The following is a 1,115,810-nucleotide window of genomic DNA, read 5'->3' on the forward strand; positions in this document are numbered from 1 at the left end:
ATTTCATCATCAAAAATCGATTATTTAGATTATTTTGAATAATTTTGGTTGAATCTGGTTTCAGTATTAGTTTAAGGTGAAAATTCGACTATTTTAAGTTTTCGGAGGTAAATACAGATCAAGAATTTTCTATTACTTATCAATTAGAATTAAAAATGTTATTATCAGAAAGTAGAAGTGGCTTTCCACTAGGTCGTAATTGGAGCATGAATAAAAACATATATTCGAGTAACAAACATTTATTTTATGAAAATGAAACAGGTTATAATATAGAACAGTTAGTACACTAATAAAAACAATACAAAATACATAATTTTAAATATTCAGTTATTCAGATTCATATAATAATTATTCAATAGAGCGCGCACAGTCAATCTCTCACTTCTCATTGGTTTTTTTTAATACGTTTTCAGTCTTTTGAGGGTAGAATAAGTTTTTTTCGGCGTGGCCGTCGACACTGATGAAGTACAAAATATTTTGCGCTGTACCGGGTTTTTCACCATAACTTGACCCCCCCCTTCAACTTTGTTATTGAGAAAAGTACAACAAAATTTTTCTACTAAAGTTTCACGAAATCGACTAGTGCTTTTCAAAATTATTTCACAAAATGAAATATATACAGAGTGGGCAACATATTGATTGCAACTTCATTTTTTCAAATGGAACACCCTGTATATTTGTCTATATTTGACTAGCTCTTTTTCCCCTGAATTCGAATATATAACATCTGTTTGGCCTCTTATTCTAAGTTTTCAAGTGAAAGGCTGCGATAATTCAAAATTTGAAACTCTGTGGTACTCAGAATAAGAGAGATAGACCAAACATTTGTTATATATTCGAAATCAGGGAAAAAGAGCTAGTTAAATATAGGAAAATGTACAGGGTGTTCCATTTGAAAAAATGAAGTTGCAATCAATATGCTGTCCTCTGTATATATTTCGTTTTGAGAAATCATTTTGAAAAACACTAGTCGATTTCGTGAAACTTTTATAGAAAACATTTTTTTGTTCCTCTTTCAGTAACAAAGTTAAAGGGGGGGTCAAATTATGGTGGAAAACCCGGTACACTCACCGGCAAAAAACTCGGCCACCTGAAATTTTGCTGAAGTTCGTTGACCAAGAACTTTCGTAATTTTTCACCGATTTGAATTGTTTCTACACCAAATTGAAGATAATCTCATTGGTATTGAAACAAAACCCAAAAATGGTGAAAGTTTATTTATATAGGGTGAAAAAAAAACATGTATTTGTAGTCCAATTTCCTAAGTGTAATGTTCTGTGGAACAGTTCGGGAAATTTGTAAAGTTAACGCTCAGTTTATTATAAAGACTATACTTTCAATTTTTATTTCACCTTGATACCTTGATTTCTTTTGAAGATACACGTATTCAAATAAAAACTTCAAGATATCAAGGTGAAATAAAACTGAAAGATGGCGAAATGGATGGTATTCGTATTGAACTAAGCAACTCTACAAATTTCCTGAGCTGTTTCACAGAGTGTTAAGAAATTGGATTACAAATACATGTTGTTTTTCAACCCTGAATAAAAAAGCTATCAACATTTTTGGAAAACTTTTCTGGAGTTCGTTTTAATACCAAAGAATTAATTTTCAAGTTGTTCTTGGACAACGAACTTAAGCAAATTTTAGGTGGTCAAGTTTTTTTGCCGGTGAGTGTAGATACTTTAGGAAATAACTGGACATCATATTCAGAAAGTACCGATATTGCACTAAGTTTTGAATAGGAAATTCTCGATAATTACTTCTTCCACATCTTGAATTCACATTCGAGGTTCATTTCGTTGGTTGTTTCTAGATCCATTTCATATAATTCTGTTAATTTTTTTTTAAAGGTCGAATAGTCATTACTTCGATCGAACACGTGAATGATGATAACACAAATTGATGTTTGAGAAATCTGTTACTAAATCGGAAGCTGCAGTCCCAAAGCCCTCCCTTTCTAGCTGTGCTAGTACCTAAGGCAGTCACCATGCTCCATTATGAAGATGGAAGGTGAATTTGGCAGGGATCACTGAGTGCCAAACTGACGATTCCATCAGTCATCCCTGGATGAAACACAGCTCGAGAACACCTCGCCTGACAATAATTTAGAGCTGAAAGTATTTACCTAAACAATCAGGATAATAGAGGTTTAATAAAAATGCTTTGGTAATAAGTAATTTATTTTAGGCAGTGTATATCGTCCATAACACTATATTTACAAGTACCTATCTGACTCTTTAGAAAATGACGTATTTCTTTATATAATTTCAAAATTTGTTTTACGTATCTCCTCCAAATTTAGTACTCGCCCACAATTTCAGCCTTCTCACAAATTGTTGTTCTTATTCATACGTTATGATTTGATGCAGAGGCACCAGTGGAAAAGTACGAAATTTTAGAAAATCATAACAATGAGCAATTGTCGAAAATAAAAAGGTACAGTGCTTGTGCTTAAAATCAACATTTTGGTGCTTTAATAACTTTGTTTGTCTAGTTAGGTGTCAAGGACTTAATCTGATTGAAGAATAGGTAAACTGTTTATTTTAAATAGGGTCCAATTGTTGCACCTCAAAGGAATACACACCAAGGTTTGATCAATTTTCGTTTGATATTTTTGAAAGGAATTTTTGCTCAGTTCTAAAGGACTCTGAGAATTATTCGAGAATAAAACTTGTAAAAATAAAAATGTGCTTTAGCGTGCGAAACTAAATTCCAACCTCACCTTTGTAGTCATCTCCATAGAACTTGAAGTGTCCTTCCCAAATCACGTATTAAGACCATATAATTCAAAAGAAATTTTAATAACCCCTCAATATATGAAATGAAAAGATATACAATTGAGGGATTTGATTATAGTGATCCACCAAACTTAAAACGTTTTTAATTTAATTTAATTTGATTTGAAATTTCAAGATATAAATTGAGATAATTTTCGAATAGGTATAATGTTTGATGATATAATCTGTGAATGAAAGTATAAGAAGAGTAATCGAATTCAGTTTGATGTGTATTTCTTTTCTATTTTCGTTCGATCATCACAAAAAAGACTACAGCAAATTAATTTATAAGTAGGATATTTCACCGATGGTACTTTGTCAAATGTCCGAGTCGTAATTGACATTTATTTACTTATAACACAAATTGGAAATTATTGAAAATTCAATTTCGGTTTATAAATAAAGTCAGATCTTTGAAGATTTGTGAATCAGCAGAGAATTCTCAACTGTTCTTTTTCCTTATATCCCCTGATTATCGACCAAATTATATTGCATGTCTTTGTTAAACATAGTTCGAAGTAATTATTTTTACATAAATTAAAGAACTAGCTGTTTTTTTGTTGAAAATTTTGTCCGAAAAAGACAGTTGGGAATTCCTTGGTGAATCTTAAATCATGTTTCTATATGTTTTGGTATCATAAGTATCCACACACCTTTATATACACATACACACTACTTACGCTTGGACTAATTCATATGTCTTTTTAAAATTCTGTATAACTTTCTACATGAGCATTTAGAATTGTCTTAGTCCTTCTGAGAATCAGATGCACCCTTCGATTAAGTTAGTAGGTACTGAAGTAGTCATAAAACAATGAGTTTTCAACAATCGAATAATTAATACATACTTATATTATCAACATTATCAAATCTCGAGTGATTTTAACTGAAATTTAATTTATGCGGCAGATGGAAATCATTGATTTGTTTTCACTAAACTTCTTTACTTAATCGTAAGAGCAAATTCTCATGGAGAACGGTCCTGAATGGTTCCTCAGAACCGTTTTCAGTTAAACTACATATTATGTTTCGAACAGATTATAATGGAAATTTTGCTGTACAAATATTTCTTGATGCTGATGGACATAGAATTAAGTATTTTATATATAATATATAACAGTTCAATATTACAACAAATTTCGAACAATGACCTTCATGACGCTCACTGTAACTCTATTTATACCTACATATTTTCTTCACATTCTTGAAAGCTTTAGCGTCGACAGATTCACTGTCACAAAAGTTTCACATGTACATGAAATCAATCCCTCAAAAACAGGAAATGACAACAAAACCTCCTATTCTTAAAATGCAATTTAAATCTGATGTAACATACTCTGAGATATATAGGGTGTTTGGTGAAGAATTTTTTTTTTCTTGAAAGTTCAAAAAAACGTCACAACTGAAAAATACCAATGTTTCGAAATTTTCACGATTTGATTCGTCATTCAATGGGGTGCAAATCGAAAACCCTTCAAGGTAAAAGGGAAAAAAATCGTTTTCTGAAATATCATCACATTTCGAAGGAGAAATGTCTTTCGAATTTTTCTCAAAGCTGGTAATTTTCTAGTGAAAAAATTTGATGACCATATTATGAATTTTATTGAAATAATACTTTAACAAATAAGTGGAGAATAATTTCAGTAATTTTAGCAGATACCCCTCCTATAATTTTTTTCAGAATGGACACCCTTTCAGAGTTACATCCATAGAAAATGCGAATAATTATTAGTTATTTTTGAAGGCGAATTCGAAAAAATGTTATTGAAATGAGAGATCTTAGTTTTAATCAAGGAGACAATCATCTATGTACTCCATTTTTGACATATATTTAGGTACTAAACACCTTATATACCTACATACCAAATTGTAAAAGAAAAGTTGAATGAGTCTGATCAAATTAGTTTTATTTTATTTTGAAATGAGGAAGATATGTTGCTCAACCAGGTTCTCTTTAACTCTGTTGGAGTTCTCCTTACAGGGCGATTGAATATTTATAACAGCGTAGAGCGTATGTAACCAATGTTCAACTAGGTTTGATGTTAAATTTTATTGCAGCATCATAGATTATTTAGAAAAAAAGTTTCATTTAAGTAGAACAATTCAGAGAATTATTTTTTGAAATAACTTTGTACAAGACTTTTCTCAAAGCAACTTCCTGAATATTCAAATTTAAGGTTTGCATAGATTTGCAAACAGATTGAAAGAATATTGTTTTAAAACATGATTAGTCATCAAAAAAATTATAGTTGAAGAATTTCTCGCCAATTAATGATTTACCCTATGTACATTTGAAGCTTTCATAACAGTGATTCTGTGTGGTGTACCAATCTAACTTTTACGTACTCTCACTACCATGGCTTAAATACCTGAGCAAATTTCAACGTCTATACAATGACAGAGATTTATTATTTATACCCTGTTTTTGGTTTGCCTTCAATTATTTCCGAATCAATATACAAAGCAGTATAAATAGAATTACTCGAAATAATATTAATTCATTTCTAACTTAGGCCAGAGAATTGTATTAGCTACCTTACAATTTAATGCAAAATAATAATGTATCATGTACCAGCACGATGTTGCCATTTGAGAAGTGTTTTAGCCCACATCTTCTGTTCGGGTTCTTACGCTTAGCTGAACTACCTTATGGTTATCTGTATAAAATGGCACCATTGTGTTTAGCCAACACCGTCTATACAATAGGGCCTAGCAACTCCAATAGCAATTTCTCAGACGTCACCACCAAATGGTAGGTATAGCTTTATAGGTGCCTACTTATATACCAGTGATCTAAGACTGTCGTTTCATCACTGTCGATTTGCTAATGACACAAACATTGAATGCGCCACACACCATGCGATTCAATCGAACGGCTACACTTGAAGACCGAGATCTAACGATCTTAAAATCTACAAATTTAAAAATATCGCTAAATAGAAGACGTAGAATGTCTGCTTCAATAATGCCATTATGGCTTAATAATGAATGAAAGAATAATGTTTTTTTGTTGAAAGAAAGTTGCTCAAACAAGATTAACTTTCCTACATGATTTTAATCAATCTCAACTTTCAATAATCCCCCCTATTCATATACAAACTTTCTATTGTTGATAATTCAAACTCAAAACTGTCGATTAGAACGGACAGCCTTCGCCTACCCATCTAGTCTAGGGAGAACTGTCAGTTATGATTGACAGGTCACTTATACACCAAAACAATATAATGAAGTATATGTATCTGGTAAAAATTTATAAATATTTTGTTAAAATTATTATTAATCAGAGACATGAGGATTATAAGACCAAAATATTTAAAAATATTCGTGATGACATATGTCATCATGTTTAATTTTTTGCGTTCAAAAGGTTTTACCAGGTTATGTTGAGGTCTTGACTAAGAGCTACTGCCTGGTTGTATAGATGGCGCTGGTTTAGCAGACTTAACATGCAGGCAGATGTCACTTATGAGAGCTCAAGGGAAATTTCGGCATAATCGAAAAGTGAAAAAATGCAAGCTTCTATCGATTAATCTCAAAATACTGCCCCTATCACAATGGTGATTGATTCCATCGATTGGGGCTGTTGTCGAATGGGACTTGAAGGGCTTCTGATTTCTCTTTTCCAATCGGCTCCTAAGCGAGTGCTGCCCACAACTAAGGCAAAATCTGAACTCCTCGCACACTACAGGTTTAGAATTACGCATGCGCGACATAGCGCATATAGTCAATTTGTTCTTGTAATAATTGTCAACAACTATAAAAGTCAGTCGGTACGACGGCTGTAACACTTAACACATTTGCTTCATTTTCCTATTTTTTTTTAAGTCGATTGTACGTACCATACACTCACCGGATCCTATATATTCGTCGATTAAGAAACATTATCACCTAACCTTTGTTCGTTCGATTGGTGCTAGGTGTTGACGATGCTGACGCTTGAAAAACAGTTAACATTTTCGATGCACTTTTATTTACATGTATGTGTGGCTTAATTCTCTGAACATGCATTTCAACCATTTTAATGAATAATCTCAAGGGATTGCCCTTTCGTTGATATAGATTTCAGCCTTTTGCCAGTATCTTTCTCGTGGAACGAAATGGCAAATTGTATTTTGAATTGATCGAGTCGAACTTAGCTATATCGAACTGAAAAATAGGTGATCTCAAGACCATATCACACTAGGCCTTTTTTGTTTCTATTTCTGAACCTCGTATTAAAACTAAAAGGAAATTCAACTGAATTTTTCTCTGAGAAGTCAAAATACACTGATAAGATTTTGTTTAAGATAATTCTGGTGACTGGGAACGACATGGGTCCCTTTTCCTTTTTTTTCCTTAAGGTGGCGCTATACAAAGAATTAACCAACCAATGGCATCATTTCAAAATTTTCATTTGAACTGTCAAAAGTAGTTTATTACAGATTTAACCTCAAAACGGCATTGACAGAAGGACGACGTGAGCGCCGCCATAAGAAATGATGCGGAAATCAAGTGAAAAAGGAAAAATACCATTAAAATCCAAATCTCTACAAAAGTCGCCACTTTTGAGACATCTTAAGGTCGACCTGTATCTATTTGACGTGACATGATTCGAATTAAAAACAACAGTAACAAGAAGGTTATGCCTTTAACTTCATGTTTTCTTGTCTGCATTAAAAAAGAAAATTTGATATCAATCTATCAGAAATTTATGAATGAAACTTGAGCATAACCTCGAGAATAGCTCCAAAGGTTTGGTGCTCTGTATTTAGCTTTGAAACAACAGTTAAGAAGAGCATAATTAAAATAATGCCAGATATTTGTTGAAAAAGCTTAGCAATAGACATGAAAGAGGCCTAGTGTAATAATGTGGTAATTTATTCTTCTTATTCTTCTTCTACGTATTGTAGTTTATGGGACTGTATTTTTCAACTCTCCTGAGACCACGAATGGTAATTTTTTGAATGTTAGTATTCGTAATTTTAGTTTTAGTTTGCGTTCTTTATTGTTATTGTTGTATTTTCTTCATCATATTAGAAAAAATGAAGATAATAAAACCAAAAATCTTTATGTATTACAATCCTTCGAGTGAAATATCGAAGCAAAAACCAAAACATAAACAATTTCGATGAATTGATTATTCCCTTTCCTAATTTGTCTGATTATGGCTCTGTTTACCAGCTGAAATTCTCTGAAACGATCAATATCTTGTTATTTATATCCAAAGTGTACAAACTAATGTGAATACGAATGACTCAACAAATTCAATTTAATGAAATCCATAATCAGAATATAGTAGTCCGATAACTAAGTTCGACTAAATTTATTGTGGTTCATCTCTTACGTTTTCTAGTTAAACCTAGAGTAGTTTTATTCTTCTGGAAATCAGTTGAAGCTCTATTTAACGGCACAACCAAGAGAACTCTTCTATGTCATTGACTGGACTTGGCCTTCGAATGAGTAAAATCTCGTGAATAATTATGAATTTCAGAACATGTACCTAGTTAATGGTGTTTTGTAGGACGTCTTGTCGACTATTATTATCCCCTTTTTTATGTACAGCTATATAATATATACAAATATGTAAAACAACAGAGATTGCGAGCATTCGTCAACACCTGCATGTCATTCGTAGACGTTTTTTCTGTTAATAGTCACTAAATTGTTCGTTTGCCACTGTTAATTCCTTGTTATCCTGATAACGCGTTCTTTGGTAGAGACCAGGGTTCGCTGTCGCTGACGATGCGGCGTCACCCTGTAATAAAAATGATCGTTTAATGGTTATACACATAGAGGTGGAAATAATTCTTTACTGAAGCGTGCATCATTAAGATTTGAATTTATCTATATTTGCTGTCATAATAAAATATTTATTATAGTGATTCAGAATGAAAGGTGATTTATGGAAGTTGGCAATCATGGAGTATTTAAGAATAAATGAAATATTCAATGGATTTAGTTATTTTGTTTTATTTTATTATGAGAGAACACCACGACATGGTTACACGATTCAAAACGAAATTAGGGATATTTCTGTAGGCTTGGTTAATCGATCGTCTAGAGGTATGATTCGATTACCTGGCCTTTCGTCTTTTTCTCCGTGACTTTGTTGGATTTGTAATAATGAAACTCTTTTGAATTATTTACATCTATTTACAAAGCCACAATTATACAGTGAAAACTCAGTATTGAGAAGATCCCAATAACGTCCTAATAACAAGTTTCTCACTACTATACGGTATACGGTACTGAATTTCGTCTTTAACTCTCGTTTAATTGATTACTCGAAACGTCTTCGTCGTACTTCAAGTTTTCGGTCGTCTCGTCTATAACTTGTTCGCGACTCGTCTTAATCTAGTCCGCGAAACGTATTTTCGTCTTACGTCTTAAGTTGACCGCCCGAACTTGACTCGTCTTCGACTTAAGTTAAACTGTACCCCCTGTACCCGTCTTCGGTTTGATCTGAACTGTGCTCTCTGTCGATTTGAATTACCCTGTCTCGAATATCCCTTCCTTTCGTTTTGGCCACACCCTTAGGGGAAAGTACCTACCATCTCCTAGTCCAATGAAATCTTTTGCCGTACCGCCCCAAAGATCTTCGCGGATTCCTGGGAATCGAATATTCTAGAAGGTCTAGAGCCTGAGAAAACATATGTAACCCATCTGGCATAATCGTCTTGTTCTGAAACTTTTCCCAACCCCATAAATCCCTTAAGTTTTACAATCGACATAACACATTCTTCGACACCCCGAAGAATAACACATCCGTTTCGCATTATGTACAATAACAATTCGTTCCCTGTAAACTCATTGAATTTGTCATGCCCTTGGCACTTGAAGAGACTAATATGTCTCCAAGCATCCGGTTGACCATCTCAATTATTTACAGGGAACAATAGACTGGATCCTACATTTCTTCTTACAAATCACCGATTTTATGGGGTTTTCACATAATTTCCTTAAAAAATAATCTACATGGAAGTAAATATTTTCAATTTGCGAATGAAAACAAAAAAAAATTTCAGTAATTTTTCGTTTTTCGCAAAAAAATTGATGATAAGTACTTTGTACAGAGTACTCATATATTTTTAAAATATTCGTGAAAAAAACCTATCAGAAATCATTACAAAAGAGGTAAAATTATGATATCGTGAAAGTCGTAGTACAATGTTGCCCTCTATTTATTTGCTTCGAAAAAAGAAAGAAGATAAAGTGAATGTACAACTTCGTACACCGTAAAAAGTTTGGTCATCGCAAGAGCGCCAGAGGGGAAATAAATGGGTACCAAAGTTTGACTGATACGCGAAAAACCACGTGGTGGTAATCCCTCTTGAATAAAATAAGCTCAGTCAAAGTGAGATCAGTAGCTTTTTAGCGCATGTTCATCCATGCAGCAAATGTAAAAAGTTTGGTCATCGCAAGAGCGCCAGAGGGAAAATGTATGGGTACCAAAGTTTGACAGCAATTGTGCCTTTGAATACCACACAACTGTGCCTCCAATAAGGATGTAATTGACGCAAATGTGAAGTTTCTGACTCCACGTCAGTGTTGTACTCATTTTTTTAGATTGAAGTCTCAACTTTCCAAAATGTAAGGAAAAATAGAAAAATTTTTGCCAGAGCAATTCCAAAGGCTTATCATCCGAGATAATACAGTAGAATATATGAGATGTTCCTAAATTGGAGATATAAGGGAAAATGAGATTGCTTGAATAATTTATTATATTATTTTATTATATTTATTAAAATCAAATACCTTGTACCTCGAAAACAAAACGTTAGTTGCCCCATGTTTAAAGGACTTATTTTCTTAAAATGATCCGAGGAATCGTCATTTTCATTTGTACCTTCAATTTAGGAATACCCTGTATAAAAATGGAACTTTCTGGTGATTCATTCCGTATTCAGAATTAATTCATTAATGATTCCAAATTCTCTTCCATGGAACATCCTATATACTTCCACAAATTCCTATCGATGATTTGCGTCATATGACAGAAAAAAATACCGATTTCTGTGAGTCAAATGACAAAAAGGAATTCTAATAGCGTATTCGACTGGCTGCACCAATGCGAATTAATTCGAATTTCTGTAGAGCTAAATGACATAATTAGCTCGAATTAATTCGAACTGGTGCAGCCAGTCGAATACACTATTACTGAGAACTCAGTATTGAGGTTCAACGTTTGAAGTTTTTCAATATAAATATCAGATAGCAATCTTTTATATCAAAGTAGATTTTTATTGACGTCGTAAAACCGTTAATCCGTAAACAACCAAAAATGATTGCAATGAGCAAATATGTATATTGTTACATACATAACATTTTCACGTGAATTTTACTAAGAATAAATTATGACTATGCATTTTCGAATCTTATCTCATCAATTCTCTGGAGTTTTCCTTGAACCTCAACGTTCAAAAGTAACGGATGTGCCAAATTCGTTGTCTAGTGAGAGAATCTCAGAATACCTTTTGAGCTAGAAAAAAATGAATGGCATATTTTCGGGCTCGATTTTTGAGAAAATCAATTTGGTGAAACCGCAAACTTATAAATTCAAATATTTTCAAGAATAAAAAGAAATTGGAAAATGGTGTAAAATGAAAAGTTCTCATAACTTCTCCATCACTGGTGCTATAAGCATAAAACAAAAACACTTTACCGGAACTTTTTCCAGTGAAATCTATTGATGTAATCATTCATTTTTTATTGCCCTTGATTTCGAAGTTATAATACAAAAAATTGCTTTTTTTTCCACTTTCAAAAATATCTAACATGATATATAAATTTCTTATCGAACTAAAAAAATCATCATCATCATTTCTTAGTTTTTATATACTGACCAACTTATATTTCTGAAAATATCTATGTATTGATGAAAGCATGATCATTTTTGGAAACTAAGTATTTTTTCAACTTGATAGTCCAATCGTGGTGATATAGCTTGATATCCTAATGATCTCAGAAACAGTTATTGAAAACCAAATGGTGATCCATTCTAGAACAACGACTCTTCAGGATAAAGTTTCCCTAGAACAATTTACTAGCTGAATTCTTGACACTAGAACATATTAGCTAAAGTGGCAAATCTAACACCTCTTATATAATATTGAAACGTGAACAAAATGAATGAGAAACTGAAAGAACGATAATCCAGAAATACCACTTCAACAATTCCAAATTCATTTGACGTTCTCAGGAGAATAGGCATCCTTACAAAATACAAGATATTGTTTTCAAGAAACATCTTTGATATAGGCATTAAGCCGTATGTCTGCAGTTATGGGACTTAGGAGTGTTGCATAGATGTATAAGTACTTCCATATTTGAAAGCTTTAGTTTTCTAGCTCAGATCAAACTACCACCATCTATCCTATGGATGAAATGGAAATCAATTCTCTTGAATGCTTCACATATTGAATCCTTACTCCTTGGACATCATTTGAACTCTTGATATTCTGAGATGTTCCTACTTATACTTCCATTTTATAGTGAAGCTTATAAGCTTCTGTTTGCCTTGGGATTCCTACGTCTAGCCAAACTATACATTCCTCTTTCAATAGTATCAACTGGTTCTAACTACAGTGATATCTCTTATAGTTGAATCATCACTATTACTCCCCAACACTTTGTGAGAAAACATTTATTGTATCAATGTCAGTTGTGAGTGGCCGAGTGGTAAATTCAGCTGTTATTTTTCTTCGAGATTCTTAGTCATACTTCTACAAAAGAGGTACATACCTGATTCAGCCACTATCAGTGCTTATATTCAGGATATCTCTTAGGTCGGTGGATGGTAGCGTGTTCAGGATGAGGTGGACCGGTTGGTACACCAGGTGTAGGAACAGGTGCTCTAGCGATACTCGGTGGCTCCTCGCTAGTAGAACTGCTAGGCGATGGGAAATATTCCCTAGGTACGCCGCCAACACTTCCACTAGGACCTGGTTGACCCATTCCATCTTCGCTGGCCCACCTGGCTAACTGTTGCTGCGCTTGCATGAATTCATCACTATTAAGAAATAACAATCGTGGAGAATTTCGAAGAGTAACTGAAGGACACCAATACAACTACCGCTATAACATAGCAATCACCGTCTTATACTTACTAATCCTGGTGGTCGTCATGGTTCTCAAAGAGTCACCTTTGGAAGCCGAGAAGGCTATCGAAGCGTGGATACAGGAATCGTTAAAGAAATGGAAGTTTCAAGATGACTTCGGAATACAGAACATGAAATATTCGATAGCAAATTTGTAAGATAAGTTCGATAACAGAGGAGTATCAATTGGTTTTATGGACTTAATGATGGTTTATCTGGAAGATCTTTTAGTTTGATCTTTTTGGAGCTACGGTAACATCTAAGGAGAAATCACTTTATGGTAAGAAAAAAATTACATATCAATTAGAACATGCAAATCACCAATAATTGAACTATCAAGGTTTTTGTGCCATAATCTTTACTTTAAAATATTTCAATCTGTTGCTATGAATTCTAGAATAAATCTTTCTTTTATTTCCAAAACATTGAAGGCGTAATATAAGAAGGAATTGATCATTATATTCACTAGCAATTTTAAATGAGTAAAAATGAGACTAACGGTTAAAAATACATTACACAATATTAAAAACAAAGGAAAAGTATAACGACACATCCCTCAAGCAGAGGATGTGCTTTTGAACAATTTCCCTAATTATTTTTTCTACATATCGAAAACGAAATGAAAGTGAAACCTGAACAATTATTTTACTTGTAATATAAAAAGCAGGTGCATCCCTACATATCATGAACTAGGGCTATCCGATGTGAATCAAAATTCAGATTAGGACGATTGAAATAAAAAATAGCTAGATTTCAACATAGTGGTCTACTTTAAATTCATTCAGCTCTGATTTTATGTGTCCAAAGATGAAATAGAGTGTTGGGATATTCTTTACGTAATAAGCAAAAGTGACAGAGCCGTTTGAAAGGTGACAGCTAGACGTGTTGCACTCTATATACAGGGTGATTCCGGAGAAGACCGTCAGATTTTAGTAGAAGTTAACAGTAGTGAGACAGTTTCGAAACAATGTTTGGTTTATGGTTTGGGGCCTCAATTGAGTCTCTACAGGGTGATTAGACGACGGATTATACTTTGATTGATAACTTTGGTAGGGCTGATTCAACCTTGATGAAATTTTCTGTGTAGTACAATATCAATGAGCACCTTAAATAATTCTAATACTTTCTTCAAAATGCAAGGTTGTTCCTGTGGAAATTTCAGGTTAATTGTGTCGGTTGAAAAAACATCCTGTACACCTTGTACAACTTCACTATCCGTTCAGATTTTAGGTGTTTTTAATTTTTTTGGCTCACCTCCGTTTTTCCGAGAAAGTTAATTAATTAATAACATAATATTAATTTCGTTTCAAAGCAGTGAGAATGCTCTGAACTAGGTAGTATAGCTTTATAGGCCAAGAATGGAAAGCGGTTTCTAAGTTCTAAAACAGTCTTTCTGAATTTGTAATTAATTTTTAACACTACAGTTATTACTCAGAGTAAATAGGCCAAAAAAAGCAGATCACCCTGTAGTCAAAGATTCTCAATTGAAACCCCCAACCATAAATCAAATATCATTTCCAAACTGTCATAACTAGTCTCAACTTCTCATTAAATCTGATGGTCTCCTCAGGAATCACCCTGTATGAATAAAACTCACTTAGAAGAAATTTGGAGCATTCTCAAGTCTCTAAAAAAATGGACCAAAGGGCGCCTTGTGAGATATGTGAGCGTTAAGGTCTTGGAATAGAAAAATACTCAATCAATCAATTGATTTTGTAGGTAAAAGTTGATGTAATCGTATGGTGGATTAGAATGTAGTCCTATCTTAAAATTCTCCACGCTTTCAAGAACTAGAAAAGTGGAGAACTTATTTACAAGAAAGCAAAATGAAATATGAAGACATAGTTGAAGAATGTCTAGGCTTTAACAGCCAACTTAAAGGTTGAATCTTGGGACCATCTCAGCTGCTGGATGCCATTAGAATTAAGATCCAGAAAGGGGTTGGAATCTTAGCCTTACCTAGGCCAGCTCAAACAGAGCATATACCTTACCCTAAACTCTAACACCAACAGAAAATTCAACCCTACCGAGCTCGACAGAAACTCATGCAATAGTCAACATTCCAGCCCGGAAGCTCTTTCTAAATCATCACCTTTCGCTATCTGGTGTCTCCCCGCAAGGCTCCCCTCTGTCGTGGTCGGCACTTTCGTAGATGCTCTCTTCCTCAGCGGGGTGCATGTGGTGGGAGGGGTAAGGCATCCTGCCTGAGGGTTGGCGGTAACGGCCGTAAACGAAACGGGTGTCCCTGTGGCTCTGGTGGCTGCTCTCGCTACAGGCGGACGACGATTCCTGCCTGTAGTGCCGATCTGCCTCGGTCTCCGACATCCTGATGTCCTCCGATCCGCTGGGACTCATATGGCGGGAATGGTGTTCTAGCTGACGGATGAGGTCTTCAAGGTTACGAATTCGGATAGGTCCGCATGGCGGTACTTCGTCCTCTTCTTCGTCTTCTGCTTCCAATACGGTCTGGAGAAAGAAAGCAGATAATTTCAGTGCAGTAAAAAGGGTAATTTGAGTTTAAGTTGAAGCTAGGTACTTTCTTCTCTGGCTGAAAGAGCAGGCGCCTTTGGTATGAAAAATGGTTACTGGTTAATTTAAAATGTTGGTATTGCCTTTATGCCCTCAATTGAAAAAAAGTTTTGACCAAAAGAAGCCTCTGGTCAATGCTGGTTCTCAAGTTATAGTGTGTTCAAAGTAGAAATAGCGATAAACGCTACAAATGTAATATTATCATAACTTTTGAACCAGAGAACATATTTGAATCGTTTTTTCGCTACGTCGCAGTTCAAAGGGCAATTTTTCATTGATCGCTAAGATTTTTCACTGTTTTAGGGGTATTTATCGTCTTTACTTATGAGTTACATGACTTGGCGGAAAATGTAAATGTTTAGCTGTTTCGCACATATTATTAGGTGTACAACTTTGCTTCTGACGTTTTGCAATAAATGGCTGTAGCGGTAAGTGGTAGTCGAAATAAAATAGATCGTAGATGTCAAACAATAAGTTTAGGTATTTGTAAACATAACGCCATCGAAATATTAGTCGATTTGTGTCTGCATCATAAAGTTATTCTCGATTAAACATGCCAGCTTACGAGCCAAATTCTCGTAATTCACGGGAGGTTTTAATTTTATGATTTAATATGGGGAAATCTGCGGCTGAGGCTCATCGAATGCTCTCATATACCTATAGTGAGGCCATTATTAGTGAAAGAACGTGCCGAGAATGGTTTCAACGCTTCAAGAACGATGGTTTTGACGTCGAAGTCCAGCATAGCGATGGAAGAGAGAAGGTTTCCGAAGATGTAGAATGGGATGCGTTAATTGATCAAAACTCGTGTCAAACGCAACAAGAATTGGCAGGATCATTGAGAGTGACGCAACAAGCCATTTCAAAATGCCTGAAAGTCATGGGAATGATTCAGCACAAGAAAATTGGGTACCGTACGAGTTGTAGCGGAGAGATGTTGAACGGCGTTTGTTTGCTTGTGAACAGCTGATTGCAAGGCATAAACGGAAGGGATTTCTGCATCGCATTGTGACTGGAGATGAAAAATTGGTTCATTACGATAATCCCAAGCGCAGAAAATCATGGGGATATCTCGGCCATGCCTCTACGTCGACGGCCAAACCGAATTTCACGGTTCCAAGGTCATTCTCAGTATTTGGTGGGACCAGCTCGGCGTAAAGTATTATGAGTTGTTAAAACCAATTAAGACAATCACACAGGCGAACGTTAACGAACGCAATTAATGCGTTTCAGCTGAGAATTGAAAGAAAAACGGCCGCAATACAACAAGAGACATGATAAAGTGATTTCACAGGATGACAATGCTCGACCCCATGTTGCGAAAGTGGTCAAGACTTATTTGGAAACGTTGAAATGGGAAATCTTGAACATTTTCCAGCAAAACGATGATAGGGTACTCGGGTTCAGTTGGTGATGTGCGTATTCCAGAACCATCAAATGCTTGCGATATGAGAAAAGTTTTGCTGATAAGGTCCAATATGTCCCCTTCCGAAATACAATGCAAGACCTTCAAGTTGATGACAATAATAAATGATCAAAAAGGCACTTAGTTAATCATATCTACTTTGTAGCCGACGATACTGGCTGAATCCCGTTTCAGAACAGATTAACTTGTTGGATAGTAGCCATTCATGAATGCTGCTAATATATTACTTTGCTTTTACTATTTCAATGAAAATAGTGAAATTACAAACGAATAATAAAAATAAAACATTTTATGAGCAAAAGAGCTAAGCAGTTATGTTTTCCAACCTTATTGACAATGAAGAATAGCTTTTTCAGCTGCAAAGAAATGAAAAAACTGTTCAAATATGTTTCTTGGTTATGATAATATTTCATTTGCAGCTTTATCGCTATGTTTACTTTGAACACCTTATAACTTTGGAACCGGCATTGACCAGAGTCTTCTGATCAGCTTTTCTCGTTGCCTTTCATAAAGGTCTACAAAAACCATACAGGGTCTAAGTTTGTGATAAGTTAGGTCAAGTCTGAGTACAAAAAGGTTGTGAATCTATTGAATAATAAGTCGTTTCTCTGGTACACAGATTAACGAAACCAGAAGTGGACACTGGTAATGTATTGAACCCCACATATTTCAGGCAGAAATATTAGCTAGCTGGAAGTAAAATGAATATAGGAATGAAAAGACATCTTTGATTATCTCGTAAAATAATTGCTTTACAAATTTCAATATAGATGTGAATTTAACAATATCGTAAGTTGAACATGTTTGTCATACTATCATTGCAAATTCTCTTTGTAGGTATATTCGAATATACATGGTGTCCCAAGTTCGAGTACCTGGAAAAAAAGCTCAGTTTCCAGAAACGTTTGATAGACAGTCAAACCTGTGACACCTGTATATTTAAATGTTACTCACTTGCGCTTCGCATATCTTCTCACTACTAGCAGACCGCGACCTACTCTTGTACTGTCCATAATTCTCAGTGCACTGCTCCAAGCTACGCCTCAGTCTTTCCTCACTCAACTCCGTGGTGCTGCCAGAAGGCAACGAGGAGCTCCCTCTATGAGAAGCTGCGTTCCTCAGAGCCTTGATGATATCCTCGTGGTATCCATTCAGGGTCTTCAACGTTCTCTCGACATCGGAAGCACCGGCGTTACTCATCAGTTGCGCTATGTTTGCTTCCGCCTGCATCATTAGCTCTTCGTTTTGGATATCCTCGCTCCAGTTGCCTTTGCCGTCAGCCAACATCATCCCGTAGTCGTGTTTCTTCAGGATTCCCTTCTTTTCCGGCATTTTCAAGTTGTTGTGCTGGAGGTCTATGAAGGAGACCGTTTCTTCTTCAACTGGAATAACTCGATGAAGTTTACATTGTGAATAAGATGAACAGTAATAGGAGGGTTATACCCAGCATGTTTAAACCATACAAATATAAGGAGAAAAAAAAAACAATAAAATCTTGAAAATGGATCAAGAGCTTCAATGAACGAAAACAGTAAGCACTCCTCTGGTAGAGTGGGTTTGGAAGCTTATGTGTAGATCTTAATGTATAGATTGTCGGTCATACAGTAAAGATATTGTGACCTCTCAAATATTAACCTAAAAAATACCAACCTTGATCATCATTCTTGGCAGCTCCAACTCCCATTCGCTTCAACTGTTGTATCTTAATATCCCTGTAAGCAATCGTGATTTTATTATTGGATTTAAATAATCCCCTTTGTAATTGTTTTGTGCAAATTGAGCTACTAACTGAAATTGTTGTTGCGCCTGTCCTGGGCCCATATGATTGGCTGATCGAAAAAGAACCCTTTGGGAATCCGCACGGCTGAAAAAAGTAACACACTCAAAACGCATCATTACATGATGAACCTCCAGCAATTTGCTAGTTTTGCACTCATAAAAAATTTAAAGTATCATAAGTGATAACTCGAACTCATTTTATAGACATCATAGACCTGATGGAACAAAAGATCATAAATTAACCCAACAGGGGATGAATTTGATTGTATTCCATTTTCTTGAAGGCTGAAAGTCTTTGATAAATTTTGGAAATAATGGTCACCAGCAAATTGCTGGAATGCTGGTATTGGTATCTTGCATTTCCATGCCATTTGTGAGGTCATCTTTAAGAGATCGCTAACAGTCAGCGGTAACTATAATCATAATGCAGAAAGCACTATATAACCAATTTTTCACACATTCATCCTGAGTTGACGAGATATGATGATAAAATGAGTTTTGTGAAGTGTGTCTCTTAAACAGCGAATTCGATTTTCGATGGTAAATGAAGATGTGAAGATGTGACTTACCCTAAAGTTTGTCCACTGAGATTGATCATCTTGTTAGAGCCATCTTGGGCATGATTTCCGGCCAGCACGTAATTTTTGGTCATGGGTTTTTTGTAAGCACGTTCGTATTTGCTAACAGTTGTCCTCCTTTTCCATCGCGATTATAAAAGAAAACACCGCACGAAAGCAAAGCTAATTATTAGGTGTTTATCAAGGGTTTTGAAAGGTTTATTCATGTCCCAGGGAATTGATCCAACGAGTTTCAGGTGGGTAACGTGAGTTACCCTTTTTGCAGACACGAATAAAGCTTCTGGACATCAAACACTTTTTCACAATCAGATGGTGGATGAAAAAGTTCACCAAGTCATGCCCATCTAAGTATAATTTGAATACAGCAGTACAGCTTTGCAGAAACATTCATTTTGCGAATCTTAGCCGGCGAGCCAATGAATTACAGACCTTCCTGGTGTTATTTTTAGGACGATTTTATCAGGATGTACACTGCTCATTCAGATTTGGGATCACTTCAGAATATTACAAGTTTCATTGGAGCTGAATGAGTTATCACCAACACCTACCTGGAAACTGGGTTGGACATATGAGGATATTGAATCAACTAGATTCAAACCTCTTGGCAAAACCATCGGATGTTATGCCAACCATCTTCAATTTTGAGAAGCCCTTTGAAACGGTCATGACTGACCGTCCTAGTGCAATAGGTTTCATAAATCGTTTAGACAAAAAGTCATCCATATAGTTCACCGATGGATCAAAATCAGAGAGAAGTACTGGCATTGGGGAATATGGACCTAAACTGAGGATCCCTAAAGCCTTGGAAAGTGAGCCCTCTATTTTACAGACCGACATACTAGCTGTTTACGTATGCGCTCAGGAGTGTCTTGAAATGAACCTCAAGGTGCGCATGTCTACATCACCACAGACAGCCAAACCACGCTGAGATCCCTGGAATCGTACTGCCAGGGTTCTATGTTGACCTGGGAGTGCCGTAACACCATAAAGCAACTGGCTAGAGGCAATAAAGTGACTCTACTATGGGTACCAGGACACTGTGGTGTTGAAGGAAACAAAAAAGCCGATGAACTTGCAAAAAGTGTATCAAGGTTAACACCTGCTGGACCTGAGCCTTTCTGTGGGCTAGGAATAGACCAATATAAGGCAGCGGTACAGCAATGGGACTTGAATAACAGGATAACCCACTGGACAAACACTCCTAGACTTACCCAGGCCAAGAAATTCGTGATGATTTCACCCACCTACGCCAGAAAGCTCTTGAAGCTGTCACGAGCCGAGCTTCGGGTTATGGTGGGACTGCTGACGGGTTTCTGTCGGTACAATCATTATTTGTACCGTATGAGAAAGTCTGCAGATGAGATTTGCAGGCTCTGTGGATCAGAAGCAAAAACAGCTGAACACATGGTATGCAAGTGTCCAGAGCTGGCTGGCCTAAGAACAATTCATATGGAAACCGGTCCTGGATACCCGAGAGGTGACGGCTAAGGCTCCTAAGGAGGTTGTCAGTTTTATCAACGCCATTAACGACCTCCGTGGGTTTCATTGAATGAGTAGGGTAGAGAACAAAAGATCTACATGGTCGCAGTAAATCTGTCTTCAAAAGACATCTCTATCAGGATGCTGTATGTGCTTTCTACAATGTTCATAAAAACACTGTGTCGTCTTTTGTATATCTTGCTTAACTTTCATTGAGTAGTTATTGTAGCACTGCTGATGTGGCACTGCCAGTATAAATACTTTCTGTATGGATCTACCAGTAGATGAATTTTGCAGATTCTGAGGATTTGATATACAAATACCTTTGTAGACCAACCCAAAAATCGGGTTCACCTAATGTGAATATTTGAGTGATCCCTAGTCTTTGTGAGCAGTGTACCTGCATCAGTTCCTAAATATTCACTTTTTTGATATCGAAAAACTACGTTTTTTTTGAATAAATATTTGATTATTGGTGTAACACGTGACATAGCCTGAGGATTTAACTGGATAAAGGATGACCGATAATGGATATGTCCATCTGCATTTGCTGCTTGATTATTCAAAGGAAGTTGAGCTCAGTTATTGATTGGCATCCCATATTTGATTTAAAGTGTGCTACTGATTCGTGCTCCACTCTAATGTGTTAAGGTAGTGGACTGAGTTAGTGGTTGTTTATGTACAATCAGTGCATGTATTACGTGGAAATTGTCTTGGAGCACACGTAACTAATCATATACACATCTAAAAGCACAACCTGCGATGATGCATCTATACGGGGAATCTCCCCAGTACAGTCAGTACAGTAAGTACAGTCAGGTTGCACGCTGGTTCATACGAGTGAGATGAGGCAGAAGAAAAAAAATAGTTTTTGGAAACATTTTACTGTGGAAACCACTTCACTAGTACAAATATTGTTATAATGATTAAAAAATTACGACATTCAGTATAAAAAAATTTGACAATTTGAATTTGACAATTTCTTTTTGATACTAGGACTATGTACCCTAGAATTCCATCGAAAGCATCTAAATTTCAAGCCAAACACAATGTTAGTTTAATTAGGTAGACGATCACAATTTCAAAACCTTCAATTCGTTTTACTCACACCATATCTCATTTGATTTATATTACTTTTTAGTTTTTTTTTTTTCGAGGCAGATTCTTGTATAAATGCACAATCCACACAATGACACATTTAACTAACAATTATTACTAGTACATGCTTAGAATCCAGACATGCCCATGCTTGAGAAAGTGGGGTATTTTTTTTAATATTACCGTAGCATCCCAGTATTCGTTAACGGTGGGAGGGGGTTTTGATTATAATCTATTTCTTTTTTAATTGTGACCCAAATGATAGATTGTGTTGTTCCCATTATCATGCGATCTCAAATTCATGCCGTTATCGATTTTTTTGTTAAAACCGGTATCCTGTTTCATTAATAGTTTTACTGTTCTTTTTACTTGTTCTTTGAACCGCCAGGTCTATGTAGCAGTAACTCTACTGATGATATCGAAGCTGTAGAAACTTTTTAAGAAAAATACAGTATTTGGAAGATATCTGAGATTGTGTTCAATTTCAAAAGCAATCTTGACTTTGGTTTTGCCACACGTAAACTTCAGTAGTTAGGTAAGGAATGTATATGGTTTTTTACAGCAATCTCCTATATTGTTTCAGATGCATTTGAATAAAATGGAGAAAGATAATATGCTTATGGAGTTTTGGAGTTATAGAGAAATATTTTTCTGAAAGAACTGTTGTTCGACAAAGGTATGGACAGTGTAGGAGAAAACAACAAGAATATGAATGAGATGAATTTGGTTTGAAGGTTAGGGACCAAGTTTTGAATATTAAAATCTAATCTATAGCATTCAGTTATTTGTATAATGTAATCCATAAAATACTAAAAGAATCTAATGCACACTTTCTGGTTTTTCTCGTTTGATTTTATCCATTTGAAAAAACTGAATGAAACACAACCATTAGAACAAAAAATTTTGAGTAGCGGAAAGAAAACAGTAGATATCTTCGAAAAGAGAACAGAGACATTGTTGAAGAAAAATAATAAACTTTGAAAAACTTCGGGATCTGTTTAATCCTCCTTGCATTTGATTAGGGATCAACTCAAAGCTTCCAAATTTATGGGTCATATCGAAAAAGAAAACAGGCTTAACCAAATGGCTAGATTTCCAATAAAATGATGTTGCTTATACCCGAAAAAAAAACTAGTTTTCCTCGAATATATAACGAACTGACATCAAAACAGTCCCCGTAGGTTTTCCACTTCTGCTATAACGGTTTAACGGAGAAAAAATCTGTTTTTTCGCCCTGCTACATTCCAGCAACCAAAACCCTTCAGCAACTATTAAATTTGTTCGCCCGAAGAGAGCAGTCTGAATCGAGAGAACCAGAGAGACGAAAAAAAAATTGAATTCACCATCGCGTGTGAAATTTGAGTTCGCATTTTATAAGGGAACGTGCACAGTGCGATAATAATGAGTTCGTAAGGCCTATTGTGGATCTTTGATGTGTTCAACCACGGTATACGAAAGAGAGGGGAGAGGAAAAAAGGTCCGTACGGAGGGTGGCAACTTCTTTAATCATTATCCAACTCGCTCTGAGCCTCTGTGTACATATTTCGATTTGCGACAATAAGAAATGCAACGTTTCATTTCGATTCGGTTGATATGTCCTTGAGATCTGAAAATTTTGGGTAACTCATTTCAGGCCATCATACAGAAGAAAATCTCGGATTCTATGACTGTTAGCTTTCTATTTGACCATAGAAGAATATCAACTTGTCAATCATTTTATATCTCTTTCTAAATTGTTTCGATTGAGTCTTGGTAAAGGTCTATGGATTCTTATGAGTGCCTATGAGGCCTCTGAACAATTGTAACACGTGTGAGCAATGTTCTTTATTAATTTCGAGCTTTGAGGCCTTGTTTGTTACTTGAGTAAGAAGCTGAGTTTTTGATTCATAAATTTTTGTTATCACATCATAGTGGATGTTGTGGCAAATTGTAAACAAATGGGCTGTAAATAATCGAAACTGTATTTTTTGGTATAAGATAATTGAAACGATAAAGACTAGAGATAAGTGACAAAAATTTTCAGTTTTCAAGAATATATTCCTTCATCTTTCGCTTGAGTTTCATACCTTCAAAGGAGTCATTATCGTATCGGAAAAAGTGTTGTAACATCGTCGATGGTAAACTTTTGTAGCCAATATTTGCTATGTTCTAAGTTAGGGTTGAGGACGTGAATAATTAGTTATCACTATAAACTCTATAGGAAATGGGGTAAATCTTTCTTTAACGTTGAATATCTGTTCATTGTATTCTTCTCATCTCAAGATGTCATCCTGTCGGATATCGATCATTATCAATAATCGAACTACTTTCAGAACCTCTAGAGGTATTTACTTACCATTCGACCGTGACACCTTCAACTTAAAAACTATCAAAATCATTCTCCAAGAAAAACAATCTAAGTAAATCAATGTTCAGGTTGGATAAAGCAAACTAAGTTCACGAAAAATAAAACTGTTTCATGTTTGGGGAAATATGTGAGGTCGAACGTATAGAATCATGAAAGGGACATGTTTTGGGTTGTAGATGGTGATTATTCAGTGATTTGCAGGTAGCATGGAGGTTGTTGAATATCAGCTTCAGCGTTGGAACGAATGGGTGAAGGTTAAACTTTCCTCTTCATGCACGATATCTATTGTGAGATTGAAAGCAAACATTGGCTACAGTTTCTAAAAAAGAGAAGAGAAAGGCAAAACATGTAAAGCTTCATCACGAACTACCCCAAAACAAGCGGCAATTCACCAGTCTACTGAGAAACTCGACCAGACTTCAAAAACACGACCCTTGTGAAATGAATTTAAGATTTAGGTTTTTGTATATATCGATAAGTGTTCTCCATATGACGATAAGATGATATTGGCCAGAAAATTTTTCAAAGTTCCATGAATGATTAGGAATGAAATTGTATCAATTGGCAGCAAGTCCCAAATAAGAATCTGATGATTCTAACAGTTCAATCCAGTTTCTGATCTTCCAATGTGACATCGAACGAAGTTGACATTGAGGTTTTCTTTTGATTCATATGTATATATGAACCCAAAATGAGGAAAAAAGGTTCTTTGTCAATAAGAACCATCCACCTGTTGTCAATATTGAAATTCGTAGATTGACAAACTTAGCTATTGCCCCAATCTATCAATAGTTGAAGATATTGCCACCAAGCCTCAAATAACCTTCTAACCTGGATCTTTCATTGTGGCTTTGAATGATTCTGGTTCCTATGTTTCGAAGGAACAGTAAATGATGAGGAAGTTTTTTTCCAATTCAAGGATCTCCTATCTGTTGTTCAATTGGTAGCGTTTTCCAAAAAGGAAGTTTTGAAATTGACACATTCAGCTTTTGACCATTTTGGGGATTTCATCTTTATTCTTCAGCTGTGATGGAACTATTTGGATTGAATTGATTGGCTATATATTGAGCTTGCAGCGAGGTTCTGTCTGAAATCTATACAGGGCGATTCACCGCGATGACCTATCAAGAGGTTATGGAAAACTGACAATTTTGTGCTGAAAATTTGCTTGTTGGGGTTTGAGACAATGATCTTCCTCCTTAAAATATTTTCAGATTTCTACAACTTCCGGTTATACTGGAAACAGAATACTACTTCCTTATTTCAAATGGCACATCCAGTATATTATTGCATCATTAGATAGCTTTTTTATGACAATTTCAGTTTAATGCTATACAAAAAATCAACGGTTCATGAGTTAAACGGATTCTTATGAAAAAATGGTGGCGATGGGGACTCACGTTTTTTAGAATATTTCTACAGAAAAAGTTTTTTCGAAAAAACCTTCATAATTTTCGATTCTGCAAATACGTAGTATTATAAACCTGTTCGCGTTTTGGAAGAAGAATGTAGTGGGTGTTTATCAAAAGATCATAAAGTTGGACAACTCAAATTTATCAAAACTCAAGATTTTCAAATTAGAACCTTTATTTTTATTATTTCAGTCGATTCTACATATAAAAAGTGTAACTCAAACTAACCTTATACCTGAAATGAGTACTTTGAGAGTTATCAAGAAAGAATTTCAAATGAAGAAAACCGCAATTTATAACTGTGTGAGGTAGTCTGCGACTTCCGGAAAACACAGGAAGAAATTAAAATTCGATGTTTCGATAACCAAATTTTTCGATTCAAACTGCAAACAGTTCTATAATACTACGTATTTGCAGAATCGAAAATGAAAAAGGGTTTTTTAAAAAAAAAATTTCTGCCGAAATATTAAAAAAAATTTGAGTCCCCATCGAAACCATAAGAATCCCATTAACTCATGAACCGTTGAGTTTTTACCCAAGGTAAAGCATATTCCTGAAATTTTTATCAAGAAAGCTATCTAATGATGCAAGAATTTACTTGGTGACCCATTTGAAATAAGGAAGTAGTAGTCTGTTTCCGGTATAACCGGAAGTTGAAGAGATCTGAAAATATTTCAGGGAGAAAGATCATTGCCTCAAACCCCAAACATGCACATTTTCAGCACAAAATTATGATTAGTTTTCCATAAACGTCTAATAGGCCATCGCGGTGAATCACTCTATATATGGGTTTAATCTTCTTGAGATAGTGTTTTAATAATCCTGATAACTTCACTCCAGCTAACTAGCTCCAGCTTCAATGGTTTTTAGTGTCCACTTAGAGGTCCTTAGAATTTTTGAAGTCTGCGAGTTCTCTGGTCTTGACGGCAGATGGCGCAGGTGTTGGGGCGCGAACAATACCAAGTCATCAGTCGTAAAAAAGGTAAAAGATCGCACCAAAATCGAAAAGCACGAGCGGATGCTGAATACGTGGGTCGCTACCTGATTGAGGTCTGCTCGATCACTAACCTGAGACAGAGCGAGAAGTTTTTGTGTACTACGACTGACCTGTAGCATAGGGCCATAGTTGCGAACACAATGAACACACCCCCTACCACCGACATGAGTGTACCAACGAGAAATACCGTGTTGGAACCGTGATAGCTCTCTGCGGTCAGTCCAACAGCATTGTAGGATGTGGGAAGCGACGGCACCGTGACGTCATCATGCATCAACAGCAATACACAGGCGAAAAGAGAGAAGGAAAGCACCAATGAGACAATATTACAATATCGAAATAAATGTTAGTATGTACAGTACACAAATTACGTTACATCAGAACCTAACCGGCAACATACAACTTGCAATATAGGCCGTACTCATTTATTCACATCATGAATTATATCGAGACGATTGTGATATTTGTTCCGAAGATGCTTTATGATTTCACATTTCCTCGTGCTTCAGATCGTCTGTCCACTATGCGGCTAGCGTCGCTGCTTTCGTTCAGCTGAACACGGTTGCAATCGCAACCGCAATCACATGAAGTCGCCGTGATATTAAGTTCGAGAGACTTATTCCCACGATTTTATGAATTCTATGGAAAATCAAAATACTTTATGGATTCACGATTAATTTTTTACATCGGAGTGCATCACAGTGTGAAAAGAACGCTCAGATGCATGGATAACCGTGCGATTAGCCGCATAGTGTGTGAGCACCTTTACTTAACCATTGGAATTTCCACTTTTTTCATAATATAACTTCTTTAGGTGAGGATGGAAGGCGAATATCAGAATGTAATCCTGAATACTAGCTAGCTCAATATCGTTATAGGTATTTATTATTTAATTTATCTAAATCTTGTCTAATATCTTCTGCTATTTCATGTATTAGTTCTAATTGATATCCAATTTTTTTAGGTTGCTAGCAGCTTCATATGGAACTTTATAAATTTGCTATATTATTCGAAATTTTCTAGTACTACTTCTTTGACTTTTAAATTATCGTGTATTGAGGATTTCATTGTATTGTATGTAGAGTTAAGTTAAAGATAAATATAGATTAATATAGATCCATTTGACTGTCAGAAGAAATTGAAGTACTTCACTTTCTTCAAATCATTATCAAAATATTCTTGGTTTGGCAAAATCCTCCTCGTGATAACTTTCCCATCATTTTGAGAGTAAGATTGCACCACAATGTTTACTTTCTGTTATGCAAAATAGAGGCGTAGAATTTTATTTGTTTTTCTCATCTCCAGAACAAATATCACAATAACTTCAATTTGATCATCAATTTGATCAAATGTTATTCATTTTTGATTTGTGTTTATCACAATAACCTCACTGACACGAAGAAGAGGGCAGTGTCATCTCCACCACGTATGAGAAGCGAGAAACAACAGATATACAGTTAGAACAACAGAATACATGCTGCACAACGATCTTAACCGTGGCACCATTGCTAGCTGATTAGAAGAAACTTGTTCATTTGATCTATTTCGTTGATTGTTGAACAATTTCTGAATGAAATTGTTTCAGTTGGCTTTTGCTTCAGTCTCATGGCTCCCATTGAATAAAAGATTGATTACAATTACAAAACTCTTTTTAGTAAAATTTTAACAGCAACTGACCAAGACAATGAAGCTGGTCATTCTCCAGAGTTTGGGGCTATGCTTATTGAATATACTTGAGTATACTTGTTAAAAATGGAAGCTTAAGATGACTATGAGACAATATAAATATTTTGGACAATTAGTTTATTTGCATAGAAGAATCCCAGGATTGTCAAAGGAAGAAATATGAAGTGTGATACCTTGACCATCAAGCTCCATATTCCTCATTTGATAATCCTTGAAGTTCTACTGTGCACTATTGTATTTTGAAGTATTATTGTCAATTTTTAGTGGAGTATAAAACTCGATTTATGAAGAATGGAAAAATAGCTAGAAACATAGGTGTTTAGCGTGCACATTGAAGCAGATATTACTTTGACAGAGAAAAATGATCACAGATGCATGCAAGAGATGAGTCGTTAGCTTAGTGCCTCTCTTAGCCAGTAATCATATGGAAGACAAAGTTGCAAGTGGTCTATTGCTGGCAGATTAAGTTCTGAGGTACTTAAGGGCATAACATCATACGAGATTCACGGTCAATACGAATTACGAAAGCCTATTTACAGGACAATGCGACACATTTACGTCCATTTAAAACACGACCACGATGGTTTACTTTCTACCTGTAGCAAACTGCCATAAAAGTAAAACAAATGAAGACACCGAGGACCGCGCCTACCAAGATGAATACCAGGGATAAGGTGCTTAAGTTATCAATGTTCTTGTCTCCTGGAAATTAGGTTTGTATACCCTTCGGTTACTTTTGTTCTGTGTACGTACATTCAATAGTGTTGCAAACAATATCGATCATTTCAAGTCCGCTTTTAATTCTGCATCCTCATGAACTAACTGTTCAATTATTTATTTAAGTTTGTACTTTTCAAAATTTTATTTTAAATCTTGTTGTTATATTTTTTTTACAGCATTCAAGTTAAAAGCGTATGTGAGTCGAACTTAGCCACGTAATCATCCTTTATTTGTTATTCATTGCAAATCTTTCACAAATTTAATTTATGTTTAATTTTAGTTCATATTTTGAGTTACATTGAGATAAGTGTGAAGAGAGAATCTGTCACTTTTGCTGGTATATGGCTTTTCTAGAAAATCGATTTAGATTTCTGTTGGCAATTAGGCTTGATATTCAAGCTTGGCTTGGCTTGATATTCAAGCTACTTGGCTCAAGCTCAAGCTCAAGTAGCTTGAGCTTGACTTGGAATCAACTCAAGTTCAAGTCAAGTAGTAGTTTTTCAATGTTAAGTCAAGTACTTAATAAATAAATACTTGAAGTACATTGAAATAACTACTACTTGACTTCAACTTGAGTTGATTTCAAGTCAAGCTCAAGCTACTTGAGCTTGAGCTTGAAGCAAGTAGTTTTAATATCAAACCAAGCCGTGAATCTCCACGCGGTAGCTTGCTTAACCAAATGTTCAAGCTTCTTGTTGCTGTTTCAACATTATCCGGTGGTCATTAAAATAAATTGTTGGTCGTATAATTATGATACAAGCTAAATTATTATCATGAGCATTATAATTAGTTTGTTAGCCATTATATGTTTTGGGTTTTATTTATTTTATCACCCCTGTATTACTATTATCTTTACATTATTTAGTGTTTTAGTTAGTTCTCTAATATTTCATCAGGAATTTAGAACATAAATACAAAAATATGTTCTTTTTTTGGTACTATCATCCATTACTAGACTAATGTTTGCATATGGATATGATGAATAAAAAGATTACCTCATAAAATGAGGAATATAACTTCGCATAATCCATAATTCTATAAACTATAGATAAATAACCGCGTTATCCAATTACAGTAATTGAAACTGATCAGAATTTTACGCAAAGCCTGAATGTAAGTATTATCCCATAAAAATATAAAAATTTTATTTTTCATAACCCGCTGATGCATATAGGAACTAGCAAACCGTAAAATATTCACTATAAAACAAGGGAACCTCCATATTTAATGCTCACTTATTGGAAGTTCATTTATATTTTACTCCAACCCGTTTTATTGATTGTTATGTATGTTGAAGCTTGCATATGTGTTTTGTGACTTTGGATGATGGATATGAAGCAAAATCGAAGATCGTAAAGTTTTTTTTGAAATCTGAAATACTCAACCTTCTGAAATTGTGAGTTACTGTTTCAGCAGTGCATTATTTGAAGTTGTCCAAAACAAATGTCTCTTATATATTCAGCAGAAGCGGTATATTCTCATTTGAAATAGTTCTTATGTATACGGTTCATTGAGTAGGAGTGAGAATTCGATAGCTCTATTAATAAACTTAGGAATATCGCCTGATACCTTCAGAATATTCGATACCTTTCCAACAAGGTTGTGTAAATAAGATTCTTCCATGTCAGATATGATTACATCTCATTAAGAAGAACGTAAATAATGGAAGCTGTTTTGTGTTTGGTAAGATATTTCATCTTTTTTCGAGGATTATTTAAATAACAAAAAGATTCAGTTTCGACCAATATTTGGAAGACGGCCTAATTCTCGAAATTGTTTGACCAAAAAAATCTCTTTGAATTCGTGTTTAACTCTACACAGATGATTCTTGGCGAGTTCATCTTACTCCTTGGAAATGATCAATATTGGTTGCAATTATAAAATTCTTTGATAGAGATGTATACAAAGAATTGCATGATTATTAAACATTTTCCAGATACCTACCGTAGGGGGTTTCTTTCTTTTTCATAACGCTGGATAAATTCGTACTTTTTCTCTCCAACGATGGCCTCGTAGGGAGAGGTGGGGATGGAATAATTTCATCTTCTATTGAACAATCAGAACCAGTCCATCCGGGGTTGCAATAGCAACGATTGGTATTGGTACAGTACTGAAAAGCAATTGATTATATTGATGCGAATAAAATATTCGATATTGAAGAACTGAACCCTGGGGAATCCCCAGTTGAAGTTGGAACAATTTTTATTATTTGAGCTATTTTATATTGAGTGAAATATCTTCTCGATTATCTCAAACAAGCATAATTCAGCCATGTTTAAAGCAATTTTTGTGAATAATAAATGAAAAACATTTAGGAGTTTGCATGCAGGAATTTTTCAACTCACCCCTCTCCCAGAACACTCTTGGTTAATTTTGTTAGTAGGGCACTTGAGCTGATCGATATACGGAAAAATACTAGTGCACGTTTGGTTAAGGCATATGAGGTTATCTCCACAGGGTGTTCCGTCGCGTACAAGTCCATGTTGTGGCAGATCATTTTTCTCCCCATTTCCCGTCGTTGTTCTGTAAACAAGTCTACTTCTTATAACTATTTGAGGAGTCTCTACGTCTTACACCAACACATCGATAGTAACAGAAGGGAATGAAAACTGTGGTAGGAGATAATGTTTTTACGATTTCAGTTTCCAATTTCAAATCATCCTCTTAGAGAACAAGAAGAAGAATAAGATTTAAATTTCAAAGAAAAAACATTATTTTGAACAAATCAAATCGAAAGTATAATTCTTCTTCACGGTCATCCAGGGATTAACGACTTGGCTTGATTTTCAAGCTTTTTGGCTTGAGCTTGACTTCATTTCAAATCGAACTCAAGTCAAGTAGTAGTTTTTCAATCTCAGGTCAGGTATTTATTTATCAAGTACTCGAATCATATCAAGCTACTTGATTTTAAGCAGTTTTATTGTGTAGTGTCACTTCAATAAAAAAATGATGAATTGGAAAAAAACCTATCAAAAACACTCTTATTTATCAAACTTATTGTATGAAAGAACCGAAAATATCAACTTTTTTGAAATAGAAACATGAATTAAATCACTATAAATCATAACGAAATAAAAAATAATGAAAAAATTGAGTTTCTCAATATTGAGAAACCTCCAGACTTTGTTTGATTTCATAATTTTCAATTAAGGATCTAAGACACATGAGGCATTTCATAGATTTGTCGCCTAACCTATTTCGGGTTTTTGTAACTGTAAGAGCAGCTCTGGAAAATTATCTTTCAACAGGATCTGCAGATGCTGGCGTTGATAAAAATCCTTGGCCATTTTGGCCAAGTTTATAAAGATATTTCTGAAACTACCAAAATCTACCAATAGATTTCATAGAAATGTGAGGAAACTACTAATAAAGTCACACTGGCGAATGCTTCAGTCTCTCGGTGCTCGAGGAATCCCCTTATTCAGTCTGAGCGCGCACGAGATTGCAGAAATATAAGCCGTGCGATGCGTGCACATCAAGTTCAAGTAATATCGAGTAGCTTGATATCAAGTCGAGAAGTAAATATCTAAAATCAAGTCAAGTCAAACTCAAGAATGTAATTTTTCACGAGCTTGATTTTCAAGTCAAGTAGTTGATTAAAATGTCAAGCTACTTGGATTGATGAATCCCTACGTTCATCCGATATTCAATTTAATTCAAATTATTCAGAGTGGTTTTGATGTTATGATTTTTCGCATTTGAGATTCAATGGTAGATGAAATGAAACTTGAAAACAATGTAAGATGAAAATTAGAAAATGAAGGATTGTGGGTGAAGTAAAAAGAGCTACAAACAACATTCAGAGATATTTCGAAATGTGATACTTACTTGCATTCGTATTCTACACCCTTGATCGATATAATCGTCCTAGAAAAAAGTTGATCTAGTCCTTTTATCACAGGAGATCGTGCTCCCAATTGACACTGCAACGAGCCGCACTTCAAGTTTTCTGGAGCACACTTGATGAATCTTCCACTGGAGTCACTACCGCAGTGGCCATTGATGGAACCTTTCGAGTTGAACTGTTCGAAGCATTGGTTGTCTGCAGCTTTTCCACCTGAAAAACGTCATCTCAATCAGAGGAGGGTGAATTTTCAAATTATTCTGTTTCAAAATTGTTCCAAATATCTTGATGATGATAAAAATTCTCTAAATATCGAGCAAAATTCAAAGATATAAGGGACAGTTCATATACTAGGTCAAGAATCCATTTTATATTGGAAACAGTTATCGTTATTTCTCTCCTTGAAAATACAACAACGATGACCAAGTTTTCTCAAGTGTTTTTTTGTGCGTCAGTTCTATCGCTCTATCATTTCGTTTTAATAACTGTAATTTTCGAATTCTTAGTCGAGATTCAAAAACTGGACGCAACAGCCTTAAAATTTGACAGCTTTAGAGTAGTTTCGAAATTTGGATCTCTTGCTAAATTTGCATTTGGAAATAGGAGAGAAAAATTGAAGCTTCGTTCAAAATTTCATATTTTCATGTATACCTATAACTTAGCTGTAATTCATTATTTCAAAATATATTTTTTCACTCTCATTTAGAGTGAATATGTCACTGCTTGGATCAGTTAGAAGGATCTTCAATATCAAAGTTCATTTATGATTTTAAATAGAAACTTTGTGATCTATTCTGAAAGAGCTAACTTCATTACATGGCCTAATGGCTATTATAACCTTTGATGCCAATAGAGGATTCAATGAACTATCCTTCAGTTCTATGTCTATAAATTAACTTTGAGTCATTCTTTCAAGATCGTCCAATTTTTCATCGTCAGCGGGAGTGAATGTGTCACTGCTTGAATCAGCTAGAAGGATCTTCAATATCAAAGTTTATTTAAGATTTTTCATAGAAAATCTACTCAAAAAGAGGTAACTTCATTAACTGGCCTAATGAATATTAAAACCTTTGATGCCAATCCATGACTCAATAAAGTATCCTTTAGTTCTATGTCTATAACTTGACGTTCATTCATTCTTTCAAGATCTTCCAATTTTTCACTCTCACCAAGAGTGAATGTGTCACTGCTTGGAAAGCAGTAACTACATTAACTGGCCTACTGGCTAATACAACCTTTGATGGCAATAGATGATTTGAAGGAGAAACATTTAGTTCTATGTCTATAACTTAACTTAATTCATTCTTTCAAGATCTTCCAATTTTTCTCTCTCAGCGAGAGTGAATATGTCACTGCTTGAATCGGCTAGAAGGATCTTTAATATCAAAGTTTATTTATAATTTTTATAGGAACTCTGCGATTAAATCTACCCTGAAAGAGGTGACTTCATTAACTGGCCTACTTGCTAATATAACCTTTGATGTCAAACGATGATTTGAAGGAGATTCATTTAGTTATATGTCTATAACTTGACTGTAATTCATTTTTTCAAGATCTTCCAATTTTTCTCTCTTACCGAGAGTGAATGTGTCACTGCTTGGATCAGCTAGAAGGATCTTCAATATCAAAGTTAATTTATGATTTTTTATAGGAACTTTGCGATTAAATCTACCCAGAAAGAGGTAACTACATTAACTGGCCTACTGGCTATTACAACCTCTGTCAATAGATGATTCGGAGGAGTATCCTTTAGTTCTAAGTTTATAACTTAACTGTAATTCATTCTTTCAAGATCTTTCAATTTCTCTCTCACTGTAAGTGAATGTGTCACTGCTCGGATCAGCTAGAAAGATCTTCAATATCAAAGTTAATTTATGATTTTTTATGGAAACTCTGCGATTGAATCTTCCCAGAGTCTTCTGGGTATTACAACTTTAGAAGTCGATAGATGATTTTATAGAGTATCCTTTAGTTCTATTTCTATAAGTGAACTCTAAATTATTCTTTCAGGATCATCCAGTTTCTCATCATCACCAGGAGTGAATGTTTCACTACTTGGATCAGCTAGAAAGATCCATCAATGGACTAGTTTAGTGATGTTGATAATACTATATTTGACACTATAGAATTAAAATATAGAGCAAAACTGATAAATCAGTGAAAAAATGTTGAAAATCCATCAATAAATGACTGAGAAATAGATCATTTAAATTTACGTATTTTAGCGCGGAACGTCTTTGGTCTGTGACGTCACGGCACTTGCCTGTGATCGCTACACCATAAATTACGTTTAAATACTTAGCCGCGCCAAGGCTCTCGCGCCGTTTGTAGGTGTACAGTGTAGTTTTAACTCGAGTTTTGTTTTTATGTCACCATAATGGAAGAAGGTTTCGTGAAAGGAAAAAGTGACAATTTGCCTAAAATAGATTTATTCGCAGTGATGGAGTTTTTTCTTCAAATCCATCTTATGTCAGTGTGCAAATAAAAGGAGTTAAACTTTCCAAGTAAGTATCTACTTTTGAGTTTGCTTCATCATGGTTCAACTTATAACGATGATTTATTTAAAAAACGTTTCATAAACAGTTTGTAGTTGAGTACTGGTTGTTGAAGTCTATCAATGGCAAAACATATTTATGTGAGGAGTAAAAAGTAAAAAGAGAAAAAAGTAATTTATATGTATGTATATAGTAAGTTATTTCAGCCATCGTGTAACGAACAAAACACGACACGAACGGCACAAGTGATTGTACACCAATGAATTCGTAAGCACTCTGTGAATACCAGTCGTCTAGTGTGTGACGTCACGCCACTTACACGTACTATGAAATTATTCTTCCAAGCGCAACTTCAAAGTCCCATAACTTTTTCATTTCTAGAGATATTTCAATGATTCTTCCACATTTTTGTTTCATTTCACTTAAATTTTTAGAACTAATCCTTAACAAAAAAATGAAAACTAGTCCATTAGAATGATCAAATTGAATGTTTCGACTCACCGTATCCCCAAATCTTCTCACACTGTTGCGACACCGTGTTGCAGAAGCCGTTGAAACAGTGGCCCGAATTGTCGCCGCAGGGGCTGCCGTTCTTCTTGTACAAATCGTTGGGACAATCTCCCGTCTCCCCGGTACAATGTTCAGGAAGATCGCATTCGTTCGCCGATTCCCTGCACACCATCCCCTTCTCCTTCAGTCTGCAATCATCACAGCACGGTCCAGAAGCGCACTCAGCCTCCGTTGTCAGTTTGCAGGTGAATGGGTCGCAACAGGGGTCTATCTTTGGGCACTCCTCGAAGGTTCCGCAATCGCAGTCTTCGCCGTCCTCCACTATGCGGTTGCCGCACTTCTTGCGTACCTTGAAAAGAAAACAAATTAGGTTAGATTTGGATGATTTGATAGTGAATGATGATGATCAATCGCACCTTTGAAGGTATAGTCCATTCATGAATTATTGACATCCCGGGTGGCTGTGGAAAATCGAAATTGAGTTGTTTGTGTTATCAGTTTTGATCCAAGAAATTTTGAAACTAAAAAGTTGTATCAATTTCAAAAACACAATTGATGTAGGCTTGGTTAATCGATCGTCTAGAGGTATGATTCGATTACCTGGCCTTTCGTCTTTTTCTCCGTGACTTTGTTGGATTTGTAATAATTAAACTCTTTTGAATTATTTACAAATTTATTGTATTTACAAAGCCACAATTACACAGTACAAACTCAGTATTGAGAAGATCTTAAATACGTCTTAATTACAAGTTTCTCACTACGGTACTGAATTTCGTTTTTAACTCTAGTTTTAATTACTCGAAACGTCTTCGATAATAACGTCTTTGTCGTACTTCAAGTTTTCGGTCGTCTCGTCTTTGATTTGTTCGTGACTCGTTTTAATCTAGTCCGCGAACCGTCTTTTCGTCTTACGTCTTAAGTTGGCCGACCGAACTTGACTCGTCTTCGGCTTAAGTTAAACTGTCCCATCTGTACCTGTCTTCGGTTTAATCTGAACTGTGCTCTCTCCCGATTGGAACTACCCTGTCATGAATATCCCTTCTTATGTCTTGGCCACACCTTTAGGGAAAGTACCATCCCCATGTCGTCCAATAAGAGCTTTGCCGTACCGCCCACAAAGATCTTCTCGGATTCCTGAAAATCGAATATTCTAGAAGAACTAGAACCTGAGAAACAGATGTAACACATCTGGCATAACCGTCTTGTTCTGGAATTTTCCCAACCCCAGTAAATCCCTTAAGTTTTACAACCGACATGACACATTCTTCGACACCCCGAAGAATAACACTTCCTTTTTCATTATGTACAATAACAATTCGTTCCCTGTAAATCGATTGAAACTGTCATGCCTTCGACACTAAAAGAAACTAATAGGTCTCCAAGCATCCGGTTGACCATCTCAATTCGTTACAGGGAATAATAACTGGATCCTACATTGATTAATATATTTGAATATTTATCACAGTACTGTTTGAAAAAAGAAGAAGGCAAGTCATTACACCTGTGCAATACGATTTCAAAGAATCATTGAATGATTTGATTGTCACCAGAAGCAACCAATATATCAGTCTGGATAAAATTCGAGCAAAAAGCATCTGGATTTGAATCAATCGAAGACAACATTACATAAAATTAATTGGTTACAAGTTCAAAACAGTTAATGAAAGGAAAATGCTTATTGATAAACAGAAAAATATAAGTTGAATACAATTTTATGGTGAATACAGAGAATATATTTGCAACAAAATGTGAAATTCATTTATCTGGAGGGAACTTGGTTATTGAAAATGGCAGTCTTATTCAACAGTAAACTCTAGAAAGAAAACGAAAAGTCTTTCAAGTATATTCAAGGGTAAAATTAGGAGGAGCACTATTTTGAATGCTGGATTTTTACCTAAATATTTTGTTTTGATAGTGGTGATCATTAGGATTATATAAATCTATATGAAAAAGACCTGTGAACAAAGTCTTGGCATTGCATCTACAGTTTATTTATATTCTATTTTGAAATCTGTTTTTTGTTCTTCAATGAGTAATCCAAAAATCTAATAAATTCTAATTGCTTTATAGAATTTTTACTGAGTATTTAATCGAAAAATATATTCAGAAGAGTATATTTAAGAATTTCTTCACCTTTTAACCTCTCAAAGATAAAAACAGAATGCAATAAAATGTTAAAATTCACAATTCAAAAATAATTTCATGCAAAAAAGCTTTTAGTGAGTGAATAAAAGCTGTTATGAGCAGAATACTTTTTGCAATTTGATAGTAAATAGCACGAAAGCATTTCAATAAAAAATAGAAAACTTAAGTGTACAAATAATATCTACATTTTTTATACAACTTGAATCAATCATTCAGGTCATGAACAGTTTCAATATAAAGTGTAAGTTACACATCGGCTGATAAATTGGTTCCAATTTTAAAAGTTACAGTAGAACTGTGATGCTGAAATTCTTCATATACTAAAAGGATTCTTTGAATTTTATTTCTCTCTCATTAGATATGGCTCTTCCATTCACTAAGCTACACTATTTAAATTTATCAACCAGTTTCTTTCTGTTTTCTTCACCAGTTAAGACACCACAGTTAAAATGAACCATAAGAGTTATATGATTAGAATTTTGCAAGCAGGTTTGTATACAGTGCCCATCAAGAATGCAACAATTATTGAAGAGCCTTTGGTGGAAAGGAATATGCATATTTTAATGATATTCAATGGGATCTTCCATTGGCGATTCTTCAAGGAATTGATAACTCTTCATTGGATTTCCTTGAAATGTGATAGCATTCCACTATATTTTGACATTATAGAACCTGAATTCAATTTTATGAAATCATGACTGTAAGCGTCTCTTCGTAATTTAGAATATTTGGGATCTTTTGAATACAAAAATTATGAAAATAATATAAACTGATCATTTCTATGATGGATTAATGGATCATAGCAATTTTTAGTGATATTTTTGTAACTAGAAATAAAGCCGCGACTAGACGTTCAAGACCTACTTCGATGTCAATAATTCCTGAATGGACTATACACCGTTACTAAAGGAAATTATCCTTGATGTTATTGAGTTATTAAGAGGGGTTTATACCACATGAAAGAATTCAAACTACGTTTTCAAATCTTCATTTTTAGTTTTAGAGAAACCGTTTTTTCAGCTTTTGACAAGACTTTATGTATGATATTTATGCGTGAATTCATAAACAAATAAATGTTTCTTCGAAAGATATATCATGCATATATTTGTTCCTCAATAAAAAGTACATCTACATGGGTGTACAACTTTGCTTCCGCCGTATTTATAATAATAATAATAAGGTGGCTACTATTTCGTTTGTTTGTCATCTTGGATTGAGTTATGCGGTACTGATGATCCCTAACAAGGGTGAAATCGGTATATCGCTACTCTCCCTTGATGACATGCATTCTCCTTAGATTACTTTCGATTGTGATTCCTACGTTATGTCGTGGAAATCTTCTGTTTGGCAATGGTTATGTTGATGGCATTTTTGCTGATAAATTAACCAGATAGATAATTAATATCGAATGATATTATTACATACTTGAAATTGTACTTCTTTTTCTTTTTGTATTATCTTGATCCATTACCAAGTATCAGCCATTTTGTTTATTACCTAATCTTTTTGTATGACATCTACGCTACGATCTATTTATTTGGACTACCACCAAACGCTACTGCTATATATTGCAAAATGGCGGAAGCAAAGTTGTACACCTAATAAAAATCTTGAAATTGATCGAAATCAACTCAGGATCATGTGTGATTACTGCCTTGATCTATAAGGACTAATGATAAAGATGACTAGGCAAATAGAACGAAAACAAGCGTTCAAAAGCACCTAACATCACATCAGTAGTTTCCAGATTTTTTTTATTCTGCTTGAATTTCTAATGGTTCTGATGATGTTATTTATCAATATGAAATTCACACAATGCATGACATTTCAATTGATATATAGACGCAAAATGTTATTCTATTCTCACGGAAATATTGGCTTCAAGTGGTGAACCATTCTCTATGAAAATAAAATGGAATAACAAGTGAAAAAGATTTCTGGCCAACACATTTTTTTAACCTTATCGCTACAGCTTTCAACCACATAATTCCGAATATCCTGAGAAATGAAATTGTTTTTCTTCAAACCGAAAACAACTTTTCTACCCATTCACAAAAAAAAAACGAACTCCAGACGTGTAGGAGGTTGTTATTGGAAGTTCAGATGATTCAAATTGTTCGAACATGTTTCCCAAACTACGTTATATGATGTGAAGCTGTTGGTAAATCATTCTGTAGTGAAGTTCTCCCCAGCTGAGCCCGTGGATCCAATTTTTTCTCCTAAGGCATTCCAAATACAGCCAGAAAATATATCGTCATAATATTGATGAGGGGTTTCTGCCAAGAACGTGTCGAAATTGATTGAATTTGAGGCATTTCATGATGAAATTGATATAAAAGCGAATGGAAACCGTAATTCGCATCCTACGTTCAGCGTAGGAAAAAATTAATTGATTTTCGTGACGGTCTTAAATGAACTGGAAGATGAGGATATTTGGGAGCTCTGATGAGAAATAGAAATGTTTACCTTGCTCGAGGATGAAAAGTATAACCATTATTAGGCGGCCGAAATTTCCCCACGAAAAAACTCATTACTTATTACAATCATGTTTTGGAAATGTTTCTAACGTTTTTCACTTCTTTTGGGAATGCTTTCAAATCAATTCAAAACTATGTTTTCAAACATTCCATAGATTGAATTGGTAGTTATTGTTATCTCTCCTAAAATATTTTCGTGAAAAGCAAATATATATTTTCAATTTTAAGTAAACATTACTGTGATAGTTATTTTGAATCTACATTGTTCTTTATTGTTTGCTATTGTATTTTTCCAGTTCATGGAAAATTATTCAAGTTTATTTTCATTCGAAACGAATGAATTTCTCACATTGGCTGATTATATCAAAGAAGGAACGAGTAATATTCAATATCAAAGATATACAATGTTCTATATTAAAAATGAATAGAACACAAAGAACTCATCAAAGTAGAGTATTTATATAAATGACTCATCACTTATTAAAGAATTTCGTAGGAGTGCTTTTTCAATAACTCCACTTGATTTTCTTAATATCGTAATCGAATACAATAAGTCAAACTAAAAAAAAATTTTAAAGGATTTTAAAACGGAAATACCGCAATAACTCTCTCATTGACCTGATGATCGCCACAGAGTGAACATTCTAGGTAAAACTGAAATTCTGCAGATCGACAAGACAGAGTAGGGTATTTAATTTTTATACTGAAGGCTATTCATTGTAAATATCAAACGACGTGACACCTAGAGAGATTTCAATACCAACCAAAAACTTCATGTTATTGGTGGAAGGGTTCATAAACCTGGGGATATTTGCTCGCCATACTTTTGCCATGGTAAGATGATATACTTGTTGCTGATTTCATGGTAAAACTAGGACAAAATCCACAGTATCGCCACGATCTCAAAAACCTCCTATGACATCATGACACAGCTAAGGAGAACACACTATACCTACATACTAAACTTACCATAAGTTCGTTGGGCTTGTTCAACAGACACAGCGCCTTGCCAGTCCTCAACTTATCAATATAGTCCTTCTGGCTGCACTCCGAGAACTCGTAAGGCTGCACGTTGTCCAAGCCAACAATCGACTGGGCCATGATACAACCATGCCAGTTCCTACAGGAGCACTCCTCTCTCCCATCGTCATGACCCATACCGATATTATGTCCGATCATGTGGGCCATCGTACCCGCTACCAAGTGAGGCTCGTACGTGTTGATATCTACACTAATACCCACAGCTTTATTCGTACAAACCGTGGCCGGAACCGCCATACCAGCCTCTCCACCCATGAACATCTCACCCGTCAACAACTGAGTAGTGTCCCTATCCACCTTGAAGAGGTTACGCGAAGTGTAATCGTTAAAATTAGTTAAGGCCTTCCCGATGTCCTGTTTACGGTCTATTTGAGCTTGGTTGCCGCCCTGCCACGTCTCGATGTACACTACCGACACCCTAGTGTTCAAGGTCCTGAAGTACAGGTCGGCTATGTTGGCCACCTGGATGGCGTCGTGCACCACGTCGATCCTGGTGCTACCGTTCCGACGCTCGAACATCGCCTTGTCGATCACCAGGGCCGTCTCGATGTACTTGGTGGCCTCACGGACGTCTCGTCTGGACCTGGTGGGCAGGAAGCCCGTGTGGGTGTTGTGCCTCCACTCCATGTTGCCGGAGTTGGCGCATCCTCTGTTGGCCTTGGTACGGGCTTCAAATATCACGTGAGGATGCTTCTGCTGAAAAGACGAAAGCTGTGCAGTCAATTTTGATTGGGTTTGAGGTGAATGGGAGGGTGATGGTGGATTGGTGGGTGATGATGATTGGAAATAATCGTTTTTGAGTCTACTGGGTCAAGAATCTGATCGATGAAAATTTGAGGTATAAAAATTCAAGAGAAACCAATGTTGGAGCAATACTACTACCCATTTGAAGAAAATACTGTTAGTCCTTCAAATTTGCTCGTTTTATAGTTGCATTGAAATAAAATAGGAAAAAATTGAGGAATTTGAACTGTAGCAATGGCTAACACAAGGTGATAGCTTGGAATGAATGAATGATGATCAACCTGAAAAATAGAAATCAGTTGCAAGTTGTATAATAGTGAAGTAAGTATTCATGCCAAATTTTATGAGGATTGCATCAATGAAAAAATAACAAAAAGTGTTATCTCAGAATTTTTCCATTATAACGCGTCACTCTATAAGACCCGGGCCTGGCTCACAGATGGCACTGTCAATGTCATCCCACTTTTTTTCACGTAAGTACCAAGCTTCAAATGATTCGTGTCGAAATTTCAGAACATTGCGTTGAGCCTGGATCGAGATGATGCAGTTTAAGTGACACTACAATTGCTTTTGCTTGAAAAATGGATAAAAACGAGGTTCGCCTATTGATGAACACTGTTTTTTGATGGAAAAATACTGTGCCATCAAAGCGATGATGATAAGATTTAGATTCTGCTCCATCCACGAGAATGGTTAAAAGGTGGTATGTCGACTTTAAATGTGGTGAGATAGCATGTGAGTTTAACATTTGTCCATGATAAAACTTTGCTCAAAATGTGTGCCACGTTTACACCCCGCTGATCAAAAGCAACAACGCATTGTCAATTCTGAATACTGCTTGGTGCTGTTTAAGCGGAATAAACAGATTTTTTTTGCGTCAATATGTGACATGGATTATCACTACACTCCTGAGTCAAAGAGAGCATCAGTTGAGTTAAAAGCAGTAGGCAAAAGCTGTCCAAAAGACCAAAATCTCAGATATCAGCTGGCATCAGGTTATGGCATCTGTATTTGTTTATGTTTTTCATCATTGTGCGAGTTAAAAGAACAGGTTGTGTCCTTTACAGGCTTTGTTACTGTGTTTGATCCTCCCCATTTCGGCATAGGAATAAACGGTTTACCTACTGGCCGACTATCTTGAAAAAGATAAAAACCATCAATGATGAATAACTTTTTTGGATCTTTGACTGATGAGTTGTTAGGAGAACAAGGCCATCCTGTAACTGTCCGAAAGGCTTACGACCGGATAAGGTCTTTTGGACTGCAGCATTATCGACCCCATCTTGTGTTACCTCTGACGATTGAGCATCGACGGCAACGATTACAGTACAGAGAACGTCAACATTGGAATGTGGAATGGCATCAGGTCGTCTCTTCTGATGAATCTCGATTCTCTGTGGTTGCACATGATGGCTGAATAAGGGTTAGACGACGTCGGGGATAAGACGTGAACCTCAGTTTGAAGTTGAGCATTATGTACACCGGACAGTAGGCGTTATAGTATGGAGTGCCATTGCACATGCAAATAAGTCACCTTTAGTCTTTATTCGAGATAACATGACAGCGTTGAGTTACCTTCAAGGAATAGTGGAGCCATATGTTCTCCCTTACCTTAACCGGCTGGAGAATCCCATATCCCCCGATTTTTCGCTCAAAGAGCATGTTTGGAACATCATGGGTAAAAGACTTGGAAATTTACCACAACCCACACAGACTTTGGCGGCTTTGAGACTTGAAGTACAGGTAGCTCGGAATAGTATCCCTCAAGAAGAAATAGTCCATCTTTTGGCATCAATGCCGATACGTGTTGGGCGATGTATAGATAATCGCGGTGAACAAACACATTATCAACAAATTTATTGAAAAAAATTTTTAACCCCTTCGTTTCTTCCTTCGAATTTCAATCATTCATTTCTTGCTATACTTTCTGTTCCACCAAAAAAATTTGAAATTTAAACAGCTCCTTCTGGGTGTTGCTGTTTCTTTATCAGTTAGTGTTTTATCAATATTTCGAAAGCAGAATTGAATCTTTATACAGAAAAGGTATTGAGGAGCGTTGTAGTTAATGTATCTCTATCATTGACTATGTCGATGAATAAAGTCGAATTGAAAAAAAAAGTGCTTAGGCCAGGTACTTATTAAGAAGGGTGTGTTATCACCTTCATGAGAAATTATTTTGTTGGTCCCCCTATCAGCTGCTAACCTAGATAAACCATATCGCGCCGACAGTGCTCCATACCGATAATCCACAGTGTGAAGATATTCACAATTTTTGTCCGTAATAAACCCGCTTTGCATAACGCCCGCTGGTTATCCGGAGCACAAGCCGACAAAGCCATTAGTCCGCAATTAACGTAAAGCTGTTGCAATGGAATAGAGTAAGAATTGGATTTCTCTCCCGGAATCCGACCGACAGAAATGGCCGTTGCACAGGTTCATTATTGGATTATGCCCCGACTATGTTTCGACACAAACAATTTACGCGCGCGCATATCTGACGAATATACTCGGCGGTCATCCTCAGAATCGACCTACTATCCGTCCAGATTAATTAAAATTAATTGGAATAAGTTTTAATGAACACGTGACGCGGCTACATACGTCGCCGCCGCTGTGACGGTTGACAGCCAATTAACGGGACATCGGTGCGCTTCACCTCCCCCCCTCCAGATCCCTTCGTCCACCCACTCTTATTCTCTGTCGATAACAAGCCCGGATTAGACCGCCGCGACGACATCACAAGCCTTCGACCGAATCCTATGCGAATTTCTTGTCTCGGTTCATCTCTGGTAATTTGTGATGTTGCACAATATTTCATTGATCGATGATGCGGAATTTCGATTTCATTTGTGTTATACGACAATAATCAATCGTTAATACTTTGAGACATTCAACAATGTGTAGGACAAGTAAGAGATAAAAAGAACTATACATACTACATAGGCGTACAACTTTCACCGTTTTTTTCGAAATTCGAGGCTTTGTTGTGAAAACGACATTATACATTAATGATTCAAAGTATTGTCCATCGCTGGCCACTACTTTTTCCCATCTTTCCGGCAGTGTGGAAATCCTCCGTTGAAAAAACTGGTCATCTTTTGAAGCGATCCACGAATCGATCTAATTTCTTCATAAGACCGAAAGTACTGGTTAGCCAGGACGTGTGCCATTGATAGAAAGAAATGATAGTTCGAGGGAGCAACGTCTATAAAATACGATGGGTGATGGGTGGTGTAAGAATTCCCTTTTCAACATTGTATTGTGGCCGTTTGTCTTTCAGTGCTCGGATCAAATGCATTAATTACGTTCAATAACGATTGCCTGTGATTGTTTCAGTCAGTTTTAACAACTAATAATACACTACGCCAAGCTGGTCCCACCAAATACTGAGCATCATCTCTGAACGGCGAATATTCGGTTTGGCGTTCGACGTGGAAGAATGGCCGGAATATCCCGATGATTTTATGCATTTGGGATTATCGTAATGAACCCATTTTTCGTCTCCAATCACAATACAATGCAGAAATCCCTTTCGTCTTTGCCTTGCAAGCATCTGTTTACAAGCAAACAAACGCCGTTCAACTTCTCTCGGCTTCACTCGTACGGCACCCAATTTTCTTGTATCTGAATCATTCCTAAGAGTTTCAGGTGGTTTGAAATAGCTTGTAGCGTCACTCACAATGATCCTTCTAATTCTTGTTGCGTTTGACACATGTCTCGATCAAGTAATGCCAATTCTGCATCTTCCAAAACCTTTTCTCTTTCACCACCACCTGGTCTACGACGACAAAATCACCGTTTTTGAAGAGTTGAAACCACTCTCGGCACGTTCTTTCACTAAAAGCGGCCTCACCATAGGTATTCGATGAGCCTTAGCAGCAGATTTTTTCATATTGAAGCAGAAAATTGAAACTTCCCGCGAATGACGAGAATTTGGCAAGTAAGCTGACATGTTTAAATGATGAATAAATGATTAGCAGTTTGATATGAACAAACATGGGAACCTCATTATATTTAAGGAAGAATGGACGACAATTTGATGATTTGAGTTTTAGCCAAACTCACAACCACAGTGTTACGACTGTACCAGCCTATAAAACACTGAAGGTTTTTTTGATATTGAAAAAAAAGATGATATTTTAAGAGAAATCAATGGATGTCTATTCTAATGTAAAGAGAAAGGTATGTTGATGTAAAAATGCAAGACAACAACAACCAAATGGCAGCCACAGCAATGGTTGCATCATTTCCTTTTCATTGAATTTTGCATGGCCAATTTGCACATTTGCGGCTGTATCTCCTTGATAACTTCACGAATTCCATCTTCGAGGCCTTGAATTGATTTTGCATCATTGGCATAGAACTTATCCTTCACGTGACCCTAAAAATCCTGAATCCCAAGATCTTCGATGCTACTGAACACCTCTTCGAGAAATGATACGACCATGTAAAATTTTCTTGCAAAATTGCTATTGTTTCGTTGCTTGTGAGTCTTGTTGAAAATTAACGTCGTCCACCTGAATATATTCCAATTCCGATCAAGAAAAACATGATGTGAATCCTCACTTGCCTTATTTTCGAATAAGTAAAGTCCAATCACACCACACGCCCAAAAACCGCACCAAACAGTGACACATTGAGGATAGAGAGGCTCTTCAACAATAATTCTTGGATTTTCCGAGCCTCAAATGTGACTAGTCTGCTCATCAACATAGCCTCCAAGGCCAAAAAAAGATCATTTTTTTTATGATAATCCGGATCATTTAGATACATTTCAAGGACCCAATCAGCGGAGATACGACGTTGTGGTGATCGACAGGCTTGAGTTCTTGTCTTAACTGAACTTCAAAAGCTTTAAGACCTGAGTCTTCAAGCAGAATAGGGTGTAACGACGAATGTCGTTTGTGGAATGCCTAATTTCCAAGATCGACGAGGAATACACAACACACAGGCTAAGAACATCAACACTCTCAGTTGTTGACGAGCGGTTTCGATTCTTCACATCTCTTCTTTAGTTATGCGAACTGTAAAATTTCCAACATTTTCATAATGAATTTTGAGAATTTCAGTTCGTTGTTGAAGCGTGTATGGTTTCATTTTTGTCGAATGTGTAAAGATGACAGCTTCAGAAGCTCTTGAAAATTAAACTCTTATTGAAAAACTCTATCATTACTAGTCCTTATTCATCGGTACGCTGCTCTCGCGGTATATTGAATACTCAAATAATTTTAAACGATGTTTTATGTGGGCCATCTGGTAGAGTCATGATATAATAAGCCCAACAACAGAGCACAGTTGCCCTTCATACTCGAGAGAGGAAATCGACTGAAACATAATATTTTTTATTCAGCAACGTTGATTATTCACTCCGTTGGGTTTGATTCGATGCTGATTAATGCAAATGATTTTCCGATATTCAGCCTACGGGTGGCAACCGCGCAAGCTACATGTAAAATTCTTCGTGATTAAATAATGATCAACAAAGTGCCTAATTGATACTTCGATCTAACAATCCACCTAATTCTCTCGATTCGATTTCCAAGCTGGATCTGATGAATTCGATCAATTCAAACATGACTGACATGATTAATTGGATGAATAACGAATGCTGGATTTTCCCGATTCCACTAGAATGAAATCGAGTTTGTTTAATTTTGCGCTGGACAGTCAATTATTAATATTTCTGGATTCATTCACGGTTCAGGAGAATATCGGGAATTGATGGAATGCTGATGAATATATGTATTCGATTACATTATCCAGAAATTGAATGAAAAGTGCTCGCTATCGAAAATGCCTATGGAAATTTTTGGGCACCTTCAAATGGAGAAATTTCCATTTTTGTGTGTCAGGTATATGCTATTCACGAATATCCATTATTGGTCAGAACGATTAGTTTTATTTTTATTCACCGATGAAAATGTCAATTTCAGTATCAATATCCCCAGACAATCACAATAAATAAATAAAATTATTTTTCTATTTCAGTATCATAATGAGTTCATTACAGTTCTAAAAACAGTGCTATAATGAATTCATTACAGCATCGTTTTCAGTTATATTTTTCGTTTAGTGGTTGTCTATACTGACATCCTATCAAATTTCAACAAACGTCAATAATTGTAAATAAAATAAAATTTGGATATAGTGAAATGATTTGTACATTATTCGCAATTTTTTTGATTCTGGTGGAGTTAAATCAATTTCGTCAGACATAATTCACGAATTTAATGCATAATTGTAAATTATTCCAAAATTCTAAACATACGATTCATATTCCAATTCCGTAATCTGTCAATTTTTTAACAATAACTTCAACTGCCAAGATACTATAAAAAAGTCACAATGATATATATAATCTGAATTTTTCATTGAATTTCTTCAATATTTTACAAAACCTGACTGAAATAGGGAAAATATCGTCTAATATTCGTTGCAGAAGGCAATTCCAACACTCTTGCGTTCGAAAACTCGCTCCTTCGTCGCTCGTTTTCGAATTTCGCATTCGTGTTGGTATATAAGCCCATTCTGCAACTTGTGTTAGAATATACTATTGATGGTTTGAAAATTATCGATTGAGTAGGTAGTTGAGTGGAGTTTGTCAATAGCGATGAGCGATTTTTTTGGCTTATAAGTGTTATTTAGACTCTGCTTCTTCGACAACAACGGGAGTGATAGCTTAACTCTGACCACCAACTATGCTGAACACTCTGGTCACCCAAATTCGGCATATATTTTTGCAATCCCGTGGGCGCTTTGACTAAATAAGAGGATTCCTCGAGCGCCGAGAGACTGAAGCATTCGCCAGTGTGACTTTATCATTAGTTCTCTTCAATTTCTATTAAATCTATTGGTAGATTTTGGTAGTTTCAGAAATATCTTTCCAAACTTGGCCAAATGGCCAAGGATTTTTTATCACCGCCAGCATCTTCAGCTCCTGTTGAAAGACAATTTTCAGAGCTGATCTTACAGTAACAAACACCCGCAATAGGTTAGGCGACAAATCTATCAGATGCGTGATGTGTCTTAGATCCTGGATGGAAAATTATGAAATCAACCAAAGCCTGGAGGTTTCTCAATATTGAGAAATATTATTTTTTCATTATGTTTTTATTTTGTTGTGATTCATAGTGATTTAATTTATGTTTCCATTCCAAAGAAGTTGATATTTTCGGTTCTTTCATACAATGAGTTTAATAAATAAAAATGCATTATGTAAGTTTTTTTTTCATTTTAGCATTTTTCTATTGATGTGACACAGCACAATAAAACTGCTTAAAATCGAGTAACTTGATATGATTCAAGTACTTGATTAATAAATACTTGAATTGAGATTGAAAAATTACTACTTGAATAGAGCTTGCCAAGTAGCTTGAAAATCAAGCCCAGCCGTGAATCCCTAACAATAATGCTCCAGTAATTGTAGCTTATTTTGAAAGGAAAGTAGAATATTTCTACAAAAAAGGTATAAAAAAGTTAGAGGAGCGTTGAAGCAGATATATCACTCTTGAAGTTGACTATGTGTTTTTACTAGTGAGGCTCGAGACTTATTGAGTGCAATGTTAATTCCCTTACTGCCCATTTGATAATACAATCATTTTCTACCTTCAAATCGAGCAACCAATCCCAAACTTAATATCTGCAAATGTAGTCTATCAACATCAAACTAAAATTACGAAATCTGCAAGTTTAAATGTATACAAATAATCTTCCACGCTCAAACCGCAGCCTATCTGTCAAATTCCTACTCCAATATATCATCATTTCCCTGGATATTCCAACCACTAGGTGCATCAAAAATGGGGAGCTTAATTAAAGCTACTGGAAGGAACAGCGTCTATTTTGTGCATTTAATCATGACTGCTACGTCTGGTTTTATCGACCTACCGAGCCCGTAACAGCTGCTCTTTTTCTTCGGACAGGCTGTTATTACCCAGGGGATATGCTGAGATGAATTTGCTGGATGGAGTCATCAGGATCACTAATGACAGTTACTCCAGTGAGCTCATTCTCGAGTATCTGGCTGGAAACGTCGAAAATATCGTTTGTTTTCCACAATCAGAGGAGGGACGCCATGAAGTAATGATTTCATTTCGTTCTATCCTGATTTTGATTAGTTTAAAAATCCTTGTGAATAGAGTTATTTACAGGGTGGACCACGGTCGATGGTGAGAAGGACGGAACCTACGTTTTTATTAAAATAACTATATCTTAGATGAGAACCACTGCTCTATTGATTTACATAGTTCATTTCGAGCTCTCAGTGTTGCTGCTCATATATAAATGTAGGCTTGGTTAATCGATCGTCTAGAGGTATGATTCGATTACCTGGCCTTTTGTCTTTTTTTCCGTGACTTTGTTGGATTTGTAATAATTAAACTCTTTTCAATTATTTACATCTATTTACAAAGCCACACTTATACAGTACAAACTCAGTATTGAGAAGATCCTAATTACGTCTTAATTACAAGTTTCTTACTACGGTACTGAATTTCTTTAACTCGTTTGTTGATTACTCGAAACGTCTTCGTTTATCACGTCTTCGTCGTACTTCAAGTTTTCGGTCGTTTCGTCTTTGATTTGTTCGCGACTCGTCTTAATCTAGTCTGCGAACCGTCTTTACGTCGTACGTCTTAAGTTGACCGACCGAACTTGTTCTGTCTCCCGTCTTAGAATTAACTTCAACTTTACCCGTCTTCAGCTTAATTTGAACTGTGCTCTCTGTCGATTGGAACTTACCCTGTCTCGAATATCGACCTCCCTCCTTTCGGCTCGACCACACCCTTAGGGAAAGTACCATCCCCTAGTCCAATAAGAATTTTGCCGTACCGCCCACAAAGATCTTCGCGGATTCCTGGAAATCGAATATACTCGAAGGACTAGTACCTGATACACAGATGTAACACATCTGGTACAACCGTCTTGTTCTCGAACTTTCCTCACCCCAGTAAATCTCTTAAGTTTTACAACCGACATGACACATCTTCGACACCCCGACGAATTACACATCCTTTTCACATTATATGTACAATAACAATTCGTTCCCTGTGAGTTCATTGAAATTGTCATGCCCTTGACACTTGAAAAAACTAATAGGTCTACAAGCATCCGGTTGACCATCGCAATTATTTACAGGGAACAATAACTGGATCCTACATAAAAGAACTAACAACTTCGTTGTTTGAAATGGAACAGGTTATACAGGGTGATTCACCGAGATAGCTTATTAGAGGTTTATGGAAAACTAATCATAATCTTGAGCTGAAAATTTGCATATTGGGGTTTGAGACAATTATATTTCTCCCTAAAATATTTTCAGATATCTACTTCCTTATTTCAAGTGTATTATTACATCATTTGCTAGCTTCTTTGATGACACTTCCGGCAATATCCCATACTTTCGGTAAAAACTCAACGGTTTGATAGTTGATGGGATTTTTATGAAAAAATGGTGGCGATGAGGACTCACATTTTTTTGAATTTTTCGGCAAAAAAGCTCTTTTTGAAATTTTTCATTCTGCAAATACGTATCATTATAAAACTGTTTGCGGTTTGGACCAAAATGTACAGGGTGTTTATCAGCATCTTCACTGATGTGCTTTCATTGGATTCGGCTCAGTTGAAAGGCACCATACCTGAGCTTGTCAATTGATATAATTATAATCACTGATATGTCATGTTATTTTATTAGCGATTAGTTCATCAGAAATTATAGATACCAATTCTCTGGAAAAATAATATTCTTCTTATTCCTCTTATTTTGTGCCACAGTTGAAAAATAACAAATTTTTACACAAACCGGAGATCTCTCGTATCTGAATAGAAGGCGATATATATATCGAATGTCCCAGTTTTATGCAAGGCTGACTATCTCTTCAGCGCCCTCAATTATCTTCCATGCCGGCCTCTTTCACGATAAAACTTTTATCGGGACCCGTTCTTTCGCCACTAAAGCTCTCAAACCCCCAAAGAGGGATTTCCAGATGTTCGCAGATATCCGAATCTACGCAGTCAATTACAAGAGGGGGGTAATTGAAAATAACAGTCCATTTATACAGTGGACCATGTGGAATTTCCGATGTTGTCGGCAGCTCTCGGATGTGGAACATACAGGGTTATCACAAAAAATATTTAGTATCTGAGAGTACTAGATTCTGATTTACGAATTTGACAGACTTTTCAATGGAGCAAGCTCCAACGAGATTCAATGAAATTGCAGCTTAACATGCACAAGACTGCATTCCAAGAATTTGAATAGTTCTACGAAGTTAAAAGTTGAAGTTAATCCTTTCCATATTTGCATAAACTTCAGGATTAATTACTTGGTACTCAATTTACGAAATAAGTTAGTAGTATATTTTCAGAATAGTTCCTAGTGTTTTTCCACTGCATCAAGAATTAGTTGCCCTTGTTTCCTCAACAATTCTGTCATCAAGATGTCAATTTGTTAACTAATTCTACGCCCTGACAATCACAGACCTAAGAACCATAGAAATGTAGTTCTATGTTTTTCAAAATTTACTTTGAAGGTTTTTCTTATATTTTCTCGATCTCATTGTTTGAATTTGGCTCATGAAATGAAATTGTGTAACAGTCAGTTTCTTGACAATAAGTCTGAGAATATGCACCATACCACATTCTACTATGGGCTCAATGACGCTATCAGAATGAAATATTAGTTTACCCTTTTTTATGTGATATTTGATGATAATAAAGCGATTCTTTCTCGCCAATCTACCAATAACAAAAGATAATATGAACTCTTTCATTGAATGGCTGCCAGATCCCATCAAAACAAAATTTCATCTGAGAAGCTCTTAAGAGAGTAGTACCATATGGGACTCTCCAGCATTGTCAAGCATTCAAATCCTGGTTTGGTTTGTTCAAATATTAGACAGAGTAATATCAAGATGTTCGCGCATCGAATGAAGGATCTTTGAATAGAGAGAAGTTCTGTTGGTCCGGAGTTGAAGTAAAGATGATTCACACCATATTACAATTTGATGTACTGCATATTAATCTAATAATGAAATATACAAAACATCTCAACATGAAATATGTTTTTACATATAATGTAATGAGTTGACGGAGATTCTTCATTCATGTGAATATCAACATGATAAAATATTTAATGTAAAAAACCGAACAATGACAATGACATGGACAAAATTAAGAGAAAAATTGAATCGAAAGAATATTACACAATCTGAAACATCAATAGAAATGAAAATTAAATATATGAAATAATGTGAAGAATGATAAAATAATTATTCCGAGGGTTTTGCTTTCGTCTCCGACACAATCACATTCTCAATGATCGACTTCATAATGCAATGAAATCGCCACGTGTTTTTTCAACCATTATACTTTCGTCGTTTCATAATTATTTGTAAAAGTTGAATGCCACGATAACCCAGATAAGACCAGATGAAAAAATCTCACTTGAGAAGATAGTAGTACCATAGGGGACTCTCCAGCCTTGTCAAGTACTCTCATTTTAGTTCATCTACGCCTAAATGATGCTAATGTTTGATTTTCAACCTCTTAAAAAGAGGAAAAATTTGATATTGTCAATACCAATCTTGATTTTGAAGACTTGGGATGGAAACTAAAGTGTACCAATCACGGTCCTATTTCAATGTATTTTTTTTCACAAATGCAATTAGAATTCTGCAGCAATTATCAATGCAATATTGTGCTTCATACTAGTAATAACAGAAATACAATTCTACATTTTTCTGAATTTTTTATATATTCTTTTAAAATATGATATTTTTTCAATTCCGTCGAATAATTGAGGAATTGAAGTGTCCCACTATAGAAAGTCTGTGAAATCTCTCGAAATTCGATTCTTCTATGTTCTTTATCAGAAGAAAATTACATTATGCCCCTTTTCACATTTTAACACTGAATATTTCTCAAAAATAATAGGGAACGAAACAATTTCTATGGAGTTCCACACTTAAAACGTGTCAGTGTCAAATTATCGGTTGATGTAGTTGTATGAGGATATTCTCTAGTAGGTCTGCAATAAATGTACATCACTTTGAATAACAGCTTTGGTCCCCTTTGACCCCGCTTCTTTCACGTCCGTGTTTGCATTAAAATGTCACGCCAGACAAGCAACGAACTTATCGTACGACTTCTCCGCGTCGCCTACCTGCCCTTCGGATTTGTTGTGAATAAATTGTGCCACAGATAAAGCTCCCTCTTGTCCCATGTTTTATATAATGTCCAACTATCGCGCTGCGAGACGCGTTGCAAAAATTTAAATGAAATTTATATTTCCCCGGCGGGTTACGATAAAAATCGCAAACTGACAACGACGCAACGGATGGAAAGTGCGTCGGATAGGGTCGGAATATGAATCCGGAATTTATTTCGGTCTATTTTTCTTGTTGGGGTGAGATTATTCGTTGCACCAATTGTTCGAAATACACTAGCCGACATGACAAATTCCTGGAATAGCAGTGGTGTCAAGTTTACACTCAAAATCTAACCTGAAAATGGCCCTTTGAAAGGCTCAAACAACAATAAATCATTTAACCTTCAATATGTGGATCCAGACTCAACTCTATATTTCGAAATTTTGACAAGTAACTTTTGCAGCTTGGTACTGAAAAGAAATGTGTTAGAATATAGTTATATAATTTTATTTTTGTCCTTGTTAATCATAATTGTTGATTTCAGTTGAAGATTTAAGGATATATTATTATATTGTAGCTAAAGCGTAGGAGTAGCGTAGACTGAATTTTAGCCCAATAAGGATGTTTATTATTGAGACTTTTTCCAACATTTGTGGCCGTATATCGGCAATAACACGGCGAATGTTGTCTTCCAAATGGTCAAGGGTTTTCCGCATAGACCAATGACTTTACATAGCCCCACAGAAAGTAGTCTAGCGGTGTTAAATTACAATATCTTGGAGGCCAATTCACAGGTCCAAAACGTGAAATTAGGCGGTCACCAAACGTGTCTTTCAATAAATCGATTGTGGCACGAACTGTGTGACATGTTGCGCCACAGCTCCTGGTTGGAACCACAGCTCCTGGACATCATGGTTGTTCAATTCAGGAATGAAAAAGTTAGAAATCATGGCTCTATACCGATCACTATTGACTGTAACGTTCTGGCCATCATCGTTTTTGAAGAAGTACGGACCAATGATTCCACCAGCCCATGAAGCGCACCAAACAGTCAGTTTTCTGGATGTAACGGTGTTTCGACATTTACTTGAGGATTGGCTTCACCCCAAATGCGGCAGTTTTGTTTGTTGACGTAGCCATTCAACCAGAAGTGCGCTTCATCGCTCAACAAAATAAAATGGACGTAGTGCGCGATACGTAATCCGCACAGAACCATTATTTTCGAAATAAAATTGCACTATTTGCAAGCGTTGTTCAGGCGTGAGTCAGTTCATGATGAATTGCCAAACCAAACTGATAAATCACTTGACAGCTGTTAAATCGGTCGCTATCTTGAACAGTTATGCCAACTTAAAGTTATATACCTTGAAAAAAAAACACCCTATATTATGGAAATCTTTTATTTAGTTTTTTGTTGAAAAAGCGCCTTCATTATTGCCTCACAACTAGGTGCATGTATTTCACCTCCTTTTCCAAAAAAGAGCTATCAGTAACCACAAAGCTGACATTTTTTCTCAAGAGCTCTAAATTCATCTTCCATAATTATAACGTCACCAAATTTTCCCCATGAAACCCTTTCAAATCCCATCTCATCAAAAACAAAATGAATGGTCTCGCTTCGACCGAGATTGATGATGTTTGTAATTTTCCCGGAACCAAAACCGAATCTGACCCATGGGAATTCACGTCGGAACGCCACTGACTGAACCTCTCATTTCGAAAATTAATTTTATAGGAGGATACGAAAAGTAAACTCTACACATAACTGCAGGGGATAGACAGAGTGATTATCTGATGTTTGAGTACAAAATGAAAGAAGACCGTAAACTTGGAGAGATTGGAAATGTTGGAGGTTCTGGATCAGATGTGAAGCAGAAAAGGTCCGAAACTCACAAGGCGATTCTGGAAGGTCATAATTTTATCACTCCTCGGCTTCTTTTACTGGATGTATCTGGTCGGATGATATTTTATTATCGTTTTTACGCTATCGTTGTCTGAACAACCGAGTATGTAGTGTTTTATAATTTTCAATTGAATTTATTTCTTTAGAAATTCACCCCTTCTACTCTCGAATTCTCTTGATTTTAAAGAAATACAGGGTGTGCCACGTTTCTAATAATCACAGTGGAGCAAAGCTTGGTCCCATGAAGCTGGGATTAGTCTAGTTTGAACGAGTGGACAGTGTAGTTTTCAGTCCTCATCATAACATGACAAGACATTCTACAAAGAAACAAGACAATATGACAATGATGCTGATTTTGCATACTGTCCTCAAGATGCACAGATATGTTCGGCCAGGAGTGGCGAGTATTGACTATTCCAGGTGATTCTTCAGAAACTTACCACAACTATGATTTTGAAGCTCACTTACATCTTTCAGCAAACTAACAATCCTCAAGAGATTCACCGAAAGAACATGTTCTTAGCCAAAAAGTTACTGTTTGGTGTAATGGAAGGCCTACAGGCATCATCAGAGACTACTCTCGCCGGTACTTTGACATGCTGTTTATGTTTAAAAGCCAAGGAATTTGGTGAAAAGGATAATGCAGTAAGATGACGTTACAGCACACAGAGCTCATTGTCCACAACAGCCAGGAGATGTTCTCGGTAAGGCGATTTCTTTGCACCAGCAGCTTCAGTGGACACGTGTTCTCAAGATTTGAGCCAATGTGATTATTATCTGATGGTTCTTCTCAAAGTAGAGTTATTCAAACATCGTCCAAGGACCTGAGGCTTGCAATTGAGGTAAAAATCGTTAAAATATAACACCTGCCACTTTCAAGAGAAGACATGCGAAACTCAACGAAAGTCTCAGAACATGTTTCGTCGCCGATATATTTATTTCGATTGTTATTCTCAAAAATTGCTTCAACAAAACTATATTATACAGGGTGGTTTGAATTTGATGTCTAATGATGGGATCTCCGGAATTAAAACAGTAAGACAAGTTTTTGAGTTACAATACAATGCTACTATTTTTCTAATGAGAATCTATTATTTTGATATTGTATTGAATATCGACATGTTTCTTTCGTTTCTCGAAATATGATCTAGAAGTATCAATTTATCTCTGACTGTGGAACCTTCCTAGCAAATACAGTTTTTTTTATTATGTCTTATATTTCTTTAAGAGCGCTTTGAAATTTGGGTTAGAGTCTTGGGTCACCCTGTATTTGCATATAAATAAAATCAGAATTAATTATCTCGAAATTGTGAAGACGTAATGAAGTAACTGAAATTATGCAGTGATATGATTCTAAATCAATATTCTCGAATGTTATAATTTTACTGACCGAAAGATCTCCTCCGTAGAAAGGATGTAGGACAAATGTTTCATTCCCAACATGGATGACGCCACTGACCCCGTTACAGGTATGAAAGGCAGCAGTTCCTCCAGGGTAATCTTGCACCGTGCCGTGGTAGTAGCAGTGCTCGATGTCCTGTAAAAAAATTAAAATTGTGACCAACCATTTTTTTCACAGAAAAAACATTATACATATAACTATAATAACTTTAAAATATTGCGGGTTTAACAGAACTTCAATCGATCGATACACTCGTTGATTTCAGTTCTATGATAGCACTGAGAATATTATACTGGAATTGAGGAAAGAAATTTTTTTAGTTTTGATAATAACACCACATCAAGTTTCGTGAAAACTGCAAATGTCATAATTATTAGAAGTTATGAATTGGTAGGTTGAAGGAAATACATCGATGTGAAGAGATACGGAATCGATGATACATTTACTCAGATATATATTTTTGAATGTTTTTCCTATAACTTTTCAATAATCACAATCAAGTTTACATTTACCTCCATAAACATTGCACCTGTATTTGCGTAATTCCTGATATATTAGGATCCAGAATGGAGTTGATATTTCAGTCATTGTTATATTTCATTTTATTATCCTATCATGATTTTTTGATATAGGTAGTGTACTCGTATTATATCGGTTTGATTCAATATTTCCACAGCTGAAACTATGAATTCCCTAGATTCATTATATGTAACTGAATAAATAAAAGGAATGATAAATATACAATTGGCAATTTAATATGATATGAGTTTGATACTTCATTATGCATATAATTTATTCAGGTCACTTGGTTGACTGGATATTAACTCGTCAATAGTTATTTAGAATACGAAGAGTAATCAACACACATCAGTATCAAATGGAACGATGGATATATATCAACCATATTTTAATTTAAGTTTTGAAATCAGTGAACCCTTTTACTACTGTATATTGCAGCAGATTCATCCAATATTCTCTTTCAAACTCTTATTCTGCGAATTGAGATGATGGAACGATAGTAAAGTAACGTAGCATTTATGATTGACTCATTTTAGGATATTTTGTCAAATGTCATTTTTGACGAAATAAAAAGCAATGTCTCTGCTTCCTTCAAAATTAATCGTTTTTTTCTTGACATATTTCGTCTATTCAAGTGGTAGGAAATTATTTCCTTTTATTAGTGAATTTCCGATCTTAAATTTTTTTTTGCAGCATCTGTATCTCAATTCATAAGATTTTCTTTGTATACTGCTGAACATGCTGATATTGCTTTAACGCTGAGACTTGGTGCATACACTCATGAACTCTATCGTTTGGATAGGTCAACACAATTATTTGTAATCGTCCATGGTTGGTTGCAATCCAGTAATGACCTTTATGTGAGTTATATAAGATATCTAACATTTCGTTCTGTGAAGAAGAATGCTATAATCCTAACAGTGGATTGGACCAAACTTGCTAGGAATGAATATGAAGTAGCTAAGAAATATAACTCGGCTGTGGGTGAGTTTATGACTTCATACAATTAACCAGATTACTTATATCTAGTGGTCGCAAATAGACCAACAATGAACTTCGATATTATTTGTTATATGTTTTATTTATTCATTCGAAAATGTTCTAAGGTGCAGTTTCAACCTAAATAGAGTGTTATGTTCATCTAATCTTCTGAATCTTTCCCAGCAAATATCACAACCGAAGTCCTCACAAGCTTTCTGGGACCAAGAAAAATCAAATTCCAAAATGCCCATATAATTTGCCACTGTATGGGTTGTCATATAGCTGCTATGGCGTGCAAGAATATTTGGAGATTCAGCAAGAAAAAAATTGATAGAATAACAGCATTAGATCCGGCTGGTCCTGGTTATTATAGCAAAATGTCTGAGAGACTTGGTCCAAACGATGCTGATGTGGTTTTTGTAGTTCATACCGATGCCTTCAGATTCGGATACGGCAGTAAATGTGGCAACATCGATTTTTATCCCAATGGCGGGAAGCATCCTCAACCTGGTTGCCTTAACTTCAGTGGGATAGTTGACTATAGTGAGTAATTTTATGAGATATTGAGTTCATTGTAGTTTTTCTCAGCCATGAACTATTTCACAGTCTAGTAGCCTTTTTTTATAAAAAATTTTTCAAAGTCTTCTTTTGCAGAATTTTAGGTCTTGTTTTGAATGTTTGCGGTAATTAGTTCTAAATTTCCACTAAAATATGAACAGATAATGTAGGCATAATTTGGTTTTCCGAATTAAGATGAGTTTTTCCTACGGTGTTCTAACCTTGATCAAGCATAAACATTTCAAAGTTAGTGAAGTAACTGATTACGACCATTATGCACTCACATATGGATAGAGGCAGTATAGTCTTTATATATTATCATACTTAGGACAGAATACCACCACGTGATTGAGCGCCAGAGGGGAAATGAATGGGTAACTAATGTTTGACTCATACGCGGAAATCCCTCTTAAAGATGTCTCTACAAGACTTTATTTTCGTTTGAGGACAGTTCTCGAACGTTTTTTCGTAAGATGAAGACTCTTTCAGCATCAACAGAATTCGTCCAGAAAAATATTCCATACCTGAGTCTGGAGTGTCCGTATGCATGAAATGCAAATGGAAAGCATCTGACCAAATTATTCTTGTTAAGATCCTCAAAGGCTTGTTATATATTCAATGCGTGGTCGCCATTTTAAACCTCGATATAAATGGATTTCCAAGAATGGTAGAGTACCTTCAGCTCTTATGTTCTCACCATGATGAATTAAGTTGATGGCATGTTGATTCTTCCTTTCCGAATAATATCAATTTGGTCTGGATGATGTCAATTGTGAGATTATTCTTTCCGAACATTTTCTAGGTTTTCCAAATCTCTTTCAACTTCAGTTTTAAATTCATAAACTTGTCGCCATTTTGAAGGTGTTATCATCATGCCTTCCTCATAGAAGCTCTCGTCTAAAGCCAAAAAATGTAGACAGTCGATTCTCATAAGCCTTTGTTGAAGGGAATTTTCACCAGCAACATTGTTCACCATGGAAAGGAACAGATGGAAATCACTTGTTGCCAGGTTCTTACCATGCAAGTGGATGAATGAAAGCCTTCCAACCAAGCTCCCGGAGCTTCTGGAGAGTAAATATCGATGTCTGTGGCCTGGCGTTGTCCTGATGGAACACAATTCCTTCCCTATTGACCAAAGCTGGCCGCTTCTGAGCGATTGCATTCTTTAGACGGTCCAATTGTTGACAGTACAATAGAGTTCAGAGTTAACAGTTGTGTCGTAGGGGAGCAGCTCATAGTAGATAATTCCCTGCCAATCCCACCAAAACACAGCAAAACCTTCCTAGCCGTCAATTCTAGCTTGGCCACTGTTTCCGCCGGCTCATTTCCACCACGACCGTTTTCACTTGACGTAGCCGTAAATGATTCACTTTCTATGACCAGTCACCAAACACTTCAAAAATGAGTCGATTTTGTTGCGATTCAGCAACGATTTGCAGATGGAAATTCGGTTTTTTGCTTTAACTTGAGCTTTTTCTTAATTCTAGCTTTATGCAAATGGTTCAAAATAGTTTTTTATGAAATCTTAAGATCTTGGGTAATCGAAATAGTGCTTACATGACGGTCGGACTCGACAATGTCCATGATTTTATCGTCATTTGACATCGAAATTACCGGAATTGAATCCACGAAACCAACATTTCTCGTGATTGGTTGTTACATTATCAGGACCATGAACACTATTTACATTTTCAGATGACTGTCTTACATTTCCGCCTTTATCGTAGAAAAACTGTATAATATACAGGGTGTTTCCTAAACATGCGGCAAAAATTCAGGGGGTTGTTCCTTGGACTATTTTAAGCATGTTTTGTCCTTGGATGATTTTTGAAAAACCTCTTTGTTTCGAAGATACAGGGCGAACAACATTTTTCATATTTTTAAAATTAATAATAGTTTAAATAAAAATGCGTACCGCACTGTGTTCACTAAGTGGGTACAATTTATTTTTAAATTTGTTTAACAACATTCCAATTACTAAAAACGGACAGTTTTTTGACTAAAAATTGATAAGTGCAGATGGTAAAGGAATACAGATTAAACACGGTTTTCATTTGAATTCGTTTTGTGATGTATTAGCAATTAACATTTTATCTTTGACTATTATGAATCGCTATACAAACAATGCTTGTATGCTGGCTAGAGGTGGTCATTTTCAACAGTTTTTGTAGGTTGAGTTGAATTTTCATGTAATTTTTCATAATAAAATGTTATTATCTGAAATTTTGTTTCCCCTATATCTTCGAAACAAATAGGTTTTTCAAAAATCATCAAAGGACAAAATATTCTTAGAATAGTCCAAGGAACAACCCCCTGAATTTTTGCCGCATGTTTAGGAAACACCCTGTATAGCGTGCTTTCACATTGCTAGCGTCTATCTTTGACGCGAGTCCACTAATCACAAAACTGTCAAGAAAGTTTTTGTAGTACGAAATCTTATCTTTCTAACGCCATCTAGTAGAACCCGATCGGACTCATATAACGCGAGATACAGATAACTAAAGCCATTTATTGGAAAAATAATGGAATTTTTTTTTGCAACTTATATGCGATTCTTCTCAAAAAAAACTTTATTACACTATGAAAAATTATTCTTTCAAGTATTTTATTAACATTTAATTTATTCCACTTCCACTTGAATATCCGAATCCTAAAGTATTCACAACAAATGAGCGAAAACACGGAATTATAACAAATACACGAATGATTCTAATCCGAAGCGGTCAATTTGGGAATTGGGTAACATGCGACCGAAGAAAAGAGCAAGGGAGACAGCAGAAAGCTCCCTTCGTTTCCATAGCACGTACCGTAACAAAACGAAGCCAAAAATCGCCGGCGATTATCTCGGCCTTATTCCGTGAAGATAAATGCGTCAGACTCCGTAAACAGCATCAATCATCATAGCGAGGTCCGCCATGGCTTACCCCACTTGAATGTAGATCGTGTTAGTGAGGTTAGGCGGCAATTTCGTAGCACGATCTATCTGTAGATCGGACCACTGAATTTTGTATAGAATGGAAAATTACGCGGATCTCTTGCTTGCATTTAACAGGCCAATTGAAAAGTCCCCGGTCTACCATAGTAAACACATTTTTTCGGCAAAATTCGATTTTATCATTCAACATAGATGCCTTCGAGGACGATACAGCGATTATAGCGATCTTCCAACTTTTCGAAACCATTTTTGTAGTACGATTTGTCTTTCGCTTCGAAACAGGCCTCAGTTTCGGCGATAACTTCTTCATTGGCGCTAAATTTCTTTCCAGGTAGTTCTTTTGAGGTCTGAGAACAGGAAAAAGTCGCTGAGGGCCAGATCTGGCGAATACCGTCGAAGCGGAAGCAATTCGAAGCCCAATTCATGCAATTTTGCCATTTTTTAATCGATTTGTGACACGACACATTTTCTTGATGAAACAGCGCCTTTTTTAAAGATTTCATCCTTTAAACGATCCAATAACGCTATATCATAATCGCTGTTGATGGTCTGACACTTTTGGAGGTAATCAATGGATATTAACCTTGCGCATCCCAGAATACTGATGCCATAACCTTGCCAGCTGACTGTTGTGTTTTCCTTGCTTTGGATTCGGTTCATCGTGTGCAGTCCTCTCAGCTGACTTTCGATTGGACTCCGGAGTAAAATGATGGAGCCATGTTTCATCCATTGTCACATATCGATGCAAAAATTCAGGTTTATTGCACTTAAACAGCTTAAAACACTGCTCAGAATCATCAACACGTTGTTGCTTTTGATCGATTGTGAGCTCGCGCGGCACCCATTTTGCACACAGCTTTCTCATGTACAAATATTCGTGAATGATATGATATACACGTTTAGATGATATCTTCACAAAGTCTGCTATCTCGATTAACTTCACTTTACGGTCATTCAAAATTATTTTGTGAACTTTTTTGATTTTTCCGTCGGTGACAGCCTCTTTTAGGCGTCCTCTGCATTCGGTGCTAATTTCACCACATTTAAAATGAACTGCAGACCCCAAAAACTCTCCATTAAGCGAAGATTTTGCTTCAACTGTATTTTTCACTTCAAAAAGCAATATTTTATCAGCACACTAAATTCTTTTTTTTCCATCTATTTTCAAATAATAAAAGCAGCTATACTCACAACACAATATCTCACAAACTAATGGTCGGACTGGTGTCAAATTTTGACTCGTATCGTTTGAAGGTTGGTACTAACTAAAAATCATATGGATGTAATACTAGCATCGCCATTTGTGCATCAGACCGGGGACTTTTCGATAAGCCTAATAATTGCTTCAGGTAATATTCGTAACTAGGGATGTTACGGAGCTTCGATTACGATTCTGATTAGTCAGAACTTTCGAACCCGAGGTTGAGAATGTTGAGATAATGAAGTACTGAGTTAGAGCGATTTGGATCGACAGGCAAAGCAGTAAAACAGGACTTGGATCAGTGGCGTACGTAGTATTTACATAGAAACCAACTCTCATCACCTACTTACGAAAGTTCCATAAAACGCGTGTTTACAGATGGCGCAACCTATCCATGAATAATGAGTCGAACTGCCGGGACCCACTTCAAGATACGGTCAGTTTGTTCGAGCCCGAGTCGAGTAATTTCGTTTTCGCGAGCGCGCGCGCCATTCGTCTCGGCAAAGAACAAAGGGAATCCGAGATGAAAATGTATCGCGGAAGATCCGAAGGCGCATCGTTATCGGAAATATTCCTTTTGATCTCCGGATCGGCGGGCGAGACGTCCCTCAGCGGGGGCGGCGCACCTGGGGGGCCTCCGCTTATTAGTGCCGTTCTCGACAGGGGGCGCCACCGGAGCGGAAGGTTGCTACGTAAATATTTATTTTTTTTTCGCGAAAAATCGCTAATTGGGATTTAGCGACGGGTAAATGAAGTGTTTATGTTGATTCAGATGAAAGGCCGGTTTGATTCCAGTTGAGAAAGTGCTCCCGGATTCGCGTATTAATTCAGAAAAGGACCGAAAACGGTTCTGCAGTGTTTTTGAATGGACCCCGGCGGCAGGGTGTATTGAAATTTACGGAGATTGTCTGTGAATGAAATGAGTCTAATTAGAATTTTCGATGAAAGGGATGATTATTCATCTATGACCTTCTCACGGTATTTCAGGGTTCCGTTCATAATATTTAACAATTTTTCCCTTTCTTTTATCCCTTTTGCTTCTAACTCCAGTGAAAAATACAGGTAGATGTCGCTAGTGGTTACATGAAGCAAGATGTTCCTCACTTATGTTTTCTATGAACATTCATTCAAAATAAAAACACTTTATGTTTCATACAAATTTTCATCATGTCTTTCAATCTGACAAAATATTCGACTTTTAAAACGTCATAATATTATCGGATTCCAATCTATAGAAATTCAGTTAGACCATATTGTCGGTATTTTTTCAGTCGATAAGTTGGTAACTCTATTTCCACGCATCTGCAATTTAATTTGATTCAATGAAAGGATTAAATATCGAACAAGGAATCTGTCTATTTGCATTACAAATGAAATTTCCTATTCAAATGCGCCATTAATATTATACCCTCAGTGTCTCCCACATGTACCACAGAATTTACCCGAAATTCATCGCCGAAATCATTAAAAACTTTTCTTATTTTCTCGGTGACTATAGAAGGCTTCATCATCGTTGTTCGATTGAATTTTCTTAAACGGCTCCTAATAACTCCCCAAACCAGTTCTACTGATGAGATGTGGAAGATGGGCACATCTCCCACCAATAAGAGCGAACACATTTCCACATGACAACACGTATAATACTTAGAGCAATGAAAGTGACCAAATCGACATATATTATTTTGACATCAACTAGCATACTGGGATTAAGATAATAAAATCTCTGCTCTCAAATAAATTTATGGGAACTTGGAAAACTGTATATAGAAATGTTCTGGCCTACTCCAGTCTTCAATATACGAATATACTTTACTGTTATGTAATTAAATTCTTGGTGGAAACTTGGACCATCTTGTATAACCGAAATATTATGGCTTCCTCCAAGTGACTTTGGATGTACTACGTATACTATGATTTAGTTAGCAATAACGATTTTCTGGCTTGAAACTCAACGAACATTATATAACTATAATTTTTCATGATTTGTTCTGTTCAATTATCCTATTTTTCAAAAATTCAACTAACCAATTTGAAACAACCGTATGCAGTCGATAGAGAATATAAACTTCCGCTATTTTTGTAGTATGTTTCGAAAACTGCGCATCTGGATTTGAACCTAATGCATTCAAACAGATTATTTCTGAAATATTTTTATTATTATATTTTTCAGATCTGTGTAGCCATCAGAGAAGCATTGAACTCTATATTGAATCTCTCGATGACCCTGTCTTTTATGGAATTAAATGTCCAAGATACAGAGATTACAGAAAAGGTTTATGCAGTTCAAATGCAAAATTGAATTTCGCCAAAAAGTTACGCAAGGAATACCAAGGAACTTACTTTTATATGACAAATCCTTACAGACCATTTCTACGCAAAAAATAAACATTTTATAAACTGTATTGAGTTTTTATATATTTTCAAGCATTTGTTTCCCGAAGGAAGCATAATAGATCAATTTGGTATAATAACTGTAATTTTAGAATTTTGAGCAGGAAATCACAAACGATAAGGTTCAATACAGACGAATACGTGGAGAAATTCAAGAATGAGCTCCGAGTCGTAAGCACGATAATTCTAGAACGGAACTGTAATCAGTGGGGGTCAGATCTGGAGAATAAAGTGGGTGATCAAGCAGTTGAAAGCACAATTCGGTCAATTTGACCATGGTTTTTTTCGATTCGTCACAAGGAGCAACATTTGATGTTTGAAGAATATCAAATGCATAATTTTACTTACAATATCTCGTACCAGACTCAACTGTATGTTCCGAAATTTTGACACGCATTTTTTGGCACTGGTGGTACCATGTGTGCACTAGGCCTGATATTCATTCATTCAATAAACGGTACAAAAACTTTTTACAAGAAAAATTATTATTAAATCATCAATTTTACAAGTACAAAAGAAATTACAGTGTTATAAGACGTTTCAAATCTTCCCTCAATTCCGAGACAGAAGGTGACACCCAAAGAATCAACGACGAGTACTTCGTTCTTGATAAAGCAGGCCTGGACAAATCGAATTTCCTGACAAATCTTGAGGGAGCAGATAACTTGAACTGGGATACAGTTCAGGAGAATCAAAAGTTCTTGAAAGAGTTTAGAGACGAACATGACATCCGTATAAAATCTTCTTGATCTCAAGGAAGGCAGTCCAAGCTGGAACTGCAACCGAATCACAGAGAAAGAATCAAAAGGAAAAAACCACTTCTAATTGAAACATATGTGAGGAATCCATTTTGCATTTTCTCAAGGAGAAGGCTGTCCACGGATGTGTAAGGTGACCAAACGACGGATGAGAACTCCAAACATTGGTCTCACCAGAGCGCCATAGAGGTACTGTGGTGTTTCCTCACTGAAATATCTAGTGCTTCTCAGAGTCCTCAGAGATGTCGCAGAAATATACCGAATATGCGGTCTGAAAGATAACTCACTGTCATATGAAATATTCCAAGTCCTTGACAACAAATGCTCTATTAATAGTTCTACCCCAATGGAATAGTGAACTGTTATAGAAAATTCTAAACGGGAAATAGTCACGAACTGACATTTATTGATGTTAATTGTTAAATAATTGGTTGCACACCACTTTTCAACAGCTTGCAGATCCGATTCCAGTCCCGCAGCTTCATCCAACGACTTAACTGAAGTGAAAAGCTTCAGATCATCCGCAAATAGTAGAAATCGGACAAAGGGGAATACGAGCCTTATATTATTGATGAAAATCAAGAACAACAATGACCCCAGGTGACTTCCCTGAGGAACGCCTTATTGAGTGACGCGATAGAATGATAATTTGAAACATGATGCCAGATTTTATGTGAATTATGTCACCAGAACCATAGCAAATTCGAAAAGTATATCGGAAAAAATATATGTATGCATAAGTGGTAATCTTGTTGAGATTTTGGATGGATAATATCAATTTCAATGTTGATCCACATTGTGCGTGCATTGATATTTATACATATGAAAATGAAGAGTAGAATCGAGAATGTTTTGCAAGCCTTTTTCTCTTTCTTTATTGTTCATTATTTCGTTGATAATAATAATGAATGTTTCTACATCGCCGCTCACGGGACTCGGTTTATAGCAATTACTCGGGAATAAAAGCCATCATTATTCACTCATGGTGTAATCTTTTATTAATCACTAGTTCTGCTTTCGACTGCTATCGTTGTGTCTGCATAAAATATTCACAGTGGTATCGAAGGAACAAAGGTTAACTGCTGCAATGTCCATCAACCAACATATCCTCATCAAAAGGCAAAACACACACGTTCGCGCTCTTCACATGACAAACCTTTGTAATTAAACCTTGATTAAATAATCGATTTGGACAGACGAATCGGCGAAAACTGATGCGAAATTCGATCAACTGGTTTGTATGAATTCGATAACGCCATTTGGAGAATAACGTTCGATCTCTGATGGGCAACTGTTTTGTGTAGGCCACATGATCGCAATCCATTCAGATCTCGTAGTTCTCTCGTTTTGTTCATTAGCAATACGCTAAAATGCAATGGCCGATGGAATAAGCCTAGTTGAAATTATTTAATTATAGGCCAGACTATACAGGGATTGTTTCGATCATTATTTGGGGTTTTATGGGTACTGAAGATCAAAAGGGATGTTTGGTCGAGAGGTAGTGTTATCCGGAATGGTCATCAGACTGTGATAGGTTCAGGATCAAGTAACGCTTACTATACATTCATTTTACCCCAGTTTGGTTAATAGAGGTTGATTATCATTGCATTGGAACCGAAATTATTCTAGAAAAGAAGCGTCATCCTAACCATAGAAAATTGACTTTTTGATGATGAACTTCAAAATAAATTCATAACTGCGCGTTTACAGAATGTAATCCTCATATTGTTGATATCATGTTTATGGTAGTAAAAAGTATAGAAAGTATAAAACTTAATCATGATCACCTACCAATTACTGAGGGTTAAAACAGCTCAAACTCTGCTTGAGCTTGAGTTATTATTGATATTCATCTATTTACCACGCCCACAATAAGAATTTTTTGATCGTGGTGAGGAGATGAATATCCACTATTCTGTGTGAAGAAAATCAGTCATATTTTCCAATGGTTTTATCGATGAAAAATTATTGATTATGGACATTTAGCGTGCGTGGTCATCTTTTGTGCTAGCTCTAACAAGATAACAACAAAAAATTGAAATATTACAAATCTGAATTTGATCAATCGTGAAGCTCTTTATGATTGGATATTAAAGTAATTGAATTACATTAAATTGTTCATCCATCAGAATGTTACAAAAAATACAACTTTCTTCCAAAATAAAGGTTACGACGTGACCAGAGCATAAGCTCGTATATTAAAGTAATCCTCTTGAAAATCATGAATTTATCTGTTGAATCAAAATATTTCGAACGAATTTTGTAATTCATTCCATGTGCAGATAAAGACTTTATCATTATTACTTTTAGGCTAATAAACTGAATTTTAATGAAACAGATTTGATAAAAAAGTAAATGTAAAATGAGCCGATGAAATTTTTTGTGGTATCCATCGACAGTGAGCTTCTTCTTGAGACCAACCTCATCCAAATGGTTCCAAATGGTTTTTTGTGCAATCTTCAGCTCTTGGACAATCGAAACAGTGTTTAGATGATGATCGGACTCGACAATGTCCTTGATTTCATCGAATTTTTTAACAATTGCCCAATTAACGGAACTGGACCGACGAAACCAAAGTTGCGCCTGATTGGCTGTAGCAGTATCAGGACCATATACACTATTTACATTTTCAGTCGCCTGGATTGCATTTTCGCCTTCATCAAAGAAAAACTGTGAAATTTAGCGTATTTTCTCTCTGCTACTGCTGAAACTGAACTGAGTCAACTAATCACAAGACTATCAGAAAAGTTTTTGTAGAACTAAATCTCATCTTTCAAAAGAGATCGGACTCATACAACGCGAGATACATATGACTAAAGCCATCCTTTGGAAAAATAATAGATTTCTTGTTACTACACCTAATACATAGTCTTAATTTTATCGAATTGGTAAATTCGAGTCAGTGAACAAATATCAGATAGTTAAAAATCCGAAACCATTGAGCCAATTTGACTCATAATAGTATACTCTAAGTTGCAGAATGGGCTCCTATTCCAACACTCATGCGTGTTGACTTCGGCAACGAGTATTAGACGATATTTTCTCTATTTCAGTCAAGTTTTGTGGAATATTGTCGAAATTCAATGAAAAATTCAGATTAAACATTCTAGTGACATTTGTATTGTATGTTGGCACTTGGTGTGACTGTTACGAAAATTGACAGATTACGGAATTTGAATTCGAATCGTACGTTTCGAATTTTTGAATAATTTATAATTACGCATTCGTGTCTGGTTAAATTGATTCAACACTAACAAAATCAGGAGAAATTACGAATAATGTCGCGAATCATTTCACTAAATCCAAATTATTTCATCTAGACACTTGACGTGTGTTGAATTTTGATAGGTTTGGAAGTCAGTCTAGACAACCACAAAACAAAAAATATAACTGAAAACAATGCTGTAATGAGTTCATTACAGAACTGTTCTCAGAACTTTAATGAAGTCATTAATATACTGAAATAGAGAAAATAATATTTCAAGTAACTAGGCACCTCCTTTCGAAAGTTTTCATGTTCACAGCTACAGAATACTAAAATAAGGACAAAATGATAGTCGCTTAGGACACAAAGCACACAAAAACTACCGTTCAGTGGAACAGGTCCGAATATCGAGTTCCAGAAATCTTAATACTTGTTGGAGTGCCGAGTGGAACTCCATTGGGGTGTTAATTCAGTTTCCGGTGTGCTTATTGCTCTGAAGTAGTGGCTGATTGCATTTAGATCGTCGGGTTTGCTCTTTTGTGGTATACTAGCGTTATTGCACGAACTGGCCAGACTTCCTCATGAATTTAAGATGAGCTCTGAAAGACCGGCATCCACGGTCAGATTAAATGTATTTCATTGAAAATTATACAATATAGAATTACGAGAGACAGAGATGGGAGAAAAGATAACTGGAAAAAACCGTTGAAATTAGCATGCTAGATGGGTATTTTTCCAGCGGAGTCTGATTTTTCGAGAGAGACTGAAAGAAAATGGATTAGATAGATATTTATTGTTGCATTATAAATGAAATTGTTTTCACAAGTCGAGAAATTTGAACACTAAAGGGTTTACAATAGGTGGTTCCATTTTTATATTGAAAAAACGGGAATATTCTAAAAGAAATCAATGGATGTTTATTTCATTGTGAAAAGGAAGGTATAGGCCATTGATGATGGAAAATGATATCAGCTAATTGGCCGTCCGTATGTCCACGATATTTCACAAATTTATTCTTTAAGGTATTGAATAGATTTTAAAGCATTGACATATACAGGGTGGCCATTTGAAAACGAAACAGACGAGATTACAGACGAAATAAAGTTTTTCGATAGAAATGCTCGGACAGGTCGATTTCTGTTTCGAGGGGGACAACCTAAGATGTAGGTTACGGACGCATAGCGCTTCAACCTTTGCTGCTACAACCCCCACCCCCAATTTTTGAATAGGGAAGATGGGGTGAGTGATACCTCAATTTAAAGGTATTTTTATACTGATTTCAGTACAGTAATTGTTTTTTCATTTTATGCATTAGTTCTCGAAATATTCATGCGTTAGTTAGTTAGGAAGGAAGCCACAGTCATGGTTGTTTTGAAGCTCAAAATGTCGATTTTTCACAAAACACTACAAGTGCCATGAAAACACCACTTCATTTTCAAATACTTAGTTAAGAATATTTCGAGAACTAATGCATAAAATGAAAAAACAATTACTGTGCTGAAATCAGTATAAAAATACCTTTCAAATGAGGTATCACTCACCCCATCTTCCCTATTCAAAATTTGGGGGTGAGGGTTGTAGTAGCAAGGGTTGAAGCGCTATGCATCCGTAACCTACATCTTAAGTTGTCCCCCTCGAAACAGAAATCGACCTGTCCGAGCATTTCTATCGAAAAACTTTATTTCGTCGGTAATCTCGTCTGTTTCGTTTTCAAATGGCCACCCTGTATAAGATGCAAAAGCGAGCAATTCGCACGATTATGAGAATGACGAATAGAGAGACATGCAGAGGAGTATTCCTGAAAAATGGATTACTTACGGCAACTGCCATACACATCCAGGAGTGTATGATATTCCTCTTCAAGAATAAGAACAACTTTGAAACCAAAACCCCCACCACATATAACACAAGAACAGTAGAATTAAAATTTCCAAAACATCGGCTCACACTAACAGAGAGAGGTTCTGAGTATAGATGTATGAAGTATTATAATAAGATGGCAAACTTCATAAAAGATTCATCAAACCTTAAGTTATTCAAAAGGCAAATGCTGCAAATTGAACCATACACAATAGAAGAATTTTTGAATTATGATATCAAAAATAGAAACAAATATAATTAATGGGCGTTGAACCCAGTGACACTATTTCAATTCAGGTGAATAATGTGACATTGTAACATTGTATCTTCTTTATTTGAAATTATGTTTGTTTATTACTATTATACCTTAGTTCTCACGTAGCCAAAAAGAAAAAAGTCTAAAGGTGTTAGATAACAAAATTTTGGTGGCCAGTTGTGATCACCCTTTCGAGAAAAACACGGCTAGGAAACTTTTCTTGCAAAATTGCGATGGTTTTTCTGCTTGTATGGTTTGTTGAAAATAAACGTCGTCCATTTCAATACCTCCCAATTTCTACCATAAAAAACAATAAGCATAGCTTGGTAGCGCAGCGCAATCCATTCACCATTATAGTTGCACTAGTCTAATTTTCGAATAAATATGGTCCAATCACACACTAGGCCAAAAACCTCACCAAACAGTGATACGTTGAGGATGGAGAGGCTTTTTAACAATCATTTTCCCTCAAATGAATATTAACATTTTCAAATAGGCTTCATCATCAAAGTTGATTTTCTATGAAAATCTGGATCATTTTTATTCATTTGAAGGGCCCAATCATCGAAAATACGATGTTGCTGATGATCTGACAGTTTCAGTTCTTGTGTTAACTGAATTTCAAAAGCCTTTAGACTATGCAAAATGTTGTTTGAGGAATAATTAAATCTCAAGATTGACGAGGAATCGAGACACCTGGTTTTTAGTCTACACCACTATAGTTTTGCGAACAGTGACTGCAAAATTTCCACCATTTTGTAGCGAATTTCAACCATTTCAAATCGTATATCGCTCCAATTTTTGTAATGGTGTAGTTTGTAATTGCCAAAAGATAATAGCATCAAAAGTGACAGCTGTCCATGAGAGCTCAAGCCATACAGTTTTTATGGAACTTCGACGGATGAATATTAATACTTAATTTCACCAGAATCTTACCAGTGAAACATTTGATATTGAGATACCAGGATTTCTCACGAATCCGTATGCATAAAGAGCATTTTCTGAAGGAGCAGAAATACATATTGGCCAACCACAGCCTAAATACGAGTAGCAACGATACCAAATTTCATAAAATTCGATAATAATTGTAGATGTTAAGGCAGTTACAAAAATGAGCGGACCCAGGGATCAATTCAATAAATAATCTGACAAATATGAAACCAAAATTGTTCAGAATGAACTGATTTAATTAAATCAATAAGTTTGTGAATGAAAACTTTGAAATCGGTTGAATTGATCAATTTGCATTTATTAAAATCTTGAAAGAATTCTGGGAAATGGTCAAAGAAGCACAAAATATGTTTTATTCGGGAAAATATCAACTAATGATTCAATAATGGGAACATTTTCCAAATGCATTCATTGAAATCGATTGAACTATTCTCAAAGTGCAAGTCTATTAGAAGAAGAGTTTTTCAATAAAATCATAATAAAACTAAGAAATCATTCCCACAATTTTTCTGAGCAGTCATTCTCAAGGAATGAACTTTTCTGACAGAATTTATGTCTTCAGATAGGAAATTTCTTCAATTGAATACATAGATTAAGAGGAATTTATTTATACACAAGCTTCTGAATACAGAATGTTTATCTAAATGAAATATGTAATTCCTTCCTTCTTCTCTAGAGGAAGAACGTAAATTGTTGAACAATGTGTTCACCTTAAAGCATTCTTCATTATTAAATACTAATAAATATCTTCTTGTCTGCTAGATTCACTCCAGAAATGGTGGTTTCGGCCTTGTCTTTACATAGTAAACTCCTCTAGCATCCGGAGAGATCACATCCACAAAATTCAGTTCTTCATTTCCCGCACATTGACCCTCTTCAAACTTGTCATAAGTTTCGCATTTGGTACCTATAAATCTGTTATTGTTGACTCCCTCAATCAAATATCTGAATGCTCTGAAGTGACTGCAATACTCTGTAAAGACAGAACATGATACAGTGCTCCATTCTACCATATTACCTTCTCAACTTACTCAACTCGATGAGGTCGATTTCATCAGGACAACCTGGTTGGACATGAACCCTGCCATTAACGAACAAATCAACGGTACCACAGGAGTCGTTGAAGCCAATGTTGGTAGGGTCTGTATGAATTACAGCTACAACCTCTGCATCTTCTAGATTTAGCCTTTCTTCAGCTGGTCTACCATTGTAACTCCTTCCAGAAGGATCTAAAGCTGTAATACGTCCAATTTTTTGGTTTGTGAGTTCTTTAACAGTTTTTGCTGCGAAGCCAGATACCTGACCACCCATTGAGAAACCGATCACGTGGATTTGAGAGTGAGACAACAGATTGTGGATAATCAGATTACTTATGAAGGTTCCTATAATTATCCCTGAAATGAAGTTTTATTAAGAGGCATGGAAAACTATAGATCTGAACACTTGAATGAGATCTGAAGATATGGAGATCTACCTGTAGGTTTATTATTTTTAACAGCAGCATCTCTTTGCATCCTAGAACCTCTAGACCAGTCAACTTGGAAGATAATGTTGTTCTCATTTTGTCTTAAAAGTGCTTCTGTTAACTGTTTATACCACGTGACATTGCCATGTTCCATCCAACCATGAATGATGAATATAATTTGGTTCGATTCGTTGGCTATCAAAGAGTAATAATCAGAATCAAACTCAACATGTTGATCAGGATGGCCGTTTCGGATAACAACACCAGAGACATCTGATGGCTGGATAGCTGAAACACGAGGTCATCAAAGTGGGTGAATGACAAAATGGAACTGTTATTATACATTATATATTTTGAAGGCGGATCTTCCAGGTTTGATTTAATATTTATGAAGCATAATTATTTGAAATTCTACAGTCTACTCCATTCAACAAATTATTACTTTTTGTAACATTGAATCAAGGTAGTTATTTCCTTTATAAAACTGAAAAAAATATCTTTCAGTCCACTCCAGAAGAATATCTACATTATTAATGTGAAATGAAATTACACCGCATGTGAAACAGCGTGGAGAAATTGAATATTCGAAAACTAGAGAAAATTCTGGAATAAGTTATATTCTTTATGTTCGATAAAAGCTATGGTTTTTGAAAACTTCAAATAAATATTATACCAGTCTTCTAGTAATAGCTCTGTGAAGTCTTCATTAGAGAAAAACTTTCCTCTTTTTATTCGGTAAAGAGGAAGAAGGAATAATTGAATTTCCTTTTTGGAGCACGAATTGATTTTCATCTCGTAAAGAGAATCTTCAATTACAGTATTCTTAAATTAGAACTACTGGTAAAAATATAATCATAATCCAAATGAGGAAGTTCAAGACTGGATATTCCGGAATTTCATTCATGTAATTCAAGATGAAAGTATAAAATTATTTTTGTAATTGTGCATTTATAAACATCAACGGAATTATAAGAACATGTTATTAGGTTTCTGACATTCAGAAGTGAGAATCGACTTTGCATAACTCAAAGATAGTAGATACCTTACATGGAAACACTTTTTAGATTTGACTGCATAGAGCTTTTTGGTGGTATCTTCATGGATAAAAGGTATTGACATATAGTGAATTTGTTTCAACTACATAACACAAACAACTTTTTTAACGAGTATTATTCAAAGAATTCAGAAAATACTTCAGGCGATTTAGTTTTACTAAAAATTAAATGACAGTTATTCTATTTCCACTTTTTTATTATACAATTTTTTTGGAATCAATTGTTATTTGTACAAAATGACAATTTTTTCGAACCAATTGTTATTTGAACAGTGTGTAACATGAATGGTTGGCTATTGCTTGGTGGTGAATGTAAGTCTTTCATGACTTTCAGAAAAGTAGCTTCTTTGTGAATTTTTTCGAGAAAATAATTGTTGACTCTTATTTTTGCTGTAAAGCAAATATACACTCACAGTTTTTATTTTTCAAGATGTGTTACGTAATTTTTTTAAATTTAAATTCTAGTTTCCTAGTTTCTAGTTTCACAGTTTCAACAAGCATACTTTTAATTAATATTTGAGTGCTACAACACTCAGAAGGTGCTAAGGGTTTATTATGATAGAGAGAGAGTAAGAGAGATTTGAACAGATATCTAGAATATCCAAAATCTCAAATATAACATCAAATATCATCACGAAAAAAATTAAAACAGGACGATAATTTAAAAAAGTAGAAAAGAAATATGAATTCTTTCGTTTGATACTATTTTAAAAAAAAAGTGTGTCATTCAAAGCAAAAATTGAATTCATTTCACTGAATTATTTATTCTTCCATGCCAATAATGATATTTTTACAGAACGTTTGAAAATTATAGATAACGGAAGAAAAAATTCAATAATTTGAGTACTTCCCTGGATATATTGAAATTACATTAAAAGTTTTGAAGGTTCCAAAAAGTGAATAAACCCACAAAATTCAAATGAAATCGGAATATTGATTCCCAAGTTCTGGAGATTAGAAATATAAGCCAACATTCATGAATCACCTTGATTCTCCAAAACTAACAGTTTTTAAGATACAAAATAAGCTTTTTTGAAATGCCCGATTGACCTGCATTCTTCACTGAGCTAAGGCCAAGCACTCATCCCATTTAATTCAAAAATAGAAATAGAATAACTGTCATTTAATTTCGATTCGAATGAAATTCCATCAAGTAAAGAGCGGGTCAATCCAATATTAATTTCACGTTTGAGAGGAACATTTTACTGAAATAGTATCTTCAGAAATTGAATTCTGTCTGAATGAATTTGCAAATTGCTTGTAGAGCATTTCTCGTTCAAGGTTCCTTAAATTGGCTAGTCGTTATAAATTAATGAATAAACACCTACATGATTCATAACTTCGATTATGTTCCGAGATGATCAATATTTTTAAGTGGAATATAACAACAAAGTTAATAATTTTTAAGGAATATAGTTTGAATCGAAAGCATGATTATCAAATTATTCAGTACATTTCCATTCAACGGTGTTCAAGGATAACATCAAAATCAATATTTCGGATGTGAATGGATATAATTTGACCTATTGACTTGACGAAGTGATGTTGTTACAAAAACAATTTTTTACTTACCGTGTTCGCCAAATAAATAAGCTGACAGTATATGGAAATACGCGCCGATATTCATATTTGCACACTATATTAAATCAAATTGCAAACTATACGCACATAGTTGTTCACTTCTTCGTATGCAATGGATCCAAAGTAGTAGATGTTCACGACCTTGTCTTTGGGAAAGACCCAGTTGATTCTTTATGAACTTTCTGAATGCTACTCTCAAGACAGCAATCCACACTACAAGAAAAATCCAGACGGAAAACTACCTGAGTAACTTTGGCGCGAGACTTCAATATATTCCCCATTTTATCTACGACAATTAAGTACTATTCGGTGTAGAAAGTCCATTGATAATTAGGTTCATAGATAGATGGGATGCACACTAAGCTCTAAATCGAATTATTCGAACAGACACCTGGTATGAATTAATTGACTAATTTTTAGGTCATTGGTATGTGAATATGATTGACCAAATCACTTTTAATGTTTGGCTTTGTGCTAGTTCAATAACCGTTCAATAGTGCTGATACTTAAATATGCAATTCAAATTCAATATCAATGAATGACGTGTAGATGCGATAATCATGATTGAACTTATCGCTAGTACCTATATTGATACAGGCGCAGAATTGACTTGAGAGCAGTAGTACACGAAATCACCAAAAAATTATAACAAACGATCAGTTTGAGGAGGGACCAAGGTTCAGCTAAAATTATTTGCATATGAGTGAAAATTATTCACCTTGACTAAACAAACCGTTTAGGAAAATTGGATATAGGAAATGAAAATAATAAGCTAGTAATGCTTCAGTTGAATTTAGAAGTCTGTTTATCGAAGGAAAATATTTTCCGAGGTAATTTTATATAATTGACATGTAAACAAACTGTACTTAGCAATTTACCTTCAGACTTTGACTTGAAAAAATTAAGGTTTTTGAAATATGAGTCTTTTGTTAGGCTATTATATACAGTGTGTATCATAAGTAATTGGAAATATGTATATCATCTATGGAATCTTGGGCCCATAATATCAAAATTCAACATAGTCACGGACAGAGAATTATGTTATGTAATTATCTCTGCTATTTTTATGTTTATGTGAATGTGAATAAACATTACATATATCTAAATCTGAATGTTTCTCCTATTTGAGATACAGGGTGTTTTATTTCAAAATTGGGAAACTCACAGGATTTCGACCATTATCTGTGATGAAGCACACGTTTGTTCCACTTAATTAGAAGCTAATATATTTTGCGGTGTATAAAGAGTAAATTTTATGTTTATTACTGTGCACAGTTTATATTTTTATAAAACTCTACAGTATTATAGAGTTCATTGAATGTATTTTCATGAATAAACTCTCTTATTATTATTATTATTTGTGCCCCGTACACTAAAAGTATTCTTCTTATAATCGGCAGGAAGTGTAGGTACCAGATACTATAATCTCTACTAACTTATGCTAAATGAACATTTCTGGCTACCACAAGAGACATACGTCGAAGGGCTCAAATGGTTTGTTGATACTCCCCAAATTCTACGTCACTGAAATATGAGATGCACAATTATTTTGATGTTGATGTACAGTAATTATCTCGGTCCTTTAGATTATTACATTAAAGAGCGTAGATAGTTTTTTTTTCTTGAAAGGATAATCGAAAAGAAATTTCGTCAATTGCCTATATTATGATTTCTCTGTCTTGGCGATAATTTTGAATATTCATATTTAGAAGGTCATGTGAGGGGTAATTACCATTTGTACCCTCCATATACCGTACCCTCCATTGTACCATATATAGGCCCTTGATTAGATTTCAGTTATTACACAAATTGAACTTAATAGCTACCCATGGAAAGTATCATATCAAAGTGAATTCAAGAACCGAAAAGTTGCGATTAGGCCAGTGAGGTTGAATTTAAGAGGAGAATAAACCAGTTGCTTGTCTCTGTCGTACGCCTCTGGTGGTAGCCAGAATCGTTTATTTCTCACAATATAGTAGGACTTAAAATAACTACACTTCCTGCCAAAATATGCAAATAATACATCAAATAGTTTCACTGTACCTATAGAAACAATCAGTTTATAAATTTTGAAATGAAACTCCGAATCTAAGAAGAAACATTTTATCTAGTCGAAATATTTCCCATAATTAATGATGCACCCTGTTTATGATAGCCTAAGAAAAAACTCTAAACGAAAAAATAACTCAGTTTTCCAAATAATTTCAAATTTTGTAATGAAACAATCTTAGATAGAAAAGTCATTTCATCCAGTTGATTTGTGATAAAACTTCATATTTGAGTATCCGTTAGAATATTCTCAATTACTTATGATACATCCTGTATAATGAATTTGGAGAGTTACATTTGAAGCGGTGTAAGGGAATCGAAGTAAAAAAAATCATTGAATTGAGTTTTGACTAATAATCTTATCAGTTTAAGAAGGAGAAACTGAATTTTTGCATACTAACTTGAACCACATGGACTAATGACCTAGTTAGTTCAATATTAATTCTACCTCTGAAGAGGAAAATATCACTGAAGTAGTATCTTTAGAAATCGAATTCTGCCTGAATGAAATTATTTGTAGTGCATTTCTCGTTCAAGGTTCTTTCAATTGGCTAGTCGTTATAAATAAATGAAAAAATACCTAAATCATTCATAACTCTGATTCTGTTCCTAATTAATCAATAACATCGGTGAGAGGTAACAACAAAGTTAAAATTTTTCATAAAATATACTTGGAATCAAAGCAAAAAACCGGTTGAATTGATTCGTCTAAAAATACATTTGGAGTAACTCAATCTGTGTTGTGATATTCGCGTCAGCTTGAGAAGATTTTATCGCAATTTTTTCATACTACCTTGAAATACAACTTCAATGGGTGTTTTTTTTTAAGAGCTGGGAACTTTAAATCATATAACAAGACAGAAATACGGAATGAATTTTTCATTATTATGATATGGTAGATGATTTCATGGCATTTATTTCTTGAATATGATTTCCGGTACGAGTTACATCTTTCATTCGATCAGTGAAATTTTTCAATACTATTTCTAATAAATCTGGCCGTATGTCGTCAATGGTGGTCCAAATATTGGCTTCCAATGCTTCAAGAGTGGCTGGATTGCCGGCATAAACCAACATCTTAACATAAGGCCCCCTGAAAAATAATCGAGGGGCATAAGGTCGCACGAACGAGGGGGCCAATTAACAGGATTACTTCTGCAATGGCGAGGCCAGCATTAAAGAAAAGGGTGGCAAGACGTAGCCTCAGCCAGTGGCACTAGCGAAGTCACTGCACTTCTAGAAATAAAGTTGTCACCTAATTGATTTTGCAATGAATTGATGGTTGTGCGCTGTATGGAAAGTTGCACCATCTTGTTGGAACCAAATGTCGTCCAGGTTTAGCTGATTAGCCAATATGACGTAAACGATGGTCATTTGGCTTTAATTCTTGAGCCAGTTTCATGTTATAGGCATGTAAGACAAGATTCTTACGTAAAATTGCCCACGTAGTCGAAAAACAAAGGCCAACAAGTTGAGAACGGTAACAATGGGACATTTCGGTGCCTTCTTAAACATTTTCCGCTACAGCAGCAAAATTTTCTTCGGTACGCATATTTTTCATCTTGTTAATGGTTTTAAATCGAGAAGATTGAACATCGAACAGATTTAATTCTTTCAAAGTAAATTTATCTAACTTTTAAGGGTTGTTATGACGTTAAACGTTCCATGATGAATTACCAAACCTTACCGAACACAAATGTCAACACAGTTTGACATTCTCAACTGTCAAACCATAGACAACAACCATCGAAACTTCTCATGCAGCTAAAAGTACCTAACCGTTACAAATGACGGTTGAAGTTCGTTGAAAAGGTGTTTGGTTGAAAGAACGCCCTCCAATAGATTGATGCACGTTATCCGATCATTTTTCCACGGGCTTAGCGCACGGAAGAAATTGGAGGTGAAGTGTCGACGTTATTAAACTGCCTAACCCTCTTGAGAGCGAATTTATTAATTCGGTTTTTACGAGGAGGGCTTATATCGACGGGAATATCGCTTTATAAGTTGAATTTTATGGGAAATTGTCCCCAAGGACGCCCGTTCGTAATGTATTCCGAACCTTATTATCTTTCGTCCCTGTGAAACTTCTCGCACCGGTAATTATTTAGTAGTCCTGAAATTGTTTTTTCAAGTTGCTTACCTGCTTCGATACTTGTTCGGCTCCGTTGGCAAGAAAGTGCTTCTGCATAATATTCGGCGCTATGAGTTGCCTGCAAAAGACAAAAAGTGTTATAGATGTGGAGAAGGTAATTATTTTTTCAAGAGAAAAAGGTTGATTGGATGATATTGAGTTTAGCAGGAGAAGCATTTTTTATAAGCTGCTTACTCTTTTGGAGAAAAAAAACGGTAACAAAATTCTGGTGTAACAGTGAAGCAACTGTATCAGCCTCGTTTATTTAAGTAGCAGCAATTTTACCTAGTTTGCTGACTGCCTTTTCATATTTCATCCTTGATTCTTAAAACCGTATAATGCTGCTCCGCTACCCTGCAATAAAAATCTTCAAATCGCCTTTGCTATGCCGCCTGTATGATGAATAACTCATGGCAGCCCAAATCAATATTAACAGAATTCCCTATTACCTTCATTGAAAGAGGGATAAAATTATTATGTATGTAGGGTTTTTATATCGTTGTCTAGGGGTTCATATAAGAAGGCCGCCGGTACTTAACTATTGTTTATTTACACTATGTACAATTCAACGTCAATTGAATGTACAGCCACTGAACTTTCGTCTATTGTCTGACTATTCGAGTAGATCCGTCTATATCTAACGTCGAATTATCTAACTAGTTGCGTCTAATATATTTTACGTCGAATCATATGCGTCTATCACGTCGAATTCTCACTATATCCGTCTATTCTCTAACGTCGAATTCTTTAACCTCTTCCGTCTAATCTGTAACGTCGAATCCTAACTATGTCCGTCTATTCTCTAACGTCGAATTCCACCCTCGTTCCTATATTGTATCGTACTCCAGTCTCAAGTCTCAAGTACTTCTTCCCCTTACGTCTCCCTATATCGATAAGAACTGCATGGTCCACCGTTTTAGGCGTAGTTTTCGTCTCGTAAAGTCAGTAGCGTATCATTCAGTTGGGTATTAAGAATTTGGATCCCAGATGTATTTCACAAAGACGAAAAACAACACTACGTTCGCCTTTGAAATATTTGGAAGCCGATGTTTACACATTCAAAATATGGAAAATTCCTATAATTTTGCATCTGAAACTAGTTAAATACTGTTGAATGCCCCAAGAGTGTCTCAAAAGAAACCTCAAAGGGGTGCGTAATTACATAACTATGGACAGACAGGTCACGGTGAGATCCCTGGAAGCATATAGCCAGGGGTCTCTACTGACATGGCAGTGCCGTAATACCATAAAGCAACAGGCCAGAGGAAATAAAGTAACTCTACTATGGGTACCGGTGCATTGTGGTATTGAAAGGAACGAAAAAGCCGATGCACTTGCAAAAAAATTATCAAGGTTAACACCTGTTGGTCCTCAGCCCTTATGTAGGCTTGGAAAAGACCAATAGAAGGCAGCGGTCCAACAATACGAGTGAGACAATAGAAGAACTCCCTGTAGAAACACTCCAGGTCTTGTTCAGGCAAAGAAATTCGTGGTCCTTTTACCGACCTATACCAGGAAGTTTCTGAAGGTACCATGAGCTGAGCTTTGGGTAATGGTGAGACTGTTGACAGGTCACTGTCGGTGCAAATACCTTTTGTTGTTTGCAAGATTTTTCATCGGACGAAAAAATTCTGTATTATCATCGGAGCAGGAGCTATTCTTTTTTTGAGTTAGGTCAAGAGTATATTGATGCTTTTACAGCAGGGGCACAATAATTTACCACAGGCGCCAAAAAACTCGCGCCGACCCTGTCTGTTCATATGACGGTATGCTCTTGTAGGACGTCTTGGATAGTCTAATTGAAATATAAGACCAAGAGTATAACTGGGAAGGATTTGAACCGAGAACAACATGGATTTAACTCAACGTATAAGGATCATAATAACTCAAAATCTGATCTATACATCCCACAGATCTACCTATACTACAGATCTACCTACTACTCGGATCTAGCTAGCAGCTTTGCCACTGAAAAATAGCAAATCATCACCAAACACCCCTTCAAACCTTCTATACATTTTCCACTCTCGCATGACTACCTAGAAAGAAGCTGTTACAGCAGTAGATGGTTCAGCCGTTAGAACTTCCTTTAAGGAAATTCTCATTAAAATAACAACTTGAAGGCGACTGCTGAACTCATATCAATAAGATTAGTTATTGAAGATGCTGAAAATAGGGTAGTATATGAGAACAGATCCGACTGTCATTTATAAAGATAATATTCAAAGAAGAGCTTGAAATAAAGAAATTACTATTATAAAATTTACTGGACTCAGATTCTACAATAGACTTGATGAAGTGCCTGAAACCTAAAATGAAAAAGAGAAGAGAATGATGGAAGTAAATTTTTCCGACACAATTTGATATTTGTGTACATTTACAAATAAATATACTTTTCGTAGTCTGGCGTTATTCCGATTGTAGTTCTTATAAATCTATCCATCTATAAACAGAACCCTTCATCTTGATAAACTAACTGACACCAGGGTCCTTCTAATAGAACACATGTCAAAAGCTCCTGACTTGAAGTTTGTACTCTTCTCTGATTACAATGCTTCTTTCACCGGCAAATTCAGAAAATTTGCACTGTTTTCATATCTGGTGCAAATCGATACCATAGATGCCCCCTGGTCAACGCTGGCTTTAGTCACGTGGTGCGAAATCGAACCCACGTTTTCAATAGGCCACCTCCAATCGATTATTATTGTCGTCGAAGTTTGAATTGATATAGCTGTCTACAAGTGGTTTGCCGAAACTGTAATCACCAATAATTGCGCCACGAGCCATGAACACGCTAGATAATTAATTGCTCATGCATCGTTGCCACTTCTCATGCGTGATTCTGCTGTACGAGGTGTTTACGTCGTCACTAAGGACGGTTTTCGCTATGTTCTGGTAATAGACGCGTACATGTCTCAATTATGTTGAGCATGAGAGAAATTTTCATTAAATTTTACACAGGATCGTTCTAGCAAGAATTCCAGATTTGGGTCACATCAAAAAGGTCCTATTAAGCGTGCAATATTTTAATTGTGTGTTAATTTGACAGTCATAATGACACTTTGATTTTGTCATAACAAGTGGATTAGTAGTACAAGAAGGTAAGCAAAATTAGGAAAGCACTGACGTGAAGTTAGGAGCTATTGAGCTGTACCCTTGAATATCACATATCTTAATAAAGATGGTCCCCAAGGACGCATTCAACGAATTGCGTTCTTCTGATGGAGATGTTCTCAACTCGAGATTTTTTTTTAATTTCGGCATCGACTGCTGCGGCCATTAGCTGTTTATGATTGATATACAGGGTGAGTCTTTGATTTGTACATATATTTCAATCAAAGGTTACTCAGGTCAAAAGAAACTCTTTTTTCCTTCACTATTTTTTCCGATTAGATTTTTTTTTCACTTAGTATAGCGGGCATTTTGAAGTTGACCGGACATTGACGGAATTTCCTTCGATTCCATTCCATTTGCGAGATATTACTAAAAAACAGCGTGTATCTTTTCAACTGAAGAATTAAAGTGTTTCCTTTGAGCTAAGGAATCTTCAGTTGAAATATTTGTACTAGTCGATATGCGTACAAGTAAACATGTGAAATGTAGAAAAACATAGACGAAACTACAAAAATATGAATGAAACAATACAAAATAAGATGAAATTGTAGGAATATAAATGAAAATATGAAATATATAGATGAAATTGTAACAAATATGTTGTACATAGATAAAACAATGTAAATGAAATGTGGTAATATGCATGAAACATTGAATAAACAACAACATTTTTCGATATTGTCTGTCCAAAATCCATTGTTTCTTCTAATTTCGGAATTACACAGCATAAAGTATGATATGATATAAGTATGATCATCCATGACGATGACTTTGTTATTTGCAAAATGAATGCTCCTTTGAGCACGCCAACAAATCGGTATTTGAGCTAATTGATTTGGAGTATATTTTGGACATTTCTTTCTTTTACGAAATTCTACATCTCATTCGACTACTCCTACAACAGCTTCAGTACTTCTCTCGGTAGAGATCAGAAATGACAACTGATGAGATACTTATTGCTACAGCTGTTGCATTATATGCGAAATCAAAATTCAACAAACAATAACGGTGGACAAAAGATTGGTTACAGAAAAGTATTCACAGATTAATTCATAAGAAGAATTGCCACTGGAATCCTGCGATTGGCTGAAGAAATGACATCAATTAAATAAAAGACACTGTAATGAGGGCTGTAAGTTCTCCTCTCGAAAGATTAACTACTACTCTTCGATTTCTGGAAGGAATTTCCAAGACATGAAGTAGATCCCGATAACCTCCTTCAAAAAATCTATTGATAAACGTCTAAAATCAGTTATTTTCACAGTCACAAGTCAACAAAAAACACTGATTCGATTCTGCCGACAAGTCTGTACGCAATAGGTTTTGTCCCAATTCCTTCAAGCCCAACTTCTAGCCCAGCTCAAGCTCCGCTATACACTTTCAAGCAAGTCTCTCAATTTAGTCTGTTCAAGCAAAATTGGCTGACTTACATACATGTATGTGGCAGGCTTATGCCATTAAGACGCAACCAATTTTTGAACTGACCAGTCCTTAAAATGAGTGCCCTTTTGAAAGCTGACTCAAATTTGGGAATTTTCAACACTTTTTCATTCAGTTGAAATTGGGGCCAAAAATTTTGGGATTCACGGCTCGACTTGATATTCATGCTACTTGACTTGGACTTGACTTGAAAACAACTCAAGTTCAAGTCAAGTAGTAGTTTTTCAAAGTTAAGTCAAGTACTTGATGAATAAATCACAAAGTTGAGTCAGCTTTTAAAAGGGCAGTAATTTTGAGGACTGCTCAAGTCAAGTAGCTTGAATGTCAAGTCAAGTCGTGAATCCCTAATTATGAAATGAGTAGATATTCCTGGCCTTCTTCGGATTTGTTTGCAATCCGCAGCTTTCACATAACCGGCCAAAATTAATTGCACCCTCTATAAAAATACCGCAAACAAGAATCCCGTTCCTGCTCCGGGACTTCCGGTTCCCGTCCCCCCTATGGATTTATCACTTTACAGGACAATGCCGACTCTGGTTAGAGTGACTAGCCATATCGCCGTCAGGGGCGCCGTTCAGCCTGTGCTATTAATTTTGAGGGGGGCATTTCAAATTCAGAACGCCGTGACAAATGGAATATTTCAATTTCGTGATGGGTTGATTGATGGTGGTCAGGAGAGGGGGGTTAGAGGCATAAAAAATCGCCCCCATCACTTCGGCTGATTTTCATCGCAGTGAGAAATGGGCATCTGTTGCTATGCGTTATCAGGAATATATTATGTCAAGGGGAGGTATAAATAATGGGGGTTTTAAGAGCCGATAGTACGAGATGTTTCTTGTGAGAAATCGATCTTTTAGACAGCTTGTTGTTTCTTGTTAGGATCTGAAAACAACCTCAAAATTTTACGCAAAATTTCATTATGAATCCATTGAAGAATGGATACCTTTTAGGTTTATTTAATTCAGCTCGATTACTCCAAGAGCAAAATATTTTTCACTAGCTATATTATTTTCGTATTCTCAATCAGCTTCCTAATATCCACTTCTGAATGTGAGTTCCTTCCATCTCCCATCTCTGTCTGTCTTTGTCTTGTTGTTACCAGTTTCTACCCGTTATTTTCCTAATATCATTTACCCATCTGTGTTGTGGTTAGCCTCGGCTTTTTTTAGTTTTCTCGTGATTTCTATTGCATATTTCTCTAGGTTCTGTCTAGCTATATGATCTGCCCATCTCCACTTGAGTGAGGCCGGATACATAACATCTCTCAATCTGGTTCGTTTCCTCTCTTCTTCATTGAAATGCTGTACATTACACGTTCCATTGGTCTTTATGCTACTTTTAACCAATTTGCGTTGAGACAGGTGAAATACAGGAGTTATAAGTTTTTCTTTTCAGGATTTTGACAAGAAATATAAACATAATAGATATATAGATATGTCAGTTTGATTCAGGAGATGTTAAGATCATCAATCGCAATTGATATTGGTACCCCCAAAATATCTGAAAATGAATGAAATTCTACCAGCCAATTTCTTGGAAATCAATGAAGAACTTGATATTTTTCGACTCATCCTGTAGATCTTCTGTGCATTTTTTTCTATAGTGGACTTAAATCAGTTGTATGATCAAATTGAATTTTTGAAAAAAAATATTTTTAGCACTCTGAATAATCTAAACGGTAGAATTTAGAGCGGTGATACAAGGAAGACATTTCATCAGCATCTCGAGTTCTATGACAAATCATAAAACCTAGCAAATTCAACCGAAAGCCAATTTCCCTTTGATGTGGTGCTTAGTGATGAGCAATATCATGATTTTAAAATCACTTGGTGAATCGTGAATGTAATTTTTGAAATCAGTGATTTTAAAGCGTGATGTGATCACGGTTTCAAAATAATTTCTGATACATCTACCTACGGTTTTGGTTTCAGGAGTTGATGAAAATCGAAAAAATTCTTGGTTAGTTTATATTTGTATCGATTATATATGTAAATACGAATGAATGAGTTCAAAAGTTCGCTAGTTTTGTGCCTATTCATAATACCAAAAGCGTATTAGAGCAAGACCATTACTGACTATGTCAATAAGGTGCGAAGACTCGAATTGCACATGTTATTCTTAGGGTAATATAGGAACATCGCCCTTATTGGTTCGTACGTCTCGCGTTCACAATTTGATGGAACTGTGAGTAAGACAAGATATCACAGCTGTAAACTGTGATCACAATTCACGTTCTTTTCACAGGCGAAGAACTGTGACTACCTGTGATTTGGAGATATCAGTGATTGATTCGCTAGCGGTGTTTTTTTTTTCAATATCAAATCAAATTTTCGTGCTCCATGAGACAAATAAAATTTTCCTTACTTACTTATATTGTTTTCATATGATCTTTTCTTAATTGATTAATTTTATTCTATTGAAACGGTGTGAAAGAAAACGTTATATGAATACCATCAAAATCTTGACATCACATCAATGTTTTCCAAATATTTTTCACTCAACAAGTTACAAAATGATGAGAATGATTCATAAAACAAAAAACCCGCAAGAACCCCTGAAAAAAACCCATCTCAAACCTCCCCAAATCGTTCGAAATCTTACAGTGTCACTCGGAAGACATCGCTTTCTCTCCGAAAAAAAACCTCTGTTCAATATTCGGGTAATTCGGACGGTGGGAGAACCGCCAGGCTATCTAGCCAAGGACAACGGGGGTAAAAAAAGATCACGAAGCGGGTAGAGCAACGTCAGTCTGACGGGCCAGACAGTGATTGATCATGAGTTCTTCCTCGTTATCCTCTTTAATACATGAATATTTTGCTGGCCACTTTCTCCGAGTGCTTTTTGTTTTATCATTCTCTATAATAAACCTTTGGAATCGTTCCGGAAAAAAAACAGCTATCCTGAAATTGGTATAGTTCACGTTTTGAAACATGAATAATCCAAAAATCGAATCTTATTCCCTCAGGAACAATAATAGTGTAGGGAATCTATCGATTCCTTCGAAAATATTCCAAGTCCGAGAACTGAAGTATTCAGTGTACAAACTTAGGATTATCAAAGCCACTTCCTAAGGGATCCGTAGAAAGGCTTTGCTATCGGTCGAATGGAAAGCAGCCTGAATGCCCATAAAACTCGGCATTTCGGGGCGAATAATTCAATTGAGTTCAGACCAGTCTACAACTACAACATATGTTCAACACTTGCACCGACAACGAGAAGATTAAAGATTTTCACATCTGTTCCCGACACCAACGAAAAAGTACCTGCAACGACCAGCGATCCTGAGAATCGATTAGACAAATTATCATCTTCTTCAAACTCTTTAAGTGGGTTGGAAATGAATTGAATAAGTGTTTTTATCCCGTTCTTTTATCTCCCTACATTGTCCTTGACCGTGAACTACTTTAGTCACAGTATAAGGACCACAACCCACAATAGTTTTTTGAGTTTTTTGATTTGTACATAATTGAAAGGTGCTCCATAGTTTGTGTATGTCAAATAAAAACTGGAAGGTTTTTGTCGAATTTCGAGAGAATCTCAACATAAGGACTTCTCGATAATAATCAATCAATCATTATTATAATGAATCAAATGCCAAATTAACCTATATCTAGTTCTCTGGTCTCTTGAACAAGCGATTAAAATTTTATACTTCACGCCAGTGCTGTTTTCATTTTCTTATAATTTTTTTTTTGATAATAAGAGATATGCTACGAGGAAATAATAAACTCTAGCGTAAAATTTGCAGTGTTTCTCTTCTTATTGGAGTGTTTATCCGGACCACGACATCTTTTGTTCAACGCTGTTCTGCACCCCACCTCCCATGAATGAGATCTGGAGATAGTAAAATATAAAAACGATCCACTAGAGTGTGCCACTTCCTGAGTATTTTCTTGGTTTCTGAATATGAGATGAGGCCAGGGACGTTCATCAATTTTTCATTTCTTCCGATTGCTCTTGAACCTGGGGAGAAGGAAGCTCCAAAACACTGTGAATTTATGTCTGAACGTGGGGTGGTTTCGGGATTGCTACATATATGTTTGTAGCTATATGGTTTTGTGATTCTTATCCACCAAATTTCGTTTTGCATCTGACAACGATGTTGTTACATATAAAAAGTGAAGTTCACATTCAAGGCTCGACTTGATATTCAAATTATTTGACTTGGGCTTGACTTGAAATCAACTAAAGTTCAAGTCAAGTAGTAGTTTTTCAATGTCAAGTACTCAATAAATGAATACTTGATTTGACGTTGAAAAAATACTACTTGATTTGGAGTTGAGTTGATTTCAAGTTGAGCTCAAGTTGAGTTTAACATTTTATACAGCATAGTTTTGCTTATTTCATACATATTGCAACGATTTTGCACGCTTCAATTCATGTTACGCTACAGGAATTTTCAAAGACGCGGTACTTTGTCAATTCATCGTATGCCATTGGTCAGGATGCGGATGCGCGTATTCAGAGAAGCAAACAGAGGGAATTTTCTGAAAGATTTTCAATAATTGTCGAGACTTCGGGAAGGATGCGTAGCTTGTTTTAGATTTCAGCCTTTGCTAATTCAATTTGAGATTTAGAATTTAATTTATCGGCGAGAATTGTGTCGGGATTCTCGGTGAATGTTTACATGAATATTTCCATCAACAAGTAATAATCTCACCAGGATGAATTGATTATTTTGAAACAGTAGTTTTTTTTTCAGAGTCATCCATCTTGTAAAAACGTATTTCAGGTTTGGTAGGATTTTTTTTTTCAGAAACCTCTCTTGGGATTGAAAAATATCATGAAGTACTTCCTTGAGATATAGAAGTTGGAATAGTAGGTACGTTGAACCATTTTAGTCCCTGAAACTCAGAGAATACCTGCGTAATACCTGGCGTTATTACATCAACTTCGCTGAGTAGGAATTAGAGTACTATAGCTTCCTGCTGAGATCTGGTGTTTGGAAGGCTGAAAGTTATCTACAAAAGAAGTTCCATCCTAATAACACAGTAATTCGTTGAAAACCGATTTAAGTTGAGTTATTATTTCAATATTATTTTATTAGAGTGAAAAGGATCGATCTTTGTATATTTTAATTTTATTAAATTTGTAAACACCTGGGTAGGAGTTTTGTTGCCGAATAGGCCAAACCACCCCTAGAAATCAGTCTTTAGAGTCTAATGGGCAATTGTAACGTTACAATATCATATACGAGAGTTTATTATTTCCTCGTAGCATATCTCTTATTATCAAAAAAAAAATTATAAGAAAATGAAAACAGCACTGGCGTGAAGTATAAAATTTTTATCGCTTGTTCAAGAGACCAGAGAACTAGATATAGGTTAATGTGGCATTTGATTCATAAAAATAATAATTGATTAATTATTATCGAAAAGTCCTTATGTTAAGATTCTTTTGAAATTTGACATACACCTTCCAGTTTTTATTTGACATACACAAACTATGGAGCACCTTTCAATTATGTACAAATCAAAAACTCAAAAAACTATTGTGGGTTGTGGTCCTTATACTGTGACTAAAGTAGTTCACTGCCAAGGACAATGTAAGGAAATAAAAGAACGGGATAAAAACACTTATTCAATTTATTTCCAACCCACTTAAAGAGTTTGAAGAAGATGATAATTTGTCTAATCGATTCTTAGGGTTGCTGATCACTTGGGTCGTTTCAGGTACTTTTTCGTCGGTCTCGGGATCAGATGTGAAAATCTTTTATCTTCTCGTTGTCGGTGCAAGTGTTGAACATATGTTGTAGTTGTAGACTGGTCTGAACTAATTTGAATTATTCGCCCTGAAATGCCGAGTTTTATGGCATTCAGAATGTTTTCCATTCGACCGTTAGCAAAGCCTTTCTACGGATCCCTTATTGGTGTGGCTTTGATAATCCTAAGTTTGTGCACTGAATTCTTCAGTTCTCGGACTTCGAATATTTTCGAAGGAATCGATAGATTCCCTACACTTTTATTGTTCCTGACGGTATAAGATTCGATCTTTGTATATTTTAATTTTATTAGATTCGTAAACACCTGGGTAGGCGTTTTGTTGCCAAATAAGCCAAACCACCCCTAGAAATCAGTCTTTAGAGTCTCATGGGCAATTGTAACGTTACAATATCATATACTTTTCTGATGAAAATGATCCAAAATTTAAATCGAACTTCATCAACGTCGAAAATATTGACGAAAAATTAAGTAAGGTGAGAACTCAAATATCTCGGAAACTGTTGATTTTCGGTCTTCAATAAATATGGCTGAATCGACAGCAAATGAATTATACTAACACCTTCTTCGAAGTTCACATCTAATTTAGTTCATGTGCATGCAAACCTGCACAAATTTGCACTCGAGAAAAGGATCAGCTAGTTCCACCTAAACATAGAATCAGCAAGACACAAAACAACTATAACTACTTGGGAGTGAGAATGTACAAAATTGAAGAAATGGAATCAAGAGGTATTCAAGAAGAAGGTGAAGTCCATTTTACTAGAGAATCTGTGTTATTCAACCGAATAATTCTTTGAAATATTTATGTAGGTTCTTCAGCCATGTTGTCAGGAATATTTAACATGTGTGTAAATGTATGTCGATATTTTTGTAGATGTTTCTTTTGAATTGTTAACTTTGATTTTTTTTCATTGACATGTTCCGTAAAATTTTGAGGCGAAATAAATATTATTATTATTAATTTCAAAGCACCCTGTATAAATTGTCTATAATTCGTCGTCAATAACCAACAAGTCTGACATCATAACGATGAAGATTCCCTCATCAATGTTATCTGGCAGGAAAGTCCCCAAACGCTGACATTTATTGGATCGCACCGATCGGTCTGGTCCATAATCCTGTGAAGGACCGTCAGCCCCAGCCTGCTTCGATCCGGCGCAATTCCGAAGGAATAATCCGGAATCTAGTGGCCGCAAGAACCACTTGAGCGGAACAAGCTGTAAACATCGATGACTACGGTGCGTTAACGTATCCAAGCTACGCGTATCCTCGTAACGGACCATCAATAACGGAATTATCACCCTGGGAATATGGATTTTATTTAATGTCGCAGATTAGGTCTCATAAATCTAAAATTGATGTTTATACAGCTGCGGAATTAGTTTGGCCTGGAATTGGTTCGCTCATTTCATAATTATCAATTCCCGAATTATACACAGTAATTTCAGGCCTCAATTGGACGTTCGCAGATGCGCCGATGAGTTAACTGCTGATTGCATTCGCCATGGACTGGAATCGGCCAAATCAGGCGTTAAATTGTTGTTGATTTTTGCTGGGAGTTGGTTTGCAAATTGGCGGATTCGCCAGTAGTTTTGTCTCGCTGAGAAAGAGTGATTTATTTTATTGAGTGTATTGATCAGGTTTGCAATATTTGGACGAGCAAATGAAAACTCAATTCGTCTATTTTTGTTGCTGGTGATGAATTCTACAAAGCGCTCACACGACGTTCCAATATTCATATATCTTCATATGAAGTTTTCTTGGAAAATGGTGAATGCGCTACTATTTCCCTAACATTTGTCAAATCTTTCATTGTACTCACAGCAAAATGGGGTATATATCAATAACACTTACTATAATAAGTTTAAAAATATAAGAAAGAATCAAATCGTAGTGCACAATGAAAGTTTTGGTTCAGGTACCATATTTAATTTCTGATTCAGTATTTTATTTTTTTGCAATATTTTTAAATTCATCAGCACGATTGCTTCACATTTTCCTGGAAAGGCAATTCTGATTTTATGCTTTCAATGATTCTGCATAAATATTAGAAGACTGTGCTTTCAACAAGAAGAAGAAAAATGATGAACAAATCTGTATGGAACATCATCACAGATGATTCGAGAAAAATTTTGAAGCATATACCTATAATAGAAGGATCTATCCATTCCAAGGCTCAACTTTCAATTCAGTTCGTATGGCTAAGGGTTCAAAGCGCAAAAGGTTGTAAACTTTACCAGTAAAAAGAAAATCAAGTTCTAGAGCTATATTCTTCATCAGCCATGGCGAAATATGATTGAGAGAGCTAAACCAAGGAAGGAAGAGAAATTGGACGTGCGCGGATGCGTTGAGAGTTAACTGCTGATTTCATTCGCCATGGACTGGAATCGGGCAAATCAGGTGTTAAATTGTTGACTTTTGCTGGAAGTTGGTTTGCAAATTGGCGAATGCGCGAGCAGTTTTGTCTCGCAGAGAAAGGGTGATTTATTTTATTCAGTGTATTGATCCGGTTTGCAATATTTGGACAAACAAATGAGAACTCCATCCGTTTATTTTTGTTGTTTCTGGTGATGAATTTTACAACGCGGCCTATGTCTACGACGTTTCAATATTCATTCACTTCTATTTGAAGTTTTCTTGGAAAATGGTAAATGCGCCTCTTTTTTTATACATATGTAAAATCTTTGATTAAACTCGCAGCGAAGTGGAGTATATCAATAACACTTACTATAATTTGTGTGATTGATACAGTATTTTATCTTTTCGCATTATTATTAAATTCATCAGCATAATTGCTCTAAATTTTCCTGCCAAGGTATTACCTACTGATTTTATGCTTTTAATGATTCTGCAGAAATATTAGGATTCGGCGCTTCAACATGAATACGGTGAATGGCGAAGATGATGATAAAATCTTTATGGAACACCATTGCACAGATGATTCGAGAAAAGTTTTCATAGCATATAATAGAATGATCGATTCGTTCCAAGGCTTAATTTTCAATTCAGCTCATATGGCTGAGGGTTCAAAGCGCAAAAAGTTGTAAACTTTTCCAGAAAAAAGAAAATCAAGCTCTAGAGCCATATTCTTGATCAGCCATGAAGAAATATGATAGAGAGAGATCAAACAAAAATGGAAGAGACATTGATTGTGGCATTGCATCGTTATCCATCTCTCTTTTTGGACTTTTATCTATTTTACGTCAACACTGCCCTTTTCTGCTTCTTCATTGGTTTATATACTACTGGCATCTCTCTCTCTAGCAGGGACTTGATCTTTCTAGCGACTTTTAATTAGTATTGAAAGTTAACTTCAGAAAGCGATACTGGAATTCCCAAAAAGAGAAATTCAGTTGAACTAGGTATCAGAATATTCTTTGCCAGATTTTGCTCCTTTCAAATAGTTTCAGTTGAAACAATTTTATTCTTTGGAACGGTGTGAAAGAAAACGTTACATGAATACCCGCAAAACCCTGACTCCGCCAGATCTTGCTCCTTCCAAATAGTTTCAGTTGAAACAATTTAAAATTGAAAATCCTACAACCTCTCTCTGAATTTATTGAATTATTGTACAACTATGTATTATCCGAAACAAGTACGGAAGTAAACTAATTGAATAAAAACAATTTTTATCTAGCTGAACAAAAAATTCCCACCCAGATATGAGAAACAATTCAGGTCATAAACCGAAATGACTAATTTACAACAACTCCTGAGCTTCAATACAAAGAATACCGAAACTGATCCCGCTGATGTCCCAATATGCGAACGTGAACGCGACGTATTTAATACCCAAGTGCAGTATCTATTTAGCAGTATCTGGCATCAGGGTTGCATTACAATATGCGCCAGGGCTGAGACCTACTTCAGGTCATCAATCGAAATGACTAATTCACAACAACCTGTTTAATTCATATTAAACATATTGGAATACTTGGTAGAAATTCCATCGCAAATCTATTGAATGGAAAACTACAGGAAATTAACAATGCCTATGTACAACCGGATGTCCTCGCGCCATTCTGGAACAATCGATATGACAAATTCACATATTTCAGCAAACTTCAGGTGAACGACTACGTTCAGTAACTTCTAGGTGAATAACCCATGATGAAACTCTGAGTTAGTATATCAAAAATTATATAAGCTGCACTGATTTCCGCAAGGTGATTCATTCACATGATAATCCTTGTGTTGTACCCAATAAAATATATTCAAACACCACCGCGAGTTTCACTTCGATTGTAGTGAATTTCTGATCCTCTGCAATCCAGTATCGTCTTCAATTCAGAAGCTTCACAAACTACTGAAATCTGCACTGCTACTTCTACGGATTTACGACCCATCGAAGAAAGCAGAAACGTCTTTGGGAACTTAATATCAAAAGATACATGGTCCTTCGAGCCGGATAACTATACAATACATGTAGGCTTGGTTAATCGATCGTCTAGAGGTATGATTCGATTACCTGGCCTTTCGTCTTTTTCTCCGTGACTTTGTTGGATTTGTAATAATTCAACTCTTTTGAATTATTTACATCTATTTACAAAGCCACAGTTATACAGTACAAACTCAGTATTGAGAAGATCCTTATAACGTCTTGATTACAAGTTTCTCACTACGGTACTGAATTTCGTCTTTAACTCTAGTTTTAATTACTCGAAACGTCTTCGATTATCACGTCTTTGTCGTACTTCAAGTTTTCGGTCGTCTCGTCTTTGATTTGTTCGCGACTCTTCTTAATCTAGTCCGCGAACCGTCTTTTCGTCTTACGTCTTAAGTTTCAACCGACAGAACTTACTCTTACTTCGACTTAGACCGAACTTTACTCGTCTTCGTCTTAACTTGAACTGTCTCTGTCGATTGGAACTACCCTGTCTCGAATATCGACCTCCCTTATTTCGGCTTGGCCAAATCCTTAGGGAAAGTACCATCCCCTAGAGCTTTGCCGTACCGCCCACAAAGATCTTCGCGGATTCCTGGAAATCGAATATTCTCGAAGGACTAGAACCTGATACACAGATGTGACACATCTGGTACGACCGTATTGTCTTCGAACTTTCACAACCCCCCAGTAAATCTCTTCAAGATTTACAACTCCATGACTTATCTTCGACACCTCGAAGAATAACACATCCTTTTTACATTATATGTACAATAACAATTCGTTCCCTGTAAATTCATTGAAACTGTCATGCCCTCGACATTAGGAGAAACTAATAGGTCTCCAAGCATCCGGTTGACCATCGCAATTATTCACAGGGAACAATAACTGGATCCTACATATATTCAAACACCACCGCGAGTTTCACTTCGATTGTGGTGAATTTCTGATCCTCTGCAATTCAGAAGCCTCACAAACTACTGAAATCTGCACTGCTAATTCTACGGATTGACAACCCATTGGAGAAAGCAGAAACTGGGAACTTAATCTCAAAAGATACATGGTCCTTCGAGCCGGATAACTATACAATGCATGGTCCTTCGAGCCCATCGGGGCTGCGTCTCAATATGCGCCCGGGCTAATTCCACCAATTCCACCCTCCAAACATATCAAAAAAACACGTCAAATAATCGCATGTTCACCGACATAAATAATAAATTACACCAATTACAGGCGATCAAATTCATCGCCGTCGTTCTGGAGAGGCCTTCAAATCCAATTAGTCAATCATGTTAACGTCATGCCGTGCGTGATTTTTCGCCCGCAAAACGTTGCGCGTACGGTCGCCAGTTGGACCTTTAATTGATCCGATGGGTGCGTGCCGAAATAATTGACATACTCGCTTGCCACGCGATCGAATCGGTCGCCTCGTCTACGCCGGAAACGGGATTATCGCGAATCCTTTAATTCGGTCTCGGCCGAAATGGAATATGATGGGATCTGATTACTAATACCACGTCTCCGATACGATGGAAACGCGTATATACGCTTACGGGCGAATTTACATCGTAATCAGTTTAAAATTCGCGAATCGGCGATATACAGAGTGAGTTTTAGGTAGGGAACGCCTCAATTTACTTGGGAACAGATGGCATGATTTTTGTAGATTTTGCTTGTGGTATTGACATTTGTGGCGGCTTCTCATAAAGCTCCTCATAGCAACAATAAACACAGCACTCGGTGGCCTAGAGGGTAAGAGTGTAGGCTCACTCACCGAGATGCGACAAGGTGCCGGGTTCGAGTCCCGGCGGCTCCCGATAATAATAAATTCTCCAAGCGTCTGTGACACGGCACACACACATATACCAAAGTCACACTGATGAGTCCGGTGTGTGTGTGCCAGGAACGAAACGCATATGTGGAATCCTACACATTGTTGTCAGATATTTCCTTTGTCCGGAATACTAATGAAATTTCTAAAATAAAAAGAGCTTTGAGGCAGTGCAACACTCTCTCATCGAAACTCTTCACATTGGTATTATTATTATTATTTGAACTGGGGTCGTTGTGGCTCGGTAAGTGTTCCGGGAACTGCGACCATGTAGGTCTTTTGTTCTCTATCCTACTCATTCATGGAAACCCTAGGAGATTGTCAATGACAATGATGAAACTGACTCACCTCCTTAGGGGCCTTGGCCGTTACCTCTCGGGTATCCAGGACCGACTTCCTGGTTGGATGTTTCTTAGGCCAGCCATCTCTAAGAACTTGCATACCATGTGTTCGGCTGTTTCTGCTGCTGATCCACAAAGCCTGCAAATCTCTTCTGCTGACTTTCTCATACGGTACAAATGACGTTTGTACCGACAGTGTCCCGTCAGCAGTCCCACCATCACCCGAAGCTCGGCTCGTGACAGCTTCAAGAGCTTTCTGGCGTAGGTAGCTGAAATCATCACGAATTTCTTGACCTGAGTAAGTCGAGGAGCAACATCCATTGCTGGACCGCTGCCTCATATTGTTCTTTTCCTAGCTCACAGAAAGGCTCAGGTCCAGCAGATGTTAACTTGATGAACTTTTTGCAAGTTAATCGACTTTTTCATTTCCTTCAACGCCACAGTGCCCTGGTACTCATGGTAGAGTCACTTTATTGCTTCTGTTCACATTGGCACTTGAAGATGTATTTTTTTCTTCTTCTTAGTGTACTTCCCATTTCCTGAATGGCGTTTTTTCCTGCTCTCGCCATGGTTTCAACGTTCCAAGTAGATATTATAATTGAACTGGGTTGCATTTTTACATTCGGTATTTGTCGTTCCTCAGGATAAGGCCCAAATATGCTGCTTTGCTGATCTTTATGAGTTTTAGTAGCCCCACCCTGTTTTCAACCTACGCACGACTTCTTCGACCGTTGTGTGAGACGTCCATGATATTTTCAGTATTCTATGATAGGTCTACATCTTTAAAGCATCCAACTTGATGATGGTAATTGCTTTGAGTGTCCACGTTTCAGCACCATACAAGAGAGTTGATAAGATATAGCATTTTGAGAGGCTCAAACGCAGACTGATTCGGGAATCGGAGAGGAGTTTCTCAAGTTGTACAAATCAGTTCCTGATTTGTTCTATTCCTCTTCAAGTTGCAGTTCTGAAATCGAGCTTTTTTTGCATTCTCGTAATCCTTGAGTTCGAAAATGGTCAATTTATATGCTCTCAGATGAGTGTAAACTTTAAAATCTGATTGACAGAGTAATATGTTGAATGCCTTTTCTCAATTGAGGATAACAATCGCCGAATGATTTCCAACGTCAGCATTATGGCCAAATAGTCCAGTTAGTATCGGCATGGTTTACTATTTATTCAGTCCAAAGGCTACGTCATTCAATCAAAAGCTTCAGCAGCTGAATTCGTTACGTTACATTGAACCAAATTCATCCACCAAAGAATAAGCACCGAATATCAATCAATGAACTCTACAAGCAATTATTATAGTTCATGATGGCTACGTTTGCCATTGCTTGGTTCAAGGTTTTGTTGTCGAAATTCAAAGCCCTCGTTTTGGCCTAGCAAATATGGCAATTTATGGCTGTACAATGCGTAGAAATGAGTCAATTGGAGAAAGCCTAACCATTGGTGTGTAAATCACTTGTTCATAAATTTGTATAGTGGGCAATTGATTGAAATCTTAGAATGCAGGTTATTCCTGACGTTATTCTGCAGCAAAATCAAGAATCAAGTAAATTGTTTGTCTTTTACTAACAGGCCAATTGAAAAGTCCCCGGTCTACCATAGTGAAACACATTTTTTTGGCAAAATTCGATTTTATTATTCAACATAGTTGCCTTCGAGGGCGATATAGCGATTATAGCGATCTTCCAACTTTTCGATACCATTTTTAGTACGATTTGTCTTTCTCTTCAAAATAGGTCCCATTTTCGGCGATTACTTCTTCATTGGCGCTAAATTTCTTTCCAGTGAGCATTCTTTCAAGGTCTGAGAACAGGAAAAAGTTGCTGGGGGGCAGATCTGGCGAATACGGTGGATGCAGAAACAGTTCGAAGCCTAATTCATGCAATTTTGCCATTGTTTTCATTGATTTGTGACACGGTGCATTGTCTTGATGAAACAGCACCTTTTTTTCGTCAAATGGGTTGTTTTTAACGATTTCATCCTTTGAAAGATCCAATAACGCCATATAATAATCGATGTTGATGGTCTGACCTTTTTGGAGGTAATCAATGTATCAATAGCGCATCCCAGAACACAGATGCCATAACCTTGTCAGCTGACTGTTGAGTTTTCCTCGCTTTGGATTCGGTTTATCGTGTGCAGTCCACTCAGCTGACTGCCGATTGGACAGGTTTATTGCTCTTAAACAGCTTCAAACACTGCTCACAATCATTAACACGTTGTTGCTTTTGATCGATTGGCACCCATTTTGCACACAGCTTTCTCATGTACGAATATTTGTGAATGATATGATGTACGCGTTCAGATGATATCTTCACAATGTCTGCTATCTCAATCAACTTCACATTACGGCCATTCAAAATTATTTTGTGAATTTTTTTTGAATTTTGCTTCTTTTGGGCGTCCACTGCGTTCGCTGTTTTCGGTGCTCAATTCATCACGTTTAAACTTAGCATGGTTGATTATCCTGGTGCAGACTCAGGAAACTCTTCATCAAGCCAGGATTTTGCTTCAACTGTATTTTTTCCTTCAAAAAACGATATTTTATCAGCACATGAAATTCTTTTTTTCCTTCTTTTCTCAAATAACAAAAGTAGCTACACTCATAACGCAATATCTCACAAACTAATGGTCGGACTCTTGTCAAATTTTGACACGTATCGTTTGAAGGTTGGTACTAACTGAAAATCGCACAGATTTAATACTAGGAAACATTATCTGGGAAGTAGACTACTCAATATTAGGCCAATTCTGATGCACAGATTGGGTTCTTTTCAATTGGCCTAATATTTTGTAGTCTACTTCCCGGATAATGTTTCAGCGCACATTGGATCCAAACTGAACAAGTGTAAGTGTGCACCTTAAAAAATATAATAAATCTGAAATCTGACCAATTACAATGAAATATCTCAACGTATCATCATTTGACTAGTTTTCTGAAAGAGCTCCTCAAATTTTTTGAATATATCGGTTTCCAATTCAATAATACCACTCATATTCCCTTGAAAAATTCTTCTTTTGATGAATTGAATACCCCTAAAATAAGATGGAAACACGAAACCCATTCGCCTCACGAAAATATCTCGAAATTACAAATGAAGTGTTGCCTGCCCTTTAGGTTCAAACTCGATTCTAATGACGGTTACGAATGGAATCGAGTTACACATGGAGAACACGACGCGAGCTCATATCTGCTTTCAGGGAAGTTTACAACGTAATTACATTTCTCAATTTAGTGTAGAGCCTAACCCACAAAGGAATACGCACCTTTGCTTGGGACTGTGCTTTCGGATCGGGAAAATTTGTACGCTTGTTGCCTGAAATGGAAAACAGAAATGTTGTCGTATTGGGAATAAGGCCAGGGAAAGGCTCGATGATTTTTTCATTAAGTGCTGCGTTGGAGGATGAGGATTCGAATCAAGAATTCATTTGAATTGGTTTTGATACTAACTCGATGTGATACGTAAGCGAGGTTTGTAGTTAGAGGATGTTCTTCAGATAAGGATTGGGTAAATCATGGATGGAGCATTATACGGTATAGATTACAGATGTAGCATAGATGCCAAAGCTTGGGTTTCAGCTGGAATATTCAAGAATAAGCAAATATTCTTTTCACAATAATTTTGAAATTGAAAGAGAATATCGAATCCAAATTATTCAAATATTTGTTTTCAATTGAGAAAGTTTCAGATAATCAAATTATGGACACTTAAAAATTGTCTATGTTGATAACTCTGAGGCTGATATAGATTAATTGTGTAGTTTGAGTTTTATTATTATTATAGTGAAGACCTGTTAAACCATTGCTCTTTCTAGTTGTGCTCAGTAAAAAATATGAAACATATAAAAGTTCATACCAACTGATTTTGATGGTAGAATATGAAAGATTGAATATAAACTAGCAATATTGCAATTCAAAAAAGTAATAGCCATTACTCTTAATGACCTTTATCAAAATGACTCTGAATTTGTGGACGATGGAGCTGTAAAATCAACTGAACGATGCATTGAAAATTTTGATAGCCTATTCTTCATACAGATGTGGAAAGATATTTGAGACCTTAACCACTCAGCCAGGAGAATATCTAAGATCTGGAAGATAGATATATCCAGCTACTAGATCTACCTGTCTGGTATATCTACAAGGCTGATTTTAGAACTAAATAGTCAGTAAATCAAAACCTGGAAGACCTACGAAAACGTAAGAACAATGCCTTGAAGATTCCCACAGTAGATAGATCGAATGTTAACAGATAGATAAATAGATCTGAATGGATAATGGATAAAAACGAGCTTTTTGTATAGATGAAACACTGTGTACTGATGAAACGAATACTATGCAAGCAAAGTGAACTCGTTCAAGTCAAGATACGATGGATGGTGTACTCGGCGGTGACTTTGTATATTTACCTTTGTACTCTTTGAATTTGATTTTTTCATTTCTGAGCTTTTATAGGTTCCAAACCTCAGCTCTTATTTCATGTAATAATAATAATAATAATAAAGCAATGGCTGAATAAGTGTTATCTGATCCATCAACAACAACGGTTGAAAGATGGTATGCTGAGTTAAACGTGGTGGAAGAACCACCGATGATGCTGAGTGCTGTGATCGCCTGAATTCGACAGTTCTTTCAGGAAACATCGAAAAAGTTCATGAAATGGTTTGAGTGAAGAAATTGAGGAAAAAATTCTCTTTCAACAAGACGATGCGAATTGTCACAAATGATGAAAACCATTGTCAACTGCTTAGCCACCCAGCTTCTCCCAAGATCTGGCCACTAGTTAATATTGGTTTATTGCAGATCTCAGAAGAATGCTCATTTCGAAAGGAAAGGCTAATCTTCCTACATATGAGATATTGAAAAGTGAGAGGTGCGTTGGAGTATATGTATCACTCTTGAAGATGACTATGTTGAAGAATAATGACAAAAAAATTTGTTTTCATTTTTTACGCTCGGTACTCATTGATTGCAGTCAATCAACCGATCTGTCAGGAAATAATTATTGACATCCATATAAATGGCATATATCTCAACTCTGACACACTCATAAATAAAACCTAGATTTGTAAAGAGTTTACGGGAGTCTCACTCTAGACACGTCAACAAGTCCAAACAGGATCACAGTTTGTAACTGTTCCTTGATGCATTAACATGATCTAATGAAGAAATTATTGCTCTGGTCTATTTCGAAAGCAAATGGTATTGTCAACCTCAGTGAAACTGAATTGAGGGACTTCGAATTCAATTAATTGATCCACTTGACATGTCAACAACTCGACACAGGATAACAGTTTGTAACTGTCCATCGATGAATTACGTGATCTAATGAAGAAATTATTGATCTGGTATATTTTGAAAGAAAATAAAGTTCCAACAGAAAATTTAGAGGAGCATTGAAGTAATTATACCACTCTTGAAAGAGGACAATGATCCTTGTCACAAATCAATGAAAACCATGGTCAAATCACGCTTTCAACTGCTTGACCACCCAGCTTAATCTCCAGATCTGGCCTTCAGTGTTTATAGACAGGCCTCGAAAGAATGCACTAGAGAAAGAAATTTGGGTCTAATGAAGAATTGATTATCCAGGTTGAAGCCTATTTCGAAAGTAGAGAAGAATCTATTTAAAGAGAAGATATTGAAAAGTTAGAGGAGTGTTGGAGTAGATGTATTACTTTTGAAGTCACCTTCAATGTTGACTAATAAAGTCGAATAAAAAAAATTGTTTTTTTTTAACTGGTTAGGCCAGGGACTTAGTGAGTGGATAAATTGTTCTATCAGAAAATTGAACTATTTTTTTATTATAACCAAATGTTGGCATAGAATCCAACTCAGCAATACTCATTGATTTACAGTTTATTTCTCAGTTCATGGCAGTCCCACACCCGACATGTCAACAAGTCGAAACCGACTTACATTTTGTAACTATTCCTCGATACATTAACGTGAAGATTCACGTTCAGCGCAGCTCTCTTACCCTAATGAAACGACTAGAGATCCTTACGTCACCCTTTAAGACCCCCTGTCTCCTAGCGGAACAGATTAGCCATGGCCGGAGTCATAGGACTGCTATACGTCTCAGGAGTGGAAGGGTTTAATGAATACAAAGTCTGTTTTACTTACGTGTTAAGCTCTAGATCGAGACGGAACTTGTGGTTGAAAGCCTTGATGAGCAACGAGGTTCGGTGGAAGTGTTTGCCGGTCTGAAAAGATAACACATCTGGTTAGAGTTTTAATTATCGGCGTCAAACGTGACTAGTGTTTTTATTAGGTCGAACTTGACGAATTGCGGAAAGCTCTGACTTAATTGCGTTTCGGAAGGCATCGAGTGAATGGGAGATGAGGCAAGGCCTAATTTGAGGTTAGGAAATTGATCGGATGATGGTGGAGTATTGAGATGTTGAAAAAACTGTGGTAGAATGGAATAGATTAGTTTTTTCATTTTGAAAGACATTTCACAATGTATAGGACATGTCAGAAATAGGTTAAGCCAGATGATATTATTCAAATATTTTTTCACACTATAATAACAATTATTCTTATTCGGTAACTTATTATAGAGCTATGTATATATGTAGGCTTGGTTAATCGATCGTCTAGAGGTATGATTCGATTACCTGGCCTTTCGTCTTTTTCTCCGTGACTTTGTTGGATTTGTAATAATTAAACTCTTTTGAATTATTGACATCTATTTACAAAGCCACAATTATACAGTACAAACTCAGTATTGAGGAGATCCTAATAACGTCCTTATTATAAGTTTCTCACTACGGTACTGAATTTCGTCTTTAACTCTAGTTTTAATTACTCGAAACGTCTTCGATTATCACGTCTTTGTCGTACTTCAAGTTTTCGGTCGTCTCGTCTTTGATTTGTTCGCGACTCTTCTTAATCTAGTCCGCGAACCGTCTTTTCGTCTTACGTCTTAAGTTTCAACCGACAGAACTTACTCTTACTTCGACTTAGACCGAACTTTACTCGTCTTCGTCTTAACTTGAACTGTACTCGTCTTTGACTTAACTTCAACTGTCCTCTCTGCCGATTGGAACTTACCCTGTCTCGAGTATCGACCTCCCTTTTTTCGGCTTGACCACACCCTTAGGGAAAGTACCATCCCCTAGTCCAATAAGAATTTTGCCGTACCGCCCACAAAGATCTTCGCGGATTCCTGGAAATCGAATATTCTCGAAGGACTAGAACCTGATACACAGATGTGACACATCTGGTACGACCGTATTGTCTTCGAACTTTCACAACCCCCAGTAAATCTCTTCAAGATTTAGAACTCTTGACATATCTTCGACACCTCGAAGAATAACACATCCTTTTCACATTATATAATAATAATAATAATAATAATAATATTTATTTGCCAAAAATTTGAAATTAAGTATACAATATATATAATATAACAAATGGTGAATAAATATAAGAAGACCCACAAAAGTAAAACTTGTGCGTGGGTAGAAAAGTAAATTATAAGTATAACAACAATTGAAAAAACTGATCTCCACAGAATTTCAGGAACAACGATGATGACGTAAATGAAGAAAACACCTAATTTAGACAATACAATATCAACAACATAATATAACACCAACAATATTCATTGCTCCTGCATCATATTAACGAATATCAGCATCATAAAATGATTTTCACGAATAAACAGGTGGACCCACAGAAACCTAGGTTGTGCGTTGGGTCCTTCCTGTCCACTCATAAATTTTGCTGCCTGGTGATATGATGAGATCACACATTCAATACCGGACTCAACAGGGGGGCAATAACCCAGTAATTTTCAACCAACTGTCCTGTACTCATAATATATCGTGAATTATTTTTCTGTCCAAACCCAATGTATACGATTTTAGCTTTTTTCTAATTAAAGTGATAGAGTTGGTGCGAATGATGAATTCCTTCATACTTATATGTAAGAAGTTGAAGAGTCGAGGTGCGAGGTAAGTATAACATCGCTGTCCTACCGCTTTTTTTGAGGACTTCGTACGAATATCAAAATTGGTTTTCTGTCTTGTTGTGTACTTGTGCTCTATTGTTTTCAGTTTGTGTCTGTTTCTGTATAGGTTAATTAGGATACAATAAAAAAATGATTGTTTCAGATCGAAGCATTTCGCTTCTCTATATAGTTCGTCTGTTGGATACCTATACGGTTTCTTGAATATTATCTTCAGGAATCTTTTTTGCAAAATTTCAATCTTTTTTTGGTGGATATCAACTACGCCTCCCCACCCTAGAATCCCATATTGTAATCTGGATTCTATTAATGCGTGATATAGGACCTTCATATGGTGAGTATTCAATACCTTTCCCAAATATTTGAATCTCGGGAGCATGTACCTTAGAGTATTAACGACATTCTGAGCGTGCACATCCCATCTCAAGTGTCGATCTAATGTTACTCCCAAATATTTTATACTAATTGTGGAATGTATAAGCTCAACTGTATCATTTTTTTGAATTGAAATCATTTCATACCGAGGTAAATTATTTTTGTAGATGACAAATGGCATAAACTTGGTTTTATCGTAGTTTACTGTGAGGTATTTCTGGTCGAACCATTTCAAAACATTTCCAAAACCCATCTCGATTTTATTTTTCAGGTTACCCCATGAGTCATCCTTGTATAATACAACTGTATCATCAGCAAAGCTAAAGATTTCCCCTCCACATTTCAGGGTAAGTAGTTTATTTATGTAAATGGTGAAAAGAATGGGTCCTAAGACGGTGCCTTGTGGTACACCACAGCTGATTGTCTGCCTAGTGCTTATTTTGTCTCTAATTTGTACTGATTGTTTTCTATTTGATAAGTAATTTCTGAATAATTTTAGCACCGTGCCCCTGAATCCCAACTCCTCCAAGGCCCCCAGAAGCAGCTCATGATTAACTGTATCGAACGCCCTGGAGAGATCGAGGAATATACCAATTGTCATCAAACCGTCTTCCATACCTTCATATATTCTTGATGTTATATTCGCGATTGCATCCTGGGTAGACTTCCCCCGTCTAAAGCCATATTGCCTATCCGAGATCATCTGATATTTATCTAGATATTGTGTCATTCGACCTTTGATTATTTTTTCAAAAATTTTTGTTATATTCGTTATGAGTGACACGGGTCTATAATTTTCCGGTTTTGTCCTCTCTCCTTTTTTAAAGAGGGGCTTTACAATGCTCATTTTGAATTGTGAAGGACAAAATCCAGTAGAGAATATTCTATTTATCAGATGTGCCAAGGGGATTGAAATTTCTTCTGATATTTCCTTGAGCATTTCGGCGGTGATCGAATCGTATCCGGGTGCTTTCCCATTTTTTAGTGAATCAATCGTTGTCCTGATTTCTTGTTCCGTAGTGGGTGTCAGGAAAAACGAGTTTGGGACTGGTTCTCCCTCAGGTGTGGCTTCAAGTGAGGGGGCTATATTTTCTGCTAGTGTTTTCCCCACATTTATGAAATAGTTGTTAAAGATTTCAGTCATCTCCTGTTCATCTTCGACTAAAATGTTATTTTTTGATTCAATTTTTGATATCTCTTGTTTTCGGGGGGGGTTGTGTAGAGTTTCCACAGTGTTCCATAGTGCTTTCGTGTTACTTCTATTTTTTTCTATACTTCTGACATAGTAGTTTTTTTTTGTAATTTCTATCAGCCTGGTCAACTGATTTTTATATGTTACATATTCTCTTTTGTATAGTTCAGGATTTTTAATATATTTTTTATACAGTTCTTCTTTGGTATTAATGGATTTCACCAAGCCATCTGTTATCCAAACTTTCCTCTTGATTGATTTCCTCTTAATTTTTATCATCCTAGTGTGTTTTCCGACTGTACCAATCAATTTTTCGGTGAAAGCTTCCATCGCATCTTCAATCCTTGTTTCATCACATATAATTGACCAGTTAGTTTCTCCCAGTTCCGATTTCAATTTATGATAATCTATGTATTTCTTATAAGCAACGCTTTGCTTTTTTCCCGTTACTTTGAAAACCATCACCAATAATGTAATAAAATGATCGGTGATGCCTGATTTAATTATAACTGGTAAGCTCTCTTCTCTAACGTACTCTGACTCTGTTCTCAAAAAAATATGATCTAAACAACTTGATGAATTATTTTGTACCCTTGTAGCTTTGTTTATCATTGAGACGTAGTTATATTCAGATAGTACATTTAGATAATCGCTAGATATTTCCTGATCTTCCACCAGTATGTCAATATTAAAGTCACCTATCAAAATGTGATGCTGGAATTCATTATTTTTTATTTTTTCTAGGTATCCTGACCAGCTCTGGACGAATGATTCCAAGGAAGTTGATGGGGGTCTGTATACAGCTGTTATGAGGACATTCTCATTTTTTGACATCTTTATCTCTATCTCGACAACACTCCACACCCCCAAAGACACTATATTCGATTTATATTTAAGACTGTTCAGCAGGAATACAATAACACCATCGTTTTTGTTAATTCCGCCATTACTATAAATTAAATCATATCCACTCCTGCAGAACAATCCTGGATCGCTTATTTGAAACGTCTCAGTCAAAACTATACACTCAAAATGCGTGTTGATTTGACCGAGATATACATCCATTTCATCAATATTTTTTGAAATACTTCTAATATTCTGGTGAAGAATTTTAAACATTGTCTTGTGTTCTGTATTACACATTACTTGATTGAACTGTACAGCGTTGTCAACTTCTAAAGTATCCATTTTTGAGAAATTGACATCTCTTATGAAAGGATCCATCGATTTAAGTTTATGAGAGCACGCATGAAGATGAAACCTTTTATGTAGGCATTAAACGAAAAAAGACAATAAACAAACAATTAAACAATTGAAACGTACCCACCCTCAAATTTTTCAGCCCAACTAAAGATAATCAGCGTATGAGCAACAAAACGGTGAAAGAATATTGAGCTGAGCTAAACCATTACCATCTACTTATTTGATCTAAGTCTATCTCGAACTGTTTCCTTGGTTAATGGCGCAATAGCTGGTTTAGTGGTTTTCCTTATGGTACCTGTTTTTGGGGTGTTAGAATGTTGCTGTAGGCTCGATGGTTTTTGCTTTTCTACAAGTTGATTTTTTTGCCCCTCTCCAGTGTTTGTTCGAATTTGCTCTAAGGTAGGTGCTTTGGTGTTTTCTTCTTGATTCGATGCTGGTTTGGATGTTATATTGGGAGTAGGTGGCGAACTATAACTTCTTGGTTCTGGTTCCGTCTCGTACTTTAGATCCTCAACAGTATATGCGACGTTATTAACATATAATTTGTTTCCTTTAATATAGCAGCTGTTTTCAGTATCCTCTCTTGCCCGACTGAGGTGCTCTCTCAAAATCTTATATTCACCCCTCTGTTCCTCAGTAAGGTCGTTGGCTATGTAGATTTTTGATCCCTTCAATTTACGGCAGTTTAGCAGGATTTCCCGTTTTTTCAACATAGACACCAATTCAAGTTTAATTGGGCTATTTTCAGCATTTCCTAGTTTGTATAGGTTATTGATGTTGGATTCGTCCAGTTGCACATCCAGCAATTGTTTTATTTGGCTGCTGATAAAATCAACAGATACTTCTCTGGGAACACTATTTAGTCCGAAAATTACCAGATTATTCCTTCTACTCTCTCTATCTAAAATTTCTACTTTATTTTTCAGTTGACGATTTTCTTTTTCCAAAGTTCTTATCCTGCCGTTCAGGGATTCGATTTTCAGTAGTACCCGCACCTCACTAGCCTCAATGGAGCCTCTCAATTCATTCCTGCTTTTCACGATCTCCTCATAAATTTGTTTGGTGGTTATTTCCACTTCATCATTATTCATTTTATTGGAACTCTGCGGGTGCGATCACCTTAACTGATATTTATATTTATCGACCGTGATATGAGAAAGGAGGATACAAATAGGACTCTTCACTTTCTTGGGCCTATAAGAAAGTCTTACACAGACGTTGGAGGGCCACGGAGGGAAAGTGAGATAGAATGGATCAAGGATCACCGTAACACACCGTGTAGGAACCGTCGGTCAAGCCTAGCGTTGCGCTCGGAGCGCTGCGCCGAATGAACCGCTTCACACACGCTGACAATCGGCGAATGTAAACAAAAACAAAAGAAAAACAACTGAGGAAAATTATCCTAAGGAATCAACAAAACTCGGTTATTCGGATTGGAAATGTAAACAGAATCAAAAGATAACTAATTCTTTACCTGCTCACACACTAAAGTAAGAACAATACCAGGGAAATAAAAGAACTCGAGGAGCACAATAGTTCACGTCTGTATTCTACAATTCTTCAATGAAGAAATATGTACAATAACAATTCGTTCCCTGTAAATTCATTGAAAGTGTCATGCCCTCGACACTTGAAGAAACTAATAGGTCTCTAAGCATCCGGTTGACCATCTCAATTATTTACAGGGAACAATAACTGGATCCTACATATACACTGGTAGATGGCAAATTCCTCAAAATTGATGATATTATAATTGGGTATCGACAAAATGCCCTCATTTCTTGAACTATAGTTATGACAACCAGACAATCTGGCAATAGTCAGTTGATTTTCCTCAGAATAGACTAGAGTTTTATCTTCTTCACACGTTAGGACTTAGTCCTTTGTTTTGCTGCTCATTTTTGGGATGATGAAGTCCCCCCAGTTTTTGTACCAGTGCTTTGGTGGTCTTCCTGGTAGTCTCGAGATGTTGGGCTTTTCTGTTTGTGGTAGTTTGGGTAGTCGGTTATCGGGCATCTCATATCTTCGGCTATGGCCCACTCCATTGTCTTCATCTTGTTTTAGACTATCTTACCATGTCTTGTAGCCCGCAGGTCTCTCTAATTTCCTCATTTCTTTTAAAGTCTTGTAATGTATATCTTATTTTAATAATAATAATATTGACATATCTGTTTTTCTTAGTTCGTTAGTTGGTTGCGGCATTTTCTGCTCTTATTTCAAAGGATATGTTCTGATTGGCCTAATACACGTTTACCAAATTCAGACCTTGCTAGATGTGCTCAAGCGGTTGTTCCTCCATATTGAGTCACGTAGGTATCTTGATATCAATGAAGCTTTTTTTATTTGGCTCTAAATTCTGTTACTTGATATGTTGAAGTCAAAGAATTTGTATGTAAGTAGGGTCTCACAGATATCTCAGAGATCATAGAAAACAGACCTAGAATTTAGATCTAACATCATCATCGTAGAATATGTTTTTGTGCAATAAAATCCTATGTAAATCGATAGTAGCACCCCAGATCTCAATATAAGGTAACTCATAAAATACACATATCAAGAGAAAGCGAACTTCCATGTCTGTCACTAGCTTAGTAGGAAGCAGATATTCTTTCAATTGAATAATAAATATGGCCCATCCAAACTTATATGCTGTTAAGTATCTGCTTTAGAGTCAAGAATGTTTATATCATAGCTAAGAGTTAAATGAAAGCTTTGTCTTAATTCAAATTTGGTATATTTTTAAGACAAATTTATTCGCATGACACCAGGACTTAAAATTTCAGAGATCAACGAGGTCGCCTACACTCTTTGCTTTCTCATCTACAAATATCATAATTTTATATGTTAAGGTAGATCATTTATATACAATATATAAATTAATGTACTCAGAACAGAACCTTGAGCTACTTCAAGGAACAATTCGAAGTGAGAATAGTCAGTATTTTCAACCTTCACTGATATAACTAACTTTACACCACAAAAATACTCTCCGGATAACCCAAATGTAAACCTCAATCTGAATGATGATGGCAAAGGATCATGATAATTGGAAGAAAATACCACCAGTAACATATTTTTCGTCTCATGACGAATAAACATACTGAATCAAATCGACCGCTGCTATTTCAGTTGAAAGTCTGCGTCTGAAACCATGTTCACTCTTGTTAATTGAATTAAAATCATCCGGAAAACATTTAAAATTGAAATTTGAAGTTAATTAGAGAATTCCTAAACTTCAATTTGTTTTAAATGGGATGTATCTCAGTATGTTTAAGTATATTTGGAAAATTCCAGAGGATATTGATTTATTGATAAGGTGAGCTAGAAACTCTGATAAATTTTATGACACAAATTTCAAAATGCTAACTGAAACAGGACTATTCTTGTTCTTCAGTTGAAATTTAAAATTGCGAAATCCTAGGGTTTATAGTTTTGGGGTTATAGATTTCTGAAAAAACGATTTAATGAAATTTTCATATTGATATTTAATACTTATATGTGTACGCATCTCGAAAGTTTGCATTTGGAGTTGAATTTCCTTATAATGAAGTGAAAAACTAAAACCCACTCTATGATTTCCATATTTGTTGGAAAAGTGAAGTGAATACTAAGACTGGAAAATTAAATATGAAAATATTTGGATTATTATATTGGACGATAAACAATATCAATAATACAAGGAAAAAAGAATGAGGACATACCCTCAAAGAAAAGTGTTAACCGTAAACACGTGTTTCGGGCTTCGGTCCTCATCAGTGGGATCAGTAGGATGAGCAACACTTGAAGGAAACAACAAACAAATGGAGTCAACAACAGAAGCCATTTGTAGTTTTAGCAGAAAGACCCAATGGGTTTTCGGGCATCAACCGACCTCACCACGTGGAAAGCTATAGCTACCTGCGTAACATCCGAGTCCAGGAGCAATAATCTTTTTTCTTGGTTTTGTGAACAATCCCCTCGTTACTTTTTCCACATGAATATCAATAATATTTCACAAAATGTCATGAAAATTCCTGTCGTTTTGGCTATTGTTAACCTCAAATGAATTGAGAGACTTGTAATTCGATGAATTAAACCAAAAGAAATCTGAATCTTCCTCAGATTTGAAACTCTACCTGTTCTTAGCTGAACTAACCGAATCTAATGTAATATTATCGTATAAAAACTGGAGAATTCGATAAATAAAACAATAGGTTAGCAGGTATGATGATTACGAACTGAAACGTCAACTGTCAAAAATATGCAAATTTCCCGAGCATCCACAGGAACAGGTATACAAATCAATCGGTGTAGCGCATGACATCCAAAGTTACCCCAAACGTGAATCCCAAATGAAACATCCAACACCTTTGTCGCTCTCCATCGGACTGCAATGAGTTCCAGAAACGATATAACATCTACAATAGAAACTTCGCACTGACTAAGAAACATCCTTCATTCTGCATCGGAACATTTAAACACCCCCTGCCACCCCTCACCCCACCATTCGGAAGACTGCCACGTCCCCAAGATCCGAAACTTGGCATTGTACTCCCCTAATGAAAGGCTTAAACCTTCAACTTAATCCCTCAATAAGGAAAAGACCTGCCCAAATGAAACTGAAGCGATTTATCAGCGTTACTGCGGTTTCCTCACGTCGAATTTTTAATGGAGACCGGGTCACACCGTGAGATCTGTTAATTGGCTTTTGGTTTATCTTGACTTCCTTCAACCGGAGCCAGCTTGATCGGATTTCTTGTCTCAGGGCTCAATGCGCTGAGTCTGTATCCCCCCTCGTGATAGCCCAAGATTTGTGTCATGTCTTCGGATATAAGTTCCATTTCGGAGTTTTTGGTTGGATGGAGGTTTGAAATTGTCTGGAATAACATTAAGGGTGGAGTCGAGGTTTTCATGTACTAGACAGGATAATCGAAACAGTGAAAATTGAATCAATATGACAATTATTTTTCGTTTCAAATCAAATTTATTACATTTATTAACCTTCTTAGTTCGACTCTTGAGTAATTAACTATATCAAAATGCAAGAATTGAAAAGATGATCATTTTTTTCGACACAAATTTTAAATATTTATGGAAATATTAGATTAGATTGAATGTAAGGGTCGATTGGCTGAAATCGGCAACTGAGAACTGCGAGAAGTTTGATCTGTTGTTATACCCTTCTTAACATAGATACTTGCAATATAATGATGTGTAGAAATTAACGTAGCAAGAAATTATCAGAAATGTGATATAGCCATATATTCTGATAGTCAGGCTGCAATTGAAGCACTCAGCGCACATAGGTATCATCGATTCTAAGATGGTATTGGAGTGGCGAAGAAAACTGAATGAAATAGATAAGAATCTCAAGGTCTTTTCAGTCTGAGTTCCTGGCCACTCAGGAATTAGAGGGAATGAAGAGGTCAACATACTTTCTCAGAATTCATCGGCTCGAAAACCTTATGTTGTATAGGCAAATATACCTACAAGAAAGAGTTTCAGGAGAAGGAAAAAACCGAAAGAGAAAATCCTCTTGTTAAATCTTCCTGGGTTGGATCATTCCAAAAAGTTTCTTGGAAACTTCAACAGTGGGAAATCCAAGAAGTATCTTTACAAGACTATACTACACCTCCTCACTGAATTCCTCACAGGGCATTGTCGCCTCAGGAAACCTTATGAGAATGGGTTTAGCAGAAAATGACGAGTGCAGAATCTGTGGGGAGGAGGAAGGAACTCCAGATCACCTGGTGATGGAATGCCTCGCCATCACTAGTGAACGCAGAAACTGCTTTGGACAAGAAACTTGTAGAAGTGAGGAATTAGCCTCCTTGAAGCCATCCCAGATACTGGAGTTCATTGGAACTCTGGAACTGGAAGGCGAGATGTAGATCACGTTATGGAGAGAATAACTTTGATGAGGGGCACCATAAGTCGTAGTGAGATGAAACCTCCTTAATTAAATCTTAATTTTACCCTTTTTAACAATCTTCAATGAGATCGTCAACCACAGTGGCATATCTGACGAGGTCCATGAGAGCCTTGGCTATTAATTTGTAGGAATTTAGAAGTGCTCTATCAATAAGTGTGATTTTAAGGCTGGCCAATTTTCATATTACGGACTAAGCTGTTTCTATATTCTGCAATTTCATTTGCCAATAGATCCATAAAATAAATAGGAAACTTATACCAATAGTGTTTCGCCAACCGATTCACAATAATTTGAAGATCAGCTGACAACAATTGCATGAGCTTCTTATAGGACGAAGAAAATTCAACAAATATTCTCGTTAACACAAGTCTGGGCTTACTTATCCATGGGAATCTTATGTACTGTTCTTTTTGGAGTTTATAAAAGGTTTCATATACAAAAAGTGTTACTTTACATGTTTTCTGGGTAGTTTATCGAATTGTTCACTTCAAAAACCCTGTGGCTCAGTGACCATATTAGAATGGAGATGCCTAAAAAACTAATTCAAAACCCGGAGAACAAAAATCTATCAAGATGATCTTATATTTTTATTTTCAATTTATGATCTAAGAGCCGTAGATGCCAGATTCGCGTCATATTATAAAAGGTGGCTTTGGCAGGTAGGAAGAATGTAAAAGAAATATCTACAATTATGACCTAATTACATCATAAGTATAAAAACTGAAATTTATACATGTTATTTGAAGAACTACCAAAATATGTTAACAGACTTAACTGTTAACAGAACTTTCCATAATGGAATAAAGTGGCCTATAATTACTAACAGTCATTGATTGTAGTTTAAAATCTATGATGAATCCGAAAATAAACTGAAATTGAACACATAAATGCTTCGATAGTTGGTACTAATATATTTCAAATATGACGTGAGTAAACTTGAAATTTTTTTATTTTTAGAGATGATTGCCGAAGGGTTTTCACTATGCAAAGCGCCTTTCACACTTATGACGTAATTTGACTCTGGAATTTGTCAACTTATGAGGGTGTCTGGAGGGTGGTTTCCACTATGCTGATTATCTGTCATTTAGGAAAACATCTTCTGTTAGTTATCCAAACAATAATTAAAAATTTCAGTTTTATACTTTATGCACATGTAACGTCCACTTCCTGTCGAAGCCATCATGATCTAGATTTATTGCTATTGCTACTTCACCCAATTGGGAACATCACGTACAGAAACTTTCAGCTTTCATAATACGAAGTGAGTCTGGCTTCCACGAACTACCTACGTCATCGGAACAAGAAATGAATTTGATTTTTTTTTAATATAAGATAAGCTTGACAGAGTTTCTCTCCAAGTTCAGAATTGGCTTTCTAGGTAGCTAGGCAACCTACAGAGCTCGAACAGTTCGAATCGAACCAAAACATTAATTTCTCTCTCAGATGTAACGGAAAAAAGTTGGAAACATTGGAGAGAGCGTGCACTCATAACAGCGATTGTTCCTAGAAAACTCGAGTAATCAACTAATTGGATCTCGTACACTGCGAATTAAACTACCTCCGACTTTTGGTCCCGGTATAAATATAACGGACATCAAAGGATTATCAAGTGCATCGGTGGTCGCTTTGGCAACTGCCAGCTTTCAGGTTTTTTCGAAGCAGAACCAGTAGCGAGAATGACTCGTATATGGTTCAAAGAGAGTGGCAATGTCAATATGTTGTGTAAATGTCATGGAAGACAAAACATCAGGGCGTCACTTTTTTTCGCGAAATACCTGGGGTGAAACTCAGAGAGGTTTGTAATATTTGCTCCGTGACAAATGTCAGAGAAATTAGGGGTTAGGTACTACTTTATGGAATTGGTTTGATGTTGCTGAAGGTATTTATTATATTCGAATGATTTTTGGTCGTTTTGTGATGAAGTGCAACAGAATGATTCAGGCATAGATGCTTTTCAGTCAAAAACTCAGTTTGCCCTCAAAGGTGATGTTGCTTTCAGGCTGGTGAAAAGTTCAGAGTGAATTGCAATTTGCAATAACAAATTTTTGGATGCTAGATTTTTGATTCTCTACTTCCGATAATAATCCTTCAGAATAGTCATTCATGGAGTCTGTGAGTTGATGGTTTGAAGATGTTTAATTTTGAAATTGAATTGTATAATTTTTCTAAATGGTCCCAAAGCAACTTAGTTATGCTTTTGTATAAAACTATCCGTATCAGCCAACTCAGTAATACTACAACATGAGAGTAATTGAAAAATTGAACTAAAAATTCAACACTCTACTTATGAATAATAAAAATAAATATATTCAAATCATAAAGATTTAGTGAATCTACATGATGAAGGATATTTAAATATATTCAAGACAAGAAAGCCTAAAACATTCATCCAATAACTAACTTCCCGATGTGTTTGGTTCCACTTTTGTTAACTAGAGGAGATTATTGGATGGATTATGTAGAAGGTTCTTTTTTGACGTTGTAATAATTATCCTTACCGATGAGGTTTCAGCCACATTTATTATCTTCCATAGGGATTCTTTTCAGTCTTTTCAGTAAAAGCTGTTTTCATGTCAATAGCTTGGTTCATATATGTTGGACATTTGAAAAGTTTAGTTCTTTATGGTGAAGTTTCAGGCTTGCTTTGGATTACCAGGTATTTTGTAGATGGGGAAGGCTCAACTTTTTCATGGTTTATGGAAATAAATGGAAAATTTCCATTGAGGGTGGATTGAATATTAGAAGTAGTGATTTCGCTCGGTTAACTGTGAGTCGCCAATTAGCTATCCATGATTTTATGTCATTCACGTGAATTTGCAGGTTTTCCATACAGCATTGAAGTGTTTCTCATACGAAATAATTATTATTCATCATCTGTATATTGTTGGTGTTGGTCCAATGTATCTACAATATATGTTGAAGAGGATTGGAGACAATGTTGCATGGAAGTGTAACATTCATTTTTACTCTTAGTTTTCAGTCTTCTCACTAAGATTTAATGAGGTGGACAAGATAAGTTGGGGATGCCAGAGTGTTTTATTGTAGAATTTGTGAAGTGAGGATAATAAATGATAATTTTTATCTCTACCATGAATATACATATAAGTACAATAAGTATGAAAATAGATGGAAATGTGAGTATTTCAAGTTTCTTCAAAACCTGTTGGCAACATTCTCTATATCCTATTCCCCCAGAATCCTAACTGCACGTCTCTGTAGTCTCTCAAGACGAATATATTTCTGCTGAGAGACGATATCAGCTCTTCCACGAGAGCATTCCGTGTACGATCAGAAACTTCACTATGTTAGTGTTATCTCTACCGTTCTCTAAACTCTCAATATCCCCTGACATCTCAACAGTTATGTCATCAACAAATTGTGTGGTCTTAACTTCAGGAACATAATCAGGCAGATCGTTATTGAAAATAAAGCAGGCCCAAGATTGGAGCCTTGTGTAAGTCCAATGGTCAAGTCTCTCATACCCGAATTATTCTCAACAGCAAAAACCGTCTGCCTTCTATCGCTAAGATATAAATCGATGAGTTTTATCGCTGAAGAATCGAATACATATCTTTTTATTTTATGAAGTAGCTTGTCTGCGGTAAATTTGAGGGAATGTAAATATTTATTTTTCTCGAATGATTTTCAAAGTCAACTATTGAAAATAATGAACCCAAAATCTCAATTATTAACCAATATTGTAGTATGTATTTATAATTATCGACTGATTCGTATTCCGTACACTTCCTTCTTTTTCCTCGCCCTAATAACTACACCAGGCAACCGAGATACTGATAGAGAACAAAGGTGATCGATTTTTTCACTCCCTTAGTTCACACCAAATGAATCTGCCCATCTCAAAGGGCAGTCATCCTCTTGTTGTATCCAAGACGGCATCTCTGATCCTCCCGAATCAATTCCGGGAATCGGAACCGGACATGCTGATTTCGTTTGCGTCATTCGTCCGTTCCCGAAAGCGGGTTCAATAAATCCGAAGGACCAGTATCCACGACGGCCGAAAGGTCGGCTCGGTGACCTGGGGGCACAAAATACACCCGTTCATGCATAATGAAAGGAATTCTCTGCGACGTCTGCGAGCGGAATGCAGAATCTGCAGAGATAAAATATCGCATCTTCACGTGTGGACACACCTTTAGACGGGAAATTTTTGCGTGGGATTTTCGGGGATTTTTCACCTGGATTTCTTCCGCCGGCTTTTGTCATGCTGTCGTCTATGATTCGGTGGGGATTTCCGGTTGAATTATTCTGTGATTGGATTTTCTTTTTGTAGAGAGGTATCTGCGCAATTTTTTTTGTGCGATAAGGTGCGAGGGTCTAGAAGTATTTCGAAAATTTGTATACAAATTTCATTTCTCTCAGTTCAAGAATTCAAGAAACGAATAGCAATTCAGTTTTTATGGATCGAATTTTCAATGCAGGGTATCTGGCGAAGAGTGGAAAACGCTCACCCGAAGATACTAAATGTGTGAGATTGAAAACTACTTCTGAAGTCACTTTAGGTCTTGATTATCGAGATACAGGTTATTGTTCTTGAAAATTGGGTTCAATTCTAAACGGCTCTAACTTTCCAAATAGTCAACAGATTTTGGTGATTTTTTGAGGAAATTTGAGAGAGTCGAGCTCATGACAGAAATTTCTGTTCGAAATTCTAGGTTCGGAATCAGCAATTTTATATTTTTTGAAGCAAAAAACCAACACTTTGTATTAATATAATAGCATAATATTTGATGGCTAACAGATAATTTCCTTTTAATTCCGGAAAAAGTACCTCCTCGATCGGGACTCTAACGTACAACCTTCAGCTAGGAAATCCAGCGATCTCTGTCTAAGATATCCTCATACCATCGTGGAGAGGTAACTCTGCTGCAACGCGGCGACCCTCATAAACCCGACGGGGCCAAAGTAGAGTATGGCGCGACGCCCATAACACCACCTCTCGGGTAGATGGAGCCACTGCAAACGTTATATCATATTCGTTGTAGATGGTTTTTCCTTTGTCAGGATGGTTACTACAAAATTCCATGAACGTCCCAAAACGAGTTGCCTTCACCTTGCCAGGTGATATGTGAGGATTTGGTCACTTTCGATGACTTCCAGCGACTGCTTTCCACTCAGCTGCAGCTCTTTTTGGCACAGAAAAGTAGTAATGAATACATGTTTGATCCATTTTTACATATCGATGTGAAAAATCCCCTTGAACAGCTCTAAACAATATTCGGAATCGACGTTGTTGGACTTCAGTTCAGCATGTATGGTGATTCTTCAACCACGTTCAACAAAGTCAGCATATCAATTGTTATTATCGATGGAGCATAGTCTGAATAACATTTATTCAGTAACAACAAATGTAGTGTCACTAAATCTCCAACGTCTCTATCGAAATTTTGACGCGTATCTTTTGAAGGTTGGAACTGACGAAGAAAAAAGTATTATGGTATTGACGGTGCCATCTGTGCGCCAGACCTGAGACTTCTTGAGTGACGTGGTGCGTTCACGGTATAACGATATACTCTAGGGGAGAGAAAGGCATATTCAGGAAAGACAGGCTTTCGAGCATTGCGTCGCTGATGCTCATTTATCTAGGAGGAAAAGAGCATCGATACCTCAAAGCCTAACTGTTTGCCTTGTTAAAATTCTAACTCGCTCGATCCCACTACCACTCCGTGTTGGAAATGTTGCTGTGTCACGAACTCGAAAAAGATTGAAGCAAATAACAGGAATCTGGAAATGGAGTTCTTTTTTTTAGACACGGGGCGATCGATATCGGAGCACTTGCGAAGTAATTGTTCAAGATAGACTAGGGCAGAGAGGGAAAATCATTGTTCTCAGACGCTTTTCCAGGAAAAGGAGAAATGTCGAATTCGGATTGAAGGGCGCATCTGCTTTCATTCCGAATTTCGTTCCGAGTAAAAAGCGGGGCAGTGTAATCAAATCACATGGTGTACGATTCTCCGTTTGCTCATTCGTCACTGAATTGCATTATACATTCAGTAGTTCAGATGACATGGCACGTCATCGGTAGGTATCTTGACATCGACGATTACAGTTTTCTGTGATTGACGTTCGGGGATTTTCTATCAGGGTTAACGATAGCATTCCTGCTTCATTTGCTCAATATTTGGATAAATGCTTAGTCTTTAATTCTGTGGACCTCAACATACACTCAGTTTTTCATGTTTACACTATATTGTAATGAAATTTTTTCCTTGTTTGACATTTTCATCCAAAAAACCTTAAGATGACAAACTAATTGACAAATGATGCTCAAAGACCCCCTATGTATAGAAGACAGTTGTGCAAACTCAAAGACACAAATTCAAATAATTTTATGAAGCAGACCTCTCAAAAAATTTTTGTTAGGAAGATGGCGCTATACTATGCAGTGTCCATTCTAAATTCAGTTAGAGACAACACAAAAATTAGCTAAAAATTAGATGCGTTCAAATGCAGAACACAATAATGATATAATAAGCTTGATTGAATCAGTGTTATTTCAATAAACTAGTCAAAATTGAACCAGTGGAGGAGAGTAGTTCATTCGAGAATCGAACCTACCCCAAATATTTCCAGTTTCTAGCTTTTTTCGTTCGGGAGTTAACGTCTTTACGTCCGGGCGAGCGGAATCACATAATTTCTTTATTTGATCCTTCATGCACATACCAATTAGGTGTAGATCATGTCAAAACAATACATACATCGTCACGATTAGTCCAGGAAATGACCGCTTAAAAATCAGTAATTATATCGTAGCTATAATTGAAATTGGATTATAAGCTTTGTGCACATTTTATCCAACTTCTTAACTCGAAGAAACGTGCTCCGTATATTTTATATCATTAATATCACGAAGTTCTATGTATTGAGAGATGATTCTGAAAATTCAAACCTAACCTAGATCATGATCGTTGTCGAAAGCATGCCATCATATGGGCGTGGCGCGATGGTTCTTGTTATTGATTCGTCATCAGGTTGGTTTTCAATTAAGACCAAGTGGTTGCCAGGGAGACGAGCGATGCTGGAAGCGCGGGAACGGTGCTGCTGACTGGCGGTTAGCGCTTGAAGCTCCGGCATGCTTTGCATACCTCTTTCGCGTTACGTCAATTTTATTGCCACTAGAGTATCGAATTCTTTCGCGGGATTTTTATTGATATCGATGGGAATTTTCTGAGGGGAAATAACGAAGCACCTCGACTAAGAATGAACCATCATGGGAGAATGATGTATCAAAGTAAACATTATGTTATTCACTTGAAGAAAACTGTTAAATTTGTGGGGAAACTATGTGAAATTGAGTATCATAAAATTTGGTTTTCATTCCGTTGGCATCATTGATTTTCACAATATGGAATCAATGTAATCATTTCAAATATATTTCTAATCGACTTCTATAATTTCCTACTTTTGCTTATTTCAACTTGATGAGATATCTATTTTCAGTTGAAATTTCACTTATATTGAAGTTTGATACATGCAAATTCTGAATGTGGATATCCTTGAATTTAATATCAGCATTGCAATTTCCACCTATTCTCAAATGCTGAAGAATCTTTCGGTACCTTTATAGGTACTTGATCTGCCCACAACGTAATCTCTGTTGAACTCTCATCAACATATTTTCTGTAATTTATATACAGTGCGGTTCACAATGAAATCCAGTATTTGCGAGGTTTATAACATTTGATAGGAAAGGCATAGAGTGCTCAAACCTTATGCATGATATTCTTCATGTCCGTAAGTCTTTTTTGGGATAAGATATAAGCCTTATCTGATGAGGAAATGGATATATGGAGTATCGCTTTTTCGTGGGGATCACTAAACACTGAGGGACGACAGACGAGAACTTTATCGTGGTACAGCACTTTGAAACATCCTTGAACACTTTACTAACTCAACTGGTCATAACTTCGTAACTCTCCTTTTCCCAGTTTTAATCCTGGGTTAAAAACATAAAATCATATTGTACACCGTGAATTTCTTCTTCCTTTTCTTATTCTCTAAGTTGTATGCTCGTTGTATGAATATAAATTTTTGTGGTGTATTTTTTAGATGTTTTATATTTTTTTGATATTCGCGATGGACAAAATTCAACAAGAACTATGATGAACCATAGATATCGTTCAGGGAAAAAATAAATCGATATTCAGTTTCTGGTCTATAGAGTTTCGAAATGAAGAAAAATTGTCATTTTGTTGGTAGCGACAACTTTTTTATAAATTCTTCTTCGAAGGTATTCTGAAAAATACTCACAATCCTTCTGTTATAAAATGGCGCAATTCAGGACACACAGAAAATTTTCATCGCATTTCTCCATTTGGACGTAATCATTATGCATACAGTGTGAGAATAATTCAAGAACTTTTCGTGTGTTTTTAAGATGAAAATTGAGTCGGACATTGAAAATGCAAATGAAATGCAGTTCAGAATCTTGTACAGTAAAAAGTTCGAGGTGAGCGTGGTATAATATCCTGAAGTTTCGTAACCGCAATAGAATAAGCTGCAAAATTCATGCGGTTAAGTTTCCGAATATACCACCAACTTTTTTCGATTCTGCTTTTTACAAGTATGATTTGTAGATGAGACTGGTGGGAATAATCTAAAAGAATATCCGGTATAGAAACATTCTCCACTTTGAAATTTTAAGTGGGTACAAGTAGGTATAGGATGTCTCAAATTCGTTGAATAGTGAGGGGTTTCCAGTACCTCTTTGAGATAGAAAAAAAAATGAATGGCACATTTTTGGGCTGGATTTTCAAGAAAATCAATTTGATGAAAACCGCATCCTCATAAATTCAACATCAGTGGACTACTGAAAAAAGTGCCTGTTGGTTGTTTTTATTTCATGTTGATAGCACCAATAATAAAGAAGTTAGGAGAACTTTTCATTTCTCGCATTTTCCAATTTTCTCTGAAACTTTGAGAAAGTTGATACATACATGATGATACATTAGGTAAAATCTGTTCGTACTGAATAGTTCGTTCCTAAGAAATAGAAATCATTTTTTTCAGATACAAAAACAAAATAATACAAAAAAACTTCAAATTTTGCACTATATGGTTCATTAATTTCTAATATGGTATCTCAAATAATTGTAAAAAAACGTTTATAAAATGGAAAAATATTCTCGTCATGATAACCACGTCAGTTAAATATTTAGTTTTTAGTTCTGTGTGGGGATTACAGATTCCTGCGTTACCATCATGGTGGCGCGGCCAACCAGGTTAACGCTTCCCCCAACAGAGGGCGCAACAATCTATTTAAGCCTCGAAGTACACATCTTAAACGGAGATAAGCCAAAGATTCCCAGTCAAATATCATCCTACTTCATGTAGCACTTGTGTCGTATATTATATCTGTTTATATATTTTTTATTTTACTGTTTTATTTTTATTTTTTCCCCGCTAACTAGGAGTAGGCAGATAGAGGCCTAGTTAGCACATGTCCTGTTACAGTTGTCCCGAGGTTAATCAGATTGAGGCCTGATTAAACCCCAGCATCGACCAAGTCGTCACGCTGTCCCAAAACTGGTGACCCCGACGTGATGGCGGAAACTGCGGCGTTGGAGCGCAGAGGCGACTCACTGCCCCGCTCAACGTTACGGCTACTGGGGTGTCCATCGGACACTAGAGCCGATGGCACGCCGGGCCTCGTGTTTTCGTCATCACAGCACGCAAGCGCACTCTCCCCCCTGGGACCACCTGCGTACCTCCTCCCCAGGAGGGTCGTCCTTACTGGTGAGGGGGTGTGTAGTGACTCGGTTTGCTCAGAGATGGCGCCATGGTGGTAATGCGCCACACAACTTCGGCCCCGGCGTATTTAAAGGGGTCGACGCGAAGCAACCGATTCACTTCTCACCCGATGGTGTGGGAAGGTGTGTCTTAGGCAGAGATCGCTGGATAGCCTAACCGATGAGTCCACCAGCGATCTCGGGACGAAACACAATACCCCCGGGAGAGGGCGCACCTAAATATTGGCTCGAGACAGACTCGCCAAATCTGAAACCATAAATACAAGAAATTTGTGGTGAAAAATGATTTCTCCACTATTAATTTCATGATTATGTGTTCCCGAAAAATGAAATGGGACTTTTTTTGGCAATTTATGGATTGTGATTACGAACTAATATAGGAGGATTTGAGTTGAGTGCCAATTGATTTTAGCACCAAATTTCATGTTTCTTTACCTGAAAAATTTACTAGACGACTGAAAATTTCAGGGAGAGATTGAAATTATTTTCCTCTTCGAATTTGAAAGTTTTATCATCAGAAAAAATAAACCGAAAGCTCGAAAGTTATCATATGATTATTATGAGATTTCTCTTCCTTATTTTCTTTTTCTTCAAAAACACGAGGACTCTCAATGAAAATCAGCAAGGTTTATACTTTATTCTCTGAAGAATATTTCGAAATTCATGAAACAATTAAAGGATATCAAACTGCAAAGGTTGAATCAGTTTGAAGAATGTTGCTCTCAGAAGACAATCAAAAACTGCGTATTTGAGGTGACCGCAATGTTGCATTTATCTATTTCTTTTGGATAACATTTCCCTAGCCTCAAATCTTATTGTATCCACTAAAATTGGATCGACTGGGTCTTTACTTGATGGAAATAAATTTTATATCGAAAATAAAATGACAGTTTTTATATTTCAACTTTTTGATTCTGAAAATTACAACTTTTTTGCTACACTGCTACACACTAGCATCTTCAGATTCAAATTTTTAATAACTGTTCAGTAATTAAAAATGAACTAGTGATACAGGTGAGATTTGAAGGTATTATTCAAGTTCTAAGTATCTAAATTCAAATTCTTCATTGATTGGTTCACTGCAGAAAACTAAGTTATAATGAACCTTTTAATTTTTAACAACAAAACGCAGGTAATAAATAATATTGAATTATCTTTCAGATCGACAGAAATTACATCCCTTTTCAGTTCTAATCCTTATATTCATTTTCTCCTAAAAATATTCCTATTCAAAACCTCTAGCTTACTATCAAAAGGGCCATTCCACTCAAAGAAGAAGAAGAGCACAGAGAGCATAATCCTTCATTTTCTCAGACGGGTCTGTAGGAGAACAATCCTGGATCGGGTAATCTCGAGGAAAACATCTCTCAGCAACGCAGCCATAGACTCGTCTAATGAAAAATGATTCGAATTCCATTTTGAGCTGACGGAGAAAAGTAACCGTATAATTGGGAAAAATATAAATGTTTTCCGTTTTTCGCACGATAAATCTTGGATTTTCATTATTCCCGACTGGCGTCAACTCCCCCATACTCGGAATTAATGATCTGACTTCAGGTCGACTCATTAAACTCGAGTATCCATTAAAAACAGGCGATCGACGTAACCACCCCCCCCCCCACTCTTTGATTTGATTCTGAAGGGTGGACCGGCATTGTCGTTGCTCAATGTGCGCGTGAAAATGCATGTGAGAAAAATAACCATTTTCCGACAACTGCTATGAAAAGTAGCGTATTCTTCATAGCTTACTCAATTTCGAAACTTTGTATTGCTCATACTGTGGGAAATATTATTTCCAATGAAATTAGGTTCTTGAGTCGTTTTTATGGAAACGCAATAAATTAGCACATACTGTCAACGAAGGTCATTTCGATTTGAATCAAGTCCATTACTTGAATTATTGAAATTTTTGCAGTTGTAGAAAATGTATAGTGTGCATTGGACTTTCCCCACTTGTTGCACAATATACTATTTCGTACATGTCTCGATTGAGTGGTTATATTATGGTGAGTTCTTGATGCATCCATATGTTTTGAACTATTATTTCTATTCCATCTATCGACTTTTACAACTTGCTTCGACGTCTTCCAATACCTAGTCTCCATTGGGCACTGTCAATCCATTGATTCTCTTCCAGTCCTCTTTCCTGCATTTCTTTGTTGATGCCTTCCCTCTAACTTTTCTCCGGTCTTCCTCCCCTCCTTCTTTCCGCTGGTACCCAGTCCAATATCTGTTATGGAAGTTGTAACTATTAGATGTAGAACATCCATACATAAATTGGACTGTAAGGTACTGGGTTATGAAGTTCGAAGGACCATAAGATTTTCCACACTATTTATTGAAGTAGGTCTATATATACAATTACACAATGTACACTTCACAAGATTCGCTTAACTAGTTATTGAAAACTATGAATCAGTTCCACGCACTTATCCAATTACAATTTACCGACTTGGGTACTAACGAATATTTTGGTAACTGCGACCGATGACCGACTGTAGGGTCTTATCTAACCACGTGGCGACAAGGCCAATATTTAACTAACTTGAAATGTACAAGCTGAACACTGTGTCTCAAGGGGCGAGAGCAACTACGAACTATAATATACTGTACTTGACTTGTACTTACTAGACTGTGTGTTGAATTTACTGAACTTTACTATTCGATCTATTACCCCACCTGGACACCGATCCACTTTTTGGTCGAACCATAGAAAAAGGTTAGGAATATAGAAGTGCTACAGATAAAACCGACATAGTTAAAGTACCATTATAGCCAGCCGTCATTATAAGAACGACTGGGCGCAACGATCTCATAAAGTGCGCAGAATTATCTGTAACTAACTTCAGGGGTGAATCTTTGGAAAATGGCAGCGCTCAGTTCTACGAACTCTGATCAAAACTTAACAGATGTCTTTCTGGTGCCATTGTTTGGACGTGCCCATACCATTTCAGCTGCCCCATTCTCACTTCTTCGACTATAGTTTGTTATACACCCATAATTTCTCGGATTCTCCCGTTTCTGACTCTTTCCAGCCTAGATCTTTCCGCCGCTCGTCTCCAGTAGTCCATTTCTGTTGTTTCTAGAGATCATCTAGAAATCATGCTTTCAGAAAGGCATCGGACTAACTCTTAGATACTCGGAAAAAGAAACTATTGTTGACAAACCTAGTCAACAGCGTCGGAACATTGGATTGAACAATTATTTTTGATTCAAACTCAACTCCGCTTCGCTTCGTTCCCTCAACTGCAGTCTCTTGCGGAACAGTATCACTTTCCACACTCGTTAGGAAAATAACTATTTCCAACTCAAATATTGTAGTCGGTTTTTGCATGTTTTTTGAATTTTACAAAAAACCAGCTGTTCGAGGAGATCCAAAGTCGATGTTTAGTTGTTGTTAAAATGCCTAGAGCACATGTAGGTGGAATTTATCGCCAGCTAAGTGAATTTGGAAGAAGTCGAATTATTGGTCTTCGGAAGGCGGTGTTATCATTTCGAGAAATCGCTAACCGTACGAACAGAAATCCAACTAATGTTATGAGATGTTGTCGAGCGTGATTAGATAATGCCCAAAATCGAAGAAGAGTAGGCACCGGACGTCGAAGGGGCACAAATGAAGTTCAAGATCGACGTCTAAAACTTAGGGCCATTAGAGACCGATTTGCGACAACTCGATCTTTGGCTGAAGAATGGTCAGAAGAACAATGCCATCCTGTAACCGTCCGAACGATTTACCACCGGATAAGGTCTTTTGAACTGCATCATTATCGACCTCATCTTGTGTTACCTCTGGCGGTTAAATATCGCCGGCAACGATTACAGTGGTGCAGAGAACGTCAACATTGGAATGTGGAATGGTATCATGTCGTCTATTATGATGAATCTCGATTCTCCTTGGGTGCACATGATGGCTGAAGAATGGTTGGACGACGTCAAGGAGAAAGACGTGAACCTCAGTTTGATGTTGAGCCTCATGTACACCAGAGAGCAGGCGTTATGGTTTGGGGTGTTATTGGACATACAAGTAGGTCACCTTACGTCTTAATTCGAAGTTACATGACAGCGCTGCCTTACCTTCAATAAATAGTGGAGACATATGTTCTCCCATAACTTAACCGGCTCGAGAATCCAATATTTCAGCAAGATAATGTCCGTCCTCATGTTACCAGATTTAGTTTAAACTTTTTCGAAACGACTGGGTGTGTAGTTTCTTCTCCGGACAGCAATAATGTGAATGTGCCTAAGCGTAGTGATGAGCACTGCTCACGAACTACATTTTGCACTGCTGAGTTTCTTTGTCAGTTAATATTATTCAATCATCGAAGATAAAAAGTTGCCATTGTGGGGTTAGCCTTTCGGTTAGCCTAAGAGATGCCAATTAGTAATAACTTAAGATTTCATTTAGAAGATAAAAATGTTGTAAAGAACTGTTTGAAGTACCATAGATATTACATGCGAACGATTTTGAATAATGGGATCTAAGCTCTTGACTTCAAGCCAATGCTTTCCTAATTCTGTTCAAAATTTCAACCCTAAAGCACTTATTCATTACCATTTGGTATCAACTCAACCAAAATTTATCGAGCAATATAAAGAGTTCTCCTTGATTGAAATTCCGGCTGTATAACTTTTCATTTGAACACTGAAAACTACAGATCGAGTGAAAATATTGCGAATATTCCGAAATAACGACAAATGAAAAAGTTCCTACCGTCCGAAAGTTATAATACCATAAAGGCTAGGTCCGGCCATTACTTTCCTCTGTTCTGCCGTGCGATATTTCATTTATACGACAAAAATAGTTAATGAAGCTCAGTAATAGAAAATGAATTATTCCTTTATTACAGTCCAGCATGGGTAATGGAAGAAGATATATGGGGAAGAATTCCAACCCATTTGGCTATTAATATAATATAATGCATTTTCTCGGACACGTTCTATTCATGTAAAATGAGAGATAGGGGAATTATTTTTCGGTTGGCATTGTTCGCTGGAATGGATGGTCCAACTATTTGACTTTTGTAATGAAGTTTTTCGCCTAGACCAACGGTTCCACTGAATTCCTAACTTCCGAAACTTGCCTTGCGTATCATTGTTGATATTTTCTGTTCCAAAGCTCAACTCGAGACTAATCGTAGATCTTCTTGGAGGTTTTTGAATAAGAACTTGTTCAGACCTGTTCAAATGATCCTATCTACGAAACATTTGAGATAAGCATAGAGGTGAAGTCGAGAACTTGTACTTCATAGTAATCTATATTTTTTAGAGTTTGATTGAGATTCAAGTGCTCCCACCTGGTCTTCCGATGTTTCTTTCTACTTTCCACAGAATCTGCACCTGTCGTTTTCTGCTGGACTCATTTTCATGAGGTGCTTCCTGAGGCGCCAATGCACTTTTAAGAATCCAATGATGATGTGCAGCATATTTTTGCTAAGATCTATATACTTCTTAGACCAAAGTTGGAATAATCCAACCCAAGAAGAATTTTTCTCTTTCGGTTTTTTCTTCTCCTGAAACTCTTTCTTTTAGGTACATTTACCTATACAACCGAAATGTATAGGTAAATGTACCAATGAAAAGAGTTCGTGCTCTTTTTCTGGTGAGTGTGTTGGCCTTTTCATTTCCCAGACTAAACGGACCTTGTAGTTTTTGCCGATTTCATGTTTCCTGCAGCATCTCGATCAACTCCACTTTGAGGTCATTCAATTTTCCCGGTGCAGACCCCGGAAACTCTTCATCAAGCCAAGTTTTTGCTTCAACTATATTTTTTCCCTTCAAAAAGCAATATTGCATCAGCACACGATTTTTTTTCCTTTTTTTTTCAAATAAAAAAAGGAGTTACACTCACAACGCAAAATCTCACAAACTAATGGTCGAATTGCTGTCAAATTTTGACACGTATCGTTTGAAAGTGGGTCCTAAATACAAATCATATGGATTTAATACTAGCACCGCCCCACCGTCAACTGTGTATCAGATCGGGGACTTTTCAATTGGCCTAATATGCAATTCCAATCCTAACATACTCTTATGTTTCATGGAGTAAAACAGATAGAGAAAATCTGTAACACAAAATGAGAACTCTGATGACAAGAGCACACAAGCACAATCCGAAAAGTAGCCTTGAGATGACGACAGTACCGAGGAATAAAGGAGGCAGAGGTCTGCTAGATATCATTGGCGAATAGAATGCCTACGAAAACACTTCATAGACAAAGCAAGTACGTACGAGGTCTACCTAACAATGTATGAAGCAGACGAACAACACTTTTACTGGAGAAAGTTTTATACAACCACCAGACAATTCCAGAAAAACTGCAGAGATGAAGAGAGCAGCCTCTACATGGACAACAAGTTGAACTAAGATCATGTCGACACTGAAGCGTTGTACTATTGGCTCAAATCAGGTGTGATGTAACCAGAAATGGATTGTTTTCTTTTAACCATACAAGATCATGGGATCCAAACGAGAAATTACTACAAGCATATCATGAAGGATCCATTACTGACGATCGAAGCCGATAAAGGTGTACAACGAATGCTATAATCATATCACGAATTCTCATTAAATTTTTGCTGGTTATGAATACAAAGAGATGCACGATGTAGGAAGGAAGATACTCCACCAAGAATTGGCTACAATTTTAGAACTATATTAGAAAAGTACCAATTCTTTCCCTTTTTGCATTCTTCGCAAGATTTCCACATTCGCTACTCTATTTGTCTACGATACTCTCAGTATCCTACGGTACATCCACATCTCAAATGCTTCTATCCCTCTGGTATCAATCTTCTTCAATGTCCATGGTACTGACTATTAAAAAGCGCAAACCGCAATACCTAGGATATATTATGGGCAAAAGATCGATAGGAAGAAGAAGAAACTCATGGTTGAAGAACTTGGGCAAATGGTACAATTGCAACAACTGCCAATTGTTTAGATCTGCAGAGAATAGGCATAGCTTTGACGATAGCCAAACTTCGGAACGAAGACGGCAACTGAAGAAGAAAAAGACTGGAAAAGTACCGTTTCATAGTTGAAGTGTGATCCCCCATCTTTGTTTACAGTAATAAATGTTGAAGAACTGAGAACATAAGGGAGATCAGCATTGTTTCCAGTTCCATAAGAAACGCATCGGGAATTCAGAGGTAGGGTTCAAGAATGTTTCCTCACTTCGAATCAACCTTCACCATAGACTTTAACTGTTTATAATATTACTTCCGTGAATACGAATTTACCTTTGTTACCCTAAGCTTCCAAGCCGTCCAACCTTTTAACCCAATTAAACCAACCCAGTCCATTCAAATCCGGAACCGATCTTCGAGCGAGTGAAGTTTTAATGGAAATTCGCGACCCAACCCTGCACGCCATCCGCACAGTTAAAATCTACCACATCCTCATCTCCCCACTACAAAATTCGTCGGGCCAGATCTCCTCATTCGCATTCTTCCACTTAAATATTTATCGCATGTCCTGGAAGGATCAGGTAATTCCGTATTCCCCAACGGATCAAACCGATCCGGATCTAGACTCGCGATTCCGACATTACGAGTATTCCGTGAGCGTTGCGAATCTAGCCGACCTACCCTCCATCTGCCCAAAACAGGTGGCTACATTTTATCTGTCGGGGTACACACGGTGGGGTCCCCCAGGGTCCTGGAATTTACACAAATAACCGATCGGCCGTTCTTGGTACACTCGGAGGTCCAGCAGGAATTTATCTGTTCGGTCTGGGTTTTTTCGTATGGGTTCTAGGGTATTTTATGCGAGGCATTGAAAGGACGTGTCTTGTCTGATTGGGAATGACTTTGGGACGATCTTGGATGGGAGTTTAATGTCGAAAAGGGTGCTCTGGAAGAGAAGGATCGAATTTGAATTTTTAGGACGGAATGTAACAGGCCAATTGAAAAGTCCCCGGTCTACCATAGTAAAACACATTTTTTTTTGGCAAAATTCGATTTTATTATTCAACATAGTTGTCTTTGAGGGCGATTATAATAGCGATCTTCCAACTTTTCGATGCCATTTTTGTAGTACGATTTGTCTTTCGCTTTAAAATAGGCTACAGTTTCGGCGATTACTTCTTCACTGGCGCTAAATTTCTTTCCAGCGAGCATTCTTTTGAGGTCTGAGAACACGGGGGCCAGATCTTCGAATACGGTGGATGTAGAAGTAATTTGAAGCCCAATTCATGCAATTTGGCCATTGTTTCATAGATTTGTGACACGGCGCATTGTCTTGATGAAACAGCATTCTTTTTTGGAAATGGGATCGTTTTCTAACGATTTCATCCTTCAAACGATACGATAACGCTATATAATAATCGTTGTTGATGGTCTGGACCTTTTGGTGGTAATCAATGAATATTATACTGTGCGCTTCCCAGAATACTGATACCATAACCTTGCCAGCTTACTGTTGTGTTTTTCCTAGCTTTGTATTCGGTTCATCGTGTGCAGTTCACTCAGCTGACTGTATATTGGACTCCGGAGTGAAATAATGGAACCATGTTTCATCCATTGACACATATCGACGCAAAAATTCAGGTTTATTGCACTTAAACAGCTTCAAACACTGCTCAGAATCATTAACACGTTGTTGCTTTTGATCGAGTGTGAGTTCGGGCGGTACCCATTTTGCACACAGCTTTCTCATGTACAAATATTCGTGAATGATATGATGTACACGTTCAGATGATATCTTGACAATGTCTGCTATCTCAATCAACTTCACTTTATGGTCATTCGAAATTATTTAGTGAACATTTTCGAATTTTTCGTTTGTGACAGCCTTTTTGGGCGTCCACTGCGTTCGCCGTTTTCGGTTCTCATTTCACCACATTCAAACTTAGCATACCAATCAATGATGGTCAATTTTCCTGGTGTAGAATCCGAAAACTCTTCATAAGCCAAGATTTTGCTTCAACTATATTATTTCCCTTCGAAAAGTAATATTTTATCAGCACACGAAATCCTTTTTTTTCCATCTTTTTTTAAATAACCAAAGTAGCTACACTCACAACGCAATATCTCACAGACTAATTATCGGACTGCTGTCAAATTTTGACACGTATCGTTTGAAGGTTGGTTCTAACTAAAAATCATATGGATTTAATTCTTGCACCGTCATCTGTGCATCAGACCCGGGACTTTTCAATTAGCCTAATATACACGTTTTCAATACTCACTCGGAAAAAGGTTCTGTCTAGGTAATCATTTCAATTGTACTCTCTCAGGCATAATGACAGTGAATTGTAGAGATTAATTATGAAATTCAGTTACCATCGGAGAGCTCTATATATATCTAATTACAGTAGATACATATTGACATTTCTCCATTCTGAAGACTGGAATCCGAGAATAGAACATCTGAATATTAAAGAAACCCATACCCTCCCGATGTATTAATTAATTACGTAGATAGATTGAAAATGTCCGCTGATGAATTTACTTTTTGACTCACTACTATTTTATTTCTACTACATCAACGTTGAGAGTGACTTCGCTGATATACATATAAACCATAGTATTGTAATGAATTAAGAAATATTGGGACCACCATTTTTTCAGCTTGGTTGCCTATTCACAAAAATGAAGTTGTTACATTTTCAGGGATTGAGGTTATGGCATCTGTATATAATAAGATATAATAAGATCTTTATTTTCAACAGGTAAACACCCAATTACAGAAAATAATTAACCAAGTAATAAAAAAACCAAGCTACAGTGCAAAATGAGATAAAAAAAAAAAAAACTGTATTTTGAGACGTGTAATGTATATTATTGTTCATTGAGTATCTGAACTGAGGTAAAAACATCAACACCAAAATAAATAAACAAGCGGACTTGTCCCATCCCATCCCAAAGTTTTCAAGTATTTTTTGAGCTGGTGACGAAATTTTTTACCACCAGCAGCAAATATACATTCTGGTATGGTGTTGAACGTCCGTAAGCTCGCATATAATTTTTGAGCCAATAGTGTCCTGGAGTTATCATACATGTTAAATTATCTGAAGTTTCTAATGTAAGAAATAATACCTAGGATTCAGAGTTTATTATAACAAACACAGCTGAACTAACTTACTATACAAGATCTAAGTCGAAGTGTTACCAGTGAGGGCCGGATCGAAAGTGTCCTCATTAGAGCGACAGTACCTCGGAATCTGATCTGTAGATTGGGTTCGATCATAGAGACTCATGCGCGTGATTGATTCTGACAATAATGACCTGAGCAGGATGTCCTTAGGATTCCATTATCTCACTATTACATCGGCTTTGTATTAAATTATGAATTGCTAACATATATAGAAGTTGATAACGAATAAAAATGATGAAATATTCTTCAATTGAGTTGGCTCCAGAGGAGTAAAGACTCGCACTCTACCCCCACTTTTGAGGTAATAAAATACCTTTTTCTATATGGGTCGTGCAAAAACATATAAATCATACTCAATCAACAATTAATCTCAGCCAAGCCTAATTGAATCGTGTTCTCGCGATGGTTCCGCCCATTAGGTATTACCGTATCTGCAACCTTTTCGCGTAATGTAAATCATTTTCCGGTTGAAAAACCAGCGTTACCGCTCCAGCGCCTCTATTCGTCGTCACCAGGATGGCCAACATTAGCCGTGTCGCAGTGGCCACTGGGGAGATTACTGCGTGACGAAATTTATAACATCGGCATCGGGACAGGGCATCAGCGAAATCCACTTTTGATGGTGGGACACATCCAACTGTCCGAACTTAAGCGTGACCGCGAGGATTTCAGGACCTCCTCGTTTTACATGTGTCCTCATTAGGTTGGTACATTACGTGAAATCCTTCCACTGAACTGGGGGATGTGGGGTGAAGAGACAGCTTAGAACTGGAAAGGCTCCGGGGTTCAAATCTCTTGGTGTGGGATTGAATTTTATCGGCAATTTGAGTCGTCCTGAAATTTATGATGTTTTTGGTGCGTGGGATATGTGTGACCTTGAGTTTTTGGATGTGAATGATTTTTTTTTTTACTTCAATTATATAATTAAAGATGACTGACCAGGCAGACGTTGAAATGAAAAGTAGTCTCAAATAGTTTTGTAACCTACCTAAATGTAGGCTTGGTTATCGATCGCCTAGAGGTTTGATTCGATTACCTGGCCTTTCGTCTTTTTCTCCGCGACTTTGTTCGTGTTTGTGATAATTAAACTCTTTTTAATTATATACAGAGAGGGCCATTGAAAACGAAACAGCGGCTCTATAAGTCGGCAGAACCGAGTTATATAAAAACGCTCGGACACGTCAACAACATTTTCGAGGGGGACATCGTTCGCGATGAAATTCACCCGAAATACATTCCATCCCTCGGAGCTGTGACCGCCACCCCTCAATTTTTAAATGGCACCATATGGCAAGTGATACCTCATTTGAAAGGTAGTTTCCTTCTTAATATCAAACAACAAAAATAAATTAATTCTATCGATTGGTTTTCGAGATATAAGAACTTGAAGTTGGGAAATAAGATAAACTTGTTGCTAGAAAATACGTTCTAGAATTACTGCAAAAATTTCGTCAAACTGGATCAGTAGCCAACAAGAAACGAGACCCAGAACGTGAATTTCCGGTGAGAAATGAACCTGTTGAAGTTGCACTTTTAGGACAAGTTCATGCAGACCCAACATTGAGCACAAGGAAATTGGCTAGTGCTACCAATATCAGTAGAACCAGTATCCGCCGAATCCTGAAACATCATAAATTCTACCCCTACAAAATACATTTGGTACACCAATTGAATGAAGATGATTTTGATAGGCGACAGGAATTTTGTGAATGAGAATTTCCTTTTCAACATCTGCTTTTCTGATGAGTCTACATTCTTTTTGAATTCGACTGTGAATCGTCATAATTGTCGTTATTGGTCAGATGCTAATACACATGTTTTCCACGAAGTCCATACTCAATCTCCCCAAAAACTCAATGTCTGGGCCGGTATTTTTGGGGACCGTTTGATTGGACCAGTATTTCTCGACGGTAACCTGACAGGAGAAACTTATTTGGAATTATTGAATCAATTTGTTTATCCACAATTAGTAGACATCATTGAAAATGACGATCGTTACCATGAAGACCACTTGAAATTTCAACAAGACGGGGCATCTCCACATTATGCACAGCCTGTTAGGGCGTTTTTAGATAGAATGTTTCCTGGAAGTTGGATTGGAAGAAGAGGCGCTATAGAGTGGCCAGCCAGATCTCCAGATTCAACCCCACTCGACTTTTTCCTGTGGAGTCACTTGAAAAACAAAATCTATGCAACCGAACCAGAATTTCTGGAAGATTTACGACGTAGAATTATTGAAGAATGCCGTCGAATAACGCCGGAAATGCTACGAAATGTGAGGTCTCATTTTGAACAGAACTTGTACTATTGTATGCAAATGGGTGGTAGACAGTTTGAACATTTAATCCATTGACAATGATAATTATCTTTAAACAGTTGCAATGTTAGATCTTATTTTTATTGATTGAGTGAATAAAAAGTCATTTCCCATCTTCAAGTTCCTATATCTCGAAAACCAATCGATAAAATTAATTTATTTTTGTTGTTTGATATTTAGAAGGAAACTACCTTTCAAATGAGGTATCACTTGCCATATGATGCCATTTAAAAATTTAGGGGTGGCGGTCACAGCTCCGAGGGATGGAATGTATTTCCTGTGAATTTCATCGCGAACGATGTCCCCCTCCAAAATGTTGTTGACGTATCCGAGCGTTTTCATATAACTCGGTTCTGCCGACCTACAGAGCCGCTGTTTCGTTTTCAATGGCCCACTCTGTACATATATTCACAAAGCCACACTTCAGTACAAACACAGTAGATAAGGTACTGAATTTCGTCTTACTTGAGTGTTAATTACGAAACGTCTTCGAATATCACGTCTTCGTCTTTAATTCAAGTTTCGATCGTCTCGTCTTTGATTCGTTCGCGACTCGTCTCAATCTAGTCCGCGAACCGTCTTCACGTTGTACGTTTTAAGTTGACCGACCGAACTTGCTATTAACTCGTCTAAGACTCAACTTGAACTCTCTACCGGCTGGAACTTACTGACCTCCCCTGAATATCGACTTCCCTTCTTTCGGCCTGACCACACCCTTAGCACCACTCCGATATCGGGGGAAATTACCAAGTACCACCCCTAGTCCAATAAGAGTTTTGCCGTACCGCACACAAAGCTTTTCGCGGATTCCTGGAAATCGAATATTCTCGAAGGACCAGCACTCGATACTCAGATGTGACATCCGGTACCCAACCCCCAGTAAATCTCTTAAGATTTACAGCCGACATGACACATCTTCGACACCTCGAAGAATTAACATTTCCTTTCTAAGTTATATACAAAAGCAATTCTTTCCCTGTAAATTCATTGAAACTGTCATGCCCTCGACACTTGAGTAATTATTATTTACAATTATTTACAGGGAACAATGACTGGATCCTACATAAATATGACTGTCGTCTAGTCTTCAATAAAGTATATAAAACGTATGGATTACACAAGATATCAGGATATTCCATGCTGGAGGTTCAAATAACGTTTGAAGGTAAAAAACGATATTATTCAACTCATAAGAAGAACGATAACATCACGTTTATCCAATCAATGAAATGAAATGCTTGCAATTAACTCTCAGAATTTAGAACACATCTCCTCATTATGAAACCTTCATCACTAAATATTGATTATCTGGAGCGAGATCTGAAAAGCACTCCAACTCTTGTGAATATCTTTCACTCCTTTGATATGAATCCTCCAGAATATTGTTTCAAAACGGGCAGTGGTTCTAATTTTTTTAGAGTTGTGAATAATAAGACCATAAATGAATATAATCCCGAATGATTTTTCTGTTGATTCATATGGATTTCTTATTATTTCTCTGAGTAGAAAAGGACATATTTCTTCTTATATAATGTTTTTTCATTGGTATAACAGTTTCTAAAGCAGTATTCACTTCTTCTATGAACAATGACCTCGTCGTTTTTGAAATTCGTTCGGAATTTCTTCGAAGTCTAGCGAAATGTTATAATTGATTTCATTTCATAGAACACATCCTTTTCTGAAAAATCTTTGTTGGGGTACCATTTATAAATGTTTGTTCGTTCGAAGAAATTAAACTTTCTTCTTGATCTAGACGAATAGTCCCAGAAGTGAATCATCTGTGGAACTGCATATGTTCTTTTACTTTAGATGAAAAGAAGCTGATAATTGTAGAATCTATAATCTGCGACCCTTTTCAAGTCTAGCTACCAGATTATTCTACCAATTCTGGAGAAAAAAAAATTTTTAGAACCCAAACAAATTCCAAATCGGCAAGCTATGCCAAATAAAGACAGATATATTTTCTCAAATGACGCCCCAGAGGAGAATTGAAGATATTCATTGTATTTATTCAATCTGATCAATTGGAGTCATTCCTTATAAAACCATAAACTAGAGAGAGTATAACAAATATAATTATTAGATAATAAGTCGAGATAATGAAAACTGATCAAGATGAATAGCCTCAGAAGAGAAACATCTGTGGTTAGAATTTGATCTGATGATCTTCAATTTTGATGGAAAAAATCTATGTGCTTTAGTTGAAGTCCATCTGAGAAGGATCAAATATATAAAATCAAACAGTTGTTCAACCCAACATCTCCTAATCTTCAAGGATCTGGGTACCAGATTTTTCCACCAATATTGAAGAAGAAACAATTCATTTTCAGAGCCCAAACAAATTTGCAATCGGCAGCACATCCTCTCAGATAAAGAGAGAGAGAGAGACCTCAAGTGATGCTCTAAAGCAGCGTTGAAGACGGCACAGTTTTTATGTCCCCACGTTAAATATAATGTCATTTCGAATCAAGCCTCTCCTGATTACATCATTCTCTTTCAAGCAAGCACTTGACGACGAATTTGGCAATCGGACAACAATAGGAAGTTGTTGGGAACGTCCCTTTCATGCGAATAATAGATAAGGAAGGCTGTTGAACATATTTGGAGCGTAATGTACAAGAACGATCCACGAGTGTACCTCTCCAGTGGGGATACGGGAAAGTTTGTATTCGAAAAGTTCCAAATGAAGGGTTTTGAGGTTGTACGTGACAGGGAGGTTATTATGGAAATGTTATTTTGTATTAATTGGTTTTCAACTGTATGTTTTGTGAAGTCAAGTTTTGTAATATTATTTGACGATAGATTTCGTCTGGACTTTCCTAGCCTCTCTCAGAACTATTGAGCACTATTATTGGGCGGAAGTAATCATCGGTACTGAAATCAAACAGGTAGAGATAAATGCTATAATCAATAAATTCAAAAAAATATTTGGATTGTATCGATTTTGATCAGGATTAGCTAATTGGTATAGTGAAAAAATTAATGAATATTCTGAAGAAAAGATATTTCGACTTTCTCTGGCAAAGTAATCTTTGGTACTGAAATGAAAAATATTTGCATTTTTTTTTCCATATCTTTCTTAACTTCCACACATTCGATTGGTTTTATTTCTTAGATTCTTCTAGTAAAGAATCTATCAAGTGAAATTCATAATCCAATGAAATCAATTGAATATGTTGTATGTAGGAATTCATCAAGCCAAGTAGCTTGACATTTCAACCAACTACTTGACTTGAAAATCAAGCTCGTGAAAAAGTATATACTTGAGCTTGACTTGACTTGATTTTAGATATTTATTGCTTGACTTGATATCGAGCTATTTGATATCAATTGAGATTTATATGCACGCTTCGCACGGCATATATTTCTGCAATCTCGTGAGCACTTAGACTAAATAAGGGGATTTCTCGAGCACCGAGAGACTGAAGCATTCGCCAGTATGACTTTATTAGTAGTTTTCTCACATTTCTATGAAATCTATTGGTAGATTTTGGAAGTTTCAAAAATATCTTTCCAAACTTGCCCAAAATGGCTAAAGGTTTTTTTCAACGCCAGCATCTTCAGCTCCTGTTGAAAGACAATTTTCCAGACCTGCTCTTACAGTTACAAAAACCCGCAATAGGTTAGGCGACAAATCTACAAGATGCCTCATGTGTCTCAGATCCTGGATGGAAAATTACGAAATCAAACAGAGCCTGGAGGTTTCTCAATATTAAGAAACTTAATTGTTTTATTATTTTTCATTTTGTTATGATTTATAGTGATTCAATGTATGTTTCTATTCCAAAGAAGTTGACATTTTCGGTTGTATTATACAATGCGTTTGATAAATGAAAGTGTTTTCTGCAAGGTTCCTTCTCATTTCATCATTTTTTCTATTGATTCGACTCTACACAATAAAACTGCTAAAAATCAAATAGTTTGATATGATTTAAGTATTGATGAATAAATACATGACTTGACTTGAGATTGAAAAACTACTACTTGACTTGAGCTCATGGGCGCCCGCAGAAATTTTTCTCAGGGGGGGCAAAATGGAAATTATTGAAAAACGATAACGCATTATCGTAGACGATATTAGTATTCCGTTTCTTTCTATTTCTGTATTTAAATTCAAAAGTGGGGGGAAGACTATGCAAAATAAAAATTATGAAGTTTTCCACCTCAACATTTTTTTTAAAACATCAATAACATAGGGTGATGTAAAATAATACGGTAACTCTTTTCAAAACGAGTAACATTCAATGAAACGATTCACAAAAAATATTAAAATAAATAATATAATAAAAAATATTAAATACATAAATTGCAAAAAACAACTCATAAAAACAATATTGATTCTGAAGACGAAATACTTAATCGCTATACAACAGAGTAGGCATATTTTATTATAAACTGAAATTTAATTCTGCGCAAAGTGCTGAAACTATGCTCTATAGTACAAGTAGTACATAAAAATGGAAGGAGAAGAATAAGGCATTCTTTGACAGCAGGAGAAAATTTACATTGTCCGATAAGATCTCCAATTTTTATGTTTTCATCCATTTGTGATTTAGATGAATACTCATTCCAAATGTTCAATTCACTTTCTAAATTTTCAATGTTATACATATTGCCGACCTTAGATGCGAAAGATTCAATATCTAGTAATTTTGAATTCTTTGGCAAAAAATTTAACAAAGAAAAAAGCATTACATGTTCTTTCGAGAATCTCGTTTCAAGGGATGAAATCGAATGATCTAAACATGGGATGAATATAGATTTTTTGAAGTAATCTTCAGCTGAATCTGCTTCATAATTAGATCTGTACATTTGTCTACCGCAAATTCGTGGTTTTCCAATCTCTATATTGAGACCCTGAGCAATAGATGATGCTTTGGAAAAAATTTCTGCGAAGCATGCATCATCTGAGCGATGTTTTCCACATATTTCTATAATTAAATTTATATGACGGTGAAAATCTACCAAATAGAAACACCTTGTAGTATATTTGCTATTTGTTACAATATATTTGAATATTTACTTGCTACCGTCAAACAAATTACAAAAGTGAAAGAGTTTGTTGCAGCCCATAACTGAGCAACTCTTTTTGTTGTTGAAGAATTCATTGAAATTTCTCCAGATTTTATAGCAAAGAGAGTTTTGAATATAGTATTGAAGTTTTCAGTGAAAACTCACAAAGATTTATATTTAGCTGACCAATGAGTTTCATAAAACAAAGGAATATTTGGAATCAGATTTCTTCTTGAGGTACTCTTTCCAAAAAAGGGCTAGAATGTCAACGGTGCCACTGCTATTACGAATTTCAGTTATTTTACTGATGTCATTTATTACTAAATTGAACCTATGGAAGGCACAATGGAAATAAATTGCTTTCTTGTACTTATCTCTTATGATATTTTGAACCCTGAGAATTTCACCAGCTATTGTTGAGCATCCATCATAACCTTGTGCTACAAGTTTGTCCAAATTCAAACCAGCTGCGTTGAATAAATGAAATCTCTAAATCTTTATATCCAGCGTCCATGAATTGCAAAAGATCACTATAATTTCAAGAGTTCTTGTTGCTCTCTCGTATAGGCATATCGTGGGTGAGTTCCGCAAAAAACTATTGTTTTTATAATCTGTAAATTTTTTTTTCTATTTTCTGCAACACTTTTTTTTTACCTTTATCTATTAAAGACAATAGGAGAGTATATATAAGATGGATTTTAAAAAAAATTGACACGCATGGATTGCGTTCGGTTCCAGAATTTTTCTTCACCCAAGAAGTGCTCAACACGCCTAAAAAAGTTTTCAATTCAAAAATACCTCTGCCGATTTTGGATATGTGTATAGTATATTATGGAAATATGTATAGTAATTCCATTGAAAACCCGGAAATTGTTGTGAATCCATTACTTTCCTTTTTTCCTTGCCCTTTGGATTGAGAAAGTAATATTGAGGGTGTTGTCCTGAAAAATGAGACAATCAAAATCTCAGGGGGGGCAATGGCCCCCCCTGGCCCCCCCCTGCGGGCGCCCATGCTTGAGCTTGACAAGTAGCTTGAAAATCAAGCCAAGCCGTGAATCCCTAGTTGTAGGTATGTATATTTCAAGTTCACCGAGAGTTTGATATTTCCCAGGAATGAATCTTTCTATGCTATGTTTAACTAATCTTTCTTAAGTATTGTGGTGTGATAGTATTGGTTCTAGAAATCTACTGACCTTTTCAGCAAAGGTAAAACGTGAGATAAGTTAGTTAGATTTAGGAAGCCGTGGTTATAAATTAGTATGAAAATTGATGGTAATTGTAGAGTGCTTTCACATAGATTTTAACGTTCATGCAAACAATTTAAACGAATAATGAAATAATTATCGCGATAATGACGACGTTTATTACACCATGACTAAAGGCCTGATCACACGGTCAGATAACCACGACCCATAACCGTCACACGGCTTCACCAGTTGCACCGCTGGAACGTGAACTATTTCGGAATCGAATTAAGTTCGCGTGATTGACTTATTCAACGCCTCCCGCGCGTCTGGAGCGCCGCCCCCGTTCAACTATCGTCATTAATCACTTAAATCCGGGACTGGAAGTGTTTCCATGATAAATGGAATTTTTAGCGCCACCTGTTGGGAGCAATTACAGACGTCGCCCTGCTGTAAGGTGGATGCCAATTTCGCAAATGAACCGGGACACGCAATCCAATATGGAATCGAGGGGGTGGGGGTATTATACGGACCGGCGAGAACAGACCCAGATTATCAATGAGACCGTGAGCCGAATAAACAAACAACCAATCAAGTGAAACGGATTTTTATTGAGACGTTCCGAGGGAACGGCTCTGATTAAAAATGGGGAAGAAGGGTCCTGGTTTCGCGAGAAGACTGGCAGTTAGTTAATTTGAATCTGTGGGGCGAGATGCACAAGGCCCGGGCACCGGGGGTTTTTGGCTGCAGGCGATGCTTTCTTCATCTCGGAGATGTAAGGCTGATTTGGAAGGTTTCATTTGGACACGAGGGTAAATTAGATCGTATTCAACGGTTTTAATTTTCTTATGTTTGGTAAGGCAGGATTTGGAGGGCCACAAGGGATGTCGACGTGTGTGGTATGCTTTAGATCTTTATCTGTCTATACTTCAACTGGAAAGAATCAGGAGCATTTGGATGTTTTCGAACTCTACAAAATATGCTCTTAGAACTTTCGGTCGTTGTTAAAAAACAGACTGCATTTGAATTCGTGTAGATTAACAGTTTTGGAAAGTATTTGGTGAATTTCTTCGAACTGAATAATTTGGGTATTTGAAGCTTGAAAATATTCAGATATTCCTGCAGATAGTCTCTGTATAAATATTCGGATAGACAAACATAACAATATGATAATACTATCCTACACAACTCAAATACACCCAACACAGGCATTCGCTAAGGTGACAGCCTTGGCCCTCAACTTTTCAACGCAATTATGGATGAATTGATTATAACTGTATATAGAACTAAGAGACTAGGATATCGTGTGGGAAGAAACAAAATAAGCATATTATGCTTTGGCGACGAAGCAGTACTCATTTTAGAATCAGAAGATGACCTCCAAAGACTATTACAGTATTCTATAAAAGGGCAGAACAACTGAACATGAAAATCTCTAAGCAAAAGACCCAATGCATGACCATAGCAAGAGAACCAGTACAATACAAGCCTGTACTGGAGAACAGCATAATTGAACAAACTATGTCAATTGAATACCTTGGATGCAAAATCACACGCTTAGGTTTCTTGGAGGATGAAGTGAAAAAACAGACCAACAAACCCGCTACCATCGTAGGACATCTGAAATATCCAATCTGGGAGAACCAACATCTGAGTACAGAATGTAAGTCAAGGATATAAAAAACATGGTAGACAAGTTATGACATATGGCGTCGAAACAAGAGCTGAAAAATAGGTGATAAAGAGCAACCGAGATTAAGACCCTGAGGACAATCACACGATATACACTAAACGATAGAAGGAGGAATACAACCATAAGAGAAAAGTACCAAACAGGTGTTGTGAGGCGGATAAAAGGTAGAATTGGGCAACGGAACCAGCACATAGTTAGAATGAGTCCTGACAGGATGGCCAAGAATGCAAGAGACAACATACCTCACGGATGAAGACCATTGGGAAGCCCACCAAAACGATGGCGAGATAGCAGGCAAACTACATCCCAGGAAACCAATACTTGAGGAAAATAAACCGAAATCAAACAGGTGATGTGCCTTTTAAAAGAAGAAGAAGAAGATGAAACATAATTGAATTTTAGTATATAATGCCAGGATTAAATATTGATAGCTGATATTCCCGAGTACCAATTCAAGGTTAAAATGGGCATTATTGCAGAAATATTCTCTAATTCATTCAAGACTGGCTTATTAATTCGAGAATTGATGATAGAACAATCAATAAATTAATCTTCAGTTGGATTTCGATGATGTTGCAGCAGCTGGTGTTAAAATTTTTGAAGATTTACATAAAAAGAACCTATATCCTTAGTGATAACTTGTTTGTATCCATTAATAACTTTATTCACGAGTGGCTTCAATTTATACCGTTGCTTGTTTCCTCTGAGTAATCTTGATAAAGTCTAAATAATTCAACTAATTACATTTTGATCGAAATGAGCGTGTACAGAATGAGTCTCTCTACATTTTCTTCAGTCCTTCTCGAACCTTGCACCCTTATTTCAATACCAAATAAAAAAAACTCCATTTCAATGAATTTTAAGATATCATTTCTCCCTGCATCTACTGACAAAGTTGCAAATGAAGTACGAAACTTCCACTTATTTACATTTTTCCTCATTTTCTCAGAGTGAGAAGAGGGCTGTAAGAATCCGGTTCGAGATGAAAACTCCACGAAAACTCACCCCCCCTCCACCTCCATTTCGCACTCTTTCATTACTTTTTACGGCGCCATCCAGAAACCAATTCAAAGAAAAGTCAATGGTCCGAATCTTCAGACAATGGAACCTCATGATAACTTAATTCGTCTAATTACATTCGTTTCATCTCTGTCGACCAAGGGAATTTTCTGGAGGGGGGAATTTCACGTCGAGTGTCATATTTATGCAAATTTTTAGGGGGTTTTCTGAAATTAAGATTATTTTATATACGCGTAACGTTGCTTTGTCTCTGTAATAAAAGAATTAATTGGTCGTGGTCTTCCCTATCTCCTGGTTTTACAATTGAGCATAATTTTGCCTGGAGATTTAGTACTCGGGGCATATAATTTGAGGTTTTTTAGGGTTGATTTTTTCAGGTTCAGGGTTGGGTTTTAAATCATTGGGGTATGGCAGTTTCAGGTTGGGAATTCTTTCATTTGTTGCACATAATGATAGCTTTGTATGAAGACTACATGGTGGGACAATCGCAATAAAATAGTTTCTTGAACTAGATGACGCTGTCTAAAATCACATAGAATAAAATTTCAGGCCTAGTCGGGTAACTTTTGTTATATAATCCCTACACTTTCACAAGTGGTCCACAAAATGTATGTATTATCAATTGTCCAAAAGCAAATAGTTTTCAGCAAAAAGTTTTCAAAAAGTCTGACAATTCCAGAAACCAGAGATATATCGATATCTCAGGGTCTTCGATATCTTCTATCAAGTTAAATGAATGCAAAGAACGGGATGATATGACAATCGGTATAGCAAGGCTTTTCTGCATTCGAAATGATTTTGATTTGAATTTCTATAATTAAAATTTGATCATTAAAAGTTACATCAATTAGAATCTGATAAATGAACGTGATTTCAATTGTTAATGAGCAAATATATAAATTTGTTCGAATTGCAAATGTAATTATAGTAGTCCATTGGAAATGAATTCACTATATGCAATTGTGCCACTGACACGAAAACTGAATATCTAACAGAAAAAAACATTTATTGTATACACTAGTTTTTGATTGCAAACAAAATTGAACGATTTTGAAAGAGAAAAATTTCTATTTTCGAAGAAAGCAGTTCATTATCAGGTATTCCTTTCAATTTCCGTTTGAAATCAACTGGAAGAATAATAGCTCTAACAGGATGGTATTTCTGGGTTATTTTGGAAGGTGAGATTATGAGTTTGAACTGCAAAACTTCTAATTATGTGGTTGTTTGAATTTTAAACCTATATTTATACTCCAATAATTCAGTATGTATTTGAAAAACGAGCTGAGAGGAGTTATTCGTGAGATGCAGGCTTTAGCGACATTAAAATGTTACCGGGTGCACTATTGCTAATGGAATCATCATCCAGAAAGAAACAACAATGAATGGTTCACCCTTAAGTATCTTCAAAAAATTAATTCTCCAGTGAGTTTGACCCCGTTTTTAGGAATTTATACTATCAGACAGATGTGATTGTTAATCCTGGAAGATACGAACAGTCCGCCACTAGAGTTACAGAGTATAAGAATATCAGACTGATAGTAATCGAGAACCAAATAGAGGGAAACGTGCTTTAATCAAAATTGAGTAGAGATAGACTGATTTTGGAGTTTTCTTCAATTAGTATCGCACAACCCAAAATCGATGAAAAGCAAATGAAAATGGAATCTATTCAATTGAAAGCCAGGTAGAATCGGCTAGTATAGGTGTGGTAAATACATTCGGAAAAATAGGATATTCAACGTTATTCCAGACAATAATTTTGGTCGAATGGAACAGTGAAATACTTAAAATATTTCCGTGATAAGATATGGAATAAACAAGTATTCTCTTTCAATGGCTGAGTGGGGTTAGTAATAGTTGCCGCCTGCTCTAGTGCAGTCACTTGAATATTAGTAGCTCTCCAATTGTGGGATGGGTTACGACAATTTAATTCCAATGTACGAGAGGAATTTAGTTGCAACAATGAATGACACATATAATTTCCTCAATGAAAAAAAGTAGTTACGTTCTTTTAAGTCTTACAGATTCAAAAGTGAAATAAATTCTACGAAAGTAAGGAATATAATGGAATATAATTCAGGAATAATGTGGAATTTCCCCTGATTCCGAAAATATTTATCATACCTGTATATTTGCGCTGATGTGATACCAAAATATTATTTTTACTAATGGGATCACTTTTTATCAAGATCCATACAGGGATTTGCGATGAATTTATTTTAAAACGTTTTTTTTCGGGCCACGGCACTCAAACAAAACAGGCTAAGTTTTCCCCAGTCTATTAATGCAAAAAGAAACAATCTCATTCCTTTTTCATGGGCACTAAAAATCTGAAATGCCATAAATCCGCGTCTTAAAAGCCGTAGATCCCGGCCTACTTCAAACCAAACAAACTGCCAGACAGTATCTCCAAATAATGAATTCTCCGGTGAGTTTGACCCCGTTTTTGGAAACTTCTGCTTTCAAACGGAAGTGGCTGTTAATTCTGGAAGATGCGCCATGGAGGGAGGGCGTGTGTAAACTATATAACTTTCCGGGGATGGGAAAAAAACCCGGGAATAAGCAGGAGTACAGCGGCAAACCGGGACCCATTCCGCCATTAGAGTGACAGAGTGCCGTTGGCGCTCTTAGTATAAATGTTTTCACTTATTATCTTGACGCTCTCTCGTCCATTCAAGCCAAATCCGCCCTTTATAGGGATGGGAAAAACAGGTGATGCTTGGTTCGGAGAGGAAGATCCATCTTGCGAGAATGTGCGAAATGAAATGAAAACAAATACTCCAAGGAGCAGCTTGACGATATTTCATAACCAACGACGCGCACGTCACGGTTGAAAGCGAAATGGGGTGATGAATTCGATAGCATTTTTCATCAAATTTTTGGCAAGGGGGGTGGGAGAAAGCTGGTGTTGGACGGACAATTTCACGACTTTGTAGGGGAGATGTGTGAGATGTGAGATTAATGTGATAAGAATCGTTTCTGTCAGAACCTAGCTATTTTTAAATCAATGAAGCCTACAGAATCATATCGTCTCAATAGGTTATGGACCCGTAAGTAACTTAATTTATGTTTCCATATAGGCCAATCAGTTTCCCCATTCAAATGTTCAATGTAGCGAATAAGATCTATTTCTTACACTTTTAATCAACTCACCATCTACAGACTATTGAATTCAAAATAGCTAGGTTCTCACAGGAAAGATTCTAATCACATTAATTAATTTGACAGAACTGTAGTCGATTAGTTTTGTTCGAAAGTTTGCTATATGTATCTGTTAAACTATATCTTCAACGGAGATATCTTATATCTGTGAGAGCTGAGTGAATGGGAGTTAGTTAAGGTTGCAAGAGGAGCTCTAGAAAAAAAATTTGACGAGAAAAATTCTAGAAGATTCACATGGGAGAAGTTTCATGATTAATTTTGCTGGTGGAATAATATCCTGGGATCCTCATAGACAGAGTATTGTTGCTACTTCAACTACTGAAGCGGAACTTGTTGCTGCGAATGAAGCCACAAAAAAAATTATATGGTTGAATAGACTATTCTCAGCTATTATCAAACTAGATCATATTCCAGTACTGCAAATAGATAACTCTGCAGCAGTAAGAGTAGCTCAAAATCCAGAGTTTCATCACAGACCAAAAACATTTTTTAATAGGAGAAAAAGTTTCGGAAGAGAAGTTAGCTGATCAGCAGATAAGTTCTCAAGAACAAGTTCTTACTAAACCTTTGCCCCGAACAAGATTGTTAATAATATGTTCAAGGATAGGAGTTTTTTAATTTTTATTTTGTCAGTTATATAAACAATTCTAACAAGGAAAAGTGTTGAAGATGTTATAAAGTGTTTGATATAGTTTATCACATATAGTAAAGTTTGGAATATACCTATTTGACTAAAAGTCTGTCCAATGTCCAAATGTGATTTGAATCTTTTCTGTCAGAACCTATTTTTTTTAATTCAATGAATCCTACAGAATTACATCATCCCAATAATCTCCACGAGCATTGAATGGAAATGTTGCTAGCCATTGTACAGGCATTGATTTTTGAGGTTGACATTAAAATAACAAAAGCTTACCCATAGCTTCAATTCCGAAGGGAATCGTGGAAAAATTTATACAAGACCATCCAACAAAATTAGTCATGCGGCACTCTCTCTTGATAAGGTCAAGATCTACCACCGAAGCACTGTGATAAATAGATCTGATGGTGGGGTAGCTTCGTATCTTCCATCAATTCGCTCAATCTATTAAATTCATCAATTTCGGAAGAGAACTAATCGTTGTCGAAACGGCCTCAAACGAAAATGAAATTTTACTGGCAAGAGTGTTTTCATTTTCACTTCAGCTTTTGACAAATGGATCACCGTTACCTATTAGTGAACTCTCTGCCTACATGTACAGGGAGAATTTGTAACCGTCAAGTTGCATGTTAACAGAAAGCGATGTAACGTTGGGGATTAATTACTGCAAAACGGATAGGATTGATGGAGAAACGGATTCGATGGACCCCAAGATTAATTGGATGCTGAAACAAATAAGATGAAATCATTCCTCAAATCGGAATTCGCTTCAGTTATGTCGCGCCTATTGCTATCGCTTGGATATTTGTCTAGGAAGAACCAGATTTATTCTAGTGATTTCAGGAGTTGTAGGAATACTGGAAAGGTCCAAGTTAAGTATGCTTTAAGAGATTATGTGAATTGGACCAACTCACAACTCACTAAGTCTAATTGGATTCTAGTACTTAAGCGAAAAAGAATCCTCAAGAAATGAATATACATGTTTGCAATTCATAATATCCTAACTTTTGTAAACCTCCAACATATAATACAAAGACCATATAATACTCAGACCATACAATACTGAGACCATATAATACTGTGATACTGACAACTTGTAATGGCAGTGCCATCTGTTCGGCAGGACCTGGACTTATTTGTTGATGTGGTATGTTCAGGGTGCGGCAGAGCCGATTGACGAGTTTTGACAGACCATTGCTCGGGATGTGTGTGGGGGGCAGGTAGGTGCGAAAGGGGTCTTTGTGTTCCTTAGAGTCAGTAGTTTTTAGTCTGCACCATGATTTGGACAGGAGTGCATCGAGGTTTTGCCGTTCGCACGTTTCACGAAAATAACCGTTCTGCGATCACGAACCTGCGGGCATTTCGGCATTTCTGTCAACGATTCAGTCCCCTCAGCAAACACAAGCTGAAGTTGGGCTCGTCAACTTGAGGAAACAGGAAGAACATTACCAGGACGAGAACATGAACGACTGAGAAGAGTAAGAACACCGGAAAATATACAGGCTGTTTGAGTAGCAGTCGAACATTCACCAAGACGCTTTGCACGGGGGCATGCGATAGCTTTGGGAATGTCAGGCAGATCTTTGAGAAGGATTCTTCATGAGGATTTATCATTTCACCCGTATAAAATTATCCTTGTTCAAGAGTCGAATGCTGCTGATTAAATGAACCGCGAAAATCGTTGTGAGGAAATGGTTCAGCGTATCTCCCCATTAGCAACTTCATTCAGTAGTGATGAGGTACATTTTTACTTTTCCGGAACAATGAATAAGAAAAATTCTGGTACTGGGCTGCATGTAATCCTCTTCAACTCCATGAAAGACCACTCCATTCACCTAAAGTCACAGTTTGGTGTGATAAGTCTCAATTAGGATTGCTAGGGCCTAATTTTTTCGAAGAGGAAAATGGCACAGTCACAGTAACTTCCCAGCGTTATGTGACAATGTTGAAAATATTCCTGCAGTCTGAATTGGAAGAACTTGCCGAAGAACACGATCTAGATGACATTTAGTTCCAGCAGGATGACGTTACAGCCCAAACAGCTTGAACTCCATTAGCTGTTTTGAGATAGATGTTCCCAGAGAGACTGGTCTCACTGAGAGGGAACGTGGATTGGTCAGCGCGCTCACCAGATTTCAGTATCTGCGACGTTTTAATTTATAACCACCTTGAAGATAAGGTCTTCAAATATCGTCCCTACACCCTGCCAAAACTCAAGCAGCGAATAACCGAAGAAATCCGGGCCATACCGATCGAGATAGCCCGAACAGCGGTCGAAAACTTCCAAAATCGACGACTTCAGTATGTCACTGCCGACGGCCGCCATCTTAGTGATATCGTTTCCAACACTTGAGCAACAAACTATATTACTTACTGCTTCGAATGAAGGAAACCGTTTTTCTCCAATTTTCACAATTTTTTTTATAGCCCTTTGAAACTCGTCAGTCGGCTCTGCCGCACTCTGTATCTAATCTGGAGAGTTTTTTTATTGCAGGAGTAGCATAGAATATTCCACATATTGAAATCATAATAACTGTAGAAATATTCACTTCACTTGTATATATCCGCGATATTTATGTCCAAAAGTAGCAAATTACTCAGTAAAAAACCTTCTTTTTTCTTCCTCCCCCTCTTTAATTTCATTTCCTTTCGTCTTGCTGTAGAATGCCTGAATAATGTACGCCTGAATGAACGTCAAACGTTCGTATTCATTAACGATATTTTCTACTATACAGTTTCCTCAGCAAATAACATCCATGTACCTCACAATTTCAAATATATACTAGCCAACTGTCACATCGGGCGATATTGTCCCTTTTTATGTTGACTACGTAATAAGCACGAGATGACTAAAGGAACGTTCCGAAATTAAGGATTAATTGGAATGTTCGAACGAAGCGAGTTCATCTCGAGAGGAAATTATCATTCATTTCCTTCTATTCAGTTATTCCGTCATTCGGGAAAATTCATTTCTTTCATATTGACAATGCTACAAAACGAAAAGGCGGACCAAATAGCTGCGAGGGAATAATTAGTCACGTGAATAGACACCTGAATTTTAACGTCGGAAGGTAGACAACGATATGAAGCTGTATTTTGCTTGTGAAAGGGTTTCTGGAAAAAGGTCAGGGCCTTATTTTGTCTCCTGAGTTACAGGAAAAATGAGAGAATCATTGAGGTGGAGCCAGGAGCTTAAATCAACTTTCAAAACGTTATTTCATAATCAAATTCAATAATTTGAAATCAAAACTTTCTGGTTTGTTTTAGAATTCAAATATTTCCCCAAATATTTGTAAAAATCCTCATGAAATATTTTGGTGAGTCGTTCTTAGACAATTTCGAAGGTGCATCCTCTCCCAAGAGCTTGTAGTGACTCTGTCTGCCCGAGAGGTGGCGTTATGGGTGTTGCGCCATACTCTAGTTCGGCCTCGGTGGGTTTTTGGGAGTCGCTGCGTTGCAGCAGAGTCACCTCTCCACGATGGTGTAAGAGGACGTCTTAGGCAGGGATCGCTGGATTGCCTAACTGAAAGGTCCACCAGCGATCTCGGGATGAAACACTGCAATACCTGAAAAGAGGGTGATATTCGGCTCGATAAAAACTCGCCAAAAGCTGTTTCATGGAAGGATCACCAATGGAATCATCGCTAATATTTGAGAGCCAGAAAATTTTCGTAGACAATGGTATTCAATTGATGGTAATCAAGAAATCTTGGGATATATTTAATTTCTACACGAATTTATTTTCAATTGTATTTCTCCTACCAGATACTAGAACTGCCAGTTCAAAATTACGTAAACCTTTATGGATTAATACCTTCTTTCAATTTAATGAAAGTGACAAGTAAATTCGGCGTTCGGAATGGAATTCTTGTGATATCTTCAGCAAGTCTAAAAATCCTTAGGGTTTCAATCCACTAAGGAAAATTTGGTGTGTTTTGAATCGACTTAGGACTAGTTATGGTAGTTGCAATAGTATATGCTCTTCAAATGGCATTCTATTGAAAGCTCACCATGTGTGGCGTAGAAGAAACTATTGACCACTTGGTGAATAATTGTTCAATTCATGAATTTCATGGTGACTTTCAAGTTTCCATTCAGTTTCAGATTCTTCTTTTAGAATGGGTTGCTGACTTTAAATCAATGTAATAGAAACTATAATATTTATTACACCTTTGTGATTCTTTTTTATTCGGTTTTCAGATTTAATTGAAATATATGTGTCGTCAACTTTTGGTGGGAAGGAAAGATGGAAAATATCAGAAAGAACAAAAATCATACTTCCTCCGTTACATATAAAGTTTGTTCAATGAAGCAATTTGTGAAGGGTCTTGATAAGAATTGGTCATGTTTTGCATATATAGAGGTAAAAATGCATCAGTTGAGCACAAAAAACTCAAATCTGGGATATTTGACGGCCCACACATAAATAATCAAGAATCCTCCCTTCCATTCAATGAATCAAGTTGAACGAGAAGTTCGGATATCATTTGTTGCAGTAGTAGAAAATCTTCTAGGCAATCATAAGGCTAAAAACTATGTTGAATAAAATAATAGTTTGAAATCCTGACGGTGGAATCTCAGTATAAAAATATACTATTTACACAGACATTTAAACGTTATCCAGAAAAATTAGGGGGCATGAGTGAAGAACAAGGTGAAAGATTTTACCAAGATATTAAAGTTATGGAGGACCGCTACCAAGGAAGATGGGATATGCACATTATGGCAGATTACTTCTGGAGTTGACTGTTCTAAGAAACATTCAAGAATGTCGCGGAAAAGAAGCTTTCGAAGTGTTGAGTGACTATTTGATTTCTTCAATGTTTTTTTTATTTGCAAGTACAATATAATATTGTATTTTGTATAACTGAAATAAAAATTTCGTTTCTATTTTTGTTTACCACACTTACGGATTTGAGTTGAAATAATGTTACTTATATCTATTTGAAATTGTATATCTCAAGAATTTGAGCTCCTACATAAAAATGAATATGTTATTTGAATTCAGGACACCAAATTGATATAGGATAGAATCAGCTCAAAAGACCTCAAAAACAGCTGTTCCTCTGCAATAATCAGACAGTAAGTTGTTCAGTCTTTAATCTGTAGTCTTGCTTCAAACCATTCACCCCCGTGAATAAATCATATTTTAGAGAGTTGATCTTCAGCATAATTATATACCTATAAACTATACTGTGAATGAACGATATCTTAAAACCTCTCGACTCCACATCAGTGCTCTCTTAATTTTATACCTTCACACAATCTTACCGCCCCAATATTTTTCTAATATCGAATTCCACATACGAAATCTAACACCCCCTCTCCTCCACACCCAATCGTCGGCCACTTCGGCCATATTAAACGATACAAAACCCCTCCAGGAAACGAGAATCCATTTGGGAAAATTGATATTCGCCGGGTATTCCGTAGGGTGATAATTTTTTCCGGGACAGCTCTATCTGCATCGAATTCCATATTTAGATGCATGTGGAGTCCTAATATAAGCAAATAGATGCGGTTGCAGACGACGTCGGCCGAATTGGCGTCTCTGCCCCCTCCCTCGGAATATTTCCACATGTAAATTGCTCGCATTGAAGTGGACCCAGGGTGGCAAACCGAACAACGGTCCGTTTTAGGGAGCCGTTTCAGTTTGTTTATGCCATAAGGTTTTTCGTCTATTTTTCCGGAGATGGCTAAGTGGGGACGTATTCGGATAAAATTTTAGGGGGGGATGCTGGGATGATGTGGATACGAGGTCTGGTTGGAATACTAAGGTGTGGTATGAAGTTGGCGTCGGCATCAGAGACTTTTAATGTTATGAGGTTGGTGGCATTGGTTTGCGCTGAAATCGACTTGTAGCAAGGTGTTGGATTGTTAGCGTTTCGTTTCATTTACAAGTACTATAACAATAAATACTAATTTATTGTTATAGTCGCAAATAAAGTATAGTATTCAACTCGCGCTAATGATCATAACACACTTGATGAATTACAGCACGCGCCTGCGGCTCGTGCTGAAAACTTCATCTGCGTGAGTTATGATACATTACCGCTCGTCGAATAATAAACTATTATCATACAAGTGAGATAAAGGCATCAGTACTACAAAAGTGTGTAGATAGCAAACGAGTGCGTAGTACGAGTTATTCAAGAACACGAATATATATTACTGTTCCATTATCACACATGTGTAGAAAAATGTTTACCTATGACTGCCTATAATGATAAAACACACGTTGTAATTGAATTTTGTGGAATAATTCTGATTATTTTTTTCACATGTCAAAATCTGACATTTTGGTGATTTCAACTAATAGCAATGCATTATTCCAGCCAATCATCCGGGATTATACTGATAATACTACTTCCTCATCGATAATATCTTGTTTACATTGAAACGTCAAAATTTTACTTTGAATTCGTCATTATTGACAGCTCAAAATGCATTATTAAGAAATGAACACAAACCAATTCAGTGCCATACTCGTCCTAACGGACTCGTGATTTTAGCAATCGGTTGGTTTTCATGTTTTTGCCGAAAAATAAAGTTTTCGTGGAAAAGAAAAGATTATCGCTAATATTTGAAGTACTCGTGGTATTAAATTAAATTTTTCGACAGTTCCAACAACCAATCAAATTTGCTATTTCGTATCAAATGGAACAATTTCACCCAATCATTTTAACTTAACACCCATAATTGCATTCAGCGCAATTATCAATCACTATGACAACACGATTGAGTTTGAAAACTTCATTCCAAATAAATTTCACAACGTCACGTTTTGGCAATGCGTACCTATAGTCAAAGTATAACACAAAGTATAAATGGGCTAATCAAAGGAAAATCCCCAGAAATACAACATACAGTCACAATTATATTTGGGGAATATTTATAAATTTTTGCTGCGCACGAGAATATGAATTGAACGAATATAGGAGCTTAGAAGAATTGACGTTGATATTAAAAGATCAATATCAATTATTATTATTATTATTATTATTATTATTAAAACATTAATATGAGAAAGAAAGACGGGACTGAATATAAAGAAGCAACGGTGAAGGCAATGTGGAACGTTTTGTGCCAATTCTTGTGAAAAAACTATAATAACTAAGTATAATATTATGATTGAACCATTTAACACTATAATATTCAAATCAGTCCGAGATACCCACGATGCAATGGTAATAGATCATTTATTTTAACAGAGAACAGCAACGAATCTCATTTTCAGTTAAATTTGAATAAAGTTAGAATATATTCGTCAAAAAATTTTCGGCCGAATTTCCCTCGGGCATTGATAAATGCCTCATAATTTTAAGACAAATATCTCAAGCTACTAATGACAATCTTCTGATGTCTATCAAGTTTGTAACCAATGCCTGTCAAGTGAAATTTTCGGCTGTTTGTTGATGTAGCTGATTTCAATATTGGATAAGTGTATTATTAATCGACTTGACCAAATCATTTCAAAGGCGGTAAACGAATTTGAATTGAAAATATATATCTATTTTGTGTTTCATTGTCTAATTCCAGGATAGTTTTTGAAAATAAATTATATACTCTCCAAGAAGGCCATTCATCCTTTCTCCCGGATGTTATCCTAGATAATAACAACGCTGATGTCGCTGATACGTTGATAGTCTCAAGATATTTCAAGACGAAAAAGGATGATGCGCAGCATTCTTTCAGACGTTCATATTCACAACGTACGTACGTCTCTCATTTCGCCAGAATGGAGTCATCCTAAGCAGGATGGATATATTTCCGTGGACTGACGATAAGGATGCTATTTAGCCTCAACTTCCATTCTTCGCTGATGCTACCTTATGAAAAATAAGGCCATTCATTCTATTCTGCATATATTTCATACTCTGTATATATGTGGACGTATGTATATAGAGGGTATGGCTGCTTCCATAGGGATAAATAATAGATGGATGGGGTTTTATTTCTGAATAGGGAATGTGAAGCTGATGTTGCTGTATTTGAATGGATGTACATTCATTCAGATGATAGAGGTGGGATTTGGATGACGCAAATTCTGGAAAATACTTTTTTTTCGAAGGAGAGAATGAGCGGTGGGAAGTTTCATGATGGCTTTTCACACTACGAGGAGATATTGTATCGATACACTTTTCTTCCATCATTTCTGTTTCATTTTTTCTTTTCATCTTGGTCGCACAGTGAATCAACGTTTTATATTACCTCAAAATATATTGAAATAAATACCTCAATATATCAGAAATTCAGAAAACAAACTTCAAGCGCGCCAAACGAAGTGAAACAACCGATGACACTAGGAGAGCAAAAGTTGCCAAACCTTGGATTTCAGCAGGTAGATACAGAAAATAATAAATATTCTGCATACTATAAATTTGACAATTAGAAGAAATATCGGATTCAAATTTGCATATTTAATCGGGAATAATTCAAATAAATATATTTCATTCAATATAATATACAGTCATAACGATATAGTATAATTGTTGATTTGAAAATATATCACAATCCGACAACGTAATTTAACCATGTTGGGGACATGTAAAAATTGCGTATACTTCCTCTATCTACGTTTATTACTCTATGAATAATACTTATCTCATTCTCAGGTACCTACAGAAAACAAAAGAGCATTCACCCTTCCACTCAGCTAATCAATTTGAAAACAGGGCAGCATGTAGTCACAGATATTCCCATTAATCCTTATTACAATGGTACGAGCCGAACCTTTTCTAACCATCTATCAATTTTATGTGAGGTTTTCTCCCCATTCCCAACAAGATTCATTTATATTTCACGTAATGTATCTTTTTTCACGACGTCCTATGAATATTGTACACTGATGCTTCATTTTACCGAGCTAACTTCTGGGGAATAGTCGAGTATCGGACATGCTGTTAATAATGATTTAGGGTATTGAATTTCGAGGATAAAAATCACCTTTACGGGGCATTTATTACAACACTCAAGTCGAATTGGGTGTTTCCTGGAAGGAATACAAATAATTGGAATGTTTCCATCGGTTGATAGTGAAAGCAATCGCGAAATAAATTTGAAAATTTTAGGAGCCCAATTCATTCAATTTTGTCATTGTTTTCATTGATATGTGGTACGACGCATTGTCTTGATGAAACAGCACCTTTTTCTTCAAATGGGGCCGTTATTTAGCGATTTCATTCTTTAAACGATCCAATAACACTATATAATAATCTCTGTTGATGGTCTGTTCCTTTTGGAGGTTTTCAATGAATATTATAACTTGCGCATCCCAGAATACTGATGCCATAACCCTGCCAGCAGACTTTTGTGTTTTTCCTCGCTTTGGATTAGGTTCATCGTGTGCAGTCCACTCAGCTGACTGTCGGTTGGACTCCGGAGTGAAATAATGGAGCCATGTCTCATCCATTGACACATATCAACGCAAAAATTCAGGTTTATTGCAATAAAACAGCTTCAAACATTGCTTGGAATCATTAACACGTTGTTGCTTTTGATCGATTGTGAGCTCGCACGGCACCCATTTTGCACACAGCTTTTTCATGTACAAATATTCGGATGTACACGTTCAGATGATATCCTCACAATGCCTGCTATCTCGATCAACTTCACTTTACGGTCATACAAAATTATTTTGAGAAGTTTTTTGGTTCTTTCTTCGGTAGCAGTCTATTTTGGGTCTTCACTGCGTTCGCCGCCTTCGGTGCTCATTTCACCACTTGAACTTAGTATACCAATCAAAGATGGTTGATTTTCCTGGTGCAAAACTCGGAAATTGAAGAGTTTACAAAATCTTGGCTGGATGAAGATCAAGCCAAGATTTTGCTTCAAATGTATTTTTCCTCTTCGAAAAGCAATAATTATCAGCACAAGAAATTCTTTTTTTTCATATTTTTTTCAAATAACAACAGTAGCTACACTCACAACGCGATATCTCACGAACTAATGGTCGGACTGCTATCAAATTTTGACACGTATCGTTTGAAGGTTTTGGTACTAACTGAAAATCATACGGATTCAATACTAGCACCACCATCTGTGAATCAGACCGGGGGCTTGTCAATTGGCCTAATAAAGGACAAAATAGAAGCGGAACAAAGACCAGGGATGAAACAACACTCCTGGATGAAGTATTTAAGAGTCACGAATTTGCCATGGTTGTAGCCAATTTCCACTAGAAGAGGCTCTAAAAGAAGAAGACGTCATTTGCGAAAATGATCTAATCAGAGACGAGTGATTTTCAAATGAGACTAGATAATGCGAATTTCTTCCAGTCCATCCAAATTTATTATGATCTGGTTCTGATGGTTTTGCCCCAAAAAATAACGAATGCATCGAAAACTTCTATCATCTGGGAAAAGTTCAAGGCACTTCATATTCAGCTATAAACTTTTTTTTTTTGAGTTGAAATATTTTCTATTCTCATAAATTCTGGGCGACTCGTACGCCAAGAGAAATGGAAGTCTGCTGAGGGTTACGGTTCGCGTCCCCTATGAACATGAGATGGGGTAATCAAAATACAGCCAGACTACCCTTCGGTCTACAACCAATCTAAATTTATACATAACGGTATTGACATGTAAATTTGATTCCCATCGTCGACGAAATGACGTAATATGTATCTACGGTTTCGTATCTGAGAAGCCCCAATATCGAATACGTATGCATATAAAATCATTTTCAGACCGAGAAAGCAGATAATAATATTCTTGATAAAAGTATTTCGGTCCCCTTTCTCTTCTCGAACGAACTGAACTCCGATACTTTGCCCTAGAAACAATTCATTCAATTTATTGCCTAAGGTTGCCTTCTTTCAGAAAGGTTTATTTCAGGTTAGTTAGATGTTAGTTAGGAATTGGGTTTTTGATCAGGTTACAAGTACTCCCCCTTCAGATAAATACCATATTAGGCACTGCATTCTTCAAGATATGACGTTCAGGGTGTGATCATGAATATGCAGTCATAGGACGAATTCAAATTATTTAGCGATTAAATTCGGTGTTTCCACGTACCTGGAGTTCAAAGTACATGATGTGAAATCAGGCGAATAATTTGGATAAGCTAACGTTTTTATTCAGAGTTTATCAAGCCAAGTTCATTTAGTTAAAATGATGATTTGTTTGGGTATATAATTGATAAAATCCAAAGAATTCAAAATCATTTTCAGACCGAGGAAGCAGATAATAATATTCTTGATAAAAGTATTTCGGTCCCCTTTCTCTTCTCGAACGAACTGAACTCCGATACTTTGCCCTAGAAACAATTCATTCAATTTATTGCCTAAGGTTGCCTTCTTTCAGAAAGGTTTATTTCAGGTTAGTTAGATGTTAGTTAGGAATTGGGTTTTTGATCAGGTTACAAGTACTCCCCCTTCAGATAAATACCATACTATGCACTGCATTCTTCAAGATATGACGTTCAGGGTGTGATCATAAATATGCAGTCATAGGACGAATTCAAGTTATTAAGCGATTAAATTTGGTGTTTCCACGTCCCCGAAGTTCAAATTACATGGTGCGAAATCAGACGATCAATTTGGATGAGCTAACGTTGTTATTCAGAGTTTATCAAGGCAAGTTCATTCAGTTAAAATGATGATTTGTTTGTGTATATAATTGATAAGATCCAAAAAATTGATAAAATCCAAAAAATATAAAATCATTTTCAGACCGAGAAAGCAGATAATGATATTCTTGATAAAAGTATTTCGGTCCCCTTTCTCTTCTCGAACGAACTGAACTCCGGTACTTTGCCCTAGAAACAATTCATTCAATTTATTGCCTAAGGTTGCCTTCTTTCAGAAAGGTTTATTTCAGGTTACTTAGATGTTAGTTAGGAATTGGGTTTTCGATCAGGTTACAAGTTTTCCCCCTTCAGATAAATACCATACTATGCACTGCATTCTTAAAGATATGACGTTCAGGGTGTGATCATAAATATGCAGTCATAGGACGAATTCAAGTTATTAAGCGATTAAATTTGGTGTTTCCACGTCCCCGAAGTTCAAATTACATGGTGCGAAATCAGGCGATCAATTCGGATAAGCTAACGTATATATAAGACTTTATCAAGGTAAGTTCATTGAGTTAGAATGATGATTTGTTTGGGTATACAAAATATTGAAAAATAACAACCTGTAAAATGAATAAAGTCTGAGAAAGAATGACTTACATATTGAAAATTATAATAAAATTTCGAAGTAACTGTCAAATCATTCAAAAGTGAGCTCTGATATTCATTGAAATTGCATATACACATAATAAAGTCTATTATAAAATTGCATCCATTCTCAAAACGAACTCATTCAATTAGTTTGTTCTGTCAGTGAATTTTATAATAGACTTCTCAATGTGTATATCATTCTTTCTTAGATTTTATTCATTTGACAAAGTGTTAATGTTGAGTTACAATAGTCTCTGTTGTCTGTAGCCACCTTATCTTTATTTGATGAAATTACTTTGATGAAGTCTGAATATTTAGATGAAAGGTTGGCTTAGTCAAATCTTTCGATTGATTTCAACCCTGTAATTTGAATTTCATCTTATTCAGTTATGTTTATAGATGCGATATTTCTTAAGAGAAGAACAATCAATGAATTAAATTCAAAGAGGCTGCCATAATCCAATTCTGTGAAACGTAACAACAGTTATGTTACTTGACAGTATAAATGATCGAGTGTCACCTACGAAAGCGTTTGTTTTCATAAAGGATTTAACCCTTTTTGTCATTATTCAATAGTATTTTATTGTAAAGGAAACTTTGCCTCCTCCTTTTTTTCAATAGCAATCTGATTGAGGTTAGAATTCAATGTTGTTTCGAATATTTAAGTTGTCAATGACCTTTCTATAGGTAAAATTAATCTTCTCTGACTAGAAGTAACTAACATATGTCATTTTAGAAAATTTTCTACCGACAGCTCAAAAAAAAAAAAAATTTCGGTTCTCTATTTCAAAACAGTATACTCACTTTGGCTGGGCGGGTCCGTCCTGGTGCGAAACCTCCTTCCCCCTGACCCCTCTGAAAGAAGAATTTCAATCAAAATTGGATTTAGCTTTGGTCTTGGAAATCATGCATGTGCAGTAGTATGTTGGCAAGTGATTTGTATGAATTATTGTGAAATGTTTATATATAAGTTGAATCTATTTCACTTTGTTCTTGTATAAGTTCAGTAAATTAATTGAATTAAATTAAATTAAATTGAATTATATTGGAATACATCAAATTGAATTGAATCAATGAATTGAAGTATCATTTTCTGAATCTGTTTACCACAATTAACACTAACATTCCTGCTAGGTAAAGTCTGATGTTTCAAGTAATTATTTAAAAAGAGTGAAATTGTATAGGCAATAACACAAAACATACAGTTCCGAAATAAATAACATTTTCAATGGAATGTAGAAATTTTTCTTGAAAACAATTCGAAATAGGATCATGGAAATTTACTATATCAACTAGAGTGGAATTATTACAAGTGTCTCATTCAGAAGATATAAATTCTGCAATTTGCTTTCACAACGAATTTGATTTGAATATAGGTTGTCATTTTGGTACCAACAATCAAATTGATAAAATGAATATAATAATAATAATTTTATGGCATTTATTTTTCGAGTATGATTATCCGGCATATGTCCGACATATGTCAGATTAGTCCAATTTTTCAGTACTTTCTTCAGTGAATCAATGGAAGCTTAAATATTGGCTTTCAATGCTTCAAGAGTTGCTGGTTTGTTGGCATAAATCAATGACTCAATATAGCTCCATAATCGAAGGGCTTTAAGTCGAACGAACGAGGAGGCCAGTTAACAGATCCACTTCTGGAAATAAAGTGGTCGCCAAATTGATTTTGCAATAAACTGATGCTTAAGCTTTGCATAGAGTCGTGCGCTGGCTTGTTGAAACCAAATATCGTCGATGTTTAGCTGATTATATTTGAAAACAAAGAATCAGTCAGCATGGTTCGATAGCGCTTGCTATTCAGCCTAACCACAGAGCTTCCAGCGTGTAAACCGCACCAAATGGTCAATTTTAATGCATGTAATGGGGACTTTTTGATGGCTTGAGGATTGTTTTTGCTCCATATACGGTAATTTTGCTTGATGACGAAGCCATTTATCCAGAAGTCAGCCACAATTCTTCAGTAAAAATGGCAAATTAGCCCAATCAGCAAAAATGCGACGTAAACGATGATCATTTGAATTTAATTCTTGCACGTAAGCATAAATCCTATTTTTCACGTTGTCGAAGAAAAATGCCAACAAGTTGAGAATGGCGACGTATGGACATTTCAGTTTCTTCTTCAACACTTCGAGATAGCTCGAAGTGTTGAAGAAGACACAGCTATAGAGCAGCAATATTGTGATAGGCACGCATATTGCTCCGACTAGATGATTGTCTTGTATCGAAAAGAGTAACATTAGTGCGAAAATTATCAATGACGATATTTTTGCTCACTAGGCCGATCATGTTGACCGTAAAATAGACGAATTGGTCTCTCAATTTCTCGAACAGATTTCTTTCAGAGTAAATTTCCACAGTTTTGAAGCGTTATTCTGGCGTTTAATCATTCATGATCAATTGTCAATCATAACTGTCAAAAATGTCAACATAGTTTGACATTATCACCTGTCAAAACGTGGACAGCAACCATCGATACTTCTCATGCACCTGAAAAAATACCATTTATTCATAGGCATGCTCCTATTCGGGGTACGGATAATGATAATTATTAGTAACTAACCTCATGTTTCTGAAAGACTGATCAAATCATTCAGCTTAACAGCGATGTCAAATCCATTTGGGTTGAAATTGAAATGTTGTAGAGTGTAAAAGTAACTAATCTTCATTCTCTGGAGCTTTTGAATTGAAAATAAAAATTGAACTGCTTCTCACAAACCCAAAATGACGCTTGACGTACAATCAACGTGTAATATTTGACCACTGTGTTGAATGTTCAATCAAACGAAATTAACCTTACTTTCAGCAACCCAAATGACGCTTGACAATGAAATTGACAGCTGTTAAGTTGAATTTTACGTTGATTGGCCTCTCAGAAACAGGCCGTAAGTCGTTCACATGTATAGATTGATTTATTTTCGCATTGTTACTCTACTCAAATTTCTACAATTCACAAAACCCGGAAGATGATAATCACTTAATTCAAACATTGAATATCACATATCGCTATTGTTATTGATGAACAAACACACGATGCAATCTAAAAAAAAATTTAAAAACTTTTTGCTCTAATTGAAACCTTGTTTGTTGTTCGAATGAACACCGGTGTTACCAACCAATTGAGCGGAAACAATCAATCTATTCACTTGTGAAACGCACAAGTAAGCGGGAGAAAATAACCGAAATTAATTCAAAAGGAGAGGAAAAAGTGTTTACCAACACTAATTCTCTGGTTGATAGTGAATAATATATAATAATTGGTCGGCTTTCTGTGTACATACTCCTAACTCAATTAATACAGGTCCCGCTACACTTCATTAGTGTTCAGTTGTTCCTAAAACAAGCTAAAACATGTTTTCATTAACCCAGTTACGCCAGAACCAGGAATACGCTTATTTAAAAATACGTCTCAATTAAGTTTCGAATTTGAGAATTCGCCAGGATTCGTTTAGTCGTCTCTTCTTGTTTCTGGACCGTAATGGAGTTCGATCGCAACTTATGAATTGAGTATTGATTGCTCAAATTGCTTTTGTTAGAGGGAATCGGGCAGCTTGTAGCAGAAAATTATTGGTAAATATTAGGATTTATTTCACTTCCGAGTTGTTTTCATTATTTTTCGATTAAATTTCCATTAAATTTTTATTGAGTTTCCAATGGAGACTACAAAGTAGGATAAACGCAATTTTGCGAAAATGGTTTCTGAACTAGATAGTGCTGGTGTTGAATGATGCAAGCACAATAAGGTCGAAAATCGTTTGTCAGAGCCCCTGTTCTCTTTTAATTTGTTCATAAATTCTGTATGAATTTCTTGATGAATTCTGGAATCCTTTCTTCATGTCATTGACCAACCCATCATTATGTTATACGGTTTTGATATCAAAGAAATTATATTTGACTACTTCATTCTTGAAAATGATCATTTAAAAAGCACGATGAAAAATTGGAGATTTATTTTGTCAATATATATTCTTTTGAAATAAAACAATACAAAATATTAACTACTTCAAACATAAAGTATTTATAGATAAAATCTCAGTATTAGTAGAGGAAATTCAACGTATGATACAAGATAACAGATAAAAACCTCAGTAAAAACTCTGTCTCCCCGTATAAGTGCAAAATCTTCTACATCGTTTGTCTTCACCAACAGTGATGACTATAATTTAATCTGAAAACAAAAAAAAGAGAACCAGAAAGGAGTAATAAATGTTAGTTCACATTATATTGATTAGAAGTAAGCGACCCATACTAAAAAAGAATCTGAATGGATAGCTTGGGAACCACCATGAAATTTATAAATTGAACAAGTATTCATCAAGTGGTCAATGGTTTCTTCTACACCACGCTCACATACCGGGATTTCAATAGAATGCCATTTGAAGAGCATACTAAACGACTATGACCAGTCCTAAGTCGATTTAAAATACACCAAATTTTCCTAGGAAGTTTGAAACCTGGAACTTTCTCAGAAGGATCAACGATTAGGCTTTTGTTGAAGACATTACAAGATCTCAGTACCGAACGCCAAATTTCGTTATCACATTCATTAGATTGAAGAATGGTTTTCATCCATAAAGGTTTGCGTGACTTTAATCTAGCAGTTCTAGTATCTGGGAGGTAAGATACAATTGGAAATAAGTTCAGGTAGAAATGAAAGTTCGCAACATTTATTCATTTAATGACTGCAACCTGTTTACGTATATGAGGCAGAACTATATGTGACATCACCGGTAACCAATGTAAAGGTGTAGATCTAATAGTGCCACTGATGATTTTCGTAGAAACGTAAAGCAGTGCATCAATTTTATGGACATGAGCACTATTGAACCAAACAAAAAAACAGTATTCAGCAGCAGAAAAAACTAAGGCCTAATCGTACGAAGAGTGCTGGTATCACCAGCCCATGATGAACCAGTTATTTTTTTGTCAATGAGTTAGCCAAATTGTGTCTTTACTCACGCATGCATGAGTATACCAGTGCATGAAAGCTCTCAATTTCATGTCAGTGCTTTCCTCATTTTTTGAAATGAACATTATTTCTAGATAGTTACAACTCATTAACTGTGTATAGTTAGTGATTCAGATGCATTAGTGGACCAAAGTTAATATACAATTTTATTGGTAGGTACCAAATAATAGCGGTTGAAATTGTAATATTAATATTAATATTTACGAACATAAGAGCCAAAAAATGACAATTCCAAGACAAAAATATAACCATGCTCAAGTGGAAAACTCTTCAAATTTCGACCGAAAATTTCACAAACTAACTTCAACGCCACAAAATCCACCGAATTCAATAATAAGCTGAGAATCAAATGAAAGATTCGAGTTCAATCGAACGAACGTCGATTCTTTCTCCTCCATTGTCAGTAAGAATAACCAATCTCCCATTTCTGATGAAAAATATTCGGTTCTGCAATGATTCGACCCGTCAACAGACGAGGCAGATGAACCCAAGATTACCTGGCAAACTCGAGATGGCATTGTTGTTTTCTAATTTCGACCCTATATACGATCATCGCTCCGAAGGCTGCGGCTCTAGGAAGATCGACATCAAACAGATAAAAATTGATGGAAAGTAAACCTTCCCCGCTAGAAGACAAGTGCGACACCAAATATCTGATGCGAAGGAGTGAGATTGTGTCGTAGAAACAACGGAATCTGAAAACAATAGGTTCCTGTGCGTCCATTGTCATCAACAGAGATCTATATACTGCCTTTGAATCCTCCCATTGTTCCAACTTTTAGTTTCATGCTTCTTTCCACCTCGATGCACGAAATCATAAAGTCCCACTATATAACGGCATAAGTCACTTATCAGGAAAGTTTTGACGAACTGTAATTTGTTTTTTTTTCTGATGGAATTCGCGAAACTTGATGATTCTAGTGGGTTTCTTTATGGTATGGGTGAGAGAATGGATCGGTCTTGAAGAATGAAGTTCTTTTTTTATCAAGTTGACACTGATGGTCGAGAGTATGATTTATGTTCAGAGTTGCTAATGGTTTTGGTGTTTCAACAATGTCAAGTTGTTTGTATTTTCAATGCAATATCAGATTCGGAGCGAGAAATTAGTCCATGGAAGAGTTGGAAATGTTGTATTCATCACATGAAGTGTCCATTTGAGTTAAAAACATTTCAGAGAACTAATGTTGCCAAGTTAGAAGCTTCTGAATACTGGTTTAGGGATTGAATTGGAAACTTGAAGAATACGATGATCCTCTGAATTTAGGGTTTTCAAAAGATACGGTTACTCCGAAACTATTGAGTTAATTTGACTTATCGATGAATTCAAACGGTTCGTATAGATCTCATACGAAGTTTGGTTACAGGGCGTTTCTGAGAAATGACTTTTTTTTAAATATTCAGTCATTTCTTTGGTTTCTGTCCGGGATATATCCGAGAAAAATTTCAGAACGTCTTCTTCAGTAATTTTTATGGTTCATAGATACTTTTTCAAGAAGCGCCCTGTGACTCCAGAATGAATCAAGATATCTATGGGGTGCTCTTTGATATCTAATTATTTCGAGGAAAGAAATCGGGGGTCCTAGAAGATTTTTTTCGGAGTCTTATAGTTATTGAGATGCTCTAGGTAAGCATCGAATTTGGGATAACCTGTGCAATGTATTTCATGGTACAATGACAAAATAACAATAAGTACACGCCAACGTGTCTCTTACCAATACTTTGTATGAAATTTAATTGCATATTATTTTTTGACAATTTTTGTCATAATTGTCTCCCCCTCAATGTATTACCCAGTGTATCTCAAAAACTAGTCATATCAAAGTCAATACTGCTTGACATTATAATAGTGTACTCGACAAAGAGTGATGAAAAAAAATTGGAAAATTCCATGAACGACTTTTTCAATTCAGTATAATTATGTACTGAATTAATTCTGACTCACCACGTACCTAATAGTTATTTCTATCAAAAACCAGTCTAGAATTGATACCTTATGGATGAGCGATATTTGTCGGGTGAAAGAGTTTCATTCAAGATGTTTTCTCACGAGAAATGATACTTTAAAAAAATGCCATTTTCCAACTTCGACACCCTGTATCTTAAAAACTTGTCATAGGATTGAGGTGAGCCCATAGGCTTTCCTATTTGGGAGGTCACGTCACATTCTACAACATCCGAAAGATTCAGAAAAATTAAACTATGTCCCTTATTCCATTTGACTGCTGCCTGATTCTTCTTCTTATTTTCGCTTCCCTGCGAAAACTAGATAGTATATACACGTATAATATACTACTATGAATGAGGTACCGCTGCGGCTCCGAGTGTCACCGTAACAGCTTTCATCAAACGGTCCCTCTCAGAAACCTCATAATTATTAACCTCAAAACTCAGAATTCCTCCTATTTCTGCATCCTTAAGAATACCAAATCGTATATACACGTATATACTCCTATAAATGGAGTATATATCCCGAAGGTTTTCGGCTCCGAGTGTGTCCGCTTCCATCAAACGGTCAGATTTGGATCATCTCCAAAACTCAGAATTTGCCTCCTTCATGAATTTACTCATATTTCCGCGTCCTTAAAACTACCAAATCGTATATACACGTATATACTCCTATGAATGGCGTATACATCCTGAAGAAGGCCGTTTACGCGGTTTTCGGAGCCGCTTCCATCAAACGGTCCCTCTCAAAAACCTTATATATTGATCAACCTCAAACTCAGAATTTGCCTCCTTCACAGATTTCTCCTATCTCTGCGACCTTAAGAATACCAAATCGTATATACACGTATATACTCTTATGAATGGCGTATATACATCCTGAAGAAGACGCTTATACGCGGTTTTCGGCTCCGAGTGTCTCCGTAGCCGCTTTCATCAAACGGCCCGTCTCAAAAACAAGCTCCAACCCGCGCGCACCTTTGTGAGTAAATACCTGGAGTGATACAGGCAGAATTCCTCATGCAAATACGACGGGAACGTAACCGTGAGCGAAAACCTCTATCGGCTGCGCCATTCTCTCTAATGCAAATTAAATATACACACTCAGGTAATTTCGTACCGAATATTCGCAGAACCCTAAAGGTTCCATACACGCGAGAATTCGCCATTACTTGCTCTTGGAGGAGGCAGATCAGAGGGGGTGGGGGGGTTCTAATTCCGGTTGGGCGAAAAAGTGCCGGATCGATGCGAAATTTATGGGAGTGTGTCGAGTTCGGATGAGGAGGATTCGGCCGTTTTATTAGAATGTCTCAATCAGTTCGTTGGGGATTGTTTACGGTTTGTAGGTTCGGAACGCTGGCGGTTCTCGAGGTTTGGTGGCTGTATTCGGTTATTCGCATTCGGTTATTGTTGAGTGGGAGTCGTTTCATCAGGTCTTCTGATCGTTATGAGAATCGTCGAATCAGAACAGAAATTTATATCGTTTTGTTGGATGTTGTATTGTGTGGCATCCTTTAGATTGCATGTAAAAAAATGAGTGAATTTATTATTTCAATTGAGTCGTTCTTGTTGACGGTTATTTATTTGATACTGAAATCACCGAAAACCTCAGAAAAGTCTTATAGGCTCTACAAATACACATATTCGGCAAAGTATTTTCGGAACATAGTATATACACATAATGCGTAGAGGAGATTTGTCATCAGTTTCTGAAAGAACAAAGTATCATATCTCCTATTTCAAATTATCTAGACCAAAATGCATTTCGAATCGTTCTGAACAATTTTGGTTTCAACTATGTTTCTGGGAATTCCTGTGATAACCTCAATTTCTTAAGGGTTTACCAATGAGATAATTTCATTTCGAAAAGCCCACTATCTTGGCAGCTGTATATATTAAAGCTATCATCTTTGGACATTTGACATGGAACGATACACGCTTCAAAAAGGCATTGACATTGTGAGAATTCTCAACAAAAATGATTCGAATTTTGCAGACATAGTTCACAAAACTAAAGTACTTTTGGGTCGTCTTGAAGCACCTTCTCGGCCAGCGACAATAGTAAAACGGGTGGAAAATTTGAGCTGTTGAGGCAAGTTAGTGATGATAAGAATCTAAACTCTGCGTTGCTCCAGATACCTCTAGCTATTATTGACGCTTTTAATGGACGGAATTCAAAGATATCAATGTGGATGACGTTCATTTTCAACAAAACTCCATACAATCCACAAAACAATCGCAATTTTGCAAAAAAAAAAATTCTCGAAGAGGTGATTACAATTGGCCACCGAGATCTTGTGATTTAACACCTTCAGACTTTTTTCTTTGGATCACTTGAAAGATAAGGTCTATACAATTACTTTACAATCACTTCAAGAGAAAATGGAATTCGGGAAGTGATCGAAGACATACAGCTGCGAATGTAGAATTGGTGATTGAAAATTTCATAAAAGGGATATGGTACTCAACCGTAGTCGTGGTGGCCATTTGACTTATATCGTTTTCCATCGTCAATGGCATACCTTCCTCTTTTGAATGAAATGAACATCCTTTCGAAGCTAAATTCGATGGAATCTCTAATGGAATAGAATTATGACCTGGAGCTTGTAACGAGTATAATTCTTCTTAAAAAAAAATGCTCCTTCACTTCTTTATCTTATTTTACTTCTGTAGCTCTATAACCCTTTATCTCATATATTGAAGAAGACGTTATAGGTTTATGTACTATTAGGTATATAACATGCAGCGCTATCTGTTCAACAAATATTTCCCTCATACATACATTTTTTCTAGGCAGTGATGCAATTATTCCGATAAAAGCAGTGAACAGCAAACATTGCATCCTTAAAACACCCCGTTGCTAATTACATCGAAAATAAAGTTAAGAATGAATCAAAAGAATCAAATCTAAGAGACAGTATATAAGCGTTCATGAATTTTTGTAGGACCGAAGGAATTTTGCAAGACAAAGAGGAAGACATTTTCATAATAGTATATTACAAGAATTGTAAAAAGCATATTACGCACTACTAGAAAAAGTTATGCAGTCTCCGCTTCGCGTTCGTAGTTCTAGGAGTTTGAAGTAATTATATCTCATTTGAATTGATCAGAAGATTAATTGATAAGAGTTGTTTTTCCTCCACGACCTCGTGCCAGCAAGTCTAGGAGTTCATAATTGTCTTACAACTCGAGTTGTGTATCATACTTTTTCTTAGACCACAATCATTTCCATAAGAAATTAGAAAAATCCGAAAACTGATGACAAATCGCGACACAATTACGAAACATCAAAAGGTTATGGTCTACGCGGGCTGTAAATTCGTTTGCGTGGCAACTACTGGAGGTTTTATGTTATTGGTTATACGCCGTGCTATTCACTTCACAGATGCTACCGTATTGGTTGTTGGTAGTGCTTTCTGTTTATGGTGAAGTAAATCGCACAGTTTTACCTTGCAAAGAGGCAGCTTTATAGTTGGTGAGATGTACGAATTTCGTCAATTTCTGTAAGGGTAGTAGAAAAAATATTAAAATATTCTTATACAATTTTTAGAAAACATGCTTTCATGCAAAATTTACCCTTTTGTGTGATTGTAAACGAAAACACAACCTTTGAGAAATAGACGAATAGAGTCGACGAATATCGATATAGATAGAGCATTCTGTCCTCCAATTCTTAGATAAACTGCTCCTACTTAGATAAATTGTCCGCATAAATGCCAGAGTTCTGCAACGTTCGTAATCATTGCTAGTCGTCTCAGCTCGTTCTCATAACGACCGTCACTCGAACTTTAATAGCTGTAATTCACACCAGTAAAACTGAGACGCGATAAAAACATGACGAAAATTCTTGCCCGATAAATCAAGTAATTAGAGGATCTTTAACTCCAGGTTCATACCCCAGTTGATAACCTGAACTTTGTCTTCAATTATGCAATCTTCAGCGTCGGTTCAAGCCGCAGGACTCACATGGCTTGGCTCGATTCCAGTTTGGTTAGGAGGAGCACAGAAATTATCGTATTCTAAGTGAAGAGGACCACATTTAATGGCCTCAGTGTCCTTGGCTGGGAATTATTTCGTCACGGAGCGTTCTCTCCTATTGTTCTGCACTTCCAGCAGGAGAGAAATGTGAGAAGGGTTTCGGACATCACTGAGATGGGGTTTTTGAATGGGGGGAGGGAGAGAGAGAGCTCTTAATGTCGTCTACTCGATAGCGTTTTATGTGAAAAATGAGGATGAGGTTTTCGCTACTCTTCTACATTCAGGAGGACGTTGTGCATTGTCATTTTGCTGCAGCGTGTTGCAATGAATGGGATAGATACTAGCGGAATGATCGATTTCTTTCGGCATTGTTAGCGTATATTTAGCTATGAAAATTGAAGGAGTAGTTCTTGGCTTACTTTGGAATTTTTTTCAATATGATGAAGAATTGGAAGGAATATTATTTTGATCTTTTCCAGCATTATTATTAGGTGTACAACTGTTCTTCCGCCGTTTTGCAATAGATGGCTGTATCGGTAAGTGGTAGACGAAGTCAATAGATCGTAGATATCATGTAATAAGCTTAGGTATTTTTAAACATAACGCAATCGAAATATTAGTAGATTTGTATCTGCATCATAAAGTCATTCTCGATTAAACATGTCAGCTTACGGGACAAATTCACGTCCTTTGCGGTAGGTTTTAATTTTCTGCTTTGATAGGATGAAATCTGCGGTTGAGATTCATCGAATGTTTGAGGCCTCTATTAGTGAAAGTACGTGCTGAGGTTTCAACGCTTCAAAAACGGTAATTTTGAGGTTAAAGACCAGAATGGCGGTGGAAGAGAGAAGGTTTTCGAAGATGCATACTTGAAGTTGATCAAGACTCGTGTCAAACGCAACAAGAATTGGCAGGATCATTGGAAGTGACGCAACAAGTAATTTCAAAACTCAGAAACAAGGAAATTGGGTGCCGTACAAGTTGAAGCCGAGAGATATTGAACGGCGTTCGTTTGCTTGAGGAAAGCTGCTTACAAGGCAGAGACAAAAGGGATTTCTGCACCGCATTGTGACTGAAGACGAAAAATGGGTTAATTACGACAATTTCAAGTGCAAAAAATCATGAGGATATTCCGGTCATTCTTCCACTCCGACGGCCAAACCGAGTATATCCACTGCTCCATGCTCACTATTTGGTTGGACCAGCTCGACGTTGTGTATTATGAGTTGTTAAAACTGACTGAAACAATCCCAGGCGATCGTTATCGAACTCAATTAAGGCGTTTGAGCCAGGCATTGAAAGACAAACATTCGCAAAACCCCGAGAAACAAGCTAAAGTGATTTTACAGCATGACAATGCTCGACCTCATCTTGCGAAAGTGGTCAAAATATACTTGGAAACGTTAAAATAGCAAGTCCTACCCCAGCCGCCGTATTCTCCAGACGTTGCTCCCTCGGACTATCACTTGTTTCGATCAATGACACACGGCCTGGCTGACCATCAGTTCCGGTCTTATGAAGAAGTGAAAAATTGGATCGATTGGTGGGTCGCTTCAAGAGATGATCAGTTTTTTCAACGCGGTATTCGTACGCTGTCTGAAAGATGGGAGAAAGAAGTGGCCAGCGATGGACAAAATCATAAATGTATAACCAGTTTTTTACAATAAAGCCTCGAATTTCGGAAAGAAACGGCGGAAGCAACGTTGTACGACTATGTACGTATTTCGTTCAGTTTTAACATGTTTCTCATCGATTTGTAGCAAAGGTGCATAGTCTTGGCGAACTGTAATTTTTTCTTCTGAATCCATGCTATATCGTTGAATAACAACAGGGAGAGACAGATGGCAATAGTTCTGAAAAGATAAATCGGAACACTACTCGGAACATTAAAAAACCGTGAAGTGTTAAGTACCACATAACCTCACAAGGAAGAAAAGAATCTAAACATAATCAATGAAATAACACGAAGTGAGCAATCGAAAGAAACGAATACAGAATACACAGAAGTAAACCGTCGAATTATTATTATTATTATTATAAGTTTATTGACCAAAATTAAAACAGTCTCCTGGGACCGTATTCTCGACAAGTGATCTTTCAAAATGTATACGTTCTTTCAGTGCTCTGAACACTGAATGAACGTATACGTTTTGAAAGATCACTTGTCGAGAATACGGTCCCAGGGTACACTTTCTTACACCAAACATATTCAAGTACAATTCAATCTAAATATGGATACAAAGGTAAATCAATAAACTATTCATTACCTCGAAAGTAAATATCAGCTTAGTACAAAATTTGGAAGGATTCTCGGGATAAGAGAAAAAGTTATCGCTTTAAAGACACAGAGTAATGAGGAACACAACAGAGATAATGATAGAAGAACACCTTCACTTACATCATCGATGTTGAGTTTCTGTTGAGAATACAACATATTCATTATTCAATGTTCAAATAACCAATTATTTGATTTCAATTTTCGGTGATTCTCATTAGTGTTGCGGAGTTTTCGATTGATAAAGTCGATTCACCGTAAATCGTATGAAACATTTTCAGTATTCATCATAATAAACGCAATCTGCAATATATCATCATTTCCAGTTCTGCTTAGTTGAAGTGCAATAACTGTAGGAAAATATATAAAAAAATGATGAAATACTAATCAAATAACAATCAAAATTATTGCAGAATATCGTCCGATCGCTATCCCAAACAACCACAACAATTTCCATGCGATGGATAACACATGATTGGGCTCATTTCGATACACTCAAAGCCTTGAATTAATTCTGCCATATGCATTAACAAACACTGCGTTAAAACTAATGAACACAATAATTCCAGAAGTCGGTGGAATTCGAAATGGTTCTGCGTATATTGTGGAAGCATTAAACAACACTAGACATGGGCGTTTATTAATAATCGTGGATGTTACTATTGTAAACTCAAACATCACATGAGCAGATGTTCAGTGTATGCAAATTGAATGACGATTCACCAAGAGGTATTCAATTTGCATATTGGCCTGCCAAAAATACATTATTATGTTTGAAGTTGAGATTGTTCTTGTTAGAGAGATATGTACTCGGGTGTCTGTTGCATTTTGGTTTCAACGTTAACCTTGCGATCTTATGGAAATGCAGACTCACGGGTGAATGTATAATGAATATTCCAAGACAGGTGTTGTTTTGGAGATCCTTCCTGCAAGATCTTACTCAAGTCAGTTAACAAGTCCATCATTCCGAAGTAGAATCGATCAAATAGAAAATAGCAATAAATAAAAATAATACTGTACTCAATAGGTCCCGGGCCTAAGCGATAAAATTTTTCTACTTCATTCGTTCACAGGTCTTCAAGATCGAAATTCACTTCTTCATTAAAAAAAATTCCTTTCTGTGGAGCATTATTAGAGGTCTACAGATGGTGCATTTTGAACAACATATTAAGTGACGATGTATGTTATTGTAACTCTTATTTCAGTACCAATAATCCATATACTGGAATTCATTAGAACTCTGGAACTGGTAGGAAACCTAAAGATGGTGCATTTTTAACTACAGATCTTAAGGTGGAGATGCGATGTAACTCTTCACACAGTGTTCAGTATCAAGAATCTTTCTGCAGAATTTATTAAATTTGGTTGAAACACTAATAATGCCACTTAATATATTAATGAACGATTCCAGTCGATACATCTACAGCGCCACCGACGTCACTTGCAGAAGGCTCAGTTCCAATATGGCAAACACAAAGCGGTCGAAATCCCCGCAAAGTCAAACAAGCCATGGGTGTCAAACTGAAACAAAGACACCATCCGTCCGTCACTCATAAAACAGGCAGGTCATTAATCTAGCGAATATCATAAGCCGTGCAAGATTTATTATGTGTACGGAACGAATTCAATTAGTCGTTAATAACTCGATCAAGCCACACAGCATAATATGAGTCCCATGTTTCAATGATTCAGGCTGGGCAGATCCTCCCCAGTAGTTTGATCAATGTTGCCAATGTTTCGGCTACAAATGCAGAGATCTCTTCTTTGGAGCCGGCATCTTGAGCTCATTTCGATTCAACTAGAAATGTCATCTCTTTTAATACTACATAAATGTGTCAGAAATTGAAGTAGTAGAATGAATAGTATTCGTAGAAAGTTTAGTTTCAAAATAATAAAGATTCTGTACCATTGAAGGCAGGGTATCTATATGTATTTTATAGTTCTGAGGTACAATTGCCTTTTCAATTTGTTTTGTTTGAGCTGAAATATTTTTTGTATTGAGGAGGATATTTAAAGTTATTCCTTGAAGAACTGTTACCAAGACATTGTTCTGTTGGAATACCTTGGTGGTACAGTACAATTCTCAATAGGAATTCTATGGCTCATCCGCTAAAATCAAATATGTGGTTGATATATCTATGAAGTAGTGCTGATTTTGTTGATAAATTATCTTGTTCCCCTTAGAGTTGAATTTGAAATCCACTCCAAACCAGTATCAATTAAGAAAAACCACTTATGAGGGAGATCATCTATGATAAATGTAACTTAATAGTAAAGGTAATGTCAGTATAACACTTGTCGTTATGTAACTTTATGACTTCATGTATTCTCTGAGGGAATTATAACAAAGTTTCTGGAATGTCATGAAAGTATCAGTGACAAAAGAATAGAGAATATATTTGTGTGAAGATGAAAATAAAAAACTACTTCACTAGTACCAAATTTTTCATTCCTTTTCGACATGAATTTGCCTGTATTTCATCAATTGTACGTTCAATGTTGGTTTTCAATTGCTCAGTTGTAGGATTATCAGCATAAATTTGTGACCTAACATATCCCCAAAGAAAAGAAATCACAAGAAGTTGAACCATACGATCTGTTAGTATTATTAACTGGACTTTTTTAAGGTGTTTGTGTTGCAGATTGCACCGTCTTGTGGAAACCACATACACTCCAGATAATTCTTAATACCAGTAGGAAACAATAATCTATTTATTGTTCTGTATTGATCTCCATTGAAAGGGACCGTATTCTCGACAAGTGATCTTTCAAAACGTATACGCACATTCAATGAGCAGAGCACTGAAAGAACGTATACGTTTTGAAAGATCACTTGTCGAGAATAGGGTCCCTGGTACTATCCACTTTCTTCAAATAAATATGGAATTACTTCGCCAGCAACAGTTACACACCACACAGTGACTTCATCCAGATGTTATGGTGTCTCAACAGTTTAGTGTGGATCATCTATCACAAAACATCTGAAATTATTTTTATTATATCAGTAACCATTTTACCAAAAATAGATTTCATCACTGAATAAAATTTTTCAATAAAATTGAGAGATAGGAAGAGAAACACAGCCATACAAAAGGAATGCCAGACTCAGAACATAGTTAAATGGGGAAGAAAACGACGATGATATTGGAACGACCACGTCAGCAGCAGAATTGCTAGGATAGCCCGAGACGGAGTCCCAGGTACCAGAAGACCAGTCGGCAGACCCCCTAAACGCTGGAAAGACTCCTGGATATCTACGTGCACCGAGGGCTAAAGGGGAGTTTAAAAGCCCTAAGCTTAAATAAGGAGGAAGAAGAAGATAAAATTGTTCCTCACTTTCAAATTGTTCAGAAGCAACGTATATGATGATCTAATGGCTTCAGCTATTTTATTAGGATGTGAACCGAAATCTTTTTCAATTCTCCATGTTGTCATTTTTTTCTTCTTCTTCAGGTTCTGTTTTCGTTACAAAGTTTGGCTATCATCAAAGCTATGCCTATTTTCGATACTGTAGATTTAAAAAATTGGCAGATTTTGCAATGGTATAATTCTGTCAAGTTCTCCAACCATGAGTTTCTTCTTCTTCCATTTGATCTTTCGCCCTTTATTTTTCCCTGGACAATGAGCTCTAGCAACTGGTACCTATCTAACCTCATAATATGTCCCAGGCATTGCAGTTTGCGATTTTTAATAGTACCAATTCTTTCTTTCTCTGCATTCTTCACAAAATCCCCACATGCAACATGTTGTTAATTGATTTAATTATTGAGAAGGACGTGGAATCAATAAATTCAAATTTTTTTCTGATCTTGCTGCTACCAAATTAATATTTTCTTATGTGCTTGCATTTAGTTGTCTCACTGATACTTTTGTATCGTGTAAAGAAAATTCGCTTTCAAATTTGTCTAGATTACGCTGAATAGTGAGTCGCTTCTCAAGTTTCTCACAGAATTCACAAATGAGCACTGATTTTATAAACCAATTCAACAATTTCTAATCGTTGTTGGAGCCTGTTTCTTTCCATGAATGTCAAATAATGATTCGAAGTGTTGCCATTGTAACCTTAAATTGTGACACTGCTATCGTAGAAAACCTGTTACTACTAATTGATTGTGATGGACGTACAAGATAAATTTACTGTGAGTTATAACCCATAGCTCCTAATCAGTTCTTCACACAACATCAAAAATTACTTTGTGGCAAAAATACGAATCACTGGAACCCTTTCCGATAGTGTCCCCAGTGAATTCGAAGTATGGACCAAATAATCCTACATTCTCGGAAAAACCAGTAGCTGCGGCACCACGGGGCGGATCAATCGAAGGAAAGCCTTCAGCCCTTGGCAGAGATGACACTCCCCAGCCCGCTATTCAAAATAAGCGGACGGGTACATAGGGTATCATCCACTTCCGTTGCCTAATGTACGGGCATCCTTTCATCTTCACGACTGTAAATTATGACTCCCCCCTCTTTCTCTATCACGTTGGCCTGGCGTCCGCCTGCCGTTCCGAAAATGTTTTGATTTATGCGGTCCCAAAACTCCGATACTGAGTGGTTAACAGGGACGCCTCGTGAAGAGTTATTGATGAAAAATTATTCGGATATTTTTCGATTTCGATCGCGAGTTTGAATTATGCCAGAAAATCCCCAGGGTGCGATCGGATTCGGTGGCGGTTCATAATGGATTAAAGTTTTTTTTTATTACGGCCTTTTTAGCATTCGGGGGGAATGCGATGATATTTTTTTTTTGCGTTCGGTTAATGGCAGGGGCAGCAGTTGAGTTTTACAACATGCGGAGTGTATGGAATGGATTCTGTGACTTATATTTATTGACCGAGAAGTGAATATTTAGCAGGTCTTTTTTTATTCTGGCCGTTTTGAAGGAGAAATCGGCTTACATCGATAACGTCAGTTCCTTTAGGAGCCTCAACGCTCAATGATCAACTATTAACTGATTCATCCAGCGATGACTTTGAGCGAGATTCAAAGAAAAATGAAAGATTCCTTGGATAACTTCGATAAAAGAAAGTTCTATAAACATTGTAGTCCAGTAGATAAATACATTTTACCCAGAAAAAATTTAGAACTTAATGGGACTTCTACAGGTTATTTGGGGGTGCTGTGGGATGACTCTGTCAAGTTATACAACTCGAGGACCCTGCACTAACTTGAGAAGTGGCCAAGAACCTCAATATTTTCGGACTTTTTGCGATTTTTCGCTCATAACTTCTAAACTAAGAATTTTTCGATCGAAACGTTGATTTTCAAAGTTGTAGAACATTAAATTCTCTATAATTTTGTTTCATGAACTTTTTCCTCAGCCTAATATTAACCGAGATACAGTGATAGTAATCACTCATCAATATCGGCATACTGAAACATAGGGTGGGGGAGGTAGCTCTGACTAAGAGCCAATTTTTGTGAAGTGTGCTCATTTCAATCCATAACTATTTGCACAAAAATAAGCAGATCAGCTCGTTGAAATAATAAAAATTATAACCAAGAATTAATTGAAGAATATAATTGTAATGAGAATGAGTTTTAGAGCTTTAAATTGGCTATAGTATACATAAACTTTTTCCTAAACCGAGATAAACCCGATCAAAATCAGAGGAATTTTCTCAAGATAGCAAAAACCGGCAGAAAACGAAGCTGCACGATGCATTCCTACTCATCGCCGGTAAAATAGACTTTGGTGCCAAAAATGCAATATAAAGCTACATAGAATGAACTACGTCAAGTGAAGCAACATTCTAGGTAGTCTGCCAAAACTACTTGGTCTATATATCGAAAGGCATTTTGGGAGCAATACCACAGTGGTTTTTGATTATTATCCTAGTGACCTAGTGGGATAAGCTACTGAAGCACCAAGGCAGTAGAACGTTAGGCGTTTCTTGCTCAACCCCTCTACTAAGTTTGCGCTTTCCAAGACAGCCTTAGTCAGCACCATCACACAGGCAAAATTTCTCTCCAACGACACAAACAAAATGACTTTGATAACTATGCTGAAGGGTGAACTGGAAACCAAGAAGATCCAAGTCAAGCAGGCGGTAGAAGCAGTGATGTTTTGAATACGACAGTGTTGTCATTACGGGAGAAGATATTGACCTTCTAGTGCTGCTGAATGCTTTGGAGTTGTCAAAGAAAAAAGTCTACTTCCAAAAAAGAGGAAACGGTAAACCCTAAATCATCCTTTATTTTTCTCACACTTTCAAACACGTGTCCCAAGACATACTTTTCCTGCACACTATAAGTGGGTGCGACACCACCTCAGCATTCTTTAGTTTTGGGAAGAAGAGGGTTTTGTTGATGTGCCTACCAATCATTCAGGACTTTCCAATAACTCTCGGATGGGAAGTCAAGAGGTATAAGAAAAGCTGCCACCAAACAAGGTGGATATGACTATACTCACTCTGGTAGCAAAATCGCCGGTGTTAACTGAGTGATTCATATGATTGTAGGAATGTTTCCCATCACCGCAATAATGGATGCTGCTTCAGAACAGCTAATTACTATTATCACCATGAAACCAATGGTAATTGATAGTTAGAGGGCCAAAACCTTCGAGTTTTGCCATTTCGAGAAAATTCTTCTGATTTTGATTGGCTGTATCTTGGTCGTTATTGAGCTTAGCAAAAGATTTATTCATACGAAATTGTAGGTAATTTAATGCTCTTCTACTTTGAAAATAAATGTTTTGTTCGAAAACTACTTAGTTTAGAAATTATGAGTAAAAAACTGGGAAGAGTCCAAAAATGTTGGAGTTCCTCGGCTCTCCTCAAGTAAGCACAAGGTCCTCGTGTTGGATAACTTGACAGAGTCATCCCACAGCACTCCCTAACACCCTGTAGAAGTTTCATTAGGTTCGGAATTTTTTCCAGCAGACCCCACTTTTTTTGCTCTACTAGACTATTGGGCCACAAACGCGTTGTTTTCGAGATGCATGGTATTTCTTGTATTCTTCTTCTGAACTAGTTTGAGTAAGAAATATCAAAAAATAATACACAATGTTACCATTATTACCTTTTTGAATTTTATCATTTTTATTGGGAACCCCTATATTACAGTGTACCTAAGTGGATGGAAAACGGATTTGGATGAACCCTGATTAAATAAAAACATTCACATCTAGAAAACTCTGTTTCTGTCAGTCCAAATCCTTTTTTCCGATTTCCATAAAGGGCTTTATAATTTACGATGCTCTCTGGATGATGAAAATCCCGACAACTACGTCAAAATTAAAAACAATTTTAATTTATTCTGGCTTTCATTTCAATTCGCCAGAATTGAAAGTTGAACTTCAGAACTTTTTTTAGTGGCTGAATCTGAGAGGTTAACCGGATTTAAATGAGGTAATTCGAAAAAAGATGACAATGGAATGAGTTAATGGATTCAACAGCAAGATATCCTCTTCGTCAACGCAGAATGAAATATGTACTTGGGAAGTCTTAGACTTTTATATTGGAATTATAAATCAACTTGAATCGTTGAAACTCACGCAATTAATAATAGGATAATATTTCAAATTATTCTTAATACATTTCAGACTTTTAAATTAATTCAAAAAGTTTGCTTGAATATTTTTATGTTTTCATATATACAACGTTAGAATTGGACATACATAGATAGATATATTTAGATAGAGATATTTTGAAATGAAATGGATATGGTATTTATTATCTGGAATTTATGTAATCTCTGGAAACATAGTGGTAATAGGAGATTCATAAAAATCATGAGTGCAGGGAGCATTCAACATAATCCGATTTTTTTTTTCATTCTGCGTTCACTCAGAGGATCTGGTGATTATGAGGTGAGAAGATGTGCAGTGACATACCGAACTCCGCTTTGTGCGTACCTTAGACGACCCTATCTCCCGTGTAGAGATGCCCATCTTCTTGTGCTGGCGTAGTTGAACAGGATAGATGATCTGGTAGTAGTGGGAGCCAATATTCCTGACCAGATCTTGGTTTTGGGTGTATTCTCGGAGGAGCCTCTCCACTTCGCCTGGAAAAAAATTGTTCTTTGATTAAATGGAACTTTTTATTTATTATTATTTATGTTCAAGGTCAATTGGAGCTCAATCTGTAATTGAAATCGAATAAATGCATATTGATTCACACATAGGTATTTAATACGAATTCATTCAGATCAACACTACGAGCATGCTCCGTCAAGAAAGTGTGGAGGTATATAAGACAAGTACCGATAAATACTTTGGCTAATGATCCCATCAGCGCTACCGCCTTGCTTATCTGATTCCCCCTTCCCCTCGACCACACTCTTAATGGGAAAAGTACCAAGTATTACACTTCTCCAATAAAAAACTTCAACAATCGCGCCCACAAAATACTTGTGGTTTCTAGAAATTTAGGTGGTTTTTAACAATATTCTCGATTTTAGGGTGTCTTGCACGTGGTACTTTAATGGTAGACATGTGGTGCTCATCATGCTCGTTTTTGAGCATTCTCAACTCTTTTTAAACCTCTTGAGGTTTACAAAAAAATAAATAAAAATGGCTGACACTTGGTGATGAATGAAGAAGAGAAAAAGAAAAAAAAATACCATTTCCAAGTGTGTAAATATCTATCTGGTTATTGTTTCGGCAAAATGCCATCCACATAACCATCTTGGTTGAGTTATGCGGTACTGATGATCCCTAACAAGGGTGAAACCGGTAAATCGCTACTCTCCTTCGATGGCGTGCATTCTACTTGGGTGGCTTTCGATTTTGATTCCTACGTAATGGTGTGGAAATTTTCTGTTTGACAATGGTTATGTGGATGGCATTTTGCCGAAACATTAACCAGAAAGATAAGATATTCACACACTTGGGAATGGTACTTCTTTTTCTTTTCTTTGTTTACAACAGAAATTGGTTTCATTGTGAATCGGTTTGAAAATGACATGGCTTCGACATTCTGAAAAACTTATGAATTTCCAATCATCATTAGGATCCTACAGATTTACAATAGAATTTTGTTCCGTTGTGAATCAGTTGAAATCGTCATGCCCTCGACGCTTTAAGGAACCAATAAATTTCCAAGCATATTGGTGATCATATGGGATCCTACTTAATATTTGAAAAAGCTGAACTTCCTAATGGAGTATCTGTGGTAGATGGAACAAGAAGAATACTTCAATCTAGACTGATATGAATGGAATGTTGATCTCCTTTGTAGACATTTTCTGTGAAAAACTACCAACGAATATTCTCTTCAATATCATTGTAGACCTGCTTGGTTTTGGAGAGCTTCTATTGGTAATTTTATTAACGATGAACCATTGTGCTCAATTTTCAGCTACTGAAGATTTAAAGCAATTCACCGCATTCCCAAGTATTTCCCTGGACGAATCTGGCACCCTATCAATGTTTCATATAAAAAACACCCGCACAGAGTTCTAAACCTACCCCATCCAATTACCCATACGGCAAAACGAGAACTTACAAATTATCTCGCAACACTGGAGCCGAGCCGAGAAGAAAACTAGAAATACAAACGAGATACGTAGCGTTTTCAGCATCGATAAACAAGGAAAAGCTTTCACGCCATCTATTAGCTTATATCCCGCCCTTAACGTACTCAGATTTGAGAACCTGGAGCAGCGCTTCTGAATGCATCCTAATCTCCCGTATATTTGTCTTCCCGGGAACAACGCAAGTAACACAATTTGACAGCGTAAACTGGTGGTCTGGCTTGCAAACTACACTGACCGAGCAGGAGTAATAAGGCCTCACAGATGCCTATGTTCTAGGTGATATTAGTCCGTTGTCATTGTCTGCTACCATGGGAGGGTATCAGTCTCGTTTGTTTGGCCTTTTAGGTGGTTGGATGTTGATCCGGTATTAGTTGAAGGAACGTTTTGGTAGATGGCATCTTTGTTTCGTCATTTCTTTCAATGTTGTACTGGAATTTGCTTCAAAAACTATATAAGTATCGCCGTTAGTGATGAAGTCACTGCTAAAGACTTGTCACCTTATCAGATTCGTAGTTTGCATCAATTGTTGTTTTGCTTATAACCAACAAATTATAGTTTCGAAACTATTTATCTTTCAAAAGCTATATGGTTATCCAATGAAAAGTTTCATTTTGATAAACCAGTTGTTATATGATATTAGTGTCACGTTTTTGGTAGATGACATCTTAAAACCATGACACCAAATTGTAACGGATAACTCTCTTATAGCATATCGAAATTCACTACATATACAAATGGTGGCAATTTATAAGTTACAAGAGCATGTGGAAATGTTATGGATCACAACCTTTTTTGACTTCATTGATGATCTGGAGCCCATTGAACATTGGAAATATGTGGTATCAGCACGATGATGCATGACCACACAGAGGGAGACAAGTAGCTGCTTGGTTGAATGATAATTTCCCAAATGAATGGATAGGCCGACGAGGACTGATGCTATGGCTACCCTACACCCTTCATCAGATCTCAGATTTTAATTATAGGGACATACATAGGTTATCTATCATGTAGAAATCACATCTCATCAAGAATTACTTGAAGGAATTCAAGATGCACAAGTCAAAAAAGAAACGACCCAGATTAGATGTGTGAAGTGGGTAACAAAATCTTCAGTTTATTGATGTGAGGTTTGCTCTCAAGCCGAAGGTGGACATTTTGAAAAGTCTTCATTTCTTTTTTTTTTTTGTTTGGGAAGGTCGAATCACTGTTTGAAGCTCATATATAATTCTGACGTTATTTCTTCTTGAATTCTTGTTCTGAACAAAAAGAATCGGATTTATGTTCATAGGAAAAAAAATTTCAGAATGAGTATATAGTTATCATCTGTGAAAGTTTGTCATAGTGCTTGTAGCTGCAATGAGCTATCAAATATTGACAAAATCGACCAAATCAAAAATATGAATTCTTCTTCATATCAAGTAAGAATGTATGATGTTGAAAAAACAACAGTAAAAAAACATAATAACAAATTTTTTTTACTGCAACAAAAACTCAACCTACAATCAATTCTTAAGTCATTTGTGCAAGTGAATACATCAGAAATTATTGATTTGGAAAGCATTTCGGTCCCGATAATATCCTGAAAAAAAATTAGTCTGAGCTACTAAAACAGAAAGTTTAAAATAGAAAAGCTAATAAACAAAGTAAAATAGAACTGCTAAAAAAACCTAATAAACAAAATATTTCGTATTTATGGAGAAAACGTTAGTCACTTCCTCAATTCCTCTGAAAGCAAAACCCCACCATTTTCATCGAGAACCCCTAAAGGTCCCCACACACACACAACGACACAAACCGTCGAAAATGCTCGACGTGTAAACAGACGACTTTCGGACCCCTCATCCTGAATATCCAGGACACAATTTCCGTTTGTGAGGAAGGAAACGGAACGTTGCACGTAACGGCAGCTCTCTCCATATGGCACATTGTTTTATCCATCGGCGATTTCATTAGCGACTGCATCGACGCCATCTGAGGTTCCCAAAGGTCCTGTTTGCTTTGTTCTCGGTCTGTGTACGAGCGCTCTAACGATCAACAACTTGCGTCCTCGTCGTTATTTTTTGTTTTGGACCGCGTTTAACTGTGAAAGTTATATATTTCTTTCGGTTGTTACAATGCTGTTAGGAGAGGAAAGTTGGTAGAGGTGTATGGCTTGTTCTGTAGAATTGTGGATGGGTGATGGTGTTGAATTTGTCGCTTCTGAGTTTCTTGATTGGGTTTTTCTTATTTTTGATCATATAATTGTGCTGGTGTTTCTGCAAGTTCCACTGAACTTATCGTTTGGAGATTTTTTTCAATGAAATCATAAACACATTCAATTTTCTTGTGAACCCATCATAAAAATCGAACTTAATGAACCAGTTAATCGTTTCATCAAAGTTTCAACAAAAGCACTATGAGACAGAAATGAATAACTACTATATTTTTCAATTGAAGGGCAGTTTTTGGTTTGAGAAGAAAACGCGTTCAATTCTTTTTTTCAATAGAGCAAGGTTTGCCATTATTAAGAAATAATGAGAAAAACCCTAACAAGAAGTCAAGAGCTCTAGAGCAATCGTTATTTCATGCGCCAATTACGTCCTTGGAGGCCGCAGAACAAGATGTAGGTATAGGTGGATCACAAAAGTGCAATTGGTGCATCAATAAACAAGCACCCAAACCTACTGAATTGACTTCAGTGTTTCCTCATTGTTTTTCGAAGTATTACTTGAAAATATATGTTATTGTTTATGTTATTGACACAAAATTTCACTTGAAGCTTGGAAATGCCACTCGGTCTAATATGTTACAATTGACTCATTGAATTTTAGTTTTTCGAAATTCTTCTAGATTTTTCTGTGGTTTCGATGATGCTACAACAAAGAATTTCACCTGAAGCTTGAAATGGTTATTTTAAATCTAATCTGTGGTAATAAAAAAAAACTTTATTATACCCAACAAGAGAGTTCCCAACTAGAGTTTCAATAAGCAAACATTCCATAAACAAGAAAAAGACATCCTAGAAATCAAAAACCCAAAATTTTCTACAACTATAAGAATTAATATAATACCAAGCTTATTGGCACTCTTACAAAACCGATACATAGGTGCCCTCCGAAGTGTGTTGGTCCGAGGTGTAGGCTGGCCAAAAGCCAGCGGACGCCTGGTCACCATTCTTGGCACCAGGGCGTTGACTCGGGAGAGCAGGAAAGGGCAGTCTATTCTTACGTTAAGGAGCTTCTGCGAATTTTGCGCACTGCAGGGTCTGAGGTGTAGGAAAAGTTGAAATTTCCATTTCCTCCATGATACCCGAAAGATCAGCACCACGTTCAGGATACTTCTCTGTCCTTCTGAATATGACATACTGTATAAACTTCCTCTGGATTCGTTCAACCGGAGTTAGATGAGATGCATATATTGAAAACGTTATCATATTAGCATATTCCAACTAACTAACAATAAAAGAGAAGAAAACGCTCCTGAGAGCTGACAAATCATCAAATTACCTAAAGCTTCTGAAGAGGAATTCCGGTGATCTACAGGAAGAGGCACATATTTCTTCAACGTGTAGGACGAAACTCAAATCAATGTTAAATAGGACTTTCAGGCCACGAAAGCGGTTTCCTGCAGTAATCAGGTGGTCTCAAATATGATCAATGAAAGTGAGTGGCAGCGTTTTACAGCTCAAGATCAGGTTGTTGAAATGTTACGTATTCCCTGTGCTCCTCTATGGAATGGAAGCTTGGACAATAAAACAAGATATTAGTAATCGCCTGGAGGCCTTCGAAATGTGGACATACAGCAGAATACTCAAGATAAGGTGGATAGACAAAGTACCAAATACAGAAGTGCCCAAAAGAATGGGTAAAAAGAGGGGAAATACTGAACAATAACAATAACAATAACAATAACATTTATTGATCTCTTAAGACATTATAAAATGTATGAGATAAGTCACATCATAGAGAAAGAAGAAAAGAAAAATAAACAAATGAATTACAATTCAGTATAATATATCAAGTATATATATATCAAGTATATATTAGTAATCGCCTGGAGGCCTTCGAAATGTGGACATACAGCAGAATACTCAAGATAAGGTGGATAGACAAAGTACCAAATACAGAAGTGCCCAAAAGAATGGGTAAAGTATATCAGTATAATATATCAAGTATATATTAGTAATCGCCTGGAGGCCTTCGAAATGTGGACATACAGCAGAATACTCAAGATAAGGTGGATAGACAAAGTACCAAATACAGAAGTGCCCAAAAGAATGGGTAAAAAGAGGGGAAATACTGAACAATAACAATAACAATAACAATAACAATAACATTTATTGATCTCTTAAGACATTATAAAATGTATGAGATAAGTCACATCATAGAGAAAGAAGAAAAGAAAAATAAACAAATGAATTACAATTCAGTATAATATAACAAGGTAAAATTGGAAAGTTGCAGTATCTGGGTCATGTGCTGAGAGGAGAGAAATATACCTTATTGCAGATAGTGATACAGGGAAAGATACAAGGAAGAAGGAACATAAGAAGAAGGAGAATCTCCTGGTTAAACAACTTGAGATAATGGTACAAGTGCAGGTCTGTTGATTTGTTTAGGGCTGCAGTGTCAAAGATGAACCTTCAGAGAGGAGATGGCATCTGAAGAAGAAGAGGGTTGCGTTTTCCTCTTGAAGCACCACTTCAAATTCAAAATGATACCATTTCGTAAGCACAATCCGTGGACAAACTCCAGACTCGATTGAAGACGCATAACATCAGCAGTTCCACATAAGCATTCCCAAATAAAGCTTCAAATCATCCGCTTAGGCCAAAACTTTGCAACTAAGAGAGCAAAGATAGTCGTTTATACATATGACGAACAATAATGGCCCAAGATTAGATACTTGGGGAACGTCAGTTTTGAGATAATAGTCGTACGATTTGAAGCCATTTTAAAATACATAATTCATCTTCTCCTTCAAATAAGAACGCATTAGAATCAGAGAAGAAGGAGCTGAGCCTGTGATCATGGAAACATTAGATATTTATTTTCCAATGAGAAGTGAAAACTACCAGTTCCTACAGTTCTTTTCAAATCACAGGAATCTGGAAACCTGATTCAGTCAATCACCTAAAGCTTCCCATACCCACCCATCCACATCTAAAGTCTCCACACACGTCATCGAACATAATCAACTTCCAAACCGATGATAGAGTTCATCGCACCCAACAGCGTAACGGGATCACTAAACCTTCGAAAGAAAACGATTGCATCCTCCAAAAATTGCGAACAACATCCTTCCACCAGATAAAATTGTCCTACATTCATTCACGCCCAGTTAACTCCCTGCACCCCATTCTGGGTCGCGGCGTTTACTGTGACGTAACAGTATACAATGGGCCAATGCACAATTGCACAGTTTTCTATTTTGGACGCTGCCGTTCGGGCGTGTAGATCGGCGATAGCCCTGGAAATTGGATCGCTGTGCAAAGCCATTATGATGAGATCCGATTTATGCCTGTTTCGGCATTGCCGATATTCATATGCGATGCGTTTTTCGGGATCGGTCGTATCGGGTCAGGATGCGGTTTGTTTGTTGGTGGGCTCGCCGATAGATGGGGTGTATTTCACAGACAAGGGAGGTCAATGGCCGTGGAGTTATCTGCGGAAAGATTCATTTTGACGTGTATATTTCATACGGGTATCTTTGGAATGGCAATAAATGTGTTGGGTTTTAGTCAGTTTGTAACCGTCTGAGTTTTAAAATGAGAGATCAAGGTTTCAACGTAAATCAATTCCATTGACAGTTATTTATGTACCGTAACAATGAGAATATTCAGGGTGTTTCTAAATTGGAGATAGGTACAAAGGAAAATGAGAGATTCTCTAGATAATTAAAACCAACTCTGAAAATGTGCCCGCAAACGCTTCATTTTCGGGATACAGGGTGTTTCTTGCAGTCTCACTAATTTGTAATGATAATATGTACTAGTTCATTGGATCTTCATCAATCTTTGCTACAAATTGGGTAAATAAGTACCAACACTTATTATTTATTTATTCATTACAGGTCACTAACTGGTTCTTCAAAATAATTTGGATTATTCTGAGGAATACTAGGAATTGTCTGAATACGACAAAACTACAAGAAATAAAATAGTGTTTACTGGACTGAAGCTTCTATTTACATTTTTTCACACTACCAGCAGTCCACCAAAAAAAGGTCTGGGAAAATGAAGGAAAAATTATCAAATCACACAAATTTAGAATAGGAATATCCATGTGAAACTTGAGCTACTTATCTTGTGAAGGCAAGGTACCTTGAGAAAAAAATCTAACTTTAACACCCTGTATATCGAAAGAAAAGCATTTGCGGTCTCATGTTGATGGGATTTTTTTTTCTCAAAATGATCTGGGGGATCTCTCATTTATGTTTTTACTTCGAACGTAGGAGCACTGTGTATTTATGCTCTAGAGGCAACAACTCGAATACCCAAAGAAGTAGAAAATATAGTAGAAAACTTATTTTCAAAAAGCTCGAGAGACTCTTTCGTAGGGAGAATTAGTACTCTTTGTTATAGGAGTTCCTTGACCAACATTTTGTGGAATGGATGGTTGAAAACTGTGTATGATGTATTATTGAAACTATATGGCTGGGAGATTCTGGCAATCTGTCTGAAATTTTTTTTTTCTATTCAATAGTAAAGAAGACTTTGATGGTAAATAAATGTCGTAGTTGCGCCCTCTATCAAGTCCATTCCGCGCCCCTTTAAATCGGCCGGGGTCGAAGTAGTGTGGAGTGAACACCCATAGCGCTATCTGTGCTCAGACAGAGTAACTACAAGAGAAGATACATAAGGCACCACCAAATGGAACGTTTTCAATGCACAGAGTTGCATTTATATTCAATTGTATTTGGACATGCTAACGGCTAAGAGCTTATGAATATGCTAGCTAAAAATGAGGTCCCTTTGGTTAATTTACCAGAAACAAAAAAAGCGCGTTTTCGCAATTGTTAAAGAAGACGAAATGAATAGTTAAAAGCTGTTTGAAGAAAACATGTATTTCCACTCAAGGGTTTGTCCAGAAAAAAAGGATTTTCTTACCTATATTGAAGAGACCATTGCGTACTATACAACCAACCAGTTTGAGAATATTATGCACAATCCATGTATAAATTCGGAATATCTAGGTTTGTGCGTCCCCGAAAAATATCATCAGCAACTCTTGTTTGTTGCAGACAATTTAAATTGGAAATGGAATATGGAATTGCTCATTCCATACATATTAATTCTAATGAAAAATGTTCATAATTTCGTCAATGAAATTAAATGAATAAACATAACCTTATTTCTCCGTTTTACAAGGATCATTAAGTGAATGGATTATTTCCAAGGGTTTAATGTTCTCAATATGACCTTGGTATCTGAGCAATGAAATTAGAATAACAAACTGGTATGAGATAACCGACATTTTAAAGGGTGCTTTAGATAATCTGCATTTACGATGCAGCTTTAGCCATTCTAGAATTTTTCGCCATAATATTTTTCGGTTTCAAGCTGAAGAAGCGAAGTTATATAATAATTCATTCAAAGTTATATGGATTTTTGATTCGAATGTCTTGTTTATTTCGAGCTTAAAAACTCATATTTTCCATCAAAATGAGATATTTTATCTGCAAAGTAATAACTATCCGAATACCACGTTGAAGTGTATTTATTGTTTAACATTCATCTTATGTATCCTCAAATTCAAATCATCCCTCTTCAATAGTACTTCATCCCATTAAAAAACCTTTCCGTTCAGCTTGTTGACAGCAACGCCCGTTGAAAATACATAATTTTCCTCATGATGTGATTCCTAAAAGGTCCTCAAGGTACAAAAATGAACGGGATCCGTTTTGACATTGATAAATTGATGCGATATTCACGAGATGTGATTATGGGTAAACTTCGATGACGAGGGACGATTATTGGAGGCATTTTACGTGTAATCTGCTGCCATCTTTCGGAAGTGTATCACGAAAATTTTGAAGTCGCTTCAGAAGGGCAGCGTTGGGCAGAATTAGTATATGGATGGATGACAGCATAGTTTTCATATGTTTTTCATTTATTTACGTTTTTTCTATAATTCAGTTATTTCAACATTTTTTATGGTAATTTTCTTATTTTTTCATTTTGTGATCACGATATTTTAATACTCAACTGAATGAGTCCAAGGAATACAGTAAAACACATTTTTTCTTAAACAATCAACTATTCGTCAACATAGTCACCTTCGAGAGTGATATAATGTACTTCCATGCTCCTCTAACTTTTCAACTTATTTTCCGTAGAAAGATTAATTTTTCTATGCTTTCCAAATAGGTTTCATCCTTGACAATCAACTCCTGATTACAGCCAAATTTTTTTCCTGCAGCATTCTTTTGAGGGGTTGAGTTCAACTCCTTGATTATGAATAGGGATGACAGGTGTTACAATAGGTACTTCATCTTGAAGATCTTATCGAGTACTATTTGTTCCTGGAATTTCGCTCCAAAATTCCCATCGATAACGAAATGACAGGTGGAAGAGTACTCAATTTTGTGATTAGATCAATGAATGCTGAAAATGGGCAACATTCAGAAAACGTTCACGTATGTTACTCGAGATTTCTGGTTTAATTTGACGGCATTCATTAATGATCCGAGTTCGCAAATCATCCAGTGACTTAGGCTGAGCAGCGTAAATCTCGGAATTCAGGTGATCCCGTAGAAAAAATCCAGTGGAGTCAGATCAGGTCAACTAGGTTGGTCACCTAGTTGGCTCAATATGTCCCCTTTTTTCAGGAGTGAGGAAAATTTTCATCTAAGAACTGGCGCATCGGTTAAACGCCATCTATTTGGACGATGATCGTTTGATGATCTTCTGCATTATCCAATACTTGCATGAGAGTTGGATGGATAGCGTTTTCCAATAGATCTAAATAAATTTGGCCAGTGAGATTACCGGTCATAAAAAAGGACAGTTATGCGATTTCCAAAAATCTCCGCCCAAACATTTGTTTTTTGGGGACGCTGAGTATGCACCTTACGAAATAATTTCGGATTTTCATCTGACCAATGCGGACAGTTATACCGCTTTACAATGCTGTTAAGGTAAAAGTCGTCCGAAAATAGATATCGAATATGAAGTTCTGATTACCGTTAATCATTTCAATGACAACTTCACAGAAATGGAGTCGGAGATCGGGATCATCCTTATTCGGTTCCTGAACCAATCGTATCTTAAAAGGAAGGTATTCACATTATTCCAGGATTATCTTAATTGTTTTGTGTGAAACACCAGATACATCAGACAATTTTGTAGGACTCAAGGTCGGATCCATTGATGACATCAAACAGCCACGTCCCTCGCTTCTTCTCTTTCATGCACCCTCTTTTTGTTTCCGACTGAACCAGTAGCGTCAAATTTGGCAACTACTTAGTTGCACAACGTAAGTTTTCTTCTAGGGAATACACCATTTCAATTCTGCTACAAATTGACAATCGCTTTGACACACTTGTAACATGCTTAAAAATTAAGGATAGACTAAGATAAATCTTGGACAAAAGATTAATATGTTTTTGTACAAAAAATTAACAACATAACTACTGAATACTTCTGAAATATTTCGGATACGATTGATATTCTCGAGATAAATTCCACATTGCCTTTTTCACTCTTTTTGCTTTTATTTCATTATTGATGGATATTTGAAGCGACATTTTAGGGTCAGATAGTACTCAATATGATCTTCAAAATTAGTCATCTCTTCTCCTAATCCAGAGATTGTGCTCATCCCTGTTAGGTGGTTGAAGTTACGGAAAAGTTGTTGTCGAATGTTTTATTTACATTGAGAATCATCATTTTGCTGCCTACGCAGGAAGTCGTTACCTTGCTGCCTAGACAGGAGAAGTAATACTTCGCTGATTGATATGTGTCTGCAAAATTAATATTAGCTGTCTATCGGAGAAAATACCTTTTTTCTAGACAATTCCTCTGGTCTTCAACAATTGTGAAAACCCGCTTTTTAAAAGATATTTGTCTCTGGAGAATGAACCAAAGAAACTTACTTTTTAGCTAGCATATCCTTAAGCTCTTGCCGTTGGCATCTACCAAACACACTGAATATGAATGCAACTTTGTGCATTGAGAACGTTCCATTTGGTGCCTTATGTATCTTCGCCGGTCAGAACTTCGAACTTTTTTGGCTGATGTCCTTCCGATCCTATTGTCGATGTTGATATTCTTATTTACCATCAAACTCTTTTCTAAAGGGTGTTTTTTTAGAGCTATAGAACTTTAAATTGCAATAAAACAACGATGGATTATTCGATTGACATGAATTTTATTTATCTGCAAGATAATCTTGTGGCACTACATTTTGAATATAATTTCTGGCATATGACCGTCACGGCTGGCTCGGATGTAGTCCAATCTGGACGTCCAATTTTCGATGACTTTTTCCAACATTAGTGGCTGTATATCGGCAATAACACGGCGAATGTTGTCTTCCATTTGGAAGACAAACCCTTGACCATTTGGTCAAGGGTTTGTGGCTTATCCGCATAGACTAATGACTTTATATAGCCCCACAGAAAGTAGTCTAGCGTTAAAGATAAATCACAAGATCTTGGAGGCCAATTCACAGGTCCAAAACGTGAAATGAGGCGGTCACGAGCTGTGTGACATGTTGCGTCGTCTTGTTGGAACCACAGTTCCTGGACATCATGGTTGTTCAATTCAGGAATGAAAAAGTTAGTAATCACGGCTCTATACCGATCACCATTGACTGTTACGTTCTGGCCATCATCGTTTATGAAGAAGTACGAACCAATGATTCCACCAGCCCATAAAGCGCACCAAACAGTCAGTTTTTCTGGATGTAACGGTGTTTCGACATTCACTTGAGGATTAGCTTCATTCCAAATGCGGCAGTTTTGTTTGTTGACGTAGCCAACCAGAAGTGCGCTTCATCGCTAAACAAAATTCGCTTATGAAAATCGGGAACAACGGACATCTCATTTTGGGCCCATTCGACGAATCTACGCCTTACTCGATGATCGTTTGGCTTCAATTCTTGCACGAGTTGGATTTTGTAAGCACACAAACCAAGATCCTTCCGCAAAATCTTCCATAAACTGGATGGACACAGATCCAATTCCTGTGCTCGATGGCGGATAGACTCATTCGGGTCTTCCTCAATGCTACGCTCTACAGCAGCAATACCTTCTTCTGTACGCACCGTACGGCGTCTCCGGGGATGCGAGTTATCAATAAGAGTAAACGTGGTTCGAAAACGTTCCATGGTTAATCGAATTAACTGCTCTGATGGACGATTTTCTCAACGATAAAATGGACGTAGTGCGCGATACGTATTCCGCGCAGAACCATTATTTTCGAAATTAAATTGCACTATTTGTAAGTGTAGTTCAGGCGTCAGTCTATTCATTATGAATTGCCAAACCAAACTGAGGCCAAATCACTTGACAGCTGTTAAATCGGTCGCCATCTTGAACAGTTATGCCAACTCAAAGTTATATACCTCGAAAAAAACACCCGTTACTTTTAAAAAAAAAAATCAGAAATTGACGGGTCGGAGCGATTCTCTACATTTTCATTTTAAAGCCGGTAAATCGAGGTTATAAGTTCTCGTTGAACTACATTGTATAATGAAATCGAATATATCCTCATCTAATAAAGTTTCACACTAAATTGTCAATATATCGATACCTACACCTGACTGAATATATAGAATGTAATCCGGGGGGGAGACTCACGTAGTGAATCTAGTGAAATATCTTTATTTATGACTCGTGAGGTATCCGGCAGGACGGAATAAATTTAAATTGTCCTTATCCCTATGCCGGATCCATTAAGGACGACGTATGCGTGGATTTGTTGAATAAAGAAGGACCGCTAAGTTTATGCGAGTTGAAATTGGGTGCAGAGGTAATGGGGTTTATTGTGATCGATGATATTGGAGGATCAGTAAAAGCTTTCGTTTGGTTGCCCCTCGAGTGTATAATATACTCGAGAAGTATTCATGAAATTTAAAATTATTGATTGTTTGGGTTTTTCGTTTTCTCTTAGATTAGCGATTAGCAGTATTTTATTTGTTTTGTCAATTCTTACAGTTGTGATATAGTTTGCATGTTTGTAACATCTTCATATCACACTCGATTCTGTATTTGTGAAATAATTCACTTCTAAACCTTTTCCAATTATTATCTACTCTCAATGCGTAAAACATAATTGCGAAAAGCGAATTGAATTCCAGAACATGGAAATTGTTATTCAGAATAGGGAATTCGAAATTCAGAGAAAGAACTTTATATTTAGAAACGGTAATATTATTTCAGAATAGCAATATGTGATTCAGAAATGGAAAATTTGATTTGAAAAAATATGAATTGGAATTGGGATTTGCTGATTTTGAATTCAGAAACAGGAAATTATAATTCAGAATTAGTAACATGTACTTCAGATTAAATGATATAAATGAATAGCCTTATATCAAAGTAACAAGTAATTCGAAGCGTAGGTATACAATTACTATGTCATAGATACCTGTGTTGCATATTGTAGAGGTACTTCACATTCGGTACTGTTCTTAATTAAATATTAAACATTACCTGAAATTGGATTGATAACCTTTAACCCAAACTTTCTATTTTGAATATAAATTATAAATTGAATATACATTTTTCTGAAATTGAATTATTCTAATCTATTCTAATTGAACTACTTAAATCCATGTTCTGTTTTCTGAAATTGAACTTTGATTTTCTGAACTACAAATGGAATAGCTGTAGTTTTGTCTGGATAATTCTTGTCTTTTACTGTTTCCATTATAATTTTAAGTTATCGTGCTTTACCGTATGTTTTCTTTTGTCTGCATTATATTTTTGATCCTGGACAACATTTTCTGTTCGTCATTTTATCTGTATTTATAGTTTAAATGATTTTTTAGGGTAACTTTAGGGATATTTAGTTATTTCTTTAGTTTTGGTGAATTTGTTAGGTCACATTTTGATTTCATTATTAGAATAATGTTCTGTTCTTATTCGATTGTTTAATTTGACTACTCCCTATACAATGCTCTCTAATATTGTCACTGAGGAAAATTAAGATTATTATTATCTTTATATTCTTTTCACCTAAAATTATGGAACTGAAATTGTCTATTTCTTTGGGAAAACTGACGAGAGCTTTGGCTATCACTTATCTTGCAAAATTGAGATGATTTTGATGCTTTTATAGAAGGTGGTACCGTCTTGTTGAAGATAAACGTCGTCCACAGCAATATACTACAATTTTCGCCATGAAATATTGATGATAGCTCGGTAAAGCAATCCATTCACCGTAGCAGTTGTACCAGCCTCATTCTTGAATAACTAAGGCCCAATCACGTTGAGGATGAAGAGACTTTTCTTCAATAATTCTTGGCTTGGCTTGGGTTTCAACAGAAGATGATTTTTCGATGGAAATCCGGATTATTTTGATGCATTTCAAGAATCCAATCAGCGAAAATACGACGTTGCTGATGATCGATCGTTTTGGGGTCTTTTGTTAACTGAACTGTTGAAGCCTTCAAGTCTTTATCCAAAATACGGCGAAATATCGTTTGTGTAATTTCCAAGATCGACGAGGAATCGACAAACCTGGGTTTTCGTCAACACTACGGGATATAACAGCAATATTCTCAGTTGTTCTTGAGTTACGCATATGTTTTTGATTATTCACATCACTCACATGCTGAAATTCTACCAGTTTCATTAATGCCGTCCAAAAATATGCTTCACGACGACCTAAAAGTGCTTTGATTTTGCGAACATTAACTGAAAAATTTTCACCAGTTTTCTAGTGAGTTTTTACAATCTCAATGAGTTGTTGAAGATGACAGTTTCAGAAATGACTTTCGTCCAGAGAGCTAACTATTCAAAATGAAACCTCTTATTGGAACAATCTGTAGTATATTTTATTAAGCCCATTGAACGGTTAAGAACTGTGGGTGTTATTCTTGATGTCATTATTGCACTTTATAACCTTGCTTTTTATCCCACCTTGTGGCCTCTAGCTATATGTTTAAGGCATTTTGGTACTCCCAAGTCACCAGCTCTGAAATTGGTATAATGAGTTATTACTGTTAATAGTAATGTATACATTTGTGCACCACTTGGAGGTTTCTTTCAAGATACTCTTGAGAACCAATATAGCTTTCTTTCTGTAAGACAGAGAATTCTTGATCCAGGGCAATGGATTTTGGACAGCCTCAATTATATCCTTATGCCAGTGCCCGTCTATCAATGTACCAAATGAATGAATTATTTACTAGATGAATGACGGAATTAATAGCTCTTTTATGATTTCGAATGACCGTTGTGTAGAGTGATTTGAAATCAAATATTGTCAGCATTATACCTGAAGGTGTTTGCCATGAAGTTTGTTGATACTGAATTGAATACAAGCTAAGAAATTTGAAATAAATAACTGCGAATTTTGGAATGGAGAATATTCGTATAGAATACACAGTGCTATCTTGATAGAAATATACTATTATTCAAATTATAATTCTTGCTACTATCATAGAGAATTTCAATTCTCTCTATTCCATCAGAATTATCGACCTTCCTTGTTCCATTTGGATTACAATGGATCACACCACGATCAAAGTGCTCCGAAATTGGGTCCTTTCACGCAGCTAGTAATAATTCAGATCCTAATTTCACTTCTTTTGTGATGTGCGCTTTTCCAGAAGGCCAAAGCCACAGTTCACAGTATTTTATCGCGTAATCGTCTAACCGAATCATAAATTCCATCCAATTCAATTTTCAACTTTTCTCACAAACACCGACGCCATCTATTCAGGAAAACCTATCAATGGAGATTTATACCTGGACCTTCATAATCGAAAAGGATAACATACTGGGTCGTCGATAATCATATATGGGTTATGGGTCATCATGCTCTATCAGCAGGTCGGCACACAGGCATTTGAGCTTTGACGTTCACCGCAACCCTTGTAATCTTCGGTGCTTTGTACTACGTTGAATTCATTTCCAAAACCTATCAGATGGCATTAAATTGAGCCTTTCTGCAATGCCTAACACTTTGTCGAGATCGATAGGTTGCAAAGTCCGTTGAATAAAATATAAACTAGTCTACTATTTTATTCAGAGAGGGAGCTTGTATCTACTCGTATCAGTTGTTGATCAACGCGTTAAGGTTCAACACGAAATCATTTTCATTGTGTTGCATGACTAGCTTATTGAAGTTTTCTAGTTTCAGTCACACGACCAGCAGAAGCACACATTCATTATTAAGGAAGTGTAGGAAGAAGTTTTGTCAACCCAGATTAATCTTAAGGGTTCACCTTAAAAGGTTTGAATCAATCATGACATTCTGTAGCATTGAAATATTTATTCGGTTAATGAGTAGACATTTGAGAATTATGTAAGTAACTTTCCATCTGATAAAAATGACTTCTGATACTTTACTGGCATAAATATGGAAATTATTTTGCATCCTGTTTTTTCTATGATGAAGAGGTGAAATTTGGCTTATAATGCTTTGCTATCTGAAGCTTTTCGGCTTTAAATTCCAAAGGTATCAAATATTATTACCAAAAATAGAACTAAATCCTCCAATTGAAGTACCTATACAATCGAACGACGATTTAGAACCTAATGCATACACCATGACATGTTTTGAATGCATTGCATAAACCGTTCTTGGATCTTTTTGATCCCAAATCTTTGATTTCGATTTTATTAATTATGTAACACTCAATATTTATATACTCTCATACATATCTTATCATTTAATTGAAAAGGTGTGCCGTTCAAATATGGTACCCTCATTGATAGAATTCACTACGGAGTTGATCTGTGGATCTTTTATTCACTCTTTCTAGTTTGTTCTTACATATTTCAACTGGTGAAGATAAACCATGTTAGATTAGTACGAGGCTCATCGGGTGAAAATAATATAATGTCAAAGACGAAGACTTTCGTTCAGATTTAATAGTTTTTGTTTTGACGATTAAGAAGCAGATATTGGCAAGAAAATAGTGTTTCTAAGTATTTCAATCACCAAATTAGCACTGGACAAAGATCTTATAGGACAGAAGATCGAATATTTCATTTCTTAGAGAAAGCATCTCAGTGAGTGTCTCAAGTAATCCAAATTAATTGTGAGCTTTTCGTCAGACAACACAACAATATATGATTATTTGTCTGAAGGTTACCAATAATGTTCCTCAAATGCATTTGAGGAGCATTATTGGCCATTTATCGGTATCTTCAACATAATATGTAACTTAATAAGTCACGGACCTAGTGCGAATATAGAAAAAAGCGAATTTTGTGTGTTACCTGATAAAACACTGTTTCTTGTCGGGTAAAATACTGGTCAAGCAAATTAATGGCGTGATGAGTGTTATTCAGACTCTTTTCCATAAACAACAATGCTTAAAAAGTGGTATGTTGAATTTACCACAATGCTGTATAGTATCGAATCATATCATATGCATAGCACATATGCCTGCAATTCATGTGTATAGCATAATACGCAAGAATCCGTTGCATTGTTTATCCGAATGTTGAATAAACTCAAAAAAAATTCGAGGTATATCATTGAACAAACAATTGAATTGCCTACGAAAAAATTATATTTTCAGCTGCACTATCCAAACCTGGTTTTCCCAAGGTATATTCAATATTTTGTGTCAACATTTGTCCATGAAAAGGCTTCGCTCGAAATTTTTCACCGTTGATCAAAGTAACAACGAATCGTCGATTCCGAATGCTCTATTGAGCTATTCAAGCGAAATAAACGAAATGTTTTCCATCGAAATGTAAAAAATTTGGGGAAGAAAGTTCATAAACCCAATTCTCATAAAGAATACCATCAAATGGTACACAGATGGATCCAAAACTACGACTGGGACTGGCGCTAGAGTATTCGGAACCGGTACCAAATGCTCAATATCGTTAGGCCGCTGTTTGAGTGTATTTCAGGAAGAGATACTTGCAATAGAAATAAGTGTAGAAATTAACTTAGGAAGAAACTACCAGAAATGTGATATCACTATATTGGAGTATTGGAGTGCCGAAGAACACTCAATGAATTATAGGCAAGAATGATAAGGTCTTCTTAGTCTGGGTTCCCGGCCACTCGGAAATTAAGGGGAATGAAGAGGCCAACACACTTGCCAGAAAAGGAGCATAATCATTCCATCGGCCCGAACCTTTCCGTAGTATAGGCAATTAGGCAAATGTACCAACGAAAAAGAGGTTCAGGAGAAGGAAAAAACCGAAAGGGAAACACTCTCTCAAGAAATTTCTTCGAAACTTTGACACTGCGAGATCCAAGAAGTATCTGGATCTCAGCAAGAATGTTCTACACCTCCTAACTGGATTCCTCACAGAGCATGGCTGCCTTAGGAAACACCTCATGAGAATGGGTCTAGCAGAAAATGACGAGTGCAGATTCTGTGGAGAGGAGGAAGCAACTCCGGATCACTTGGTGGCGGAATGCCTCGCCATCAATAGCCAACGCAAAATCTACTTTGGACAAAAAACTTTCAGAAGAGAGAAATTAGCCTCCTTGAAGTCATCCCAGATACTAGAGTTTATTGAAACTCTGGAACTGGAAGGTGAGCTGTAGATCACGTTATGGAGAGAATAGCTCTGATGGGAGCACATTAGGTCGCCATAAAACGAGACGTCCTTATTCAAATCTTAATCCTAATTTTCATCGAAATGTGACACTTGATCGAACATGATTCATCACCACACTCCTGAGTATAAGAGAAGGTAAGACGAGTGGAAAGCCGCCAGTGAAAGTCGTATAAAGTATTCAAAATCTCAAACAGTATTTTGGAATGTGCTTGATATATTGACTTTCTTGACAAGAGTGAATTCATCAATAGCGAATATAACATAATGTACTTAGATCTATTAAATGCAGAAATTGAGAAAAAACAACCTCAAATGCAAACAAAACGAAATTCACTCTCACACCAAAACAATGATACTTGTCCAATCGAATGAATTGCTCTTTCAACTGCTTGGAAACTCAGCTTCTTCTCCAGATCTGGCCTCCAGTGATAACTTGGGACCTCAAAAGAATGCTTCAACAAAAAAATTGGGCTCAGATGAAGAAGTGATTACCAAGGTCGGAGTGAAGACCAAATATTGGAAAATGAGAGAAACCTTGGAGTACACACGTCACACTATTGACGAATGCAGTCGAATTTTAAAGGAAAATGTGTTTGTACTGGATACTGACATTCTTCATGGTCTTGCAAAGCGTCTAACCTGGCATCAGTAAAGATATCTTTCCATTGGATATTACTTGTTATGGGTGCATGTTATGTTATGAGTAAATGAGAATATAATTCATCAGTATCTCTCCCAATAAGGGCCGACTTCATCGTTGAATATACCTACTCAATAAGACCAAACACCAGCTTTCAACAACCCTCTCCAAACCACCAAATCACCAACCAGCCACCGCATGCGCAAGATCCTGAGCCCATTCAGCAGCCTCCTCCGATTTAATTAATCTCCCTCTTCATCAAAACACTATCGACGTGGTATAAACCCGATATCTCATCCTGCGTAACCAAACTGGACCCTGAGCGGAAACGTCGCGTTTCAATCACAGACATTGAACGAGTCGTCGATACTCTAACGGCACATCGTTATCCCGGCCCATTGTCCCAGCCGGGATTACACGTTCTGGCCTGTTTGTGTGCCGGCCAGAATGAGATGCGTTCCTGTAGAGGGCGCCGTTCGGTCATTTAGCGATATCTATCGGAGAAACTGTACCAGCCAGAGGCTGGGAATCAATTTAGATTGTCGGATTTCTGGGCTGAAAGCATTGTAGGAGGGTTTAGGGGACAATGGACGGATAAGGAGTCGGCTAGAGCTTGTAGATGGACAATAAGTTACGTTATGATTAATGATTGGGGGTAGATTAATGGAGGCGTGCATTTGGTGAATATTTCTTCCGTCAGTTTAACAATAGGCGGGGTTGGGGGAACTTGGGATGTGTCAAGAGTGCGATGCTAAGAGGTTCCGATCGGGGTCTCTGTTTGAGATGTAGATGGACGGGGAATTCTTTGATGTCGTTTGTATACGCGAGAAGACAGGGGAATTAAAACACCATGGAGGAGTTTTCTTTTTAAGATTTTGGTATGCACTTGTTAGTGAGTGCAGCTTTATTAGCCCACTATCATTTCGACATTTCAAATTTTATAATTTCGAGCCAAGAGTCAAGATTGGGCTCGATTCACTACTGATATTTTCATTCCCTCGCGGTTTATGTCAAATTTAAATTTGCTTACTGAAAATGACATATGCTGCTGCTATTTATGTTTATCTCTCTGAGATTAGGTCATTTATGTTCAATGGATTATGTCATTCACTCTTGGTAAGATTCACTCTTCAACAAGCTTTAGATATTGTTAAATGGGGACTGATTTCGATAAAACAATTTCTAAATGTTTTTGAATCGTTTGCATCTTTCCATGATTGATTGGCACAACCTACTGATTATTGAATACAAATGATAAAATGTTGAAAAGTATTAAGTGAACAGTAAAAATAATATCATATGCATTTGCATATGAAATCGACCTATTATGTGTTGTAAAGTCTAATTTGCTGTATCTCTGCCACATTTCAGTTGAATATCTTTTAAGATGGTGATGCTTTCAGAAAAACTCAAAACGTAACTCCCTGTATTTCGAAAACAGAATATTTGTGGGCCATGTACAAAGAAATTTTTGTCTTGAAATCATCTTTCATTTTTAATTGTACCTTGTTCAATTCAGGAACATACAAGCTAAATCTGATTTGAACTCTATCATATCTGAAATGAAAGAAATGTTAGACATTTCTTTTCCAATATTCTACTTGAATTCAATAGGGTTTGAATGTCATCAATTGTTAATTCATAAAAAAACCTAAAATCACAACTCCTCTAATTTTGGTCGATATTCTTCCCGAATCAATATACATCATTTTGGTTTTGTGAGTAACAAAGTATTTAGTACGGAGAATGTAATTCTCATTTCACACCAAAAAACAATTCATCTCGATTAAGACCTTAGAATTAAAACCATACATAGAGGGAGCATATGCCGTTTTCAGTAAGCAAATTTTGTCCCCAACATGAATTATCAGATTTGGCAAGAAGCGCGCGGAAATGAAAATATATCAGTGATACGATATTTGACTCAATTCGCGACTTTCTCTATGAAGAAAGCACTTCTTATGTCCCATAGCGAGTTAACGTTTTATAGTATCAAATATATTGAGAGGAATACCTAAATATATCAGAAATTCAGAAAACAAACTTCAAGCGCGCCAAACGACGTGAAACAACCGACAACACTAAGAGAGCAAAAGTTGCCAAACCTTGGAATTCATCTGGTAGATACAGAAAATAATGGATATTCTACTTATTGTGAATTCGACAATTAGCAAAAATATCGGATTCCAAATATTCAAATTTGCATATTCTATCGGGAATCACTCAAATAAATATTTTTGTTAGTCAATACACCAAAAGTTATAATAAACTTCGATTGAGATTTAAAATTGACAGCAAAACCAAATCTCAAACAGTCATATTCAGGAATGAACAAATAATAAACTTAACTGCGGCATTCCAGATCTGAATCTACCATCAAAATTTCAAGTTTCCATCTATTTTTCTTCTGAAGTTATTTACGTCTGGATGGCACTGAAATCATTCACGAATATGTCATCAGCAAGTCAAACCTCATCTTTTGATACTATTTTTCAGCTCAAAACTCAAAAAATTACAATTTTTTTGTCGACATTATAGGGCAATGTGTTCATTCAAAGAAGGCCTAATAACCATCAACCAAAAAATAAAAAAACTCAACTACCAAATCTCGAAACATCGATACAAACCGCCCCCTGCGGAACACCATCATAAAACTCGGAACGCGGCTCATTCCCGCGCCACAAAGGACGCGGGAAAGCCCCGGAAAAATTGGAAACTCTAGTCGACGGTGTTCGCGCCAACTGCGCCGCGACGTCTCTGAAACTGATTAGACGGAAACTTGGGCTTTATGCAAACAACAAAGAAGTCCTATCTTCTGTTTATTACGTAAGGTGAACTTCGACCCGACAACTTCATTATTGCGAAGGCGTCGGCAATCCGTCGTTCAAAGGACGCCCCGTAAAAATTTCCGCCATTATAGATTCGTCTGGAGGGTTTTGCCGGGGTGGGTTGTCGTCTTTCTGAGGGCTAATTAAGACGTGGAGTGCAGAAAGAGAAAATGTCAAACACCTTGTTAAAAGGTTGCTAAAACGTAACGAGGAGTCGGCCGCGTCGAATGTTGGGAGGAGGGAGGTGGAAACGTTTTTCGAGTGGGTTATTTTCAATTAGTATGACTATTATGGGAATTGGAAGCGATGGAAATGGCTGACAAATAAAACTACGAGAATCATACAATGTTTTGTACTATTAGGTATAAGGAGAATAATATAACGGCATAAAGATTATTTTCCAATTCTGAAAGAAGAATCTCCTTGAGCGGGACTCGAACCCGCAACCTCCAAATCACTAGTCCAGTGCTCCACCAACGAAGGTACCGAGGAAGTTCCAACCGCATACGACGAACCGCGTCACGATGCGATGGAGAAAAACCTTTTTTTTGCAGCTGAAGAAGTTGTTCACAGGCGAAAAAACGACATTCAACGTCCTTGGACTTCAATTCCTAAGGAACCCAAATTCCCTGTTTTTGAATCATTCCAAATGCATGGAGTCACTTGGAAATGGGTTGGCTGTTAACTCCTAATGCTGAAGAATGCGCTTTTTACATTTGGCAAAGATCCTCATCGAGCAATATCTCCAATTCAGCGTTTACGAAGGTTTTTGGCCTGATTTGCAGTCAGGAGCTTTTGGGTGCTCGCTTGCAAATGTATTAGGTGTACAACTCTGCTTCTGCCATTTTGGAATAGATGGCTGTAGCGGTAAGTGGTATTCAAGATAATTACATCGTAGATGTCATACAGTAGACTTCGGTATTTGTGAACATAACGTCATCGAAATAGTTGATTTATGTCTGCATCATGAAGTTATACTCGATTGAACATCTCTGCTTACGAGTCAAATTCTGGTCATTTGCGGGAGGTTTTAATTTTCTGCCAAGACTCATGTCGCAATAGGAATTGGCAGTATCATTGGAAGTGACAATAGCCAATTGAAAACCTCTGAAACTCATGGGAATGATTCAAAAACAATAAAATTGGGTGCCGTACGAGTTGAAGACGAGAGATGTTATAATAATAATAATAATAATAATAATTTATTCATCCATAGCGACATATTACAAATACGTATTGGATAAGTCAATAAAACAACAATAGAATGAAAAATTTCACATACTAGCCATTATTTAAAACATATTAAGTATATCAACTTCCTAACATGATATGCTTACAACAATCATAATATTCAGTTAGGGTATAGAAACATTGAGACATTAAGAAATCATTAACTGCCCTTCTGAAACTTTGTACACTCTCAATATCCCTATAGCTCTTTGGAAGGGAATTGAACAACTTAATTCCCATATATCTGGGAGACCTCTCATATCCCACCAGAGTGTGACGTGGTATGATCAGTAGCGAAGAGTGTGTTGTAGAGTAAGTATGATTGTAATTCATACGCAGAAATGAACCGTCATTAGTTTTTACATATGTTACAATTTCCAAGATGAACTGAGATACCACTGGCAAAACACCGAATTTTTTGAAAAGCCCTCTACATGATGTTCTCATAGGAACTCCAGCCATATTTCGTAATGCTCTCTTTTGAAGAAGAAAGACTCGATTTAGTGCGTGAGAAGTCCCCCAGAATACAAGGCCATAAACTATCCTTGACTTGAATTGAGCATTGTAATAAGCCATGCAAATTTCCATATTGGTTATAGTTTTTAACCTATAAAGAGCATAACAAACAGAAGACAACTTTTTACATAAACATTCAATATGCTGATACCAGTTGAGGCTGTCATCAATGATTATACCTAAAAATTTTGTGATGGTAGCATGCTCAATTGACCTATGTTTCACCCTTAACAGAAAACTCTTATTTTTATGTTCTAAGTAGTTCTTAAGCCTAAAACAAACAAAAAGCGTTTTAGAAGTATTTAGAAACAACTTGTTTGATTCAAACCAATCACAAAATAAATTTATGTGTCTCTGTGCTTTACATAAAACGTCAGTGAGCGAGGTTCCCGAGCATAAGTATGTAATGTCATCTGCGAACAATGTTAGATCCTCAGCATTCTCAACAATATCTGGCAAGTCGTTGATATATAATAAAAAAAGCAAGGGTCCAAGCACGGAACCTTGGGGAACACCCGAGGAAATGTTCAATATGGACGACTTACAACCATTGACCTCCACTAATTGCATTCTATTGCTTAGGTAAGATTTCAAAAGTTGGTTTATTTTACCGCGAAGACCTAATCTATCCACTTTTTCAAGAAGCAAGTCATGTGATACAACATCAAATGCTTTACTCAAATCCATGTATAATGCTATGTTCCATTTACCTTCATTTATATTATCATAGAGTTTATTGATGAAACTGAATATCGCTGTTTGGGTTGACCGACCTTTTCTGAAACCATGTTGACACGATGACAAGATTTCAAAACGATTTAAAAATTTATTGATTTTTTCACATATTACTCGCTCAAGAATTTTTGACAAAGTCGACAAAAGTGAAATTGGGCGATAATTTTCAATTACTTTAGGATCACCCTTCTTATGTATCATTATGACACGTGCCAGTTTGAGGATATCAGGAAATATTCCATCGAGCAGTGATTTATTTATTAAATAAGTCAATATGGGAGTTATTATCAAAGCCATGTTCTTGAGTATATTAGATGTTATGTTATCATTACCATGTGAATTTGAGTTTCGAAGACTATGAATCAAATTAAAAATCTCTGTTTCCGTAACTGATGTTATAAACATGGTATTCACATTTTTAATCAAGTTGGGAGTTTTATGGTTAACCAAGATCTGTGTTATTCCATTATGCAATTTCAGAGGTTGTTCTATAAGAAATTCGTTAAAATAACGCGAGATCTCCAATGGATCATCAACTAATTTGTTATCTATTAAAATTTCTTGTGTTTTGCTAACCATGTTTGATCCTATATTATCATTGATAAGGGTCCAGACTGCTTTTGATTTGTTATCAGCTCTATTATAAATATCATTGTTGTAATGTCTTTTTGCAGCTAGAATTAACTTCCTGTAGATTTTTTGATACTTTTTATGAAAACTAACTGCATTAGGATGTTGTGTGGCTTTAGCTAGAGCATATAGATGTTTTAACATTATAGATGACACTTTAATACCTTTAGTTATCCATGGTTTCTTACGTTCTTTATTATTTAATATTTGTCGAATTAAAGGAAATGATATGTCTATATAATATGACAGACTGTGAATAAAATTTTCAAATGAATCATGAATGGATTTTGACTTATATTCCGCTTGCCAAGTTTCCTTTGAAAGATGAAATGAAAGGGTTTCATAATTTTCTGTGCTATATATTCTAGAATATTTATAATTTTTCATTTTAGAATCATGGTTCAATTTAATTGTCAGCAATTGAGAAGTATGATCAGAGATTCCGCTATCAATAACAACAGACTCAACTAGATCAGCATTCTCGATGTTCGTGCATATGTAATCAATGGAACTATTTTTTGTTTTACCAAATCTTGTAGGTCCATCAACTACTACTTCAATATTATGAGACGTTAATATGTCTTTAAGTTCTAATTTGAACACACTGGTATCATCAGAATAATCAATATTGAAATCACCACATAAAACTACAGTACATTTTTCTGAACATAATTTATCCAAAACAATATCCAATTCCTCTAAAAAATAAGTAATGTTATTCACTATTGGAGACCTATATAAAGTGACAATTTTGAGTTTTGCCCCATTCTTGTAACTTAATTGCGTCCCACATATTTCAAAGTCTTTTTCTCGAGACTTACTTTCGAGGAACAAGATATTGGCGATTTTAACATTTAATTTATTTCTAATAAATACGCCAACGCCGCCATTTTTGAAGTTTTTTCTACAGAATATAGAACACAAATGATAATTCCTTATTTGAATTGTACTATACTCATCTTCCTTGAGCCAGTGCTCAGAAAAACAAGCTATATCAATACCTTGTGCATCCAATAAGAGTTCAATTTCTTCTATTTTATTCCTGAGACACTGAATGTTTTGGTGAAATATTCTCACACAATTTTCTGATTGATTATCGTTAACACTGGAATCAATAATTTTGCAACGATGAATACTGTTTTCCTCAATAATGTCTAGACAGTATCCTTTTGATTCACTTTCGGAGCTTGGCCTAAAAAATCAATATTTTTTGCCTCCATATCCCGTTTCATCCAAAAATTGTAACGTCTGACAACTACGCCGTTAGGCCAGTAATTAGGATCCCCAATTTTTTCCAGTTTATCATAAGGTATTCCCAACATGAAAGATGAATAAGGACCTTTACTTTCTAGTTTCTCAATTTTTATCTGGTCACCATGTATATTTTCAGTACTTATATATTCTTTGATCATATCTGAGGTTGCTTCTTTATTCTTTATTTTACCGATATATAACCAAGCCATTTTAGGCTTTGCACTACCTATCAATAAGCCCTTCGATCTATCAATTGTGGATTTACTAACAATAGGCTTATATATGGAATTTTTATCAACATTTGGTCGTTTTTTCCGTGAAGACTGCGTACTCTTAAAACTCGAGCCGCCGGGATCCTTAGTTGCAGAAGATTTAATTGAAGTAAGATCACTTACTACACCTTCTGTTACCGCTGCATATGTTTTTGGAGATTTCTTGCGCTCTTTTATTGTTACAGGCTGTTCATTACTATTAATCATCTGTGTATTTACATTTTTTGAGGATCGATTATCTTTCACTCGTGAAACTTCATGATTTTCATTTCTTAACATTGATATTTCAGTTTTTAATGCCATAACTTCATCTTTTAGTTTTATGATTTCATTATTGGCAATTTCAAGTTTATTACATACCTCTGTCTTTAGTAGTTCACCCACATTCGCAATGACTAATTGTGACAGCAATGTATGAATTTCCTTATTACTTAATACATCACTCAGAATGGCTTTTAGGTCCGAGGAACTTCTTGTTTTGGTTCCCATCACTGCTGAGTGATATCAGCAGGATGTTACACACAATAGTTTTTAATAAGAATTTCGTTCTCACAAGGAAATTATTCAATCTTTACGCACGATTCAATAACGCGTCTAACTCAAGCGACGACTATACATACTTGTTTGTGAACACCTGCTTGCAAGGCAAACACGGACTTGCAAGGCAAAGACGAAAGATTGGTTCATTACTATAATCCCAAGCGCAGAAAATCATGGGGATATTACGGCCCTGATTCCACGTCGACGGCCAAACCGAATATTCACATTTCTAAGGTCATGCGCAGTATTTGGTGGGACCAGCTTGGCGAAGTAAATGAGTTATTGAAACTGACTGTAACAATCACAGGTGATCGTTATCGAACGCAATTAATGCGTTTGAGCCGATCATTGAAAAACAAACGGCCGCAATACAATAAGAGGGATGATAAAGTGATTTTACAGCATAACAATTATCGACTCCATGTTGCTCAAGTAGTCAAGACATACTTGAAAATGTTGAAATGGAAAGACGTTGCTCCCTCGGACTATCCCTTGTTTCGATCAATGGCACACGGCCTGACTTACTAGCATTTCCGGTCTCAGGAAGAAGTTAAAAATTGGATTGATTCGTGGATCGCTTCAAAAGATGAACAGTTATTTCAACGCAGTATTTGTACGATGCCCTAAAGATGGGACAAAGTAGTGGCCAGCGATGGACAATACTCTGAATCATGAATGTATAACTTGTGTTCTACAATAAAGCCACGAATTTCGGAAAAAAATGGCGGAAGCAAAGTTGTACGTCAATGCATTCAATTCACAATTTTTTCGTATTTGAATGAGGTATTTGAAGGGTACTCACTTACTCAGTTGCAATATTTCCAAAATTCCCCCAGAAAATTGATGGATTTCAACAAGCTGAGAGGTACCAGTATCTCAAGCAATATATTGAATTATCAGTCTCAGTCGTTCGCTTATAACATGAATAACAAAATCAGTTTTCAGTTTCTCATTACGCTAAAAGCAAGTATACAATGGACGAATTTGATCTACCATATTCCCCGAAGGAAAAAGTGCACATATCGAAATAACGATATGGTCTTCAGCATCGTTATATTTCCATACCTGGATGTTATGAAACCTCTCAGCAGAAAGTTATTGCACATATCAAGGAATAGCCACTTATATTAGTCGTGAGCAAGAAGGCACATATTGGATGTTCCAGGTTATTAAGGATCAAAGGAAATTACGAGTCCGTGGAAATGCTAGACTCTCGTGAAGTTGAAAACCAATATCTCCAAAATAACTCGGAGCTATTTGGATAACTTAGCTCCGCTGTTGGACGAGTTATGTTTCGAAGGGGAGAGCTTTGATGTTTGCCCTATCGAATTATCAGAGTAGAATATTCTGACTCCGCCGTCCTCTAGTTTATTTCCCTGATTTTTTTTTAATCGATAGCTTGTAATTATGACCCTTACCGACGAAGAGTATGTGATGCTGATGAAAGACAGGACGAAGTTGAGCAAATTCAATAGAAAACATAGGAAATGATCACCAGGGCCGGCGTTAGGGGTGAAACAGTGAAGCGACTGTTTCAATAAATAACCCAACCAATATAGGCAGCATTGCCTATTACTCTAATTGAATGGGAAATGGAAAGTATTTCACAAAGACAAAAAACAACACTTCGAATTACGTGGAAGTTGTTTACACATTCAACATATGGAAAACTCCTATGATTCTGAATTTGAAGCTAGGTACTGATAAATGCTTAATGTTTTCCAGCGGAACATATTTTTTTCATCTCATCTAGTTCTAGAAGCTTTGCATGCCCTACCGCCTTTGTATCTTGTGGTGTGATAGGTCATTTTTCATCGATCATATGTGATCGATTGTGAATGTGAGAATCAGATATTACTTACGCATTGTTGCTCGGTGTCTAAGAAATCCAGGAATTTATTGTAGGTAAAATATCCGTGTGGAAATGACTTTAGAAAGAAACGATTAGCAAAATCGCTAGAGAAATCAAAAATGGCGAATTATCATCGAGGCAGGTGATGTTTTTTGTTGGGGGGGGTTTTTCATACTTTTACAGCAGGGGCGCCAAAAAATTATTTGCTTCAGGTGCTGAAATTGTTTGCGCCGGTCTTGATGGTCACCCAAATTTAGGGAATCTCGGCTTGGCTTGATATTCAAGCTATTCGACTGAAGCCCAAGTGGCTTAAGCTTGACTTGAAATCAACCCAAGTTCGAGTCGAGCAGTAGTTTTTCGAAGTACTTAATAAAAAATACTTGACATTGAAAAACTACCACTTGACTTGAAGGCGTTCCAATGAATTTTGATGGTGAATAAACATTTTCTGTACTATTGAGCTCCTCTCGGAACGTTTTCGACGCAGCTGCATTTCACTCAGTCACCCTCCACTACATCTATCTCACGTCATCATTCAAACCGAGAAAAAAATCCCCCCCTTCGCCATTTTCCAATCTTACAAAGTGATAACACACTTCAATTAGCCCCGAAATTCAGGTCGTTCGGAACACAAGAATGAAAATTTTCATTATAGCCACAATAACATCTCGCACAAAGGGCGACCGGAGAGAAAAAAAGGATTTTCAGTAATGAAAGAAAAACTATTTCCCGGAATAAAGGCCTGTGATAGATTACCAGACAATGCGGCCGATCGTGTCGTCGCGATGAGCTTGATAGAAACATATTTCACTGCAAATTGAATGAAAGGCCTATTTCTGATGATGTTCCTGGGGGTTAGGAGGATTCGGAGCACAGCCACTGATTGAGATTTAATGAGTGTTCGGTGGGGAGGGGGGGGGCGTTATGAATGATTTTCCACGAATTGCAATTCGACACAAGGGGTTGATGTTCTGGTTGATTGTAGACAGGCGGAAGATGTGTTGCTTTTATCTAGTGGAGAAACGAGTAATTTGGTGTTATATATCCTATACCTATATCCGAAGCTACTTGGAGGAAGCCTAGAATGTTTTGATTTTACAAGGGTTGTACAACTGTCCAGCAATTTATTAGGAACCATGGTATTCATTGCCTAACAATACTTTCAACTGAACCCTGATAATAAAGCGGATAGTATCTAGAATCAGAATGTGCATATTTGATTGTTTCTATTGGCTAATATATTCCACGTTACACCGCAAGCCGATTTGGTTACTTGCATTGGCTGTACTTATTATTTCTTTATTTTTCTAGTGATATGCATACACCCGTGCGGTCCGTAAGTGGATTAATAAAACGAGGGTTTTTCCTCGGTTAAATAGACAAGAATATTTATAATATTCAAGGTTTTTTCAAGTTACCGGAAATTTAATAGGGAGCCAGGTTCGTATAGGGCCTCTATTGTTTTAACAGTCCTTTTGAATAGATCCCATTATTCTTGTTGACCATCATATGAAATAGTATGTGTCGATTTGGTAACTTTCATTGTCCGAAAGAGGACACGTGCTGTCTCGTAGCAATTTTTTCTACATATCATCATTAGAACTGTATTGGGGAGTTACTGAATTCAATCAAACATCGACAAAGGATACTACAGACATCGAGAAGAAATTAGAAAGTTTGCATAATGCTTTCGATGATGTTTGGCTAAATTCTGTGACACATGTTGAAAAATTGAAGATGAATATTTCTCGATCAAATCTATTTCTCCGGTACTTTCGATATCAGTTTTGCTACGTCAAGTCATCAAGAAAATGATTTCGCAAGACTGGAAGACTGGAAGAACTGTTTCCTGCGGTTTTTGGACTGGTGGTGTGATAGGACCTTATATTCGAAAATGAGGCTGGTGCAACTGTTTCAGTGAATGGGCTTCGCTACCGAGATATGATTGATGATTGTCTATGGCTGGAATTGAAAGTTCTTGATATGTTCATTTTCAATTACGTGACACACAAGCAACGAAACAATCGCAATTTTGCGAGAAAATTTTTTTCTTGAAGAAATGATCACAATCAACCACTGAAATCTTGTGATATCACACCGTTAGACTTTGAAGACCTTGAAGATGAAATTTTTGAAGTAGTCGAGGAAATACAGCCAAAATTGTACAGCGAATTGGTCATGGAAAATTTTTGTGCAGGATATGGTGCTGCACCCTCAGCCGTGGCGGTCATTTCCATGCAGTTGAATTTTTCTGAAATTTTGAACAATCATTAATCTAACCCTGAGATACATAAAGATTGAATAAACTTAATTCGAACATTGTTTAACTTCCTTCCGAGGCCTCCTCATACTTGAGACCCCCGATGGTTGCTAACATCAGTGAAGCTCATCATGCCATAATTTTCGAACATAATTCCAAAATAAACACAACAGAATAATCCGCCGAATATAAGTGCCAAAAACAAATTGAAACAATTCAACCTTCGGCAAGTTGTTTACCGAAGGAAATAGTGTTCTTGAAGGCTTTATAGCCTAGATAAAGTGCCACATCTGATATCTCTTCCCAGGAAGGCGACCCAGCAAATAATCAGCACTCCCGCAAACTCCTTGCGTCTTAGGTAAGCGAAGTAAATATAAAAATAACCCCATCGATCAGAATTATGCTGTTACCGCATTCCACGATCCCGTAAACCCATATTTCACCACTAGAATAGGTTCTCCGGCAGCTCTACGTCGGACAATCGCGAACTCTCAGATAAAATACGTTCAGATTCTTTTCTCGATAGTAGAGAAATGCAGCCGTGAATCAAAATTGCGCAAAAAGAACATAGTTGCTTTTCCCCGAAGTCGAACATATGATTTATGCCGAATCCGACATATAAATGCTCGATCAGGCACGCCGAAGTGAACCTGGAATTTTATTGCGCCACATGTACAGGGTGGTCCAAATGGGTGGTTTACGAACTGAAACTTTTTAACTCCAAGAGAGAGTGGAAATGCATGGCATATTGCATCTTTCTTTTAAGAACTTAACTCTTCATTCGATACGTACCCCACTTTACCAGTACAAACACATTTTCTCTTAAAAAAATTGACTTTACTCGTCAACATAGCCTTCAAAAATGATACTCGTACTCCAACGCTTCTCTCACTTTTTCCTACATTTTCTGTAAAGAAAATTCGTCTTTGCCTACATCAAAGCAAAATTTCTACCCTGGAGCAGTACTCTCAAATAAACCCCGGTATTTAGCGGATCGTGGTATCCACATCAAAGGGACATCTGGCCAAACGTTTTTATGGACTAGTTCAAGTAACTTTGGATATACTATACAACGTCAAGTCCATTGCATTCATGGTGTAGTGACTATTTGCATGTCCGAGAGATGGCTCTATGTACTTCGCATCATACCTTAATGCGACACCGGTGGGTATATAAAACCCACCGCTCTACGTGAGAGTTACCCCACCACGATGGACAGGGAAGGTGTGCCAAACTGAAGATTTGATCAGTGATCTTGGGATGAAACACCGCAATCCTCAGAAAGAGGTTCTCTTTGTTTGTTTTCCTCTTGTTTTCCTTCTCCGTATTCCTACTTTCCTATAATTGTATCGTATCATAGTAAATACCTATCTGGAATATAATTATTGTAGTTCGGATCGGCATATCAATCCCAGATCATTAGGGGTATTATGATGGCGACAAACAGGATAACCCTCATTAAAACAAGGGCGTATTCCTTCGGGAACGTAGCTCATTATATCGGCATAAAAAAAGTAGAAATGCAGGCTCAGACAATTCGCTTCATGAATAGTTATTTCCTCGTTCGACCTACGAATAGATGAGAATTTCCTTTTCTTTTCTGGCATCGAATAGCGTGTGTTCGTATTCTGAAGATTTTTATATTTCGTCAGAAGAAGCATCAAAAAATTTGTTCAACGGAATTGAATGCAATGTGTGTATGTCAAATCCATTAGGATGGTGACGTCTATAGCTATATAGTCATGGGTGCTGCGCGAACTCACAATCGATCAAAATCAACAACGTGTTGAAGATTCTGAGCAGTGTTTGAAGCTGTTCAAGCGCAATAAACCTGAATTTTACCTCCGAAAGGGCCAGTGCATTAACAGCGATTTTTTCCCGTTCTCAAACTTCAGAAGAATGCTCGCTGAAAAGAAATTCAGTGCCAATAAAGATGTAATAGCCGAAACCTCGGCCGAAACTGAGGCCTATTTTGAAGCGAAAGACAAATCATACTACAAAAATGTTACCCAAAAGTTGGAAGATCGCTATAATCGCTGTATCGCCCTCGAAGGCAATTATGTTGATTAATAAAATCGAATTTCGCCAAAAAAAATGTGTTTTACTATGGTAGACTCTTTTTACCGAATAAAATATTTGATATTTTTATATTTCACAATGGAAGTAGAACAAAAATCATTAAAAAAACGTAACCGTGGTCATAATAAGCGAATTTGTTTTAACGAAGAGACAGTAACCAGAAGTACAGCTGAATCACTTTTATCACAGGAACAAAAAGAAATAAAAATAGATGCTTCCACTGTTTTAAAAAAAATTGAGAATGAAGAAATCGGCATAAGACGTCAACCCGAGAAGCCTAAGCAAAAGGATTCGATTAAGTATGATCAAGTGAAGAGTGATGATATTATCGAACCAAAGAAAAGAAAACGAAATGAACTAAGCAAGGAAAAATTGAATGAAAAATCTAAGGATGAAGATGGAAGTGTAACTGAAAAACCCGAAAATTCTGTTTCAAAACGAAGTTTGAAACGTTTGAAGAAACATCAAATGGAGAAAGCAAAAAAAATTGAATCGGATATCGATTGCCAGAAAAAAGCTTTGAACTATTTATCAAATCGGAAATATAATAAATCTGAATGGAAATTTGAAAAATTGAGGCAGATTTGGTTGGTCCAAAATTTATACAATGCCAAATATTGGGATACACTTTTAGAATATTTCACCAACTCACAGGGTAAAGTACATCAAAAGTTACTTGATGAGGCAGTCAAAATAGTAGAAAATGATGAAGATCAATTGAATGAAGACGTGAAACTCAATAGAGCAAGGGATATTGATCAAAACTTGTGAGGAGATATTTGAATGAACTAAGCAATATTAGTTGATTGTTATTAAAATCTGTATAGAATATTACCAATTTTTATATCCCTGGCTGTATTTTACTAGATCCGTTCGCGCAAACAGTTCAGACAAGTTTGGATCGCTGCCTGAAGAATAACCTTATTTTGAGGGTAAAAATATTCTATAAATTTGTCATTTATAAGAACTCAAATGACTTCTTGTTATCTATCGATTTATAATTCATGGTTGAACTAATGAAAATAAAGAATGTTTCATATTAAAAAAAAAAAAGACCGGGGACTTTTCAATTGGCCTGTTAAGAGCTGATAAGAACCGACGCATCCGCCAATTTGTTCCATATACAGATATTGGAATGGACTTCTTAAACTTTTTAAATACCTTCCATTGGTACCTAAACTCCTCTCGATCTCTGTCATACGATATCGCATAATCACGTGTCCCGCACGCATAAGATAAGAAACGCTGATTAACTCATCGAATCCGGATTTTATAGCCCTGGATAGGACGAATCCACCCATTCGTCCTTAAGTGAGGATAACAACCTGCGAATAAATTTTACGGTATCCACATAAAGGATTGGATTTGAAGCCCCTGCTCCTTCGTTTATCTTGCAGATGTCGGCTATTCTTCCGTTTGTCCCAGGACATTAAATGAAGAATTTTAATTTCGACTGCGGAACGCGCCTCCCCATACCTCTGGGATCGAGTGGTTATACTCGTAAATTTGTTATATTGTGTCATAAATTTCGGACGGTTTCGAAACGGTTCAAAGGCCTATGGCAATGATGGCTCCCATTCCGATGATGAATGCCTTCCTGCAGGATGTGGGATGGGTCCCCATTGTACTTTCGACTGGGAAAGTGATCTCCTAGTTTTCATTGTTGGGTATTCAGATTATCCGCGCCATATTCATAAAACGTCGGATGTCACCTCTTGTGATATATATGAACGCGATTTTTGGTTTATTATTTTCGTTTGTGGATCTGTGCTGCGGTTGAAGAGGATTGAAAGCTCGGAGCCCGTTTTTGGTAGTGTTTAAGAATGCTTATTTATCTATTTACATTTTTATATACACTATGTGAAAATGAAAAAATTCTATCTTATGAAAAAGATATTATTAAGGGAGTCCCACAGGGCACTACTCTGGGTCCTATTCTTTTTATAGTATACAAAGATGCTTTGCCGGATGATATCCAGAATGAGAAACCAATCATTATTGAGGAAACGAAACAATGGCAGAGTTATCGTATACCATTGAATTAACGGAAGAGGCATATCTGATAGTTCAGGACCAATTCGGAGATGATATTAACACCCATTCGTATACAGATGACAACAATATTCACATAACGTCCAAAAATGTTGACTTAGTGACTAATCACCTAAAAGCAACAATGTCAAAAGTTGCAGTCTGCTGTAACAGGAGTGAGCTCAGATTGAAGACCAATATCATATTGTATTTATCCAGCACAAAGTCGTACACAATCTTTCCAAAGAATATCAACATCGATGAGAGAGAAATCGAAATAAGCACAAATATATTTTTTTTAGGGATTACTATTGATGTAGGACCGTTGGTGAAATGTCACCAATGCTCCGAGACCTATTAGTTTCTTCAAGCATCGAGGGCATAACAGTTTCAATGAATTTACAGGGAACGAATTTCTGTTGTAAATGATGTGTACAGAAAGTGTTGATTCTTCGAGGTGTCGAAAGCTCGAAAACGAGCACAGTGGTACCAGATGTCACATCTGCGTATTACGTGCTGGTGCTTCGAGCTGAGATCTCCAGTAATCCGCGAAGAGTTTTATGGGCGGTACGGCAAAACTCTTACCGGACTAGGGGTGGTACTTGGTACTTTCCCCCGATATCAAGGTGATGCTAGGGAAGTGGCCAAGTTGGAAGAGGGACAGTTGATAGCCAGAGGAGATCAGGCAGTTGAGACTAAGTTCGGTCTAAGCCGGGTCAGAGTCTAAGTTAAGAGTCGAAGTCGAGTTCGGAGGGGTCAGAGTTAGTTATCGGTCCGTCGAGGCTCAAGAAGTAAGACGAAAAGACGAAAGACAGTTCGTGGACTAGATAGATGAATTGAGAATTAGTTAAAGACGAGACGACCGAAACTTAGAGTAAGACGAAGACGCGATATTCCAAGGCATTTAGAGTAATTAACATTCAACGAGTTTGAGACGAAATTCAGTACCGTTTTGGTAAATTGTGATTAAGACAGTAATTGAGATCTTCTAAATACTGTGTTTGAACTGTAAGTGTGACTTTGTTAATATATTTATATAATTAAAAGTGTTTAATTTTTACAAACCCGAGCAAAGTAACGGAGAAGAACACGAAAGCCCAGGTAATCAAATCATACCTCTAGGTCATCGATTAACCAAGCCTTCATTGATAGGAATTTCAACTGGAGATCAACTAATTTACAGATATCTGGAGTAATATTTGAACTAATTTCCTTCATGGAGATGATATTTTAGTTCTGGTAACAAAGAAGAAATTGAAAAGTCCTGTTTATTTCGGTTAAACAGCTCCAAACAGCTTTTGAAATCCAAGACGCATTATTGCTTTTGACCAGCGTTGAACTGTAGCTCCACTTAACCTCAAATCAATCATAAAGAAATACAGATGATATTATTGAAGATAAGTTATTGCTATTGGTCTGCTCAAGTTTGAGGAAATATATGAGGTTTTCCACATAACGTTGCTTACTAGATCTTCTCTACAAACGTAGCGAATCGTCCAAAGAAATGTCATAACTCCAAAGGACCCACGTCAAGCTTCTTTGTTTACAACTCAATTCCAGAATACACTGAGGAAAACCGGGAAGAATTCCCAGAATCCGCTCGCATTATGCACCGTAGCGACATCCAAGAATGCCGGATAAGAGTGGCGTCCATTCAGATGAAATCATTTGCCGTTTGTCGCCGCTGAAGGGTATTATTTACGTACGCCATTATTTTATACCATTTTCATGTTAATTGGAGACCCCGGTAGTTTATTGTCTTGATCTGCTAACTCAATTTAAATTGTATGGAGCGAGAAGGGCCGCCAAATTCGGTCCCGTTGTCGGCCAATGGCGCTTTTCAGGCGCCCGTAATTTCGTGCTCCCGACTGTGTTAGTTATAAAGCAATTACTCGGTAATGCATTTTTGAGCCGGGTCAAGATATTAATTCTAGTAGTCTCAGTGTGTGTTGGCAGACGTCTTGTTCGGACTGCTAATATGGAAGTTGTTCTTGTCGGGCGGTTGAGTATGTGTAATGTGATTTTGTGCCTCAATTAAGTCTACGGTCGGATTAAGCTAGGGCTGACGACTATTGTTGTCGCGCTACGGATGCCTTGATTGAGTTTCTTGTTTGCATGATGGAAAGGCAGAATGATGATTCAATTTGAAGAGAGGGGAGGCAGTTTTCAACGGTTCATTTCTAGAGAGTTTTTCAGGAATTGAATTGAGGAAAGCCTTCGAAATGAGAAAGGACTTAATGAAGGATTCATAATTTTTTTACGTAAGTATTACTTCAATATTTCCTATATTTGAGTAGGATCCAGTTATTGTTTCCTGTAAATAATTGAGATGGTCAACAGGATGCTTCAAGACCTATTAGTTTCTTCAAATGTCGAGGGCATGACAGTTTCAATGAATTTACAGGGAACGAATTGTTATTGTATAATGTAAAAAGGATGTGTAATTCTTTGGGGTGTCGAAGATGTGTCATGTCGGTTGTAAATCTTAAGAGACTTACTGGGGTTGAGAAAGTTCGAGAACAAGACGGTTGTACCAGATGTGTCACATCTGTGTATCAGGTTCTAGTCCTTCGAGAATATTCGATTTCCAGGAATCCGCGAGGATCTTTGTGGGTGGTACGGCAAAACTCATTGGACTAAGGGATGGTACTTTCCCTAAGGGTGTGGTCAAGCCGGAAGGAGGGAAGGATATTCAAAGTGGACGGGGTAAGTTGCGGTCAGGGGACGAAGAAAGTGCGGGTCGAGAGTCAGTTCAAGGCAAGTCTAAGACGAGTCAAGTTCGGTCGGTCAACTTAAGAGTACGAGGTAAAGACGGTTCGCGGACTAGATTAAGACGAGTCGCGAACAAGTTAGAGACGAGACGACCGAAAACTTGAAGTACGACGAAGACGTGATAATCGAAGACGTTTCGAGTAATTAATACTCGAGTTAAAGACGAAATTCAGTACCGTAGTGAGAAACTTGTAATGAAGACGTAATTAAGATCTTCTCAATACTTAGTTTGTACTGTATAAGTGTGGCTTTGTAAATAAATGTAAATAATTCAAAAGAGTTTGATCATTACAAATCCGACAAAGTCACGGAGGAAAAGCGAAAGGCCAGGTAATCGAATCATACCTCTAGACGATCGATTAACCAAGCCTACATTTATGCAGACAATTGTTTCGCACTGAGACCCTTTATTTCTATAAATTTCTCTGATCACTCTGCCATTGGATGATGGCACAATGCTCATTAGTTTTTTCAGTAATATGAAGGAATAATGATATGACATTTTTGACAGCATAAAATTCTTTAAAATTATGATATTCATATTCTATTTTCCTCTAAGGGATAAGTGTACAATCCGAAGAGGCATCAATGAACACACTAATCCCATTAACGTCATCCATATCCCCAAAAATTTTATACCCTCTGCATCTCCTTGGTGCACCATATGAGATAATTTATCCAACATTATTCTACTCGACTTGCAATCCACCACTACATCTAGAATTTACTGTTCAACGAACTTCATATAGTGGAGCCTGTTGTCGGCAGAGCTCGCAAGTCTTATTTTGTGTGCCGAAGCGGCAGCACGAAATCAAGATGCAGTTTCGCGAACGAAACTTCCCCGTACACCGGTGTTTTCATGCAGAAATTCCATGGTTCTGTATTAAGTCAAACGAGCTCGCATTTGATATTACTCAGAATTGTTCGAATCACTTGTTCCCTTCAATTTCACTGACTTGGTCTGACAGTTGAGATTACATACAGGGTGACGGTATACTGTTTTCGTTCCATCTCAACGAGATGGGTGTTGAGATGCTGCCAGATGACTCAGGAAACTCAGGTGTACAACTTTGCGTCCGCCATTTTGCAATAGATGGCTGTAACGATTTGTGTCATCTTAAAGTTATTGTCGATTAAACATGTCAGCTTACGATCCAAATTCTCTCTCTTTTGATTTTCAGCTTCAATATGAAGAAATCTACGGCTGATGCTCATCAAATGCTCTCAAATACTTATGGTGAGGCCGCTATTAGTAGAAAAGCGTGCCGAGAGCGTTTTCAACGCTTCAAAACGCTGATATTGACGTCAAAGACTAGGTGGAAGAGAGAAGGTTTCCGAAAATGTGGAATTGGAGGCATCACTTGATTGAGACTCGCGTTAAACGCTACAATAATTGGCAGGATCATTGGGAGTGACGCAACAAGGCATTTCAAAACGCCTGAAAGTCATGGGAATGATTCAGAAATAAACAAATAGGGCGCCGTACGAGTTGAAGCCAAGAGATGTTGAACGGTGTTCGTGTGCTCGTGAACCGCTGCTTGCAATAAGGCAAAGACGGAAGGGCTTTCTGCATCGCATTGTGACTGAAGACGAAAAATGGGTTCATTAAGATCATCCCAAGCCTAGAAAATCATGAAGATATACCGACCATGCTTCCACGTCGACGGTTAAACCGAATATTCGGGGTTCCAAGGTCAATGCTCAGAAGTGTTGGGACCAGCTCGGCGTAGTGTGTTATGAGTTGTTGGAACTGACTGAATCAATCACAGGCAATCGTTATCGAACGCAATTAATGCGTTTGAGACGAGCATTGAAAGCCAACGGCCGAAATACAACGAGAACCATGATAAAGTGATTTTACAGCATGACAATGATCGATCCCATGTTGTGAAAGTGGTCAAGTCACACTTGGAATCGTTGAAATGAAAAGTGCTACCCCACCCGCCGTATTCTCCAGACGTTACTCCCTCGGATTATCACTTGTTTCGATGAATGGCACAAGGCCTGGCTGACCAGCACTTTCCGGTCTTATGAATAAGTAAAAAATTGGATCGATTCGTGGACCGCTTCAAAGGATTACCAGTTTTTTCAACGCGGGATTCGTACGCTGCCCGAAAGATTGGATAAAGGAGTGGCCAGCAATGTACAATACTTCAAACTATAAATGTATAATCAGTTTTTCACAATAAAGCCTCGAATTTGGGAAACAAACGGCGGAAGCAAAGTTGTACGTAGTGTGTATGTAGTTGATAAACTTTATTGACGAAAGAAGTTATTATTCCATTGCGTTTCGAGGAACAAAACGCAATATCCCTGAAACGAGGGTACAAGAAGAAAACAACTCAGTCAAGTTCCTCCAAATTGGTAGATCATCCCAGCCACTCACCTACAAACCACCACCCCCTTAAGAAAAACACATGTGCGTCATAACAAGCGGCCCGAAAGATAAATCATTCGATACGTCATATTTGACGTTCTATTAGTACACACGCAATTGAGGCGTGGACACTGTTACATCATTCCCCTTCCAGAATCGAGGACAATCTGGAAAAACACGAAGGCGGTGACCCCGTCTTACTCGTGCGAGTTTTTCAAATCGCCATCTTATTGTCCGGACGCTCTGTTCCATTAGTCAAACTGTCATCTGTTACCGGGTAGAATTCGTCCAAGAAAAGCGCTGTATTATTCCGGGCTAAACAACCATCTTTCGGACAGTCCCGCGGGAATCGAATATACTGTCCCGGAGAGGGGCATTGCAGGATCGTAACGGGGATTTGGGATTACTCCCTTGAAAGTTTCTTGGGGGATATTGAAGGATATATGATGTTTTCAGATGAATTTAGAAGAGGGACCACCACCACGTGGTTGCTCAGTTCAAAACGAAATAAGAGATATTTCTTCTTACAGATCACCGATTTTTATGGGGTTTCCATAATTTGAACAATAATCCACATCGAAGAAAGTAAATATTCTTGATTTGCGGAAAAAAATATTTTTGGTAACTTTCCATTTTTCGCAAATAAATCAATGATACTTTGTACAAAACACTGATATGTTGAAATATTCCTGAGAAAAAACTCACTAAAATCATCACACAAGAGGTCAAATCATAATTTGGTGAAAAAAATAATCGACCGTCGTATAGTGCTGCCCTCTACTTATCTGCTTCGAAAAAATAAAAGAAGTAAATGTACAACTTTGTACATCGTTCAAAGTTTGGTCATTGCAGGAGCGCCAAAATTTAACTGATAGGTGAAAAGCCACATGGTGGTAATCCCTCTTTAGAGGGGTCTATACCGTTTCAATGGTCAAATCAAAAATAGGTATGATATGTTTCACTCAAAAGATTTATATAAGGTTTTCATTGAATTTCTTTTCAAAGAATTCGTCACTGCGGAAAGCCTTTTTTTATCTATCTGATCTCCATTTATTTAGGCTACGTAAATCAACAGTGTTGTCGCATTTGTGGCTCGGAAAATCCAAGAATGAATGTTGGAAAGCCTGTCGAGTCACTTTTGTCGAGGTTTTTGGGCTGGTGATGACATTGGACCTAACTTATTCGAAAATGAGGCTGATGCAACGGTCACGTTGAAATAATTGAGCTACCTAGCTATGATTAATGATTTTTATGGCCGGAAATGAAATATATTGATGGGAGACGACGTTCATTTTCAACAAGATGGCGCCACTTGCCACAAAAGTAACGGAACGATCGCAATTTTGAAAGAACAGTTGATCACAATTGGCCACTAAGATCTTGAGATTCAACACCTTTAGACTTTCTTTCAGGGCTACGTGAAAGATAAGTTCTATGCAAATTCCCTGAAATCACTTCAAGACCTGAAAGATGGTATTCGTGAAGTTATTGAGGACATACAGCTGCAAATCTGCAAATCGGTCATGGGAAATTTCTTGACATGAATATAATACTTGAGACTGCAACAACTCTTCCATCGTTAATTGGATACTGTTCTCATACCAACAAAATGAATTTTTGAATTGTTCTCAAGAGATGTTCTCAAATCATATTCACTTTTGAGATATGGAAAAAAAATTCCACATATATCTTCAAAATGAATACGATTTGAGAATTTCTAAGTTGAGGTACGTCTCTGTCCATATCGACCAGTGCATTTCAAAAATATATTACCTGATACTGAAAGACACTTATTTTCTGTCCAATTCAATTTGAAATTCCTTCTTTTTCAATCTGTTTTCTCCGATTTGCCCCGTAAAGATGTTATATTCTTTATAATCTTTGACGTGTTGCATCCAGCTCAAATATGAATGTTGACTTTTATTGTTTGTAGAGTTGCAGTTAATTAATGATGGTCAGCAAGAGGATACTTTAATGTGAGTAATTTTTTTCCGAACAGGTGTTTTTTCGTCAAGCATATGTTTTTTATAAAATGAAGCAAAGGAATTTAACAGGATATCAACGCGTTTGAAATTATTCCTATTTGGTGATCAAATTATTATTTCGTAGAAAACTGGATGATAAATCACAATCCAATAAAATTGTTTCATACATATTTCTACTCAGTCTAGATGGTGTTTGACTCGTACGTTTACTTTAATTCTTTCGTAATCGTCGATCTCTATTGGATATTTTGTAGTAAGCATTCGAATACTATAGCAAGTTTTCACGATAAATAAACAGTAGTATGAAATCTGAATTGTTTTATTTAAAAAATAACTTCAATCCTTAGTGAACACCCAAAATATTTTGCCAGTTTCGTTTGAAATAGTTCAATAGAACCTAATTCGCGTGTTTTTATCTATTATCTTTTTGTGGATGTGTATGAGATGAATCTGTTGAGGACAGGATAAATCAGTACAAACAAATTTTCTAAGGGTCAACTTGGTCATTATCATACTATCTTGCCGACAAAATGCTATCATCATTAGAAAAAATACTTACCGGCTGGAGTTTCGTCAATCCAGAATGAATCGTCGAGTGTGTAGTCAGTTTCTGAAAAAAAAAAACTAAAATTAGTATATGAAAAAAAAATTTTTTCTCAATAATAAATGCATAATGTTTTTTGTATTCACACACATCATCAAAAATCTTGGCCATTCCTAGGTTTCCAAAGAAATAAACAATCCATATTCTGGAAATGAGATGAATATTTTTCTCTAATTCAACTGCATTATATCTGGTAGAAAATCTCTGTTTGTTACTCTTTGTTTTATGCAGGATGAGACAAAATTGAAGAAATGATAAAACATCTAAAATTATCGATTAATTATTTCCGATTAATTTTAGTTAATCCACAACTGAATCCAAATTCAATAGTCCGTATTACCACCTCTTCTTTCAATCAACTGCCCAATACGCCTAGGCATCTCACGAATCAAGTCATTGATGAAATTTTCAGGCATATCGTTCCATTCTTCCTGAAGGGCTAAACTCAATTCTGGAAAAGTTGACAGTGAATTTTTGTGATAGGATATTGCTCTCCCTAAGTGATCCCATACGTGCTCAATTGGATTAATGTCTGGTGAGTTTGACGGCCAGTTCATTCTCTGGATATTGTTCTTTTGAAGAATGTTTTGAAACCTCCGTGTGCGGTGTGGTGGGGCGTTATCATCCGGATAAAAGAAATTATCCCCCAATATATTGCGCAGAGGAACAATGATTGTTTCAATAATATTTTCTACGTAGATGGCACCAGTCATTGTACGTTCAACGATGACGGGTAGCTCTATGTCCGGGTGATAGCCGAGATACTCTTAAAAAAGGTCTTCTTGCTCTTAAATTTGAGAAATGCAACCGTCTTCTTATGGTACTCCTTGAGACTACCCTTATATAGGTCCTCAAAAAATGAATTCGAAGGGCTGTTACAGATACCATTCGATTCCTTCGAGTAAAACTTGCGATATAATGGTCTTTCCATGCAGATGTTACTCTGGGTCGACCAGGCACCGGTCTTCCGAAAATTCTGCCGGTTTCCAGGAAAAGGGCAACTATGCGCCTCACTGAAGTCCGTGGAATATTCAAACGTTGCGAAATCTGGAGGTTCAACAACGCTTCTTCATCTTAAACTACCATTCTCGCCCAGTCAAACTGAGAAATTGGATATTCAGCATTTTCCGCAGAATATTTTCAGAATTACAACTTTCGTTATTCGCTGAAAACTGATTAACTTCGAATACATCATCTGTACTCTCCCGAACAAGAAACATTTTTTGTTGTTTATTGTTTTCATTTAAATGATAAAATAGTGAAAATTCCACACACAAACAATTTTTATGTTACATTAAACTGGTTGAGAGTTGATAGGGGGGCCAAGACTTTTGACGATGTGTGTATATCAATGAAGCTACTTCTATTCGGTTCTACCTAGAACTATTCCGTTCTCTTTCTTTTAAGCAAGTAAATATTTCTATAATTTGTTAGTTGTATTTTTCCATTTGAAGGATTCTTTTTCATCTAGAATATTTGAATGCAATCAGTTTTTTACATATCGAATCATTCGTTATCTGGACAAGTTGATAAGTGAGAGCTGAACTTCACACTATTGAAAGGAATAAATTAATAATTCAAAATATCGACTCCAATTGAATTATTTGTTAGGTTTGTAGAATATCTACAAAGTATTTCAAATGAGACTAGCACATTATAAATAAACTTCAAAGAAAATGAAGTTTGTACTCATCCAATAAGAAAGATCTTCTCATCCCACACATTATTTGTCATTTAATCCAAAGTACATTCCTCCAACGCGCTCCCCAATCCTCCATCTCAGAAATACCGATCTGTATATTTCCAATTCGAGTCACAATACAAAACGACACATTTCTACGATCTCTCAGATACCACGTCTCTTGTTTGAATTCCATTAGGAAGTCTTGAATACTTAACGTATAACAAAGCGAACACACTTTGAATGAAAATGTACCCCAACAAACTTCCTCAATTCGAAATATCCGTCACAGCATCGCTTTGCACATCTAAGTGCCTCAATTCCTCTCCTCATTTTGCCTAACTCGAGCTCTAATAGTGTACGTCGTCTTCTATGTGAGAGTGAAACTCATTCATGATACGTGCCGAAATTCGGAAAATGACTGTATTTTTTCATTCACTCGTTCTCTTTTGGTCTGAAGTTTTTCGACCGGGTTATAATCTTGTCACGTGTGGGTCATAACAGAGGCTATGGCCTCTTGAATGAATCCATTGCTCTTGATGGCCACTACTCCATTCCAGAAGATTGGACTGAAAGGGTTCTTGGAAATTTGATGTCGTCATGATAAGGCTTTGCAATAATGAACTTGTTTTTGTTGAGGATGGTTGGATAGGATGTCAGATTTGTGGATTAGTTTCGTGAGTTTAAATCCTATTGTTTATATGAATTCCCAATACATAAAATCTATGACCAATAACAACTCTGTGTAAGGTTTATCTAGCAGATGAAAAACTTTCTTGAAACAAAACCTTCAATTGCTCATACAATATCAAAGCATTCTACAGTCTTATCGTTTTTTCGGACAGATTCTAGCATGACACTTTACCCAATAAATCTCATGCCTAACCAGTGTTCCTTTTACTTTCTTTACCTTTGCTGTAGAAAGATTCGTCATTGTTTTCAGAATAAGATTCAACATCGGCAAGCCCTTCGTCGATCATGTTTGAAGTCAGCATATCACCTATCAACTGTTGTTATCGATGGATCAAAGTCTAAATCAAGCCATTTAATTGCTAGTACAATTTTACACAAAACATCCAATATCTCTATCTAGAATAAATTCAATATTTGAGAATTTTGAGAGGCAATTGAGTTGCTTCGTTGTATTTCGAAAAAATGTCTAATTCGTCTAGAAAATTTTATTTGGGCCACCCTGTATAGAATACAAAGTCTCCTTTGCGAAATCCATTTGTGATACGTGTCGAAAATTCAAAACTCAATATAGTTTTTCATTACCATTGCCCCTTTCCTTCTACACTTTTTTGGCTTAGTTAAAATCAAGTCACGTGGAGGTTATAGGCAGATACGATGGTCCCTTGAATGAACCCGTAGTTCTTGAGAGCTTTTAGTCCATTTCAGAAAATTGGACTGAAGGGTTTCTAGGAAATTTGAGGTCAACATGATAAAGCTTTCAGCAATAATGAAGGCATTGGATTTGGATCACTTGATTTATTGTGTTTTAGGTCAATTTGACTGGTAGATGGGGTATCAGTTTGAAGGAATAGGCCTCTTTATTGATTGAAACTTAGGGATTTTATGTTCCATTTTCGATGTGAATTACATTCTGGTGAATTCTGCTATTCTTAGTTATTTCACCTTAGCTGAATCAAAATATTTGCTTGAAACAAGCAGATGATGAAAAGTTACATATCTATTCATATGATAGCTCTGGAGATTTTTTTTCGAAGGAATTTCGGTATCATTGACTCATAGTTTGAAAATAGCCAGAAAGATCCCATACATTTCAAAGAGTTATGCATTGAGATATTTGATATTCAGTCATAAAATCGCAAAACAACGTGAAATCATATTGGTTCACCTCACAGTTCAACATTGATACTAGTTGCATGAAATACAATTATCAATATTGCTGAAAATCCGGAACTATTCAATTTTTCGATGAATACCACTCCTCTTCAATCTTCAACATTTTCAGCTGTGTGATAATCTAGTCACTTGGTGAAATGATATGGAAGGGCTCTAGGAAATTTGATGTAAACATGATAAAGCTTTCAAATGCGCTGAATTGTGATTTATTATATTTTTTCCCGATATTCCTGGCAGATATGATTCATAATTATCTTAGAAATGTGCTCTTTCATTCTATGAATGTAGCCTTTCTCCAGCTCACTATTTCTTTCAGAATAATACTCATACGAGGCTCAGGTGGTTTTTTGTCAGCTCCTTCATCGATTCACACATTCTATGAACTGATAAAATAAAGAGTATTTAAAAAAAGTATTCATACTTTACCTCTATGATGGTTCAGAAAGGTAAGAGGAAATATAGTTGGAATTTTTCGAGATAGTTCAAGATTTATCAGTTCAACACGGTACCAACAGATAAAATAGTTAAACCATGCAGGTTTAGCATGAGTATAACATGATGATGTTATAACTAAAATTTATTCTTTTCACCTTTATGTATTGTTGTCATAATTACAGATAGCAGCTGGCAGCTAATTCAAATTGACAATGACAATTATTGAATATTTAAAGATATATACGAAATGAGATATTGTATCTGTGTTAACAAGTGTATATGAAGCGAAATGCATTGTTAAAGAAAAATAGCAAGGTTATTGATAAATTTGTACAAAATAGGAGTCATTATCTTCTGATCCTCCTCATTCTCCAAATCGTAATGAAAAAACTGCAAACTCACTCAGGCCAACACTGGAATCAATTGAGAGCCAATAAGCACTCGAAAATCTTTCCATTGATCGTCCGCTTATAGCTCCTAATTTATATCCGCTATCAAATTGAATTCCGCTACCGAACAGGTTCTAACATGATTCTGTAAAAGCCCCAACATTCAATAGAATGTGCTGCGGAGATATTAAGGTCAGGGTAAGAGAACTTTTCATTCTCGATTTTATTTAGTATCGGGAGAATTGCAGCTGATGGAGGGATCGATAAGTATCTTCAGAATTGGGTAAGATATATTATTTTTCTTGTCAGATTGGATAGATTGTTTATTTTGTTTGAAAATGGATTATTCGTAAGTTTTCTATCGGCTGACGATGCTACCTTTGATTTTATGTCAAATATAAATCAAGATATTTGATATATTAGTCAGATAATAATGCAAATTTCAATCTTAATACTCATTTATGATATACTAACTGATAAACAAACTGGAGTCTCCAGAAGGAGCTGTTTAAATTATTATTTTTTTTTTGGTAGAATATAGATAGTAGAGCAAGGAGTGAATGAATTTGGAGAAGAAAATCAGGAAGGTTGTTCTACGTGAACGCGGAATTTTCCGCCAGCTAAGTGAGTTTGAGAGAGATCGAATTTTTGGTCTATGGGAGGCGGGGTAGTTATTTCGAGAAATCGCAAACCGTACTAACAGAAATCCCACTACTATTATGAGATGTTGTCAAGCGTGGTTTGATAATGCCTAAAATCGAAGAAGAGTAGGCACCGGACGTCGAAGGGGCACAAATGAAGTTCAAGATCAACGTCTAAGACTTATGGCCAGTAGAGGCCGATTTGCGACAACTAGATCTTTGGCTGATAAGTGGGTGCGAGAATAAGGCCATCCTGTAACCATCCGAACGGTTTACCGCTGGATAAGATTTTTTGGACTGTAGCATTATCGACCCCATTACCACTGACGGTTGAGCATCGACGGCAACGATTACAGTGGTGCATAGAACGCCAACATTGGAATGTGGAATGGCATCAGGTCATCTTTTCTGATGAATCTCGATTCTCCTTAGGTGCAAATGATGGCTGAAGAAGGGTCAGATGACGTCGGGGAGAAAGACGTGAACCTCAGTTTAATGTTGAGCGTCATGTACACCGGACACTAGGCGTTATGGAATGGGGTGCTATTGCACATGCAAGTAGGTCATCTTTAGTCTTCATTCGAGGTAACATGACAGCTCTGCATCACCTTGAAAAAATAATGGAGCCACATGTTCTCCCTTACCTTAACCGACTCAGGAATCCAATATTTCAATAAGATAAAACCCGAATTCAAGTTGCCAGAGTTAGTTTAAACTTGTTGGAAGCGACCCATGTGAATCTTTTGTTATCCGCACAGATTCACCGATCTTTCTCTCAGAGAGCATGCTTGGTACATCATGGGCTTAAAAATTCACCCTAGCCCCCACGGACTTTGGCAGCTCTGAGACATGCAGTGCAGGTAGCTTGCTATTGTATCCCTCAAGAAGAAATAGACGATCTCATTGCATCAATGCCGAGGCGTGTATAGATAACCGCGGTGGACAAACACATTATTAACAAATTCATTGAAAAAACATTGTAAACCCTTCGTTTTTTTTTATCAAATTCCAATAGTTTACTAATTGCTATACCATCTATGAGTCAGCAACAAAAATTGAACAGCTCCTTCTGGGTGTTGCAGTTTCTTTGTCAGTATAGTTGATTTGATCTTTAGAATTATTACTTTGGTCCTGATTGTTGAAAAATATCTCAAAACAGTATTGAACGTCCTTCTAACCTTCCACCAACGATAAAATCCAGTGGAGTACATAGTCGACGTCAGTTAATCACTGAATTTTTCACGAAGGAAATAACTCATTGGCGGAGGCAGATCCACCATTAGATGCAATTTGTCTGCTAGCCTAAAGACCGTTTACTGTGAAATTGAAATTTACGTTCCGTATATTCCTAAAGTAGCCATGAAATGAATCCTTAATACTAAATACTTGAATTTGTCTTCCGCTTTTACGGCATTAACGCCAATAGACCTGATTCGAGTTGAAAATCCAGTTGAGCAGAAATATCCAATTATACGGAACTTGGTGCAGATGGAGAATTTTCAGAGGTCTGAAATTATGATGGATCTCTCCGAATGCCATTATTGCCGCTTATGATATTAAACTCAGTTGATTTCGTTTTGAAGAGTTTTTTTTTGGGTAATTAAGCAACAAGAATTTGCTTCGACTCGTTTTTTCATCATGAAAAATAAATATTTTCCATCTCGTCTCATTCTTCGAAGATTTCTTCTTTACAAATAATAAATTAATGAATATCATTGTGATAACTTTTGGAATGAATATTACTGATTTATATCAATTCACAAATAGATATCATGGATACTGCAAAACGATGTGAGAATCGTTTCACTAGAGATTACATTTTTTTTCAGTTTGATATCCCAGAAATCATCAGTCACGTTCTAATCCAATGTTTGTATGAACATATGCATAGGGCCTCGAAAAACTGGACTGAAATATTGCTATCACTGATTTTCTGGTTCTTTTTGTCGAATCAAACTAGTCGTTAAGGGGATTCTTGATTTCTGAAATTGCATATTTTACCTATAATTCAAACATTTATTTGTCATTACATGAACTAATATAGATTTCTATAAGATCTTCTGACTCATCGTGAAGCAAGTTTCTCTAAATTTTAATCATTTTTTATCCATGGGTGTCAGCAATGCATATTTTAATGAATTTCTCTTCAGTTTAAATTTTGTTTTCACCAAGATCAAACGGTTCTATGAACTTGAAAACAAAATTCTCAATATGCTAAGATAGGTTCATCCAAGAGCACCTGTGATGCTTCAGGCTAATGAACACAAGTGCTAGTTGCTAATTTCTTTAATGATAAGCAAAGTGTAATACAATAATATTAGTGGTACGGTAATCTGCCACAATTATGGTTTAGGATTAAGTTTTTTTTTTCAATTGAGTTATGAGGAGGTGGAGATTTCACACATATAAAATTGTCATGTTACATTCAACAAGTTGAGAGGGGGGACAAGACTTTTGAAGAAGTGTGTACTTCAGAAGATAATTATTGGCTTTCTTCGAAGAAAAATACGAATTAATTCAAAAACTTTCACTTCTGACGAGCAGCTTATGTTATTTCAAACTCATTTTTGTCATAATAACTCTTAATACCTCATGTCATCTGACAATTAAAGCTGAATCTATATTCAGGTAGTTAGAGCTGTAAAAACAATGAATCTCAGTTAATTGGAAGTATCTAAATAACTATGTCTTAATTCCTCTAATTTTTGAGAAGTAGCAACGAATATCTGATAACTGTTGAAAGAAAAATATCTCAGAGATCAAAGAGTATTTTTGATACTGATAAGGATCTGATATATCTTTCAAAAAGTATCTAACATGTTATAACAATACTTAAATCGAACAATAATTAAAAATGTTTCTAATAGTGCACCTAAAAATAACTCAAGTTTTCGAGATTGATTAGATGCTAGAAAAAACTCTAAATACACTTTCAGAAACTAATTCATCATGTAACTGGATACTTCTAAAAAGTATCTTTGACATCTCTGCAGGAATTATTCCTAATAAGAACCTGCCCTATTCAGAGAACTCCCAACCACAATCCATCCGGCATAATCTCTAATCTACTTTTAAACACCCTGTACTTAGAAAGTTCCATAGATTCATGATCGTCCTTGGAAATTAAACGCATTTTGAACGGATCGTAGTTTGTGCACTGTAATTAGGTTGTTGGTGCTGGTTTGGGGGTTTGGCTCAACGGTTAGCTTCCCCCTACCCCTAAATTTGCCTGTTAAATGATGGGGTACCATTAACTCCCTCTCTTCAAGAGACCGCAGGCCACAATGCTGACGGTTGCTTTACTTGGCAGATGGGAACGTAGGCTGATTACGTCAATACACGTAAAGGTTTGCCAACATCTGAGCATGAAGTTCTTGTAACAACTTAACTACAGTGTACGTTACTGCGTGACATTAATGAATCTATAGAGGAATTGAGAATTGATTGCTAAGGGAAGGGGGATGTTTTCATTGAAATCGTACTTTGTGCCATGCACGTTTGTATTGATTGTGGTCATTTGGCATTCCAGATTAGGAATGTCGTTAATGAAGGGAATGGATAAGAGAATTCCAATATTTATCATATTCACAAATAAGGTGAAAAAGGTTTTTCTTTAATACGAATCTCCTTCCAAAAAAGCATATAAGATAATAAAAGGAGAATGTGATTAGTTTTTGGAAAAAAGTATTGCTTAGCTTTTATTACTCATGGTTGAATTTGCCCTTCTTAATGAAGATTTTAAAGTTAATTTTTTTCTGTAATTTTCATCTGATATAAAAAATTATGAATTGAATAGTAACTACAAAACCATTTAATAGTAATGAAAAAATTATTCTCCATTTCAGAGACAGTATTTATTTTTGTTATCTTATCTGGTAAAGTAGGCTCATTATAAAATTAGGCAGAATCAAAAATGTTTACACTTAGGTTGGAAGAAAACATTAATTATGATATTGATGAAAGGATAACTCACTTTTTTTTATTTGAATACTGAAAACATCAACGTTGTATACATTATTAATTATCATTATCTACATTGTCACACAACTTTGCTTCCGCCGTTTTTTTCCGAAATTCGAGGCTTCATTGTAAAAACTGGTTATACTTTTATGACTCAAAGTATTGTCCATCACTGGCAACTACTTTCTCCTATCTTTCGGGTAGCGTACGAATCTCGCGTTGAAAAAACTGATCGCATCTTCTGAAGCGATCCAGGAATCAATCCAATTTTTACTTCTTCATAAGAGCGGAAGTGCTAGTCATCTGAGCACCGTCTGGAGAATACGGCAGGTGGGGTAGGACTTTCCATTTCAACGTTTGCAAGTATGTCTTGACCACTTTCGCAACATGGGGTCGAGCATTGTCATGCTGTAAAAACACTTTATCATGTCTCTCGTTGTATTGCGGCCGTTTGTCTTTCAATGCTCGGCTCGAACGCATTAATTGCGTTAAAAAATAATCGCCTCTGATTGTTTCAGTAGGTTTCAACAATTCATTATACACTACGCCGAACTGGTCCCACCAAATATTGAGCATGACCTTAGAACCATGCACATTCGGTTTGGCCGTTGACGTGGAAGCATGGCAGGGATATCTCTATGATTTTCAGCGTTTGGCATTATAGAAATGAACCCATTTTCCGTCTCCAGTAACAATGCGATGCAGAAATCCCTTCCGTCTTTTCCTTGCAAGCAGTTGTTCACAAGCAAAGAAACGCCGTTCTCTCGGCACCCAATTTATTTGTTTCTGTATCATTTCCCTGACTTTCAGGCGTTTTGAAATGGCTTGTTACGTCACTCCCAATGATCCTACCAATTATTGTTACGTTTGACACGAGTCTTGATCAAGTAATGTCTCCATTTCTGCATCTTCGAAAACCTTCTCTGGTCTAGACGTCAAAATCACCATTCTTGAAGCGTTGAAACACTCGGCATGTTCTTTCACTAATATTGGCCTCACCACTGTCATTTGAGAGCAATTTATGAGCCTCAGCAGCAGATTTCTTCATATCAAAGCAGAAAACTCAAACATCCCGTAAATTATGAGAATTTGGAGAATTTGACTCGTGAGCTGACGTGTTTAATCGAGAATAACTTTATGATACAGACACAAATCGACTTATATTTCGATGGCATTATGTTCACAAATACCTAAGCTTATTGTATGACATCTACGATCTATTTATTTCGACTACCGCTACGAACATCTATTGAAAAACGGCGGAAGCAAAGTAAGTGGTACATATAGCATTGAATAGAACACAAAAATGGTAATCACCACAATAAAAGTTTTTTGAGAGACAGTTTACGAAAAAGTAGTTTCGTATCAGTGGTAACACTAAAGGGGGCCAAAGGGAGGTTGTCCCTCTTAAATTATTGCTGCCTCCTCCTGAAACATCGAATGATAAAAAAAATACAACATGAATTTATTGTAAACTGGATGGACTTCTTAGCCTTCCTTAAAAAATCCTTGCCCCCTTCTTGCTCCACACTTTGCTTGAAAGCTGGCTTTGTCACCGATCCGTATCCAGTTAAAATGTGTAAGAATCAGTTGCATATGGTCGACCTTCTTCTTGTTGTTGCAGTTACCGAGTAGCAGGATTCAGAATCCAAACGCTTTGCCAGTAGGTGAACGGTAAAGCGTAGGAATTCTAAACCCAACCACACTGTATATCTTGTAGCGATCGGGGCAGGACCATCAAGAGTTTCTGATGAGAATTTGGTAGTGATTACATGTAGATCTGGCCACGGGACCAACTTCGAACATTCAAACAAGGTGCAAACTTCCCCGGCAAACTCCGGTTTCCACAGCATTACCGCTCTGGGATTCGCACTTATAGCTGTTGAAATCTGCCTGCGAAACTTGATTAAGTTCTCCCAAACTCAGGAACGTTTGTTATGTTATGATGGATGCGGAACTTACCTCAGCAAGGGATACGGGTTGAGAGTGTCATCTATTTACAGAGATATCATTACGTTGTTATTGTGTTTCCGAACAGTTTATTGTTGTTTTTCTTATATGGTATGTTGAGTTTGTTATTCAATATGGTAATCATACAATACTCTTGCGTCTCTGAAGAGGAAGGTTGGGATATTCCAACAAAAACACTTTTTAAAAAGTTCCATTTCAATAAAATCATCTTAAAGGATCTACATCAAAGATATACAAAAAAAAAAATAAAATTTTATTTCTATAAGTCTAAAAAAACTGAAAAGTTGATAATGTCATTACATTACTAATGCACAAAACTAAAATTACATTTCACTTTGAGGCGAAAACAATCTTCATCTAAGATAGAAGAATGAACATAATATACAGGGTGATTCAAAATTCAGTTTAAGATTTCAGAAGTGTATTTTTCAGGTCGAAATAAGAATCTTTTTTCATAAATACTTACTAAACTTCAGAGCGTTGAGAGTTCAACTTTTTTTTCAATAGCTCCTTCAGTTTTTGATATATTAAGATCAACTTTGAAATGTTTGAATTAATAATAATTGAATCAATTATAATTCAGATCACAAACCAAATCGGTAGAATTTTTTGTTTTCATGGTGAAATAGGTTCCAGCTCTTCGTTAAAAATTTTAATTAAATGAAGCGATTTGCAGAAAATGATTACGTATACCTTTTTCTCGATAACGATTGCAGATGAGTGAAATTACAAGGGAAAAACAAAATTTATTTACAAAATATAGAATTCATTTTATATGTTAGAAACCATCAGAGGCATACTACAAAAAAGTTTATGGGTCGAGAAAGGGCTTGACCCCTGTAAAAATATTTCCTTGTAGCTCAGCATACTGGATGATGCAAATCATAAAACTTAACATTCATTTGAAATTTACTCTTAATATCTCCAAAACTGAAGAGCGATGACGAAAAAACTAAAAAATCTTGCTCTGTAGTTGAGTAACGCAGCGTTTACGGACACATGTTCATAAAAAAAAGTATTATTTTGACCTGAAAACTACGCCCTTGAAATCTTTCAAGACAACATATTTTCAATTACAATAATAAAAATAAATTTTTATTAGAGTAAGATAGCAATTTCAAAAAGATTTCTGGTGAATAAATTACAGTCTCAGAGTGGTTTTGAATCACAGCATGACAGTCTGAGCAACAAATAACCTTCAGACCACAGTAGACAAAATCAGAAAGTGACTTACAGGCTAATGTTACATCCTAAGTTTCAACTTCGCCTCTCCAGGGTTTATCTAATCTAGTCTATAAAGACGTCGTTAATGAATAAATAAATAATATGTCATATACTGAAATATATGACATCGATAACCCTCTTTGAAATCCAGTTGATATTCAAGTTTCATCTTTTGAATAATTAACATGGAAGTATTGACGTTTTCAGTATATTTTCATTTATTAATTGATTTTTCATCTTATTCAATTGAGATCAATACGTGTTTTTGCTACTGCGGTGATGTTTTACAATTTCTCTTTAAGAGGATTAAGACTACTTAGGGATTCTCTTTGATGTTCAGAGATTCTTCGGTCTTAGATTGACAATGACTTGTTTGTTTTTCTATATAACTTGAATGACAATATTTTGACACAATTGAGAGTAGGTATTCACGGCAATTCGATAAAATTTTACCCAAATCATATTCAAAGGAATAAAAAATATTTTTTGCCGTTTTATTGTTGTTATTCGAAATCATGATGATATTTCCATGGAATCAAAAAATGAAGTGGCTTTCAATGAAAAATTGAAGCGTTCCAACTTTGTGTGAAACATAAATGAATAAGTTCTGAGTTAGGTTGGATCGAGATATGAAGTTTAAGTAACGCTAAAGTTGTTGTTTCAAAAATGGAAAAATACGTGCTTCGTGTTTTGATAAAACACTGTTTTTTGATGGGAAAAAATTATGTACAAGCAAAGCAATGTCTTGATGATTGATATTCAGTTTCTGCTCCAGCGACAAAAGGGAAATGAAATTTTGCTCTAATACAGGAAAGTTAAAGAAGCGTTGGAGTATATAGTGGGTCAATTTGAAGAAGTATCGCTCTTAATATCTGAGCTCTCATGCAAAATCAAAAGGAGGTAAAATTTAGGGGGCATTTTATACGATTGGTTCCAATCAGAGACCGCTTCTTCTTCTCAAGGTACCATCTCCACTCAATGAAAGTTGGACACAATCTCAGCAAATCTGTCTCCGTCTTAAGCAGAGACTGCTACTCTAAGAAATTAGATAAGTAGTCCGTGGTTCCGATCAATTTGTATGAACCCAGTGAGCCTGATAAAGGCAACTCCCAAAATCTTTAATTGAAAGGAGTGTTGAATGGTTTTTAATATATAATCTCTAGTTTTAATCATAATATCCATGAAATTTGTTGAAAAGTACCAAAGATGAATGATGACAAGTGGGGTATTTCCAAATCAGAATTTCATTTCATTCATCGTGTTTCACCACTTTTGGACCAGCCTTCAGAGTAAAAAATATTTCAAGCATATACATTGAGCACTATCGATTCCATAAAAATTTGAATGACTCTCCTAGTATAAATAAATCTTATAAGTATTTATAGCCCAATACTTACAAGATTCATTAACCGATCGAGCACTATTGACTCACCCTGTATAGAGAGTTTTTCAGGTAAATTATGCCATATTGACAACAAACTATATACAGGGTGGCCATTTGAAAACGAAACAGACGAGATTACAGACGAAATAAAGTTTTTCGATAGAAATGCTCGGACAGGTCGATTTCTGTTTCGAGGGGGACAACTTAAGATGTAGGTTACGGACGCATAGCGCTTCAACCCTTGCTACTACAACCCTCACCCCCAAATTTTGAATAGAGAAGATGGGGTGAGTGATACCTCATTTGAAAGGGATTTTTATACTGATTTCAGCACAGTAATTGTTTTTTCATTTTATGCATTAGTTCCCGAAATATTCTTAACTAAGTATTTGAAAATGAAGTGGTGTTTTCATGTCACTTGTAGTGTTTTGTGAAAAATCGACATTTTGAGCTTCAAAACAACCATGACTGTGGCTTCCTTCCTAACTAACTAACGCATGAATATTTCGAGAACTAATGCATAAAATGAAAAAACAATTACTGTGCTGAAATCAGTATAAAAATACTTTTCAAATGAGGTATCACTCACCCCATCTTCCCTATTCAAACATTGGGGGTGGGTGTTGTAGCAGCAAGGGTTGAAGCGCTATGCGTCCGTAACCTACATCTTAAGTTGTCTCCCTCGAAACAGAAATCGACCTATCCGAGCATTTCTATCGAAAAACTTTATTTCGTCTGTAATCTCGTCTGTTTCGTTTTCAAATGGCCACCCTGTATAACATTTCTCTGCAAGTATGAGACCTAATCATAGGTCTCATCATAATTTATCTTAGAGTTACTCTCATTTATAACCAACCATATTAAATCGACTACTACAATTAGGGTTTCGACTTCAAATCATATTAATAAATAAACAATTTATGAGATGTCACACAATATGTAGAAAGGTCAGTGACATCCTGTTTTCTCCATAAACCCCACAATACTCTCAAAACTCCCCCTCCCGAATGCAATCTCTTCGAACACTTACACTTCGACCAAAATTTCTACAAACGCAGAACGGGGTAAATTACAGCTTCACCCGTTTTCCTGGATTTCCCAGGGGTTGGACCACTACGCGCGAGGTTTCAGATTACATGCACAGAAATCACGGCGATCAGGACGATACAGCGCCACGAAATGGGAGGCTGAAGGAACAAACAGCGGAAAATTAGGAAGATCTGGCCGATTAGAGATATTACAGGTAAATATTATACGTCGGCCTATTAAAATCTGATGAGCCGAATGGGGTTTCGTAATATTGGCGGGGTTATATCTTGATTTGTGCCCGGGCACAGAGTGAGATCGTCGGTCGAGTCGCTTCAGGAAATGAATTTAGGGAAGGGAGATGGCAGTCGTTAAGATAGTGGGAACGGCGGGCGCTGTTAACAACTGGATGATCAGGGGAAGTCTTTGTTAACTGGAAGGATATTTTCGCTGTTGATATTCTTTTGAAACGATTTTTTCTTGAAGAATAGTATACTTACATTATGTCGATATAGATTCGACGCTTTCACAGTTTGAGATTCAAATTACAGGCTTAGGATCATTGGAATTAGAGGCCAATTTGATCAACGCCAAAGTTTCGTCTTATATTTAGACTTTATAAGTTGAAGTGATCAATATGTGTGAATATGAAGTAACAAAGTAAAAGTTCAATATCCACGGCATTACAATCTTCTTCTTTAGGTGCCTTCTTTATTACTGAAGGTTGGCGACAGGTGTGGGTGTCCAACCCACACACACACACCTTATCGAGGAAAGCTTTAAATAGGAAGGAGTTTGCTGGAATTGTCGCCATCTTTCAGTAATGAAGAAGAAGATTGTAATGCCGTTGAAATTGAACTTTTACTTTGTTGCTTTATATTCACACTCTCTAACATTTTAAAGCCACGGCATTTCCGTCATCCAGGGACTCTTCGGTCTCTATTTTCCCCTCCATGAGCAGTCTCAAAAGAGACTGCTCATGGCATTACAATAAGAGGTTTTATTTTGAATAGCTGGATATCTGAGTATCTGTCACTCTTGAAGCTATCATTTTCTGACATTTGATAATTGAAAACTACGTCATTACTGAAAATGGAACCATACACGCTTCAACAGCGCACATAAATTGCTAAAATTCACTTTAAAAATGGTGAAAATGTTCTATTGAGTGTTCGCAAAAGTAAGGCATTTTTAGGTCGTTGTGAAGCCGGCAATAGTGGAACTGGTCGAGAAGTTTGAGCTGTTGGGACCAGTTAGTGATGTAAAGAAGCGAAACAATATTGCTGATGTCTGCCTTAGTGTTGAAGAAAATCTAGGTTCATCGATTCCGACATTGCACCGTATTCTGCACAAATACTTAGATCTTCAGTCTGTTAGAGTTTAGTTAATACAAGACCTCAAGCTGGTCGATCACCAGGAACTTCTTCGCTAATTGAGCCGTTGAAATGAATCAAAATGATCCGGATTTTCATCAAAAATCATCTTCAGTGATAAGGTTTATTTTCACCTTGGAGGCTATGTTAATAAGCAGAATTGATGCATTTGGTACATAAAAAATCCAAGAAAGAATATTGAAAAGCCTCTCCATCTTCAATGTGTCACTGTTTGGTGTGGTTTTTGTGTTCGTATTATGATTGGACGTTACTTATTCGAAAATTAAGCTGGCGCATTTGTTACGGTGAGTAAATTGAGTCACCAAGATATGATTTCTGATTTTTCATAGCTGTAATTGGAAGATTTTTTTTGTTTGGAGTTTTTTGGCTCATCTTCCGATATCAGTCATCTGGTTAATTTTAGATATGGATTTTCTTCAATATTTTGGGATAGACAGGGACACAGTAGGAGTATATAATAATGTGGACGACGCTTATTTTCAACAAGACAGCGCCATGTGCCACTCTAAAAGCGAATTTTTCGCTATTTCACAAGAAAAGTGACTTGGCCGAGGTGATCACAATTGGTCACCGAAATCTTGTGATTTAACAACTTTGAAATTTTTTTAGGGTCTATGCTAATGCTTCACCTTCGATTCAAGACCTTGAAGATGGCATTCGTGAAATTATCGAGGACATACAGCCGCATATGTGTCAACAATATACCCGCCGGGGACGTATTAGAGTGTGACGCTAAGCCCATAACGCCATCTATCGGTCATGCAAAAACAGAGTCACTACAATGGCATACCTTCTCCTTTTGCAAAAAAATCCATTGCTGTCTCCCAAAATATACCCTTTTTATGTGAAAATAGAACCTCGTATTCGAAAAATCTTAGTAGAACCGCAAATTATTGGGGTTCCGAAAATCTCACGAGCAAAATTATGATTCGAAGCTGCGAATCGAATATTCAAGATGATAATCAACGAAAAACTTCTTCTAAATGTTTTCACTATGGCGAGAAACCTTGTAAGCGCAATCTTTCTCTTAATTGTTGCTTATGGCAAAACGCTACTTCATAACTGTCAAAGTTCAAAGTGAGCGCCCGTTGTCCTGACCCCCCACTAAACAGAGGGCGAAACACAGAAACCTATTTAAATTTCGGATGAACACCCTGCAACTGTTGGCCAACATGCGATAAATTAGCAGATTACAGAATGTTATATTAATTCATCCACTAGAATCTGTGTCCGAATTTATGAAGAATACCTCGTTGTACACATTTTCCACGTTCCGACCATCTGGTTTAATCACGAGAGCAACAGTCGTTAATTTCGCAAAAAACAGGGGTCGGCCGTCGCCCAAAATAACATATATTTGAATAACGGTTTCGGTTTTCGCCGTAACAGCTGCCCCACCTGCGCCGTTCTCGGCCAGTTCCGGTTATTTACGATCGCGAAATAATTCAGAATTGATTCTGTGCATCGGGTGCATCGTTCATTTTTTATCGACGTAGGTTCGGTCGGCGTGCATGCGAACTGTCATGTTCTGCGGGTGTTTGGAGGATCTACAAACCGACTGCCGCCATGTTGCGAACTGACGCTGTTGCTGATGGTTCCTGCATTTGGGATTTAAATGTTGTAGGGGGCGAAACATATTATTCTGTTGTTATTGACTCTATGGATCGATTGTTACGGCTCGTTATTACTTTATTAATATGAATATTTTAGAAGCAGTGATTCATTCAAAGTTCACACTCATCTAAATCCTCATTTTAAAAAGCAACAGTCACAACTGTTTCAGTAGCAACTCTTACTGTTGTTTATATTGCAGTTGTTATTGCAGTAGCAATAACTGTAGCAGCTGTTATTTTGGCAGTTATATCTAGAGCAACTGCTATCAAAACAGCAATAAAAACAGAGCAGCAGCAACAGCTGAAGTAATTGTAACCACAACAACTGTAGAAGCTATTGATGTTTCTGTAATTGTAACTCCTTCTGATGGTCAGGCTGCAATCAAAGCATTCAGCTCACATATTATCCATTTTAAGATGGTATTGGAGAGCCGAAGAAAATTCAATGGAATAGGCAAAAATAACAAGGTCTTTTTAATCTGGGTTCTCGGCCACTCGGGAATTAGAGGAAATGAAGAGGCCAACACATTTGCCAGAAAATCAGCACAAACTCTTTCCATCGGCCCGGAGCCTTTCTGTGGTATAGGGAAATGTACCTTCAAGACAGAGTTTCAGGAGAAGGAAGACTGAAAACGAAATACTCTGGCGGAATCTTTCTGGTTTGGATCACTTCAAAAAGTTTCTTATTCTATGACTCTACGAGATCCAAGAAGTATCTGGATCTTAGCAAAAATATGCTACACATCCTCATTGGATTCCTCATAGGGCATTTTCGCCTTAGGAAAGACCTCATGGGAATGGGTCTAACTCTGGATCACCTGGTGATGGAATGCCTAGCCATCGCTAGTCAATGCAAAACCTGCTTTGGATACGAAATTTGTAGAAGTGAGGAATTACCCCCCTTGAAGTCATTCCAGATATTGGAGTTTATTAGAAATCTGGAACTGGAAGGCGAGCTGTAGATCACGTTACAAAGAGAATAGCTCTGATGGGGCACAATAGACCATTGGGCCGCAGTGGAACGAAACCTCTCAATTAAATAAATCTTCTCGCACTGTGAAGCGTGAAAAGAAAAGATGAAACGGGTAACCTTGAACGAGAATTCACCAAATCCGGTGAAATCGACCTTAGATTTCCCAATAAGGATTACCATGGGTTTGGTCCATAAACTATGAATGAATCAGAGCTGCTAATCCTTATATGAAAAAATGAATTACTAACCGTGAAAATTGAACTATAAAGTCAATAACGAAAAACTATGTTTTACAACTAAAGTACACTAGAGGAAATGAAGATTCCATTTTGTTACATCAACCTTGGAAAGTATGAAAAACTAAATTCAAAGATCCTCTAGACTAGATTATCTTTGAGCTCAACTCGTTTACCTTTTCGCTCCCCCGGAACGAACAAAGATAGATCTACAAATATGATAGACCAACATAGCTAGTACATCTGAAAGATAAACAGAGCTAGTAGATCTAATAGATCAGCAGAGCTAGTAGATTCATAGAGCTTATACTCTAATCTAGTCTCGAATCAACAATTTTGCCATTATCAGTTAATATAAAATTGATCAAATCATTCATTTATAAAACGAATTACTTCCGGATCATTGTATTGTGAACCAGCCATTCCCAAAATCTCTAAGATTATCGTTGAGCACAACTCGTTTAACTATTTGCTCTCCCGGAACGAACAAAGATAGAACTATAGATCTGATAGATTAACAGAGCTAGTAGTTTTGATAGATCAACAGAGCTAGTTGATTCATAGAGCTGATACCCTGATATAGTTTTCCTACAACTGCTATGGAAAGTAGCGTATTCTTCACAGCTTACTCAATTTCAAAACTATGTATTATTGCTCATACTGTGGGAAATATGATTCCCTACGGCACTTTGCCCACACCTCGCTTGGTAGACCAATGAAATTGAGCTTTTGAGTCGTTTCTATGCAAACGCCATAAATTAGCACATACTGTCAACGAAGTCCATTTTGATTTGAATCAAGTCCATTACTTGAATTATTGAAATTTGTGCAGTTTTAGGAAAAGTATAATGTGCAACATGTGGAGAAAGTACTTTTCTCGCTCGTGTGTTTGCGGAACTCGCCTTTCAGGCTCGTGCCACAAACTTCCAAGTTGGACTTTCCCCACTTGTTGCACAATATACTATTCTAATTAACATTTTTGGTTATTATCAGTTTATATGAAATTTTCTCAGATCAACCTTCAGTTTCTGGAGAAAACCATCACTTTACGGAAATGATCTTTAGTTTCCGATGAAGATAATTTATTTGTCGAAACTGAAACTGAAGACAATAAATATTCCATTTAGTTACTTCAACCTCAGAAGGTAAAGAGCCTTAAACCTAGAAAGAAAAACTGTATGAAAGGAAGTGATGTGAATTGAGTTTCAGTCCAGTTGTCGATCAAATCGTCCATTCATAAAACGAAAAACTTCCGTATCATTTTATTGTGAACCAGTCATTCCCAAAATCCTCTGGATTATCGTTGAGCTCAACTCGTTTACCTTTCTGTTTCCCCCGAAACGAACAAAAATACCCATATATGACAGACAAAACCCCCAAACAATCCACCATAATGATCTGCACAGAATGAAAACAACCATGGCCGTAACGACTCCACAACAGTCAATTCGCCAAAATTTTCCTCCATTCAGACCGCCACGGAATTACAGGGTATTCACATTTCAAACCGACAACAAAGCCTTCGAAATAATGCATTGTGCCTGGACAAAATTGGAATTAACTGTCTCCCCTCATTCCATACCTGCGTCACGGTATAATTGTTTTCGAACTTTCGAGATTATGCAAAGTATAATGGCGGGGACTGTGGTAGAGGAGTCTGCTCCAAGTTTTTCACATGTTGCTCTTCATAAACATGAACTCATACTGACTTTTGGAGTTAACCAAAACAGATTGTGTGAGATATAAAAATTTGAAACATCTACGCAAAGTAATCAACTTCCATCATTATTCAGACAACAATGAGCATAGAATATAGGATTTAACCATGAGTAATAAACATAGATAGACTGAGTATACTCAATTTTTACATGTCCCCAACATAGTTAGATTACGTTGTCGGATTGTGATATATTTTCAAATTCACAATTTTACTATATCGCTATGAATGTTCATTGTATTGAATATAATATATTTATTTGAGTGATTCCCGATTCAATATGCAAATTTAAATATTTGGAATCCGATATTTTTCCTAATTGTTGAATTTATAATGAGCAGAATATTCATTATTTTCTGTATCTACCTGCTGAAATCCAAGGTCTGACTACTTTTGCTCTCCTAGTGTCATCGGTTGTTTCACGTCGTTTGGCGTGCTTGAAGTTTGTTTTCTGGATTTCTGATAAATTTAGGTATTCAATTCAAGATATTTTGAGTTGATATGAAGCGTTCATTCACAATGGGACATAAGATTTGCGTTCAATATCAACTTTTTTGAAATGGAAACTCAAATTAAATCACTATAAACCATAAAAAAATTAAGTTTTCTGATTATTGAGAAACCTCCAGGCTTTGTTTGATTTCATAATTTTTAATCCAGGATCTAAGACACATAAGGCATCTTATATATTTGTCGCCTAACCTATTGCGAGTTTCTGTAACTGTAAGAGCAGGTCTGGAAAATTGTCTTCCAACAGGAGCTGAAGATTTTGGCGTTGATGAAAAATCCATGGCCATTTTGGCCAAGTTTGGAAAGATATTCCCTAAACTACCGAAATCTACCAATCGATCTCATCGAAATGAGACAAAACTACTAATAAAGTCACACTGGCGAATGCTTCAGTCTCTCGGCGCTCGAGGAATCCCCTAATTTAGTATAAGCGCGCACGAGATTGCAGAAATATATGCCGTGCGACGCGTGCATATCAAGCTCAAGTTACATCAAGTAGCTTGATATCAAGTCAAGCAATAAATGTCTAAAATCGAGTCAAGTCATGCACGAGTATGTAATTATTCACGAGCTTGATTTTCAAGTCAAGTAGTTGGTTAAAATGTCAAGCTACTTGGCTTGATGAATCCCTATATGTATATGTCTCACCATTCAATTCATCAAGAATGAATATGTCAATGATTTGTTCTGTTAGAACCACTGTATTCTGTTTTATCTTGATTTGGGCCTATTTTTATTTCTGCCTCTAATTTATTCCATTTATTGGGTTCGGTACCCAAGGTTAATATTTTTCATTCTACTAGGAAGTCATGAGCAAATGAAAATGGGAATAGAATGTGAGTGAGACCCTCTATTTCAGCAAAACTAATTTGAGTGACTCTGATTCACAATATATCAGATGGATAACACGAAATTCTACTCGTATTTTCAATCTAGATACTAGAAACTCATTTCTACCGCTGTCGAGGGAATTTCACTTTCGCGATATGCGCTACCCTAATTTTTTCCTCGTTGCTTCTAGTTTTTGCTGTTGGCCTGGTGGGAATCGAAAAAATTATGTTTTCACGCCATATCCACTTATGCTTTGTAGCGAACAGGTTTCACCTGTCAACCTGTGAACCGGTGGAAAGCTTTGATTGACGGAAACATGGGAATGATCGTTTCAGCTGCTGCACTTGTGCTTTTATCGAAAGCTTTATACTATTTTTAGAATTTTATTTTCGATGGGATCAATCATACGTCGATGTTATTTTCACCATTTGATAGAGTGAGATATTTCAGAGCAAAAAAAAATTGAATCGAATGATCAACACTCGGCCATAGGTTGTTTCATATACAGGATGGCTTACTCGAATATTTTGATTATGAGTTTTTTCCGAAAATGCCGTGACAGGTCTATTAAAAAAGTGGTTCTTGTTGAAGCAAGTTCAGGAGTTTTAAATGGGAGGGGGATAGTAGAAATTTCATTCCTGTACAAGGAGGTGATGAGTGAATCACTTAGTACCAAAGCTTCTTTCGTTTCTCAAGGAGGTAAAAATTTCGAAAGCATATTGGCGCCATATGTTTCATTACAGTCGAGATTAGAGTAGCATGGTGAGTCTTTGACTCTTACATTATTTTGACTTTTTAGCAGTACATTCTTGACTTCGAAACAAGAACTTTTTCTCTTTATCATTATTTTCTATTCGTCCTAGATGAGAAGAGATTTAGCTATCTTAAATTCACATGATGACCTATGCCAACCCTGGAAACCTGAACAATCAAGTTTTCCGAAGCATAAGATAATATACAAATTCAATTCTGAAAATGAAGCCCTATATTAGAAAAACTCACTTAACCTTAGTTTTTCTATAACATTTGGTAAACAAATGTAGAATTTATAATGCAATAAATGAGTAAATATTGAATATTCTTCTCTTGACTTCGACTTAAAATTTGATAATAATAATAATAACGAATATAGTGTGCACACAGGAGTTACCCATTTAACTATTTATTTTCATTTGAATAAATGAATGATTTTCAACAGTAAACTCTCAAACTACGAATGTTGACAAATTGACAAACACAAACCAGCAGAATACTATAATAATAAAAAAAATTTTTTTCAGAATAACAAGGTGAATCTAAATGTAACGCATCTCAAGTACATCAAAAGTGGTATGATAGTTTGCTTGAACAGATGAGGATTCAAATTTTAGGAGGAGGGGAGCTTCTTCAACTAACTCATTTTTAAACCAAGTGCGCTAGTTCCCTCACATATCATTCCAAATAAAAAAATCCTGTGTTTTAATTTCAAATTTTAAACGTAACCCACTTCTGTGGGTGTTTCCGACAGAGTTGCATTCAGCCAAAGTACCTATTTTTTTAATAATAGCGATTTTCAACTTAGTCGAAAACGACGCATCTCTGGATATAATATGAGAGATATTCTCATTTCTAAAGATGAAAAATCTTCATTATTGAGCATTTATGCAATTCTCTTTCCACGAATTCCTGCTATTTTCATGGAATGGAATGGTCATAATGACAAAACTGGAAGATGTGGATGGAATTTTGTGTTAGTAGAATATTCACCACAACAATGAGGAAATATATTTTAAAAAACAATTCTTTTGATGAATCAAAAATATAAATAATAAAATACTCTGATTCTACATATATTCGAGTTTTATGCAGACGTGGGCCTTAGCAGATTCGAGTGGTCCAATTACGCGATCGTTTGCCAGCGCCACTTGAACAACTCCGAAACGAAAAAGTAGCACAATAAGTACCTACAAAGCAGCGGCAATATTCCGTTCTCTTCGGATTTTTCAATCGTTAAGTTATTTACGGACACCAAGCCCTGGGATTTATAATTCGATACTTTGAATTTGAAAGTATAATGAAATTCGAGTTATGTGAAGAACCGACTTTTCGAGATGGCGGACCGGAATAATTAAAATTTGTTTTTGATTTTCTGTTGTCCTTTGCCCGCTCTAATTGGACGGATTTGAATTCTTCTTACCTCTTGTCCTTGCCGAGGCACACTCGAAGTTTTGGTCTTCTCGTTTATTAGAGGGGATAAGATTGTTTTCGGGATGTACCACTCGAATTATTTTCTTTCATTCGTTTCGAATTCGTTTATTCTATTTTTGCTTGTTTCGAGGGAGCAACGGGGATGTTTTCAAATGTGTGCTATTCTCGAATTGTATAATTCGAGGTGAAAATTGATTCTGTACATCTGTACAGCCGTGGATATGATACCTATCGAATGAAATGTGTAGGAGATTGTTTGGGTAGGTTCAGAATTCGAAAAACTTGATTGTGTTCGATCAATAGTACCGAATAATTCGAGGAATCTGCGAAACACCCAATTTCTAATTACACTGTTCAAATACAACAAGAACAAAACTGGACCTAGGCCCGTACCATGTGGAACACCAATAGTTAAAGAACTAAATATGCTTAAGTTATAAAGGGTTATTTTTTTTGTGGTTCCGAAAGTCAACGAAAATAAAACATACTTTCATTCAAAATAGGTCTCTATCAAATTTTCATTCCCCTATAATGCATGGATCTTACCGTTATGGTCACCAGAATGCTTGGAGAACTATATTAGTTACTTAATGCGTCGAAGGCATGTCGTTTCCAATTGAGTTACAATGGAACCAAATTTCTATTGTTAATTTTAAGAGATTCTCTTAGAACGCTCGAAAACGAACATGTTGCGTACCATATCTCTACTATAGAAGCAACACGTGCAAAACACCCTTGCTTCGAGAATATTCCATGTCAAAAATCCACCTGAATTTCTGGGAACCACCAAGTATTTTGTGGGCCCTACGGCTGAAGTCTTTTATTGAAAAATGAATGGTACTTAGAACTTTCCTCAATACCGGGGATATGGTAAGGATGTGGCACAGATGATGGGGGAAAAATAAATATCCATGGTAGAATGAGACGAGAGGGCTCTTGTAAAATGTCAGTCAGTAGAGTAGTAGTAGAAGAGAGTAAAGTAGAAGACAGTACTGAGAAGACGTGATATTCAACCATATTGAGATATTATAATTCAAACGGAAATATCTTTCTAATTTGATGCCAAAAATCTTCATCCAAACGGTTGTTTTAGCTCTCAATCGGCATATGTTCAACGCATTCGGTGTGTCAACGGAACCTTATAAGAATGGAGATGCAAATCTAGTGGCAAAATTAGCAGTAGCGTGCCGTGAGAGAGGCCCAAATTTTATGCAAGCCAAGGAATGAATAAATTTAGATTTTCTTTGAGACTTTTATTTAACAGCAGCAATATTTTCGTTCGTGTAATTATGTCGATGATGATATTTACAGAATCAATATTTTTGAGGTAAGTTTTCACAATTATCACACAGTTCAGCAGTAGATGAACGATCCATTTTAGTAAAAAGGTAACCTTCAACTAAACATGAGGATTCGGATGACATTTCTGTGTTTGACTTATGTCGTTGAAAAAGGACTGGGAAATCAGTACCACGAAATGATAAACCTGGTATGCATTCATTTGATGTTCGACATTATTTCGTCCAGTTACAGAACCGGAAGCATAGGAAAAACGAGATCTAAATTATAGTTTGGAGTGAAAAAACGAAAACAAAATTACGAAAAGTCAGCTCAAATAAAAAGATCTGATAGTTGAAATGAATCAATTGAAATGATTTGAGAATAAGTGAGGACTCGAAGAGAAACAGGCATCAGACAATAATTAAAAGAGGTGTATCCTTCAATGTACATACTGGCTCTATAACTATGATAGGTAACAAGAAATTAATTTCATTTCTACCTACTCTAAATGAATTACTGATTGCGTGTTTCCAGAAAAGCCAGCTACCTCAGGAAACTGAATTCAACCCCTGTTATTCTATAATATCCTGTCCAGGGTCTGTTGTTACCAGCAATTATCATCCGCTGCGTTATTTAGGCTCAAATTTCGATATTCTCACCTCGGCTTCGTGCCGAAAACACGCGTTCGAAACCTTCGGGAATAAACCGAGATACCCTGACGTTGGCTGCCCTGCAAGCCGCAGCCCTAACGCTACAGCCGTCCCCGGGGGTACCGAACCCCCCCACTTTGGCGAATCAGGTCTGACTGATTGCTTTCCTCGATTTGATCCGCAACATATCTGATGGATAAATAGAAACCTTTTATCGAAAATTGCTCAATATGGGGGGACGAAGAATATCCGACAGCGGAGCACCTACTCGTATTTTCAATCTAGATATCAGGAACTCATTACTGACGTTTTCGGGTAGAGTTGGGATACGAGCTGGTTAGCTAACTAGTTCCTTCATATTACAGTCTGTTGGTTGGCGAATTAGTTTGAGATCTTGGGGTGGGGACTGACCTTTAGTCAGATTGTCATTTATATGTCAAAATCGATGAAAAAATCCAAAAAGATATTTTTATGCGTTCTGGAATAGTACCCATCTCTTTCATTGGATTTGAATCGGTATTAAAAGACATATATTCTATATTCACTCTCCAATTGTAAAAAAATAACTTTTTTCTAGTAATAACAGCAATAAACGGTTCACACAAAGCTATTGAAAAGCGGTGAGTTGTTACTTCCACTTGGTTGTTAAATAATATTCCAATTTCATTGTGTCTATTCATTTCTTGAACTTGTAAGAATTTTAAGTATCTAATAACTTGAACCTAGCACGAAACTATCAGAAATGTAATATAGCGATACAATCTGATAGTCAGGCTGCAATCAAAGCACTGAGCTCACATATCATCGATTCTAAGATATTGGAGTGCCGAAGAAAACTCAATGGAATTGGCAAGAATAACAAGTTCTTTTTAGTCAGGTTTTCTGGCCTCTCGGGAATTTGAGGGAATGAAGCGACCAGCACACTTGCCAGAAAAGTAGTACAAACTCCTTTCATCGGCCCGAACCTTTCTGTATAATAGGCAAATGTACCTACAAGAAAGAGTTTTAGGAGAGGAAAAAAACCGAAAGCGAAACACTGACGAAATCTTCTTGGTTTGGATTATTCCAAAAAGTTTCTTCGACACTGCGAGATCCAAGTAGTATCTAGATCTTAACAAGAATATACTACAGCTCCTCACTGGATTTCTCACAGGGCATTGTCGCCTTAGAAAACACCTCATGACAATGGGTCAGCGGTAAATAACGAGTACAGATTATGTAGGGAGGAGAAAGAAACTCCAGATTACCTGGTGACGGAATGCCTCATTATCATTAGCCAATACAAAATCAGCTTAGAACAAGAAACATATAGTAGTGATGAATTAGTCTCCTTAAAGCCATTCCAGATATTGGAGTTCATTAAAACTTTGGAACTGGAAGGCGAGCTGTAGATCACGCCATAGAGAGAATAGCTCTGATGGGAGGCACAATAGACCATCAGATCGCAGTGAAACGAAACCTCCTTAAAAAAATCTTTATCTTAAAAGCAATGACTTAAATTTATGATATGTAGAATTTCAAAATCAAAGATTTCCTTCATTCAAAATATGGAATATAAAGAAATTACTGGGTAGGGAAACAATTTTCATTTATATAATTGAAAAATGAAAATGAAATAACTTTCATTGAATCTTCAAAAACTCAATTGAATCATCATTCGTTTGTTTATAAGGTTCGATGAATCTTTATGTCATTTAAAACAATATGAATAGTAATTGATAAGAGTCAATTAACATTATTATATTATCTGGATTCACACATGCTGATAGGCCTTGTGAAAAAACTGATGTGATAAGTATCAAAAAGCAAGGAGGTTGAAGCAAACTCTGTTTATAGTAACTGAAAACGATATTTCGTGTTCTAATAATCCTCAATATTATTCTTCTTCTTTTTCTTCTTCCCTAGCTTCTAGATATCCACTCCTAGACATAGGCCTCTTCCAAAGACTTCCATGTCAACCTTATTATTATATTGCACAATTTTAATTGCGATGTTATAATGAGAGTCAAATTTCTTTGGAAAAAGTTGAAAAAATAAAGCCGTCGGTCACGAAAGATCTGATAATTTCAATATCAAGAAAAGCCATAATGAAACACAGATGAGCAAGAAACCTACAGCAGAGAATATATGAGAATTCAATATTTATAGGAACAAACCTAATCACGAAATTTGTTGGAGCGAAAAATTTTCAAAATCGATTCAGAAAACTATCGAAATTTTTACAATTTGAGAAAAGTGAATATGCAAGTAAGCATTTTTTGCATCATCAATAACAATTATCAGATATCTCCAGATGATTTTTGTCCGTATATTCATCCATCCCTGTTTATTCTGCATAAGAAGCACAGAACGGAGAAGTATCAGAAGGAAAACTTGGAAAATTTCCACTGTGACATACTTCCCCCAACTGATATCCTGAATGAATGACATGCCATTCTGGAGAACGTAATTCCGAAAGTCTTATTCTTGCGGGGATCAAAGGTGTTCTGCCCCTTTTCAATCGGAGAAATCAATCCGTAATATTGTTCGCATGAGTAAAAGTTCGCTTTGGCAATCTTCGGATTTTCAATCGAAATGCTACCTAGGGTGAAATAAGGGAAGCACAGAATAAAATTGTATATAACTCCAGGTTGGAACGATGGAGAGGTTTATTGGCTTCGGTACGTGAGCTGGTGATATTAATTTTTTACCCCACATAATGGAAAAAAAAAAGATATTTCTCAGATGTTAGTGATTTACCTACAGACAGATGCAAAGAAACTTGATCAACGTTGAATGGATAATTTGCAATATCGATCACCTTCAAAAAACTGAAATATCTTCACGAAAATTCGGTACTTACTTCTATACTACTTCCACAACAATTTTTCGTGCTCGATATCATATTGAATTCTGGTCAAAAATCTTTGTCATTCTTCATTTATCTTCAAAACTTGCGAATCTTTCCCTATTTGTGTGAAATCAGGAAATAAATGTACTTACTGCCAAGATTCTTTTTTTTGTGCGGTTAAACATTCAATTTTTCATTAATTTGAAATGTTTTTAAGGTCAAGGAAGTAGTTTTTAAACGACCGTCTCAAGCCATAGATTATACCCTTAGGTGTCACAACATTCCTTGAATGCATAAATTCCTGTTCCGAGTTTCTGGATAAAGCCTGTCCATTTGACGTTGCTTATCTGGATTCTTCTCGGGCATTTGACCGTGTCATGATCTTTTCCTACATAAAATCCAACATCTTGGGATTCGCGGCCGCTAGCTTTCTTGGATTGAAGCATTTCTTACCGATCGAACCTTCCAGGTTTGGGTCGATAGATCTTTCTCTTCGAGATCTGTTGGCAGTGGAGTTCCACAGGATTCTGTTTTGGGCACACCTCTTTTTTCCTCTACATCTCTGATTTATTCAAGATCTTCTGGGTGTTCCTTATTTGCCGACGATACCAAATTTTTCGGTAACCTCAACGTGGCAGCTTATCTGATTCAAGAAGACCTGGAGAAATTGAACCGTTGGTGCCGGGAGTGGAAGTTGCCTCTCAATTATGAGAATTGTTCTGCACTAGGGTGCTCGCAATCCCCGTCGTCAGTACTTCCTGAACAACAATCCCATCGCTACTTGTAGTAGTCATGCTGATCTTACTGTGACAGAGAACCTAAGCTGGTCCGAGTTCAATTTTCAAACGGTAAACAAGGCCAAAAAAACCTTATTCATGGTTCAGAAAGCTTTTGGTGGATGTGATCCCTCTACCTGTGCATCCCTTTATAAGTTATACGTGAAACTCTTATTGGAGTTTGCTGGCCCTGTGTGGGGTCCATAATTGAGAAGAGACTCAGCATTGATGGATAGCGTCCAGCGACGGACAACTCGTCTACCCTACGGCATCTTACCTCCCAGTTATGGTAAAAGACTGTTCATCATGAATTTGTCCATGTTTGATGACAGGAGGCTGCATGTGATTCAAGAAATCCACTGATATCTCTGATCTTTCGTATGCGCTTTAAAAAGTACCACATATCATATTCTTGAGATTAAGATTGAAGGTGAAACCCACTTTCAAGAGAAGACAAAGAAAAACAGGAGGTTTTTATTGAATCATAAAGAAAGGTTGATTCTGGTATTGAAAATATCATCGAACTCTTTCAAAGAGCATTCTTCCTAAGTTCCCAATTTCGAGCCAAAAATCTCATAGCTATTACGTTTGGTTCAGTTACAATCATCGATGAAATCAATGCAGTTGAGTTTGATTCTGTCTAGACCTTCAAGTACTTCAGATGTTACTTAGGAAATTTTTGAGAAAACAGAAATCTAGACATTCGTCGGTTGCCATGCATTTCCTACATTATATTACAGGCTGCTTTGATACCTTATTGACTAAGTGATTAATTTTGCCGGACTGGTAAACAGCGCAGGGATGCACTTTATGTCAAGGTGCTTGCGAGGTCGGATGATCTTTCGCCCCTTCTCTATTCTAATCTGATCTAGTGATTACTTCCAGATTTCCTAATTAGTTTTGTATTTCAAAAAAGACCGAAGAGTATGTTCATTCCAAACCCCGGACAAGAAATCGAAGATCACATATAAAAACATAAAGCGCCGACCACACACATATGCATGCCGAATTCTAATTCTGACGCGACCAGCGTTAATACGAGACCTTCGACCCCGTAATTCCTCCATTTGAGTCGAGGCCAGCACCAAAGGGACTCAGACATGAAATATGTGAAAAGCGAAGATTATCCTGCGCTCAGTTATTCTAGTCACACGTACTGGTATCCGATAGAAGCCCGCAAATTCTCTTAAGCGTTTTCATTTCGCGTTCAAATTCGGAAAAGATAGTTGATAATCCGGGTACGAGACCCAAAAACCATCCATTAATTCTTGGCGCAACGTAATTGCGGTTTATATCATAAGCTCGACGAATTATGCCCGGGCATGACCCTTGCCAAGAACCTTTCAATATTCGAAAATGTTCGGCTTCGCTAATGGCCCCGTGGATCAGGCTCCAGATAGAGATGTTTCCCAAGGTGAGTGTGCCATCAAAAACCGAATGCATTATAGTGGAGGACGACCAGGAATACTAATGCATTTTCTTCGAACAAACGGTGATTTTGGGCGATAAATACGTTTTATTTCTTGTGTAGAAAGGATGGTTTGAAGGTTGTAGTTGGCTTATCTTGCTGGAAATGTTTGTTTTCTTGATGAGGATGGCGATTTCAGAATGATACGTGGATCAGTTTAGGAATCAAATCTTCTGATATAGTTCTAGTCTTCGTCCAAGTTTTAATTTTGAGAGGATTTTCCCAAATTATTCGTTGAATCCCTATTTGAATAAAACTTGTTCGAGAAGCTACTGTGATATTGCATTGATATTCAAAGCTCTTTTTCATCAGTTTTGAATCAAGAAAAAAGGTATTAAATAAAATGTAGTTACTGCCAAGTCTCTAATTCCTATTTTTAATGTTTGTGATTGGTTCGGTGATTGGAGACAAATTAAATTTGTCTGCAATCAATAAGGTTTCCGAGGTCATGAAAATAGTAGTTCTTCTGTCATTGATTTCACCCTCGAAGTGTAACAACATGTGTATTGAATGGCTTTCAGATGCATGTAGGATCCCAATTATTATTTCCTCTGAGTAGTTGACATTATGGTCATCAGTATGTTTGAAAATTTGCAAGTTCTTTGAAGTGTTGAGGGCAATCAATTTATTTGTAGGGAACCAATTATCTGTTGTTATCTTAAGTTCAAAACGAACATGATTCGAACCACATGTTAACCATAAAAGTAACACCCTTGGTTGAGAATATTCCATGGCGAAAAACCACCTAAATTTCTAGGAATATTTTGTGGGCCAATGTTTTTTATTGTACAGGGTGGGCAAATAAGCGAGGTAAGCGGCTATATGTCAGGATCCACTCCTCGTAGAGACTTGCGGTAAAAATTTTTATCCCTAAAGTGTACAAGAAAACATACTGGAAATTGTTTTCAAGTTCATACCTCTACCGCTAGGGGGCGTAATAGTAAATAATGATATTTTTCTTCAACTTCATAATAAACATTTTCGAGTAAAATTCATTTTTCTACTCGACGGTAGCTATTACGCCCCCTAGCGGTAGAGGTATGAACTTGAAAACAATTTCCAGTGTGTTTTCTTCTACACTTTAGTGTAGAGTCTCTACGATCCTGAGATATAGCCGCTTACCTCGCTTATTTGCCCACCCTGTACAAGGAGTAATACTTAGTATTTCTCCCAATATCGGGGGGATGATGAGGATGTGGTCCAGATGGAGGGGGAAATTGACATAAGTATGGTAGATAGACTCAAAGTCAGACGGGTCGCGAACTAGAAATCAGACGAATCTCCAATTAAGTAAGACGTGACGACAAAATCAAAAGTTAGACATAGGCGATGGTACTCAGAAGACACGATATTTGACGACGGCTTGGTTTATTGAAGAATTAAAAAGTGAGTCTTTAAATTTTTTGAACAGTGTTTCGCACCAATTGACACAAGATTCTTCATGAACGATTGTCAAATTATGAGGGATCCAACACTGGCAAAGTATTCTTGAGGCCAAATTTTCATGTGAAATATCGAATACGTGCTGATGAAACTTACGTGAAAAAGTGACTGTCTCACGCTATATTACATGACTTTCTTGCATAATCTCTTTTCGCATCATCGATGTTTTATAGAACAACAACTGATTTTGGACCACCACGAATGAATTTACTTTACCGGCGAAAAAAAAGTGGCTTTGGTTGGTGTTTCATCTCCAAAAGTCGAATTTTGTTCTCTCATGCATTGTTGAGTTACTCCACGTCGAAAGTTAAAAGAAGTTATTGCACGAACATGTTTACGAGTAGATCCTTTATTGTAATTTGAGTTCGAATGTTAAAACGTTCTGAGTACGTTTATGCTAAAACCTACTCAACGATGGGAATAAAATGCATAGAAACCCAAGTGTGTCTAATTATACCTGTTAAACTTTCAGACAAAACTGGGGATTTTTCAAAATTATGCCTACTTGATTTTGAGAGATCATGACAGTTTCAGATGGCGCAAAGAGCGTTTATGTTTCATATTTCTCACGCTTCTCGACTCTCATGACCTTTGAATAATAATATTTTATATTCATCCTATCCTACTTATCGGTACTTAACGTCGCTTTTGAAGTTTAGTCTTTAGGGTTGTTAATTCACAAAATATAAAAGGCAATCTCTCCTACTCCTACAATGAATGATTGTCGGTAGGTCCTATTGAAAAATGAGGACTTTCCCTAGTATTGCATAGTTGTATAAAAAAGATTACTATATTATTCAGTCTCTGCATAAAATTGTAGAGTTATCAGCTAGTTCTGCCTCCATATTAATGTAGGCTAGGTTAATCGATCGTCTAGAGGTATGATTCGATTACCTGGCCTTTCGTCTTTTTCTCCGTGACTTTGTTGGATTTGTAATAATTAAACTCTTTTAAATTATTTACATCTATTTACAAAGCCACAATTATACAGTACAAACTCAGTATTGAGAAGATCTTAATTACAAGTTTCTCACTACGGTACTGAATTTCGTCTTTAACTCGTTTGTTGATTACTCGAAACGTCTTCATTTATCACGTCTTCGTCGTTAATTCAAGTTTTCCGTCGTCTCGTCTTTAACTTGTTCGCGACTCGTCTTAATCTAGTCCGCGAAACGTCTTTTCGTCTTACGTCTTAAGTTGACCGACCGAACTTGCCTCGTCTTCGGCTTAAGTTAAACTGTACCGTCTGTACCCGTCTTCGGTTTAATTTGAACTGTACCGTCTGTACCCGTCTTCGGTTTAATTTGAACTCTCTGCCGATTGGAACTACCCTGTCTCGAACATCGACCTCCCTTCTTCTCGTTTTGGCCACACCCTTAGGGGAAAGTACCATCTCCTAGTCCAATAAGAGCCCCCAAAGATCTTCGCGGATTCCTGGCAATCGAATATTCTAGAAGGACTAGAACCTGATAAACAGATGTAACCATCTGGCACGACCGTGTTGTCTTCGAACCTTATCAACCCCCCAATAAATATCTTCAAGATTTACAACTCTTGACATATCTTCGACACGTCGAAGAATAACACATCCTTTTTACATTATGTACAATAACAATTCGTTCCCTGTTAATCAATTGAAACTGTCATGCCCTCGACACTAAAAGAAACTAATAGGTCTCCAAGCATCCGGTTGATCATCGCAATTATTTACAGGGAAACAATAAGTAACTGGATCCTACATTAATTTGAAATAAGTCCTCGTTTGAATGACAACTCAACCTAACCTAAACTAGTAATTTGAAAGACACCATGCGAACAAATCCGTGAGAAGATTAAGACCCACAAATTGAACCCTACTCCGATTTTTCTGCAGCTGACTTCACGGGCTCACCTTCGCCAAAATCCAATTCGAAATCACCTCCAGCACCCTCACTGGAAATTAAGTGGAATACACGAACAGGAACTTTCTGTCCGACCCCCCTGGAAACACGATCGGAGATCTCTTTGTCCCGTTCTGACATTCGTGACATTTGTTTGCCCTAAACAAATTAAGATTTTAATTGGCTCCGCTCCTTCATCAATATTGTTCCAAATTATTCAAGTTTTAATTGAATTTTTCGGCACGGAGAGCGAAATTCGTTAGCCGTTGCAGAAAATGTTATTGGTTGTAGATTGTTTGGGCACGGTTCGGAACTGCAACGGAATTGAAGAAGTGATCAATTATATTTGTTCAGTTGGCCGACGACGGAAATTTATTTGGAGATGGAAAATTCTGTTTCATTTATTCCTTATTCGAATTGTTACTTACTATTCGTTTGTGAGTACCATTGAAGTCGTTTATTGAATATAGTTTTCGATAATGTTCTAAATTCTTAATTGAGGTATTTTGAAATGAATCAATTGAAAATGCAATTTTTTTTTATAATTGTACAAGTGCTAAAAAATTTGCGATAATTTCGCAAGTTTGCTTGTTTTATTTATATTCCATCAGTTTATTCCCGTATTTCGTCGAAAAAATCCTCCTTCTTCATACTACGACACTTTTATAACTCTATTATAACTCATTATAAATCAAATAAAAACGAAGTCATTGCCACAAATATTTTATTGTCTTCGACTGTTCCACCACTAGTTATTTCAGCTGATAAATTTCAGATTGTTTTTACTGTGAAAATATTCCTTTTTCTCTGATTGCATATATTGAATATCCAGTTGATATTCCCTCCAGAACGCTTATGGACGTTTCTTGGTTTAGGAAATATACTTTGACCTCACAAAAATCTATATACACCATTTGTTACTTTTTGCTTCATACAGGATGAGACTAAAATAGTAAAAATGGGAAAAAATTTAAATCAATCGAATATTTATTTTTGATTAACTATAATTATTCCACAACTCAATCCAAATTCAATAGTCCGTATTACCACCTCTTCTTTCAATGAACTGCCGAATAAGCCTAGGCATCCCACGAATCAAGTCTCAATAACATTTTCATATTGTTTCATTCTTCCTGAAGGCCAAAACTCAATTCCTAAGAAGTTGAAGGTGAAATTGAGTCGCTCTGTCCAAACCCTTTCTCGTCGACTATCAATTATTTGTAAACCGAATTGTGACTCGTCGGAAAAAAAGACATAGCGCCATTTTGGTAAAATCCAGTATTGGTGGTGTACTGTTAATGGACTAGTTTTCATTTTTTTGTTAAGGATTAATTCTAGAAATTTAAGTAAAATGAAACAAAAATGTGGAAGAATCATTGAAATATCTCTAGAAATGAAAAAGTTATGGAACTTTGAAGTTGCGCTTGGAAGAATAATTTCATAGTACGTGTAAGTGGCGTGACGTCACACACTAGACGACAGATATTCGCAGAGTTTTCACGAATTCATTGGTGTACAATCACTTGTGCCGTTCGTGTCGTGTTTTGTTCGTTACACGATGGCTGAAATAACTTACTTTATACATACATATAAATTACTTTTTTCTCTTTTTACTTTTTACTCCTCCATTAATATGTTCTGCCATTGATAGAATTCAACAACCAGTACTCAACTACAAACTGTTTATGAAACGTTTTTTAAATAAATCATCGTTATAAGTTGAACCATGATGAAGCAAACTCAAAAGTAGATACTTACTTGAAAAGTTTAACTCCTTTTATTTCAGCACTGACATAAGATGGATTTGAAGAAAAAAACACCATCACTGCGAATATATCTATTTTAGGCAAATTGTCACTTTGTCCTTTCACGAAGCCTTCTTCCGTTATGGTGACATAAAAACAAAACTCGAGTTAAAACTACTGTACAAACGGTGCGAGAACCTTGACGCGGCTAAGTATTTAAACGTTATTTATGGTGTAGCGATCACAGGCAAGTGCCGTGACGTCACAGACCAAAGACGTTCCGCGCTAAAATACGTAAATTTAAATAATCTATTTCTCAGTCATTTATTGATGGATTTTCAAAATTTTTTCACTGATTTATCAGTTTTGCTCTATATTTTAATTCTATCGTGTCGAATATAGTATTATCAACATCACTAAACTAGTCCATTGCTGACTGGTAGCTCTATGTCGATGTACTCCTAAAGGTCTTTTTGTCCTTGAATTCGAGGAATGCAACCTTCTCCTCATGGTACTGGTTGAGACTTCTCGTCTATAGGTCGTCAAAAAATGAGTTAGAAGGGCTGTTACAGATATTTTTGGATTCCTTCGAGTAAAATTTGCGATATTATGGTCTTCCCTTGCAGATGTTACTCTGGGTCGATCAGGCAACGATCTCTGGGCAACGCTGCCGGTTTCCAGGATAAGGGCCACTATGCGCCTTGCTGAAGTTCGTGGAGTATTCAAACGTTGCGCAATCACGTGGTTCGGCAAAGTTTATTGATGTAGGACTACCATTTTTGCCCGGTCAAACTGAGAAATGGGATGACCCGGCATTTTCCACGGAACATTCTCCATATCACAACTCTCGTTATCAGCTGAAAACTGATTAACTTCGAATATTCCTGTATTTTCCCAAACAAGAAACATTTTTTGCTGGTTTACTGTATCCATTTGAGTAATAAGATAATGAAGATTCAACATACAAAAAATTATCATGTTACATTCAACAAGTTGAGAGTTGATAGGGGGGGTGTAGACTTTCGACGATGTGTGTAGGTATACTGTCTTTTGGATTTAATATTTTTTGGTTAACTATATTTTCTTGATCAACTGTAGTGAGCATTCACAAAAAGGTCATATTTTTTTACTCTTCTGACCCTTCTCAGTATTGTTTGTGGCAACGGGATGTTGTCGTGATGCAATATTTGCCTAGTGGGGCCATTTTTCGATATTTACTTTCCTGCCATGAGAAATTCTATATAAAAAGGAAATATTCATATTTACTGAAAGTGCGATTTCATTTTGATATATGTATACATGTATTGTTCACATATATTAGCTCGTAGGTTGTATAGGTCTTGTAGATGTACTGAGCCCAAAGATCTATCCAGCTAACAGATCTATATAGTCATCAGATCAGTCTAGCACGAATCTGCATAAATTGAATTAAGTTCATTAAGAAATTTCAACGTTCGAGCTAATCTCAGAACGTTCTTCAACATTGGATATTGTGAATTCTTCAGAATTTTATGGCATACAATGTTAGATAATGGAGCAATATTCAATACCAGAAAGTCTAAAATTTTATAGATGTTAAATTCCACATTGCTCTGGACATAATAAATCTCCCTATAAAATTCTGAAAATTCCGCTATAGGCGAATTATCAGTGTCATGGACAACACTGTCAGACTGATAAAACCCTTCGTTATATCTCCCGATGATCGTCTGAAAAATATAAGCAACCAAGAATTTAATATCTCGCACTCAAATCCGATAAAAATAGCCGGAAACGAACCCCGCCATCTTCTCTACAATGCAAGTAAGGGTTAAAAAGAGCGTGGATCTGGGATCCAACCATTAATTAAATCCATCGATGGGGCCGACCCTGAAGGAGGAAGAAGGAATTCTCATTATCCGTTCTAACAGGAAAAGAGGAGAGAATTCAATCGGTAGGAAAAATATGGGCAAACAGTATGATTGTTTGGCTAGAGACTTAATTGGAAACTGAGAACGGAAGTCGATCCGATCCAGTATAATTATCATAGTTCCTTATTATTCCGGCTGGAGTTAACAGAAACAACAGAATGTTTCGGCGATTGCAATTTCTGACGGAATTGAGAACGGATCGATTTACCACACAATATTACGAAGTTGAGAAGTAGATGGAGTGGAATTCAATCGAGATAGTTTGATATGGTATTGAAATAGGAGTCGGTCTGAAGTTGAGTGTTGGGTTTTGATATCAAGTCAGAAACTAGCTGATGAACTGTTTTTTTTTTGTGGAAATGAGGCTGTAGTATGTATTTTGCACGATTTGCAATTTATAACTTATATGTTGCTAGGATGTCTTGTTCATAGGCTGTCGGCCTGGACACGTCGGTTACCTACCCACGTCTCTAATCAATACATGTAGGATCCAGTTATTGTTCCCTGTAACTAATTGAGATGGTCAACCGGATGCTTGGAGACCTATTAATTTCTTCAAGTGTCGAGGGCATGACACTTTCAATGAATTTACAGGGAACGAATTGTTATTGTACATAATGTAAAAAGGATGTGTTATTCTTCGAGGTGTCGAAGATATGTCAAGAGTTGTAAATCTTGAAGAGATTTATTGGGGGGTTGATAAAGTTCGAAGAAAACACGGTCGTACCAGATGTGTCACATCTGTGTATCAGGTTCTAGTCCTTCTAGAATATTCGATTTCCAGGAATCCGCGAAGATCTTTGTGGTTGGTACGGCCAAATTCTTATTGGACTGGGGGATGATACTTTCCCTAAGGGTGTGGTCAATCCGAAAGAAGGGGGGTCGATATTCGAGACAGGGTAAGTTCCAATCGGCAGAGAGCACAGTTTAACTTAAGCCGAAGACGAGTCAAGTTCGGTCGGTCAACTTAAGACGTAAGACGAAAAGACGGTTCGCGGACTAAATTAAGACGAGTTAGAGACGAGACGGCCGAAAACTTGAAGTACGACGAAGACGTGATAAACTAAGACGTTTCGAGTAATCAACAAACGAGTTAAAGACGAAATTCAGTACCGTAGTGAGAAACTTGTAATTAAGACGTAATTAGGATCTTCTCAATACTGAGTTTGTACTGTATAAGTGTGGCTTTGTAAATAGATGTAAATGATTGAAATGAGTTTAATTATTACAAATCCAAAAAAGTCACGGAGAAAAAGACGAAAGGCCAGGTAATCGGATCATACCTCTAGTCGATCGATTAACCAAGCCTACATATATTCAATCTCACAATGATTGAGAATAGAAAATTAGATGTTTTCAACAATAGATGTACTCAGAAAAATCAAAGATAAACGTATAATTAGTACAATTATGAAGGCTGAATATTATCAGGCAATGGAGAGGAATGAAGACCATTCAAATGTTCAGATCTGCTTTCAGTTAAACCATATGGACCAACGTGATTACCAATATCCACAGAGAATAAGCAATAGAAGAGGAATCAGAAGAAGAATAACTTATGAGAGGATGGAAATGGTATTTGCTGAAACTGATGTAGTAGAAATATAATATAAATAACAATTGACCTAAGTTCAGCATCTCAATAAGTTCAAATTGCAGGCATCAGGTTTCAAAAAACACATGTTTATAATGGCTAAACTTGATAGATTCAGTGTTTTTCTAGCGGAGTACAGGTAGGAAATTTCCTATGTGGCTGACACAAGAACCTCTTCTGCATCTTTCAATCTCTTCCTGAAGAGATTTAGCTTTTCGATGCGTTCTGTGATTGGTTTCATTTGCGACAACTTGTAGGGGACAGAATTGGATAGATTATAGTATAGGCAGAGTCTGGGGTTTCTTGACGTTCTAATATCCTCAGCGATGAGGTTTCAGCCATTTTCATTATATTCCAAAATGATTCTTTGCAGTTTGCATAAAGGGGATGACCATAATCAATTATTGGCCTTTTTTATAGATTTTTATTACTATTTTCATATCAATACCTTTTCTTTATATGACAGACTTTTGAAATTATTAGTTCTTCTGATGTATTTTTTCCTGATGATGTTGGTGTTGAGTTTCGGTGTTTTTTGTTATTTCAAGATTTTTATTGATGGGGAAGTTTTAACTTTTTTATGATTTATTGAAATAGATGGAGGATTTTCATTTATTTTGTATTTAATATTATAAGTTGTGATTTCGCTGGGTTAACTTTAAGGTTTTATCTAGCCAACCGTGCTTTCAGGTAATTTTTATGAATTTTCAGGTTTTCCATGGAGCCTTTAGCTGTTTTTTGCTTAAAAGCACTTGTGTCATTAACATACCGTAGAGTATATTTCAGAAATATATCTTTTATATAAACTTCCCTTATGAATTTTCAATGATAAGGAATTAGTTCATTCAAGTCAAGGAAAGAAAGAATAGAAAACGTGTATCATGAACGTTAAGAATTACCGGTTTCAGAGAATTTTCTTTGATCGGTAAAAAATGTCGAACCAACCTTGATACTATTGGCAATTGGGTGTCCATTCATTTTCCATCAGACGGTAGAGATTTATTCTGACACCAGCTATCTTGAAAATTTTGTATATCGAACCATTGTGTCTGTAGGATTCAGAAAAGAGTGAACATATAAAATAACGAATTATGCATGTGAATTCAAACATGTGTCAGCAAAGCCGTAGAGGTCGCTTACCAGATGTGATTCAAATATCACTTTCAAATATTCACTTCATAACCCTTTAACTTATTATTGAAATTCTTTTCTACAGTGAACCATGATATATTCTGATAGTCAGGATGAAACTGAAGCATTGAGCTCACATATATTCCATGAAAACTCAACGAAATAGGCAAGATAAACAAGGTTTCTTTAGTATGGGTTCCCGGTCACTCTGCAATTGGAGGAAATGAAGAGACCAACACTTTCACCAGAAAAGGACCACAAACTCCTTTAATTGGTCCGGAATCTTTCTGTGGTATAGGAAAATGCACCTGCAAGAAAGAGTTTCAGGAAAAAATCGAAAAAGAAATACTCTGGCGAAATCTTTCTGCTTTGGATCATTTCAAACAGTTTCTTTGAAACTTTGACATTGCAAGATCTGGATCTTAGCAAGCATATAACACACCTCGTCACTGGATTCCTTACAGGTCATTTTCGTCTCAGGAAGCACTTTATGAAAATGGGTCCAGCAGAAAACTACGATTGCTTCGACATCACTAGCCAACACAAAATATGCTTTGGACAAGAAACTGGTAGAAGTGAGGAAGTAGCCTTCAGATGCTGGATTTCATTAGAACTCTGGAACTGGAAGGCGAGGTCTAGAGTCAGTGGTTAGAATGCTGAGGTAATAATTTTGAGTCTTCTATCATCTATTTCATCTACCATTCTATCTATTCTTATCCTATCGTTGGTTGGTATAGTTTCCCCTTTCTATGAGATTATAAATTGTTGGTCCCTAATTTTTTATTGATAGATAAATCTCAATTGATCTCCTCTTGTAGAACCTATTCAATATTCAACTTCTGTCTTTTTTCATTTATACATATCGTTGAAATGATCACAGTTGACAAATTCTGAAATGAATTTAATATAAGAATTTCTGTACCTTCATTCAATAAAAATACAACCTTCACTATAAGCTGTGTCCTCAAGGAATAAGATCAATGTAGTTCAACCCCAAAATGAGTAGGTATATCACCCCCTTTCATAAGCATCATTCAGGAAAATCCACACCACTCCGATACCCTCATTCACCTCAAATTTCCAACTTTATTCCAGCACCCTCATCCTGTTTACGTTGCAAGTTAAAAGTGTGTTAATTTCAGCACAAAACGAACGATTTGTCTGACCTGGCGTCCAACCCCGAAAGAAATCATCCAGAGTATACTGATGCGGTTCGGATATTAACCGCTTTCGAATGGCCTGTATAATAACACTTTCGGGGAAACTTGCTTCACACATCATTTAGCCCGCCTATGACGAAATGTTTAGATACGGAGCAATCTACCGGAAACCTGAATGAAATTACGTCCTTTCAGTCGGTGTCTGCTACAGACGGTTACATCTGTATGAACGTTTTCTATAAGACAGGCTCTGATTTTCGGAGTTAGTTGACGAAATTGATTTTTCTTTTCGGAATTGAAGTTTTTCTCGTTTATGCTTTCAGTGCAGTCTTCTTTCAACTTGAGTCATGTACAAGGTCTATAGATTTAGACAAGTTGTCTCGTAACTTTCAACCAATAAGGATCAGCCATTCGTGACGTCACTCGGTTCACACATTCAAATAAATAACATTTGATTGCAATGGAACGTGGGTTTTCACGGATTTTCTTATTAGTTTGATCGCGTATATCCTAAATAGTCTTTTATATCTTCAATCATAAAATAGCTATGATAAAATGTCTGTCACTAATGGCCAATGGCGATACGGACACTCTATAGACCTTGACAGACACCGGATGACGCGTTACCCCACTCTCCAACCTAAGTTACGAGACAACCTGTGTAATCTACAGACCTTGAGTCATGTACTAGGTGGGCAAATTTCGATGTTTTAGCATTTGAACTTTTGAATCAGAGGAGAAAGACAAAATCTTATACACCATTCACGTTCAATTTTTCTGAGAAACTATTGTTAGTTTCTCAAAAAAAGAGAACGAGAATGGTGTATCCGATTTTGTCTTTCTCCTCTGATCTTATGATCAGTATTCATCTTTTGCCACCTTCTTTTGTTTGTTATAAGCAAAAATTGGAAAAATGGCGATATCGAAAAAAAATTATATTTCTGCTAAAACTGATGATAGGCATCTGAAATTAAAATAGTATGCAGGCACATCTCAAAATGGATTAGGAAATAACGAAAAGATCCACATGATCGAGTGGATAAGGAAGGTCCTGCAAATCCTCATATCCAAAAATTGGCAAGCTATATTTCATGATCTAGATATCATAGGCCTATTTCAAATACTCTTCGAGGTATAAATTGTTTAATTATGAAATTCAAATTACGAGGTTAGGGCCATTGAAATCAGGATTGGAACATGCCAATATGTCGTCTATATATTGGGACTTTATCATGATTCATTTAGTCGATTCAATATGAATGATTTAGGGTAGAGGGAATATTGGAAATTAACAGTTTGATAAATGAATTCAATATAAGAATGAACGGAATACACATTGAAAATTCAATTTTCATAATTGCCATCACAGTCAAATTAAACTGTTGAACTGTATTAGATATATTTGCTAGGAATAAATTCCAATTGGAATCACTATAACTATGTAATATCAAATATTTCGAGTGACTAATATTGAAGACAAATCAGTCATGCTGAATATCTCGAAACCAATTATATTTTTATGTGGAAACCGAAAAAAATGTATGCACTGTGTTACCAAAAATACAGAATGTCTCATTCAAAAGTGACCATCCTCAATAACTCAACAGCGAATCAGAATTTGTGAAAATCTCAGACTGGTCGATTTTTTATGACGGTGAACATGATCTGGGATGCAAAGCTTGTTTTTATTAACAACCCCCTGGATATGTTTGAAACCCCATCAGGAATTTGAATAGGAAAAGTGGGTAGTTTTGTAGCACAAATGTATGCATAGATTTAAATTTGTATGAACCTGCAGTTTGTGTTCTATAAAGTGAATATTCACAAAGTTACAAGGTGTTCTTTATGGAAGTATGGTACCGATAAAACAAACAATAAGGTGATTAAAAAATGTTAAATGCATTTTTTTCTCTTCACACTTATTAGAATCTGCATTGCCAGGTGGAGGCAATACGCAAAGAGATTATTGCTTTCAGAAAATTTCGTTTCAGTATTCTGTATTGCAGAATTATTTGAGGTACGTTTTATCAGTTCTTAATAGAAATTACAAAATGGTTTACACGTTGGAGGAGAGAAAGGAAATGTTGAAAATTTATTTTCAGAACAATGATTGTGCTAGGGCCACTGCGAGGATTGCTATCAATGTCAGAGATTAAACTGTTGAACTGTTTAATATTTGCCACAAATAGATTCCAATAAGAATCACTGTAACTGTGTAATAGCAAATTTTACGAGTGACTTATATTGAAAACAAGTTAGTCATGCTCAATATTTCTAAAACCATCAACATTTTTTATGTGGAAGTAGGTATCTTTTATCGTCTATTTGGACCTCGTAATATTTTGTATCTGCTTTTTTAGTTTTTTTATACCTTTGACATTTCTTTGACATAAGATGAATTCTAATTGTGTCGCTAGATAATAGCTCCATGCATTTTCTGATTTCATATCAACTTCCATGAACTCTTAATTTAATTGGTTAGTCTAGTGATCATAATATATAACATAGCAAGAGTTGTCAAAAGAATATTACGCACGACTAGAAAAAGCGATTACGTAGATCTTGGAGTGCTTACAACTCGAGTTGTATAACATACTTTTTCTACGACCACAATCATTTCCATTAAAACTTAGGCAAATCCAAAAACTGGTGGCAGATTGCGATACAATTACGAAACGTCAAAAAGTTATCGGCTACGCGGCCTGTTTGGTTTGTTATTCGTTTCCGTGACAACTACTGAAGGTTTATCTTATTGGTTATTCGCCGTGCGATTTACTTAACAGATGCTACCGTATTGGTTGTTGATCGTGTCTTATGTTTACGGTAAAGTAAATCGCATAGCTTTACGTTGCACAGTGCTCAAAATAGGCAGTTACATAGTTGGAGAATTGTACCGTTTTGGTCTTTTTCTGTAGGGGGAGTAGAAAAGCAATATTAAGCTTATAGCTCATAACATTTTTTAAACATTCTGTAATTATTATTTTTCTCATTGTATCTCACCTAAGAAATAACGTTTTACTTCTGATACGATAATATAAAATTTTTTCTTCGAAAAACATCAACCTAACATAAAGTAACTCAAACGACCCTGAAAGAAAAACATTCCATAAAAGATTATAAAAAAATTTTTCAATTAAAACGTAGACGAACGAATCATATCCTCCCAAAATTGTAAATCTGAATTCTGCAATTTCCGCCGTTTCCATTATTAAAACGTACTAGATCATCTGAATGAAATTCGTAATTCACGACCGCTATGTCAATTCTCCTACTCATAAAATTAATTATTCTCCGGAATTGCCGAATTGAAATTCAAACAATCGTCTCGCACATGCTTGGAAACGGCGTAAATGTAGAAAATCAGGATTCATGTTACGAAACATACATTCTTCATTATGTGGAGTGTTTGACTATTGAATTAAATCAACGTCCTGTATTCCGTTTTAATTATGAGTAACAGCGATGTTTAGTCATTACGGGAATACATCCGAGTTCCTCGTTAAATTCCCCACTTTCGCTAATGTCCATTTTACGAATGTTATTCGTCTGATTCAATTCATGGGTGGGGGCATGGCTCAAGTGAATTATTGGTGTTTAGTACTCTGATTTGTTACCTATATGTAGAACGCAATGATGTGAGATTCGTTACACCAGTAATTTGTCTAGGAATATGTAGAAGAGTCGAATAGTTTGAGGATGCATCGAACAGATGGCGTTCAGTGTTACTATTTACTATGAACTTCGTGAGCTGTTTCATCATTAATGAAATATTGGGTAGTTCGACTTCATAATTCTTCTGTAAGTTTGTTTGGTTCTGATTATGATTATCGACTAAACAATGGTTTCTTCTGCACCACACTCAGTTAGTGTGCTTTCACTCGAATGTCATTCGAAGAGCATACTACCGCAACGACCGTGACCAGTTCTAAGTCGATTTAAAATACAAAAAATTTTCCCAGGGAGATTGAAACCTGAAACTTTCTCTGAAAGAATAACCATTAGGCTTTCCTTGTCATTAGATTGAAAAAAAGTATGAATCCATAAAGGTTTACTTGAATCTAATCTGGGAGTCTTGTATCTGGGAGGTAAGGTAGAATTCAAAATAAGTTCGGGTAGTATTAAAAGAAACGTTAAGCTGTTCATCAGTAGCAAAAAAAAACAAAGCCAAAGCTGCGTACGAAGATTGCTGGCATCAGCACTCCATGAAGAACCATCTAATTCTTCCTCGACTTCGATCCATATGCAAAATCTCCAAGAGGACCTTGAAATTCAAAGGTGAATCAAGTCAAGTCCTTGGTTACTTCTCAACTGGATGGTCAAACCACCATTTCTATATTCTTTTGAAGAGACTAGCAATACAAAAACTTGTTGACTTCAAACGATAAAGCATTTGTTGTTGAATATCAGTATCAGCAGAAAAGTGTGAATGGGGGATAAAACATTAGAACGTATGATACAAGAGCACACGTAGAAACCTCAACAAGAATTCTGTTTTCCTGTATAGGTGCAGATATTGATTTGTGTATTTGCTTAAAGAATAAGCTGACATATTACATCGAAGGATTTCTTCTTCACCTAAAGTTGGCGACGCATACACTATAATTATAATTATCTGCAAACAAAAAAGGAAAGGACCAGAAATGAGTATTAAATATGTTGAATTTTTCATTATATTCTTTTGAATTCAGCAATCAATTCTAAAAATTAATCTGAAACTGAATGGATAGCTTGGAAACCACTGTAGGGAATCTATCGATTCGAACGAAAATCCTATTAACGGAAGAATTCGGTGTACAAACTTAGAATTATCAAAACCACACCCTTAAGGGATCTGTAGAAAGGCTTTGCTAACGGTCGAATCGAAAACGGCCTGAATGCCCATAAAATTCGGCATTTCAGGGTGAAAAATTCAATCGAGTTCTGTCCAGTCTCCGAGAATCTACAACATATGTGCAACACTTGCACCGAAATACCTCTGACAACTAAAAGAGCTAAGATTTCCACAGTGTTCCCGAGACCTACGAAAAGTACCTGCAATCGAGCCGCAACAACCCATGTGACCAGCGACCCTTGAAAACGATAAGTCCAAATTATCATCTTCTTCATACATTTTTAGTGGGTTGAAATAAATTGAATTATTGTTATTCCTTTCTTTTATTTCCCTTTTTAGGCTTTGACCGTGAATTACTTGTTAGTCAGAGTAAAAGAACCACAACCCCCAACACCATGAAATTTATAAATTAGACAAGTATTCACCAAGTGGTCAATGGTTTCTCCTACACCACTCTGACAAAGTGGGTTTTCAATAAAATGCCATTTGAAGAGCATATTACTATTGCTGAGACCATGACCAGTCCTATGTCGATTTAAAATACATCAAATTGAGATTGAAGCCTGAATTTTTCTCTGAGGGATCAACAATTAGACTTTTATTGAAAATATTACAAGAACTCCATTTCGAACGCCATTAGATAGAAGTAAAGTATTAATCCATTGAATGACTATAATATGGCAGTTTTAGTATCTGGAAGGTAAGATACAATTGGAAATTCGGGTAGAAATGAAATTTATCCCAAGATTTCTTGTCTGCAACCTGTCTACGAATATGAGGCGGAAGTATATGTGATAGCACTGGTAAACAGTGTAAAGGTGTAGTATCACTGATAATTCTCTTAAAAACTTTAAGGTCAGCATAAATCTTATGAATATGAGCAGAATACAACCAAGCAGAACAACAGTATTCAGCAGCAGAAGGAACCAAAGCCATAGCTGCCATACGAAGAGTGCTGGCATCAGCACCCCATCAAGAACCAGCAATTTTTGAAGAATATTCTTACTCGACCATAAGCAAACTATCCGAGTGGACTTTGAAATTCAAAGAACAGTCAAGTATATGATGATAGTTCAATATTACAATCATTGGTAACTCAAATCTTAATTTCTATGTTCTACAAATAACGAAATAAACTTTCCCACAGTGGCAACCTTGGTTTGTGAAATTTATAGGCGCAATACATTTCTTTATATAGCCCAGATTAATGCCGCCCCAAAATTTGGATGGAGGCTAGATATGCGAGGACCATTCCACATCTGAAACATTCATAATTCCAACACTCAGATTAGAAAAGTTCCGACTAATAGGAAAAGTTAGCCGGAATCGCTGAAACCTCATTTTTTTTTTGCGGCCCCTTAAATGTGTTTTCAGGTTGGTTGGCCGTGAAATATGCCCGACAGGCCCATATTTTCGCCCTTTTCGTATGAAGAATCGCTTCTCTCATGATGTCGGTTACTTTCGTCTGACTGAATAGTGCGTCCGTGGATTTGTTTGCCAAAATGGTAGTCCCCAGCCCACGCTAAACAAAAAATCAATTTCACGCCGTTTTCCATTGTTTTTCCGAGGCGCTGCTCTATTATAATCGGTTGGAGCCCCCCGTCGCGTACTTCACTGGTTCGTGCGGAACGAATCAGTGGAGAGATTTATTGAGTTTTTGCTGGATCTTTTGGATTTGTCGACGATTGTTCGAATGCAGTGGTTGGTTTTTCTGGATATTGGCTGTGGGTGTTGATTGTAAATTATTTCTCCACAATTTTTTTGCAGGCTTTATTTTCATTTTATTCGATAGAATTTTTCATATTGTTTATTTTTTGCGTATTCTGGCTGTTATTATTCATGAGTTTTAACATTTGCAATTGTTTGTTGGTTCAAATCCGTTTCCAAGCAAATAATGAATTCTGATTTTCGCAATTTTCACATGTCACCAACATGGTTAGATTACGTTGTCGGATTGTGATATATTTTCAAATCCACAATATTACTATATCATTATGAATCTATATTATATTGAATTAAATATATTTATTTGAGTGATTCCCAATTAAATATGCAAATTTGAATATTTGGAATCCGATATTTTTCCTAATTGTCGAATTTATAATAAGCAGAATATTTATAATTTTCTGTATCTACCTGCTGAAATCCAAGGTTTGGAAACTTTTGCTCTCCTAGTGCCATCGGTTGTTTCACGTCGTTTGGCGCGCTTGAAGTTTGTTTTCTGAATTTCTGATATATTTAGGTATTTATTTCATTACATTTTGAGTTGATATGAAACGTTGATTCACTATGGTACTTAAGAAGTACGTTATTTGTGGAGAAACTCGCGAATTGAGTGAAATATCGTATCACTGATATGTTTTTAATTCCGCGGGCTACATGTCAAATTTTATAGTTCATGTTGGGGAAAAAATTTGCTTACTGAAAATGACTTATGTTCCTCCTACTATGTTTATTACTCTGAGCTTCAATACAATATCTCTTAGTGAAAACAAATGGACATTGATTTTGATGAAGGAATTCAAGAGTTTCTAAGCGTTGTTGAAGCATCTTTCCATGATTAAAATCAAATTTTGTTTTGGAAACTTGTTGGCATTCAAATATCAAAAATGTCTGCTTCAAATGTTCGATTTTTTTCCATAAGATATTAAATATTGAAATATTGACATTATATATTCGGTTCAAAACTTGTCTCTTCAGAATGTAACCAATCTTTTTATATAAATTTACAAATATCAAAGCGATAAAATCTAAAACTTCTGAACACGACATATTTGGACATCATAATAGCATGCTGTTTCTCTGCAAAAAAAATCGTGCAAAGATAACGTGTGATACCAAGCAATGATAATCTTCGTAGGTTTCTTTCGTATAACTTTTTTGTCTTCTGAATTCCCCTAACGCATCTGAGATCCCTAACAGTCATACCTCTGCCCGATACAGAACATATTCGGCTGAATTTATTGGCTGTAATATTTACTAATGGTTTTCCTTGCCCAGTATTTCATCTTATCTGTTGTGTGTCAGTGGGGTTTGAATCTGCGGAGGGTGAAAATAAATTGTTGCCGAACAATCTACGAATGAAGTATACGATGTGAGGATAAATAATGATTATTGCCTCAATTAATTATCAAGATGTGTTGAGCTTCAGTGACACGCGCTTTGTGATGGGATATCTGCCCTGTTACGAGAAACAGATATACAAGATCCTTCTTGAATACAGAACTATGTTAATATAAACTCTGAATGAAGAATCAGGAGCTGTTGTCTCGATATTCTTGATAATATGTTATAGATTTTCTTCTCTAGTCTAGTGGCGCGATCATCATCCCAGATTGTAATTGAAAATCAAGTATTTCTGTTACATTACTATTTTTTTTTAATACAAATTAATCGGAACGTGGTTATCGAAACACAACCTCAGTAGTAATATTTTCCATTGAATCAATAGGAGTTTTCACTAGGCGACTTCACTTTGAATAGCACGCTATCTGGACAGCTGTCACCTTTGAAGCTTTTGAAGTTTGATGAATAAAGAATGTGATACATGTTTCCCGAAGTGGTGAAAATTTTGCAGTTACAGCTCGCAAAACTAAAACACATTAGGATAGTCGCGAAGCACCTTCTTGTTCAGAAATAGTGGAACTGGTGGAGAAATTTGAGCTGTGGAGACAAATAATTGATGTTGAGAATAATGCTGCGGTAACCCGTATAGTGTTGAAGAAAACCCTGGTTTTTCGATTCTTCGTCAATCTTGGGAATTAGGCAATCTGCAAATGACATTAGGTTCACAGCATTTTGCATGAAGATTTAGATCATAATGTTCTTGAAGTTCAGTTAACACAAGAACTCAAACCGGTCGATCACCAGCAACGTCGTATCTTGGCTGATTGGGTCCTTGAGATGCATTTAAAATGGAAAAATTATCTTCAGTGATGAGGATCATTTTCATCTCAGGGGCTACATTAATAAGAGGCTCGGATAATCCAACCATGACTATTGAGAAGCCTCTCCATTCTCGATGTGTGGTGTGATAAGACCCTACTTATTCGAAAATGAGCCTGGTAAAATTATAAAGGTGAATGGATTGTGCTTCTGAGTTGCGATAAATGATTGTTTGATTCCGGAATTTAAGATTTTAATCTGGACGACTTTCATTTTGAACAAAACGCCATTGCCTGTCACACAAGCAACGAAACGTTATTTAAGAGTTAACTTTGCAAGAAAAGTAGCCTTCTTGTTATTTCACGAAGAGGTGATCACAATGGGCTACCAAGATCTTGTGTTTTAACACCTTCAGACTTTTTTTTTTGTTGCCATGTGAAAGATGAAGTCTATGTTGATGCTGCTCAATCAATTCAAGATCACAGAGATGCCTTATATTTAAAAAAAAGAGCAATCTACAGAAGAAAGCAAGGGTTCGTGCATACAGAAACTACAGTGAAGAAAACATGTAAGGTACTATAACTGACGTAAAATCTACTAAATTATCGCAAAACGCAGCATCTGAAGAGTACACTAACTGACAAATTAAATGCACCTAGAAGGAGATGTTTGAATTTCAAATTTTTTTTGGTGAGACATAGATAGTATAGCAAGGAGTAAATGAATGAAATTTGGAGAGAGAAACGAAGGTTTATTTTTTTTTTTTGATAAATTTGTTAAGAATATGTTTGTCTACCGTGATTATTCATAAACTCCCCAATACGTCTCGGCATTGATGCAATAAGATGGTCTATTTCTTCTTGAGAGATACAATCCCAAGCTACCTGTACTTCATGTCTCAGAGCCGCCAAAGTCCATGGGGGCTGGGGTCAATTTCTAAGCATTCTATCCATGATGTCCCAAATATTCTCTATGAGTGAAAGATCGGGGAATCTGGGCGGCCATGGCAAAAGATTCACATGGGTCGCTTCGAAAAAGTTTAACTCTAGCAACATGAGGTCGGGCATTATTTTGCTGAAATATTGGATTCTCGAGCCGGTTAAGGTAAGGGAGAACTTATGGCTAAACTATTCCTTGAAGTTAACGCAGCGCTGTCATATTACCTCGAATAAAGACTAAAGGTGACATACTTGCATATGCAATAAGATCCCATACCATAACGCCTACTGTCCTGTGACATGACGCTCAACATCAAACTGAGGTTCACGTCTTTCTCCCTGTAGTCGTCTTACCCTTCTTCGGCCATAATGGCTCCCAAGAAGAATCAACATTCATCAGAAAAGACGACCTTATGCCATTCCACATTCCAATTTTGACGTTTTCTGCACTACTCTAATCGTTACCCGCAATGCTCAACCGTCAGAGGTAATACAAGATGGGGTCGATAATGCTGCAGTCCAAAAGACTATATCCGGCGGCTTTTCTAAATTCAAAGGCGATGGTTCACGACTAGTTGCTGGATTAGATGAAGATACCTCATCTTCATCAGCATAAGTGAAATGGTCTTCGTTTTGGGATTGTATTTTGTCTTCTAAAGACGTCTCTATATATGCAACCTATCAGTCTAACTGTTGATTTTATTTTGTAATGTTGATTTGCTATGAGGCACAAAGCCATTTGTAGATATTGACTGTTATCCCACAATGATTAATGACGGCGCTCTTTTATCCTAGAAAATGAAACTTAAACCATTTCTTTACTCAATGTCGAGTTATATTGACTTTCCAATATGCTGATCATGAAACGTTGCGTAGTTTAAGCAGTGTTGCATCTTCGTCCGTAACTCGCAACTTTTCTGCAATTTCAGTATTTGATCCTGCAGATCCCGCATGGAAAATCACGCAGTATCGCATTTGCGTGATCCAGCATTTGGAGGATTGGATTCCCTATGCAGAACCTCTCAATTTCCCAAATGCCAAATAGCATTTCCCGATAAAACCCTCAATTTACGTCATCGGAAGCAACGAACAAAACAATTCCTTCACACGGTATTTACTGAAACTCACATTTTTGACGATATTTTCCGTTTCGCAATTCCCCTTTGACAAGGACCGCCGACTCCGACACACGTAGAGATGGGCCCATAGTCACTTGAGTAATTGCTACGATCAGGTACAGTGATCGAATCGACAACTTCCATTTCCCCGTTCCTTTTCAGCGGTTATATTGAAATGTCAGTTAGAGCCCTTATATGGTTTCCAATAACTCGGGGTAGGATCCTCCAGATTGAACAAGGCGCGTCCCAGACGACACAAAATAATTCCGGGCCGAATTGAAACTTAAGCCCGACCTTATCCGACACGGGATCGATAAATCCCGGAGAACGATTCTTCCATATCGACAGACTTGGATTCCGGAGCAAGACAAATAAGATTATATCCGGTGGAACCGGGTGAAAGTGTCATTTTGTGGATGAGGTGTGTTAGGGGGGTGAAGGTGGATTGTTGGTGTATGCCTCCGGGGGTATTGAGGTTATAGGGTATGTGGATGGCATGGGCACTCATAGGATTGGGAATGTTTTATGAGGTAGCTATTGGTATCTGAGATTGTCTTATAATCCACGTTTTATATCTGTATGAGAATCTTGGGGTATTCACTGGGCATTCGAAGATAATGGTGGCCTGTGCTACAAAGGGGATGAGGCATGCCTAACGCGCTTCCTTGTCTTGCCGTGTTATCTTATTGGCGTAGCGAGAAATCGAGAATATTCCTACGCCTTCGAAGGCGTCTTCTGAAAACAGATTTGAGGCATGCCGATTCTACAAGGCGAACTGCAATTATTCCACACTATTCGGGAAGCGGGAAATCGGGTTAGTTTTTGCTTTGTTGTGATTTGCTGTGCCACGACTGTCTCGTGTAAGTTTGTCCCCGTGTTTGTGTGACTTTATCATTTTGTTAATCGACTTAAATAGTAGCAGAAGCCGGGGACGAGCACCATTTACTGGCTCGTAATCTTACTTCACTTCGTGGGTGTAACCAGCACACATTTCTTCTTGAAAATTTCACTTCAACATAGTCACCTTTAAAAGTTATACATGTACTCCAATTCTTATCTAATTTTTCAATGCTTTTTATGTAGAAAGATTCGTCTTTGACTTCTCTTCCTCGCAAGATGCCATCTTCTTATAGAAGATTGGCTGCACTTTCGGCAGATCGTTCAGGACCTTGTGTCACCTCAGAAATGCTTCTGACCAGTCCAATATCTCAAATTTTCAAACCATGAACACTCTTTCCTACTGGGCCCTCTGTTGCCCTCAATTTTGCCTTCCATTATCAAAGTCTATCAATATTTTCGGCCTCTATATACATCTCCCAAATGGCTTGTCATTCGCCTACAGGATTTCTCTGTATAGATTCATTTCTCTCTAGACAGTTACATCAGATATGTCAGCTGTGTCCTTGGGTTTCTTCTGCTGCTGAATACTGCAGTTCTGTTTGGTTCAATAGTGCTCATGTTCATAAAATTAATGCATACCTTAAAGTTTCTATGGGAATTATTAGTGGTGCTGTTAGATCTACACCTTTACATTGGTTACGAATGCTATCACATATACTTCCACCTCATTTTTGTAGTCAGGTCTCAGTCAATAAATCTTGTGAAAACTTTCATTTCTACTCGAACTTATTTCCAATTATATTTAACCTCCTAGATACAAGAACTGCAAACCTTTATGGATGGACTTTTCTTTGATCTAATGTAAGTGACAAGGGAATTTGGCGTTCAGAAAGGAGTTCTTGTGATGTCTTCAGCAAAAGTCTAATCGTTCTATATTTCATTCTTCCAAGGAAAATTTGGAGAAAGTAAATCAACTTAGCACTGGTCATGCTCGTTGCAATAGTATGCTCTTCAAATGGCATTCTATTGAAAGCCCACTACGTGAGTGTGGTGTTGAATGACCACTTGGTGAATTCTTATCCAGTTTATACATTTCATGGTGGTTTCCAAGCTATCCATTCAGTTTCACGTGAACCGTCATGTATATAGATATACCTATCAAACCATTTGACCAATTTTGCTCATTTTCTATTCGAATGAATTTTCAGACTACTTTATGTTTCATACAAAACATGAGAACACCTAGTCTACTTCAAGAATCAACCGATAATAAAAAATGATCAAAAATTTTTTTTTACATATGCGAGGTAAATTGAAAATTTCACAGATATGTGAAAATAAGTTACAATCAATTCCAACCTCAACTCCCAAACAGCCCAATCTCCAACTACAAGAAATAGTGCCTTGATTCATTTCAATTATGAGCATCAAACCATCAGGTGTCTGTAGAAAAGTCCCGAACTTATTATAGGTTCTACTATTTTCCCCACCGTAAGATCACGGCTTCAGCCCTTATAAATTTAATGGTCTTAATTACCAAGTAATAAACTGAAAGGTTGTTAGTGCAATTACTTGTCTTCAATTTGAAGCAATATAATACATTTTAACTCTTACAGCACGTTAATTGTTTGAAGTACTAATTACTCTTACGACACTCTCTTTGATGGCGTTCATATTTCGAAACGATTCTCACCAAATTAGACTGCCTGGAAATTGTTATTAGGTATTGAACAGGGAAAAGTCTAAATTTAATGACGACTCTCACAAAGGAGGAGTTTGTTGTTTGACATTAAACAGCAGTGGGAAGTTTCTTGATTGATACGAGAACAGAATAATGAGGAATTCTCTTTAGAATTCCACGGTTATAAAAGACGCAGATATTTCCTTATCTAGCGAGAAAGTTTCCGAGACGATGAGGAGTCAGGAAATTCCATTCATTGACTTGGCACGAATTTCAATAATTATGCAAGTTCTTCTTTACGTCAAGGTGTTGGAGTTTATACTTCATACTGAATCTTGGCACTGAGATGAAAGTTGAGACAATAAAGCGAAAATGATTGACTCCTGCATATTCATAAATTAATAATCCAGATTTAAACAATGAATATTCACGATGAAGAATAGAGTATATAGAGATTCATTTACCTACTGATGTAGGTACATATTCCCCTTTAATCTACTTAATTTCGATTGACTAATAAATGATTAGCATGAATACGAGGAAAATATATAACTAAATTGCAACATGACAATCAACATTCATTTCATTGTCATTGCAAAGAAAATTGAGTCATTGATTGTAATTCGTGGATCAGAGCTTTCCTATCTATCGAACCTTCCACGTGATAGTGGCGGGCGATCATTCATCTGCGGATAATTTTATGTCCACTGGCGTCCCGCAGGGATCAGTCCTGGGTCCCTTTTTTTTTGTTTTATACATCTGAACGAACGAGGCTTCGAATGTGAGGACCCTTCAGGATGATTTGTGAACTGTTGAGGATTGGTGTCGAAAATGGTTGTTGCCATCAAATGCCACGTTTTAGAACTAGGTAGACACAACCCCAAGTATCAAGCCACTGCTTGAATTTCAGCAGAGCACAGATAGATGACATACATGATTCAGATATCGTTAAGGACCTGACAACGTATCGAGCACTATATTGGAGCTATTTGTGTCCTTTGATGGAATATGACGACAAGTGTGGTGCCCTTCTCTTAGGAGCGATCAACATCTCCTCGAGTCTGTACAGCTTTGGAACACTAGGATGCCCTTTGGGAGGATAAGACCAGACTATCACGCTCGTTTGAGCTAGTTTGAGATTATTGAATTTGCAACCTGTAAGGGCATTTTGCATTAATAACTAACACGAGGTTTGAAATAAATGTATTCTCCAAAGTCTTACATTAAAATAAAGGGTTAGTGCGGTTTTACAAAATAAAATAAAAAGGTATGCGGAATGTACATGAGAGTCTATTTGAGGTGGCATTAAAGCGTACGTGAAGGACATCCGGCATAAGCCCTAGTTGTCGAAGACGAAAAACACTTGGAGAACCTAACGTACTAGGTCTGCACGATGGCGATAGCTACGGCGACGTGTTTCAAGAGTTACTCTGGGGATGCACTTGATGACGAACTTTGGACTCGGACCTAACGCACTAGGTCTGTACGATGGCGATGGCGACGTTTTTCAAGAGTTCCACTGGAGATGCACTTGATAACGGACTTTAGACTCGGACCTAAAGCACTAGGTTTGTACGATGGCGATGGTAACGTGTTTCAAGAGTTCCACTGAGGATGCACTTGATGACGAAAAATTAATTGTATTACCAGATAGCTCTAGAGGTTTCCGTTGGAGGATGCCTCTGTGTTACAAAAGTTCCCTGGGGATGCAATTGTTGTAGGAGAATCTAAGTAAATAATTAAATTCTGTATATGAGATGTTAGATTGATATCTGTTCATCTTGCCACTTATCACTAACTCACTGGCTATATGCGATTTGGTCGCGAATTATCGAGTGATATACAAACACTGCAGTCGGGGTAGTCCTACGGATGGCGCTGTGTGGGTTGTATCGTGGGTTGCTGTACGTGTTTGTAGCGTTTGCTGCGTCGTACGGTTGAGATTGGTGTTACAAACCTTTGGGGATCGGCGAGATAGAGGTAATCTTATTGTGACGTATTGGGCTTTGTATGGGTTCTTTGGTGTGAATCTGGATCACCTCTACATGAGAAGCAGCACCCAACTACGCAGCCATGCCATCAAACTGGCAAAGAAGAATTTCAGGACCACACAACGTCAAACTTTTCTTTTCAATAGAGTTTTCGGTTAATGGAATGGGTTGTCAAATGTTGGTGCAAAATCGGTGAATTCCTTCAAATTCGTTTCGACCAGTTCATTTGAGACCAGAATCGCCTCTTACTTAATTGAGTAACTGTTAGTTTGACATTAACTCAGTTAAGTGGCTTTGAATATGTGCAGGTTTCTTTATTATTTTAACAGTTTATGAATTCCATTCAGTTTATGTAATTTTGAGTTTATGGATTGAAACCCCTACTCTTTTCTTCAGTTGATAATAATAATTCTGTTAATATTTATTAGTGATGGCCAAAATCACAGATCAATACCTTTTACCGTAACAGAGGATTGTAACTTCAGAGCGTGTGACATTCATTGATAATATTTAGAACTCAAAATCTGAAGAGTAGATGGTCTGTTGCGTTCATCTATGAAAAATGCATTGCCCAATATCCATATAGGCTGTAATACCATTGGTGGAATATTGGAAAGAATTGTAAAATATTCAAACCTTCAACGTCAGCAATCATGTTGGTGGAAAATGAAGGAGATTTGCTCTCCTCAAGAGACATGAAAAATGCTGAAGAATCGATCAACAGGAATTTAGAAGTCTTCAATAAACTTTTTGGTCAATTAACCATCCAAAACGGTCTGGGAAATTCCACTAAGAATATATACCAGTGTTGCTGAAGAATTGGTCAATCGCGCAAGGGCAAAGCTAATTTTCAGGATTGGTAATGAAATATACTCTATTGAGCATTATCATTAGATTCCAATGAGATTTCCACTTGTTCAATAGTCATAGCATCAGGAAAGTTGAAGTTATGATGGTCTGATAACAATGGAAAAATACAATTATCATTCATATGATCCATCTTCAATAATTTTCCTTTAACTTCTGTAGTTCTAGAAAACACATTATAAGACAACTAAAGTAAACCATCCTGTATCTACACATATATACAGTTCGGAGGTCTTACAGTGTCAAGACCGCAAATACAGGAACAGTAATAAACTACCATATATCGGAAAATCTAGATAGCTTCATATACAGCATCCCGCTACGAATTCCAATTTTTCATTAGCGGAAAATATTTTTCTCCCAGTCTCTGAGGGAAGCTAGCCTGACACCCGTGTAACATCTATGTGTTGCATGTAAAGCAGGGATATGCAGAGGCAGTGGCATGTTTGCATATCAGATGGGGCTATCTGTAGCATGTGCTCAGAGTATAACTTATCTCTATGTCCAAAGCCACCCGACAAATTCGAATAGGTTATCTATCAAGCTCAACAGTATATTGGTTTTATCGGCTCTTTATGCGATTATTTATTGACGCCATTATTCAACGTCTACGGCGTTTTACAATAAAGCCATCAAGAAGAGGAAACGATCCAAATTTTTCTCGGTGAGTATTTAGCCTCTTCTTTGTAAAATGGAAGAGCTAACTTCTTGATATGTTGGAATGACACAAAATTGCTGAGCTCAATTTTGTTGAACTCATAAAAATTTCATTTTATTGCTGAAGATATACAGGTAGTTATTTGCTTTTATAGTTATCTACAATTCGACAAGTAGCTTGAGGAGAGGTTAGACGTTAATTCTAGATATTTCTTCGAATGTTTTTCTAGATAATGTGTATACATACTGAACACTTTCAGGAGATACTTCAGAAATGAAGTATATGTCGAATTTTGAAATAAAATCACTAGGGAATAAGAAAGGTTGCCATATAATATTCCCTCAAAAATTATTATACAATCACAAACTCACTTAAATCAATTATATCAATGAAACCATATGAACTTACTCAAAGGTTGTTGTAAATATATTCTATGAGTCTGCTCATGTATGGTTGACTTTGGTATAGAATGAAGCTTATCGAGATTTGCATATGTGCAAAAGAGGTGATAAAAAGGATCAAATAAAACATTTCATCTAGAAACGTAGTTTGAATTCACGCAAGTTCTTACAAAATTATAAGTTATATTATAAAACAAAGGTTTTTCTTGGAGATGAATGAAACTTGAAAGTGTTTTTCTTGAATATTGAACTAGCTGCAGCAACAACATCTACCTCGATACCACAAAATTATCTTGAAATCCTTTCATAATTAAACGTAATTTTTGTGGAATTGCATCATTGTATTATAGCAACCCAAATTCTTTTTTCAAGAATTTTCTTCTGGTCCATTTTACTGACTTGTGTGCTTGATATTGTTGAGAAAACCATCTCAAATCTAGAAAGACGTTCAAACATTAATGATATTCTGAGGTTTTAGGGACATTTGTGTGGCGTCAAAGTAAGAAAAGTAATTGAATCCTTCAGGCACAAAACAATTTTTCTCGAAAAAGCAATGGACATGACAATCTAGCATCACTAAACCTTCATTATCTTGATCCAGATTGAACTTTATGTTTTGACACGCATCTTTAGAAGATAAGTCCTAACTAGGAAAAAAGTGGTATGATACTGGCGGTTCACTACAAAATGGTGAGAATGTTGTTGTCACAGTTCACAAAACTGAAGCATATTTGAGTCTTCGTGCAGCACCTTCTCAGCCGGCATTAGTGACACTGGTGCAAAAAATTTGAGCTGTTGGACAAGTTAAAACAACTGAAAATATTGCTGTTGTAGTCCATAGTGTTAAAGAAAACTCGAGTTTGTCAATTCCTCGTCGATCTTGGGAATTATACTATAATTGATGACTTTTTATAGCCAGAAATTGAAAGATTGGAAGGCCTTTATTTTCACAGAAAACTAATGATTCAACACCTTCAGACCGACTGTGACCACAATTCATTCAAACCCTTAAAGATGGAATTAGTGAAGTTATCAAGGACATACAGCCACAAATGTGCAAATCGATCATGGAAAATTTCATGACAATGATATGATGCTGCAACGTTCTCCATTTTTAATAGCATACCTTCCTCTTTGATTTGAAATGAACTTGATTTCGCTTGAAATTTAGTATATTTATCTACTCATATTGAATTTTATATTCATTTTTCTACTGCTTTTGAGCAATTAATAGTATCTATCAACAAACAGCGTGAGTTATAATAACTCACTGCTATATCTTACTATACAATAAATCGGAAAAGATGGCTCTGTGCTTCTATTCGGTTGGCCGAAAAGGAACATTCCATTATTGTTTTTGAGGACAGGAAGGTCACATTGATAATTTTGACGTTTATAGGTAACTTTTGGGGTTTGTCAATAAAGTTAATTATCTATTCTTGTATTTCAGTATTTATTGGTATAGTCGTAGATGAAGTATAGTATTCAACCTGCGGTAATGGTCATAACTCACTTGATGAATTACAGCACTCGCCTGCGGCTCGTGCTGCAAACTTCATCTGCGTGAGTTATAACCTACATTACCGCTCGTTGAATAATGTATTATTTTTCAATATCAATATGAAACCTTATTGGAAAACTCCTTATGTGGGACTTATTCAGAGACGTAGTATAGAATAATTCATTAATAATAATATAAAACGAAAAAAAATGTTTAGAAAACATTTTTTGATTGTCAAAACCTACTTTTATATGACCATTCAAATTGTAGTGCATGCTGTATAATTTAAATGAACCTACAGTTCGAAAAACCTAACCGCAAAGGCCCCAAGCCTACCAATCGGCTGTCTGTGAATCCCCGAATCTTTGCACGACCAACCAATTAAATTAACTCCTTCGAATTCTCCTAACCTAATTGAAATAGTTGAAAATCTCACAAATGTCGACGAATGAAAAGGAACGGGTCAAAGTTTACATTTCTGGATAGCAGCGACGGAGTAATCAGCTTAATGAAAATTTCTGATGTTTTCTGCACATGGAGAATTTGCTATTGAGAAACTTCCGGGTCGTGGTTTCGGTTCTGGAGAAGGTACTTTATCGTTGTCTCTATAGGAGGGGAGTGTTGAAAGTTAGTTAGTAAAAGTCGAGAGTTCGATTGTGGAGTCGGTGATGAAGAAGAGATTTCACGCTGGCGCTGGAACGAACGGAGAAGGTTCAAAGTGAGGTGGAGAGTGAAGCATTTGACGCATTTCGTCTTCAATAAAGTCGGAGGTGGAGTGGTGTTGATTACGACATACGTTTCGGTAATTTCCAAGGCAATGATCTTCCGTGTGTTCATTGCTACTATTTCATGCAAATTTTATCCAACGTTTCACCCTATTCGCAGATTTCGGTATTTCGTAGAAGCAAAATGATTAATTCATCAGTGTTATCATTCAATATGATAAACATTGTAGGATGTAGAGGTTGTATAGGTTTGAAAATATTTTAGGGAGAGAGATCATTATCTCAGACCCCAATATATAAGTTTTCACACAAAGTTATGATTAGTTTTATGTTAACGGTCATCACAGTGAATCAACTTGTATGGGTAAGTATATTTCAAGAAATGGATATTCAAAGTGAATACGACGAAGAAAATTGCAATCTACTTCGGAGGAAAAACGTCAGAACAGAGGTTGGCGCCTATGGTATATAAGCAACCAACAAATCAGAGAAGTATTGAACTATTGAGAAAATAGTAAACAAACAAATAGAGAAGACAATAGAGACAAGAGAGAATTAAGAAAGATAATACAATTTTCAACAAGAAAGACCAGAGGAAATATCTCTCTCAAAAAATCAAATAGAGGAAACTAGTTTCATGTAAAAGAGAAAAACTCTCCTAAATGGACAATAAGAAATTATAGTCGAGGCGTGGGGAATGAAATTTCAATCTTATACTAAAAGAATACCTGTGTTATGAAACAGTGCTTTCCTAATTTTTTCAGAAGAGTCATTTCTATCCTGAAAATTTTTTTTCAAGGAATAACCTTGAAATATCTCTTTCATCAAGACAATGCTACAAATAATCCTTTTATTGTGACAGGCATCGTCAATTCAGAACGTTGTTTGGAGTTGTCCAAACGGAATAAGAATAAATTTTTTAATCAATATGTGACACTGGGTGACACGTGGATTCATAAGTATATTCCTTAGCTAAAGAGAGCATGGTCAAATTGAACGATTTGCGCTTTCAACTGCTCGACCATCAAGCTTATTCTCCAGATCTGGCCCCCACTGATTATTGGCCTTTTGCAGACCTCAAAAAAAAAAGCTTCAGGAAAAAAATCCAGTAATGGTTTGACCTTTTCAAGATCCGTTTATACTCTACTACCATCTCAAGTATAATCTGATTAATTCAGACTGAACATGAGGCCCCATTATAACCAAAATCCGATCCTGACCTCCTAGATTCAATATGAGACTAAAACACACTGGCAAACGTTCCAAAATAGTTCACCAAGTTTAACAGAACCAAGTTCATGCTGTTGGTTCACGAGCCAAAATTAACTTAATTTGCTCGGTCTAATTGTTAATAAAAGTCAATTAAGGTGTAGTTACCCACTCGCTTTGTATCGCGGAAGTTTGTTCAATATTCATTTATTCTGAGATGCTGCTGCCACCATACGTCGGTCGAAGTAAGACACAACAGACACCACATCCAGCTTGATGGAGTTTTGGAAGTTGAGCTTGATGAGTGCTATCAGAGACCTGCAGTTCCGTTTTATTGTGATCAGAAAAGTTGCTTTATAACGATATGATGAGCGGGATGGGAACTTAACACGCTTCCGACCGTTTTCCCTATCTATTTTATAGTACATTAAGTGGTAGTGGTTTTTACTTAATGTATCATGATGGCGATACAAACTCTATAAATGATATGCTGTTTTTGGAAAAAATATTTAGGATTTTTCATCAAGCTGTTGACTATTTTTGTTTCAATTGTTGTTAATTGATTATTTTATTCTGAAATTTTTAACCTTGAAATTTAACTTAGATAATGTGGTTTTCATTTGGGATTGAGTGAATAGTATTTCTTATACTCTTGTCCTATTATGTCCAATGTGAATCGATAAACTTTTTGAGGGTAATACATATTTGGTACTTTGTTACATTTACAGGATACGCAAAGTCAAATGACCATAAGAAATTATAGTAGCAACCGAGATTACTGAAGAATTCAAAGAAAATTAGAACAATGGAAGGAATATTGTACTTGATTTTCACAGAATTTTAGGAAAGTGGGTTATACAAAACTAAATCCAACGACAAAATTCTCCTAATTGATGTTTATTTCTGTTTCAATTTGCTCAACAAGCTCATATTGAGATTATTTATGTGGAAAACATAAGTTTCAACTTTCGTAAGGTTTTACGAGTTAATTGGTAGTGTTTTAGTCAATTCCATAATAAGATGAATATAAAAAAAATCGAATTATGAATTTTAATATGTATTCAGATCAATAAATTTTTATAATCTTTTATTGTATAAGTGTGTTTAGAATTTGTTTCGAAGCAGTTTGAGAAATTGATAATTCAATGTTAACTGAACAAATAATTGTACATTATTTAATCTTCGTAAATTTATCTCTTGTAGCCCTGAAGAAGTGGAAATATATCCGCGAAACGTTGGCATTAGTTGCATTTTGTTTTATATAACCCACTTTCCTAAAATCCTGTGAAAATCAAGTACAATATGACCTCACAAGGAAATGAATCTTCAGACCAATGGAAGGAATATACTTTTACTAATTTTTAGTCAAGTGGACATGAAATGTTTTGGGTCCAAATTATAATACATTGAAAGAAGAAGAATACTTGAGTGAGATAATATTGAAAACTAAATCTGGAACTTTTTATATTTTACTAACTAGATCTTCTTATAACAAAAACACATAAATTAAATCTTCCAAACCTTTCGAGTTCCTCAAATAGTAGTTATGATGCCTTCGAATTTCATCTGCCTTGATTATGTTGTCTTTTTTATACTGATTGAGTTGTTTCTCACCTGTAAAAAATAAATGAATTGAAAATTATTTTAGGAAATGAAGAAGGCATATGCAAGTTTTCAATATAATTTTTTCATACATAAATTGTGGAATTCGACAATTGTAGGCAAATTTATATTAGAAATTTACGGTTATTCTCTTAATATACCAACTTTCAAATCATACTTATTCTCATTCATTATCTAATGCAGCACAGTTTTGCTTTTTTCATAAACATCATATTCTTCTTCAATGAAAACAATACAAAATTCAAATCAAACTTGGCCAACGTAGAAAAAATTAACGAAAAATGAGAACTCAAATATCTATATACTAATACTTGTATAGACAAACATACTGAAATGTGAAATTAATTACTAAGGGTTCATTAGAACTTGTGATTCATAAATTCTTCCACTGAAAAGAAAACCTTTCACCAGAATTTTTTATCTCTTCTTGAAGCCTGCACAGGATAGCGTTTTAAAATGCTTGGGTAATCTGCTGAACATTTTGTGTCCGTTGAACATGTGCATATTCAGGGTTTTCTTCAGACGAATAAATGGTGGGACAATAATATGGCCAGTCTTTTTCAATAATGTTCTATCATCGGCAAAGAAGATTTTAGCATTCGCCACAAAGTTAAACATACAATCGTCAATATAAATTAAAAATGAAAAAGGTCCCATCACCGATCCTTGAGTAACACACAAGGTCGATTACAATCTAGTAGATGAGACTTGAATGGTGGAGTAGTGATTATTGTTACTTCAAGCTGCTCCATCCTCCTCTTCATCAAGAACTAGTAAATCCTGGCTATATTACATTGAGAATCGATAGTTGGTATTATTCCAACCGAGTAAGCCGAAAATCACAAGAGGAATAATGTTGTTCAGACTCCCATCCATTATGTTCTGATATAATTTGAATTAATACAAAACAAACAGGCGTTTCCTGCAGGGAACCGTCCCAGATTCAATATAACTCATCTAAACGTCGTCTTTTATCCATCAATTAAACCAAATTTGGATCTTTCAGTCGGGGCGTCTCCCGATCTCCAATTTATCACCTATTGTTATTTCGGTAAACTCAATTTTCTTTTTTATTCTCTCGATTACAATTAGTGTCAGCCTTGTTCGAAAATGTTCTAAAATCGGCAAATATGATTTGATTATTCGCGACAAAGTTAAACATCCACGTGTTAATATAAATAAAAAATAAAGAAGGTCCCATCACCGATCCTTGAGGAACACCTAAGGTGGTTCTGTTTTTTGCTGATCTTTTTTCTTTAGAATATACAATTTGGTTACTATCTTGTAGATGAGACTAGAAAGTAGAAGTATTGATTATTGTCACTTCAAACTACTCCATTCTGCTCTTCATCAATAATTAGTAAATCCTTGCTATATTATATTAAGAATCGATATATACTAATGATATTATTTCAACTAAGTAAGCCGGAAATCAAAGAGGATGAATGTTGTTTAAACTCCAATCCATACTGTTCTGATATAATTTGAATTAATACAAAATAAACTGGATCCCTTATGGAATATTATATAATCCAATATTAGTGCCAGCCTTGTTCGAAAAAGTTCTATTACTGGCAAATAAGATTTGATCATTCACGACAAAGTTAAACATTCAGTCGTCAACATAAATTAAAAATAAAAAGGTCCCATCACCGATCCTTGAGGAACACCCAAAGTGGTTCTGTATTTTGCTGATCGTCTTTCTTTAGAATATACAATTCGGTTATGATCTTGCATATAAGACTTGAAAGGTGGAGTAGTGTTCATTGTTACTTCAAGCTACTCCATCCTATTTTTCATCAAAAACTAGTAAATCCTTGCTATATAACATTGAGAATCGATAGACATTAATGATATTATTCCAACCGAGTAAGCCGAAAATCACAAGAGAATGAATGTTGTTCAGACTCCTATCTATTATGTTCTGATATAATTTGAATTAATACATCCAAACGTCGTCTTTTATCCATCAATTAAACCAAATTTGGATCTTTCAGTCTGGGCGTCTGCCGATCTCCAATTTATCACCTATTGTTATTTCGGGAAACTCAATTTTCTGTTTCCGCTCTCCAAGGTGCCCTCAAACTGAATTAGCATCTCTGCCCGGCCGTCATTAAATCAACGGCAAGTGCGAAACTTTTTAATCGAATAGGAATCCGGGAAGTTTTTCGGGATATCGGGACTTTTCAAAAACTTCCCCGAGACGATTTAACACCCCTTATCTGCTAAACGGCGAATATTGATCGAGGGAGGTGGGGGTGTAGAGGGATAGGGGGGTTGGAAGCATGTTAACTCCCGGATCTGCATAAAATATGGGCATAGCAATTAAGTATTGGATCTTTGATTCGGGATTTTCAATGTGCTTTGATTTCTTTATCTGTCTTGGAAGTTTCTTCGTCTCGATTACTTTCGGATAACCACCCCTTTTTAATTGGGTGGAAAATTGAATCGATGCGACAAAATACAGGATGTCCTTAGTTTGAGATCCTATAAGACGTTGCTGGAGAAATAGATTCATTTGAATTCTGAAAATTGGGATTATTATCTATAATATTATTATATTATTATCGATATTTTCTATTGAGGTAAAATATTTTTTCTACTTCCCCTACAGAAAGTGATGAAATTTGTACATCTTACCAAATATGTAAATCATATATGATATAATAAAAAAAAATAATATACTTATAATAATATGAATCATAAATGTTTTACTCATTTCTTACAATTAAGCCTCGAATTTCGAAAAAAAACCAGCGGTAAAGTTATACGTCTATGTGATTTTTCTAGAATTTTTCTCTCATTTTTTCATCTCTGATGAAAATAATTCTTCACTTCTCAACTACTTTATTCTAACTGTAGTATTATTTCAGATAGTTTTCAACATATTGGTAAAAAAAAAGAAATTTGTGTTGTCATAGTAGTTTTCACACTGTAAACAGTTCTGTGTCTCTCCAATTTGATATTATTTTCAGCCTTTCAGGAAAGGAAAAACATACAAAGTAATATTTTATTCGACACCCATTTGTGTCTCTCTATATAGGTATTTGTACTCTTTTACTCATTCTTCACACCAATTCATGTAATGTCGATAATTTCATCTCGTTACAACTCCATTGTAACCTTCTTCGCGAAATGTTTGTCCCAATCAAATATTTCCTCTATTCTTCAACTACACCAAAAACATAGCCAAGGATTCTAATGAAAACACGTCCATACTGTTGGAGATAAAAGCCTTCCCCTACAGAATAATAATTTCACAAAATAAACAAGTGCTTTGTGCAATGCTCATAAAGTAGAAAACAATCTGGAGGCGTGTTCCATAACATGGTCCTTTCAAACGTTTGTTTCCATTTACCGTGCGCTGAAATAATATTGAAAGACTCATGAATATTTAGGAAATTGAGCGAGCTGCTTCCACCACAGAGGATTTGTAGGAAGAATACTAGGAAATGTTTGTTTATCTTATAGAGCTCAATGTTATGAATTCAGAATGAAATTTTACATTTCCACGTGGAAATAATTTACAAAATTTTTCGGGGTATTTCTTCTATTAGGTGAAGTAAAAAGAAATCCATTATTTTACTAAAATATGGCTTTAGATATCTGTATCTCGAGTTGTACAAGTTTGATCGGGCTCCACTAGATGCAGTTATAATGATGAGATTTCGTAGGTACTACAAAAACTTTTCTGATAATTTTGTGATTAGGTGACTCAGATTCTAGCGAAGAAACAATAAGATTCATTTTACTGTTGTGAATAGAATTTATAGACTATAACAATCACACGCAAGTTTGTTCTCGTCAATTACGTTCCGATAATTTGAATGTCAAAGATGCACCACGTACTGGAAGGCTAATCTTTTCAGGGTAGGTATGGATCTTGACTGCAGCAGTTAGATTTTGGGTCAAAAGTAAGACTGAAGTTTTTTGTTTATTTCAAAAATGCATATTCGATCGACATGAAAATTCTCTTTATGATATGGAATAATAATTCGAAGCTTCGTGCAAGATTTCGAGTTGATGGAATTATTATAACCATAAAAAAGCTGCAATAGTCTTTTAGAAATCTGGATTCAGCAATTCACCTTGCAGGACATCTTACGTGTAATTACGTTTCAGTATTTTCAGTTCCAAATTGACCCAATGAAAAACAAATATAAAATAAAATGAGAACAAAAAATAAAAAATTAATAGACATATAGAGAACATCGACCAACGACGAAATACTCATCTTTCAAACCCTGGCTGGTTTATTTCAGGCAATTTTTGAATTTTCAATTTTTTGGGTGACTCTTTGCTATCTCAAGAGATGACGTTGAAAGCTGCGGAATTCTCGGAAGAACGGCACCGCATGGAACTTAAATCCAACCTACTAGTCACTACTTTCCGCTATGGAGTTGAGAGGGGTATGAAACATGGATCGCGGGATTAGCACACTGCTTATTCTATCAATAGTCCAGGATGATACCGCAATCCTTTAAGGCAGGGGCACACCATAACAGTTGGTTGAGAACGCCTCGTCAAAGTTTCCAATTCCTTAAGTGGTTAGTATGTAACAATCTGAGAATACTCTGAAGATTGAAGAAAGTCGAGACCAAAACATCCCTTCAATATCACCAATTAACAATCACCTAAGTAAGTGAACCCCACCCTTTCCAATCTTCATAAACACGTCCTGAAGGCACCAGCTGCACCCCCTAGAATAAGAAACTGCAAATTGGGACATGAGCGTTCCTGCTTAGGCCGGTTAACAAGATAGTCGGCATGGAGCGTGACGATTAACCCCCTCCCTTATTAAAATAATTGTGGCATTTCGTTATTAGACGTCTGCGTGCTGAAGCTGCGGAAAATTAACGCACTACACGTGGGGGCATTTAGGAGCATAATCCTCCAAGTTTACCCTGCGAGAACTGCCGTTAAAATGTTATTAACATTACTGGGAGATTTATGAGGCGAATTTGCCTCAATTCAATGCGAGCCGCCTGGTGTCTCTTCTGCAGTGAGTGTTCAATGGAAAATGGGCCATACTTGGGTTATCATACAGTCGGATAATTAGGTGAACGTTATACTTTATCTGTAGGTTTATGAGGAATGATATTAAATGTAACGCGACGGGTTTAATCAACTGCAAGACGACCCTGTCTGGAGCTGCTTTGAAGGGTTATCAGGTAGTTATACTGACGATTCGATATCTTCCATGACTCTACTATGGATTCCAGGGCACTGTGGTGTTGAAGGAATTGAAAAAGTCGATGAACTTGCAAAAATTGCATCAAGGTTGACACCTGCTGAACCTGATCCTTTCTGTGGGCTAGGAAAAGACCAATATAAAGCTGCGGTCCGGCAATGGGAGTTGAATAACAGGATAACCCACTGGACAAACACTCCTGGACTTACTCAGTTCCAGAAATTCGTAACGACTCACCTACCTACCCAGAAAGCTCTTGAAGCTGTCACGAGCTGAGTTTCAGGTGATAGTGGGACTGCTGACGGGGCACTGTCGGTACACACATCATTTGTTGAATGGGAAAGTCAGCAGATGAGATTTGCAGGCTCTGTGGGTTAGAAGCAGAAAGAGCCGAACACATGGTATGCAAGTGTTCAGAGCTGGCTGGCCTAAGAACCATTCGTATGGAGAAGCCGGTCCTAGATACCCGAAAGATAGCCCCTAAGGAGGTTGTCAGTTTCATCAACGTCATTGATCACCTCCTTGGATTTGCATGAATGAGTAAGGTAGGGAACAAAAGATATTCATGGTCGCAGTTCCTGGAAGGCTTATCGAGTCACAACGACCCCAGTTCAAATAATAATAATAATAATAACCTAATGATGAGATTTATGAGGCGAATTTGCCTCAATCCAATGCAAGCCGCCTGGTGTCTCTTCTGCAGTGAGTGTTTAATGGAAAATGGGCCACTCTTGGATTATCATAGAGTCGGATAATTAGGTGAACGTTATACTTTATCTGTCGCTCTATGAGGAATGATATTAAACGTAACGCGACGGGTTTCTTGTAATCAACTACAAGACGACCCTGTCTGGAGCTGCTTTGAAGGGTTATCAGGTCGTTATACTGACGATTTGATATCTTCTATGACTCTACTATGGATACCAGGGCACTGTGGTGTTGAATGAATTGAAAAAATCGATGAACTTGCAAAAAGTGCATCAAGGTTGACACCTGCTGGACCTGAGGCTTTCTGTGGGCTGGGAAAAGACCAATATAAAGCTGCGGTCGAGCAATGGGAGTTGAATAACAGGATAATCCACTGGACAAACACTCCTAGGTCAAGAAATGACTCACCTAACTACCCAGAAAGCTCTTGAAGCTGTCACGAGCCGAGTTTCAGGTGAAAGTGGGACTGCTAACAGGGAACTGTCGGTACACACATCATTTGTTGAATGGAAAAGTCAGCAGATGAGATTTGCAGGCTCTGTGGATCAGAAGCAGAAAGAGCCGAACACATGGTATGTAAGTGTCCAGAGCTGGCTTGCCCAAGAACCATTCATATGGAGAAGCCGGTCCTAGTTACCCGAAGATGGCCCCTAAGGAGATTGTCAGTTTTATCAACGTCATTGATCACCTCCTTGGATTTGCATGAATAAGTAAGGTAGAGAACAAAAGATCTTCATGGTCGCAGTTCCTGGAAGGATTATCCAGCCACAACGACCCCAGTTCAAATAATAATAATAACATAATGGTGGGACTTATGAGGCGAATTTGCCTCAATCCAATGCGAGCCGCCTGATGCCTCTTCTGCAATGAGTGTTCAATGGAAAATGGGCCATTCTTGGGTTATCATACAGTCGGATAATTAGGTGAACGTTATACTTTATCTGTCCCTTTATGAGGAATGATATTAAATGTAACGCGACGGGTATCTTGTAATCAACTGCGAGATGATCCTGTCTGGAGCTGCTATTCAGGGTTATCAGGTCGTTATACTGACGATTTGATATCTTCTTATGTAATTAGTTCGACCTTGGATTGGGTGTAAGGTCGGGGTGATCTGTGGTCGACAGTTGTAATAAACTCGAACGAGCTACATAAATGTCATAGATATGAATGATATGTACCTTGTTATGGCTGTATAATGTGCTAAGGAAACGCTAAGGAAGTTGGAATTATATTGCCAAAGTTCTCTGCTGATCTGTTATTGTCGCATTATCATAAAACATTTGATAGAATTATTCTGATGATAACATACGACTCAATAGGTCTAGGCCAGATAGCGCATAAAGAGAGAGAAATGGACTCTAACAGAAAGGTGCGACGCATGATGATTACACCTCGTGACCCAAGGCCCAATTAATCGATGTTCAAAAAATCTTTGTCCCATCCCTAGTGATCACATGATCACTTTTTCTCTCTGATGTTTCAGTCAGTGCTGAGCACTGCCATCTATAGATTATTAGATCATTATATCCAAGGCCAGTTCGATACAATGTTTTTCTGTTTAGTACCAAGCTTCAACAGATGCATTTCAAGATTTCGAAACAAAGAGTCGAGTCTGGATTGAGAAATTGAGGGTCAAGAGAAGCCAAATTTATTGTTTTTTGAAGAACTCTAGGATATCCAACCGCTAGCTTTGCAGATTGACTTCGAGTCTTAGATTATTTTATAAGTCCTACGTTCAACATGGAACGACATACATATATTGTCACTTTATCTTTTACAGAGACTGTCCATCTTTCTTAGTTCGAATAATAAGGTAGGTGGAGGCCAGACCACGCTGAGATACCTGGAATAATATAGCCAGAGATATCTACCGACATTGGAGTGCCCTAATATCATAAAGCAACTGGCTAGAGGCAATAGTGTAACTCTTCAATGGTTACCGAGCCATTGTGGTTTTGAAGGATGAAAAAGTCGATGAGCTTGAAAAAAGGGCATCGAGTTTAACACCTGTTGGTTCTGGGCCCTACTGTGGGCTTGAAAAATACTAATACAAGGCAGCGGTCTAACAATAGGAAAACCCTCTGGAGGAATACTTTCGCGCAGGCGAAGAAAATTGTAATTCTTTCACCGACCTACAGCAGAAAGCTCCTGAAGCTACCATGAGCTGAGCTTCGGGTAATAGTAGAACTGCTGACAGGACACTGTCAGTGCAAATACCTTTGGTACCGCATGGGTAAGTCAGCAGATGAGATGTGCAGACACTGTGGAAAGGAAGAAGACACAGTAGAATACATAGGGTGCGAATTCCCGGTGCTGACTGGCATAAGAACCACTCACGTGGGCCAGTTCTGGATACTCACGAATTAATAATATGAATATGTAGGGTTAATAACAAAACAAAAAAATTGTCGCAGTTCTCGGTAGGCTTACAGAACCGTAACGACTCCGATTCGGTGAAATAATAATAATGATAATAGGTGGACGTAATGACTTATGAAATAAAAGACAAAGTGGTTCACTTCAAAGCACGAAATCTAATAAAATTCTTCCAGTTCGTGAAAAAATCAATTAAGAATATTCGAACCGCATTGCTATTCCATCGCGCGGCCAATTCCGAATTATAAAACGAATTGACATTCAGAGATCGTATTGAACTGTCGGTCCGGTGCAGTCTTTGCATTAGTCCGGTCGACTGCCGACCATCGCAATCATCGGCCAATTAGCAATGGTCTAATTGGGGAACTCCTCTCCTGGAAATTCATTGTCGATTTGCACACCTCGGCGCGCAAATTCGTTATGATTTAATGTTGTTCGAACATAACGAAATATCTACTGCGAGGTCCAAAAACTCAATAACGGACGAATTTATGATGGTAATGATGACTGTTTTGGTTTCGTGTGATTTCCGAGGATAAGCAAGTTCTAATTTAGTTGGGCTGTTCATTTGAATGTTTCATGATGATGAACGTTAAATTTTCAACGAATTGCAGTTGATGCCAACATTTCGAGAATGTGATTTTAGTTCTATAGGATTACAGAGTTTTCAATAATTCAATTTGGCTTTTAATCTCAGATTATGCTCTCAGTGGAATCAAAAGATTTACAGAAGAATTAAATTTGACTACAAATCCTTCATCATAGTTTCAGGGGTTCTATTTCAGATAAGAAACTTGGAAAATCAATCACTTTGATAGTATTATAACACCCTGTTTCTCATTTCTACGCCATATTTTGTATATCTTTTTTTAGAAAATTTTCTCGTGGAAACGAAAGAGCATAATCTTTAACCATAAAAAATTAATGCAGGATAAAGAAAAAAAAATATAGTCCTGATGAGACGATTGACGTGAAACTTGAGAATTGATATCAAAGCTCAATATTTAGACGCAACTGTAGCAAAGATATTAAGTATTTTTCATCTTCTATTCTGAACAATGTTTGAGCTGTCTAATGTTTGACAATAGATTGCTGGCTTTTTGCAGACCTCAAAAGAATTCTCCAGGTAAAGAAATTTGACTGTAATGAAGAAGTTATTTCCGAGGTTGAAGTCTATTTCGAAAGCAAAGACTAATTTTTCAACAGATGATGTATTAAACTTATCAAGTCAAGTAGCTTGATATGTTAACCAACTTCTCGACTTGGAGAATCACATACTTGAACTTGGTTCGATTTCAGTTATTTATTACTTGACTTGACTCATGCGAGTTTACACTAAATAATCATCTTCAAATGATAAACAGGTGAGTTGACATCGAGCTCCATACAACACAACAAAACTGCTAAGAATCAAGTGGCTTGATAGAAAGTTCTTGATTTTTCAAGTATTGACAAATAAATACTTGACATTGAAAAAATACTACTTGACTTAAACTTGACTTGATTTCAAGCCAAGTCAATTAGCTCGAATATCAAGTCAATGTGTGAATCTCCAATGGAGAAGGAGCGTTGAAGTTATAATGTATCACTTTTGTACGAAATTTCTGACGAATTTTTAAATATTCAAAAAAAATTGTTTTTACTGGTTAAGCCCGAAACTTGTTGAAGTAATACTTGAGTAGTATATTGACCTCCAGATTGATTGAATATAATTCAATTAGTGTGAGAGAAACAAATAAGGATTTTGAAACATAAATCAATGATAGTAAATGCCACCAATGGATCCACAAGAATATTCGTCAATAGGTATTCCACAACAATAATTCTAAAATAACTCAAACCGGAGAGCAAGTGTTTTCCTTGGAATTCTCATTCAAAGTTAGCAGATTTAATGTTGACAAGGCAGCGAAACATAAAACAGAAATGGAATTTCAAATCCATCACATCCATTTTGCTCCTTCTTCAGCGATTTTGCCACTTCCCTCTCCGAAATTATTCCACTGATGAATAAGACAATGTGAATAATTCACAAGTCCGTAGCACTTATTCAAAGAGCCCAGTCAAAACAGGTTTCAACTTCGGCTTCAGCATATTTCTTCGACTGGGCCGTATCTGCTAACTTCCATGGAAATTTTATGGCTTGTTAATATTTTATTTGAGAAATATTCTCTATATTACAGGCATCACAATTTCGGTAATGGCGTCCATAAAGTATTCAGAATTTATGCTCAGCATTCGCAGATATTAAAGGAAACGGGAAAGTGGTAAAAACACGAAAACTTTTTGACTTGTTAGCCATGCTACTCATTCATCACAGTTTAACGCTTTATCTGAAACTTCAAAGTTTCGGGGAACTTCCCAGATATATATAATTCGGCATCGTTTATTTATTCTTGCATCGCATCGTTCAATTCTGAACGCGCTACGCCGAGAACAAGGGGGTTCCGCACTCTCCAATTAGGAGAACAATATTTCAAGCTTCCAATGAAAAATGAAATGGGGAGCAACAAGGCATCTGCTGTTCTTGTTCGATTCGAGAAGACTCAAATCGTTTCGTTCCTCAGAAACGACGAATTATTTCATAATTGATGCGGGTGTTTTTTGCTATCCGCATTTTTCGGAGTTTAATTTAATCTTTTCCTGTATTTCGTTTTGTGGAGTATGAAAAAACTCATTTGTTTCCTAAATAAGAGAGTGAATTTAAGAATACCTTCGAGTTGAATTTGGTTGAAGGTAGTCTTACTTCTCTCGGTTGCCTAGAATTCGACAAAAATTAATGAGGATATTTTGTGGAAATACTTGCTATGTGTATAATATAATAATGAAAAAATCTTTCGAAAATGATTTTTGTGAGCTCATTTTAAGGCAACAACTGGTTATTATCTCACCGAAATGACAGTTATTTTCGAATTTCGAGCAGAGCTTTTGTTCCGGAGTTATACTCATATGCAATTTTTGTTGTTGTCCATAATCGTGGAAGTACTTATTCCATCGAACAGAAATATGGAAATAGTAGTGAAAGAGTGAAACGAATATTCATTCAAAATTTCATGAAAATCATATCTTCAGAAAATCCGATGAACCTCTGAACTGAACAATATCTTTCAGACAATTTGATTATTCATTTCGAATATTTTCGGTAACTTGCAGGGTTGGCCGATCAAAATCAAAAAAAATACCAAAAAGACGCAATATTCATAGAAAACCGAGTATTGATGCACCATTAGTTTTTGAAAAATTTGTAAAATTCATTGAAATGAAAGATTTCATCCGAAAAAGAGATATTTATATAATTTTTTGAGCATTCCCTGTGCAGATACAGACCCCCTAAATGTGGCCCAATTTTAAATTTTTTCGTCAAACGTCAAGCAAATGACAAAATTGAAACTGAGTGAGTTGTATTGTAGGAATAGGTCGGAATTATTTTCATACCAGATGTATTCAGGTTGCAGAATAATAACACCCTGTAAAATGGCATAGATCCAAATGGGAAAATCGAACCTTCCAAGCATCCCTAAATTTTTTATACGCTGCTTCCTCTGCTCGCACAAATCATTTTTGAATTTCTTTCAATATTCACGAATGAGCACTAAATCTGATGAATTAATTCAGCAAATTCTAAAAGTTTCGAAGCGTATTTATTTCTGTGATTAAACCACATACCACAAATGGCATAACTGCATAAGATGCCTAGAAACCCTGGTGTGTCTACTTATACCTATAAAACATTCAGACGAAACATGAGACTTTTCAGATTTATTCCTACTTGATTTTGAGACATCATGGCAGTTTCAGATGGCGCATACAGCGTTTATAGTATTTTATATTCTATGCTCGTGACAATCTTTGAATAGAACAATACAGAATAGATAATACTCTGAATAGACCAAATGCTGTCTGTCCTTATATTCCATTTATTTCATTAAAAATTTCAAATGAACTGAATTGTGATTTCTTGTGAAAGTTTGCAGTGTCTCAAATCATTATTTCCTTCCAAATGCCTGTGAACAAATAGCGGAAATTCTAACCATTCTGAAAAGCGCCACCTCACAGAATTCTGGTAGGTTTTCCTCAAACCAACACGTGGACTATCAAAAAGTCAAGAACAAAATCGAATCAGTGCAAACACCAGGGTTCCTATCGTTGTTGGCATAACCTTAGATGCATAGATTTTCTGGTGTGTGTACGTATTCGATTTTGTTTCAGACTTTTTGGGATATTTCACCTGTTGCTTTGGTGTTCAGCTCACAAGAGTTTTTTGAGGTGACGCTCTTCAGAATTGTTCGAATTCCCGCTATCTGTCTGGCGCCGTTTAAAAAAGAAATAATGATTTGAGACACTGCAGAGTTTCACAATAGATTACAATTCAGTTCATGACAGACGGCTATTGGCCTATTCAGAGTATAGAAGATGGCCACGAGAGTAGAGAATCGCGAGAAATGTCAAATAAAAACGCTGTATACGCCATCTGAAACAGACGCGATCTCTCGAATTCAAGTGGGTATAAATCTGAAAAATCTTAATTTTTTTTTAAAGTTTTACAGGTATAAGTAGACACAGCAGGTTTTCTAAGCATCTTTGCATAATGAACATATTTGACATAAGAAATGTCGACAAATAATTCCGACCATTGCCATTTGAACCAATTCAAATGGAATCATTGCTATTAGAAAACAATAGCTTCATTCAATATTATAATGAGGAACTTCCAAATTGAAGAATATCCCAGATAATAGAAACTCAGATTCATTAGACACCCTCTGGGAAAACAGATTTCCAGTTGACGTTTTCCCGATGATGGACCAACACACGATCAATAAATAACAGGTTCGGCAACTTGAGAGCGTGATACAACCAGATCCAGCTTGCCATCTCCCTAAAGGTTCTTCATTTCGTAATACCCAGTAGTTCTCAGAAAACATCTACTGGTGCTTGAAACTTTCTACACTATTTCCACCTCCTCGTGAATGCAGAATCGGAAGTTTCATGAAATTCCAACGTCACGAAACCAACTTCAACTTTCTCACACAAATACTCAACTATCATAGCGCACTAGCTAAATATTTCACGAGTCCATGTGTATATTCAGCTCCGTCCCAACAACTTCTTCACCATCCAGCTTGATGAATAGCCTCACGCTAGAACTTGCGGGGAACTGCGACATTGCTGAAGTTTTTCAGGTGAAATAAATAGTTTTTTACGTGAATTGCGAATTTTGGGGAGGTTATATATGGAAGGAGGTTAATGAGGTGAAAGTCCATAAAACTTGTGGTGTTTTGATATTTTTGATACATGATGACACTGTCTAACAAAACAATAAAGTTTTTCATCCTTTATGATTCGATTCTCTTGCTGATTCTGAGATGGGAAAAAAATAGGACCAGGATAAATTGTTGTTAAAAATTTTTTCGCCCGATTACGTTATTGTCATACGAAATATGTAGGGTTTTGTTGTAATTCATTGATTGAGAATCACATAATTACTTATGATGACTCTTAGGATAAGTCGAAAAGACAATAGATAAAATACTAACTTATACAAAAATATTAACTACTTGAATACAATACTGAAATATCCTTGGACAATCTAATAAGAACTATCAATTATCAATATCGACTTTCAATATGAATTTTTGAATTTTATAAGGTTCATTTATTTGAGTTTATAATTCAGGTAATTTTACTCCAATAAAGGTTCCTAGATGTTGACTAGTACTTAACTGTATCTTCTTCGTCTCCTTCCCCTATTCAATAGTAATGTGTCCTGTTATTTTAATGTCTCTTGTGATCTGGAACTTCAGCCTTACTTCCATTTCTTTGGAGGGCACCCTAATGGTCTACGTCATTTGGAATCTGTGTTTCCACCCAATTGCCTAGTTTTTCTGCTAGCATCCTCTCCACATGGTATCTCCAGCTCCTTTCTTATATCTTTACTCCTCACATGACTTCTGAGATACTGTTACTTCTTGACACTTGTTCTATTTTTTCATTGTTGATTACTATCTTACATCGAATAGGCTCTTTAACGTTGTACATTATTTTAGATTTCTCACAGCTCATACTCTTGTTCAAGTATTCTGCTATTTTGGACTCATATACGAGGCATTGTAGGTTATCTTCGTCCTCTGCTACTAGAACGTCCTCATCTGTATGACACCTAATCTTCAGAGAGCGATATCACATCTGATAGCCTGCTCTGATTTGGTTTCATAATAATTGTGAAAACCAGAAGATTCCCTCAGGATATGCTTATTCTGGTGAATATGTGATGAACAGTTGAAAACTAAAATGCATTGAAATATCAAAATCATAGATTTCTTGAAAAGCGGACGGCATAAATTTGGAAGTTTCAGGGCGAGACATAAATCTCAAAATCTTTTTGACAATTCATTAACAAAGATCAGAATCAATGAGAGCCTCAAGGCTGAATCATGAGGCACTACATGTAGTTGAATAATAGAACAATAACGAAATAATAGAGCGACATGTTCTAGAAAACTAACGCTCAAAAAGACAGATAAAGTTCAAACTGGCATAAGTAATAACCAATAAAAATATTCTCGTCAATAACCAGAGGCATAATGAATATTCCTCCAACCTGACCCATTTCCTAATTGATCAATTAATTGATTATTCATCGAATCTTATTGAAAATGCTTTAGGGATTGAACAAATTCGGACACATTTTCGATTTGTCTCTGCAGCGGCGATACAAAAGAAGAACACATAAATATAAAAACGATATTCTCAAATTCCCAACCACTTTCTCAGTCACTTTTGTCACATCTTTCAATATTAGTAGGGAGACTGCTCGTAAATCAAATATTTATCTATGCCTCCCTTTTTCCAGTGAGTTTAAAACGTTTCAACAATGGCGTCTCCTTCCTCTCTCATCTGATATCAAGTGACGAGAAAGTTATTGCTGTTTTCCTTCACGAAGTTGGAGAATATTTCAATTCAGCAGCGAATTTCTAGCTGATATGAAGCGAAATATACAGAATATTTGTTCGGCTGGAAAAACATAAATTTGATCCTAAGTGAGTCGTGTAGCTGAAATTCATACAATGAATTTGGCGTAAAAGGGAAATATCCATCAAAGAATTGGGTGAATTCACAAAGAATCAGGAAATTAGATCTTCACTCGGATCTTCATTACTATAAAAAAAGTGATTTTAATTTGCGTAATTACAATTTGGAATTAGCAATAGTAAAATGGTTAATTGGAAAGATATGAATGTAGACTCAACTGATTTTGAGGGAGAAAATATCCTTACAATTATTCATCGCAAAGAGTTTTTTCATGATCGTTCGTCAAACATTTGAATAAATAAATGAAAATTATTCAGTACTCATTGTGCCCTTGGCGAGCAAATTTACCTATACAGGGTGATTCACTGGGATGGCTTATTAGATGTTTATGGACAACTAATCATAATTTTGAGCTGAAAGTTTGCATATTGGATTTTGAGACAATGTTTTTCCTCTCTTAATTATTTTCAGATCTTTACAACTTCCGGTTATACCGGAAACAGACTACTACTCCCTAATTTTAAATGGTATACCCATTATATTATTGCATCATTCGATACCTTTTTTGATGAAAATTTCAGCAATATGTCATACCTTGGGTAAAAAATTAGAGGTTAATGAGTTACTGGGATTTTTATGGAAAAAATGGTGTTGTTGAGGAATCAATTTTTTTTAAATATTTTGGCAGAAAAAGCTCTTCTCGAATTTTTTATTCTCTAACCGATTCTTCAAATACGTAGTATTATAAGACTGGTTTGATCCGAAAATGAACAGGGGGTTTATAAGAAGATTATGAACTTGGACAGCTCAAAATAATCAAAACTCAAGATTTTCAAATTAGAACATTCATTTTTCATTATTCCAGTCGATTCTACGTACGAAAATAGTGAGGGTTAGTTGAGCAAGCCCTGTACCTAAAATAAATACTTTGAGAGTTATCAAGCAAGAATTTCAAATGAGGACACATCTGAATTTCTAGCTGTGTGGAGTAGTTTATGACCGAAAAACACAGAAAGAAACTGAAATGCGATATTTCCAGAACTGAATTCAACAGTTCATGGTGACTTTTTCTTCAAGATACTAGAAGTCCAAAAAATTAAAATCGGTACTTTAACCTTCAGTTAACACAATTTGTCTGACGGTGTGAACTCAGCTCCCAGTTGGCAGCTGCTAGAATTACTCGAGTGCTTGAGTTTTATTATTTCAGCTCTTCTGCAAAGTTCCATTCAGATATTTCTGAAGGCATTACCCCATTTTCAAAGGTGTTACTCAACCATTTATATCCTAATGAGAACAACAGTCCTAGTATCCGAATATTCCATCTCAGCCCCCTCGCAATGAGCGATCTCACCCCAGGGAGAGCCCAAATGATGACATGGCATAAACTTCGAGTTAACTAATCCCGAATTAGTTTCGTTTATTCCCAAAGAAGGTCGGACCGAATATCTGCCGCATTACGGATGTAATTTCTGTTATTGTTATGGATTGATCTGTGGACTCGGAAACCGTAGTTCCAATCCAGCTATGTAAAACTTCATCTCGGCTGAGACCCTCACCAGCGATTTGATTTATCCTAAAACCCCCCCGTTCTAGAGCTGGGGAAATGGGTTCGCAAATCGAATTCGACAAGTTATTACACCTCGAGTTATTAGCGAACTAGTCGACATTCCCAGTTTTGTGTCAGCGTTTTGGTTTGGGTAAGTTCAAGGGGTAACGGAGTTTGGGATGTATTATGTAGATGTGGTTGGGATAGGCGATTGTATCTGGACAAATTGGGGGCGTATATAGTGGAGGATTTCGGGGATCTTTGGAAGACATTTCGGTTAGTTGAGGTGTCTTTGAGGGTAAGACTTTCAATGTGAAAGATCAGGTAGTTATCACTCAAAAATTTAGGAATATTTCCATAAATGATACCTAACACTTAATTTAGGAAAAAGACCTTTTCTTAAATTGGCTGAATTTTTGATATGTTATAGTCCAAGCCATTTCGAATAAAAAGTACAACTGGCAACATTTTTCTATACACTAGTTTTGAGCTAGAGTAAACTCTCATTTGTTCTCCATTGTAAAATAATACTGAACGTTATCCTGGATAATCATCAATATCTGAGTAATCAAGATGTAACTATTATTATGAGATTTTGAAAGCATTGTTCTTTGGTTTTGTCAAATTTGGTCCATTATACAGTGTGTTCCACCTACTTATAATTTTTTGGGTTCAATTATTCCAAAATGGTTAGAAATCGCCTTAGCGATCTGAAATCAACAAATGTTCATGAAGCTTTTATACACCTTAGCGAAGTTATGATCGAAATATTTTTCAGAACGGAACATTTCGATTATAACTTTTGGTTTCTTTTGAAACGAACACCTCTCAATTTTTTTCGAATTTTATGTAAAATGTGATAAAGAATAATATTCATGAATATTTTTTGTTTGTAAATTGCTAAGGTGATTTGTTACTATTTTCGGATAATAGAACTTCAAAAATGTAAGTAGCTGTAATACACTGTATAATTGGCCAAAGATTGATAACATCAAAGAACAATGCTTCCGAAAGTATCGCATATTAATGAATACTTCAATCTTGATTACTCCGAATTGTGATGATAATTGATAGTTGATTTTTATGATTGAATTGAGATTTTATATATATTGAGAACATGAATCATTTTAAAAATTACTAACTCTAGGAACTAAGGACTTGTGAATAGAGCATTCAGGGTAACATCTTTTGGCCTTGAGTATATTTGTGGGCTTGGAAAAGACCAACATAAGACAGTGTTTCTAAAATGAGAGTTGATTTACATCCCTCAAACTCACATCTGAGAAAATGTGGCTTGATGAAAGCAATAAGAAATCTACGTCAAGGAAACTGGAGTGGACAGATGGGGATATTGAATCAATTAGATTCAAACCACTTGGGAAAACCCTCGAATGTGATTCCAACTGTTATTGATGACCGTCTCAGTGCAATGAACTTCGTTAATCGCTTGGACAAAAAGTCCTCCATTTGGGATACCGATGAATCAAAATCAGAAAAAGACACAGGTATTGTGGTATATAGACCTGAAACGAGGATTCTAGATCCCTAGGAAAAGAGCCCTCTATCTTGCAAATCGAGACACTAGCTGTCTATACCCAACCTCAAAGAGGCGCGTATCTACATCAGTACGGACATCCAGGCTACGCTGAGATCCTTGGAATCATATAGCCAGGAGTCTCTACTGACATGAGAGAGCCGTAATACCATAAATCAACTGGCCAGATGAAATGAAGTAACTCTACTATGGGTACAGGGGCATTGTGTTATTGAAGAAAACGAAAAATCCGATGAACTTGCAAAAAAGGCATCAATGGTGGGCTTGGAAAATACCAAATATAATGCAGCGGTCCAACAATGGAAGTGGGATAATAGAAAAACTCTCTGGAGAAACACCCCAGGTCTTGATCAGTCAAAGAAATTTGTGGTGCTTTATTCGACCTATACCAGAAAGCTCTTGAGGCTACCATGAGCTTAGCTTCGAGTAATTGTGTGGGACTACTGACAGGTCACTGTCGCGTCAGTGCAAATACCTCTTGTACAGCATGAAAAAGTCAGTAGATAATATTTGCAGGCTCTGTGAAATGGATGTAGCATCAGCTAAACACATAATGTGTAAATGTTCCGGGTTGACTGGCCTAAGAACCACTCATTTGGGAAAGTGTGTCCTGGACACTCACGAGGTAACAGCAGATGCTCCTTAGTATGTCGTCAGTTTTGTTGACAGTATCAACGGCCTCTTTGGGTTCGTATGAATGGGTAGGGTTAAAACCAAAGGTCCATGTGGTCGCAGTTCCCGAAAAGCTGCAACGACCATGACTCAAAAAATAATATAAATAACACTCACTAACAGTTCAATTTATTAGTTGAACTCATTATTTGAATTTGATGGTGATTATAATATAAAAAAAATGTACTGATATCATCTCGTGAGTAGAACATCACAACTGAAGAAGGAAGAAATATGAATGGGCTCTTAAGAATGAAAAAATTGTACTAACCGGGATTCGAGCGTTACATCCCCTTCAACAATCTAACACAAAATACCGAACATTTCGAATCCAATCCAAAACCTTCACCTTAAGCTCCACCAATACCAAGTTATATCCCAGAAAGAGATTGAATTCGCCTCCATTAAAAAATATCGTGCATTTCGTTCCATTTTTAAATATGCCCGCTTTCCTTCGATAGAATTTCATCCGGAATAAGCATCGACTTTACGTCGAACGTGTTCACTCTGTGCTCCTCCTCCTCTTCCTCTTCCCCATATGACCGAGATTGCTTTTTTTCGATACAAACACCATGTTAACAATACGGCTCTCGGGCTGAGCGTCGAAATTGTTGGATCGGCATCGGTGCTACGACAAGGCGTCTTTGGGATCCCGGTCGGATTATGCAAAAAGGAGACGCCTGACACTGTCAAACTTTGGGAAAACATAACGCAATATACTGCGCTCTATATGATATTTTCGTAACGGTCTCTTCTGATGAAATAAGTTTTGGGACGGATGGATTCTGAGTGGATTGTTAAGAATGCGGTATGGAAGGAGGAGTTTTCCTGAAGGGACTGATATTAGATGCCTTAAGATGACGAAATTTGGGTTATGTTGGGATAACCTCTCATATCATGTTGCGCGAAAGATTCACCATACTTAACATATACATGTAGGATCCAGTCATTGTTCCCTGTAAATAATTGACATGGTCAACAGGACGCTTGGAGACCTATTAGTTTCTTCAGGTGTTGAGGGCATGACAGTTTCGATGAATTTACAGGGAACGAATGGCTTTTGTATATAACATAGAAAGGAAGTGTTAATTCTTCGGGGTGTCGATGATGTGTCATGTCAGTCTTAAGAGATTTACTGGGGGTTGGGAAAGCTTGAAAACGAGACGGTGGTACCGGATTTCACATCTGCGTATAGAGTGCTGGTCCTTCGAGAATATTCCATGATCCATGGCTGATGAGATTTCCAGAAATCCGCGAAGAGCTTTGTGTGGGTGGAACGACAAAACTCTTATTGGACTAGGGGTGGTACTTGGTACTTCCCCTGATATCGGAGTGGTGCTAAAAGGGTGTGGGCCAGCCGGAAGAGGGGAAGTCAGTTAATCCAAAAATGTGACAAACTACAGGGTGTTACATTCAAACCAATTGCCACTAGACAATAAGTATTTTTGATAATATTGATAATTCAACTAACAAAGAATGTAACGCGTTACTTTATGAGCACACACAAAACTATTGTATTTTTGTCCACCCTGTACCAATTAGAATTAACATGTGATACATTTTTGGAATCAGCTCAGCTAGAGTAATCGGAAAATTGAGACAAATTGGGGGTGTTCCATTTGAAAAAATGACGGTGACGTCATTATTCGAAAGTAATTTACCCTGTAAATTAGATTATTATTTTAAAATACGGTAAATTAAAATAAAAAATCGACGTGTTTCAGGATTATTTCTCAAAATGGTCTGTTCAGCTAAAAATGAATGTGTTCCATACTTTACGGACACAGTGTATACATTTAAAATTTCAATTCCGACGCATCTGCAGTTTTTGAATTATCAGGAAAACAACAACGTACATATTAACCGAACTCCTAGTCGGATTTTTCTCTCGAAAGGACTCAACCGTGGCATTTGAGATATGAAAATTTCGTGTTTTCCGAATTTTTTTTAGTTTCTCTTCCAAATCAAGAGGCCATTAGGTAAACAATTGTGTTTAATTGTGAATTTTTGTTTCCTCATAACATAAGATCGCCACACGTCATTGGCATGTCTGCATATCAAGGGTATGCAATCAAACAGGATGAATAGGAGAATATGATGGATATATCCTGATAATATCTCTAAATCTATCTAAGCTGCATGATTGGAACTAGATATGAGGATGTTCAACTAGTTCAGGGCAGGAGATCAGCCAAACAGTACACTAGATAGCGTGGGTTTCGAATTCCAATCATTAAAAATGTTATTAGCATTTATGATTTCAACTGATGATATCATTTGATATCTGAACAATAGTATATTGGGTATGCAAATGTAATTATATGTATTGTAATTTTGATTACCGACGAAATAACAGGCATGATATTGCATGCAGAAAGAGATAAATGGCAGATATAGTTCCAACATTCAATAACTATGTCAGCCCAGGGTGTGCATCTTATTTCAGTCATTGCCAGGTTGGGACTGAAATATTGGAATTTGAAATATTCAATATTTGAACCAACATAATATTCGATTAAGTATTATAATGTGTACATCTCTGATCTCGCCGTTTCTTCCGAAATTCGAGGCTTCATTGTAAAAAACTGGTTATAAATTTACATATGATTCAAAGTATTTTCTATCGCTGGCCACAATTTTCTTCCATCTTTCAGGCAGCGTACGAATCCCGCGTTGAAAAAACTGGGCATCTTTTGAAGCGATTCACGAATCGATCCAATTTTTCACTTCTTCATAAGGCCGCGTACCATTGATCGAAGCAAGTGATAGTCCGAGGGAGCAACGTCTGAAGGATACTGCTGGTGGAGTAGGACTTTCAACGTTTCCAAGTATGTCTTGACTACTTTCGCAACATGGGGTTGAGCATTGTTATACCGTTAAACTTTCAAAGTGAAAATCTCAAAAGTTTCATTGACTATTAGGAAATGTGATCACCAGTTTTCAAGACATTATTAGCAACAGCAGACTCAACGACAATATCCTTCTTCTTTTTTCTCTAGATGATAATGAAAACACTATTGATCGAATAAGGATGAATGGAATAACAAACTCGATGTGTGCTTCACTAAGTTAACCAACGTTTATAAACCACAAATGTGCTCTTGTCCATGGTAAGTATGAATTCAATCCTTACCTAGGCAACAATAAACAATGATTAAATGACCTAAATTCCATTGTCAGTTCCTGCTTCTCGTATTTCCTGATTACCTCTAGATGAAGCGGTAAACTAATTTGGAAACAGCAATGCCAAGCGTCCCATTTTCATTTCTGCATACCGCCATATTATCTGTCACAGAACCATTCGCATATCTGATGTTCGCCTAGACAGATGTCCATTAGAATATGAATAGATTCGTGCCGCTTGAACGTGAAATCTCGAACTAATCGGCTCCCAAGACCGACTTCATAAAAGTTAATTAAGCCATTGTTGCAGAAGATGAGGAACCAAAAAGCTATGTTTAAATTAATGCTAGGTATTTAAGAGCAGACGCGACGGTATAGACTATAAAGCGTTTAGTTCAGTAAAGAGGTTCTGCAGTTTTTGATTACTTATCCTTACTCTCTTTATACTCATACTAATAATTGTCTATTTCAAATCCATTACTATTTCTTTGAAGAGATATCATTCGATTCATCCGCCATTTGGTAACATCTACACATTGTGATACAAGGTGTACAACTTTACTTCCTCCGTTTTGCAATACGTGGCTCAAGCGGTAAGTGGTAGTCGAAATAAATAGATGTAGATGTCATACAATAAGCTTAGGCATTTGTAAACATAACGCCATCGAAATATTAGTTGATTTGTGTCTGCATCATAAAGTTATTCTCGATGAAACATGTCTGCTTACGAGGCAAATTCTCATCATTTGCTGGAGATTCTGATTTTCTGCTTCAATATGAAGAAATCTGCGTCTGAGGCCTATCGAATGCTATCAAGTACCTATGGTGAGGTCGTTATTAGTGAAAGAACTTGCCGAGAGTGGTATCAACGATCCAAGAACGGTTATTTTGACGTCGAAGACCAGCATGGTGGAAGAGAGAAGGTTTTCGAAGATGCAGAATTGGAGGCATTTCTTGATCAAGAATTGGCAGGATCATTGAGAGTGATGCCAATTCAAAACGCCTGAACGTCATGGGAATGATTCAGAAACAAGGAAATTGGGTGCCGTACGAGGTGAAGCTGAGAGATGTTGAACGATGTTTGTTTGCTTGTGAACATCTGCTTGCAAGGCAAGGACGGAAGGGTTTTCTGCATCGCATTGTGACTGAAGACAAAAAATGGGTTCATTATGAGTATCTCCAGCGCAAAAATTTATGGGGATATCCTGGCCATGCTTTCACGTTGACGGCCAAACCTAATATTCACGGCCAAACCTAATATTCACACTTTCAAGGTCATGCTCAGTATTTAGTGCAACCAGCTCGGCGTAGTGTATTAAGAGTTGTTCAAACCGACTAAAACAAACGATTATTGTCGAACGCAATCAATGCGTTTGAGCCGAGCATTGAAAGACAAACGGCCACAATTCAACGAGAGCTGAAGTGTTTTACAGCATGACAATGCTCGACTCCATGTTGCCAAAGTGGTAAAGACTGAGAAATACTGGGAAACGTTGAAATAGGAAGTTCTACCCTAACCGCTGTGTTGTCCAGGCATTACTCACTCGGACTATCACTTGTTTCGATAAATGGCATACGGCCTGGCTAACCAGCACTTCTGGTCTCATGAAGAAGTAAGAAATTGGATCGATTCGTGTATCGCTTCAAAAGATGACTAGTTTTTTCAAAGCGGGATTCGTGTGCTGCTCGAAAGAAGGGAGAAAGTAGTGGCCAGCGATGGACAATACCTTCAGTCATAAATGTAAAACCAGTTTTTCACAATGAAACCACGAATCTCGGAAAAAAAAACGGCGAAAGCAAAGTTTTACGCCTTTGTAATATACAGTGTTGCCATTATGACCATTTTAAATTGTGCCATTCGTATTAGAAAACCCTGCATATAATTTAGTGTACGACCAAAAACGTATTCTGATTATGAAGCGAATAACATAATACGCTGATATTTCATCAATCATTTTCCTGTGCAACTCATACCCTCACAATCCCCCAACTGCACTACATGATTGCAAACTCGACTGAATCCAGTTTTGACAGTTCCCATAGACTACCAGACCAGAACGTCCATTCGGACCGTCAGTGTGTGGGCCCCTAACTGTCAGGCCTATTCGCAGTTTAAAAAAGGACCAAATTGGACGTGTCAGCAAACCGGCATCAAAGGCGACAAAAGAGCCTTCCCAGAATTATGTCATTAATTCTCATTCAGCCACAGGTTCCGTAGAATCACGAAATACGGACCTCTCCTGGATGAAACTGCGTCCAATTAAGGCCATTCTGGCTGCTCGTTAGTTCCAGCCCGAACTGCATTAATCCGTGTCCTCGTTTTCACACGTGATTATGAAAAATGCCAGAATATGAAAACGAATTGACGTGCGAAGTAAGAGACCACTCGAGAACGGATCCGACGGTTTTGGCTCGCGGAGACTGAATGGAATTCGCTGCGCGCCATTGAGGTATTGATGCGGACCAGTGGCGTAGGCGGTTTTTCCGTTCAATATGAGGTCAATCGGGAAATTTTTGAGGTTTTTAACATTTTGTTGGAGGAGTATCTTAGTTCATTATAATTGACATATCGAATCAATAATAAGGAATTTTAAATAGGTGTTGAGTAATATTTTCCGTACAACTTTGCTTCTGCAGTTTTTTTCCGGAATTTAAGGCTTTATTGTAAAAAACCCTTATGATTCGAAGTATTGTCTATCGCTGGCCACAACTTCCTCCCATCTTTCGGGCAGCAAGCGAATCCTGCGATGAAAAAACTGGTCATCTTTTGGAGCGATCCACGAATCGATCCAATTTTTTTCTTCTTCATAAGCCCGGAAGTGCTGGTCAGTCAGACCTTGTGCCATTGATCGAAATGAGTGGTAGGCCGAGGGAGCAACGTCTGAGAAAACGGCGGATGGGGTAGGACTTCACATTTCATCGTTTCCGAGTATGTCTTGACCACTTTCGCAACATGGGGTCGAGCGTTGTCATGCTATAAAATAACTTCATCATTTCCCTCGCTGTATTGCGTTCGATAACGATCGCCTGTGATTGTTTCAGTCGGTTTTAACAACTCATAATACACTACACCGAGCTGGTCCCAAAAAATACTGAGCATGACCTTGAAACTGTAAATATTCGGTTTGGCCATCGACGTGAAAACATGGCCGGGATAACCTCATGATTTTGTGCTCTTCGGATTATCGCCAGTCATAATGCGATGCAGAAATCCTTTCCGTCTTTGCCTTGCAACTAGCCTTTGACAAGCAAACAATCGACGTTCGACATCTCTCGGCTTCAACTCGTATTGAGGCCCTTCATTCTCAAAAAGTTGGAATTAGGTGGGCTATGAGTCAGAGGCAAATTATTGGCCCAATTTTCTTCAATGGAACATTAACAGCAGACCGCTATAGAAAAGAAATTCTGGTACTAGTCATTGGTGAATTGAATTTTGAGGAATCGACTGAAATCTTCTTTCAACCAGAGTATGTGCAAGAGCACACACGGCTTCAGAAACTGTAGCCCTATCGAGGAATATTTTTCCAAATCGGCTGCTGGACAGGATATGGCATCCTTGTTTAGGGATATGCAGGGTGTATTCTTCAATGACTTTTTCCTTGACGAATATAAAATTGTCAACAGTGAATCGTGGAATTCAAACCCTCATTCGACAGGGAATGTCTCTGAAACAGCAAGAAAAGAAACTGAAAAACTAAAGAAGCTTCGAAGTAAGTTTCAAGTCAATGATCTTTTCATTGATGCAGCTGTACTACAAAAAATTAATCTCCCTCCATCAAAACAAAACATCGCTTGCATGAATACAAGCTACTTATTTCTTGGTGTTGTTGATCTACGTAGCAAAAAAAAACTGCCGGAAAAAAAGGCTATAATATGCGACGCCGCCACTACTTCAGAGCACGATGTAACGTAATATTACGAAATATAAGTTAGGGCAGCAGTAGAAGACATCCGTCCCACCCTGCAGGCATGGTTTAATATAACAGTCTAGTAGCGTTTTCAGCGAATCAACTTCAACATCATTTTACTACGAAAGTATGGACAAGAGATCAATCAGATTGTGAGTCGATACACAAGACCCTGAAGAATAAAGTTCAATGTCGTTAGCGTTAGAAAAAATGTTGCAAACACTCAGTTTGCTGCTTACAAAAAAAATTCTAATTTCATTTCGATCAGGGTCATTCACTTACCTTGGAGGCAATATGAAAAAGGTATGTTGATGAGAAGAAAATTTGAACAGCGCTGCGTCGCCAAGTATCTCAATTTTTTTCGCCGACTTCTACATCCATCTTGTACAAAACGCCGTTTTCGGGGTAAAGTACGGTATGCAAGATGAGTGAATCACCCTGTATACTGGAAGAATATTTTAGATGAATGCTGACAAAATGAGTATAGCAGATACATAATCAGAATATGTTCACTCAAAATTGGCACATTCAATGAAAAAACGCCGTTTTCAGAGTGAATTTCAGATAAATGCTGAGAAACATGAGTATAGCAGATGAATATTAAATCTAAATCAACCTTATTCAATTCTGATTACGAAAGAAAAAAATATACATAATCAGAATAGGTATATCAGCAACATGGCGAAGGGTTGGAACACAAACTCATGAACTCAAAAAAAGGATATTCAATGAAAAAATTTGTCCTTCACGAAATTTCATGGAGCTCTTCATAAACTTTATAAGTCGAATAAATTAACATTCTAGCTGAATGAATCAAAATATCGTCGTTGTGAAATGAACGTATATTAACCTCATGAGACCTTCTTAATTTCAGAATGAAAATATTAAATGGAAGATTTGAAGATTTAAAAAAAAAATTTTTTTTGAAGTGTCCGGTCAATTTTTTCCATATTTCCTTTGAAACACAATTTCTAGTGGTGTGGACACAATAGACAATATGGTCATAGTGCAATGAAACCCCCTTTAAATCTAGCAGCTTGGATCGATTGATTGATGAGATTAGAGCCTTTCAGAACTGCGACCAATTCGATCATTATTATCACCAATTTGGTATCATTTAGCAAATTGAATCAATACTTTTTCATTAAGCAAAGCCTTGTCAAATAAAAGATGCGATGTCTAGTTTTTCGATTTTGGGTGCCAATTAATCATGAACAAATGAAATGTTTTTTCATTTATATTCTATGAAAAAAAAAAACTGGGAATTTCTATTCAAAATCTGACACCTTCTCATGGAGATTCTGGAGAAAATAATTTTTCCTATCTGGCAACACTGTCGCAGCAATAAATCCGTGACGTAATCAGCTCCGTTCAAGCAACAGAAACATAGAAGCAATTTGTCTCTTCCTCTGGAGAAATCGCGAATGGAATTCTCCCAATGTGCAACGTCGCCACATACCCGTAACTATGCCTTTGCAAATGGAATTCTTCATATTCCGACTGACACCGTTTTATGCAATGACGTCACTCTCTCTATCTCTGTCTCGCCAGCTCTCTGTTCCAGTCTGGCCGACCCAGTCAACGCTCATTGTGCCACAAAGTGTTGCATCTAGAATGGTTTCCCTTTGTATCCTACGTGCGAACTATTATTGGAATAGAAAGCTTTGATGCTTATGCCCGAAATGGAATGAAATGGATCTTGGATTTCCCGGGCTTGGGATGGAAATATCAGACACTTTTCCGAGAACGTGCGACGTTGCGGGGTCCTTCGCGGAGATTGTTCTAGTTTACGGGCTGAGTTTTAAGGAAAACCTGACTTTTAAGACGTAAGAGGAGGACTGATTCATGTAGGATTTCAATTATTGTTTCCTGTGAATCCTTGACATATTATGATCTCCAGAATGCTTGGAGATCTATTAGTTCCTTAATGCGTCGAGAGTATGACGTTACCAATTGATTTAAAGGAAACTAATTCCTATCTTACCCAAATCGTAAGAGATGTTTCGTTAGTTGGAGAGCATAACGTTTCTGATTGATTTACAGTGGAACCCACTTATGTTGTAAATCTTACGACAATGGACTAGTTTAGTAATGTTGATAATACTATATTTGACACGATAGAATTAAAATATAGAGCAAAACTGATAAATCAGTGAAAACATTTTGAAAATCCATCAATAAATGACTGAGAAATAGATTATTTAAATTTACGTATTTTAGCGCGGAACGTCTTTGGTCTGTGACGTCACGGCACTTGCTTGTGATCGCTACACCATAAATTCTGTTTGAATACTTAGCCGGGTCAAGGCTTTCGCGCCGTTTGTAGTTGTACAGTGTAGTTTTAACTCGAGTTTTGTTTTTATGTCACCATAATGCAAGAAGGCTTCGTGAAAGGACAAAGTGACAATTTGCCTGAAATAGATATATTCGCAGTGATGGAGTTTTTTTCTTCGAATCCATCTTATGTCAGTGCTGAAATAAAAGGAGTTAAACTTTTCAACTAAGTATCTACTGTTGAGTTTGCTTCATCATGGTTCAACTTATAACGATGATTTATTTAAAAAACGTTTCATAAACAGTTTGTAGTTGAGTACTGGTTGTTGAAGTCTATCAATGACAAAACATATTTATGTGAGGAGTAAAAAGTAAAAAGAGAAGAAAGTAATTTATTTGTATGTATATAGTAAGTTATTTCAGCCATCGTGTAACGAACAAAAAACGACACGAACGGCACAAGTGATTGTACACCAATGAATTCATGAGCACTCTGCGAATACCAGTCGTCTAGTGTGTGACGTCACGCCACTTACGCGTACTATGAAATTATTCTTCCAAGCGCAACTTCAACTTTTAAATATGATTTCTGGCATATGACCGCCGCCACGGCTGGCTCGGATGTGGTCCAATCTGGACGTTCAATTTTCGATGACTTTTTCCAACATTTGTGGTCGTATATCGGCAATAACACGGCTAATATTGTCTTCGAAATGGTCAAGGGTTTGTGGCTTATCCGCATAGATCAATGACTTTACATAGCCCCACAGAAAGTAGTCTAGCGGTGTTAAATCACAAGATCTTGGAGGCCAATCCACAGGTCCAAAACGTGAAATTAGGCGGTCACCAAACGTGTCCTTCAATAAATCGATTAAGGCTCGAGCTGTGTGACATGTTGCGACGTCTTGTTGGAACCACAGCTCCTGAACATCATGGTTGTTCAATTCAGGAATGAAAAAGTTAGTAATCATGGCTCTATACCGATAACCATTGACTGTAACGTTCTGGTCATCATCGTTTTTGAAGAAGTACGGACCAATGATTCCACCAGCCCATAAAGCCCACCAAACAGTCAAATTTTCTGGATGTAACGGTGTTTCGACATACACTTGAGGATTAGCTTCACTCCAAATGCGGCAGTTTTGTTTGTTGACGTAGCCATTCAACCAGAAGTGCGCTAAACAAAATAAAATGGACGTGTGCGCGATACGTATTTCGCACAGAACCATCATTCTCGAAATGAAATTGCACTATTTGCAAGCGTTGTTCAAGCGTGATTCTATTCATGATAAATTTCCAAACCAAACTGAGAATAACTCCCTTGACAGCTGTTGAATCGGTTGCCATCTTGAACAGTAATGCCAACTGAAAGTTATATACCTCGAAAAAAAACACCCGTTATATGCCGTGCGACGCGTGCATATCAAGCTCAAGTAATATCAAGTAGCTTGATATCAAGACAAGCAATAAATATCCAAAATCTTGTCAAGTCAAGCTCAAGTATGTAAATTTTCAAGAGTTTGATTTTTCAAGTCAAGTAGTTGATTAAAATGTCAAGCTACTTGCCTTTATGAATCCCTAGACAAAACTCCCATAGATCAACTACTCAATTGAATAAACCAAAAAAAAAAGCAATTGGCCCGTCAAATCACGTCCACACCAAAAACCGCCAATCTCAAAAACCACGTGGGCAATTAATTCCCAATTAGGCGCGTCAGTTGACTGCGACAAGTTCGAGAGACCGACGGAAAATTCGCCACAATAAACCCAAATCGAATTTCCGATAACGCGCCAAAAAAAAAAAGCATCTCCGCCGATTTCCATGCGAAAGGAAGGGGACGAAAAAGGTCGAAACGTGTTTATTATTCGAACGTCACGCGATTTGGACAAGTTTCGATAATAAAGAGGGCCATGAAAATTCAAATTCAGTATGAAAGGCGGCAGATCTGCGGTGAATATTGAAATGTATTGTTAGTGGACAGCACCTGCAATCTTCTGGGGTGGGGGTATTGCGGGTTCGAAAAGAAATGGATGGAAGGAGGAGCGATTGAATTGGGTACAAATGGGTAAGTTGTAGAAGGTATAATAACTCAGAAATTATATGACAAAGAGTGTGGGTTGGACATGAATTTAAAGAAAATCAAGATTCTCATCTTCACGAAAGAACCAACACGCTGCACTAAAATTAGAAAAGTCAATAAATATAAGAACTTAACGATTTGGATCAACAATTATACTGATCCAACAATTGAACTAAAATCAACAATTGAAAATCAAGATTTTCCTTTATAAAGATGAAGCAATTTTTTGGCTTCAGAAGACTAAGTAACGAAATAAAGATCTGCAGGCTAAGGTGTTCCGTGTTTTCTATTCTACTATATGGTAGAGTTGACCAAGGTCAAGAAAATCGAGGAGTTTGAGGTGTGGCTCTACCGAAACATTCTCAACGTGTCGACACACTAACCAAAAAACAAAATTTCATGAAGACTCTTGAAACCAGCGGTATCAAATGAAGTAATAACATCAAGAAAGCTTCAGTTCCTGGGACATTTTATGCGAGGGGAGAAATACCAGCTGCTCCAGTCAATACTGGGAAAAATAATGGGCAAAAGACAAACGAAGCATAGGTCGCAGACTCCTGTCATGGTTCCGAAGTCTAAGAGTATGGTTCAACTCATAATCAACTCAACTCCTAAGAACCACAATGAATGAAGATAATCGTGATGATCGTCAACCTTTGAAAGAAGGCGGCCATTAAGAAGAAGAAGTTTTGAAGGAAAGCAGAGGAAATCCACTAGATTTGAATGGATTATTTTCGGGTTTCATTGGCTAGAGCTCAGCCCTTTATAACTGTGACCATTGGTGGAGTCAGAAAAAGTAGAATGCAGCTTGCCAAACTGTCCTAGAACCAACATGCTAGTTCCTAACAAGTAGATCTTGTATAAGACTCTTGTCTATTCTTGTGTTAGTTTCTTTATCACCATTGAAGAAATATCTTCATGAAATCACTCTCAAAACTCTTGGGGAAGCTTAAATATACCCCAACGTAGTCAGCGAATCACTAGACTCTGACGAATCTTCCATCATATACAAGCGTCCCAAACTCCAAATTGAATCTTCCGATGATGGTCAGTGAACTACTCAATGTACCCCCAAAAAAGCTTGTTCTACCAATTCATCATTTCCACAAAAAGTGACAGGCAATCCCATTTATCGACATTTAACCCCTCTCAGATCAAGATAAAGGAGGCTATGACAAATGAGTTCAACAAATTTTTTGCCAACATCGGAGAAGAAACAGCAAGAAGTTGCAACAGAAGTAATACAACACCAGAAGAACTTCTGAGAAAATGCAGCAAACAACCGAGTAATTCTATTTACATGCAAGACATAACATCGGAGGAAATAGAAAGAATTACAAGACGGATGAAAGTTAAGAACACAAGAGACATTTATGGACTATCTACTAAAGTTTTAAAAGAGATCATTTCTACAATCGCCTTCATTTTGAGTGGAATATTCTCAAGATGTTTATCTGAGGGACACTTTCCCGATCAACTAAAAAGGAGCCGAGTCATTCCGATTCACAAACAGGGCGACCCAGGAGAGATGAGTAACTTCCGGCCGATAACCATACAACCAGCAATGGCAAAAATTTTAGAGAGTGCGATAAAGGATAGATTCACTAGCTTCTTTAAAAAACAAGACATCTGGAGCCGACAACAACATGGCTACCTGAAGGGCAAATCTACCACAACAGCATTAGCTGAAATCCTACGAAAGATCGCTGACGCCATTGATGCAGGAAGGAAATGTGAATTATCCTCATGTGATCTTAGCAAAGCTTTTGACAGTATGGATCACTCACTCCTGCTAAAGAAGTTGAGTTTCTATGGAATAAGGGGAGTTGCTATGAAGTTGATGACCAGCTACCTAGAAAAAAGGTACCAACAAGTACAAATAGGTGAAGAATACTCTAACTGGGAACTGGTTGAAAGTGGAGTTCCACAGGGATCAATCTTTGGACCAATTCTTTTTCTGGTATACGTTAATGATCTGCCCGCGAATATAGAACAGGTGGATGTGGTTATGTTTGTGGATGACACCAGCTTCCTCCATTCGGCCCTCAACCAACAGGAACTAGATGATAGCAAAAGAAAGACATTGGCGGATGCTCAACAATGGTTTAATGCTAATAGAATGAGGATGAACCCGGAAAAGACACAATCATTGTGCTTCACACCTAGAGACTCTGAGACAAACTGCCTCAAATTCCTTGGAATTCAAATCCAGTCAGATCTAAAGTTCTCATACCACATAAATGAACTTGTTAAGAGTCTTTCTAGAGCAATCTTCGTCATAAGAAGAATGAAGCAGTTGGCCGGCCAACAGGCAGCGAAGGTGGCTTATTTTGGCTTTTTTCACTCGGCTATTTCGTACGGAGTACTTGCTTGGGGAAACATGCCAGGAAGGGAGCGCATATTCGTCAAGCAAAAAATGGCTTTACGAATAATATGCAATGCAGATAAAACATCGAGCTGTAGACATTTATTCAGGCAGGAAAACATCCTTACTTTGACATCCTTATTTATACTCGCCTGTGTCGCCTATATCCATGACCATAAACATAGTTTACAGCTCAATAACTTCAACCATGAGTACAACACCAGAAATGCAAGTAAGCTCATCATCACCCACCACAGACTGGCCACGACCCAACTAAGTATAAACCACCAAGCGGTAAAAATATATAACAGCCTGCCGGAAAGATATAAGGAACTGAGCAACAAAAAATTACGGAAGGTACTCAAGACAGAACTGGTGCGGAAAGCCTACTACAGATTGGAAGAGTACTTCACAGATCCTATAAAGTGAAAAAATGTATGTTACTCGTGTAAAAATGTCCATTGTTTTATATTACCTTTACTAGTAACGTTATTTGACTGCTTTATATAATTTTAATAATATTTATGTATATTCATATGCCTGTAATTTGTGTATATTCATATGCCTGTATATACCATTGTATTTATGACTCCCCATGTAATTTTGATGGGTTAAAATGGTAGGATCTTTGTAAATTTACATTGATTACTATACAAATAAACAAATAAACAAATATATTCCAAACAGCAGGTAAAAGTTTACTCTGTTCGAACTTTCATAAGTCCATGAATATTTCCCCTGCTTAACAGAAAAAATCTTTGGTTATGTCTTGCTATGGCTTCAGTTCTGAAGGTCAGCACATCCTTGTAACATCTTTGACTTCTACAATTCCTGTCAGATGTTTATGAGATTTGGTATGCGGATTCAGTTTAAACCATAGATGATAATTCCATAGAAAATTCAGCGTTTCCAGATTGATGGAGCTCATTGAGCATGCGCAGTTGAAATTGCAGATATCCTTATCCTGCTTTCACATAGTTCGATCTTAATGAGAATTGGTATGAATTTTCGAATCTGGTGCTAAATAAATTTGAGCTTTTTCAGGATATCGCTATATCGCATTCTAGTAGTCAGATTTTGATTATGGACATTGAAGACTCCACAAAAACATGAGCTTCCGATTGAAATTCCTATATCGCGAAAGTACTGACTTTCTTGAGAGCGAAGAAAAGGAAAACACCGCTCCACAAGAATTGGAAATTTTGTTGTTGATATTCTAAACATAAATTACAGCATGAAACTTCTCTATAAATGAATGCAAATTTTCACATTGTTGGCATCAGTAGTTTTGAAATGACCAAGAAAACAAAATTACGAAGGCTCATTTACGGAACCCTGAGTCAAATTTTTCCATTAACCAATTTAACGACATTCGAGATCCAAACCCAAAAATCCCTTTGAGAATTATATATAATTCTCAAACGTGAAATTATAATTGCACGAATGAACAGACAATTGAATTTGAAAACGGATCATTTGATACCATTTTTGGCTCAAAATTAGAAATAGATCATGGTGAATCGAGGAACAAGAATCAAGAACTCCATCTTCAATCAACTGAGAAAAAAATCATGCCAAGTCCATTGGCGTAACACAAAACTGCTCCAGAAGTCATCCGAAACAACGCAGATGCTCTCCCAAACGGCTCATGCAGATTCTATTAAGCGAATATATTCATCAGTGCGACAAATCGCAAAACACTACGTTGAACTCCAGAGCCCGAGAGTCCCGAACAAACATATCCAACGGCATCCCACATGACGTAACCCAGGGAGGAAAACCGCTACCGGTCCCACTGCATCCTAATGACGTCATCTGTGGAAAGCTCGCACATCTCCTTGGCAACGGCATAAACGTGAATGCCTCCTTGTAAATACAAGCCAGCCCAGAGTGTTATTAATTATACCGAAGCTCTCCTGAACTCCCTGAAAATACGAGGCAGGAATAATATTTGCTCCTGCTTTTCAAAATCCACGCCAGTATATAGATTTGTCTGTCCGTATATTTCGATCCTTGTGTAAACCGTTCTGTAATTTCGCATCTGAAACTTATCGTTTGGGGTGAGTAATGTTGGTATTGTTGGTTTTTCGCCGGATGTATCGGGGATGGGTCTTGATTAATATTGATATGGTTGGTGGGTTTCTGAGGTTTTTAATTTGAAGGGAGATCCTGGAAAAAAGCGTATGATTGGATTTTATAATCGTGCGTGGATTGATAGATGTGGTTTTTATTTGATCAGATAACGAACGTTTAGTCAAACATTGGATTGATAGTATAATTTTGCCTAAAGCAATTTTTAAATTTTTTCAAAATACTTGTCTATCAAGTTCATTTAGTCGAATAATGAATATGTCATATGAATGTTAAATTATTTAAAGTTTTCAATAAAAGAAATAATACTATTACCTTGGATGCAGTGTTTATTATAACACAGTAGAACTAACTTACTATACAGGACCTAAGTCGAAGTGATACCAGTGACGGCCATATCGAAAGAGTGTGTTAGAGTACCATGGTACCAGCCCTGCGGATTGGTTTCGATCATAGTGACTCAGCATGATGTGCTTAGGCTTCTATGGTCTCAGTATTACATCGGCTTAGTAATAAATTATGAATTGCTAACACGAATGAAATATAATATACTCATTACAAGGGGTCTTATAAAATAACAATCACTATGAGAACAAACTGATGAATGGGTGATATCTTGATTTCCATACAGATGTGTAAAAATATTTTTGAGTTGTGGAATTCCTGAAAACTGTCTTATGAATTAGCATTCATTTGACGTCGATCTTGTTTATGGGTCCTGCAATTGAGGGTCTCATTCAGTTTTATGAAAATATCGAAAATCATTTCGCTGATGTTCCTTTTATTTCCATTTCTTTCGATATCCACTATCTTCGTATTGTCGGAGACGAACGTATGACCTGCAGTAAAATGAAGTGCTACAGAGGAGGTATTATTTGCCCCATCCCTGAATTACTAATCGCAATCTTATTTGTATTCTATCATATTTGATCATCTCTAGGACCAGAATGTGTCGATTTGGTTGTTTCTATTGGCTAAAATATTCCACTTTTCACCTCATGCTGATTTGGTTACTGCCATTGACTTTAGCTACCCATACCTACCACTTTTTTTTTATATTTCTTCACATAGATCCGTGCCGTTCGTTGGTGGGGACTGTTTTTTTTTCATTTAAATAAGGCGTATAATATTTCAAACACATTTGAAATAGGCAAGAATATTTCTGATTCTCAAGATTTTTCCGAGTTCCTAGAAATTTATTCGGAGCAGGGTCAGTAGGAAATTTATTGTCTTAACAGTCCTTTCGAATAGATCTCAGTATGCTAGTTGATTGTCATATGAAATGGTATATCGTCTGCTAAGAGTGTAAATCTGCTTTGTCCATAATGAACAATTTTACAGGAGACCAAAAAAACCATACAGTAAGGGTTATAATAATAATAATAAGAGAGTTTATTCATGAAAATACATTCAATAGAGTTTATTGAATGTATTTCTGTAATTAACCGTAATTACTGTACGGTTTTTTTGGTCTTCTGTAAAATTGTTCATTATGGACAGAGCAGATTTACACTGTTAGCCGACGATATGTCGATTTGGTCACTTTCATTGCCCGAAATAGTCCATCTACTGTCGCGTGGCAATTTGATTGCATTTATTGTATGAAGTTGTGCTCATTTTTCAGATCTTATCAATATAACTAATTTGGGGAGTTTTCAAGAGGTTTCAAGAAAATTTATTCAAACACCGACGAAGGATTATACAATCATCGAGAAAATGACACAGATATTCAATGACTTCGACGATTTTATGTTTTATTTTTATTATGATTTCACTGAATCGGGGTCGTTACGGACGACATCCTTAGGAGCCTTGGCTATTACTTCGTGAGTATCCAGAACTGACATATGAGTGGTTCTTAGGCCAGTCAGCTCCGAGCATTTGCGCACTATGTGTTCGGTTTTTTCTACCTCCTTTCCACAAAGTCTGCAGCTATCATCTGCTGACTTACCCATGTGGTACAAAAAGTATTTGCACCGACAGTGTTCTGTCAGCATTACCTTCATTACCCGAAGCTCAGCTCGTGTTACCTTCAGGAGCAAGACCCGGAGTATTCCTCCAGAGGGTTTTCCTATTGTTTCTCTCTTATTGTTGGACCGCTGTCTTATATTGTTATTTTTCCACAGAAGGGCTCAGGACTAAGAGATGTCATTTCCTTCAATACGACAATGCCTCGGTAACCATAATAGAGTTACTTTATTTCCTCTGGCAAGTTACTTTATGGTATTACGAAATTCCCCCTTTGAGGTTTCTTTTGAGATACTCTTGGGCGCAAGTGTAGACAGCCTCGGTTTTCATGATAGAGGGCTCACTTCCCAAGGATCTAGAGGAGTTTCTTTGTGTAATTGTTCGACAAAATCATTATATTCTATCGTTCTATCTAGGTTTCAGTGTTATCATACATACAGAAGATGGAAATGACACCATGTCTTTCATGAATAGACATGATACTTGAGGTTTACTCAAAGCCCATTACACTATCTTTAAAAAGATAGACATATGGTAGTAGTTAGATTAGTATATTATTATTTAGCTTTGCTATGGAATTTTATGGGCAAGAGCAGTATATTGTCTGAAGAAGGAGAAGCAATCAACGACCTCTTGTATAATTTCAGAATTGATTTAATGAAATAACCCAAACTCTTCGAATAAAAATATAATACTCGAAATGGTTTGTCAATCGACCCTTGTTTCCGTCATTGTAACCATAACATTCAAACGAATCCTCACAGCACGAACGAAATCATTTTCGGATTTGCCTACAACATCCAATAAAGCTGCAAAACAGGCCTCAGGCTGTCGTGCCGTCGAAGAACGGTCGCCTTCATCGTTAAATTCGGCAAGCGTTAAATATTTATGTAAAGCAGGCTTCAGATTAATGTCAACGGGCTCAGCGGGCAATATTTCAGCCATAACATGACAGAAGATGGTGAATTTGTCAACGCCTCCCTGCCGCTGCCTATTGGACAATACGCAGAAAATGTTTATGGAGCTATTACCTCCCGGGCCAGAAGGGAAAACTGATGTCTTAAGGCTGAGCGGCGTTGTACGCTACTTAATGGGGATGTTGGAGGGTGGTTATTTATATCTTCTCAACGCGACGAGTGGCGCTTTATTACGGCAGCTCAGGAACTGGTGCTCGGGTTGATTTGTATCGACTAATAAGGTAGTGCGCTCGTTCAACTTGTCCGTTTTCTGTTCGTCTTGGAAATACTGCTTGAAGGAAGGGGTTTTCGATTTGTTCTGACGCCTGAATGCTCAGGATGATGTGATTTATTTTCGTGTAAGTTGTACTCTGTTATTTTCGACTGTAACACTGGAATGAGGACTCATCTAAATTTAAACGAAATGAAGAAACTCGAGAGTATTACTGATATCAGTTAGATGTTTTTGTATGCCTCTGGAGGAATACTCCGGGTCTTGCTAAGAGAAAGAAATAAGTGGTTCTTTCACCGATCATACTAGAAGCCTGAAGCAACCACAATCTGAGCTTCTGGTAATGGTGAGACTGCTTACCATATGGGTAAGTCAGCAGATCTGGATCTGCAGGCTCTGTGGAAAAGAGGTAGAAACCGGCAAACACATGTACAAATGCCTGAGTTTGACTGTCTCAAGAACTACTCACATGCAAAAGTCAATTCTGGATACTCACTAAGTAATAATTCAATTCTGGATACTCACTAAGTAATTCCTAACGATGAAAACGGTTTCATTAACAGCATCGACGGCCTCCCTGGGATTGTATGAATAGGAAGGATGAAGAAAAAAAATTCAATTTGGTCGCGGTTCTCAGTAGGCTAACAGAGCCATTATGGCCCCGATTCAGTGAAATAATAATAATAATTCCTATAACTAGATATATAATAATTCCCATCTGTCTGAAGGTATTGTCGAAATTGATTTTCTCGCAAAGTTTGCTCTAGTGTTTATAAAATTTGTCTTTCACTGATAACTTCACATTAGACTTATTTTTTTTTACGATCTATGCGATATTGAATACGAGCCATATCGTTTTGTAGTTTAATACTTCATCTTCATCTCCGGACTTGGGAACTGGCTCTATGATGCCAACTCTAAAAATTCTTGGGTATTCAGAAGTCTGAAAATATATTGGAATTTACTACAGTATCGTTAATTGTCACCTCAACTATGGTGTCATATTGTGGGGTGCGTCCTCAGATATTAGACTTGCTTTCATCGGAGAAAAAAAACATTCGCCTGATATTTGGCATAAAATCTCAACAGCCTTTTTGACTTTCATCAATAACACAGTCGACAGTAGTATTATATGCTTACCACTACACAAAATGAGTGAATCTGAAATATTACCTACTTTTGCTGGTAATCATTTGCTCAATGATTGATTGATTGATGACTTTTTTTTAAGAAGAAGATCAGATTAATGTCAATTAAAAAATGCTTTTTAGCAATGGGGACTTTTTCTCTGACATGAGTAAATTCTTCATTAATTATTGTTTCGTTTCTTTTATTGTTTGAATTATTCAAATTTAATTCTTCTAGTAATATGATTTTCCTTTCAATTGAAATTATTCTGATGTTAACATCAAACTATATCTCTAGAGAGAAATAAAAATTAATTGATTGATTAGCATCAATCAGTGGCCTGTTCTAGTTTCATTATGTCTATGTCTATATCTCCTTCAAAACTATCAACCATTTGGAAACTAAGGCACGTGGATAAAAAACAGTTATACACAGTCACATACAGCAGGTAATCAGTGGAGCACACTCGAAAAGTCCCAAATTCCATTAAGGCAAGTTTTTCGGAAAACGAGATTGTATTTAGTTCAATCCAGGTATCATATGTTTGAAATTTGAGTGGCTTGTGGAGTCAAATTATGGAAATATTGCAAAATTTGAGGTATTCAAATTTCAGGTTCGTTGATTATTTTTTTAACGATGGAAAAAGTCAATCAAATTGGCCTTTGAAATAGACTTAATGAAGTATTGTCTCTGAAAATAGGCATTAAGTTTCGAATTGATGTATAGTGCTCCAAAATATCGCACAGTAACGATCACACTAAACAAATCTTCATGAAAAACATGAAGTGATGATGAGTAAAACCTCATGAGCAAATTATGAATGAGATCACGTGTAGAAGAGTTGATTCAAACACACTCTAAGAAGCGAATAGTGGCGACACTTTCATCAAGACACAATCATCGAATCTAAATTGAAGAGATGACCTAGAACCGGTTATTTATAGAACCTGAAGAACTGCAAAAACTATTCATAGTTATCACTAGCAAGAGTCAGTTGACAGACTTAGCTGATATGCAAGGCGTAGCCTCTAAGAAATGGTGGTGAATATAATTTAAGATTTCAGACTTTGTAGAGAGGCATCACTATACTCTAAACACTGCACTGAAAGTGGAAAAATGCAACGAAGAAATCTATTTTCAAATAAAATAAGAAAATGTCAAAAACAATTCCTTCGACTCGGGGAACTTCCAGGAAAAGTCTTCACATGCCTCACATAACAATGAGAAACGTCCGAGATTCTCAGATAAATATCTGGCATGTTAACTGATTGAAAATCATCTGGTATATGAAATTCTTCCGAGAGAAAACGCTTGTTCCCGGATAAGCTCCCTCCGGAGGTGCGGGGGCGATATCCTCCTTTCTCCCTCTACCGATTCAAATCGTCCGTGACGAATAGATGAAATTCATTGAAGTAAAAACTGACTCATATTTATTGCCTCCAACATCTGCCTCCAAATTCAGCGAAAACTTTCTCCTCCAGTCACGCCTCGTAGGACACCAGGAGCAGAATGCTGCTTGTGTTAGTTTTATTTGGGGGAGTTGTTGATAATGGCCACCTCGATAGCAGCGGCGGCTCGTCAAGGGTGGAAGAGTTTAGGTCCTAAAATATTACACAGTTTCTTGAAATGGAGGTTCATAACCTTCAGGTTTATCTACTCTTTCGCCTGCAACACCTGGTTCAGAACCTCCTTTACCACTGTCTCCATGGAGGTCTAACAATTTGGAAAGATCAAATCTGGGCTTTTTCAACACCTTTACCTTACGTATAAATACATACCCTGGCACATCTTTTCAATATCTTTGGCGATTGAATCGGGTAGCAATTTGTTTACTACTTCTTTCAAATCACTGTATCCTATATCACGGTTGATGATTTCAATCATCTTCTTGCGGATGGCTTCAACCTGAGTATGTTGTGCATAACAGGTTCTTCTTGTAGATGCAGGGTCTCTGCTAGTGAATCCAATACAGAAAACTCTCAATAAATACCCATCAGTGGTTTTCACATCGGCAGATGCTTCAATAAGTGTTTGCCATTTTTTCACCATTGATCTGAGTTTATCTGTAGTTGAATCCATTCCATGGAAGTTGGTAAGAACATTACGTCCTTGAACATCTTCAGCAATGAGCTTGAATTTCCCGAAAGACCTATCAGCGTCATTGTCATTTTGAAGATCAGCTAAAGATACTTCAAAGACTGGTCCTTTAAGACCTTCAGATGCAATTCTGGTACCTTGAATACGGTTGACAAGTGTTTTACCAACTTGTCTGGAAGTAAACATAGACGGTGCTTTGACATCGTACCAATCTATACGGGTAAAGGGATCAACTACCTTCTTCTCAACTCCCTTCTTGCCACTTTTCGACAACCCCTTATTTTTACCGACTGCCATGTTTGCAAGGTAGATGTAGATGTACAAAAAGTTGAAACCATTGACTACAGAAAATATAAGCCAGCAGTATACTGTCGGTAACACATTCATTACAATATTTCTTCTTAGGTTACTTCTCCATATACGAAATGTAATTTCCTCAAACATTTTGCTGCTGCGTTTAAGGAAGATAGAAATACTGATCACTCTTTGAATGAAAAAAAGAATTTGGTCTCCAATTCTGAAATTCTGAACTGCAATTATTCCTAATCTCTCTGCTCTTCGTACAATAATGATTCCATTTTTCTTTGATTTCAATAGTTAGATTAGTTCGTAGATGGCGCAATACTAATTTCTGCTTTTACAGGTTCAGAGTTTGCGTTGACCATGTGCAAACATGAAATTCCAGTGTTCTTGTGTTCTACTTCTCTGATTTTGATGAACGCCTATGGGTATTCGGATAGGATCGCAAAGATAGGATTGAACTTTTGAGGATATACGGTATGCTCTGCTCATGCGAAAATTTTATTCGGTTTTCCAATTTTGCGGTCAACTATTCCAATATTGGTGAAATTTAGCGTGGGAATGAATGTAGGTTTATGAAAATTTGGGCAGGATTTGCTGAAATGTCCTATATACTACGCATTCGGCCAGCTTGATATTGATGAAAGTCGGTTTGGTTACTCGGAATGAAAAATCTATCGCTGCATGGAAATTTCAGCTTTTTTTCATAACACGTGAAAACAAAAACCTGAAGAAAAATTACTTTCTAGGAGCAAAGCAGAAAATTTTGTGTTTATTTCACCAATACCTAACTTGTGTTTTCCGGTATTTTTTTATAGTAATCTCAAAAAAGTACCTTACCATTACAGCAAGCAGTACTTACATTGCTTACTGACTCTTAGCTTAGGGATTATTCTTATACATTTCAACAGTTTTCGTGCAATCTTTTTCAATCGGCAGATATGAATACATCGGGGGACTCCAATTATGTTATATAGGGAATATGTTACAAGTTAACATAGTAGGATTTGATAAATCTTATACAAAAACATCAAAGGAGTCTCTGACTGCAAATTGGTGAGGTTTCGATTCTGAATCGACCTCCACGTTGCCTTTGAGATATATTCCAATATAAACTACTATATATAGGAGAAACCACTTTGGTCGATAGCGAAGTTCTGTTCCCTTTTTAACAATACACGGATTATATTGACAAAAGAAACTCAGACAGGAGTTCAAGAAGCAAAATCTCCAGGAAAATGATGTCAGTTGATTCCCAAAAGCGTCATATTGCGAGGTATTGACAACTATTCTTCGCCATTATTCAGAATTTGTTTTGACTATCCCTTTTTTTGCTTTTCTGTTTATTTCGTACCGAAAATGTTTAGATTACTGTCACTGTTTATGTTGGATAGATGATATGGAAGCACTGTGACCTCATTCAAAGAGCAGTTGTGTTTTGTTATGTAGATCCGAATATTTCAGATATCAGTTCAATATTATGTTTGTGTGGATTGATTGGCTTTCTACGATTGTGGATTCAAAAATATATGGAAAAATAGAGTAAAACCATGGAATCCAACTTGTATGAATCGATATCGATGATGGGAATACGTCCACTTGGAATATGAATTACTACAGGTAGGAAAGGATTCTTAGCACAAAAACATTGTCTGGTTTCCTTTTCAAATCAAGAACTCAGGAAAGGGGTTTCAAAAGCTAAATACCCAATAAATTTTAGCCGGCTGTATCAAAAAGTGTCATACTGCACAAGCTGTTTTTTTTTTGTCTACCTTTTTTTGTTTTTCTAATCATTTGGTATAGATAATGATTGCTAATTATGTCTCTATCTTCGTGGGAGGAATGATATGGTAACACTGCGTCCTCATTCAAAGAGCAGTTATGTTTTGCTATGCATATCCCAATATTTCAGATACTGGTTCAATATTATGTTTGTCTAGATTAATCGGCTTTGCCGGATTATGGAGTCGAAAATATATGGGTGAATGAAATTGAACCATGCAGTCCAACGTTTATGAATGTAAATATTTCAACAGATATCGAATTCCCAATTGGAATTTAAATGACGATGTGGTTCCTAAACTAATACATGTATACTGTTCCGTTTGGTTAAATAGTGCTTATGTTCATAAAAGTGATGCACAGCTTAACGTTTCTATAAGAATTATTATCAGTGGAACTATTAAATCCACACCTTTACATTGGTTACCAGTGCTATCATACATACTTCCACTTCATATTCGTAGACAGGTCTCAGTCAATCTAGAGAACTTATTTACAATTATATCTCACCTCCCAGTTACTAGAACTGCTAAATTAAAGTCACGCAAAACTGGATTGATACCTTTTTTCAATCAAATGAAAGTGACAAGGAAATTTGGCGTTCGGAATGGAGTTCTTGCACTGTCTTCAACAAAAGTATAATCGTTGATCCTCTAGAGAAACTTCTAGGTTGCAATCTTCTAAGGAATACTTGATGTATTTTAAATAGACTTAGAAATGGTCATGGTTGTTGAAATAGTATGTTTTTCAATTGCATTCTATTAAAAGCCCAGTGCGGTTAAGAAGAAACCATTGACCACTTGTTGAATACTTATCCAATTCATAAATTTTATGGTGGTTTCCAAACTATCCATTCAGTTTCAGATTCTTCTCAGAATATGGGTCGCTTACTTCGAATCAATATAATGAAAACTAACATTTATGACTGCTTTCTGGTTCTTTTTTTTTTCAGATTCAATTATCAAATCGTCAACCGTGAAGAGAAACTATCGGGATGATTTTGTTTGGATGAGGAAGAATCCCTTCAATATCAATAAGTCAGCTTATTCTGTAAACAAAGAGGAACCAGGCACTGCAGCTATACTTAGAGACAGAGTTTTTGCTGAGGTTTTATCTGTGCTCTTGTATCATACGTTGGAATGTATGATGCCTCGTTTACATTTCTTCTGCTAATACTGAGATTACATCTACACAAGCTTTGTCGTTTGAAGTTGATAATTTTTTTGTATTGTTCTGTCTCAATAAAAGTATATACAGGTATCACAGGCTACTTTGTACGATAACATAGTTCATCTTTTTTTCAACCATACGTGGATAACACTGACGAAAAAAACTCACCCGAGGGTTTTATGAGTCGAATCTCTAAGAAAATTGAAACAGCTGAATCATAGCAGCGTCATATTGATCTCTTTGTCAAAACGAAATCCACTCCAATGGGCGAAATCACCCAATGAGTCCCATTACAGAATCCTACACAGATTATAATCAAATCTTGCGCCGTTGCCCACCAACCGTCCAGAATAAGTTGCGTTAATATTCCACATTTTGCCTCCACATTTTTGGCCGAATTCCCGGCCCGAAAGCCGGCAAACGTACGCCGGCATAATCCGCTTTGTTAATCAAGTGTATACAACGTTTCGAATCCGAACATTGCGCATCATTATGCCGCATTCCAAAACGGCCGTTCATTCATATTCATGACCACGAAGCGTCGGTTTTGCGTCGGACGTCGTCGCCCGTAACCTGTTATGAGCCGATAGAAATGATGTCATAAAATCAATCGTATAGAACCCCAATCAACCTCCCCCTCGTCGACTCTATTAAGAATTTAATTGCATTAAACAGCAGACTTGGCTGTCACCTCCAAAAGCAGAGCGTCATATCGTAAACAGGCGTGAAAGTTCGGGAGCTGTTCAACTAGATGGAGTGCTGTGTCAGGTTCCGAACTCTCTTGATACTTCGGCATTCAGAGAAGTGTTCGATGGTGAAAATTGTGATCTCGTTAATGGCAACAGATCTGTAGGTGCGAAAGGGAAATATACGGCCTCCCTTACAAGGGAAATGCATTAAATAAAGTGTTCAATGGAGAATATTGAATGGAGTCATATACTTTTGATTTTATTGGCCTATATTTAGGTGAGCTTTCATTCATTAGATGATAGCACATTATGCAAATCATTCAACCGGAAAATATGTACATTTTGGAAATGGAACGAAGGCAATTTTAACCAGTTATTAATGAAAAGTTCGTTCAGAAACTGGACCATTTAATAATCTAGATGCCTAATCCAACGTGTTTTTAAGACTAAAACAGATTTTTCCAACAAATTCATAATGAGAATTATAAAACTTTGAAAACCTCTATTGCAGTTTAAGATTATTGAACCCTGAATTTGCGATCACAATATGTCTTTCTCCAAATGAAAATTCACCTATCTTGACGTTACCAGGAAAAAATCAGAAATATACAGCTGGACTGTTTTATGTTGGCCTATAGATGTAATGTAAACGGTGCATTATACATTTTAACCTATTAAGTTTGAAGTAATCATAATTCATTTAAATTAATTTGAAGATTAATTGATAAGAGTAGTTTTTTCTCCACGATTTCGTGCCAATTGATATGATACAAGAGCACAGATAAAATCTTCAGCAGAAACTATGTCTCCTCGTATAAGAGCAGTGACTGGTTTGTGTATTTGTTTACAGAATAAGCTGACATATAAATATTGAAGGGCTTCCTCTTCATTCCAAAACAATCTTTTTCATCCTTTCTCTTCACTAACGGTTATCGACTTTATAATTTAATCTGAAAACAAAGGAGAAAAGAACCAGAAAGGAGTAATAAATATAAGTTTCCAATATTTTGATTTGATGTTAGCCTCCCGCATTCTAAAAAAGAATTTGAAACTCAATGGATAGCTAAGAAACCACCATGGAATTTATACATTGAACAAGTATTCACCTAGTGGTCAATGATTTCTTCCACCCCACACTCACATTGTAGGCTAACAATAGAATGCCATTTGAAGAGCATGAGCGCCTCACTAAGAAAAAGAGGAGATTTGAAGAGAATACTATTTCAACGATGATGACCACTTCAAAGTTGATTCGAAATTTACTAAATTTTCCTAGGAAGATTGAAACATAGAACTTTCTCTGAAGGATTAACGATTAGACTTTTGTTGAAGACATTGCAAGAACTCCATTCCGAACGCCAAATTTCTTTGTCACTTTCATTCACATTAGATTGAAGGAAGGTATTAATCCACAAAGGTTAGCGTGACTTTAATCTGGAAGATCTAGTATCTGGGAGGTAAGATAAAATTGGAAATAAGTTCGGGTAGAAATGAAATTTTTGTCAAGATTTCTTGACTGAGACCTGTCTACGAATATGAGGCAGAAGTATATGTGATAGATCTAATAGTTCCACTGAAAATTCTCATAGAAACGTTAAGCTGTCCATCAATTCTTTGAACATGAGCACTATTGAACCAAACAGAACAACAGTATTCAGCAGCAGAAAAAACCAAGAGAAAAAACCAAGATCAGAGCTGGCGTACGCAGAGTGGCCGTATCCAGAAAAATATTTCGGGAATGTTCCAGACAGTGAGGAATATTGAATATGCAATACCCTCCTGTAAAACACCCCAAAAATTGAACCTTAAATGAAAAGAGTTCGGAGGCCAAAAAACTATAGTTTGACTTTAGACTGTTCACTGAAACTTAACTGATGACGTAAGACCTCAGGATCAGGGAAAATTTCCCGATCACATTCGCTTAAGGCCCCAATATACAATAGCAATATCACAAGAAGGTTTGTCTTGTTCAAATATCCATTCCCAAAACAATTTCTACAAGAGTACTTGCTGGATATTAGCTTTAAATCAACCATATTTTTATATAGTTTCAACATCTATTGGCTCAGTTGTTGAGATTGGTATGAACCATTGAAGTATTCCCAGAATCTCTTTGTGATCGCTGATTTTGTATCCGAGCTTATTTATAAGATGATCTATAATACCACCGATATTCTAAAATAAGTTTGGGGATCATCTTCAGTAGAGTAGTTTCATCTATGACGTTGGCGAGGAAGAAGTCTTGGTAAATGATTTATTGAGGTTTCTGCTGTTAAGAAAATCCTGAAAAACTTAAGATCGATTGTTATTCGAATGATTTCGAAGTTGACTACAATATTTCATATTAATGTGGTTAACTGCAGATAAAGGTCAAAAGCATACTTCACTAGTAAGCATGGACTTTAAGGACTATGATGCTTTAGAAGATGTCTTGATACCGGGAGGCCCTATTAGGCTTGCTGTTTTTACAGATGTTTCTTGTGGTGCATCATTTCCAATTTCTATTAACTTGTTATAGGTTTGTAGGTAGATCTGGCAGATCCATAGAGCCGATGAATAACGATAATGATGAAATAAACTGAATGTAATTTTCATTTGACTAACAGCAAGTAGTTGTTTAGACCAGATTCTCATTTACTGAGACCGATACAAAATAATCTCATGAGAGTTATCAATCATTCTTGAAAAACTCCTAAATCAACACATTTTGAATATTTTCGGATTATTGTAAGGGAGAATCGAAATGAATGACATTATTTAACCCCCAAATAGTTTAACGCATTCAACCAACCCTCATCCCGTTCCAAAGATCTTATTGATCGGACTCATGATTTAAATATTTCGCTCCATTGTACGATTCAATCTCGCCCACCCTAGTCCGCAATTTTCATGGCGTCTTCTACGCGTGAAACCTGTCACGTTGGGGGTAAATTTAAGCTGATAATAATCGATAGTGGACCGTTTTGGGTCTGCGATTGAATTTTCGGAGCCCCAGGCCATTCTGCGGATAAACCTGAGGTCTTTTCCGAGAGGAAACATCTTCTTAGACTACGAGGAGGGTCGAGGGGGTCTTGTAGGTTATCTATTTTCTTGGTAAAATGTATATTTCGCACCTAGGAGACGGAACCTGAGGGGTATTTTGGATTTTTTACTTGTTTGGGGTGTAGGGATGAGTAAACAACAAGTTTTTTTTGTTCTTTCAACTCGAAAGAATCACATGGATGTTTGAATCGTTGTATTTTGAGAATAAAATGCGTTCATTTCCTTATTTGAAAGAACATAATAGATATGTATCCGAGGTCATAGTGAATTTATATTTCATAAAATATTCATATTCAGGATAGCCTTCATAATATTGATGTATTGATGCCCCATGGGAAAATTATTCAGTACTAAGGGTGTTTTTTAAGAGCTATAGAACTTTAAATTGCAATAAAGCAACGATGGATTATTCCATTGACATGAATTTTATTTATCCGCAAGATAATCTTGTGGCATTACTTTTTAAATGTGATTTCTGTTATATGACCGCCACGGCTGGCTCGGATGTAGTCCAATCTGGACGTCCAATTTTCGATGACTTTTTCCCACATTTGTGGCCGTATATCGGCAATAACACGGCGAATGTTGTCTCCCAAATGGTCAAGGGTTTGTGGCTTATCCGCATAGACCAATGACTTCACAAAGCCCCACAGAAAGTGGTCTAGCGGTGTTAAATCACAAGATCTTGGAGGCCAATTCACTGGTCCAAAACGTGAAATTAGGCGGTCACCAGACTTGTTTTTCAATAAATCGATTGTGGCTCGAACTGTGTGACATGTTGCGCCACCTTGTTGGAACCACAGCTCCTGGACATCTTGGTTGTTCAATTCAGGAATGAAAAAATTAGTTATCATGGCTCTATACCGATCACCATTGACTGTAACTTTCTGGCCATCATTGTTTTTGAAGAAGTACGGACCAATGATTCCACCAGCCCTAAAGCGCACCAAACAGTGAGTTATTCTGGATGTAACGGTGTTTCGACATACACTTGAAGATTAGCTTCACTCCAAATGCGGCAGTTTTGTTTGTTGACGTAGCCATTCAACCAGAAGTGCGCTTCATCGCTAAACAAAATAAAATGGACGTAGTGCGCGATACGTATTCCGCACAGAACCATTATTTTCGAAATAAAATTGCACTATTTGAAAGCGTTATTCCGGCGTGAGTTTATTCATGATGAATTGCCAAACCAAATTGAGAATGAATCATTTGACAGCTGTTAAATTGGTCGCCATCTTGAACAGTAATGCCAACTTAACCTCGAAATAAAACACACGCTATTGACAACTATTCTAAGCATTAATTTAGATTTTGGTTTGACTATATCTTTTTTCGCATTGCTATTTATTTCGTACCGAAAATGTTTAGATTACTATTTTTGTCACTGTATTTGTTGGACAGACGATATGAGAACTCTGCGTTCAAAATGCAGTTGTGTTTTGCTATGTAAATCCGAATATTTCAGATACTGGTTCAATATTATGTTATGTGTGGATTAATTGGCTTTTCCGGATTGTGAAATCGAAAATATATGGGGAAATGCAGTTAAACCATGCAATCCAACGTATGTCAATATTTCAACAGGTATGGACGATGGGAATATTCCCACTTGGAATTTAAATGACGAAATGAATCGGCTAGTTCTAATATCTACTCATGGAGCTCATGGAAATTTTTATTTACGCCTTTTTCAATTAGCCACCTTCTCTAAGTGTTTCCAATACAGAAAGTGGCAATAATTGTTCTCCTCAGGCTAATGACCATAGCAGTCTATGCCTTCATTCAAATAAAAAAAAAATAAATTGTTCTACTGTTAATTGTTACAAGACGATCTCACCAGCAGAGTCGAGCCTTATCCTTTGGGACCATTTCCCTCATAAAATTCGAAAATTACAGACATTGTGAGGAACTGATAAAACCTTCTGCTAGGTCAGCGAACGTCCAAAAATTTCGCCAATTAGTGTTCACTTCAGATTCTTCCAATAATTCAAATAATAAATGAAATAGAATATATACAGGATAATCCCAGAATTGAACGAGTATTCGCTATAACAATTTGCTATATCATGCAACCCCAAAACCTCAAATTACATGTGAACAAAACAACAATATGACCAAATTAAATATCAATTATTCCGAAATCAACAATAATACAACAAGAGAATAAAGCCACAACTGATCCACTGAACCATTAGATATTAATGTATATTATATTCTAATAATAGTCCATCGGTGGAGTTATTGATATTATATTGGATGAAATATTTTTATTTGAGTGATTTTCAATTAAATATGCAAATTGGAATATTTGGAATCCGATAGTTTTCCTAATTGTCGAATTTATAATAAGCAGAATATTTATCATTTTTTCTGTCTACCTGATGAATTCCAAGGTTTGGCAACTATTGCTCTCCTAGTGTCATCCGTTGTTCACGTCGTTTGGTACACTTGAAGTTTGTTCTCCGAATTTCTGATATATTTAGGAATTTATCTCAATATATTTTGAGTTAATATGAAACGTTGATTCACTATGGGACATAAGAAGTGCGTTCTTTTTGGAGATACTCGCGAATTGAGTAAAATATCTTATAACTATTATGTTTTAATTTCCGCGCGCTTCTTGTCAAATTTGATAGTTCATGTTGGGGAGAAAATTTGTTTACTGAAAATGACATATGCTCCCTCTATCTATGTTTATTACTCTGAGACTATTTGGATAAGAAATAAGGAATCATCTACATCCTTGAACTACAGTGTCGAATAGAAGAACCGTCCTATTCAGACATTCAACTTCCGAAATAACGAACCGTAAAAGAATCCTGCAGGGCCACATCGCTCACGTCCGGTCCGATATAAATTCCGCGCAGGAATTAGCAGGACCGGGACAATGGCATTACAGGAGAACGCATTAGTTTGGCCGTTGAAGCGTTTCCGCTCTGCGCCAAATCAAATTCTGAATTTTCACAACGCGATACGTGACGCCACCGATGTGCATGGCGGCCGGCGTAGCAGGATAACCAGCAGGAAAAGGGGTCCTGCAGTGGGAGCTCTCTCCCTCCGTTAATGACATTGCCGATCGGACCGTGACAGGAAAGATGGAAAAACCCGCAGCACGAACGTAATCGTGTTTTTCCTGCGGCGTTTCATACCTTAGTACGGGCGGTCCAATTGTGGGAATTGATGAGAGGTTGCTTTACTTTTCCAAAATCGGGACTTGGTATTCGGAGAGGTGCTATGTTGAATATGAACACGTCGAGGATAGACACACATATGTCAGATGTAAGGAGATTCTTTGCCATAGCAAGGACCACCTCTCTCGGCTTCTGAAGAGCTTACTAAGCTGTAATAAATATTGAGCAACGATGACATGAGAAACAAGTGTCTTTTTCTACTTATAGCGAAAAATGAACTTTTGCATCTACCACAGACCAAATCATTGTGACCATCTTAAACCTTCATCCAGAGAAATTCCCAGAAATGTTACACAATCTTTAGATGTAGTTACAGTATCTAAATGGTGAAGAACAAGTTTCTTACCATATGTACCCAATGAAAAATGAATACATTCAGTCTATTCAATATTAATTACAAGATTATTTTTATACAAAACAATCAAGTAGAAACTCGCACAATATTTGGAGCTCTTCGAAAGAAGAAGCCCTAACAGCAAACGATGTGTTGTCAGCAAACAAAATAATTAAACACATCTTCGAGAATGATGGTAACTCGTTTTGGGAATAAAATCTAAATAAGGAAGGTTTTCATTTTCCTATAACTGAGCGGAATATGCAACTGTTATGGCGTTTATTTTTCGAAATACCAATATGCAAATATTCTTCAAAATAAAAATGTAACTATGAGAAAAAATAAGAAATTACTGCATTGCAATTTATTGTGGCATGTTTAACTTCGAGACCAGATACTACATTTTATTTCGAGGAACTCAACTTAATTTTCTGCCCACTAATAAATATGTGTAGGACTGTGAAGAATCTCAGGAATGCTGTTTTTTTTTTGTCATTATCTCAGTTCAGGAAATCATTGAGAAACTGTGAAAGAAATGATTTTTTTTCTTGATTCATTTATCATTTCTTCTAATCTCAATTATATGTACCTGTTTTTGGCGTTTAACCTGTTGGATATATTTTCAATGAAACAATAAATAAGCATAATACTTCTGATGAATACAAAGTTCTGAATTTTGAATAGCCCGCTATCTGGGCAGCTGTCACTTATGAAGTTGTCATTTAGAGACATTTGACTAGTAAAACTACGCCATTACTGAAAATGAAACGTTTAAACAACGCATTCACTATAAAAATAATGAAAATTTTGTAGTCACAGTTGGCAAAACTAAAGCACTTTTGGGTCGTCGTGAAGCACCTTCTCATCCGGAATAAATGAAACTAGTATATAACTTCAATCTGTGATTGTGGACAAATTAGTGATGTGAAAAATCAAAATCATGTTTTTGACTCCAGAACTACTGAGAATTTAGCTGCTGTATAGTTCGTGCCGGTAGTGTGATAAGACCTCACTCTTTCGAAAATGAGGCTGGTGAAATAGTTACGGTGAATGGATTGCGCTACCCAGCTATGATCAATGGTTTTCATTACAATAACTGAAAGATATTCCTGTGGACGATGTTTATTGATGCTTTGTGTCATACAAGCAACGAAACTATCGATATTTTGCAAGAAAAGTTTCTTGGTCGTATTATTTCGCGCAGAGGTGATCTCAATTGTCTACCAAAATCTTGTTATTCAACACTTTCAAAATTTTTCATTGGGGTCCCGGGGAAGATAAAATCTATGCTAATGCTCCACAATCGATTCAAGACCTCGAAGATGGAATTCGTGAAGTTATCGAGGATATAGAATCGAAAATGTTAGAATTGGTCATAAAAAATTTCATGAAGGGGATATAGTGCGGCAACCATAGTCGTGGCAGCCATTTGGCTGATATAATTTTCCATCGTTTATGGCATACCTTCCTCTTCACGATGAATTAAGCATTCATTGATTTCTCTTAATTGGAAAATCCTTTACATGCTCTCAATATTATCGGAATCAGTTACGTCTAAACTGAAATGAAAGCTAAATTTCCTGCAGAACAATTTCTGCCGAGTCCTTCAATATCCAATAATGTGCAATGCATCAAAGTTATATTTCACTTCAAAGCTATAAAAGACCGTTTGGTTAACTCCCACCCCACATCTCCCCTTCCAGCTCCCTTCTAAATATCCAGGACCAAAAATTTGCATATTCCTCATATCCAAATAAACTCAGGGTGACATTCGCAAAACACCGCGTTGAGAGCTCCGATGCCCCTCTCCATCAACGCCATCTCACCTACGCTATTTTCACACCGAAAACACCATCCCCGAGCAGTGATTCATCATATTCAAATACCGAATAAAAATGGCTTATTTTAACCTTTCAGCGGTGCCCATTCTTCACGGTGTGCTAGGTCGGCAGGTCGCTTAGGTGGGTGCTAACACGTTTGCTGCTCGTTGCGTTACGGAAGCACCAGCCACTTTACTACCTACACGGGGACGTTTTCTGCGACACGCAGAAATCTGCGACTCGCAGAATTGTCACGTGAGGGTCCGGGGTGTAAACATAGCGGTCGAGGGTGGATATTTGTATTCGCATATTCGGGGTTTTTTTTCGGATGATGTGTGCAAGTGGTGGGATCAGGAGTGAAATATTGGGGGGAATACAGATGATGTAGAGGGGAGATAAGTGTTGGGATGCTTTTACTGAGTTTTTTTGGTTTTTTTCTAGAAGTTGCGTTCGGGATATGAACTTGGGTGACCTTTTGGGAGGCTGAGAGGTTTTTGTGGATATTGTCGAAAGGGAATGGAAGGGAAAAACAATACTGAAATGACTTCCTGAATGTTAAATAGACTCTCACTAGAATTCGTCTGGAATCTTCATTAAGGTTTCTTGGAGTTGGATGGCAACCGTCTCAGATTCTTCAAACTGAAACTAAATACTTGTACAAGGATTTCCTTTTATAATCAGAGAATTGGCAACCCTGATAAACGTCGAAAGCCACGTAGCCATCGTGTAGTATGACATTTTTACCATAAAAGTAGGGTACTCAAAACGTTTCAACATTCGGGCACAAATGTTTTGTTCGCTGTGAAAAATTCGAGGATATTGAACTAACTCTTGAACATTATTTTTAACTCAATAACAACACATCGATTAACTCAATTCAACCTTTGGGGTTTAAGTATCAACCAAAACCTCAGTTCATCACTAGTAGAGTGAGTTCCATATGTTGAATCAAGGACAAATTTTGTCCAGAATCAGTTGTTGTGGCAGAGAATATTGATGCTCTGTAGAAATTGATAATGCAAGATCGTTATGTAACAAACCGTGAGATAGAAACATGATTGCATTTTGGTTTCACCAGCATACATTGGTACTAAGAAATTCTCAGAAATTTCGATAGAGGTGCTTCAAAAGACATTCATAAGGTGATGACTGCTGATGAATCTTGGATTTATGCATATGAACCCAGAACTGAACAGCAGTCGACCTATAGGTCATGAAATTCCACAAAAGTTTTTCGTACTCGAAGCACTCAAGAGCGCATGGTCGCCTCTTTCTTCCCAATAACCAGACATGTGGCTACTTTATCTTTAGAGAAGTGTAGAACAGTCATTTCTGAGTGGTACACGATCATTTATTCACCTGAAGCTTCAAAGGAGAAAAAAATTGCGCAGAAGAATCATTTTTCATCATAACAACAGTAGCTCTCTCACTTCGACTTGAACCAGTGAATTTTGAGTTGTCAAAACGTCGAATTGATGAGCGATAGGCGATGATGATATATAAATGGCGTTTTTTAACTCTCAAAGAGAATGCTTATGCCTTCAAAATGCATGTTTTAGAGTTACCTGATCCGTAGTGAAAAAATTGTTTTGTAAATTGGTTGAAATGTATAGTAAAGCGTGTTGATCTTCATGGAGAATGGTTCAGAAGCAAAAAGCCCTTCAATTGTTATCAGCTTGGTGTTTTCCCACCCAGTTCTGAAATAAAAAAACTCTCTCATACCCAACAACAAACAAACTGTCTTTCTAGTGTTTTTTGTTGAGATATATTGATATTGCGTTCGTGAGAAGTTTTTAGCGTAACTGCTTGCTACTCGAGTTTAGTGAATACATTAGCAGAAGTTTTGGTTTCAGGAACATTCAGAAACGGAAAGAATTCTTTCAGACAAACATTTTTTCTGTCAATCTGAACGACCTGAAATTATAAATCAAAGATTGAGTGGAGAGATCGTTTGGCTCAAAACCCTCTTCAAAACGGTGACCATGCCAACCAATTCCAAAAGGGACCATCTACCATATTAGCAAATCTGACAACATCTTTAGAACCGTTGGCTATGACTTCGGATTTAGAACTGGCATGCCTAGAGGTTCTTGCGGTTTCAATGGTATTCATTCCGACATAGCGCTTTGAGTAGGCTCACAATCATTTGGAGCTCAGCTTGTGGAAGCTACATGCCTTTTTTGAGTAGGATGTAGAAGAATCGTTCAGAGGGATTTCTCATTTCTGATCTCACATTTATGAACTGATGGCATGTTCTTTTCTGGATCCTCATAAGGGTTCGGTTCTTGCATGTGTTACTTTTGTGTTTTGCAAGTTGATAGTCTTGTTCGTTATCTTCAAAGTCACTTTATTGTCCATGCTAGATATAACTATTTCATCACAAAATAGCTTTGACTCTGTTACTACAAGTTGGTGTATTCCAACTTCCTTGAAAAATATTTCATGCTTCCATATTATGAGCTAACCCTTTTAAAATCTCAGCAGATTGAAAACAAACTTGCACAATCTCATTAGACTATTATTCAAGGAAACGTCGTTGATAATGAGATAAATTAACGAAGCTCAAATAGAATTCCAAATTCGCTGCCTCGCCCACTTCTATCAGAAAGAACAACATCAACACCAAACAACGTTATGCCACTTTGAAAGTCCCGATAATCACATAATCAAACTCAGGGCCCCGTTGCCGGATCAGCCCAAGTTCATCCCACGGTTAATATAAACGGATCTCTTCTGCCGTCTGCAAATACCGATATTAAGTCGAAACTCTAACAAAATAAGTAAAGTTTGACGTAGTTGCATGCACTTGGTATCACACAAAGCTGCCAGCGCATGCAAGTTGGCAGTCCTGCGTCCCACACTGAATCATTAAACTGCACGAACAAGCCTCACGGACCGGAAAGTTGGGAGTGCCAATCCCGTAAAATTAAATAGTCACCTACTCCACGCCATTTGTGACATTTGGCTCCAATTATGTCATCCGGTTTAGTGCCAGTTTTAGTTCTGATGTAATTTTAAAATCGTAAAGCTCAGGTAGGATCAGTAGCTGCCGTTCCAGTTACTGCGTTTATGATACGGCAGGTTCTAGCGAATGGAGGATTCCGAGGCTAATTGTTTAGAAAATCTAGGGAATTAAATATCTGGAGTTACAGAAACGTCATTCTCAATGCTGTGCGAGTCGGTTGAGATAGAACGGGATTCTCGTTATGGAATTTACAGGCGAATTTATATGTAGGGGATCTTGTTGGATGAACAATGAACAAAGTTGCCTAGAACGGGTTAACATGGAGGTGTTTGTGAAGTGAATAGTTTAATATTTGCATATTGTGTCTATGTTCGAGGAGATAATATGATTAGGAATAAAATGGATGAATCATTCAACTCTTGTCGTTTGAAATTTAAGATTTATTTGGGGAGGTTTCTCCTGCGACTTGATGGTCTATTGTGCCCCCTCAAAGCTAATCTCGCAATATCGAAATCTATAACTCGCCCTTCAATTCCAGAGTTCTAATGAACTCCAATATCTGTGATGGCTTCAAGGAGGTTACTTCCTCACTTCTACAAGTTTCTTGTCCAAAGCAGATTTTGAGTTGGCTAGTGTTGGTGAGGCATTCCAGCACTCCTCATTTTCTGATAGACCCACATGAGGTGTTTCCTAAAGCGACGTGACCTGTGAAGAATTCAGTGAGGATGTGTAGTCTTTTCTTGAAAATCCAGATACTTTTTGGATGTCGCAGTGTCAAAGTTCCAAAAAAACTATTTCCACTAATTTTTTGCTTGGATTTGGGTTGATTTCTCTGAGGGATCTATAATACCTGAGCTATCATTGCTGACCTGCTATACTATGGTGCTCTTCCTCAATCACACAGAAGAGATCAGGCCAAGTGGAAGATACTCTTGCTTCTATACCGCTGTGACCTATAACAGAGAGGCTTTGTTTCTCATGGCCAGATGTTTATTGTTATTATGGCAGTAGAGAGTTTTGCTTGTTATTCCTCATCGTAACTTATCTATTATCTATCTCTTTTATACATGGTCTTTCGAGATTACACTTAACACATCTAGACATCCAAAGTTTCAGCTTGCAAGACATAGAAACCCTCAGTTCAGGTGGTAAATCTGATCTTGATTCATCAGAGTACTGTACTGAAGACTTATGTTACAGTTCATGGTCGTTTCAAAATAAAAAATTGACGGCATGACTATCAATAGATCATCCCTTAGAATTGATTCAGTAGATTCAGTATCTTCATCTGATTAACCCAGTCACTAAGCAAGGTCTTCTTATGACATTTATTTATGACAATCTTCAAAATCTACAGGATAACTCAAGACTCTCAGAGTTCAAGGCATGAAAAAGGGAATCTATTATCCCCATATAAGCAGCAGGTGTTTCAACCAAATCCTACATCGAACATAAAACTGCTACCCTACATTCCATTCAAAATTTAGACGCTTTCCCTTTCACCTTCGATGAATTTTCAGGACCATCAGAGTTGGCGAGTGTCGCTTCGTCTTTCACACCTCGACATCGATCTCACCTACATAAGCCTTCGTTTCCCTTCCTCCACGTCCCTCCTACCCCTTCATACCTCTCCCCCTTTCCGTTTCCATATCGCCGAGAGATTAATAATTCCCAATCGCAAGATACAATTTCTCAACACTTGAGTGTTCCCTAGCAGCCCGGGATCGATGGGATATATATCACAGAAATGGGGATCCTTCGTTAGATTAGCAGGATAGAATAGATTACGTGCAAAGACTGTATGAGAGATAGTTAGGTGCTCCGCGCGTTCCACGAACAAAGCTCGATTTTATTTATCACGTAACGGCATTAATCGCATCGTGCCCACTTAGTTTTTCCTGTTATCCTTCGCTCTATTCGCGGTGTTAAATACGGGTGGATCTCTAACGGGTTTTGGCCTCTGCTAGGTTGAAGAGGAGCTGGTCTGTTGGTTTATAATTTTCAATAATCAGGTATTGGAGTGAGACGAATCTAAAAATTCAATTAATGAAATCTCGAGAACTAAAACAGCTTTTTCCATGAAATTTGGAGAATGGTATCAATGCCGTGCTTTTTTCGATGATGCCATTTTTAAAAGGAAATCTTGTTTAGAATGAAAATAAATGTAGGATCCAGTCATTGTTTCCTGTGAATAATTGACATGGTCAACAGGATGTTTGGAGATCATTAGTTTCTGCAAGTGTCGAGGGCATGACAGTTTCAATGAATTTACAGGAAACGAATTGCTTTTGTATATAACTTAGAAAAGAAGTGTTATTTTTTCGATGTGTCATGTCGATTGTAAACCTTAAGAGATTTACTGGGGGTTGGGTACCGGATGTCACATCTGAGTATCGAGTGCTGGCCCTTCGAGAATTTTCGATTTCCAGGAATCCGCGAAGAGCTTTGTGGGCGGTACGGCAAAACTCTTATTGCACTGGGGGTGGTACTTGGTATTTTCCCCCGATATCGGAGTGGGGCTAAGGGTGTGGCCAAGCCGGAAGAAGGGAAGTCGATAGCCAGGGAAGGTCAGTAAGTTCCATTCGGTGTACAGTTCAAGTTAAGTCTAAGACGAGTTAAGAGCAAATTCGGTCGGTCAACTCAAGACGTACAACGTGAAGACGGTTCGCGGACTAGATTAAGACGAGTCGCGAACGAGTGAAAGACGAGACGACCGAAACTAGAATCAAAGACGAAGACGTGATATTCGAAGACGTTTCGAGTAAGTAACACTCGAGTTAAATACGAAATTCGGTACCGTATCTACTGTGTTTTTACTGAAGTGTGACTTTGTAAATATATGTATACATATAATTAATAAGAGTTTAAATATTACAAACCCGAACAAAGTCACGGAGAAGAAGTGGAAAGGCCAGGTAATCGAATCATACCTCTAGACGATCGATTAACCGAGCCTACATACATATAGATTCACGTTATTTCATCATAAACTGGACAAACAAATGGCTTCAATAGAAAATTCGAATTGCGAAATTGAATTGTGTATAAAAAGAGCTTTTATGCAAGACGTAAGGCTGGTATTTGCATGGTTTGATATTCTAGATCTGGTCTCGAAGGAGAACTACTCTGGGAAGTATAGAACAGAAACTTTGGTTAGATAGGCAGAAATGCTTCCAATCTGATCTTTTTCCCTTTTCTTCTAAGTGCTCCTTCTAGTGAAGATTGGCAGCAACCATGGCAAATTCGGTGCTGTGATCCAAGGTTTGGACATTCATTCCTGTCCAGTCTTTTATATTCTTCAACCAAGAGTGTTTTCTCTTTCCTTCCCTTGTTTTCCTTTTATTTTGCCCTTTATGATCAATTGGATCAATTCATACTGACCACCCCTGAATATAATATACACTCTTCGTCATAAGTCTTGACACCCCTTAGTTTCTCAAGAAATAAACAATCTATGTACTGGAAATAAGATGAATATTTTCCTCAATTAAAACAGCAATATATTCTATCAAAAATCTTTGTTTGTTACTCTCTGCCTTATGCAGGATGAGAGAAAAAAGGAAAAAATCCAAATTTATTGAATATTTATTTTTGATTAATTATAATTATTCAACAACTGAATCCAAATTCCATATTGCCACACGCCTAGGCATCTCACGAATCAAGTCATTAATGAAATTTCTAGGCATATCGTTTCATTCTCCGTGAAGGGCTAAACTCATTTCCTGAAAAGTTGAAGGTGGGTTTTGGCGATTAGATATTGGATATGTCTGGTGAGTTTGCTGACCAAGTAATTCTTTGGATATTGTTCTCTTGAAGAATGTTTTGAACCCTTCGTATGCGGTGTGGTGGGGAGGTATCATTCTGATAAATGAAATTATCCCCAAATTCGTTGCGCAGAGGATTAATAATTAATTCAATGATGTTTTTCACGTAGGTAGCACCAGTCATTGTTCGTTCAATGATAATAACAGGGGTACTTTGCGTCATTGTGGTGAAAGCCAGTCTTGGTGGTGTTCTGCCCATAGCCGATGGGTAGCTCTATGTCCAGGTGATAGCAGAGGTACTCTCAAAGGTCTTCTTGCCCTTGAATTTGAGGAATGCAACCCTCCTTATGGTACTGGTTGAGACTACAAGTTTATAGGTAGCTGTAAAGTTCTGCCGCAGGTTAAAAAAACCGCTGACAGGTGCTTTTCCTTCTGGAAACCATTTGTTATTCAAAATTGCGCGTTAGGGATTGGTGTAAATTAAGACGAGAGAAATAGTCCCTGTTTAACAAGCGTCGCTATGGGAACTTTCTCACTAATGATGTAATGAGTGACAAGGTAAGTACCAATTTTATCGTTGAAATTACTTTTCTGAGAATGCCTGAATGCCTCTGGTCCTGAGATAAGTCTCCTAGCTAGAGAATGATTGTAATTTCACTGAAATGGTTTATAAATTTAGTGGTATTATGAAACCAGCTATTTGCGATTTTCATTCAATTTCATAATTTTACTCTACCCAAAATATTCCACATTTTCCTCGATTCTTATGGTAGGTAGCCTTAGAAATATTATTTTCCGAGCAATATCCCTTGAATTTGTGGAAGGATACGGCCCATAAATCCAGTTCCTATTCGTTATTAAACAAGCATCCGGAGAATTCGTAATGACCTCATTGATTAAAACCTGTTGAGCGAGTCAAAACGATCCATATTAAGGGTGCAGCAATGAAAGTTTTATTCGAGCCGGGACTTGCTCTAAATACCCACCCCTCTGAGCGAAACTTAGGCAATTCTTAACGTATTTGAACGAACGCACCCCATCAGAGCAGGTGAAATTCAATTTCCCAAATTCATGGGGGAATAATAAATTTAATCAATTAATCAATCTATGAACCAACAATAAATTATTCAACTTTCAGGAAGGGATCTTCACACCGTGGACTTCAATGGGATTAGCTTATCTAAACTGAGGTCTGACAGAGGCCTTGGAGACTAGGAAAGTTGGGATAAAAAACAAGAATTCATAGATTGAAAACGGTAAGGAAAATAGGAAACTTAAGACCTATATTGAGACGGGTATATAAACCCGGCCATGCGTCCTTGTCGACGACCAAACGGAATATTTACGGTTCCAAGGTCATGATCAGAATTTAGTGGGACCAGCTCGGCGTAGTGTATTATAAGTTATTGAAACCCACTGAAACAATCGAAGGCGATCGTTATAGAACGCAATTAATGTGTTTGACCTCAGCATTGAAAGACAAATGGCCGCAATACAACGAGAGGCATGATAAGTGATTTGACTGCAAGACAATGCTCGACCCCATGTTGCGAAAGTGGTCAAAACATACTGGGAAACGTTGTAATGGGATGTCCTACCCCACCCGCCGTATTCTTCAGAAGTTGCTCCCTCGGACTATCAATTGTTTCGATCAATAGCACAAAGAATTGGATCGAATCGTGGATCGCTTCAAAATATGACCAGTTTTCTCCATGCGGGATTCGTACGCTGCCCGAAAGATGAAAGAAAGTAGTGGCCAGCGATGGACAATACATTGAATCATAAATATATAACCAGTTTTTACTCTAAAACCTCGAATTTCGAAAAAAAAACGGCGGAAACGAAATTGTGTTTTGCCCATAAACAAATATCACTTAACTCAATGAGTTCCGGGCCACACGATGAAAACCGATTTTTTCTTAGATATTCGACTTAATTCGCCAGCATAGTCACCTCCTTAAATGATACATGTACGCCAACGCTCCTCTATGTCCACTTTTCTTCTCAATGACTTTTCTGTATAAAGAACAAATGTTGCAGCACTTAACTCAAGTACTCGATCTATAATCTTATATTCAAGAGTTTTTGCACGAGATTTTATAATCTTAATACTACCGAGAATAAAGTGATATATCACTGGTGGTGCCACCTGTGCGTCAGGCCCGGGACTTATTTAGTGACCTGTTATTTTATCCGACATAATTCCGTAAACTTCTGTAGGAACTTCACCGAAGTTTGCGAATCGATTCAACTCCAGAGGGAATAAACACGATTTTCCATATATGTCAGTGGGACGGCTGAAAAACTCCTCAGGAAAAAAACGTGACTATTCGAAGACGGCGAAAACGGGGGCAGTTTCTCTATTTAAGCGAAAGTGAAGCGGAAGTTGACAGTCCACTCGGGAAGATGTACTGCCAACATGGCCAGAAAAGTGCTACACCCACAAAAACTGCTAGGTCTGACTTATACGACCAGTTGCAATCCTGTTTTACGATTGAAACTTTGCGCTCGTTTTCTTTCCCTGCAGAAAACAACCCCTCACGATCAGCTGAAATGGATCCGTGGATTTATAACTAAGAGTGTACACTCTCATCCTCACGTTAAAGTAGATTGAGGAGTTTGGAAAGACACGTACACCAGTAATTGCATTTCTCGATAGAATTGTTGGAGTATTTCAAGGTAGATAACGAGGAATTTGAGTACGATAGAATTCACTACAGATTAATGAATATCTTCAATGAAAATATTTATGTTTCTCCACGATTATAATAATGATTATATATTTTACTCACCTAGTATGTATCAAACATAGCGACTATTTTCAAAAGATCCACTCAAAACTCCTTCAGAATAGCCTTGACCAAAAATGTTTCAAATGAGAGTTGCTTAGTCTTCAAGGGACATCAAATGCATACATTCAATGTGATCTTAAAGTTTTATATCAAGGTCATTTCGCAGTCAAGTAGATTTTTGAGTTGGAAATATACATTTCCTTCTCTTTTTCTACACACAAAGTACTCAACATATTTGAAGAAGTGAGTTCTAATAAAGAGACAAAAAATAAATTTTCTCATTGAAAGCTACAAATAAAAATTGAATTAATTGTACATTTCACATAATTAAATGTTCGAAAATTGGCCATAATTACCAATGCCTAGTTCAAAGCTTCATAAAATAGATAAAAGCATCAAACGAGGAAAAAATAACAAGAAGGAATAAATTAATGAAAATTGTGAAAGTGAGATCTTATTCTGTGTGCAGTTGGAATGTTTCAATGTTTTTACGGAATACAAAAACAAATCATTTTATGAAAAATAACTGAAATATCTACTTTATCATGATCATTTCCAAAATGAAACAATTTATATATCCAGAGGAATTCATTTTGTGCAAAAAAAACTCAGAAGACGAAATGTTTTTAGGAGATTAATATTCTGCAAATAGAATTGTATATTCCTCATTCAAAAAATGCACTCACCTCGACATAAAATTCTAAGGTCATATTGAATGTCTGCATTAGATGTCACCCTGAAGACTAAGAAACTTCAATCATTTGAAACATTTTTTGGTGCAGATTCATTCCAAGGAGTCATTTCAGTCGATCTTTTTAAATGGGTTACCCTGTATATCATTCTCATCCACATTAGATGGGTAGACTCACCTGAAAAAAATAATTGTCATTAGTACTCCAAAAAGTCGAGTTTGATATGCATAAAGAATTAATAATTGAATTGCAAATTATATAAATTTGTCCTTATTAGGTGAGACACTCAAAAAATATCTTTTTGAACAACAAATAACATCTTTTCAATTTCATGCTTTCATGTTATTTTTTACAATATCTGCGCTATTATTTTTCAGGTTCATTCATGACTCAATAATTTTTCAAAGGGTCCAGCTGATCAAAAAAATACCTTTAGGTAGTAGGAAGCCAAAGGATTGTTCGAAAATAATGAAATTCTAAAGAGGTCTAGATGAGTGTCTCTAATTGAGTTATTTTTATTGATCGCTTTAATTTTATTCTCATGAATGATGAATTATGATGAACACATGAATATTTAAAAAAAACACTCACGAATATACAGAACAAAGTTTTATCTACTTTTTGGTGGATTGTGTGGACGATCTGACAAAACTAAATGCACGGTAATAAGTAAAGAACCAGTTCGATGCAAATAAGAACTAAATGAACTTCAAATATCTCATAGTTGAAAAAACTAGTCACAGAGATAGACAAATCAGCAAGTCAATAAGAGTAGTATTAAGTATACAGGATATTGTCAATTGCAGATAGAATTGCATACTTGTGCAAAAAAAACGACATAATCAAAGAAGAAAACCTGGACGACCACCGAAGAAATGAAGACAAAGTTGGTTCTCCACATCTACTGAATAGAAGCCAAGGATTAGCAAAAAAGAAGATTTCCCTAGCTAAAGGAAGGAGAAGAACCTTTTCAAGTTTTCTGCTGGTCGAAATGAGTGATTCAAAAAGATTTCTATTATAGAAGGAGTATTGCCAATTAAAAGTTAAGTATAAGTTTTTTTAGTGTCTGAATTGTAGTTTAATGAAATTTGAGTTGTGTAATGAACTCGAAATGAATCAGACGTAGATAACAGTAAATAATTTATATAGATTCATAGTAAAGCTAAAAATAGATTTGTGAGGTCGAACTTGTGGTTCGTGCTTTGAAAGTTAACTTATCTTTCCCTTATGAGGAAGTAGTCAACTAAGTTCAACAACACGAACTAAATCATTTATTACTCTTGTAAATGGCCTGGTAGATGATGTTTGGAAAAAATTTAATAAATAAATGAATGAATAGAATGATTTTATATCCTGGTAGGGTCTAAACCCTTTTTCTTCTAGAGATAACACCAACCAAAAATCATCACAAAATGAGATGAAATTGTGATTGATAGCCCACAACCCCACTCCCATTTTGAATTATTAAGTTATCCAAACAAAGAACACGCTACTCAGGACCCCAGTGTACACAGCCGTATTATTCCTCATTTTTCAGTTTCTTCGCCTTCCTGAAAACCAAAGAAACCGCCTTCACGTGCATTACTGTTACATATTTCCTCGGAAATCTGTCCGACGGACTGAGTTATAAACGCAGTTAGCTGCAGGCACGAAATAATATGGAGAGGGGATGAAACAAAATGTAAGGAAAGGTGGAAGCAGGGAGTAAATTTACTTTATGGAAAAGGAAATTGTTCATCTGCGGGTAAACTTGATCTATACGTCCCCCATAAAGAAGCTACAACCCTGCGGGTTCTTCCTGGAATTCCCCACTCTCACTTGTTCCTTGTTTCGAGCAGTCCTTTGAGGTCTTATCATGGGATGTCTGTGCTGGAAAAAGCCGATGTCCAGTTTGGTAATGTTTCGTTACTGTTGAAGTGACAATTAAAAAGGAACCTTTGTATATTCAGTTGTCTAAATTGAGTAGTGTAAATTATGGTCTGGATTTAGCGGGATAATTGCTACAGTGATTTATGGTTCCCACATTAAATTAATGGTGATTAATTCATACATTAAAGAATAATCTACACTAATACACCTATTATGCAGCATTAGTCACAATTTGGTAGAGGTTGATTGTTTTCATTGTATCATGGATTGTAGCATGCTACATTGCAAATTTAATTTATTCAACAAAACTGGAAAGTTGATAAAAATCTGGGCGTACGGCAATGCATATCTTCGTGCATATGTACCCGAACTGTGTAATCATTTTTTTTTCTGGTTTTTTGAATGTATCTCGATAATTATCGCAGCGAAATTATTATAATTGTTTTCCTCTATTTTAATCATAACACCCTGAAAAAGCGTTTTTTTTGTTGCTATATTTTCTTTATTGAATTCCTGATTTGTGTTCCTGATAAACGCTGAAAGTTTGATGATTACATTGAGAGTCCTTCGTCAAAAGACAGCCCATCATTGTCAATTGTCAGCTTACAAGCCGAAGTATTTACTCTCCTTACAATTGAAGAACTGTCAGACCTAAGTTCTTATCAACTTCGGTGGAGGAAGATTGGCTCAGTATAGAGCTAGGACTTTTACCTCTTCAGTGAAGTAATTTGTGAATTTGGAAAATTTCAATCTTAATTTTTGTACATTTATAAATTTCGGATTCACTTATATATATTTTCATTTTGTAGAATATTGTATGTCAATTTTTCTGGTACCAGATATTTTAAAGATTCGGATTGTGAAATACTTGTGTAAATATAAAAGGTGTTTGATCGACCTGGATTTTTGTTCCTTCCATTTGGTGAATTCAGAGATCAGAACCACGACTCAAATCAAACGACTGTTCTCGAGCATTTTCAGTTGTAACAAAGAGGTAACACATAATTTTGGCGCCCAACGTGGGGCACGAACCCATGACCCTGAGATTAAGGGTCTCATGCTCTTTGTTATTAACATTGAAACATTTTTTGACATCTTATTTCAATGAATAGTATTCGATGGAAGTATTGATGATGAAATCCCAGAGAGATGGAGTTCTCTATCTATAGAATTTGCATACTGCTTACTAGCATTTCTTGTCTTGGAAACTTCAATCCCTAGAGAAATCTAAGCTAAACGGGCTGCTGTGTTCTATCGATCGCAATATTCTCAAATAAAAAACTTGTTCGTTAATTTATGGTACAAGCAGCTCATTAATTAAAATTCCCAAATTGAAGATTATCAATCGGTTTACGAGCTAGTTCGGTTTTTCTTTCTGGTGACAATAATTAATTACCTATAAAAAGAACTAAAATGTATTTTCTTGCATACTGTTTTGTTTTATTCTAGTTTATACATACATGCTTAGTCATCTACGAAGAGCAGTTCGATAAAGTTACTCTAAACTATCAGAATACCATAGCAAAAATGGTTTATAAAAATCTACCCAAAAAAGACAAAGGTTATGGTATATCGAAGGTCAATAATATAATAGCCAACATGGTTCTAAAAACGTTGAACAAAATCAAGTACCTACTTGGGATGCTAGATAAATCAAGCGAATGAAAAGATTTCTGAGTAACTTCCTTTGACATAAAACTACTTGATTGAATTGTTGAATACTTCGAATACTCTATCCTTTTGCATGAGATGGACGATTGAAAATTGAAGTTGGCAACTCTAAGGAAAAACATAGCATTTGAAATGTGCGTCTTTCGTGAAATGCTCAAGATTTTCAGCACAAATAAAGCGATGACTGAGAGCCTGCTAGATTGTAATGAAGATAGAGAGCTACTAACAACTTTAAGGCAGAAAATGTCATACTTTGGACACGTGTTGAAGTGTGATCTGTATCAATTGTTCCAGTTGATCCTAAAGGGTAAAATGGGGGAAAAACGAAGAACAGTAAGAAGAAGAACATGTCTGGATGAAGAATATGAGAGATTGGACAGGGATGAATGTCCAAATTGCTTCAATCTCCACTAGAAGAGGCACTAAAAGAAGAAAAATAAAATAAAAAGAATTCGTCAATAAATTAAATCTGCAATTTGAATATATCGCCCTTGATGAAAAGAAAAATGTTGATTGATCATAGTTATTTTCGAATCTCTGTGACAAAAAAGTAAGTATGTATGCTCAGTATTTGGTGGGACCAGCTCGGTGTAGTGTATTATGAGTTGTTGAAACCGAATGCAACAACCACAGGCAATCGTTATCGAACGCAAATAATGCGTTTAAGTTGAGCATTGAAAGACAGACGGCCGCAATATAACGAGAGACATGATGAAGTGATTTTACAGCATGACAGTGCTCGACCCCATGTGGAAACGTTGAAATGGGAAGTCCTACCCCACCCGCCGTATTCTCAGACGTTGCTGCCTCGGACAATCAATTGTTTCGTTTGATGGCACACGGCCTGGCTGACCAGCACTTCTGGTCTTATGAAGAAGTGAAAAATATGATCGATTCAAAATATGACCAGTTTCTTCAACGCGAGTTCAGTACGCTGCTGGAAAGATAGGAGAAATTAGTGACCATTGATGGGCAATACCTTGAAACATAAATGTGAAACCAGTTTTTCACAATAAAGACTCGAATTTCAAGAAAAACGGTGGAAGCAAAGTTTTACGTTTATGTATTTATTCAATATATTCATTCACTGTAATAAAAATTGATGCTGAATGGAGCTATGAATTCACAAAAGTATAGAAAACAGTTATGCCAACTTAGCAGCAATCAGTAACCTGACAATCTCTCTAATTGATTTCTGTCACTGATCAATTTCCTTTTTGTATTTTCTTGTATCTATTTTCCCCCTAGCATTTCTTCGAATGAAATTAAAACAAATGAGGTTGAAGAAACATTATGTGGTCGTTTAGAAATAGCACTAAATACTAGAAAGTCCAACAGAAAAAGCTATTGAAATTTATTGGGGATTTCAATGAAGGAGATGCAATTAAAAAGGATGAGTGCATTGCTTTCTGTATGTCTCTTTTACCCACTTTTCTGAATAGTTTATCTAGAGTTTGCTTTATCTCTACACCTCAAGGCAACACTGATAGAAACGCAGCTTCCATCAGCGTTTTACGTAAATACTCCCATTCATGCCCATTCCAACATAATCCGAAATCTATCTCTCAAAGAACAAATTGAGTAATCACCAGACATCTCATCAACGCCCTCCTCACCCTAGATGAATTTCAATTATTTCGCCGGCTTTCAGATCAAAGCACGTATCCAGCGCGATCTGCAGACACCGTCACCATAGACGGATGTAACGCCAGCAACGTCATCCCATCCAGGAGAGAGACGTATACGGGTAGATTCGATAAGTCGGCTGATCTTCCGAAGTGATAAACTCAGCCATATACGAACAAATTATCCCACACCTAGACTCGTTGCACAACCGATTCCACTCCAATCGTGGGTGGCTGCGTTGAATTTCTAGCGGTTGAACGAATGGCATCGATCGATTTCACAGCTGTCGTTTATATCATACGTAATTGTTTTACATCTGTCAAATTACGCGGAGAGTAATGGCTTTCTGGATTTCCATTATGCGAATACCCCCGGTTATATTATCTGGAAATGAGGCTGTTTAATTATATATTGTATCTCGTCAGTATAAATTACTTATTGTTCGTGTTTTCATCGGAAGGGTTGGCTGATGTTGAGCACTGGTTTCGGTTATCGATTTGGGTAACGGTTGCACTTTTGATGCACTGTATTTTGAATGACATGGTTACACTTAAAACGACATAGAACATGGATAAGCAGAATGATATATTGGTTTTTTTGCTTAACATACCAAATTTGGGGGTTTTCCATAATTATCCATACCATCTGCAATGGTAATGACACAAACCCAAAATTTCTGTTTGATACTCAAGAGTCTCACATAGTTCATTATTTCAATCAGGCTAGGATCGTCTTTGCTTGGTCAACCTTCTGGGAACTACGACCAGTTGGAGATTTCGTTCTTAAACACTTCTTATTTATTTAAACCCAAGAAGGCCGTCGATGGCAAACCTCGCTGTTAGCAACCTTGGCTGTTACCTCGTGATTATTCAGGACTGACTTACCCATATGAGAGGTTATTTTGACAGTAAGACATTTGCGAGCTCTTTGTGCGACAGAGCCGGCAAGTCTAATCAACTGACTTACCCATATGCGATAAAAAATATATATGCACCGACAATCTCCTGTCAGTATTCCTACCATCACTTGAAGCTCGTGGCAGCTTCCTACTATAGGTCGGTGAAAACACCACAAATTTCTTTGCCTGAGCAAAACCAGGAGCGTTCTTCCAGTGAGTTATTTCATTATCCCAATGTCATTGTTGGATCACATTTATAGATAGTTTCATTAGAATCACATCATGATTAAATGAAATTACAAGAAAAAGAAACAAATGAATATACTCATTCGAATATGCTCACAATTTCACAATGAAATAGTTTTGGAAATATTGAATTTCATTTGGTTGTATGGTGGATTCTGCTGTAAGAATTTTGTAATTTTTTTTCAAGCACTTCCTTCAGCTTCCTACATGCTAGCGAAAGTTCATTGTATAGTATTTGTCTGGTATAGTATTTGTCTAGTAATTTTCTGGTAGAAATTTCAAGTCGAGCTCTTTTTCTATTGAGGTCTCCTTCGGATCTTATATTATATGAATTGGTCTCATTACATGTACTCTTCTCTTTTCAGCAATTTCAATTCCTAATTATGTAATGAGTTCCACATCCATAAGCAGGATTTCATATTCGATGAAAATTGTTTCACAGGAAGTTCTAAAAATCACGCTACATATTGCTCTATCAGGTTCTTTTTGGATTGAACACTACAACAGAAAGTCAGGTCAAGAAGAGGAAGTTGGAATCATCTGGCATTAGCTCTTCTGCTAACATGGGAATGCCGTTACTCCCTAAACTATCTAAATAGAGGTTGCAAAATAACTCAACTATAGGTTTCAGAGCATAGCGGTATCGAAGACAATGAATAAACCGATGCACTTGTAAAGAGGGCATAGATGAAATACCTGGTGGACTTGAACCCTTATGTGGGCTCGAAATAAACCTAAATGACAGAAATAAGGGTCATACACATGGACTTTCGAAAACGAGAAGTTGTATGGAAATTTCTGCACCTCATTAAAAGAAGCTGATGCAGCTGCTATAAGCTAAGGTTCGTATCATTGATTATTTTAAACAGCCTGTAAAATGTCCAATTTTCAGACTTCATGAACTTTCTGGACAAGCATGGTCAACATAATCACCAGGTGATAGCTAAGGCATTACTGGATGTTGTCGGATCTAACAATATGGTAGAGATTGCCTGGAATATTTTCGAAAAGGGTTTAGAAAAAAAAAAGGCGCAACTTGCCGCAGCTGTGACAGCTTGCTTTTCAGCCAATAATTCCCTTCATTCATTTCATTTATCAAATAATGGAATAAAAAGCAAGCAATTTTGAAGATTTACTCATACGTAACCTCCATTCATAATTCTTTTTTTTTTCTATAGAAGCTGAAAGAATAATTCACTTTGCAGATTTTTGAAGATTCATTATTGCAACTGCATTTTGAAGTTCAATAATCATCGGCTAGCCAGAAAATTGCAATTTGCAAGAATTATCTATGTAGATTAGACAATATTCACTAAGATATTAGGAAAAACTTTATTAATCCTAAATATTCAATTACAAGGTAAGTTATATATCAAGCTATTCTGCCAATGATGAATCACCCGATGGTTTAAAATTCTCCAAATCAGGAAAATCCCATCTGTACAAACTTCCCAGTCTTTAATCCCGCTGATAGCACAATATATCAAACTTTTTCACTCGACCGTCAACGGTACAATACGCCTTTTTGGCACATTCACCTCACATTGAAATTAATTAATCTAATCCCTTTGTTATCCGCTTCTCCCTAACCTCAAAACAACGCGCCATCGAACCAATCCAATTCGTCCAGTCCATTAATGATTCATTCGGCAGATTCGCCTTCCAAATCGATTGGAATTTTTTTTCAGCCTTCTTCAGTTTTGTGCGGAATCATCAGTTCGGGCCATTACTGAGGACCGGCCATTTCATATCGAACATGGAAATTGCATTTACAAATTACCAGCCAAATCCATTTTGTTATCGAAAACGGTCGCAACGTGCCATGAAAACGATTTCCGCCGTTTTCAGCCAGAAAATCGATCCAGTATCTCGGATATGGAATGGCTAAGGAGGCCTTTTTCATTCACAAATTGGAATATATACCTTTAAAAAACATAGAAAGGTGCTTTTTTCGTTCACCTACATCTGTTACGGGAATTTTCGAGCAATTTATTTTTACGATTTTATAGTCTCCGAAAGAGGAATATTGTTTCACACATATACCGAGATCTAGCCTACTAAACAGATATGCCAGTTAGGTGGATCTTTTGGTTAAGTAGATCTGCTGGTTGAATAGATCTGCAGGTGTTGTAGATCTCACCTTGTGAGGAGTTTTGAATGAAAATAATTATAAAAAAGACCAAAGTTATGGTCATTCAAAGATCTCAAAATGTCCCGCGACCGGTTCAGATAGACGAACAAGTTCTGGAGCAGGTAGATAGGTTTTGGTACCTAGGGTGCTGGGTAGATTGCAAACTGGATCCAGACATGGAAGTTAGATAAAGAATAGAACAAGCCAGAAACTGCTTTGTGCGACTTATGAAGATTCTCTTGGACTCGTGAATCGGCTTCGGTCTGCGTTTGAGACAATCGAATTGCTACGTTTGGTCTACCCTATTGTATGGAGCCGAAACATGGACGCTCAAAGCGAATACCATCAATGAATCAGAAGCTTTAAAGATGTGGACATATCATAGAATCCCTAAGATATCATGGACTTCACACACAACAAATGAAGAAGTATTGTGCAGGTTGGGTACTGAACGTGAGCTATTCGAGCTTATAAAGATCCGTAAAACATCTTATTTGGGCCACATCTTGAGAAACGACAAATACCGATACGCTCAACTCATTATAAAGTGAAGATTTGGGGGAAGGCGCGGGCTAGGAAGAAAGAAACTGTCATGGTTGAGAAATATACGATAGTGGATTGGTCTAAATTTCGAGCAACTCTTAAGAACCGCCGAAAGCAGAGAAGAATATGCCATGGTGATATCCAAACTTCATTGACGGAGAAGGCACACTAAAGAGAAGAAGCTTCCCTATGGACAAACGCTTCATTTTGCCTTTTACTACGAACAACTCGACCAAATGAGGCTGGCGATCAAAAAAAAGGGGCCAGCATTAGAGAGTAGAAGAGGAATCATGTTTTATCTAAACAACGTTAGCTGGCACCAAGTGACTAACAACTGCTCCTTTCTATGGCCAACGCACTTCAAAGTTGGCCTCAGTAGAGGCCTTTGAAAATTGGCGATCCGTGTGTTTTGTCAATAAGACAAGAGCTTCTACAACAGGAAAATTAGGAAGTTGAATTCTCCTCGACAACAAGTTTTCGAACTAAACAAGACAAATTTGACTTGAATTGGATGATTGTAATCCTTTTTATGAAGCATTGAAATGAAGCGAAATGAATTTCTTTCTGAATTATTCAATGAAAACATATACGATCGAATCAAGACTAGTTAATTCAATTGCCACAATTACTAATACAAAATTTTGATCGTGGACGTAGCATCAAATTCCTGTTTTCCTAGAAGAGACATCAGCTGGAACCCTATAACACCTCAAACACCATTCTCCACCAGTAATCACGAGAAATCACATCGGATATTTTTCAGGCTCCCACGTTTAGTTCTTCTTGATGTCGGACACCAATTTGACTGACACATGGGTGGTCCCCGACCTCAGATTAATGTGTTTGGCGTGGGTTTACCGAATTTACCACCGTTACAACGAACTCTCGCTCTGTTCGAGCGTTCACAACTTTTTATGCGGGACCGTTTTATCATCCAGAGGCGATCTGAGATATTTATTCGGAGCTCTGAAAACAGACACGTTTATGTCTGATCGCTCGAATAACTCCTGACGAATGTTTTTGGGGCTTGTTTTTCCGTAAACGTACAGGAGCTGGATTGGGAACTCAGAAAGTTCGGCCTGATGGGTGATTTGCAGTTTTACATGGAACTTAGATCGGGGATGTTATGGGATGTTCTTCGAATGAGTGGTATCTTTTGTGGAGTTTGATGTGAGGCTGAAAAAAGTTTGTTGGAAAATAATAATATCATAATAATAACATTTATTATCATCACATCATGTATAGCATCTCGTATCTACAAACATTGCGAGACCAATAATATAATGACAGTACAGCAAATGTTCCAAGAATGCACTAGGATCGAAGGAACTGCTGATAATAGATTCCATCATATGCAACCAAGCCTTCAAAAAACACAGAAATCTTTTAATGACATATTCTGATTATAAGAAGGCCTTCGACTCTATTTCACATGGGTGGCTGACAAAAATTTTGGAAATATACAAGATCGATCCAATTACAATAAACTTTCTGAAGTATGCAATGTACAACTGGAGAACGAATATCGAACTCTCTACGGCGAACATAACTACTAAAGAGATTCCAATAAAAAAGGGAATTTTCCAAGGAGATTCATTGAGTCCCTTATGGTTCTACTTGGCGCTGAACCCCCTTTCTAAACAACTGAATGATACTGAAAAAGGTTTCAATGTCAAAGGAAACAGAAATACTATTGCACTCAATCATTTGCTATACATGGATGATCATAAACTTATAACAGGAAACAAAAACCACTTGCAAATTATGGTCAAACTGGTGAAAAATTTTTCGAAAGACGTGGGGATGAAATTTGGATTGGACAAGTGTCGTACTATTAGCGTAGTGCGCGGAAAAATCCAAGATGAACCGATAGCTCTCTCCAATGGACAGGAGATAGAAGCAATGAAATCGGACGATCTTTATAAATACCTAGGAATGAAACAAAACCGACGAATAAACCATCAAAGAATGAAGGAAGACTTAACAACTGAGTTCATTAGGATAATCAAAAAAAATTTAAAAACAAACCTCAACAGCAAGAACATGACGAGAGCTATCAGTACATATATATGTTCATTTCTTACATACTCTTTCGGTATCATTCCATGGACCAAAACAGATATAGAAAACCTGCAACGCAAGATGAGAACCTTGATGACGAAAGTGCACAGCACCATCCGAAAAGTAGCATTGAGAGGATGACACTGCCGAGGAATAAAGGAGGCACAGATCTGCTAGACATCATGAAACTTGCCCATGGGCAAATTGAATGCCTACGAACATACTTCAAAGACAAATCAGGCACGTCAGAGATCTACAAAGTACTGTGTGAAGCAGACGAATCAACACCTTTACAACTGCACAAGGAGCACTTGTCATACAACCAACAGACAATCCAAGAAAAACTGCAAAGATGGAGAGAAAAGCCCCTACATGGACGACATTTCAACGAGGTGAACCAGGATCATGTCGACATTGAAGCGTCGAACTATTGGCTCACGTCAGCTGCGATGTACCCAGAAACGGAAGGATTTCTTTTAGCCATCCAAGATCAAGTGATCTCAACAAGAAATTACTGCAAGCATATCATAAAGGATCGAACTATTACGATATAATGAATGAGACAATCCAACATATCACGGGAGGATGTCAAATTTTTGCAGGAAATGAATATAAAGAGAGACACGATGCAGTAGGAAGGATGCTGCACCAAGAAATGGCAACTTAATTAACACTAATTCATTCTGAAATAGTGCCATACTACAAGTACCGACCGGAAACCATCCTGGAAAACGAACGCTATAAACTGTACTGGGATCGTACAGTCTTAACTGATAAAACAGTCCCTCACAACAGGCCAGATATATCGCTAGTTGATAAACATCAAAAGGCAGCAATACTCATCGTGGGTAATTATATCAACGAGAACTATTCCAATTATCATCTCAACAACAGGAATAGTACCCAAAAATCTCAAGAGAAATATTAAGCAACTAGGACTTAGTGAGTATATATGTTATATAATGCAAATAGCTGTTCTCTTAGGTACTGCAAGGACGGTGAGAAAATTCCTAGGAAGCGAAAAACAGGTCCAAGGATCACGTGTAAGAGGACCAGAAGTTCGACGAGAACCAGGGGGACCACAAGGACCGTACACGACCGAGCTCTACCCTTCTGATATTTTAAATATCTGGAATTTAGTGGATGTTTCTCTTAGCCAGGAGTGTATATTATAGACTTAACTAGGGGATTAACATTTATTCAGCAGAATAGCTATCAAAACTGGAAAATCAAAGATATCGCATTGACAATTTGATCTAAATGCCCTCCATAAAGAAGCTGCAACCTTCCGAATTCATGCTGGAATTTCCTCTACTCTAGCTTGTTCCTTGCTTCTAGAAGACCTTTGAGGTTCTTGAGTGGGATATCTGTTTTGAAAAAAGTCGATGTACATTTGGAAAATGTTTTATTACAGTCGAGGTGATAGTTAAAGAGGAACCTCTGTATCTTTAGCTGCATGAATGGATTACTGTAAGTTACGATCTGGATTTTACAGGGTAATTGCTGCAGAGATTTATGGTGTCTGCACATTTAATTTATGGTCATTAATTATACATAGTCTACAGTATTACCTCGATTATGCTGAGCAAGCGCCGATTTGCAGAGGTTAAGAGTTTTCTTTTCGCATCTATTAAAGAAAAGAACTCAGGCATATTTTGACCAGATATCTTACTGAATTGTAATCGATCAAATCATTATTATTATATCACAATGAGGTGTACTTCCCTAACTGCAGAATTTGCATACTGCTTACCAGCATATTTTGTCTTGGCAACTTCCATCCCTAGTAAATCCAAGTTATACCGGCTACTATGTTCGATCGATTGCAATATTCTTGAGTGAAAAACTCATTGAAGTTCGTTAATTTATGATAACAGCAACTAATCAATTTTAAAATTATAGATTACAAATCAGTTCACAATCTAGTTATCAGATTCTTTGATAACGAACGAAGTAACACTTTCTTCAAGTTCCGGGTAGCCAGTAAAAACAAATTTTTTCCTTGAAAATTCGATTTTATTCGTCATTATCATCTTGAAAAGAGATACATATATTCCAACGCTCTTTCAAAATTTTCAATACCACTTTATTAGTATGTGTATCCACAAAAAAGCTCAGGAAATTTTTTAAGAAAAATCATAGGGGGTTGTTATTTTCCAACCATTTTATTGATGAAGTTATGGTTTCGAAAGAAATTGTGTGAGAAACATCTACCTCATATTTTTTGAAGTTTTATGAGTCAGTTTTTTTAAGAACCCGTTGAATAAGTCAAAAACTGTCAATTCTAGGGATTCATCAAGCCAAGTAGCTTGACATTTTAACCAACTACCTGACTTCAAAATCAAGCTTACATACTTGAGCATGTCTTGACTTGATTTTGGATATTTATTGCTTGACTTGATATCAATCTACTTGATATTACTTTAGCTTGATGTGCACTAGTCGCACGGCATATATTTCTGCAATCTCGTGAGCGCTTAGACTAAATAAGAGGATTCCTCGAGCGCCGGGAGACTGAAGCATTTGCCAGTGTGACTTTATTAGTAGTTTTCACACATTCCTATAGAATCTATCAATAGATTTTGGTGATTTTAGAAAAATCTTTCCAAACTTGGCTAAAATAGTCAAGGATTTTTTATCAACGCCAGCAACTTCAGCTCCTGTTGAAAGACAATTTTTCAGAGCTGTTCTTACAGTTACAAAAACTCGCAATAGGTTAGGCGACAAATCTATGAGATGCTTCATGGGTCTTAGATCCCGGATGGAAAATTGAGAAATCAAACAAAGCCTAGAGGTTTCTCAATATTAGGAAACTTTTTCTTTTTATCAATTTTTATTTTGTTATGATTTATAGTTATTGGATATTTGGGTTTAAATACAGAGTATTCACTAATACACAGATGATGATTTTAATCGTTTATTCTCAAAACACTCTCGTAAATCTCACTCTATCTCTAAGCAAGTTCTAGAAAGGCTGAACGGAAGGAAGCCCAACCCAGAAGGGAGCTCAACCCAGTTCAGCTGTCTGAACGGAAGGGAGTTCAACCCAGAAGGGGGCTCAACCAAGTTCAGCTGTCTGAACGGAAGGGAGCTCATCCCAGAAGGGGGCTCAACCCAGTTCAGATATCAGAACAGCAGACTTGACAGAAGGACTAAAACACTCAGGTTATGTCCCTGACGTTTGCTCTCGATCATCGAAGATCTATTCTTGTTTTCTCTCTCGATGGCCTCGCCACGTGCAGACCCGCAGCGCCACCGTACGACGTTGAAGTAAAACTTCAAGTGTAGGGTTGGTTGTCTCTCTCGAAATTTGTTCGGATGAAGTAATATTCTAACAATAGTGATATATTTCATGTTTCTCTTTCAAAGAAGTTGATATTTTCGGTTCTTTTATAGAATGATTTCAATAAGTGAATGTGTTTTTTGCAAGGTTCATTCTCATTCCATCATTTTTTTATTGATGTGACATCATTTCATCATTTTTTTATTGATGTGACACTACACAATAAAACTGCTAAAAATCAAGTAGTTTGATGTGATTCAAGTACTTGATGAATAAATACTTGACTTGATTCGAGATTGACAACTACTACTTTACTTGAGCTTGACTTGAAATCAAATCACGGCTTGGCTTGATGTTCAAGCTTGGCTTGAAATCAAGTCAAGCTCAAGCCAAGAAGCTTGAACATCAAGTCAAGCCGTGAATTCCGAGTCGATTCTTCAACGTCTTCTAAAGGCTGTATCTTGGAAGGGAGGTCTCTATGTTAAAAAAAAAATTATATGAACTACATCTGCTAATTTAAATCGAGGAATCATGTCTTCGCATTTTTTATTCACAGATACCCTGTATATCCTTGCAAACAATCGCAACGTCTTCTGAAGGCTGTATCTTGGAAAAGAGGTCTCTATGTTGAAAAAAAAAATTATATGAACTACACCTGCTAATTTAAATCGAGGATTTATGTCTTCGCATTTTTTATTCACAGATACCCTGTATATTCCTTCCAAACAATCGCATCTGCAATCAATAAATAAAACGGGGTTGATTCGTACCTCATTCAGAACAAAAGAACGTCCCGTCTGAATTGTTTTCAATTAGCCCTCCTCCCCCTTCCATAACCTCCATCTGCGATAACCCCCACCCCTCCCAAAATACGCCAAATGGTCCAAACACCTCACGTATACGCGATCGCTTGAATAACTTCTGACGAACGGCTAAATTCGATAGAATCGTTCCGTCGGATAAATGCAATAATTCCCGCGATACGGGGGGGAGTAATTGCTTATACGTCTGCAATTATTTATAAATTCGAGTGGATACTGGCGAAGAATTGATTTCCGACACGACTTCGAACTCGTGACTTAGTGGTTGGACGGAAAGTTGGTACGGTCGCGACACAGTTTTGGAATTAATGTTTCGAACATGCAAATTGTATGGAGTATTCATTTGGATTTCTACACCTCGTTTTGTGCTTTTCGATAATAAGTTCTCTCGCATTCTGTGGATATCGCACCTTTAATCAATTGATGAATTTCAATGGCAAGTCATTTCTATTGTTATAATCAATTAATATTAGGTGTAATAGGAAGAAATTCATTATTTTTCAAATAGATGGCATGAATTATCGGTATAAGTCCGATCAAGTTCCGTGTCTTTTGAAAGATGAAATTTCGTACTACAAAAACTTTTGTGATAGTTTTGTGATTAGTTTATGCAGTTAAGTATGAGCGCGTGTCAAAGGTGGCCACAAGCAAAGAGAAAATACGCTATATTTTTCAGTTTTTCTTCGATAAAGCCGAAAATTCAAGCCAGGCTGAAAATGTAAGGAGTGTTCATGGTCCTGATACTGTAACAGCCAGTCAGGCGCATTTTTGTTTTCGTCGATGTCCAAGATGCACCTCGCACTGGAAGGCCATTTGTCGAAAATGTCGTAGCAATCTTGGGCATTGCCAAGTCCGACCAAGTTAGCACAGTTCCGATTGGCCAAGAGCTGAGGATTGCCGAAAAAACAGTTGAAACCATTTCTATGAGGTTAGTGTCAACAAGAAGCTCGATTTAAGGTCTCCAGCGTCGGCCTAACAAGCGTCACAAAAAGATACCTAAATGTCTCCTTCGACTGATTTTCCTGCGTATGTCTGATAATGAATCAACATGAGGTTTGAAACTCATGTTACAGTCATATAGTAAATCCAATCTTTGATTTGATCTACTCTTTCAAGGGAATGGTTAGACAATGAAACTCGGGGGCTACCGCGACAGATTGTTAGGTAACTACTTGTCGACATTAAGATGCAGTCTATTATATTCACACCATTTCACCAATCTGTCGAGATCAACCTGGATATTGCGAGCGTTCTCTATATTGTCAATTGCAAGAAACATTTTGAGATCATCGACAAATATCAGGAAAAAATAATGCCAAAAACAACTGGATCTATCATTTAGAAAAATCAGGAATAGTAAAGGACCCAAGTGGCTGCCCTGAGGAACACCAGAAGTTGCCAGAATTGCGTCAGATAATGCATCCTCAATCTTAACAGATTGAATCCTAAACTTAATGTAGGACAACAGACATCTGAGACGAGCACCCCATATTTCAAAAATTGGATAAGTTTAGATTCAAAAATTGAGTGGTCGACATAGTCAAACGCCTATGTATATATATGACCTCAATCTGACGCCCACTCTACAATGGAGGGTATCAATGGAGTACTGCGTGAAAAATATCAAATTAGTTTCGATACTTTAACCTCTCAAGAAACCAGGTTGTCGAGGAGATACACCAGGAAAAATCTTCTCATAGATTCAATCACCAAGAGTTCAAACAACTTAGGTATGGCACTTATGATGGAAATAGGGCGATAGTTACTAACTAATAACTGACATTCAGTTCCTGATTTATGACAAAGGTTTGACAAAGCTTTCCTTCCACTTAGATGGGAAGGTACCGGATTGAGGAGATCTTTTTAGAACTATTTGAAGAGGTAAAGCCAAGGATGAAGAACATCTGCGTGAAAAAATTGTGAGAATCTGATCCGGAGCAGGCGCAGGAAATCGCAACAGAATCGACCCATTTTTGCAGCGGTTGGTGACTGACGATGAAAGTGGATCATTTGCGACTACGTCAAGCAAAAACGGTCATGGTCGAAACGGCGACCTAGCTTGATTGACGGCCAGGAAAGTTTTGCTATATGTTTGGTGGGCTTGGTAAGGCCTTATCTACTATGAGCTGCTTCCCTACGGCATAACTGTTAGGTCGAAAAGTGTCGGGTCACTTGAAAACGTTTCAGCATTTCAAATTGCATATGGTATTTTAGCTCATAAGAATTGATTATTAAGTTAATTATACAGTTGAATGAACCTCGGTTTTCAGGTTAAATATTGTAAAGTTCTAAATTCGTTATAATTTCAGATTATTTTTTTCTGTTGATGTGATATGTTATGTAACTCAAATGAGAAATACTATTCAGTTTGTCACAAAAAGTGGATACTGTTTAAGACTATCTCTGTTTATATCCTTGTATTCTGGATGAATATTTCACTCTAAAAGTGGAACACCAATTAGATTGAATCCTGAAGCCAAAAATGAAAGATTCTTAGCAGAAATAATTTATAGAATATTTCATCAGCTTGCGACTGCTCTCTTAGCAATATGCTCGTAATCCTATCATCCCAGGTTTCCTAACTCTAAGTATATCTTCTTATATAGTGATGATTCCTCAAACATTCATGCGATCTTGAATTAATAACGATATTGGCTTGATGCATCCCTCTTTGTAATAAGCAAAGCTAGACTTTCAACCTTGAAATGTCCTCTGCATGATTTACTTAGCGTCAAGACGCGAGGTCTAAACTCAATTCAACGAATAAGGTGCACTGGGAAAACAGGATGATGTCATTTTCATACAAATGCCCTCCTGAAGGAGCGAAATCGTCTGCCCCGGTTTACTTCCAACCATAATTTCTAGGAATTCCCAAGGTTATTATTTGCGAAACCACTTCATTGCGATACTGAAATCCAACTCTGGGGTGAAATTAAACGAACAGGTTTATAGTTTTACTAATGTTTTGGCTGCCGTAATGAATTTTCCCGACATTCTCATTAAGCGAAATGGTTTCGTTTCGTGAAGATCATTGTCAAATCTGGCATCAGTCAAGTGACGTTATAGATTTCAACTCTAGCTGATTTGTATTAACCTAAGGTGAGTAACATAAATGGAACAAGAAATGGTTATAAACAGAGAGTGTCAGGATAAGTGGTCAATAATTCACCACCATATTCTTCAATGAAAAAAAAAACAAACTGTCAAAAAAACTAACCCCTCAAAATTCATGAAATCGGGCTCAACTCTTGTTACTTAGGAGCTTTAACTACTTCTCTAAACATAATATGAAAATTTCAAACAAGTGCATCTCAAGACTTCTTTTGGAATAGCAAAGGCAAAATAATATAATAACAAATTCTTGAATGGCACACTATCTAGCAAGTTTCATCAACTAGAATTGCACCTGCTTTCATATCGCAAACATTTTATATTTTCTGAAATACGCGTCATCAACTGAAGACGAAGTACCTTGTACAGCTTCGATGGAAAATGGCACCTTCGGAGGACGGAGTGTTCCTTTCGAAATTTTGGAAAGGTTGATTCTATTCAGGATTGAACCATATGTTGAAGATGATCTCTCAAGCAGGTTTTAGAAAAAAAAAGAAATTGTTCTGATCAGGTTTTCAATCCTACTATTCTCAATGAATCAGGTTTCAATTATAAGTAAGTGAGTATAATAAGTAATATTAAGAAAATAGGAGATGCCTTCGTAGATTTATCTGCAGCTCACGATACAGTGTGGAAGAATGATTAGATTTATAAACTACATAATCATTTGAAGTGCGGAAAAATGATTCGTATGTTATCTGATAGCAGACTTCGTGTTTTTGTTGATGACGAAAGAGTACTTTCAAAACGTTGAATAATGGTCTTCCGCAGGGATCTGTTTTGTCTCTCATACTTTTCAATTGCTATTTGTGTGACTTCCCTGTTACCTTATCTGAAAAATTAATTTATGCCGATGATATCATTGCTCTCATTTTTCTTCATACTGATTTCGGAATCATTGCAAATACTTCAAATGAATATCTAAAAATTATGGAAAATTATTTGCCCTAATCCAAATAGAACAGAAATTATCTGTTTTCACTTGAATAATCAACCAAATATAGAAAATTTAAAGTAACTTCCAATAATTCCGTCTTGAATCATAATTATACTCCCATATAATTTGGAGTTAAACTTGATTCTTCCTTGAATTTCAAGGTCCAGTTGATGCACAACTTTACATTTCTATGAGAATTATCAGATGGAACTATTCTATCTACATCTTTACATTGGCTACCAGTGCTATCACATATACTTTTGTCTTATATTCGTAGACAGGTCTCAGTCAAGAAATCTTGGAAACCCGAACTTATTTTCAATTGTATCTCACCTCCCATATACTAGAACTGCCAGATTAAAGTCACGCAAACTTTTATGGATAAATACTTTCTCTCAATCTAATGAAAGTGATAAGGAAATTTGGCTTTCGGAATTAGGTTATTGTAATGTCTTCAACAAAAGTCTAATCGTTGATCCTTCAGACTTAGGACTGTTCATGTTCGTTGCAATAGTATGATCTTCAAATGGCATTCAATTCAAAGCCCACTATGTGAATGTGGTGTAGAAGAAACCATAGACCACTTGGTGAATACTTGTCCAATTTTTAAATTCCATGGTGGTTTCAAGCTATCCATTCAGTTTCAGATTTTTTTTTGAATGAGTCGCTAACTTGAACTTTGAACACCCTTTCACTTGAGAACTAGCGTTGACCAGAGTCTTCTGAAAAGCTTTTTTGTCAACTCATAAAGCTCTACAAAAGACAATACTATCTTCAGAAATTGGCAGGTAACCAGGTGACTGGTATTTAAACGATCTTCTGGAAGTTTGAATCGAAAACTTAAACATAATATTAAGCTTCGAATAGTAAAGAAATAATTGAGTTGAACAGATAGATGATAAAAAATATTCAAGTTCCTGGCTCGGAATAAGGATCCAGAACTTTTCCAAAGTCTCCACGAACTCTCCTTCACTATTCCTTTTATACTTCATACCTCATGAAACGAAACTCAAACGTTTCCAGATTACTCCAGGCTTAACCGCAAAGTTAAATTGACAATTTACATTAGAATGGCCCGATGAAAAAAAGCTCCCTCTTCCAAGTTGGAAATATGGAGCCCGGCTGTTAATACAGTGCCGGGTAAGAACAACCTCCTATCCGTTTTATTAAGTAAAAAGGTATGCTGGCTTTTGATAACCTCCTATAAATCCCTGGAAAGTCAGTAAGCCACCGGGATTTTGATAATTTATTGATGGCTCCACATTCTGCATTCCTTATCACCTTGAGCTGAGAGCGCAGGGGCACTTCCAACATTGTTCGAGAGCTTTGCTGCGAGATTAGTGCGGATGTCCCTATTGATTCAGGATAGCAGTGAATCAGTGTGTTAATTTCATAAAGGGGTAACTGATTTTTAGTTTTTGAGACTTGATTGAAATCTAGCGAGTCATTTAACCGAAAGGATTCGAAAACTCAGCAATGGAAAGGTACAAGCCTCAACGACGTTTATAACTTTGAATAATTACATAAGCGTACAACTATGCTTCCACCTTTTTTTTCCGATATTCGAGGCTTTATTGTAAAAAAACTGGTTATACATTTATGATCCAAAGTATTGTGCATCGCTTGCCACCACTTTATCCAATCTTTCGGGCAGCGTACGAATCCAGCGTTGAAAAAACTGTTTAAACTCTTCAAGCGATCCACGAATCGATTTCACAACAAATAATGGTCAAATTACATTTTGACTTCTTCAGGTGAGTATGGCAACTAAATTGAGATGAATTTCCGTAGATACCGAAACAATCAAGTACTTCTTCATAAGACCGGAAGTGCTGGTCAGCTAGACCGTGTGCCATTGTTCGAAACAAGTGATTGTCCGAGGGAGCAACGTATGGGGAAAACAGCGGGTGGGGTAGGACTTCCCATTTCAACGTTAACAAGTATGTCTGTACCACTTTCGCAACATGGGGTCGAGCATTGTCATTCTGTAAAATCACTTTATCATGTCTATCATTGTATTGTTGCAATTTGTCTTTCAATGTTCAGATCAAACGCATTAATCGCGTTCAATAACGATCGCCTGTGATTGTTTCAGTCGGTCTTAACAACTCTTTATACACTACGCCAAGCTGGTTACACCAAATACTCAGCATAACCTTGGAACCGTGAATATTCGGTTTGGCCGTCAACTTGGAAGCATGGCTGGGAATCCCTATGATTTTCTGCACTTGGAATTATCGTAATGAACCTATTTTTTGTCCCCAAATACAATGTGACGCAGAAATCCCTTCCGTCTTTGCCTTGCAAGCAGCTGTCCACAAGCAAACAAATTCCGTTCAAAATCTTTAGGCTGCAACTTGTACGGAATCCAATTTTGGTTTTAAATCATTTCCATGACTTTCAGACGTTTTGAAATGGCTTGTTGCGTCACTCCCAATGATTCTGTCAATTCTTGTTGCGTTTGACACGAGTCTCCATCAAGTAATGTAATTCTGCATCACCGAAAACCTTGTCTCTTCCACCGCCATGCTGGACATCAAAATCACCATTCTTGAAACCACTCTCGACATGTTCTTTAACTGTCCATGGGTGTTTTAGAGCATTCGATGAGCCTCAGGTGCAGATTTTTCCATATAAAAGCCGAAAATTAAGACCTCCCGCAGAATACAAGAATTTGGCTCGTAAGCTGACATGTTTAATCGAGATTAACTTTATGATGCTGATACAAATCGACTAATATTTCGATGGCCTTATGTTCACAAATACCTAAGCTTATTGTATTACATCTACTATCTATTTATTTCGACTACCCCATCCGCTACATAGTAATAAATATTGGGAATTCGGAAAAGCGTTGGAGTGGATCTATCACTCTAGGTGACTCTGTTGACGAATATAGTCGAAGTTTTAACAAAAAATGAATGTTTACTGGTTAGGATCAGGACTTATTGAGTGACTCGTTTTAGCCTGTTGTTTCCCTGGAACAGCTAACCATAAGTTTTTGTTGAATACGGAAGAATACGGAAGTGAACTTGAAATCTTTTTGATTGGACTATAAACTCAAAGTTCATCCTACACAACAGTGTATTGCATTGGGAATTCACTCCACATCCTCTCAATCTAAGTATTCAAATCACCTATCGGCATTCCGTTCGGTGATGAGCAACATCTCTCGGTGCGCAAACTGAAATCCGTCGGATTCTCCGTAAAAACTTCAATATCCCGAGTTTCCTGGCTGGAAACAGTCGGACCGTAGAAATATGCAAATGCGGTGGTTTTTTTTTTTCGCGCCTCGCAAGAAGTATATTCTGGAAAGCTGCCCATTCGATAAACTCCTACTTTTCTTCCTGTCGTCGGGGCATATGTCGAAGTTATATGTGATTTTGCAACCGTGATTCGAATCCGAATTGGAATAATACAGTTGGAGCACGAGGGAAATCTGGGGAGTTGAATGAGGCCATTCTGGATGCAAATGGAAGTATCCTGGAGAATTATGCTCCAACAATATGCTAGATGGGTTTCCTATTGACACTCGCGATATTTCATATTCCGAATGCATGACCCCTTTCTGGCCGAAAACCTGCTTTGGATGTCCCAGGTTTTGTTGGGACTAAGTGCTGTTGGGGAGCAGTTTGGAAAATACGTTATTTCGGTGTGGTTACATGGTTGTTACAAGTTTCGTGGGTTACGTGAAGTTAACTGATTTATCGATTTTATATCCAGTTGAGATTATATAATTTCGTCTCATACTGAGGTACAATTATAGGGATTCAGGATGACGTTTGAAACCTTGTAGCCTTTGAGCGCTCCTTCATATATTAGATCTAATTGATCACTAATAATAACATTTATTGATCCTTTAGAACAAACAAGTGTAGGACGGGTCATAATAAAGCAAAAGAAAGAAAATTCAAAAAGATTGAACTAAACAAAATTTGCAATTGACTGTTACTCGTATAGTCTCATTCGTATACTCATATAGTCATTGTCCTCTAAATATTCTCTTACAGAGTAGTAACATTTATTCAGTAACAGATTCTTAACTAATTTTTTGAAATAGTACATATTTCTACTTCTTATAGAGACTGGTAAATTATTGAACAGAACAATCCCCTGATTGTTGGGAGATTGTTCGTATTTTGATGTTCTGTGCACAGGAATTACTAGGATATCACCGCTCCTTGTTGAGTATGAATGGTAACTTGATAGCTTAGTAAGATTTTTTTGCATTCTTTTTAGTATGAAGGAAACATTTAAACAAGTGAATACCCGCTACTGTTAATATTTCATTGTCACAAAAATAAGGTCTATAAGATGTGCTTGTATGGATATTAAATATCAGTCTTATAATTTTCTTCTGATAAACGAGAACTCTATTCAGTTCAGACGTACCGCCCCATATGAGTATGTTATATGCTATATGCGGATAGCATAAACAGTAATAGGTTTCTATAATTGATTTTAGGGATAATAAGTCTTATTTTTATTGATGGCAAAAAAAGAGCAATTCAGCCGTTTACATACCGCATCTATATGATCTCTCCACTGCAAACCATCGTCAATATGTACACCCAAAAACTTATACCTTACTGGCAGTTGGTCCAATTGGATGATCCGAAAAGAATTTTTCTGGTTATGTGGGACAGTGCTATGCCTGAAGAGGCAGTTACAAAGCCTATACAAATGATTCTCCTAACTTGCACAAGCTCTAAGCCCCTCAGCTTCAGAGAGGTTTCACAGAGGCCTAGGAGAGTCAGGATAGAACATAAAAAAACATTCGATATATGAAAAAATTCTGCTCAAAAGCTACTGATTCCATGTTAGTACTTTTCTCATTTTTTAGAACTAAGTATTTCGAAAATTTCGTAGGAGTCTCAGATGACATTCTGGAGATGTGAGGATTCTTGGACGATGTTGGAACTGCTCGGCTCCTAGGTGAACCTACGATTAGAATCCGAAGGGTTTGAACCATGAGATTGAAGAGGACACTTAAGCTTCTCTTACTAAAATATAATCTAGCTGCGGAATATCTTCTGGATACGCTACAGCACCAGCTTGGTGGAAAAGAAAGTGCACTTGATCTGCTCCCTACCAAATTCGATTTTTAGGTGTGAAAATTTTGATAGCATGTTCAGTGTGATGCAACGTCATACACTTCACAAAATGTAATGCTCAATAACGACTCTGGACCTGATAGAACACCCAAGTGTAACTTTTGGGCTATGTAGAGCTCTTTGAGGAATATGAAGAGGGTGGTATCCAATAATGACAATGCAGCCTACTAACACACCCTTAAAGATTGAGTAAGCTTCATTGGTCTTCCAAAAAATCGCAACCGAAGAAATTTGATCTCTGATCATCTGCAACAGACGATCTGGTATGAGTGCATTCTGGGGTCATTTTGCAAAATCCGCCAGTTTCTGAGGTTCTGAAGGCAGGAGAAAGATTCTTCGTTGTTTAATTCATTCGAGCAAATATTTCTTCAAATTTTTGCACTCAATATGAAATTGTCCCTCTTCAATAAGAGACAGACTCACGCGGCTCTGCAGATCTATATCAAAAGAACTGAAAACTAACCTATTCACTTCTTCATTGTATCAGAGTGTTTCATTGTTACCTGGGATTTTCTGTTGTACCTCAGCGTAACACTTTTAGGTTACTTTTGGGGATATCTCGAATCAAATATCAGAGGAAACACCCAAATAATGGTTCTAGAATTTGAAATTTTCGTACTTTATTGCAGAAAACACCATGCTAATTATTAGCCAGGAATGTTCAATTTGAATTCAAACTATTAATTCGGCCGAAGGGATTGTTAATGCCGTTGACAGTTTTATTATCAGGAAATGTAGAAAAGCATAATAAAATTCCAGCCATAATTTGCAAATCCCAGCTTGCTCTGACCTCGTTTTCATTTCATCTAGCGCTCGAAAAAAAGAGGATAAATCAGGTATTTCTCCCTCTGAGCCAATAAAATCCCAATTATCGATCCTCTCTGGAAAGGAAAACGAATTCAGCGTAATTCAAATTCACGTCCCCGTTATAACGGAAAAAATTAATGATTTCCATGTAAATGAATTCTTATACAACTCCACAAGGCCATGAAGTGAGAGAATGGAAAGAAACTCCGAGGTAACGACTTCGAATTACCCCATCATTCTATTCATAGAAGTCGATGGCCAATTCATAAAGGCATTTAGGATGCCATTTTCGAAGCCTTCCGGCCTACTCTGAAGAAATAACATTGTTGTTGACCCCATTCCTCCCAGAGGACTATTATGGAAACAGTTTTTCATGAACTTTGAATTCGTTTTTCTTAGTTTTGTTTTCGAGCGCTTGTTCTCCGAACATAGAGCTATATATCATTACAAAAGCTGTATTTTTCGGATCCGATATTGGTCTTACTATAGCGTTTACTCATTGCTATTCACCTTTTCTACCTATTCACCTATTGCTTTCAAGTAATGCGTGCAGTTCAATTCAACAAGTTTTTTCTTAACTCTTTCAGGATTTTCATCATATAATCATCATTAAGTACTAGTCATGAAAATTTTTATAATTTGTGCAATTAAATTATTATGCTATGTATTATGCAATTGACAAAGTGAAGTTAACGAGATAAACTTTTTCCGTAAGCTTAAAATATATATGTGCGTAAAATAATAATTATTTTATTTCCAATGTTTAGATTTTCCTACTTATTCTGGCATGAACCCTGCAGTATCAACTATTGGACCACCACTTGCAGTATCCCGATCAATGACCCAAACCCCTTGTTTATCGAGTAATAAAGAGAGTTAGCTTTCTCTCCAGTGTGTCAACTTTCTTTTCCGAACGTCCGGACAGCATTCAAATTACTCTTTTCCCATTTTCTTTTCCCTGTTTTGTTTTCGATGTCGTTTTTCGCCGGAAACGATTGATAGGGTGGAAGATCATGTGTATTGTGTCAAAAGTTTTTTCATGAGGTCGTTCGATACTGTTTTCAGGGATAACAGGATATTTTGAAACAAGAACCATAATAATATTAGTTCAACGCCACTTTTCAATGTTCAGTAAAAAAAACTCAATTAGGTTTTTTTTATTTTTGTATTAATAATTTTCACATGTCTCCAACTTGGTTAGATTACGCTGTCGGATTGTGATATATTTTCAAATCCACAATTTTACTATATCGTTATGAATTTATATTATATTGAATGAAATATATTCATTTGAATGATTCTCGATTAAATATGCAAATTTGAATATTTGGAATCCGATATTTTTTCAACTCTTTAATTTATAATATGCAGAATATTTATTATTTTCTGTATCTATCTGCTGAAAGCCAAGGTTTGGCAACTTTTCCTCTCCTAGTGTCATCGATTATTTCATGACGTTTGACTCACTTGAAGTTTGTTTTCTGAATTTCTGATATATTTAGGTATTTCTTCAATATATTTTTAGTTAATATGAAACGTTGATTCACTATGGGACATAAGAAGTACGTTCTTTGTTGAGAAACTCGTGAATTGAGTGAAATATCCTTTCACTGATATGTTTTCATTTCCGCGCGCTTCATGTCAAGTTTGATAGTTCATATTAGGGACAAATATTGCTCACTGAAATTGACAAATGCTACCCCCTTATGTTTATTACTCTGAGGTTGTAACGCAAACTCATGATATATATTTTTTAACAATCTTCTTATGTTTTTCTATGATTCTGAGGATATGATCAGCTTCAAATTTGGCATGCAAATAGTTTCTTCATATTATCACCTCATATCTAAACACCACCAGTGTTTTGGTCACAGACATATTGGATAATTGTTTCCAGATATTCTTCCGGAATTTTTAATGAAAGTGGCTGATCAATCAACAGGAAATGTCACACGAAACTTGAAATTATTATTTTAATCCCAAACGCGAATTTTGAATAGCCATATTCATGGAATGTCTAGTCAGATTATGGCCATTTACCTAATCGTCAGAGTAACATAAACTATCAAATTTGACATGATGCGCGAGGAAATTAAAACATATCCACAAAGAACGCACTTCTCATGTCCCATAGTGAATCAACATTTCATATTAACTCAAAATATATTGAAATAAATACCAAAATATATCAGAAATTCAGAAAACAAACTTCAAGCGCCAAACGACGTGCAACAACCGATGACACTAGGAGAGCAAAAGTTGCCAAACTTTGGATTTCAGTAGGTAGATACAGAAAGTAATAAATATTCTGCTCATTATAAATTCGACAATTAGGAAAGTTATCGGATTCCAAATATTCAAATTTGGATATTTAATCGGGAATCACTTAAATAAATATATTTCATTCAATATAACATACATTCATAAGGATATAGTAAAATTGTGGATTTGAAAATATATCACAATCCGACAACGTAATCTAACCATGTTGGGAACATGTAAAAATTGCGTTTACTTCCTCTATCTATGTTTATCACAGTATGACCTACTCTAAAAGTTTCTAGGTTTTTCTATTCGAGAATTATAGTGTTCACAGCCGGACGGATATACCTTTATTTGACCATGCATTTCATCAATGAGTCGATCATTATCGGTCGAGACCATTCCCGGCTCGAAATTCGAAAATTACAGACATTGTGACGACGAAACGAGCGCACAAACAAAAATGCGGTGGAACGAAATTAAGCGTAAAAAATCCCGCACTCAGCAAACGGAGTGAAAATCGCTGTTAGTCTTCTGAAACCCGCGATTACACATTAATTATGGCAACCTGGAACGTGTTCACTTTACCTGTTCACGTGTCAACGAACACAGAATCGATAAAAACGTTTAATTGGTATTTTCTGGAACCAGGCTGACGGAAAATGAAGAATGGAAAGGCATAACAATCAGATTTTAATCGGGAATGGACTGAATGCGCTGCCATCGATCCCTCTGTGTACGTGGGGATGAGGTGCCTCTAGTGGAAAATTGGAAATGAACGTCATTCGATTCGGAACGTGAAACAGGAATACGGCAATCCAGGTCGGTTTTTTCGGTTGAGGAAATGGCCGATGCAATTTTGGGATATTGTGTGGGGTTTTTGCCAGCTCCATATCGCATTCAAATAACGGTTAATCGTCATAAAATACACCGCGAAGGGGGTATTTCAATTGAAATTGATTTTTCGGCAAGAATTCAAACCAGAATGCCACTGTTGGTCGAGTATCAAATACTCTACTCTTATGGTACTGAAATCCGTTACACATTTTTGAATTTCGTTATTACCATCAATAGAGTTGAAAAATTTGTAACGGATTTTAGTATCATAGAAGTAGGGTCGATAACTTATACTGAACTCCATTATCACCATTACTAGAGTTGGAAAATTTGTAACGGATTTCAGTATCGGTCTACTATAGAAGTAGAGTCGGTAGAGTATCAAATACCTTACTAACTACTTCTAAAGTAATAAAATCCGTTATGAATTTGTAACGGATTTTAGTATCATAGAAGTAGAGTTAGTAAGGTATTTCATATTCTATCGACTCTAATACTAAAATATTAAAATCTGCTACAGGGTCGATAACATACTAAACTCCATTATCACCATCAACAGATTCAAAAAAAATTTGTAACGGATTTTAGTACTATAGAAGTAGGGTCGGTAGAGTACCTTACCAACTCTTTTTCTATGGTACTAAAATCCGTTATAAATTTGTAACGGATTTTAGTATAATAGAAGTAGAGTTAGTAAGTCATTTAATACTTTACCGACTCTACTTCTAAAGTAAGTACTAACATCCGTTACAAATTTCTCTAGTGATGGGGATAATGAAGTTCAGTAACATATGATAGAGAAACCTGGTGCAAGTTCCAAGTTATTTAACTGCTTATTATTATTTCAGCTGGGGTCGTTGTGGCTCAATAAGCCTTCCGGGAACTGCGACCATGTATTTTTTCTGTTCTCTACCCTACTCATTCAAACCCAAGGAGGTCGTCAATGGCGTTAATAAAACTGAAAACCTCCTTAGGAGCCTTGGCCGTTACCTCACGGTTATCCAGGACCGGCTTCCCCATATGGATGGTTTTTAGGCCAGCCAGCTCTAGACACTTGCATACCATGCGTTTCTGTTTCTGATCCACAGAGCCTGTAAATCTCATCTGCTGACTTTACCATACAAATGGTGTTTGTACCGACAGTGCCCCGTCAGCAGTCCCACCATCACCCGAAGTTCAGCTCGTGACAGCTTCAAGAGCTTTCTGGCATAGGTAGATGAAATCATCACGAATTTATTGGCCTGAGTAAGTCCAGGAGTGTTTGTCCAGTGGTTTTTTGTTATTCAACACCCTGGACTGCTCCTTTTATTGGTACTAAAATCCGTTACAAATTTTTTATTTTTTACCATAGTAGTAGAGTTGGTAAGGCATTTGATACTCTACTGACTCTACTTCTATAAATCCGTTACAAATTTTCTAACTCTAGTGATGGTCATAATGGAATTAAGTAACATACCATAGAGAAATCTGGTACGAATTCCAAGTAATATAACTGCTACACAATTTGGTTTTTCGCAGTGCATCAGTTGAAGAATATCTTCTTTCGGCCATAACTTCAGAACGCCTGAAATTATCGCTTTGTGACCTTGAGGTTTTTTCATGCAAATTCAGTGAAATTTTTGTTTCTGTTAAGAAAATCCTATCATTACATTTGAAATTTCAGAGAAAAATGAACAAAACAATGAACTTCTGACTTAGCGCCCCCTATCGGAAGCAGCTGAATCAAATTCATCATGAGTATATTTTTTCCTTAATCAACAAGATGTTGTCTCTCAAATAAGATCTAATTTGCTCAAAAATGTTGAGCCAAACTGAAGTTACAGACATTTCAATCAGTCAGATTTCTATCTTTCCTCCACCCTTATTTGATGTCGCAAAATCGAAAGTGACAATTCAAACAGATAGAGAATTTTCCAAGGTTTACAGTGATGATATTTTTTTTCCAACTTAATATGAAAATTTTTCGAGTAAAATGCATTTTTCAACTCGACGATAGCTATTTCGCCCCCTAGCGGTGGAGGTATGAACTTCAAAATAATTTCCAGTGTTTTCTTTTGTTTACTTTAGTGGTAAAATTTTTTACCGCAAGTCTCTACGATGAGTGGTTCCTGAGATATAGCCGCTTACCTCGCTTATTTGCCCACCCTGTACATATGTACAAGGATTACCAGAACTATACACTAGCCGGAAGTGATTGTGTCAGTGGCATAATCAGAGAAAGTATATATTAGTTTTTTCTTTCATCGGTAACAAGACCCTCCAGTTTCTACAAATACAAAAGGATATGTTGAGATGCTATAGAATCAGAGACATATTGAAAGCAGTAAACTTGTGGATATTGTGTGGATTTTTGAAAACCAACAGACGGAAAATAAACAGATACACCACGTAGCTAAGGCAAGCAGAAGAACAAACCAGCCTAGAACCAGCCATTTCTAGAGTGTCAAGAACTTAGTGCAGATACTTACAGCTGCAACAATCAAGAGGCAGAAAATCTTAGCAACAACGTAAATGTGTTCAGCACTATGATGATTTCAAAGAACCAAATTGCAAGCAGATACTAGAGTAACCTGCCCTCTCTTCGAGAATGACTACTTGTTTTTGTATCGGTTTGAGTCAAAATTCGTCAAAAAATTGAAACTACTGTCTTAAACGCACTGTGAAAATTGTATCAATCGAGAAATAATTCACCTCGTAATTCACAATACAATGCTAAATTTGGTGAACATCTTTCGATAGTTGTTTTAGAAATTCTAGAAGTGTTTTATATCCTCCAAGAGAGGAGGATATTTAATAGAGATCAAATATCACAGAACCTACGTCATCTGCAGTCATAGCTACCACATAAGCAGTTTCAATAACATCCACCAAATAAAATTCCAATTCGCAGAACTTATCCGAAGTGTATTCAACGTAACGGAAACGAGGAAGATTAAAAATGATTTTCAACCGTGTTGATCTCGTAATATTTCACATCTCAAATTGGATTACATGGAGGAACTCAATATAGTAACGACGGTAACGGAATTATTAGATACAGCTTGTTGGATACGGAACAAAACGTGCCTTGATTTGAATCCAGTGCATCCCTCGTTTGCTAGACAGGAAATAATTTCTTGGGCAATTCCTGACTGCACCGATTATGCTCGTTTCCATCAAGCTGCGTTTTTAAAAGATACTTCAATGAATATGCTAAATTGTAAGCTTCATATTTATGAATAATATAGAGAGTGTCCCAGAATGAGGACCAATAATTTATCATTGGATTCTTTCCCCCCCTATCAACTACCAACTATCAACTATTAACTTGTTGAATGTAACATGACAATTTTTTGTGTGTGGAATCTTCACTATCTTATTACTTAAATGAAAACAATAAACCATCAAAAAATGTTTCTTGTTTGAGAAAATACAGGTGTATAGGAAGTTAATCAGATTTCAGTGAATAACGAGAGTTGTAAATTTGAGAATATTCCGTAGAAAATGCCGGGACAACCAATTTCTCAGATTGACCAAGGCAAGAATAGTTACCCTACATCAATAAGCTTTGTCGAACCACCAGATTGCGCAACGTTTGAATATTCCACGGACTCCAGTAAGGTGCATAGTGGCCTTTTTCCTGGAAACTGATAGCGTTGCCCGGAGACTGGTGTCTGGTCTACCCAGAGTAACATTTTTAAGAGAAGACCATTATATCGCAAATTTTACTCGAAGGAATCGAACGGTATCTGTAACAGCCCTTTGAAGTCATTTTTTGAAGTCCTATAAACAAGTAGTCTCAACCAGTACCATAAGAAAACGGTTGCATTCTTCAAATTTGGGGCAAGAAGACCTCTGAGAGTACCTTGGCTATCACCTGGACATAGAGCTTCCCGTCGACAATAGGCAGAAAACCACCAAGACTGGTTTTTACCACAATGGCTCAACGTACTTTTTGTCGGACTAGTCACGATTTGGTTTACGAAGTGATAGTCGACGAGAAGAGTTTGAAGAGGTCTAGGACGACTCAATTTTGCCCAAGAAGTGGTGCCCTTCAAACGCTGATCAATTATGTGCTGGGGTCGCCGTATCCCTCCTATTATAGTTGAACGAACAATGACTGGTGCCATCTACTTAGAAAACATCATTGTACCAATCATTGTTCCTCTGCGCAACGAATTTGGGGATAATTAAATTTATCAGGATGATAACGCCCCACACGAAGGGTTCGAACATTCTTCAAGAGAACAATATCCAGAGTGAAATAGTGTTTTTCTTCTCGACTATCAAGGAAACTATCAGAAAATACCTTGAGAGTGGAAGCTTCAATAACTAATTCAACAACGAATTGTTCGTACCTAATTATTTTGACATTCTGAGACTACATTTCGATAACTCAGTGTTTTTTACTGAAGAAACATTTTCTTCTCTTGTTTTCAAAGTTTGGGAATATTGAGTATTTTGACAGGAGCTAGGATAGGTGGTGAAGAACAAGACTGAGTTGAACTGAATGCCGACCTGATTCTTACTTCATTTGGAAATACTGCTTCTGGGAAATCTATAATGGGAAAAGTCTCATTAAGTTGAAAAAATGTACAAGGATCACCAGACTTATAAACTCACCAGAAGTGATTGCGTCAGTGGTAAAATCAGAGAAAAAATTTATTTTTGCCTTCTTTCAACAATATTATATACGATACGACGTTTTCTCTACAACATTTATGAGAGCAGTACTGACGACAGAAGAACAAGGCAGCCTAGGAACCGACATTTAAAGGGCGTCAAAAACAATCAGATACTTGAAGTTGAAATAATTATCAAGCAACAGACAAACTCAACTACCACGACAAAGCGTTGACAATGATATTTGAGAACCAAAATGGAAAAAAATGTCCAAAGTTTTATTAATGAAAACAATAAACAGCAGCGTAGTAACCAGCACTCAAACAGTTTAGTCTGAACCCTAGAGTCAAGACAGAGAATCGATACAGACCGACACGTGTAAGTAACCAAATCGATAAATATTACATGAAGATCACATCCGTCTACAGTTTGCCAACGTGGGAATTCCAAGCCCGTATCGGATTCCTCAGGCATGGTTTTCTTCGCTCGTTGACATCCTCTTCGGATTCTGCTATTCCATTTTTAGAGGAAGGGATGAAAACAAGGGACGAAGGTTTGGCGGAGTGGATGTCATTCAATATTTCGATAACGGAGGTGGGTTGGGCCGTCTATTTTTGGCTTTCTGGTCTTTTGTCGTGAGCTGAAATTCTGCCCGGTTTGGCCGCTTAGTTCCTTGGAAAATGGGGCAGTTTTTATTCAGGAGAGGTGTGGATTTCGTTGGAATATCATTCGGGAAAAATTTTGGCTTTTATCGTTGTTATTCAAATAGAAATTTAAGGAATGAAAACTTGGGTTTCAATGGAAAATATGTGCAATTAAATGATACATGTAGACCTTGGTTTGAAGCCTGTTTGGAAAAAATATATCAATATGCGATTTTCAATATAACTTCATGATATTAGACTTAAAATGATTGAATCATCAGAAAAATATCAACATAATCTCTTATGCAGATTGCTTTGTTTATCCTACCGGAAATATGGCTACCAACATAATTAAAGGCTTCACTTTCTACCGATGATGATCGCTAGAGTTCGTCATCTACTTGTTTACATCAATGGGTATCATCTCGATTATTAGGTTATAAAAATATATCACAGATATCTATCGTCTTGATATTGACATAATTGAAAACATAAAACATCTCTTCTTTGTACAACGCCCTTCCTTCTCAACTTAAAATATCATACCTCAAAAAATTCAAATGCAGTATCTTTTCCCATTACCAACTTGAGCAGAATAGAATTACAAGACTGAATTGTGTATTTAAATAGTCCTAACGACGAAACTTCAACACGATGCAACTTGATAGTTCAGAAGTTTAAAACATAGGTTTATTACTTTTTCCTCAAAATTAACTGGGCTTTCAGAACCTTGGGGATCAGCAAATTATTCTCGTTCAATTTGAATATTTTATTTTTCTACATTTATGCAAAAAGCAAAACTTCATTGAAATATATTTAGTGAAAAAAGGAGTTCTTTATTGCACTAGTGCAATAAAGTTTTTATTGCACTCATCTGTCATTCTACTTCAACGTGCTGTCATCATGACAAACAAATATTTCAGCCTGAAGGAAATAACGATATACAGTTACCAAGTACTAGTACGTTTAGAGCAGTAACAAATCAAGAAGTGGATTTAAAAAGTACTTCACTACGAAATATCCATATTGAAAATTGCACCAATTGTTCATTCACTTTCACCATCGAGGGTAAAAATAAAGTTTGAGTTTAATTGTTCGTAACGTATTAGTTCCTGTTTCAATGCAAATCGATATTAATAATAAAGTATTCAAGTTGCGCTTTTCATTTTCCTACACCAAGTGCCGCACCTCAATAAATCATTTTTTGCTTTTTGCATGAACGTAGAAAAAATGTTGTATGCAACTCGTGCAAAAATTTTTTATTGCACTCGACGTGTTGTCCAACTCGGCCTAACGGCCTCGCAATTTCACGTCGAGTGCAATAAACATTCACTTTTTGCACTTGTTGCATAAATAACTATTTTGAGTTTCTTTTTCGATGCCATCTGATATTCTTTGGAGAATAAGTAATTAATGTCCTCGGAACTGCCTACCACAAGTCCTGTCATTGAAAAACAAAATTCTTCTTTGATCTTCAAATCAATAAATTGGGTTAAGACACAGAGGGGTATATTTCTATTGTTACCCTTAAATCCCACTCCCTGTGGATTCACAATGGGCGAAATATCCTTTCCATTGATTAGGTCATCAACTCCAGGATGAAAAAATTATACCCATTTATGTTTCCATACGTATTGAACCAATTGATATTCCTCCTTCTACATGAGCCGACCGATGTTACGCCTTGCTTTCACAAAGGAAATAATAGACTCACAAATGGATCGAAGCCCAATGCATTGCGGAAATGCTATTTGTAACATCAAACGTTGATAACTGAGTTAGAGTTAATTGAGTCAATGGTATGCGGACGTTTTCCTTTGGGGTAACATTGGAACAACGATGTATCGATGCGTTTGAGACAATGGAACAATATGGCGTCTATTCTGCAAACTATTTTCGTTTAATGCACTAATACGATTCACAGTTATTGAGATGCAAACTAAATGAGGCAAGTGTTGTCAAGTTACAATTAAGTAACATTTCAGAAAATGTATATGCATGGTGTTGTCTCAATTAAATCCGGCCCTGAAACAGCTGAACTTCAGAAAAAAATAATTATAGTAACTGACCAAGAAACTGCAACACTCAGAAGGAGCTGTTTAAATTTTGAGGTTTTTTCGGTAAAACATACCTAGATAGTTCAGCAAGGAGTAAATGATTGAATTTAGAGAAAAAAGTCGTGAAGGTTTTTTCATGTGAACAATTTTTGTTACTTGAATATTGTAGTTGTTTTTTGCAAGTTTTTTAAATTTCACAAGAAACCAGCTATTCGAGGAGATCCGAAGTTGTTGTTTAGTTGTTGTTAAAATGCCTAGAGCACGTGTACGCGTAATTTATCGCCAGCTAAGTGAATTTGGAAGAGGTCGAATTATTGGTCTACGGGAGGCGCAGTTGTCATTCCGAGAAATCGCTAACCGTACGAACATAAATCCAACCACTGTTATGAGATGTTGTCAAGTGTGGTTTGATAATGCCCAAAATCGAAGAAGAGTGGGCACCAGACGTCAAAAAAAAAAAAGTTCAAGATCGACGTCTAATCCATATGGTCATTAAAGACCGATTTGCGACAACTCGATCTTTGGCTAATGAGGAGAAGAAGGCTATCCTGTAACTGTTCGAACGGTTTTTTTTTAAACTACCGCCGAAAAAGGTCTTTTGGACTGCAGCATTATCGACCGCATCTTGTGTTACCTCTGACGGTTGAGCATCGCCGGCAACGATTACAATGGTGCAGAGAATGTCAACACTCGAATGTGGAATGGCATCAGGTCGTATTTTCTGATGAATCTCGATTATCCTTGGGTGCACATGATGGACGAAGAAGGGTTAAACGACGTCAGTTAGAAAGAAGTGACCCTCAGTTTGATGTTGAGCGTCATGTACACCAGACAGTAGGCGTTGCGTATGGGGTGCTATTGCGCATGCAAGTAAGTCAACTTTAGTCTTTATTCGAGGTAACATGACAGGGCTACGTTACCTTCAAGGAAAAGTGGAGCCATATGTACTCATTCTCCTTAACCGGCTTGAGAATCCAATTTTTCGGCAAGATTATACCCGACCCCATGTAGCCAGAGTTAGTTTAAACTTTTCCGAAGCGACCCATGTGAATCTTTTGCCATGGCCGCCCAGATCCCCGATCTTTCGCCCATAAAGCATGATTGGGACATCATGGATGAAAGGCATGCGAATTTACCCCAGCCCCAACGGACTTTGGCGGTTCTGAGACATGAAGTACAGATAGCTTGGGATAGTATCCCTCAAGAAGCAGTAGACCATCTCATTGCATCAATGCCGGGATGTGTTGGGGAGTGTATAGATAATCGAGGTAGACAAACACATTATTATTAACTTCATTAAAAAAAATGTGAACCCTTGGATTTTGTATCCAAATTTCAATCATTTACTCCTTGCTAAACTATCAATGTTCTACCAAAAATAATTTGATATTTAAACAGCTTTTTCTGGGCAGTTTCTTTGTCAGTACACAAATTGAATGAAATGGGGTGGTCACAACATCACTCCATTGCTAATCTTTCCATGAAATAAATATAATCAAAAGCGGTACTCGTGGATGAGGAAATTTTTTATCAATACCTATTCACTTCAAGAATCAAGGACAGCAAAGTAATTAACTGAGATGAAGGATTCAATTGTGGTTATTAGAGATTTCGTGTCGATAACTCAAAATAATTGCTCATCATCTCCACGCAATATATTCAAATTCAATCGTTCCAAGAGAAATAAACTCCATATCTAAGACAGGTATCAATGAATTCCTCAATTAAATCACTTATGATTCTGATATGAACAATAACATTAACACGTCCCTAAAATCAACACCTCAGTAAAACTTCACATTACCGAAGACTCACTCAAATCATCATCCGTTGAATTCTACAAGCACCGTAAGCTCTGCGTGAAAATGTAATACAACCAGAAAGAGGCCGAAAAGAAACGTTGAAATTAGAGGAGTATGGATAACTAATCAGGAAATGTCGTTAATCCTCCCAAGAAAATTGAGAAGCGGCTCGTATTTTCCATTTGCACTTCAAAAGGACGCCCTCAATCGCAGAAAACCAGAAATTCATCGGCAGGATGCTTCGCAGAACGACTAAAAATGTCATTAAGCTTCACACGAGCGAAAAGTGTCAATAGATGTTGGAGAGGGGGACGGATGAGACGAGGCTGCTCGGAAGTAATAAAATGATGAGGGCATCTTGCAGAGGGCGCTCGATGCGATAATAGGGTCCCTTCCGAAAAGAAAATAACGAAACGAATTTCGGTTTACGATATTCATAACCGTTCAATATGGACGGTAGCTACGGAAGTTACGGTTAGAAGGATGCTGAAATATGCATAGAGGAAGAGTTTCTAGGCAAACTGTCCGTGGTAATGTAGGAAATAAAACTCGAATATGAAAGTCCTACTCCATAAACGTAAGCTGTTAACCCTTTTTATTTCAATATAATTGTATCAACTAAAATTCATAGGTCTTTTATTGCCCACCTATCCTCTCAAGCAAACCAACAAATTTTTGCCTGTATTCTTCTCAGCATCAGATATAATCAACAACCATATGATTAGACTCACGTTTTTCTTGTAGCTTTTTTCAGATTCTAAATATTTGTTAATTCCTAACTGGCACTCTCTCCAAACTTTTCAATTCCTACTTGAGAGACATCTCTGTTACTTTACTTGAAGAATTCGTCAATGCTGATGAATATATTCAGCATTGATGCTCTTGTATTTCATTATTCTGGTTTCGGACTTCGAATGAAAATTCAAAAATTATGGAAAATTATTTTTTTGAGTGGCCTTCAAGCCCTACTACGAATAGATGTTTCCTGTTTTTATCTGTTCAGATCTCGAATATAATAGAAACTATAAAATTGATTTCACCTATCTGATTATTTTCTTCTTTGTTTTCAGATTTGATTATAATACATACTCCGTCAATTTTTGATAAAAATAAGGACCGAAAGGTTTTTGGGATTGGGAAGAACCCGTTCATCATATCTCAGCTTTTTCTGTGAACCAATACAAAAACCAATCACTACAGCAATACGAGGAGACATAGTTTCTGCTGAGGTACAAGAGTATATGGTAAAGCCATAACGGTAATTCAAGTAAGTCTCAAGAGTATATATGAATATATTTCTTGGAGAAAGAGCAATACAACAATTAATAACTTCAAACAATAAAGCATAATATTGTGCAGATAAATCTCAGTATAAGCAGAGAAATTGTGACAAACCATCATACATTTCAACGTCTGATGCTCGTTTCTCTGGTTTGATTTGCATCTTGAATCCTGGTTAGTTCATTCTGATTCTTTCTGATATGTTTACAATTTAAAAAGTTAGTAATCATGGCTCTATACCGATCACCATTGACTGTAACGTTCTGGCCATCATCGTTTTTGAAGAAGTACAGACCAATTATTCCACCAGCCCATAAAGCGCACCAAACAGTCAGTTTTTCTGGATGTAACAGTGTTTCGACATACACTTGAGGATTAGCTTCACTCCAAATGCGGCAGTTTTGTTTGTTGACGTAGCCATTCAACCAGAAGTGCGCTTCGTAGCTAAACAAAATAAAATGAAAGTAGTGCGCGATACGTATTCCATTATTTTCGAAATAAAATTGCATTATTTGCAAGCGTTGTTTAGGCGTGAATCTATTCATGATGAATTGCAAAACCAAACTGAGAACAAATCACTTGACAGCTGTTAAATCGGTTGCTATTTTGAACAGTAATGCCAACTTGAAGTTATATACCTCGAAAAAAAGAATCCCGTTATATCTTGAAATGACAAAGATTATGCAGACGATATCATTTCTTCACATGCATTTCTCGGCTTGAATATATTCCCTAATTATTCACAATGCCTCAGTGTGGCTTATTGACCTTGAACCTACGATCTCCAGACAGAAAACCTCAAAGCCCCTTCTTCGAACACAAACCTGCAACTTTCCCGATGAATACCCCTCATTTCCCTCATAATCATCCGAACCGCTCCGGAGAGGATCCATTCGAATTAATAATCTGATTTCTCTCCATTCATTAAAACCGTATAATTCTCAAACAATCAAGACCCCGTCCAACCGGGCAAAATGAAATTCCGCGTCCCTCTCTCTCCCAATGAATAATCTCTTCATGTTTGACCATCGTTACTTTGGAGGGGTGCCCTCCTCGGAGCTACTCGCTTCGTCGTTAGCCACGTCGTTCGGTTTCCATAACAATCAGCCGGGTGGGGGGTTAATTAGACCACCTGGTGGGGGAAGGTATCCTCCTGATTGACCCCACGCAAATCGCACAGTGCATAGTTCAGCATCTTGTTCGAGACGGCATCTCATTAAGGAGACGGGAAAGGATTGGGATTGGGGCGAGGCATGCAAGAATTCCTAGCGGGAGGAAGTTTGTTTTAATGACGGCGAATGCACGAACATGGGTTGAGGATGGAGGAATAAGAGGAAGAGTTGAGGTGATTATGTTGTGGATGCAGTATTGTATGTAATGTAATGATTGATTATTATTGTTTTCGGGTGGTAATTCTCCCATTCTTCGAGTTGAGAATATTCCTTTACTTGTACCATCATCAGTCTCCTAAACTATTCAGAATATATCTGAAGGAAGCCCTTCGACAATGGAAATCTTACAGGTGAATGAAAATACAACTTACCAAAGCCCAAGAAAAAGAACATTCACAATTTATGTCAACTCTTGGTCGAATATGAAAACTATGGATAGTAAGGCAATAAATCAAAGACCAAATATTGGTGTGAAGGTCAGGTAGTGGATAGCTTATACTTGGAGAACAACTCGGATAGAGAAACATGCGGAAAAACTACCTTGGAACTCAGCTGGATAATACCGGCCGAACAGAAGCTGAAATCGTGCAAAGAATACTGGAAGGTAGAAGGGTTGTCTGAGCTCATTCTTCTTCGTCTTCTGAAGCTATACAACCCTAGGTGGCTTTTGGCTGACCGAACTACTGCTTATTATTGTTGCCTGAAAATATCTCACGTGGAAACCAAACATCAGATATATAATTCCTTCCATCTTCAAAAGTGTAGAACTACATATATGTCCGGGAAGGATTATGATAGGGGTAAGGCATGCAAGAATTCCAACCTGGAGAAACTTTGTTTTAATGACGGCGAATGCACGAACATGGGTTTAGGAAGGAGGAATAAGAGGAAGAGTTGAGGTGATTATGTTGTGGATGCATTATTGTATGTAATGATTGATTATTATTGTTTTTGAGTGGAAATTCTCTCATTCTTCGAGTTTAGAATGTTCCTTTACCTGTACTATTACCAGTCTCTAACACTTTTCAGAATATATCTGAAAGAAGCCCTTGACAATGAAGATCTTGCAGGTGAATGGAAAAACAAAGCCCAAGAAAGAGAAGATTCATAATTTATGTCAACTCTTGGTCGAATATGAAAACTATGGATTGTAAGGCAATAAATCAAAGACCGAATATTTGTGTGAAGGTCAGGAAGTGGATAGCTTACACTTGGAGAACAACTTGGATAGAGAAACATGCGAAAAAACTACCTTGGAACTCAGCTGGATAATACCGGCCGAACAGAAGCTGAAATCGTACAAAGAATATTGAAAGGTAGAAGGGTTATCTAAGCTCATTCTTCTTCGTCTTCTGAAGCTCTACAACCCTGGGTGGCTTTTGGCTGACCAAACTACTGCTTATTATTGTTGTCTGAAAATATCTCACGTGAAAACCAAACATCAGATATATAATTCCTTCCATCTTCAAAAGTATAGAACTACATATATGTCCGGTAAGGATTATGTTAGGGGTTAGCCATGCAAGAATTCCAACCTGGAAAAACTTTGTTTTAATGACGGCGAATGCATGAACATAGGTTCAGGATGGAGGAAGAAGAAGAAGAAGAGTTGAGGTGATTATGTTGTGGATGCAGTATTGTATGTAATGATTATTTATAATTGTTTTCTGGTGGGAATTCTCACATTTTTCAAGTTTAAAATGATGATGGAACAGGTAAAGTAACACCTGTTCCATCATCAGTTTCTAATACTATTCAGAATATATCTGAACGAAGTACGTTGAAAATGGAGAAGATCTTACGGGGCAATAGGAGTACAATTTACCTTCGAGAAAATTTTCTACACTGCCAATTTTTCAGACGGTGAAGTGGTAGTAGCCCAAGATCAGAAGATTTGTAGTTTAAGCCAACAAGGCTTTTGGTCGAATATGAAAACTTAAAGACCAAATATTTGTATGAAGATCAGAAAACGAATAGCTTAGACAGGGAGGACAACGTGGATATATGAACATGCAATGAAAGGACGTTCCTTGGAACTCAAAAAGGCAATACCGAACGAACAGAAATTGAGCAAAGAATACTGAAAGGTAGAAGGGTTGTCTGAGCACATTAGTGTTGTTATCATCCTCCGGTTTCATAAATACTGATCAAATCTTTGTTCAACTAATACAACATTCAACTTAACTGCGATCTCAAATCCATTTGGGTTTCTGAAGTGTTGTACAGTTTAAAATTAATCAATCTATATTATCCGGAGCTTTTAACTTGAGAAGAAAAATTAAAATGCGTTTCAGAAACCCAAAATGGCTGGAGATTGATAACCGAAAGGCGTAGGACGCCAGAATATATTATATCATCGAAAATGATGATGAAAATCCTTGACACTTCGAATAGTGTATTAATCAGAGTGCTAGATTTGAGTTGAGCTGAATTATAACTCTTACACATGGATTAGCACTTCATCAATCACTGAGCCTAACCAGACAACACACTTAGTTCTAATTCCTCAACAGAGAACTTTTTCTAGTCTTGCGTGATATGCTTCTTACAACTCTTATTATGTAATATACTATTCCCTCAGTAACATATATGCAATTCAGCTTTTATATTCACCATAAGGAAAGTAAAATTGTAATTATAAAAGTTTGAGGGTGAGTGACAAGGGGTAGCAACCATCATAAGTTTCCGGCAATAGATTACAAGTTTTCTCAAATTATGTAAAAAAAAATAAAAAAATGAAGCTTCATACTTCAATGAGTTTAAAGTACTATTTTATACACCTTCACAGCCTATTACCTGCCAAAGTAACCATAACTCAAACTCTATAGTCGCTGGCCGTCTTCACCTGTGTAGGGGACATGCACAAAAATACTTTCATCTTTTGTAAATTGACGAATGACTGGCCTCTTGCTCTTAAGGCAGGTGGATTCGATTTTATTGTATTCTCATGCTAAAAATTGGGCAAATGATTGAATCATCCCAAATATTTTTGTTTCCCAGCAAACTGCATCATATTGTAGGGTGAATGGGCTAATAAAGTCTTCATGAGACTATTATTCCCTTGGTAGATACAGGATACGAGTAGATATAGTTTTCCCAAAAGCGGAATAAACTTAGAACTTCAATAGCCTACCTATAAGCTCATATAAGCTTGTTATCTAATTATGATACATTCAGGCTGGTATTCACATTATAGGAGATAATTAAAATTTGAGCACCCTTATCGGACAGGTGTTGTAGGTGAATTGATTAGCTATTATCATGCATTTCTAATCTATTGACACAGCTATGGGATATGAAGATATGAACCTATAATTTTAGTAGCGGTACTCTCCTGATATGTTGGAAAAATTTTTGTTCTGTGGCGAAGTATAGATATATTCATTGGCATTTTTCAATACAAAAATGACAGTGATAAGATGACACTTATCCACTTAGTGAATTGAAATATTCACTCATCACCCAACTCTTAGAATAACCTCTATCTATAAGTTCTGCTCACATGGAGCGTTATTTGAAAGAAACTCCAAAATAGGAAAGGATCGATAAATAGGACCGAGATATTGAAATTTAAGTGACGCAACATTTGTTGTTATTTGAAAAATGAATAAAACTGTGTATGCAAGCTAACCAATGTGTTATTCGGGCTCTGCTCTATCCACGACAAAGGCTGAAAGTAATGATGCTGACTTTAAACCAGGCAGAAGAACCAATGACGATGCTGAACCCTCTGCTCGCTTGAATTCGACAGTTGTTCTAGAAAATGAAAAAAAGTCCACGAAATGGTTTTAAGTGATCGTAATTTCGAGTTGCTTGAGCGGATGAGTTGATAGCGGTAGAGTTATAGATATCAGAAAGCAGTTTATTCACTATTTCACCACTGGTCGAAAGCAACAACATATTGTCGATTCTTAACGATTATTGGTGCTGTTTGAACAGAATAAATAGTAATTTACGTAACAAGTCCGGAAAATAGGGTTTTTTTGGACGAATAGACAAAATTCCAGGACTCGCTTACGCTCGTCCTGGAAGTCTGTGAGTCCAAAAAAACCATTTTCGGGCGTGTTGCGTACAATAGTTTTTCGGCAACCTTGTAAAATAACACTATCGCGGCTGCTTTCCATATTTTATTGCGATTGCGATCAAAAAACATGCAAATTTTTGACAACTAATTTCATATGAACTGTCAGCCGTTATCTCGGTTGCTATGGATTCTATGATTCTTTTCCGGCCTAGTCCGGGAAGTACGTACTTTCCGGACTAGGCCGGGAAATGCTACTTTCTCAGAGAAAAAGCGTCCGGGAAGTGAGCACTTCCCGGACGGTTGCCGAAAATAGCATTTTTTGCGTCGATATTATGACAGTGTACATAACTCGGACAAATCACTACAATCCTGAGTCAAAGAGAGCTTCAGTTAAGTTGGAAGCATTCGTTGAAATCTCAAACATCAGCTGGCTAGATTATGGAATTTGTGGATTCTTCTTGACCACTCAGCTTATTCCCTATATCCTAAGTCCTGACTGCGCGTCAGTTCTTTCCTCAATTCAAAACTCTTAATCAATGCATGATGTCTACTTTTATAGAAACAGAAATCAATCATGAAATGAGCGATATCTGAGACTGAATTCAGGTAGATGAAGAATCTATGTAGGATCCAGTTACTTATTGTTTCCCTGTAAGTAATTGCGATGGTCAACCGGATGCTTGGAGACCTATTAGTTTCTTTTAGTGTCGAGGGCATGACAGTTTCAATTGATTTACAGGGAACGAATTGTTATTGTACATAATGTAAAAAGGATGTGTTATTCTTCGAGGTGTCGAATATACGTCAAGAGTTGTAAATCTTGAAGATAGTTATTGGGGTTGATAAGGTTCGAAGACAACACGGTCGTGCCAGATGGTTACATCTGTTTATCAGGTTCTAGTCCTTCTAGAATATTCGATTGCCAGGAATCCGCGAAGATCTTGGTGAGCGGTACGGCAAAAGCTCTTATTGGACTAGGAGATGGTACTTTCCCCTAAGGGTGTGGCCAAAACGAAAAGAAGGGAGGTCGATGTTCGAGACAGGGTAGTTCCAATCGGCAGAGACACAGTTGAAATTACACCGAAGACGGGTACAGACGGTACAGTTTAACTTAAGTCGAAGACGAGTCGAGTTCGGTCGGTCAACTGAAGACGTAAGACGAAAAGACGGTTCGCGGACTAGATTAAGACGAGTCGCGAACAAGTTAGAGACGAGACGACCGAAAACTTGAAGTACGACGAAGACGTGATAAACGAAGACGTTTCGAGTAATCAACAAACGAGTTAAAGACGAAATTCAGTACCGTAGTGAGAAACTTGTAATTAAGACGTAATTAGGACCGTCTCAATACTGAGTTTGTACTGTATAAGTGTGGCTTTGTAAATAGATGTGAATAATTGAAAAGAGTTTAATTACTACAAATTCAACAAAGTCACGGAGAAAAAGACGAAAGGCCAGGTAATCGAATCATACCTCTAGACGATCGATTAACCAAGCCTACATCTATGTTATTTTTTTCAGTGGTCATGCAGTGGGCCTAATAAAATCGAGAATTCCAACCGATCGAAACTTTCTCCACCACTACATTTCCACCTCATTTGACGGAGGGGCAACTCAAGACGTTGACGAAATCGGGAATTAGATTCCCCCCCTACTCTTCTAATAGAGTGGCTCTGGAGATTACTCCGGGCACGTGATGAAACCGCCGTCTTCCCAGAGCCAACCCGATCTGTCGGAAAGGAAATATTGTTTCATTCGACGGACGGGGGGGACATAAGGTTTCCGGGTGCTCTTGGGAGACCGGAATTAAGACGAAAGAAAAGTTCATACGGTATTCTCGGAAGATCTATAACTCGGGCGATACTTCAGAGACGGTGAGGCAGAATTTTTACTCTTCTAGATACTCCCGATACTCGGAAAAGTTGAGAAACTTCTATTTTCGTGGAGGGTTAACGAGGTGAGCTGTGACAGGAGATATATTGCTCGGTATGACGGATTTTCGGGCTATCTTTTCTGATATTCAATCATGTGGAAAGAGAAATCGGGAATCGAAGCGCTTCTGAAATAATTTTTATTGCTGGCGCATTCGCCTTTTTGAAATAATAGTGTCCTGGCTCCTTCGCCATTTTGCACTTACGAACTAATTTTCGGAATGCTGGCTTTGTTTCTTATATTTTTTTCAGTAGCGATAATTTGTTGGAAATGAAGAACTATACAGCCTCATTGTACCTTGCAAACACAGCCCAAAATGAGATGTTCTCTCGTTGATGTTCTAAATATTTTATTTTATAATATTGTTTTTGTGGCGTGGAGATACTGCTCCTACAAAATGTTTGTTGAAAAAAATGAGTATGCCACTGTCTTCTTCCAAATTTAAATTGATTGCTAAATTCTTCTGAATTTAAATGAAAAAATGCTTATTTTCTGAAATGTAGCAATTCTCAATAAAAATTGAAAACCGTTTGATATTCCAAAATAAACAATTAAGTATCGAACAATGAATTTTCAACTTCTCAACTGACTTGAATCATTAAAAATGATATCTTCTTTCAGCTTGAATTCAAGAATTCAATATTCTCTCATGGATTGCCGTTGAAGCCGTTTCGCAAATATCAAAAATATTATTCATTTGGAGAACCTGTAACGCCCTGCATCTTGGATACGAAGTATTTCCGAACAAAGGCCTACAGTACTTTTTCGAGTTCAAATAACTCCGAAATTAATATCTCGAATTTGTTCGCGATGTTTATGGAACACTCTGTAATTTTTTTTCGTCAAATGTACAATAACGCGTCATGTTTCGACGGACTAGATCACCAAAAAGTTTTTTCATTGCTAACAATGATAACTATTATACTTAATTTCTGTCAATGGTTATTTTTGTACTTAGGGCAAAAAAGTGTCTATTATAGTCGAGTCTGAAAATTGAAAGCTGAGGCGGAGCGAGGCTAGTGAGCAAGATAGACATTAGACAGTTTTTCGCCGAGGTGCATATTACATTTTTTCGTCGACCTCTACATACTTTTTATGGTAGTAGGCACTCACCAATTTGTTGGTCTCATTAAATGCTGAATCAAGTATGAAGTATATTGACGATAGCGTTGATGACTAATAATTATAGCTCTTATAGAAAAATAGGCCAAAAGAACATTTTCTGAGAGATTCTCGACATTATGTTCCTGATTTCAGTTTTTTAACGTGTTGTATTGCTTCTCGTATAAAATTTGTGATTTCTGAGGTAGTAAATCTAACGTGGCGATAGTTGTCAATTCCCGCAGCTTCCGGAGAAGTGTTATTGATTTCCATATCGCCATCACTATCCATTCCAGTCCCCATTGAGTCTTATGAACTCGAATCACAGTACAGTCCAATTCAAACGAGAAGTCTGGAGAATTTCGTGAATTATTAATTTAACAACAGCAAATGATGAACCATTTCATTGTGATTAGCGTGATACGATGTTGCCATATCAAATAACTACAGTTATTGGGATACAGTGGTACTATTCTTATTCGATTTATTATTCATCGATTTCATTATTGTATACACCTGTTTTTGGTCCTCGGCCTATTCGATATATTTTGAATAAATGAATGAATTCAAAATGAACAGTGAAATCAGTTTAATCGCCGTAAGCGGATATGATAAATACTCAGAGTAATAAGCATAGATCGGGGGAGCATACGTCCTTTTCAGTAAGCAAATTTGACATCAAGCGCGCGGAAATTAAAACATATCAATGATACGATATTTCACTCAATTCGCAAGTTTCTCCACAAAGAACGCACTTCTTATGTCCCATAGTGAATCAACGTTTCATATTAACTCAAAATATATTAAATAATAATGAATAATAAATACCTAAATATATCAGAATTCAGAAAACAACCTTCAAGCGCACCAAACGACGTGGAATAACCGATGACACTAGGAGAGCAAAAGTTGCCAAATCTTGATTTTCATTAGGTAGATACAGAAAATAATTGATATTCTGCTTATAATAAATTCGACAATTAGGAAAAATATCGGATTCCAAATATTCAAATTTGCATATTTGATCGAGAATCACTCAAATAAATATATTTCATTCAATACAATGAACATTCATAACGATATAATAAAATTGTGGATTTGAAAATATATCACAATCCGACAACGTAATCTAACCATGTTGGGGACACGTATAAATTGCGTTTACTCCCTCCATCTATGTTTATTATCTATGAATGAATGTGAGAGGAAAACACAACTCGAGAATACCTAACATAACCCTCTAACTACGCAAAAACTTCCCACTTGATCCCTTGATAACGAGGATATTTCCTTTATCATTTTCCACTTGCCCTTTTTATCGAAAAATCTAACACAAGCGAGAGCGCGAAAATCACCGAGTTCCACGCAATCCTGCAGTTGAAACGGGAGTAAAAACCGCCTAATGAATTTTTTCGCGCCTGAATACTCCCGCGCCTGCATTAAAAAAAAAATGAACGAATTAATTAATTATCAGGCGCATCCCGAAAAAATAAGTGAGGATAACGATGGCGCTATGATATCCTTTTGATAACGACTCGTGCCACGTTATTACATAATTCGGGCTTATATATCATCGTTAGAAAAAACGAACATGCCCTTGTTGCGCCCTTAATAGAACCCATTTGGGCATTTCTCCGCACTTTTTCGCACATTTCATAATTAGTCGGGGCGCACGGTTAATCTTCAACTAAAGCGGTCACGTGCAAAGCCGAGGCAATTTTTATTTAATTAAAAACTTCTAATGAATCTTCGTGGCAACGGGAACAGTTGTCCGGATGAGGTTATGCGAAATTTTAAATTCGGGAAGTTTGGATTTTGGTTTCGTGGTCTTCATCAGCGATCGGGACTGAAGACTGTTGAAATCTCAGTATTCAACGGCTAGGTTTTATAATTTTTGAACAGGCGGACGCGGGGATAATGTAATATGAAAGTTCAAACTCATATACCTACTGTAGATTTGAGAGAATATATCGTATCAATTTTCAAACTGTTTTCTCTGAGCCTTGTAGTAGATTTCAGCTGGATCTTGTTAACGATTTGATATTTACGTTCATAAGAAATTTAATTGATGAACTTTTCAAGTTGTGTCCTTCAAACACTAGTCTAAATTTGCTAGTCTTTTAATTTTCATGATATGTGCCTCTAAGTTCAATCAACTTTGAACACAATTATTTCATTACAATTATCAAGGCACAAACCATGAAAAAATAGAATTAGCATATCTTTTTTCAACACATTATCATTCAACACTTCGTTCGAAGAAATATCGTTGAGGAAACGAAAAAACCTTTAGAAATAATTTCAAAGTGCTCCGGTACGTTAATATAACGTTGTGGAATAGTTGGGTAACCAACCGTTAATCATCAGAAAAATGTCTTGGGAAATGACATTTATTTTCTAGAAGTATTTTATTGATATTGAACGTTATTTTCTAACGTACAAATACAAATGTATTTTTTTATCAACAGAAACATTGATCAAACTCTTGAATGCATGAACAATTGTTCATATATCTAGGAATTTCATATAACAAAAAAAAGACACGTATGAATTATTCTGGTAATATTTCTAGTACATTCTGACTATTGAAATAAACTTGAGTTCCTAAGAGTTCACCCATGCCAGCCGTAACTGCGCTCGGTGCTGCTTAACTTGTAACGTGAATTGACAATTTCAGCGTGTTATGGGTGACTTTGCTGGACTAGCAAAGAGTCACTACGAATGTATATAATGTACTAAAAACCGCAAATGTAGATGTGTAGAAGTTTGTAATTATAATAAATATCATTCTTCCACTCAAAATAGATCTATGTATTATAGATCAGCTTCCTATTCAATAAATACAAAAGAACTTCAAATTTTGAACAAGGTGGTTTACGTAAGAGGATCACTGAAATTCGTGATTGATTCTTTGGATGGAATTGAAGAGTGATTCTTCACGGGCTATACAAATGAGTTATCTCACACGATCATGGAAAGTAATTGAGAAAAATCCATTTCTTCAAAAATAATTATTTTTGCAGATTCGACGGGTTTTCGAAATCAAATTATTATGGGTCAATTTCTGACCAGTTTTTATTTTTTCATTTTAACTTCATATTGAGTTTTGATGAGTTTTGAGACAATGGAGAAATATCGTTGCTTGATAAAGTACAAATGAGGATAATGGCGTATATATTAACGTAATATAGTAACATGACTAAATCGTTGTTTCATCATGGATTTGAAACGGATAGTTTATTATCACTATCAACCATTTGGGTGAAAAAAATGTTGATATTTTGTATGATTTTTTTTTTGAGGGTATTTTGAAATCCATAAAAGCTTTGTAGGGACACCATATGATCAATTCTCTCGTGAAGAACGAAAAGTTTTCAATATTATTATTTTTTCATCAGCAAATTGAAAATACTGACATACTTCAATGTAGCTTATTGTTCAAAGAAATTGAGTGGAAACCTAATAATAATAGGTGATTTCTAAGGATATCTGATTCAATTTTGAACTAAACGATCTCGTGGTGGCGTTCCTCCTCAAACATTGTATCAGTGGATTGAACCCAATGATTCAAAACCAAACTTGGCTCCAAATTCTAAAATCACAGACATTCGTACAAATGAATCAAACGCGAAAGGATCCAGTGAAGTCCGAGGTATCTCAACCTCAAAACCAGTTATCTCGTTAGTAAATTCTGCAAACCGACGGTCCAACAGCATCAAACGTGAGGGACGCCACGCAGTTATTTATAACGCTAAGATTTCACGGTAGCCATTAGCTCGAGCAAACATCCCATTTGTCCGTTGACAAAAGTCATCGCATTGACCACGGTAGCCCACTCCCTGTTCAATTTGCGATTTCGTTATTAGAAAGGGAAGCCTCTACGGCTTGCGTACAGCCCGCGGGCTCTATCTCGACATGAAAGGATACGGCTACGTCGCGTGGAAATACATGGAAAACCCACGCCAACAGATGGCTTTTCAGCCGACGGTATATCCGTTCATTGTGAAGATCGTAGCCATAGTAATAAATAGGGAGTTTTAAAGGCTATTCTCTTCGATTGAAATTGGGGATTTTATTTTGTATTGCTGGAAGAGTATGACCAGTTTGAGTTCATTGATTTCGAAGGATTTCGTTTTTGAAGTTGTAGTTCAATGTCAGCACAATCAGCATTTGACGCACTTTTCGACAAACTCAGAAATTGCAGGTTACTTCTACTTCTTCCAGTGCCTACTCTGGTGAAGATTGGTGTCGGCCATGCAATTCTAACTATCTTTTGGGCGCAACGTGGAGCAACGTTTGAATATTCATTCCTATTTAGTCTTCCATATCCTTCATTTAGGAGTGTTCTCTCTTTCCTGGTCCCCATTTTCCTCCTATTTTAACCTTCATGGTCAACAGGAGTTAATCTCCTCTCAACACACTTTTCAAGTAGGCCGTTTTCCACCTTTCTATAGATTAGCTCTAAGCTAATTGACACCTTATTTATCCAAGAAATCTTGAGCTTTCTGCGAAACACTCATATTTCTAATGCTTTGATTTGTGTTAGAGTTTCCAACTTGAGTGTCCAGGCTTCTATCCCATATAAAAAAAAATTACGTCTGGGTCTGGACTGTCGGTTATCCAACATTTCAAGTACTTAATTTTATTGGCTGTTGTATTATCGGTCTTCAAAATCACATGCGAAATGGTTATTCTAATTCAGACAGTTATTCAAATTCAGACAGTCCAGATCACGTGATTTTCTAATGGTTGGTTCAACATAAAATATATCCCTTATACTGAGCACAACAGCTTGCAATCATTATTCGTCATAAGAACATCATTTGTGTTTGGTAATTGGTAAGTTAACAACTGAATTTTTAATAAATTTTTCGTTTTACGATGTTTGGTGAAATATAAAACTAACTTTGCCATGACGAAATCCAGAGCCAAGTATTCGTCATTGACATTTTTGTTCAGTTTCAGCTCGAATCATTATTCATAGTTGAAAAAACAATTGAATATACAGAGGAAATCCTAAAACAAACAATAATACCACTATGTATTATCACAAAAAACAACATGCCAATATTCGCAACACAGATATTACTTTTGATAAATCTCTGGATTGCCTAGTTGGATACGAACTGAATCCCTTCAATTGAGCGATTGAAAATATTGTGTTATTCATTTGCCCAACAGCACACTGAATAGTCTCCAAATGAAAAAATGTGAATGTTGAAAAAATGTTTCATTCATTGAATTGAATCTGCTGGAATATACATTGTGGTCCATCGGAAACTCGATTTTCCGTCAATTTCTGAATCGAGGGGGAACAACTTTTCCGCTCTTCGCATCCCTGTGATTGCAACCCCCTAATAGGAGTGTGTACAACCCCTTAATTTTGAATAGAAATTAGGGGTGTTGCGATACCTCATTTTGAAGATCTTATCGAGTACTATCTGATCCTGAAATTTCGCTCCAAAATTTCCATCGATAACGAAATAACAAGAGAAACAGTGGAAGAGTAGTTACTACTAAATACCTCTGAAAAGTGATGGATACGGATAATATTCTCTAGATAAAATCAACATTGCCTCTTGCACTATTTTCCCTGTTATTTCATTATCGATAGATATTTTGAAGCGAAATTTTAGGATCAGAAAGTACTCAATACTATCTTCAAAATCAGTTATCGCAACATCCCTCATTCCTATTGAAAATTAAGGGGTTTTGCTCACTTTGAAGTTACGGGGATTAAAAAAGCGGAAAAGTTGTTCCCCCCCGAATCAGAAATTGACTAATTCGAGCGATTTTCCACATTTTCATTTCAAAGTCGGAAAATTGAGAAGTAAAGTTTTCGTTAAACCACCCTGTATGTAATAGTATCAGCAGCTCTTTAAAAAATCTGGACAATTGAAATTTCACAAAAATTATCTTAGGTATATATGGAATTAAACTTTTACATTGCGAGAATATTCACAAGGGAAAGAAAACTAGGAATATTTCCACTAGAAAAAATGTGTCTACTGGTTATATGAGGAATAATTATTTAGATAAATCCGTTATCGGACATGCATATCGATTGAACAAATCTGTTTGAAAAAATAGTACTCAAAATACGCTTCGTTGCAGTAAAGTAAGCTAAGTCCTTCCATTCCTTCATCATTCAATTTTAGAAAAAAGGACGAGAAGACCATTTGGTCCCGAGTTCAAACAAGTGGAAGTAGCATGTGGAAACTAAAATCTTACCAGTCCAAGCAGTTCCTTCAAAATTATCCCATTCATTCTGTTACCCTTGCATATTCATCTTACCTGGAAAGAAAAAAACAATATAAGTACATCAATATTTCATGAACCCATCCAAACAATTAAGTTAAAAATTCCTAGCGTCCCCAATCAGAATATACGAAAAGTAACCTCAAACTTTGCTGCAGTCGAAATTGCCTAACTGGATTACTGTCTCTGCAACAGAAATGCAAAATATCCATATATAAAACCAGACACCTGAACAAACTCCAAGACAAAGCCGAGTTACTTGTTTGATTTAAGCTCAAAGTTTTCCCGGATGTATGCAAAAGTCGTCTGGATTAATTGCCTTCGAGGTTAAGTAGGTTAGCAGGCGGCACTATTATTTCCTATTATACAAGGAAGCCCTTGCAGATACGTCCGAAGGGATTAACTGCAGAAATCTGTAATGGATGAGGCAATATTTGGAAACTACGTCAATCGATAGATCGCAGCCCATTTCAAAATCGATTCATTTGTGGACATTGCGATCTTCAAACTGTTATGTAAATTTGAGATTCGAAATTAGAGGTTATGTCGAAATAGTTTTTCTGGGGGCGAACTCTTGACATATTTCGATGTAAACAAATAATTATTGTGAAAACTGTAACCAACCTACAGATCATTTCTCATTTGAAGAGCACATCCCAGAAATGCAACAATTCTATTAACTGCAAGTATTGCGTTGCATAACAGCTATTGAGAGAAAATTTCTGAAAAAGACACAATTACTTTTAACGGAGGAAGAGTAGGTTTTTCAAACATCCCTTTGATAAAAGTTCTTTGATTTGATGAAATAATCTTCACTTGTCAATTCCAACGACTCATCCACAAGAAAAAAATGACAAACAGATTTATTTTTACGTATAGCTTAATGCATTTGCAAAATTCTGAAAATTATGTATCAGTCTACTCCTATTGGCATTAAAAATTCATGAAAGGGTGGCTACCCAGCTTAAAGAATGATTGTGTTTGTTGTGGTCCTTATACTGTAACTAAAGTAGTCCACGGTCAAAGTAGGACAAAATTAGGGAAATAAAAGAACGGGATAAAAGCACTTATTCAATTTATTTCCAACCCACAAAAAATGTGTGATGAAGATGATATTTAGATCTTATCGTTTTCTAGGGGTCGCTGGACACATGGGTCGTTGCGGCTCGGTCGCAGATACTTTTTCGCCGGTCTGGGGAACAGTTGTTGGTGCAAGTGTTGCACATATGTTGTAGTTGTAGACTGAACTGAACTCAATTGAATCATTCGCCCTGAAATGCCGAGTTTTATGGGCATTCAGGCTGTTTTCCATTAGATCGTTAGCAAAGCCTTTCTACGGATCCCTTAGGGGTGTGGCTTTGATAACCCTAAGTTTGTACACCGAATTCTTCAGTTCTTGGACTTTTTCGAAGGAATCGATAGATTCCCTACAATTGTATAACCACAAATATGCAATCACAAGATGCTTCTCCCCAAAAAAAATTCACTTTTTTTGGCCCACAAGGAAACTGTTCAATATGGACCACCCCGTATGAATGTCATTGAAAACATTACAATATGAAATGACAAGACATTTTTTATACATATAATTATTCCAAAATCAGCAATGTCTGTCTCATTAAATATCAGAGTATTTTGGATTGCATAATATTGTAAAAACTAAATAATACAGTAACGAATGGGTATCAGAAGGTTTATGATCAATAACTTAATGTAACAAGAACGCATCACTCAAAAGTATCGTGACATGTATCAAATTAATGTTGAAGTTATTAAGATCACATGATAATAAGAAACAAACGCAGTCGTATCTCATCATTATCAAACATGGAGAAACTTGACATCGCCGAACAATCTTGATTGTGTTTGCCGCCAACTTCTTGGTGTTGCTGAATATTAAGCAAGAATACAAAAGTTGGATTGAAGGGAAACTTATCAAAAGTCGAGCATCTCTAGGTTGATCCCCACGTAGAAGATTCATTGCCGAACTGAACCCGGCTAATTCACATTCTGGGGAGATTCATGTCGAGGGAAATGGCACTAACAGAGTCATTGCTCTGCATAATATTCAGCAAATGCGCGGTTACAAGACCGACCCAAATCGTAAATGCCTGTAGCCCAAAGTAATGAAATAATAGTAACTAGACAGTGGATATCCAAGGCTTCATTAGCACTAAACATAAAATTTGATATAGTGGAAACACGGCTACAACACAACGTCTGCTTGTGCCAATCTCCAGGGTCTTAACCTGATGAATTTAGAGGCGTGATCCATCCGTCTGGTCCATTCGAATCGTCAGGAGGTTAGGTCACTTTCAAATTAGGAAAGTGTGATGAAGTGGGATTTTGTCAATGTGATAGGAATGCAATTATTAATATGAAATATGAGCAAATTCGTGCTCTAGGGTTTTGAAGTAGTATGAATATAGACAACATTTGTTAAATGAGACGAATGAATCATTTGGCAGTTTTGCAAGTTAGATTATTATGGAATAACCTGGAACATTTGTCAGAACAACAACGTACAGCAATCATAAATTTTATTAGGTGTAGTAAAAAGAAATCCATTATGTTTTCAAAAGATAGATGTATCTCTCGTTTTATGAGTCCTTGATGGTGTAGAAGGGATTTCGTACAACAGAAACCTTTCTGACACTTTTGTCATTAGTTGATTCAGTTTAGTTTGAGGGCCGCTCAAAGATTGACACTGGCAAAAAGAAAATACGCTATATTTAATAGTTTTTCTCATATAAAGGTGAAAATGAAAGCCAGGTGGCTGAAAATCTGAATAGAGTTTATGATTCTAATACTTCAACAGCCAATCACGCGCAATTTTAGTTTCGTCGATTCCGCTCTGGTATTTTCGATGTCAAAGATACAACACGCATTGGAAGGCCCATTGTTCGAAAACAAAAAGCTGAAGATTGTACAAGAAACCGTTTGGAATCATTTGCATAAGACTGGTCTCAAAAAGAAGCTCGATGTGTGGGTACCACACGAGTAAAAGCAAAAAAAACTGGACTAAATATTCATCTCCGACGCGCTGCTGAGTCACCATAGAATCGACCCATTTTTGAAGCTGTTGGTGACTGGTGATGAAAAGTGGATCACTTACGACAACGTCAAGCGAAAACGGTCGTGGTCGAAACGCGGTGAGCCGGTGGAAACGGTGTCCAAGCAAGGATTGATGGTCAGATAGATTTTGCAGTGTGTTTGGTGTTTTAGTATTCATTTATGCACTAAATGCACCGTTGGAGACCATTTAACTGTATATAGCTATAGATGTGTGGTCTCGGAGGGTGAAATTGGCGCATAAATGACGAGTACTCAAACACGCCTGACTTCACGTAGTACTTTTTTCTCTTTTTTATATTTTGCTTGGAGCTTTCATAGTTCTGATGACGATATCACATATTGCACGGTTCTTGAAATTGTTATTCTACATACATATACACGCAAAATGTCACATATCTATCACTATCTCAGAAATATTGGGTATTTATTTTCGCGTATGTTTCTTGAAGTTTCTAGGTCTTTCTATTCGAGAGATATAAGTCGAAATAGATGTTGACCTTGAATTCTTCATCAGTGAACATAATTATTCTAGACCGTTGGACGAAATGATATTCCGATGTTCTTCCAGAACAAGCGAGCAAAAACAGGATCACATCCTATATTGAAATCCTAGGATAACTCATCAAGACTCATTCTGAATTCTCAAATGGATTCACTCTGATTCGGTTCTTCTTTCAGATCCCATGAAGAGCACCACCAATCTTAAATAATGGCAGACCATCCTCACCTAAATACCCGGGCTAAGTAAAACGCTGCATCGTCCAGAAAGGCAGAAATTGCCTATTCTTGATTCTCTCCTCAATCGTTCCAACATAAACGTTATTGAGCGGCAGAGTACAAGGATGTACAGAATGATGAGAAACTCTTGAAAACTGCCCTAATCAGAGTTGATGGCATCTTTTGCATTCCAACTACTACTTAAGCTTGGTTGCCAGGGTGACGTTGTTAACTTGGTTTGAATGCAAGACGGTTGTCCATTGATTCCCAAGTGGGAGTAGTCATGGAAGTACCCAATTAGTTGTTTTAACCCATTCACAAGATTGCTAATTGGATTTGGATTCTTCCCGAAGGTGTAGAGGGAATATCTTGGGGATATTTTCGAGCAGTCAAACAAAACTTGTACGTGGATGCGGAAAAGTTACAGACTAATTAGGTGAGTTGAATTTCATTAGCTCATATTCAGAATTTGTAAATGTTTGAAATTTCGTTCATGATGTTCCCTCTTATAAACAAATTCTTCGTCACATTTTCTTATTCTAATCCTTTGTATTTTGTTTGTAATTTCAGAATTTAAGTCTTCAAGAATATATGGTGATCTCACTGATTACTAATCCAAGGTATAATTCAAATCAATTCTGGCCACCGTGTATATGATAACTCTCTAACTGAATGTAACGGGTGTTTTCTTCGAGGTATATAACTTTAAGTTGGCATTTCTGTTCAAGATGACGACCGATTTAATAGCTGTCGAGTGATTTATTCTCAGTTTGGTTTGGCAATTCATCATGCATAGACTCACGCCTGAAAAACGCTTGCAAATAGTGCAATTTCATTTCGACAATAATGGTTCTGTGCAGAATACGTATCGCGCACTACGTCCATTAGCGATGAAGCGCATTTCTGGTTGAATGGCTACGTCAACAAACAAAACTGCCACATCTGGAGTGAAGCTAATCTTCAAGTGTATGTCGAAACACCGTTACATCCAGAAAGACTGACTGTTTGGTGCGCTTTATGGGCTGGTGGAATCATTGGTCTGTACTTCTTCAAAAACGATGATGGCCACAACGTTACAGTCAATGGTGATCGGTATAGAGCCATGATTACTAACTTTCTCATTCCTGAATTGAACAACCATGATGTCCAGGAGCTGTGGTTCCAACAAGACGGCGCAACATGTCACACAGCTCGTGCCACTATCGATTTATTGAAAGACGTTTGGTGACTGCCTAATTCCACGTTTTGGACCTGTGAATTGGCCTCCAAGATCTTGTGATTTAACAACGCTAGACTAATTTCTGTGGGGCTATGTAAAGTCATTGGTCTATGCGGATAAGCCACAAACCCTTGACCATTTGGAAGACAACATTCGCCGTGTTATTGCCGATATACGGGCACAAATGTTGAAAATAGTCATCGAAAATTGGACGTCCAGATTGGACTACATCCGAGCCAGCCGTGGCGGCCATATGTCAGAAATCATATTTAAAATGTAATTACATAAGATTATCTTGCGGATAAATAAAATTCATGTCAATCGAATAATCCATCGTTGTTTTATTGCAATTTAGAATTTTATAGCTTTAAAAAAACACCCTTTATGTATGTATTAAAGATTGATCAAACGTATAGAATTTAGAATCACCAATGGTGATCGACAACTGACATGTCAATCGAATAATCCATCGTTGTTTTATTGCAATTTAAAGTTCTATAGCTCTTAAAACAACATCCTTTTCTACAAAGAGTCTGAATATCTCGGTTAAAATTTTTCAATATTAAAAAAAATACCCATACAAATTACTGAATTTTGAAAATCGGTAGCTAAATAGAGAAATCAATGTTCATATGGAATTTCCTGAGAATCTTATCGATAGATGAAAAGTTTTACAGAGAAGTGGGATTTCGAAAAATTCAGCTTTCACACGGAAAAACATTATCGAGTTTTTCTGGTCTGACAAACCTGTCCCCCACAATCAGAGAATTCTTCAATTCTAAAAGAATTTACAAAAATGTCAACCAAATTCAAAGATTGAAAGTTGAAATTAATCATTCTGAACTTCTAATATTTCCGATATGGTACACTGGCTATATATTATCAATAATCTATTGGAAGTATAATATAAAACGAAAGTTTTGGATCCACACAGACCTGTCTCGATTACATAGCAGAGGTAATGAAATTTGCATATTGATCAGTGAGTACATAATTGAATATAAGATAAGTATGCAATATCTATGCAGTTCACGGGGTTCCAGCCAGTAACTCTTCGAGTCAATTTCCTCTTTTCCTCTACGTCCATTAAAAATCCTAACATAAGGTACTCTGCATAATTAAGCCTTGCTTCCGATTATACCGAACAAAATATGCCTACGCCTGATGAATATTTCAGGACAATAGCCTGCACTTGGTCGCCCATAGATGAACCCTTGACCCCTTGCCACTGATTGTTTTCACTTTCACCTGGGTCATCTGGGGTAACAGGGTCATTCAGGTTCAGACCTGCGGAGATGAAGATACCAGTGGATCATCAAAAACAATCGTAACCCAAATTTTTCCATCCATTTTTGTTGGGAATAACCTAATTCATCATCACCGATGGCGTCACTGATGACGTCATCGATGACGATGATCTAACCCCAGATTTGAAAGTGACTAACACCGAATATCTTCTTATAAATGTGATTGAAGAATGGTGCACCAATTCCCCAAATAGAGTGCTTCGTCACAATGTTTCATATATATCCCTATTTTGTTTTGTAGACCTCAAAGAGCTAATATCATAAAAGAACGAACGGTTAGAAAACTCCTGACGCTAAGTCAATGCTTCTCTGAATTCTTTTTATTGTACAGTTCAATAAAATTTCTGAGAGGAAATCTCAAATTCCGACAAGATACTAGGTATTACTCTATATTCTTGAATAACCGTTCAAACACCATATAAGTGAAATAGGTGAGAATCCTGACAAATCGTGTTCCTAGATAACACTCTAAATCTCTCTAAAGATCATCTGGGGATTGAATACATGGCGATAGTAAACATAAATGAGAATTTTCCACGTCATTTACTTCATTAATTGCCTCATATCTCGTTGGTGCTCCAGTAGAATAGCCCCTAGTGACGGCTTTCTATATACTTCCGTGTATATAATCCAATAACAGTTTGTTTGCTTTGCGAAAATATGAGAGAGGGATGAAAGTATCTATCGTATCTTTCGAGCGTGGATGAGAAAACTAATAATGGAGTAACTCAGAAATTAGTATCGGTTTATTCAGCTTCAAATTATTTCGTAGTTACAGATAAAATCTTTCGTTAAATTATGTTGAGCAGCAGTAAGTTATGAATCCAAAAAAAATCGAAAATATAATGAATAAGTTTTCCTCTTGTGCAAAAAGTAATAAAGGAAAATCGAAGCTGTAATCAAGTTATAACAGCGATGTCCTCCAAGGACATCGAATTCTTATAAAGATTAGATGTAAGATTCGATTGGCTAAAAGTCATGCTACAAGAAGTGTAACAAGTATTCATTGATTGTTTTATACCCTGCTCAGCAAATGTTACAGAAGATTGTGTTCCATATCGGCACATCTGACAAGAATGATCTTTTTAGGCTGTCTAGCTATAAATATTCGTATAGTATATGTACAGCTGTTTCGGTATACAGTTCTCAAAGTCTACGAGTTGCATATGTCCTGTCAGAAATCTCATAATAACTTGGAGCTTAGTTTGTGGCAGTCGCATGAACTTCGTCTTGAAGGATAGTAAAAATTCCACGAAGCTTTTTACTTGCTATTCTATATTCACTCTACCAGAAGGATTTCCTATTTCTAAGCCTACAATGCTGAATTGCTACCCTTCATTGTTCTTTTTCAAGCTCACAGCAAAGTTCAGATTCAGCTGATATAATCATTGCTGCCTTCTTTTCAAGTGCATGGCTTGTTCAATGCAACTTTGCCTGCTACCCTAAACAGAGTCACCGTTTACATGTAGCCAACTATTGAAAGATATAGTGAAACTCCCAGATGAGCAAAGAGCTCTTCCTTTGTGATTTCAATTTTGTGCCAAGCTTCATTAGTCCAAATATTTCCATGAAAAGCTTATTGAATACCGTTGATGAAATTATGGCTCTACATCTAGTGCATGTGGCATGAGTCTACCTTATTGCCGATATTAACCGCAAATATTCACATTGGTATTTAATTCACGAACCCGATCAAAGAGGACGCTAAACGAACAATACGACAACTATTCGTACAACTATGCCCCAACGAATTAATTAACTGCGTTAGATCATTAGCTGATAATTAAGTGCTAGCTCGCTGCGTAGAGACCACAAGACACCAGTTATTGACTGTAGAGAGGAATGTGACCTCCTATTCTGGTAGGATGAATAGGCTTCACCCTACAAACCGGAACGTTCGGGGTTCAAATCCAGTTTCCTATGGAATGGAGATGATCAAATATTTGATTATTGATGCGGGAATCTTCGCTGATGATGGGAATATAGCCGCCACGTGCTGACCGTCTTTGAAAGTTGGTAGTATTGGGAGGAGTGAAAAATATAATAGTTGATCCTATTTCGGAATCAATATTAGGGTTAATTCATCCACTGGTCATGTTCATAATTTTTTTTTCAAAAAGATATCAATCGCCCTTTTTTTGGTATTTGATATTACATATTATGATGTTACAAAATCCAACAATATTATACAATTTGAATAAGTAGAAATTGATATAAACGTATATCCTCTTGGGACAAAAGTAATTAGATTGTAATAGCAAATTCTCTATCTATATGAAAGATGTTTTTAAATTAAACGAGAACCTTAGAGGGCGTGTTGGTATGACTGATTTGCTTTCGTTTTTGCCATATTTAGTGCGCGAGATATTTGAGTTCTTTTGATTCTTGAAAGATTTCTCACCATACTTTATTCTTCTTCAATAGAAATAGAGGAAAACATGTCTGAAGTATAATGAGGGGATTATTCCAAAAGCAAAGAAAAAGATAATGAATATTCTTCAAGGATGAGTGCCAACAGTAGACACGTGTTTCGAGCTTTTGACCATCATCAGTATGGTGAGAAACTGTTAGGATGGGCAACACTTGAAGGAAAACAACAAACAGAGTCAAATGGGCGGCTGGCTCCTGTTGTTGACTCTGTTTGTATCTTGTTTTCCTCCAAGTGTTGTTCATAAAAACACTTTTTCACCGTACTGACCAGGGCCGAAAGCCCGAAACACGTGTCTATGGTTAGCACTTTTCCTTGAAGGGTGTCCATTATCTCTTTTGTTGTTTATAGAGGAAAACGATGGACCAGCATAGACAGAGTTTTCGACAACACTGGACAACCCAAAATGAGCTTTTTTTTTAATTACATAAACATTACAAGCAGAAATTGCAACAGAGTCACTTCCTCATATTATTTTCTATCAAATTATAAAGTAGATGATTATTTTCTTCATCGAATTATCTCTTTCCTTTTACGAGCCACTAAGGCGAGATTCACCCAAGAATCATTCAACTGTGAAGTAAATTTTTGGATGAAAATGGTCGGAATAGAGACATCAAGTTCACACGTGTTCCCGTTTTGTTACACTGTAAATTTGAAGCGACGAATCGGTGAGATCAAAGATTAATTCTGAAAACAAGGAATAATTTAAACTGAATTTTGCTGGAAAACTCAAACCACCATTTTGAACTACATATAGTAATCAACGGAATGAATTAATACAATGGATTTATCCACCTCTACAGATCATCGATGGAAATTCAGCGAACCCCGAACCTCGGGCCTGAACATAAGCATTGGCGCACTGTTTGAACGATATTTTATCTCGGTAGTCAAACAAGCTAAATGCATTAAAAATTCGAATATAAATATTTGCCCTGCACTCCCAGTCAACGGAACACAGTTAAAAATACTCTGCTCCGTAATTTTGAACACAAAAGCTTGCTCCGAAATCCCTGTGTACAGACAGAGACGAAATCGAACATGCCGACATGTTGAATATTGAAAATCAATGAATTTCAATCTGGATTGCAATTTATCGGTGATTGGATGTCACGATAGTGTGCGAATGGGCTTACGATGGGAATTGTGAATGGGATTCCTAGAAAAACCGTTGATGGAAAGGGAATATCCTATTTTCATATAAATATTCATTCCGCGAATGATGCGAGTTTAATTCGATGTCGGATTATGCGCAGATCACGATTCATGGGAAACGTGGATAAGTATCATCGTGTGTGATACCTTTATCTGCTTACGGTTTTATGGAAATTTTTCGGTTGTCGTTCAGCCATGATTGATTTTCCGTTCGCTGAAGTTATATTTTTAGAAGAGCTGTTGGAAAATAGTATCTTTGTTAGTTGTTAGTTTAATGTTATTCAGCTACTTCTAATATTTTTTTAGCAACGTTTCAACATAAGTTGAAACGTTGTTTTAGCAACTCTTCTGAGTAGAAAATGTATCACTTTAATCCGCTTTAACCGCAACGGTAGATGAAAGAACACTTGAACAGCAAGGGTAGATGAAAAGTTTCAACATTTTTTATTTCCTCTCATACATCATCCTACACTTTCGAGACAACTTTCTGCTGCCAGATCTTCTACATCTGATGACAGATTTTATTCTTGTGTTAATTTTTTTTCCCTACATTTCGTATTTACTTAGTACCCCAAAAGCAAAAGTACTGAACACTTCGAAAATGAATTGTACTACTTAGAAAGTTTCACAGATGCCGAAAAGTACGTTAGATAGCAAAAAATATTTAAGATACCGAGTGAAAATCATCTTAGATATTTCGAGTGGAATAAATTTATTTCCACATAATTCATTCATAACGATTAACTATTGATTTCTTAAATGGTAACAAAATCATAGTTAACATCCATTCCCTTGAATACAGAAAAAAAAGATAATTATGGAAATTGAGAAATTCTAGCTATTCAAGAGATTCTGAAAAAAAGTTACAAAGAAACAGCACCACAAATAAGTATTACTTGGGAAAAAAAAATCAAATGATATTTTAGGGAAAAACTATTTTGTAACAATATACTTCTTCAAAGTCTCTGTGAGTAATAAACCTTTTTCCATGAGTTTATTGACTCATGGAAAATTGTTCATTAAGATATGAAATTAAAAACATTTCTGTTTGAAAATCTTCAGCCAGTATGTGCCTAGGTGGTCAAGAGTCCTTGAGAGTCCCTTCTCAATTGGTATTTCAAGAGGACTTCTGAGTTATGGCTTAGGGAGTTCAGGTGTAAAAAATTTATCACAATTTAACTTTTGATATTTAACTAAAATTAGGTCATGAACACGTTCAGTCAACTCTCATATGTCTTCTTGAAAATCCAAATCCCTCAATACACTAGGCTTTTTCTATCCATTACTTGACACTGTTACACTATGTCTTCTCTTCGCTTGTTATGGTCCAAGAACAGTGCTGCAATTGACCATGGAAAAAGTCATACGTTTGTCCCAAAAGTTTTGGCACAAATTTGTATTGCCATTCAAAAAATTATAATGTCGACTCGGCTTTGAAAATAACAGTTATTCAATGATTTCTTAATGTAATGGCACTTAGAGACGAGTTGAAGGCGAATCTGAGGACAGTCAAACTTTATATATTCACAACTGCTTAACAGAATTGGTTAATTTCATCCACCAGAATCATGCTCAAGATGATGTTATTTTTTTGCCGGACTTGACTTGTATGAAGGAATTTGTGTCCAAATTTTTGAGAGATACTTCAGTGCATCAAAGGGTTGCTTTCAACACTTTGCTACAGTGAATCATATTATATTGCACCTCAGAGGCTCTCAGAATCAGAATCGATAACACTCCAATCAAAATTAACACACATGTTTTTCACACTTAATATTCTTTAAGATTCGTGTTTGTCGAAACTCTCTCGAGTCTTCTTCAAACAATTGAATTCGGATAACGAATAAATCGTACGTCGAGAAAATAACGGCAAATTCTCCCCCTGTAGCTCAGATCTAGCCCAAGCGTGTATTCGTAGTCGATATAATTAATGGAATTGGATAATTAAATTTCTCCAGAAAGTAACAACGAAGCAGCTGACTTCGAAACTTTTTTGACTCTTCTTGCCAATTCTAGAACACTCCTAAGAAATGCCACTGGAGTGCCAAATCAAATTATTTACTAATTAGAATGGGGAGACGTGACACTTTTATGCCTCTCTCCCTCCTTGGATATGGAAGGGGGGAGCTGTTGTTGAACTCTGAAGGTGAAAGAGCTTACTTTTCGATTCGTGACAACGCACAAATTTGAATTCTTCGAATAATTTGGCTAATTAAACGTTTGCCTGTGATATGCTTTGTGGGGCTTCACAGCAAAGTAAACGTGAGTTGCAATATTTCTGCATCCACAGCAGAAAGATGCCTCCATCTCTTGAGGAATAGCTGCAAACAGAACGTTAAAGATTTCATATTTCACTGAACGACTTGCGAATACAACAACAAGAGAACAATTCAAGAAACGTTTTGACGTGCAGCCATATGTTTTTACATTCAAACAGTATCCAAAAACTACCTAAGGAATAACGGAATAAGGAATAAGGGGCGACACTAATAGTCCATCCTTCTTGAAAATATATGTGTAACGAAGTTGATGAGTCTGGATCCTTTTGTGATGACATCATCCTTACTAATTCTCAGATGGAATGTTTTAAAAGGTACCGCTAGAAAGCAATGTTAAATTTGCGAATATAGTCTGTTCAAATTATACGTCCTATATTACTGATCGTTAAATATCATAGTGAATTATTGACCACCCTGGGACATTCATCAGGTACTTATAACTGAACCCTTTAGGTCTAATTCCATATTAAATTAATTATATGTAGATTTGAATATTGTATCTAACATGTAATTTTCGTATTTGTTTGTTTAGTTCATAAGTAAATAACATGTATAATTAAGATTTTATTTGTAGCTGAGTGAACACTGCCTCTGGGACTTTGTCCTGTTTGTGTTCCAGTGGAAAATAAATAAATAAATATTCAATTCTTCACTCGAAAAAAGGTTCATTCAGTTCTTTCCTGAACTGAACATTTTCTGGTTTGTTGAAAATTGCTTGATAAGCAACATTAACTAATAAATCTATTAAGGAATAGTTTCTCACCATTGAGCCCTACAAGTTTATTCAAGACCTGGATCAGTAAAACATTGATCTTAATTTTATTAGTTCCAAAACCAAACGCCGCCACTTTGCACAAATCCATTCATCTTCTCCATCTTTTAAACCCCGCAGTATACTAACGTTAAGATTTAATCCCAATAGAGGCAACTTCAACTTCAAGCTGATCTTCTAGTGACCAATAGCCCAACCTTTAACAAGGGGACCTTCGTTGAATGTGTTTGCATTATTTGGAGGCCATTAGACCATCCTCGATGGGTTTTCAGGCAGTTGCGTGAGATCAGATATTTTATTGTCGAGTGCAGTTTCATCAGCGATTAAGTTTAATTTCTACCGCTATTGTCTGCGTTTACTTCTTATCAATTCTTTCGCGGAGAGAACAAGACTGGGAGAATTAGGTTTTCATTTTTTATGATGTTGCTCCTCCGGCGTCAATAAATCTCTTTGTTTTCTCCCTTTCTATTTGATTGTGCCGATAAAACATCGAGCCTGTGAAACTGGGTAGAAATTAAGCAAGGTTTTCGATTCGGGGTTGCAGGTGAAGTAAGAAAGATCGAGAATAACTATTGGTGTACAACTTTGCTTTCGTCGTTCTGCAATAGACGGTAAGTGGTAGTCGAAAATTAATAGATCGTAGATGTCATACAAAAAACTTTGCTATTCGTGAACATAACGCCATCCAAATATTAGTCGATTTCTGTCTGAATCATAAAATTTTCGATTAAACATGTCAGCTTACGAGCCAACTTCTCGTAATTTGCGGGAGGTTTTAATTTTCTGCTTTGATATAGAGAAATATGCTTATGACACTCATCGAATGCTCTCGAATACCTATGGTGAGGCCGCTATTAGTGTAAGAACGTGCCGAGAGTGGTTTCTATGCTCCAAGAACGGTGATTTTGATGTCGAAGACCATCATGGCCGAGGAAGAGAGAAGGTTTTCGAAGATGCAGAATTGGAGGCATTACTTGATCAAGATTCGTGTCAAACGCGACAAAAATTGGCAGGATCATTGGAAGTGACGCAACAAGCCATTTCAAAACGCCTGAAAGTTATGGGAATGATTCGGAAACAAGGAAATTGGATGCCGTCGAACGTCGTTTGTTTGCTTGTGAACAGCTGCTTGCAAGGTAAAGACGGAAGGAATTTCTGCATCGCATTGTGACTGGAGATGAAAAATGGGTTTAATACGATAACCCAAGCGCATAATCATGGGGATATCCCGGCTATGCTTCCACATCGACGGACAAACCAAATATTCACGGTTCCAAGGTCATGCTCAGTATTTGGTGAGGCCAGCTCGGCGTAGTGTATTATTAGTTGTTGAAACCGACTGATACAATCACAGGCGCTCGTTGTCGAACGCAATTAATACGTTTGAGCCGAGCATTGTAAGATAAACGGCCGCAATACAACGAGTGGCATGATAAAGTGATTTTGCAGCATGAAAAAGCTTGACCCCATGTTGCAAAAGTGGTTAAGACATACATGGAAATATTGAAATGGCAAGTCCTACCCCTCCCACCGTATTCTCCAGACGTTGCTTCGTCGGACTACTCATCACATGTTTCGATAAATTGCTTACTACTATTTATACGCTTTAGTATAAGCAGCTTCAGATTTCGCAGTCATAATAATGGCATAGTAGTCAGAAATGAAGGAAATAAACGCTTTTTTATCTCTAGTTACTAGAGATATTCACCTTTGAATTTTTTTTTTCTTTAGTTATGTTATTATGGATACTGCTTCTTCAAACTCAAGTCTAAAATTGAAAATCAACTGCTCCAGATTGAAAGTAAATGTCACTTTCTGCCCAATCAATTATTCAAACCAACTATTTCCCCAGTTTCAACTGACCACAATGGAAAAAAAATTAGATACTAAGCCTAGAACTCCCTAGGATAGTCTATTGATTCTTAAATACCGAAGACGAGATAACCTCGCAGTTCGAGATTGCATATTTCAGTCCACAAAAAAAAAATCCTTAAAAAACAGACATTCATGAGGGATTCACCTGGCCCCCATGTAATATCTTACGCTTTGTAGACCCCAACGAAAAGCTTCGAGAATATTAATTAGTTGAGTATGTATTATGGCTTGGCGAAAGCACTCATAGCAGATATAAAATATGGGATTCAAGAGGGAGAATGAAAATGGAATATATTAAAGTGAACTCTCCAGCACTCGCTAGAGGATTCTCTCTATAGAATCTGCCACGTCTGATTTGGCTCGGAGTGAACAAACTTTTGTGATTTTTCGTATTGACAGTAAAAACTACCCCATTACTAAAAATAGAATGATACACTCTTCAACAACACAGTGAAATTGTTAAAATTTGAATTTGAGCTGATGGGCCCAAGTAAATAATGTGAAGATTCGAAATCTTATGCGTCGTTTCAAAATAATTGAGAGTATTGCTACTGAAGCTCTTAGTGTTTACGAAAACCCAGGTTTTTCGATTCTCCGTCGATTATAGAAATTGGGCTGTGATAAATGACACGAAAGAGAAAAATATTACTATGGACGAAGTAAATTTTCAAAAAAAGCCACACAAGCAACAAAACCCCAATTTTGTAAAAAAAATTTCTTGTGTTATTTCTCGAAGAGGTGATCTCCTTCAGGCTGTTTGGAGCCAAATGGAAGATATCATGTACGCAATCATCACTCTTGTAAATGACTTTGTTGACATATTAAGTCGAATTTGTAAAGAAATATGTTTTAACTGGTTAGGCCCTGGACTTATATAGAGTATTATATTATGAAATTAATTTCAAAATAAATAATGTGAGGTGAAAGCCCATCATTTTCAATAATTTTGAATTTCAATCATTCAAAAAATGGGAGAATCAAGAAATCGGTATTCATAGTAAACTATTGGATATTATAAATTTAAACTTGTTAGTTCCGAACTCTCCTTCTCAATATAACTAATCCCTCACATCATTTGCTGAGTTTAATTTCCTAGCAAAATAGCTTCCCCACAAAAAAACCTATTCAGGTTTGTGGTGGAAAATTGAATTCGGTAAAGAAATCCATTACGCTCCTAAATGTAGAAAAGAAAAGCTCGTCATTGATAACAACAATTCGTCTTGCCTAGAATATAGAGCATCTTACAGTCAATGAAAAATTATCCAATCACATCTACATCATGCTATCGATTTCATGTTTTTTTTTCTTATCGATTCTTATTAAATTTCGACAAGAATGAATGGATTCTTCAGCTAGGGATTCACTATCGTTATAGGAGGATGAATTGGAGTGGTTATTCCACAAGATTTGTTACAGAGAATGATATCATGTCAGTTTCACGTATATTGATGGTATGAAATGATATCAGCGAATGCTTGTCGATTCAATTGGGTTCTGCCTAGAGTTTAAAGATAAGTATGCTTCAAACGTATATCGCACACCTGGCCATAATCTGCTTTGCAATCATTTCCTGTTCTATTTTCCTATATTATTGAGGTTCACAAGGTGATATTAATTCGTCTTTAACAAAATGTATATGATATTTCCATAGGAATTATACAGGGTTAGAACTATTTAGAGGGGCACTACTGGGATTTCGAAAACCGTTAGAGATACAGGGTGGCTTAAATAACAAAAAGGGGCGTTATTTAGGGATGAGTGTGTTGTTGTGAACAAATCTGAAATATCTCCAATGATTCCCGAGATATTTTGGAGAAACTCAAAAACGAGATTTTCTTTTTTTTGTATAACTTGTTTGTGTCTGGAGATAACATCAACTCCAAATTTCAAATCAGTTCTTTTCTCGTTTTTTTGATGGGGGATATATATTATATTTATTTGCAATTTACAATCAGAAGATATTTCAGTTTTGTTCATACAAATTAAGCTTCTCAAACACTAATATAAAACACTGAAAATGTGATAAAAGAAAAAAAAGGACTGAGTTCTTTCAATCGCTATCATTGATACCTATCTTCAACAAAACACAACTCACAGTTAAGAATAATCCATTCTGAGGAAGAATCGAGCTTTACAAAGGCACATAAATATTTGAACGGTGAACTTTTATAGCACGAAAGGGAAATTCATTTTCAATAAAGGGAAACATACAGCCTAAGACAAAAGGGTCCTCCCCTCTAATTTATATCCAAGGGGATAGATTTCAACGAGCCAATGGATTCCTTCCAGTCATTTTATGTGAATGGCATGTAAATCAGTGAAGCTGCTTCTGAAGCGACAGAAATTCTTCCTGCCAGAATTACGTATAGCAAAAAAATTAATGACGGTCCCTTCACAGCGTTGAGGTAATATTTCACTGATGGAAATCTTTTTATGTGGAAGGAGGGGGCTATCGAAAATACTGCCGATCCATTTTCTACGTTAAACTCTCGATAAAAAGTGCCCTTCCAAAATCAGAACAAAGATTCACCTGATCGGAAGAAGTGATTTATTCCGAAGGCTGTGTTTCGAAGCGGGCTCTGCATTTTTGAGTGAATCTACGGGTCTTGCAGGTATATATGTTCTTGCCAACGCTTCGATTAACATCTGAGGTTCAAGAGATGTGAGATAATATTATGACTTACAATAGAAAGATTTGTGAAAATTAACCTAGCAAGAAACTTTGGGGTATCGCGTTTTCGTTGAGATCATTAAAACACTGATGGGCGACAATTAAGAACTTTATTATGGTACAGCACTTGGAAACATCCTTCCACACTCTACTTACTCAACTGGTCATCATCTCATAACTTACTCCACTGAACGCTCCTTTTTTCTGTTTGATACCTCGGTTACAAACATAAAATCAAATTGTACACCGTGAATTTCTTCTTCCTTTCCTTATTCTCTAAGTTGTATGCCTGCGCAATGGTATCATGGTGCCTGCACTAATTAGGGTAGGGAATAGTTATTTATAATACAAGTGCAGAAGGCATTGATATTCTTCCACGAGTTCAAAATTCAAAAACGAGCCACGAAGTGGCGAGTTTTGGAATGAACGAGTGGTAGAATGAGCCTTCTGTACGAGTATTATACATTATTTTCTCTAATTCATTGCATTTTCATTGAAATTAATGAAATATTTCCATAAATATATTTTAGTGATTTTTGCATTGAAAAATGTTGGTTGACAGAACTGATTTCTTTAAGGCAAATTGATGAATTGACAGATGAAGCCGTGGCGGAAAGTTCGGAGTACCAACATAGAATAATAAAATAAAACCATGAAAACTGTGCGTTTCTGATATATTCTCGCACGATTTTGTTCTACAAGATGTGGAAGAATGAACGGAATAACCACAGAATTAGAGAAAAGATATTCTCTATCGTATCTTTCTGAGAACCTCATGAATGAGAAAGTTGTATGCACAAGTACCACGAAAGACCATTGCTACACTTATGCAGGTACAATTATATCAAGTATTTTGACGACACAGACATTATGTCTAAGTACTTTTTGTCACCACAAAACTGTCAGAAATGTGATATAGCGATACATTCTGATGTTCAGGCGGCAATAAAAGCACTGAGCTCACATATCATCGATTCTTAGATGGTAATGCCGAAGAAAACTTAATGAAATAGGCAAGAATAACAAGGTCTTTTCAGTGTGGGTTCCCGACCACTCAATGAGTGATGTGTTTGATTTCTTGAACTTTGAGACATGAAGTTTGTCCAAAATGAATATACTGAAAAAAAATGGATGATTGGAAATAACTCGAAAAAGATTTACCCGATTCTATAGAGTAATAAACATCGATAGAGGAAGTATACGCAATTTTTACAATTCCCCAATATGGTTAGATTACGTTGTCGAATTATGATATATTTTCAAATCCGTAATTTGACTACAGTCCATTCAGGAATTATTGACATCGAAGTAGGCCATGAACGTCTAGTCGCGGCTTTATTTCTGGTTACAAAAATATCACTAAAAATTGCTATGGTTCATCATAGAAATGACCAGTTTAAATTATTTTCATAATTTTTGTATCCGAAAGATCCTGAATTTTCGAAATTACGATTATTACGAAGGGACGCATACAGTCATGATTTCATAAATTGAAATTCAGATTATACATATAACGTAAAAATATAGTGAAATGCTATCTCATTTCAAGGAAATCCAATGAAGAGATATCTATTCATTTAAGAGTCGCTCATGAAAGATCCCATTGAAGATCATTAAAATATGCATATTCCTTTTCACCAAAGGCTCTTCAAAAATTGTTGCATTACTGATGGACACTGGATACCAACCTGCTTGCAAAATTCTTATGGATCATTTCAACTGTGGTGTCTAAACTAGTGAAGAAAACAGAAAAAACTGGTTGATAAATTTAAATAGTGTAGCTTAGTGAATGGAAGAGCCATATCATAATAAGACAGAAATAAAATTCAAAGAATCCATTTAGTATATGAAAAATTTTGACATCACAGTTGTACTCTTAACTTTCAAAATTGGAACCAATTTATCAGCCGATGTGTGAATTACTTTCTAAAGTCACTATTTATTGAAACTGTTAATGACATGAATGATTGATTAAACTTGTATGAAAAATATAGGTACTATCTGAACTTGAGTTTTCTGTTTTTTATTGAAATGCTTTTATACTAGTTTCTATTGAATTACATAAATTATTTTTGCCAATAATAGCTTTAACTCACTCACTAAAAGCATTTTTGCATGAAATTATTTTTAATTTGTGAATTTTAAAATTTTATTGCATTCTATTATTATCTTCAAGGGGGTAAGAGGTGAAGAAATTCTTGAAGTTACTCTTCTGAATATATTTTTCGATTAAATACTCAGTAAAAATTCTATAAAGCAATTGGAATTTATTAGATTTTTGGATTACTCATTGAAGAACAAAAAACAGGTATAACAATACTTAATTTCAATATAGAATATAAATAAACTATAGATGCAATGCTAAGACTTTGTTTAGCAATCCAATCATAAAATAATTCTCTCTTCATAGATTTATATAATCCCCATGATCACCACTGTCAAAACAAAACATCCAGGTAAAAATCCAAATATCCAGCATTCAAAATAGTGCTCCTTCTACTTTTACCCTTGAATATACTTGAAAAACATTTTGTTTTCTTTCTAGAGTCCACTGTTGAATAATGCTGGCATTTTCAAATAACCAAGTTTTCCTCCAGATAACATTTTGTCGCAAATATTCTCTGTATTCACCATAAAATCGTACTCAACTTATTATATTTTTCTGTTTATCAATAAGAATTTTCCTTTTATTAACTGTTTTGAACTTGTAACCAATTAAGTTTATGTAAAGTTGTCTTTGATTGATTAAAATCCAGATGATTTTTGGTCAAATTTCATCCAGGCTGATATATTGGTTGCTTTTGGCTCGGCTTTTGGTAACAATCAAATCATTCAATGATTCTTTGAAGGTGAAATCGTATTGCACAGGTTGTCTTCCACTAATAATCCAGGTTGTAATGACTTGCCTTCTTCTTTTTTCAAACAGTACTGTGAGAAATATTCAAATAAACTAATCAATGTGTGTTTGAAATTGAAACAACTTTTAAGTTTCAAAATTTCTTCGATCAAAACCAATAACACAAACAAACTGAAATCTAACCTCCAGTCAATGACATTTCCAATGCCAACCCGAAATCTGCAATTCAAAATGTTACTGAATGAGCCAGTACCAACTTAATTTCGATTTTCCAAAGCCACCCGGGATGTCAATAATTCCTGAATGGACTGTATATCATTAAGAATGTATATTATATTGAATGAAATCTAATTATTTGAGTGATTACCATTCAATATGCAAATTTGAATATTTGGACTACGAAATTTCTGCTAATTGTCGAATTTATAATAAGCAGAATATTTATTAATTTCTGTATCTAACTGCTGAAATCCAAGGTTTGGCAACTTTTGCTCTTCTAGTGTCATCTGTTGTTTCATGTCGTTTAGCGCGCGCTTGAAGTCTGTTTTCTGATATATGTAGGTATTTATTTCAATATATTTCGAGTTAATATGAAACATTCATTCACTATGGGACATAAGAAGTGTGTTGTTTGTTGAGAAACTCGCGAATTGAGTGAAATATCGTATCACTGATATATTTTCATTTCCGTGCGCTTCATGTCAACTTTAATAGTTCATACTGGGGACAAAATTTGCTTAATGAAAATGACATATGCTCCCCCTATCTAAGTTTATTACTCTGAGCCCGATTCCAACCAATTTAAAATACCATAAACAGAGATATGCCCATGTCAGTTTTTTTCTGGCGGAATCTGCGTCCACTGGGGAGGAATTTTCAATAAAAATTTTTTATAAATGATCTCCTCATGCACTCATTCAGAAAAATAAAACGGCCCAATCAATCGAACCATCCAATCACGCCAAAATCAATGCCACGCGACTTTTTCCTATCCGGATCGAAGGGACCAAATCGCGCGAATGTTCCGCATTCCTCGGCGGAATTTCATTATTGTAATTTCCCGTAATACGGAAGCGATGTAGACGCGAGCCTGCAGGCGCACAAAGGAAGGAAAGAGCGACACGAGTGTATCTTTGAGAGCGTCTTCATTACGGGGGACCCGATTAAAGCATGCCGGTAACTTCTATATCTTGCAGGTGACAGGTTCGTTAGGCACACACTGCTCAGCTCGCTCTCCCAAAATCCCCGATAAAGAAAGAACGAACGTCCCAATAAAAAGTGTTGTGACAGTCGGAAATTACGTTTTATCTTTGGTTTGGAGAAGATAATGAACTCGGATCGTGGCTACCAATGGCGTTTTTCCCATGGAAGGAGGAAAGGCACAGCTTACCTAACAATTTCGTTAGAACCAAATGCAATCAAATTCTGTAACATGAAGAATACAAGTGGGGCGACAAAAAGCAGATAGACGTTATGTCTGTGTCTTTCTGTATTTGACGTCACAATACTCAATATAAATGTAACTGCATTAGTGTAACAATGGTGTTGCGTGGTACTTGTGCATACAACTATCTCATTCATAAGGTTCTCAGAAAGATACAATAGAGAATATATTTATCCTTCCCTAATTAGTGTGAGGTACCATGATACCACTGCACAGGTACACAACTTAGAGAATAAGAAAAGGAAGAAGAAATTCACGGTGTACAATATGATTTTATGTTTGTAACCCAGGTTAAAACTGGGAAAAGGGGAGTTCCGTAGAAGAAGTTACGAGGTGATGACCAGTTGAGTTGGTAGAGTGTCTAAGGATGTTTCCAAGGGCTGTAGCTTAATGAATTTCTCGTCTGTCGTCCATCAGTGTTTTAATAATCCCCACGAGAACGCGATACCCCAAACAAGGTTTTGGAAAATAAATAGGTAAAATTTCCAATAGAGTAATTATATCATACGATATTAACTATTTATCTGGTCAATGTATCAGCAATTGCATATCGCTGATACATTGACCAGATAAATAGTTAATATCGTATGATATAATTACTCTATTGGAAATTTTACCTATTTATTTTCATCAAGTATTTCCAAATATTAGCCGTTTTATTTATTATAAGGTTTTGGAAGTTTTCTGAGCTTGGCAACCCTGTACAATCGTTGGGAATTTCACACCAGAATATCAATAAAGAAGAAACGGACTCACCCTGAACTTCCAGAAACGGTAATAAATTCGAGCAGACCCAGTTACAGGATGATTACAGTACAAGCCTATACCCCGAATCCACCCTGTCAAGGTACCGCATTAAAATTCATTCCATCGAGTACACCAGCCAGATATCCTGTCGAAGACACTTCAATTACACCCTCCGCAATAACCCTCTAAGAAACACCGAAATCATCTCCTGTCCCCCCCCCCCTGAAATTCAATTTGGATCAGAACTTTTTCGCGAATAAAAGGGAAAGCCGAAAATTATGTAAGTTGGATATATTTATCTTGCCAGAAAGCCGGCTCTCTCGTCCGAGGCACAGCCTTTATCTCAATCTACTAGATGTATAATAATGAAGTCCTGCCCCAGTTCTGTACAAGCTCGAAATCTAATTTAAAATCCATTTAGGGTTTACTGAATAACCCCTTCGACTCCGTATTATTGATAATTATATGCATTCCTCTTTCATGCTTCCATTTTGGGGATATTAGAGTGGAGGCATTTCATCATCGGATATGGGGAATGGCGGGGAAAATTCGGATGGAAATGATGAACTTCAACAAGTTCGTATTCATCCGGTTGAATAGGATTAGTTTTGTTTTAATACGTTTCGACTCATTTCATCACCTCGTGTGTGTATATGTGATATTTTGAAGAGGAAAGTTTTCACATTGAATAATGAATATTGAGTTTTTTGTTGGCAAATAATCTGGTATCACGTCACAAAAATAGAAAAGCACTGTTGTTTTAGCCCTTTTTTGAATTATTATGATGTTTAGTTTTGGCAACGTCGCGTATTCTGGGAATATCGAGACGTATGTTTTGTTAGATTATGAATGAGATGTATTGTTATCGGAAAGAACAGTTGAAGTTTGATAGAATAAAGTTTTCGGTGTTTAATATAACGGTTTTGCTTTCATTCACGGACATTTTGAATATATTAAAATTACAGTTCATTAGAAGGACAGTTTGCATGTTATAAGTCCCATTTTGTTCCATTTCAATCCTTCACCCTGTTCCCTTACATCCTTATACAGTGCGGTGCTGTGTGGAAGCAGAGAGCAGTTTGTATTGGTAAGACTATTATAACATCATTTAATTGGTGCGAATAGGATAAATGCAACAACTGTACTGAAGTCAGGAATTTTTGCATATTCGTGTAATTTTTCACGGAATTTTGTCTGAATTTCATCTAACAATGAAGAAAAACATCTTTCCAATCTTGATGGAAGTTTGTGTTCTACGAATATTCACACAGTTACAGGGTGTTTTTTATGGCATTATGGTACCGATATGACTGAACGAAACAGAGATGTTCTAAAGGAAAATGATCGTATAATTTCTATCGAAAAAAAAAAATTAACAAACAGTATTAGTGAAAATTGACCATAAATTCTCATATTTTTTAGCATTCGATTGCAGCGATAAAACTGTGTTTCTTGTTCGAAGACGAAGCAAAAACCAATGATGAGGTGATTAAAAAGTGATGAATGACTTTCTCACTTCATGCTCATCAGAATCTGCACTGCCAGGTGTAGGCAATTGGCAAAAAGATTATTGCTTTCAGAAAACTTCATTTCAGTATTCTGTATTGCAGAAATGTTAGAAGTGCGTTTCATCAGTTCTTAATAAAAATTACAAAATGGTTTACACGTTGGAGGAGGCAAAGAAAACGTAGAGAATTTTTTTATCGCTGCATGTAATCTAATGGTGAGAAATTTGAGTATTTGCTGTGAATTTTTACTAATACTGTTTGTTAAAAGTTTTCTTTCAATAGAAATTATACGATTAGCATAATCCCATAAAAAACACCCAACAATTTTGTGAATATTCATTTTATAGAACACTAACTACAGGTTCATACAAATTTGAATCCATGCACACATTTGTGCTACAAAACTACCCTCTTTCCCTATTCAAATTCTTGATATTCTTGATGGGGTTGCAACCCTCTCCAGGGGTTGCTAGTAGAAACAACCTTTGTATCGCAGATCATGTCCCCCTCCCATCAAAAATCGACCTGTATAAGTGTTTTCACAAATTCTGATTGGTTGTTGAGTTATTGAGGGTGGACACTTTTAAATGAGACAACCTGTATAATTTTTTAATATCAAAATGAAACCTCTTGTTGTAAAACCTTTTATATATCTCGCGATGAATGAGAATTTAGATGTTGATTACAAATAGTGTGTTGGTTACGTTGTGGTAATGGAAGATCGAAAAATTATGTCCTTCAAATTTCATTATTATGAATTTATATATGAAATATAAAATGACGAAAACAAAATTCTTAAAAATTAAATTGATCCAAGAAGAGGAGTTCAAATGTACATGGTAATTTTGATTAGCGCTGTCTTAACAGGCGAAGATATATATTTTTTTGAGATAGGGCAATAAAAAAATTATTAACTTCAAATAATGATGGGTGAATACATTTTGATCAGTAGTATTTGAGAGATTAACATCATGTTTTCTGTAACATAAAGCAACAGAATGTTGAATCACAAAAAAAAATCCTGTAATTGTTAAAGATAAGTACATTATTTTTTCATTTGAATTATTTCACGTCCAATCGAAGGCCTGCACATTTAAAGCTCCAACCATCAGGCTGAAAAATAGACACGAAAAATCCCTTGTTCAATATAAAGTTCAAGTGCTCGTTGGAAATCCTTCTGGCGAACTTCTAGATTTTGCAACGTTCCGATCCAATATTCGCAGATTTTCATTTCCAATTTCCTCCACTTTCTTCAGCAACAGCCTTAACGCGTTATTGAAATATATGTTGTTATTATGAAGTTGTCAAGAACACCGATGAAAGTCTTCCCGTCCCCTCAATTGGTTACATTTGCAAACAAGTTTTCGCAACTCTGTTCCAATTCAAGAACGGAACTTTGTCACAATCATGCGAATACGCAGCTTCCTATTGATTTTATATCCAACGAAAATGTTTTGGGTGAATGACCGTTCCCGAAACGTTGTTACGAGAAAGGGTGCTTCTGCCATGTGCCTGCAAGGAGGAGAGGGATGATTAATGGGAGCCGAGGAGGAAACTTCCCCATCTGAGATAAGAAGAAATTCCATTGCAATTCCATGCTTGATCCGTCCAGCAATTATAAAATTGGATGGAGTTGAATAGTGCAAGTTTTGCAGTGGAACTGCACTTATGGATGCAATTTGAACTATTTGAGAAATACTTGAAGAACATAGATTACTGTAAGGTATATCTGATTGCTTGCTAAAATATACAAAGAGGAAAACGAGTCTTATATGATCAGCAGTGTGACCATTCCTTGAGAAGAAGGTACTCCATCCTCTCTTCCGTTTCTCCAAATATTTTAAAGATCATTTGTTGAGTTTTGTTTAAAATTCAAACTCAATATAGAAGAATAGTTCATGTTTGTCAAGATGGCGCTCTACATCTTTCTTTCTTTTAAGCATCTTACCATTCTTCTTCATGATGTTTTGTGAAGCAAAGTTTTGATTCTGGTTTCTTTTTTATTGTAGTCTATAGATGAGATTCGCTATTACTTACCATATCTCACCATGAATTCATGTAGATCTTTCAGATCAGAAGAACCATTTTCATTGCAGGAACTATTTCCACTCTACAATAAAATACAACGCCCATAAAATAAGTATGACTTTTGGTCAGTCAGTGAACCACTATCATTTATCATCCTTTCCTTTATAACATGGACCAACATTAAATTTTTTTATCTGTGATTCTTTCAAAGCGGTAGTCAGTCTGCATATTCCCAAGAAAGCGTTGAAATTTCTCGACCAAACTTGGTAGAAATGTTTAACATGTTGAAGATCATTGGAATCATTTGAAATAATCCAATAGCCATTGATAATTTACAAGACTATGACAAATAGCCGACTATTATTCGAGAGCTTAAGGTCAAGGTAGTTATTCTTTGATTTTTAATGCTCATATGGTCGAATTTGTCTTGAAGTATAAGTTTCTCGATTCAATTTAGCGAAAATAATGGTCGGCTATTTGTCATAATTGAGTGACATTCAGGAATATTATTTCCCGAACACGTCAAAATCATCGTTGGGATCATCATCATCATCGCTCAGCTCTCTATGTCTACTGCTGGACATAAGCCTCCCCCATTCCTGCCCATTCCTTCCTGTCTTGGGATAGTACCTCGAAATTCCTAATTTTTCAACCGACAAAAACACATAAATAATTGTCTCCATACATACTTCTTACTTTTTTCGGTGTTTTCTTGAAATTGGAAAAGACACATTCATTCTGAGTGAATGTAGAATTTTGCCTATTATGTGACTAAATTCGTGACATTATATAGGCGGTGCCATGTGCGAATGAAATAATCTGATTTATTTTTTGAATGATTTAGTCGATTTGGTTATTTTTCTGGTTGCAATTGATTTGTCTTTGTGTTCTCCTTTCGATCATAATTACATAAATTGTTTTTCAGAGTGGTTTCATTTTGATACTAAAGAAAAACGAGTTTATTTCGAGAGGAATGAATGAATGTTTATTTCATTGTGATGAAGATGGTGCGTCATCAATGACGTCATCCAAATGGCATCTAAGACAACGGTTGCAGCACCATATTCTTTTCATGAAAATATCCATAACCAATTCGTATATTTGCAGTTGTACGTTCTTGATAACTTTGAGGTCTTGAATCGATTGTGGAGCATTGGCATAGGCCTTATATTCCAAGTGACCCCCAATAAAGAAGTCTAAAGATGTTAACTCACTAGATCCCGGTAGCCAATTGTGATAACTCGGGGTTAGCTGCAGCAATTTTAGTTGTTCTGGAGTGACGCACACTATTTCGAATCTTAACATTACTTACTCATCGCAACAGCACAAATTCTCTCATCAGTTTCACTATTACTGGCCGAAGAGTGCTCCACCAAGTGCTTCAGTTTTGTGACTGCAAAATTTCCATCATTTTGTAGCGAATTTCAATGCCTTGTTGAAGCCTATCTCGTTCTATTTTTAGTAATGTCGTAGTTTTTACTAGTCAAAATATGACAGCTTCGAAAGTGACAGCTGCCCAAATAGCGGGATACTCAGAATGTCTAACCGAAAAGCCGTTCACAAGATATTGTGAGGCATATTGTACACAGGCGTACAACTTTGCTGCCTTCGTTTTCTTCCGAAATTCGGGGCTTTTTTGTGAAAAACATGTTAAACATTCATGATTCATAGTATTTTCCACTACGTTCTTCCATCTTTCGGGCAGCGTTTGAATCCCGCGTTGTCTGGACCACTTTAGCATCATGGGATCGAGCATTGTCATGCTGTAACATCTTTATCATGTCTTCCGTTGTATTTCGGCCGTTTGTCTTTTTCGGTCAGTCGGCTTCAACAACTCATGATACACTACGCCGAGCTGGTCCCATCAAATACTGAGCATGACCTTGGACCAGCAAATATTCGGTTTGGCTATCGACATGGAAGCATGGCCGAGATATCATCATGATTTTCTGCACTTGTGATTATCGTAATGTACTCATTTTTCTTCTTCAGTAACAAAGTGATACAGAAATTCCTTTCGTCTTTGCCTTGCAAGCAGCTGTTCAGAAACAAACATGAACCGTTCAACATATCTCGGCTTCAACTCGCACGGCACCCAATTTCCATGTTTTCTGAATCATTTCTATGAATTTCAGGCGTGCGTTTTGAAAAGGCGTCATTCCCATGATCCTGTCCATTCTAGTTGCGTTTGACACTAGTCTTGATCAAATAATGCCTCCAATTCTGCATCTTCTAGAACCTTCTCTCTTCCACCGCCATGCTGGTCTTCGACGTCAAAATCACTATTCTTGAAACGTTTAAATCATTCCTGGCATGTTCTTTCACTAAAAGCGGTCCCACCATAGGTATTTGTGAGCATTTGATGAGCTTCAGCTACAGATTTCTTCATATTAAAGCTGAAAATTAAAAGCTCCCTAGCATGGTTTGACAGTTGGTATATTCTCTGTTTCATTAGAAAATGAAATGACTTTTTTATGAGTATTTGAAAACTTGAGAATCACATTCATTCTCTGAACAGATTGCTGTTTAATTTCCCACAAAGTTATTATTTATTTGAGTGTAGGGGTGTCTGACATGCAGTAGCAACGGTCATATGTAAGTATCTGGCAGTGTATGACAAGTTTTCTTAGGTTATCCGAAGATAATATAACAAATTGAGCTCCTCACTTTAACGAATTTGAGGTACTATTGCATTAACCTCTACTAACTGTTTTCTGTCAAAGTAACCACAATCTAAACTTTAGAATTGATGGACGTCTTCACCTGAGTAGGGGACATGCACAGGAAAACCTCCAGCTTCTATAAAATATAGAAGGTCTGGCCGTTGTGGATTATTACTCTTCAATATTATTGTGCCCGAAAAATTTTTGTCTTTAATGGCTTCAGAAAAATACCCCAACTGATGGTAGGAAACGAAACAATCTTTCCACGCAATCTAGAAAAAAATCCTTATGAATACACCCCCTTGGAATTGAAATACTCCAACTCCAATCTAGAATGGTTTTTTCTATATATCCGCCCCTATACAAAGGGTACCCCAGAAATAACCGCCATTCAGTTTTTCCTACATATATAGAGCCAAAATCCCCGAAGTCCCAAAGGGCCGGAATTTTCAGGTGGTGAAATAGTGATGAGATAAATCCGGAACAAACGAGATTTCCTACAATGCAAGCATCTCGAGGGTGCACAGCCCCCACTGACAGAGATATTAAAGTTATCTTTATATATCCGTTTCCCCGAATAAGCCTCCTCAGACCGGCAGAAATTCGACAGACAATGCCACGCTTATTACTTCTTCTATGCACGGAGAATCTATCTGACTCTGGCCGGACATCACAATGGCCGGGTTTAAAAATTTGCTGGCTGCAACAAATCTTCCCATCGACCTTCGCTCATCCGCTTTGCGGGACTCGGATCCGATTCCCGGACTCTTTTTATTCTTTTACCAGGCGAATCTTCATATAAATTATGTTCACTTTGTAGTTGGCCGTTCGACTATTCCTAGAATTCTTGAGTTGGAAATTGCCGCTGAGTAGTATTGTTCGGTGTGGGAGATTTTGGTGGAAAGGGAGGTCTTCTTTCATCTTTCATGAGTTGTATTTGTACTGAATTTTGTGTGGATATGGTTTTGAGTCGAATCCGATTATTATCATTATTCAATCAATCGATTGCATCAAATTTATAGGTGTTCATGTTGGATCCAGTTATTGTTCCTTGTGAATAATTGACATGATCAGCAGAATGCTAAGAAACTAAGTTTCTTCAAGCGTCGAAGGCATGATAGTTTCAATGGATTTGCAGGGAACGAATTGCTCGTGTAGATAATGTGTGAAGGAAGTGATCATTCTCCGTCGATAGTAAATCTTAAGAGATTTACTGGGGGTTGAGAAAGCTCGAAAACAAGCACGGTGGTACCGGATGTCACATCTGCGTATCACGTGCTGGTCCTTCGAGAATATTCCACGGCTGAGATTTCCAGTTCTCCGCGAAGAGTTTTGTAGGCGGTACGGCTAAACTCTTATTGGACTAGGAGTGGTACTTGGTACTTTCCATTGATATCGGGGTGATGCTAAGGGCCGTTACTCTATCCCTCAACTTATTATCCAGGGTAAAATAGAGGGAAGGAGAGGCCCCGGAAGAAAACAACACTCTTGGCTGCGAAATATTAGAGATTGGTGTGGAGTGCAGGATGCATAGACGTTATTCCGAATGGCGGAGAACAACATGCTAACTTTGGCAGCCATTAATTGAAGAGATGGGACATTGACCCCAACGTACAAGTTGTATATGGGACCGGAAGAAGAAGAAGCTAAGGGTGTGGCCAGGTTGGAGAAGGGAAGTCGAAAGCCAGAGGAGGTCAGTAAGTTCAGAGGAAGTCAAGAGTCTATGTTAGGGCCTATGTTTTCCTAAAGTTTAAGTCAGAGTTAGTTATCGGTCCGTCGAAGCTCAAGAAGTAAGACGTAAAGACGGTTCGCGGACTAGAATTAGACGAGTTTGAGACGAAATTCAGTACCGTAGTGAGAAAATGTAATTAAGACGGTAATTAAGATTTTCTCAATACTGTGTTTGTACTGTAAGTGTGACTTTGTAAATATATGTATATAATCAAAAGTGTTTAATTATTACAAGAGAACACGGAGGAGAAGGCCAGGTAATCGAATCATACCTCTAGGCGATCGATTAACCGAGCCTACATTCATATTGACCGACATTCTGAACTCAAATACCCAAATTCATGGATCATGCAAAAAGCTCAACAGTTCATCAAGTTCATGTTTCAAAAGTTTTCACAAATTTCAACTGAATGAAAAAATTTCAATGATTCAAAATATCGAGTTAGCTTTGAAAATAACAATCAATGATCTGCATTTTAATGACAGTTCAGTTAACGAAATGGCATAATTGAAGCTTAGAAATAATTATTGTTTTACTAGGCAGCAAAGTAGTAGATTGACCACCGCGGCTGATACGCTCGGCTAGGAATTCAGCGAAGGCAGTCAATATACTTTGCCGCCGAGTTAAACATATAATTTTTTCTTGGATTGTTCATAAGACATGAAGAATATGTTTTTGCCAATTATTAAAATTCTCTTATTCTTGTTATTTCTTTTGTAGTCATAAATTGAAACTAAATTTGATAGAAATCGCAATTGTTGGAATGGTTGGTTGCTATGTATGTCCATAATAATTACAGTTTGACAATTTATTGAATACCTGACAGTATTTTGGAAAAATATCGCATATATTTATATCATGGACAATGATAGTGACTAAGAAGTCCTTACTCCTCCAGAAATAAGGGAAGTGGCAAATAATATTGATTGTCAGATATTGTCGAATGTTTTTTTCGAATTGAGAATAATCATTCTGCTTCCTAGGCAGGAAAGTAGTTACTTTGCTGCCTAGACAGAAAAAGTAATATTTTGCTGATTTGTAGGTGTCTGCAAAATCAATATTTGCTGTCAATCGGAGAAAAAAGTGTTGAGCAGATGACTAAAAATCGAATATTTGTTTTTTATTTTTTTAATCTAAATGTTTCACAAACAATGGAATAATATTCAGTAGCAAAATGTGAGGAAGCTCAACAATGCCTAAATTTTTTGAAAAGTATCTTTCAATGGTTGGTAAAAAAATTAATAGAGCTATGTATTAAAGTGTGATCTTCAACTACCTAGATTCCTTACAACAATCGACGTGGAAATAGAAGCCTTTGTTTGAATTTTCTAGAATTTCCCTCGATTCGGACCAATAGCCGAATCGTTCATCTCAAAATTTCCGTATTCCATGGAAGTGATTAATTTCCCCAGGCAGAAATGAAAGCTCATTAAAGTTTGCCAAACTTGATCCTGTGAATAGTTTGTACCCGACAGGCGCAATTGCAGAGAATCGTTGCTAGTTTCCAGAGTTCAATTTGAGTCCCGTACGAAGAAGAATCCTCTCTTTGAAATTAATTTCGGGAAGAAAGTGGAGGTAAGATCCTGGGATCTGCAGAGAATGCCTCGGGCCAAGTATCTCGATTAAGGTCTTGTTCTAAACTGCTACAGAAGTCTTTGTTCCGATGAAACATTCTGCAGTCAATGGCTTGTTTGAATGAGTATGTTTTTTCGAATTATAGTATTGTATTACCATATGACCATGTAACCTTACAACTTGACTTGCATTTAAAGCATTACTTATCCAAGTTGAATTCATATCTTTTTCCCCCGAGATGAAATCAAGCAATATGAGAGTGAGGTTATTCAAAATTATATTATCTTTGTTCTAACATAATATGAAAAGTTATAATTATAATTATATTCACAAAAGTTTCACAGTAGTGAGTTTCATAAAACTTCTATCGTGGTGATTTACTCGATCAAATCATTTCTGTGTTCAATTTCAGTTAATTTTTGACACTTCCATAGATTTCAAACTGCAATAAACGAGTTGATAGATCAATAAAAGTTTGATGAAACCCGTCGTTCGACTTTACAGAATGATTAATAACTTGTTGAAAATGGAAAGGTCAATATTATACTCGTTACTGCTATTCATATTCCTCGATATCTATAAGAACTGTAATTATTTACCTATAATGCTGTCATTGATGATCTTCAACTTCAGATACTTCTTATGATATAAATGAAAACAAAAAAGCACATATATTTGAATAGATTTGGTTGGTTGATCAATTGGTGATTCTTTCATCAAGTACTGAAAAATTAAATTTGGTATCCAATGAAAATATTTGTTTGCTAAGTATTCATTACTGATGGTTAAATCCATATAATTGTGAAATTTCATCATTACAATACTTTTTTGAATTATTTTTGGATTTTTGTTATAATGGCATTATGATTTTATCACCTTCTATGTGAAAACTCACCTTATTAAGCTAAACATTTAGAGTCAACACAGTTTTCAGACAAATAATTTCGATTTTTGTTTCTTTTTTCTTGAAATCACCTTGAGCTCTGTGGTTGCCCAAACACGGAAAAACCTTTTCAATTGTGATGAATCCTAACGAGGAGTGTGGACAACCAGAATAAATCGTTTCCAACTACAGTTATTCAACCGAAAACTTGATTCAATCAAAGGTTATCTGCACAACATATTGGTATCATACCTAACCAACGGATGTCAAACAGTGAAATAGGACACAGCTGTAAAAAATTTTAACTGGCATTCCCCAAGGTTCTGTCCAAGTGCCTCTGCTTTTTATAATTCATATTAATGATATTTTAGACCACATTACTGGGATGAATCAAATATTTATGCTGTCGGTTCCAGTTTGTCTAGTAGTTGTCACAAATAGTGATAAGGTCAAAGGCAACAGAACTCTATTGAATAAGCAGAAAACGCGGATGATAATTTCTCCGACAAGAAGTGATTTTGTGTGTACCTCGATCAGTTTTCTAGTTCTCTATCAGCTGGGGTATCGAAATAGATCAACTCTGCACAAAGCTAGCATGTTCAAGATCAAATGAAGCTTATCTGCTTTCCACAGTGTGATGGAGTGAGTAGTATTGTGTGGGGACAATCTAGAAAACTACGAAATGTTCTTTTATAACAAAAAAGTTTTAAAACCATGTTTGGTCAACATTCCAAGAAAAACACTCTGATGCAAATTGATTGATCGATTGATACTGCGAGATCTAAGAAGTGTCTGAATCTAGAAGAAAATATGCTACACCTACACCTACTCACTAGATTCCTAACAGGGCATTACCACCTCAGGAAGAACCTCATGAGAATGAATGCAGCACAAAACGACGAATGCAGATTCTGTGGGGAATAGAAAGAAACTGCGAATTAGGTACCTGATGACGAAGTGCCTTGCCATCGCTACACAATTCAAAAAATTTTAAAGACAAGAGAATTGTGGAAGTAACTTCCTTGAAGCCATCCTATAGATACTGGAGTTCATGAGAACTCTGAAACTTGAGGGCGAGCTGTAGACGACCACTGACGAGAACAGGTCTGATGGGGCTACATTCCACAGAAAGTTATAAAGGAGAATTCTTGCAAGGATTTCCCTCTTTATTTTACATGTAATAAATAGTTTCATGAGCACAAGAACAAATTCTTCACCAACTCGTTGTTCCTACAATGCTCGTGACAAAGCAAACTTCAGCATTCTGTGTGCATGCAGAGCCAAATCATACCTTGCCCAATCTATACAACAAGTTTCCTGACAGCATGCAAAAATAATGCTTACTACTGGAGAAAACTCCCTTCGGACTGGATGATTTTCTGGTCTACTAAATTAATCCTAAAATGTTTGGAATTAATTGGTTTTATGCATATATGAATATCAATTGTAAAAATCAAGTTGCTGAAGAGTTAATTATGGCAGTTTTCAACGACCTTTCAATTTCGCGAGCTCCCAATGGACTCGCAAACACCACAGAAACAGTTGTAAATAATCTCAGGCAAATTTATTCGGCGGCCCTCAGCTTCCGTTATTGCAGACTTCCTGCACATTCCCCGCTCGCGGCGTCAATGCAAATGTATTGCAAATCTGACAGTCTGTTGGATTTGTAAGAGGGACGACGCTCTGAAGTGTCGAGGATTCGGGAAAGAGAGAGGCAGAAGCGAGCTCAGCAGATGAGCGCGATTAAGTTTCCGCAAATATGGATTCTCGCGGGATTAGATCCGATGTATCTGGATGCTGCGAGGCTGTTTCAAAACCTGATAGCGGCAGGGTGAAGGTTAGTCGTTTTATGATTGGATGAAATCAGTTCGATGATGAGAATTGGGATATTTGAGGAGTGTCTGATCGATTATCACGTGTACAGTGTGGTTTGAGAGGTTTTCCTGTACTACTGTTGAAAAGTGTTAATACATTGCATTCCCTGAAAATATTAATATCGTGAGCACCTCTCCATTTCTGTATGGTTTGATTCAACAGAAAGTGAAGGTGGTTGAGGACCTGGGAATATATCTGGATTTGAAGTAATCATTTGAACACCACATGGATAATGTTGATTCCTGAGAAAGTTTTTGATTGGCTTATACCTAGTAATTTCTTGGACGAATCCAACAAACGAAATAAAATTTCTCTATTTCAGTATCGTAATGAGTTCATTACAGTACTAAAACAATGCTGTAATGAACTCATTAAAGCACCGTTTTTAGTTATGTTTTTCGTTTAGTAAATAATAATAATAATAATAATAATAATAATAATAATATGGTTTATTCTGTAAGCTACAGGGTATAAACATATAATCACAGAGGCGTGAGCCTGTACGTGACTTCTAAATAAACAAAATATAATACAGTAGCCGGTATTCAAATAATTCCACAAATCAAAATCAATTTCTAATAACATATTTGAACTAAAAGATGAAAAAATCAACAAAAACTTAAGAGTACATCATCCACAGTACTGATCACTGATGAGTGCAAATCTTTTCTCACATACAATATATCACTAACACAAGTTCATTCCTTACTGCATGTCACGTCAATATATTTACATGGAGGAAGGTTGCCTTCGGTAAGTAAGTTATCCTTTTATCTTCTTCAGTAAAAATCATTGAATATGTTGTGAATTATTGGGGATTTATTATCGAATTGAAATATTTTTAACCCTTATCAATTACCCAATTTTTTAATTTTTTTCTCCTTTTAATAAGTTCTCCGATATTTTTCAGGTCCTTTGGAACAGCGGCATATATTCTTGGGGCTAGGTAGGCAAAGCATCTCTGGCCTATTCGTTTTTCTGCTCTTGGGGTGAGGTATTGATTTGTTTTGTTTCGTGTTTCATATTCACACTCAGTTAGTTGGAGTTGAATTTTTTGTTCACTTATGCCAATTAAAATCTGCAGAACAAATAATTGGTGAGGATTCATGACCCTGGAAACAGCAAACAATTCGTCTGATGGATATAGAAGAGGCTTTCCGTAGATGATTCGAAGCAACCATTTCTGGACCACCTCCACCCTCCTTACATGACAAGTATATGCTCCGCCCCAACCTATTATCCCATATCCTATTTGGGACTGACATAAAGCTGAGTATATCATCATTAAGCTCTTTGTATCCAAATACTTTTTCAGATATCTAAACTTGGTAAGTAAACATCTTAATTTGATCACCAAGATATCAATATGTTTACTCCATTTTAGATGTCGATCAATTGTAACTCCTAGATATTTTATGTTTTCAGCTTCGGGAATTGATGTTTCATTGTCAACTTCTAAATTGCCCATATGTGGAAGTCCTGATTGGTAAGCAGCAAATGGTAAGTATTTTGTTTTCTGCAAATTTACCGTTAATTTATTCTCTCTGAACCATTGCTTTATAATTGAAAGATCTCCTTCTGCTACTTGTTTCAGTCCTTTCCAAGTACTATTTTCGTACATTATGACAGTGTCATCTGCGAAACTGATAATCTCTCCTTTCCTTTTCATTAGTAATAGACTGTTCATATAAATAATGAACAAAATTGGTCCCAACACTGTCCCCTGTGGTACTCCATATTCAAAAGTTTTCCCTTCAATCGAATGTTGACCTATCTTCACAAATTGGGTTCTGTTTGACAAATAGCTCTTCATTAATTTATGTGCCTTACCCCGAAAGCCATTGAGATAGAGTTTTCGTAATAGTTTTTTGTGCGATATGGTGTCGAAGGCCTTTGCGAGGTCGACAAACACGCACAGACCCATCTTGTTTCCATCCAACCATTGGTAAATTTTCTCTACTACTTTTTTTATAGCATCCTGTGTAGATTTGCCTTTCCTGAAACCGTATTGATTATCAGACAAAATTCTATTCTTCTCCAAAAAATTAACAATACGCACTTTCAATAATTTTTCCAATATTTTAGACAAATTAGATGTTAAACAGATTGGTCTGTAATTTGATATAATGGTTTTATCTCCCGACTTGAACAATGGCTTGATCACACCCACCTTGAAAATGTTCGGAAATTCAGCCGTCTCAAAACATAGATTTGAAAGCAACACCATAGGTTCTACTATTTCATCTTGGATATTTTTTATGAGTTCAGTTCTAATACCGTCATTTCCCGGTGATCCACCATTTTTTAATTCTCTTATCATTTCTCTCACTTCATCTTTAGAAGTTGGAAACAGAAAAAGTGTGTTATCACAATAACGTTCTCCTTCTTCTCTTTCTAGAACTTCATCTATGTTTTCCGCTAGTCTTTTTCCTATTTCACTGAAATATGTTCCGAATTCCTCCACCATTTTTTCCTTTGATGTTAGTACTTGTCCATCAGAAGCTTTAACCGAAATTATTTCTGTTGCAGGCCTAGTTTTTCCGCAGAGATCATCTACATATAACCATAGAGATCTCGCCTTTGAAGTGTTCTCTGTTACGAAGCTATTCATATAATCTTTTTTTGCGGTTTTTATCAATTTCTGTAAAACATTTCGATACCTTGAATATTGAATCTTCAACCTCCCATTAAGTGGGTCTTTGATGGTTTTCTTATATAATCTATTTTTTTCATTTATTGCCTTCAAAAGACCTGGTGTAATCCAGTCCTTCTTAACTAATTTTTTACATGAAAATTTAATGCTTGTTGTATTTTTTTCTGTATAATAAGTTAATGAATCAATAAAAGCTTCTGCAAAAGAGTTTACATCTTTATTTTCAATCATTTTATCCCAATTTATTCTTCCAAGATCCTCTTTCAATCTGCCATAATCAACATAACTTTTATATTTTTGAGCTTTTTCTCCTTGGATTTTTTCAATATCTAGGCACAATAATATCGCACAGTGATCGGTAATATCTGAACGAAGAATGAATGCACTATTTTTATCTCCAGTGGGATCACGACGACCAAGAAAGATATGATCCAAACAACTACCACTGGAAGGTCTGGTTACATCATTAATATAAGAACATCATTACATCATTAATATAAGAAGAAGAAGTGGTTATCTACACTGACTTCCGATCCTAGAAAATTTCAACAAACGTCAATTATCGTAAGTAATTGCACAAGTGCATCAAAATAACCGATAATTTTGCATGACAGCGTGTTGTCATAAAAATTGCATGAGTTCATGAGCCCTCCACCTTCGGTGTCGGGCTCTTTCTCCAAAAATGAAAATGACCGAATGCAGTTTTTCAAAGAAAACACGCTGCAATGCGAAATTATCCGGTTATTTTGATGCACGAGTGTAATTCGGGGGAATATTTCCCGAATAAACTGTTACATTACTTGTCAAACTGATTTAGAACGGAATTGCCATAGATTCGAACTGTGTAAGTTGCATGGAAATTATGCATCTATGAACAGAACAATTATCGCAGTGCACTTTCGCTTTCTACAATGCAATTATCGCTGTAATTTTCGATAATTGTTCTCCATATACATAGAATTTTCGACAGGAGGGAAATATTCAATATTTCAATTTGGTTATAATAAAATGATTTGCAATATTATTCTCAATTTCTCTTAATTCTGGTGGTGTTGAATCGATTTCGTCAGACATAATTCACGAATATAATGTAACAGTCACACCAATTGCCAATATACAATACAAAAGTCACTAGGATGTGAAATCTGAATTTCTCATTGTATTTCGACAATATTTCAAGAAACTTTACTTCTTTGTCGCTTGTTTTCGAATTTCGAATTCATGTTGGAATAGAATCCCATTCTGTAACTTGTTTCAGAATATACTATTAGCACCCCGAATCAAACACAGATTGAACCCAGTCTTAATGGATTAATTATCTCTCTATATTTAACTAGAAGAGATTTCGATCACGTTACACAACCCAAGCCCAGCTCAGGTGTGTGATACAAATTTGCATTTTTATTTTGTGTGGGACTGAATATATATCTAGAAAACTCAGTTCTGTATATATACGAGTCAACAGCCAAGGGTACGAAAAATGTTGTCGGTTTTGTTAACATTATCGACGGCCTGCTTGGGTTACTATTGATGTGTAGGGTTAAGAACAGAAGATCCATGTAGTCACAGTTCCCGGAAGGCTGACCACGCCGCAACGACCCCGATTCAATCAATAATCTATCTATATATCTATTCCAATAACTAAAATCACCTTATCACAGCCACTCAACCGTCAAAGCTTCAATATATCATCACGGACGCCAAAAAGTATGTAATATATACGGACGCGGCAATACCGGAACCGAACAAACTCTTCCCCGATTATTCACTTGTGTCTGTCCCGTCGGTAAGCTCGCGGGGGTGGCAGAGGCAGGCCAGATCGTATCGATTCGTCCGCTCCTCCACCGGCGGTGTCATTCGCAGGTGTTTCGGCTTAATTCCAGAAATAACATTCGCGAAACAAATCCAGGTCGTGAGGCAAGCGGGAAGAGTTGCCAGGGCCGTTCCCCCAACATCTAGCAAACTAGGAACAAACTTATAACTTGTACCCCCGGTAAATTTTCTGATGACTGCCACTGAAATGGCGCCGTGGGCGGAAACGGGCGTCTTTTATCGGATTACGGCAAGTTGGAGAATGCACTTGACGATTAACTCGTACTTTCTAGTGTCTGAATATACGCGATACCCGCCTATCCTATTGTTAGATTAAATTCAAGATCGTTGTAGGTGAAATTGTAGCAGGAAGTCATAGAGGCACGGCTAACAAAAACTGCAAGTTCTGAAATTATAAACTGACTAACAGAGAAACTGGAACATCCGGAAGGATCTGTTTAAATTTAATTTTGTTTTTCAATAAAACATATCAAGAAGTAAATGATTCAAATTCGGAAAATTCGGAAATTTTTTGATAAATTTGTTAATAAAGTGTTTGTTCATTGCAATTGTCTATACACTCCCCAACACGTCTAGGCATTGATGCAATAAGATGGTCTATTTCTTCTTGAGGGATGCTATTCCAAGCTACCTGTACTTCATGTCTTCTCTTCTTCTTCTTCTTCTTCCTCTTTTATTTAGGTCGTAACCTGTTCTTCTTCACGGTGTCTCTACCGAGGTGGATACCCAGCTCTCCAGCAACCTTTTTCTCGGTCTTCCTATGTCTCTCCTTCCAGTGCTATCTTTATTAGTCTTTCATAGCCCGCTCTACCAATATGATCATTTCATTCTCTGCGTCTCTTCCTGACGAATTTCCCGATGTCCACCACTCCACATTCTTCCCTTATCGCCGAGTTCCTTCTGCGATCTGTTCTGGTTTTCTCAACTATATTCCTCAGTGTGCTCATTTTGGCCGTACGTAATAGTTGTATAGTCAGTCCTACTCGTGTCAGCTCGTATCTCCGCAGCGTAAGTCGATACGGGCCTTACCATCTTTTTATAGATCTTAACTTAACTCTCTGTCCTAAGGTATTTATTTTTCCATGTTACGTCTCTCAGATATCCAGATATGCGTGCTCCCTTCATAACCTTTTGCCTGACTTCTTTATAGTTATTTCCATCGCTCGTTATTTCTACACCTAGGTACTTGATGTTCATTACCTGCTCTATGATCTTATCGTCCACCACCAACTTAAACCTAATGGGATCTTTCGATATCACCAAAGATTTTGTTTTTTCCGTTCATGTCTCAGAGCCGCCAAAGTCCGTAGGGGCTGAGGTGAATTTCCAAGTCTTCCACCCATGATATCCCAAACATGCTTTCTGGGCGGAGGATCGGAAGATCTGGGCGGCCATTGCAAAAGAATCACATGGGTGGTTTAGAAAAAGTTCAAACTAACTCTGGCAACATGAGGTCGGGCATTATCTTGCTGAAATATAGGATTCTTGAGCCATTTAAGTTAAGGGAGAACTTATGGCACCACTATTTTTGTAGGTCACGCAGCGCTGTCATGTTACCTCACATAAAGACTAAAGGTGACCTACTTGCTTGTGCAATAGCAACCCATACCATAACGTCTACTGTCCGGTGTACATAATGCTCAACATCAAATTGAGGTTCACGTCTTTATCCCCGACGTCGTCTAACCCTTCTCCGGCCACTATGTGCACCCAAGGAGAATCGAAATTCATCAGAAAAGACGACCTGATGCCATTTCACATTCCAATATTGACGTTCTCTGCAAGACTGTAATAGTTGCGTGCGATGCTCAACCGTCAGAGGTAACACAAGATGGGGTCGATAATACTGCAGTCCAAAAGACCTCATCTGACTGTAAACCATTCGGACAGTTACAGGATGGCCTTGTTGTCCTAACCACTCATCAGCCAAAGATTGAGTTGGCGAAAATCGATCTCTAATGGCCATAGGTCTTAGATGTCGATCAAGAACTTCATTTATGCCCCTTCGACGTCCACTGCCTACTCTTCTTAGATATTGGGCATTATCAAACCACGCTTAACAACATCTCATAACAGTAGTTGGATTTCTGTTCGAACGGTTAGCGATTTCTCGAAATGACAATCTCGATTCCCGTAAACCAATAGCTTGACCTCTTTTAAATTCACTTTGCTGGCGATAAATTCCGCGTGACTATAAGGTCACGTTGCAAGGAAACCCGTCTTAAATCTTCTCGGAAGTTTTTGAAGAAGAGAAGAAAAATGAAATTGTTTCAATACTTGCAACTTTCAACTAGCGCAGTATCCGTATATTCACTTTGCAATCTACAAATATTAACCTGAACAATTCAGTTGATTGAATTAGCTAATACCTTTTGCTGAATGCAAAAAAAACTCTTGATTGCTAAAATAAAAAAATATATATTTCCAACATGAAAAAGCTATTTTCAAACTGAACGTTTGGAAATATATATAATACATTTCCACAATACATCTCCACAATTCATTGGCACATCTTGGAACCGATACGCCCAATCACACCCTGGAAGATCGAATCTAGAAAACATTCTCAAGCATCCGAAGAGACAAAGCCGGTAAAATGCAAAAGTGCTATAGATAAGGATCCGAATTTACATCACCTGCCCCCAGATGCTCTGGAGAATACAAACAGAGCTATATTCGGCACAGAAGATGAATGAGTTCAAGAACTTCCAAATAATCAAATAAGAGCTGATTTATATCTTTCTCTGCCGAAGGATTCCCTAGCGGAAAACAGATGTCGCTCCAGGAGAAAGTAGTACGGATCGAGTTGGCTTTGATTAGGGTTATTGTTGTAACTTGTCGCAGTTCTGCGAAACAGCACAGAGACCTCTGTCGGTTCCAAAATTCATGAGAATGGAGATTGAAACGCAGTATGAATAGAGATACCGCAGTAGAGAGGCTGTATTATGAATAAATCAGGTGTTTATTTGGGATTTTCGTGGTTTGGCGATAGAACGTTTAGTCCTTTCATGCAGCAGACTGTCAATTTGGGAAATGAGTCCTTATTGCCGTTTATTTGTGTTTCGTGGAATGTGGAAGTTTCCATCTGAATATTAAAATGTTTTCGTCCATTCAGGGTGGAGTACAGACGAATTCACTCCAGCAGTTTTGTTGAAGTTGTTCCTTACTGCAAGGAAACCAACGTTAACGTTGAGTATTTCTATTAATTTTCACTTCGTTGAAATAATTCTCACTTATAATTAGACGAAAGTTTTTTTTGTTGAATTGAATCACTGCAATTAGAATTTTGTAACCTAACAAGACGAAAAAAATTAGTCCTGACAAAATAAAGAGCCTCTAAGTATGACGAGTGATTTTTGTCTAGTAGAATTTGTGAGTTACGTTACCACAACACTCGAATTAAAAAGGCAAATTTTTTTATTGCAAAAAATATTGAATATGATTTGGTGCGACAATTTAGTGAAACCGACGATGCAGACCTACTAGAGTGAGATGCATTTTAATGTTACGTTCTGTTTTGTCTCATGTACTACCACTAGAGACAAATTTCACCAACTTAAATACCATTTCCAGTAGTAGTCGACATGACAAGATCAAGATAAAGTTAGTCGAAAAGTTAGATGAAAACGACAATGCTAGGGAAAAATAAGTTTTGAAGTATTATATTCAAATAAAGGATATATTAAGATTACTTTGCAATGTAAAAATTAAAATTTTTGTAGTGAATTATCACTCTCGAGAACACCATAAGGAAATTGGAAATCGATCTGATCCAGATTATATTTTTGAGAATTTTGATAGGTAGAAAATATATGAATATCCTTTCAAATATTTTGAATTAGTTTTAAATTACGTTCTGCACATATTTTTTTTTCCATTTCGATATGTAGTCAAAAAAAGGATCGTCAGTTACATTTGGATTTGCTTATCTTTTCTCCATGATTTCAAGGTAAAATCAAACGAGATATAAATCTTTATTTCCTTTATTTTTCAACAAACATTTATTATTCCATAATTTTTTCAAACAACCTCAAGAAATGTTGGAGAATATTGTCAAGAACCGACAGCAGATATGTACTTACTGTGTTTAAATGAAGCATAATTATTGTTTTATGAAGTAAAGAGTTGTAAAAGTAGATGTATGAGATTAAGATAGCGTTAGTATAGTCAGATAGGTAGAAATTGGTAGAGTTAAGGTAGTTACTTTTAATATAGGAATAGATAGGATTGAATATTCAGCTGTAGAAGTACACATTCATATAGGGTTGAGTTGAATTTTCTTAATAACGTCCTCCTTTCCTTGGTTCATAATAATTAGCAGACAAAAAACAAGTCACTATATTAAGTAATTTAGTATATTTAGTAATTCAAATAATAAGTTTATAAGGCTATCAAATTACCAAGCGTTCTTGTTAGTTCTTCTGTGGATAACAAGAATCTACCCCTTGAAGCTAGATGGTCAAGATTCGTCAACCGGATTTATATGATCATCAAATTTTCTCATTCCACTCGTAAACTGCAATTATGCATCATAACTTTCCATTCGTGATCTGCAACAGTAACTCTCATTTCTCATTTCAGAGACCATTATCCAACTCTTATTCGTTTTATGCTTGTAGATGTGTAAATTCCGTCCATTGTTGTCGGATCGGGATCTGAAGTGTTGAAACCTCCCTTCCATTATTGGTTCCAGCAAGGATTTCACCATAATGGAACGCAGTGTTCCCAAAATCGAAAACGTCGAGGAGGCAGAGGTCGCTTCTATTGTAAACTTGTGTACGGATGTCATTTTCGGTTATTGTTCCTAACAGGATGGAATGATGAGCCCTGGTTTGGTTCTCATTATCATCTAAGTGCTACCTTATTCCCTCCTCTCTGTCTCTCACTCATAATGGGGGTATTGTAGGGTTTCTCTTCCGAAGCTCGTTATCTGAGAAAGAATCCGGCCACCAGGTCCTGGAGTGAAATATTCGAGAAGATGAGGAGATTTGTATTCGTCGTGTATATTCAATTATGGAAGGATAGGAAGAAATGGCTAAATATTTACATTGGTTCCAAGACGAACTCAATAACTCTTTTTAGACTGAATGAAATTCAAGTTTGTGACTTGTGAACTTGTTCATTTCAGCAGAATGCAAGGTATAATGATTTTATCGTATCATTTATTATTATGTTTCTACTTCATTCATAAATATGAGGAACATAATATTGAAGAGAACGAAAAAATTCTTCAGTTTCTAATGATCAATTCGTTACCAATTCATAATACTATAGTTTACAACGTATAAATGCGGATTATTTTTTATTATTACCAAGAATTTCAATCTATTGTCCATTCATACCTTTGTAATTCACTCACCATCCGTGACTTCCAAGCTGGAACTCTCCACGTGATTCTTCAAATTATCTGATGATTGATCTTGTTTCAACACACTAGTCTTAGGAAAATTTCTTATCGAAACTTCTTCTATCTGGATTTTCTGCGCATTCACAATTTTTTCGTAAGATTTTTTTCTAGATATCCTTTGGCAACCTAACTTGAGTCCCATCCTCTCAGCTCTTGCAGATCTATAGTATCTCCATCAGCGCGGTCAAAAAAATATCGCTGACTATCTTCTTGTTAAGGGTGTTTTTTTAGAGCTATAGAACTTTAAATTGCAATAAAACAATAGCCCCACAGAAAGTAGTCTAGCGGTGTTAAATCACAAGATCTTCGAGGCCAATTCACAGGTCCAAAACGTGAAATTAGGCGGTCACCAAACGTGTCATTAGGCGGTCACCAAACGTGTCTTTCAATAAATCGATTGTGGCACGAACTGTGTAACATGTTGCGCCGTCTTGTTGAAACCACAGCTCCTGGACATCATGGTTGTTCAATTCAGAATGAAAAATCATGGCTCTATACCGATCACCATTGACTGTTATGTTCTGGCCATCATCGTTTTTGAAGAAGTACGGACCAATGATTCCACCAGCCCATAAAGCGCACCAAACAGTCAGTTTTTCTGGATGTAACGGTGTTTCGACATACACTTGAGGATTAGCTTCACTCCAAATGCGGCAGTTTTGTTTGTTGACGTAGCCATTCAACCAGAAGTGCGCTTCATCGCTAATGGACGTAGTGCGCGATACGTATTCCGTACAGAACCATTATTTTCGAAATAAAATTGCACTATTTGCAAGCGTTGTTCAGGCGTGAGTCTATTCACGATGAATTGCCAAACCAAACTGAGAATAAATCACTCAACAGGTGTTGAATCGGTCGCCATCTTGAACAGTCATGCCAACTTAAAGTTATATAGCTCGAAAAAAAACACCCGTTACAATAGCCGGTGTAGAAGTTTCGATTTTTGTCAATTGAAATAGCTAGCAATATTCTCAGGTAATTTAGAAAAACCTTTTATCTAGGATACACACTATAGCCTCAGCGTGGGAGAGAAATACCCTATAATAGTTTTATATGGTCTCCAAGGGTTTAATTGGCGCATGAACGAATTAACGCTCAAAATTACCTCATTTTTACGACATTCTGCTTGATTTTTCTATAGTTCTGGTTACGCTATACAGTATCCATTTTTCACAGAGCTTGGAATACTTATTGAATACATACGCGCAAAATCTCAAAACGATCGAAATATTCATTATTTATTTTTCAATGTTCTGTTAACAATCACATAATTCCTATAATTCGAAAATTATCAAGGTGAGTTGTTGTGTTTTGAGATTTCGATAGAACATCAAATCGCATTTCAGAAGAAAACATCATCAATCCCATACGAAACTGAAAATACAAAATCGAGCACAAACAAGAACATGTTTTTTTTTAACGTATTGTTTTCTCTTGAAACTATCGCAAAACCAATTTCATCGATAAGAATAACACGAAATAGCGTGTTCAGGATCAGACCTACATAGTTATGTTCTCCTTCGGGCGATTTATAAAATAGAAAGATAACCGAGCAAACTGAAACCAGCTTCCACTCTTTTTTTCTCTCAATCCCATCTTGAAACACTGAAAATAAACCTGGGATAAATCAACAAAGTGAGCATCTGATCACATAGTTCCCAGAGAGAAGACATTCCTTCATATTTTCGTTTCTTCTTTTCGAGCCTATTCCATCCAGGAGGAATAAAAAGCGTTCAACTATAATGGAATTCTAGTTGGTTTCACGCAACACTATTCATCTTGACAGAAATGAAGAGTTGAACCTGATCTGGAAATTTTTATTGGCAGAAGTGAAGAGTTGAATCTGCTCTGTGAATTCCCTTTATTGGGTAATTTCTTTTTGGATTTTTTAGGGTAGTTATTACACAATCAACATGAAATTTTGTAGTAGGTAGGCTTTGAATTATCATTTTACATCTGAAAGCAAATTTTAGTTTTGATTGAACCTGCAGTTTGGAATTAATAGAAACATAGAATTCCCCAAGGGCTGTATTTACAAAACACCTTGTCGGATTTTGCCCATTAACGAACTCAACTGCAGCATTTGATTTCCAAACCTACGCTGAAAATTCAAAAATTCTAGGTCTTGCGGATCCGCGGGATTGATAATTTTCATCCTGCGGATTTGCGGGACTGATATTTTGGAGCGGAATTGGATTCCCTAATCGCGACGAAATGATCGGTTCAGAGAACGAGCGCTCAAAAACACACAAAAGTTCCATAATTCCAACACAGACCGATGCTAACGTGAAAATTACAATACTTTGTGAATTCACGCTATAATGATAAAAAGGGAACGCTCAAAATGAGATACTAATGGGATATTTTACATGTGGCCATGTGGAATTTCTATTCTGTACGTATGATCACAGCGTTTTATTCATAAACCTATCAGAGCATTCACCAGTCGCTAGTTGGCGCCAATTTAGTGGCCATTTCAAGCTGCATGAAAAAGCAAGGATTGTGCGCCCAATTATTCCTAGAGGCCAATTTCGGTCTGCAATCATGTGGGGGCGAATTTTGCAGCGCTCTCTTTCTGGTAGTGGCCGGAAATATGAAGAAGAATCTGCTGCAGGCCTCAGCAATGCCGTTGGTCACATTACTAACAAAGCTAACATTTGCATGACATTAAAATAAGTTGCTTTGAGGTTCTGGTTATTATGGGGCTGCAGCGGTGATGGGCTGCATTAGCCTTATGAACGTTCAAATTGGCGATAACGAAGTCTTGGCGCATTTACCGTTATGGCTGCGTTGGAACGGCTGGTTGACTCATCGATTACGGTGTTCCATTTTGAGAGATGTTATAAAGAATTAGATTGAACGTTCTATCTTTTGTTCTCTTCCAGCTGAAATTAATGCCACAGCTCAGTCTTAAACAACTCTACTTTTCCTGCAACTCTTGTTGACTACGCCACTCTATAAACTATAACTTCGATCATTTTTATTTGTTTTTCACGACCTAAAGCAACTTAGTTGTGTTGTTCCTCATCAGAATGATCAGTAATTCGTATCGATCTTCATGGCATGAAGAGATTTTTCAGTGACCAGGTAATATAAGATATTAGGAGAAAAATAACAAGAGATACTTGACTCACAAAGCTATCATCAGCTCCTGGTTAGATTATCGGGGTTTAAATTATATTTACATCATAACTCAAATAGAAATGCTAGAAATTAATTTTGGAACCGAATTATGTTTCTCTCATTTTTTATTTTCAAGCTTGCTCTGCAGTTCATTTGATTGATAATTTTGAATGTAAATCAAGAAGAACATAGATACAACATACAAATTGGTAGAGGATGTTAAATCAAAATAAATGAATAAAAAGTTTAGAAATGCGTAATACAAAAAGCTGATGCTCAAGTAATTGAACTTTTCGATGGTATAAGCAAATGTACCTACAAGAAAGTTTCAGGAGATGGAAAAAACCGAAATAAATACACTCTGGTGCAATCTTCCTGGTTCGGATCATTCCAAAAAGTTTCTTAGGCACTTTGACAATGCGAGATCTAAGAAGTAGAAGCAAGAATATGTTACACCTCCTTGCTGGATACCTTACAGATCATTGTCGTCTATGGAAGCATCTCATGAGAAGGGGTCTAGCAGAAAACTACGAACGCAGATTCTGTGAGGAGGAACAAGAAAGTCGAGATCATCTATTGGCGAAATGCTTCGCTATCACTTGCCGCAGAATATGTTTCGGACAAGATATTTTTAGTATTGAGGAAGTAGCCTCCTTGTGGCTATTGCAGATACACGAGGTTCATAAGACCTCTGGAACTGAAAGCCGAGGTGTAGATCATCTTATAGCAAGAAGAGCTCTGATGAAGAGCTTAATAGACCATTAGGTTGCAGAAATTTATGGAGTCGATTGGTTTTATAAAAATTGAAATTATAGATTTCAGCATCAGGCACAACGACATCAAGATCGAAGAATTGGATCTTTTATCACTGACGAGATAATGCTTGTAGAACTTTATAAAAGTTTACACCATAGTCATCATAGTTCCATTGAATATAGTTAAAACTGGATATTTGTTCCCAATCAAAATCTTTAAACATACAGAGCTCAACCTCATTCCTACAGATTTTTCGATATGATTTGAAGATTTGTAATGTAGTAATACTGACAATCAAGTTGTGCTGATTCAATAACAAAACATACGCAGTACAACGACCCACCCAACTAGGACAAGCTCTGTTCTAATGGGATTCAACACAACCTTCAATAGTAGGCATAAAAAGTACAAATACACCATCTGAACCTGCCTCCAGGATGTCCTCCGTTGGAAGGCTCATGTTCTCGCTTTCCTCTTCTGCCGATGATCGATGCAAAGATCGTGACGGGAGGCTGTAACATGCAGCAGACCGCGTTGCACAACAACTCCCAGGGAACGGGGACGAGAGGAGCAAATGAAAAAAGCGGGCAAAAAGGGTTTCGAACATTATCATCGGCATGGGAAATATTTTTTCGGTATTCTTTTCATACGGCCTTCCGTGTGCTCGACGTGTAGGAACCTATCGCGATGGAAACGCAAAAACCGGAAACAGCGAGGAGTATGCGGATTGCGGAAATGTCGTGTTTGTTTTCACACGAGAGGGCGACGCCGTTTTTTGGGCGCTCATTCTCCGACCGGATCGTTCTACCGTTTCGTCACAATCTATAAATTTCAAGCCGAAGACTCAAGGTTTAACTCAATAATCCGTTCCCGAATTAAATTGTGCCTTCCTGCCGTCTCAATATTCGATATCTCGTCTCAGTATTCAATATATCGTCTAAATATTCAATATCTCGACCCAGCCTTAATTCTATATTCTTTAATTTTGACAGGCATCTTTTGAAGCTTGGAACTTACGAAAAAAATTGATCTGGCACTGGCAGTGCCATCTGTTAGCCAGGCCTGTGACTCATTTACGAAGATCACGTCATCAGAATCATATAAAATTCGAGCGGAAGAAAATAAAATAGATGAATTTTTTCAAGTACATGTCTTTTTGGGGTTTCGCGTTTTCGTGGGGATTTGTTAAACACAGATAGACGAAAGGCGAAAACTTTATTGCGGTACAACACTTATTATTATTATTATTTGAACTGGGGTCGTTGTGGCTCGGTAAGGCTTCCGGGAACTGCGACCACGTAGATCTTTTGTTCTCTAACCTACTCAAACATGGAAACCCAAGGAGGTCGTCAATGACGTTGATATAACTGACAACCTCCTTAGGGGCCTCGGCTGATAGCTTTTGGGTATCTAGGACCATCTTCCCCATATGAATGGTTCTTAGGCCAGCCAGCTCCGGACACTTGCATACCATGTGTTCAGCTGTTTCTGTTTCTGATCCACAGAGCCTGCAAATCTCATCTGCTGATCTTTCCATACGATACAAATGATGTTTGTTCCGATAGTGCCCGTTAGCAGTCCCACCATCACCCGAAGCTCGGCTCGTGACAGCTTCAAGAGCTTTCTGGCATATTTAGGTGAAATCATCGCGAATTTCTTGGGCTGAGTAAGTCCAGGAGTGATTGTCCAGTGGGTTATCCTGTTATTCAACTTTCATTGCTGGACCGCTGGCTTATATTGGTCTTTTTTTCTAGCCCACAGAAAGGGTCAGGTCCAGCAGGTGTTAACTTTGATGCAATTTTTGCAAGTTCATCGGCTTTTTCACTTCCTTCACCAACACAGTACCCTGGTACCCATAGTAGAGTCACTTTATTGCCTCTAGCCAGTTGTTATCGTGTTACGGCTCTTCCAAGTCAACATAGACCCCTGGCAGTATGGTACAGCAATTGCAAACATCCTTGAACACTCTACTAACTCAACTGGTCATCACCTTGTAACTTCCTCTACTCACTGAACTCCCCTTTTCCCAGTTTCATACCTGGGTTACAAACAAAATCATATTGTACACCGTGAATATTCTTCCTTTTCTCATTCTCTGAGTTGTATGCCTGCACAATAGTATTATGGTAACTATACACTAATTAAGGTAGGGGAAAGATATTCTTTATTATATAAATATATCTGAAAACCCTATGAATGAGAAAGTTGTATGCACAAGTACCACGAAAGACCATTGTTACAGTATTGCAGGTACATTTATATTTAAGTATTGTGACGACAAATTTTACTGGACACAGACATCTTATAATAATTTCAAGCTTGACACGAAATCCTATGTTGATCGCTCTACCAGAACCATAGATAATCGAAGCACAATATCGAACTCTGCGCTCTTCCCGAAATTTTTTTCGATTCCCCCACCCCAAACCATGGCAACTATTCCACTAACTATCCATTCAAATCCGAACCACAGATTGCAACTGAAGCATATCGCACACTACAAAACAATACCGACGATTGATATCCACCGCTCACTCCGCCAGATAATCGACGTCTATTGTTCGACGCCATTCAATCATCCGCGCCAGGAAGCTCGCCAAATTCCCAAACGTTCGATATTCCAAACGGAGGAATATCTCAATACAACGTCGTCCCGGATCATCACGACTCCTGACGCGTCTCCCCGATACTCCTCCAATCCTCGCTGTTATCAAATCATCCTCCAGGGCTGCATAATTAGTGCCTCACCTAACCTAACCTCCCGAGACATGAATAATAGCACGCAACACACATTAAACATAAGCTTATTAGATGTCACATATTGCAGGGAGACGTGTAAATTCCCACGTTATCTACTCGCTAGGCCCTTCTCCCAGGCTCAAGATGAGGGGGTGCACGGGGCAAAAAAGGGGTATTGCGTATTTCCGGGGTCCTTGGGGTGTTTTTGCTTGAAGCACATCTCAAGTCGATACCCTCACTGTCTTGGAGTTACTCTGAAATTATATATTTCCCAAAAGACGAGTCATCGAAGGAGTACCACAGGGAACGGTACTGGGTCCAGTGCAATTTCTTAATCGACGATGTTAAGTGGCATATACGTTTCGTGTATCGCAAATGATCCTGGCTTGTTCATTTTGTTGAAGAGTTAACAGCTTAGACCCAAAATTTTCAATATCATTCGATTTCAGTTCAAATATTTCACCTTGATACTTTCTCCGGAAGCACCAAAAACAATATGAAAGTAAACCCAACATAAATATCTAGGTAACTTTGAAATTGTACGAAAGGGTGCTCGGATGATAATTGATTGATGCCTTGATTCGTTCATCTAGCAATTTTTTTTCCGTTCATATTTTGTCTATTGATATTCAATTGTTTCAAAAATCCACGTTATTTGGAATATTTCGAAATAGCAACAGTAGCTTTCAGCATTGAGTGATTTGACCATAATGTAGATACTGCGGACCTCGTAGGCAACCAAAACATTTCAGATTTAGAGGTCTTTTTTTCTTCTTACTTTAAAGATTAGAATTTTAACAGCATTAACCAACTTTGGAGATTTCCTGAACATTTGAACACCATCAACACTCAAAATTTCAAATATTTTCAGAAATTAAGCAGAAATAAGTAATGATTATCTGACTTCACTCACAACGAATCGATTGCTTATTTGGAAAAAAGTTTACTAGATGTCACAAATTGCTGCAAATAACATCTCACTTTGATGCACTCACCTATCTTGGACAAATTGAAGGCGTTAGTGAAGGCACTATGAAATTATTTTTCAATGGATTACGTGGCGAGTCATTGAAGGTGTACCACAGGGGACGGTATTGATACCAGCCATGTTTCTTGTATTTATGAACTAGCTGATTTATGGTTTAGACTTGGATTTGGTCGCCTATGCTTATGGCTATGTAAAGATAAATAATGTAAAAATATGAGCAGAACCTCACGAAAGGCGAGCATGGGAACAATTCAGAGACGAAAAACTAAGGAAAACACAAACGTGAAATTAGGATCTTATGGGCGCTCGTTCAAACATTTGACAATTGATGACGACATAACTTTATGCAGAACCCCATAAGTATCTCTTGGCAATTTCTCCCAATGAAAAACCACCCTTATGTATAGGCAAATAATGCAACCTCTGTCAAATTCACTGAGTTGATAATTTTTACGTTGTCGTACCTTAGGCATAATCGCAGCCTCAAAACGCAAAGAAGAACATGAAAACAAAAAACTGAAACCACAAACAATATCGAAATCGACTCAATCTTTCATGAAATATACCAAATAATTTCGATTGTATATCAACAAGTAAAACCTCGAAATCATTTTGTAGGAAATTCTTATCAATCACAACCTTTCACAATTAAATATATCTGCTGAGTTCAATCAAGAATTGTTCTTCATTTCTTATATCACAGAATATAACAATTTTCTTACTGTTTTTATTATTTTTATTCTTGTTTGGAGAAACTGCAGTTTTGAAAGTTCATATACTTAAGAGAAATCCAATAGATGGCGCCAGTCATATACAGGGGGAAATCCCATAGGTGGCGCCAGCGTCGGTTCTCTTTTATATATTTGATTTAATTCAATTTCTAATTTATATTCTCTATTATATTTCTTCCTCTGGTGAGGTTTTCTAATGTAAATAACATAGTTTGTGTTTATTGGTTTAATTTTAGATAAGTTTACTTCATTGTATATATTCATGAATTCTGTGCGTTACATTATATGGTTGAAGTCCATGTTCTGGACGCATGAGAAAATTCTAACCCTCTTTCTCGTTAACTCTCTCTTGTTAACACGCTCTCGTTTAGTTCTATCTGTTGTGCTAGTTGTAAAACAACATAACTTACTCGGGGTTATGTTTTTAATAGTGTTCAAATAAACCGTTTAACCAGTACACGACTTATTATTTTATACAGTCCATTATATCGAAAATATTTCCATGGTCCTTGGAACCGTATAATTCCAAGGTACTACCTGTACCGCATTCTGGTTAGTGTGAAATCGTTACATCGAAAGACTAGTGACCTTTCTGTTCCTGTTTTAAGAAGACATCATTGGAAACCAAGAAAGTGCCAGAGGAAAAGTCCATCTTTCAAGTTGAAGTCAAGTTCTTTTGAACAAGAAAACTAGTGACCTTTCTGTTTCCAAGCGTTGGAAATCAAGAAATTGCTAGGAAGTCTCCAGAAGAATATTGTTTTCGTGTGAGAAAGAGCCAAAGGAATTCATCTGTTAAGTATTCTTTGTTTTACCTGCCAATACTGTTGGAGTCAACAAATTCATTCCACTCATATAGTTAGTATATTTATTAGTTTATATATATTCAGTAGGTATATTAGTATAATTCATTATGGATAGAATGCTTGTTGAAAAACGTGCTAGTGTAGAAGGAAGGTTCACAATAATTGCAGAGAAATTGGAACCTTTCATTGCGAAATTTGAAAGTGATTCATCTTCTTTGAGTAAAGAAGATTTTGGTATTATTAGCGATTTGAAAGTAAATTAACGTCAATTGATGAATGCTTCAATGATGTTCAGTCAGAAATTGAAATATCTTGTGAAGACGATCAATTTGATATTCAAATGGGTTTAAGAGAGGAATTTTCCGACAAGATGCATAGATGTGTAATGAAAAGTACGTTTATGTTGAGCAAGAGAAATGTTCTCAATAATTATGTCAAATATGAGGTAAATTCAAAGGTACAATTGCCAGTCATAGATTCACCTGAGTTCAATGGCACATTAGATGGATGGTTGAGTTTTAAAGATATTTTTAATTCTCTCGTTCATTCAAATCAATCGATTACTTTTCTTTTTTTCTTTCAGAAATGCTAAAAAACATATTGGCATTCTCAAAAATCATCTCCACCCCTATCCACCCTGTATAAATAGAATTCAAATTGGAATACTATCCATTCCTAGTCAACGGTATAGGGTGATAAAATAACCATAAGGTCCCCGAGGTCTGATTTCCATACGGAATATTTTATTTTTATCGTTATTGCGATCTTCCGTTATGAAATAAGGAGCACGACCTTTTGTTTACACTTTGGCGATGAGGGTCATTATTAAATAAACCAACAAAAGGTTTAATGACTCTCCGACTTTGATCCTCACCCTAAGATTAGCCTCTCAGACCCTCACCCTGCTTGTTTTAGCCGAGTTATGTGTATATTCCGTAAATAGCAATTCATCGGAAATATCCACCCCTCGTATTAAAGACAACCTCAGCTTTTATGGGTCTGTTAGCCATCTCTGCGGCATTTTCGCATGGATGATAAAATTTGATTTATGAAATGATACAAATTCTGGGGAATTATTTCGTGTTTCATCAAATGAAAAGAATTCTGAATGTTTTTTGTTCAATTCAATAATTCAATAATCGAAGTTTTTGAATTGGATAATTTTAGATTTCATGGGATGAATTAGGTTTAATTCAATTTCTTCGCTCAACGCCACTGTTTTTACGTAATTACTTCAAGATAGAATAACATTCAGGGCTAGAACCACTGAAGACATCCATAAAGAAGAAGAAGAAAAAAGCTCATCTGCAAATCGACTTCTATAGAAAAGTAGACCTGAAAAGTTGATTCTTTGAGCTCGTCGGCCATCAGATTCTATCTCTTGTGACCCAGACAATTTATGGAAGCGAGCCCGTCTGATCGTGCAGGAATGAAATACATGTAGGCCTTACCACCAAAAATTCAATTGTATTTAAAAAAAATCCGGATATATGTAAAATTCCTCTGCATCGACCATGAATGAAGCTGACTTTTCGTCAACACTGGAGAAAATTTTTTCACATCCTCATGACTTCACATTCTCGGCAGTGTTTTTCTCAAACTAGCATTTCTTTTTTCGATTCGAGATTTCCACATCTCCGAGTACATAGTAAAGCGACATTTGCATTACCGAAAATACTGACACGACAGTTCTAATGGCGTAGAAGTGATAAGAATGTCAAAGGATTCTTCAGCTGTAGGTCGGTTTCATCTGCGATAAACCTAATGATGATTTGATGTCTCTGAGGTTTTCACGTAATTACTTCAACATAGAATAACATTCAGGGCTAGAACCACAGAAGACATCCATAAAGAAGAAGAAGAAAAAAGCTCATCTGCAAATCGACTTCTATAGAAAAGTAGACCTGAAAAGTTGATTCTTTGAGCTCGTCGGCCATCAGATTCTATCTCTTGTGACCCAGACAATATGGAAGCGAGCCCGTCTGATCGTGTAGGAATGAAATACATGTAGACCTTACCACCAAAAAGTCAAATGTATTCACAAAAATCTAGACATATGTAGAATTCTCCTGCATCGAACCTGAATGAAGCTGACTTTTAGTCAACACTGGAGAAAAACTTTTTTACATCCTCATGACTTCACATTCTCGGCAGTGTTTTTCTCAAACTTGCATTTCTTTTGTCGAGATTTCCACATCACCGAGTACATCGTAAAGCGACATTTACATTACCGAGAATACTAACGTGATAGTTCTAATGGCGTATCAGTGATAAGAATGTCGACTTTCCGAAGACAGGATTCTTTAGATGTAGGCCGTTTTCGTCTTCTGAGCGATAAACCTAATGGTGATTTGATGTCTCGAAGGTTTTCACGTAATTACTTCAACCTAGAATAACATTCAGGGCTAGAACCACCGAAGACATCCGGAAATAAGAAGAAGAAAAAAGCTCATCTGCAAATGGGCTTCTATAGAAAGATTGACCAGAAAAGTTGATTCTGCGAGCTTGTCGGCCATCAGATTATATCTTTTGTGGCCCAGACAATACGGAAGCTAGTCCATCTGATCGTGTAGGAATGAAATACATGTAGGCCTCACCACCAAAAAGTCGAATGTATTTAAAAAAATCTAGATATATGTAGGATTCAGTTATTGTTCCCTGTAAATAATTGCGATGGTCAACTGGATGCTTGGACACCTATCAGTTTTTTCAAGTGTCAAGGGCATGACAGTTTCAATGAATTTACAGGGAACGAATTGTTATTGTACATGTAATGTAAAAAGGTTGTGTAATTCTTCGAGGTGTCGAAGATATGTCATGAAATTGTAAATCTTGAAGAGATTTATTGGGGGGTTGAGAAAGTTCGAAGACAACACGGTCGTACCAGATGTGTCACATCTGTGTATCAGGTTCTTGTCCTTCGAGAATATTCGATTTCCAGGAATCCGCGAAGATCTTTGTGGGCGGTACGGCAAAATTCTTATTGGACTAGGGGATGGTACTTTCCCTAAGGGTGTGGTTAAGCCAAAAGAAGGGAGGTCGATATTCGAGACAGGTTAGTTTCAATCGTCGGAGAGACAGTTCAAATTAAGCCGAAGACGGGTAAAGTTCAAGGCAAGTCTAAGACGAGTCAAGTTCGGTCGGTCAAATTAAGACATAAGACGAAAAGACGTTTCGCGGACTAGATTAAGACGAGTCGCGAACAAGTTAACGACGAGACGACCGAAAACTTGAAGTACGACGAAGACGTGATAATCCAAGACGTTTCGAGTAATCAAAACTAGAGTTAAACACGAAATTCAGTACCGTAGTGAGAAACTTGTAATTAGGACGTTATTAGGATCATCTCAATACTGAGTTTGTACTGTATAATTGTGGCTTTGTAAATAGATGTAAATGATTCAAAAGAGTTTAATTATTGCAAATCCAACAAAGTCGCGGTGAAAAAGACGACAGGCCAGGTAATCGAATCATACCTCTAGACGATCGATTAACCAAGCCTACATATATGTGAAATTCTTCTGCATCGAACCTGAATGAAGCTGACTTTCAGTCAACACTAGAGAAAAACTTTTTTACATCCTCATGACTTCACATTTTCCGCAGTGTTTTTCTCAAACTTGCATTTCTTTCGTCAAGATTTCCACATCACCGAGTACATAGTGAAGCGACATTTGCATTACCGAAAATACTGACGTGGTAGTTCTAATGGCGTATCAGTGATAAGAATGTCGACTTCCCGAAGACATGATTCTTCAGCTTTAGGTCGGTTTCGTCTGCGATAAGCCTAATGGTGATTTGATGTCTCGGAGGTTTTCACGTAATTACTTCAACATAGAATAACATTCAGGGCTAGAACCACCGAAGACATCCGGAAAGAAGAAGAAGAAAAAAGCTCATCTGCAAATCGACTTCTATAGAAAGGTAGACCTGGAAAGTTGATTCTTTGAGCTTGTCGGCCATCAGATTCTATCTCTTGTGGCCCAGACAATACGGAAGCGAGTCCGTCCGATCGTGTCGGAATGAAATACATTTTCCAGAAATCGGAAATTGGATTAAATCCGCATTGATGAATGGCTCGGCCGACGAGTCTGCGATAAGTAATTAACTCGTCAATTTGTTCCAATTTTGGGGTTCCTAATTGAATAGCCCTGCCGCAGATTGAAAACCCAGAGAAGTCCGGGACCGGCATACAAAAACGCACGCTCTGGATGAGCTGGCGACGCGATTGGTTTTTGGCAATGATCTAATTTGCCAACCGAACGCCGGGACAGTCTGGCCCAGATCAGTCGCGCCTTATCGGCAAACCGTCGAATGTTTTGTGTTTCATAATTGCAGTGAAGGTTTTACGACTGGACCGATGGAATTCTGTAGATTACGAAGTGATTCTGTCGGTTTCTTCCGCGATAGAATCGTCTTTGAATACGACAATAAATTTCATAGTTAATTATCTGACTCGTCAGAAATTGATATAATTTCTAAAAAAAAAAGAAATGAGGAGAACTCGTTATAAAAACATTGATTCACATCGTTACACTTGACGTCCTTGAGTGAACATGTTGAAGTTCAAATAACAGGGTGAAGAACATTGAAATCAGGCAACTAGCAACTAATTCAAACCAAGAAAACGTTCTATATATTTAGCGTTTATCAAGGTAATGAAAGATTAAGGGATAAGAAAAATATAACCGCTCTAGAAGTATATTATTTTGAGGAAGATCATACGTTCAACTTCGACTACACAAAGATAGTGGATAACGAAACAAATGGAAAGAAAAAGAACCCAAGCAAAATTATTTTCATGAAACTGAATGAGACCATCAATTACGGGACTGATACAGAAAAACTGAGTAAAGTTCATACTTATTGTTTTAAACTGATTTCAGGAATTCTTCGATCCAAAAATATGTCAATACATGATCTGAATGAAAATCACAATAATACTTTGTCAATTTGTTTTGAGAGTGATTGCAATTTCATAATGAACTTTTCTATGTTTATGTCGTTCTGTCTTGTATTTTATTCAATTGAATTAGTGTTAGTGTTATGTTAATACCCAAAAATGTCAATTTCAGTAGACTGAATCCTTCAACTACTATCTTTTGGACTATTTTTTTGCCGTTTGGGTGATTTGTTTCTTTAAAATGATATCAATCACCGTGTGACATTATGATAAAATGTATTTATCTGAGCCCCTATAGGCAGTAGCCTTGGCTCCTATCAATTTGATAATAAAAATAATAATACTACATATTTTGTTTGTTTCCTCTGTCTGAATATATAGACGAAACGTTGGCTTTGTCTTTAGTCCAACAAGCTCTAACCCTGTAGTTTGAACTTCAACACAAGTCTTTCAGATTTATATGGCATATTTTTTGGAAGCATGGCCAGGATATCCCTATGATTTACTGTGCTTCAGATTATCGATCTAGAAGAAGAAAGTGATTATCGTAATGAAACCATTTTTCGTCTCCAGGCACAATGCAACGCAGAAATCTCTGACGTCTTTGCCTTGCAAGCAGCCGTTCACAAGCAAACAAACAATATCTCTCGTACGGTACCCAATTTCCTCGTTTCTGAATCATTACCAGGACTTTCAGGCGTTTTGAAATGGCTTGTTACGTCACTCCCAATGGTCTTGCTTATTCCAATGATGATGTTCACGAATACCTAAGCTTTTTGTATGACATTTACCATCTATTTATTTCGACTACCACTTACCTTTACAGCCATCTATTGCAAAACGTCGAAAGCAAGGTTGTTCACCTATGTATTTTATTTCAACATCATCCTTCTGATAATAAAAGTTTAATGAGTCTTCTTGATGAAGGATATTTAATATAAATCAAATAATTTGACAACTTTGTGTCTAATCCTTCACAATAATATATCTGTATGATATATTCAGTTTATATAAACTGAATATATCATACAGATATATTATTGTGAAGGATTAGACACAAAGTTGTCAAATTATTTGATTTATATCATCCTTCTGTATTAACACTCCGTTTCAATGAAACAAAGCTTGCCAAAAACAGAGAATTTTATAGGCTTGGATATTTTTGATTCTGGAAATCATCTAGTCTAATTCAAATCAAATTTAACCTTACCTCTTTAATTATTAGATTTAGCCCGGCTGTGGTCACCTTTTATTATCTGCAGTTCAGTCCAAATCGGTGACGTTGAAGGGCTAGTTCATGACGTCAAGTGATAAAACCAACAATGACCACAAGCGTTGCGTTAGTTATTGTTGGTAATCAACAATGTTAACCAGGTTATTCGCTTGAATTCGCTTTGTGAACTTCAGGTCTGAAGGCTACCCCATTAGAAATGTAAGCTGAAATCTTTTTTTTTGTTGAGATAACCCCGAAAGAAGCAGGTCATATGTAATCTCCTACGCTAGAGTCTTTGCTTATTTTGAAGAAACAAACTCTCAAGTTCCGAGAAAGAACCGTTATCAAAACTCCATTAATTAAACAGAGTTATTCGAAGAAAAAGGTTAAACATCCCCCATTAGCCGCGCCCCTGTGCCCCTCTCGAAAAATGAATCGCACGGCATGAATTTATTCAGCAGTCAGTGAGAAAAATGGGTCTCGCCTTACCCACCGGGATTTCCAATTCCGATCGAACATTATGCTGCGTCTTACCTGTAACAACAAAGTTGCATTAATATTTTATGAGGATTATGGAATGGGTTCATTTTCTATTCACATCGCAATCAATTTGAATTTTAGGAGCAACGTAGCGCACCGACCCGACGCGCCAGAAAGCGAATTTGCATGAGGGCGAAAATTTTTAAATCAGAGCCTGAGAAATGTTGAACTACGAACGGTGGAGAGCGAGGTGATATAAAGAACCAAGGAGATTGGGACAATCATTTGTTCTTTCAATTATCGTTTCCATAGGTATTTAGAGTATACAGGATGAGAAGAGTTGGTTGTATTTGAACAGCAATTTTTTATCGCAAATAGATCTTTTCTGAGAAACTCATTCCTATACTTTGTTTCATTTTCTTATTATATAAAGACAATTGGTTATTATCTCCGTTTCTGTTTATTCTACTATGATGAAATAAAAACATTGAGCAAACATACGACTAACATTTGATTCCGGGAAAAGTGGTTCCTCGTATGTGATTGAGACTTTCAACTTCTTGGTAGCTTAGTGTTAGAGCACTGGACTAGTGATTCGGAGGGGGCGAGTTCGAGTCCCGCTCAAGATTTGTCTATTAGCCATCAAATATTGTACTATTCAGTTTTTTTTAAAGCGTATACTTGCTGACCTCCAATATAATATTGTGTGTATTTTTATAAAAACAATGGTTTATAATTCATTTTCCATTTCAACAATATATAACATATCCCCCTTATCAATTTAGCTTTACATAATTCATTATAATTTTGAACATAGATGCATCATTCTCTAAACAGTATTAGAAGTCAGTCTAGGACAACTTACATACAGATGATAAAACAATAGAGCAGAATATTAAGTTTTTCAGGATAATGCCGAAGCAATTTTCATTCGGAGGCTTGCATCTTTTGTTGCTGGTATTTTTTTCAACAGGTGGCGGGTGTTTGCTGTAATGCCCTTTCTATTCATTGAAAAAATTCAAATAAAATTGTTTTTTACTCAGACCATTCAGGGAATATCTCTGATGGGGGCACAATAGTCCATTAGGTCGCAGTGAAACGAAACCTCCTTAATTAAATCTGATCTAATCTACTCAAACCGAGTGATTTGTTACAGAAAAACTTTTGGCTTTTTAACTTTTTTATATGAAAGTAACGCAACTCGGGAGGATTTTGACTCCAATGAAATTACTTCAAATTTTTAGATATCATAGTGGACATGCAAGCTTGAGCATTTTAGGAACAGATGACATTTTTTTGCGGGGATTCGCGCTTTTCTTCAGGGAAGGAGTTCTGTTTCTCTGTAAGGCTGCCTAACAGTTTATCTTCGCCTAGACCTGTGACCCGTGGTATGCCTCAGGGGACAGTTCTGAGTCCTCTCCTCTTCTTGGTCTACACTGCAGATTTACCCCGAAGATGGAGGTCGCCTTGCTTACAATTTTCGGACGACACGAAGCTTTTAAACACCCCTATTTTTAATTATGGACTGCTCCAGGCAAACCTGCGTCAGTGTCAGAGAAATCGAAAAATATAATCTGCAGTCTGAATGGATGAAATAAAGGGCTAAATTCAGCTGACCTTTTTCCAGAATGAACTGATCCTTCAGAGAAAGTTCTATGTTCTCAATCAACTTTTTAAAAACAAGAAACTGGTAAGAATTTCGAAACATATAGTTGAATTGTTTGAAAAACGGATAAAAACTAGTAGGAATTCACGGCTTGACTTGTTATTCAAGCTTCTTGACTTGGTTTGACTCGAAATCCAATCAATTTCACGTCAAGAAGTAGTTTCTCAATGTCAAGTTAAGTATTTTTTCATCAAGTACTGGATATGACATTGAAAAACTACTACTCAACTTGAACTTCAGTTGATTTCAAGTCAATCGAAGTCAAGTAGCTTGAAAATCAAGTCAAGTCATGAATCCCCAAATATAAGCTTTGTGTATTAGTGAAACACTAGTTTTTATGGGAAAAATAATACGAGCAAAACAATGGGTTGATTGTGTTATTCAGACTGATCCATCGACAACAACTGTTAAAAGACGGTATGCTGAATTTAAATTTGCCCCTTATGAAAAAGTGTTCGATAAATCTGAAGCCTATTTCAAAAACAAATACGAATTTTTCAACACAAAAGAAAATGAACAGTTATAGGAACATCTTGAAATGACTCTTTTAACGAATGATGACAAATTATTGGATGGAAAAACACTTTCCACTGATTAGGGCCGGGATTCATTGAGTGAATTATTGAACAAAAATTTTGATTAATTGTTCTTCATAGTAGGACGAGAAGTGTAGAGTTAATACTAGTAGAAAAAAGCATCAAATCAATATTCTGAAAACTTTAAAAATTCAATCCCTAATGAGTTCATATTTTCATGAAAACTAATGACTTTTTCCATGAATGAGTAGCTAAAAAATATTTCCAACAAAAGGGAAGTGAGAAAGTCTAAAATTTTCTTCATTAGTTGACGAAGTAAAGAAGTAGATCAATTTCCACTTAGATGACAAGCAAAACTTCTCATTCCCCATTGTTTCCAAGGTTCACATTGTTTGAATAAAATGCAGAAATGATAGGTCCCCATTGTACCTCTCAAAATTGCCTCAAATGGATGTAAGCTAGGGTTCAATAGATCGATATCTGCTTCCCTTTTATCAGGACAAAGCGTAAACGAGGATTCTACTCAGAAGCCATAATGTCTTAAGTTTCGACGTTTGACGAAAATGAACCCAAGAAAATTATATATTAAACTTCCTGATTCCTAATTCCCATAATCCCTCCAAGATCTGCATTAGTAGATTAAATGTATTCATGTTTTTGATAGGGTTTCTTAATATAGGTACCCAACCCCTGGGAACTTCGCGAGTTGAAAAGATTTTCAAAAGCGAGATATGGAAGTTTATCTGAAACTTCTGTGATACTCTGAGTTCTCATAATGGAATTGGATGGATATAAAGGTGGAATCGAAAGATTTATGTTATTTTATCGTTTCTCATCGCAGACTTATATTGTCATTGGATCCAGGAAGTCTAGAGAAGTTTCGGATATTTGATACTTAGTCGAGAAGTATAATTTTCGTTTACCTTCAGCATCTACCATTCTGATACAATATATTCAGTATATATCAGAAGAATTTAAAAAATGGAGCGTGTGTGGATGAATCTCAGTATTAGGAGAGGAATTGTAAACAGGACACAACACATTTCAACGTATAACGCAGAAATACAGATGAAAACCTTAGCAAATACTCTTTCTCTTCATTTAGGTGTAGTGATTGATTTGTGTATTTGTTTACAAAATAAGCTGACATATTTATATTATAGGGCTTCTTCATCCCAACAAAACCCTTTCAGCCTTCCTTTTCACGTCAACTCAAGTTCAAGGCAATTAGTAGTTTTTCAATGTTAAGTCAAGTACTTAATAAATAATTACTTCACTTGACATTGAAAAACCACTACTCGGATTGAACTTGAGTTGATTTCAAGTCAAGCTCAAGCCAAGTAGCGTGAATATCAAGCCAAGCCGTGAATCCTTTGTTCTTTGGTTTCCAAGAGAGCTATAGATGCTTCACTCCAATTTCTTTATAGTCGAATGATATAAAACTTGATCTTTTAATAACACAAAACTTCAAGGACTGCAGGGCCAAAGGTAATAAAATTTATTGATATGACAAGAAGAGGTGAAAGTATTCCATTTAAGGGTATTCAGTAAAGCTCTCTCTCAATTTTATCGTTGCCCGAATATTTCAACATTAAGTTTTGCTTTATTATTCATGAAATGAAGATTTTATTGAAATCGTGAACGATAAGGTTTATGGGCGAAGTAGCAGCTGAGGGATCACATAAATTTCTTCACGTTCACATGTCGCTATCTTCGAGGTTACGTGTGCCCATTTAGTTTCATATCATTCCCTTTTTTCAATTAACTTTGTCACCATTCTTCTGGAATATCATCATACATTATATCACAAAACCAACCAATTTAATCCTTTGAATTATCAAATTGTTTCGAGAATGGCTTCGCTTGAAAATTATTTGATTACAAACTGAGGTTTGAAAATGTTTCCTTTCTTTTCCTAGAAGCAAAATCATTGAACAATTTTATCTGTGTGAAGAATTCAGTTATCCATTAATTTTATTTATTCAACATCAACTGGAATTCCAGTGGAAATGATTCAGTTACAAGGATTCACACACAAAAAGAAACGAAGAAGATATTTACAGTTGATCATGAACATAAACTATCAGATATAAGCTGTTAAATATCAACAATAACAAAAACAGTAATTAAGTAATTTCTACCCAGATACAGGTAGGTATCACCTTTTTCTGGACAAAACCAGGTAAATGTTGAAGGTATCAATTGAAGAAAGTGCAAGTTATAAAACTGCGTGATTTTCAATAATCTTCGACGATGCTAAAAAAGTAAGTATTGAAATACATTGCACTGGTGGAGGGAAAATCGAAGAGACTTTTCATCATTCGATACAAGAAAGTTTGATCGAATATAGCACTTATTTGCTTTTGGTTTCGTCCATTCTGTTCCGGTAAATTCGATGTCGCACTGGAAGGCGTATTGTCGAAAATTTTGATAAAATCATGGACATTGTCGATTCCGACTTTTTGATTATCCAAGAGCTAGTGATTACACAGAAAACCATTAGGAACTTTTGGCAAAAGACTGGTCTCAAATAGGTGCTGAATGTATGGGTACCACACGAGTTAATGCAAACAATCTTATGAACCGAATTCCCATCTGCGAATCGCTGCTGCACCGCAACATTCTTGAAGAGGTTAGTGACTGGCGATGAAGAGTGGATCACTTACGACAACGTCAAGCGAAAACGGTCGTGGTCGAAACGCGGTGAGCAGTCAGAAACTGTGGCAACGCTAGGATTTGTGGTCATACAGGTTTTGCTGTGTATTTGGTGGGATTGGCAGGAAATTATCTACTATGAACTGCTCTCCTACGGCACAACTGTTTACTTGAAAGAATACTGTCAACAATTGGACCATCTGAAGGAAGCAATGGACCAGAAGCGGCCAGATTTGGCCAATAGGAGAGGAATTGTGTTCTATCAGGACGACACCAAGCCACACACATCGATAGTGACTTGCCAGAAACTCTGGGAGCTTGGTTGGGAGGTTCTTATGCTTTATAGTCCGGACCTGGCACCAAGTGATCAACCATATTTTCCAGTCAATGGCGAACTTTCTTGCTGGTGAAAAATTCGCTTCAACAGACGCTTGTGCAAATAGAACGTCCCAATTTTTTGCCAGTACGGACGAGGGCTTCTATGAGAGAGGCAAAATGATATTACCTTCAAAATTGCAACAAGTTATCGAACAAAACGACCCATATTTGACCTGAATCGGATCCTAACTATGTTAACATAATTGAAGCCTTGTTTTCAATTCAGAAATAATGGATTTCATTTTACTACACCTCATACATAAAATTCCCCACACTTTCACAAAATTCACTTCAACCTCAATAATTTCTCCCGGATCCCAATTCCCCCCCCTCATTCTAACCTGCATCTCTCCCCCTTTCTCGACAAATACCCTAAAATTCCCCGTGTTGTTTTCACGGCGCAACATTTTCATCCCGATGCAGAATTAAGTATGAATACACAATAGAATCGGGAAGGTAAAACTTTTTGGAATTATTGCTCGAGCGGCAAGGGGAGAACGCTACAACGTCGAAAATTATGCCGAAACCTCTGGGAGAATGTGATATAACACGACCGTTCTGAATATTTAACGCGCGGTACAAATGTACCGCAAATTCTGAAAAAGTTCTAATCATTTGGCGAGTCTGATATAGGTTGCTCCCTGAAAATTTGATGAGCGAAGTTGAATGGTTTGAATTGACTCTGCGGATTTGGACGAATGATCCTGTCATGAGGTGTAAATGAGCAGAATCCAGTTTCATTTTTGGTATAAAAACTTTTCCTAAATTTTCCTAATTATACAAGAATTATTTTTTAATTGAGTTTATTGAATTTGAATTCATGTTCATTGATATCTGCCTATCAGATGCATGCACCTTCGGTAAAAGGTATTATTTCTTTCTCTACATTATTATTTCAAAAAATCATTATCATTAATGATGAATCCATTAATTTCATCGGAATAAAACAGGATGTTCCTGAATTGAAGGTACTTATAAGAATGGAAGATTTCTCGGATCATTAAAAAAAGTCCTATAAGAATGGTCGCACAAATGTTTTTTTTTCGAAATACAGGGTGTCGAAGTTCATTTTTTTTTCATAGCACTACGCTTCACAAGATATTCAACTTCAAATTGGTATACTTATTCCAATTTCAAGTTCTCATCATGTGATATGCTAATCTACAGGCGATGTTTTTTCTACGCAAGGGCGTAGATCTTTTTTTGACGACAACGTTAACTCACATCTGTAACGTGAGAAAAAGAAATTTGATAACAAAATTTGAACCAAATCACTCGAAATTATTTTTTTCATTACCAAATCGTTTGTTCTTATCTTATACTGGATGTTCCTAAATACGAGTTACAGAGGAAAATGAGAGATTCCTTGGATAATTTTAAGAATAAAAAGTCCTATGAATATGAGCCCGCAAACTCTTTGTTTTCGAGATACAGGGTGTTTCTAGTGTGTCGTTCTTTTCTGTGGTGCTTATATCAGTTTATTAAATCTTTATTTATCTTCGCTAAAGAGTGGGTAAATAAGTACCAAAACTTATAATTTATTCATTCATTATAGTTGATTAGCTGGATCTTTATAATAATTTGAATTTTCCTGAGATTCACTGTTGAAAATGTTTTTCAGAATCAGGCACCCTTCCAGAAAGAGTATCACCCTGTGGATTTGTATTCAAAATTAGCATATTACATGATGAAACTTCAAATTGGGATATCTATGGCCAATTCAAATTGATTACTTTGTGAGGGAAAGGTTCTATGCATTTCAAAATACTAATCTCGAAAACAAAGCGTTTGCGGGCCCATGTTTATAAAACTTTTTTTTCTTGAAAACATTTGAGGAATCTCTCCTTTTCCTTCGTATCTCCAATTCAAAAACATCCTATATTAAGAGAATTCATTCAAGAAATATTTCGCTTCCTTACTAGGCGACATCTTTCTTCTGAATTCAAGAAAATGAATTCGAGGATAGCACTGACTTGGTTTCAGGAGCTTTTGAATGCTCTGTCATTCATGGGAGGTAACAGCACTTCAATGACTTCATCAGTATCGAATTACCAGAAGCTATTTCATTCAAAGTCTGTAGTAGCAAAAGCGTTTCATGCGCTAGTGCGCCATATGGCGTTCAACCACTTAAGCTTTCTCCTTAATGATAACTAATTGTCATTGCTCCGATAACTAGATTTCCGCTTTCGAATAATAATCGATAGAAATCTTTAAAAATGGGTTTAACTAGAGGAAATATAGAAGAATTGAAAGGAATCGTTGAAGAGACAGTAGTGGCCGTACTGGATTGCTATTTAGATACCATTACTGAGAAAATAATGCTCAAGATTAAGGACAGAATGGAAGAGAAGTTTAAACGGCTGAATTTTCGATTGCAAGATGATGAGTTTCCTTCGACCGATCGAAATTTGGAAGAACTGAAATCAAGGCTTCACAAGACCGAGTCTAATTTGGAACATTTACAACAGGAAAATAAAAGAAACAATGTTATTGTTTTTGGAATTCCGGAATCTGATAATTCGGATCTGAAGAAGAAACTTATAGCCATGTGTCAAGATAAAATGGTAAACATTGATGCACGATTTATAAAATCCTGCTACCGTTTAGGAAAAGCAGTTAAAAAGAAAACACGTCCGATTATTGTCAAATTTTCAGATGAATCATATCGTAGTGAATTTTACTCATCAAGAAAACTTTTTGTGGGATCAAAAGTCTTTGTGAAAGAAGATCTAACCAGAAAAAGAATCGATATATTCAAGTATGCCATAGCGAAATTTCCCAAGAATGTGTGGACTGTTGATGGTATAATTAAGGTTAGAACTGAAAAAGGTGTAATTTCAGGACGTAGATTCCTTAGAGTAAATGAGTTGATAATGATTGAATTGAATTGTATTATTATGTTGTATGATGTAGGTGATTTCTATATAGGTTTAGTTCTTATACGCTTATCGGGGTAGTTTCACTGTACATACTGCCTACAATTGTTGTAGAGTTTGATTGTGGAATTTTTTTTTTACTATATTTTTACTATTCTTTTGCTATTGTAGTTGTATAATGGATTGCTTCGAATCAGAATTAGATGACACAGAGAACAAATATTTTAGTGTTGATGATGCTAGAAAGGAGATTGAATTCGATATGTCTATCGAATATTAATATGGTACATTTCAATATACGTAGTGAAAAAATTGTGATGATTTGATGTTATACTTAAATGCCTTGGAGTTTAATAAAAAAAAATTTTATAACCTCCTCTCCCAAGAACTTGAATCAACAACCAATGTAAAAAGTAAAATTTTCAGATATCATCTCCGAATTTATGTAATTGTTAATTCTGATAGGTTCGAAGCCATCCTATCGGTATAATTTTTTGTTTTCTGTTTTTTTTTTGCATTTCTTTGGCTTGTTATGCCTTTCAATTGGTAATCTACATTTTTGTTGTTTCTTTTTCAACAAATGTATTGATTTTTTGTATAACTGGGGAGAATGTTCATCAGTTGTAGAAGCAGATAATGACAGCATACAAGCTTGCTTAGGCTGTATATTTCTGCAAGTGAAGTTTTTGTCTGATGTATATTTTTACCTACTGATGAATAAATTGAATTGGATTGAATTATTAGATAGGTGCATACATTCTTTTTTCCTTAGCGCTTTGTTGCTACCACTCGTTGTGTGAGTATTGCACCCTCACTGTATATTTACAGAAACTTCCAAAGAATAAGCCAATGATGAAATCGTGATGCTCCAAAAAAAAAATCGGACTAACTGACATCGAGGTTGAGAGTGTACCAAAATGATTAGTGCTGCTATCGAAGATAAGAAGCGATCGACAGTTTTGGTTTTTTAGCAAAAAAAAAAAAATAAACTGAAACCGGTCTTTCGCTACTGACCTTAGACGGCTGCACTTTTCTTCATGGTCTGATTTTTCAGATAATTCTTATGTTTGCAAACTAACGAACTGATTTGTAAAAGAGAGGGTACAGAACTAGATGAGATTATTGTATTAACTGGGACTCTGCTTTTCAGTACTGCAAGCATTTCGATCATTTGTTCTAATAATCTGCTCAATCAGTTTTGACGAGATAATTGTGTTGATGACATCCTTGAAAGCCAGAGCTTTTACATCGAGGAGGGTTAGTAACTGACCTGGCTAGATGTGTGTTCTCTAGACCAGTTCCTGTTTCTTAAATCGATTCGTAGAGTCTACAGAAAGATGAAAAATTATTCTACAATCCAAGAACTTTCAATTTTAATTAAGTATCCCAACTTTCCTGGACCCAAGAAACAAATGAATGTTGTTACCATACAATATGTCAACTCGAGAACCAATGATAATAACAACATGGACCAACACTTCAGATCCTTCTGAAACGGAATCTACTGGCCACCTCATCAGGAGCTGACATCTCGTTAAGATAAAATCATCATATTACCAGCCCTCGTTCTGCGAAAATAACAAAACGCTCACTCCCAAACATGTTATTCATGTCGAGACAGGTCATCCAAATGTAGATGGAGTTGCGCCCACTATATTAAATTTGTGCAGTCCTTTGTGAGAATCTGAATTAGTCAACGTATACGCGTGTTAACTGTATGCCGACCTTTTTTGTGAAGCGGGTAACAAACGAGGAACCAGTAGAAAGTGGGTTGTTATGAAAATCCATTCTGGTGAATGTGGGTGAGGACACCGGTTTGTTAGGTGTCATCATTTATACGGATTGTAAACGTGTGGACTTAGGGTGGGGGTTAGCAGTATGAAGTGAATGCAAAAATGAAGTTGATTAATAGGTTCTTTCCGGTATTAGTCTCCACGAGTATGCTGCGATGATAGCTTTGTATTATGCAGGTCTCAGTATAACTTCCGGTTTCAACTACTTACCTACATTCAATATTAGGTTGCTTGCACAAGAGAAGGCAATACAAATTGTCTTCCTATTCTACTCAAAATTGATTTTGGCATGTCAGTTTCTCTATATTTCCGTAGTCTCGAGTTTCTTTCATTTTGTACTATTATTGTTAGTATCATGTGGTTTCATCTATGAATACGAAGAATAAACTTAGGGACTTGCAATGTTCGAAGTTCACTTCAGTTTCACATAAGCCACCAAATCTGATATTTTGAACTGTTGAAAAAATTCGTTGTAATGAATTACTCGGTCTGTAAAACAATTTGATAGATTTTTTAAATTGTGAGTTTAATCTTATGGTTTTTTACTAATTTAAAATTAAATTCGAAAATAACAATCCCTGGGTCACACCAAAGGACTCTCATTTTTCAATGTTAAAAGAGAACAATTTTTTTGTGGAAAGATTATTTGCGAAATTTCTATCACCTATGCGGTTATTTCTACAGCCATCTGCAATCGTTTTTGCTTGTATTATCATGTTGATGTCAGTGCATTTGTAGTGTGGATTGTTGAACTGGTGTTTACCACTGGTGTAACAGTGCTTGTCCTATAAAATATCATATCTTCCCTTATAACTAGGGATTCATCAAGCCAAGTAGCTTGACATTTTAACCAACTTCTTGACTTGAAAATCAAGCTTGTGAAAACATACATACTTGAAGCTTGATTTGATTTTAGATATTTATTGCTCGACTTGGTATCAAGCTACTTGATATTACTTGAGCTTGATATGAACGCGACGCACGGCATATATTTCAGCACATTCATGCGCTTTCATACTAAATAAGAGGATTCTTCGAGCGCCAAGAGACTGAAGCATTCGCTTGTGCGACTTTATTAGTAGTTTTCCCATATTTCTATGAAATCTATTGGAAGATTTTGGTGGTTTCAGGAATATCTTTCCAAACTTGGCCAAAACGTCCGAGGATTTTTCATCAACGCCAGCATATTCAGCTCCTGTTGAAACACCATTTTCCAGAGCTGCTCTTACAGTTACAAAAATCTGCAATATGTTAAGTGACAAACCGATACGATGCCTCATATGTCTTAGAATTATGGAATCAAACTAAGCCTGGAGGTTTCTCAATATTAAGAAACTTTATTTTTTATTTTGTGTGTGTAAAAATCAAGTTGCTTGATATGATTCAAGTACTTGAAAAAAACAACTACTTGACTTGAGCTTGACTTGATTTCAAGCCAAGTAGCTTTAAAATCAAGCCAAGCCGTGTATCCCACATTCTTACTCTTGAAGGGAGTTTGATTCTAAGGTTACGATTTCTGGCAAGGTGAAAAAAAGAAATTGTTTCTTTGGGGAGTTAATTGAAATGTTCTGATCTTTTAATCATGATGGTTTCCAACCTTCGATAGGAAGATAGAAGAAGAAGAAGATCTTTTGATCTAATTTAGGTGCATACGGAATCATCAATATTGTTAACCTGATATTTTTGGTAGCTACTCAAATAGTCGTTCCACAAATTATCCTTTTTCTTTTATCAAATGCAGGATGTGCACTGCGTTACATTTTCATTTCAAATTTGGAACCTTCGAGGTGTCTGCTGATGTACCAGTGATTTTTAGTTCAGAACTGTCGATTTTCTGATAATCAGTGTTTCCTGCACAAGCTGGGGCTATCGTCAGGTCCAGATCTTTTACTAAACACGCTTAAGTGGGAAAAAACCGTACCATCTCAACGTTATATTGAAAATCTAATAACAAAGGTCGACTTTATAATTGCAATATAGAGGAATTTATCTTGTGTATAGAAAATCGAAAATGAAAAGTGGATAAATGAAAGAAAAGAATAAAGATTGAGATTCATTGAATTTATATGAATTTATATACAGGGTGGCCATTTGAAAACGAAACAGACGAGATTACAGACGAAATAAAGTTTTTCGATAAAAATGCTCGGACAGGTCGATTTCTGTTTCGAGGGGGACAACTTAAGATGTAGGTTACGGACCCATAGCGCTTCAACCCTTGCTGCTGAACCCCCACCCCCAATTTTTGAATAGGGAAGATGGGGTGAGTGATACCTCAATTTAAAGGTATTTTTATACTGATTTCAGCACAGTAATTGTTTTTTTATTTTATGCATTAGTTCTCGAAATATTCATGCGTTAGTTAGTTAGGAAGGAAGCCACAGTCATGGTTGTTTTGAAGCTCAAAATGTCGATTTTTCACAAAACACTACAAGTGCCATGAAAACACCACTTCATTTTCAAATACTTAGTTAAGAATATTTCGAGAACTAATGCATAAAATGAAAAAACAATTACTGTGCTGAAATCAGTATAAAAATACCTTTCAAATGAGGTATCACTCACCCCATCTTCCCAATTCAAAATTTGGGGGTGAGGGTTGTAGTAGCAAGGGTTGAAGCGCTATGCGTCCGTAACCTACATCTTAAGTTGTCCCCCTCGAAACAGAAATCGACCTGTCCGAGCATTTCTATCGAAATACTTTATTTCGTCTGTAATCTCGTCTGTTTCGTTTTCAAATGGCCACCCTGTATATGGATTTTAACTCGAAACATTCATTCTTCCTTCCATCAAAAAGAAGTAATAGCATTATTGTAGTACGAAGTTTGATTCGTGGATTTCACTGCACACTTTCAAATCTGGGTCTTGAGTTTCAATCTTATCGTATGTAGATGTAGATGTTCCTATATGTAGATTTTCATCATCATCAGATCTAATCAACAGTTCTGGAACGGACAGTATGCTGGTTCTTCTTATCTTTCAACAAGAAGGACCAGAAAAATTTCTTTCCTAGCACCAGGGGTTTAATTCTACGGTTTAAGAGTGCGGGGTTTTTACTACCAACTTGTATGCAAAAACGAGCACTTTAAAAAAGTTTCAATAATTTCAAGGAGCATTCCACTCGGAACTGCCACAACTAATCTTGAAATAAGCCACGTGAACCCCAAGAATCACGTCGGTTATGAATCAAACTACCCTGCTCTCTCTCGAATTGCCCTATGCAGAGCAGAAACTTATCCCGTAAAGAAAAAACTTTCGGGGGAGATGAGTTATGACCGAACGTTGCGCAATCGCACAAAGCGGCCAGGGTTGAATTAGCTAATGTTCCGGCAGACGTACCGACAGAGAGTTCGTAAAAAACATAATTTTGGCGGATAGGGGATGAACCCCTGTGTTCGTAAAAATCCTTCCACTATCGCTTTTATTACCAGTCAACCGCCCTGTGTTCTTCCTACCACCTTATTTTTATACTCTCGAGTTGCGTCATTCCCCGCTTTTTACTGTTCGCTGTCCATCAAAATATGACACCATTGCAGTGATTCCTCAGGAGGGGGGCCTAGAGTTTGATGTTTACGACCTAGCAAATGCTGCGATTTGTTTGATTTCCGATGTTTATGGAACGTGGCTGTCAGGGCTGGGTATGTGAGGGGAGAACGGGGAGACAATGATGCCTTCAGGAATATTTATGGTACGTTTGGTGATTTCTGTTAGAGGATAACAAAAAGTTTCGGAACTTCTGAGAGAGACTCTATTATAGCGAAAATGCAATCTCAAAGAAATCATAGTTTCAGTTCGAAAGGAATCGAGTAGGTACTTAGTGTCATTTTTACAACTGTTACATAAGTGTCAACTTTTATCTTCGATGAAATTTGGCGAATACTTCACCCCTATATGAGTTTTTGAGGTATTGGTTTATGAAAGCTTAATAGTTGCAGCTTTTACAGTTATTTCGAGAATTTAATGGTAAAAATCATTGGAAATTTTCAAATATTCTCAACAACTTTTGTCAAAGTTTGGATTCAAAACCTAGGCCGAGACGGAAAGTTTTTATTCCTTGCCGATTAAGTTTGTTTCGAGCAAATAATAATCGAACGTAAAAGTGCTGTGTCTGAATTAGCGATGGAAAAGTAGATCATTAACGACAACGTCAAGCGAAAACGGTCGAGGTCGAAACGCGGTTAGCAAGCGGAAACGGTAGCCAAGCTAGGATTGGCGGCCAGGAAGGTTTTGCTGTGTGTTTGGTGGGATTGTCAGGGAATTATCTACTATGAGCTGCTTCCCTAAGGCTCAACTGTTAACTCGGAACTGACCTGTCAACAATTGGACTGTCTGAAGGAAGCAACAGCCCAGAAGTGGTCAGCTTTGGCCAAAGGGAGAGGAATTGTGTTCAATTAAAACAACGCCAGGCCACACAGGTTCATAATGATTCTCTAGAATCTCCGAAAGTCTTGTTGGGAGGTTCTTATGCATCCACCCTCCGGTCTGGACCATCTATTCCTGCCTATGGCGATACATTTCGCCAATAGGGATGAGGGCTTTCAAGAGATATGCAAAATTATATTATCCTCAAAATGGCAACAAGTTATCGAACAAAACGGAGCATCTTCAACCTGAATCTGATCATTCTAACTATGGTAATTAAAGCTTCGTTTTCATTGCAAATTATTATATATAAATAATATATATTCGGTATGGAGATTAATTAAAATGATAGAGAGGAGTGACATTCAGTGACATGAACCATGTCTTCGGGCAAGGGACTCTCTGTTTTGCTGGTAAAAAGCCTAACTGTTTGTATGTGTACCTAATTTTTGTTGAGGAGCCTCAAAGCAATGAGAGACCATTTGCACTCAAACGGAAAGACAAATTTTCCTTAAGCAAAGGGGCTAAGGTAACATGGCAGAATATTAGTGAAAGAAATGAGCAAGCTAATGATTTGGCGAAAAGAGCTTAAAGGGAATCGCGAGTGATAACTGAACCTCTCAGTGGGTTTGAGAGACAATACTATAGGGTAGCAATTCAATGTTTGAAGTTTAGCAATGAAAGATACTTCTGGAGGGCACTAGTTAAGCTTCAGTGTGAGTACTTTTTAAATCTCATGAGCCTATTGACAGGCTGCAAATTTGATACGGAAACAGTTCAACCCTTACTCTACGAATGTCCATAACTTGCTGAGCTTGGAATGAACCTTGTTTAAATCATAAGATTAAATTTGATAAGCAGGGTATACAACAAAATATCAAACATCTCGCAGCTTAAACGTTGCTGTCTGACCAATCGAACCCTTCATCCAATCTAAAGTATATCCCTCCTACCCAAAAGACATCAAATGAATACAACCGACAAATAGCCCGAATTGCAGATATGATTGATAGCATCATCCACCCCCCAAATCCGACATAACCATACTGCCCGGCTCAATGAAATCGCAAAGAAGGTCAGATTTTGTCCGATAGGCCTCGACGTCCATCATCCGACGCGTCGAATTCACAAATCAATCATGCATTGGTACCTCAACATATACAAAGCGCCATATACGCGTCCGTATATTTCCAATTACGAACGAATGAAGATATTAATGACGCACAAAGCAGTGCTTACCTATCCCACCGTTTGATCAGCGTCCCTGTGACGCAACGACGACCGACGCGTATGACATATTAATCCGTATATCCGGCGTCGCCGGTTTCCGGGTACCGATGTAGAAAAAAACTGGGACTGGAGATTATCTTGGCAAATGAATTTGAGGACCGGATATATAATAATTAGAGCTCTGAGAGGATTGCAGCGTAGGTAACCCGGGAGACGCAATCCGAGGGGATTTCTGTTATGAGATTGGGGTCTGGCCGATGTTTCTACGGACGGATGGCGTTTTCCTGGAGAGGGAGGAGGGGGAGGAGGATGAAGAAAGCCTCGTTACTGGTTGTTTTTCATTTGGTATTACCGCGAATATGATTATCTGCAGGAGACGTTGATTACTCTCGCTGTTTCGTTGGTTTTCTTCCGGTTTCGGTTTTTTTGAACCTCATTGGGATATGAGGCTTTGAAATCATTGAGACAATTCCCAGAAAAGCAATGATCTGGATAGAAATGTTTCTAGGAAACGAAAAAACTTTATATTTTTATTGTAATGTTTTTCACTTTATTTACGTTTTAGAAGTCTGAAGTTGCTTGCTCACCATTTCTATGGTAACATGGGACGCGATAAGCCTCGGGCTTTCTTCGAAGAAGAGATCATCTACAGGGGGTCCCAATAAAAAGAAGCCACCCCTGATATTCCTCATAATAAAATAAATAGCGGAATTCAGATGAATAAAATTCTAATAATAAAAGGTGAAACTAGTAGACTCAATTTCATATTGTGTATGGAATTTTTGTTGAAACCTTACAATCCCATTCTTTTTGAGTGACGAACACGAACAGAGAGCTGTATAATTTTATCAGGATGTTTGTGTTTTTCCAATTTGCAACAGAAAATGTTTCAAAAGGTAAAGAACGACTCGCTAATGTTGAATCCTCGATTGAATTCCAGCCGAAAATTAAATACCTATTATTTCAGTGACAACAGATTTTTCCGAACCTAATTAATCTAACCTATTATTTCAGTGACAACCTCAGAGTAATAAACATAGATAGTGAGAGCATACGTCATTTTCAGAAGGCAAATTTTGTTCTCAACATGAACTATCAAATTTGACATGAGGTACGCGGAAATGAAAGCATATCAGTGTTAAGATATTTCATTCAATTCGTGAGTTTCTCCACAAAGAACGCACCTTTTTATGTCTCATAGTGAATCAACGTTTCATATCAACTCAAAATATATTGAAATAAATACCTAAATATATCAGAAATTGAGAAAACAAACTTCAAGCACGCCAAACGACGTGAAACAACTGATGACACTAGGAGAGCAAAAGTTGCCAAACCTTGGATTTCAGCAGGTAGATACAGAAAATAATAAATATTCTGCTTATTATAAATTCGATAATTAGGAAAAATATCGGATTCCAAATATTCAAATTTACATATTTAATCGGGAATGACTCAAATGAATATATTTCATGCAACATAATATCCATTCAACATGATATAGTAAAATTGTGGATTTGAAAATATATCACAACCTGACAACGTAATCTAACCATGTTGGGGACATGTAAAAATTTGCTTATACTTCCTTTATCTATGTTTTTCACAACAGATCCTTTGGAGTGAATTCTGCAAGTTGATGCATATTTAACAATTAGAAATTTCAAACAAAATTCAATGCTAATCGCCTCATCTGAAACATAGATATTTCAAAAATTAAATCGAAGGAAATGCCATGACAACAGTTCGACTAAGTTGAAATTCAGTTCGTTCATCTCAATTCAGCACTTAGACTGTCAGTAATGTATCATCACAATTCCTCATATAGATGAAATAACCGACAGCAATAACCTCGTTATGGATCACATCTTATAAATACAATCCCATATAAAGTTATGTGGTCTCCAGTGGCGTAACAATCTCTTGAAAAGTTCTCTCTTATTTTTCAAATATCTATCATCTCTTTTAATATTTTTTTCGATGCCCTGTATGTTGAATCAATATTTTGGCTGTATGTTTCCAATTATTTTAAATACAACCTTCAATAATGATGACAACTACACAGTTTCAATCATTAGAGTGATATCTGAGTTTTAAATGAGAAAATAATTGATATCTCAGAAATTCTGAAATTGAATTCTATCCTGATATACAACAAACATATTTTCTCAGCGAAAATGCAATAAATTAGAGAAAAGCTGACACTATCTTCACGAACTGAATCTCCACAGTGAAAATATTATGTGATCGAACACTCGACAAAAATCCAATCTTGTGAATAATTCATAGAACAGTAAAGTTGGCGATTGAAAAATTGAACTTGAAAACTAGAACGCCACCACCAAAATATGTCCTCAGCACAAGTTTCCCAAAATTGCGACGCTCTCCTGAATAAATTGCCATATTTCATTGTCGCTTCAAAACTAGGTGCAACATTACCATGATAAGGTGAAATATACTATCAATAAATTCCCATATCGCTTGCCGCGGGATTTATGGTCGAAATTTGGCATGTTTATGTAAATTCGAGCGAAAAAAGAAGGTTTTTTGTGACCGAAGATACATTTCCGTTTATACTTCAATACAAGGTTGGTACTTAGGGTATAGCGTCGCAGATGTATGTGCTCAAAACGAAATAATAAGAAAACGAATCAGGCGAAATGTATTGCTAATGTGTGTATGAAAAAAAAACTGACTCACAAATACTGAAATTTTAATGGAAAAAGCACGAGCATATTTGAAAGCGTACATATACTCATTGACAATAAACTGCAATACCCGGAAGGAGCTGTTTGAATTTCAATATTTTTTTGGTAAGACATAGATAGTATAGCAAGGAGTTGATGATTGAATTTGGAGCAAAAACTCGCGAAGGTTTTTTTATGTGAACAATTTTTGTAACTTAAATATTGTAGTCGTTTTTTGCAACATTTTTCAAATTTTACAACAAACCAGCTGTTCGAGAAGATCCAAAGTCGATGTTTAGTTGTTGTTAGAATGCGTAGAGCACATGTACGCGGAATTTATCGCCAGCTAAGTGAATTTGGAAGAGGTCGAATTATTGGTCTACGGGAGGTGGGGTTGTCATTTCGAGAAATCGCTAACCGTTCGAACAAAAATCCAACTTCTGTTAGGAGATGTTGTCAAGCGCAGTTTGATAATGCCCAAAATCGAAGAAGAGTTGGCTGGACGTTGAAAGGGCACAAATGAAGTTCAAGATCGAAGTCTAAGACTTATGGCCATAAGAGACCGATTTGCGAGAACTCGATCTTTGGCTGATGAGTGGTAAGGAAAACAAGGCCATCCTGTAACTGACCGAACGGTTCAGCGCTGGATAAAGTCTTTTGGACCTTATCTTGTGTTATTTCTGACGGTTGAGTATCGCCGAAAACGATAACAGTAGAGCAGAGAACGTCAACATTGGAATGTGGAATGGCATCAGGTGGTCTTTTTTGATGAATTTTGATTCTCCTTGGATGCACATAATGGCGGAAGAAGGGTTAGACGACGTCGGAGGGAAGACGTGAAAGCTTGATGCTGAGCCATGTACACCGAACATTTAGGGTTACGGTATGGGGTGCTACTGCACATGCAAGTAGAAGTAGGTTACCTTCAGTTTTTAGTCGATGTAAAATAACAGCGCTGCATTACCTTCAAGAAAAAGTGGAGTTATATGTTCTCCTTAACCTTAACCGGTTCGAGAATCCAATATTACAGCAAGATAATGCGACCGCATGTTGCCAGAGTTAATTTAAATTTTTTGAAGCGACCCATGTGAAATTTTTGCCATGGCCGCCCAGATCCCCGGATCTTTCTCCCATAGAGCATGTTTGGGACATCATGGGTAGAAGGCTTCGAATTTTGCCCCAACCCCGCGGACTTCGATGGCTCTGAGACATGTAGTACAGGTAGCTTGGTATAGTATCCCTCAAAAAGAAATAGACCATCTTATTGCATCAATGCCGAGAAGTATTTAGGAGTGTATAGATAATCGCGGTGGACAAACACTTTATTAACAAATTTACTGAAAAAAATTGTAAACCCTTCGTTTTCTTCTCCAAATTTGAAATTTAATCAGCTCCTTCTGGGTGTTCAAGTTTCTTTGTCAGTTAGTATATTTAAGGTAATATCATGTAACAAGAAGATTCCTTAGTGCTTTCAACAATCTGAATTATGGATATTCCGATATATCGTATTGTAAATTAAATAGCTGAAAATAATAGTCGAAATTTCTGAATATATGAATTTTCGTGAAGCATATAAACAATGAGTTCTAATGTTCTCGGATGAAAGCTCTAAAACTCGGATGAACGAACTTTTTCATTAGATTTTTGGTAATCCATTGGAAATGAAGCACAAACATCGATGGGACCAGTTGGGCTCAATAGCATCGTGATGAGTATTTGGCATTTTTACCACTTTGTCATGGATGATTGATGAATATGAATCCGAAAGAATAGAGATTAACGTCGAAATATCTCTGGAAACAATTTTCAATATGCTGTATCCCAGTGAATTCTATGGCTACATGTTTGCTGAAAAATTACAATCCATCCCATATTCGTCGTGCAGTTTCATTTTCAGACCGATGATTTTTTCATTAATATCGGAATTTTCGTGTAATAACCTGAATTGTTTTGTGTGTGACGGTCATGTTATGCATATAGTTTGCATATGAAGGTAATCAAAAAATATGAGGTTTTGAAATTAATGTTACAAACCTAACAACTGTGTTTTGATGACCAACACGGAGAAGTAATTCAAACTCTACTGATTCATTTGATTTGATATTTACCACTTGTTCGCATAATTATCGTATAGAATATAATATGGAAACCAATTTCAACATAATGTACAGGCTCTTGGAAGCTGTATTAATTATTTGATTGGCGATGATATTTTTTTTATCAGTAAAAAAAAATAATGCCAGAAAGCTCATTTAATGTAGCTTCTTCAATGCTATGGAAAAACTGAACTTAAGGAAATGAAAACTGTCTTATATAAACCATCCTGTATCTACTAGAATTCACTGAAATAAGAAACATATTATATATATGGTAGAGTAGATTGAAGAATTTTCCAGGAAATTCATCTGAATTTCTTCATTTTTCCAAACTATGAATTTTAAATCTGATACAGGGACACTAGTGATTCACATGTTCTATTAATCATACCAACAATGAAAACCATAGGAGTTATCGAGAAAAAACTCAAACTAAGGATATAATTCAAGTTTCAACTGAGTGGAGTAGTCAGTGACTTCCTGAAAACATAGAAGTCGATGTTTCGATAATTAAATTTAACATTGCATGAATTGTAATTGATCATTCGTAATTGAAAATTTTATTGGTTTATGGATTCCCTACAATCCCAACGAGAAATTAATTACAATTCATGAAATGTTAAATTTAGTTATCGAAATATCGACTTTTCGTTAATTTCTGTTTTCCGGAACTCGCAGACTATTCGACTCAGTTAGAACTTGCGGTTTTTCCTCAATTCAAGTTTTATTTATCGATGACTCTTGAAATTTTCGTTTGATATATAGGGTTTTCTTGAATAACTCATTTTTTTATACGTAGAATTAGGTAACTGAAAGAATAAAAAAATATACGTTGTAGTTCGAAAATCTTGAGTTTTGATGAATTTAAGTTGTCCAAGTTCATGATCTTCTCATAAACACCCTGTACATTTTTTGGTCCAAACCACTAAGGGTCTAATACTACGCATTGGTAGGATAGAAAACAAACTTTTTTGGCAAAAATATTTGTTGAAAGTGAGAGCCCGCCGCAACCATTTTTCTCATAGAAATCTCATCAACTCTTGAACCGTTGAGTTTAAACACAAGGGATGACTGAAATTGTCATCAAATGAGCTTTCTAATGATGCAATAATATACTGGATGTACCATTCGAAATAGGAAAGTAGTAGTGTGTTGCCGGTATAACCGGAAGTTGTAGAAGTCAGAAAATAATTCAGAGAGGAAGATCATTGTCTCAAAACCCCGATATGCAAATTTGCAGCACAAACCTATTAGGTGTACAACTTTGTTTCCGCCGTTTTGAAATAGATGGCTGTAGCGGTAAGTGGTTATCGAAATTAAAAGATCGTAGATGTCATACAATTAGCTTGAATGGCTTTAATTTTCTGCTTTTATATGGAGAAAGCTGCGGCTGAGGCTAATCGAATGCTCTCAAATACCTATGACGACGCAGCTATTGGTGAAAGAACGTACCGAGAGTGGTTTCAACGCTTCCAGAACGGTGATTTTGAAGTCGAAGCATGGAGGTGGAAGAAAGAAGGTTTTCGTAGATACAGAATTGGAGGTATTACTTGATCAAGACTCGTGTTAAACGCAACAATAATTGGCAGAATCATTGAGAGTGGCGCAACAAGCCATTTCACTTAAAGTCATGGGAATGGTTCAGAAACATGAAAATTGGGTGCTGTACGGGTAGAAGCCGAGAGATATTGAACAGCATGTGTTTACTTATGAACAGCTGCTTGCAAGGCAGAGACGAAAGGAATTTCGCCATCGCATTGTGACTGAAGACAAAAAATGGGTTCATTACGATAATTCCAAGCGTATAGAATCATGCGGATATCCAGGCCATGCTTCCACGTCGACAGCCAAACCGAATATTCACGGTTCCAAGGTCATGCTTCCACGTCGACAGCCAAACCGAATATTCACGGTTCCAATGTCATGCTCAGTATTTGGTGGGACCAGCTCGGCGTAGTGTATTATGAGTTGTTGAAACCAAGTGAAACAATCACAGGCGATTGTTTTTGAACGCAATTAATGCGTTCGAGTCGAGCATTGAAAGACAAGAACGGCTGCAATACAACGAGAGACATAATGAAGTGATTTCAAAGCATGACAATGCTCGACCCAATGTTGCGAAAGTGGTCAAGACATACTTGGAAACGTTGAAACGGAAAATCCTACCCTACCCACCTTATTCTCCAGACGTTGCTACCTCGGACTTTCACTTGTTTCGATCAATGGTACCCGGCTTGGCTGAAAAGCACTTCCGGTCTTATGAAGAAGTAAAAAATTGGATCGATTCGTGGATCGCTTTAAAAGATTACCAGTTTTTTCAACGCGTGATTCGTACGCTGCCCTAAAGATGGAAGAAAGTAGTGACCAGCTATGGACAATACTTTGAATCATAAATGTATAACCAGTTTTTTACAATAAAGCCGCGAATTTCGGAAAAAAAGGCGAAAGCAAAGTTGTACGCTTATGCATGAGAAATACATCACAGATTAGTTTTCCATAAACATCTAATAGGTCATTGCGGTAAATCACCCGGTATATCAAAAAAGACGGAATTTAAATAGTACGTTTCAAATTTTGAAATACTTTATAATTATTATGTATACCACCCTTATTTGGGTAAATTGCGAATAATGTTCACTATATTCAAATTATATTATTTGACAATTAAAATGTCTTGGAATTTGATAGGATCCGAAGTCAGTGTAGACAACCACAAAACGAAAAATATAACTGAAAACAATGCTGTAATGAAATCATTAGAGCATTGTTTTTACTACTGTTATCAACTCATTACATTACTGGAATAGAGAAACTAATTTCCACATATTCCCAGCATAGTTTCAGCAATTCCTCATTGACGTCATCACTAGCGCTGTAAAACGGTCACACCGCATCGAGCCGTGAACAGAGAACCTCCAGAAACTTTAAGGACTTTCCCTCCTGAACGGAGGCCAAACTGTTGAAAGCCCTCGAACCGAGACTGATATATTATCGGAAGGCGAAATTTTTTTCCACCCAAAACCGTCTATTATATAAATCGCATCATCCGAATGGGTCTTAATTCCATGAGGCTCCTAATGGACCCTAACAAAAACCGGAATCATTAATTTGGGCGTCAATTCTGATGGGATAAAATGGAAGAAATAATTGGTTTCCCTCCTAGATCGCCAAGTCATCGGTTGGATCTCGGATGGAGGAATGCGGAGGGTTTGGGGGGAGAGAGGCCATTCGCATAATTTACCGCTCGAAATGATGCCACTGTATCGCTCGTGTATCTTAGTAGGGACTTCTATTGCCATAGTCTTGAAATTGAGTTTTCTCATTCGGTCTAATCGGTTAGAAAGGACTAAAACGCATCGATTTTGCTTGACAGAATTTCATTTCCGAATACCAAGTCGAAGAAAATCAGATGAGAAAATATAAAGATAGCAAAGAATACTACAATGCTACAAACAATACAAAATATTAATTTCAAACAATCAATCATATGTGTCGATGAATCTCAGTATTAGCAGAGGAAATGTAACGGGGCATCATACATTTCAACGTATGATACAAGAGAACAGATAAAAACCACAGCAAAAACTCCGTCTCCCCGTATCGGTGTAGTGACTGGTTTGTGTAAACGTTTACAGAATAAGCTGACATAATTTATATTGAAGGACTTCCTCTTCAACCAAAACAAAATTTTCTTCATCCTCTCTTTTCGGTTGACGACTCTATAATTTCCAATTGGATCCTAAAACAAAAAAAAAGAAGCAGAAAGGAGTACTAAATATTAGTTTTCATTATATCGATTTGAAGTTAACTACCCATTCTAACAAAGAATCTGAAACTGAATGGATAGCTTGGGAACCATTATGAAATTTATAAATCGGACAATCATTCACCAAGTGGTCAATGGTCCCTTCTACACCACACTCACATATTGGGCTATCAATAGAATGCCATTTGAAGAGGGTACTATTACAACAACTATTCTACTAATTCACTACTATTCTAAGTCGATTCAAAATACACCAAATTTTCCTAGGAAGATTAAAGCCTAGAACTTTTTCTGAGGGATCAACGATAAGACTTTTGTTGAAGACGTTAGAAGAAGTCCATCCCGAACGCCAAATTACCTTGTCGCTTTCATTGGATTCAAGGAAGGTATTAGTCCATAAAGGTTTGCGTGATTTCCATCTAGCAGTTCTAGAATCTGGGAAATAGGATACAATTGGAAATGAGTTCGGGTAGAAATGTAATTTATCGCAAGATTTCTTGACTGCAACCTGTCTACGAATATGAGGCGGACGTATATGTGATAGCACTAACCAATCAAAAGGTGTAGATCTAATAGTCCCACTAATAATTCCCATAGAAACGTTAAGCTGTGCATCAATTTTATGAACATGAGCACTATTAAACCAAACAGAACAACAGTATTCAGCAGCAAACAATAACCAAAACATATGATTACTACATAAAGTCAATACATACGCCAAAGAAATGGAGATTTGGCAGTAATAAGAAATAGTAGAATACTACAGAAATCAACCAATACCTATTGTTAGTACATAAGGTATCCTGGATCATCCTTGGTTGCATTTGATTTATCTATTTCTCCTCCTTCTTCTTCCAATATATTTCCCCAGGTTCAAATACGGATGATAGTTGGATAGCGAGAGTTCTGGACTTAGAATAGATAAGAACCTAACTGCTGGAAAATTGTAGGCAGCCTATACTTCCTAACTGAAATAAGGCTTCGCAAGGTATCAAGAGATCAAACTCATAAGAAGAATACATTTTCTCTGTACTGACAAAAATCTGTCTTCGAATTGTTAACCTCATTCTGATTCATCACAATAATTGTACTCTCTCCGACTTTTAGTTCTTACTTTCTTAGCTATTCCTTCCTCTACTTTTTTTCAATACAAAATCCCATAATAGAGTAGAGAAAAGTTATCGACTGTAGGATTGAGACTATAAAAACCTAACCTGACTAATTTGTTCACCACTTGATTTGAGTTAATTTCTCTTTTTCGAGAGTTTATGGTTTATGGTCAAAGATTAGTTGAATCTGAAATTCACTAGAAAATCTCAAAGCAGAAATTTTGTGTCAGTTAACCTTGTTCACTTCATAAGAAGTGACTTTCGCACCGTAGATCGAGTTGAATTATTGAAAGCTCTTTGCAAACATATTCAAATTTAAAATTTCAACTATTTACTCAGTTTTTGATCTCCCAAACAAGCAAGATATCCTAAATTTGGTCATTGAAGAAATACAGTCCACTTATTGAAACATCATAGGTAGTATGATCGGTTTGAATTACTTTTAAAAAAATATATTAGATTATCCCATCACTTAACACTAACAAAACTGCCTATTTATCTCATGTGCAACGGTCGTTTGTATCATACATAACGTTACACTTACAACTTACACTTATATTGAAGTAAACTGAGTAGCATCCAAACCATACATATATCTAATAGCATACAAGTAGTTGACACAAACGGAAAGGAAAAATCAACTACATACAAGGTTATATTGCTCTATAAGAGCTTAAAGAGTATATTTATAACACAATGTCAATAAGGCAACTTGATTTCTATGGAATACATTTCTCATAATAAGTTCATTTTCCAAATCTCATAACTATTATAAAATTCATCCGCATCTGTATCGTCCAGATTCTTCTTCTATAGTGATTGGCCATATCCAACGCTGGGCAACACAAGATTTTCCAGTTCGAACGAAAATGACATCCCCTTCTATAACAAAGATGTGAATTCCGTTCTAACTAGAATATCGTGTATTATAAATAAAAAAGTTTGAATCTACATCAGGCTTCAGATCTCGTGTAGTCCAGTAGAAGTGTTCTCCTGAAAATATATCTTGATCAACTCTCATATCCAGAGCTTCACATATTCTTCTGATACCAAATTATTTTTATTCTTCTTCTTTCATTGGCTCCCTCAATGGAAATTTGCGACAACCATAGCAAATTAGTCTCTTTTTTTGGACTGTGTGAACTAACGTTTGGATATTCATCACTGTCCAGTCTGTTATATTCTCCATCCAGGTATGTTGACTGCTTCCTAGTCCTCGTTTTCTCTTTATTTTGGATCAACTGGATATGATCGATTCTATTTTGATATTTCTTTTCACTAGCTTTCATTTTTCTTTGAAGTATCCATCCGTTTTTAGTTCCTTCTGAAAAGTTCCTAATTTTTGCAATCACAATTTTTTGTGACCATAGTTTCTTTAAGTAACCAGTTCCTTTTCTCTGGATTCCTTCAGCTTACTTCATTACTGGCTGAAGTCAGTGAAGTGTTAAAGAGTATTGCTCTGCTTTATCTTTAACAGTTTAAAAAATATGCAGATTATGGAGAAGCTTTTTACTGAACTTTGAATTTCGTCTCTATATCACTTAGTATTATAATATTTCTCCACTTGTATGACAATCCCAAAATAGTTAACTCCTCACATCCTGTTTGCCATCCAATTGCTTCCAAACCCAGAAAAACCGCGCCAGCTATCGACAACTTCGTGAAATAACCCCTCTTGAAATAAAGAGAGTACCGAGTGAATTATGGACCAGTATTAGGAGGAAGTTCACATCCAAGAGCCTCCTCTACAATTTATGGCACATTTTCCCGTTCGATCCGACTGTTTTCGCTGAAAGGATATTGTGACGTTAAATATTTTCTGGATTTATACACTATTTCTCAGAGAGAGGGCGCTGCCATGATTGCACCGGCAGACTGTTGGACGAAGGGAAGTAATAAAGGAGAACGAATAAAATGTATATTGCATAGCCACCTCGTGGGAAAAATCACCAGCCATCTTTCTCCTGGCTATCATTTATCAGGGAGGAGCAGGCTCCCGCTCCATATTGGTTCTCGAATTCTGGTTACACCTCAGATTCGATGAAGTGCCCGTAACCTTTCATTTTTGGGCGTAAATTCTTCTCTATTTTATTTACGATTCAATAATTCCTTTTTGGGGTCGATTTATGAATTTTGGTCGACGTGGGTCATGCCTCAGGATGAGGTAGTTGCCCTGAAGCTTCTCACGTTTCGATAATTCATCGAAGCAGTTTTTATGGCCTGGTGAAATTCTTCCTTCAGGGTACGAAGTCTATACAGAAATTGATGAAAACATTCCTGACGAATCATATTGTTCTTTTAACAACTAGAAATCTATTTTATTCACTTCGCAGTCCGGAAGTGGATAATAATGCCTTGGCTTCTTCTCGAGATTTCAAAAATTTTTGTGTTACAACGTGAATCTTATATTTTTATCTACGCAATTCATTTCGATTTTCTTTTTATGACAATTTATCATTCCAATTTTTTATTCTTGTGTTTTGCATTTCTTCCTGTTGAATTCATCAATTAACTGAATCTTCAATTAGCTTACCTACATTTTGAGTGTTTCATTCTCACCCGGAAGAGGTCAGTCAGCTAGAAGCCAAAAATTCTTGCAGTATTCATTCAAAGCTGTATATTCTGTTTCCTTTATATTTCGCTTCAATTATCAATATAATGGTAAATTATCATTCATTTAATTCCATGATTTCATGATTCTGGAGCGTATATTGTACTGCCATTATATTTCATCTTTATTTCATTCAACCATCTCCAAAATGACCAATTATGTTGGTAGCCGTTATGAGATTCTAGGAACAGAGACGAATACATGGCATATGTATAAGAATCAACATATTACTCATTAAACAGTTTTGTCTGGTAGTGATTGCAATTTCATAATAGACTTTTCAATGTGTGTTTGTTGTTCTTCCGTGAATTTTATCAATTGAACAGTGTTACAATCAATTTACAATATTCTCTTATCAATACCTTATAATCTAATGAACTCTGTTACCTTTTTTTATTGATATTTATTTTCCAATAAGAGGTTTCATTTTGAATAGCCAGCTATCTGGGCATTAGCAACTTTTGAAGCTGTAAAAGTACGCCATTACTAATAGAACGTTATACGATTCAACAGTGCGTTGAAATTGTTAATATTCGCTACAAAAACGGTGAAAATTTGTATCCTATCAGGGGCGGCTCCTTTTCATTGGGACAACCTGATGAAACATTCGTTTAGTCCAAATTGGTCACCTGATTTTAATGATCTAAACCCTGTAATTTAAACATCAACACTTTCAGTAAGGTGTATTCATAGAGACTCGGCTCACATAATCATCGATTCTAAGATGGTATTGGCGTCCTGAAGAGAACTCAAGGAAATAGGCAAAAATAACAAGGTCTCTTTAGTGTGAGTTCCCTGCAGAATTAGAGGAAATGAAGAGGCCAACATATTTTCCAGAAAAGGAGCACTGACTCCTTCCGTTGGCCCGAAACCTTTCTGTGGTATAGGCAAATGTACCTACAAGAAAGAGTTTCAGGAGAAGAAAAAAACCGAAAAAGAAACACCCTGGCGGAATCTTTCCGGTTTGGATCTTTGCAAAGATTTTCTTCGAAACTTTGACAATGCGAGATCCAAGAAGTATTTGGATCTTAGCAAGAATATGCTACACCCCCTCACTGGATTCTTCACAAGCCATTGCCCATGAAAGTGGGTCTAGCTGAAAAGGACGAGTATATATTCTGTGGGGAAGAGAAAGAAACTCCGGATCATCAGGTGACGGAACGACTCACTATCACTAGCAAACGCAAAATCTGCATTGGACAAGAAACTTGCAGAAGAAAGGAAGTAGCATAATTAAAGCCACCCCAGATACTAGAGTAACTGGAAGGCGAGAAAAGCTCTAATAAGGGGCACAATAGACCATTAGGTCGCAGTGCAAACCCCTCTTAATCAAATCTTATCTAATGGGTGTTGATAATTCTACTTCACCTTCTAGAAATTCTTATCAAAATGCAACGTTTCGAGATGTGGCTTATTGTCTACTCTACCCGTATACATCTCATCATTCCCAATACTCCAACGATCAAAAGCCAAAGCCAATATCCATCCGCCCGAATCTACAATAGCGAACCTAGAACCTCTCCGATCGAACGCATCCGAAAACCTCCAATAAGTTATCCCATCTTTCACCTTTGTAAGACGTCAGTCTCTGTCACATCGGGAACGGATAGGGTCATCCCAACCAACGCTCCTTCAAGACGCTCGGTCCCATTCACAGCCTACACAGAATAAATGGACTCCGAATCCCATCAGAGGGGGCTTTCACGTAATATATGCGCATCAAATCTTCCGTAATCATTACCGGAGCCTAGGTTTTGATAATTTGTCAAGCCAACAAGCCGATATTGGCAACGGACCGCACAAATGAAGTGAACCGCATTCAGACAGGACAGATGAGCATCACGTAGAAGAGAGGCTATTGATCGGAGTTGGCCGCTTCACTTTGTCCTACGTTCGGGGGCCGCCACCGCTCACTTGATGAAATGGGGTTTCCGTAAGACACTTCAGGCTTATAACACTTGAGGTTGCTTATAAAAGGGATGCTTGAAATTTCCGCAGTCGGTTCATTTTTATTTTATGCGAGCGGACCGTGATCGAGATGACAGGTAGGTGGAAGAATGTCGGATCTCGAGATTTCCGCGGTTTTGGCGTGGCCGTGGGCGGCGGGACATTGCGGTGCATAATTTCGGAAGGTGATAACGTCGACTTTGGAGATTTATGAGTGTTGTCTCAATAATACGGCGGTTTTGGCGTTGAAAATGAATGATCAAATGATATCGTACGTAGAGTCACTTTCGTTTTAAGGTCCTAGCTCTGGACGCAGAAGATCTACAGCCCCTATGGCGCTAGAGGAAAATTCAGTTCAACTTTTGACATTTATTTGACTTAAATAATTCAAGCTACTTGCATTCGCTCGCATTTACTTCAACAGTAAAAAGATTTTGCGGAAATCGATCAAGGATGCTTACTCTTCCAGACAAATAGTAGAATACTTGTAACTTCACAATGGACTAGTTTAGTGATGTTGATAATACTATATTTGACACGATAGAATTAAAATATAGAGCAAAACTGATAAATCAGTGAAAACATTTTGAAAATCCATCAATAAATGACTGAGAAATAGATTATTTAAATTTACGTATTTTAGCGCGGAACGTCTTTGGTCTCTGACTCGTCTGTGACGTCACGCCACTTGCCTGTGATCGCTAGACCATAAATTACGCTCTCGTGCCGTTTGTAGTTGTACAGTGTAGTTTTAACTCGAGTATTGTTTTTATGTCACCATAATGGAAGGAGGCTTCGTGAAAGGACAAAGTTATTTTTACTCAATAACTTATTTCAAACCAACTTACACCTAAGTATTTTTATTATCAGAAATAGACAGCTAGTACTGATAGGTATTTACATCAAAATGATCTTCACACACATATGAAGTAGTTTTAGGTCCAATTAAGTCACGCCTCATTAATTTGCACCACTTCTTTCTTTGATTCATGTCATTTGGTACATGAAAAAACAATTTATTGGGGTTTTTAATTGTCGTGCTTGCACACATAGGCACAATACAATATTTGTAGGATTTTTTATTTATTTCAACCATCGTGTAACGAACAAAACACGATACGAACGGCACACGTGATTGTACACCAATGAATTTGTAAGCACTCTGCGAATACCAGTCACCTCGTGTAAGTAGCGTGACATCACACACTAAACTATGAAATTATTATTTCAAGCGCAACTTCAAAGTCCCATAACTTTTTCATTTCTAGAGATATTTCAATGATTCTTCCACACTTTTGTTTCATTTTACTTAATTTTTAGAATTAATCCTTAACAAAAAAATGAAAGCTAGTCCATTGCCATTGAGACTCTAAGACTGACTTCTAGGGGTGGTTTATCTTATTTGGCAACAAAACTTCTACCCAGGTTTTTACAAATTCAATAAAATTGAAATATACAAAGATCGATCCTTATCACTCCAAACAAATAATATTGGAATAAAAACATAACATGAATCAGTTTTTAATGAATTACTGTGCTATTAGGATGGAACCTCTTCTGTAGATTATTTCCAGCCTTCTAGATATTATCAGGAAGCTATAGTACTCCAATTCCCATTCAGCGAAGTTGATGTAATAACGCCAGGTTTTCTTTCAGTTTCAGGAATTAAAGTTGTTCGTACTATTACAACTTCTATATCTCAAGTAAGTTCTTCTTTACTTTATTTCAATCCCAATGGAGATTTCTATTGTTTAATCCCAAGAGAGGTTGTACTTCTTGATATTTTTCAATCCCAAGAGAGGTTTCTGTTGTTCCAATCTTACGGGAGGTGCGATAATCCGACACAATTCTCGCCGATAAATTGATTTCTAAATCTCAAATTAAACTAATAATGGCTGAAATCTAAAACGAGGTGAGTACCTTCCCTGAAGTCTCGATAATTATTGAAAATCTTTCAGAAAATTCCCCTCTGTTACTTTCTCTTGATACGCGCCTCCGTTGGCGCTTCATCGGCGACCAACCACACACGACGAATCACAAACCACTGCGTCTTTGAAAATTCCAGTAGCGTAACATTAATTGATTCGTGCAAAATGGTTGCATACGTTTATAATCAATTTTTATGGCTGTCAAGGCGGAAGATTCTTAAATTCTTAATAGAATTAGTTGAGAGTATTTTCAATTTCTGCATTTGAATTGTCACGTCACTTTTTTCTCCGGTTATGAACGTTGAAGGAAAAACATTTTTGTATGGTTCCTGTGCTGATTTATATTTAAGATCAAGCGTTTGGATTTTTGTTAGGAGGGTAGGTTGATCTAATTTGAAAGGGAAAGTTTGATAATTCGTCAGTAACCCCATTGTAGTGGAACCAGTGAGCAACGCACGTTCACCTTCGTATTCAATAACAATACTTATACAAATGAATGAGTTTTGCTTATAGTACATTATTATCTCTTCTATAACTATTTCCAAATCAAAATATCTGATCCGAAGACTCGTTCAAATAGATCCTCCTATATTCCGCTAATAAAAACTCGACATAAAACGCTGACGAGGGCGGAAACAGCAACGATACGGATTACCAACCCAACATTAATGAACACGTTCGTTGCGAAACATGTCCAAACAGAATAACAGCCACCTCATCGAAAAAATTAATGAAATTCTATCTAGACGCAACGTGTATAAACAGGGTTACCATTCCACCCACGGAGCCCGTTTTCAGTTTACTTTCTATAAAGTTATTGTAACCAAAAAGTTCAACAGCCCAAAAGTTGCTCAGTTCCAGCCGTTTTTCATTAGATTGGAACTTTGGGGGAGAACCCCTGTACCTAGACAGAATCTAAACGTTGTCCCTATCGATTGGCTGAGTTGCTTCGACCCCAAAATTGCTTGGGTAATCGGAAATTGTTGCTTCTTCGGTGCTGACATCATGGAAATCATACGAAATGGGTGTAAGAACCAATTTATATGTTTCTTTAATGAAATAGTCGGCATCTTCTGCTTGTATTGGGTTATTGCACTTCCATTTCAATGTTTTGGAATCATTTGCATTCCTTTTTTTTTTCAATATAATAATAATAATAATAACTTTCAATGTTCCCATAAGACATACGAATATGTATAAGGTAAGTCAAACTGAAAAATGTAAAGAAAAATCAACCCTAATACTATAACTAAGTAAGAAATAAATTTTTATCAGCTAAATATTCACTAATGGAATAACAGCATTTTTTAAGCAATTCACATTTTTCCAATTTCTTGAACTTTATTACACTCAACAGGTTAATACAAACAGGTATATGGTTGTACAAAATATTGGCCTGGTAAATAGGAAAACATTCAAATTTAGTTTCTACATGAGCTGGAATACATAAAGTTGCAATATTTCTGGTGAAAAATGTGATGGAAGCCTGATAATTTAACCATTAATTGTTCATGTTCCTTTACATAAATTAAACGTATTTAGATAAATAAACTAGGAAGAGTAAAAAGTTTATATCTTCCAAAACAAGACCCACATGAATCAGGTGAATTCAAGCGGAAAATTTAACGTAATATCCTCTTTTGAGCCACAAACACTCTACCGGAATCAATCGAATTTCTCCACAACATGACATTATAATCAAGAAAGCAATAAACCAAAATAAATAAATACTTAAATGGACCCTATGGATAATGAGTCTTGAATCCAGCTGATATAGCGTAATAAGAACTACCTACTGACTCAACTTGGTGATCCGATCTCAGAGAACAATCCAAGTGTATTCCCAAAAACTTAACGGTATTTCTGGAGGTTACTTGCTCACCCAAACATCCCAATTCCAAACGATTCGTATGAGATTTGCGAATGTGGAAATATATACATTCAGTCTTGTTAATATTCAAAATCAAACCATTTGAGTGACAACACTCCACAAGCTTGCAAATAAGTTTATTTGTTTATTACATATAACTGTGAGTTCAACAGGACTCTGTGCTGAGACCGTCATCGACGTGTCAATAGCAAATGTAGACAGAATACCTGGATCAATATAATAATAATAAAGTTTATTTGCTTTCAACACAACCTAATATAATATTCTATTAAATACTGCAAATAAACATGATGAACAGAGGCTGACCAGAGGTTTGCCTGGTTAGTTCTTATAGATCGGTAGATCGTTTATGAACAAAAGAAATACGGAGCGGTCCCAGCACAGAGCCTTTAGGAACTCCTAAATTGATTTTAGATGTAGGGGACGAAGCAACAACCACTCTAACAGTCATAATACGACTTGTAATGAAACTAGTCACCCACTCTAGAAATATACCACGAAAACCTACATGATATAGCTTACTCCCTATGAACTCCTAAGACGTGACAAATCGGAAGAAAAAATTCATCGTTTTTGACTTTGCTGAGCTTCTGCTTGAAAAACACTTTGACAGCGGCCTAACGAAAGTGAATCAGCCCCATTTTACTCCAGCGAGAATCTCCATCATGGTTTTAGAACCATGACCATACAGTTAAGCCCATCTCCAGGAAGAATATTGGAGTTGATGGTTGAATATCTGTTTTCGCTGAATTGTTCGTTGCTATCTAGGAAACCTACTCTGATTAAACGGATTCAGATTTCGTATCCTCGAATCGTAAATCATCACCAAAATAAAACAACTCTTCGTAATTACTCGAGCCATAGTCTAACTCTCTTTAAAACTCTCTAAAAAATAGATCAATGCATCTGAAAAAGATAACAACCGAACAAGTTAGAGATATTGTGAACAGCTTAAGAAATAAACAAACACAGGGAGTAGACGAAATCTCGAACACCTTAATCAAACAAACAATCGATGAAATACAAGAACCTTTAAAATATATTTTGAACAAATCATTCAAGAAGGGTATCTTTCCTAACAAACTCAAGATAGTAGAGGTGAAGCCGATACTCAAGCAAGGAGACCCATATGACTTTAACAATTACCGACCAAAAAGCATTCTACCATCGTTCTCGAAAGTTTTTGAAATTGCCTTTCGCAGACAACTTGTAGATTTTATGTTGATGAATGATATACTGTCAGAAAGACAACATGGAGATCTAAAAGGAAGATCTATGCAGACAGCGTTATATGATTTCATAAAAAGAATACTTGAAGCTTTTGAGGAAGGAAATCTCGCCTTAGGTCTATTCCTAGACTTAACTTGAGCATTTGACTGTGTAGAAGTTAATAAACTGATCAATAAACTTGAGAAATACGGAATAAGAGGACCAGCGTTGGAATGGGTAATATCCTATTTCAAGGAAAGATCTCAACTAGTAGAAATAAATATAAATGGTGATGCAATCAGATCAAAACAAATTGAAATAAAACTTGGACTCACACAGGGTGGTGTGTCAGGTCCAATATTCTTTATAGCATATATCAATTAATTTGGGGAAGATATCCAGGAAGTTAACACAGAAGGAATAGTCGTTAACTATGCAGATGATACAAACATTTTAACGATAGAAAAATAATGGCCTGAATTAAAAAAGCTGACAGAGCTAGTATTACAGCTAGCCAGTACATGGTTCGATGAAAACAACCTAATCTTGAACAAGGACAAGACTGATGTAAGTAATGATGTTCCACCACAAAAAATCAAACATGCTGAACCCACAAACCATCAAGCTGAATGAAGAAGTGTACAAGGTAAAGTTCTTGGGAGTCTATATCGATTGCAAACTGAATTGGAAACGACACATAGAATATCTATCTGGGAAGGTGGCATCTTCCATCTACGGTCTTAGCATTGTATCAACATATCTAAGCAAACACACACTGAAAATAATTCATTATGCGACAATAGAAGCAAGACTAAGATTCGGAATTATATTCTATGGATCAAGGAACATCACGTCGATATTCGTGCTACAAGAAAGGGCCATCCGAGTCTTATTTGGATTGAGCAGAATACAGTCCTGCCGAGGTATCTTCAGGACGAACAAATTACTAACAATATATGCAATATATATACAAGAAAGTCTTATCTATCTTCACAAGAACAAGAACAAATTTGATCAACATCTGAACGAAAATAAGCAACTATACAATATTAGAAACAAAAACTACACGTACCCTAAACATCGCCTGAAAAGTACAGAAGATCAAATAGAATATAGATGCCTAAGATTCTTCAATGCGCTGCCAGTCAAGATTCAAACGGAGGAAAATTTCAAAAAATACATGCACGAACATTTAATTCAACTAGAACCATATAAACTTGAGGATTTTTTATGTAAGGAGTAATTATAGTTTTTGACACTGTTTCATTTGTTCTTTCTTTTTTGTAAATGAGAACCTTCTGAAATACAGATTGTTATTATTTTTATGATTATTAAAAACAATAAGAAAATTACATTAAATAAAACACTAAAAAAATGAATCGATAATTTGGTTCAAAAATTTGTCTGTTGAAACAAAAGACGGTTTCCGCCCCGGACTCGAACCGGGGACCCCTCGCATGTTAGGTTGATAAGCGGGTGTGCTTACCTCTACACCACGGAAACCGCTTCGTTAGTAGGGGTAGTTTTGTCAGTATTTCAATAGCGTCTATACAGGGTTGGCCGCGGTCAATTGTACCATAGACTTTTACTGAGAACGGAGGGTGCGACTTTATTCGAAATTTGGTTACTTGAGTAGCAACGAGTGCTCTATAGATCTAAAATATAAAGTAGAGAAAAGTTATCGACAGTTCACCCCAATAATTTTGTTGATCTAAAATATATTCATAGCTTCGGTGTTACATCTCTCATCAAAAAGTACTAACAATTTCGATATTTCAAACACCCTGTATATTATTACTTTTTCCGATTTGCCGTAACCTCTAGATCATTTATGCATCGAACTTTTTTTTTTGAAAAACAGGCAATACTTTGGCTCTGGGACTGCAGTCTCCAAAAATAACGACAATTCGAAGAAAGTTTGTCAATGGAAAGAACATTATGTCTCTTATGGGTTTTGTTTATTATTTAAACTGTATAATACTGTCGAAAATTATTTACAGATTTTAAACAAATCAGTATAACAGTACCATTATTTTTAATAAATTATATACAAGATATTTCATTTAAACATCTCTATTATGTGCGACCATTTGTAAGCAGATTGAAAAAAAAAAAGTATGGTAAAGTCACAAAATATTTCTTTCTAAGATACAGTATCTTTTAGATTTTTTCCAATATTTCTGTACTAGTTTAAGGAGTTATTTTCACTGCCAAGGTTTTTACTATCGTTGAATTTGATTTTTGTAAAATATAGGGGAAGTCTATAAGGGATTAGCCTACATTAGGTACATTTTTCATCGAGGAGAAATACTACATTTATTTTTTTTCGGAATAACTATTATTTTACAATTTAATTCAAGGCTAATTCAAAATCCGTTTCTAGAACCCATTATTCGGAATTTTTATTTTGTCATAGACGGTTTCCCAAATGTTTATATTCAAAGATGTCTCCTGATGTAAATATCAAATACTCATCGAAAATCTAGCAGTTATAAACCTTATAATACGGTTTCCTAAATAACTGAATAATTCCTGACGTTTTATTTCTCTACCATTTTTATTGCCATGTCCATATGAATGAATAATTCAATCTTATTCTAGCTTCCGTATGATATGTAAATATCGGGATGTTTTCCCACAAGATTTGACTTCAAATAAAATTCAATGGAAGGAATATCTAACATCATAGAACAACTAGGTAAATATTATCGACTCACTGGAAAAGTATGTGGGTTTTGAACTGTTTTTTTTTTCACCTTATTCACCAACATTATGGTTTCCATTTTTTGGAAATAAAACGACGCTGATTAAAATTATAATCGACATGGACTTTTGGTTATTCTAGAATTGAATTGGTGGCATTGTTCTTCTCTTTAACAGTAAATTTTACCACGGAATAATAATAATCAAATTTGTTATCACTAAAATATTGTGTATATATTTCCCAATATTTTCCCTAAATTTTCTATGCTTCTAATGATAAGATCAGCATGAAATTTCGTTGGAATTGTTATTTCATATCAACAACTCATTAACTCAAATATTGGATCATTTTTTCGATATTCTTCTTGAATTTTTTTCAGGTTCTGATTCAACGTTCAATACAAGATTTTGCTCTCGGTTTCAAATTTTTATTTTGATTCAATATATAATTTGAAATAAACACGAACACAAAATTTCGAACGACCATATTTGCAGAACCCCTAGTGGGATTAGGTCGATTAACGAACTTGACCGAGACATTCTTAATCAGAATCTAGCCTGAAAATTTCAACTTTTTAGGTTCTTCCGTTCGTAAGTTACGAGGCGTGTATTTAAAGTAAGGTCTCCAAGGCCATTGTATCGCCGCAAGTAGCGCAAGATGAAATCCGGTCACACTGTTGTATACGTTAGGCCCCCTTCCACCAATCGACACCTGGTGGAACTCATTAGGACGCTCAGTCTTGACGTAGCAGCCATTTGTTATGGAAGTGCCGGTTGTCGCTCCCGCCAGTTGCGAGTTACGTTCAGTCATTAAGTTTTTGCATTGAAAAAAAAACTCCACCTACAGAAATTCATCGTCAATTGGAAGAAGTGTATGGTGAGAAATGTATGGACGTGAAAAACGTTCGAAAATGGTGTAGAGAATTTTCTGCTGGCCGACTAAACGTTCACGACGAGGAGCGCAGCGGCAGGCCGTCACACTCGGACGAAACAGTGCGGAAAGTTGAAGCGCTTGTGCTGAAAGATCGCAAGTTGACTCTCAATGAGTCAGATGTGTGCAGTAGCGACTCTATTCATTCAATTTTGGTGAATAACCTGCAATACCGAAAATTGTCAGCCAGGTGGGTCCCGAAAATGCTTACCCCGGAGCACAGAGTCAAATGTGTCGAATGTGCCCAAGACTTTCTCGCCAGTTTTGAAGAGGAAGGGGAAGAATTTCTTGAATCAATGATCACAGGAGATGAAACATGAAAACATCTAGGAGGAATGAAATTTGCGAACGATAAAGAAGTTCATGAAGCGGTCATTTCGTTCTTTCGCGAGGCGGCGGGATCGTGGTTCGAGGAGGGGATACAAAAGTTTGTCGTACGAATGAGGAAGCTCATCGAAGTGAATGGCGATTACGTAAAAAAATAGCTTAGATTGCAAGCTTTACAGCAATGTACAAAACTTAGTAAATAAATGTTATTTAATGTAAAAAAAATATATGGAGACCTTACTTTAAATACACGCCTCGTATCTTGGATTCAACCAGTAAGAAGGAATTGAATTGGAGCACAGATTCGTTATCAATAAGTAGAAAGTTGAAGTATGAGACGATTCTCGGCTCAAAATTCGATTATAACATGAAATGACAGAGAGATTGCGGTTGGGTACACAAATGTTTAATGAACACTTTTATTCGTTCATAACATTGAAAATAGCAAGTAGTAGAGCTAGTGCATTAAGTGAAACAAATTGAAATTTGCATCGCCATTCTGTAGATACTGAAGAGAACAGCCAATCGAGTAATTTGCATTGTTTCCTCAAGCTTAATGCTAAGCGGCCCCTATTCTTGGTGTCAGCGTATATAAAGAATTTAATATTTCACAAACTCACGAGGAATCAATTTTTAAAGCCGCAGGTTCGATACAATCCCCAGTAGCGCAGCCAAAACTCGCCAGATAGTCGCAGTAGAGTAGAAGCGAGAAATTCATGAATAAACTGAATTTTACATCTTCGGTAATTGCATGTGTCGTTTCGTCCGAGATAAATCTTCGAACGACGGTACAAATTAGGTTTTTGTGGGGCGGTAATTCCAGAGTTTCGTCCTCTGGATGACGGAATGATTCGTTTTTCTCGATATTTTTAGCGATCCGGTCACGTTGCTATTGGGAAACAGGAAACGTAATATCCGCGTCTTCATTTTCTATTGTGGAGATGTCGACAGTATCAATTCCGATAGGATGTTCCCTTAATATAGGGGCTTTTTCGTGTGTCGAAAGTAGAAGTATCGCAGAATGCCGTGGAGGTGAAATCGGAGAAAATAAACCTTCAAAAATTGTGCCTTGAACGATCGAGGAAAATTGGAGAAAGTACTGACGTGAAGTTAGGAGCTTTTTTCCGATCGTCACCTATGCTCCAATTGCTTCTGCTCTCCTCATTATTTTTTACATATTCTGCTTGAATTGTCTATGTTTCTGACGCCGATATCAACAAAAAATTTCGCATAAAACTCAGAATTGAATTTGTTAAGTATTTGATTATGTAGGATCATTGTTTACTGAAAACTTTTTATTGTGATTTTATCACAGTCTCAATTATACCAACTTTTCGGGTAGAACTCTTTTTTAATGTCTGAAAATATGAAAATTAATGGGATAATTGAGTTCAACAAATTGGAAGTGGCCAAGGGCATTCCGGGTATTGGTGGATTCGACACAATACAAAGAATATCGAAACCGATCCCGGCGATCTCTCAATATTCGAACGCTTTTGCGAGTTATTTATTACTTAAGTGCAGTATCTGGCAATGTCTGGCATTCAACATCGGTAATGTGTCTCAATATGCACCCAGGCTAATTCTCGAAAAAATGATCATTCGCTTTTACCAGTTTTATCAGATGTTAACAGATGATTATGAAAAAAACCCAACACAAGAAGAAGCTCATTGTGTTTTGAATATTTTGAGTTTGAAATGTATAAGTTTTCAATAGATTTGGAGCCATATATGATAGATGTTCTCCTAATGCGTTTGTTTGAATATTCTTTTTCCTGTTACAACTGACTTGTGTATACATTGTATAGTGTAAAGTGCCAATAAGAAATGTATCTACCCTATTGCCACTTAATATTCTTGAGGGGGTTACCACCCCTCTTTAGTAGATGATCGTGAACCCACGAGTTTGCAATCACAGGATTCTCCTCTCCAGATAAAATCGATAAGTGCTTGTTTTTCAAGTAATGGCTCAAATTCCATTATATCATCTGATGGAAATTTGTCAACTAAAATTACTCAGAATTAAAATCACATATGATAAAAAATCGTAAAAGTAAATTCATCAATTATCAGAACAAGAATTTTATTAATTGGACCAATCGATAATCGAGATATTTGGGGAATTTTCAATTGAAAACCATCCATCCATCCGAATTAACATTCCATATAATATATAATTAATTTCGACAATGCGAAAACGCTTTTATTTCGATGATTCCATTACTGTATTTGGTCGTCCATGACTATCGTGCAAGTATTACAGTATATGTATCGATATTGATCGTGAATGGGTATCAGTGACTATCAATTTGGTGTACGTTAAACGGTAATATGAGGTTAATAGGATAAGGAATTATATATTCGAAAGCTGGGAGAATATTCGGAGTACTACAACCAACTATGAAATCATTCATAACTGACTCAACGAAATGTGTAAATATCAATTAACGACAAGATTCAATAGTGCAATGAATTATGGTTTTCTCAAACAAAGCATTGTAATATTTATTCATTAGTCAGGAAATCATCAAAAATTATGAAGAAATGGTATAAATTAGAGTTTTTTCGGACATCATGGCAATAGGATTTGATTGACAGGTAATTTTGAAGGTTTTGCAAATTCATTGACGAATAGGATTTAAAATTTCTGCTTAGCGTTCGTGTAAATGAAAAGAACTTCAATGACAATAATGGATTAATAGTTCATTTGTAAAGAGCCATAGCGTCTTTGTTTAATATTTTCTCTTACATTCTGTAACATTTATGGTGTAATTTCATTACATTATTACAATTTTCTCTGCCGAAGATTTTTCAGAGCAGCATGTACCTGCTATTTTAAATTCGACAAACTCAAAATGATAACACAAAAAATCTAGAGGTTTCAAATCAGAAGAACGAAAAGCCCATTAAGAAGAATCTCTTCTTCAGTCCAATTCTAGCGAATATAATAGTATCATATAGCTCCAGCAGGAGAATATCTGATTTACATAATAAGTTTCAATTATAGAATGCTCCAATTATCTCCATTTCATCCATCTCAAATTTGAAGATAGTGTTCTTCAGCTGGAAAGATCATCAATGTGGTATAGCAAACTGTTTTTATGCGAAATACGAATAGATCTTTGAGTTTCCGAGAAAAGCTCTAGAGATGGATGGATAATTCCTCATTCGATTTTTGAGTTCTATATGAAACGTTGGAAATATTTGTTGTATGAACTAGTAGGAACTAGGACAAATGTAGAAGTCTTCATTGTTTTTTATTTTTGTGCATCTGACGTTATTTGGGCTTCTTCAGAGGCTACAATTTAGATACATTTGAATTACAAGTGTACATTCACAAAACAAAATTAAGTACTGGGTGACCACAAGAAGTATTTACATTTTGAAAACAGCAAAACGGTGTTAATTTTTTAAACAAAAAATTAATTTACTTTTCTGACATGTTTGTTAGGATATGCCATTTAATTTAACTTGCAAAAATAATGTCAGGAAGGTGACGGCAGTCTTCTCTGATGCAGTTTTCAAATCTGTTGAGGAAGCTCTGCTGTTCTCACTCTTTCTCTCTGTTCTCCGGAGTCCTCACTATTCGTGTAGCGCCTGGTGGTTTTTTCGCCATAATGTTGCCTGTGGTCCGAAAACTTGTAACCCATTTTATAATCGTTGGTCGGGTGGGTACAGCTCCATGCCGTCCTACGTTAAAATGAATGCGAAAATCCCGCTGAGCCGCTACCACTGAATCATTGTTTCTTACATAAGAATCGTACGTAAACACGCGATGTTGAACTGTCCACGGCTCCATTGCGACTGGAATACCTAAATGGCCACTGCTAAGGATGTGAATGAACACCCGCCCAACCCCCCCTAATTTGCCAAGGCCGAGTTCAGTCGCATCAAAAATGTAAATACTTCCCGTGGTCACCCTGTACAACATTATTTAAAAACTATCAGCTTTAGGACTTACTTTATTATTTTTAAAAACACACTCCATTTATAAACATTTACATAACTCTATTTGTTCTTTATAAAATAAAGATATTAGTGGAAATGATTCATTTTGCCTTGAACTATTGAAACATTCATTCTTGTGAATAAAAAAACTAAATCTGTTAATGAAGAAGAAGTTTGTATAATCAAAAACAATAAACCAAAGATAACGGTTAACTACTCAGAAACAGAGGAAAACAGAGAAATATAAAATATGGAATTATAAAACTGTACAAATACAATTATTACCACAATTTCTGCCAAAGTCCTACCATTAATAGTTCAGAAGTTATAAAACTCCCAGTATCCAACATAGAACACGGTGTTATAAATTCCCCGACCTGACCCACAAACTCCAACACAATTTTATTTGGTCCCTTTTGAATGCTACTCAATGTTCCTCATGTCAAACGTCAAAAAAAAACCCTTGAATACATCACCACGGCTGTTGCTCATAAAACTTTCCGCTCACAGCCAACAAACTCGCCTCCCTCAGATATCGAGCATCAAAATATCGTTAATTAGCGACCGGATGAGGACCACTAAAACGAGATTTAAGGCTCTGTCGATCGTCAAAGCCGCTGCCGAGTTTCCCCAGGTAAGAAGTCAGGTTAGCCCCGGCATCCAGTTACCGAATCAACGGAAACTTTTCCACTAATTCGGCATACCTCTGCAGCTACTGATTCCCATTAAGTATTACCCAACTCCCGGAACGCCAGGAATTCGTTTGCAGGCAGGGCGTAGTTATTCGCGAAATGTGTAAAAAGTTACCTTAGTTATGCATTCCGTCGTTACTCCGTAGTTTGGTCTGACTCTGTGGCTTGGAATCGATGTTCTTCGACGAAATTTCGACGTCTAGGTCGGTATTCCGACAACCAGCTACTTGGGATTATTCATGGGTCGTGAGTCTTGTTAGACTAACCGGAATTTTTCGATGTTTGAATTGGTTGCTCTCTATCTCTCTCTATCAAGGATGCGCTTTTAGATTTCCCTTGGATATTGGGGTATTTCTGAGGTAGGGCAGAAGGTTATTCGTTGAGGAAATAGTTTTGGTATTGGTGGTAATAAGACTTGCCGTATCTCATATCGATTTAATTCGGCATAGTCGAGAATCAGTGAAGTCAATGTATCTTTCTTTCCCATTTATTCTTCTTCTTTCAGTGCCTATCCTTCATGAATTATTCCTCTTGCATACAAAAATTGAGAAAAAAACTGGAAAACCCTCAGAAATTCAAAATACATAATGAATGTATTATGCTTGTGCCTTTTGGACATTGATGCCAAATATCATTCCCTTAGGAATTAGCACATTTCTCAATCTCGACTTTATTCGCCAACATAGTTACCTTCAAAAGTGACACATGTACTCTTATGTTCTACTAACTTTTCACTAGTTGAATAATAAGATTGAATTAAAAAGGTTCCGTTTCACTGCGACCTAATGGTGTATTGTTCTCCCCATCAGAGCTATTCTCTCCATAACGTGATCTACAGCTCGCCTTCCAGTTCCAGAATTCTAATGATCTCCAGTATCTGGGATGGCTTCAAGGATGCTAATTTCTTCTACAAGTTTCTTGTCCAGAGCAGATTTTGCGTTGGCTAGTTATGGCAAGGTATTCCGTCACCAGGTGATCAGCAGTTTCTTCCTCCTCTCCACAAAATCTGCACTCGTCATTTTCTGCTAGACCCATTCTCATGAGGTGTTTCCTAGGGCGACAATGCCCTGTGTGAAATTCAGTGGAAAGGTATAGTACATTCTTGTTGAGATCCAGATACTTCTTGGATCTCGCAGTGTCAAAGTTTTGAAGGAACTTTTTCGAATGATCCAAACCAGGCAGATTCCGTCAAAGTGTTTCTCATTCGGTTTTTTCCTTTTCTTGAAACTATTTCTTGGTACATTTGCCTATACCACAGAAAGGTTCCGAGACGATGAAAGGAGTTTGTGCTCCTTTTCAGGCAAGTATCTTGGCCTCTTCATTCCTCTAATTCTCGAGTGACCGGGAACTCAGATTAAAAAGACCTTGTTATTCTTGCCTACTTCATTGAGTTTTCTTCGGTACTCCCATACCTTCTTAGAATCGATGATAGGTGAGCTTTGTGCTTTAATGGCATTTCTTATAGTTTTTTGCTAGGTTAGTTTCTACACATCTTTCTATTGCAAGTATCTCTGCCTGAAAGACGCTTAGACAGCGGGGTACCAGCCCCGAATACTCCGTCGTGGTTTTGGAACCATCCGTGTACTATTGGATGGTTCTCTTTTCAAGTACTGGGATTGTGGACTGTCTTTCCCAATCTTCTTTCCTACTTAGTATCGTAATGAAGACTTTTTCGATGCTAATTTTCTTTATCATCTCGTCACTGGGAAGGTTCGCTGATGATATGTCTCTCTGATTCCTAATTCCCGCATGGCCGGTACCGTCCGTCTTAGAGTGACCCAATAGACCAACAGTTTGCACTACGTTCTTCAGTGCAGATTCATTTTGATTCTGTGCGGAATTTGCTTGATCGATTCCTCCCGTTTTTTAAAGAAATCTTGTTGAGGCAGACTAGTATGAACTCACTGACTTTAACTTTTGATTGATTTCAAAATGGAATTACCAATTTCTTTAAAACACGACTGCAAACCTATTGTCTTTCATTGTTTCTTGTGATATAAATCAAAAGTTATTTATTTTTTTGTGAGAGAAATCTGTAATTTCATTATGCCATACGTAGGTTCCAAAAATTGTAAGAGTTGATCATTCAATATCCTTCATCAAGTAGACTCATTAAACCTTTATATTTTGAAGTAATCATATATTGATTGAGAGTCATTACCAACCGAAGGATAAATTAAAAATTTTTTAAATTGTTTTTACAGTTGAAAATGTCAATTTGTATCTATATGTATTTCATGAGAATAACAAGAAAGAAATCTGTGACTATTTGAAGTTATTGCTTTCTCTGTGAATCCTTACTAGAGAAACAGTTACGTTTAGTCACTTTGAAGTTTTCGTGAAGTAGAAATACAAGTGGTGAGTTGGTAAATTCAGTAATTTTGTTGAACTATAAGGAACTGTTGAAGAAAAATTGAATTAATAAATACAAAAATTCCGAAACGTAAGTCTGTCTTTATGTTAATTCAGTTATTTAATTTGTTAACCGTTTACTCAATTTGTACAGTTTTAATTATTTTGAATTTTCTTTCGGTTAGTTATCAATTTTGTTATTTTTAGAATTGGAATTATATTCCAAGACAGAAATAAATCAAATATATCATGAAGATATATTATTATGGAGGAATAGACACAAAGTTGTCAATTTTCTGATATTTATATTGAATATCTTTCATCAAGTAGACACATTTAACTTTTATAATTAAGAGTCAAGCTTTTTCCGCACAGAATCAAAATGAATTTGCATTGAAGAACCTAGTGAAAAAGGTAGTGTACACAATTAAAAGACCCCATGCTTCAATCCCACATCATGGGCACTATCACAGCGGCCTCTATAAAGACGTCTATGGCACCATCATAGGTGATTGTGTGTTGGAGCAAACACCTATACCCAACGAAAACATGCGCGCAACAAGAACGAAGTTAAACGAATTTTAATATCCTCCAATCTGCAGAATCACTCCAAGGGGCGTTAGGGCGCACCGTCTGCCGAATTCTGATTAATGGTAAATCCGAAAAGTATTGGCGGTCTGATCGTTTTTTTTTTCCGCGAGCAATTATACGCATCATTTTTGTGGGGTTTCGACGCCACGAAATGCAATTGATTAGAATTTGAGACGGTGTAATCCATCATCTCGTTACATTAAAATTCTTCGAGAACACCTTGCAAATTTTCCGGGCGGGAATGCCGTATTGGCAGTGATGAAGCGGGTTTTGCCAGGGCAGGAGTGGCGAAATTTGCATACTGTATTTTTCGATGTACAATACATGATGGAGATTATTCTTATCGCAAATCTTTCACGAATGAAATTTTAGGATGATAAGTGGACACATCGGGGCGAGACAAAAAGAGTTGGATCAAACGTTCGGCGAGACGTTGTTTACTGTAGCAATCGATATTCATATGGTAAAATAATTGGTCATTGTCGAGAACGATAGCAAATATTTTACTTATCGAAGACTTTTTTGATCCCAATACTCGTTTGAGATCAGAGATCTTATTGTTGGTGATACGCATATTCCTATTAGCTGTACAACTTTGTTTCGCCGTTTTGCAATAGATGGCTGTAGCGGTAAGTGGTAGTCGAAATAATAAGCTTAAGTATTTGTGAACATAACGCCATCTAAATATTAGTCGATTTGCGTCTGCATCAAGTTATTCTCGATTAAACACCTCAGCTTACGAGCCAAATTCTCATTTGCTGGAGGCTTTGATTGTCTGCTTTGATATGAAGAAATCTACGGCTGAGACTCATCGAATTCTATCAAATACCAATGGTGAGGCCGCTGTCAGTGAAAGAACGTGTCGAGAGTGGATTCAACACTTCAAAAACAGTGATTTTGTCGTCAAAGACCAGCATGACGGTGGAAGAGAGAATATTTTCGAAGATGGAGGCATAACTTGATCAATACTCATATCAAACGCAACAAGAATTGGCAGAATCATTGGGAGTGACGCAACAAGCCATTTCAAATCGACTGAAAGTTATGGGAATGATTCAGAAACAAAGAAATTGGATCCCGTACGAGTTGAAGCCGAGATATGTTGAACGGCGTTTGTTTGCTTGTGAACAGCTGCTTGCAAGGCAAAGATAGAAGGGATTTCTGCATCACATTGAGATTGAAGACGAAAAATGGGTTCTTTACGATAATCTTAAGCGCAGAAAATCTTGGAGATATAACGGCTATGCTTTCACGACGACGGCCAAACCGAATATTCACGGTTCGAAGGTCATGCTCAGTAATTGGTGGGACCAGCTCAACGTAGTGTATTGTGAGTTGTTAAAACCGACTGAAACAATCACAGGCGATCGTTATCGAATGCAATTAATGCGTTTGAGCCGAGCATTGAAAGACAAACGGCCACTATACAACAAGAGACATTAGAAAGTAATGTTACAGCATGGCAATACTCGACCTCATGTTGCGAAAGTGGTCAAGACATACTTGAAAACGTTGAAATGGGAATTTCTACCCCACCCGCCTTATTCCCAAACCTGCTCCCTCAGACTATCACTGGTTTCGATCCATGGCAGACAGCCTAGCTGACCAGCACTTCCGGTCTTATGAAGAAGTAAAAAATTGGATCCATTCGTAGATGACCAGTTTTTTTTAACTCGGGATTTGTACGCTGTCTTAAAAATTGGGAGAAAGCAGTGGCCAGCGATGAACAATACTTCGAATCATAAATGTGCAACCAATTTTTCACAATAAAACCACGAATTTCGGAGAAAAACGGCAGAAGCGAAGTTGTACGCCTATGTATATTAAAAAAAGGAGAGAAGAATTGGACTGATCGAAAGGACTATGTCAAAGTTAAGTTTTCGTTGGACCACACTATGTGCTGACAATCACATTCAAAAAAGAAAGACAATGAAAATTTTTTCCATATTTTAATGATAAAAAACTCTTTTCATCAATATTTCTCTCTTGTATTGATAAATAAAGTTCTCAAGCTCCTAAAAAAAACATCCGTTATATAGCCTTCATCATCTTCGAACCACCTTACTACATCATCGAACACCCCAATCCACTCCTGACCAAGGTGGTTACAAATATCGGGAACGGGGGTAAATAGGAGCCACGACGACAATTCCCTCACCGCCCCCTTCCACCCTCCGATACAACCATCACAACCCCCCCCTCCCATATATTCGGCGTTTCCCCCCCATCGAAAAGATGCTGTGGGTTCTGAGCGACGTCCGGACCACAATTTCTGGAATCGATAGGAACGGGAGAGCAGAGCAGCTCCCGCAGTCTGTTTACTTATAGCGAGCAATTATTTCCTGGGGGTATCTGTGGGTTTCCATCTCCTTCACAAGTTTTTAATCGGCAGGTCGGGGATATTTCGCCTGCGTCCTAATGGATGTTTTGATAAATTGGGGGAACCGGTCGGAGAGAGCGTCTTTGGGAGGGGAAATTAAATTTTCGATCGACGAAAACGCCGCTTTTGAAAGCTACCGGGGGGATATTTTGTATCGGTTCGGAGGGATACTTCCTCCCTTGGATGGTGTGTGGTTGATTGTGGACCAGTTGGTTTCCTGTTGGTGTCACTGGCGTTTTTCGACAGATGGAATATTTGTTTTTTTCCGAAATAATAATCATTTTGATCGTATTCAATTAATAGGCATTACTACCACGTGGTTTTTTGCATATGAGTCAAATCTTGGTACCCATTTATTTCCCATTTGGTGCTCCTGCGATGGCTAAACTTTGTACGGTGTACACTTCATCTTCTTTCTTTTTTCGGAGCAAATAAGTAGGGTGCAACTCTGTACAACTACTTTCACGAAATTATGGTTTTACCTCTGTTGTGATGATGTTTGTAAGGTTTGTTTACAGGAGTATTTTGAAAATTTTTCCCCCAGCATCTCGTCTGTTTGTTTCCATAACTAAGACAGCTTGTCGGCCTTGCACTGTTCCTCCATTGTAGTCGCTTTCACCAGGCTGAGACGGTTCTGTAGGTGTATGAGTCTACTACTGATACGAGGCTCCTAATTCGTGGTGTTCTCCTCATCCTCATCGAAAGCTTTAACATGTTCCACCAAGCTTCTCAGGATTCGACTGGCATCGTTCAGTTCTTCCTGGGTGTCTCTTTCCATGGGACAAAATACCTTCCGGTTTTCCTGTACGGTCATGCCAGCTCTACGGCCACGAGCCTCCAACTGCCATCTCGACACTTCCGCTCTCAGTCGGTGCACCTCCATTTTTATTTACACAAATATTCCACAAAGAGAAATACTCTGAAGGGTTTTTCTGTCAGTCCTATAGCAAAAAAAATCAGGTCCCTGCTCGGGTGCCAATTTGTGACAGTGACTTTCTTAAGATCATTGATTATATACTCTTTCTCTTCAATAAGCCAATTGCGATAGGTCTTATAAGGTCGCAATTAAGGAATTGTGCGACGTAAGGACGTCGCTCACTATTATCGACCCTGGGTAGCTGATACGAGGCTCCTCATTCGCGGTGTTCTCCTCGTCAAAAGCTTTTACATGTTCCACCAAGCTTCTCAGGATTCGACTGGCATCGTTCAGTGCTTCCTCGGTGTCTCTTTTCATGGGACAAAACTGCACATCCTGTGCCAACACCTTCCTTAGTTCCTTCCGGTTTTCCTGTACGGTTCTGCCGGCTCTACGGCCACGAGCCTCCAACTCCCATCTCAGCTCTTCCGCTCTCAATCTGTTCACCTCCATTTTTATTTACACCAATATTCCACAAAGAAAAATACTCTGAAGGGCTCTTACGTCAGTCCTATAGCAAAAAAAAATCAGGTCCCTGCTCGGGCGCCAATTTGTGACATCGAATTTCTTCAGATCATTGATTAGTTCAAAATGTTCATTTGGTCCGGCGAAACTGGTTTATTACTGATTTTACCTCAAAACGACATTGATAGAAATACGACGTGAGCGCCGCCACAAGAAACGATGCGGAAATCAAGTGAAAAGGAAACAATACCATTAAAATTCAAGGCTGGTCTCTTCAAAAGTCTCCACTTTAATCACAAGATTTTTCAAGAGTAGGTGAGCACACCAGTGTTTTAGACATCTTACTCGCGAAAAAACGTGACAGCTGTTGTCACCAAATATTAAAATACCTTTGAAAACAAGTAATTATAGTTTCATGAAATAGTCTTTTCGAATACTATTCCAGCATTTAATATTTCCTGTGAAAAAAATCGGAAAAACACAAAACAATCTTGAAATAATATGGGGATTTCAATATTCAAAAATTGCATACATCGGAATTCAATTTCAGATTTAAACTCAAAACGAGAACCAAATTTCTGGCAGAACAACGTCTTCTGGTTTCTTTAGTATAATACATATGCAATATTCGTGTTCTAAGAAAATGATGACAATTTTCTAAGCGAGTACATGAAACTCAATAAATGAACTCCATCCACAATCGTTTCCACGAATTGTTCAGCCTAGAATCGAATCTCTATCCGAGCAAATGAGAAATTTATTTAATCCCGAAACGTAAGACTTTTCCATCTGTGCAATACAAAAGCCGGAACAACACAGATTCAATGCCGAAATAAATCAGATTTTCCCCCTTGCACAAACTTCGGGAAAATGTCACTTCACACGTGATCCACGTAATGGACGTCTGAAAGGTTCCCCCATTTTATAGACGAACATGTTGATCAAAGTCGAGCAAAAGACGCAGACAACTGGGCAGCAGGTGTAGCAAATTGAGGTAATATTTACATTTCGCAAAGACGTACTACTCGTAAATTTCAATGTTGCGGAAATCTCAGCTCTGCGTCCATCGTTTTCACATTTTCCCTCGGAGGGTTCCGTTATTGGAATACTAAATCGTTATAAATAAGGCGGACTCGAGTCCTTCTCGTTCCGAAGCGGCGGTTTTCCTATTTTATACATCAACAAATACTGCCGGCGTAAATCTGGGAGAGAATTGAGAGGGGGTGGTACACGATAAATTCGTATATTTTGTATATTTCATACTTTCGGCAACATTTTCAGCTCCGTTAAGATTTGTTGGGCTGTGTGTGTTAGAAACTTGAAGAGGGATTCTTATTTAATCATAAGTTCAATTCAGTTCAGATGGCGCCACACATATACCCAATCTATATATATGGTTTAAACCTTCAAGTCCAAATACTCTACGAAACAGATATTGGTGGAATTTGAATGATTTGAATTACGTCTTCATTAAATATAGGAGCAGCATTCAATTGGACATAATTTTGTTTCGTCTTTTAACGTATGTTGATTATTATGTTCATTATTTAAATGAAAATTTCAGTTGTGATGTAATTTTCCGTGTCTACTGAAAGCAGGACTGAAAATTGCCTCAAGGATACTTCTGAGAAAATTTGAGGTATTCAATTGTCTATATTATCGTGAAAAATACAGGGTGTCACATTTGAAAATATCGAGAAATGATAGGTGTACAACTTTGCTTCCGCCGTTTTGCAATAGCTGGCTGTAGCGGTAAGTGATATAGGAAAAAAATAGACCGTAGATTTCATACAATGAGCTTTGGTATTTGTAAACATGACGCCAACGAAATATTAGTCGATTTGTGTCTGCATCATGATTAAGAATGTCATCTCGCGAGCCCAATTGTTGTCATTTGTGGGAGGTCTGAATTTTCTGCTTACATATGAAGAAATCTGTGGCTGAGGCTTATCGAATGCTCTCCAATACCTATGGTGAGATCGCTATTGGCGAAAAAACGTGCAGAGAATGGTTTTAACGCTTCAAAAACGGTGATTTTGATGTCGAGGACCGCATGGCGGTGTAAAAGTGAAGGTTTTCGAAGATGCAGAATTGGGAGCATTACTTGATCAAGACTCGTGTCAAACGCAACAATATTTGACAGGATCATTGGGAGCTACGCAACAAGCCATTTCAAAACACCTGAAAGTTATGGGAATGATTCAGAAACAAGGAAATTGGATGCCGTACGAGTTGAAGCCGGCGTTTGTTTGCTTGTGAACAGCTGCTTGCAAGGCAAAGGCGGGAAGGATTTCTGCATCGCATTGTGACTGGAGACGAAAAATGGGTTCAATACGATAATCCCAAGCGCAGAACACCATGGGGATATCCCGGCCGTGCTTCCAAGTCGACGGCCAAACCAAAAAATTCATGGTACCAAGGTTATGTTCAGTATTTGGTGGTATCAGCTCGGCTTTGTGTATTGTTGTTCAAACTGACTAAAAAAATCACAGGTGATCGTTATCAAACGCAATCAATGCGTTTGAGCCGAGCATTGAAAGACAAACGGCCGCAAAGTTGTACGCCTATGTACATTGGCAACTCTGTTAATCACAAAAATAGAACATATAAGTTCTAATGTGAACCTGTTCACAGGCGATTATTTATTTGCGGCAACTAAAACATTACAACACCATCTATTCACCAGGCTATAGGGGCTTGATTTCAGCAGCAAGCAACTTTCATGCGAAAAAATAATCTAATCAACGAGACTGAAAAGTTGCCATTGTGTGAGGGATATTAATCACAAAAAAGAAGAATACCGAAAAATTCAACTCTTGTCGAAACAAAACAAAGGTTTCTCCTCTGATTCACCAGTGCCCCCTCCCCCTGAAAAACTCCCTAGATCCGCCAGAATTATCAATGAGTCAAAATGTTTGAATGGACTTCGTACAAACAAAATCCGAATTATCATCATTGAGTTTTCTTTCATAATTCGAAGTGCAAGCCAACCGGAATAGATAACTAGAAAGCCACAAAAGTGTGGAGTTTCCACTTCTCGTCGAAAACTTCTATCTCCACACTCCTCCCGAAGCAATAAAATTCCCGCCAACATGCATTTCCACTGAAATTCCTCATGATATCGTTTATTTATGCAAGACAGCTTCAAATCTCGGTTTCTGTTGAACAATCAAACTTCTCCGCTGAATCTCCGAATGAAAGCAACCCGGAATACAGAATTGGCGTCTGAATTAATACCCAAGATAAAGGATTTTATTCAAATTCGAGCTGAAATCAGCTGAATCTGCGTCGCTTTCCGTTGTGTTTACGATTTTAGTTTTAATTGGATATCCTGCCCGGTAAAAGGTAATTAAAACTTGAAAGGAGCCGCTGGTTCTTCGGCGAGGTTCGGAAAAATTGAAATACGGCACATCTGGTCCTAATGCCAGGATTTTTTGATTCGTTGAGAGTCTTGGATCCACGTCGGGACGGCGAAGACGAATGAAGCCTAAAAACCCGAAATTCTAAGACGAATATCTGATGGAAAAACAGATTTTATTATTGCGAAATGCTGTTTGCCTTCACTTTGATTTTTCTCAGTGATTCTTGGTGATGTCGAGTCACTGGTGACGAATCCGACCTCAGATTCGATTATGTTCGGCCGGATGTTTACGTTTTTATGTTTATATCCCAACTATGCTGCTATTGACAAAGGTAAAAAAATGCAAAATTTGCTCTTGCGACTTGGATAAATCTTTTGATAGCATTAACCAACAGGTCCTCCTGAAAAGACTCAATACTATAGCATAAGAGGGATATCTTTGAATATAATCTCGAGTTTTCTGGAGAACAGATTTCAACAGGTCCACATTGGCAACGTGTTATTTGTGGAGTACCACAGGGGTCGGTTATGGGACCATTGCTTTTCCTGATCTATGTGAATGATCTACCAACAAATATGGCACCTGGCAGTGAAAATATATAATGAATTGCCAGAAGAATACAAATCTAAGGACAACAGAATACTGCGGAATTTCCTCAAGAATGAACTGGTTGAGTATTGGTTGTATATTGTAAACTCTTTTATTTACGCACTATTAGTCGGTTTTTGTCTGACTTCAGATGTTAAAATGTTTTATACATTATAATATCATTACAAATCCCCATGTAATTCTTGATGGTCAAATTTTGTACGTTCACTGTAACGAAAGAATAAACTCTCCTAGACCTTTGTGATACTCCCAGAAGCTTAGATATTGTACGAGTTAGAAGAACCGGTTGAGTTCTATGTAGGCTTTGTTACCGTGTCCCATCGCCACTTCAGGCATACCACTGTTAATATTTTATCAAACAGCCCCCGTAACCAGAAAATGTCTCTCTTCGGCTTAGGAGTACTTGTATACACGATAACTCTTGAACGAAAGGACTTTGTTTTCCTCTCAATGTAAAAACTACAGATTCGATCGAGAACGAGAATATAGAAAAAAAGATGAAAGTTTGCATTCAAATATAGAAAGGCAATTTCAAGACCCATGCTATCTATGTAAATGTTTGAAAATTCCAGAATAATATGCAATACAATTTTTCATGATCTCAAAACCAACGGAGATATGATTATGATTACAACATCAAAAACATTTCGCGCGTATTTAGAAAATAACTATTCCACAAAATTTCGTATTAATAGCAGCTTTAAAACCTTTAAAGCTTTAAAATTGAGCAAAATATTTAAAAAAAAATAGGACATCACTGACGTGTAGGCAAGATTCTTCGAACATTCGTTCATTCATGTGCCAATGGCACCTTTGAACACCACATACAGATATGCGGTCTCCAGAGGTGAAACTGGTTGCATGAATGAAAGAACTTCAAGAAGCTCCCGGCTTCAAATCGGTACTCTCCTCATATTTTTATTTCACAATTTAATCGAGAATAATAAGTGAAGGTTCAATATTTTGCTACGTCGACTTTTCCTATTTTTGATTATTTTTTTTACTGGATATAAATAGATGTCCAACGCAGTCACGTTTCCATTGCTTCTGCCATTGTCTGTTTTGTATGTTTGTCAGATGTAGATGACAGGAAGTATAGCATCATAGTTTTCTATCATCTACTTCTCACAACCATACAACAATATGCTCCAGAATTTGACTGCCACACCACCATTTCATTACCATATCATATTATGATGAGGTGAGGTTCTTCTATTTATATTTCTTCCATTTATGTTCATTGCCTTGTCTGTACATATCCTGGATGAAAATTTGTTTCCATAAGTGTCGAATAAGAATTTCCATTCAAATATTCAAAGGATTCCATAGAAACTTCTAATTCCTTGTAACTTTCCATAATTTCTCACTTTCTTGTTTCTGTTACAGCACCGTCGAATGTATTTCGAATAATTTGCTCTCAAGATTTTTTTGAGGTTCTTCTGTTCTTTTTTCGTGGTAAATTGTTTATTGATTTCAAGTGATCATTTTTTCTTTACAGAATTTCATGTTCATGAAGGCCATTAGGCCTAAAGGCTTATGATGCCTAGATTCGATTCAGCCATGTTTCAGCACTCCTTCACTTATAATGCAGTGACGTTATATCATGTTTACTTAATTTTATATGTTTTAAGGGAAAGTTGTTGAGAGATCAAGATGAGTTCACTATTGTCATCATTGTTGCTTTATAGTTATAGTTTGTATTTTCCTTGGTAATTCCTTAATTTTATTATTTGGGGATCCAGTGGAGTAGCTTACACTAGTCTTCGACATGACACTAGTCATATTATGTGTTATTTTTCTTGCAAGTAAAGGCACTATTATTACACAGGCCAACACACATTTTGGTGCCTGCGATTTTTCAACTGTTCCTGAGTAATTTTTGGATGCAGAATGTAAAAAAGTTTCCTTGATTTTGTCTATCAGATCTAGTTTTTGAGATTTTTTAAAAAATTGTGTATATAATTTACGTTATAACTGTTATAATATATAATATTACTATTGACAGTTAAAAAAAAACAAAGACACATGGATATAAGTATTTATTGCAAAAACTCAATTTACATAATTACATTAGTCACTAATCACATAAAAATTTTCTTTTATACGATTTTCTAGAATGGAGTTTACTAAGGCGGTCTCGCTGAAGGCTCCAGCAGTAGTCCGCCATCATGTGGCTATCCCATCGTCCTTGATAACGATCTTCCATAGTTTTAATATCCTGGTGGAATCTTTCCCCCTGTTCTTCACTACAATCACCTAAGTTTTCTGGAAAACGATCTAGGTGGCTGTGGAGGTAGTGAACTTTTATACTCATGTTACAGCCGAGAATATTAAAATTTGAAAGCATAGTTTCCACTAATTCTACGTAATTCTCTGCTTTATAATTGCCAAGAAAATTTTGTACTACTTGAACAAATGAACTCCAAGCGTTAGATTCAGTCTCGTTCATTGATGTGGTGAATTGTGGATCTTTAACAAGTTGCCTTATTTGAGGACCATCAAATATACCAGCTTTTAGTTTTTCCGTGCTAATGCCAGGAAATTTACGTGACAAATACCCAAAACAATTTCCATCTCGATTTAAGGCCTTTACAAATTGCTGCATTAGGCCTAGCTTGATATGCAAGGGCGGAAGTAAGATTTTTTCTCTTGAAACCAAAGGTTCGTTGATCACGTTTTGTATTCTTTGAATCATGACATCTCTCATTTTGCTCATTTTTAGCTCTGCTGTCCCAAAGGCACAAAAAACAAGGATATTTTGTATAACCACTCTGCTGTCCAAGGAGGAAGTTAACCATTTTTAAATCAACACAAAATGACCACTGATGTTCTTCGTATTTAATTTTTCTCAAAACTAATGCTATTGTTTCATATTCTTCCTTCATGGTAGTAGAATGACCAATAGGAATTGAGCCATATTTGTTACCGTTATGTAAAAGAACACATTTTAAACTACGTTTTGAACTGTCAATAAAAAGGCGCCAATCATCTGGAGTGTATTCAGGCAAACCCATTTTTTCTAAGAGCCCTTTTATATTGTTACAGAATACCAAGTCATTTTCCTGAGTGAAAAAAGGCAGCCGATCCTTATCTCTTTTACGATAAAATGTAATATTAGTACCTCGACAAAGTAGATTTTTTTCTTTTAATCTGGATGCAAGTAATTCAGCGGATTCCTTTGAGAGATTCAAGTCTCTTATAAGATCGTTTAGTTCTTCTTGATTGAAACACTGTAACGTATATCTCAGAAACTAGAGCTGATAGAAAAAATCTGGTGGCATTTTTGGAATCAGTACATTAAAAACATCTAAAATCAGATGTTAGATTTCTGGCACCAAATTTTTTTTCATTTTGTTGGCCTGTGTTATTATTGAAATGTACGCCCAGAATCCTTAAAATCTCACTTGGTGTTTTCATTTCTATTTGCATCAAATGGTGCACAAATAAGACAAGTGAGTAATCAACGATGTTGATCTTCTCCTCAGACATCAACAGGTTAGGAATCAACCATTCTCGCCTGAAACGTCCTGACGAAAAACAATTCCTGTAATACGAAACCTGCACGCTCGTGGTTAAGAACAGTTATCGATCCTGATAAACTGGGAACAATAAAAGAAAAAAATACACGTCGGAACTGCCTGCCGAGTCTAAGCCCCGGAGGAAAACAATATCAATCGAAACCAGAGCGCATCAAACAAATATTTATTTTATCCGTTTCTTTGTCGAGATATATTTTGGCTTTGTGGTTACCCTGACTGAAAATTCACGTTCAAAGCGGTAGAGTCTCGAATAACCTGAGTGGCTCCCTGACTGTGTTTTGTGGGAACCCTGGCTAATTGAAATTGTAAATGTAATCGAAATTGATTTGGGGAGGAAAAATGTTTTGGGGTTGGTCATCCTGTCGAAAAATATTGAGAGCACTAACGTTAAGTGAGAAGATATTGAGCGCTTGTTCAAATTCGTCCATGTAATTTTTTCATGGAATTTTGCATGTAGATTTACAGTAGACTTCAAAATACTTAATTCAGTCTTCTGAACATATATTGTTCTATAATGCACTATAATGATTATATTATTCGAATTTTGAGGCAGGAATCGTCTCAAATGAGATTTTGTCTTTCCGTGCGGACGCAAAGAGGAAATCTACCAAACGACAAGATCTACAAACTTGAATTCATAAGGGTAGGTTTAGATCTCAAATGCCGCAGTTGAGTTCCCTTATGGGTGATATCCGACCAGAGGTTTCATAGATATCTATGGCCGTACGAGCCTTTGTTTTAGCTGCGATTAGAATGAATATTTGCATGTAATGCAATTTAAAACCTTGTTCAAAATGTTATTGAAATCGTTCAACCAGAACTCTAGATAATTCAAGAATAATAGGAAAAAGTTTTTTCTAATTCTTTGGCAAATCTATTCTTTCTGTCACATCTTGTAGAACAAAATCGTGCGAGAATATAACAAATTTGCACAGTTTTCGTGGTTATATTCCATTATTATATGTTGATACTCCCACATAATTTCAATAAAGCAACCAATGAATTAGAAAAAATGATGTATAATACTCATAAAGAATGCTAATTCCCGCACTCGCTGGTTTTTTAATTTTGATCTCAATGCCTTCTGCAGTTGAATTATAAATAACTGTTATATAAAAATGAAACTCATGACTAAAGGTTGCACCAAGTGATAAGCTAGGAATCAATTCCGTTTGAGTGTATTTTATTGGCCCCTCAGAGTAATAAACATAGATAGAGGGAGCATAATATATGTCATTTTGTCCCCAACGTGTACTATCAAATTTGACATGGAGCGCGCGGAAATGAAAACATATCAGTGATACATTTCACTCAATTCGCGAGCTTCTCCACAAAGAACGCACCTCTTAGGTCCCATAGTGACTCAACGTTTCATATCAACTCAAAATATATTGAGATGAATACCTAAATATATCAGAAATTCAGAAAACAATCTTCAAGCTCGTCAAACGACCTGAAACAACCGATGACAATAGAAATGCAAAAGTTGCCAAACCTTGGATTTCTGCAGGTAGATACAGAAAATAATAGATATTCTGCTCATTATAAATTCGATCATTAGAAAAAATATCCGATTCCAAATATTCAAATTTGCTTATTCAATCAGGAATCACTCAAATAAATATATTTCATTCAATACAATATACATTCATAACGATATAGTAAAATTGTGGATTTGAAAATATATCACAATCCGACAACGTAATCTAACCATGTTGGAGACATGTGAAAATTACGTGTACTCCATCTATCTATGTTTATTTCTCCATGATTAGCCCCTTTTGAACCTTTCAAAAGCTTAAAGCTTGTACGTGTAAGGACAACCGTTCTGTGTAGGCATTGTTACTGTGTCCCAACGTCCTTCAGTTACCTTACTCTTAACTTTTTTATTATAAGATCATTGTTCAGAAATACTTGAAGAACTTTTAGTCTGCAAATATCCAATTTGACAAACTTAATGCAGTTTTCCAGTCGTCGATTGGCGTTTCCAAAAAAAGAAACACCATTTCACTAACGAGATACCAAGAACTGCGTTTCAACTTCGTAGCGACAAACTCAAATTTCACGCCATCGATTCGATATTCTCTACAAGTACCTAATTGACAAAAAACGTCGCTAAACTTTATAATTTCATCGCGTTCCATCCAATCAAAAACGATCGGAGCGAAATACTGACTACATCCGTGGGCGCAGTTTCTTTCATTCGAAACGATTGTCGATAAATATGGTTACTTCCTGTCTGGCCCGAAATGTCGCTTCTAGTCATTTCCGGATTATTCCGCATATTCGCCTCATTATGCTTCTCGAGCGTCTTATTCACTTTAGCCTATTTTCCTGAACCTTTGCCTTGTATTCGGTGAAGGGCATCAGATTTCCAGTTGAATTCCCTTTCTCTATCAACATACTCGAGTAACCCAGTACCCAGTCTGAGCCAGCTAGGTGTTGGCAGGTGTTAGCATCTAGGTGTTAGGAGAAGTCAGAATTCTTAGAAAAATCATTTCTTTTTTAATTTTATTTTCAAAATTACAGATCTTGAAAACGTGTTCCGTAAATATCAAGAGAATGCTTTTCGGTCTAGATTTGAAATAAGGAGAGATCTAGAGAATTTCGAAATAAAGGAGAGTGGGAAATTCCACGAATAATTTTAAGGCAAAAAAAGTGCTATAAATATGAGTCTGCAATTGCTTTATTTTCGAGATATAAGGAGTCACCTTTGATTTTCAGATATTCATCTGCAATTTGGTATAAATAATACAATTTAGAATTCACCCAATTAGCACTGGTACGTTGATATATTGTTGTGAAAAGGTTGGGTAATCAACCGTTTAATGTCTGTAAAAATGTCACGGAAAATATCAATATTGAACTTCGTTTTTGAATATAAAAATACGGTTTTATTATGATATCAATAGAAGCTTCGATCGAACAATGAATATATAAATGATTGTTTATATTCTACATACTCTTATACTTTTCAATTCACAATTTGCTTTTCTTTAGATTTGGAATAGTTTTCGAACAAAAGGAAATTATGAACCAGGATGTGAAAATTGCAGAATCTTTATACCCTGTTTTTCTGTTGGGAATATAAACCCCGGATATATGATATAAAAATTGCACAAAGTTTGTTTGAATGGTATTGAAAATTATTCGTTTTTGAAATTTGATCAAAAATATCCTCAAACGAGCCTTAAAAAGCAGCAACAACACTAGATTACCCCCTCAAATAATTAGGTTTGACTCAATTATGTCAGTCCATCCATTCAGGATTAATTTTGCTTACGTTTTCCAAACCTTACTATCTAAATATTTCTCTTCACTATAAATTATTAGGTGTCCGCGTCGAAATATGGATCGTATATGTCATACAATAAGCTTAAGTATTTGTAAACATAATGCCATTAAAATATTAGTCGATTTGTGTCTGTATCATATGGTTATATGATCAAACATTTCAGCTTATGAGTCAAAATCTCGTCAGTTGCGGGAAGTTTTGATCTTGTTGCTTAATATGAAGAAAATTGAAGCTGAGGATCATCGAATGTTCTCAAATACCTATGGTGAGGCCGCTACTAGTGAAAGAACATACCGAGAGTGGTTTCAACTCATCAAGAATAATAATTTCGACGTCGAAGACCAGCATGGCGATGGAAGAGAATAGGTTTTCGAAGGTGCAGAATTTGAGGCATTACTTGCATTGACTCCTGTCAAACGACAGAAGGATTGACCGGATCATTGGGAGTGAGCAACTAGCCATTTCAAAACTTCTGAAAGCCATAGGAATGATTCAGAAACAAAGAAATTGGGTGCCGTACCAGTTGAAGCTGAGAGATGTAAAGAGGGAAGGGATTTCATCACCGCATTGTGGCTGGTGACGAAAACTGGGTTCATTACGTTAATCCCAAGGGCAGAAAATCATGGCGACATGCGGGCCATGCTTTCATTTCGACGACCAAACCGAATATTCACGGTCCTAAGGTCATGCTCAGTATTTCGTGTGACCGGTTCGGCGTAGTGTATTATGAGTGTTTAAAACCGACTGAAACAATCACAGGCGATTGTTATCAAGCGCAATTAATGCGTTTGAGCCGAGCATTGGAAGACAAAGGGCCGCAATACAACGAGAGACATGATAAAGTGATTTTACAGCATGACAACGCTCGACCCCATGTTGCGAAAGTCAAGATATACTTGGCAAAGTTGAAATGTCCTACCCTACCCGCCATATTATCTAGAAGATGACGATCAATGAAACACGGCCTGGCTGACTAGCACTTCCGGTCTCATGAACAAGTTAAAAATTGGATCGATTCGTGGAGAGCTTCAAAAAATGACCAGTTTTTTCAACGCGGGATTCGTGCGCTGCCCGAAAGATGAGAGAAAGTAGTGGCTAGCGATGGACAATACTTTGAATCATAGATGTATAACCAGTTTTTTACAATAAAGCCTCTAATTTCGGCGAAAAACGGCGGCGCAAGCAAAGTTGTATGCCCATGTAATAGGTACCTTCGATTTTTCAATGCAGTCTGTAACTCTTCACACTAAGTATACAATATAGTTCGAAACCAGTCCTAACAATATTCTCACTAATTAATTGTGAATATTCATCAAATACATTGTTTCATTTCGAAAAGCAGCAGATTTTTATGAAATAGGAACTCATAAATATTGGGTATCTATGTTCCACATTCTTCATCACAGTCCCGCCTCAGACTCGATGACTGCGGTAGACCAGAGAGTCTTCACGTCCGTCATACACAGACCACTACAACAATTCATTATCGATAGCCAATCCGGTGCGAAATGCAATTCACCATAGTCAACCACATACATACACGAATACATATGGTTCAGTTGGATGTTACATTATTGATGACTATGGGAAACGACTGGTTGCCTATGTCGCTGTTTGGGGCTAGATTAATCGCATTGTTTTTTTAACATACGTACATTTCATCGGTGGAAGAATGACTCGAAATTCATTTCCATATATTATTCCCGACAGCTGGGAGGAAAAATTAAAACTGCATTTTTATCTCATGAAACCATTGATAAATTAGACAGCTTTGCATGTTTGAATCACGTTGGACGTCAACTTGATCAATGGTTCACCCAGCAAATATATCACTTAAGACATAAAAACATTCAGTAATAATAAATTCATTATAACCATTCTTTGTATATGTGACGATAAAAAGCGATTAGACATAATATCTGTGTCTAGCCGAATTTGTCGTCACAATACTTAATATGAATGCACCTGCATTAGTGTAACTATGATCTTTCGTGGTACTTGTGCATACAACATTCTCATTCATAAGGTTCTCAGAAATATACAATAGAGAATATCTTTCCCCTACCCTAATTAGTGTGCGGGCACCATGATACCATTGCGCAGAGATACAACTTAGAGAATAAGAAAAGGAAGAAGAAATTGACAGTGTTTAATATGATTTTATATCTGCAGGGAAAAGGAGAGTTCAGTTGAGTAAGTTACGAGGTGATGGCCAGTTGAGTTAGTAGAGTGTTCAAGGATGTTTTCAAGTGCTGTGCCACATTAAAGTTCTCGTCTGTCGTCCATTAGTTTTTAAATAATCCCCAAGAAAACGTGATACCCCAAATATATAGGTCTCTTAGGGTTAGAAAAGTGATCAAAATTTAAGAAAAATGAAACCGTTGGAAGAAATGTGAATAAATTGATAATTTGTTGGCCTACAGGATATCTTATGCACTCAGAAACACTTCTGGACATACTCCTAATGAGATAATCGATTTCCCCATCGAAACAGGACACCTTTCACAGACCCCGAATAACCTGTAGAAGTTGCATTAAGTTCGGAATTTTTTGCAGATAGAATGTATTTATCTACTGGACTAATACGCTACCACATAAAGCCAAGTTTCGTGAGGGACACACTATCCCTGTCTGCTTTACTCCACCTACAACTGAACCCAAAGGGAGACGATAAATGTAAAAGATGGGTAGCAGTGACGAGTTCTTGACAGATTGAATCTATTGGGAGTAATTCAACACCAACACGTGTTGACTTGGATGAATTGGCTCAACAAATACGGAATAACAAAGCTTTTGCGTTTTCGTGGATTGTATTTGACGTGTCAATTGATTGATCGACTGCTATGAGAATTCAAGTTTTTATGTTGGAAATACGGGAACTCTCCAGTATTTCAGTTAAAAAAATTTCAACAGAGCAGTCACGCTGTATCAGAAGCTTCTCTGCTCTAGTTCAATATTAGTTGAATGATTTTACTGTTTCATTGTTTAAGTTTTCGAGAAAACGTTGTTACCCTATACGTTTAAATTAGATCTTCACATAGAGTAATGAACATAGATAGAAGGAGTATATGCATTTTTACATATCCCCAACAAGGTTAGCTTAGGTAGTTGGATTGTGATATATTTATGAATGTATATTATATTGAATAAAATATATTTTTTTGGTGATTCCCTCTTGAAAATGCAAATTTCTATATTTGAAATACGATATTTTTCCTAATTGTCGAATTTATAATCTGCAGAATATTTTTTCATTTATTCATTCAATTATTTTGTATTTATTTATATTGATTATAGGCCCAAACCACTACACATTTACTCGAACGGTTGTTTATATATACATATAGTGACTTTTTGCTAGTCCAGCAAAGTCACCCTTAACACGCTGAAATTGCCAGTTCACGTTACAATATTGAGGCCAGTTAGCGCCAAACGTGATTGAGAACATATTGTTCTGTGTGCTTTAAGTTAATTTCCTACAGGCAGTGTCGGAATATACCAGAAATATAACCAGAATAATTCATAGGTGTCTTTCTTTTTTGTTATGTGAAATACTTGATATTTTTCCTAATTGTCGAATTCAAAAAGAGCAGAATATTTCTTATTTTCTGTATCTAGCTGCTGAAATTCAAGATTTGGCAACTTTTGTTCTGCTACTGTCATCGGTTTTTTCACATCGTTTGGCACGCTTCAAGTATGTTTTCTGAATTTTTGATATATTTAAGTATCTATTTCAATATATTTTGAGTTAATATGAAACGTTGACTCACTATAAGACATAAGAAGTGCGTTCTTTGTGGAGAAACTCGCAAATTGTGTGAAATATTTTATCACTGATATGTTTTCATTATTTATTATTTATTCATCAATCAGAAAATTGAATTTGATTATTGATTGGGTACATAACTTGATATACAAAATATTCAGAAAAATTTTATTTTATTGTCTATTTAAATAGGTAAATAATGTTTTTCTAATCAATTTTTTTGGTGCACTAGATGCACTCAAATAAATCAAATGTAATTAGATATTCTGGAAATTTGAAAAAGCTTGGTCATTTCTTTTTGAAGTTAGTGTTCAAAATGAACTAGAACATTCTTTCTATCTTAAATGTTTCTTGACCCAAATTTCGAATGATATAAATCATAACTAACATAACGTTAGGTATTTTTCTTTCGATATGAATTTAAAGTGAATTTATTTTTAATTTCTCTCATCTAAGTAGAGTGCCTTTCAGAAAGTGGTGGATTCACCAGAAGACTGAGAAGGCTTCAGTCCATGGTGGCAAATTTTGAGTGGCAGCAGATTGAGATTATCAATTTTTCATATTGATATGCAGAATTAAAAAAAATATACACACAAAGTACGAATTCTGAAAATTGGGCAATATTTAACAAAAATTATGGAGAACAAATCATGAACTGTGAATATCGTTCATTGAAAATTTAACTGATAGGATTGTGAACTAAGGTATCAAAATTCAGATGCGGCAAAAGTTGCAAAGCCTACAAGCAGCAAATCTGTAAATCCGCCACTGCTTCCAGACACTAAAATCTACAAAAAAGTGAACACACAGCCCAAACTGATCCGCAACAAAAATAAGCTTTGATCGTCCGTATGAAATTTCGTACGAACGAAAAAAAAATTATTATGAACTCAAACTTTGAAGGACCTGATTGCCTTATCCCTAAAGTTCGAATTCTTCTTCTTCTCCCGGAAAGAGCTCCCGTTTGTTTTTCCAAGTTCTACCCGTGGCAACATAGAGTTCATTTTCATTCGAGTGTAAAATTCGTAAACTCGTGAACTTTATAATAAGAGGGTCTCGTTAAACAAATCAGAAGATTTGGCCATGGCGGAAAGAGGATAAAGTCATTACGTCTGGAGAACTGTGTTGACTCTCAGGGTTGTTAAGGGAGCGACCTCAACATCCGAAAATGTATTTGGGGTTGAACGTGTTTTCCAATTGATTTTCCTGCTTGCAGATTTTCTATGATTTCTGTATTTTGTCCGATTTAAAATAAAACGAGTCTACGAACCTCCCTCCCTATAAGAAGTAGATATTGGCTGCGACCCAAAAAAATTCGGAAATGCCAAAATATATTCAGCTCAAAAAAAAATCGAAAAAATTCTTGAAATACCTGGATTTTCTAACTTTTTGATAAACGTGGCAACATTGTCTTTTTGTGAATAGAACGACTCTTCCCTGATAAATTCAGACCAAAGCGGAGGAGAAAATTCCCTTAGCTTTATGCAAAAAAATTCGATATCAGTCCCCAAATTTCAGTCAATCTTGGATAACTGGAGGACCACCTTATGATGACACAGTTCCGAAAAATATCAAATGATTATGTAAGACCCCGGAAAAACCTTCATTGTTTCATATTATTTCCTCAGCAATAACGATTGGTAATTTATGTATAATGAAAACACTGAAAAAAGTCAGAAAATGTGAAAAAACTTGCAAACCGTTCATCCTCTTACTACCAATGTCTTATAGGTTTTTGGGGACAGTAGATTCACAAATTTGCGTTAAATTTAAGCTCTTTATTCTTTAAATTACAGCCTATAGCATGTTCACAATATTTCCTCCAAACCACATTTTTTTTGAGATTGTGATGTAATTTCTTACCGAAAAAAATGTTGCAAGTTCAAGGCAGCTTTGTTCAGGTTTTTCAGAAGACATTCAAACCAAACGCCTGATATTTGCAAATTCTGAACAAACATAAAAAAGTCTTGAATTTTTCAATCCAGATCTTTCATCTGACACCTTCTTTCTTCGAGAGTCTCCAATTACTATTCAATATTTGGCTTTAGAATCAATTCATACCCAGGTTGTTATTCATATCCTGAAAACAATGATATAATAGTATATTATTCAACGAGCGGTAATGTAGGTCATAACTCACGCAGATGAGTTTCCGCAAATTGAATACTATACTTTATCTACGACTATAACAATAAATACTACAATACAAGAATAGAGAAAGAACTTTATTGACAAACCTCAAAAGTTACCTATAAACGTCAAAATTATGAAAGTGACATTCCTCCCCTCAATAACAATAATGGAATCTTCCCTTTCAGCCAACCGAATAGAAGCACAGCAGTGTAGAAGCACAGAGCCATCTTTTCCGATTTATTATAGTGAGTTATAGCAGTGAGTTGTTATAACTCACGTTGTTTGTTAATAGATACTATTATGAAATGAGTTCATTACAGCACTGATATTAGTACTGTAATGATCTCATTACTATACTGAAATAGCGACTTTTTCCTGTTCTCAGACCTCAAAAAAATGCTCGCTGGAAAGAAATTTAGCGCCAATGAAGAAGTAATCGCCGAAACTGAGGCCTAATTTGAAGCGAAAGACAAATCGTACTACAAAAATGGAATCGAAATGTTGGAAGATCGCTATAATCGCTGTATCGCCCGCGAAGGCAACTATGTTGAATATTTAGATCGAATTTTGCCGAAAAAATGTGTTTTACTATGGTAGACCGGGGACTTTTCAATTGGCCTGTTATAGGAACAAAAAACTCGACGTTGACAGAACGTTTTCTGTCAACGTCTGATCAGTCAAAAATGTAACCTAATGAAGCCACAGTGTGGTGAAACAATTTTTGCTAAAAATTAAAGAGTTCAGTGGAAATTATTCAGTTTTATTTGAATTATAACAGTTTATTTGTGTGTTTAATTAGTTAGTCTCAGACACTTAGCTATTTGCAGTTTCGTGCGGGATAGTACCACTTTCTGCATCTGGAAATAACAGACAATCCTTTTGGTCGTCGTGGAGAAACTTCTCAAACCATTATCATGAAGTAAACTACTACGATCACTAGTCATTTATTCCCTGACTGAGTGTTAACTTGTCTCTTTCCCCAAACCCAAAATTTGACATAAAAATAAATCTTTTTCATCGAGTCCCTCTCAGATCACATTTCATCCATATCGACAAAAACACAAAATGTTCGTTCTCGATCCACACACGAGCACAAAAACAAAATAAAATCGAATTCACCCCGCTTTATGAATATATATCGACCATGAAGTTAATATCCCTGCACTGATTGGGGCCATAGTGTCGCTGGCACAACATCCTTTAATTGGAGCCCTGGAGACCCTTTTTATCCGGATAGTCGTTCTGAATGTCCCCCTGAATGTTTTGTTTATGGCCTACAAGTATCGGCTAACAACAGCAAGCTGGCCATCACTATACAGTTAAGCCCAGCTCCAGGAAGAATATTGGACATGATGGTCGTATATCTGTTTTCGCTGAATTGTTCGATGCTATCTAGGAAACCTACTCACCATTCCACCAAAATCGGCAAGATCCGAACTATTTTATCTGAATGTCGAAATAATGTTTTTTTTTCGTTAGAAAACTAATACCTACAAATTAAATTCACAAAAAGAAGTTAATATATGTAGGCTTGGTTAATCGATCACCTAGAGGTATGGTTCGATAACCTGGCATTTTATCTTTCCTCCGTGACTTTGCTCGGGTTTGTAATGATTAAACACTTTAATTATATACATCTATTTAGAAAGTCACACTTATATTACAAACACAGTATTGAGAAGATATTAATTACCGTCTTCATCACAATTTCTTAATACGGTACTGAATTTTGTCTCATCTCGTCGAATGTTAATTACATGGAACATCTTCGAATATCGCGTCTTCGTCTTACTTTAAGTTTCGATTGTCTCGTCTTCAACTAATTCGCGACTCGTATAATATAGTCAGCGAATCGTCTTATCATCTTTACGTCTTACCTACTCCATTAGCCTCGACGAACCGATAACTAAAACTAACTCTAAACTCTGATTTCTCTTATGGCTCTCGACTTCCCTTCTTCCAACTTGGCCACACCCTTAGCATCACCCGGTATCGGGGGAACGTACCAAGTACCACCCCTAGTCCAATAAGAAAGTGTCATCCGGTACCACCGTGCTCGTTTTCGAGCTTTTCCAACCCTCAGTAAATTTCTTCAGATTCACAATCGACTTGACATGTCTTTAACACCTCGAAGAATTAACACTTCCTTTACACATTATGCACAAAAGCAGTTCGTTCCCTGTAAATCCATTGAAACTGTCATGCCCTCGATGCTTGAAGAAACTAATAGGTCTTCAGGCATTCTGGTGACTATGTCAATTATTTACAGGGAACAATAACTAGATCCTACTCATACAATATACAATGTTAGATACTCAACAAGGGCAATACATTTGAGTAATGATAAATCGAATTCTTATTTCGCCTCCTCGAATCATCCCTCCAAAACAAAAATTAAACTACATATAATAAATCACTTATAAAAATGAATCGATAATTTGGTTCAAAAATTCCTCTGTTGAAACAAAAGACGGTTTCCGCCCCGGACTCGAACCGGGGACCCCTCGCATGTTAGGTTGATAAGCGGGTGTGCTTACCTCTACACCACGGAAACCGCTTCGAAAGTAGGGGTAGATTTCTCAGTGTATCAATGGTGTATATACAAGGTGAGCAACTTTCGATTGTAATTGTACCCTACTTTTGCGGAGAACGAAATGTACAATTTTATTAGAAAGGTACGATTTCATTTCAAGTTGGTTGTAAATGATAACAGGAGATATTAATAATCCATATCCGAATTTTCAGCTTCCTAGGATTCCCAGTACCAAAATGATGAAGGTTGAATTCAATCTGTTGTGCACAAAAAAAATTTAATCATCCAATTACTCGAAAACCGCTAGATATGTTTATACATAAATGAAAGGTTTGATATACAGGGTGCTTGAAATATTGAAGTTAGTATTTTTTTATATAACTGGCAAAACCGTAGCGCTGAAGAAATTTTAGATCGATAGAGAGGTGGTTTCCCACCAAAAAACCAAATTTTCAATAAAATCTTCCATTCTCCATAAAAGTCTAGGGTATTATCGACCGTGGCGCATCCTGTATTCTCACTACCTATTAAAATTTTGAAAATTCTACCCCTATTAACGAAGTGGTTTCCGTGGTGTAGAGGTCTTTTTGTTTCAACCGAGGAATTTTTGAACGAGACAATGGATTCATTTTTTAAGTTATACTTTCAATGCAATTTTATTCGAACAACCTATTTTTTCATTAGAGATATTCAGATAATTATTACATTCGGAAACAAATAAGAATTAGATTACGACAATAATTGTAATGTCATTAAATGTGGTTGAACCATCACCATACTCAAAGTTGATTCCGTGCTGTAGTGGTTATCACATCACGAAAAAATACAAGTCTATGTCAAAAATTCATATTATGTCATTGAGAAGGGGGTCGAACCATCACATTAATCAAAGTGGTTTCCGTGTTGCAGTGGTTAGGTTCTATAGGTATGTGATTTTTTTTCAATCCAAATAAGGCTTTTTCAAATGAAATTCCTCAATAATTTCTGTTCTCTAATATTTTTTGTTCCGACCAAGGAATGTTTGTACCAAATAAGCAATTTATTTTCATAAGTGATTCCTTCATGGTCTTGAATTATACGAATTAATCCATTTCTTCATCAAACAAACCTGCACAAGTACCACATTCGGAATCTAGTTCAACATTTCAATATGTCATTGAGGGATGGTTGGACCATCACAAGAATCAAAGTGGTTTCCGTGGTGTAGTGGTTATCACATCCGCCTAACACGCGGAAGGTCCCCGGTTCGATCCCGGGCGGAAACACATATTTTTTGTTTCAACCAAGGAATGGTTGAACCAAATTATCAATTAATTTCATGAGAGATTTCTTCATAGCATCAATTTATACGAATAAATTCATGTTTTCATTAAATATACCTACATAACTTCTTTATTCGTTATCTAGGTCAACAATTGAATATGCCATTGAGAGATGGTTGAACCATCACAGGTACCAAAGTGGTTTCCGTGGTGTAGTGGTTATCACATCCGCCTAACACGCGGAAGGTCCCCGGTTCGATCCCGGGCGGAAACACATATTTTTTGTTTCAACCGAGGGATGGTTGATCCAAATTATCAATTAATTTCATGAGAGATTTCTTCATAGCATCAAATTATACGAATAAATTCATGTTTTCATTAAATATACCTACATAACTTCTATATTCGTTATCTAGGTCAACAATTGAATATGTCATTGAGAGATGGTTGAACCATCACAAGTACCAAAGTGGTTTCCGTGGTGTAGTGGTTATCACATCCGCCTAACACGCGGAAGGTCCCCGGTTCGATCCCGGGCGGAAACACAACCTTTTTGTTCCGACCGAGAAATGGTTGAAACAAATAATCAATTGGTTGTTATGAGTGATTTCTTCTATGCAATGTTATGCGAAAAAATCAATTACTTCATTACATTCTATTGGGAATCAAATACGAATCTAGATCAATAATTCAATATGTCAGTGAGAAATGGTTGAATCATCATATTTATTGAAGTGGTTTTCGGGTTGTAATGGTTAGGTTCTATATGTGATTCATTCATAGCAAATTAATCCAAATAAAGAATCTCCAAATGAAATTCCTCAATAATTTCTCTGAACCACAGTCTTCCAAGCAGCCAATATCAAGTTTATGAATTATGTCAATCACTTAATTAGCTTCTGTGAAATCTACATGTTGGGCGTAGCCTCAGCAATTAAGTCCCACCCACTTCTAAAGTCAACTCAGACGATTAACCGACTTGACAAATATTAAACGAGCGTTGTCGAGCCTGGTAGGCGAGAAGGTCCCGTAACTCGTCGATATCCGCCAAGCCAAATCCGATTAGGATGACTCCGACGCCAGTCCGAGACGCTCTGCCTAATTCGAAATTTAAACATCTCGCAGAGTTTGCCGAATTTTGTGCCCAAGTTTGTGCCCCCAACTTTCTATCCCATAGCACTTATAGACAGTGCATACCAATTTGGACCCGTATACGCAAGAAGTGTACGTTTCGCTTAATTTCGTCCGATGTCTTCGGTCAGGTAGAAGGTATAATAAGTATGTATTGATGCCGTGACCAGAGGCGTAGTGAGCTATATAACTGAAGGGGTTTTCAATAGGAAGAATAAAATTCAAAATGGTTGTAATAGCAACCCTGTGTATTATGTTTTCGACATTTATCATATCATTTTTATTCGGGCATTCAATCATGGAAAGATAGAAGCTTCAACAACTTTTAGGAATTGTTTCATCATAATTGATGCTCATTTTCAGATACTGAGAGACATTTCTCTCAGAATTCACAAAAAAATACTGATATCTATTAAACAAATAGAACAATTTCTAAACGTTCATGGCGCCTACCTATGTATTTCCTTGTTTAAATAACTAAGTGAACACAAATGACAAGAAATGTTAAAAAATGATACACTGCTACCATTATAACCATTATTAATGCTATCATTTCGAGTGGAAAAAATTTGTAGTGTTAATTGACTCAGTAGTTACTACACGTAATGAAATTATGAGGGAAGAGCACCACGTGACAGCTCGGTTCAAAACGGAATGAGAGATATTTCTTTTATAAGTCACCGATTTTTATGGAGTTTTCAAATAAGTTTTTTAAATATTAATCCACATTGTAGTTTTCCAATATTTTTTATTTGCAAATGAAAATAATTATTGTAAATTTGATAATTTCTCGTTTTTCACGAAAAAATTGATGATATTTTATTATCTTAAACTTATAAGTGAACATAATCCTACAAAAAATCATTCATTAGAAGCAATACTCTAATTGTAGTGAATATTTTTAAAGTCTCGTAAAGTTTTTGGACGAAAGTTGGAACTATTGTAATATTCATAATTTCTACTGATAATTCAATCATTCTGGCAACACCGAATATTATTGTCGTCATTCCTCCTTTGGGCAAATATCGACAGATCACGAGAATGTAACGTGGTGATGTACCCTCTGAAATATGAGTTTTTCTAATTTTTACATTTTTTAGACTTCTTCATATTTATGTGGGATCCGAATTCTTAACACCCAACTGAATGATACGCTACTGACTTGACGATACGAAAACTATGCGGTCGATCCTAAAATGGTGGACCACTGGACCATGCAGATTTATCGATATAGGGAGACGTAAGGGGAAGAGGTACTTGAGACTTGAGACGGAGACTGGAGTACGATACAGAGGAACGAGGGTGGTATTCGACGTTACAGATTAGAAGGAAAAAGTTAAATAATTCAACGTGAGAGATTAGACGCATAGAGTTAAACGATTCGACGTAAAAGAGTAGACGCAGCGAATTAGATAATTTCGACGTTAGATATAGGGATCTACTCGAATAATTAGACGATTAACAATTATACGAAATAAAATAACTTCGATAGACGAAAGTTCAGTGGCTGTACATTCAATTGACGTTGAGTATTGTACAAAGTGTAAATAAACAATAGTTAAGTACCGGCGGCCTTCATATAACTCCTAGACAAACATATAAAAACCCTACATTTATTATATTTTAAATAACTGTAGGTAAATGTAAGAAATTTGAAGAAGCTACTCAACTAATGTTATTCACATAATAAAATAGTGGACATTGGAATAACTCGCATTTGATATCAATTTGTAGTTTATTGAACGAAATCGAATTTATATATGCAGGGCCGGCGCGAGCAATTTTGGCGCCTGAAGCGAAGAATTTTTTGGCACCCCTGCTGAAAAAGTACCAATAAACACCTCCCCCAACAAAAAACATCACCTGCCTCGATGATAATTCACCATTTTTTATTTCTCTAGAGATTTTGCTAATTGTTTCTTTCTAAAGTCGTTTCCACTGGGTTTCTTTTTGTTTCGGACATTTTTGCCTACAATAAATTCCTAGATTTCTTCGAAGCCTATAAACAATGCGTAAGTAATATATCTGATTCTCACATTCACAATCGATCACATACGATTGATGAAAGATTACCTATCACACCACAAGATACAAATGGAGGTAACTAAATGGGATTAAAAACATAGGTTCCGCTGAGAACATTTAGGTCCAGTTTCACCAAACAGCACTTGATCCCAGATTGATTAAACTCAGCTTGTTACTAAAGCAGGCTTAACAGTGTTCTCTGTTTCACCATGCATCAACCCGTCCGAAGATGATCGCAATTAACCAAATCGTGATTAAATAGTCAAACCATTTGGCAACGTTGTGAACAAAGAGTTATAATAGTTTTCTGTATCGTATTAGCAGTGATGACCACCATTGGCGCTAGGTGTCAGGTGTCATTCATTCATAACTCATAACATTTCAAATCATTTGTCATCTTGTAAACAAAAAACAAAGTTAATTTTTGCCGAAAATGTCGAGTGATGTGCTTCGAAATGTCGGAAACTTGCAGAAGTTAAAAAGAAATTATCCCATTTCACAAAACAAAAAAACTATATAAGTAATTTTAGTAACTTATTTATTTTTATTAACAAGTTTAACTGCTTCTTAAATAATATTTCCATCAAACATTTTAAATGGGAAATATTGAGCTTATACATATAGTCATATTTTGATAAAATTAACCAAAAAATTAGAAATTTCCGGAAAAATAATTACATAGACAAGAGTTCCATACTGATAAATAATTATTAATCTCAACTTGAAAGGTTATAATCCTCCAAAAATGGCCGATTAGTGCTACTTAAATCGCGATTGGTCGATTAAATGGCGCTTTGGAGTGTGGTGAAACGCTACATTACATTAATCGTGATCTAAGGTCTCACTTAAGAGCCAAGTCAAGATTAAAGCATTTGGTGAAACTGGGCCTTAGCATTTATCAGTAACTAGTTTCGAATTCAGAATCGTAGGAATTTTCCATATGTTGAATGTGTAAACAACTTCCACGTAATTCGAAGTGTTGTTTTTCGTCTTTGTGAAATACATTTCATCACTCATTCAATTAGGGTAATAGGCCGTGCTGCTTATATTGGTTGTGTTGCCATGTGTTATTTATTGAACAGGCGGCTTAGTAAAGACGGTTCCGAGATTTTTATTGCAGGGAATGTTAATAAACGCAGCGGAGCGGACTGACCTCATCTTGTTTTTTAGAATCAAGATTATATTTTTTAGGAATGTGAAAAAGCGGCCACAAACTGGGCTAAATTGCCGCCTCTCGAATAGAGACGCCTGAAAGAGTCACTTCACTGCTTCGCCCCTAACGCCGGCCCTGTCTACAGATTAATATACTAGAGATATTCAGATATCGAACGATCCAAAATGCATCAAATCACTGCGAGATCTATAACAACGTGACTCATCCAAATGATCGACCTCAACTGCTCGTTTGTTCGTTTGTAACCGAGCTATCTACTCCGGAAAAATGTCAACATCAATGGAAACTATCCGGGGAATAATATCTCCAACCCTTTGCAGCACACTATTCCTTGGGGATACAATATCCGAAAGCCGGGAACCGGGAGTCTGAAGTGACTTCCCCATTTGGAGAAACTGAGCTGCTACCATTTCCATTTGCGGTAGAATACGGAGACGATGTTGTTGTTTGGCACGGTTGGGGATTGTTAGGAATTGAAATAAATACCTTGCGAAGTGTGGGTTGGATCTCGATCCGAGATATCTGCTGCAATTGTCGTGCATTTTTGATTCGCAATTCCCGATAGTGTGGATAATGAAGGTGTGGAATCGAGTTGATGTTACGACACTGGAAGACAGTTCTTATCTGATGCGTTGTTCAACTTTTCTTATCATTTTTTTCACATTTCATTTAACAATCTTTTAGTTATTCAGAATCTCAACGTGGAAGCTTCTGAAAATTTACAGTGAAAGTTTTTGATTCATTCACATATTCAACAGAATCTTGGGTATAGTTCAAATACTTTTTCTGCAGAGAGAATTATAATGATATAGTACAGAAAACACTATAAGGATCGCGAAAGTAAAGGCAATAATAGGGTAAATGCACTGGTTAGCTGACCGGCACTGGCTCTCGACCATACCGTGATTTGAGATAAAATAATAATAAAAATATATCATGTAGTGCAAAATATTTCCGCCGTACGTGTTCTTGACCATTCTACCCTTCCAAAATAGTTTGCATAGTAGGGGTATAGGTCAAAGTTTTCGCGCTAAAAATTAGTTTATAATCGTCTAACATAGCAAAGGGTTCTTTCTCGTCCTCTCTCAGAAAAGTGCTTTGTGATTCATGACCAGAAAACAGTAATTATTTCTTATTTTAAATGAATTATGTGTGTATATTTTGTTCCATATGAACTATAAGACATATTTTTAAGTGTATTTCAATCAAAAAACAAATAACTGTATATTTTTTTGTTCAATATTCGGCGGTCGTGAACTGGTATTGCAAAATTTGTATCTTTTATTTCTCGACCAAAGTGGTCGAGAACCAATATGTTACTTCAATAATAGTTTATTTCAACCGATATATTTCTGTTGGATCAATTTCGTTTTTTTTTTCGATACCCTGATTCATTTATATTTACTTTCTGAATATTAGTTTGCGACCGCCGAATTAACGTTGAAACACTTATTCCTACCTTTTATTTATTCGCGGCCGAGAACCAATTTGATTGTACTCAATTCTCCACCACTGGTGGTCGGTGTTTTATATTTTATTCACTCATTAGTTTCTAAATAGATACTAAGAGCAAAATAACCAAAGAATGTTGCTATTCTGAGATATTTATAGAAAGTAGAAACTTTTGCAAAATATTTTTTTTTACGTTCCGAGTGTTTCTTACTTAATTACCTCATCTGAAGCCCATCTGAGTGATAGGTAGTGATGTCGATGGTACGGTACGAAAGTAAGTACTAATCTCGCTCTAAAGTTTCATATAAAATTTTTGAGTGGAGCGACCACTATTATTAGTTGTCGAAAACTAACACAAAAAATGGTCGAGAACTCTGCGGCGTGGTCGTGAACCGAAGGTTATTGAGATTTTCTATATGTTTTCACATTTCAAAGGTTAAATGCGAAAAGAACACTTGAAATTATATGACAAATCATTTAAAACTCGCCAAAGAATCGATGAACACCAACACCATTAAAATTTGATAAGTTTATGTGTGTAAAAGTCGTGCTCGAAATCGATGTTTCTGTTAACTGATCGAGAACCAGTGCATTTACTACTATTTTTCGAGGAACCAACAATGCACATACCAACTATTTCAATTGAAAAAATCTAAAAGAAAAAAATCTTTTGTTAACAAGAAATTTCAAATTCACAAACACTAACATCTGGATGGCATACAAAAGTAAAATTGATTACCATAATAAATAACTAATATATTAGATTTATATTTGTTACACCGAAGCTCGGAATATATTTTAGATCAATAGAGCAATCGTTGCTACCCAAGTAACCAAATTTTCAACAAAATAGTACCTTCCGTTCTCCACAAAAGTCTCAGGTATCATCGAACGTGGCCTACCCAGTACCCTGTATATGCACCATTGAAATACTGACAAATCTACCCCTACTTTCGAAGCGGTTTCCGTGGTGTAGAGGTAAGCACACCCGCTTATCAACCTAACATGCGAGGGGTCCCCGGTTCGAGTCCGGGGCGGAAACCGTCTTTTTGTTTCAACCGAGGAATGGATTTTTTATTAATGATTTATTCAATAAAATATTTTCGAACAAATTCATTTTTTCATCATACAAATGAATATCATATTAGTTAACAATTACGAATAAAGAATAATGGTTAGATTATAATTTTAATGTGGTTGAACCATCACCATTATTATTAAAGTGGTTTCCCTGGTAGGTATGTGGTTTCAACCGAAGAATGGTTGAACCAAATTATCAATTTAGCAGTAGATTAAACGAACAAATTCATTTTTTCATTGAATATACCTACATAACTACCAGATTCGTAATCTAGGTCAACAATTCAATACGTCATTGAGGAATGGTTGAACCATCACAGGCACCAAAGGTGTTTCCGTGGTGTAGTGGTTATCACATCCGCCTAACACGCGGAAGGTCCCCGGTTCGATCCCGGGCGGAAACAAATTTTTTGTTTCAACCGAGAGGTGGTTGAACCAAATTATCAATTTAGTTTCATGAGTGACTCCTTCATAGCAGCAAATTATACGAATAAATTCATTTTTTTATCAAACATACCTACATAAGTTCTACATTCGGAATCTAGTTCAACAATTGAATATGTCATTGAGAGATGGTTGAACCATCCAGGTACCAAAGTGGTTTCCGTGGTGTAGTGGTTATCACATCCGCCTAACACGCGGAAGGTCCCCGGTTCGATCCCGGGCGGAAACACAAATTTTTTGTTTCAACCGAGAGGTGGTTGAACCAAATTATCAATTTAGTTTCATGAGTGACTCCTTCATAGCAGCAAATTATACGAATAAATTCATTTTTTTATCAAACATACCTACATAAGTTCTACATTCGGAATCTAGTTCAACAATTGAATATGTCATTGAGAGATGGTTGAACCATCCAGGTACCAAAGTGGTTTCCGTGGTGTAGTGGTTATCACATCCGCCTAACACGCGGAAGGTCCCCGGTTCGATCCCGGGCGGAAACACATATTTTTTGTTTCAACCGAGGGATGGTTGATCCAAATTATCAATTTATTTTCTTGAGTTATTCAGGAGGATCATTTCAAAGCTACCGAAAAAATGTATGAGAGTAAAACGTTTACAATTCTCCAAATAAATTTGTTCGTTCTATTTTGTTGCCATTTGTGAAAAAAAACATGGTTCGGCGGACAAATAAAACAAACCGAAGACGTTTTTTGTGAGTTATAGAAATAACAAATATTTCACACTGTTGTGGAGGATTACCAAATAAAAAGCTGAATACCTCATCAAACGTATCTTCTTACGTGGGCCACTTCGTTGGGCGTTAATCAATACCTTCGCTGGCCGATACAGGGTCTGAAATTATCTTCATAAAAGGCTATGGTGGCTGGAAAAATAGCACTGTTGCAGAGAGTTTTTTCTGGTAAAGAATGTATTCACAAATTAGAATATAATTGTTGAGAAAATTCTATTCGGAAGAAGAAAACCAACCTTCAAAATTCAGCGTGTTAAAAAAAGTTTGATATTAATATATAAAATGATGCAATGAATTCACTACCATCATTGTTCAGTATTAGCGGTGGTACCAATATTGAATGAATATGACCAAAGAATCCCCAATTGAGTAGGCTATGGTTTTTACCTAAGAGTGTAAAAGTCTTACTCTACTCCCACCTCTTGAGGGAGTAATAGTATATTATTCAACGAGCGGTAGTGTAGGACATAACTCACGCTGATGAAGTTTGCAGCACGAGCCGCAGGCGATTGCCATTACCGCTAGTTGAAATTGAATACTTTACCTTATCTACGACTATAACAATACATACTAAATACAAGAATAGCGAAAGAAGTTTATTGATGAACCCCAAAAGTTACCTATGAACGTCAAAATTATCAAAGTGACATTCCTCCCTTCAATAAATGTTCCTTTTCGGCCAACCGAATAGAAGCACAGAGCCATCTTTTTCAATTTATTATAGTGAGTTATAGCAGTGAGTTATTAAAACTCACGTTGTTTGTTAATAGATACTTCCAATTGCTCAAAAGCAGTGAAATAATTAATACATAATTCAAATAGGAGTAGATAAAATAACTTAAAATACAAGGTGCCCAACTTATCTCTGGCCGAATTTTGCAAGGCGATTCTATAGGCAAATTGAAACAAAAAACTTCCTCTAGGGTATGGTCGCTCAAAAATAAGTTAACACTATCGCATGATCCAAACTTCGATCACCTCATCTCCAAACATAAAACGAAACCGTGAAACATCAAAGCCTTATCACAAGGCTCCTTTTTATCTCAACGCTAGACCGATCTCCTCTCGTTCCGCCACACATCCCACGATCTGCATGCGAGGAACTCCCATCGGGCTATGCAGATTGCCCCCGGCAGTCTTTCCCGTCGATATTCTTGGAGCGAACCGCATTTTTCACCCCCGTCCCCCTGGGGAAGGTCAAGGAGGACTTGGAGGAAACTCATTACTGGCGCCATCAACTGCTAATTCCCCCGCGTCACAATCTCTCCAACTTCTGGATATATCTCGCCTCGCGACCATGTTGTTATGAAACTTTGCCGCTTGGTGCGTGACGATCCGCAAGCGTCAGCAGGCCCCGCATCAAAATGCGCAATAAAATATTTTGACGGAACGTGTGTGGACGCTTTATTGTTTGATGTGATGGGGGATTTGTCGCTGGTGTTTGGGGAAGTTTGGACGAGGGGTGGGGGTGTAGTTTTGGGCTGGATGAATTATGCCAATCGTGGACTAATTGCCTTGTGGGGGAGGTTTGGATGTATTTAGGCGCAAAATTGGATCTATACAAAATTACTGATGAATATTTTGACCAGTACCGGATTAATACAACTAGGGACCTGAGACGCAAGACAATGAAGTTTGTCATTGTGCTAATGTTTGTGTTTCTCTTGTGATAATTCTATATTGATATCGAAAAATCTTCATAAATAATAATATCATTCGCATTTTTCATTCATATTCGAACTGTGTTCTTGGGAATTCACACAAAAATAATATTGTTAATAGATTATTTAGACGAAGACGATGATGCTCACACGCTAAATCCACTGAATTATTGTTTATAGGTATTGATTAATTATATCTACAACAGTCTCATGATTACTATTAATGGATACAGGAATTCATCGTAATACCACACTAGTACTTTTTTCGATTTATTACCGTACTGACTGTGGTAATGATATCCAGCGAAATCATACTCATATCAGGCAATAAGAAAGTGAATACGACATACGACTATATTAATACTTAATAGTTATTTATTGTACAAGACGATAAATTTGTACTTTATCTTTGCTTTGTTTTTTTAACACATTTAATTGTGTTACCGTTTTTTTTTTACTTTTTCTTCAGCTTCTCGATAAAATAAGTATCCATAATACCTGGAAGTTCTTACCACCCACCATTTCCTTTTTTTTCTGTATTCAAGGAAATTGATATTAACTAGAATTTTGTAACCATCTTAAGAAATCGACAATTAGTCGACGAAACAATTGTTTCGAATAAATTATGCGGAAATAAAGTAATTTCTTTCTTAATAAGTTATATCTTAGATGATTTTCTTTTTATTTGTTTTATTTTCTTTTATTTGTACTAACCTGTGAAAGAACTAATTACGCTCGAGAGAATAATGCGATTTTATGGTCGTGAACAATACAACATATTTTTCCATAGCAAGATTTGAAATTCAGTGGACGCCAGAAGAGGCTGCCACCGACGAAAAAATCAAAAAAGTTCACAATATAATTTTGAATGACCGTAAAGTGAAATTGATCGAGATAGCAGACATTGTGAATATATCATCTGAATATTTGTACATGAGAAATGTGTGCAAAATAAGTGCCGCGCGAGCTCACAATCGATCGAAAGCAACAACGTGGTAATGATTCTGAAAAGTGTTTGAAGCTGTTTGAGTGCAATAAACTTGAATTTTTGCGTCGATATGTGACAATGGATGAAACATGGCTCCATTATTTCACTCCGGGGTCCAATCGACAGTCAGCTGAGTGGACTGCACACGATGAACCGAATCCGAAGCGAGGAAGGTTAGAACGTCAGCTTGCAAGGTTATGGCATCAATATTCTGGGATGCGCAAGGTATAATATTCATTGATTACCTCCAAAAAGGCCAGACCATCAACAGCGATTTTTATATAGCGTTATTGGATCGTTTAAAGAATGAAATCTTTAAAAAACGACCCCATTTGAAGAAAAAAAGGTGCTGTTTAATTAAGAAAATGCGCCGTGTCACAAATCAATCAAAACAATGGATAAATTGCATGAATTGGGCTTCGAATTGCTTCTGCATCCACCGTATTCGCCAGATCTGGCCCCCAGCGACTTTTTCCTGTTCTCAGACCTCAAAAGAATGCTCGCTGGCAAGAAATTTAGCACCAATGAAGAAGTAATCGCCGAAACTGAGGCCTATTTGGAAGCCCAAGACAAATCGTACTACAAAAATGGTATCGAAAAGTTGGAAGATCGCTATAATCGCTGTATCGCCCTCGAAGGCTATGCTGAATAATATAATTGAGTTTTGGCAAAAAAAATGTGTTTTACTATGGTAGACCGAGGACATTTCAATTGGCCTATTAGTTAGTCAAAATTATCTCAGTAGGCAAAAAAACATGGTAAACACTCCAATATAATGAATTCAGAAGCCTATATCTTGAGAACAGCTGCCCCCAAGTGGTGGTACTCCCTCTTAATGAAATTTCTTCTTTTTGGAACACTGCTGCTCAGAAGAACCAACATAAAACGTCATAAACCTAACATAATCGTGAAAGGATCACGGTCCGATTGAGACTCGTCCTCCCACGTTTATTTTTTTTTCAACATCGAATGATTACGCGGAGAAATCCCCTCTCCCTCCTCCTCGGATCTGATTCAATGCAGTCTAATTAATTTTTTTCCCCTCGAACTTTTTAATTTCAGTTCTTGCTCTTTGTAGTCAGTGTACCGTCAGGAGAAGTGTGATAATTGGCCGTGAAAGAAAGGAGTTGGAGTAAAAGACCAACCGGGAAAAAAATGGAGGATGATGAATTATTCGCTTTTCCCCTCCCACTTTCCTGTTTTCGAGATTCCTTGCCAATTTCGAGTTTGATACTGCCAGATTTGATGTAATTAATTTCGCTGATTGTCTTCGGGAAAAGATTCAATTTGAATGAGATGTCGGGACAAGCTCGTAGCTGGTGAGGTGGAAAAAGTTTCCGACTTTTTCTAGCCGATTGGGTGTTTTTTCCCGTTGTTAGAATTCAGCAGGAAAATTTCCTGCTGGAGTATCATCTATTTTGTTCATTGCTTCGCAAATTGATTCTTCATCAGCTACTCTCCAAGTTTACTCTAGTGATTGGGGATTTTTCCTGCTGTCGAAATTCAGCAGGAATATTTCCTGCTGTGATATCATTCATTTTCATCAATACTTCGACTGTTAATCAACTAATTTAGAAGAGATTTTTCCTGGTGACAAGAGGCAGCAGGTGGAATTCCTGCTGAATTATCATCGACTTTGTCCTGCAGGCAAAGTATGCCAGCAGGTTTTCTTTCGAATAATCTTGATTTCAAAAGAACCACTTGCGAACCGATCCAAATATTCATACCAAAATTTCTCAGTAATGGACTATAAAAACTAGAGATATGGAAATCCTGGAACGTTTACTCATATACGGCGTATGCCCTTAGTCTGAAAAAGCTGATCATTGGTCGCAAAATACATTAATAACTTTTTTTGTGTTATGTATGAATTCGGCCAATTGAAAAGTCCCCGGTCTGATGCACAAATGGCGGTGCTAGTATTCAATCCATATGAATTTTGTTTAGTACCAACCTTCAAACGATGCGTGTTGAAATTTGACAGCAGTTCGACCATTAGTTTGTGTGATATTTCGTTGTGAGTGTAAGTACTTTTGTTATTTGAAAAAAGAAAAAAAAAATACAGTTGAAGCAAAATCTTGGCTTGATGAAGAGTTTCCGTGGTCTGCACCAGGAAAATCAAACATCATTGATTGGTATGCTAAGTTTGAAGATGGTGAAATGAGCACTGGAGACGGTGAACGCAGTGGACGCCCAAAAGAGGCTGTCACCGACGAAAAAAACAAAAAAGTTGACGAAATAATTCTGAATGACCATAAAGTGAAGTTGATCGAGATAGCAGACATTGTGAAGATATAATTTGAACGTGTACATCATATCATTCACGAATATTTGTACATGAGAAAGCTATATGCAAAATGGGTGCCGCGCGAGCTCACAATCTATCAAAAGCAACAAAAATGATTCTGAGCAGTGTTTGAAGCTGTTTAAGTGCAATAAACCTGAATTTTGCGTTGATATGTGACAAAGGATGAATCATGGCTCTATCATTTCACTCCGGAGTCCAATTGACAGTCAGCTGAGTGGACTGCACACGATGAAACGAATCCAAAACGAAGAAAAACACAACAGTCAGCTGTCAAGGTTATGGCATCAGTATTCTGGGATGCGCAAGGTGTAATATTCATTGATCACCTCCAAAAAGGCCAGACCACCAACAGCGATTATTATATAGCGTAATTGAATCGTTTAGAGGATGAAATCATGGCCTGTTAAAAACCAGAATAGAGCGAAATATTCGAAACAGTAATTTTTCATAGCCTTGTAACTTGAAAATGGATCAAGATATTTATGATATGCTTCCTGAAATTCTATTATTTCGAAAAGAGAAATCGGAGTCCTTGAAAATATGTTTTCTAAGTCTTATAGTTTCTCTTTCAGTAACCATCCAATTTGGGACACCCTGTACTTGCAAATATTATCGTTATTGTTTGAATAATTTAAGAACAATTAGACAGAATAAATTAGATAAGTAACACCCCAATTGAAGTGGGAAATATCCCAGAACAAAAAAAAAAATTAGACCGAAACCAATTTCATCCATCCAAGGATGAAAGCATTCCGACCGCACAAGATTCCAACATCTCCGAAGAATTCATATCAGCCCAAGTCCTTCGAGTCGGAACAAAAAACGCCATGTTATTAAATATCGAATATCGCCGCGATGAATGTAGCGTAAAATATCCAATGAATTTCTGCCATCGAATAAAATTGAAATGTGAAAGGACCAATATCCCGGTCATTCCGTGTCATAAAGTCCCGAAGGATTTCATCGGCGATAACTCAGATCTCTTCCCCCAGAGGGTGTTTAATATTGTCAAGGTGTATATCGTGATCGATATTGCTAGTACTCATATCGTAACACGTAAAACGCTCATTCCGATATAACGTAGAACTAATAAAACTGTAGTGGATAACGGTAACCGCCAGTGGCGGCTCGTCCAAAAAAACAACACTGGTACTTCCAACCCTATTGAATCTAAAAAAGCAAAAACGTTAACTAACGCTTCTGATGGCTCGAATAATTCGTTTAATGCATTTTTTTTTGGCAAAATTCGATTTTATTATTCAACATAGTTTTCTTCTAGGGCGATACAGCGATTATAGCGATCTTCCAACTTTTCGATACCATTTTTGTAGTACGATTTGTCTTTCGTTTCAAAATAGGCCTCAGTTTCGGCGATTACTTCATCATTGGCGCTAAATTTTTTTCCAGCGAGCATTCTTTTGAGGTCTGAGAACAGGAGAAAGTCGCTGGGGGCCAGATCTGGCGAATACGGTGGATGCAGAAGCAATTCGAAGCCCTATTCATGCAATTTTGCCATTGTTTTCATTGATTTGTGACACGGCGCATTTTCTCAATGAAACAGCACCTTTTTTTTCAAATGGGACCGTTTTTTAACGATTTCATTCTTCAAACGATCCACTAACGCTATATATAACAATCGCTGTTTATGGTCTAGTCCTTTTGAAGGAAATCAATGAATATTATACCTTGCGAATCCCAGAATATCGATGCCAGAACCTTGTCATCTAACTGTTGTGTTTTTCCTTTGGATTCGGTTCATCGTGTGCAGTCCACTCAGCTGACTGTCGATTGGACTCCGGAGTGAAATGATGGAGCCATGTTTCATCCATGGTCACATATTGATGCAAAAATACAGGTTTATTGCACTCAAACAGCTTCAAACACTACTCAGAACCCTTTACACGTTTTTGTTTTCAATCGATTGTGAGCTCGCGCGGCACCCATTTTGCACACAGCTTCCTCATGTACAAAAAATTCATGAATAATATGATGTACACGTTCAGATGATATCTTCACAATGTCTGCTATCTCGATCAACTTCACTTCACGTTCATTCAAAATTATTTTGTGAACTTTTTTGATTTTTTGGTCGGTGACAGCCTCTTTTGGGCGTCCACTGCGTTTGCCGTCTTCGGTGCTCATTTCACCACGTGTAAACTTAGCATACCAATTAATGATGATTGATTTTCTTGATACAGACCCCGGAAACTTTTCATGAAGCCAATATTCTTCAACTGTATTTTTTCCCTTCAAAAAGCAATATGTTATCAGCACACGAACATTTTTTTTCAAATAACAAAAGTAGCTACACCCCCAACGTAATATCTCACAAACTAATGGTCGGACTGCTGTCAAATTTTGACACGTATCGTTTGAAGGTTGGTACTAACTAAAAATCATTTGGATTTGATACTAACACCGCCAGCTTTGCATCAGACTGGGGACTTTTCAATTGGCCTAATATAGCTTTCTCATTACTTTCAAGATGAAAAAAAAAATTGTATCAAGTTTCTTTTTTAAACATCGTTAGTATATCGGTAGTAAAGTGGTCCGTGGTCCTTTTTTGAAAATCGTTTCAGACAAATTGGACCAACTTTGGTTTCGTGTCTTGATATCGGTCTATGTGATAAAAGTCTTTGTACCAATTCTACAATTCTCATCTATTATACCATACCAAATTCACTTTCAGATGAAGCTTTTAGAATATACGAGCAAGTCAATAGTTTCAAAAGACTGACAATCAATATACTGTGAAATTCTGACTTTTTAGGAGCGAAGGACGCAGAAGAGTCGTGTCACTACATGTATTGGCGGAGTATATCCCCTGAGAATATTCCCGAGCCGCCCCTGTTAACCGCTACGATGGCCAGAACCGAACCATCATCCCGGTTTACGATCTAGAAAATGCGTTAATTCCGTTGCAGTCGATTGAAATTCATGTAAGGGTGTAACCGTAAAAATTTTAAGTTGTATCGATTCAACCTAACTGGGTTTCCATGTCGAGTACATATAGGCTATCGCTTAAGAGGTAAGTTTTACGGACTATAAAGTAGTTGGAACGGAGTATGTAATATTTTTCGTTTTACAATGTTCAGATCGGCGGTCTCCGTATATTCCCTGGCTGCTCTACCCTGAAATTGGGAATTTTGCTGCTCGCAGGAGCGGTTTCAACAAATCTGCTCGAATTTAACTAGGGAAGGAGTGTTTTAAACTTGTGAAGATCTTAGGGAGAATTGAATTAATTCAAATGGAATACATTGCTCGCTAAGGGTTTTCCAGTAAGAGGTTCCATTTTGAATTGACTGCTATCTGGGCGTCTGTCACTTTTGATTCTGTTATTTTTTGACATTTGACAAGTGAAAACTACGCCATTACTGAAAATGACGATATACGCTACAACAAAGTACTTACATTGTTAAATGGAGGGAACAAAAAAAAAGGGAAATAGTGCCTAGAAAAATAAGCAAATTAAACAGACGAATATAACTTTGAAAGGTATATGGATGACTGTACTCTCAGAAAGAAGATGGAATAAATCCTGGAAACTATTCAATAATAGTCGTGCTGAGTTTTTCTATTCACTTAAATTCAGACAGTCATGATGAAAAAGTACACATACTCACACACAAGACGTAGTCTTTACCATCTGGCAAATAATAGAAAAATTGATACAATGAAGCAGTGTACTTGTGTTGTTACAGGAATATGACAAAAGCTTCAGATTGAATTCAACAGCAAGACATTATTCTCATCCTGAAGAAGAGATCACAAAATACATTATACAACAACAGAACAGCAATGAATTGAGTCCTCACAAAAGCTCGAAAAAGATAGAAGATTCTTCGAGTCCTCAACAGTTCAATATTGTGACACGATATATATGCAGGCATGGTTAATCGATCGTCTAGAGGTATGATTCAATTACCTGCCTTTCGTCTGATTCTCCGTGACCTAGTCGGATTGGTAATAATTAAACTATTTTGAATTATTTACATATATTTACAAAACCACACTTATACAATACAAACTCATTATTGAGAAGATCTTAATTACCTTTTAATTATAAGTTTCCCACTACGATACTGAATTTCGTCTTTAATTAGAGTATTAATTACTCGAAACGCTTCATGTCACGCGCTTCATGTCACATTTGATAGTTCATGTTAGGGACATAATTTGCTCACTTAAAAAGAACATATGCTCTCGCTATCTATGTTTATTACTCTGAGATGCAAACATTTTGGCCTCTCTAAGGCTATCATGTCAAAAGGGGACGTCAATTTAAATCGCTTTCATCCTATACAATACGCATTCACATTCCTGAAAGAAAGATCCCAATATCGAATCAAACCCGACAAAAGATCAGGTAACCCCCGATCGTCAAATTTCGTCCTGTATAAGTTTTAATGGGAACCAGGCTACAATTCACGTGAATTCGAATATTCAATGCAGAGTACGAGAAACTCTCCAATTGCCATAAATGAAAATTCTACATGCGTTACCGATAGATGAATAATGGTAGTTGCCCATGCTTCGGTGAATTTTAAAATCTATTCTGCATTCGGAATATAAATCGTTTTGAACTCGGAGCAGGTATATGCAGGATCGTGGTGCCGGTGGTGGTGGTTGGTAGCAAAAAATGATTAATGACTTGTATTGTCTGGAGAGTCGCCTGCTTTATCCCGATCCAATAAATATAGCGGCTGGAAAAAACGGCGCGTAGTATATACGATTGGAAAAAAGCGACATTTTTAGACGTAGGGCTCGCAGTGCCGTTTAATTCTTCTTATTGCATATGCATACGTCGATATGACGCACAACATCTGGCGGATGAGACTAATATTCTTTTTGACTCATCATTGGATGGAAAACTTATTGTTTGAATGCAACATATCAGGTCGGCGCAAACAACGTTAATTCTACTGCTGGATTTCAATCAACTAGCCTTAATGTGATTGTCATCGATGTTGAGTTATACGATACTTATGAGCCAGTCTTATTTGATACTATTTTTGACGTTTTGGTTTATCGATCGCCTAGATATATGATTCGATAGCCTTGGCAACTGTCGTCTTCTAATTGACTTCCCTTCTTCCGGCTTGACCACACCCTTAGCACCACTCCGATATCGGGGGAAAGTACAAAGTACCATCCCTAGTCCAATAAGAGTTTTGCCGTACCGACCGCAAAGCTCTTCGCGGATTCCTGGAAATCGAATATTCTCGAAGGACTAGAACCTCATACACAGATGTGACACATCTGGTACAACCGTCTTGTTTTTGATCTTTCCTAACCCCAGTAAATCTCCTAAGATTTACAATCGAGATGACACGTCTTCGACACCCCGAAGAATTAGCACTTCCCTTCTATGTTATATCCAAAAAGCAATTCGTTCCCTGTAAATCCATTGAAACTGTCATGCCCTCGACTCTTGAAGAAACTAATAGGTCCTATTTGACACTATTTTTGACGTTTTGGTTTATCGATCGCCTAGATATATGATTCGATAGCCTGGGCAATTATCGTCTTCTAATTGAATTTGCTGGAGGTTGTATAAATTAGCCTCTTTTGACATGTATGTACAAAGCCTAACAATATTACAGAACACAGTTTTAAAAGTTTTTCCCGTCTCAATACCGTACTAAATTTCGTCTCCACTCCTCAGTTGTTCAATAATACAAAACCGTCGTCAAATATCAAGTCTTCTGAGTACCGTTCTCTACGTCCAACTTTAAATTCGATCATCTTGTCTTGTACTTAATTCGCGACTAGTCTAACTTTTAGTTCGCGACCCGTCTGACTATAAGTCTTGTCCAACACTTTACTTTGCCTTAACTCTGAGTCCGACTAATTCTAATCTCTGACTATTAACTGTCCTCTCGCCTCATTCCACAATGCTCATCTGTTCATGGATAAGTACCAAGTATCACCCCACCCACGAAATACTTTGTGGTTCCTAGAAATTTAGGTGGTTTTCTAGTGAAAACCACCTAAATTTCTCAATAAATCTCTTAAGATTTACAACAGAAACTGCCCTTGACGCTTCAAGAAACTAATAGATTTCCCAGCATATTGTTGACCATATGTGAACTATTTACAGGGAACGATATACACACATCGGAAAAGTCTAAGGATATTCTTCGAAATGATTGGTTTTGAGTTGAATGAAAGAAAATTCGAGGAAATTATGTATAGATGTATTCAATAATTGTTTATATACTTCAAATAAACCGAAATTTTCATAATGAAAAAGTGAAAAACTGAAAAAAATCGAAGTCTCTAAATTGCGAAAAACATAGTTATTATTCTTAGTAATTTTTTATCGAAAATCAATTCAAGTTTGGCATTTAATACAATGTGTGGCCTCCTCGTTGATTAATTACGGCTCTACACCTACGATTCATAGACAAAATCAGATTGTTTAGGTCTTCCTGATTTAAATTTGTCCATTCAGCTGTTAGAAGCTCCCTGAATTCTAAAACATTTTGGACGTTTCCCATATTTGGCGTAATCCTTCTTTGAAGCCATACATGTTCTATCGGATTCAGGTCCGGAGATTGTGCTGGCTATGGCAAAACATCAATTCATTATCCAACCATTGTGTCAAAATACGAGCGGTATGGGGACGAGCATTGTCATGCATCAAATGGAAGTTTTCACCAACAGCTTCTGCATAAGGTTGTACAATTGGTTGCAGAATATTTTCCAAATATTGCTGAGCTCTTAGAAAACCATCAGGAAAAACGAGCTCTGTTCTACGTCCAATGGAAATTCCTCCCCACACCATAATTGTACCACCTCTATAACGGTGTACTTCCTGGACGTGTCTCAAGCGTTCTAAATTACCAGATCGTCTCCATAGTCTTATTCGACGAGAATCTGATGATATCCGAATCTTGATTCATCTGTGAATAAAACTGTGGACCACTCATTGACACCCCAATTTTGAAACTCACGACACCAATTCAATCTTGCAGCGCGATTTCCTCTGGAAAGTGGTGGACACCTAATGGGCCATCGGGAATGAAGATCGGCTTCATGAAGACGATTCCTCACAGTATCTCGCCCAATGGTCAAATTATGAGCCCGTTGAAATTCCATAACCAACTCAGGAGCCGTTATAGTGGGTTGCCTTCGGGCGGTCAAAACCAAAAATCTGTCTTGAATAGCAGTTGTACAACGTCCACGTCCTGGATGATTTTCGGCAGGATTTCCAGTTGTTCTGAAACGCCTCCACAAACGACTTATAACACTTTGTGAAACACCCATTCGCTCAGCTGCATCGACTTGTCTCATGCCCCCTTCAAGTAAACCAACCACTCGATTCATCTCTTCCAAAGTTAAATGATGTCGTTCCATAATAAAAAGAAGTTGATAGAAAAATATTGTCGATGTTATAACCCAAAATCGATCTAACGAATGCATGAAATGATTAAAATCAAATACAGAAATTTTAACTGCGACATTCATTTTTTTTTATTTTTATCATATCTCCCATATTTTCTTGGCTAGCATATGTATACAACCAAAATTCATTCCGCATGATGATTTCAATTGATAGTCTGCAAAAAACTTGAGATAAAAGCAATATGCGATTTACCATGCGAGATATACTGAAATATCCTTAGACTTTTCCGATGTGTGTAATTGGGATCCTACGTCATTATTAAAGAGTCAAATATGAGCTCACATACAGCGAGTTCTGATGTTCTTCATGGAACTGTATTGCGCATTAAAAAAAGTTGATATACTGAACTAAACGTCTAATTCTTCAGAACAATATGCATTTAAAATGCTCCACGAAGATTTTCCACAAACTTCTATCCTTTTCATATGGAAACGGTAGTGCACGTCAAGACCTAAACCTCAAAAACATTATGCGAAAGCATAAAAGCGCATCCGCCATTTCGCAACAACAAAAATTAAACGACCTCCAGAGCAACTCCTCTTTCATTTCAACGTACGATCTCATGTATGCAGGAAATAAATATGTTGTTCTTCCTCTCTCCAGCATACAGAGGGCGTGCAGCATCCGCGCGTTCTAATTCCAAACACGGAATCGTACACAAGGAATTTATGTGAAAGCTTAAAAGCTTTCTTCATTCTCCGTAGGTCCTCTCCTTAAGGTGAATCTACTTGTGTACCTCCTGGAGGAAATGCAAAACGTTGCACTGAATTACGAGTGGGGCGGAGGTTTAGAGCGGGGAAAGGGGGGGCGGGCTCTCCACGAACTCTAAAATTATATTTAATTCTCCCCGCCGTGGGCACTATAAACTCAACAGTCGAGGAAGTAGTTGAAGGCCACTCTCTCCATGTTCTGAGAGTGTTTCATTCGGACTGCGCCCTCTCTATTTCATAATTGAAATTTAATTATAAGCTCCGGAGTGGCTGTAAGATTAAATAAAGCTCTTTCATTCGGCTGGTAATTTCTGCCCCTAATTAATTTTAAATCAAACTTTGTAGTCCTTTTTTTTTGCTGGCGTAAAGATCGGAGTGGCGTGTTGGTGAACACGGAAGGTTGCTAATTATTTGAATACTTTCGCGTCTCGGATTTTCATACGGAATGAGGTCAACGCTGCGCTGATCTCTAAATGTGCAGCTTCTGTCGTGAGATTGGCGAAAGAATTATTTCCGAATTATACAGGCTGCCTGGAATAAAAGAACTTCATATAAATGTAGGATCCAGTTATTGTTCCCTGTAAATAATTGAGATGGTCAACCGGATGCTTGGAGACCTATTAGTTTCTTCAAGTGTCGAGGCCATGACACTTTTAATGAATTTACAGGGAACGAATTGTTATTGTACATATAATGTAAAAAGGATGTGTAATTCTTCGAGGTGTCGAAGATATGTCAAGAGTTGTAAATCTTGAAGAGATTTACTAGTGGATTGTAAAAGTTCGAAGACAATACGCTCCAACCAGATGTGTCACATCTGTGTATCAGGTTTTAGTCCTTCGAGAATATTCGATTCCCAGGAATCCGCGAAGATCATTGTGGGCGGTACGGCAAAGCTCTTATTGGACTAGGGGATGGTACTTTCCCTAAGGGTGTGGTCAAGCCGAAAGAAGGGAGGTCGATATTCGAGACAGGGTAGTTCCAATCGGCGGAGAGACAGTTCAAGTTAAGACGAAGACGAGTAAAGTCCGGTCTAACTCGAAGTAAGAGTAAGTTCAGTCGGTTGAAACTAAAGACGTGAGATGAAAAGACGGTTCGCGGACTAGATTAGGACGAGTCGCGAACGAGTTAAAGACGAGACGACCGAAACTTGTAATAAGACGAAGACTTAACATATCGAAGACGTTTCGAGTAATTAAAACTAGAGTTATAGACGAAATTCAGTACCGTAGTGAGAAACTTGTAAATTAATACGTAATTAGGATCTGCTCGATACTGAATTTGTACTGTATAATTGTGACTTTGTAAATAGATGTAAAAAATTCAAAATAGTTCAATTATTACAAACCCGAACAAAGTCACGGAGAAAAAGACGAAAGGCCAGGTAATCAAATCATACCTCTAGACGATCGATTAACCAAGCCTACATAATTTTGCCACACAGTTAGCGGTCTCAGCAGTGAAATGACGTCGTAAAAAGTTTTCAAGCATCGTTGCCAGAACGTGGACATCTTAGAACTTCATCAAGTTCAAAGCACTGTACTCTACCAATAACTAGTCATACCACCTACTGCTTGTTCGATCCTTTTCAACCAGAAAATATATTTACTGAACCAGGATTCGAACTCGCGACCTTCAGACTAGAAAAAGACATCTTCACCACCAGATCAACCGACCGTAACCTCAGATAAATCTCACAACCCTTGTATATCACAAAATCGGATCCAAAACCGATCCTATATACATTTTCGATGTGCGGACAACAAAGCGTCCATAACTCGGACAGAAAACACATCTTGTTCTCCATGGCCGCCCCAACAACACACGAGAATTTCGGATACGAATAAATGAATAAACAGAAATAAATAATCTAATGTACCGACTGAGGTCAAGAACAGCGTTTCCGCATCCGCAAGATGAATAAAAAACACATAAATCCCCATGGTTTGGTCTCGCCCATAAATAAACTATTATTGAAGGAATATAACAATATATCAAGAAAGTGAAATGGAAATTCCGTTACCAAAACAGAAATCGAAACCTACGAGTATTGGGGGTGATTGATGATGGCCTATTTTTAGAAAGGGTTGTCTCTATTGTCCCGCCTGACGCATTTTTCTTGACTCACTGTTTCATCCTACTTCCGTTCCGGACGGTTCGAGATGGACGCAAAAAATGTCCATTCGTGAAAATAGTAGAAGCATGCAGATCTTTCTGTCGTCCGAAGAGTATTTTTTTCGATTGGGAGAATGTGACGGGGAAATTTATACGCATCGAATATCCGAAATTCTGCCGTCGGGAGAAGATGCGACGTGAATATTGAGAATATCTTAATATACAGGGCGTCCCATATTCAACGTCTTGAGAGGTAGAAGAATTTAATCAAAATAAATTCTTATTCGGTCTGCTGTGATGTCACTTATATTGAAAAGAAACAACGACGTAGACATCTTAAATAAGACATCCTATATCTTAAAATATTCTGCCTTTGCTTCTACTTAACCTATTACAATTTTCTGTATACTCTGTTGCTGTATAGTTGTAGGATCCAGTTATTGTTCCCTGTTAATAATTGAGATGGTCAACCGGATGCTTGGAGACCTATTTGTTTCTTCAAGTGTCTAGGGCATACTTTCAATGAATTTACAGGGAACGAATTGTTATTGTACATATAATGTAAAAAGGATGTGTTATTCTTCGAGGTGTCGAAGATATGTCATGGAGTTGTAAATCTTGAAGAGATTTATTGGGGGGTTGGAAAAGTTCGAAGACAACACGGTTGTACCAGATGTGTCGCATCTGTGTCGCATCTGTGTATCAGGTTCTAGTACTTCGAGAATATTCGATTTCCAGGAATCCGCGAAGATCTTTATGGGCGGTACGGCAAAGCTCTTATCAAACAAATCAAAGACGAGACGACCGAAAACTTGAAGTATGACAAAGACGTGATAATCCAAGACGTTTCGAGTTATTAAAACTAGAGTTAAAGACGAAATTCAGTACCGTAGTGAGAAACTTGTAATTAGGACATTATTAGGATCTTCTCAAAACTGAGTTTGTACTGTATAATTGTGGCTTTGTGGCTTTGTAAATAGATGTAAATAATTCAGAAGAGTTTAATTATTACAAATCCAACAAAGTCACGGAGAAAAAGACGAAAGGCCAGGTAATCGAATCATACCTCTAGAAGATCGATTAACCAAGCCTACATAGTTTGGAAATATACTTCAAATCTCAGAGTATTAAGCATATATAGAGGAAACATATGTCATTTTCAATAAGCGAATTTTGTCTCCAACATGAACTATCAAATTTGACATGCAGCGCGCGGAAATGAAAACATATCAATGATACGATCTTTCACTAGATTCACGAGTTTCTCCACAAATGCACGAATGCACTTCTTAAGTCCCATTGTGAATTAAAGTTTCATATTAACTGAAAATATAAACAACAGATGACACTAGCAGAGCAAAAGTTGCCAAACCTTGGATTTCAGCAGGTAGATACAAAAAATAATAAATATTCTGCTTATTAGAAATTCGACAATTAGAAAAGAAACGGATTCCAAATATTCCAATTTGCTTATCCAATCAGGAATCACTAAAATAAATGAATTTCATTCAATATAATATACATTCATAAGGATATAGTAAAATTGTAGATTTGAAAATATATCACAATCCGACAACGTAATCTGACCATGTTGGAGACAAGTAAAAATTGCGTATACTCCCTATATGTATCTATGTTTATTACTCTATGTTTGACACTATATTTCAATATTCGAAATTCATTCCTGGCATATCTCTGGGTGAAACATAATTTCAATATTGATCAGAATTTAACTTAGGAGCTCCACCTAATGAAGAAAAAGAATCTCAAAATGATAGAATTGTAATGGCTGCTTAGAAAAAAAGTAGACTATCCATTGCAAATAAGATCATTTCTTTTATATGTGTCAATATACCTGGACATATGGTATTGAACTTTGGGGTCATTTATTGTCATATATTGCTATAATTCAAAGAAGTCTGTCAAAAATTTTTCGATACACGCAGATGTGCAAATCCAAACAGCAGATCTAAAATTAATCCTAAAAATTAGAAATCCATTCGAAATCTAAGCCATCGGATAAAGTGTTTGTTGACTCCAGTAATCATCAAAAGACTAAAATAAATAGGATCAATCGAATTAATTATTTTAACAATTAATGCCTAAGAGCAATAACCTACAACCGTTTTTACATTATTTTGTCACCATTTCAGTTCAAAGATTTTGTTTATATCTGATTGTTAAAAGGGAAATAATGAAAAAAATGCACTGACTAACTAATACAAAACCACGCAATAAAAATTAATTATATTCTGTGGGATTAGATTTGCTTGCTACTTACTAATCTAATGTTTTTCAGTATCAATTAATCATTTAGCTAAGAGATGTTAGAATTCATTTATTATTCCTTTTTAGGGGTTGTTTTCATTTCACATCATAGGAAAGATCCTCTGTCGCCCTTTTTCCAACGCAACTCGAGAAGAGGGTGAGCACCCTCTATAATTCGTAAACGAAGGGGAGATGTAGAGTGGAATATAATTACAAAGTCCTTCGAATTCAGAGGATTGTACCATTTTCAGTCCGCCAATGCACTTTTTAACATTAACCAACTCTATAATCTTATTTTTATTGTTTCGTTGCTCCTATTATCAGTTTCATAAGAAATAAATTGTAAAGATTGCATGATGAAAAGAAAAACTCACATTTACCTACTGGTGGATGGAATTACATGATCCCATGAAACATACCTGCAACAAAAAAAAATATTAAATTCTATTTAGTAATTTTCTTATCGTTTTCGAAAAATTATTATCATATTCATTTATTTCCACAAAATTTATGATCCTATGCAATGCAATCAGTCTACTTCAATAATAAAGTAACATAAATTTTTATGGTGCCTACTCACGAACCGATAGAACTGTAGATTATCATTTTTTCTCAACACTAAGACGATTGTCGTCATATCGACAACTTCTGTTTAAATCTAAAGTTCACATGATTCGACAGTTATGCCTTCAAAACATTCCAAATTTTCTTTCAATAGCAGAATTATTGAAGCAGAGAATCTTTGTTTTATATTTAATTTGTACTTTAGACCACTCATTCATTCATGTGTCAATTGGGCCCTTGGAGGCCTCAGAAAAGTATATAGGTATATGTGATTTCAAAAGTCACAATTGGCACATGAACATAAAGTTATCCATAATTGAAAAATGATCGATGGTCAATAAAGAACAGTTATTATTATTATTATTTTCATTCTCTGAGTAACCCAAAAAACTTATGTCGCAAAAATATTCAACTTAGCAGTGAATATCTGAAAATAAAGGGTTTTCCTCTCCAATAACGTATTGAATTTGTATTTATTCACTAGATAAATGGTGAAAATTCTGCAGTTACAGTGAAACTGGTAGAAAAATTTCAGCTGTTGGGACAAGTTGGTGATGAGAATTCATGTGCATCACTCCAAAACAACTTAAGAACTGCTGTAGCCTATATTGTTTTAAAAGCTCAGGTTTGTCTATTCCTCGTTGATCTTGAAAATTAGGCATTCCACACACGACATCACACCGTATTTTTTATGAATACTTGAGCCTCAAGGTTTTTAAAGATCAGTCAACTGAAGAAGACAGTGATAAGTGCCGCACAAGCAACGAAATAATCGTGTAGATTTAATCTACAATAAAAGTTTCTTGGTTTCTTGGAGTTATTTTTCGAGAGGTGATCACAATTAAACACCGAGATCTTGTGATTTAGATTCTTTTCTTTCGGCTTAATGAAAGATAAGGTCTATACTAATATTTCACAAACGATTCAAGACCTTGAAGATGGAATTCTTGAAGTTATCGGGGACATACAGCTGCAAATGTGCGAATTGGTCAAGGAAAATATCATGAAAAGGATATGGTGCTGCAACCGTACTCATGGCAGCTATTTCTCTGATATCGTTTTCTATGGTTAATGAAAAACCTTTCTCTTAACAGTGAAGTTAGCCCATTGACTCATCTTGAAATATACATGTTTTTTAATATCAAAATGAAATCTATTATTGGAAAACACTTTATCCCAATTATCAGATTTCTAAGAGATCCATTTCTTCAAAAATGTCATATATCGGGTGTCCCAAGGTGAGTGGCCTATTAGATTATTATGGAAACTATTGATGGTAAAGACTTCAAATTTTGTGGATAGATATTTGGCCATGTTAGGTACATTTTTAAAATAATTTCACATTTCCAGTGTTGCCGGATGTACGACAATTTGGCAACAACTTTGTTATTTTGAATGGGACATCCGGTATTTCTATTTTTTTATGATACTCCATAAAATATTAAATCTATTCACTCTTACTTTTCCATCCCTATCTTCAACGGTTTTTGAGTTATTAATTATTTTTCGAAATTTTAGATCAAATTGGCGTATTACGAAAATGACTCTAGTTCGCTCAATATTTGAGATTTAAGTCAGAAATTTTGCAAGTCGTTAGATATTGATCTGATCTGTGTCACTGTTTCTGAATTATGGTTGTCAATAATATAGGACGGACCAAAAAAAATCATCATTTTCCAAGTTACAAAATAGTAGAAAAGTCTGTGTAAGTGAATAGAAAAAATGTAGAATTTGTTGTACTGATTCCAAAAATTGAAAAATATACTAGGTGTCTAATTTGAAAAAATAGACTTTTTTACAATTTTGTAACTTGGCAGATGATGATTTTTTTTGGTCCGTCCTGTATTATTGACAACCATAATTCAAAAGCAGTGACACAGATCAGATCAATATCTAACGACTCGCAAAATTTCTGACTTAAATCTCAAATATTGAGCGAACTAGAGTCATTTTCGTAATACGCCAATTTGATCTAAAATTTCGAAAAATAATTAATAACTCAAAAACCATTTAAGATAGGGATGGAAAAGTAAGAGTGAATAGATTTAATATTTTATGGAGTATCATAAAAAAAATAGAAATACCGGATGTCCCATTCAAAATAACAAAGTTGTTGCCAAATTGTCGTACATCCGGCAACACTGGAAATGTGAAATTATTTTAAAAATGTACCTTATTTGGCCAAATATCTATCCACAAAATTTGAAATCTTTACCATCAATAGTTTCCATAATAATCTAATAGGCCACTCACCTTGGGACACCCGATATACAATCAAACATGGGACATTGCGTCTCTAGAAAAAGAGAGAGAGAGAGAGAAAGAATTAGATGGCAGCACCCCGAAGGAACATAGAACACTAAGCGAACAGTTCTCCTCAACTTCCTCGAAATCTTTCAGAAAATTCCCATTCACTCAGATAGTTCCACGGAATCCAGATCCATGATATTCTCGAATAATTTGTGCCAAATGAAGCTTATTTCGATTCACCCCATCCCTGCGAAGTCCATGTACTTATAACGATCATTATAAAGTTCCGAATAGGGGCCATAATCCCTCAAATTCACAAGAACATGGTCTTCTTTTTGTTTTTTCCGATTATGTCTAACTTTTACGCTGTAGGCAATATAGGGCAGAGGGGGTCAGAGACGGACTCCGAGAGAAGAGAAACGGAGAAAGAGAAACGGAATATCCACATTTGGTAAGTCTTCGGGAGATACGAAAGACATAAACGTGTATGGTAGTTTTATATTTTATTCGAGTTTCCGCTCGATTGGGCATTGATAAGGTTTCGTTAAATTTGGGATACTGGAAATGCATGGAGTATCCAGGGAATTCTAGTGGTTATCGATTGAGCAGTAAAAGTGGAAAAACATTCAGTTCGCCAATTTGAATATCTACATTTTCGCCAAAATAGGTCAGTGAGAAACAGTAACAATTGAATTCAAGGAATTGGAGTAGCAGATTACTATGGTAATCTGTTCAAGGTTACAGAATTTAATGTTGTTTAAACTGCCCCATTTTTTCTATTGCCTTAACATAAATAAAACTGTTCACGTTCCTAAATCTCTTCTGATGTAGAGTTCACAGAATTTATTGTTTCGGGCTTTCGAGGCAAGACTTTTGTGTATTTAATTTCATTCTTTATCAATTTACCCTATGTTTTTCAGTAATATGAAAATGTAAATGATGTTGTGAATAAACATATCATTTTATTATATCATATCGAATTTTGAGCTGGGAAAAGTATCAAACGATAAGTTTCGAAACACTGACGACGAATTCATGTTAATTTTAGAACTGTCCATTATATCAAGATGAAAATTTGCATCTATAGATGTGGAATGACAATATTTGAAGCCCAGGGCAAAATTTCATGTTCATCGCATTATCTGAACCATAGAATAATTTGAATACCAAAAAAAAAAAAAAACAAAAAAATGTGACAAAATTGAGAATTTGGGAGATGACATCAGATTGTAATTTCCAGTTGATCACATGATTAGAACCAAAAAAATATCAAGATGAATATTGAAAGAGAAATACTCAATATTTCCGTGATAGCAAATATATTTCGGCTAAAATTCTGATTATATTTATAGAATAACCATAATCAAAATCATAAAGAATTCAAGAAGAATATCGAAAGAAACATGTGGAAAGTATATTCTCCAATTGCACCCTTGGGGACCACATATACACCTATACAATTAAGTGGTCTCCAAGAGATCAATTGGTGAATAAACGAACGAGCGCTCAAAAACTCATAACTTCTTCATGGATCACATGTTTTCGAAGCTTAGGCATCTACGAAACGAAATGTTAATATCAGAAGAAAAGCTCCCTGAAACACACCTCGAACTGACATATTCCTCACCTATAAATTGAGAACACTAAAAAGTTTTCAATTCCTTCATTATGTTCCTTGAAGTTGATAAGTATTCCATTCCGAAACAACGTAAACCTATCCGAGTCCGTCCAGTTATATTCCTCCCGATGAAGAGAACAAACCCGACGTTCAATTCACAATTTTGAGCCTTTTTTCATTCCAGCTCGCCCATTTACGTCAGGATATCCTTCAAGGACATCACAATAGATCCGATTCCGGCACACACGTCTCCAGTTATAGCGAAAAGTCCGCCTACCTATGGCCTGACCCACTTACTCGAGCACAAAGCGAGATGACCCTATTCTTCAGATCCGTACAATCCGGCCCCTTTTTACTCGAGTTCGATTCCTCTCAGATGCAGCATCCCATCGACAGCGACGACGTTCAAAGTCAAATACTTCTTTAGGGACAAACTGGGGACCGGCGTAACGATGTTACCATTTTCTACGCGGATTGGATTTTCTGCATATATCCGCTTCGTTTAGCCTCGCTTTGCTACGTAAACATTTGCAGAACGTCACTGCTAAACTTTCCAAATGGATTCAATCTGGTGAAACAACTATTTCTGACTGCGACAAGATTTGAAGAATCGGACGCAGCTTGAACGGGAAGCTGTATGTGTATATCTGCGTATATAGCAGAGGGGTGATCTTGATTAGTTCCGGGAAAAGTGCTAACAATTGTAGTCTGCACATTAAGTACAAATAAGAGATACGACGATGAAAGGTCGCAAAGTTAATACAATAATCAGGAATATTTCAAATACCATTGTCCCAACAAAACACTGAATTGGTCACAATTTGTGAGGGTCTAACTCCTTTTCGATGCAGCATCCTATTTACACTGACGAAGTTTAGAGTCAAAAATAATTCTTCAGACACAAACTGGGTACCGGCGTAAAGATGTACCATTTTCTACGAGGAAAATGGATGTTCTGCACATATCCGCTTCGTTTAGCCTCGCTTTGTTACGTAAATATTTGCAGAACGTCACTGCTAAACTTTCAAAATGGATTCAATCTGGTGAAACAACTATTCCTAACTGTAACAAGGTTTCAAAGATCGGACGCAGCTTGAGTGGGAAGATGTATGTGTATATCTGCGAATATATCAGAGAGGTGATCTTGATTAGCTCCGAGAAAATTGCTAAACCCACTAATTAGCGGATCGCGGTATAAACTTCAAAGTAACATCTGGCCAAGAGTTCTTATGGACTAGTTCAAGTGACTTTGGATACACTATACCGGCGTAACGATGTTCCATTTTCTGAGCGGATTGGATTTTCTGCATATATCCGATTCGTTTAGCCTCTCTTTGCTACGTGAACATTTTCAGAACGTCAGTACTGAACTTTCCAAATGGAATCAATCTGGCGAAACAACTATTTCTGAGTGTGACAAGGTTTCAAAGATCGGACGCAGCTTGAATGGGAAGTTGTATGTGTATAGCTGCGTATATAGCTGAGAGGTGATCTTGATTAGTTCCGGAAAAAGTGCTAACAATTGTAGTCTACACATTAAGTACAGATAAGAGATTCGACAATGAAAGGTCGCAAAGTTAATACAATAATCAGGAATATTGAAAATACCATTGTCTCAACAAAATACTGAATTGGTCACAATTTGTGAGGGTCTAATTCATTTTCGATGCAGCATCCTATTGACACCAACGAAGTTAAAAGCCAAATCCTTTTTTAGGCACAAACTGGGTACCGGTGTAACGATGTTATCATTTTCTACGAGGATCGGATTTTCTACATATATACGCTTCGTTTAGCAGCGCTTTGCTACGTAAACATTTGCAAAACCTCAGTGTTAAACTTTCTAAATGGATTCGGTCTCGTGAAACAACTATCTCTGACTGTGACTAGGTTCCAAGAATTGGGCGCAGCTTGGATAGGAAGTTGTATGTGTATATCTGTGCATATATGTTAGCGGAGGGGTGATCTTAATTACATTTCAGAAAAGCTCCACTCGTAGCAGACGCCGCGAAATCTGGAGATTCAGTCTTAGGAAGACATCAGATAGTGAAATGTTTTGAATTTATGTAATAGTTAGGAAATATTAAACTAATTCGAAACAATGTTTATGATTCAGTAGAAATCGTAACTCCTGCAATTATTTTTACGCCAACCGATAATCTGATCATCAAACCATACTTTGTACACTTTTGCAGTAGGTAATTGATTTTAGTACTCGTCTCGAATTCTCTTTTATGTCTTTCTTGTATTGGAAATGGGTGCTTAAAAGTAGTAATTGGAGTTTAGAAAAGATAATGGCGGCTGAAACCATATTAAAGAAATACAGTGTTAGTTTGATAGGATTTGTAATGTTTTTAATTAGAAACTTGATACTCTGATGTAAATCTGGCCTATCTCAAACGCTCAGATAATATTTCTCCTTCTGGCACGAAATCCACAGTAACATACTAACATGACTACCTCAGTAGTACAAGGGACTGAAGAGTTGGCTGTGGTGTCGAAGACAACGGGTTCGAATCCTGGCTAGGTCATGGATGTTGTGCATGTCTGGTAGTGGTTTATGAATTCGATACTTGATTATGGGTACATAGCATTACTATGTAACTAACTAATAACAAAAAACACACTAACATAATCGACTAAAACTACCAACATCATATAAATTTGTTTGGCATGATTCTTCCAGTGGAAAATGGTTCGAAGAAGGCTATGAAAATAAATAAATATGTCATATGCTATGAAGTTATACATGTTCACAATGGACAAAATCGGGGATTTTTTAATAAGAGTTTACATTTTAAATAGCCCACTATTTGGGTAACTCTCAGTATTGAAGCTGTCAAGAAGAATCAAAGCCGTGTGTCTCACTTAAGAGCAACTGATACTATTGTTGATGTAGGCCATAGTGCTAACGAAAACCCATATTTGTCGATACCTTATCGATCTTTGGAATAAGACTATGATTAATAATATTTTAGGTATATTCGAAATTGAAAGATATACATGTGGACGATGTTCATTCCCAACAAGATGGCGCAACAATTTTGTAAAAAAAGTTTTATAGTTCTCTCAATTTCTCTCGAAACATACACATTTTTTATATGAAACTTATCATTCTACTAAAGTTATTTATAGCACGAGCACTATCCTAGAATCTATAAAATCCTCTAACAAGCAAAAGTAACTGAGCACTGAGTAACATTTCTTTAGATGCTTATAAAGATTCTGTGGATCAGATTGTTGTTACAACAACTTCAGAACAATTTTATTATCAACCAGACATCAACAAGACCCATAAAAATGCGCCTTCGTGACAAATAAAGTCTTACCCAGTATGGCCCCTTCAAACTAAAGGTACCCATACACTACAACTCACAACCGTACGATAAAACCAAGTCATGTGACTGAAATCGAACATCAATTTTCATCCAGAAAAGTAGTCCCTCCCTCCTGGACGGATCGGATAGCTATCCTGCGACCGTACACAATTTCCTCCTGGATCTCCAACGACATTCTCCCCCCTTCCCGATTTTATCTCCTTCCGGTGATGAACCCGCTGGACCGTGAACGATGTAATTTAGTCGCGCACGGAAAAACTTGATGTTTTAATCATTACTCCTTCCTTCCGACGACGCTCTCATAATGAACATGAATCACCCGAAAGAGCTGATACTCGACTTTCGGACGAAAAGTTGGTGCCCCGCGCTGAAAACCGTAAAAATTGCCGCCACTTTCTCGGCCTGCTCCGCGACAACGGACTAAGTTATTTTCTCGGATCCAGAAATGTAATTATTTCAAATCGCCCCGAAGGAGCCAGATTTCAAGGCTGTTCCTTACGATGATTTTATTCAGCGGCGGTGGATTATTTCGGAGATGGGATATTATAATGGCTAAATTGTTATGCGTTATTTATTCAGTTCCGGGCTTTTTCAGCGCGGAGATTGCCGCATATATTGGATGAGTAAGACGTTAGGATAGTTTCTGGTGATTTGTGGTCATTATCGTTCTAGGAATTTATACATTTTATGGTAGTCTCTTTCGTTATTTCTTTCGTGTCTGGATTCTGCTAAATATGCGTGAATAGTCAGCCATGGAACGTTTGTTTGGGATGAGAAGGGTTTATATGATTGCGTTATTACTTGAATTGTGGATTTTATTGTAGACACTGCAATTGAAAGCCCAATAATATACTTTTTTATTTGGATTGAGACAACAGTTTCAGTGAATAACAATTCAACTTATATACAAGACATTATCGTGAACAATAATAAACTTAAACGTATTTTTATTTGATGTGTCTCAGTTATTTCGTTGACTGTTTCCCTCGTAGCAATTTCCACTAATCACAAACGCTCAATTTTGAATTAAATATGGTTTCTAGAAGTCAAAACTGTTCAACGAACAAGGCTAGCCGATAATAGTCACCAGTTCGTCGTGCATCTTTCTACAGCTAGGACATCGGTGTATCAGAAGGCTTTTCTTTACCGAACTGCAAGGCTATGGAATACCCTACCTCAAGATGTATTCCCCCTTGGTTACAACTTACAGCAGTTTAAGACACGCACAAACTGATTTCTTCTAAATTCATCTCGGGGCGCTTGAAAGAACGTTATAAGCTCAGTCTTTTCCCGAGAGATGCGTAAAAAAAAAAAAAAAAAAATCAGCAGTTTTTTCGAGTTCACCCGCAGCAGCCATCAAGACGAAATGTTGCAGGAATGCGACATTTCGTCTTGATAACTTCTCAACAACCTATTTGGATTGGTATTTCTTCTGGTGTCAGAACAACGGACCTTTGTCAGGTCGATTTTCAGGCCAACTCTCTCCGAATCTGTCTTCAGCTCAAAAAGCATTTTCTGCAACTCATCCAAATCACTGCTGATGAACACAATATCATTCGCAAAACGGAGTTGATTTAAAAATCAGCCATCGACCTTTACTTGTTGAATCGATCAACTGTAATTCTATTGAATTGGGATAATGAAACTAAGGATTTCTTAACTAATACATTGAATTTGGCTGTACAAGTTATGTGTTTACAAGGTAACAGCTACGAGCCTACTAAATATGGTACCCCAATTTCCTGGGGATGTAAAGCATCGCTTTGGATTTTGCATACCAAAGCTCAATTCAGGTCCTTGATTGGTCCACGTCTTCGTTCGTTGCCCTTAGATGGGACTTCAGGATGACCATATGTAGCGCCAAAGTGGCACCAAGGATGTTCCTGTTCTATTTTTAGCCCTCGCTCTACCTGCGGTTGGTTGTTCGACCTAAATGCGTTTCTCCGAATATTCAACTGCCCGTAAAGTTTGCGTGAAATTCACTGGACGCAAAAGACCTGAAGGTCTCTCTAGACCCAATCGAGTTTTTTCGAAATGTCTTCCAGTGCCAGTGTGAAAACCTTCGGAGAAATAGAATCTCCATGCCTTACTCCTCTTCGAACAGAAATCAGTCCATTTGATGAACTTTGTCCGACTTTCATTTGTATCGTTGCCTTTTAATAAATGAACCTACTCGAGAAGGCTCCTGTATCTAGAGTCTATCCTGGAGTTGTCTAATACTTGAAATATAGCCCATAGCTCGATGAAGTCAAACGTTTTGTTGTGGTCAATGAAGGCCATGAGGATATTCATGATATATTCGTTGCATTTTTCGATTAGTGTTCTGATCCTGTTCTGAATTTGTTCGATAATGCCAAAACCTTAACGGAAGGCACGCCTGTTCTGGAGACTGATAGCCGTCAAATTTTTCGAGTCACGTGTATTAGTCTAAGGTTCTTCAGAGCATTATCTCCGTTATGGATCAAAGCAATGATATCGTGATTAAGGTCATTTGGTAACTGACCTGTTGTGAACGATAGGTTTATCAAATGTTTTAGTTCCGTAATAATGTTAGATTCTATTGCCCTCACTGTTTCTGTACGTATTAAGTCAGCTCCAGTGAATGCTTCGTTTTCAAAGCCCCTTATGGCGTAAAAGACCACGAAGAAAGTAACTGGACCCATAAAAACATAACCCCCTCGGCAAGCAATTATTGTCCGGATGGTAAAACAGAAGTGCAAATCTCGAAACGTAACATCCCCAAATTTTATAAGACAAGCCAATTTTCCGACGGGATTGTCGGGCTACCAACCTCTCAGTATTAATAATTCCCAACAAAATCTCTCCCGAGTATCTGTTGAACGCTCTTCCCCTCTTCCACCTAATCGCCGGCCCCGAAATTCGGCAAGCAGGCACACGAAATTCGGCGTGGGACGACGACGACGAGAGGAAACTTAACCGTTCAAAGTGGCCCGAACCCTCGCCCGCGGACCCGGGGCAGGGGGCCTTCGGCCTCCTTTGAAGCCGCCATCCGGGGCAGGTCTCCAGAAATTATTTTCTTCATAAACAATTAGATTGGAGCGACGTAAATCGGTTTTGCAGCGCGCTGCTCCCCAATTTGGAGTGGAGGTTTATTTCCCGAAATTAAAACTTCGCTCGGTTGACGGTCGTGGTTTTCAGTTTGTTTGTAGGGCTTTGGCGACTGATGAGAGTTTGGGAAAGTGCACTTTCTCGGAGGTTTGGGCGTTTAAACGACCGTATTGAGACATGGCGTGGTTGATATTGAGGTTGTTTAGGGCTGGTTGGAACTTTCGGATTGGGCGTTTCAAAGGAAATATACCTATACTTCCCCAAGAAATAAGCACACCACCAAAAATAAGGTGAAAGTTTAAGATACATTTTCGTCAAAACTACCTTGCGGATTTGGATATTTTATTATTTTATTTCCTTCTGAACAATACTGTATACCGTATGCGCATGAAAACCTCTATTTTATAAACATCGTTTGTAGTAATTATAGCCTGTTAACACTCTATGGAGTGTAACAATAACATTATCAAGTTAGAATTAAGGAAGGAAAAAAAGGATTAATGGACATCCCTCAAGGAAAAGTGCTAACCTAAGACACGTATTTCGGGCTTTCTTTCACACATGTTAAAATTGAACTTACATCACAGTCTCAGAATCACCATTTTATAGTACAACTAGTACCGCAGAAATATAGATTTACATTTTTGTGCAGCTACAATACTTTCAAATACACACTCATTTATGTAGGATCCAGTTAATGTTCCCTGTAAATAATTGAGATGGTCAACCGGATGCTTGGAGACCTATTAGTTTCTTCAAGTGTCGAGGGCATGACACTTTCAATGAATTTACAGGGAACGAATTGTTATTGTACATATAATGTAAAAAGGATGTGTTATTCTTCAAGGTGTCGAAGATATGTCAAGAGTTGTAAATCTTGAAGAGATTTACTGGAGGGTTGTGAAAGTTCGAAGACAATACGGTCGTACCATATGTGTCACATCTGTGTATCAGGTTCTAGTCCTTCGAGAATATTTGATTTCCAGGAATCCGCGAAGATCATTGTGGGCGGTACGGCAAAGCTCTTATTGGACTAGGGGATGGTACTGTCGCTAAGGGTGTGATCAAGCCGAAAGAAGGGAGGTCGATATTCGAGACAGGGTAGTTCCAATCGGCAGAGAGGCAGTTCAAGTTAAGACGAAGACGAGTAAAGTTCGGTCGGTTAACTTAAGACGTAAGACGAAAAGACGGTTCGCGGACTAGATTAAGACGAGTCGCGAACAAGTTAAAAACGAGACGACCGAAACTAGAATTATAAACGAAGACGTGATATTCGACGACGCTTCGAGTAATTAACACTCGAGTCAAAGACGAAATTCAATACCGTAGTGAGAAACTTGTAATAAAGACGTAATTAAGATCTTCTCAATACTGAGTTTGTACTGTATAAGTGTGGATTTGTAAATAGATGTAAATAATTCAAAAGAGTTTAATTATTGCAAATCCAACAAAGTCACGGAGAAAAAGACGAAAGGCCAGGTAATCGAATCATACCTCTAGACGATCGATTAACCAAGCCTACATTTATATCGATTGTATAATGTTTGTGAAGAAATAGCATGTTTTATTCGAAGAAAAAACAATGTTTGTGGCTCGATTGGAATTTTCGGCCGAACTTAGTGAGTCTAGCTTCAAAAGGTCACAATTTCACTATTACGGCTATGTGCACCGACTTGCTCATTAATACCGGGTTATGTAATACCAGGTTATCTATAGCCTTGGAAAAGACCACTATAAGGCAGCAGCCCAACAATGGGAGTGGGGTAATAGAAAAAACCCTCTGGAGGAACATTCTGGGACTTACTGAGGCAAAGAAAGTTGTGGTGCTTTCACCGACCTTTACCATCAAACTGAACACGAGCTGAGCTTCGGGTAATGGTGGGACTGCTGACAGGACACTGTCCGTACAAATACCTTTTGTTCCGCATGGTTAAGTCAGCAGATGAGATCTGCAGGCTCTGTGGAAAGGCAGTAGCAACTGTCGAACACATAGTGTCCAAATGTCCAAAGCTGACTGGTTTAATAACCACTCTTATATGGAAAAGTGAGTTCTGGATACTCACGAAGTAATAGCCAAGACTCCTTAGGATTTCATCGGTTTCGTTAACAGTATCGACGGCCTCCCTGGGTTTGTATGAATAGGTAGGGTTAAGAACAATAGTTCAAATTGGTCGCAGTTCCCAGAAGGCTAACAGGTTATTCAGGTTGAATATTATTCTGGGGCTAATTTTATTTTGTGTATACCTATCATTATCTATGCAATATAAATGAATTATAACCGGCAACACTGCACAGTTCTAGGACTTGTAAGTAATCCTGTCGGAACTATGGTCATGGTATAGTATACTCGTACCTTCATACTGTGACAGAACCACCATATAACTTGTGCAAATTTTAAGTGACCGCTTTCAAATTAAAAATTGAAACGACTGAGAATATTGAAAAAAGAGTAAGAACTCCAAATTCATTAGATAAAAGAGCACTATATTAATCCATTTTGTCAGTCTTCACTCATGGATATCCACAGAGAACTGAAAGAACACAATAATATTATAAGTTAAAAAAGTGAAGATATATATTTAGCTGCAAATAAACCATCAGTTTTGAAAGATTCATCAGAAATGAAAGATTTGACTCGAGTTGAAGAATAATCTTGGATCACACCTTTCAGTGCACACGGCCTTCAAAGGGAACACCACTACGTGGCTGCTTAGTTCAAAATGGAATTAAAGCTATTTTTTTCAACAAATCACCGATTTCTATGGGGTTTTCATATAATCGCCTCAAACAATAATCTACATGGGAGAAAGTTATTATTTTTAATTTGCGTATGAAAAGAAAAAGAAAACTTTTGGTAATCTCTAGTTTTTTGCAAAACCAAATGATGATATGTACTTTGTACGAAGCCCTGATATATTTTAAAAATATTTATGAAAAAAAACCTACTAAAAATCATCACGAAAGAGGTAAAACTATAATTTCGTGAAAGTCATCGTACAGTGCTTCGAAAAAAGAAAGAAGATGAAGTGAAGGTACAACTTCATACCCCGTACAAAGTTTGGTCATCGCAGGAACGCCAGAGAAGAAACGAACGAATATCAAAGTTTGACTGATACGCGGAAAGCCACGTGGTGGTAATCCCTCTTAATGAAACATTATACTATCTCTTCTTCTCTCTATCTTTTTATACATTTTTCCACTCTTGGCAACTCATAGAAACATTTTCCCTCCGTTTATAAATACAATTATTTTCCATCCTTCACGCATTACTTCCCCGCTGGCTAAAACACTCGGCTAGACTCGAATCGAATGCGGCGTCACGTAAACCTCAAACGCCGACCGAAAGATGAACTCTCGGCCTCTGCGAAATGGCCCGAAACTAATTCACCTTTGTGCTAAATTCACGACATTTTTCGCCGAAACTTCCGCGCCGGTTTGAAAACAAAGATGGCGACCGCGTCGGGAAAAAAAAGAAGCCGAAAACTCGCGGCGGCGAGTTTGGGAACTTATCCGACGGGGCCGAATCAATTCTGGCCACTCGACCGCCCGAAAAAAATGCCGTACTGGCTTAGTTGGAAAACCGCAAATCCCGGAGTTTCGGCACCGCACGCATTTTATGGATTAGGGAAAGTTATAATTAATCGAAAAGGGGTTTACGGGGGCGCAATTTTGCGACGATGTAATTATACACCGGTGGTATTATTATATTAGTATCGCCCGGTGTTGTGACGAATATACACCGTGTCCGTAAAGTATGGAAAAAAAATTGTTTTAGCTAAACAGACCATTTTGAGAAATAATCCTGAAACACGTCAATTTTTTATTTCAATTTGCCGTATTTTAAAATAATAATTCAATTTACTAATAACTTTCGAGTAATAACGTCACCGTCGTTTTTTTTTAAATGGAACACCCCTATTTTGTCTCAATTTTCCGATTACTCTAGCTGAGCTGATTCCAAAAATGAATCACATGTTGATTCCAATTGGTACAGGGTGGACAAAAATACAATAAATTGTATGCTCATTAAGTAACGCGTTACATTCTTCATCAGTTAAATTAACAATATTATCAATTATATATATATATATATATATAGTCAATAGTATTTTCTTTATTTGGAAGTGTCAGGTTTTTAATGAAGTTGTTCAGTTCATATAAAAAAAAATATATAATTATACGTTTCGGAGAACACTCTCCTTCTTCAGTAAAAATAACTCATCTGATAGTTTACAATATGAAATAATAATTAAAATTGAGGCTGTAAAAAAAACACAAACATTTAAAATAGTGTACACAATAGTTTACTTCACAAAATAAGTTAATTAAAATAAATGTATCTCACCTTCAATTTCTCGTCATTTCACAATATTGGAACGTGAATGTCAAAGTCAGTTTTCTTTGGTATGTGTCACGTTTTAGGTCTTGTCTTCTTCTTTTTGTTGTGTCGGTTTTTTAAGGAGTGGTACATAAAATTGACTGAGTTGTTTTACGTCTTGTCTATCATTTACTGTTTTTTCCAAGTTTGATTGTATGTGTATCATTTCCCATATTTCTCTCTGTTTTCGTTTTGGCTCTATTGTTAGTATTTTTGTCTCGTCATAGTCGAATTCGTGTTTTTTTGTCTTTTTATGTTTGTTCAGTGCCGTTGTTGCGTTTTTTGTGTATTTATGAGCGTTGAGTCTGTCGTGTAATCTTTGTGATGTTTGTCCAATGTATTGCTTGTCACAGTTTTTGCACGGAATACTGTAAACTAGATTAGACTTCTTAGATTTGGGTGTTGAAGTTTTTAATTTAGTGAAAATCTCCTTTATTTGATTTTGAGGTTTATGGACTAATTCGATGTTGTGGGGTTTTAATATCTTCGTTATTTTATGTGATAAGTTTTTTGTGTAGGGAATTGGTATTCGTGTTTTTTGTTCTTTCTTTTCCTCAGTTATTATCGTGTTGTACAGTCTATGTATTCTTTGGTTTATTAGTGGTGTAGAATACATAGACTGTACAACACGATAATAACTGAGGAAAAGAAAGAACAAAAAACACGAATACCAATTCCCTACACAAAAAACTTATCACATAAAATAACGAAGATATTAAAACCCCACAACATCGAATTAGTCCATAAACCTCAAAATCAAATAAAGGAGATTTTCACTAAATTAAAAACTTCAACACCCAAATCTAAGAAGTCTAATCTAGTTTACAGTATTCCGTGCAAAAACTGTGACAAGCAATACATTGGACAAACATCACAAAGATTACACGACAGACTCAACGCTCATAAATACACAAAAAACGCAACAACGGCACTGAACAAACATAAAAAGACAAAAAAACACGAATTCGACTATGACGAGACAAAAATACTAACAATAGAGCCAAAACGAAAACAGAGAGAAATATGGGAAATGATACACATACAATCAAACTTGGAAAAAACAGTAAATGATAGACAAGACGTAAAACAACTCAGTCAATTTTATGTACCACTCCTTAAAAAACCGACACAACAAAAAGAAGAAGACAAGACCTAAAACGTGACACATACCAAAGAAAACTGACTTTGACATTCACGTTCCAATATTGTGAAATGACGAGAAATTGAAGGTGAGATACATTTATTTTAATTAACTTATTTTGTGAAGTAAACTATTGTGTACACTATTTTAAATGTTTGTGTTTTTTTTACAGCCTCAATTTTAATTATTATTTCATATTGTAAACTATCAGATGAGTTATTTTTACTGAAGAAGGAGAGTGTTCTCCGAAACGTATAATTATATATTTTTTTTTTTATATGAACTGAACAACTTCATTAAAAACCTGACACTTCCAAATAAAGAAAATACTATTGACTATTAAAAAGCAGGTAAATAACATGATCAAAATATATATATATATATATATATATATATATATATATATATATATATATGTGTAAAGGATAACGAGGGTTTTTGTTCATAAAACAAAGCACAAAAGGATAAGGACAGTCCCTCACAGAGAAATTCTAACCGTAGACACGTGTTTCGGGCTTTCGGCCCTCATCAGTACGGTGAAAAAGTGTTAGGATGAGCAACACTTGAAACAAACAACAAACAAACAGAGTCAACAACAGAAGCCAGCCGTCCATTTGTGGTTTCAGCAGGAAGACCCAATGGGTTTTCGGGAAACAACCAACATCACCACGTAGGAAGCTATAGCTACCTGCGTGACATCCGAGTCCCGGGATAATCACATATGTAAAGGATAACGAGGGTTTTTGTTCATAAAACAAAGCACAAAAGGATAAGGACAGTCCCTCACAGAGAAATGCTAACCGTAGACACGTGTTTCGGGCTTTCGGCCCTCATCAGTACGGTGAAAAAGTGTTAGGATGAGCAACACTTGAAACAAACAACAAACAAACAGAGTCAACAACAGAAGCCAGCCGTCCATTTGTGGTTTCAGCAGGAAGACCCAATGGGTTTTCGGGAAACAACCAACATCACCACGTAGGAAGCTATAGCTACCTGCGTGACATCCGAGTCCCGGGATAATCACATGTGTAAAGGATAACGAGGGTTTTTGTTCATAAAACAAAGCACAAAAGGATAAGGACAGTCCCTCACAGAGAAATTCTAACCGTAGACACGTTGTTTCCCGAAAACCCATTGGGTCTTCCTGCTGAAACCACAAATGGACGGCTGGCTTCTGTTGTTGACTCTGTTTGTTTGTTGTTTGTTTCAAGTGTTGCTCATCCTAACACTTTTTCACCGTACTGATGAGGGCCGAAAGCCCGAAACACGTGTCTACGGTTAGAATTTCTCTGTGAGGGACTGTCCTTATCCTTTTGTGCTTTGTTTTATGAACAAAAACCCTCGTTATCCTTTACACATGTGATTATCCCGGGACTCGGATGTCACGCAGGTAGCTATAGCTTCCTACGTGGTGATGTTGGTTGTTTCCCGAAAACCCATTGGGTCTTCCTGCTGAAACCACAAATGGACGGCTGGCTTCTGTTGTTGACTCTGTTTGTTTGTTGTTTGTTTCAAGTGTTGCTCATCCTAACATTTTTTCACCGTACTGATGAGGGCCGAAAGCCCGAAACACGTGTCTACGGTTAGAATTTCTCTGTGAGGGACTGTCCTTATCCTTTTGTGCTTTGTTTTATGAACAAAAACCCTCGTTATCCTTTACACATGTGATTATCCCGGGACTCGGATGTCACGCAGGTAGCTATAGCTTCCTACGTGGTGATGTTGGTTGTTTCCCGAAAACCCATTGGGTCTTCCTGCTGAAACCACAAATGGACGGCTGGCTTCTGTTGTTGACTCTGTTTGTTTGTTGTTTGTTTCAAGTGTTGCTCATCCTAACACTTTTTCACCGTACTGATGAGGGCCGAAAGCCCGAAACACGTGTCTACGGTTAGCATTTCTCTGTGAGGGACTGTCCTTATCCTTTTGTGCTTTGTTTTATGAACAAAAACCCTCGTTATCCTTTACATATGTGATTATCCCGGGACTCGGATGTCACGCAGGTAGCTATAGCTTCCTACGTGGTGATGTTGGTTGTTTCCCGAAAACCCATTGGGTCTTCCTGCTGAAACCACAAATGGACGGCTGGCTTCTGTTGTTGACTCTGTTTGTTTGTTGTTTGTTTCAAGTGTTGCTCATCCTAACACTTTTTCACCGTACTGATGAGGGCCGAAAGCCCGAAACACGTGTCTACGGTTAGCATTTCTCTGTGAGGGACTGTCCTTATCCTTTTGTGCTTTGTTTTATGAACAAAAACCCTCGTTATCCTTTACACATGTGATTATCCCGGGACTCGGATGTCACGCAGGTAGCTATAGCTTCCTACGTGGTGATGTTGGTTGTTTCCCGAAAACCCATTGGGTCTTCCTGCTGAAACCACAAATGGACGGCTGGCTTCTGTTGTTGACTCTGTTTGTTTGTTGTTTGTTTCAAGTGTTGCTCATCCTAACACTTTTTCACCGTACTGATGAGGGCCGAAAGCCCGAAACACGTGTCTACGGTTAGAATTTCTCTGTGAGGGACTGTCCTTATCCTTTTGTGCTTTGTTATATATATATATATATATATATATATATATATATATATATATATATATATATATATATATATATATTTATATTTAGATTATTATTTTAAAATACGGTAAATTAAAATAAAAAATCGACGTATTTCAGGGGTATTTGTTAATGTGGTCTGTTTAGCTAAAAATGAATTTGTTCCATACTTTACGGACACAGTGTATAGTCTAGTCAACTTAGTAACTAGTAACTTAGGTATTAATCAACTACTACTAATACTATTAACATCTAAGGTCACAGATAGCGAATTATCTCGTTTCCTATAGATTTTTTGCTATTTGTTGTCCATATCAATATTGTAGAAGATGAAATTTCCTACAACTTTTGTTTCAAAAGTTTTTCCATACGTTGAACCGTTTTTGAGATAGAGGGCAGAGAGTGCGTGGTTAGAGCATCATTCAGGGTCAACCTGGTCAAAAATACCTCATATAGCCTGAGCGCATATTGAGACGCAGCTCCAATACCAGACATTGCATGATACTGCACCTGGGTAATGAATACCTTGCATTCGCGTACGCATATTGGGAGAACGGCATTCTTCGTATTGAAGCTCAGGGCTTGTTTTAAATCACCCATTTCGGTTTGTGACCTAGTCTCGCATCTGGCTGGGAATTTTGTGTTCAGTTTGTTGAAAACTTAGAGTAATAAACATATGTAGAGGGAGAATATGTCATTTTCAGTAGGCAAATTTTGTACCCAACATGAACTATCAGATTGGACATGAAGCGCGCAGAAATTAAAACATATCAGTGATAAGATATTTCCCTCCATTCGCGAGTTTCTCCACAAAGAAAGCACTTCTCATGTCCCATAGTGAATACCTAAATATATTAGAAATTCAGAAAACAAACTTGAAGCGCGCCAAACGACGTGAAACAACCGATGACACTAAAAGAGCAAAAGTTGCCAAACCTTGGATTTCAGCAGGTAGATAAAGAAAATAATAAATATTCTGCTTATTATAAATTCGACAATTAGGAAAAATATCGGATTCCAAATATTCAAACTTGCATATTTAATCCCGAATCACTCAAATATATATTAGATTCAATATAATATACATTCATAACGCTCTAGTAAAATTGTGGATTCGAAAATATATCACAATCGGACAACGTAATCTAACCATGGTGGGGACATGTGAAGATTGCGTATACTTCTTCTATCTATGTTTATTACTCTATGAGGCCAACCGAAAGTTCTTGTCAAAAATACGCCATATAAAGTTTATGAATTATTGATAAGTAGATTGTTATTAATTTTCATTTCCTTTGCGTTGCAGCAGAGTCACCTCTCCACATCGTGTAAGAGGAGTCTTAGGCAGAGATCGCTGAATTACCTAACTGAAGCGATCTCGAGACGAAACACCGCAATCCCTTGAGAGAGTGCTCATCTACGACAGTTGGCTCGAGAAAGTCTCGACAAAATATATATATCACTAATTGAAAAACTTCATGTTGCGTGTTTTTCACTGGCACAATCGGTTTTACCTGAAAAGGGTTCTATACCGTTTCAGCTTTGAGATCAAAAATCAGTACCTATACTTTATTTCACTGTAGAGACCATCGATTTTTATGATGTTTTCACTATTATTCATTTTAAAGTGGTCGTCTTTGCGGAAAGTCCTTATTTAGGAATATTTTCGGAATGCAAAGAGAAGAATTCGATGAATTTCTCATTGAAGAATAAATATATGCATGATATAACTTTTATGAATTCTCACATTAAAATATCACACAGAAAGTCTTGTCAAAGGCTGAAAAAACTGTAATTCTAAAGTTAAAAATAAAGATGTGAAAACTTATTTCGAATTCTTGCACGTGGTAAAAAAGGACGGCAAATCAGAGGAACGTTTCAGATAGCTTCACTCATCCGGAAGGTGGTGAGATCACAAATACGCTGTAGAGAGAGGAGTAGTAAACTTTGGCAGATCACAAGAATGCCACGTGGTATAAACTCCTCTTGAATGATGCTCTAACCACACGCTATCCAACTCTATCTCATAACGGCACCCTACCATATGTAGGTTCAAATACAAGTTTATAGCTGGGTATCTCAAATTCCGAGATAAGTACCTCCTTTTTACAAATTCAACTGGACTATTAGATGGAAAACCGCAAATCCTGGAATTTCCTCACCGCACGCATTTTATGGATTAGGGAAAGTTATAATTAATCGAAAAGGGGTTTACAGGCGCTATTTTGCGTCGATGTAATTATACACCGGTGGTATTATTATAATGGTATATCGTCGGATGTTGTGTGTACTCCGCCTCTCGTAAGATGTGCTGCATCCCGCTTAATGAATGTCGTTAGAAAAAAAAGTTAATTGAATCTGTGTGTATGATCATTCGGGGAATGATACGATGAATTTAAATTGAAAATTTCCGAGTCGGTTGTTTGCAGAGGTGGTTGGTGATGGATTCTTGGGAATTGAGGGTAATACGTCGTATCTCATCTAAGATGGCGGGTGTCTCATTGAGGATTGTAATCTTCACTCGATAAGTCCCGATGCTTAAGAGTAAAAAAACATAGTTTCTTGAAAATTCGTCTAAATAGTCACTTTCAACATTTTTACATGTACTCTTCTTACACTCATGTCTTCTAACTTTTCCATACCTTTTCTGGAAAAAGACTAGTCTTTGCTTTCGATATAGGCTTCAACTTCCGCAGTGACTTCTTCATTAGAGCCAAATTTCATTCCATGGAGCATTATTTTGAGGACTGCAAAAAGCGAATTATCACTGGAGGCCTTATCTGGAGAATGAGCTGGATGGTTGAGCAGTTGGAAGAACAATTCGTTCAAGATGAGCAAGGTTTCCATCGATTTGTGACAACGAGCATTGTCTTGGTGAAAGAGATGTATTTGAGGTCGTTTTTTTCAATGTCTGCCCTCACTGCATCCAATAACGTCACTGTTATTCAATGTTGATGGTTTTACCTTTGCCAACATAGTTAATGCACAATACATACAAGCACGTCACAAAATGTGGATGCCTTAACCTTGCCAGCTGATCCTTGAGAATTTAGTCGCTAAAGGCAGCTTTCAGCGGCTGCTTTCTAATCATCTGACACTTCTATGAGTGAAGTTGTCACATATCGATGCTAAAATCCTGTTCATTCCGTTCAAACAGCTCCAAAATTCTTTCAGAATAGACGATGCATTTCTGCTTTCGATCAACGGTGAGCAAACTAACAGGCCAATTGAAAAGTGCACGGTCTACCAAAGTAAAACACATTTTTTTGCCAAAATTCGGTTTTATTATTCAACATAGTTGCCTTCGAGGGCGATACGGCGATTATAGAGATCTTCCAACTTTTCGATACCATTTTTGTAGTACTATTTGTCTTTCGCTTCAAAATAGGTCTCAGTTTCCGCGATTACTTCTTCATTGGCGCTAAATTTCTTTCCAGCGAGCATTCTTTTGCGGTCTGACAACAGGTTGAAGTCGCTGGGAGCCAGATCTGGCGAATACGGTGGATGCAGAAGCAATTTGAAGTCCAATTTATGCAATTTTGTCATCGCTTTCATTGATTTGAGACACGGCGCATTGTCTTTATGAAACAGCACCTTTTTTTTCTTCAAATGGAGCCGTTTTTTAATGATTTCATCCTTCAAACGATCCAATAATTCTACATAATAATCGCTGTTGACGGTCTGGCCCTTTTGGAGGTAATCAATGAATATTTCATCCTCCGCATCCCAGAATACTGATGCCAATACTTTGCCAGCTGACTCTTGTGTTTTCCTCGCTTTGGATTCGGTTCATCGTGTGCAGTCCACTCAGCTGACTGTCGATTGGACTCCGGAATGGAATGATGGAGCCATGGTTCATCCATTATCACATATCGACGCAAAATTCAGGTTTATTGCACTTAAACAGCTTCAAAGATTTCTCAGAATCATTAACACGTTGTTGCTTTTGATCGATTATGAACTCGCGCGGCACCCATTTTACACAGCTTTCTCATGTATAAATATTCGTGAATGAGATGATGTACACGTTCAGATGATATCTTCACAATGTCTGCTATCTCGATCAATTTCACCTTAGGTCATTCAAAATTATTTTGTGAACTTTTATGATTTTTTCACCGGAGACAGCCTCTTTTGGGCGTCCTCTACGTTCGCCGTCTTCGGTGCTCATTTCATCACGTTTAAACTTAGCATACCAATCAATGCATACTCTTCATCAAGCCAATATTTGGCTTCAACTGTATTTTTTCCTTTCAAAAATCAATATTTTATCAGCACACGAAATTATTTTTTTTCATATTGTTCGAATTACAAAAGTAGCCACACTCATTATCTCACAAAGTAATGGTCGGACTACTGTCAATTTTTGTAACGTATCATTTGAAGTTTGGTACTAAGTAAAAATCATATGGATTCAATACTGGCACCGCCATCTGTACATCAGACCGGATTTCTCAATTAGCCTAATAGGGACCTTTCAGGGCACATCTTTCCATATATCCAGATATTCTCACCAGATCAAACCTTAAGGTTTGGCATAATTTTCAGCTTGAAATCACAGATATTCCAACATAATCATACTTCTGATCAAACTTTCATAAATTACCAACTCGACTTATGATAAAAAGATGTCAAATTTTACACTTCATAAATCTTGAATACGTCCAATTAAGCCTGATAAGGTGCAAAAAGTATGAATCCCAACTCTGCTCAATTAATTTTCATTGTAGCGCTGAAATTATAGGACCCCGATCGGAACTTCCCTAAGTTTATCAGCGCGGGGGTAAAAATAAGACAGAGACATTTCCGGAAGTGAGGAACGCCCCCTGTCATAGTCCGGAATCCTGAAGGAAGATACCTCCCTAATTAGCCTGACAGGAAGCTTTTAAGCATGGATATTCCCAGTTCCGGAGGAAATATAGGATTTCATTAAATAACGAGAAATTTGGTAAACTTTCTCGGTAATTAAAGGGAGATCGCGCGCCCCACCCCTTTTCATTAGCGTCCCGGCGGGTGGGGCCAGTCATTTCGCCCTTCTTTTGTCCTGATTGACAGCCGATATCTGAAGAAAGGTCTCCGATGGCACACAGAGACGGTCGTTCTAATTAATTTCTGTGATCTCGGTGGTTGTTCGTCTCGGGGTGGTTACCACCAGACACCCTTCAACTGACATATATAGTTCATAAATTAGAGAATTAACGGCTGAAGTCGGTTTTCCACGGGAATTATGATGGGGGATGTTTGTTCTCGATGAACTGCTATAATTGACTCTCAAACGCTGTCGTTGTGTAGATGATAACGCTGTTTCTAAAGTAAATTAGGTATATATCTATTTAGGGAACTATACTTATGGAGATGAAGCATGGATTTTAATATTAGGTTATCTTACAGGTGCAGTGATCTAAAGGCTTATCTCTTTGCTCACTTGGGAGTGCCGTAACACCATGAAACATCTAGCTAAAAGCAAGTGGTATTGAGGCACTCAAAGGCATCATGGCCAATAAGCTTTGGAACTGAATCATACCAAAGGCTTAGAAAAGAACTCTAGAAGCAGAAGTGAGTAGCACTTCAGTAAGTGGATTTCAGGACTAAGAAATTCCTGAATTTTTTTGGAAATAGGTATGAAGAGGCATAATATAATAAATAATTTCATTAGATGCAGCAGATGAGAGTTCTGCGAATTGGAGATAGAAACAGCCAAACATATTTCGGGCAAATGTCCAGAACAGACCAGCCTAAAAAGAAAACTATTGAGCAAGTTCTGAAGGCTATCATTGGCGGTGGTAGATTTGCTAATAATGTAGATGATTTGAGAATTGATGAGCTAGATATTAGAACAAAATGGTGGTGGGTCTGGAATTGTTTTTTTCTTGAAAATCATCCGCTATATTTAATCTAATCTAAATTCCTCTCCACTGAATAAGTCTCGGGCCTAACCAGTTAGGATAATTTTTTTATTCAACATCATTTAAACAAAGTAAACTTCAATAGTGGCACAAATACTCCAAGACTCCTTCAAGTTTCAATATCTTTTCTATAGAAAAAATCGTCTTTGCTTTCGAATTAAGCTTCAACCTCGGCAATATTACTTATTAGAGCAACATTTGTTTCCTTGGATTATTCTTTTGAGATTTGCAAGAAGCAAATTTTGGCGAGGCTTTTTCGAGCCAAATAACTTAGGTGCCTTTCTCTCTAGGGATCACGATGTTTCGTCCTGAGATCGCTGGCAGACTCATCAGCTGTGTTATCTAGCGATCTCTGTCCAAGACACACCTTCTCACATCATCGTGGAAAGGGACTCTGTACAAATTCGGGGATTCTTTATGAACCCACCGATTCCTAGCTAGAGAGTGACGCGAACACCACCTCTCGGTCATGCAGAGTCGATACAAAATAATATCTGGGGGTGCCATAACTTTGCTAACTGATATTTGAGATTTCAATCGCTTGAGAGGGTTGACACTCTCTTTGACTCAGGAGTGTAGTGATGAAACCATGTTTCATCCATCAAAGTAAGATATCAAAAACGTTTCAAAATATCCTGTTTATTCCATTGGAACATCGTACAGAATTGATGACGATGCGTTGTGGCTTTTGATCAAAAGTGAGAAATCGCCGAACCCATTCCAAGCAAAGCTTTCTAATGGGCGAATATTCACGCAAAATAGTGAATACACTGCCTTATAATATCTTCAACTCCACTGCTATCTCCTACAACTTCAATTCACGATCGCTCAAAACTATTTTGTGGGCTTTTTTCATGATTTCTGGAGTAACTACCGAATTCAGGCCACCAGAGATTTGAGCATCGTTCAAAGTCAGCCTACCATCTTGTAGGAGTTGTTTTCGATGAAGCAGAATCTCAATAACAGACTCCAGACATATTGAGTGACATAGTAGCAGTCAATTGCTTTATTCAACGTGAGCCTATATTTTCATATAGCTTTCTAATTTCAAAACAATTTAGTGACTTTCAAGTGACTAGCTGGTTTCATCGAAACTCCTTTCTTAACAATTGATAGCAGTGCATCAACTGATCAGCTAATCAGTTGAGATTTTATTAAATATGTCATATTCGAGTAACAACACTATTGTACACACAAATTTATTTGCGTTGAATGCTGTTTCGACAAAGATGTGGTCATCTTAAGCAACAGTAGCCTCTGTTAGCGACTGCTGTCACTCCAAGATAGCTCCACCCAGTGACCAATAACAGCGTTGGTCTATATTTCTGGCATATTACATAATTAATCTCGCGTGAGGGTCTGATCGATGTGTCGTCCATTGACCAGTATGTCTATTTGCGAAGCAAACATTGGAAATTGAATAGTTGAGGTTAACATTCGCAACCTCAAACAGAATTGAATAACCCCTATGTCCACTCTGCCTCCAAAGCTGCATTTTTTATATAATTTCACTACGACAATTCTTCCGTTTTCAATCTTACCTACATCCTTGAAATAACGTCCGGAAGAATGGAAACGTCACAGGCAGACGTGTCACGCAGCGCAATACGTAACAAGGTAATCACGATGACATCAAATCAGCCACTCCCTTTGTTGTCACACATCCCAAACGGTACATGAATGGAGGGAAATGTTATTGCTCGCAAGGTTTGATCAAACTCTCATTGTAGACGTTGATTATAATGGACAAATTTCGGGACGCACTGGGTTTTAGGGAAGTATCTCGGTCCATTTGACAGCGGGATGGCCGGCGTAACGTGTTCGTTGTTTTTCCCGTTTTCCTCTTCTTTTAATTGCGTGTTTGTCGTCGGATGGAGTCATCAGATGGAGCCCTTTCAGAGGAGGGCCGCTGGCGTTTCAATATAAAACGTGAAACACTCAGGGTTCTCAGAAAAAAAAAACACTAGGCGCAAATCTGGGAAATTGTTCATTCAGTGCAGTTTTTCCGGATTGAATTGTTTTTGTATTTCCCGGAGCAGTCAGTCGATTTTAATGAATTATCAGGTGACTGAAAGAGTTTTTGAAGTTTTTCTCTAAGGAATTCTCATGTAAATTTCTTCAATTATTGTAATGTGTCTTCCAATAGCGATGAAAAGAGGTCTGAATTATTCTGAGAGACACTAAAAGTTACATATTGCCAATGTCAACGATATGGTCTTCATATCAATGTGCAGAAGACCTAACATATGATGATGATCAGTAAAGATAATATAAGAGGAGCTTGTTTGTGAACGGAACTCGAATAAAACAAGTGAAGCAGTATATCTATCTTGCTACTGTAATAAATGGGCAATGGGGCATCACACAAGAAAGAAAAAGTTAGCATAGAGAAGGCTAGGACGGTTTCCAACATAATGAGTGCCATCTTCAAAAACCATACCTTATCTCTGGAAACGAAGGTAAGACAACCTAGATGATATGTCTTTTCCATATTATACCATATGGCGTAGAATCTTGGACACTGACAGTCACAAGTCACCACGAAAAAACTGGAACCTTTCAAAATGTGGTTTTATAGAAGAATGCTCAGGATAACAAATAAATACGTGCCAGAGAGAGAATGAGTAAAAACCTGGAAATCGTTTATAAAGTTGATTATGAGAAATACATAGAGATACTCCCTACTGAAGGATATAATTCAAGGAAATTGTAGATAAGATTGGATGGAAGAAGAAGAATGTCATGGTTGCAGGCCTGAGAACCTGGTTTAGGAAAAGCTCAGCAGAAATGTTTTGAGCTGCAACCAACAAAATTATAATTGCCAACATTCGAATCGGATAGGTACTTGGAGAAGAACATCATACTATGATGTATGGAAAATAACATCATTCAAATGACTTCCTATTACGTATTGTATTCTCTCAATCCAATTTTTCATCACTCTTTCTTCACAAATTTTGCTGTGTTTCATCAATAGTACTTCAATGTTGATTTTTTATTGCTCGGTAGTTATTGAATTCTCAGCGTATACTTGTGACTTGATACATCCGCAAAGAAATCACAAAAAAAATTTACAAGTTGTTAAATTAAATTTTGCTTACAATGAATCAAGGTAGCTGTGTAGCACCATTTTGTTCAAACCACAGATCCTCCAGATTATCTCTGGAACTGCAGGAAAAAAATCATTCAACATTGTTCTGCATTGTTCTCTATTGATTGCTTCTCTTCGAACATTTTCTGCAGAGAAAAAGGGACCAACCACTCCAAGGAAGGAAATTTGATTCTTATAATAAATAATAATAAAGTTTATCTGCTTTCAACACAACCTAATATAATATTCTAATAAATATTGCAAATGAACACGATGAACAGAGGCTCACTAGAGGTTCACCTGTTCGTTCTATGAAGGTAGAGATTACTTTTTTCGCAGAAACTGTATTGAGACAGTAAGAATAGCATTTGAGTACATGTACACTCTTGTGACTCAGTTGACTGTGTCGACAAATTAAGTCGAATATTCAGAATTGATTTTTTTTGTTGGTTACGCCTGGGACTTATAGAGTATTATGTTAGTCTTGAATAAAGGTTCTTATTCTCAATTTACTATATATCCCAAATAAAGTGAATCGCCAATATAAATGAGCAACAAATCAAATAATCAGATCCCACATCACAAGACCTCTAAAATTTTATATCCTCAGAAGTAGCTGTTGGGAAGTTCCCGAACGATCCTGCCACCGACATAACCTCACCCCCGTTGAGGTAAGGACCGTTCGCCACTCAATAAATCCATCACGAGCCAAAAGAAAAACCCGCCGCGGGAAATTCCCCGCAAACTTTTTTCCGATCGCGGATGATTAGTATTCCGTGAACTGCCCGAAAAAGATTCACAACTCAAGCGGAATCTTGCGGAACTATTAACATATCAGGTGAGCGGGAGAGCAAAAGCGGGAAGAAATCGCCAACTTTACATAAACTTAATTTGGAAACTTGTTCCGGTTTTTATTGCATCGAGGAAAATTAACCCGGGCCCCCAACTATCCTAACGTGCGCCGGGGATTTTTCCTCGGAGAGATATTCTATGTGACGCAATAATTTATTTCGCTGTCGCTTGCAGATTTCGACGTCAAGTTTTTCGCCCGCCCGACTTCCTTATCGGTATAGTTCGGGCGGGTGGTGACGATTTCCGAAGAAACGGCTGGATATGAAATTTGAATGGAATTGTCCTGACGTAGGTCGTTTTTCCCGCTTCGGCGAGATTTGTTCGACCGCGCAGTTTTATCTGATCACCAAGTTGGGTTTTCGTCTCCATTCGTTTGGAGATCGTTTTTCACTGGTTGGTATGATGCATGTGCTAGCTTATAGATGGACTTATAGGTTTGCCAGAAATCTAACAACATCTTCTTTGAATTAATCTCCTTAACCATTTCATGCTATGTAAAACAGATTGTTCGAATATAAGAAAGAGCAATATAAACGAAGTAAATCGAATGGTTCACGCATAGGGCAACTGTTGTTGTTCAAACGGTCATAAATCCTATCCCTCCTGCATCCCTAACACAGAAAAGTAAGAGAGAAAACTTGTGGCTTTACTTATAAAGATATCAAATGTAAATTGATGATTTGTATATCCGTTTCATAAAAGAGTAATAAAGAGAATTTATGGCAGCACTTGTTTAGAAATATTTTATGTTCAGATGTTTTGAATATCATTTTTAGATTAATATAGAGTAAAAACTGTACGCTTATGTGAATTATCTTTAGTTCGATTCTGGACGGACAGTACCTATTCCTATTCGAAGAAACTCCTATGCGCGAAGTTGTTTATATTGCTTCATGTTATGTTACTCACTTCATCAAATAGATATTGTTCGGTAGCTCAGTATGAACAAGAATGAAATTGTCTCATTATTGGACGTAGATATAGTTTAAACTTTTATTTTTCGCTATGTCCAGATAGGTTTTACTGGCGTGATGTTCATGAAGTTGCTATTAGACATGGACAAAGGTCTATGTTGTAGATTGTGTCCCCCATCAGAAATGCTCTCGTCATTAGTCGTCGTAGTGTACAGCTCGTCTTCCAGTTGCAGAGTTCTCATGGAATCCAGTTTCTGAAAAGGCCTCAAGGATGTTACTTCCTCACTTCTACAAGTCTTTTCTCCAAAGCATTTTTTGCATTGGCTAGCGATAGCGAGACATTTTGTCAACAGGTGATCCTGGGTTTCTTCTTCCACCACACAGAATCTACACTCGTCAATTTCAACTAGACTCATTGTCATGAGGTTGTTCTTCTCGCGTTAATGTCATGTTGCTCATATTACATTCAGCTATGTTTCAGAGTTCCTCTACTTAGAATGCAATGAAGGTTCATACTTTATATTTAGTTTTATGTAGATGACTTCTATAAATTCACTGAGAAGAATTTTTCATCATGTATTTTATTTTTTATTCTTTTTTTGGGGTTTCGCGTTTTCGTGGGGATTATTACAACACTGACGACAGACGAGAACTTCATTGGGATAAAGCACTCAACTGATCATCCCTTCGTAACTTACTCCACTGAACTCTCCTTTTCCCAGTTTTATACCTGGGTTACAAACATAAAATCATATTGTACACCGTGAATTTCTTCTTCCTTTTTTTATTCTCTAAGTTGAATGCCTGCGCAATGGTATCATGGTGCCTGCACACTAATAAGAGTAGGGAAAGGATATTCTCTATTGTATCTTTCTGAGAACTCTATGAATGAGGAAGTTATACGCACAAGTATCACGAAAGACCACTAATGCAAGTACATTTATATTGAGTATTGTGACGAAAATTTCGGCTAGACAAGTATCACGAAAGACCACTAATGCAAGTACATTTATATTGAGTATTGTGACGAAAATTTCGGCTAGACACAGACTTCAATTCTTATCGATCAATCTTATCACTTTCCATAAATATAGACAAATGAACCCATTGCTGTCCATGACTATTACAAAAATCAATGCTGGATTACAGATTTACGAAATAAAAATAAGATCATTCTGATAAATTTTATGATTTCTGAGATACTAAGGAAAAATGATTTCTTCTTTCAAACCAAGCATTTAGTTAGTAACTATTTGCTGACCTACTTTCATGAGAACTTCCTCCTTAAAATGGTGTAATGAATACCCTCTTGAAATATTTCTGACGTTATTCTGGAACACCGTGGACACTCTCGTGAAGAACATCGCTAGTATGAATAAATTTCTGCACTTCTTAGAAAAAGCCACGCCGTAAACAAAATCTCTTTCGAAGTAACGAACCAGATATAAAGAGACGAAATTGATTGACATCTCCCTACCAGGTTCGCGTTTCTCAGCCGATGCAGCAGCAATGTTATTTCTATCGATGTCATTATGAATCGATCGAAACCGGGCGTAGTCTGCAAATGTTAACACAACCTATTTGCATTTCCAAGTACCCACTTCGATCCTCTCGCTACCCTTGCTCGTTTGCTGCTGACAATGTGTCAAATGCGACGTGCTTGTCCAGGCCACAGATTCGGAAGATAAATATTGTCGGCCTCTGTAATTTAGAGCGTCGCTTGCTGTTCGAAGGGAGCACAGAAAAACATCGGATGTAGACGATCTCAATAATACTATATCTAGCCTAAATTGTTCTACAGAATTTCGAATAAAGAAATTATTTTACTTGAACAAATATATAAGTCGAATGAGTTTTCTGACTTCAACGATAGCCACACAAAATATCACTTCAAAATCCTCAAAGCCTTAATCTCTGTTGTTGTTGTGATTATGAATAGGACAGGAATCAGCAGTATGACTCGTTTGTATCAACATGATCAAAGTTACGAATTAGTTGACTATTAGCGATTATAGGTCACCTATATATTCAGTCCATGTCGCCAGAGTGTTGAAGAGAAACACATTCAATTGAAATTTCTCATAGTCATTTTCATTTGCTTTTTACTTAATCAAAATAGTTTTCGCACAAACATCATTGGGTACATTTTTATCGTTGAAACCACAGGTCTAAACAATAACGTTTACCCTTAATGAAACTTTGTCGAGTGAAATTGCAGTTATTCTTTCCTGGACCACTGATGGTATATTCAGTAAATAAATTCAGTAGCCCCTGTCTTATTTACTCCTTCTTCTTTCGTTTGAAGTGAGTTTGTTATCATCCTTAAGATTTTTCGCAAGTGGACATTGACTTTCACTGGAAGGAAAGATGAAATTTACAGATTTAGCTTCGTTGACTTTTAAACTCCATTTATGTATTCACTTTTGAATCAGGTCCAAGTAATTCTGCAGTAGATGAAATGGTTCAGAAGAATTGTGGCGGCCTGCTAGGATAGCAGTGTCAGATAGCAGTTACCGTGCATGGTTTGGTTGGTAGATCTGTTGTGTACGAACATACAGTAGGGAGCCACGAACGCTTACTTGGACCACTCCAGATTTTATGGGGAAATTGGCTCTGATTTTAGCTTTTACTTGAATTTTCTCTTGTATAGAGGTAGGATCTCAAGAGCTTGAAATAGCACACGTAAAGAATTTTTTGTTTTTTATAGCAAATAAGGTTGTCATACCCTATCAAATTCTTGGCTAGAAATGCCGATTCACAATATTTTTGTTTGTCTTAGAGCTCTGTTCACCTTGTGACTCATTCTGTGTATTTCTTGTGTTGTTGAGTGAAATGCTCGAAATACGAACTGGTGATGTGGTTTCCATTCTTTCACGATTGAATCTTTTTAGCATATTGTATATTGCGAGTAGTTATATGAGCTTCTTTGTGAAGTACGAAGAAAATTTCACGAATGTTTATACCATAGAGATCTTTCTTTACTGAGCTCTTGTTATTTAAGTACTACTCAAACGTATTCTCTTTTGAGATCACAGAAGGGTGCATCAGCTGTTACCCCTGATGTTTTTAGCATGTTCATAAGTTTTATTCATTGCCTTCAATACCACCAAGCCCTGACATCCTTAACAAAATTAGTTTTTGGTCTCTAGCCAGATGTCTTATGCTATTGGGATACTCAGACGTCAGTGAGGAGCTTTGGATATGCAATTCCAAGATCCGACTATCCATTGTGATGTTTGTGTGCGCTCCTTTTAAGACATGCAGATAGTATAGTGCTTATCCTTCTGTCCTAGAGACAGGTACAACCTCAATTTAGAGCTTGGTATCCTTAATATTAATATTATCACAGAATTGGGGTCATTGCGGTTTTGTTAACCTTCCAGGAACTGCTACCAAATTGATATTTTGTTCTTAAACCTACCTATCCATAAAAACCCAAGAACTCCGTTGATATTGTTAACGAAGCCGACGACATCCTTAGGAGCCTTGGCTGTTACTTCGTGAGTATCCAGGAATGACTTGTCCCTATGACTGTTTCTTAGACCAGTCAACCCCGAACATTTGAACACTTAGTGTTTGGCTGTTTCCACTTCATTTCCACAGAGCCTCCAAATCTCATCCGCTGACTAACCCATATGTAGTATGCTTGATATTGAACCATATAAACAGATAACATATTTTCCAATTGATCCACGAAATTCACAGCTCTCATTGTCGAGTAACAACCACGGCCACTATGGAAAACACACGTCATGGAACAGAATAAAATTACTCAGTAATGAGTTAACTTATTCCTCATTATGTTCTGGAAGTTCTCCTATTTTCTTCAAAGTTCATCAACTTGTATCTCGTTCATGTAACTCTTGGAATTGTTATAACTTCATTTATTCTCATCTATCAATGAAGGATTCCTTTCTTTTTATATTATGTTCACTTCGAGTGAACTCTGAGAATTTCAGCTTCAAATTCTTCTGGGGAAGACCTCAAAGCTAACCACTGCTGAACCAATAAATCAAAAAGCGAAAGTTTTCCACGATCCTGATTATGTGAGATCTTAAACGATCGACCCAAAACCTCGAGATCCGGAACAGCGAACTTTAATGCATAAAATGTTCCCTTTCCCCCTCCCAAGAACATTAACATTCATTATGCGCTGTAGCGAAGATGTGTCTTCGATTTTTAATCCGTTCGGCTTGCCGAGCCCGCGACCTCGGAGTCGGAGGGATTATAAAATTCAATATCGGGAACGTCTCAAAACTTCGGTTCAATCAAACTTATCGGGTCCCGAAACTATAATTCGAAATCTTCCGAAAGTAGGGGGAGAAAGTTCGCGCGCGGGGTAGTAGATGAATAAATGTAACTTTTCGGGAGTTTATTCGGCGATTATTGCAGAATTTCTGCATCGCTGCTGGAACTGATAAGAAAGTTTATACAGTCTGATGCTGCGGTGCCATAGTTTCCTGGGGAATGATCAATCGGTTCATTAGGATTCAGCCGATAGTTTCCGATGGGATCGTATTTCTTTGTCGATTCGAATCAGATGATTGGAAAACGTGAGAAGAGTATCAGAATTTTCTCTTAATAATATTTCATGGCATATTGAAATTATCAGTTCAACATTTCTTCGCGCAATAGAAGGCATATTGTTTTGTGGTCACTGTTTACCACTGAGTCCGTGGGATGGCGTCACACGCTGCGTAATACTCTCCAGAACGGCACAGCTTGTGATATAAACCCAACCATTCTCTGGCACAAATCCATTATCATGTTGTAGTGTCCTGTCGATGGCGATGCTAGAAGAAGTTGTCCTCAGAAGAATCAACACATACCCAAATAGCAATCAATAGATACTACATATCCAGTTCGGTTTTCGGCCAACTAACTCAACAGTACAGGAAACGTATTCAATGAAATGAGAAAGGTATTTCGTGGAAAAGATCTCAGTTTACAGCTCAAGATCAGGTTGTTAAAATGTTACGTATTCCCTGTACTCCTTTGAAGAATGGAAGCTTGGACAATGAAGCAGGATATTCACCTGACGGCGTTCGAAATGTTGACCTATAGGAGAATCCTCAAGATAAGGAAGATAGACAAAGTACCATATACAGACGTGCTCAAAAGAATGGGTGAAGAGAGGGAAATACTGAACAAGGTAAAGATTGAACCATTCAAGTATCTGAGTCATGCGCTGAGGGTGGAAAAATATACCTTATTGCAGATAGTGATAGAGGGAAGAAGGAACATCGGAAGAAGAAGAATCTCCTGGTAAAGCAACTTGAGACAATGTTTCAAGTGCAGTTCTGTTGAGTTGAGTAGGGCTGAAGATGAAGGAAGCCATTTTGATAGCCAACCTTCTGAGAGAAGATAGCATCTTAAAACGAAAGAGATGACAGGGATATGAAGAAAACAAAAGGTCATAAGGCAAACCAACCTCTAAAACAAACATAATATTTCTATCTGTAGGCTGTTTCAAGCTCTGCACATCTATCCAAGAAATTTCAGGGTGAAGACAAAAGACAAAATCACAGCCAATTTCCTCATAACATTTGGAGTAGTGCCAGAAAACGTTCGTGGCCCCCTACTGGATTTTTGTATACAGCAGATCTACGAACCAACACTCACACGGTAGCTGGAACATCTTCAGATGACAATGCTGTCCTAGCAAGTCACCATGATTCTATTGAAGTGTTTCACCATTTTATGGATATATGCCACTGAATAGGATCTCATCATGGCATTGAAGAGTTTCTGACTAAGCCAGCAAATAAGCTTATGGAATATATAACCTATTCTCATTGCTAGTAATTATTTTATATAATAATGGCAGTATCGTTATAAGCTTCTTCTAGACTAGATGGGTCTGTTGGCAGACGAAATCTGCGTACTCTGCAAATGGGACATGGAGACCATATGCTTTAAAGATATCCAGAGCTGCACTGCCTAAAAAGGCCATATCTGAGTGAACCATTGCTAAATCCTCACGAAGAGGTAGCCAAATATTCTTATGAAAGTTGAACAAAGTATATCATCAATCATCAAGCTCATTCTTGAAGGTTGCTTTATGTAATTGAATCTACCCAAAGAATAGGTTGTGGTCATTGTTTTTCTATAATTTTAAATAGTATAAAGCAATTTTAGAATGGGTATTTTTAGTAGATTATAAACGTAGTAGGGAAAATTAACTTGGAAAAGGGTTCTCCTCCAATTCTTTCAATTATCACATAATTTTATATTCACACACATCAAATGTTAACGCAAAACAACTCCCAGACCTTCAGGCTCGATGAAATAACGACGCGTAAAAATTCTGTCGGCAACATCCGAATCAGATCAGTAGACAAAAGATCCCGATTCGCCTCTCGGCGCGAATTTTTCAGGGCACGTGGGCAACCCAACGGCTCCTGCAACCCCAAATATGCTTCAGTAATCTCGGCAACGAAGAGGAGAGGGCACGAGAGGAATTTCCACTATTCCCTTCGAGCTCCCCGGGCAAAAGTTGATTCCTGATGGAATTTTTCGGAAAAACCCTTCCGTTCATCCCTTTTCGGTGTCTGGCCCATGCCTAATTGAAAATATAACTGAGGTAGACGCTGCGCCATAATAAATGGATTATTTAAATAAAATGAGGGTTTTCGCTCGACTGGATCTTCCTAATTCGACTCGTGGGTGACCTGGTTAGGTCCGCGAGACGCGAAATTCGCAATCCGACGAGTCAAATTGAGTAGGTACGCCGTTTCATAGCCCTCTATCCCTTTTTTACGGTGTATGAATTTCATATCCAGGATTCTGGGGAATTTAGCCGCCAGACATTGATTGAGGCTCGATTGAAAGGAATGGGACAATCTGATGGATATAATGGAAGTTAACGGTGATGAATATGTCCAGTGAACAACAGTGAACATTTTGGATGATTATTTTCAGTAATAAACCTTTTTAAACATTCCTCTGAAATTTTCACAGGAGTTGACCACGCAAAATCAGAAAATTTCAAACCTGTATTGCTATTGTTGTACTGAATAAAATATTCAGCCGATCTCTCCATGACGTGATCTACAGCTCGCCTTCTGGTTCCAGAGTTCAAATGAACGCCAGTAACTGGGATGGCTTCAAGGAGGCTAATTCCATATTTCTACAAGTTTCTTGTCCAAAGCTGGTTTTCCATTGGCTAGTGATGGCGAGGCATTCCGTCACTAGGTGATCCAGAGTCTCTTCCTCTTCCCAACAGAATCTGCACTCGTCATTTTCTGCTAGATCCATTCTCATGAGGTGTTTCCTAAGGCAACATTTCACTGTGAGGAATCCAGTGAGGAGGAGTAGTATATTTTTGCTAAGATCTAGATACTTCTTGGATCTCCCAGTGTCAAAGTTTCGATGAAACTTTTTGGAGTGATCCAAACCAGGAAGATTCCGCCAGAGTGTTTCTCTTTCGGTTTTTTCCTTCTCCTTAAACTCTTGTAGGTACATTCGTCTATGCAACAGAAAGGTTCCTGGCCGATGAAAGGAGTTTGTTCTCCTTTTCTTGCAAGTGTGTTGTCCCTCTGTCTCCTGAGTGGCCGGGAACCCAGACCTTATTATACTTCCCTATTTCATTGAGTTTTCTTCAGCACTCCAATACTATTTTAGAATCGATGATATGTGAGCTCAGTGCTTCGATTGCAGCCTGACTATCAGAAGGTATCGCTATATCACATTTCTGATAGTTTCTTGCAAGGTTAATTTCTATACATCTTTCCATTGCAAGTATCTCTTCCTGAAAGACACTTAGTCAGCGGCCTAACGATATTGATACATATTCCCTTAGGTAGGAAAAAATAATCCATCAAGTAAAATTGACATAACAATGGATGTGGCTATATTATTGCTCGTCTTTTTCTCCTTGATTCCAGCCCGTAATAGTAGTATTTTATTTCAAAATTTGAAATTTAATCTCCTGATTAACTTATAAGGTCTTCACTACAGTCCTCGTCTAACTCAAGGCAAAAGTATATCGGAGAGTGTTCTTGCTCTTATGAAAATATTCCTATAATAAAAGTCTTTGCGTTTTTTTTTCAGCACGAAAGTGATCACTAAGTTTTTTTTCACCTTCAATAGAATCGGTAGCAAATTTGATTCTTAAATATTCAAATTTCAAAGATATAAAACCAACCATTTCCGTTCCCCAGGACTCAATATCCAAACAATAATATTCTTATTCAGCTCCAAATCCAAAAGGATTATACAAACCCGCCATCGCGCCTATTTTTTCAAAACACAAACTCCTAAGCACAATTCCGCTTCACTTCCAGATATTGAAAGAAGTTATATAATAACCTAAATTTGAAATAATATTTACTTCCCAAAAAAACAGGTTTCTCTCCCGCCTCCTTCCCTCTAGGCCGATCGATAGAAGCTTTCGAATGAAAAAGCGGCGTAGCTCTTTAAAAGTTCGAATCCAGGGTGAGGTAATTCCATTTTCTTCGGGGTAGCAGAAAATTGAATTATATAGGTAAAACGGCAACTCGGATGAGACCGCCATCGATCGATGAGGTAACAATTTTGCACGTTTCGAGTCAGCGTACGCCAATTGATCAACATCAAGAAACCGAGCCAGAAAGAAGATAGATGCTTAATTGGAAGTTCCAACAACTATCAATTTCCCGAAATTAAGTGGAAGTGTACAGGATGACACTAAACTCTTCCAAGAATTCGTGTTACCATAAAAAATGTATATGTTGTACAGCGGTTGCACCTGATGTGGCCTCAAACAAAATATGCTAGATATTGACATTTCAATAATTATTGGTCGAAAGTCTTGAGTAGAAAATCTAGGAGTAACCCTGCATGCTGAACTACCCAAGAACCGGGAATATATGTGTCAATGCTTGGTTTCAAGTTGTCTCAGTAGTCTCGATGGTCTGCAATTATATTCTAGTGGAACAATAATATATTTCAGTATTCCTTCAGCACAGGAATTTTATTTTATTGGGTCCTTAGAATTTTCGAACAATTTTGCTTTGCAATTAATTATTTTATCTATTTTTATCACGGCTACGTTCAGATGGATCTTTTGTTCTTAACCCTACCTAAGCATACAAACCCAAGGAGGCTGTTGATCACGTTAACGAAACCGACGACATCCTTAGGAACCTTGTTTGTTACTTCGTGAGTATCCTGGACTATCTTTCCTATAACTGGTTTTTAGACTAGTCAACATTTGCACACCATGTGTTGGTCTGTTTCTATCTCCTTTCTACAGAGCCAGTCGATTTAATTCGCTGACTTACCCTTACATTTGCACCGACAGTCGACAGTGTCCTGTCAGCAGTCTCACTATTACCCTAAACCCAGCTCGTGGCAGCTTCAAGAGTTTTCTGATATAGGTCGGTGAAAGCACCACAAATTTATTGGAGTTAGACCAGAAGTGTTATTCTAGAGGGTTGTTCTATTGTCCAACTCTCATTGTTAGACCACTTCCTTATATTCATTTCCATTTATATATTTATGTCATCCAAAAGTGTACATGATTTTATGAGGTAATTATATCCAATGAAATCGAAGTTATAATGGACAATTTGAAATTATAAACATTCGGAATACGATTACATAGAAACTCTTTTTTTGTAAACATTAACAACAAAATGCTGAGTTAGCTGAATTATTGTCAGATGTTAGCATGCCTAATGCTTGATAAATTATGTTGTTAGTGCGAATGTCCTTTGTTAATATTGTTCGATTCATATCTTTAGAAGTTGATGGAATACTCACCACTTTCAGGAGCATATTTTCACCTATTTACACCTAGAATTGTCATAAGTATCTACGTTTTGTTTTCACTAGAAGTTTCAATGTAGCCTACAGAATTAGATTTCCAGCCACCATGTATTTGCACACTTAGATCAGCTCCAGAATCAATCAAGGGAGAGATTGAAGAAAGCCGAAAACTGGTCAATAAGTCTTGGAACACTATCTATGGTATCTATCCAATATGTTATTGATGCATTTTCTGCTCTGTATCCAACAAAGAGGAGTGTATGGTTGCAATCAAGTCAAATCCTCAATATTTCCTGATGTTGCAAAAAATAATCTATACAAAATTGTCTTGGTATTATGACTTCATCTCTTACATTTTCTACAAGTAGATTTGGTATTTCTTTTGTGATTCATTCAGCATAAGAATATCATTGTCCGCTTCGTTCTCTATATAAGAGGCAGATCATAGCTTGATCTCATTTCAAAATATGCAACTGTGACAAAGTTTGACATAAGAAATTTAGTGGAAATGTCACCTGTGATATTTCTCTTCTTCTTATTTTACCACAATAGTGGCTGCAATGGACCTATGCCCTTTTCCAAGATGAAACTCACTCTGAATTCCACAATCACAGAATTTTTTATTCTGTTCAACAATCCGACAGGGAAAGCTTTCAGCATAATATTGGAATTGATTAAGATGTCTAAAAACATGGTGAATGCACTCGTCAAATTTTGAATGCAATGACATTCGACCAAATTGAAAATATTAGTTTTAGTTCGTGGCGGCGCCGCAATGTCATACTTGTCATTTCGATCTTTTTTCCGATGTTTTTGATTGGATACATTAATTAAAACCCGATACTGACCAATCAAAAGCGACGTGTAACCGAGTATGATATCGTGCAAAGTCGTGAAACAAAACACGAAACGTTTACTGGAATGAACTGAAATATTTGTAATAGGGAGAGTTTATTGGTATTTCAATTACAAGAATTACTTCCATAGATCATAACTATAATGAAAGATATACATATAGGTACATAATGGCACAACACTCGTAAATAATAAATAACAAGAATCTTAATTTGTTGATAGCGCTACCTACAGTTGACATAACGAAGCTTAACTAATATTCTCAAAATTGGCAAAACAAAAGCTAATCAGTTCATACACCTGGTTTTTAGACATCTCAGTTTTGATATTATTTTGACAAATAAAATTGAAAAATGAATCAAATGGTTCGAGAAGTAAGAAAATAATTATCTTAGACCTAGTCAGCAGCAAACTAAGACCAATTCATCACCCCCTTCTAAACAGACCAATAACAAAGAACAAAATTGAAAAATCAAAAGCGATACCACAAATAAACGATACAAAATGAAGCAACATCCAAAACCTACCCGCCCAGCAACAATTAAGACCTCCCAAACCCAGAGAACGATTCACTCCGCCTATGCCATCAAAGACAAGTTAATGCCTCCGAAAGCAGGAAATCAAACCACCGAAATAATTTTCACCAAGTCAGATAGATGGGCTAGAGGTTACGATAGGGGGCGCTGCAGGTGAATCAGTCGAAAAGGCATTTCCGGATATGAGTTTGCCAACATATTTCACTGGAACACTTTGGAGAACGTTCAATTTAACCGCCACTATCTGTAGAGAGAGGCGGGATAGAGATGTGAGCAGTAATTATTATTCCGCACTCCAGGATATATCTTCCTCGGAACGTTGGAGAGGAACGGCATGATCAACTTTAACTGCTGCGATATCGGTGACAAGATGAAGCGTGAAGAGATTAGGATATGCTTAGGCACATCTGTCTGCGCTCTAGTCGATATGTGATGGCTTTATTGATCATTGATGTTGTGAGCTCTTCAGGAACTAATTCTGAGACGGATTCAATTGAAATGAGACATGGTCAATCCTTGGATAGTGAAGATAATTGAAATGAAGAAATTACTGATGAGGAGGCGAAATCTTTCAAGTGCTAGTTCATTTATGCTACTTTGGAGACCACTGAAATTGAATTCGGGGAATAATATTCTTCAAAAATTTGCTGGTTCTTCATGGGGTGCTAGTACTCTTAGTACAGGAGCTTTGGCCTTGTTTTTTCTGGTACTGAATACTGTTGTTCTGTTTGGTTCAATAGTACTCATATTCATCAATTGATGATGCACAGCTTAATGTTTCTATGAGTATTGTCAGTGACACTATTAGATCTACACCTTAACATTGGTTACCAGTGCTATCACATATACTTCCGCCTCATATTCGAAAACAGGTTGCAGTCAGGAAATCTTGAGATATTTTTCATTTTTACCCGAATTTATTTCCAATTGTATCTTAACTCTCAGATACTAGAAGTTCCAGATTAAAGTCACGTTAACCTTCATGGATTGATAATCTCCTTCAATCTAATGAACGCGACAAGGAAATTTGGCGTTCGGAATGGGGTTCTTGTAATATTTTCAATAAAAGTCCAATTTTTGATCTTTCAGATAAAGTTCCAGGTTTCAATCTCCCAATGAAAATTAGATGTATTCTTAATCGACTAAGGATTGGTTATGGTCGTTGCAATAGTATACTCTTCAAATGGCATTCTATTGAAAGTTCACTATGTTAGTATGGCATAGAAGAAAACATCAACCAATTGGTGAATAGTTGTCCAATTTAGGAATTTCATGGTGGCTTTCAAGCTATCCATTATGTTTCAGATTATTTTTCATAATGGGTTGCTAACTTCAGATCAAAATAATGGAAACCATAACATATATTTATCCTTATGGTTTGTACCTCTTTCCTTTTCAAATTTAATTATAACATTTGCGACGTCAACTTTTGGCAAAAAGGAAAAATGGAAAAGATTTTGTTTGTAGGCAGAATTCTTTCAATATACATCTGTCAGCTCATTCTGTTAACGAATACACAAACCAATCAATACACCTATTCGGGGAAACAGAGTTTTTGCTGAGGTTTTTATCTGTGGTCTTGTATCATACGTTTTTATTTATTTGTTCAGTTGAAATGTATGATCCCTGTTCACTTTCACTCTGAAGTAACGAGAAGAACGGAATTCTTGGCCCACTTCGCCAATCGACTATCGTTCATCTTCTCTACATGATTTCCTGACTTTACATCCCAATGCTTATTTTCATCTTGATCAAATCAGCAATTTCAAAATGAACACATAGTATCTTATTCAACGAGCGGTAATGTAGGTCATAACTCACGCAGATTATGTTTGCAGCACGAGCCGCAGGCGAGTGCTGTAATTCATCAAGTGAGTTATGACCATTACCGCAAGTTGAATACTATACTTTATCTACGACTACATCAATAAATACTAAGAAAAAAATACAGACTTAGAATATAGACAGAAGGAATGGAAAATAAACATATATGTGCTCGATCCCGTACAAGAGAGATGGAAACTTAGTGCCACCAATTACAATCGAACTAGATTTGGCTAGCTCGAATCCAGTATTGAGTACAGACATAGAACTTCATTGAAAAACCTCAATAGTTGCCTATAAAAATGCATTAAAATATACCAAAAAATTTTCCCTGTAAACGATGACTTAATGATCTTACTGCTATACCAATCTTGAAAATTTTTTCAAACTCCTTTATATTTTTTCGGCAATTAATTCTATATGGTAACATTAACTGTTTGTCTTTTGGAAATGTATACCTATATAATATTTCATCTTCACTATCTGAATTAATCGTTTTCAGCAAAACATTCACAATAATTAGATATCAACTTAATTTGAAAACGTCAAGAGTGACATTCCCTCGGACGTTCCTCCCCTCAATAACAATAATGGAATGTTCTCTTTCGGCCAATCGAATAAAAGTATAGAAGCACAGATCCATATTTTCCGATTTATTACAGTGAGTTATAGTAGTGAGTTATTATAACTCACGGCTGTTTGTTAATAGATACTATTAATTGCTCAAAAGCAGTTGAATAATGAATATATAATTCAATAAGAGTAGATAAACATTTCAAACGGCCAAACTTACCGAACTCAAAAACACCAAAGTTCAGGTTAAATTATTCCTTTGTTTCTGAAATTTCAAAGTACCGCTCAATAGTATACTAGAAAACACTGAACTCCACATTCGTTTCGTCATACAACCGTTTCCAAACTACGTGTAGCAGATCGTAATCAAGAATGGTAATGGTAACCAATTAACAAAATAATACTGGAAAGTAATCAACACAAAAAGCTTCAAATTACGTTTCGTGTGACGAAACCATTACTTCACCACAAATGCAACAAAATGTTCACCGACTTTACACACAGAAATATATTAAATTCACCGCCACAGGAGTATTTACGTTTATAACCTACGCTCTGCTGGATTACTGTTGTATTTTACCAGTTGACACCACTGGTGCCAACATCCGAAAACGAATTTTCCCCAAACTGAAAACGGGGACTATAGAGAAGATGAAATGTCATTGTATCTTCAGAATAAGAGTTGATTGATATATAATTCCATTTTGGCGTTCCAAAACGACATCATGCAAAGCATAGCTACAAGGGTAAGATGACGTTTATACACTCAGTGAATCGGAACATTTTTCAATTCTAGGGTGAATTAAAATACATATATTCCCTTATCTTTCAGAATTTTTAACTCATCTGTTCATAACGAAAACAACCTTTATTTACAAAAATTGCTCATCATCAGCGGTAACTTTCTAAAATGCATTTCAACTCTTTTGATTCCAAGATTCGAAGAAAATTTCTTGAAATATCAGATTTCAGATCATTTTGGACCAAAACTCCTCCACAATATTAGCTGTGGAAAATTGCCCTCCAGTTTCAGAAGAAACACTTATCAGGAAAATTAAGGAATTTTATAAACACAATTAATTTTATAAACTCACACCAAATCCGTCATCGGCGGAACTTTGCCCGGACGATGATGGTTGAACTTGGACGACCGAATCAAACACATGTACCGGGTTTTTCACCATAATTTGACCCCCCCCTTCAACTTTGTTACTAGAAGAGGTACAAAAAAAATGTTTTCTACAAAAGTTTCACGAAACCGACAAGTGTTTTTTAAAATGATTTCTTTAAACGAAATATATACAGAGTGGGCAACATATTGTTAGCAACTTCATTTTTTCAAATTGAACACCATGTATATTTTTCTATATTTGACTAGCTCTTTTTTTCCCTGATTTTGAATATGTAACATATGTTTGACCTATCTCTCTTATTCTGAGTACCACAGAGTTTCAAATTTTAAGAACCACCTGGCATGCAAGCTGGCAGTTTTCAAGTGGTAGGCTGCGATAACTCAAAATGATCTTTTTTGAGTTATCTCGTTGGCAATTTGACTATATGTCATATCGTTGCCAACGAGATAACTCAAAAAAGAGCATTTTGAGTTATCGCAGCCTACCACTTGAAAACTGATTACTGAGCATGCTAGGTGGTTCTTAAAATTTGAAACTCTGTGGTACTCAGAATAAGAAATATAGGCCAAAAATATGTCATATATTTGAAATCAGGGGAAAAAGAGCTAGTCAAATATATAAAAATATACAGGGTGTTCCATTTGAAAAAATGAAGTTGCTATCAATATGTGGCCCACTCTGTATATATTTCGTTTTGTGAAATCATTTTAAAAAACATTAGTCGATTTCGTGGAACTTTTGTTGAAAACATTTTTTTGTACCTCTTTTAGTAACAAAGTTAAAGGGGGGGTCAATTTATGGTGAAAAACCCGGTACATGGGCGTACAACTTTGCTTCCGCCGTGTTTTTCCGAAGTTCTAGACTTTATTGTAGAAAACTGGTTATGCATTTATGATTCAAAGTATTGTCCATCGCTGGCCACTACTTTCTCCCATCTTTCGGAAAGCGTACGAATCTCGCGTTGAAAAAGCTGGTCATCTTTTGAAGCGATCCACGAATCTATCGAATTATTTACTTTTTCATACATCCGGAAGTGATGGTCAGCCAGGCCGTGTGCCATTGAACGAAACAAGTGATAGTCCGAAAGAGAAACGTCTGGAGAATACGGTGGGTGGGGTAGGATTTCCCATTTCAACATTTCAAAGTATCTTTTGACCACTTTCGCAATATGGGGTCGAGCATTATCATGCAGTAAAATCACTTTATCATGTCTTTTGTTGTATTTGTCTTTCAATGCTCGCCTCAAACGCATTAAATGCGTTCGATAACGATCACTCATAATTGTATCAGTCGGTTTCAATAACTCATAATACACTACGATGAGCTGTGCACACCAAATACTCAGCGACCTTGGAACCGTGAATATTCGGTTTGGCCGTCAACGTGGAAGCATGGCCGGGATATCCCTATGATTTTCTGCAAATCCTGCATCTCCAGTCACAATGCGATGCAGAAATCCCTTCTGTCTTTGCCTTGGAAGCAGCTGTTCACAAGCAAACAAACGCCAATCAACATATCTCGGCTTGAACCACGGCACCCAATTTCGTGTCTGAATCATTCCCATGATTTTCAAGCGTTTTGAAATGGATAGTTGAATCACCCCCAATGATCCTGCCAATTCTTGTTGCGTTTGACACGATTTTTGATAAAGTAATTCCTCCAATTCTGCATCTTCAAAAACCTTTTGTCTTCCACCGCCATGCTGGTCTTCGACTTCAAAATCACCATTCTTGAATCGTTGAAACCACTTTCGGCACGTTCTATCAGTAATAGCGGCCTTGCCATAGGTATTTGAGAGCGTTCGATGAACCTCAGCAGATTTCTCTATATTGAAGCAGAAAATTAAAACCTCCGCAAATGACGATAATTTGGTTCATAAGCTGACATGTTTAATTGGGAATAACATTATTTTAGCTGTTGGTGATAAGACCGTATTGAGATCAATATTTAATGATTTTTTGGGTTTGGGACATATAAAGCAGCTCATCTTTCATGTTGATATCACACCTCATCAACAATTACTTGATAGAATTGAAGATGCAGCAAAATAAATTAGAAACGAACCAAAATCTGAACCACCGAGTAACATTATCTTCAGTACGAAGATGTGAGGCTTACGTTTAAGCCGAAGTTGGACATTTCGAACAATTTTTATTATTCATAGTAGAGTTCAAACATTTTTCTGACGTAACTGTGCTAACCCTAATTAGTGTGCAGGCACCATGTTACCATTGCGCAGGCATACAACTTAGAGAATAAGAAAAGGAAGAAGAAATTCACGGTGTACAATATAATGTTATGTTTGTAACCCAGGTAAAAAAACTGGAAAAAGTAGAGTTCAGTGAAGTATGTTTCCAAGTGCGGTACCACAATAAAGTTCTCGTCTATCGTCCATCAGTGTTTTTATAATCCTCAAGAAAACGCGATACCCATAATAACTTCTGACGAAAACCTATGTTCTGGAAAGAAATAGTGAGAATAAGTGCATCTATCATCCGTTAAAGTTTACAATACCGCTTGTAGAACACCCTGTATATATGGGTCATGGAAAACATTAAATCGTCTCTTTTGTATGAACAACTTTTATTGTTATGTTTCAATTCGGCGGTAAAAAAGCAACCATATTTAGCAGTATCGACAGAAATAACTACCTCACCGACTCCTCGAATTCCAAAAACAGATTTATGTTAAATCTGGGAATCTACGACGGGATAATCCGATTCCTGACTTGCGAGGATCACAAAGACGCCTGTGACACACGTAACGTTAATTTGACAATCCGACCAGTCAGCAGACATCCAGATCCAATGACGCTGTAGACCTGAGTCGATATCAGGAGGGCTGCGTCGGCATATCCGTTGACAGAAGCTCGGGCAAACTAAGGTAATAATGTCTTTCATTTGTCTTCATTTGCTTAAGACCCGCAAACGCGGGACGCACCACTTTGTTAGCAGAGATATTAGAAAAGTGACTTTGTACTCGACATGAGACATGGGGACATCCATTCCGCTTGAAGTTTGGGATGATGGAGGTTTTTTGTAGCGTTGAAGAGGATGATTTATGGTATAAGGTGCTGGACATGAATCTTGTCGAGGTAGGTGATGTGGTGGGTGAAAAATTCGGGTAAACAGTGGAGTTGAGAGCTTTTAAGAGTTTTTACGGTTGAAAATCGTGCATATGTAATTGAAATTTATCAAATTGCCCAATTTTAATGGTCATTATTCATAATAACCAAGCATTATGAATACTGACCTAAATAATTACATTGCCCGTAACACATATACAATGAAGAACTCCATGTGTATAAAAGTATGGATAAATATAGATACTGACTGATTTAGCTCGTCCTTGCCGTTACTAATAATAGTAATAACTACTTTATTGTATTATAAGCTGTAGTAGAGAGAAATCTATTATTTTTGCATAAAAAAAGGCTATATTTACCATAGTTACAATGATCCGATTAACGTCAAATATGCGCCGTTTGTTCGATAACTTGTTGCCATTTTTGAAGGTAATGTAATTATGCCTCTTTCATAGAAGCTCTCGACCCTAATGACAAAAAATTTAGACAGTCGATTTTCACAAGCCTCTATCGAAGCGAATTTTTCACAAACGCCATGAACAGAAACATATGATAATCACCTGGTGTCAGGTCCGAACTATAAGGTGAATGCATAAGCACCTCCCAACCAAGCTCCTGGAGCTTCTGAAGAGTAACTATCGATGTGTGTGGCCTGGCGTTATCCTGAAGGAATACAGTTTCTCTCCTTTTGGCCAAAGTTGACCGCTTCTGGGCGATTGCATCCTTCAGACGGTCCAATTGTTGACATTACAGTTCAGAGTTAGCAGTTGTGTTGTAGGAGAGTAGCTAATAGTAGATAATTCCCTGTCAATACCAACATGGTTGTTGGTAAAAACCTTTCTGGCCGTCAATCCTAGCTTGGCCTCCGTTTTCGCCTGCTCACCGCTTTTAGACCAAGACCGTTTTTGCTTGATGTTGTCGTAATTGGTCCATTTTTCATCAACAGTCACCTACCACTTCAAAAATGGATCTATTTTGTTGCGATTCTCAAGCGATTAGTAAATGGTAATTCAGTCCATGTGATTTTTTTACGTTAACTCGTGTGGTACATACATCGAGCTTCTTCTTGAAACCAGCCTCATGCAAATGGTTCCAAATGCTTTTTTGTGCAATTTTCAGCTCTTGGTCAATCGAAACAGTGCTTACATGACGGTCGGACTCGACAATGCCCATGATTTTATCGACATTTTCGATAATTGGTCTTCCAGTGCGTGGTGCATCTTTGTCATCGAAATTACCGGAACGGAATCGACGAAACCGAAATTGCGCATTATTGGCTATAAGAGTATCAGGACTATAAGCACTATTCACATTTTCAGCCACCTGGTTTGTATTTTCGCCTTTATCGAAGGAAAACTGTAAAAAATATAAAGTATTTCCTCTTTATTAGTATCCATCGTTGACTCGCGTTCAAATTAAAATGAGTCAACGAATCACAAAATGTCCGAGAAGTTTTTGTAGTATGAAATGTCATCTTTCTAACCCGATCGGATTCATATAACGCGAGATACAGATAACTAAAGCCATGTATTGGAGAAATAATCGATTTCTATTTACTATACATTCAATATAAAATAGAGAACGAAAATATTATTGGTTTCAATTTCACAGGTTGGTGGCAGTATTTTTTAGTTTCCTTGTAAACATTGACTGATCTGGACCCTTTCTGATTCAGAAATGAATCCAAAAGTATCTGAATACAAATCAAAAACGATGAAAACTTCAGAAAAGATTATCCATTCAATATATTCTGGGAAACCTAGGATACCAATACATGAACAGATCAGATCTAAAGTTGATATATTTCAAGACAGGATTCTAGAGGTGGAAATGTTGAAAATTATTTTTCCTTCTTCCTCAAATTAATCTTTGTGAAGTTACATCTCCTTGAAAATAACCTCCAAAAACAGGTATTTCGTCGAAACTTCTCAGATATAGATGAAAATACTTTCCTAAGCGATGTAGAGCTGTGATAAACTCTGGAAAGAGATGAACTGTTTATTAACCTACTGAAACTTTACATCTGCTTTCGGGATTTCTCGTAATTTTGTAATCTATACTTTTGAATTTCATTTCAATAACTGTTCCTAGAGGTATTATCATATCAAAATATAGATAAAGGAAATATCCCTGGATTTTTGCCAGTTGTGTATTTCGAAAAAAGTGATAATTTGCTAAACTAGAACTTGAAAACAATTTTCTATTTTCTTTGCTAATCATAAAAAAGGCACTTATACATAATAATCAAGTTTCTAGTTGAATTATATTTCAAATTCAGTCAGTAAGCTGCAGTTTCTTCAAATGACAACAGCGTCGTTGAAGAGGAAAACAATTTCCTTGGACATGGACAAAAATATAATTTCTTCAAACTCAAGTAAAATAAAATGTTATTTAAACTATTTCATATTAAGTACTGAAATCTGTTTCTATGAGAATGTCGTATGCTAGAATATATCCATAAAAATTTGCTAATAGCCACAATATCGATGATAATAATGATGAAACGTCAGCAGGCGTCTAGGGGGCAATAAGAAAACGCAGAGTATCGCTTCAAAAACGAAAATAAAGGTTCTCTTCATAATAAATCTCCAATGTTGCGAAAATACCCGATCTGAAACCCAGATAAAGTGCAAATAAAATCTCTTTTTTATGTCAGATTGAGACCTATGTGATTCGGATATAGGCCCAACTTGATTTCCGATGGCCTATAAAAAGGCAGTATAACACCCTAAATTATATTGCGTGTTGTTAAGAATAAAACATGTAAAATCCATATGCCCCTCTCAACTTTTACGTATCGTAAAAATCGAAAGCGTACTTACTTAAAATCTAGGGGTGGAAAAGTACTCTCAGATCCTACAGATTCTTTGTTTCTCTCCGGATGTATAAAGTTTATTGTGAGCTAAAGAACTGATAAAAAAGGTACGAATTGAATTCGATAGGTTTCTTGAGGAGGGTATAAAACGACCTAAAAGTTCGGTGGCTGAATAAAAAAGAGAAAGAATTTAGTTTAGCTTATCTAATTCGAATAAGCAACTAATGTGAAAGTTATAAAGTTTATTGAGTCTACTTGATAAGGGTAATTCAATGTAAATATAAAGAAATTGACAATTTTGTGTCCATTCCCTTCACAATAATATATATTCATGATATATTCGGTTTATTTATGTCGTGGAATATAATTCGAATTTAAAAAATGACAAAATTAATAACCATCAAAGGAATATTCAAAATAATGAAAACTGTACAAATTGAGTAAACGCTCAACAAATCGAATAATATAAATTAACATAAAGACAGACGTACGTTTCAGAATTTTTGTATTTATTAATACAATTTTTCCTCATCTGTGCGTTTTAGTTCCAAAAAAATAACTGAATTCACCAACTCACCACTTGTATATCTACTTCACAAAAATTGTAATTGAGGAACTTCAGACGAACTAAACTTACGTTCAGTCTTCAATTGCAATTTTTGTGAAGTAGAAATACAGGTGGTGAGATGGTAAATTCATTTTTTTTTAAATTATATTAATGAATACAAAAATTCCGAAACGTATTTCTATCTTTTTGTTAATTCAGTTGTTCAATTTGTTAACCGTTTACTCAATTTGTACAGTTTTAGTTATTTTGAATTTCTTTTTGGTTGGTTATTGATTTTATCATTTATATACTACTATACAACAATATACTAGGTGCGCAATTTAAAATAAGAAAGTATTAGTCTGTTTCCGGTATAATCGGAAATTCTAGAGGTCTGAAATCATTTTAAAGAGAATTATAATTTTCTCAAAACTCAACATGCAAATTTTCAGCACAAAATTATGTTTAGTTCTCCATAAATAGGTCATCGCGTTGAACCATCCTTTATAAATGGTACATTTACTGTTATTCTATTTTTCAATTCCGAACAATGATTATGATTTACACATTAATCTGATAAAAAGTGTTCAATAAATAATTCAATAATCTGAAATTTCCAATGCTATATTTTCCTTTCTATTTACGTATAAAGATGTCGTGAGCAATTCTTTGTCATATTTGATCAACAAATCACAATAACAGTCAACCACAGAGAGAAAAATAATTTATAACTGTTAACAGAGCAACACGCAATGTCAATGTCGGTAATTTCAATGCATTACCCTAATTTTCCAGACAAAATGAGCCATATTGAATAAATCGTTATTCTTTTGTCACGTAATGTGTTCATATGTCAATAAGAACCATGAAATATACGTTTGAAATTGATTGATGATAAATGACATTTGTTTCCGGCTAAATTTTTTCGAAAGGAAAACGAATGGTGTTCAGTTGAAAATGTCAAAAATATAATTTTTCATAAGGGCTTGAATTTCACCAATTTACCAGATATCGATGAATTCTCATCATATTCGATAAGTCAAAATGTCCTAATTTTTATTTATTCTGCAAAGGTATGGATATATCAGTCTCAGTATTCCTCTCGAATTTTCTGTGGTTCTGATGATAAAATCGGCTCGATTTCTTGCACGGATTTTCAAATTTTTTTGGTTTTGTGGTCACGAATATTGGTTAATTTTTTCGATGATCGATATTTTCTATAGTTCTGGTTCTGATTATCACCATAAAATGCACGAGTTTTGAAACTATAATTCTACATCCAAATGCAATTTCTCATCTTGGTCAAATGTGCAGTTTTGAATTGAATAAAAAACAATATTTCAAACGGCCATATTCACGGATATTCAAAAGAAGATAATAAATGTATAATAAGGTAGTCAATACTTACATACAAGCTAAATAGGTCAAAACAAATCTTACAATGTTTGATAACATGAAGCAAGATTTGTTCTGATGATTTGACCTATTCAGTTTGTATGTGAGTATAGTCTACCATTGTCCTTGAATGTTTGAATTCCTTGCAGGTTTGACTGAAAAATTAAACCATTTTGAAGGTATCGAAACAAGTCGTCATTAAAATAAAGATTGTGTGACAATAAGAGGTTTTTCTCCGAATTCAATGATCAAAAAAGGTCTATTATCCCATCTGAAGGCATTTACATTTTCAACGAAACCTGCGTTACCGACACAAAAAAGATTATTCCAAAAAAACTGAGGAAATGGGTAAAATAATGATCCACAGCGCTTCTAGTTTTAGCAAAAGATTGCTAGATCTCACACATCCTATCACCCCTACACTATACTTCAGTGGCCCTCTCACTGTCCAAATTGAATCCCCTTTGATTTTAATCAAGCCGATGTTTTCGAACATATTTCAAGGACCTTGGGCGACCTGGAGATTGCAATTGACGAAGGAATTGTCCAATAACCTTGAGTTCTCTCGAGAAACTCATGTTCATGATGTGACAAGGAAATGAAGATTTACTGGGGTTAGGAAAGATCGAAAACAAGACGGTTGTACCAGATGTGTCACATCTGCATATCAGGTTCTAGGACTTCGAGAATATTCCATTTCCAGGAATCCGCGAAGAGCTTTGTGGGCGGTACGGCAAAACTCTTATTGGACTAGGGGTGGTACTTGGTACTTTCCGCCGATATCGGTGTGATGCTAAGGGTGTGGCTAAGTCGGAAGAAGGGAATTCTATAGCCGGAGGAGGTTAATAAGTTCTAGCCGGTAGACAGTGTCGAGTTAAGAGTTAGTTCGGTCGGTCAAGACTTAAGACGTACGACGAAAAGACGGTTCGCGGACTGGAAGAAGACGAGTCGCGAACAAATTAAAGACGAATACGTAATATTCGAAGACTTTTCGTAATTAACACTCAAGTAAGACGAAATTCAGTACCGTATAAACTGTGTTTGAACTGTAAGCGTGGCTTTGTAAATATATGTAAATAGGTAATTAAAAGAGTTTAATTATTACAAACCTAAGTGAAGTCATGGAGAAGAAGAGGAAAGGCCAGGTAATCGAATCATACCTCTAGAGGATGCATTAACCAAGCCTACACCTATATGGGGAGAAAGAATTTTTGCTGAGGTTTCTATATGTGCTTTTGTATCATACGTTGAAATGTGTGATGCCCCGATTATATTTCCCTGCTAATATTGAAATTACATCTACACATCCTTTGTTGTTTGAAGTTAATATTTCTTTGAATTGCTCTATCTCAAGAGAAAATATATATATTATGTATTTTCCCGCCAAGGTCATTATTTGAACTATGTTATCTTCAAGAGATAGCTTCAACAAAACAGTATTATATCATCTTTCTGGCACATGTTTTTCTTCTTCAATAACTCTCACATTTCTGTTTTACGAACCCTTGAGAATATGGGATTTAGTCATGGCACACACATGTAGTTAACCAAAGTTTCTCAATAGCCAAGTTTGATCAAGCGATCTACTCGTCAATTGTAGTTTAAAATCACAGAAAGTATTTCCTAATCACAAAAAGCACAATAAAAGTTTCGTAAAAGCGACAATTACACAACTATGTCAAAGTGAAAACACTCCCGATTTCAGGTTATTTCAAAGCGAAATCCTTCTGCAGCGATGCAACCAATCCCAATGATGATTGTCCCCCCCAGCCACGAAGTTGCGAGACAACATAATAAGAAGCCATGATAAGAATCGAACCGGAAAACTTTCCTCGGAATATGTCCCTTCAGGTCTTTTGCGCAGCATAATTACCGCGTATTTTCGTAATCTCGCCGAACTCGAAAAATCGCAATATGAATATCAGAGTGAAAATAAGGTTTAATTTTCATCCGAGAACGCTGTAACACAATGGAAGTATAATCCGATTCGCGGTATAAATTACAGTGTTCGCGAAAATTTCATTTGCTAATGCTTCCTTCTGATTCCTTGGGAGAGCTACAACGGTTCTGCAGTGGCTGCCCGTCAGGGGAAGCAGGGTCGGCACTGCCAATCCTGAATACTAAAAGGGCAGCATATAAACTTTCATTTGTGTAAAGTCATCCCTTATGAAATTGTTTTTTATTCTGCTTCCTTTGAAACTAACCTTTTTTAAGTTCAAAACATATTTCCTAATTAGTTATGTAAGAGTACATTAATAATCAGTAAATAGACAAATACTATCTGACAAACAAACTGCAACACCCAGAAGGAGCTATTTGAATTTTTATTTTTTTTTTTTTGTAAAACATAGTAAAGCAAGGAGTTAATGATTGAAATTTGAAGAAAAAAACGAATGGTTTACAATTTCTTTTTAATTAATTGGTTAATAATGTGTTTGTCCACCGCGATTATCTATACACTCCCCAACACGTCTAGGCATTGATGCAATAAGATGGTCTATTTCTTCTTGAGGGATACTATCCCAAGCTACCTGTACTTCATGTCTCAGAGCCGCCAAAGTCCGTGGGGCTGGGGTTAATTTCCAAGCCTTCTACCCATAATGTTCCAAACATGCTCTATGGGCGAAAAATCGGGAATCTGGGCGGCCATGGCAAAAGATTCACATGGGTCGCTTCGAAAAAGTTTAAACTCACTCTGGCAACATGAGGTCGGGCATTATCCTGTTGAATAATTGGATTCTCGAGCAGGTTAAGGTATGGGAGAACATATGGCTCCACTATTTCTTGAAAGTTGAACAGCGCTACCATGTAACCTCGAATAAGGACTTAAGGTGACCTACTTGCATGTGCTATAGCACTCCATACCATAACTGTCCGGTGTACATGCCGCTCAACATCAAACTGAGGTTCTTTCTCCCCGACGTCGTCTAACCCTTCTTTAGCCACCATGTGCACCCAAGGAGAATCGAGATTCATCGGAAAAGACGTCCTGGTGCTATTTCACATTCCAATGTTGACGTTCCCTGCACCACTGTAATCGTTGCTGGCGATGCTCAACCGTCAGAGGTAACACAATATGGGGTCGATAATGCTGCAGTCCAAAAGACCTTATCCAGGGGTCAACCGTTCGGACAGTTAAAAGATGGCTTTGTTTTCCCAACCACTCATCAGCCAAAGCTCGAATTGTCGCAAATGAGTCTCTAATGGCCATAAGTCTTAGGCGTCGAATGGAACTTCATTTGTGCCTCTGCGACGTTCGGTGCCTACTCTTTTTGGATTTCAGGCATTTTCAAACCACACTTGACATCATCTCATAGCAGTAGTTGGTTTTCTGTGCGTACGGTTAGCGATTTTTTCGAAATGACAACCCCGCCTCCCGTAGACCAATAATTCGACCTCTCTCAAATTCACTTAGCTGGCGATAAATTCCGCGTACACGTGCTCTAGGCATTTCAACAACAACTAAACATCGACTTCAGATCTCCTCGAACAGTTTTTTTGTTGTAAAATTTAAAAAACTTGCAAAGGACGACTACAATATTTAATTAACAAAAATTGTTTACAAGAAAAAACCTTCCCGATTTTTTTCTTCTATACTATCTACGTTCTACCAACAAAAATTGAAAATTTAAACAGCTCCTTCTAGGTGTTGCAGTTTCTTTGTCGGTTAGTATATTTTAGAATTTGTGCTAAAATTCTGAGTAAATGCTATTGTTGACGCCGAAGAAACGACTTGTCAAAAAGTCATGATTGCATATTTACTTTCCCGTAAATATTTGCTGGCATCTTTCGTTTAATCAGTGCAAAATTGAAATTCGGTATCAAGACTACAGCACCTATTTGAAAGATTTCTCAAACTATCCCACAGTAGGCTTTTATTAAGCACACAAGAAGTTAACAAAAAAAAAATTCAGAAACCTTTCAAATGCACGTCACTCGCAAGTATAAACAATCAAGTGCCATTTAAGAAAATATTTTTCTTTATTTTTGATTCAACATTTTTTTTTTGTTAAAATCTATTGTATATAAGTGATAAATCAAAACTTTGATACATAACATTCTTACTATAGCAATCTGTTTGATATTCGAATTCCATGTTGTTCATATTTTAAAGAAGAAAATATCGAAATTTGCAGAAAAACGCTAAATGCGAAGAAACAAACGTTGGTGTGCATTTGAAAAAAGGTTTCAATATATGTTATTCTGAAATTTTCACATCGAAAAGTCGTACTTGTTGAAATTTAGAATTTGGGCAAGAATTTATCAATTATAACAGTAACTCAAGTTTGGAATCATTGAATCTATTATGCAGAATAATAATCAGCGCGTATTTTCATGAGTATATGATATTTTCGAAGAATATACCAAGAATTTGTACCAAAATACACAGAAAACTTACAAAAAATCTAACAAACACCCAGGAGCCGTCCCTGTCATCCCGAGTATTTTGTAAACGAAGAATTACATGAGAAAGTAATCTCCGCGGCCGGTAAATAACAATCAACATAACACTTCAGAAACCAATTTCCTAAATGTAGAAAAAATGTGTTGAAACCCGTTGAGGTGATTTGAATGGAATTTACGGCGTTCTAAACCTTAGTGGCGCTCTATTAGTCTTAAGAATCCTGCCTCGTCCACTTTCACAATAATTAGATTTCGTTTTCAACCCCCAAGAAGCTGGCTGACGGAGCCGGCGCCAGGATAAATCAATGTTATAAAAGGTGACCTTTTTTTCCTTTCGATGAAATCCGGTTTTGTGAAAGAATGGACGGTGGAGTGGATCCCATCGAGGTGATTCGCCACTGCTTTTTCCATTTTGTTTCATCGAATCACAATCTGATATGGTTTCATGCCTCGCTAGGTCCATTTTTAGTGCCACCCTTTCTGTTCGAATGGAGGAATATGTCTAGTTTAGAGGAAGGGGTTTGGAAAATTTTGAGCTGTGTTTTATTATTCGTCCTGAAAAGTATTCCGCTTAAATTTCTGGAATTCATAGTTTTATTGAAAACTGATTAAACTTGAGGAATGTTTGTTTATATACTCCTATTGAATTATATATTCACTATTTAACTGCTTTTGAGCAATTAATAGTATCAATTAACAAACAGCGTGAGTTATAATAACTCACTACTATAACTCACTAAAATAAATCGGAAAATATGGATCTGTGCTTCTATACTTCTCTGCTTCTATTCGATTGGCCGAAAGGAAACATTCCATTATTGTTATTGAGGGGAGGAATGTCCGAGGGAATGTCACTCTTGACGTTTTCAAATTAAGTTGATATCTAATTATTGTGAATGTTTTGCTGAAAACGATTTATTCAGATAGTGAAGATGAGATATTATATAGGTATACATTTCCAAAAGACAAACAGCTAATGTTAGCATATAGAATTAATTGCCCGAAAAAATATAAAGGAGTTTGAAAATATTTTCAAGATTGGTGTAGCAGTAAGATCATTGAGTCATCGATTGCAGGGAATATTTTTTGGTATATTTTAATGCATTTTTATAGGCAACTATTAAGGTTTTTCAATGAAGTTCTATATCTGTACTCAATACTGGATTCGAACTAGCCGAAGCTAGTTCGATTGTGATTGGTGGCACTCTCTCTTGTACGGGATCGAGCACATATATGTTTATTTCCCATTCCTTCTGTCTATATTTTAAGTCTGTGTTTTTTTCTTAGTATTTATTGACATAGTCGTAGATAAAGTATAGTATTCAACTTGCGGTAATGGTCATAACTCACTTGATGAATTACAGCACCCGCCTGCGGCTCGTGCTGCAAACATCATCTGCGTGAGTTATGACCTACATTACCGCTCGTTGAATAATATACTATTGTCCTAAATAAATAACAAAATCATACATTCGTCATCGTTGAATTTCAGAAAGTTGTTACCTTCATTCTGGCGAAGGTTATCATAAAAGAAATATAAGGGAATTGAAGTTTCTTGAAAATTCACTAGGACAAAGCTCGAACCGGCGCCTTCGCCATTTTGTTATCATGCAATATTTACTGAAAATCACTCTCAAATATTTTCCATATGAAAATGCATAATGGATATGATGGTTATTTGTATCTTCAAAACAGGAGTTCGCCTGTTTTTTAAAATCTTCGTTTCTGAGTTCTTGGGGGGTCAAATTTTCGTTGGGGACATCCTAAATACATGTATTGACTTAATATGTATTAAAGTGTTGAATAATGATTTAAAAAAATGTTAATATTGAGTAAATTCGCGAAAATATAAATAGTATTAGATACTGAGTAGCAGACTCATTATTAGGTTATAGAGTAATAAACATATATAGAGGAAGTATACGCAATGTTTACATGTCCCCAACATGGTTAGATTACGTTGTCGGATTGTGATAGATTTTCAAATCCACAATTTTACTATATCGTTATGAATTTATATTATATTGGATGAAATATATTTATTCGAGTGATTCCCGATTAAATATGCAAATTTGAATATTTAGAATCCGATATTTCTCCTAATTGTCGAATTTATAATAAGCAGAATTTTATTATTTTCTGTAATTACATGCTGAAATCCAAGGTTTGGCAACTTTTGCTCTCCTAATATCATCGGTTATTTCAAGTCGTTTGGCGCGCTTGAACTTTGTTTTCTGAATTTCTGATATATTTAGGTACTTATTTCAATATATTTTGAGTTAATATGAAACATTGATTCACTATGGGACATAAAAAGTGCGAGAGTGTGAAGAAACTAGCGAATTCAATGAAATATTGTACCACTGATATGTTTCCATTTCAGCGCGCTCCATGTCAAATTTGATAGTTCATGTTGAGGACAAAATTTGCGCACTGAAAATGACATATGTTCCCTCTATCTATATTTATTACTCTGAGGAATAAACACATTCAAATTGGAAATAATCAAATTCAAATTGGGACAATATTCATTTCTATGTGAATTCATTCTCTATGAACTCTGATTACATTTTCCTATGTCGAAAGTGAATAACGAATGACTACAGTATACCAAAAGCGTGATTCGAAGTATAGGGGAAATATAATTTTAAAAATTTTCCGGATCTTTCATTTCGATTAGATCATTTTTTCGAATTAACCTTTGGTATAGATTCGTTCGCTATTCCCTTTTGACATACAAATATGCTTGAATTTCGTAGAAAACATCAAATTAAATAGCAATAAATTTCGTCCCAATTTGAAATTGATTATTCCCAATTTGAATGTGTTCAATCCCAATTTGAATCGTTTATTCCCAATTCGAATTTGTTAATTCCCAATTTGGTTTTGTTGAGTCTCAATTTGAAGTTGAAAAGGTAAAGAATTCATAGTTCTAATTAAAATTAAGGAATGTCTGTTTGTCCTTCATAAATTACAAAATCATACATAACGAATTTCAGAAAGTTGTTGACTTCATTTTTGCGAAAGTTATCATTGAAGAAGTATAAGGGAATTAAAGTTTCTGGAAAATAAACTAGGACAAAGCTCGAATCTGCGCATTCGCCATTTTGTTTCTCTACAATTTTCCGAAATTGATTCCTCGCATATCCCTTGGTGAATCATACTTTCCATATCAATGAAAGAAAATAAATGAACCACTTGAGTATATACGTTTCACAATTGTGAAATAAGTAAAAAAAATGTGTGATAATGATCTGAAAAAATGTTCATTGAAACATAAATGTAGGATCCAGTTACTTATTGTTTCCCTGTAAATAATTGCGGTGGTCAACCGGATGCTTGGAGACCTTTTAGTTTCTTTTAGTGTCGAGGGCATAACAGTTTCAATTGATTCACAGGGAACGAATCGTTATTGACATAAATGTAAAAGGATGTGTTATTCTTCGAGGTGTCGAAGATATGTCAAGAGTTGTAAATCTTGAAGATATTTATTGGGGGGTTGGTAAGGTTCGAAGACAATATGGTCGTGCCAGATGGTTACATCTGTTTTCTGAGGTTCTAGTCCTTCTAGAATATTCGATTTCCAGGAATCCGCGAAGATCTTTGGGGGCGGTACGGCAAAAGATTTCATTGGACTAGGAGATGGTACTTTCCCCTAAGGGTGTGGCCAAAACGAAAAGAAGGGATATTCGAGAGAGGGTAGTTCCAATCGGCAGAGAGCACAGTTCAGATTAAACCGAAGACGGGTACAGACAGTTCAGTTTAAGTGAAGTCGAGAGACAGAACAAGTTCGGTCGGTCAACTTAAGACGTACGACGTAAAGACGGTTCGCGGACTAGATTAAGAAGAGTCGCGAACAAATCAAAGACAAGACGACCGAAAACTTGAGGTACGACGAAGACGTGATAAACGAAGACGTTTCGAGTAATTATACTAGAATTAAAGACGAAATTCAGTACCGTAGTGAGAAACTTGTTAATTAAGACGTAATTAGGATCTTCTCAATACTGAGTTTGTACTGTATAAGTGTGGCTTTGTAAATAGATGTAAATAATTGAAAAGAGTTTAATTCTTACAAATCCAACAAAGTCACGGAGAAAAAGACGAAAGGCCAGGTAATCGAATCATACCTCTAGACGATCGATTAACCAAGCCTACATAAATAGTATTAGATAGAGTGAATAACAACTCATTAGGTTATACACAGTGATATTTTCGTGAAATTGATAGGTTATTTTATGATTTAATATCACAACTATGAAATATGGAAATAATAATTATTATCAAATGTTTTCAAATTTGTATGACTTCTACTTATGCTCCACGGCACAGGATACGAGCCGCTACTGCTAGTAATACTAGTCCCCGAGTGAAGAATATTAAATCCCTGATGGGTGTCATAGAAAACGTGAACGAATCTCATATTCCGTCCGAGAATATCAAGCATATACGGGATGAAATTTCTAATCCGAATACCTTCAAGCCGTTCTATTTGCTCTCAGCAATACAATCGCTATGTGATTTATAGAACAAAGCGTTAATCTAGATTCAACAATGGCCACATTGTATAGAGGAGCCGCGTATTTAATACGTTATACCCCCGATTTTGTAGAATAATGAAATGGCTATTTGTTCCAGGATATATATGGAGTTATCTGTTTTTCGGGGGCCCCTAATTTATCCAGAATGAAAATTGGGCTGTAGCGTGGAAAAGGTAAATAAAAATACTTTTTCCCGTTGTGAAAATAAATTGAGTATCCCGCATCTATCGTGTTGAATAATACATTAAGCGAGGGGGATGTATTCGACGATTTTTATTTCGAAAAAAATTGTAAGCGAAATCAGCTAACCGGTGTATCAGAAATATCCAAAATTATCGTTGCTCATTCGAAAACATATCAGTTTCGTCGATTCGTGATCTACTGGAATGAAAATTATACTATATTTCGAAGTTATTGAAGTTTTTAATATTCACGTGGAATGAATGTGTCAGCTTTTGGTTTAGGTCATGAGGCCTTTATTGTCTGACAGATATATATTGCTTGAAGTTTCAATAGATTAAATTTCTCTCATTATAATTCTTCTCCTCAATTGATTTTGGAACTGCATATTCTCTAATTCTCATATTCTTTTTATCTGATGAAGGGTTTCTTCCACAAGAATTAGACAATTTGAAATGGTTATATTGACAACACTGTGCATTTTTTCAACATTTTATGAAATTTCTATTGAGTGGGTTATACACTCATGGAATCATGGAATAATGGATCATGGAATCATGGATACAATAATGGAATCATGGATTAGTTCGTCAATAAGACATCAGAATCATTCAGAATAAGTCATCAAATCAGTCTTTCAGTCAATTAATCTGTAATTATGCTTCAAACCTTTCATAAGTTTTTTGAAAGTTGCTCTTTAGCGCCAACTCTATAATTATTATATTGTATTGTTTTTGAGTCCGTAAATAAGACATCAGAATCATTCAGAATAATTCATCAAGTCAGTCTTGCAGTCAATTAATCTGTAGGTTTGCTTTAAACCTTTCATAAGTTTTTGGAAAGTTGCTCTTTAGCACCAACTCTATAATTTTTTATATTGTATTGTTTTTGAGCCCGTCAATATGACAATCAGAATCATTCAGAATGAGTCTTCAAGTCAATCTTTCAGTCAATTAATCTGTAGTTTTGCTTTCAACCTTTCATAAGTTTTTTAAATGTTTTTCTTTAACACAAACTCCATAATTATAAATATATCTATAATAATTGACTATTGAACGTTTATTGAATTGATTTGTATAATTTTCAAACAACAACTTTCATATTGCCGTCGAAAAGACTCTGAAAAGAGGACTGGAGAGCCCAATCTTCCTCAAGTAGCTTACAAAAGGTGGTATAACGAAACGAACGAGGTGGGGAAAGGATATCCTCAGCAAACGCTTATATTTTTACTCAAGGTTGTGTTCAACTCCTCCTACCACAAAGTCAGTTTCAAAAACCTCGATAAATTTGCAGTACGCCGTATTCAAATTCCCCTTATAGGGATTAATTGATGGATCCACGTATTTACTATTGTGTAGTGACTTTGTGCATGCCCGAAAGATGGCGTTATGGACATCGCATCATACTCTAATGTAGCACCGGTAGGTATATAAAAATTGTTTGGGTACTATCCAAAAATTTAAGATCTATTGAGAATCTAAGTGTTTTTGGTTGTATATTATCTTCCTTTCTTGAGCTAAATTGTCGTATTGTCCCTGTACGCGGAGATTCACTTTGAAATATGGCGCTCTCAAACTCCTATAGGATCCGTTAATGCGGGCCATCCATACCTTAAATTGAATATCGACTGTTTCCGATTTCCTCGACAGAAGGGAGGCGACAATATAAATGCCCTGGACATGATTATGCGGACCTGGTCAAGTGTGGAATGGTCTCATTACTCGAAAGTGTTGTTTTCGATGCCGTGCCGAGCGCGGGACTAAATTGCTTCTGTTGCAGCATCATTGCCAGAAAGAGATTCAGGAGCAACGGAAAATTCACGAATATTATCAGTAGGATTTGAATTACCACTAGTATGGAACGTATGGTAGATTTCAATGATGATATTCTCTGAATTTTGGGTTCAAAAGAAAGATAACTCCAATGATCAGGACCAACTACCAAGAGATATCTCGTCCAGTACTAGAAATTATTAAAGCATCAAGGTGTAGCGTCAAATGAAGGGTTGCACTCTTCTATTCTTAATCATTTATCTAGCTTTTATTTCAATTTATATCGAGAAGGAATAAATAGTGAATCTTCTGTTAACCTTTTTGAGCAGCATCAATGAAAAATCTATCATCTTTTGACATTTGATAAGTAAAAACTACGAGATTACTAAAAATAAAACTATATACGGTTGAACAACGTATTGAAGTTGTTAAATTCTACTACGAAAATTTTGCCCTGATTAGATCCTTGAAAGTCATATTTAGTAATGAGCCCATTTTCACTTCGTAGGCTACGTTAATAAGCAAAAATGTCACATTTGAGTCTCGTAAAATCCAAGAATGGTTGTTGAAGACTCTCTCCAACCTCAACCTGTCACTTTTGTTGGGCTGGTGGTGTGACTGAACCTTACTTCTTCGAGTGGGGTGCAACTGTTACGGTGAATGGATTGTGCTATCGAACTTTGATTGATGATTTTTATGGCCAAAATTGGAAGAAATTGATCAGAACGACTTTTATTTTTAACAAGACGGCATTCTACATAAACAAACAATTGCAATGTTGCAAGAAAATTTTCTTAACCATGTTATTTCTCAAAGGGGTCATCACAATTGTCCACCGAAACCTTCTGATTCAATACCTTTAGACTTTTTCTTTGGGAGCACGTAAAAGTTAAGGGCTATATGTCAATGCTCCACAATCGAGTTAAGATCTTAAAGATATAATTCGTGAAGTTATCGAGGACATACAGTCACAAATGTGCGAATTGGTTCCGCTTTACTGAAGGTTCATAAGCTGAAGGCTTCAAACTATATAAGGCAGGCTTGATGTGAAACCACCTCTATACATAATATGACTTAGTGCTGCCACCTTCACGCCATATCTGAAACTTCCACTTCGGCGAGCGAGTTCGATTTCGATATCATCGAACCATCTAATCGTGAAATTCAAACGTAGCTTTGCCGACAGCAGTGGCTTGCGTCATGGAAGCAAAAGAGTCATTGCTTCGAGCTACCGACTGAACATGCTTTCAGGCAAGTTGTCACGGTCAGATGCGCCTACCGAAAAAACCGTAGACATTGATGTTGCCGAAGGACCTGCTATCACAATATTGTTTCGTTTTTAATTTGCCCAAAAATGTATTAAACGGTTGAGTGAATATTTCTATGGTCCTCTCCTGCAGCTTTGTGTTTCGGGCTACCGAAAAACATAGAATAGAATATAGATTTGCTGTTTAATTTGAACTTGTACTTTTTTCATTGACCCTGGCGTAATACAAATAATAAATGGATTTAAAGTCAAATTTAAATTTTTGTCTATATAATATAAAATATATAAATACCTTTCCATTTTTTTGGTTTTTTTCGTCCAAGAGTTACGAAAAGACTATAAATGTGAAAATTTCAATCAAACCAATACTGATCCTTCTGCAATATTGGTGGTAGTCTAAGCCACTCCTACTGATAACATTTTTTTCTAACACGATAATAGGTCATAGCGAAACATCTCTATTCTATCTAAACAGTCGAGACTAACAACCCGCCAATGGAGTCAGACATCAGTAAACTAACTGACGCATTTTAAACTTGATAAATGGTGTAGGTAGGGTTCCTCATTGTCAACTCATCAAGAAGAATTCTCTTGTTCACCCTTAAAATAATGAAACAATGCGAAATGAGTGCCTGAATCTTCCACGACAAGACCCAGTGAAAACGCCAGATGGTCCAATTAAGACAGTCCACCTGAAATGATTTCACTAGAAGCATTATTTCCGGGAAATTGTACACCGGGAAAATTTTCCATCTTTCGACTAAACCGTCTCAACAGCATGGAAACTCTCCCAAACTAAAGCACCCCACACATCAGTCATTTTCTAAAGGCTGATATACACGACTATGCATATAACACGCCAATTGAAAAGTCCCCGGTTTACCATAATATAACATTTTTTTGGCAAAATTCGATTTTATTGTTCAACATATTTGCTTTGAGGGCGATACAGCGATAATAGCGATCTTCCAACATTTCGATACCATTTTTGTAGTACGATTTCGGCGATTACTTTTCATTGGTGCTAAATTTCTTTCCAGTGCGCATTCTTTTGAGGTCTGAGAACAGGGGGCCAGATCTAGCAAATACGGTGGATGAAGAAGCAATTCGAACCCAATTCATACAATTTTGCCATTGTTTTCATTGATTTGTGACACGGCACATTGTCTTGATGAAACAGCGCCTTTTTATTTTCAAATGGGGCCGTTTTTTAACGATTTCATTCTTTAAACGACCCAAAATGGCTATATAAGAATCGCTGTTGATGGTCTGACCCCTTTGGAGGTAATCAATGAATATTATACCTTGCGCATCCCAGAATACTGCTGCCATAACCTTGCCAGGTGACTGATGTACTTTTCCTCGCTTTGGATTCGGTTCATCATGTGCAGTACACTCAGCTGACTGTCGATTGGACTCCGGAGTGAAATGATGGAGCTATGTTTTTGTCACATATCGACGCAAAAATTCAGGTTTATTGCACTTAAACAGCTTCAAACACTGCTCAGAACCATTCACACGTAGTTGCTTTTGATCGATTGTGAGCTTGCGCGGCAACCATTTTGCACACAACTTTCTCATGTACAGATATTCGTGAATGATATGATGTACACTCTCAGATGATATCTTCACAATGTCTGCTTTCTCGATCAACTTCACTTTACGGTCATTCAAAATTATTTTGTGAACTTTTTGATTTTTTCGTCGGTGACAGCTTCTTTTTCGCGTACACTGCATTCGCCGTCTTCCGTGCTCATTTCACCACGTTTAAACTTAGCATACAAATCAATGATGGTTGATTTTCCTGGTGCAGACCCCGGAAACCCTTCATCAAGGCAAGATTTTGCTTCAACTTTATTTTTTCCCTTCAAAAAGAAATATTTTATCAGCACACGAAATTTTTTTTTGCATCTTTTTTCAAATAACAAAAGTAGCTACACTCACAACGCAATATCTCACAAACTAATGGTCGGACTGCTGTCAAATTTTGACACGTATCGTTTGAAGGTTGGTACTAACTAATAATCATATGGATTTAATACTAGCACCGCCATCTGTGCATCAAACCGGGAACTTTTCATTTGGCCTAATAGTCCGACAAATCGGAACGATGTCATTTTTTCTACCCCTTCAACCATCCCTGGCATTCAAATCTTCGTTACATGTCAAATTCGCACAGCGGTCACGTTGTGATGTTCCATGGATGCGAAATAATGTAAAACATAAAAACATTTAACCGATTCTTCAATCTTTTTTTTTCGGTCCGTTAGGTGGGTCGCATCGCAAACTAGATGTATGTAAATTCGACAAACGTATGACAGTAATATTGTTTCGGGGTTCGGATGTTCAATACATGCTCGATATATGTGTGTCACTACGCTCGATTCTGGACTACGGCATGTCCCTCAGGCATCGAATGCGCGTACAGTTGATTCCCTAGGTTTTCCCTATGTCGGTTGCTCTGTCCATCAACGATAAAGTCCATTATTTTATATGCCGACGTCGAACTGGTGACATTCATGGGGGAATCGGCTATTCGTGCAATTCTGAGCCGAATATTCACTTGGAAGTCTATAGTAGATTCGTCTATTTTGAAGGATTCTGTAGGAAAATTTTTTTACAGTTCTAACAACCAATCAATTTTATGTCATATGAAATAATTTCACCCAATCACGTCAACATTATTTGGTCAATTGAAAAGCCCCCGGTCTAATGCACAGATGGCAGTGGTAGTAATTAATCCATATGATTTTTAGTTAGTAACAACTAAGATGCATAGAAAACCTGGTGTGTCTACTTATACCTGTAAAACTTTCAGACAAAACGGGAGATTTTTCAGATTTATACCTACTTGATTTCGAGAGATCGCGGTCTGTTTCAGATGGCGCATATATCGTTTACATTTGACATTTCTCTCAATTCTCGACTCTCGTGAACCAAGGGCGTAGATCTTTTTTTTTGGGGGGGGGGGATAATCGAAAAAAAATTTTTTTGACGACAACTTCTATTCATATCTGTAATGTTAGAAAAAGAAGTTTGATAATGAAGTTTGATCCAAATTACTCGAAATAATTTTTGTTGTTACTAATTCGGTTGTTCTTACTTTATACTGGGTGTTCTCAAATTAGAGTTACGAAGGAAAATGAGAAATTACTTGGATAATTTTGAGAAAAAAAAGTTTCATGAATATGAGCCCACAAACGATTTGCTTTCAATAAACAGGTTGTTTCTAGTGTGTCGTACAGTTTATCAAATATTTATTAATCTTCGCTACAGATTGGGTAAATAAATACCAAAGCTTATTATTAATGCATTCATTAGAGCTTACTAGCTGGATCTTTATAATAATTTGGATTTTCCTGAGGATTACTAGATATTTTTTCTCGAAATCGATAGCAGATACGACAAAACTATAATAAACCAAAATGTGTAGTACTGGACCAGAGTTTTTTTCTACATTTTTCTAAACTAACAGCCATTCACTAAAATATAGTTTTGGAGGAAGGAAGAAGGCATCCTTCCAGAAAAAATATCACTCTGTAGATTTGCATTCAAAATAAGCATATCAAATGGTGAATATTTTAAACTGGAATATCTATGACCAATTCAAATTAAATATCTTGTGAAGGAAAGGTTATACGAGGAAAAAACTTAAACTTTAACACATGTATCTCAAAACAAAATGTTTGGGGACTCATGTTATAAGACTTTTTTTCTTAAAATGATCCGGAAATCTGTCATGTTCATTTGTATCTCCAATTTAGGAACACCGTGTAATTACCCCCAGTATCCCCCTATTTCTACGCTCTTGTCGTGAACTTTGACTATAGAACAATAATATTTTATATTCTATGGTCTGTCATTATATTCCATTCATTCGATTGAAAATTTTAAATGAACTGAATTGTAATTTATTGTGAATGTTTGCAGTGTCTAAAATCAGTATTTCCTTTTTAAAAGGCACCAGGCAGATAGCGGGAATTCGAAAAATTTTAAAGAGCGCCACCTTACAGAACTCTGGTGAAGCAGACCACCAAAGCAACAGGTGGGTCTCCCAAAAAAATTGAAACAAAATCGAATCAGTAAACACACCAGGTATTCTATGCATCTTAGTAACAACCTTCAAACAATACGTGTCAAAATTTGACAGCAGTCCGACCATTAGTTTATGAGATATTGCGCGTTGTGAGTGTAGCTCCTTTTGTTATTTGAAAAAAGATGAAAAGAAAAGAATTTCGTGTGCGAATAAAATATTGCTTTTTGAAGGAAAAAATACAGTTTAAGCAAAATCTTGACTTGATAAAGAATCTCCAGGGTCTGCACCAGGAAAATCAACCATCATTGATTGGTATGCTAAGTTTAATCGTGGTGAAATGAGCATCGAATACGGCGAACGCAATGGACGCCCAAAAGAAGGTGTCAATGAAAAAATCAAAAAAGGTCACAAAATAATTTTGAATGAACCTAAAGTGATGTTGATCGAGATAGCAGACATTGTGAAGATATCATCTGAACGTGTACATCAAAATATTCAAGAATATTTGTACATGAGCAAGCTCAGTGCAAAATGGGTGCCGCGCGAGCTCACAATCGATCAAAAGCAACAACGTGTTAATGATTCTGAGCAGTGTTTGGAGCTGTTTAAGTGCAATAAACCTGAATTTTTGCGTCGATATGTGACAATGGATAAAACATGGCTCCATCATTCCACTCCGGAGTCCAATCGACAGTCAGCTGAGGGGACTGCACACGATGAACCGAATCCAAAACGAGGAAAACACAACAGTCAGCTGGCAAGGTCATGGCATCAGTATTCTGGGATGCTCAAGGTATAATATTCATTGATTACCTCCAAAAGGGATAGACATCAACAGCGATTATTATATATATATAGCGTTATTGGAACGTTGAAAGGATGAAATCGTTAAAAAACGGCCCCATTTGAAGAAAAAGAAGGTGCTGTTTCATCAAGACAATGCGCCGTGTCACAAACCAATTAAAACATTGGCAAAATTGCATGAATTGGGCTTCGAATTGCTTCTGCATTCACCGTAATCGCCAGATCTGGCCCCCAGCGACTTTTTCCTGGGTGGGTCTACAAGTATGCATTTGAAGTCAATCGACGCGTTGATCGGGTCTAGCGTTTCGTCGCGTCGAGCGTAATATGTTTCTACCTTTATTTGTCTCTGTCAGACAGAGGCGTGCGGTGAAGTTTGAAAGAACGTAAACAATTATTTTAAATTCTCACCTGAAGGCATAAAAAATATATGTTAGAGGACATTTATTGGAAGATAATTATCGAATATTTGAAGAGACAACAATTTTTTAATTATAAAAACCTTTGTATGACGATAAAAAGCAATTTTCTTCAAATTGCATTGCTTAACCCGTAGCACAACAAGAATTCAGTTCTTTTAGCAGCTGATAAAATCATCTGCGGGTACTTGATACCTATTAACAAGTTGACACAAAATAATCGAACACAACCTGTAGAGAACACTTTAACTTGAGGTTAGAATTGGAGACGAACTTCCACAATCTCGAGAGCCAGAATAGTCATTTATAATACAAGTGCAGAAGGCATTGATATTCTTCCACGAGTTCAAAATTCAAAAACGAGCCACGAAGTGGCGAGTTTTGGAATGAACGAGTGGTAGAATGAGCCTTCTGTACGAGTATTATACATTATTTTCTCTAATTCATTGCATTTTCATTGAAATTAATGAAATATTTCCATAAATATATTTTAGTGATTTTTGCATTGAAAAAAGTTTGTTGGCAGAACTGATTTCTTTAAGGCAAATTGATGAATTGACAGACGAAGCCGTGGCGGAAAGTTCGGAGTACCACCATGGAATAATAAAATATAACCATGAAAACTGTGCGTTTCTGATATATTCTCGCACGATTTTGTTCTACAAAATGTGGAAGAATGAACGGAATAACCACAGAATTAGAGAAAATAATAAAAGCAACCTCATCCGTATTTGAGTCGGCTTCATATAAGAGAAGGACTGAAATATGCAAATTTACGGATATACTCCATCCGATGAAGTCGGTTCACCGAACTCTCATACATCGTTCCTCCTGAATGTCTGCAAATCCGCACCCAATTCTATGGTTTTCAGTCGCTCGAGGAACGAAGCTGCAGGGGAGCACCATCGAAATGTTCATTTAGTCGTCTAGTGCAATTTTCGGCAAATTCGGCCGTTCTAGCAATTATAAACGGAACGTGCCTGCAATCATCGCGCTATTTTGAGAAACAATATTGTGATATCCGGTCCTACGGAACAGCAATATCTACGGTTTTTCCGGTCTGTCAGTGGCGGAGGTGAAGTTCGAAATGGGAGTAACAATTTTTTAACAATACACCTCAGATGCATATTCGAGAGGTAGCTTAAGGCAACGCTTCTCTTGCGTCCATTACGTACGCCACTGGTATCGGCATAGCTTCGAGTTTGAATTTCACGATTAGATGGTTCGATGATATCGAAATCGAATTCGCTCGTCGGAGTGGAAGTTTCAGATATGGCGTGAAGGTGGCAGCACTAAGTCACATTATGTCCAGAGTTGTTGGTTTCACATCATGGCTGCCTTATAGTATATGTTCTTAAATTTCGTTCCTGATGACTTAGAAAATATACATTTAATTTCATCACTAGGCGGTAGGCATGGTCGCCTAGGCGTTGAAATTCAGGGGCGGCATTTCAAGCTTGATCGACAAAAATAATTAAGTCGGAAACAACAGAAAGAAATACAAAAAAATTCAACATCAAAAGTGTCGCATTATTTTTTTTATTTATTTGTTTTTTTATTTGTTGCACAAAAATATACAATTATACCCATTAATATCTTAGATGTGGCGTAACCTGCCTCATAGTACTTTTAACGAGTTATTGACGCTGAAACTCATGCACTTATCAGGCTTATCAACGTTTTCATTTATGAACTTTGGCATATTCCATTCCATTTTTGGGGTGATCTCTTGGTGTTTCAGGGATAAATTGTTTGTATTTTCAATTCTAACAGCAGAACCATTTGTATCTCATCATTCTATAGAATTACTGTTTTCATTTCATACCACAGAAAATCAAAATCAGAAAGAGGCACAGGTATTGAAGTATGTGAGCCTAAAACGAGGATCTCTAGATCCCTGGGAAGAGAATCCTCTATCTTGCGCCCCAGAGAGTCTCAAAAGAAATTCGAAGGGGCGCGTATTAACATCACTACGGGCAGACAGGCAACGCTGAGATCCCTAGAATCATATAGCCAGCTACTGACATGGGAGTGCCGTAATAACATAAAGTAACTAAAGAAATAGATCTCTCGCTCAACACTTGGTGAAACATCGTTATTAATAAATAAATAAAAACACTTGACTATACGTTCACAAATTTAATAAAATATTATATTACGTTGACATGCATGTTTCGGGTTTTACCCCATTCTCAAAACTAAACAGAATAATAAACGGTACAAATTATACATCAAACAAAACAGATGTTAACACCGGAGATAAGCGGAACTCCAGCTGATCGTTCACAATTGGCAATTTTTGTTTATGTGCTGAAGATATTTCTAAACATTCTAAAAGATCTAATCGCTTACTTTTCTCTCCTTCGTGTAAAATTTTGGTTTTATTAAAATCTATAAAATGGTTACAAGAGATACAATGAGTTGAAAACCCCGTTGTGGATTTATTTTGTAAAATAGATTTTTTATGTTCTTCAACCCTAACTTTGAGAGAACGACCGGTTTGACCAACATAAAAAGCAGGACATTCGTCACAGAACAACTTATATACACCACTTTTTTCTGAATCACTTAACTTATCCCTACCATCAGAAAACATTGATCTCAAATTTTTCTTGTTTGTACACACAATATCAACTCTGTTTTTTCTTAATCTATTACAAACTATGTCGCTAATCTGTGGAATATAATTAATATATACAAATCTCTTCATTTGATCTTTAGGTTGAGGTGGATAGATACAAGTTAAAAGTTTTTCACGTTGTTTTTTCAATATTAATTTATCTATTATGTCAGGAGAGTAGCCGTTGTTCTTTGTTAATAACTTTAACATCTCAACTTCTTTTTTGAAGTTATTCTCCGATAGAGGAGTGGAAATAAGTCTGTGCACAAGGGAATGAAACGCAGACATTTTAATTCTATAAGGGTGTGAACTACTATTATGAATGAGAACATCGGAAAAAGTTGGTTTTCTGTAAATATCAAAATCAAGATGGTCATTTACGATTTTTATCTGAATATCCAGGAAGTTGAGTGATTTATCCACATTTTCCAATTCCAAAGTGAAATGAACACCGTCATAAAATGAGTTAATAAGCTTTAGAAATGATTCGAGTTCTGAATCCGAGCCAGTCCAAATACAAAATACGTCATCAACATATCGCTTCCAGTACAGTACATATACAGTCAGATTATTATTCATTATGGAAAATATTTTCTTTTCCAAATGTGTCATAAAAATTTCACTGAAAAGGGGGGATGAAGGAGAACCCATTGGTAGACCATCTAGTTGTTGATAAAATTTCCCATTGAACTTAAAATAGCTCTGTTCAAGACATATTTGTAATATTTTCATTGTTTCTTCAATTATTTCCGTACTGAGTGAAATATTGTCATGGAGTTGTTCACTGACTAAATTTTTGATTTCTGCAGTCGGTATGGATGGAAATAAATTCACTACATCGAATGAAATCAACCTGGCATTTGAGGGAATTTTGAGGATCTTTAATTCGTTTGTTAATTGAACTGTATTTTTGATAGAATAAATAGGATTATGTTGTATCATACCTGGTAACATCGAATTCAAGAATTTACAGAGCTTCAAAGATGGTGCATGAGTATATGAAACAATGGGTCTCATCGGACAATTTTCCTTATGTATTTTAGGAAGAGCATATAATAAGGGTATTCTGGGGTTCATTATGGTCAGAGGGAAACTCACTTGAGATAACAAGTTAGGGCAGCTCTTAATTGTCTTCTTCACCGCAGTTTGGAATTTTGATGTAGGGTCAAACTTCAATTCTAAGAAATTATTAGAATTCAATAAACTTTCAGTTTTTATCAAATAATCATTTCTGTTCAAAAGTGTGACTGTATTGCCTTTGTCAGCTTTTGTTATGATCAGGTCATTTTCTGAGGCTTTCTTTTTGATTTGTTTTAAAACCAATGACTCATTTTTATTATCTTCTACGGTAGCTTTTGATATTATTCTCGCACATAATGATTTTTCGAGATCTCGATTTTCAGGAGGTTCAATTTTATTTAAAGCCAATTCAACATTTACTGCAAATTGTTTGAGGTCGTTTTTACTGAACACATTCGGACAATGTTTCAAACCTTTTTCCAGCAATTTAATTTCAGTTTCTTCGAAATGTACGTCTGTAAAATTTTTCACTTTTTCGTAAAAGATTTTGTTAGTTTCACTCACGTAATTCAACGAGTTAGGTTCGAATTTGTCCACATTATTCACAAGAGCTTCAAGTTTTTTAAGTTGATTTTCATATTGTTTATGTCCCAAAATCCTTACTTCCTCTCTGATGGTAAAATCCAAATGGTCGAACAAAATAAATCCACAACGGGGTTTTCAACTCATTGTATCTCTTGTAACCATTTTATAGATTTTAATAAAACCAAAATTTTACACGAAGGAGAGAAAAGTAAGCGATTAGATCTTTTAGAATGTTTAGAAATATCTTCAGCACATAAACAAAAATTGCCAATTGTGAACGATCAGCTGGAGTTCCGCTTATCTCCGGTGTTAACATCTGTTTTGTTTGATGTATAATTTGTACCGTTTATTATTCTGTTTAGTTTTGAGAATGGGGTAAAACCCGAAACATGCATGTCAACGTAATATAATATTTTATTAAATTTGTGAATGTATAGTCAAGTGTTTTTATTTATTTATTAATAACGATGTTTCACCAAGTGTTGAGCGAGAGATCTATTTCTTTAATCAAGAATGCAAACATTTCACGACTCGCAATATATTACAGAAAGGTACTCTTAAAGATCAAGAGATGTAACAACCACCTATGGTTCAATAAACAGTGTTTATTGAATAATATCAAACCGAAATATATGAAGATCAGTTGTAAAAACAATTCACCCCAGGCAAAACTTGCCTTAAAATCCGCAATTAGAACTTGGATCAAGCTGGAGATGAAAAAGTGGTATAAGATAAGAGACAACAACAAACTACACCTGAAAGTGATACACAGTGAATTAACTTACCGCATTAGCCCTGCTGAGTTCGACCATTTGGATTTTACCATCAGAGAGGAAGTAAGGATTTTGGGACATAAACAATATGAAAATCAACTTAAAAAACTTGAAGCTCTTGTGAATAATGTGGACAAATTCGAACCTAACTCGTTGAATTACGTGAGTGAAACTAACAAAATCTTTTACGAAAAAGTGAAAAATTTTACAGACGTACATTTCGAAGAAACTGAAATTAAATTGCTGGAAAAAGGTTTGAAACATTGTCCGAATGTGTTCAGTAAAAACGACCTCAAACAATTTGCAGTAAATGTTGAATTGGCTTTAAATAAAATTGAACCTCCTGAAAATCGAGATCTCGAAAAATCATTATGTGCGAGAATAATATCAAAAGCTACCGTAGAAGATAATAAAAATGAGTCATTGGTTTTAAAACAAATCAAAAAGAAAGCCTCAGAAAATGACCTGATCATAACAAAAGCTGACAAAGGCAATACAGTCACACTTTTGAACAGAAATGATTATTTGATAAAAACTGAAAGTTTATTGAATTCTAATAATTTCTTAGAATTGAAGTTTGACCCTACATCAAAATTCCAAACTGCGGTGAAGAAGACAATTAAGAGCTGCCCTAACTTGTTATCTCAAGTGAGTTTCCCTCTGACCATAATGAACCCCAGAATACCCTTATTATATGCTCTTCCTAAAATACATAAGGAAAATTGTCCGATGAGACCCATTGTTTCATATACTCATGCACCATCTTTGAAGCTCTGTAAATTCTTGAATTCGATGTTACCAGGTATGATACAACATAATCCTATTTATTCTATCAAAAATACAGTTCAATTAACAAACGAATTAAAGATCCTCAAAATTCCCTCAAATGCCAGGTTGATTTCATTCGATGTAGTGAATTTATTTCCATCCATACCGACTGCAGAAATCAAAAATTTAGTCAGTGAACAACTCCATGACAATATTTCACTCAGTACGGAAATAATTGAAGAAACAATGAAAATATTACAAATATGTCTTGAACAGAGCTATTTTAAGTTCAATGGGAAATTTTATCAACAACTAGATGGTCTACCAATGGGTTCTCCTTCATCCCCCCTTTTCAGTGAAATTTTTATGACACATTTGGAAAAGAAAATATTTTCCATAATGAATAATAATCTGACTGTATATGTACTGTACTGGAAGCGATATGTTGATGACGTATTTTGTATTTGGACTGGCTCGGATTCAGAACTCGAATCATTTCTAAAGCTTATTAACTCATTTTATGACGGTGTTCATTTCACTTTGGAATTGGAAAATGTGGATAAATCACTCAACTTCCTGGATATTCAGATAAAAATCGTAAATGACCATCTTGATTTTGATATTTACAGAAAACCAACTTTTTCCGATGTTCTCATTCATAATAGTAGTTCACACCCTTATAGAATTAAAATGTCTGCGTTTCATTCCCTTGTGCACAGACTTATTTCCACTCCTCTATCGGAGAATAACTTCAAAAAAGAAGTTGAGATGTTAAAGTTATTAACAAAGAACAACGGCTACTCTCCTGACATAATAGATAAATTAATATTGAAAAAACAACGTGAAAAACTTTTAACTTGTATCTATCCACCTCAACCTAAAGATCAAATGAAGAGATTTGTATATATTAATTATATTCCACAGATTAGCGACATAGTTTGTAATAGATTAAGAAAAAACAGAGTTGATATTGTGTGTACAAACAAGAAAAATTTGAGATCAATGTTTTCTGATGGTAGGGATAAGTTAAGTGATTCAGAAAAAAGTGGTGTATATAAGTTGTTCTGTGACGAATGTCCTGCTTTTTATGTTGGTCAAACCGGTCGTTCTCTCAAAGTTAGGGTTGAAGAACATAAAAAATCTATTTTACAAAATAAATCCACAACGGGGTTTTCAACTCATTGTATCTCTTGTAACCATTTTATAGATTTTAATAAAACCAAAATTTTACACGAAGGAGAGAAAAGTAAGCGATTAGATCTTTTAGAATGTTTAGAAATATCTTCAGCACATAAACAAAAATTGCCAATTGTGAACGATCAGCTGGAGTTCCGCTTATCTCCGGTGTTAACATCTGTTTTGTTTGATGTATAATTTGTACCGTTTATTATTCTGTTTAGTTTTGAGAATGGGGTAAAACCCGAAACATGCATGTCAACGTAATATAATATTTTATTAAATTTGTGAACGTATAGTCAAGTGTTTTTATTTATTTATTAATAAAGTAACTGGCCAGATGGAATAAAAAACTCTACTATCGAACCGGGCCTTGTGGTATTGAAGGAAAAGAAAAAGCCGATGAACTTGCAAAAAGGGCATCGAGGTTAACACCTGTTGGTCCTGAGACCTTCTGTAGGCTCTGAAAATACCAATAAATGACAGCGGTCCAACAATGGGAGTGAAACAATAAAAAACCCTCTGGAGAAACTCTCCGGATTTTCTCAGGCAAAAAAAGTTGTGGTGTTTTCACCGACTTATACCAGGAAGCTCCTGCTGCTACCACGAGTTGACTTTCGGGTGATGGTGGTACTGCTAACAAAATACTCTCGGTGCGAATACCTTTTGTACCGCATGGGTAAGTTAGCAGATGGGATCTGCAGGCTCTGTGGAAAGGAGGTAGAAACATCCGAGCACATAGTGTGCAAATGTCCGAGGCTGACTGGCCTAAGAACCACTCACAGGGGAAAGTCAGTTCTGGATACTCAAGAAGTAATAGGCTCCTAAAGATATCGTCAGTTTCATTGAGCTCCATAATTTTTTATTTTTCAACCTTTTTTTCGGCACTAAGTAATACGTACGATGAAAGTAAGGTAGAATATATGGCATTTATAAACTAATTTGTAGAATTACCAAAGTGTTCATCAATATTTTTTTAATAATGGCGAAAAAGGAATCATTAGAATCAGGGAATATTTTTCAGGAGATTTGTTTCTTTAGGAACATTTAGGATATTTTAAAGAAGTTATAGTCGCCATCACTCGAAAATATGAGAGAAGAGGGATATGAAAATGCGAGTAATGTGAAGGACAAAGGTTTAGTTTTTTCTGAAAAACTCTTAAATGAATTGAATTTTTTGTACAGGTTGGAATTGTCAGTTTTTGTTGATGAATGTCATTATCGAAATTTCTTCATATCTCAGCAGAAGATACCGATTACTCAATATTCATTTTACTTCTGCAAATTGGGTATCTACCAAGGGCGTCAGTTTGGCCAGTCACGACTCTGATCAGTTAGTCGAACCTCATCGTCTAAAATTCTAAAATGACAGACGAAATGCATCCTATTCGTGAAACGTTCGCTCAAAAATAAAGCAATCATACACGATACGAAGAAACGACCCACCTTTATTTTATCGGATTTGACGTACGAGAGATCCGGGCGGTTACACGGAAGCGCCCATTTTAGGGGATGACAACGACTGTTTACAACCCGACGCCGCCATCTGGTAAATCTTTTTATCGATACGTGCGAAGCAATACGCGCTGCAAAAAGGCCAGGTATAAACATCTGCAATTTCTCGCGGTTACGGAAAGATGTACCTCATATCCAGACTCCAGACGCCCACGGCCATAAGGGATTACGGGCGTCCCGGTACGACAGTATAAATCCGAAACGTCGCTTTTACAGCTTCTTGGTCGGCGTTGTTCGGGCGACGTACAAGTGAACACGATTTTGAAAAAAATCCCTATACATTTTTAGTTCGGTTCGAGGGGTCATAACGGTTTTATAACGCTAACAGACCCGGATTAGAGCACTAAAAGTCTGAAAAATAGTTTTGCGGGAGGGGTTTATAGGTTAGAGTTTCACGAGGTTGACATTGGGCGTTAAAGTTTTTATGGAGGCAGGTTGATACGTCCTGTGATTTATATATAGTTATCTTGTGAATTATCGTGATTCGAATGCCAGGCAAAATTTCTTTCTTACTGTATAACGTTTGAATCGAATGGTACACAGATGGTTCTAAAGCCAAAACAGTGACTGATGCTGGAGTATTCGGGGCTCACTCTCTCTCCACTCTCCAAGTGTCTTCCAGGCAGAGATACTTGCAATCCGAATAATGTGTGGAAATGAACCCAGCTGTAAACTATCAGGAATGTGATATAATGATACATTCTGCCAGTCAGGCTGCAATCAAAGCATTGTCCTCACATATCATCGATTCTAAAATGGTATTCTAGTGTCGAATCAATGAAATACTCGAGAATAACAATGTCTGTTTGGGCTGGGTTCCCTGTCACTTCGGAGTTAAAGAAAATGAAGACTCCAACACACTTTACAGAAGAGAAACACAAACTCTTTTCATTGGCCCAGAACCTTTTTGAGGTATAGGAAAATGTACCTAAAAAAAGAGTTTCAGGAGAAGAAGAAAATTGAAACAGAGAAACACTCTGACTGAATCTTCCTGGGTTGGATCATTCCAAAAAGTTTCTTCGATACTTCACCATCTAAGAAGTATCTGGATCTTAGCAAAAATATGCAACACCTTCCCACTGCTTCAGGAAGCACATTAGGGGTTGTCCATTAATCACGTGATCTTTTTTTAGCATTTTTTAAACCCCCCTCCCCCATTGGTGATACGTAGTGAGGTTTAAGACCACCCCCCTCCCCCTTCTCAACATCACGTGTATTTTTAGTACCTACAACGAATCTTAAAATTTTCTGAATATTAACTCAATTTAAATATAGGTATAAACTATAATCTTTCTTCTGAAATTAAGAACCATAATAAAAATGTCTACACCAGGTTGCAAGTTTTTTTTGATTGCCATAACAATAATAATAAACGAAAAGTGTAATCATGGGAAAAACATGTATTGTACTAGTACATGAATATATTTAATGTAGTCAAGGTCACTACACGCCGCGCCGTGCCGCTTAATATTTGTTTAAAAATCGCGCGTTTGACGAAAAAATAAATACACGTGATATCTTACTACACCCCCCCTCCCCCTTGTGATATTTTCGTGATTTTTATCAAACCCCTCCCCCCCCTTTCAAGCCTCACGTGATTAATGGACAACCCCTTATGAGAATGAGTCTAGCAGAAAACTCCTAATAACCTGGTGACAGAATACCTCTCCTTCGCTAGCCAACGTAGGAACTGCTTTAAGCAAGAGACTTATAGAAGTGAGGAAACAACCTCATTGAAGCCATCCCAAATACTGGAATTCTTAGAACTCTGGAAGTGGAGGACAAACTATAGACTAGGATGACCAATGGCGAGAACTGCTCTGATGAAGGGCAGAATAAACCAAAAGGTCTTGATCCAAAGAGACTCCCCAATATCTATATCTAAAACAGAAAGTTACGTTCGTTCTTCATCTGCTGCATTTTATTCAGTTGGAAAATCTACAGGATCAGACGAAAAAAAAGCCATATTCGAAGAATACGCTGTGTGAGTTGTGGTAACGTTGAGTTGGTAATTGGTATGCGATGAATCTCAAATTGATTATCGATTGCGTAAAGGAAATCAATTTAGAAACTCATACAATGAAGCCCTAGCCACAGCTAAAGGTATTTTGCATAAACAGACGTCCACTGTATACGATTAATAATAATAATATTTGATTTTCAAGTCTGAGCATACTCATAACAAAGTGATCGATACCACTTGAAGTATCTTATCCCAGAGTATTTATATCTCTTGTCGAAGTGTCGTTAGATTCTCTGAAGGATGAAGTAATTTTTTTTTTCATAATAACCCAGAGGTTTCATTCAATATGCAAAATATCGATTGATCTAGGGGTCTTCAGAATGAGCTAACGAATTGATATTAATTAATCAGTATGCAGGGCGTTATACAAAAATTCTGCTGTAGCTTGTACTCGAGAAAATATTATCCAATATTTCGGAACTGATAAACTTCCTAACCACAGATTATCGTGTATTGATGATAAACTGTTTTCTTTATGAGAAAAAATACTGTGCAAGCAAAGCAATGACATGATAAGTGTTATTCAGATTGTAATCCATCGATGGTCATCAATCATAACTTGGCGAACCATTTCCGTCGACTCGCCGCATTTCGACCACGACCGTTTTTGCTTGACGTTGTCGTAATTTATAACCAGTCACCAACTGCTTCAAAAATGGATCGATTTTGTTGAGATTAAAAGCGATTCGCAAATGGTAATTTGGTCCATGATGGTACTCGTGTGGTACCCATTCATCAAGCTTCTTCTTGAGACCGACCTTTGCAAATGGTTCCAAACGGATTTTTGAGCACTTTTTAGCTATTGGGCAATCGAAACACTGCTTACATGATTATCGGACTCGACAATGTCCATGATTTTATCGACATTTTCTACAATTAGCTAGCCTTCCATTGCTTGGTGCATTTTTGACATTGAAATTACCGGAACGGAATCGACGAAACCGAAATTGCTCGTGATTGGCTCAGGATCATAGACACTATTTACATTTTCAGCCGTTTAGCTTGCATTTTGGCCCTTATTAAAGAAAAAATGTGAAATTCAGCGTATTTTCTCTTCGCTAGTGTACATTTTCGACTCGCGCTCAAATTAAACTCAGTCAACTAATCACAAAACTGTCAGAAATGTTTTTGTAGTACGAAATCTCATATTTGTGACTCTCACGAATTTTTTTATGAATAGGCATAAAAATATCACTTCTTTCCAGAAAATCACCCTTATAGAGTCATAAATTCTCGACCTAGAATAACCGAATATCAAAATCAACCGATTCGACATCAGCGCTCATCTCAATTTTTTTTTATTTGGACCCGACGTTTGAATACCGCTGTTTTTTACCTGAAGTCCATTGTCTAATTCAGCCTGTCGATCCCCGGATCCGATTCCCGATCACGAGAACCGAATAAATTTCGCGGCGGGATCAGAAGTTGAGCGAATGCATTCAGCCAAAAGGGCACAGACAAGCTTTTTCAGCTACTCCTCGTGTCATTTACGACCCCTGAAGGAGTTCGCGGTGGTTGGGCGCATATGGAAATATATCAAAACCAAATCCATGAGATCACGACCAGCCGTTGTAACGGCGAAGGGAAAAAGCGGGGTCTGCAGCGCCCTCTGTTTCCAGTTAAATCGGCATAAATCCCGATGGAAAAAATACGCGGTCGGTTTCTCGCAAATTCCACGGAAATCATTTATTCATGTGTGTAGCGTTCTGATGCGAGGCGCACTGAGGAAATTCTCGTGATACAAACGGAGAATGGGAAGGCATAGATAAATTGGGAGAATGAAGTTGCATCGATGTTTTGTGGTCGGCGAGTGAACTATGGTTTTCGATCGTGGTGCTGCAACGTTTTCTGTGGTGGGTTCATAGGTTATGTCACAAGCACAGAATACATAGAGGTTTTATTCTGTCAAATTAACACTATAGTCCGGAAACCAGGAGCAAATTTGGTTGATTATTTCCTCTCGAGAGATACTTAGTGAGATGATTCAGATAATAGTAATAAAAAGCCTCGTGAACGTCAGCTACGACTCAGTTGGGGGGGAGAGCGGCGGCAGCCCCCCAAACACGAAGAAAAAAATTACATTCATTAATTTCCTCCCTACTGAAAATTTGTCAAATTGTAGCTAACCCAATATCTAGACGAAAAAATACAATCAGCTGGCTATAGCATGGTGGATTATACGTCAGCTGGTGCCTCAAAGATGAAAAAAAAAATATATATTTTCAATGACAGCTCTGACAGCGACTCTGATACTGAATCAGAGAGTGGAAGTAACTAAATATTATTGTGCAACATGTGGAGAAAGTCCTTTTCTCGCGAGTGTGGCACTCTCTGATTCATTATCAGAGTCCCTGTCAGAGCTGTCATTGAAAATATTTTTTTTTTCATGTTTGAGGCACCAGCTGACGTATAATCCACCATGCTATAGCCAGCTGATTGTATTTTTTCGTCTAGATATTGAGTTAGCTACAATTTGACGAATTTTCAGTTGGGAGGAAATGACTGAATTAATTTTTTTTTCTTCGTGTTTGGGGGGCTACCACCGCTCTCCCCTCCAGCAGAGCCGCAGATGACGTTCACGAGGCTTTTTATTACTATTACCTGATGCATTCCACTAATTACCGTTTGAGAGGAACTTGGTCATGTATATCTGTTACTGGCTCCCGGACTACTAGATTTTAAAACGATTATGGCCAGTTGATTATGTGTTAGGATTTGGTTTTTTGAGAGAATTTGAAATTGAAATATGGATTCAGATTCAAATCATGAATTATCATTTGAACATGACTTAGACTTTAATGAAATTATCGATTTCGGGTCTCCAAGAAAAATGTACGAAAAGAAACAACACTTCAACCAGATCAACAACTACACTTTGCAACGATTTTGCACGCTGCAGTTCATGTTAGGCTACTGGAATTTTCAAGAACTCGGTAATTTGTCGATTCATCGTGTGTGATTGGTCACCAATGAAGCGCCAACGGATGCGCGTATCTGGAGAAAGAAACAGGGAGAATTTTCTGAAAGATTTTCAATAATTATCGAGACTTCAGGAAAGTTAAGTACCTTGTTTTAGACTTCAGTCATTACTAGTTTAATTTGAGATTTAGAATTTAATTTATCGGCGATAATTGTGTTGGGATTCTCGGTGTTGACATGAATATTTGCATTCAACAAGTAATAATCTCACCAAGACGAATTAATTAATTTTGAAACAGTAGTTTTTTTACTTGTGGAAACATATTTCAGGTTTGGTAACATTTTTTTTTGTCAAATGATTTCAGAAAAACTCCTTCTCAGGTTTATTTTATGATAAATGTAATCATTTCTTTGAAAGTTCTTGGTTCGAAATCTGAGCAGGAGTTGTAAATTCAGGTTAACATATTTTAATATCGTTGTTCATTTTCCCAAAGCACCTCCTTTGAGGTTGGTACAACAAAAACCTCTCTTGGGAATGAAAAATATCAAGAAGTACAACCTCCCTTGGGATTAAACAATAGAAATCTCCATTGGGATTGAAATATCGTTGAGAAGAACTTCCTTGAGATATAGAAGTTGGAATAGTACGTAGGTACGTTAAACCACTTTAGTTCCTGAAACTGCGTAATACCTGGCGTTATTACATCAACTTCGCTGAACGGGAATTGGAATACTATAGCTTCCTGCTAAGATCTGGTGTTTAGAAGGCAGAAAATAATCTACAGATTTCATCCTAATAGCACAGTAATTCATTGAAAACTGATTCAAGTTGAGTTTTTATTTCAATATTATTTATTTAGAGTGAAAAGGATCGATCTTTGTATATTTCAATTTCATTAAATTTGTGAAAACCTGGGTAGGAATTTTGTTGCCAAAGAAGCCGAGTCACCCATAGAAATCAGTATTAAGAGTCTCATAGGTAATTATAACTTTACGAGCTTTGCACAAACAAGAGAAAATGGTATGGTTCAGGTGGTGCCATCTGGGCGCCTGTGCCTGAGGCTACTTATTGAGTAATTTGTTATATCGAGAAGGGGAAAGATTGAACCTTACAATCATAAATTCATTATTTTATGAATGAATAAAATTTCCCAAAAAAAAGTGCGAAATTACATTGCATTGACTCTACTCGACTTGCTCCATTAATCTGATCGAAAAATAATAGGCATTCTTCGTGTTCGCATCAAAATTGAAATTCCTTTCTATATTTCCCCTATCCTCTATCCATTCAACCCTTTAATACATCAAAATAAAACCCAACACATGACACCGACACTCCCAACATTCAGCCAACTAAAATCATCAAACCATGATGCGCCCAAACTCAAATACAAAACGCGACTGGAAAGAATTCGAGCGAAGAACATCCCTTCAAAACTGACACGACTCGAATTCGAACCGACGTCAAAAATCAAATTTGCGTTTTTCCCAATTGAAGTGATGCCCCGTCGACGGTGACGTGAAAAAGCTCAAATTCCAACGCATTGTTTCATTATAAGGCCCCTTTCATACAACGGACGACGAGCGTGATTAAATATCATAAAATTAAATGGTAGCATTTATACTCGGCACCCAAATTTTAGATAACGCGCTTCCGATCACCGCCTCTAGTTGCATTAAAGCAAATTGAGTTATTTATACAGCGTTTTTCGGCACGCGTCACATGACGCGTCTTTCGTTTAGGTGGTGGCAATTTGTCGGCAATGTTGTTTTTGATGTTGTGATCTAGAAAAATGTGAGTTTCTTGCTCTGAAAATTCAAAAGAACGTTTTATCGGGTTTCATGAGAAAACCCTCATTTTTTACCGTAGAATTCAATGAAATCACAAAAAAATAGGGTTCTAATTTGAAAATCGAAAGTTATGATCAAATTTTGTTCACAATTTTTGGCACAATATTTGAAACACCCTGTGATGATATTTCTCAAGTTCAAGATATGCACGATATTCCTACATCATTCTAGTTTGAGAAAGTGAATAGAGTATACGCATAGGATATTCATAATGAAAATAATTTACGTAATTGTGTTCTCTTTTTTCGGTTTTTCCTTAATATTTTAAAAACTATAAGGACTAAGGCAATAATTTCAGGAATTATTGATTGAAAATGAAAATCTCAATAATATCTGAGACATAAAATGAAAAAAAAGTTTATTTTTGAAAAAAAAAAAATTTTAATTCTTGTATAACCGGAAGTGTCGGAAATATTTCAGCTGAACAATGTCATATTCCGAATTTTCAGATTTCAAATCGGCCCCGTTCTCCAGAAACGTCTAATTGGTCGTCAAACTTGAAACACCCTGTATATTTTCAATATGAAGTTTGTGTTGTTCATATTATGCCCAAATCCAGATAATTACGAATTCAATTATAATAAAAACGGAATATTCATGATGATTAATTTGATATACCTGAGTAAAAAAATAATTTTTGGACAATTCAATGAAAGCAATTCCATCCATATGTGTATACAAATTGAAACCCAATCAATTCGCAGATAATTAGAATCGAACTCAAAGGTAAATGACATTCGATTGAACAAAATTAAATTCAGTTCATTGGAATTATGCTTACATGATGAAATAGTTAAAACGAAATATATAGACGGATAATGAGCATATGAAATTAATATTGCATCAAATATACCTAAATGACATGATATGATATGATGTGATTAACATGAGTTATGATGTGATTAACATGAGTTTTTCACAAAGCTCGAAATTCTAATTTAAATCAATATCAAAAATTTCGGTCGCAAAAATATTAGTTAATTTTTTTTGATATTCTACTTGTATTATTATTATTATTGATATTCTACTATAGGTAATTATTATTATTATGCAATCTGTTCGGAAACGACAACTCGAAAATGAAAATTCTAGACAAGCACTGACTCAATTTCAAGAATTTTTGAAAACCGTTTATTCATGCGTCTGTTCGAGGATGAACAGCTTTTATGATAACACATCACTCAATGAGTTCCTGGCCCAACCAGTAAAAACACGTTTTTTTTTAAAGAATCCACTTTATTCGTCACCTTCAAATATGACACATATACTCCAACGCTCCACTATTTTTTTCAATACTTTTTCTGAAGAAAGATTCATCTTTGCTTTCGAAATAAACTTCAACCTAGACAATCACTTATTTATTAGTGCCAAATTTCTTTTCCTGCAGTCCTTTTAACCGTTGTTGTCGATGAAGCAGTCTGAATTACAATTATCAAGTCAATAATATTCTTTATCATCAAAAACAGTGTTTTATCAATACACGAAACTCGTTTTTATCCATTTCTCAAACAACAAAGAATGCAGCGTTACTCAACCTTGAATATCTCGATCCAAACTTAACCCTATGTTTCTGAATTTTGAAACGCATCTTTTGAAGCTTTGGGTTAACTAGAAATAAAAGTGGCACTAGTGGTGCCACCTGTGCGCCTGTGTCATTGTTGTCCGTTATTTCATCTAGGCAATAAAATCTAATTGTTTTCAATGCGTGCCTGGAATATTCTTCTCATTCTTTCACGATTATTTGAATTCTTAATGTTGAACGCTTGTACAGAATTTTATCTGAAAAATAATAACTCAATCAGAAGTTATCGGCAAGTGAGTTCTCAGCAAAAACAAGTTCTTCACATTAGTGAAGAATGGCTGACTAGTTTAAAAATATCCTATATAAAAAAATAATTCATAAAATATATAATGGATTTGGTCCGTACTTGATGGAATAACAAAAGAAATCAATCAAAATTAATTTCCACTAATTTTAATAGTACCAACAATTGTTTCGCTGATACTGTAACTACATCAGTTAAATTTTACATTGTGAACACTTGTTGTTAAAACTGGAGAAAATCAATTTCATTTTGTTTCATTTGAAAAATGAAATGCTGCTCTTCTCAAGAAAAATTGCCTGTTGTGTTCTCTGCTACTCAGTTCGACTCTGCGTAAAATAATGAATATTAAATGCATTCAAAATGGTCCATTGTGAGAGAAAACGTTTCCGATGTGTATAAGCAGTATTTTACTCCTAAAAATTCCCATTGAACTCTCTCTCTTTCTCGAAAGTCTCAAAACGCATATTGTTGCGGAGTGTTTTCTCTTATATAATATTTTTGGTGGGTGAGGCTGAATAGAAACGAAAGAAATGATGGGGGAGCTATACATCAAAACTTCCAGGCACTGCATTAAAAAAATAATAAACATTCGGATACTGTGGGGGTTGAATATTCTGTTTAAGCGTAGCAGAGTGCTTGGGCTGAGATTTTGGTACATCCTGATGAATGAGCCATAAAGATTCTGAATGGTTATTACAATCCTTTAGCATTAGGATTCTGAATATTTCACAGGATTTGAAGCTGGGTAAATAATTATTGGGAAGGGGATTAGTTATTCGAAAAGAATTCTGTTCTGGAGGGAGCTACTCGAAATTTCGAGTTTATTTTCATCGAATAATCTTTGAATGTATATCGTTTCTTCATATTATGAATGATCTTCTTGTTGAAGGAGATACTATCAACAATAAGTATGGATTTACTATGAAATAAATTCCATCAATGTAAAATTCAAATGAATCAATACGTGGTATAAGTTATTCAGTATAATTATTTGAAATATTATAGAAATCGTTTATAGCCTTTTTATATTAACAGATTCATTGGTATGGAAATACAATGAAAAAATTATTATAGCAACCAAAACAGAATTGAATTCTCAAAACATAAATTTAAGTAAAGGGTGTTTTTTCAGAGCTATAGAACTTTAAATTGCAATAAAACAACGATGGATTATTCGATTGACATGAATTTTATTTATCCGCAAGATAATCTTGTGGCATTACATTTTAAATATGATTTCTGGCAAATGACCGCCACGGCTGACTCGGATGTAGTCCAATCTGGACATCCAATTTTCGATGACTTTTCCCAACATTTGTGGCCGTATATCGGCAATAACACGGCGAATGTTGTCTTCCAAATGGTCAAGGGTTTGTGGCTTATCTGCATAGACCAATGACTTTACATAGCCCCACAGAAAGTAGTGTTTAATCACAAGATCTTGGAGGCCAATTCACACGTCCAAAACGTGAAATTAGGCGGTCATCAAACGTGTCCTTCAATAAATCGATTGTGGCACGAGCTGTGTGACATGTTGCGCCGTCTTGTTGGAACCACAGCTCCTGGACATCATGGTTTTTCAATTCAGGAATGAAAAGGTTAATAATCGTGGCTCTATACGGATCACCATTGACTGTAACGTTCTGGCCATCATCGTTTTTGAAGAATTACGGACCAATGATTCCACCAGCCCATAAAGCGCACCAAACAGTCAGTTTTTCTGGATGTAACGGTGTTTCGACATACACTTGAGGATTAGCTCCATTCCAAATGCGGCAGTTTTGTTTGTTGACGTAGCCATTCAACCAGAAGTGCGCTTCATCGCTAAACAATTATTAAATTATTATTATTAAACCATTATTTTCGAAATGAAATTGCACTATTTGCAAGCCTTGTTCAGGCGTGAGTCTATTCATGATGAATTGACAAACCAAACTGAGAATAAATCACTTGACAGCTGTTAAATCGGTCGACATCTTGAACAGTAATGCCAACTTAAAGTTATATACCTCGAAAAAAAACTTTATATAAAGCTAATGAATCAAATCAATAGATCAATATAAAATACGTTTCAGAAATATTATCAGACAATTTTTCCTCTTCAAAACTTAATATGTAGTTCAAACACTCACCCAATTTACAAATCAAAGATTTGCATAAAAGTGTCTTCAAATTCTTTTATTCATTAGTTTTCCTTTAATCACAAAATATTATTCAATCTTTTGTAGAATATGATATTTTTTTTTATTGTTGATATTGTATTTCTATGCAATTTTATGTATGTATGAAACAAAAGATGCATGAAAAGTATAGAATTTCTCTAATATTTTCATCGCATGAGTTTTCATTTCATTTGCTTCACCATAATGCAATTAAAATGTATTAATTTCAATTTCTCATCAACTTCGTACCTACTATGAGATAAATAAATTATATTACTCATATTACATATGTTCCGATTATCGTAGAAATATCATATGAAAACGGATATTTCAACTCATTTTTTCGTTTTATTCCAAAGTACTGCTATCGTAACATATTTCAAGAAAATTCAACAAACTCATACCGAGACTCATAAAGAGTCATAGTCCTGTTATGTTCAATTGACGAAAGAAAATCAGACGAAAGCATTTATCAGTTTAAAATCATTTAGGCGAAGATTTGTCCTATTGTGTGTTTATAATTCGAAAACAACTGTCTGATAAGGGTCCGAAATAGAACCTTCATTTCAATAATAAAATTGTTTGTTGTGTCATTATACACTTGAAAGTTTATCCATAAGATGCACTTGGTCAGTGTCGCCTGATAATCATATTACCACAATGTAGTTGATATTTTATTTCACACTGAAGGCAGTATATCAACATCTCATTGTTTGGGTAATCAATATCTTATGATTTTTTCAGTAACTTAACTCATCTCGATCGATAAATCTGTTCAATGATTACTTGAAGACCTTTTTGACTTATATCTGACTAATTATCTGATAAAAGTTGTCTACCATTTGACGATTACTATTATTATTCATTATTTTCTTCAGTTTTATTTTTTTAATTGTTACCCGATTGTTCATGTTTATCACCAATTTGGCATTAATGTAGGATCCAGTTATTGTTCCCTGTAAATAATTGAGATGGTCGACGGGATGCTTGGAGACCTATTAGTTTTTCAAGTGTCGAAGGCATGACGGTTTCAATGAATTTACAGGGAACGAATTGTTATTGTACATATAATGTGAAAAGGATGTGTAATTCTTCGGGGTGTCGAAGATGTGTCATGTCGGATGTAAAACTTAAGAGATTTACTGGGGTTGGGAAAGTTCGAGAACAAGACGGTTGTACCAGATGTGTTACATCTGTGTATCAGGTACTAGTCCTTCGAGAATATTCGATTTCCAGGAATCCGCGAAGATCTTTGTGGGCGGTACGGCAAAATTCTTATTGGACTAGGGGATGGTACTTTCCCTAAGGGTGTGGTCAAGCCGAAAGAAGGGAGGTCGATATTCTAGGAGGGTAAGTTCCAATCGGCAGAAAGTACAGTTCAAATTAAGCCGAAGACGGGTACAGTTCAACTTAAGCCAAAGTCGAGTCAAGTTCGGTCGGTCAACTTAAGACGTAAGACGAAAAGACGGTTCGCGGACTAAATTAAGACGATTTAGAGACGAGACGACCGAAAACTTGAAGTACGACGAAGACGTGATAAACGAAGACGTTTCGAGTAATCAACAAACGAGTTAAAGACGAAATTCAGTACCGTAGTGAGAAACTTGTAATTAAGACGTAATTAGGATCTTCTCAATACTGAGTTTGTACTATATAAGTGTGGCTTTGTAAATAGATGTAAATAATTGAAAAGAAAACTTCGTGTCTTTTAAATTAACAAAAACCTATATTCTAAAACCAGACATCAGCCTATATTCTACAACTCGACGTTGAATCTCGAAAATTCATAACATCATGATGTGAATACAAATTAATATTTCTCCTTCCAAAAAAAAAAGATTTTCAAATGAACAAAACGATTATATTCCAAGATGGCTTTCATGGAGCGAGATATTATCAGAATTTCCCTTAACCCTGCAATCTTTATTGAAAATAAGATCCGACCATAAACCTCTCTTCAAGTCTGTTTGATATGCCAGATAATGCATAACTGAATATGAATATAAAACAAGATTAGTGTTTTCGAACATGATTCCACAATAATTTTATGGCAATCTTCGCAGTCTCTGCTCCTTTTTTACTATCTCCATAAAATCCGTATATGTTCCACAACGCAATGAAATAACAGAAATGGTAATTACACCACATAACGTTCTATTTATTCCTCCCATGAGAATGAATATTCTCTTGCAAACTTTTCCTTTGTATACCTTCGTCATTTGGCGTGATTCAGAGGGAAAATCCCGCGAATTTCTGAAAGTTTGTATTCCACTTCTGAGAATTCTCCGAGTATTTTCGACTGGGAAAAATATGTTCGAAGTCATTATCGTTGCTTTACCACTCTATCCCTTTTTCCCGTGGAAATTCAATGCGAACGGGATAGCACTTGTGAACTTCCGATTGATAATCCAGTTTCAAAGTTCCAGATCAGTCGATATCGGCTTGTAGCTCGTAAATATCTAATTCGATTTTTATTGCTATTGCTGAGCTCGTAACATGTCATTTACTTAGCCACTACATCGTCAATTATTCTACCTACATTGAAAAAGCGGGTATAGTTTCAGGAAATGTTTCAGTTTGAGTTGGAGTTTGATTTGGAGTGTTAACCTCGAATTACACTAGAATTTTTTTGTCTATTTCGGAGTTTGACGGTTCATGCATGGAATATTCATGTAAATGTCTCAGTTAGGTCATGAAATTCAAGCAAATTTTTCCCCATGAAATGTCTAAATGAAGGCAAAAATCTGAGGATAGAGATTAATTCATGAAATTCTGCGCTACAATTAGTCATTCATGGTGGTAATTACCAGCCCCCCCTAGATTTTCAGACTATAAAATTTCAGAAATCTCTCAAAGACGAAAAACGAAAATTTCTTCATAAAATGAATCAATAATAATCATTTTACTTTCCTTTCAAATCGACACGTCAGTGAAAAATTGGAACCCTTAACGGTTTATGAGTTTATAATCGCTTTCAAGATGAGAATTTTTATTGCACTACAAGCTCGTCTTTGTCCGAGGTTTATTATTTTCCTTGATCTATCCGCTTTTTCGGCATCGCCCTTCATTTGCCATTTGTGATTTTTGCATTCGTGATCGGCATACACTTACCAGTTGTTTTCGGTTTTTTGTATCTTCTCGTCACAAAATTTCAATATGTAGTTATCGAAGAACTGACCTGAGTAATTCGCATCGAGAAATTGTCTGTGCTGTGTTATAGAATTTATTGTGTTTCATTCAAATTGCAATTTTTTTGTGAAGTTTTGAATTGACAAATCTAAAGAGTGTTCCTAAATTGGAGGTACAAATGAAAATGATCATTTCAAGAACAAAGTCCTATAACATGAGTCCGCAAACGATTTATTTTTAAGATGCAAATGTTAAAGTTCAACGTTTCCTCTCATAACACCTTTCCTTCACAAGATATTCAACTTGAATTGGCAAAGATATTTCAATTTAAAGTTTTCATCATGTGATATCCTCATTTTGAATGCAAATGAATCGACAGGATGATTTTTTTCTGGAAGGGTGTCCGCTTCCTTCCTCCAGAATTATTTTTTTGTGAACCACTGATAGTTCAGAAAAATTTAAAAACAAACTCTGGATTAGTACTACACTTTTTGGTTTGTTGTAGTATTATAGTATCTGCAATCGATTTCGAGAAAAAAATTCAAAGAGCTCTCTATAGTAATTCTCAGAAAAATCCAAAGTATTATAAAGATCCAGTTAGGTTGCTGTGATGAATGAATTAATTATAAGTTTTGCTACTTATTTACCAAATCTGTAGCGATTCTATAAACTGGTTAACCATCTCAAAAAAGTAGGACTAGAAGAATTACCCTGTATCTCGAAAACAAAGCGTTTGCGGGCTCATGTTTATGGGCCAATTCATTTTTAGAATTATCCAAGGAATCTCTCATTTTCCTTCGTAACTCCAAGTCAGGAACACCCAGTATATGATAAGAACAATCGAATTGGTAATAAAAAAAGTATTTCGAGTAATTTGGTTCAAACTTCGTTATCAAACCTCTTTATCTCACATTATAGATACTTATGAGAAAACAATATCTTCAAACAAATTTTATTTTCGATTTTAAATTAAAAGTTCCGAACTACTCGAAAATCAATCTCAAGAAGTCTGGAAATTCAAAGGACATCGGAAACGAATAATCACATTTTTTTTCGTACGTCACAGCTTTCACAATTATTGAAAGACGAAGAATTATACCTCGATCAGTTGAAAGCTTCTCTTCCAATGATTTTGAAAGGTATTGCTTATTACAATTTTGATTTCAAAATTTCGACCGAAAAATCAAAAACTCAGAATTCAATATGAGTTTCAGATTTCAACTGGAACTGAATATTATGTGAATTCAAAAATGCAAATGCAATTATATATAAATGATGATACCATGTTCATAGTTATGAACTCAGCTGTGCAACTAAAACGAAATCAGTCTGCTACTCCTAAATGAAACTAAATGCAGCAAAAATTCAATGTCATACCTACACCGAGATAATAAAAGTAGATTAAACCCATACTATCCTCAAAAACCCTAAATTTGGACGATGTCTCTTTACAATAATACAGAAACCCATGCAACCGTAAGCGGAGTCACTCAAATTATTTTCATTTCACTCCACAAAACTGACATATGTTCCACCATTCAAAATTACTCCTAGCATATTTATGCTCCACGTTCGAAACGAAACATGTTTTCTCGTTCCTAGATTCACGAATTATTCACGTGAACTGCAACTTAGATTTACACATCGTAAATATCTGACAATATAAGCTTACGTTCTTGAATTGTTTGCTCTTGCTCATGCCAACGGAAGTTAGAAGTTTTATGTTTCGCGTTTTCATTTGATAAATTGTACCCTTAGGGAACTCTTGAATGTCTTGACGTTGTTGAAGTAATATTCAAGTTTCTTAAACGATAAACATGATGAGATTGATTCAGAAGATATGTACGTGCTCAAAAAATATTGTCAATTCATTCTGATCGTTAGTGTACAGGGTAGGCCAATTTCGATGTTTTAGCACTACAACTTTTAAAACAGAGGAGATAGACAAAATCTGATACCCCATTCACGTTCTCTTTTTCTGAGAAACTAACAAGAGTACTACTCTTTTTTGGACACCTTCTTTTGTGTTCGAGCGAAAATTGGAAAAAGGGTGATATCAAAAAAAGTTTATATCTCCGATAATACTGGTGATAGTTCTGAGAATAAAACATATATACAGGACTTTTTCTTCTATTATTCATTTTGATACAAACCATACTATGTCATATATTTTTGAAAACAGGAAATATTAAGCTTTCAAAAAATTGCACTCAAATCTATTGTTTCCATTTGAAAAACATAACTTTGGGTCATAGCTTCGTAATCAAAAACCCTTTCAAAAAGATGAGCACGCCACAGGATTCTACGTATAAAAAGTGCCTGTATGAGGTTTCAGTTTCAGAGCTCTATCATCAGTATTAGTGGAGATATAATTTTTTTTCAATATCGCCATTTTTTTCACTTGTATTTCGAAAACAAAAGGAGACGGCCAAAAATTAATACTACACTTGTTCTTCTCACGAAAAAAGAACGAGAATGGGATATCAGATTTTGTCTATCTCCTCTGGTTCAAAAGTTGTAGTTCTCAAACATCGAAATTTGTCCACCCTGTATAAAGTTTTAGTTACTTTCGCAGACAAATCTGGTTCAATACTGAAAAAAATGTTGTAATGGTGATTCGAATGGTAATAATAATGGGAAAAAATCACTACGAACTTCACTCTGTAGTTAATTATTTCATTTCAGGACTTAGAACATCCCAATTAATCAAAAAGTGTATCACGAAATGAAAAAAAAAATTGGAACATTCCAGATTCGAACACAAGTTAAACTCAAACTCTTTACCACTGAACCGCGCATACAAGAAGCAATAAGAGTGGTTTTTAATTCGATATTCAGATTCCAATTTTCAACGCGGGGTTAATTTTTTTTTTTTAGCCAAATCCAAAGATTTATCATTAGAAATAATAATCAAACAGGACAATGCTCTCTGCTTAACTATTTCCCCCACAATCTGAGTTGTTTTACACTTACACAATGACTCAGAAAGAAGAATTCCACTCAAATGACGAGAGAAACAATATATCTATACTGAAATGCCGAAAGTTTGTTTTTGAAGGGGAACTTCCCTGGGTATTGCGAACGTCTTACGTTTCTCCCCTATAGAGGGGTTGCCACCCTTACCATTACATCAGAAGGGAAGATGGGTGAAGTTGCACTTTATTTGGTAGCCATTGATATATGTAAAAATGCAGTGACAGTGTGCTAAAATGAAATAACAATGATTTGGGATATATTCCCAAACATGTGAGCCACTGGCGGTGCCTTTACACTTTTTTTCGTTACTAACAAGTTGACAAAATTTCGGAACATAGAATTGAGCTCGAATCGAGGAGATCTTGAAGGTTAAATTACGCCACAATTGTCGTTGTTTGCAAAATGGATAAAAACGAGTTTAGCGTATTGTTCAAACACTGTTTTTTTATAAACGACAAGGTAATACCATTAACATAGAATATTACTTGAAGTTCATGGATCGATTGAGTGCAGGAAGAAGAAATTCTCTTTTATCAAGAATATTTTACTTGACACAAATCGATAAAAACTATGGTCAAATTAGGTGAATTTTGCCTCTGACTGCTTGACCACCCAGTTTATTTTCCAGATTTGGCCCCCAGTGATTACTGACTTTTAGCACACCTCGAAAGAATGCTTCAGGGAAAGAAATTTGGCTTTAATGAAAAAGTTGAACCTTATTTCGAAAACTAACACGAATCTTTTTACAGAAAAGGTATTGGCAATTTTCAGGAGCATTAGAGTGCATGTATCACTCTTGAAGATGACTATGTAGACGAATAGAGTCGAATTTTTGAGAAAAATGTGTTTTTACTGTTAAGGCCTTCGTATCATCTTCACTTCGAGCATTATAATACCTTACAAAATAGTAAATATTCCTTCTTCCTTCGTAACTATTAACATACTCATCAAAAATATTCACCAGTATTTATTGAAGATATTGTTATAAGTACCTTCGGCTAATGCCTGGATTAATAAAGCTACAAAAAAATTCACAAAGACAGATAAGCATCATTGCATTTTGAGAAACATTGAATGTTTGTTTATTTGAGAGAATGCAGGCAAAAGTGGAAAACTTTTTTCTTGCACACCTCTACTGAAAATTCTTAAATGGGATGCAACTCTTGCTTTTCGTCTGAAATAGATCAAAGAATTTCTCAAAAATAGTTACCTAGAAAACCAAAAATTGAAGTGTTCAAAACTTCATTACAATTTGATAAAAATCAACTATGTATATTCATATTATACTTTCCCACATGTAGTCAAAAGAAATTCATATATCATTTACGACCTCCCCTAATAGAATGTATCAATAGATCGCCAAATCAATTGGTCACATGGTCTCTTAGTGAACAAACACCGTGAAGCCATTTTCTTGCCTGAAATTTCCTATTCGACGTCTGTTATCAGGGAAACGTAAATCAATGTCATAGACGACAGACATGGGATACATTAAGCTTTTCCTGTACAATAGGGACATAAACCGATAATCTGCAGTACAATACATACATGCATTACAATAGGACGGTTATACATATTATATGCTCGATAATACATTAAGACTTCAATTAAAATGGTATAGAAAATCGGAAATTTTCATTCACCTACTTTAAAGTTATAATTTCAAGAGTACGATGTGAAAGAACTATAAGAAATGGACAAGAGGCTCTTTAAATGGAAGGAAAATGATTAAAAGCGCTTTGAAATTTTAAGTATTTCATGTTCTTCAGAATGTATTTTTCGTCAGTCAACTAATGCGCTTTCGCCAATTTGCAACAAGCAAATATAATCAATATTAGCTTTGTATTCAAAAACATTCTAATTCACTTCATCATATATACTCACTATATGTCAATATTTGATGATTGAAAATTGAAATGAAAAATATTTGGCTCACAGTAAAAAATGAATGAATACATAAAAATTCGCCATAATTATCTATTCTATTCTATAAACCCGTAAATTCGACCATAACTATTGTTTATTATTGGAATTTCAGCAAGGGTAATATCTTTTGTTCATGATATTTTACTATCAATATATGTATGAAACGATAATTATTTTATTAATTAGTAGCAATACTCTAAAAATTATGCTGTAGTAATTCGGTTGAAATCAATATTCAGAATAGGTCATTTCTCAAAGAATAGAATGCACAACGAATATTTGCTGTAACGCAGTATTCTTCATCCCTGAAATAGACTTTCTACATCAAAACTATTCCAGTATTTCCTAAAATGTACACAAATGATTAGCATTGATAATTCATCAGAAGTAGTTTCCTAGTATTCGATCAATTCACAAAGTAATATGAAAAATAAACGCTGCTAACAAAAATAACCAGCTCATCCGCCAATTTGCAACTTAATAGTTTATAATAAATTAGTTGTATGTTCAATTTGTATCAATTCCATCAGTATTTCAATAATTTGTCAATTATTCTATTGAAAAGTTCCAAACAACATTTTTGAAGGCTCAAAAACGCTGCCAAATTAAAAAAAAATAACCAATTTCCGCCAATTTGCAACCTAATAGTTGATAAATTATAAATTTAGGTATGTTCAATTTGTACCAATTCTATAACTATTTCAATAATTTTTCAATTATTTTATTGAAAAGTTATAGTCCCAACAGCATTTTTGTACGGCCATCCTCAATTACAGTTGAAATATCTAGAGAAGGGAATGGAGCAGGATTAAAAGCTGTTGGTGTAGTAGAAAGTTACACTAAGCTACTGCTAGGAATTGGGATCGTTCCAAGAATTCCATAGAAATAAATTGGAAAAGTTCCACCTTATACGTCTGAAAATTGGCAACGCGAAAATTTAATTGTGAAACAGTTATTTGCCAATAATTCTATTTGCAGGTGGATCCTATGATATAAGTTTCTCATAATTTGTCTCCCGACTGTAAATTTAAAACAGTTTCAATTTTCAAAGAACATCAACCATACGTCTGAAATTTCTTGTTCACATTATATCAACGTTTACAAAATTCCCTAATTTCCACCAGCATGTAATAAACGTTATTTCAGTCTTGAAAGGATATAGTTATAGAAACTTTTAGTTAATACTACAATTCTTAGTATTAAATGCGAAAACGTTGCATTTTTCCTTTCGCAAATTTTCAATAACATCTACAATAGAAATTCAATTACCCCATATTTATTTCGACTGCAATATGAATAAAATTACCCGCAATTTATTTTGACTACAATTTGATCTATCAAATACTCAGATCCGATCAGAAGTTTTTGGTTTTCAATCTTCAATTTCATTCAAAATTGAGAGATAGTAAAGGATGCATGAATTCTATTTGGGTAGAAAGTGGATAATCTCCTATTTTCATAATTTCAAAGGATTAAAAGCGGAAACATTTCACTCTGCGCTTTTGTTAATTTACAAATCTATCTCCAGTTCTATTGCATCAAATAACTGACTCTTAATTATTCATACAGTGATCCGCAATTATATCAAAAAGACTCAGAGAAAAATGATACAATAAAAGTTCAGAAGAGGATTAAAAGCGAAAACTTCTAATTTTGCACTTTAGCCAATTTGCAACCGTAAACCTTTTTCTAGGTGCTGGAAAAAGAGAAAAATAACAGATGTGATCTCAACAATAGCACTTTTACACATCAATAGAGTTTCGGACAGAAAATAATGGTTACTCTAGTAATTTCTGAGGATTGAAAGCGGAAACATTGCATTCGGCGCTTTCGCCAATTTGCAACCGACGAAGTGAATTCCTAAAAATTGCAGAAAAGGAAAACTGCATATTTCCACTGAATATCTAGTATATCGAATAACTATTACCACTTTTAGAAAAATTAAGAGAAAAAATGAAGGCAAGAATAAAGGTTATAAGAGTTTAGGAAAGATTTATATTTCGAAAGAACATAGAAAATCATGAAAGCAATCATAATCTAAACTGAATATAAGTGTGAATATGTACTTCATTTTCACTGAATATCTATCATATGAAATAACTCTTACCATTTCAATAAAAATTGAGAGAGAAAATAACGGTAGGAATAAAGTCTATAAGAGTTTAGAAAAGATTTTGTTCCAACGAATCTGGAAAATCATTCTTACTATCATAATTTAAACGAATCAAATATCTGAGCTTAGTATTCTGTGCTTCATCCAATTTGCAACCGAAGAATTGAATTTCTAAAAATTGTAGAAAGAGAAAACAATATAACTGAGTTGATCTCGAAGAAACTACCAAATGGAATAAAAATCTTCATATTCATTTACTCTGAATGTCTATCGTATCAAATAACTCTTAAGACTTCTTGAAAACTTGAGAGAAAGAATGAGCCAAGGATAAGCGTTGTAAGAGTTAAGGAAAGGTTTAGTTGATTAGTGATTGCTGTTATGATTAAAAGTTGCACTCAGTGCTTCATCGAATTTGCAACCGTAAAATTGAATTCTGAAGATATTAAAAAGAGGAAATATATTACAGATTTGATCTCAACGAAATCGGCAATAAGCATTCAAATATTTAATATTAATTTTCGCTGAATTTCATAGTTTTCTCAAATATCTAACTGTAATCAGTATGTTTGTCAGGCTCTCCTCAATTATTTTCGAGAATTCAGATGAAAAACGACGCAGGAATAAACATTTCAAGACATTAAAAAGGATATAGTTCGAACAGAAACGTTAAATTAGAATCACTTTTCTAATTACAACAGTTTGAAAGCAAAAAACTTTGCACCCGGCGATTCCGCCAATTTGCAACCCGCATCCTATATTCAATTCATCAATAATTTTTTTCTAGCAGATGTATCTCGAAAATTTGTTTACCTCTTTTAGCGTTGACTTTGGACGCCAGCACCCCCCCTCCTCCATGGACATCGTGGTGTCTTGGGGCGACGAGTACGACAAGTCCACATAAAAACCACCACATTGTTCACGTGAGAAGCGCATGGTTCACTGCCATAATCGAAAACAACTGTCCAAAGTTACTACGACGGGTCCAGAGCACCTGAAGAGGCCCGATTACGCGCGCGTTTGTCCTGCCACGGTGTGCACGCTGCAGCAGCCCGACTTAGAGTGCGTGCGCTGGGGACCGAGAGTGGTGGCTGCGACGGCGCATTTGGGGCGCCCGTGCCCTACCCTTGCTCTGTTTGTGCTCGCTCTCAGCTCACACCCCGCCGCAGACTCCCGGACATAGCGACGGAGCCTGGTGGCGGGTCGACCTACTCTCTCTCCCCGAGCTTCACGCTCTCTCCTCGGTGAAGATCTGCCGGGCGGAAGTGAGCGTGAACAGATTTAAATATAGTGAATCTACTAAACTTGCCGCAGAAATCTACTAAAAATCTATCAACACCGTTCAGAAATCTACTAAAAATCTACTTACATATTTTTTGACAAAATTTCACAGATGGCGCTGCATTAGATTTTAACATTATTCAGAATACACTTTATTCTAATGTCTCTTATGGTTAAATTTTACTTCATGAATAGGATATACAGTACAGATGCATACAGATTCGAAAATAAAACAAGATTTTATTTCAAAATTTGAACGACAAAAAAAAAGGAAAAAAAACGAACAAAAACAAATAGGATCAAAATAGCAAATATAAACAAACAAATTTATATATTTAAATAAACGAAAAGATATAAATAGAAATAAAAACTAAAATCTTTCGGATAAAAATAACATTTAATAAAGAAATGAAATACTACAGTTGAACATAAAAAAAATTATTGAAAAATCAGTATCAATCTACAGTCAAATCATCGTCTTCAACATCCATATATAGATTTTCACTATCCATCGAATCGAGCATATTTTTTGTAGGTTGAAAACGACAACAATCACCTATCTCTTCAAGTCCTTCTTTAGCAGGTTATAATAATGCTATATTTTCATCTAGAAATCTGTTTATATTTTTTGTTTTGATGCGGTTAATAGCCGAAAATATTCTCTGGCATTTGGCATTCGAAATCTGAAATATGCAGCCACCCAAATTTGTCGACGAAATTCCAATTAGACATATTTTTTTCCACTAAATAGAATACCAAATGTGAGATAATGGTATATTTTCAACGGAAGTTTACACACCATCTGTTTTCAATGAGGCACCCTTCGGATATTCCATCATTCTTCGTATTTATTCTCAGCCGACAGCCACCAAAGAAGTTTTATGATTTTATTATGTTTAAGTAGGTACGTTCTTCTAGAAACACGTAGAACGTAGAACCTCAATGAGAATGAACAATGAATTGATTCATAGAAACAGTCTAGACATCCGAATTTCCATATTCCCAATCGTCTCGGTTATATTATTTAAAACTACCAAAATCTACTAAAATCTACCAAAGGATTTCTTCCTACTGAAAACTCCTTGAAAATGCGAAAAATCTACTAAAAAAGTAGATTTCTACTAAATCTGGTCACACTGGCGGGAGTAACATAGTGTGGATAGGGTGGAAGGTGTCCATTTTGGGGGGGTCTGGAAAGTTATTGAGATATTAGTTTTGGCAATTGATGCATTGGGATGCTGGATTCAATAAGTTCCGGGTTTAACCAGTTAAAATAATGTTTCTTGAAAATTCAACTTAATTGGTCCACAAAGTCACCTCGAAGAGTGATAAACTGTCGAAAAAGCACCAAGGCAATACCCTCTTTCAAAGGCTTCGAAAAGAACACTAAAAACAGAAAGAAACGCATGCAAGAAGATTCATGAAAATTCGATTTTATTATTCAACATATGTAGTTGCCTTCAAGGGCGCTACAACGATTATAGCGATCTTCCAACTTTTCGATATCATTTTTGTAGTACGATTTGTCTTTCGCTTCAAAATAGGCCTCAGTTTCGGCGATTACTTCTTTGGCGCTAAATCTCTTTCCAGCGAGCATTCTTTTGAGATCTGAGAACAGGAAAAAGTCGCTAGGACCAGATCTGACGAATACGGTGGATGCAGAAGCAATTTGAAGCCCAATTCATGCAATTTTGCCATTGTTTTCATAGATTTGTGACACGGCGTATTGTCTTGATGAAAGAGCACCTTTTTTTCTTCAAATTGGGCCGTTTTTTAACGATAACAGCTTTGGAACGATCTAATAACGCTATATCATGATCGGTGTTGATGGTCTGGCCCTTTTGGAGGTAAACAATGAATATTATATCTTGAGCATCCCAGAATACTGATGCCATAACCTTGCCAGCTGACTGTTGTGTTTTCCTCGCTTTGGTTCGGTTCATCGTGTGCAGTCCACTCAGCTGTGAACTCCAGAGTGAAATGCTGAAGCCATGTTTCATCCATTGTCACATATCGACGCAAAAATTAAGGTTTATTGCACTCAAAGAGCTTCAAACACTGCTCAGAATCATTAACACATTGTTGTTTTTGATCGATTGTGAGCTCGCGTGGCACCCATTTTGCACACAGCTTTCTCATGTACAAATATTCGTGAATGATATGATGTACACGTTCAGATGATATCTTCACAATGTCTGCTATCTCTGTCTCTGGCTGACGCTCATCGAATACTCTCGAATAGCTATGGTGAGGCCGCTATTAGTGAAAGAACGTGCCGAGAGTGGTTTCAACGTTTCAAGAAAGGCGATTCGTGGATTGCTTCAAGCTTAAGCTTGCCACATAATGCTTGAATTTTGGGTAACTCTGGTCGGCTTTTCACAGAGCTGACGTTCTCTTTAACTCAGTGGCCTAGTGATAAATCCGTGTTTCTTCCTTTTTGGCAAATGGGTGAGAATAAAACATCGCTTTCTGATATCTTCAACTCTCACGAAACTTCAATTATCGATTGCTCAAAATCCTTTCCTGGACAGTATTTGATGTGTTTTGATCCAACAGCCGAATTCAAGGGACCAGAGTGTTCAGTATCGTCGTTGGTTCTTCGACCACGTTCAAAGTCAGCAAACTAACTTTTAACCGATGTAACAGAGTCTGAATAACACTCATCAATCTTTGCTTGCTCAGAATCTCATCGAAAAGTAATGTTTTATAAGACAAAATTCGTTTTTATTTACTTTTCAAACATCAACAGATGTAGCTTTACTAAACTCTCAATATCTCGAACCAAATGAATTGCTTGTACCTGAATTTTAAATAACGTTTTCAGAAATCTACTTCTTTCTCACTTTTATTGAAAATGAAGGCTTGATTTATACGAATCTAATTTTTTTTCAACCTAAACCAATCCGAAATACTATTTTCTCAGGAGATGAAAGGATCGAATATTCGTATAATTTTCAAGCAACCTTAGATTGACGTTTGATATTTTCTCAGAGAAATCATGGATAAAAACTACTCTATCTACAAAAATTTTTATTTTAAAGAAATTTCGAACCTCCAACTTAAATCTATAGCTACGTCCATGCATATGGGATTCAGTTAAAATGTTGTATAAGGTGTTGCACAAATTGAATAACTAAATAGAAATGTAAGCAGATTTTGCTAACGAAATTGCAGACGCTGCTTCTTGAGGTAGTACAACGAAGTTCAGCATGCTGCAATTCTTTGCTCTTTCCCTCACTGAAAAATTAATTCGGGAGATGTGGAGGAATTAATCTCATGGGAGGCTGAGTTCTTAAGAGATTGGAGAAATACGAGGAAAATGATGTATTGGGATGGATCTATTAGATACGATTGTTTTTGAGGTTTATTATGGTGGTTGGTGTATCTGGCAGAGGAACTGGAGGACCTCAATATTTAATGAATTGGATTCTTACTTGAGGGAAATTCATTATCAAATAAAATAACACAAAATAGTTTTCACAAATATTTTAATGTTTACACCAATTGTTTCGATGACACTGTGACTTCTTCAGGTTAATTTTACATTTCTAGTGACCAGTCTACAACAGTTGAAACGTAAAATATATCCTTGAAATACCCTATATAAGAAAAATTCATCGGTTTGAATCTTCCTCTTGCAAGATGTTCCAAGGATAGCGATAACAATAAAATAAAAAAGATTGGTTCATATTGAAATGACTATTTTTCTCAGATTGACAGCAAATATTGATTTTGCAGACACATATCAATCAAACCTTATTTTTGGAGGAGTAACTACTTCTAAGTCGCTATCACTGTCCATAATATAAATATATCCGATATTCTTCCAAAAAACTGTCCGATATTTTTGAAACTCATCAACAGAATAAACGCTTTCTTCTCTGATTGACAGCAAATATTGATTTCACAGACACATATCAATCAACAAAGTATTGCTTTTCCTGCCTAGGCAGTACCTACTTTCTTGCCTAGGCAGCGAAGTGATTGTTCTCAATACGAACAAAAAATTTGATGATTAAAAAGTAAAATAACTTATTTCCGCTTTATATATTTATTTTCACAACAATTGTTCCGTCATGATAACATGACTTCGTCAGGTGAGCATGGTAACAGTTACCATGCTCACCTGACGAAGTCATGTTATCATGACGGAACAATTGTTGTGAAAATAAATATATAAAGCGGAAATAAGTTATTTTACTTTTTAATCATCAAGATGAATTTCCGACAAGTAAAGACTGAGACAATAATAATAATTACTCATATCTATAATGTGAGAATAGAGGTTTGATAACGAAGTTTGAACCAAATTACTAAAAATAATTTTTTTTATTAACAATTCGATTGTTCTTATCTTATACTGGATGTTTCTGAATTGGAGTTACGAAGGAAAATGAGAGATTCCTTGGATAATTTGGAAAATAAAATGGCCCATAAACATGAGCTAGATACAGGGTGTTTCTTGTAGTCCTACTTTTTTGTGATGCTTAACCAGTTTATCGAATCTTTATTGATCTTCGCTACAGAGTTGGTAAATAAGTACCAAAACTTATAATTAATTTATTTATCACAATCACCTAACTGGATCTTTATAATAATTTATATTTTTCTGAGAATTACTAAAGAGAGCTGTTTGAATTTTTTTCTCGATTTCGATTGCAGATACGACAAAACTACAACAATCCAAAAAGTATAGTACTGAATCAAAGTTTCTTTTTGAATTTTTCTAAACTACCAGTGGTTCACAAAATAATAATTCTGGAGGAAAGAAGCGGGCACCCCTAATGAAAAAAATTCACCTGTAGATTTGCATTCAAAATTAGGATATCACATGATGAAAACTTCAAATGGGAATATCTAAGCCAATTCAAGTTAAATATCTCGTGGAGGGAAGGTTCTATCAAAGTGAAACTTGAACTTTAATACCTCTATCTCAAAAACAAAGAGTGTGCGGACTCATGTTATAGGACTTTTTTCTTGAAATGATACGAGAAATCTGTCATTGTCATTTGTACCTCCAATTCAGGAACACTCTGTAGATATAGTCAATTAAAAACTGATGTCTCCACAATAAATTTGTACAACACAGCCCAGACAATTTCTCGATGCGAATCACTCAGTTCAGTCCTTTGATAACTACATATTGAAATTTTGTGACGAGAATGATACAAAAAACCGAAAACAACGGGTAAGTGTATAGAACCGATGACGAATGCAAAAATCCCAGATGGCAAATAAGGGACGATGCCGAGAAAGCAGATATTTAAAAGAAAATAATAAACTTTGGACAAAGACGAGCTCGTAGTGCAATAAAAGAACTCATCTTGAAAGCGATAATAAACCATAAATGGGTCCTATTTGGTACTGACGTTTCGATTTCAAAGGAAAGTAAAATGATTATTATTGGGGGTTAATTACCCCCAGTTCCCCCGTCTTTCTACGCCCTTGTGCCTAATAAAACAAATGAGTATTTTATGAAGGCTATTTTAAATTCGTCAAAGAACTTTGTATAAAATCGAATGACAAAAAAATGTGAATGTGAACAAAAAATTGCAACAGTCCTGACAACACATGTCATAAACCCATTCTCCAAATCGATACCCAATTGGATTCGCAACAACACACTACCATTCGATAAAGTTTCTATTCAAAATCACTTCACCAGCATAAATTTTTTATTGTCAAATCAGAATAGATCTGAAATACCATGTCTTCTGAATAATTCAGCCTTTGTTGTCCTGGTAAAAGCTGGAATGTTTTTGACGTTTTTCGTTGCAAATATTTCATCGCGCAAAATAGGACCATAAAATCCCAGGGGTCGCAAATTTCATTAAATTCATTTTAATGAAATCCCGCAGCATTTCCGTTGATCAGAAATATCCGAAAATTATTTCAATCGCAGAAATATTAATCACAGTTGTCATGCATTGTGACGTTTAATATAATTCATTGTGCATATCTATTCTTCATTTCACCCATAAAGAATTTTTTTAATCGTATATTAATTATTTCAGGTTTTTTATTTCATTTTAATTTCTTTTCAACAACATATCTGAAGTAAAGATCAATTCAGGTACACAGGGTGTTCCTAAAGTAGAAGTACAAACGAATTTGTCATCACAATAATGTAGGATCCAGTTAGTATTCCCTGTAACGAATTGAGATGGTCAACCGGATGCTTGGAGACCTATTAGTTTCTTTTAGTGTCGAGGGCATGACAGTTTCAATCGATTTACAGGGAACGAATTGTTATTGTATATAATGTAAAAAGGATGTGTAATTCTTCGGGGTGTCGAAGAATATGTCATGTCGGTTGTAAAACTTAAGAGATTTACTGGGGTTGGGAAAGTTCTAGAACAAGATGGTTGTGCCAGATGTGTTACATATGTTTCTCAGGTTCTAGTCCTTCTAGAATATTCGATTTCTAGGAATCCGCGAAGATCTTTGGGGGCGGTACGGCAAAAGCCCTTATTGGACTAGGAGATGGTACCTTTCCCTAAGGGTGTGGTCAAACCGAGAGAAGGGAGATTCGAGAGAGGGTAGTTCCAATCGACAGAGAGGAGAGTTAAAATTAAACCAAAGACGGGTACAGACGGTACAGTTTAACTTAAGCCGAAGACTAGTCAAGTTCGGTCGGTCAACTTAAGACTTAAGACGAAAAGACGGTTCGCGGACTAGATTAAGACGAGTCGCGAACAAGTTAAAGACGAGACGACCACAACTTGTAATAAGACGAAGACGTGACATAATCGAAGACGTTTCGAGTGATTAAAACTAGAGTTAAAGACGAAATTCAGTACTGTAGTGAGAAACTTGTTAATTAAGACGTAATTAGGATCTTCTCAATACTGAGTTTGTACTGTATAATTGTGGCTTTGTGAATAGATGTAAATAATTCAAACGAGTTTAATTATTACAAATCAAACAAAGTCACGGAGAAAAAGACGAAAGGCTTATTCAATTTATGACGAAAAATCTCTCATGCTTTTTTTCCAATTGAAAAAATATGCAAAAAATAATATATAATGCGTATTTTTCATTTCTTCAATTCACTATTACACAATAAAAGATAGTTATGAAAAAAAGGAAAAAGCAGATTTTTTGTCACAAATTAGACTTTTGTTTGAAATATCTCAGTAGCGTACAATTTTTCATTCAAAAAAGTTGGGAACAACAAATAATTAGTCAGATTTCAAAAACAACTTTTAGCAAACCGCACTTATTTTTTCTTGCAGAATCACCCCCTGAAGTTTGTCACACTTATTCACAAATACAGGCTGTTCGAAGGTTCGAACTAAAATGAGATACTCCCGGGTAATTGTAAGAATGAGCATGGACCCGCAAACGCTTTGTTTTGGAGATACAGGGTGTTGAAGTTTGATTTTTCTGGAACTTTTTCTCATAGCATCTTCGGAACACAAGATATTTAACTGAAATTTGGCACAATTATTCCAATTTAGATATGATATGCCAATTCCGATTGTAATTATACAGAGTAATATATTTTTGGAACAGTACGCACTTTTCTCCTCCAGAACTTTATTTGGTGGAACACTGATAATTTAAAAAAAATTGAAAAGAAACTGTAATCTTATACTTAAATTTTTGGTTTCTGTAGTTTTGTCGTATCTGCTACTGATTTCGAGAAAAACATTTCAAACGATTCTCTCAAAGTCTTCAGGAAAATTCAAATTATCATTAAAATACAATCAGTAAGCTGTGATTTGAATCAATTATTCGTACAAACCCACATACTGTGTAGCGTCTGCCAGCGTTCAATAAGGTGCCTGCTATTTCGTTTGTTTGTCATCTTGGGTTGAGTTATGCGGTACTGATGATCCCTAATAAGGGTAAAACCGGTATATCACTATTCTCCCTCGATGACATGCATTCTCCTTGGGTTACTTTCGATTATGATTCCTACGTAATGGCGTGGAAATCTTCTGTTTGACAATGGTTATGTTGATGGCATTTTGCTGATATATTAACCAGATAGATAATTAATATCGTATGATATAATTACACACTTGGAAATTGTAATTCTTTTTCTTTTCATCGTTCATTTCCAAATAGGAGCCGTTTTATTTATTATGAGAATATGATGAAGCAAAACTTTTTGTTTGTATAAAGAGGTCAGTAAAACTATCATTATCTTATGTAAGACCGTAATGACCTCTGTTCCAGTTAATATTAAATGATCGTATAACTACTCATTGATGTTTTTGGATATTGCTTCTTGGAAATTCATTTTCATTTACTAATAAAACTTTGACAATCAAAGTTAAGCTATATTTTCAATTTAGCAGAATGATCCAATTTGCTTCTTCGTATGCTTGATTCATAATAAAACAGACGAAATATAAAAATATTGCGAGTCTCGTTCAACAAGGAATGAAGCTGAACTCCAAGTTTCTATCAGTAGGTATAAAAATATAAAAATACAGTGATTCATCTGACCCAAATCACACACAATCGCAACGGACGAGAAATCTCACAATAAATACTCTCCAACCAGGATTTGGGGTGGAATTTCCCTCCAATTCGCATCGATATCTCCATCCACTTGAAAGACGGAACTCTGTTAGAAAACTTGATGGCTCCCTCCAACTTCTAGATTTGAAGTTTAAGTCCAGGCCAATACCTAGAATAAAAGGAGCTGTGGACAAAATCACGCTTTATGTTGTAGGATTTCACATATGCCTACTTATGCGTTTCGTCCCTGGCACACACACACCGGACTCATCAGTGTGACTTTGGTATATTTGTGTGTGCCGTGTCACAGACGCTTGGGGAATTTATTATTATCGGGAGCCGCCGGGACTCGAACCCGGCACCTTGTCGCAGCTCGGTGAGTGAGTCTACACTCTCAACCTCTAGGTCACCGAGTGCTGTGTTTATTGTTGCTATGTGGAGCTTTTTGAGAAGCCGCCACAATGTGATCAATTTCAAGAAGTGTCACATTTTCCTAATATGTTCAATTTTCTATATCGAAAGTGTTGATTTTTATGTGTGTATTCTACGCCGTTCGACATCTCTCGGCTTCAGCTCGTACGCCACCCAATTTCCTTGTTTCTGAATCATTTCCATGACTTTCAGGCGTTTTGAAATGGCTTGTTGCGTCACTCCCAATGATCCTGTCAATTTTTGTTGCGTTTTACACGAATCTTGATCAAGTAATGCCTCCAATTCTGCATCTTCGAAAACCGTCTCTCTTCCACCACAACGCTGGTCTTCGACGTCACCGTTCTTGAAGCGTTCAAACCACTCTCTGCGCGTTCTTTCACTAATAACGGCCTCACCATAGGTATTTGAGAGCATTCAATGAACCTCAACCGCAGACCTCTTCATATTAAAGCAGAAAATTAAAACCTGCCACAAATGACGAGAATTCAGCTGGTAAGCTGACATGTTTAATCGAGAATAACTTTATGATGCAGATACAATATACAAATTGACTAATATTTCGATGGCGTTATGTTTACAAATATCTAAGCTTATTGTATGTCATCTACGATTTATTTATTTCGACTACCACTTACCGCTACATACATCTATCTGAAGCAAAGTTGTACACCTAAAACTTGTATGTCATTAAGCTGTGCAGCTCGATATATATATACTTTCAATGGCATTTTCCATGACCAATTCGCATATTGGCGGCTATATATTGGTATAGACCTTATCTTTCACATGACGTCAAAGAAAAAAGTCTAAATATGTTAAATAACAAGATTCTGGAGGCCAATTGCGATAAACTTCCGAGAAATAGACTTTTTTTTGCAAAATTACAGTTTTTCCGTTGCTTGTGTGGCACCAAAATAAACGTTGTCCACATCTATATCTTTCAATTCCGGTCATAAAAAATCATTAATCATAGCTCGATAGCGCAATCCATTCACCGTAACACTTGCACTAGCCTCCTTTTCGAATAAGTGAGGACCAATCACATCAATCAAATAACTACGACACGTTGAGAATGGAGAGGCTCTTCAATAATCATTCTTTGATTTTCCTAGACCCTAATGCGACAATTCTACTTACTACGTCGGGGAGAAAGACGTGAACCTCAGTTTGATGTTGAGCGTCATGTACACCGGATAGTAAACGTTATGGTATGGGGTGCTATTGTGCATGCAAGTAGGTCACCTTTAGTCTTTATTCGAGGTAACATGACAGCGCTGCGTTACCTTCAAGAAATAGTGGAGCCATATGTTCTCCCTTACTTTAACCAGCTCGAGAATCCAATATTTCAGCAAGATAATGCCCGACCTCATGTTGCCATAGTTAGTTTAAACTTTTTCGAAAAGACCCATGTGAATATTTTGCCATGGCCACCCAGATCACCCGATCCTTCGCCCATAGAGCATATTTGGGACATCATGGGTAGAAGGCTTGGAAATTTACCCCAGCCTCCACGGACTTTGGCGACTCTGAGACATGAAAAGTACAGGTAGCTTGGGATAGTATCCCTTAAGAAGAAATAGACCATATCATTGCATCAATGCCGAGACGAGTTGGGGAGTGTATAGATAATCGCGGTGAACAAACACTTTATTAACAAATTTATTAAAAAAAATTGAAAACTCTTCGTTTTTTCTCCAAATTTCAAACATTTACTCCTGCTATACTCTATGTTCTACGAAAAAAAAATTAAAAATTAAGCAGGTCCTTCTGGATGTTGCAGTTTCTTTGTAGGTTAGTGTATTAAGAATAGGGATTCGTGTACCTCTAACTTCTCGCAGTACCTATAAATCGATTGACATCGTCTCAATTAGTTTTCCAAATTGAAATATTGCGAAATATTGCTTCCAGTTATTTTCGTAAAACTTGTTCCCCATCAGCGTTGAAAATTGGCTGTCCGTCATCTAAAATTGTTTCAACAGTAACGAAGCATGCCTTGAACTGACGTCGTAACATGCTGCTATAATATTACTCTGAAGCATCTGAAGATTCTTACCGAAGGAAATATGAGGAAATCGAGGCAAATATTCCATATAGCTCCTTGATGAAATTCCTGAGATGTTACAATGCGTATATTGAAAAACCAACCCAGTAATTCCAATTGTCGCTAGGTTCGCTCATAAAATCTTTGGACAAGTAAAGACTTTGCGTAAATTTCTAATGAACTTATATTCCGAAGTTAAAATCAATAGTTACATCTAAATAAGTGATTTCCTAACAAAATGAACCAATCAATCGTGTTATTATACAAATAAAACTAAAGATGAATGGAGACTAATATGCTACCCAAAATACATTGATACTTAAGGAATCAGAGATTAGTGGTAAGGTCATGGTAAAACTAAATTACCCCGTTATTGCAGAAATCCATATCTGAATTGATGAAACGCCAATTCTGGCACTATCCATTAGTAATTGTGTGTAGAGATTGTTTTTAGTTGCATCCACATTATAAGAATAAAACGCAATTCAACAATTATTCCGTGCAATATATTCTATGAAATGTCAAAATTGAATTCCTAACCTATATTAATACCTCTTCAACACACGACAAAACTGACTATATTTGTGTTGAATGCGTTGATAATTAATAGCAATAAGTATTGTATGATTTCGAGAATCAATGAATTGAAAATATCTCAAATAACCATTTCATCCATTCATTCACAAAATGAATTCGAAGAAATTTGAAAGTGTTTACATTTCCACTAACTGCAACCAATGTACTAATGCTCTTCACTGGGGAAACAATAATTTAATATGTTATGGATCTTGCAACAGTGTCTGCATATACAACTTAGACGTGAGTAAAGATATATTTGTTGTTGATAATTATATTGATAACCGTTTCGTTTCTAGATCGGTTCAGGAGGAAAGGTAACACAAACATTAGCCCAACATAAAGGACAAGTTAATTCTGTTAAATGGCTGAAAGGTTCAGATATTCCCGATGAAAATGAACTTGTGTCAGGCAGTACTGACGAAAATGTTATTGTTTGGACATTGGATGGTGATGATGTTAAACATGAGATTTTAAAAAGCCATACTTCCAATGTCACAGTGGTTGATGGTATCTATAAGGGTGAAAATAAAATGAACGCTATTGTAGTTAGTGCATCTATGGATAGTACAATTAAAGTGTGGCTACGGAAAAATCCTTCAGAAAATTTTACTCTTATTCAAACAATAGAACTTGGTTATAACCTTTGCATTGCTCTGAGGTTATTTTCAATTAATAATCAGCTTCTACTAGCTTTCACACTAGATGACTGTTCTATAAGATTGTACATGGAAGATGAAGGGTTCAAATTTGTCTCTTCTGTAAAATTAGAAGGTCATGAAGATTGGGTCTGTGGATTAGATTTGAAGAAAGAGGGTAAAATATATCCATCAAACCTGCACAAGTAAAAAGATAAATTATTATTTCTTTCAGGAGATGATTTTCTTCTTGCATCATCAGGCCAAGATAATTATGTCAGAATCTGGCGATTTGTTCAATGTGAGAAAGATACAATTGGCCAAAGCAAACTAGCTCTAAAAACTTTGAGCTGGGATTATCAAATCAATGTAGAATCTGTTTTAATTGGACATGAAGGATGGGTTTATTCAGTCTCGTGGAACCCTGTGGAAAAATCATTACTATCAGCTTCTTGGGATAAAACAATGGTGATATGGGAATATGACAAAGACAATGATTTGTGGATGGATAATATAAGAGTTGGTGAAGTGGGGGGTAATACACTAGGATTTTACGGGGCAATGTTCGGTCCTGATGGAGACACAATGATTGGTAAGAGGATAACAGTCTTAAAGACTCACTGTCTCTCTGAAAATATCATGTTTTTTTGCAATAAATTGGCAAATATTTCTGATTAGGTTATGGCTATCATGGAGCTTTTCATGTTTGGAAAAATGATGAAATAGATTGGAATCCTGTGGTAACTGTTGGTGGTCATTTCAGTGAAGTAGTTGATTTAGCTTGGGATCCAAAGGGGGCCTACATATTTTCTGCATCCTTGGACCAAACTTGCAGAATTCATGCTCCTTGGCCTACTGAAAAAGAACCTGTAAGTGTTTGCTATAACAATAAAACTCTTGTTTAATTAAAAATTGTAGATCACTTGGCATGAAATAGCAAGACCACAAGTGCATGGGTACGATATGAATTCCATAGCAGTCTTTTCAAAGTATAAATATGCATCAGCATCTGAAGAGAAAGTCATAAGGACGTTTAGTGCACCACAAAATTTCATAGATAACTATAGAAGAATTTGTAAAATAGAGAAGGATGATGAAGAGTCAGAAAGTATGTGGAAAATATAAATGTTGGTATTGGCCTAATTTGTTAATTTGTTTAGGTGAAAATTCTGGAGGAGCTAAAGGAGCAGCTGTACCTTCTTTAGGACTGTCCAATAAAGCAGTTTATTCTGAAAATAATGATTCTCTGTCTCTTATTAAGGACACTAAAGAAATGTATCCAGAGGAATCCCATTTCACTGCTACTGAGCTTTATGGTTAGTTCATTGTTTTTATTGTTTTAATTTTTAAAATCAATATCCTTTATTGAATTTCAGAACCCCCAACAGAGGAGAACCTTCTTCAGAATACACTCTGGCCAGAAATGTGTAAGCTTTATGGACATGGATATGAAGTCTATTGTTTAGCATCCTCGTCTGATGGCAAATACTTAGCTTCTGCTTGTAAATCAACTTCTCAAGAGCATGCAGCTGTTTTATTATGGTAATTATTCACTTCTCATTTTCTCAAGGACCGTATTATGCAAGAAAATAATTTATTCACAGGGACACTACCAATTGGAAAAATATACAGAAATTAGTATCCCATAATTTAACAGTTTCGCAAATTGCGTTTTCGCCAGATTCACAGAAAATTCTCACTGTTTCGAGAGATAGAAGATGGTCATTGTTTGAGAAAAACAATCAGGAACAATTTGTCTTAGCTGCAACTACAAACAAAGCTAACGGTGTACATTCTAGAATAATTTGGTGTTGTAGTTGGACACATGATTCCAAATATTTCACTACAGGATCTAGAGATGGTAAGTTGCAGAGGGTCCCGTTATTTACTTGAATTTCATTAATATTATTTTCATAGGAAAATTGGCTGTTTGGACAAAAAATGTCAATAAAAGTCCTGAAGGTGTCCTTGGTCAATATGAGCAGGCTTCACCTCATTTATCAATACCAAAAGACTCAATTACAGCCGTCTCTGCAGCACCTTGCCTGTTAAACGGTAAATACTTGTTCGGAGTTGGTTTTGAATCTGGCGTTATCTTCTTTTATCAATGGACAATGGAAAATTCATGGCAATCTGTTTTGGAGCTGAATGGAAGGTAATACAATTCTTTGGTTTTTTATTAATTATTTCCAACAGTTTACCTTGTTATTTTCGAAAAAAAATTAACTCCAACTGAAATTATCACAGTTTTATATTTGAAATATGTAGAGTCCAAACGACTGAAAAAATCTGGTCGCCAACTGTCCAGAGCTCTCCACAGAACTATTCAAATGAAATTCGGCAACAAAATCAGTTACAATACTGCATTAACATCCTACCTCATAATGAGTTTTAAAGATAAAAATCAAAGAAACAAATTTTGAAAAATTAATTTCTTGCAATGTAACCAACTTATGATCATGAATTCAAGAATGTATGTTACCTCAAAGTCGTAGCCTTATATTCGAAGTTATGAATTTTTGAAACTCTTATTCGGATTTCGAAACAAATGATTTTCGATTATTTGGAACATTATTATTTTAAAAAAAAAATTAACTCCAACTGAAATAATCAGAGTTTTGTATTTTAAATATGTTCAGTCCAAGAAGCGACTGAAAAAATCTGGTCACCAACCGTCCAGAGCTTTTCTCAGAACTATTTGCATGAAATTCGATAACAAAATCAGTTACAATACTGCATTGATATCCTACCTCATAATGAATTTTAAAGATGAAAATCAAAGAAACAAATTTTGAAACATTTATTTCTTGCAATGTTAACAACAAATGATCAATTTATATTTGCATATATTTTTGCATATGTTGTGATATTCAGCGTTGAGATAGGAAGTAATAATCCATAGTGTAAAATTTTCAGTGTTTTATTAATTTTTTTTCAGCTTGGCCCATCATTTAACTGTAAGAAGAATTCAATTTCGGCAAATTTTGGGAGAGGCAGGCAAAAAAGAGTTAAATGAAAATATTTTACAAGTTGCAACATGTAGTACAGATACTTCACTCAAGGTTTTTAATCTGTTTTTAGACAAGTTATAATGATAAGAATAAAGAATTAATATTATTTTTTAAATTTATGTTTTCTTCATACCTTTGGTTATTTCAGGTCTTAGAATATTTCATTCTCACGATAAGTAAATAGTCTCAAGACACAAATGCACTTTAAAACCATAAGAATCTTGCTTTCTTCAGAACTTGAAAACTGTTTATACAGGGTGGCCATTTGAAAACGAAACAGACGAGATTACAGACGAAATAAAGTTTTTCGATAGAAATGCTCGGACTGGTCGATTTCTGTTTTGAGGGGACAACTTAAGATGTAGGTTACGGACGCATAGCGCTTCAAACCTTGCTACTACAACCTTCACCCCCAAATTTTGAATAGGGAAGATGGGGTGAGTGATACCTCATTTGAAAGGTATTTTTATACTGATTTCAGCACAGTAATTGTTTTTTCATTTTATGCATTAGTTCTCGAAATATTCTTAACTAAGTATTTGAAAATGAAGTGGTGTTTTCATGGCACTTGTAGTGTTTTGTGAAAAATCGACATTTTGAGCTTCAAAACAACCATGACTGTGGCTTCCTTCCTAACTAACTAACGCATGAATATTTCGAGAACTAATGCATAAAATGAAAAAACAATTACTGTGCTGAAATCAGTATAAAAATACCTTTAAATTGAGGTATCACTCACCCCATCTTCCCTATTCAAAAATTGGGGGTGGGGGTTGTAGCAGCAAGGGTTGAAGCGCTATGCGTCCGTAACCTACATCTTAAGTTGTCCCCCTCGAAACAGAAATCGACCTGTCCGAGCATTTCTATCGAAAAACTTTATTTCGTCTGTAATCTCGTCTGTTTCGTTTTCAAATGGCCACCCTGTATAATAAAGATAAAAACAGGTGAGGTTAATTCCAGAAATATGAAAAAACATCGCCTCAGATAGATTTATTAACTACGTCTAATTGAAATACAATATTATCAATTATTCATAAGAAAATACAATAGGTAGGTACTTGTAATACAAAATAGAATATAATATCTTTATGACTAGTATAATGGCTAAATCAACACAATTACAGTATGACAATAATTGATATTAAAAATATTTCCCTTGTGGAAAAAAAATAGCACCAATATATACAAACTTCGATGTGCAAATGGACAACTGAAACTTTTGTAGCAGCAATAAAATCTCCGATTTGCTTGGCCCGTAACATAGTGACCTTTGTAGAAAAAATAGTTTTGAATATACGAGCTCCATCTAAAATGCCAAAAATACATATGTACAATGTTTGCCGAATGTATGAATGAATTAGGCAGAGAACTTATTGGATAAACCTAATAGACTGGTGGACTAATGAGCCATAGCATGAAGCAATCTATTTTTCAATTGCAAAAATATAAAGTATTAGTACATATGTGAAGAATAATTTGGCACTATTGACATTATTCTTGAATTCTAATAGTGATTTAATTTTCTTTACTTTTCCCTGAGAGTCAAACCGTACTATTTAGATTTGGCACTACTCAGTAAATTTTCGGTGGCATTAAGAAATAAACAGGACTAGTTCACTTCAACTTTTTTTTAATCTATTCCTATCACTATATTCTAACACTATTTTTATAATTCCACAAAGTTCGATTTTGTTTAAAAGATAAATGCTGTTGATATGCAACCAAAAATCACGTTTTTCCTATACTGTCAAAATTTTTATTTAAAATAAACCTGTTTTTGTAAGAATCTAATCATTATGTTTTTCCGATAGCACTCAATATGTTCTTATTTGGTTACCAGGAACAATATGTATAGAACTAAGTGCATACAGGCAAACAAAATGATTACACTGATATTCTAAAAAATGCCTATATGTTCTTAACGGAGCCAAATAAAATAAAATTGCATCTTAAGAAAGTTTCCTCAGGCTCCAATAACTTTATGTGTAAATGCCCTGTATGTAATTGTGAAATTAATCCTTTTATAGAAACCCCAAAAATATAAAAGCTATATAAGAACAAATGTTCTCTCCATCATTCATACTATATTCTTGGCTCTGCTTCTATTATTAAATCAACTATTTGAACACCAATTCTATTCTATATATAGTGATAATGATCATTGATAATTATTGTTGTTTAACTTGTGTTCATTAAATCAAGACAATAAAATAAATGAATATACACCTCTTCAAAAAAACAATAAAAAGAGTGCAGTTAATAAAAAATTGAGGTTATATCTCACTTGATAGGTTGTCTGAAACTTAGATTATTTACACCAAGATAGAGCATAGTGAGAGAGAAAACGTGGCCGAAATAAGATAGCAATATGTTTATTATTTTCGTCAAAATCAAAACACATTCCCGCAGCTCCCTATTGGTGGCTTTCTACCACGTGACCTGGACGTGCGAATGAATTTCATTATGGCCGCCTTCTTTGACAGCTGATGCTTAGGTGCAACAAGTTCAAACTCATCGTTTTGAGTTAACCAAGTGATTTTTGTAGTGAAAACGAGGTTGGACAATAATTATTTGCTGTATTAAGCTGAAAAATGGTTAATTCCTGTGTGATATGTAAAAAAAGCACCAGTAAAGACTGCGGGCGATCCATACATCGGTAAGTAAACACAACAAATAATAATTTACCATAGGCGTAGCTAGGAATACCTAGCTCTCAATATAAGCATATTGTAAACTTATTTTAAAATTTGATTTGGATAATATGAACATCTAAATATAATATTTCTAATTTCAGTTCCAGTAGCACATCTCCAGATGAAAGGCCTGTGACTCCAGAACCATTAGATACTAATAAGCTAGGTAGTGTCAGGGAATCCTCAAAACTGAGTAATTCTGAACTATCCAGAACTTTAACAGCTAGTGATTTGTCTGCTACACTGACTACTTCAGATTTATCTGCTACATTGACTGCTTCAGATTTATCTGATACATTAACCGCTTCAGATTTATCTGCTTTTTTGACCGATACAGAATCCTCTGGTGCTTTGACAGTTTCAGAATTGTCCGGTACTATGACAGCTTCAGAATCGTCAAGCAACTTGGTATCCTCGGAAGTATTAACAGTAGCACATCCAACTACGTAAGTTTTACTTAATTTTATATTTATAATATTGCAAAATATATTCTGGTTCATTATATAAAACCTTCTTATTTCAGTTCTGAAGCTAAAAGTTCTGTACCAAGACCAAGAAAAAGAAAATGTTTTGTTGGTGATGTAAGGGATGAAGATTTCAGGACACCAAAACAAGGAAAATTTGCCTTCTCCCTTGCTAAACGAAAAATTGCAGAACAGAAAAAGAAACTGAAAGCATTGAGGATGAAGAACAGAAGACTGCAACAGAAAATTTCAGATATTTCAGGACTACTGAATAATTTGAGGGAAATGAACCTTATATCCGATAATGCTCAAGATTATATAGAGGTAAGTAAGATTCAGCTTTGCATATATTTGTGGAATGTAATTATTTTCAATATTTCAGGCATCGTTACCAGGTCCTAGTAGAGATATGGTAAATAGACTCATAAGGGGATCAAAAAATCAGAAATTTACACCTTCTCTACGAGCATTTGCCCTATCATTACATTTTTACTCGCCTAGGGCCTATAATTATGTTAGGGAAAAATTCAATAATTCACTTCCACACCCAAAGACTATTTCTAAGTGGTATCAGACCATCGATGGAACTCCTGGCTTCACAACTGAAGCCCTCAGTGCATTGAAGAACAAAGTGCAGCAGTCTGCGGGAGAACAAATTTATTGCAATCTGGTGATTGACGAGATGGCCATTAGAAAAAAAATCGAATTTATTGCTGGTAAATTTTATGGATCAATAAGTTTTGGAGAAAAACCTGAAGTGGATACTTTACCAGAAGCTAAGGAAGCACTTGTGTTTTTAGTTACCTGCATCAATGGTCACTGGAAAATTCCAGTAGGCTATTTTTTGATAGATGGATTATCAAGCAGAGAAAGAGCCAATTTGGTAATTAACTGTCTGGAGTTTTTGAATGAAGTAAATTTGAGAATAACTTCTGTTACTTTTGATGGAGCAGCTTCGAATTTGAATATGGCGAGTCATTTGGGTGCTGATTTTTCGAATCCTCAATCATTGAAGACTCACTTTGAACATCCAGTCACCAAAGAGAAGGTATTAATTTTTCTTGACCCTTGTCACATGCTCAAACTCTTGAGGAATTGTTTAGGAGACAGTAAGATTTTGAAAACAAAAAATGATAAATTAATCAAATGGACCTATCTTGAAGAACTTGTGAATCTCCAAGACACAGAAGGATTGAATGCAGCAACGAAGATAAGAAAACGTCATTTACATTTTGTGAAAGAAAAAATGAGAGTGAAGATTGCTGCGCAGACATTCAGCAGGAGTGTGTCGGATGCTCTTAAATTCCTTGAGTTTGATTTGAAATTGACAAATTTTAAAGGTGCTGAAGAGACTGCAAATTTCTGTCTCTTAGTTAATGATTTATTTGACATCTTGAACTCAAGAAATAAATTCTCTCCATATACATATAAGAGGGCATTATCTTTTGAAAACATTGATTTATACGTGGAAAGGTTTTCTGAAGCAAAAGAATACTTCATGGAACTGACTTTGAATGGAACACCAGTATTATCTTCAAGAAGGAAAACAGGGTTTCTAGGGTTTTTAATATGTATGGAGAGTCTTGAGGAAATATTTAGAATGTATGTGGTGTCAAAAAAATTAGACTTTTTATTGACCTATAAGTTCTCTCAAGACCATCTGGAGGTATTTTTTGGTGCTATCAGGAGTCTGAATGGATACAACAACAATCCCACAGCCAGACAATTTCAGTCAGCATATAAAAAGTTGTTGATAGCAAGGGAAGTGAGAGGTGCTGATTCTGGAAATGTTGTTAATTTGGACAATACATCAATTCTTCATGTTTCGTCATATAAAAAAATAACAATAAATGATCATAAGGAGGACTTGGAGGAGACTGAAGAGTATAAAAATTTGTGTGCAGCGTTAAATGATCATGATTACTTTGGTTCTTCAGGATGGCAATTATCTTCATATATACAGGATGTTTTAATTTATATAGCAGGATTCGTTGTCAAGTCATTGAAAAAATGTATCACTTGCTCAAAATGTCTTGATATGTTGGAGACTTGTGAAACATATTCATTTCTACAGAAAAGAAAAACGTATGGCAATTTATTCAAGGCATCCAAATTTGTCATTAAGATATGCACACAAGCAGAAAAAACAATAAGATATATGATTTCTAACAACCCTAATATTTTGAGTACAAAGTCTGAAAATTTAATCAATAAGTTGATTCATAATTGTATTGTCTGTTTACCAGATGATGTTTTGAATGCATTTGGCAATCATGTATTTGATGAAGGGTTTCTAGAAAGTCATGAATTGCCTTTGATAAAACTGATATTGAAAAGATATTTCACTATAAGAATTCACCACGAGACAAGAAAAATGAGCGATCAAGTGGTGAATCGAGTAAGAAGCATGCTCACACATCTGATTTTGTATCAGAATCAATAAGTTTTTTTTTTATCTTTACAATTGTTAGTTTTAAGTTTTAGGGTGATCAGGGTGTATAAAACACTCTTTTTTGATTGTGTACTTTTCGATCCTGTTTGGATTCAATTACCAAGGACTATAGCAGTAGTAGATATGGATTCTTAGTTATTTTATTATAAACATTTCTGAAGAATCGATTATCAGTATATTTTAGTTACCTATCGTATTTCTTCAAATCATTATTGTAAAAATCATTTATTTTATGTTACATGTTATTTTTTATGGAAGTTATTAATACATCCTTGCTTGATAATCAATCCTGATTATGCAGGCTTTCAAGTTTCAATTGCTATTCCACTATAAATACTGATTCTCCGTCCATTCCATTGCAAAACTCACAAAATTCCAATCATCTATCTTATATAGTGGAACAAAACTATACATTCATAATATCATTTGCTCTCAAAGGTGCAGGTAATGGATGGACAAGGTTTCAGTAAGTAAGTAAGGCCTATTACAGCATTAATGAGAACTGATATGATTATACTTCACACTTGATGTAAAACTGACCTATCTAATACATTTTCATGTCGAACTGGATCAATAAATTTATTGTTATTTTTGTTATTCAATTTAACATAGTATTCAGGTGTAATACCCTTAAATTTCAAACCTTTGCAGTCAAATGAGCTCCATTTGTAATAACATGGTGGTCCCCAATAAAAATCTGGACTCACCTCAGAACAAGATATCAAGCTGTGTTAAAATCCAAATTTAGATACAGCATCATCTTGTATGGTAATAACCTACCATGCAGCCTTATTGAAAAGTGACCTGAATAGATGTATTCGATATAATAGGATTGTTAATAAAATCATTGATAATGATATAACATTCAATTGTATAGGTATTTGTAATTATTAAAACCAGAACAACAATATTTGAATATCATATTTGCTATTTCAAATCTCTTTTCATATTGAATATTTTTTCGAATCGAAAATATGCCTGCACTATAAAAATTCTGCGTATAACAATGATTTAGAATAAGATGAAAACATCGGGAAGGTTAACAAAATTCATAAAAATAATGACATTAATTATGCATCCAATGAAATAATAATTAAAGATTCGATAACCTTTGAAGGATTTATTTCTATTCTTAACAAATTTTTAGATCCACGCCACTGACTTCTATTTACGACAACACACTTTGTTTGTAAACAAACAGTGTTTATTATGGGAACAAAACATTCAGTTCATCTAGTAAGGGATTGCTCCATCTTGTTGTAAATAATCTAAGGTCTGAAATAATAATAATTATAATTGACCATATTCACCGTCGCCATATTGTTATGCGACAATACCAACTACCCAGTGTTCCCAACGAAGAAATATTGAGTTTACTAGAAAAATTCCACAATATAAAGTTTATAAGTGAAGTTTATGTGTACCTTTTCTGGCTGCTACGCCAGATAGGCTTGTTTGGGACAACATTGTGCAAAAATTTCACCTTTTGGAAATAAAAAGATTAGTGAAAGGTGGTTTTCTGAACAAATTAATTGTGGCCGAGTGTATAAATGAATGCTTCGCTCCATTTTTGGAAATAGTCAGTGGAAGAATAGTCTTTATGGCTGATAGTATTTTTGATATTAGCGGTATTTTTGTAGTAAACTCAATATTTCTCCGTTGGGAACACTGGGTAGTTGGTATTGTCGCATAACAATATGGCGACGGTGAATATGGTCAATTTCATTTGAAGAAGCAACTACTATTTCGTACTTATTCTATGGCAATATACAAGACAAAAAGCTGTGTAAAAATGTTGCTTCATTATGGTCATTTTGATATCACTATGCATTTTCCAATCATTAAGTTGTGCTACATTTGATGACGTATCATCTGAACCATTTATAAAAATATTAAAATTGATTTCAAACTTGTGCCAAAAAGTGTTGAAAATATGTATTTTTCTATTAATTTCTACTTTTTTGAATCTTCATCGTTCAATCATTTCATGAACATTGGGGACACTAACAAAATCTCAAAAATATCTGCCATTATTATTAATTGCTTATAATCTCAATATATTTCGTACTAAATTTCGACTGTAAAGTGGACTGAATCATAGTTTTCCATTTTATCATCATTAAAATCCTGAATTAAATTGAGTATTCAGATTGATTAATTTCATAAAGCTGCTTTATATTAACCAAAACATACACGACGGCCCCTGAAAGCTTGACATGAATATTTTTGGTGTTGACAACATATACATATAGAACTACAATCAACCTCTTTTTTATATTTATGATATCATCACCAAAAATTCCTTTCCTTTAACAAATAATATATAATCATGGTCTTAAATTCATTCTGTTTGTTTTCAGTTGTAAACAAATTCCCAAATGCTAAAAGTGAAAATTTCAGTTTTTGAATGATAGTTTCAATAACAGATTTGTCAATTCCAAAAGAAATAGAATTTTCAAAACCTGAAATTTCAAAGAATGAATTAATTGTTCATAAATTAATATGACAGTATCTAATATTTACATCACTTAAAGTAAAATTGTGCTATGAATTCCATATTAAAACTAAAATTAATAAATTCGGAATATAAAAAAATTCAACATCTAAAAATTACAGTTTTTAAATTAAGAGAAAATTAATTTTAAAATCAGATAAAAATGTTAATATACACTATTTCGTAAGCCCCTTCAATCTAACCAGTCTCTTCATGAATTTTCTACATTAGCCAATTTAGCGTCTGTTTGCATTTTTGGAATAGAATAATTTTCTGGACTTAAAATATTCCCAAAATTATCTCTTTTGGTGTCAGAGTCAAGAAGGCCAGAACTATTACTGGAAGTACCACTACATTTGGGAGGAATAGGAGGAGGATTAGGTTTCGCACAGTCTTTTGGCGGACTTTGAACAATATTCATCTCCTGCTGATGTGCCCTCAAATCGAATTCCTCATAAGTGCTATTATTGAAATTATTTAAATGAGCATGTTCAGATATACTTATCCCTGAATCTCTCAAATCGTGGGAATCATCAGTTTGAGCTGTCAATAAGCAATTTGAAGACGAATTTGAGACTGGTTCTTGCGAGCTCTCATCTAACGTCATATAGTCCATACTACACATTGATGGCGTGGACTTTTTAGATCCCCTTTTAGGTACATGAGGTGGAGTATCACTGGAGAAGCTATTCACGCGTTTGTCAGGAGCTGAAAACAAATCCTTTAGCAAAAACTAAGAATCTAAGTACTAGAGATGAGCGATATTTCACGAACTGTGATTTAATCACTGATATCAGACCGTCACAGGTAGTCACGGTTCCGAAAAACGAATACAGAGCGTGATGGGATCACTGTTTGAACATTTCACAGATATTGGCATATCAACGTCCGTGCAATCGTAAATTATGAAGCCAGCCTGCCAGCCTGATGTTTTTATTGCTTCGGAACCTTTGTCGGCACTTATTGATGCACTCTAGCAACATAAGTTCCGTGCGAACGATTGTTTTCGAAAGCCGGACAAATATAAACAGAACGTCGAAGCAGGCTAACTAATAAAAAAACTCAAATAATTCTCTTCCTCAATTGTAATATGTCGTTGGTGGAGAATGAATAGGAATAATTGTATTTTTCTCTCGAAAAATTTATCAAATATAGTTAGGAAATTCGATTATTTAGGGACTGTTTTAACTACCCATTTCTGAGTTTTTTGTTGTGAAATTTTTAATTTTTGTCTTATTTTTTTGTTACAGTATTAGCCCCTCAACTATTTTGATATATACAATTATAAAATGAGTGTATTTTGTTTGGAGGTTGATTACTCATCATTATTATTAAATAAATAAATAAACGCCTGAATATATGCATATGGCTTATTATTTATTATTCGATGTCCTAAAAATCATACCTTTTCATTTAGAGATTTCACAATTCTTTGATTAGCTCAGAAATTAATAGAAAATATCAAATATATTTAGGAAATTCAATTATTCAATAACTGGTTTTACTATATTTTTGTACATTTCTGATTGTTACTTTTTCTGTTTTTCTCTTATTTTATTTGATGCAGTATCAGCCACTTAATATTATCAATATATATTCACATGTGAATTATTTTATGTGTAGGTATTATTTATTTTTCGATGTCCAAAATTATTCATATCCATATTCCACAAATCTGTTACCTCTAAAGAATTAACAGAAAGACAAAAGAGCTAAGGTCTGGGTGATTCATACAAATAATAATAACAAGCACGGTCCGTGCTTAGCGTTGTGAAACGTGAACGTTCCTGTTCCTTTATGATATCAGTGAAATTAAAGCGTGACGTGATCACTGTTTAGGTATCGGATTCGGTTAGCGGCACTGGGAGTGGGATGACCCCACTCCCAGTGCTGCACGGAACGGAGAACGGGCGCTAACCGAATACGATACCTAAACAGTGATCACGTCACGCTTTAATTTCACTGATATCATAAAGGAACAGGAACGTTTCACAACGTGATCTTGAAATCACGGTATCGCTCATCTCTACTAAGTACCCTAACATTACTACGTCAAAACCTATACTATAATTCTATGTTTTCATCACATGTTATGTAGATAGTGCATAGAGAGAGAGAGAGAGATAGAAATCGACAGCAACATAGGAGTGAGAAATATCAGCTACCTGGAGCCACAACATAGTTTTTATTGGTTCTACATAAAATCATTACTATTTTGGGTATGTTCCATATATTGCCGAGCGGTTACTAGTGGTTTTCAATGTTTGAGGTAACCTGCTTCGTATTTACGGACCACTTGACACTTGTCAATGGTCAACTAAATTTCTCATTGACAGAATTTTGGAGGTTATAAATGGTTGATCTCGTTTAATTTGTGAATAACTGATAGTTCTTAATGGCTCTGAAGGGTATTTGTTTCATAATTGAAATAATACAGTTTTTAAGTGTTAGATGTCTTGGAAAATATTCATAAACAATAATCTGAAAATTAAAATGACAAACTGCCAACCGGAGTGGGCGTGGTTACCTAATCTAACCAGAATAAAGGTACGGTTTCTCTGGTGACAGATAACTTACCAGAGTTTGGGGAAATAGTCACCGGTTTTTGATGAATTTGACATATACGGACCACCAACTTACTAACCATAGTAGCCAAGGTGATAAATGGACCATACCCTCTATAATTAGTTGAAATTCAAACTTTTGTATTCTTTTATGAGCTGTCTTGTGACTAGGGTCTCAACCTTTTTCTCTTTAATATTGGAGTCAATGCTATACTATGCACGATCGCCCAAGATATTATTAGATCATTGCAAGTCACTTTGAAAACAAAAGAAACAATCGTCCAGAAAAATAATGGTGTGAAAGTTCATGTGAAATTACATGAATAAAATTAAACTCCTGACTTCACGTCAGTGCTTGTTTCATTTACTTACTATGAGATCTAGGAGGCAAAGGTGGTGCTTCTTCCGTTCCAGAATCTGACCACGAATTCCTTAATGGTGAAATACCGTCTGTAGGTGTCATAGAACTATGTCTCAACAGTCTTGGAGATGGTGGTTTGGTCAGGGACCTTTCCCTCGAATGTGTAGGTTTTGGTGGTAGTGGAATATCACATAAATCAGATTCCCTTTTAAAATATGAGGTATTAGTATTCTGTTAGTCACTTAAAAATGGAATGATGCCTTACCTGCTTTTGAAGGAAGGCAAACTGGAACTGTTATACTCAAAAGGTCCCCTAGTTGGTGTATGTACTTCGCAGAATAAGTTACTGAAACCTTGAGACTTTGGTCTATTCTCTCGTTGTGGAATGGGTGGCGCGCCAATTGCGCTTGGTAATGAAAGACCTAAAGCTTCTCTACTGGGCATAACTTTATCGTTCTCCTATAATTGATAAATTGCAATAATACGCACATCTCAAAACAATTCGCATTTGAAAATGCAACGAAAACTCACCACTGGTTTCGTATATATCACATCTGGTTCACTGTAATCTCCCAAGTAGCCATATGGTACATGAGAACCATTTTCTGAATACCTTTTCTCAAGAGGTACTGGTGGCAGTGGTGTACTGTAATAACTTATTTAGTTCAAGTTCAAACTGCAAAAAAATTAAACTCACTTGACAATACTATCGGATTTCTGTCGTTTAGGTCTGCAAATCGGTCCCAAGCTCTCCCTCAACTGAGCGAATCTCTCCAATAACCTCTGGTGTAAAGGTTGAACACCGGCTGAAGCCAACTTTCCATGAAGGTCCAATCCTTCTTCCATCACTTGTGTGGCATCTAATATCAAATTCTTCAAAGTGAATACATATGTCATGTGCTCTGGATATAGTTTCTGGAATTCTTGGGTGAAAAACGCTTGTTGGTATTTGCTGATGCCTCCCTGCACGTTTGCGTCAATAATACCCTGCAACCGCATGGTGAAAGGATTCAAATTTCTCTTTGGTTCTTTGGAGTAAAGGATTATCAGTTGCCTCAATTCTTTCTCTACATTCTGCATCGTTTCGCATGCGAATTTAACTGGAGGAATTTCTTCAGTATGCCTATTTATAACTTCAAACCATCTTAGTATTCCAGGCAGGGGGTGGTCTATTTCTATCGTCATCCTTTCTATCCATAAACTCTGAAACCATTCAACAAAAAATTAAAATATTACATTCACTTTATGAATCTGAACAAAGAAGGAAATACCAGAATGAGTTATTGGTTTGAGACCTTTTTTAATGATGAACTATTTTCTTGACAGGGTTGAAGGTCAGGTTGTTGGAACAAAAACCACTTCTCAGACCATTGCCGACATGTTTCGATTTTATTCAAAAATCTTCTTCAGGGCTCTATAATAAATTACAAGATTTTTTTTTTTTAAAAACACTAATAAATAAATCATGTTGGAATATACAATGGGACATTACAATTGAATAAATAATTACATGAATATCTGAACAGTACAATGCAAAAAAGGAATTTTTTAAAAAACGAATAGTGAGAGAAACACTAAAAACAATCCAGCCCAGCATACAGGTACTCGATGATTTTACATTAAAAAGGGGAAACCAATTACTTACAGTCTATTTGCGGTTTTTTTGTCAGAATCATGAAATATATGAAATAAATATCACTTTTTGACACCATCAAATTATAATCTAAAACGAACGAAATGATAAAACGGGAACAGACTACTCTGATAATGATAATTATTTACTTATAACATATGTATCATCAGAGTGGTCTGTTCCCGTTTTATCATTTCGTTCGTTTTAGATTATAATTTGATGGTGTCAAAAAGTGATATTTATTTCATATATTTCATGATTCTGACAAAAAACCGCAAATAGACTGTAAGTAATTGGTTTCCCCTTTTTAATGTAAAATCATCAAGTACCTGTATGCTGGGCTGGATTGTTTTTAGTGTTTCTCTCACTATTCGTTTTTTAAAAAATTCCTTTTTTGCATTGTACTGTTCAGATATTCATGTAATTATTTATTCAATTGTAATGTCCCATTGTATATTCCAACATGATTTATTTATTAGTGTTTTTAAAAAAAAAAAAATCTTGTAATTTATTATAGAGCCCTGAAGAAGATTTTTGAATAAAATCGAAACATGTCGGCAATGGTCTGAGAAGTGGTTTTTGTTCCAACAACCTGACCTTCAACCCTGTCAAGAAAATAGTTCAAAGAAGGAAATATCTAAGTCGTTATCATATAGTTACCTTAATTTCATTATCTTTGTCGATCATTCCTTTATGTACAGGTCTATCACACTGGAATCGCTTAACATTATTGTAAAGATAATACCTAGAAACCTTTTCTGAAACACCATTCGCTTGAATAATAGGATTTGGCTCTGGTATTGGTTTCACATTGCAAATTTGAATATCTATTTTTTATAATTAAGGAAGCAACTGATTAAATGTGTTAAAAAATTCAATATTATTTCAACAAGAAAAACTTTGCCAATGGTTGTGACTCTATGATTCCTTGTCCCTGTCTGCTGAAAAATCAAAGTTCCACGATATTTTGAGATTTGTAACACTCAACTGCCAAAAAGTTCTATCTAATTTACTCATATGGAAGGAAAAAGTAATCGCAAAGCTCGGAACCAATATTTTCTTGATGCAAAGGTAAAATGTATTAACTTTTCGAAAGGATACATTGTCCATCAGAATTTATTATAGAATCATCAGGTGGTGTGTTCTTCATCAAAATTTGGGCGGCTGGGAATTCCGTTTGTAATCGTTGTGTAAAGGCACCGATCCTTTCATATTCTAATCCTCTATAAATGAATTGCTTGTTCTATAAAAGAGAAAAATTCAAAGAAAATTGTAATTGAAGTCAGATTATCTTTACACTTGTTCGGTTAAGCTGAACTTACCCTAACAAAGAGTGGAAAACTAAGACCATAGTAACCAACTCTGAAATATTCAGGTTCTGGACGGAGTTGTGTCAATATATTATCGTAGAATTTGGCACGATATTTCAGTATGTCACTCAGAGCTTTGTAATCGAAGGATTGTTCTTCATAAACAGCTGCCAGTTCTTTCAATAGAGGAATACCTTCTTCCCAACACTGTAAATTTCAAAAACCTAAATGATGTCTATTTTTACTCATTAAAATTTTATTTACCTTTCCCTTGTCGAAATAATGAATCATTTGCAAGTAGAGTTTCTCCTTCAATTGACTTTCGGTCAAATTGGCATTGTTAATATCGGTTACTGGCGTATGGTTGGTCCAACTGAGTTGATCTGCATGAAGTTTCATGGTAAAGCCCGCCTCTGTATAATTTTCAGCAGAGAAATGTAAATCGTGCAACTTGTATATATACCTCAGATACATCTCTTTTCGATCGAATTCATTCTTGTAGAAATTCTAGAAGGGTATTAAAATAAAGTAAAATGAATTACCGATGAGAAATTTTCTCAACTCACAAGAAGATTAAATGTGCAAGACATCCTTTTATCCCTATTTTCATCCCCTTGAATAACACTTCGATAATCTAGAAGTCTCTCTAATAAACGACTGACTGATGTAATAAAAGCTGCTCCACTCTCTTTCCAAGTTGGATCTTCACTCTGGACTCTACCCAGGAGCCTGTAAAGAACAATGTTAAAGAAAACGTAACCACAAAAAGAAATTAACATTTCAAGACAACAATCAGTTTTTCATCATATACTTACACATTACTCAAATGCTCCCTTAGGTTGCATGAAAAAATGTCGATATTACATCAAAATATCCAATAAATCATTCTAAGAAATATTTTGAAATGAAAGAAACTTACATGGTATTGAATAGCCTCCTATATTCATCATCTCCCTTATTTTCCGATATCAGTGTATCCAGTTTATCTATAAGTTCAGTTTCTACTTGTCTGAAATTACCCCGTGCTTTCTGTTCGCATTCCATCATATCAAAAAATATGTGAAGGGTGGCCTTGCGAAGTTCAATTTCTGGCACTAGAGTCACTTCCAAAAACGGTCCAACCATTGATGGGATGAATGCTAATTTGCACTCCCCTGCAAAGATAAATCAAAAACCGTGTTGTAATCTTCAACCTAGCATAAGACTTCAAATGGATTTTGAAGCAAAAAATCTCACCTAATTGTGACCACATAGACAAAATTTGGAATCCCATCAATACCCTCATATCCCCGTATTTTTCTATAATTTTTTCTCTTTTTACATCAGAAAACTGTTCCAGCTGAAGGGATTCTTGTGTTAAATAATGAACTGCTAAATTAAAGTAGTTTGTCCAGAGCTGAAACCCAATAACACTAGCAAAAATACTCAAAACCCAAGAAAAACAGCAGCTTACCTCTTTATCAATGTAACCTGAATGTGTATCCAAAAACTTGAAAGCCAAAGGTTGTGCAAGCTCTTGGAGAGATTTCAAAATGATGTTGCTCATAACCATTTTGATTACTAGCCAATCTTTCGAATAAACCTCCTGAACGACCAAATTACGAAACACTAGAAACACTCTCAACAGAAAGTCTTTCAATAGCTTACGATCATAACTAGGGCCCATTAGAACTTCCCATAACCGTTTGTAATGGTACTCATCCAATAACTGTAATATGCCGAGCATGCAAGCAACCAAACAACCCTAAAAATACAAGTTAACATTTGCTAATAACAATTTCATTACAACTCACAATTATCTTTGTATCTTTATCAAGCAACATCAAAACTGTTTGAAGCAACACTTCCAGTATGCTAATACATAAAGTATCAACATCATGATGTATACAATTATTTATCTTTCCCTGTTCATCGCAAAGCTTACGCTGTCTAAAAAGATAACCTAGTATTTCTGACAACACTTCAGTGCATAACGTTAATTCATCTCTATGTATAATATGGAACCTTAAGTGTTTACAAGCACAGCCTAATAGTAAACTTCTGGATTCTGAAAAAGGATAATGTTATCATACCGTATAATTAGGAAAGCCATCTATTAGTTTCTTTCGGAAGTTGCTGATAAAAAAGAACTTTGAAGAGCACAATGCTCTGGAACTAGATGTCATTCTAGTCCAAGTCGTCTTATAACAAAAAAATTATATTATTAAAGAGAACCCTGAGATAAACGTATTGCCAACATCGCAGTCCAAAAGAAACTAAGAAACAGACCACCCCCCAATATTCAAAACTTACCATCATCTTGAAATAGTTTACTGGATACTAAATTTTTTATACAAACTAATTTTGCTTGGACTAATAGTAGAGGTAACTCTTTAGGGATTGTGTCTAACATGGTAGCAGCTATTTTTGAAACTTCTAATATTGGTAATACATCCACCAGTTGTTCATAAACTGAACTAATCGATAGCAGTAAGGCAACCTGAAAGACATTTTTTAATTGTAAAATATGATGGGCTTGAGTTTTCTTTTCTACTGAATAAACTCAATTAAAGGGTGGTAAAGTTCTAATTGGTTCTATTTTTCATATACCTTTGTACTGACCTGGGTATTGGTGATATTTGGATCAGTCATGACCAACATTTTATTCAAGGAATTGAAAACAGCATACAAGTCTCTTTTGAAGCTGTCTTCAAACTGTCCACAAGTAGCTCTTGAAAAAAGTAATCTGCTTTGTATGATAAGTTTGAAAATATACTCCAAACTTTTGTAGCACTTCTGAATAGGTTCCTGTTTCTCAAAGGATAAGATCCAATCAGCGCAATGTTGAACACTTGTGAGCAATCCCCTAAAAATTTCAAAATAATAACATAATAACGCTTGAATTGAGAACAGAAACTCACTTATAAACCAAAGCTGCAGAAAAGTGATTCTTGATATAAGCGTCCAAAACAGGCTTAAAGTGTTGAAATTTAGACTCGTCCAACAAGATGAAAATCGAAACAAGTACGTGAAAAACCAATCCACTATATTGGGTTGAATTTCCATCTTCCGTTGAAAACAGAGCAAATAGAGCATCAAGGACGTCTTGCAAAAATTTAACCAATTCTTCATCGCCCAGTTTCAAAACTCTTTGCAAGGAGTCTTGTATCTTTTCTGGGTGAGACTTCCATCTTAAGAGAGCCAAGAGATCAACTGAAAATAAATCAATTAATTTATGGCAAAATTTCAAACAAATGATGGATTACCATTCTGAGTAAGTTTCGTAGAGCATAACAGAGTTTTGACGAATACAGCTTCCTTATGACTTCGAGAAAATTGCCCGCTAGCTTCATGATTGCCTTCGTAGTCTTTGCCGAAAGCTGGAAGGGACAAGTATCCGCAGTTCTCCAGTTTTTGGGGATCTTCACATTTATATATGTACAATTCGTGAGAACCATCTTGTATAGCTGCGCCATCTTTATCCATTAATCGGATAAACGAGAATCCAAACAGTTTTTTATCATTTTTTTCTCTCGCTGAAAAGATGAAGATATTTGAAATTTGAGCTAAGAAGAAAATTCCTGACATCTTACTTGAACAATGTCTGAATTCGAATCGGACATGAGCTCCTGCGAATTTATCGATTGGCAGTGTTAATCTTGCTAATTCTGCCCAAGCTGGAGAGTTGTGATGGTATATTATCATGGAATTGTAAACAGAAGATCCTTCCATTCCAGAGGCTCCCCATAAGCAATCCTTTAATACGCAAATTTGTTAGGAATTATCGATGATAGAATCAAATCAAGCTACCAGGATCCAGATTTGATTTATGTATTATACATATATGTTTACAGTTTTAGCAAAGATACGTCTTGATGAAGAAGATATACAGGGTGGCCATTTGAAAACGAAACAGACGAGATTACAGACGAAATAAAGTTTTTCGATAGAAATGCTCGGACAGGTCGATTTCTGTTTCGAGGGGGACAACTTAAGATGTAGGTTACGGACGCATAGCGCTTCATCCCTTGCTACTACAACCCTCACCCCCAAATTTTGAATAGGGAAGATGGGGTGAGTGATACCTCATTTGAAAGGTATTTTTATACTGATTTCAGCACAGTAATTGTTTTTTCATTTTATGCATTAGTTCTCGAAATATTCTCAACTAAGTATTTGAAAATGAAGTGGTGTTTTCATGGCACTTGTAGTGTTTTGTGAAAAATCGACATTTTGAGCTTCAAAACAACCATGACTGTTTTCCTTCCTAACTTACTAACGCATGAATATTTCGAGAACTAATGCATAAAATGAAAAAACAATTACTGTGCTGAAATCAGTATAAAAATACCTTGATATTGAGGTATCACTCACCCCATCTTCCCTATTCAAAAATTGGGGGGGGGGGGGGGGGGTTGTAGCAGCAAGGGTTGAAGCGCTATGCGTCCGTAACCTACATCTTAAGTTGTCCCCCTCGAAACAGAAATCGACCTGTCCGAGCATTTCTATCGAAAAACTTTATTTCGTCTGTAATCTCGTCTGTTTCGTTTTCAAATGGCCACCCTGTATAATGCGAGGAACAGACATAAAATCCCGTTAGTTAAATAAAGATAGTATAATTTGAACAATTCCCTTTCAAACATCGCTTTGAGGGAAGAGAGGTACAAGTAGACGTGTTAGAAATGTGTCAGTCTAGATTATCTGAATTCTGAGGTAATATCTTGTAGGAACAAGAATGATGTTATTTCAATTCAATTTCTAAATAAAAAAAAATATTGAAAAAAATTAAGACATTAATGTAATTTATTTGTACAAGTTTTTTAGGTGCACCTGAATATTTTTGATAAGACTAAAATTCACCTGTATCCTATTCTTTTCACTGTCCAGCACCACAACTGTAACTTCTATATTCTTGCCAGTGGACTTCCCACCTCTTTCAAAATCTCCCCTTTCCAAAGAAATGTATAGGTCATTTCTGACATCTCCCGGCATGATTACATCAGGAAAACCTAATTTTTTCGTCAAACTGACATTCTTGAACAACAACTGATTGTCTTCCTTGATTTGTCTCAGTTCGCCATGCAGTATTTTGAGAGATATCATTATCCCATAATTTGGAGGACAAGTGAGAGCGTTAAATTTTCCTATTTGCTTTATTATGAATTCGTGTAACTGGTGAAAGTCTTTTTCTTCCCCTTGAAAAACCTACAAGAAGAAATTATAACATATGTATTAAATATTGGTCAATTGTTTGGTATGGTACCTTCATGTTGAATTCCTTTTCGTCTGAATCCTTGTCTTTACTGGCCAAAAATTTACCTAGAGGTTGCACGCCAACACCGTAGGGTCTTTTGTACACCTGCTGTTGTAAAGTAGCGTATTTTTCAGTCTTTTTCGAGGTATCGGAGTAAATCATTTTTCCGATTCTTATTATATGAGCAATTATAAAAATATCACTATTCAAGTCCGAGTTACCTAAGTCCTGGAATAACTTGAGTAAGTAAAATCATCTTGAAACGCAAAAAGAAAATTCTTTACCGTGAAGAATGTGCAGTTACTGTGCAATTTCTCTACATAATTGGAAAAACCCTCTTTGGATATCCTGACCAGAAATCTCTCTGTTATATATTTGCATTTGGCAGCATCGTATAGAGAAAAATATATTTCGGTATCTTCGCCGATGTGATGCCCAAAGTCACGCATACAGAAGTACAGATGATGGGTCAGGACTTTCTTGGTTTCCTTCTTCTTGAGTGTTCCCCTGGCCTGGAAAACAAAATTAAAAATACTCGCACCTTTCACATAACAAGACCAATATTCAATATTTAGGCTTTCTAGCCATGTTCTACTCGGTTATTGGCCTAACGTTTCACCTACAACTGCGGTAAGCATCTTCTGATTGAAGTTTGTGATTTGGTTATTTTCAACTCGTTGATTAAATGAAGTAAACAATATATTCTGTCATACTTTAAATATTTCAACACGTACCAACCATGAGTGCTAATGCCCACGTTTTTAACTTACATGCAAAATAAGTCAAAACATCAGTTTCTGCATGGCCCGACAAACTGGTAGATGACACCATACTCTTCAAATAGGTAGAACACGTTTTTACTTGAAATTACACAGCTTTTTCCTTACTAACAACGTTTTTACTACTATTGAAAGTAATAAAATTAAAATTGCCTAAATCATTGGAAAGCTAATGGTCTGATGCAACTTTTAGGGTTACATGTTTCATTGGACATCAAGGTAATAGGAAATCCAAAAATTTCTCTGACACTATAGCTAATTCAAAAATATATTATTTTGAAAAGTTGCGCTATGGACATTCAACAACATTAAGTTGAAAACACGAAGAAAATCTTAAGTGAATTTAATTTAAATTTTGAGCAGAGAAAAATGCATATTCTAAGATATCTTTTTTGGTGGAAATTAGTTGTAGATGGTACGTACACCTTAAGGGTAACACCCTGTATATTTTAAAAAGTGTATAGTAAATCGTTTAACTTCAGAAGTATTTCCATAACATTTCAGTATTATCTTCTGTAAATTTAAAAATGTTTCAGGTGAACTACTGTATATTTTCAAGTTGTAATAGTTTATGATAGATATTACATTTTTCAAAGTTTATTTTAAAGAATGAAGAACCAATGAAGACCCAAGTCAATAAGTAGTATCTTATTCTATTCATTATTTAATTATGAATATGGGCAATACTTGTCTATTGATGAATATGAATCTCAGAGTAATAAACATATTCACTACTCTAAACAATAAGCAGTAAATAATGAACATGTTTATTACTCTGAGGTTTGAATTAGCTAAAAGTTTACTTTCAACGTTCGACTTACCGTAGTATTTTCTGCGCTTGAAACATGTACATGATAAAGCTCTACTACAGACATCGAATCAGAATTTACCATTTCAGCTCCTTGTCTTGGTACCAAGTCCAATCCCAGTTTTCTGGAACAAAAATTTACAATATGAACTAACTGAATTTCAATAAGGGACGGAGTTTGAAGGAATCATCTCAACCTTCTTTTTCTCAATGAATACTAGAATGTGGGTGCATATATAATCATCCAATCATACAAAGTAAATGAATTAAATTGAAAAATGAAATATTTTTTTCGAAGTGTCTTGCAAAGATCTGGTGAAAATCTCAAGAAAATAATTCTTCAAATAATATAAGTCACTCATAGAGTGAGATCTAATTTAAAAAAAACCTCCAAGTTAAAAACTAAGCAGGATGAGTTTTATAGTTGGTATAGTAATTAACCACTTTTTTCAAATAGCTTTACAATATATTGAAGACCTCTTTGGGTATGCAACCAATAATATCTCATTGCTGTTATTCCAATGTATAAATTCAAAGAATCCTAGAATCTCAAGGTGGATGATATGAGTCATCCTGAAGAACATTCCAAGAGAATACCAGCTGGTGAGAAACGAGAGAGGACGATAAAACAAAGATGCCTTCGTTTACTTTTTGTCTTATCATTCCATTTCGCAACCGGCTAATAAAGCAAAAATCTGATAGTGTGGCACATGCCAAGAGTGTCGTCTACACACATTTAGCAGCTGGACACAACCTATTTAAAGTTCAGGGACGAAGTTATCTTCAGTTGACGGTGTTAGGACGATCAGGAATTGTCTGATGTTACCTGGTCCTTTCGAGAAGTAGATAACTACTGATCAAACGATAATTAATAAATATAGATAAATAACGACAAAGTTCATGATATATTGGTTAGATTCCAGATGAAAGAAATATGATTTTTCACATGATCAGATCATGAAGCAGCTCTAATTATAAAACAAACAAAAATTGCTGTCCACTCAAAGATGAAGAATTACACTATGAGACATTAAAACTATAACGTATAATTCCAAAATACAAATTTTCATTCTAAAATAAAACGAGCGTTCATTTAAATTCGTGATCAAATTAGAGTTGATTTTATGTGACTAGGAGTAGCGCTTAGCTTGTACCAGTAACATTTGTTTACATACTTCGAATCTGGAAAGAATATGGTACAAGCTAAGCGCTACTTGTCATCACAGAAAATCAACTCCAATTTCTCCACAGCACTCTTGGCCACGAATTTTAATGAACGCTCGTTACATATATTCAATTTCTTTCAATATGACGTACAGCATCGAATTTCTTCGATATTCATAATAAGGAATTTCTGTAGTGTAAGCCTTGTAAAAATAAAAAAAAAACTCAAGAGGTCGAATCGGGAAAACGGGCTGGCTACGACATATTTCCCTTTAGTAAGATTGTACTCTCAGGGAAGTGGACTAACCGACCATTGCATGTCAAAACAACTCCCCTTGTATATTGTTAAGCATGGTATAGAAAGATCAAACTGGTCGAAGCTCTAAAAGACTTTTTTCTAGCCTATATACCCTTATATTCAATCTAATATCTCCCTTATCTTGGCTTATTTCCTTTGTCTTTTCTGCTCTAAATAATGATCATCATTACTATTGTTATCTGTAAATCGTGTGCCTCACATACTATTATTCTGTTGATTTAGCTAACTTAGCTTCCATCACACTCCACTCAGAAAGCAAATGATGCCACAATACAGGGATAGTGATTGCTTAGGTGGTTTAATTGTTATTAAGAATTGGAATTACAAAATCTATTCTTAAAATATATTTTTAAATCGTATTGAAAATATGAGGTTATCCAACTTCAATGACATGTATAGGGATTCACGGCTTGGCTTGATATTCAACTACTTGACTCAAGCTCAAGCCAAGTTGGCTTGAGTTTGACTTGAAATCAACTTAAGTTCAAGTCAAGTTGTAGTTTTTCAATGTTAAGTCAAGTATTTATTTATTAAGTAACATGACTTAACATTGAAAAACTACAACTTGACTTGAACTTAAGTTGATCTCAAGTCAAACTCAAGCAAACTTGGCTTGAGCTTGAGTCAAGTAGTTGAATATCAAGCCAAGCCGTGAATTCCTAGACATGTACTCCCAATTGCTATTTGGTTTGCAAAAATGGTAACATTGTTGTCATTGTTACTGATTCCACAGAAATGCACAGTAACATAAATTGAAGATTTTAATGATCGACCCTCATGCAAAGACGCAAGGGTCCAAGAAAACTGCCGTTGGATTCTGTTCTCGTTGATGGTAATATATGTAGTTGACTAGTACCAGCAAGTTCACTTTTAATCTTGTTAAGGAACTAATTTTATGTGAGCTTTCTTAAAAATGTTTTGAAGCTTATTATTGGTTTTAGGATAAAAATTGAAAGCTCTAAAACCCTTGTCCGCATCAGGATTTTTCACAGGTGTTATTTAAACGTTTGTTCTTATAAAGGGTGTTTTTTTAGAGCTATAGAACTTTAAATTGCAATAAAACAACGATGGATTATTCGATTGACATGAATTTTATTTATCCGCAAGATAATCTTGTGGCATTATATTTTAAATATGATTTCTGGCATATGACCGTCACGGCTGGTTCAGATGTAGTCCAATCTGGACGTCCAATTTTCGATGACTTTTTCCAACATTTGTGGCCGTATATCGGCAATAACACGACGAATGTTGTCTTCCAAATGGTCAAGGATTTGTGGCTTATCCGCATAGACCAATGACTTTACATAGCCCCACAGAAAGTAGTCTAGCACACACAAGATCTTGGAGGCCAATTCACAGGTCCAAAACGTAAAATTAGGCTGTCACCAAACGTGTCTTTCAATAAATCGATTGTGGCACGAGCTGTGTGACATGTTGCACCGTCTTGTTGGAACCACAGCTCCTGGACATCATGGTTGTTCAATTCAGGAATGAAAGTAAGTAATCATGGCACTATACCGATCACAATTGACTGTAACGTTCTGGCCATCATCGTTTTTGAAGAAGTACGGACCAATGATTCCACCAGCCCATAAAGCGCACCAAACAGTCAGTTTTTCTGGATGTAACTGTGTTTCGACATACACTTGATGATTAGCTTCACTCCTAATGCGGCTGTTTTGTTTGTTGACGTAGCCATTCAACCAGAATGATGGACGATTTTGTCGACGATAAAATGGACGTAGTGCGCGATACGTATTCCGCACAGAACCATTATTTTCGAAATAAAATTGCACTATTTGCAAGCGTTGTTCAGGCGTGAGTCTATTCATGATGAATTACCAAACTGAGAATAAATCACTTGACATCTGTTAAATCGGTCGCCTTCTTGAACAGTAATGCCAACTTAAAGTTATATACCTCGAAAAAACACCCTTTATTCGTTTATAAATTTCTATACTAAGTGATCTATAACCATTTGAAACGGCAATTTGGAATATTTCGTTCTTTTCTTTATTAAGCTGAGTGAAAAATTCATGTAGACGAGACTATGGTCACTTCAACTTTCAAGTGTCGTACTTCATAACATATATTGAAGGTGTTTATGTTTTCGAACAACCCTCGTGCAGAGAAGCAAGGGTCCAAGACAAGCCTGCCGTTGGGTTCTGCTCTCGCTGATGTTAATATATGCAGTTGACATGCACCAGCAAGTCGTCCGCTTTTAACCTTGCTAAGGAGGTTATTGGCCGTTGACTATGCGAATAGCTCACTGTAAGTCAAGTAGCCGCCCGGTTGGTAGGTAGGTACCTAAGCGGGTACCCCATGCTCTCACTAAAAGCGGTATCCTCCTGTACGCTCAGAGTCGCGCTGGATACGTCTTGGCGGAGTACAGTGGCTCGCGCAAATTCGGTATTTTGCGCCCGGGGCGGTAGGTAAGAACCACGACTGCCGGTGAAGGAGCAGCTTGTATTTCGATGGAATCACACTCTTAATTTTCGTGATGAAATATGGCTGAAGGTGTTGTAACCGGCGACGTCTGTAGACGATGATTAGCGTCTTGGGTTTATACTGGAGCGCCAATAGATTCAGACTGTCTCGTTGATACCTTGAAAGCTCTTGTTCTGAGCCTTGTTTCTCGATCTATGAGCAATACAACTGATTTTTTAATCGATTGAGAGGTCCAATTGGTCTTATTTATTATCTTATTATTTATATCATTAGTGTATACAGTTGTTTTGTTACCGTAAATAATGAGTTGTTAAAGAAGTCAAAATTACGAATTCACGAATATTGAAAATATCATCAATTCTTTTGCGAAAAACGAAAAGTTACCAATTTTTATTGCTTTCGCAAATTACAAATATTGACTTACCACAATGTAGATTAGTGTTCAAACAAATTATGTGAAAACCCCATAATAATAAGTGGTTATAAGAGGAAAAAATCTATAATGTCGCTTTGAACTGAGCAGTCACGTGATGGTATTTCCTCTCAACAGGAAATAACATATCGTGAAGGGTTGATTGCCACATCCATCAACTGAGTACATCGGTTCATATATTCTTAGAAAACAAATATAAAACTAATAGGCATAATTTGCAAGTTCTCTCTTATTAAGATTACGCCAAGCTTTCAAGAAAATGCAATTCCAAAACATGATGATTGTGTAGGTATATTCCAATGACCCCTATATGGTAATCTTTGAGGTCAGTGTGTCATACGACACTTCAATTGCAAACAACAACAAACTATTCTGATATAATTGAACATTGTCATAGGTGGCAGTGACGCAAATCTGATTCAAATAATGTGATTCTATAAATATTATTTCGCCAAGATTAACGGTACCTACGTGTCAAATTGACGTCGAAAACCCACGATTAATTGTATTTGGATTCGAAATCTGAACAAAATTTTCCTTTCTAATGAAGTAGCTATAAAGCATAATTTTTATACGAATCTTCTCTTCGATGCGCTATATATAATCACAAAATTGCAGCAATTTTAGCGATATTTCATAACCAACTACACAGATTTTCAGTTGGAACGAATCTATATTTTTGGAGAAACCATTGGACGGATTTGGCACTAGCGCAATCAGACCACAAGCGTACCCAGAAAATTTCAAGTCTCTAGGTTTTTTCTTTCGAAGGTTTGGCGCACTGAAACGAACGCCTATAATGAGTAGGTCTATATGATCGTAAATTAAAAGAATAAAAGAAAACGACACTACAAAAAAAAATATATTAACTATCAACAAAAATAAATGCATATTCAAATCAACAAAGTACCATATTAAGATGACGCTATCTCATCAATAACTTGCAGAACCCTCTGCTTAAACAATCTCTTCTGAGCAGGAGTAAACTCTGCTATATCTGGTAAAATACTCCTAAAGAAATCCAGGTCTGGAGTCATAGGTTTCGCAGTGTCCAACAAAAAATTCTTCATAATCTCCAAAAAATCCTCCTTCAACTTAGGTTTCTTAGCTATTTGCGTTTTTTGTGCTTCATCCTCATTCTCTATTGTTTTCCGTTTCTTCTTCCTGGTGTTCTGCTCTAGAAAATGCAACGAATAGTCGTCCGAATTGCTTTCAACGTCATCCAGGAGAATGTGGGGCTTGACGTCTATATCCACGTCTTGAGATGTATCCTCATCGTCCTCCCCAGCGTGTGGATCAGAGTGGTCCAAGTCGCCACCATCGTTCAAAGCCAAACGGTTGCGTGCTCGTATGAAAGGTAATATGAACTGTAGATCATCAAACAGGTAATATTTCTTTACGTATCTAGTGCCGGATAGAGTCAATGGTCTGCTGAGGTATCGGGTCAGCCCAGCTCTGAGATTTTTCCACCTGGATTTGCATTCGTGCACTGAAAATCAAGAAATATGTTTTTATATTTGATGATATCGCGTATGATAAGAATGATAAAAGATGCAATTTCGGATCACTTGAAGCTTATGCTTGTGGTGGACAGAAGGAAGAAAACTTCTCATTGGAGCGTTTAGACAATTGAAGAACTTAACCTAACCTAACCAAAGAAACAAGCTCATTGCCGAAGAGTCCCTCTAGTGTTCATGGTGGAAAGAAAGAAGGTATAAAAACTTCAGTTGTAGACTCGTCAAGGTTCTTAAACTTGAATGCGATCAAAACACCAAATCAATCTATTCCAAGTGAACATAATAGAGAAGAGGTAGGTACTGGTCCTATTAACTAAAATAAAACTTGGATGCGTAATTGCATTGTGAAAATAAGAAAGTGAGATATAGAAGCTCAAAAATATTTTAATACGACTCTACACCTTTTAGGCAATATTTTGAATCCAATTTCAATTCATCATCAGTATACTAAAGTGCCTATGCTGAAATTATCCTAACCTAACCTTCAACCCAAGACTTGAAAAACAATTACAAGATCAAAGGGAACACTTACATAAGGTGTTAAAAAAAATAAAAACGGCAAAAGGCCTGAAAAATCAAAAGCCCATGGAACATCCTTTCTGAATCATGGAAATAATAACTCAACATGTGTTGAAGTTGGAGTTGAGATGACAATCATAATTACGAATCCATAATTCACGAGAGCAGCCAACTAAAATACTTTCATCTGTTGTTATAATTACTGCGAAACTAGAAGAAACTCCTAAGGACAATCAGACATAGCTTTGAAACTCCTCTCTCATTATGTATTCAGCAGAATAATGCAAATTCGGATTTACCAAAAAGAGATTCAAACGAAAATAATAGAGAATTATTGCAACTTGAAAATTTGCTACTTTATTAAAAATCATAATTATAATGAATTATTACCAAACAAGATTTGGAAAGTGTACACTTGCAACGCATTGAAAATTAAAGATCTCTAACCTGCCTGCACATTTGTATTTATATTTCATGTCACCTTGATGCGTAAGTTGATAGTGATCAAATAATAATTATTTCTGATTGTTTGGTTCAGTGTTATGGACGAACAAATAGAGATAGCAACCTTCAAGTCTAAACCTTAAACATTTTGTTTGGTTTTTTTTTTCATCCATTGCACATTTCATAAAGATATAGTTTTATATAGCTATCAGAATACCATCTTGGCAGCAGATTAGTTATCCAGAAAGCTGGATCATGCAGAAAAACATAAGATTTCTTTCTTTCCTCATTCAAAATATGCTTGGCTCAATTTTCCCATCTACACTATAGCGTTGAATCACAATTTTCTCAAACATATTTCAACAATTTACTCCGTTCAAAATCCATTTAACATTAACGTTTCCATGCTACAACAAAATATCAAGCTCCAAAGTAGTGATATCGCTGTAACAGCAATTTTGGAACAACAAACATCGAGTTCCATTTGGATTCTTCAGTGACATTGACCACAGATATTTGACAGCAAAAAGCAAATACGTCAACATTAAAACAAAGTTGCAACAATAACTCTCTACTAAATACGTAATGAAATCCAGATGTGTTTGAATCTCCGTCATGGTGGCACGACTGAAACAAACAAACCTAGCTACACCAATCTGTAATGAATATGACCGTACAACAAATGAATTGCTCCACTCGAATGTCACCTAGATGTAGCATAGTAGATAGGCAAGAAGAAGAACCTCAAGCACCACGCAACCCTAACCTAAAACCAAGATACCAAAACCTTCACACTCACCTGTGCTACCAACAACGTCAGCTATCTCCTGCCAACTCCTCTCCTGCAGCTCCTTATTGGAGTATTCCTGGCAGGTATAGTCGTAGATACCCCTTCTCTTCTCCACCTCCCTAACGAACAGTCTGTTCAGTGACATGTCATCGCCAAACCGCTCCATGTTGAACAACACGTCGGCTCTCCAGTCTCCGCTTCACTGTCGTCAGCCAGCCGACTAGAAAGCGACGAGACGCGAGGCGAACGCGTGATCGCAGATTGCGTGGCAAGCGTCACGCCATGTGACCCGTATCGAGCACGAAGCTGCACGATCGTGAGGCGATGACGGCATACGTGGTCAGGTAGGTCGATCGGGAAGGAGGGAAATGGAATTGCATACGCGATAGCATGCGAGGAGCATCGAGGTGTTGTTATGTGTGTAGCACGTGGGGGCGGGCGGTTCAAAGTAACAAGCGACACTCGAGAGCTTATCTGTGACAAAGCGATGTTTGGTCAAATGTTACGAATGTTTTTTATCATAACCTGCATCATGATCATTGTTTCATGAGTTGACGAGCGTGCAAAATCTCGAGATTAAAACACGTCGATGATAAGTAACGGAAACAAGTCTATCTTTTTGAGCGCTTGTTCTAGTTTGGAATTTTGTGCCGTGAATGGTCTTAAACGATTGCTTTCGGCTTACATATAAAGAAATCAAGGTCAAAATCAGTTTTGTTCATCAGATCAGATACGTAGCTTCTATAATAATCAAATTTTCCTCATCTGATACCCTCTGAACCAAAGAATATCTTTGGGAGAACGGACCGACAAATTTGAATCGAGAATATTCTTCCATGATTTGGCACCCATAAACAGAGTGTCTCAAGTTCGAGTACCTGATACGGTATTCAATTGTGAATGACTTTATGTTTCATCTGTTGCATTGAACCAAATAATTTTCAAAATATCAATAAAGAAAATTGAAAAAAAAAACAAAATGTTCGAACTCAGTATTTCGTTCATTAGACTTATAATCTCAATGTCCTAAGCGTGAACTGTCAGCACATTTTGAAAGTAGAAGAATGTGAAAATGTCGGGCATCTTTTGAATTCAGGAATTATAGTCACAGGGATAGGGAAAGATGAAGGAGTAGCCTATCTCATAGACCTATAATACTTGGACATGTTGCTTCTTAGAAAAACTGTTCTTTCAACCAAACCCTATCAAAACCTTTACAGTGCAACATTAACAAAAAATAATACCATCAAACCCAGAATCTTATTAACTGAAATATACAGGGTGATTCCCAAGAAACCCAGTATCTTATTACCTGAAATATACAGGGTGATTCATCAGCTTACCGACCCACCTTGTCATATGAAATATCATCTAATTTTACAAAAAAAACCTTATGGGAATTAATATAACAGGCCAATTGAAAAGTCCCCGATCTATCATAGTAAAACACAGTTTTTTGGCAGAATTCGATTTTATTATTCAACATAGTTGCCTTCGAGGCCGATACAGCGATTATAGCGATCTTCCAACTTTTCGATACCATTTTTGTAGTACGACTTGTCTTTCGCTTCAAAATAGGTTCGGCGATTACTTCTAGATTGGCGCTAAATTCCTTTCCACCGAGCATTCTTCTGAAGTCTGAGAACAAGAAAAAGTCGCTGGGGTCAGATCTGGCGAATACGGTGGATGCAAGAAGCAATTCGATGCCCAATTCATGCATTTTCGCCATCGTTTTCATTGATTTGTGGCACAGCGCATTGTCTTGATGAAACAGCACCTTTTTTTTCTTCAAATGGGGCCATTTTTTAACGATTTCATCCTTTAAATGATCCAATAACGCTATATAATAATCGCTGTTGATGGTCTGGCCCTTTTGGAGGTAATCAATGAATATTATAGCTTGCACATCCCAGAATACTCATGCCATAACTTTGCCGGCTGATTGTTGTGCTTTTCACTCAGCTGACAGTCGATTGGACTCCGGAGTGTAATGATGGAGACATGTTGCATCAATCAGGCGCGGATCCACGGGGGGGGAACTGGGGGAACGTTCCCCCCCCAAATGGCCCGGGCACCTCTTAAATTTTGCCGGCCCTTCTAGAATTTGACATACTAAGGCTCAAATAATTACAAGATCAGCAAAAATTTGGCGCAATTTCTGAAACAAAGATGTTGAAAGTACGGATACGGAATGGAAATGCAATAAGGTTAGAAATAATATGAATATGGACCAATATATAGGTTCAAACGTTCCGCAATAAACATGTTCAAAGATGCCGCAATTGAGTCATAAATATTACTGTCGCGCGTCGGCATGTGATTCTCTGCTTACCCCGATTTCCAAGAGTTTTTTTGCACTTCATAAATCTTGTCGGTATCTCTTTGACAAACCATCAATTTTTGTGTGAAGTGTGGCTTCTTTGATGGGTATAGATCTTCAGGCGTTATCTCTGATATTTCAGCAATTGTTTTTAATTTCAATTCACCAATCAGAATTATGAACCCCAAGAAGAGGGAAAGGGAAAAATATATGAATACTAGGAGTGTAGACGACCAGAATAAGCAGTTGTTTTCTATTTATTAATTTGTATATTGTGAAATTTTTTTGTGACCCCAAAATATAATTGTTGTATTGTACTAGGACAAATTTAGTCTCAACAAGTCTTTGATGTTCTTATTTTTGTTCACCTGCCCAATATATATAAACCTCTGTTTGTATAATGGTAAAGATCAAAATATTTCATTGGTATTCCACTAATGTTAAATGAATATAATTTGAGTACGCATTCTACCAATGCAACAATTTTTGACATGGTGCTGTAGTAACATCTGGAATCGAACAAATTTTTATTATAAATATACCTCAAACTTTGGCTTTTGCATTTCAAATCACGTTTTCTGAGTATTATCATAGTATATCCTTTTAACATTTTTCTAAACTACCTGTTAGTAGTCTTCCAAAAAAATGAACTATTTTCTTGACAGGGTTGAAGGTCAGGTTGTTGTAACAAAAATCTATAGTTCATCATTAAAAAAGGTCTCAAACCAATAACTTATCCCAAAAAAAATTTCTGGAGGAAAAGAGCGGGCACTGTTCCAGAAAAACTATCACCCTGTAGATTTGTATTCAAAATTAATACTCGATCACATGATGAAAACTTTAAATTAGAATATCTATGCCAAATTCAAGTTAAATATCTTGTAAAGCACAGGTGCTATGAGAAAAAACTTGAAAAAATCAAACTCCAACACCCTGCATCTGGAAAACAAAGAGTGAACCTAGTGTCATTTTGAAGAAAAAAGTGGTCCATTTTGAAGTGAAAGCTTGTATCTTTCTATGATTAAGTTTAAATTACATAATCTACTGAACACAAGTGACATAGAAAATGTCAAAAAACTAATACACTTTGTTACTTTATACACTGTGTCTGTAAAGTATGGAACAAATTCATTTTTAGCTAAACAGACCATTTTAAGAAATAATCGTGAAACACGTCGATTTTTCATTTTAATTTACCGTATTTTAAAATGATAATCTAATATACAGGGTGAATTACTTTCGAGTAATCACGTCACCGTCATTTATTTTAAATGGAACACCCCCATTTTGTCTCAATTTTCCGATTACTTTATCTGAGCTGATTCCAAAAATGTATCACATGTTGATTCCAATTGGTCCTGTACCAATTGAAATCAATATGTGATACAGTTTTGGAATACAAAACATATGTATTTTTGTCCATCCTGTAGCAATTGGAATCAAAATGTGATACATTTTTGGAATCAGCTCAGCTAGAGTCATCGGAAAATTGAGACAAAATGGGGGTGTTCCATTTGAAAAAAATGACGGTGACGTCATTACTCGAAAGTAATTAACGCTGTATATTAGATTATTATTTTAAAATACAGTAAATTGAAAAAAAAATTGACGTGTTTCACGATTATTTCTTAAAATGGTCTGTTTTTAGCTAAAAATGAATTTGTTCCATACTTTACGGACACAGTGTATAATTTGAAAATATGTACAAGTAAATGTATGGGGACATTTTTTATTCTATTCATTTCATCTTCAATACATTTTTTGAAAACCCATATTAATGAACGGCAAAAAAAATGACGTCCCAAAATGGCGGAAGTATCGAAAAGTTCCCCCCCCAAAAGTGGGTCCTGGATCCGCGCCTGGCATCAATTGTCACATTTCAATTATTTATGGCTTCAAAAATTTCATTCATGTGATGATATTAATAGATTTAATAATAACAAAAGATTATGCTTATAAACAAGCGTCAGTTCATTGTCTGCAGGTATTATTCGAGTATTTGGCAAGCAATCAGGATAAAACAACTGAACTGTAGATTAAGAGTTAACCTCGAAAAAACGATGACAGCGAGTTCTTTTTGTTTAACTCTGAATCTTAATATCAACATCCTCAAAAACAAACTACTCCTCAATAAACCGGACATTAAAACATTTGCCATCATTATTTGTCTACATTCCCTTCTCACACCATTGCTTATGTCACCTGTCATTTGTGTCAACTGTCAAACTGACATCTGACGTTTCAACCGTTCATCGACCTCGGCGTTTCAATCTACGTAACAGCGAATACCGAACGTCGCTCAATAACCAAACCGACATAACACGTAACACGTAATTTTTTCCAGGTAAAAAGCCCATAGTCGATTCGAGACGTCACACGCACGCGAAAACAAGCCGACCTCGATCAAAAGGCTTGTAAGACGGGACTAGGCAAACGCGCCTCAACCGACCTGACAAATGAACAGTCACAAATGAGGTTATTATACTCCGAGGCTATTTCCAAATTGAGTTCTAAAAGATGTAATTAAAACCGTACGGCTACCGGCTCTGCGGCTGAGACCGCGTGACATGGTAGCCGGAGAATTCCTCTTCGGGACCGGCAAAACCGGTGGAGGAGGATCCTCGGCCAGACAGGCGACGTTGCCAGCGAGGTCGGGGATGGCGAAGAACGAGAAGAAGGTGTAGAGTACGAAGTCCGATCAGAAATAACAGGCCAATGGACTAGTTTAGTGATGTTGATAATACTAAATTTGACACGATAGAATTAAAATATAGAGCAAAACTGATAAATCGGTGAAAAAATTGTTAAAATCCATCAATAAATGACTGAGAAATAGATTATTCAAATTTACGTATTTTAGGGCGGAACGTCTTTGGTCTCCGACTCGTCTGTGACGTCACGCCACTTGCCTGTGATCGCTACACCATAAATTACGTTTAAATACTTAGCCGCGCCAAGGCTCTCGCGCCGTTTGTAGTTGTACAGTGTAGTTTGAACTCGAGTTTTGTTTTTATGTCACCATAATGGAAGAAGGCTTCGTGAAAGGACAAAGTTATTTTTACTCAATAACTTATTTCAAACCAACTTACACCTAAGTATTTTTATTATCAGAAAGAGACAGCTAGTACTGATAGGTACTCACATCAAAATGATCTTCACACACCTATGAAGTAGTTTTAGGTCCAATTAAGTCACGCCTCATTAATTTGCACCACTTCTTTCTTTGATTCATGTCATTTGGTACATGAAAAAACAATTTATTGGGGTTTTTAATTGTCGTGCTTGCACACATAGGCCCAATACAATATTTGCAGGATTTTTTTTATTTCAGCCATCGTGTAACAAACAAAACACGACACGAACGGCACAAGTGATTGTACACCAATGAATTCGTAAGCACTCTGCGAATACCAGTCGCCTCGTGTAAGTGGCGTAACGTCACACACTAGACTATGAAATTATTCTTCCAAGCGCAACTTCAAAGTCCCATAACTTTTTCATTTCTAGAGATATTTCAATGATTCTTCCACATTTTTGTTTCATTTTACTTAAATTTTTAGAATTAATCCTTAACAAATAAATGAAAACTAGTCCATTGAAGAATTCCCGGTCTACCATAGTAAAAAACATTTTTTTGGCAAAATTCGACTTTATTATTCAACATAGTTGTCTTCGAGGGCAATACAGCGATTATAGCGATCTTTTCGATACCATTTTTGTAGTACGATTTGTCTCTTTTGGGCGTCCACTGCGTTCACCGTCTTCGGTGCTCATTTCACCACGTTTAAACTTGGCATACCAATCAATGATGGCTGATTTTCTTGGTTCAGACCAGTAATAAACGCAATATCTCACAAATTTTGACACGTATCGTTTGATTGAAGGAACGATAGACGAGAACTTCATTGTGGTACAGCACTTGGAAAAATCCTTGAAAACTCTACTAACTCAACTGGTCATCACCTCGTAACTAACTCCACTGAACTCTCCTTTCCCTTGCAAACATAAAATCATATTGTACACCGCGAATTTCTTCTTCCTTTTCTTATTCTCTAAGTTGTATGCCTGCGAAATGGTATCATGGTACCTTCACAGTAATTAGGGTAGGGGAAATATATTCTCTATTGTATCTTTCTGAGAACCCTATGAATGAGAAAGTTGTATGCACAAGTACCACGAAAGACCCTTGTCACACTAATGCAGGTACATTTATATTAAGTATTTTGACGACAAATTCGGCTAGACACAGACATTATGTCTTATTGCTTCTTGTTGTCACAATACCTATTACCACTTTTACTTCTTCTTCTTGAGGTTAGCCACATCGAGTGTCGTGTCGGGACCAAAGAGAAAGACAAGCCATGACGCAAACAGAGAATCGATTACTCACGTGACCAACTTGGTCCTAGTAGAATACGCAATATTTTGATTTAGAATATGAAGTAGGGTAGATACACGGGATAAATTGAAATAAAACTGATGGAACCGGTATTTTTTTCAAATATTAAGGGTTTTCCAATAAGAAGTTTCATTTTAAATAGACCACTATCACTTTTGAAGCTGTCATCCTTTAAAATTTGATATGTTAAAACTACGCCATTACTAAAACAACTTATTTAAATTGTTATAATTCGCTAGAAAAATGGTGAGAATGTTACAATCACAGTTCGCAAAACTAAAGCACTTTTATGTCATCGTGAAGAACTTTTTCTGAAGGCAATAATGGAACTGATGGAAACATTTGAGCTGTTGGGGCAAGTTAGTAATGTGAAGAATAGAAACCGTGTAGAATATTGCTGATGTGACCTGTAGTATTGACGAAAACCCGAAGAACACCAACTATCAACCCAGACGTCAACAGATCGTCAAATCAAACAAATAGCTCTACGAGACAGTTTTTCTAGAACATGAATCCGTTCAAAGAAGAAATAGACTTGTGGTTATTTGTATACAATATCGTAGCATTTAAGCATTTAGACTTTGTTCATACACTTCACCATTATAATTCATTGATTACTGTCATCGTCACCGCGAAGACAGCAGAATTTTTAGGAAGAAAGGAGATTCGATGACGATGACTCTACCGAGGACTCTACACATGTTTCATTGATAATAATTTTGAAAAAAAAATTGTTGAGAGAATAGATGAATTGTTTTAGATGAGTTCATTATTATTACCATTATTGCTTCATGGTTGTTGTTTCCTGTTTCAGTTTTTTCTTGTTATTTTCCTAAATTTGGGGTGAAGTGGAATAGCTTAATTAGAATTCGAAACTATATCATAACTTTCTATTTTTTTCAATAAATGCACTATTATGATGCCACTGTCGGTGGTGAAATAAGGATTTGTTGTTAATACAAATGTACAGAGAACCGTTGGGTGAACGATTTTGAAGCTTTTTCCTTTTATATCACTTCTCGTAATTTAATTACAACAGTTTTAACTCAACCTTGATGTCAACTGTCATTTATGACAGACAAATTCAAGTGCCAACCAGTTCTTGATGAAATCATTACGGAAGGATATAAAACCTCTAGAATTCGAAGAACTCGAGTCTGGAATAGGGTCCTAACAATCTCAAGTCTCAATTATAGAAGGAACACAGTAAATACCTACATAAACAATCTGTATCGCCCGCATAAGATAATACATCACCGCGTTCGCCGAGATTGGCAACACTGCGACGGATAAGCAACGGCCAAGACCGGTTACCTGAAACACAGGTAGAGGCCAAATGAAAATTTCGAACTCTCATATACGGAAAAACTGAGCGAAATGGTGGGAGTAAAGTCACCGAGAGAGGCATGCCTGAGTACACACATTTACAATAAATTTTAAAACAATTACGGATAATCTCATATTCAAATTTGAACGTGCCTATGGTCGATTCTACAGGTTATTGTCATTGGCGTAGACTGGGTGGTGTAAGGAGGCATAAATATGGGTAGAAATAAGAAATAAAATTATATTCATATTAATCAGGAAATGCTTTCTAAAAGTGGAGCAAAGCTATTGTTTTGCCCAAATGTCTGTAATATTAGAATTTTGAGTCAAAGTCAATTCTGTCCGTCCAACCGTGTACACGACAACTGTGAGTAAGATTTTTAGGATAGGTTCCGGGTCCAAATATTTCGGTTAGGTTTGTTAATGAAAATAAGCCATTCCATGTTTCGGAGCTGTACCCTTTTGAATTATTTTCTCAATAATTGAAAAACTGAAATTCAGAAAACAGTTTCAGAATAGTGAAACGGATTTTATTCGTATGAGTCGTATCATTGAAAAAAAAATGTTGTTATTTCAGAACCTTTTCATCTGATGTTACAAAAATGTTGTGCTTATATTGAGTTTATCGATGTTTATGATATTTAGCTACGTAACACGAAAAAATATTCAAATCAAACAATATTTTTCTTATTTAGATAGATAGATAGATATGAGTTTATACAACAATTTGCAACATTTGGAACAAGGGTCGAAGAAATGGTTGAATGTCAAGCTACATTAAAAAAATTGTCAATTTCAATAAAGATGGATTCAATCCGAAATAGACGATTTTTTTTTCCTTTTTTTATATTGATTCGATTTAACTAGTTCTCTTTCAAGCACTTATATTGAATAAAAATCATATTGTGTTTAGCATGTTCGACGGCTGTATTTCTTTATCACATTGATATGATTTTTTTTCTTTTTTTTGTGTCATAGGTATATATCCTTGTGAGAAAAAAGAGCAATACAAAAAATTGTTAATTTCGAACAAATAAGCATGTGTAGAATAATGTCAGTATTAGAAGAAGAAATGTTAACAAGGCATCATACATTTCGTAGTATGATACAAGAGCACAGATAAAAACCTCAGCAAAAACTGTCTCCTCGTAGGTGTAGTGATTGGTTTGTGTATTTGTATACAAAATAAGCTGACATATTTATAATGAAGGAATTCTTCTTTCTTAAAAAAAAATCTTTTCTATTTCTATACTTCCTTTTCACCATAAGTTGACTTCGCATATATTTTGATTGAATCTGAAAACAAAAAAGAAAAGAACCTGAAAGGAGTAAGGTTATAGTTTCCATTATATTGATTTAAAGTAAGCGACCCATTTTAAAAAAGAATCATAAACTGAATGGATTGCTTGGAAACCTCCAAAGATTCGACCAAGGATCGACCAAGTTTCTTATACGTCACACTCATAAAGTGGACTTTCAATAGAATGCAATTTGAAAAATTTGAAGTACCTACAACAACTTTTCTTGGGAAGATTGAAACCTATAACTATCCCTGAAGAATCAACGATTAGACTTTTGTTAAAGACATTACGAGAGTTCTATTCAGAACGCCAAATTTCCCTGTCAATTTCATTGGATTGAAAGTATAAATCCATTAAGGTTCACGTGACATTAATCTGGCAGATAAGATACAATTGGTTCGGGTAGAAATGAAATTCATCCCAAGATTTCTTAACAGCAACCTGTCGATGAATATGAGATAGATAATAAGTATAGGTCATGGAAACCCGCTATGTATCGGCAGCCACCTTGTTCCCAAACAACCAGTATTTTAAGTACAAGAACTCGTTTTGTAGCTACCTAGCTGGTAGATCTACATAATCGTCAAATTAGCTGATAGGGAATATATAACTTATATATTAATTGGTGGGTTGATGTACCCAAATTTCAGATAAAACACACTGTGTTGTTTCTGCTAATTCATTGAAATATTTACAAGGATGTTCTTCTTCTTCTTCACTCCTTTACCATGTGCTTGGTTGAGACCATCGACACATCAAACAAATGACCCTCCTAGAGTGGGAGGGGTGTGGGTTCCCACTTTGGTTTTGTCTGCATTTATCGTGCCTCATACACTCAAACTATTGTTAATTGCTATTAAAATCCAACATTCGGAGGAATCACCTTGGCAGGGACTCACGATTACCCAGGGTTTTCCCAAAACTCAGACAAAGCACTAAAATAGAAGGAAATAAGGATAGGGTATATTATACCACATAAAAACAAAAATGAATCAACTAAAACACACTTTTTTTTTTCCTATAGTTGGTATTTTACAATTCGATCTTTGAAGCTAAAAGGAAATTGTACAGCAACCTATACACTGTGATGTTTTTAGAGAATAGTAAATCAAATATGTTAAGTGGAAAAGTCCCTGAAGACTTGATCTTTAAGAGATCATTATATAACTTTGAGCAATTTTCCATATTATCTTTACACGCGAAAAATATATGTGCTATGTCGCCCCTCTCACCACAGGAACAAAGATCTGTCTCCCTTATATGAATCCTGTGCAAATGTACAGGAGAACAACAATGTTGAGTTCTTAATCTATTGATCGTAACTATGTTACCTCTAGTCAGCTCAACACCCAAAAACCAAGGTTTCACACCTATGGATCCTGGAGCCACATATTGAGCAAAAGTACGGTTACCCATTTTCTCAATCCAGCGTTTCTTCCATCTTTCCCAGACAATGCGTTTGATAGTCGGCCAAAAATCAGCCACATCCGCTCTAACAATTGGCGACCTTTCAGAACTATTTCTTGCTAAATAATCCGCTTGCTCATTTCCATAAATATTTGTATGACTGGGTATCCATACAAGCCTAACAGAGAAATCATTTTCATACAGATATACATACAAGGATGTTAACCGTACCGTTACCACAGAAGAACTTCTTATACGAACGTCAAGTTTAGACCATAGAATGTTTGACATGTGACAGTCTGACAGTTGGATCAATGGCCTCAGCAAAATAAGATTGATCAAATACGAATATGAATAGTTTTACACTAGGCACCGTCAAAATTCCTAGCTACGCCAATGGTTATTGTGGTGTAATCGGCCCATGCTCGTCTGCCGTGACCGTCCGCGCGGAGATGCTTTGGAGAAGGAGAGGCTATCGTGGGAACGGCGATCGGACGACCGCCAGGTTCCTTTGTCTCATTAATAAAGCAAATAATAGTTGTACGAAACCGCCCGAGGTGTTCGACTTAGTACAAATTACCGAATTAATCTACCGGATTGATGCTTGATGTTTTTAACGGCGCAGGCTGACTTTGATGGGTTATTTCGTGTCTGCTCCATCGTGGATCGTAAGAAATTGAGGTTAGGATTGGAGGAGATTCAATTTAGGATGGTATCTGCCAGAAAAATATCGATTTTCGAAGACAGTCGAACCTACAGAGAGTATGGTCCGTATATAGCCGAGACTTTCAGAGCAGTTACTAGCGGTTTTCAATATGTCAGGTAACCTACTTGGTATACAGGGTGGCACGTCACAGTGACACCGGAGGTAGGTCAGCTAAAGAGGGACCTAACCAGCCTAACATGACCCCAGTAAAAGTTGCATGGTTTTCGAGTTATTACCAAATTACGTTTTTTAGTGAATTTTCACCTTTTTTAACATTGTCAGGGTCAGAATTCTGCTGGAAAGCTCTCGAAGCTTATTTTTTTTGTTGTAATGGAATCTTAAATAGTTATTTAAGATGACATGAGTATGATTCTGTCAAAAAGTTATGTGGATTTCCGTAAATTAATGGATAAATCTTGATTTCAATTGCTAGCAAAACGAGAACTTCGACTTTGGACACCTGCTGTGAAAAATAAATCCTTGAAACAAAACGAGCAAGTAACATCAAAAAATTGGGCATTTTAGACAGATTTAGAAATGGTACAATACTCGAATCTTATGCCCATAAAACTAGGTATTTTCATCATTTTACCGATGCCCTAAGTTGAAACTAGGAACCCCGCTATCAGGTAATTTTGCCGCTTGCTATGACATTACATTTGATACCGGGCTTTGTTATTATTTGTTAAAGTCACAATAGGGAAAAAGATGGATTAGGGAAAGCGAAAAAGGAATATTATTGAAAAAAAAGGTAAATTAATTAAAAACAGACTTAACTTTTGATTATTTATTTAATTCTTAAATCTAACTTACAGTAAATGTTCAAACTGTTTCCCTCGGACTCTAATGCATAAATGACACCGTTTTATAAAATTACGATTCAATTTTCTTAAACTAATTTCCGATATGGTCCGGGCTGCGTCGAATAAGAAGCGAGGAAGAATTGCGTGAACGCGTATTCGACGCAGCCCGGACCATATCGGAAATTAGTTTAAGAAAATTGAATCGTAATTTTATAAAACGGTGTCATTTATGCATTAGAGTCCGAGGGAAACAGTTTGAACATTTACTGTAAGTTAGATTTAAGAATTAAATAAATAATCGAAAGTTAAGTCTGTTTTTAATTAATTTACCTTTTTTTTCAATAATATTCCTTTTTCGCTTTCCCTACTTGATTTCGAGGTATTGCGTCTGTTTCAGATGGCGCATACATCGTTTATATTTGACATTTCTCTCGGCTCTCGTGACCTTTGAGTATAGAACAATAATATTTTATATTCAATGCTTGTAACAATCTTCTATATTCTGTAATTATATTCCATTCATTTCATTAAAAATTCGATAGGAACTGAATCGTAATTTATTGTGAAAGTTTGTTATGTTTAAAATCAGTATTTCATTTTTAAACGGCGCCAGGCAGAAGGGGGAAATTCGAAAACTTTTGAAGAGAGCCACTTTACAGAACTCTGGTGAAGCAGAACACCAAAGCAACAGGTGGATATCTCAAAACGTCTGAAACAAAATCGAATCAGTACACACACCAGGGATTCTATGCATCTAAGTCAGATGTTGAGGAAAATGTTCATGAACAATAACCTAAAAATTAAAAAGATTAAAGACAAGACAAGTGGGAGTGTACCGCACCTCACCAGAATAAAAGTACTGTTGCTCAGGTGACAGATTACTCGCCGAATTTTGAGGAAATAGTCACCGCTTTTTGAGGAGGTCAACTTATTAACCAAAGTAACCGAGAAGAATAACGCACCATACCCCTAGTCTATAGTTCTATTTTTACCCATTATAAAAGTATTTTCTGAATCTGGGAAGACATGAAATTCAAGGTATTAAGCATTGTTACAAGGTAATGACCAAGACGATAAGAGTAATCCTCAAATGGCTTTGCACTAGTGGTTTTCAAAACAGATACGAGGGTTGTCTTTTATATTTAGGAATTTTGAAAAACACTAAAGCCGTTTAAATGTTATCTATAGAGTGTTTTCTCAACCAGTGATAAGGAAACACACTATAGATAACATTTAAAAAGCTTTATTGTTTCTCAAAATATTCTCCTTAAGTATTAATACACTTTTCTCTAATTCTGTGGTTATTCCGTTCATTCTTCCACATCTTGTAGAACAAAATCGTGCGAGAATATATCAGAAACGCACAGTTTTCATGGTTATATTTTATTATTCTATGTTGGCACTCCGAACTTTCCGCTACGGCTTTATCTGTCAATTCATCAAATTGCCTTGAAGAAATCAGTTCTGCCAACCAACATTTTTCAATGCAAAAATCACTAAATTATATTTATGGAAATATTTCATTAATTTCAATGAAAATGCAATGAATTAGAGAAAATAATGTATAATATTCGTACAGAAGGCTCATTCTACCACTCGTTCATTCCAAAACTCGCCACTTCGTGGCTCGTTTTTGAATTTTGAACTCGTGGAAGAATATCAATGCCTTCTGCACTTGTATTATAAATAACTATTCCATACGTGTAAACCAATTTTCAAAACAAATTTTCCACTCCGAATCAAATAGATCCAAAACATGCAGTTTGAAGGTATCAACTGCCTGTTCTGGTGTTGAAAAACGCTAGCCGTGCAATGTATCTTTATCAAGGAGGAATCAATGAGTGCTAAATAAGGACTATACGGCGACAATTCGAGGTTTTAACTACCTACTCAGATATTCACTTGATCAAGCTGAAGTGTGATAGCTCGCGTTGTCATTATGAAAGATCATTTCTGCGATTTTTTTTTCGAATTTCTGCAAACACTTCAGGTAAACTAATATAGTAATTAAATAATGGCTTACTTCACTATTGTAAAGTCCCTTTTGATGTTTAGTTAGCAGGGTTGCCGATTTCCGAAATATGAAGGGCAACCCTCATACTTAAATGTTTGGTTGGGAATTTTACCATATACTATAAAATTGAATATGGAATAGTTATTTATAATACAAGTGCAGAAGGCATTGATATTCTTCCACGAGTTCAAAATTCAAAAACGAGCCACGAAGTGGCGAGTTTTGGAATGAACGAGTGGTAGAATGAGCCTTCTGTACGAGTATTATACATTATTTTCTCTAATTCATTGCATTTTCATTGAAATTAATGAAATATTTCCATAAATATAATTTAGTGATTTTTGCATTGAAAAATGTTGGTTGGCAGAACTGATTTCTTTAAGGCAACTTGATGAATTGACAGATAAAGCCGTAGCGGAATGTTCGGAGTGCCAACATAGAATAATAAAATATAACCATGAAAACTGTGCGTTTCTGATATATTCTCTTACGATTTTGTTCTACAAGATGTGGAAGAATGAACGGAATAACCACAGAATTAGAGAAAATTTGTTCTCCTTTCTCTTACACATTGAAGTAGCTCTCCCAAAGACACTAACATTTTCAATTTCTAGACATACTTTCGAATATAAAGATGAGTTAGTTATTTATTTTTTTTCTATTGATTGTTCGTTTCATTTTTTCCTTTTCTTCATTAATTCATTCATTTTTCGTGTATTTGTTTTATCATTATGAATTGTTTAATTCAGCTCCTCTTAAACCAGAATCCTGCTTAGGCCACTGCTTTTACAAACCTTTGAGCTGTTGTAAGGTCCCACACAGGACTAGGAAGAATTAGGATAAAAAATAAAATAAAAAGCAACTGAGAGCTTGTTCAAATTTGTAATAATGAAATCATAGTATTACGTGATTCAACACAATTTATTAATCGCCTTTTTCAAATTTAATTAAAAGGTATAGAACCTTCCTGAGATTGTTTTTTCGCCGAGCGTCCAAACGAAGATAAAACGCAATCGTATATACGTCAGGTACGTCGCCCGGAGCAGGTTGCGTCCAGTAGCGATCCCCGAATGGGATTCCCTCTCAAGGGTATCATTAGATATTTCATTAAATCACCTCGATTCGAATACAACACAGGTAGATAGACTGTCACCGCCCTTCTGAATTACGCCACTGTCGGGCTATCCCCAGCAACATATAGGTAGGTGACTAATGCCTCGCGCTTCTTTCTCTCGACGACCTGAACCTTCGTCAACTCTTGAATCCGGCCGTAGCGACGGCCATAACCTGTTCCGAGGCTTGGTGCTAAAGGGCGGCTGATGAGACATGCGGAAGATTTTCAGAATCGGGGATTGGAATGATACTAGTAGGGTTCGAGATGATGATTTGGGTGTTGAAGATGTGGGTTTTTTTTTCGAACAACACCTTGAAGCGTTAGAAAATACGAATTGTGATTGGCATTTCTATGAGTTGTGTTACAAGCATATTCACAAATGAAACTTTTTTGAGTTGTTAAATGTGAAATCTGGTTTCTTATTATGGTCCGTATATAGCCGAGACTTTCAGAGCGGTTAGTAGCGGTTTTGAATATGTCAGATAACCTGCTTGATATATACAGACCGCTTGCCACTGGCCATCAAAATTTTGCCTTAACAGAAGTTTAGAGATTATTAATGGTTAATCTATTGTTATTCGCAAACAACTAAAAGTTATCAATTACTCTGAAAGGTATTTTTTTCATAATAAAAATAATTAAGTCTTCGAGTGTCAGATGTAAGATGCATAGAAAACCTGGTGTCTACTTATACCTGTAAAACCTTCAGACAAACGGGATATTTTACAGATTTATACCTACTTTATTTCGAGGGATCGCGTCTGTTTCAGATGGCGCATACATCGTTTTTATTTGACATTTCTCTCGATTCTCGGCTCTCGTGATCTTTGAGTATAGAACAATAATATTTCATATTCTATGCTCTTAACAACCTTCTATAATCTGTAATTATATTTCATTCATTTCATTAAAAATTTGATAGGAACTGAATTGTAATTTATTGTGAAAGTTTGTAAAGTCTAACATCAGTATTTCATTTTCAAACGGCGCCAGGCAGATAGTGGAAATTCGAAAATTCCCGAAGAGCGCTACTTTACAGAACTCTGGTGAAGCAGAACACCAATGCAACAGGTGGATATCTCAAAAAGTCTGCATCTTACTCTAACGCAATAAAATTTTTATGGTAACTACTCATCTGTCTTTCTACTATTCAACGTTTTGTAATCCTGAGTACAAATCAAAATAATTAATATTGAACATAAAGAGTTTTCCATTAAGAGGTTACTACTAAAAAAGGAACGATACACGTGGTGAAAATTTTACACACAAAGTTTGCAAAACGTGAAAGAAAAGATCTATGCCAATGCTTTACAATTAACAATTTACAAAATCTTAAAGATAGAATTCGTTAAGTTCTCAAGGATATACAATCGCAAATGTGCGGAAAATTTCAATATAAGGATATGGTACTGCAACCGTAGCCGTGGCAGCCATTTGGCTGATATAGTTTTCCATCTTTGATGGCATATACCTTCTTCTCTACAATGAAATAAACATCCATTGTTTTACATAGGTGTACAACTTCGCTTCCGCCGTTTTTTCCGAAATTCGAGGCTTTATTGTAAAAAATTGTTTATACATTTATGATTCAAAGTATTGTCTATCGCTGGCCACTACTTTCTCCTATCTTTCCCATCGATCCAATTTTTTATTTCTTCATAAGACCAGAAGTGCTGTTCCGCCAGGCCGTGTGCCATTGATTGAAACAAGTGATAGTCCAAGGGAGCAACGTCTGGAGAATACGGCAGGTGGGGTAGGACTTCCCATTTCAACTTTGCCTAGTATGTATTGGCATACTTCAACATGGGGTCGAGCATTATCATGCTGTAAAATCACTTTATCATGTCTCTCGTTGTATTGCGGCCGTTTTTCTTTCAATGCTCGGCTCAAACGCATTAATTCCATTCGATAAGGATCGCCTGTGATTGTTCCAGTCGGTTTCAACAACTCATAACACACTACGCCGAGCTGGTCCCACCAAATACTGAGCATAACCTTGGAACCGTGAGTATTCGGTTTCGCCGCCGACGTGGAAGCATGACCGGGATATACCCATCATTTTCTGCGCTTGGAAGTATCGTAATGAACCCATTTTTGGTCTCCAGTCACAATGCGAAGCAGAAATCCCTTTCGTCTTTGCCTTGCGAGCAGCTGTTCAGAAGCAAACAAACGCCGTTCAACATCGCTCGGCTTCAACTCGAACGGCACCCAATTTCCATGTTTCTGAATCATTCCCATGACTTTCAGACGTTTTGAAATTCTGCATCTTCGAAAACCTTCTCTCTTCCACCGCCTTGCTGGTCTTAGACGTCAAAATCACCGTTCTTGAAACATTGAAACCACTCTCGACACGTTCTTTCACTAATAACGACCTCACCATAGGTATTTGAGAGCATTCGATGAGCCTCAGCCGCAGAAATCAGATAATCAGAAAATTAAAACCTCCCACAAATAACGAGAAGTTTACATATTTAATCGAGAATAACTTTATAATGCAGACACAAATCGACTAATATTTCGATGGCGTTATATTTACAAATACCTAAACTTATTGTATGACATCTACGATCTGCTCATCTCGACTACCACTCACCGTTACAGCCATCTATCGCAAAACGACGGAATCAAAGTTGTACACTTTATATCTTAAAATATACTCTTCTTTTTTTTGAAAAGTCTTATTCGAAAACCCTACATATTAAATATCGATAGCAAAACAGAACAGCAGAGCTTTACTCTTTTGAATAATCAGAAAACTATTAAGGACCCTTTTAAAATTTTTCCCAGATTTTACTTGTTTTTATAAGGTTTTCCCCATTGCCCAAACATTGAATTTTACCAGTTCTGAAAAAAATTCTAAGACCTGATGATACTGGCCCACAAACAACTGAAAAATGATACCAACCCATTCATTCGATCTCAAAAAAAAACATCAATTTCACTTTCGATAGCTACAGGTGAAATCGAACCAATTTCACGGTCTAAAAAATAAACAAGAATTCAATGATTTCGACTTACGCCTCGGGAAAAAAATTTAACGAACCTAATCGAAATGTCAACAGGTAGTTCTTATCGGCTAGTCATGCAGTCCTGAACAGGATGGCGAATTCTAGGTACCGAGACTGGTCGAACCAAGAATACTCGCACAGAATCTGTGAATCCCGTTTCAAGAGAATGACTCATAATGTGCTAGAATGTGGTTCGAAGAAACGATGAATAGTCTATCTCTCGTATAGGAAGTTATAAAATTGATTAAGTCTTCCGTCTCTTCGAGTATTGGCCAAGAGCAAACGCAAAGGACTTCTCCGAGTATACTTCAACAACTTCAACACCTCCGCTCAATTTGCATTTTGCCTCTTTGAAATTCGATTAATTTATGTTTTTTCACTTCTGCAGTCAGAGATTTTTTTTTTTTTTGATATGTTGAATTTCACACACTATTTTCATTTTTGCTTTCGAAATAGGCTTCAACTTCAGGCATCATTTTCATTAGAGCCAATCAGGGGCGTCTCCAGCTTTCAAGAATAGGGGACCAGGGAGGAGCAGGGATTTTTTGAGGGGGCCAAGATTTCCAGGTCAATCTTGTTTATGTTGAATTAATGTTATAGGTTTTTGCTCATCCGATGTTTTAGGGGCGGCCGGCAAAAATTTGGGGGGGTTCGAGCCCAATCTGGTCCCCCCTCTAGTGTCGCCACTAGAGCCAATACATATTTTGCTTTGCACTTCACTCAACGATTCCCAAACCTTAACAATAAAATAATATTTTTTCTTGAATTCGACTTTATTAGTCAACATTCAAAAGTGTTTCATGTAATACAACACTCCTCTAACTTTTATGTAAAAAGATTCGTCTTTGCTTTCGAAATAGGCTTCACCACAGCAATCACTTCTTTGGGTCCAAATTTCTTTCCCTGGAGCATTCTTTTGAGATGTGCAAAAAGCCAGTTTTTTCCATAAAAAAACAATGTTTTAGCAATACACGAAACTCCTTTCTATCCAATTTTTCTAAACAAAAACAAATGTAGCTCTACTTCACTTTCAATTTCTTTAAGACTTCAATTTATGTTCCGAAATTTCAAAACGCATAGTACTTGGTACTAACGAGTGGTCTGGTGCTAGTGGTGCCATCTTTGTGGAAAAAAGATCTTCACTGAACTAGTGTGAAAATATATATTTTGCGGACTTGCTCCAGGTAAATCCAGGTCTGTCGTTTCACTCAAATTTTTTTAATTTTGAGTCTTCTTATTCGAGATCAGAATCAATTCTGTTCGGCGTTTACGAAAGGATTGTACTTGACACTTCAGACTTGTTCAGCTCCAATTTACTCAAAAACTATTACTTTTGAGACAAAAATAAAGAACATAAATGGAGCTGTTCTAACTTTATTCCAATATCTATCCATCAAAAAGTTCTTAGGTAAAGGCTGCAAGGGTTTGTATATTTAAACCCTATATAAATATAATAGTGGGGGTTCCAAAATTCCAAAATGAGGTTATCATTTCTGTCAAATTTTGTCCCGATACTTATTATCAATTCATGGAGTAAAACATCATCCTGTGCAATGGCATACGTTCTCTATATCCAAGAGGGAAAAGTCGAACTTTTCAAGCATCCATTTGTCATTTATAAATGATTTTTCATTTCCTCATCAAGAAAATTGTTAGAAAAAAGTGATGAATAACATTGTATTAAAATTATCGCACCATTCTGGCACATATGTCACAGATCAGGGAGTTTTGATATCAGATCACTGAATAAAATATTTTGAATCAAAAATCTAAATGCAAAACTTGAACAAGTATGCAAAAAACCAAACTTTTCTTCAGTTCTTCTCTCATTTTTCTTGCTATAGGTGTATTCATTGCACGTTTTCTATTTTAGAATTCAAATAGTCTATTTTCAGCTATTCCTGATATAATCAAGTTATTTCAAGCTTTTACTGTACTTAATTAAACTCACTGATCAACATTAATTTGCAACATGTGATATTCACAAAGTTTCTATCAGATAATAGATTTATCACATTAATATTCATGAAATTCCTTAGAATTTCTTTAATCATTCAGAATTAACTGGATGTTAATAATCTAGATAGGTACATACGTAAAATAGATTTCAGTATGACCTCACATCTGAAATATTCAATGAATGAATAAAACCGATAAAAATTGATCAGATCAGAGTATTACACGTTCGACAGTAACTAAGTACAATTGAACGTTTTATTGAACAATACTCGCTCTGCTCGCCGAAGGGGCTCCGCCCCTTGGACCCCGTCACTATGCCGGTAGATACTTCACTGGGTATCCCTCTAGAAAATAAAAGATTTTTTTTCGGAAACCTTGTATCGTTAGCTGATTTCAGACGATTCACTCGGTATACTATGCTGATTCTAGGGTGGAATTCTGTATGATTTTTTTTCCTAGAACATACCGTTTGGCCCTTGTTCACATGAAAATATTTGATGCAAATAACTTTCCATGACGACAAATCAAGGGCGGTCCTAGCCTTAAATTTTGAGGGGGTTCGCCGTTATGGGCTTCGAGTATTTCTATGGGACCAAATCCCAGATTATACCGATATCAAGCCTTACCTCTCAAAAATATTCATATTTAGATATTCATATGAATATTTATATAAGGCGTACAACTTTGCGTCCGCCGTTATGCAATAGATGGCTGTAACGGTAAGTGGTAGTAGAATAGTTATTTATAATACAAGTGCAGAAGGCATTGATATTCTTCCACGAGTTCAAAATTCAAAAACGAGCCACGAAGTGGCGAGTTTTTGAATGAACGAGTGGTAGAATGAGCCTTCTGTTCGAGTATTATATATTATTTTCTCTAATTCATTGCATTCTTATTGAAATTAATGAAATATTTCCAAAAATATCATTTAGTGATGTTTGGCTTGAAAAATGTTGGTTGGCAGAACTGATTTTTTTAAGGCAAATTGATGAATTGGCGGATAAAGCCGTGGCGGAAAGTTCGGAGTACCAACATATAATAATGAAATATAACCATGAAAACTGTGCTTTTCTGATATATTCTCGCACGATTTTGTTCCACAAGATGTGGAAGAATGAACGGAGTAACCACAGAATTAGAGAAATAAATAACGGGTGATTTTTTAGCTGGATTGGTTTTGGCAACACTGGTTTTGACAGCTGACGTGTGTTTAGTACCTTGTGTCACTGTCAAACAGCTTCAGTTTGGTTTGCAATTTAACCATGGATCGTCTTACAAATGAACAACGCTTGCAAATTATTGAATTTTACTATCAAAATTCGTGCTCGGTTCGAAATGTTCATCGCGCGCTGCTTCCATTTTATGGTCGGCATTCTCGACCTTCTGAGCAGTCTATTCGGAAGATTGTGACCAAATTTCGCACCAAATTTACTTTGTTGGACATTAAACCACCAACACGTTTACGTACTGTGCGTAGTGAAGAAAATATTGCGGCCGTATCAGCTAGTGTGACAGAAGACCGCGAAATGTCGATTTGGCGCCGTTCCCAGCAGTTAGGCCTTTGTTACAGCACTACGTGGAAAATTTTGCGGAAGGATTTGGGCGTAAAGCCTTTTAAGATACAGCTGGTGCAAGAACTAAAGCCAGCCGACCTACCACAACGCCGAATTTTTGGTGAATGGGCTCTTGGAAAGCTGGCCGAGGATCCGCTTTTTTATCGAAAAATTGTGTTCAGCGATGAGGCTCATTTTTGGTTGAATGGGTACGTAAATAAGCAAAATTGCCGCATTTGGAGTGAAGATCAGCCAGAAGCATTGCAACAGCTACCAATGCATCCCGAAAAAGCTGTTTGGTGCGGTTTATGGGCCGGCGGCATTATTGGGCCATATTTCTTCAAAGATGATGCGAATCGCAGCGTTACTGTCAATGGTGAACGCTACCGAGCGATGATAACAAACTTTTTTTTGCCCGAAATGGAAGTTCTTGACTTGCATGATATGTGGTTTCAACAAGACGGTGCCACATGCCACACAGCACGCGAAACAATGGCGCAATTGCGAGGCGAGTTCGGTGAACAGTTAATTTCACGTTTCGGGCCGGTCAATTGGCCGCCTAGATCGTGCGATTTGACACCATTAAATTATTTTTTGTGGGGGTATGTCAAGGCTAATGACTATAGGGACAAGCCCGCTTCGATTGACGCACTGGAAGCCAACATCCATGCATTCATTCGTGAGATACCGGCCGATATGTGTGAAAGAGTATGCCAAAATTGGACTCAGCGGATGGGCTACCTGAGACGCAGCCGCGGTCAACATTTGCATGAAATTATCTTTAAACATTAAATTGCAAGGTTCAAACTATCGATTCAAATAAATATTTCATTCATTTTTTCGAATTTTTTGTTTTTTTTGTTTTTTAAGTTCTAAACCTCTTAAAAAATCACCCATTATATCGTAGATGTCATACAATAAGTTTAGGTATTTGTGAACATAACGCCATTGACATGTTAGTCGATTTGTGTCTGCATCATAAAGTTATTCACGACTAACCATGTTAGCTCACGAGCCAAATTCTCGTCATTTGCGGGAGGTTTCAATTTTCTACTAAAATATGAAAAAATCCGCGGCTGAGGTTCATCGAATGCTTTCAAATACCTATAGTGAGAACGATATTGGTGGAAGAACGTACCAACCAAAGATTAATCTTTGATAAATAAAGAAATAGATGAGTGGTTTCAACGCTTCAAGAATGGTGATTTTGATTTCGAAGACCAGCATCGCGGTGGAAGAGAGAAGTTTTTTGAAGATGCAGAATTGGAGGGAATAATTGATCAAGATTCATGTCAAACGCAACAATAATTGTAGGATCAATAGGAGTGACACTAGAAGCCATTTCAAAACGCCTGAAAGTCATAGGAATTACTCAGAAACAAGGAAATTGGGTGCGGTACGAGTTGAAGCCGCGAGGTGTTTGAACGACGTTTATTTACTTGTGAACAGCTGCTTGCAAGACAAAGACGGAAGGGGTTTCTGCATCGGATTGGGACTGGAGACGAAAAATGGGTTCATTACGATAATCCCAAGCGCATAAAATCATGAGGATATCCTGACAATGCTTCCACATCGACGGCCAAACCGAATATTCACGGTTCTAAGGTCATGCTCAGTATTTGGTGGGACCAGCTCGGCGTAGTGTATTATGACTGAAAGAATCACAGGCGATCGTTATCTAACGCAATTAATGCGTTTGTACCGAGCATTGAAAGATAAACCGCCGCAATACAACGAGAGAGAAGATGAATTGATTTTACTGCATGACAATGCTCGACCCCATGTTGCGAAAGTAATCAAGATATACTTGGAAACGTTAAAATGGGAATTCCTACCCCACAACCCTACCCGACGTATTCTCCAGACGTTGCTCCCACGGACTATCACTTGTTTCAATCAATAGCACATGGCCTGGCTGAACAACACTTCCGATCTTATGAAGAAGTAAAAACTTGGATCGATTCGTGGATCGCTTCAAAAGATGACCAGTTTTTTCAATTCGTACGCTGTCCGAAAGATGGGAGAAAGTAGTGACCAGCGATGGGCAATACTTTGAATTATAAATGTATAACCAGTTTTTTACAATAGAGCCTCGAATTTCGCAAAAAAAGTTTTACACATATGTATTTGTTGTATTATAATACCATTATTTACTTATCAGGGTTTTAACCATTCAGGTAGAAATTAAAAAAAAATTAGATTGTTTAATATGAAAAAAAGAAGACAATTGGCAACTACATCACAAAATCTAATTTGGTCTTTAAAACTTTGAACCCTTTGAGAACCTTGTAATCACAGCGTCCTCGTCAACATCAATGTCCCTATGAATGTTCAGGAGGACAAAATACTCCATAAAAATGGAAGCAAACTACTAAATATGTCGTTTTCCACTGAATCTTATTATTATCCTCTATGATAGAAAAACTTTATTCAAATCAACAGAATTTTCTCACACCAAAATATCACAGCGATATATATCGATATTTTACTCTTACATATTTCGATTCATTTCGATAGTGTCAGAAAATGTCGATACAATATATAGATATCGATAGTTTTCTGACCTTTGCACATCCCTAGTGTGGATTTGCCGAACGCAGTCATAACCATAAACTAAGATTTCTCTATGACCATAATTGTCAGTCAAACTCAGACGCATGTCTTTAAATTTTGTTCGAATATAAATCGTATATTGTATTCTTTAATAATGAATAAAAAATAACCGATATCAACCAAATTCTCAGATCTCATTTTTCCAGAAATGGCAATTTCTTTCTTTGAAGAATTTGGGAGAAATTAATAATCAAAATGTGAGCGTCAGTCTTTGAAGAAAGTTATTCATGCTTATAGGTTTGTAAAATTTTTTTAGAGAATATTGAATAATAATATAATCCCAACATTAAGATTTTAAATTAGCACATTTCTTCTTTATAGAGACATGTATGATGCATAAGTCCAAATTCAATTGATGATTGGGTGGGAAAAATTGACAAAAAAAGTTTATGTTTGTTAGTTAAGTTGTAATCCTTTTTATGGTCCTTTTTTTTTGTTTATTTAATAGTTACAATAGACAATTATTAGCATATTTTTCTCTGAATTTCAACTTTGAAAGAAAATTTGTCATTTTATGTCTTGCCGATGAAAATATTGATATTCTTGTAAGTCAATTCTAAATGAATAATAGATATATTTTAAGGGCTATCATTCCATTGGATATTTACTTGTGAGCCCTAAAATGAAGTTACATTTATTCAATTGACTCATTAATAGAAATACTACCTGAAATAAAGAAATTGCATTCAATGTTTATTTTCAGTTTTGACAAATATTGAATTTACATAATCGTTCGATAAGATCTATGAAAAGACCTACAGTGAGATTTTTGTTTTAGGAATATTCAGTATAGCTGTAATAAACAAACTGAAAAGAGGCAGAATGAATAATAGATCTACCTTTCGGATACCCATATCTGAGAAATCAGGTTATAAGAAGTCCCTCATTTCCAAGGTTTATCAATACATTTTTCAGTTGAGCAGCAAATTATTCTTCTATTCCATACTTTGTGAAGAAATACAATATAATTGCAACAATCTGAAGGACCTATTGAAAATGCCTGACGAACTAAGGAGTTTTTTAGTATCTGAAGATTGTATTGATGCTATGTTATAGAACGAGACTTGTGGCTCTGGGTTTTACTCAGAAGTGAATTAAACAGGGCAATTTATGTCCTATATAGTAAATAAAATTTTGATAGATATAAGTTTCAAAAGATCAACAACTGATCATAGTATTCACATAAATCAAAAAATAACTGGCTTACTATTGTTGCATTGTACGTGGATGACTTTTTTGTTTTAACTAATGTTAATTCTGAATGAATTTTCTGATAGAAAATTTTATGATAAAGAAATTAGGGGAAGCTAAAAAATGATTAGGGCTGAATATTACTAGAAATTATGGAAAAGGTAGTAACGCTATCGATTATATTCTTCAAATATGTATTGCAATAATTCAACATGTCTGATTGTGAACATGTGAAAACTAAATGGAATTTTAATTCAACAAGAGAGAGTTGTAATGATGAACCATATAAGAAATTAATAGGTTTATTAACATCTTTAGCAGTATTAACTAGTCCTGATATAGCATACTCTGTTAATTTCTTGAGTCAATTTAATAATTATCTCATTGTTGAACACTAGAAAAGTGCAAAACTCATTTCAAGATACAAAGATCATTGTTCAATTTTTACTTCAGTCAAAAGGAACTGAGTATTTGAAATCGGTACTAGAATTGTATCGGCCAATACTATTGACCCATATTAGTGGGTTCGATATCTACACTCAATGAATAATTTAATTTTTACCAAAATGAAAAGCAATGAATAAATCAGTAGGATAGCATTTTTGAAATGGCCATATAGCACCTATTTCCATAACGATTAAAAGATTGGAAACTTTAGTGAGCAAATAGGTAGGTATCTACATTTTTATACAAATTTGATCATTCATTCATGACATGGAAATTTTCAATAAATAGTCTGCTTTTTAAAGTATTTTATACCTTCATTGAATTGCTGGAAAATTGATACCAATTTCGAAAGTGACTGCCATTTTAAAATTTTTCATATACTGAATGATCCTTCAAAATTTATTTCTGTCGTAACATTTTGACTAGTATTTCAACTGATATATTCCATACGTTATTGAAATCAATATCTTCAAAGTACTATTCAAAAGACTTATAATGGAATTTAGAAGAATATATCTTTCTCAATTTCATAGTCATATATGATATGATGCATAAGTCCAAATTTAATTAATTCACATCTAAAGTGAATGTTATTTTTAGAAATATTCAGTATAGCTATAATAAACCAACTAAAAAGAGACATAATGAATAGACTTGCCTTTCAAATACCCATGGCCTATGTTACCTCATAAGCAATTACCTATAATATCTTATCTTGGTGAAACCTTTTTGAGAAATCAGGTTATAAGTTTGAGAGTCTCTAATTTCCAAGGTTTATTAATACATGTTTCAGTTGAGCGGAAAATAATATAACAGGGTATATATAGTTGAAATTATTAGTATGAAAGATCTGACTTATTCATTATAAATTCAACAGCACTGCACTCAAATTCTTCAAAAACGGAGTGGTCACTTATATTTTTGCACTCCTCTGTCGTAAAAGTGTATATTTTAGATATTCAAAAAACACATGGAAACTTTTGAATGTTATCTGACTAACTTGGCTCTTTTTTTCCAGTAATAAAGCCAATTGTGAATTATCTATAAGGAGTTTTTCTATCTGTTTAATACTGTTTCATAGTAGCACAACTTTTACTCCAATCCAAGACTGAAATGATGAATGAAGCTTCTGTTCTCTTTGATAGTTCCATCTTCTGTCGCAATAAATTCAAATTTTCACGAAAGGGAATGTAGTTTTATAGTTTGTGGAAAATAAACGAAAAATTCCTGAAATAAAGTAACATTCATCCAATTAATTCCAAATAATACAAACACTTAAAACAAACCTGAATTGAGGAAAATACATTCGATGATATAAATGTTCATTTCTAAATTTTGACAAATATCTATCGAATTTTCGATTCGCCGAAGACTTTGCATTTTATCTGTCGGCATTTATTTAAATATTGAATAACAATTTTGGAAACTGCAAACTTTTTCAAGAACTTTCATATATCGAAATGTTATTAACATGACACTGACAGCCAAATTGTCCACAGATACCACAGAAATATGGGACTTGAAATGTCAAAATGATCCGAAACACCCCGTATACTCGAAAACCGCGGGGAGAATCGAAGGTTTGGGATTTTTCCCGGGATCTCCAGACGATTTTGAGGGGGGTCTTATTCTTGTCATTTTTGCTCTAGATGGTCCCGTTTGGGCTGTGATTTTACGTTTAAAGTTTGACGTATATGTGCAAGCGGTTTTATATATACTTAGATTAAGTCATTTTCATTATATTCATCGAATTCAGTACGACTCTAAATCGAATATATCCGATGAATGACTCAATAAAAGATCATATAGCTGATTAGTTATCATGCTATTGATGAAGTATAAGACCATAAAATTCCCCTGAAAAAATTGCAGTGAGTGATTTGTCAAAACAAACAGGATATTCGTAAGTTTTTACTTCATCTTCTCAACAACTCAAGAATGACTCTATAAACGATAAAGCCATAAAATTGATCAGTAACCTCAAAACTAATGGAATGATTTAGTTCCGTAGTAAAAATTATAGGCCTCTAGGCATCTGTCAAAACAAACTGGATTATCATGAAGTACGTGACAAAGTAGGCATATGTAAAATGGTAGGTACCTATTGTACCCTAGCTACTTTTTACAGCCGTTTTCAACTCGAATTGAAATAGACATTGACAAGCGAGAGACACCAACCTCTTCTTCAAAAGAAAAGAAAAGATTGTGAATTCCTCGAAAAATTTACAACCAGTCAATAAACTTCAAGGTATTTTATGCCAAAATTTCAGCACCAACATTTCTCGAAATTCATAAACTTCACTCAGATTCTACATCAATGAATCAGAAATTTCAGAGAAAAAAATTCGAATCATAATCGATTAAAGATCCACTAAACTATGACTAAAAGATTCTGTTCCTGGACCAAGGCATGTGACGGCTTAAATTAATAAATCCTTCTACAGCCTAGACATATATGTATAATCTATACCACTCTGAGAGTTTTATTAGGTTAATTGTTGAAATGAAGCCAGCAATTATCATTCCAACATTGGGTCTCTCACATCCCACGTTCCCACAGATAAACAGATTTTAATTGAAACAGTCAACGAAACTGGACAATCAATACCAGGATTAGAATGGTCCTACGTACAGGGATCTGCACAGTCAACATGAATAGAATTTCAATTTCAGTATTTCCTAAATTTTTCTTTCGTCATCTATTTACTGAAAATGTATTTGAAATTGGAACCATAATGGTAAATGTAGTGCTTATCCGATAGAAAATATTAGGTTTTCAGTCAGAAATTCCTTTACAATAATGCCTTATGAGATGTTGCGATAACGTGGTGTAAAATATTTGGCTTCAAATATCTGGAGTTCTCCTAAAATTTACTCACTAAAACATCGCATATCGGTCAGATAATATTTGAGCGCTCGTTTCCTGAACAGATCGCCCTATAGTTTCGTCATGATGTCTACGTAGAATTGACTGAAATAATAAAAAATATAGGTTCTAATTGGAAAATCTCGAATTTTGTTGAATTTGAGTTGTCTCAAGTTTATGACCCTCTGATAACCACCCTGTAAATGTGTGGTCCAAACCGAATAGTAGTTTAAAACTACGTATTTACAGAATCGAAAATGAAAAACGTTTTTTCGAAAAAAACTTTTTCTGCAGAAATATTCAAAAATATGCGAGTCATAGTCGCCACTTTATTTTTTCATAAGAATCCCATTAACTCACTCATGAACCGTTGAGTTTTTACCCAAGGTATGGCATTTTGCTGAAATTGTCATAAAAAAAGCTGTCTAATGAGGCAATAATATACTGGGTGTGCAATTTGGATTAAGGAAGTAGTAGTTTGTTTCCGAAATAACCGGAAGTGTTAGAGATCTGAAAATATTTTAGAGGGAAAGATCATTGTCTCGAAGCCTAACATGCAAATTTTCAGCACAAAATTATGATTAGTTTTCCATAAACCTCTACTAGACCCTATATACTACCTATATTCAATTATGTGGTCTTCCAATGAACTATCGACCCATAAGCCTATTATTATTATCATCGACAATTAGTAAAGTGATAGAGACATTAATTCACAGAAGACTAACAGATTTTGTAGAAGAAAATAATTCCAGTTTGGGTTTCGCAAAGAGCATTCAAGGATCCACCAAGTGGTACGACTAACTGAAAATATTAAAGAGCAAATGAACCTCTCTACAGATACTTGTTAATATTCTTGGATATAGAAAAGATATTTGATAAAATGTAGCATCAAGGTCTGATATACAAAATGAAGTTGATGAAATTTCCAACCAAACTTACGAGATTAATTCAATAGTACCTGGCAAATAGAAAATTTAGAGTGAATATCGATAGTATCAGGTCGACAATTAGAGAAATGGAAGCCGGAGTTCCCCAAGGATCGGTGATAGGACCGCTGCTGTTCAACTTATACATGGCAGACCTACCAAAAATGAATAGATGCAAGACAGCCCTGTTTGCAGATGACGCCGCTAATTACTATCACAGAAGAATGCGAAAAACAATTATGTACTAGTCTGTTACAGATAGACCTTAATGAACTGATGGAATAATTCAAATGGAGATTCAAAGTGAATACGGCGAAAACAATAATCTACTTCGAAAAATAACAGTAAAGAAAGACGAAGCAGGAAACGTCAGAATAGGAAATCAGACTATAGAATGGAAAAGGGAAGCAAAATATCTGGGAGTAATTATAAAAGAGAGAACGAACTTTAACAAACAGATAGGAGGAAATAGAAAAAAGGCAAGGCAATTGCACAAGGAACTATACCCACTGCTCAACTCAAAAAATAAACTTTCCTTAGAAAACAAGCTGAAGATAATAAAATAGTGCTAATGCCGAGCATTACGTATGTAGGAGTAACTTGGTATAATACAAAATACAAGAATTAGGAACAGCTGCAAAGTACACTAAATACAGTAATCAAAACAGCGGTTGGCGCCTCTTGGTATATAAGCAACCGACAAATCAGAGAAGAATTGAAAATTGAAACTATTAAGGAAATACATAGTTAACAATCAAAGAATGAAGACAATAGAGATGCTGAAAGAGCATGAGACTAGGGAATTAGTAAAGATAATACAAATCAAAATAAGAAAGACATATAAGAGGAAATACCTCTTTCAAAGAACCAAATAGAAGAAAATAATGCCATGCAGAAGGAAGAAAAATCTCCCAACAAGACAACTGCAGGAAATAGGAGAAATTAAAGGGGAAGCGTAGGGAATAAAATTGAGAAACCAACAGATAGGCAATAAGGCATTCAAAATCCATTTTCCCCGCAAAATAATCAAGTCCATTACAACCAGGTAATTTAAGCGTCGTTTAATGATACGTCAACATCGATACCCAACACCTCCGATTAAAAGTTATAGGTTATGATCGGATACATGTCTCGAGCTTTGCGGTCGTCGATCAACGTGGGTTTTAGTTGTGTAAGCCGGCTCGAATTCCTTTCACACGATCGAGTCGCCTTGTTCTGTCCCTCTTCCACCCAGGCCTCCTTCGACCTGCCGTACCTTGCTCGGCGTATCGACTACGAAAGTGACTTCTTCATTGTTTGGCTCGGAATGCAAACTACGAATGCGACGTGACGGCAGATTTGTCAATTTTATGACGTTCCGACAGAAAATAACGGTAGAAGTTCGCCGAAATTGGTCAATATTCAGGACCATGCCGGGCAAAGTAGAAAAAGTGAGGAGGAAACTGGCGTGAAGCCGAAAGCTCCTTCATTCATGCGTCAATTGTGCCCTTGGAGACAGCCATAAAGTATCATAATAAACATAGATCGAGGGAGTATACGAAATTTTTGCATGTCACCAACTTGGTTAGATTACGTTGTCGGATTGTGATATATTTTCAAATCCACAATTTTACTATATCATTATGAATGTATATTATATTGAATGAAATATATTTCAGTGATTCTCAATTAAATATGCAAATTTGAATATTTGGAATCCGATAATTTTCCTAATTTTCGAATTTATAGTATGCAGAATATTTTTTATATTCTGTATCACCTGCTGGAATCCAAGGTTTGGCAACTATTGCTCTCCTAGTGTCACCCGTTGTTTTACGTCGTTTGGCGCGCTTGAAGTTTGTTTTCTGAATTTCTGTTATATTTAATTATTTATTTCAATATATTTCGAGTTAATATGAAACGTTGATTCACTATAGTGCATAAAAAGTGCGTTCTTTGTGGAGAAACTCGCGAATTGAGTGAAATATCGTATCACTGATATGTTTTCATTTCCGCGCGCTTTATGTCTACTTTGATAGTTCATGTTGGGGACAAAATTTGCCTACTGAAAATGACATATGCTCCCTCTATCTATGTTTATTACTCTGAGTCTGGAGTAGACTTGATTTCCGGAACTGTTCTAGGTGATTTCAGAAGAAAATTTGCCATACGTCATAGAACTTTCCGTAGAGCATACATTGTTGCCATGAGCATCGAAAATATGTAAATTTAGGAAATTAACAAAGTCAGATTTTGCTCCGAGCATTTTAGGTTTGAAGGTCCTTTCATTCGAAAGTTATCTTCTATAGGACCGGACGGACAGAATCGAATTTGAGACCATTCACGGTTCAAAGTTTGAAAATTACCGACATTGTGACGAAATGATAGAGCGATATGTTCGAAACAGGGGCAAATAAAGAGAAAAACACACCGATTATACACTCATTAAATATCATCAACGAAGCACGCTTTTAGACGTAATAAAGGAAGTGAAAAAGAAGTCTTCAGACAATAATGCTGACATAATATCAACGTAAAGCGTATTTCCTTTTCGAATGATAAATCGATATCTGTAGATATGTGAAAATAGTGGCATCCAATTTATGAAGGCCGCATTAACTTATCTCTTTCATTTTATGTGCCTTGTTATGATAAGATGATTCAAATAAATAAAATAAATTTCTAATTTATATTTCTGCTGCTGCTAAGCATCTTGCTAGAGGCTTTCACGGAACTGGGACAAGCCTTAAGAAGTGCAAAAGATAAAATTGACGCTTTCTCAAGCTTGGTGTATACTTTGTGATTGTGAAAAAGTTTACATTGGGACTTCCAAAGAAGGTGTTATCTATTTATTCTTCATAACATAGATTTTTATATACTAAAATTAAAACATTTAGGACCGTCCAAAAAGATTTCATTGTGTATTTATTTGAGTTATTCTATTGGCTTCTTTCCCGGATTATTTCAGTATTTATTTATGAAGTTTAGATGTTCACTGGTTGCAGGAGGGCATTGAAGTTGTGGAATTCAAAAAGTCATATTACCTATTGACTTTTTTTGACACAACCTAACGAACCTCACCACCTCTTCTGATTGGAATACCATCAGCCTACACACCAAACCAACTAGGAATGTGACGTTAAGAAGCTCAATTTTTGTATATTTTCAATTTATTGTTATCTGTGATAATATTTGCTCACGGCTCAGTTCCATCGATTGGGCTCGAGTATTTTGAAATAATATATTACGCCAATTGAAAAGTCCATATGATTTTTAGTTAGCACGAAACTTCAAAGCGAGGAAAAACACAACAGTCAGCTGACAAGGTTATGGCATCAGTATTCTGGGATGCGCAAGGTATAATATTCATTGATTACCTCCAAAAGGGCCAGACCATCAACAGCGATTATTATTTAGCGTTATTGAATCGTTTAAAGGATGAAATCGTTAAACAACGGCCCCATTTGAAGAAAAAAAGTGCTGTTTCATCAAGACAATGCGCCGTGTCACAAATCACTGAAAACAATGGTAAAATTGCATAAATTGGGCTTCGAACTGCTTCTGCATCCACCGTATTAGCCAGATCTGGCCCCCAGCGACTTTTTCCTGTTCTCAGACCTCAAAAGAATGCTCGCTGGAAAGAAATTTAACGCCAATGAAGAAGTAATCGCCGAAACTGAGGCCTATTTCGAAGCGAAAGACAAATCGTACTACAACAATGGTATCGAAAAGTTGGAAGATCGCTATAATCGTTGTATCGCACTCGAAGGCAACTATGTTGGATAATAAAATCGAATTTTGCCAAAAAAAATGTGTTTTACTATGGTAGACCGGGGACTTTTCAATTGGCCTGTTATTTGTAGTAGTTAATTGCTTAAAACAGTGAAGAAGGACCATAAAAATTTTCAACTTAATTCCACCATATTAGGTGTACAAAGTAGAACTGAGCAATTCCATAGAAAAATATTCCATAAAAGGAGAATACCTTTTTTGCAACGTTTCTCATTCTAAATAAGAAGTGAAACGTAATTGGAAGTCCAATAAACTGATAGATTGGAGGCAGATCTAGGTCCTTGAACCTGGCTACGCCCATGTGGATCTGTAATGAGAGAGAAACATGTGGTCTATCTGCTCTTTTGCCTCCATTCAACATCTCAACGGTAGCTCAAGATGCATTTCTCACAAACAACACCAGTACAATATTACGAATAATGAGCACGCGATTTGTAGATTAGTCTAACTCTGGAGCATTTACGGAATTCTTGAAGCTATAGAGCGACTGACACAATGAGGAGGCATAGATGATTCATTAAGAAAACGTTCGGATGATGGGCAATTTTTTTTCTACCTAAGGGGAGAGATCGGGACTTGATAACCGCGAGATACAAGGCTGAGAATGGCCGAAGGTAAGGAAATTCTTCGGTTAGATTTTTTCAAGGGGTTTCCCCGAAGAGTGAATTATTCATTCCAACCTCTACATGTGAGGTTTTTATTTTAAGAATGAAATATTCGCTTTGTCATACGAAATACCAATGCAAATTTTGAGATATAATTGCAGACAATTCTTTTCTCTAATTCTGTGGTTATTCCGTTCATTCTTCCACATCTTGTAGAACAAAATCGTGCGAGAATATATCAGAAACGCACAGTTTTCATGGTTATATTTTATTATTCTATGTTGGTACTCCGAACTTTCCGCCACGGCTTTATCTGCCAATTCATCAATTTGCCTTAAAGAAATCAGTTCTGCCAACCAACATTTTTCAATGCAAAAATCACTAAATTACATTTATGGAAATATTTCATTAATTTCAATGAAAATGCAATGAATTAGAGAAAATAATGTATAATACTCGTACAGAAGGCTCATTCTACCACTCGTTCTGCACTTGTATTATAAATAACTATTTTTTTGGTAGAGAAATACAGGATATCATGAGTCAGTGTTTAACAAGGTCCATAGTTGGTCCATAATAGTTCAATTTTGAAAATTTCGCTATTTTGGCATATGTCATATTAGAAGTTGTCACTAGTTGACAGGCGACAATTAAAAAATATGCCATTGATAAAAGAGAAACGATATACGCTGTAACGTAGCACTAAATTCACTAGAATCATTCGAAAAAGCACCGAGTTCATGACGGGAGCTTTTGAGCGCTGGTTTATATTGGCCGTCAACATCACGCGATTAAACACCTTTGGACTTTTTTGGGGTTAAGTGAAAGATTTATGTCTGTGCTCAGTCAATTCAACAAATCCAGGACAAGATTCATTTTCGGAGAAATAGATCCCCAAATTTACGAAAATTTAATGGAAAATACCAACTGAATATCACATTCGTGGAGGCCATTTAGTTGATATTGTTTTATATTTTTAACGGCCAACATCCTTATTAAACGAAAGTTAAACTTATTGAAAATGTTCACAAAAAAAGAGTTTGAAACCTCTAATTGGAAAAAACTATAAAATAATGAGAGATAGATTTCAAATGATGAACGGACAGACACACAAGTTCCATTCAAGTAGGTCCACCCTGTATCTTTTTGAATTTCTGCACGATTCAAAGTCTTTTTCCCTAATAATCATAAAGATGTTCTAAACGGTCATCAACAAACCGCCTCATTCTCGGACTTAGCAGAGGAATTCTTGTTACTGAATGAAAAAAATTGGAGATTCCCATACCCCTGGGCACGACGGATGAAACGCCCCTGCTCAATTTGATTTATATGATGGTCTGAGCAGGTTGAGACGTTTACGTAGATTAGAGGCGTGTTTAGTCCCCTTATTTTTACTACTTAAGAAAGTTTAAATATCAGTCTAAAAGATGAATAATTAGTAAAATTATATTTTTTGGTCGAATAGACTATTTGGCATTATGGAAAATATTTGAATATTTATTTACATTCTCATAGATTAGACTTTTAATAACGATGAACAATTAGCCAAGAAAAAATAAAGTTCTAAAAATCGAATAATTCAAAAGGTGATCTAAAGCCGACTAGATTGGGCTAATGTATTATGACGTCAATTTGAAATGAACACGTGAGTATCTCCGCGGTACTTTGAAAAAAGGCTTTGCCAACTTGACAACCAAAAAAAATCAAGATAATCCCTTCAAGCAGACTTTCTTATAAAATCAATTCCTTGTACTTTATTGGAAAAACGTGTTGCTGCTATTTAGTCTTTAAAATTGCAACCTCATTTCTGCCTGATCAGTAGAGATAACCTGTTTCTAAATCTGAAACTGTCGATTGAACCGGCCTTGGCAAAAATAAAACAATAGGCTTCCAGTACCTGATAAGTTATAACAAGTTCGACAAATGCAAGAACAATGCAAATTTTGAAACAAAGATTCACTATTCTACTATTCCAGGTTAGGAAATATTTTCTATCATAATATTATATACAGGGTGTTTCCTAAACATGCGGCAAAAATTCAGGGGGTTGTTCCTTGGACTATTTTAAGCATGTTTTGTCCTTCGATGATTTTTGAAAAACCTCTTTGTTTCGAAGATACAGGGCGAACAACATTTTTCATATTTTTAAAATTAATAATAGTTTAAATAAAAATGCGTACCGCACTGTGTTTACTAAGTAGGTACAATTTATTTTTAAATTTGTTTAACAACATTCCAATTACTAAAAACGGCCAGTTTTCTGACTAAAAATTGATAAGTGCAGATGGTAAAGGAATACAGAAAATATGGAAGACTTGCGAAATCGGATCATTGCTGGGTGTAACTTAATAAGAAATGATCCTGGTGTTTTTGAAAGGGTTCGGCAGTCAATGAGGAGAAGATTGGATGCTTGTATGCTGGCTAGAGGTGGTCATTTTCAACAGTTTTTGTAGGTTGAGTTGAATTTTCATGTACTTTTTCATAATAAAATGTTATTATCTGAAATTTTGTTTCCCCTATATCTTCGAAACAAATAGGTTTTTCAAAAATCATCAAAGGACAAAATATTCTTAGAATAGTCCAAGGAACAACCCCCTGAATTTTTGCCGCATGTTTAGGAAACACTCTGTATAGAATGTTCGAAAGTATATCATTACCAAAAAGTTATGCACAGCTCAATTTCACTTATAGCTTCCATAAAATCGTATTTTCTGAATTAGGAGTTCCTCAGGGTTGTGACTAGTGACTATCTATTTTCGATGAAGTAAAAAAATCAATTGAAAAAATATTAGTGGTCATGTAGATAAGATATTGTTGATGTTTCTTATCGTATTTTGTTAAGTGTTAAGCATAATTCACCCGAGACTGCTAGAAGGTGGTCAAAGCTGATCACATTTGGGTGGAAAAAATTATTGGTTTCAGAATTTCCACTTGCAAAATGCATTTCAGGCCATTCGCCCATTCTAAACAACTTTGGTTTTTGTCAACTTTCGTCTATCTGTCAGTTTTCGATTTGTGTCTTAGCCTCAACTTATACAATTATCATTTTGATGAAATTGGATTTGGATATTCAGTTTGGTTCGTAGATGGTCTCACAGGAAATTCAGCATGCGCAAACTTGTGATTCCCGATATTTCTATATCTCTCGTTCTACTGGTTCCGATGGTAATGAACATTGATACGGATATTTAGATCAAATAGCTAGTGTTTCCATAAAAATTTCAGCTCGTTTGGTACGCTTGCTCATGCGCAAACGTAAACATTCTAGTAATCTGATTTTGATGAAATTTGGTGAGGATATTTGGTTTGAGATTGAAACATTGGAAGTTTCATGACCTTTTTTGAATAAACAGTGTGCGTTAAGCCTGTGTAAATTGGAACCTCTGCTGAGATTTCAGTGTTACAAGACCAGAATGATAATTTACACAGTTTTTTCTTCAAAAAAAAGCAGAGCTTTCAAATCAATATCAATTTCAAACCAGAAGGTCATGTCATTATCACCCAGGTGCAGTTTTTCCGATCCTTCTCTCCTGTCCATCTCCATCAACAGTGGGGCGAAAACAAAACAGCAGATGTACATCCCGAAAATCAGTCTATCCAAGCCACTTCCTCAAAAACAAACGTTAAATATCGGGAATCGTCCAAGATGACCAGTCAGCCGTCTACAGCAACATCTCCAGCATTTTATCGAAATATGTCAAGTTTCAACGAACAATAAAGGCCAAAAAGACCGGACCCAGAGATATGCATTCTTTCAACGGGCTCGAGTTAAAGTGCTTTCAGACAAGGACGGCCTATACGGGCCCCCGGGCCCAACAGAGATAAAGCTCTCCCTTCTCTTGTGTACCGAGCGGTGAACGAAGAAAGCTAGTTTGCCAGTTATGCAGCGAGCCAGCCTGATGTAGGAGACCAGTACGAACAAAATGTTATGAAAAACACAGTGCTTCCAAAGACTTTTAGTGAATTAAGTTAATTTATGTGATCAAGTGGCCTTACGTTTCGTGTACGCGTGCATTTTTATTTGGATTTACCCCCCTGGAACTCTCAATTGGATTACCGTTGTCACAGCGAAAAAGGTAAACACAAAGACAGCCATAAAAATAACAAAAAAAGATTTAGTTATTCCAAAACGATGAAAGTAAATATTTGACCTGTCAACTAAGCACGATTCCACTTCTATTATTAGATAATTTGCTTCACTTAGCATCTATTATGACCCATACGTGTCTTCTTTGAAGAACAATGACATATCAACATGTGGCATCTTTACTTTCGTTTCGATTTGAACAATACGCTTCCCAAGAATCGAAAATTAATATTTATGCGTGAATTTAACGTGAACGATTTCGAATAGCAACGTATTCAAATCAAAGACATTCTTTCGAATGGGATGATAAAATGTTATGCCTCGACGATTTTTCGTGGGAATAAAGTCGAAAAATTAATAATACGACTGAACGGAATTTGTTACCTTCTCGTCCTTGGAATAATCCGCCAGGTTTTAAAACCAGAAATGAAGACGTTGTATGACAAAATGGCGTTGATCGAACACCGTCAATATTAATCGGTTAATAATCAATCTTTCATTACATAATTCAAATTGATTCTTATTCTATTCATGGGACCACGTATTCTTCACGCAGTTCTTTGTTTTCACATCCTTTTAAGATTATTCAACTCGAGATAAACCGCATTTAATCAATATCTAAGATCAATTGTGAGTGAATGACGAAAAACAGGTTTAAGAATGAAATCATGGAAGAAAAACCGATGTACACACACCGTGCATTATTACAGGAATAATCACCACAAACAATAAACTAGTAAATAAAAACGTATAAACAAACTTCTATCGACCACTGATACCATGTTCGTAGAACGGCTTACATTACCATTACAAGATAAAAGTCTAGAGTTTACACAACTGTATGATTGATGACCGATTTGCGTAAACCACGAAACGTCTTATCGTCTTAAAAAAACATTGCCATAATAGGTGTTCGTTTTGATCCGAAACTGAACAGCCCATAAAGGCTCGTTCAAGGGTAGTCGGTCTATTAAGAGCTAGACGTTTAAGGACATTCAAGAGATAGATGGTTAGGCGTTTGTGTCCCATAAAATATACCTGGCATTTTATTGTGGATAATACAGGTAGGAGACTCGTGAGAATGAGCCACGAAGACGAGAAAGAACGTAGACGATTTGGAATGTCTTAGATTGAAACAAATTAGCAATAAGCTGAATTTGAATAATTAAGATCAATTTGCTGCAGTTGCAGTTAGATAATTTTCGCTCTAACTGGATTTTAATTGGGTCGCCACAAGTCCCAGTCCTAAACTTGCAAGATTCTTCAAATTCATTTGCCGAAAACACAATGGTAATTTTAACATACGTCAGTCAAAGTACACACCTACATATCTAACGTACAAAATGACCAGCAGCTGACCTGGTTTAGTACCAACAATTGACTACAATCTTGCGTAACTTTCAAAGGTGCACTTGAGGCGACTGCATGCAGCAATCACTTATATTCAACACAGAGTCGAAGAAGAGGCCAATAACGGTAATTCGTATTTACGTAAACGTAGGCCTCTCAGCAGATCATTTTTTCTTACTGCGATGTTCATTTTAGAGACTTGTCGAATGCAGCGTTTGAAATGTGCACTCTACACACATGTAACGGATTTTATAATTCATAATTGTCTTTTTGCGAGGTCGTTAATAATTCGCTCCATTATAGCCTATAAAAGACATGCAACAGCTTTGTGTTATTTGACATTACAATCGAACACTATTCTTTTGTTCGCTTCGGGCAGAATATTTAAAATAAAACGTACACCCCAGAAAAAATAAAAATTTGTTCTATAAAAAATGAACTAACAGAAGAAAAGATAAAAAGCTCAAATGGATCATTCAAGTGCATCAACGCCTGCTTTCAAGTATTCCTTATCATAAGAACGAACCTACCTGATGCTTTCTATTTAACTTTATTATATTCAAACAAGAACATCATTGAAACGATTTAAAGCAATTTACCCAACACTAACACAAATATTTGACAAGTGAGACATCATGCACTAAATTCTTCAGAATTGCTCAAAGTAGATTGGGCATCGTAAATTGTTTAAGAACAGGATTGAAGTAAAATTGTAATCTTTTAATTGTAAGGTAAACTGTTCCATAAATAACTTATCTTCTTTGTTCGAATTGAATGACGAGAAATTACTATGGGAAAATATACTTGGGTACCTTTTGTTCTAGACCATTAATTAAACAATTGAATGTGGAGGGGTTTCAACGATTTAGTTATTTGCTAAATATGCATAATTCTCTAATTTAGCAATGAATTGGCAGGAAAACGAGTTATCTCATTTTCAGAGAATATGCGGTTTATTGTCCGATGAATATTATGTAATTTTGCGGTTGATTACATTGAGATTTTTCTCAGAAGTTGGTATATGTTATGAAAAAATATTCCGTCTTGTTCCATATGGTTCAATTCCCTATTGAAATTTTCAGAGCCAACTGAAACTTTTCCTATAAAAAAACAGTTCAAACAAACAAAGGGAAACAGATCTTATACAACATATAACAATAAATTCCTCAAGAGTAGCAAAGACAAGAGGAAGTGGATTTACTTTGACAGTTTATTTCAAACTCTATTTGTTTTTAGATCATTTCAGAACGATAATAGGACTCTGACAGATACCAACAACTTTTGATAATGTATGTTTGTTACCGTAAAAGCGTTCAGAAATAGCAGAAAAACAGAATGGATATTCAATATGATCTTCAAATACGCATTTAAATTTAATTGATTGCTGCATTTGGTAAAAGAAAAGGTTAAATATTGAATATTTTCATTGTATTGATCAAGTATAAGCTAGTTCGGTAACCCATAGATTTTCAAAATTGTGATGAAAATTTTTTTTTTCTGTTGCAGAATTAATTCAAGATGACTGTTTTCGGTATGGTGTCGGCTGTTGCCGGCCTCATCAAAATCAGATATCTGGTGGATAAGGCTATGATCGATAATATGGTCTTCAGAGCTCATTATAGGTTAACTTCGGCAATTTTATTTGTTTCCTGTATAATAGTAACTGCCAATAATTTAATAGGTAAGTAATTTTTTATTACTTCGTAAAAAGTGTTAAATTTCGCAGAACAGAAATACAATAATCATCCTTTTCAGTTTTAATTCTTATTATTTGTGTTGAAGGATCAAAAGATTTATTTGTATTCTTTCATTCATATAGAAAAACGACTTGATAATTTTGAGAAATATATCATTAGATATGTTATTCAATTGCTCTGGTGTTGTAATACCGTTTGCAACATCATTTTCTATCCAATACCTTCAAATTCAGAATGAAGCAATGTTATGTACTGAAACAAGTGAACTGTTTAAAAACGATGATAAAAGGTCACATCTTATCAGCAAGATGTGTGAACTCTATCTTTATATTTATCTTGAGATTTGTTTTCAAACAACCCACAGCAAAATCCTTGGAATGAATGTTCCAAATACACTACCCGACAACTAAAAGGTCCACTTTTTCAGGATATCCAATCCAATGCATACACGATAGAGTAAACCACCCCCATGTGATAAATACCTTCTGTTGGATCACTTACACTTTCACTTTGCCACACGAACAAGGAAAAATTGTAGGGTCTGAAGTGGCCCATCCAGGATTGGGTAATGAGAATCAGGAAAAAACCTACCACAGCTATTACCAATGGGTACCCTTTGTCCTCTTCTTCCAGGTAAACAAATAAAAACTTTTTCATTCTACCCCATATCAGACAAAAAGAATAATTTAGAAGCAAAAATTATCCAAAATATGTTTCTATTTTGAAATCAAATTGAAGCATTAAAACGTAACCTCAACCATCTTACTCAATTTTAGGGAGTGATGTTCTATGTTCCCCACTGGATTTGGAAGAATTGGGAACAAGGAAAGGTTAGAATGATAACTGAGGGTCTCCGTGGATCTTTCGTTGGTAACAGGGACGAAAGAGAGGGTCGTCAAAACAGACTTGTGCAATACCTTATTGAAACAATGCATTTACACAACAACTATGCTTTCGGCTATTTCTTCTGCGAAATCTTGAATTTCCTCAATGTGGTAAGTATCCCATAAACTATATCTTCCACATTAATGACAATTCTCCACTTTCTTCCACAGATAATCAACATAATCATGACAGACAAATTCTTGGGTGGAGCCTTCTTGACATATGGAACCGACGTTATCAATTTCTCGAATATGGACCAAGAAAACCGTACGGATCCCATGGTTTCCATATTCCCCAGAGTAACTAAGTGTACATTCACCAAATTCGGTCCTTCAGGCTCGATTCAGAAACATGATGCGCTTTGTGTGTTGGCTTTGAACATTTTGAACGAGAAGATCTACATCTTCTTATGGTTCTGGTTCATCATCATTGCCATCTTGTCTGGCTTGGCAATTTGTTACTCGGCTGCTGTGGTTCTGCTACCAAATACCAGAGAAACTATATTGAGGAGGAGATTCAGATTTGGAGCCCATAATGCTGTTGATACCATCATCAGAAAGACACAGGTATGTTAAATACCGTTGAAAGAACAATCAGGTTTTAAATAACATGTTTCGTTGTAGGTTGGTGACTTCCTTCTGATTCACTTCCTTGGTCAGAACATGAACTTGATGGTATTTGGAGAAATCCTGGAAGAATTGGTGAGAAGATTGAATTTTGGCAGTCATAGCAACTTGCCGTCCGCCCCTAGCACACTGGAGATGAGCCCTATCTACCCCGAAATCGAACAATACGGTAAAGAGACTGAAACATAAGATTTAGTTTCCCAATTGACGTAAATCAATTCCTGAATTTTAATAATTCCAAGACATGTGAACGCCTTAGATGATAAGTTTATTTTAATGCCATGTTAATGACTAGGAAATCTATAAATCTCCAGAATTCCTAGTTCGAATGATGTATCTTGTGATTATTTTAAATAGGTTATATTTTTTCAATTATGGATCATAATTTTTCCTGCTTTTGCTCAGTTGTATAGGTCTTAATACAGATTTATTTAGACTGCTCCATATGAATGCTGTATCTATCTCATTTAATATGATATTAAATCAATAAATTTTAGTTTATTTTCAGTTTGTGTTTTTATTATATATTTTTTTAAGTTAAGAATAGGAATATATGGATGATTTAAGTTATGAGTGATGTTAACTCTTTAAGTTCACTTTCTGTTATATTTTCCTTCATTAATTGTAATATTCTTCTAGGCGATTCAGGTTCAGAGGGTACAACTACTACGATATGGTAGATATTTTCTTCTATGAAGTAACGCCACTGCCATCCTATAATTTGTATCTAGGAGATTTTGAAAATAAGGACTGTGAAAAACTCCCTTTGAAATTTTGGGAACATTTGAAACCCTTCTGAATGTGATTATATTTCGGGATATTTTGTATAGACTTTTAATAAGTGAAACATGAATATGTATTATCACAAAATAAGACTTTCGATTAGATTTAGGTTAAAGGTAATATAACTGTGCCTTATACATATATGATATTATTTTTCTATAATTAAGAAGTATTTTTCTAATGTAATAAAATTAAAATAACTATTTGGTCTTCTATTTATTACCTTTAATCGAAATAACTTTAATTTATAATTCAATATCGGCTGTTGATAGCCACAGTTTGAACAAAACAGTTTCACATCTATATATTATAAGACTAGCCAGAAAGAGCTACACATAAGGAGGGTTTGTTTCCAAAGTAAATCAATAATTTACTTATATAAGCCTCTATATATAATACCTACTGTTCAATCATATAAAAGATGAAACTATTACAACGCTGAGCAGAGAAACAGCTAAAATAAAGTTCAATGAATTCAAGTTTCAACTTGATAACGACAACAATTAATTTTTTCAGTTTATGATTGAAGATTTAACGTATGGTTAGCCAAAATCACATAATTCAAAGTTAAATATCTAGAAATACTGATGTGTCCACTGATTAGATTTTGTTTATGACGAATCAGGCGACGCGAACTCAGGTCATAGGTGGCGCCACATCATAAATGATGTGAGCGCTATAAGAAAAATTGCGGCAATCAAGTGAATTACTGGCAATCTCTTCGAATTCCAGGAAGGTTGATCGCTAGAAGAGTCACCAGTTTTATATCAGACTTTGTGGGGACGCCAGTATTTCTAGACATCCTACTCGAAGTCATACAAGGATAATTCTTGTTTTTGATAATGCTCTAACAAGAAACCGAAATCGTTTTATTTTTTTTTATCACATTGATTCTGAAATGAAATAATAAGTCAATAGACCGCATTCACCAATTTAAAAACCAGTTAATATATAAATAGCTTAGAATATTCATAAACGAGTTTGTTCTCACCTGAAATTCAAAAATAAACATGCAAATCGAACTCACCTGTTCCCCCAATCGATTTTTCCTATAATCTTCAGTTTCAGCTCGTTTGTTTGATCATGAGTTAGAGTCCCAGAAACTAACTGCCTCCGCCATTCTAAAAGGTCTCTCATAACCTTTCCAACTGTTTCGAACTTGTAGTTCTCTTTGTTCTGAAAGCCAAACAGTCTATGAATAATATTTCGAATTGAATTTGCCTGAAGAATATACAAAAAATTGTAATGAACTCCAAAATTGAAGATTTCTATTCACTGCGCCATCTATATCATATAAATGAAACCAGTTGTGAAATAATACAAACTAAGCATATCATCATGCTTACCACAAACAATTTCTTCCATATATCCCCCCATTCTCGAAGGACCAAAGTAACCTCTCTAATGACAGGATCCTCTATCGGTACTACACTTTCGAAGAGACCTTCATTATCGACTTTGCAATTCTTTAAGTAGATGTACGATTGTGGGAAGATGCCTTTGACTGATCTGTTCTTTGTGGTGAACCCTCTGTACCAACCTGGATATTCCTCAAGTATCTGCACTGTTTCTCCTATTTCTAGTGACAGACCCAGTCGAGTTTCACCTTTCCAATTATATATGGCTGGAAAAAAAAGGAAGTTGAATAGAAAAAATATTTTGAATTTCTTATTCCATCAAATAATTCAGAGAAAATTGTTAATTAACGTTGAAAATATAATATTCGATTATGTGCTTAATTCTATGAAATATTCTGTCAGTATTAACAGAGCAGAGGAGTGCTATTAATTATGAAATTACGATGAATTAGATGGTTAAAAATCACCCTTGGTGTGTAATTAACTAATTGATATTCTCCTATACCATTCCGTATAATTTTTTTACACATTGAAAACAATGTTGTTGTTCCATTATCAAATTATTTTTATATGAGTATAATACCTCTTTTTCAGAATACTAACTGCATAAATTGTAGAGGTTTTCAATTTTGAATAAATTGATCTTATAATTTCAAGAAGTAGGTACTATCAAATTTATTGGCAATTTTTTCTATTATCAACCTAAATCAATTCTGCAAACAAGTGTAAATAATATGTAAATATGACACCTTATCAGCATTATCTCGAGGTAAATTTTGATATATCATTCTATATTTGTTCATTAGATAGAAGTTTATTAACCTAGCTTCATTAAAAATTGATTACACTCTAGTGTGAAACTAAGCAAGCATACTACTAACATTAAGAACAGTATGAAAAAATCATATCCATAACTTTTCCCAGAAAAAACAAATAAGAAAATTTTCTTTTGATGTTATTTCAAAAGAAGGAACTATTACTATCGTTAAAGTTATAAGAACTGACACCATTGGGGCGTTCTTCACTTCAAAGGACAACAAGTGTTTATATATTAGGAAGAAAGCAAAAATGATCCAAAGAAAACCAAATGATTCCAAATTAATCAATGATCTGTTTGGTATCAAATCATTATCGTAGATTATGCTAAAAATTAGATCATCTACTGGAATATTTTCAAACTGTTTTGATATCGCTGGAGATAAGGTAGTACCATGTAGATAGATCCAGCATCCTTTTATAACAACTCTGATGCATCGATATAAGAACATAATTCAAGGTTGCATGATCCATATAACGACAAGGTCGATTTTAAATGAATCAGGTATATTCCCCTATTCATGTGATGAATTTCAAAGTGAAAATGAATTTATTTGAAAACTAAGATAGGGGACTATTAAATAATAGCATGAAAGAACTTTGCTCTCGAAATTCGAGATAAAGTGCAATAAAATGTAGTCTAATATTCCTCCGGGTAAGGTCAAGATTAATTTTAGGTTTCTGATAGTTTTAATGAAAAAATAAACCGATATAGATATAGATTGAAGAAATAGTCGACGACTAAACATCAGATTATTCAATCTGAAATGAAATTTGTTTATCCAATTCAAATCAGGTAATCGAGAAGGTAATGCCCAAAGGCAGAAAAATATGCCTGGTTGTCGAAATTGGGATTTATAATAATGAAAACTATGAAACACAAAATGAAGCAATGAGTCTAAATGTTTCAAGAAAGCAGTAAGGGAAAAACATTTTATGGAATAATCAAGAACTTTTTTCGGGAAAAATTTCAATATTTTAGTATTTTTCACTTGTCAGAGTGAGTCTTCCTCGCTCCTATGAATAAAATTATAAAAATATACTCTGCGAAATACAAACTGCAACACCAAGGAGATTACCAAACTTGGCAGAAATATTCAACTAGTCAAGTGTAGTAATTGATCAAAATTTCGAGGAGATTAAACTAAAGATAAGGACAATTTTTTGGGATGAATTCCACCAGGTTATCGATTTCATCCTGAGGTATTGCATCCGAAGCAATATGTTATTCTTACCAGAGAGTTTCTAGTACTTGTGGAGGATTTGTTTATTGCTTCAGTCTACTACCTATCATATCATCCCACGCAATAGCGAAATCTTCTTAATCATTCAAAACATATACTAGATTATATAGCTCATATTCTGATGAACCAATAGAATCCGTAAGTTTTCCATAGTTACGTCGTATTGATAAGTGTATATACCCTTGACGACGTAGTATGATTTGTTTCGCCTCCTGCCATATTGGGATTTATTTGATCGTAACGAATACCAACTCGAGCAAAGATAATATACATATTTCGATTATAAGAACCTCGTCAATCGCGAAACACCACTCGAGCTCTCGTGATTTTTCGCGTTACTCGGTGTATAATTGAATATTGTCTATGCTCTTGTGATAATTTCGTTTATAACAAGTAAAACGTCAAACTTTCCATGGCTACTAAATTATTTTGAATTAAATTTTAAGCAATTACAACCTGAAGTAGTTAACATATCTGCCAAGTTCACAAAATTCCAACGCCAACGTGTTGCATTTTTCTTGTTACAGAATATGTGAGTAGGTATATAAAGATCATCCGATTCAACCGTAGAAATAATTTTTTCAAGCTTGATGTGCAAAGTTAACTATTTGATGAAAGAAAAACACAAAAAAGATTCTAAATGCTGGATACAAAGATTTTCTTAGAGTAATCGCTCTTATCCTTAAGAGGCTAGGAGTTAGGTGTAAATGAATCATCATTTAATTCGCGATTATTGTTCTCAACTGAGAAACCCACCTGGTTATTCGTCTTTTGAAAACAATTCAACTATTACCCAACTAGCCTTGAGCATTAATTTAAAGTATATGCAATTTTTTTTTTAATCTACCGAAGGTTGAGGAAGCTTTGTGGTTACTTTTGGGATGAAAAAATGTTTGGTTTCCGATTTCAAAATGTCTGCCAAAAATTTAATTACAAGCCATTTTAAACAACTTTATTTCGTGTCTGTCTGTCGGTCAGTGTGTTCGCGAAATCTTTCAACAACGTTGACATCTACAAATATTATCAGATTTTGATGAAATTTGGTATGAGCTTCCTGTTTGGAACTTAGATGGCCTCATAACAGACCAATTGAAAAATCCCCAGTCTACCATTGTAAAACACAGTTTTTGGCGAAATTCGATTTTATTATTCAACAAAGTTGCTTTCGAGGGCGATACAGCGATTATAGCGATCTTCCAACTTTTCGATACCATTTTTGTAGTACGATTTGTCTTTCGCTTCAAAATAGGCCTCAGTTTCGGCGATTACTTCTTCATTGGCGCTAAATGTCTTTGCAGCGAGCATTCTTTTGAGGTCTGAGAATAGGAAAAAGTCGATGGGGCCAGATCTGGCGAATACGGTGGATGCAGAAGCAATTCGAAGCCCAATTCATGCAATTTTGCCATAGTTTTCATTGATTTGTGACACGGCACATTGTCTTGATGAAACAGCACCTTTTTTTTTCTTCAAATAGGGCCGTTTTTTAACGATTTCATCCTTTAAACGATCCAATAACGCTATATAATAGTCGATGTTGATGGTCTGGCCCTTTTGGAGGTAATCAATGAATATTATACCTTGCCATAACCTTGCCAGCCGACTGTTGTGCTTTTCCTCGCTTTGGATTCGGTTCATCGTGTGCAGTCCACTCTGCTGACTGTCAATTGGACTTCGGAGTGAAATGATGGAGTCATGTTTCATCCATTGTCACATATCGACGCAAAAATTCAGGTTTATTGCACTTAAACAGCTTCAAACACCGCTCAGAATCATTAACACGTTGTTGCTTTTTATCGATTGTGAGCTTGCACGGCGCCCATTTTGCACATAACTTTCTCATGTAAAAATATTCGTGAATTTGAAAAAAAATGAAATATGTATTTTAATGGATAAAACCTAAAATTTTTTTTGTGTCATTTTCTTGGAGTGACACTAGGATACAACAATTTCAAACACTTGATTTCTTTGCATCAAAACTAGCTTATTTTTCGCCTGCAACGGTAACAACGTCAATGTTTTACTATTGATAATTTTTTGTGAATTTTTGTTATCATATAAAGAATAAAAAACATTTATTATTTCCACATCAATTGATGTTGGAGAAGTTATTTCATCGGAACAGCATCATTCTGTGGTTTGTTATTTCCTCAATTCAAACTTTTTCAAATCAAGCGGCGGTTGAAAAAAAAAAAGATAATCAATACAAGGAAATGAAAGAATTCTGATCTGATAACGGTACACAACTTCTGATAGAGCAGCCATATCAGCAATGCAGTTCAGAAAGCACATAAACTCAATGAACAGATTATTTCAACGAACAAAAGGGTTCATGAAAACCAGTACTAATTGTTACAACGCAATTAACTACACATATTTTTATTTTTGAAGGAACCAATGAATGTTTGTTGAAAGTAGCATTATGTATTACGAATTTTAGTGAATCATCAACATGACGTGTTCCGCGATTTCTTTTAGTGCAGATTAGGCTTGTTTATATGGAAATCCGTTGTTATTTTAGGAATAGCATGAAAAAGATATAAACAAGGCTAGGTATCGGATTTCCGCAAAATTTCGTAACACTCATAATAAAGAAGCCATCAAAAGAGCTGGAAAATTTACACACAAAACAAGAAACTAAAATTTTTTTATTTTTTTGTTCAAATATTTTATCGAACATGAACCAATTCAAGGGACACAAAGCGAAATATTATATCATCATTCATTACTTGAATTCTTTCGATGGAAATAATTATGTTATAAAGGGTTTTCTAATCATTTTGATAATATACACAGGGTTTTCATCAAGAAGTACATTTTGAATAGCCTGCTATCAAGATGTCTAAAAACATGGTGTATGCACTCGTCAATTTTTGAATGGAATGACATTCGACCAAATTGAAAATATTAGTTTTATTTCGTGGCGGCGCCGCAATGTCATACTTTTCATTTCGATCTTTTTTCCTATGATTTTGACAGGATACATCAATTAAAACCCAATCCTAGCCAATCAGAAGCTTAACTAATATTCTCAAAATTGGCAAAACAAAATCTAATCGGTCAAAACTGTATGTGTTGCTCAAGAAAAGCTGAGAATATTGCTGCTTTAGCCCGTTGTGTTGACTAAAATCCAATTTTAACGATTCCTCTTCGATCTTGGCAATTAGACATTCCACAAACAATAAAACACCGTATTTTGCATGAAGACTTAGATCTTAAGGCTTTCAAAGTTCAGTTAATACAAAAACTCAAGCTTGTCGATCACGAACAACATCGTATCTTTGCTGATTGGGCCCTTGAAATGCATCAAAATGGATTTTCATCGAAAAATCATCTTCGGTTCACCTCGGCTACGCTAAAAAGCATTGTTTTATTTGGGACAGGGAAAATCCAAGAAAGATTGTTAAAAAACGTCTCCATTCGAACTTGTCAATGTTGGTGCGGTTTTTGGGCTGGTACTCAGAGTAATAAACATAGAGGGTCCCTCAATAGCTACCGGACTTAAAAGGGAACACAACCAAGTGGTTGCTCAGTTGAAAACGAAATAAGAGATATTTCTTCTTACAAATCACAGATTTTTATGGTACTTTCTGCTTTAAACAATAATCTATACATGCATGAAAAAACCTGAAGGTCGCAAAGCGATAATTTCAGGCGTTCTGAAGTTATGGCCGAAAGAAGATATTCTTCAACTGATGCACTGCGAAAAACCAAATTGTGTCATTAGGTTCTGACAGAAACAGAAACCCCATCAAATTTGTATGAAAAAACCAAAAGATCGCAAAGCGATAGCTTCAGGCGTTCTGGAGTTATGGCCGAAAGAAAACACAATTTAGTTTTTCGGTGCATCAGATGAAGAATATCTTTTTTCGGCCATAAATCCAGAACGCCTGAAGCTATCGCTTTGCGACCTGTTGGTTTTTTCATACAAATTTGACGGGATTTCTGTTTCATAGTTTCATAGTTTATTTATTTCCCTCAAAAAACCTTACAGGGCATGTCAAAATAATTGTATAGCATACAAGAGTAAAAATAACTTACAAAATATACATATATATATACATGTATAAAACAATTCGACATATAACATATAGAGACATACAGTCTGACCGACTAGAACCGATGAGACATAAACTCATCTATCGAATAAAAGGCATTCCTGGCAAGCAACGACTTGACCATCCTCTTGAAAGCTTCATCTCGAAGTGAGGTGACCCCTTCTGGAAGTTTATTATACATTTTCACTCCGTGGAAAATGTAGTTATTCTGCGTCCTCTTCAGTCGATGCATGGGGATAACAATTTTGTCTCTGGTTCTTGTTTGGTGGTCATGTACAGCGGAGTGCTTCAAAAGGGTGTTCTTATGTTTATGGACATACAGGAGGCACTCGAGAATATGACAGCATGGAGCAGTGAGTATGCCATATCTCTTGAAATACGGCCTGCAGCTGGTCATCCGATCAACCCCAAACATCACTCTTAGGGCATACTTCTGCTTTATGAAGATCCTATCAGCATCGGGAGACGACCCCCAGAGGATTATACCGTAGGTCATTCTTCCATGGAATTGCGTGAAATAGGTGAGAAGCGCTTCTTTCTCAGTCAGTAAGTTCCTGATCTGTCTTATGGAGAATATAGCAGTCGAAAGCTTCTTACATAACTCATTTATATGTTGTGTCCAAGTCAAATTCCCTCCAATTGTTACTCCCAGTAGATTAATATTTTCAATGTTGTGGAATTTTGTAGTTATTACTAATTCCTGTGTTTTGTCCGTATTAACTTTTAACTCATTGTTGTTAAACCATTGAACAGCCCCTTCCATAGAATTAGCTGACTTATTTAGGAGTAACTTTCTATCCTTTGCTCTATTCAGGAATGAGACGTCATCGGCAAAAAGCACCTCTTCATCCGCCGTCACGCCATCCACTAGGTCGTCGATATAAATCAGAAACAAGATTGGTCCGAGCATAGATCCCTGGGGCACCCCCGACGTGATCCCCCTCACAGATGACATACTCCCATTTAGATCCACAATCTGTCTCCGGTTTTCCAAATAAGATCTCAAAAATTCTAATGCTGTCAGCACCTAAAGACACAATTTGGTTTTTCGCAGTGCATCTGTTGAAGAATATCTTCTTTTGGCCATAACTTCAGAACGCCTGAAATTATCGCTTTGCGACCATCAGGCTTTTTCATGCAAATTTAATGGAATTTCTATTTCAGTTAAGAAAATCCTATCATTACATTTGAAATTTCGGAGTAAAATGAACAAAACAATGAACTTCTGACTCAGCGCCCCCTATCGAAAGCAGCAAAAACAAATTTATCATGAGTATATTTTGTCCTCAATCAACAAGATATTATCTTTCAGACGAGATCTAATTTGCTCAAAAATGTTGAGCCAAACTGAAGTTACAGGCGTTTCAATCAGTCATATTTCTTCCTTTCACCTACCCTTATTTGATGTCGTAAAATAGAAAGTGAAAATTCAAACAGATAGAGAATTTTCTAAGGATTACTGTGATGATATTTTTTCTTCAACTTCATATGAAACATTTTCGAGTAAAATTCATTTTTCTACTCGACGGTAGCTATTACGCCACCTAGCGGTAGAGGTATGAACTTCAAAACAATTTCCAGTGTGTTCTCTTGTTCACTTTAGTGGTAAAAATTTTTACTGCAAGTCTCTACGATGAGTGGATCCTGTGATATAGCCGCTTACCTCGCTTTTTTGCCCACCCTACACAAAGCACTGATATATTTTTAAAATAGTCTTGAAAAACAACCTACCAAAAATCATTACAAAAGAGATCAAATTATAATTTTGTGAAAGTCGTCCTACAGTGCTGCCCTCTGCTTATTTGCTTCGAAAAATGAAAGAAGATGGAGTGAATGTACAACTTCGACAACATACAAATATGGTAATCGTAGGAACGCCAGAGGGGAAATTAATGGGTACCAAGGTTTGAATGATACGCGAAAAACCACATAGTGGTAATCCCTCTGAACTAGTAAAAACATATTTTTTCTCAAAAATTCTACTTTATTCTTTAACATAATCACCTTCGAGAGTGATACATGTACTTCAAAGCTCCTTTTACTTTTCAATACTTTTTCTATAGAAAGATTCGACTTTGCCTTCGAAATGAGCCTGAACTTGGCAATCACTTCATCATTAGAGCAAATTTTTTTTCCCAAGAGAACCTTTTTACCGTTGTTGCTGATGGAGCAGAGCTTGAATAACACTTAGCAAGCAATTGCTCTGCTTGTACACTATTTTTTCCCATCGAAAACAGTGTTTTATTAACACACGAAACTCGTTTCAACAAGTTTTCAAATAACAACAAATGTAGCTTCAATATCTCGATCCAGACTTAACTCTATGTTCAGAAATTTTGACATGCATCTTTTGAAGCTTGATACTAAGATGCATAGAATACCTGGTGTGTCTACTTATACCTGTAAAACTTTCAGACAAAACGGGAGATTTTTCGGATTTATACCTACTTGATTTCGAGGGATCGCGGGCTTTTCAGATGGCACATACATCGTTTACATTTGACATTTCTCTCAATTCTCGACTCTTGTGAGCCAAGGGCGTAGATTTTTTTTTTCTTGGGGAGGGATAATCGAAAAAAAAATTTTTGATGACAACTTTTATTCATATCTGTAATGTTAGAAAAAGAAGTTTGATAACGAAGTTTGAACCAAATTACTCGAAATAATTTTTGTTGTTACTAATTCGGTTGTTCTTACCTTGTTTTCAAATAAGAGTTATGAAGGAAAATGAGAAATTACTTGGATAATTTTGAGAAAAAAAAAGTTTCAAGAATATGAGCCCACAAAGGCTTTGCTTTCAATATACAGGTTGTTTTTAGTGTGTCGTACAGTTTATCAAATATTCATTAATCTACAGATTAGGTAAATAAATACCAAAACTTATAATTAATGCATTCATTAGAGCTTACTAGCTGGATCTTTATAATAATTTGGATTTTCCTGAGAATTACTAGAGATTTTTCTCGAAATCGATAGCAGATACGACAAAACTATAACAAACCAAAAAGTGTAGTACTGGACCAGATTTTTTTTTCTACATTTTTCTAAACTAACAGCCATTCACCAAAATATAGATTTGGAGGAAGGAAGCAGGCATCCTTCCAGAAAATATATCACCCTGTAGATTTGCATTCAAAATTAGAATATCACATAGTGAAAACTTTAAACTGAAATATCTATGGCCAATTCATATTAAATATCTTGTGAAGGGAAGGTTATACGAGAAAATAACTTGAACTACAACATATGTATCTCAAAACAAAATGTTTGAGGACTCATGTTATAGGACTTTTTTTCTTAAAATGATCCGAAAATCTGTCATTTGTAATTACCCCCAGTATCCTCCTATTTCTACGCTCTTGTCGTGAACTTTGAGTATAGAACAATAATATTTTATATTCTATGGTCTGTCATTATATTCCATTCATTTGAGTAAAAATTCGATATGAACTGAATTGTAATTTATTGTGAATGTTTGCAGTGTCTAAAATCAGTATTTCCTTTATAAACGGCACCAGGCAGATGCGGGAATTCGAAAAATTTTAAAGAGCGCCACCTTACAGCACTCTGGTGGAGCAGACCACCAAAGCAACAGGTGGGTCTCTCAAAAAGTCTGAAACAAAATCGAATCAGTAAACACACCAGGTATTCTATGCATCTTACTTGATACTAACGAGAAAAAAGAGGTATGGCACTGGCATAGGATTAATTGATTTACATATTATGTGGTCTCCAAGAGCGCATCAAGTGCATGAATGTTGAGCGCTCGAAGTCTTCAACGCCATATTTTTTATGCAAGTACAGAGAAAAAATCGTTACGTATTCCTATTCTGATCTTTTTTAACTGCATTCCAATCGATCAGTGTAACATAAAATATCATTATAAGTGATAAAAATTTTATTCGAATTCCTATCCGCCACGAAATTCCAGCACAATTTTCAATTGAATCGTAAAATCGACCAAAAAATTCCGTATACGCATTCCGATGTAATTGAAAGTAGTAAAATAGAAAATGCTCAGTATGTGCCTCGTTAATGTTAAAACCGAAGGAAATGCTAAACTTGCAAAAGTACGAAGACAACAAAGCAACGTAGATGCTACCAGTACCAAGTACGGTTTGGAATCTGATCCTTCATTAGTATTCAGCATATAAAAAATCTGGTGGCAGGATACATTGAACTTATTAATAGCCCACCGAAGAACAAACAATTGAGCTTGGTCCTATAATAATCCTACAGGGTAAAGAAGTATGTTTTATGTACTGAACTTAAACTAAAAAGAACACCGCAAATTTAACGCTATGGTTTATTATTTCCCCGTAAAAAATCTAAAACCATAAACAAAATGAAAAAATATCAGAACACGGTGAACTCGAACCCAGATCATCTGTGACGAAGAATCGAACATAATCACTTAGCCATGACTCTTCGCAAAAAAAGACCTAACTAAATAATGATGATCATACAAAATGTTAGAACTAGAAGTGTAAGAAATATCGAGCAATTTATCACAGGGATTTGGACAGAAATAACAAATAATCGATTTTGAACATGGACGTGAATAGTACAGAATCTTTTGTAAGAAATATGTTTTCTCTAATTCTGTGGTTATTCCGTTCATTCTTCCACATCTTGTAGAACAAAATCGTGCGAGAATATATCAGAAACGCACAGTTTTCATGGTTATATTTTATTATTCTACTCCGAACTTTCCGCCACGGCTTTATCTGTCAATTCATCAATTTGCCTTAAAGAAATCAGTTCTGCCAACTAACATTTTTCAATGCAAAAACCACTAAATTATATTTACGGAAATATTTCATTAATTTCAATGAAAATGCAATGAGTTAGAGAATAGTTATTTATATTACAAGTGCAGAAGGCAGTGATATTCTTCCACGAGTTCAAAATTCAAAAACGAGCCACGAAGTGGCGAGTTTTTGAATGAACGAGTGGTAGAATGAGCCTTCTGTACGAGTATTATACATTATTTTCTCTAATTCATTGCATTTTTATGAAAATTAATGAAATATTTTCATAAATATCATATAGTAATTTTCGCATTGAAAAATGTTGATTGGCAGAACTGATTTCTTTAAAGCAAATGAACGATGAATTGACAGATAAAGCCATGGCGGAAAGTTCGGAGTACCAACATATAATAATAAAATATAACCATGAAAACTGTGCGTTTCTGATATATTCTCGCACGATTTTGTTCTACAAGATGTGGAAGAATGAACGGAATAACCACAGAATTAGAGAAAATAATGTATAATACTCGTACAGAAGGCTCATTCTACCACTCGTTCATTCCAAAACTCGCCACTTCGTGGCTCGTTTTTGAATTTTGAACTCGTGGAAGAATATCAATGCCTTCTGCACTTGTATTATAAATAACTATTCAACTTCATGATTACCTATGTGATATACGATTTAAAGAGATTTAAGATTTAAGTAAGGAGGTTTCGTTTCACTGCGACTATGGTCTATTGTGTCCCCCATCGGAGCTATTCCCTCCATAACGAGATCTAAAGCTCGCCCTCCAGTTCCAGAGCTCTAATGAACTCCAATATCTGGGATGGCTTCAATGAGGCCATTTCCTCACTTCTACAAGTGTCCAAAGAAGGTTTTGAGTTGGCTAGCTATGGCGAGGCATTCCGTCACCAGTTGATCCGAAGTTTCTTCCTCCCCTCCACAGAATCTGCACTCGTAATTTTCTGTTAGACCCATTCTCATGAGGTGTTTCCTAAGGCGACAATGCCTCGTGAGGAATCCAGTGACACTTCTTGGATCTCGTAGAGTCAAAGTTTCGAAGAAACTTTTTTGAGTGATCCAAACCAGGAAGATTCCGCCAGAGTATTTCTCTTTTATTTTCTTCCTTATCCTGAAAATCTTTTTTGTAGGTACATTTGTCTACGCCACAGAAAGGTTCTGGGCCGGTGAGAAGAGTTTGTGCTCCTTTTTTAACAAGTGTGTTGGCCTCTTCATTCCCTCGAATTCCAGACTGGCCGGGAACCCAGATTGAAGAGACCTTGTTATTCTTGCCTAATTCATTGAGTTTTCTTCGGCACTCCAATACCATCTTAGAATCGATGATACAGGGTGGCCATTTGAAAACGAAACAGACGAGATTACAGACGAAATAAAGTTTTTCGATAGAAATGCTCGGACAGGTCGATTTCTGTTTCGAGGGGGACAACTTGAGATGTAGGTTACGGACGCATAGCGCTTCAAACCTTGCTGCTACAACCCCCACCCCCAATTTTTGAATAGGGAAGATGGGGTGAGTGATACCTCAATTTAAAGGTATTTTTATACTGATTTCAGCACAGTAATTGTTTTTTCATTTTATGCATTAGTTCTCGAAATATTCATGCGTTAGTTAGTTAGGAAGGAAGCCACAGTCATGGTTGTTTTGAAGCTCAAAATGTCGATTACTACAAGTGCCATGAAAACACCACTTCATTTTCAAATACTTAGTTAAGAATATTTCGGGAACTAATGCATAAAATGAAAAAACAATTACTGTGCTGAAATCAGTATAAAAATACCTTTCAAATGAGGTATCACTCACCCCATCTTCCCTATTCAAAATTTGGGGGTGGGGGTTGTAGCAACAAGGGTTGAAGCGCTATGCGTCCGTAACCCACATCTTAAGTTGTCCCCCTCGAAACAGAAATCGACCTGTCCGAGCATTTCTATCGAAAAACTTTATTTCGTCTGTAATCTCGTCTGTTTCGTTTTCAAATGGCCACCCTGTATGTGAGCTCAGTGCTTTGATTGCAGCCTGACTGCACATCTTTCTATTGCAAGTATCTATGCCTGAAAGACACTTAGACAGCGGCCTAGCGATATTGAGCATTTGGTACAAGTCCCGAATACTCCAGCGCCAGTCCTAGTCGTGGTTTTGGAACCATATGTGTATCATCTGATGGTATTCTTTTTGAGACCTGGTATTGTGGACTCCTTTTCCCAATCTTCTTTTCTACTTAGTATCGTAATGAAGGTTTTTTCGATGCTAATTTTCTTTATCATCCCGTCACTGGGAAGGTTCTCTGATGGTATGTAAATAATAAAGGATAACCAGGCCCTCTTGTTCCTAATTCCCTCATTGCCTGTACCTTCCCTAGATAGTCTTACAGTGGCCTCATAGGCCACTCTCTCTATCACGAGATGAAGAGGTGTGAGTTCTGTAATGATCTCCAATGACCTAGGTGGGCACGTTCTCATATCTCCAGTGATACAAACACAGGCAAACCTTTTCTGTGTTATACCATAGGCCTTCGATAAAGTATGGCATACAGGTCTCAATTATAAAATTAAAAAGTGTCTCAAGAGTAACTACTACCTCCTAATAAAATCCTATTTGACGGAAAAATAAGATTTTTCTCAATGAAATTAAATAATGAAATATGTTATAATGAAGGTTGTTGTATTCCAAAACGTAAATTGTGAAAATTTCATTAGGGGTTCAGATTAATAGAGTAATAAACATAGATAGACGGACTATACGCAATTTTTACATGCCCCTTACATGGTTAGATTACGTTGTCGTATTGTGATATATTTTCAAAACCACAATTTTACTATATCGTTATGCATGTATATTATGTTGAATAAAATATATTTATTTGAGTGATATCCGAGTAAATATGCAAATTTGAATATTTGGAATCCGATATTTTTCCTAAATGTCGAATTTATAGTATGCAGAATATTTATTATTTTCTGTTTCTACCTGCTGAAATCCAAGGTTTGTTTTCTGAATTTCTGATATATTTAGGTATTTATTTCAATATATTTTGAGTTAATATGGAACGTCGATTCACTATGGGACATAAGAAGTGCGTTCTTTGTGGAAAAACTCGCGAATTAAGTGGAATATCGTATCACTGATATGTTTTCATTTCCCCTCGCTTCATGTCGAATTTGATAGTTCATGTTGGTAAAAAAATTTGCTCACTGAAAATGATATATACTTCCTCTATCTATGTTTATTACCCTGAGATGGAAACTAATATGGATCTGCACCAAAAGTATTTCAAAACTTGACATGCCAGGAAAACATAAATTCAAGTGATACGTGATCAATCATTTCTGGAAAAAATTTTTTTAGATATACCTAGGAATTATACAATTTGAAATGACATGTCTTATGTCATTTGTGTTCAGTTTGTAATGTCATTTAATCATGGAAAGATACACGTTCGAACAACGTTTAGAAATTGTCAAATTATTTTATCAGAATCAGAGCTAATTTGTGGATACTGAGAGAAATTTAAGAAAAATTCATGAATGACATTATTCAGTTACTTGACTCAATATTCGTCGTCTTGCAGAAAAATTCTAAAGTGATTTTTCCGAGGAATTTTCTTTACACAATACAAAAATACGAGTACCAAGTACAAAAGCCGTACTTGGTACCTCTTTAAAATTTGTATAAAATACTACAAATATTGAGTCGATTAACTGAAAAAATTCAACCTTTAAACATTCTCTCAGTATTCACAAATGTGCACTAATTTTGACAAAACAATTTAACAATTTCTGAACGTTGTTGAAACGTGGATTTTTCCATAATTAAATGGCATAACCTCCTAACACACATGATAAAATAAATGTAAAAAAATAAGACAGAGTATTATCATTTTAAGCATTTCAAATTGTATAATTCCTATTGGAAAAAGGGCATTCTATATAGGAGAGTACACTAGCAAGCCAAGTTATCTGATTTATGACCTATAGATTTTTTTGGAATCGCACAAAACCTTGTATTTTAGTAATTGCAAAAACCGGATTCTTAATGTGTTGTTGTTTTTTTGTGGAATTAATTTTGCCATACTAGGTTTTCCCATTCCTAAAGCTGTCTTCAAAATGACAGAATTCACATATCGCTCCTCGACAAAGTGTCCGCAAGAGTTTATGAATTGTTGAGCGGTTGTTTTGTAAAATATCGTTATCTCATGATCTATCTGTCAGATTTCACTGATACCTGTCGCTCGAAAATAAAAAAAAACAATTTTCCATTCATGGAATGCCCACATTCTACCGTAATTACTCAAGAATGTTTTGAGATAGCATTTTTATTATCTACTAAATGCAGAGTATCGCTGACAAACAAAATGAACAAAAAAGCAGGAAATGTAAGGTAAGTATCTGTTCTCATTCAGGGAATATTATGTTTCCCGATAGTAGTTTCGACAAGGCCAAGATTTATTTTCCAGATTTGTTCAAAAAACTATCAATTAGCATAGCAGAATATATCATGGGATTCTAAAGTGTGAAGCTCCATGCTTGCTTATACAATCTAATTGAAAATTCCAATCATGGTTGCAGAGGAAATAATATTTAAAAACTGTATTTATGATGCTGTGCAACTCCTGAGACCGGAAGTCAAGTCTGTAGGGCCTATCAAATCATAATATCCCGTCAGCTCGAAGATGTTTTAAATTGCCTAGGTCTGCCGCTAAGAGTATCCTGTTTTATGAAACGATATACGAACTAGGTACATCTTAGTAGATGAACTTGGACTATTCACTAAGCAAATAAAAACAATATCATTAACGAGAATCTGTCGAGCTACCTTCTTATATTATCATCAATTTGCATAAAATAACCTTATTTGTTGTTCGTGAAATAAACACAAACAATGTATGAAGTACGAAAGTTATAACATATATAAGTTAATGACAACGTTTCACAATAACAATAGGAAGGGACGGTGTTTGGAATATGTGCAAAAATCGTGGAAATCGGTGAAAATACTACATACAAAACGTCAGATACAACTTGTTTTTGCTACATTCTTATGACATAACAACTGAAATGGCTTACCAACGCCGTATTTTTTCGTTTTCGTAGCTAACCACATTTTTTTGGCAATTTCACAGAACTTATCACATTTTCGAAAACACTAGCAACATCGTTCGACTTCAAATCAATAGCTCCTTCATCTGTTCGAGAGCCATTGTTTGTTGAATTTTGGTATGTCAAAATGATAGTAGGGTCGTCGGCGCAGACCTCGCGCAAAAATGTGATAGCAATTGCCAAGTTATAATCATTTCCAACAGATGGCGGTAAATTTGACAAAGCCAAACCAATAGACCTATAATAACAATAAATTATTATAGGTATATGAGCCAAACATATAGAGGTCGCTTCAAACGTTGAAATAACTAATAGTTAAATAGAAAATAAAGAAAATTATAAATAAATATAATTATATTATATTTCTATGTCTACGATGTGACACACAGTTGCAGAAAATTCTATGATCTATAGTTAACCTCAAACCTGTATATTTCATACATAGTCGGTCTGAATAAAACACGTGTGCTTTCTTAGTTCTAGAATTATGTCTAACTTAGAAGGAAAAAAAGGTAAAAAACGCAAGTTGAAAATAGTTCAAGATGAAGGAATCAAAAAAGGTTTGTTCATAAAGAAGTCATATTTATGTTTGAACATTATCTGTAAATATTTTTTTCAGATGAATCAAATGGAATAGCAAAAAAGAAAGAGGATACAATTGCGAAGAATGATGATACAATTACAAAGAATGACGAAAGGAAAAAACGACCCAAGAAAAGTGAGTATTACACGTGAAAATGCTTGAAACTTGAATTTAAATTTGATAGAGAAATAAATCTTGTTTTTTGCTTCCAGAAAAAAACAATATTTCTAATGGTTGTGAGAGTGAAGAAGAAACCACTGGTGATGCACCCCCCAAAAGTAAGTACCATACAATTTAACTAGATAATAATACTCTTACAAATATGTTTTCAAAGGAAAAATTCAATTCAATTCTTTAATTAAAAAACATCAAATAGTTACGCAAGCCAAATTAATATTTCTGATTAATTTTCAGAAAAACTGAAATCGTCTGAGGGAGCCAAAAATAATACATCTGCTGACAATGATTCTGCACCAAACTTCAACAGTAAGTTCATTTATTATCGTTTTTTGTGTGGTATTCAACTTACATTTTTCAGTTCCGATTACGTATGAAACAGAGTTTGCAGCACTAGATATTTGTGAAGAGACAAAAAATGGAATCGTTGATATGGGATTTACTAAAATGACAGAAATTCAAGCTAAAAGTATTCCCCCTCTGTTAGAAGGCAGAGATTTAGTAGGCGCAGCGAAAACAGGGTCGGGAAAAACCTTAGCATTCCTTATACCTGCGATAGAAATGATCTTCAAAATGAAGATATCACCAAGACATGGTAAGTTATGATCTGAATCTCATCATAATTAATTTTCTTTCAAATATGATTGAATTTAATGTAATAATTTCATAATCTAGGTACTATGGTGATGATTATTTCCCCTACCAGAGAATTATCAATGCAGACTTTTGGTGTCCTTAAAGAACTTTTAAAATACCATTCTCTTACATATGGCTTAGTTATGGGAGGTGCTAATAGAACGATGGAAGCCCAAAAACTGTCCAAAGGTATCAATATACTTGTTGCGACACCTGGAAGGTTATTAGATCATATGCAAAACACACCGGACTTCTTATATAGGAATTTGCAATGCTTAGTTATTGATGAAGCTGATAGAATTTTGGACATTGGCTTTGAAGAGGATATGAATCAGATTATAAAACTCATACCAAGTAAGTATTTCTCTATAATTTTCTCATACTAGACTAAACTTGATTGTGTTTATTTTTTTAATTACAGAAAATCGTCAAACTATGCTATTCAGCGCCACTCACACTGAAAAAACTGAGGCCTTGACCAAATTTGCGCTAAAGAAAGAACCTATATATGTTGGGGTAGATGACAACAAGGAAACTGCTACTGTGGCAGGTTTGGAACAGGGTTATGTTGTATGTCCATCAGAAAAAAGATTGATGGTTCTTTTCACATTTTTGAAGAGAAATAGAAAGAAGAAGGTCATGGTGTTCTTCAATAGTTGTATGTCTGTCAAATTCCATCACGAACTATTTAATTATATAGATATGCCTGTAATGAGTATACATGTAAGTTGAAATCTCATAACCTAATTTTCACATATAATTCTTACACATGTCAAATTCACAGGGTAAGCAAAAGCAGATGAAACGGTCATCAACATTCTTCGAATTCTGTAATGCCGAATCAGGTATACTTTTGTGTACTGACGTTGCTGCTAGAGGTCTTGATATTCCAGCAGTTGATTGGATCGTACAGTATGATCCTCCAGGTGATCCAAAAGAATACATTCATCGCGTAGGACGAACAGCCAGGGGTGAAGGAAGTAGTGGACATGCACTACTAATTTTGAGACCTGAGGAACTAGGTTTCCTTTGGTATTTGAAACAAGCTAGAGTACCACTCAATGAATATGAGTTTGTCTGGAGTAAAGTTGCTAATATTCAGTTACAGGTGAGTGTATTATTAATGACATTTCTTCCAATCAGAAAAACTGCTAATTTTACATAATTTTTTATTATTTTCTCCCTATTCAAAGAATTTTTCAAAAGAAAAAGGGATTGTTGAAAAATTCATAACTATTGGAGCTACACATCAGTATATATTAATTTCTCAAATTTTTTGTGCCAAATTTTAAGTGAATGGCACCAATAGTTTCTCATAGAAGATTTGAACAGTAGACTGGCATGGTTTTTTATTTAATATTCAGATTTTCACATTCCAAAACTGAAAATTTCTAGGGTCCTTTTAAAACCTTAATTCTTTCTCTAATGATTGTAAAGCCAACCATTTATTAGATCTAAAGAGATTTCAAGACAATTACCATATTTTCATTCTTTTTTTCTTGTCCTGTGTAGACTATTTGATGAAAGAGTGTATTAATAGTTTCCTTTCTTTTCAGTTGGAGACACTGATAAGTAAAAATTATTTCCTACATATGTCAGCAAAAGAAGCTTTTAAGAGTTATGTGAGAGCATATGACTCTCACTCTCTGAAAACAATATTCGACATAAATACGTTGGACCTAATTGAAGTTGGGAAGTCTTTTGGCTTCACAACACCACCAGCGGTGGATCTGAGTGAGTACAATACCTTATTTTTTATTTTCCATTAATATTGTTTCATCTCTAATGACGTTTTTAATTTTTTTATTTATAGATGTTAAAGGGACCAGGCCAGAGAAAAGAAGAGGAGGAGGTGGTTTTGGATCTTATAAAAATCTGAACTCTCTTGAAAATAAAAAGTTGGTATACCGACAAGTACAGAAGAAAAATAATGGAAATGATCGCAGGCAATTCACAAGATAATTTTGCAACTATTGCAAATTGTGAAAAATATAATTTATTACTTGTTATAAGAACGTTCATTTGTAAATATATTTTATACATCATGAATAAAGAGTAATATTCACTGTCAGCATTGTTTTCCTAAATGAAGATTTAATTTTGTTTAGATTTTCATTCATAATTTTTTCAATTAAGTCTGAATTGAAAAATTGAATGATGCAGCAGAATAAGCTATTTACCAAAATTTTCATATTGCCCATATCATCATAATTCAACTTATGATTCAACTGTTTTCTCTTTTGGAGATTATATTGTTGTGAGTAATAAACTTGTTAATAATTGATAGTACCTACTTAATTGTAATAATTACTTCACATTCTTACTTTAGCGATTTATTTGAGGTTAAAATACAATGTTATTTCAAATGTCCTTCCTTCAGGTGGAATAAATCGGTTCAAACTAACTTTGTAACATAATACTGAACGCTAAGAAATTGATCGAAAATTTACGTCACCATAAATTCGAATGGAGTTATTGCAGTTTTAAAGTTTTTTTGCATATTTAATGAAAAACAGATTCTCTAAAAATATCGATATTTTTAGAGTTTCTGTTTTTCATTAAATATGCAAAAAAACTTTAAAACTGCAATAACTCCATTCTAGTATCTAAATAAAGTTATGAAATATACATTATGATAATTTTTCATCTGGTGTGAGTTCAACAATTGTTTGGCTTCTTTTCCATATCTCTTCGCAAAATTCGGGATTGTATGCATAATGAGGTTTGAAAATGGGTTTACATTGAAAATAGTAATCCCCATTATTAATATCGTCTGCTGTTAAAACATATGTAGTATTTTTGGCTGCTTGAAATACATCCTACAAAAAATAATATACCAAATTGTAATTATTTTGTAAGGATAAAATCGAATGACTTCATACTTACAGTGCTGTAAAGAGTAAGAAGAAAATGAAAGAGTATTTTAAAAAACCAAGCTCTTGGAGCTTCGTTTCGCAGGACATTATGAACAATATTGGTATTTAATATTCCAGGATCTACAGCATTTACTGTAATACCGTACTTCTTGTTTAAATGCTTTCCAAATTCCTGAACAGCTATTATTACACAGAGCTTCGAAAAAGTGTAATATTGAAAAATTTCTTCGCTTGTTATTTGATGGTTTTCCTTTGGTAGCTCATTAATTTGATGGAAATCCGCCTGATTACAATAAGCAGACGAAGATGCTACAAAAGCCACATGTGCGGACTCTGCCGCCTTCAGTTCATCTGCAAAAAAAATTATTATGATAATAGAAAAATAGATGAATAGTTCTTTTGAACAAACCGATAAGGAGATGTGTCAGTAGAAAATGTCCAAAATAATTTATCTGCATCACATTATTCAATTTATCTTTGCTGACAATTTCTGGAATTAGAGCAACACCCGCATTATTCACCAAGAAGTCTATCTTAGTTTCGGTTTTTTTTACATCTTCTACAAATTGTCGTATAGAAGCAAAACTGGATAAATCCAAATATTTTGTGGTAATGTTAGGATTATTTGTTGCCTCTATAAGATTGAGTTCTTCTGCTTCGCATTCAATATTTGTTGCTATGATTATTTTGCATCCTCTTGAAGCCAACATTGTGGCTGTTGCGTAACCAAGGCCTGTTGAAAATGTTTAATTAATTAAATTAGTTCAAAAACACAAATATTTTTGTATTTACCACGAAAATAATCTTTTAAAGTTACATTTTATCCCAATTTTCATAAAAAATACTATAATAAATTACTTAATATCAATATGAATAATTAAAATATCTATGGACCGGGTTTGAACCCGTGGTTATTTGCTCCGAATGCCTGAAAGACGACTTTTTAACTTAAATGTACAGGGTGGGCAAATAAGCGAGGTAAGCGGCTATATCTCAGGATCCACTCATCGTAGAGACTTGCGGTAAAAAACACTTTGGAAATTGTTTTGAAGTTCATACCTCTACCGCTTGGGAGCGTAACAGCTACCGTCGAGTAGAAAAATGAATTTTACTCGAAAATGTTTCATATGAAGTTGAAGAAAAAATATCATCACAGTATTCTTTGGAAAATTCTCTATCTTTTTAAATTGTCACTTTCGATTTTATGACATCAAATAAGGGTAGGTGAAAGGAAGAAATCTGACTGATTGAAACGCCTGTAACTTCAGTTTGGCTCAACATTTTTGAGCAAACTAGATCTCGTCTGAAAGATAATATCTTGTTGATTGAGGACAAAATATACTCATGATATATTTGTTTTTGCTGCTTTCGATAGAGGGCGCTAAGTCAGAAGTTCATTGTTCATTTTACTCCGAAATTTCAAATGTTATGATAGGATTTTCTTAACAGAAACAGAAATTCTATCAAATTCACATGAAAAAACCTGAAGGTCGCAAAGCGATAATTTCAGGCGTTCTGAAGTTATGGCCGAAAGAAGATATTCTTCAACTGATGCACTGCGAAAAACCGAATTGTGTCTTCAAGTTCTTACAGAAACAGAAATCCCATCAAATTTGTATGAAAAAACCAAAAAGTCGCAAAGCGATAGCTTCAGGCGTTCTGGAGTTATGGCCGAAAGAAGACACCATTTAGTTTTTCAGTGCATCAGATGAAGAAACTCTTTTTTCGGCCATAACTCCAGAACGCCTGAAGCTATCGCTTTGCGACCTTTTGATTTTTTCATACAAATTTGATGGGATTTCTGTTTCTGTAAGAACTTAAAGACACAATTTGGTTTTTCGCCGTGCATCAGTTGAAGAATATCTTCTTTCGGCCATAACTTCAGAACGCCTGAAATTATCGCTTTGCGACCTTGAGGTTTTTTCATGCAAATTTGATGGAATTTTTGTTTCTGTCAAGAAAATCCTATCATTACATTTGAAATTTCGGAGTAAAATGAACAAAACAATGAACTTCTGACTTAGCGCCCCCTATCGAAAGCAGCAAAAACAAATATATCATGAGTATATTTTGTCCTCAATCGACAAGATATTATCTTTTAGATGAGATCTAGTTTGCTCAAAAATGTTGAGCCAAACTGTAGTTACAGGCGATTCAATCAGTCAGATTTCTCCCTTTCACCTACCCTTATTTGATGTCGTAAAATCTAAAGTGACAATTCAAAAAGATAGAGAATTTTCCAAGGATTACTGTGATGATATTTTTCTTCAACTTCATATGAAACATTTTCGAGTAAAATTCATTTTTCTACTCGACGGTACCTATTACGCCCCCTAGCGGTGGAGGTATGAACTTCAAAATAATTTCCAGTGTGTTCCCTTGTTCACTTTAGTGGTAAAATTTTTTACCTCAAGTCTCTACGATGAGTGGATCCTGAGATATAGCCGCTTACCTCGCTTATTTGCCCAGCCTGTACATTTGATACCACCCTGGACAACTTTGGTTTCGTATTTTTCTCTGTATGTTCGCACTTCCTTGTATAGGTTCCCCAAGTTCCCATAGTTACGACCTTTTACAGCTTCAATTGTCGTTTTAATAAATTTTTACGTAGGCTGCACACTCCAATTATTATTTATTTGGGAATTCTTGTTGTTTTTACATTTCCACCGCGTACAAGTATATCTATAGATTATCAAAAAAACAACAAACATTTAAAATTCTTGTTTATTAGAATTAGGTATATATTTAGAAAATTAGCTAACGAGTCAACATCGTAACAATGGGCCATATTCAAAAAAAAAAAAAGGTTATGCGGCGCGCTTATGCTTGCAGAATATAAAGGAAATCCTTCAGCTCACATTCATAATATTCCGAGTAAAAAAAGTAATAGTGTATGAGCATATCCTTCACAAAAAGTATTTGGTTATTCATAAACATTACCTTTTACTCTAAACGAAAAGGATATCCTTCAATAATTTCGAGTGTGGTCACTAGCAGACTCAGTCGTATACTGATCAGTTGTAGGTTGTAGCGATGGCAGATGGTGTGGAACTGAGAGAGATTAAACACTACAAAGATCGTTTATCAACACCTGTTCGTGATTATGAAGAATTATATCGGTTTCAAGAGGAAAATGTGCAATGGCTTGCTAACAGATTTTTGGGAATAAATAATACTGAAACTCGAGGAGATGCCTTATCATCCGTCCTAAAAATGCAGTGATCCTGGGTATCAGAAAGGCATTGGTCAAGAACTGGGTGTAAGTCAAGCTACAGTATCTCGTACAGTGACTACCGTAATTGACAGCATAGTGACACAATCAAATTACTGGATAAAGTTTCCGTCTACGAACAATGCACTTATGGATGCCAAACAGTTATGGCAAAGCAAATATAGGTTTCCAACAGCAATTGGCGTAGTTGACTGTACCCACGTAGGAATTCTGAAACCAAATCGCCATGGTCATGAGTATGTCAACCGGAATGGTTATCCTACACTGAATGTGCAAGCCACTAGTGATGCAAGAGAAATGTTCACTAGTACCGACGTTAGTTGGCCTGGTTCGGTCCACGATTCAAGAATATGGAGACATTCACAAATAAGGGTTCAATCTATATCTATATACAATATAGAAGATGAATAAAGAACGCTATTAACATATTTGCACCTATAGGTACATACCTGTACTGCCACCTGTTATGATGGCCGTTTTACCAACCAGACATTTGTAAGTGTCGATATATCTATTGGAGAACCTAGCTATTAGCCATCTTATATGATAAATTAACAATCGGATCAGATGAGAACAGGCTTCTAAAATGTATATATTTTTGAGATGTCCTTCCATTGTTGGAAACAGTGAATAAACTGAAATTAAAATGATAAGGTTTTTTATTTTTAACTGAGTTTATTTTTAACGCAGTTTTTTAAAGGCTATATTTGAAAAGGAAACATAAATGTAGAACACACTGGTTTATCGTTTCTTATCTTACAATATGGCATCTCATTAAAAAATATTAAAATAAATATCATCCTGTAATCGTTCATTATGTGCCTTTGGAGACCATAAAATTGTATACAGGGTGCTTCTAAATTGGAGGTACAATGAAAGATTCCTTTAAGGAAAAAAAGCCTATATAAGCATGGACCCTCAAACACCTTGTTTACGAGATACAGGCTGTTAGTTGTAGTCATACTTTTTTGTGATAATTACACCAGTTTACAAGGGTGTAGAAGTGGGGGGTACTGGGGGTGCTTACCAATCCCCCCTCCCTCCAAGATTACCAAATCACGAATTCTCGCAAAGACGAAGAACGAAAATTTTTCCATAAAATGGACCAATAATCATTTTACTTTTCTTCGAAATCCACTCGGCAGTAAAAAATCAGACTCTTCTACGGTTTATGAGTTTATTATCGCTTTCAAGATGAGTACTTTTATTGCACTACGGGCACGTCTATGTCCGAGGTTTATTATTTTCCTATATCTATCCGCTTTCTCGGCCTCTTATTTGCCATCTGTGATTTTTGCATTCGTCATCGGTATACTCTTACTCGTTGTTTTCGGTTTTTTTGTATCATTCACGTCACAAAATTTCAATATGTAGTTATCAAAGAACTCAATTCGCATCGAAAAATTGTCTGGGCTGTGTTGTACAATTGTAATTCATTCAAATTGAAATTAATTTGTGGAGACATCAGTTTTGAATTGATTACATCCGAAATTCCTAAAATGGAGGTACAAATGAAAATGACATATTTCTCGGATCATTTCAAGAAAAAACCTATAACATGAGTCTGCAAACGCTTCGTTTTTGAGATACAGGTGTCAAAGTTTAATTTTTTTTTCTCATAGAACCTTTCCTTCACAAGATAATTAATTTGAGTTGACCATAGATATTCGAATTTAAGATTTCATCATGTTATATGCTAATTTTGAATTCAAATTCACAGGGTGATATTTTTCTGCAATGGTGTCTGATTCTTTCTGGTAGTTTAGAAAACGTAAAGAGAAACTCTGGTCCAATATAACACTTTTTGGTTTGTTATAGTTTTATCGTATCTGCTATCGATTTCGAGAAAAATATTTCAAACAACTCTCTAATAATCCTCAGGAAAATCCAAATTATTATGAAGATCCAGCTAAGCTGTAATGCATGAATGAATCATAAGTTTTGGTACTTATTTACCCACTCTGTAGCGAAGATTGATAAAGATTTGATAAACTGATATAAGCATCGCTAAAAAGTACGACACACTAGAAACAGCCTGTATCTCGAAAACAAAGAGTTTGCAGGCTTATAGTCATGGGACTTTTTATTCCTAAAATTATCCGAGAAATCTCTCATTTTCCCCCGTGACTATTATTTAGGAACATCCAGTATAAGGTAAGAACAACCAAATTTATAATAAAAAGAATTATTTCGAGTCATTTGGTTCAAACTTCGTCATCATACTTTTTCTGTCATATTACAAATATGAGTGAACATTGTTGTCAAAAAATTTTTTTCTGGCGACATCAAAATTTCGCATGAAACTTGAATATACTTTTTCATATACAGAGTGATTCCTAACTACAGTATGAAACTTCAAAAAATGATTCCAAAAAGTTGTATTTCAGTTGCTCAATCTTTAAAATTAAAAAACAAAACCACAAAAAGTCAATGGCCTACTTTTTTTCTCAATATTGTTGGCTGTTGCGCCCACTGAGACGTCACTAAACCTAATAATTTCAATCTAGTTAGGGCTAAATAAGCGCCTCAATGGACTAGTTTAGTGATGTTGATAATACTATTTGACACGATAGAATTAAAATATAGAGCAAAACTGATAAATCAGTGAAAAAATTTTGAAAATCCATCAATAAATGACTGAGAAATAGATTATTTAAATTTACGTATTTTAGCGCGGAACGTCTTTGGTCTGTGACGTCACGGCTCTTGCCTGTGATCGCTACACCATAAATTACGTTTAAATACTTAGCCGCGCCAAGGCTCTCGCGCCGTTTGTAGTTGTACAGTGTAGTTTTAACTCGAGTTTTGTTTTTATGTCACCATAATGGAAGAAGGCTTCGTGAAAGGACAAAGTGACAATTTGCCTAAAATAGATATATTCGCAGTGATGGAGTTGTTTTCTTCAAATCCATCTTATGTCAGTACAGAAATAAAAAAAGGGTTAAACTTTTCAAGTAAGTATCTACTTTTGAGTTTGCTTCATCATGGTTCAACTTATAACCATGATATATTTAAAAAACGTTTCATAAACAGTTTGTAGTTGAGTACTGGTTGTGGAAGTCTATCAATGGCAAAACATATTTATGTGAGGAGTAAAAAGTAAAAAGAGAATAAAGTAATTTATATGTATGTATATAGTAAGTTATTTCAGCCATCGTGTAACGAACAAAACACAACACGAACGGCACAAGTGATTGTACACCAATGAATTCGTAAGCACTCTGCGAATACCAGTCGTCTAGTGTGTGACGTCACGGCACTTACACGTACTATGAAATTATTCTTCCAAGCGCAACTTCAAAGTCCCATAACTTTTTCATTTCTAGAGATATTTCAATGATTCTTCCACATTTTTGTTTCATTTTACTTAAATTTTTAGAATTAATCCTTAACAAAAAAATGAAAACTAGTCCATTCTTCGAATAACTTTACCGAATTAAGATTATTTAAGGAACGATTTTACTATTAATTGATAGACAGAAGGCACGAGATTAATGCCAGTAAGTTCGAACTTAAAGTTCAACTAATAAACACGGCTTTTTACAAAATCTGGGGAATGATACAGGATTCAAACTTACTGGTACTCTTTCCTTCTGTCTATCAATTTTAATACTGAAATCGTTCCTCAAATACTCTTATTTATGAAAATAAGCCAATTCCTTCAACGACACCGTACTAATTTGAATGACAATTTATTTGTTTGGATTCCGAACACTGACACAGGAGAACCAAAAATGGCGGTGTGTGACGTCACACTAATAGAGCGTACCCTCCGAGGTATGTACCGTAGTTAGGAACACCCAGTATATACACGCATAATCTCAACTCGATCAAATCTGTTGTCATTGAAATATCTATAGTCCTGATGTTGATGTGACGAACATGAAATTTTGTATGGAACTTGAAATTCTACATCCAAATGCAAAATATTATTTCAACTATAAGAACTAAACGCGTTGAAATTATCAGGGAAACAAAATTTAAGGCGCAATTAACGGAACCCATTGGCAGATTTTGCGCATTATTTACGAACTTAACATTTGAGATACGAATCTACCCTGACAATTTCAAGTTTCTAAATCTTTCTGTTCGAGAGTTATCATGTTTACGGACCGAAAGGACGAGATAAACAGGAACAGAAATGAAATAAATGATTAATTAAATTTTTGCAAGATCGTAAAAAAAAGAAATATTTCAGATATACACTTACACTGGACGAGTATAGGGGTATATTCACTCTACTTAACACAAAATCTACGAAAAATGAATTGATAAGCTCTTGGGTTCCTACCTTAATATTCAAATTCAGGAATTATTCAATATACAGTGAATAATTAAACAACAATTACATGAATTACATTATCTATATGCGATTAAATTGCAAAAATAATGTGAATTTTTGCATTGCTTATTTTTATAATGACTAATTATCGACATTCGACATTGTTTGTGTTGAATGTATTCATTATCCATATATAAATATCTAAATAAAGAAATCGCAGCATTATTACGTGGTGCTCTACAGCTGGGGTGTACCTACTTTTGATTTAGACAAAAAAATTATATTTTCCGAAAACTGACAAAGATAACTTCAATAAAGTATATATATATTAGAAACTAGGAGAAAGAGCTCTACTGATTAAAAAATAATATACAGGGTGTTCCATTTAAAAAATACCGGTTCACATAAAATATTATGTTAATAATAATGCTTTTTTGTACTTCCTAGTACCTACTGAATTCTAAATCCGCATAAAAAATACTTTTTATACCCATTCAAACGTTATTGTAAGACCTATATCAATTGAGATAGCTATTGAGTAAAATTTAAACAATCACCCTGTACTTACTTATTCATGAGGTAGGAGAGATGAAAAGAAATTCTATTCAAATAATAAATTGTGACTCATGGCATTTACCACGATACTTTCTCACATATAAAGTTTGTGCATTAATATACTTTATTGATAGGTACTGATATTATGTAATCAAAAAAACTTGAGAGCCTATTTCACTCACAAGAAAAAGTAAAAAAGTTACTCACATATCAAAATTACCTTTTAAGCCTGATTTTCAATTTTCAACAATTATTTTTCTATTTCCACTTTTTGGTATATGATATATAAATAAAAATTGATCTGCTATATCGTAGCTCTTGAAAGTATAAGAACTACCAACTTATTTGGCAAATTTGCCAATGGTTTGGACCGGAATCAGTATCGAAGATTAAACCGGTTAATTCTGCATAATGGTGCAAGTGGTGATTCAAAAAAACACTGCAAATTTTACAATATCCTTCCATGTCACTGACAGGGCCGGCGCGAGCAATTTTGGCGCCTGCAGCAAAGAATTTTTGGCGGCCCTGCTGAAAAAGTATCAATAAACCCTCCAACAAAAAACATCACATGCTTCGATGATAATTCGCCATTTTTTATTTCTCTAGCGATTTTGCTAATCGTTTCTTTCTAAAGTCGTTTCCACTGGGTTTCTTTTTTTTTCGAACATTTTTACCTACAATAAATTCCTGGATTTTTTCGACGCCGATGAACAATGCGTAAGTAATATATCTGATTCTCACATTCACAATCGATCACATACGATCGATGAAAAATTACCTATCACACCACAAGATACAAAGGGCGGTAAGGCATGCAAAGCTTCGAAAACTAAATGGGTTAAAACATATGTTCCGCTGAGAACATTTGGCATTTATACTGATAAACGCCAAATGTTTTCAGTCGAAACTAGTTACTGAACTAATTTAGAATTCAGAACCGTAGGAATTTTCCAGTAAAGTGTAAACAACTTCCACGTACAATTCGAAGTGTTGTTTTTCGTCTTTGTTAAATACATTCCATCCCTCATTCAATTAGGGTAATAGGCAATGCTGCTTATATTGGTTGGGATGCCAAGTGCTATTACTTGAACAGGCGGCTTAGTAAAGACGGTTTGGAGATTTTTATTTCAGGGAATGTTGATAAACGCAGCAAAGCGGACCAACTTCAAGTTGTTTTTAAGATTCAAGACGTATATTTTTTCAGAAATATGAAAGGGTGGTCCAAAACTGGGCTAAATTGCCGCCCATCGAAAAGAGGCGCCTGAAACAGTCGCTTCACTGTTTCACCCCTAACGCCGGCCCTGGTCACTAATGAAATTCTCAATAAGGAAGGTGCTTAGGGTGTTCCTAAATTGGAGGTAAAAAGGAAAATGACTGATTTCTTAGATAATTTTAAGAAAAAAAAAGCCCTGTAAAGATAAACCTGCAAACGCTTTGTTTTTGATATACAGAGGTTTCTTGTACAATTTTAATCCTTATCGAGTAGTACGTGTACCGACACATCAGCTCAACTCAATTCATTCTACTTTTTTGTGATGATTTATCGAATTTTTATTAATCTTCTCTACAGATTGGATTAATAATAATAGTAATAATATAATAAAAATATAATAAATAATAAATAATAAAATGGCCGGGATATCCCCATGATTTTCTGAGCTTCAGATTATCGTAACAAATCCATTTTTTGTCTCCAGTCACAATGCGATGCAGAAATCCCTTCCGTCTTTGCCTTGCAAGCAGCTGTTCACAAGCCAACAAACTGCGTTGAACATCTCTCGGCTTCAACTCGTACGGCAGCCAATTTCCTTGTTTCTGAATCATTCCCATAACTTTCAGGCGTTTTGAAATGGCTTGTTGCGTCACTTCGAATGATCCTGCCAATTCTTGTAGCGTTTGACACGAGCTAGTCTCGATCAAGTAATGCCTCCAATTCTGCATCTTTGTAAACCTTCTCTCTTCCACCGCCATGCTGGTTTTCGACGTCAAAATCACCGTTCTTGAAGCGTTGAGACCACTCTCTGCACGTTCTTTCACTAATAGCAGCCGCACCATAGGTATTTGAGAGCATTCAATGAGCCTCAGACGCAGATTTTTTCATATTAAAGCAGAAAATTGAAACATCCCGCAAATGACGAGAATTTGTTTCGTAAGGTTACATGTTTAATCGAAAATAACTTTATGATGCAGACATAAATCGACTAATATTTCGATGGCGTTATGTTTACAAATACCTAAGCTTATTATTATTTATTTCGACTACCACCTACCTCTACAACTATTGCAAAATGGCGGAAGCAAACTTGCAAGCCTTTTATTTCAAATAACAATATAATAAAATGAATAATTTAAAATTTTTTGTCACAAACGCAACTACTCTCTAATGACACCAATCTTGCCAGAAATAACAAAAACCTGTAGGCTGTTTCGAAAGTTAGATCCGTTTTAAATTTGTCCAAATTTTCGAAAACACCCTTCATATTGAAAACGAGAATTACCTACTTCATTTCGCAACTATAACATACGGAGCATTAAGTTCCACTGGTCGCCATCAGACACCCTGTACCTATTAGGCCAATTGAAAAGTCCCCGGTCTGATGCACAGATCGCGGTGCTAGTATATTAAATCCATATGATTTTTAGTAAGTACCTCGGTAAGTACCAACCTTCAAACGATACATGTCAAAATTTGAAAACAGTCCGACCATTAGTTTGTGAGATATTGCGTTGCGAGTGTAGCTACTTTTGTTATTTGATAAAAGATGGAAAAAAAAGAATTTCGTGTGGTGAATAAATATTGCTTTTTGAAGCGAAAAATACAGTTGAAGCAAAATCTTGGCTTGATGAAGAGTTTGCGGGGCCTGCACCAGGAAAATTAACCATCATTGATTGGTATGCTAAGTTTAGTGGTGAAATGAGCACCGAAGACGGCAAACGCAGTTGACGAAAAAATCAAAAAAGTTCACAGAATAATTTTGAATGACCGTAAAATGAAGTTGATAGAGATAGATATCATCTAAACGTGTATAGTATATCCAAAGTCACTTGAACTAGTCCATAAAAACGCTTGGCCGGATTTCCCTTTGAAGTGGATACCGCGATCCGCTAATTCGCGATTCATTTGAAAGTATATTGTAAGGCAATAAATTCATGGGCTCCAAAGGAAATTTTGGAAACTTGGACAACCCTTGATGATCGAAATATTCTGGTTTCCTCCAAGTGACTTTGGATATACTATACATCATATCATTCACGAATATTTGTACATGAGAAAGCTGTGTGCGAAATGGGTGTCGCGCGAGCTTACAATCGATCAAAAGCAACAACGTGTTAATAATTCTGAGTAGTGTTTGAAGCTGTTTAAGTGCAATAAACCTGAATTTTTTCGTCGATATGTGACAATGGATGAAATATGGCTCCATCATTTCACTTCGGAGTCCAATCGACAGTCAGCTGAGTGGACTGCACACGATGAACCGAATCCAAAGCGAGGAAAAACACAACAGTCAGCTGGCAAGGTTATGGCATCAGTATTCTGGGATGCGCAAGGTATAATATTCATTACCTCCGAAAGGGTCAGACCTTCAACAGCGATTATTTTATAGCGTAATTGGATCGTTTAAAGGATGAAATCGTTAAAAAACGGCCCCATTTGAAGAAAAAAAAGGTGCTGTTTCATCAAGAGAATGTGCCGTGTCATAAATCAATGAAAACAATAGCAAAATTGCATGAATTGGGCTTCGAATTGCTTCTGCATCCACCTTATTCGCCAGATCTGGTCCCCAGCGACTTTTTCCTGTTCTCAGAACTCAAGAGAATGCTCGCTGGAAAGAAAATTAGCGCCAATAAAGAAGTAATCGCTGAAACTGAGGCCTATTTTGAAGCGAAACAAAAATCGTACAACAAAAATGGTATCAAAAAGTTGGAAGGTCGCTATAATCGCTGTATCGTCCTCGAAGGCAACTATGTTGAATAATAAAATCGAATTTTGACAAAAAAAATGTGTTTTACTATGGTAGACCAGGGACTTTTCAATTGGCCTATTATTCACTCCAATCATGCAAAATGTTCAAAAAAAAAATAATTTTTCATCCTTTGAAATACAGATTTAATTTTTTTCCAAATGTCCTGCAATAAGGTTGGCTTACTGAGAATATCGGGATTTTTAAGGAGGATACTCTGCACTAGGGTATGGCACAACTATTCCTCGTTTTTCTCTTATACAGTACTTTATTGTGGGTTTTTTTTTAACATTATTATTAATTCCATAGAATTTTTAATTTCCGCATATTCAACGCCTCAACTCAAAATAGATGAATTCTCAATTCAAATGTCTAAAAGTTGGTGGAAGTCGAACCTGGAAGAGCTGAAATTAATATGAGGCCATCTGAGGCCCAAACAGAAAGCTCATACCAGATTTAATCAAAATCTGATAATAATTAAGATCGCTATAATCGCTGTATCGCCCTCGAAGGCAACTATGTTGAATAATAAAATAGAATTTTGCCAAAAAAATGTGTTTTACTATGGTAGACCGGGGACTTTTCAATTGGCCTGTTATATCCGCATAGCGTTCATTTCAACCAACGGCGTGAATCCTCTACTTAGGTACTATACTCATTGTTCCCCAAAACTCCGAGCACACCTTACATTTTTAGAGGTCGCCCCGATTAAATAATCTGATAGTCCCGATAAAATATCAATCGATTCCCTTTTTTACTCAGATAACACGCTGTACGAATTTACGAAATGACAATATGCACAGTAGTTCCACTTTTATTATGTTTGCCACGCGCAATAAAATTCATTCGGAAATAAATCCAGAATCTTTATTCCGCTATATCGTTCAAGCAATAAGTAACGGTCGAACAAATATTGGGAAGATTAGATTATTGTAATACCCGAAGGTGCTAGTTTGACAACAATTAACACTATTCATCGTAGACCAACCAAACTCATATGCGACGAGCCGTCTTCCGCTAGTTTCAAGCCTTAACAATTGTTTTATCTAATTATAATCGAGTTAAACTGCTAAATACATAAACAATCGGTATAAGATCACGGATTCCAACCGAAATATTCGATGTTGTGACGTTTTCTCTAAATGTTTGTATTGGCTGATGTGCAGCAGACTTTTAATTCAAAATAAATTGACCCGATACAATTCTTGTCTTCAATAAAACGTTGTTCGAGGTTGTGGATCTACAGTTTTCTATGATGAGTATTTGAGAACAGCGTACGATTGAAATGTGTGATATTCTGAGTGTGGCCGGTTTTTTTTTAATACTCGAAATTGCATATCATCAAACACTTGGAACTGGTGAGTAGAAAATCATGGTGCAAGCGCCACCCTGTATAGTGTACGAGATGTACCAGTGCTTACTGTAATTCCTACGAGAAACTTTTTTTATACCCTTGAGACCTCATTAATTCAGGGTTACTTAAAAAAAATTAGGAAATCATTGACGTAATCAAGAGTTTTCAAACGCTCGTTTTTTCATGCGTCAAATAAATTCTTGGAGACCACATGTTATGAACCTATGCACACCGGCAAAATTACGGACATCTCAACGAAGTTTGTTGTTCATTTTCTCTTGAATCCTTCGGTCTGTTTTAAACGCTTACTTATCCTTTTTTTTTTGTTCACCCCTGTATATAACAAAAACGAAGTACCTGAGTACGACAATTGAATAGTTATATGTTCCTGAGGAATCAAGCTACAATTAAAAAAAAATTGCTAAAATCGATCGGAAGATTCATGAAAAAATGAACTACAAACTTCATTGAGATTTTATCCGTTCACCCAATTTTGCCAGTTTGTTTATATACAATTGATTAATCTCCAAGGTCCCCTTGGTGTTTTCCTCAACTTCGTCGGTTTAGAGGTCATCAAAGCAATATTGGGTTATTTTTTTTCAATATTCTTGATTTTTTGGTTCTCGTTTTACGATCAACATGAAATTTTGTAACGGAGTTTGAAATTTTACATCCAAATTCCAATTTTCAACTCGATCGAATATGCAGTTTGGTTTTGAGATCAACATAGGAAAACAATATTTCTAAACTGTCAACATTTAGCGTATTCACGTACTCTACCGCAAGATCTAGGATCCAAACCTAGGATGAAATTTTCTAGTTTCTAGCTCTTTTCGTTCGGGAGTTATCGTGTTTGCGGCCGGCAGGACATAACGGGTGGTTTTTTTCGAGGTATATAATTTTAAGTTGGCATTACTGTTCAAGATGGCGACCGATTTAACAGCCGTCAAGTAATTTACTCTAAGTTTGATTTGGCAATTCGCCTGAACGACGCTTGCAAATAGTGCAATTTTATTTCGAAAATAATGGTTCTGTGCGGAATACGTATCGCGCACTACGTCCATTTTATTTTGTTTAGCGATGAAGCGCACTTCTGGTTGAATGGCTACGTCAACAAACAAAACTGCCGCATTTGGAGTGAAGCTAATCCTCAAGTGTTTGTCGAAACACCGTTACATCCAGAAAAACTGACTGTTTGGTGCGCTTTATGGGCTGGTGGAATCATTGGTCCGTACTTCTTCAAAAACGATTATGGCCAGAACGTTACAGTCAATGATGATCGGTATAGAGCCATGATTACTAACTTTTTCTTCCTGAATTGAACAACCATTTTGTCCTGGAGCTGTGGTTCCAACAAGACGGCGCAACATGTCACACAGCTCGTACCACAATCGATTTATTGAAAGACACGTTTGGTGACCGCCTAATTTCACGTTTTGGACCTGTGAATTGGCCTCCAAGATCTTGTGATTTAACACCGTTAGACTACTATGTAAAGTCATTGGTCTATGCGGATAAGCCACAAACCCTTGACCATTTGGAAGACAACATTCGCCGTGTTATTGCCGATATACGGCCACAAATGTTGGAAAAAGTCATCGAAAATTGGACGTCCAGATTGGACTACATCCGAGCCAGCCGTGGCGGTCATATGCCAGAAATCATATTTAAAATGTAATGCCACAAGATTATCTTGCGGATAAATAAAATTCATGTCAATCGAATAATCCATCGTTGTTTTATTGCAATTTAAAGTTCTATAGCTCTAAAAAAAAACACCCTCTACTTGAATTTGGTCATAGATTCGTTATCAACGGGTAGAACCTTATCGTTTAGGGCATTGCCGGCTCAAAATTCGAGAATTACAGTCATTCTGAACTACCATCAGTTGCCGAGGAGATCTCGTTCACCGGACTTAAGAGTCCGTTCACGCGGCGCAAATTCAGGCGTTTTCTTAACTAATTCGGTCGTGATTTTCTCAGGAACGGTAAACGCTATCGAGATGATTCAAAACAATATTGGAAGGTCTTAATCCCTTGTATGTTCGTTAGGTAATAATTTCACTTTAAGTTGCAAATTAATTGTTTTATTGAAGTAGAAAGTACGATTTTCAATACCAATTTTGAATGATTTATTGTCGCTTCAGTTGACCTAAATTCGAAAATCTAATACAAATTGGTCATAGCCTATTTCTCCTTCTTTGCAATGATACCAATTAGAAATATATTACATCATAGTTACTCAAAATTCTCTGAGACGTTGTAAATCTGTTTCGAGTGCCAGAATTGTGAACTAAAAATCGTTGCTCCTCCCTGAGGGGCGTGGCTTGTAGCTATCAGGACCGTCTCTTAGGAAATATATTCTTGAAAACCTGAATTATTTGTTACGAACAAAAAAAAATATTTTGTCGCTTAAACCTGCAAGTTCCTATTCCAGCATTGATTATCTTTAAAGCCATATGTCTGATTTTCATGTTACTTTCTCGAATGAAAAAATGTATTCCTCATGGAAGGTTTCGGATTGGATGCAATAGTCAATTAATTATTTCGGACCGAAGGTTCGTAAGTTTGAGAAAAAGTAGATATCTGTTATTGAAAAAATCGATTCGGATGTAATGATGGCTGGCAAATTACCTTGTTTTTAACATATTTCATATAATACAAAATTTGGGTAGTTCAGAACCTATCTAAGATTCGGTATTGTGCTACTGCTTGAGAATAATACTTTAAAAGTTAACAAGAAGTGATTTCGTGTAAATTTATTTATTTCAAGATTTCATTGTCACATCAGATAAACATCAGTTGTAAATAAAGGTTATTCGGTACTCTTTTGTGTACCGTATTATTTCATTGCTGGACAATTTGACAGTTTCTAGGTAGGTTCAGCATTGCATAGGTACCTGAAAGAAGGCATTTAGGAGTAAAAATTTAAAATGGTCTATTTTTGTACCTATTCGTATATTTCTACTTACTCATTGATTTTATGTAGAAATGAAGAATATACCCGACATTGAAATAACCATTTTCAAACTGAAATTCCTAGAATGGTATTCTCAATTTCGGGTTGAGGTATTACTAGAAGTTTTCATATCTATTTGTCCTGTGCAGTTCTCCTTATAATTTTGTTTATGTGTATTGAATTGAACCTTTTATGCAGGGAAATATCTTTGGATACATTCCGAATTGTTTGTATTCAGCAATTTCTCTAAAAGAACATTCTAGTCACTCCGTTATTTTTGAATAAAATTGATCTAATATGCGTTTGGTGAAGGAAATAAAAATAGGTTTTCAGTCGAAATTAGTTTTCGTACGCATTATGTGTAGTAATTTCCATCAATAATTTACATGGTTGGTCAAAATATAGCTCTAATATTTACAAATTATAACACAAAAATTCTTCCACTGAATAAAAAGCATTATTTCGAAATGGTATGAATGTCCCTTGTTTTTCATTTTCACTGTATAAAGAAAGAAAGACAATTTTTTACAATGATTTCAAAATAAAAGAGTACACAATGAAGTATGTAACAACAACAGTGCATACACGCTATGAAAATTGAAATTCATCTTCGACAGCCATAGAAGCTGAAGGATTTTGTTCCAGTTTACCTATGTACAAATTGATACAGCAAAATGATTGCCGATGGGGACAGTAGTTGTTACAAAAAAAAAATTCTTGATACTACTCTTGTTATAAGAAGCTCAATTTTTCTGTATTCATCAACAGTTGAAACCATAGAAATATTGAGACTCTTAGATGGTACAAAACCTTATTATTTTATGGAAAAAAGTATTTGACCATTTCCCATTATTTATATTGATACGATACCATACGATGTTATATATTTTTGAAATCAGGAAAGATTGAGCTTTCAAAAAATAGCATAGAAATCTAGTGTTCCCATTTGAAAAAACATAACTTTGGGTCATAGCTTCATAATTAAAAACCCTTTTGAAAAGACGAGCAGGCCACTGGATTTCACGTAAAGAAGTGCCTCTATGTTGTTTTTATTTCAGAGCTCTATCATCAGTATTCGCGGAGATATCAATGGTTTCCGATATCGCCATTTTTCAAATTTTCGCCTATAACTCGAAAACAAAAAAAGTTAGCCAAAAATGAATACCTACTACTCTTGTTAGTTTCCCAGAAAAAGAGAACTAGAATGGGGTATCAGATTTTGTCTTTATCCTCTGGTTCAAAAGTTGAAGTGCTAGAACATCGAAATTTGCCCACCTTGTATAGTTCAGAAAATAGAATGTACCAATCATTTACTGAGGTACTACTGTAACGAATTACGAGAACTCTCGAAAGCACGTAGTGTTCTAGGGCCGGTGAAGAATGTGATAAACTACAGTTCTCTGCAGGGTCAGATAATTATTGAGAAAATTGTGAAAAACCATACATAGATGAGGGAACATTCCAATAATATAGGGCTGAATTCTTGAGGGGTTTAATCAAAGCAGAAGAAGCTTATAATGAAATTTAGCTGAAAACACAGCTTCAAACTGATTCTGCTGATTGGCATCAGTAGAGGAGGAAATTGTTGACGGCTTCAATATATGTAAAATGCATCCTATGACAAGTTGTTACTCAACAGTTGAAAGCATTTTACAAAAACATTTTTCTGCAAAAGCTATAGATTCGGGAAAAATAATGAAGATCGTGCGAAGCGTCTATTAGAGAACGAATTGTGCTCGAAGATCACAAACAGTGGAATTTTTATTAATAAAAAATGGCCTTTTCTAGGTGCCTCTTCAGATGGCGTTGTTGAAAAAAATAATCATTCAATTGAAATCAAATGCCTGTTTTCAGCAAGAAATAATATGATGAAGGACGCTATTGAAAGGAAACAAATCACATATTTGGAAAAAATGATGATTAGAAATATCGATTAAAACAAAGTCATAATTATTATTTTCAAGTTCAGGGACAATTAAATATAGCTGAAAGAGAAAAATGCCTTTGTCGTATGGACTTTGAAGGACTTTTTATTTATCGAAGTCAACATCGATGAAGAGTTTTTAGAAAAAAAATTCTATTAGGAATCCCCAATTCAAACTAGATCTTCAGGATAAGCAAAATTGAAGAAAAAAAAGGCAATTTGAAATATATCATTATGAACCAAGCTGATTTTTTTATTATTATAACAAAGTACTATTCCTCAAAACTGTAGATATTTATGAAATGAGTTCATCAACATTCTCAATGAAATTTTGGATTAGATATTTCAAAATTCACGCCATTTAATTCATAAGGATTTTTACAATTCAAGAAATGAGGATAATGGTATATCAAAGCGTATTTGGATTCTCAATTCGATATCAAGTAATTATGGAAAGTAGAGAGTCTTTCTCGAAACCTAAAAAAGAGTTCGTATTTCTCAACTCTTAGCTCTTATTATAAAGAAACCGTCTTTACAACCATAATCATAGGTGACCTTTTGACAATCATTTCATTTCATCAAAATGTCAAAAATGCGGCCGCAAATTCCGACACGCACTAGTAGAACACGAGAAAGAAACGAGATCATCCCAATGCGTTACAAATTCATTCTCTCTGGGCTGAGGGGCTAATACGTTCACGATATATTCACCACAATAGTCAACGCCCACCCGCTCTAGCCCCTGCACGTCGCGACCCCTCTGCTACCCAAGCAGTGTGGTGTAAACAGACTCTTAAATCTGATGTTTTTTCCAGTGTCGTCAGACTTCACACTCCACCCGAGAACGAAGAGATACAGAATCAAATCTGGAACGTCAATTTCATTGAGTTGCAATAAAATAAAGAATGATATTGACTGGCAATTCAAGGTAGTGTATAATAAATTTACAGGTCCTGCTTCAAGGGTGAAACATTGAAACAATCGTACTTTTTTTGAAGTTTTAAATTGTTGTATAGGGTGTCCCAAATTCTATGTCTAGTGAGGGAATCTCTATGATCTAGAAAAAAAATCAATAGCACATTTTCGGGCTCAATATTTGAGAGAATTAATTTGGTAAAAACCGCAACCTTATAGGTTCAACGGTTTTCAAGCTATAAAAGAAAAATACTAGAATATGGTGTGAAAAGAAATGTTCTCATAACTTTTTTATTACTGATGTTATAAACATGGGATAAAAGCATTCTATAGGCACTTTTTTCAGTAGAATCCATTGATGTAATCATTTGTTTTTTATTGCAATTAGTTTTTGAAATTAATTTTTTTATTGCAATTATTACACCAATGGATTCTAGTGATAAAAGTGTCTATGGAATATTTTTATTTCATGTTTATAGCACCAGAATGAAGAAGTTTTGAGAACTTTCATTTCACACCATTATCCAATTTTCTCCACATACTAGACAACGTATTAGGGACACCCGATACATTTACTTGACGAAAATTCATCTTGAAATTGAAATAACGGAAATAAAATAATTCATAATGTCGTTGATGATGAAAAAATTCATAGAACAAAAAACGTCTGTGCCAATATAAAATCTAAATTTGAACTTAACAAAAGTGAAAAAATTATGATAACACCTCAATTCAGTGGAGTGAATTTTTTACAGCCTTGTATAATGAACTATAAAGGGATGAATTGTGATAATGAAGAAGGAGAATTCACTAACCAAGGCACTTCATGGAAATTACTTCATCACTTCAACAAAAACAAGATTATTAGAATCGAAAATGCTAGCTTAGATGATGTTGGAATTTACAGATGTATATCTGGACATTTTATTAGAAAAATATTCATCTTAGAAATAGGTGAGAAATCTTAAATTGAACAAAACTCTAGAACTTCAAATAATAGAAACAATAAAAAGAGATAAAATCCATATAATATGAATTTTTATAGATGCAGTGACGTTTGTTTGGCCACCACCAAAAGTGATATCAGTGATACCCAATCAAAAGGTGATCCACATCAACAACCCTCTAACAATTAATTGTAGTGTTTCCAGTAGAACTCCACCCAAAATTTTGTGGTTCAAAGTGTGTTGGACAAGCATGTGCGAATTAGATTTTGCAGCTTATGATATAGAAATCGAAGAAAATTTCAATTGTCTCTGTCTCATAAACAGTGCTAGTAATAATACCTATAATCGGGAAAATTTATATGTGAGTAAATTACATATTTTTAAGACACATATGTGGGATGGAGGTACATATGTGTGTTCTGCGCTTTCAAGTGATGGAAAAGATTATAAAAATGTTACTATATCCGTTGAATTTGAGAAACACCAGTACGGTTACAGTTTCAAATCTTATGTTACACTCTTGTTCATTCCTTTAATTTTCATATTGTTATATGTACTTTCTTATATCATTTGTGCTAGTAAAAGAAAGAAATCTCTCAATAATGAACAGTTACAATATCTTAAAAGTAAGACCCATGTGATACCTGTAAAGTGACAATACGAAATAAGTTAAATGAAATTTATACCTATTTTTTGAGAAATATTTCGAAAAATCACATGACATGATAATGAATTCTCTTTCTGAAAATAATTCCAAAAATAAATTATGATAATAGATCAAGCAGAAGGTTACTAAGAACTTTATATTGAATAAAGAACAGTTTTCATTTGAGTTATTTTTATTTACAATGTCAAGGTTTCTACACTGAAAAATAATAGCAATACTTTATGAATTTACTTATTTACAATAGAGAGTTTTTTCTATATAATAAAAAAAATTCATCACTTTAATATAGTTATTTTTAGGAATTCATCAATATCACAATAAAATTCAAAATATTCAAATAAAAAGGTAACAGACTATCAAAGTTTCTGGTATGCTGGCAATGATTGTTTTAATGCTTGTTTTGCTTCCATATCAAGTTGTTTGATTCTAGCATATGCTGCACTAGCAATTAAAATAATTATATTTGAGGTCCACCATAAGAATGTTTTGGTTTCTTGGTACCAATATGTGGCCAATACTGTCTGAGCACATGCCTTAGCCGTCCCAGAAATATTATGTGTTAAAGCTGAAGTGTACTAAAATGGAAATATAGGGAAAAATAAATTACAAAAATTACAGGTTTGGTGAGTTAGATATTCAAATTGGCTTCAAACTTTTTATCTATGTGAAATCAAACAGCTAAAGTAAAATTTGAGATTCCTAATAGACATTTATTGTGAGAGCCAGTGAGAAGACTGAAAATAATAGCGTCTAGATATCCAATATAGAAGAATGTTCTGAATCAACTATATAATATATAAATATTTAGAAAAATCGAGGAAAAAAGTCTTACCTTAATTTGTAAAGACGTTAAAAATCCTACAGAAAACCCACAGATCCCTCCAACTGTCATAGGAAACCAGAAGCTGAAGTCCCAAAGTCCTTCAAAATTGAGAATAGTGCTAACTTCACCATTAAATATTATTAATGGTATGAAGAGAATTGTAGCATATATATTATTGTAATAAGATAGAGCCCAGACATCACTATTAAGCTTTGGTAACACTTTTTTGGTAAGTATGGAAAATAATGATAATGATAAAGAGGCTAATACTCCGAAAATTGTTCCACTCACTGAAAAACTGCCTGAAAACCAATTTTTTATGAGAATTACAAATGTACTTTCAATATTTCCGTATATGGAAAAGACACAAACCTGTTAATTGCTCCTGATCAACTCCTAAATAAAACCCAAATATTATAAATGCACAACAAACTAGACATCTAGTTGAAGTTTTTTCATTTAAAATCAAAAATGTAAGAACCACATTAAACATTGTTGTCAGTGATCTACCAACATAATAGAAGGCTAATGATACATTTTGAAGACATAAGTTATTGGTAGCTATCATCATGGTAAACATAAATGCAACGGGTAGGACCTAAAATCAAATTAATAAATGTTTTTGTTTATATAAAGGACTATGAAGGATCAATCAATACTAACGGATGAAATTGTATGGATGTCCCATACATCTGTTTCGGGAAAAGAGACTTTTGTTGGCCATCGTTTATTGAGAAGTTGTTTAATGTAACATATTAATGCAGTTACAAAGGTTTGATAACAAGCTATAAACATAGGGGCATCTAATTCAATTCCACTAAGAAGTCCCTTATTGACAAAAACTGTGAATATAGAGACTGCCCTAAAATATATATCAATTCTTTAGCTCCACAATTAAGATTGGAATGAGTATCCTCACCAATAAGAACTAACAATAATAAATATTGTAATATAATTTTTCAGCAGACTTTCTTGCTGAACACTCATCTTGTTCAGATTTATAGTAACTCAGAAGAAAAAAATACGCTCCTTCCAGAAAAGAAAATGCACTTGTAGAAAAGTTAGCATTTTTCTTCGCTAGTTTACTGAGAAAAGCGATTACCTCCCATAAATACACGTAAACAAATATACAACTCCATAGAACTTCCTAATATCAACTACATATGACATTTGAATTTGTCCTTCATAACCAAAGATTAGAATTCAGTTGTTATTCTTTCTTTATTCATATCCATAATTTTTAATTAATCAATTATTAATCTAATTTTTCAAATTATAATAACGGATTCAGATAAAAATTTATGAATAACCCAGAGATAATGTTATATCTTGAATAACCCTATGATAATGGATTGAGGAAGAAATATTACTGCAAAGAAAACAACAACTAATTCCTTACAAAAATAATAAAATACAGAATAAAAATTGTAAATGTTAAAGGATTTAAATTTTCATTCCACATTTTTCCTCTTCCAATTTACTGACAAATTTCATTTCAAAAAGATTCTTACTTCAAAAAATATACAATAATATAATCTTAAATTTTATTTGAACAATGATATTCACAGTGCAAGTGTATTATTTACATTACATGATTGTTTTTCACTTGCACATTTATAACATGATTATCTACATTTATTGTACATCATTATTTTTATGAGTAAAGCTTTGAACCATTTTCAATCTGATCCCTCGAATGTTGTCCTTAAGGACTTACGAATCTGTGAAAAACATTAAGTATTAAAATTAGAATAATTCGGAAATATATAAATACCTACGGTTAGGGAATGAAACAATTCTTATCATTTTATAAACCTTATGTAGGAAATACCAACAAGTATACAAATTTCCAGTATAATAATTATAATCAATATAAATCTATTATAAATAACATTTCTGCCCATCTTTTTGAGAATTGCTTTAGCACTGTCCAATTGTTCGTTTGCATTTTCAAGTCTGCTCCTGGTTCTAAGTAAAGCTTCCCTTTGGTCGTTGAGTTCTGATATCACTTCTGTACCTATAGTTTCAGTTTCAATGGCTATTTGATTAGTTCTTTGAATGCTTTCAGAGGTTCTTTCCAAAATTTGGCGACCTTCAACAGCTATTTGACGATTATAATCATCCCAATCTCTAATGTCGTTCATTATTGTTAAAATTGAAATGATCTTACTAATCTTAGTACTTCATTAATCTAGGGCGTTTAACACCAAGTGTAGTGAATAAGTTTTCTTTATATTGAAAATATCTAATTATGTTAAATTATCTTCCCAAAAAATCAAGAAACAAATATTTACAACAATTTTGGGTTAGGTGTCATTTAACTCTTTGTCAGTCCGACACTGTCAACATAGACAAAGTAAATTTATCTATGACAATTGACAATAGAAAAGAATTAATAATAATTTAATATCAAATTAATAATTCTTTTACTCATAACTAACATCATTTCTAATTTACTACTCCAAATTAATTTATCAGAGGGAAGGTCCATTCTTTGTATGTTTCTGCACTGAATACGAATGAAATTGCTTGTCAAAAATAAACTAAAACATGATATACCAAGTTTTAATTTTCAAAAAATATTTGAAAACAGCTACTCTTTTTTTGGAAAACACTTCTTTTGAAACTTTTATTATATCCACCATATAATTTTCTTCACAGAATATCTCTAGTCTATAACATCCAAAAATTTTTGATTTTCCAATAAATATTTTTTAAGCTATCTTTAGAGCAGTTATTAGTACATAATTTTTTTTCCCAGCATTGAATGAAATAATAAAACTAGAATGAAAATTTTTAATGGTATTTTATTTATATGAATGAACATTTTTCAATCTATCATTAGAGCAGATATAAGTAATTTTGTTTTCCCTACATCGAATGCAATAATAAAACTAAAATGAAATTTTTTTTAATGGTATTTTATTTATATGAATTAACAATCAAAAAATAAAATATGTTTAAAAACATTTACTTACAAATCCTCCCATGAGATGCAAAAAAAAATTAATTTAACTCAACGATTTATTGTTTGCATGAATTTACATGATAAATTTTTATATCATAAACAGCTTTGAAAAATCTTGTTCTGCTTTATATTGATAGAAAAAATTTTCTAAAGTAATTTCAACAAAAAATAGCATTATATAAACTGATAAATTTCAAGTAAAAGATAAAATATCAATAGTGTAAATTTATGAAAGTACAATTACAATAAATATGATCTTGGGATGCACGAAAATATTTCAATTGCCAATTATTTAATGTAAAATTTATACACTCAATCTACAAATACATTAGACCACTGGATGCGGCATGAGCCATCAAAGTATTGGCGGCCTGTTGAGTTTCCAGCAAAATTCTAGCTTCATTCATCCATTGTCGTGCTACGCTACGTGAAGCACCTTGCAGAAGATTCATATACTTCAATGTTTGCAGGAAGTTGCCTCTATCCAACCAATACCTAAAAAATTAATTATGTTAATCATAATAACTCAATTCCTTCCTTCTTGTAACTGGACATTTATTCGAACCTCCCTGCAAATAACTGAACAAAATCGAAACAGACCGTTCCGTCTCTGAAGAATAATCTGAGTTTCAGAGAGATCAGAACAAATTGATCAGTTCTATCCATGTGAAACTAACTTAGTTGAATTTTTATTTATTCACTTTATAGACTCACAAAATTTGAGTGAAATCCAAGATATCGAACTGTAGGGCTGGGAATCATGAATGAATGATTTGAATATTCGAATAATCATTGAATAATTATTCGAATAATTGCATTTTGCATTATTCGAATGATCATGAAAAGTTGAATAATCAATGACTACTTTTCTATTCATGAATAATCAGTGAATAGTCGAGTATTCACTGAATAGTTGAATAATCAGTGAATAGTTGAGTATTCACTGATTATTCAGTGAATAGTTTTCTATTCAGTGAGTAGTTGGATATTTATGAAGTTACGAATGAAAGTTTGAATGATCACTTGACTCACTATTCAGGAATGATTAAAACAAGGTTTTGTGATTCACTACGGACAAATCATTTTATTAATATTAAAATTACTGGAAATAACATAATATTGAAATTGATAGATACAATTGAATTAAAATTATAAATAAACTCCTGTCAGTGTTCGGAATCCAAACAAGCAAATTGTCATTCAAATTAGTACGTTGTCGTTGAAGAAATTGGCTAATTTTGATAAATAAGATTATTTGAGGAACGATTTTACTATTAATTGATGGATAGAAGAAACGAGATTAATGCCGTAAGTTCGAACTTGGGGTTCAACTAATAAACACGGCTTTTTACAAAATCTGGGGAATGATACAGGATTCAAAGTTACTGGTATTAACCTCGTTCCTTCGGTCTATCAATCAATACTGAAATCGTTCCTCAAATACTCTTATTTATGAAAATAAGCCAATTCCTTCAACGAGACCGTACTAATTTGAATGACAATTTATTTGTTCGGATTCCGAACACTGACAGGAGAACCAAAAATGGCGGTGTGTGACGTCACACTAATAGAGCGTATATGGCGAGAGGCAAAACACCAAAACGATTATACCACGTCGCAAAGGGTATATTCACTCATCAAAACGCTTGGATTTTATTGGTTCATTAAAACATGAGTTCAATCACTGAATATTGACTGAATATTCATTGAATAATCACTGAATAATCATTGAATAATCACTGAATAATCATTGAATAATCACTGAATAATCAACGAATAGTTGAATATTCATGACTACTCATGAATAATCAAGCACGAATACAAAAAGGCGAAAAAGTCCCAGCCCTATATCGAAGTTTTGCAATAGAATATATTTATCTATTTATGATAGATTTTGATTTTAAAATTTTCATCCGTAAGTCGAATCTTATGAAAAATCACAGACATTCTTGCAAAATTTCTGCAGCGTCCAGTTCCTTTGAAACTGATGGCAAACATTTCATTCAAAATTTTTTCCATTAACAATTCTCAAAGATTCTTTATCGCAATTTATTATTCTGAATAAGTTAATTCGAATACATCTCACCTAGCTCTCTGCAGGATATCATTAGTTGACAACTCCGAAAAATTGGTCTCCTCATTGTTTAATTCAGCCTGAGGTATGGGACTAGGTGCTTTCAATAGAAGAAGGGACTGAATGTAGGACAAGATATAGATGGGTAATGCAGCACCTTCAGCAGGCACTAGTGCTAACATACGACAGACTTTTTCTACCTTGAGAAAACGCTCCCTTAGAGCATCTTCTGGAAAAATGCCCCTTTCTCTAGCTTCGAAAGGAATTGCTTGCAATACTGCTTTCACCAGTTCATCTTGATCGGCTGAAGTTGAAAGGTACAAATTAATTTTTTCACTTCCAAACCCCAGATCGAGAATATAGTTGTAAAATAAAGATACCCACCTGCTGACTTTTCCACAGCATTCAATTCAGGTGTAAGGGGTCTGAGTTGCGTTTGCCAAGGTAACCCTGGACAAGCTGTTCTTAATGCTCTCAACAGAGCTTGGCAAGCTGCCCATAAAACTTGGGATTTTTTTGCTTCTTCATCAGCCATTTCTCGAACTGAAAAATAGTGGGTTAAAAATCGAATTTGAGCTGAAGCAGATAGCAATTGGCTATTCAAGAAATTTCTCAAAATTCCTCAAATTATTCACGAGTTTGCCAAATCGTGTTCGATCTTCTTCACTTGATAATAGAAATGATTTAGTTGAGTTTTTAATATTAACATATTTTTTTGTCAAATTAATGTATATTATTCTTAAAAGTTTAATATATGCGGTTGTCTATAAATAGCAATAGTTATTATATTGTTATTATGAATCGAGTGTTTATGGAAATAAAGAAAGCAAAGACTCATGCATTGTTCTTTTGGACTACTTTGACACAATATTTTGAAATTTTCAGACGTAAATGAGGTTTTGCATGCAGAAAAAATTCAAATATACCTGATTTCCCATCTGAGGCATTATAAGGAAACAATTAAATTCAAGGTTTTAGTGAAATGGATAATACACAAAAAAAAATTTCAATACCTAAATTGCTTCAGAAGAAAACAAATCAGGCTTTTAGAACATTCGGAACACAGAATTTCACTTACTTTTCATTGTACGATCTAATCCTCTCAGTCTTCCAATCATGGCAGCAAGTTGCATCTTAAATCTACATTTTTCTTCTTCAAGTTTCTCATCGAATTTTCGAGCCAAGTTTCGGTCCATTTCTTTCTCTTTCTGCAGCAAGGCTTCTTCTAAATGATCAGCGAAAGCTTGAGATTGACGCTTCAATTGTTCCCTCAGGTAACATTCTGATTCTTTTCTTAATTTTAAGCACTTAAAGAAAAATATTGTGTAGGTACAGAGTGAATACAGAAAATTTGTTTCACTTCAGAGGATTGTTGAAAATTATCACGAAAAAAAAACTGACATATCATATGTAAGGTGAAAAAGTTAAACATTAACTTCAAATGGTAATAACAAATTTAAATTTTTCTGAGAAAAACTTACTTGTTTCTGATAACATAAAGTTATTTTTCTTTTTTCTTGCTCTAGAGCTTCACAAATCTGAGCTGTAGTAAGGGCTTCTCCCCCACCTTTTTGTGCAGATTCCACAGCCCTCTGAAGCTTATCCTGGGCTAAAGTTTCTGCCTTAGCCAACTCCTTCTGGTAATAGAGAACATGAGAGTAGGCATGCATCAAGAACAAATCCAAGTCTTCACCAGCTATCTTTAATTCCCTACTATGCAAGTCAACTGTAGGAAACAAAGATTCTAATTCTTCGCTGAAATGTTGTCTGGCTTTCTGTACTTGTTCCCAATATTTATAAGCCACACTTCCCATTTTCGATTCTTTGTATAATCCCTTCTTGGAATCTTCTATGTTTTTCTTGATTTGTTTGATATTGGTCATGAGAATTTCCCTGCTGACATCCCTAGCTTCAAATTCTGGTTCTTGAACTAATTTCTCCAATTTGTTCGCTTTAGCTATTGCTTGATCTGCCTTTTCTTGAGCTTCTTTCAATGACTTATCTTTTTCTCGGGCCTTTGTTTTGATGGATGACCAAGTATCAACAGTAATTTTATCAATAGATTCTTCAACTAGACATTCAACTTCCATGTTGAATTTCTTTAAGTTATACAAAGCTTTATTATATGAATTCACTGCATCTGCACAAGATTCTGTCAAATCTTGCTCTAATTGACGTAAATTTCTAGCGTCAGTTTCAGGTAAATCTTCTAGCTTTGGTTTAACAACACCCGCTACAAAAATAGAAAACTATTATCCTCTATTTTGAGTCTCAATATATCATTATACTTTTAAAATAATCATAAGATAGTATACAATATTTCTTACTTACCAATCTCTACTTCAGTTTCACCTTCATCAGTTTGCTTCTCAATCCTGAGTTCCTGGAAGTTATCATCTGGAATTTTACCTTCTTCCAATCGTGGTAATATAGTTGGAGGAGCTACAAGTTACTGTTTTCAAAATACTTTCAGAGCATTTGAATGAAATAACATACGTTTGAATTCCTGTTTCTCACTTATTTCAGCTGCAGGTTTCTCTTTTTTGCCAGCTATTGCACTGACTACACTTTGCTTTACACTTCGATATGCCTTTCCCATTGCTTCACCCAGTTCTTCTTCTAAATAAATTACTTTTAAGATATCGTCTAAAAATGGGGCACTGCATACTAGAGCATCTCTGAATTCATCATTATACTTTGCATATGTTAAGGTAGCACCACCTATTAAAGCAACAGCACCTATGGTATAAAGAGTTCCGGTAGCTGGTTTTTGTCTTTTCTTAGGTGGGGGACATAAATTGCGATTACTGTTGCTGTAAAATCTGCTGCATACTCGGTTTCTGGTTTCATACTTGAATTTCTAAAAACAAAAATATTCATCTAAAAGAAATGATATAGATGACAAGATCAAGGCTAAGTTTATTTCTAATAAGAATGTTCATAAGCTGGTTTTATTAAATGAAAAGTACATTCTCAATATATGTATGATAAGTCTCGAAGGATTAACCAAGTTCGTTGAACATTTAAATTATCTTAAAAGATGACATAACACCTTCAATCATGTTAATGCAATATTTCACATTTTACTTACCAGGTTGGAAATGTTTTGAGGACTTAGTTTTCTTGAAATAATTTTAAACATTTTAGCTATGAAATGGGACAATGCGATCCGGAACTTTTTAATTAAATCACCTGGGGAAATAGTATAATGTTACAGAAGTCATAACTTTATGAACGTAATGATTGGATTTTTGGTTGGTGGTTACGTCTGTTTTGGCAGATCAGAAAAGATTTTGACGGTTTATATCACTGCAATCGAAATTGGGAGTATAATGTCCCAAAAAAGAGATTTAGTATTTTCACAATTTTTTTTTCTAAATTGCTTTAGTTCCAGACATTAAATTTTAAATTGAAAGGTTATGATTTAGTGTGAAATTGGTCAAGTTGGTCAACATGTTAAATTAACTAACCTTAGCTAACCAAAATTAAACTTTTCGCTAATCAAAAAAACTTGATGGATTATTTATACGTCATTCTGCCACACACAGAAATCAAAATAGATAACCTACAAATGAGAAGGGTATAATTTGTACAATTTGGTAACTATTTTCATTTGAAAATGTTCAGTAGGGTGTTAGCGAATTCAAGTCGTATTTTACGAGCAATTTCAGTGAAAATACCATCATCAGTGAATAATGCGATATACTTGAAACCATCTTTCCATCAATTTTCAACAAGTATACTGGGAAATATTAGTCAAAATAGGCCAACTCTTCTCTCAAATCCATCGATCAAAGCGTTTGCACTGAATGTTACTCCTCCTGTAAGAACAGTAACCAAGTTTTCTATAAGAAAAGGCAGAAGGAAAGCTGTAAAGGTAGTACTGCAAAAATTTTATCGCTTGCATTGGGGAGGTTGGATCAGAACTAAATGTGGAAGACAGAAGCGCCTATGGAAGAAGAGTGCAGCAAGAAAGAGAAGGTTGAGGCAACATGTATTCTGTAATTCAACACAATGTACTTTATTAGATAAGATGGTTGGTAGCTACTGGCGTAGACCTAAGTACTATGTTGAAGATCCTTATGAACCCTATCATACAAGAGATGAATTTTCAATAACATCAACGAAGCCAAGACCGTATTATCCACCAGAGAATCAGGTTTAATTATGTATGTATCAGAAAATAAAGGGAGTAAATGATTTTTCTTTTATTTATTTTAGAATACATCTCAATTTTTTTAGAGTTGTTGGTTTTTTATGAAAATACATGATTTGGAGCAATTTTCAATTCATGAATATGGTTTAACAATATGTTGAGTATGTATTTAGTGATTTGTTGAACAAATATTGACCTGATGTGGAATAATGAATTATTCAAATATAACAGAAAAAATGGTTTACTTTAATGTGTTTTATTCAGTATAAAAGTTATAAAGTATATTTTATATACAAATATTCTTCAGTCTGCCTATACCTTCTATTTCACTTTCAACTATGTCTCCTTTGTTCAAATATTCTGGAGGATTTCTATACATGCCAACTCCTCCTGGGGTACCTGTCAGTATAACATCTCCTGGGTATAAAGTTACAAACCTATAAGAATATTATGAGAAATAAAAAAATCCTTTCATGAATTTGATTTCAACCCTTACTGTGATAAATGTGATACTAGAAAATCAGTTTTAAAAACTAAATCATTTGTATTTCCACTTTGTTTGAGTACCCCATTCACCCAACATTTTATTCCCAAATTGTCGACATCTACTTTGTCTTTGGTAACAACTGCTGGTCCAAGAGGACAGAATGTATCCATCGATTTTCCAAGCAGAAATTGACCATTGTTTCTTTTCTGCCAATCTCTAGCGCTCACATCTTGTGCTACTGTGAATCCAAATATTATGTCCTGTGCTTGATCGGGTCTCAGATTTTTTCCTTTTTTGCCAATAATAACAGCCAACTCAACTTCCCAATCTACCCTCTTAAAAAAAAAATGTAGGTGTAAATTTATTACTTGGATATATCAATAAGGACAGAATACCTGAGAAATTTTAGGTAATTCAATGTTGTCATAAGGTCCAGTAATAACAGATGAAAATTTACTAAATATCATAGGCTCTTTCGGGTATGGCTTGTTTTGTTCATCACAATGTCCTTTGTAATTCAATCCGACACATGCTACTTTGTCTGGATTGGTAATTGGTGATAGTAAGACCACATCTTCCAAATGGACTACAGATTTACCTTCTGCAATTATTCTGTGAATAAGAGAATAAATGAATATTTCGAAAAAAGACAAATATCTATCACTTATTTAGTCCTCAGAATGAGCTGAGCAACAGTTCCAGTTAACAGAATGAGGTATTTGACTGGTTTTTAAAAATATTTTATGTATTAATCGGAAAAATATTCTGTAACTAATTGTCTGGAATTACTTATATACCTAATTCAAGTATAATGGAAGATTGTTTTCGAATTGATTGAAAATTACAATCATTCTATAAAACTTGAGGTAGAATAGGTACGAGATTCTGTTCCATCCACTTTCATGTATTCTTTTCGTCACGCAATTTTGGATATAATGAAATTCAACATGCGATCTTACATTCCATACCTATTTATTCAATTACTATTTTATGTCTTTATTGCATAAGAACTTCCAACATTTTGTTCTCAATTTATCCTTTTAATGTTAATTGTCAATGAACATTCCCTTAATAGTGAATGCTATTATTATATATTTTTTTTAAATGATACTAAATAAATAACTAATTAACGTTTTTGATAAAAACTTAATAGTAGGCCATAATGAAAAATTTTTAGTCACAAATCCTGAAAAGTATTGATATCTAACCTGAACTTGCTTGAAGATTTAAAAATCAACGCAAGTTTACTTAACTTATGGAGGGGTATAGATCACTACCCTCCAGAACTTAACCTAAATCAGCTAAACTTAAATTAGAATGATAATTTTCTTTTCAAAACTGTATCTACCACTATATTTTTAAATGAAATTCAATTGAAGCTTGGACTGAATTGTGATCACAATATTTTCTGAATATAAGTTAAAATATAAAATAAACGAAAGAAATTTTTATTTAAAAATTCCGGTCTGATGCAACACAGAAAAAAGATATTTGTTCTTAGATATATGGACGAATATTTCTTCCAAAATATTGTTATTACCTTTTTGCCTTTTGTTGAACATCGGCGCCTGCCTTCAAAAACTTGACCAAAGAGTTAGGTATGGTGGAGTTAACAGCACTCAAATCAAAAATGTCGCCTTCTGGTGCAATTTGAGCTCCCAGGTGCTGAACCCCACCTGTCTTGTATTTAAATTGCACGTAGCGCATTTGTTTTCCTTTACTTACACTGAGCTTTCGTGAACTAAATACATTGAAGCTTTTTAAATGATTTTTAATCAAACCTCTGATAGAAGAATTCATTCTATTCAAAATTGATTTTCCGATAAAAATTTGCACTTATCAATACTCCGTCACAAATTCTGATGTTTATTTTGAGATTGTTGGGGCGATTAAGTTCGGTAAACAGCAGGTTTGAAATAGAAATATATTTTGTAGAGGACAGAACCAGAATCGGTGTTACTCGAACTGAATGGAAGAGGGAAGTGACCAAGAAAATAAAAACCTATACCTGTATCACCTCACATGACTCGTTTTCATATAAAAGTCATTTTATTATTCAAGAAAGTCTGCTACATAATGATTTGTGTGCATACATGTTGCGCAATAATACTTGCATATCAGTGTTTTATTTAAATTATCAGCCAATAAAAATGTTAGGTTATTCGATTGTCAGGTTTGATTTATTTTTTTTTTAATAAGAACACTGCCCTCTGAGAGCTGTCAGCCCTACTAAATAAAAACATTCTTTGTAGTTTTCTATAGAAGTTTATATAGAAAACTAAAATGTCTTCAGCTTAAACATTCTAGAAATCTGTAAAAGTTTCCATTGTGATCTTACAAGGATGTGCAAGAGGTGGCACCATATGTACCTTTTTTTGCCATTAACAACTATACCTATAAATAAAATAATTCTGGTCTAGTATAATAGAAAATTCAGAAACATCAGGAGTATACAGATTAATAAGTTTTTCTGTAATAATATAATTAGAACACTCAGAGTTAGGTGCGGTCTGGATCTGGATAGGTGACCGCCCGTTAATATTGAAGAATAAGTTCAAAATCTTGAAATTTTCAGTAGAATTACTATTGTACAAGATCATGAACAAATGTGAAAAGAGTTCTGAGTTTATATATCGCTGTTATACTAGATTTTCCTCAGAACTTTCTAAATATATATCAAACATTTTTTACTTTAATGTTCTTTTCACGATCGATTTCGAACTTCTTTTAATTAAATAATAAACACTTATATCTGTGCCATGTGGAGAATCACTGTCAAATATTGATGACAAAATTGATCATCGATATCCGAGGAGCATTTGCATCTTTAACAGGATTGGAACAGGTTTTCTCAGTGACATGAAGGAGTTGACAGTAGCTTAGAACCGAAATGATGCAATCTGGTATAACTAAGAGTTAAGAGTGCCTTTTGGAAGAATATGCGGCACATAATATACCCTAATTGAATTAAAATACCGCAGTCAAGTTTAGAGATAATTGATTGTCGAAACAAAAGGCTTCCGATATGATCTCTATTCAGACGAGCCCGCGGTCATCAATAACACAAAAATGACAATTGGGCAGGTCCGGATTCTGCCAGAATGCTCGTAGAGAAAAAGCTACCGAAACAGTGCATTTTGTTCTAAAAATCTTAGTGGTCTCGAATAAGAGGGATTCGTTTGATAATTGTGAAGTAATCACAACGAAGGGACTTTTGTTAAATTCTTGATGATCAGAAGATTGAAATACTCTTATGGAAATATGAATTCTGGTGGTATGAGCATAGTAGGTACAAGGAATTCCTTATACTATGGTATGAGTTACAACAAATATGAATTAAACCCGAATTTTTAATTTCATGTCATTGTTAGAGTAGAGTTTGAAACTCAATAGTTAATCTAAGTATATTTAAGTATTATGTTGAAAGCCTAGATTTCGGGAATCTTTCATTACTTCAATTTTCAATAGATTTAAATCATTTCGAATAAAATAATGATGAACTTGAATTTTCGAAAAATGTTGATGAAATAAACAACATTTGTTTCCTGTAGTTACTTTAGTATAGGTTTTACATTTTTGAGGTACCAGAGGTGAATTATTTTATAGCCATCAAAGTGGAACCCTTTGAAATAATCCTCTGGATTATCCCCTGAAGACAGTCGCGAATCCAGAAAACATTTTTGAACTAATCCTTAGGACTATGGCCTTTATTTCAAGTCTTCTGCCTTTTCAAAACAGTTGCTACGATGAGGAGGTCCTTTGAATTTGGGTATAAGGGACAAAAGGGTTTGGAGAGGTCCAGGCAGACTAGAGCGACTTAATTTCTCTCAGGAAGTTGTACCCTTTCAAGGCGGATAAATAATATGCTGGGGGGGTATAATGTTCGGTCGCTGTACCCCTCTTATTATGGTTGAACAACAATGACTGGTGCCATCTATGTATAGAAAATATCATTGAACCGATCATGTTCCTCTACGCAACGAATTTGGGGATAATTTCATTTATCAGGATTATAACGCCCCACTACAAGGTTTCAAAACATTCTTCAAGAAAACAATATCCAGAGAATGAACTGGCCAACAAACTCATCAGACATTAATCCAATCGAGCATATAAGGGATCACTTAGGGGAAGCAATATCCAATCGTCAAAACCCATCTTCTACTTTTCAGGAATTGAGTTTAGCCCTTCAGAAAGAATGGCACGATATGCCTGAAAATTTCATTAATGACTTGATTCGTGGGATGCCTAGGCGTATTGGCTAGTTGATTGAAAGAAGAGGTGGCAATACGGACTTTTGAATTTGGATTCAGTTGTGGAATAACTAGAATTAATCAAAAATAAATAATCGATAAATTTAGATTTTTTCGCATTTCTCCTATTTTGTCTAATCCTGCATAAAGCAAAGAATAATAAACAAAGATTTTCTATTGAATATAATGCAGTTGAAATAGAGTAAAATATTCATCTCATTTCCAAATTTTTCCAAATTGTTTATTTCTTGAGACACCTAAGGAGGCGAAGACTCTTGATGATGTGTGTAGGTGTGGAAATTACTTTGTTTTATTTTATTTTAGTTGAGAATTCACTAAATTTTCATTACAATTTTTTGTATATCGATAATTTTCATGTTTTTTTTTTCATGTGCCAAATCAACCACAAAAAAATAGGTACGACAATAAGTGGGCTTTTAAATTTATTTTCTTATCATAATGAATCAATCTGCATATCTAATTTGTTTGCACCAAAAATATATGTCTAAATTTAGCAAAGCTTATTGAGAAATTGATGTAGGTTTCGTTAAATCATTTCATGATTGTTTTTTCAAGAAATTCTTTGTATGACACCGATTCCGATGAGTACACCTCTGTTCGGTCTCATTATTCAAAGTTGATTCCCAAGAAATATAAAAGTGAAGAGCAGCATCGTATATGTCAACCGGCCAACAAGTTGAACCCTTTTTTATGAAATGTTGTCTCACAACGTTATCAGATGTTAACTGAATGGCAGTCACATACCATTTCAAGGATCGAAGTCAACCGGCAGGATGTTATTGCTCCACCTTTGCAACCGTCTATGAATTTTTTTTTCAATTTTACTGCTACTGGCTATGCGAAATTTTGTGTACAATTATTATCTGGGTATGTTTAAATATGACTGAATATTGCTCAGCATTCATTTAATATCTAAGCCCTGCAAGGGCGTACCCAGGGTCAATATTAGGGGGGGGGGCAAACTATGGTCGTTCCGGTTGTGACTTTTTATAAAATATATACATAATAAAAATAAATAAAATATTCTTATTTCATAATTTTCAATGGTGTAAGTATTTTTCTGTTATTGAAATAGTTATTTCAAGAATTGTTTTGAATTCCTGTAACAAAATTTAATAACTATTAATTTTTTTGCTTTCAGGGGGAAAGCAGCTGCCCCTTGCCCCTTTTTTATTCCAACTATTCTTCTTCATTTACATGTATAAATAAATAAGTTTATTGATAAATTACATATTTTCAAACAAGAAAAAAGGTCAAAAGGCGAGAAAGACGTTTGTCGAATATATGTTTATTAAATATAGGTATACATTTTTTCGACAAACGGTTTTATATAAATTAGCGCACTTCGCTACACGAAGATAATTTTAGTTTTCTGTGTGTTTTATTTTATGTGTTCCGTTTTGAATCTATAACAGAATCATTCTGAGTATGAAAGGAAGAAAAGAGTATGTAGTACAATCTCCATTATGTTCTTATGTCTAATGATAAAGTATAGCTATAGCTATAGCTAGGATTTGATGGGTTGAATATTGTATGGTCCTTGTAAACATTATAAATAAATAAATAGGTACAAAAATTACAATCTTTTGTTTGAATAATTGGTATCTAACGGTTTCCAAGTATGTACATATTTTCAATGAATTCATTATCGAAGGTTTTATAATATAAATAGTTCAGGTATATTATCGTTGAATAAATGCTTTTAAACTATATTTATGATTATTTCTTACAGGTTGAACATTAAAAAAATGCAAAATGTTTTTCCTAATTTCGACCCATGCTTTAGAGACAATTGCTGCTCAATGCTTAGAAGATCTCATAAAATTTGGTTGAGTTTTTCTTCTGTTGAAATATATGTAACAGGCCAATTAAAATTTCCCCGGTCTACCATAGTAAAACACATTTTTTCGACAAAATTCGATTTTATTATTCAACATTCCAACCTTTCGATACCATTTTCGTAGTACGATTTGTCTTTCGCTTCAAAATAGGCCTCAGTTTCGGCGATTACTTCTTCATTGGCGCAAAATTTCTTTGCAGCGAGCATTCTTTTGAGGTTTGAGAACAGGAAAAAGTCGCTGAGTGGCAGATCTGGCGAATACGGTGGATGCAGAAGCAATTTGAAGCCCAATTCATGCTATTTTGCCATTGTTTTCATTGATTTGTGACACGGCTTATTGTCTTGATGAAACAGCACCTTTTTTTCTTCAAATGGGGCCGTTTTCCTTCTTTTTTCAAATAACAAAAGTAACTACTCTCCCAACGCAATATCTCACAAACTAATGGTCGGACTGCTGTCAAATTTTGACACTTATCGTTTAAAGGTAGGTACTACCTAAAAATCATATGGATTTAATACTAGCACCGCCATCTGTGCAACAGACCGGGGACTTTTCAATTGGCCTAATACAAGTCGTAGACTGACCAGAAATAGAGCTAAAGTTGACAGCTGTTTCTCCTGATTTCCCCCAATAAGATCTTGATTATATACAAAAAAACACAAAATACGCATATGCGACAAATTGACGTCCGGGATATCTAGCTTTAAATTGCCATATCTAGATGGGCGTCACGTCCATCAATCCTTCAATTAGCGTTCTTGAAACGAGCTGCAGACCACGGGAAATTATGTGATTTTTTCATTAGCGTGCTCCGAAGGATTTCAAGAGAACGCAGTCCCTAATTACCATCGCTTCTAGTAGAGAGACGGACACTGAACGGCGATGTTAAATTCATCTGAAATATTTTGTAACGTGTAGTGGATATTTAAATAATTACGTGGAAGTATAATTAGGAGCGTTTTAAAGTATCGTAAATGAGGGCCCCCGGTCAAACAACATAACAATTTACCCGTATTAATTATCCCCACCCTGGGATCGGCTCAAAAACACACATAGGTGCTTCTAATAACAACAATTTATATTTAAATGTGTATTCATCGATCCTCCGAGAAAAGGGACCAGTTTTATGAGGCTGACTAAAACGCTGGGATATTAATTAGGCATAATGATCAGGTCTGGATAATAAGTCGACTCCACTTCATTTCTGTTTTGAATTTTCAGACGGACTAGTTTTGTATACGCGGGGTGCAGTGGCGTAGGAGAGGCCCACTCAGACCTTGCGGGGATGAGGAGGGACAACACTATTGGGGCCCCCAAACTCAACGAAACAACAGTAAATGGGCCCCCGATGATTTATTTCGTTATACTTTCCAATTTGCAATGTTCTTGGTGATCTATAAAAAAAAATGTTTATAAAATAATGCCAGAAAAAAATATCAACAAATACAAGGTGCCTCAAATGTAAAGTTTATATATACAAAAGCGAATAAAAATAAAGCCGTTTGTCGAAAAAAAAACCAAAGGCGACAAAGCCATTTGTCGCAAATATGTTCATTAAATATACATAAATATTTTTTCGAAAAACAGTTTTATATTTATTAGCTCAATTCGCTTCTCGCATAAGAACAAAATAAAATAAAATATTTATTAATTAATGAACATTTTTTCTACAAAAGTCTTACTTTTTATTCGCTTTTTCATGTGAACTCTCATTTGAGACACCTCGTATTGGCGGGTATTTCTCTTTTTTTCCGGACTTATTGATTGACTTCTATTGCATTCATATGTTTTCTTCATTATATCAACCAAACACATGTCAAATTGAAAAGTATAACTGATTAAAATTATCGGGGTCTATTTATTGCAGTTTCGTTAAGTTTCGCTCATTAATTCCATAGGTAATTTTTCTGTTAGGCGATTTTCGTATTTTTTAAGAAAATAAAATTAGGCTTCTGAATTGTGTTGAAAAATATTTTTAATCACATATTTAAATTCATTTTAACACTTATATTTTCTTTTCAATAACCTCTCCATGAAAACCGTTATTATTTATGAATAAATATTTTATGTTTCCATTGAATACATATTTTTCATCAATATTTTATTAACATTTTTCGAAACGAACTAATCATAAATATCATAGATCGATGAAGGAGACCCTGACTATAATACTATGGGGGGATGGCCAAAATTTGCACTACGTCACTGACTGTGAATTTGGTTCTTCTGTCAGAACACTCTGCAAGTTTAAAATGAAGGTATCTTAGTTTTTAACATATAAGGCCCAAAATATAATAGTGACGAAATATTTCATTGTAAGTTAGACAGTTTAGTCTGAAAAAAAATTCTGATTATGAGTAAAATTTCCAGAATGAGACCAATTAACCGAATTTGATTGTGGAATAATGGTGGAAAGAACCGTATATTATTTTTGTTACTGTCGTTAGAATCATATTTCTATTTTAAAGCTGTAAACAATTATTCTCGCATTATATAGGCATTCCAAATCTCCCAGTATTTCTCGAACCTGTTCAATTCCTCTTACGTGATCTATCGATTGGCAAAATAACGTTACAGCATTCTGCCCTCTATTGAAACAAGCATTTATAATTTTTCGTAGAAACCGTATCCCTATCTTTTGTAGCCATCCAAATTAATAATTTCGCCGTGTAGTGATCATTATTGATCATGCCTCGAAAATAATTCACTGAAATTATGTGAATTGTTATTTGTAACTATCAAATCGTGCACATTCTATCACAAGTTCTGGGTGAACCGGTGTACAATTGATTAAATAAATTGATAATAAAGAAGAAACATTATAATTTAACCACAGATTTCCCTGCAATTTGCTCATTATAAAGTATTTTCTGGAGACCACTGGCGTAAACAGATTTCGAAGTGTTGAGAACCGTAATGTCAACCCATATCTTGAGGTATCGAGTGGTGCAATCTGATGGAAAATAATCGGATTTATGATTATTATTATTTATTATGAAACGGCATTTCATGATTTGTGATAATGATATAACAGAAATACGAAAGATGAACAAATTAATAAATAAGAAAAAATATTAAACCAAGAATCATTCAATAAAACATTTACTACTTAATAATCTTCATAAATATTCATAGATAGGTACCTAAAGATATAAATATGGCTGCTTCAGTGTTCAATTTACTTACGAAGTATCTTGAGCTGAAAACATAACATTTCGTAATGCCTTTCCTATGAAAAAAATCCTTTATAATTTTTTTGAAACAATTTTTTTGAAACAATTTTTTTGAAACAATTTTTTTGAGGAAACGAAAAAGCATTTATAGAAATAATGAATTCATAATTGGTAGATTCGATTTTTTCCCCTTTCGATTGATGCCATTTCGTAGGGTGTTTCATTATTAATTCGGGATATTTCAACAATCCTCAGCTGAAAATAAGAAGATTTAAACCGAATAAAGATATGTAATGTTTCATCTGTCCGAGTTATGTGAAAATTTTTAAAATTTTTGTGCACAGTATTTTGTGATTATTTATCGATAACTCAATTCATCGATGACTCTTATATACATACATACATACATATAAAATAAAAAAAATTTAGTTACTTTTCGTTTTTCGCAAAAAAATGGATGATTTGTACTTTGTACCACTCACTGATATATTTTCAAAATATTCGTGAAAAAAAAACCTATCAAAAATCATTACAAAAGAGGAAAAGCTATAATTTCGTGATAGTCGTCGAACAATGCTGCCCTCTACTATTTGCTTCGAAAAAATAAAAAAGATGAAGTGAATGTACAAAAAAAATCGATCTCATCTAAGTGAATAATATTCAGTAAATCAACTCACTATTTGTAATTTTGTAGACAAATTCGAAAGTGTCACAATACGACAAAAATTGAGTCAATCAACTGAATAATGTTGATTTTCCATTTCATAAATTCTTCTTGAATTTATTCATACATGAGCATAGATTTTTATAAAACGATTCGACAATGGGTAAACGTTGTTGAAGTGTATATCTTTCAATGATTGAATGGCATAACCTACTGAACACAAATAAAATGAGAAATATCAAAATATAATGCACAGAGTTGCCATTTCAACCATTTTTAATTGTATAATTCCTACTAGAAACCCCGTTTTACATAATGTGATAACCCAATTCTTACTATACAGCTCATTCCTGTTGGAAAACCCTCCAGAAAAACATGGTTAATGGCCTCTACTGCTTTGCTGACAGGGCGGCTAAATTTTATTTTGCCGGGGCACCAAAATGTCTAGCGGCAGCCTGGGCACATGACTCCCTTTTGCCTATATTTTCAATAAAGCTATAATGTTTTTCTAAATTCTCTAATGAAATATTTTCTAAAACGCAATGTTTTTTTTTGCTAGTGCAAGAACAGCTCTTTTTGTCAGAATAGTACAGGCTGATCTTCGTGATTTACAGTTTCTTAATCCATAATATGGCCACTAAAAATGCCTACCATTGTTGATCCAGCCTAATACATTGAGGCTTCTCATAATTTGTTTGTTGAAGTTTAATTTATGAACCTATTAGCTGAATTAATAACAGTCGACTGGTTGCCATTCAAGAAAAACGTAGAAGTCACATTGTTGTCGACAACACCACAACTATACTTCCCAAAATTCTAGCTTAACTTGTAAACGAGTTAAGTGAAGAGATTACCTAGCCTCTTTGTCGGAAAAAAATCTAATAACACGGAGGATTTGAATCTTTTAATTCTGAAGCAGTAGCACGATATTTTTTTAATCCCATCTATTGCGTACTAGGTTTTAAAACTCTCAGTAATAGGTTTTCGGATATTTTCTAAGCTGACTAAAAGGGATTTAATAACGTTCGGAGTATCTGTCTAAGCACATGTCTAGATTGTCATCTTATTTGCGTCCTTTTGTCGATGCCTGAAAGCATGGAAGCAGTTAAAAAAAATAAAGGGGAGGGAACCGCAAAGTATAAATTTTATTAACTTTAATCAACAGTTCATTATGCTGACACTGGACAAACAAGTGACAGTAAATATTTGTTGAACGTTCTATCTTTACGGTTAGTTTCATCATTATTGAAATTATTTTTTGTTGTACTGAACAATATAGATATTTCCTGAATTTTGAGTTGGAATACTTCCATATTTTTGTCACATCATAGCACAATAATTCAAGTGATTCTTACCGTTTTGTTGTTTTATTTTTTCTAAAAATATATTTTTAGAATCTTTCGAGAAAAACAATGATGACGCCTGCTCTCAAGAATAGGGGTGGCAAGAAGAGGTCAGGTTTTTTTGAGGGGGGCCAAGATTTTTTAGAGGAAATAAAAAAATGTGAGAATAAAGGGAAATAGAATGTAGGTATTATACGTATTCATAAATATGTCATAAATATTTATTTATATAAATAAATATATGAAATATTCAAATATTTCATATTTCCACCCTCTCCCGTTGCCACTGGAGAAAAAAATATTCAACCTCCTCTTGAATTTCTCAGTTTTGGTTCTGGAATATGTAAATTCCAAAAATTGAATAAAAACAATTCTTCCATCAACCATACACAGCTTGGAAAATATAAGTGATATTTCCATAAAAGTTGGTACATAAATTGTTCGCCATACTGCACTGAGGGAAAAATTCATTCTTTTTTATTTTTTTTTGTAATGAATTTTTTGAGATCTACTGCTAAGGTCATAAGCCGTTAAAGAAATACAAAAAAATATAAACAGGGGCGGAAATATAAAAATACAAATAAAACAACACAAATATAGATAAAATTATAGGAGTATAGATAAAACTACAAAATGTATAGATAAAACTGCAGTATATATTATTACAATAAAACAACGTAAACAAAAGGTAGTACATAATATGAATATATAAATGAATAAATAAATGAATGAACATAGAAACTAAATTAACATGAAACATTGCATGTACAGGACTGAATACTTCAACACTCATTTTAGGGATAAGTGAGTTAAATTGTTTTCAATAACTCTATACGATTAACAAGTTCAGTAATCTTTTTTAAAACTCAGCCTCTTACTTCAGTATGTGCTCCAAGTTATTGTCCGCTTATTATTGAAAAAAAAATGCTACTTTTCGAACTAAAACATAAACTGGTAAAATTTCTGAACTGAGAAGAAACTAACGCCATATAAATTGAATACAAATTCGATAATTGCGTCAAATTGATTCCTCTAGGCTAGACCTTATTAGTTCCTCTTCTAGTGTGAACCTGCCCTAACGCGACCAAATTATTGGTCTTAATGCTGATCAAATTTTTCGAACATGGTACGGCTGAAGTGATAATATGCTAAGATCGTCTAATGATTGTGGTTTTCGAGGTGTTTACAATTATCATAGAATAATATCCATAATTGTAGAAGCGTCAGACTATACCTATACCTTATTTCGAGGAGATGTTATTCAGGGGCAGTAAAGAGGCGGGAGATCCTGGGGAAATAACCTCATTCTCCGGACCAAATTAATTGCCCCATTTCGTATTCAAATTATCGAAATTATTGCCTTTGTCAATCAGTTGTCGCTTTTTATAACAGTAAGGTAATTTACATGCCATTATAAGTAATATTTAACGGATAATTTGGTTTAATGTGTTCTGCTTATGCAAAAATTCGGATAATTACACATAATTTATGAAAAATTATCGGTTATCTCGTATTCTCGTAGGAAAGAACGAAATAATAAGCCAACAAATCATTCGATAATGTTATTGTGGCCACGGGCAGTCTCTCGATGTGATGAAATTCATTTATTATCCATATTTCTTACGCAGTGGATTTAGGTACGTATCAAGATCTTAAGGAGCGAAACTAATGGGACCTGTTCTAATCAATCAGATAAGTAGTTGAGGTTTTTCTGGAGGTAATTCAGCAGCCGTTTATAGGCGCGATAGCGGAAAGAAAAAAAAATACCGAGATCCTGCGAGGGAACATGAACTGGCGATGAGATTATTTCGAGATTAGATCGTAAATTCAGAAGTGAAGATTTCGTAAATTTTCGCTCATTATATCAAGTAGGTGATTTCATTTCGAATCATAACACTTCACTCAATAAATCCAAATATGCTGCAATACATTTTTCTTGAAAATTTGATTTTATTCGTCAACATCAACGGTCTTCAACCTTTTCGATGTGGTGAGGTATTTTGGCGATTTGAAGAGAGACTATACCCTAGCTGGGTACATCACAAGACGACGAGCTATTAACTTCATTGAGCGTCAAAAAAACGAGTTTTTGACATTAACGAACATCAACGAACAAATGAAAAATATCTAATATAAACTATATTCACAATATGATATGAAATAAATAAATAAAATAAGAAAATAAGAAAGGAACGTTTCATGAGATCTGAGTGGGAATAAAATATAAAAATAAAGTTTATGGTTAAATGAAAAGACTGACAACATAGCCTGATACAGCCATTGTTATACAAATGTTCATTGGTAAGTCGATTTGGTATTTATTCTCGATAAACCTCATATTGAAGAATGCAGATTGCATAAATATGTTGAACTAAACAACGCCTTCACTTTCAAAGCTACACGACATAGAACTGAATATTTCTCTTCACTATAAATACATCATGAATAATCATAAAGATCTTCTTCTTCCTCTTTTCAATAGGATTGTGTTCTGTTTTTTTCTGCCATTTCCTCTCATTGTTATGTCTCTTGTGATATCGAGCCCCAGCTTTCATTCAATATCTTTGTTGGGCGTTCCGATGGTTTACGTGTATTTGGGATCTGCGTTTCCAAATATTTGGCCAGTATTTCTGCTGACATCCTCTCTACATGGTCTCTCCAGAACTTCCTGCGTGCTCTGATCCATCTGACCACATCCTGCGTCTCTACTTACTCCCTATGTCAGCACCCCTCTGATGATGATCTCTGAGTGTTACTCCTTTGATGCATCTTATAAAATGTTCATTTCTGCTATTCTTGCCTTCCTTTTGGTTGTAGATGTTTCTGACTTTGTTTCGTTGGCGTATGTGAGCAGTGATCTCACAAACGCTTATATATGTGAGTTTTCGCTTTATGGATCATGATTCTGTTGGTCCAGATTACGTCTCTCAGACAGCATCCAATCTTTGCGGCTTTGTGCGCTTGTGTTGTGCTCGTACCTCTTCTACAACGCTTCATTCACTGGAAATTGTTACTCCTAGTCCTGGATAGTTGAATCATGACACCTGTTCTATTATTTTGTTGCTTATTACCATCTTACATCGGATTTCATACACTTGGCTCTGCTACCAGGACGGCGTCATCTGTATAGCACATAATCTCAGAGAGCGATTTCCCACCTTATATATGGGGTAGGACTTCCCATTTCAACGTTTGCAAGTATGTCTTGACCACTTTTGCAACATGGGGTCGAGCATTTTCATGTTGTAAAATCAGTTTATCATGTCTCTCATTGTATTGTGGCTGTTTGTTTTTCAATGCTCGGCTCAAACGCATTAATTGCATTCGATAACGATCACCTGTGATTGTTTTAGTAGTTTTAAAAAAATCATAATACACTACGCCGAGCTGGTCCCACCAAATACTGAGCTTGACCTGGAAACCGTGAATATTCGGTTTGACCGTCGTCGAGAAAGCATGGCCGGGTTATCCCCATGATTTTCTGCACTTGGGATTATCGTAATGAACCCATTTTCGTATCCAGTCACAATGCGATACAGAAATCCCTTCCGCTTTTGCAAACAGCTGTTCACAAGCAAACAAACGCCGTTCAACATCTCTCGGCTTCAACTCGTACGACACCCAATTTCCTTATTTCTGGATCATCTTCATGACTTTCAGGCGTTCTGAGAATCCTGTCTTCGACGTCAAAATCACCATTCTCGATCATTCGATGAGCCTCAGCCGCAGATTTCTTCATATCAAAGCAAAAAATTGAAACCTCCCGCAAATGACGAGAATTTGGCTCGTAAGCTGACATGTTTAATCGCACTACCACTTACCACTACAGCCATCTATTGCAAAATGGCAGACGCAATGTGTACATTGTAGTAAAATCACATTCTCGAACTCCAACGACAATTTATATTGTCATCCAGGAAGGGAAAGTATCACTTTTACTGCACAATGTACCTATTAGATTACATGATTCTTATTGAAAAATATCTAAATGTAATTTATAAAAAAAAAAAAACAATCAAGATATATATCTAGTAACTCCAGAAATTTTTTAGAGATCTGCTTTGGACACTTGAGTCTTGCTGCAGCTTCACGAAGGCGTACCAGTAATGATGACATGCAAAGATCGCCTCCGGAAATGATTTCTTACAGAATTAATAACAATTTGCTCATTTCTTCAATTCGTTTGAGCTGTATTTCATCTGTTTTTCCCTATGACGACTCCCTGTAGGTATACCTTCTGAATTATATTTTAATGGTCAATTATAACACGAGCTATTCACCGCAATATATTCTCTGGTAATTAATGAGATGTGGCGATAAATCAGGCTCTCTCTCTACTTGGTGTTGTTGAAGCCGCGGACTTCTCCGAGAACGCAACTGCGTGTTAAAAAATTGCAATTTATTGTGCCGCAATAAATATGGCCTGACTGACAGTTGGAGACTTAAACTCGAACTGAAATTAGTAATTTCAATTTGGATAAGAGAGGTGGAAGGAAATTGTAGATTATTTAAGTAGCTTAAGTCACGGGTACGTGGTAATCAGGAGAAAGAAAATTGCGAAAGAAATTTATATCTTGCTACTGGAACTATTTTGCGTGTTTTTGAGGATGTCCAGTGGCGCTCCAAGAGATGCGTCGTTAGTACTAAGCTTCAAAAGATACGTGTTGAATTTTCAAAAGCTACGTCTGGAACAAGATATTGAAGGTTAAGTGATTTTTATTAGGTGTACAGTGCATCCCATTTTGGGTGAGACAGCCAGGTTTCTCGCTTGTTATTAAAGATAGAGCCTTGCGGTTTTCACGTTCCTGTCCTACTTTTTCGTGAAACTCAAGTTGGTCTAATCAGATTCTGCATAACTGTTTCCGTTCAAAAGATACAGGGTGATTTTGGAAATTGATACTTTTCGGACCCCTCCTTTATCTCCGAGGTTATTAGAAATAATGCTGAGCTGAAAACTACGTCTGAATCAGAATTCTGCGTAGAATCCAGTGGCGTACCCAATATATTTTTTCGGGGTATGGTTTTGAAGATTCAACACAAACCTATATTTTTTTTTAATGGAACACCCTACATATCATAACTTCGTTGAATTCGTTATTTTTTTCCCTTCAAAATAATATATGATACTATGTAGGTAGGATGTTCAGAAATGTTAAAAAAACACTAAAACGTCAAATAATGATGATTTTTTGTAAATGGGCCATGAATTTTCTATGTTTCAATAAGAGGATTATTACTTTCGATTTTTAAAAGTAGTAGGTCATTGATGACACAAACATCCTTGTTGTTATTATGGCTACTATGCATTTGGGAGCAATGTTTTATCAAGTAGGCATTGGAGGGAAAAAACCAATCTGATCTAGCTGTCATCGCTATAAATTATTGTTATCATTATTGATTCTTCTTTTCTATGGGAAATCCATTGCCTATTAACAAAAAATCATCATTATTTGATGTTTTAGTGTTTTTTTAACATTTCTGAACATCCTACCTACATAGTGTCATATATCATTTTGAAGGGAAAAAAATAACGAATTCAACGAAGTAATGATACACATAGTGTTCCATTAAAAAAAACATAAGTTTGTGTTGAATCTTCAAAACCATACCCAAAAAAAAAAATTGAGTACGCCTCTGGATTCTACGCAGAATTCTGATTCAGACGTAGTTTTTACCTCAACATTATTTCTAATAACTTCGGAGATAAAGAAGGGGTCCGAAAAGTATCAATTTCCAAAATCACCCTGTATCTTTTGAACGGAAACAGTTATGCACAATCTGATTAGACCAACTTGAGTTTCACGAAAAAGTAGGACAGGAACGTGAAAACCGCAAGGCTCTATCTCAAATAACAAGCGAGAAACCTGGCTGTCTCACCCAAAATGGGATGCACTGTACAACCTTGCCTCCATCGTTTTGCAATAGATGACGGTAAGTGGAAGTCGAAATAAATAGATACAATTTTTGAATATATCGCCATTGAAATATTAGTCGAATTGTGCCTGCATCATAAAGTTATTCTCGATTAAACATGACATCTTACAGCCAAATTCGCGCCATTTGCGGGAGGTTTTAATTTTCTGCTTCAATATGAAGAAATCTGCGGCTGAGGCTCATAGAATGCTCTCAAATACCTATAGTGAGGCCGCTGTTAGTGGAAGAACGTGCCGCGAGTGGATTCAACGCGTCAAGAACGGTAATTTTGACGTCGAAGACCAGCATGACGGTGGAAGAGAGGAGGTTTTCGAAGATGCAAAATTGGAGGCATTATTTAGATTCATTACTTTGACTCGTGTCAAAGGCAACAAGAATTTGCATGATAATTGGGAGTGACGCAAAAAGCCGAAAGGGGATATCCCGGCCATGCTTCAACGTCGACGGCCAATCCGAATGTTCAAAGTTCCAAGGTAATGCTCAGTATTTGGAGGGACCAGCTCGACGTAGATTATTATGAGTTGCTAAAACCGACTGGAAAAATCACAGGAGATCGTTATCAAACGCAATTAATGGGTTTGAGCCGAGCATTGAAAGACAAACGACCGCAATACAACGAGAGACATGATAAAGTGATTTTACAGCATGACAATGCTCGACCCTATGTTGCGAAAGTGGTCAAGACATACTTGGAAATGTTGAAATGGGAAATCCTACCCCACCCGCCGTATTCTCCAGACGTTGCTTCCTTGGTCTATCACTTGTTTCGATCAATGGCACATGGCTTAGATGACCAGCACTTCCGGTCTTATGGATGACTAGTTTTTTCAACGTACGCTGCCCAAAAGATGGGATAAAGTAGTGGCCCGCAATGGACAATACTTTGAATCATGAATGTATAACCAGTTTTTTAGAAAGAGAGTCTCGAATTTCGGAAAAAAACGGCAGAAGCAAAGTTAAAAATGTCATTGTCAAGCTTTGAGTAAAATGTTGTGTTGATATCGGCATCAAGACCATAGAAGAGTCAAACAGAATATTGAAAAAAATGAAGAAAGCACTAATGTGAAGTCAGCAGCTCCTGAGCGCTCGTTCATTCATGCGCATCCTTGGAGGTCACATATACTGTTTACAGTTATGTTATGTGGCCTATAAAGAAGGATTTGGCGAAATTCTAATTTTTCATTACTATTTCAGTTTTTTTTTTTGTGGAGAATTGAAAAAAATTATAAACCATTTTGCGTATTTTCTTTGAATACATTATAACTTCTTTTTCGAAATATTCATGTTTTCCAAAATGGGCAGAGCTCATTTCGTCCGAATCAAGAAAGTCCCAGCCTACCATTGCTTTCTTTGACACGTTTCACGTATTAAAAGGTTATCATTACCCACATGCGGTTAGCTATAATTTATACCGCATAGGAATAAAAAAAAAATAGACACATTTTAGAGAATGTTCACCGGTAATGATAAGGTGGGACCGAACGATTCATTTCGTTAACTAAGCAGGTAAATATTTTTAAGATCTCCGTGCTCCCAAGAATTAAATGTCCATTATAGCTTATAGCGCTATAACGAATTATAGCAATTTTCTCCCAATTATACGTAAATACTTCTTTATATACCAGTTCAAGGATGTTTTATTCAAGCTTGCATTCAAATCCTCCTAATGACGGCCATAAGACGATGATATAAAAGTGCCGTACACGGTAAGTTTTAGAAAAGGAGCCTTATCAATTATTACCACTGAAGGTTTCTTGATGATGAAAAATTCACGTATGAAGCACTGCTAATTCCATGTCATTAGGATGATTTTAAAAACAAATGGATTGATGATTGGAGGCAATCGATTCCATGTTCTACGATTTGCATACAATTATGGATTAGCAACGTCTGTTCTGCACGTTCTTTGCAGATAGAACCGCTAGTTATTCCTAGGGTCGTTTCAATCATTTCGAGATTGATTCTCTACCTGTGCATCCTTGATAATTATGTAATTTCGAATAGGAAGCTGTAATAGTTGAAATGCGCATGAAGTTTCCCAGTTAAACTCATGCGGTAAGAAGCTTGAGGTCCCTTTATTCAGACCCAAATAAGAAATAGAAATATATATGAAAATAGAAATTGAATAACATTTATTAGGTGTACAACTTTGCTTCCGCCGTTTTGCAATAGATGGCTGTAACGGTAAGTGGTAGTAAAAATAAATAGATCGTAGATGTCATACAATAAGCTGAGGTATTAGTAAACATAACGCCATAGAAATAGTAGTCGATTCGTGTCCGCATCATGAAGTTATTCTCGATTAAACATGTCAGCTTACGAGCCATATTCTGGTCATTTGCGGGAGGTTTTGATTTACTACTTTAATATGAAGAAATCTGCGACTGAAGCTCATCGAATGCTCTCAAATACCTATAGTGATGCCGCTCTTAGTGAAAGAACGTGCTGATAGGGGTTTCAATGCTTCAAGAAGGTGATTTTAACGTCGAAGACCAGCATGACGGTGGAAGAGAAGATTGGAGCAGAATTGGAGGCATTACTTGATCAAGACCCGTGTCTAACGCAACAAGAATTGAGAGTGACGCAAGAAGCCATTTTAAGTCAATAAGAATGAATCGTAAACAAGGAAATTGGATGCCGTACGAGTTGAAGCCGAGATGTGTTGAACGACGTTTGTTTGTTTGTGAACAGCTACTTGCAAGGCGAAGAAGGAAGGGATTTCTGCATCGCATTGTAACTGGAGACGAAAAATGGGTTTATTCGTTCATTTTATTCATTACAATAATTCCAACCGCAGAAAATCATGGGGATATCCCGTCCATGATTCCACGTCAACGACCAAACCGAATATTCACGGTTTCAAGGTCATGCTCAGTATTTTGGTGGGTTGGCGTAGTGCGTTATGAGTTGTTAAAACCGACTGAAACAATCACACATAATGCGTTCAAGCCAAGCATTGAAAGACAAACTGCCGCAATAGAACGAGAGACATGATGATGTGATTTTACAGCATGACAATCCTCGACCGCATAATGCGAAAGTGGACAAGACATACTTGGAAACGTTGAAGTGGGTCCTATGCCACCTGCCTTATTTTCCAGACGTTGCTCCCTCGGAATATCACTTGTTTCGATCAATGGCACATAGCCTGACTGACCAGCACTTTCGGTCGTGGATCGCTTCAAAATGTTCCTTGTAGAGCGTGAAAAGAACCTATAAAATTGCTCTAGAAAAAGACATAAACCATTAATGACTTCAGTACCACCATGATGATTCAACGAGGGGACAAAGAAATATCAGAAAAAGTAACATTACTCCAAAAGAATTGATACAAATGAAACTGGAACAAAAGGCAGCATCACGATTTTCGCAGAGCTTATAGGTAAAATATCAAAGTGTACATGATTAGATGATTAAATGTATGAATCCTCATTCAAGTAAGTAGGCACTGACATCATAAGAACTTTCATAAGAACCTTTCCTTGGACATTCATGCAGATCCTTCATCCTCTTAGTAATACCCAAGCAAGAATAACAAAAAGATAATGAGGATACGATGGAAGCTCAACTCATTATCATCACACCAATCAGTTGATCTCATACAGGTCAATTGTACACCACGTATTAATAAAGATTACAATCCAGGCATCGAAAGTTTTCAGTTGGACAATTCAACTAAGGCTATAAAAGGGAATTAGCTCTTTCTCTCGTCGATTATTACCGAGATGCATCATTAAAGCTGGTCGTTCCCACAAAACAAAGATTGAATGAGGCGCTAATAAGATAGGCTACTCTATAACAGCGAGAGATAACTGTATGGTATAGAAGGAAACGGTGAAAAAATGACGAAAATGTTCCTTGTAGAGTGTAAAAAGAACCTATAAAATTGCTCCAGAAAAAGACATAAACCATTAATGACTTCAATATCACCATGATGATTCAATGAGAGGACAAAGAAATATCAGAAGAAGTAACATTACTCCAAAAAAATTGTTGCAAATTAACCTTGAATAAAAGACAGCATCTGATGTAGATGTTCTATATCCTTTTCAGGATTTTCTCAGAGCTAAGAGGTGAAATATCAAAGTGTACATGATTAGTTGATTAAATCCTAGAATCCTCATTCAAGTAAGTAAGTACTGACATCATAAGAACTTTCATAAGAACCTTTCCTTGGACAGTCATGCAGATCCTTCATCCTCTTAGTAATACCCAAGCAAGAATAACAAAAAGATAATGAGTATACGATGGAAGCTCAACTCATTATCATCACACCAATCAGTTGATCTCATACAGGTCAATTGTACACCACGTATTAATAAAGATTACAATCCAGGCATCGAAAGTTTTCAGTTGGACAATTCAACTAAGGCTATAAAAGGGAATTAGCTCTTTCTCTCGTCGATTATTACCGAGATGCATCATTAAAGCTGGTCGTTCCCACAAAACAAAGATTGAATGAGGCGCTAATAAGATAGGCTACCGTATAACAGCAAGAGATAACTGTATGGTATAGAAGGAAACGGTGAAAAAATGACGAAAATTTTCCTTGTAGAGTTTAAAAAAAAACCTAAAAAATTGCTCTAGAAAAAGATATTAACCATTAATGGCTTCAGTATCACCATGATGATTCAATGAGGGGACAAAGAAATATCAGAAGAAGTAACATTACTCCAGAAGAATTGTTGCAAATGAACCTTGAACAAAAGACAGCATCTGATGTAGAAGTTCTATATTCCTTTCCAGGATTTTTGCAGAGCTTAGAGGTAAAATATCAAAGTATACATGATTAGTTGATTAAATCCTTGAATCCTCATTTAAGTAAGTAGGTACTAACATCATAAGAACTTTCATAAGAACCTTTCCTTGGACAGTCATGCAGATCCTTCATCCTCTTAGTAATACCTAAGCAAGAATAACAAAAAGATAATGAGGATACGATGGAAGCTCAACTCATTATCATCACACCAATCAGTTGATCTCATACAGGTCAATTGTACACTACGTATTAATAAAGATTACAATCCAGGCATCGAAAGTTTTCAGTTGGACAATTCAACTAAGGCTATAAAAGGGAATTAGCTCTTTCTCTCGTCGATTATTACCGAGATGCATCATTAAAGCTGGTCGTTCCCACAAAACAAAGATTGAATGAGGCGCTAATAAGATAGGCTACTCTATAACAGCGAGAGATAACTGTTTGGTATAAAAGGAAACGGTGAAAAAATGACGGAAATGTTTCTTGTAGAGTGTAAAAAAAACCTTTAAACTTGCTCTAGAAAACGACATTAACCATTAATGGCTTCAATATCACCATGATGATTCAATGAGAGGACAAAGAAATATCAGAAGAAGTAACATTACTCCAAAAGAATTGATGCAAACGAACCTTGAACAAAAGGCAGCATCTGATGTATAAGTTCCAAATTTCTTTTCAGGATTTTCGCAGAGCTTAGAGGTAAAATATCAAAGTATACATGATTAGTTGATTAAATCCTTGAATCCTCATTCAAGTAAGTAGGTACTGACATCATAAGAACTTTCATAAGAACCTTTCCTTGGACAGTCATGCAGATCCTTCATCCTCTTAGTAATACCTAAGCAAGAATAACAAAAAGATAATGAGTATACGATGGAAGCTCAACTCATTATCATCACACCAATCAGTTGATCTCATACAGGTCAATTGTACACCACGTATTAATAAAGATTACAATCCAGGCATCGAAAGTTTTCAGTTGGACAATTCAACTAAGGCTATAAAAGGGAATTAGCTCTTTCTCTTGTCGATTATTACCGAGATGCATCATTAAAGCTGGTCGTTCCCACAAAACAAAGATTGAATGAGGCGCTAATAAGATAGGCTACTCTAGAACAGCGAGAGATAACTGTATGGTATAGAAGGAAACGGTGAAAAAATGACGAAAATGTTCCTTGTAGAGTGTAAAAAGAACCTATAAAATTGCTCCAGAAAAAGACATAAACCATTAATGACTTCAATATCACCATGATGATTCAACGAGGGGACAAAGAAGAAGTAACATTACTCCAAAAGAATTGATGCAAATGAACCTTGAACAAAAGACAGCTTCTGATGTAGAAGTTCTATATTCCTTTTCAGGATTTTCTCAGAGCTTAGAGGTGAAATATCAAAGTGTACATGATTAGTTGATTAAATCCTTGAATCCTCATTCAAGTAGGTAAGTACTGACACCATAAGAACTTTCATAAGAACCTCTCCTTGGACAGTCATGCAGATCCTTTATCCTCTTAGTAATACCCAAGCAAGAATAACAAAAAGATAATGAGGATACGATGGAAGCTCAACTCATTATCATCACACCAATCAGTTGATCTCATACAGGTCAATTGTACACCACGTATTAATAAAGATTACAATCCAGGCATCGAAAGTTTTCAGTTGGACAATTCAACTAAGGCTATAAAAGGGAATTAGCTCTTTCTCTTGTCGATTATTACCGAGATGCATCATTAAAGCTGGTCGTTCCCACAAAACAAAGATTGAATGAGGCGCTAATAAGATAGGCTACTCTAGAACAGCGAGAGATAACTGTATGGTATAGAAGGAAACGGTGAAAAAATGACGAAAATGTTCCTTGTAGAGTGTAAAAAGAACCTATAAAATTGCTCCAGAAAAAGACATAAACCATTAATGACTTCAATATCACCATGATGATTCAACGAGGGGACAAAGAAGAAGTAACATTACTCCAAAAGAATTGATGCAAATGAACCTTGAACAAAAGACAGCATCTGATGTAGAAGTTCTATATTCCTTTTCAGGATTTTCTCAGAGCTTAGAGGTGAAATATCAAAGTGTACATGATTAGTTGATTAAATCCTTGAATCCTCATTCAAGTAGGTAAGTACTGACACCATAAGAACTTTCATAAGAACCTCTCCTTGGACAGTCATGCAGATCCTTTATCCTCTTAGTAATACCCAAGCAAGAATAACAAAAAGATAATGAGGATACGATGGAAGCTCAACTCATTATCATCACACCAATCAGTTGATCTCATACAGGTCAATTGTACACCACGTATTAATAAAGATTACAATCCAGGCATCGAAAGTTTTCAGTTGGACAATTCAACTAAGGCTATAAAAGGGAATTAGCTCTTTCTCTTGTCGATTATTACCGAGATGCATCATTAAAGCTGGTCGTTCCCACAAAACAAAGATTGAATGAGGCGCTAATAAGATAGGCTACTCTATAACAGCGAGAGATAACTGTATGGTATAGAAGGAAACGGTGAAAAAATGACGAGGAACAGCGAAGGCGCACTTATTTAAATAAACAGTACACGATCATGAAGTGAAGCGGTTGTTACTTATTTTCTTGTTTATTTTGAAGTGTTATGGAGGGTAATTTGGTAAATTATCTCCCTGGAGGCAGAATTTGTAACTAAACTACGTATTAGCAGTGGATCGACTGGTCGGCTGATTCCTATCATTAGTGCTAAGGTTCGATTCGTGATGTTTGAATATACTGACGTTGTTGGAGGACGTATCAGGCGAGTAGTATGGCGTCTCTTGTGGAGCGCAGGATCCACTTCTTGGAGTGCTGGAGAGAGGAAAGGTTTAGTTGAAAATTGATTTAGAACGTCGTGGATCTCAAGTATTAGTTGTTGGGTGTTAGATCGGATACATTGATATCAGAGTTTGGGGTATCGCATTTTCGTGGGGATTATTAAAACATTGATGGACGACAGACGAGAACTTAATTGTGGTATAGCACTTGGAAACGCTTTACAAACTCAACTTTTTCCCAGTTTTATACCTGGGTTACAAACATAAAATCATATTGTACACCGTGAATTTCTTCTTCCTTTTCTTATTCTCTAAGATGTAAGCCTGCGCAATGGTATCATAGTGCCTGCTCTAATTTGGGTAGGGGAAATATATTCTCTATTGTAACTTTCTGACAACCCTATGAATGAGAAAGTTTTATGCACACGTACCAAGAAAGACCATTGTTACTTTGTTAGAGTAATGCAGGTACATTCATATTAAGTATTGTAACGACAAATTAGGCTAGACAGAGACATTATGTCTAATTGCTTTTTGTCGCCACATGAGTTTGGAGTTTCACATGTCTTGCGACATCTGTTGTTAATATTATGCAAAAAAGACTTGCATGACATCGATGATTGAGATTAGATAAAATGTCTCAATAACGTAAGCGATTAAAAAAAAAGATTCTTTGAAATTCTTTGAAAAGTGAACGAATTCCTTTTCGGTTCTAGAGATAGAGAGAGGTAAGGTTCATCATTTGTTGAAAATTGATTTAGAACGTCGTGGTTCTCAAGTAATAGTTGTTGGGTGTTAGATCGGATGCAGTGATATACGAGTTTGGGGTATCGCGTTTTCGTGGGTATTATTAAAACACTGATGGACGACAGACGAGAACTTTATTGTGGAACATCACTTGAAAACATCCTTGAACACTTTTTTGAACAGTTATATATCTGGGTTACAAACATAAAATCATATTATATACCGTGAATTTCTTCCCCCATTTCTTATTCTCTAAGTTTTATGCCTGCGCAATGGTATCATGGTGCCTGCACGCTAATTAGGCTAGGAGAAAGATATTCTCTTTTGTATCTTTTTTATCAACTCCAGCATCTTCAGCTGTTGTTGGAAGACAATTTTCTAGAGCTGCTCTTACAGTTACAAAAACCCGCAATACGTTAGGCGACAAATCTATAAGATGCCTCATGTATCTTAGATTCTGGATGGAAAATTATGAAATCAAACAAAGCCTGGAGGTTTCTCAATATTAAGAAACTTTATTTCTTCATTTTTTCATTTTGTCATGATTTATAGTGATTTTATTTATGTTTCTATTTCAAAAAAGTTGATATATTCGGTTTTTTTATACAACAAGTTTAATAAATAAAAGTGTTTTTCCAAGGTTCCTTATCATTTCATCATTTTTTTCTATTGATGTGACACTACACAATAAAACTGCTAAAAATCAAGTAGCTTGATATGATTCAAGTACTTGATAAATAAATACTTGACTTGAGCAAGTCAAGCTCAAGCCAAGTAGCTTGAAAATCAAGCCAAGCCGTGAATCCTTATGTGCATGCTCAAGGACAAGTGAGAATATTGTTACTGTAGCCCGTAGTGTTGACGAAAACCCAGGTTCTTGAAAATTAGGCTTTCCGCAAGCGACATATTTTGCATCAAGCCTTAAAGGTTCAGTTCAGTTGAAACAAGAACTAAAGTCAGTCACCAGCAACGTCGTATTTTAGCAGATTGGATCATTGAAATGCATCAAAATGATCTGGATGTTCATCGAAAAATCATATTCAGTGTTGCTGATCAGGTTCATTTTCATCTCGGAGGCTACGTTAATAAGCAGAGTTGTTGCATTTGGGGCTCGGAAACAGTGGTGACACCAGCTTCCAAGTATAAGTTCCAAGATTTCTAAGTCCATATAATTTACGTTAAATTCAAGTTGTATTGTTTTGCAGCAAAAATATGAGAGTCCCGGGCCCCTAACGCCTCCACTGCTTGAAAAATCTAACAATGGTTGTTGAAAAAACCTTTTTTCTCTTAACATCTCACTGTTTGGTGCGGTTTTTGGGCTGATGGTGTGATTGTATCTCACTTATTCGAAAATGAAGATGGTGCAACTGATACGGTGAATAGATTGCACTATTTTTTATGGCCGGAGTTAAAAATTATTTATATGTCGACGTAATCTCAACAAAACGACTCTACGTGCCACAAAAGTAACGAAGTAACGTATTTTTGCAAGAAAATTTTCCTGATCGTGTTATTTATTGGTGATAATTGGCCACAGATATCTTGCGATTTAACACCTTTAGACTTTTTTCTTTGGGATCACCGAAAAGATGAGGTCTATGCCAATGCTGAATCGATTCAAAACCTTAAAGATAGAATTCATGAAGTAATCCGAGGGAAGGAGGACATACAGCCGCGAATGTTCGTATTGGTCATAAGAAATATCAAGAAAAGTATATGGTGCTGCAACCTTAGCCTTGGCGGTCAATTGGCTGATATCGTTTTCCATCATTAATGGCATACTTTCCTTTTCAAAATGAAATAAACATCCATTCTCATAAAATATAATCTTTTTTTTAATAGCAAAATGAACCTCTTGTTGAAAAACCCTAAACAAGATACAGTTTATTTGAAAAGTAGATGATATACTAATAACTTCACAAAAACAAACAAGATACAGAACAAGTTTTCAATGTAACTTAGTTACTATAAAGTAAATGAATTACTATGGTAGTAGCTACGATTTCCATATGTTGAAACTCCTAGCAAATTTGTATATTTATCGATAGATCAAATATTATATTGCTTCTTTCATCAACTGAACGTTGTATCAAATAGTAGTAACGTTAGAAAGAGTGCCCAATATTCCAGATATTTGAAGATATTCTGTTATAACTAATTATTTATTCACACAACTTAAGATATTTTGAATAGAAAAAAATAAGACGTTATAGGTTTTTGTTTCGATCTACTCGAATTCAGATCCCTATCCTTCAGAACATGCGATTGTGCAGCGTTATAAATCTTTACTAATCAGAAAGCATGAATAGTGGTTAGTTAGAACAATAAACACCACCCCAAAACCTAAAGCAGCGTTTTCCCATTAAATCCTGACACCGTATTGTTATGTCATCTCGTCCTGGTTACTTAATTAGTGGGATCTGTACCTCCCATAGCGTCACTGACAGTTGACAATCGCTCATGCTTCCGTGGGATATGTTTTGTATTTAGAGACCAATATCGGTCCATTACCAATCGCTTTGTCATGTTGCCAGTTTTGTCTGGATGTATATAATTCGTCATCAGTCATCGTTTTGATTTTGGTTGAGATAGTGGTTGGCAAGAGTGAGTTTGTATAATTGGATCGTGAGAAGAAGAAGAGGAATGTTCCACAGATTTGATGGTCTTTTGGAGTTCTGCTACTGAAGTCTATACTTGACAGTTGCTCTTGAAGATATTGTATTCAAAGATTGGTATCAAATAATGTGACAATAAAATGAGAACAGTTAGTGAAGATTGCCAGCAAAGATTGTAATGTTTCAATTAATTTCTCCAAAACAATACATTGAGTTGATTAATCATTGTTAAAAAACACAATTTGAGCAGCTCATTTTATCTCAACAAGATGATAGACATTGTACGAATAACAAAAACAAGGGCTATTGAAAGTATTGATGGCCAATTTCTATTTTTAGCTCCGAACGAACCGCATAGTCTAAACAACCAAATCTTTTTTGGACAGAATTCAATAGTTTCAGGATATGTTTAGGTGAAGCACTCCAAACATGGGTACAGTACTTAAGGATAGGTCGAATCTGTGTCTGATAGATAAGCATCTGACTGAAATAGCTCATGGCACAGAAAACCAAGTTTTCGGGATGTGCTTTTAGCAACTGATCTCAGTTGACTTTCCCAAGAAAGGTTATTGCTGATAGTATAGGTATATAAATTCTTTGATACAAGAGAACTGAGGTTGTCCTAAACCTACTCAATCGGATTGAGATCTGGACTTCTTGCTGGCCATTCCATTCGAGAGACTTCAACCTCTTCAAGGTACTCCTGAACGATGCGCGCACGATGGGGTCTGGCATTATCGTCCATAAAAATGAAATTTTCCCCAATGTATGGGGCAAATGGCACTACATGCTCTTCAAGAATGTTCCTTATATACCTATCAGCATTCATAGCTCCATTATCAACGACCACTAGGTCTGTGCGAGCAGTCAAAGATATTCCACCCCATACCATAATCGATCCTCCCCCGAAACCAGTAGTATTCAGGAAATTGCACTGAGCATATCTTTCATGTGAACGTCTGGTTAACAAGGGAACGTCGATCACAATGGTAGAGGCAGAATCTAGACTCATCTGTGAAGAGAATTCTTTCCCAATCAGCCCCTTTCCAATGGATATGCTCTCTCGCAAAATCCAAACGCGCCCTTCGTTGGGCTGGGGTAAGAGCCGCGACACGAGGCCTTAAATCATATTCTCTGAGGCGATTTTTATTGTCTGAGTGCACCCCATGGGTTTGCTCAAGCTGATTTTGAAGGAGGCGAGCGGTTGCAAACCGTTGTCTCAACGAAGAAACTCTCAAGTAACGTTCTTGAATGGCAGTTGTTACCCGTGGTCTACCCTGTCCTGGTCTTCGGACATTCATACCTGTCTCCCTGAATCGCTGTAACATTCTGGACACACTTGTATGGGAAACCCCAAACCTTTCTGCAATTCTTGTGTATGTCCACACTTCTTCTCGCAAAACTACCGCTTGGGCACATTCCTCTTGGGTCAAATTGCGTGTTTCGCTTGCATAGCGATCGAGTGTAGAAAATCAAACGAAAGAAAAACTATTGATCACTAGAATTGATCGAGAACAACTGATTTCAGAATGGAGCCAATATATTCAAAATCTGATAATCTCATCTTTTTTTATTCCTGTTGGGAAAAAACATCTGTATTGAAGAAAAACGTTGAAAGTGGATAACATATGCATGCATAATTCTGATAAAAATAATTATCATTGAGAACACCTTCAGTTGTAGAATAAATTTGAGATTTCCATAATGTGGGTTAATTTTTTTGCGCAGTGAATATAAAGACCAGTCATGAATGCTCTAATTTTTTCTTAAGACGACCCTCTGAGAAGCTATATGCCTCCAAATGTACTCCCCAAATAACCAGAATCAGTTGAGTCATTAGGAAGTTATCACAAAGTTATCTTCTCAAGGAGGCGTCGTAGGAAAAAATTAAGCATTCCTTTATCTTTATATACTTTTTCCTACAACTGCTATGACAAGAAGCGTATTCTTCATAGCTTACTTAATTTCCAAACTATGTATTGCTCATACTGTGGGAAATATTATTTCTCACGGCACTTTGCCCACACCTCGCTTGGTAGACCAATGAAATTGGGCTTTTGAGTCGTTTCTATGGAAACACAATAAATTAGCATATACTGTCAACAAAGGCAATTTTGATTTGAATCAAGTCCATTACTTAAATCATTGAAATTCGTGCAGTTGTAGGGAAAGTATAGTGTGCAAAATGTGGAGAAAGTACTTTTTCCTACAACTGCTATGGTAAGTAGCGTATTCTTCACAGCTTACTCAATTTCAAAACTATGTATTGCTCATACTGTGGGAAATATTATTTCTCACGGCACTTTGCCCACACCGCACTTGGTAGACCAATGAAATTCGGCTTTTGAGTCGTTTCTATGGAAAAGCAATAAATTACTACATACTGTCAACGAAGGCAATTTTAATTCGAATCAAGTCCATTACTTGAATTATTGAAATTTGTGCAGTTGTAGGAAAAGTATAGTGTGCAACATGTGGAGAAAGTCATTTTCTCGCTCGTGTTTGCGGCACTCGCCTTTCAGGCTCGTGCCACAAACTTCCACTCTCGCGAGAAAAGTTGGACTTTCCCCATTTGTTGCACAATATACTATTTCCTACAACTGCTATGAAAAGTAGCGTATTCTTCATAGCTTACTCAATTTCAAAACGATGTATTGCTCATACTGTGGGAAATATTATTTCTCACGGCACTTTGCCCACACCTCGCTTGGTAGACCAATGAAATTCACACCCGAGAAATTTTCACGTAAAGCCGCATGGGTGCCCGCAGGGGGGGGGCCATGGTCCCCCCTGAGATTTTGATTGCCTCATTTTTCAGCACAAAACCCTCACTATAACCTTCTCAATCCAAAGGGTAAGGAAAAACGGAAAGTAATGGATTCACAACAATTTTCCGGTTTTCAATGACAATCATGGACGCCTTATCGTTTTTCAATAATTTTCATTTTGCCCCCTCTGAGAAAAATTTCTGCGGGCGCCCATGTAAAGCCGTAACACCCTGTATAGTGCGGTTTCCCCAGGGTATAAAAGGCAAACCTGGAATTGTTGCTCACCTCTCAATCCTACTTTCCAATAATTATTAAGTTATTTAATTTTTGAATCTAGTATTTCTATATCATTTCCTCAATCTCATCCTCCAAGCATTATCCTTTATGATCTACGATTTGTCTAGCCGGTAATGAAGTTCGACTGGATGGCGCTGCTCAATCGATACGAAACTATATGCTAATTATATGAATTAAATAAAGTCGAGAAAACTACCTAACTAATGCTGTTTAATATGGGGTACGCTTAGACTGGTTATTAAATAACTTCATAGGTCCTGTAGGCTCACAGTCAGATGGTTCGGTTAACAAGCAGGGGAACCATATCTGATATTTTGAGAAATAATTACACGTTTTCAAGTTGTAATGAACTACTCCAGATGGTGTTGTGCTCCGAGGGAATTTTTTAGCTCTTGTTATAATCTTTCTGGGATGGATAATCTATCAAACGATCGAGTGTATCAAGAACATACGATATAGGAGGCTGGGTGCCAATGGTGATACTTAGATATCATCTGCATCTTCGTTCATTTGGTTTTAGAAAGGTGATAAATTTGTATTTTTTTTATTTGATAGTACTCATCTGTAATTTGTTGGAATGAGAGGAATAGAAAAAATAATTTCCCTAATTGGAGATGAATGAATATTTAATGCTTTTTGAACTGAAGAATACACGAGAATAGAAAAAATTAAGACAACTATATAGAGCTGGGAGCTATGTAGATCTATGGTAAATGTGGATATATAGATTTGTAAGTCAAGAATATTTGTGGGAAAATTACACCTGTGACCTGTAAATTCTGAGGTAAAGAGGCTGTCCAGAACTCTCTTTCTTCTGGAACAAACACTCAAACGTTCTGCAAATGTCAAAGATGATTTTCAGTGTGGTGATCTTTTTATAGATACAAATCTGGTGAAAGACGAAACAACAATAGAATCTATCAAGTCGACGACTTGTTAGGAAATTAAAATGAAGAGAAAAAGACAGGACCCCATAGATTTCGACGAAATGATCGCGTGAACAGATGAGCCTTATAAATCTTCAAATATTGAAAAAGTCCGGTAAGAAACGCAATGAATAATTGTACAGAGATTCAAAGTTTCTTTATGAACTAGATATACGTAGTTATTCATTATTTTTTTAACTAGTGGAAAAAGAAATATAAATATACAATTTTGAAACCTATACAGACAGCCGCATTTTGACTTCCACCTTCAAATTTCGTCTTTAGAGACTAATGTTGGTTTGTAAAGTAGATATACGTAGTTATTTATTATTTTTATAACTAGTGGAAGAACAGATATAAATATACAATTTTGAAACCTATACAGACAGCCGCATTTTGACTGCCACGTTCAAATTTTGCCTTTAGAGACTAATATTGGTTTGTAAACTAGATATACGTAGTTATTCGTTATTTTTATAACTAGTGGAAGAAGAAATATAAATATACGATTTTGAAACCTATGCAGACAGCCGCATTTTGACTTCCACCTTCAAATTTCGCCTTTGAAAACTAATGTTGGTTTGTAAAGTAGATATACGTAGTTATTCATTATTTTTATAACTAGTGGAAGAAGAAATATAAATATACAATTTTGAAACCTATACAGACAGCCGCATTTTGACTTCCACCTTTAAATTTTGCCTTTAGAGACTAATGGTGGTTTGTAGACTAGATATACGTAGTTATTCATTATTTTATAACTAGTGGAAGAAGAAATATAATATATATATAAATATATATTTATATATAATATAAATATACGATTTTGAAACCTATACAGACAGCCGCATTTTGACTTCCACCTTTAAATTTAGCCTTTAGAGACTAATGTTGGTTTTTAAAGTAGACATACGTAGCTATTTATTATTTCTGTAACTAGTGGAAGAAGAAATATAAATATACAATTTTGAAACCCACACAGACAGCCGCATTTTGACTTCCACCTCTGAATTTTGCCTTTGGAGACTAATGTTGGTTTGTAAACTAGATATACATAGCTATTTATTACTTTATAACTGGTGGAAGAAGAAATATAAATATACAATTTTGAAACCTATACAGACAGCCGCATTTTGACTTCCACCTTCAAATTTTGCCTTTAGAGACTAATGTTGGTTTGTAAACTAGATATACGTGGTTATTTATTATTTTTATAACTAGTGGAAGAAGAAATATGAATATACGATTTTGAAACCTATACAGACAGCCGCATTTTGATTTCAAACCCATACAGACAGCCGCATTTTAACTTCTACCTTTAAATTTTGCCTTTAGAGACTAATGTTGGTTTGTGAACTAGATATACGTAGTTATTTATTATTTTCATAACTGGTGGAAGAAGAAATATAAATATACAATTTTGAAACCAATACAGACAGCCGCATTTTGACTTCCACCTTTCAATTCTGCCTTTAGAGACTAATGTTGGTTTGTAAAGTAGATATACGTAGTTATTTATTATTTCTATAACTAGTGGAAGAAGAAATATAAATATACAATTTTGAAACCTATACAGACAGCCGCATTTCGACACACCATGAAAATTTGTGCAAAGGTTCAAAGTAGGTTTGTGAAGTAGATATATGCAGTCATTTATCATTTTCATATCTAGTGGAAGAAGAAATATAAATATACAATTTGTAACCTATACAGCCTACCGTCTCTTGACTTCCACTTTCAATTGTCTTCATATATTAAACCTAACCTAACCTAACCTAACCTATACAGCCTACCGTCTCTTGACTTCCACTTTCAATTGTCTTCATATATTAAACCTAACCTAACCTAACCTAACCTATACAGCCTACCGTCTCTTGACTTCCACTTTCAATTGTCTTCATATATTAAACTGAAAGACTATTGACTTAGAATCCTAGTCGATATCGTTAGGAACATAGGAATTAATGCGTTTTTCTTCGAATCGTCGAAGCCATAATCGAATATGGAAAGCGGAACCAAAAAACGAGCACCCGAGGTCGTATCTGTCGAGTCGACGATTTGTTAGGAAATTAGAAATGATGAGAAAAAGGCGGAACCCCGTTGATCTAGGCGAAATGATCGCGTGAGCAGGTGAACCGTATAAATTGCAAAGTTAACAATTAAACAATGCCCGATCCGGACAGAACATTCACGGTTAATGCCGTCAGTGCATGTAGGAAGCGAACTGTGGGTCAAATTACTACCTGTCACTCGTCTGAAAACCGTGGCTCTCTCCTCTAATTAACGCTAAACGGAGCCTTAACAGAACCAAACGTGCCTAACCCAAGATACGTGCATGAACAAATTCGGGATGACCTGGATGGATCTTTTTTGTGGTTCTTGAATTGTGATTGATCGATGTTTATTAATGCTGAGTGTTTTGGACTGCTATTGATATCGATTAAAAAATTCGAGAAGAGCTCTGAATATACGTCAGGAGCTTTTGAACGCCCTTTGATATCATAGAAGTGTATATGTAAAGGGTTTTCCAATAGGAATTATACAATTTAAAACGGTAATAATGGCAACAATGTGTACTATGTTTGACATCTCTTATTTTTTGTGTAATTCGGAAACCATGATTTGCTGTTTGAACTTTTTCACAGATATTGAATATATGTTATTTCCAGTCAAGATGCTTATCTATGTGTACCGACACTCAAACATTTTTTGTGATCTGTATTTATATCCTTCTCGATTAAAAATTATGGTATTGTTTTTGTCGATGCCTGCTCTGAATTTCTGTATTTTTTTCAGCATTTCTAGTTTCCATTTCTACCATCTTACTTTCGCGTAATTGCATCAAATCGGGATATAAAGCTCCTATCACAAGTACGTTGGTGTCATCTGCTTACCTACTTGTCACCTTGCTATTTTTGAGTGATCACCCAGTGTGTAGTCATTTAAGTATATAATGGAAAATATCAATCCTGCAATGGTTCCTTGTGGTATACCCAAAAGTAGTTATTCCTTAGTCGATCTATTTACTTCGTTTTCAATATAGTAAGTTTTTCCAATAAGGGGTCTCATTTAGATATAAAAAAACGCATAAGAAAAATCAATGGATCTTCATTTCATTGTTAAGAGGAAGATATGTTATTAACGACAAAAAACGATATCATCCAAATGGCTGCCATGACTACGGTTGCAGCACCTTATACTCTTCATGAAATTTTCTATGGTCAATTCGCACATTCACGGCTGTATGTACTCGAATTCCATCTCTAAGGTCTCAAAACGATTATGGAGCATTGGCATAGATCCTATATTTCATGTGGACCCAAACAAGAATGTCAAAAAGTATTAAATCACAAGATCTCGGTGGCCATTGTGATCACCTGTGCAAAAAATAATACGGTCATGGGGTCAGGAAAGTTTTTTTCCAAAATTGCCATTGTTTCGTTGCTAGTGGGGCACATAGTGCCACCTTGTCCACGTCAATAACTTCCAATTCCGGCCATAAAAAGTCATTGATTATATAGCTCGGTTACGTAATCCATTCACCATAACAGTTGCACCAGCCTCATTTTTGAATAAATATGGTCCAATCACACCACCCGCCCAAAAATCGTACCAAACACTGACAAGTTGAGGATGTGGAGGCTTTTCAACAACATACCTTTCGATGCCCTTTTCACTGAAGATGATTTTTTGATGAGAATGTGGATCATTTTGGTCATTTCAAGGACTTAATCAGCGAAGATACGACGTTCTCTGCGATCGACCTGCTTGAGTTCTTGTCTTAACTGAATCAAAGCCTTAAGAGGGATTACCATCAAGTGGTTTTTCGCGTATCAGTCGAACTTTGGTATAATATTCATTTTCCCTCTGGCGCTCCTACTATGACCAAACTTTGTACGGTGTACGAAGTTGTACTTCACTTCACTTCATCTTCTTTCTTTCAAGCAAATGAGTAGAGGGCAGCACTGTACGATTACTTTCACGATATTGAAATTTAACCTCTTTTGTAATGGCTTTTAGTAAGTTTTTATCACGAATATTTCAAAAATATATCAGCGTTTTGTACAGAGTACATATTATCAATTTTCTTTCCGAAAATAGAAAAGTTACTGAAGTTCTTTACTTTTTTTTTCATTCACAAATAAAAATATTAAGGTACTTTCTCCTATGTAGATTATTGTTTAAGGAAATTGTGTGAAAACCATAGAAATCGGTGATTTGTAAGAAGAAATATCTCTAATTACGTTTTGAACTGAGCAACCACATGGTGGTGTTCCCTCTTAAGACCTAACTCTTCACGCAAAATACAGTGAATTGTCGTTTGTTTAATGCTTAATTCCGAAAATTCTCAGTTATTCTTCAGCGACGCACACGATTTTGAATCTTCACATCACTAATTATCCCAAGAGATCAAATTTTTCCTCCAGTTTCTATGTTGCCGGCCGAGAAGAAGCCTAATCAAAAGTGCCATTTTCGTAGAGAAATTAACAATTTCGATGTGTTGTTGAAGCGTGTAACGTTTCATTTTCAGTAATGGCATAGTTTTTTCTTCCAAATGTAATGAAAGAGATGTCAGCTTCAAAATTGACAGCTGTCCATATAGTAGGCTTTTCAAAATGAAACCTCTTATTGAAAAACTCTTTATATTTATACAGGGTGTTTCCTAAACATGCGGCAAAAATTCAGGGGGTTGTTCCTTGGACTATTTTAGGCATGTTTTGTCCTTGGATGATTTTTGAAAAACCTCTTTGTTTCGAAGATACAGGGCGAACAACATTTTTCATATTTTTAAAATTAATAATAGTTTAAATAAAAATGCGTACCGCACTGTGTTTACTAAGTAGGTACAATTTATTTTTAAATTTGTTTAACAACATTCCAATTACTAAAAACGGCCAGTTTTTTGACTAAAAATTGATAAGTGCAGATGGTAAAGGAATACAGATTAAACACGGTTTTCATTTGAATTCGTTTTGTGATGTATTAGCAATTTTTAGTCAAAAAACTGGCCGTTTTTAGTAATTGGAATGTTGTTAAACAAATTTAAAAATAAATTGTACCTACTTAGTAAACACAGTGCGGTACGCATTTTTATTTAAACTATTATTAATTTTAAAAATATGAAAAATGTTGTTCGCCCTGTATCTTCGAAACAAAGAGGTTTTTCAAAAATCATAAAAGGACAAAATATTCTTAGAATAGTCCAAGGAACAACCCCCTGAATTTTTGCCGCATGTTTAGGAAACACCCTGTATATAACTGGAAATGATGCTTAAAGATTAGAAAATTAAAAATATCGCAATGATAAAACACCTCAAGGGCGTCAGCAGCTACCCAAAGATCAAAAAGAACCAGAACCCACTGGGACGAATCTTAATGCCAGTCACCACGCGAGGGAACAGTTAAGGCCCATTTCACAAGGGTCATTAACAACCCTATCATTACGCTATAACAGCCGATACTTATACGCTTTCTAAATTTTCCCGTTTAACATAAATTCAGTTGGGCAATTTGAAATTTTACCTCCAGAAACTAATTTGAACCATAATAGCTGGACATTTTCGGGGCCAGCCTGGAATTAATTATATCGTTGATACCCAATAAACCTTTATTTATTGATCTATCCTCGACTAATTCTCCGATTATTTTGCGGTTGAAATATGGCTGTATAATGGGAGCGCTGAGTAAGCCTGTTGGGCTGTGTTTTTAAGTGGCCTACCAACAACACCTTCAGACATGCGAAAAACGCTCTGAGTTGTTGCATTTTTCATTTGCAACTGCATGTTTGGCGATAAGGTGCACGCACTTTTAATTGATTCTTGATTTAGTGGGATGGGAAATTTCACAGAGCACTCATAAATGCGTTCACGCATTTACAGAGTACTCGATTTGGGGATGAATGAGTTTAACAGTAGCGACGCTAGCGGGGCAGCCCCCCCCTAAATTTTTGCTGCCCCCCTGCAATATCGTATGAGCAAAAAAATACAACATGAATTTAATGTAAACTAGATGGACCTAGAAATCTTCACCCCCCCTCCTATTTAAAAATCTTTGCCCCCCTATTCTTCTTTCAGGAATCAGGAGTATAACTTTTTTTTAATTAATTCATTCCTTGTCGAAATTTTCACTTTCATATTTCCCGTTTTTTAAATTTTTGTTTTTTAAAAATAAACTATCCTTACACTGCCATATGTATATCTTCATATACAGTGTGAAAAGTCAAATGAAATAAATTCATTCATTATTGGTTACTCTACATATTTATGGAAAATACCGAAATACTCAATTTTAAATTTTAATCAAATTGTCATTATTTTTCGCAAAAATTCGAACATCCTATCCTAATGTTATAATCTCCATTTTTATTGCAAAATCAATCAATCAAAATAGAAAAAAAAATAAAATCAAGTGAATAGCGAAATTTGGGCAATATCAAAACTAAAATATAAAATGTAGCAAATAAATAATGAATTTTAAAAAATTAATTTGGTTGTTCACCACCACGGACAGGCTTAGCCTTTGTGGGAATGTTGTTTGTTTATAGATTGTATAATATTTCTGGAAATAAATTTATTATTAGATATTATTAATAAAGTAGATGTTCAAAGTGTTCACCTCGAACGTCTCGGCAACATCTTAACCTCAAATTAGTTATTTATAATACAAGTGCAGAAGGCATTGATATTCTTCCACGAGTTCAAAATTCGAAAACGAGCCACGAAGTGGCGAGTTTTCGAATGAACGAGTGGTAGAATGAGCCTTCTGTACGAGTATTATATATTATTTTCTCTAATTCGTTGCATTTTTATTGAAATTAATGAATTATTTCCATAAATATCATTTAGTAATTTTTGCATTGAAAATGTTGGTTGGCAGAACTGATTAATTTAAGGCCAATTGATGAATTGACAGATGAAGCCGTGGCGGAAAGTTCGGAGTACCAACATATAATAATGAAATATAACCATGAAAACTGTGCGTTTCTGATATATTCTCGCACGATTTTGTTCTACAAGATGTGGAAGAATGAACGGAATAACCACAGAATTAGAGAAAAATATTTTCCAACATTATTCAACATCTCAGAAGTAATCGAACGATTCTCAAGTGTTATTGTAGTAAAAAAATCGAATCGAAACGTTTTCAATTAGGTCGATCACTTCTGAGATGTTGAATAATGTTGAAAAACATTTTATTTGAGGTTAAGATGTTGCCGAGGCGTTCGAGGTGAACACTTTGAACATCTACTTCATTTGCTACATTTGTAGATATTACATTTAAATTTTTGGAATTTTGCAATTCAATTGGTCTTATTTTTTCATTTTGATTTTTGTAATAAAATGAGAATAATAATATTTCTGAATAGATAATGAATAATCCTTTTACATGATATACACAAGCGCATACTTTCCATTTGAAAAATTGGGGTTGTATCTGTCTATTGGAGGGGGTTGAAGGAAGAATATTTAAATTTGACGTGTTTCAGGGTTTTCCCTAAATTTTTTCAGTAACGAAGATAATGAATTTATTCCATTTGGCTTTTCCACATTATATGAGGAGATTCTTTTCGTACTTACAAACGAGAGATTATTTTCCAAATATAAAAGAGATATCACATGAGAAGGAAAGAGATTTAAAGGTACCAAAATTTAAATTTTCAGATTTCCAAAAAATGTGGAAAACTAAATTTTTCAATATATAATAATAGGATACCGAAAAAGACCAGAATGATTTATAAAGCCAAAAAACTGAAGCAGAATTTTTTTGAAGTGACAATAGTAGTTAATAATTTTAATCGAAAATGATTCCTCGCTCATCATTTGGTGGAACATAATTTCAATATTAATAAAAGGAATATAAGTACGTTTATAAAGACTTCAAAATGAAGTTCATGAAGAAGTTTATAAAGAAGAAAATAAAGAAAAATACGTTTCTAAATTTTTAATAAAATAATAGTTATGACATGAAATCACACTATTTGAAAATGAAAAAAGTTCAAAAAAGCTATCATATCTTCATAAGTAAATTTGATACACAAAATCTGAGGGATACTTCGGATTCTACACTCAAAAATTAACCAGTAACAGTTTGAAAATCGTGGGCACCAAACTTGGTCTATGTTATCCGATTGATATTAAAGAGATTAAAAACCCAGCCATCAACATCGAATATATTACAAAGTTTCAAGAACACCCACTGCAGAATCCTACGTGATCCCCTAACCGAGTGGACCAGATGGAGATCTCACCGAGATACAGGGTTGTTTTTTCACATTAATTTGCCCTCCAATACACAGGGGGTAACAACAGGAGTCGCATTCATTATGTTCTTGTTATTCTGTCACAAATCTTACCTAGAAATGTTGAGGTACTAATTTAACTGGCTGTTATTTATGGCTATGACACACCGGGTAGATAGACACTTCTTTTTCAGATTGGATACACGTTATTGTGTGTTTCTTTCTGGTTATACAATTAGTGACAACACTCGATGATGAACAAAACCAGTGGTCACATTGGTATTTTAGTTATTCTATTAGGTAGGTATTATTGAATAGGTATGATCATTAACGTTTTTTTTTTTTGGTGTTTTGGTATTCACTTCACACTTATTGACGGCGGGAATTCATCCTGAGATTATGAATGAAAACAATACAAAAAACAGGTAAGGTTAGGTTAGGTTTCCTAATGATACCTAATAATAATAATAGAATAATAGATTAACTACTGAATTATTGTTCTAAGGTTCTGTCTGTATAGATTTTTATTAATTTTCATAACGGATTGTTAGTATTAAGACTAGATCTGAAAATGAGTTCTATTTTTATGATTTATTCTATTGATTAATGTGTTAATCTTATTACCACGCGTGAATATTATCTGAGTCGTTTTCTAATATTTTTATCTTCATCATTATTTTTATTTTGGTTTTTCGTAATTTACTTATTTAGAGCATAAGTCAATGCGTACCTAAAACAATTTGAATTTTGCAATTTGTAAGTGCTATTTCTTGCTTGCTAGTCGCTTGCTAGATAATTTCTTATTTCTTAATGATTTTCTATTTGATGCTACTAAAATATAATTAATAACCGTTTTTTAATTCTATTTGATTAAATGATTTCGAATGAGAATTAATTGAAATTCTTCTTACCTCAGAATCTCTCTAATTAATTTCAAAAGATTCCATTAAATTACAAAAATAAATACTATTTACCTATTTAAAACCTGATATATCTATATTTTTTCAGTATCTATCAGTCTAAATTGAATAACTTTGTGATGTGATGAAACTATTGTTGTTTTTGTTCATAAGTAAAACTATTCTAGAAATTAAAGTTTCTCGTTATTTTTGTATCATGAGTTCATATTTCTTTACATTGAATGAAGATAAGAATGAAGAATTATAAATCAACGAGAATTAAGGCGTATTTTGAACAGCAATCGATTAAAATATTTAATACAAAACAAATCTTTTCCTTCTTTTTCCCTTTTTTTTTAATCATCTCACAGGTCATTTTTGATGAAAATGATCCAAGATTTGAAAGCAAATTTATCAAGTGAAAGTGCTGAAATTTTTCAAAAATATTTATTCATAAGTAGGTACACAAGAATAGGTAAAGACCTAGCTATGAAATCTCTCAATTGTAAATAAAAAGCGTTATATTCAAAATTTTGAATTGCAATCAGATCGAAGGTTTCCTATATTTATATCACTTTATTGTAAAAACAGGAATCTTTTTTGTACAACGAAAAAAATTTTTTTCATGCTGGGCAAAAAATTCTTTTGGTAGCTGTTCATGAATAGCCAACTTTTGACAGATGATATTTATATACATATATGTACCACTTGAAATAATTCGTAACAAAAATATAAAGAAAATGTGACGTGACCCCAAGGGGTACCTTAAACCCCAAACTTTATTAACTTTTTTTTTATATAAAATGTATATGTGCATTTATAATTGTTGTTTTGGTTTTTGATGGAATTGGATTATTGTTTTTTAAAAACTTTTGTTTAAGTGTAGTCTCTAGCTGTAACAAACAGATTGTTGTACTTAAGAGAAAGGAATAAAAAAATAAATAAATGAACGAAATAAATAATCAAATGATACATTTTAGATGTGATCTGTATTAGGTTGTCTGAAATGAAAATCGTCTTAAACGATAAAGTTCTACTCTATAATGAAAACATTTTGTTTGAATTAAATAATTAGGTCCGTTAATGTAAAAAAATCCAAAATAAAAAATCAAAATATTTATGTATAATTTTTAAAAATTGGTCGATATAATAACGAATTTTAATATCTAGTAATTCACAATTATTCGTTTTTTTTTAAAGAAATATATTAAACGAAACTCAATTTGAATTTTCATTTTTATTTGCTTATTATACCAAAAAGAATATAAAGGTGAATAAGTTATAGTTAGTCTAAAGTGGGTCATATCTACCTACCTGAAGAGCTATTATGTCGAAAAATAAAATTTGTGAAAATTGAATCGTGTTTTTGTTTATTTAACAACTATGGATTTTCATTAAGTAGAGGTCGATTAAATTGAAAAAAAATCAATTATTATTGGTAGGTACTTCGGAGTTAGGAAGCAAAGATAGATACTAGATTGTAATTCCTAATGAAATATTTAAAATTACATATTAACCATAAGAAATTGACGTATCTGATATTATAAAAAAGAGTAATATAAATAATATGTAAGAATCTGCGTGAAAATATATTTCATTGATCGAGAGTTGAATAAAGTTAAACGGTCTCATATGTCATATGTTTTGTTTTCATTTTTTGCTAGCGCGATAAGCAGAGGTCCCTATTGAAACCAGCACATTATTAATTAAGAATAAGATTTGACACTTGAATGGTAATATACGGCATATACACATCGAATTTAATTTTTATTTTGGAAAGCTGTGAAGTTATTAAGTTGAAATTAAACAATTGGAAAATATTCTACATCTCATTGTTATGGTCAAACCAAACGACTCATCCTGCTAAATAAAAAGAACCACCCCAACATAATATAAAAATCTCATGTCTTCATGCAACGAATTTCTCGAATACAATCATCCTGCCTTCAACATCCCTTCAAAATATTACTTCAGTTGCGTTTATAAAATGAGCACACTAAAAACATTTCAAATTAGTTTGTGGCGCAAACGTAGGTAACGTTTGACAAATGGCATGATCAAAACATCTCAAACTCATTTTTCAAAAATGTTATGCTGGCCTAATTCGCTGGCTCAAATACAAAATATCCAAACATCCTCCCGCACTTCAGTTCTCCCATCAAGTCAAAATCCCCATAATATTACTTTGTCATGGATTCAACCGAAGCGAGTTTATTAACACCACAACGAAATGCTATCAGCATTAATTTGCACGTTAATCCAAACTCCACCTACTTGAGTGCGCGCGCAAAACAAGGCGTTGCTATGTACGAACACAGCCTGAGAAACGATGAAATGTCAACTGATCATCTCGCTACGGAAAAAGAACTAACAACCTGTTTGTTTTGAAACAAACTAAAGGGTGAACGTAAGTGTGATAATTGAACATTTATTTCTATAAACCCGTTCTGAAATCAGAGCTGTAGGATGTACCGGATCTGGGCGGAGATCGGCCCGCTATTAACGGATAAACAGCGGGACTCGGCCAATGCGGCATAGCGTAACGAGGAGCATTCTCGCGTAAGGCAACCAATAGGAGCGGAGCGCTCGCCTATCTTTCCCCACTCCATTTCAAGCTTTCCCCTCCTGTTAGCGAGCGCGAGAAGATAGGCTGACCAGTTTATTAGCTTAAGAGATTCGCTTACGGTAGCATGGTTAAGGAATGTTAAAAAACGTTAACGCCGCGTCTAGACTTTTTTGAACGTTGTCTTAATTGATGCACATCGTTAAGTGACAGTTGCTGACGAAGGACAGTTCCTGGTGAGATTATAGAACGACGTCGATCTCTCGAGTGCAGTGATTTGTGTTTAAGTGACTTACCGACGGATTGTGACCGGATGATGACCAGCTTGAGTGTCTTGCATCTATAACGAAAACTCGATGTTGGCTCAGCTAGATTACTTCCGAGAGAGTTTGGTGAAGTCAAACATGATGCCTCTGGCACCTACTCCAATAGTGGCGGTGCCATCCAAACCTAAAATCGGTTTTTCCATTGACTCTATCGTGGGGGGCGCAAATCAACCCTCTAGTCCGCATTCGTCCCCTGTTCATTTCTCGGAGAGCTCGGCGCCTCTGAGTCCTTCAAGTGATACGGATAACAGACTGAATGGCTCGCCGCAAAGGTCACCTTTGGGCTCCCCCAAGCCTCCGATCATGGTCCCTGGGATTCCGGCTCACACGTTGGTGAGGCCGAGTCCCACCTATGAGGGGAATATGATGTCTAAGGGTGGTTTTATGCAGCCTGAGCTTATGCACAACCATCCTGGTCAGCATCCTTTTGCTTTGGCGGCGCATTTTCAAGGTGCTGCTCTTGCAGCGGCTCTCAGTTCGGGGCAGCACACCTTCAATCAACCTTCACCTCTGAACCCCCACACACCTCCAAGAGACAGTTACCCCCTTTACCCTTGGCTTTTGTCTAGACATGGGAGGATATTTCCACATAGATTTCCTGGTGGTAAGTGAAAATTTTTTAAGTGATTGCAGTGATTAAGAGACTAGGCATGTCAGCAAATAAAAACAATAATTTCGCATTTCCAAACCAAATATATAAATCAACTGAATTTGATATAAGATAACACACAAGATAGGGACGAAAAAGAAATAATAATTATATCTATCCCAACAAAATTGATGACATGATGACACAAAAAGCCCTTGTTCTTATTTTAATGACTTTCGAACTCATCAACTTAATTTCAAGGCACCTGGAATAGAGAGCAACTGTCAAAAGGACTCAATAATGAATGCTAGGCTCGTTTTAGTTTGTCTTCACTTACTGAATGTTCGTCCGATCTAAAATATCGATGGAAATGAAATGTTTGTTGTTCGATGCTTTTCTTGTTTCATGTTTTATTACCTCTGTTTCTTGTTATTATGGGATTTCATGTTCTTTTTTACGGGATTAGTTGAGTTTAGGCACTTCAAATTCCTTCATTCTTTCTAACCGTGGTTTGTTTTTATTACCTAAGCCGGTTCAACCGAGGGTTCAACTAGACAGGTGATAATCATCGTAAGATTTAGAAATATCTGATAAATACTCAGCAGGTTGTAATTGAAATTTCGGAAATAGTTACCTTTCGAATAATTTAATAACTCGATTTTCATTTCATCTATTTTTCATTATGAAATAATATGATAGAAATTAAAATATGTAGGAATAGGAAAATGAAAAACTTAAGAATTCGAAAAGAGAAACATTATCTTTTATAATGATTGATACTTTATATCGAAAATATGTACCGTTCGATCATGTAAAGACTTAATCAACTAATAAACTATAATCAGGGTATCTAATTTCAATCAAGAAACGTATAAATTTAATTTTTTTGTCATTTGAAGCGAAAAATTTTCCTAATGAATTTTTTTGTTGAACAATTTGCTCGTAGATTATCGTAAACTACTATCTGATTGCCTTTTTTTCTCCCGTTTTATCGAAGCTTAATGAAATCTTGAAGGTAATTCTAAACCATTGCGCTGCAATCATTAGTTACGTTGATAGGTACCCTATTAAGTATCGCAATCGCATATTGGTCATTTGAATAATAGGTACCAGATAGAACCAGATATACACGCTGAGATTATTAATAACTGTTTTCATCTGATTCAACAACGAAGGTGAAACATTATACATACCTATATGTAGAAAATTCTTGTTTTTTTTATAAAAATTTTCTTGTTTGATTTTATATGACAATCGACTTTTCACTTGGCAATAATTTATTGGATGATTACTGAGAAAGTTAGATTTTACTGATTTCATCGATTAGATTATGTTTCTACTCCTCCATCGAATATATAAAATTGTAAAGAAGTATCAACAGTGATTTTTCTTTTCATCATGAGTTCAGACACTTTATATAGATACCTACTCAAAAACAGAATATCTATACGGCCATATATATGATAATTATGATTCTATTATGTGTATACAGAGAAAAGTATAGTATAGATTTGTTGGCTAGGTGGATCTGTATAGGCTAGGTAGATTTACGGCGCGTGCTAAGACTGCTAAATTTATATTTCGCTAGAGTTAGTTCTTTGCGTTGGAATTTTGTATCAATAATACACGTTTTCACATAAATTAGATTTAAAAATTCATATTTCGGTTTCTGAATTTGATACTGAGAACTCTAGGCTTGAAATAATAGACACATATACAACACAGGTACAACTACATTATTTCCATCAAGAGACATTAGAGAGAGGTGTTTCCATAAACTACTTAAGACCCGTCTAATTGTTAAATAAATACAGTATTGAATCAGCTTATGCGGCAAGGGGTATTGTTTGAGAAAATTTTCGTTCGAATAATTAGTTCATGATATCATTTTACACCTATCCTGGAAGTTCTTCATAATACGCAATTGAACGATGGCTTATCTAGGTTAAATTATGGTTGTTATACTTCTTTTGTGAAGGTGATGTCTATTCTCTTTCGGTAAATGAGCATAATTATGCCGATTTCGTATATGCATAAGTAGCGTCAAACGAGTTTAAGGACTTATCAACATTAACTCGATCTTTTATCGTGAATTCAGACAATTCATGCAGATATCTACTGAAAAAGATTCATACATATGATAATTTTATTATGTGTATATAGCGAAAAGTAGATACTTACGGCGCGTGCTATATTTTAGTAGTTTGCGGTAAAATGTAATACACGGTTCGGCGCAAGGCGTCTTTTGTCACACTTACTTAAAATAATAAACACATACTCATAACTATCCATCCAGCGTATGATATTGAAAAGGTAATCTCCTCTAAAATTCCATCTACTAAACAAGTCGAGCCTCATAAACGACTATACAGCAACTTTATACGCCGCAAGATGCGTTATGTCCACCGCCTCAAGCATTCCTCAACAAGGCACTGAACACTATAGGTGTGCCCATCTGAGAAATCACGGCTGCAAACCAAAACGCGTAAATGTTCCTAAACACGCCAATTAACTCCCATAGAGACAAAACGCCGAAACCGCCGAGTTCGGCCGAAGTGCAGACTCGGCGGCAATTACGATAAAATTAACGCCTTTACATGCGAGAACGCAATCTATGATGTAAATGGCCCATAAGGGTGCCCGAGAAACAACGCCCGAATTATGATAATTCGTCGAGGTATTAAGAGCAACTGATTACAGGCCTTTTTGGTAGATACTGATCGTGAAATACCTTGAAACGCGGTAATTATTTACACATTAGCGGCCGGGCTAATTATGTCTAGGAGCTGTGCACGGTTATTAGACGTTATATTCCTGAAATTAATACTCGGGAGTGTAATCGCTACATAGTTAAAAAGAGCATTAATTGCCCTAGGCCGAGAGCGGAATGTATATACGCGCTGACTCGGTACTTCCCCTGTATACGCGCGTTGTTGGGATGTTACTGTTATTACACCTACGGACGGCAGTCGAATGGGTAATTTTGTATATCAATTTGCTTACCGGTCGTCTCTATCTGGGCTGGGAATCGTAACTGAGGGCAGTGTTGTACGCGGGCTGCTTCGGACGCTGTTATCTGCCGATGCGTAGTCATGTGACGGCAGAAATTACGGCCAGAAGCGGCTTAAATGATGCTGATATGGTAAATGCGAAAGTTTGTGCGGTTCTTCTTGCTCACTTCACTTTGGATGTTTTGAGCACCTGTTCCCAGAATAGGGCGTTTTATCTGGTTATTCAGGAATTATTGACATCGAAGTACCTATACCTTGAAAGTCCAGTCGCGGCTTCATTTCTGGTTAGAAAATATCACTAATAATTGCTGTGGTTTTATCATAGAAATAAAATGAATAAATATAGCCATATGAAATGTATTTGATGATTCTCAAAAATATATATTTTCTGTCGATGATACTTGAATTCTGCAAATCAAAATACATATTACTAAATCAGCTATCAACAACTTGGTTTCGATCTTCTATACAGCCGCCCAGGATGTCAATGATTCCTGAACGGACTATATGTTTAGTCTGGAGTAGTTAGAAAAACCTATATATTCATAATTCTTCTATGAAATATTTTAATAGATCCTTCGAAAAAAATCGGGGAACCTACTACCTTGGCTTCAGGAGTTTTTGAACGCTTGTTCATTATAATACACCTTTTGAAAAGCTCCAAAGCAATTCGCATGTATACAATCGAGTGATTATTCAATAGTTACAAACTAAATTCCAACAAAGTTGAATCTGTTGTCATGGAAATTTTTTTTTTCGAAATCCCGCTTGAATTTTCTATGATTCCGGTGATGAGATCAACATGAAATTTTTCATGAAGCTGTACATTGTTATTTTACAAATAAATTCAAAATTACAACTCTATCGAAGCTGTAGTCTTGCGATTATCAAGGACAGGTAGGGATTCACGGCTTGGCTTGATATTCAAGCTACTTGACTCCAGCTCGAGTAGCTTGAGCTTGATTCGAAATCAACTCAATTTCAGGTCGAGTAGTAGTTTTTCAATGTCAAGTCAACTATTTATTTATTAAGAACTTGATTTCAAGTCAACTCCAAGTCAAGTAGTTTGAATATCAAGGCAAGCTGTGAATCCCTATATTCAAGCCACTTGACTTGATAGTCAAGCTACTTGACTTGGACTTGACTTGAAATCAACTCAAATTCAAGTCAAGTAGTAGTTTTTGAATGTCAAGTATTTATCTAGCAAGCACTTGACTCGACATTGAAAAACTATTACTTGACTTGAACTTGAGTTGAGTACATATAGGTATTTATGCAGTACACTGTTCGGGGAACGAGGGCTCAAAAAGTGTTACTTCTAACAGGAGGATTGTAAAATCATCTAAACTAATCGAACAATATGCGGGACACTCAATCAACCATAAACTTGGAACGATCAATAAAGTTTGATATGAAAGTGTCAAAAATACTAACGATTGAACGAAATTGATGTTGTTGCAAATGATATATCTTGTCTGCTGATCCCGAAGCTGAACACCATAATGAAAAACACATTGATCTATATTTAATAGATGCAACAAATTAATCGAATTACTTAACTATTAATATCAATAAATTACACTTTATAGTTATTTTCTTGAGCGGAATGATCTGTCAAAACGACCTGGTCTCTTTTTGAAGTAAAATACGCACAAATATCAAACCGAAAGCAAAACTAAGGGTATCAGCTCAAACCACTTCCTTTGATTTGTTAATGTACTTTTATCTTTATGTTCTCCTATATTACAGTTGTTGGTTATTGTAAGTCATATATCTTATTGTGGAATCCCATGGGGGCTCTTAAGAGAGTCGTAAAAACCTAGAGATTTATATCTCGTTCTGTTGAAATTCGGTTGATAATTACCACGAACTTTGTTAATGACTCTATAATTCGTTGAGAATCTTACAACAACCGTCTATGAATTAATTTTCAAAACGATTCGTTTTTTTTTTGTCGGTTGGAATTCGAGCTGTAACCGACAATTACATTCAATTATTTCCATCAAGAGACATTAGAGAGAGGTGTTTTTAAAAACTACTTAAGACCCGTCTAATTGTTAAATAAATACAGTATTGAAACGGCTTATGCGGCAAGGGGTATTGTTTGAAGAAATTTTCATTCGAATAATTAGTTCAAAGATATCATTTCACACCCATCCTGGAAGTTCTTCATAATACGCAATTGAACGATGGCTTATCTAGGTTGAATTATGGTTGTTATACTTCTTTTGTATAGGTGATGTCTATTCTCTTTCAGGAAATGAGCATTATTATGGCGATTTCGTATATGCATAAGTAGCGTCAAAAAAGTCTAACGACGTATCAACATTAACTTGATCTTTCATCATGAATTCAGACATTTCATGTAGATATCTACTCAAGAAAATTTATAGAATACCTACATATGATAATTTTATTATGTGTATATAGCGAAAAGTACTTACGGCGCATGCTATATTTCAGTAGTTTGCGGTAAAATGTAATACACACTTCGGCACAAGGCGTCTTTTGTCACACTTACTTGAAATAATAAACACATACTCATAACCATCCATCCAGTGTATTAAATTGACAAGGTAATCTCCTCTAAAATTCCATCTACCAAACAAGGCCAGCCTCTTAAAGGACTATACAGCAATAATATACGCCGCAAGATGCGTTATGTCCACCGCCTTAAGCATTCCTCAACAAGGCTCTGAACAATAGGTGTGCCCATCTGAAAAATCACGGTTGTAAACCAAAACATTTAAATGGTCTTTAACGCGCCTATTAATTCCTAGATACCAAAATGAACATAATCATGGCGATTTCGTATATATGCCTAACTACCTTAAAAAATGTTTCAACGCTTTCATGATTGATTATCGTATGACCTCAATGATGACAAGGATTTTTCCATAGGCTATTCGGTAGTTTAAAGAAATATTAGGCTTTTATGATATACGTTTATTTGAAAAAAAAAAAGCGTGGCGAAGAGTTTGGCATTTGCATCATCTGCAATCCTTTAGCGTTTAGTGTTTTTTTACGAATCTCATCCTTTTTTACACTTAAATATGCTAGGCATTTTGGGAGTTTGAAAGTATTCATTATTTAAAAAAAAAAACAAATTAATTTGAATATATAACCGCAAACATCAGATTACTATAGTGGGAATGTAATGAATCGAAGTAATCTTTACAATGCTATACAATTGAGATAATAACTAATAACATCAAAATGATCTCAACAAAAGAAAACGGTTGAAACAATAGTGGAAGCAAACGCTTTTGTATATGACACTCGATTGTTTACACTGACACTTAGCGATTCACGCCTTGGCTTGATCTCGGGCTCGATATCCAAGCTACTTGACTCAAGCTCAAGCTCAAGTAGCTTGAGCTTGACATGAAATCAACTCGATTTCAAGTCAAGTAGTAGTTTTTCAAAGTTTCAAAGTTAAGTCAAGTACTTAATAAATAAATACTTGACTTGATATTGAAAAACTACTACTTAACTTGAAATTGAGTCGATTCAAAGTCAAGCTCAATCTACTTGAGCTTGAGCTCAATCAACTTGAGCTTGAGCTTGAGTCAAGTAGTTTGAATATCAAGCCAAGCCGTGAATCCTTACTGACGCTATATATGCTTTTATTCAATGGGAGCATTCCATAGGCATGTGTTGAGGTTTTTAGAGATGAAAGAAGAAATAATGAACACTAGTGTGAAAATTGCATCAGTGTCTCAACAATGAATAAAGAAATACCTACCTGTCAAAGATCTATCTTGAATATTCAATTGCAATTGGAATTTCGTGAGCGAAAGCGTTGAAAACTACATAATTCGTCGAAGGACCAAAAATTAACAAAATCCAAAGATGGTTGGCTGTTAGACCCATAATGAATTAAAGCAAATAAAGATTTCTTCATTTTTTATGTTGTTGGCATTCTTTGAAGCAAAAAGACGAGCCAAACATTCTCCCTCGTACGAATCCAAACGTTTATTCTTGGATATAATAAAACAAGATTCGTAATTTCCATGACCATTCATCTGCTTGGAAAACAAATCGGAAACCAGTGATTCATGGTTCATTCAGTAATCGAATGAATAAAAACGATGTATATAACCTTTTTACACCATTCTTCCTGGTAACCATCATCGAAAATACGTTTTTGGAATATAAAATCGACAGAATAATCACCCGTAAACAGAATTTTCTCCTGATTGATTTTCAATACGCAGGTTATTTCTACATTCAGTCTTGTTCTTCTTTAAATGTCTGCATTTAACATCGCTATTTGAGGCCACCTGTGTCGCTTTTGGTAATTAAAATGTGCAATTATTCAGATAAAACAGATAAATAACTCGATTCAGCGTGATTTGTATTCAGAGAGGCGACGTATTTGGTATTAAAACAATCGCTAATTTTACAATGCGAAAAATATAAGCATATGAGTATGTTAACGTCCTTACCTCAGAGGAATTTAAATGATTATTAAATGAAGATTAGAATTCATAAAGGCACCGAGGGAATTTTAAATGAGTGGAAACAACCTCTGGTATAAATGGCATCAACTTGAGTCTTGAAGTAACGAACAATTATTCTTGTGGACTGTTGTTGGTTATTTTTATTTGTATGAGAACGTGCACTTATTTAGTTGGATAAATCTTTGCAATTTATAGAAACATTTTTTTTCCGATAATAATATCATTGATGACTTTCTGTGTTAAACGTTGGCTATTTTTGAATAGAAGGAGTGATTAAAATCCGTTGTTTATACCTATTATACATCATTTCATTATACAGCACATTTCAATCTTCCACTAACTGATGCTGAAGCCAAGAATTCTAGGGGTAGGTTCCGTACATATTACCGTTCGAAATTTTGTTATCCTGAAAATGTTTTGACAGTTCTAACAACCAATTAAATTTTGTTATTTCTTCCAATTTTGCCATTGTTTTCATTGATTTGTGACACGGCGCATTGTCTTGATGAAATAGCATTTTTTTTTATTCAAAGGGGGCCGTTTTTTGACGATTTCATCCTTTAAACGATCCAATAACGCTATATAATAATCGCTGTTGATATTCTGGACCTTTTGGAGGTAATCAATGAATATTATACCTTACGCATCCCAGAATACTGATGCCTTAACCGTGTTAGCTGACTGTTGCGTTTTTCCTCGCTTTGGATTCGGTTCATCGTGTGTAGTTCACTTAGCTGACTGTCGATTGGGCTCCGGAGTGAAATGATGGAGCCATGTTTCAGCCATTGTCACATATCGACGCAAAAAATTAGGTTAATTGCACTTAAACAGCTTCAAACACTGCTCAGAATCATTAACACGTTGTTGCTTTTGATCGATTGTGAGCTCGCGCAGTACCCATTTTGCACACAGCTTTCTCATGTACAAATATTCGTGAATGATTTGATTTACACGTTCAGATGATATCTTCACAATGTCTGCTATCTCGATCAACTTAACTTTACGATCATTCAAAATTATTTTGTAAACTTTTTTGATATTTTCGTCGGTGACAGCCCATTTTGGGCGTCCACTGCGTTCGCCGTCTTCGGTGCTCATTTCACCACGTTTAAACTTAGCATTCTAAACAATGATGGTTGATTTTCCTGGTGCAGACCCCGGAAACACTTCATCATGCCAAAATTTTGCTTCAACTGTATTTTTTCCCTTCAAAAAGCAATATTTTATCAGCACACGAAATTCTTTTTTTTTTCATCTTTTTTAAAATAACAAAAGTATCTACACTTAAAACGCAATATCTCACAAACTAATGGTCGGACTGCTGTCAAATTTTGACACGTATCGTTTGAAGGTTGGTACTAACTAAAAATCATATGGATTTAATACTAGCACCGCCATCTGTCCATCAGACCGGGGACTTTTCAATTGGCCTAATAGGAGCTTGAAAGAATTGATGTTGATACTAAAAGATTGGGCAGTCAATATGAGAAAGACAAACGGGACCGAATATAAAGAAGCAGCGGTGAAGACTATGTGCAACATAATGTGCAAACTCTCTCAAAAAAGTACTATAACAATATATTATTTAAATCAGCCAATCATAGATCATAGACGTAACAAAATAGAAAGTTTGGGAACCCCTGATTCAAGATACAAAAATTATCCCTGGATTCATCGAATCTTTTTTATACATTGTCACTCATCATGAGTCTTTTTGTGTCCAATCTGAACATGTGAACGTCATGTGTTGAACCCCCTCAGCCTTGTATGATTGACTTCTGAATTGTTTAATTTAATAATACGCAATTCACAATGGCCTTAATCTACTTTCACGCCCTTCAAAAAGGGCCCCTTGTTATCGAATCAGCGGCCCGTGAACGAGACTCCTAAAAAGAGATCAAACTGGGGGGCTTTTTTATTCAGACAACCCCCTTTCAACAATGGCGGTTCATTTTATAGACTACTGAATCGCTAAGATTGAAGCTTTTGTGGGATTATAACGGATAGTTTTCTGTATTTGTGATGTGAATTTGCATATGTCGACGTTTTTTGAGCTGTTTTATGAGTTTGTTGACAATATGTGTAGGATGAGGCCATCATAGGGAAGAAAGGCAGATTATTCTATGGTCTGTCTCTATGCTGCTATGGTTCGATAGAAATCCTTCCGATTTTGCAAATCGGTAAAACACTCGAGTGTTTTATAATGGAAAAATACCATAGCGCGTTTTATAGTGGCAAAATTCTTATTTCTTTTCGGCAAAACCGACATGATGACTTTTTAGTAACAAAATTTTGATTTTTGATTGTTATGATTTATTATTATTCTTGTTCATTTCGAAACTGAAGATTTGGATGTATTATGGCAATTTCAAGCCTAATACAAAATTCCATCTTGATCGAATAGCTAGAACCAGAAAAATATTGAAAAAAATCACACATAATATTCCTGTGACTACAAAAAAGATTTTGACATTCTGAGTGTTGATATGAAATACCAATTTGCGAGTTAATATAAAGGGACTATATAACCAATAGGAGGAACATGTGTTCCCCAAGAGCACAATTGGCGTGTCAATGAACGATTTCGTTTGAGTGGTTTCATATTTTTTCAGTTACAAGTTCAAAATATACAGGAGCATCCTTATTAATTTCCTCAATTCAAATTCTAACTGAATCAGTATAATTTTTTTCAAAAACCCATCTACGCTTCCAAAGTAGATTATAACCACAAGATATTATGCATCAAGCTTTCCAGAAGAATGAAGATATAACAGGATACAGTAGATACCTACAATTTGTAACTATTTGTAGTTGTTTCTCGTTTACATACAACTACTTTGCATACAAAGGCAGCGTTGAAATCGTATAGGTCAATTTATGCTGCATATTGAGCGTGCGGTTAATATTGGTTAAACACGAATATATACTTGCTTATATGAATGAGAAATCCACATTTCATAACTTCAATTAGGTTATAATCTGGGATAATCTTGAATTTGTTGTCAAATTAAAAATTCTGTTGGCGTCCGACACTCTTCGAGACATTGTTTCTACTACTTTATCATGGAATATGGGTTCTTAACTTCGTTACATGCGATTTTATTGAAGAGAAGTTACTAATATTCTTCCATGTATAAAGGAAAAATTATCGTGTGTGGAACCTTTAGTGGAATTTTTTTTTTATTGAACCAGTGCAAAGAAGCGAAATGCGTATAGATAAATGACCATAATCCTTCGCCACTTTCTTTCAGTCGAAGATGGATGTATGAAATCACAACATTCGAAAAACCGGATGATATTCCACCAAGGATTGAGAAATCTAGTAACCTTTTAAGGAAAAATGCAAATTCGAAGGCTCTAGCTTTTCGCGAAAAAACGCATTACCTCTAGTTGAGATATCAATAATTCTAACTTAATTCATTCTAACTGCCCATTTACAAGTTTTTAGCGTAGCAATTAAGGCAACAGTATAAATTACTCTGAAGCAAATCTGTCAATTATTCCACCTTTTTATAATATCTTCATTAAATAAATAAGGTTAAATTAATTGTTGGTCGTTGAAATTATCACATTAAATGCTAGATTCTGGACGGGTAGCATTGATCTTGGATTGTTCCTGGTGAAATTAACGGAATTGACTAGAAAATAAATCATTTTTTTCTTGTCTTCTGATCAAGAGTTTCGAATCAGTCTGAGATTTCTGAATATTGATTCAGAATAAAACGTTTTGAATTCCATAAAAAGATTCACTCGCTTTCTATTCTTCAAAAAATTATACCAGATCTTCGAAAAAAATGCACTTGTATCGAACTCGAATACACTGTTAATTGAAATATTCAATTCTTGCATTTCTCCTTGGTCCGTTTTTGAGATGTTTCGATTTCTCATAAATTGAAGGATCACTTTTTTATTATCTTCAGCTTATTTTCTGAGGAAAGTTTACTTTTTGGGTTGAGCAGCGGGTACAGTCTTCCATGCAATTGCTTTGTCTTCTTCCTGTTTTCTTCTATCTGTTTGCTAAAATTCTTTCGTCAAGAGTTACTCCTAGGTATTTTGCTTCCTTTTTCTTGAAGTATTCCATCAGTTTATCTAAGTCTATCTGTAACTGACTGGTTTCCGTGTTCTACTATGATAGTAGATAGCGGTGTCATCTGCAAACTGAGCTATCTTGCATCTATTCATTTTTGGTATGTCTGCCATGTATAAGTTGAACAGCAGCGGTCCTATCACCGATCCTTGGGGAACTCCGTCTTCAATTTCTCTAATCGTCGACCTGGTATTATCAATATTCACTCTGGATTTTCTATTTGCCAGGTATGATTTTATTAATCTCGTAAGTTTGGTTGGAAATTTCATCAACTTTATTTCGTCTATCAGACCTTGATGCCACATTTTATCGAATGCCTTTTCTATGACTAGAAATATTGTATCAGTGCCTGTAGAGAGGTTTATTTGCTCCTTAATATTTTCAGTTACTCGTACCAGTGGTGAATCGTTGAATGTTCTTTGCGAAACCCAAACTGGTGATCTGGAATTGTTTTCTTTTCTTCTACGAAATTTATTAATTTTCTGTGAATTAATTTTTCTATCACTTTACTAATTGCCGATAATAGGCTTATGGGTCCATGGTTCATTGGGTCCTTTTTGTCTTTTTTTTCATCCAAACTAAGATTGTATTCGCCTTTTCCATTTGTTTGGATAATATCCTGTTTTAAGTATGAATCTAGATATTTTAAAGATTTCATCTCGAACTTTTCCTGCTAAGTTTTGAATTGCTTGCTCCGTCTATTCCAGGTGCTTTTCTATTTCTCAATGCACTGATAATTTCTTCAATTTTTTCTTTAGTCACTTTTGGATCTTATTCCATTTCATTGTGATCATTTTCTGTTATATTTCCATGTATTTCAACTGATTGGTTAAAACTATTAGAGCGTGAAGATTTACTTCAAATAGCTAAATAGTTTCAAAGTTATGAAATTTTGATTTTACACGGATTTCGGTACACAGGATACCAGGTTCAAACCCCGGCAGCAACCTAATTTTTTCATTTGATTATTACGTGCGATAGAAGGAAATAACAATCCATTGTCTTATATTTGCAGTGTTGCCAATACCCATCGAAGGAAATTGAAACCAAAATTAAAATCGATCCTCCTCAGCGACGAGATCACAGCTGAAGATCGGTCCGCATGACTTCTCAAACTTTCAACGGATAGCGTGACACGGGCAATTAGCCGAGTGGATTAGTGAACCACAAAATTAAAAAAATTCGATGATTTCATTATAGCCCGATGGACAATGTAATAATTGCAACGCCGCCGCCCAGCAGGCTTTGCATATATAATCGACAGATGAGTTGCGGTCATAATTGCCTACTAATAATTAATTCAAAAATCCATTGTGGTCGTAACGATTACGAATAACAAATTTCCTATCAGCATAATTGACAGTTAATTTGGGGACATATACGGATTATTATCTATTATCACGTATGTCGATTAATTGCGTTCCGTTCAATCGATCTAATAGGTCGGGCCTGTTTCAAATTGGTCTCGTTTGGAAAGAATAGGCCTTTATGCACCGGATCAGTGGCGTGCTTACCATGAAAGACAAACAAAATCATTTATAATTACTTAATGTAAGTATAATCAGAATATTCTCGATGTTGCTAGAACGATTGAATGATCAGTAGATGTTAAGAGTATTACAATAGTTCCAACTATCGTCGAAGAGTTGTACATTACGAGTCTTTTTAAACATTTTCACAGAATTTTTTTGAACGAATGTTTCAGCTTGTTATCTAAGGAAAGTTTTCTTTTTGGGTTGAGTAGCGGGTAGAATCTCCCGTGCAATTGCCTTGCTTTTTTCCTGTTGTCTTCTAGTTGTTTGCTAAAATTTAATTTTCCATCTAGAGTCACTCCTAGGTATTTCGCTTCCTTTTTCCATTCTACCGTCTGATTTTATATTTTGACGTTTCCTGTTTTCTCGTTCTTGACTGTTGTTCATACAAAGTCGATTTTAACTGTTTTCAACGTATTCACTTTTTATCTCTCATTTCATCAGTTTATCTATCTGTAACTGACTAGTAACTCTTTCCTTGTTCTAATGTCTATCTAGATAGAATCTAGATAGCGATGTCATCTGCAATCGGGGCTATCTAGCATCAACTCATTTTTGGTATGTCTGTCATGTATAAGTTGAACAGCAGCGTTTCTTTCACCGATCCTTGGGGAACTCCGGCTTCTATTTCTCTAATCGTCGACCTGATATTATCAATTTTTACTCTAAATTTTCTATTTGCCAGGTATGATTTTATTAATCTCGTAAGTTTGCTTGGAGAGTTCATCAACTTCATTTTGTATATCAGACCTTGATGCCACATTTTATCGAATGCCTCTACAAAAACGCATCGTTGATTTCGCACTGTTTGGAGCTGTTTAAGCGGAAAATGTGACAGTTGATGCAACGGGGATTCATCACTACACCCTTGAGTCAAATAGAGCGTCAGCTGAGAGGAAAGTAGCCGATAAAAGCAGTTCTGTTCTCAAACATCAGTTGGCAAGTTATGACATCTGTACTTTGGTATGTGCATGGAATATAGTTCATTGACTATCTTGACATGGTCAAACCATCATCAGTGGTTATAACATAACCAAATTGGATCGATGAGTGCAGAAATGAAGAAAAAACGTTTTGAAATGCAGAAGAAAAACATTCTCTTTCACCAAGACGATGCCTCTTGTCTCAAATCGGTGAAAACCATGGTGAACTTGAAGGAACTGCGATTCTAACTGCTTGACCATTCAGCTCATTCTCCAGATCTGCTCCCTAGAGATAACTGACTTAATGCAGAGCTCAAAAGTATGCTACAGAGAAAGAAATTTGGCTCTAATGAAGAGGTTAACGCTGACGTTGAAGCATATTTGGAAAGCAAAGACGAATCTTCCTTTAGAAAAAGTATTGCAGACTTAGAATAGCGTTGGAATTCATAAATCACCCTTAAAGTGTCTTATGATGAAGCCAAATTTTGTTTTTACTGATTGGGCTCGGTATTGCAGACTTGATGTAACAAATATCAAAGAGTCAAAGGAAATTTTGTTAGTTTGCTGGTCCAATGTTCCCTATCCCGACTTCTTAGGAATTTGTGAGACCTCTCTGAAGGATAGAGCTTTGTTACAATCTACAGTTGCATTCAAATTTCAAGTAATTGAGGTTATTTTAAATTCTCATTAGACATCATCTCATGAAAGTGTTCAGCTTCTGTGCGAATTTGTTCGGTGAAAGTCCCTAAAAAGTGGACCTTTCCTTTGAAGAACTTTCAACATTTGGCATCTGTCTAATGCACGAAGTGCGTGAAGAAAATTATCGACCACACGCCTCTCATACCACTAAATAGTCGAAAAGTGAATACAGACTTGTTATTATGCAGATAAAAGTTGGCCGAGCTACACCTTGTATGGTAAATGTTAATGAATAGTTATGAATTTCCTGTTATCAAGAGACAATCATGCCCAATAAAATTATTGTCCAGGGGAACGGCGGGGTTATACACCATATAATTCATTTTTAATTACTGCTATTCGCGGTTAATTTAATAGATTCTACGCGAGATTATAAATTGAATGATTAGGCGAGCTTATGTCATGTATTCAATTGAGGTTGAACAAAGTACCCATGAATATTCAAAAAATGTAATTATAACATTGTTAAGACATTCTCAGCCGACTAAATTAAATTTTAATTGATGACAGCAACGCGTCAATTAATTATGCCTGTTTATGTCCTAGCAAAATACTTGCTAGGCATCTAGGTATATTGCTTCTGCTGGCTATTTCTATTCCACTCAATTCGCTTGATGAAGAAGTGGAAATATTATATTAACGAGTTCATTTAAACAACCGTTTCTGACGCTAGCAGTTGAATTTCATCGAAGAATGGAAATTTCTAGAATCGCTTCCAATTCGATGAGGATAAATTGCAGTGGCGGCGCTAGGGGAGCCAGGGGGGCAGGGGGGGAACCGCCCCCCTCTAAAATTATGCTGCACTTCCCAAAATTTGACATACTAAGGCTGAAAGATTGTCAGAACTATAGTTTCGCTTTACTTCTGTATTTACCTGTTGAAATCCAAGGTTTGGCAACTTTTGCTCTCCTAGTGTCATCGGTTGTTTCACGTCGTTTGGCGCGCTTGAAGTTTTTTTTCTGAATTTCTGATATATTCAGGTATTTATTTCAATATATTTTGAGTTAATATGAAACGTTGATCGACTATGGGACAGTGCGTTCTTTGTGAAGAAACTCGCGAATTGAGTGAAATATCGTATCACTGATATGTTTTCATTTCCGCGCGTTTCATATCAAATTTGATAGTTCATGTTTGGAACAAAATTTGCTCCCTCTATCTATGTTTATTACTCTGAGCCCAAGACCAACCATCAAAAATTATTTTTTTCTCGAAAATTCGACTTCATTTGTCAACATGTAACTTTCAAGAGCTATACGTATACTCCAATGCTCCTTCAACTTTCGATACATTTTCTACAGACAAATTCGTATTTGCCATTATTAGAGCCAAATTTCTATCCCTGATAGCCATGACCGGCCCGAGTAATTTTGGCGCCTGCTTATATTTTTGACGGCACCGTAAACGTTTGAAGATTTCAATTGCAGATAATGTTGACAAACGCAGCGGAGCAGAACAACCTCATGTGGTTTTTTAAGACGGCCAGCAAACTGGGTCGAATTTCCGCCCCTCAAATAAAGTCGCCTGAAATGGCCGCTCCACTGTTACGCTAGGCCCTATCACTAGCGTAATTTGTCAATGGTTTTCATCAAGCGTTGTCAATACATGAACCTCATTTTTATATAACAACAAATCTAGCGTCCCTTATATAACCTGCAATATCTCGATCCAATTCAACTCCTTGTTCCGAAATTCTCACACGTATCTTTTGCAGCCAGGTACATATCGAGTGACGTGTTAGATCAATCAACAAAGTTCAAGATTGTACTCTCAAGAATACAGCTACCTCAATTCTTATGTTCAAAGGTAACAGAGCTAGAAAGGAGATGGATTACACTTACAACCGTCTATTCAATCCTTCAAAACAGTGGTTATTACCATCCGAGTGCAATTCTTCATATTCTGCAATATTTAGAATAATTACTCATTTCATGCAGACATGTAAATGACTACTTATCATATTGCTATTCGAAACATACCGAACGTTTTCAATTTGATCGTTTATAGGTTAATCATCAGTTTGGTTGGTATTCACGGATCAGGTCTTAGGGATAATTAGCTAACCGTTCACTTACCTCAATGACAGCTGATGGTAAATTCGAGAACACTCCTAAAATGTATGAAACTAATTGGCTCCCATTACGTTATTACCTTGGCAATTGTGATATTAATCTCCTGAAGATGCCTTCAGCTAAGGATGCTTCGGAAGTCGAATAAGTATGTTGTATGCACTTAATTTGAATGAAGATACCTACAACCCAATCCTAAGTTCAAGATCACTACATTATCTGGCAGTTTTGATTGTATAGATAAAACAAAGTTAAATATGAATAAATACACAAAACGAAAAAAATGACCCACTCAATTGGTCCATAAATGGACAAGATCTCAAAATCCCAATTTTGATATAGATCGAATTTAACAAAAAACCAAATTTCGAACAACCATATTTACGGAACCCCCACTTCTGTCCATTGAGGGATTACCACTAAATGGCTTTCCGCCCATCAGTCAAATATTAGGTACCCATTCACTTCCCGAACATTACACGAACGGTGTACCAAATTGTACATTCACTTCATCTTATTTCTCTTTATGAACCATATAAGTAGAGGGCAGCACTGTACCTTGGTCGATGATTTCTTTCACAAAATTATTGTTTCACTTCTTTTGTAGGTTTTTTCACGAATATTTTAAAAATATATCAGTGCTTTGTACATTGAACACATCATCAATTCTTTTGCGAAAAACAAAAAGTTACCAACATTTTTTTTCATTCACAAATTGAAAATATTCATTCATTCTAAAATGTAAATTATTGTTTGAAGAAATTATGTGAAAATCCCTGAAAAATCGGTGGTTGCAAGAGGAAAAATCTATAATTTCGTTACTGAGCAGTCACGTGGTGGTAATTCCTCTTGAAAGGGGTCTATACCATTTTAGCGATTAGTTCAAAAATGAAAACGCTCTATTTAACGTTAGAGACGATCGATTTATATAAGAGGTTTTTACTATTATTCGTTTTAAAGAGTTCGTCATTGCAGAAAGTCCTTATTTATTAGGAGAATTAGATGAATTTTTTATTGAAGAATGAATCCATGCATGATTCAACTTTCCGAAAAAACATTTATTTTTTTATGAATTTTCACATAAAGATATTATAGAAAAAGTCTCGTCAAAGGCTGAAAAACAGTTCTTTTGAAGACGTAAATGTATGTATTTTAAATTCTTGCATGTGGTAGAAAAAAACGGCAAATCAAAGGAACGTTTGAGATTACTTCACTCATTCTAAAAATTGGAGTGATATAAAAACCGCTGTCCTCTCTCCTGGGAGGATTGATTAAACTTCGGCAGATCACGAGAATGCCACGTGGTATGAACCCCTCTCAATGAATCCTTTTGGTAATCGAAATCAGAATATACTCTAAAAATTTCAAGTTTCTAGATCTTTTCCTTTACGGCAGGACGTATAGATATAATCTATTTTGAGGACGGATTCATCATCAGTGATGAATCCATAGTAATTTTACTTGAGTTACAGAATACGAATACTAAACGATTCCGGTGCATTTCTATTCGATCCATACCATTTCTATTCGATTTGAAGTTACAGAATAAGGCTGATTGTGACTATGCAGCGATCGCTTTGGAGACAAGCGCTCCAAAATAGAACAAGTCAACAGTCAACTGATTGCCTTTTAACTTTCCCCAAAGAAGAAAGCAATATTGAGCTAATATAGAAAACAATTTCGGGAGTAAAATTATTATGACGCGTGTCTAAAAACGTTAAACCGTGATAACCACGCCAAAAGCGTGGTTCCAGTGACCATACCACGGAAGAACCAGCTAAGATCAATACCCGAGATTGTGAAAGATGGCCGCTGAACAAAAGAAGAAGAATAACTGATGGTCTATGTCCGTCCGTACTTCTTTCCCAAGAACGAACCCGCAGTAACAGATCTACCCAATCGCTTTTAATGGGAATTAAGACCCATTAAAAGGGTATAATATTTCACATCGTCCAACGGCCACAGAATTGAAACGTAAAGAACGAAAGCGTGATCACGGTTCAAACTTAATCCCACGATTGCTGAGCGCACCGACCGACGGCAGATCTACGGTCCCTTCGGAATAAAATGGGGTTATGATCGACGACGTACGTAATGGGACTCACGGAGTACGCGGCCATAGAGCCACGTTGTAAGTTTGAAAACAATGAGCATATTTCAGCGGGTGTTGGTTCTAGTGTTGCTGATTTCACAAGTCAATTAGGCGGTCGCGTGATAAAGAGCCATTAGGAGAAGGTTGGGCGCGATTGGGAATGGGAGAGAGCGGTGTTGCCGCTTTTGGAGGTTAGGTTTGTACAAGGTGCATAGATGGTGTCGACACTTTCTCACTGATGCTCGTTAAACTTTTCGTCTGAAATCTGTGGCTAGAACTGACATATGGGTGATTATTTCATTCTGTGAACGGTGGTGTCGCTAGAATCGATTTTTATATATAAATGTATATGACAAGTGAACGATTATGATATCAGGAAAACATTTCAACAAATTTATGAAACGCACATCTCGCTGTGATTCGGAATTGAATCGAATGAATTGGGAGTGTGGAATAATTAATTTGTATTGAGTGTTGAAAAATTGATATGAAATAATATGAATTATTCTTCATAAGAAAAACTTTTGTTGAGAAAGTGTTTAACGTCATCCGAAGCTATGGTAGTCTGAGGCGTTTTCGGCAAGAAATGTCAAAATGTTTATGAACATATAAATTGAAATTAGATAATGGGATCTATTCTGTAACTCGAATAGAAACGAACGAATCGGTTCGTAATCTTTTAAATCGGAATGTTTCACTTCAATCGCGTCCAAATTTTGTATTATGTATTCAATGTAATTCGTAATTGATAACGAAAGTAGAATAGAATACCAATTTGAAACGATTCCGATGCATTTCTATTCGATCTATACCATCTCTATTCGATTTGAAGTTACTGAATAGAACTTTTATAGAAATTCAAACTATTCTGGTGAAAACAACTTTTTAGGTTAAATATACGTTAATAGACAATACAAACTAGTTTTCTGAAAATTTTCTACTCTGAATTCACCTTTCTTTTATTTTTCAGGACCGGACATACCAGGCTTTCTCCTTCAACCCTTCAGAAAACCAAAAAGGATACGAACGGCTTTCAGCCCTTCGCAACTTTTAAAACTAGAACACGCGTTCGAGAAGAATCACTATGTAGTAGGCGCTGAAAGGAAACAATTGGCGCAGTCCCTATCCCTCACAGAAACTCAGGTATGTTCAATCAATATTTTATTTTTTTTTTTCGTTGGTAATGAACACTTGTGAAAAATTATTTTGGATTCATTTTATTATTCGACGTTTTGCGATATGTTCGAGAGGCAATGCAGCAGAGCAATAAGAATTAAAAAAGAAATGAAATACGATTTTAATAGGTGTAAGTTATAAGTATTCAATGATTTCATAATGGGCTAATCCACTCCTGTCCTTTAGATTGATTCTGTAGCAATCTTCGAGAAAATCTTATTCGCATGTTCATCCTAAGGATGTTAATTATCTATGACTTTGATTAAATAAAAAAAAAAACGCGACAACGTTGCTTTAGCTGTACCTATTCAAGGCATTCACTTGCTCAGGGGTGGATCCATAATTATGATATAATTTGTAGAGTTTTTCACCGATTTTATATCATTCAACCTTGAATATCTACAAAATAATGCTCTTTTTAAGAACCGATGAAGACTAAATTTATTTTCTAAAATGATTGCGTGTTATCCCTAATAATGACATTGGATTACCTCTAATTGAGTTTTGATGCTTATTATTCCTAATTATATAAGACATTTATTTTTATTATGGACCGGCGAGGCTTTAACTCCACATTAAATTTCATTTCATTCTAAATGATCATGTTGAGGCTACAAAGAAAAAAATATATTTTTTCAGAACTTCAACATCCCGTATCATTTCACCTGAGCATTCACCTTCTGGGCCGAATCTGGAAAAATGTTGAATGAAAAATTATGTTTTTTGCGATATGAATCTATGGTTGAATTAAACGTACAACTCACCCTGTATATACAGGGTTGTTTTCTGTATAACTCATTTGTTTCTAGAGATAACTTCACGAAATTAGGTTTGTAGTTATTATCCAATATAGAGATTCTAATAGTGTCGTCAGATTTTTTCTGTTTTCCATTGTTTCAGAGATGCGATAGTCAATATTTTTTCCTTATGGACGCTATATTGGTTTTCGTTATGAGGTGATAAAAAAAATTACGAATTCAACAATGTATCACACTGTACAAAAATATCGAGTCTAAGTACGCAAATTTGAAGAGTTGTTATTTGAAATCATCGCTTGACTATCGCGTCTCTGAAACAATAGCAAACAGAAAAAATCTGAAGACACCATTAGTATCTGTATATTGGATAATGGCTATAAACCAAATTTCTTAAAGTTATCTCCGAAAACATATGAGTTATACTGAAAAAAAGAAAATGTCGATTTCCAGTTTTTTCGAGATATCTCGGGAACCAATAGGGGTATTTCGGATCTGTTCACACCAATGTACTCATCCCCTAATAATGCAACTTTTTTTTTATTTAAACCATCTTGTCTCTCTAATGGTTTTTGATATCCCTGTAGTGGTCCTCTAAATAGTTCTAACCCTGTATAACTAAAGTGTTTCTGGATTAGGTTCGAAAAAATATTTAGAATCATGTATCATTTCTACATTTCACAACAATTCGTGAAAAACCAATTCCAGATACCGGAAACTGAAAAATTTCATTCCGTTGAATAATTTAATGAAATGATCGGTTTTCGAATCGCTCGGTTGGCCGTCGTCGATGGAAATTTGTAAGATGGAGTCTTGCGACACAGAAATGAATTATCATCCAGTCGGTATACGATGGCATTCCGTTTTACTTGCCATTAATAATCATTAGCTGCTGATACTATCGACAGATTATGGAAGAATACTTGGGGATTCTCTGAGCGAGTTCGACTGTATCTATATACAATCGAATTTTCTCATGTTTGCGTGATTGATTCATCTTCTCGTCATTTGACAACAAGGGAGGCACCGCTCGTTACATGTTCTATGGTTTGCGGAATTTTTATTTACCTGCTTTTGGGGTTTTTGATTACTGAGAAACCTGGAATAGCAATTTTATGCTAACCGCATAATTTTTATGTTAGAAATTAAGGAAAATATTATCCATTATTATAATTGATTACGTTCATTAAATTGTCTTCATCATTCCGAAACGCTCGTCTGTCTTTATGTTTATTTAGTTATTCAATTTATTAACGTTTACTGAATTCGTACAGATTTAGATAATTCGATTTTTGTTTTTGGTTTGTTTTCATTATTTTGATCAATTTGGAATTGTGTTCATAGAAAAAAAGTATATATCAGAAAGATATTTCAAATAGTGAAGGTTTTGGTATAATGATATCATAATTTTGTCAATTATATCTATTATTATTTCCCTGCAAGATCTACTCGAGTTGCAAATAGAAAAAACATATTTGAGCTCACTGCAAGATTTTGCTTTCATTTTGTCCTCAGAATCATGGAAAATTCAAGCAAATATCGAAAAAAACTCTCAATTTTTGCGTAACAATACATTCAGTTTTGCTTTTGAGTCACAAGCCGCCTCCTGGACAGACAAAACGTACATTTTGCTGGGGCGCCATATTGTAGAACATCCTCATGCTTTTTTAAGAATCAAGGTTGAAATATGAAAAGGCGGCCAGTAAACTGGGCCGAATTGCCGCCTCTCAAATAGAGGCGCCTGAAACGGTTTTTCGATGAAATCGACAAAACGCCCTTTCATAAATTCGACAAGGTGATTTTAAGAGAAAAAAAAAACGATTTCATATCAAATTGAAATTCAGATGAATTAAGTAAAGCGGGGCGGCGAAATTTTATTTAGCAGGGGCGCCAAAATATCTGGCGCCAGCACTGGGAGCAACTATACCACGTCGTCTTTTTCACTGAGACTTACAGAGCGTCGTAGATGCCTGAGAAGATTGACAGAAGCTCCTTCAAAGATAATTCAGACAAATTAAGCAAAGCCGGGCGGCGAAATTCTATTTTGCTGGGGCGCCAAAATATTTGGCGCCGGCTCTGCTTCATTCGAATTTTTTATTAATGGTTTAGCTTTTAGTTGTTATCCGTCAAATATGACAGCTGCCAAAATAGTTTCAGAATGAAACTCATAATTGAAAAACCATGTAATACCTGAACGGAAATCTCTAAAGAAAGGAAAAACATAAAGTGATGTATCGAGCCATCAAAAGAGCGGTAGCTGATCCCAAATCCTATATAAGGCCGGTCTCAATATCCCCGTCGAATTAAAACACCTAAAAGTTTATTCAGGTCGCTGCAATAACATCTTTACCCCAATCCCAAAAACTGCCCGGTTATACCCGGATAATAACGAAAACTAAACATCGCCCAACCCTAGCACCTTTAAAAGTGTGATCCTTTTCGTCGATTGAAAAAAGCCCAGCGCCAATAAACGACGCGAAATTATTATTTTTCATTATTTGAAGGCCAGTTTAAATGTTTGTGTTTCTAATTGGAAACGTGTGCGGTAGAATTTTGTACGCGTTCATTCGATGGAAAGTAAACAGAAGGGGGAGAGATACTGAAGTGGATATCCACACTTTTCCGAGGCTATCTCACGTGCCCCGACGATTAGGGGTGTGTTTTTCGATGGAATGCGTCGAATTCGTTCCTCAAATACGAAACGATAAAAAGGATTCGATCGATTGGATGCAGATTAGGGCGAGATCGAAAAACAATTTTATTTTCCCTCAATTTACTGTCAAAACACAACATGTGGCAATCGGTTGGCAGTTTCAAGGTTACCCAAATATCGGGCCCAGATGTCAGCGGTGTGTGATGCCATTCCGTTTTTGTAGGGGGAATAATTTGAACAATAATATCGAATCAAAGTAGGTAACAATGGGGTAAAAAATCCCTTTTTTATCACTGATTAAGTTTAATTTGGATTGCAAGGTTTTCAACAAACGTTGTTACTCTATGAGATGAAGATTTAATTCTAGGGGGTCCCCTTGCACTGTGACCTAAAGGTCTATTGTGCCCCCATCATAGCTATTCTCGACATAGCTGGATCTACAGCTCGCCTTCCAGTTCCAGAGTTCTAATGAACTCCAGTATCTGGGATTGCTTCAAGGAGGGTACTTCCTCACTTATAGAAGTTTTTTTCAAAGCAGATTTTGCGTTGGCTTGTGATGGCGAGGTATCCCGTCACCAGATGATCCGGACTTTCTTCTTCCTCCCTACAGAATCTGCACTCATCGTTTTCTGCTAAACTCATTCTCATGAGGTGCTTTTTTAGACGACAATGCCGTGTAAGGAATCCAGTGTGGAGGTATAGTATATGCTCGCTAAGATCTAGATACTTCTCAGATCTCGTAGTGTCAAAGTTTCAAAGAAACTTTTTTGTATGATCCAACTCAAGAAGATTCAGCCTTAGTGATATGTGAGCTCAGTGCTCTGATTACAGCCTGAGCGTCAGAATGGCTGCAATCAAAGTTTCTGTATGATTTAATTGTTGTTTTTGCACTCGATTAATATTTTAGTAGTTCTGCATCTTCAACGATTATCGATTTGATTACGTATTTTCGAAATAAACTTGAGCTATCCACGTTTGCGTTAATCTATTCACTCAAATGAACTCGCGCATAACTCAAACGAACGTGACTCACGTGGTTATTTGCGTGACAGAAGGCGAGCAAAATGCGAAATAGAAACTTCTTGGGAATTTTCTGTACATATGGGATTTATTACACCTTTGATAAACACTGCGTGGTGTTAAACGGCACGAAGTTCCTTTTGCCCACCTGAATTGACTAATTTTATGGCAATAAACGTCGCTTGCGAGAATTTAAACATACGACTAAATACTTAGGCTTGAGCAGCTAATGAAATATTGGAGAAATCTTTACAACCGCTGATTTTGCTTTGATTTTTTCGCTTACATGAAAGAATTGATCGTCATTTCGAAAAAATTCAACTTGAACTCTTGAAGGGTATTTCAATAAAAAATCAGTATGAAAAACTTATAATCATGAATTCAACTTTTTCTACATAGCCGCAATTTAGCCAACATTGTTCTTCTTTCAATTTCCTTCAATGTAAGGTGTTTTTCTCTAATCCAATACAAAATCTGTTGTTTCAGTCCAAATTTGTTGATATTTAAGAAAATCAGTTCATGACTACTTATCGCAACAATTTTGACATCATTATTTTTGCAATAATATAGAAGTTATTTGAAGAAAGAAGGCCCAAGGTTATTGCTCTGTGGAACCTCGTTACTAAAGGGTGTTTTTTTTAGAGCAATAGAACTTTAAATTGCAATAAAACAACGATGGATTATTCGATTGACATGAATTTTATTTATCCGCAAGATAATCTTGTGGCATTACATTTTAAATAAGATTTCTGGCATATGACCTCCACGGCTGGCTCGGATGTAGTCCAATCTGGACCTCCAATTTTCGATGACTTTTTCAAACATTTGTGGCCGTATATTGGCAATAACACGGCGAATGTTGTCTTCCCAATGGTCAAGGGTTTGTGGCTTATCCGCATAGACCAATGACTTTACATAGCCCCACAGAAAGTAGTCTAGCGGTGTTAAATCACAAGATCTTGGGGGCAAATTCACAGGTCCAAAACGTGAAATTAGGCGGTCACCAAACGTGTCTTTCAATAAATCGATTGTGGTACGAGCTGTGTGACATGTTGCGCCGTCTTGTTGGAACCACAGCTCTTGGACATCATGGTTGTTCAATTCAGGAATGAAAAAGTTAGTAATCATGGCTCTATACAGATCACCATTGACTGTAACGTTCTGGCCATCATCGTTTTTAAAGAAGTACTGACCAATGATTCCACCAGCCCATAAAGCGCACCAAACAGTCAGTTTTTTTGGATGTAACGGTGTTTCGATATACACTTGAGGATAAGCTTTACTACAAATGCGGCGGTTTTTTTGTTGACGTAGCCATTCAACCAGAAGTGCACTTCATCGCTAAACAAAATTCGCTTATGATAATCGGGAACAACAGCAATCTCATTTTGGGCCCATTCGACGAATCTACGCCTTACTTGATGATCGTTTGGCTGAATTTGATGAATTTCCAAACCAAACTGAGAATAAATCACTTGACAGCTGTTAAATCGGTCGCCATCTTGAACAGTTATGCCAACTTATATACCTCGAAAAAAAAACACCCTTTACAAGGATGAAGTAAAGATTGAAGTGGACTTATATATTGATGGAAATATCTACCTTTCAATCTTCCAATTCTAGTTTTCAAAATATCTTTTGATTACATTCTCCTTGTTTGTTCAACTTTCATAATTCCGCCATAAATACCAAGGAGTTGTGTTAGATTACTCTTGCCGAGTTTCTAAAAATACAAATAGGTTGTGCTAATTCAAGAAGGTGTAAACGTTGAATCAATTTCTCGAAAAAGGACCGTAAAATCGAAGCACAAATTGCTTTCTTTTAGTACTGCTGTTGACATTAAAATTTTACGTTTATTATTGAACCTTTGTTTCGTTCTAGTTGAATTTGTTGCCGTGGGTGTCAGTTTACGGTCAAACGTGTCGGAATATAATTTTATTAATAGAATTAAGCGAGCTTATTGAAGTAGATAACATTAATTGTTATTTCGAAACTATTAGAATTTAATTGGAATAGTGATTGGCGTTTGTCAAAATTAAATACGCATTTTATACTGCTAATAATCTATTGTTCATTTACTTTGAATAATAAGATGTGTAATTTAATTTCGAGGAATAGTTGTTTTGGAAATTGGCTTTTGACGTTTCTCTTGCCCCCAAGACCTGATGAATCTGATATGGAGATGGTTTTTAATTTAATTGCAATCCGAGTGGGAGCTCAATTATAATCCCATCTAATGTTAATTGAATCAGTGAATTTCCATACATTTCTATGAGTGGTAATCGCGGATAAGCAAAATCGTCATCAGTTTATACAATTAACGTCTTGCTTTTCAATTTACTGCTCTATTGATCTTCTTGACCTATTGAAAAACTCCCGGTCTTCCATAGTAAAATACTTTTTTTTGGCGAAATTCGATTTTATTATTCAAAATAGTTGCCTTCGAGGGCGACACATCGATTATAACGATCTTCCAACTTTTCGATACCATTTTTGTAGTACAATTTGTCTTTCGCTCAAAAATAGGCCTCAGTTTCGGCGATTACTTCTTCATTGGCGCTAAATTTCTTTATAGCGAGCATTCTTTTGAGGTCTAAGAACAGGAAAAAGTCCGTGTGATCAGATCTGGCGAATACGGTGGATGCAAAAGCAATTCAAAGCCCAATTCATGCAATTTTGCCATTGTTTTCATTGATTTCTGTCACGGCGCATTGTCTTGATGAAACAGCTCCTTTTTTTCTTTAAATGAGCTGCTCAGAATCATTAATACGTTGTTGCTTTTGATCGATTGTGAGCTCGCTCGGCACCCATTTCGCACACAGCTTTCTCATGTACAAATATTCGTGAATGATATGATGTACACGTTCAGATGCTATCTTCACAATGTCTGCTAATTCGATCAACTTCACTTTACGGTCATTCAAAATTATTTTATGAATTTTTTTTATTTTTTCGTCGCTGACAGCCTTTTTTGGGCGTCCACTGCGTTCGCCGTCTTCGGTGCTCATTTCACCTCATTTAAACCTAGCATACCAATCAATGACGGTTGTACACCTAAATCAACACATTTTTTAGAGCGTAAGACCTTTTTTAATTGCCGGAAAATGTTTTCAAACTGCCATTGCTTGAACTATTTAGCAATTTCAACAAAAATAAAAAAGAAATTTTCCCGTTTTTGGAGTTGTGTAACTTTTCAAGCCCAAGAGGGTCTATATAAAAGATGAGGATTCATCCTCTAAAAGCTTTCACACATTTTTGGGAACACTATGTACTATATAATATTATCGGAAAATTGACCAAATATATCAATATTCTCCAGATTATCCAACTCATCCTATCATTAACGAATCACTATCGAATTGAAAAAAAAAAAAAACAAATCACTGTTTTCCATACACGTCATCCCGATCTCCGCGCGGCGGCCATTTTGTATCGAGCACAATCACTCTGCTGCTCAATCAATCTGGCATAAAGTTCGACATGCCAGCCGAGGGGTAGCATAGGAACATAAAGGATTCCCGAATTCACAAACCATTAACCACTTGACAAACTGCGCTCGGTCCACGTTGAGTTCTTTTGTACGGCTCGAACACAAAAATTACCGATGATGGAGTCGACAATAAGCTTTTTATCCGTGTTTTTTCGCATTTTTCATCCGTATCCGGTTTCTTTTATTGCGACGGACGACTAACGTATCGACTAGTTCCGGTTTCTGGAACGATCGCCATTTGTTCCGAGTTTAGGCTCCATTTAAAGTAAACGCCGGATCTGGATGATGAGACGGCCGGGTCTATATCGTAGTCTGCCCTCTGGGTTTGTATTTTCTGGCTCGGTTACACGGTGTTTTGACGCCGAATATTCTGCGCTTGTTTCGGTGGATGTTATGGTGTTTCTTGTGTGTTAAGAAGCTTGAAATTATTTGTTATTGTTGGATATTTCACGATAAAATTTTTGAATCGTTCCAACCCGTGTTTTTGAGTCATTCCGATTTCCGTTATTTAGAATCCGATCGTGTTTAGATTCTGTCTGAATAAAAAAAGAGTTTTATAAGCTCTATGACGAACTTTGACAGATGATAGTTGTGCTCTTTCGGAACTTTCTTTCCTAATATGAAGATAGGTCCAATTAGTTTTCGTTTAGATGAATTCGATACAATTTCTTTTCATGTCAACATGATTTACCTAATGACAGCAGATGGTATAAATCGTTTAAATGTAAATTTCTATACACATTTTTTGAAGCACAACCTTTATTACTTCAGTAATGATCTTGAGCTCAACATTATTGCAAATATACGATAGCAACACGATAGGGCATCACCACACAGAGAGGGACAAGTAACTGCTGGTCCTTCTTCTTCTATTGGTGCCTATCCTCTGTGGATGTTGGCAATCACATTGGTCCACATTACTTTATTGACAGCCGCCCTGAATACTTGAGTGGTCGTCATCCATGTCCATTGCCTTATATTAACAGTAACAGAATCTTGTTTGTCGATGGGAGGCTTACAAGAAAATAGCTTGTAAAATGAAATCAAAGAGGACGTATCTTCATAGACAAAGTCCTGTCAAAGTTTGCCATAAAGCTTGTGAGATACAATATCTAAAATATTCATGTCAAGGTCCGTGTCGATATCATTATTCTAACCATAAAAAAATCAAGCAGAGTATCGAAAAAAAACCAATATTTCAATAATAACAAAGCTGACCGAGTTCAAATTTTGCATATATTTAAAATAAAATTTGAAGCCTCTTACTGATAACAACATCAGAATCATAGGAAATCAGGAACAATATAGATACAGATGAGGTAAGCACTGACGTGAAGTCATGAGTTTTTGAGCTGAATAGCTCTATAATTTTCGAATTTCAAACCAAATGTAGTCCCTCTATAGTAAACCTATAAGTAGATATTTCAGCTGGTATATAGCTTCTGTTATTCAGCAGATACATAGAGCTAGATATTCTACTTAGTTGGTAGATCTACAGAGTCAGAAATACATTGAAACGAGTGCTCGATAGTGCTGATAGTAGATTCATAGAGCCAGTCAATCAGTAGAGCAGATAAAGTCTTTATTGCTCTATCAGTCAATAGAATCCCCGAGTTGAATAGTTGAATCTAGATGCACTTTCCATATAGGATAAGGAGAAGAATACGTTACCCAATCAAATTGTGACCAGCCATCAACACAAGAGCTTTTAAAATAATTTGAATTGTTGAAGAAATAAAGCTTTATAATAATTCAATAATTCGAAAACCATTCATCAGATCGTATTCAATCAATTTTATAAATGGAAAACGCACAAGAGAAGTACCTCATCTTCTATGAGGATCAACAGATTGCAGACACCAGGTGTACCCAACGCCTCTAAGAAACCAATTGTAAACCGATTTTCCTCGTTACACACATGACTCGCAAAAAACACCCTTCCTTATTACTCAGAGGAGAAAGCGTCGAACCCAACACTCGATTTTTCTCGACTAGAAAACCATCAAACTTTCCAATATCGTTAGCAGCAGGAAGCGCTTCCTCGAACCTAGAAAAATGACCTTCCAACTCACATCCGCTGGCCGTTTTCCACCGGTCGCATACCTGTGGACGCTAAATTACATCTTATCAGAAACGGTGGTTACCCCACCTACCCACATCGATGAAGAACCACCCCGCCTCGATACCGGAGAAGAAAGCATCCGAGTCGAAGGACCATTCCCGGTCCCCCATAGGGCAATCAGCCACATAAACTTGATTACTGATCAGAACCGCGATAACAGTTGAAAATATCAACGAAGAATCTCGGTTAAACTGACAGACGGCTATGAATTAACCCGTAGATCTTTCGTTTCAATCGTTCTGATAAATAGATTTTGATTTGCATTATTAATGGTATGATTAATCAAAGGTAGGACGATCCAGGTGAAGCCACGGCATCGAGGAGTGGTATCGAGTTGTTGTTTAACTTATATATGCCTCACAACAGTACTGAGGAATGGATACTCGTTGAGTTCAGATCCCGAAACATGTTATTAAATTATTAATTTCGCTTTTATGGCGCAAAAATCGCCTGTTGAATTAAGGACTTGCGTCTTGCCTTTCTTGCACTCGTGTAATTATTTATGCAAACCAGTCGACTCGATTGAATGAGATGGGGGGACACACCTCAAATGTTCTTTTGGCCGGGAATGGTACGGCCATTTGGGACACTAATTTCCTACTAAGTACAGCCAATTCGAAGCACAATTATTATCTTTGAAGTCTAATTTACAGGGTTAATACCAGAGATTAATTTAACTCTAACGACTAAGCCTAACCCAACGTTTCGTCTATATATGTATTTAGACTTCATAAAAGCTACCTAGAAAACAAACAAAATAGTTCAAGTTAAAGTAGGAAACAAACTACGCACAACAAGAAACACACAAACAAGAAAAAATAGAACTTGATTTCAATAAATGATCTTCTTTTGAATGAGTCAAATCAAGTAATAGTTTTTTAATCTCAAGTCAAGTATTTATTTATCAAGTGCTTGAATCATGTCAAGCTACTTGATTTTTAGCAGTTTTATTGTGTAGTGTCACAACAATAAAAAAATGATGAAATGAGAAGGAACCTTGCGAAAAACAGTTTTATTCATTGAACTTATGATATAATATCAACTCTTTTTGAAATAGAAACATAAGTTAAATCACTATAAATCATGACAAAATAATAAAAAGTAAAGTTTCTTAATATTGAGAAACCTCCAGGCTTTGTTTGATTTCATAATTTTCCATCCAAGATCTGTGACCCATGAGGCATGTTATAGATTTGTTGCTAACCTATTGAGGGTTTTTGTAACTGTAAGAGCATCTCTGGAAAATTGTCTTTCAATAGGAGCTAATAAATTCACATTGGCGAATGCTCTCGGCGTTCGAGGAATATCCTTATTTAGTCTAAGCGCGCACGAGATTGCAGAAATATATGCCGAAGCTTGATATCAAGTCAAGCAATAAATATCTAAAATCAAGTCAAGTCAAGCTCAAGTATGTAAATTTTCACGAGCTTGATTTGCTAGTCAAGTAGTTGGTTAAAAAGTCAAGCTACTTTGCTTAATGAATCCCTAATTATTACACAAGGAATTGAGATTTTATACATTATCTCAGTGCAGTCATCTACTTTCTACTTTTTTCGATTCCATTCACAGAAGATTTCATTTTATTTCTTTATGAGGAAACTCTCGGTTTTACGATTACAACACATGAGTTGAATAATTTTTGTAATTGATCGTTATTTTCCACGAATATTTGTTTATGTTGAGAAATTCTGTTTCGTTAAATAGTTCTGGTGAAAATGCTGTTTCATGTTACGTCCCTTCAAAAGATCGCTTTTTCATTGGTAAATCATGCTGCCAAAATGTTCTATAACCCTTCTGCAATTTCAACAGAAAAAATAATTTGAAAGAGAAAATATAACCATTGTCAACTTCGCAAAACAGAATAATATGTATATGACTTTCAAAGTCAAAATAAAGAGGACAGCGGCACCAACTAATGGACGAAATAATTTCGAAATTAGTTTTTAGCATTCTCCATGTGATACTGCAACTAATATTGAGACATAATTTGAAGGTGCTTCCAACGGTTTGTCGTCGAAAATTCAAAAGAAATAATGAACTCAAACCTAACAATCCATGACGATCAACTGTTAAAGAAATGATCAAGTTCAATTGATCCAAGAATACCTCCCCTCTTAGTATCATCCGATCTTCTGGGACACACCAAAAATCAAATCCATCTTTCAACTCCACCTCAATAATATTCCCACATCTCATCAATCAAACCAAAACTGAGATCCAACTATACCAAAACGATCAGGTTCCATCCAGTAAAGATAAATCATCCCTGGATGGCGTATCTGTCAGCCAAAATTTATTTGGCTAATTGTCGCTTCATCTCCCCCCTAATCCAATAAAAAGGGGGACCAAACGCCCGAATCATGACCGAGTAAACTGATGTATAAAATGCACTATCAATTTCACACCCTATATAATGCCATTTTGTCGTAATAACAAGGGGTACATTCACGCAGGGTCCAATTGGGGTGCTATTGTTAGGTGCTAAAAAAGCATGCGGATTGTAGGATCTCATTGGTCGACATTAAAATGCGTTATTGGGTTCCTGGGGTCGTGTACTCCATTTTGTGGGGGTTAGGTTTTTATATCAACCGTCTTTGGTGCATCTGCCGCTTTTGCGAAATCGTATTAGATTTAATGTACCCCTAGTTAGTCAACGGTTTGGATTCTATGCAGCTTGGGTTGGGGTGCAAATTATGCCATCATTGGAGCGCTTCTGCTTTTCCAACTTGATGTGAAACCATGGTATAGACAGGTGTCTGTTTCTCTCTTTGTTATCGATTTGGTCTTTTAACTCTGTTATTCTTTTTTTCGCTTCTTTCTTTCTTTACTTGGATATGATTTTTTCTTTCCATGTTACATTCTGTTGAGTCCTGCGAAAAGCCAATAACCAAAACCACTGGGGATCAGATCTTGAGAAAGAGCATGCTGATCAAGCATTCGGAAGCGCAATTCGTTCGATTTGATTATCGATTTGTGACAAGAAGCATTGTCTAGATGAAAGAGAATTTTTTTCTTTCATTTGCTATACTTACTCAATCTATTCAATAACATTCTGTAATATTCACTGTTAATGATATTCACCTTCGTCAAGAAAGTCAATGCAAGATATACCATGCAAGTCCCAAAATACGGATGCTATCAAACTTGCCAGCTGATCTTTGAGATTTTGGTCACTTAGTACTGCTGTTTTCTATAAGCTAACGCTATCTTTGACTTAGAAAATGTAGTGATGAAACCATGCACATATCGACCCAAAAAAATCCTGTTTATTCCATTCAAACAACTCCAAACAGCGTTCGGTATTGACATATGCTTTCGATCAGCGCTGAGCAATACATAGACATGGACATTTCGACTGAAGCTTCCTCATGGAAAAATGTTCACGCAAAATAGTGAAAGCACTGTTTTCTGATATCTTCAACTACACCGCTATCTCACCTAACTTCAATTTACAATAACTCAAAACTCCTGTTTCTTGATGAAACAAATCAGATCAATTTAAGACCATTCATACCATTAAATATCCATGTTTTATTCTGCCAATTTCTTCTATAAACACTCTTTTATCGACTGAAATTCATGTTTATATTCACTATTTTCTCCATCACATTATCACCATTCCTCTGATCCATGTTTTGGTTGTTTATCATACAAAAACACAAAAAACCTAATTGATATTATGCAAAACAATATTATGAAATAATTCGAGATGTTCGTTACCAATGATGAATGAATGACAATCAATATCGACTCTTTATCAACCACTCGATAAAACATAACTAATGAATGGTTTCTTTGTTGCAGGTTAAAGTTTGGTTTCAAAACCGACGGACGAAACACAAAAGAATGCAGCAAGAAGAGGAGGCAAAGACGAGTCAGGGGGGCAAAGGCCAAACGAATTCCCAAAATTCCCAACAGAACGCACATCACGTGAACAAGTGGAAACAAGAGACGGGAGATGAAGACCAGTATGGGGAATACATAGACATGGACATGGACGAAGAATGTAGCAGTGATGTTGAAAGTGATACTTGAGAAACACTCGAGCCGAATATGTAAATTGTAAATAAATTGTACAAAGCAAAACCCAACCCAAGTGGCAATATGTACATTCAAGAGGTAGTGCCAACGATGTGCCAAAAAACTTTCTAGTGCCAATCTCGATATACAAAACGACTAGAAATTAGTACCAGTGTATATATTATTTATTTTATTTGAAATTTGTATTTATTTTTGTAAATATTCAGTTAAATGTATTCGCCTGGCGTAATATACAATGGATTCCCAAGTATCAATCAACTAAAATGTAGATTTTCATCCTACCTACTGTAAATGAAAATTTGGTATTCGAAATATTTTGATTTTGTTATCTTGTGGATTTGTGAATAATTCTCTTTAATTCGTTGTAGCTTAATTGTTTGCGGTGTCTTTTGTATATTTGTTGTTGAAGTTGAGTAAGATTGTACGTATGTAGTTGAACATAGAAAAGATTATATTGAAAAGAATGTACTTAAATGGATCTATCTGAAAACATGGATATGAGGAAAATAAACTTTCCCAAATGTGAAATTTGTTTTATTTTGTCATTTTCCAGAAAGTTATATTGGAAAAAGTATTTATTGAAATAAAAAAAAAGTTTTATTAATAGTTTATTCATGAATTGGTTCATTACTGGATTATGTTGGAATATAGACAAATTGGAATCTTTATTTGGATTAATTTCAAGTTTCTTTCCAATATACACAAAACTGTTTTATTTATGGATGATAGAAAATGAAGAACTCAATTTAAACAAGAACAAATTTGGAAATAATATCTAAAAGTTGATCAACTTCTAGATACATAAATCGAAATAAAAAAACATATAAACAGTTGAAAAAATACAAAAAAGATGTGAAGAACAATTTACTAAAACATAAATTATTTATCATTGTCTCATTCCTTTTTTAATATTTATTTCTGAAATAGTAAGATCTTTTAGCTTTTTTCCAAAACAGTAAGAGAAATAGTTTAGCCTAAAATATTTACTGCAGCCTTCCTCTATAATTTCATAAAAATAGAATTTTTCAAAAATATGAGGTATATTGAATGATACAATATAAATATGTATTAATAAAAGTAATAACTGGTCTTTATTTGTGTGAAATAGTTACATCTGATGAGACAAGGTTTAGCTTCATGCTATTCTCACACCTTACTTCATTAATTCTCTATAAAAAAAATTTGAAAATATCAAAAATATTTCAAATGAAATATTATCGATATTCATTTCAAAAAAATTATTTGGTGAGTGGAACTTTACATACAAGGTATCAAATTAATAAACTTGAATGAGAAAAAACATGAAACAAATTTCATACTGAGGCATGTGAACTCGGTTTCATTTGTTTTTTGGATTTTGCAGAATTCACAATTCCTAAACTATTAGGGTTAGAAGTATCATGTTCATGTTTCATGATTGAATGTCGAAGATATATACCTATTTCATGAAATTCGATATTTTCATTTCATTATTTGCTTCAACACCCTAGAAAGAGCTAGTGCAGAGTTTTTTTTCGGAAACTATAGGTCTATCCTAGTTCGAGTAGGTAAAGCTGAGTTGATACAATATACAATATTTTCATTTTATCGCAAAAACCTTCGGATTCTTGATTTTTTTTTAGATTTCGGGATTCAATTCTTGTCAGTAGATACTCAGTATAGTAGGTAATCTCAAGTTTTTTATACGCGTTTAGCTATAAAGTGAGAGTTATAAAAGTTTATTGAGCCTACTTGATGAAGAATATTCAATATAAATATCAAAAAATTGACAAATTTTTCTAAAAATGATAAAATTAATAACCAACCAAAAAAAATTCAAAATAAATAAAAATGTAAAAATTGAGTAAACGGTTAACAAATTGAATAATTAAATTAGCTTAAAGACAGACGTGCGATTAGGAATTTTTGTATTTACTAATACAATTTTTCCTCTCCAGTGCCTTTTAGAATTGAAATAATATTCCAAGACAATAAATAAACCGAATATACCATAAAGAAATATTATTTTGAAGGAATAGACACAATGTTGCAAATTTTTTGATAATAAATTAAGTAAAAATTTTCCTGTGTTTTAGTATGTTAAATCAAGAAAGAGAAATACAAAAATTGATATCTATTCATATAATTGAACACAAAATGATAAAATTTCAAATGTGTACTGCCATGATTATATTAAATTATATATTATAACATTTTCTACCGTCTAGTTCGAGGCGTTCTAGCTTCAATAGTTTCGGGAGTTAATTTTTCAGAAGACCCTTCTTTCAACCAAGTCTATATAACCTATAGTCGATAAAATGCTTTACTAGTGATTACGATTAAGTTGAATACTTTAATTTCATTTTATTCGCGCATTCATTGAAAAGTCATTGAATTTGGAATATATTCTTCGATATTATATGGTAAGAAATAATAACCATTGAGTAAAATGTTATGTCTTGTCTTTATACTTATTTTTTTGCCTGATATATACGAACATATATTCTGATTCCCCAATTCGGAAAATATAACAAGCAACAAGTATAACTCCGCGCAAAAGAGGTATACCAACATAAACACCAGAAATACCCCAATATCGTTAACAAATAGCCGTACACGTAGTGAAGTGGATTTAATAGCGACGAGTCAACAATTACAATGTGACGTAAGCCATTAATTATAACCTAACCTGTGGTTAGGACTTAACAAGCTGTCACTAGTAGATTGTTAGCGGGTTATTTATGAGAATTTAAACGTGGACTTCATAGTAGGCCACGGTATCTTTACGGAGCTGAGATGTACGAACGTATGTATGTTTATTTTAAAAATACCGTGCTCGGTGTTGAGATTGGTTCGCTACCTTATTAGTGAATGAATAAATATATCAGATGCATCTTATAGATTTATGGGAAGTTATCAGAGAGCTGCTCATTCGACGTTCACGGTTTTGTGTTCTCAGTTTCGATTGAAATTTTCTGGGGTGTTCGGAAATCACGGTATTCTTGGAGCATAGATTTGGAGAGTTTGATTATTAGGACCAATCATAGAAACAGCTCCTTTCTTTTAAGAATGACTTTTTATGGTGTATGGATTTTCCTTTGCGAATTTTGGACTCCCAAACGCAAATTGAAAATTTCAGTTTTGGTGAAAAAGATTTTTCTTCAATGATTTTGAAGGTCTGTTATACACTAACTGGAGGGGGAAGAAAATATCGGTTCAAAAGTTCAAAAACACAACAAACTCCGTATAATAACATAAAAAAGTGAGTAATTTTCTGATTTCATGATTATATTTTGCCAAGTTACGGAATTGGGATAAATTCAAATTGCTTTCACATAGGACATTATTATTATTGAAAAAGTCTGTTCATCCTGAGCTTCTCTAAGAAAATTATTAACAGCTATTTTCCTGAAATTTGTTACAAAAATTTGATAAAAAAACGGCTATAATCCTCCTTGCTCGAAATCATAATTGATGAATAATTCAGGAATGAAATTACAGAAAAAACTCTTCTTCAAGACTTGGCGACATGCAATTTTTGAGTGCAACTTTCCTGAGCAGATTTCCTTTTTATTCTTATTCAGTCGGCTCCTTAAATAATAAAACAAAGTGATTTCTAATTATCTTTTAATGTTTGAGCAATTGCTTCACCAACAATGTGGCTCCATCAGGTTACATTTTGACTGATAATAAAACAGAGTTTTCAGACAACTTTATATGTATAGGTGATAAAAACAATAACATTGACCTACAAAACATGGATACTAAATGAGACATACTAATTTTTACAGGTATATTGCCGCTTGGGATTTTCCAACTATCTGAAAATGAATAACTTCTTTGATGTTCGTGTATCCTCTTCTTCAAAGATCTTGCTGTTTGTCTCATATAAATCATGAGACAATAAATTAAGTCAACTTGTAGACACCAGATTTATTGTCTTTACTAGTTTCTTCTTTATTATTATAGATAAAATTTCTAAATTATTCATGATTCTTTAGAATCATATTCTTTGGGTAATTGTGAATTTTAAATCGAGTATTTAGCAATACCTTTTGACTACTATTAATATCAGCTAATGAAAAAAAAATTACGAATATTACATACATTTTACCATAGATTATGCTAGAGGTAACGCTTGTTTCCTTTGTTTATTATTCAAAATCAAATCAATAACACATGGGTAGTTACTGTGGCGACAAAAAGCAATGAGACATAATGTCGTCACAATACTCAATATAAATGTAGCTGCATTAGTGTAACAATGGTCTTTCGTGGTACTTGTGCATATAACTTTCTTATTCATAAGGTTTTCAGAAAGATACAATAGAGAATATCTTTACCCTACCCTAATTAGTGTGCAGGCACCATGATACCATTGCACAATTTAGTGAATAAGAAAAGGAAGAAGAAATTCACGGTGTTCAATTTTATGTTTGTCACCCAGGTATAAAACTGAGAAGAAGAGAGCTCAAGGAAGTAAGTAACGAGATGATGACCAGTCGAGTTAGTAGAGTGCTCAAGGATATTTCCGAGTGCTGTACCACAATAAAGTTCTCGTCTGTCGTCCATCAGTGTTTTAATAATCGCAACGAAAACGCGATACCCCAATTTAAACTTTGTTTGATTACATTCAATTCTTCACAAAAATGATCATGATTCAAAAATGTGATTCTATGAATCATACAGTTATATGCTGCCATTTTCTGATTTAATGGTGGTTAGAAGTAGCATGGATGGTAGTATCAGTATGTCTGGGTTTTCTAAAAATAACAATTGTTGCAAATGTTCAATGATTAGTGGAAGTTACTCCAGAGTATTGAAGATGTTGGTATTGTGTTAATGTAATATACTACATTTTTACAACCGAAAATATTCTCTAATGACCGATGTTACAAAATGGCGAATGCGCGCTTGTAATTATCTTGGTCACAAAATTAACGTTAAGACCTCAATTATTGAGTTGTTAGATAATGTTTTGACATTCAAGCATATGGTAAATGCAGTTAATTTTGTCACTCCTTTTATTTTTCACAGTTATCGCAAAAAAGCGATTAAATTTCGTAATAAACACACGACTTCACACAATTTCCAGAAAACTCGAAATTATGTAGTTCATTAACGACTGTCAAAAACGAAATGACCACAATAATTGGGTACTAAAACAAATTAAGTACTTATATTTGAACTCATTGTACTCCAGTGATCAACCAGGCTTGGTATACGGCCGACCAAGTTTCAACACACAAACCAGCGCGAGTCGTTAAAACTTTAATTTCCATTAATGATTTAAGGTTATCGACTGAAAACAGGTTTTCATTAAATATCGGAGAAGATGCGTATTATTTCACCAGAGGCCACTTTTGGTACTCTAGTTACCGGGTAGGTGCCACAGATTCACCTCAGAGAGGCGATTCTTCATTAATCACCTTTTTTTATGGTTTATGGCCGTTTGAGGCAAGACGCCGTCTGCGTTCTGTTTGCGCACTCGTTTTGACAGGCCGGTAAGTGGTTTTTGCCGTTGAGAAGGCAGGTTACCGGGAATTTATACTGTCATTTTCAATAATTACCAGAACATCATAATTTGAAGCCATTATTGTGATAATCTTCGGACGCATCAGTCTCTTATGCTTTGTTTTTGGTTATTTTATGTTTCACTGGAGCAGTTATTGATTGCTCTTCGATTAATCTCACTTCGACGAATTCATTTATTTTTGTTTATCGTATAGGAAACCTTGAAGAAATTATGAAAAATTGGGGAAAGTGCTGATATGAAGTCAAGAGCAAGAGCTTTCTCATTCATGCGTCAATTGGACTTTTGAGACCACATAACTGTATATAACACCTCACTCAGTACCGGCTTCCAGGTTTGACGCACATATGTCATCGCCAGTTGCACACATTTTTTTTTTGTTAGTAGCAAGATTCAAAAGATGCGTGTTGAAATATTTGAACATAAAATTGAGTCTGAATCAAGATGTTGAAGGTTAGGTTAGGTTTGGCTTCAGGAAGGTAACTTTTTCTGTTCTATAAGTTTCTTGTTTCCTCCCTCCTTCTCACATAATCTGCATTCGTCGTTTCCTGCTAGACCCATTCTCATGAGGTGCTTCTTGAGAAGGAATCTAGTGAGGAGGTGTTGTACAGGGTGCGGCAGATCGACTGAGGAGATTCAAAGGGCTATTTAAAAAAATGGTAGCAATTGGAAAGAAACGGTTTTATTCATTCAAGGCAGTAAAAAATATTTATTTTCTGCTCAAGTTTTGAAAACGATATCACCAATATGGCGGCCATCAGCAGCAACATACTGATGTAGTCGATTTTGGAAGTTTTCGACATATGTCTCGAGCGGTATGTCCCGGATTTCTTTGGTCATTCGCTGCTCGAGTTCTGGCAGGGTATGTAGATGATGTTTGAAGACCTTAAAGGAAGAAGTCGTAGATGCTCAAACCTGGTGAGAGCGCTGGCCAACCAACGTCCCCTCTCAGTGAGTCCAGTCTTCCTGGGAACATCTGTCTCAAAAGAGCTAATGAAGTTTAAGTTGTGTGGGCTGAAGTGCCATCCTGCTGGAACCAGATATCACCCAGATCGTGTTCTTCAGCAAGTTCTTTCAATTCAGGATGTAGTGAGGTTACCAACATTAACACTTAACGTTGGGAAGTTACTGTGACAGTGACATTTTCCTCCTCGAAAAAATAAGGGGCTATCAAGCCGAATTGAGACACAGCACACCAAACTGTGACTTTAAGTGAAAAAGGTGGTTTTTCATGGAGTAGAAGAGGATTACATGCAGCCCAGTACCGGACTGTTCCAGGAAGGTGATAATGTGCCTCATCACCACTGAAAAAATTTGTTCTTGAGGAGATACGCTGAATCCTTTGCTCACAAACATGATTTTATACGGGTGAAATGATAAATCCTCATGCATTACCGTTCTTGGTCGTCCATGTCCTCGTCCTCATCGTGTTCTTCCTGTTACCCCAAGTTTTGATTGTGTTCGCAGAGGGAACTGTACGTTGACAGAAATGCCGAAATGTCCGCTGGGTCGCGACCACATAACGGTTATTTTCGTAAAAAGTGCGAATGGCAAAGCCTCGATGCACTCCGTTCCGAATCATGGTACTGTCTAAAAACTAGTGACTCTAAGGAATCCAAAGACCCCTTCCGCACCTTCCTACCCCCACCACATCCCGAGCAATGACCTGTCAAAACTCGTCAAACGGCTCTGCCGCACCCTGCATATTCTTGCTAAGATTCAGATACTTCTTAGATCTCGCAGTCTAGAGGAATTTTTTTGGAATAATCCAACCCAGGAAGATTCCGCCAGGGTGTTTCTCTTTCGGTTTTTTTCTTCTCCTCAAACCCTTGGAGGTACATTTACCAATATCGCAGAAAAGTGCCGGGCTAATGAAATGAGTTTGTGATCCTTTTCTGGAAAGTGTGTTGGCTTCTTCATTATCTTTAAGTCCCGAGTGGCCAGGAACGTAGAATAAGAAGACCTTGTTATTCTTGTTTATTTTGTTGAGTTTTCTTTGGCACTCCAAAACCATCTCAGAATCTATGATAAGTGAACTCAATACTTTGATTACAGCCTGATTGTTAGAATAAATCGCTAAATCACATCTCTGAGAGTTTCTTACTAGATTATCTTTCACACATTTTTCTATCGCAAGTATCTCTGCCTGAAAGACACCAAGACAGCGGCCTAACGATAGTGAGCATTTGGTGCCAGTCGCGAATACTTCAGGGCAGTCCCTGTCGTGGTTTTGGAACCATCTGTGCACCATTTAGTGGTACTTTTTTCGAGAAATGGGATTGTGGACTCCCTTTCCCAATCTTATTTTCTACTGAGTATCGTAGTGAAGGTTTTCTCGATGCTAATTTTCTTCATCATCTCCTCACTCGGAAGGTTTCCTGATGGTATGTGATTTCCTGGAAGTCCAGGCACTCTGATTTCTAACCGGTGTTTCTTTTTGAGGTATATAACTTTAAGTTGGCATTACTGTTCAAGATGGCGACCGATTTAACAGCTGTCAAGTGATATATTCTCAGTTTGGTTTGGCAATTCATCATGAACAGACTCCTCTGATTGAATGGCTACGTCAACAAACAAAACTGCCGCATTCGGAGTGAAGCGAATCCTCAAGTGTATGTCGAAACACCGTTACATCCAGAAAAACTGACTGTTTGGTGCGCTTTATGGGCTGGTGGTATCATTGGTCCGTACTTCTTCAAAAACGATGATGGCCAGAACGTTACAGTCAATGGTGATCGGTATAGAGCCAAGATTACTAACTTTTTTCATTCCTGAATTGGACAACCATGATGTCCAGGAGCTGTGGTTATAACAAGACGGCGCAACATGTCACACAGCTCGTGCCACAATCGATTTATTGAAAGACACGTTTGGTGACTGCCTAATTTCATGTTTTGGAATGTGAATTGGCCTCCAAGATCTTGTGATTTAACACCGCTAGATTAATTTCTGTGGGGCTATGTAAGGTCATTGGTCTATGCGGATAAGCCACAAACCCTTGACCATTTGGAAAACAACATTCGCCGTGTTATTGCCGATATACGGCCACAAATGTTAGAAAAAGTCATCGAAAATTGGACTTCCAGATTGGACTACATCCGAGCCAGCCGTGGCGGTCATGCCAGAAATCATATTTAAAATGTAATGCCACAAGATTATCTTGCGAAAAAATAAAATTCATGTCAATCGAATAATCCATCGTTGTTTTATTGCAATTTAAAGTTCTATAGCTCTGAAAGAACACCCTTTAATTTTCAAGTTGCCAGAACTTTTTCTGGATAAACTGCCATTTCACATTCAACTGCAGTTTTGAAATTATAAGGATTTTTCAACAGATGATTCCATTTGAGCGAGCATTCGAAATAACCAGCAGAAGTCTCCGTTCGACCTAGGTTTCTCTCGAGATATTCCAGTAATGACGACAAACCGGAATGGTATCCCACTTCTTGGTAAGAAATGAAACTAATTCGTACGCGTTGTGTTAACTGGTCATTATTCATCATCAGTCATATACATTCTCATTATATCCACACTGTTATCCCTAATTACTGAATTCAGCCCAGTTCAATCAATTACAATTCGAAAGGAATGCGCTGTACAAGGGAACGATTAACAAAGTGAAAAACACAAATTACCATATATAGTTTCTCTATGACGATAAATCAACTGATGAATTCGCTTAACCCCCAGACACTTCCCTAGGAATTACAAGTCCATTTAACGTAGGAACATGATAATTAATTCCTAAAAGGTGAAAATATATCTTCCTTGAATGGTTCGCTAGCCTCGCATTGATGCAATGCAATCATTAATTCATTAAAAGACCATTACGTTGAGAATATCATTTGATACCGGGTCCGGATATCGGATCTCAGGTAAGAACCGAGATGGATTCGGGAGATTAAAATATTCGATTGCTTTCCGATAACGGATCGTGGTGGAGATTCGTCATGATCAAATTAGGATTCGGAGAAATTAATAACGTTGGAAATATTGCATGGAATGTGCAAGATGCAGCAATACAAGTAGGGATTCATGTAGTGTCACATCAATGAAAAAATAATGAAATGAGAAGGAACCTTGCGAAAAACACTTGCATTTATTAAACTTATTGTATAAAAAAACCGAAAATATCAACTTTTTTGAAATAGCAACATAAATTGAATTACTATAAATCATTACAAGACAAAAAATAAAAATAAAGTTTCTTAATATATAATAACCTCCAGGCTTTGTTTGATTTCATAATTTTCCATCCAGGATCTATGACACATGGAGCATCTAACACAGTTGTCGCCTAACCTATTGCTGGTTTTATAACTGTAAGATCAGCTTTGGAAAATTGTCTTCCAACAGGAGCTGAAGATGCTGGCATTGATGAAAAATCTTTGGCCAAGTTTGGAACGATATTTCTGAACCTATCAAAATCTAATAATAGATTTCATAGAAATGTGAGAAAACTACTAATAAATTCACACTGGCTTCAGTCTCTCGGCGATCGAGGAATCCCCTTATGCAGTCTAAGCGCGCACGAGATTGGAGAAATATATGGCGTGTGACGCGTGCATATCAAGCTCAAGTAATATCAAGTAGCTTGATATCAAGTCAAGCCAAGGTCATGAGCTTGACTTTCAAGTCAAGTAGTTGGTTAAAATGTCAAGCTACTTGGCTTGATGAATCGAAATAAAGTTTATATGTAAAGAAGAGATTAAGAAAAAATGATGATGAGATTCAACTAGAAACAAGATGTTTGTAAACGTTGTAGGCGCTCAATTGCTTGGTTTACGAGTTCTCACCTCAGAATAGCATCTTGGGGTTTCAATTCTTGCACCAACTATATTTTAATTTCTATTGGGTATCAAATATTATTATCTCCGAACAATTTTCTATCAAACGAGAAAATAAAATATAGTGTTCCGTGTGGAATAAGCCTGATTCCAACGTTTGAATAAGTTATCAATGAATCGTGTCATTTTGAAGACCCAGTAGAGTTCTCATTGATTATCAAAAATTCAGTACTTACTACCGTCCTTCACAATCAAAATATCATTCAAATAATTTGATAGTTTTTAAGTTTTGTCCATTTATGAAAAATTGAAATATATCAAAAAAAGTAAGTTTTAAGCATATGAAACTTCGATCAAACTTGGGTTCATTTTTTCATGCAACCTGAGAATTCAACAAAAAACAGGGTTCTATAAGGAAAGCAGGTTTATGGTAATTTACACCCTATGTATTTCCAAACAAATTGAGAATGGATATCAATTTAAAAATTGAAAAGTAGTACTCATAGCAATGAATTTATTGATTTGAACTGAAGATTCCGTTACTCAGATTTGGGTGCATTCTCATTTGGTTTATTGTATATTGAATTGATTCAGTGATTGTTGAGCAGATGTGACAAACCCCTTCATGTGCCTATAAAAAAATTTCAAGAACTGAAATCCGGGGAACAAGGTGGCCATGGCATTAGTCTTTTTTGACCTATCCATTTAGTTGGCAAATTTTCATATAGTCAAGCAGCTACTTGCCTCCCTCTGTATGGTGGTGGTGATAGCACATATTTCCAACAATGTGAAGCTTTAGATCATCACTGAAGTCAAAAAGTTCGTGTTCTACTTAAACTTCTGCATTCGTAACATCTACTGGCATCAAATTATTGTGGAAAATCTCATCCCAAACGATGACACTAAAACATTTCTGATATTTTATTGGTCTATCTAATGGCTTATGCATTTTGCAGTGAGCATACAAGTTCATTAGGATTGTTGTTGATACCGTTATTAGTGAAATAAGCTTCGTCAGATTACATGACAAGCGAAATAAATCTATTGTTTTGTGTATATTGTTGAGGTAACCATCGACAAAATTCTGGTTGTCATATCAAATGGTATTTTCGTTAGAGTACTTTTTATCCTTCACATGTGAAATTAAATTATTTCAAATTTTTGTCTCTTCTAAACGAAAAGGAATCAGACTTATGTTCACAAAAAATCTTCAGAATTAGCACAACTATCATTTGTCAAAGTTTGTCATAAATATTGTGCCATGTAAGATTGACAAGTGACGTATGACAGTTAGTAAACATGGAGTATTACACGATAAAACAACGCCTTCAACTAGAAAGTTTTTTTTCTAATTCTCATTAAACGTTCTTGTTACTTTTCGAGTAGTGTATCAAGTAATTCGAGGGTGCGTCCTTCCGTAGGTTGACCTCCGTTCCAAATCGACCATAAGCTCGTTATGGAATCGTAGAAATTCTACCCGTACCGAGGGTTCAGAGGGAGGGCCAGTTTCGAGGTGTGTTCAACATATAGCAGAGAGTAATTTGTTGGGCATTCTGAAAGGTTTACTTAACCCGAGATTAAAACTAACTGATAATTACATAATAACCACGTTCGCAGACCAAGCAACTGTTATAGGATCATTAATAACGGAAAGAGAAACGTTTAGTAATTTATTTGTTTAATTACTGATCCATAACAATTATGAGCCAGACGAGGAGTAGGCGCTGCCTTTCGACGCTCTTTTGTTAATGTCTTTTTGTTTCTGCGTTCGATTTCTTCGTCTGTGGCTATCGATCTAGATATTAATCCCGTTTTCGATTCTGTCAAGGGCGTAGATCTTATTTTTTCTTGGGGGGGTAATCGTAAAAAAATTTTTGGACGACATTGTTTACTCAAACTGTGAGAAAAAGAGGTTTGATAAGGAAGTTTGAACCAAATTACCCGAAATAATTTTTTTATTACCAATTCGATTGTTGTTATCTTAGACTGGGTGTTCCTGAATCAGAGTTACGAAGAAAATTCATAATTTAGACAATTTTAAAGATAAAATCGCCCATAAACATGAGCCCGCAAACGCTTTGTTTTTGAGATACATGGTGTTTCTTGTAGTTCTACTTTTTTGTGATTCTTAACCAGTTTATCGAATCTTTGCTACATAATTGGTAAAGCTGCCCAACTAGATCTTCTTAATAATTTGTATTTTCCTTAGAATTACTATGGAGAACTGTTTGAATTTTCTTCTCGAAATCGATTGCAGATACAACGACAAACCAAAAGGTGTAGAAATGACTCAGAGTTTCTTATTAAATTTTCCCAAACTACCAGTGGTTCACAAAAAAATAATTCTGGAGGAAAGAAGCGGGCACCCTTCCAGAAAGATTCATCCTGTAGATTTGCATTCAAAATTAGAATATCACATGATGAAAACTTCAAATATCTATGCCAATTCAAGTTAAATATCTTGTGGAAGGAAGGTGATATGAGAGAAAAACTTGAACTTTAACACCTTAATCTCAAAAACAAAGCGTTTGCGGACATTTTTTTTAAATGACAGAGAAATCTGTCATTTTCATTTGTACCTCCAATTTAGGAACACCCTGTAATTAAAAACTCATATCTTCACAAATAAATAGCAATTTGAATGAAACACAATAAATTGTACCGGGTTTTTCACCATAATTTGACCCCTCCTTTAACTTTGTTACTAGAAGAGGTACAAAAAAATGTTTTCTACAAAAGTTTCACGAAATCGACTGCCCTTTTTTGAGTTATCGCAGCCTACCACTTGAAAATGATTACTGAGCATGCAGGTGGTTCTTGAAATTTGAAACTCTGTGGTACTCAAAATAAGGGAGATAGGCCAAACATATGTTATATATTCAAAATCAGGGGAAAAAGAGCTAGTCAAATATAGAAAAATATACAGGGTGTTCCATTTGAAAAAATGAAGTTGCAATCAATATGTAGACCATTCTGTATATATTTCGTTTTGTGAAATCATTTTAAAAAACACTAGTCGATTTCGTGAAACTTTTGTAGAAAACATTTTTTTGTACCTCTTCTAGTAACAAAGTTGAAGGGGGGGTCAAATTATGGTGAAAAACCCGGTACAACACAGACCAGTCAATTTTTCGATGCGAATTATTCAGTTCGTTCTTTGATAACTACATATTAAAATTTTATGAGAATGATACAAAAAACCGAAAACAACGGGTGAGTGTATACCGATGACGAATGCAAATAAGATGGCAAATAAGGGGCGATGCCGAGAAAGCGGATAGATTAAAGGAAAGTAATAAACCTCGGACAAAGACTAGCTCGTAGTGCAATAAAAGATCTCATTTTGAAAGCGATAAACCGTAAGAGGGACCGATTTTTTATTGACGTGTCAATTTCAAAGGAAAGTAAAATGATTATTATTGTATCATGTCATGGAGAAATTTTCGTTCTCCGTCTTTGCGAGATTACTGAAATTTTGAAAATCTTGGAGGGGTAATTACACCCAGTATCCCCCAATTTCTACGCCTTGTGTGTCCGTGGTTAGTTTGGGAACTGCCCACCACTTTATCTTGCAGTGGTAACATTGAACTCTGAGGAGTGTGGTTTGGTGAAGGTGAAACTTTCGATGATTAGCTCATAATGAAAGGTTCGTTTCTGAATTGACTCATTCATTTTAATATCTTCACCTACAGCAATAAATATCACATTCCGTTTGTAGTATAAGTATCTCGTTGTTCAGCTCTGTTAATAGCTCTGTGGAATAGTAAAATGTTCAATCGATATGGTATTTACGGAACCTTGTTTGATTTATATTCGCTATGAAGTGGGTTGAGAAATTGGGATCATCTCAAATTTAGCCTTTGAAGAGTTCAACTCAATTGAGAGGGATTGGCAGCGAGATTATTATAGAAGTCTCTTCATTTTTACGAACTGAGATTCCAATTGAATTAATTTTAATTTTTATAGCCAGCCAAGTATACAAGTCATTTCATTGATCGAATTAATATAACTTATTACGTAACTCTTTGTTTTGAAATCATAATAGGTACGTTATTCTCAGGATGTCTAAAATACTGGTGTTAACACTGATTAGATTTTGTTCAAGATAATCCTTGCGACTCGGCTCGGCATGGTTCCCTTTTCTCTTTTCTCCCTTGAGAGGGAACACCTCCGCGTATCTGCTCAGTTCAAAACGAGATATTTCTTCTTACAAACCACCGATTTTTATGAGGTTTTCGTATAATTTCTTTCAACAATGATCTTCATGGAAGAAAGTTAATAATTTTCAATTCGCGAATGAAAAATGAAACAATGATATGTACTTTGTACAAACCACCTTTTTCAAATATTCGTGAAAAAAAAACCTACCAAATATCATCAGAAAAGAGGTAAAAGTATAATTTTGTGAAAGTCGTCATACAGTGCTTAAGAAAATAAAATTTCCTTTCAGAAGATGTTCCTAGACCTTAATTGTAAGATTTCTTAATCAAAAGCAAGTTTTCATCCCAATGGCAACATTATTCATGATACATTTGTGGCGACAAAAAACAATTCGACATAATGTCTGTACCTAGCTGAATTTGTCGTCAAAATACTCAATATAAATGTACATGCATTAGTGTAACAATGGTTTTTCGTGGTACTTGAGCATACAACTCTCTCATTCATAAGGTTCTCAGAAAGATACAATAGAGAATATGTTTCCCCTAACCGAATTAGTGTTTAGGAACCATGACATCTTTGCGCAGGCATATAACTTAGAGAATAAGAAAAGGAAGAAGGAATTAACGGTGAAATAACTTAGAGAATAAGAGAAGGAAGAAGAAATTCCGGTGTACAATTTGATTTTATGGTTGTAACCCAGGTCTAAACTAGGAAATGGAGAGTTCAGTGTGGTAAGTTACGAGGTGATGAACAGTTGAGTTAGTTGAGTGTTCAAGGAAGTTTCCAAGTGATGTACTACAATGAAGTTCTCATCTGTCGTCCATCAGTGTTTTAAAAATCCCCACGAAAACGTGATACCCTAAACATTTGTTTCAGATATCCGAAATTTCTGCTTTCTAGGATTCCAAGTACCGAAGTGATTAACGGTCAATTGAAGCTATGTTTTGCACAAAAAAAGAAGTCCTATATCAATCAATTACTCGAAAACTACTAGAGACATTGACAAGAGATTATTACATAAATAATCAAGAGGTTATGGCAAACCGAAAAAGGTAATATAATATACAGGGTGTCGAAGTTGTTAGTACTTATGGCAACACTTCATCGCTGAAAATATTTGAGATCGATAGAGCATTGGTTTCCACCCAAGAAATCAAATTATCAAAAAAATCGCCCTTTTCGTTCTCCGTGAAAGTCAAGGTACCATCGATAGTGGCCCACCCTGTATAGCGTCACTTAACCTTCAATATTTCGATCCAAAACTTTGACATGCAAGCGAGAAAAAAAGTGGTATGACAGCGGCGGTGCCATCTGTGTGGCAGTGACTTATTAAGATGGTACTCTTTCGGAGTGAAGTTCACACGAGTCCAAAATGGACTCAGTTGAAAAAAATCCAGCAGACACAACCAGTAACAGCTCACCGACTACCCAACATTTTTTCCCCGAACCACAGAAAAAAATGCCGCGAAGATCGGTGAATCCACGTCAATTACAAAACGAGAACGCGATAATAAAAAACGGAACCCATATCGTTTAATTTTACTCGAAACGCCGTGCTTTTAGCTTTCGAGTACACTTATTTCCAAGAGGATATATAAAAATAAATGAGCACCGACAATAATGGAAGTTGAAATACAGGTTATCAAACATTTGCACATAGTTTGTGTCAATTGTCGGAAACAAACGACTGTGCATTTATCTGATCGAAGGAGGCATGGGTCGGCAATTCTAGCTAATTCCTTTCAGTTCTTGATGGTTTATTCATTAACGCTGTCTTTATATCTCCTTTCTGGCTCAGTCAGATTTACTGTTCTATATGGCTATTAACATTTTTCTTCGTGTGGGGAGATTATCGATAAAATGATAATGATTCTACGTTTCACTCGTTCAAAAATTTCCAGCATTGGGTAGGATATCGAAAAAGTATGAAGTGTACAGTGCTTTTTCTACGGTCTTTCAGACAAATAGTGTAGTAGTCATACGCCATTATTTACAGCAGAATGGTCAGGGTAAGTACAATTCTAATTACCTCCATATTGAAACATTACTTTGACGACGCTTCTTTTTCTACGTGAAGGAATTTATTTTCGGTAATCACAATTCATTAGATTATAGTTATTGTAAGTTTATAATTTTACAATAGGAATCATACAATTTAAAGAGTTATAATGACAACTCTGTGTATTATTTTTGACATTTGTTATGTCATTTGTGTTCAGTAGGTTATGCCATTCAATCATAGAAAGATACATACTTCAACAACGTTCAGAAATGGTTGAATTGTTCTATCAAAATTAATGCTCATTTGTGAATATTCAGAGGAAAGAAACCTATGGTGAAGAGAAGATTCCTGCGTTGTTGAGATTTTTGGTAGACATTGAATTAATTGTAGAATTGCTCTGCCATCTGGCACGGATCAACAATTCAATCTTCTCCTAGCTTGTTGATGATGACTGTGTAAAGGTTCCAAATGTGACGCAACCTCAAGGTTTATTCAAATAAAATAGAATGAATTTTTATTTCCCAAATCATTGACATAATATAAACACGAGTATTTTATATCAAGAGAAGAGGAAACAAGTCAAAATTGGAACACAAAATAAGCACAATAAGAGTAAGTTCATAAGTTCTGCAACATGCAGCAATTCAAGTAGAAAGCCTTTACAAAAGGACCATACTTTCTATAACTGATTACAATAATTTTTGAATTCAAGTATTGTATATTATGCATCATCAGAGCTATTCTTATTACTGCACCATCTACAGATCGCCTCTTCCAGTTTCAGAGTTCTTATGAACTCCAGTATCTGTTACAGTAGGTTACGTCCTTGATCCTACGAATTTCTTGTCCAACACATATTTTGCATTGGCTAGGAATGACGAGTGAAGAATCTGCACTTGTCAGCTTCTGATTACTCTTGGTGCTCTTGAGGCGACAATGCCCTGTGAGAAAGCCAAAGAGGAGGAGTAGTCTGTTTTTATACAGATCCGAATTATTTGGAGAGATTCATCCTGGACGATTCCACTAAGTTTTTCGATTCTCAAATTCTTGGTGTATTTTCATTAATCTACCTCAGAAAAGTACATTTGATAAAAGTTTCACTGCACCGCGACCTTATGGTTTATTGTACCCCCCACCATAGCTGTTCTCGTCATTGGTCATCTCAGTTTACAGCTCGCCTTCCAGTTCCAGATTTCTAATGAACTGCAGTATTTAGGAAGTGCCTGTTCAGTATCAACCAGACTAACATAGTAGGTGTTTCAATAATGAGAGCATTCCGCTTCAGTAGTGCCAATATACTGAAAGAATTTCGATTATATTCTAAGTGGGATGCCAAAATGATGATGATGAAAAATAAGGCATTTGACAATATTAGGGACTACTGCACAAAACTACTTTGCTACTTACCTTAGTTCTTCTTTTATATTAATTTTGAACTTGAATGTTTTTCGTCAAATATTAGAAAACTGAAATATTTCAAAGGATAGAATCTGTAGTAAAGAGTACGCATATTTGTTTCAAGTTCCGTATTGCTATAATGACATGTGCTTAAAATAATGGCGTGAATTTTCTGATGAATATCATAACACAACCGTGTGTTGATTTGCAGTTTCGAAATTAGTACAGGAAGTCCGAACCTCGTAATTTTCTATCTGAATAATATAATTTTCAGTTCATATTCATTTTGCACAACAGTCATTAACATTCAATTCGTATAATGATACGGACTAGCCAAATAATGATATAAATCTATTATGCCTATACGAATGTTAGGCACTATAATTAAGCACATTCGTGATTCGAATTCATTTGAAACTTTCCAGTGAAAATTCTGGGATAATTGTCCACTAACGTAATAATAATTTATCGAAAATGTATTTATTGTTGCGAAATTTATTGAATTATCAAGGCTCGATAGACTAATCAAATAGTAATTTGAGTAAATATAATTTTGAATGGAAAGGTTTATATTTATACCGTGATTGACTTTGAGAAGGTCTTTCTGAAAATATTAGATTCTGACATGCTATACTTTCGTTCTCAACAACAGATCTTTTGAGAAGACCACCATCAATCAAATTCTGATGTTGAAATTAACTAATAAGGAGATTTCTCAGAATTGTTTTTATGTTTGAATTCTTTTACCATTAAACATGTCGATATTTGCAATTGTGAATTTCTCTAAGCGTTCTATACTAACTGACTTTTTTTTCTTTCCATCACATTACATCTATTAATTGGTGGTGACTCAATTATACCTATAGTATATCCAGAAAATGTCGATACAAATACAGATATATGGACTGACAAAAGAAATGTAACACCCAGAAGGAGCTATTCAAATTTAATTTTTATTTGGTAAAACATAGATAGTATAGCAAGGAGTAAATGATCGACATTTATAGAAAAAAACGAAAAAATTTACAATTTTTTTCAATAAATTTGTTAATAATATGTTTGTCCACCGTGATCATCTATACACTCCCCAACATGTCTCGGCATTGATGCAATAAGATGGTCTTTTTCTTCTTGATGGATACTATCCCAAGCTACCGGTTCTTCATGTCGCAGAGCCGCCAAAGTCCGTTGGGGATGGGATAAATTTCCAAGCCTTCTACCCGTGATGTCCCAAACATGCTCTATGGGCGAAAGATCGGAGGATCTGGGCGGCCATGGCAAAAGATTCACATGGGTCGCTGCGAAAAAGTTTGAAGTAACTCTGGCAACATGAATTCGGGCATTATCTTGCTGAAATATTGGATTCTTGAGACGGTTAAAGTAAGGGAGAACATATGGCTCCACTATTTCTCGAAGGTAATGCAGCGCTGTCATGTTACCTCGAATAAAGACTAAAGGTGACCTACTTGCATGTGCAATAGCACCCCATACCATAACGCTTACTGTCTGGTATACAAGAGGCTCAACATAAAACTGAGGTTCACGTCTTTCTCCCCGACGTCGTCTCACCCTTATTCGGCCATCATGTGCACTCAAGGGGAATCGAGGTTCATCAGAAAAGATGAACTTATTTTATTTCAATGTAGACTTTCTCTGCACCACTGTAATCGTTGCCGGCGATGCTCACCCGATAATGCTCCAATCCAAAAGCAGTCCAAAAGACCTTATCAGGCGGTAAACCGTTCGGACAGTTACAGGATGGCCTCATCCTCCTAAGTCCTCATCAGCCAAAGATCGAGTTGTCGCAAATCGGTCTATAATGGCCATAAGTCTTAGACACCTATCTTGAACTTCATTTGTGCCCCTTCTACGTCCGGTGCCTACTCTTCTTCGATTTTGGCCATTATCAAACCACGCTTGACAACATCTCATATCAGTAGTTGGATTTCTGTTTGTGCGGTTAGCGATTTCTCGAAATGACAACCCCACCTCCCGTAGAACAATAATTTCACCTCAAATTCACTTAGCTGGCGATAAATTCCGCGTACACGTGCTCTAGGCATTTTAACAACAACTAAATATCGAGTTCAACACCTGGTTTGTTGTTGAATTTAAAAAACCTGCGAAACGACTGAAATATTTATGTAATAAAAATTGTTCACATGAAAAATTCTTCACGATTTTTTTCTCCAAATTCAATAATTTACTTCTTGCTATACTATCTATGTTTTACCAAAAAAAAATTAAAATTCAAACAGCTCCTTCTGGGTGTCAGTTAGTATACATTTCATTTTTAATTCATTTTTAATTTAATTAAATAGTTCAGATATCTGGATGACCACCCAGTGTACATTCCACCAAAAAACCTGCAATGTTCTGCAATACCGTATAATATATGCTCACTTATTGAAATGTAACAAGCTGTAACTCCAGATGAAAAATTGTCTAGAATCTACTCCTGAAATATCTATAATATCTTTTGTTGATTGCCTTATTTATAACGTACTAAGCTTATAAATTTGTGTGTATATCGATGGTAAATTGCACATATTATTAGCCATTTCCGAATCGTATTTCAACTCATTGAATAGAAGATGATTCCGCATTCCTGTAAGATAATATTCTCCTTGTCATAGAGGTAGGAATATAAGAGGAGAAAGAGTTTTTCTCTATGAATTCTCTGTGCGTAATGTAAGTACCATCAGCTGGATATCGAAATATGTACGTTAATTCCTTTTCCTTTTCTCGTATATTCCAGAATCAGGTAAAGGGTACCTTGTCAGTTTGAATTTTTATATTAGATTTCCTCTTCGTTCATATTTAAATTGGTTGTCGTTTTCTACATAACTTCCTGGAGTTTTACCAGTAGTCTATTGAAGTAATTTCTTGTATATGTTAATTTTTTATTCTTGATACGACTGATACGAGTACCATTGATAAGGTAATTATGGAAAGTAGAAAACTAAAAAACTGAAGAAATGACAACAAAACATTGAATTTATATGAGAGAAGCCCATCAGGACATGAAAAATTGACGTAGTGTATTTTCAGATTGCATTTAATTAAACATTTCGGAAAGAAAATTTATCAGACAATAAAAAATATTAACAATATTACAATAAAAAATATTAACCAAAATATTTTATTGCTGATTGTCTTTCAGAAAAGTTCAATGAAATTTCATCTGAAAGTGAAGTTTCATTTATCGCTAACGGGAAAATTTGAAATATTGATTTTTGTCTCGAAAATTGTACATTTTAATCATTTTATGATAATAAATTAAGAGACCTTCTTTCTCAATGAGGCTTTGTTTATTCCAGAAATGTAAAAACTTTTGCGAAAAGAAGACAGTGGTGTAGATATTCTCTAAGAAAGGATTCATCGCACCCCTGTATCCAAGGGCGGCCCTAGTCTTAAATTTTGGGGGGGTCACTGTTATGGGGTTCAAGTTTTTTGATGGAACCATTTCATAACTTGTCTGATTGAAACGCATATTAAGTGTTAGATAGTTCCATTTTGGAGGGGAGGGGGGGGTCATGAAAAATATGAATAAATATCATCTTATTATTAATCCCTCACCATAAAGAAAAAAAAAATATTTAATTCTTTCATGATTGTACGATAAAAATTAGCTGGTTCTTCATGGGGTGCTGATGCCAACCAAGGGCGGATATAGCTCTTTTTCATGGAGGGGGAAGTAACGATTCAAAACCAATAAATCAGGTACACAACATTTAATTACCTAAGATAAACTTTGAAACATAATTTTTTCAAAACTTGAAAAAATTTATCAAAATGAAACAAAATATGTACAAGTAAATGATATAATAAGAAAAATAGTAATATAGTAATAAGAGCTATAGACTTTCCGTTTTTTCAGTTTGATTTGTGCTGGAAGGTTTTTGCTTTTAACGTATTTAGAGAGTTGTCATTGATTGCAATATTTGGGAAATTACCAATTTTAAATTATAACATGAAATATTTTATGTGCACCACGTTGCGTAACTTTTTTACAGGGTTTCGTAAATCCGCCCTTGATGCCAGCACTCTTTGTACGGCATATTTGGCCTTGGTTCTTCTGTTGCTGAATACTGTTGTTATGATTGGTTCAATAGTGCTCATGTTCATAAAATTGATGCACTCTTTAAGGTTTCTATGAGAATTACCAGTGGAACTTATAGATCTACACCTTTACATTGGTTACCTTACCAGTGCTAACACATATAGTTCAAGAACCTGTACTCTTGTATCATACGTTGAAATGTATAATGCCTTGTTTACATTTCCTCTGCCAATAATGAGATTCATCTACATATGCTTTATAGTTTGAAATCGATCATTTTTAGTATTGCTCTATCTCAATAGGATATAAGAATAAGAAATGTATGCAAGCCAGTTTTATAGCGTTACAATGCACTTCTTTTATTCTGTTCAAGAAATGTACTTAGCAACTCCTTCCTGAAGATAGGGAGCCATCATTGTTATTGATGATTCATTCATTGAACTCAATAATTGAGAATTGAAAATCTCAAATCTCATCGTCGCATCAGGGATAAAAATTTATATGCAAAGGTTTCGGTCGAAGCCTCGTCAGGATCAATTTGTATAAATATGCCAACAACATAATAAAAAGACAATTATCTGTTAGTTAAAGACGTCTTCAGATTATTGATGGATTAGCGCAGATTGGTTTGGAAGAGGACGTGTCTCGAAAAAATACCAGCATATTGAATCCAACAAATGGCCTGAAGTCGTGCAGGTCAACATTCCTCTTAACCAATATTGATATTAATATTTCTTCAATTATACATTAGAAGTGATTTATCATATCTAGAAGCGACAGCTGAGCCATTATAAACTTTTGCTCTCTCCTAACATAATTAATATCAGTGGATTAGAGCTGAATGAGACTAATAACTATTAACTATATTGTTAAGTTAATCTTATACTGGAAGCAGCCAGTTTATTATAATACTTGAATGAGGCGCTACAGGGGGCGACACTTACATGGCTCGGTCAGACATGGGTATAGTGAGATATCATCATGATGGCTTTGAAATTTTGACGTTTGAACCATGGCTAGCCATGATATAATCTGTGATAAGTTCATAAGATGATATTCTGGAACTATTCCTGTTTTAACGACTCACTCGTGTAAGAACGCACGCTTTTTACATGCTTTGATTCTTCAACTCGAGAAAAAATGCTTTTCACGTTTCTCACTGTGTAACACGTCACTTAATAATTCTCGGGCCTGCCGCACATATGGTGCAGCAAGTGCTATATCCCTTTTCTTCTTGTTAGAACTAAGCTTCAAAATATTTCAATATTTCGGGACATAAGTTTGTCTCCGTGTTATAGTGAGGTTTTTTCAATAAGATTTTTCATTTTGTTAATCGACTTAATTACTACGAGAAGAAGAATCGATTTAGCGGGACCGAGTGCGTCGTCTCAAATTCCTGAGGTATTAGGCCAAAACAGTTGGCGATGCCAGTATTAAATCCATATGATTTTTAGTTATTACCAACCTTCAAACAATACGTGTCAAAATTTGACAGCAGTCCGACCATTGGTTTGAAAGATATTGCGTTGTGAGTGTAGATACTTTCATTATTTGAAAAAAGGTTGAAAAAAAAAAATTTCTTGTGCTGATAAAATATTGCATTCTGAAGGTAAAATATTTATTTGAAGCAAAATCCTTGTTTGATGAAAAGTTTCTGAAGTCTGCACCAGAAAAATCAACCGTCATTGATTGGTATGCTGAGTTTAAACGTGGTGAAATGAGCACCGAAATCGGCGAACTCAGTGGACGCCCAAAAAAGGCTGTCTCCGACGAAAAAATCAAAAAATTTAACAAAATAATTTTGAATGACTGTAAAGTGAAGTTGATCGAGATAGCAGGCATTGTGAAGATATCATCTGAACGTGTACATCATATCATTCACGAATATTTGTACATGAGAAAGCTGTGTGCAAAATGGTTGTCTCGCGAGCTCACAATCGATCAAAAGCAGCAAAGTGTTAATGATTCTGAGCAGTGTTTGAAGCTGTTTGAGTGCAATAAACCTGAATTTTCGCGTCGATATGTGACAATGGATGAAACATGGCTTCATCATTCCACTCCGGAGTCCAATCGACGGTCAGCTGAGTGGAATGAACACGATAAACCGAATCCAAAGCAAGGGAAAATACAACAGTCAGCTGGCACGGTTTTGGCATCAGTATTCTGGGATGCGCAATTGATACATTGATCACCTCCAAAAAGGTTCAGACCATCAGCAGCGATTATTATTTAGCGTTATTGGATCGTTTAAAGGATGAAATCGTTAAAAAACAGCCCAATTCGAAGAAAAAAAAGGTGCTGTTTCATTAAGACAATGCGCTGTGTCACAAATCAATGAAAACAATGGCAAAGTTGCATGAATTAGGCTTCGAATTTCTTCTGTATATATCGTATTAGCCAGATCTGGCCCCCAGCGACTTTTTTCTGTTCTCAGACCTCAAAAGAATGCTCGCTGGAAAGAAATTCAGCGCCAATGAAGAATTAATCGCCGAAACTGAGGTCTATTTTGAAGCGAAAGACAAATCGTACCACAAAAATGGTATCGAAAAGTTTGAAGATCGCTATAATCGCTGTATTGCCCTCGAAGGCAACTATGTTGAATAATAAAATCGAATTTTGACAAAAAATGTAATTTACTATGATCGACCGGGGACTTTTCAATTGGCCTGTTATCAGATTGAACTAGGTTGAAATTCGCTTGAAGTTGAAGCTAGTGATACTAGCCAACAACAACGGCATCACAATAACTCATATCTCATATAAACAGCTTTGGTCTTCAAGCGCGCAATTGATTCATATATGAAGGAGGGCTTAAATGCAGCACCAGAATTTTTCTGTTGAGATTCAGTAATGGGTTGAATTTAAGAAATAATCATAAGCATTTTCATAAATAACAAAATCTCATCAATCCCTGCCGTGAAAACAAGTTCAGAGGACCCAAGACAGACCCCTGAGGAATCACTCGAATAATCACCATCAATTTTTCAACAGGTGAAAGAGATCGCTTGGGAGCGGTCACTCTCTCGTGCCAGTGTAAATATTTAAATTAGATGCGGAATGGCCTAAAATACCATAACATACAATACAATTTCATGTTTCTTCATTACCACGGATGCGCCATCGGATTCGATCGTTCCGAACATGTTAATAGGGATCGATCTCTTTCATCTCTTACTCGAAATCGAGAGATGAACAGAGACGGCCGGCTGCTAATGGTGGGAGAATGGCACTAAATTCAGTCCGGTTATGAGCAATAAAATCGAACGTGGTGTAAATTGTAGCGTTGCATGAACCAAACATAAATTACCAATAGTTATTTCTGAGCAAGGTGAGTATTTGTGGGATAATAACAAACATTTCGTAAATTATGGTCCCTTCGCGGGGCGATGTTGACGCTGATATTTCGTTATGGCTATGATGGGGGTTTTAATGAGGAGACACGCAGTGTGTAGATACAGTGGTTGGTGTTTGCTGGGCGATCACGTATATGTATGTATCAGAAGAGGAGACGACGAAAATTGAAAAAAAAATTTTGAGGAAAGCACTGATGTCAAGTTGGGAGCTTTTGAGCGCACGTGTATTCGTGCGTCATTGCAACCTCAGGAACCACAAAATTCTATACAGGGTGGCCATTTGAAAACGAAACAGACGAGATTACAGACGAAATAAAGTTTTTCGATAGAAATGCTCGGACAGGTCGATTTCTGTTTCGAGGGGGACAACTTAAGATGTAGGTTACGGACGCATAGCGCTTCAACCCTTGCTACTACAACCCTCACCCCCAAATTTTGAATAGGGAAGATGGGGTGAGTGATACCTCATTTGAAAGGTATTTTTATACTGATTTCAGCACAGTTATTGTTTTTTCATTTTATGCATTAGTTCTCGAAATATTCTCAACTAAGTATTTGAAAATGAAGTGGTGTTTTCATGGCACTTGTAGTGTTTTGTGAAAAATCGACATTTTGAGCTTCAAAACAACCATGACTGTGGCTTCCTTCCTAACTAACTAACGCATGAATATTTCGAGAACTAATGCATAAAATGAAAAAACAATTACTGTGCTGAAATCAGTATAAAAATACCTTTAAATTGAGGTATCACTCACCCCATCTTCCCTATTCAAAAATTGGGGGTGGGGGTTGTAGCAGCAAGGGTTGAAGCGCTATGCGTCCATAACCTACATCTTAAGTTGTCCCCCTCGAAACAGAAATCGACGTGTCCGAGCATTTCTATCGAAAAACTTTATTTCGTCTGTAATCTCGTCTGTTTCGTTTTCAAATGGCCACCCTGTATATTTCGCCCCCAAGGGAGCAATTGGCTCGCGAATGACCCAACACTCAAATAATACTCGTAGGATGTAATACGCTCTATTAGTGATGACGTCACACACCGCCATTTTAGTTCTCCTGTCAGTGTTCGGAATCCAAACAAACAAATTGTCATTCAAATTAGTACGTTGTCGTTGAAGAAATTGGCTTATTTTGATAAATAAAATTATTTAAGGTACGATTTTACTATTAATTGATAGACAGAAGGAACGAGATTAATGCCAGTGAGTTCGAACTTGAAGTTCAACTAATAAACACGGCTTTTTACAAAATCTGGGGAATGATACAGGATTCAAACTTACTGGTATTAACCTCGTTCCTTCTGTCTATCAATTAATACTGATATCGTTCCTCAAATACTCTTATTTATGAAAATAAGCCAATTCCTTCAACGACACCGTACTAATTTGAATGACAATTCATTTGTTCGGCTTCCGAACACAGACAGGAGAACCATAAAAGGCGGTGTGTGACGTCACACTAATAGAGCGTATTGGAATATCAGCGGTACTGCAGTTTAGTTGAAAACCAAGGTGCATTTCTCCAAAATAAATGATCTGCTCGGAGTAGAAGCCCACCTGGAGTTATTACTGAAAATAATGTATTAATGAGTGGACTATTGACCCCGTCCAAAGATGACTTTGTAGAGTATGATCAACAAAACGTAACAATATGAATTTTCCAACGAAAGTTATTTTTCACAGTTTCGAAAAAAATTCTTGAACGAAAGGAAAATTGCAGATAAATAATAAATGCACGTTAGTAAACTTCATATTTTCTATTTCTTTAGGGATTTCCGCTTTCCAATAAGAGTTTATTTCATTGTAACGAGGAAGGTATGCCAGTAAGGATGAAAAACAATATCAGCCGAATAGTCTTCATGGCTACATATCCTCTCCATGAACTCTTCCATGACCGAATCCCACTGTATGTATATCGATAACTTCAAGAATTCCATCTTTAAGGTTTTGAAATTATTGGGAAGCATTGGTATAGACCTTATCTCCCACCTGGCCACAAAAAAAAATTTCTGAAGGTATTTTTAAATCACTAGATCTTGGTAGCCAATTGTGATCACCTCTTCGTGAAATAACACGGTCATCGGGAAACATTTGTTGCAAATTGCGATTGTTCTGCTGCCTGTGTGGCACGTAGCACAGTCTTGTTGTCCACATATATATCTTCGCATTTTGGCCATAAAAATCATTAATCTCAGTCTAATTCACAAGATCGACGAGGAATCGACAAACCTGGGTTTTGGTAAACACTACGGGCTACCGTAGTTTCGACTTTTCACATCACTAACTTCTACAAATAGCTCAAAGTTTCCACCAGTTTGACTATTGCAGGACGAGAAAAGTTCTTCATGACTCAAAAGTGTTTTATAGTTTTGATAACTGTAACTACAGAATTTTTACCCTATTTATAGTGAACTTCAACCATATCAGTGCATTGTTGAAGCGTGTATCTTTCTATTTTTAGTAATGGCGTAGTTTTTGATTTTCAAAGTTCAAAAGATAACAGTTTCCAAAGTGACAGCTACCCAAATAGGGGGCTATTAAAATTGAAACCTTTTATTGGAAAATCGTGTGCTGCACTCTAATCAAAGAAGGTTATTTTCAATTATTATTGTTGGGCACAATTATTGGTCAAACATTTCAGGAAGATAATAGTGTGCAGGACTGCTGACATAGTTGGTCTACGGATAGGAGTATACATGTATATTCTTTTGAGATAGAGCAATACAAAAATTATCAACTTCAAACAACAAAGCATGTGCAGATGAAATCTCATAATTAGCAGAGGAAATGTAAATGGGACATCATATATTTCAACGTATAATACAAGAGTACAGATAAAAACTTCAGCAAAAACTCTGTCTCCCCGTATAGGTGTAGTGATTGGTTTGTGTATTTGTTTGGACGCTTAGAGTATAAGCTAACATAATTATATTTAAGAGCTCCTTCATCCAAACAAAATCTTTTTCATCCTTTCTCTTCACAATGTTTGACGACATTATAACTAAATCTAAAAACAAAAAAGAAAAGAACCAGAAAGAAGTAATAAATGTTTGTTTCCATTATATTGATTTGAAGTTAGTGACCCATCCTAAAAAAGAATATGAAACTGAATGGATAGCTTGGAAACCAGAATGAAATTATAAATTGGACAAGTATTCAGCAAGTGGTCAATGGTTTCTTGTAAACCACACTCATATAATGGGCTTTCAATAGAGTGCCATTTGAAGTGCATGCTATTGCAACGACCATGACCAGTCCTAAGTCGATTTAAAATACACCAAATTTTCCTAAGAAGATTGAAACCTGGAACTTTCTCTGAAGGATCAACGATTAGAACTTTGTTGAAGACATTACAAGAATTCTATTCCGAACGACAAATTTGTTTGTCAGTTTCATTAGATTGAAGGAAAGTAATTGATCTATAAAGGTTTGCGTGACTCTAATTTGGCAGTTCTAGTTTCTGGGAGGTAAGATATAATTAGAAATAAGTTCGGGTAGAAATGAAATTTTTCTCAAGATTTCTTGACTGAGACCAGTCTACGAATATTAGGCGGAAGTATATGTGATAGCAATGTTAACCAATGTAAAGATGTAGATCTAATAATTCCACTGATAATTCTCATAGAAACTTTAAGCTATGCATCAATTTTATGAACATGAGCAATATTGAACCAAACAGAACAACAGTATAGGAGTATCAGGTGGACACGGAACAGATTTTAATAGCGCATAGAGTCCATTGAAAACGAATGTGCAGAGCGCAGAGAAAGCTGAACCGATTAAGTCAACACAATTTCTTCTTCTTCTTCGTGATATCCTCTATTCCTCGAGACTTATTGGTCCACCCCGTAGATAACACTTTCAAAGTGTGACTACACCGATACTTTGTCGTCATCCTTCAAGTGCGCGTACGAAGAACCATCGGATGTTTTATATGGCCGATTGATCACCTCGCGTTTCTTAGCCATAGGGCACGTAGGTACCTATCAGCGCCCACGCGTTACCAACCCAATAAACCCTGGGCCTTAACAAGCATAATGCCCGTCTTATTCAGTTATTTATAATTCTCCTGCCATCGTTCTGATGAAGATGTCTACGGAATAAGCAGGTTACTATAGCGACAGCTGTTTGGTGCAGCACGGCATGAGTTCGTTTATGTGGGATGCCCCCGGGTCAGGGCTGTCAACCTAAGCGCCCGGGAATTAGGGATCCGGCCCTGATAAGCAGTACGGACTTGCAGGGGGTGTTGGTTCAAAGAGCAACATGAGGTCGGGCATTAGTTGGGTCGAATATTGAATGATCACGCCAATCGTATAAGTGGTGGAATTGTGATCTTTCTATGGCGTGGACGTCCTACCTTGAAAATACAAACAGACCAAAATATCTATATGGCTATTCTCTATGTCTGTGTTCTGTTGGTGGAATAAGATATCAAAAATATCAAAATAAACGGTTTTCTACTTTATGGTTCCTAAACATAACGTGAATACACACCTTCATTTAGAATATAGATAAAATTTTCATTTCCATACACCTAATGCTTGGAAGTTGCCATTATGTATGGAATACAACATCATTTATAGGAAAACAGGGAGAGATGACGCACATTTTGTAAAATGCGCCAGAAATCTACTGATTTGAACTGATCGTGGTCCTTAAATCATAATCAATTCTTTGGTTATTATTCTTTTATAATCGAAGTTTTTTTTTTGAGGTATATAACTTTAAGTTGGCATTACTGTTCAAGATGGCGACCGATTTAACAGCTGTCAAGTGATTTATTCTCAGTTTGGTTTGGCAATTCATCATGAATAGACTTACGCCTGAACAACGCATGCAAATAGTGCAATTTCATTTTGAAAATAATGGTTCTGTGCGGAATACGTATCGCGCACTACTTCCATTAGCGATGAAGCGCACTTCTGATTGAATGACTACGTCAACAAACAAAACTGCCGCATTTGGAGTGAAGCTAATCCTCAAGTGGATGTAGAAACACCGTTACATCTAGAAAAACTGACTGTTTGGTGCGCTTTATGAGCTGGTGGAATTATTGGTCCGTACTTCTTCAGAAACGATGATGGCCAGAACGTTACAGTCAATGGTGATCGGTATAGAGCCATGATTACTAACTTTTCCATTCCTGAATTGAACAACCATGATGTCCAAGAGCTGTGGTTCCAAAAAGATGGCGCAACATGTCACACAGCTCGTGCCACAATCGATTTATTGAAAGACACGTTTGGTGACCGCCTAATTTCACGTTTTGGACCTGTGAATTGGCCTCCAAGATCTTGTGATTTAACACCGCTAGACTACTTTCTGTGGGGCTATGTGAAGTCATTGGTCTATGCGGATAAGCCACAAACCCTTGACCATTTGGAAGACAACATTCACCGTGTTATTGCCGATATACGGCCACAAATGTTGGAAAAAGTAATCGAAAATTGGACGTCCAGATTGGACTTCATCCGAGCCAGCCGTGGCGGTCATATGACAGAAATCACATTTAAAATATAGTGCCACAAAATTATCTTGCGGATAAATAAAATTCATGTCAATCGAATAATCCATCGTTGTTTTATTGCAATTTAAAGTTCTATAGCTCTAAAAAAAACACCCTTTATTATAACATCAACATGAAAAAAAACTCAAACATTTTTCAAAAGTAAAATAAAATACAAAACTCTAATTTTGGCAATCTCTTCCGCATCCCATGGGTGAGACGACGCATTGGGTTTGGGAGATATTGCTCAAGGGGCTCAACATAACATGCTTACTTTTCGGCAATTGTTTTATTCTCACAAGGTATACAGTAGTTTTAAAAGGATTTGCACGTGTCATAAAGCCACCTGCGTCACTCCACGTACTGAATCCATTCCACTGTAGATTTGGTATTTTCGTAGCGCTCTAAGCAACCTAAGCATTCATTTTCGTGAAAAGTTTCGTCGTCTATGGAATCGTTTTCCATCGCACCATTTTCTTCAGAGGAAAAACTTACCAAACGTCGTTTCACACGTTTTATTCTAGCAAGGTTGTCATCAACTTCTTGGGTATGTTTTTTTCTGTTGTCTTTTGTGATGTTTTTCTAATTAGTTTTTCTGACATTTTATTCTTCTTACGGTTTCCTACTTTTTCCAACACCAATCTTTTTTTTATCTGAAATCAGTCAAGTTTTGTGCAGACAAAAGTTCAAAATATTTATGCGCCCTTCCTTGTTTATACCTTCAGCTCGGACATGGATGCATATTTGGTCTTTCGAAAGCTCGAAGTGGGATTTCTTTTTGAAAATAGTTTAAAAAGTCGGTATTTTGGGTCTGAAAATAAAATACTATTATGTGTCATCTGTCCCGAACCCATGGGATAGATGACGCACCTGTTTAAGTTATAAAAAATATCGAAAGATAGAATTATGATAGCTTAGTGAATATAGCTTTTATAATAACCCAACTTCAAACTAAATTCGTCAGAACGTCGACATTTAGCGGATTTCTAATTAATAGTGGATCGAACTAAACACCTTGCAATCTTTTTAGGTACTTACCAACTATATACCACCAAATATCTTGTAAGTATATCTCACTTTCAACATGATTTTTTTCGAACGGCAAGAGTTAACCGTCTGTATGCACTTGTCTTGGACAACCGGCGCTGCGTGTACCAAAAACGCGAATTATCGAATTGCGTCTTCTCTCCTGCCGCATCATGTCTCCCTGTTTTACCTTAAATGTCCTCCCCATGATCTCCTACAGAACTCCATCGTTGTGAGGTAACTTTTGATGTCTCGCCTACACATTTCTGGCAATATCACACTAATAACTTGACGGATATTGCTTTTCAAATCGTCAATTGTCTGAGGGTTATCGGTATAAACCCGATTCTTCACAAAAAAAATTCAAAGGCGATAATTCACAAGATCTTGGTGGCCAATTCACATTGCGAAAACGAGAAATTACGTGTCCTGGGAATTTTTCTTGCAATACAGTCCAACCAGGTCGGTTGTGTGGCTTTTTGCACCATCTGCATTCCCGTTTAGATCTCCAAAGCCTTCTGGACTCCTAATAATCAGTTACCAATAGTTCTAAAGAGAAAAACTCAAAGCATGAACTTGATCTAATAGTTCTTCTCAGCTGGTTTGTTGGGTGAATTTGTTTTATGCTGTTGTTGTAATATGGGAGTGACCAAGATGAAGCTCCCTCATATTTGCTGTTTCATACATCTGTCTACTAGACGTGAGATGAAAATCTGACTGGTGACGACTGCATCCAACTGTCTCATAACACCTTGTATCATGCCTATAGATCTGTTAATTTTGCCCGTATTCAAATGATTGAGATATAAATCCGGCCTGAGCAATAGACGTAGATCTTTAATGATCAACTAATGATATAAAAGATTATCATTGCAATTGTATAAATCAAGATCAGGTCCTAGACGTTAGGCTGTATTGTTGTCAAAAATCTCCAGAAATAAAAAATTTTCATTATAACAATATGGTAGTAAAATGTTGTCAACCATTGAGTTGACTAAGTCAAGCTCATCATAAAATATTTCAAGACTTAAACACTATCGTTAGATTTTTGTCAGGTGTGTATTTCCAAAAGAGTTTTTTTAAATATCAAGAAAAGTCTTTGTGCGAAGTCAGAAGTTTTCGCTTGCTATTCAAATTTCTACTTATTATTTGAAACACCCAGAAAAAAATTCCAAGTTATTGAATTATTTCCAAAGAAAGTACTCGGTGAATACTGACGTTATCACCATCAGCATCGTCTCTAGTCCACTCTTGGACATAGGTGTCCCCTTTTGTCTCCAACATTCTTCTGTCCTGAGCTTCTCTCATCTACTTATTTCTAATTTGGTTGGTTTTATCGTCCACCCAACATCTCAGTGGTCTGCCTTCGTTTTGTATGCTTGGTCTCCATTTCAACAAATGTTAAATGTTATTTCCTTGATCTCTGAAGACATATCCTGCCCAGCTGAAGTCGAATCGTAAAAATTGGTTTCGGGGATAAGATAAGTTGGTGGCGTTGAATTCTATTATTACACTAGGTCTTTTCAGTGTCTATTTCTTAGCCAGACAATCAATCAAGAAATTCAACCAAAGGTTTCCTGATGAAATGTCAAAATGCAGGTCGACCAGCAAATTTTTTTTGTGTTTGACGTGACATAATTTTTGTGTAGTTTCTTTCTTGGTTGACTTAAACACCAGCTCGCCAACTGTGTATTTGTCTATTTAAGCACAGTGCAACGTGAAACTGTGCGATTCACATTACAGTAAACAGAGAGCACGATTAACAACCAATAAGGTAGCATCTGTAAAGTAAATCGCACGGCGAATATCCAATCATAAAACACCTTTAGTAGTTGCCACGGAAACCAAAAACAAAAACCCGCGTAGCCGAGAACTTTTTGACGTTTCGTAATTGTGTCGTGATTTGCCCCCAGTTATTGGATTTGCTCAAGTTTTTATGAAAAAGATAGTGGTCGTAGAAAAGTATAGTACTCAACTCGAGTTGCGAGACAATTACGCACTAGAATTACTTAGCTTCTCACAATTACTATTACACAATGAGAGCATAACCTCAAAATAACTTTGCAGCCCTACAATAAGAACCTGAAACAAATTCCAAAAAGACGTAGTGACAGATATCTGTCAGAAATTAGCCAATTAATTGTCATGAATACCAAATTCCGGAGATAACATACAAAAACAATGAATCAAAATAAATACTGAGTATAATTTCCCATAGAAATTGTATTGTAGTATCGGATCAAAAGGAGCCGTAAAGATCAATTCTGTTTACCGAAGACACATGAATATTTTCGCCTTCCATTGATACCTCAATACCAGTACATAATATATCGTTTGATGAAGACACATCTGATTCACGTGTACAAGTTCTCGTGTCTTTGTTGCGTTGGCTTCATGTACCTGGCATAATATTTTGTGGTGCCCCCTGCTGTTGTCTGTGAAGTGATAATATAGTTTTTACAGCATCCTCAGACGTCTAGGGAGTGGCAAACGCAGTTGTGCAACCATTAAAATATTTAATTTCGATATAATCGAGATTTTACATCAATAAAAAACGCATAAATTGTTTTGATATATGTAGGTAGGTTTGTTGGAACTAACTTGGAAGTTTTTATGAATATTATTAACATATTCAAAGCGTTACGTTACATTTATTATAATCTTTCTCGAGCAGGTAGATTTGCTCGGGGAACTTCGAAGAATAGCTACTCGTAATAAAGCTCAGCTTCGATATGGGATACGATCATGTACTACATACTGTGCTACCATATTCACGATATTTAAGATACACTATACTGAAATCTCTCATCTCAATCAAACAATGGTTACGATAGTTTTTCATAGAAGAGTTTTTATAAGGCGAGGAATAATATTCTTCAAAAATTAGCTGGTTCTTTATGGGGTGCTGTTGCCAGCACTCTTCGTGAGGCAGTTTTGGCCTTGATTTTTTCTGCTGCTGAATACTGTTTGGTTCAATAGCGCTCATGGTCATAAAATTGATACACAGCCTAACGTTTCAGTGGAACCTTCCTTCAATCTAATGAAAGTGACAAGGAAATTTGGCGTTCGGAATGGAGTTCTTGTAATGTCTTCAACAAGGTCTAATTGTTGATCCTTCAGAGAAAGTTCTAAGTTTCAATCTTGCTAGAAAAATTGGTGTTTTCTAAATCGACTTAGGACTGGTCATAGTCGTTGCAAAAGTATGCACTTCAAATGGCATTCTATTGAAAGCCCACTATGTGAGTGTGGTGTAGAATAAACCATTGACCACTTGATGATACTTGTTCAATTTATGAATTTCATGGTGGTTTTCAAGCTATCCATTTAGTTTCAGATCCTCTTTCAGAATGGGTCTCTAACTTTAAATCAATAAAATAGAAACCATTACATTTATCACTCCTTCCTGATTCTTTTCTTTTTTGATTGCAAATTTAATTTTATTGTACATATTTGTCGTCAACTTTTGGTGTAGAGGAAGGATGGAGGGGGATTTTGTTTGGATGAAGAGAAACCCCTCCAATATAAATATGGTAGCTTATTCAGTAAACAAATACACAAACCAATCACTACACCTATACGGGGAGTTTTTGCTGAGGTTTTTATCTGTTTTCTTATAACATACGTTGAAATGTATGATGCCCTGTTTACATTTCCCCTTCTTATACTGAGATTTTATCTACACATGCTTTATTGTTGATTTTTGTATTGCTCTACCTCAAAAGAATATATATAACGCGTTTCTACTTTTCTCTTATTCTTCTCTCTTGACCTAATATCTGTATAAATCATTAAGTGAAAACACGGCGTTATATAGGGTGCGCCTACTCTCTTTGATCACTGATCTGGAACTTGAGTTAACCTTGATAATTCAATTGACCTAATATTCTTTGTGTACATTCACATGCACTTTGCGATATATGAATTGGAACTGCCCAATAGAAAAAATGTGAATTTTTCTTAACTTTTTCGAATAAAATAAAACACTACATATTTTACGTAAGGAGCGGTTGAAAAAAATAATATTGTGTTTGGGGTTGAAACACAAGTAAATGAACAATTTATGAGTTACAATGTTTGGCATAGGACTAACACTAACCTAACTAAAACTAAATTTGACGAACATCGAATAGATTTTACCAAAAATAAGCGATTCTCTACCTTTGCATCTCATAAGCTCCTGCTTTACTTGTGTTTCAACCCCAAACACAAGTCAATCAGGAGTTCATAATCATGAGTTGACACGTTCAACTTGCAATATCAAGTATATAGAACATACCTACAGGACATTCATTCAAAGCTATATTTGAAGAACATTGATTCGATTTTGCAAAAAATGAGAGATTCTTCACCTTTGCAACATACTACATAGATAATGATCACCCTTTCCCCTTTTCTCACAGTTGACAACATTAAAATTATACATGTGGATTCAAAAGTCAGAAGGCTCAACTTTTTGGAACCCTTTGAAATGTATAAGCTAGTGAACAGGAATATAGTTTCGAAATCATGAATGAACAAACAAAATGTTTTATCAAAAAATTCAAAGCGTTCAAATAATATTCGAAATCCTAGACATTTGGATAACGGTCAAAAATGTTTTTTTCAAGTTCACCTTTTTTTTTGGTTTATCTCTTTTTTGTATCTGAATTTACATGAATTAGTACCATTTGTAGAACCTTCAGTGTCTAAAGATTAACTTGAAATATGTTCGAAACTACACAGTTACACAATATAATCAAATTGTTAATAATATACAATTTTATTGGAACAAACAGAGAAAGTATAAAACTTGTATTAATTATGACCAACAGCCAAATAGTAACGGCTGAAACAGTTCAATAATAGAAGTTAGGAAGTCACACTTCACTGATATATGTTGCGTACTGTAATTTTTAAACAGAAAATAAATTCGAGTTGCCTCTTCCATCATTCCTCAATCTCTACATCTCAAAATAACAGTACCCTCTGAAACTCCCAAATAAACCAATTCTGCCTCAAATTTCCTGAATCCCACCCGAACATAAAACACCATTTTCTGCGATAAAAATCGGGCTGATAATCCATCTAAGCTCCTTCCCTGAACCTACCAACGTCTCAATCAACCCAGCATCCACCAGGATCTTCTATCTCACTCTGACCCTCCCCGCCGAGAAGTCATCAAAATATTTCATTAGGCTGGAAGTCTGTGATTTCCATAACAATGAACGACGTTCGTCCACAGATTGTATACGGCCAGTTAAATGACCATAATTCAGCCCTGTAATGGACATCTTCCTGCGAAGCGTCCTCAACAGCAAAGAAAGAAATTCGTGACAACTCTATTCCACATCTCATATCGTACGTAAATATCTCGCATAATATTTTATCCGGCCATATTGTGCTCACGGCCTTATCTCGGCTATTTATCTCCACACCTACGTATGGATAAGTAGCACCCGGTGCCACAAAATTAATTTTCAAAATCCATTCGTGCCTCTTTGTGCAGACCCATTCTCATTTCTCTCGTAATATTCATATAAATATCCTATTATGGCCGTTCTATGCCTCTTGATTATGATATATACATCGCGATGAGTGCGTTCTGTTCGAGATTGCCACTGCTTTACTGCCTCTTAGATTTTATTTAGTGAATACTAACGCGTAGTCACCGTCGCTGATGATGACATCTAATTTTAGAGAAGATGAACTCTGACGGATAGTCTCTACGTTGGAGTTCCGCAAGGTTGGAGTTTTGGACCGTTATTATTCTTGTTTTACAATAATATCCACAATAACAATCGTTTTCTACAATGCTACTAGTGGAGTTCTGCAAGGTTCGATTTTAGGGTTAGTTATGTTGGGAAAAAATTAAAACATTGGGATGAGGCTGTCTACATTGATGTCTTTTATGTTGTCTGACTAGATCTACGTCCTTGAGTGAACATGTTGATGTTCAAATCGCAGGGATAGGATCATTGAAATCAGGCAACCAATTTGGACTAAAACAACGTTTCGTCATAAAACTGAATGAAACCGTCAATAACAGTATCGATTCACAAGATCTGAGTTGAGTAGATGCCCATTTATGAGGCAGATATAGGGAATTCTACAACCCATGAATATATTTACTATTGACATCTATAAGGAAAATTAAATATGACTCATCCATCAGTTTGTTCTGACAGTAATTTCAATTTTATAATAAATTTTTTGATGCGTAGGTCGTTTTTTCTTAGATTTTATTTTTAATGAGTTACTGACAATTTCCAAGCGAATCTTTAGTCCACTAAATGAACTTGGTAAGCAAATATTTTGAACTTTGACTTCGTTAATTTTTATTTTATACATTTCTGTTAACTCAAATTATACCTTTTTTGTTTGTTTTTTTTATGTAGCTTCGAAAAAGTCTAAATATTTAAAAGAAACTTTGGCTCTGCCTGAATTGGTTGCTTGATTGCAATGATCCTAATCTAATCTTGTAATTTGAACTACAACTTTGACCGTTATATTCTTTTGAGGACAGAAATATTAGTTTTCGGGGTAAGTTTGACTTTTTTGTATGATATTTCTACTGATCTCTGCAGTTATTTCGTTTTGCATAAAGGTAAAGTTCTTCCTTTGCAACTGCGACTATTCTTCTTGGATTCTTTCACATACTGCCATGTACTTCCTGCATATGTGATGCTTAGTAGTTGTATGAATCCGTGTAATTGTTTCATTATATCAGGTGATACTCAAGTTATGGTTGAAAATCGCAGCCACATATTTGGCTTCAAATTTCTTACATTGGCAGAGCAAAATATGCATTTCGGGTAGGTCTAAATTTTCTGCTTTAATATGAAGAAATCAGCGGCCGAGGCTCATCGAATGCTCTCTTATACCTAAGGTGTGGCCGCTATCAGAGAAAGAACGTGCCGAGAGATGGTTTATAAGCTTCAAGAACGGTGATTTTGTCGACGAAGACCAGGATGACGGTGAAAGAGAGAAGGCTTTTTAAGAATTGAGAGGCATTTCTTTGATCAAGACCCGTGTCAAACTCGACAAGAATTGGTAGGATCATTGGGAATTAGGCAACAAGCCATTTCAATATGCCTGAAAGTCATGAGAATGATTCAGAAACAAGGAAATTGGGTGCCGTACGAGTTGAAGCCGAGAGATCTTGAACGACGTTTGTTTGCTTGTGAACAGCTACTTGCAAGGAAGGGATTTCTGCATCGCATTCTAACTTAAGACAAAATAGGATCATTTGATAATCCCACGCGCAGAAAATCATGAGGATATCCCGGCCATGCTTCCACGTCGACGTCAAAACCGAATATTCACGGTTCCAAGGTCATGTTGAGTATTTGGTGGGACCTGCTCGCCGTAGTGTATTATGTGTTGTTAAAACCGACTGAAACAATCACAGGCGATTGATGCATTTGAGCCGAGCATTGAAAGACAAACGGTCGCAATAAAATGAGAGACATGATAAAGTGATTTTACAGCATGAGAATGCTCGACCCCATGTTGCGAAATTGGTCAAGACCTACTTGAAAACGTTGAAATGGGAAGTCCTACCCCATCCGCCGTATTCTCCAGACGTTGCTTCCTCGGACTATCGCTTGTTTCGAGCAATGACACACAGCCTGGCTGACCAGCACTTCCGGTCTTATGAAGAAGTAAAAAATTGGATCGATTCGTGGATAGTTTCAAAAGATGCCCAATTTTTCCAAGGCGGGCTCAGTACTCTGCCCGGAAGATGGGAGAAAGTAGTGGCCAGCGATGGACAATACTTTGAATCATAAATCTATAACCAGTTTTTGACAATAAAGCATCGAATTTAGGAAAAAAACGGCGAGCAAAGTTGTACGCCTATGTACATATCGTATGTAAACATGTGTAGCTTTATCGACCACTGCTTCATTGTGATTGAAAACCAAAATGGCCGTTTTTTGGAAGGCGAAAGAACGTCCCCCCACCAAGCCATGACTTACCATTTCTGAGTACTGTCCCAACCAAAATATAAATGTTTCTCATGGTCATGGTCACTTTGTATTTGATGAATTGTGACTTTTGTCTTCGTAGATGAAAAAACTCTTTCTATCTTGAACAGAGTAAATATTTTAAAAATTTGAGAAGAGTTTATGTAGAATCAGAAAGTCTCAAAAGACTAACTTCATGAAATACCCTTGACCTCCCAATTCCAAAACCTCATAATATACTCATTCCCAGTTAATAACTCATATTATCCAATCAAGAAAAGGGTTAACTAATAATCATTTGTAGTCTATATCAATGCTGCTTTTTAGCTGGATACGATTCGAGAAAGAAGGAAGCTATTTAATCTCAATCTTAATTGTGGTAAGTAAAACTCGTTCTCTGAACACAATCACCAATCGATCTAAATGGCGTTTAAGTATACAATAAGTACAATAACAAGACGCAGATAATAAAGGTAATTGATTACGCTTTGTGCCATGCTCAACCGAAAGGGGGTGTGGTATGGAGGTGAAAAGATTAATTGAATTCGACTTTTTGTCCGTCTTGATATCTTCGAAAAATATTATACGGTCTGTGGGCGGTTTTGTTGAGGATTTGTATTGTGCTGTGGTAATGAACATTAGATTTTTTTTTAGACGTTGGATGTATATGGGAGGTGATAATTGTTGTGCTGGTTTGGTCATCATTCTAGTGGAATCTCTAACTCTATTATTCAGGAATTAATTTATTCCTTATTAGCATTATTATTTTTAGATTGTTGAATTTTCGATGTACCAATATTTCTGTTTTTCTCTTCACTTGACAAAAATTTAAATTTGTGTCATTTCTATTTTATATTTCAGACATCAAAATATAAACTACTTCTCTTCTTGAAAATTGTTTTCCGTTTATAGAAGACATGAAAAAATTTGCGTCGATTAATAAAATGAGTCAGAGAAATAACCAACCAGAACATTTTTGTAGAATGAGCAAAGCACTGACGAGAAGTCAGGACCTTTTTACCGTTGGTTCCTTCGCACACCAATTGCGTCCTTGAAGACCAGAATACTGTATTTAGGTATATGTAGTCTCCAAGGGTGTGATTGCCGTATGAATGAACAAGTGCTTAAAAGTTCCTAAAGCTATTAACACCAAATTTTGCACGAAGCTTGAGATTGTTTTATAACAATCTCAGGTTGTTTCCATATCAGACGTGAACCTTGAAAGAAGTGTTAGTATCGGCTATCGCTCATTAGCTATCGATTGAGCGTATTTATGGATAACCGAAAAAAGATATTTGAGTTCTTGTGCTTTTTCAAAAATTTCTTACCTCACTTCATTTTTCATCAATTTTTTCTACGTTGATCAAGTTTGATTTAAATTTTGGATTATTTTCATGAGAGAAGGATATAACGGGTGTTTTTTTTCGAGGTATATAACTTTAAGGGCCAGTTGCACCATTTGCCTAAACGTTGATTAAAATTTAAACATTGATTAATTTCTGATTTGTCTTGAGAAATCATAGAGTAATCAACGTTTTAATTTTTAATCAATGTTTAGGCAAATGGTGCAACTGGCCCTAAATTGGCATTACTGTTCAAGATGGCGACCGATTTAATAGCTGTCAAGTGATTTATTCTCAGTTTGGTTTGGCAATTCATCATGAATAGACTCACGCCTGAACAAAGCTTGCAAAAAGTGCAATTTTATTTCGAAAATAATGGTTCTGTGCGGAATACGTATCGCGCACTACGTCCATTTTATTTTGTTTAGCGATGAAGCGCACTTCTGGTTGAATGGCTATGTCAACTAACAAAACTGCCGCATTTGGAGTGAAGCTAATCCTCAAGTGTATGTCAAAACACCGTTACATCCAGAAAAACAGACTGTTTGGTGCGCTTTATGGGCTGGTGGAATCATTGGTCCGTACTTCTTCAAAAACGATGATGGCCAGAACGTTACAGTCAATGGTGATCGGTATAGAGCTATGATTACTAAATTTTTCATTCCTGAATTGAACAACCATGATGTCCAGGAGCTATGGTTCCAACAAGACGGCGCAACATGTCACACAGCTCGTGCCACAATCGATTTATTGAAAGACACGTTTGGTGACCGCCTAATTTCACGTTTTGGACCTGTGAATTGGCCTCCAAGATCTTGTGATTTAACACCGCTAGACTACTTTCTGTCGGACTATGTAAAGCCATTGGTCTATGCGGATAAGCCACAAACCCTTGACCATTTGGAAGACAACATTCGCCGTGTTATTGCCGATATACGGCCACAAATGTTGGAAAAAGTCATCGAAAATTTGACGTCCAGATTGTACTACATTCGAGCCAGCCGTAGCGGTCATATGCCAGAAATTATATTTAAAATTTAATGCCACAAGATTATCTTGCGGATAAATAAAATTCATGTCAATTGAATAATCCATCGTTGTTTTATTGCAATTTAAAGTTCTTCAGCTCTAAAAAAAACACCCTTTATGTATGAAAAAAGCAAAACTATGCTGTATTAAATGTTGAATGAGAATTAGTATGATTTGAAAGTTGGTATATGTAGAAAAAAATAGAAAATTTCTAATATAAATTTGCCTGCAACTTTCGAATTCACAATTAATTTATGACAAAATATTTTAAAAACTTGCCGAATTCTTTCTTTATTTCCTGATAAAATTTTTGTCAGAATGTAAGCACTAGTTTTGTTTCAGCAGATTTTGATTGAAAAGAGAGAGAAGTGATGAATTGAATATTTTTTATTGAAATTAAACTCAAAATTTCAGTAGAAAATGCTTTGAATGATCCCACCATTCATTATACAAGTACGTTCCCTCTTTCTTATTTCTTCAGTTGTTATACTTCCCATCTGAAACTTACTCTCAATCATCTCGATGCTTCATTTTTACTAACGGTGTTAGATCCGGACTTCTCGCTGGCCACGAAAATAATCCAAAATAATCATAAAATTTGGTCAACGTAGAAAAAAATTTACGAAAAATGAAGTACTTAAATTTTCTATGGTTTTGATGATGTGATTAGCTAGAAATTTCGCATGTAGTTAATAATAAACCTAATTTTTTTTCATTCAAATATCTAAAATTCAATTGGATTATTTTTTTCGATATTCTACTCGAATTTTCTTTGGTTTTGGTTGAGCGATCAACAAAAAATATTGCATAAGGCTTTAAATTAAACGAGATTCGATAAATTGAAATTTATTTTAATTGATTTGTAGACATTAAAACGAAATAAAAGAGTGATCTGTTCTGTGTATTTTTCAGTTCATTTCGACATGTTAGTATTTTTTCGTTGAAAATCCATAAGGATTAAGATTTTCCTTCAGGCAACTTCAACGGTTTATCATTCGAGATAAAACGTATATATTTCTTCAATTGCAGAATTAAAACCAACACAAGCAGCTATCTGAAACCAACCTCGACTACAACAAACGACTACAAAACAACAAAAATAGAAATTTATAATTCATGAACGCACATTAAAACAATAAAGTATGATAATAAGTTAATATACAGGCGTAAAAAAACAATAGTGCATACACGAAGCACATTATGAACACCAACGAATCAACTGCACCAACATTTTGGTATGAATAAGTTGTTACACGTTATAATCTGTAAGCAGTGACAAACACGACATCGAGATAGAATCTCGAAGTCGTATTTAAATTGCAGTGACAGTTTGCCAGGCGCATTTATATCCAAAACTGGCCCATTCCAACATGCGAGGACGTATTGCTGGGTCGGGCTTGCAAGTATTGTGTTCCAGCCATATACAGGGCGGACGTACGAAGTGGAACTGTGGTATATTCGGGTTGACTTGTAAAAAACTGACATGATCGAATTGAAAATTAATTCTTTCAGAAATTTCATGAGAATTGTACCAGAAGAAGCATAACCATTAAATTTTTTTAATTATAATAATTATCACAGAAAGTATTAGGCAGATTTCGCTGGAATTTCTTGTATCCTATGCTTTGATATATGTTTTTTCAATAAGAGATTTCATTTTGAATAGCCCGCAATCTGGACAGCTGTCTCTTCAGAAGCTGTCATCTTTTGACATTTGAAAAGTAAAACCTTCACTATTACTGAAAATGGAACGATACGATACGATAAATTTACTACAAAAATTGTGAACATTTTGTACAGTTCGCAAAACTAAAGCACTTTTGAGTTGCACCTTTTCGGCCGACAATAGTGGAACAAGTTAGTAGGGATTCACGGCTTGGCTTGATATTCAAGCTAATTGACTCAAGCTCAAGTTCAACTAGCTTGAGCTTGACTTGAAATCAACTCAAGTTCAAGGCAAGTAGTAGTTTTTCAATGTAGTTTTCAAGTGTTCATTGACTTGACTGAGTCAAGTATTTGACTTGAAATCAACTCAAGTTCAAGTCAAGTAGTAGTTTTTCAATGTAGTTTTCAAGTATTCATTGACTTGAATGAGTCAAGTATTTATTCAAATGAATACTTGACTTGACATTGAATATGTTGAATACATTTCAACGTATATGATACAAGAGAACAGATAAAAAACCTCAGCAAAAACCATGTCTCCCCGTATAGGTGTAGTCTGTTGTGCCTGATTTTGTATACCTTGACATATTTATATTGAAAGGCTTCCTCTCCATCCGAAGCAAAATCCTTTCTCTTCACCAACGGTTGACGACTTTATAATTCCTACAATCCTACAAGAAAAAAAAAAGAACCAGAAAGGAGTACTAAATATTAGTTTCCATTATATTGATTTGAAGTTCGACCCATTCTAAAAAAGAATCTGAAACTGAATGGATAGCTTGGAAACCACCATAACATCACATAGTGGGCTATCAATAGAATGCCATTTGAAGAGCATACTATTACAACGACCATGACCAGTCCTAAGTCAATTTAAAATACATCAAATTTTCCTTGAAACATTGAAACCTAGAACTTTTTCTGAAGGAACAACGATAAGAAGTTGTTGAAGACGTTACAAGAACTCCATTCCGAACGCTAAATCTCTTTGTAGCTTCCATTAGATTGAAAGAAGGTATTTATCTATAAAGGTTTGCGTGACTTTAATCTAGCAGTTCTAGTATTTGGGAGGTAAGGTATAATTGGAAATAAGTTCGGGTAGAAGTAATTTCATTTCTATCCCAGATCCTAAGATTTCTTGACTCCAACCTGTCTACGGATATGAAGCGGAACTATATGTTATAGCACTGGTAACCAATGTAAAGGTCTAATAGTTCCACTAATAATTCTCATAGTAACGTTAAGCTGTGCATCAATTTTATGAACATGAGCACTATTGAACCAAACAGATCAACAGTATTCAGAAGCAGAAAAAACCAAGGCCAAGGCTGCAGTACGAGGAGTTGGCATCAGCACCCCATGAAGAACCTGCTAATTTTCAAAGGATATTAGGAGTAAAGGAAAATTTTGTAAGCAACTTTATCAGCAGTGTACAAAATTTCGTTGAATTGAAGAATCATTCAGGAAGTCTATTAAACTTGTGGAGTGCATTCTGAAATATTTATTTATTTCACCATTGATAATTATAGTTATTGAAGTTCGAAGGTTGAACTTTTTTTTGTCTTCAATTTCTGAGATTTACAGTCGTCACTTTTACCACCTTGAGCGTAGAGAAGAGAACTTTTTTGTACTCTCACATCCGGAAGTTAATATAATTCGAAACAACATTTCCTCTTGTTGAATGACAAATTGACAAAAAAAATCTTTTATCTGAAAAAAAATTGTAGTAATTTGATCGAATTTTCAGAACATGCCGGCCTCAATGGGTAGCCAGTTCCTTCACCTTTACAGCAGACTGAACAGATCCAGAACTGAGAGAAGCGGGCAATTTTCACTTTGGCTCTCCTAGTTCGTGATAGATGATGGAGTTGACATGGAAATTGTTAAAACGCCTGTCTGACTCGCTCACCAAATTACAGCACTTAGCTCTCATGAAACGTAATCATGCTTCACCCAGCCACGGTAATTTGCTATTGAGAAATTTTAGAATAAATAGTCCGAAATTAGGAGTAGAGCAGTTCTCGAGATATACGATAACCTGGCAACGCTGATGATGGCAGTAAATAATAAATTATTTTATTTCGAATGTACACCTCTATTTGGATTAGCTACGAGGAGGCATCTACAGGATATAATTACAGGTGATAAATCTTGGCCGTGTGAAAAACAAATAAAAATCGTGACCTGTGAGTTCTCCTTTAAATAAGATAGTAATTATTGGGCAACCATACGCATCGACTTCATTATTGTATCATTTGAATGTGGGCTTAGGAAGGATAATCAGGGGTTTTTCTTCCTCAATTTCGGTGCTAATAGGGGGCCAAATGATCTGTTTGTTAGATACTGTACGGTTTCGTGTAATAATCTCTTCATTATTTTCAATTTCTGGGAGCGTTGTTTGTTGTGAAAAAATTTGGGAATGTTATTCTGAAGGTCGATATTGTTTCAGACTAATGATTTAGGAATAGAGTTGGATTTGTTCAATTGAATTACGCTCTGATTGATATTAGTTACTTGACAATTTCAAATTGTGTGTAAGGTGAGTAGAACTATAACTTTCAAGTTTATAAAAGTTGATTTTCAAAATTATCTTACTGAATATTTGAACGAATTTCACACACTGGTAGATGTTTTGTCTCCAGATGTCGACTTTATTAAGGTGAATTTTTATTTCACAAACGTCATGGACAAAATTGAAACTGAAATTTAAGACAATAAATTTCAACATTTAAAAAACGATAATTCCCACAGCAGACTGAATATTCAGTTGGTTCAGTATGTCTAGAGTTTATCACAGCTCTAGACTGCCTAGATATACTGGACAAGTTCCTAAATTGTCGCTGAGGTATATTCCGGTTGTCTTCTTGTAGAGCTTTAATATTTTATATGAAAATGATTTCGACAATGAGTAACTGTTCTTTACATCATATCCCAAGCATAATCTATTGGATTTAAATCAAATGAATCCACTGACCATGGCACAGTCTAGATTCCTTCCTTGTCTAGAAAATTGGTTGACCGCGCTGCAGCCTGCAGTGTGCCGACGGAAATTGTCATGCATGAAAAGAAAATCTTCCTCAATTGAAGCAGCACATGGAATAAAAACAGATTGAAGAATCTGTTACATGTAGGCCTCCGCATTCAAAAATCCTTCCAGAAAAACGAGATCAGTTCTTCCATGGACTCTGAATAAAATTCTGCCTCATACCATAACAGTTCTACCATTGTACCTGTATATGTTCTTCTATATGATGCAACCTTTCAACATTTCCTGACATTCTACAAACCAATTACGACCCTATATAGCTGATTTCCTCTCGTTAAAGGTTGAGCTCTCCAAAATCTTCTAGAGTACATGTGGACTTCTAGTAATCGGTTACCGAATGTTCTACGAGAAACTCTCAAACCAGGGACAAGTCACAGTGTAATTTCTTTGTGCTGTTTTCTTGAAAAATCTGTCTTGTACTGCCGTTGTGATGCTGTTTTCGGTATAACTGGTTACTTAACCTGAGATAACAATCCTCTGGTGTTAATCTAGCTTTGGCTACATCCATCTGTCTCATACCTGCTTGGTCATGTCTATAGCGCTATTCATTTGAGCAGTATTCAAATGGTTTCGAGGTATTATTGTAAAAATGTCAAGAGATGTCCGGGCTAGACAATATATGCAGGAATTTTAAGATTTACAAATGATATACAAAATCATTGCATCTGTACAATTCAACAGAGCCTCCAGAAATAAGATTTTTCTCAGAAAATATAAAAGTTACTCAATACTTATTATAATAACTTAATAATGTAATAGAAGCAACATATCAATAGCAATTGGGCTGACTAAGAGTAGCGTAACATAAAATATTTCATGAAATAAACAATATGAAGATCAAAAGTAAGGAATATATGAATAGAAGACATGCCTTAAAATTGAGATAGATTAAATTCATATGGGAACGTAATTTTCAATTGATCAAAGTAGATTCATTATCTCAATTGAGCAACCATTCTTCAATCCAAAAGCATTTTCTCCCTGTTGTTCTGCTCTTCTTCCTCTTGTTGTAGGCTCCCAGCCTGGTTCTTTCAACTCAATCATCCATCTCATTAGATGTGGAAATCAAGGACTCTTTCCTTCTTTTAGATGTTCTGCCCATAGGTCTTCTGGTTTCCGGGATTCCATCTTGTAGGATTCTAGCTATTCTATTATACGCCATTCTGATATTATCTCTTTCCTTCATTATTATCCAATAATATTTTATTGCACTTGAAGGTCTTTGACATGTGTGGTCAAATTCACGAAGGTCATCTATTATCAGATCTTGGTCATCAGGTTCCGAAGTTCGATTCAAATTTGTCTTATGTAGGGCATTCCATCATTATGTCAAATCCGCAGTTCTGAATCGGCAAGTTGTCGGTATATGGAAAGGACTTTTAGATGCAGAATATTGTTATCGGCGATAAGTGGTTTCAACAGGACTGCGTTACTTGTCAAACCGTACATGAATCTTCGACTGGTTTATGACACAAAGCCTGTGACACCAAAGGCAGAAATTGAGCGCAGTAACACCTCATTCATCTGATGCGAATCAATCCAAAAGGATTTGGATATAACTTGAACAATAGCTATAAGAATCCCATAAATCGATGATAATAGTTTCGAATTACACATTGAAATGAACAGGTAGTATGATAATCCAAAAAATATTGTAATTGTAAAAATAAATGTTAACCATAGAGTAATAAACATAGATAGAGTGAGTTTGCGCAATTTTTACATGACCCAAACATGGTTAGATTACGTCGTCGGATTTTGATATATTTTCAAATCCACAATTTTACTGTATCATTATGAATGTATATTATATTTAATGAAATATACATATTTATTTGATCGATTCCCGATTAAATATGCAAATTTGAATATTTGGAATCCAATATTTTTCCTAATTGTCGAACTTATAATAAGCAGAATATTTATTATTTTCTGTATCTTCCTGCTGGAATCCAAGGTTTTGACAACTTTTGCTCTACTAGTGTCCTCGGTTGTTTCAAGTCGTTTGGCTTGCTTGAAGTTTGTTTTCTGTATTTCTGATATATTCAGGTATTTATTTCAATATATTTTGAATTAATATGAAACGTTGATTCACTATGGGACACGAGAAGTGCGTGCTTTGTGGAGAATCTAGCGAAGTGTGTGAAATATTGTATCATTGATATGGTTTCATTTCCGCGCTCTTCCTATCAAATTTGATGATTCATGTTGGGAACAAAATTTGCTTAATAAAAATGACATATGCTCCCCCTCTATTATTTATTTATTGCTCTGAGAAGCTAACAGTCTAAGTATTTAAAAAATTCCTACGCTGTCACTCAGCTTGTCATTTACAGTATTTGCAATATTTAAGGGAACTTTTATCACCAAAACAAATACCCTTTCAAATTCACCGTTTCTTATGAGTCGGCCTGAAACATAAAGAAGAAGAACTGTCATAAAAACGTCACCTAAACGTCATTGTCATTATGCCGTCATTATCACCATTGCCAACTGCAATGCGACCCGGTGACAATACAAAAGGTAGACAGAGGCATTTCACACGGTGTCCCTTAATGATGATGACATTATTGTGGCGTTATCAATAGCGCGGGGCCTCTAGTGGCCAGACCGGAGACTGTTTCGATCCCGCTGAGACCACGCCGGTCCCTGGCGCTTCCAAGAACCCCCTTTTACTGCAAATTGTGGGGATCTGACACACCTACCGCCCATACTTATCTCTCGGAACTCTATCTACCTGTCCTGCTTTTGCCTCCTTTTCAATGCCTTCTCTTCCTTGGCTCGAGGCCTGGCCAGTGGCGTGGCATCCGGTTCTGGTTTAGTTCTGTATCCTAGACTAGTTTGAGCCCGAGACTTCGTTCGCTTGAAATAATTCATTCGAGTTACGATAACTTCCATGAGTTTTCAATTGAGGAAAATCAGTTCAGTATAGAATAGCGCGTATATACGGACGCGTAAAAGTCGATACGAATATACGGACGCTTAAAAGTCGATACTAATATACGGACGCGTATATACAGAAGCGTATATGGAGCCAATAAATATTGTCAATAAAAGCAGGAAAAAAATTCATTCAAGATTTTTCTCTATCGTTTTAAATTGAATGTTACTTTTCGACCATTTCCTTCAAAGAAATATGAACCAATCACACAGCCCGCATAAGTTGGACACCACACTGGCTTTATCTGAATGTGTCTCAACGGTATCATGAGGATTTTCATCAAACCAAATTCTGGATCATTTAACTAATTATGAGCTTAACACCGACTGAATATAATTTTCGTAAGTAATTGCACAAGTGCATCAAAATTACCGATAATTTTGCATGACAGCGTGTTGTCATAAAAACTGCATGAGTTCATTTTCATTTTTTCATGAAAATGCAGTTTTTCAAAGAAAACACGCTGGAATGCGAAATTATCCGGTCATTTTGATGCACGAGTGTAATTCGGGGGAATATTTCCCGAATAAACTGTTAACTTGTTAAAGTGACATAGATTCCATAGATTCGAACTGTGTAAGATTCATAGAAACTGTGCATCTATGAACAGAACAATTATCGCAGTGCTATTTCGCTTCCTACAATGCAATCATCGCTGTAATTTTCGATAATTGCATTCCATTTACATATAATTTTTGACAGGAGGGAAATATTCGATCAAATTGTTTGTCATTTCAAGTGGTTCAATTACAAAATCAGAAAAAAAAACGACGATAATAATAATCTAATGGCTTTAGTTCTTGAACTGAAAGTTGGAGTTCACTTTTGTGATGTTAACTTAAATCTTGTATCAAAATTCTCCATGTTTCTGTTTGAAAAAGATTTAATTGTTGAGAACGACGCGAAATCGATAAATTTGGATTCATCCTTAAACTCTCTGCTGTCAAATTTTCTCTCATGTGCTCGCATATCGTTATTATACTGGATCTTGTAGATACACGCTTCAAAAAGTAAATTGGAACTACTGAACACAAATGACATAAAAAATGTCAAAAAAATGCATAGTGTTGCCATTATAACAATTCATATTGCATCGTTTCCATTGGAAAATATGTTAAAATTCTTCGTATTTTTCCAGCATCCAAGAGTTACTACAATTGTTTATGATGAAGCCTTGTGTATTAGTTAAATTGAAATTCATTGAGACTGATGTAAGAGCAATATTACTTTCATCTAAACATTACTTTTGACTTTACAGTTTTACGTTAGAAATTTATTCAAGTCAAGAAAAATATAAGGAGATAATGCAGACAAAACTATAAGCAAACTATTAAATTTTTTGAAATCAAGAAAAATATGATGGGATTATGCAGAAAAAGCTATAAGCAAACTATCATTGTCATTCTTAATGTTCAATTAAGCATTGTGCAAAGTTTTCTTTAATCTTTACTCCATTATGTCTGCTCATCAGTAGGTCCAATGATGAAAAATTTGACCTCAAGATTTCTCTGCAGTTTCTTTTTTTCGTTGTCTTTGACTTTTTTCATAACCTTTCTTCTGCTTCTTCAAATACGATCTTAGCTTCATAATTTGCTATCTAATCCATGTTGGATTCTCGAAATATATTGGTAATATTACTTCTCATCAAATTTATCAGCTAACGAACTTTGGTTGTAAATGAATATCGAGTTGAAAAAAAAAAATTCCGCACGCCACTGAACACCCAAAAACTATATTTACGAGCAGGCGTTTCGTTGGTCGTATTTCAAAATAATTTTAATAACTAAGGAACATAGCCTGTTGTTAAGCAGACCATAATATATTAGGTTTTTAATGGTTTTATAATATATATCTATTTGGCCCCTTTTTACCTAAATGGTTATTAAATACAACTTGTTTGAAATATCCTTTCTGCCCAATTCCAACTCGTGTTAATTATGATTGAATGTTTAGATATTGGGATGGAAGTTTACCTAGGAATTTCGCCGGTGAACGGTAAAAATTTCTCAAATATAACGTTAGGATGATTTGAAATGAAGACATTTTGCAATGAACTCTTGTTCATTTTTAACAACAATCGCAATATAGAAGGCATAATGCAAAACTAATGTAATTCGGGAGTAAAAGAATTGAACAATAAAATTCAATAAATTAATCTAATTCGTTGGGATGAAATGAGAGAGAAAAATCTTGTACAAATCTAGTCTGATCAGAGCCGCCGCCAGACATTTTGGCGACCCGGCAAAATAAAATTTCGCCGCCCTGCTTTGCTTCATTTATCTGAATTTTCTTCGGAGAAGCTCTCTCTATAGTTGAGAACGCCTATTTGATTACAATAATTTGGCTCTTGGAAATTTTTATTATTACCCGACCAGACACAACGAAAACTAAGAGGTTGTTGGAAACATGCGAAATGAAAGTCCTGAGGAAAATAGCTGGAAAAACACTATTAGACAGAGAGCGCAGTGACAACATAAGAAAAATATGCGGGGTGGAAGAGGTGAATGAGTGGATCCTGAGGAGAAAGCACGAGTGGAATGCACACATAGACCGAATGGATCATGAGAGAATGGTCAGAATCGCACGTGATAAATCACCAACAGGAAGGAGAAGTATAGGAAGACCGCGGAAAAGGTGGAGCGATACCTGACTACCAACTGAACACCGGACAAGTTACGAAGAAGGAACAGGCAAAAATGCCTATAATGAAGAAGGAAGAAGAAGAAGAAGAAATTTTATTATTCCACCTACTAAGAAAACATTTCTGTATGAGAAAGTATGTCTTGTTTTATGAACTGACTTTGCGCCCCTACAATTTGGCGCCCCGGCAAAATGTCCGGTTTTCCGGTCCTGACGGCGGCCCTGAGTCTGATATTAAAAAAAAATAGATTCGGTAAAGATCTGATCTTGGATATCTATGAATCCATTGCTTATTTGGTACAAACCTATGATTTAAAAGCACCCCATAGCAAAAATTCTTAAGATTTCACAAAAAAGTTTTAGCAAAGTTTTTGTTGCTGAACCAGGAGATGATGTGATAAGGAAAGCATTATCGATCGCCAATGTTTTTCAGGCGGCAGGGCAAGTGGTGCCGTCCTGCTGAAACGATATTTTCGAACTGAAGCAGAAAAATTGATTTATCATAACGTACTGATCTTTTTTTGTTCAATTTTATTGCATTATTATTATCTGGCTTTGTTTTGTCGGACAACTCTTTATGTTTACTTACTCTCTAATGCAAAATCAATCTAAGCGATAGCAACATCTGCAGGTTGTGAACAGGTATTGAACAGGTTGTTTGCATAGCCACATATCTGGATCTTCATTGGCGCTAAATTTCTTTCCAGCGAGAATTTTTTTGAAGTCTGAGAACAGAAAAATGTCGCTGGGGGCCAGATCTAGCGAATACCCACTGTATTCGAAACATCACCTTGTTTTTCTTCAAATGGGACCGTTTTTTAACTATTTCATCAATAACGCTATATAATGATAGATGTTGATGGTCTGGCCCTTTTGGAGGTAATCAATGAATATTATACCTTGCGCTTCCCAGAATACTGATGCCATAACCTTGCCAGCTGACTGTTGTGTTTTTACTCGCTTTGGATTCGGTTCATCGTGTGCAGTCCACTCAGCTGATTGTCGATTGGACTCCGCAGTGAAATGATGTAGCCATGTTTCATCCATTGTCACAAATCGACGCAAACATTTAGGTTAATTGCACTTAAACAGCTTCGAACACTGCTCAGAATCATTAACACGTTGTTGCTTCTGATCGTTTGTGAGCTCGCGCGACACCCATTTTGCACACAGCTTTCTCATGGACAAATATTCTTGAATGATATGATGTACACGTTCCGATGATATCTTCACAATGTCTGCTATCTCGATCAACTTCAATTTACGGTCATTCAAAATTATTTTGTGAACTTTTTTGATTTTTTCATCGGTGGCAGCCTGTTTTGGGCGACCACTGCGTTCGACGTCTTCGGTGCTCATTTCACGCCGTTTAAACTTAGCATACCAATCAATGATGGTTGATTTTCCTGGTGCAGACCCGGGAAACTCTTCATCAAGCCAAGATTTGGCTTCAACTGTATTTTTTCCTTCGAAAAGCAATATTTCATCAGCACACGGAATTCTTTTTTTTTCATCTTTTTCAAATAACAAAATTAGCTACATCTCACAATGCAATATCTCACCAACTAATGGTCAGACTGCTGTCAAATTTTGGCACGTATCGTTTGAAGATTGGTTCTAACTAAAAATCATATGGATTTAATACTAGCACCACCATCCATGCACCAGACCGCGGACTTGTCAATTGGCCTAATATTCTACTGAAGGTGTAATAACCACACAATATTCACTAGCGTTCAACGACTGTTTGTACAACGATATTGACAATTTCGAAAACTAAAAGTTGCCAACTAAATTTGAAAAAAAAATTTACAGCATGAACCTTTGGGCGTCCACTGCGTTCGCCGTCTTCGGTGCTCATGTCACTACGTTTAAACTTAGCATACCAATCAATGATGGTTGATTTTCCTAGTGCAGACCCCGGAAACTCTTCATCAAGCCAAGATTTTGCTTCAACTGTATTTTTCCCTTCAGAAAGCAATGTTTATGTTCATATTATTTTTAGACTCCTTTAGACTCTTCCGATTTCGGTTCCGATTCCGGTATATCGGGTAAATCCATATCCGTTACATACCTACCTAAAATACAGTAGGGTGCAATTGGCACATAAATGAACGAGCGCTCAAAATGATCCTGATTTCACGTCAGTCCCCATTTTCCGAATTATACATTTCAAAATATAAACATTAGTGGCAATTTTCTCTTTTTGCTTCGTACCCACGTTGCAAATGTTTATCAGGTACCTATGATTAACCAAGAGGTTCGAAAAAAAGTTCTTCTCTTTTGGAAATACCTCCACCTCATCAACTTTCCCAGCTCATAGCACTTAAATATCTTATTAAAAATTTTAAGTGCTTGCTTACGAAATAATCTCGTCCAACCAAATACAACTTATTATATGCAGGCAATAAATAACAGGGATACACCACTCCATAAACACCATCCTTCAATTCCTTCCTTTCCAATTTCGAACCATCATGCATATTTTATGAGGCATAAAATAAATACCCAAAAGGGGTAATTTCAATTTGAGAAAAACGCCCGGTAAATAAACTCTAAACACCCCATTCCAAAAACCCCATCAGATATTAACAAGCCTTCATTTATATTTCATTCCACATTGGAGTTGTCAGTGAAAAAAAAACATATATAGTTAGTTGTTCAGGCTCAAGCCAATAAACCATATTTTCTTCTCTCTCGCCTCGACTTCTTCTATCAATTTACATCTTCAAACAGTGTTCGCCTGGAGAACTACCAGGTGCGTCCCGTAAGGGGTTAAAATGAAATGACTTGGTGGCATAAGTGAATAAATGTTTGAACTTGACCTTCTGAAAGTTGAATGACTATTTCAAAAATGAGGAGAGTACTGACGTGAAGTCAGGGTCAATTTTTTTCGACAAGTGATATTTTAAAACGTATACGTACTTTCACTGAAAATACGCATAAGCTTCAAAAGATTTCTTGAAAAAAAATAAGCCGTTTGTCGAAAACATTTTTATCAATTATGAAAAAATCACTATTTTTCTAATTATGCCTTCACCGTACTCATTCAATCTAATACTGAAGTTCTTGATGACCGTTTAGCAAATATGCTTCATGGTGGTTGTCATTTTATGGCGAATATTTTGTTCTGAGTGGGCCAGAGTCCATCCTGCTGAAACCAAGTTCTTTGATCAGAGCCAGGAAAGTTCTAAAGTTCAGGTAGCGAAAACATCTGGCAAGACATAAGACAAGACAAGACATGGGATAATAAGACTAAAACAAGGCATAAATAATTTATAACACAAGACATAAGATTATATATAAGACAAGACATACAAGACAAAGACATAAGACAAGACAAAAGACAAGACAAAAGACAAGACAAAAGACAAGACAAAAGACAAGACAAAAGACAAGACAAAAGACAAGACAAAAGACAAGACAAAAGACAAGACAAAAGACAAGACAAAAGACAAGACAAAAGACAAGACAAAAGACAAGACAAAAGACAAGACAAAAGACAAGACAAAAGACAAGACAAAAGACAAGACAAAGACATAAGACAAGATATAATACAAGACATGAAAAAATAATTGAGAAAAAAGCCCAAGATATGAGAAAAGGTCGCAATTGGCGCATAGATGAACGAGCGCTCAAAAGCTCTTAAGACCAAGTCAAGTGCTTTTCTTGATTTTTTATTCCACTTGAAATGAACTATCCCAAATCAACAGATTATTTCATCTGCGTAGTACCTTGTGATGGTTTGTAAATCTACAAAATACCTATAGCGACCAACGATAAATATTCACGAGTCGCCACTGACAATTACCTTAATAATTCAAAGTTCACCTGAGAATATGACTGTACCCAGTATTCGCCACCTTGTTCCATCACAGTCTAGTGTCCACACGTCGAGCATTAAACAAATACAATTTTGAAATGGTTGCCCACGAAAATCGGAGTGTGTTTTTGATGAGGCCTATTATCACCTGGACGCCATTTTATAACGCATTTGTTTCAGAAATAATTACGACTCTCGTAAAGTTGTCTTTCGAATTAACCATATATTGGAGTTTTAAGTGTTTTCCAGGCTATGGTAATTACCTTGCCCGATGGGGGATGTGGTTTTTGTGATATTCTTTAATTAACTGCTTTATTTTCTGGGGAGGTTGATGTTGTTTGGTTGTTCTTTAATTAGGCGAAAATGGAGGTTGAGCTGTGGAAGGTTTTAATTGACGTATATGAGCACTTCAACAATGACCATTTTATTGCAATATGGGACATAAAATATCTTATGCCTTTTGAATGTAATTGAGTGTTTGAGTTCCTAATTAGATAGGTGTAATAAATTCATTTCGAGAGCACCTGCTTTAACTATTTCATATCGTATATTATTATTGTTATTATCTGTAAATTTAAACTGAAGATCGAGTGTTTCGCGCTCAAATTACGCATAAAAGCAAAGGATTTTCATCAATGCTCATTTATTTCTTATAATCAGCCTGATGATTTGTTCGAGGAAACAGTTACCTTTACTAGAAACTTCAAGAGCTTATATTATGCCTAATACTGAATCCAAAAAAGCCCAGAAAAGCACAAATGCTGGTCTTAATATCACGTTTCCAATAAGAGGTTTCATTTTGATTAGCCAGTTTTATGGGCAGCTGTCACTTTTGAAGCTGTCATCTTTTGACATTTGACAAGGATAATATTGAAACTGGTGGAAACATTTGAGCTTTTGGGACAAATTTTTGATGTGAAGAATCGAAACATTGTGCTTTGATCAAGAACAACTCAGAATATTGCTGCTATAGTACATAGTATTGACGAAAACCCAGGTTTGTCGAATCTTCGTCGATCTTGAGAATTGTTTATGATTAATAACATCATACATGATGGCTTACAGACAATTTTTAATTTCGAAAAAAGTACCTTCTCGAGCGGGATTCGTACCTGCAATCTCCGAATCAATAGTCCAGTGCTCTACCAACCGTAATCCATCCTATATTATGCTGTAAGCCATCATATATGATGCTACTATAATTAATGTTTGACGTTGCAAATCAATTTTTATTTAAAAATTTATCAAATTAAAAAGTTTTTATGGCCGAAATTGGATATTCGTGTGGACGACAAATAATTTGGCTGATATGGATTTTCATCGTTCATGGAATATCTCCCTCTTTAGAATGAAATAAATATCCATTGATTTCTCATTCTTCTTAAAATAATGAAATCTCTCACAATCATTGATGCTCTTTTCTTGAATTTTTGTCGAATGACATTTAATATTGTTAATTAACTGTATTTATATCATTCTAGACGTGAAGTTTCGAAAAACGGTTTTTTGATAGTAGGTAATGACAATTTAAAATGGTTATAATGGCAACATTGTTATATTTCTTGAGATTTCTTATGTCATTTATGTTCAATAATTTATGTTTTTCGAACATAATATAGAGATCCCGAGAATTTCAAGTTTGCGCATTAACATTTATTCAAAAGAGCGCAAATATGACTATAGAACTGCTAACAACGCAATCCAAATCAAATTGAATCCAAATTGGATCAGCAAAAGAGATATGGAGATCACAGGAATTCCACGTATGCGTATACTCAACACAAACCTTCTACCTGGAAAAGCTGAAATTTGTATATTGGAACAAGACTCCAACAAAGTAACCATAACGAATTATATTGAAAGCGCCGGATAAGAATTGTAAAAATTAAGGCTTTTACAAGAATTTGCGGTCACACAGAAAACCAAAGTTGTTTAGAATGGCCTGGAATGCATATTATGCGAGTTAAGATTTCGAAATGGAAAAACCAATTTTTTTTCATCCAGAAAGTGATGCCATAGCTTCGCTAGATTCAGAAGCGAAAACCAGATGTCTTTAGGTGTATTCTATTCTCCCAAAAAGTCGTAAATTACCAGATTTTTTTTCTTTGAAGATTTCGTCTGAAGATACGACACTTATTACATGGGTTTAAAATACTAATCCATGCAATTTTTCTAATCCTATCTATTACATACCTACTGTGTTTCAATATGCAACTTCTATTGTACTGATACCAACAGAAGCCAACTGAAATAACACTTAGACCTCCAGTGAACAACTTTGAGGTTTTAATCCCTTAAAAGTCTTAGAAGCCTGTTACCAGTTGAAGCTGATTGGCAATTCTTTGTTATACCGTCGAGGATATATTTCAACGGCCAATTTTGAACACCTTGTTTAGAATGGGTTAAAGATTAAAAAGGTTTGATAATGACTTTTTGTAGTGACGCGGAATGAACTTAAAGAAGATTAAGATTAGGAAAAATTGAGGAAACATTTTTGCTAGGTTTATAAATCAAGTGAATACCTATTTCGAAGTTTGACATTCCCTAGGCAGTAGCTAGTGTCATCTGCTGATTCGTAAATTGTAGACGCATCGAAACGAAATTTATTGATTGGGTTTTTCAGCTATAAGATTTACACTTAATTCGAAAAAAATTTCTCAAATATTTTTCGAATTTTGGATTCTACATTCATATTTCAAGACTCAAACTGTGGAAATTTCATCAGGGTCAAACAAATGTTAAAATAAGAAATGAAAGCCTGATGCCACCTGATGATGAAACTGAAGCGGACCAATAATAAGCCCAAAAATATACAATGTGTCCTGTCAAACTAAAGCCCAATAAAATAGAAGATTATAGGGTATAATCATCTACCTGTTCGGGAACAAACAAATCCAATAAAGCTATGGCGTTGTTAACAAGTTCCTCTTATTTATTGGATGGCTCTCATTTTAACACTAATTACCACTAATTTAAGGGGCAATTCTCATTTTCCATTTCAGGTATTTACAGCAGATCTTTTAGGTGGATTTATGGTTGTAATAAATCAAAATCTCTCATTTTTGCTAAGTTGCGTGAAGCCGCTTACTGTTACTGAAAATTATGGATGTCGAGTTCCGAAAGCTTCTACCTATTTTTGTGGTTTAAAATGCAGTAATAGGTGTTAGTAGAAGGGTACCGAAAAAGGTTCATCCTTGGGATAATTCTTTAATTATAATCGATCACAGCTAAGCTACTTTTTTTAGAACAATACACTACTAGGCTGGAAAAAGTGGAAAAAATCCAAATTCAGTTTATAATTTCACCGAGATTTTACAATGAGTTTCATTTCTAGAAGAAATCTGATCTAAAAAAAATTAAATGATTTAGCTATACCTACATGGAATAATATTATGCAATTCGAAGAACTCACATTTTCACGATCTGAATATTTTTTCTGATTACTTATATTATTCTTAAACGATTGTCATTGAACATAAACCTTAATCAAAATTAGAGTATTTTTGATATATCAGTGCTAGTAATCTGTTTGAGAAAGTGTAAACACGTATGCCCTATATAAGACGAGGTGGCCGAGTGGTTAAGGCGTTGGACTGCTAATCCAATGGGCTCTGCCCGCGTGGGTTCGAATCCCATCCTCGTCGCACCTTTTTTTTCACTTCTCTAGTGAAAACTCATTTTTTGATAAGGAGCTATAAACTAACTAAAACAAATAGGCAATTTATTTTATGATCAGATCATTCAACTTAGGCTGCCTGTCGGATCTGTGACTGCAAATCGTAACAGCCTCATCTTCAACAATTTTTACCCTTATTTCATGAAATTTGGAATGGGTATCCTATTTAGTTTGTAGGTACCGTGCAAATTTATGAGTTTTCAAATTTAACCTGCATAGAGATTATAGAAAAAGTTTCCACATAGGAAGTTTATAGCATCATATCTATCGATTCGTTAACGTAGATGACGAAAATGCTTGCAGTTCAGCAATTAGTCTAATACTTCAGAAATTATTGGTTGTAAACTGAAATTTTTGATAATATTCTCGAGGCTGCCAATTTCGTTGAGGTAAGATACGGACATTGAAACCTCGATATGTTTTAGATCCAAACTCGATCTATAAAAAACGTTTTTATTTGATGGGGCTGCGACCAATATTTCAGAAGATATAACGATTATTTATTGTGTAGAGATTCAATTTTTATGTTTAAAATCTTCAATTTTCAATTTCGAGTTCAAATTTTCAAAAAAAGGGAAAAACATCTGAGTTAAAAATGAGATTTTTTCTTATCAAGCTTTTAAACGTATCTAGTATTTCCCGAATATATTTCATTGAGCAAATTTATATTATTTTTAGATTATCTGTCGTCCCCAGGATTTTTAGTCTTTCAAACAAAATAAAAGTATTGTAGGGGTCTCAAATTTCAAGAGCAAAGTTTGAGAGAGCCACAACCCACTGGAAGTGTTTTTATTGTTTCTTACTCAACTTTCTGTAAGTCTTATTACCAAAGTGATAAATGCATTTTTCAAATCTGTCTTAATACGGGTATCTTTTAACTTTCCTCTTTTTACTACAGCCAAATATGATTAAAACATGATATATGCCCGCCTATCAATTACACCCACCAAGATATAATTCAATATTTCTTGGAAACTCATAACATATTTCATTTTTAAAAGTTATTAAAAACCTGTAAACACACATAATGGTCCATTATTATTATTATTATGCACAAACGAGGTTCATAGCATCTTTTGGCCTCCGAAGAACAGCCATATAAAATCCCTTATTCGAGTTTCACTAATCTGGATTTATTAGAAGTATTTAAGCTCACAAAGAAAATACTAAACTGTGTAATAAATCACACAACTAAATACCATATTAAAGATCAAAAAGGACAAGTTAATCCATTCCAAACGTTCCATCTTCTTTCGTTTACCTTACGACCGATCTAAGGCGCTTAAAGCTGGGCGTGCACGATGAGTTTTGCCGGCCAATATGATTCCCTTCTCAAAGTCAGAATGGTCAAAAGTTTTTTTTTCTTATGAATTATTTTATCCGTATTTATTCAAATTACACAATTTTATATTGGCAAAATTTACAATGCACTTTTGGGTATTCGTCAGTTTTATGAGTAACACATATATTTCAATCAATTCATACAACTATTGAGACAATTGATCAATCTCCTCATTCAAAAGAATGAACTTTATGAAATTCAGTTTCATAGTTCATTTAGCAGAAAGAAAAAAATGGTTTTTCTGAAAATTTCTTTCGAGTTGTGACTAAGTAATGAATAAATATGCCATATTTTTTGACTAATGAAATAGCAATGTTACATCGAAATTGGGGAATAAGAAAACACATCAGAAGCATTTTAAATGATTAAATAAATTCGGTCATTACTTGATGAAAATTCATTCGAAATAAAAATAAAACAAAGTATTACCACAATGTAGTGGAAATTAATATCTTATTATTTTCAGTTATATTAAATGCTTTGCTTGCACGGGTCTGCAAAAAGCCAGTAATCAGTGGGGCCAAATCTGGAGAGCTTATTGTTCAAGCAGTTCAATTTGCCAATGGTTTTCATCGATTTGTGACAAGGAGCTTGTCTTGGTAAAAGATTTATATTTTTTGAACATGATGACATTTTTGACACAGGCGTACAACTTTGCTTCCGCCGTTTTTTCCGAAATTTGAGGCTTTATTGTAAATAATTGATTATACATTTATGATTTAAAGTATTGTCCATCGCTAGCCACTACTTTCTCCCATCTTTCGGGCAGCGTACGAATCACGCGTTGGAAAAACTAATCATCTTTTGAAACGATCCACGAATCGATCCAATTCATTTCTTCATAAGACGGGAAGTGCTGGTTAGCCAGGTCGTGTGCTATTGATCGAAACAAGTGATAGCCCGAAGGAGCAACTTCTGGAGAATACAGCGGGTAATGTAGGACTTGATGCTGTAAAATCACTATATCATGTCTCTCGTTGCATTGCGGCTATTTGTCTTTCAATGCTCAGCTCAAACGCATTAATTGCGTTCGATAACGATCGCCTGTGATTGTTTCAGTCGGTTTTAACAACTCATAATACACTATGCCGAGCTGGTCTCACCAAATACTAAGCATTACCTTGGAACTTTGAGTATTCGGTTTGTTCGTCAACGTGGAAGCATGGCCGGGATATCCCCATGATTTTCTGCGCTTGGGATTATCGTAGTGAACCCATGTTTCGTCTCCAGTCACGATGCAGAAATCTCTTTCGTATTTGCCTTGCAAATACTGCTTCTTGCAGCTGTTTCTGAGCAAAACAATTGCTTCATCTCGTACGGAACCCAATTTCCTTGTTTCTGAATCATTTCCATAACTTCCAGGAGTTTTGAAATGGCTTGTTGCGTCACTTCACGTCAAAATTACCGTTGAAACCACTCTCGGCACGTTCTTTCACTAATAACGGCCTCACCATAGGTATTTGAGAGCATTTGAGCCTCAGCCACAGATTTATTCATATTAAATCAGAAAATTAAAACTTCCCGCAAATGACAATAATTTGGCTCGTAATCTGACATGTTTAATCGAGAATAACTTTATGATGCAGGCAAAAATCGACTAATATTTCGATGGCGTTATGTTTACAAATATCTAAGCTTATTATAAGACATCTACGATCTATTTTTTTCGACTACCACTTACATCTACAGCCATCTATTGCAAAACGACGGAAGCAAATTTGTACACCTAATACTATCATTGAACACGTCTCTCACGTTTGTTTATGCAAATGAAAGAGCCTACAAGTCCTTCAGTGTATCCCCAGCTTTACCTAGATCGATAGAAAACAAAGCACTTGGCCACTAGAACTGTGAAACAGCATAATACTTCAGAAGCGAACGATCTCGTTCACAGTTGACTTTTTGAGTAATATGTAATCCTTCGAAAATCTAATTTAACCTCATGTTAAAGCCCAGATTACGATAACAGCTCGATGTGTTCGGCGTTTTTGACAACTAGGTGTGTTGCCGATTGGAATTCTACCTGATCTCTTTAAACGGACACCTAAATATTTTTCCGAGAAATTTCGATCGTCTGGATTCTGGAAGAATTCGAGATATGTGAGACGAGAGAAATTACTTATTTTCTCGGTATCTCCTAAGAGAGATTTCATTATTGCGGCATGGGCTGTAATTGGAGGAATTTGAAAATTATATGTTATTATACACATGATTCATTTGTCGAGTTTAATACGTGAGTTGACGTCGAGTGAATTGTTTTTTTTTGCGCTTCACGGGAATATAGTTCAGTTGATTGAAGGCGTTGTTGTAATTTTTTCATAAGTGGTTTCATTGAAGATTCGTTTTTGAAATATTTGATTTCTCTCAATTAAGAGTCTCAATTTGAATGTTCTCCTAATTTGAAGTTGATTAATAGATCATGGAGAACATCTCGACTGAACAGAATGAAATGTGTTGTCAAATGTCAAACGATGACAGCTTCAAAATTGACAATTTCCCAGATAGCGGGCCATTCCAAATGATACCTTTTTATCTGCATTTAGGGATTCTCGGCTTGGCTTGATTTTCAAGCTACTTGGCTTGAGCTTGACTTGATTTCAAAACAAGTAGTAGTTTTTCATTCCCAAGTCAAGTCAAGTATTTATTTAACAAGTACTTGAATAATATCAAGCTACTTGATTTTTAGCAGTTTTATTGTGTAGTGTCACATCAGTAAGAAAATGATGAAATGAGAAGGAACCTTGCAAAAAACGAAAATATAAACTTGTAAGAGCAGTTTTGGAAAATTGCCTTTCAACAGTAGCTGTAGATGCTGTCGTTGATAAAAAGTCCTTTGCCATTTTGGCAAAGTTTGGAAAGATATTTTCGAAACTACCAAAATCTACCAATGGATTTCATAGAATTATGAGAAAACTACTAATAAAGTCATACTGGCGAATTCTTCAGTCTCTCGGCGCTCGAGGAATCCCCTTATTTAGTTTGAGCGCACACGAGATTGCAGAAATATATGCTGTGCAACAGGTGCATATCAATCTCAAGTAATATCAAGTAGCTTGATATCAAGTCAAACAATAAATATCTAAAATCAAGTCAAGTCAAGCTCAAGTATGTAATTTTTCACGAGATTGATTTTCAAGTAAGTAGTTGGTTAAAATGTCAAGCTACTTGGCTTGATGAATCCCTAACTGCATTATCTAGTAAGATTGATTAGTAGGTATATTTGTTGAAGTGCATGTTATTGGGTTGCATTTGCTTCTCAAAATAAAAATATTCCAGAAAAGTACACGGGATCAGAAGAACTTTTGTGCGCACTTTCACTAATAAGTGGATGCATTCTACTGATTAAGTTACTGAATAAAACAAATTTCAGAAAACGTAGATACTAATACAGTTAAGGAAATACTTTGCAATAAGACCTTAAAGTCTATTTTGACACCATCAGAGCTGTTCTCATTAATGCAAGTACAAAGAGCTCGTCTTTTGGTTCCAGAGTTTCAAAGAACTGCAGTATCTGGGATGGCTTTTCTGTGACCAGATGATGAGAAATTCTTTCCTCTTCCCACTTAATCTGCACTCCTCAGTTTCTGACAACCCTATTCTTTTTAGGTGCTCCCTGAGGCAACAATGGCTTCTTAGGGAGCTAGAGAGGAGGTGTATCAGGTACTTATTAAGATCCGATTCTTTTTGAATATTACAGTATTAAAGTTCCAAAGGAGTATTTCCATTTTGGTTTCCTTATTCCCTCGAAACTCATTCTTACATTTTCTAGTCTTAGTACCCTTTGTCACTTCATTTAGATGTTAAAAGCAGAAGAAACAAGGTGAAACATTACTTGTACCTACTACCAGTTGAAACTAAACTAAAATGTTTGAAAAATATCCACCAGTTAGCTTATACATCGAATCTAAAGATTTTCTAATCTACCTTAACTACAAATCTACTTAAAGCCAGATCCGCTAGCTTTCTCATTCTGTCGGTAAACTTTGAAGTGGCGAATCTTACAGATATTGAAAATTTCCCATCTTGTTAGTAAATCCATTACAAATTAATTGGTAGACGTCTGATTGATGAACATCAAAACAAAACGCAGCTGTCGCCCTGGTTGTCAACGAACCTACCCAATCTATTGACACCATAATTGCTATTGACAAATAATCAGTGACGTCCAGTCATTACAGTGTCATTCCTGGTAATAAGGGAACGTTTACGATGAGGTATGACGAGAGGACGCAGACATCCTGAAGATATCCTTCGATCAGTGGCGTGTTACCTTGGAAGGTAGGGAAGCATAGCTTCCCTAACAAGTGCTATAATGGAACAAATGCATTTATCTTGAAATACAGGATAATCAGAAAAATCTTGATAATAACTGATGTTTTTTTTTCTAAGAAACGACGTAAAGCGGACAAACACTATGTGTTGGGGTATAGGTGTGATATCTTAGCTCATAACGCCTGACGCATTTTTGTATGGAAGATTTTCAGCTTTCACATGCTTAGGATCCACTATTCAAATTTGGTTCTTTATTAAATTGACTTCACCATATTCTATTCGATAAATACTCTTTGATTTTAGCAGAAACAGAAATTCAATCATTTCATTTCATTTAGATATGTTTAAAATTATTGTTCCATTTCAACCATCAGTTGTTATTATTTCAACTAAATCATTTTTGTGACCTTTTTCTTCTATAAGAACTGAAATTTAGATATAAACCTGTAGAACATTGTATATCAAATTTCAAAGAATATGTAAGTGGAGGGTTTTCCAGTAATAGGTTTAATTTTGAATAGCCAGCTATCTGAGTAGCTGTCACTTTTCAGATTATCATGTTTTAACATTTGACAAGTAAAAACTACGCTATTTCTCAAAATGGAAAGATACATGCTTCAACAACGTAATGAAATTGTTAAAATTCAATCCAAAAAGGATTTAATCTTTGTAGTCGCAGTTCGCAAAGCTATAGCACTTTTGAGTCGTCGTGAAGCACCTTCTCGGCTGGCAATAGTGAAAAGCCTCTCAGTCTTCAACGTGTCACTGTTTTGTGGGGTTTATGGATGGTGGTTTGATTGGACCTTAAGATGTTGATACGGACAATGTTTATTTTCAACAAGACAGCGCTTTGTGGCACACAAGCAACGAAACAATCGCTGTTTTTCTTGACAAATTTCCTAGTCGAAAAGAGATGATCACAATGGACTAGTTTAGTGATGTTGAAAATACTATATTTGACACGATAGAATTAAAATATAAAGCAAAACTGATAAATCAGTGAAAAAATTTTGAAAATCCATCAATAAATGACTGAGAAATAGATTATTTAAATTTACATATTTTAGCGCGGAACGTCTTTGGTCTCTGACACGTCTGTGACGTCACGGCACTTCCCTGTGATCGCTACACCATAATTTACTTAGCCGCGCCAAGACTCTCGCGCCGTTTGTAGTTGTACAGTGTAGTTTTAACTCGAGTTTTGTTTTTATGTCACCATAATGGAAGAAGGCTTCGTGAAAGGACAAAGTGACAATTTGCCTAAAATAGATATATTCGTAGTGATGGAGTTTTTCTCTTCAAATCCATCTTATGTCAGTGCTGAAATAAAAGGAGTTAAACTTTTCAAGTAAGTATCAACTTTTGAGTTTGCTCCATCATGGTTCAACTTATAACGATGATTTATTTAAAAAACGTTTCATAAACAGTATGTAGTTGAGTACTGGTTGTTGAAGTCTATCAAAGGCAAAACATATTTATGTGAGGAGTAAAAAGTAAAAAGAGAAAAAAGTAATTTATATGTTTGTATATAGTAAGTTCTTTCAGCCATCGTGTAACAAACAAAACACGACACGAACGGCACAAGTGATTGTACACCAATGAATTCGTAAGCACTCTGCGAATACCAGTCGTCTAGTGTGTGACGTCACGCCACTTACAAGTACTATGAAATTATTCTTCCAAGCACAACTTCAAAGTCCCATAACTTTTTCATTTCTAGAGATATTTCAATGATTCTTCCACATTTTTGTTTCATTTTACTTAATTTTTTAGAATTAAACATTAACAAAAAAATGAGAACTAGTCCATTGGCAACCGAGATCTTGTGATATAATACCCTTAGACTCTTTTGTTTGGGGACAGAGTAAGATAAGGTCTATGCCAATGCTTGACAATCGATGCAAAACCTTTATTTATTTATTTATTTCCAGTTCCTTTAAAGATAGAATTTGGGAATTCATCAAAAACACGCAGCTGCAAATGTGCGAATTGGTCATGGAAAATTTCATAAAAAAGATATGGCGTAGCCATGGCGGCAATTTGACTGATATCGTTTTCCATCGTTAATGGTTGATTTCTCTTAAAATATACACGTTTCATTCAAAGACAAACAACTTATCGAAAAACCCTTTACTAGATAATACAAAAATAGACTGAGAAAAATATAATATGTAGTATCCAAAGAACATGAAATGATTGAAAAAAAGATATTCGTTGTGTAGTTCACTGATAAAAGTAAGATCTGTTCGAGGCCATTCAGAATCTGTTTCATAGATAAATGTTGATTTTTTTACTATTCTTCGTGAATTGTTTCTAGTTTTAGTGAAGCGATAGGTATAACATTTTGCATAGAGCTTTATATTATTATTCTACATCTAAATGCAAAATGTCATCATCATCGAAAGCATAGTTAGAGATTATCAATTAAGAACAACCATATTTATAGGATCTTTAGTAGGGTTCTTCCTATTATTATCGACCTCAACCGGATCATTCAAAATACGAACCTACAATGAAAATTTTCAAGTTTTCTATTCGGCTAATCAGACATAATTAAATTCAACCTCGGATTTGTGATTAGTGTATCGAATCTCATCGTTTGAGAGCATTTCCACTGTTCGGGGAACGAGCTCTCCAAAAATCTAAAAACAAGCGGAGCTGCTCCCCGCTCCTCCAGACCTAGACGCGCCACTGCCACCGAAAGCTATCAAAATTTCATTACATCTGACAAAATATCCAGACAAGACGTTCAACGCCTGTAAGGTCATTATCTAGTAAATAACAAAAATGGTTGGACGCATCGTTAGCTATAAAACGCTACAAATTACAGTGAAGAGTTGACCACTTATGAATAACGCATGAGAATCTGCAGAATATGACCGTCCGATTAACAGTTGAATACTAAAGACGGCCAGGAAAAATGTCCTCTGACGTGACTGTCCTAAGGAAAGCGTAGAGGGTGGTTAATTTATTGGTATTGACACTATTGTTAACTACACCTATATTATGCATACTGATATGGACCCCACGTAGGACAGGTAATAATTTATAATTTGATAAAGATTTCATCCTGTGTATCCTGTGTACTACTTCTTGTTATTCTGTTGGCAGTCTTGGATTGTGGCTGGAATTATCCTCGAATTGAAATATCGTTGTCTCCATGGCCTACCTGACTGTCACCTCCATCGGGAGAGTTGTTGGGTTTTTGGTTATCATTTCCATAATTAAGCTTGTCAACCTGAAAATACACTGGTAATATTTTGGTTACGCACAATAAAAATAAGAAGAAATACACGTGTTTGTTAAGTAATAGTTGAATAAATTTCGATGAAGAAGTTGAAGTTGATATTGTGAATTATAACGTTTTTAGATCTTGTGCTATCAATCCACGTTTCAGATGCGATGTCTTCCATTCCAGATGTCAAATTGACACCTGTCCTTATGCTTCCGTATCCGTATGATCCGTATACTCACCACTTTTGAAGAATTAACCATCGGTGAGTACAAACTGAGCTAGTATATAGAGAAGTATCTTAGTTACTTTATAACGATTTAGTTACCAACTTTCAAGTATCTTAGTTACCGTATATTAGTTCTTTCATAAGAATACCGGCATACCGGACATCTTGCCAGGGCGCCAATTTGCAAGGGCGCAAGTCAGTTAATAAAACAGGACATAGTTTTTCACATAAAAATGTTTTCTTAGTGGTACCAGCTTTGTAGTAAAATTTAAAATTGCCAAGCTCCAATTTCATTGAAGAAATCGAATAGGCGCTCCCAGCTAGTTATGCGTCCAACGTTTAAAAAAAAGTGTAGTTTCTTTTAGAATTTTATACTGGTTTTCACTGGTAATCACCAGAGGTTCACCAAAAAGAAGTTCTTAAGGAAAGAAGAGGACACTGTTGAAAAAATCACCGTGTTGATTTGCATTCAAAACGAGCATCACATGATTGAAATATCTATACCAAAGTTGAACATCTTGTGAAGGGAAGGTGCTATGAGAGAAAAAACTCGAAAATAAATCTAACTTTAACACCCTCAATATCGAAAACGAAGTATTTTCGGTCACTTGCTTAGAAGACTTTTTTCTGGAAATGATCTGATGAATGTATGTCATTTTCTATTGTATTTCCAATTTAGAAACATCCTGTATAATTTATCTTATAGCACTTTTCGGCTCTAGTTCACTCATGGGTTCATTTAGTTCAAGAAGTCAATTTATTCGAATTGACATCTGTAATTTTTCAGATAAATATTCTCCTTCACAGCCTTTAATCCAAATTGTTGTTATGTGTCTGTAATTTCCAGAATATCAATGTCAAAATAGTGTCAAACGATAAGGTTTGATACTTTTTCGGAAAATTCGAATTGAAATGCTACTACAGCATAATTATTGCCTGAAAAATCTAAGTCCTGGTACGAAAACGTTTATTTTTTGTTCATGAAATGGAAGGATTCAAAGAAATACAAAACTATTATAGAGGATATAATTTTGGCTTACTTAACGCAAAAATCTGTTATTGTCAAATACTCTACCCTGTGGAGTATTTACAGTATGTTGAAAGAACCATTTTAGCGAAGAAAAATAATAACATAACCACTTGCCTCATGGATATCGCATTTCTTAAAAAAAAGTTGGTTATAAAGCAAAGAAATCAAATGTCTCCAGCAGCGAACTATTGCCGCCCCCAAGAACGTAAACCGGACATTTTGCCGGGGCGCCAAATTTCAGGAGCGCAGTCGGTTAATAAAACAAGACTTATTTTTTGACACAAAACTGTTTTCTTAGTGAAAATTCCACTATATTATATAAAATAATAAAATTACCAGGAGACAATTTGTTTTAATCTAATAGGCGCTCTCAGCTATTGTTATTGAAAATACAAATAGGTACTTAAATGCACCTTGAAGAACTACGTTGTCTTTTAACTATAGACTTATAGAGCATCGTACTTTTAATCAAAGCAGAACGTTTCTTGATTGAATCGACAAAAAGGCCTGTGATAAATTTGACAAGGTGAGTTGAATTCAAATAATACGATTTCATATGAAATTAAAAAGATGCCTATTTCAACGAAAATTGAGAGAAATTTGGCAAAGCCAGGCGGCAAAATTTTATTTTGCCGGAGCGCCAAAATGTCTGGCGGTGGCTCTGCAGCGAACAAATCAACAAATTCATTAGGAAAACAGATAATGAAACATATTTAATGCTAAAGGTACTTTTAACAAAATACGGTGACTTCAGAGAAATATAATAAAGAAATGAGTCTCATGGATTCGTTTGATTCTATATGGTTGCAGAAAATATAGTGGATGCAAAAAGTCCACAAACAGTTTTTTTGGACTCGCAGACGTCTAGGACTAGAATTTTGTCTACTAGCAAATATAGTTATTTGTTTTACTAGGCAGCAAAGTAGTAGATTGACTGCTGCGGCTGATAGTTCATAGCCGAGCGTAGCTCGGCTAGGAATTCAGCCAAAGCAAAATCTGGCGAGTTGAACATATAATTTTTTCTTTGATTATTGATAATGATATATGTGGGATATTATTATTTGCAAATACAAAATATAGCAATTCCCACAATCTTTTTATTTTTCCTGAAGGGATAAATTGAAACCAAATTTGATAGAAAACACAATTGTTGGAATGGAAATGTATACCTATGTCCATAAAAGTTATAGTTTGACAACTTATGAAATATCGAACAGTTTTTTGGAAAAATATCGGACATGAATATTAAGGACAGTGGTAGCGACTCAGAAGTACTTCTTCCTCCAGAAATAAAAGAGGTGGCAAAAAATATTGATCGTCAGAAAATGTCGAATGTTTTATTCCCATTGAAAATAATCATTTTGCTGCCTAGGCAGGAAAGTCGTTACTTCGCTGCCTAGGCAAGAAGAGTATTACTCTACTGATTGACATGTGTTTGCAAAATCAATATTTGCTGACAATCGGCGAAGAAGTATTTTCAGGACTTGTTTCGTAAATTACCATTTTCAAAAATCAAATGACTGAAAACTTAGCCGAGTACACCGCGTAGATAATGCCTCTCTTTCGCACTGAAAAGCTACACTCAGAGCTCTGTGTCTCACAAACCAGATGATTATCTTCTGGTTTACCTGATACAGTGACAATGGGACAAAGGAACATATAGAGGTGACAGAAAATGGCAACAATCCAAGCTTGACGCGTGAAACGAGGCCTACACACATGTACAAAACATGCCGATCGAAATCCGTTGGCGTTGAGAAAGAATGGATGTTTTTCTTCGATTATTTTCGACTATTTGTACACAGGGGAGGTGGCAGAAAGGATCTGGGCGAAGGGTAGTTGGATTTTCTGGCCCATTGGGCGCTCAATTAGATTTGCTTCGCACGATGGGGATGGATTTTGAATGATTTGGTTTTTTATGGTTGTTTCGCGCTGGTTCTAGAAGAACAGCAGGCTGTCAGCTTGCGAAATGTCTATAATTTTTGGAATTTTGAGCAGTGTCCAACTAACTGATGAATAATTCGAGGTATAAATCAATGTATCGAAACATAGATAGAGGAAGCATATTTCATTTTCAGTAAGCAAATTTAGTCTCCAACATGAAACTATCAAATTTGACACGAAGCGCGTGGAAATGAAAACATATCAGTGATATGATATTTCACTCAATTCGCGAGTTTCTCCACAAAGAACGCACTTCTTATGTCCCACAACGAATCAACGTTTCGTATTAGCTCAAAATATATGGAGGTAAATATCTAAATATGTCAGAAATTCAGAAAACAAACTTCAAGCGCGCCAAACGACGTGAAACAACCGATGATGACACTAGGAGAGCAAAAATTGCCAAATCTTGGATTTCAGCAGGTAGGTACAGAAAATAATAAATATTCTGCTTACTAATAATTCGACAGTAAGGAAAACTATCGGATTCCAAAAATTCAAATTTGCATATTCAATCGGGAATCACTCAAATATATTTCATTTAATATAATATACATTTATAACGATATAGTGAAATTGTGGATTTGAAAATATATCACAATCCGACAACATAATCTAACCATGTTGGGGACATGTAAAAATTGCGTATACTCTATCTATGTTTATTACTCTATGGGTGTCTCAAATTCGTGAGTCGCCTAGTGAGGGAATCTCAGAATCCCTTTGAGCTAGAGAAACATGGATGGCTCATTTTCGAGCTCGATTTTTGAGAGATTTCATTTTGTATGCTTATACATAAATAAAGGAAATTGATTTTAGTGAATATCTTGTGAAGGGCAGGTGCTATGAGAAAAAAAAACTTGAAAATTAATCGAACTTGTATATCGAAAATAAGGCATTGTCAGCCCCATAGGACTTTTTTTTTAATGATCCGAGTTGTGTATCCTTTTGAATTGTATTGTTGTTATATTTCCAATTCAGGAACACCCTGTATGAATTCTCTTATACGTAATACGATATTCTCCTGCAAAATTCAACACTCAAACACCCGGTTACAGGAAAGTTCATTAAAATTTAATGTCGTCATTAAAATTTTAATCTTACAGTAGGAGGAGACTATTGGCTACCTGCACCGTTCAATGGAGGATTTGTATTTTAATACGAAATCAAATTTTGATGAACGTTCCTGCAACTGGGTGTGCATTTCGAAAACCAAGGTACCGATTACGGGTCCATGTTTATGGAACTTTTCTTCTTAAAATTATCCTAAGAATCTTTTTTTTGTTCGTACCTCCAATAATAATCATTTTGGTTATTCATTTATAAACTTACAAAAGCTACAAATGAAAAATACTCAGTGAAAACATAAAAGAAAAATTTGACAAATATTTCAATGGCTCGAATAGACGAAATAAAAAGCCTAGGGAAAAGAAAAACCTTGTGATTGGCTTTATAAAATTAAATAAGTATGCATTAATTTAACGTATTTTAGGAACACCTTGTATAAAATAACGTACTGAACACAGATTACATAAGAAATATAAAAAAATATTACAGTGTGGCCAATACAAACATTTCAAATTCAAATTTCTTTTTATCACCATAAATAATAAACCAATAGCTAAAGGTGTCCATAACGGATCAGACCCGCCGGTGAGCTACCAACAGATCCGATAATTTTTGGTCCGCACCATCGTCAGCTTTCACTCCGTCCAATTAGCGGTCGGCTCTCTTGCCTCCGAGAAAATGGCGATTTCTCCTCTTCCCGTTGATATTAATTTAATTAGCAGTGCCGTTTTCAATGAATTATTACGATTATCGCTCGGTCGATGGTCGGCGGGCAGACTTATGTGACGCTCCGTGTATTTATAGACTGAGCAACCTGGTAGTGGGTGTATCGAATGGGAGAAAAGAGTTATTCAACCTAATCCATTGGTATTCACTTTATGGGTAATTTATATTATGGGGAGGTGGTCGGGAATGATGGCCAGCGAGCTTTTCTTGGAAATCGTGGAACGGCACAATGGATAGGCGACATTTCATTACTCATTGGGTGGATTGGTGTGATATACAGGGTGCGAGAAGGTGGTTGGTGTTGGGCGTAAGAGAAAAACCTCAAGTTATTATCGTTTCATCATGTTTGAGTGATCATCATAAATACATTGTCGAAAACCCAAACATACTATGTTTCACTAAAGTGACGCATTGCACATCAGAGAAGATTCTCGAAATGAAACTTCATTTTGTTTTGTAACTATCAGAAATGTCATATAGCGATACATTCTGATTGTCAGGCTGCAATCAACGTACTGAGTTCACATATTTTCGATCCTAAGATGATGGTATTGGAGTGCCGAAGAAAACTCAATGAAATAGGCAAGAATAATAACAAGGTCTTTTTAGTCTGGGTTCCCGCGGTCACTCGGAAATTAGAGGAAATGAAAAGGCCAACACACTTGCCAGAAAAGGCACAAACTCCTTGCCTCGGTCCGAAACATTTCTGTGACGTAGACAAATGTACCTATTTGTCTACTACAGAAAGAGTTTCATGAGAAGAAAAAACCGAAAGAGAAACACTCTGGCGGGATCTTTCTGGTTTGGATTACTGAGCAAAAATATATAACCTCCTCACTGAATTCCTCACAGGGCATTGCTATCGTAGGAAACACCTTTTGAGAATGGGTCCAGCAGAAAATGACGAGTGCAGATTCTGTGGGGAGGAGGAAGAAACTCACCTGGTGACGGAATACCTCGTCATAACTAGCAAAATCTACTTTGGACACGAACCTTGTAGAAGTGAGGAATTAGACTCCTTGAAGCATTCCAGATACTGGAGTTCATTAGAAATCAGCAAGTGGAAGGCGATCTGTAGATCACGTTATGGAGAGAATAGCTCTGATGGGGAGAACTATAGACCATTAGGTCGCAGTGAAACGGAACCTACTCAATTAAATCTAATCTTATCTAGTCTATCGTTTCATCCTTGTTGAGATACAGGATTCTCCAATAATAGGTTTCATTTTAATATTGAAAAAAAAGAGTATATTTTGAGAGAGATCAAAGGATGTTCATTTCATTGAGAAGAGTAAGGTGTGCCATCAACGAGAAAAAATTATATCATTGCCATTTGCCAGCCCTGTATGTGAGGTTAAGTTGCCTCTGATGCCAACCACTGATGATAACCAAGTGAAAACAGAGTCGAATGTTCTATTCACATTGAGAATAATCACTTTGCTGCTTAGGCAGGAAAAGTAAGACTTTGCTGATTGATATGTGTCTGCAAAATCAATATTTGCTGTCAGAAAAAAACAATGTTTCATCTATATACTATAATCTTTTGAAGCTTGGTACTAACAAGAAAAAGTGGCATGCCATTGGTGGTCTTACCTGTGCATCAGGCCCGTGACATATTGATATTTTCAGTAAAGAGCCTCATTTTTAACATCATGAAAGCCCTCAGTTGATGAAAAAAGGTCTGATTGAAAGATAAAATTTTTTTGGAATTCAAATATAAAAAGTGAAAATTTCAAGTTGCTCAAGTAAGATATCAACCGTTAAGTATTTGAAAATAATAAACCCAAAAGCGAAAAAGAAATCGATCGCAATCAAATATTATAATTCGGATCCGTTCGCCTGAGTAACACGTTCACGAACCACAAATTCCCAGTCGGCTTTGAAATATCGAAACCCGGCCCATAAACAAGAAAACATCGGGAATACGAGAAGTGTAACGTTCATTTGTTCGTGTCGAAACAGAACAAAACATAACGAAACAAAAAACACTTTAAACATCGCCTTTCGTCGTTCATGAATCATGGGCATTCTTCTGCTTCTCCATCCTTGTCTTCCCGCTGCCCGCCCCGCATCCACCGTCTCTGTCTAAGAAGTCGTAAATTATCACTAACCAATACAGCCGGTTGAAATATAGTTTTTTTACCTCATTAAATAAATTTTCAGGCTCAATAGGTGTTTCGAAGCTGTGAAAATGGTAAAAATAAAGCGGGTATTTATTTTGTACCGATGAATATATTTGGAATATATCAAGTTGTTTGTTGTAATAAACGTTCCAATAAATTATGGGAACGGATAGTCTTATGTGGATATCCAGGTGTTAATAAGGTGCTTTTTATTCAAATATAATGGGAAGAAATCTTTTCAGTTTCGATCTCCGCTCGCCTTATATACATATGTCGGATTTTTAAATGTGGATAATTACATACTTTTATCTACAATTTTGGACTTGAGGATGCAGTCGTTTTTTTTTTAGTTCGTTAACGCAGGTTGTTTTAAATTAGTTCGGTGAAATTTCGAAGTCTCATTGACATTCATACATACACCTTGGTTGTCCGAAAATGAAACCTCGATTTTACCTACCCAAGAAATTTGGGAAATTCATGAAATGGTAATTACCAATTTTAGCACTCCTTCGTAAACCGATTATCTCTGATTGGCGTCGATATGCTGACAACGTTGCGAATTTCTCAACTCGTTATCATAACTCATTTTTTTATTGGTGTCCCATTTTGCCTTTTTAAAGTAAGTCTCAGCGTGATGATTGCATCGAGCTTTCAAAATCGCGCTTTTACTTCACCATGGCATAATCAATAACTGGAGAAACGTGGATTTCAATGAAATTTCACCTGAAAGTCCGTAATTTTGAATTTGGAGCCGGTCATGAATGATTGAGGCACATTGATAAAAAAGAAAGAAAATTTTTTAACTTTCGAAAAATGAAGCAAATACTTTTATTTTGAGTTCGTTAACGCAGGTTGTTTTAAATTAGTTCGGTGAAATTTCGAAGTCTCATTGACATTCATACATAGGTACACCTTGGTTGTCCGAAAATGAAACCTCGATTTTACCTACCCAAGAAATTTGGAAAATTCATGAAATGGTAATTACCAATTTTACCACTCCTTCGAAAACCGATTATCACTGATTGGCGTCGATATGTTGACAACATTGCGAATTTCTCAACTCGTTATCATAACTCTTTTTTTTATTGGTGTCCCATTTTGCCTTTTTAAAAAACGTCTCAGCATCATGATTCAATCGAGCTTTCAAAATCGCGCTTTTTCTTCACCATGACATAATCAAGAACTAGAGAAACGTGGATTTCAATAAAATTTCACCTGAAAGTCCGTAATTTTGAATTTGGAGCCGTGTCTGGTCTTGAATGATTGACGCACATTGATAAAAAAAGAAGGAAATTCTTCAACTTTCGAAAAATGAAGCAAATACTTATATTTTGAGTTCGTTAACGCAGGTTGTTTTAAATTAGTTCGGTGAAATTTCGAAGTCTCATTGACATTCATACATACACCTTGGTTGTCCCAAAATGAAACCTCGATTTTACCTACCCAAGAAATTTGGAAAATTCATGAAATGGTAATTACCAATTTTAGCACTCCTTCGTAAACCGATTATCTCTGATTGGCGTCGATATGTTGACAACGTTGCGAATTTCTCAACTCGTTATCATAACTAATTTTTTTATGTGTCCCATTTTGCCTTTTTAAAGTACTCAGCGTGATGATTGCATCGAGCTTTCAAAATCGCGCTTTTACCTTACCATGGGATAATCAACAACTAGAGAAACGTGAATTTCAATAAAAAGTAAACTTAAAGTGTGTAATTTTGAAATTTGATGCGTGATTGGTCTTGAATGATTGAGGCACATTAATAAAAAGAAGGAAAACCTTTTATACTTTAGAAAAATGAAGCCAATCCTTATATTTGTAATAATAAAAATAAATGTAGAAGGTGATGCCTGGATACATAAGAGTATTTGCTTATAACTGGAATAGATAAATGGTTATGAATAAAAGTATTTTTTTTGATCCTATTTTTTTGTGATATGAATTTATCGAAGCTTTATAATAATTGCAACAGATTGGGAAAATGAGCACCAAAACTAATAATTAAATTATTCACCACAGCTTACCAACTGGATTTTTATGATATGATAATTTGGATCTTCTGAGAACTTTGATAGAATTTTGTGAAATAGTTCTCTCGAAATCAGATACTAGTCGTATCTGCTACCGATAACTACGTAAAACCAAAATGTTAAGTACCAAATCAAAGTTTCTTTTACAACTTTTTAACCAACTAGTAGTCCATAAAAGATGAGTTCTGGGGTAGAAAAATCGACACAACTCCAGAAAATATCACCCTGTAGATTTGCAATCAAAATTAAACTGTAAATTACAATATGTAGGTATGCCAAATTTCACTAAAATATAGATATTTAATTGAAATTTGGCATACCTATATATTGCACTTTACTAGAGTGAAGTGCAGATGCTATGAGAAGAAACTACAGACTTACACCCTTATGAAATTTTGCTTCTTCGGCAATTAAAAAATACTCATCGAACTAAGAATCAGAAATCAATTTCGTGATGACACTATAATTAGAAAATCAAAAAATTTATAATTTTTGTTTAATCAGAACTGATTGTGATTCCAAATGCCATCTAATTTGGTATTCTGGCGAATAGGCCACATTTAGATGAACGTGCTCCTAAAAGGAAACCGTAAAGGCAATAAAAATTATCTCATTGAATAACGGATGATATTTAACTAGGACTGACACAGTCACAATCAATGAAATCGAATGAAAATATTTCTAACTCGTGCCTTGGAACACACATAACGATTCAACGTATCCGGAATAGATATTACCAAATTTGTTGATGGAGCTTGGGAAGGAATAGGTACCACCACGTAACTGCTAAGTTTAAAACGAAATTAAAGATTTTTCCTCTTAGAACCACAGATTTTATGGGGGTTTCACATAATTTCTTTGAACAATAAACTTTATTGTTGAATGACGATATTTTTAATTAGCGAATGAAAAAAGTTAGTAACATTTCGTTTTTCGCAAAAGAATTAATAATATGTTCAATTTACAAATTACTGATTTATTTTTAAAATATTCGTGGAAAAAAACCTACAAAAGAGGTAAAACTATAATTTTTTGAAAAAAAAAATCGACCATCGTACTTTCCTGCCCTCTACTGATATGATTCGTAAAGAGAAAGAAGATAAAGTGAATATACAACTTCGTACACCGTACAGATTTTGGCCATCTCAGGAGAACCAATGGGTACTTAATGTTTGACAGATAGGCGGAAAGCCACGTGGTGGTAATCCCTTTTAAATAACAATTCCAAGCATCGTAAAAAAAATCTGTTTGTTAATGTCATTTGTATCATACAAAATTTCAGCGGAATTTAGACAATTTGAAGAAAACAATGACTTGAAAAGGTAGAAGGTTTTGAGAATTCGTCATTCTACGCCATATACATATGCCCATGATCACCACCAGACATTTTGATGCCCCGGCAAAATAAAATTTCGCCGCCCTGTTTTGCATTATTATTCTGAATTTTCTTTGGAGGAGCCTCTGTTATTATTCCTCTCAGGTATCTTTTCAAATTCATATGAAATTTTCTTTTTTAACTTAAAATTTCCTTGTCTGATTTATCAAAGGACGTTTAGTCGATTTCATCGAAAAACGTCCTGAATTGTTCAAAAGTACGACGCTCTATAAGTCTATAGTAAAAAGACGTATTATAGTTCTTAATTTAGTACCTACATATTTGTATTTTCATAACTATAGTTGAGAGCGCATATTTGATTTAAAAAAAATTGGCTCTTGAAAATTTTATTATTTTACTACTAAACGAACATTTCTATGTAAAAAAGTATATCTTGTTAACTGAATTTGCGCCCCTAAAATTTGGCGCCCCGGCAAAATGTCCGGTTTGCCGGTCTTGGCGACGGCCCTGGCTTTGCCTAAATAGTTGTAGTCACGAAGGACTGAATTGACAGTCCTTATTTTTATATACTCAAATCTCTCGAATATATTTTTTCATTTCCTCATTATATTTTGGAATCTTCTCTTTCATGTAGCTAAGCCATTCTTTAAATAAGCGAAAATCACCAAAAATGTATCAGTTCACAAACGGAACCAATCAAGTAACAATTCTGCAGTTAATAATACAACAAAGCCTTCTAAACCCTAATCCGATAATGAAATTTCAAGGGTTTATATCAACGCCCATCTTCTCAGAAAACTTTGAAAGTATTTTCTCGAGTGGACATAATTCTTTGGAGAAAAAAGCAACTGAATAACTCTCCCACAATCCAGAACCCTCAACAAATTCAATATGGCCTATTAAACCTTTAATAACCACACTTCAATCCAGTGCACCCCCGAAATGCGGGTGGTCCAGTATTCACAACGAAAGAAAGCGTCAAAACGAAATCAAAGCACCTGGGATAACTTTCGAAAAGTTAATCTGGCGAAAAATTAAAATAGGTTTTGGGGCCTTTAACAAGATCGCGAAACTGATCTACCCTTCGAACTTCTCGGGAGTCAAGTGGTCCTTTATGATTGTGAAACAGCTTTGGTAAATATTTATTTAAGTGGACCCTTGGGCCTTTCGATCGGATACCGCTGATTGTAAGGGATCTTTGGTAATCGGTCGCCATCTCTAATGCATTCTTTGCATCAGCTCTCTTTTCAATCCTTTACAATTGCTGGTGTATTGTTGTAGAGAATTTAGGTGGTGGCTTCCTATTTTAAAGAGGCTGCAAATTTCAAACGAAGTTTTGGGTTCGATATTTCTAATGATAAACTTTTGGGATGATTTATTATTCTCCAAGTTCGAAATTCTTGGTTTATGAAATGAAATATTTGAAGGCTTTTTAACGCCGTTGGAAACCATATATCTGTTTTTTTATAGGCGTACAACATTGCTTCCGCCGTTTTTTTCCGAAATTCGAGGCTTAATTGTAAAAAACTAGTTATACAATTATGATTCAAAGTATTGTCCATCGCTGGCCACTACTTTCTCCCATCTTTCGGGCAGTGTACGAACAAAAAACTGGTCATCTTTTGAAAGGATCCACGAATCGATGCAATTTTTAGTTCTTCAGGCCGTGTGCCATTGATCGAAACAAGTAATAGTCCAAGGGAAAAATGTCCGGCGAAGACGACGGGTGGGGTAGGACTTCCCATTTTAACGTTTCCAAATAGGTCAAGGTCTTGACCACTTTCGCAACATGGAGTCGAAAATTGTCATGCTGTAAAATCACTAACACATCTCTCGATATATTGCGGCCGTTTGTCTTTCAAAGCTCTGCTCAAACGCATTAATTGCGTTCGATAACGATTGCCTGTGTTTGTTTCAGTCGGTTTTAACAAGTCATAATACACTACGCCGAGCTGGTCCCTCCAAATACTAAGCATGACTTTGGAACCGTGAATATTAGGCTTGGCCGTCGACATGATAGCATGGCAGGGATATCCCCGTAATTTCCTTGTTTCTGAATCATTTCCATGACTTTCAAGTGTTTTAAAATGGCTTGTTGCGTCACTCCCAATGATCGCTGTTGATGGTCTGGCCTTTTTGGAGATAATCAATGAATATTAGACCTTGCGCATCCCATAATACTGATGCCATAACCTTGCCAGCTGACTGCTTTTCCTCGCTTTGAATTCGGTTCACCGTGTGCAGTCCACTCAGCTGACTGTCGATTGGACTCCGAAGTGAAATGATGGAGCTATGTTCCATCCCTGGTCACAGATCGACGCAAAAATTCAGGTTAATTGCACTTAAACAGCTTTAGAAACGGTTCAGAATCATTAACACGTTGTTGCTTTTGATCGATTGTGAGCTCGCGCGGCATCCCTTTTGCACACAGATTTCTCATGTACAAATATTCGTGAATGATATGATGTACACGTTCAGATGATATCTTCAAAATATCTGCTATCTCGATCAACTTCACTTTACGGTCATTCAAAGTTATTTTGTAAACATTTTTTATTTTTTCGTCGGTGAAAGCCTCTTTTGGGCGCCCATTGTGTTCGCCGTCTTCGGTGCTCATTTCACTTAGCATACCAATCAATGATTTTCCTGGTGCAGACCCCGGAAACTGTTCATCAAGCCAAGATTTTGCTTCAACTGTATTTTTTCCCTTCAAAAAGCAATATTTTATCAGCACACGAAGTTCTTTTTTCTTTCGTTTTTTTTTCAAATAACAAAAGTACGCAATATATCACATACTTATGATCAGACTGCTATTAAATTTTGATACGTATCGTTTGAAGGTTGCTACTAACTAAAAAAAATTCATAGGATATAATACTAGCACCACCATCTATGCATCAGACCGGGGACTTTTCAATTGGCCCAATACTAGCACTTATCTCTGACGAAAATATTCTAAAGAAACTGAAAATAAACATTATAAAGGCACTAGATAGTACAGTAACTCATAAATATAAATAAAAAACTCTTCAAATTATTTGTCACTTTCCCCTATTGTCATTTGAAATTCATGATAGGGTTTCCGAAAATGGACCTGTCATGAACTCGTCCGGATTATTTTTGTTTAAACGAAATATTTCCTCCAAAAAAATTTAATATTGTTGATTTCCTGATGACGGTAATTTTTATTCAAAAAAGTCTTCTCTGATCATGTCTACATATACTTTGTTATGAACAATATAAATTTGTCGTCCCAAGCACCGTCCCATGAGGTACACCATACCCATAATAAAATGAAAGACGAAACAAGATTGAAATTTCGATTATACAAAAGCCATAAATATCAAATAATAACCATTTCCTGAGTGTCGTACTTTCAGGACCTGACCTAAGCGCCGGACGAATAAATAAAAACTCATTACGTTTTTCAGATGAAACTCGTTCTGTCACTGTCTGGAAAAATCGCCTCGAGATAGAATAAGTCCGCTTTAATATGGATATTCAAGATGCGTGTTTAAAATGTAATAATGTAGGTATTCCATAAAGGTTAGAAACTATAAATTATTTCAGTTGATGGTGTCTGATTAACATTATTTTCAAGAGACAGCTGTGTTCGAACTGAATAAATTATTCCACGCTGCATCTGCTTAAAGGTAGATGATTTTTTCAGTGCGGGGAACATGATATTAATAATTCTCGTAGGATGTTCACTTTTGGTTGTAATTGGGACATCAGGGATACTGAGAAAAACTTAAAAGTCCAAGGTGCGTTTCTCCAATATGAATTATCTGCTCTGAGAAAAAGCTCTCCTCGAGTTATCACCGAAAAAATGTATTAATGAGTGGTCACCCATCCAGATATTGATCCCGCTCAAAGATGACCTTGTAGAATATGATTAATTAGGGATTCACGGCTTGGTTTGATTTTCAAGCTACTTGGCTTGAGCATGACTTGATTTCAAGACAAGTAGTAGTTTCAAGTCAAGTCAAGTATTTATTTATCAAGTACTTGAATAATATCAAGCTACTTGATTTTTAGCAGTTTCATTGTGTAGTGCCACATCATAAGAAAAATGATGAAATGAGAAGAAACCTTGCAAAAAACAATTTTATTTATCAAACATATTGTATAAAGGAACCGAAAATATCACCTTTTTTCAAATAGAAACATAAATTAAGTCACTATAAACCATAACAAAATAAAAAATAATGGAATAATGGTGTTTCTTAATATTGAGAAACCACCAGGCTTTGTTTGATTTCATAATTTTCCATCCAGGATCTTAGACACATGAGGCATCTTTAAGATTTGCCAAACCTATTGCGGAACTGAAAGAGCAGCTCTAAACAATTGTCTTACAACAGACGCTGAAGATGCTGATAAAAGGTCCTTGGCCATTTTGGCCAAATATGGAAAGATATTTCCGAAACTACCTAAATCTACCAATAGATTCCATATAAAGGTGAGAAAACTACTAATAAAGTAACCCTGGCGAATGCTTCAGTCTCTTGGCGCTCAAAGAATCCCCTAATTTAGTCTAAGCGCGGACGAGATTGCAGAAATATATGCCGTGCGACACGTGCATATCAAGCTCAAGTAATATCAAGTAGCTTGATATCAAGTCAAGCAATAAATATCTAAAATCAAGTTGAGTCAAGCTCAAGTATGTAATTTTTCACGAGCTTGATTTTCAAGTAATGTAACGGGTTTTTTTTCGAGGTATATAACTTTAAGTTGGCATTTCTGTTCAAGATGGCGACCGATTTAACAGCTGTCAAGTGATTTATTCTCAGTTTGATTTGGCAATTCATCAGGAATAGACTCACGCCTGAACAATGCATGCAAATAGTGCAATTTTATTTCGAAAATAATGGTTCTGTGCGGAATACGTATCGCGCACTACGTCCATTTAATTTTGTTTAGCGATGAAGCGCACTTCTGGTTGAATGGCTACGTCAACAAACAAAACTGCCGCATTTGGAGTGAATCTAATCCTCAAGTGTATGTCAAAACACCATTACATCGAGAAAAACTGACTGTTTGGTGCGCTTTATGGGCTGGTGGAATCATTGGTCCGTACTTCTTCAAAAACGATGATGGCCATAACGTTACAGTCAATGGTGATCGGTATAGAGCCATGATTACTAACTTTTTCATTCCTGAATTGAACAACCATGATGTCCAGGAGCTGTAGTTCCAACAAGACGGCGCAACATGTCACACAGCTCGTGCCGCAATCAATTTATTGAAAGACACGTTTGGTGACCGCCTAATTTCACGTTTTGGACCTGTGAATTACCCTCCAAGATCTTGTGATTTAACACCATTAGACTACTTCAAGTTCAACAAGATGGCGAGCGAAGAGGATGCGTTAGATGAGCTCCGCTCGAAAAGTGCGAGTATTTCTACAAAAATTAAAGAAATCAAGGCAATTTGTGTTCATTGTAACAGAAAAGTAATTGAATTCGTCAAGTGCGCGAAATGTAAAGATATTTTCCACCCATCCTGTCTTACGCAAGCGGCGACGAAGAAATCCACATTGTGCATTCATGAAAGTGAAATTTCTGAGGAAATATCCGAAGATCCCAGAGTGTTATTGCATATTTTCCAAGTGCGAATACAATATCTTGAATCCCTACTCAGCGAAACCCAGAGTAAAAATTCTATATTGGTTCAAAACAACGAATTATTGACGGAAAAGGTGAGAAATTTGGAATCTTCTAAAAAAAACGAGAATCAACAACAAAAAAAAACCGAGAGTCGAGATAAGGATCACAGTCAAAGTCAACCTTCTCATATCTCGTCTATGATTGAGTCAACTTCTGTGGTGCAGAAATCCTCTGTGAACGAACAGAAAGGTCAAAATCGTCAAAGTGACAAGCTAACCTATTCTTCAAAAGTAAACAAGGGTTTAAATTCAAGTAACAAAGTACTTAAAAATATGTTACCATCAACATCTACCACAGATGTAACGGCGATTCCAAATGAAAATTATAATGAAAACAAAACAATCGTGGAGAACAACAAAAATAAGGACATTACAACACCAGAACAAATTAATTCTGGTTGGAAAACGGTAATTAAAAAACGAAAATTACAAAATAAAGACAAAATTATATGCACTGGATCTAATAATAATAGCGGAATAACGGGTGCATTAAGGAAGAAATGGATGTATGTAGGAAAAATAGCGGGAATTGTTAAGGAAGAGGACATTATAGACTATTTGGGAAAAATGGAAGTTAAAGACGGAATAGAAGTGCGAAAACTAGACACGAAGGGTTCAAATTCGGCGTTCAGTGTGGGTGTTGCATCAGAAGAACTATTTAAAAAGTTGGGCGCCCCAGAATTCTGGCCTGCAGGTGTACTGGCGAGAGAATTTTCCTTTCGCGGATTCTTCTCTAGGAATAACAAAAATTGAGCAAGCTACAAACTCTAAAGCAGATAAAATCGCTGCCAAACATAGAAAAGACCTGAATATATAGCCATTAAGCTGTTCAATAGGCTTCCAATGGGAATCAGACAGTTACCACTGCACAAATTCAAGAAGACAGTCAAGAAACATCTAGCAAATGCCGCGGTATATAGCACTGAAGAATATCTAAATTAATTTTTTTTCTTTTTTCTCATTACTGTTTGGACATGTGTAAAATTATGTATTTTTAGCACGAATAAATTATTATTATTACTTCCTGTAGGGCTATGTAAAGTCATTGGTCTAAGCGGATAAGCCACAAACCCTTGACCATTTGGAAGACAACATTTGCCGTGTTATTGCCGATATACGGCCACAAATGTTGGAAAAAGTCATCGAAAATTGGACGTCCAGATTGGACTACATCCGAGCCAGCCGTGGCGGTCATATGCCAGAAATCATATTTAAAATGTAATGCCACAAGATTATCTTGCGGATAAATAAAATTCATATCAATCGAATAATCCATCGTTGTTTTATTGCAATTTAAAGTTCTATAGCTCTAAAAAAAACACCCTTTAGTTAGTTAAAATGTCAAGCTACTTGGCTTGATGAATCCCTACCGAGGACTAATGAATGTACGTTTGTAAGTCTCATCCTTTCCCATTTTTTTTCAGAATAAGTGCCTATTGAACAAAACTGGTATTGATTTGCACTGAAAAAAAATCAGAAAGATTTAATTTGTTTTGTGTTGCAGATATTTATTTATTTATTTATTTATTTAACATAAACAGGAATCCTAACAGGAATAACCCAATTACAAGGATTCACCACAAAAAAGAAGATATTTACAATTGAGAATGAACATAAACTACAAGATAAAACATATCAACAATATCAAAAAAAAAATAAACAATTCAGTAATTTCTACATAGATACAAATATAATTCTTCCCTAAAAGCAACTTGAGAAATATTGAAAATGTCAACAAAAAAAATGTGCCAGTTATAAAACCGCATGATTCTCAAAAAAATTGAGTTATAAAACAACGACGTGCGCGCTCTTGGGACATAAAACAGTTCTCTTCGACGTCCGGTGAAAGCACGAGTGTTCAAATAAACCTCATTAATGAGAGGGAAATCAAAGTGGCCATTCATTATCCGATATAAAAAAGTTTGATCGAATACAACCCTTCTCTGCTCCAGAGTAGTCAATCTATAAAGCCTCAACCTTGCATCATAAGGACACTCAACTTGTCTATTCCCGAACCTGTAGTATAAGACTCTAGTGAACTTTCTTTGTACCCTTTCGATCCGATTAATATATTTATGATAAAAGGGATTCCAAATTGGTGTTGCATATTCAACTATACTGCGAACAAGCGAAAAGTAAAGAACCTTTAGCGTTTCCTCACTACTAAATGTATCTGTGGATACATTTGAACGTCTAATTCGATAGAATAAAAACCAAAATGATACCTACCTATAGAGACAGAGCCATCATAAGTACACATTTAATCCTTACAGACTGCAGACAACATCGGAAATTCAAAGTAGCAAGTTTCAAGTTCATTGTTCAATGACAGGTGCGCAAAATGGCGTACTGCTCACATGAGATAACATTAACCATCGTTTAGATCTAATGATATTAACCTACCCACATGTACCTGTACAAACAATGGCTTATATTTTATGATACTTTCTTCACAAAACCAACCGGGTATTCAATCAGAAAGGTTCAGTGTTTACTTGATTATTCAATGTAACTTCACTTATTCCTATTTTGACTAACCCTTTACAATTTTATAATACAAGAATCAATGTTGTTCCTAATGAGCAAAATGAGGAATGCACACACGTGTATAGACGGGATCTTTTGAGCGATCGTCATTCAAGCTTTATTAATCCCTTAGAAACCACAAAACTGAATATAAGTATGTACATATATTAGGCCAATTGGAAAGTCACCGGTCTGATGCACACATGGCGGTACTAGTAATAAATCTATATGATTTTTAGTTAGAACCAACCTTCAAACGATACGTGTCAAAATTTGATAGCAGTCCGAACAATAGTTTGTGAGATATTGCGTTGTGAGTATAGCTATTTTTTTTATTTAAAAAAAGATGAAAAAAAAAGAATTTCTGGTGCTGATGAAATAATGCTTCTCGAATGCAAAAAATACAGTTGAAGCAAAATCTTGGCTTGATGAAGAGTTTCCGGGGTCTGCACCTAAGTTTGAATTACCGTAAAATGAAGTTGATCGAGCAGACATTGTGAAGATATCATCTGAACGTGTATATCATATCATTCACGAATATTTGTACATACATGAGAAAGCTGTGTGCAAAATTGGTGACGCGAGAGCTCACAATCGATCAAAAGAATCAACGTGTTAATGATTCTGAGCAGTGTTTGAAGCTGTTTAAGTGCAATAAACCTGAATTTTTGTATCGATATGTGACAATGAATGAAACATGGCTCCATCATTTCACTCCGGAGTCCAATCGACAGTCAGCTGAGTGGACTACTGGACTGTACATGATGAACCGAATCCAAAACGAGGAAAAACACAACAGTCATCTGGAAAGGTTATGGAATCAGTATTCTGGGATGCGCAAGTTATAATATTCATTGATTACCTCCAAAAGGGCTAAACCATCAACAGCGATTATTATATAGCGTTATCCTCATTTAGAGGATTATTATATAGTCTTTTTGGATCGTTTGAAGTATGAAATCTTTGAATAATTTGAAGAAAAAAGGTACTGTTTCATCAAGACAATGCGCCGTGTCACAAACCAATGAAAACAATGGCAAAATTGCATGAATTGGGCTTCGAATCGCTTCTGCATCCACCGTATTCGCCAGATCTGGCCCCCAGCGATTTTTTCCTGTTCTCAGACCTCATAAGAATGCTCGCTGGAAAAAATTTAGTGCCAATGAAGTAAGTAATCACCGAAACTGAGGCCTATTTTGAAGCGAAAGACAAATTGTACTACAAAAACGGTATCGAAAAGTTGGAAGATCGCTTTAATTGCTGTATCGCTCTCGAAGGCAACTATGCTGAATAATAAAATCGAATTTAGCCAAAAATATGTGTTTCACTATGGTAGACCGGGGACTTTTCAATTGGCCTTCTATATGGTAGAAGCCAAGCGTATTCACGAAAAATCAACTCTAATTTCTCCACAGCACTCTTGACCATGAATTTAAATAACACGCGTTATTTAGAATTTTTTGATCCCCTTTTTTTTAATTATTAGAGAAATTCTACAAGATAAATTGAAGTAACAACGGTTTCTGCACTAAATTCAGTGTTTCCATCATAGATAATATATTACCTAAAAATAAAGTTCCTTCTTTCAGTCAAACTCTCTCGGTGAAAACCAAAATCAGACTGCAAAAATCACCTTCTGCCAAATCAATATTTCTCGTCGACGATATCCCCCCAAAAAACAATCATTATTCACGTTCACCTCATTTAACCAGAGGTCAAACCGTCCGAAGTATCGACGAGCAGATGAATCATCGACGAAATGAAGACCAAGAAGCAGCAGCAAACCAAATACTCCTGGCAGCCATTTATTATAACACTAAGTACATTTCGGCATGAGGAATCTTGATAATCAAGTGTTTACCGTACTCTAAAAATGTCTGAAACAAGGAGGTGTCTGCGGTATTATGATTTGAAATTGCTGGGTAGAGCCAGCGCACGAGGGGCCGTTCTAAGAAGAAGAAGTAAGTCCGTCCAGTCTGTGCGCGGTGTATTTATGTTCTATAATGATAGCCTGCCCCGGGTCTGATATATTGGACAGCCAGACAGAGACCTTAGTTTATACCGAGCTCCAACACATCCAGCATTGTTGGCACAACACTTTACAAGCCTCTGGCAACGATGGAATCGCTTACATATATTAATAATTACTGGTCAAATTGATATTTATATTTTCGCCCAACTACCCCGCGTTATCTCTCACTCGATCTTAATAACAATTATAAATCTCGCAAATGTTAGGTATTTTATTCAGTTTTCTTTCCTTATCTTCTTGCTCACGTATATGGGATTCCATGGGACTGATTCATTGAATGGGCTGCCTTATTCGTAGGTAGATACTCCCAGCTTTTGCTTCGTTATATTCGATAATTAATCTATTAGATTGTTTGGTATCATAAGTGAAAGATTTTAAAGAGATAATCTTAATTATAGACCAATAAAACTTATATGTAGAGGTGCGTAGGTTAGGTGAAAATACCTGGTGGGGTTTTCAGGAAAGAATAACATACTTTCACCTACATTTGGTTTCACAAATCTATTGAAGATGTTTGCTCCACCACCTCCTAGGGCGGAGTTCTAGGAAATTGAAGACCAGCTCGCTTGAGGGCTCGATCTACTCGCGCAATTTTTCGCGCTGGATTGCGCTCTGTTTAGGGTAGTGCGAAATTTCACCCGAGTGACTTTCGCGAGGAAGTTTCGTTAATTTTATGTTGAAAATGTATATTTCGTATTCGTAGTTTTATGTTGAAGAAGTTTTGCATATGGTAATGAAAGTTGAAAAGTCCAAGGAAGAACAAATTTTGAGTTACACTTTTCATGTCATTGCTTTTAGGGATTCATCAAGCCAAGTAGCTTGACATTTTAACCAACTACTTGACTTGAATATCAAGCTCTTGAAAAATTACATACTTGAGCTTGGCTTGACTTGATTTTAGATATTTATAGCTTGACGTGATATCAAGGTACTTGATATAACTTGAGCACGCGTCGCACGGCATATGTTTCTGCAATTTCGTGCGCGCTTAGACTGATTAGGGGGATTTCTCGTCGATAGACTGAAACATTCGCCAGTGTGACTTTATTAGTAGTTTTCTCACATTTCTATGAAATTTATTGGTAGATTTTGGTAGTTTCAGAAATATCTTTCCAAACTTGGCCAGAATGGCCAAGGATTTTTTATCAATGCCAGCATCTCCAGCTCCTGTTGAAAGACAATTTTCCATAGATGCTCTTACAGTTACAAAAACTCGCAATAGGTAATGCGACAAATCTATAAAAAGCTTCATGTACTTGTACAAATCAAGTAGCTTGATATGATTCAAATACTTGATAAATAAATATTCGTCTTAACTTGAGATTGAAAAACTACTACTTAACTTGAGCTTGCCTTGAAATCAAGTCAAGCTCAAGCGGGGTAGTTTGATAATCAAGCCATGCCGTGAATCCCTAATTCAAGGCTATGAAAAAAAATCTGGTTGATCACATTATCAGAACCAAAGAAAATAAGAGAAAAATATTGGAAAAGAAATACCCAATATTTCCTCAATAACAAATTTGATTGGGTTGACATTTTGAGTCATCTGAAATCTCAGGCACACCTCAAGGAACGGTTCTGGGGCCATTACCCATGTTTGTTGAAATTCAGGGAATCCTTTCCCTAGACTTAGAAACTACACTACTAGTCTTACCTGACCAAAGACTCAATAAATCATATTAAACAACTGATATGGCTCTGGTCGAATTCTTTCCAAAACCACAGTTATTACTCGCAGCCACCTGTTTTCAGTTTTCAGAAATTAAAATTTATGCAATATTGATGACAGTGGCTGAAAAAAGCTAAAGAATGCCTTCAAAAATTTGTACGAAAGAAATCATATTTTCAGTTGAATTAATGAATAACCAAGATTTCAATCCATGTGATTTTGAATAAAAAAATCCTGTGAAAGTTTCAGCGCTTTTACTGTAGATTTAAGTAAGGTGGTAATTCTTTTTTGTTTGTTCAGCCTTAATGAGATCCGAATAAATCCCACAATATAACACAAATTGAACAACATCAAAGGTAAATACAACAAACATTAAACTCGAAATTGGTATCGATTATAGAAATCCTGTATTTTCATCACTCGCAACATATTCGATATGTAAATTGAAAGGAATGCACCAACACTACTACTATCTGATTACTAGCATCCCATATGGGGAATCTGAAATTGGTACATATAGCAATTAAACGGAATTTCAAATCCGATTAGAGCGGAACAATCCACCATAAACCAACCGTTCACGAAGGTAAAAGGCAAAATAAATCTGCATCGATTACGGCGACGGCCAACACCTTGAAACCGATCATTTTACGCTTGTCCCCCCGCTTTTCCGAAGAAGTCGTAAATATCTAATTAAACCTAACTCAGCGGGCACACTTATCGACCCGTTTGTGCACGAAAATGCATAAAACCTATTTTCGAACAACAAAAGGCAAATAGAGTCCAGGAGTCAGCTGTCCATTCGCAATAATTGAATGAAGTCGACAATCGTAGCAGATATTTATTTCTCCATTTGGCCGTTCGCTTGTGCCCCGTACCTTTTGTGCCTCAACAACCGGGTTCATTATTGCTGAATGGAAGGTGAGTCTTTGTGGACCATTCTTAGCCACTTCAGAACACAAAGCGGTCATTTTTCTGAAAAGCACGTGAGAAAGGACGTACAAATAAAGAAGTCGGTGGGAGATTGACGAGATTTATATTTCTGTGCTTGAAGTCGATCGGTCGTTTTATTGCCTTCTCTAGTTTTACAAATTATTTCGGTTACCTGATCTTGGTTTTGTCGTTCGATGCGACAGAAAAAGTGTGAATTCGTGAAAACGCTTGTAAGAAGATAAATCACCTTTGGCAGTATGCGTATAGAAGATGCAGATTGAGATTGAATTGTTAGCATGTCTTCCAGGCATCGGAGATGGACATGTTGATATCTATTGTGAACATGGGATATAGGTGTTGGATTCTACAATACTCAACAAATAAGGATGAACAAATATTTCTAAGGGATCCAATCTTCATCGGGTTAGTTGAAATGGAGTATGGTTGAAGCAGGTTATGTAGGAATATTTTCATCTCAACTACAGGTTATACTCAAGAGATTATCATCAGCAACAAAATCACCAAACAGCTTCATTCATAATTAGCATGAAAAACCTTTAAGAAGATTATTGGGCCCAGATTCGTTCCTTGAGGTATGCCGGATATTACACCTATTTCATTATCGATTTTCACATACCTACTATGTTCTATCGTTATCATTTTTCTGGGAAGCACTTGAAAAAGATATACAAATGAAGAAGTCGGTGGCAGATTGACGAAATTTATATTTCTGTGCTTGAAGTCGATCGGTCGTTTTATTGCTGTCTCTAGTTTTACAAATTATTTCGGTTACCTGATCTTGGTTTTGTCGTTCGATGCGACAGAAAAAGTGTGAATTCGTGAAAACGCTTGTAAGAAGATAAATCACCTTCGGCTGTATGCGTATAGAAGATGTAGATTGAGATTGAATTGTTAACACGTCTTCCAGGCTTCGGAGATGGACATGTTGATATCTATTGTGAACATGGGATATAGGTGTTGGATTCTTCAGGACTCTGCAAATAAGGATGAAGAAATATTTTTCAGGAATCCAATTCTCAGCAGGCTAGTTGAACTGAAATATGGTTAAAGCAGGTTATGTAGGAGGATGATGATCTCATCTACAGGTTTCACTCAAAAGTTTATCATCAGCAACAAGAACAACAATCAGCTTCATTCTTAATAAGCATATAAAAACCTTTAAGAAGATTATTGGTCCCAGATTTGTTCCTTGAAGTATGCCGGATATTGCACCTATTTCATTATCGATTTTCACATACCTACTGTGTTCTATCGTTAACATTTTTCTGAAAAGCACGTGAGAAAGTAAGTACAAATAAAGAAGTCGGTGGGAGATTGACGAGATTTATATTTCTGTGCTTGAAGTCGATCGGTCGTTTTATTGCCGTCTCTAGTTTTACAAATTATTTCGGTTACCTGATCTTGGTTTTGTCGTTCGATGCGACAGAAAAAGTGTGAATTCGTGAAAACGCTTGTAAGAAGATAAATCACCTTCGGCTGTATGCGTATAGAAGATGCAGATTGAGATTGAATTGTTAACACGTCTTCTAGACCTCGGAGATGGACATGTTGATATCTATTGTGAACATAGGACATAGGTGTTGGATTCTTCAGGACTCTGCAAATAAGGATGAACAAACATTCCTTAGGAAATCCAGTTTTCATCGAGCTAGTTGAACTGGAATATGGTTGAAGCAGGTTATGTAGGAATATGATCATCTCAACTACTCTGTGACAAGATAAACAATAAGCTCCATTCAAACTTAGCATAAAAGCCTTTATTGGCCCCAGATTCGTTCCTTGAGGTATACCGGATATTACTTCTATTTAAATATCAATTTTCACATACCTACTATGTTCTTTCGTTATCATTTTCCCGAAAAGTACTTGAGAAAGGACGTACAAATGAAGAAGTCGGTGGGAGATTGACGAGATTTATATTTCTGTGCTTGAAGTCGATCGGTCGTTTTATTGCCGCCTCTAGTTTTACAAATTATTTCGGTTACCTGATCTTGGTTTTGTCGTTCGATGCGACAGAAAAAGTGTGAATTCGTGAAAACGCTTGTAAGAAGATAAATCACTTTGGGCTGTATGCGTATGGAAGATGCAGATTGAGATTGAATTGTTAACACGTCTTCTAGACCTCGGAGATGGACATGTTGATATCTATTGTGAACATGGGATATAGGTGTTGGATTCTTCAGGACTCTGCAAATAAGGATGAACAAATATTTTTTAGGAATCCAATTCTCAGCAGGCTAGTTAAACTGAAATATGGTTAAAGCAGGTTATGTAGGAGGATGATGATCTCATCTACAGGTTTCACTCAAAAGTTTATCATCAGCAACAAGAACAACAATCAGGTTCATTCCTAATTAGCAATTAGCATATATAACCTTTAAGAAGATTATTGGTCCCAGATTCGTTCCTTGAGGTATGCCAGATATTACACCTATTTCATTTTCGATTTTCACATACCTACTGTGTTCTATCGTTTTTATTTTGTGAAATGTTTTTTATCTCGTTTGGTAGTTTGTTGAAAGCTCTTATACTCATGTAGGTAGGACTTTTTTCACTTAATGTTAATCTATGTGTTGGGAAAGTTATGTCTTAAGTTCTTGTATTATATGAATTTATATTTTTGCTTGTGAATTTGCTCCTATTTTTATGTAAAAACATTAAACATTCGAACAAGTAAAGACCATACACTGTTAGAATATTTTTTGATCTAAATCTTCCTCTGCATGATTCCCTAAATCCCAATTTGTATATTACCCGAATTGCTCTCTTCTGTAGTAAAAATATTCTTTCCAGATTCTCATTTGTTCCCCAGAAAATGATTCCATATTTGTAGGTGGCTTCAAAGTTCCCAGAATATACTACTCTCAAGGTGTTCTCATTCATATACTCGGTGATTGATCTCAGTGCATAACAATTTTTGCTTAATCTTTTTGATATTATTTCTGTGTGTTGACGCCAATTCAGAAATTGATCAATGTAAACGCCAAGAAACTTGACATATTCCGATAGTTGAAAATTATTATTCGATAAGGTTACTGAATCTGACTTTTGTTTCTGTGATCTGTTTGTATCAAAAAGAATAAGTTTAGTTTTATTTTCATTAAGGATCAAATTGTTTTGGTCAAACCATGACTTTGATTTTATGAAAATTTGGTTTGCTCGTCTTGTTAGTTCTTCAAATTCTTCTGCACCAGTTAATAAATTTGTGTCATCAACGAAATTGACCATGCTACCTTCATTATCTTGGATTATGTTAGCTAGATCATTAAGATATACTAGGAATAGTAGGGTACTAGTGACACTTCCTTGATCAATTCCTATGGTTCTCATTAATAGATTTGATTTAGTCTGGATATTGTTTTGTGTGATGGAAACTCTCTGCTTTCTGTTGGAAATATAGGACTTGAGCCATTCGTTTGTATTTCCGCTAATACCATATAATTCCAATTTCCTAAGAAGATGTTCTCTGTTCAGTGAGTCATAGGCCTTAGAAAGGTCGAGGAATATACCTAAAGCCATATTCCTGTTTTCTAGAAATTCTAAAACATATTGTACAAACTGAAAGATTGCTGTTTGTGTAGAACGTCAATGCAGGTATCCATGCTGTTCTATCATTAAGCGGTTATGTGATAATAGGATTCTTTTAACTATGAAAGGATTACGTCTATGTTCACTCAGAAGAGCATTTGTCCAAAAATCGTTCCTTGAGGTACGCCCGATATTAGTGATATTTGAAAAATCACTAAACGAATGAAAATAGTGAGTAGAGGGCACAGAACACAACCTAATTCGTACTATCTTTAATCTTCTGTTAGGTTAACAGATGTCTCTGAATGTCATGATAGAAAACATTAAACAAACTAAACTTCACCTGAGTAGAGACTTAGAGAGAACCGTTATGCTAACAAAAATTTGAACAATGCGTTTGAGTCGACTCTTTTATTGTCTTGCAAATTTTCGCAGTTGTTTTGTAAGCCCTTGCACGATGATCCCCATACAGAAAATCAGATAGCAGAAATCGATCGCAATATCATAAACAGGTTATGCACGTCCATGTTCATAACGCCAATAGGTAAATCAGGAAAGAACAGTGGGCACGGTCGTAGATATCGAATGATATAAATATCATTGTAATGGTAGTAAGTTTAATGTTTATACCGGACACGGTTGGGCTTCTTACGAATTGAAATTGCCCATAAAGTATAACACAAGGAACAAATAACGTTCTTACGTGTATTACGCTATTTTCAGGCTGCTTCTCATGCGGTATATTTCAGACGCATTGTATTCTGGGAGATAGGATCTGGTCAATTGATAGGATTATGTTGCACTTTGAGAATGTTTTTATTCCGAGCCAACAGAACAAGGTGAAGTGGTTTTGAAGGTGTTGAGAATTGGTGGTGCCATCTGTGGAGCTACTTTTAAGTACCACCATCACATATTTGTCCTACATTATTAATAAAAATTTCAATATTTGATTTAATGATGATTGTAAGAATTATACAGGGTGCTTCACTGACATGGCCTATTAGACGTTTGTGGAAAACTAATCATATTTTTAGATTTCTACAATTTCCGGTTTTACCGGAAAATGGCACACTCTGTATATTATTGGCATCATTAGTATATTTATGGAAATTTCAGAAATATGCCATACTGTGGGTATGAACTGAATGGTTCATGAGTTGATGAGATTCTTATGAACAAATTGGTGGTAACGAGCACTCACATTTTTTTGAATATTTCTGCAGAAAAAGTTTTTTTCGAATAAATCTTTTTTATTTTCGATTCCGGAAATACGTACTATTATAAGACTGTTTGCGGTTTGAACGGGAAATATACAGGGTGTTTATCAGAAGATCATGAAGTTGGATAAGTCAAATTCATCAAAATTCAAGATTTTCAAATTAGAACCAATATTTTTTATTATATCAGTCAATTTTACGTATCAAAAGAGGGAGGATTACTTAAACATACTCTTTACCTAGAATGAAAACTTCAAAAATTTTAGAGGAAGAACTTTAAATGCAATTTCTAACTGTGTGGAGTAGTCTGTGACATCCGGAAAACACAGAAAGTAACTAAAATTCGATGGCCCGATAACTTAATTGAACATATACACTTCATTTTATTATTCAGTGAAGGCTTATGTCACACTTCCCCACGAGAGTACAGGGTGTTCCAAATTTGATGCTCACTGAAAGAATCCTGAAGAACAATAAGGCTTTGAAAATAAATCTTCAAAGACTCCTGATTTTTGTTTTCGAAATAATAAGATATCATAAAGCAGATCATAGTTATCTTCATTAATTCTCAAGTAACTGAAAAATGATTGTTTAAAATATTTCGCTATATCTTGGTTTTGTTTGAGATATCCAAAAAAATTTTAAATGTTTTTTCTTCAATTTCATTATTTTTATGTTACTCAAAATAGATCATAAAAATCAATGTGGAAGATATAGAAGAGAGTTAATGTTTTTAAATGATTTTATATGACTTGATTACAATTATACAATAGACACAAGATGAATAAAATCTCGGAATAAAGGAAAAATATTAATAATAAATATAATGAAGGTGTCCCATCAAAAGAATGTCGAAAAACTCAATATCTTTGAAATGGAAGACATTTTTGAAAAACCAGTAAATATGGGGTTTTCCATTTGAAAAACACCCACTATCCTCTTTATCTCTAAAGCGTTAATTGATTTTTATGATCTGTGATGAGTATCATATAAACTACAAAATTACTGAAAAAAAAAACGTTTTAGAATTTTTCGAATATCTCAAACAGGAACCATGATACAGCGTAATAGTTGAAACAGTCATTTTTTCAGAAACACCCTGTAACTTGAGAACGAATCGAGATATCCATGGTTTGCTTTTTGATATCTCATTATTTCAAAAAAAGAGATCGGTGGTCCTTGAAAATTGTTCCTCTAAGTCTTATAGTTCTTATATTTCTTGTAATACTTTGATAAAAGTTATGTTAACATTAACAAGACCTGTTTATTGATTCAGACATCGAATTGATGTTATTAACTTCGGTATATAAAGAAAGAGAAATATATATATATTTTTTAATAATTAATTATGTATTTGCGTTTTTGAGGCAATAAATGAATAAACTTTGATATATGTGAGGAAATAAAAATGATTGACTCAATTATTCATTTGAACTGTTGTTGTAATAGCCTTCGTAAACTAAACGTAAATCTATGATTCGGCATATAATGCAGCGCTTTTTATTCGACATTTTGCTGGTCCAGCGCATTTAACAGCGCTGACTTTCCGACTTGCCCCTTATTTGCGCAGTATTCAAATTCGAACGTTACACTGATTGTTGAAATCTCAAATTCAAAAATTAGTCGTTGATAAATTAGACAGCGTGTTTGCAATAATACTATTTCTTGAGAATTTTAGCTATCATTATTTACTCGTGGCATAACGTAATATTATAGTAGCAGTAGGTATGTATTTTGAAAATTTTACAAAGTTTATGGAACGAAATGTGAATAAGGTCTTCTCTAGCACAACACAAACGAATCCTCGAAATTCAGGATTGAAGAACAAACAGCAGGTCTTCTTGGATTAAATTAATCTCATCACGTGTGCAACACGATACGCATTCTCATCCCAGTCAAAAATTTAATGAAATCTTAAATACCGTAGCTAATCAGATAAGATCTGATGGCCGCTGTTGGTTATATCAAGATGTCAAACTGGGAGAAAAATACGACCCAGTACAGGCAACCCCAAAACGTAAAAAACCCTGTCTGGTCCGAGACGTCCGAAGGAAGATGTATTATGCATGTGCCCCACGGGGGGGCAAACCATGAATAAATAAACGCGTGAATTTTACACAATTAACAGGTAAAATAAACAAAAAATCCTATTAATTTACCGGCAAACAACCAATCAGAAAGGTATTTGACGGGCGCCGTCTTTTTTTTTCAAACCGTTCTGATTGATGCGCTAAATGATTGTTGGCTTATTAACTTGTTAAACAAGCCAGTCTCGGGAGAAAAAGAACTGTCGATTCATCACAGACGTTTAACAGACGAACACAGAACTTTGTTGATTCGAAACTGACTACTAAACTCACATTCAATAAGGTTAGTATTGTTGCTTCAGCCTCTAATGAGGTGTATTTGAGAATGATTCAACTTAGCCCCCCCTCTACTTCTCTATTTAAGAGTTCTTAATTATCACCAAGTATAGTATCCATGGAATTCCTCTGAACGATAACTGGTTTTTTATTAGTTTATGTGCCTACCTGTTCAGGAGAAGAATAGTTGAAATTAACGATGCTTATAGATGCTAAATCATCTTTATTAGGGAATTATAAAGTTGTTCGAGCTCTATTGGTCAGTGACTTATGCATAATACGTGGCGAGTTGAAAGAGTATTTTATTGATCAATTAATACAATATGATTCATTAGGTGTCTTTTCTTAGTAAAAGGTGACAATAGCGGTTTTTGCGGTTTTTCCTACATATATTACCATAATTTTTGTTTCAATTATTCATTGAATTGAAAATTGCTAATATTCAAATGAATACTGTCGTCACTATATCACTGAATAAGTCCTAGTCCTGGCACATGGATAGCACCACCAGAGCTATACCACTTTTTTCTATTGTTAGAAACAGAATTTAGAAGATATGTGTCAAAATTTCTGAACATAGATTTTAGTCTGGACCGAGGTATTGAAGGTTGAGTGACGCTTGATATAATAAAACACTGTTTTTTAATAGAAAAAATATTGTGCAATGGTTGATATATATGGTGTACAACTTTGCTTCCGCCGTTTCGCAATAAATGTCTGTAGCAGTAGGTGGTAGTCGAAATAAATAGATCGTACCTAGATGTCATACAAAAAGCTTAGGTATTTGTGAACAAAATGCCATCGAAATATTAGTCGATTTGTATCTGCATCATAAAGTTATTCTCGATTAAACATGTCAGCTGACCAGCCAAACTTCATTTGCGGAAGGTTTTAATTTTCTTATTTGATATGAAGAAATCTGCGTCTGAGGCTCAGATAAATAAGGAATTTGGCAAGTTTTTGAAATAATTTTGTTGATATAAATCGTGGAATTCGAAAGCTCATTCACGTCATTTGCAGTAGGTTTCAATTTTCTACTTTAATATGAAGAAACTGAGGTTCATCGAATGCTCTAAAATACCTATGGCGAGGCCGCGATTAGTGAAAGAACGTGCCGAGAGTGGTTTCAATGCTAGAAGAACAGTGATTTTGACGTCGAAGACCAGCATGGCGGTGGAAGAGAAAAGGTTTTCGAAGATGCCGAATTGAAGGCATTACTTGATCAAGACTCGTGTCAAATGCAATAAAAATTGGCAAGATCATTGGGAGTCACGCAACAAGCCATTTCAAAACGCCTGAAAGTCATGGGAATGATTCAACAACAAGGGAATTGGTTGGCGTACGAGTGATGCTGAACGGCGTTTGTTTGCTTGTTAACAGCTGCTTGCAAGGCAAAGACGGAAGCGATTTCTGCATCGCATTGTGATTGAAAACAAAAAAGGGTTCATTACGATAATTCCAAGAGCAGAAAATTATGGGGATTTACCGGCTATGCTTCCACGTCGACGGCCAAACTGAATATTCACGGTTTCAAGGTCATGCTCAGTATTTGGTGGGACCAGCTTGGCTTAGTGTATTATGAATTGTTAAAACCGAATGAAACAATCACAGGCGATCGTTATCGAACACAATTAATGCGTTTGAGCCAAGCATCGAAGGGCGAACTGCCGCAATACAACGAGAGATATGATAAAGTAATTTTACAGCATACCAGCTCGACCCCGTGTTCCGGAAGTGGTCAATACATACCTGGAAACGTTGAAATTGGAAGTCTTGTCTCACTCGCCGTATTCTCCAGATGTTGCTTCCTCGAGCTATCACTCGTTTCGATCAATGGCACACGGCCTGGCTGACCAGCACAAGAAATTAGATCGATTGGTGGATCGCTCCAAAAGATGACCAGTTTTTCAACGCGGGATTCATACGCTACCCGAAAGATGGAGGAAAGTAGTGGCTAGCGATGGAAAATACTGTGAATCATAAATTCATAACCAGTTCCAGTTATAAAGACTCGAATTTCGGAAAAACACGGCGGAAGCAAAGATAAGCAGAACATCTGCTACTAGAGTGCAACCAATCCGAAATGTAAGCATCAGAAACCCCTTCATTTGCCAAAGTTGACCAGATGGGCTACAATGTCATCGCTAGGAATTATCAGCCTTACTTTTTTCGAAGATGGAATGGATGTGCACTTACTGTGTAATCAGAAAGTAATATGAGGACGTAAGATGAGTTTATGTTGCCTGAATTGCTCCTAGCTTAAACAAAAGAACATGATTTCAGCAGGATGCAATACTCCACAATCGTCCAATATATCTGCCAAGAGTTCGTGAAATTTTTTCAGGCAAATTAATCTCCAGGAGAGGCAACATTCGTTGATTTCCAGCCATCCTGATTTGACGCCTATGGACTTTTATCTATGTGGTTGATTTGAATCTAAAGTAAACGTTAGTAACCCTGGCTCAGTTAAAACAAAATATTCTCCATGAAATGGGAGTGGTCACGGAGCATACTTGCTTAGCCGATATCAGCAATTTTAGTGTTAGTTCGAATGATTGTCGAGAAGGTAGACATTTGGACAACATCATTTTTAAGATTTGAATTCCCAGAAAGTATATTTTCATAATTAATAACCTTTTTTTAACATTCAGCCTTTTTTTTTAATTGCTTCTTTACATAAAACAATTTTAGAGTTATTTTATAGATTTTATGGTTAATTTCGTTCTTGGAACTAATACCAGACCGATTCGTTACCAGTTCCAAACCAATCCAGTATCTTAATAGCCTACGTGCTTCTAACCCCATAACATGTCCAATTATTCTATCTCTAAATACTTTATGGTCATCCTAAATCCCTGCTCGCCATCCAAAGAACAGGTACTCACTCCTAATCAGCGTTGCCGGGTCGACAAGCCTAAAATATCGTACCGCCTGTTTAAAATTATCGTATTTTATCGTACATATTATCGTATCCCACTGATTTTTATCGTACACATTCGAAATGAAGGAAATTTTTCCGAGAATAATTTGTGAACAAGGATGAAAAAACAAGCAATGTATCGAATAAGTAATATATTTTTTATTTAGACGAAACGGTTAATGAATAATTAATTAATTATCAGACAAGATCAGAGAACCTGTATTATCCTATTCACAGATTGTCGTTTTCACTTTATTCAGAATACACCTTATTCTAATGTCTCATATTGTTAAATTTCACTTCATGAATAGGATAGATAGTAGAGATGCGTATAGATTCGAAAATAAAACAAGACATTTTTTAAGGAAATCGTGAAAGAATGGATCGAATTTTACTTATGATATCGTGAAAATTGTTTCTGTTATTTTTGTTTTTTTTTCAGAAATAACTCATTTCCATAAAACTTCTTTTCCCAAATAACTTAGAATATTGCAAAAAACATGCAATCGTCGACAAAGATGTAAAAGAAACCGAATAAAAAATACCCAAATACAAAATTCTTTGCATATAAGTGTTCGAGGTACTAGATACTTTTCGAAATTGAATCTGAAATACTGATAAAAATACGTTTTTCGGAAATAATTCAAGGATCCTATTATTTAATGATACCTATACATATACTTAGGGTTGAAGTTTGTATGTACGAATTCAAGTAACAAATTTATTTTGATAATTATATTTGACTTTAATAGTCTTTCTGAATTAAAATTAATGAATTTAATTAACATGCATTGTCATGTATTTCTTTTTCATATTAATTCAATTAAATATCTCTAGTGTGCTTTATTGCAGATACGCCCTTTTCAATTGAAATGACAGTATATGTTTGATAGTCTTTGTTATGTGCTTTCAACAATTCAACATTTGCTCCCATAGCCACATATTATAAAATAATATGAATCTAAATAATTGATTTGATTGGAAATACGAAGAAATATCTTCGTAAAAATTCTCTATAAAATAAAGGTCATCAAAAAAACGATTTTGATGTGTGAAATGAATATATTCAAATCTGAAATATTCAACCACTCAAATATGTCAATGAAATTCCTGTTACAACAATTTTTTTTTCAGTAAATAGAATACCAAATATGAGATAATGGTATATTTTCAAATGGAATTTGAACACCATCTGTTTTTAATGAGGCACCTACCCTTCGGATATTCCAGGATTCTTTGTATTTATTTTCAGCCGACAGCCAAGAAGTTTTATGATTTTATTATGTTTAAGTAGGTTCGTTTTTAAAGATCCACGTAGAACCCCAATGAACGATGAATTGATTCATCGGTACATTCTAGAGTCTAGACATTCCCAACCGTCTCGGTTAGATTTTTCAAAACTACTAAAATCTACCAAATGATTTCTTCCTACTAACAACTTCATGAAAATGCGAAAAATATACTGAAAAAGTAGATTCCTACTAAATCTGGCCATACTGAGTTTCATTATATTTTTAGTATCTATGGACACTTTAGCTAAAATGGGTACGCTGAAATTATCGTACAAAACGCTATTATCGTACATGCGGTATCGTACATAGTACTGAGCAGCGAATTATCGTACAAAACGATAATTATCGTACGAACGGCAACGCTGCTCCTAATAACAGGAATTCGAAGCCATAGTTCTCGAGCGACCAGGTGTTGAGTTCGACTATGGGTCCAAGTCATCCTTGTAGCAATGGAACACAAAACCGAGAAGATAAATGAACGATAAAGACAGAATAATCAACAACACTGATAGTATTTATCGGCGACATTTATTGGGACCCATATTAGGAGTCCGACAACTCTTAATGCCTTGTGTTAAATCGTCCTCGGTTTGAGGATTCTAGCTGGAACACTCAACAAACGCTCATATAAACTTTTAACGACAGAAAACCGACTATAAAATGTAAATCTTTATTACCTTGAAATATATTATGATGTGCGCGTTTGGAATTTGAGAAAGCGAAATATTTCTCGGGAAATTTTGGCAATGGTACAACTCGTTATTGTTCGAATTATTGAAATTATTGTTTAGACTTGGGTTGTTCTAGAAAGTTGATGCTGTGGGTTTATTTGAGAAAGTTGAGTAGTACAGAGGAAGAACAAAAACCTATTTTGATATCAGTGGACATATCCTTAGAATTAAATTATGCATTAAATTAAGGTCCAAGGATTGCCAACGTAGTACCGAAACTTCCATCAAGAAAATATTTCTTTTTATTTGCAGATTAGAAGCTTCGGGTCATGTTTCAGTTTATGTTCGGTTGAGAGTTATTAACAGTTTTGTTTGTGGTCCACATTTTCTGCCTCAAGATTTACTCAGAAATTTCTCTTGAATTCCTTTCGAATATCCTGCAGGACTAACAGGCCAATTGAAAAGTCAACGGTCTACCATAGTAAAACACATTTTTTTGGCAAAATTCGATTTTATTATTCAACATAGTTGCCTTCGAGGGCGATACAGCGATTATAGCGATCTTCCAACTTTTCGATATAGTTTTTGTAGTACGATTTATCTTTCGCTTCAAAATAGACCTCAGTTTCGGCGATTACTTCTTCATTGGCGCTGAATTTCTTTTCAGCGAGCATTCTTTTAAGGTATGAGAACAGGAAAAAGTCGCTGGGCTAGATCTGGCGAATACGGTGGATGTAGAAGGAAGTCTAAGCCCAAATAATGTAATTTTGCCATTGTTTTCATTGATTTGTGACACGGCTGATTCTCTTGATTAAACAGCACCTTTCTCTTCAAATGGGGCCGTTTTTTAACGATTTCATCCCTTAAACGATCCAATAACGCTATATAATAATCGCTGTTGATAGTCTGGCCCTTTTAGAGGTAATCAATGAATATTATACCTTGCGCATCCCAGACTACTGATGCCATAAACTTGCCAGCTGACTGTTGTGTTTTCCCTCGCATTGGATTCGGTTCATCGTGTGCAGTCGACTCAGCTGACTGTCGATTGGACTCCGGAGTGAAATTATAGAGCTATGTTTCATTCATTGCTACAAACCTATCAACGCAAAAATTCAGGTTTATTGCATTCAAGCAGCTTCAAACACTGCTCAGAATCATTAACACGTTGTGGATTTGATCGATCGATAGTGAGCTCGCGCGGCACCCATTTTGCACACAGCTTTCCCATATTCGTGAATATTGTACACGTTCAGATGATATCTTCACAAAGTCTGCAATCTGGATCAACTTCACTTTAGGGTCATTCAAAATTAGTTTGTGAACTTTTTTGATTTTTTCGTCGGTGACAGCCTCTTTTGGGTGTCCACTGCGTTCGCCGTCTTCGGTGCTCATTTCACCACGTTTACACTTAGCATACCAATCAATGATGGTTGATTTTCCTGGTGCAGAACCCGGAAACTCTTCATCGAGCCAAGATTTAGCTTCAACTGTATTTTTTCCCTTCAAAAAGCAATATTTTATCAGCAGACGGAATTTTTTTTTTCTATCTTTTTTCAAATAACAAAAGTTGCTACAGTCACAACGCAATATCTCACAAACTCAGGCGCGGATCCAGGGGGGGGAGAGGAACTTGGGGATCGTTTCCCCCCCAAATGGCTCGGGCACCTCTTGAATTTTGCCGTCCTCCTAGAATTTGACATACTTAGGCTTAAATAATTACAAGATCAGCAGAAATTTCACCTTCAATACATTTTGTGAATCCCATATTAATGAACGGCAAAAAAATAACGTCCCAAAATGGCGGAAGTGTCTGGGTTCCACTGTTTCAGTATTTTGAGTATCTAAAAGTTCCCCCCCAAAAGTGGGGCCTCGATCCGCGCCTGCACAAACTAATGGTCGGACTGCTGTCAAATTTTGACACATATCGTTTGAAGGTTGGTACTAACTAAAAATCATATGGATTTAATACTAACACTGCCATCTGTGCATCAGACCGGGGTCTTTTCAATTGGCCTAATATATAAAGCGCTAGACAAGGAAGCGCTTTAAGCATGCCGCAAACCGTTTAGAGATGAATATACAAGAATCGTAAGATTGAGATGGAATTATGCAACAGAGACCCAGTGCCGGATGATGGGAAATTGAGGTTGAAGTGGATTAATACAAAATTCGATTAATATGTGTAATTTTCAGAATTTATTTGTCGAGGCACTGCCTCAGCTGAATCATAGGTCAAGCCACTACTGTTAGTTGCATAAAGCTGCATTTTGCAATGAATATAATAGAAAATAAAGTGTTTTACTTTTGAATCATTTAGGATGAATTTCCGTCAAGAATTTGATTTACTTGTATTTGGGGTTGCATCTTTGGCAGTTAATAATTAAATTAATATTTTATTTATTGGTTTTAATTTAGCAAATATTTCCAGACTCGCAGAATGTCGCGACCAACATCCAACACGCACCAGCCAACTAAGAAATCCAATATCCCAGAAAGTATCAATGACCCATCCAGGCTCGCACAGTTTAAGCCCAATATCTCCGTCTGGATAGTAATAATTGACCTGTCACGGTGTCAAGTCGACCACCGGCGTTCTTTATCCATAAATCATCAGGCCAGTTTTGCATCATTTGCTGCGTAAACATACCCACGAACACCACTTAAAACCACGGTATACGAAACAATTTCACGGATCGGAGGAGGCCGCCACCCTTGGAGAGAAATACGACAACTGGCAATAAAACATAATTCGAATTTTTTTCGAGAACAATAAAACTTACTTGTTCATGTGTAACGCTTATAATATAGGTACCTAATGTTGAGACAGCAACCTGGTGGTATGGGGAGCCAATAAGTTAAAACAGATGAACGCATATGAAACAATCAAAAGCAATTCGAGAAAAGCAGTGATGTGAAATTATTATTGCTCGAAGAAGTTTGTTATGTAGAGTATAGAGATCGTTCATACAGATGCTGACCCAACTTCTGGTCAAAATACAAACTGAAAATTCGAAATTAATGAATTTGTCGTAAATAAAGTAGTGTAACAATCATTATTATTACCAGGAACTATTACTCCCTATTCCAAGGGTACAATCAATTATAATATCACAAGAGCATAGACAATATTCGATTATATACCGACTCACAATAGCGCAGCTCGAGTGGTGTTTCGAGAACTACGTCTAGTGAAGACTGTGAAGAGGTATAATCGAGATATATTGTCTAAACTCGAGTTGGTATTCGTTACGATTATTTAACGAATAATTTCAATAACCATAACCAAAGCGCTGTATTTTGATAAATCAATGATATTTTTTTTTGGCGAACGTCCAAGAATGTAACTATGGAAATGATCATAATATGCCAGGAGACGAAACATCAAAACTATAATATTATACCACGTCGTCAAGGGTAGATATATCCACTTATCAATACGCCGTAACTATGAGAAATCTACGGATTCTATTGGTTCCTCAGAACATGAGTTCGGGGCTTTATTATAAAAAACTGATTATATATTTATGATTCAAATTATTATCCTTCGCTGGCCACTACTTTCTTCCATCTTCCAGGTAGCGTACAAATCTCGCGTTGAAAAAACTGGTCTACTTTTGAAGCGATCCACGGATCAATCCAATTTTTTACATCTTCATAATACCGGAAGTGCTGGTAAGCCAGGTCATGTACCATTGATCGAAACAAGTGTTATTTCGAGGGAGCAATATCTGGAGAACATTTCAAGTATGTCTTGACCACTTCCGCAACATGGGGTCGAGCAGTGTCATGATTTAAAATCACATTGTTTTTTTTATGTTCGGCACAAACGCATTAATTGCGTTCGATAACGATCGACTGTGATTGTTTCAGTCGGTTTTAACAACTTATAATACACTACGCCGAGCTGGTCCACCAAATACTGAGCATAACCTTGAAACCGTGAATATTCGGTCTGACCGACGACGTGGATGCATGACCGAGATATCCCCAAGACTTTCTGCGTTTGGGATTATCGTAATGAACCTATACTTTGTCTCCAGTCACAATGCGAAGCAGAAATCCCTTTCGTCTTTGTCTTGTAAGCAGCTGTTCACAAGCAAACAAACGCCGTTCAACATATCTCGGCTTCAAATCGTACAGCGCCCAATTTCCTTGTTTCTGAATCATTACATGATTACGTTTTGAAATGGCTTGTTGCGTCACTCCCGATGATCCTGCTAATTCTTGTTGCATTTGACACGAGTCTTGATCAAGTAATTCCTCCAATTCTGCATCTTCGAAAACCTTCTCTTTTTCACTGCAATGCTGGTCTTCGATGTAAAAATCAACGTTCTTGAAGTGTTGAAACCACTCTCGGCACGTTCACTGATAGGGGCCTCACCACAGGTATTTGAGAGCATTCGATGAGCCTCTGCCACAGATTTCATCATATCAAAGTGGAAAATTAAAACCTCCCGCAGATAACGAGAATTTGGCTCGTGAGCTGACATGTTTAATAGTGAATAACTTCATGATGCAGACACAAATCGCCTAATATTTCGATGGCTTCATGTTTACAAGTTCCTAAGCATATTGTATGACATCTACGATCTATAGATGAGTGTTAGGGTTCATGTCACTCTTGAAGGTGACTGTATTGACGAATGACGTAGAATTTTTAAGAAAAATATGTTCCTACTGGTGAGACCCAGGACTTATTCAATGAATGTTAATCTCTTAAACACAGTTTCGAAATGCTGATCAAACTGTTTCTGAAATTAAACTACTTATGATCAGTTTGATTTTGATAGAATCGTAATAATTATAGGATAACTATTAACTGTGTGAGAAAAACATGAAGAGCTTCTTGGATCATCTCAAAAATCGCCCTGTATACAGAGCCACCTGTGGCGGTTGAACTTGAATATTTTCAAAGGTCGCGATAATTTGAGGTTAGCTCGAGGACCGTAATCTACTAATAGTAATAAACATGATGATACATTCCAAGAACAACGAGCAGCACGCGTTGTTACTTCTTCATAATGTAACTAGTTGTTCTACATGCAAGCACTTATCTGGATAACAGCAATTTATTCTTGGAATAAACCCGGTAATAACAATGATAAAAATCGTGATGGCATGAGGAGCTATCTTCAGGAGATTTTGAAATCCACCAAATTATAATAAAGAAGCACTTTAGGAAGAGTTCTTCTGTGTATACCCAAGAATTTTTATTTTTATGTCTTTAACATACGTAATGGTTTGAATTTCTGAAATGAATCGTTATAGGACTTGGTTGATAATTGTCGTAAGTACAAGAGAAATTCAACGAATGATGCTGAAATGAAACCAGAGAATGTTTTAGATATTGTTTATATATGGATAACATATACAGAGCGACATTGGTTCAAAATTTAAGAAAGATGCGAACTTTGGGAAAAAGGTAAAAAAATAATGATATATCTTATGTACTCAGTATGGAGAATGGGGTTGAAACTCTCCATCCCATAATATCTTGGACGTTTATTTCAATAGGTTTAAGATCAGAAGATCTGAGAGGACGAAGTAACAAATTGACTTCAAAATGAGCCAATGTGATTCTGGTTGTATGTGATATGCATTATGTTGTTGAAAAAGTGAGTTAGTAAGCGTCCGTATATTAAGTTTATACAAAATGTGGGTCCACCACCTACTGCATGAATACCAAAGGTAATTAGCATTCCATCCCATAATTGAAACAGTATGGTGCATAGCCTTTCCATAATGAATTGTGGATCTAAACCTCAGAGTAATAAACATGGATAGAGGGAGCATATGTCATTTTCAGTCAGCAAATTTTGTCCTCAACATGAACCTTTAAATTTGACATGAAGCGCGTGGAAATGACATATCAGTGATACGATATTTCACTCAATTCGCGAGTTTTTTTGAATCAACGTTTCATATTTACTCAAAATATATTGAAATAAATACCTAAATATATCAGAAATTCAGAAAACAAACTTCAAGCGTGCCAAACGACCTGAAACAACCGATGACATTAAGAGAGCAAAAGTTGCCAAACCTTGGACTTCAGCAGATAGATACTGACAATAATGAATATTCTGCTTATTATAAATTCGACAATTAGGAAAAATATCGGATTCCAAATATTCAAATTTGCGTGTTTGAGCGGGAATCACTCAAATAAATATATTTCATTCAATTTAATTTCAATTTAATAAACATTCATAACGATATAGTAAACTTGTGGATTTGGAAATATATCTCAATCCGACAACGTAATCTAACCATGTTAGGGAAACGAAAAAATTGCGTATGCTCCCTCTATCTATGTTTATTACTCCATGGTCTAACCCTAACGTAACGACTGAGAAGGTAGATTTGGAATCCTCGATAGTTTAAGCGTTACTAGAAATCTCATAATTGAGAACAAGGAAGTGAGTATGAGAATTATGGAATGAAACTAAGAAGAAACGCACAAAATGAGCCAAGAACACAAATTAAGTAATCCAGAAGTTAATTATTGAAAATGAACAGTAAACACACACTTCCGGTCATTACAAATAGTTTAGAACTAGTACGCGCCACAGATCTACCTTGTAGGTAGATCAATATAGCCCGTGGATCCGCATTGTCAGTAGATATACCTTGTAGGTAGATCTACATTGCCCATATATCCTCATTGCCCATAGATCCGTATTGCCCATAGATCTGCATTGACCGCGCAGATCTACCTTGTAGGTAGATCAATGAAGCCTATAGATCTACATTTTAGGAATATAAATATAGCCCATAGATTTACCTTCTAGGTTGATGAATATAGCCCACACATCTATCTTTTAATTCATTCATATACTGCATATCTTCTGTAAAATCGATATCGGACTAATATAAAGCGAGATACTAAGGTGGCATGAATACGCGTGAGCAACGCATACCCTGTATGTAATTTAATATATCGGAATAAATACCTCAATATATCAGAAACTCAGAAAACTAACTTCTAGCGCGCCAAACGACGTGACACAACTGATGACACTTGGAGAGCAAAACTTGCCAAACCTTGGATTTCAGCGACAGATACAAAAAATAATGAATATTCTGCTTATTATAAATTCGATAATTAGGAAAAATAACGAATTCCAAATATTCTCATTTGCATATTTAATCGGGAAACACTCAAATAAATATATTTCATTCAATATAATATACATTCATAATGACATAGTAAAATTGTGGATTTGAAAATATATCACAATCTGAAAACGTAATTTAACCATGTTGTGGGCATGTTAAAATTGCGTATACTCCCTCTATCTATGTTTATTACTCTATGGTCTAACCGTAACGTAACGAAGGTAGATTTAGAATCCTCACCATACTGGAAATCTTATAATTGAGAATAAGGAAGTGAGTATGAAAATAATGGAATGAAACTGAGAAGAAACGCACAAAACGAGCCAAGAACAGAAATTAACTAATCCAGGAGTTAATTATCGAAAATGACCAGTAAGCACACACTTCCGGTCATTACAAATAGGTAAGAATAACCGCAGAACGTGATCGTCGATGGATTCCTCGGATCCGCACAGTAAATCCATCACTTTATCGCTTTGGTAACCTCTACCAAACCGGACAGAATGAGATTTCCGAACGGCCTATCGGCTTTACGATTTGATGCCAATTTATTTCAATACGCCACCCTTCGAAATTCGACCAAGTTGAATTAATATCGAGCGGTAACCGATTGCGTTTCGGGTTTCGACTACTAATCTCATTAAAACTGGCCTGCTTCTCGGACAAATTGTTTCGCAAAATGTCGTAGTCGATTCGCCCTCCCCGCCGACTGTGTCAAATTGCTTTAATAGAAAATTCGAATCGCGAAATTGAATTGTGTATTAATAGAGCTTTTATGCAAGAGGTTAAGCTGGTATTTGCACGGTTTGATGTTCTAGCTCTGGTCTCTATGGAGAACTACACCGGAAAGTATAGAACAGAAATTTCAGTTAGATAGGCTGGAAAGCAGTATTTCAGAACTGAACTCTGATCTTTTACCCTATCCTTTTTAGTGCCTCTTCTAGTGAAGATTGGCAGCAACCATGGCAAATTCGGTGCTGTGAAACAACGTTTGGACATTCATTCCTGCCCAATCTGTTATATTTTTCATCCAATAGTAGAGATTCATAGCTTGACTTGATATTCGTGCTGAAAATTTTGGCGCCCAACGTGGGGCTCAAATTGATTTAGTTTTCTGAATTCTATTTTTTCATGTTGATTATTATTGGGGTGGATTTTAGTCATAATCATATCAGTACCTTTCTGCATTAATCGTGTCCAGCATCCTCTCATTTAACACTTTATCTGTTCAAATAATCTTGAGCTTTCTTCGAAAGACATTCGCTTCAGAGTTGCCAACTTCAGTATTCAGGCTTCCATTCAATATAAAAGAACAGAGTTTATATAGCATTTAACCATTCACTGACGTTTTTTCATGTCCAAGGATGCGTTGCTTAGAAGTATCTTCATTCGCTTCAAAGCTGATCTAGCTCTATTCCAGATCTTATTTTGATGTCTGGGTGAATCTGACTGTCAATTATCCAGCATACCAATTACTTGATTTCGTCCACTTGTTCTATGAACTGCTCCTCTAGAATCATGTTGGCTGTTATATTATTGGTCTTACAATCACCTTTGTCTTTTTTAGATTAATTAACATACCGTGGTCTCGTCCTCCTGCCAGATAGCATCTATTATTATCTTTTATAAGGATTTCTCACTGTCTGTAAATATGATGATGTCGTCAGCAAATCTTATGCTGTTTAGCATCATCCTGTTTACTTGGATAACCTCATCGATATCCTTCAGTGCTTCCTTGAAAATTTCCTCAGAGTTGCTCCATATTCTGCTTAAAATTCCCAAGGAGATTAGCTACCATATTAGTATGTCTGACAATATCCATGGGAGCCTAAGTTCGTGAGGATTTAGAACTGACTTGGCTGTTTCTATGATTTACAATGTATGAAAATTCATCTGCCAATATATCCTTGTGGTACAAAAGATAGCTAAAAGATCTGTGTCTTGAAAAACTTCTCTAATCTTTTCACTTAGGCCAGTTCGAGCGTATTCCTCCAGAAGGATCCCTTATATCTGAACTTTTCGATGCTCTTTTTGCAAGTTCATTAGCTTGTCCAATACATCTATGCCTTTAGCAAATAGCTTTAGCTATCAAATTTTAAGATTCCCTTTGATGTTCCTTTTAACAAACTCTTGAGCACACCTAGATACTCTTACGCCCACTGATTTTGGTTGAACTTTGTGTCAAATGAATGACTTGGTGAGTTCTAATGACCATTGCAAAGGATGTTTCTAAATTGTCGGCATTATATTCAAAGGTTTAGCCATGAGCTTTGATTCTTATTGTTCAATATTTTCATGTGTCTTGTTGGATTAACGATCCATTCTTTCTACTTAGGATGATTTCTGTTGCAAACTCACGTTTGAAATTAATAGTGATATTTGACGATACTGATTCGGAACACCAAAATCCAAAAAAGAGATGCTTCGGAAATTACAATATAAACCATATTAAAAAGAATATCGAAAATAAATTGGGCTGATCATTCTTTCTTATTTTATGCAGTTGTTCTTTCATTGTTAGTTTTAAGCTTAATGATTTCGGTATTGGATTTTTTGATCTTCACAGTCCAAATCTAATCAATTAATTTTCAATCCTAGGAATCGATCGATCAGATTGGAAAAAATGTAACTAGCCAAGTCTAAACCCTAAAGTCAAGAAATTCCTTGATTTAAATAGCATAATTGTTCTAGACAAGACATCGTCCTTCACCCTGTATACGCGTAAATAGATAGGTATGTGTTTATACGTATATACCTCAATGTATATTACTATAAAGTAGGAGTTTTGTCGGACGTGAAGGAATATGAAGTAATTTATGCGTATTTAATATTTAATAACCACTTTCATTATAATATTGCTAGTTTAACACAAACATCTTGTCATTATCGAGAGAATTATCACGGTGTGGGTTGTCGTACAACTGTTGTTTATGTCTCTTTCGAAGATTTACTTACATGTCTTATGAATGCGAATATTCCATTGAGTTCCCCCATTGTAAATCTTCAAAACTGTTTGAGCCTATACCAAAAAGTTAACAGTAAATGAGCTTTTTTAGCAATTACATATCAGTCGTAAAAGAATTACGGCCTTTGTCCATATTTTGAAATATGAATTTTTAATGAAGATTGAAACATTTGTTTTTGAGCACTCGTTCTAGGAACAGAGTAATTTATCGAATGTTTAGGCAAATATGGTCTTAAAAGTTTGACTCGACGTTGAGGAAATCGTGGATGAATTCAATTTCATCTGTATGTCCGTAAGCACGATAACTCTTGAACGGAAAAATTCAGGAAATTTAAATTTCACAGCGACTAAATTCCCAAGAGCTAGGCTAAGTTTGACATATGAGGTGTACAACTTTCTTTCCGCCGTTTTGCAATAGATGAATGTAGCGGTAAATAGTAGTCGAAATAAATAGATCGTAGATGTCATACAAAAAGCTTTGGTATTTGTAAACATAACGCCATCGAAATATTAGTCGATTTGTGTCTGCATGATAAAGTTATTTCTCTAATTCTGTGGTTATTCCGTTCATTCTTCCACATCTTGTAGAACAAAATCGTGCGAGAATATATCAGAAACGCACAGTTTTCATGGTTATATTTTATTATTCTATGTTGGAACTCCGAACTTTCCGCCACGGCTTTATCTGTCAATTCATCAATTTGCCTTAAAGAAATCAGTTCTGCCAACCAACATTTTTCAATGCAAAAATCACTAAATTATATTTATGGAAATATTTCATTAATTTCAATGAGAATGCAATGAATTAGAGAAAATAATGTATAATACTCGTACAGAAGGCTCATTCTACCACTCGTTCATTCCAAAACTCGCCACTTCGTGGCTCGTTTTTGAATTTTGAACTCGTGGAAGAATATCAATGCCTTCTGCACTTGTATTATAAATAACTATTTCGATTGAACATGTCAACTCACGAGCCAAATTCTCGTCATTTGTGGAAGGTTTCAATTTTCTGCTTATATATGAATAAATCTGCGACTGAGGCTCATTGAATGCTCTAAAATACCTATGGTGAGGCCGCTATTAGTGAAAGAACGTTCCGATAGTGGTGTAAGGTTTTTGAAGATGCAGAATTGGAGGCATTACTCTATCAAGACTCGTGTCAAACGAAACAACAATTGGCAGTGACGCAACAAGTCAATTTAAAACGCCTGAAAGTCATGTGAATGACTCAGAAACAAGGAAATTAGGTGCCGTACAAGTTGAAGCCGAGAGATGTTGAACGGCATTTGTTGTTTGCTTGTGATTTGTGAACAGCTGCTTGCAAGGCAAAGACGGAAGGGATTTCTGATCGTATTGTGGGTGGAGTCGAAGAATGGGTTCATTACGATAATCTCAAGCGCAGAAAACCATGGGGATATTCCAGCAATGCTTCCACGTCTACGGCCAAACCGAATATTCACGGTTCCAAGGTCATGCTCAGTATTTGGTGGTACCAGCTCGGCGTAGTGTATTACAAGTTGGTAAAACCGACTAAAAGAAATACAGGCGATCGTTATCGAACGCAATTAATGCGAGAGACATGAAGTGATTTTACAGAATGACAATACTCGACCCCATATTGCGAAAATGGTCAAGACAAACTTGGAAACATTAAAATGGAAAGTCGTATCCTACCCGCTGAATTCTACAGACTTGCTCCCTCTGACTTTCACTTGCTTCGGCCTGGCTGACCAGCACTTCCGGTCTTATGAAGAAGTAAAAAATTGGATCGCTTCAAAAGATGACCAGTTTTTTCAACGCGGGATTCGTACGCTGCCAAAAAAATATGGGAGAAAGTAGTGACCATCGATGGACAATACTTTGAATCATAAATCTATAACCAGTTTCTTACTATAAAGCCTCGAATTTCGGCAAAAACGGCGGAAGCAAAGTTGAACGCCTATGTATCAGAATCATTGCGTTCACCACGCAACAAATACAAACTTTTTTTAAGACACCATGTATAATAAATTCAATCAACAATTCAATGCCATACGCAACCCTGAAATTATATAGAAGTTTCTGTTTCATACTATCAACGCCGAATACAAAACCCAGAAGATTGAGACGTCAGAAAGATAAAATCAGAAGTCGAGAATGATGTCTTAACCACGAAATTTGAATTTTAATTGTCACCCAAACAAAAAGCAGCTTTTCGTCCCAATAAAGCTTTGTTGTCTTATCTGCCGACATGTTTCCAACTAATTAGGAATGGTCTAAGATAATTGTGGACTTCTCTGAAGATTCCAAGAGCGTTTCTAAATGGGTATCCGGGTATGTTGTTCTTCTTATCTCGGATACATATAAAAGGCGGCTATATTTTCGGTAGTACCCGAATCTTTGAAACCAGTTCCATAAATACCTGTATAATATGTAAGAAATATACGAACAACGAGATCGTTAAATGAGGGGCATCAGATAGAGGGCAGGACTATGGAACCTGATACTTAGAACTTCGATGCCACGAGCTTTAATAAACAACAATGAAGGGAATGTGTTCGTAGGTTTACCTCCTTTTTTTTTGACAATTCGATGAGAGCATCATCTTTTAATTCTTACTGATGAGCGGGGTGGAGAAGATTGACTTTTTATGTTGAAATATATCTTGTCGTGTATAATGGAGAGGTTTCATTTTGATGTAAAAATAACGAGTATATTCTAAGAGAAATCAATGTATGTTTATTTCATTGTGAAGAGGATGGTATGCCATTAACGATGGAAAACGATATCAGCCAAATGGCTGCCAATGCCATATTCTTTTCATGAAATTTTCGATGACCAATTCGCACATTTGGGGATGTATGTTCTCGATAACTTCACGAACTCCATCTTTAAGACATTGAATCGATTGTTCGATTGAAGAGCATTGGCAATATTGGCATAGACCTTCTATTCCACGAGGCCTCAAAGAAAAAGGTCTAGATGTGTTAATTCACAAGATCTCGGTGGCCAGTTATGATCTTGTGATCTTCTCATCGAGAAATAACATAACTAGGAAATCTTACAAATTAAAGATTGTTTCGTAGCTTGGGGCACTAAATTAAAGTCGTCCACATCAATATCTTCCAATTCTGGCCTTAAATAAATCATTAATCATACCATTTACAGTTGCATCAGCCTCATAATGAATAAGTAAAGTCCAATCACACCTCCAGTTCAAAAACGACACCAAACAATATTCAGCAAACATTCTTGGATTTTCCGATCCCTAATGCCACAATTCTGTTGATTACCTTAACCTCATCACTAAAGATATTTTTCGATGAAACCTTTAAAACTCATCAAGGGCCCAATCAGCCAAGATCCGTGATCGACCTGTTTGAATTCTTGTGTTGAGTGAACTTAAAAGCCTCAAGACCTGACTGAAGATTTATGCAAAATTCGATATGATATCGTTTGTGGAATGCCTTATTCCAAAAATTAATGAGGAATCAACAAACCTGGGTTTTCGTCAACACTACAGGCTACACAACAGCAATATTCTGAGTTGTTCTTGAGCGAAGCACATGGTTTCGATTCTTCACATCAGTAACTTGTCCCAGCAACTCAAATATTTCCACCAGTTTCACTATTGCCGGCCGACAAGATCTTTTTTCGGCAACCGTCCGGGAAGTGCTCACTTCCCGGACGCTTTTTCTCTGAGAAAGTAGCATTTCCCGGCCTAGTCCGGAAAGTACGTACTTCCAGGACTAGGCCGGAAAAGAATCATAGAATCCATAGCAACCGAGATAACGGCTGACAGTTCATATGAAATTAGTTGTCAAAAATTTGCATGTTTTTTTATCGCAATCGCAATAAAATATGGAAAGCAGCAGCAATAGTCTTATTTTGCATGGTTGCCGAAAAAATATTGTACGCAACACGCCCGAAAATGGTTTTTTTGGACTCACAGACTTCCAGGACTCGCTTGTTACGTAAATTACTATTACGTAACAAGACCGGAAAATAGGGTTTTTTTGGACGAATAGACAAAATTCCAGGACGAGCGTAAGCGAGTCCTGGAAGTCTGTGAGTCCAAAAAAACCATTTTCGGGCGTGTTGCGTACAATATTTTTTCGGCAACCATGTAAAATAACACTATCGCTGCTGCTTTCCTTATTTTATTGTGATTGCGATAAAAAAACATGCAAATTTTTGACAACTAATTTCATATGAACTGTCAGCCTTTATCTCCGTTGCTATGGATTCTATGATGCTTTTCCGGCCTAGTCCGGGAAGTACGTACTTTCCGGCCTAGTCCGGAAAGTACGTACTTCCCGGACTAGGCCGGAAAAGAATCACGTCGTTCGTGTCATTGTGAATATGAAAATCTTGGAAGGGATATTTTTAATAAATGCAGTTGATCATTACCATAGCAACCGAGATAACGGCTGACAGTTCATATGAAATTAGTTGTCAAAAAGTCGCTTGTTTTTGATCGAAATCGCAATAAAATATGGAAAGCTGCAGCGATAGTGTTATTCTACACGGTTGCCGAAAAAATATTGTACGCAACACGCCCGAAAATGGTTTTTTTGGACTCCAGACTCCAGACTTCCAGGACTCGCTTACGCTCGTCCTGGAATTTTGTCTATTCGTCCAAAAAAACCTCATTTTCCGGACTTGTTACGTAAATTACTATTACGATGACTTAAAAGTGCTTTAGTTTGGCGAATTGTAACAGCAAAATTTTTACCAACAATATTATTGTTTGGTAAATTCTCAATACGAGATATAATGTACAGGGTGATTCATAAATAGATATGTTCTCCTCCAGCCAAAACTAAAGAATTTTTCAATAAAATTTACCCCTCTGGCCCTCTGTAGAAAAAACCCTTGAAAGGAGAAAAAAATTCAACAATTTTGATATTATTTCTAATCAACTGATGACAGCATCAGCGCAAAATTTGACAGAAATGATAACCTTGTTGAAACAATCATAGCATTATATTTCCAACCCCCTTCTCTACTTATGAGTGGTTGAAATCTTCAACCCCTAGCAGTATTTGCCTCAGAACTTTTCGATGGATAGAGACATTGGAAAAATAGTAGTACCAGAGAACAACTCATTAAATTTTTTTAACTGTTTTTCATTTTGTCTCAAAAGCGATAGTTTTCGGGGCTATAATTCAAAAATTCAACTAATAGTTATTTTTCTACTTCTGCTATTTCAAGTAAGTACTCTTTTCTTTTTGTATATTGAATATCTCTACCACGATCTTCAAATACCTACATAGGTTTTGATTATTTGATTTGGAATTCGAAACTACCAGTAATATGTATATGTCGGAGGTCAAACATGAGAGGATGAATTTTTTTATGTCCTGCTATATTTCGTGATATAAAAAAATCATAAACCGTCATGTAAAATAAGCAGTATTTCTGTTTCGAGGTTATGTTCAAATCTGTTTAGTTTCCACAAACTGATAATTGGTCACAACAGTTGCAGACCTACCTTTTCATCTGTCATAATGTCAAAAGACAATGATGAATCAGATACCAGAACAATGAAATGTCCCATAAAATAACAACAGAGGAATAATAAAGGTTGTTAGCTCGGCTACACCTCTGAATCGAGCTGGGTTCACGCTTTTTTTCGAGAATTCTTAGAACGAATTTTTGGGATGCCTCAAAACAGGTACAAATGTAGACATCTGTTTGAGACCAGTTAACCTGACGATTTAATAAAGTCGTTGTTTTATTTTATGGATGGCTCGTTTCCTTTTATGCTTTTAATTAGATGATCTTTAACACTCAAACGTTCCACGGTTTTAATGAACAACTCTTAAGTATCAATTAATACTTTGTGCATATATTAAAGCCGAAAGTTCTGGTTATATTACTTAAGTAGGGAAAATATGGTCAAGGTGAGGGAATTAAATGGATTCTAAGATCTCGGTTAAGTTAAGTGGTTCTTAGTCGAATTTTTTTCTTTTCGAAAAAACGTAACTTATGATCATTCAGAGTGTTTATATGTTACACCACTGTTATTGGATTAACTTTTTGTGCATTCTTTTCCATCAGCTGCTCATTAGCGCTTAGCATAGATCCTCTAAAATTTCAGGTTGATCTCAATAAAGCTACATATGACGTGGTCACCTAGCCAGATACATAGACTTCCAAAAACTGCTTGGAATTAAATAAAAAAAGTGCAATAATGAAATTTGAATTAAGGTGCAGTTAAGCATAAAAATATGAAGAAAAGGCTGTCACTAAATGAGGATTGTGGGATTAGCCCGCCACGGTTATCCACAAGAAATGTTGCATGAAGCTTGAAGTAGTTACACTTCAACTAAAGGGTGTTTTTTTTTAGAGCTATAGAACTTTAACAAAACAACGATGGATTATTCGATTGGCATAAATTTTATTTATCCGCAAGATAATCTTGTTGCATTACATTTCAAATATGATTTCTGGCATATGACCGCCACGGCTGGCTCGGATGTAGTCCAATCTGGACGTCCAATTTTCGATGACCTTCTCCAACATTTGTGGCCGTATATCGGCAATAACACGGCGAATGTTGTCTTACAAATGGTCAAGGGTTTGTGGCTTATCCGCATAGACCAATGACTTTACATAGCCCCACAGAAAGAAGTCTAGCGGTGTTAAATCACAAGATTTTGGAGGCCAATTCACAGGCTCAAAACGTGAAATTAGGCGGTCACCAAACGTGTCTTTCAATAAATCGATTGTGGCACGAGCTGTGTGACATGTTGCGCCATTTTGTTTGAACCACAGCTCCTGGACATCATTGTTGTTCAATTGAGGATTGAAAAAGTTAGTAATCATGGCTCTATACCGATCACTATTGACTGTAACGTTCTGGCCATCATCGTTTTTGAAGAAGTACGGACCAATGATTCCACCAGCCCATAAAGCGCACCAAACAGTCAGTTTTTCTGGATGTAACGGTGTTTCGACATACACTTGAGGATTAGCTTCACTCCAAATGCGGCAGTTTTGTTTGTTTATGATGAATTGCCAAACCAAACTGAGAATAAATCACTAGACAGCTGTTAAATCGGTCGCCATCTTCAACAGTAATGCCAACTTAAAGTTATATACCTCGAAAAAAAAACACCCGTTACTATAAACATGCAAACGCAAACGCTTTATTTTCGAGATTTTTTGTAGTCCTACTTCTTTTGTGATTATTATATGAGTTTATGAAATCTTTATGGAATATTGCTACAAATCAGGGAAATGAGCACCAACATTAATAATTAATTTATTCATCAAAGATTAATAACTGGATTTCTATGATTATATAACTCATATTCTGATGAACCAATAGAATCCGTGAAATTCCCATAGTTACTTCGTATTGATAAGTGAATATACCCATTCTTGGACGTTCGCCAAAAAAATAAAAGTCAAGCTCAGTGAAATGTCATTGAATTATCAAAATGCAGTGCTTTGGTTATAGTTATTGAAATTATTCGTTATATAATCGTAACGAATACCAACTCGAGCATAGACAATATTCTATTATAGGAACCTCTTCACTCGACGTAGTTCGCGAAACACCCCTCGAGCTGCGCTCTCGTGATATTTCGCGAACTACGTCTCGTGAATCGGTGTATATTAAAATTATGTTTATGCTCTTGTGATATTATAACTGATAATTCAATTTTCCTGAGGATTTCGATATAACTGCTTGAAATTTTATCTCGAAATCGGTAGCAGATATAAGACAAAACTACAAAAAATTTTTTTTTAATTTAGTATCAAATCGAAGTTTTTTTAATATTTTTCAATACTGCCATTGGTCCACCGGAAAATTTCTAGGGGAAAGAAGCAGGCACTGTTCCAGAAAAAATATCACCCTGTAGATTTTCAACTGAAATTGGTGAATCATGTGATGTAAACTATTAATTGACATATCTATGCCAAATTCCAGTTGAATATTTTGTGAGGTGCAAATGCTATAGGAAAACTTCACCACACTGTATCTCGAGAAAAAAGCGTTTACGGACCCATGTTTATAGGACTCTTTTTCTTGAAATTACCCGAGGATTTTTCATTTCCATTTTCGTTTGTGCCTCCAATTTGAAAAGACCCTTTATCCCCTGTGTGCCATGATACAGATTGTTTTTTATTGCTGTCAGAAAAATTAAGATTCCTGATTACAAACCTGTAATTTCGTAAAGAATTTTTTTTGTCACATATTGAAGTCCAGATTTTCTATGATAAAACACCCTGTATCTCGAAAACGAGAGTCCTGCAGTAACTTTCAATATCATTTACCAACTCACACAGATGCCATCTACCTTTACCTCAGATTTGTTCAAATTTGTTCTGGTCTTCAAACACCTTTTATTAATTTCAACAATTCTTATTCCCGATTTCTATAAGATTTGAAATAATATTCGATATGCTTGAATCTGTAAATGAATTTGCATTATGGTCGAAAATAACTTACTTTTGAATCATAAAAGTCATAAAAAAATTCACATTCTTCATACAGAGTGTTTTTAAATTAGAGGTTCGAACAAAAATGAGAGATTCTTCGGCTAATTTGAACAAAAAATCCGCAAATGCTTTGTTTTCAAGATACAAAGTGATAAAAAGTATGATTTTCTTAAGTTTTTTCCTCATATCATCTGCACTCCACAGGATTATCATTTGAAATTTGGCAAAGCTATTCTAACTCAGAGTTTACATAATGATAATGACAATTTCGATTGCAAATCTACAGGGTGATATTTCTTCTGGAACAGTGTCCGTTTTTTCCCCCAGAACTTTTTTTTTGTGGAACACTGAAAATTCGGAAAAAAATTTCAAAAGAAACTTTGATATTATACTGAACTTTTCAGTTTCTAGTAGTATTGTCGTATGTGCAGTCAATTTCGAGAAAAAAAAATTTGGAACAATTCTCTCGAAATACTTGCAAATTATTTTAAATATCCTTTTGACACTTCGTAAGGTATGATAAATAAATAATTATTAGGTTTGGTGCTTGCAGGATTACAAGAAACACCCTGTATTTCGAAATCAACATGTTTGCGGTTCCATATTAATCGGACTTCTTTTTCCTAAAATTATTCAAGGAACCTCTATTTTTCGTTTGTACTTCCAGTTTAGGAACATCCTATATGAGTATTGTATTGAAGATTTCTTTTTTATTTCAATTAAAACGAGTAGAAACGAATGTCAGAATATTCCTCCCAACCAGAAACCTTCAGGATTATATGAAGACGACTAAACCACGGCTGGAGAACGTTTACCTTAAATGGTGAGGTTTTTCTCAGAATCAGATGTAATCTGATATAAAAGAACTAAGACCGAGCTGTTAGGTTAAAATTAATGTTTATGCCTAAGTGGGACCGTTCATCTTGCCATAGAAATGTTACCTTTATCAAGATGTTCACTTGTTTAATGGTTCTCCCCGACTTCATTTGTTCAGGCCGTAGCACACTATTTCAAGGGTTTGATTTATTCTTTACTAATTGCAGCTTCTAGACGGTGTGAAGCGCTTTTAATTATTTGTCTTAGGTGACTGATTAGTCGACTGAATAGTTTCAGGTAGTTTCAAGATGCGAACTCGGGGCTTAATCAAGTTAGTACATGTTTTTGCATATCAATGTGGGATGATGCATCAAGTTTAACAAGAAATAAAACGAAGGAGCCTTGGATGAAGAAAAGAGAAGGAAGTTATTCTATGAATAATAATCAAAAATTGAGAAAAATATTGACTTGTGTTATATCAATAACTAGACTTTATTATCTCTCTACTCTATCTATTTCACAGTAACTTTGATAACTAATAATATAATAACTTGGCATCAAAAGCATTTGAGCGCTCGTTCATTCAAGCCTCTATTGCGCTTCTGATGATCCTTCAGATGTTCGGTATGAACATTCGAGTGATTATTTCAGATGAACAGACTAAACTTCAACCGAGTCGAATAAATAATGGATTTCTTTCTATACTACATCTAATATAGAGATTAACAATCGCAAACTCCGAGCAAATTTTCACATTGTATCCACAGTCAAAATCATTGAGCTGTTCCCTTACGGCACAACTGTTAACTTGGAACTGTACTGTCAAAAATTGGACCGTTTGTAGGACACACATCGCTAGAGACTCGCTAGAAGCTCCGAGAGCTTGGTAGGGAAGTTTTTATGTATCCACCTTGGCATCCACCTTATAAGCCGGACGTGTCTCCAAGTGATTACCATGTGTTCCTGTGCGAACAATTTTGCTGGTGAAAAATTCGCTACAACAGAGGCTTATGAGAATTGACTGCCTCAATTTTTTGCCAATAGGTACGAGGGATTCTATGAGAGAGGCATAATTATATTACAAAACAGCGCATATTTGACCTAAATCGATGATATTTTCACTTTTAATATTTTGTTCATGAGTCCAACAGGTGTTGTATTTTTTTATATGAGATGTGATTCATTATGATGTCATTGTTTTCGGTTATTTTCTACTAAAAATAGAACCATACGAGAAGCTTCATCAACTTATTGAAATTGTTAAAATTCTCTACAAAAATGGTGAATCTAAAGTACTTTAGAGTTGCCGTGGAGCACCTTCTCGGTCAACAATAGTAGAACTGATGGAAAATTGGGACAAGTTAGTAATGTAAAGAATCGAAACCGTGTGCGTTGCTCAAGAAGAACTAAGAATATTGCTGTTGTAGCTTGTACTGTTCACGAAAACTCCTTGTTGATCTTCTGTATTGAGCATTCCACAAACAACATGACGTATTTCAACAAAGACTAAGGTCTTAAGGCTATTAAAGCCTGAAGCTGAAGCCGGTTGATCACCAGTAACGTCATATCTTCGCTGATTAGGTCCTTGAAGTGACCTGCTTTGGACACGAAACTTGTAGAAGTGAGGAAGTGGCCTCCTTGGAGCCATCCCAGATAATGGAGTTCATTAGAACTCTGGAACTGGAAGGCAAGCTGTACATCACGTTATGGAGAGAATAGCTCTGATGGGGACACAATAGACCATAGTCGCAGTGAAACCTCCTTAATTAAATCCAAATCTATGCTAGTTAAATAATTCTTTGGTCAGAGATACAGATACAGCGCTCCCCTTTCGAATTATCTCTGACAGTAACTTTCATTCAAAAATTTTCCCTCCAGTCTTTTTCAATCCCAATTTCATTCCTTTTTATCACCGCAATTCGGAAATCCATCCCATTAGACATTCCACAAACCAAAAACCTTCCATAACCACAACTCAATCTATCAAATTACTACACTTCAACCTTCCCACCAACTGTAACAAGAAATGAGACATAAAATGAAATTGAAAAATGTTTTTAAATCGCGCAGATTTATCTAACAGCGTCAAACTGTCCCCGAACAGCACTTCCCGCCTGATAGAAATTGGAAACTTGATCTTTTGTCGGAAAAAAGGAAACGGCACTATCGCCGATTGAAAATAATTGCCGCCATGTTTTGCCCTATCTTCTGTTGTTTCAAGAATGGACTATCGGCCCCAGGTCGATCGTTCCGCTGATGCATTCAATTTATATCGTTCGATTTTACACACAAGTATTGTTGCGGGAGACATAAACTAAGGAAGGTTTCCAGAGAAATTTGAGCTTTTCACCTAGTCGATCTACAGGGTTGTAGTCGGATAAAGATTGATCAAAATGAAGCTGTTTTGTACAACTGAATCTATTTCCAATATAGGAACACGTACAGGTTTTTTAACTAGTATTCATCCTAGGATTATTTATTTATTTTTTTATTGAATTTCTTCCCAACACTATCTGGCTAATAATAACATATTAACATATAAAGTTAGAACTAGAAAAAAGTAGGAGAAAAACATCAAAGTATAAAACATAATAAGAACTGGAGAACGAATATCGAACTTTCTACGCCGAATATAACTACTGAACAAATTCCAATTAAAAGGGGAATACTATTACACTAAATAATTTGCTATACATGGATGACTTAAAACTAATAACAGGCAACAAAAACCACTTGCAAATTATGGTCCAACTGGTAGAAAATTGGGGATGACATTCGGAATGAACAAGTTTCGTACTATTAGCGTAGTGCGAGGCAGAATTCAAGATGAACCGATCAGTCTTTCCAATGGACAGGAGATAGAGGCAATGAAATCGGACGATCTTTATAAATACCTAGGAATGAAACACAACCAACGAATCAACCATCAAATAATGAAGGAATAACATTTGAAAAACGAACCTCAACAGCAATACATCACAAGAGCAATCAATACATATGCATGTTCAATCCTAACATACTCTTTTGGTATAATTCCATGGAGTAAAACAGATATAGAAAACCTGCAACGCAAAATATAAAAAAAATCACACAAGCACCATCCGAAAGTAGCATTGAGAAGAGGACACTGCCGAGGAATAAAGGAGGAAGAGGTCTGCTAGATATCATGGAACTGGTTCATGGTCAAATAGAATGCCTACGGGCATACTTCAAAGAAAAAGCAAGCACGTCAAAGGTCTACCAAACATTGAGTGAAGCAGACGAATCAACACCTTTACAACTGCACAAGGAGCAATAGTCATGCAACCACCAGACAATTCAAGAAAAACTGCAAAGATGGAGAGAGAATCCCCTACAAGGACGACATTTCAACGAAGCGAACCAATATCCTATCGTTATTGAAGCGTCGAACTATTGGCTCACATCTGGTACGATGTACCCAGAATCAAAAGGTTTTCTTTTAGCCATCCAAGATCAAGTGATCTCAACGAGAAATTACTGCAAGCATATCAAAACAGATCGAACTATTACTGATTATCGATGCCGATATGGGTGCCCAACGAATGAGACAATCCAACATATCACTGGATGTCTAATGTTTGCAGAAAGTGAATATAAAGAGAGACGCGATGCGGTAGGGAGACTACTCCACCAAGAATTGGCAACCATATTGTAACTAATTCATTTGGAGAAAGTGCCATACAACGAGTAGCCACCGGAGACTATCCTGGAAAATGAACGCTATAAACTGTACTAGGATCCTACAGTTTTGACTGATAAAACAGTCCTTCACAACAGACCAGATATACTACTAGTTGATAAACATCAAAAGACAGCAATACTCATCGACATAGCAATACCAAATAACAACAACATGTGTCAAAAGGAGGTCGAAAAAATTTCAAAATATAGGGGCTTCGCGGCAGTAGGGAATGTTATCAACAAGAACTATTCCAATTATCATAATCAAGAATGCCAATTCTGATTATATGATTTTCATCCTTCGAGAAAAAATGGAAAACTGCCGAAATGTAGAGACCTCATTGTCCCGAAATATTTAGAATGGTCCCAATTTGGGTACCAATACATTTCGTCATTTCAAAGAAGTAATTACAAAGCTATCATATGTCTTTGGTAATCTCAGAAGCAACAGCCAGAACTTTATGCGTTAGTGACCTATAAATACATCATACCGACCAAAACAGTAGCATGCCTGGACTGGAATACCCCAGGAGAGTCATATTGGGCTATCATTCTTCTTTGGCTGAGGTCTAATCGACTAATCAGAGGTAACCAATTAATGTATTCTAAAACATCAATGCATCCACGATATTCCAAACCATATTTCCACCAGATAGCCACAGGCAGAGATTTGATAGCCGTAGGGCTTTGTTGACACCGGAAACAATATCGTCAAGTCCGCCACTGTTCCGGTATATCAAGATGCGAAGTCATATCTCGAAGACCTGGGGGTGATTTTTCCGATATTGTGAAAGCCGACTTTTCTGTTTAGTTTATCACGCCCTTTATGACGACAGATTGCGTGAAAACTTTGAAGGGAGGACCTGTTTTGGTTTATATGATATTGGCTTCCAGTATGAAAATACCCTCGGCAACGGGGCAACATCAATTCGCTTGAACGTGATAAATTTTGATCCCCCTTTTTTTCGGTGGAAAACTGCAGAGGCTGTCACGGGGATATTGTTGGTGGGATTGTGTAACAGAAATGTGGGATTTTCGGATTGACACCATCGGAGTTACTTTTCCATCAGCAGATAATAGTACATTGTATATCTTGTAATAAAAGTGATAGTAAAAGTGTGCTTTACCACGAGATGCACATACTATTCCTTCTGAAATCGCAATCAACATTATCCTCAATTAAATATGTTTGGAATAGTCATTTGTTTTACTAGGCAGCTAAGTAGTAGATTGGCTGCTGCGGCTGATAGTTTATCAAGTAATATCAAGTATCTTGATATCAAATCAAGCTATAAATATCTCAAATAGATATACTGGAGTCAAGCGTCCAGTATGTAATTTGTCTTCTTCTTCTTCCAGTATCATGACCGTTGCGATCGTTGACTATGATGATTATGATGATGTTAAGTTCGTAATTAAATTAGCTATCATCACTTTATCCACTGCAGCGCGAAACAGTTGTGCTGTTGATTTGCCAAACCACGCTCTAAGATTTTTTAGCCACGAAGTTGTTCTTCTACCTACGCTTCTTTTCCCCATTATCTTTCCTTGGATGATCAGATGAAGCAAGCCATATTTTTCTGGATGTCTAATAATGTGCCCGAAATATTCAAGTTTACGGCTTTTTATGGTATTGATCAGTTCAGTCGGTTTATTGAGTCGTCGTAGTACCTCTTCATTGGTCACTCTGTCTATCCAGATTATTTTCAGAATCCTTCTATAGGCCCACATTTAATTTGTTACGAGCTTGATTTTCAAGTCGAGTAGTTGATTAGAATATCAATCAACTTGACTTGATGAATCCCAAATTTCAAAAAGAAATATTTACCAAGGAGAACAGAGACTAATGATTCACGGCTAGACTTGATATTCAAGCTACTTGACTTGGGCTCGATTTGAAATCTACTCAAGTCAAGTGAAGTATTAGTTTTCCAATGTCGAGTCAAATATTTATTTATCAAGTACTTGACTTGACATTGAAAAACTTCAACTTGACTTGAACTGGCGTTGATTTCAAGTCAAGCCCAAGTCGAGTAGATTGATTATCAAGTCAAACCGTGAATCCCTAACATAGACGAACGAGAGCCAAAAACAAAATTTCCCACATGGGTCCAAGACTATTGACGATGTGTGTATATGCTGTGCGACGCGTGCGAATCAAGCTCAAGTAATATCAATTAACTTGTTATCAAATCAAACAATAAATATCTCAAATTAAGTCAAGTCAAGATTCCAGTATGTAATTTGTCACGAGATAGATTTTCAAGTCAAGTAGTTGATTAGAATATCAAGCTGCTTGAATTGATGAATCCCTAATTTCAAATAGAAATATAGAGACTGAGGATTCACAGCTTGACTTGGTAATCAAGCTACTCGATTTGTGCTTGACTTGGTAATCAAGCTACTTGATTTGTGCTTGACTTGAAATCAAGTTCAATTTATTTATCAAGTACTTGACTTGACATTGAAAAACTACTATATGACTTAAACCCGAGTTGAGCCCAAGTAAAGTAGCTTAATTATCAAGTCAAGCCATGAATCCCTAACAGAGATGAACGAGAGCCAAAGCAAAATTTCTCACATGGGGTCAAGACATTTGCCGATGTGTGTATATGCTGTGGGGCTCGTGCGTATCAAGCTCAAGTAATATCAATTAACTTGACATCAAATCAAACAATAAATATCTCAAATCAAGTCAAGTCAAGATTCCAGTATGTAATTTGTCACGAGCTCGATTTTCAAGTCAAGTAGTTGATTAGAATATCAAGCTGCTTGAATTGATGAATCCCTAATTTCAAACAGAAATACTTACCAAAGAGTACATAGACTAAGGATTCACGGCTTGACTTGAGCTTGACTTGAAATCAAGTTGAAGTCAAGTACTTAGTAGTTTTTCAATGTAAAGTCAAGTATTTATTTATCAAGTACTTGACCTGACATTGAGAAACTACGACTTGATTTGAACTTCAACTTGAACTTGAGTTTATTTCAAGTCAAGTCCAAGTCAAGCAGCTTGATTATCAAGTCAAGCCGTGAATCCCTAACACAGAAGAACGAGATCCAAACCAAAATTTCCCACATGTTCATCCACGTCCCAGCAATCGACCAAATCCAGCCTTGGAAGATCCTCGAGAGCGATTCGAGACCGACACCGAATGCGCTTGTTTATCCCATGTCCCTAATTTACCATGCCCCCAATTGGGGCATTAATTAGGCACCGTATACCGGTGTCAAGTTGTCCAACCGACCGGTTATCTCTCTGGCTGTCGACGTCAACAGGATTGTACACTCTTGTATTAATTGGATTATCCGAAATAAATTGTTGTTCGGAATCGACTCTATTTGTTTATTGGTTTTCGATTACTTCGGAGAAGGCCTTTATTAACGAAGAAGAAGAACGCTCCGTCGCTTTATCTCGATGTCCCCGCCTTCGAGGTGTAAATTGAATCGTTTTTTTCACTTTGTGTATCGAGGAGATGCCTAATCTTTATGTCTTCGCGTATTGTTCTTCTATGAATGTGAGAAGAATTTTCGGACTAACAGTTTTGGAAGATACAACATTATCGACCTGGGTCCCGTAATATTACACAAAACAACACCATGAAACAAAATTAATAATAATAATCATCGTCTTTATTGGGCGAAAATTCAGCTTATATACTACTAGGGATTCACGGCTTGGCTTGATTTGATTTTCAAGCTACTTGGCTTGAGCTTGACTTTCAAGTGAAGCTCAAGTCAAGTAGTAGTTCTTCAATCTCGAGTCAAGTTAAGTATTCATTTCTCAAGTACTTGAATTATATCTAGCTATGTACTTGATTTTTTGCAGTTTTATTATGTAGTGTCTGGTGTCACATCAATGATAAAATGATTGAATGAGAAGGAACCTTGCACAAAACACTTTTATTTATCAAACTTATTGTGTAAAAGAACCAAAAATATCAACTCTTTTGAAATAGAAATATGAATTAAATCACTACAACAAAATGCATTCGAAAAAATCTATTTATCAGAATCTAAGACGCATGAGGCATCTTAAAGATTTGTCGCCTAACCTATTGCGGGTTTTTGTAACTGTAAGAGAGGCTCTGGAAAACTGTCTTTCAACAGGAGTTGAAGATGCTGGCGTTGATAAAAAATTTGGAAAGATATTTCTCTAATTCTGTGGTTATTCCGTTCATTCTTCCACATCTTGTAGAACAAAATCGTGCGAGAATATATCAGAAACGCACAGTTTTCATGGTTATATTTCATTATTCTATGTTGGCACTCCGAACTTTCCGCCACGGCTTTATCTGTCAATTCATCAATTTGCCTTAAAGAAATTAGTTCTGCCAACCAACATTTTTCAATGCAAAAATCACTAAAATATATTTATGGAAATATTTCATTAATTTCAATGAAAATGCAATGAATTAGAAAAAATAATGTATAATACTCGTACAGAAGGCTCATTCTACCACTCGTTCATTCCAAAACTCGCCACTTCGTGGCTCGTTTTTGAATTTTGAACTCGTGGAAGAATATCAATGCCTTCTGCACTTGTATTATAAATAACTATTCTAAAACTACCAAAATCTACCAATAGATTTCATAGAAATGTGAGAAAACTACTAGTAAAGTCACACTGGCGAATGCTTCAGTCTCTCAGCGCTCGAGGAATCCCCTTATTTACTCTGAGCTCGCACGAGATTGCAGAAATATACGCCGTGCGATGCGTGCATATCAAGCTCAAGTAATGTCAAGTAGTTTAATATCAAGTCAAGCAATAAATATCGGAAATCAAGTCAAGCCAAGCTCAAGTATGTAATCTTTCAAGAGGTTGATTTTCAAGTCAAGCAGTTGGTTAAAATGTCAAGCTACTTGGCTTGAGGAATCCCTACATCCCCTTTACATGTTCAAAATTAATTATGTCATCGAAACAAAATCCGAATTTCTGGCAGGTCAACAACTGCTGTATTCTCTGGAAGTGACCAATAGTCAGTAAAAATATCAAATTCAAATCCATTTCACAACTGATAAAAGCAACAAGAATTTCGTAGAACGAAACTTGATATTCGTCACTTTCTCGATGACTGTACCTTTAGATGAGTCTGGTTCTTCCAAAAAGATAAAACATATCAAAAAACCCATGTTAACTCCGTTTATCTCGAACGACTATAAATCCAAATGACGTCTGCCCAGTCAGTGTCACCGTAATTAATAAATTAGTCAATTATCAGTATACGATTATTGCTTATCTAATCTCCCGTTGACTATTGTACAATTAGAGACACAACTGTTCCAGATAAATTCTACAATTATCTTACATGATGTTCTACTATCGTCGTTTGATTAAAAGGAAGAGTCGTGAGATAAGACAAATAAGCCGGTCTGTTGACATTTTGAAGATCAATTCCGACTTTTGTGACACGATTATAGAATAACCGAGTTGTAACAAGGTGAAGAGGTCAGTGGAGAGCTCTCTGTTGGCAGATATATCTGCTTATTATCTTAGGAAATGGGAGTTTATCCTCGATTCAGCTCATCTGCGTCAACTTTCGTGAGAGAAACAGAAACATCCATTTTTTTTTTTGATTGGATTAAGTTTCATTCGAAATTTGAGAGATTCATTTAATTGAGTGAACATTTATACGTTCATCTCAACCCCTATGAATTTAAACGAACTATCGAAGTATGTATTTCGACGTTTTATCTATTTATTTAAAGAAATAAATGAGTTATTCCTACTCTTTTATACAATAATAACACATAACCCGAATAACAGTATGCAACACAATGAAATGGACAAGATCTACAAAGGACCCCGCACGTTTGGCTGAATTTTTGATATGTTGTAATTCTTGATGAACTGATCAGAAAAGTCCTTAGCCACAAAGCTCAAAAATGGACAGTTTTCGGATATGGAGCTTTGAAAATGGATTTTTTGCAATTTTCGGGGTTTTGGCTCATCAATCGGGGAGCTCTCATTTCTGGTTTTGATGGAATTTGGATTTTCGGCGGCCAGAACCCGATTGAGAAATGATCTTCCTTGGTTATATTAGGCACCGCCATCGATAGTTTTTTATTATATTGTTTCTGATTGATATACTCATTGATTTTGCCAACGGTCATATTATTAGATAGTATTCATTCGTATGTGTGAAGTTCAAAAAGTTCATAGAAAAAAAAATTATTTTCAAGAATTCGTGGGTTAATATCGGAAGTTCCATTCATAGTTAGCTTCCAACACTTGGACTTCTATATTCTACCCGTATAGTACTATATTGCATCAAAACTGCAGACATTTTCACGGATTCGTTTGTCTGTGAGATGCTATCATCAATTTCGAGACATTCTGAGGAAAATGTCTTGGCACCCCATTGTCAGATTATCGAGATTTGTGAGAAACAAATCACATATCATATGTAAATGACATCAATAATGATCACAATTGTTATCCCTGAGGATATATGATTATGATTTTCCCATTTTCCCCCATTACAGTTCGCGATGCCTGGTTATGAACATTTCGGCTAACATATTTGATATTATTGGACATCAGATATATGAGGATTCAGTTATTATGGTCTCTCTTAAAAAAATCTCACAATATGTCGTTTCTCGGTCATGTGAATTATTCTGGCGTCATCTTGTGGCATGTAAAGATGTATGGAAGATCTTGGATTTTGTATTTCATTTCATAGCCAATGTGGAGCAGTGTATAAAAAAATTATCGATGGCGGTGCCTGATATAACCAAGGAAGATCATTTCTCAGTCGGGTTCTGGCCGCCGAACATCCAAATTCCATCAAAACCAGAAATGAGAGTTCCCCGATTGATGAGCAAAAACCCCGAAAATTGCAAAAAATCCATTTTCAAAGCTTCATATCTCGAAAACTGTCCATTTTTGAGCTTTGTGGCTAAGGACTTTTCTGATCAGTTCATCAAGAACTACAACATATCAAAAATTCAGCCAAATTCACGGAAAGCCATTTCCCTTACTAAACGTGCGGGGTCCTTTCAGTATGATAATAAATCTTTATTATACCCAACAGGAGAGTTCCCAATTAGAGGGTACGAATAAATAAGCATTTCATAAATAAGAAAAAGACATCCCAGAAATAAAAACTCAAAATTTTCAACAACTATAAAGATTAACTACAATACTATAACTATAGAAACACAACAAAACATAGCTTATTAGTACTCTCACAAAACCGATACACAGGTGCTCGTGGAAGTATGTTGGTCCGAGGATTAGGCAGGCCAAACGCCAGCGGATGCCTGGTTACCACTCTTGGCACCAGGATGTTGACTCGGGAAAGCAGAGTTTGACGTGTAAGGAAAGTTGAAATTCACATTTCCTCCATGATACCCGAAAGATCAGCACCACGCTCAGGATACCTCCCCGTGCTCCTGAACATGACATACTTAAGAAATTTCCTCTGGATTCGCTCAACCGAAGTGAGATGAATTGCATATATTGGAAACCATATCAAATTAGCATAGTCCAACAAGCGAGGAGTAAACACTTCTGAGAGCAGACAAATCATCAAACTCCCTAAAGATCCTGAAGAGGAAACCCAATGACCTACGAGAAGAGGAACATATTTCGTCAATGTGTGGTACAAAACTCAAATCGCTGTCAAAAAGGACTCCCAGGTCACGGCTTCCAGTAGCAATCAGGTGGTCTCCAATATGATAATTAAAAGTGAGCGGCTGCATTTTTCTCGTGTAAGTAACTATCCCCATTCCGCAAGCACCATCCGTAGAGAAACTCCAGACTCGATTGAAGACGCAAAACATCAGCAGTTCGACATATTCCCAAATAAAGCTTCAGATCATCCGCATAGGCTAAAGCCCTGCAACTAAGAGAGCACAGAAGATCGTTTATAAAGACGACAAACAATAATGGACCTAGATTGGATCCTTGAGGAAGCCAGTTTGGAGCTCTCCCTCAGATAAGAACGCATTAGAAACAGAAAAGAAGAAGCTAAGCCAAATGATCCAAGTTTTCTCAAAAGCAAACCGTGATCTATAGTATCAAAAGCACGTAAAAATCTGTATAGATGACATCTACCTGACCTCCATCATCAAAAGACTAAGCAAGATTTTGCGATAATGTGTCCAATGTAACCTTGAACTACGTCTCGTGAATCGGTGTATAATCGAATATTGTGTATGCTCTTGTGATATTATAACTGAATACACATTTAAATTGGAGTTTCCAAAAACAAATCAGTCATTGGACGATAAAAATATTTATGTTTCTCATACTTTTTTGGTAAGAATTATAGGAATGACTGATAAAGAACAAATGAAATTGATTATAGAGGTCAAACAAAGAAAAAATGAAGGTCTAGTGCAATATTCACTTGTTTATCACATAATTTATTCGGAAAATGAAAGATTTGAAAAAAAGAAATAAATACATTTCATACCAATAAAATAATAATAAATAGGATATGTTAGTTTTGAACACCATGAGCAATTGAGTATCAACATTTTCAAACCACCCCTCCGAAATTATCAACAACAAAATTCATCTATTTCGAGCTTAAACAGATATGACATCTATTTTGAATATTTCCTGCCATTCGAAAAGTCAATACAACTACTGGTGTAGATAATCCGTATCTAAACCTATCGGTTCGATCATAAATAAAGCTACTTATAACCAACTGGTTTCCATGTTATCTAATTTTCATAAGTAATTAAATATCGCCTGTTAATATATAATTTATGCATTCCGTTAAAATTATCATTATAATTTCTCGTATTTCAATTCCTTTAAGGGGCCTCACACACTGACAAATATTGATGTCATGAAGGAATTGTGTCTACCGGAAAATTAAAATGTTCATCATTTAAACAATATACGAGTACCATGAAATATATAATTGAATAGTAAATATATTCTTGAACAAGAATAAGTGAATGCATTTTTCGCGCATTTAATTCTGTTTTAATCCATACGATAGCATTGAGAGGAAATTCCAGAAAATTCCAAGGGAGATGATAAAATTTTAAAAATCTAAAACAGTTTTGTGACTATCAAAAAATTGACCGAATCATTCAAAGACTAACACTAGGACAGAACTGTAAAAGCAGCTCTGGTAAATTGTCTTTCAAGAGGAGCTGAACATGATGGGCTTTGATAAAAAATCCTTGGCCATTTTGGCCAAGTTTGGAAACATATTTCTGAAACTACCGAATCTACCAATAAATTTCATAGAAATGTGAGGAAACTACTAAGAAAGACACAATGGCGAATGCTCAGTCTCTCGGCGCTCGAGAAATTCCCTTATTTAGTCTAATCGTGCACGAGATTGCCAAAATATATGCCGTGCGATGCGTGCAAATCAAGCTCAAGTAATATCAAGTAGTTTGATATCAAGTCGAGCAATAAATATCTAAAACAAGTCAAGCTCAAGTATGTAATTTTTCACGAGCTTGATTTTCAAGTCAAGTAGTTGGTAAAAATGTCAAGCTACTTCGCTAAATGAATCCCTATAACTAATGATGACAGCCATGTTTCAGAAATCAGCCTAGAAATAGGCATACAATAAGACATGAAAATGCTTTTTGAAATTTCAGGATATGTAATTGTATTAATATGGAAAATGTTATATCAATCTCTTTACTACTCATAACCAAAATGTAGACATAACCTCAAAAATTATTTCAAGGTTTGCAACTTTATAATTAGCTCTGAAACAAGCGTCAGAAAACAATAGTTATGGTGTCTCAAAGATATATAATATAGGCATCAAAATAAACACAAAAAAGTCTTAATATATAGGGTGTTTTTTCCGAGGTATATAACTTTAAGTTGGCATTTCTGTTCAAGATGGCGACCGATTCAACAGCTGTCAAGTGATTTATTCTGAGTTTGGTTTGGCAATTCATCATGGATAGACTCACACCTGAACAATGCCTCCAAATAGTGCAATTTTATTTCGAAAATAATGGTTCTGTGCGGAATACGTATCGCGCACTACGTCCATTTTATTTTGTTTAGCGATGAACCGCACTTCTGGTTGAATGGCTACGTCAACAAACAAAACTGCCGCATTTGGAGTGAAGCTAATTCTCAAGTGTATGTCTAAACACCGTTACATCCAGAAAAACTGACTGTTTGGTGCGCTTTATGGGCTGGTGGAATCATTGGTCCGTACTTCTTCAAAAACGATGATGGCCAGAACGTTACAGTCAATGGTGATCAGTATAGAGCCATGATTACTAACTTTTTCAATCCTGAATTGAAGAACCATGATGTCTAGGAGCTGTGGTTCCAACAAGACGGCGCAACATGTCACACAGCTCGTGTCACAATCGATTTATTGAAAGACACGTTTGGTGACAGCCTAATTTCACATTTTGGACCTGTGAATTGTCCTTCAAGATCCTGTGATTTAACACCGCTAGACTATTTTCTGTGGGGCTATATAAAGTCATTGGTCTATGCGGATAAGCCACAAACCCTTGACCATTTGGAAGACAACATTCACCGTGTTATTGCCGATATACGGTCACAAATGTTGGAAAAAGTAATCGAAAATTGGACGTCCAGATTGGACTACATCCGAGCCAACCGTGGCGATCATATGCCAGAAATCATATTTAAAACGTAATGCCACAAGATTATCTTGCGGATAAATAAAATTCATGTCAATCGAATAATCAATCGTTGTTTTATTGCAATTTAAAGTTCTATAGCTCTAAAAAAACATCCTTTAGTACGAGCATTTGATAAAAAGAATTAGTCAGCATTCTTTTCACCAAACTAGGTAATGTGTGAAACCCCTTAATGTCTCGATTACAACAAACTCAATCATTAGCATTTACGAGCCATCTTTGAATTAATAGCCAGACCGTTCTCCAACTGATCCCAATTTTATTAATCGTTACTTTCGATTTTATAGTATTTTTACATGGACACCAAACCGATAGAGCTGTATGCGTAGAATTCGGGAAACTTCTTGACAAACAGTTAACGGCTATGTAACAAGCTATATAGTTTTTACGGCCCCTTTAAATTAACATTTGACCATAATCTTACGGGTATATATAAAAATAGGATGTGGCTGGAATGGACTTGGGTTAATATCCATTTTACGACTGTTTGGAATTGCCCACAGGCGCTGCTATGATCATTTGGAAGATGCGAATTTGATATTATGGCTGTTCGAAATTCGTGTTTATTAATTCGAAGGTGCCAAGTATAGGATGTTACCGGAAATGTATGAAACCTTGACATGTGTGTATGGAATGAAGAGTCAATTCAGGAAATGTATAGAATAATTGACAGGTAGAACACATGTTTTCTAGGAAATTTATTCGTTGCATGATCTTTATACAGGTCGTACCAACGAAATTGACTACCCCTGAAAGTCAGAAACTAACGTGTGATGAAAATTAATTTTTCGAATCCCACTGCACAAAGTAACGGAATTTGTACATCTCACCAACATAACGTAAAACTGAGCGATTTACTTTACCGTAAACAGAAAGCACGATGAACAACTAGGGATTCATCAAGCCAAGTAGCTAACTACTTGACTGAAAAATCAAGCTCGTGAAAAATTACATAATTGAGCTTGATCTGACTTCATTTTAGATATTTACTGCTTGACTTGATATCAAGCTACTTGATATTACTTGAGCTTGATATGCACGCGTCGCACGGCATATATGTTTGCAATCTCAAGCGCGCTTAGTCTTAATAAGGGGATTCCTTAGCGCCGAGAGACTGAAGCATTCACCAGTGTGACTTTATTAGTACTTTTCTCACATTCTATGGAATCTAATGGTAGATTTTGGTAGTTTCAGAAATATCTTTCTACACTTGGCCAAAATGGCCAAGGATTTTTTATGTTGAAAGACAAATTTCCAGAGCTGCTCTCACAGTTAAAAAAACCCGCAATGGGTTAGGCGACTCTAAGATGCCTCATGTGTCTTAGATCCTGGACGAAAAATTATTAAATCGAACAAATTTTTCTCAATATTGAGCAAATTCATTTTTTCATTATTTTTCATTTTGTTATTCATTTATTTATGTTTCTATTTGATGAAAGTCAATATTTTCGGTTCTTTCATACAATAAGTTTAATAAATAAAAATGTTTTTTGCAAGGTTCCTTCTCATTTCATCATTTTTTTATTGATGTGACACTACTATTTAAAACTGCTAAAAATCAAGTAGCTTGATATGATTCAAGTACTTAATAAAAAAGCATGTCAAGCTCAAGCCAAGTAGCTTGAAAAACAAGCCAAGCCGTGAATCCCTACCTGCAATATCAAGACGTTTCTTTGCCAATACTGTATAACCATAATTTGAAGGTCTTTTATCTTTCAGGGATATTATCAGATGAATATTACTCCGTTTATCTTGGTTACTAATTAAATTCTATACAGGTTTTCTGTTTTTTTTTTCTAGAGGGAACCACCCACAAGCAATATCAATCGAAAAAAATTTCGATATTTAAAATTTTCAGTTTTTTCTTGAACACAAAATTCAAACATCTAATTTCTCGATAACGAAAAAACCAATTTCGAATAAAATCTAATTATTCCCTTCTATAGTTCTTTATTTTTCAGTTCAAAAAACATTTTCCTCAATGTTTTCGATTACCGTATTTAATATTTTCCCAGGGGTTGGATTTTCAGTTTCTACATAATACAAACAGTAAAAATTCCAAAGGTTTCTTGATAATTATAAACCCATACTCAACCTCCAAGAAAAACCTCAACTGGATGCTGTCATCAAAAATTCAAATCATTCGAAAATTTCGCCAACTAAGGGGAAGCACTAAAATTCAGAGGATGGTATTAAGCTAAACGGATAACGGCGTAGCTAATAACCTAGAACAATTACTTAAATAATAGCTACCCGTTGGAAAATGGCTACCGGATCTTATTTCCTAGGGGGAAAATCACGAACAAACATTTCACCCTTGCGTAGCTCAGAATGTGCCTTTCCCACCACTCCCAAATAGCGCTATCCTCACATACTAAGATACCGCTTAGCGAAGCTTAACAAAGGGGTTGATAACGATGTGTTTAATGGTCGAGCAGACTGTGAAGCGCCACTCTCTACGTCACAGACGGAGGTTCACAGTCTAGGGGTGAGCGAGATCGCTAGAATTACGGGGTGATTTTCTAACAGGGTCTGTTATCGATGCAGTAATAAAATTACACAATGATACTCCGATGGAGATGTTATGTTAGGGAATGGATGTAATCATCTTCTCTTCTGCATGAGTCATTTTTGTTTCCGAGCAATATAACTGGGAAAACTGAAACATTGTATTAGTCTTTTATTTGTTCGGATAATCTAACTTTGGATCGAAGTGATCCGAATAAAGTTTTTGTTGATTGATGAAATATTTCCGGTTGGGGAGATAATATAAGTTTTTTGATGGATGTAAATGTTCGATTTTAAATATACTGAGATGATGCGTAATTGTCACCCTTCCAGCCGAGAGTCTAAGTTGGAATCTTTAGAGTCCGATTTACCATTTATGCTCTTTCATTTAAAATTAAGTCTTTATTATTAAGGTCAAATGAGTCTAAATGCTGAAGGTAATCTAATATAAAAATCAAAATTATGACATAATTCTCTAAAAGATTAAATTAAATTCTCTAAAATTGTCATTTCATTTGTGAATATTGATTTGTATATCCATTTTACAGAAGGGTAAAAGAAAAATTAACAGAGGCTGGTAGAGATATAGTGAAGAAAAGATTGATCAAGAAAGGACCTAAAATAAGTTCAAGTAAGTATAAAACAATTCAATGTATTCGAAGTTGATCTTATACGGCTCTTAAAGTATGAAAGTATACGGTTTTTCGATATAAATGATATAATTCAAAATGATTTTAATGGCAATACTATGTATCATTTTCTTGTATTTCTTGAATAAATTGTATTCAGTAGGTCGAGCCATTTAATCATGGAAAAATACACGGTCTAACAACTTTTAGAAATTCATTATATGATATGATTGTATGATATATGATTCATATACTTTAGACTGCCTAATCATAGAGTGATAAGAGTCAACTTCAACATATTTGTTATTTCATTAGTGAATATTGATTTGCATATCCATTTCACAGAAGAGTAAAAGCAAAAACGAGATTTATATATGAGTAGAGGCAGGTAAAGGTATAGCGAACATAGAATTGATCAAGAAAGAAAGAGACCAAAATAAATATTCAAATATAGTAATGAATTCAAATATGAACAATTCAATGTATTCAAAGTTGATCTAGAAGTATATGATTTTCAATATAAATGATATGATTCTAAATGATTTTAATGGCAACACTGTGTATTATTTTTTGACATTTATGATATTATTTGTGTTCAATAGGTGGAGCCATTCAAACATGAATGTTTTCACACTCCAAACAACGTTTCGAAATTGTTGAATTGTTTCATCAAAAAAATTGCTCATTTGTGATTGCTGAAAATAAGTAATTGAATTGAATTAAATTATTCGACTCACTATTAGTCGTGTTGGGGGCACTCCAAGTGTCCTTCCAAAAAAAAAAAATGACTAATTTCTCAACCATGTGATCCCGAGTGTGATCCTCATAAATTTTGCTTGAAGATTGAGTGTGTATGAAAATCTCCGCAGTGAACTTCACAAACACGTCAAAGCTTCAAAGATCGGTATTTGCCGTATTAAAGTAGTAATAAATTCCGTTATATTTTCTAAAACGTCAATATTTGTTTTTAGATGAAAAATGCGTGGACATCTATCCCTATATTCAAAAGCATAGTTGTCCTATTCTTACATATATGTGGTGTAAGTATTGACTCTTTTAAGTTAAGTTTAGAGTTCTGTTATATTTTATGTGTACCGATTCGACCTTTCAACTATAGTAGAACCATGCCAGGAAGAAAGGAGTACGAGCTCTATTATGTTTTTGGACCACAGAGCAACTAGAGGCTGCTTCCGATGAAATAAAGATGAAAGAACTCTGGGAGTTAACGAAATATCAATTGCCGCTTTGGGTGAAGAAGGTCTCACAGAATTTGGTTGAGGTTTTCGTTCAAACAGTGTGTTTTTTCATGGTGGGGCAACTCAAGACTGACGCGGGTAATTTTGACGCCTTCAGCAGAGTTTTTCGGCGCCCTTGCTGAAAAAGCATCTTTGGAGTATCACGTTTTCGTGGGGATTATTAAAACACTGTTTGACGACAGACAAGAACTTTATTGCAATACAGCACTTGGAAATTCCTTGAAAATTCTACTAACTCAACTGGTCATCACCTCGTAAACTTACTCCACTGAACTCTCCTTTTCTCAGTTCTATATCTGGGTTATAAACATAAAATCATATTATACACCGAGAATTTCTTCTTCCTTTTCTTATTCTCTAAGTTGTAAGACTGTGCAATGGAATCATGGTGCCTGCTCACTAATTAGGGTAGGGAAAAGATATGCACAAGTACCACAAAAGACCACCGTTACACTAATGCAGGTACATTTATATTAAGTATTGTGACGATAATTTCGGCTAGACACAGACATTATGTCTACACATCAATAACAACAGGATCTCCCTCATAACCACCCTCACACAAATTTCACACAGTAATTCATCTTATATGCAATCAATATTTTCAAAATTATGAGGGAATTTCAAAAAGTGTGTTATTTATCAGGATTTCATCCTATATGTATATTTAGTAAATATTTTCTAGATAAGCATGCTATTCAAAATTACAAAAATAAAAATGTCTAACCAATATAATTGAATGACGATAATTAAAAAGTGATTACAACTGTTAACATATGATGGTGGATCTGTTCAAATAAACAAACAACCCACACAAATCCTGAAATCCAACCATCGAACCACTTCAGATCAGAATTTCCAGATACAATACCAAGATATCGCGGTTAGTGTTATTTAAATTTCGGAATGTCAAATGTAAAGTGGAGGTTTTCGTCTGTTTTTGCCGCCATTTTGTCCGCCGGAACGCGTTCGCTTCTTTTGAGTTAAAAACGACGTATTGTCACAGTCACGGCTATGCCAGATTTCTGTCAATCTCGGACAACGCTCGGACATAAATTTGTGTCACAACCAAATCCGATAAAAAGCGATTTATGCCATCGGCCGAACTGGTTTTCGAGTAGAATGTTACTTTTCGGACAGCTACGCTTTCGCTCTACGGGCCGAAAAGAAGGGCGTTTCACATTCTCAACTTCCAGGGGATATTAGTAGCATTTTGCACTTTTCTATAAAACGCGCGGTAAAAACGGCTGAGGTGCCGCTGACATTTGTTTTTGCGCGATCTTCGGATGTTTCGGGAGATGTCGCCTGTCCCGTTCGCCTTTTGTTTCCACCATCATCAATTGCTTCACGCAGGTGTCTTGATATGATCTAATTTATTGTCCATGAAAGGCCTACTATAACTTTGTTGTGTCATAATTGTGCGCTGAATTTTATAACATGGAAAATATCAATTTTTCGTGAATGACTTTTCCATACAAAAACGAAGTGAATAAAATTTCCTACATCTTTCTCCCATCAAGTTTTTTGTCCGATAAACCTATCTGGCTCAAACAATAGTTGAAATTTGGCGTATTTTATCTGTCTCTACAAAAACCCAAAAACACTTCTTTCCCTGCAAAACTTTATTTCATTATTAACAGTGGCGGTTTGTCCTATGAGATAGGTGAGGCTGTGCCTCACCAAATAAATTACCAAATGAATTCTGGAAATTTCACGTATTAATCGAATATTTTGTTAATCCATTTCAAACTCAATTTCACATCATTCGGTACGGCACTAGGTATTCATCCAGCCAAGTAGCTTGTCATTTTAACGAACTACTTGACTTGAAAATCAAGCTCGTGAAAAATTACATACTTGAGCTTGACTTGACTTGATTTGGGATATTTATTGCTCGACTTGATATCAAGCTACTTGATACTACTTGGGCTTGATATGCACACGTCGCACGGCATATATTTCTGCAATCTTGTGCGCGCTTAGACTAAACAAAGGGATTCCTCGAGCGCCGACAGACTGAAGCATTTGCCAGTGTGACTTTATTAGTAGTTTTCTCACATTTCTATGAAATCTTTTGATAGAATTTGATAGTTTCAGATATATCTTGCCAATCTTGGCCAAAATGGCCAAGGATTTTTTATCAACGACAGCATCTTCAACTCCTGATGAAAGATAATTTCCCAGAGTAGTTACAAAAACCCGCAATAAGTTAGCCGACAAATCTATAAGATGCCTCATGTGTCTTAGATCCTAGATGGAAAATTATGAAATCAAACAAAGCCTACAGGTTTCTCAATATCAAGAAACTTTGTTTTTTCATTATTTTTTATTTTGATATGATTTATAGTGATTTAATTCGTGCTGATTTTTCAATTGATAGTTTCGATTCTTTTATGCAATAAGTTTGATAAATAAAAGTGTTTTTTGCAAGGTTCCTTCTCAATTCATCATTTTTAATTGATGTGGCACTACAAAATAAAACTGCTAAAAATCAAGTAGCTTGATATGATTCAAGTACTCGATAAATAAATACTTGACTTGAGATTGAAAATCTACTATTTGACAAGCCAAGTAAATTGAAAATCAAGCCAAGCCTTGAATCCCTTCTTGTGAGCACAAATTGACTGGACTATTTGCACATTTCTACAAAACGCGAGACAAAAACGGCCGAGGTGCCGCTGACATTTGTTTTTACGCGATCTTCGGATGTTTCGGGAGATGTCGCCTGTCCCGTTCGCCTTTTGTTTCGACCATCATCAATTGCTTCACGCAGGTGTCTTGATATGATCTAATTTATGGCCCGTGCACGGCCTACTATAACTCAGCAGTGTCATAATTGTGCGCCGGATTTTTCGGAAACTGATTTCTATCTGCCACTTTTTCGACGTATAAAGCCGGTATAATGAACAGTACCACTGTTTTAGATCTTTAACAATGCTACCCTGGATGACCACTGACATGTATTATATTCCAAGCTACATTAATTTGAAGCAGAGGACTGGGAACGTCACGTGACGATCTTTTATCCGTCGGTAATCTCGAATTTGATGGGCCTCGTATTGTGTCCTTCACACTAGATCTTCTTGACCTTCCGGGAATTCTAATCTTCCTATATAATCGGGTTGATTGAGTGAGAATGGGTTTGTCGAAAGCTTCTTTTCGGATTATGAGAGGTTTAACTGCTTGATCAGCTCGTATGAGATTTGGGTATTAGTCGCGTTTTGATTTGTTTAATTCGATACGTGTTCAATATTAACTACTCGTTTTATATTGCTTTCGTTTCTATTTATGATAGAGAAGCTCAGTCAGGGCATATTTTCAATTGCATTTTAAATCGTATTTCTGAACTTGAAATCACCTTGTCAAATTTATCAAACGACGTTTTATCGATTTCATCAAAAATCGTCCTGCGTTGTTTGAAAGTACGACGCTCCCTTTATAAGTCTATAGTGAAAAGACGACGTAGTTCTTAAAGTTTCAAATATTCTTTTTTATTAATTAAATTTGCACCCCCATAATTTGGCGCCCCGGCAAAATGTCCGGAATGCTGCTCCTGGCGGTGCTCCTGAGCTCAGTTGACGAAACAACAGTCGAAAAGACTATGGTAACTTCAGATTTCAAGTTTAGTACGTAATGAGTCACAGAGAGCACGAATTATTTCATATTCTACATACTGAAACTTGACACCGATTATCAAAATACTAAAACCTTTGAAAATTGCCTATACTGTCGTCTACTCTACCGTCATATACCTAATAAACGGTTTTCCAAAAAGAGGTTTCATTTTGAATAGCATTATATCTGAGTAGCTGTCACTTTTGAAGTAGTCTTCCTTTGAAATTTGACAAGTAAAAACTACGCCATTATTAGAATGGAACGAAACACGCTTCAACAACGCATATAAAATTTTTAAATATTTTGCATCACAGTTAGCAAAACTAAAGCGCGACTAAATCAACCGGTTGAAATATTTGAGTTGTTGGGGCGAGTTGGTGATGTGTTGAATCGAAACTGTGAGCGTTATTCAAGAACAACTGAGAATACTGATATAGCCCGTAGTGTGGATGAAAACCCAGGTTTGTTGACTTCTCATCGATCTTGGGAATTAGGCTTTTCACAAACGATATTACACCGAATTTTGCATGAATACTTAGGTCTGAAGGTTTTTGAAGGTCAGTTAATACAAGAACTCAAGGCGGTCAATGAACTACAACATAGTATCTTCGTGTAGTGTAATTTCAATAAAAAAATATGATGAAATGAGAAGGAACCTTGCGAAAAACTCTTTCATTTATAAAACTTAAGTATTGTTTAAAAAACCGAAAATATCAACGTTTTGAAATAGAAACATAAATGAAATCACTATAAATCATAACAAAATAAAAAATCAAGTTTCTTAATATTGAGAAACCTCCAGGTTTAGTTTGATATCATAATTTTCCATCCAGGATCTAAGATTTATCATCCAACCTAAGGCGGGTTTTTGTAACTGTAAGAGCAGCTCTGGAAAATTGTCTCTCAACAGAAACTGAAGATGCTGGCATTGATAAAAAATCCTTGGTCATTTTAGCCAAGTTTGGAAAGATATTTCTGAAACTACCAAAATCTACCAATAGATTTCATAGAAATGTGAGAAAACTACTAACAAAGTCACACTGGCGAATGCTTCAGTATCTCGGCACTCAAGGAATCCCCTTATTAAGTCTAAGCCCGCACGACATTGTAGAAATATATGCCGTGCGACGCGTGCATATCAAGCTCAAGTAATATCAAGTAGCTTTATATCAAGGCAAGCAATAAATATTCAAATCAAGTCAAGTCAAGCTCAAGTATGTAATTTTTCACGATCTTGATTTCCAAGTCAAGTAGTTGGTTGAAATAATAATAATAATAATATAGTTTATTCTGAAATACAGTATAAACGTTCCACACGGAGGTATAACCTGTACGTGATGTCAAATGTCAAGCTACTTGGCTTGATGACCCCTCTTAAACTACTCAGTGGTTCCTGCCTTATACACCTCCACACCTCCGTGGAAGAGCGCGGTGATTTTGCCAATGGGCGTTACCGTTTCTCCATTGCTTTCAGCCCCATCCAACGGGCTTGAAAAAAAGCAAATCATAACAACCAAAGCATCAAAATTTCCATTGAAATTCCCAATTTGAATAAATCGCATCCTGATATTCCGACATCAAAAACGGAATTGGGGGTGCGTGACATCCTCACGGATTACCCAAAAACACCCCGCTACTCCCCCCCCCCCCATCGCAGATCCACGAATCTGCATACGCGGGGATGCTGTGTCGTAGCCTAGCAACTGCTCCCCGCGTCTCTTAGCAACACGCGGGCAATCGATAGGACCGCGAAGGGACTTAAAATGGTCGCAGATTATCATAAACTCGGCTCTCTTTACGGCCCAACCCGACGACGACGTCGATTGGCCCTGTAAACTATGGCTCTCTTAATTAATGGGACTGAGTTATTTGGCCGAAATGGACCTAATGGAACGGCCGCCAATCTGGCAACGTTGCATGGGGTTTGGCGGGCGGAGGGTGAATGTGTCAGATGCTGCGTTTCCGGTGGGCCACTTTGAGGAATCAATTGATTTTGGAGAGACTATTTGGAGGTTCCTTTGATTGTAATATACATTTTATAGGAAAAAGAAGTTATCGACAATTAATATGATATTTTTGTGTTCGAAACATTTCAATATTTTACCTTCTTAAAGATAACTCATCATATTTTAATCAATAATTTGACCATAAGTTTCTCCAAAATATGCGTGTTGTTAGACCTGCGAAGAGTATGGAACCCTGATACTTAACAAAACAGAAATTGCTTGATAATTATTATTAAGGCTCGGTTAGCCTTTCGGCAACTGCGGCCACATAGATCTTTCGTTCTCAACCCTACTTATTCATACAAACCCAGGGAGGCCGTCGATACTGTTAATGAAACCGACGACATCCTTAGGAGCCTTGGCTGTTACGTAGTGAGTATCCAGGAGTGACTTTCCCATATGAGTGGTTTTTAGGCCAGTCAAATATGGATATTTGCACACCATGTGTTCGGCTGTTTCTACTTCCTTTCCACAGAGCCAGCTGATCTTATCTGAAGATCTACCCATGCTATACAAAATGTATTTGTACCAACAGTAGGTATCCTGTCACCATTACCAGAAGTGGTAGCTTCAGAAGCTTCCTGGTATAGTTCAATGTAAGCACCACAAATTTCTTCGTCTGAGCAAGACCAGGAGTGATTCTCCAGGGGGTTTTTCTATTCTATTATCCCACTCCTATTGTTGGACCGCTTGTAAAAATCTTTATTCTAGTAAACAGTGTGAATTACAAATAGTACAAGCGTGTATAGGACACATTTCTATGGTACATATGAGTATATATCACAAGGTAACAAATGGAATGTAGGCAGTGAGCAATGGTATAAATGAAAATAAAAAATTGTCTCTGATAACGCTCAACCGTTCACTCTCACACATTTAGAGCGGAAAAGGCCATAATCCCGAACACGACCACATGCAACACGCACAAAAGATCAATTACGCTCTGTGGATCTTGCCAGAGGTAGCAAAAATGAAATGCTAATCCCACGCTCTGCAACATGCATCTTTGTGGATGGACCATCCTCCTCATAGAGTTGTCATCACAAGGTCCCTTCTAATTTGCGTGGTGTCTATTGAAAGGGCTTGCTGAAGGGCACTGCTTTCTCGGCACTAGAACCCCCTTGCTCCGATAATGAAGGATAGGATTCGGATGCTTCTGCCAGGATTCCTTACTGCCACCACCTCCAACAGCTCTGGCTCGTCATATGTCACTCTCTTCTGATGATATGTTTCAGAGAGTGACTTAGGGGCCTCCCATGACCTGCAACTATCACCCCCGTACCTTCAGTGCGGTCCATATCGGGTTTGTTAGGCCTGCCCTTGGTGTCCCTGATGTAAGGCTCCTCGACAACTTCCCATTCCTTCTTTCAGGCTGCATCGACGATCCTCTTCACGACGAAATTGTGTCTGTTCATCCGCTTGGTATGGCCAAGTGGGCATTGCTGGAGCATGTGGGAAAGGGACTCCACCTTGCCGCAACCAGCTCTGCACATCCTGGATTCACGGGGGCCATACGGCAGTCCTCTTGTGGACAGCGATTTAGTTCACAGCTTGATCGCTGAGATATGTAACAAACCTCAAACCTAACACTGCAGCTGAGGATCTTACGATGTTTTTGAAGCAGAATTTCTCTGAAGTGATATGTGAGCCAATTGAATCACGATTCCCAAATAGTAACTCGTCTTTCAAAGTCCTTATTCCCACTAGTGAAAATGACAAAGTGATGATTGAATCGAATTTGCCAAATAGATCCACAGTACATTATTTTCACCAGCGAAAAAGTCTCAATAATCATACAAGTGGACAATGTGAAGAGGTATTCAAGATGAAAATACTACATAAAGGAATGAATGTTGAAGAAATCTTACTATTGTAATTTTTGAGTGAAAGTTGTTTGATAGAGCCGTTGAAATTGTGTTCACTTGTCCTATACATTGTTATATGTCTCACAAGATTAATAAATATTATTATTATTATTATAGTCCTCCCCTGACCACACCACCGGCGGTGAACGAATGTAAAAGTTTGAGGCACCGTCGTTTTCAGCTTGTCCTGTACCTTCTCCATAGAATGATCTCTCCAATCTTTCTACATTATTGTTGTCGACCACATGCTTGTTGTTGAGATGTGACTGATCATTTTCCTCACGCGTTCAGTCAAGAAAACATTAGATGTCTTTACTCCATCAAAAAGTTCACAGGATCGTCTCGTTTTCTCTACTCTAGCCATTATGATTATCGGGATCTTCCTGGAGTAGGAGGAACAGACCAAGATTTCCCAGGTGTACGGGGGTATACAGACTTCCATCAATTATGTGTACAAGCAGTCTTTGAATCTTCTTAACTACTCTTCTTATCTGCCTGTCTGTTTTCTTCAGGACCTTGGAGTTGACCGAACGGGATTGCATCGAGTGTATACATATATCATCAAATTTTGGTAGAACTTTCTTTTTCTTTTTTTTTTCTTTTTTCAATTTCAATCTCTCCACTTAAATTTATACATTTGAAAAACTTGATGCCATGCACTAGACACTACAATAAAATTCTTTTAACTTGTGCATCTTCGATTTCTTCGAACCTTTCGGATAATAACCGAAAAAATTTGAAAATAGTCAATACGTTCTCCTAAAGATATTCTGAAGTTCGGAGTTCTATCGGATCGAATAACTCAATAATTTGTTCAGCGTAAAAAGTCACCTAAATTTGGACATATCCTTTCAAATATCAATCAAATATATTCCATAAATATCCAATAAATGCGCCTGTTTTCGTGTTCCTGCTAACAACCAGGAAATCATGAATATCGACAAGATCTCTCATTGTTTCACCTAAAATTCAAATATTGGCTGAAACCCATCCACTGACACATTCACCAAATTAGAAATGAACCCTATCGTATCGACTATATTAACGTTTTCGTTCAGGACAGCTTCCCCGGCAAATCTGTCACTTATAGTTCCATTATATCGAGATTAACAGTGAAATTTGTTTGCCGAAACAACGTATGGTCCCATGAGGTAGCAATTTATTATTTAACTTTTTATTAACTAATTTTGTTGGTTATCCTATCGCGAACGAAACCTAATCATATCAGATCATTGAATTATGTACATATCGATTAATTTAATGAAGTTATAAACTCCACCTTCAGATAGCTTTTCATTACGGGGTATAAGATACAGGGTGTTGATGAATAGGTCAAATAGGTGTGACGAACTTCAGGGGGCGATTCTGCATGAAAAAATGAGTTTGTTTGCTATATGATTTTTGTTCGAAATGGATTCATTTTCCAGTACTTTTTTAAAACTGTCTATTTATTTATTGTTCTGAATCCGGTCGAGATATTCAAATTTGGTGGGTTTCAAGAGGTGTAGCTATTGCGCATTTATCGACATGCAATTAAAAATTCTAAGTTCATTTTTGCCGCGCATACGGGTAATAATTTATTTTTTTAAAGAGAAAATGATACTCCCCTTGGATATTTCAATCAAAAATATTTTTGAAATCCTCGTCCAATTTGTGACATAAATCTCTCATGCCTTTTCTCGTATGGGGCCTTTTTGATGCAAAAAGATAACACATCTCATTTTTCTTCAATTGACCATTTCAGTACAGTTTAGTTCAGCCGTTTAAGGGTCAAATGTATTCTGAAAATTTTTAATATCTATTTTTTTTTCAAGAGATAACATATTCATGACAGGACAGACATCATATGATCAAACGTGGTGACAAACCAGTGGCTCCGCCAGGTGGCTCCCCCCCTAAAATGTTGCTGGCTCTCCCTAAAATTTGACATACTAAGGCTAAAATAATCACAAGACTAATAGAACTATAATTTCTATTCACTTTGGCCATCAAAAAAAAAATCCGGTCCCCCCCTTGGCCACCCCTGTTTTTTATATCTGGCGTCGCCACATTGTCAAACTAATGAACGTACAGGCATTAGTGCACAAAAATTAATAAAAAGATGAATATTTGTAGACTGATACTGGAACACATGAAATAATGAAATGAAAATAAAAATTAATCAACATAACAATTTCTTTTCGTTTTAGATAAAAAAATGTATCATTGGATTCACCATCTAATTAAATGATTACTCATTCAAACAAAATGGACATAAAAATTAAATGAAATATGAAAATTCAAAAAATTTGCCCCGGGTGAGGATCGAACTCACGACCTTAAGATTATGAGACTTACGCGCTGCCTACTGCGCTACCGAGGCCATGTACTAATATTGTATTAACTTGCCAGGTAAGCGGACCATTCGAAAGACATATACCTCTCAAACCCAAACTTCTGTTATAATGTTAACAATTTTTCTGATAAATGTCACTTAGAAAAGACAGCAAATTTCTAACCAAGTACTCATCCATAATTTATATTATATTTCTTCCACTTTAGATAATTATATTAATAATACTGGAAAACAGCGAGGACAATCGAAGGTTTGGAAATTTTCTTGGGAGCCTCGAGACGATTTCGAGGGAAGTCTTATTCTTGTCATTTTTGCTCTAGATAGTCCCGTTTAAACTGTGGCCTGTGATTTTGTATAACTATATACCTGGATTCTTAGTAGATTGTACATAAACCTATACAGGGTGAGTCTTTGACTAGTACACATATTTCAATCGAAGATTCCTGAAATCATTTTTCCCCATTCAGCTCGGTTGAAAAGATACAGGCTGTTAAAAATCGATAAAAAAATTGTGATTTTCAGTTATATGCCAAAAATGGAATGAAATCGAAGAAAATGATTTTCGGAATATAGTTTTTTATTGATGTGATTAATCTTTTCCGTATATAAAATTCCATAAAAGTACGGTCAACTCCAAAATGCTCGCTATACTGAGTGAGAAAAAAATCAAATCGGACGAAATAGTAAAGGAAATTAGTGTTTCTTCCGACCTCAAGAATCTTCGTTTGAAATATATGTACAAGTCAAAGACTCACCCTGTATATATATGTAGGTGGGTACTGTTATGGATTTTTTTCAATCAAAAATTTATAGTCATTACAGTTCAAGTAAAATTGAAGATAATTCAAATATCTCAGTTGGTTTTACAGATATTATTCAAAATTAGAATGTAACAGATGTTCGTAATATAATTCAGAATACGTATTGAAAAGAAGAAGATTTGATTGATGGAAATTTCAAAATTGAGTGACAGTGCCATAGACATTTCACAGATAATAATTAACGCATCGAATTCAGGAAGAAAGATAAAAAATACACGATAGCAAAAAAAAATATTTGGAGTAGACGTAGATGTCTGGTGAAAATATTTTGGAGATTTGGAAATGCTAAATTGTTTCTAATCTGGACCTAGTATATTGAATGAGAAGAAGAGTATATCTGATGAATTGTTTTTGGAAATATATTTGAAATTAGAACTGAGAATTGGAATAAGGAATTGAGGTTGAAAAAAATTGGAATTAGATAGAAAAGAAACCCCTGAGAAATTAGAGTATTGAAAAGTCAAACTTAATTTTTTGTTATTGGATCGAAATATCAAATTTGAAATTGAATATTATTTTCTGAAATTAAATTAGTCAATCCATAACCATTTGCGCCCCACGTTGGGCGCCACTTGTTATTGGATCGAAATATCGAATTTGAAATTAAATATTCTATTCTAAAATTAAAAACAAAGTAGTTGATCCATAAAACTTACTTGGGAAAACTTAAAATTGAATTATGCGTCCTCTTTACAATCTATCATCTTTTGTTAGGATTCTTCACAGTCTGCGAATATGACGTCAGCACATCTTATATTGTTCAATATAACCCCTTTATCCTTCCCAGCAAACACTGGGAGGTAACTGTGAAGTACCATGGAAGTAACTTTGCAACTAAAAGCTCGCATGCGATGTATTAAAAACATTGCCTCCCGCTCGCATTTGCAGCGAAATGTCCGCGACATCATGTACGCATTTCAAGTCGTTGTGTTGTTCAAATTGAGACATGAAAAAATATCCCCAAAAAAACATCCATTTGTTGTCACTTTTATGGAAGTTTTTGAGTCAATAAATGTCATTTTAATAACCACATTGGGTCGTTTCATGCGAGGTCTCTTTGATATCTCTATATCCATTCCCTTTTTCACCACACATAGAGATTATTTTATCAATTTCAATAGGAAGTTCGATTATGATTTCATTAGGATATCATTATTAGACTTCTCAATTCTATTCTTTTTTTCACTACACATAGAGTACACATACTGACTTCCATATAAGATAAAATTTTGAACTTAATAAAACTTTTGGGACAGCGTGACGACTTGGTCGATGGTGGGGTTTAATCACGCCTCAATTTGCCTACTCCTGATTAACCTCGGGATAACTATAACGGGACATGCGCTAACTAGGTCTCAATCTGCCTACTCCTAGTTAGCGGGAAAAATAAATGGTTTTCTAACTAGGCCTCTATCTGCCTACTCCTAGATAGACGGTTATAAAATAGAACAGTTATAATACAAGACACAAAATGCTACATGATGTAGGTTGCTATTTGACTGGGATTCCTCGGCTTATCTCCGTTTAAGATGCTTACTTCGAGGCTTAAGTAGATTGTTGCGCCCTCTGTTGGGGGAAGCGTTAACCTGGTTGCGGCGCCACCATGACCGTAACGCAGGAATCTGTAATCCCCACAAAACATTACTTTTGTGATATTCATAAAAAATTCCCTTTGGCACTATACAGTGTGTTTCCAAATTGTATGTATGACTTTGTACAAGATATTCTACCCATTGAATAAATGATATTTAATATAGGTCAAATGCCTTGTATTGTTCAAATTCGGACAAGGATTCCTATATAGAATATCATTTATTTAATGTGTAGAATATCTTGTACAAAGTCATACATACAATTTGGAAACACACTGTATAGTGCCAAAGGGACTATTTTATGAATATCACAAAAGTAATCCTGTAGAAATTTGTACATACAATTTGGAAATGGGAAATGAAGTAATGAAACATCCATATAATAAATAATTATTCAATCTAATATAAAAAAACAAACGTCACAAAAAAGTGAAATTATCTCTCATAAAATAATAAAATTAACAAACAGAGCCGGTCTTCATTTGACCACTTATAAAAAAATACTATATATATTTTAATTTATTGGTTTTTTGGTGATATATCTAGCTATATCACCAGCCACATGGCAGACACCAACGCACAAATAAAACTGAAAAAACGGGAAGCCTATTTATAGCTATTGTAGTTTTCGAAATATCGCTCGATCAGCCAGAAAACGGACCAAGTGAATACGTAATCTGTATTTTCTTGCAAAAATGCTTCTATTAGGATCACGTTCTGGTTTCACCGACGACCTCTCGGATTGCTCTGAATCGTTTGTTTTTGTTTATTACATCCAGATGAAGGAGAATAAATAAATATTCGTCGGACTCTTTGAGGGCTGGATATTTCAGTGCCACAGATGGATAATTGAAAATAATAATGTGCAAAGTATTACTATTACATTCACCAGAATAAACAGCCACATTGGGAACATAAAGTGACCCACTCAAAAAGGATTTGAAATATCATCCAATTCATGTTAACATTGTGTAGTTCTCAAAAAGACTTCGTTGCGAAGTCGCTCGATGGTAAACTTTTTAACTACTAATTTACCACTTTCTATGGGGATGGCATTGTGGTTATTTATTAATATCCTCAAATTATTATCACTGCATCTTCGAATTGTTGTTAACAAAGCAATGTCGCAAAATAAATATGTTTAGAACAAGTATGCGTAATCGCAATGAAGATATCTGTCAATGTGCAATTTGAGACTTCGCGAAACTGCCAAGTGATGTAACGTGTTTGCTGGGTTGATACCCTCTTCGATGTCGTTCAGTGCTTCCTCAAAAATTTCCTCAGAATAATATATTGGACAAGAAAGGTGAGAGATTACAACCCTGCCTGACTCCTTTCTGAAGTTCAACTTCCTCCAATATGTGCGATTCTATCTTGATATCTGCTTCCTGGCTCTAACCTTTTTTCAGCAGATATTCTATTAGTTTGTTGCACTTTATCGAATGCCTTTTCGTAATCAATGAAGCATGCATATCCTTCTGATCTCGACATATTGGCAGCAAAATATTGGGACAACCCAAGGGAATCACATGTGCCCAGTCTCCTGAGTTCTGAAACCAAACTTTCCCTTTTCCATATCTGCCTCACATTTTTTATGTAAAGGGTGTTGTTTTTTAGAGCTATAGAACATTAAATTGCAATAAAACAACGATGGATTATTCGATTGACATAATTTTATTTATCCGCAAGATAATCTTGTTGCATTACATTTTGAATATGATTTCTGGCATATGACCGCCACGGTTGGCTCGGATGTAGTCCAATCTGGACGTCCAATTTTCGATGACTTTTTCCAACATTTGTGGCCATATATCGGCAATAACACGGCGAATGTTGTCTTCCAAATGGTCAAGGGTTTGTGGCTTATCCGCATAGACCAATGTCTTTACATAGCCCCACAGAAAGTAGTCTAGCGGTGTTAAATTACAAGATCTTGGAGGCCAATTCACAGGTCCAAAACGTGAAATTAGGCGGTCACCAAACGTGTCTTTCAATAAATCGATTGTGGCACGAGTTGTGTGACATGTTGCGCCGTCTCGTTACAACCACAGCTTCTGGACATCATGGTTGTTCAATTCAGGAATGAAAAATTCAGTAATCATGGCTCTATACCGATCACCATTGACTATAACGTTCTGGCCATCATCGTTTTTGAAGAAGTACTGACCAATGATTCCACCAGCCCATAAAGCGCACCAAACAGTCAGTTTTTCTGGATGTGACGGTGTTTCGACATACACTTGAGGATTAGCTTCACTTCAAATGCGGCAGTTTTGTTGTTGACATAGCCATTCAACCAGAAGTGCGCTTCATCGCTAATGGACGTAGTGCGCGAGACGTATTCCGCACAGAACCATTATTTTCGAAATAAAATTGCACTATTTGCAAGCATTGTTCAGGCGTGAGTCTATTCATGATGAATTGTCAAACCAAACTGAGAATAAATCACTTGACAGCTGTTAAATCGGTTTCCATCTTGAACAGTAATGCCAACTTAAAGTTATATACCTCGAAAAAAAACACCCTATAGATATCCTCCAGTAGAATATTTTATATCAAACCTTGAATATTCTATTATTATATATCGAGGTGTTTCTATGATTATAAAGTGTTCTAACAATAGGATACATTTCAGGGTTGTCACTAAAACCTAAAGGTGTAAACACGGCATACTTATGGAAGCAGTAGTCGAATCCTAATATCATTCAAGTCCAAACTGAAATCCATGAGCTACGTTGAGTTGTAAGCCTTCGGATTTATCATAATAGGGCTATAAATTTCCAAAAACACTCGTTATTATGTTGTCGTCCCAGGAAAATACTCTTGTAATGGTCCCCAGTGAATAAAAATGCGACATAGCAGCAGAATCCTAAATACCCAATACTTATAATTCCGAAAAACGTTCGGACGGAATACAATAGTGCGGAGTCCAAAAAAAAACAAAAAAAAAAGAAACATATATCGAACCGAGCCGGGAAGAAAAACAAAACGAAAACCCGCATTCTTGCGGTATTCGTTTGTTTCGGAGATCGACGTTCACTTTTTTACACTGTCGTCTGTTTTATATCAATCAAAACGGGATGCGCGTCCGTCTTTTGTTTTGTCGTCTCGGATCGTCCGATTTAACAAAGAAGAAATCATCCCAGCAGCTGGTTTGACGTTAATTATCTGGCTAATGGGCATATGTTAGATTTTTCCGACGTCTAGTGGCGCTCGTAATTTCAAAACGGCCCAAAAACTATACGGGGCAATTCATTTCTCGGTAAATATTTCACACTTCGGTTGTTTTCTTATTATTATCTCATATATCTTTCTTGCGATCGTCATCGGTTGACTATTATTGATTGACTAGTTCGTTTTAATTGGTTCTTTGAAGGGAATTTTGATTTTTCGTACTTGGTTTGTTGGCAAGTTATAGTCAAGATGATTTTTTTCTTCTGGCGGATTCCAAAGGTTTATTATGAAAAGTAATACATCAAAATTGACACGAAGTGTATATAGTTTGTCTTTTCACCTTTTTTCAGCCTATAGAATTGAAGCAGATAGATCAGTGCAATTCTTAATACAGATACAGAATTCGCCCTTTTCATCATCTCCCAATATCAACTAACAGGCCAATTGAAAAGTCCCCGGTCTACCATAGTAAAACACATTTTTTTGGCAGAATTCAATTTAATTATTCAACATATAGTTGCCTTCGAGGGCGATACAGCGATTATAGCGATCTTTCAACTTTTTGATAACATTTTTGTAATACGATTTGTCTTTCGCTTCAAAATAGTCCTCAGTTTCGGCGATTACTTCTTCATTGGCGTTTAATTTCTTTCCAGCGAGCATTCTTTTGAGGTCTGAAACAGGAAAAAGTCGCTGGGGGCAGGATCCATCGAATACGGTGGATGCAGAAGCAATTCGAAGCCCAATTCATGCAATTTTGCCATTGTTTCCATTTATTTGTGACACGGCGCATTGTCTTGATGAAATTGATAAATTTTCTCACTATAATATTTTTGGATTTGTATAGGTCTTCGCCGTCTTATTTTACTTTCAATTCTTCATGTTCTTCTATTCAATATCGAATATTCTCAACAATTTATAACAATAAATCTCCTGTAACATATTTTTTTCTCCGCTTAAAATATGATATTTTCACTTTTAATATTTTGTTCGTATTTTCCACTTCATTTCTTTATCAGGTGTTGAATTTTTGGTGTATCACGTTTTCGTGAGGATTATTGAAACACTGATGGACAACAGACGAGAATTTCATTGTGGTACAGCACCTGGAAACATCCTTGAATACTCTACTAACTCAACTGATCATCACCTCGTAACTAACTCCACTGTCAACTCTCCTTCTCCCAGTTTTATGCCTAGGTTACAAACATAAAATCATATTGTACACCGTGAATTTCTTCTTCCTTTTCTTATTCTCTAAGTTGTATGCCTGCGCAATGGTGCCTGCACACTAATTAGGGTAGGGGGAAAATATTCTCTATTGTATCTTTCTGAGAACCCTATGAATGAAGAAGTTGTATGCACAAATACCACGAAAGACCATTGTTACACTAATGCAGGTATATTTATATTGAGTATTGTGACGACAATTTCGGCTAGACGCTGGCATTATATCTAATTGCTTTTTGTCGCCACATATTTTTTATATCAGATGTAATTGATTATAAGTCACTGTTTTCGGTTATTTTATCGAAATTAGGATTTCTGAAATTCGGCTTAAATATTCTACTAAAAGTAGAAGCTTTTGCAACTAAAGCACTTTTGGGTTGCAGTGAAGCACGTTCTCGGCTGGCAATAGCAGAACTGATGGTAAAATTAGAACTACACTGATCAACAATTGCTAGGGATCACTTATGAACTTCTCTTCATTTGTATTTTTTTCAAGTTATCTCGTGAATATCTGTACATTATATGTTCTCTAAGGAAAAAGTAAGATGTTTTGAGTTGATTATATCAAAGTCTTCCTCACTTCATCGGCTCTTGTTCACAAAATCGATTATTATCTGTAGGCTGTTACAGGTGGAGTGAAAAGCAATGTGGTATTTGTTATTAAATCTATTTTTTTCTCTCGTTCAAACACATAAGGTGACAATAATTGAAGAAATGAGAACAATATCAGCTTATCAGTCATGCCGAAAAGAAGTTTGGCTCCTGTGCAACTGGACCAAATCATACGGTGGATACAGGAAGGTTTGTCCCAGCGAGAAGTGTCCCGGCGGTTGAATGTTTCGCAAAGTGTCGTGAGTCGGGCTTGGAATAGTTTCATCCAAAACGACTCAGTAGCTTATGTTCATGGGGGAGGTCGGCAGCGCAGTACAACAGCTCCCAAGATCGTCTTTTGTTCCTCAATGCTAGGAGAAATCCCTCTTACCCGGCGTCGGGGCTCAATAGATCACTGAGAGTTGCAACAGGAGTTCTAATTTCGAACCAGACTGTAAGACGACGACTACATGTTCGTGGTTTGAGAGCACGTAGGAGGGTACAACATCCCCGTTTGAATAGGGAACACCGGGTTCATCGACGGCAATGGGCTGAGGAGCACCGCAATTGGACACTTGAAGATTGGAGCCGATGTTTATTTACGGATGAGTCTAGATTTCGTTTGGTCAACTCCGATGGACGTATTCTTGCTTGGAGGAAAGAGGTCGAAGGTATGCTGAACAGTTTATGGTACCCACAACAGCTTTTGGCGGAGGTTCTATATGTGTATGGGGAGGCATTTGTTTGAACCAACGCACAGAGTTGGTTGTTCTGCAGAACACCACCATGACCAGCCAGAGATATCACGATATGATTATTGAACCCATAATTGTTCCGTTTGCGGCTGCCATGGGCGACAATTTCATTTTAATTGACGATAATGCCCGTCCACACCGTAGTCGTCTGGTTAATGAAGCGCTAGAAACTCATGCTATTGATAGGATGGACTAGCCAGCTCGCTCTCCAGACATGAATTGCATCGAACATGTCTGGTCTGAGATGTCTAGACAATTGTCAACCTTAAAACAACCGATCAATAACCTGGAGGACCTTTCTAACGCTTTACGGGATATTTGGACGAATTTGCCCCAAAATTTAATAAATCGTTTGATCGAAAGTATGCCTCGTACGGTAGAATGTTTGAGACGAGCTCGTGGGGGACCAACTAGGTACTAGCTTAACCGAAACTTCAGCCTTCTTTTGGTTTCATCATAAAATTTTGATGTTATTAAAAACACAGAATTTTGAGTGTTCCTAATAAAGTCTTTTTTTCTCTCCAACTTTCCATTTTTTCATTCTTTTCTCAAGTGAACCATATTATCAACTGAAAATACTCTGATATCTGATTGAATTTATAATCTTGGAGCGAATATTTCAGAAATAAATTTAGAACAAGTAAGTGATCCCTATTAATTGTTGAGCAGTGTATTCTACTAAAAGTAAAAGCTTTTGCAACTAAAGCACTTTTGGGTTGCCGTGAAGCATCTTCTCGGCTACTACTATTTGGACAAGTTAGTAATGTAAAGAATCGAAACCGTGTGCGTCGCTCAAGAAGAACTGAGAATATTGCTGTTGATGCTTGTAGTAGTGACGAAAACTCAGGTTCATTCCCGGCGCAAAATTGACGACCTGTTCGGGGAACCACAGCTTGAAAAAACTTCATTCTCTAATGTTCTTAAAGCCGAACGTGATATGGCATATAACGATACTCTCTGAGACGAGTATCATCCGATAATTTTCCGAAGGACATTATTTTAATTACTTCCTCTGGCATATCGCCATAATATACGAAATCAAAAACAACATGTCATTAGTTTGATAAATAATCCTTTCAAAAATCGTTCCAATTTCGTTTGATTACTTAATTGACGAACGAAATCCATGAATGAGCATCATTATTCTTAATTACGTATTTAGAAAACTATTATTTCTAAACAATCTGGGGTCACGGAGTTGAAACAAATCATACGAATTCGAGACCCCGATTGCACATCAAATTATTGAATAATATCTTTTCTGTTAAATATTTGTCCGAGATAATTTTGTGATTCGTAATTGTGCTGGAAGATTGCGCGGAATATAAAAATTGCGTATGGTTCATGTTCGAATGTAATTAGCACCGGATGTAGAGACCTGACCCCATATTTCATTTAATTTTATCGGGATTTGTAATGTACCACGGCACGTAGCTACTTCACATGTTTACTACGTACATACAAACGGTTTATTCATTGAGCACAAGAGTTTTACGGAAGCCAGGATATTCATACAAAATGTATCCTCCTCGAAGAACCAAATTTAGTTATCCTGATGATTAATAATATTTTTCGTTAGTTTATTACAAAGTATTTTCAGAAGAAAATTTCCCTTTGACACTATATTTAGTGGAAAAAGAAGTTCTTTATTGCACTAGTGCAATAAAGTTTTTATTGCACTCATCTGTCATTCTACTTCAACGTGCTGTCACCAATTGTTCATTCACTTTCAACAACGTGTTGTCCAACTCGGCCTAACGGCCTCGTCGGACAATTTCACGTCGAGTGCAATAAACAATCTTTGCACGAGTTGCATACAACATTTTTTCACGTTCATTCAAAAAGCAAAAAATGATTTATTGGGGTGCGGCACTAGGTGTAGGAAAATGAAAAGCGCAACTTGAATACTTTATTATTAATATCGATTTGCATTGAAACAGGAACTAATACGTTACGAACAATTTAACTCAAACTTTATTTTTACCCTCAATGTTGAAAGTGAATGAACAATTGGTGACCTCACGTTGAAGTAGAATGACAGATGAGTGCAATAAAAACTTTATTGCACTAGTGCAATAAAGAACTTCTTTTTCCACTAAATATAGTTCAATAAAGTTTTGCTTTCTGCATGAATGTAGAAAAAAATTATTATTAATAGCTAGGTAGTGCATTTTCGAATAAGATTCAATCACACCACCAACCCAAAAACCGCAAAAAACGGTAATAGGTTGAGGATGGGGAGTCCTTCAACAACAATTCTTGTATTTTTCCAGCCCCAAATTTGAAAATTCTTATTTTGAACGTAGCCTCCTAGATTAAAGATCTTTTCTCTTACAACCATTGATAATTATGGGGTTTTCACTCAATATCTTCAAATAAAAATCTACATTGTAGAATAATAATATTTTCAATTCGCGAATGAAAAAAAAATGTTGGTACCTTTTCGTTTTACGCGAAAGAATTGATGATATGTTCAATGTACCGGGTTTTTCACCATAATTTGACCCCCCCTTTAACTTTGTAACTAAAAGAGGTACAAAAAACTTTTTTCAACAAAAGTTTCACAAAATCGACTAGTGTTTTCTAAAATGATTTCAAAAAATGAAATATATACAGAGTGGGCAACATATTGAATGCAACTTCATTTTTTCAAATGGAACACCCTGTATATTTTTCTATATTTGACTAGCTCTTTTTCCCCTGATTTCGAATATATAACATATGTTTGGTCTATCCCTCTTATTCTGAGTACCACAGAGTTTTAAAATTTTAAGAATCACCTAGGAAGCTCCAGTAATCAGTTTTCACGTGGTAGGCTGCGATAACTCAAAATGCCCCTTTGAGAGTTCCAATTTATAGTGAAAAACGTATGTCATATATCGTTGCCAACGAGATAACTCAAAAAAGGGCATTTTGAGTTATCGCAGCCTTTCACTTGAAAACTGATTACTGGAGCATGCTAGGTGATTCTTAAAATTTGAAAACTCTGTGGTACTCAGAATAAGAGGGATAGACCAAACATATGTTATATATTCGAAATCAGGGGAAAAAGAGCTAGTCAAATATAGAAAAATATACAGGGTGTTCCATTTTAAAAAATGAAGTTGCATTCAATATGTTGCCCACTCTGTATATATTTCATTTTTTCAAATCATTTTAGAAAACACTCAGTCGATTTCGTGAAACTTTTGTTGAAAAAAATTTTTTGTACCTCTTTTAGTAACAAAGTTAAAGGGGGGGTCAAATTATGGTGAAAAACCCGGTACAAAGCACTCATATATTTTTGAAATATTCGTGAAAAAAACCTACAAAAATCATTACAAAAGAGGTAAAACTATAATTTTGTGGAAAAATAAGACCGTCGTACAGTGCTGCTCTCTCCTTATATGCTTCGTAAAGAAAATTAAGTTAATGTCCGACTTCGTACACCCTAAAAAGTTTGGTCATCGCAACAGCGTCAGAGGGGAAGTAAATGTTTGTGTTAATGTTTGACTGATACGCGGAAAGCCACGTTGTGGTAATACCTCTTAAGACCATCAATACTACGGACTACATCAGTAAAGTTCTCAGTTGTTCTTGAAAACCTTAAAAATGGCGTAGCTTTTACTTGTCAAATGTCAAAAGCTACAAAAGTGACCACTGCCCAGATAACGGGCTCTTCAAAATGAAATAATATGTAATTGGATAACTTTTTATTATATACTGGTATTATTGTCCGATCAAATTCACTTGACAGACTAGACCAACGTAAGAAAATGGACATCCATTATTTCCTTCGATGTTTTCATATGAATTGTGAAATACCAGGGTTGATAATGATAAACTTGCCGATAGCAAACCTCATATATCTGATATAGGTATTTCCAAGGTGGTTTAGGGACTTTAAAAAGACTTGAATACACAACAGGAGCAAATTCTCCTTTTCCCAAAATTCTGTAAATTCTGAATTTCTTCATAAGTTTTCATTCAGCCGATAATTTGATAAATCATTCCTCTAGAAACTCCCATAAGAAAGGGAACTATTACCCCTGCAACATAAAGCATACATCTAAGGAAACGAGCTATATACGAAATATGTTTCTTCCGAAACTTTTTTATACAAGTACTACGAGATTTATTCACATTCAAACCATTTCGTTTTATATTGAAGTCAATTTCACACGTTCCATTGCAAATTCGGAGAAAATAGGGAAAGATCCGGAAAATATATTTCCCAGGGGCTATTCTGTTTGGTTTCCTTATTATGCATATCATTTATCTCGAGTCATACGCGATAATATTTCAGGATATATTTGACAGTTTTACTGTACGCTATACGCTTCAACCATCACTGTATCTGATTTTCCGGGGAATATGTTGGAAATGCGGAAAGACCTTGAAGCAATTTCCCTATGTTATTTTCGAATTTTCGTATGATATGTTGAATTATTGCTTACTTGTTCCAGGTCTATTATTGTATCCAAAATATCTGTAATTTCCGGATTCTGAGGTGGGAATTGTCTTGAATTATTGGATTCGACTCGCCGATGAAGAATTCGAAGTAGAAATCAATTATGTTTGCCTATCCTGTCACCGTGTAGACGATAACTCTCAATCAGAATGTTCAAGAGAAATTTTCAAGTGAAATTATGCTTTAGTTCTTTAATGAGCAGTATATCCTTCGATAATTCCAAAGGTTTATATTAAATTATGAAGAAATAATCGAGATTTGCTGATCTGAAAAGCCTCTGAACCTCAGAATATTTTTTCGAGGACATATTGTTTTGTTTTAAACTTTTTAGGTTATTTTTTGAACTAGGAAGAGTCAATGAAATGCCAGAATGTAAGAAGAAACAACAAGAACAAGATTTCGTCGTGGAGTGTCCATTTAATGAGAAGAAAACGCAGCATTTTTTTTAATATGTAGATTTAAATAAAAACAATCAGAGGGAATGAAGAGACCAACAGACTTGCCAGAAAAGGAGCACAAACTCCTTCCATCGCCCCGGTACCTTTCTACAAATGAACCTAGAAGAAAGAGTTTCAGAAGAAGAAAAAAACCGAAAGAGAAACACTTTGGCGGAATCTTCCTGGTTTGGATCATTCCAGAAAATTTCTTCGAAATTTGGACACTGTGAGATCCAAGAAGTATCTGGATGTTAGCAAAAATATACTACACCTCCTCACTGGATTCCTCACAGGACATTGTCGCCTTAGGAAACACCTCATGAGAATAGGTCTCGCAAAAAATGACGAGTGCTTATTTTGAGGGGAGGAGGAAAAAACTCCTGTTTACCTGGTGACGGAATGCCTCGCCATCACTAGCCAACGCAAAACCTGCTTTGGACAAGAAACTTATAGAACTGAGGAATTAGCCTCCTTGAAGCCATCCCAGAACCCAGATACTGGAGTTCATTAGAAGTCTGGAACTGTAAGACGAGCTGTAGATTACGTTATGTAGAGAATAGCTCTGATGGGGACACAATAGACCATAAAGTAGCAATGAAACGGAACCTCCTTGATTAAATTTTAATCTTATCATAGATCTTGTAGAACAACCTGTATACTAATAAGAGAATTTATTCAAGAATTCCATAATACGAACTCTGAAGAATAACAATTTCAAGCTACGTGCAAAATTTCGTGTGGATAGCATCATCAAAACCATAGAAAATTCACTCAGAATATAAAGAAGAAAAATGAGGAAAGCACTGACGCGAAATTAAGTGCTTTTGGGCGTTCGTCTCGTCCACATAAGTAGGGATTCATCAAGCCAAGTAGCTTAACATTTTAACCAACTACTTGACTTAAAAATCAAGCTCGTGAGAAATTACATACTTGAGCTTGACTTGACTTGATTTTAGATATTTATTGATTGACTTGATATCAAGCTAATTGATACTACTTGAGCTTGATACGCGTCGCACGGCATATATTTCTTCAATATCGTGCCAGCTTAGACTAAATAAGGAAATTCCTCGAGCGCCGAGAGAATTAAGCATTCGCCAGTGTGACTTTATTAGTAGTTTTCCCATATTTCTATGATTTCTATTGGTAGATTTTGGGAGTTTCAGAAATATCTTTGCAAGCTTGGCCGAAAGAGCCAAGGATTTTATATCAACGCCAGCATCTTCAGCTCCTGTTGAAAGACAATTTTCCAGAGCTGCTCTTACTGTTACAAAAATCCGCAATAGGTTAGGCAGCAAATCTATAAGATGCCTCATGTGTCTTAGATCCAGGATGGAAAATTATGAAATCAAACAAAGACTGCAAGTTTTTCAATATTAAGAAACTTAATTTTTTTTATTATTTTTCATTTTGTTATGATTTATAGTGATTTAATTAATGCTTCTATTTCAAAAAAATGATATTTTCGATTCTTTTATACAATACTTGCAATGAATAAAAGTGTTTTTTGCAAGGTTCCTTCTCATTTCATCATTTTTTTATTGATGTGCCACTACACAATGAAACTGCTAAAAATCAAGTAGCTTGATATGATTCTCTCGATAAATAAATACTAGACTTGACTTGGGATTGAAAAACTACTGCTGGACTTGAGCTTGACTTGAAATCAAGGCAATCTGAAGCCAAGTAGCATGAAAATCAAACCAAGTCGTGAATCCCTACTCACAATATAAGGGAAAAAAGGGAGAAAAGCACTGACGTGAAACAAGGTGCTTTTGGGCGTTCGTCTTGTCCGCATGAGCTCAATTGACGCAAGAATAACTGGCTTTCAAAAGATCCCGTCTTCACATCACTTTCTCCTTTATTTTCCTCATAATTATAGACCTAACCTTTAAAATGAACCAAACTATTTCTTCCCAATAGGGAAACCCCTTCCTCAAACTTTTTCCACGATGTAATAACCAACATGAAATCCCGAAAGAGGTCCGTTCGTAAATTGGCATCAAATCCCTGCCTCCAAGATCAGATTACTCCTCATTTCCTAATACCGAAGGGTGCATCATTATCAGGGGGAGCAATCAAACTTTATGGAGGAAGTCCCGAGGGAGAAATGATGCGGTGACAATCCCCTAAATCGCAACGCCACTTACTCGGTTAAATCGATTTGTCTCATCAGCTATACCTACCTCCTTTCACGGACGAATGAAGGTCAGCACCCCTCCACTTAATTCGTGCTGCGGCAAGTCTGCTGAGCATACAATTAATAAAAGGGGGGAACAAATAAGAGTAATCGGGTTTTCCGGAAATTGGGGCGTACGTAAAAGGGTGAACGCAGTGAGGGTGAGATTTTTAGGAGTTGAGAGATTCATCTCAGAATTTGTTCATTTATTTATTGGCTTGGAGTTTCGAAACAAGGATTGCGGTACTAGGCTAAAATCGTCACGTAAGAATAAAGCGTTTTACCCCTCCTGGTAACATTTTCAGTATCTCTCAAATATAATAATAATAATAATAGGACTTTCTTGATTTAAATTCGTTACAAATGAACAGAAGAACAAAACAACCCCAGGGCGAAGTTCAGATGGCATTCCATGATGCCTCTGTTCTGCCACTCAAATATGCATGGTATTCTATCAGCTCTAAGACCAACTTTGACAGATGACAATTAGGCTCAATATAAACATTTTTTCTCTTGAAAATAGGTCCGATTTATATTCATTTTTTTTTGGTGTTGTTCAAATGACCTGCTTGGAATTTTTCCCACAGCTTTAAAATGTTATTTCATGAAGGGTTTATCAATAAGAGACTTCATTTTGAATAGCTCGCTATCTGGGCAGCTGTGACTTTTGAAACTGTCATCTTTTAATATTTGATAAGTAAAAACTACGTCTTCACTAAATATAGAACAATAAACTGGTGGAAAAATTTGAGCTACTGGGTCAAGTTAGTGATGTGACGAATCGAACCGTGCTTCGCTCAAGAACAACTGAGAATATTGATGCTGTAGCCAGTAGTGTTTATGAAATTCTAGGTTTGTCAATTCCTTTTCGATCTTGGTAATTATACTATGATTAATGATTTTTATGGACAAAATTGGAAGATATTGTTGAAGACGATGTTTTTTCAAGAAGACGGTTCATAGAGCCACAGAAGCAACGAAACAATCTCAATTTTGCAAGAAAAGTTTCCTGGCCATCTTATTTCTCGAACAGGTGATCAAATCCAAGAAGTTTTTCAAATGGATCACCGAGATCTTGTGATTTAATACCTTTAGACTTTTTTATTGTTGGCCACGTGAAAGGTAAGATCTATGCCAATGCTCCACAACCATTTCAAGACGTTAAAGATGGAATTCGTGAAGTTACCTAGAACATATGTACATTCGCAAATGTAGGAATTGGTCATGCAGAATATCATTAAAAAGATATGATGCTGCAACGGCCATTAGGCCGATATTGTTAATGACATATATTCCTTTTTTCATTGAGATGAACATCCATTGATTTCTTTAAAAATGTTCTTATTCTTTTAACATCAAATTGGAACCTCTTATTGGAAATATTCAAACTCTCAACATATCTTGCCCCCCTTCAAAAATCCTGGCCCCTCCTTGGTCACCTATTAACTGGCATCGCCACTGTATTGAATGAGCAATAGATTGCAATTTTATAATAGACTTTTTAATGTGTATTTCGTTATTTCTTGAATTTTATTCATTTAACAAAGTGTAAATTACTAATATTCTCTGTAACTCAAATAACCCAATGAAAAGGAGCACATTGGCCCAGAACCCTTCTGTGGCGTAGGCAAATGTACCTACAAGAAAGAGCTTCAGGAGAAGGAAGTAACCGAGAGAGAAATACTCTGGCGGAATCTTCCTGGTTCAGATCACTCCAAAATGTTTCTTCGAAACTTGGACTCTCCGAGATCCAAGAAATATCTGGATATGCTACACCTCCTCACTGGATTCCTCACAGGGTATTGTCGCCTTAGGAAACACCTCATGAGAATACGTCTAACAGAAAATGATGAGTGCAGATTCTGTGGGGAGGAGGAAGAAACTCCGGATCACCTGATCTGGCTAGCGATGCCTCGCCATCGCTAGCCAACGCAAAATCTACTTTGGACACGAAACTTTTAGTGTGAGGAATTGGCCTCCTTGAAGCCATCCCAGCTACTGGAATTCATTCGAATTCTGGACCTGGAAGGCGAGCTGTAAATCACGTTATGATTTGGTAAAAAATAATTGTAAAGACTTACTACTTTCCACAGTTTTTAATAATTTACGACAATTGTTTCGCCGTCTAAGCGGATTCATCAGGGTTACAATTGTCGTAAATTATTAAAAACTGTGGAAAGTAGTAAGTCTTTACAATTATTTTTTACCAAATCAATATGATTTTCCACCAAGTAAGGACTGAATCAATTAAATAATCACGTTATGGAGATAATGCCTCTGATGAGGGGCACAATAGACCATTAGGTCGCAGTGAAACAAAACCTCCTTAACTAAATATAAATCTTATCAAACCCAAACAAATTTATTCATTTGACTGAATTATCTTGCACTGCTAAAGTCTAAATATATAGCAGAAATGTTGGCTTAGTTCAAATATGTCAATCGATTCCAATAGTCCTAACTCTGTAACCCTAATATATATAGAAGGATGTGAAAGCAGCAAATCCATAATCTTTAACATCAGTACATATTAATCAACAACAACATCAGAATTCTGTTGAAATTATATTTATATGCGAAAATAAGAAGCAATTACATAAATAAAATTTGCAGTGTTTTCACTTTTCATTCTGGATCGATTCCAAAGTTCTATTATTAAAAATAATAGGCCAATATAACATAAACTCGTATATTTCACCCAAATCCATCAACTTATAGACCTATCTCCGAAATTACAACCAAACCTCATTTCCCAATCCAATATCCACATCAGTTGATTATTTTCACGAATAAATCCATCGTCTTCATTCAAAATTGTACCGGTAATGTTTCAAATAAACCCAAATTACTTTACACCTCCATTAAAAGCACGCGATATTGACTTTCCATCTCGAGATATTTTAAAACTTGTCTATTCGCGATACGCATTAACAGCTAAGAATATAAAACAACACTTCTCCCTCTCCTCACCCTCAATATCCATCGACACGGGCCCATTCTCGTACAAAATTTAATATATCACCCCGTGTTTATGGAGAGAAACGCCTGCACTTAAGTCTAAGTGGAAAGTACTCAATAATAATCTCACTAAATTTATCTCTAGAAAGGCGGTCGGCAGGGAGTTAATTCAAAATTTTATTTAGGGAAGTGTTAAGAATTTTAATCGACTTATGGTTATTCAGTCATTCGTTATAATTCGGATGATTCAGTGGCGTCAACGCCTGCCTACTGTGAGTGTAGTAGTTCAGACGGATATACGAGGTATAATTGCTGTTTTGGCCGGATGCAAGTTACTGCCTACGTGAGATCCGAGACTCGTTGACTATTTCAAAACTGATCAGATAAACGATCTATAAATCGCGAGTTATACGAATGGATTTTATTAATCGAGTAGAGGACACATCGAACTTTTTATGTCAATCTGAGGGCCCGTGGACGCCAGACTTAAGTCATGGTATAAAAGTTGAAAGATTCCATAATTTATTCACCCTTTTTGACAGATTGAATTCGTATAAGATATATCAATAGGTATATCATTCTTAAAAAAGAAAAAAATATATACCCAAACCGAAAATTGAAGCAGGCAATAAAACTTTAGATTTAATTAAGGAGGTTCCATTTCACTGCGACCTAATAGTCTATTGTGCCCCCCATCAGAGCTATTCTCTTCATAACGTGATTTACAACTGCCTTCCAGTTCCAGAGTTCTAATGAACGCCAAGATCGTGGATGCCTTCATCCTTGAAGGCTAATTCCTCACTTCTACAAGTTTCGTGTCCAAAGCAGGTTTCGCGTTGGCTAGCGATGGCGAGGCTTTCCGTCACCAGGTGATCCGGAATGTCTTCCTCCTCCCCACAGAATCTGCACTCGTCATTTTCTGCTAGACCCATTCTCATGAGGTGTTTTCTAAGGCAATAATGCCCTGTGAGGAATCCAGTGAGGAGGTGTAGCATATTTTTACTAAGATCCAGATACTTCTTGGATCTCGTAGAGTTAAAGTTTCGAGGAAACTTTTTGGAGCGATCCAAACCAGTAAGATTTCGCCAGAGTATTCTTCTTTCAGTTTCTTCCTTCTCTTGAAACTCTTTCTTGTAGGTACATTCGTCTACGCCACAGAAAGGTTTCGGCCGATGAAAGCAGTTTGTGCTCCTTTTCTGGCGAGTGTGTTGGTCTCTTCATTTCCTCTAATTCCCGAATGGACGAGAACCCAGATTAAAAAGACTTTGTTTTTCTTGCCTATTTCATTGAATTTTCTTCGGCACTCCAATACCATCTTAGAATCGATGATATGTGAGCTCAATGCTTTGATTGCAGCCTGACTATCAGAATGTATCGCTAAATCAAATTTTTGATAGTTTCTTGCTAGGTTAATTTCTACACATCTTTCTATTGCAAGTATCTCTTCCTGAAAGACACTTAGACTGCAATCAATGAACTTAAATACTAATTTCTGCTCTAAAAGCGTCTCTCAGCTAGGAGTGATTTCACATGTTTTCTGAAACTCCTGTATTCCAAAACCTTCAATCTTACAGGCAGATTATTGGAAAGTTTAGCTTGGCTGTATGACGGCGACTGCTGAAATTTAGTTTTACAATGCCTCGGAAAGCAAAGAGTTTATTTATGTTTAGTGCTCAGAGTAATAAACATAGATAGAGGGAGCATATTTCATTTTCAGTGGGCGAATTTGGTACCCAACATAAAAATCGAATTTGACATGAAGCGCGTGGAAATGAAAACATATCAGTGATTCGATTTACACTCAATTCGCGAGTTCCTCAACAAACAACATACTTCTACTAATAATGTCCCATTGTGAATCAACGTTTCCTATTGACTCAAAATATATTGAAATAAATACCTAAATACATCAGAAATTCAAAAAACAAACTTCAAGCGCGCCAAACGACGTGTAACAACCGATGACACTAGGAGAGCAAAAGTTGCCAAACCTTGGATTTCAGCAGGTAGATACAGAAAATAATGAATATTCTGCCTATTATAAATTCGACAATTAGGAAAAATATCGGATTCCGAATAATCAAATTTGCATATTTAATCGGGAATCACTCAAATAAATATATTTAATTCAATATAATATTAATATTCATAATGATACAGTAAAATTGTGGATTCGAAAATGTATCACAATCCGACAACGTAACCTAACCATGTCGGGGACATGTGAAAATTACGTATACTTGCTCTATCTATGTTTATTACTCTATGGTCTATACAAATTCAACTAGAATTGGCATATTTTTGATCAGGAAATAATGTTTACATTTCCTGAGATCTTCGACAAAATGCATACTCTGTTTGCACAAGGCTGAACTTCAACAAAGGGGTTTCCAATATGCAAAGTGTCGTATAATAGCTGATCATCCTGATCACGTCACCATAGAATTATAGAAAATACAACATAGTATCGACAACGCCAACGTCTATTCATGCGCCTATTGGGTATTTAAAGACCACATTCACCCAGAACAACAGTTCTGCAATCTCCAAGGCAAAGAACAAGTAACAGTAAGAATAACTGATAAGTGATAAACCAAAACCAATACAGGGATAATAATTCAACCGCAACTTGAATTTTAATCACCGATCTGGAAATAATTCATTCGAAAAATTGTAACGTCCGATTGGCCCATTCCATAATGAGAGAAATAATCAGATGCATCTCATATAATTCATCTTACAATTCAGCAATTCATCCAGCAGGTAATCTGGAAGGCATCTTTCACGTGTGTATACCTCCCAACCAACACAACGACCTTAAAATATCATTTCAACCTAACCAGAAATAATTTGTTTTTCATAAACGTCAAAAGGTATAATTTCCTAACAGAAAACCACTTCAAACTGGACAAAAGGCTCAGAACAATGATAGAGATCAACTGCAGCCTTTCCAGGTATTCGGATGAAGACATTCGTAACAATTGTCATATTTAAACGCATTTAATTTAGAATACAAACCAGAAAACTAGCGCTAATAACAAGGTGTCAAAATATAATGTCCCTAAACTGCAGGGGAGGCACACCCTTGTCCCCGTTTGTGCTCGCTGAAATCATATCGTGGAACTACCCTTGTGAGATTAATCTCTTGAAATGACTCTGTAACCGAAACCAAGATGGATGGCGTTTCGGAGAGGACATGACAGGGTGGTATTCGGAGATTTGGTACAGGTACGTAACGACTGAAATTACTTCAAGTAACTGCTAGGTTACCAGCAGAATTCGGCTTCCGTTTCGTTAGCTCTATAGAGTAATAATATACATCGATAGAGGGAGTATACGCAATTTTTACACATACACATACATATCCCCAACATGGTTAGATTACGTTGTCGGATTGTGATTTATTTTCAAATCCACAATTTTACTATATCGTAAGGAATGTATGTTATATTGAATGAAATATATTCATTTGAGTGATTCCCGATTAAATATGCAAATTTGAATATTTGGAATCCGATATTTTTCCTGATTGTCGAATTTATAATAAGCAGAATATTTATTATTTTCTGTATCTACCTGCTGAAATCCAAGGTTTGGCAACTTTTGCTCTCCTAGTGTCATCCGTTGTTTCACGTCATTTTGCGCGCTAGAAGTTTGTTTTCTAAATTTCTGACATATTTAGATATTTATTTCATAATATTTTGAGTTGATATGAAACGTTGATTCACGATGGGACATAGGAAGTGCGTTCTTTGTGGAGAAACCCGCGAATTGAGTGAAATATCCTATCACTGATATGTTTTCATTTCTGCGCGCTTCATGTTAAATTTCATAGTTCATGTTGGGGACAAAATTTGCTTTACTGAAAATGACTCTATCTATGTTTATTGCTCTGAGACCTATATTTTGCAACTTAAAATCGATTTTGAAGTCCCATAATCTGAGAAATTACCTAACCTGACGATTCTCCTGAGTACCTTACTGCCTACTCTCTTTTCGAGGAACCCTTTTACATGGATCTAGAAATTTTGATCAAATCTTATACAAATAATATACCTAACACATATTTGTTATTGATACTACTTATACTGTAGCCACTTTTCGAAGTGATAAAAATTCCAGAAAACATTTTTCAGAAATCTATTCTATTTTACTCGATGTTTTATGTTTCTCTTAGTTTTTACTATATAATGTTCTTCATTACATGTATGTGTTTGATTTCAAACTGACATCTAATTCAAATTTGCTCTAATTTTCTGATAATATCAATCAATGTTCACCAATTTTAATGTTACGTATCAAAGAGATGTCTCAAAAGTTGAACAATATTTTCAGAATAATCTTTTCGATAAAGGATCTATGAAACTGAATTTTAACACACCAATCAATAAGTTCAGTTGTTAGAAATAAACGTCGTCCACATCTATATTTTCCAATTCAGGCCATATAAAAATCCATCAACAGTAACAGTCATCAGCTCCATTTTCGAAAGTAAGATCCAATCACACCAACAGCCCAAAATCCGCTTCACACAATGACACGTTGGAGATGGAGGGGCTTTTCAACGATCTTTCTTGAATTTTCCGAGCCCCAAATGCGAAAATTCTCTTTATTAACGAGGCCTTCAAGTGAAAATAGCCCCATCACTGAAGATGATTTTTTGAAGAACATTTTGATGCATTTCAAGGACCAAATCAGCGAAGATACAATGTTGCTTATTATCGACCGGCTTGAGTTCTTGTTTCAACTGAACTTTGAAAGCTTTTTTATACAAAATATGGTGTAATTTCGTTTTTGGAATGCCTAAATCCTTAGAACGAAGAGGAATCGACAGACCTGAATTCTCATCAACACTACGGGCTGCAGCAGCAATATTCTCAGTTGTTCTTGAGCAACACACACGGTTTAGATTCTCCTCATCACTTGCTCATGTCCCAACAGCTCAATATTTTCCACCACTTTCGGCATTTTCACTGCTGCCGGACGAGAAGATGCTTCATGACGACCCAAAGAACCTACTCTAGTTTTGCTAATTGTGGCTGCAAAATTTTCACCATTTTTCTAGTCGTTGTTGACGCGTGTTTCGTTCTATTTTTAGTAATTACGTAGTTTTTACTTGTCGAATGTCAAAAGATGACAGCGGCCTAGATAGCGATCTATTCAAAATGAAACCTCCTATTGGAAAACCCTTCAGTAGGTAATTACAAATCTTCCTCTATCTTCGGTAGACTCGGACGCAAATTGATCTATTCTCAGTACAATGTATATATCTGTATATACTGTATATATGCTGTATATATACAGTATATATACTGTAGATACCTACTGTATATGTATGTATACTAGAAAATAATCCTAATACGAACGAACACACATTTCAACCTGGATTGGCCTAATCTAAGATCATGGCAACCGACGGCTGATAGTCCTAATCCCGCTCTCACAATATTTTCCTAAGGGTGCGTGACACCAACCCCATAGAGCAGGATGGCCAACGCAAGGCAATCGAACGGTGGTAGAGCGTCAGGAGTGATATATACGAAGCGAAACCAACAGAGCGAGAAGAGTCATGTGTTGTTAACAATTATAGGCAACTAGTGACACAATGCAGCCCCTGCCATATAATAGAGTGGATAATGCACTGCCATTATCTGGAATATTGTACGGTCTGGAATTAATTGTTTGTGAAATGCTGAAATTTATTTAATAGGTACTGGGAATGTTTCGTTTGGGATACAGTTTATTATTGTTCGATTAACTGCACGTATTCTGACACGATCGGGATGATTTCATTATCGGTGATCATTTAAACGAAAAATAAGAATGATGGGTTCGTTTCTGTGTTCGGCTATTATTATGTCTTTCTTTCTGTGTCTAGTAGGAATGGTAGGTAATAAAGAACAAATTTCACTCAATACTTACCCTATTATTATATCCATCTGGATGAATACTTTCTGTCAAGTGTATTTTTTTGTTCCTCAAGTGGTGAATTTATCCCATACAGTTTAATGAATAAGTGTAATAAAATTCAGAAGGTGATTCTACATGCAAAATAATAATAATTTGCTATCTTTTTCGGAATTTTATTGAAATTAATGTTGTTTTACAATAAATGTAGTTCAGTGTTTAGTGATTTTTGCTTTGAGAAATGTGGGTTGGCAGAACAGTTTTCTGTATCAGAAATTTGACAGATGATAAATAAACCTGTGGGGCTGCCGCCAGGAGCGGCATACCGGACATTTTGCCGGGGCGCCAAATTGCAGGGGCGCAAATTCAGTTAATAAAACAAGACGTTTTGCCCTTTATAACATAAATTTTAAAGGGCAAAAACGTACCACGCTCTATTTATAAAAATAGAGCGTCGTACTTTAAAACAATGCAGGACGTTTTTTTGATGAAATCCACAAAACATCGTTCGATAAACTTGACAAGGTGATTTTGAGTTAAAAAATAACGATTGCATATGAAATTGAAAAGATGCCTGAGAGGAATAACGGAGGCTCCTTTACAGAAAATTCATATAAATTAGCCAAAGCAGGGCGGTGAAATTTTATTTTGACGGTACGCTAAAATATTTGGAGGCAACCCTGTAAATCTGTGGCAGGAGAGTTCCGAATACCAACTTGTAATAATAAAATAAACCATAAAATATGTGTGAATCTAAGATTCTCGCACGATTTTGTTCTATACAAGATGTGGTAGAACCATAGAGTAATAAATATAGATACACAATTTTTACTTGTCTCCACCAAGGATAAATTACTTTGTCAGATTGTGATATATTTTCAAATCCACAATTTTACTATATCATTATGAATGTATATTATATTGAATGAAATATATTTATTCGAGTGAATCCCGATAAAATATGCAAATTTGAATATTTGGAATCCGATATTTTTCCTAATTGTCGAATTTATAATAAGCAGAATATTTATTATTTTCTGTATCTACTTACTGAAATCCAAGGTTTGGCAACTATTGCTCTCCTAGTGTCATTCGTTGTTTCACGTCGTTTGGCGCGCTTGAAGTTTGTTTTCTGAATTTCTGATATATTTAGGTATACATCTCAATATATTTTGAGTTAATATGAAACGTTGATGCACTATGGGACATAAGAAGTGCGTTTTTTGTGGAGAAACTCGCAAATTGAGTGAAATATCGGATCACTGATATGTTTTCATTCTCGCGCGCTTCATTTCAAATTTGACAGTTCATGTTGGGGACAAAATTTGCTTACTGAAAATGACATATGCTCCCTCTATCTAGGTTCATTACTCTGAAGGTAGAATGAACGGATTAGCCATATATTCAGAGAAATCCTTCATTATAAATATTTTCTGCTTCATTGAACAAAATAGTACCTAGTATTTTTGTTGTAAAATAAATAGAGTCCGTGTAGGAGAATTTATAAATTACGCTTACAGTTGGAAGAATTTTTTCCCTGATAATTCCAATCGTGTTCTTGTCACGTGTTAGAGTCCTGATTTACGACTTCTTAAAAGCTTTTACGATCTGACCAAAATGACGGTTAATTATCCATATATCGAATGGTAAAACTTGACGAATGTGCCAGACCTGTAGGTGGTTTCTTGTTGTCATGCGGTGTCGATTCGACCAATTTTCTGGGTCCGAGGAAATGCCAATTGAAATCCGATATGGGTTCCAACCATAGACACATGTAGGTGACCAAACCACTTGACGAACACGATTTTGAGATTGTATTCGAGTTTTCGTGGGTTCAAATGGGATATAATATGTTTTCTCTGAGAATTTGCATATCAAGTTACGTCGTTCAATGTTCGTTTTTGGATAATTTACAATGCGGCAATTTTATTTTACGAAACCTGGTTAGTGTGTTGAGGTGAAATATCACCGTTATTATCTTAATTTGGGATTCTTCACATTTTGGTCGAGGTTTTATGTGATAATTGGGTCTGAATATCCTAAATGGGATTTCGTTTGCATTTATGCGAACGAGGCTATTGAGTTATTTTATTGGGTAATTGGAACAAGACTGAAATGGCAAATGGATGATATTTACACTTTTCAGTTGCAAAATAGTGAAACCTCAGAGTAATAAACATAGATAGAGGGAGTATATGCCATTTTCAGTAATCAAATTTTGTCCCCAACATGAACTATCAAACTTGATGTGAAGCGCGCGGAAATGAAAACATATCAGTGATACGATATTTCACTCAATTCGCGAGTTTCTCCTATAGAACGCACTTCTTATGTCCCATAGTGAATCAACGTTTCATATTAACTCAAAATATATCGAAATTATTATCTACATAAACCTAAATATATCAGAAATTCAGAAAAAGACTTCAAGCGCGCCAAACGACGTGAAACAACCGATGACATTAGGAGAGCAAAAGTTGCCAAACCTTATTGGATTTCAGCAGGTAGATGTAGAAAATAATGAATATTCTGCTTATTATAAATTCGACAATTAGGAAAAATATCAAATTCCAAATATTCAAATCTGCATATTTAATCGGGAATACCTCAAATAAATATATTTCATTCAATATAATATACATTCATAACGAATTAGTAAATTTGTGGATTCGGGAATATATCACAATCCGACAACGTAATCTAAACATGTTGGGGACAGGTACAAATTGCGTATACTCCCTCTATCTATGTTTATTACTCTATGAGTAAAACCAAAGATCGTATTTTTTTGAAAAAGTTCGATATCTTAGGATTTTTTCCTGAGATTTCACTCAAATTTTGATTGTTTATGAAAATCATCGATAAAAGTAGTTATACCAAAATTCAGCCCTTTTGTTGCAGGTGGTTTTAAATAATTCAATTTATCTAACCTGATAACCCTTTGAACATTCAAATACCTATATGTATACCTATCTAAAAATGGAGTGGTTTGTTTCGAATATTTGAAATAAGAATAGAAGAAAGGCTTAGAAGCAAGAAGATACAAAAAAGGCAGAATTTTCAAAGCAAAATTCTATACTAACGAAATTACGTTGAAATTCACTGACAATCGTTCTATTTTACTCTCGAAATATAGCAATAACAATTGTTTCATTACACAGTAGCTTCTTCAGATTTGACATTTTGTCATTTATTTAATTAAAAAGTTAAATATTTTTTTCTGTATTATATTCGGAGATTAATATGAGAAAGATCCATTCAGAGAGTAATATGTAAGACGTGAGGTGACATCTATTGGACGTTCGCTAATCTAGAACTCTAAAAGGCACCAGTTTCAAATTGATATATTCGAAAATTTATAACTTCAAAATTTTTTTTTTGCAGTATTCTATGAATGAGAAGAAATATTGAATCTTGGAGTGAATTACAGTACCTATTTTTGAGCACCTTATTAGTTAATTAGTGAACACATTTCGAAAAAATGAATTTTGAATTCCTGAACATATTTCCCTTCCACATATTTTGTTGAAATTTTGTGTATAGCCCTAAAATAAAAAGTTATCTGAAACGAAATCAATCCATGCAGCTCTGGAATTTCTCTCAATTTTTTTCTGTCTTAAATAAATCAGCATTCGTAAATTTAAATATTCTTTCGAACTCAGCAGCCTTGCCAACGTTATCACATTTCACGTTCAATTTTCAGGCTTAGATTGTACGAATTCGTAATTCAGAACATGTTCCCACTCCAAACCGCTAGAAGTTCATAAAATAGAGACAATCCTCGAAAGCCCAGTGCAATTTCCAAGATTTAGCGCTATATTGATCGTCATTTGGAACTAAGGGGGCCATTTTAAAAAGCTGAAAGCGTACTTTGCGATGTTCAACTGTTCGCTCTATGGTTCCCGGAGGATCGCCCATAAAATCATTGCTCTCTGGAGCTGTTTCTCGATTTCCGAATGAAGTGAGATTTCGTATGGGGATGGTGAAAAAGGGAATTTTTCGCTTGATTGTGCAAAGAATTAAATGGGGGTGGGCTTCAATCGTTAAAATAAAAATTATTCTGTAGGGGTCGAAAATTGGAAGATTTTTTTAAGGATACAGAATGAAATATACCAAGTCTATCCAGTTTGAAACAGAATTAAACTTTCTTGAACGGAATGTGTTAGGGACTTGTAATTTCCAGTGTAGATTCAGGGAGAAATACTATCTAGGTTGAGTTAGTTAATGAGCGAAATCTGTTCAATGATTTCGGACTTAGTTCATCGAAATTTTCATCATTGTGAGATTAATAGAACATTTTTTTGTAAATTTTGATAGCTCAGAATCGTTCCATTAGATTTTATCCGAAATAAAATAAATAATAATTTTGAATGCAATTTATCCTTTTATAAGTTTGTTCCATATCCTTATTTGGGGAAGAAATAGAAATTAAACTTTTTATAGAGTTACCTCAATAGTTGAGCAGTGCGTTATAAAATTATAATAATTGGAATAAAAAACAAATGATTATACCATAGAGTAATAAACATAGATAGAGGGAGTATACGCAATTTTCACATGTCCCCAACATGGTTAGATTACGTTGTCGGATTGTGATATATTTTCAAATCCACAATTCTATTATATCGTTATGAATGTATATTATATTGAATGAAATATAATTATTCGAGTGATTCTCGATTAAATATGATAATTTGAATATTTGGAATCCGATATTTTTCCTAATTGTCGAATTTATAATAAACAGAATATTTATCATTTTCTGTATCTACCTGCTGAAATCCAAGGTTTGGCGACTTTTGCTCTCCTAGTGTCATCGCTTGTTTGCGCTTGAAGTTTTTTTTTTCTGAATTTCTGATATATTTAGGTATTTATTTAAATATATTATGAGTTAATATGGAACGTCGATTCACTATGGGACATAAAAAGTGCATTCTTTGTGAAGAAATTCGCGAATTGTGTGAAATATCATATCAGTGATATGTTTTCATTTCCGCGCGCTTCATATCTAATTTGATAGTTTATGTTGGGGACAACATTTTCCTACTGAAAATGACATATGCTTCCTCTATCTATGTTTATCACTATGAGGATTAAATCAATGGATTGTACTGAAAATAGTGCCTGGAGTACCTATGTTTTGTTTATAACACGAATAATACAGAAGTTATGAGAACTTTTCATTTCATGCCATTTTTCAATTCTTGTTATAGCTTGAAAACAGTTGAATTTGGGAGGTTGTAGTTTCCACCAAATTAATTCTCTCAAAAAAAAAATCGAGCCCGAAAATGTGGCATTAATTTTTTTTCCAACTCAAATTAATGACACCTGATACATGTGCATGTACTGTCCTCGAAGTGGCGAAATTCTTCGTGTTTTTGGTTCAAAATACCCATTGAATAAAAAGGATGTATCAATTGAAAGAAAAGTAAAAAATTGAAATAAATTCATTTTATTTGGAATCTAGTAGAAATCTTCTTCGAGACGTCTATCTTTATGTGCAGAACGTTTTTCATTATTTCAACGAATAGTTGGACAATTTCCAATCAAAATTTCATTTGAATGATTAATGGAATAGATACATTGAGGTCGTTCAGACGGAAAATTTAAATTCGATTACAGAACCATCTGTGACGAATCGTAAATTCTGTTCGTACAAAACTTTTGATTTTTTTGCCATAGAATACGAATCTGCAATGAAAAATTGAAATTCTAAAGTTGACCCTTCCGCTCGAAAGATTGGAGAAAATGAAAGAGACTTCCTACTCAAAAACTATCAAGCTTTTATTTGAAACATTGTCCATGATGTATTTTCGAGATTTTTAACTGATTCAACTTGAAAAATTCACCTGGTATAATTGAACTTTAATAATTGGAAGACATCCAGAATTCTTTTCTCGAAAACCATGATTGTTGTTTGTTCGAAATTAGGAAGATAGATTAATATAATCGTACAGAATAATATTTATTTTTAGATTTTTTTCAACTGAATGAGATATTCTGTGAGGAAAACAACAAATCATTTCGGCGAATTTGCTGTGTTTTTCTCGAATTCCTCTGCTTACGTCCAGCCAATCGACGCCAACCTTTGCTGTGATCGCGAATCTCTTAAAATGACGCAACACCATCACCACTCTTACACTAAAAATGATAACATTATAATTATACAAATTATACCAATTGAGATTATATTCGTAAACATAAACATATTTGTGAAATGAATAAGTCGAAGTCAATTTGTATTAATCTTATCAATTTATTGCTAATAAATGAATTTCAATGATAATAATTTCATTCAGTCTCAATGAAAACGTCAATTAAAAATAGTCGCTTACATTTTTTCGACCGAAGAATTTTTCAATTGAAAAGAGGACAGGATGTTTTTGTCATAAATATGTCATCTTATCTTGGTCTGTTATAATTTGCGACTTTGATGAATCAAATGTAGGAGTGCAATTTGTATATGGAAAATTTTCATCGACTATCGACTCGTTAATCAATCAGTGAATGAAGATTGTAATGAATTAAATTGAAATTGAAATTTTTTTCTTCACGTTTTCTGAGATCAACTTAGGTACCTTTTAGAACATTCTTTTTCACATTTTCTTTAGACCAAAGGGAATTTCTCATCGGTAATTTTAGTTGAAGATTAAGACAACCGGGTTAATATTCGAGGAATACGAAGAATAATAGGATTTATAGATTTTTTGGAAAAAACATTATGTTGCAAAATGGACCAGTTTTTTTCAACAAATTTGGTCTTCTTTTTCAGAAAAGTTATGTTATATTTAGGTCAACAACGTTTTAAAACAGATTCCTTGAACGATATTTTCATCCATTGTGAAAATCGTGAAACACACTCGACATGAACTATACAACTTTGCGTGTGTATAGAAGAACAGAAGCACCTACTAAAGCTAGCGGCAAATAATTCACTAATTGGTAATTATCTTGAACGGGATTCTTGAATTATTCAATCCTAATATTTGTCGAAAAAAATGTAAAGAGAGAATAATATTACACATATTTAAGGAAAAAAATTCACTCATAATTTCGAAATTTTTAAGGATAATGTTGAATTAATCTCTTTTTGCGGATTTCAAAAAGATTTCAATTTTTTGTTATACAAGGCGTTCTGAAAGCTCTATGGCAAATGATTGCTGCACTCATTCTGAACATATGTCCGATACATTCCATATAGAAGTTACAGGAATTGGGAAGAATTTGAACTTCAAACATCTTTTAACTTCTAAACGAAAACGAATCGGACCTTGATTGGTCATTGGAAAAAATCTCAGAGTAATAAACATAGATAGAGGGAGCATATGTTATTTTCAGTGAGCAAATTTTCTCCCCAACATTAAATATCAAATTTTAGATGAAGCGCGCGGAAATGAAAACATCAGTGATACGATATTTCACTCAATTCGCGAGTATCTCCACAAATAACGCACTTCTTATGTCCCATAGTGTATCAACTTTTCATATTAACTCAAAATAAATTGAAATAAATACCTTAATATATCAGAAATTTAGAAAACAAACTTCTAGCGCGCCAAACGACATGAAGTCACCGATGACATGACACTAGGAGAGCAAAAGTTGCCAAACCTTGGATTTCAAGAGGTAAATACAGAAAATAAGAAATATTCTGCTTATTATAAATTCGACAATTAGGAGAAATATCGGATTCCAAATATTCAAATTTGCATATTTAATCGGGAATAATTCAAATAATATATTTCATTCAAAATAATATACATTCATAATGATATAGTAAAATTGTGGATTTGAAAATACATCACAATGGAACAACGTAATGTTGGGGACATGTAAAAATTGCATATACTTCCTCTATCTATGTTAATTACTCTATGGTTCTGAATGAGCACTACTGTCATCTGTCAAAGTTTGTCATCGAACTTGTTGAGCTCCCTGAATACAATTATTTATTAATTTGGCATACCCTCTTGAGTCTCATTGTCCAGATCCATGAAAAACACTCTTTTTCTTTGAAAATTCTGGCGCCACCACGTATTCATGTTTTCCAAAAACACAATGACCCTTAAGGCACCAAAATTAACAATGATGCCTTATTCAGTTGTGTAGCACCTTTTTGTGACTTTCGAAAATATAACAGGGCTCATGGCTATTGAAAGCCATTTGGACAATAATAACAAGCACATTATTCGGCAATTTCTGCATTCTGCACCGTTCACATGATATTGTTGGTCAGTTGCATCTCTTTGTATGGAATGGCTTTTGTGGGGTTGTATAGAAAATTAGTCATGCATTCACTAATCGCAATATATCTGGTATTATTGTGCTTGTAAAGTGTCGAACCTTATTGGAAGTTAATTTTATTATTGACCTATTCGGTTTGGTTTTCTTTTTCAAGCACTCAATTGAGTTGGGTTAGGTCAGAAGCTGAATTGGATTGAGTGGGATTACAAAGATGTCAAAAAAGTATCAAGGATCAGTTCTTGAACTGTTACTAATTGCTAGTTGATCATGATTAAAACAAGTATTAATCTAGAACGAATAAGAGAAATGTATATATCTACATAGTAAGTATTTAAAGGGTGTTTTTTTGAGCTATAGAACTTTAAATTGCAATAAAACAACGATGGATTATTCGATTGACATGAATTTCATTTATCCACAAGATAATCTTGTGGCATTACATTTTAAATATGATTTCAGGCATATGACCGCCACGGCTGGCTCGGATGTAGTCCAATCTGGACGTCCAATTTTCGATGACTTTTTCCAACATTTGTGGCCGTATATCGGCAAAAACACGGCAAATTTTATCTTCCAAATGGTCAAGGGTTTGTGGCTTATCCGCATAGACCAATGACTTTACATAGCCCCACAGAAAGTAGTCTAGCGGTGTTAAATCACAAGATCTTGGTGGCCAATTCACAGGTCCAAAACGTGAAATTAGGCGGTCACCAAACGTGTCTTTCAATAAATCGATTGTGGCACGAGCTGTGTGACAAGTTGCGCCGTCTTGTTGGAACCACAGCCCCTGGACATCATGGTTGTTCGATTCAGGAATGAAAAAGTTAGTAATCATGGCTCTATACCAATCACCATTGACTGTAACGTTCTGGCCATCATCGTTTTTGAAGAAGTACGGACCAATGATTCCACCAGCCCATAAAGCGCACCAAACAGTCAGTTTTTCTGGATTTAACGGTGTTTAACATACACTTGAGGATTAGCTTCACTCCAAATGAGGCAGTTTTGTTTGTTGACGTAGCCATTCAATCAGAAGTGCGCTTCATCGCTAAACAAAATAAAAGGGACGTAGTGCGCGATACGTATTCCGCACAGAACCATTATTTTCGAAATAAAATTGCACTGTTTGCAAGCGTTGTTCAGGCGTGAGTCTATTCATGATGAATTGCCAAACCGAACTGAGAATAAGTCACTTGACAGCTGTTGAATCGGTCGTCATCTTGAACAGTAATGCCAACTTAAAGTTATATACCTCGAAAAAAACACCCGTTAAAAATGTTTTACAATCGAAAATTGGGTACCTATTAACGATTTGAAGATTACTTACATTGTGTATAACCGAGCAGTTTCCAACTTATTTCAAGTTCTTCAAACATTGAAGGCATTTCTGTTTAGTAAGGTTTGCCAATTCATCAGGAATCGTTCAACGCTTCCAAATAGTGGAAATTTATTTATTTTGAAAAAAAATAAATCTAATCGCTTTCGTAGAACGCTTCATCCTGTTAGATTAAATCTATCAGGAGTAATAAATATGGATAGACGGAGTATACGAAACTTTTACATGTTTAGATTACGTTGACGGATTGTGATATATTTTCAAATCCACAATTTTACTTGATCGTAATGAATGTATCTTATATTGAATGAAATATATTTATTTGAGTGATTCCCGATTAAATATGCAAATTCGAATATTTGGAATCCGATATTTTTCCTAATTGTCGATTTCATAATAAGCAGAATATTTATTATTTTCTATATCTACCTGCTGAAATCCAAGGTTTAGCAACTTTTGCTCTCCAAGTTTCATCGGTTGTTTCACGTCGTTTGGCGCGCTTGAAGTTTGTTTTCTAAATTTCTGATATATTTAGGTATTTATTTCAATATATTTTGAGTTAATATGAACCGTTGATTCACTATGAGACATAAGAAGTGCGTTATTTGTGGAGAAACTCGCGAATTGAGTGAAATATCTTATCACTGATATGTTTTCATTTCCGCGCTCATCACATCAAATTTGATAATTCATGTTGGGGACAAAATTTGCTTACTGAAAATGACATATTCTCCCTCTATCTATTTTTATTACTCTGAGGTTCTAATTCACTGAAACTGATGAATGTTCACACATTTTCTGTAGAATTAAACTAATTTCGAGGACGGTTAGAAGTAGAAACGAATGGCAGCTATAACCGCAACAAGAATTTCCAGAAAACTAAAATAACTATCTTCTGTAGAAAAATTGGGATGTCATCAAGTCTTTCCAAAAAAAAATGATGCTCTTCCCCAATCAAGTGTGACATTCTTCACGTGCCGTGAGCCAATGCGTCATTCAATGAAGCCCCTAAAACATTCAACATCGAATTGGATATCACATTATCTCCAATATATCACGCTCCTCATTAACAGTTTCTTGGAAAAATTGGAAGAACACGGGTGGCGTAAGCCCCAGCCAACTTTTAAATTAAAGAAATTTCCATAAAAATTCATCACCGCTTCAGTACTTTTTTATAAATCTCTATTGAGAGCCGACGTGCCGCTTCTTATCCTATAGTCCTGATTTAGCCAGGGCTGCACATCTGGGACATCGAAGAATTGGGATTTGGCAGTAAATAACGAGCTCGTGTTAAGTTTCGAGTGCTCTTCAGAAATTGATAAGATTAAGGAAGAAAACAGGAGTTACAAAGTGCGTGTGGTCTTTTACGAAGTCTTCGAAGAGCGCACTAATAAGATAAGATTGTCTTCTATGATCTCGCACTTTGGAGAAAGTGTCAAGCTGTTAAACTTCAAGATGTTTTTCGAAAATTATCGTGAATGAGATAAGCTAAGGATATAGGTGTTATGCCGACATTTCATAGAAATTTTAAGAAAATTGGTTGTATCTACTGTTCTGGACAAGAAATAGGTAATGATATCAGAAAGCTTATCGAAGATATCTTGATCCGTACTCGAGTCATGGATTTAAATATTTCACTATATCTATGATCCATTATGAGTTCATAGGAACCATGAAAATTACTGAAAAAAACGTTCTGGAATTTTTCGAATATCTCCAACAGAAACCAGGATATAGTGAAATATTTGAATTATTAATTTTTCAGAAACATCCTGTAATTCGACAACGAATCAACACATCTATGATCTGATATCTTATTATTACATATTTCGAAAAAAAGGAATTTTTGAAAAGGGCTTAGAGATTTATTCTCTAAGTCTTATCTTGAGATGCTCTCAGTGAGCATCGAATTTGGGACACCCTGTACAATGCATTCATTGTACAATGACAAAATGAAAATAAGTAATCGCCAAAGTGTCTCTTATTGTTACTCTGTATGAAATTTACATTGTATACAACTTTTTGACTTTTTTTATTACGGTCGCCCCTCTTAATATACAGAGTGTTTCCAAATTAGACGTGAACCTTGAAGGAGGTGTTAGTATCACTCATTTGCTGTCGATTGAGCCATATTTATTGATAACCGAATATCAACAGCTTCCGAGATATTCAAGTTCTTGTGGTATTTAAAATATTTCACACCTTACTTTATTTTTCGTCAATTTTTTCTATGTTGAGTTTGATTTATATTTTGGATTATTTTATTCAGAGAAGGATATGATATGTATAAAAAAAACAAAGCTGTGCTGTATTAGATGTTAAATAAGAATTAGTATGATTTGAAAGTTTGTATATGAAGGAAAGAATAGTAAATTTATAATATAAAATTTCCTGCAACTTTCGTATTCCACAATTTATGAATGACAAAATTTTTTTAAAAATTTGCCAAAATCCTTTTTTATTCCCTAAAAAAGTTTTCGTTAGAATGATGGCACTAGTTGACTAGTTTTGTTTCAACAAATTTTGATTTGAAAGGGGAAATAAGAAATAAGCAAAGAATGGAAAGTAATGATATAAGTATTTTTTTATTGCAATTAAACTCAAAATTCCAGGAGAAAATGTATTCATAAATTATGTTTGAAATGACTGCCACCATTCCTTATTCAAGTACTTACGTGGCCTTTTGCTTTTTCATATTTCTTCAGTTGTTACTTTCCGTCTGAAATTTACTATCAATTTTCTCGCTGCTTCGTCTATATTCTAACGCTGTTAGATCCGAACTTCTCGCTGGCCACGATAATAATCCGAAATTACAGTCAAATTTAGTCAACGTAGACAAAATTGACGAAAAATGTAGTAAGGTGAGAAATCTTTTAAGAATCATCAAATATGGCTCAAACGACAACAAATGAGTCATACTAACACGTCCTCCAAGGTTCACGTCTAATTTAGAAACACCCCGTATATCCCTGTGTATCTCAAAAATTGGTCAAAGCCAATACTCTTTGACATTATAATAGTGTACTCGAACTAAGAGAAATGACAAAATATTAGAAATTATACGAAAGACGTTTTCAATCACAGGATGAATCGTGAACTAAACGAATTTCATTTTGAATAATATTCGACTCACCCCGTATCTAACAGTAAATTTTTTAAAAACCAGTCTCAAATCAATAACTTATAGGTGAGCAATATTTGCCGCGCATTAGTGTTTCATTCAAGATGTTTCCTCACGAGAAATGTTACTTTAAAATAATGTCATTTCTCAACTTCGACACCCTGAATCTCGCAAACTATTCATAGGATTCAGATGGATCCATAGACTTTCTTGTTTAGGAATATGGAAATATGATAGTTTCAGCACATTATAACTTTTTGAAAAAAATTTCTACAGTAAAGGAAAAAAATAAATAAAAATAATTGATGATTAGGTACTTGAGATGCTTGATTTTTTTTTTCGATTTGTACCTTTATATATCTTCATCAAATTTCTGTAGAAGGACCTTCTATATTCAATTTCAATCTTTTCACTGAAATTTATACACTTTAAGAACTTGATGCGTCTTCTTGCATTGCAATTGGTTTTACACGAAAATTTTGTCCATTTTCTAATTTTTCCATTAGGCTGTTGCCTGGTACTTTCTAGCACCAGCTCTAAGCTTCTGAACGGTATCACAGGATAAAAAACAAAAACAAAACAACGTCCGTTCATCTGATAAAATTTATACAAATAATATTAATCCTATGCTATAGAATAACAGAGTTTATTGCTAAAAAGTCAGTCACCATCCACCCCAAAATCCACATTAACCATTCTTACACAACCCCGTGCGTCATAATCATCCCTAAGACCAACCGGTATAATAAAAGTGAACCGTAATCGCATAGTCATTTCAGCATAAGCGGAAATCATCAAACGATGTTCATGGAGATGAGAAACACAAAAAGAGGGTAATGCGAACTTCGTAACATCGCTCATGTCGCACATAAACACACAAAGGACCCACCATTGTTCCCATATATGAGCTGGAGAAAATCAACCCTAAACGGGAGAAAAATAGGGTTGGCGTGCTCTCCGAGCGATATGGTTGGTTGTACAAGGTTGCAGGCATGACAAAAGGGCTACTGCACCCCAGACAATTGACAACCCTAAACTCATTATTGTAACAAAAGACTGTCATTTCTGCATAAAAAGCTCATTATATTCGGTTGCTATCGTTACAACTTAATCAAGCTATATGGGGTCAGGGTTCCCGAAGGATATGGGTTGTAAAGTGCTGGTTGTGTTGAAAATATTTCGGGATTGCTTGTGGGATATTGGTGTAATTTACCTTTTGATTATAGGGAGCATATTGGATATTTTAGGTATGCTGTTAAATCGAAAGGCTTCAACTAGAAGACGAAATTCATGAATAGGAATTAGCTACATTTATATTTATGCCTTTTAAAAAAACTCCATTGTATATTTATGATGATACGATACCTACTGATGAGTAAGATAAATTTCTGTGAATTCAATTCCAATTTCAATATGAATAACTTCTGGTTGAAACCATGTAGCCGAATGTATATTATACAATATATGATATATTCCACACGAGTTTAGAAATTTTGTAACATAGCGCAAAATTTGTCCTTTTATTAATTTCAAGTTTTACCGGTATTAGATATCTACTTCTAATTTCACCAATGAGAAATTCTACTCATCTATTTTTCAAAACATTGAAGTTTGCCAGGTTTTGTACTCAACAATGCAAAATTTTATTATCCAAACCAATTTCAGTGTAGATTTGTCTATAATAAGAATATATTCAACAATTTGTGATCCTAGAGACATCTTTCACACTATTTTGGAACTTTTGTGCAGAGTCCGCCATCTTACGGATTTTGAATGCACTAGCTTGTTACAGAAATCTAACTTGCAAATATAGGTTTCTACCTAGAAAAAAAGGAAACTGTAACACTTAGTCTCCACCTTGTGGGAGTAGCTCATACTGAAGTTAGAATTACAGAAATCTAACCCCTCAAAAAAGGTTTCTATATAAAAATAAAGAAAACTATAATTGTCAATACAGAAATCTAACTTTCCAAAAAAGGTTTCTACATAAAAATAAAGAAAACTATAATACATTCGGTTCCATCTTATGGAAATATTTCATACTGAAAATGTCCAAAAAATTATTATCAAAGAAATCGACAAGATTTCCAACAGTTGTAAAAGGTTATTGTCAAAGTCAGCTGTGAAGAAGGAAAATTGATAAGAAAATTTTCCAATGCTCAGGAAAATGACAGAGACGGAAATAAAACAAGGTTTAAAATTTGTTTTATCCAAAATAGAAGAAGCATGTAGCCGACGTACAAAAGTAAGATATTATTCCTCCCTTCATTACCTTGATATTTTCTCAATTTTGTTTTTATAGGAGGTTGGACAAATTAATCCTAGATTAGTAGCCGTTTCAAAAACAAAACCTGTTGAATCTATCATAGAAGCTTATGAGGCAGGTCAAAGACATTTTGGGGAAAATTATGTCCAGGAATTGGAGGAGAAAGCTTATAATAAACAGATCTTGGAAAAATGCAAAGAAATAAAGTGGCACTTTATTGGCCATCTTCAAGGAAATAAAGTAAACAAAGTTGTAAATGTACCGAATTTATACATAATCGAAACTGTTGATTCCCAAAAGTTAGCTAGGAAACTGAACAATAGTTGTACATCTAGCGGTGAAGGAAATTCCAAACTAAGGGTATTCATACAAGTAAATACAAGTGGTGAAAAAGGTAACTTCGAAAGCATATTCATAATTTATCCAAAACTTTTTTATTGTCATTTTAATACTATGCAATTATTTTCAGAAAAAAGTGGATGTATCCCAAATGATATAATAGATATGGTAAGTTTCGTTAAAAACGAATGCCCTAATCTACAAATCGACGGATTGATGACAATTGGAGATGCAGATCACTCGCAAGAAGCTCAAAATCCTGACTTTTTGAAACTCATTCAATGCAAGAAGGAGGTATGTCAGAAATTCAACATTCCTGAAGAAGAATTTGAACTCTCCATGGGTATGTCTGGAGATTTTGAACATGCGGTAAGCATATTAATTTTACCTTCTAGGTAGTTCATGAATTTTTCAGCACAGATATAAATTACTTCTCATATTCAGCATTACTGAAATAATATAATTCTGTCAGACTATGACATTCAAAATTCGAAATATAACTGCAGATCTTTTTTTTAATCTTACCAAACTCAGAAATTCTACTTATCGAATTAGGTATTGTTGAAATTTTAATGGCGTGTAACCTGCTCTATTAGAAGTAAGTTGGTAAGTAAGTGTGAATGGGATATAGGATCCCTTCACCTTTTGCTATTATCATCAATGTACTCATCAAAAGACCGTTTTGTACAAATTACAAAATACTATGAACTTATAATCCATAAAAAGTGAGAATATTGTTCTTTCTCAAGGTTTCTTTTCAGGTCGATCATAAACATAATATGCATAACTCGATTACTTATTCTTTAAATACTTCTTCTCTGTCATTTTCCTGAGCATTGGTAAATTTTCATTTTTCACAAGTGACTTAGACAATAACCTTCCATGGAAATCTATCGATTTATTCAAATTGTATAAAATAAAAATAAACCAAATAATTTTCATTTCAAAACAGAAACCATTATTGGAAGTTAGATTTCTGTAACAACACGTATGAACTACATACTTACATAAGATGGAGCCTATAGTACTCAAGTTTTCCTTATTGTAAAGCAGAAACCGTTACCTAAAAAGTAGATTTCTCTATCGATATGTTTCATCCCCAATCCGTAAGATGGCAAGCATTGCATAAAGGTTCCGAAAAGGAATCATAGATGGTTCTAGCATACCAAATTGTCATATTCTTAGTGATTAACTCTTGACTTGACCCAGAAAAAAAAAAGTTGCATTGATGAGAAAAAACTTGGCAACGTTTAGTGGTCTGAAACAAATAGGATAGAAATGAAAATCGTACTTAATGTGAAAGGAATTAAAAATCTCAAGTTTCACGCTGTCCTTAAGTGATAAAATTATCTCTATGAAATACATCTTAAACCTATCCATAAAACACATCAGGCTTCATTCTCACAATTGCTACCTACAAATTTGCTGTTTTATGCTATTGGAATCATCAATTGCAAATTTTTTTCAGATTGAAATGGGAAGTACAAATGTGCGCGTAGGATCGGCTATTTTTGGATACAGGGCAAAGAAGAATACTTAATATCCAACATTCCACGAAATATTACTTTTCTTTGTTATTTTAGTGTGAATAAATCTGTATATTGCTGTTCATATTATTTGTAGTCATTTCAATCGCTTATATCTATCCAATGTACCCAGTTGACTAGTACTAAGCAACAAAGTAGCAAACATTGGATTGCTCTTTATTTTTCAAATTCGATATCGATATCGAGTAAGGAGGTTTCAATGATGATAATTATACCTTCTGCCTTCGAAATGAAAGAAATGATTTCCTTCTTTCTTTTATTTTCTTTTAACATAACAAAATGAATCCAAAATGAAACGAAAATATACAAAATATGATTTATTTGCAGTCGCACACGTTGTTATGTGGTCCTAGCGACTTTTAAGTACGTTGTCATTGTGTATGCTTCAAATTACATCCATTCAATTGAGATTTCTTGTACGAAACTATGTGAATAACAAGTTCAAGTTTTCATTACACACAAGAGAAGAGAGTGCACGTTATAGGAGAGTTGACAAAATAGGTTGGCTGAGCCGTACCATCTACAACGATGAACTTAATAATTAAAATGATTTTTATAATTCTAGTTGAGTTTTAAGTCTTAGGCGGCTTCACCTCCTTCTTCACCTTCTTCCTGGGAGGCGGTGAGCAGAGTAATAAGGGCTGCGGTGTCAATTCTGCCGTTGTCATCGATGTCCATGGCGTCAAAGGCATCATCAACTTCCTTGGCAGAGAATTTGTCTCCCCAAGTCATCAAGGCGTGCCTGAACCTAGAAAAAATAATTCCTTGAAATGTTGTCTTTGGGGTACCTCAGGGTAGCTTGCGAGGAACCGAAATATTCTCCGAATCAAAGTTTTCAAGGGTTTATACCGTGGTATCGAAGCTTGGCATTAAAAGGGGCGGAGTTACTTACTTTTCACTGTCGATGGTACCGTTATCATCGAAAGATTTGAAAGCAGCAACTACAACTTCATCATCGTCGGTGCCTCCGGAGTCAGCCATGCGGTTACCGAAGAGACCCAACAATTGGGTGAAGTTGAGTGGTCCAGGTGCTTCATTGAGCATCTCGTCCAATTCTTTCTCAGTGGAGATTTTACCGACTGCGTCAAAGGTGGCCCTCAAGTCAGGTTTGGTGATAATACCTAGAAAAAAAGGTATTCTCTCACTCAAAATTGTTTTTCAAGGGGTGCATTCGCGTAAATTATTCAATGTAAGGATGGTAGCCTCACCATCTTTGTCGTGGTCCATAAGTTGGAAAGCTTCCTTGAACTCGGCAACTTGAGCCTGGGAGAACATAGAGAAAACATTGGATCCAGAGCGTTTGGCCTTCTTTGATGAACTCTTAGATGAGGCTCTGGATTCGGCAGCTGGAGCAGGGGCGGCAGCAGGAGCTTCTCCTGCGTCTTCCTTCTTCTTCTTCTTAACCTTCTTCTCCTTATCCGCCTTGAATAAATTGGATAATCAGAAAAGTTCATCGGGTATATTAAAGGGTAGTGTGTCAAAAACAGCGTAATATTCGATTTAATGGGACATCGGTAAATATGAGGAATTATTTGATTCGACTTAAAAACCGAAAATATTAGAAACCTAGTGTATTGTTCTTTACAAATTCCTAAATGTTCAATAAAAGTTTTGCTACAGAACATCATGTTTCACTAAGTCTTTGAACTCTCAATGATACAGCATTTATTTATAAACCCCTAATGAATATCTGTTATTTTAGAGAAAGTAGCGAACTATAAATGACAACAAAAAAGTCAATTTTTTATGACCCTGTTTATCCATTCCAATTTTCTTGATTTCATAGATAAGAAAAATTTCAGTACTAAAGTTGGAATGAACATCAATTTTGTTGAAATTCATAAAAAATGTAAAAATCAGTATGCGATGTGAATTGAGATAACAAATGTATTATTTGATGGCATTGTATTAGCGATAATTGGATGGCCGAATATTTTCTATTTCCAATTGCAATTCTTGGCTCGGTTCCAAAGATCCAACGCGGCGCTATCGGTTATAAAAATACAACGAAAATATTGCGCTACAGATATTCAGGTCAACCTATTTTCTTTCGGGCATTGGATTGAATTTGTATTTTTAGAAACGATTGCCTAACAGATTCACTCTATTTTTCACGAGATCTGAATATTCGGTTGATCTAGCAAGTGCAAGAATTAGGAATACAAATATTTCAATTTGGTTATTCCTTCGGGTATTCAATTTTATATTTAATTGGGTTATTTTGGTTGGTTCCAATAAACGCAAATCACATATTATAACACACTTTAACGCTAGAAACTACAATCTGATAAAGCGGCTTTTCAAAATTAGGTAATAAAAATTATACGCTACACTTTACATTTGCTATAAAACTATTTTCAATTGTTAACTTTTCGAGTTATATTTGAACAGAAAAATGATGAATTCTTCAGGGATATATAAGTCAAAAATATATAAGTCAAAAATTCCGTTCGATAATAATGTTCTTCAAAAACGCTTGGTGTGTACCTAATGTCTGTATTATTATTACTATTCTACCTTTAGTACTATTCTCTCAAATTATATGCTACTCTGTATGCTTGCTATAAAACTATTATCAATTGTTAGCTTTCGGGTTGTAATCGAAGAGGAAAATTAATCTTTCAAGGATAAATAAGTCAAAAATTCCATTCGATAAATAGCATATGTGTAATGTCTGTAGAAGCTACTATTCTGCTGTTTTTCTCTAGAACATAAGATACTTATTCGGTTCTAAAGTAATTTTAAAGTATGTGATCTTATTTTTCGAACTTCTGGTTAAATGATTTCACTTGAGGTCACTAACAGTAATAATTTTGTCCAATGTTTTTTTTTTCTAAAATGAAACATAATTTATTATCAAGCTGTTTTTCCGTTCAAGTACAAAGTGCTTATAGTTCTGTTGAATCAAAGCTAACAATAAAGTGTTCTATCTGAGTTATACTGAATCAACGTTGAAATATTTACTTTGATTTATTAAAATTACTGTCCAGTGTTTGTATATATGTATTTTAATTGCTCCCATATCAATTCAATGGGCCTATTTAACTGAGATGTGTTGAAGAGTGGTTAAATTCAGGAAAAACTAAACTCCCATTAAGAATAATGGTTTTACACGAACACTTAAACCGAAAATTTTTTCACCGAGTTTTTCACTGAACACTAACACTGGTGGTTATGGTGTAGGTGTGGCACACTGTAGAATTTTCTTATTCAAACTTACCATTTTGTCGTTGATGTTTAACTCTCTATGAGACACCCTCGACTGACTGAGATAAAAATATGGACGATCTTAAATAAGTTAGAAGCTGGACGGTGCTGATCTAAAATGAGAACGTTTTGCGCAAACCATATAAAGCTCCTGACTCAGAATAGACACTAAGTTTTCCAGTCGCTGAAACTCAATAGGTGACTCAGGACAAGAGCAGTTTTCGATTGTGTTTCGATCGTCCTGAAAATTAGCTATTTTCCACCAAATTTGGCAATGGGGAGTGTAGATTTTCGAAATTTTTCGCTAAGCTGTTTTGACTTTTGGTTCAGTATTTCGAATAATAAAACTTTGGAATTGTGAAAATTTAATCCAATTGAATTTGGTTATGGAATGTATAGAATTCAAAAATATCCATCGTCCACTGTAACACATTCGGAGCTTTTTATAACTATAGGAACTATTTGCATAACATTTGAAAAAAAATCACATACTGTACCCAATTAATGGAAAACAAGTACAAGGGAATTAATGAAAATTAAAAACCACTGATGTCTATAATCCAGGAGTTCTATGGCGCTTATTTGTATTTTTTTACGAAATTATATTATACAGGGTGGTTCAGATTTTAGTTCAATAACTTTGACGTTAGATAGAACAATTTTTTTCATGAAACAAAGTTCATTAAACATATACTAACAAGCGCCGTTTTTGAGATACAGAGAATCATTTTTTTACTTAGAACTGAAATAATACTACATTCACTGTTTTAATTTTAAGGTATTGAAGCCTAGATAATGTAATGTTTCGAATTCAGTAAGTGTCTCCTGCCATAATAATTATCCATTGGCGTAGATATAGGGGTGCGATGATTCTTTTCCTATCGAAAATTAACACCACTGTCTTTTTTCCGTAAAAAATATTTCATTTCTGAAATCAACATGGTTTTACTAAAAAAAAGGATCTCATCTCATCTTTTTCATAGGAGGTACCGTTTTCGAGATAATCAAGTACAAAGCAAACACTATCCACAAAAATTAATTTTTCAAATGTTTCCATAAGTGATAAATGAAAGTATGAAAATTGACGTAGTGTAGGTATTATAACGCTTTCAGATGGCATTTAATTCAATTGAACATTTTTTGACTCTCCAAATTAAAATCTAATAAAACTGATTTTTAATTGATTTAATTTCAGATAGAATATTCCCAATAAACCCATAGCATAACCAGTAAATAATATTTTTTTTAAATGAGACTTTATTCGTAAACATAATCACCTTCAAGTGTGATCATCGCTCTACTCATTTTCAAAAAAAAAATTGTCTTTACTTTAGAAATAGGCTTCTACCTCAGAAATTTCTTTTTTATTGGAGCACAATTTATTTCCCTGGAGTCACATTTAACCGTTGTTGTCAGTGGAGCAGAGTCTGAATAACACTTACACAGTATTTTTCCTATCAATACACGAAACTCATTTTTAACCATTTTTCAGAAAACAACAGACGTTACGTCACGTAACCTTCAAAATGTATAATTGTAGCTATGAAAAATAGTTAGTTACCAACACTAAATAATTTTTATTAAATAAATTTATATTAAACGTAAATTTTGTCAGTGTTGGATGTTGGAAATGAAAGTCATGCATTAATGTAGGTAGTAGTCTGTTAAGATGCTAATCTTTTAATGAGATCATCTGTTTTGAAAATTCTAGTGAATTCATTCATGAATGATCTGTATATTCGTTTGAATTATTCTTTAAAAAAAAACTGGCAACCTCTCTTGGAACACAACTTATAGTGCATATTCCCATCACATTTCTGTAGCATTTTCAGGAATTATATAAAAAAATGGAATAACGCGACCACATAGTCAATAACTTCCATTTTTTCTCTCTAACCATTTGTTAAAATATATTAAGAGCACATTTTCTCGAAATGATTTCACACATTTTGAATTTCATCAACCTATGAAGAGATCATATATGGCGCACAATATTTCTCGACATATTTTGTAGAAATTGTAGAAATAAGATGATTTATGTCGACATGCTGGGTGGAATTTAGAAAACTACAAAGTTTTCCAATAAGAAGTCTCATTTTGAATAGCCCGATATCTGAGCAGCTGTCACTTTTGAAGCTGTCATCTTTTAACATTTGACAAGTAGAAACTACACCATTACTAAAAATGGAATGATACATACTTCAAGAACGCATTGAAATTGTTAAAATTCACTACAAAAATAGTGAAAATTTTACAGTCACAGTTGGCAAAACTAAAGCACTATTGGGTCGTCGTAAAGCACCTTTCCGGCCGACAACAGTGGAGCTGGTGGAAAAAATTGAGTTGTTAGTGATAGTGAGGAATCGAAACCGCTCAAGAACAATTGAGAATATTGCTGGTGTAGCCCGTAATTGTTACGAAAACCCAGGTTTGTCGATTTTGAGCTGGGTATATCCACCTCGGTAGAGACACCGTGAAGAAGAACAGGTTACGACCTAAATAAAAGAGGAAGAAGAAGAGCATTATACAAGCATTCCACAAACGATATAACACCGTATTTTATCACATTTTTTTATACTGGCAAGATTTTAGCCAGTTTGGGAGAATCTGAAAAAAACCTACTTCGAATTGTAAGGTTAAATAAAGTGGACAAAGATACCACAAACCTATTCAACATATTCTTTTAACAGGTTATTAGAACTATCATCGTAACCAGAGACATTCGAGTTTTTGAGACGTTGAATGATGTCAATAACGTCAAAAGGGTTAACAGGAGCAATGAAGAATGAAGCGGGGCATTGTTGAATCATATCGTTAGAGTAGGTTGTTCAGATCAGATCAACCTCATGATTAAATTCGTTCTTTTGAGATAGAGCAATACATAAAATTGTCAACTTCGTGTAGATGTAGAAATTTCAATATAAGCAGAGGAAATTTAAACGGGGCATCATACATTTCAACGTATATGATACAAGAGAACAGATAAAAACCTCAGCAAAAACTCTGTCTCCCCATATAAGTGCAGTGACTGGTTTGTGTATTTGTATACAGAATGAACTGACATATTTATATTGAAGGGCTTCCTCTTCATTCAAACAAAATCTTCTCCATTCCTTTTTTATTCAGATTAGGGCATAAGGGACACTCAAGAAAATAATTTTCCATAATTTTTATATCTTCATTTACAGTATTTTCAATAATTGCGAAATCAGAAGGATCAAACAAAAGAGCAATATCATCGGCATAGATGAATTTCTCAGATAAGGTAACAGGGATGTCACACAAGTATAAATTGAAAAGTATGGGAGACAAAACCGATCCCTGCGGAAGTCCATTATTCTACGGTTTGAAACTACTACTTTTGTCATCAACAAAAACACAAAGTCTCCTGTCAGATGATAACATGTTTTCAATCAAACGGATCATTTTCCCTCAATTCAAATGATTATGTGGTTTTTTAATCAAACCATCCTTCCACACTGTATCGTAAACTGCAGATAAATCCACGAAGGCAGCTTCTGAACCAGAACCTACTATTTCAAGTCTCTTGCACATTCCATTAGAGAGTTATCGTTTACTTGATAGTTTAATTGATTGTGACCTCGAATTCATCATCAGTAAGACCCCTCTTTGCTCAAAATGCAAAAATTACAGCCATGTGTGCAAATTGAGTCCACTAAAGCAAGCACTAACAAAAATCACCCCTTCAAATTTTTAGGGTGTTCCACTAATTCCTTCGATGTTTTTTTTCTCATGAGAAAACTTGACGCAACAACCCCCAAGATTCCTCAGTTTATAAACGCTTCATCGATCCGACGTATACTCGTACAAACATGAAGAACCTCTATTTGTTGCTGCCAAAACCAAACAATGGCAAGAAGGAATTCTTTAATGACAGATTTCATTCAAAGGTAATCCGGATCTGGTATTATACTCCATCTCTCTCGTAAATGCTCGTAACCTATTCATTAAAAAGCAACAGGTAAGAAATACAAGAACCGTTGAAGGCGACTCTGTTGTAGTGTTCTGACCGCACACACGTACAAGGCGGGAATAAAGAACTATTTCCAAATAATGGTCATTTTCAGCGAAAATTCGTTACCATTCCCATGTGCCAGTTCGGTGATAGTGATGAAGTGAGATTTTTCTATTGGCAAAGAGGAATATGCCATTTGTGCAGTTCATTTGGATAATCAGTTGAAATGTGGAAAATTTTTTGTACCGTTCTTTGGGTTCTTGTTGTAGGTGAGTAACCCTTTGACGTGAGTATTAGCACATATGGGAGGTCAAGACTGACCTCTCTGATTCTTGGCATATGGTCACTTTCGTCGCAAAACTCGTCGACCTATTAATCTAATTTCACTTTCTAATAAGTGTACGGTACGATAACTACAGTTTCTATTCACTTTTCTCGAGTCATTCATGAAATTTTGCAGCAATGAAAATGTTATTGGCACTACAACTTAAATGAAGATTAGGGCTATGTAAATAAGCCCTTTACAGAGCTGATTTCTCTCTTTTTTTAAGAGAAATCGAATATTTGATTGGTTTTTAATCTATTTCCTTGAATTGCAGCTATGTGTTCTTCTTTCGAAGCTTATTCTCACATTTTAATCCGCTTAATATTGCTTCTTTTCAAAGCAATTAAAGAAGAAAATTATAGTTTTTGTCATTATATTTCGCGATCAAGAATGATTTGAAGAAATGACAATGTTGATAACAATCGCTTTCAGGTTTGTAAATGGTTTTAAATGATTTCAAGTTTCTATTCACTTTTCTCGTCCTCCATTATAAAATTTTGCAGCAATGAGAATACTATTGGCACTAAGTATACTTGCACTACAACTTAAAATAATATGACATGTAGATTGAGTCGTTTTGCACAGCTGAAATCTCTAATCTCTCTTTTCTTTTAAAAAAGAAATCGGATCTTTCTTTGATTAATAAAGAACCTTTAATCTATTTCCTTGAATTGCGGCTATGTCTTTTTCTTTTAGAGCTTATTTTCACTTTTCTCAATCCGCTAAATATTGCTTTTTTTCAAGGCTATGAAAGAAGAAAGTTGTAGTTTTTGTCATTATATTTCACGGTCAAAAATGATTTGAAGAAACGACAATGGTGATAACAATCGCTTTCAGGTTTGGATTTGACTGATTTCAAGTTTCTATTCAGGAACATTAATAGATATATATTATACAAATTAAATTCATGTGTATAATTTGATGGAATCATCGGAAATACAAGGTCATAAGAAGAATTTTAAGTTCAATGATAACCAATTTTTCTCTTTCCATCTTGAAGAAATCGAACTGAATCAAAGAATTAAATGATTCAGAATGAATATTTTCAAAATTACTCAGTGGTCTATGAGATGCGCTTTCAACCTTACAGTTAAAAAAAATTAAAAACTTCTAATCGACTATGTCAAGAAATTACAAAGAATAAGTCAAGGAAATAATTCAGACCCAATATCTCTGCTTTGGGTTACACTCAATTTGAAAAAGCAAAATCTTTCAATTGTTTATACATTTTTTTTATTTTTTTTTCATCAATAACCCCCCCTCGTTACGCCTATGTCCGTCTGTCAAACTGAGGTCAGGTGCATCTCAATCGAAATTATATTCTTACATTTATACAAACATTAAAAACCATAATTCATGAGATTTCATATTTTTATGTGAATTACTCGATAATAACAAAAAAATACCACTATATGGAAGTTTGCGGGTTTCAATTTGAACATTTGTTGGTTTCAATTAATCAGTAGATACTCTTATCTTGTTTTTCTTCTCAAATTTTACCCTTCTGACTTGTCTAATTGTAATTGGTAATAATTTTAGCTTCAGATAAATTAGTTGATAAAAAAAAGACCTTTTAGAAAACATATCGCATTACCCATCTTCTCTATTCAAATTTAAGGGTTTGGGGTTGTCGCGCAGAGGGATAAAATGATATTATGTAAAGAAACATCCCCCTCAAGAACAAAATTCAAATTCAAAATGGTCCGAGATTTTGAAAGTCTCCAATTGTTTTATCCGAAACGACTTTTTCAAAGCGACACCGTGTATAATATTTCACTCAATAAGTCAAGCCTTTGCAGTATTTTTCTCATAAAAAATTGAGTTTTATTAATGCACGGAACTCGTTTTTATCCATAATTCAAACAACAACATATCTCGATCTAGACTTGACTCTTATTCCGAAATGTTAACACGAATCACCAAAACATTTTCCAAACTCATCTTCAACAACTGACCTCTTCTTCAAGGTTTTCAAAGTGGAGGCGCCATAGAACTCAGAGCTTACATATCAGACGAAGGACTTCACGGGACCCTAACATTCACCAAAGAAGGCAATAATGAGATCTCTATAAGAGCAAAGTTAGAAACAACCTTACAATACCCTAGTCAAGTATGGTCCTGGTCTCTGAACGAATTCCCGGTAGACTACACCATAACAGAAAACAGATGCGAGAATGAGATACTCGGAAAACCTCTAGTCAATCTCGATGACGTCTTAGGATACCTCATCCTACCAGATAATAAAACTTTCGAGTACGCTACCAACAACTTAACTCTACGAGGTGACAATGGCATCTACGGCAAATCCCTTCTCCTCAGGAACGTCGATACAAACAGAAAAATCTGCGCTTCTATCATCATGGTGGATAAAACCAAAGAAAAGACGGCTGTGGCAAGGTTCAATTCGCCAATTTCTGGGGACGTTTACTTCAGATGGTTCTCCACCAAAGACAACCACAGCGAGATGTTGATAACCACCGATCTGTACCACGTGAGGAACAAGGAAAACCACAACAAAAGAGCGATGGATTTCACCCAGCACAAATGGAAGATTTACGTCACAGACATCTTGGATTCCGAACACGATAGGTCTGAACAAAATTGTGATATTTTACAATTGGTGTTCGATCCTGACAATAGAGGGAAAGGAAAGTCTATAGGAGATGTAGATGATAGATTGGGAAAGGTGAAAATTGCTTTGGACCACAACAAGAGAAAGTTTAAGGCTTTATACAGGGATGATGAGTTGAGCTTGCTTCCTAATGATATTTCTGGGCCTCAAAGGAGATTGTATCTCGTTATATTTGAGAAGAACCACGAAGATGTGTTTTTGGCATGTGCCAATATTCGTTATGAAAATCCAGTGTATGCAATGTAAGTAGCCAATATACGAAATAATCATTCTGATCACAGTAGTCAAAAAGTGATGTCACTGAGTTAGAAAAAGGAGGAAGAGTACTGAATGTATTTCTCTTTCTGTCTTACTACCTCAATTTAATAGAGCTAATACTAATTCCTCTAATCTAACTACATCCTCTACTATTCCTCTCTTTCTGAGGCAGTGACTACCATGTAAATAAATCAGGAGAGGCCTTTCCATTGGTGTTTAGAGATCAATGCTTTAATATTCTTTATTTGGCTTCTTCTTCATCAAACCCAGATAAATTTACTAAGAAAACGACGCACAATTATTGTAGTATTTCTCTGGTTTCTGATGATTAACAGGCCAATTGAAAAGTCCCCGGTCTACCATAGTAAAACACATTTTTTTTGACAAAGTTCGATTTTATTATTCAACATAGTGGCCTTCGAGGGCGATACAGCGATTATAGCGATCTTCCAACTTTTCGATACCATGTTTGTACTACGATTTGTCTTTCGCTTCCAAACAGGCCTCAGTTTCGGCGTTTCTTTTGAGGTCTGAGAACAGGAAAAAGTCGCTGGGGGGTTGGTTTTGACGAATACGGTGGATGCAGAAGCAATTCGAAGCCCAATTCATGAAATTTTGCCATTGTTTCCATTGATTTGTGACACGTTGCATTGTTTGATGAAACGGCAATATAATAATCGCTCTTGATGGTCTAGCCCTTTTGGAGGCAATCAATAAATATTATACCTTGCGCATCCCAGAATACTGATGCCATCCACAACCTTACATTGTGTCTTTATTCGATTTGGATCAGGTTCATCGTGTACAGTCCACTCAGCTGTCTGTCTATTGGACTCTGGAGTAAAATGATGGAGCCATGTTTCATCCATTGTCACATATAGATGCAAAATTTCAGGTTCATTGCACTTAAACAGCTTCAAACAATGCTCAGAATCATTTACACATTGTTGCTTTTGATCGTTTGTGAGCTCGCGCGGCACCCATTTTGCACACAGCTTTCTCATGTACAAATATTCGTGAATGATATGATGTACATGTTCAGATGATATCTTCACAATGACTCTCGATCAACTTCACTTTACGGTCATTCAAAATTATTTTGTGAACTTTTTTGATTTTTTCGTCGTGACAGCCTCTTTTGGGCGTCCACTGCGTTCGCCTTCTTCGATGCTCATTTCACCACGTTTAAACTTAGCATACCAATCAATGATGGTTGATTTTCCTGGTGCAGACCCTAGAAACTCTTCCTCAAACCAAGATTTTGCTTCAACTGTATTTTTTCCCTTCAAAAAGCAATATTTTATCAGAACACGAAATTCTTTATTTTTTTTTCATCTTTTTTCAAATAACAAAAGTAGCTACACTCACAATGCAATATCTCACAAACTAATGGCCGGACTGCTGTCAAATTTGACACGCATCGTTTGAAGGTTAGTACTAACTAAAAATCATATGGATTTAATACTATCACCGCTATCTGTGCATCAGACCGGGGACTTTCTCTTCATCCAACCCAAATAAATTTACTGAGAAAACGACGCACAATTATTCTGATATTTCTCTGTTTTCTGAATACTTCCATTATTTTTCGTGTTCAAATAATATTCAGTTGAATTTTTCCTTATCCAAACTCTAAATTTCTCAATCGTTTTGATTCATCAGAGTTTATGACTTAAGTCTCTAACAGAATTATTGTTCATCAAGGTCCATAATTCAAGCTGGAGGGGTAAAAGGAGAAGTTAAATTCACTCAGAATACAAAATTCGAACCCACATTCCTCAATTTCAACTTCACAACATCTAGAGGAGACTTGGACACCAGATTAGTGTACAGTTCATCGGTGGCTGGCTACAAAATTCACGAGCTTCCAATTAAACCTTCAAAGACAGTTAACAGTTTGAACGAGAATGCTTGTTTCACGACAAAATACATTTACAACCCACTGAAGACTGATATAGCTGGGCAGCCCCCAAATGGTAAGTCATAAATGATCACTTCCGATTCAAATTTCTTCCATGTGCTCTTAAAATTCAATCAGAAAAATCAAAATTTAATCTCAAATTTGGCAAATTCATGATATGTATAATAAGCGGTCATCCATCCAGATACTAACCACATCGACTGTTGCTTGTCTTTAGATATTCATTGCATTTATGCCTTGATGTACGCATAAAATTTCAGCGAAAATTTGGAAAATTAATACCATGACTTACAGTGAGGTTGTCCATCCAAATACTGACCCCATCCACTTCTGATTGGCTCATTTTATTCATTGTTTTTATGCCTTATACGTACGCATACAATTTCAGCGAAATTTTGGATAACTCATATAAATAAAGAGCGGTAATTTTTCCAGATACTGCTTGGCTCATTTTATTCATAGTATTTATGCCTATAACACATAAAATTTCAGCGAAATTTGGTTTAATTTCATTTTTCAATTAATAATTAAAGTACTAATTAACCATCAGGATATGGTACCCAAAACCAATACGCTATTGGAGATCTATCAGGAAAACTGTTACGACGTAACAACGCTTCAAGACTAGTGGATGGACAGGAGTTAACAGGACAGTACTGGGATGTATATCTACCATTACGAGGACCACACTCTATAGTACACAAATCACTGGTGATATACAAGTAAGTCAATACCATCGAAAATCTAACTTTGAGTCAATAATTCGAATTCCAATAATTCAGGAATACTCAGTATCCAAATAAGATATCCCAGGAACCTTGGATCTGCGGAGGTATAAGCCTTTACGAGGCCAACTTCAAGTATCAGAAGCCAGTGTTTACTGCTGAAGTGCTCTTCAGGTATCCTACTGTAGGCAGAATGTTGTTTAGGCAGGCTAGAGATGAACCATGGGCAGACACATCAATTTTAATAGAGTACTTGGTACATGCTGATGGTGCTTCGGTAAACAATTCCTTCAGTCATAGATGGGCCATACATGAGGTAGCCCCTGGAAAAGACTTCTACGATTGGCAGCAAAGGTGCAAGAGTTCAGGAGGGATATACAATCCATACAACGTAAGATTTTCATACTTGCAGGTTTTATTTTTAATAACATTAGACTTGCCTTTTCAGGTAGATTTTGACAACAAGTCAGATCCACTAGAAACCTGTAATTTGAGGAGCAAAGGAATATGCCGATTGGGTGACTTGTCATCGAGGCATGGGACTTTGGATATTGCTGGAAGGATATCCGAGGCAGATAAAATATCAAGAAAGATGTGGACTGATCCTGCTTTACCTCTGTCTGGTTATCACACGATATTAGGGAAGTCCCTGGTTTTGTATGATGATTTCGGACCTAAAGCCAGAGGAGAAAGATTGGCTTGTTCAAAGTGAGTATTCATAAATGAATTAAGAACTTTTAAATAATAGCACCAATAATCGAAGCCCTGATTGTCGCTTGAATTTAACCTATAGAAAAAATGTAATACTAATTGTTCTTCAGGATTGGTGGAGTTTACAGAAGAAAATCAGTTGTCAGGGATTGGTTTGCAAACGGAAATGAACTAAGCGTAAAAGGAAAAATAGAGTTCATTCAACAGACAGAATATGATATTACCAATGTAGAAGTGTCTCTCGAAGGTTTGAAGGATACTAGTGGATACCATATTCATGTTGTAAGTATTTACTTACCTCAATTGAATTGAATTAAACCTGAATACAGATTTCCAATGGGAAAATACCTATTTATTTCCAAAAAAACAGCTGACAATTTACAGAGTTGTTTATAATGCTTTCCAACACTCTTAATAATTCAAGTATCAATTAGTATGGTTTCCCTTTTTCCAGGTTCCAGTAGAGGAAAATTTAGAATTTCCCTGTGAGGCTACAACATTATATGACCACTGGAATCCTTTGAACGTAGACCCATCATCATCACCAAGACTGTATCAAGGTACCCCAGATCAGTATGAGATGGGTGATCTGAGTGGAAAATTTGGTTCTCTTGATAATCAAACCATGTTTAAAATATCTTATAACGACACAATGTTACCTATATTTGGACCACGAAGTATACTGGGCAGATCAGTGGTCATCCATAAGAGGGTAAGTTCCTTAATCCTTGAAACTTGCATGTTATTTGAACTATTCAAATGATATTCGTAGAATATCTGAAGGCTATAACATATCCATTGCATTTTTAGGTAACAGGAGATAGGTGGGCTTGTTCAACCATTGAACGAGGTTATAGTCCTTCAGAAGCTAGAGAATTGAGGGCCATAGCGTCTTTCCACCATCCATCAGGCTACGCCTATGGTTATATGAAAATGGTACATATTCACTAGTTCTGGTAAAAAGCATTAAATTAATATTTTCACAATAATTTCAGAGACAACTCATACACAACGATGGTAGCAAAAGCGATACAACTATTGAAGTAAAACTCAGGTATCCAGGAAAGAATGATAGAAATGTTGTAAGTACTCGAAGAACTATTGAAGGACTTGTTTGGTCATTTAAACTTTTTTCCAGACTAGAAATCATAAGTGGGCAATATATGTGAATCCTGTTGGTGTTGATGCTGCAGTAAAGACACAAGCGACAAGGTGTGTTGCTGGTGGATACATATGGAATCCATACTTCACACAGCTTGCTGATCCATTGAATGTAAGTATAAAATGGGTTACCTTCTTTTGTCTTTGAATTTTATACATCCCAAGGAATGTTCACAGTGGCCAAAAAGACAAACCACCGAGTTAGAGAGGAAAAATGCTGGATGTAATTCTCTTTCAGTCGTTCCTTTCTCTAATTTTCTTTTATATTCCTTTTGAGATGATTTTTTTCAACTTAGTTAGTCAAAAAATAATGCAATAAGCTTTCAATGTATATAAACAACTCCGTGAAATACCATAGCCATACTGTCTAATCAGGAACTATCTTTCCATAAGTGTCATTGGTGTGTAGAGTTCAATTATGTAATTTTTAGGATGAATTAAATAATTTGTGTATAGCTTCAGAGTTATGGAATTCTTTTAAACGAAACTTTTGCAGTTTACATTTTTGGTCTGCACCTCGTGATACTCCGCCCCAAAACAAATACATATTAAATTGGAGTGAAGGAAATAACACCAAGAAAAAATGAAAAAGATATGAATGTCAAAAAAACATCATGTTAAGATTATATCAACACAATCCAAATTTTCAATTTATTGATTTCAGACAGAATTATACGATCAGGAGTGTGGCCCTGAAAACCCTCTCAGATGCCATGTTGGTGATTTGTCAGCCCGTCTTGGTACAATCGACATAGGACTGCATCGTAAAGTTTTCACAGATTCCAATCTTCCTTTGGAAGGTGATGTCACCGCTATAGGGAGGTCTATAGTCATTCTTAGTCCAGATCGGGGATCACAAAGGTTCGCTTGTGCCAATATAGAACCGGACTATGATATCGTTAAATACGCCAATATTGAAAAACCACCCAGATTTGTGCTGTAAGTATTGGAACACAAGAAGCGAACATCCATCACTAACCTATCCTGATTTAGATAAATATTAATAAAATACTCTGAACACCCTTTTCCATATTTCTTCTCTGAAGCGAACACCTCAACATTACCACCTTTTCTTTAGTGCTCAGTTCATCGATGACATAAGGGAAGTTATGGGAATACCAGAATGGTTCATCACTGTAGATTCTAGGAGAACCAAAATTCTTCACAACAATGCCTGTGTTCAACTTCTGCTGCACTTCAAAGGGCCTATTGCAAGCAAGTTGGAACAAGATTTCAACCGTTTGCTTTCTATCGGAAAATTAGAATCTCCTTCTCTGTATATTCCCGGTTATATCAAGGAGAAGAGAAAAACGAAGATATCTTACAAACAGTGTGGAGTTCGTGATCCAAATGATAAGAAGAGTAAGTTAGATTTATTCAAAATGTATTAGACGAATTCCAGAAATTCCAAAGAGGAATATATTTTGATACGTATTATCTCCTTACGGAAAATTGGGAGAATTATTTACAATTTGATGAGTTATCCTATAATTGTGAAACGTTGGTTTCATCAGTTTTTTTGTTATTCTTTAATTACTCCCTTTACCCATTTATTCAATGAACAATTACTGATATATTCACAACCATTTACAATGATTTCTTTTTTCACAGAATCCAATCGTCCATTCTTTTTCGGTAGCAGTAAAGCTTCTGAATCAACTACATCTTCTTGGATATGTATAGTATTCAGTTTTATTTCAATGTATTTATTGTATATATAATTTAAAACAACTGTAAAATATTGAAGTTCCTGTTGTATATTTTGTAATTAAACAATTAATATTAAATTTAATTTTTTTTATATACTTATTAGAAAAACTAAGAGGTAACCAAATATCATACACACACAATTTAACTCACTAATCACACATAAAAAATTAACTGCTTGTGTTAGATCTCTTTACCCTGCTTGTAGCCAACATCTAAAGATAATCAATTGGAAAAGAATGTATACTATCAAACAATATTCATATTTATTGAGTAAAATACTTCATCCAGCAATCAAATGAAATTTATCAAAACAAAACAAAAAGAACACAGCACCAAAATCAAGAAATATACATAGCGATTTACGTTATAAATCTTGGTGCGATATTCATAGTCATTTGCTCTTGGAACAGTAGCTTTGCCGCATAAGGCAGCCTAATCTGCGAAATTTGAGCCTTATTTTTGCGCCCTTTACATTCAAAAGATCAAAAGTGTGATTTTTCAAATTCTTTTCATCAATATGAAACAGCCACATTAATATTCACCAAGTATTTACCCCTAAAATCTTTCACACTCATTTGGTAACACTGTATCAAATCAAATTTTATTCCTTGGAAAAATAATAAATTCCATTAGGTATAAAACAATTTAAAATGGTTATGGTGGGAGCACTGTTGTTATTTTTTGACATTCCTTATGTCATTTGTGTTCAGTAGGTTATGTCATTCAATCATTGGAAGATACAAATTTTAACAACGCTTATTAGAAATTGTTAAATGGTTTTATCAAAATTAATTCTCATTTGTGAATACTGAGAGAAATTCAAGGACATTACTATGGCTCAGGACTTGGTACTGGTACTCTTGTATCGTATAAAGAAAACTCAGTTTCACTACAATTCGACAAATAGTGAAACTATTAACTGAATAATGATGTTGTCCATAAGTACTTCTTGAATTTCCGTCAGTATTCACAAATGAGCACTAATTTTGATAAAACAATTTAATAATTTCCAAACTTGAAATGATATAAGAAATGACAAAAATAGTTCACTTTGTTACCACTATAACTATTTTGAATTGTATCATTTCTAGTAACAAAAGAACTAATTCGAGTCAAAATTTATACTGTATTGTAATGGGGGTCGACATTTTTCTCAATACTTACCAACTTTATAAAAGTTACAAAGGGATTATTTGAATGGGAAAAAAATACACAAATAAAAAAATTTACTTTTATTATATTCTAAAAACAACTTCTTACCATTGAAAATATGAAGTAAAAAGACAATTAAAAATTCACAATATGTACAGTGCGACCTACGTTACCATGAGTCTTGGTGCGATATTCATAGCCATTAACTCTTGGAACAGTAACTTTGCCGCATAAGGCAACCTAACCTGAGAAATTTGGGTCTTATTTTTGCAGCCTTTACATTCGAAAGTGTGATTCCTCAAATTTGCTATAGCTATAAGACCACAGAAATTACAGACATGTATTCTATAGGGATCGGACACTTCAAACAATCTTTCCCTCAAAAATTGTGCAGCGCCATGAGAAATTTGACAATCTCGTTCCATCTCACCGAAACGCAACCCACCATCACGACCTCTACCCTCTGTAGGCTGCCTCACCAAGATTTGCAGTGGACCTCTTGCCCTAGAATGAATTTTGTCATCTACCATATGCTTAAGACGTTGGTAATAGGTGGGGCCAAAGAAAATCTGCGCATTGATTTTACGACCTGTGTGACCATTGTACATAACCTCATTTCCTCTCAGCTGATAACCGTACTCCTGGAGTAGAGTGGAAATCTTTGCTACGTTAACAGCGTCGTTAAAGGGGGTTGCGTCACCTATTTCTCCTTTGAGAGCCGATACTTTTCCTTGGATACACTCGATCAAGTGACCAATTGTCATACGAGAGGGGATAGCGTGAGGGTTGATGATGATGTCAGGAGTGAGTCCCTCGCATGTGAATGGCATATCCTAAACACAAAATTTCATTTTTGATATGTTTTCATATTTGAATGGATAATATGCAACTGTTTAAGAAAATTTTCGAAATCTTACCTCTTGTCTGTATTGGATACCGCAAGTACCTTTTTGACCATGCCGAGACGCAAATTTGTCTCCAATCTGTGGAATACGCACTGAACGTACCCTGATCTTACAAAATTTATGGCCATCGGCGTTCAAAGTAAGCATGACCTGATCGATTACTCCGGTTTCGCTGTTTCGCAAGAATGTAGAAGCATCTCGCTTGGTGTATTTCTTAGTAGTTCCATCCAACTGAAACAAAGAGGTTAATCAATAATGATAAAAAAATATCATTTGGATTTGCTGATTTTCCTTCCACACAATATGATAATGAAGCCGAACTCTGTGGACTCGACGATACACTTGAAAGCTGAAGTAGGAAGTTTCAATATTCACAGAAAAACGACTTATACTGATCCATATATTTCAACATGCTCAATTGCTCCTTGGTGCCACAAAACAGCGTAGTTCAGTGTATTTATTTGTTTGTTGTATTTGCTCATTAAGACATCATTGGGCGCATTCAACAGACTCAACAGTTGTGGAACAGTTGTCAATATTCTATGAATTTTCTGTCAGTTTCCGCTACGGAGCGGTCGCCATCTTTGGTAGCGAATTTATTTTATACTACCTTTTGGTAACATGTTGAGTAACTGACATTAGTGACAGTTTTTACAGTGATTTTTGACGAAATTCAATCGTTCAGCCGAAAGATCGGTAGCGTAAGTAGCTCCGCTACTAATAGATATCAGTTTGGTAACGTAAGTATTCTCTGCTGGACGGGTTGCTCCTTTTTTTGACAGCAATAGGTTCTGTGGGTCCTTCTTGAAGGTTACGTTATGATGAGAGACAATTTCCTGTTATAATATCGATTTTATTTCCAAGTTTGCCTACGGTATTATTACTATTTTCTTCTTCAATATATGGAAAATATATTCAGAGTAACATTTCAGAATGTTAATAAACTTGTATGTTTCAGTTTCCATTATTGCTATATTTGAAATTTGAATTTCGTCCCAAAATCACTGTCAAAACTGTCACTAATGTCAGTTACTCAACATGTTACCAAAAAGTAGTATAAAATAAATCCAAAGATGGCGATCGCTACAGCATAAGCTCTGTAGCAGAAACTGATAGAATGCATTCAGCAGAAAATTCACAGAAAATTGACAACTGTTCCAGAACTGTTGAGTCTGCAGAATGCGCCCAATAATTTAAACTGACATAACTACGTTTATTAACATGAAAACAAATGTGTACTGAATGACATATCTCTAATAAGAGAATCTTATGCAGACATAGTACTAGGACTTAAGTCATCACTAGTCAACATATTTTCAAGAGTCATGATAAAAATTACCTTTTAGAAGAGCAACTAAAACTTTCCCCCAACTGTATTTTAAAAAAAGTGTACTCTAATCACGTTTTAACAACCGGGCACATTATATCGGAAGAGTCATTACCACTTTTAATTTTCTGGAAAAACTATTTCTGTATACAATAGAAAGTACTGAAATTTATAAATAGTGATAATTTTGTCAATAACGACCCCTAGTAAGGGGTATCATTTTGCTTCTTTTTGTAATTTAGTTAGTAAACTGTAATTTCCGACGATAATAATTTTGTCAAAACGTACGTCAACCGCTAATTAAAAAATTCCATGGACAAAAGTGTGACTGCTTCAGCTTCCAAGTATTGAAATTAATTTGAATATTTCCCTCCTGTCAAAAATTCTATGTATATGGCGAACAATTATCGAAAATTACAGCGATAATTGCATTGTAGGAAGCGAAACTGCAGTGCGATAATTGTTCTGTTCATAGATGCATAGTTTCTATGCATCTTACACAGTTCGAATCTATGGCAATTCCATTCTACATCAGTTTGACAAGTGATGTAACAGTTTATTCGGGAAATATTCCCCCGAATTACACTCGTGCATCAAAATGACCGGATAATTTCGCATTCCAGCGTGTTTTCTTTGAAAAACTGCATTCGGTCATTTTCATTTTTGGAGAATAATGAAAATGAGCTCATGCAGTTTTTATGACAACACGCTGTCATGCAAAATTATCGGTAATTTTGATGCACTTGTGCAATTACTTACGAATAGTTTCTGTTGATTTAATTCGTATGAAAAAAACAACAACCATAAAAAAAAATGCTGCACTTACCTCATCATCTCTTTCTGGTAGTATCATAGTCTTACCAATGATGACATCATCACCAGAAACACGAAGTCCAGGAGCAATGATTCCATCATCATCTAATTTATCATATAGGGCGTTTCTCATACCTTGACATGTTTGTCTAGTCGGTTTTTCAAATTGTTCTTCCTGATCTCTCATGCTTTTCGATTCGGAATCTTTGTACGACCGATAAAACACAGACCTAAAATTTGCATATGAGTTAGTACTTTGATCCAATATTAAATTACTTATAGTTTTATGGAAACAGGGATATTCACCTGAAGAAACCTCGTTCAACAGCTGACGCATTCAAGATGACAGAATCTTCCTGGTTGTATCCTGTATAACAAGCGATAGCTACAATACTGTTAATTCCTGCAGGTAAATCTCTGAACCGTAAGTACTCCATCGATCTGGTCGTTACCAAAGGTTTGTGAGGATAGTAAAGGACATGGGCCAAAGTGTCCATCCGCACGTGGAAATTAGTAATATATACGCCCATAGCTTGTTTACCCATAGCACTCTGAAAATAAGTTGAAAGGTGAATAAGAATTTTTGGTTTTTTCCTGAATAATCACAAAGGAAAATGTTATTGAGTTAATATTACCTGATATGTATTTCTCGGACTTTGGTTGTGATCAGGGAATGGGATGATGGAAGCACAAACTCCCAAAATCATAGCTGGATGAATTTCACAATGTGTATAAGTTGTACAATATGCATATTCTTTTTCTTGTCTCAAGTCATCCGGCGACATAGCAATCATAACTGTTTCTTCTTCCAAAGTATCGATATACTCAACAGCACCTAAAAGAAAAGGTTTAAAATACAATTAATAAGAACTATTAGGCCAATTGAAAAGTCCCCAGTCTGATTCACTGATGGCGGTGCTAGTATTAAATCCATAAGATTTTTAGTTATTACCAACCTTTAAACAATACGTGTCAAAATTTGACAGCAGTCCGACCATTAGTTCGCGAGATATTGCGTTGTGAGTGTAGCTACTTTTGTTATTTGAAAAAAGATGGAAAAAAAAGAATTTCGTGTGCTGATAAAATATTGCTTTTTGAAGGGAAAAAATACAATTGAAGCAAAATCTTGGCTTAATAAAAAGTTTCCGGGGTCTGCACCAGAAAAATCAACCATCATTGATTGGTATGCTAAGTTTAAATGTGGTGAAATGAACACCAATGACGGCGAACGCAGTGTACACCCAAAAGAAGCTGTCACCGACGAAAAAATAAAAGTTCACAGAATAATTCTGAATGACCGTAAAGTGAAGTTGATCGAGATAGCAGACATAGTGAATAGTTATTTATAATACAAGTGCAGAAGGCATTGATATTCTTCCACGAGTTCAAAATTCAAAAACGAGCCACGAAGTGGCGAGTTTTGGAATGAACGAGTGGTAGAATGAGCCTTCTGTACGAGTATTATACATTATTTTCTCTAATTTATTGCATTTTCATTGAAATTAATGAAATATTTCCATAAATATATTTTAGTGATTTTTGCATTGAAAAATTTTGGTTGGCAGAACTAATTTCATTAAGGCAAATTGATGAATTGACAGATAAAGCCGTGGCGGAAAGTTCGGAGTGCCAACATAGAATAATGAAATATAACCATGAAAACTGTGCGTTTCTGATATATTCTCGCACGATTTTGTTCTACAAGATGTGGAAGAATGAACGGAATAACCACAGAATTAGAGAAAATATCATCTGAACATGTATCATTCACGAATATTTGTATATGAGAAAGCTGAGTGCGAAATGGGTGCCGCGCGAGCTCACAATTGATCAAAAGCAACAACGTGTTAATGATTCTAAACAGTGTTTGACGATGTTTAAGTGGAATAAACCTGAATTTTTGCGTCGATATGTGACAATGAAACATGGCTCCATCATTTCACTCCAGATCGACTGTCAAATCGACAGTCAGCTGAGTGGACTGCACACAATGAACCGAATCCAAAGCGAGGAAAAACGCAACGGTCAGCTGGCAAGGTTATGGCGTCAGTATTCTGGGATGCGCAAGGTATAATATTCATTGAACACCTTCATAAGGGCCAGACCATCAATAGCGATTACTATATAGAGTTAATGGATCGTTTAAAGGATAAAATCGTTCAAAAATTGCCCCATTTGAAGAAAAAAAAATGGCTGTTTGATCAAGACAATGCGCCGTGTCACAAATCAATGAAAACAATGGCAAACTTGCATGAATTCGGCTTCGAATTGCTTCTGCATCCACCGTATTCGCCAGATCTGGCCCCCAGCGACTTTTTCCTGTTCTCAGACCTCAAAAAATGCTCGCTGGAAAGAAATTTAGCGACAATAAAGAAGTTATCGCCGAAACTGAAGCCTATTTTAAAGCAAAAGACAAATCATACTACAAATATGGTATCAAAAAGTTGGAAGATCGCTATAATCGATGTATCGCCCTCGAAGGCAACTATGTTGAATAATAAAATCGAATTTTGGCAAAAAAAAATGTAGTTCACTATGGTAGACCGAGAACTATTCAATTGACCTGTTATCAAACTTAAAAAAGAAATAATAATTGAAGTCTCTGACAAATAAACTCACCATAAGATACAAGATCTTGCCAACCATAATTGTTATAATCCCTCTGTTTCAACATATCGATATGTTTCTTTTTCAATAACAATGTACCATTTTCTACGATCAATAGAGGTCTACATATTCTTCCCGCATCCGTATAAATTCTTATCTCTCTGTCCCTAATATCACGAATCATCGAAACTTCAGATACGATGATGTCCATCTGACGTCTAAGTTTTCTCAAAGTGGACATCAACTGTTCGGGGTCTCTATGTATACCAACCTGAAAATAACGAAAGCATACGGATGAGTGGAAATCGAATAAAAAGCACTTTGACGGTAAGTCTTACCCAGCATCCGTTCACAAAGATTTTAGTAGCATTGGCAATGGCAGATGGCGCGATTTCCTCGAGATTTTCCATAGACCACTCCTCCAAGAACTCAAGGATGGGAGACGGTTGGGAACCGACAGAGATATAAGCCATCAGAGCTAAATTCTTTACTAGTCCTACAGCAGCACCTTCGGGCGTCTCAGCAGGACAAATCATACCCCAAAGAGTGTTGTGTAATTGACGGGGCTTGGCCAATTTACCATCTCTTCCTATCGGAGAGTTGACCCTACGCAAATGGGACAATGTTGAGGCGAAAGTCAGTCTGTTCAACACCTGAGACACTCCGGCACGCGCTTCGTGAGCTTTTTTCTGATCACCCCAATTACCGGTAGCTAAAGAATAACGTAAACCGTCGGTTATAAGTTTTGGTTTGATGGCCAAGTCGATATTGAAGTCTTTTCCTTTATCGATGAACTTCTGGGAATACATTCGTACTTCCTTGATCAAGTTCCTGAATAAGCCTCTAAACAAAAACGACAATAAAGGACCGGCCAAATCCAATCTCTTATTTCCATAGTGATCACGGTCATCTAATTCTCTTCTGCCAAGAGCTGCCAAAAGTAGTCGATGTACCATGTACCTATCAAGAACAAATGATTATTTCATAATAGTTATTTATAATACAAGTGCAGAAGGCATTCATATTCTTCCACAAGTTCAAAATTCAAAAACGAGCCACGAAGTGGCGAGTTTTGGAATGAACGAGTGGTAGAATGAGCCTTCTGTACGAGTATTATACATTATTTTCTCTAATTCATTGCATTTTCATTGAAATTAATGAAATATTTCCATAAATATATTTTAGTGATTTTTGCATTAAAAAATGTTGGTTGGCAGAACTGATTTCTTTAAGGCAAATTGATGAATTGACAGATAAAGCCGTGGCGGTAAGTTCGGAGTACCAACATAGAATAATAAAATATAACCATGAAAACTGTGCGTTTCTGATATATTCTCACACGATTTTGTTCTACAAGATGTGGAAGAATGAACGGAATAACCACAGAATTAGAGAAAAGAATACAGATGATACATTATGAGAATAACTTTACTGTTATCGATCAAAAATATTACTCACCCTAAGAAGTATGCCTTCTTAGTTTCACAAAAATCAGAAACACCCACATGGGGTAACATTTCTTTCTGTAAAATTTCCCTTGCATATTTGATACGCTTCTCTTTAGTGACACCTGGTCTAGCACCTCTGGAACCAATGAAATTCAATGCAACATTTTGTTCTTGTATGACGAACGCTTCATCGAGAGACGGTTTGACCATTTCCATCATCTCTGGGTCCTCAAAATCATAAATTATGTGTTCAAGAATGTCACGATCAGCCACAAAACCTTGAAAAAAAAACGGCCAAAATTATATACTGACAATAAATATTTCTTGAATAATCAGAATGTTCAGTAGAACTGATCCATTGGTTTTAAGTCCTGATAACACCCAGCACCAACATAAAAACAATCCAAATAATATTAATGTTCATATAGACAAACATAAATCTTATACTTTTATTTTGTTATAATTTTATAATTGTTTATTGCAAAAAGATGTCAACTAAGAACCTTTAATTTGGGGTAGTTAGCTATGATGTACAACACATGTACCCATAATAATTGGTTTGAAGTAGAATTTGAAAGTTTAGTTGAAGATTCTGATGCACTAAAACTAAGTATGAATCAAGCAAGTAATGTAAAAATTTTGGATAAGCTAAACAATTTAAACATCATGAATAGAAATAACAAACTATGTTAGATTATCATTCTATTTCAAAATTAAGATTCTCAAAAATTTCGTCCGACCTGTAAAAATAATTTTTCACACACCAAGCAATTTTTTTTTGGATAATGTAGATGATAAATTGAAGTAAAAACTGTCTAGGAATAATTAAGATTCATTGCCATTGGATATAGAATATTTTCGACCATGAATGGCTTGTTAGAAGTAAAGCTCACTTCTTTATTCAACAAAACACAATAAAACGTAAGCTATATCATCTATGGAAAAAGCTTAAAATCCCAAATACCATTTATAGAGTCGTCTCGAGCAGATTTTTAGAAATATGTAATTATTTACATACAAACTGAAGCAGATATTACCAAGTGTATACTGCCCAATTTACTGTTGTTGCAGTCTACATATTGACAAGTTTCTTGTAATTATTAGTAATTCATTTTCATTAAATTTTTAATCTTATTATACCATTCCTTAATTCGAAATAATTTCAATGCACGATCCATTCATGGATCTCAAAATAATGAAAGAATATTTATTCATAGTAATTAATACTTAATATTGACCAAAATTGTTTTACTGAATATATGGCAGCCTTATAATAAGTATATTAAAATGATGGAAGTGTACATAAAATATGATCTTGTTATTTTAGGATGATATTCCAAGTTTTTTAAGACCTGTGATGTTTTAATTCCCATTTGATTGTTTCACATAATAATTTTCTATCTACAGCTAAACTTCCTTCAAGGTTTAATAAATAAATAAATGAAAATAGAAAGTGGCTGCATCACTTTTTTATCATAAAGTTTATATTTAGTACTTGTAGAACATGTCAGAGATATATTTATAAACTCAATATTAAGTGTTCAATGAAAACTGAAATCCAGTTTATAAAAATAGCTCAAAAATGTTCATAAATGGTGATTATAGGAAGAGTACTTACCAAGCGCTCGGAAGACAACGATAATTGGGATTTCTTGTTTAATATAGGGTAAAACTGCAATTATACGTTGGCCAATGGCTGCTTTTTTCGTTGCTTGACCACCTCTTGCCATCATATTTACCCATAATGTGGAAGTTGGTCTTGAACTGTGTTCTAAGCATGACCTAATTTCACATTTGTAAGCATATTTTCCATCCTTCATGGCAAACACATAAACAGTATTTGTAGCCATCTTTTCCTGTGCTATGAGTACTTTTTCAGATCCATTGATTATAAAATAGCCACCTGGATCTAATGGACATTCATTCAACTCTGTCAAATCACGATCTGTTAGCCCATTCAACAAGCAAAATGTGGACCTCAGCATAATTGGGATTTTTCCTGATGGAATAGATATTTTTAGGGAAAGCTAATAGTTTTATATAAATTTGATATATAAAGAACGAATAAAATTAGTTTCAATAGTTCTAATGATTGGTTTATGCACCATTCCTAAGAACTAAGAACCAATAACTAACAACTCTACCTAAGAATCCAGTGGCGTTTATGCACTCTCTTATTAGTTCTTAGTGAAGGAAAGCGCACATGCTCAAGCTACTTTCTTTTTGTTCTATACTTCGATGTTTGACATTGATATTGATTGTGAAAAAATAAAAATTAATTTTTTTCAGATACACCGAATAATCAAATAATCACGAATTACAGACCATTAACGGTAGAAACTGTCACTCGTTAATATTGAAATTCTATGCGGCACATGCACACTTCATTATTTTGACTAAGAGCTTAGTCCTTAGTTAAAAGTTGGCCAACTTTCTAGTCATAGTGTTAGTTCCTAGTCCTTAGGTAAAATGCATAAATGCCCTCATTGATTTCTTAGCGTTCAATTCTTAGTTCTTGTTCCAATCCTTAGGAATGGTGCATAAACCCACCATAGTTTGAAAACAAGAAATAATTACCTATAAATGTTTTTTGATGTTGTGTAACAACAGGATCTTCCCCATCTCTGATCACAGTTTTAGTTATATCTACATACAATGGTGCAGAATAAGTCAAGTTTCTTAAACGTGCTTCATTAGGCATCATGGGAGATGGTGCACCATCTTTCTCCCAATGTGTGGGTTTTGAAAGGTAAATTTGTTCAAATTTTAATGTATAACGTGTAGGGTTTTCGATTTCTCCAGCAATATGACGTGGTTCAGCCTGTAATTCGATCAGTGGGGAATCTCCTACGACTCGTTGAACAGACATTTGTATGAATTCATCAAAACTGTCCAACTGTTGGCGAACCAAACCCTTTTCATCAAAATATGAATTGATGACAATCCAACAAGCTTCTTGCCACAACTCTGAACTGATTTCCTCAGTTTCATCTTCTTCATATTGATCTAAAAAAAATACAATACTTCACTCGTATTCTCATTCTAAATTGAATAATCATAATTACCTTCTTCCAAATCATACATGATGAAGATATCTTATTATTTATATTTCCCTCAAAAACAAAGTCACTATCTTAATAATAAATACAGTTTAGAATCTTCAAACACAAGCAATATTTGACTTATAATTATTTTTATGACTACCAAAACTGAAATATAACAAAGGCATAAAATATAACTTTTTTCTTCTTTCTACTTGACAATATGTCAACACCATGGAATCGAAATGTTGTTTTCTTCTCATCCACTACACTCATCGGATGGAAGGAAAAAAATATTTTTGAAACAAAAGACAGAATAATTTATAATTTGAAGATGAAAGTCCGAATTATAAATAAAAGGTGTTTTTATCTTTGAGTATTTTTATTTTATGGTCTGTATATATTTATTATTCTGTGGTTATTAGCATAGAGAGTTTTGGACTTTGGAGATCATCAGCTGATTCAAGGAGCCTTATGAGCTTATGACAGTAATTTGTTTTGTTTTTGAATCCTAGAGGAGAGACAGCACAATAATGGAAGATAATAAGAATTCCAGTCCCTTAGATCTCAATGGTCCAAATTTTAATGCTAATATGTATTTGGATAAATTATTCAAGGTTTTCTTTAAGGTTTCCCATATTGCTGATGATACTAAACATTAAAATTTCAGGAATGTAACTTGAAACAAATAATGGATCACGAAAATGAGATAATCAAGGATACTCAAACATTGCATTCTGACATGCAAACTTTAGTTTATGAAAATTACAACAAATTTATTTCAGCAACAGATACTATAAAAAAAGTATGCTTTTCTCTAATTTTGCAAGTCTTTTATTGTTGAGATATGTTTTTAGATGAAAAATGATTTCAAAGATATGGAAACTGAAATGGATCTTCTGGCAAAAAACATGGATTCAATCACAAGCTATGCTGAAAAAATACATTCAACACTTCAAGGGAGTAGACAAAAAATTAGTAAATTATCTGGCATCCACACTCTTTTACAACGACTTCAATTCTTATTTAAATTACCTGCAACGCTCAAGAGCAGAATGGAAGAAAAGAATTATAACCAGGTTCTATTTTACGTTTAATTCTGCTCTATAGATAAGATTTGAATTATGCCCAATAGATTAAATTATACCCATTTCTTAGGCTGTCCAAGACTATATGCATGCACAGAGAGTTCTAAAACAATATGGTGATTTACCGTCAATACAAGGAATCAAATCTGATTGTGATGTGATTTTAAAAGAATTAAGAGAGGAACTTCGACAGCAGTTCTGTTATAAAAATACTACCACTAAAGAAATGACAGATTCAGTTGATCTTCTTTTACAACTAGATGAACCTGCGGAACAGCTTTGTGAAGATTTCTTGAAGTGCGCAGAGCAACGATTGGGTGAGCAACTAGTCATGCTCAAAGATCAGAGTGAGCAAAAAGACATAAGCGAGTTTATGGATTTAGGGTGTAATGGTTTTTTCAACGATTTATGTTTAGTTGTTGCTTCATTTTATGATATGTTCATCAACAACACTAGAACATCTGATAATATAGAGAATAGGTAATTTTGGTTATCATTTAGATTTCAAATAAGCATACATTGGTGGTTATGTTATATTAAATATTTATGTTATGCTCTTATATTAGACAATAAAACATTTCTTCATGTTATTTCAACATTTTCAGTGAAGTATTTGAGAATTTTGCTGCTAAAGAATTGAGAACATTTGTGAAAGATAATATGGATAAGTATTTTCAGCTGGTTCAACATAAAGTCGATTCAGAGCAAGATGCTAGTGATACAATAATTTTAGTACAAGCCCTTGATAAATTCTATAGGGGAGTTGAAGGTCATATGCTGTATCCTAACGTGGATTTTGTATCGTGAGTAAAAATTAACTATTTTGAATAAGTAGTAAACCTAAACAGTAATCTCTAAACATTTTGTTTGTAGGCCTGCCACTGATGTGGTTGTTAATGCAGGTAGAAAACAGTGCAAAGCCCATTTGCAAGTGTTGAAAATGCATTTTAATGATTCTTTAACTAAAGTCAGACAATGCTTAACTACTCCTAAGCTAGTGAATGACGAGGATGTATCCAAGAATTTAACTGAACTATTGAACTCCGTCATTCAAACAATAGTGGAGAAAGTGAAAGGAGTCCTACAAGACCTTTGTGTGAGTTTTGACATTATAATTCATCCTTAACTTTGAGTTTATGTTGGTCAGAAGAAGAAAAGTTACAAATAATTTTTTGTAGGCTTTTATACATCCTGACATTGCATTTTCTCAGAAAACTGATTTCAAGGACAGTTTTTGTGTGGATAACGTAAGGGAAGGTTTGATTATTTGTTTTCTGCATCATCTGACAGCAACTGCCTTCTGCACAACAGTTCATACAGATCCAAAGTTTCCACCCACATTGTTATTATTGCTCTCGAAATTATGTATGGAATTTAGAAATGGGCATGTCCATCAGTTGGTAAAACTCCTGACAGGTTATCAATATTAAAATTGAAATTAAAATTTTTTTTAGCTAAGTCTTACTGATGAATTATTTCATATTAATTCAATGCATCTGAAACCTAACCCTGCTCTGACAAATGAAACTGAAATAGAGACTTCCATGCAAGAATCCGCTCAAGAATTACTCAATCATTATGTAAGGATACAAGGCCTCAACGTATCCCAGGTAAGTATTTGAATTTGAAAATTCAAGGATGAAAGATATTTCAGAAGTTTGCACATGTGATATTGTGATTTTTTTTTCAGATGCTACGAAAAAGTGTCGAAACCAGAGACTGGCTCCATACCATCGAACCAAGGACTGTTAGAGCTGTTATGAAAAGAGTGGTTGAAGATATAGCGGCTATTGAAACTACTATAGCTTTATTCTATGAAGATCAAGGAACAAGCACAGAACACAGTAGTGATTCCAGTAGGAAACAACAAAGGTATTGAAAATTAAATATACTCAGTAAATGGAATATTTCTTCGATTTGAACTTCGATTAACTTTGAAGAATTATGTGATGCAGACAATACCACCCCTCCTCCCCATCATGTCTCCCATATGTCTGATCTGATTTAAATCTGGTGAAACGATTCGCTAAGGCCTACTTCTTTGAGAAATTTAATAGTTTGATGAGCAATGAGGCGACTTGCAATGTCTTCTTGAAATATAATGTGTGAGACTAAACCATTAGTGAATAACTTGAAACACAGTAGCAAATAGGTCAAGTAGAGCTAGTAGTCCAAAACGTCTATTATTGATGTATCAGTTGATCCTTTGGTGTATAATAGTACACGGAGGCTCAAAACTAACAAAAACTCTGCTGATGGTTCATAGGGATCCATTCATGTTCCAACCCGAATATATATACTAAATTTCATCAAAATAATAGAACTCGAAATATCGAGGTTCTGATCTATTATGGAACCATTTACAACCAAATTTGAGAATCTATGTCAAATTTCATCAAAATCAGAGTAGTCGAACACAAGATATATAATTCAGGAATTTCTCCTTTGCGCATGCTCAACATTCACCTCTCATCTGAAAAAGCTTGAAATGCATTTTTCTTTCAATTTTTCTCAGTCCAGAAATGATCACAAAGCTTCCTCCATTTTTGGTAGACTGGGAAGGAATATCTGGACTAGTCAATCGATATCTTCAAAAAAATGATTATAAATATTTGGATCCTTGATAACAGGTTTTACTGCCAAAAAATACACAATGGTGATTTTTTTTCAGCCTTTCTATCAGTAGACATCAGTCTCGTTCAAATTGGTCAAACTATACTCCAAGCCATTTGGATTCCACCCTTGTTTCTAATATGCACAGAATCTTCAGTGAAAAGATCGAAATATTTTCTACAGTAGAATTCAACAAAATTTCGATTCTAACTGGTATAATAAAAATAAGTTTGAAGGTAATTGTGGTTGATAATCACAGTTGATGAAAAATTTCAAGTGACCTTCATTTTTCAGACTTTCATGGAATGTGTGCGGTTGAAAACTTTCAGTAAATATGGATTGCAACAAATTCAAGTGGACACACACTATTTGCAATTGTATTTGTGGAGATTTGTTGCCGATGAAAAGTAAGTCGATTTAAAAATAATTATTTTTGTTCTTAACATTTGTTGAACATGGGATATCAATAAAAATACATATTTTTGAAATACAATATTTTATTCTATTTTTCAGTGTTTTGCATTTCTTACTTGATGAAATTCTGGGGTCTGCTGTTCATCGTTGCTTGCAACCAGTACTGATGGAACCTAGTGTCGTTGATATAATCTGTGAAAGAGGTTGAAATTTCTCACCTAAAGAAAAGTTTTATCGAAATAATTGTTCAGAGGAAGTTGACATTCTCTAATATCTTAATTATTTATATGGAATATTTTAGTAATTCTATTATTGATCAATCTCAAATAATTATTTTTATCTGCAATTCCATTTATTTTAATTATCAGAATTACAAGATATGAATGAAATATAAGTTCTATTTAATTTATTATTATGATTAATTTATTTTTTTTGTAAGTGAGACTATAAATGTGATTTGTATACAAGGTGAGTCTTAATATTGTTCATTAAATTTAACCATAGGCTCCTCTCATTGAATAGTTATTATTATGTTTTAAATTCATAATTTTCTATAACTTGGAAACCATTAGAAGTAGAAAAGAAATGATAATTGAATATATAACTCTTAGTTATAAAAAACTTCACTTTGAAATTCATTTCTATCTGAATAATTATGTGAAAAAAAGGAAAAAAATATTTTTTTTTAAACTTTAACTGGATATTTATTATCACCTGAAACAAATGGAAAAACGATAAATGAAAAAAGTATTTTATTTAATGATGCGGGAATGGTTAAATTTAATGCACAACTTAGAATAACCCTATCATTATATCTTTCCTTTATAAAATAAGTTGTTGCGAGCCAATCACTGTTTCAGTTCAATTTAAAATATATTGTTATTTATTTGTAATTGTTTTTATGTCCTAAAAATATATACTTAGAATAATGAATAAAGTATACTGATTCAATAAAATGTAGTTTATTTCCTTTAAGTTATTATGAGCTGTTGCTTCTATTGAGTCTTTGATGAAGAGTATTTTGTAATGGAAAGATTGAAAAATGATTAGAAGTTATCAAAAATGCGTGTTTAATGATAATTTGAGTTTGAAAAGCAAAAATAATTAGTAGCTATCGAAAATGGGTTGATAATGATAATTTGAAAAGCAAAAAAAATTCGGCGCAGGCTACATCTGCAAAAAAAGTAGTTGCCCCATAAGATTTTTTCGAGTTCTTCATCAGAAATTTGTTCATGCTGAAAAATCCATGAGTTTCCACATATATGCCTTTTTTTTTTCAACTATAATTTACCATTTTCGGCGCTCCGATATAGTTTGTTAGATATGTTTATCAAATGTAAGAAGCACTCAAAATGAATATTACATGAATTACTATAAGCAAACTGAATGACTGATATTATGATTGAACATCGCGTAAGTATAGACGACAGTTGTGCCAACAAAAAAAATTACATATTTTTGAATCCCCCTTCAAAGGAGTTTTCGAATGTCAAAATCATTATACTTTGTGCCCCAAATTGGTGCAATATATTTTTGAAAATTAAATATGAGGAACATATTCCATAAAAGGTTCGATATTTCAAGTGTACCAACTTACCCACGGATATTAAGTGGAAAATTTAACATGGTAAGCAATTAACAAAAAAAGGCTTATCCTACAATACACTTCAAATGTTCATTCAATCAATCGTAGCAAGCTATGAACTAACTCAAACTTCTATTCAGATATTTGCGGAAAGAAATTCCGCGATAGAGAGAAGAAAACAATTAACATTGTTCCACTCGATAACTCAATTGTTCAAATTACATTTTACTGATATTGTGTATTGATTCTGATTCATTTGTAGTACCCAAACTATATTATCTTGGAGTAAACACCTTTTCACTAGTTCCCAACAGAGTTGATATGTCTACAGTAACACTGAATATATGGTAGGTGACTATAAAGACATTTGAGCTAGATTGGTGTGTTCTACTTGGGAAAAGTGTTTAGAACCATCCACTGAAGTTACAGAAGTTCCGATCACGAAGGATTTTCTAGTGTTTTTCGAATGTTAAGTAGTATTTCTTGGGAAATGTGACCTTCAGACCATTTCCCGAGATCAACTGCTTATTATTCTGAAGATTCATTCTACAAAGTGTCCAAGGTATACCTATTTAAAGTTGATTTTTCTTCACTTCAAATTTCTCATTTTTTATCTTTATAATTGTTATTGAAATCATATGTTCTATACCTACATTTTTCAGAGAACAAGATATATTTTCAATTATTAATGTGTAATATAGGTATTAATAGAATTTAAACAGAAAGTTGAAAGAATTATTTATTTCGAACTGGATTAAATTAACCTAGACCTATATTTTTTCAGAGAACAAAGATAAATTTTCAATAATTTATGTGTAATATATGTATAGTATTAGAATTTCAACAGAAAGTTGAAAGTTGAAAGAATTATTTATTTTAAACTGAATTCAATTAACCAATATTATTATATTATATTTAAGAAATTAATGAATGAATAATATATTACTAAAATAACTGTTTTGTTATTTACCATTCACTACATACCTTTGAACTCCTACATCAAAATGAATTTTAAACATATATTAGAAATATATCGAACAAAAGACATTATAGAGATTTGTGGACTAAAATAAATGTTATGTTATTTCATTAAAGTCAAATTAAACTTAATGAAACAATAACTTCTTTTCTTGATCTAAATAAAGAAATACTAAAAGTAAGTACATACTAAGATGTGTTGAATTAATTTATTATTAGTTTAGGTGCTTATTTTCCCCATATGTAGCAATAATTCATAAAGATTCAATAAACTCATAAATTCATAACAAAAAAGTATGAATACAAGAAACACCCTGTATCTTGAAAACAAAGCTTTTCGGGTCCATTTTCAAAAACTTTTTTTTCTAATTGACCAAGGAATCTCTGATTTTTTTGTACATCCAATTTAGGAACATCTATATCGGGTGTCCTAATTTCGTTGTCTAGTGAGGGATTTCAGAACCCCTTTGAGCTAGAAAAAATGAATGCCTCATTTTCGGAATCGATTCATGAGATTATTAATTTGGTGAAAACCGCAACCTCATAAATTGAACTGTTTTCGAGCTATAAGAGATAATTGGAAAACAACGTGAAATGAAAAGTTCTTATAACTTCTTTATATTAGTGCTATTAACATGAAACAAAAACATCCTACAGGCACTTTTGTTTAATAGAATCCATTGGTAATATAATTTTTTTTCATTGCCATTATAGTTTTGAAGTTATAATAGATAATGGATTTGTAACGTTACAATTGCCCATGAGACTCTTAGACTGATTTCTAGGGTTGGTTTTGCTGATTTGGCAACAAAACTCCTACCCAGATTTTTACAAATTTAATAAAATATACCAAGATCGATCCTTTTCACTCTAAAAAAATAGTATTGAAATAAAAACTTAACTTAAATCAGTTTTTAATTAATTACTGTGCTATTAGGATGGAACCTCTTCGGTAGATTATTTTCAGCCCCCCAAACACCAGATCTTAGCAGGAAGCTATAGTACTCCAATTCCCATTCAGCGAAGTTGATGTAAAAACGCCCAGTATATAACGCAGGTATTCTCTCAGTTTCAGGAACCAAAGTGGTTTACGTACGTACTATTCCAACTTTTATATCTCAAAGAAGTTCTTCTTTACGATATTTCGATCCCAATGGAGATTTCTATTGTTTAATCCCAAGGGAAGGTTGTACTTCTTGATATTTTTCATTCCCAAGAGAGGTTTCTGTTGTTTCAATCCCACAGGAGGTGTGCATTGGGAAAATGAACAACAATATTAGAATATGTTAACCTGAATTTACAACTCCTTCTCGGATTTCGAAAAAAAGAACTACTGTTTCAAAATTAATCAATTCGTCCTGGTGAGATTATTACTTGTTGAATGCAAATATTCATGTCAACACTTACCGAGAATCCCGACACAATACTCGGCGATAAATTAAATTCTAAATCTCAAATTAAACTGGTAATGACTGAAAACTAAAACAAAGGTCCGAATGTTTCCTGAGGTCTCGATAATTATTGAAAATTTTTCAAAAAATTCTCTCTGTTTCTTTCTCTAGATACGCGCATCCGTTGATGCTCCATCGGCGACCATTCACACACGACGAATTGACAAACCACATCGACAAACTTTGAAATTTCCAGTAGCATAACATGAATTGAAGCGTGCATCATCGTTGCAGATTCTACTAAAAAAGTGCCTGTGGGAAGTTTTTGTTCCATGTTGATAGCACCAATAATAAAGAAGTTATGAAAACTAATAATTTCACGCCATTTTCAATTTTTCCCTTATAGCTTGAAAACAGTTAATTTATCAGGTTGCGGTTTTCACCAAAATAATTCAGTCAAAAATCGAGCCCGAATATGTGCCATTCATTTTTTTCTAGCTCAAAAGGGTTTTGAGATCCCCCCACTAGACAACGAATTTGGGACACTCGATTCACAAATAATGCTATGGTCCCTAAGTGCACAAATGCATGAAAAGAACGCTTCAAAGCTCTTGATATCAAATCAGTGCTTTTCTCGATTTTTTATTGCTTTCTTATTAATAAATGAATTAAACTTGTTCAAAAATGTTCAATAGTCTAAAATCACGAATATATAAAGCCGCGCTGAAATGAGAGCCCCCCCTGCATATAACTCATGGTTATTCAGGCTATTAGTAGCTACTTACTTGTTACCCATTGGTGTTCTCATAACCCAAGCCGAACCTGGGATCATTCAGAGGTCAATTGGTAAATAAAATTACGGTATAGCACTATTCATGAATCGGTAAAAAACACTTCTCGTCATGAGGGAAATTTTTAACCATTACTTGCGTCTCACCACCGGAAATACTGTTTTTAATGAGGAAGTCTTATTTAACAAATCTTTTCAACGCCGTATGGACGTGGTTTTCTTTAATTGACGAAAGTGCTCTGGACGTCAACCGTTTATTGGGGAAAAGTAGGTGTCCAATGTGGGAATTTTCAGTTAAATTGATTCAGTCAACGCTCTGAAGTCGGCGCATTTCGAAAATAAGTCACGAATACACGAAGAAGAAAAAATCATCAAGCGACGGGAAAAATGAATAAATTAATAAATATACGAATAGATTACTTTTAAATTAATAAATTCGTAAATAATTAATCGAATAAGGAATAAGCAAATAAAATTGTAAAAACCTATAAAAAGAAAGAATATATACAGAAAATATAATTTAATTGTTTATTGTTTTCAATAAGGAATGTTCAATTCAAAAATATGTGGAGACTATACATCATAAAATTGTATTTTGTTTTTTTCCGACTCTCCTAGACCTTTGTCAGGCCTCTAAAAACCTCAGAGCTAGTGCGAGTGTGGGGAAAAATTTTTGTTTTCTGTGTAGGCTTTATTACTGTGTCCCATCGGCACAGTTTATAATTGCTTATGCGAATGGTTAAACTCATAGACTTATTATCCTTGATACGTCTATGGTTAAACTATATCTGAGAAATTTTCAATGATTATATCATTTGTAACTGGTTAATAGAAATGAGTTTATGAATTTGATATTCAAACTCTTCAATAAGTTTCATAATGGCGCCGACTGAGTCGAAAAGAAAAAATATGTTTGAATAGATAAGAGGCAATGTTAACATTTTTTTTGTTTGTTTTTTTTTTGGAAGTGTTATTCAATCAGAATTATTCCCAGAAGAATTGAGTATTGAAATGATAATTAATAGATTTTAACTCAACGCCTGAAGTTGAGAAAGTATATAAAATATATTATTTAACTTTGGTCAATAAATTGCGTCTTTTGTTGTATATTATTTAAGCATTAAGTGTAGTTTGAGTGATAACATTTCTAGAAAAATTAATGGATAGAAAAATCATGGATTTCATGGCAAGAATAAATTTTCAACGAAAAACTCAATAAATATTATCGAACAACCACTATACAGTGTGTTTCCAAATTAGACGTGAACCTTGAAGGAGGTGTTAGTATCACTTATTTGCTATCGATTGAGCCATATTTATTTATAACCAATAATCAACAGTTTACGAGCCATTTGAGTTCTTGTGATTTTCAAAAAATTTCTCATCTTACTTCGTTTTTTGTCGATTTTCTCTATGTTGAGCAAGTTCACTTTAAATTTTGGAGTATTTTAGTCAGAAAAGGATAAGATATGTATAAAAAAAGCAAAACTATTCTGTATTAGATGTTGAATAAGAAAAAGTTTGAATTGAAAGTTGGTACATATCTGAAGAAAAAAATAGTAAATTTCTAATATAAATTTGCCTGCAACTTTCGAATTCCCCAATTTATATATGACAAAATCATTTTAAAAACTTGCCAAATTCCTTCTTTATTTCCTAAAAGAATTTTCGTTCGAATACAGACACTAGTTTTGTTTCAACAATTTTGATTTGAAAGGGGAAAGAAGCAAAGAATGGAAGTAATGAATACAATATTTTTTTATTGCAATTAAAATCAAAATTTCAGTAGAAAATGTATTCATGAATTATATTTGAAATGACCTTCACCATTATTCCTTGTACAAGCATGTGCTTTCTTTCTTATTCTAAATCTTCTCGTCAACGTAGAGAAAATTGACGAAAAATGAAGTAGGGTGCTTTTGAAAATCACAAGAACTCAAATATCTCATAAACTGAAAACACTAAATATGGCTCAAACGGCAGCAAATGAAACACCCTGTATATTTCCTTGATATATGGCTTTGGGTGACTGTTTTCTCCAATATTGAATATTG

The 1,115,810-nt window shown here is 35.9% G+C and overlaps 20 protein-coding genes, 3 long non-coding RNA genes, 8 other non-coding genes and 1 pseudogene across 56 annotated transcripts; 19 read left to right on the forward strand and 13 right to left on the reverse strand.

The window, feature by feature from the left end:
• Positions 1–8,406: 8,406 nt before the first annotated feature.
• LOC123680809 (disintegrin and metalloproteinase domain-containing protein 11) lies at positions 8,407–664,765 on the reverse strand. Of its 14 annotated transcripts, none has more exons than XM_045618915.1 (21): positions 664,436–664,764; positions 226,978–227,028; positions 183,108–183,256; positions 162,870–162,920; positions 104,479–104,558; positions 81,519–81,588; positions 57,603–57,749; positions 41,348–42,115; positions 36,173–36,217; positions 35,748–36,105; positions 32,736–32,964; positions 31,253–31,442; positions 30,852–31,017; positions 26,573–26,711; positions 19,160–19,285; positions 18,601–18,675; positions 18,462–18,523; positions 17,766–18,193; positions 14,949–15,322; positions 12,501–12,768; positions 8,407–8,514 (listed from the first exon to the last, which is right to left on the reverse strand). In XM_045618915.1, exons 1-20 carry the CDS (start codon positions 664,536–664,538, stop codon positions 12,516–12,518), a joined length of 3,864 nt encoding a protein of 1,287 aa, XP_045474871.1. In that variant the 5' UTR covers positions 664,539–664,764; the 3' UTR covers positions 8,407–8,514; positions 12,501–12,515. The 14 variants fall into 14 exon arrangements, with proteins under 14 accessions (XP_045474871.1, XP_045474868.1, XP_045474866.1 ...); XM_045618912.1 differs by having other exon boundaries at positions 41,348–42,112; positions 183,087–183,256; XM_045618910.1 differs by having other exon boundaries at positions 183,087–183,256.
• Positions 26,710–32,936, forward strand: LOC123680816. Of its 2 annotated transcripts, none has more exons than XR_006747573.1 (4): positions 26,710–26,846; positions 28,452–28,661; positions 28,716–28,900; positions 32,809–32,936. It is a non-coding gene; the product is annotated as an uncharacterized LOC123680816 (long non-coding RNA). The 2 variants fall into 2 exon arrangements; XR_006747572.1 differs by having other exon boundaries at positions 28,727–28,900.
• On the forward strand, positions 58,654–66,210 carry LOC123680812 (lipoprotein lipase-like). The gene is made up of 4 exons (XM_045618928.1): positions 58,654–58,770; positions 58,827–59,117; positions 59,298–59,657; positions 65,979–66,210. The coding sequence occupies exons 1-4, from the start codon at positions 58,710–58,712 to the stop codon at positions 66,191–66,193; spliced, it is 927 nt and encodes a 308-aa protein (XP_045474884.1). The 5' UTR covers positions 58,654–58,709; the 3' UTR covers positions 66,194–66,210.
• On the reverse strand, positions 73,818–77,834 carry LOC123680813 (lipase member H-B-like). Its single transcript, XM_045618929.1, has 4 exons — positions 77,321–77,834; positions 74,704–74,982; positions 74,261–74,623; positions 73,818–74,202 (listed from the first exon to the last, which is right to left on the reverse strand). The coding sequence occupies exons 1-4, from the start codon at positions 77,373–77,375 to the stop codon at positions 73,994–73,996; spliced, it is 906 nt and encodes a 301-aa protein (XP_045474885.1). The 5' UTR covers positions 77,376–77,834; the 3' UTR covers positions 73,818–73,993.
• On the reverse strand, positions 331,996–332,805 carry LOC123680814 (annotated as a pseudogene).
• LOC123680815 lies at positions 443,493–446,062 on the forward strand. 2 transcript variants are annotated; one of them, XR_006747571.1, is made up of 4 exons: positions 443,493–443,702; positions 443,860–443,938; positions 444,034–444,449; positions 445,479–446,062. It is a non-coding gene; the product is annotated as an uncharacterized LOC123680815 (long non-coding RNA). The 2 variants fall into 2 exon arrangements; XR_006747570.1 differs by having other exon boundaries at positions 443,860–444,449.
• Positions 539,053–539,125, forward strand: Trnav-aac. Its single transcript has one exon. It is a non-coding gene; the product is annotated as a tRNA-Val (tRNA).
• Trnav-aac lies at positions 539,324–539,396 on the forward strand. Its single transcript has one exon. It is a non-coding gene; the product is annotated as a tRNA-Val (tRNA).
• Trnav-aac lies at positions 539,595–539,667 on the forward strand. Its single transcript has one exon. It is a non-coding gene; the product is annotated as a tRNA-Val (tRNA).
• On the forward strand, positions 546,316–546,388 carry Trnav-aac. The gene has a single exon. It is a non-coding gene; the product is annotated as a tRNA-Val (tRNA).
• Trnav-aac lies at positions 546,585–546,657 on the forward strand. Its single transcript has one exon. It is a non-coding gene; the product is annotated as a tRNA-Val (tRNA).
• Positions 546,856–546,928, forward strand: Trnav-aac. The gene has a single exon. It is a non-coding gene; the product is annotated as a tRNA-Val (tRNA).
• Positions 636,368–639,224, reverse strand: LOC123680811. Its single transcript, XM_045618927.1, has 2 exons — positions 639,098–639,224; positions 636,368–637,485 (listed from the first exon to the last, which is right to left on the reverse strand). The coding sequence occupies exon 2, from the start codon at positions 637,473–637,475 to the stop codon at positions 636,468–636,470; it is 1,008 nt and encodes a 335-aa protein (XP_045474883.1). The 5' UTR covers positions 637,476–637,485; positions 639,098–639,224; the 3' UTR covers positions 636,368–636,467.
• An 11,604-nt stretch (positions 664,766–676,369) lies between the features above and the next one.
• On the forward strand, positions 676,370–680,188 carry LOC123680408 (probable elongator complex protein 2). The gene is made up of 10 exons (XM_045618297.1): positions 676,370–676,667; positions 676,724–677,240; positions 677,298–677,654; positions 677,741–677,931; positions 677,981–678,170; positions 678,223–678,378; positions 678,439–678,604; positions 678,667–678,923; positions 678,980–679,217; positions 680,001–680,188. The coding sequence occupies exons 1-10, from the start codon at positions 676,536–676,538 to the stop codon at positions 680,152–680,154; spliced, it is 2,358 nt and encodes a 785-aa protein (XP_045474253.1). The 5' UTR covers positions 676,370–676,535; the 3' UTR covers positions 680,155–680,188.
• Positions 680,189–687,505: 7,317 nt separating this feature from the next.
• Positions 687,506–769,743, reverse strand: LOC123681280 (dedicator of cytokinesis protein 3). Its single transcript, XM_045619593.1, has 26 exons — positions 769,572–769,743; positions 753,608–753,885; positions 753,289–753,437; positions 700,878–700,989; positions 699,562–699,789; positions 699,287–699,505; positions 698,884–699,228; positions 697,617–697,779; positions 697,290–697,559; positions 696,945–697,236; positions 696,646–696,889; positions 696,337–696,523; positions 695,838–696,091; positions 695,498–695,788; positions 695,281–695,440; positions 694,964–695,198; positions 694,611–694,773; positions 694,309–694,551; positions 694,057–694,251; positions 693,836–693,977; positions 693,395–693,561; positions 691,799–692,304; positions 691,633–691,747; positions 691,367–691,560; positions 691,113–691,306; positions 687,506–688,884 (listed from the first exon to the last, which is right to left on the reverse strand). The coding sequence occupies exons 1-26, from the start codon at positions 769,606–769,608 to the stop codon at positions 688,388–688,390; spliced, it is 5,880 nt and encodes a 1,959-aa protein (XP_045475549.1). The 5' UTR covers positions 769,609–769,743; the 3' UTR covers positions 687,506–688,387.
• On the reverse strand, positions 706,081–709,830 carry LOC123681283. The gene is made up of 2 exons (XM_045619596.1): positions 708,511–709,830; positions 706,081–706,720 (listed from the first exon to the last, which is right to left on the reverse strand). The coding sequence occupies exons 1-2, from the start codon at positions 708,665–708,667 to the stop codon at positions 706,146–706,148; spliced, it is 732 nt and encodes a 243-aa protein (XP_045475552.1). The 5' UTR covers positions 708,668–709,830; the 3' UTR covers positions 706,081–706,145.
• LOC123681282 (innexin inx3) lies at positions 736,545–752,464 on the forward strand. Of its 2 annotated transcripts, none has more exons than XM_045619595.1 (7): positions 736,545–736,565; positions 749,777–749,951; positions 750,395–750,600; positions 750,744–750,962; positions 751,023–751,418; positions 751,476–751,647; positions 752,118–752,464. In XM_045619595.1, the coding sequence occupies exons 2-7, from the start codon at positions 749,789–749,791 to the stop codon at positions 752,156–752,158; spliced, it is 1,197 nt and encodes a 398-aa protein (XP_045475551.1). In that variant the 5' UTR covers positions 736,545–736,565; positions 749,777–749,788; the 3' UTR covers positions 752,159–752,464. The 2 variants fall into 2 exon arrangements, with proteins under 2 accessions (XP_045475551.1, XP_045475550.1); XM_045619594.1 differs by lacking the exon at positions 736,545–736,565 and adding an exon at positions 746,519–746,909.
• Positions 769,744–770,015: 272 nt separating the features above from the next.
• LOC123681284 (probable ATP-dependent RNA helicase pitchoune) lies at positions 770,016–773,071 on the forward strand. 2 transcript variants are annotated; one of them, XM_045619597.1, is made up of 10 exons: positions 770,016–770,164; positions 770,224–770,322; positions 770,400–770,465; positions 770,602–770,673; positions 770,726–770,959; positions 771,040–771,354; positions 771,422–771,723; positions 771,785–772,108; positions 772,557–772,734; positions 772,814–773,071. In XM_045619597.1, exons 1-10 carry the CDS (start codon positions 770,092–770,094, stop codon positions 772,960–772,962), a joined length of 1,812 nt encoding a protein of 603 aa, XP_045475553.1. In that variant the 5' UTR covers positions 770,016–770,091; the 3' UTR covers positions 772,963–773,071. The 2 variants fall into 2 exon arrangements, with proteins under 2 accessions (XP_045475553.1, XP_045475554.1); XM_045619598.1 differs by lacking the exon at positions 770,016–770,164 and having other exon boundaries at positions 770,241–770,323.
• Positions 773,072–773,317: 246 nt separating this feature from the next.
• On the reverse strand, positions 773,318–782,313 carry LOC123681285 (retinol dehydrogenase 13-like). 8 transcript variants are annotated; one of them, XM_045619600.1, is made up of 6 exons: positions 782,153–782,313; positions 777,558–777,743; positions 774,286–774,609; positions 773,887–774,227; positions 773,602–773,819; positions 773,318–773,532 (listed from the first exon to the last, which is right to left on the reverse strand). In XM_045619600.1, the coding sequence occupies exons 2-5, from the start codon at positions 777,721–777,723 to the stop codon at positions 773,631–773,633; spliced, it is 1,020 nt and encodes a 339-aa protein (XP_045475556.1). In that variant the 5' UTR covers positions 777,724–777,743; positions 782,153–782,313; the 3' UTR covers positions 773,318–773,532; positions 773,602–773,630. The 8 variants fall into 8 exon arrangements, with proteins under 8 accessions (XP_045475556.1, XP_045475557.1, XP_045475558.1 ...); XM_045619601.1 differs by having other exon boundaries at positions 782,166–782,308; XM_045619602.1 differs by lacking the exon at positions 782,153–782,313 and adding an exon at positions 781,400–781,538.
• Positions 782,314–786,695: 4,382 nt separating this feature from the next.
• Positions 786,696–794,837, forward strand: LOC123681288. The gene is made up of 4 exons (XM_045619609.1): positions 786,696–787,265; positions 792,959–793,071; positions 793,814–794,012; positions 794,104–794,837. Exons 1-4 carry the CDS (start codon positions 787,193–787,195, stop codon positions 794,658–794,660), a joined length of 942 nt encoding a protein of 313 aa, XP_045475565.1. The 5' UTR covers positions 786,696–787,192; the 3' UTR covers positions 794,661–794,837.
• Positions 794,702–796,657, reverse strand: LOC123681287 (GDP-fucose transporter 1). The gene is made up of 5 exons (XM_045619608.1): positions 796,415–796,657; positions 796,159–796,357; positions 795,868–796,093; positions 795,505–795,797; positions 794,702–795,247 (listed from the first exon to the last, which is right to left on the reverse strand). Exons 1-5 carry the CDS (start codon positions 796,480–796,482, stop codon positions 795,029–795,031), a joined length of 1,005 nt encoding a protein of 334 aa, XP_045475564.1. The 5' UTR covers positions 796,483–796,657; the 3' UTR covers positions 794,702–795,028.
• Positions 796,658–798,673: 2,016 nt separating this feature from the next.
• On the reverse strand, positions 798,674–804,063 carry LOC123681289 (MICOS complex subunit Mic60). Of its 2 annotated transcripts, XM_045619611.1 has the most exons (9): positions 804,008–804,063; positions 803,629–803,729; positions 803,034–803,397; positions 802,869–802,979; positions 802,019–802,770; positions 801,616–801,844; positions 800,922–801,080; positions 800,550–800,841; positions 798,674–798,958 (listed from the first exon to the last, which is right to left on the reverse strand). In XM_045619611.1, the coding sequence occupies exons 2-9, from the start codon at positions 803,677–803,679 to the stop codon at positions 798,781–798,783; spliced, it is 2,136 nt and encodes a 711-aa protein (XP_045475567.1). In that variant the 5' UTR covers positions 803,680–803,729; positions 804,008–804,063; the 3' UTR covers positions 798,674–798,780. The 2 variants fall into 2 exon arrangements, with proteins under 2 accessions (XP_045475567.1, XP_045475566.1); XM_045619610.1 differs by having other exon boundaries at positions 803,629–804,019.
• On the forward strand, positions 804,001–804,937 carry LOC123681291. Its single transcript, XR_006747679.1, has 2 exons — positions 804,001–804,706; positions 804,780–804,937. It is a non-coding gene; the product is annotated as an uncharacterized LOC123681291 (long non-coding RNA).
• On the reverse strand, positions 804,934–807,253 carry LOC123681290 (fumarylacetoacetate hydrolase domain-containing protein 2). The gene is made up of 4 exons (XM_045619612.1): positions 806,721–807,253; positions 805,576–805,792; positions 805,190–805,515; positions 804,934–805,130 (listed from the first exon to the last, which is right to left on the reverse strand). The coding sequence occupies exons 1-4, from the start codon at positions 806,978–806,980 to the stop codon at positions 804,980–804,982; spliced, it is 954 nt and encodes a 317-aa protein (XP_045475568.1). The 5' UTR covers positions 806,981–807,253; the 3' UTR covers positions 804,934–804,979.
• A 41,856-nt stretch (positions 807,254–849,109) lies between these two features.
• LOC123681293 (homeotic protein empty spiracles-like) lies at positions 849,110–884,593 on the forward strand. Its single transcript, XM_045619613.1, has 3 exons — positions 849,110–849,947; positions 869,779–869,951; positions 883,829–884,593. Exons 1-3 carry the CDS (start codon positions 849,374–849,376, stop codon positions 884,057–884,059), a joined length of 978 nt encoding a protein of 325 aa, XP_045475569.1. The 5' UTR covers positions 849,110–849,373; the 3' UTR covers positions 884,060–884,593.
• Positions 884,594–943,867: 59,274 nt separating this feature from the next.
• On the forward strand, positions 943,868–943,949 carry Trnas-gcu. The gene has a single exon. It is a non-coding gene; the product is annotated as a tRNA-Ser (tRNA).
• A 92,036-nt stretch (positions 943,950–1,035,985) lies between these two features.
• Positions 1,035,986–1,036,058, reverse strand: Trnam-cau. The gene has a single exon. It is a non-coding gene; the product is annotated as a tRNA-Met (tRNA).
• Positions 1,036,059–1,074,910: 38,852 nt separating this feature from the next.
• LOC123681294 (pyridoxal phosphate homeostasis protein) lies at positions 1,074,911–1,077,042 on the forward strand. The gene is made up of 4 exons (XM_045619614.1): positions 1,074,911–1,075,071; positions 1,075,129–1,075,486; positions 1,075,562–1,075,800; positions 1,076,900–1,077,042. The coding sequence occupies exons 1-4, from the start codon at positions 1,074,982–1,074,984 to the stop codon at positions 1,076,969–1,076,971; spliced, it is 759 nt and encodes a 252-aa protein (XP_045475570.1). The 5' UTR covers positions 1,074,911–1,074,981; the 3' UTR covers positions 1,076,972–1,077,042.
• A 240-nt stretch (positions 1,077,043–1,077,282) lies between these two features.
• On the reverse strand, positions 1,077,283–1,080,699 carry LOC123681295 (myosin regulatory light chain 2). The gene is made up of 4 exons (XM_045619615.1): positions 1,080,199–1,080,699; positions 1,078,187–1,078,400; positions 1,077,871–1,078,099; positions 1,077,283–1,077,726 (listed from the first exon to the last, which is right to left on the reverse strand). Exons 1-4 carry the CDS (start codon positions 1,080,199–1,080,201, stop codon positions 1,077,558–1,077,560), a joined length of 615 nt encoding a protein of 204 aa, XP_045475571.1. The 5' UTR covers positions 1,080,202–1,080,699; the 3' UTR covers positions 1,077,283–1,077,557.
• Positions 1,080,700–1,084,159: 3,460 nt separating this feature from the next.
• LOC123681296 lies at positions 1,084,160–1,093,681 on the forward strand. Its single transcript, XM_045619617.1, has 14 exons — positions 1,084,160–1,084,430; positions 1,086,454–1,087,360; positions 1,089,081–1,089,352; positions 1,089,848–1,090,019; positions 1,090,080–1,090,413; positions 1,090,471–1,090,730; positions 1,090,844–1,091,015; positions 1,091,188–1,091,445; positions 1,091,544–1,091,669; positions 1,091,729–1,091,815; positions 1,091,872–1,092,006; positions 1,092,559–1,092,833; positions 1,092,973–1,093,256; positions 1,093,506–1,093,681. Exons 1-14 carry the CDS (start codon positions 1,084,388–1,084,390, stop codon positions 1,093,613–1,093,615), a joined length of 3,435 nt encoding a protein of 1,144 aa, XP_045475573.1. The 5' UTR covers positions 1,084,160–1,084,387; the 3' UTR covers positions 1,093,616–1,093,681.
• Positions 1,093,682–1,094,821: 1,140 nt separating this feature from the next.
• On the reverse strand, positions 1,094,822–1,105,082 carry LOC123681297 (DNA-directed RNA polymerase II subunit RPB2). Its single transcript, XM_045619618.1, has 11 exons — positions 1,104,922–1,105,082; positions 1,104,434–1,104,862; positions 1,103,475–1,103,855; positions 1,101,867–1,102,134; positions 1,100,747–1,101,368; positions 1,100,421–1,100,679; positions 1,098,437–1,098,636; positions 1,098,108–1,098,352; positions 1,097,815–1,098,031; positions 1,095,674–1,095,892; positions 1,094,822–1,095,589 (listed from the first exon to the last, which is right to left on the reverse strand). The coding sequence occupies exons 1-11, from the start codon at positions 1,104,938–1,104,940 to the stop codon at positions 1,094,921–1,094,923; spliced, it is 3,528 nt and encodes a 1,175-aa protein (XP_045475574.1). The 5' UTR covers positions 1,104,941–1,105,082; the 3' UTR covers positions 1,094,822–1,094,920.
• Positions 1,105,083–1,105,320: 238 nt separating this feature from the next.
• LOC123681300 (vacuolar protein sorting-associated protein 51 homolog) lies at positions 1,105,321–1,109,359 on the forward strand. Its single transcript, XM_045619627.1, has 12 exons — positions 1,105,321–1,105,514; positions 1,105,568–1,105,702; positions 1,105,755–1,105,976; positions 1,106,056–1,106,465; positions 1,106,591–1,106,788; positions 1,106,859–1,107,081; positions 1,107,164–1,107,385; positions 1,107,440–1,107,595; positions 1,107,676–1,107,857; positions 1,108,657–1,108,834; positions 1,108,893–1,109,005; positions 1,109,112–1,109,359. Exons 1-12 carry the CDS (start codon positions 1,105,431–1,105,433, stop codon positions 1,109,218–1,109,220), a joined length of 2,232 nt encoding a protein of 743 aa, XP_045475583.1. The 5' UTR covers positions 1,105,321–1,105,430; the 3' UTR covers positions 1,109,221–1,109,359.
• The last annotated feature ends 6,451 nt before the right edge of the window (positions 1,109,360–1,115,810 follow it).

The sequence above is a fragment of the Harmonia axyridis genome, chromosome 5 (genome assembly GCF_914767665.1).
Source record: "Harmonia axyridis chromosome 5, icHarAxyr1.1, whole genome shotgun sequence".
Classification (NCBI taxonomy): Eukaryota; Metazoa; Arthropoda; class Insecta; order Coleoptera; family Coccinellidae; genus Harmonia; species Harmonia axyridis.

What these genes read in the sequence shown, in the direction of transcription:
- LOC123680812 (XM_045618928.1), top strand. Translation starts at nt 58,710, where the DNA reads ATGTCTCTGCTTCCTTCAAAATTAATCGTTTTTTTCTTGACATATTTC. An exon ending in ATATTTCGTCTATTCAAGTG is followed by an intron (nt 58,771 to 58,826) that starts GTAGGAAATTAT and finishes TTTTTTTTGCAG; the next exon opens with CATCTGTATCTCAATTCATA. An exon ending in CAGTGGGATAGTTGACTATA is followed by an intron (nt 59,658 to 65,978) that starts GTGAGTAATTTT and finishes TATATTTTTCAG; the next exon opens with ATCTGTGTAGCCATCAGAGA.
- LOC123680813 (XM_045618929.1), bottom strand. Translation starts at nt 77,375, where the DNA reads ATGAATATCGGCGCGTATTTCCATATACTGTCAGCTTATTTATTTGGC. An exon ending in TTATTTATTTGGCGAACACG is followed by an intron (nt 74,983 to 77,320) that starts GTAAGTAAAAAA and finishes CTCGTGTTTCAG; the next exon opens with CTATCCAGCCATCAGATGTC. An exon ending in TAAAAATAATAAACCTACAG is followed by an intron (nt 74,624 to 74,703) that starts GTAGATCTCCAT and finishes ACTTCATTTCAG; the next exon opens with GGATAATTATAGGAACCTTC.
- LOC123680811 (XM_045618927.1), bottom strand. Translation starts at nt 637,475, where the DNA reads ATGACACATTTGGAAAAGAAAATATTTTCCATAATGAATAATAATCTG.
- LOC123680809 (XM_045618910.1), bottom strand. Translation starts at nt 664,538, where the DNA reads ATGTGGTGGTTTTTATGTGGACTTGTCGTACTCGTCGCCCCAAGACAC. An exon ending in GACGGACCCGCCCAGCCAAA is followed by an intron (nt 104,559 to 162,869) that starts GTGAGTATACTG and finishes TTATCTTTTCAG; the next exon opens with ACCGGCAAACACTTCCACCG. An exon ending in CTCAGTGGACAAACTTTAGG is followed by an intron (nt 18,676 to 19,159) that starts GTAAGTCACATC and finishes TACTTTTTTCAG; the next exon opens with CCGTGCGGATTCCCAAAGGG.
- LOC123680408 (XM_045618297.1), top strand. Translation starts at nt 676,536, where the DNA reads ATGAATTCGAAGAAATTTGAAAGTGTTTACATTTCCACTAACTGCAAC. An exon ending in ATTAGATTTGAAGAAAGAGG is followed by an intron (nt 677,241 to 677,297) that starts GTAAAATATATC and finishes TATTTCTTTCAG; the next exon opens with GAGATGATTTTCTTCTTGCA. An exon ending in GGATGATGAAGAGTCAGAAA is followed by an intron (nt 678,171 to 678,222) that starts GTATGTGGAAAA and finishes TAATTTGTTTAG; the next exon opens with GTGAAAATTCTGGAGGAGCT.
- LOC123681283 (XM_045619596.1), bottom strand. Translation starts at nt 708,667, where the DNA reads ATGGAGCGGTTTGGCGATGACATGTCACTGAACAGACTGTTCGTTAGG. An exon ending in TGACGTTGTTGGTAGCACAG is followed by an intron (nt 706,721 to 708,510) that starts GTGAGTGTGAAG and finishes CTTGATTTTCAG; the next exon opens with TGCACGAATGCAAATCCAGG.
- LOC123681282 (XM_045619595.1), top strand. Translation starts at nt 749,789, where the DNA reads ATGACTGTTTTCGGTATGGTGTCGGCTGTTGCCGGCCTCATCAAAATC. An exon ending in CCATCATCAGAAAGACACAG is followed by an intron (nt 751,419 to 751,475) that starts GTATGTTAAATA and finishes GTTTCGTTGTAG; the next exon opens with GTTGGTGACTTCCTTCTGAT. An exon ending in CCCCGAAATCGAACAATACG is followed by an intron (nt 751,648 to 752,117) that starts GTAAAGAGACTG and finishes ATATTCTTCTAG; the next exon opens with GCGATTCAGGTTCAGAGGGT.
- LOC123681280 (XM_045619593.1), bottom strand. Translation starts at nt 769,608, where the DNA reads ATGTGGTTAGCTACGAAAACGAAAAAATACGGCGTTG. An exon ending in CAAGCGCAGAAAATACTACG is followed by an intron (nt 699,790 to 700,877) that starts GTAAGTCGAACG and finishes TTTGTTTTCCAG; the next exon opens with GCCAGGGGAACACTCAAGAA. An exon ending in ATAAAGATACAAAGATAATT is followed by an intron (nt 695,789 to 695,837) that starts GTGAGTTGTAAT and finishes TTGTATTTTTAG; the next exon opens with GGTTGTTTGGTTGCTTGCAT.
- LOC123681284 (XM_045619597.1), top strand. Translation starts at nt 770,092, where the DNA reads ATGTCTAACTTAGAAGGAAAAAAAGGTAAAAAACGCAAGTTGAAAATA. An exon ending in AGATGAAGGAATCAAAAAAG is followed by an intron (nt 770,165 to 770,223) that starts GTTTGTTCATAA and finishes TATTTTTTTCAG; the next exon opens with ATGAATCAAATGGAATAGCA. An exon ending in TTCTGCACCAAACTTCAACA is followed by an intron (nt 770,674 to 770,725) that starts GTAAGTTCATTT and finishes TACATTTTTCAG; the next exon opens with TTCCGATTACGTATGAAACA.
- LOC123681285 (XM_045619600.1), bottom strand. Translation starts at nt 777,723, where the DNA reads ATGGAAGGACATCTCAAAAATATATACATTTTAGAAGCCTGTTCTCAT. An exon ending in CATAACAGGTGGCAGTACAG is followed by an intron (nt 774,610 to 777,557) that starts GTATGTACCTAT and finishes CATTTTCAACAG; the next exon opens with GCCTTGGTTACGCAACAGCC. An exon ending in ACTGACACATCTCCTTATCG is followed by an intron (nt 774,228 to 774,285) that starts GTTTGTTCAAAA and finishes TTTTTTTTGCAG; the next exon opens with ATGAACTGAAGGCGGCAGAG.
- LOC123681288 (XM_045619609.1), top strand. Translation starts at nt 787,193, where the DNA reads ATGTGTGATATTCTGAGTGTGGCCGGTTTTTTTTTAATACTCGAAATT. An exon ending in TCATCAAACACTTGGAACTG is followed by an intron (nt 787,266 to 792,958) that starts GTGAGTAGAAAA and finishes TGTTTTTTCCAG; the next exon opens with TGTCGTCAGACTTCACACTC. An exon ending in ATATTGACTGGCAATTCAAG is followed by an intron (nt 793,072 to 793,813) that starts GTAGTGTATAAT and finishes AATTTTTTACAG; the next exon opens with CCTTGTATAATGAACTATAA.
- LOC123681287 (XM_045619608.1), bottom strand. Translation starts at nt 796,482, where the DNA reads ATGAGTGTTCAGCAAGAAAGTCTGCTGAAAAATTATATTACAATATTT. An exon ending in ATTATTGTTAGTTCTTATTG is followed by an intron (nt 796,358 to 796,414) that starts GTGAGGATACTC and finishes TATATATTTTAG; the next exon opens with GGCAGTCTCTATATTCACAG. An exon ending in TGATCAGGAGCAATTAACAG is followed by an intron (nt 795,798 to 795,867) that starts GTTTGTGTCTTT and finishes ATTGGTTTTCAG; the next exon opens with GCAGTTTTTCAGTGAGTGGA.
- LOC123681289 (XM_045619611.1), bottom strand. Translation starts at nt 803,679, where the DNA reads ATGTTTAAAATTATTTCAAGAAAACTAAGTCCTCAAAACATTTCCAAC. An exon ending in CTCAAAACATTTCCAACCTG is followed by an intron (nt 803,398 to 803,628) that starts GTAAGTAAAATG and finishes TTTTGTTTTTAG; the next exon opens with AAATTCAAGTATGAAACCAG. An exon ending in GATATCCTGCAGAGAGCTAG is followed by an intron (nt 798,959 to 800,549) that starts GTGAGATGTATT and finishes TTAATTTTTTAG; the next exon opens with GTATTGGTTGGATAGAGGCA.
- LOC123681290 (XM_045619612.1), bottom strand. Translation starts at nt 806,980, where the DNA reads ATGAATTCTTCTATCAGAGGTTTGATTAAAAATCATTTAAAAAGCTTC. An exon ending in GTTCAACAAAAGGCAAAAAG is followed by an intron (nt 805,793 to 806,720) that starts GTAATAACAATA and finishes TCTTATTCACAG; the next exon opens with AATAATTGCAGAAGGTAAAT. An exon ending in CTAGTATCACATTTATCACA is followed by an intron (nt 805,131 to 805,189) that starts GTAAGGGTTGAA and finishes ATATTCTTATAG; the next exon opens with GTTTGTAACTTTATACCCAG.
- LOC123681293 (XM_045619613.1), top strand. Translation starts at nt 849,374, where the DNA reads ATGTTGGCTCAGCTAGATTACTTCCGAGAGAGTTTGGTGAAGTCAAAC. An exon ending in TCCACATAGATTTCCTGGTG is followed by an intron (nt 849,948 to 869,778) that starts GTAAGTGAAAAT and finishes TTTATTTTTCAG; the next exon opens with GACCGGACATACCAGGCTTT. An exon ending in TATCCCTCACAGAAACTCAG is followed by an intron (nt 869,952 to 883,828) that starts GTATGTTCAATC and finishes TCTTTGTTGCAG; the next exon opens with GTTAAAGTTTGGTTTCAAAA.
- LOC123681294 (XM_045619614.1), top strand. Translation starts at nt 1,074,982, where the DNA reads ATGCTCAGGAAAATGACAGAGACGGAAATAAAACAAGGTTTAAAATTT. An exon ending in CATGTAGCCGACGTACAAAA is followed by an intron (nt 1,075,072 to 1,075,128) that starts GTAAGATATTAT and finishes TTGTTTTTATAG; the next exon opens with GAGGTTGGACAAATTAATCC. An exon ending in CTGGAGATTTTGAACATGCG is followed by an intron (nt 1,075,801 to 1,076,899) that starts GTAAGCATATTA and finishes AATTTTTTTCAG; the next exon opens with ATTGAAATGGGAAGTACAAA.
- LOC123681295 (XM_045619615.1), bottom strand. An exon ending in TATGGACCACGACAAAGATG is followed by an intron (nt 1,078,100 to 1,078,186) that starts GTGAGGCTACCA and finishes CTTTTTTTCTAG; the next exon opens with GTATTATCACCAAACCTGAC. An exon ending in GGTACCATCGACAGTGAAAA is followed by an intron (nt 1,077,727 to 1,077,870) that starts GTAAGTAACTCC and finishes TATTTTTTCTAG; the next exon opens with GTTCAGGCACGCCTTGATGA.
- LOC123681296 (XM_045619617.1), top strand. Translation starts at nt 1,084,388, where the DNA reads ATGTGGAAAATTTTTTGTACCGTTCTTTGGGTTCTTGTTGTAG. An exon ending in GGATATACAATCCATACAAC is followed by an intron (nt 1,090,414 to 1,090,470) that starts GTAAGATTTTCA and finishes TTGCCTTTTCAG; the next exon opens with GTAGATTTTGACAACAAGTC. An exon ending in GAAAGAATGATAGAAATGTT is followed by an intron (nt 1,091,816 to 1,091,871) that starts GTAAGTACTCGA and finishes ACTTTTTTCCAG; the next exon opens with ACTAGAAATCATAAGTGGGC.
- LOC123681297 (XM_045619618.1), bottom strand. An exon ending in GCAAGATCTTGTATCTTATG is followed by an intron (nt 1,098,637 to 1,100,420) that starts GTGAGTTTATTT and finishes CTTTTCTTTTAG; the next exon opens with GTGCTGTTGAGTATATCGAT. An exon ending in GTTGAACGAGGTTTCTTCAG is followed by an intron (nt 1,098,032 to 1,098,107) that starts GTGAATATCCCT and finishes TGCAAATTTTAG; the next exon opens with GTCTGTGTTTTATCGGTCGT.
- LOC123681300 (XM_045619627.1), top strand. Translation starts at nt 1,105,431, where the DNA reads ATGGAAGATAATAAGAATTCCAGTCCCTTAGATCTCAATGGTCCAAAT. An exon ending in CCTAACGTGGATTTTGTATC is followed by an intron (nt 1,106,789 to 1,106,858) that starts GTGAGTAAAAAT and finishes TTTTGTTTGTAG; the next exon opens with GCCTGCCACTGATGTGGTTG. An exon ending in GAGTCCTACAAGACCTTTGT is followed by an intron (nt 1,107,082 to 1,107,163) that starts GTGAGTTTTGAC and finishes AATTTTTTGTAG; the next exon opens with GCTTTTATACATCCTGACAT.